Raw genomic sequence first — 1,110,694 nt, 5'->3', positions numbered from 1 at the left:
GCTTTATTGGGAGCAAAGTGAACGCCGTAGACAGTCCACCTACGGCGTACAATGGAGTGAAACGCTCGATCACCAGTTTGTATGGATTCGTTTTTACAAAGTCTGTTCCCAAACACATTTATGAGAAAATGCTATTAAAGGAACAACACCAGGTCTATTGCTCACGACACCAGTCTGAGTTTTAAGATAGGCATGTGTAATAAATGACTATGAAATCCGTAAGAAAAATCCGGCGATGTATGCACTCGAGTGAACTCCACACAGTTTGGACTCATTGTAAAGTAACTTAGAGGATTAACGCACCTGCTGCAGAGCAGTGGCAATCAATCACCATGTATTCACAGGTTGTGGTCTGTATAAAATAGCTGAGCTCGCTGATTTAATGCATTTATCACACGGTCCAGCCCTGGTAAAATAGCTTAGAGAATTTTACAGTAACTGAAAATCGCATCTCTCAATTTACAAAGCATACATTTGAAACCCTGCAGATTTAACTTGCTTCTTTTGCATTGTGCATATTCACCCGTGACTTCTGTGAGGCCAGAAAAGCGCTTCAACATTCATCAGGGGTAACAAGCGCTATATAAATACAAACCTTTTTTCCTCCTCTATCCTTCTGCTATCATTCCAAATCCAAATAATTGACTAATCTATCCACCACTAAAAATGTACTTCCATGTTTCACTATACTAATTCAACACTAATCCTCTATGGGTCCCGGAGTAGCGTGCTACCCGCCGAAAAAGCGCTTAGACGCCTCGTCAGGGGTAGTAAGCGCTATATAAATGCAATTACAATACAATACAATATAACCAGAAGGGTACACAAATGATTGGAAATGTTCCCGGAAGTAGATGGCCACCCGTGTTTAATGGCATGGACTGAATAAGGAACGAATGATGATAGCACACAACAGCATACAGCTGTCCAGTATTAACAAATGATGGATGGTACAGAAAGTGACGGCGGCCCAGGAATACCGAATGTGTAGGAGTTTACTTGAAATGAATGGCAGTTTAGAAGGGGGAGTTTTAGAGGAAGCCGAAAGTGAATTATTGCTCTGTAAGGTGATTAGTAGTTGCCACCTTGAAAGCAAGCCACAAAATGTATGTAATCAATTTTCTCTTATCAGAGACATTGTTCGATAAATCTGCCGTCTGTATTCGCCCAAAGCAGATACGTGGAACTCTATTATTGGAATTCATTGGAGTGACCAGCAAGATACATACACTACAGCTCGCTAAGCTGCCAATTCTATGTCAGGACCGGAGGCTCCGATTATGCTTTCTCATGTCTTTATTAGAAATGCTCAGCAGCCAATTACAAAACAGTAGGAAAAAATATTACTACAATACCCATGAACACCCAGGGTATCACATGATAAACTATAGAGTCACCAGAATAAAACGCCCCATAGAGAATACCATATCCTCTTTCTTTGCTGCTCCGCAGCCAGTTAAGTGCCTTACGCTGTCTCTTGTACTTACTGTTTTATTCTTGCTATATTTATGGTGGTTTGCTTGCCTCTTGCTTCCGCTTGTATGCTGCTTCTATCGGCGCTCTATACGTGCTGTTTTTCGGCGTCTTTTGATACCGCCCGGGCTGGTGCTGCACGCGTGGGTGTCCGGCAGTGTTTGCACAACACTCTTTGTTCTATTTCTAGCGGGAAGCTTGCGTTCGCCTCCCCGGGTCGGGCGCTTTGCGCCCGCACATGTCTATCTGTGGAGAGGGAGTTTGGGGGACTGTAAGGACTACGCAATTGCATCGCGTAGTCCTTTCTTTGTTTTACGTTCGGAAGGCGGCCGTTCCGCGCATGCGCGGCGGCCATTTTCTGTGGTTTTTTTCCATTCCCACACGGATTTCACTGACGAGTGACCGCTTTTAACTGCTATTGGCCACCAGCCTGCTTATACTGTCCCCACTTATGCCCAAATTTATAAAACTCCACTTTTGGGCTGTATAATTCTCATAGGCATTGCCTAGAGTGGCTGTTTATAGCAAGCCCCCCCTCCACTTTCTACTCAACTTTGCTTCGGTCAGGTTCATTCCTGTGCCATTTGGCTTGCTTTTGGGGCCTTGAGCCACTCCCCCTGATTTTTTGCCATCGGCAATACACAATTCCTTCCTCTGGAGGGCATTGCTTTGTACACTTTGTGAAACCATGGAAGAGTACTATGAGGAAGATGAATATTATGACGAGGATGCTTCTGGTTCCATGGATCAGGATTTAGTGGAAGCTCTGGACCAGGGCGTACAGCACTCTGAATAAAGCGCTAGTTCGCACAATTGCGCCATTGATGCGCCACCTCTCAAAATACGCCATGCAACAGGGCTGGTTGCCTTCAACATCAGGGCGTCCTTCTTCTTCGAAATCCCCCCACAATCCTCTTAAATCCGACTTTCAAAAATTGGCAAAGGCTTTGTCGGGTGAACACTCTGGTAGTAAATCCTCCAAGGAGATTTTGACCTTGCAGGTCCCATTGACGGATACTGATGACTCAACATCACCTTCTTCGTCGGATCAGGATGGTCCTCCTCCTTCTTAGAAAGCTCGTAAGGAGCATTTTGTTGATGCGCCAACGCATCCTCAACTTCTTACTTTCGAGCCATCTGATATTATACACCCTAATTCCTCCTCTTGGCTTCCGTCCCCAGACGTGGCTGAATATGTTCAAGCACATATTCGTCAGCCATTTGAGAAGGATGTTAAGGCTCGCCTTCGGTCAGAGTGTCCTCGTCCTTACTTGGCGGACAATTTGGCTGACACTCCGGAGGTAGACCCTACTATGGTCACATATCTTAAAAAATATGCAAAGGACCCAAAAAAGGGTATTGACAGGGCGTGGCGTTCCTGCCAAGATAAATTGTTGGATTTGCTGGGTCCTCTTACAAAAATCTTGGACCTAGGGTTTCAGGCCAAGGAATCTTCAGCTCTTGCGGACCCGGATGAGTTGATTGAATGGTCCCAGAGGGCTATTTGTCAACTAGGGAATGCCAATTGCGCAATGTCTTGCAAGCGTCGCCTCTCCATTCTTCTTAAATTGGATCCCAAACTGGCGGAACTGTCCTCGTCCGAATCCCGCCCGTTAGCTCAGGGTTTGTTGTTTGGCCAACCATTCCTAAAAGAGTTAACGAAATTTGTTGCGACTTTCAGTGGGCTGGATAAGGCTCAAGCGTCCCTTAGGAGAGCCTTTCGTCCGGTTTTTGCTAGGGCCGGACGATACAGGGGACGAATGTTCGGCCGTGGCTCTAACCAGAATACCCAGCGGAGATTCCAGTCCCAAAGGGGTGGAGGACAAGACTCTGGCTACAATAACAGAGCCTCCTTCTATCCCTCATGTAAAGGGAGAGGTCAATACCAAAAAGGACGCTACGGTGGTACCCAGGGAGGACATCATGACTCCAACGCTTCAGGTGAGATTGATCCCAGCTTCAGAGGTTGTCTTAGGGGGCAGGATTCAATGTTTTCTACCAAATTGGCGTCTGATCTCCAAGGATGCATGGGTGTTGGAGACTGTTCAGGGTTACAGGATAGAGTTCTACAATTCCCTGCATCAGTCCCATCCACCTATTCCCCTCGTTTTTTCCCTTCAAGAACAAGAGTTAATTTCGGCAGAAATCGATTTCCTTCTGCAAAAAGGGGCCATTCTTCTAACTTCTCGCCATCCTCAGGGTTTCGCAAACACCGTTTTCCTGGTCCAGAAGAAAGTGGGCAGGTCCCGGTTAGTACTCAATCTCAAAGAATTCAACTGAGGAGTGGTTTATCGCCATTTCAAGATGGAAGGCATCTATCTTCTGAGGGATCTTCTTCGGGAAGGGGACTGGATGCACCGTCTCGATCTGAAGGATGCGTATTTATCGATTCCCATTTACAGTCCTCATCGTTCGTTCCTGCAATTCCAATAGCAGGGGAGTTGGTTCGAGTTCAAGGTTCTTCCATTCGGCCTCTCGTCGGCACCTTGGTGCTTCACGAAGCTTCTGAGGCCCGTCGTAGAATCTCTGCGAGCCCGAGGTGTTCGTCTAATTATCTACCTGGACGACATTCTGATCATGGCAGATTGTCCTCGAACGTTGATGACACATTTGGAATGGTCCATCAGTCTTTTGCAATCTCTGGGTTTTCTGGTAAACCCTCAGAAATCTGTATTTCTTCCCTCTCAGTCGATAGAATTTCTGGGTTTCCAGGTCAATTCCCTCTCTTGCCAACTCCTCTTGCCCAATCAGAAGATCAGTTCCATCAAGAGGGAGTTGAATTTAGTTTTGTCCAAACAGAGTGTGTCGTTGAGGTCTATAGCTCGGATTGTCGTTCTGTTTGCCTCCTCGATTCAAGCAATTTTCCCGGGCCCTCTACATTACCGTGTGCTTCAACGTCTAAAGATCCGTCATCTCCAGAAAGGCCTTCGCTATTCAGATCTAGTCCCTCTTTCAGAGGAAGCAAGGTGGGAGATGCTATGGTGGTTGGAGCACATGGAATCTTGGAATGGGCGAGCCCTGTTCGGAGCATCCCCGGAAGTGGTAATAGAATCCAACGCCAGTCTGTGGGGATGGGGAGCCCGTTGCGGTCAATTGTCGACGGGAGGTCGGTGGTCTCAGGAGGAGATGTCTCTCCACATAAATTGCCTGGAACTACTTGCAGGGTCTTTTGCAATCCGGTGTCTATCCCCGCGCCAGACCAACTGTTGCATACTCCTCCGCATGGACAATGTTTCGGCGGTCCGGTATGTCAACAATTTGGGGGGACGAAGTCCAGGATTTGGGCGGAAATCGCCAAGGATTTTTGGCACTTTTGTCTTCAGAGGAAGATCACAGTTATTGCAGAATATCTTCCCGGCCGCAACAATCTGATTGCGGACTGTAATTTGCAACATCTTCGGGAGTTCAGCGATTGGAGGCTTCATCCTCGAGTGTTCCGCTCTCTCTCCCGTGTTTGGGGTCAGTGCCAGATCGACCTGTTTGCATCACGCCTCAACACTCAGCTTCCCCTGTTCTTCAGTTGGCGTCCGGATCCGGAAGCCCTGGCCACGGATGCATTTCTGCAAACCTGGCCGTCGACCGTGTGTTACGCCTTTCCCCCGTTCATGATGATTCCCAGGGTCCTGGCTCGCACAAAGCATTATCAGTCAGAGCTGATTCTGATCACTCCTCTGTGGAGGGCTCAAGCTTGGTTCCCAGTTATCCTGGAAATGAGTTGTGCAGTGTCGATCCTTCTTCCCTAGCGGTGGAACCTCTTGCTGGATCCTCTCGGCAATCGCATCCCCTGATCGGGTCGGGCTCTCTTCTCCTAGGTGCATGGCGAGTTTCAGGGATCACTGGCAAGTCCCAGGTCTTTCGCGAGACGCTGCCAGATTTATCAGTGAGACTTGGTCCCCCAACACACATAAACGTTATGCAGGGGCTTGTAAGCGATGGTGTAGTTGGTGTGTTCAACGGGAGGTGGATCCCGCTTCAGCGGATGTCTCTCTGATCTTTAATTTTCTGGCTTCTATCGCCTCGTCCGGTCTTGCTTATCGAACTATTAATAATTTCCGTTCTGCCATTTCAGATGGTCATATCACTATTGATGGCAAGCCTGCTGGAGAACATCCTTTGATTTCCAAATTGCTTAAGGGGATTCGGCTGGTGAAGCCACCTTGTTTAAAATATGTTGACTTATAGGATGTTTCCATTGTTTTGCAATTCTTGGAGGCCTGGCCGTCCAATTCTGCTTTATCCCGCAAACAACTTTCAGCGAAATTGACTTTGCTATTGTGTCTTGTTTCATGCAAACGCGTCTCTGATGTTTGTGCATTTGACCTAACAGGTCGTAGTTTCTCACCTGAGGGTGTTACTTTTGCTATTTCCAGATGCACTAAATGTAATGCGTCTTCAATTACCTATCCATCCTTTCCTAATAATCCGAAACTTTTCGTAGTTCAATGTTTTAAGGATTATGAGGTGAGTACTGCTCCTTTTCGTCAAGATATGCAAGGTCAATTGTTGATTGCTCTACAGAAACCTTTTCGTCCTGTGACCCCAGCTACGTTGGGCCGTTGGGTCAGATGGCTCATGAATGAGGCTGGTATTGATGTTTCCAAATTTGGTGCACATTCCGCAGGTGGGGCTATGGCTTCTAAAGCTTTTTCGATGGGAGTGACTTTAATTGACATCATGAAGGCCGCTGATTGGTCGTCTGATTCTATGTTTAAAACTTTTTATTATAAACCAATTGCTAATATTGCTTCGGTTGTGGTGGATCAGCTTTAAACAAGCATAATCGGAGCCTCCGGTCCTGACATAGAATTCAAAATTTGCGAACATACATGACAAGAATTTTCAATTCAATTAAGGACACGGAGGCGAAGATTATCCCACCCGTATTTCTGCAAATCGCAAGTATTGATATTGTGATTGATTGCTGCACATTGCATGTTATACTTTGTTTACTTATTATTCCTTGTTTTTTCCCTCCCTGTTTATTGATGCTTTTCCTACACAGAAAGAATGTGTATTACGATTCTATGTTTCTTTTCAGGTTCTGATCCTAAATAGAGGCTTCTGCCCAGCGCGGCTTGGCCTACATGTAGTTATCTGCGGTTTCCGATTTGTCCACGGCTGCAAGCATCCGGCCTTTCCTCTCAGTTGATTTCTGTTTGCTGTTGGTTTAATCCTTCTACGACCCTTATATTGGACTGACCATTTTCATTTTGAACTGTTTTAAGCACCAAAGAAAGAGGATATGGTATTCTCTATGGGGCTTTTTATACTGGTGACTCTACGGTTTATCATGTGATACCCTGGGTGTTCATGGGTATTGTAGTAATATTTTTTCCTACTGTTTTCTAATTGGCTGCTGAGCATTTCTAATAAAGAAATGAGAAAGCATAATCCTCGCCTCTGTGTCCTTAATAGAATTGAAAATGCTTGTCACGTATGTTCGCAAATTTTGAATTCACCTTCCCCATTGAATACGAGGTTCCAGTTAGAGCAGTTAGAGAAAGGGATGGCACACCACGAGTTGCCAGCTGGTGTATATATTTTTTGGGCAGATATTGTTCACCTGACTAAGCACAATGCTTTCAACGCAATTGGCCTTCCAACTAGAAGCCACATTTAGCAGTGTTTTAAAACACATATAGCACAGCAGCAACAAACAAACAAAAAAAATATGAAAAGCAGTGTGAAGCAACCAGCACTGTCCCCGTCATAGTGCTTTTACATTTTTTTTTACTTTAAACCATTTTGCACAGCAGCCTGCTGCTGCACTGTAACATGTAAAAAAGTTAAAACAGCATGGGGGGTTGGGACACGAGGGAGGAGGGTGGGAAACCCAATAGAGAGCGGGAGAAGGGTTAGGTTAGAAACAACAGGAAAACGGGGGGATTAGAAACAAAGGGAAGCAGTAGGTTGGGTTAGGGAAAGCGAGGGAGGGCGGTTAGTGAATTTGAAAAGAACAATGGCAAGAGGGTGGGCTTTAAAAATAATGGAGATCCAGTAGGGAGTAGGACTGCAGTGCTTTGATCGGACAGTATCGGCACTTGTTGCCAGGGCTGCATTGCTTTGAGTGTGCAGTATTGGCTCTTGTTGCCACTGCTGCATTGCTTTGATCGGTCAGTACTGGCACTTGTTGCCAGAGCTGCGATGCTTTGATGGGTCAGTACTGGGACTTGTTGCCCTGGCTGCATTGCTTTGAGGGTGCAGTACTGGCACTTGTTGCCACGGCTGCAATGCTTTTGATGGGCCAGTACCAGCACTTGTTGCCAGGGTTGCATTCCTTTGATCCGTCAGTACTGGCACTTGTTGCCAAGGTTGCAATGCTTTGATCGGTCAGTACTGGCACTTGTTGCCACAGCTGCAATGCTTTTGATGGGACAGTACCGGCACTTGTTTGCCAGGGCTGCATTGCTTTGATCGGTCACTGCTGGCACTTGTTGCCAGGGCTGCGTTGCTTTGATCGGTCAGTACTGGCAATTGTTTTAGAGTTAAAATTTGCGTTATATGCTGATGACTTGCTTATGTTTACTCCAAACCCGAGCGATGCCCTGCCCAGACTAATAGATCTAGCAGAGGAGTTCGGAGAGGTCTCTGGCTACTCTATTAATAAGGACAAAATTATAGAGTGGAACCAAGATCCTGGGACAATGGGAGCCAAGTCCAAGATGAGGTACTTGGGGGTCCTTCTAGCTCACAAAATTGAAGACACAACAAAAATTAACTTAGACAGGTTTTCAAGGGATGTTTGTGCCTTACTGCAAAGATGGTCATCTCTCCCTCTACACATCTATGGGAGAGTAAATTTGATTAAGATGATCATCCTCCCCAAACTCACTTTTTTATTTAACTCTATCCCTTTATCATTTCACGCACCATCTATTAAAAAGCTACAAGGAAAACTCGGCTCTTTTATATGGAACTCAAAATCACCAAGAATATCCTAAAAAAGCTCAGGAGGACCCTCAAAACAGGAGGATAGGCCCTCCCAGACCTACTGGTCTACTGCCACGCTTTCCATTTTAAAAACTTTAGATTACTGGCTAATAAATCTGATACATCTTCCTTAGGCTTATTATTTCAAGCATTATTGCAGGACGTTCCACAGGGTCAAGTACACTTTCTTTTTAAGTACGGAGACCCGAAGTTTAAAAAAAAAATAAGACTTAAGACCTTGGGGACTGCCCTAAGAAATTGGGTTTTTGTTAGGCAGAGGTTTGATATCCCCTACTACGCAGCTCAGGCCCCGATCTGGGAATCCCCTAGTACGCCAGCTTGCCTTGAAGATCAACTATCCCGGCCTCTTAAGGCAGCTGGGATTGAATACTGGGGAGACCTCCAGGAAGATTCACAGCTTTTAAACTGGGAGGTCCTCTCTAGGACGACTGGGGGAACCCTCACCAGATTTAAATATCACCAACTTACCAGATGGTGGCTATCCAGACCCTGGAATCTCAATAAACCTAATCCCAAATTTGATCTTATATTCAGGACTGGCAGGTGGTAGAACCAAATCTCATACTGGTACGTAGCCATGTTAGAAGCCGAGAGTATCACAGAACTTGAACTACAAAAAATTTGGGAGAACCTACTTAATCTTGATAGCGAGATTTCTGTTGGCCTGTGGACTTACTCTTTTACCATCTTGCAGTCTGTGGTAAAGCCTGCCATGCTGAAGCGGAACCATCTCTACACTATGTATAGGGCATACATAACCCCCAAAAAATTAATGAAATTTTCTAATCTAGAGTATCACTGCCCAAGGTGTAGACATCTGGCAGCTGATGGTGTACATATGTTCGCTGCCTGTCCAGAGATAAGAAACTATTGGGATAAGGTTATTTGGGAAGTGAGGGACCCCTATATTAGAATGAACTAGCTATACATAGGGAAAAACTTACTAGTTTGGAAAGGTCTATAGCTAGTAAATACTTAGATAAACATAACTCGGGACATACATGTATATTTTATAACCCACTACATACAAATTTTTCACCAACTCCATAAATCAGTTTTGTAATTTTATTATTTAAATTCATATTGATTTTTTTATACAATATCTATATTTTTATGAAGTATAAATATATTTTTATGGATGCAAAAGTGTTTTTGATACTTTTTGTGATAATATATACAGTTTAGTTCATAAAAAACATATAACACTATTGTAACTCTTGGTTATGGCTCCGCTATACATTTCTACGGCCTTTTCTGGGCAAGCCTTTAACTCTATAGTAAGGTGTCTCTACCAGATATTCTATTTTATTTTCAAATACTTAGGTTATGTTCTATTTCTTATTTTTTATTAACATACAGGGTTATGAAGCTCTGACGAAATATATGTTTTTAAGCCAATTACCTACATCTTGAGCTATCTATGTAAGTACCTCATAACTCTATTATGCATACTCCATCAACACAAGGTCAACGATTGGTACAGATGGAGCAACGTTGATATGTTTCCATTCAAATAGAAAACATTCTAGGTGTATAATTTCCACTAAATGCATTACCTTGTTTATGAATGTAACTAAATGAGTGGTATTAGCTACCAATCTTAGGAAACATGTAAACGGTATAGATCAAAATGAACAGTGCATCTAACATAATAGGTAAAATGTATGTTCAGTTTAGACATAGTAAATATACGTCTCTATTTATTTATTTTATTTATTTACTGGCATTTTTAGAGCGCAACCAAATACCCGTGGGCGTCTCGGCGCTAGACTGCAGTAATGTCTATCCTAAGAAGTCGGTACGGAGGGCTGAGGATGTGAATTACTGGTCAAACAACCAAGTTTTTAGTTGTTTCCTGAACTGTAGGAGTGATGAGCTGGCTTTAACATAGTAAGGTAGGGAATTCCAGATCTTGGAAGCTGCAGCAGGGAAGCGACGGTCGCCCCAAGTAGCTGTTCTGCTGCGTGGAGTGATTAGTTGATTGAGTGTGGAGGAGCGGAGTGTTCTAGCTGGAATGTAGGGTTTTAATTGATCTTTGAGGAAGCGAGGCCCCTGGTCCTGCATTACCTTATACACTATACACATAGCTTTAAATTTTATCCTGTTTTGGATAGACAGCCAGTGATAGGTTCTCAGAGTATCTGAGATGGGAGTAAATTTGGGTTTTTTGGATAGCAGGCGTGCAGCCGCGTTTTGTACAATCTGTAATTTTTTGGTGACTCTTTTTTGTGCATTTAAAAGGAGGCCATTACAGTAATCAAGGGAGGTAAGTACCAGTGATGTGACCAGGGTCTTAGCGGCCGTGTCAGGTAAAAAAGGCAGGATTTTTCTTATCATCCTGAGTTTATAATGTGCCGTAGAGGCTACCTTGTTGGCATGTGCCATAAAGTTGAGTTGGTCGTCAAACAAGACTCCCAGATTTCTGATCTTGGAGGCGGGACAAGGTGGAGTGCCAAAAGTTGATGGCCACCAAGCTGTGGGCCAAGATGGTAAAAGCTTGCCAAAGATGACCACCTCCGTTTTGTCGGAGTTTAACTTTAGGCAGTTACCTGCCATCCATTCACCTATCGCCGTCATACCAGCTTGGAACCGTTCGGCCACCTCCAGACCATCACCCTTGATGGCCAGAACCAGCTGCGTGTCGTCGGCGTATGAGGTTAGGCTCATCCCATGTGCTTTGATGACACTAGCAAGGTCCGACACATAGATATTAAAAAGTGTCGGACTTAGGGATGAGCCTTGAGGAACCCCACACGGCAACGACTGACTGGCAGATTGGAATGGGCCGAGAGTGACCGCCTGGGTTCTATTAGCCAGGAAGGAAGTCAGTAGATCTTTCGCGGTGGACTGGATGCCCATCCTTTCGACACGGTTGACCAAGATCTTGTGGTCAACCGTGTCGAATGCTGCAGAAAGATCCAGAAGCACCAGCAAGGCTGTCCCTCCCTGGTCCCGGATGGTTCTAATATCATCTGCTGCCTTAATGAGAGCGGTTTCCGTCCCATGGTATTTGCGGAACCCAAACTGGGTGTCATCAAGCAGGTTATTTCTCTCTATGTGGTCCGATAGCTGTTGGTTCATAGCTTTCTCCGTGATTTTGGCTAGAAAAGGGAGACTGGCTATAGGCCGATAATTTTTCAGCTCTTGTTTGTCCAGATTAACCTTTTTTAGTAGAGGCTTGATTAAAGTGTTTTTCAGGGCAACCGGGTAGAGCCCGGAGCTCAGTATTGAGTTGCAGACATGGGTGATGACAGGAATAATGGTGTCTGCAACCGAGGTTAACACCGAGGTGGGGCAAGGGTCTAAGGCTGAACCTGATTTAACTGAGTTCAGTATGATCCTAGTTTGGTCAGTGGTTAAGGGAGTAAAGCTCGTTAGAGGATTGCTCAGAGTGATCGAAGGAGGGGGGGTACTAGTGGTGCTTGATTCTGAAGTGAAAGTTTGGTAGATGTTATTTACCTTCTCAAAGAAAAACTCAGATAGAGCATCGCATAAGAATTGCGAGGGTGGTGGAGTTAGGTCTGGTGTGTTACCGGATAATGTTTTAGCTATATTGTATAGCTGTTTGCTGGAATTTTTGGCTAGTTCTATATGTTTAGAGAAAAAGAGCTTTTTTGCTGCTGTTATCATGGATTTATAGGTGGCTAGAGCCTGTTTGTATACATCCTTACTTTCGCTATCATAATCTCGTCGCCAGTGTCTTTCCTTGTTCCTTGTTAATTGTTTTTGTGTTTTTAAATCTTTGGTGTACCATTGGGCTGTTGGAGTATTCCTATTCTTAGAGTGGGATTTAGTTGGTACTAGTTCTGAGGTGGCAACCCTCAGCCATTCATGGAATTGATGTGTGGCAACACTGGGATCGTTGGACAGATCTGGTTTAAGTTTAGTTAGTAGTGTGTTTAAGTTATCGTAATTTAAGTCCTTCCAGGCTTTGAAAGGACCAGGCTTGAGGTGAGGGGTCTTTTTGCTCTACGAGTCTTTGATGGTCATGCTAAAGAATATGGCCGCGTGGTCTGTCCATGCCATTGGGAGAATATCGGTCACATGTAGCTTTTCGATATTAGTAAAGATACCATCTAGCGTGTGTCCTGCTTGATGGGTCGGGGCGTTGACCAATTGCCTGAGACCTATTAATTCTAGGTCTGACGTGAGAGAGATAGTATCATTGTCACAGTGTTTCTCGAGATAGAAATTAAAATCGCCCATGACCGTGGTGGACTCATCTGTGGCTATAGATTCAGTTATCGTCCCCAGGTTGGTCAGGAACGCAGCTCTGGACCCCGGGGGACGGTATAAGAGTATTCCCTTGAAACTGAAGGACGGAGTGAATTTTATTATAAAATGTAGGGCTTCACATGACAAGGCCAGAATGGGGGAGGTACGAATTTCAAAATGATCTTTGATTATGATGGCCAGACCTCCACCTCTGTTTTTCACCCTGTCCTGCCTATGGACAGTGTAACCAGGTGGAACTGCCGTAGCCAGGTCTGGGGCCGATGCTTCGTCAGTCCATGTTTCGGTTACGTACAATGCATCGAGATTGTTATCGATGATAAGGTCGGCGATCTCTTGGCAATGTTTAGGCAAGGATCGCGCATTGATAAGGGCCATAGTAATATGGTTTTCCTTAATGCTCTTAGTGGCAGGAGTAGTGATGGTACTATTAATAAAGTGAATAAGGGTATTGCAGTGAGGACAAATAAGGTTAATACCTGTGGACGTGAGTGCCGGGTCAATGATGGTGCAGCAGGAGGCGGGCGAGGGGCGAAGTTGCAGCAAGGTGCTCCGCTGATAAGGTAGGGGACGAGCAGGGGTTATGGCCCTGGGCCCGGTCCCGGCGCGGACGGGCGCAGACGGGCTTGCCTCTGGCGCGCCTCCGGCGCGCCATCGGCGCGCCCGCTGCGCTCGTCCGCTGCGCGGACGGGAGGCCTTCATTTTATATCTGACATGAGGAGGGTGGGAAGCGTCCTGCATCTCGAGCGCCACCCCTCCCTCACCCAAGATGGCCGAACCCTTCTCTCCAGGCGCCCCGGATACCAATGCGCTCTGGGAGTCGGTTCGAGTGGCCAGGGATCCAAGAAGTTTTAAAATCAAGTAACAATATAAATCCCTATATTACTGGAGGTATTTAGAGCATGTGCAACAAGTTTTTAAAATCAACTTTTTAACACAGTAAAATACAATCGTGAAAAGTGCAAAGTGCAGAGAGTTAAAAGATTAGCACAGCGCCCCCGGCTTCAGCCTCAGGGGAAAGACATCGGTAGAGTCAGCGAGGCAGCGCTGCTCACCAGTTTAAGTAGTAGGGAGGGCGGGAAGCGTCCTGCATCTCGAGCGCCACCCCTCCCTCACCCAAGATGGCCGAACCCTTCTCTCCAGGCGCCCCGGATACCAATGCGCTCTGGGAGTCGGTTCGAGTGGCCAGGGATCCAAGAAGTTTTAAAATCAAGTAACAATATAAATCCCTATATTACTGGAGGTATTTAGAGCATGTGCAACAAGTTTTTAAAATCAACTTTTTAACACAGTAAAATACAATCGTGAAAAGTGCAAAGTGCAGAGAGTTAAAAGATTAGCACAGCGCCCCCGGCTTCAGCCTCAGGGGAAAGACATCGGTAGAGTCAGCGAGGCAGCGCTGCTCACCAGTTTAAGTAGTAGGGAGGGCGGGAAGCGTCCTGCATCTCGAGCGCCACCCCTCCCTCACCCAAGATGGCCGAACCCTTCTCTCCAGGCGCCCCGGATACCAATGCGCTCTGGGAGTCGGTTCGAGTGGCCAGGGATCCAAGAAGTTTTAAAATCAAGTAACAATATAAATCCCTATATTACTGGAGGTATTTAGAGCATGTGCAACAAGTTTTTAAAATCAACTTTTTAACACAGTAAAATACAATCGTGAAAAGTGCAAAGTGCAGAGAGTTAAAAGATTAGCACAGCGCCCCCGGCTTCAGCCTCAGGGGAAAGACATCGGTAGAGTCAGCGAGGCAGCGCTGCTCACCAGTTTAAGTAGTAGGGAGGGCGGGAAGCGTCCTGCATCTCGAGCGCCACCCCTCCCTCACCCAAGATGGCCGAACCCTTCTCTCCAGGCGCCCCGGATACCAATGCGCTCTGGGAGTCGGTTCGAGTGGCCAGGGATCCAAGAAGTTTTAAAATCAAGTAACAATATAAATCCCTATATTACTGGAGGTATTTAGAGCATGTGCAACAAGTTTTTAAAATCAACTTTTTAACACAGTAAAATACAATCGTGAAAAGTGCAAAGTGCAGAGAGTTAAAAGATTAGCACAGCGCCCCCGGCTTCAGCCTCAGGGGAAAGACATCGGTAGATTAGAGATGACTATTAGAGAGACTTATATGAAAAACACTCTTACACAAGAGCTGAGCAAAAATGTTAGGCAGAGGTTTGATATCCCCTACTACGCAGCTCAGGCCCCGATCTGGGAATCCCCTGGTACGCCAGCTTGCCTTGAAGATCAACTATCCCGGCCTCTTAAGGCAGCTGGGATTGAATACTGGGGAGACCTCCAGGAAGATTCACAGCTTTTAAACTGGGAGGTCCTCTCTAGGACGACTGGGGGAACCCTCACCAGATTTAAATATCACCAACTTACCAGATGGTGGCTATCCAGACCCTGGAATCTCAATAAACCTAATCCCAAATTTGATCTTATATTCAGGACTGGCAGGTGGTAGAACCAAATCTCATACTGGTACGTAGCCATGTTAGAAGCCGAGAGTATCACAGAACTTGAACTACAAAAAATTTGGGAGAACCTACCTAATCTTGATAGCGAGATTTCTGTGGGCCTGTGGACTTACTCTTTTACCATCTTGCAGTCTGTGGTAAAGCCTGCCATGCTGAAGCGGAACCATCTCTACACTATGTATAGGGCATACATAACCCCCCAAAAATTTATGAAATTTTCTAATCTAGAGTATCACTGCCCAAGGTGTAGACATCTGGCAGCTGATGGTGCACATATGTTCGCTGCCTGTCCAGAGATAAGAAACTATTGGGATAAGGTTATTTGGGAAGTGAGGGACCCCTATATTAGAATGAACTAGCTATACATAGGGAAAAACTTACTAGTTTGGAAAGGTCTATAGCTAGTAAATACTTAGATAAACATAACTCGGGACATACAAGTATATTTTATACTCCCACTACATACAAATTTTTCACCAAATCCATAAATCAGTTTTGTATTTTTATTATTTAAATTCATATTGATTTTTTTTATACAATATCTATATTTTTATGAAGTATAAATATATTTTTATGGATGCAAAAGTGTTTTTGATACTTTTTGTGATAATATATACAGTTTAGTTCATAAAAAACATATAACACTATTGTAACTCTTGGTTATGGCTCCGCTATACATTTCTACGGCCTTTTCTGGGCAAGCCTTTAACTCTATAGTAAGGTGTCTCTACCAGATATTCTATTTTATTTTCAAATACTTAGGTTATGTTCTATTTCTTATTTTTTATTAACATACAGGGTTATGAAGCTCTGACGAAATATATGTTTTTAAGCCAATTACCCACATCTTGAGCTATCTATGTAAGTACCTCATAACTCTATTATGCATACTCCATCAACACAAGGTCAACGATTGGTACAGATGGAGCAACGTTGATATGTTTCCATTCAAATAGAAAACATTCTAGGTGTATAATTTCCACTAAATGCATTACCTTGTTTATGAATGTAACTAAATGAGTGGTATTAGCTACCAATCTTAGGAAACATGTAAACGGTATAGATTAAAATGAACAGTGCATCTAACATAATAGGTAAAATGTATGTTCAGTTTAGACATAGTAAATATACGTCTCTATTAGAGAGACTTATATGAAAAACACTCTTACACAAGAGCTGAGCAAAAATGATGTCGAATGTACGAATGTTTGTAAATAAATTTCTTCTCTGCTTCACTTTTAAAGTAATGAATTTGTGATTTTAGATAACTAAATGTTTGTGGCTAAGTCATTAGTATACTAAGAGACATGGACAGAAAATATGATATTTTTACAACTGCTAATAAATTTATTAACATATATAAAACTAGGATGAATCTGAATATAGATGCCCACTACAAGATTTCTATTCAATTGTGTATTTGACGTTCATCTATGTTTTTAATTTTAGTGCAAAAAGACGGGTCACCTGATGAAGGCTGCCAGGCCGAAACGCGCGTAGTGTGTCATCTACCGCTTTGCCTCCATCACTTTTCTTGTCTTATGCTCATTTATTTGTGTGTTATATGTTTTTTATGAACTAAACTGTATATATTATTACAAAAAGTATCAAAAACACTTTTGCATCCATAAAAATATATTTATACTTCATAAAAATATAGATAATGTATAAAAAAAAATCAATATGAATTTAAATAATAAAATTACAAAACTGATTTATGGAGTTGGTGAAAAATTTGTATCTAGTGGGTTATAAAATATACATGTATGTCCCGAGTTATGTTTATCTAAGTATTTACTAGCTATAGACCTTTCCAAACTACTGTTGGGATAAGGTTCAAGATTTCCTGGTAGACGTTCTCCAACTACCGTTTGAAATTACCATTAGTACCATTCTCTCCGGGTCGGGCTCCGCCTACAATACAAATGATCCCCACTCAAGGTTTATTTTTTATGTCATGCTTCTTGCAAGGCGCAAAATCTGTAGAGCATGGAAAGACCCAATATCCCCCACCTTTTCGAACTGCCTCAAACATGTTATTCTTACCAGTAAATCCGACATGGCATGTGATCCTTCCAGCCTTGACAAAATCTGGGCGCCCTTAGTGGCCTGGCGGGAAAGGTGAAAGGTGAAAGGTGAGAGGTAATTTGGTCTTCCTATGATTTAGCCTGGGCCCTGTGGGTTCCCTTATCTGCCTAGTAATGCAGGGAGCCAGCTACGGCGTGAACAGTAGTGGATTGGGAAAGCAGTGGCAGCTTGAGGGATCAGGCATGGTTCCCTCTGAGTTTGGTCTTGAAACACCGGGGCCGAACAAGGTTGACCAATCCTCTTTTTGAGCTGCCTAGTTTCCCTTCAAGAATTCCAACGGTATATGAGGAAAACCAAAAAAAAAAAAAAAAAAAAAAGTACTGGCATTTGTTGCCACGGCTGCAATGCCTTTGATGGGTTAGTACCGGCTCTTGTTGCCAGGGCTGCATTGCTTTGATCGGTCAGTACTGGCACTTGTTGCTTTGATCGGTCAGTACTGGCACTTGTTGCCAGGGCTGCAATGCTTTTGATGGGACAGTACTGGCACTTGTTGCGAGCGCTGCATTGCTTTGATCCATCAGTACTGGCACTTGTTGACAGGGCTTCATTGCTTTGATCGGTCAGTAGTGGCACCTGTTGCTACGGCTGCAATGCTTTTGATGGGACAGTACCGGCACTTGTTGCCAGGGCTGCATTGTTTTGATTGGTCAGTACTGGCACTTGTTGCCACGGCTGCAATGCTTTTGATGGGACAGTACCGGCACTTGTTGCCAGGGCTACATTGCTTTGATCGATCAGTACTTGCACTTGTTGCCACGGCTGCAATGCTTTAGATGGGACTGTACTGGCACTTGTTGCCAGGGCTGCATTTCTTTGATCGTACAGTACTGGCACTTTTTACCACGGCTGCGATGCTTTTGATGGGACAGTACTGGCACTTGTTACCAGAGCTACATTGCTTTGATCTAAAAGTACTGGCATATATTGCCAGGTCTGCATTGGTTTGATTGGGCAGTACTGGCATTTGTTGCCACGGCTGCATTGCTTTGTTGCCAGGGCTGCATTGCTTTGATCGGACAGTACTGACACTTGTTGCTAGGGCTGCATTGCTTTGATCGGTCAGTACAGGCACTTTGTTGCCAGGGCTGCATTGCTTTGATTGGGCAGTACTGGCACATGTTGCCAGGTCTGCATTGCTTTGATTGGGCAGTACTGGCACATGTTGCCAGGGCTGCATTGCTTTGATCGGTCAGTACTGGCACTTGTTGCCAGGGCTGCATTGCTTTGATTGGGCAGTACTGGCACATGTTGCCAGGTCTGCATTGCTTTGATTGGGCAGTCCCAGCACATATTGCCAGGGCTGCATTTCTTTGATCGGACAGTACTGGCACTTGTTACCATGGCTGCAATGCTTTTGATGGAACAGTACTGGCACTTGTTGCCAGGGCTGCATTTCTTTGATCGGACAGTACTGGCACTTGTTACCAGAGCTATATTGCTTTGATCTGAAAGTACTGGCTCATGTTGCCAGGTGTGCATTGCTTTGATTGGGCAGTACTGGCACTTGTTGCCACGGCTGCATTGCTTTGTTGCCAGGGCTGCATTGCTTTGATCGGACAGTACTGACACTTGTTGCCACGGCTGCATTGCTTTGTTACTACGGCTGCAATGCTTTTGATGGGACAGTACTGGCACTTTTTACCAGAGCTATATTGCTTTGATCTGAAAGTACTGGCACATGTTGCCAGGTGTGCATTGCTTTGATTGGGCAGTACTGGCACTTGTTGCCACGGCTGCATTGCTTTGTTGCCAGGGCTGCATTGCTTTGATCGGACAGTACTGACACTTGTTGCCAGAGCTGCATTGCTTTGATCGGTCAGTACTGGCACTTGTTGCCAGGGCTGCATTGCTTTGATTGGGCAGTACTGGCACATATTGCCAGGTCTGCATTGCTTTGATTGGGCAGTACTGGCACATGTTGCCAGAGCTGCATTTCTTTGATCGGACAGTACTGGCAGTTGTTACCAAAGCTACAAGGCTTTTGATGGGACTGTACTGGCACTTGTTGCCAGGGCTGTGATGCTTTTTATGTAACAGTACTGGCACTTGTTGCCAGGGCTGCATTGCTTTGATCGGACAGTACTGGCACATGTTGCGAGGGCTGCATTTCTTTGATCGGACAGTACTGGCACTTGTAACCGTGGCTGCGATGCTTTTGATGGGACAGTACTGGCAGTTGTTACCAGAGCTACAAGGCTTTTGATGGGACAGTACTGGCACTTGTTGCCAGGGCTGCATTTCTTTGATCGGACAGTACTAGCGCTTGTTACCACGGCTGCGATGCTTTTAATGGGACAGTACTGGCACTTGTTACCAGAGCTACATTGCTTTGTTGCCAGGTCTGCATTGCTTTGATTGGGCAGTACTGGCACTTGTTGCCACGGCTGCATTGCTTGGTTGCCAGGGCTGCACTGCTTTGATCGGACAGTACTGTCACTTGTTGCCAGGGCTGCATTGCTTTGATTGGGCAGTACTGGCACATGTTGCCAGGTCTGCATTGCTTTGATTTGGCAGTACTGGCACATGTTGCCAGGGCTGCATTTCTTTGATCGGACAGTACTGGCACTTGTTACCGTGGCTGCGATGCTATTGATGGGACAGTACTGGCACTTGTTACCATGGCTGTGATGCTTTTGATGGGACAGTACTGGCACTTGTTGCCACGGCTGCATTGCTTTGATCGGACAGTACTGTCACTTGTTGCCACGGCTGTATTGCTTTGATCGGTCAGTACTGGCACTTGTTGCCACGGCTGCATTGCTTTGATCTGTCAGTACTGACACTTTTTGCCAGAGCTTCATTGCTTTGATCTGTCAGTACTGTCACTTGTTGCCAGAGCTGCATTGCTTTGATCGGTCAGTACTGGCAGGTGTTGCCACGGCTGCATTGCTTTGATCTGTCAGTACTGACACTTGTTGCCACGGCTGCATTGCTTTGATCGGGCAGTACTGGTACTTGTTGCCACGGCTGCATTGCTTTGATCGGGCAGTACTGGCACTTGTTACCGTGGCTGCGATGCTTTTGATGGGACAGTACTGGCACTTGTTACCATGGCTGTGATGCTTTTGATGGGACAGTACTGGCACTTGTTGCCACGGCTGCATTGCTTTGTTGCCAGGGCTGCATTGCTTTGATCGGTCAGTACTGGCACTTGTTGCCACGGCTGCATTGCTTTGATCTGTCAGTACTGACACTTTTTGCCAGAGCTTCATTGCTTTGATCTGTCAGTACTGTCACTTGTTGCCAGAGCTGCATTGCTTTGATCTGTCAGTACTGGCACTTGTTACCATGGCTGTGATGCTTTTGATGGGACAGTACTGGCACTTGTTGCCACGGCTGCATTGCTTTGTTGCCAGGGCTGCATTGCTTTGATCGGACAGTACTGGCACTTGTTGCCACGGCTGCATTGCTTTGTTGCCACGGCTGTATTGCTTTGATCGGTCAGTACTGGCACTTGTTGCCACGGCTGCATTGCTTTGATCTGTCAGTACTGACACTTTTTGCCAGAGCTTCATTGCTTTGATCTGTCAGTACTGTCACTTGTTGCCAGAGCTGCATTGCTTTGATCTGTCAGTACTGACACTTGTTGCCACGGCTGAATTGCTTTGATCGGGCAGTACTGGTACTTGTTGCCACGGCTGCATTGCTTTGATCGGGCAGTACTGGTACTTGTTGCCATGGCTGCATTGCTTTAATCGCTCAGTACTGGCACTTGTTGCCAGGGCTGCATTGCTTTTATCGGGCAGTACTGGCACTTGTTGCCACGGCTGTATTGCTTTGTTGCCAGGGCTGCATTGCTTTGATCGGACAGTACTGTCACTTGTTGCCAGGGCTGCATTGCTTTGATTGGGCAGTACTGGCACATGTTGCCAGGTCTGCATTGTTTTGATTGGGCAGTACTGGCACATGTTGCCAGGGCTGCATTTCTTTGATCGGACAGTACTGGCACTTGTTACCGTGGCTGCGATGCTTTTGATGGGACAGTACTGGCACTTGTTACCGTGGCTGCGATGCTTTTGATGGGACAGTACTGGCACTTGTTGCCAGAGCTACATTGCTTTGATCTGAAAGTACTGGCACATGTTGCCACGGCTGCATTGCTTTGTTGCCAGGGCTGCATTGCTTTGATCGGACATTACTGTCACTTATTGCCAGGGCTGCATTTCTTCGATCGGACAGTACTGGCACTTGTTACCACGGCTGCGATGCTTTTAATGGGACAGTACTGGCACTTGTTACCGTGGCTGCGATGCTTTTAATGGGACAGTACTGGCACTTGTTACCACGGCTGCGATGCTTTTAATGGGACAGTACTGGCACTTGTTACCACGGCTGCGATGCTTTTAATGGGACAGTACTGGCACTTGTTACCACGGCTGCGATGCTTTTAATGGGACAGTACTGGCACTTGTTACCACGGCTGCGATGCTTTTAATGGGACAGTACTGGCACTTGTTACCGTGGCTGCGATGCTTTTGATGGGACAGTACTAGCAGTTGTTACCAGAGCTACAATGCTTTTGATGGAACAGTACTGGCACTTGTTGCCAGGGCTGCATTTCTTTGATCGGACAGTACTGGCACTTGATACCAGAGCTACAATGCTTTGATCTGAAAGTACTGGCTCATGTTGCCAGGTCTGCATTGCTTTGATTGGGCAGTACTGGAACTTGTTGCTACGGCTGCATTGCTTTGTTGCCACGGCTGCATTGCTTTGATCGGACAGTATTGGTACTTGTTGCCAGAGCTGCATTGCTTTGATCGGTCAGTAATGGCACTTGTTGCCACGGCTGCATTGATTTGATCGGGCAGTACTGGTACTTGTTGCCACGGCTGCATTGCTTTGAGTGGGCAGTACTGGTACTTGTTGCCATGGCTGCATTGATTTGTTGCCAGGGCTGCATTGCTTTGATGGGTCAGTACTGGCACTTGTTGCCAGGGCTGCAATGCTTTTGATGGGACAGTACTGGCACTTGTTGCGAGGGCTGCATTTCTTTGACCGTCAGTACTGGCACTTGTTGCCATGGCTGCGATGCTTTTGATGGGTCAGTACCGGCACTTGTTGCCAGGGCTGCATTGCTTTGATCAGTCAGTACTGGCACTTTGTTGCCATGGCTGCAATGCTTTAGATGGGACTGTACCGGCACTTGTTGCCAGGGCTGCATTGCTTTGATCGGTCAGTACTGGCACTTGTTGCCAGGGCTGCATTGCTTTGATCGGTCAGTACTGGCACTTGTTGCCAGGGCTGCAATGCTTTTGATGGGACAGTACTGGCACTTGTTGCGAGCGCTGCATTGCTTTGATCCATCAATACTGGCACTTGTTGACAGGGCTTCATTGCTTTGATCGGTCAGTACTGGCACCTGTTGCTACGGCTGCAATGCTTTGATCTGTCAGTACTGGCACTTGTTGCCAGGGCTGCATTTCTTTGATCGTACAGTACTGGCACTTGTTGCCAGGGCTTCATTGCTTTGATCGGTCAGTACTGGCACCTGTTGCTACGGCTGCAATGCTTTGATCTGTCAGTACTGGCAATTGTTGCCAGGGCTGCATTTCTTTGATCGTACAGTACTGGCACTTGTTGCCAGGGCTGCATTGCTTTGATCGGTCAGTACTGGCACTTGTTGCCACGGCTGCAAAGCTTTTAATGGGACAGTACCGGCACTTGTTGGCAGGGCTGCATTGCTTTGATCGGTCAGTACTGGCACTTGTTGCCATGGCTGCAATGCTTTAGATGGGACTGTACCGGCACTTGTTGCCAGGGCTGCATTGCTTTGATCGGTCAGTACTGGCACTTGTTGCCAGGGCTGCATTGCTTTGATCGGTCAGTACTGGCACTTGTTGCCAGGGCTGCAATGCTTTTGATGGGACAGTACTGGCACTTGTTGCGAGGGCTGCATTTCTTTGACCGTCAGTACTGGCACTTGTTGCCACGGCTGCGATGCTTTTGATGGGTCAGTACCGGCACTTGTTGCCAGGGCTGCATTGCTTTGATCAGTCAGTACTGGCACTTGTTGCCACGGCTGCAAAGCTTTTAATGGGACAGTACCAGCACTTGTTGCCAGGGCTGCATTGCTTTGATCGGTCAGTACTGGCACTTGTTGCCATGGCTGCAATGCTTTAGATGGGACTGTACCGGCACTTGTTGCCAGGGCTGCATTGCTTTGATCGGTCAGTACTGGCACTTGTTGGCAGGGCTGCATTGCTTTGATCAGTCAGTACTGGCACTTGTTGCCACGGCTGCAAAGCTTTTAATGGGACAGTACCAGCACTTGTTGGCAGGGCTGCATTGCTTTGATCGGTCAGTACTGGCACTTATCGCCAGGGTTGCGATGCTTTGATGGGTCAGTACTGGCACTTGATGCCAGGGCTGCATTGCTTTGATCGGTCAGTACTGGCACTTGTTGCCAGGGCTGCAATGCTTTTGATGGGACAGTACTGGCACTTGTTGCCAGGGCTGCATTGCTTTGATCGGTCAGTACTGGCACTTGTTGCCAGGGCTGCATTTCTTTGATCGTATAGTACTGGCACTTGTTGCCAGGGCTGCATTGCTTTGATCGTAAAGTACTGGCACTTGTTTCCAGAGCAGCAATGCTTTAATCGGACAGTGCAGGCATGTATAAACAGGGCTGCTCAGCTTTTGATGGACAGTACTGGCTGGTGTTGCCAGGACCGGAAAGCTTTAATTGGACAGTACGGATAATATTTGTTGTCAGGGATTCCATGCTTTCGATGGGTCAGTACCGGCACTTGTTACCTGAGGCGCATTGCTTTGATCGGACAGTACTGGCACTTGTTGCCAAAAGCTTTTGATGAAATATTACACACTTGTGTTGCCCGGGCTGCAATGCCTGTGATGGGACAGTACTGGCACGTGTTGCCTTGCCCAGGCTGCACTGCCAGTGATGGCACAGTACTGCATCTTCTGTGCAGCAAACATGTACTGGGAAAGGTCACATACCTGCATGTGTGTTTGTGTTTTCCCAGTGCAGGGCCCGAGCTGTAACTGTATCGGTGCCGGCCTGGCCGTGAGTGCACCTTCCCCCAGGTGACTTCTCGGGTTTCAGACCTCGCTATAGAAACACCGCGGGGCTGCAGGTAACCGATCCCCGGCGGCCGGGCTCCATGCTTGGCCAGGCGGCCTTCAGCCTGGTCCGGAGGCGGTGTGGGGCTGCCCGCCGCGCCGACAGGTAAGGCCCGCTCTCTGCTGCCCCGGGCTCGGCCTCTCTGTGGGCCATGTGGATGCTCGGTCTGTGCTAACCCGGGCTGGGGGAGGAGAGTAGGCAGTCTGGGGTGGGATGGGGATGCTTGGATGCTGATGTAACGTAAGTCTGTCCAGTCTAGCTACCCCGCCAACCCCCTAAATGGTATCACCCACGGAGTCCCCTCCTAGCTCTTAATTCAAGGCTCGAGTAAGTTCCTCGGCCTTTGGGGGAGTTTGGGTGGGAGGAGGGAGGGGAACATGCCTGTCAAGTGCCCCCAAGTCCAGCACGCCCCCCGCCCTCAGAATGACATGCGGGCCCCCACCCTCCATGCCTCACCGGCATTTAATTGGCCTTGGGCTGGATGTGGTCCCCTGAAGGGTGGGGATGCTGGGGGCCCACCTTACGCCCCTACCCATGTCACGCGTGCCACCACTTGCCACCTTCAGCTCTGTCACTCTGGAACGTGCAACCGGCCCGTGCGGCCCACTGGGGGATTGCCCGGTTCCCGCTATGGCCAGTCCGGCCCTGGCTGATGTATTGGGGCTGCTTTAAGTATGAATGAGTTTAAATGCCCCACCACCATACAAAAGGTTTGAACCATATTGCGCGGCTGAAGGTTTGGCATGTCAATATAAATGCATCTTTTATGATATGTGCCCCATGATCTCTTTTATCCATCATATGTGTTATCCATTGTACCGGGTGTGTACATTGCAAGTTTGCATTAAAAAACGTGCTGGTCTTAGTGTGTGCCTCCTGTGCTTTTCGTTACATCCTGTGTTGTTCTGAGTATTTGGTGTGTTGTTGTCAGTGGTTTTGGTGCATTAAAAGAAATATGGGAACTGTGATGCATGTAATATGGGCGGGGTCAAAGATGTGTCTAAAAACAAAATATTCGGTACTTTTTTAGGTCTTTCGCTGTCCGGGAGCTACAAATAAAGTAACGTTCAGCTTAAATGAAGAACAAATAAAAATAAATGATTTTACTCAGTGGGAAAGTCACAATAGTTCATTATGACGCCACTATTAGTTAAGGTACTACAGAGGTCTGTGTGTAACCAGAGAGCCACAGAATTAAATCTTGGTTAGTGCAGTGGAGAATAGTGGCTTGTGTATTTTTAGTGCTACGAAGTCACAGCATGTGACAGAAAGCACTGTGAATATGTAAGTCATTATCTTAACCTTGTATTACACAAAGTATAAGATAGACTGCTACAAAATGCGCAAAAATGTTTAAGATAAAAGGGTGCTTCTAAAATATAGATTTTAGGCCCAGACTGTACGGAATGCAATATTTTTACATAACTGTCCCTTCAGCACCTCTTTAGGGGCAGTAAGCACTATATAAATACAATTAAAAGCATGCACTTCACAGTTCAGTTGTTAACTCTTTGAATTACCACTCAAAAAAGAAGAAATATTTGTCATAGCAATACGTCGAGAGATTTTATCAATTAAAGCCCATGTGTGCGTCTACTCACTTGACAGAACCTTTTAGTACTGATGGCAATTTTGTTTGACATGGTAACACACTAAGGCACATCGATGTGTACCATGGCAATACCGTACAGCGTCAGTGGTGCTACTTGGTGATACCAAGTGGCACTGATGGCCATAGTGTTTGGCATGAGAAAACAAGATGGCATGCATGGCAATACAGTGTGAAGTGAGAATGCAATATGGCACCGATAGCTTTATGTGCCCCATCCATGTTCCACTTCAAGAATACGCGCTCCTTAAAGAACACTACACCACGACACAGTAACAGCCCAGATTTGCCTTAGACAATGTTGGACTGGCCTCAGGCACTCTGGGATTGCCATATGGCCGGCTTGAAAGGGCCAGTGTGTGGGCTTGTCTCTTTAGTAGGGTCACACTCCAAGGGACCAAAAACAGCCCTTTCAAGTAGGCCCATCTGGCAATGCCAGAGTGCCCTACAGACCAATCCAACCCTGCTCTTACAAAGCAGCTGTCTGGCCAATCACACGTTGACTCTCTACTTTCCTTTTACCCTGTTCATCACCCGCTGCCTTTTAGCTTTGTGCAACATAGTTACCGCTAGCAGTCACACGAGTTCCTTTAACGACTAGCACTGATGGCAATGCTGTGTAGGTTGGAAATGACATATCTCACTGATGGCAATACTGTGTGGGGCGGTAATGAGATATCTCACTGATGGCAATACGGTCTGTGTTAATCATTCAACAAAGGCCACTGATGGCAATACTGTGTGGGTTGGTAATGACATATCTCACTGATGGCAATACTGCCTGTGTTAGTAATACAACATAGGCCACCGATGGCAGTGCTGGGCAGGTTGGTAATAACATGTGACAGTAATGGTAATACTTTGTGGGTTGTTAATAACATATTACACTGATGGCAATACTGTGTGGGTTGGTAATACCATGTGGCACTGATGGCCATACTGTGTGGGTTGGTAATACCATGTGGCACTGATGGCAATACTGTGTGGGTTGGTAATACAGTATGACAGGATTATTGTGGGGGCTACTGGGTGGGTTGGTAATACAGTATGACAGTGGTGGGTATACTGGGTGGGTTGCTTGTACCACATGGCACAGATGTCAAAAATGTGTGGCACAGGAATCCAATATGGAATGGAGGTCAGCAGGTTGTGGCATGGCTAAACCTTATTGCGCAAATTGCAATAATGCTGGGACTGGAATAGCATATGATACGGATGGCAATGACATGTATGATGGGAATAACGTATATACTGATTGCAGTACTGTGTAATTTGTAATATTATACGGCATGATGACAGTGTTGTGCGGCTTGCTATATGCTGCAACTCTGACAGCAAAGGTGTGGCACTCACTAATCCACATGGCCTTACCTCTTAGCATTTCTGAGAATAATGAGGGGCAGTGATGTCAGTGAAGTGAACTCTATAAGGTTCCTGTCGACTCTATAGAACCTTTTTTTCAGAGCTTTTCAATGAGTTATAAAGAACATATAATTTCTAGCATTTGTATATTGCTTGCTAGGCATATACATTGATTAGTAATTTATCTCCTCCCATAAAGAATAGCTACATCAGCAGAGCTGATGTGTGCAAGGTAATCAGTAAGTGTTCAGTTCTGAAGCAATGTCTGAGAAAGTGAGAACTTTATTAGGCACACATAGAAATGGGTCATAACTTGCAAGCGCTTCGATAGTGTAACACTAATTGTATACTCGTGTATGTTTATGATCTGTAATAAGGTCAGACTCACAGATCAGAACTAACAAACAAGCATGGTTTCACCTCCACAGAACATTTCAAGCAAAGTAAAAGCAACTGAGAAATAAAGTGATGCTGCGCCTTGCCATAAAGAGCATTTAGTGCAAAAAGGCGCTAGACCTGTTCACAACCCTTGGTGAGACAGGAAGATAAGGGGTAGCTGAAGTTGGTTCTTTAGTGGATATTGGGTCGCGTGGGGAAGAGGAGATGGATAGGAGGGAACTCTATCAAGAGGCGGTAAGCTGTCTCGGTTGTGGTGTGTGCAGCCTTCATACAGGGCTGCATTGATGTCCTGGGTGGATATTGGTTCATCGTTTGCGATCTTGGGGGAGATTCAGTGGACTGGAAGGCCTGAAAAAAATGTTGCAATATGTGGGGATGTGCCCCCTATAGACTCAGCTTAAAGGCTGGCATAGAAGTTTTGGAAGCCCTGGAAGTTTTCCAGCTGGGAGTACATGAGAGCTCCTGTGGGAACCCTGAGTTCAGTAACAGGCGTCTGAGAGAAGTCATGGGTGGCAAGCTAGGCGAGTAGCCTCCCCACTCTGGCCCCCTCTGCATAACCACAAGCAATGTATTGCGTATAATTGAAGCGCTGCAGCCTCTCCCACTCTGTCTCCGTGTGGACTCCGACAGGGAGGAGGGCATCCCTACAGGTTGGGTCGACAACTTGCTGTTGCTCCAAAGTTCTAGTGGCGCCTTCTGCCTGGTGGAGTTCTTTGTCTGCTATGGGCATATGTTGCTTCGTACAGGCAGACACCCCACAGAACCACTTTGAGGGCATTCCATTCCATGGAACAAGAGGTGGTAGAAGTGGCATTTGCCTCAAAGTAGACGCCTATGCAAGAAACTAGTGATTCCCTAAAAGTGTAATCTTCCTGGGTAATACCCTGAAGACGCCAAGTAGGAATGGGATAGAGCAATTGCCCCTACTGCAGCAAGGACACTAATGGACTATGATCCTATATGTGTCTACCTAGATAATCAGAGTGGAAAATGACAAGAGGAGTTGCGACAAGCAAATTATGCAGTCTAGACACATATGGAGCTTGTGTGGAGGGACTAGGAATACAAGCGGAGATTGGGATTATGTTGTCTCCAACCATCAGATTATAAGATTCTGCCCTCTAGGTGCGGAATGTTCTAATAACCTTAGAGCCCACCATAGCAGGCTATACCAGCCATTAAAGGCTTGCTCCCTTGTTAAAGGACCTCACCTTCGGATCGGGCCTTTAACACTGGAGCAGCTATATTAGAACCTTTATACAGGAGCATTCCTTTGATCCTATGCATCTCTCTCCCTCTCTTGGCTCGCCTCTTTTCTTAAAGAACGGACTCAGGCGGTCCATCTCTCTGGTTATACCGCCCCCACCCGCTTGGTCCCTTGCGGGGTCCCCCAAGGCTCCTCCCTGTCCCCTCTTCTCTTCAATCTTTACATTCGCCCCCTTATTCTTTCTCTCCTTGACATGGGGGTCTCCGTGTATAACTATGCGGATGACCTCCAGCTAGTTTTCGATCTTTCCTCTCCTCTGCACTCCCTACCTAAATTCCACTCCACCCTAGTTTTCATCTCGGAAGCTTAATCTGGACAAGACGGAGTTGGTCCTGACTGGCCCCACCACCTCCCCTTGGTCGGCCGCCTTCTGGCCTTCCATCTTCGGCCCCCCGCCTGTACCGGCGGCCTCCGCAAAGACCTTGGGTATTAAAGTCAGTCAGGACCTCCCCATGCATGCCCAGATTAGCTCAGTTGTTTCTTCCTGTTTCCTTTCCCTCCGGATTATCCGGAAAGTGTCCCGTTTCTTTTCCTCCGATGCCCTTAAACTTATTATTTTGGCAATGATTCTTTCCCGTCTTGATTACGGGAACAGCCTGTACGTGGGCATTCCGGCCTACGAACTTCGCCGTCTACAGGCTATTCAGAATCAGGCCGCGCGTCTTATCCATCACCTTCCCAAGTCCTTCCACATCACTCCTGTTTTGAAATCCCTTCACTGGCTTCCCATCTGTCAGAGATCCCTCTTTAAGATGGGCTGCCTGGCCTTTATGGCTCGCGCTCGCACTGCCCCGGCTTTCATCAATTCTCTCATTATCCCCTATACTCCCAACCGTGCCCTTCGTTCCTCTAATCAGTCCCTCCTCAATGTTCCGCGGTTCCGTTGATCTAAAACTGGAGGCACTAGATTCTCTGTATTAGCTTCTCGCTTTTGGAACAGCCTCCCTCTGTCGATCAGATCTATCCCAGTCTACTCACAATTCCGCAAGGCCCTTAAGACCCATTTGTTCCCCATAGCGTACTCTTGCTGATCTCCCTCGGCATATTCCATTCTCCTCAGCCCTCTACATTCAGCGCCAGGAAGCCGCTTGGTCGCAGTGCGCTTTATCAAGAACTTTCTTCATTTCATTTAATTTCATTTCATGCATCGTGTGGAGATTCTACTTTCGTCCATTGAGCTGTGGCTGGCGAGAGGAGGATCATATGTATTCAGGCTCCAACTAATAAAGTGTTAAAGACTTCAAGAGAGTCCTGGCTTCCTGCACCACATTTCCCCTGTTCAAAATGTCGAGGACCACCGCTGGATTGGACTAATATTTTCTAGCCCTGCCAAGTTTCCCAGGTGCATGCGTGACTAGCTGCTCCAGTCCATGTTTTCTTTGCATCTTGGGACTTGTAGTCTTGATTATTCCATTATAAAACTGGGACAACAAGACCCAGAATGCAAATAAAAAAAACCTGGACTGGAGCAACTCTGCACTCCTGAACCTCGGAAACTTGGCAGCTGTAGCACATCCACACCACCTGAAAGTAACTGAAGTGTGCTGCCAAGTTTGACGAAAAAAACGTTACGTGATTAAATGTGTGTTTATTCCTTTATCTGTCAAAATGATCTATAACGATATTGTTCTAGGCCTGTGTTGTTATGTTGACTTCGTTTATGGAGTAGCTGCAGTTCCCACAAGCAACCACCGGAGGGCAGAGCAGGACACATTTTGTTTACTGCACCGGCTCGCCTCTGTGTTCGCGCGTGGTCACACAGGAAAGACGGGTCGAAATTTTAGTCTGCATTTTACGACTGGGCCATTATTAGAAATAAAGATACCACTCCTGCTAAGCATAAATGTATTCTTGTAAAACTCACAAGGTAGCAAAGGTAGCAGGAGAGAGAATGCCCCTCACAAGACGGGGGTTGGGGGCCCGTTCCTCTTTTCCAAAATACTATTGTGTTTTAAAAAAAAATCTTTTGAGACTTTTTAAAACCTTCAAAACAGACGCGAGAGAGAGTGTGTGTTTGTCAGTGTGGACAGAACTTTAAGTGGGATGACACAACTGGGGGGCTCTCAAAAGGGGCGTTCGATGTAATTAGGATCGTGGCTTAAAAGCACCTCAATTGAAAATCTATGCTTAGCTTAGTGTGCTGCCCGACTGGTATTTTGCTGCTTCTGTCATTGCATCCAAATTGATAATACAGCAAGTACCATTACACTTACCACATGTAACACCCCAAATACCCCCCTAGAGCTACGCCCCTGCCAAGACCATTTGTGATGTGCTGCTCCAGTCCACGTTTCTTTCTTTGACTTCTGGGACTCATAGGCCTGCTTCATAATGAAATAAACAAGACTACAAGTCTCCGAATTTAAAGAAAAAACCTGGCCTGGACCAGCACATCACACGCATGGACCTGGGAAACTTGGCAGGGCTGAAGAAGTGTGACAGACAGGGACATCATTTATAGTGTAAGCTGGCAGCTTTGAACAGCTCTGTAGGTCCTTGTATGGTTTTTCTTATAGTCACAGTCCATTAAGCTGCTTACCGCAAAGGGTTGTCCATTCTGAGATTTGTGTTTACTTTTACAGAGCAGGCTTAGGCTGGAGGGATAGCTGGTCTGGAGATCTTCTGGGATGAACTTTATTCAATCCTCCCTTATATGAATGTCCTTGTGAGATGAGAAAGCAGTGTTAATTGTATGAAGTTAGTCTGGACATGCAGTGGGGAGTAAATTAGAGTCCTCCGGAGGCCATTAGTATGTGGCAGATATCTTCAATTTTTCCATGCCTGTTTAACCCCTTCACTGCGGGGGTTAATCCCCCGCTGTGCTGGGGGGGAGGGTGGCGCGCACAGCGCCCGCATGCTCATATGAGGCATGGCGCTCCTGTGCTCATGACGAGCTCAGCTCGTCACAGGTGCATTACCTGCCGTAGAACGTTCAGCACAGCAGGGGAATTATCCCCGCATGCGAGCGTTCCACGGCTCATGACGAGCTGAGCTCGTCATGAGCACCGGAGCGCCGTGGCTCATGACGAGCTCAGCTCGTCATGAGCCTCGAAGAGGTTAAAAGAGGATGTGTGGTTTGTTGCTGTGGATTGGACAGTGCCTCGTGATAGACATGACCTGCAGGGGTTCTGTCTTATGTGAAAGTACGAGGGCAATGAGGTTTAAGGGCAATATTATGCTGACCGTTTCCACTACAAATGGCTGCATGACAGGTTAGTCTTTTATTATTAGTGAGGGCCAGGAGCAGGGCGGACTGGCTCTAGCAGGCACCAGGTGTTTCCCCGGTGGGCCATCAGGGTGGGGGCCGGTTTTTGGCCCCTGGGGAGCCGTTTTTGTTACAGGGTTTGCAATATTGGCCCCCTGTAACAAAATCGTCCGAAACCGTCCGTAACAAACAGCATAGCTGCACCCCTACTCCCCTCCCAGGGTGGCTGACCGAGCAGTTTGCCAGGGCCGGTTTCTGTTCTCAGTCCGGCCCTGTCCAGGAGGGTTTGTACAAATTTACATTACTACCCATATTAGACACAGGTCAGCCCTGCTTAACTTACCAGATCATCAGCAGTTCCCAGGGTGTTTGCTAACATCAGGAAAGTGTACTTTGAATCTTGGGTGTTAGTGAGTTCCAGAGCTTGGTGGCTTGCACTGAGTATATGGTGCCTACCATGGATTTCTTATATTAACCCGTTGGACGCTCATGACGAGCTCAGCTCGTCATGAGGCACAGTGGCGCTGTGCTCATGACGAGCTGAGCTCGTCATAATGGCCGCGGAACGCTCACGCGGGGATAATTCCCCTCCTGTGCGGTGCGTTCCATTGAGTGGGAGTCGTGACGAGCTCAGCTCGTCATGAGCACAGCTCCACTGTGCTGCATGACGAGCTGAGCTCGTCACGAGTACCATGCGTGGCCCCCCTCCCCCTGCACCACGGGGGAATTAGCCCCACGTTTAAAGGGTTAAGGTGGTGTGATGATTCATGGTGTAATCCTGGAGGGCAGTGTCATATGTTGTTTATGTTGCTTGAATTTAACATAAACGTATATGGATCATGTGGCTTCAGAGGCTTTGTGGATGATGCAAGGTATCTTAAACCTTGTTTGTCTAGCTATAGGTAGCCAGTGGAGTGCTTGATCAATTGATGTCATGTGTTCTCTGAAGTGGAGGTAGAGAAGGAATCTTGCAGTAGCATTTGCGTTCGTTGTATTTTGCTATGATGACGCTGAGGGTGCCGCGATATAGGCTGTTGGCATGGCCGAGCTTGCAGATTACAAGTGTGAGGATAGCTTATCATTTTTGGTTGGTATCCAAGGTATGGAAAGATGCAAACTGTTCTCCGTATCAAATATACTCTTTGTGAACATATGGGATCAATGAAAGGTTTGGATCCATGGTTACCCCTACGTTTCTGACTTCTCTTGATATGGTTGAGGGGCCTCAAGTTCCTTGGGTTATATGGCTGTAGGCTGGTATTTTTACAGCCCATGATCTCTCTTTGCAGTGCTGAGTTTTAGGTTTTCACTCTTCATCCATGTGGTTTAGAGACAGAAGTAGTTTGAAGTCTTGTGTTAAATAGCTCCAGAGTTGTGTACTCCGTGCTGCAACACTTAGCCAGTTATTGAACAGCCACAAGCATTAATTGTTCCTGTGAGTGGTCTTTCGTCTTTAGCTTTCTACGGCATAGTATGGTTGGGTGCTCTTTGGAATGGGGGCGGGGTCACTGATAGCGGTCTCTTGATTTGCCTGCTACAGTAAGGCAAGCAATATTTGAGCTTTAATATCGCCCTGCACTTATGTGTACAAAGAGACAGATAGGAAATAGCAGTTCAGAAATTGCACACTGACTGTCACCTCTCTGATTTTGCGAAGTGACTTATGCACCAACAGGTCACAGCAAAGATCCAGTCATCGGGGTCACGGAACAACCTGCGTATTGAATATTAATTAGGCAGCTCGCAATTTGTGACCATCTGTGATTGGCTATAAACACAGTGGTTGTGGCCTGTAAGGAACTGCATCCCTGTGCTTTCATTCCCAAATGATTAACTGTTTTTTAAAGCAGCCTGTGTCAATTAAAGGAACTTGTGTTCCTTTAAAAAACACAAGTTCCCCATGAGGCAAATCATCTAGGAGCAGACAATGGTCTCCTTGGAGACACCCCAACACACTTCCTGAAGGCAAAGGTATATAATGGGGACAGCTTCCCCTTTGTGAATAGGTTACCACCTCCTTTGAAATGTTGGTAACTTATCACTGGTTTGTGACTGCAGTTTAGGCACAACACATTAATTAGTTCATCTCATTGCAACTCACAATTAGGAAATATCACCCCTTTTACAGCCATTCCTAATTGCAGTTCAGAATGAATCTGTAAGAGAATCTGGAAAATTGGAAAGGTCTTCCGATTTGCAAAAAGGGGCCAGTAAATAACAAAATATCATTTTGCAGGCTCAAACTTTTTTGCATCGCAGGGTTTTCAGCTGCAAAATGGCTTAGTACATCTGATCCAAAACCCTCAACTGGGAGAGGAGAGGTCATGCTGGTCCACTGGTGGGACTCCTCTGACCCTGGTGACCTTACAGGCGAGGTTCCCTGTCAAGGTTCGTCTGCCCTATTACAACTGATCCCTGCAATCCCATAATACCTTTAAATCCTTTCTGAGCATGTGTGTCTGTGTCCACATCAAGTGTCTATGAGCATCTCTGTTCTACACCACACACCTGTGGAGGACGTTTTGTACGGAGAGTGCACTATAATATTGTGCAAGAATGTGCCAGCAGCTTGGCGTGGAGTTTGGCTAACCACGCCATGTATGGACAGTGATCCGCTGCCTTCGTACTATTTATCTCATCTTCTCACCCGGGTCCTGGCTTCGCTTATACACATTGAAAACATGAAGTGAAATCCCGCGTGGGATCGTGATCCGAAGGATGCTCTCGAGAGATTTCGAGGGCACTTGGCGGCTGTCGGTTGCAAGATGGCGAGCAGAAAAGAGGCTACAAGGCGAATGTTCACGAAGGTCCGAAGAGAAGGGCCATGTAAGCACCAGAACCAATCTCCTCATTTGGCCCTGGCCCGTGATTTCTGTAAGTTCACCCGTGTCTGTGGCTGCCAGTAGACCTGCATTACCTAGGTGGATTGTTGTATTATTGATTTGTATTGGTATAGCGCACAATCTGCCATTGGTTTAATAGCATCTTCGATAGTCTGGAGGTAACTTTACAAATGGTTTTGTGGTTTTCCTCTCTGACCAGAGCCTGTCTGGGGTAGTGAAGAGATGCTGTCAGTGAATGGGGCTGTTGCTAATAGTGCTTCTAAAAGAATAAGTGCCGGGCCCAATGTTTTGCTCAGCAGCCAGTGGCCGGCACCATCGAATGCTGGTGTGCCAAACACCAAGGATGTGTAGTATTGATCCCACCTCATGCTTCTTTTATCCACCCCCAGATGCTCCCTGCTTCTTTATCTCATTCTTGCAGGTTCTTCATCCTTGTTTCTCCCTTTACCACAGTGTTTCCATATTTCTCTTACTCTTTCTCGCTTTCTTTGATGTTTTTCTCTCTCTTGCTGTGGATCAAAGTCAGTTGAGGAAACATTTATGCTGGTGTGCCCCACCTGCAACCACAGGATCCAAGTAAGCATTGAGTGCTAAGTTAGATGAGCTTGTTTGCTTCATTGAGTTTTGGAAGACTGTTTTTGGTTTTTGATGGATGAGACGGGATGGCTAAGCCGAAGGGTCGTGGCATCTTCTCGAACCTTAGACAGGCCCGTTGCCCATGATAATGCGTGATGCTGGTTGCCATAGTACCCAGTGAATACATATTTGGACTGGTGGATGTATGCTTGGAGTTATAGAGAGGTGTGCTGGCTGTGATGACGGCATTCTTAAAAGATGGACCACATTCTTTGGGCTAGCTGAGCACTCAGCCTTGAGGGTAAGGCCTGCTTGGCAGATTTGGAGTCCCATAGGAGACGTTGAGGGGGTGGTCGCATTATTGCGGAAGTTGACGTCTTTCTCAGGCTGGAGTTGTCTCTGCTTGTATGTCTTCCAGGCCTGCAGAGATGGGAAAGAGTTAGTAGAATCAAGACGTTTTTCGAGAATTTATGCCCATAAAAGGTCATTAGAGGTGGACAAATGCAGATTTTTTTAATGAGATGTTAATGAGTGGTGAGAGACAGCCGACCCGGTCAGAGGCCTACTGAACTGTCAGACTTGTCAGGGTAATGTCCTAGTTTCCCCTTAAACCGGTTTGATACTGACTACCCTTTTGTTTAAAGGGTTCAACCAATGAAATGATCGCAACCCTCTTCTTTTTACTCAATATTGCACCACCACCAATTCCTATTAGCGTGTAAATTATTTCTATAGGAAGCGCTGTATAAAGTAACAAAGTGGTAGAACCCTCACCTCTCGCGCTTCCAGGATGTCCCTTTGTTTGATTACGTCTTGTTGAGGGTCGAGACCCATTCTGACACCATTCACTGGAAAACCCCGTTAAAGTGGTAGTCATCCCAGAGAGAGAAAAAAAACTGTTTTTATTTACCAAGTCATGCTTCTGTAACAAACACCAACAACAGGCGCTCTAGGATGTTGCTTTGTTTGATGATGTGTGCTGAGGTTTTGACATATGTGTGACATCATTCACTGGACAGCCCCATGACCATCCTGAATCCCATAACAATCCTCAGCAATAAACGTTCTAGAATGTCCCTTTAGTTTGATGATGTCTAGATGGTGTCTGAGACTCACTGTGACGTCATTCACTGGATTGGCCTTTAAACCAATCCACCTTCCCCAGCAATCCCTTATGCTAATGATTCCAGAATGCCTCGTTGGGAGTGCCTGGCGTGTGTTGTGGAGCCAGTGTGGCATCTTTCACCTCCCGGCACCAGAAACGATTCTGTTTGGGGTTTGAGACCCGTTTCATCACTGTTTCCCAGAGGCCTCTTTAAACAAGCATTTGCAGTGCAATAGGTCTCGCATTTTCAAGAGTTTAAGCTATTGGTATTGTAAATGACAATGCCTTTTTATGTATCTGTTTTGCCAATTAACACATAAATGAAAGGCATTGCCATTTACAATGCCAATAGCTCAAACTCTTGTATATTCAAGACCAATTCAAAAAAGCGGCCGCCGTTGTCTCAGCTGCTCGTAAAGTGAAAGCACGCATGGCGCGCTGAATGTTGCAGGAAAGCATGTTCTGCCTACAGTAGGAAAAACTCATTAAAGAAAATAGCGGTTACAGACATACCGTTTAACTACCGTGCAACTACAGCGCCGAGACACCCTAGGGTATTTGCGCGCTCTAAAAATCGCCAAAAATAAAAAAATAAACAACCGAAGTAAAAGGGCCTGTCGAAGGACAATGACACAAGCCAACGAAAATATGGGGGCAGAGTGGGCGGGGCTTCTATTCCATACTCCAATACAGCATGGCTCGCAGAGCAGCGCATGCGCTGCCCAGGCTCGACCTCAAAAACGTCATCTTATGTTGTAGCACCTCAGGTATTCATGCAAGGTAATAAGTAGGCAATGTCTCCAGTGTGATAAATGGATATCGGGGTCTAAAGATAAGGGTGGTTTGGAAACGTAACTAGGGCGGGCCACAGTCTGCAAGTGATAAATTCCTAAACTGAGCATTGCAAATATAGAGTACGTGAAATCAGCTGGTGACAGGATGTTTATTAACCCCTTCGCTGCGGGGGTTATTCCCCCACGGCGTGGGGGAGGGGGGGCCGCGGCACGGCTGTGCTCGTGACGAGCCTAGCTCGTCATGACTCGCAGTGGAGCTGTGCTTATGACGAGCTGGGCTCGTTACAGCCCCGCCCACTGATTAATTCTCCCGCACAGGCGGGGAATTAACCACGCGTCGGCTGACCGCGGCCATTATGACGAGCACAGCACAGCTCCACTGTGACTCATGACGAGCTGAGCTCGTCATGAGCACCGAAGAAGTTAAAGGGTTTGTACGCCCTGTCTGCCTCTACAGCTGTACCTCGACAGTGCACAGTCTCACAACTGTCTTACAACTCCGAGAATTCAGTTTGAACAACAGGTACAGTCTGGATTGTTCGGCCTACTGTTGCAGTGCTGCAAGTAGATTTATTTGGAGAGGTTGGAAGGTGTTTGCTTTTGAAAATAGGAAAAAGGGACAGTTTGCTAATACAGTGGAACACTGAAGTGTTCGTCCAAAAGAGGTGTTGTTTGGCGAAATTACATCTTCTCTGCATATCTGGGTCCTTCTTACAACCCTTCCTTTTGTGGCTTCAGGGCTTTAAATGGGATGAAAAAAGGGGGGGTCTTTCATAGGGGTGTGGCCAATGTAATTAAGGGAGTGGCTTAAAGCATGTAAACTAAAAATCTGTGCTCAGCATACTGTGCCGGCCGCTGGTATTTTGCTGCTTCTGTCCATTCATCCAGATATATAACACAAGTAACATTACACATACAGCAAGCCAGGACTATTGGCTTTGTCAATGGTTGTAAAGGGCATAAGATAAATAAGCAACAACTATGACTTTGTTGTGTATAATATTGAAAATTCTTCCCTTCTTGTGGGCGGAATTGTGGCTAAGGCTAGAGCAGCCGACCTTCAAGCTATGAAAGCAGGTTCGAGCCTTATTTTGACTCAAGATCCTGTGATTCAAAACATGAATATGTCCCTGTGTAATGTAACTGGTGCTCATGTTTGCACTATATAAAACTGAAAAAATGAGTCCCTTTGAAGTTACATCAAAAGCAGTGACAGGTGGTACTATTGCAGAGTTAAGCTTTTTTCCCCCCACCCTGATAGTAAAAAATGGAGAGCTTGATAGAGACCCGTCTCTGCACCTGCATTTAAAAACTGCGAGCACTGGCAGGACCCGGCCCACTTAAAGCCCTATGTGGCTCCATACATGACAGTTCACAAGCTGAAGATCTTTTTATATCAGTAATATAGAAGGTCACGACTGACAACTGCACACAAACTGCAATGGGTCTATCTGTGCGGTTTCCCACTTCCATGTTGATAAATGCATTCAAATGAACCGCGCCAAGGAACATGTACCGAGGCTGCAAACATGGGAACAAAGTGAAATACAGCCCGCACCCCTGCTGTGGACTGAAGCCATTTCTGGTTTCGTAACATCTCCGCTTCACGTGTCACTCACTCTTTATCCCAGTTTTCAGTGCACTTGCTGTCACTCTTATTAAGAGTAACAGCAAGTGCTATAATGCAGAAGACATTTTGCCAGGCAAGGGAAATTATTCTTAATGAAACAGAGAATAAAAGGCAGCAACTTTATTGAATCAGTCAAAGACTTTTTTTTTCTGGTCACTTATTTTATATGCTGTGCTTTATACCGCAAGTCTGCCATCTCTAAGCGCAGTATATAAAAGTTAACATAATTATTGATGATCAATTTTCCAAGCCGGGAAGGCCGAGTTCCCTTACTACACTCACACGTGTGACCCTCACAGAGATGATAGTAGCTGCATTCCTCAAAGGGGAGTGTTTAGCTCACTGAGCTGGGCAGTGGTGCACGAGCCACCACCTAACACTCGGCTCTTCTCAGCTCGCCCAGCTTTGATGCTCCCCTTGCTGTGTGAACCAGCCCAGTGCTACTGACAGTCTGCAGTGACTGGTCACAGAGAGCTCAGGTCACGACCCCGCTCTGAGCAGGGGCGGCTCTAGGCTCATGGCGGCCCTGGGCAGGGAGCGTAGCTAGGGGGCCCGGAAGAGGGGGTCCGGGCGGGGCGGAGCGCGGGGGCCCGAGAAGAGGGGGTGGTCAGGGTGTTTGGAAATGGAACAGAGCCGGAGGCCGCCAAATCCCTGCCAGGGGCCGCCACGCAAATATGTATCCATCCTCAGAGGATTATTATATTAAGGATATATATGGCGTGGTGGCCCCTGGGGTTTGGTGGCCCTGTGTAGGCGCACAGCTTGCACATGCCTAAGGCCACCCCTGCTCTGAGGCACGAGGCCCCAGCTTTCCTCTCACTCCAGGGTTTATTTATCACCTCTGTACTTGTCCACATGTACAGGTAGGGTTGCCACACGGCTGGGTTTTTATACAGCCGTGGTCTGTATTCTTAAATCCAGACAGGAGAAAATATTGGGAAAAGTAGTGGAATCCGCCATTTTTCCCATCAGAGACATTAGCTAAAAACAGCAAACACGTTAAGAAAACAGTTATACGTATTTGAGAGCTGTTTCAGAACGGTTATCTGAGAAAACAGAGGGATAACTGCCATGTGGCCAACGAATCCTGATAATTTGACACAAATTATATATCTATAACAAATAGGTGCCCTTGGCTGTTCTAGAATTGCAAAAAGTAAACAAGTGGACTGTATTTTTTCTAAGAAAGGTGGGAACTATATATACTGGCCCCATAGGGACCTGATTCGAGAACTACATTTTGAGCTGGGTGGGTGTCAGCCCTCTTAAGGTCAGGCTGCTATAGCTAAAGCTGCAGCTCGTGCAGAGGCTGCAAGGCGGCAGATGTCCAGAGATGAGCCGGAGCTAATCTGGGGGTCTGGCTTGGCTCTCAAAGCCTGAGGGAGTCGAGCCACAAGAAAATTCGACATGTAAAGGATAGTGATACAGCAAACACATACCTGCCAGTGCACCTGATTCAGTTCTCCAATATGTTAAGCCAAAAGCAGCTTTATTTTAGCTGTGGTCCCCCCTTAAATATGTCAGTGGAGAAAATACATTCCGCTGAATTGTTTCCGATACCTTTTGCTTTCCTGTTTCCAAAAGTTGCTGTGTATTTAAGGGTGATGTAGGCATATTATTAACACTGTTTCAGATGAAAAATAGGTTATTAGTTGCAGATTTAGGGGCAGATTTACAAGCCCTGTGCGCCTCTGTTACGCCGCCGTTTCGTCACTTTTGTGACGCAGCGGCAGCGCAAAGCCAGCGCCATGCGGCGCGGTATTTACAACGTGAAGCATCTGGGAGATGCTTCGCTTCACGTTGTAAAGCCCAGCGCCACAGGTAGGCGTTTCGGCGCAGGGGGCGGCGTTCCGGCGCAGGAACGCCTCCTAAAAGTGACTGAGTCACTTTTAAGGCCATGCTGCGTCAAAACCCTGCGCCTGCTTGAAGCAGGCATACGGATTGACGTAGCGTTTTAAGGATAGGGCACCCAAGCCTTGCTGGAGCTGCATCGCGCTTGTGACGCAACTCCAGCAATGCGCCGCCTTTACGGCAGCAGATGCATCACGCATCTGTCCATTTTTGCCCCATGGTACGCCGCATTGTAAATGCAGAACATTTAACAACAAGGGGTGGTGATGGACAGAGTTTCTGAATTAAGCAGAATACTCTCACCCAGTCAAGAGATCAGGGCTAGATCCAACACCGTTTTTTAGCTCACTGCACCATCCCAGTTCAGAACCTGGCTATATGCAAATTAGTCTGTTCCTGTCCCAGTGCATGATGGGAACAGGGTGAGCTAAATAACGGTGATGGATCAAGCCCTGATCTTTGGACTGGGTAAGAGTGGTCTGCTTAATTCAGACACTCTGTTCATCACCACCCCCTTTTCTGAATCGTTTTTGGCCACTATAGGTGTGGCAGGGTATACTCAGACATGAGTCCCTTGCTCACTGCTCCATCAGGATACAAGCAAGCCGGGCCGACGACGGCTGAAATGCCAGAAACCGGTCCCCGGAAGCTTGTCTCCTTTCTGGTGAAGAATTGGCTTGGTAGTTTGGTCTGCCCTGTTCCCATGATGCACTGGGCCAGGGACAGACTAATTTGCATATAGCCAGGTTCTGAGCTGGGATGGGGCAGTGAGCTAAATAACGGTGATGGATCAAGCCCTGATCTTTGGACTGGGTAAGAGTGGTCTGCTTAATTCAGACACTCTGTTCATCACCACCCCCTTTTCTGAATCGTTTTTGGCCACTATAGGTGTGGCAGGGTATACTCAGACATGAGTCCCTTGCTCACTGCTCCATCAGGATTCAAGCAAGCCGGGCCCGGAAGCTTGTCTCCTTTCTGGTGAAGAATTGGCTTGGTAGTTTGGTCTGCCCTGTTCCCATGGTGCACTGGGCCAGGGACAGACTAATTTGCATATAGCCAGGTTCTGAGCTGGGATGGGGCAGTGAGCTAAATAACGGTGATGGATCAAGCCCTGATCTTCGGACTGGGTAAGAGTGGTCTGCTTAATTCAGACACTCTGTTCATCACCACCCCCTTTTCTGAATCGTTTTTGGCCACTATAGGTGTGGCAGGGTATACTCAGACATGAGTCCCTTGCTCACTGCTCCATCAGGATTCAAGCAAGCCGGGCCGACGACGGCTGAAATGCCAGAAACCGGTCCCCGGAAGCTTGTCTCCTTTCTGGTGAAGAATTGGCTTGGTAGTTTGGTCTGCCCTGTTCCCATGATGCACTGGGCCAGGGACAGACTAATTTGCATATAGCCAGGTTCTGAGCTGGGATGGGGCAGTGAGCTAAATAACGGTGATGGATCAAGCCCTGATCTTTGGACTGGGTAAGAGTGGTCTGCTTAATTCAGACACTCTGTTCATCACCACCCCCTTTTCTGAATCGTTTTTGGCCACTATAGGTGTGGCAGGGTATACTCAGACATGAGTCCCTTGCTCACTGCTCCATCAGGATTCAAGCAAGCCGGGCCCGGAAGCTTGTCTCCTTTCTGGTGAAGAATTGGCTTGGTAGTTTGGTCTGCCCTGTTCCCATGATGCACTGGGCCAGGGACAGACTAATTTGCATATAGCCAGGTTCTGAGCTGGGATGGGGCAGTGAGCTAAATAACGGTGATGGATCAAGCCCTGATCTTTGGACTGGGTAAGAGTGGTCTGCTTAATTCAGACACTCTGTTCATCACCACCCCCTTTTCTGAATCGTTTTTGGCCACTATAGGTGTGGCAGGGTATACTCAGACATGAGTCCCTTGCTCACTGCTCCATCAGGATTCAAGCAAGCCGGGCCGACGACGGCTGAAATGCCAGAAACCGGTCCCCGGAAGCTTGTCTCCTTTCTGGTGAAGAATTGGCTTGGTAGTTTGGTCTGCCCTGTTCCCATGATGCACTGGGCCAGGGACAGACTAATTGGCATATAGCCAGGTTCTGAGCTGGGATGGGACAGTGAGCTAAATAACGGTGATGGATCAAGCCCTGATCTTTGGACTGGGTAAGAGTGGTCTGCTTAATTCAGACACTCTGTTCATCACCACCCCCTTTTCTGAATCGTTTTTGGCCACTATAGGTGTGGCAGGGTATACTCAGACATGAGTCCCTTGCTCACTGCTCCATCAGGATTCAAGCAAGCCGGGCCGACGACGGCTGAAATGCCAGAAACCGGTCCCCGGAAGCTTGTCTCCTTTCTGGTGAAGAATTGGCTTGGTAGTTTGGTCTGCCCTGTTCCCATGATGCACTGGGCCAGGGACAGACTAATTGGCATATAGCCAGGTTCTGAGCTGGGATGGGACAGTGAGCTAAATAACGGTGATGGATCAAGCCCTGATCTTTGGACTGGGTAAGAGTGGTCTGCTTAATTCAGACACTCTGTTCATCACCACCCCCTTTTCTGAATCGTTTTTGGCCACTATAGGTGTGGCAGGGTATACTCAGACATGAGTCCCTTGCTCACTGCTCCATCAGGATTCAAGCAAGCCGGGCCGACGACGGCTGAAATGCCAGAAACCGGTCCCCGGAAGCTTGTCTCCTTTCTGGTGAAGAATTGGCTTGGTAGTTTGGTCTGCCCTGTTCCCATGATGCACTGGGCCAGGGACAGACTAATTGGCATATAGCCAGGTTCTGAGCTGGGATGGGACAGTGAGCTAAATAACGGTGATGGATCAAGCCCTGATCTTTGGACTGGGTAAGAGTGGTCTGCTTAATTCAGACACTCTGTTCATCACCACCCCCTTTTCTGAATCGTTTTTGGCCACTATAGGTGTGGCAGGGTATACTCAGACATGAGTCCCTTGCTCACTGCTCCATCAGGATTCAAGCAAGCCGGGCCGACGACGGCTGAAATGCCAGAAACCGGTCCCCGGAAGCTTGTCTCCTTTCTGGTGAAGAATTGGCTTGGTAGTTTGGTCTGCCCTGTTCCCATGATGCACTGGGCCAGGGACAGACTAATTTGCATATAGCCAGGTTCTGAGCTGGGATGGGGCAGTGAGCTAAATAACGGTGATGGATCAAGCCCTGATCTTTGGACTGGGTAAGAGTGGTCTGCTTAATTCAGACACTCTGTTCATCACCACCCCCTTTTCTGAAGCATTGTAAATGCAGGGCATCCATGGTGGCACAGCCGTGACGCACAATAACTGGCGCATCCCTGCTGATATGCAGGGATGCGCCAGTTATTGTAAATCTGCCCCTTAGTTTTTAAACATGACATTTTACCATGCACACGGCCATGGCAACCCACCACAAGTGACCCAAGTTATATCAGTCAGTCATGTGCATTGTATAAATAGCCCAGGCTGTTGCATGTGGAGCAACGTTATTGTCTGTTAAAAATACAAGAGTCTGTTTTTTATTTAGTGCATATCCTGAAGCAGATTCCTTCAAGGTGGTGTCAGATTTCACATTCAATAACAATGAGGTTCAGTGGAAGTGCAGTGATTTATGCGATATTAGAACATTGGAATGTTGGGAGCTCCATTGAAAACAATGGAGTGCTCTGGGCTTATAATGGCTGGTATAAGCCTGGAGCACCAACATTCCAATGCTTCTTTGTTCACAGCTCTGGCTGTGAACATAGGCTTCAGGGAACCTGAGGGGATTCCAATCCCCTCACGCTCCCAAAAGGCTTTGTTTTTTTTGTTAGAACATTCTGTCCTCTAGTGACAGAATGTTCTAATAGCCTTATAGCCCTTCGTAGATGGGCTATACCGCTATTAAAGTCCCTCTCCCTTGTTAAAGGCCCTCGCCTTCGGCTCGGGGCCTTTAACGCTGGAGAGGGCCTTTAATAGCCGGTATAGCCCTCTACGGCGGGCTATAAGGCTATAATAGATCATTGGAATGTTGGGAGCTCCATTGCAGACAATGGAGTGCTCCCTGCTTCTACGGGCCGGTAAAGGCCCGCAGAGCAACATTCCAATGTTCTACAAAGGCTTCTCGAAGCTTGAGGGGATTTATATCCCCTCGAGCTTCGAGAACCCTTTGTTTAATTTGTTAGAACATTCTGCCCTCTAGTGGCAGAATGTTCTCATAGCCTTATAGCCCTTCGTAGCAGGGCTATACCGGCTATTAAAGTCCCGCTGTCTCGTTAAAGTCCCTCGCCTTCGGCTCGGGCCTTTAACGATTCAGCGGGCCTTTAATAGCCGGTATAGCCCGCTACGGCGGGCTATAAGGCTATATTACACAATTTGCGACTCAAACCCCCCAGAAGAAGTCATCAAACAAAGGAACATTCTAGAATGTTTATGGTTGGTGATTGTTAGTGATGCAGGACTGGGTAAAGAGAACTGTTCTTTTCGCTTCACAGGACGGCCTCTTTAATCTGCGTGTTCAAACCAGCCACCCAGCTGTTCGTAAATATCCACAGACCTGGCTGTTTTCTGCTGTACAGCCGGGTAACCCTCATGGAAATGTAAGATTTAATAGTATAAATAAATAAATAAGGTATTATCAGGCTCTGGCTCACATACTTTAATGATGTCTTTTAAATATCACCCTAGCCAAAATCTGAGGTCTCCTGAGCCAATGAAGCTAATTTTAATGAGGCTCCACAAAGCAAGGCCTTGTAGTGCGACTTTCACAGACGAGTGCAAACTTTTTCTATCACAAGAGCAAACAGCGTCGCAGTTGTTATTACCAATGACAGCAAGGTTTATATACTCCTATATTATATAGCGCAATGCAGAATATGGACTGGAACAGCATTTGTTGTGCACGAGCTGCCAGGGTTTTGAAAAAGTAAATGTATTTCTGTAAAGGCTGGATGTTCAGTGAGATGTAGGGTCTGGGTTTCAAATGGTAATGGCTGCCTCAAGTCCACCCTCTCCCTACTTGTGTATCTTAGGCTTTCCTCTACTTTGACAACATACCCTGTACAGTCAAGCCACGGGAGATCACTAGGACGTTGATACATCAGTGTCAGGAGTAATGGAAGAGACATCCTGCACCTTTTAATCTCCAATGACATCACTTGATTGACCACTTGTTTCACCTTTTGCCCCTCAACAACCTCCTATCTGTTGGTGATTGGGTAGTAAACTGGTAAGGCGTAGAAAAACAGGAACATGGCTGGTAGAATCCTGTTTAGTTTCTGTTCTTGGCGCTCCCTTCTTAGTCCCTGAGACCAGGGCTTTAAGTGGGATGAAAAAACTGGGGGGCTGGGGGGAATCTCTCAAAGGGGTGTGGCCACTGTAATTAAGGGCGTGGTTTAAAAACATGTAAGCTACAAATCTGTGCTTAGCATAGTGTGCCGCCCAACTTGTAATTTGTTTGCTGTTTCTGTCATTGCATCTAGATATATGATACAACAAGTAACATCATACCTACACAAGTCAGGACTATTGGCTTTGCCAATGGTTGTTAGTTGCATAAGACAAATAAGCAGCAACTATGGCTTGTTGTTTATAATATTGAAAAAGCTTCCACTTAAGCCCTGGTGACACCACGACAATGTTGCTGCTCCTGAGTTTCAAAAAGAGAAGGGAAATCCAGAGAGAAAATGACTCTCTTTAAAGGATTTCCCTTCTCCTACAACGCACACCTGGCATGACGTCATGCTGTAACTTCTCCACTAGTGAGAAGTGAGCAGTGTGAGCACACGCACATCATGTGCCGCTGTCGCTGCAGTCCGGAAAAAATGGACCACCTATGCCAGGGCACAAAACAGAGCCCGATAGGGACCCGTTTCGAGGCCCCCTTTAAAAAACTGATGATGCTCAGCACCAGTGAGACCCGGCCCACTTAAAGCCCTGCCTGAGACCCAGAGTAGTAAAACGGGTTTCAGGAGTAAAATACCAAAGGGCAAGCTAGGGGTAGCAGCTGTGAGCACCTGAAGGTGGGGGAGCCATCCTCTGCCTAAGTGAACACAGAGGAGCATTGGTGCTTTTGAGGGGCAGAGAAGGTGTATAGGACCTGGAACAGGGCTGTCGGAGGCCCCAAATGTTACTGCAATTCCTCCAGACACGGTTTCCCAATCAACCACTGACCACGCACCAGCCTTTGGCTTCTACAACACCGGGCGCTGCCAGGTACCATCCCTGCACAGTTGCCATCGAAGGTGAACATTTACAACAGGAGCAAGTTCTTCGTCACCTCCAACACAACAGTGGAGCAGCAGCCGTCATCAGAGAAGAAAGCTACCGTGCACACCACCAGAACACACACACCAGCCCACAGTAACAAAGCACAGCGTGAAGGACTCCCCTACACCATGAAGAAACAAAGGCCTTCTACACAGAGGGCTATCTCATCGCTTGGAAGAGTAGTATTACGCTGTTTAACACAGCAACACCTGCAACTAATCTTGACATTGGGCACCAGTTCTTCAAAAAAGGCCAGTGGGCGCCATTTTGCCCACCATTGAAGAGCAGCATTTGTGTGTTGGGCCCGCCATCTTGCCACTTCCTGGCCACACCAGGTAGAACCGTTGCTTGTACAGAGACAACTGGCTCCTGAGGGGAGACCCCTCCGGGAGGCAGCAGGCGTGTGCCTGACAATTGCTACAGTAGCCCTGTAAATGCTGTTGGGTCCTGGCGAGTTCTGTAAAATAGGATGTAATTTGCAAAGCATGGGAGGATGGAGGCGCACAGGGGGCAACCTCTTCTAGGGGGGCAGTGAGTGTGGGGGCGTGGTCTTCCAACATCAGAGCAGCGTGCTCTCCCGCTCCCGGGCCCAGGCCGTGTGTGCCCGCCCAGGGACGGTCTCTACCTCCTCTTTGAAGACACCGGTGTGCTTCCTAATTAGCGGCGCCGCTGCTCAGCGCGGGCCCCGGGGGCGCTTCGGGGAAGAGGGAGACGGAACTAGAGCAGGAAGCAGCGCGTGGCCCCGCGCTGACCTTCTGACGGTGTGAGAGACACAGAGACGTGTGGCTGCAAGCAGGGACGGCGAGGCTTGGAATGTGCATTGACTCGGGGAGAAAGAGATGAAGGAATGGAAACACTGAATGGGTGCAGGGGGTTGGAGGAGACCAGGTGGAGAAAAAGAGAAGGAAAAGGAAGAAAGTGGGAAGGAGAGAGGAGGGAAGCAGGAAAAAAAGGTCGGGGGAAGGGAAGGAAATAATCCAAAGAGGTGCAAGAGAGATGAAGGAATGGAAAGAGTGAATGAGCGCAAGGCGGGATGGAGGAGAGCAGGTGGAGGAAAAGAGAAGGAAAAGGAAGAACGTGGGAGGGAACAGGTAGGAGGGACGGAGGGAAAGGAAAGTATCCAAAGAGGTGCAAGAGAGATGAAGGAATGGAAAGACTGAATGGGCGCAAGGCGGGATGGAGGAGAGCAGGTGGAGGAAAAGGAAGAAAGTGGGGGAGAACAGAGAGGAGGGAAGGAGGGAAAGAAGGTCGAGGGAAGGAAAGAATCCAAAGAGGTGAAGGAATAGAAAGACTGAATGGGCGCAAGGCGAGATGGAGGAGAGCAGGTGGAGGAAAGGAGAGACAAGTATCATGAAGGAGAAGAAAGGAAGTGGGAGGGACCAGAGAGGAGGGACGGAGGGAGAGAAGGAATGGGAGAAGGAAGGAAAGAATCCAAAGAGGCACAAGAGAGAGGGAGGGATAGAAGAGGAGAAAGAAGAAAGGGAGGGAACAGACAGGAGGGATAGTGTGAAAGGAGGGGAAGTGGAGCTGGGTGCAGGGGAAAGATAGAGATCGAAAGAGAGGAAAAAGGAAAGACGGTAGGAAGGAATGGGAAGACTATGTTGGCAAGGAGTTAAGGGAGATGGGAAGGAACAAGAAGGACGGGAGAGAGTGAACGGGGGCGACTGCGATAGAGAAGGACAGGGGTGGGGGAGGAGCAGTGGAAAGAATGAAAGGTGGTAAGAGAATGGAGGGAAGAAAGTAAGGGAAAGGAATGAGGGATGCATAGAGAGAAAGGCAAGGGAAGATGGAAGGAAGGAGGCAAGAAAAAAGGGCACAGGAAGGGACAGTGGGAAGGGGAAACTGTGAAAAAGGAGGAAAGGGTGAAGTAAAAACATATTAGGGAGGGAAAAACAGAGGGAGTGGAAGAAGGAAGGAAATGTCAGACAAAGGGAAGAGGAAGTAGGAAAAAAGGGAAAGGAGAAAACCAAGAAAAGAACATTGTATGCAGCACAAAATAAACAGAAAGGGCTGGAAGAAAAAGAAAGACTTTGGTTTATATTGAAACATAATAAAATAGAAAAACAGCCATAACAAAACAGACTGGAAAACACATACGGCAAAAACACAGATTGGCCATGAAATACGTCATGACGTAGTTCATGAGATAAAAAAGACTTCTTTTTATGCAGGAACGTGCACCTTCCTGTACAAAAACAATCCTCTGAGGCATTTCCTCTTTCTGCAGAATGCAGCACACATAGAGGAAGTAACAAGGAGAAACAAAGCTGTTTCTCCTCGTTACGCCTCACCTTGGAAGGCGTAGTATTTTGGCACATGCCCCTCGCTACCACTTTTGGTAAACCTGAGAATGCTTCAAAATACATGGATGTTGCATGGGACCACCTGGACGGATGCTGTGTCACGAGCCCTGGTGATAAGACACAACTAGATGGAAAAGAAGTATTACTGAGCAGTTTGGGAAAACCTTGAACCCATAACTAAAAAAGGAACAGATACAAGGGAGAACAATGGAAGGAAAATACCAGAAGAGAGGGTGATCACCAGAGCTACGGTAGTAACACTAATAAAAGAGTGTATGTTAGACCTGACACCTTTTGGCGTGGTTCTTCCCCCATCTTTTTGCCTCTGACTCATGTGTTTTGATGCTGTGCTGGATTTCGTTTTTGCTGATTTAGATGTTTTGGACTCTGCCACTGCTGATCAGTGTCAGAGTGTAAGTGCTCCTTCTGTAAATTGTGATATTGATTGAGTATACCGAATTGGCATATTTGTATCACCACGAAGTCCCTAGTAGAGGGCACTGTGTGTGCCAGGGCTGGTGATGACAAATGCTGCTAGTGGGCCTGCAGCGCAGATTGCGCCACCCACATGAGTAGCTTTAAAATGGTGACTCAGGCCTGCCAGCGCAGGGCCTGTGTGCAGTCAGTGACTGCCATGTCAGCCTGGCCAGTGTCCCCACTGGCTAGGCCCAATCCTTCCCTGTCTGTGCACATCAGTCACCCCTATGGAAGGCTCAAGGTACCCCCCTGGGCAGGGTGCAGTGTAGGGATAAGGTAGAGCATGTGCTAGTGCAGGTACTATGCTCTGGTAGTGGGCTACAGCCATTTTGTGTGCTCACTGCTGTAAGGCTATCTTGCTCCATAGAGTAACATGGAGGGGGGCTGGGCCCATGTGATACCAGCCTATCTCCCCATAGGAACAAGATGGGACATAAGTGAAAGATATCCCTGGACTCAGAATTTAATGACACATCTTTTAGTGAAGGGTGTTTTTAAATCCTGTGTTGGAGAATAGCACTTTTAGAAAGTGGCTGTTCTCTTGTCTAAACCTTTTTCTGTGTGCCTGGGTTTGTGGAATGTCTGCCTGGTCTGGATGTGACAGGAAGGGGCTGCAGAGCCCCAGAGGAGAGGGTCGGAGCCATCCCGGGGATGAAAGGGCACATCTGCCTGCTTGGGAGGAGGGAGGAAGGAATGCCAGATAAGTGCTGGGCTGTGCCTGCCTACCTCCCCCACATTCGCTCTCTCCTGGTGGTCAACTGACCCCCCTGGCCCTGAAGCTGACAGGAAGAAGAAAGCCAGAGACACCTCCGTGCTCCGCAACCCCCAGAACTGGTTTAGACTGGACCCAGGGCCTCCATGCACCAAGAACTTCAAAGACATTGGGGGTATAAGGAAAGGACCCCTGTCTGCAGAAAGTTAGATTCTGAAATTCTACAACCAAGACGGACCCTCTGCTGGAAGGAGGACGGCGAGAGAACTAAAGGAAGATTGCCTTGCTGTGTGCTCTAAGGGCTGACCTGTTCTGCTGTGGCCACTGAAAGCTGAAGAGGGGAAAGGGACTTTGCTGCGTGCTGTGACCCTGCCTGCTTGAACCTACCAAGACTTTGCTGTGTGCTGTGTCTTTACTGAATCTCCAAGGGCCTGAGAAGAGCTGGCCTCCTGCTGGGAACCCAGGGCTAAAGGTTCCTAAAGCTTTGCCAGAAAACAGCTGCAAGATCGTGCTGTTGTGGACCGGGGGCGTGGTGTAATCGACTGCGGAGCGTGAGGAAGGGATCGGTGTGCTCATCGGCACATTTCCTATGAGGGTTGGAGGCTTGTGGCGCCTCCCCTCGTGAAATCCGCTCCGACGTGGTGGAGAGGTCGAGAGGGGGGTCTCATCGGGACCAGCGCCCTTGAAAACCCTTTGCCGCCAAATCACCACCGCGGCCCGGAGCCAGGAACCCCCCCCGTAACTTGCCTAGAGGTCCAGGCGCTGCCGCGGCGAAGAACGAAGCCGCCGCGCTCCCATTGGTGGAGGGAGCCGAGCCCCCTCACTAACGCCGCGACGGGATTGGCCCGTGCGGCGCAGCGTCATCAGCAGTAGTGGGCCGTGATTGGCCGGAGTCGCGGAGCGTCATTGTTTACTGTCCCGGGAGCCGCACTGCCATTGGCTGACTCCCGGGTGCTGTGGAGGCTCGCCTGAGGAGCCGCGAGGGGATTGGCTGCCTTCGCGGAGGCAGCTGACGAAGCCGAGGACTCAGCGCGATCACCGCCGGGCCCGGGAAGAAGTGACCTGACCCCGCCGAGGGATCTCCGTAAGTGCTCCAGCCCCTGGCCTGCCGTCTCTGCTCCCCGCTGCTCTGTGAAGGATCCAGAGCGGGCGGAGAGCGTCCTGAGACCGGCCGGGCGGGAGCACCACTGAGCCGGCACCCGCGAGGTGCCCCTGGGGGACCCGCGTCACTACAAGCACAAGGAAAGAAGTCCCCCCTCGCCCAGGATACCGGGTGAGCCGCGCAAGAAGCGCTTGTGGTCCCTGAAGCCAGGGGACCCTTGGGGGATAGTTGTTTTACGCTGGCATTGTTTGCTTGCTCATTTTGAGAGCGTTTTTGATCACGAAATCGTTGGCATACCTTTGTGCTGACTTGAAGAGACTAGAGACATTGGTTTTGAGAACTTCCTGAAATTAAGAAAGACCAATTAAGAATTAAGTGCAACCTTGTTCTAAGTGAAGGGTTTAACGTGCAACCTTGAAGTTAGAAATGCTATGCGTTCTAAAGAAGTGATTATCATGCAACTGCTTCATTTACATGCTGAAACTAGATAAAGTTATATTTTATATATACTTACCTGTGTGGTCTCAGTTTGTGGTGGATTGGGAATTATTGTTGTGTTAAGTGCAAATGTTATCCACATTGTCTCCGAGTTTAGCCTAGACTGCTCGCGCCATGCTACCTAGAGGGTGAGCAGGGGTTATCTCAGAGGGTTATTCCGTTGCCCTGACCGGAGCTAGGGGTCCCTACTTGGGCCAAGGTACTTACCTTTGCCAACCAGAGACTCCCGGTGGCGCACAGGAGATTGGGTTTTGGCCCAGTGAATTGCCAGTGGCGAAGCCAGCGTCTAGGGCCGGCAGCACCCACTCCAGTAGGAATATTTCTCCAGAGGAAGTGGAGGAGAATCAGAGAACTAGGGCCCATGAGATTGAGCTTTTGAAACTCAGAGCGGACGCCGATGAGAAGAGACTGCGCCTGGAAATTGAGAGAGAGGCGCAGGAGAGAGCGGCGCAGGAGAGAAGGGATGCTCTCGCTTTGGAGGAGAAGAAGCTCGACTTGGCTCATGAGAGGGGCATGAAGGAATTGGCCATCAAATATAAAGAGAGGGTGCCCAGTTCTAATGGTGGCAGCGCACAACCAGTACAGGCGGGTAAGGTATACATACCAAAGGATCTGGTACAGAATTATCAGGGGGGTGATGATATTTATGCGTGGTTTAGAGCGTATGAACTAGCCCTAAGGATGAATGAAGTGCCTGAGAAGAATTGGGGAGCAGGATTGTGGAAGCATTTTGAGGCCTCTGGGAGGGATGTTTTGGCACCCTTAGAAGCAGAGGATGCTTTGTCCTACTCCGCCATGAAGGAGGCTTTGTGCCTCAGGTATGGGCTCACTGCTGAACAGTACCGCCAGAAGTTTAGGAACTTCAAGAAGCTTGATTCAAGTACTTGGGTGGAGTGTGTGAGTATGTACACGCGTGCACTGGAAGGTTGGATGAAGGGCAGCAAAGTTACTGATTATGTGGGGTTGTGTCACTTGATTAGTAGGGAGCACTTAAGTAGTTTGTGTGTCCCAGAGCTGCGCCAGCATCTTTTGGATAGTAAGTTAACTGATCCCAGTGAGCTTGCTAAAGAGGCGGACCGGTGGACTAGCACCAGGGTCCACAAGGGGGTGGTAAGTACCCCCGCCAAAGGTGGACAGGGTCCCCAACAGAAGAGTGGGGGGGACACGGGTAATCAAAAGGAGTCTTCTAAAGGGCCCCAAACTGGTTCCCAGGAGAAGGTGTCTCAACCCCCCAAGTCTAAGAAGTCCTGGCCCCGTAAGGGCAAGCAGGACAACAGGCCCCCGCCTACCTGCTTTACATGTGGGGCGGTGGGGCACATTGCCCCCAAATGTCCAAAGAAACCTCCAGCACCCTCTGGTGCTCCAGCACCGGCATTGGCCAGTGTAGCTTTGGGAGGGGATTTGATCTCTAGTGGGGAGGAAGGGTTAGCAGTGATGACCCTTGTCTCTTTAGGAGACCGAGAGATGGCCCAGGAAACCTTGCTGCCCCAAAACACTAAGAAATACGGGCAGAAGGTGACCATCAATGGACAGGTGGTGGAGGCTCTGAGAGACACAGGGGCCAGCGTGACATCTGTTAGGTGTCAGTGGGTGTCTGAAGAGCAAATTGTTCCCCAGGTACTCCGGCCTGTGGTGGCAGCTGACAGTTCAGTGCGCTACTGCAGGCTGGCGAAAGTTCCATTTGAATGGGGAGGAGTCTCCGGTATTTTGGAGATTGTAGTAAGTGATGCCTTGCCTGTAGATTGTCTATTAGGTAATGACCTGGAGAGCTCCCCATGGAAAGAGGTGGAGCACCGGACTCACTTGGAGATGTTGGGTTTGCCTGCGTGGATCTGTGTGTCCACCCGTGCAATGACAGTAAGAGAGGGCGGTCTAACAGAGCTGGAGCCTGGAACAATGGCCCAGGGACCTGCCAAGAGAGGAAGGGGTAGAGGGCGCGGGAAACCGGCCCCCACTGTTCCCACGGTCCAGGAGGAGGCAGACCCGGAAGGGGATGCCCTGGAACCTACAGGGGAGCAAGTGGCCGAACTAGGGGAATTGCCTGAGCTGTCCCAGTGGCAGCAAGAGGGTGGTCCCTCCAGGGAGGAATTCTGCCAGGCTCAGAAGGAGTGCCCTTCTCTCATTGGTGTGCGGCAGCAGGCTGCTGACCAGGCCGCAGGCCTGGGGTCCAAGGAGCATTTGATCTATTGGGAGGATGACTTACTTTATAGTGAGCCTAAGTTCGCTGAGCCCGGCGCAGCCCGTGTGCTGGTGGTACCGGAGCGCTTCAGGAGCTTCCTACTGGGTCTGGCTCATGACGTGCCTCTCGCAGGACATCTGGGGCAAGACAAGACCTATCACAGGCTTGTCACCCATTTCTACTGGCCCCAGATGAAGACGCACGTCTCTGCCTTTTGTAAGTCTTGTCAGACTTGTCAGGCCAGTGGCAAGAGTGGAGGGAAGCGCGTGGCACCCCTCCAACCCTTTCCCGTGGTGAGCACCCCTTTTGAGCGGGTGGGCATTGACATCGTGGGGCCCCTGGATCCCAAGACAGCCCTAGGCAACAGGTTTATCCTGGTCTTGGTGGACCATGCCACTCGGTACCCGGAAGCCCTTCCGCTCAGGACAGTCACCGCCCCAGTGGTGGGCCGTGCCCTGATGGGGATCTTTTCCCGGGTGGGATTTCCGAAGGAGGTCGTTTCGGACCGCGGGACAAACTTCATTTCTAAATATATGAAGTCCCTGTGGAGTGAGTGTGGGGTGACATACAAATTCACCACTCCTTACCACCCTCAAGGAAATGGTTTGGTTGAGAGATTCAACCGCACATTGAAGGGCATGATTATGGGCCTGGAAGAGCCCATGAGGCGGAAATGGGATGTCTTGTTGCCATGCCTGTTGTTTGCCTACAGGGAGGTGCCTCAGAAATCATTAGGGTTCAGTCCCTTTGAGTTGCTGTATGGCCACCCTGTCAGAGGGCCTCTGGCTCTGGTGAAGGAGGGGTGGGAGAAATCCCGTGGGAAAACCCCTCAGGATGTGTTCAGCTATGTGCTGGCCATTCGCAACCAGACTAAGCGCTTCAGGAAGCTCGCTCAAGAGAACCTGGAGGCTAGCCAGGAGGAAATGAAGAGGTGGTATGACCAGAATACTTCTCTGGTTGAGTTCCAACCTGGACAGAAGGTGTGGGTGATGGCGCCAGTGGAGCCTTGTGCGCTCCGTGACAAGTGGTCTGGCCCATATGAGGTGGTAGAGCGCAAGAGCGAGGTTACCTATTTGGTTAACCTGAAGACTCCCAGGCAGCCCCTGAGAGTGCTACATGTGAACCGCCTCAAACCCCACTTTGAGAGGACTGAAGTGACTATGCTCATGGCTACAGATGTTGGAGGGGAGGAGGATAGTGATCCTCTCCCTGACCTCCTGGCAGTCAAGGAGCAAGATGGGTCGGTGGATGGTGTGGTCCTCTCCCCCACCCTGACCCCAGAACAGCAGGAGGACTGTCGCCGAGTCTTGGGTCAGTTCGCCCCACTGTTCTCCCTGACCCCAGGTGTCACCAAGTGGTGCGTCCACGACGTGGACACTGGAGACAGCATGCCTGTGAAACAGAAGTTTTACAGGGTAGCTGACAAGGTCAGAGCTAGCATCAAGGAAGAAGTTTCCCAGATGTTGGCGCTTGGGGTTATTGAGCCCTCCAGCAGCCCCTGGGCTAGCCCAGTGGTCTTAGTGCCTAAGAAAGCTGCTACCCCCGGTGGCCCCCCAGAACTTCGGTTCTGCGTGGACTACCGTGGGCTCAATGCGGTCACGAAGACTGACGCGCACCCCATCCCCAGAGCTGATGAGCTGGTGGATCGGTTGGGAGCTGCCCAGTACCTGAGTACTTTTGATTTGACTTCAGGGTACTGGCAGATTGCCTTAACTGACGGGGCAAAGGAGAGGTCAGCATTTTCAACGCCAGAAGGACACTTCCAGTTTCGTGTCATGCCCTTTGGGTTGAAAAATGCCCCCGCCACATTTCAGAGATTGGTCAACCAGGTACTGGCAGGGCTGGAACAATTCAGCGCAGCCTACCTGGATGACATTGCAGTGTTCAGCTCCACTTGGGAGGAACACCTGCAACACCTCACTGAAGTGTTGAAGGCTCTGCAGAAGGCAGGCCTCACTATCAAGGCCAGTAAATGCCAGATAGGGCAGGGATCTGTGGTGTACTTGGGACACCAGGTGGGGGGCGGCAAGGTGGCGCCCCTACAGGCGAAGATTGATACCATTCTGGCTTGGGAACCCCCCAAGACCCAGACTGAGGTGAGAGCCTTTCTAGGTCTCACCGGGTATTACAGACGGTTTGTCAAAGGCTATGGCACCATTGTGGCCCCTTTGACAGAGCTGACATCTAGGAATCAGCCCAGGAAAGTGAATTGGACTGAGGCCTGTCAAACTGCTTTTGACACCCTCAAAACTGCCATGTGCACAGCACCGGTGCTTAAGGCACCTGACTTTTCAAGTGAGTTCATTGTGCAAACTGACGCTTCAGAGCAAGGTGTGGGAGCAGTGCTCTCACAGATCAATGATGAGGGAGGAGACCAACCTGTGGCTTTCATTAGCCGGAGGCTAATCCCCAGGGAACAAAAATGGAGTGCCATTGAAAGAGAAGCTTTCGCTGTGGTCTGGGCTCTGAAGAAGCTGAGGCCCTACCTGTTTGGGACTCACTTCCGCGTTCAGACCGACCACAGGCCCCTCAGATGGTTAATGCAGATGAGGGGTGAGAATCCAAAATTGTTGAGGTGGTCCATTTCCCTACAGGGGATGGACTTTACGGTGGAGCACCGCCCTGGTACAGAACACGCCAACGCTGACGGTCTGTCCAGATTCTTCCGCCTTAGTGATGAGGACTCCCAAGAGGTTGGGTAGTTCTCCCCACTTTCAGCTGGAGGGGACACGTGTTAGACCTGACACCTTTTGGCGTGGTTCTTCCCCCATCTTTTTGCCTCTGACTCATGTGTTTTGATGCTGTGCTGGATTTCGTTTTTGCTGATTTAGATGTTTTGGACTCTGCCACTGCTGATCAGTGTCAGAGTGTAAGTGCTCCTTCTGTAAATTGTGATATTGATTGAGTATACCGAATTGGCATATTTGTATCACCACGAAGTCCCTAGTAGAGGGCACTGTGTGTGCCAGGGCTGGTGATGACAAATGCTGCTAGTGGGCCTGCAGCGCAGATTGCGCCACCCACATGAGTAGCTTTAAAATGGTGACTCAGGCCTGCCAGCGCAGGGCCTGTGTGCAGTCAGTGACTGCCATGTCAGCCTGGCCAGTGTCCCCACTGGCTAGGCCCAATCCTTCCCTGTCTGTGCACATCAGTCACCCCTATGGAAGGCTCAAGGTACCCCCCTGGGCAGGGTGCAGTGTAGGGATAAGGTAGAGCATGTGCTAGTGCAGGTACTATGCTCTGGTAGTGGGCTACAGCCATTTTGTGTGCTCACTGCTGTAAGGCTATCTTGCTCCATAGAGTAACATGGAGGGGGGCTGGGCCCATGTGATACCAGCCTATCTCCCCATAGGAACAAGATGGGACATAAGTGAAAGATATCCCTGGACTCAGAATTTAATGACACATCTTTTAGTGAAGGGTGTTTTTAAATCCTGTGTTGGAGAATAGCACTTTTAGAAAGTGGCTGTTCTCTTGTCTAAACCTTTTTCTGTGTGCCTGGGTTTGTGGAATGTCTGCCTGGTCTGGATGTGACAGGAAGGGGCTGCAGAGCCCCAGAGGAGAGGGTCGGAGCCATCCCGGGGATGAAAGGGCACATCTGCCTGCTTGGGAGGAGGGAGGAAGGAATGCCAGATAAGTGCTGGGCTGTGCCTGCCTACCTCCCCCACATTCGCTCTCTCCTGGTGGTCAACTGACCCCCCTGGCCCTGAAGCTGACAGGAAGAAGAAAGCCAGAGACACCTCCGTGCTCCGCAACCCCCAGAACTGGTTTAGACTGGACCCAGGGCCTCCATGCACCAAGAACTTCAAAGACATTGGGGGTATAAGGAAAGGACCCCTGTCTGCAGAAAGTTAGATTCTGAAATTCTACAACCAAGACGGACCCTCTGCTGGAAGGAGGACGGCGAGAGAACTAAAGGAAGATTGCCTTGCTGTGTGCTCTAAGGGCTGACCTGTTCTGCTGTGGCCACTGAAAGCTGAAGAGGGGAAAGGGACTTTGCTGCGTGCTGTGACCCTGCCTGCTTGAACCTACCAAGACTTTGCTGTGTGCTGTGTCTTTACTGAATCTCCAAGGGCCTGAGAAGAGCTGGCCTCCTGCTGGGAACCCAGGGCTAAAGGTTCCTAAAGCTTTGCCAGAAAACAGCTGCAAGATCGTGCTGTTGTGGACCGGGGGCGTGGTGTAATCGACTGCGGAGCGTGAGGAAGGGATCGGTGTGCTCATCGGCACATTTCCTATGAGGGTTGGAGGCTTGTGGCGCCTCCCCTCGTGAAATCCGCTCCGACGTGGTGGAGAGGTCGAGAGGGGGGTCTCATCGGGACCAGCGCCCTTGAAAACCCTTTGCCGCCAAATCACCACCGCGGCCCGGAGCCAGGAACCCCCCCCGTAACTTGCCTAGAGGTCCAGGCGCTGCCGCGGCGAAGAACGAAGCCGCCGCGCTCCCATTGGTGGAGGGAGCCGAGCTCCCTCACTAACGCCGCGACGGGATTGGCCCGTGCGGCGCAGCGTCATTAGCAGTAGTGGGCCGTGATTGGCCGGAGTCGCGGAGCGTCATTGTTTACTGTCCCGGGAGCCGCACTGCCATTGGCTGACTCCCGGGTGCTGTGGAGGCTCGCCTGAGGAGCCGCGAGGGGATTGGCTGCCTTCGCGGAGGCAGCTGACGAAGCCGAGGACTCAGCGCGATCACCGCCGGGCCCGGGAAGAAGTGACCTGACCCCGCCGAGGGATCTCCGTAAGTGCTCCAGCCCCTGGCCTGCCGTCTCTGCTCCCCGCTGCTCTGTGAAGGATCCAGAGCGGGCGGAGAGCGTCCTGAGACCGGCCGGGCGGGAGCACCACTGAGCCGGCACCCGCGAGGTGCCCCTGGGGGACCCGCGTCACTACAAGCACAAGGAAAGAAGTCCCCCCTCGCCCAGGATACCGGGTGAGCCGCGCAAGAAGCGCTTGTGGTCCCTGAAGCCAGGGGACCCTTGGGGGATAGTTGTTTTACGCTGGCATTGTTTGCTTGCTCATTTTGAGAGCGTTTTTGATCACGAAATCGTTGGCATACCTTTGTGCTGACTTGAAGAGACTAGAGACATTGGTTTTGAGAACTTCCTGAAATTAAGAAAGACCAATTAAGAATTAAGTGCAACCTTGTTCTAAGTGAAGGGTTTAACGTGCAACCTTGAAGTTAGAAATGCTATGCGTTCTAAAGAAGTGATTATCATGCAACTGCTTCATTTACATGCTGAAACTAGATAAAGTTATATTTTATATATACTTACCTGTGTGGTCTCAGTTTGTGGTGGATTGGGAATTATTGTTGTGTTAAGTGCAAATGTTATCCACATTGTCTCCGAGTTTAGCCTAGACTGCTCGCGCCATGCTACCTAGAGGGTGAGCAGGGGTTATCTCAGAGGGTTATTCCGTTGCCCTGACCGGAGCTAGGGGTCCCTACTTGGGCCAAGGTACTTACCTTTGCCAACCAGAGACTCCCGGTTCTAACAGTGTACAACTAAAGAAATAAAAAAGTGAGAACAATTGAAGATAAATACCAGAAGAGGAAGTGATTACCAGAGTAACAGTACACAACTAAAGAAATAAAAATCGTGTCGAACCCATACCTACTTCACGCTGTCAAAAGCCATTAGAATAACCGGTTGAAAAGGAACAACTACAAACAGAATTCCTAATTTTGAATAGAAACAAAGGCGTTACACACAGAAAAGAATACTCCTGGGTTAGAGATCTCTATGCAATACTTTGACGGGTCCTGAAGAAGGTGGTGTCCAATATCGCTTAATCCACCGAAACACGTTGACCAAATCTATTACTGAATCCTACGGAATGTAGTGAATCCATTGTGAACATTAGATAAACAACTGTAACGTGTCAACTCGGACAGATGGAGTGTATTGTGTGAATAGTGTGTATGTAGTATGTATGTATGATGTTGATTGCATGTTTTCTCTACCTAGGTGTGTATGTTAATCATTAGAGGTTTTATGTGTAAATAATTTTGTAATATTGAAATTTTGTAAAAGAACTGTGTCTGACTTGCAAAATAATTGTTTCATAAAAAGTAAATAGTGTTTACAAAAAGAAAAAAAGAGAATAAGATGGTATAAGAACTATAAAGGATTATATAAAGATGAATAAATACAATGAAAAAAGAAAGTGAAAAGAAATAATTGGTTTGTTGGTATTCATTAGTGCCTAATGTGGAATCTTTGACATGGATCCTCAAAATTAATGGGTCGCGAGGGAGAGTCTTCATAGTACCACCCACGTAACATCCATGGAATGTCTCTACCCTGAATTTATGAAACAACTCAGGCTCACGCAAAGTGACTTTGCGTGACTTCATAAATCGCATTTTGAGCTTGCGTGGAGCATGCACCAAGTTGCGTGGTGCAAGTGCGACGCAACCCCACTCACAAGTAAGCCCCTAACAATATAGTAATTACCATGCATTAATATCTTCCTGCAAAAAATATTAACCTGTTTAAAATTCCCAAAAGCTGCCAAAGTCATTTTCCATTTGGTGTAGGGCTGGGATAATATATTAATCCATCAGTCCTTTCATTATTCAGGGTCAGTCTGGACGTGGGTTGAGGTGCAGGCCGAAAATGTATTAGGGAGATGTTTGTGCATGGTATGCGATTTGGCAGATAATGTTTTTCTAAGATTGTGCAGTCAGCATTACTTCAGTGAAGATTTTCAGATGCAAACAGTGCGAGGAATCTATGACCCCTCTCTCACTTTCCAGCTCCAGGAGAAAAATGAAAAGGCAGTGTTTGCCAGATTTGTCTGTAGGACTTGCCAGAATATATATTACAAATTAGTGGTGGGCATGTTTTTTTCAGCAAAAAATATTCCAGTGGTGCTTTTTCTCAGCCGTTGGGATTTGCGAATGAATCTATCTGAAAGTTTGAAAGAAGTGAGAAACGTTTAACTGAGAAAGTCAAAGTGACAAACTTGCAGTGAGAAAAATATATACCTGAAATGGAAAGTGGAAAACGTTTGAAAGCATATATCCTTAATGTTTTTTTCCATTAAAAAGTAACACCACAGTAATTCTAATTACTTTGGTTTTCTCCAAATTTTAAATGTAACCCTTAAGGGAGACCCCATACACCTGAACATCATCCCTAAGTTAATAACTTTCCCTTACCTCCCCTGGCATTTGATGCAACTTTGACTGTAGAGTACTAGGGCCCTGCTGTCCAGGTTCCCAGTACCAGTGTTCTTTTCCTAAAAACATATCCACAGTTGGTATGTCTGCCCCCTGTAAGTCCCTAGGAAGTCGTACCCTGGGTATCTAGGGCCTGGAAGCTGAAGAGGGTCCCCTGAGACCCCCTCACTAGGACCATGCCACTGCCCTTGCAGCTTGCATGCCTCAGTGAAGTAAAAAAAAAAGTCAACATGGCGCCCTACCTATGTGCCATGCCAGCGAGCAATGCCTGAAGGTATAGGTAAGTCACCCCTCTGGCAGGCCTTACAGCCCTAAGGCAGGGTGCACTATACCACAGGTGAGTGCATATCTGCATGAGTAGATAAGCCGGTTTTGCACAGATGCTGCAATATTGGCCCCAAATCACAAAAGCAGCAGTGCTGGGTGCACGTTTTGTTAAATAGCAGTTTCATGCTTTACCCCAGGGCTGCTTTGGGTTCCCCGTCCAGCCCGATAAGAAGTACTTGGGCTGGACACTTGACAACACGATTTCCCCAGCACCATGATGGATTCACTGAAACCAGGAGTGTTTGGTACCAAACAACTCTTCATAATAAATCCACACTCATGCCAATGTGAGATTTATTAAACCATGTACTCATGTACTCAGAGGGCACCTCGTATGTGCCCCCTGAAAACCTACCAACCCTGATGTCGTCACTGACTGGCTTTAGGCAGCCTGCCACAGACAGGCATGTTTCTGGACCACTGGGTGGACACCCTCTGCTCTCTGGGATGAGAAACATTTCACATCCTGGGCGGAGGTGTCACACCTCCTCCCCTAGGATGGGCACAGTGCAAGAAGGGAAGGCTTCAAAGGCCTGCCATCTTTGTAATACTGATAGAGATCGCAGGTCACCCGACCAATACATTTCGCCACTCTGGCTTCGGGCCCATATACTCCAATTCACCATATATACATTGATCAGATGACCTTACAATCAACTACCAATAATCATTGAGTCCCTTTCGATTATTTCCAGTGTACCCGACTTACCATCCACCGTTACGGGTACCTATGACCACGATGGGTCAGGGAGCTAGCTGTAAAAGGAAAGGCAGCAAAATACAAAACCCAACTTATTGTACTTTATTTTCATGAAATGACCACGGACAACTGGAAGTTTTAAAAGATTTATCTAAAGTTCATTCTCAGAAATCAGTAGATTTACAAGAAGAAGACAATCAATAATCAATATAACGAAAAGTACATAGCTATAGAGAAATAATGTCAGGATAACCATTGAAATTCTGATATGAGATGCAACGGGGATATGCTATGCAGATTTCAGAAGAAAGTTTAAGAATGGACATTCATTAAGGAACAGTCTTATGCACGTACTAGAGATTCCCTATTGGAAAAGTTTTATACTATGGTAAATTCAGAGATCCTATATATCTATAGGAGAGTCAAAACACGCTATGCATTAAGGGAATTACTTTAGTCAGTTTTATACGAGAAAATTATAGACCACATAAGCCAATTGCAAACTGCAATGGAGAAAATGATTTCTAAAAAGGTAGGGTAACATAAGAACATGCTATGAAATGCAAATGTAAATGACTTTAGGATATGCAATGGTTGCGGAAAACATGGAAAATTATCATGTGCAAAGGTATGTCTTTATTGAAGCAAAGACAGAAAATAGAAAGGTGCAGTTTCAAAGATTTCAGCAAGATATTTACCTAGACTGGTGTGAAAACCAACCCTGGCCACGGGTCAGTTAAGGGCAGGAAATACCCCCAGGAAGGATAGACATCAACGGGACAGCAGGTGCAGAATGGACACCCCAGGACAGGACAGGAAACCCAGATTAGGAACAGGACAGGACCACCAGGATACGACCAGCACCCGCAGTTCGGAAGCAACACCTGCGCTCCACCCTCTCTGCAGCTATCAGTCAGAACCCCGATTGGGTTAGCGAACTCCCCAGCAAAGTGCTCCGCCAGCACTTAAGGTTTATGGTCAATTTCGGACAGAGTGCTCCGCAGCGCTCTGTATCTTTAGTCACCTATTGAGTGCGTTGGGTCAGTGACAGGTCAGCTATTCGGACAAGTCGGACAAATTCCCTAGGTGAACCTAGGGTAGATATACTGTTTTGGGACAGTGTACCACCCCCCAAATGTTGCAAAGTGTCAGAATCCCCATTTTCGATTGGTCCTAAGGTAGGAGTTGGTTAACACACCAATCAGAACAGACTATTCTAAGGCCTATTTTGCATTCTAAGGTGCCGCCTAGCAAGATTGGGGTTCTCACGGGAAAGTGTCACAGAAAACAATGAATATATACATTTGTTTCAACAAGGGAACACATTTTCCCATTCTCCTGGGTCAGAGGTGGCTTTCTCATGAGCATCTTGACTGTGGCTGTGGTTGTTTCTTGCCTCGCATCATGAGCATGCGCGGAAGGGACCTTCAAGATGGCTCACGACCCATTCGGACCCCCATTTCCCGCGATACATGAAAAGTAAGCGAAAACAAATTAAAACATAGAAAATGAACGAATGTATTACATGTCATGATTTCGTACTTCAGTTTTATCATTAAAAAAAATATACTATGCAATTAGATATTAGTGCAATACTTAACGACACGAGAGCAAAGGCGCGAGCTTCACCACATGGTTATGTTTGAGCAGCCTTTCTAGGCTATTACGCATGCGCACCCTTTCCCTCTCAAACTGTGACTGCGTCATGTCACGTGACTATGCCCCACGCATGCGCAGAAACAGAAATACAAGCAGCGGCCATTTTTAGGTACAACGGTTATTTATATTAGTAAAACACATAGGCAAGCTTCGCTACCACATACGCATTTTCAAAAATAAAGATATTAGTAAAACGTACATCTTTGTTATGAGGTTACAACCGATTCGAGGTTCATGAATCGAGCAAGTCGCTATGCGAAATCTTGCTCTATCAATCCCCTCTTTGATGATATTTACTATCATCACAAAATAATGGAACCAGATGCCAACTTTTCCTTTCACACTTTGTACATCTCTATTTCTTCCAACAGCCTATTCAGTTTCTCTTTTTCGTTTTTGGTAGGGTGAGAATTTTTCACCTTTTTGTAAATCTGATTATTCATTTCTTCTAATTCAAGTTCATCCGCACTCCGTTTCACTCCTCTTGCATTCACTTGATACCCTTTGGTGTGTTTGCGACATTTGCAACAGACGAATATGAGAAATAGGATAAAACCTATCACTCCAATTGGCATCAGTACCTTAAACAGTAAGCTTTTACCTAAGCTAGCAAACCAATTACCTACATTGGAGAGACCATCAACTAGTCTCTCCCAGGCACTGTCAACCTCGAGTGGTTTAAGTTCCTTTTCCAAATTAGTAATATTTTTCACATATCTTTTTAGCTGTACACTTTTGTCCGGAATGTAAGTGCAACAATGTTGCGCATTCAACATCCGGCAGACTCCGCCCTCTTTTGCTAATAAGGTGTCAAGAGCAAGTCTGTTCTGCAAAACCATTGATCTGATCGCAACCATTTCGGTATTGACCAGCAGAAATCCATGAGCCGTGTCAGTAGACAACACATCCACTATTGTGGACAATTTGCAAATTCTGTGAGTGTTCAGAACCACTCCCACTCCAGGTATCAGTGCACTAAAAATACTACCCAATATTTCGCCTACGCTTTCTCTTTTGCTACGCACTAAGCCATTAGTGTTTTCCCTGCTTCCAGCAATTTCATTCACATGGTATATTTTCGGGAAAACAATGCCAAAGTAGCAGCTTCCATACCAGTGATCCGGCAATTTGAAATAAGCCTTGTTTCCACATATATAATAAATTCCTGGAAACACAGGTTCTGACCCATTTTTGAAACCCCAACCTCCAATTACCTTGTAATTGTGCTCACATTGACTGGAACCAATGAAAATGTTATTATAATAACTAGTCTTCTCGCGGTGAAGACAGAGTTTCCCTTTCTTCTCGAAATCCAGCAACAAAGCAGGCCCTGCTTCGTCATTTGAGGTGCTTTCCATGTTTTCAGCCCATTTAGGAGTTTTCTGTCTTTTGTCATTTGCCTTTCTTTGGAAACTCTCCCTTCTTTTCTCTGCCATGTTTAAAAATATTTTCTCCTGTTCATGTAATGAACAGGTCAAGTTGTCCCTGTGTGCGTCATTTAGGTCTATGGTACCTATAGTCAGAAAGTATTCTCCCATATAACGTGTAACGTCACTTTTAGTATGTACAGGGTTCAGGTTTCCACGTATAGGAAGTTCAGAAAAGATCACGTCAGTGTTAGAGTAATAGTACTGTAACGGTCCTCTTTTGTAAAACAAGCTTGCTGAAATACTACAGGAAATTCCATATGTCAGGGGCAAGTGATGGTAAGTCATGCCTTCAGCTACAGAAGTAGGTAGCTTCATGCAGACATAGCAATCCTCTATCTCCATAGTCTCTACATAGTGTACTAACAGGTTTGCGAAAACATTTAAATGTGTCTGATTTTTAACCCAATGGTAATGTAGTCCTTCCTCATCTGATGCTTCTAAGTCTCGTTTTGTTTGTCTGAGTGCCTTCTCACGTCTTTCTACACTTCGTGTTGTCAGTTCGTCAGTGTCAGTAGTCTGTGTAGGGTCGATATTAGTATTTTTGCTTACCATAAAGGGAATGAAAACTGTTAGTCCTATCCAAACTAATATAACTATAACTATACTACATATACATACTTTGCAGCATGTTTTGCAACAACTACGACTAGGCCTTCCATTCATTCTTGAATCAGACATTTTGGCTCAGAAGAAGTTTTTCAACCCCTCTTTGTAACTTTACACAGGTAGCTTACTCTGTGCAATTTCAGGTGAGCTCTTCTTCTTCGGTAGACAAATCAGCAACCTGATCTTCGTTGCTCTCGTCAGTTATATCAAGTTCCTCAAAATTTTCCAAAATCAGGTATGTCCATTCAGGATCCTGATATTTTTCATTCAGTCTTTTTATTCGATCACTTCTTCTTTTGGAGATATCCCCAGGTTGTTCTGCAATCCGTGGACTTCTCCTTTTGTCTGCAAGTTTCTCTTGTACTGTTTTTATTCTTAGTCTCAGTCTCTTAATATATCGTGGCTCAATGTGTTTCTTTTTCTTTAGTCTTTTAGCTGGCACTGTGATCGGGCTTTCTTTTAATGCTCTTTTGTTTTCACTTGTCTGTGGCACTTCGGTTTTTGTTTCTTCCCTTCCTGTCTGACTAGTCCCAGGTCTTGTATCTATTTCTTCTGCCTGGTTACTAAGCTGGCCTGGTTCAGGTGAAATTTTGTTTCTCTTTTTGAATGTCTCTGTTTCTGCGTCCTGAACACGTTCTTCTAATTCTAACTGATCCTGTTCAAGCACTTCAATCCCTTGATTTTCTTCTGCTCGAACTTTTACACTATTTCTAGTCTCTCCCTTTTCGATTTCAGAAGTTAGTGGAGGTGTGTCAATCACCTGATCTGTCCCTGTCTGACCTTCTTGTTCTTCGTCCTCAGACTTGATGTGAATCTCAATGATCTGAGGGTCTTCGCCTGTGCCTGACTCAACCTCTCTATTCCACTCTCTATCTTCGTAGATTCGTTCTCTTGCTCTGATTGGGTCTGCAATGAGGTCAATTAGGGGTATCCAATCATCTTGGCTGGTGCTCGGCTGCTCGTCATCAGCTGCTTCCGGACCAACGTCTACAGGACCCTCAACTGGACTGGTGCTCGGCTGTTCGTCATCAGCTACTTCAGGACCAACGTCTGCAGACCCCTCAGCTGGACAACCTTCAGCTCCAGGCTCCTCGTCTGGTATCACCTTCTGAGTATGGCTGGCATGGATCCACTTGGGAACGCCTGCACACTTCACCGCTGTCGTGGTTACCAGGATTACTTGGCGCTTTTTCCCCCACCTTGGTTCAAGGCAACTCGAACGAGTGTGTTTCTTTATTTTAACCCAGTCACCCGGAACCAATTTGTGAACTGGGGTTGTCGGGTTGGCGACGGCGTCTGCCCCAATCTGGCGAGAGATAGAACGCACTTGACACCCAGTTGCTTGCAGTATTCAAGTACCAAATCATCAGAAATGCTTAACAGTTTGTATCCTGGTACCCATGCTTGTCTCATCACTCTTCCCATCAATATCTCATGGGGGCTCAGGCCTGTTTTTCGATCTGGAATGCTCCTGAGTCCCATCAGAACAAGAGGTAAGGCATTTACCCAGTTTATGCCAGTAGAGTCACACATCTTTGCCAATCTATTTTTTATGGTGCCATTGATTTGCTCTACCACTCCAGAAGCCTCTGGACGATGTGCACAGTGCAGTTTTTGTGTGATCCCAAATGCTTTGCAGAGTTGAGCCAATATTTCATTCTGAAAATGTCCGCCTCTATCTGATTCAATAAAGACTGGAACCCCGAACCTAGGTATCAACTCTTTTAGTAACAGTTTGGCTACTGTTATGGCATCATTCTGTGTGGCCGGGTAAGCTTCCACCCATTTTGAAAATAGGCAGACAACTACAAGGACATATCTTTTCCCCTCACAGCGAGGCATGGTGATGAAGTCAATCTGTATTCTCACAAAGGGACCCCCTGACTTCCCAATTTTCCCTAGTTCGACTACTGTCTTCTTGCCAGCGTTGAACTGCTGACATGTCAAGCACCTCTGACAAAGGGACTCTGCCACCTTCCTGAATTTCTTGTTGTACCAAGTCTGTTGAAACACCAGAACCATGGCATCCCTACCAATGTGTGACCCTTCATGTATCAATCGGGCCATAGGGGCAAGCAGGTGTCTGGGTAACACAGGCATACCATTTGGGCCCACAATGACACCATCCTCACGTCTCGGTCGACAACCTTGCTCCTTCTATTTCTCCTTCTCCTCCCATGGCGCAGCATGCTGCCACTCTCTCACTTCATCCCATGTAGGCACTTCTTCAAACATCATAAGTTGGCAGCTGTTTCCAGTCCCACCCAGTCTGATATTCATGGACATGCGATCCTTAGCACATTGTTTTGCTACCCGATCAGCAAAATCATTTCCCAATGACACAGGGTCAAGGCCCTTTTTATGAGCAACACATTTGACCACTGCCAATTCCTTTGGTAATTGAATTGCCTCTAGAAGGTCTTGGATAATTTTCCCATTTCGAATGGGAGTACCCGATGAAGTCAGGAATTCCCTTTGTAGCCATAATTGGCCAAAGTCATGCACAACCCCATAACAGTACTGGCTGTCAGTATACACTGTTATTATTTTGTCCTTTCCCAATTTACAAGCTCTTATCAGGGCAATCAATTCGGCTACTTGTGCAGACCTTACTCCGAATAAACAGGATGCTTCTGTAATTCTGTCTAAAGCAACCACAGCGTAGGCAGCACTTAGACCCACCTGTTCGTGTCTCATGCATGAACCATCCACAAACCATTCCTCATCATGTACAGGCAAGGGTGTTTCTTTAATGTCTGGACGGGGTTTGGTACTGAACTCTGTCAAGTCAATGCAGTCATGCTCGTGGTCTCCCCCATCTTCCAAAATCATTGAATCAGGGAGTAGAGTGGCTGGGTTCAAGATATTACACCGAGTAATGGCTATATTTGCAGCACCCACGAGAATCCTCTCGTATTTAGTCAGCCGACTAGGGGTGAGGTACTGAGTCTTGGTTCGGGTCAACAGGATCCCAACTGCATGTGGAACATACACAGTTACAGGATGTCCCATGACAATGGATTCACTCTGCTCTAAGCTTGTGCAAGTTGCAGCTACTGCTTTCAAACACCCAGGTAATCCAGCAGCCACTGGATCCAAAGTGGCAGAGAAATATGCCACAGGCCTTCTGGTCGTGCCATGTTCCTGAGTTAGGACTGACAATGCACAATTGTCACGAGTGTCACAGAACAGGGCAAACTCTTTGGAATAGTCTGGCATCCCTAGAGCAGGGGCTGTACACAGACAGTCTCGCAATTGAGTGAAGGCTGTTAAGCTCTCATCATCCCATTCCACTGTGTCCTGTGCTCCTTTCTTTGTCATTTTTATCAATGGCTTTACAAGGACTGCGAATCCCACAATCCATTGCCTGCAGTATCCTACAACTCCAAGGAACATTCTGATTTCTTTCTAAGTACGGGGTAACTGCATATTTTGTATTATTCTGACTCTCTCAGAGGTGACTTTTCTGACGCCTTTTTCTATCTGGTGCCCCAGATATTTCACTGATTTTGAACAGAACTGCAATTTTTCAGGGGCCACTTTATGTCCCTTTTCACTCAGGTGATTCAGTAGGGCAATGGTGTCAGTCACGCAGTCCTTATGACTTTTGGACGCCACCAATAGGTCGTCAATGTACTGCACCAATACAGATTTTCCAGGTAAGACTAAAGATTCAAGGCATTTTTTCAAGATCTGATTAAAGATAGAGGGGCTTTCTGTGTACCCCTGGGGGACCCTATTCCAGACATACACGTGACTGTTGAAAGCAAACGAGAAAAGAAATTTGCTGTCTGGATGCAATGGAATTGAAAAGAATGCGTGACATAGGTCTATCACTGTGAACCACTCAGCATCCCAGGGAATCTGATACAGAATCACTGCTGGGTTCGGAACAATAGGGCAACAAGGAACCACTATCTTGTTCACTTTTCTTAGGTCCTGCACTACCCTGTACTTGCCATTAGGCTTTTTGATGCCCATAATGGGTGAGTTACAGGGGCTGCTCATTACTTCCTGTATGATGTTTGCTTCTAGTAATTTCTGTATTTCGACAGGAACTCCTGCTCTTACTTCGGCACTCATTCTGTAGGGCTTGGTATTGGGGTACACTGCGTTTTCTTTCATTGCTATTTGTATGGGGTCTACGTTTTTCATTAGTCCTACATCCTTTCCTGTAAAGTCCCATACTTCTGGTTTCACTGTCTTTTGGAGTTCTTCAGGTAAGTCCTGTATAGTCATTCGTTTGATTTCTGAGTCAGGTCTGATTAACATTAACTTGTAAATACCATCCTCGTCTGGGGTTTGAATTTCGACGCCTTTCGGTGTGCAAAAGATGGTACAGTTCATTTTGCACAAAAAATCACGTCCCAGTAAGTTCACTGGACTAGTATCACAGACGACAAATCTGTGCATTTCTTTAAAGTTCCCTATTGAAATCTCCATGGGTTCTGTAACGGGGGTACTAATCAATTGATTAGATACCCCTACTACCTGGATTGCTTCTCCCGAGAGGGGTAGGTTTGGAACGTCCACTGTTCTCACAGTAGAACGGGTAGCACCAGTGTCCAATAGAAAGGTGACATCATTTCCGTCGACCTTTCCTTCAATGTATGGCCCTGACTGGTCTACCGGCAAGGAGGCGCCAAGTACACACTCCTCGTCCTCCCCTCTCAGGCCCCGTCAGTACTGGTTGTCACAGAAGAAAGTGTCATTCAGTAGATACTGCGAAGTTGCTGTATTTCTATTCTCATTGCCTCCCCAGATCTCTATATCGTCACCCTGCGGTGATTTACCCTTAAAAGTTGGCTTTGGCGCTCGGGGTACTTGAATTGTTTTTACCTGCTGCTGGGTCTTTCTTGGCTTTTCATTCTGCGTCTGTGGATTTAAATCAGGGGTTTGGGCATTATCAGACTGTAAATATGGACACTCGTCTCTCCAATGTCCAATTTGTCCCCACTGGTGGCAGGGAAATTTCTTTTTCGCTTCCTCTCTGCTCATTTTAGGACGAGGTTTTCCTCCACTTCCACCCCCTGTTCCTTGATTTTGGGTATTTTTATTTATTTTATTCAATTGTTTTTCTTGTTGTTCTGCGAGCTTTACTTGTGTCCACATCACCTTTTCCTTGAGGGCCTTTTTCTTCTCGGCCATCTCGTCCTCACAGTATTTTGCATATCGTAGGACCTCATCCATCTTTTTTGATTGCCAACAGATTTTATTATCTTTTATCCACTGACAAATTTCGGGTCTTAAACCGTTTACAAACCTGTAAATGAAGTGGGTCATGTCCTTCATCTCGATGTTACCTATACCACTGTATGTCTTAAATACCTGCAACAGCCTTTCATAAAAGGAGTGCACAGTCTCGTCCCTTTCCTGCGTTGTTCTATCTATCTTGGTCCAATCAGTTTCCTTTGCGGGCACCTTTAGCTTCAGATGCTGAATTACCTGTTCATATTTTCTCATCACTTCTTTAGAGGGTTCTCCTCTTTTAGAATCTCTCGGGTATTCCTCACTGGGCCAAGCTATGGCAATTTTACACTCGGTCCACAGATCTACAGGGACCACTATGTCGAAGAACCCATCCAGGTCCTTCCACAGGCATTTATGTACTTTTACAAACCTTTCTACCTGTCGGTACCAATCCACGGGCTTCTCGCGTAATTTTGGGAAGTCATTAGTAAAGGACACAATATCCTGTCTGGACCATGGAACGTGCACATATTTTCCACCTGGCACTTCGCGCATAGGGCATAACTGTTCTGGTTTGTCAGCTTCCTTTAGAACACATTCGGGAGTTGCCTGCTTAGTCCTGGCCTCATCTTTTTTCCTAGCCCATCTGGCTTTCCATCTTTCTACATCTCCCCATTTCTGCAATACTGCCAATAGTTCTTTGACCTGTACTTTCTTTCCGGACACATTCAGGTTTTCTAAATCTTTGTCTGAAAAGTATGCTCTGTAGGGTTTCTGCAAAGGTTTCGATTTTGAAATATCTATTCCCTTGCTAGCAGCCGTGTCTGTCAATTTTTCATGGAGTACTCGGGCATTTCGGGTAAGACTTTTGCAAATAAACAGCAGCTCTTCTTCAGAGTAGGTATTTAATCTGTCTAATCCTACATTTCCTGCCATTAGTTCTTCTATTTCTACTCTCAATTTGTAGAGATCTAAAGGTTTCGTCTGTGGAGTTTGTTTCTCTAATTCTTGACTCCATCTTTCGATTTCCTCAGGAGTCACCAACGTGACACTTTTAGTACCCGAAGTTGATTCCATTTGAATCTCCCTCGTGTTAAAAGGATTATATCTTTTCGGCATCCTTCTCCCTGTATTTCTAATGGGCAGATCCAATAGTGAGACTTCAGATTCGCCCTCACTTGTCTGTTCATCTACAATTAGGGGTTCTGGTCTGGGCTGTGCTATGACGGGAGTAATGACTGGAGTTTTCGGACTCCCTTGACGGTCCCCATACAACGGAACCACCGGTCCGATAGTTACTGGGATTGTCAAGGCTTCAGGACTGGTATTTAACTGAGAGATTTTCTGAATGATCTCAGCTCTCTGTTTTGCTAGAACCTCCCGCTCCTTTTCTTCCAATATTCTCTCTAAGGTTTTGTCATGTAACACCTGCGGGGTCAGAGTGGGAGCATAACTCGGGGCAGTGGGATGTGTTTCACTTGGTCCTTCGCCATAATTAGGTCTTGGGAACAAACTTCCTGTGCCTAGGGATCTTGGTTCCTCCTCATAATGAGGGTGTAGGAACGGCATCCCTGAACCTGAGGGTCTTGTTTCACCTCCGTAGGGAGGTCGAGAGCAAAAATCTTTTTCACGGGAGTATCTTGCCTCCCCACTAACGGGTATCTTTGGATAAATATCCCTCTTCTCTACAGGACCTAGACTTTCGGGGTAGGGAGGTATGAAGCATCCTCCTCCTGCACTGGCAGATCTGGCCTCCTCCGGTGGAGGAGGTCTTCGGAAAATTTCCCCTTCACTAGAAGGTCTACGTTCTTCATTATAAGGAGGTGGGCTTCTTGTAAATATGTCATCTAACAATTCATCATCTGACTCTCCAATGGGCACCCAATGTTTACATTTTTCTGTTTTCTTCTCCCCTGTAGGAGGGCCACATGCTGGCATCATTGGAAACAGCCCTTCTACAATCATATTCTGTCTCCACTGTTTCATCTTTTTGGCTCGGGCTTCCTGCTTCAACTTTGGATAAAATTTTGTTAACCCTTTATCCATCCGTGGCTTATCCCTTTCAAAAGCCTCGATTTCCCATTCCTCTAGTGCTTCGTACTGCGTTAATCTAGGTCTGGGATGTAAATCATTCATTCGGGTTCTCAGATTAAATAGAATCCTGCTGTTAAATGTTCCATCTAACGGAAAAGCCAATACTCCGTCATCTTTTGTGTATTCCGCCCAATTTTCCAACCATACACATGTGTTGTACCCTTTATCGAACATCATGAAAGATGCGGGAGTATTTGGTGGTGGAATTACAACACCTTCTCTAGTTTTAATCGGTTTGTCCTTTTTGAAAAAATTCTTTACTTTATTTACAAGGGACAATTTTCTCTTATTTCCGTACATAATGTCGTATCTATTAGTCTTCCACTGATCTTTTCCAAACCCTAGGTATCTTGGATCGGGTCTAGTCTCCGGAGTATACGTGTGCCACATACGATTTCTGCAAGCGGCTTTGTTTACAAGTCACTCCCAATCCAAATGCGTCTTTTATTTTCGTGCGGCCAATAAAATGCACGAGTTCAAATATTTTCGACCAATGGGTGCGCGGCCCTTTCGCAAGACAGTTCTCACGCTTCGGCGCTCACCCCTCCTTTACAATTCCAGTCCCGCTACCCGCCCGCTGCGTCTACCAATCCCAGCGGGGCACAGAGTGACGTCAGAGAAGCTTCGCGACTGACTCCCTCCTTTACAAGGTAACGGAAACTTTCTTACTTTCTAAAGTGCTTAGTGCTTGGTTATTTCACAACGAATACACATTCGCCACTGTGCTCAAGTGTCTAGACAGGAAAGACATTTTCACTGCAAGTAAACTACTTCCATTTACTTTTCATACACTACGGGTAGATCTCTTCTGCCTACCCTTCACACAAGCATTGGAGAACCTGTTACTTCCCTAGACTCATCCACCTTTCCGGGATATATCCAAGTCTAAAGTTTCACCAGCGAGCCCCTTTGCTTTCACCCAAGCTCCGATGAACCTGCTACTCTTCCGGTGTGACCCTCACTAGGTTATGCCACAATAGGATTTTCACCAATGAACCTCGTTGCTAACATTTATTCAAACATACATTCAGAAAAAACCCTAGTTAGTGCTTCCAGTTCTGCCTAACCTGCACCAACTTTCCTAAGAGCCAGTGACCTCAAACGAATGGATTCTATTCACCACTCGCTATTCAATTCCCCGGGGATTCCTAAGAACATAAAAAACGTTTTACGTACAAATGGATTAATACATATAACAGTATAATAACAAGAATAACCATTTTAAAACATTTCATACTTTTTTTCCCATAGTAAACAATTTTCAAGTGAGTGATCAATTCCCTTGAAGCGCCTACTCTTATAGCAGCATCCGACTTAGCTTAGACTAACTAGATCTACCTAACCTTTAACTATTCCCTAACCATCCTCGATGCTACCAGAAAATTACTGATAGAGATCGCAGGTCACCCGACCAATAAATTTCGCCACTCTGGCTTCGGGCCCATATACTCCAATTCACCATATATACATTGATCAGATGACCTTACAATCTACTACCAATAATCATTGAGTCCCTTTCGATTATTTCCAGTGTACCCGACTTACCATCCACCGTTACGGGTACCTATGACCACGATGGGTCAGGGAGCTAGCTGTAAAAGGAAAGGCAGCAAAATACAAACCCAACTTATTGTACTTTATTTTCATGAAATGACCACGGACAACTGGAAGTTTTAAAAGATTTATCTAAAGTTCATTCTCAGAAATCAGTAGATTTACAAGAAGAAGACAATCAATAATCAAGATAACGAAAAGTACATAGCTATAGAGAAATAGAGAGGGGTTGGCCTAACGGCTAAGGCGCTCGACCTCGGACCTGGGGATCTGGGTTCGAGTCTCGGTAACGACGCAAAAAAAACCCTGTGATTCTGGGCAAATCACTTAATCTCCCCGTGCCTAAAATGAAAGTGTGTCCTCATGTAACGTAACTGGTGCTATGTAAAGCGCTCTGATAACTGATTCGGTTCGGTTCTAGTTCGCGCTATATAAAACTCTGCAAAAAAAAAAATAATGTCAGGATAACCATTGAAATTCTGATATGAGATGCAACGGGGATATGCTATGCAGATTTCAGAAAAAAGTTTAAGAATGGACATTCATTAAGGAACAGTCTTATGCACGTACTAGAGATTCCCTATTGGAAAAGTTTTATACTATGGTAAATTCAGAGATCCTATATATCTATAGGAGAGTCAAAACACGCTATGCATTAAGGGAATTACTTTAGTCAGTTTTATACGAGAAAATTATAGACCACATAAGCCAATTGCAAACTGGAATGGAGAAAAGGATTTCTAAAAAGGTAGGGTAACATAGGAACATGCTATGAAATGCAAATGTAAATGACTTTAGGATATGCAATGGTTGCGGAAAACATGGAAAATTATCATGTGCAAAGGTATGTCTTTATTGAAGCAAAGACAGAAAATAGAAAGGTGCAGTTTCAAAGATTTCAGCAAGATATTTACCTAGACTGGTGTGAAAACCAACCCTGGCCACGGGTCAGTTAAGGGCAGGAAATACCCCCAGGAAGGATAGACATCAACGGGACAGCAGGTGCAGAATGGACACCCCAGGACAGGACAGGAAACCCAGATTAGGAACAGGACAGGACCACCAGGATACGACCAGCACCCGCAGTTCGGAAGCAACGCCTGCGCTCCACCCTCTCTGCAGCTATCAGTCAGAACCCAGATTGGGTTAGCGAACTCCCCAGCAAAGTGCTCCGCCAGCACTTAAGGTTTATGGTCAATTTCGGACAGAGTGCTCCGCAGCGCTCTGTATCTTTAGTCACCTATTGAGTGCGTTGGGTCAGTGACGGATGTATGACGTTACAACGCATACTTTTACTCCGCATACCATTACAACGCGGTATTTACAACGAATACCGTTACAACGCATAGCGCTTAGAGGTGCTGGATAGTGGTATGTATAATTTTCTATTCCAACTCCAGTCCCCGTGGACACTAGGGAAGGTGTTGGATAGAAAATTAAACTTATTCCCTATCCTAGAGCGCCCCCCAGCGCAATGCGTTGTAATAGTATGCGGAGTAATGGTCGCGTTGTAGTGGTAGTGCGGAGTAAAAAATGCGTTGTAACAGGTGTATACCGTCAGTGACAGGTCAGCTATTCGGACAAGTCGGACAAATTCCCTAGGTGAACCTAGGGTAGATATACTGTTTTGGGACAGTGTACCACCCCCCAAATGTTGCAAAGTGTCAGAATCCCCATTTTCGATTGGTCCTAAGGTAGGAGTTGGTTAACACACCAATCAGAACAGACTATTCTAAGGCCTATTTTGCATTCTAAGGTGCCGCCTAGCAAGATTGGGGTTCTCACGGAAAAGTGTCACAGAAAACAATGAATATATACATTTGTTTCAACAAGGGAACACATTTTCCCATTCTCCTGGGTCAGAGGTGGCTTTCTCATGAGCATCTTGACTGTGGCTGCCAGCTGGCTGAGTTCCACTGTCCAAGGTTGTTTCTTGCCTCGCATCATGAGCATGCGCGGAAGGGACCTTCAAGATGGCTCACGACCCATTCGGACCCCCATTTCCCGCGATACATGAAAAGTAAGCGAAAACAAATTAAAACATAGAAAATGAACGAATGTATTACATGTCATGATTTCGTACTTCAGTTTTATCATTAAAAAATATATACTATGCAATTAGATATTAGTGCAATACTTAACGACACGAGAGCAAAGGCGCGAGCTTCACCACATGGTTATGTTTGAGCAGCCTTTCTAGGCTATTACGCATGCGCACCCTTTCACTCTCAAACTGTGACTGCGTCATGTCACGTGACTATGCCCCACGCATGCGCAGAAACAGAAATACAAGCAGCGGCCATTTTTAGGTACAACGGTTATTTATATTAGTAAAACACATAGGCAAGCTTTGCTACCACATACGCATTTTCAAAAATAAAGATATTAGTAAAACGTACATCTTTGTTATGAGGTTACAACCGATTCGAGGTTCATGAATCGAGCAAGTCGCGATGCGAAATCTTGCTCTATCTATACGACCCCCAACCTCTGCTGCTAGCAGAAGCTGGCAGCCCAAGGTTTCCACTCCCACTTTTGGCAGGAAAACTTGGAAAGACTAGGAGGTGTGCCCACCTTTGCCAACTCCACCCCTCAGGTGGAGGAGGCGAAGTTAAGCACACTTTTCAGTTCCCTCCATTTTGAAGATGATGGGACTCTTCCAATCAAGGCTAGGACTATGCCCCCTCCCACAAGAGGGTGGTATAAAGAGGGTGTAGTCACCCCAGGTGAGGTGCCCATTGGCCCTACCTGTTACTCCCTTAAATCCCCCTAAATCTAGTATTCAGACGGCTCCCTCCTACCTTGAAACTAGTTACCTGTGACCTAAGAAGAAGGCCGAAGAAGACGCCGTTTAGCGAAGCCTGAGGATGACTACTGATTTGGCCCCAGCCCTACTGCGTGTCTCCAGCTTCTAAGACCCTGCGACAAGACAGTGCCTGACATGCATCCAGCGACTTCCAGAAACCCAAGGAAGACTGCCTGAACATTGACAAAGACCAGAATTCCAGAGGACAGCGGTTCTGTCCCCAAGAAACCAACACTAAGAACTCCGGTGCCCTCAGAGTCTAGCCCACTCTGCACCTGACGTCTCTGGGCCGTGTCCAGGTGTACCACTGACCCAGAGAAGTTTACCCAGAAATCCGGACCTCAAGTCCAGTGTTGGCTGTCTTCTCCTAGGCTCTATGACGACGCCTGCATCCTGAATCCAGAGGCTCCCCCTGACCATGACCAATTCCGGTAAGAAGACTATGACATCTAAAGGCACCCGAAGCCCCATGGCCTAGTAGAGCTGAACCGATGGCGCCCCTATGATCCCCTCCATCTCTACTTACTTCTGCTGTCATTGGTCTCCCCCGTGCAACCTTCGGGGCAACACCTGCAGCCTGTTTGTTTGAAGCAAGTTCTCCATTGAAAAGCATTGGGTGCCTGACACTGATCTTGCACCCTGCACCCGAAGCCCCATGGCCAAGTAGAGCTGAACCTATGGCGCCCCTACGATCCCCTCCATCTCTACTTACCTCGGCTGTCATTGGTCTCCCTTCTTCAACCTCAGGTGCAACACCTGCAGCCTGTTTATTTGAAGCAAGTTCGCCATTGAAAAGCATTGGGTGCCCAACAATGATCTTGCACCCCGTACCCGGCTGCCCCGTGCCCCTGGTGGTGTATGTTTGGTACTGCTTTGTGCCCCCCTGTGCTTGCTCTAACCTACAAAGTTTGACCCCTGCAACTGACTTACTTACCTGCAAGCAGTGTGGCTTTGCGCGCCCCCAGTCTCAATTTAAGTGCATTGGGCCGATCTCCAATTTTGACCTCTGCATCCAGCCGCCCCTGTGCTGCTGCTGGTGCAGTATTGGGACTCACTTGACCCTTGCCCCTTTCTGACCTTTGGTCCCGAAGATTGAAACAGTAAGTTGCGTACTTACTTGTATAACCGCATTATTGTTTTCCTCCATAGGATAACATTGAACTGTTCAGAAATTGCACTGTCAACTTTTGAAAGCGAAAAGTATTTTTATTTTAAAACATACTTATCTCATTGCGAAGATCTTGGTCATAAAATAAAACTTGAACTAACCTTATTTTCCTAAAATTGGTGTGGATCTACTTTTTGAGTCGTGTGTCAGTTATTGGTCAATGTTGTGCAATAAATGTCTTACAATCCTCTGTGTTGGGCCTAAGGCTGCTTGCCCACAATACCACAAATAGAGCTCTTGAGTTTTACATTAAGCCCTGTACACTTCTGGGGAGTCTCTGAACTCTGTGCACGGTCTAATCACCTTGTGGTATACCATATACAGAACCAGCTTCCTACACTTACCCTAAACCTAACATAAGGCATTTCTCTTATCCAGTCCCATACACACAACCCTTTTCTTATTCCCAACCCTAAACCACTCCAATACCCTTACTTTCACATTGCCTCTATGCTTAACATTTACCCAAAGTATAGTCCGAAACGTAATCCTAACCCTACAACTATTCTATTTCCCCATACAGTTCTGTGCCCTATGCCTAACCCCAGTGCTTTCTGTTACATTAACTCCTGCATTTGAATTTTTTATCAAACTTTTTATTGTTCTTAAGTTAAAGTTTTCAGTCTTTACTGTTTGCTCAGTTTTTCTTTGTCACTTTTTTGTCACGTGTGTCTGACTATAGTTCTAGAAATTTTTTACATGCATTATCAAGAACCTGCTTCTCTTTCTTGTGCAATGCAAAGTCCTTTCTGAAGCTGAAGTGCTTGGGGGTTTTCCATTAAGAAATGAGTGCCAAAGTTTGAATATGCCTGATTAGCAATGCAGAGTAAATCTTTTGTGTGAGCTGTCACTCCACAGGTAACCTATGAAAGTTACATATCACAGAGGTAGATATTGTGTCTTGGAGGATTTGTTATTACACACTGTTGTGCTTTGAAGTGTTTTTGTCCTTTTTATTTAGTTGTGTGTAATGCCCAGGGAACATCTATTTTCTAAGAAGATTCGGGACTCAAGACTTTTACATACATGCCAACATTTTAGAAGAGGAAAGTGGAAGACTTTAGAAAAATAACTGGGAGATTGTTTTTCTCCCATTGACTTATCTCGAGGCCTGAATCGGGTCCACTGTCATGTATGGAACTTAGTGTACTGCTCCCAGGTTGGATATCAGAACTCGAAAGCATGTTTTTTTCCCCTTACCTGTGAGGAGCACGGAGAAAGTGCAGGCAGAGAGTCTGTGACAAAAATGTTGTGCACTGGCCTGGAGGAGCAGGTTACTGTCAGTGAATACTATGAGTCTCAATAGACCAGTCCCAGCTGCAGCGCGCAGATAAATCAGGTTTTTGAATGCAGGAATCGGGAGGCGAGAGACTAGCCTTGGCATCGGTAATCACCCGCCTGAATCGGGAGGGTTGACATGTATGCTATTACCACTCACAGTCTATAGAGATTGGTCGGTAATATTCAAACCTACACCCCACCTTTGTCCACCTAAGGTCAGGCAGAGTAGCCTCCAATGCTGGGACCGAACTGAACTGGCAGGGATCTAGGATTTCTTTCCTTAGGGATCTTTTTCAGTTGCTATGTGTGGTAAATCCGACTGTGAGAATACGAGGGAAGAGCTTATTGGGCCTTATTTACTCTTTAGTATATTAATAAATTGTTCTTTTGGATAACTCAACAATTACTCGTATAGAGAGTTACCATAGAAGAAAAACATGGAGTGATATCTTCCAACTCATACGTCTTTCCATATACAGTCCTGATGAAGACCTGCTATGATGTAGAGAAAGCCGGTGCTTCCTAAGATCAATCAATTCCCGGATTCTGGACAGTGGACTGATGTACTTGGCCCATCAATGAGGGACGTCTGCACAGTTGATGTCTCGTTCCTAACACAGCGCCAAGACGCCTCGGCAATAGCGCGCTTTACAAGTAAAATCAGTCAGTCAGTCAGTCAGTCAGACTAGTTTTGAATAACATGGACTTGTGGATTGAAAATCATCAACCGTTTTTTGCACGATTGTTTGAGCACTATTTTTTTTTTATGCACTGCACAAGCACTTTCCTTTACCCATCACATATGGAGCAACTTTAATGCTTAATTCTTGGAAATAGATGTTGGTGTATTAAACAAATATATATATATAATTTTTAGGAATTTTGTTGTCTGGACCTCCATGTTTCTCTTCTATGTTAACTCTCAAAACGAGTAATTATAAAGGTATCTGACAGGACTAACTTTTTGTTTGTATAATATATGAAACCCAGGTTCTGAGGAACACAGGGTCACCCCATTGATTTTTAACCGTGATTTAAACTTTGGCGGATGAGATGCTCCGCAATAAACTTGATATCCCGTCTGCCGTATTACAAATGTTATCGATTATAATTAGGGCTCCCAGTTTTCCGTTTTTACTGATTTTTACAGATAAATACAGACCGAAAACTCTTTTTTTTACTGTCTGTATTTATTTTTCAATACAGAAAAATATGGAAAATCTGTCTTCTTTGGATGTTTTTTTCTATTGTCAATCATGAGTGTCAGGTCAGTAGGTGTACAGATTGAGTGGTAGGGGAGATGAAAAAAGACAATACATTTCCTAATTAGGCTTAATTAAGTGCAGATCTACAGTTATTTATGCTATTCTGCAATGCAAGTGTTTTCAGATAACGCTATTGCACTATATACTGCTGAAACCTTTTGGACATTCAAATGCGAATGTACATTTATCAGTCAAATAAATGTGGAAAAATACCCATGGCAGCTTCATTTATACAGAAAATACAAAATAGAAATGGATAAATACAGACAAAATTAGCAAAAAAGAAATATGGATAAATACAGACGGAAATGTAGAAAAAATAAATACCATAAAAACGGTAGCCCTAATTATCATTTAATTGTAATAAGGTGGGCTGCATATCCACCACGTTTATGATAGAGCATGCCATCCACAAAAGTATAAATGAGGTCCGTAGTCTTGATCTGAGCTGTGAGTCAACTCCCAAACAGATGGACCCACTACGGTAACATCTGTTCCCCATAGAGTATCCTCGGCTCACATTGGGTAGTCAGACCTGAGCAATAACACAGACATCCAGATAAGTTTGTGTGATAAAACCAACCAAAGAAAAACACAGTTAAAGAAATAAGGAACATAAATTCCCAAAGACATTAGCATATATATTTCCAACACATTTTGACAATTAGAAAAGGAGAACATTTAACAAAATTGCCATTGCAGTGATTGATACTTACTTAACTTAAAAGATAAAATAGTCAAAAATCACAATACATAACATCTTTTTTAGGTTTATAACTATCAAGTACGTAGCAGGTGATTGACAGATCACATCTTTTGAGCTTCAAAAATTGTTCTGTATTGAAAATGTCAGTTCAAATGCATCAAGGCACCAAGAATATTAAGGAATAGGCAGCATCCTCACATAGGCGGCTGTGGCTGAGGTGAAGTCAGTGTCTTTGGTTGTTATTGTCTGTCAAAGCACTTCAGACTTCAAAAGGCAAGTTCCTTTGCATGTTGCAGGCTGTCAAGAGCGCACTAGGATATCTTTTATCTTTGAGGAGACTTTATGCTACTTCTCTGGTGGAGGGCCTTGGATGCCGGGATAGAGGCTGAAAGGTCAGGACAGCGCTCTTTGTTTTCCTTCCTTTTTTCAGGTTACGCCGACAAGAGAGCGCATGCACTCTCTATTGTCAGACCTATTGTTAGTTACGTTGAGCTTAGAGTTCGGCCATTGGTTTCCTTTGGTTGGCTTCACTGTCACTCCTATTTGATTGCATCTTATTCGTTTTTTTTGTGTTTTTTTTTTAATTAATTTTTATTGCAAGCAAGACAGATCATAAAGTAACATTTTTACAAGCAACCCAAAAAATTATATAACACATTTCAATATAAGCTTGAAATCAATCAAATTCATACATAGGTGATAAAGATCCGATTGTGTACTACACCGTTTCCCCCTGGATCCACTGTTGGACCGGTGCCCATATTTTCTGACCTTCATGTCTTTTTTTCCGCCCTTTTGTTGCGTATATAGCATGTTCCAAATTGTACATAGCTAGGAAACGAGCCCTCCAAGTAGAAAAGGCTTCTTATTCGTTAGCATGTGTAGGTTTTGCTTCCTGTTCTTGTGTTTGTCTCTGCCCTGGAGCATGGACTCATTATCGTGCCCTTAAACTGCTCTCTTTTTCAGGTGCTACTTTTTTATTTTTATTTATGTACTCTACAAGACTGCATGTGTTTTCCAGCTATCTCCTTAGTTGGCTTCTCTTCCCCTCTCAGTGCTGCTCTCTCGCTCTCCCCAAAGTGTTTTGCCCCAGCCTGCCACCATGAGGCGTTTTCCCTTGTAAGCTCCCTGCTCATATTGCTTTGTCACCCACGTGCTTCGCCCACTTCCATGTTGTCTCTCTCGCCCGTTTGCATAGTCAACTCTTGACTGTCCCCAATGTGTCCCACTCCTATTTGCCTAACGGTGCGACATATATCTGCTTCTGTAAGATATGTTTATGGCAGGGGTGGTCTCAGATTCCTTTCTACAAAATTCAAACTACAGAACATCATTTGATCAGGATTGAGCTCTGCTGACACAAACATTGGGGCATATTTACTTACATTTCACACAATGCATGGCAGCAAGCAAAGCTGCTGCGTTAGGTGAATGTGAGTCAGCAGGACATTTAACTAAGATATGGCACATTTTTGCTGTCTCCTAACCCTGGTGCACTGTGTGAAGCCTAGTACCCATGCAACACCCTTGCACCATGGTGCAAAAGTACCTGTGTTACAAACAAGATTGTTTTTGTGCAGGAAGAATTACCATCCTACACAAAAAACAATTCTTAAAGGCATTTTTTTCTTTCTATGCATTCTGCATGGAGTTTCTTGCTTTCTTACTGTTCGCTCCAGTACTCTTGAAGAGAATGCAGGGCTTATATTAAAAAGTCAGTTGTTTCGATTTTGTTTATTTTCAAGAATTGTAGGGTGGAAACTTTTTACAGGCTATTTGGGTGTTTCCTGAGGACAGATTGATAAACTGCAACATGAACAGTGCAGTATTTTTGGGGGTTAATGCTTGTAAATGGTTTGGGAACCAACTTGTAGTATTTTATTTTTTGTGTCTAGAAATGTGAAAAGGGTCTCTGAATTTGTTTTTAAATAAAATTGAAAGTGTTTATGTATTGAAATAATGTTCTTTGTGAACTCACTTCAATTTCTGTCCCTTTTCTTCACAGTTTTGACCATGCCGGCTACCAATGAGGGCTGGCCTGATGCCTTTGGATTCCGGATCAGTGGTTATGGACCTTGCTACATCCTGGCAGTCGAGGAGGGCAGCAGTGCCCATGCAGCTGGGTTGCAGCCTGGCGATCAGATCCTGGAGATTGAGGGTCACAACGTCTCGTCGCTGCCCAGCGAAGCCCTGGTGAACCTGGCTCGGGAGTGTGCGGACGTGCCACCCAGCATCGGCGTGGTGTCCCGGATCCGGCAGCTTGAGATCCTGCCGGATGCATCTGGTCACTTTGGATTTAGCCTAAGTGGAGATAGCCCCCTCCAGGTCGAGACGGTCACCCCGGAGTCTCCCGCTTCGGACAGTGGGATCAGACCAGGAGACTACGTGCTGGAGGTTAACGGGGTCCCGGTTAAGCACCTGGAGGCAGCGGTGTCCATGATCAAGGCTTCCCAGATTGGTACCCTGAGGTTGGGTCTGTTGAACCGGAAGCAGAAAAGGAGCAACAGTAGCGTCCGGGAGTATGTACAGAGCACTGAGGCGGTGCACCAGGAACGGAGGAGCAAGGCCCAGGAATTCAACAAGAAGGTAAGTGCCAACACCCTCTACCTACGTGTAACCACTGAGAAGAAGAATGATCAGTCAACCATCAAAACCCGTGAAGGTCTCAGTCTCAGCAGAGGGCAACCTGAGCCAGGACTGAGATGCATCTGCAGAGCTCAGTGTGGAATGCCAGGGGTGGGAAGGTCAGGCTCTGCAAGTGAAGAGATAGTTAGAGTGACAGACCTGAGGGTTTCCCTTTAGAACACCTACACACACACTGCTGCGGGGTAGGGATGAGGACAGGGGATGGAGCATGGATATATGTTTATAGATATAGATAGATAGATAGATAGATAGATAGATAGATAGATAGATAGATAGATAGATAGATAGATAGATAGATAGATAGATAGATAGATAGATAGATAGATAGATAGATAGATAGATAGATAGATAGAAAGATAGATATCCTCAAGAGAGTTTGCGCAGAGACTCCACCCGGGTGTTAGATGTGTGAGGCGTTTATGTCTCTGCTTGAGGCTCAGAACCTCTGTGTGCAGGAAAGGTAAGGCAGAGTCCTCAGAAGGCGCTGCCATAGGGCAATGGCTAAATCTTGGCACTACATACTACACCGTAACTAAACCTCTGTGTCATAAAAACATGATTCGGTATATAAAAGCGAGCACCTTGTTATTTACCAATCTCGAAAGCAAACAAATAAGCAACAACTGTGCCCAACAACCACAGTTCTACAAAACCAGTGCACTCCAGCCCAATGTGCATGACTAACGGAGGGCAAGTCGAGGCCCCTCAAAATGGAGATGTCTTCCGGAGAAGGTGAGGTGGTACAAACATAACATAATCCATGTATGAGTATATGCAAAACAATTTTCATTTCTGTAGCCCATAGAGGGAAAGGGCGAGCACAAAGTCACAAAATTATATTTTGTTTTGTAAAGTTTGGTTATTTTGCTCATAAAATTAAATCAATCAACAATAATGCTTTAAAATAAAAAATAACCTGGACCTTTTCTCCAAGTGCTCTCGTTCTGTGCTCCCAAGTCTCCCAAATCTATGCATGAGTCGTTCATCCACACCAGGTTTCTTCCTGTGTATTCTGGGACTTGTAGTCCTCACTTTATATTCGAGTAAACATGACTAAAAGAAGTGGTGTAGCAAGGGAACTATGGATCCCACTGTAAGCAAGGAAAATGGGCCCGTGTTGTCAGCATAAAATTGAACATCGTATTGTATTGTATTGTATTGTAATTGCATTTATATAGCGCTTACTACCCCTGACGAGGCGTTGAAGCGCTTTTTCGGCGGGTAGCACGCTACTCCAGGACCCACAGAGGATTAGTGTTGAATTAGTATAGTGAAACATGCAAGAACATTTTAAGTGGTGGATAGGTTAGTCAGTTATTTGGATTTGGAATTATAGCAGAAGGATAGAGTAGGACAAAGGTTTGTATTTATTTATCGCTCGCTTGTTGACGCATGCTATTCAGGGAGCCTACAGAGGATTAGTGGTGAATTAATATGGTGAAATATGAGGTAATTTCAGTGGTGGATATTAGTCTGTTACTTGGAGTGAGAAGGATAGCGGAGGGATAAAAGAGGAAGAAAGATTTGCATTCATATAGCACTTGTTACCCCTGATGGGCGTTGAAGCGCTTTTCTGGCGAGTAGCACGCCACTCCGGAACCCATAAAGGATTAGTGTTGAAAATTAGTATTGTATAAATATGAACTAATTTGAGTAGTAGATATGTTATTCAGTTATTTGGGCAGTATATTAGTATAGTTGAATATGGAATATGGATTTTGAGAAGTGAAACATGTTAGTCTGTTAATTTTGATTGAAAAAGGATAGTGAAGGGATTACAGAGTGAAGGATTTTTTTTAGTCTTAGCAGTAGGAAGAGGCTTTTGGATGAGTAAAAAGGAGTTTTGGAGGATAGGAGTCAGAGGGGAGAGTTTAGAAATGTTTGCTTTAGGGGATCGGTGTAGTAAAAAGAGGTGTCAGATGATGCAAGGAGGGGTAGAGCAGGAGAGAGTCTAGAAAAGGTTATTTTGGCGATCATAGTAGTGGTATGGGGTTTGGGTTAAATGAGAGAGTGGATGTAGAGGATATATTGATAGATCTATAGGATGAGAGATAGGGTAGTGCATTAGAAGGAGTAGTAGAAAGAAGTTTGAGAGGAGTCAGAAGGTTGGACTAGAAGATATATTGAGCGAAGTATAGGCTGAGAAATAGGCTAGTGCATTGGAAATGCTAAATTAGAAGAAAGTGATAAATATATAGATCCATAAGTACATTAAAAGTATATAGATACATAAAAGAAGTAAGTATATTTAGATTAAATATATTGATAGAGGCACAGGATGAGAAATAGGGTAGTGCATTGGATATGCTTTTTCAGGAGAAAAGTAACAGACACACAGATCCAAGTACATGGAAGGTACATAGATGTACAATGGAAGTATGTACATGTAGACCAAAAATGATTTTTATTTATTGATGATTATTATTATTAATATTTTTTTTTCTTCTCTTAACAACATAATTGTTTTACATGTTTTATAAAGTAATACACAAAGATAGGTACATATCTATAGTGAAAACAAATGCTTATATACAGAGGGATATGCTGTAAATTTCTATTTCCGTATGGTGCTTATGTGGGGAAGAGCCAGATCTTGAGTAGTTTTCTGAAGATAAGGTGGTTGTCGGTGGATCTTATGTTGGGGGGTAAAGAGTTCCATAGTTTGGCTGCTTGAACAGAGAAGGATGTGCCACCCATTGTTTTTTTCTTGTATGGTGGGATTTTGAGGCGAGATGCTCCTTTAGAGCGTAGGTTCCTTTGTTGAATGTATTTGGTGATTTTATTCCTGATGAAGAGTGGTCCTATTCCATGTATTGCTTTGTGGGTAATACAAAGCAGCTTGAACGTGGATCTTCTGGCAACCGGTAACCAATGCAGGGCTTTAAACGCAGGGGAGATGTGGTCTTGTGGTTTGATATGCATGAGTAGTCTGGCAGCCGAGTTCTGAATCCGTTGTAGTCTTTTCATGGTCGTTAAAGGTGATCCGTGGTAGAGGCTATTGGCGTAATCGAGTTTTGGATAGAACAAGGGAGATGGTAGCTTGGACCTTGTGTGGAAATCCCAAATGAGGGAAAATTCGTTGCAGCGTTTTTATAGTAGCAAAGCTTGATCTTGCTAGTTTATTTACTTGGACATTCATCGACAGCTTGGAGTCCATGGTCATTCCGAGGTTCCTTACTTCCTTCGATACTTTAGGCAGTGATCCCAGTTCATCAGGCCATGCGGCAAGCGGGTTGTAATTTTTCCAATCGCCACACGTGAGTATTTCAGTTTTTGAAGCATTCAATTTGAGATGGCTCCAAGTCATCTACTGATCCACGGCTCTGAGACAGCTGAAAATTGGTGATTTTCCAATGTCTTTGGGGCATTCCCGTTGAAGGAGTATTTGCGTGTCATCTGCATAGTTGTAGCACGTGAGGTGAAATGTATTGATCAGTACTGGTAAAGACTTCATGTAGATGTTGAAAAGCATGGGCGAGATGATAGAACCTTGAGGGACCCCTGCTTTTGTGGAGTACGGTTTGGACGAGAAAGGTGGGGTGTGGATGACATCAGTTTTTTTTCGAAGGTAGGACGCGATCCAGTCTAGAGCAGTTCCCTCTATGCCGGCTTCATAAAGTCTTTGTTTCAGAGTGTCATGGTCAACCGTGTCAAAGGCAGCTGCGAGGTCCAAGAGGAGTAGCGCAGCAACCCCGTTGCGGTCAACTGCATTCCTTAGGTCATCCCAGATGGCAAGGAGGGAAGATTCAGTGCCTCTTCCCGGACGGAATCCTGTTTGGAAATCTGAAAGTATGTCATTCTCTTCAATGAATTGTGACATCTGGGCGAACGCTGCTCTTTCTATCAGTTTGCCCAGGAAAGGTCCATTTGTAATGGGGCTGTAGTTGTCGGGGTTCAGCAGGTCCAAGTTTGATTTCTTCAGTAAAGGGCGTCTGTATGACTTTTTGAGTTCTTCTGGAAATATTCCAGTAGTTAAGGAATCGTTGATGATTCTTCTTACTGGAATGGCAGCAGAGGTTGTTAAAAAATTGTCTCGAAAGTTTGTGGCGGACAGGGGTCAGAAGGGCTGCCAGCAGGCCTGCTTGCTTTGACCAGGTCCATAAATTTATCGTGTGAGATGTGTTGGAAGGAACGGAGAGGCTTGATTAGAGCATTCTTGGATAGTTGTTTTGTTAGTGCTGGTGCTTTGTTTCTGTTGTAAGTACGAGTCCAACATGTCTGCTTTGTCCTTGTAATGATTTGCCAGTTTGTCTGTGAAATCTTGAGTAACAGGATGAGTTCCTTCTAGGCAATTTGGTTTTCGAAATTCATTGAGTATTTTATAGAATTCTTTATTTGCATATTTAGCGTTTTGAATTCTGTCTGAATAGTACCTTTTCTTAGCTTTTTTGATAGCCGACTTATATAATCTGTTAATTTTTTGTAGGTGAAGTTTGTCTTGTTTGGCGTTTGTTTTGAGCCAGGTACGTTGCAGCTTTCTAATTTGTTGTTTTATGTTTTTTCTTTCTAAGTTTCTCCACGGCGCTTTTTTCCTTTTATTCTGTTGTGTGGTTTTGAGTGGTATCAGGATGTCAAAAGCTTCCTGTAGCCACTCATATAGATTCTGAACAGAATTTATGGTTTCCAGATTTATACTGGCTGTTAGTTGTGTTTCCAAGTGTTCCAAATTGAGTTTGTTCTACGGCCGATAGGTGGATGGATGTAAGGTAGTTTTAGGTGAGTCGCTTAGTGTTGTTTTATGTTGGAAAGCAAGCAAGTGGTGGTCTGACCATGTGACTGGAGTTATAGTTTGAAAGGTAACTAGTTCAGTATTAGCAAAAATGACATCTAGGATATGTCCAGCGATGTGTGTCGGATTGGGGACAATCTGATGCCGGTTCAATGCGTCTAGGCCAGTGATTATTGTTTTTGGATGGGTCATATTGGTTTTATCAAACCAAATGTTAAGGTCACCCAGAATGCACAGGTTGGAGACCCCTTTTCATGCGGAAACTGACCTGGGCGCTGTAAGCAAACGCTGTCTTCTCTTGCCTCTAGCCTCCCCTTATCCCTGGAGGGATCCGCCACTGCCGCTTCTTCAACTACTTGCAGCACCCGCTTCGCGGGTGCCGCTGCGCGGCGTGTGGCGAGGGGTAGAGGCTGCCAGGACGCCTGCTGTCTGCAAGTGTGAGGAGGGAGCATCGAGAGCCGACGAGGGAACGCGCCAGCAGGGACTCCCAAGACCAGGAGTCCCTGCGCTGCACAGGTGTACACGGCCGCGCCCCCAGCGAGACACGCCCCCCCTGCCTGCAACGCCTCCTTTATAAATCCCGGTGTGTCGCTCAGCGGGACGTGAGCGGGACGCCGAGCGAAGCCCGAGCAAAGGGCGGACAGTCTGTGGCAGTCAGGGGCTGCCAGAGGCTGGGCTGGGCCATCCCTCTGTGATCTGCTTCCCGGAGCACACTGGTGATAACATTCTCCCTAGCGTGAGTATATGTCCTTCCCCTGTTTTCTGGACTAATGACAACTCGCTCAGGGAAGAACTTAAGGGGAGGAAGTGGAGGGTGCTCTATCGGTGCAACAGGCACTATGGACAAATTCATAACCCGGGTTGCTGCCGTCATTGAGAAGGAGATAGTCATGACGGAGCGGCGGCTTTCGATGGACCTAAACCCATCGAAGAGATCATCCCTGGGCTCCATAGCACGAGCTGAATCCCCCATGAGCTCCTCGGCCCAATTGCTAACTACTCCTCACATATATGAGGAACCCCGACTTGTTTCACTAAGGGCTAGCATAGATAGATTAGAAAATATGGCTGCATTGTCTAATCCCTACCCCGAGGTTGCCGGCTCTGAGGGACTGCTCCCAACAACAACAAATGCTGTTGCCCCTTCAGTTTCAGCAAGAGACCCTGGGTCCCCAGATAAACCAATGCCGGACCCTAAGATTCTGATCATAGGGAAAACAAAAAGGAAAAGGATGGTCAGCCCGTTTAAAAAGAACTCCATGAAATGGTACAGGACTCTGCGGAAAAGGGGGTTGAAAGGGTCATTTTCCAAGCACCAAACCAATGCCCCTTTTGTATTTAAGGGGGCAGGCTGCATTGCTGATAACACCGGTGCCTTTCCCTCCACAACCCCCCAGTCTTTGTCTCTTGGTGCCCCAGTCACTTTTGTCCAGATGGAGGGGCTGCTGAAAACTCTTTTGGGCCCGATTATTGATAAAGTGGCAGGGATGGGAGAAAGGCTAGACAGGCTCGAGCAATCGACCCTGGACAGCTTTTTCTCGCTGAAAGCACTGATTAAACTACACTTCAAATCAGGGGATGAGGTGCGGGGAGGGAGCTCCCTTATTAGTTCCACCCAGGTGTCCCAGCTCGCCCCTCTTGATACAACATCCACGACTAATGTAACAAAATCACAGCCAGCCAATATTGTACCTGTAGAGTCACGGAGGGCTTCTTCCCCTGTGGGTAGCACTGGCCAAGCAGCGCAAGCTGCTCCAAGTACCCGGAAGCACTTAAAAGTATCGGGCGGGGTAGAGCTACCGGAGAGGAATAATAAAGTATCATCTAAGGGAATAAGCAAAAACATCCAGAATGCCCACACTGCTATCACCCCACATACTAGCAATGTTCCAATACGACCACTTATCCCAACTTCCAAGGCTCCTCATAAAGCCAATTGGTCCAAAACCGCCCGAAATCTCCTCCAGTAAATTTGCCCCCAGATTGCCACCCATATGTCGCTGTCCTGATTAATGTACCCCCACTAAAGGCGGGCACCAACGAAACCCCACAGGCACTAACAAACAAAACTATGCACTGGCTCGAATCCAACAAACCCTTAGCTAGGGGCCTTGATGGCCACATTATAGGAGCTAGAAGGGTGAATTGGGTAGGCTATGGGCATAAGAAAGTGGGAGGCGAATGTGTGGTGATTAACTTTAGAGATAGCAGAGTAGCACAATCCATCTGTGATTCCAATCCCAATCCTGATGGGCAGGGAATTAGCATAGTGGACCTAACATTCTTCTACCCAAGAACAACCCCACCCACGAATAGTCGAGATTTTGGTTCGGGGCAGAACAATAACACTAACTATTTCGACTTCCCTACCAAATCTCTGTTCTATCTTCAGGCAGCCTGGCAAAGGCAAACAACTGGGCGGAGCCCTGTGGGATATTGAACCGAGCAACATCCTGTGAAGTTCGTGGTAGGTGACATTGCTGCGGGAGATCTTGATTTGAGCTGTTCGCTTGCTGCCCCTGTCACTTCCCTTATGTGCAGCAAAATTCCAATACCCACGCATGAGAGAAGCCAGGCTCAAGCCGAGCTAGAAGGGGTTAGTACCCTAGCGACTCAGGTACCTGTGGCGGGTGCGAACGAACAGATTCCTGGCGCTGCTCCAGCTGTGACGGATCCAGTTCTTAGGATTTTCAGCTGGAACATCGCGGGCATTGACAGGAAGATGGAGTTGCCTGAATGGAGTGCCCTCGTAGAGGGCTACTCCATCTGCATATTCCAAGAGACATGGGCCTGGGAGCCCCGTCACAAGGTGGGCTATTCATCACATTTTATCCCTGCGGTTAGGCCCCTGGCAGGTAGGGGGCGCCCTTCAGGGGGTCTCCTCATCTGGGTTGCAGTCTCTTTGGACTGCAGGGTGGTGGAGCACTTTTCAAACTCCCCTGACATACTCAACATCATGCTGAAGGATTCCCGGGGTCGTAACCAGTTAGACATTTACAACGTCTATGCCAGAGGCACAAGGGGGGGAGTACAATCAGCCACCATAGCACTCCTGGAAGACCTGTTAAGAAAACGGCCAAGGAACTCGTGCACCATGGTGACGGGTGAATTTAATTGCACGTTCGAGCCCCTTGGTCTTGATGATGTGCTGGGTGTGGAGGAGGAGGACGCGAAAAGGGGGATCCCGGCCCTGGCCCTGCCCCCCATTAAGAAATGGACCCAAGTGGCTCTACAGATCAACGCACTAAATCTGGAATTTGCCCTAAGGGCGGTAAATGGGAGGTCCAAATCGGATGTGCAGGGCGCACACACCTACAATAGGCCCAATCACACATCGAGAATAGACTATATCCTTCTCGATGTGAGTCTATGGAGTTCCCTGCGTGACATGAGGATCATTGAAAGTATTGATAGTGATCATAATCTTCTGTCACTTGATCTGATTGCAGGATGGCTTAGGGATATGGATAGGCCCAAACGTTCACTGCCGGCACCTAATACCCAGAGATTTACGGTATCTAACTGTGAGAGACGGTTAAAATGGCCCAAAATTGCCCTGTCCAACGAGAAACTCTCTACTATAGGGGTCCTGCTGGTCGAGGCTCAGAGTAAACTGAGTCTTCTGCCTAGTGCACCAATGGAGGCCACGCAGGTCTTTTGCGCCCTAATTGGTGCACTGGGCAAACTCTTTGTTTTGCCCAGTGGTGCCCGGAGCACGTCCAATAAGAAAGATCCCGGGGTAAAACAGGGCTGGTACACAGCGAAATGCAGGCACAAGAAAAAGGTCCTGATAGAAGCAGTCAAATCCAAGTCCCCAACTGCTGTTAGATCAGCCAGGAAAGAATATTCCCTGACCATAAAGGCGGCTAAAAACGAATGGGAGGTAAACTTTTGGGATGATCTTTTGACCGCTAGTAAGGGAAAGGATGCAAGGAGCTTCTGGAGTATGATTAAGAATAAGAACAGGCCAGATGGGTTGCTTGTAACTTGTAACATCCCTGCCCAGCTCTGGTATACTCATTTTGAGGCTCTTTACTCCCACCCTGTAGGGGCCCTTAGCGATTCCTTTTCCCAGGTGAACGATCCAACGGTTAGTAATGCGGACGACTTCACCGAGGGCGAGGTAGAAGCAGTAATCAAGTCCGTAGTCCCATTAAAAGCTGCGGGCCCCGACGGGATACCCGGTGATTTGCTCCGTGCCAATCCCAAGGTATGGGGCAAATTGGTTGCCACTTTACTAAACGCAATCATGAGGGGTGCATCAGTACCTGATTCCTGGAAGGGGGCGGAGGTTGTCCCGATTTATAAGAAGGGTTGTCGGGACAGCCCCGCCAACTACAGGCCAATCAGCCTGATTGACTCCTCTCAAAAGGTGGCAGGGAAGGCTATCCTGGGGAGGATCCACCAATGGGTTGAGGAACACAAGGTATTGTCAGACTTCCAGGCGGGCTTTCGTACAGGTACGGGTACGATAGAACAAGCTTTTAGGCTGACCCTCCTGTACTGGAAGGTGGTGGTGCTGGGCAAGGGCAGTCTTTACTTGGCCTTTATTTACCTGAAGACTGCCTTTGACCTAGTACCAAGGGAGGAGCTTTGGAGGGTCCTGCAAGGGCTGGGATTACCCGCCTATATCCTGTCGCTTCTTGTCAAACTCCATTCAGGCAACTATGCGCAGGTGCGGTGGGGCAAGGACGGGGAGAAAACCAACAGAATCCCAGTCCAAAGGGGTGTCCGCCAGGGCTGCGTGCTGGCTCCCACACTATTCTCATTATATGTGAATGGTGTGGTTGAATATCTGCTTAAAGACCCTGCAGACGCCCCGTCCCTGGCGGGCACCCGGATACCAACCTTGCTCTTTGCCGATGACACCTTGCTCATCGCCAAAACACCGCAGGGTCTCCAAAAGCTCCTCACTCGTTTCCAGGAGTTCTGCTCCCTCAGGGGCCTCATAATCAATGTGGATAAGACTAAATTTCTATCCATGAACCCCCCAAAAAACCCTGGTCCACCCCCGGTCCTAAACTCTGTTGCACTGGAAAGGGTCCTAGAGTTTGATTACTTGGGGATTCGCCTTAGTAATACTATGAGCTGGACCCCACATGTTAATAAGATGTTGCTTAACCAAAAAAGGGTGGCCATACTTAGGGAACACCGTTCTTCCTCTAAACATTGCATCTCCCCAGCAATAGACATCTATAAAGCCAGAGGGGTTCCAGCGGCTTTGTATGGGGCGGAGTTATGGGGCTTCACAAATCTAGACGCACTGGGGAAAGCAGAAAACAAATTTTTGAAAGACCTTTTGCTACTCCCAACAAGCACACCTACTGTCCCAGTGCTTCTCGACACGGGCTGCAAATCGATCATCGACCAGGCACGTCTGCGACCTTTGCTCCTCTGGGGCCGATTATGGAGGGTACCGGAGCTAGCCTCCTATGCAGCTGGTTTGTCCTAAGTAATCGCAACGGAAGGATGGCATCGTATAAAATGGTTAAGAGACATCAAGAGCCTCCTGGTGGAGTTGGGTTTGGAAAACTGCTGGGCTACCCGTTCTGCCCCCCCAAAAGCCACCCTGAAAAAGATATATTGGGACTGGGTAACCAACAAACTTATTTGCTATCCCCACCACTGCAACTCAACCGCTGCATTTTTACAAATCAAAGACGTTGTAGCATTTGAGCCCTACCTGGATTTAGTCTCCATCGCCCTGGACAGGGCCCTCTATTTTAAATTCAGAGTGGGCACTTTACCCCTGGCTGACTTGGTGTCTAGGTGGAGATCTACAATGGCTCAGCCCTCAGCTTTCTGTGCGGTGTGTCCCACAAGGGCTGAGACAGTGGCACATTTCCTTTTCGAATGTCCCGACTATCGTGCCCCAAGGAAGCGATGGCTGGCACCTCTATGCAGGCTCCTTGGCACCAGATAACATTTGGTGGCCCTCCGCATTTTACTAACTGATACTTCCCCTTTTATAGTTTGTGCTGTCTCCAAATTCCTAAAATGGGCTTGGATGATTCGAGCAAAAAGGCTTTCTATTTCAATTTAATACCATTTTAATTATTTATTGTACTTTTTATCTGACTGTTTTATGAAATTACAACTGTAAGTCTTTTAATTCTTGAAACTGTATGTTTGTAATGTATTGCTTTTAAGATATTCACGTATCGAAATAAAGCCTTTTTCACTGCTAAAAAGTATTGTTATCAAATTTGAAACTGTGTCTAGAAGTGCGTCTGGGAATGTTGCCTTGCTTGGTAGAGGTCTGTAAAGGAGCAGGAAGTTACAGGTTGAAGACGGTGTAGGATTGCATCTTGTTAGAAGAGCCTCCCAATTCTTTATGGAGATGTTGTCAACTTGAGTGATATGTATTGTTTGCCTGAATATAACAGCTAGACCACCTCCTTTTTTGGCTATACGATTTTGGGTGATTATTTGATAGCCTAGAGGAATGGCTTCATGCAGGACTGGAGCCATATCCTCTCCCAACCATGATTCGGTTAAGAATAGTATGTCTGGTTTTGCATCGGTGAGAAGGTCGTAGATGTGATGCTTGTTTTTAGAGAGGGATCGAGCATTTATTAATAGACAATGTAGATAGTAGCCTTTGGTGATAGTAGGACTTTGTTTTGTAGAAGAGTGATCAGTATTGTGTGGGTGTGTAGCAGGTGTTTATGTAGTGCTGGTATTAGCTGTATTAGGATAGCAATCGTGTAGCTGTTCTGTATCGTGTTCCTCATCCAGCATGCTAAGAAGACATTTTGATGGGTCTGCATGTGTATGTGTTGGAGATGGTGTTTGAGAGTGAGTTGGAGTGCTCTGTTGCTTTTGTGGTGTAACATTGTTGTGCGGTAGACTTAAGGAAGCAAAGTTTAGAGGTGTGGCATGTTGCTTATATTTTTTGCGTGTGTTAAAGGCGGAAGGTGTATGAGTCAGGGGAGGTGGTGCAGCATGTGGGTCATGTCGTAATGTTTTAAATTATCCAATGGATGAGAGGCGGTTAGAAGAGAGGCGCTGTATTGCTGTATCTGTGTTAGGTGTGGTGGAAGGGTGAAAGCTTGGCATTGGAGTTTGTTCCTTTGTGTGCTTTGAAAGGTGGGTATATGTATGTATTTTGTGATGGTAAGTATTATGAGGTGTTGCGCTCTGAAGATCTTGTTGTGCTGGTGTGTGTGATATGTTTTGATTTTGAGGTGTGGTGAAAAGGGATGCTGATGTATATGTTTCATGCACCTGATTTGGTTGAGTAGTATTGTTTGTGAGAGGAGGGTGTGACGTAGAGGGGGTGGTGATGTGTTTATGTGTAAAGTGTATGTTGTGTGTAGGAGGGAATGAAGTAGAGGTGAGAGTGTTTATCTTAGACTGGTTTGTTTCAAGAGTTACAAAGTGTGGTGGTGTGCAGTGTGTGTGTTGTGTGTTAGTGTTATTATGGTAGAAGGGAGGGGAGGGTGTTTGTTGGACAACTAATGGAAGGATCATTATATATTTGTTAGTGATAAAAGATGGACTGTTAGGTGTAATTACAGCAGGGAGAGTGTGTCTGTGTGGGATGTAGTTATTTATGGTGTTGATTGACGTTGTGTTAGTAATGAGTGTATTGGTTAGTGGTATAGGATAGAGTTGTGTACTGTTTGTGGGTGATGGTGGATATGTGTGGTAGTTGGGATAGTAGGGAGTGTAGATGTGGTTTGGTTGGGTTTGTAGTGCAGGCTGGTACATCAATCTGTGCATAGTGTTGTGCGTGGTGTATATTTGGTGTGAGTGTGTTGCTCTGTTTGTGGTTGTGGATGGTGTGGGCTGGGTATTGTTAAATGAGAAAAAGGGCAGCATTTCTGGCCCTAGTCCAGACCAGCCTCGAACAGGCCCAAACAGGCAACTACCCTTGTCCTCTACACCCTTAACAGGCCCAAACAGGCAACTACCCTTGTCCTCTACACCCTTAACAGGCCCAAACAGGCAACTTCCCTTGTCCTCTACACCCTTAGCCTCGACGCCCGGGCTGAGACGCCCTAAGCCTGGCCTTTTATAGCCCTAGTAATCAGGTGACCCCTTCGGCCAATGGGAATCCTAGCCCTAACACTATCCAATCACAACACTATCCCTAACATCTAGAACCAATAGGAGACCAGGACCTTGCAGCCAATCTTAATCCTAGTCCAAGCACCCAATCAGTTCAAAAACCCTGATCTCTATGTCCAATAAAGGCCTTAGCCCTACCACTAGTCCCAACCCAAGTCCAAGCAGCCAATGGTACAGGTAGCCCTAGTCCCTACTTCCAATAGAAAGCCTAACCCTACTCTTAGTCCCACAACTGGTCCAACAACCAATCACACCAGAAGCCCTAATCACTACTTCCAATTAAAGGTCTAACCCTAGCCCTAGTCCCACTCTACTCCCAACAACCAATAACATAGGAAGCCCTAGTCCCTACTTCCAATAGAAATCCTAACCCTAGCCCTGGTCCCAACCCTGCAATGATTGATTCACAGACCGAGAAACCAATCAGAACCCTCAAATACCCAACCAATGAGGACATTAACCCTAACCCAATAGAAACACCAGATACAATCACCAATCAGTGTACACATGTGCCAACCACTAACAAACCTTTATGAGCTCCTCATCCATGGAGCTAGAAAACTTGAGAGCTCTGTTCATTTAAATAAGGGAAACCTTTAGCGTCACTTATCTGTTAGATTCCAAATAATTAACTGGGCGCATATTAAAACCAGCCCAAGCCTTCTAAGAGCATACGGATGTCATGTCTTTCATATGAAAAATGAAGTTTGGCTTAAGTACGGTATGCTCTGGGGACGGATCTCGTGTCCTCTTTGGGGTCAGGTGGAAGCATGCCCACCCTGGGTCACAGGATCACCCAGTCCCATCACTAGAGCGGCCCCGTCCCTCCGAGGGAGCTGGTGACGTGTCTGAGAGTGTTCTGAGGCTGTGAGCCAGTCGCCCAGACTTGATGACTATGTAATTAGTAGGAGAGAGTGGGCTATGCTGCAGAAGGAACAAGGAAGCAGCGAGGAGGTAATTATGGGATGTCAGACGTTCGCAGAGGACTCCCTCCACGCTGTGCGTTCCCTGACAGCACGCAGCGGGAGAGATTAGTCAGGGGCTGGTAGTCTTCCAGGGTAAAGAAAGCTCTATACATCCAGGCTGTTGTATTATGGGCCCAGCCTGCGCTGCCGGACTCGGCCAAAACTATGTCTGAGTCGGTGTTCCGTCGTTTTAATCTCCCCATCGGGATGATCTCCCCCCTTCGCCTCTGCGCATGCGTATTCAGAAGCCATAGCTGTATTGGCGGCCCATGTCATATGTCACATCGTTTGCTTGTCCTGGATTTTTTCCCTCAACCACATTGCAATCTGGGACTTCTAGTTTTGTAAGCTTGGCTGCGTGTATGGGGGCTAGCAGTCAAAATCAGCAGCTTTCCCTTTCATACCACTACACCGTCCTTCGGGTGGGCAACTAGAGCCAAATTTGGGGGGGGGGAGGCTGAAAATATTTCGGGGGGGGGGGGTAATTCTTCCAACCATAGACAGAGTGGCTGTAAGAAGGGGTGAACACACAACAAAAGCCTCATTTTCAAGTAAATGTATTTTAAAGACCTGTTAAGTACTCGGGTGCGGCTGCAATTAGATGCTCGCCAGCCCGCGAAGCTGTCTCTGCCCGGGCTGACACTCAGGACGGGGAGGGGGGGGGCTTTCTGTAGTTTTCACTCCTTGTCTTTATTTTAGACACTCTGGAGCAAACATGAGGCTGTTGGGACATGGGGTTAACCTTGTGATGTCATCAGGGGTGAAGGGTCACTGGTGTGACTTCTGCGGTCCTGGCATTCCGATGACTGTATGTGTGGACTTCAAAACTCCCACATACAACACACTGTTGCTAAAAAGCCAAGACTTGCTGGAGGTGTTGCATGTCACGTGGGACCCTCAGTAGTTCTATTAAGCAGACTGGCTGATGGCGGAAATGTAGAAAATGTTTCTAGCAGGGCTGCTACAAGGTGGAAAGCAGTGACTCCTGTTTGACTAAAGCCCCATTCTGCAGAGCCCTGCACCACCACTGAATGTATTTATATATTACAGAAGTACGTCCTAGCTGTTTAGGTATGGCGTTACATTTTTATTGAAATTGTATATATACCATACTTAAATTTAGGGACTTTCAGTCAGCCCTCTTCATCCATTTTTTACAGAGTTTTTTTATATAGCGCAAACTTGACCCAAATCGGGTATCAGACCGGCTTACATAGCACCAGGTGCATAACATGAGGACACATTCATTTTTGGTAGGCACGGGGAGATGACGTGATTTGCCCAGAATCACAGGATGTTCAGCGTCATTGCCGAGACTCGAACCCTCAAACCCAGTTTCCCAGATTCGAGGTCGACCACTCTAACCGTTAGGCCCACTCCTCTGCCCTTCCATTGGTCTGTTGTTGCGTCATTCACATTTTCTTTCTGCCCAATACAGCATGGGACAGTGGGTCAGTCACCTTCAACCACTGCAAACTTCACTGTGAGTGACAGCATTCTGCCCATTCACAAGGAGTACACCCATGCATAAAGTAATTCCATACTGTGCCATGGACTACTATGGCATTGCATTGTTACCCATAGCCTTTGGAGGAAGTGAAGAAAATTGAGAATTCATAATAGTACCATGCATGCGGCATAATAAAACGGCACTCGCAACTAATTTGTGGCTAAAATATGTTGCAAGTTTATTCCACAAGTTGGGCTAGCTTATGGGTGATACAGGTGTTAGTAGTGAGTTCATCGAGCAGTTGACACATCCTGAAAAAGATTGAGCCGCCCCGTTGGTAGTATGAACACCAGTGACCTTAGATCAGGGGTTCTCAATCTTTTGACTTCTATGGACCCCCACTTAATCATTACTAAAAACCGGGGACCCCAACTGAATCATTATGGGAATCCAGGGCCCCCACTGAGACATTACTGGAAGCCGGGAATCTCAGATTAAAAAGTTTCAGTGATTTGAACCGCAAAACAATACACAAAAAATACAGAAACAAGCATTCAAACAAAAACACAAATGATGAGACATTGTATTTAATTCATAAATAAATATATAAAAAATAATTTTAATGGGAAGGTGGGAGCCTTTCTAAATTCAATGGAGGCCACTCATCGTCCATTCTATATTCTGTTCTGCTCTGCTCTCACAAATCAATCTGAGGATATTAACTAAATTTCCAGCCTCCAATTTCAAACTCCTTCACGTTTACAAAACTTTGACATTTTCAATGTTGCTTCTTTATTTATATACACTTTATAAATCTGTTAATATTATTTCATTTTCTAAGCAGTTGTGGACCCCCAAGTGTCCCTGGTCCACAGGTTAAGACCCGCTACCTTAGATTCTTTACAGCTCATCTACCTACACTTTCCTTTTCGAATCAGGCTCCTGATGAGTTACAGCGAGACCCAGGACAGTCTCCGCAGTTGCTCAGGATTTCGAGAGGGATTAAGGAGTGCAGTCACGTCATCTCAAGCCCTGCATTAGGAACTACCAGTGACTTGAGTAGGTCCCTTTTGGCTCCAAGATCCACCATCTGGAGATCTTAGTAGTTTTTTGAAGCTATAAGACCGCTCCGTAACTCTACCTTGCCTTGCCAAAGGAAACAATCACATGAATTCTTGTTCTCTTTTTACCTTGTATGTAGCAAGGGAGCAACACTAGGAAGCTGTCCCCTCTATGTTGTCCCATGGGTGGTGTGGCCAGCTGCAACTGTGCTTTTTTTTTAACTAAATGAATAGTTTTTCTTTGAGCCAATGTTTATTTTTAGATAGATGGGCCCCCGCATCTTCTCAAACAATAAAGTTTTCGAAAACCATGATAAAACAAAACTAATTTGGCAAAGCTAAAAGGCTAACGGCCAACTTCTTACTAATTGGATTTGATAATGCTTGTTTTGTGATGAATCTCTGATGAGACAGGACATGACTTGGTGGTGACATGGGTAGAAGCTAACGCCAAATGTTATCTTTTGTTTTTAATCAGGTGCTTATGCTACTAAAAAACTGGAGAGGGTCACTGCATTTAAATATAACAAAAGGGGGGAGAGAGAGAAAAGTGGATTCGGTCTCCCTAGGCATTATGAGTAAACAAAGTAGAATCCACTCGGGGGGGTTGCAGTGATCCCTAAAGTGATGGGGAACACACAGTGTCCAGCCAGTCCATCGCACGGCGGAAGTTGGCCCTCCAAAGTTCATCCCTGCTCAGCCAAATGCAGAGATACCTGGTGGGGCCAGTTGCCCAGACAAAGGGATAGTCTGGGATGAAAGGTGTAGAGGCATCTGTAAGGGGGAAAAGGATGAACTTACTCCTGTTTATTTGGACTCCGAACAGACATCCGAATCGCACCACCTCCCTGGTCATGGAGCAAGGTTGTACTGTGGATTGCAGATGTAAAGTGTGACGGCATCCGCATAAATGGAGACGACAAGAGCACGGGCTGCAAAGCCAATACCCCTTTGGGTGTGGTGTTGTCATGGCCTGGCAGCGAGGGGTTCCATGGCGACACCGAACAGCATAGGGTAGAGGGGACACCCGTGCCTAGTGCCTCTCGAACCACAATAACAATACTTCATGTTAGCTAAAACACTATTCTTTTTACTAGCTGAGAGATATTGTGCAAGTTCAGGGTGTCTGATTGAAAGATAATGACAGTGAGTTCTGAATTTATTATTAATAAACATAGAAACTTGGCTGAGGGGGCGCTACCCCTCCCCAGTCCTGGCCTTTTATTTACCAAAATAATGCCTTCTGGGAGTCGTAGTCTTGATTTGCTTATGATGGACACACTGAACTAAGACACCATTTTGAACAACATGCCCATTGACTGGAAACATGGTGTACTGATGTCTCAACCATACTGCTCCGAGGCTCCCTCATTCGCAAGACATCCTTCACAAAACATACAGCGGACTCGTTCCAAGCCCTGGACCTGCCTATCTGGCCAGCCACACTTACCTTTGAGGTAACATAGCACAAAACTAGGCCTGTCAGGAGGTTTCGTGTGGTCCAGGCTACTAATGTCATGCAGTGACCCTCTCGGGGGGGTTGCAGTGGTCCCTAAAGTGATGGGGAACACACAGTGTTGTTTAAATACCCCTCACACACCAACAGGCCCCTTGGTGTCATGCTTCATCATCGGGGCCTTCGCATCCCTCTACGAGATGCGGCGTGCTACGACTAACGGCTACGTAGGAGCACTAAGTAGTGAACTATGTGAGGGTGTGTGTATAAAGGGAAGAGTGTGAGTGAGGTGAGGTGAAAAAACAGTGAGTAAAAAATACCTGGCACGTAGGAACAAAAATAAATTTATTAAGACCTCGGCTGGTATTAATAAAAGGTGCAGAGTCTGGTTGAAAAAATACGTACTATGGTATATCAATCATCAAAGTGTCAACATGTTTCGGAGCGCAAGGCTCCTTCTTCAGGACGAGGATATGCACTTTATCCTCACCTTACTCACATGAAATGTGAAAGTGTTTGAAAATTAAAAAAAATATATGTGTAATGTACCTATCAATGTTTATAAATAGGTATGTTCGTTGCGCCCAATTGGCGTTTGAAAAAACCTGTGGAAAAAAGACATAGTAAATATACTGATCAGATTGTCCAGGAACATAATAAACATGATAGTCGGATGTCCAGGAACTAAGGACGGAAATTCTTTCCTAATCAAATGAGGGTAAGTAACATAACGAAAAATGGGGTTCTGGAACCCTGTGAAAAAAAGACACTTAAACGGACATACAGAGCAAAAAACACACACACAGACATACATCTTGATTGTAGCATCCCTATTGTGGAAGGGAGATTGTGGTAAAATAGAAGGCTTACTTATTTCAAATACTTAGATTGCCTCATGAGCCTATGCGTAGTATTGGGGGTATCCTCCCTCGTTGCCCGGTAAACAACCTAAAAAGATAGTAATAGGTACATTATAGGTGGTGGATAGAGGAGGTTATCAACTGACATAAGGCTACAGATGCATGAGGCGCATCCTCGTTTTTGTGACCCCACTCACGGTTACTGCATGGTTCAGTCGCCTGCCTTCCCCTCAACGCGGCTCCGGTGAAGTGAGCAGTTTGGTGAAGCGACCTACTATTTATACTCTTCGTTTCAGTAATTAGTGTGGGCAAATTGGATAATGAGTCTCTGATATAAGCCCAAATACGGCAATAAAAACCCTGCCGTTTCCGGTATTAACACGATCCTTAATGGTTAGTGCTATACGCTGCTGCGCATGCGTGGAGGGATAGCATAACCGCGCATGCGTCAATTTAAAACATCCTGCGCATGCGCGAGTGTATAGTGCTACCATTTCGCACACGGGCATTGCTGACACTCATTTTTTAACCGACTAGGGCTACAAAGGGTTGCCGAAAGGTGCGAAAATAAAAAAGATAGCGTTGCCACTATATGGGAGTATAGGATGGCCCAATACACAATATTATAACGATGATGGGAAGTTTAATAATGGCTGTGTGTAGTATCGAAGTCCGAAATGGTGAAACTATCATCGGACATAATCAGATATACATCATCTTCGGTACTAAGACTATATGGGTATTATGATTAAAAAAGAGGTTTTGCAGATTTTCTTAAAGAGGGGAGGTCACACCATGTTGTGTTTTAATGTCCCATGGTCACTATTAATTGCTTGATTGATAGCTTTATTCGATATGCATATATCATAAAAGCATTTCACAGAAATATATAAAACAACTCATCAGAATATCGTAGACTGTACATGATAACATCAAAATGGTAAAAACAGAATAAATAAGTTATTTATAAAAAGAGCATTAAATCGATAAAGGCAGTCTTTTAAGACGTATCAACCAGGCCCATTAAAAAAATTTAGACACAGCACAAACAATAGGGGGGGCAGTATTAGTCAGTAAAATGCGTAGAGCCACAGAATGCTGGCGGATACCCATCTCGTTACAAAGCGGTTTAAGCCAAAAAGATCTTGGGCGCGCATAGTCTGGACAGTCAAGGAGAAAATGCGCCACTGTTTCGCAACAGTCAGAACAAAGGGCACAGAAGCGTGATACCTGCTTATTCGAATTCCATCTGGAAAGGAGGTCGGCTAGGGGTAAGGTTCCTAATCTGAACTTGATGTACAGGGCCCGGTCCATTGGAATGGTGATAATATCCAAAAAGGGTTCAAGGGCAGTAACATCTTTAATCCTCAAATATGCTGCGGTGGAATTGCAGTGGTGTTGATTGCTCATAAGTTTTGAGGACACCCAACCCCAGTATATTTTTTTCAGGGCCTCCTTTGGGGGAGCTGAATGAGTAAGCCAGCAGGAACCCAGACCTAGTTCCCCGAGCAGGTGTTTGATGTCCCTGAGCCACTTAATCTTTTGCCAGCCGACCGAATGCATTACCTCTGCCAGCCCGTCTGCATAGGATTTTAGTTCCGGGACCCTCCACAGTCGGGCCCACAATAGGAGAGGCCGGAGGCGGGCCAGGTCTTTAATTGGTTTACAGCCCGCATCCATAAGCATCGGGACAGTCGGGGTGCTCATCGCGACTGCCATTAGATCTTTGATGAATTTGTTCTCCGCTTTAGACAGAGACTCCATGCTGCCCAGACCCCATAACTCTGCTCCGTAGAGCGATGCCGGTACCGCTCTAGCCTTGTATATATCAATGATTGGTGATACACAATGTTTCGATGATGTGTTGTACTCCTTTAGCAAGGCTCCCCCCACCCTTTTGTGAACCCATGTCATTTTAGTAGTATGGGGTACCCAACTCATACTGTCGCTCAACCGAATTCCCAAGTAGTCGAATTCTGCAACTTTTTCAAGGGGGATAGAATTCAGAATGGGGGGGCAACCCAGTTTTCTAGGGGGATGCATGACTAAATATTTAGTTTTTTGTACATTTATGACGAGACCTCTCATTACACAAAAATCCTGAAACCGGTTCAGGAGTTTTTGAAGGCCCTGGGGAGTTTTCGAGATGAGAAGGGTGTCGTCAGCAAACAACAAAGTTGGGATCTTAACATTACAGAGTGTAGGGGCGTCAGCTGGTTCTTCGAGCAAATAGTCTACCACCCCATTCACGTAAAGCGAGAAGAGGGTGGGTGCTAGGACGCAGCCCTGCCGTACACCCCTCTCTACCTGGATCTTGTCAGTCTTCTCCCCATTCAAGCCCCATCTGACCTGGGCATAATTAGCTTTATGCAATTTCATTAGGAGGTCCACGATGTATGGGGGCATCCCAAGGCCGTACAGCACCCTCCAAAGTTCCTCCCTGGGAACAAGGTCAAAGGCAGTCTTCAGGTCTATAAAGGCCAAATAAAGACTGCCCTTGCCCAGCACCACCACCTTCCAATACAGTAACAGGAGTCTAAAGACTTGTTCGATTGTTCCTGTGCCTGTGCGGAACCCGGCCTGCATCTCGGATAATATATTGTTTTCATCTACCCAAGAGAGGATCCTACCCAAAATTGCTTTACCCGCCACCTTCTGGGTCGAGTCAATCAGGCTTATAGGCCTAAAATTTCCCGGTAGATCGTGATTTCCCTTTTTGAATATTGGGACTACCTCAGCCCCTTTCCAGGACTCTGGGACAGACCCTCCCTCCATGATAGCATTTAGGAGAGCAGAGATCAACACCCCCCAGTCACCAGGATATGCACGGAGGAGATCCCCTGGTAACCCATCCGGACCTGCTGCTTTTAGTGGAGTAAGGGTTTTATTAAGTTCGTAACTTCTTGAACGAAAAAAAATAACATATCTCTGTCCAATGAATATGAAGGAAGAGTAAATTGGTCGTTGAGTGGGCCTTCAATAGCACAGTAGAGACCCAGAAAGTGATCAAACCATGCCTTGGCTGTGATAGTACACGTCCTCAGGGTGTCATCAGGACGGTTCCTACTGCCCACCAAGTCCCAAAACCTTCTGGCATCTCTCCCTCGACTGGCCGTCAGGAGTTCCTGCCAGAAGTTGTCTTCCCACTCCTCCTTAGCGACTCTTTGGCAGAATGAATATGACCTTCTGGCCTCCCTAATCCTTATTTGGGATTTAGATTTAACTGCGTCCACTAGCAGAGTCTTCGCCTCTCTGCACGTACGGTTAAACCAGCCTTGTCTAGCCCGAGAACCTGGTCTCTTCCCGTTAGTACTACCTGGGACAATAAAAAGATCACTAAGAGCCAGGGTTGATTTACAAAATCTTGCAGATACATCCCCCACCCCACTCCCCAAAGGGGCAAGGTTACCTACAGCTGCCGCTAGGATCTGCGATATGGAAAGTAGTTTCTCTGTTGAGAGTGACAGCTTGGCCCATTTTAGCCGTCGACCGCAATTCGAGACTACTGACATATCCGGGACTGAGGAGCACAGATTTTTGCTGCCTGAATCATCTAAACACCTATTGGACATGGTGAGTGAAAGAAGATTGTGGTCACTTTCTACGGTGGGTATAATGACCATATCCTTAACCATACTCCATAAATGGATATCAAGAAGAAGATAATCTATTCTGGAGGAATGCGCGGGCCTGTTGTAGGTATGGGCTCCCTTTTTATCAGAATTAGTCCTACCATTGAGTGCCCTCAGGTCAAACTCAGATGTTATAGAGTTGACCTGGAGCACCACTTCCGACCATTTCTTGATTGGACTAAGCTCTAGAGCCGGTATACCCCACCTGTTGTCAACAAACTCTTGGTCCTCTAAGACTTCTAGTCCAAGGGGCTCAAAAGTGCAATTAAGGTCACCTCCCACCAGGGTGCAATGCTTGTGTGGCGAGGATCGAAGCAAAGCTTCCAAACGTGCTATAATGGGGGATTCTCTGCCTCCCTTTACACCTCGGGCATAGATGTTAAAAATATTTAGGATAACCTGGCCCTTAGGGTTTTTCAGTGTGATGTTAAGAAGGTCAGGACATTGGGTATCATGCTCGTCCACCCTGCAATTGAGTGCGGTAGCTACCCATACAAGGAGGCCTCCCGAAGGACGGCCTCGGCCACACTCAGTTTGTACTGCTGGTATATGGTGAGACGAATATCCCGCCTTATGAGAAGGCTCCCTGCACCAGGTTTCCTGGAACAGACATATGGAGTGTTCCTCCACCAGGGTGTTCCAATCAGGCAGAGACAATTTCCTATCCAGACCGGCCACGTTCCAACTGAGAACCCTGATAAGTGGGTCCGTCACAGTCGGGATGCTACCGGCCTCGATGGTATTCACCAGGTCTATAACTCCCACCAAAGGACAGGCGTTCGTAGGCTCAGTTGGAATCGGCACTACCCCTGGTTCCCTTGTGCCACCTGAAACCATATGCTCCCTTGAGGCGAGCAGTGGGTTGAGTTCTACAGAAAAATTTAAATTTCCGCAGTTAGGGATACCAGCCACTCTATTGGCTATTGAGCTCCTGTTATTTTCCTGGCAATCAAGGGATTGTCACCGTCCCCTCCCTAAATCATTCCACCCGCCCAAAACAGAAGTGAACGGGGTGGTAGTATGAATAAGGATCTGTGAGGATGGAGCTACTATCCCTGGCCACGGGGAATTTCCGGGGCCAATGACCTCATTGATCAAGGAGGTTAAAACACTAGAGGGGCGTGGGTAGAAAAATGTAAGGTCAACAATGCCAATACCTCCCTTGCCCGTGCACCAACCCTGTCTCGTTAGCCATCCCACCACCCTTGGATCTTGAAAATTAACCACAATACAGTCCCCCCCAGGTTTTTAGTGGTGGAACCTATCCAGTCTATTCACCTCACTCCCAGTATGAGTCCATCAACTTCGCCAGGTAGAGGCCGATTCACCCTTAACCAGTGCATAGCTTTGTTTTTAAGCATCTGGAAAGTTTCTCTTTGTCCCGGTGGAAGTGGTGGAACATTTATCAGGACTGCTACATAGGGGAAGGAATCAGGAGTTAGGTTCATGGGGGGTTTCTTGAAGGGTGGCTTTTTCAAGGGTGGTAAGGACGGTCTGGGAACAGAAGGGGCAGGGCGGGGTAACGATTTGTTCGTTGATGGCTGGTTTCCGATGAGAGGGGCAGGTGATGTGGCAGTACCCTTTTTGGTGCCCTCCACTCCTCCTCCCACTGCAATAACCATAGGATTTGTGATAGGCATCGGCTGTTGCACGACAGACTGGCCAGGTACTGCAGTAATGGGGGCATTTGCAACAATCCCTGATGGTGCCGAGTTGAGCGACTTCGGGGGTCTCTTTACCACTCCACTGTTGGTTTTTACAGACAGAGGAGAGTTGGGATGTTCCCTTTGTCCCTTAGCATGTAATGGAACTTGGGCAGTAATCTGGCAATTGCTATTGCCATCCTGCCTTGACTGAGTTTTTATTAGTGCCTTGGTCGAAAAGAAATTGTCTAGTGTAGCCTGCTCGAAGTGGTCTAGGCGGTCGGTGAGCTTGGTAATGCGTTCCTCTAATGGAAGCAATAAAGACCGTAACATCCGTTCCACTTCAGGGAGCAAGCTAGTCAGCCATGGCTGTGTATCAACCGTTACCGTTCCTGTATCAATAGAAGTGGAAGGACTGGGATCTGTATTACCAGAAGGTGTAGTTGCCCCCTCTTGCATAGATTCACCCCCTCGGCTCACTACAGTGGCTGCCTTGCTAGGATACATACTTTTATTAACTTTCCTGAGTTTATGAGGTGGTTTAGGTGGAAGGCTTTTCCTAGATATACTGTTGCTTTTCCTTTTAAGACCCGGTTTGGAATTGGTCAATGGAGCACACACCACAGTTAAGGAGGTTGAGGTTTCAATGGGGCTTGCACGGGGGGGGATCAATTCACCCACAGTACCCTGATTAGCCCCATTCTTACTTGCATCATGACCCAGATTACAAAAGTCAGGTAAATCAAGTGAGGACAATGGTGTTACTAAAGCAGGGTAAATTTGGCCAGAGCGCTTATCCCCAGAGTTTTTTAAGAGTTCAATTGATAGTCTGCGCTCAGCGCGCCTCTCAGCAAGCGATAATTCTTTGTCGATTGACTGGACGGGGCGATTGAAAAACTTATCCAAAGGACCTACAACAGATTGGCCGGCATCGGCCGTTGGCGACCTCTGGACAGAATTAGTGGGGTGGTCCGGCATTCTTAGGGGTTGGGAACCCACTTAACTACTAACTGGTAGATTTATACAAGCGTCAGCGGAATGGCCCAGCCCGGCCTCCTTTGGCCCCTGACGGCCACAGACGGTCCCGCCCTTGTCCCGGGCTTCTCCCAGCGCGCTCCCGCACGCTCCCGCGTAGCGGAGGCTCCGGGGACCTAAGTACACTGGTGCCGTTTGATCGTTGGCTGATAGGCAGGGGGGCGTGGCCAGCGGGGAGAGCAGCCCAGGTGTTGCAGGTTGGGCGCGCAGGGGCTCCTGGACGCTGGAGTCCCTGCCTAACAGCCCGCAGCCCCACTGGTCCCAACACCACTCCCGCGCTCCTCCCAACAGTCACTAGCAGCCAACAGCCTCCTCGGACACAGACGCGCTGCGGGACCCGCGAAGCGGGTCCAGCGAGTCGTTAGGGAAGCCGCTTCAGCCCAGCAGAGGCACACCAGGTCACAGTGTGCAGCGTGGAATCCGGTAAGAGCAGCCAATAAACCAACAAGGATCCCAGCTAGTTGAGAGTGAATGCCGCTTATCACTCCGGCGGCAGGGGGGCGTGACCAGCGGGGAGAGCAGCCCAGGTGTTGCAGGTTGGGCGCGCAGGGGCTCCTGGACGCTGGAGTCCCTGCCTAACAGCTCGCAGCCCCGCTGGTCCCAACACCACTCCCGCGCTCCTCCCAACAGTCACTAGCAGCCAGCAGCCTCCTCGGACACAGACGCGCTGCGGGACCCGCAAAGCGGGTCCGGCGAGTCGTTAGGGAAGCCGCTTCAGCCCAGCAGAGGCACACCAGGTCACAGTGTGCAGCGTGGAATCCGGTAAGAGCAGCCAATAAACCAACAAGGGTCACTATTAATATCCTGTGTACAGACTGCTGGGTTAGCGCAGTTGGCTCCAAGGGATTGAGTCATTCAGCCCTGAGGTGTCGGTCCCAAGGCGAAACACCCAACGCTGTTCCTTTTCCAATAGCCCTGTCTCTGAGGGAAGCTGTTCGATCACTGTCCATTGCAACTCATTGACACAGTGTTGAAGTTCAAGAAAGTGGGCTGACATTTTTATGGTTGACTTCTTACATCTAATGCTGCTCTTGTGCTCGTTAATCCTAACTTTCACTTGTCTCGTAGTCATTCCCACAAACTCCTTTTTGCAAGGACATGTGATTAGGTAAACCACATTTTTACTATTGCAGTTTGTAAAAGTACGTTGTTCCCAACTTGCACCATTGGTAAAGGTAAGATTGTAGCTCTTCTTGGTAGGGTGACAGCTGCTACAGTTGCCACACGGGTGGTGACCCTTTATCCCCTGTAGTCTTGTTTGCTCTACTCTGTGGAGGAGGTCTTGTATGAACAAGCATGTCTTTCAGATTCCTACCACGTCTATGAGCGAACAGTGGTTTTTCAAGGGATAATGTGCCACTTGTGAGTATACGCCAATGTCTATTTACCAGTTTTGCCACTTGGTTGGTTACTGGGCTGTATGTGGTGACACAGACTGTTCTACTCATTTGGTCATCTTTTGTGGGTTTGTCTTCAAGGAGAGCGTCATGGTTGTTATTCCTAGCTCTTTTCATAGCTTTCTGGATCACAGGGTTGGGGTATTTCCTTTGTATAAGTTTGGTGCAGAGATCCTTGGCTTGATTTTTATACTTTGCCAGGTCACTGCAGTTCCGGCGTAGGCGAAGGAAATGCCCATACGGAAGGTTCTCCCTCAGGTGACGTGGATGGAAGCTGTCAAATCTGAGGAGGCAGTTCCTGGCCGTTGGTTTGAAGTGGGTTTCTGTTTTGAGGAAACCTGCTTCATGGTAGATGTTGAGGTCTAGAAAAACCATCGTGCTATTTGACACTTGGTGGGTGAATTTCAGGAAAGTATTCTGATTGTTCAGCCATTGCATAAACTCGGAGACAGAACTTTCATCACCCTCCCAGATTACCAGGATATCGTCAATGTAACGTCGCCATGTGTTAATCCTCCCCCTGTAGGGGTTGCTGGGGTGGAGGATCCTGGAGGACTCCAAGTGATGAACATAGAGTCCCGCCAGGCTAGGGGCAAAGGTGCTCCCCATGCTGGTCCCATGGCACTGCCAGAACAGGGTACCTTCATATTCAAAAAAGTTTTTTGTGAGAGCTAAAGAGATACACTCCATAACCACGCTGCGAGGGGTTTGATATTTCCAGTGTGTTGAATGGAGTACCTCCTCAATAATCAGAAGTGTCTCATCGTGTGGGAGGCTTGTATAGAGACTCTCCACATCCAGACTCAGAAGCATTTGTGAGTCGGGGTCAAAAGGGTGGTTCTTAAGTAGTTGGAGCACCGCCTTTGTGTCTCTTAGATATGTATCGGTTGCCTGCACCAATGGCCTCAAAAAGGCATCGGCAAATTTTGATAGTGGTTCCAGGATGGATGAGATGCCAGATACAATCGGGCGTCCCGGTGGGTTCTCAAGGTTTTTATGCACTTTAGGAATAGTGTAGAAATAAGGCGTACAAGGGTTTTTCTGGACCAAAAACTCCGATTCTTTTCTTTTTTTTTGACCCCGACTCACTTGGAGTCCTCCAGGATCCTCCACCCCAGCAACCCCTACAGGGGGAGGATTAACACATGGCGACGTTACATTGACGATATCCTGGTAATCTGGGAGGGTGATGAAAGTTCTGTCTCCGAGTTTATGCAATGGCTGAACAATCAGAATACTTTCCTGAAATTCACCCACCAAGTGTCAAATAGCACGATGGTTTTTCTAGACCTCAACATCTACCATGAAGCAGTTTTCCTCAAAACAGAAACCCACTTCAAACCAACGGCCAGGAACTGGCTCCTCAGATTTGACAGCTTCCATCCACGTCACCTGAGGGAGAACCTTCCGTATGGGCAGTTCCTTCGCCTACGCCGGAACTGCAGTGACCTGGCAAAGTATAAAAATCTAGCCAAGGATCTCTGCACCAAACTTATACAAAGGAAATACCCCAACCCTGTGATCCAGAAAGCTATGAAAAGAGCTAGGAATAACAACCGTGACGCTCTCCTTGAAGACAAACCCACAAAAGATGACCAAATGAGTAGAACAGTCTGTGTCACCACATACAGCCCAGTAACCAACCAAGTGGCAAAACTGGTAAGTAGACATTGGCGTATACTCACAAGTGGCACATTATCCCTTGAAAAACCACTGTTCGCTCATAGACGTGGTAGGAATCTGAAAGACATGCTTGTTCATACAAGACCTCCTCCACACAGAGTAGAGCAAACAAGACTACAGGGGATAAAGGGTCACCACCCGTGTGGCAACTGTAGCAGCTGTCACCTTACCAAGAAGAGCTACAATCTTACCTTTACCAATGGTGCAAGTTGGGAACAACGTACTTTTACAAACTGCAATAGTAAAAATGTGGTTTACCTAATCACATGTCCTTGCAAAAAGGAGTATGTGGGAATGACAACGAGACAAGTGAAAGTTAGGATTAACGAGCACAAGAGCAACATTAGATGTAAGAAGTCAACCACAAAAATGTCAGCCCACTTTCTTGAACTTCAACACTGTGTCAATGAGTTGCAATGGACAGTGATCGAACAGCTTCCCTCAGAGACAGGGCTATTGGAGAAGGAGCAGCGTTGGGTGTTTCGCCTTGGGACCGACACCTCAGGGCTGAATGACTCAATCCCTTGGAGCCAACTGCGCTAACCCAGCAGTCTGTACACAGGATATTAATAGTGACCATGGTACATTAAAACACAACATGGTGTGACCTCCCCTCTTTAAGAAAATCTGCAAAACCTCTTTTTTAATCATAATACCCATATAGTCTTAGTACCGAAGATGATGTATATCTGATTATGTCCGATGATAGTTTCACCATTTCGGACTTCGGTACTACACACAGCCATTATTAAACTTCCCATCATCGTTATAATATTGTGTATTGGGCCATCCTATACTCCCATATAGTGGCAACGCTATCTTTTTTATTTTCGCACCTTTCGGCAACCCTTTGTAGCCCTAGTCAGTTAAAAAATGAGTGTCAGCAATGCCCGTGTGCGAAATGGTAGCACTATACACTCGCGCATGCGCAGGATGTTTTAAATTGACGCATGCGCGGTTATGCTATCCCTCCACGCATGCGCAGCAGCATCTAGCACTAACCATTAAGGATCGTGTTAATACCGGAAACGGCAGGGTTTTTATTGCCGTATTTGGGCTTATATCCGAGACTCATTATCCAATTTGCCCACACTAATTACTGAAACGAAGAGTATAAATAGTAGGTCGCTTCACCAAACTGCTCACTTCACCGGAGCCGCGTTGAGGGGAAGGCAGGCGACTGAACCATGCAGTAACCGTGAGTGGGGTCACAAAAACGAGGATGCGCCTCATGCATCTGTAGCCTTATGTCAGTTGATAACCTCCTCTATCCACCACCTATAATGTACCTATTACTATCTTTTTAGGTTGTTTACCGGGCAACGAGGGAGGATACCCCCAATACTACGCATAGGCTCATGAGGCAATCTAATTATTTGAAATAAGTAAGCCTTCTATTTTACCACAATCTCCCTTCCACAATAGGGATGCTACAATCAAGATGTGTGTCTCTGTGTGTGTTTTTTGCTCTGTATGTCCGTTTAAGTGTCTTTTTTCTCACAGGGTTCCAGAACCCAATTTTTCGTTCTGTTACTTACCCTCATTTGATTAGGAAAGAATTTCCGTCCTTAGTTCCTGGACATCCGACTATCATGTTTATTATGTTCCTGGACAATCTGATCAGTATATTTACTATGTCTTTTTTCCACAGTTTTTTTTAAACGCCAATTGGGCGCAACGAACATACCTATTTATAAACATTGATAGGTATATTACACATAATTTTTTTTTAATTTTCTAACACTTTCACATTTCATGTGAGTAAGGTGAGGATAAAGTGCATATCCTCGTCCTGAAGAAGGAGCCTTGCGCTCCGAAACATGTTGACACTTTGATGGTTGATATACCATAGTACGTATTTTTTCAACCAGACTCTGCACCTTTTATTAATACCAGCCGAGGACTTAATAAATGTATTTTTGTTCCTACGTGCCAGGTATTTTTTACTCACTGTTTTTTCACCTCACCTCACTCACACTCTTCCCTTTATACACACACCCTCACATAGTTCACTACTTAGTGCTCCTACGTAGCCGTTAGTCGTAGCACGCCGCATCTCGTAGAGGGATGCGAAGGCCCCGATGATGAAGCATGACACCAAGGGGCCTGTTGGTGTGTGAGGGGTATTTAAACAACACTGTGTGTTCCCCATCACTTTAGGGACCACTGCAACCCCCCCGAGAGGGTCACTGCATGACATTAGTAGCCTGGACCACACGAAACCTCCTGACAGGCCTAGTTTTGTGCTATGTTACCTCAAAGGTAAGTGTGGCTGGCCAGATAGGCAGGTCCAGGGCTTGGAACGAGTCCGCTGTATGTTTTGTGAAGGATGTCTTGCGAATGAGGGAGCCTCGGAGCAGTATGGTTGAGACATCAGTACACCATGTTTCCAGTCAATGGGCATGTTGTTCAAAATGGTGTCTTAGTTCAGTGTGTCCATCATAAGCAAATCAAGACTACGACTCCCAGAAGGCATTATTTTGGTAAATAAAAGGCCAGGACTGGGGAGGGGTAGCGCCCCCTCAGCCAAGTTTCTATGTTTATTAATAATAAATTCAGAACTCACTGTCATTATCTTTCAATCAGACACCCTGAACTTGCACAATATCTCTCAGCTAGTAAAAAGAATAGTGTTTTAGCTAACATGAAGTATTGTTATTGTGGTTCGAGAGGCACTAGGCACGGGTGTCCCCTCTACCCTATGCTGTTCGGTGTCGCCATGGAACCCCTCGCTGCCAGGCCATGACAACACCACACCCAAAGGGGTATTGGCTTTGCAGCCCGTGCTCTTGTCGTCTCCATTTATGCGGATGCCGTCACACTTTACATCTGCAATCCACAGTACAACCTTGCTCCATGACCAGGGAGGTGGTGCGATTCGGATGTCTGTTCGGAGTCCAAATAAACAGGAGTAAGTTCATCCTTTTCCCCCTTACAGATGCCTCTACACCTTTCATCCCAGACTATCCCTTTGTCTGGGCAACTGGCCCCACCAGGTATCTCTGCATTTGGCTGAGCAGGGATGAACTTTGGAGGGCCAACTTCCGCCGTGCGATGGACTGGCTGGAAACCAGAATCCAGGTGTGGCAAAAACTCCCTCTGTCGCTGGCAGGGCGCATCGCCATTGCCAAAATGGTGGTGCTCCCAAAATTCCTATATCTCTTCTTGAACGTCCCTGTCCCACTTACGTCTTCACTTTTTCCGTAAACTACGCTCTCTTGTCATTACTCTGGTTTGGGCAGGGCGACAACCTAGAATAGCATACAACACTCTCACACTCCCCCTGGCCCGCGGTGGCATGGGCGCCCCAGACTTCAAGCTATACGCGCTTTGCGCCCAAGCCAGCTTCCTCCACTTTTGGTTGCACCCCACGCCCTTCCAACCTCACGTCGCGGTTGAGGCCGACCTTGCTGCACCATGGCCACTTCAGACCGTACTCTTCATTCCACCTAAACCCTCGCACGGCGAGATAGACACAGTAGAGTGCCTTCACCGGGCCTGGGATGGGCTCCAGAAATATACCAGTGCCAGCACACTCTCTGCTCCCTCCATGCCCCTTGCCAGCAACCCAGCATTCCCTCCATTACAGACCGCAGGCATGGCCCATCGCGCTGCACTTCTAGGTCTCGTCACTATTGCAGACATCCACTCCAATAATACCCTTTTCGCCTATTCTGGAGATGCCGGCCCATTGGATAAGCTGCTAAATTACCAAAACCTGTTGAGAGGCCAATCCTACGTTCCCTCAGGCTCCTCCGGCGCTTGCTGCCCTTGAGCTTGTCCATGCCTCTAGTTTCCCGCACAAACTGGTCACTAGGATTTATGCTCTAACGCTTGCTTCATCCTCTGTTAACACTGATCACGCCCGCACTGCGTTGGGTGAAGATATGGGTAGAGAACTCCCGCCAGGATATCTGGCTCCATTGCTGCAACCAGCTCAAACGCTTATCTCCTAACTATCGCTCGCCACTCATAGATTCAAAATATTTGCATAGACTATACTGCTCGCCTGCGACTCTACACAAAATGGGGTTAATCGCAAGTAATAGATGCATGCAGTGCTCTGCGCCTTCAGCTGACTTATCCCACCTTGCCTGGCTGTGTCCGAGGGTCTCTACCTTCTGGGAGGGCATGTGCGCAGCCATCAGTGACATCACATCCAAACGTGTTGCTCCCGATCCCCTGGTGTGCCTCTTGGGTTATGTGAAACATATATCTGATGCGAGCCGCAAACTAACCGCCATGCTTCTGGTTCTTGCTAAGCGCAGGGTGTCAATCCACTGGAGGTGAAAACCGGCTCCCAAGGTCAAGAACTGGTTGGATGACTCTGCCCACTGCCAGAGAGTGCTGGGTGAATTTTGGGACTTGATGCCGGCTGCCAGCAGAACCCCCTGACATCTGGGCCCCTCTCATCTGCTACCTACAACGCCAAGCTACCCCAAACAGTCCATCATCAGACTCCCCCACTAGGGCCGCTCTGGTCACCACAGGCGGTGCTGCCGACACCCAACTTTACATTCCCCTAACAGCTTACACTAAAATTCTGCATGGGTATCTTGGTCTAGCAATGTGCCTTTCAGGACTAGGGGCCAGATGTAGGTGGCCGTTTCAGGCCATTTACCGACCGGTAACGGCCGATTTTGGCCGTTACCGATCTTTAAATGGGTGACAGGTATGTAGGGGGCATTTTTTTACCGAATCGGTAAAATTACCGATTCGGTAATTTACCGATTTGGTAAAATAAAAATTCGGTAAATTTACCGAATCTGAGGCACCCAGATGTAGGTGGGACTCTTCTGAGTCCCAGAGGCCTTACCGAATCGGTATTTTACCATCAAATCCAATTTGATGGTAAAATACCGATTCCGGTGTGCATGCACATGTGTGCATGCACACCTATGCCATGTGACAGGCAGACCTGCCCTTAGGGCATGTATGCCTGACTCATGGCACCAGAGCCTGTTTTGGGGGTGCCAGAGGGTGTCAAAGTGACACCCCCTGCACCCTTGTGAAAATCGGTATTTACCGATTCGGTAAATACCGAATCAGTAATGCCCATTCATTCCTATGGGATTCAAAGCCCATAGGAATGAATGGGCATTACCGATTCGGTATTTACCGAATCGGTAAATACCGAATATTTCCGATTCGTTATTCCAGCACATCTGGAATACCTACATATCCACCCCTCAGATTTACCGATTCTTAATTACCGAATCGGTAAAATTCGGTAATTTTCGGTAATTAAGAATCGGTAAATCTATTCTACCTACATCTGGCCCTAACATCCTTCTTATTTCTGTTATATAATGTAAAGGGCTGTGTAATTGTGACTGCATATGTGCTGCAATGACAGATTGTAATGTGACATGTTGTTTCTCCTTCAAAAAAGGTTTTTTGAAGAAAAAAAAAAGTATTGTTATTGTGGTTTAACCAGGGCTTTAAGTGGGCCGGGTCCTGACAATGCTCAGCACCGACAGTTCTAAAAAGCAGGTGCTGAGACGGATCCCTATCGGGGTCTCCATTTTTGCCCTCAGGGTGAAAAAAAAAATCTCTGCAGCAGTACCACTGCTCAAAGCCTTTGAGGTAACTTCAAAGAGACTCATTATAGTTCTTTCACAGTCTCATCATTTCAGAACTGAAGCATTTTCAATATGCTTTACTATGAAGCCATGGTTGTTGCTCATTTATGTTCTGCAACTAACAACCATTGACAAAGCCAATAGTCCTGGCTTGTTGTAGGTGTAATGTTCCTTGTATTCTATATCTCTGGATGCAATGACAGAAGCAGCAAAATACCTCTCCAGCGGCACCCTATGCTAAGCACAGATTTTGAGCTTACTTTTTAAGCCACGCCCTAATTACATCGACCACGCCCCTTTGGGAGACCCCCCCCCCCCCAGTGTTTTTCATCCCACTTAAAGCCCTGGGTTTAACTCATCCATGGTCCATAATACTGCCCGTTTTCCTCTAGTGATAGCCTCGAAAGGCCAGATGGGTGTTACAGCGACATTGTGGTGGTCTTCATAGAACATTATTTTCCCGTGACATTGTGACACTCACTGACGCAGAACCCTTTGTTCTCCCTTTAGCTCAGTGAACAGCTTTCTGTGCGAAAATGATCTTTTTTCAGTGGTTGCACGCGTCAAGTCACACATTGGGTGTGAATCTTGCATCTGAGCTGTGAATCCTCACATTCTGCTGTAACAATGGCTCTCAGTGCGACGCCTCCTTCGCAGTTCAGGCCACTGGCCAGGGCCAGACTGGCCAAAGCGGGCACCGGGCAATCCCCTGGTGCGCCGCACAGGTGGGTGCCGGTTTTGGGCCCCTGGGGGCCGTTTTTGTTACAGGGCCGTTTTTGCTGGATAGCTGCAAAATCTGCCCTCTACCAAAATCGGCCGAAAACCGGCCTCGGCAAAGAGCTCGGCGGCATCTCCAGCACTTTGCCAGGGCCGGTTGTGGTTCCCAGTCCGACCCTGCCCCTGGCATCCCAGGGTTGTTACCTCGGATGCAATTGCGGCCGCTGCGCACGCCCCTTCCGTGCATTGAGCCTGGGCTGCGCGCGATGTATACAATATTACAGGTTCTGCAGCAGTGGTCGCTTCTGGCATAGGGTGACCAGGCGTCCCGGATTTGCAAGGACGGTCCCTGTTTTTCACCAGCTGTCCGGGCAGATTTCGAGAAATTTAGCTCATGTCCCGGTTTTTGGAGAGGGTCGACTAAAAACGGGGGAGGTGTTTTTTATGTTATACAAAGCGGGGATAGTTAGCAGTTCCAAGAAAGCAATTTAATTCATAGGCAAGCTACTGGGTTTAAAAATAGCATCTTATGTATGTTCTTACTGCCTGTTTTGTAATTCTCTGTTGAGGAGCGCTGTCATTCTGTGCGCTCGCTTGACGTAAAATTATAGTCCTTCTATTTTTGGGAAATGTCCCGTTTTTTTTTGCTTTAAAATTCTTGTCACCCTATTCAGGCAGCCTCCGCTGTGTCCCGGCGAAGGGCCTTGTTTCATGCTCCGAGGTTCTTTGGAGACGTCACAAACATTTTTCACAGAAACGCTGCAAAAAACTAGGGGTCACTTTCCCACTCAAAAGAGGTACACTAAGAATCAGATAGTCTCATCCTTACGGCAGTGACGCACACAAAGCTCATTCTAATTCAATGTTTAAGCCCCACTGCTCAGTGCAATAACGGCTGGTTAAGGCCCTGAGGGATAGAATGTTGTAAAAGAAACAGTGAGACACAGAAAGGCAAGCATTGGGCTAATGGAACAGAAATCTGTACCAGCCATTATTGGACCTCTGCAGCTACATTATCTTCAGTGGAACTCTCAACTTTCGAGTGCTCTGATCTGGTATTATAGCCAGTCGCGGCTGGCAGCACTAGAGAGTGGTGGTTCAGAAAAGGGGGTGGTGATGAACAGAGTGTCTGAATTAAGCAGACCACTCTTACCCAGTCCAAAGATCAGGGCTTGATCCATCACCGTTTTTTAGCTCACTGCACCATCCCAGCTCAGAACCTGGCTACATGCAAATTAGTCTGTTCCTGTCCCAGTGCATGATGGGAACAGGGCAAACCAAACTACCAAGCCAATTCTTATACTGGGAAGGAAACAAGCTTCCGGGGACCGGTTTCTGGCATTTCAGCCGTCGTCGGCCCGGCTTGCTTGAATCCTGATGGTGCAATGAGCAAGGGGCTCACATCTGAGGGATAGAATGTTGTAAAAGAAACAGTGAGACACAGAAAGGCAAGCATTGGGCTAATGGAGCAGAAATCTGTACCAGCCATTATTGGACCTCTGCAGCTACATTATCTTCAGTGGAACTCTCAACTTTCGAGTGCTCTGATCTGGTATTATAGCCAGTCGCGGGTGGCAGCACTAGAGAGTGGTGGGGCAGGCAAATGGGTGGTGGGTTGGGGACGCATTAAATAAAAAAAGTAATGAAAACTCTCTTACCTGCACGAACGTCCTCCGCTCTCCGGCCCGGTTTTCATCTTCTCGTCTCTGCCTCCAGCGCGGGACCCTCAACAATACCCTTAATCAATCCTGGCGCTGCTCTCATGTTGTTAATCAGCATGAGAGCAGTGCGTGGATTGGAGGGAGCGGCCACTCTAGGTGCTACCAAGGGCACAGGAGGCCTGGGCTTGGATTAGAGGTTTAAAAGTGCGCATGTCTGGCTGGCCTTCGTAAGACAGCCGGCAAAGGGACATGCGCACTTTAAACTGCCCTGGCATCCCACCATCCTCCCTTCTGCTGTCACTCAGAAGGCCCTGCCCCATCCTGATGCTCGGTTCGGGACAGGTGGATGAAGAATGGTAATAAATAAACGTTATTACCATTTTATTTTTCATCTCTGGGGCTTATTTTGGTTGGGGGGTGATGCTCCTCCGCTCAAATGGAGGAGTCACCCCTGATTATATATAGCCCGAGGGCTGTACTGCTTTTTAAAGGCCTGGAACCTATTATAATAAGGATGAGGGTGTTTATCAGCAGGCATGGCCCAGGGCAGGTCTAAAGGTACGACAGAATGTCAACCAGTGAGTGCTGATTGTTTTAAATTATAAAGAGGGAAACAGAAAGACAAGCACTGGAATGTTGGAGCAGAAGGCCTATACCAGCCATTATTGGCCCACACCCACTTAATTATCTTCAGTGGAGCTCCAAACAATGTTTTAAAATTAAATTTAGTGGTAAAACATTCTAGTAAGTGGAAGGACAGCTTGAAGTTGGTGCCATATAAACCGGTGATAACCCACTGCGATTAACATCTCTTTGTTCGCTCCTGCTCTTTTACTCTATCGAGCTATCGAACTATTAATCGACTAAACCCAGATCTGTGACTGGGGGTGAATGTTTTGCCATTGTGCAACATTCCGTCCATCATCTTGTGTGTTTTGCTGTTCACCCTATGTGGGAAGGGTATGCCCAGACGTGGGTCCCATGCTCACTAGGAGTCAAGCTATCCTGGCTGAAGACGGCTGATAGCCAGAAACCGGTCCTAGGATGCTTGATTCCGGTCCAGGAAAGACATGGCTTGGCAGTTCGGGCTGGACTGTTCCCATGAAGCACAGGGTCAAGGCTGATTTGCATATGGCCATGACTGAAATGGGGTGGCTTGGTGACCAAAATAACGATGGATTAAACCCAGATCTGTGACTGGAGGTGAATGTTTTGCCATTGTGCAACATTCCGTCCATCATCTTGTGTGTTTTGCTGTTCACCCTAGGTGGGAAGGGTATGCCCAGACGTGGGTCCCGTGCTCACTAGGCCACTGGAGTCAAGCTATCCTGGCTGAAGATGGCTGATAGCCAGAAACCGGTCCTAGGATGCTTGATTCCGGTCCAGGGAAGACATGGCTTGGCAGTTCGGGCTGGACTGTTCCCATGAGGCACAGGGTCAAGGCTGATTTGCATATGGACATGACTGAAATGGGGTGGCTTGGTGAGCAAAATAACGATGGATTAAACCCAGATCTGTGACTGGGGGTGAATGTTGCCATTGTGCAACATTCCGTCCATCATCTTGTGTGTTTTGCTGTTCACCCTATGTGGGAAGGGTATGCCCAGACGTCAAGCTATCCTGGCTGAAGACGGCTGATAGCCAGAAACCGGTCCTAGAATGCTTTATTCCGGTCCAGTAAAGACATGGCTTGGCAGTACGGGCTGGACTGTTCCCATGAGGCACAGGGTCAAGGCTGATTTGGATATGGCCATGACTGAAATGGGGTGGCTTGGTGAGCAAAATAACGATGGATTAAACCCAGATCTGTGACTGGGGGTGAATGTTTTGCCATTGTGCAACATTCCGTCCATCATCTTGTGTGTTTTGCTGTTCACCCTATGTGGGAAGGGTATGCCCAGACGTGGGTCCCGTGCTCACTAGGCCACTGGAATCAAGCTATCCTGGCTGAAGACGGCTTATAGCCAGAAACCGGTCCTAGGATGCTTGATTGCGGTCCAGGAAAGACATGGCTTGGCAGTTCGGGCTGGACTGTTCCCATGACGCACAGGGTCAAGGCTGATTTGCATATGGCCATGACTGAAATGGGGTGGCTTGGTGAGCAAAATAACGATGGATTAAACAAAGATGTGTGACTGGGGGTGAATGTTTTGCCATTGTGCAACATTCCGTCCATCATCTTGTGTGTTTAACTATGAGGGCAGCCAGAAAAGGCTGCCTGCAAACAGACGTCTGGATCACCTATAACAAAATAGTTCACAAATGGGGGTGATGATTGATGGATATCGGCCTTGGGCGCTTCTAGGCCAATTGGACTTTAACTTCCCATTCTTCAAAACATCCGGGACCTCATTTATGAGAAATGACGCATCTCTGCGTGAAAGCAACGATGCGTCACTTCTCAGTGCGCACTCCTTGCGACATATCTGATGCGTCATACTTAATGTATGACGCATCATGTCGCAAGGAGTTACAGATACGTCAGTATTTCAGACGTATCTGTAAGCGCAAAAGTGACGCATTTCTGGAGTGTGTCACAAAAGTGACGCAACTCCAGCAATGCGGCCATTCACAGAAAGGGCCTGCGTCAGTCTTACGCCTGTGGTGAGGCAGACGCAAGAATTTGATGCAACGGCGTCCTAGAAGTGATGCAGTGAAATCTCATAGATTTCACTGCGTCCCTTGTACGGGGCTTTTTTGCAGGGAGTCGCCCCCACCCCTGCATACATTATACCTGACGCAGGTATAATGTAGAGCTGGGGTTTACACTTTGTAAATAGTGCGCAACAGGAGGCATGTTTAACGCCGCTGATGCGTCACAAAAAGGGACGCATCGGAAGGGCAAAACTGACGCAAGGCCTCATAAATGAGGCCCCCAGAATTTTACTTACGTGAAGCGCTCCAAAGTATATGAAGGGCAACATGCAGTGCTGTATACAATTCTTAAATAAATAAATCTCTCTCCTCTAGTCTGTCATTCTCCCGAGAGTAAGGTCTGAATTAGACCCCCCTGTTCATCCTAGTGCCGCGGGAACCTTCCAGGTGCAGGTGCTGAGACTAAATGAATCACCAATCCGCTTCCATGCAGTGTGGGCTGCTACACTTCAGCAGCTACCTGCAGCTCAAGAAGTAGGTTAGGATCCCTCTTGACAGCTCATTTAAAAATAAACTCAATCTGGGGCAGGTATCAGGAGGGAAATGTGTCTCTGTGTCTGCACTCAAACTCCCCCTCTCCCTGTGTTCCAGATTTCAAAACTGGCTCCTGGGGCCTGCCTCACTGAGGAAGTGTAAGTTTCCTTTGGGAACCGGGCACACGTGTATTCAGGCAAATGGTTCGAAATGCACAAGGTGCCTTCGTAGGCGAGCATCAGGGGATGCAAATACAAACAGCACCTTTGTTGCCACATCCTGAAGTTGTAGGGACCACCTACAAGTTTCAAGGATGAGACTCCACGTGTTACCTTCAGATGATGAGTACTTGGTCTGCGGCAAAAACGTTATTTGATTTTTTTATTCAACCCCATGGTATTAGTACGCTTTTCACAGACCTATGTTAACATACACTAGAACATGTTTTAAGAACTACTTCAAAAAACATTTAAATTTGCAGGGGGTCAGAAAAATTTGATTAGGGATAAGGGGTGATTAGCAAGATTTTGGAGCATGAAATAAGATCTGAGTGTAGTTTATGTCCAATCGCATCAGCTGCATTTTTATTTTAGATGCTTTTTTAAAAGACAGTAGATTTGGCTGGGTTCTTGTGTCCATCGAGAGAGCGTTCCAGATGCATAATTCTGCTCCAGAGAAGGCCTGGATTTGTGCAAGGGGGTCTTAAACTTTGGGATGCACACCAGAACTCACATCACCCACCACCATGCTGAATACATTCATCCGCCATTGACACAGGTAAATAGGCTAACTAGAACAAAATGTGGCAGGAAACATGAGTTATGAACTCAAGGGCAGGTTTACGTTTCCTGGCGCATCCCTGCAAATTAGCAGGGATGTGCCAGGAAAGATGCATGACGCAAGTTTACCCTTGCACCACCACAGATGGCGCATGGATCAACAGATGCGTGTCGCATCTGCCGGCGTAAGGTTGGCGGAGTGCTGTAGTTGTGTCGCGGGCGCATTGCAACTCCAGCACTGTTCCAACCGGGCCTATCCACAACATGGTGCGTTACTCCTTACGCCTGCTTCAAGTAGGCGCAGGGTTTTTTTTTTTGTAACTTTTTTATTATAATAAAACATCAACAAACAAACAAGGCAATATAACAATAGTGCAACCATTAGGCATGTGCTCAAGAAGGACGGGAGATACACGATAACAGAAGACCAAAGTCATCGATTACAGGTAAGGGGGCAGGAGGCGAGAAGTGCATATCAACAATAAGATACATTACATCATAGCAGGAATGCCGGGTCAGTGCGATTGGGGAGGACTAGAGATCTCTGTGAGTGGGGGCGTACATATTTCTCCCCGGTACAAGTTCCACTGGTTCCAAATTTTCCCCCATTTCCTGGGCCTACCTCTCGCCACGTACACCGTTTTCTCTCTGAACATGCACCAGTCCATACTCTCTTTCCAGGCAGTCACTGTAGGGGGCCTCTGGGTCCCCCATAATTGTGCAATATCTCGTTTGGCTATCATATTGGCAAGAGTCGCCCATCGAAGCTGTGATACATCATAATCATTCGGTCCCCATACATTTAATAGACATTGCCGGGCTTCTGGCATCATCACAACACCCGTTACCTCACTCATCACATCATGTATACGGTTCCAAAAACGCACCACCTCAGGGCATTCCCAAATTATATGAAGAAAGGTGCAGAGGAGACCACAACCACGCCTACATAAGCCATCTGCGGAATAACCCATATGGATCAGGCGGGGGCCGGTGACATAGATTCGATGGAGGATCTTGAGCTGGACCAGGCGGAGGCGGGCCGGAATCGCAACCTCCCTGGGAGAGGAGATCGCGGATTGCCAGTCCTCATCGTATAATTCAATACCATCAGCAATCCAGGTGTCCCTAAGGCGGTCAAGCAAACTCGACCGGTCATTAATCATCTTTTTATAAAACAATGAAATGGTGCTATCCTGCACATGACCATCCAATATACGATCCTCGAGGGGGGAGGAGTCCGGAACGTCACTACCCACAGGAAAAACAGAATTCAAGACATGACGTACTTGAACATAACGAAAGAATTCCCTATCACTCAGCTGATATTCCACTTGCAAGTCCGAAAAGGTCTTTACCCCGCCCTTGACCCAGAGATCACGTACTTTACTAATACCGATCGTATCCCATTTGTCAAACCCCTTCGTCTTCCACAGACAACCCAATTTTGCGAAGGCATAAAGCGGAGTTGCACGGGTTAATCTATCTCTCCAGCCCATAGCCGCATTCGCGCTATGCCACAGTCGCACGGCTATAGCGGTAGGTCCTGAAAGTTGTAAACGGGAGGATCCAGAATAAAGCGCCCTGTTATAGTCACCACCTGGTAGCAGCAACCTATCCATTTCAAATGCTGGATTCAGCGCCGGACCATACATCCCATGGTCGATGGCAGCAAGTTGGGAAGCCTAATAATACCTTCTAATATCCGGAAGTGCTATGCCGCCATCATACCAGGGAAGCGTTAACTTTGGAAGAGCAATGTGTGAACGTCCGTCCCATATCAATTGCCTCTGCAAGGATTCTACCTCTCGGAAGTACTTCGACGGAATCACATCAAAACTGTTCTGGAGTGCATATAGAAATAGCGGTAAGGACATCATTTTAAAAAGGGCCGCACGCCCCAGCGGAGACAACGGTAATTTACGCCAGCTCACTACATCCGAACGCAAACGTTGGAGTGGGGGGAGTAGATTACCTTCATAGCGAACCGCAGGGTCTAGCGAGATAAACACACCCAAGTATTTAAAACCAGACTGCGAGACCTGGATGGGGCATCCCCGCGGCAGAAGGGGGACACCACCCGCGAGCACATAAATATAGGATTTCGACCAGTTGATAACAAGACCCGAGTTCTTCCGGAAGGAGTTAAGCACGTCGAACAACACATTAAGCGATTTTTGGGGAGACGTGAGGTACAATAAAATATCATCCACGTACAATGAAATACGATCTTCAAATTCCGGAGTCCAATATATACCCCTCATAGAGGGTTCCCATCGTAGCCAAGCAGCGAGTGGCTCCAACGCAAGAGCGAAGAGAAGCGGGGATAACGGACAACCCTGCCGCGTGCCCCTCCCAAGAGCAAAGGGCATGGAGACCCGACCATTAACCACTACCTGCGCCAGTGGTGTCTCGTACAGGAGTTTAACCCAACTAATAAAGCCAGCGCCAAAACCGAACTTAGCGAGTGTGGCCCAAAGATACGGCCATTCAATTGTGTCAAAGGCCATCGTGGCATCCAAGAACGCCAAGATGGCCGGTTCGCTCAATGTCGCTGCCCTCGCGAGAACACCATGCAAACGCCGCAGATTCAGTGCTGTGTTACGATGTGGGATAAAGCCCGACTGGTCCGGATGAATCAGATCACTGATCACCGTAATCAGGCGGTTAGCGAGTAGCTTGGCAAGAATCTTAGGCTCAGCATTCAAGAGCGAAATAGGTCTGTAAGATGCGCAACGATCCCGTGGCTTGCCTTCCTTGTGAATCACCACAATGGTCGCAAGACGCTGATCCCGAGGGAGGGAGCCAGTTTCTCGCGCAGCCAAAAACATATCTCGGAGATATGGCGCTAGTGTATCAGGGCGCAGTTTATACAGTACGATGGGAAGACCATTGGGACCCAAAGCCTTTCCGGAGCGAATAGAGCGTATCGCAAGAGCTACCTCATCCACCGAGGGTGCGGCATCCAAACAGTCCAGATCAGATTCTGACAAACAAGGCAATGCGATATCCCTAAGTAACAACTGAGAATCCTCCTCAGGCCTGTCGGGCACTGAAGTATAAACCTCTCGGAAATAATCAGCAAAGCATTCAACAATGTCAACAGAGTCTGTCACACGCACACCATCCGATTTCTCAATCACAGGAATCACACGACTCGCTCTCTCCTTTCTGTCCAGCCAGGCAATCAATTTTCCTGCCTTGTCGCCCACATCATACAGTCGTCCCTGCCGTTCCCTACTCATAATCTTGGCCGCATCAGTAACTAAGTTTTTGTATTCTAATTGCTTAAGATTGAGGATATGCAATGCGTCTCGAGTAACGTTTTGCTCCAATGCACTCTCTAACTCAGTCATTTCTGTCTCGAGACGAACAACTGCCTCATTTTTACATTTTTACATTTCTTGGCACACCCAATCAAAGACAATGCCTGTCCCCTGATAACCGTCTTGAAAGCTTCCCACAATGAAACAGGCGAGGACACGGATCCCACGTTTTCAACAAAATACAAATCTAATGATTTAATCAATTCAGTTTGGGTTTTGGGGTTAAGAAGATACCAGGGGTTAGTCGGGGCCACCCTCCCCTCCGCGCTTGTGTTCAGATTAAAATGAGACCAGAGAGGGGAGTGGTCCGATATACCCCGAGCTAGGTGTCTAACCTCTCTAATCGAAGAGGACTGGGCCGCCGGCACCAGGATATAATCTAATCTAGAAAGACTACCATGTGCTCCTGAGTGAAAAGTGTATCAGAACACCCTCCGGGAGACCCAAAACCATCCGCCCCAAGTCTGCAAATGTTGTGGATTGTAAGCCAGGAGGAACGTACACCGATACCAATGAAACTGTTCTCCCCTCCCACCTACCTACACGTGCAACATATTGACCCCTAGTGTCAAGAACTACCTCATCAACCTCGAGGGGGAGTGAGGTCTTAAGCAAAATACCCACCCCTCTGGAACTAGAAGTAAATGCAGAATGAGCAACAAGACGATAACCCCGCCTGTTAAGAGCGTAGCAAGTGTTTCCAATCAAATGTGTCTCTTGTAGCAGCAGAACATCGGGCGAGTGGCGCCGCAAAAGCTGCATAACCACCCTCTCTTTATCCGATCTCCCAACCCATTCACATTCCAGCACAGTAGCTTCAACCCCCTACCCCCATCCAAACCCACGATGAACTCCCATCTCAGAACGAGCACCACACCAATGTCCGAAGTCGTAACAGTTAGTTGCCTTGAAGAAAAATAAAAAGAAAAACAACCCCCACACATTTCCCCCCCCATTATACCCAAAACAACTCCCCCCCACCCTGCACCCCTGCACAGACTCAGAAGCCACCCCAATTTGCAGTGTGCCTGTCGCCCTAGCAAAAAATAACAACTAATCTACACAAAGAAACCCCAGAGGAGGAAAGGGTCCCTCCGTCCCCGCCACCCCCCAGGATACACATAGAACGATCAAAGAAGTCAGTGAGCCGCAGCTGTCTACGGTGGATAGTGTTCAGGACTCAGACACCATTGTCATTCTTGGTTCATAAGGCCCCCCTCAGTGCCACCTGTGTGGTCTCGGTCAGCACGACGAGCAGGCAAAGTGTCCAACCAATCACTCGCTTCCTCAGGCCGGACAAAAAAGAAAGTCCGATCGTCGTATTCCACACGCAGCCGGGCCGGGAACAACATCGCATATTTCAACTCCATGTCTCTAAGCCGCCGTTTCACCGCTAGAAATCCCATTCGCTGCTTCTGAACCGACTGGGAAAAATCCGGATAAAAGTCCACCGCGGCGTTCTCGAACTGCGTAGGACCACTTGTCCGTGCAGCCTGCAAGATGGCGTCGCGGTCCCTGAAGTTAAAGATTCTTGCGATGATTGGACGGGGGGAAAACCGGGCTTTGCCTGTCCCCCCGGCACCCTGTGTGCACGTTCAACTGCGAAGAATTTGCTGAAGCCCTTGGGTGCGAGATGATTGAGGATAAGGTCCTCTACTCGAAGATCAGTAGAGAGTGAACTAGAGTTCTCCGGGACCCCAATAATACGCATGTTGTTGCGTCGTGCACGGCCCTCAAAATCCTCCAAGCGACGAGCAAAGAAGTCATTAGCAGTTTTCAGGTTGCGTACTTCTGTTTGCAAGTCGGACATATCCGTCGTGAGGCTGGATGTCTTTAGATCAAGAGACTTCACCTTCTCGTTCGTCTTAGCCAGATCTGTTCTGATTAGATTGACATCAATGGCCACCGTATCCAGTTTCAGGGCCAGGGCTTCATATTGTTGGCCGATAGAAGTCTTGATGCCAGCAATGGCGCCCATTACGTCCTGTAGCGTTAAATCCGCCGACATAGCAGGATCGTCGATAGCCTCCTCCCGGATCTTAGGTGTGCCACCGGGGGATCCTTTAGGAAGTGTGTAGCGGTCCATGACATTCGTCTGGGCTGAGCCGCCCCGGAAGGTGGTCTTTACTTTCCGTTTGTCACCCTCGGGCTTGCCCGTCATGGCGAGCCGGGTGCCCCGAAGGGAAGCTTGAGACCTGGTCCAAATGGCTCCTTAGAATTCACCCACAAGAACACCAGAGGCAGAGACGAGTCAATATGAGTGCACAGCCACACTTTCGCTAGCCCCAAGTCCAATGAACTGGCATGAGAGCCAGCCGCGTTCAGCATTCACCCCGAGAAGGGGATACGATATGCAGGAGAAACGAAACCGAAAGTGGAGTGGGGCTGCAGACTGATCTCCGCTAGCCGTTGTTGTTGAATTACTGTCCGGGTGAAGTTACAACTCAAGGCCCAGGCGGTCCCATGGAGAAGGCCACAAAATAAAGGATGGCGTAACTCGGGAACCCGAAGTCCGATTCCGTCTCTGAAAGAGGCTAACACATCAGCCGGGCTGTGTCCTCAATGATCTTCCGTCAAATCAGGATATTATACAGGATAGATGCGGGAGGTGGGGAAGGGTCTCGGGAGCCCTGTGCTCACGCGGCCATCTCGGATGCGCGCGAAGCTCCTCCTAGGCGAAGGGTTTTGATACAACACGGCCTTAAAAGTGACTCAGTGAAATCTTGTAGATTTGACTGCGTCACTTTTACGTGGCGTTCCGGCGACAGAACGCCCACCCTACACGGGAACGCCCACATGAAACATGACGCAGGTTTCATGTGGCGCAGGGCTTTACAGCGGATGTATGACGGTACCACGCGTTCTATTACAACGCGTACCGTTACCACGCTACTTTTACCACGCAAGTCGTTACAACGACTTGCGTGGAGGGGCGCTGGATAGTAAATTATTTAATTTACTATTCCAACTCCAGTCCCCGTGGACTCTAGGGAAAGGAGTTGGATAGTAAATTAAAGTATTTACTATCCTGGAGCGCCCCCCAGCGCATTTCGTTGTAGTGACCTGCGTGGTAAAAGTAGCGTGCTAACGGTACCGCGTTGTAAAAAATGCGTGGTAACCGTTGCATACCCTTTACAGCGTGACGCATCTCCCTTGATGCATCACATTGTAAATAAGGCGCAACGTGGCGCATGGTTTATGCCGCCGCTGCGTCACAAAAGTGACTCAACTGTGGCGTAAAAGAGTTGCAAGGGGCTTGTAAATCTGCCCCTGAGTCTTTTTTCTATCAGCATCTGGGTCTGGTGCAGAACAACCTGACCTGCCACTGACTCTACTCTGGTCTGGTCCTACGGGTGTTGGTTTTAGAATATCCTGATTTCTCCATGGGCCAGTCATTCTTTGTAAAAGCAGCTGGTCGAAGGCCAGTGCACCTCTCATTACAAAACTATGCGCCTCCATTGGGTACCCTTCAGACAACATTGCTTTGTACCACATGGGAGTCACTGTAGCTGGTTAATGTATCTCATATATTGGCCCTGCTACTCCTTTGTTATGTATGTCATGTAATAACACAAACAAGCTAATTATGGGCCCCTGGGCAGCCACCCCTTCAACCACTGTTACTCTGCTCATGTGGAATGGGTACTCAGTTTCTGGAAGCACTGAGAGACCATATAAATGGTACAAAGACTTATAAAGGAACACATTCTCTCTCCTTCTTCAGGTGGATGAAGTCCTCGGGGACCAGCCGGAAGTCAAAGAGAAGGTCTTCACTGTCCTGAAACAGTACGCGGCGGAGAGACGGGTGGAATACCTTGCCTACGCGCTGCCCATGATCCTCTGCCAGGAATCACAGCAGTCGCTGATCGATGACATCAGGTAGGCGGAGCCCAGCAGATAGAGCGTACACTGGCTCAAATACGGTCAAGGTTTTTTTGTTCGAACAATACTTCCCAAAACTAGAGATTATGATATGCCGATGAAGTATGAAAAAATATCATGGTCAAAGAAAGGGTGTTGTATGTATTTAATGAAATTCTGACCATCAAAAGGAGAACATGTGCATGGAGATTCCCCTGGCAGATGGAGTCTATCAGATTTAGTGAAATAGATTATTTTTTTAGGGCCGGAGAAAGTATAAGGATGGCAAAACTTGCATTAATCTTTCTTAAAGAAACTGTGCTGCTTAAAAAAAAATCCCTGTTGGGAGTATATGCGGGGGAGAAGACGGTGGTCCCCCAGACAACCACTTGCGCTCCCAAGGGTCACCTGACATGATTTCCAAAGGGTCCAACGAGGACAGCTTTCCATTTGCATATCTGTTACCAAGCTCTTTGAAGAGTGGGTAACTTTACAATGGTTGCAAACCATTGATAAATAGCATTTTGCATTGTAATTTGGATTGGATGCCCTTTAACGCCCCTTTATTACGAGTTAGAATGGGACGATAAATCCCTGTGCAAGTGGCAAATGGCTTTTTACATGCAAAGTGGGATTAGAACATAGCAAGAAAACCTTTTTTGGTCGCAAACCCTGTGATTTAAAGTGTTAGTCAAATTGTTTTTAAGTATTTTGGTGAGTTCGAGAAAGCTTCACTCGGTTTTCAGGCCAGATCATTGTATTGTATTGTTCTGTATTATTTTGCAGCATGTGTGTAGTGCACATTCCCCTGAAAAGGCCCTGAAGCTCTTCATGGTTAAGAGGCCACTCCATTCATTGTGCATGCTTGGGAGAGTGTGGGTTTATGCAGTGGTCTATATGTCGGAAGCACTTACCTGTGCATGGGCTTTGAAGGGATTCTGCGAACGTATTGTGGTGCACATATTGCAACACTCAAGCATGGAGTGGAGGGGAGCGGTGTAAGAGAGATAGCAGTACATTTGTGTAGAGTCGCCATCTTTGAGTCGGAGCATGCCCTGTTAGTGGTGCATGGCCGGGAGATTGTAGGTTTGTACTGGATCCTGTGTGACAATTGTAGGTTTGGTGCATGAGGTGGATCACTGACATTATATCGACCACAAAAATATCGAGATACAATAATATCGAGGATAAAATATCGAGGGACAAAATATCGACTGCCTATCTTCAAACAGGTAAGTACTAAAATATCGACTCAAAAATATCGAGTTACAAAAATATAGACTGTCAAAATATCGTTTTTTTTAAATGTCTTTAAATTATGTTAAAACTAATATAATAATAAATATATTTAATATAAACTTAGTTAAAATTATTAAATAAATGTAATATTAATAAATAATTGATGTAAATAAAAAAAAATATTTAGCAAAAATAATACATATATATATATATATATAGAAACATATTATTACATAAACATATATAATATTTTTACCGTAGCATAGCAAAATGGTTAAAATGTATTGTAACAACTCTAGTGAGTTCAACAGTAGCAAAAGCGTTGGATAGTGTAGGGGTAAAATGTACTATTCCCACTCCAGTGGGTGCAACAGTAGGGAAAGCGTTGAATAGCGTAGGGGTAAAAATTACTATTCCCACTCCAAAGAGTGCAACAGTAGGGAAAGCGCTGGATAGCGTAGGGGTAAAAATTACTATTCCCACTCCAGTGGGTGCAACAGTAGGGAAAGCGCTGGATAGCGTAAGGGTTAAAATTACTATTCCCACTCCAGTGGGTGCAACAGTAGGGAAAGCGTTGGCTAGCGTAAGGGTTAAAATTACTATTCCCACTCCAGTGGGTGCAACCGTAGGGAAAGCGCTGGATAGCGTAGGGGTAAAAATTACTATTCCCACTCCAGTGGCTGCAACAGTAGGGAAAGCGTTGGATAGCGTAAGGGTTAAAATTACTATTCCCACTCCAGTGGGTGCAACAGTAGGGAAAGCGCTGGATAGCGTTGGGGTAAAAATTACTATTCCCACTCCAGTGGGTTCAACAGTAGGGAAAGCGCTGGATAGCGTAGGGGTTAAAATTCCCACTCCAGTGGGTGCAACAGTAGGGAAAACGATGGATAGCATAGGGGTAAAAATTACTATTCCCACTCCAGTGAGTGCAACAGTATAAAAATTAAAAACTTCATAAATAAATATAATCAATAGAAATATTATTACCAATTACATTTAATTTCCAATACCAATTACTTTTATTTACCAATTAAATTTTATTTAATGGACAATTATTAATTAATTAACAATTATTATTAATTTACATAATTAATTAATTATAATTAAATTACTTCCCACCCTATTCCCCTATAAACTCACAACACGCTACAGAAAATAATTTACTAGAAAATAATGATTTATCAATTATTCAATTATAATTATTTACCAATTACATTTTAATTATTTACAAATTAATAATTAATTAACAATTATAATTATTTTACATAATTAATTAATTATATTTAAATTACTTCCCACCCTATTCCCCTATAAACCCACAACCCGCTACAGAAAATAATTTACAAAAAATTAATTATTGATCAATTAATCAATTATTATTAATTACCAATTATATTTTAATTAATTAACAATTATTAATTAATTAACAATTACAAATATATTACAGATTTAATTAATTATAATTAAATTACTTCCCACCCTATCTATACTACTATTATAAAGGAAGAACTTTGCACCTTTGAGGCGGGTAAACTCGGGAACCACAGCGCCAATCCACACACCCGATACATCATTGTAATCGTCAGGGTGTGCAGATGGACATAGGCTATATAAAGTATAAAAATATGCGTTATTTAAAAAATTAACATTAAAAAAAAGTAGTCCCTTCGAAGTAGCGCCGGCCGCGACCTGCGTGCTGAGGTCAGGAGCGCGGGGAGGAGCGGCGTCCAGGAACGCGAGGAGGAGCGGCGGACATGGCGCGGGGGAGGAGCGGTGACGAACGGCGGAATGGCGGTGAGGACCGGCGCACAGGTGGGAGGAGCGGTAAGCGGCGAGGAGCGGCGGAGCGTTGAAATGAGGAGCGCGGGGGAGGAGCGGCGGCTGAGGTAAGGCTCCGGGCAGGCGGGGGACGGGGCAGGCAGGGGTCGGGGCAGACGGGGGACGGGGCGGGCGGGGGCACGGGCTGCTTGACAATGTCGGGCGGGCGGGGGGCCGGGCTGCTGCACAATGTGCGGTGAAATGAGGAGCACGGGGGAGGAGCGGCGGCTGAGGTAAGGCTTCGGGCAGGCGGGGGTCGGGGTAGGCGTGGGACGGGGCGGGCGGGGGCCCGGGCTGCTTGACAATGTCGGGGCGGGCGGGGGGCCGGGCTGCTGCACAATGTCGGGGCGGGCGGGGGTCGGGGAAGCCTGATTGCTCCCGGACAAGGTCGGGATAGGCTGCTAGTTCCCCTATAAACCCACAACACGCTACAGATTTATATTACACAATTATTACAAATTATTAAAAATGTACCTTATTTTCGATTTTTTTTGTTGTCTATATTCTATCTAGTCGATATTATGTCTAGTCTATATTTTTGATTCGATATTTTGGCTATTAATATCGATATTACTCGATATTTTTGTAGTCTATATTATGTCTGGTCGATATTTTGTCTAGTCTATATTTTTACCTCGATATTATGTCCAGTCGATATTTTGGACTCGATATTATGTCTGTTTACCGCATGAGGTTTGTAGGTATGGGTGATCCAACCAAGATGCTACAAACTTGTGGCTGCGTCCCCTCATGCATCGACACAGGGAGATATGAGCGTGTTAGAATCCGGTTTAAATGTACAAACCAGGCCTAGATCACTGTCAGGAAACAATGTCAGTGTTGAGAACTTCAACGAAACAGATTGCAGAGGCTCAAATGGGGCTTCCTTAAGCATGAGAGGCCCATAGCAGCAATGGGCAGGAATGTCCACAAGAGGTCTTCTTAAATAAAAACTCCTAAGCAGACCAGCTGCAAAAGTATCACAATTCGAAATGGGGGATCCTCTGCTGGCTGCCCATTGACTATGTAAAGTAGATACTTTAAGCCCCAAAACAAAACCATCCTTCAGAAATTCCAGGATCTTACCTCCTTCACAGGAAGAGCGATACAAAATGTTTCCAATCCGCTTGAGCTGTCCTACATATCATTCGTCCTACCTCGTCATGTCCGGTGCTGGATCTATGCTGTTTGTGACATTGCATGGTTCCCCTCTGTCCCCTATTCTTCTGTGATGTTCCTTATTTCGTTACTCCCTCTTGGACTGTAGGGGCTGACGCCTTAACTCCTTGGAGACGGATAATGTTCTTTTCCACTCAGGCCATCATTTCTTCCTTTGCTTTTTCATACCTTCTGGTGGCCCTCTTAGGTGCCTCCTCTGCCAGGGTCCACTTCTGAGTATTTGTTTTTTGAGCTCATGCCACTGTGCTTTCTAGTACATATAGTCCTGCATTTATAATGTAAACAAGTTAAAGCACTTAAACACAGAAGTGGCTGACCAACTTGCACCTGAAATTGGCCAACACATCTCCATGGTTGGTTATCTGGTATGACATTGCTTATAATAATATATAATGTGTATGATATAATAATTTCATCATTCCCCATATGAGACCTCTGATTTCATGCAGTAGCTATTCTGGAATCGATTCACCAAAATGTTTGTGGTAGCAGAAGTGAAATAATGCCTTCTTTATCCCTATGATGACATCACAGGGAGTAGCATCATGAGAAATGTCAGCCTAATATCATCACCGGATGTGATGCCAAAGAAAATGTCATCCTGATGCCAAACACATAAAGTGATATAATGGACTCGCTTATGTTTGTGGTATCTTTGTAGCACACACCTAGCAAAAGGGCAACAAAGATAGAAGAATTTGGAGGGGTAAATGGGTTCTTCGAGTAGAAGTGGACTGTTACTGCATGCTGATGTAACATTCTACCCCATGATCTTTGAAACAGCATCCGGTATGTTGAGGGGTGCTTCAATGTACATGCATATACCATAGAAGGGGGTTCCCCACGGGATACACAATAAAGGGCAGGGAAGGGGGATTTAAGCAATATCAAAAAAAAGAAAGGACCCCTGCCATTAATTATAATGTCCTAGATCAGGATCTTGGATAATTATACACCTCAGGGACCCAAGTGCGGTACCCATTCAAAGCACAGTGAACAAGAAAATCGTTTTTAATTTATTTTATTTATACATTTCATAAATGTTTTTCTGTTTTGTTATTTTCTCTAATTTTAGTGCATATACTTAGTTTCTCATCAGTAAATATAAACATTTAATCATACAAAAATACAATCAATAAAATGTCATAATAAGCAGTGTGGTCCCACAACACCGGGTATTATAGGTCAGGCTAACAATCACTAACACTCATACAACCACATTCATTCTTCAAACAATTTTAAAAAACTCTATTCGGAAAGCTTAAGAGCCTGAGTGGAGGAAAAGATGGACTTATTCTTTCACAATAAGGGTAGAGGGTTGATCAGATGGACAGAGGCTGATCCCGATGGATGGAGGTGGATCAATATCTTCAAAGTAATCAAAACGCCTACGCGCGTTTCGGTGAAGAGGCCTGGTCAAGCCTCACCTTCATCAGGGCAAAGAGATAACACGGGGTAAGGGACAACACTGTTAAATTCGCGGCAGTACGGAGGTTAGTGGGAGTAAACGGCTTGTTCAGAATCTCCCGTAGGGCATACAGGGCAGGTGTCCTGGGCGAAATCAGGTCCAGTTGGGATCTAGATTAGTCCTTCTCATGAATAGCGAGTTAGAAGCTGGTTTCTTGTTTGGGCGGTAACAATTTAGCTTAGGTGCTTACGAGGGTAGTCATCTTGTCAGATAGTGGGATAGACATATCTGTAAGGTTCAGCTGAGGACGGCTACACGGCAAGGCGACCGGATCACATTGGAATCTACATACTAGCAGATCGAGTCCCTGAGATTCTAACCCAGCACACCTCTGGGCTCTACGATTATATACACCAACGGACGACCAATATTATTGGAATGACATCATAAATAACAGGATACCTTACTCCCTCCCTCTTGACGAAAGTTGTGAAGCAAGTCAACTGCACCTCAAAGACTGCCGCATTGCCGCGAACCTTACAGATATGTCTATCCCACTATCTGACAAGATGACTACCCTCGTAAACGCCTAAGCTAAATTGTTACCGCCCGAAAAAGAAACCAGCTTCTAACTCGCTATTCATGAGAAGGACTAATCTAGATCCCAACTGGACCTGATTTCGCCCAGGACACCTGCCCTGTATGGCCTACGGGAGATTCTGAACAAGCCGTTTACTCCCACTAACCTCCATACTGCCGCGAATTTAACAGTGTTGTCCCTTACCCCGTGTTATCTCTTTGCCCTGATGAAGGTGAGGCTTGACCAGGCCTCTTCACCGAAACGCGCGTAGGCGTTTTGATTACTTTGAAGATATTGATCCACCTCCATCCATTGGGATCAGCCTCTGTCCATCTGATCAACCCTCTACCCTTATTGTGAAAGAATAAGTCCATCTTTTGCTCCACTCAGGCTCTTAAGCTTTCGGAATAGAATTTTTTTTAATAGTTTGAAGAATGAATGTGGTTGTATGAGTGTTAGTGATTGTTAGCCTGACCTATAATACCTGGTGTTGTGGGACCACACTGCTTATTATGAAATTTTATTGATTGTATTTTTGTATGATTAAATGTTTATATTTACTGATGAGAAACTAAGTATATGCACTAAAATTAGAGAAAATAACAAAACAGAAAAAAATTAATGAAATGTATAAATAAAAGAAATTAAAAACGATTTTCTTGTTCACTGTGCTTTGAATGGGTACCGCACTTGGGTCCCTGAGGTGTATAATTATCCAAGATCCTGATCTAGGACATTATAATTAATGGCAGGGGTCCTTTCTTTCTTTTGATATTGATCAATGTACATGCATGTCTGTTGGCAAGTACTAGGGAAACACATTGAGCGAGTTGTAGGGATTTTGGATGTGATTTTGTATGTGATTCTGCTCAATATATAATTGTAATTCCATTTATAGGTTAGGTTAGGTTAGGTTAAAGTTTTATAAAGCGCAACAGCTGCCCCAGCAAAGGGGCGTCCCGGCGCTGAAAGGAAAAGACTGACAAACAGCAAAATTGACAGCAGCTAAATTAAGGGGAATAGGAAAGTTTTGATGGCCTTCCTAAATACTAAATAATTATTAAGACCATGAATCTGCACAGGGAGTGTATTCCATAAGATGGCAGCTTTATAACGAAAAGAGCCGCCACTGGCCCATACTCTTCGTATCCGTGGAACCACTGCCAAATGCTGGCCCTGTGACCGGAGGGTCCGTGATGGAACATATGGTGAAAGAAGGTTGGCCAGAATAAGGGGGGTAGCAGATTTCAGAACTTTAAAAGTTGTACATAGGGCCTTAAATTTAATACACCTGGCCACGGATAACCAATGGAGATGACTGATAGCGCCGGACACAGAGCAGAACGTGCGCATGCCTAGAAGTGTTCTGGCTGCTGCATTTTGTGTCCTTTGCAGTCTCTGAACCTCTGCTTTATTGGATCCTAAATAAAGGGAACAGGCATAATCAAGTCTGGACAAGTCCATCGTTTGAATAATGACCTGACGTGAGAAGACATCAACAAAGCCCAGCAGTGGTCTGAGACCCCGTAAGAGTCCAAAGCAGATCCCTGCTGTTTTTTTTATTTGGACTCGATAGTTTAGGGAAGAGTCCGACCATACCCCTAAATTCTTTACCGCTTATTTCGGGGAAGGAAGCATGCCCAAGCTAGCTGGCCACCAGAGATCCCTCCACAGACCACGGTCCCTACCCCAGGCTTAGCATTGACGTACTTTACACCGAGCAGCACGCTGCTCCAGAACCCAAGGTTAGTGGTTCGTCCAGTATTATTGCTATTGTCGGCTACTGGGATTAGTCCTGGGCACTCCAGTAAACAATTCCATGCATTCACTTCAGTTTCTTTACGGTGGATTAAATGAATCGGAGTTAGTTGTGATTATCAGTGTAGGAGGAGGGTATGTGAGCCCAGGCACATGGTTGGCGCGATAGACCTAGAGGAGATTAGGCATTGCTAGGTTGCAGGGGTGTGATTTTCAGAGGAGGGAGGAGAGCTTGTGATCTTGTACATAGGATGTGAGCAATTTGCAGAAATACAATAATAGAGATTAAGGCAATCATGCGTGTGACAGAGTAGGTTGTGTTTACGGAGAGCAGGCATGTGATATTGTGCTGCAATATTGCTTACATAGTAGAAACAACTGCGGTAGGAGGGTTCTTTGTTTTGAAACCTGTCCCTGCATTGCTAATCAGTGAACTCAAAGTCACATATATTGATGTTAAAATGAGGATTTTTAAAATCATGAACAAATGTCCAACTTCTGGTCAGACATTCGTCAATATATTACACATCTATTAGGGCTAATGTCTCAGGGTTTTGGATGCACCAAACTGGAAAGCAAAGCGCAACTGCAGTATCATCAAACCAAAACTGCCAGTTGATAAATCCCCAAGATGTGCAAGAATCCCCACGTTTAAACAAAAACAGAAAAGATAGATTCCAGCTCTGTACCGCGTGTTAAACAACTTTTGTCGGTCTGTTTCAAAATGAGAAAGACTAATTATCCCCTTTTCAATGGGATGTTTATCTAAACGTTTTATTTTGTATCTGTGAATACCTTGCTTGAAAAACACCAAGGGAATGCATGAAGAAAGCTCTCCTGGAGTGACAGCTGCAGTGCCAGTGATACCACAGGGCAAGCAGGCCGCGCTGATAGTCGGGATCTTCGTCAGGACCTAAGGTGACCCAACTTCTATACTCTATAAGAGGACAGGCCTTCAGTCTTAGGGATGGATGACAGCGTCTGGGGCTTCAAGGAGCTTAATGGTCAACAAACCTTAGTGCCTCCATCAGCATTTGTATAGTACATGAATTGTGTTTTTGAGCAAAGCGTTGGGCCTTGGCACTTATTCTTTGACAAGTTAAGCAGTGGGTAGGAGCCAACCCAAGTTCCGTACCCCACCCCCAGGATTGGTGGCCCCACATAGTGATCCATAAATATTGCCCGATTACTGTTCCTAATGTTCCCATCCGGCATTGGTTGCACTGTGGTGGAAACCAGATCTATACCACCAGAATGGTCTGTGGTCCCCAGTACCAGTTGAAGACACCAACCTCCAGCAGCTCAGGATAGGTCAAGTGCTCAGTATGACTGCCCCAAATTCTTTCCATGACCCTGTCCATCCTTCACATACAAGGATCCTCTGTGCCTAATACATCTGGGGACGCTGGAAAGAAATAATATCATATCAGCTACTGACCAATTATTCTCAGAAAACTCTAACTCATTTAAAGTTGAACAGTTCCTCCCCACTCCAAACAATGAGAAACATTCTGTTGAAATGATCCTCATATACCAATGGGATCCCTTCTCTATGAATGAACAAACCACACCCATGTATAGCTTTACACCCTGATATCAAGTCTACAAAATAATCAATACAAAACTCAATAAAATAGTATTTTAAATGTGGCATATAGCTTTACCGTTCACTGCTTAGTTGACATCAAGCCTGTGGAATGCATAATGTACTAATGTGTGTTTTGTGCAATGTTTGTTATTCATTGTTAAAAAAATTAGGAATAAATGTACAAAAAAACTCAATAGAATCCCCTTCAGCTGTATAACCATCACAACTCAGAGATGCCTCTTAGCTTTCAAATTCCTTGCTCACATCAGCATTTAACACTAGAGGAATACTCATTACATGCACAAAACATGACACATGACAAAAAAACTCTAGTAGCCACACAACGCAATAACACAAAATTTCCATCAAAATCATGTAGCAAATTTAAAAGAAGACACCAGGCAAAACATACCGCCAGCCCGCCACACACACACATATCTAAGAGAGCACAGATATGCCAGGCAGCCTGCAATCAAGGTGCTTGCTTTAGCACTAATCACCAAGGCAATATCAACCAGGACCAATACAATAGAAGACATTGAATACAACATCACTCACATGTGCGACATACCACACAGTCAGTAAAACACACACACACACACACAGATTAACTCTAAGAGCAGTTTAATGGTCACCCACCCTAAGAGATCCATAAGATAAAGCTCTATGACCACTTCCCTTCCGCTACAAAATCATTCATACCGAGCTAAATGAACAAGACACTGACACCCAATCACCCTACGTGACACCTCAGGATCCTCCTGTAATTAAACATGATACTCAAGCTTCACATTGCACAATGGACTCCCACGGCCTTAGAGATGTTTAATACCTATACTGACAGCACACAGTGCTTTAAGGGTGCACTAGAGGCAGATGTGTGTTATACAAATGCTGATAAACATAATATACTGACAACCTTGCCTGGCCCTTTCCAACTCTGCTGTTGCTAGGGCAAACTGGCAGTTATTGCACCACTCTAGACTTTGTGTGACAGTGTCACCAAATGTACCCAAAAAGAGCCAACAGAAGCAAGTCTGAAGGCCACTCTTACGTATTTTATTTATTTAAAGATTTGTATAGCGTGAACATGACCCAGGTGGGTATCGGAGCACTTTACATACGGTTGAGGAAGACATATGAAAATAGCTAGTGGGGAAAAATCAAGGTAACAGTTAGACAATATACAACAGGAGAAGGATAAAATTAAGGTGGACATAGGAAGCAGGTTGGGTAAGAACGAAAAGTAGGGCAATATACATCTAGAATAAACAAGACAATATGGCAGGCGACAATGGGTTGTAACAAATGACGTACACAGTAAGCTATAGGTAGGAGGAGCAAAGCATCTAGTTCAAGGCATTGTACATTAGTAGAGCATTAACGTCCCCTTTGAAGGCAAGTGTAGAGTGAATAAGTCTTGTTTCCACTGGAAGCGAGTTCCAGATTCTCGGGGCGATGCTGGAGAATGAGCGATGGTATGTTGTAGGCTTATTAAATTTCTTTGGCTTGAGCAGCAGTGTGCCGGTGCTCTTTGCGGACCTGGAGCCACCGGATAGTTCCAGCTTGTTTGTCAGGTAGAGTGGGGTGTTAAAGTGTAGGGCTCTATCGGTCATAAAAGCGATCTTTAGTTGGATCCTTGCCTCAAAGGAAAACCAATTGAGCGATTTCAGGTCCGGCGAAATGTGTTTTTAGAACCCGTGATTAGTCTAGTAGCTCCTGAATATCACATATACCCATTAGACCTGTCAAAACATGCTGTCTACAACTGACTCTGTAAAGAAGGACAAGTGCAACATTGCACTTGACCACAAAAAAAGGCTTTAAAAGTACTCTGTACTTATTTGTTGCTTTCTTGACCTCGTCTCTGTTCCCATTTCAAAGCTCAATGGCCAGCTTACATATGACCCTGTGTTGTGGTCATTAAAGGGTAAACCGTTGTACATGTCGGAGAAAACCAATTCCCTATTGGGGCCACCATTTGTTTGGGTCTGGCATATACAAAGGTCTGCATTGATTCTACGGGCATGGGTACCTGCTCTGCCATCGATGACCTATTTTTCCAGCCAGTGCTTGCAATGGAAGAATAGAAGTGGCAGTGCTCACTACCCCGGAGTAACTCTTTGCTAGTGAGACGCAGTTCAGTGATACCGTATGTGTGTCTTGGCTCTGGCCATGAAGCGACACTGATTCTCTTAGATCTCTCTGCTACTTTTGACATGCTCTCCCAGGGGGCCTGTCCCCGACTGGTTTCTTCCTTCCTTTCTGTCCAGACGCAGGCTGCCATCCTTCCTCCTTTCGATCAGATTATAAACTCATTACTCGTTGGAATCCTCACTGTTCTTCTCTTAGCCCGGCGCTATTTAAAGGGACCATCCAGAGGAGAGAAAAAAACGCAGCTCTTTTTACCACGTCCTCCATCGCCAACAATCAACAAAAGGCATTCTAGAATGTTGCTTTGTTTGATGACGTGTGCTGAGGGGCTTACAGATGTTGCATACGTGCCAACATTTTACAAGTCAAAAGTGGGAGATTTTGAAAAACAAATCTGGAGAATGGATTTCTCCATTGAAATAAATTGGATCAGAAGCAATTTCAGGCAAAGACGGGTAAAATAAAGTCATTTTTGGCTTCAAAAATCGTGAGGATCCCGCCTAAATTAGGTCTGTTGACATGTATGTATGTTGTGACTTCATTCGTTAGTCATTTTGTGGCTCCTTTCGGTTGTCTAATTCACTCCTTTAAATTCACTTTTTTTTGTCTTACACTGACAAAACTCACCTCATCTTGGCGCCCAATAGGGAATTTGTGTTCCTTTTATCTCACTTCAAAACCAGTAGGTTAACCATTGCTTGTTGGATGAATGCTGACGTTCTGCCCCTCAATTCCACCAAGACAGAGGTTTTCAAGTTTGCCCATCTATCCACCAAGAACATAACTGGTGGCTTAATAAGATTCGATTTTCTCCCTCTCCGGTTACTGCTGCGCATATTGTAAAATTCTATCGTTTCTTCCTGTTCCTTTTTGCAGAACAGTACACATTTCAGTTTGTTGTTGGAGTGTAGTTCGATTTGGAAATTGTTTTCTGGATCCTATATGCATATGTTGTGGTCATTCTATTTTCTTAGGGTGTTGGAAGGGATGAATCCTGTAGGTAGAGTCGACCATCAGATTGTTTCCTCTCTGGGGAAAGTGGTGCGGTGGTTCTGGCCATGGCCACCGCCTTTCTGGCCCCAATGGCCCAAAGAGTACCCAAAGGGTCAAAGATAATTTACCACAGAGAGTCACTCTTTGCTTTGGCGTCCTGTGCTCTGGACGCCCTGAATCTTCCAGCCAAGAGGGATGGAATTCATAAGACCAGATCCCAGCCAATCACAACATAGCACTCGACTGGAAAGAGTCCTCCTGGAAAAGAGTTTAAAAGCCTCTTCTGTGCAGTCCTTCATATGGAGTCAGGAGACAGTGTGAATATGTTCCTGGTACTCTGTCTGAGGGCACCAGCACACGACCGGATATGACACCGGCTATGCTCAGCAGACTCGTGTCACATGGGGACTAACAGCAGCCAAAGATTCCATCAAAACAGAACCGTTTGCCCATCTCCTTTAACCCGTTGCGTGCTCGCGACGGCCGTTAGCCAACGTGAGCACTACCTTCCGGGTGCTACGCACGTCCAACTGCCACCGCAGCTCTGAACACTGCGTCGAATGCCTGCACCGCAGCGGAATGTCCGCCGCGGTAAACGGGTTAAGGATCACATGTTGTGCTGCCTCTTCTTCAGTGTGTAGGTAAAACGTTGTTGTTACTACACACCCTTGTAAAAACACTGGCTTTGGACCAAATCATCCTCCTTTCATGTAGACACAAAACTTACGTCATCGGTTTGGCTAAATCTCTAGCCCTGCTCCTGCCCGGTGCCCCCTTCAAATAGCGTAAGGGGTGCCATTAGTCGTTCCACGGGCAGGAGCCAGACTGATGAGTCCGTCGTCGATGTTGGAGGAAGGACGTGACGTCATCAGGAGGGGCCTGTTGCACGGTAGCATTTAAGGCCTCGGAGGGCAGTATTGGCCTCTTTTTCTCCCCATCCTGCACCACCAGCACACCGGAGAACGAAACAACACACACCCATCCCCTGCAGAAAGGTGGAATTTTGTGCAGCAGGAAAAGGGGGCTCCCCCAAATATTGGGATTAAGTTACTGGACTGACCCCTTGGAGTGGTGTTGATTGGTGTTGGCACTGGACTGGCAGGAGGGGGGGGGGCTGACCTGCTGGTGGTCCTGGACCTTTCTGCCTTAATACCTGTTGCCTGGAATTGAACATTGTGGGGACTTCACCTGGTGACAGATTATTATGCGGTGCCCTGGTGTAAAAGTAAAATTCCAGCATTTGTAAAGCGCACAGCTACCTTAGACAGAGGTGACCCGTCGCTGGGGTCCGTCGGGAAGATTAAGCAAGCTATTGCCCAGAGTCACATGGTCCTGGGCTAACCTGCCACCGGAGCTGGGGATCGAACCGTGAACCCTGTGGTCCGGAGTCAGGCACCCTGGCCGCTGCGCCACACTTTGCGTATGTGTGGGTATGGAACCGAGGATATTGCCCAAAACCCTCTGTGAGTTGCAGGGGAAGTTGTCACTATGCATGCTTGTCAATGGTCTCTCTGATGCTCTTGCTGGAGGGCATAGGTGATGTTGGAAAGGGGCCTTCAGGCACAATCGATACAGGAAATTGATTGCTGCATTGAAAAGTGGAGAGAGTGGTTGCTTTGCTTGAGCAATCTGTGAGCTGTTTGCTGATATGGTGCCCTGTAGTATCATGAGCAATGCCTAATTTCTTATGATTCTATTTCTCACTGATACTGTGTGAATACAAGCCTACACCTTGGTTGAACCTCTAGAATTGAAGTTGTCTGTCTCATTGGGAAGTTCTCAGTAGGGAGGGCAGCGACTTCCGCGTTGTGAGCGCACTATTCTTTCAGGCTTATTCAGACACTTCTTTGAGCAGTCAGGTGAATGGGTTCCATTTTCCTATTGGGCGTTCACACGCCACTTAGTAAAACCGTACCTCTCAAACATTAACAAAGACCTTACATTAATCAGCGGCTGCCCTTGCTCTACACTCACAACCGGAGTTAATAACCTATTTCAAAATAAAAAGGGATTACATTTTTATTTGATGCCAAATCTGCTCATCAAAAGCTTACCATTTTTGGTGAACTTTTTGCTTACTTATGCTGTTCCCCAATCTAACAGACTTCTTATTCACTTAAACAGGAAATGATGTAAGTGGAGAAAGGTAAGCGTAAGACGTTTCAGTGCCCCAAGCAAAAATAAGCAGATTGTTTAGCCCTACACTGTTTCCTGTAGCAAAAGTTTGCACGTTTCTTTTCTAGCCTATTAGCATGTCCTCTCTCAAGCGAAAATGTTGGGAAGCCCAGTCCCGGCGCATAGACCCGGTAACCACGAGTGGTAAGAGGTTGGGTATCAACCCATGAGCCCTTTTACCCTCTACACCAAGATGTTAGTAGGTTACCCGCCAGGGCTCGAGTCTGGGTACCACGCGGGTGGATGGCGTCCCCTCACATATTTTACCGGGAGCTCGATAACTATAAACTGCAACTGAGTGCAAGCCACCTTTCGTGATGGCACTTCCTGTTGTGACGTCAGCATCCCCCCCCACTTCTTTTTTTAGGACTTGTGCCCTGGTTACCCCTAAATGCCTTGGGTAGCATAAGTAACATCATACGCCCTTTGCCCCCCGTGACATCACTGAGTTGTCTTCTCAATGCACCTTTAGTACCTCGAAGCCTTCTATTTGCTGCTTAGAGGTTAATGGAAAGGTAAGGAGTGAACACTAAAGAAAGTAAACAGGGAGATGTCTTGAAAGGTCCTGAGAACGGGAAACATCCTTTACGACGCAACTTTTACCACGCAGTGCCTTTACAACGCAGGTTTTTCAACGCAAGTCATTACAACGAATTGCGCTGGGAGGCGCTCAAGGATAGGTAATAGTTTAATTTACTATCCAACACCTTCCCTACTATCCATGGGGACTGGAGTTGGAATAGTAAATTAAACTATTCACTATCCAGCACCCCCCAACGCAAGTCGTTGTAACGACTTGCGTTGAAAAACCTGCGTTGTAAAAGCATGCGTGGTAAAAGCATGCGTTGCAACAACGTACATCCCCTGAGAACAGGGACGCAATGACAGTGCCAGGGACAGCAAAAGACAAGCCACAGGAATGGCAAGTGCTTCCCACTGGACACCTAATCAGCATCCTTGTTGGTGTCCAGCCCCTGCAGCTGACCCCCCCTCCCCCCAACTCCCTGTACAGCACACCGCGCCTGTCGCCGAGGTGTCCTGGCCCGCTAACTGGAGCATCTCAGCGAGGCTCTGTGCCCTGTTTCATCAGAATCCCTCATCCCTGGACCAGTTTCCTGAATTCGGAAGTGTGCGTGGGGGCTGGAAGACCTGTCTCCCGGCTCCTGTGCCAACACTCATTTCTCAGGGGGCGATTCGACAGGCTTTTCTTCCTGGAAATCTGAAAGTTTTCGAGACTGAAGTCACAATAATTCACAGAAAAATGTCAGTGAATCGGAACGCTCCCTTTGACAATCCCAGTCGCATATTTCATTTTCCCAGGGATTTGTAATTGCTTGTTGAGAATGAAGACATGCTCTGCTTCGGTTTGGGGATAATCCGGCCCGCGTGCTGCCCGCTGTTGCGGGATTAGGGCCCGGGCGGGGTCGCTGATGGGAATGGGAGAACCCATCTGGCTCCTGGGCTGAGCCGCTTTGCTGCTCTCTGCAGTTACAGGCAGTGGGGGATGGGCAGTAGGGTCACTATGACAACAGGTCTTGATTCTGAGGCTCACCCCCACCCGCAGCCCCACGAGGCAGGGGTGTTTCTTAAAACGGCGGCTCGTTCTTGTCCACAGCATCGGTCCCACTGTCCCAAAGTGGCCATGGTTGTCTGTCAGTCTGCTCAGCTCTGACAGTGAACTCAGCCCCCCTCCCAAAAGGATGCAAGGAACCAATACTTCAGCCAAATTGATATAAATCGCTCCTAATCTTGAAAAGGAAGCAATGTTTTCCAACTTTTAAAGGCAAATACAGTCCACCATTTTCCCAAGTGGGAGTTGTTGAAAGAGTTATACTGTACATGTGGAAGAACTGGTGCAAACCTCTGCATAGTTAGGGTGACACAGGGACATTTTGGCTGCATTTGCCTAGAAGTGACCTTTTCAAATAGAACATCATGTAATTGGTTTCTTGCTGGCATTATTTGTTGTATTATTTTTTTTCTGGAATTGAAAGGGATTCCATCTCCTGCTTATTTTCCTTCCCTTCATATCCTTCTCTACCTTTGTGACAATGCGCCGCACTTAGCGCAGGACTGTGTAGGGTCAGAGATAAGCTATGCATCCTTCACCCGTCTCTCTCCAAAGGGGTTTTGATCAAGGACAGGCCCATTAACGTACAGATGGTCCAACAGTCGGCCTATGAATACCCAAGGCTTTTCAGCAAAACACACAAGATGATGGACGGAATGTTGCACAATGACAAAACATTCACCCCCAGTCACAGATCTGGGTTTAATCCATCCTCATTTTGCTCACCACGCCACCCCAGTTTAGACATGGCCATATGCAAATCAGTCTTGAACCCTGTGCCTCATGGGAACAGTCCAGCCCGAACCCAAGGCTTTTATCATGCACTGGTCTTGCGTCTCCGTTAATCTAATTCAGGTCATGTCCTACCTCATCCAATGGAGCTGGTAACCCACACTGTGGTCCAGATCCTTAGGCTTCTCTCCGTTTCCTTTGCCCCAATTATTGTAAAGATGGGTTTGGAAGAAGATGGCCCCAGGGAATCTGCCTGCAGGCATTGCGCCAGATCATTTGGCACTTGGATCCCATAGGATCTGTACCACTCTTCCAAGATCTGGGCCCTCGTGAGGGCAAACCTTTTGCTCCTTACCTCTTATCCCAAGTTGGCAGCATGGTGAAGGAAAATTCCAGCTCACCTGTAAGTTCTTCGCCATGGGTGGCTGCTTTAGGGCGGTATGACCGGTGCCACTGCACCAGTCGCCAAGTTTGCGTGGGTGCCATTTGCACTGTTTTTGAATGAGTGCCGTTGTCTGTCTTTCGTTTCCATGACGTTGGCAGTTCTGGTAATCGAATACAGACAACGCCGCTCATGTGGTCACAGATGGCACGCAGTAGGATACAAATTGTTTTAAGTTAGCATCTGTCCGGCCATCAAGCTACATCTTATGTGACTTATGCACTGCAATGAGTGTCTGGGTGATATTTGTATCTTCCTCGCTCACCTCCTTCCTGCACATACATCCTCCAAGCCGAAGGGGCCAGCTACATGCTACATACAGTTTCCATCCCCTGGCCATTCGGCTTCGGACCACAGATGAGTGCGGCGTCCAGAACCCACACTAGCAGAGCAGAGAGCACAGCACTGGCACTAGATCAGGGGAGGTAGAAATAAAGTTCCCTTGGTGGAAAGTTAAGTTTAAGAACTGGATCTTTATTTTCCAAGCACAAACTAAAGCCCATGTGTTAGAACATGTACATTGAATAGAACCATACCAGCTGTAAAGTTAGTATTAAAAAGTTATATTTTTATTAAAAAACACAAAACACAATTAAAAATAGACATAAAACTGTCTATAATCCTAACAAAAATTCATATACCATATACATATATGTGTCACATACACTTAATGAAGACCTGTTTCATTTGAGGACTAGATCAGGGTGTGGAAAATTAGTACGGTTTGGTAAACATTATCTGCGCCATCTTGCCTCTTCCCCTGATGCCACACTTTCTGTCGTGCGCACCCGCCATTTTAGGTGCCTCGATCAGAACCACCCTCTGCACGCCACTGGCCCCCAGCACAGCCCTTCGCCCTCACAAAGCCCGCACGCTGACAACCCCCCCACTCTCACATGCCCTGGGTCATAAACCCCTCTTCAGCGCAGCTCTACCTCAGAACCCCATCCTGTTCCCAGCGCGACACCTCCCTTCATTCCTTTCATGGTCCCAGGCCCTTTGATACAAACCCCTTTTCCTGTGTGCCCGATTGTCTTCCTCGTTCCCAGGCCGCCACCTAGCTCTGCGGATACTGTTTATTGCCCCCCCGTACAGTAGGAAGCTTCCCCCGATTAAAGGACCCTCGAGTTGATCAAGGCCCCCACCCTATGAGATCCGATCAACCCCCCCACATTCCGTGAATCGGCGGAATGTCCATCTGTGCGATAATCATCACCTGTTGTGACCGGGGTGGGGACTTCAACTGTAAATGTGTGTGGGAACGGGCCTGAAGGGGAGATTCAGAGGATGTCCTTTCATACTTCAAAGCATTACAAGAATGTGTTACCTGCAATAAAATTCATAAACTGTGTATAAGAGGCCAGGCCTCAGAGATGCGGTTAGAGCACCTCGTGACGATACTGGCTGTCCGAACTGATGTGTTCTCCTCCGGAGAGAATAAACCTTGTTTCCTGCCTTCCAGTCTCCAGCGCCTGCCTCTTCATTGATTAATATTTTGTGGGTTAAAGAGGCGATACCGCCGGGCAAATATTGATTGTCCCTGACCTAGTTTTTACAATTGGCGTCCCAAGCGTGGGGCCCATCAGTGACTCGTGGATCCAGTGGGAGAGGTCCTGACGACAGAGTGAACGACTGCAACGATCGGGCGAGCTCTTGCCCAATAGACCCTCGTCTGGCAGCCGATCATCCGAACTTCACTGGTTCCGAACAGACCTCTCTCGAGTGATCTACGGTCCTGACTGGGAACCATCAGGAGTGCCGCGAGGAATACGAGGAAAAGAGGACGATCGGGCGCTGGATTCGGAAGATAAGAAACTGTCCATACGGTCCGGGTAAGGTCGTGTAGACACGACGAATTGCGAAATGATTGTTTAATTGTTCAGAAAATACTAGTATTACTCTTTGTTGACTTATTTGGAGATTCACTGTCTGCAAATGGAGAAACAGTAGGCTCTTTCTCTTTGCAAACAGTGAAGGATAGGTAACGCAGCCAGCGTGCCTATCTTTCTCCCCCACTGATTGTTTATTTGTTCACGGATTGTTTTCGGGAGATTTCCCTCTCCCACACTGATTAATTGTTTTTGGCCCCGAACTACTGTTCGCGGATTGTTTTCTGGAGATTCTCTGTCTGCAAACAGGAAAGAACAGGTTCCCCTTTGCAGATAGTGAAAGGGTAGAGGACGCAGACCTTTGCGGGCCTACTTATTCTCCCCACTGGTTGTTTATTAACTGTTTTGATATTGGTTCATGAGGTATTCACTGCCTGCAAACAACGTAGAATAGAAATATTCTGTCTAGTCTTTGCACGCAGTGATAAGATAGGCAGTGCTGACTTTTTGTCCTCGTTGCGAGCCGTCATGTCTGTCTTCTCCCCACTGGTTGGTAGTTGGTTCAGCCCGGACCGTTTATTAGAGGTGGACCATCTAGCTCCGCTGGAAGGCACCCCTAATAAAGACATGTTCACAAACTATGGATTAGTTACCATAGCCTATAGTAAGCTGTGGCACAGGTATACCAAAGAAAATCAAGAGAAACAGTGGCCACTGATAGGATCCTTCGATCTTGATAAAATAGAAACGTTAGAAATAGCCCTTTGTAGTAATAAGACAACGCCTATTATGCTTGACAGTCTCGGTATGTGGCGCAAAGAAGCAATGCAACGAAAGAAAAGAGACGAGGTCAGAGTAGGCAAAGGAATATATCGACAGGACAACCCCAGGACACAACGACCCGAAAGTAATCCCCCGACACTACGCACAGGACGACCAGACTTAGGGCAAAACCAATGTGCTTTTTGTAAATGTTCCGGGCACTGGAAAGTCCAATGCCCGACTCTACTGAACGAGGGTAAGAGCAGAGGGCCGACAGGAATAACAGGCCGGCAGAAAGGGAAAAGGCGCGAGACAAAGATGAATCAGACGGACATGGACAGGCCAGATAGAACCACCACGTTTGATTATGCCCGATGGCACAGATTTCGCCAGACCGATTTCAGCGACATGTTCGAGTCCTCATAGATCGAACAACGCTAAGACGAGAAAACCAGTCTAGCTCTAAATTACCCGGTGACGAACCCCGTACTACCGCTACTGTTCCCTAAACACAAAAAAGGCCACCCTTTTCGGATAACTTACAGAAACAATACACAGAGTAGTCTCGGACAGGTTAGTATACATTCCATTAATGAACTCAAACTTCGAGTGCAATGGGACTGATTACTCTCTGTTGCCCCCCCACTCTGTGAAAGAAAGCAATTACAGGCCTGCATAGACAACCCCCCATTACCCAGACATGCCTGTCCAAACAAAATACCTACCCCCACTCCGGCAGTTCCCGAAATGCAGCAGGTCACCGGTCACGCCCATCCGGAAGGTGAAACACACGGCACGTGTGGGGCGGGGCCTGCTGACAGCCATCGATCGAATCGCCAGCGGGATGTCCAGGAGGCACCACGGGCCCGGCATGAAATGGCTGTCCCATCCTCTTCTTCGTGGGGTGGGCTGGGAGGGAGAGGCGACGCGGACGGGCCTCTCCCACCTCCTCGGATAGGAGGTTTCCCAGCCCCAGTCCGGCCATCACAAATACCTCCGCTGAAATTGGTCCAGGTTGGGCTGGGAGGGAGAGGCGACGCGGACCGGCCTCTCCCACCTCCCTGGATAGGAGGTTTCCCAGCCCCCGGCCCGGTGCCGAAATCCTCCAGCCAGGCGGCGCCCATACTTGCGCAGCACGGAACGTGCACTGTGGCGCCCATATTTGCGCAGCACGGAACATGCACTGTGGCGCCCATATTTGCGCAGCACCGAACATGCAACGGCTGCGCCCATACTTGCGCAGCACCAAACATGCAACGGCTGCACCCATACTTGCGCAGCACAGGACATGCGCCGCAGGTGGCCATACTTCCGCAGCACTGGACATGGGACTTGTGGAGCACGGGATGTGGAGAGGCCATCTGCATGCCTATGAAAGAGAGCAGCATGGAGTGCACCGGGAGAGGGAGACGGCGTGAACGAGTCTCCCTCGCCCCCCCAGGTGGGGGCGCCACAGCTGCACCCTAGCCGAATGTCCTGCTCCTACGGCACGGTGTTCCATCTTTTCACCCCAAAAGGTCTCTTCCACTCTTGCAGGCTCGACGAAGGGCGGCTGCTGCAGGGCCTCAAAATGGCGTCTGGGCCCCCTGGAAGGCGGGTCTAGGCCGCTAAAGTAACTCTGACCAGCAGTGTAACTCGGACTCTTGCCCACCGGGGCACGAGCCCCCACCTCCGACAGCATCTCCACAGCCTTGAAGATTCTACAAAAGTCCCAGGAGCCCTCGGCCCCTACAGGCTTCCGGTGAGGAACAACTGTCTTGATCGCTAACGAAATAAGCATGACATAGCCACCCCTTCTGTTAGCACAAGTCTTTTTGAACTGCCGAAAGGGACTCTGGTCCAACCGCCGGTTGTGGAAAACATTTTTCCTGATGCTACTTCCGGACTAACCCGGCCTCGCCCAAAATGGCGCCGGTATCAATAGGAACTTACGAACACCTCGTGGTGTTTTTAGCTAATACAACTTGATGTTCTGAGATATGTATATGCTCTTTTTGTATACTTCACTTGGCGAACATGTAAAAGGATCCCGTTAAAATGATGATTTCAATGTACGATCTATTATGATATTACCGTAACTGATACGTAACCTCGCTTATGACACACGCCCATGGTATACCTATAGGAAATTTGATTGCAACTAGTCCGACTGTGCTTCCAATTATGAAATGAATGCCCCTTGACCCCTCAACTATTGATAGACGTTTTTAGTTCCCTGCAAATGAATGAATAAACCTTTTTACATGTTTTTAATGCTACAAAATAGCCCCCCCTACTGTACGCACTTTAGCCATTGCCGTGTCCGGCCAAATACGATTGCACTGTCATATCAACATGCTGAACGATTGTGCAAATAAAGGTTTTCCAAACTATGAAATGGGTGTTGCATGCTTTTTGTAAAATATGGGATCAGCGGGAGAGTTTTTCTGTGCACCCTGCTTTGTTCTCTTTTTAAGGTTATTAGAAGATGGTTGCTCAGCCCCGGATGGAGGATCGAATCTAAGACACGATACTCTGCCTCCAAGTATGCGACTGGCTCAGGAACTGACGCATGAAAAGGACCTCGACTTCTGAGGACGGGTAAAGTGAAGCGGTGTAAATGATAGAATGTTATAAAGGTACGACACTCAAAGGTACTAGGGAACGGAGTTGGCTGAAGAGCCGATATGCCTTAGAACATCACAGCGTTGGAAAAGATTTAAGGATCCCGATAGCTAGATACATCTACAAACTAGATACCTCGCACTAAGCGCTTTTTGATTTTCTTTAACGTTTCCCTATACACGGCCTATGATGTCACACTCGGACCGTCTCCCTCACGAACTACCTATCGCTCGCCATTCTTGCCACACTACCCGCCCCTCCCCCGGCTTCGGGAACCAAGACCCCAGGGATTATATCTCGAGGAGATAAGACGAGTATGTGGTAAGTAAAGGATTTTCGTGCCCGTACATTTGATATGCTCGAATGCTGTCCCCCTCCCTTCCCCTCTTTTCCTCTCTCTACAGATTACATTGGAATCACGACTGAGGTATGGTGAAGATCTGAAGCCTCGCCATGTCTGATACATGAAGCGGACCAACGCTGCAAGGTGGCACCTAAGCACACCCACAAACTGCTCTTGTAACGAAAGAGCCAATAAGTTGTATGATATGATGAAACACGATCACCCCTAATCCGTGTTGCGTGAATGGGCACATGTCACGTATGTCTGAACCTATGAGAGAATGTTTTTGTGTGACTGAAGCGTTGACTAAACTGGTCAAAGGACCGAGAATGCAAGAAGTGCGACACAAGGGTGCCTTTTACTCAATGCATGTCCCCTGTACCCAACCTAATACTCGTCCGTCCCGAACTGCATGCTTTCGAAATTCTAACACAGACCCGTAATGTCTCATGTCGTGTAATGCGCTGAATAGCCTATCTTGATACACGGCCACTCTCCATGTCGCACGTGTGCTATTTAGCCTATTGTCGCACGTCTCTCTCTCTCTCTCTCTCTCTCTCTCTCTCTCCCCCTCTCTCTCTCTCTCTCTCTCTCTCTCTCTCTCTCCTCCACACTCTCGCTCTTCCGAACGACTAGCACCTAATTGGCAAACCGCCACCCCTGGTGCATCCCCCAATTGGCTCCAAATACCGCAAGTATTTGCACAAAATCTGTCTTAAATAAAATCACTCTAATGCCGCGTCACTACCTCTCCTTTCTGCTAAAAATTGATGAAACCTAGAATTGGCCAAAAGGGAAAGGACAGGTAAGACGACTGAGGTTCCCTAATCTGACCCGTAATAAGGGAACTACATGTCAGTGGCTTCTATGATAAAAAAGAAAATGCCTCAGATAACGCGACCTTCCCCGTCCCGAATTGTCTCAATACCCAAACAGTAAAAGTGATCGAAACGTCCCCATCTTCCCAGAACGCCCTCAGTTTTGTATCAGCTGCCCCGGACGAGAGTTTTAAGAATGTCCCTCACCCCCGGTTGTAAGAGATGGGTCGACTTACGACTAACACAGGCCAGCCGTTGTTCCTAGAAATGATTTGTTGATAAGCACGCTACAGAGTTTAGAATTCCAGAAATGTCACTGAACGCTTACCAACTGAACTGTGGCCTTCTGCTAAATAAACGCCCTCATGACACCAAGCAAGACGATAGCCCCTCACCACAGTTTGCTATGTTCCTAGTTGTTTTTCCATAAGACCCCAGTTTTTAATGAAGTAGTCAGGTTGTAAGAGACTATGTAGGAATTAGAATGATGTTTGCAAAGTTAAGATTAGACCGAAATGAAGAAATTGTTGCAATGAACCCTGGTGAAAGAAAATGTTTAGCTGGGAGGTAGGATGCATTGATAGAATGGAAAAATGTTTAGCCTATGCTCGTTCCTCAGAAAGATACCTATCAGACCATGGTGATAGCACGTTGCACTTTTTCGTAAAATATAAAGCCCTGGAGAACGGTATAGCCTCGTATGGCTCGTACTAGGAAAGTGGGTCTCTGCCAGAAGAACTGACGTAACTGTAATAAGCAAAATGCAATGAATATGTACCAGATCTCGTACCACAACAATGAATGTAACACCAACAAACACCAAAGAAATAGTTGCGAAGGAAAGTTATAGTAAATCCAGCAAGCCCATCATCAATTATTTATATGTTGGTTGTGAACCCCAATATAACGGATGTTTCTCATTTGCTTGGAGCTGGGAGAGAAATAGACTTATGTGATTACCTTCCTCTGCCAATTCTCTAAAGACTGTCTTTTCAAACTCATTTAAGGGTACCACTGTCGGAGGAGAGAAAGACCGGATGTGGGAGCACGCGGCCTGACTACAGATTGTGGAATATCTGCGACATTGGCCAAGGCGAGACCGCGACAGTAAGGAGCTGCAGGACGAGGCACTGTTTTCGACAAAATGAGAGGAAAGGGCTGACCTGATGCCCCTGCTCGACGATCAACGTGTGCCGAAAAGTCCCCGCTCTCTGAACCCGGTCATGGGCCCGCCTACCTGAAATTTTCCGTCCCCCTGGTCTGTTCCCGATCTGGCCCTGCTCCATCCCTCTTTCCTCCGACCTACCCTAAGGACTATTCACACGCTCTCTTCTTCCACCTGAACTCTTTGACAATCGACTCGAAAGGACACAGGGCGAAAAGGACCTTTTTGACCAGGAAAGCGAGGAAAAGGTCGTGCCCTGCAACGCGGGACCTAGAATAGAGCTGGACTCATAGCTCCACCGCCGGTGCTCCACCGTGCCAACAGAAGACGACAAAGAATACTGAGAACTCACTAATAATGGTCCATGACAATGGGACCTCCCCTTCGAACAATGACACCCCTGATTATTGTTTTTACTACGTCTCATTTCTCTCCCAGCCACCATTGTATTGATTATGCTCCAACCAAATATGAACAGAACTTACATATGTAATAACCTATCAGTTCACATTCCGAATGACTATAAGCATCTATGAAATGTACTCAATGCTCTTACTACAGAATCGTTTTTGTCCGATATTGCATTACTATGACTTACCTGCAAACGAGTTTATCGATAGACCCGCCTCCTAAGACGAAAGATTTTAAATGTAATGTTTATAGCTCCTTCACCTGGGTTCCTACTTCTTTACTTATGACCGCCACAGCAGACATAGATAGGAAATAGGCCAGCAAGATGTCTTGGATATGTTAAAGGGAGGACTGTGGAAAATTAGTACGGTTTGGTAAACATTATCTGCGCCATCTTGCCTCTTCCCCTGATGCCACACTTTCTGTCGTGCGCACCCGCCATTTTAGGTGCCTCGATCAGAACCACCCTGTGCACGCCACTGGCCCCCAGCACAGCCCTTCGCCCTCACAAAGCCCGCACGCTGACAACCCCCCCACTCCCACATGCCCTGGGTCATAAACCCCTCTTCAGCGCAGCTCTACCTCAGAACCCCATCCTGTTCCCAGCGCGACACCTCCCTTCATTCCTTTCATGGTCCCAGGCCCTTTGATACAAACCCCTTTTCCTGTGTGCCCGATTGTCTTCCTCGTTCCCAGGCCGCCACCTAGCTCTGCGGATACTGTTTATTGCCCCCCCGTACAGTAGGAAGCTTCCCCCGATTAAAGGACCCTCGAGTTGATCAAGGCCCCCACCCTATGAGATCCGATCAACCCCCCCACATTCCGTGAATCGGCGGAATGTCCAGCTGTGCGATAATCATCACCTGTTGTGACCGGGGTGGGGACTTCAACTGTAAATGTGTGTGTGAACGGGCCTGAAGGGGAGATTCAGAGGATGTCCTTTCATACTTCAAAGCATTACAAGAATGTGTTACCTGCAATAAAATTCATAAACTGTGTATAAGAGGCCAGGCCTCAGAGATGCGGTTAGAGCACCTCGTGACGATACTGGCTGTCCGAACTTATGTGTTCTCCTCCGGAGAGAATAAACCTTGTTTCCTGCCTTCCAGTCTCCAGCGCCTGCCTCTTCATTGATTAATATTTTGTGGGTTAAAGAGGCGATACCGCCGGGCAAATATTGATTGTCCCTGACCTCGTTTTTACAAGGGGAGGCAACAGTGACTGAGGTGCAGCACTTACGGTTATATCATGACTAGTGCTGAGTACACCGCTGCTCTGACAAGTCGTCTGCAGGGCCGGACTGGCTACCGGGCAGTTTGGAATGCTGCTGACCTGGGGGCTGATTTCGTTGATGGGGACCTGCGTGTACTAAACGAAATTCGTTTTGCTTTCATTATTTCGAAGCACACGCAGGTCTCAATGAACGAAATCAGCCCCCACTGCAATAAAATCAGCACCCAGCTCGGCAGCATTCCAAACTGCCCGGTAGTCAGTCCGGCCCTGGTCGTCTGTCCTTTGATAGTCCCCTGGTAGCATTGATGGCACCAGTGAAACGCACGATAGTGTTTGTAGTGTCCCTTACTGACCACGGCACTGGCAGAGCCAATTGGCCTAAGGACCATCAAGCACAGATCCAAATGCACTACTCATTCACACAGAGGAGCCTTGCACGCATAGTGGTACTTCTTGGGAGGCGCAATTTACAGCGTATAAAACAGATCACAGTGGCAACTGACAACACAGGTGTCCCGACATGCATTTTGGTCTTTTGGAATGTACAAGTTGTGCAATGATGAACATTAAAGGAATACTGTGTTGATTGCCATTGGCAACTTTGTGTGTTTCTGACTCTTCCCCAGCCCACCTGCAAACCGCCCCGTTTCCCTGCAGGGCAGCAATCTGTGCACTCTCAGCCAGTATGGGGTTGCAGTGCGGCCTACTTCCTGAGTAATACGTGCTGAGAATTATGGTTTATTGAGTGAAAGCAAGTGACGTTAAAAATAAGTCCCTACCGAGGCCCAATGCATCTGAGTAAATCATTGTAAGGCCTAGCTGTAGCTCTTGGAACATCTGTGTATTTGTGATGTGTAATTAGACAAAGGGAAATCTTTTTGAAGTTGTGTGGTTGAGTGTGCTACGATGTGCCCTCATGTACATGTATTCCAGCTTTCTTTGTGTGTGTGACTCCATGATTATGCAAATCAGTGTTTATGTATGTTTGTGAGGCACGTGTCTATATGTAGAAGCGATATCTGAGTGCACGCTATGCCTTCACATCGGTGTGCACTGCCAGTTCGTGTGTTCAGAGGCTTACAAAACTCATCCTGAGCAGGGCCGGACTGGCTACCGGGCAGTTTGGAATGCTGCTGAGCTGGGGGCTGATTTCGTTGATGGGGACCTGCGTGTACTAAACAAAATTCGTTTTTCTTTCATTATTTCGAAGCACATGCAGGTCTCAATGAACAAAATCAGCCCCCACTGCAATAAAATGAGCCCCCAGCTCGGCAGCATTCCAAACTGCCCGGTAGTCAGTCCGGCCCTGATCCTGAGTTGATGAAGTTTATGAAAACGTTGAAAACGTCACTCTCCATACTGGACTAGACAGAACACTTTAATCTGTAGTGCTTGAATGCTCGTTTGGAGGCTTCCGTGCTATACATGCTTATGATTATGGCTGATGGTGAAGTATATACTAAATGCCTGGCTGTGCTGAATACTGTACCAGTACATCAGAATAGTCCTCTGTGTATGACTGTTTGCTTGTCTGCAAGTGCATGCCTCTGGGTTAGACTGCTGGTGTGAGTGCTTGTGTGGGCCATTGATTTTCAGTGCAGTTTAATGTGTGTACACACTTAATTATCCTGTTCAGTGCATAGCACTATGAGTAGAGAACTTTCCCAGATGACCTTCTTTACATTTCTTAATGCAAAGATAATGAGGTTGGGGAAGTGATGTGCCACAGTGTGCCATTCATTGTCTCTTTATATTATGTGTGTGTGATGTAATGCTTTGACACCCTACATTGCGGTGAGTAGTGCTAAGTGTGTGAGAGGGTCTAAGAAGTGATAAGGGGCACCGTTGGAGAATGGCAGCGAGGGGAACCTTGGAGAAGCTGGTCATGGGGGTGCCAACAAAGACTGTCGCACAGGGCTTCATCAATGCCAAAGTGTGTGCCAGGAGGGTTTCTAGAGCAAGAAGTGTTTAACTGAAAGCAGAGGGGAGAAGAGAATCGCGATGAGCAGATACAGGTCGCGTATTCATGGGATGCCCCACAGTGTAGGTAAAGGTAAACAACATTTACCCCAAAACTTTTACAACGCAGGGAATCACAACGCAGTCGTTACAACGACCGCGTTGTGATTCCGCAAACCATTACTCCGCAAGTCGGAACAACGACTTGCGGATGAGGGGGGGGGGTGTTGGATTTATTATCCAACACCTTCCCTAGTGTCCGCACAGACTGGAGTTGGGATAGAAAATTATACTATTCCAACATCCAGCGCCCCGCCTCTGCAAGTCGTTGTTCCGACTTGTGGAGTAATGGTATGCGAAATCACAAAGCGGTCGGTGTAACGACCGCGTTGTGATTCCCTGTGTTGTAAAAGCCAGTGGAATAACGACAAAGATTCGTAGGTAAAGCACAAAGGGCTTCAGTTCTGGGAGGAGATGGAACATCTTCTGCGAACTGGCTGATGCTCAGTTCTTCCAGCCTCCCAGTTACTCTGCTGTATTCAAAAGCTCAGTCTCCCCAGGCGGGGGGCTCAGTCAGCACCACCATTGGAAAACCTTCACTGTGGCTCTTCGCCACAAGCCACCAGCTCCAAAGCACAGGAAGGCCTGATCTTTAGGATGGGCCTTCTGGTTGTTTTTCTTATGTGTGACTGCCACGACATAGATCGCATTCAGAAAAGGGAAAAATGCAGAAATATCTCCCACACAGGGGTAAGAAATTTATTTTTTGTTGTCAGAAACTGAACTCCGAGTTAGAGGTTTGTCCCTCTGTCATTTCATTTTTGATGGGTGTTTCCCCACCGTACTGGCAGTAGGGGTGTTGGTATTCCCCATCATAAGGTTGAGGGGTTTGAAATCTAGTGTGCTGAATAGCAGAGGCACGGCCTTCATTGGGATAGGCAGCTTGTCCACAGGAGTCTAAATGACCACCAAACTCTTTAGAGAGAGCTAGAGACAAAAAGAGAGAGCTAGAGAGAGACAAAGAGAGAGAGAGGGCGAGAGAGACAAAAAGAAAGAGGGAGAGAGAGAGAGATTGAGAGAGAGGAGAGAGAGACCGAGAGATTGGTATGCTGAACTAAGTGATATTACTGGCCCTGAAATAGTGTTGGTAATTACTGTCCTAATATAGACATCCATGACATGATGGAGGCCACCCCTGATTTAATACTGCCACTAGCCCACTGGTGGGGACTATTGGCATGTAATAGGCATTCATGGCATGATGATGCCCACTCCAGGTATATGCTGAGCCTGGTATAATGGTGGAAATTCTTAGTATGTTGTGGACATCCATGGCATGATGATGTTCACCTCTGGTGTAATGGTGGCACTGGCCTGTTGGTCGCATTTCTTGTCATATTGTGGGCGTTGACAGAATGAGAGGGCCAGTGTCTAGTATGAGGTTGGTCCTTGCATAATGGTGGTAATTCTTGGTATATTGCAGGCTACAATTGCCTGATGGTGCCCAAATCTTGCATAATACTGACCCTGGCACAGTAGTCGTAATTCTTGCATACAATGGCCATCCCTGGCATGATTGGAGATACGGGGGCATCAAAAAAGAATGTATCCATGTATGACAACAAGAAATGCGACTACTTGTACAGAAAGAAAAAATGTTCTTTGTTAATGTTAAAAAGGTTTATACAGTGTGCTTTTACCCAAAAGTGGCTGTCTTGGCGCTAGTGGCAAGAACTCTCAAAATTGTTAATGATCAGAATACAAAAGCTAACCCATCTTTTAAGGGACTGCAACCCACTGGTCCCAGGAGAAAAAACTGTTTTTTACATCCTTTCTAAGATTTCGATACCAAAAACATTTTTACTAAAATTAAAATGCTGGAATTTACAGGCAAAAATAATATTTCTTTATGCAAATGATAGACTTTGTTTTGGGAAATTGAGTTCATTTTTCCACAGTGAAAATTTGATATTTGATTACAAAACCTGTGTATTTGTAAAAGGCAGTGGTGTAACTAAACTTGAGCCCCCCCCTTCAAAGTACATGGGGGGCCTACTTCTGAACTTACTCAAGAGCTCTCAGGCCAGGGTACTATGCTGAGGGGACATCCTGGACCTCGAGGGCTCCCCTGCACTGCCGGGGCCTTTGTTAAGCAAATGGTAAAAGGTAACATTCTGTTTGGGTACACTGATTAAAATGTCCAAATATATATTTAAAGCTCCTGTTGGAGTGATAATCATTACTGCTGGCTGAGACACAAGCTACCAGATGGGGTGCCCATCCTAGGCAGAGATCCATGACAGATTTTCAGGAAAACCACTATGTTGATTCTTTGCATTTAGATTCTTTGTATGTAGAAGGCTGCCACCTTTGGATGCTTTTGCATACGTTTTATAGAGACTCAGTTATATGTGATTTCAGTGTTGCCAAGGGCCACACGTCTCATGCTAGAGGTAAGAAAACGCTGTGCTCTCAGGGCCCAGCTGAGTGACGGAGTGACCCGCATGATGATAGTGGTGGTGGGGGGGGGACAAAGGTTGGGGGGGGGGGCGGTTTGACGAGACAGCACGGTCATCCTTGTATGGTTGATGGATGTCTTGAATCCCTCACTCAGGATTAGGCTTGTGATATCACTGTTTATGGTGCATCATCTTTCTGGGCTATTGATGTTTGTGCTTTCAAGGGGAAATGATGTTCCCTAATGGCTGGTGGCCACAGATGCTTTTTTCAGCCTCTGCCAGTAAGTCTCATTACTGTCAGACTGGTAATGGTACCGATGATCATCACAGCCTGGGCCATGTCCTAAGCAACTAAGAAGAATAAAAGGATGTGGCCCTTACACTGTGGGCTGAATCATATCAAGCATCAGGCGGGAAACTCCCCATTTTTTAAACCCCAAATGGCTTTATTGTAGGTGTCTCCAGCCTAAAATCTCCTCTACTTCAATATAAGTCAACTGGAAAAATAATTTCCCTCAATCTTGTTTTTAGAATCTCCCAATCACCACGTTCAAAATGTTGGCCTCTATATGTGACCTGACATGGAACATGGAATGACCTCAGTGTATCTTGTTTATGGTAATTTCAGTTTTTAGTATTCACAGTATAAGTACAAAGCTTCACGTACACAAGTTCAAACACTAAAACAAGTCTAGTTATACTGTTTAGCAAAGAGCAGGGGTAAAGCTTAAGGGGTCACGTGACCCGGACAGAACCCTTTATTCAGTGTTCCTGAGGAGGACTGTCTATAAGGTGGCAACACCCCTAATGCCACCAGATAATTGTAGGAGTAGTACAGTGCCTGGGTTTTTTGTGTGTTTTGGGGGGGTAATAAATGCCCAAAGAGTTCTCTGTATCCTTGATTGGTTTTTATATTGAGAGCATCAGGATTTAGAGCCTGATGTGAAAGGAAATACAGCCGACACGTGTTTCGCCACTTCGGGGCGAAACACATGTCGGCTGTATTTCCTTCACAGAAAAAAACCCCAGGCACTGTCTGTCTCGTACTGAAACAAGTCTAGAGATTGCTTCACACCAGCTGTTTTCTTTAGTTGCTGGTGAAAAACTGTCACAAACAAGGTATGTTCATTTCACATGCAGGCAGGCTGAAGACAGAAATATTATGTGAAAAACAAACAAGGACCCCCTGATTTGGATCAATTTCCTGGGTCAGGGTAAAACAATTTATGTGAATAAAGTACCCAGGCAAAATCTTATTAGAACACTAGCACATGGACAATAACATTACCCAAACATTGTTTGGAAGTATTAATTTAGAAAAAACTGAAAAAACGTTTTGCACATTTAGTGTATTTTAATTTCTGTTGTAAAACAAGATTTAAATGATAAAAAGGATTTAAGTACATTTATATCGATACATGATAAAATATTCCAGCATTATAGCATATGCATGAAACTAGACATACATCAGGTACATATATAATACACATAAAAAGTGCACTGTAGATATAAACTTGTAAAATATCTCTTATATATATTTTTTTACAGAAATATGATGGTACAGTCCTGAGGAAGACACAGTTGTGTCGAAACGCGTAGACAGGAAACCATCTTTTTATGTGTATTATATATGTACCTGATGTATGTCTAGTTTCATGCATATGCTATAATGCTGGAATATTTTATCATGTATCGATATAAATGTACTTAAATCCTTTTTATCATTTAAATCTTGTTTTACAACAGAAATTAAAATACACTAAATGTGCAAAACGTTTTTTCAGTTTTTTCTAAATTAATACTTCCAAACTATGTTTGGGTAATGTTATTGTCCATGTGCTAGTGTTCTATTAAGATTTTGCCTGGGTACTTTATTCACATAAATTGAAGACAGAAATATTACACATATTCATAAAGAAAACTTGGCAGCTATGTGATTTTGGCAGTACGTTTGCATCACTTTTAGGCATAATTGTAGAGTTCACACATTTAATGGAAATATGGAATAAATATCAAAATCAGAGGTGCAGTTGGATATCAGTGGATACACCCTGAGGTTGGGGTCAGGCTTCATTTCTGCTTTACTCGATCGTAACACATACTCGATTCAGACAGGAACTCCCATTTCTGAAGCCACTAATCGCGTTATGTTTTTTCTATCTCCCGCCTAAAAGTGCCTCTGCTTCAATATACCTCAAGGGGAAAAATGCATTCGCCTTTTCACTTCTAAAATGTTGGCATGTATAATGCTTGCCCTCCACACGGAAAATAATCTTTTCACTCTGGCGCCACATATACTGGCAGCCTTGACCTTCCAGGTGGAGGACGCAGAGACCTCCAAACCGCACAGCAGCACGCGGCGCGTCTCCGCTTCCTGCTTCCGGTCCTCTTCCTGCTGCCGCCGGTCTGGTCTCGAGGCAGAGAGATGAGAGCAGCCGTGATGTACTGTTGTGCACAGAGCTTCGCCTTTCTCTCAATGGTGCCGCCAGGGGCGGCCTTGGGCATGTGCAAGCTGTGCACCTGCACAGGGCCGCCAAACCCCAGGGGCCGCCACGTCAATATATATCCTTAATATAATAATCCTCTGAGGATGGATAAATATTTGAGTGGCGGCCCCTGGCAGGGATTTGGCGGCCTCTGGCTCTGTTCCACTTCCAAACACCCTGACCCCCCCCTCTTCACTGGCCTCAACGCCTGCGTTCCTCTGGGGGCCCCTACCTACGCTCCCTGCCCCAGTGCCGCCATGAGCCTAGAGCCGCCCCTGATGCCGCTTCCTGTCACCTGTTATTTTATAATTTTTTGGGCAGTGCAGTTGCCAGGTCATACAGTACTGCACAGCAATGGATGTGGCGTAAAGGCCAGAGCGGCCGACTTTGGAGCTGGGAAACCAGCTTCAAGCCTCGGCGTCGGCTCCACATCCTGTGATTCTGGGCAAATCACTCTATCTTCCGGTGCCTACAAAAAATGAATGCCTCCTTGTGTAAGGTAACTTGTGCTCATGTGAAGCGCTCCAATACCTTCGGGTCGAGTTTACAAAAAAAAAGGGTAACCAGAGTATCATGTTCATTCAGCACTCACTGTGGGCTGAATCATATGAAGCATCTCCTCCTAACAACACTTCCTCCTCTCCCCCTACTCGCCTTAACACACATCTCCCCCCACATTGGACTTCTACCCCCTCTTGCAATACCACCAATCGCCCCAGACGCACCTCCATCCCGATCTCTGACCACGACGTACACACCCTTCTCCACTCTTACGACCCGGCTCCCCAAAAGCCACTAGCTACCAACAACATGTCCATCCCAACGATTATATCCAACCCCCTTAGGCAACAAAAGGATAACAACAGAGGCGCTGTCCCCAACAACCTCACTAATGTACCCCTCATTACGGAATCGTCCTCCACCCTATGCACCCCTAGCCTTAAATGCGTACTTCTCAACTGCAGATCGGCCCAAAGACATTCCACGGAGGTCGCCGACCTCATCACGTCCCGGGAACTGGACCTAGCCATTCTGACTGAAACGTGGCTGTCTGATTCCTCCACACCTATACTGGATATCCTAGTCCCGCCCAACTACTGTATCATTAGACTTGACAGGGCCATAAAGACAGGCGGTGGAATTGCCTGCATCTACAGAAGCAACCTCTCAGTCTCCAAAGTGGCCGTCCCCTCTCTTACTTCCTGTGAATACCTTTGCCTCGATATCATCAGCGAAAGCAAACCGGTATGTTCACTCCACATTATATACCACCCACCTGGGGACAATCTCTCCTTCGTCCAACAACTCATGGATACAATATCAGCCAACTCAGGACGGCAGCACACCCAAATTTTCCTTGGCGACTACAATCTCCACTGGAATAACAGCAATGACGCAGTGGTAAACAGCCTCAAAAGCTTTCTCAGCGCATTTGATCTCAACCAAATATGCAACAACCCGACCCATAAGAGAGGTTCAACCCTTGACCTTATCATCTCCAAAGAGGGCGCTATTCAACTGGAATCAATCCAACCTTGTGACTGGTCAGATCACTACATTGTCTCCTTCCTCATCAAGGAAAAAATCAGACTTAACTCAGTTCAACCCCCTAAGCATAAAGTGTGGAAAAGAGACTTGAAGAAACTCAATCCAAACTCCCTACCGCCTAACAGCTGCAATCGCCTACTTCCCCCTCCCGGCGTATCAGACGTTCAACTTCTGACTGACTACTATCTCAATACTATGTCCACAATAATCAATGAGGCGGCGCCCATGCAACTGAAAAGAGTCTCGTCCAAGAAGACTTCCAACCCATGGTATGACGGTAGCCTCAATGAGGATAGACGAGCCATGCGAATGGCAGAGCGCACCTGGAGATCAGCCCCTTCTGCAGTGCACCTAAAAAGTCTAAAGATACAGAGAAACGCCTACTTCAGGAAAATAAAGCGCTCAAAAAGAAACGTCTTCAGCCTCCAACTCGCCCAAGCTAAAAACCGTCCAAAAAAACTGTTTGAGTTAGTCAGAGCACAATGCAAAGAGCAACCCCAGACACCCAGCCCTATGGGCGATACTCCTTCCTGCGAAGACTTCTCTGCCTTCTTTATCCAAAAAACTGAGAGAATAAGAAGCGATCTCCTCAATGACGCTATCCTGTACTCCAACCCCCGACACACAGCAGTGCCTCAACCAAAGAACAATGCTACTTGGTCAGCCTTTGACACCTACTCCGAAGAGGAAATTGGCAGACTGCTCAACACCTTGAAACCTTCCAATCACCTCTCCGACCCCCTTCCTGCTAACGCTGTAAAGGACTTTTCTCCTTGGCTTCTCCCACTCTGGTCAAAGATTATCAATAGCTCTCTTCAACAAGGATCCATCCCCAACACCCTCAAAGTAGGGCAAGTCACTCCGCTACTGAAAAAACCAACAGCAGACCCCACTGATCTAAACAATTACCGCCCTATTACAAACATTCCCACTCTCGCTAAACTGCTGGAAAAATGTGTACAGCAACAACTGACTAAACACATAGATAAGTTTGATCTCCTAAACGCTCATCAGTCAGGCTTCCGAGCAGGGCACAGCACCGAAACTGCCATGACTCACATAGTGGACGATGCCCTCCAAATCCTAGACCAAAACGACACCTGCCTCCTCATCCTTCTGGATCTCTCCGCAGCATTCGATACAGTTAAACATGAGAACTTACTCGAACTGTTAAACACAAGAATGGGCATATCTGGTACTGTTCTAAAGTGGTTCACCTCATTCCTACACAACCGGACACAAAGATTCAAAAGCAACAACCTGCTGTCCTCTTCGGTACCTGTATCGCTAGGCGTCCCTCAAGGATCCTCCCTCTCCCCAACACTGTTCAACCTAGTTATGGAACCTCTCACTACGTTGCTACAGGCACCTAATGTGCACTTTCACATGTATGCCGACGACACCCAACTTTATCTCAAAATACAATCTCCCAAGGACATCATGCTTCTGAACACCACAATCAGAAACACCCAATCCTGGCTTTCTGAGAACCACCTCAAACTCAATGCTCTGAAGACCGAGTTCCTCCTGATCTCACCTCCCGCTAAAATATCCACGGCTCAAACATGGCTTAAGCATTTAACGGCTCTAAATGTACAGCCCATCGTAGTTGACTCCGCAAAATCTTTAGGCATAACACTGGACACCAATCTCAACATGCAGCAGCACATCAGCAAGGCAACCAAAGGAGCGAACTTTCAAATCAATACCCTGAGGAAACTCAAACCCTTCCTTCCTGCCAAAGACTTCCAAACTGCAGTACAATCTATAGTCATCCCGCACATAGATTACGGTAGCACCGCCCTCTGCGGGCTCCCCCTAACTACAACGGCACCCCTAAGAGCATCCCTTAACGCCGCAGCGAGACTCGTCACTGGCTCCAAAAAACACTCTCACATCTCCCCGGACTTTAAATCACTGAAATGGCTACCTTTTGAAGCCAGAATACAACTGAAAATCGCTTGCATGACACACAAGGCTGTGCACCGGAATTCACCCGCCTATCTCACTCAAAAGCTGACAATTTCGGGTGGCTCCCGAACTACTAGAGGCACAAACAATCTTTTGCTGAAACCTCGAAGATTTCGGAAGGAAAAAACTTATAAACGCTCCTTTTCAGGAATGGCACCCAGGATCTGGAACTCACTCCCTCCGGAAACAAGGCTCATCTCCTCCGAAACAATCTTTAAGAGGGAAGTTAAAGCGATCCTCATGGCAAAATACACATGATCTATTGCTCCGTATCACTCATGAATCTGCCTTGCAAGTCCTTCCCGACCCTGGTCTACTGTGCCACCCGTGTTTTCGAATTACTTAACTGTATATGCTCATTCTTTGTATTTTGTTATAATGTTTGATGCACCTGGTTGATTATGTATATTGTTATATTGTTGACGCACCTGGTTGACTTGGCACACTTTACCCTCTCCATCTCAACGTTCCTTACTACTCTCGCACCTGTGGGTCTATACACCCTGCTCACACCTACCTCAACCTAATTGTATACGCTCACTCTTTGTATTTTGTTATAATGTTTGATGCACCTGGTTGATTATGTATACTGTTATATTGTTATATTATTGACGCACCTGGTTGACTTTGCACACTTTACCCTCTCCATCTCAACGTTCCTTACTACTCTCGCACCTGTGGGACTATACACCCTGCTCACACCTACCTCAACTGTACCCTCCTTTAAACTCTAAATATTCTAAACACGTTTAAGCAGGTATATGCTCCTTATTATTGCACTTTATACTATTGACGCAATTGTCTGTCTATACACTGTGTACCGACACTACCTCACCTGTTATCTACCTCATGTCCTTTATCCCACCTATGTAACTATCACCTTGTACCTAACTACCTCATATAATACTCTGTATATTCGCTTTATTACTTTGTATTTTTTACCCCCATGCCCTTGTAAAGCGCTCTGATATCTGCAAAGATCTTGTTCGCGCTATATAAAACTTTCAAAATAAATAAATAAATAAATAAATCTCGTAGGGGGACCAACTGTCCGTAATTTTCACAGACAGTCCGTAAATTAGCCCTTAAGTCTGTTGTCCGTGAAGAATGTCGTCACTGACAGCATTTGTTGGTAATTTCAGCCTCTCAGCTAAAGTACAAAAGTTTATTTACACAATTTAGATTCCTCAGCTTCCTGGCAAGGGAGTCCCCTGTGCTGCATTCTGGAGGGAGGGGCAGGCGGCTGAAAGAAATAAGCCATGTGTGAAAGGCTGCTTGGTAGGGGTTAATTGCTGCAGGCCTTGGACCTTCCTGATGACATCATATTGAGAGGCACAGTTAGTAGACAGAGTTCATAAACTCGAAAATCTATAAAAGACCAATAGACTAGGACAGAGCAAGCTGTGAAAGCAGAGTTCAAGCGACAGAGAGAAACATACAGCAAACTTGAAAAATAAAAATGTACAGAGATCGAACTGCTAAATACCAGATGATGTGTGATTTATTTTCCAGACGTGGGATAGCATCTAGGAGTTTGGCAAAGAGAATATGGTCCTCTAAGTATACATTATCTACTTTATGAAATAGTATGCAGAAGTGTGCAATAACACCATAAACCGTGAGATGGCTCAGTGAGTCAAATTGCCATTGCTGACCTCCGTATATCCTACAGCACACAGGTCTGAATCCTGTCAGGGCTCGCTTAGCTATTTATCCTTCCAAGTCTGATAAACTGTTTACAACTCAGTTCGGCAAAAAAGAAACCTTGTAAATTGGTAGTTATTCTTGTTCTCTCTTCCTCTGTCTTTATCCAAACCCCTTTGTGAGAGAAACACATGGTTTGATTCTAATGCCTCTTTCAGCCTATGAAAAGACCGGTACAACTTCATGGCATTTGCATATATGGGACATAAGGTGCTTGGTTTAAAAAAGAGTATTGTATCAGCAACTTGCCTGGCCTCCGCTGATGTGTGTGTAAAAATTACCTTTTGCCCTGAATTTTTGTCCTGAATTTTGACCCTTTGTCCTGAATTTTTACACTAACCGTCCTGAATTTGCACCCATGCCAGTTGGTCACCCTCGACTCTGGGCAGGTAGAAGGCGTCACGTGGCATACCTCAACCTGTTGGCTGCTGAATGAGGGTAAAGTAAGGTGTTGGAGAGTTTGATCTCAATGTGAACGAAGGGGAAAGAGTTTAGGAGGGTGATGCAGGTTTGCAAAGAGAGCAGCTATAGTGACGTCTACAACAGCATGTTGCTTCTAGATGACGAAAGACGGTCACACCCTCCAAATGAAGGTGGGTATGCATTTGGGAACAGCAAAGTGCGAGATTTGGGAAAACATCAAGTGAATATTATTTCCCTAATAACTTGCACTTCAATGGAGGACGTTTTAAGCGAGAGAACACAGCAATATCATTATTTTTTTCTTTTAGAATAAGTCTCCTTCTCCTGTCTGAATCATAAGTGTTGGCGGTGGCTTGTGTGCCTGAGTGACTTGCATGTGGAAGAGAACTTGAAAGAGGGTTGGGAGTGAGGACTTAGCCAAGCAGTGTGCCTCAAGCGGCCTCGCACTGTGCACCCCAAACTGCCTGACACCGTGTGCCACAAACTTCTCCACACCGTCACCCGGTGCCCTGAGCTACCTCACAAAGAATGTTGATATTGCATTTATGTCCTTTCTTCCATCCTTTTGTAAAGCACTCTGATATCCTTCAGGATCTTGTTCGCACTATATAAAACTTTATAAATAAATAAATAAATAAAATAAACAGGCTATTTTTTTCCACAGCATACTAAAATAACGCAAAGAACCAGGCTAAGGATGCAAAGGGATTTGTTTCTATCTTCTTGATAGAATTCTGTCCAGCACCCTTTACCCTAACGGACAGCAAAAATTCCTTTGGGATTTTGATTTCATGTTGCAAAGTTTGGATTCCCTATGCACCCTCTTAAAAAAAATGTTGATGAAAATTTCAAGGAGGAATTTAAGGCCCATGTATGCGTACACTGGAACGGTTTGCGTAGATCTGTCAAATGGAGATAAAGTCATTGGTAATCATATACTTTTCCTGTCGACTGACCTTCATAGCCATGACCATAGAGTGTCTATATAGTCAACTCTATAATAATTCTTCAGTCACTAGTGGCCATATTATGAGTCAGGCGGAGCGGTATCACCGGGTTGGCTAACCACTCCACCTGACAACAAATGGACAGGTGTTCCAACGCCCAGTTGTTCTGGGTGAGTGTACACTGGTGATTCTGTCCAACAAATCACAGCCAAACCTTCGCTCCAGACCATTTCTGTGCATATTTTTCAGCAAGGGGGGAGCATGGAAAACCAGGACAACATTTTACCCTTCCCTCTAACTTCCCAATGCCCCTCCCTCCTCCCCCAGGCAGCACTGGCCCCTTGACTCACATTAACCACTTGCCCAGAACAGGTGGTAAATGTGAGTGCAAATCTCAATGAAAAGGGAAAACTTTCTAGAATTCCAATGGATCAGCGTGATTATTTCCCATTCCTCGGGGGTTAACGCCAAATTAATGGAACCTTGCCTCACCTACCTCTTCTCTGACTATGCCTTAGCAACATACCCCTCCCCCCAAGCAAGTCCTCTTCTCTTTTTTTTGCAGATTTTATATAGCGCGAACTCGACCTGAAGGTATTGGAGCGCTTTACATGAGCACCGGTTACGTTACACATTCAGGCACGGGGAGATTAAGTGATTTGCCCAGAATCACAGGATGTGGACGCGACCCTGAGGCTGGAATCCTGGTTTCCAGCACCAAAGTCGGCAATCTAGCCGATGGACCACATCCTCTCCCGAACTCTTCCCCTGTATCCACCTCTGATTTTGTGATCCAGCCCTACAGCCCTTATGCACCCTGACATTCTCATCTTCATATCTCCAGCAGTGCCCTGCTCTCCGACCCTATCCCTGATTCCTACTTACCTTATTTTTTCTTTCATTTTGAAACACGATTAGAAATGTCCATTTCTTTGCTGCTCTGATGATCGTTTTCTCTGGTCAACATATTTTGTTTCTATTTGTTATATAAGTCAATAAAAATACTTGATTAAAAAAACCTCCTAATTGCTGGAATCCACGAGAAAATTCTGACGGTATTGATAATTATGGACATAGGTTCTGAAAGTATAGGAGCAGGGGATGATGCAGCATCCCATAAAATCCACGCTGGAGTTCAGAGGGTGAATGAGTAAATAAAGAGGCATATACATTTTGGGCCTAGTTGGAATGCCGGTTGGACTGCCACCGACAGGCGGTCCGTGGCTGTCCAACCGACATCCAGCAGAGCGGTCGGACCGCCGCACTACAATGTGGTTGGTCGGACCGCATTGGTCGGAAGGATCGACCGACCCTTTCGACGGGCTCAAGCAGTCTGTCGGCCCTTTGGTCGGATCGTAGTTCCTACAATAGGGGCGGTGCCTGCTCAGGCACTGCCGTAGGGATTACGATGTCCCTCTCTGACAGCCTTTCCATGGCGGACCGAGATCCATGAAAAGGCTGTCAGAAAGGCACTTTAGGGGCCCCTAGCAGGGCCCTCGTCCGTGTGGGCCTCCGCTATGAGGTCTGGGGGGCTGCCCCCCCCAAACATCCATGCACTGTGTGTTAGGCACCACATGGTGCCTGGCACACGGATGTTTACAAATATGCCCTTTTCTATTGTGGATTTTGCTGCTGCCCTTTTTCATGCCGCGGTACAAAAGGGGGTGGTAATGGACGGAGCATCGTAACCAATCAAACACTCACACCCAGTCAAAAGATCTGGGTTTAATCCATCACCTTTCTTTAGCTCACTCTGCCACCCCAGTTCAGACATGGCTATATGCAAATCAGTCTGACCCTGTGCCTCATGGGTACAGTCCAGCCCGAACTGCCAAGTCATGCCTTCCCTGGACCGGAAGCAAGCTTCCGGGGACCGGTTTCTGGCATTCCAGCCATCTTCAGCCCGGCTTGCTTGAATCCAGTGGCAAAGTGAGCAAGGGACTCACGTCTGAGCATACCCTGCCACACTTATGGCGGCCAAAAGCGGTATAAAGGGGGGGTAATGGACGGAGCATCTGAACCAATCAAACACTCACACCCAGTCAAAAGATCTGGGTTTAATCCATCACCTTTTTTTTTCATGCCGCAGCACAAGCCATAATAGAACAAGCATTGCGAAAGCCAATAGGTCTCGCCTTTGTTAGCCGGTCCTTTGGGTTTGCCATTTCCTGTTGCCAATTCTGAACAGCAACGTGAACAAAAAAAGTAATTGGCAAGCCAATAGGTCTGGATTTAATGTGATCATGTAAAGAAAACAGAATTGTTCATGTTTGTGACTGCATGCATTGCAAAATTAAAGCTAATCGTATTAGCATGTACACACACAGAAACAAGCAGCGCATAGCAAGACCGATAACTTAGGACCTACAGATATACATGCACACAAAGACAACACAAAAATGGACCAGCCCAACAGAGGCACATTCGTGCACTATAAACATTGTGCAACTGCAGTTGGGGGCAAAATAATAATTAAGACGGAGGAGGAAAGGAAGTAGAGAGAGAAAGGGTGGAGAAGGGTGTCTATTAGAGCTATAGACGAAGAAAGCCCATGAAATATGGGAAAGAAACAAAAAGAAGAAAGACTAAAGGGTGGAAACATAATAGGGGAAGAAGAGAAAAAGGAAAGAGTGGAAAAAAGACAGCATAATTTAGATATAGGAAAGAGTGAAAAAAATATATGCACTTGCCTCCAGATGATGAAGACCGCCTTAGCTGAATAAGCATTGATAAAGCCAAGATGGAACGCAAAGGTCGAGGGGAACTCCATCTCACCTACCCAACTTGAAATAACAGGAATTAAGAAACGAGTTGAAGGGCCCGTCTCTACAGCGTTAATCTGCCTAAAATTTGGTTGCAAAAAAAAAAAAGACAGAGGAGGAGCTTGGAGGAAAAAGGTAGAGACCCAAAGTTAATATACCTTAACCAGTTTGTCCTCTTTCTCTTTGTAATTAGTGGCTCAGCAGATTACCCATTAACATGGGTGGGCAGAGGTTGGACGGGAAAGTAATTTTTTTGGTGCTCTGTCAATCTGTTCCACGACGATTGGTAATTGGCAAGCATAGTACATTGGGTTAATAAATTGCTTCACGCCACTGGCGAGGTGCTGAAGCAGATCGAAAGTTAGACTCGATTTGGACTGGGCAAAGTGCTCGGCAAAGACGGGAAGTTCCTAAAAAGAAGCCAAAGACCGCGAACGACGTTGTGAGAACAGTTTAGAAAACAGTGGGTTGTTAAACTTTCCTTGACACTCAAAATATCCGTACAAGCAAAAGCGTAAAGTGCCCGATATTAAATAGGAAGTGGTGTTTAATTAGGTGTTGTTATGTTTCAGAATTCACTAACGGGGGTGCAAAACGGCCCTGTACCAAAAACGTCCCCCAGGGGCTCGAAACCGGCCCCCACCCGTGCGGCGCACCGGGGGATTGCCCGGTGCCCGCTATGGCCAGTCCGGGCCTGGCACTATGCATTCCTCTTTGAGAGCTTAATAAAAGTCCGCGTGGATTTATGCAGGCACGTGGACACCTTTGAAGCAGGGGTATGTCTATGTGCAAGCCAATGGTCTAGGAGAAGACAAGGCTCTGGCTGCTGTCTCCAGATGTTGCAACCAGGGCTGTAGATGGGCAGTAATATCCGGTACGGGGTACCTGCACTTTTTCAATTTGAGAACCTGCACTTCTCAGCAGAGGTGCAATACTTGTAATTGGAGGGTACTCTGGTATAGGGTACCTGCACTTTTATATTTGCATTTCAAGCACTGGTTGCCGCATCTTAGAATAAACACAAGGTCTTTGGACTTCGTTCCAGTTCCCATGAATGTGAAAAAGGGGAGAGTAGAATGTAACTACTGGGACTGGAAGGAGCATTGGAAATAAATCTGCAGGTCTTAAAAGCACATACATATGTACAAGAATGCCTCCACTGTGCGGGCACCCTGAAAAATACTGCACTTTGCTAATAGTACATAGACCGGCCGGGTGGGAACTAAGGTCCAACCAGCCAGTAGGCTGAAGAGGGTTGAACAATGCCTGGGAGGAAAGCTGGCTTTACTGCGACATTCTGCCTGCAACTTAAATAATTCTGTTGCATCAGTGGATGTGTAAGTGGGTGTATGTGTGAGCCAGTGGGTGGTTGAGTGGTTGCATGGATAAGTGAGCAGAGAGAGTTTGTATGGGAAAGTATGTGCTTGTCTCAGTCACTGTATAGATAAGTGAGTATATGTATAAGTAAGTGAGTAGCTGTGTGAGTAATTGAATGGGTGAGTTAGTGGCTGTGTGACTGACTGTATGGGCGCGTGAGTAGGTATATGATTAACTCATTTACGCCCCTACCCTGTCTTTGTGAAGCGCTCTGATATCCGTAAGGATCTTGTTCGCGCTATATAAAACTTTGAATAAATAAATAAATAGGAACAGCGTTTCATATTGCACACGCACATTGCAACAACAGTAGGTATTACCCAGTCCAGTGGCATTCACTGGATTTACACTGGAAAGTAGAACGGCTGAGATGGCCCCTCGCTGCCGCAAAGCGACCTCTCTAACAGCAACTTATATATTCATATTAAATGCCCAACTGCAAAGAGAACTGTTTAAATCCTGTGACAAATCACAACAGTTCTCAAACCAAGACTTTATTTAATCTTCATCTGTCCGCAAAGCCCCTTCAGACATAAAGACCCCCTCATTCAGATAAAGGGGGCCCCTGATATTCACGCAAAGGCCTCGTGGGCCCCATAATCCACAGTCCTATCCAGGGAAAGCAATTTCGCGCTACTCTGGAAACAAGCAACAATTTTGCGTGTCACTCTGTCTGTTTCATCCAAATAATTCTGTTGTGCCCGCCTGTGATTGTAAATAATCCACTCATCCGGAATAGTCTTCTCCTGGTGCTACAGCTACACCAGAAGCTATGGCCCAGTCACTCACTGACTTATGCTTCAGAGGTTTCATGCAAACATTTGGTCAAACAAATCATTAAATTAGAACTGGTTGCACTGATGTTCGGTGCAAAAGATCTTTACAGCAGCCAAAGGGGTCTTAAAATGAAATAAAATGACATGGTGCAGAAGTAATTAATCTCATTGTAGCTGCTTTTCGAGCATTTCCTAAAAATAATTTATGGAGAATTTCTGTGCTGTAACCACACTGTCGATAAATACGGGGTTTATGGCACCACTTATTCTACCTTTGCAGAACGAGACCCCATTCCTAAGTCTTTATTTTGGAAACGTTTACTCTATAGAATGATTGCAAATGCTTTTCTGCACATTTGCTCATAGTTAGACTGCGATCTTTCTCATAAAAACTGATAAACAACGATGAAGAAGGTACAGGTAAGGAAGTGTTAATGGAAAGGAACTTTTCGCAACTGGGGTAGTTAGCGCTATAGAAATCGCATTTACTTCCTACCCAGAGCTATGAAAAAGGTTTTACCGTTGAAATTGGTAATTTATTAAACGTGACAACTGACACCACTCTCCACGGGAAATTTTGTGTTACTGCTGCCACAGTAGTCTGTGAAGCTTTCATATTCACAGTTGGTAAATGTTAATCCCCCTTAAACTAATACATTGACTTTGATTACTGAACTACCTTCATTTAACCATTCGCACTCTGCTGTTCTACAATGTGGCATCAGGGCAAACAAGCAAAAGCGAAAGCACGGCGCGTTGTCTGTAACCTGACCCACAAGGAATGCAGCTCCAACCTGTGCACCGCTGCTCGCTCCCGAGAGCAAAACACTGTGGGAGTGAACATTAAAAAAGAGGTGCAACATGTGCCCGCCTTTAGCCATTTGCATGCTTTCATTATTGAAAGACACACGCAAAAGCCAATCCTTTGTGTGGGAGGAGTCAGACCCACACAGAGTAAACACAAGAAGCTTCGCAGAGCAGCGCATGCACGCTGGCTCAGGCTCGACCTAAAAAGGCATGCTTATGGACGCCTAGAGGGCGGTCGCATCGTAATATAGCGGATGGAACCGCCAACTACTAGTCGGGTGGTTACTATCCCGCATGGACAGCCATCGTAATCAGGCTTTTTGTTATTAACTTGTCACATTTGCTGTGTGTTCAAAGACAGAGGTCAAATAGCCGGCTATTTCTTTTGACAAATGGCTGCCTATTCTTTTAACATGAAAACTGGTGTTTACTTTTCTTTCTCCAACTGCAAGGTAAGAGGAGTTTGTAAAGCGAGCTATCTATGTGACAATCTTGCATGGAGTTTGAAAGGAAAGGATGTAGGATGTCATTTTTATTCTAACACATAACATCATTTAAATACTTGTAAATGCACTATACAAATATTTCCGCTTTTCAGAAAGTACACGAGGCACATTCTTTTTTCCTAACTCTGGAGTGTGATGGAAACAAAGATGTTAACAGAATCAAAACAGATCTAGACACTTTTCTTGGTGATGCACAAATGATAAATGCTCACTCAAACCTGATGATTTTCACACGTTGTTTGTCCACTATATAGTGTTATCAGTACACCAGCACATGAATGCAAATTTAGTGGCATATTCAATGGAAAATGTGCCATCTGTAAATGATAGTGGCTCCCACACCATGCTTTAGTAATATATTTGCAGTTGTGTGCTCCAAAGTCCACCACATCTACATACCGCACCCTCTTGCTGATTGCTTGTGGCTACACTTGTTCTTAGTGTAATGACTGGATTTCTCTTCCTATGATTTCAGTGATGTAACATTGATGGCAGCACCTCCACTCTGAAAATTGTCCAGCACCACTGATTCTGCCTGCCCAGAATTTCCCCATGAAATTCAGTATTACTCGTCATTGAGCCCTAAGTATCTCTGTGTCCATTTAAATAACTTGTACCTGCCGGGTGCTGCACTTACTATCATAGGGCAAACAGAGCAGTTCTGTTATGTGAAATCTACACTGGCCTTATCCTTACCAGCCTACATTTTCTACTTTAGCCGCGTGTCATTTCCTTAAAAATAGCTTCCTCTAATGTGCTACTTCAAATCTATATGTGCATCGTAAGTGGAGAACCCTGGATATGCCCTCTCAGCAAGTCTCAAAACAATTAAATGGACAAGGTCCAAGCACCTATTTCCTGTTCATGTAACAAAATGTCTTAGCTAAAAGCATTATGAATTTAAAGTAATATCAGTCCCTAATGGCTGCTTTATAGTTTAAACCCCAGACTAAAACAAAGATATTGGTAGTTCTCCTAAGAAGAAGCCATTCTCGAATTCAGAATAAATCATGGTAGATTTTTGGGTTGAGACAGTTAGAAAATATCTAGCTACCAAAGATGCAGGCGACCCACTGCAATTTCCCACTAGGGTCACTGTAGGAAAAAACCTGCAGAACCACTGCTAATTAGAAAAAGCTTGTGATTAATCAGTCAGTGGCGTAGCAGGGATGCGAGGAGTCCTAATTCAACCAAGGAATATGTCCCATATCCCTGGTTAGTGTTAATAGCGCTTAGAGACTTGTTTCATTGTATTCTGCCATGTGATGTGCTTCGTTTATAAGAGACGGTGCGAAATTATAATGATACCAGTGATGTTTAACTGTCTTTTTTGCTTTTGGCAATGGTTTATGGGGTCCAGAGGCAGGTTTGGATTGAGATTAGAAATCGTCCCGGGCACGCTAAAAAAAAGTGGTCCACATTTGCATATTGCCTTTCCGCAAAACACTGCTTCGGCGAAGTTTTATAAAAAGAAGGGGGGGTCTCTGACAGAGGCATGTTTTCTTTGCTTGACTTAGATTTCTTTAAATGCACGGATTAGTTCAAATTTGTGAAACACACCTGAAAACAAGTGAAGCTACTTCTGCTCAGGTCCCCAGCCCCTGCTCAATATGCATAAATGAATGGGCCGGCCCAGCGAGAGAAAGGGAGTGACACCTCTGGCCATTGATAAAAGGGAGGTAATGGACGCCCAGCTACCTCCAGAAAGGCCACTCAGGCACCCACTGGGCCACTGGCGGCATCTGAACTACACAGACACCGTCCAAATCGGCCCTCCAGGCTGCCCAAAAAAGCAGCCCACAGATGGAACTGGGATGCCAGCCCCTCGGCCATTGCCCGAGTGCCTGCCTTACCAATCCGACCCTGTCCAGAGGGAATCTCACACTGCAAATTGAGTCTTCTGAAGGGAACCCATTGCTATACCCTAATAGAGTGTATGGGGGGTCTCACCAACCTTTAGTCTTGAGGGGGGGTAGCACCCTTGCCCAGTCCATGGAGAGAGCTAGCATTTTTTAGTTTTTGTCACTCAAGGGGGCTGCGGGAGCTAACTTCCCATGGCAGACGAATACCTATAATCCTGGTTACTTGCAAACACTAGCACCCTAGCTTTTGATAGTGCTTCATTGTCCCCCTCGACTGCATGGACCAGGGAAAATGCCTAACGAGCTGCACACTTGGCAACTTTACAAGGGTGTGAAGTGTTTCATTGTTAAAAACTGTCTGCCGCCAACATTTATGTGGTTTATTTTTCATTCAAAAACATTTTTGTGAGACAATTCTCCTGCACAAAACGTAGGTTTTACAGTTCTGTTTCTCCCTCAAATTTTATTTCTTTGGGGATTTTTTCGCATGCTATATTTTGTTGCATAAATTAAAAAAACTTAGCCACATTGGTGATGATGTTTTATTTTGCACACCGCAAGTTATACAGAAAAATGCAGAACTGTGAGTACAAAAATACAAAGAAAATCACAGGACTGAGTGAAGCGTCCACGGCGAAACGAAACAACTTAATATGTGTTGAATTAAACGCAGTGTCTCTGAAGCCCAGGAATATCTGACACATGTTTCAATCTGTTCGATGTGGATCCAGCCTTTAAGAATGTAAACTATGTTGTAAATGTTTTAGGGTGACAGATTTGGAGAAGGTGTCCAGGATACGTCTTCGGCCCAGATGCATCAAGCTTAAATCCGCTAGCACAAGGGCAGATTCTCAGAATCTGCCCCTTTGTGACCGGTATTTTTGCATTTGGGATGCATCATCCCAAATGCAAAAATCGCAATTTAAGAAATCGCAAGATTGCGATTTCTTAAATGCAATGCATCAAAGTAAAAAAATTAGCGATTTCGCTAATAGGGGGCCCAAATTACCATGAAGTTGAACTTCATGGTAACTTGCAAAAACTTTGAAAAATGCACTAAAGTGCATTTTTCAAAGTTTCATGTTGCGCACACATATGCCCTAAGGGCATGTGTGTGCGCAACATATGTGCACTGAACAATTTCAGGGGTGCAACAGGGTGTCCTTTGTCCCCCCTGCACCCTAGAAATCGCAATCTCAATTTGCGATTCGCTAATTGCGATTCGTAAATTGTGATTGTCTTCCTATTCATTCCTATGGGCCTCTAGGCCCGTAGGAATGAATGGGGAGGTATTCCTTAATTGCGACTCGCAATTTGCGAGTCGCAATTAAGGAATTCTAAGAAATCGCTATTTTTTTAGTGATTTCTTGATGCATTCCATTTTGCGATTCCTTAATAGCGAATCGGTATTTTTCGCTATTAAGGAATCGCAAAATGGGTTGATGATGCATCTGGGGGTTAAAGTGGTAAACCTATTGGCCAGGTTTTACAGTTGTAGTTGCTGAGTTTGCTGACGTTTCTGTGAGCAGATTACAGGGAAATTACATTTGTGTGGACTGTGTCAGTGACACACCCGTCAAGAGCTCCACGAGCTGTCAATCTATGACACAATGTGGGTTGTAGACTGCGATGTGTTCTCCTGTGCACTTTTGTACTAAATATTTTATTATTTTCATAAAGATAGAGTGGCACAGCAGGTGTGAAATACAGATATACATGGAGCCTATCAAAAGTGCTTACTCGTCAAAATAAACAATGCATCCGTCTCCCTGTGCAGAAGGGTTATGGGTGAACAGAGTCTGTCTCCAAAAATTTCAGTAAGCAGGAGGTGAGGAGGAAAAACAGAAAGGGCAACGATGAACCTATGTAAATATATGTCTCAAGCCAATGGTCTAGTTCCCTAGCAATTTCAGATGTTGGAGGGGTTATTGTAGGCATCTACAATACAGAGAAGGAAGGTAAAGAATAGAAGAGAGGAGAACTAGGGAGAAGGAACCACCATGTGGTTATCAAACAAAGCGAAAAGAGTGAATGTGACAGCGTATGTCTGTGGAGGCTACTGAGTGGGCTGGGGGGGCATCAGCTGATGATCAGAAAATGATCATGCGTTTAGCATATTACTTGAGCAGCTTTAGGCTTCCCCGTAGAGTTTGATAAACTTGTATGCATACTTCTAAGATAAGTAACCCATGTCCACCATGTGTGGGTCTAGTGGCTTAATGGACTAATGCATCCATTGCAGAGGCCTGTGTTCGACCTCATGGTCACAGGTTCAAGTCCCGGCGGGACCACTCAGCCTCTCATCCTTTCTGAGGTCGATAAAATGAGTACCATTGAGTTGGATAACAATAAACATTTGTTATTCAGCGCCAAGATACCCTGTTGGGGGTGATTGTGCGCTTTACAAATACACGTTCTGTTATGTGTGGTGTGTAATGTTATTTAGCATCTACCATTCCAATTAAATGACCGTAATTGCCACTGTGAGTAAAAGATCCAGAAGAGCTAAGGGCCAGATGTATCAAAGGGTTTTGCTCATTCTGTGTCTATGGGGAAATGTGTTGCTACATATGGCCCTTATACATATGGCCCTAAGGGCCATATGTATCATTGAAATTCGCATTCGCAAAGGCCGAAATTCGCCTTTACGAATGCGAATTCGCAAAATGATATGTATGAAGGAAATCCCGATGCAAAATAAGGAATCACAAATTTTGCGATTCCTTAAATGCAATGTAAGAAGGCAAAAACAATTGCTAAATGGCCTTAAGGAATCGCAAATTACCACCAACTTCTAGTTGGTGGTAAGTTGCGAATTGCTTGAAAAATGAAAATGTTTGCATTTTTTAAAGTGCCATGGTTGCACATACATGTATGTGCACCACATGTGCACCTATGCTTATTTCAGGGGTGCAACAGGGTGTCCTTTGGACACCCCTGCACCCTTGAAATTATTCTCAATTTGCAATTAGCAAATTGCAAATCGCAAATTGAGAGAACAGTCCCATTCCTTCCTATGGGCCTCCTGGCCCATAGAAATGAATGGGAAAGTATTCCTTAATTGCGAATTTGCAATTTGCAAATTCGCAATTAAGGAATATCAAGAAATCGCAAAAAAATTTGCATTTTTCTTGATACATACCATTTTGCGATTCTGAAATAGCGATTTCTTAAAAATCGCTATTACAGAATCGCAAAATGGTTCCTTGATACATATGGCCCTAAGTCTTTGTCAGGCAGGTCCAGTGGAGAGTTGGCACCGCGTGGCCCTAATAATATGAATGGTAAAGTTAGCAAGACATTCGCATTAAAAATAGCTTTGAGTTGTTTATTTATATCGTCCCAATATGAGTAAAACTATTTACATGAAAGAAACCTGTTCTGAGTCGACTTGGGCTGCTCCAGAAGAGCAAGAGTGGGCGTCGGTCAGTTTCACTTTGAATAGTCTGGACGAGGTCCAATACAGGAAATGTGTCACAAAAAATCCAATCTGGGATAGGGATAGGATCAGTTAATTCTGAAGGAGGCTAGCGGAGATTTTGGGCCAGGCGTTATCCGGTACGGGGGGGGGGGTGCATTTGTAAGTTGAAAGGGTTTGGACCACCGCTTCTGAATGGGCGAGACAAAGTTGGATTGTGAGCTGCATAACACTTTGTATATTTTAGATGCCAGGAGGCCACCCTTTCTGGCTTGTTGAATAAAATAGATCAATGATGGAGGTTGGAGAGGTCCAAGTTTGGAGAGTCAAGAGCTGATTTTTTAAAAATCATGAAAATCCATGAGGGAGTGTTTCTCCTGCCAAGAAGCGATGGTAAGGGGCTCACGGTTAACAAAGAGATCAGATACCAGACTGATGCCTTTGGCTACCTATTTGGGGCTTATAGTGGCCAAGTTCACCGTTTCTGTTTTTTATCATTGCACAGTGATAGGGCCAGAGATTAGTCAATATTAGAGGATAGATTTTTTTCTATCAATCATAGAGCTTGGATCGTGTCCAGAATAATACTTCAAGAATGGGGCAGAATGTGGTTAGACATTGTAGCGTTACAATTAGTGAATACGATGACAGGCAATAGAGTTTGACTGTTTGCCATGGGGCTAACACAGAGGGGTCAGTATCAAACCAACGGGCGCCATGTGCAGCAAGAAATGCCATCGGATAGTTATACCAATTAGGAAGGCCACACCCCCGCCCCATTACATATGGCAATCTAAGCTTTTTGAGGCCTAATCTGGGCTTCTTTTTAGAAACTCCTGAGCACTTCTGCTTCACAAAGCTCTAGAACAGAGGACTTCAAACTGGGAGGTGGGCACACGGAGTGGGGGTGGGTGCTGGATTGATCTCAGGGGGGAGTGAGGCACTGGCCACGAGGAGCATCATGCTGAAAACAGTGCTTTGTTTTTAGTGGAAAAGCAGACAGGCAGTGAGCCACTTTCCAATGGGTCATCAGAAACATCTTTTGTTACTCATGTTGTGGCTTGGGGTGGGTGTCAAGTGGAAGAAACTAAGTAATCCTCAAAGTGACCCCCCCCCCCTCCCCCCATTTCCAATGAAGAATCATGCTGTGGATACTTTTACACTTTAGCAAGACCAGACAGTCCATACCATGTTGACAATCATGTATTTACTTTAATTTCAAGGTTCAACTCTTTTTGTATTGAATTTCCAAGAAGCTTTACACATACACCGCCCTACAACCAGTGGCCAGTGCGAATACTTGTCATCAAGCGTTAGTTTACATAACAGAGAACGTGTACATACTTCCCCGCTACTCCCCCCACCCAAGGGAAGCTAGTTAGGAATGAGCTGAGATGAATGTTAAAAACCTGAGAGCTTAGATAACAGCGCTCATTCATTTTATTCTACTAGGTCCCAGTTCTCGTCCAGGTGCCTTTTACTTATTTTGTTTTAGTGTGATGCACAGCACTTTTGAGTACTTAGGACATGTCAGTTCTCTAAATTCTTCTGATAGGAACTTAGGACTTGATTTTTGGTTTGTCGGGCGGAGTAGTGTCTGTCAGAGTGGTGGCGGACATTACCTTTCCCATCCTGACTGACTACCGTCTGTCAAATCTAGATATGACCGCTGTCACAGCGGTTCCATTCACTGCACAGGACGTTTGGTGGACAACTGTCATCAGTTTTGACAGCTGTCAATTAAACGTTTTACATTTTCTTTGTTTTTCAGAAACAAACTTCCAAAGCAGGAATTTGTTTCTAAAAAAAAAAAAAAAATACGAAAGACCCCCAGACACTGCGAATTTTCTCCCATGGTGTAAGGGGTCATTCTTTTTTCCTGTACTTCATTGCCCGATTTTTCCTGGCGGCGATGGTGAGGAAAAAATTACATTGCAGCATCCGGCCTAAATATGGTGGTTGGTATAATGACCTTCCTCTGATGGTCCAACTCTGCTGTGCCAATGGACCTTAAGTATTCTGTCGGCGGAGCCAACATGGGCTCCATCGACTAAATACGTACGGTCCGTCTGTCTCTAAATGAGGAGGGTTTGGTTGGCAGGGTACTCTGTCGTGTTTGCGACGGTCTATCCTGCACACCAAACTCTAAATCAGGTCCTTAGTAAGTTGAGCTCATATATTAACAAACACCTTTACCCTATAATCTATGGTAGCCGCAATCTTTTCCATCCCAAGAATTTCCCAGAGTCGGTGTATGGAGGTTCTGTACTCAGGAGTTGCATCCATTCCTTAATGGGTGATAATGAGTTGCTCTGCGGACAGATTGGTAAAGCTATTTGTTTCCCCATCAATGAGCGCAATGGATATGTTGGTTGTTTGGACGCGCCCCGTATTATATAGGTGGGGATCTGTGTGTTGAAAATTGTATCAATGTCATCTAACACCTTGTCCCTGTACTCAGTTAACTTCGGAAAGTGGTACAGCAGATGTAGTAGCAAGCCTGGGTTGTTCCAGCCTCACTAACACCTATCTGTCTGGATTCTAGGCTTTTAATCTAACAGGGGTAGGTACCCAAACAAGATGATTTCTACATTGTTTCTTTACTGTGCATGCTTCGAGAAGTAGTCCGTGCTCTTTAATGTAACTCATCCCCTTCGTGAAAGGTGAGTAGACTACCAATGTTTTATTCTGATGTTTTCTGGCTTGGCATTTTATTATAGTGAGTATCATACCCTAGAAACTTGTAAATCTCTGGTGGTGCCTTTTATTGTCCTGTTGTGAGATGAACCATTTTTCAGATTCTTTAAGTGGTCTACTGCCATGTGGCTTCTTTGACTTATTGGTGACCCAATGTCAAATTTGGAAATATCTCAGACTTTCGGTTTCCACTAGGCTGTAATATTTCTTAAGTTCCACCAAATAGCCACCCTCCAGTGTGGTGTTGAGTAGAGGCTGCCACACCAGAAGAGGCCTTCAGGGCTGGTAGAGGGTCACGGAAGAAGGTAACTCCAAGAGAGCCCACATTCATCCAACATTGATAACAATGTTTTGAAAATTGGCTTATTTCTCAAAAGTAACCAAGAAACTCTTAAAATACAGCCCACGATGGGCCATCAGACCAGAGTACCCTGTGAGTCTGCACTGCCATACCCCCGGGGCACCTGCATAGGCCCATATTAAACATGCTGCTCCGGGAGCTATCCGTGGTGCTGAACTGTCATAGGCCAACACTGTCTTACTACATAGCGTATCCAATGCAATGAGGTCCACCGAAACATAAACCCGTCTGCAAATCTACTAGTCTTAATCTTTATTTCCGAATATCTCTTGATCGGTTAGGGCAAGATAATTTAATTCTTGGCCTTCATTTCTATTTTTACTGTGCTGTAATTCCATTTATATAGCTCTTCATATTTTTGACGAGGCGCTAAATTTCTCCAGCCGGATGCGAGCGCACGTCACGTCATCCTATCTCGCCTCCACGTGTTTCCCACTAGCATTCCATGTGCAGCTCCGGCATTCTACCGCCGAGGAAATAACATTCAGTTTAAAAAAACGTTAAGACCCCCAGACTTGTCAACTCGCTCCGTTCTATCAGGAGCCATTGATTCGAATCTAGGCTGTTTTAGACAAAGTGCTCACCTGGCATGCTGGGACCTGTAAGCTCCTTTTGTCCATTATAAGTAGGGGCCTACAAGTCCCAGCATGCAGTTCCACCTGGTCAATTTTAAGATGGGGACTACAAGTCCCAGCATGCAAAGTCCTCTACACACCAAGGAGCAATCCTATTTGCAATTACGGCTCGAGGAAACTGTAATTGAGATTTGAAAGTGCAAGACTCCTCGGTGACTAAGAAATGTGCTCCTGTTCGCCTGGCGCAGATACAGTACCCCATGGATACATAAGTATTTTGTCTTTGCTTTTATCTTTATGCATCCTCATGTCCTGCGGTGTTATGCAATTTTTCATTTCCTTTGTGTATGCAAAGCGCTCTGATACCCACGGGTCTAGCTAGCGCTATATAAAACTTTATAAATAAAAAAAATAATAATAATAAATGATTGACATCTAACCGGCTGATCTGCATTCACACAAGCGGTTCAAAGTAGGCCAGACAAGCCTGCTCAGTAATGCTGGCTGGTGAAACAGCTGAGCGGGATTATGTGTATGTTACAGGCATCGGTGTGCGCCTGCAGGTCACTAATCTAAAACCTGATGAGGTAACACCTAGACTTTCATTGTGCTGATGTCGAAAAAACATGAACATCACTGAATTGGGAGAAAGTTACACGATTTAGGATGCCAGTACTAGGCAAACATGTGCCTTTGTTAATCCATCCCTAAATTGGCAGGGTATGCTCAGACGTGAGTCCCTTGCTCACTTTGCCACTGGAGTCAAGCAAGCCCGGCTGAAGACGGCTGTAATGCCAGAAACCGGTCCTGGGAAGCTTGATTCCAGTCCAGGGAAGACATGGCTTGGCAGTTCGGGCTGGACTGTTTCCATGAGGCGCAGGATCAGACTGATTTGCATATGGCCATGTCTGAACTGGGGTGGCGGAGTGAGCTAAAGAACGGTGATGGATTAAACCCAGATCAGTTGACTGGGGGTGAGTGTTTGTATTGTCAACGCTCCGTCCATCATCACCTTTGGTTTTTCTTTGTTCGCCTAAGTTGGCAGGGTATGCTCAGACGTGAGTCCCTTGCTCACTTTGCCACTGGAGTCAAGCAAGCCCGGCTGAAGACGGCTATAATGCCAGAAACCGGTCCTGGAAAGCTTGATTCCGGTTCAGGGAAGACATGGCTTGGCAGTTCGGGCTGAACTGTTCCCATGAGGCGCAGGATCAGACTGATTTGCATATGGCCTTGTCTGAACTGGGGTGGCGGAGTGAGCTAAAGAACGGTGATGGATTAAACCCAGATCAGTTGACTGGGGGTGAGTGTTTGTATTGTCAACGCTCCGTCCATCATCACCTTTGGTTTTTCTTTGTTCGCCCTAAATTGGCAGGGTATGCTCAGACGTGAGTCCCTTGCTCACTTTGCCACTGGAGTCAAGCAAGCCCGGCTGAAGACGGCTGTAATGCCAGAAACCGGTCCTGGGAAGCTTGATTCCGGTCCAGGGAAGACATGGCTTGGCAGTTCGGGCTGGACTGTTCCCATGAGGCGCAGGATCAGACTGATTTGCATATGGCCATGTCTGAACTGGGGTGGCGGAGTGAGGTGAAGAACGGTGATGGATAAACCCTGATCAGTTGACTGGGGGTGAGTGTTTGTATTGTCAACGCTCCGTCCATCATCACCTTTGGTTTTTCTTTGTTCGCCCTAAATTGGCAGGGTATGCTCAGACGTGAGTCCCTTGCTCACTTTGCCACTGGAGTCAAGCAAGCCCGGCTGAAGACGGCTGTAATGCCAGAAACCGGTCCTGGGAAGCTTGATTCCGGTCCAGGGAAGACATGGCTTGGCAGTTCGGGCTGGACTGTTCCCATGAGGCGCATGATCAGACTGATTTGCATATGGCCATGTCTGAACTGGGATGGTGGAGTGAGCTAAAGAACGGTAATGGATTAAACCCAGATCAGTTGACTGGGGGTGAGTGTTTGTATTGTCAACGCTCCGTCCATCATCACCTTTGGTTTTTCTTTGTTCGCCCTAAATTGGCAGGGTATGCTCAGACGTGAGTCCCTTGCTCACTTTGCCACTGGAGTCAAGCAAGCCCGGCTGAAGACGGCTATAATGCCAGAAACCGGTCCTGGAAAGCTTGATTCCGGTTCAGGGAAGACATGGCTTGGCAGTTCGGGCTGAACTGTTCCCATGAGGCGCAGGATCAGACTGATTTGCATATGGCCATGTCTGAACTGGGGTGGCGGAGTGAGCTAAAGAACGGTGATGGATTAAACCCAGATCAGTTGACTGGGGGTGAGTGTTTGTATTGTCAACGCTCCGTCCATCATCACCTTTGGTTTTTCTTTGTTCGCCCTAAATTGGCAGGGTATGCTCAGACGTGAGTCCCTTGCTCACTTTGCCACTGGAGTCAAGCAAGCCCGGCTGAAGACGGCTGTAATCCCAGAAACCGGTCCTGGGAAGCTTGATTCCGGTCCAGGGAAGACATGGCTTGGCAGTTCGGGCTGGACTGTTCCCATGAGGCGCAGGATCAGACTGATTTGCATATGGCCATGTCTGAACTGGGGTGGCGGAGTGAGGTGAAGAACGGTGATGGATAAACCCTGATCAGTTGACTGGGGGTGAGTGTTTGTATTGTCAACGCTCCGTCCATCATCACCTTTGGTTTTTCTTTGTTCGCCCTAAATTGGCAGGGTATGCTCAGACGTGAGTCCCTTGCTCACTTTGCCACTGGAGTCAAGCAAGCCCGGCTGAAGACGGCTGTAATGCCAGAAACCGGTCCTGGGAAGCTTGATTCCGGTCCAGGGAAGACATGGCTTGGCAGTTCGGGCTGGACTGTTCCCATGAGGCGCATGATCAGACTGATTTGCATATGGCCATGTCTGAACTGGGATGGTGGAGTGAGCTAAAGAACGGTAATGGATTAAACCCAGATCAGTTGACTGGGGGTGAGTGTTTGTATTGTCAACGCTCCGTCCATCATCACCTTTGGTTTTTCTTTGTTCGCCCTAAGTTTGCAGGGTATGCTCAGACGTGAGTCCCTTGCTCACTTTGCCACTGGAGTCAAGCAAGCCCGGCTGAAGACGGCTGTAATGCCAGAAACCGGTCCTGGGAAGCTTGATTCCGGTCCAGGGAAGACATGGCTTGGCAGTTCGGGCTGGACTGTTCCCATGAGGCGCAGGATCAGACTGATTTGCATAAGGCCATGTCTGAACTGGGGTGGCGGAGTGAGCTAAAGAACGGTGATGGATTAAACCCAGATCAGTTGACTGGGGGTGAGTGTTTGTATTGTCAACGCTCCGTCCATCATCACCTTTGGTTTTTCTTTGTTCACACATTGTAACGTGCCTGTGAAAGGTCACGGGGCCGTCACAAACTTGCATCGGTTACAAGGCACGCAAAACCGGCAGCTGTGTGTGGAATACAAGGAAAGGTAGGTGGCTGAGTATAGTTTACGGTAAGTCGTGAAAAGAGTTACACAGCAAGCATTATATATCTTCAGGGAAATTGCTCAAAGGTAAAGAGTAATGGCCACCTGACGTTATTGCATTTGTAGACATCAGTCTACAAATATACAACGCAATATAAAGTCAATATCCTGAGCGAATTGTCCAAAATGAAAAATATGAGTCCACACAATATTTCCGTAGAAATCTTCTCCAATCTTGTTTAATCCAAGTTCAGCAAGGTTACAGCCACTTCAGCCATCAGAAAACAACTTTAGCCAACACGTGTTTCGTCTGGTAGAATTATCCACCTTCCTCCTCAGGGCTATAAATAAACAGGTAGGCTCACATTACGACAGGTACGACAACAAGCTATTGTTAAATAGTGTCCATTAAATAGTACCACAAAGAAGGCAGAACCCGATGAATGACCTGAAAGTGAAAGTCATTGAATAGAAAAGGGAATAAGAACGAATCGGGGAGGGGAAAAACTAACATGTATACACCAAGTGTAATGCCCAAAAAGAGAAATACGTGATAAAAAAAAAACGGGAACAAGTGTTACCAAGTCTGGAAAGAAAAAAACATCCTCACTAGAACATCTAACCTACAGGGGTATCACGCCCACCAGAGCATCCTCACAGGAACCACCTGTGGGTTAGATGTTCTCATGAGGATGGTCTGGTGGGTGTGATGCCCCTGTGGGTTAGATGTTCTCGAGAGGATGCTCTGGTGGGTGTGAAGCCCCTGTGGGTAACATGTCCTCGAGAGGATGCTCTGGTGGGTGTGGCGCCCCTGTAGCTTCGATGTTCTCGTGAGGATGCTCTGGTTGGTGTGATGCCCCTGTGGGTTACATGTTCTTGTGAGGATGTTCTGGTGGGTGTGATGCCCCTGAGGGATAGATGTCCTTATGAGGATGCTTTGGTCGGAGTGGTGCCCCTGTGGGTTAGATGTTCCGGTGAGTATGCTCTGGTGTGTGTGACGCCCCTGTGGGTTAGATGTATTGGTGTGTGTGGCGCCCCTGTGGGTTAGATGTTCTGGTGGGTGTGATGCCCCTGTGGGTTACATGTTCTCGTGAGGATGCTCTGGTGGGTGTGATGCCCCTGTGGGGTAGATGTTCTGTTGTGTGTGGCGCCCCTGAGGGATAGATGTTCCTATGAGGATGCTTTGGTCGGAGTGGTGCCCCTGTGGGTTAGATGTTCCGGTGAGTATGCTCTGGTGAGTGTGACGCCCCTGTGGGTTAGATGTTCTGGTGTGTGTGGCGCCCCTGTGGGTTAGATGTATTGGTGTGTGTGGCGCCCCTGTGGGTTAGATGTTCTGGTGGGTGTGATGCCCCTGTGGGTTACATGTTCTCGTGAGGATGCTCTGGTGGGTGTGATGCCCCTGTGGGGTAGATGTTCTGTTGTGTGTGGCGCCCCTGAGGGATAGATGTTCCTATGAGGATGCTTTGGTCGGAGTGGTGCCCCTGTGGGTTAGATGTTCCGGTGAGTATGCTCTGGTGTGTGTGGCGCCCCTGTGGGTTAGATGTATTGGTGTGTGTGGCGCCCCTGTGGGTTAGATGCTCTGGTGGGTGTGATGCCCCTGTGGGTTAGATGTTCTCATGAGGATGCTTTGGTGGGTGTGATGCCCCTGTGGGTTAGATGTTCTCATGAGGATGCTTTGGTGGGTGTGATGCCCCTGTGGGTTAGATGTTCTCATGAGGATGCTTTGGTGGGTGTGATGCCCCTGTGGGTTAGATGCTCTGGTGGGTGTGATGCCCCTGTGGGTTAGATGTTCTCATGAGGATGCTCTGGTGGGTGTGATGCCCCTGTGGGTTAGATGTTCTCATGAGGATGCTCTGGTGGGTGTGATGCCCCTGTGGGTTACATGTTCTCGTGAGGATGCTTTGGTGGGTGTGATGCCCCTGTGGGTTAGATGTTCTGTTGTGTGTGGCGCCCCTGTGGGTTAGATGTTCTCATGAGGATGCTTTGGTGGGTGTGATGCCCCTGTGGGTTAGATGTTCTCATGAGGATGCTTTGGTGGGTGTGATGCCCCTGTGGGTTAGATGTTCTCATGAGGATGCTCTGGTGGGAGTGATGCCCCTGTGGGTTAGATGTTCTCATGAGGATGCTCTGGTGGGAGTGATGCCCCTGTGGGTTAGATGTTCCAGTGAGGATGCTCTGGTGGGTGTGATGCCCCTGTGGGTTAGATGTTCTCGAGAGGATGCTCTGGTGGGTGTGATTCCCCTGTGGGTTAGATGTTCCAGTGAGGATGCTCTGGTGGGTGTGATGCCCCTGTGGGTTAGATGTTCCAGAGAGGATGCTTTGGTGGGTGTGATGCCCCTGTGGGTGAGATGTTCTCATGAGGATGCTCTGGTGTGTGTGATGCCCCTGTGGGTTAGATGTTCCAGTGAGGATGCTCTGGTGGGTGTGATGCCCCTGTGGGTTAGATGTTCCAGAGAGGATGCTTTGGTGGGTGTGATGCCCCTGTGGGTTAGATGTTCTCATGAGGATGCTCTGGTGTGTGTGATGCCCCTGTGGGTTAGATGTTCCAGTGAGGATGCTCTGGTGGGTGTGATGCCCCTGTGGGTTAGATGTTCCAGAGAGGATGCTTTGGTGGGTGTGATGCCCCTGTGGGTTAGATGTTCCAGTGAGAATGCTCTGGTGGGTGTGATGCCCCTGTGGGTTAGATGTTCCAGTGTGGATGCTCTGGTGGGTGTGATTCCCCTGTGGGTTAGATGTTCCAGAGAGGATGCTTTGGTGGGTGTGATGCCTCTGTGGGTTAGATGTTCTCATGAGGATGCTCTGGTGGGTGTGATGCCCCTGTGGGTTAGATGTTCCAGTGAGGATGCTCTGGTGGGTGTGATGCCCCTGTGGGTTAGATGTTCTCATGAGGATGCTCTGGTGGGTGTGATTCCCCTGTGGGTTAGATGTTCTTGAGAGAATGCTCTGGTGGGTGTGATGCCCCTGTGGGTTAGATGTTCTTGAGAGAATGCTCTGGTGGGTGTGATGCCCCTGTGGGTTAGATGTTCTCACGAGGATGCTCTGGTGGGTGTGATGCCCCTGTGGGTTAGATGTTCTCATGAGGATGCTCTGGTGGGTGTGATGCCCCTGTGGGTTAGATGTTCTCATGAGGATGCTCTGGTGGGTGTGATTCCCCTGTGGGTTAGATGTTCCAGTGTGGATGCTCTGGTGGGTGTGATGCCCCTGTGGGTTAGATGTTCCAGTGAGGATGCTCTGGTGGGTGTGATGCCCCTGTGGGTTAGATGTTCTCATGAGGATGCTCTGGTGGGTGTGATTCCCCTGTGGGTTAGATGTTCCAGTGTGGATGCTCTGGTGGGAGTGATGCCCCTGTGGGTTAGATGTTCTTGAGAGGATGCTCTGGTGGGTGTGATGCCCCTGTGGGTTAGATGTTCTCATGAGGATGCTCTGGTGGGTGTGATTCCCCTGTGGGTTAGATGTTCCAGTGTGGATGCTCTGGTGGGAGTGATGCCCCTGTGGGTTAGATGCTCCAGTGAGGATGCTCTGGTGGGTGTGAAGCCCCTGTGGGTTAGATGTTCCAGTGTGGATGCTCTGGTGGGAGTGATGCCCCTGTGGGTTAGATGTTCCAGTGAGGATGCTTTGGTGTGTGTGATGCCCCTGTGGGTTAGATGTTCCTGTGAGGATGCTCTGGTGGGTGTGATGCCCCTGTGGGTTAGATGTTCTCATGAGGATGCTCTGGTGGGTGTGATGCCCCTGTGGGTTAGCTGTTCCAGTGAGGATGCTTTGGTGTGTGTGATGCCCCTGTGGGTTAGATGTTCCAGTGAGGATGCTCTGGTGGGTGTGATGCCCCTGTGGGTTAGATGTTCTTGAGAGGATGCTCAGGTGGGTGTGATCCCCTGTGGGTTAGATGTTCTCATGAGGATGCTCTGGTGGGAGTGATGCCCCTGTGGGTTAGATGTTCTTGAGAGGATGCTCTGGTGGGTGTGATTCCCCTGTGGGTTAGATGTTCTCATGAGGATGCTCTGGTGGGTGTGATGCCCCTGTGTGTTAGATGTTCTCATGAGGATGCTCTGGTGGGTGTGATGCCCCTGTGGGTTAGATGTTCTCATGAGGATGCTCTGGTGGGTGTGATGCCCCTGTGGGTTAGATGTTCTCGAGAGGATGCTCTGGTGGGTGTGATGCCCATGTGGGTTAGATGTTCTCGAGAGGATGCTCTGGTGGGTGTGATGCCCCTGTGGGTTAGATGTTCTCATGAGGATGCTCTGGTGGGAGTGATGCCCCTGTGGGTTAGATGTTCTTGAGAGGATGCTCTGGTGGGTGTGATGCCCATGTGGGTTAGATGTTCTCATGAGGATGCTCTGGTGGGTGTGATGCCCCTGTGGGTTAGATGTTCTCATGAGGATGCTCTGGTGGGTGTGATGCCCCTGTGGGTTAGATGTTCTCATGAGGATGCTCTGGTGGGTGTGATGCCCCTGTGGGTTAGATGTTCTCGAGAGTATGCTCTGGTGGGTGTGATTCCCCTGTGGGTTAGATGTTCTCATGAGGATGCTCTGGTGGGTGTGATACCCCTGTGGGTTAGATGTTCTCATGAGGATGCTCTGGTGGGTGTGACGCCCCTGTGATTAGATGTTCTCGAGAGGATGCTCTGGTGGGTGTGATGCCCCTGTGGGTTAGATGTTCCCGTGAGGATGCTCTGGTGGGTGTGATGCCCCTGTGGGTTAGATGTTCTCATGAGTATGCTCTGGTGGGTGTGATGCCCCTGTGGGTTAGATGTTCTCATGAGGATGCTCTGGTGGGTGTGATGCCCCTGTGGGTTAGATGTTCTCGAGAGGATGCTCTGGTGGGTGTGATTCCCCTGTGGGTTAGATGTTCTCATGAGGATGCTCTGGTGGGTGTGATGCCCCTGTGGGTTAGATGTTCTCATGAGGATGCTTTGGTGGGTGTGATGCCCCTGTGGGTTAGATGTTCTCATGAGGATGCTTTGGTGGGTGTGATGCCCCTGTGGGTTAGATGCTCTGGTGGGTGTGATGCCCCTGTGGGTTAGATGTTCTCATGAGGATGCTCTGGTGGGTGTGATGCCCCTGTGGGTTAGATGTTCTCACGAGGATGCTCTGGTGGGTGTGATGCCCCTGTGGGTTACATGTTCTCGTGAGGATGCTTTGGTGGGTGTGATGCCTCTGTGGGTTAGATGTTCTGTTGTGTGTGGCGCCCCTGTGGGTTAGATGTTCTCATGAGGATGCTTTGGTGGGTGTGATGCCCCTGTGGGTTAGATGTTCTCATGAGGATGCTTTGATGGGTGTGATGCCCCTGTGGGTTAGATGTTCTCATGAGGATGCTTTGGTGGGTGTGATGCCCCTGTGGGTTAGATGTTCTCATGAGGATGCTCTGGTGGGTGTGATGCCCTTGTGGGTTAGATGTTCTCATGAGGATGCTCTGGTGGGTGTGATTCCCCTGTGGGTTAGATGTTCCAGTGTGGATGCTCTGGTGTGTGTGATGCCCCTGTGGGTTAGATGTTCCAGTGAGGATGCTCTGGTGGGTGTGATGCCCCTGTGGGTTAGATGTTCTGGAAAGGATGCTCTGGTGGGTGTGATGCCCCTGTGGGTTAGATGTTCTCATGAGGATGCTCTGGTGGGTGTGATGCCCCTGTGGGTTAGATGTTCTCATGAGGATGCTCTGGTGGGTGTGATGCCCCTGTGGGTTAGATGTTCTCATGAGGATGCTCTGATGGGTGTGATGCCCCTGTGGGTTAGATGTTCCAGTGTGGATGCTCTGGTGTGTGTGATGCCCCTGTGGGTTAGATGTTCCAATGAGGATGCTCTGGTGGGTGTGATGCCCCTGTGGGTTAGATGTTCTGGAAAGGATGCTCTGGTGGGTGTGATGCCCCTGTGGGTTAAATGTTCTCGAGAGGATGCTCTGGTGGGTGTGATGCCCTTGTGGGTTAGATGTTCTGGAAAGGATGCTCTGGTGGGTGTGATGCCCCTGTGGGTTAGATGTTCTCGAGAGGATGCTCTGGTGGGTGTGATGCCCCTGTGGGTTAGATGTTCTCATGAGGATGCTTTGGTGGGTGTGATGCCCCTGTGGGTTAGATGTTCCTGTGAGGATCCTCTGGTGGGTGTGATGCCCCTGTGGGTTAGATGTTCTCGAGAGGATGCTCTGGTGGGTGTGATGCCCCTGTAGGTTAGATGTTCTCATGAGGATGCTTTGGTGGGTGTGATGCCCCTATGGGTTAGATGTTCTCGAGAGGATGCTCTGGTGGGTGTGATGCCCCTGTGGGTTAGATGTTCTCGTGAGGATGCTCTGGTGGGTGTGATGCCCCTGTGGGTTAGATGTTCTAATAAGGATGTTCTGGTGGGTGTGATGCCCCTGTGGGTTAGATGTTCCAATGAGTATGCTCTGGTGGGTGTGATGCCCATGTGGGTTAGATGTTCTCGAGAGGATGCTCTGGTGGGTGTGATGCCCCTGTGGGTTAGATGTTCTCATGAGGATGCTTTGGTGGGTGTGATGCCCCTGTGGGTTAGATGTTCCAATGAGTATGCTCTGGTGGGTGTGATGCCCATGTGGGTTAGATGTTCTCGAGAGGATGCTCTGGTGGGTGTGATGCCCCTGTGGGTTAGATGTTCTCATGAGGATGCTCTGGTGGGAGTGATTCCCCTGTGGGTTAGATGTTCTCGAGAGGATGCTCTGGTGGGTGTGATGCCCCTGTGGGTTAGATGTTCTCGTGAGGATGCTCTGGTGGGTGTGATGCCCCTGTGGGTTAGATGTTCTAATAAGGATGTTCTGGTGGGTGTGATGCCCCTGTGGGTTAGATGTTCCAATGAGTATGCTCTGGTGGGTGTGATGCCCATGTGGGTTAGATGTTCTCGAGAGGATGCTCTGGTGGGTGTGATGCCCCTGTGGGTTAGATGTTCTCATGAGGATGCTTTGGTGGGTGTGATGCCCCTGTGGGTTAGATGTTCCAATGAGTATGCTCTGGTGGGTGTGATGCCCATGTGGGTTAGATGTTCTCATGAGGATGCTCTGGTGGGTGTGATGCCCCTGTGGGTTAGATGTTCTCATGAGGATGCTCTGGTGGGTGTGATGCCCCTGTGGGTTAGATGTTCTCATGAGGATGCTCTGGTGGGTGTGATGCCCCTGTGGGTTAGATGTTCTCGAGAGTATGCTCTGGTGGGTGTGATTCCCCTGTGGGTTAGATGTTCTCATGAGGATGCTCTGGTGGGTGTGATACCCCTGTGGGTTAGATGTTCTCATGAGGATGCTCTGGTGGGTGTGACGCCCCTGTGATTAGATGTTCTCGAGAGGATGCTCTGGTGGGTGTGATGCCCCTGTGGGTTAGATGTTCCCGTGAGGATGCTCTGGTGGGTGTGATGCCCCTGTGGGTTAGATGTTCTCATGAGTATGCTCTGGTGGGTGTGATGCCCCTGTGGGTTAGATGTTCTCATGAGGATGCTCTGGTGGGTGTGATGCCCCTGTGGGTTAGATGTTCTCGAGAGGATGCTCTGGTGGGTGTGATTCCCCTGTGGGTTAGATGTTCTCATGAGGATGCTCTGGTGGGTGTGATGCCCCTGTGGGTTAGATGTTCTCATGAGGATGCTTTGGTGGGTGTGATGCCCCTGTGGGTTAGATGTTCTCATGAGGATGCTTTGGTGGGTGTGATGCCCCTGTGGGTTAGATGCTCTGGTGGGTGTGATGCCCCTGTGGGTTAGATGTTCTCATGAGGATGCTCTGGTGGGTGTGATGCCCCTGTGGGTTAGATGTTCTCACGAGGATGCTCTGGTGGGTGTGATGCCCCTGTGGGTTACATGTTCTCGTGAGGATGCTTTGGTGGGTGTGATGCCTCTGTGGGTTAGATGTTCTGTTGTGTGTGGCGCCCCTGTGGGTTAGATGTTCTCATGAGGATGCTTTGGTGGGTGTGATGCCCCTGTGGGTTAGATGTTCTCATGAGGATGCTTTGATGGGTGTGATGCCCCTGTGGGTTAGATGTTCTCATGAGGATGCTTTGGTGGGTGTGATGCCCCTGTGGGTTAGATGTTCTCATGAGGATGCTCTGGTGGGTGTGATGCCCTTGTGGGTTAGATGTTCTCATGAGGATGCTCTGGTGGGTGTGATTCCCCTGTGGGTTAGATGTTCCAGTGTGGATGCTCTGGTGTGTGTGATGCCCCTGTGGGTTAGATGTTCCAGTGAGGATGCTCTGGTGGGTGTGATGCCCCTGTGGGTTAGATGTTCTGGAAAGGATGCTCTGGTGGGTGTGATGCCCCTGTGGGTTAGATGTTCTCATGAGGATGCTCTGGTGGGTGTGATGCCCCTGTGGGTTAGATGTTCTCATGAGGATGCTCTGGTGGGTGTGATGCCCCTGTGGGTTAGATGTTCTCATGAGGATGCTCTGATGGGTGTGATGCCCCTGTGGGTTAGATGTTCCAGTGTGGATGCTCTGGTGTGTGTGATGCCCCTGTGGGTTAGATGTTCCAATGAGGATGCTCTGGTGGGTGTGATGCCCCTGTGGGTTAGATGTTCTGGAAAGGATGCTCTGGTGGGTGTGATGCCCCTGTGGGTTAAATGTTCTCGAGAGGATGCTCTGGTGGGTGTGATGCCCTTGTGGGTTAGATGTTCTGGAAAGGATGCTCTGGTGGGTGTGATGCCCCTGTGGGTTAGATGTTCTCGAGAGGATGCTCTGGTGGGTGTGATGCCCCTGTGGGTTAGATGTTCTCATGAGGATGCTTTGGTGGGTGTGATGCCCCTGTGGGTTAGATGTTCCTGTGAGGATCCTCTGGTGGGTGTGATGCCCCTGTGGGTTAGATGTTCTCGAGAGGATGCTCTGGTGGGTGTGATGCCCCTGTAGGTTAGATGTTCTCATGAGGATGCTTTGGTGGGTGTGATGCCCCTATGGGTTAGATGTTCTCGAGAGGATGCTCTGGTGGGTGTGATGCCCCTGTGGGTTAGATGTTCTCGTGAGGATGCTCTGGTGGGTGTGATGCCCCTGTGGGTTAGATGTTCTAATAAGGATGTTCTGGTGGGTGTGATGCCCCTGTGGGTTAGATGTTCCAATGAGTATGCTCTGGTGGGTGTGATGCCCATGTGGGTTAGATGTTCTCGAGAGGATGCTCTGGTGGGTGTGATGCCCCTGTGGGTTAGATGTTCTCATGAGGATGCTTTGGTGGGTGTGATGCCCCTGTGGGTTAGATGTTCCAATGAGTATGCTCTGGTGGGTGTGATGCCCATGTGGGTTAGATGTTCTCGAGAGGATGCTCTGGTGGGTGTGATGCCCCTGTGGGTTAGATGTTCTCATGAGGATGCTCTGGTGGGAGTGATTCCCCTGTGGGTTAGATGTTCCAGAGAGGATGCTTTGGTGGGTGTGATGCCCCTGTGGGTTAGATGTTCTCATGAGGATGCTCTGGTGTGTGTGTGATGCCCCTGTGGGTTAGATGTTCCAGTGAGGATGCTCTGGTGGGTGTGATGCCCCTGTGGGTTAGATGTTCCAGAGAGGATGCTTTGGTGGGTGTGATGCCCCTGTGGGTTAGAAGTTCTCATGAGGATGCTCTGGTGGGAGTGATGCCCCTGTGGGTTAGATGTTCCAGTGAGGATGCTCTGGTGGGTGTGAAGCCCCTGTGGGTTAGATGTTCCAGTGTGGATGCTCTGGTGGGAGTGATGCCCCTGTGGGTTAGATGTTCCAGTGAGAATGCTTTGGTGGGTGTGATGCCCCTGTGGGTTAGATGTTCCTGTGAGGATGCTCTGGTGGGTGTGATTCCCCTGTGGGTTAGATGTTCCAGTGAGGATGCTCTGCTGGGTGTGATGCCCCTGTGGGTTAGATGTTCTCATGAGGATGCTCTGGTGTGTGTGATGCCCCTGTGGGTTAGATGTTCCAGTGAGGATGCTCTGGTGGGTGTGATGCCCCTGTGGGTTAGATGTTCCAGTGAGGATGCTTTGGTGTGTGTGATGCCCCTGTGGATTAGATGTTCCTGTGAGGATGCTCTGGTGGGTGTGATGCCCCTGTGGGTTAGACGTTCCAGTGAGGATGCTCTGGTGGGAGTGATGCCCCTGTGGGTTAGATGTTCCAGTGAGGATGCTTTGGTGTGTGTGATGCCCCTGTGGGTTAGATGTTCCTGTGAGGATGCTCTGGTGGGTGTGATGCCCCTGTGGGTTAGATGTTCCAGTGAGGATGCTCTGGTGTGTGTGATGCCCCTGTGGGTTAGATGTTCCAGTGAGGATGCTTTGGTGGGTGTGATGCCCCTGTGGGTTAGATGTTCCTGTTAGGATGCTCTGGTGGGTGTGATTCCCCTGTGGGTTAGATGTTCTCATGAGGATGCTCTGGTGGGTGTGATTCCCCTGTGGGTTAGATGTTCTCATGAGGATGCTCTGGTGGGTGTGATGCCCCTGTGGGTTAGATGTTCTCATGAGGATGCTCTGGTGGGAGTGATGCCCCTGTGGGTTAGATGTTCTCATGAGGATGCTCTGGTGGGAGTGATGCCCCTGTGGGTTAGATGTTCCAGTGAGGATGCTCTGGTGGGTGTGATGCCCCTGTGGGTTAGATGTTCTCGAGAGGATGCTCTGGTGGGTGTGAAGCCCCTGTGGGTAACATGTCCTCGAGAGGATGCTCTGGTGGGTGTGGCGCCCCTGTAGCTTCGATGTTCTCGTGAGGATGCTCTGGTTGGTGTGATGCCCCTGTGGGTTACATGTTCTTGTGAGGATGTTCTGGTGGGTGTGATGCCCCTGAGGGATAGATGTCCTTATGAGGATGCTTTGGTCGGAGTGGTGCCCCTGTGGGTTAGATGTTCCGGTGAGTATGCTCTGGTGTGTGTGACGCCCCTGTGGGTTAGATGTATTGGTGTGTGTGGCGCCCCTGTGGGTTAGATGTTCTGGTGGGTGTGATGCCCCTGTGGGTTACATGTTCTCGTGAGGATGCTCTGGTGGGTGTGATGCCCCTGTGGGGTAGATGTTCTGTTGTGTGTGGCGCCCCTGAGGGATAGATGTTCCTATGAGGATGCTTTGGTCGGAGTGGTGCCCCTGTGGGTTAGATGTTCCGGTGAGTATGCTCTGGTGAGTGTGACGCCCCTGTGGGTTAGATGTTCTGGTGTGTGTGGCGCCCCTGTGGGTTAGATGTATTGGTGTGTGTGGCGCCCCTGTGGGTTAGATGTTCTGGTGGGTGTGATGCCCCTGTGGGTTACATGTTCTCGTGAGGATGCTCTGGTGGGTGTGATGCCCCTGTGGGGTAGATGTTCTGTTGTGTGTGGCGCCCCTGAGGGATAGATGTTCCTATGAGGATGCTTTGGTCGGAGTGGTGCCCCTGTGGGTTAGATGTTCCGGTGAGTATGCTCTGGTGTGTGTGGCGCCCCTGTGGGTTAGATGTATTGGTGTGTGTGGCGCCCCTGTGGGTTAGATGCTCTGGTGGGTGTGATGCCCCTGTGGGTTAGATGTTCTCATGAGGATGCTTTGGTGGGTGTGATGCCCCTGTGGGTTAGATGTTCTCATGAGGATGCTTTGGTGGGTGTGATGCCCCTGTGGGTTAGATGTTCTCATGAGGATGCTTTGGTGGGTGTGATGCCCCTGTGGGTTAGATGCTCTGGTGGGTGTGATGCCCCTGTGGGTTAGATGTTCTCATGAGGATGCTCTGGTGGGTGTGATGCCCCTGTGGGTTAGATGTTCTCATGAGGATGCTCTGGTGGGTGTGATGCCCCTGTGGGTTACATGTTCTCGTGAGGATGCTTTGGTGGGTGTGATGCCCCTGTGGGTTAGATGTTCTGTTGTGTGTGGCGCCCCTGTGGGTTAGATGTTCTCATGAGGATGCTTTGGTGGGTGTGATGCCCCTGTGGGTTAGATGTTCTCATGAGGATGCTTTGGTGGGTGTGATGCCCCTGTGGGTTAGATGTTCTCATGAGGATGCTCTGGTGGGAGTGATGCCCCTGTGGGTTAGATGTTCTCATGAGGATGCTCTGGTGGGAGTGATGCCCCTGTGGGTTAGATGTTCCAGTGAGGATGCTCTGGTGGGTGTGATGCCCCTGTGGGTTAGATGTTCTCGAGAGGATGCTCTGGTGGGTGTGATTCCCCTGTGGGTTAGATGTTCCAGTGAGGATGCTCTGGTGGGTGTGATGCCCCTGTGGGTTAGATGTTCCAGAGAGGATGCTTTGGTGGGTGTGATGCCCCTGTGGGTGAGATGTTCTCATGAGGATGCTCTGGTGTGTGTGATGCCCCTGTGGGTTAGATGTTCCAGTGAGGATGCTCTGGTGGGTGTGATGCCCCTGTGGGTTAGATGTTCCAGAGAGGATGCTTTGGTGGGTGTGATGCCCCTGTGGGTTAGATGTTCTCATGAGGATGCTCTGGTGTGTGTGATGCCCCTGTGGGTTAGATGTTCCAGTGAGGATGCTCTGGTGGGTGTGATGCCCCTGTGGGTTAGATGTTCCAGAGAGGATGCTTTGGTGGGTGTGATGCCCCTGTGGGTTAGATGTTCCAGTGAGAATGCTCTGGTGGGTGTGATGCCCCTGTGGGTTAGATGTTCCAGTGTGGATGCTCTGGTGGGTGTGATTCCCCTGTGGGTTAGATGTTCCAGAGAGGATGCTTTGGTGGGTGTGATGCCTCTGTGGGTTAGATGTTCTCATGAGGATGCTCTGGTGGGTGTGATGCCCCTGTGGGTTAGATGTTCCAGTGAGGATGCTCTGGTGGGTGTGATGCCCCTGTGGGTTAGATGTTCTCATGAGGATGCTCTGGTGGGTGTGATTCCCCTGTGGGTTAGATGTTCTTGAGAGAATGCTCTGGTGGGTGTGATGCCCCTGTGGGTTAGATGTTCTTGAGAGAATGCTCTGGTGGGTGTGATGCCCCTGTGGGTTAGATGTTCTCACGAGGATGCTCTGGTGGGTGTGATGCCCCTGTGGGTTAGATGTTCTCATGAGGATGCTCTGGTGGGTGTGATGCCCCTGTGGGTTAGATGTTCTCATGAGGATGCTCTGGTGGGTGTGATTCCCCTGTGGGTTAGATGTTCCAGTGTGGATGCTCTGGTGGGTGTGATGCCCCTGTGGGTTAGATGTTCCAGTGAGGATGCTCTGGTGGGTGTGATGCCCCTGTGGGTTAGATGTTCTCATGAGGATGCTCTGGTGGGTGTGATTCCCCTGTGGGTTAGATGTTCCAGTGTGGATGCTCTGGTGGGAGTGATGCCCCTGTGGGTTAGATGTTCTTGAGAGGATGCTCTGGTGGGTGTGATGCCCCTGTGGGTTAGATGTTCTCATGAGGATGCTCTGGTGGGTGTGATTCCCCTGTGGGTTAGATGTTCCAGTGTGGATGCTCTGGTGGGAGTGATGCCCCTGTGGGTTAGATGCTCCAGTGAGGATGCTCTGGTGGGTGTGAAGCCCCTGTGGGTTAGATGTTCCAGTGTGGATGCTCTGGTGGGAGTGATGCCCCTGTGGGTTAGATGTTCCAGTGAGGATGCTTTGGTGTGTGTGATGCCCCTGTGGGTTAGATGTTCCTGTGAGGATGCTCTGGTGGGTGTGATGCCCCTGTGGGTTAGATGTTCTCATGAGGATGCTCTGGTGGGTGTGATGCCCCTGTGGGTTAGCTGTTCCAGTGAGGATGCTTTGGTGTGTGTGATGCCCCTGTGGGTTAGATGTTCCAGTGAGGATGCTCTGGTGGGTGTGATGCCCCTGTGGGTTAGATGTTCTTGAGAGGATGCTCAGGTGGGTGTGATCCCCTGTGGGTTAGATGTTCTCATGAGGATGCTCTGGTGGGAGTGATGCCCCTGTGGGTTAGATGTTCTTGAGAGGATGCTCTGGTGGGTGTGATTCCCCTGTGGGTTAGATGTTCTCATGAGGATGCTCTGGTGGGTGTGATGCCCCTGTGTGTTAGATGTTCTCATGAGGATGCTCTGGTGGGTGTGATGCCCCTGTGGGTTAGATGTTCTCATGAGGATGCTCTGGTGGGTGTGATGCCCCTGTGGGTTAGATGTTCTCGAGAGGATGCTCTGGTGGGTGTGATGCCCATGTGGGTTAGATGTTCTCGAGAGGATGCTCTGGTGGGTGTGATGCCCCTGTGGGTTAGATGTTCTCATGAGGATGCTCTGGTGGGAGTGATGCCCCTGTGGGTTAGATGTTCTTGAGAGGATGCTCTGGTGGGTGTGATGCCCATGTGGGTTAGATGTTCTCATGAGGATGCTCTGGTGGGTGTGATGCCCCTGTGGGTTAGATGTTCTCATGAGGATGCTCTGGTGGGTGTGATGCCCCTGTGGGTTAGATGTTCTCATGAGGATGCTCTGGTGGGTGTGATGCCCCTGTGGGTTAGATGTTCTCGAGAGGATGCTCTGGTGGGTGTGATTCCCCTGTGGGTTAGATGTTCTCATGAGGATGCTCTGGTGGGTGTGATACCCCTGTGGGTTAGATGTTCTCATGAGGATGCTCTGGTGGGTGTGACGCCCCTGTGATTAGATGTTCTCGAGAGGATGCTCTGGTGGGTGTGATGCCCCTGTGGGTTAGATGTTCCCGTGAGGATGCTCTGGTGGGTGTGATGCCCCTGTGGGTTAGATGTTCTCATGAGTATGCTCTGGTGGGTGTGATGCCCCTGTGGGTTAGATGTTCTCATGAGGATGCTCTGGTGGGTGTGATGCCCCTGTGGGTTAGATGTTCTCGAGAGGATGCTCTGGTGGGTGTGATTCCCCTGTGGGTTAGATGTTCTCATGAGGATGCTCTGGTGGGTGTGATGCCCCTGTGGGTTAGATGTTCTCATGAGGATGCTTTGGTGGGTGTGATGCCCCTGTGGGTTAGATGTTCTCATGAGGATGCTTTGGTGGGTGTGATGCCCCTGTGGGTTAGATGCTCTGGTGGGTGTGATGCCCCTGTGGGTTAGATGTTCTCATGAGGATGCTCTGGTGGGTGTGATGCCCCTGTGGGTTAGATGTTCTCACGAGGATGCTCTGGTGGGTGTGATGCCCCTGTGGGTTACATGTTCTCGTGAGGATGCTTTGGTGGGTGTGATGCCTCTGTGGGTTAGATGTTCTGTTGTGTGTGGCGCCCCTGTGGGTTAGATGTTCTCATGAGGATGCTTTGGTGGGTGTGATGCCCCTGTGGGTTAGATGTTCTCATGAGGATGCTTTGATGGGTGTGATGCCCCTGTGGGTTAGATGTTCTCATGAGGATGCTTTGGTGGGTGTGATGCCCCTGTGGGTTAGATGTTCTCATGAGGATGCTCTGGTGGGTGTGATGCCCTTGTGGGTTAGATGTTCTCATGAGGATGCTCTGGTGGGTGTGATTCCCCTGTGGGTTAGATGTTCCAGTGTGGATGCTCTGGTGTGTGTGATGCCCCTGTGGGTTAGATGTTCCAGTGAGGATGCTCTGGTGGGTGTGATGCCCCTGTGGGTTAGATGTTCTGGAAAGGATGCTCTGGTGGGTGTGATGCCCCTGTGGGTTAGATGTTCTCATGAGGATGCTCTGGTGGGTGTGATGCCCCTGTGGGTTAGATGTTCTCATGAGGATGCTCTGGTGGGTGTGATGCCCCTGTGGGTTAGATGTTCTCATGAGGATGCTCTGATGGGTGTGATGCCCCTGTGGGTTAGATGTTCCAGTGTGGATGCTCTGGTGTGTGTGATGCCCCTGTGGGTTAGATGTTCCAATGAGGATGCTCTGGTGGGTGTGATGCCCCTGTGGGTTAGATGTTCTGGAAAGGATGCTCTGGTGGGTGTGATGCCCCTGTGGGTTAAATGTTCTCGAGAGGATGCTCTGGTGGGTGTGATGCCCTTGTGGGTTAGATGTTCTGGAAAGGATGCTCTGGTGGGTGTGATGCCCCTGTGGGTTAGATGTTCTCGAGAGGATGCTCTGGTGGGTGTGATGCCCCTGTGGGTTAGATGTTCTCATGAGGATGCTTTGGTGGGTGTGATGCCCCTGTGGGTTAGATGTTCCTGTGAGGATCCTCTGGTGGGTGTGATGCCCCTGTGGGTTAGATGTTCTCGAGAGGATGCTCTGGTGGGTGTGATGCCCCTGTAGGTTAGATGTTCTCATGAGGATGCTTTGGTGGGTGTGATGCCCCTATGGGTTAGATGTTCTCGAGAGGATGCTCTGGTGGGTGTGATGCCCCTGTGGGTTAGATGTTCTCGTGAGGATGCTCTGGTGGGTGTGATGCCCCTGTGGGTTAGATGTTCTAATAAGGATGTTCTGGTGGGTGTGATGCCCCTGTGGGTTAGATGTTCCAATGAGTATGCTCTGGTGGGTGTGATGCCCATGTGGGTTAGATGTTCTCGAGAGGATGCTCTGGTGGGTGTGATGCCCCTGTGGGTTAGATGTTCTCATGAGGATGCTTTGGTGGGTGTGATGCCCCTGTGGGTTAGATGTTCCAATGAGTATGCTCTGGTGGGTGTGATGCCCATGTGGGTTAGATGTTCTCGAGAGGATGCTCTGGTGGGTGTGATGCCCCTGTGGGTTAGATGTTCTCATGAGGATGCTCTGGTGGGAGTGATTCCCCTGTGGGTTAGATGTTCCAGAGAGGATGCTTTGGTGGGTGTGATGCCCCTGTGGGTTAGATGTTCTCATGAGGATGCTCTGGTGTGTGTGTGATGCCCCTGTGGGTTAGATGTTCCAGTGAGGATGCTCTGGTGGGTGTGATGCCCCTGTGGGTTAGATGTTCCAGAGAGGATGCTTTGGTGGGTGTGATGCCCCTGTGGGTTAGAAGTTCTCATGAGGATGCTCTGGTGGGAGTGATGCCCCTGTGGGTTAGATGTTCCAGTGAGGATGCTCTGGTGGGTGTGAAGCCCCTGTGGGTTAGATGTTCCAGTGTGGATGCTCTGGTGGGAGTGATGCCCCTGTGGGTTAGATGTTCCAGTGAGAATGCTTTGGTGGGTGTGATGCCCCTGTGGGTTAGATGTTCCTGTGAGGATGCTCTGGTGGGTGTGATTCCCCTGTGGGTTAGATGTTCCAGTGAGGATGCTCTGCTGGGTGTGATGCCCCTGTGGGTTAGATGTTCTCATGAGGATGCTCTGGTGTGTGTGATGCCCCTGTGGGTTAGATGTTCCAGTGAGGATGCTCTGGTGGGTGTGATGCCCCTGTGGGTTAGATGTTCCAGTGAGGATGCTTTGGTGTGTGTGATGCCCCTGTGGATTAGATGTTCCTGTGAGGATGCTCTGGTGGGTGTGATGCCCCTGTGGGTTAGACGTTCCAGTGAGGATGCTCTGGTGGGAGTGATGCCCCTGTGGGTTAGATGTTCCAGTGAGGATGCTTTGGTGTGTGTGATGCCCCTGTGGGTTAGATGTTCCTGTGAGGATGCTCTGGTGGGTGTGATGCCCCTGTGGGTTAGATGTTCCAGTGAGGATGCTCTGGTGTGTGTGATGCCCCTGTGGGTTAGATGTTCCAGTGAGGATGCTTTGGTGGGTGTGATGCCCCTGTGGGTTAGATGTTCCTGTTAGGATGCTCTGGTGGGTGTGATTCCCCTGTGGGTTAGATGTTCTCATGAGGATGCTCTGGTGGGTGTGATTCCCCTGTGGGTTAGATGTTCTCATGAGGATGCTCTGGTGGGTGTGATGCCCCTGTGGGTTAGATGTTCTCATGAGGATGCTCTGGTGGGAGTGATGCCCCTGTGGGTTAGATGTTCTCATGAGGATGCTCTGGTGGGAGTGATGCCCCTGTGGGTTAGATGTTCCAGTGAGGATGCTCTGGTGGGTGTGATGCCCCTGTGGGTTAGATGTTCTCGAGAGGATGCTCTGGTGGGTGTGGTTCCCCTGTGGGTTAGATGTTCCAGTGAGGATGCTCTGGTGGGTGTGATGCCCCTGTGGGTTAGATGTTCCAGAGAGGATGCTTTGGTGGGTGTGATGCCCCTGTGGGTGAGATGTTCTCATGAGGATGCTCTGGTGTGTGTGATGCCCCTGTGGGTTAGATGTTCCAGTGAGGATGCTCTGGTGGGTGTGATGCCCCTGTGGGTTAGATGTTCGGGAGAGGATGCTTTGGTGGGTGTGATGCCCCTGTGGGTTAGATGTTCTCATGAGGATGCTCTGGTGTGTGTGATGCCCCTGTGGGTTAGATGTTCCAGTGAGGATGCTCTGGTGGGTGTGATGCCCCTGTGGGTTAGATGTTCCAGAGAGGATGCTTTGGTGGGTGTGATGCCCCTGTGGGTTAGATGTTCCAGTGAGGATGCTCTGGTGGGTGTGATGCCCCTGTGGGTTAGATGTTCCAGTGTGGATGCTCTGGTGGGTGTGATTCCCCTGTGGGTTAGATGTTCCAGAGAGGATGCTTTGGTGGGTGTGATGCCTCTGTGGGTTAGATGTTCTCATGAGGATGCTCTGGTGGGTGTGATGCCCCTGTGGGTTAGATGTTCCAGTGAGGATGCTCTGGTGGGTGTGATGCCCCTGTGGGTTAGATGTTCTCATGAGGATGCTCTGGTGGGTGTGATGCCCCTGTGGGTTAGATGTTCCAGTGAGGATGCTCTGGTGTGTGTGATGCCCCTGTGGGTTAGATGTTCCAGTGAGGATGCTTTGGTGGGTGTGATGCCCCTGTGGGTTAGATGTTCCTGTTAGGATGCTCTGGTGGGTGTGATTCCCCTGTGGGTTAGATGTTCTCATGAGGATGCTCTGGTGGGTGTGATTCCCCTGTGGGTTAGATGTTCTCATGAGGATGCTCTGGTGGGTGTGATGCCCCTGTGGGTTAGATGTTCTCATGAGGATGCTCTGGTGGGAGTGATGCCCCTGTGGGTTAGATGTTCTCATGAGGATGCTCTGGTGGGAGTGATGCCCCTGTGGGTTAGATGTTCCAGTGAGGATGCTCTGGTGGGTGTGATGCCCCTGTGGGTTAGATGTTCTCGAGAGGATGCTCTGGTGGGTGTGGTTCCCCTGTGGGTTAGATGTTCCAGTGAGGATGCTCTGGTGGGTGTGATGCCCCTGTGGGTTAGATGTTCCAGAGAGGATGCTTTGGTGGGTGTGATGCCCCTGTGGGTGAGATGTTCTCATGAGGATGCTCTGGTGTGTGTGATGCCCCTGTGGGTTAGATGTTCCAGTGAGGATGCTCTGGTGGGTGTGATGCCCCTGTGGGTTAGATGTTCCAGAGAGGATGCTTTGGTGGGTGTGATGCCCCTGTGGGTTAGATGTTCTCATGAGGATGCTCTGGTGTGTGTGATGCCCCTGTGGGTTAGATGTTCCAGTGAGGATGCTCTGGTGGGTGTGATGCCCCTGTGGGTTAGATGTTCCAGAGAGGATGCTTTGGTGGGTGTGATGCCCCTGTGGGTTAGATGTTCCAGTGAGGATGCTCTGGTGGGTGTGATGCCCCTGTGGGTTAGATGTTCCAGTGTGGATGCTCTGGTGGGTGTGATTCCCCTGTGGGTTAGATGTTCCAGAGAGGATGCTTTGGTGGGTGTGATGCCTCTGTGGGTTAGATGTTCTCATGAGGATGCTCTGGTGGGTGTGATGCCCCTGTGGGTTAGATGTTCCAGTGAGGATGCTCTGGTGGGTGTGATGCCCCTGTGGGTTAGATGTTCTCATGAGGATGCTCTGGTGGGTGTGATTCCCCTGTGGGTTAGATGTTCTTGAGAGAATGCTCTGGTGGGTGTGATGCCCCTGTGGGTTAGATGTTCTTGAGAGAATGCTCTGGTGGGTGTGATGCCCCTGTGGGTTAGATGTTCTCATGAGGATGCTCTGGTGGGTGTGATGCCCCTGTGGGTTAGATGTTCTCATGAGGATGCTCTGGTGGGTGTGATTCCCCTGTGGGTTAGATGTTCCAGTGTGGATGCTCTGGTGGGTGTGATGCCCCTGTGGGTTAGATGTTCCAGTGAGGATGCTCTGGTGGGTGTGATGCCCCCGTGGGTTAGATGTTCTCATGAGGATGCTCTGGTGGGTGTGATTCCCCTGTGGGTTAGATGTTCCAGTGTGGATGCTCTGGTGGGAGTGATGCCCCTGTGGGTTAGATGTTCTTGAGAGGATGCTCTGGTGGGTGTGATGCCCCTGTGGGTTAGATGTTCTCATGAGGATGCTCTGGTGGGTGTGATTCCCCTGTGGGTTAGATGTTCCAGTGTGGATGCTCTGGTGGGAGTGATGCCCCTGTGGGTTAGATGCTCCAGTGAGGATGCTCTGGTGGGTGTGAAGCCCCTGTGGGTTAGATGTTCCAGTGTGGATGCTCTGGTGGGAGGGATGCCCCTGTGGGTTAGATGTTCCAGTGAGGATGCTTTGGTGTGTGTGATGCCCCTGTGGGTTAGATGTTCCTGTGAGGATGCTCTGGTGGGTGTGATGCCCCTGTGGGTTAGATGTTCTCATGAGGATGCTCTGGTGGGTGTGATGCCCCTGTGGGTTAGCTGTTCCAGTGAGGATGCTTTGGTGTGTGTGATGCCCCTGTGGGTTAGATGTTCCAGTGTGGATGCTCTGGTGGGAGTGATGCCCCTGTGGGTTAGATGTTCTTGAGAGGATGCTCTGGTGGGTGTGATCCCCTGTGGGTTAGATGTTCTCATGAGGATGCTCTGGTGGGAGTGATGCCCCTGTGGGTTAGATGTTCTTGAGAGGATGCTCTGGTGGGTGTGATTCCCCTGTGGGTTAGATGTTCTCATGAGGATGCTCTGGTGGGTGTGATGCCCCTGTGTGTTAGATGTTCTCATGAGGATGCTCTGGTGGATGTGATGCCCCTGTGGGTTAGATGTTCTCATGAGGATGCTCTGGTGGGTGTGATGCCCCTGTGGGTTAGATGTTCTCGAGAGGATGCTCTGGTGGGTGTGATGCCCATGTGGGTTAGATGTTCTCGAGAGGATGCTCTGGTGGGTGTGATGCCCCTGTGGGTTAGATGTTCTCATGAGGATGCTCTGGTGGGAGTGATGCCCCTGTGGGTTAGATGTTCTTGAGAGGATGCTCTGGTGGGTGTGATGCCCATGTGGGTTAGATGTTCTCATGAGGATGCTCTGGTGGGTGTGATGCCCCTGTGGGTTAGATGTTCTCATGAGGATGCTCTGGTGGGTGTGATGCCCCTGTGGGTTAGATGTTCTCATGAGGATGCTCTGGTGGGTGTGATGCCCCTGTGGGTTAGATGTTCTCGAGAGGATGCTCTGGTGGGTGTGATTCCCCTGTGGGTTAGATGTTCTCATGAGGATGCTCTGGTGGGTGTGATACCCCTGTGGGTTAGATGTTCTCATGAGGATGCTCTGGTGGGTGTGACGCCCCTGTGATTAGATGTTCTCGAGAGTATGCTCTGGTGGGTGTGATGCCCCTGTGGGTTAGATGTTCCCGTGAGGATGCTCTGGTGGGTGTGATGCCCCTGTGGGTTAGATGTTCTCATGAGTATGCTCTGGTGGGTGTGATGCCCCTGTGGGTTAGATGTTCTCATGAGGATGCTCTGGTGGGTGTGATGCCCCTGTGGGTTAGATGTTCTCGAGAGGATGCTCTGGTGGGTGTGATTCCCCTGTGGGTTAGATGTTCTCATGAGGATGCTCTGGTGGGTGTGATGCCCCTGTGGGTTAGATGTTCTCATGAGGATGCTCTGGTGGGTGTGACGCCCCTGTGATTAGATGTTCTCGAGAGGATGCTCTGGTGGGTGTGATGCCCCTGTGGGTTAGATGTTCCCGTGAGGATGCTCTGGTGGGTGTGATGCCCCTGTGGGTTAGATGTTCTCATGAGTATGCTCTGGTGGGTGTGATGCCCCTGTGGGTTAGATGTTCCAATGAGTATGCTCTGGTGGGTGTGATGCCCCTGTGGGGTAGATTTTCTTGAGAGGATGCTCTGGTGGGTGTGATTCCCCTGTGGGTTAGATGTTCTCGAGAGGATGCTCTGGTGGGTGTAATAACCCTGTGGGGTAGATTTTCTTGAGAGGATGCTCTGGTGGGTGTGAATCCCCTGTGGGTTAGATGTTCTCGAGAGGATGCTCTGGTGGGTGTGATGCCCCTGTGGGTTAGATGTTCTCATGAGGATGCTATGGTGGGAGTGATGCCCCTGTGGGTCAGATGTTCTCATGAGGATGCTCTGGTGGGTGTGATGCCCATGTGGGTTAGATGTTCTCGAGAGGATGCTCTGGTGGGTGTGATTCCCCTGTGGGTTAGATGTTCTCATGAGGATGCTCTGGTGGGTGTGATGCCCCTGTGGGTTAGATGTTCTCATGAGGATGCTTTGGTGGGTGTGATGCCCCTGTGGGTTAGATGTTCTCATGAGGATGCTCTGGTGGGAGTGATGCCCCTGTGGGTTAGATGTTCTCATGAGGATGCTCTGGTGGGAGTGATGCCCCTGTGGGTTAGATGTTCCAGTGAGGATGCTCTGGTGGGTGTGATGCCCCTGTGGGTTAGATGTTCTCGAGAGGATGCTCTGGTGGGTGTGATTCCCCTGTGGGTTAGATGTTCCAGTGAGGATGCTCTGGTGGGTGTGATGCCCCTGTGGGTTAGATGTTCCAGAGAGGATGCTTTGGTGGGTGTGATGCCCCTGTGGGTGAGATGTTCTCATGAGGATGCTCTGGTGTGTGTGATGCCCCTGTGGGTTAGATGTTCCAGTGAGGATGCTCTGGTGGGTGTGATGCCCCTGTGGGTTAGATGTTCCAGAGAGGATGCTTTGGTGGGTGTGATGCCCCTGTGGGTTAGATGTTCTCATGAGGATGCTCTGGTGTGTGTGATGCCCCTGTGGGTTAGATGTTCCAGTGAGGATGCTCTGGTGGGTGTGATGCCCCTGTGGGTTAGATGTTCCAGAGAGGATGCTTTGGTGGGTGTGATGCCCCTGTGGGTTAGATGTTCCAGTGAGGATGCTCTGGTGGGTGTGATGCCCCTGTGGGTTAGATGTTCCAGTGTGGATGCTCTGGTGGGTGTGATTCCCCTGTGGGTTAGATGTTCCAGAGAGGATGCTTTGGTGGGTGTGATGCCTCTGTGGGTTAGATGTTCTCATGAGGATCCTCTGGTGGGTGTGATGCCCCTGTGGGTTAGATGTTCCAGTGAGGATGCTCTGGTGGGTGTGATGCCCCTGTGGGTTAGATGTTCTCATGAGGATGCTCTGGTGGGTGTGATTCCCCTGTGGGTTAGATGTTCTTGAGAGAATGCTCTGGTGGGTGTGATGCCCCTGTGGGTTAGATGTTCTTGAGAGAATGCTCTGGTGGGTGTGATGCCCCTGTGGGTTAGATGTTCTCACGAGGATGCTCTGGTGGGTGTGATGCCCCTGTGGGTTAGATGTTCTCATGAGGATGCTCTGGTGGGTGTGATGCCCCTGTGGGTTAGATGTTCTCATGAGGATGCTCTGGTGGGTGTGATTCCCCTGTGGGTTAGATGTTCCAGTGTGGATGCTCTGATGGGTGTGATGCCCCTGTGGGTTAGATGTTCCAGTGAGGATGCTCTGGTGGGTGTGATGCCCCTGTGGGTTAGATGTTCTCATGAGGATGCTCTGGTGGGTGTGATTCCCCTGTGGGTTAGATGTTCCAGTGTGGATGCTCTGGTGGGAGTGATGCCCCTGTGGGTTAGATGTTCTTGAGAGGATGCTCTGGTGGGTGTGATGCCCCTGTGGGTTAGATGTTCTCATGAGGATGCTCTGGTGGGTGTGATTCCCCTGTGGGTTAGATGTTCCAGTGTGGATGCTCTGGTGGGAGTGATGCCCCTGTGGGTTAGATGCTCCAGTGAGGATGCTCTGGTGGGTGTGAAGCCCCTGTGGGTTAGATGTTCCAGTGTGGATGCTCTGGTGGGAGTGATGCCCCTGTGGGTTAGATGTTCCAGTGAGGATGCTTTGGTGTGTGTGATGCCCCTGTGGGTTAGATGTTCCTGTGAGGATGCTCTGGTGGGTGTGATGCCCCTGTGGGTTAGATGTTCTCATGAGGATGCTCTGGTGGGTGTGATGCCCCTGTGGGTTAGCTGTTCCAGTGAGGATGCTTTGGTGTGTGTGATGCCCCTGTGGGTTAGATGTTCCAGTGAGGATGCTCTGGTGGGTGTGATGCCCCTGTGGGTTAGATGTTCTTGAGAGGATGCTCTGGTGGGTGTGATCCCCTGTGGGTTAGATGTTCTCATGAGGATGCTCTGGTGGGAGTGATGCCCCTGTGGGTTAGATGTTCTTGAGAGGATGCTCTGGTGGGTGTGATTCCCCTGTGGGTTAGATGTTCTCATGAGGATGCTCTGGTGGGTGTGATGCCCCTGTGTGTTAGATGTTCTCATGAGGATGCTCTGGTGGGTGTGATGCCCCTGTGGGTTAGATGTTCTCATGAGGATGCTCTGGTGGGTGTGATGCCCCTGTGGGTTAGATGTTCTCGAGAGGATGCTCTGGTGGGTGTGATGCCCATGTGGGTTAGATGTTCTCGAGAGGATGCTCTGGTGGGTGTGATGCCCCTGTGGGTTAGATGTTCTCATGAGGATGCTCTGGTGGGAGTGATGCCCCTGTGGGTTAGATGTTCTTGAGAGGATGCTCTGGTGGGTGTGATGCCCATGTGGGTTAGATGTTCTCATGAGGATGCTCTGGTGGGTGTGATGCCCCTGTGGGTTAGATGTTCTCATGAGGATGCTCTGGTGGGTGTGATGCCCCTGTGGGTTAGATGTTCTCATGAGGATGCTCTGGTGGGTGTGATGCCCCTGTGGGTTAGATGTTCTCGAGAGGATGCTCTGGTGGGTGTGATTCCCCTGTGGGTTAGATGTTCTCATGAGGATGCTCTGGTGGGTGTGATACCCCTGTGGGTTAGATGTTCTCATGAGGATGCTCTGGTGGGTGTGACGCCCCTGTGATTAGATGTTCTCGAGAGGATGCTCTGGTGGGTGTGATGCCCCTGTGGGTTAGATGTTCCCGTGAGGATGCTCTGGTGGGTGTGATGCCCCTGTGGGTTAGATGTTCTCATGAGTATGCTCTGGTGGGTGTGATGCCCCTGTGGGTTAGATGTTCTCATGAGGATGCTCTGGTGGGTGTGATGCCCCTGTGGGTTAGATGTTCTCGAGAGGATGCTCTGGTGGGTGTGATTCCCCTGTGGGTTAGATGTTCTCATGAGGATGCTCTGGTGGGTGTGATGCCCCTGTGGGTTAGATGTTCTCATGAGGATGCTTTGGTGGGTGTGATGCCCCTGTGGGTTAGATGTTCTCATGAGGATGCTTTGGTGGGTGTGATGCCCCTGTGGGTTAGATGCTCTGGTGGGTGTGATGCCCCTGTGGGTTAGATGTTCTCATGAGGATGCTCTGGTGGGTGTGATGCCCCTGTGGGTTAGATGTTCTCACGAGGATGCTCTGGTGGGTGTGATGCCCCTGTGGGTTACATGTTCTCGTGAGGATGCTTTGGTGGGTGTGATGCCTCTGTGGGTTAGATGTTCTGTTGTGTGTGGCGCCCCTGTGGGTTAGATGTTCTCATGAGGATGCTTTGGTGGGTGTGATGCCCCTGTGGGTTAGATGTTCTCATGAGGATGCTTTGGTGGGTGTGATGCCCCTGTGGGTTAGATGTTCTCATGAGGATGCTTTGGTGGGTGTGATGCCCCTGTGGGTTAGATGTTCTCATGAGGATGCTCTGGTGGGTGTGATGCCCTTGTGGGTTAGATGTTCTCATGAGGATGCTCTGGTGGGTGTGATTCCCCTGTGGGTTAGATGTTCCAGTGTGGATGCTCTGGTGTGTGTGATGCCCCTGTGGGTTAGATGTTCCAGTGAGGATGCTCTGGTGGGTGTGATGCCCCTGTGGGTTAGATGTTCTGGAAAGGATGCTCTGGTGGGTGTGATGCCCCTGTGGGTTAGATGTTCTCATGAGGATGCTCTGGTGGGTGTGATGCCCCTGTGGGTTAGATGTTCTCATGAGGATGCTCTGGTGGGTGTGATGCCCCTGTGGGTTAGATGTTCTCATGAGGATGCTCTGATGGGTGTGATGCCCCTGTGGGTTAGATGTTCCAGTGTGGATGCTCTGGTGTGTGTGATGCCCCTGTGGGTTAGATGTTCCAATGAGGATGCTCTGGTGGGTGTGATGCCCCTGTGGGTTAGATGTTCTGGAAAGGATGCTCTGGTGGGTGTGATGCCCCTGTGGGTTAAATGTTCTCGAGAGGATGCTCTGGTGGGTGTGATGCCCTTGTGGGTTAGATGTTCTGGAAAGGATGCTCTGGTGGGTGTGATGCCCCTGTGGGTTAGATGTTCTCGAGAGGATGCTCTGGTGGGTGTGATGCCCCTGTGGGTTAGATGTTCTTGAAAGGATGCTCTGGTGGGTGTGATACCCCTGTGGGTTAGATGTTCTCATGAGGATGCTCTGGTGGGTGTGATGCCCCTGTGGGTTAGATGTTCTCATGAGGATGCTTTGGTGGGTGTGATGCCCCTGTGGGTTAGATGTTCCTGTGAGGATCCTCTGGTGGGTGTGATGCCCCTGTGGGTTAGATGTTCTCGAGAGGATGCTCTGGTGGGTGTGATGCCCCTGTAGGTTAGATGTTCTCATGAGGATGCTTTGGTGGGTGTGATGCCCCTATGGGTTAGATGTTCTCGAGAGGATGCTCTGGTGGGTGTGATTCCCCTGTGGGTTAGATGTTCTCGTGAGGATGCTCTGGTGGGTGTGATGCCCCTGTGGGTTAGATGTTCTAATAAGGATGTTCTGGTGGGTGTGATGCCCCTGTGGGTTAGATGTTCCAATGAGTATGCTCTGGTGGGTGTGATGCCCATGTGGGTTAGATGTTCTCGAGAGGATGCTCTGGTGGGTGTGATGCCCCTGTGGGTTAGATGTTCTCATGAGGATGCTTTGGTGGGTGTGATGCCCCTGTGGGTTAGATGTTCCAATGAGTATGCTCTGGTGGGTGTGATGCCCATGTGGGTTAGATGTTCTCGAGAGGATGCTCTGGTGTGTGTGATGCCCCTGTGGGTTAGATGTTCTCATGAGGATGCTCTGGTGGGAGTGATTCCCCTGTGGGTTAGATGTTCCAGAGAGGATGCTTTGGTGGGTGTGATGCCCCTGTGGGTTAGATGTTCTCATGAGGATGCTCTGGTGTGTGTGATGCCCCTGTGGGTTAGATGTTCCAGTGAGGATGCTCTGGTGGGTGTGATGCCCCTGTGGGTTAGATGTTCCAGAGAGGATGCTTTGGTGGGTGTGATGCCCCTGTGGGTTAGAAGTTCTCATGAGGATGCTCTGGTGGGAGTGATGCCCCTGTGGGTTAGATGTTCCAGTGAGGATGCTCTGGTGGGTGTGAAGCCCCTGTGGGTTAGATGTTCCAGTGTGGATGATCTGGTGGGAGTGATGCCCCTGTGGGTTAGATGTTCCAGTGAGGATGCTTTGGTGGGTGTGATGCCCCTGTGGGTTAGATGTTCCTGTGAGGATGCTCTGGTGGGTGTGAATCCCCTGTGGGTTAGATGTTCCAGTGAGGATGCTCTGCTGGGTGTGATGCCCCTGTGGGTTAGATGTTCCCATGAGGATGCTCTGGTGTGTGTGATGCCCCTGTGGGTTAGATGTTCCAGTGAGGATGCTCTGGTGGGTGTGATGCCCCTGTGGGTTAGATGTTCCAGTGAGGATGCTTTGGTGTGTGTGATGCCCCTGTGGATTAGATGTTCCTGTGAGGATGCTCTGGTGGGTGTGATGCCCCTGTGGGTTAGACGTTCCAGTGAGGATGCTCTGGTGGGAGTGATGCCCCTGTGGGTTAGATGTTCCAGTGAGGATGCTTTGGTGTGTGTGATGCCCCTGTGGGTTAGATGTTCCTGTGAGGATGCTCTGGTGGGTGTGATTCCCCTGTGGGTTAGATGTTCTCATGAGGATGCTCTGGTGGGTGTGATGCCCCTGTGGGTTAGATGTTCCAGTGAGGATGCTCTGGTGTGTGTGATGCCCCTGTGGGTTAGATGTTCCAGTGAGGATGCTTTGGTGGGTGTGATGCCCCGGTGGGTTAGATGTTTCTGTTAGGATGCTCTGGTGGGTGTGATTCCCCTGTGGGTTAGATGTTCTCATGAGGATGCTCTGGTGGGTGTGATTCCCCTGTGGGTTAGATGTTCTCATGAGGATGCTCTGGTGGGTGTGATGCCCCTGTGGGTTAGATGTTCTCATGAGGATGCTCCGGTGGGAGTGATGCCCCTGTGGGTTAGATGTTCTCATGAGGATGCTCTGGTGGGAGTGATGCCCCTGTGGGTTAGATGTTCCAGTGAGGATGCTCTGGTGGGTGTGATGCCCCTGTGGGTTAGATGTTCTCGAGAGGATGCTCTGGTGGGTGTGGTTCCCCTGTGGGTTAGATGTTCCAGTGAGGATGCTCTGGTGGGTGTGATGCCCCTGTGGGTTAGATGTTCCAGAGAGGATGCTTTGGTGGGTGTGATGCCCCTGTGGGTGAGATGTTCTCATGAGGATGCTCTGGTGTGTGTGATGCCCCTGTGGGTTAGATGTTCCAGTGAGGATGCTCTGGTGGGTGTGATGCCCCTGTGGGTTAGATGTTCCAGAGAGGATGCTTTGGTGGGTGTGATGCCCCTGTGGGTTAGATGTTCTCATGAGGATGCTCTGGTGTGTGTGATGCCCCTGTGGGTTAGATGTTCCAGTGAGGATGCTCTGGTGGGTGTGATGCCCCTGTGGGTTAGATGTTCCAGAGAGGATGCTTTGGTGGGTGTGATGCCCCTGTGGGTTAGATGTTCCAGTGAGGATGCTCTGGTGGGTGTGATGCCCCTGTGGGTTAGATGTTCCAGTGTGGATGCTCTGGTGGGTGTGATTCCCCTGTGGGTTAGATGTTCCAGAGAGGATGCTTTGGTGGGTGTGATGCCTCTGTGGGTTAGATGTTCTCATGAGGATGCTCTGGTGGGTGTGATGCCCCTGTGGGTTAGATGTTCCAGTGAGGATGCTCTGGTGGGTGTGATGCCCCTGTGGGTTAGATGTTCTCATGAGGATGCTCTGGTGGGTGTGATTCCCCTGTGGGTTAGATGTTCTTGAGAGAATGCTCTGGTGGGTGTGATGCCCCTGTGGGTTAGATGTTCTTGAGAGAATGCTCTGGTGGGTGTGATGCCCCTGTGGGTTAGATGTTCTCATGAGGATGCTCTGGTGGGTGTGATGCCCCTGTGGGTTAGATGTTCTCATGAGGATGCTCTGGTGGGTGTGATTCCCCTGTGGGTTAGATGTTCCAGTGTGGATGCTCTGGTGGGTGTGATGCCCCTGTGGGTTAGATGCTCCAGTGAGGATGCTCTGGTGGGTGTGATGCCCCCGTGGGTTAGATGTTCTCATGAGGATGCTCTGGTGGGTGTGATTCCCCTGTGGGTTAGATGTTCCAGTGTGGATGCTCTGGTGGGAGTGATGCCCCTGTGGGTTAGATGTTCTTGAGAGGATGCTCTGGTGGGTGTGATGCCCCTGTGGGTTAGATGTTCTCATGAGGATGTTCTGGTGGGTGTGATTCCCCTGTGGGTTAGATGTTCCAGTGTGGATGCTCTGGTGGGAGTGATGCCCCTGTGGGTTAGATGCTCCAGTGAGGATGCTCTGGTGGGTGTGAAGCCCCTGTGGGTTAGATGTTCCAGTGTGGATGCTCTGGTGGGAGTGATGCCCCTGTGGGTTAGATGTTCCAGTGAGGATGCTTTGGTGTGTGTGATGCCCCTGTGGGTTAGATGTTCCTGTGAGGATGCTCTGGTGGGTGTGATGCCCCTGTGGGTTAGATGTTCTCATGAGGATGCTCTGGTGGGTGTGATGCCCCTGTGGGTTAGCTGTTCCAGTGAGGATGCTTTGGTGTGTGTGATGCCCCTGTGGGTTAGATGTTCCAGTGTGGATGCTCTGGTGGGAGTGATGCCCCTGTGGGTTAGATGTTCTTGAGAGGATGCTCTGGTGGGTGTGATCCCCTGTGGGTTAGATGTTCTCATGAGGATGCTCTGGTGGGAGTGATGCCCCTGTGGGTTAGATGTTCTTGAGAGGATGCTCTGGTGGGTGTGATTCCCCTGTGGGTTAGATGTTCTCATGAGGATGCTCTGGTGGGTGTGATGCCCCTGTGTGTTAGATGTTCTCATGAGGATGCTCTGGTGGATGTGATGCCCCTGTGGGTTAGATGTTCTCATGAGGATGCTCTGGTGGGTGTGATGCCCCTGTGGGTTAGATGTTCTCGAGAGGATGCTCTGGTGGGTGTGATGCCCATGTGGGTTAGATGTTCTCGAGAGGATGCTCTGGTGGGTGTGATGCCCCTGTGGGTTAGATGTTCTCATGAGGATGCTCTGGTGGGAGTGATGCCCCTGTGGGTTAGATGTTCTTGAGAGGATGCTCTGGTGGGTGTGATGCCCATGTGGGTTAGATGTTCTCATGAGGATGCTCTGGTGGGTGTGATGCCCCTGTGGGTTAGATGTTCTCATGAGGATGCTCTGGTGGGTGTGATGCCCCTGTGGGTTAGATGTTCTCATGAGGATGCTCTGGTGGGTGTGATGCCCCTGTGGGTTAGATGTTCTCGAGAGGATGCTCTGGTGGGTGTGATTCCCCTGTGGGTTAGATGTTCTCATGAGGATGCTCTGGTGGGTGTGATACCCCTGTGGGTTAGATGTTCTCATGAGGATGCTCTGGTGGGTGTGACGCCCCTGTGATTAGATGTTCTCGAGAGTATGCTCTGGTGGGTGTGATGCCCCTGTGGGTTAGATGTTCCCGTGAGGATGCTCTGGTGGGTGTGATGCCCCTGTGGGTTAGATGTTCTCATGAGTATGCTCTGGTGGGTGTGATGCCCCTGTGGGTTAGATGTTCTCATGAGGATGCTCTGGTGGGTGTGATGCCCCTGTGGGTTAGATGTTCTCGAGAGGATGCTCTGGTGGGTGTGATTCCCCTGTGGGTTAGATGTTCTCATGAGGATGCTCTGGTGGGTGTGATGCCCCTGTGGGTTAGATGTTCTCATGAGGATGCTCTGGTGGGTGTGACGCCCCTGTGATTAGATGTTCTCGAGAGGATGCTCTGGTGGGTGTGATGCCCCTGTGGGTTAGATGTTCCCGTGAGGATGCTCTGGTGGGTGTGATGCCCCTGTGGGTTAGATGTTCTCATGAGTATGCTCTGGTGGGTGTGATGCCCCTGTGGGTTAGATGTTCCAATGAGTATGCTCTGGTGGGTGTGATGCCCCTGTGGGGTAGATTTTCTTGAGAGGATGCTCTGGTGGGTGTGATTCCCCTGTGGGTTAGATGTTCTCGAGAGGATGCTCTGGTGGGTGTAATAACCCTGTGGGGTAGATTTTCTTGAGAGGATGCTCTGGTGGGTGTGAATCCCCTGTGGGTTAGATGTTCTCGAGAGGATGCTCTGGTGGGTGTGATGCCCCTGTGGGTTAGATGTTCTCATGAGGATGCTATGGTGGGAGTGATGCCCCTGTGGGTCAGATGTTCTCATGAGGATGCTCTGGTGGGTGTGATGCCCATGTGGGTTAGATGTTCTCGAGAGGATGCTCTGGTGGGTGTGATTCCCCTGTGGGTTAGATGTTCTCATGAGGATGCTCTGGTGGGTGTGATGCCCCTGTGGGTTAGATGTTCTCATGAGGATGCTATGGTGGGAGTGATGCCCCTGTGGGTTAGATGTTCTCATGAGGATGCTATGGTGGGAGTGATGCCCCTGTGGGTTAGATGTTCTCATGAGGATGCTCTGGTGGGAGTGATGCCCCTGTGGGTTAGATGTTCTTGAGAGGATGCTCTGGTGGGAGTGATGCCCCTGTGGGTTAGATGTTCTTGAGAGGATGCTCTGGTGGGTGTGATGCCCCTGTGGGTTAGATGTTCTCATGAGGATGCTTTGGTGGGTGTGATGCCCCTGTGGGTTAGATGTTCTCATGAGGATGCTTTGGTGGGTGTGATGCCCCTGTGGGTTAGATGTTCTCATGAGGATTCTTTGGTGGGTGTGATGCCCCTGTGGGTTAGATGCTCTGGTGGGTGTGATGCCCCTGTGGGTTAGATGTTCTCATGAGGATGCTCTGGTGGGTGTGATGCCCCTGTGGGTTAGATGTTCTCATGAGGATGCTCTGGTGGGTGTGATGCCCCTGTGGGTTACATGTTCTCGTGAGGATGCTTTAGTGGGTGTGATGCCCCTGTGGGTTAGATGTTCTGTTGTGTGTGGCGCCCCTGTGGGTTAGATGTTCTCATGAGGATGCTTTGGTGGGTGTGATGCCCCTGTGGGTTAGATGTTCTCATGAGGATGCTTTGGTGGGTGTGATGCCCCTGTGGGTTAGATGTTCTCATGAGGATGCTTTGGTGGGTGTGATGCCCCTGTGGGTTAGATGTTCTCATGAGGATGTTCTGGTGGGTGTGATGCCCTTGTGGGTTAGATGTTCTCATGAGGATGCTCTGGTGGGTGTGATTCCCCTGTGGGTTAGATGTTCCAGTGTGGATGCTCTGGTGTGTGTGATGCCCCTTGGGGTTAGATGTTCCAGTGAGGATGCTCTGGTGGGTGTGATGCCCCTGTGGGTTAGATGTTCTCATGAGGATGCTCTGGTGGGTGTGATGCCCCTGTGGGTTAGATGTTCTCATGAGGATGCTCTGGTGGGTGTGATGCCCCTGTGGGTTAGATGTTCTCATGAGGATGCTCTGATGGGTGTGATGCCCCTGTGGGTTAGATGTTCCAGTGTGGATGCTCTGGTGTGTGTGATGCCCCTGTGGGTTAGATGTTCCAGTGAGGATGCTCTGGTGGGTGTGATGCCCCTGTGGGTTAGATGTTCTGGAAAGGATGCTCTGGTGGGTGTGATGCCCCTGTGGGTTAAATGTTCTCGAGAGGATGCTCTGGTGGGTGTGATGCCCTTGTGGGTTAGATGTTCTGGAAAGGATGCTCTGGTGGGTGTGATGCCCCTGTGGGTTAGATGTTCTCGAGAGGATGCTCTGGTGGGTGTGATGCCCCTGTGGGTTAGATGTTCTTGAAAGGATGCTCTGGTGGGTGTGATGCCCCTGTGGGTTAGATGTTCTCATGAGGATGCTCTGGTGGGTGTGATGCCCCTGTGGGTTAGATGTTCTCATGAGGATGCTTTGGTGGGTGTGATGCCCCTGTGGGTTAGATGTTCCTGTGAGGATCCTCTGGTGGGTGTGATGCCCCTGTGGGTTAGATGTTCTCGAGAGGATACTCTGGTGGGTGTGATGCCCCTGTGGGTTAGATGTTCTCATGAGGATGCTTTGGTGGGTGTGATGCCCCTATGGGTTAGATGTTCTCGAGAGGATGCTCTGGTGGGTGTGATGCCCCTGTGGGTTAGATGTTCTCGTGAGGATGCTCTGGTGGGTGTGATGCCCCTGTGGGTTAGATGTTCTAATAAGGATGTTCTGGTGGGTGTGATGCCCCTGTGGGTTAGATGTTCCAATGAGTATGCTCTGGTGGGTGTGATGCCCATGTGGGTTAGATGTTCTCGAGAGGATGCTCTGGTGGGTGTGATGCCCCTGTGGGTTAGATGTTCTCATGAGGATGCTTTGGTGGGTGTGATGCCCCTGTGGGTTAGATGTTCCAATGAGTATGCTCTGGTGGGTGTGATGCCCATGTGGCTTAGATGTTCTCGAGAGGATGCTCTGGTGGGTGTGATGCCCCTGTGGGTTAGATGTTCTCATGAGGATGCTCTGGTGGGAGTGATTCCCCTGTGGGTTAGATGTTCCAGAGAGGATGCTTTGGTGGGTGTGATGCCCCTGTGGGTTAGATGTTCTCATGAGGATGCTCTGGTGTGTGTGATGCCCCTGTGGGTTAGATGTTCCAGTGAGGATGCTCTGGTGGGTGTGATGCCCCTGTGGGTTAGATGTTCCAGAGAGGATGCTTTGGTGGGTGTGATGCCCCTGTGGGTTAGAAGTTCTCATGAGGATGCTCTGGTGGGAGTGATGCCCCTGTGGGTTAGATGTTCCAGTGAGGATGCTTTGGTGGGTGTGATGCCCCTGTGGGTTAGATGTTCCTGTGAGGATGCTCTGGTGGGTGTGATTCCCCTGTGGGTTAGTTGTTCCAGTGAGGATGCTCTGCTGGGTGTGATGCCCCTGTGGGTTAGATGTTCTCATGAGGATGCTCTGGTGGGTGTGATGCCCCTGTGGGTTAGATGTTCCAGTGAGGATGCTTTGGTGTGTGTGATGCCCCTGTGGGTTAGATGTTCCTGTGAGGATGCTCTGGTGGGTGTGATGCCCCTGTGGGTTAGACGTTCCAGTGAGGATGCTCTGGTGGGAGTGATGCCCCTGTGGGTTAGATGTTCCAGTGAGGATGCTTTGGTGTGTGTGATGCCCCTGTGGGTTAGATGTTCCTGTGAGGATGCTCTGGTGGGTGTGATTCCCCTGTGGGTTAGATGTTCTCATGAGGATGCTCTGGTGGGTGTGATGCCCCTGTGGGTTAGATGTTCCAGTGAGGATGCTCTGGTGTGTGTGATGCCCCTGTGGGTTAGATGTTCCAGTGAGGATGCTTTGGTGGGTGTGATGCCCCTGTGGGTTAGATGTTCCTGTTAGGATGCTCTGGTGGGTGTGATTCCCCTGTGGGTTAGATGTTCTCATGAGGATGCTCTGGTGGGTGTGATTCCCCTGTGCGTTAGATGTTCTCATGAGGATGCTCTGGTGGGTGTGATGCCCCTGTGGGTTAGATGTTCTCATGAGGATGCTCTGGTGGGAGTGATGCCCCTGTGGGTTAGATGTTCTCATGAGGATGCTCTGGTGGGAGTGATGCCCCTGTGGGTTAGATGTTCCAGTGAGGATGCTCTGGTGGGTGTGATGCCCCTGTGGGTTAGATGTTCCAGTGAGGATGCTCCGGTGGGTGTGATGCCCCTGTGGGTTAGATGTTCCAGAGAGGATGCTTTGGTGGGTGTGATGCCCCTGTGGGTGAGATGTTCTCATGAGGATGCTCTGGTGTGTGTAATGCCCCTGTGGGTTAGATGTTCCAGTGAGGATGCTCTGGTGGGTGTGATGCCCCTGTGGGTTAGATGTTCCAGAGAGGATGCTTTGGTGGGTGTGATGCCCCTGTGGGTTAGATGTTCTCATGAGGATGCTCTGGTGGGTGTGATGCCCCTGTGGGTTAGATGTTCTCATGAGGATGCTCTGGTGGGTGTGATGCCCCTGTGGGTTACATGTTCTCGTGAGGATGCTTTGGTGGGTGTGATGCCCCTGTGGGTTAGATGTTCTGTTGTGTGTGGCGCCCCTGTGGGTTAGATGTTCTCATGAGGATGCTTTGGTGGGTGTGATGCCCCTGTGGGTTAGATGTTCTCATGAGGATGCTTTGGTGGGTGTGATGCCCCTGTGGGTTAGATGTTCTCATGAGGATGCTTTGGTGGGTGTGATGCCCCTGTGGGTTAGATGTTCTCATGAGGATGCTCTGGTGGGTGTGATGCCCTTGTGGGTTAGATGTTCTCATGAGGATGCTCTGGTGGGTGTGATTCCCCTGTGGGTTAGATGTTCCAGTGTGGATGCTCTGGTGTGTGTGATGCCCCTTGGGGTTAGATGTTCCAGTGAGGATGCTCTGGTGGGTGTGATGCCCCTGTGGGTTAGATGTTCTCATGAGGATGCTCTGGTGGGTGTGATGCCCCTGTGGGTTAGATGTTCTCATGAGGATGCTCTGGTGGGTGTGATGCCCCTGTGGGTTAGATGTTCTCATGAGGATGCTCTGATGGGTGTGATGCCCCTGTGGGTTAGATGTTCCAGTGTGGATGCTCTGGTGTGTGTGATGCCCCTGTGGGTTAGATGTTCCAGTGAGGATGCTCTGGTGGGTGTGATGCCCCTGTGGGTTAGATGTTCTGGAAAGGATGCTCTGGTGGGTGTGATGCCCCTGTGGGTTAAATGTTCTCGAGAGGATGCTCTGGTGGGTGTGATGCCCTTGTGGGTTAGATGTTCTGGAAAGGATGCTCTGGTGGGTGTGATGCCCCTGTGGGTTAGATGTTCTCGAGAGGATGCTCTGGTGGGTGTGATGCCCCTGTGGGTTAGATGTTCTTGAAAGGATGCTCTGGTGGGTGTGATGCCCCTGTGGGTTAGATGTTCTCATGAGGATGCTCTGGTGGGTGTGATGCCCCTGTGGGTTAGATGTTCTCATGAGGATGCTTTGGTGGGTGTGATGCCCCTGTGGGTTAGATGTTCCTGTGAGGATCCTCTGGTGGGTGTGATGCCCCTGTGGGTTAGATGTTCTCATGAGGATGCTCTGGTGGGTGTGATGCCCCTGTGGGTTAGATGTTCTCATGAGGATGCTCTGGTGGGTGTGATGCCCCTGTGGGTTACATGTTCTCGTGAGGATGCTTTGGTGGGTGTGATGCCCCTGTGGGTTAGATGTTCTGTTGTGTGTGGCGCCCCTGTGGGTTAGATGTTCTCATGAGGATGCTTTGGTGGGTGTGATGCCCCTGTGGGTTAGATGTTCTCATGAGGATGCTTTGGTGGGTGTGATGCCCCTGTGGGTTAGATGTTCTCATGAGGATGCTTTGGTGGGTGTGATGCCCCTGTGGGTTAGATGTTCTCATGAGGATGCTCTGGTGGGTGTGATGCCCTTGTGGGTTAGATGTTCTCATGAGGATGCTCTGGTGGGTGTGATTCCCCTGTGGGTTAGATGTTCCAGTGTGGATGCTCTGGTGTGTGTGATGCCCCTTGGGGTTAGTTGTTCCAGTGAGGATGCTCTGGTGGGTGTGATGCCCCTGTGGGTTAGATGTTCTCATGAGGATGCTCTGGTGGGTGTGATGCCCCTGTGGGTTAGATGTTCTCATGAGGATGCTCTGGTGGGTGTGATGCCCCTGTGGGTTAGATGTTCTCATGAGGATGCTCTGATGGGTGTGATGCCCCTGTGGGTTAGATGTTCCAGTGTGGATGCTCTGGTGTGTGTGATGCCCCTGTGGGTTAGATGTTCCAGTGAGGATGCTCTGGTGGGTGTGATGCCCCTGTGGGTTAGATGTTCTGGAAAGGATGCTCTGGTGGGTGTGATGCCCCTGTGGGTTAAATGTTCTCGAGAGGATGCTCTGGTGGGTGTGATGCCCTTGTGGGTTAGATGTTCTGGAAAGGATGCTCTGGTGGGTGTGATGCCCCTGTGGGTTAGATGTTCTCGAGAGGATGCTCTGGTGGGTGTGATGCCCCTGTGGGTTAGATGTTCTTGAAAGGATGCTCTGGTGGGTGTGATGCCCCTGTGGGTTAGATGTTCTCATGAGGATGCTCTGGTGGGTGTGATGCCCCTGTGGGTTAGATGTTCTCATGAGGATGCTTTGGTGGGTGTGATGCCCCTGTGGGTTAGATGTTCCTGTGAGGATCCTCTGGTGGGTGTGATGCCCCTGTGGGTTAGATGTTCTCGAGAGGATGCTCTGGTGGGTGTGATGCCCCTGTGGGTTAGATGTTCTCATGAGGATGCTTTGGTGGGTGTGATGCCCCTATGGGTTAGATGTTCTCGAGAGGATGCTCTGGTGGGTGTGATGCCCCTGTGGGTTAGATGTTCTCGTGAGGATGCTCTGGTGGGTGTGATGCCCCTGTGGGTTAGATGTTCTAATAAGGATGTTCTGGTGGGTGTGATGCCCCTGTGGGTTAGATGTTCCAATGAGTATGCTCTGGTGGGTGTGATGCCCATGTGGGTTAGATGTTCTCGAGAGGATGCTCTGGTGGGTGTGATGCCCCTGTGGGTTAGATGTTCTCATGAGGATGCTTTGGTGGGTGTGATGCCCCTGTGGGTTAGATGTTCCAATGAGTATGCTCTGGTGGGTGTGATGCCCATGTGGGTTAGATGTTCTCGAGAGGATGCTCTGGGCGGTGTGATGCCCCTGTGGGTTAGATGTTCTCATGAGGATGCTCTGGTGGGAGTGATTCCCCTGTGGGTTAGATGTTCCAGAGAGGATGCTTTGGTGGGTGTGATGCCCCTGTGGGTTAGATGTTCTCATGAGGATGCTCTGGTGTGTGTGATGCCCCTGTGGGTTAGATGTTCCAGTGAGGATGCTCTGGTGGGTGTGATGCCCCTGTGGGTTAGATGTTCCAGAGAGGATGCTTTGGTGGGTGTGATGCCCCTGTGGGTTAGAAGTTCTCATGAGGATGCTCTGGTGGGAGTGATGCCCCTGTGGGTTAGATGTTCCAGTGAGGATGCTCTGGTGGGTGTGAAGCCCCTGTGGGTTAGATGTTCCAGTGTGAATGCTCTGGTGGGAGTGAAGCCCCTGTGGGTTAGATGTTCTCATGAGGATGCTCTGGTGGGTGTGATTCCCCTGTGGGTTAGATGTTCCAGTGTGGATGCTCTGGTGGGAGTGATGCCCCTGTGGGTTAGATGTTCCAGTGAGGATGCTTTGGTGGGTGTGATGCCCCTGTGGGTTAGATGTTCCTGTGAGGATGCTCTGGTGGGTGTGATTCCCCTGTGGGTTAGTTGTTCCAGTGAGGATGCTCTGCTGGGTGTGATGCCCCTGTGGGTTAGATGTTCTCATGAGGATGCTCTGGTGGGTGTGATGCCCCTGTGGGTTAGATGTTCCAGTGAGGATGCTTTGGTGTGTGTGATGCCCCTGTGGGTTAGATGTTCCTGTGAGGATATTCTGGTGGGTGTGATGCCCCCGTGGGGTAGACGTTCCGGTGAGGATGCTCTGGTGGGAGTGATGCCCCTGTGGGTTAGATGTTCCAGTGAGGATGCTTTGGTGTGTGTGATGCCCCTGTGGGTTAGATGTTACTGTGAGGATGCTCTGGTGGGTGTGATTCCCCTGTGGGTTAGATGTTCTCATGAGGATGCTCTGGTGGGTGTGATGCCCCTGTGGGTTAGATGTTCCAGTGAGGATGCTCTGGTGTGTGTGATGCCCCTGTGGGTTAGATGTTCCAGTGAGGATGCTTTGGTGGGTGTGATGCCCCTGTGGGTTAGATGTTCCTGTTAGGATGCTCTGGTGGGTGTGATTCCCCTGTGCGTTAGATGTTCTCATGAGGATGCTCTGGTGGGTGTGATTCCCCTGTGGGTTAGATGTTCCTAAGAGGATGCTCTGGTGGGTGTGATGCCCCTGTGGGTTAGATGTTCTCATGAGGATGCTCTGGTGGGAGTGATGCCCCTGTGGGTTAGATGTTCTCATGAGGATGCTCCGGTGGGAGTGATGCCCCTGTGGGTTAGATGTTCCAGTGAGGATGCTCTGGTGGGTGTGATGCCCCTGTGGGTTAGATGTTCTCGAGAGGATGCTCTGGTGGGTGTGATTCCCCTGTGGGTTAGATGTTCCAGTGAGGATGCTCTGGTGGGTGTGATGCCCCTGTGGGTTAGATGTTCCAGAGAGGATGCTTTGGTGGGTGTGATGCCCCTGTGGGTGAGATGTTCTCATGAGGATGCTCTGGTGTGTGTAATGCCCCTGTGGGTTAGATGTTCCAGTGAGGATGCTCTGCTGGGTGTGATGCCCCTGTGGGTTAGATGTTCCAGAGAGGATGCTTTGGTGGGTGTGATGCCCCTGTGAGTTAGATGTTCTCATGAGGATGCTCTGGTGGGTGTGATGCCCCTGTGGGTTAGATGTTCTCATGAGGATGCTCTGGTGGATGTGATGCCCCTGTGGGTTACATGTTCTCGTGAGGATGCTTTGGTGGGTGTGATGCCCCTGTGGGTTAGATGTTCTCATGAGGATGCTCTGGTGGGTGTGATGCCCTTGTGGGTTAGATGTTCTCATGAGGATGCTCTGGTGGGTGTGATTCCCCTGTGGGTTAGATGTTCCAGTGTGGATGCTCTGGTGTGTGTGATGCCCCTTGGGGTTAGATGTTCCAGTGAGGATGCTCTGGTGGGTGTGATGCCCCTGTGGGTTAGATGTTCTCATGAGGATGCTCTGGTGGGTGTGATGCCCCTGTGGGTTACATGTTCTCGTGAGGATGCTTTGGTGGGTGTGATGCCCCTGTGGGTTAGATGTTCTGTTGTGTGTGGCGCCCCTGTGGGTTAGATGTTCTCATGAGGATGCTTTGGTGGGTGTGATGCCCCTGTGGGTTAGATGTTCTCATGAGGATGCTTTGGTGGGTGTGATGCCCCTGTGGGTTAGATGTTCTCATGAGGATGCTTTGGTGGGTGTGATGCCCCTGTGGGTTAGATGTTCTCATGAGGATGCTCTGGTGGGTGTGATGCCCTTGTGGGTTAGATGTTCTCATGAGGATGCCCTGGTGGGTGTGATTCCCCTGTGGGTTAGATGTTCCAGTGTGGATGCTCTGGTGTGTGTGATGCCCCTTGGGGTTAGATGTTCCAGTGAGGATGCTCTGGTGGGTGTGATGCCCCTGTGGGTTAGATGTTCTCATGAGGATGCTCTGGTGGGTGTGATGCCCCTGTGGGTTAGATGTTCTCATGAGGATGCTCTGGTGGGTGTGATGCCCCTGTGGGTTAGATGTTCTCATGAGGATGCTCTGGTGGGTGTGATGCCCCTGTGGGTTACATGTTCTCGTGAGGATGCTTTGGTGGGTGTGATGCCCCTGTGGGTTAGATGTTCTGTTGTGTGTGGCGCCCCTGTGGGTTAGATGTTCTCATGAGGATGCTTTGGTGGGTGTGATGCCCCTGTGGGTTAGATGTTCTCATGAGGATGCTTTGGTGGGTGTGATGCCCCTGTGGGTTAGATGTTCTCATGAGGATGCTTTGGTGGGTGTGATGCCCCTGTGGGTTAGATGTTCTCATGAGGATGCTCTGGTGGGTGTGATGCCCTTGTGGGTTAGATGTTCTCATGAGGATGCTCTGGTGGGTGTGATTCCCCTGTGGGTTAGATGTTCCAGTGTGGATGCTCTGGTGTGTGTGATGCCCCTTGGGGTTAGATGTTCCAGTGAGGATGCTCTGGTGGGTGTGATGCCCCTGTGGGTTAGATGTTCTCATGAGGATGCTATGGTGGGTGTGATGCCCCTGTGGGTTAGATGTTCTCATGAGGATGCTCTGGTGGGTGTGATGCCCCTGTGGGTTAGATGTTCTCATGAGGATGCTCTGATGGGTGTGATGCCCCTGTGGGTTAGATGTTCCAGTGTGGATGCTCTGGTGTGTGTGATGCCCCTGTGGGTTAGATGTTCCAGTGAGGATGCTCTGGTGGGTGTGATGCCCCTGTGGGTTAGATGTTCTGGAAAGGATGCTCTGGTGGGTGTGATGCCCTGTGGGTTAAATGTTCTCAAGAGGATGCTCTGGTGGGTGTGATGCCCTTGTGGGTTAGATGTTCTGGAAAGGATGCTCTGGTGGGTGTGATGCCCCTGTGGGTTAGATGTTCTCGAGAGGATGCTCTGGTGGGTGTGATGCCCCTGTGGGTTAGATGTTCTTGAAAGGATGCTCTGGTGGGTGTGATGCCCCTGTGGGTTAGATGTTCTCATGAGGATGCTCTGGTGGGTGTGATGCCCCTGTGGGTTAGATGTTCTCATGAGGATGCTTTGGTGGGTGTGATGCCCCTGTGGGTTAGATGTTCCTGTGAGGATCCTCTGGTGGGTGTGATGCCCCTGTGGGTTAGATGTTCTCATGAGGATGCTCTGGTGGGTGTGATGCCCCTGTGGGTTAGATGTTCTCATGAGGATGCTCTGGTGGATGTGATGCCTCTGTGGGTTACATGTTCTCGTGAGGATGCTTTGGTGGGTGTGATGCCCCTGTGGGTTAGATGTTCTGTTGTGTGTGGCGCCCCTGTGGGTTAGATGTTCTCATGAGGATGCTTTGGTGGGTGTGATGCCCCTGTGGGTTAGATGTTCTCATGAGGATGCTTTGGTGGGTGTGATGCCCCTGTGGGTTAGATGTTCTCATGAGGATGCTTTGGTGGGTGTGATGCCCCTGTGGGTTAGATGTTCTCATGAGGATGCTCTGGTGGGTGTGATGCCCTTGTGGGTTAGATGTTCTCATGAGGATGCTCTGGTGGGTGTGATTCCCCTGTGGGTTAGATGTTCCAGTGTGGATGCTCTGGTGTGTGTGATGCCCCTTGGGGTTAGATGTTCCAGTGAGGATGCTCTGGTGGGTGTGATGCCCCTGTGGGTTAGATGTTCTCATGAGGATGCTCTGGTGGGTGTGATGCCCCTGTGGGTTAGATGTTCTCATGAGGATGCTCTGGTGGGTGTGATGCCCCTGTGGGTTAGATGTTCTCATGAGGATGCTCTGATGGGTGTGATGCCCCTGTGGGTTAGATGTTCCAGTGTGGATGCTCTGGTGTGTGTGATGCCCCTGTGGGTTAGATGTTCCAGTGAGGATGCTCTGGTGGGTGTGATGCCCCTGTGGGTTAGATGTTCTGGAAAGGATGCTCTGGTGGGTGTGATGCCCCTGTGGGTTAAATGTTCTCGAGAGGATGCTCTGGTGGGTGTGATGCCCTTGTGGGTTAGATGTTCTGGAAAGGATGCTCTGGTGGGTGTGATGCCCCTGTGGGTTAGATGTTCTTGAGAGGATGCTCTGGTGGGTGTGATGCCCCTGTGGGTTAGATGTTCTTGAAAGGATGCTCTGGTGGGTGTGATGCCCCTGTGGGTTAGATGTTCTCATGAGGATGCTCTGGTGGGTGTGATGCCCCTGTGGGTTAGATGTTCTCATGAGGATGCTTTGGTGGGTGTGATGCCCCTGTGGGTTAGATGTTCATGTGAGGATCCTCTGGTGGGTGTGATGCCCCTGTGGGTTAGATGTTCTCGAGAGGATGCTCTGGTGGGTGTGATGCCCCTGTGGGTTAGATGTTCTCATGAGGATGCTTTGGTGGGTGTGATGCCCCTATGGGTTAGATGTTCTCGAGAGGATGCTCTGGTGGGTGTGATGCCCCTGTGGGTTAGATGTTCTCGTGAGGATGCTCTGGTGGGTGTGATGCCCCTGTGGGTTAGATGTTCTAATAAGGATGTTCTGGTGGGTGTGATGCCCCTGTGGGTTAGATGTTCCAATGAGTATGCTCTGGTGGGTGTGATGCCCATGTGGGTTAGATGTTCTCGAGAGGATGCTCTGGTGGGTGTGATGCCCCTGTGGGTTAGATGTTCTCATGAGGATGCTTTGGTGGGTGTGATGCCCCTGTGGGTTAGATGTTCCAATGAGTATGCTCTGGTGGGTGTGATGCCCATGTGGGTTAGATGTTCTCGAGAGGATGCTCTGGTGGGTGTGATGCCCCTGTGGGTTAGATGTTCTCATGAGGATGCTCTGGTGGGAGTGATTCCCCTGTGGGTTAGATGTTCCAGAGAGGATGCTTTGGTGGGTGTGATGCCCCTGTGGGTTATATGTTCTCATGAGGATGCTCTGGTGTGTGAGATGCCCCTGTGGGTTAGATGTTCCAGTGAGGATGCTCTGGTGGGTGTGATGCCCCTGTGGGTTAGATGTTCCAGAGAGGATGCTTTGGTGGGTGTGATGCCCCTGTGGGTTAGAAGTTCTCATGAGGATGCTCTGGTGGGAGTGATGCCCCTGTGGGTTAGATGTTTCAGTGAGGATGCTCTGGTGGGTGTGAAGCCCCTGTGGGTTAGATGTTCCAGTGTGGATGCTCTGGTGGGAGTGATGCCCCTGTGGGTTAGATGTTCTCATGAGGATGCTCTGGTGGGTGTGATTCCCCTGTGGGTTAGATGTTCCAGTGTGGATGCTCTGGTGGGAGTGATGCCCTTGTGGGTTAGATGTTCCAGTGAGGATGCTTTGGTGGGTGTGATGCCCCTGTGGGTTAGAAGTTCCTGTGAGGATGCTCTGGTGGGTGTGATTCCCCTGTGGGTTAGATGTTCCAGTGAGGATGCTCTGGTGGGTGTGATGCCCCTGTGGGTTAGACGTTCCAGTGAGGATGCTCTGGTGGGAGTGATGCCCCTGTGGGTTAGATGTTCCAGTGAGGATGCTTTGGTGTGTGTGATGCCCCTGTGGGTTAGATGTTCCAGTGAGGATGCTTTGGTGTGTGTGATGCCCCTGTGGGTTAGATGTTCCTGTGAGGATACTCTGGTGGGTGTGATGCCCCTGTGGGTTAGACGTTCCAGTGAGGATGCTCTGGTGGGAGTGATGCCCCTGTGGGTTAGATGTTCCAGTGAGGATGCTTTGGTGTGTGTGATGCCCCTGTGGGTTAGGTGTTCCTGTGAGGATACTCTGGTGGGTGTGATTCCCCTGTGGGTTAGATGTTCTCATGAGGATGCTCTGGTGGGTGTGATGCCCCTGTGGGTTAGATGTTCCAGTGAGGATGCTCTGGTGTGTGTGATGCCCCTGTGGGTTAGATGTTCCAGTGAGGATGCTTTGGTGGGTGTGATGCCCCTGGGGGTTAGATGTTCCTGTTAGGATGCTCTGGTGGGTGTGATTCCCCTGTGGGTTAGATGTTCTCATGAGGATGCTCTGGTGGGTGTGATTCCCCTGTGGGTTAGATGTTCTCATGAGGATGCTCTGGTGGGTGTTATGCCCCTGTGGGTTAGATGTTCTCATGAGGATGCTCTGGTGGGAGTGATGCCCCTGTGGGTTAGATGTTCTCACGAGGATGCTCTGGTGGGAGTGATGCCCCTGTGGGTTAGATGTTCCAGTGAGGATGCTCTGGTGGGTGTGATGCCCCTGTGGGTTAGATGTTCTCGAGAGGATGCTCTGGTGGGTGTGATTCCCCTGTGGGTTAGATGTTCCAGTGAGGATGCTCTGGTGGGTGTGATGCCCCTGTGGGTTAGATGTTCCAGAGAGGATGCTTTGGTGGGTGTGATGCCCCTGTGGGTGAGATGTTCTCATGAGGATGCTCTGGTGTGTGTGATGCCCCTGTGGGTTAGATGTTCCAGTGAGGATGCTCTGGTGGGTGTGATGCCCCTGTGGGTTAGATGTTCCAGAGAGGATGCTTTGGTGGGTGTGATGCCCCTGTGGGTTAGATGTTCTCATGAGGATGCTCTGGTGTGTGTGATGCCCCTGTGGATTAGATGTTCCAGTGAGGATGCTCTGGTGGGTGTGATGCCCCTGTGGGTTAGATGTTCCAGAGAGGATGCTTTGGTGGGTGTGATGCCCCTGTGGGTTAGATGTTCCAGTGAGGATGCTCTGGTGGGTGTGATGCCCCTGTGGGTTAGATGTTCCAGTGTGGATGCTCTGGTGGGTGTGATTCCCCTGTGGGTTAGATGTTCCAGAGAGGATGCTTTGGTGGGTGTGATGCCTCTGTGGGTTAGATGTTCTCATGAGGATGCTCTGGTGTGTGTGATGCCCCTGTGGGTTAGATGTTCCAGTGAGGATGCTCTGGTGGGTGTGATGCCCCTGTGGGTTAGATGTCCTCATGAGGATGCTCTGGTGGGTGTGATTCCCGTGTGGGTTAGATGTTCTTGAGAGAATGCTCTGGTGGGTGTGATGCCCCTGTGGGTTAGATGTTCTTGAGAGAATGCTCTGGTGGGTGTGATGCCCCTGTGGGTTAGATGTTCTCACGAGGATGCTCTGGTGGGTGTGATGCCCCTGTGGGTTAGATGTTCTCATGAGGATGCTCTGGTGGGTGTGATGCCCCTGTGGGTTAGATGTTCTCATGAGGATGCTCTGGCGGGTGTGATTCCCCTGTGGGTTAGATGTTCCAGTGTGGATGCTCTGGTGGGTGTGATGCCCCTGTGGGTTAGATGTTCCAGTGAGGATGCTCTGGTGGGTGTGATGCCCCTGTGGGTTAGATGTTCTCATGAGGATGCTCTGGTGGGTGTGATTCCCCTGTGGGTTAGATGTTCCAGTGTGGATGCTCTGGTGGGAGTGATGCCCCTGTGGGTTAGATGTTCTTGAGAGGATGCTCTGGTGGGTGTGATGCCCCTGTGGGTTCGATGTTCTCATGAGGATGCTCTGGTGGGTGTGATTCCCCTGTGGGTTAGATGTTCCAGTGTGGATGCTCTGGTGGGAGTGATGCCCCTGTGGGTTATATGCTCCAGTGAGGATGCTCTGGTGGGTGTGAAGCCCCTGTGGGTTAGATGTTCCAGTGTGGATGCTCTGGTGGGAGTGATGCCCCTGTGGGTTAGATGTTCCAGTGAGGATGCTTTGGTGTGTGTGATGCCCCTGTGGGTTAGATGTTCCTGTGAGGATGCTCTGGTGGGTGTGATTCCCCTGTGGGTTAGATGTTCTCATGAGGATGCTCTGGTGGGTGTGATGCCCCTGTGGGTTAGATGTTCCAGTGAGGATGCTTTGGTGTGTGTGATGCCCCTGTGGGTTAGATGTTCCAGTGAGGATGCTCTGGTGGGTGTGATGCCCCTGTGGGTTAGATGTTCTTGAGAGGATGCTCTGGTGGGTGTGATCCCCTGTGGGTTAGATGTTCTCATGAGGATGCTCTGGTGGGAGTGATGCCCCTGTGGGTTAGATGTTCTTGAGAGGATGCTCAGGTGGGTGTGATTCCCCTGTGGGTTAGATGTTCTCATGAGGATGCTCTGGTGGGTGTGATGCCCCTGTGTGTTAGATGTTCTCATGACGATGCTCTGGTGGGTGTGATGCCCCTGTGGGTTAGATGTTCTCATGAGGATGCTCTGGTGGGTGTGATGCCCCTGTGGGTTAGATGTTCTCGAGAGGATGCTCTGGTGGGTGTGATGCCCATGTGGGTTAGATGTTCTCGAGAGGATGCTCTGGTGGATGTGATGCCCCTGTGGGTTAGATGTTCTCATGAGGATGCTCTGGTGGGAGTGATGCCCCTGTGGGTTAGATGTTCTTGAGAGGATGCTCTGGTGGGTGTGATGCCCATGTGGGTTAGATGTTCTCATGAGGATGCTCTGGTGGGTGTGATGCCCCTGTGGGTTAGATGTTCTCATGAGGATGCTCTGGTGGGTGTAATGCCCCTGTGGGTTAGATGTTCTCATGAGGATGCTCTGGTGGGTGTGATGCCCCTGTGGGTTAGATGTTCTCGAGAGGATGCTCTGGTGGGTGTGATTCCCCTGTGGGTTAGATGTTCTCATGAGGATGCTCTGGTGGGTGTGATACCCCTGTGGGTTAGATGTTCTCATGAGGATGCTCTGGTGGGTGTGACGCCCCTGTGATTAGATGTTCTCGAGAGGATGCTCTGGTGGGTGTGATGCCCCTGTGGGTTAGATGTTCCCGTGAGGATGCTCTGGTGGGTGTGATGCCCCTGTGGGTTAGATGTTCTCATGAGTATGCTCTGGTGGGTGTGATGCCCCTGTGGGTTAGATGTTCTCATGAGGATGCTCTGGTGGGTGTGATGCCCCTGTGGGTTAGATGTTCTCGAGAGGATGCTCTGGTGGGTGTGATTCCCCTGTGGGTTAGATGTTCTCATGAGGATGCTCTGGTGGGTGTGATGCCCCTGTGGGTTAGATGTTCTCATGAGGATGCTCTGGTGGGTGTGACGCCCCTGTGATTAGATGTTCTCGAGAGGATGCTCTGGTGGGTGTGATGCCCCTGTGGGTTAGATGTTCCCGTGAGGATGCTCTGGTGGGTGTGATGCCCCTGTGGGTTAGATGTTCTCATGAGTATGCTCTGGTGGGTGTGATGCCCCTGTGGGTTAGATGTTCCAATGAGTATGCTCTGGTGGGAGTGATGCCCCTGTGGGGTAGATTTTCTTGAGAGGATGCTCTGGTGGGTGTGATTCCCCTGTGGGTTAGATGTTCTCGAGAGGATGCTCTGGTGGGTGTGATAACCCTGTGGGGTAGATTTTCTTGAGAGGATGCTCTGGTGGGTGTGAATCCCCTGTGGGTTAGATGTTCTCGAGAGGATGCTCTGGTGGGTGTGATGCCCCTGTGGGTTAGATGTTCCAGTGAGGATGCTCTGGTGGGTGTGATGCCCCTGTGGGTTAAATGTTCCAGTGTGGATGCTCTGGTGGGTGTGATGCCCCTGTGGGTTAGATGTTCCAGTGAGGATGCTTTGGTGTGTGTGATGCCCCTGTGGGTTAGATGTTCCAGTGAGGATGCTCTGGTGGGTGTGATGCCCCTGTGGGTTAGATGTTCTTGAGAGGATGCTCTGGTGGGTGTGATCCCCTGTGGGTTAGATGTTCTCATGAGGATGCTCTGGTGGGAGTGATGCCCCTGTGGGTTAGATGTTCTTGAGAGGATGCTCAGGTGGGTGTGATTCCCCTGTGGGTTAGATGTTCTCATGAGGATGCTCTGGTGGGTGTGATGCCCCTGTGTGTTAGATGTTCTCATGACGATGCTCTGGTGGGTGTGATGCCCCTGTGGGTTAGATGTTCTCATGAGGATGCTCTGGTGGGTGTGATGCCCCTGTGGGTTAGATGTTCTCGAGAGGATGCTCTGGTGGGTGTGATGCCCATGTGGGTTAGATGTTCTCGAGAGGATGCTCTGGTGGATGTGATGCCCCTGTGGGTTAGATGTTCTCATGAGGATGCTCTGGTGGGAGTGATGCCCCTGTGGGTTAGATGTTCTTGAGAGGATGCTCTGGTGGGTGTGATGCCCATGTGGGTTAGATGTTCTCATGAGGATGCTCTGGTGGGTGTGATGCCCCTGTGGGTTAGATGTTCTCATGAGGATGCTCTGGTGGGTGTAATGCCCCTGTGGGTTAGATGTTCTCATGAGGATGCTCTGGTGGGTGTGATGCCCCTGTGGGTTAGATGTTCTCGAGAGGATGCTCTGGTGGGTGTGATTCCCCTGTGGGTTAGATGTTCTCATGAGGATGCTCTGGTGGGTGTGATACCCCTGTGGGTTAGATGTTCTCATGAGGATGCTCTGGTGGGTGTGACGCCCCTGTGATTAGATGTTCTCGAGAGGATGCTCTGGTGGGTGTGATGCCCCTGTGGGTTAGATGTTCCCGTGAGGATGCTCTGGTGGGTGTGATGCCCCTGTGGGTTAGATGTTCTCATGAGTATGCTCTGGTGGGTGTGATGCCCCTGTGGGTTAGATGTTCTCATGAGGATGCTCTGGTGGGTGTGATGCCCCTGTGGGTTAGATGTTCTCGAGAGGATGCTCTGGTGGGTGTGATTCCCCTGTGGGTTAGATGTTCTCATGAGGATGCTCTGGTGGGTGTGATGCCCCTGTGGGTTAGATGTTCTCATGAGGATGCTCTGGTGGGTGTGACGCCCCTGTGATTAGATGTTCTCGAGAGGATGCTCTGGTGGGTGTGATGCCCCTGTGGGTTAGATGTTCCCGTGAGGATGCTCTGGTGGGTGTGATGCCCCTGTGGGTTAGATGTTCTCATGAGTATGCTCTGGTGGGTGTGATGCCCCTGTGGGTTAGATGTTCCAATGAGTATGCTCTGGTGGGAGTGATGCCCCTGTGGGGTAGATTTTCTTGAGAGGATGCTCTGGTGGGTGTGATTCCCCTGTGGGTTAGATGTTCTCGAGAGGATGCTCTGGTGGGTGTGATAACCCTGTGGGGTAGATTTTCTTGAGAGGATGCTCTGGTGGGTGTGAATCCCCTGTGGGTTAGATGTTCTCGAGAGGATGCTCTGGTGGGTGTGATGCCCCTGTGGGTTAGATGTTCTCATGAGGATGCTATGGTGGGAGTGATGCCCCTGTGGGTTAGATGTTCTTCTCATGAGGATGCTCTGGTGGGTGTGATGCCCATGTGGGTTAGATGTTCTCGAGAGGATGCTCTGGTGGGTGTGATTCCCCTGTGGGTTAGATGTTCTCATGAGGATGCTCTGGTGGGTGTGATGCCCCTGTGGGTTAGATGTTCTCATGAGGATGCTATGGTGGGAGTGATGCCCCTGTGGGTTAGATGTTCTCATGAGTATGCTATGGTGGGAGTGATGCCCCTGTGGGTTAGATGTTCTCATGAGGATGCTCTGGTGGGAGTGATGCCCCTGTGGGTTAGATGTTCTTGAGAGGATGCTCTGGTGGGAGTGATGCCCCTGTGGGTTAGATGTTCTTGAGAGGATGCTCTGGTGGGTGTGATGCCCATGTGGGTTAGATGTTCTCGAGAGGATGCTCTGGTGGGTGTGATTCCCCTGTGGGTTAGATGTTCTCATGAGTATGCTCTGGTGGGTGTGATGCCCCTGTGGGTTAGATGTTCCAGAGAGGATGCTTTGGTGGGTGTGATGCCCCTGTGGGTTAGATGTTCTCATGAGGATGCTCTGGTGTGTGTGATGCCCCTGTGGGTTAGATGTTCCAGTGTGGATGCTCTGGTGTGTGTGATGCCCCTGTGGGTTAGATGTTCTCATGAGGATGCTCTGGTGGGTGTGATGCCCATGTGGGTTAGATGTTCTCGAGAGGATGCTCTGGTGGGTTTGATTCCCCTGTGGTTTAGATGTTCTCATGAGGATGCTATGGTGGGAGTGATGCCCCTGTGGGTTAGATGTTCTCATGAGGATGCTTTGGTGGGAGTGATGCCCCTGTGGGTTAGATGTTCTTGAGAGGATGCTCTGGTGGGTGTGATGCCCCTGTGGGTTAGATGTTCCAGTGTGGATGCTCTGGTGGGTGTGATGCCCCTGTGGGTTAGATGTTCCAGTGTGGATGCTCTGGTGGGTGTGATGCCCCTGTGGGTTAGATGTTCCAGTGAGGATGCTCTGCTGGGTGTGATGCCCCTGTGGGTTAGATGTTCTCATGAGGATGCTTTGGTGTGTGTGATGCCCCTGTGGGTTAGATGTTCTCATGAGGATGCTCTGGTGGGTGTGATTCCCCTGTGGGTTAGATGTTCTCATGAGGATGCTCTGGTGGGAGTGATGCCCCTGCGGGTTAGATGTTCTTGAGAGGATGCTCTGGTGGGTGTGATGACCCTGTGGGTTAGATGTTCTCATGAGGATGCTCTGGTGGGAGTGATGCCCCTGTGGGTTAGATGTTCCAGTGAGGATGCTCTGGTGGGAGTGATGCCCCTGTGGGTTAGATGTTCCAGTGAGGATGCTGTGGTGGGTGTGATGCCCCTGTGGGTAGAATGTCTGCGAGGGATGCCCCATGATTGGAGTGCGCTTGTGGGGTGCTTCTCTGGTGGGTGAGAGGTTACTGTGGGTGTGTTGCCCAGATTGCTGTGAGATCAATGTGGGTAAGATGTCCATATGAGTTGGGTGTCCCTGGTGGATGTCAAGGTGGTTGTGATGCCCATGTAGGTACGGTGTCGGAGTGAGTGGGATGTCTCTGTGGGATACAAGGATGTTGTAATACCCATGAGCGGGGTGGGATACTTTTAAGGCGTTCTCTTGTAGGCGAGAGGTCTCTGTGTTTGGAACACTCCTGTGGCAGTTACCACTGTGTGAAGTGCCCTTGAGTGAAATGTCTCTGTTGTGGGGTACCTTGAGGGGTGCATGGTGGATGGGATGCGCGGTGTGTGGGATTCGCTTGTGAGGAGCTCCTCTGGTGGTCGAGAGCTGCTGCCTTAGGATCCCCTATTATGGCGGGCGCCTCTGTGGGAAGTTTCTGGTGGTGGGTGTGGTGCAGTGCTCCCGTGGGGTGAGGAGTGTCTGTGAGTGGGATGCCCCTAGCGCGGGCACCTCTGTGGGTTGTCCTCATTGGTGGGTGTTCTTGTGTGGGGCTCCCATGGGGGTGAGAGGTGTATGTGAGCGGGACGCCCCTAGCGAGGGCACCTCTGTGGGTTGTCCCCATAGGTGGGTGTTCTTGTGTGGGGCTCCCGTGGGGGTGAGAGGTGTATGTGAGCGGGACGCCCCTAGCGCGGGCACCTCTGTGGGTTGTCCCCATTGGTGGGTGTTCTTGTGCGGGGCTCTCGTGGGGGTGAGCGGTGTGTGTGAGTGGGACGCCCCTAGCGCGGGCACCTCTGTGGGTTGTCCCTATTGGTGGATGTTCTTCTGTGGGGCTCCCATGGGGGTGAGAGGTGTATGTTAGCGGGACTCCCCTAGCACGGGCACCTCTGTGGGTTGGCCCCATTGGTGGGTGTTCTTGTGTGGGGCTTCCATGGGGGTGAGAGGTGTCTGTGAGCGGGACGCCCCTAGCCCAGGCACCTCTGTGGGTTGTCCCCATTGGTGGGTGTTCTTGAGTGGGGATCCCATGGGGATGAGAGGTGTATGTGAGCCGGACGCCCCTAGCGCGGGCACCTCTGTGGGTTGTCCCCATTGGTGGATGTTCTTCTGTGGGGCTCCCATGGGGGTGAGAGGTGTATGTTAGCGGGACTCCCCTAGCGCGGGCACCTCTGTGGGTTGTCCCCATTGGTGGGTGTTCTTGTGTGGGGCTCCCGTGGGGGTGAGAGGTGTATGTGAGCGGGACGCCCCTAGCGCGGGCACCTCTGTGGGTTGTCCCCATTGGTGGGTGTTCTTGTGTGGGCCTCCCGTGGGGGTGAGAGGTGTATGTGAGCGGGACGCCCCTAGCGCGGGCACCTCTGTGGGTTGTCCCCATTGGTGGATGTTCTTCTGTGGGGCTCCCATGGGGGTGAGAGGTGTATGTTAGCGGGACTCCCCTAGTGCGGGCACCTCTGTGGGTTGGCCCCATTGGTGGGTGTTCTTGTGTGGGGCTCCCATGGGGGTGAGAGGTGTATGTGAGCGGGACGCCCCTAGCCCAGGCACCTCTGTGGGTTGTCCCCATTGGTGGGTGTTCTTGTGTGGGGCTCCCATGGGGATGAGAGGTGTATGTGAGCGGGACGCCCCTAGCGCGGGCACCTCTGTGGGTTGTCCCCATTGGTGGATGTTCTTGTGTGGGGCTCCCATGGGGGTGAGAGGTGTATGTGAGCGGGACGCCCCTAGTGCGGGCACCTCGGTGGGTTGTCCCCATTGGTGGGTGTTCTTGTGTGGGGCTCCCATGGGGGTGAGAGGTGTATGTGAGCGGGACGCCCCTAGCGCGGGCACCTCTGTGGGTTGTCCCCATTGGTGGGTGTTCTTGTGTGGGGCTCCCGCGGGGTGAGGAGTGTCTGTGAGTGGGACGCCCTTAGCGCGGGCACCTCTGTGAGTTGTCCCCATTGGTGGGTGTTCTTGTGTGGGGCTCCCATGGGGATGAGAGGTGTATGTGAGCGGGACTCCCCTAACGTGAGCACCTCTGTGGGTTGTCCCCATTGGTGGGTGTTCTTGTGTGGGGCTCCCATGGGGGTGAGAGGTGTATGTGAGCGGGACGCCCCTAGTGCGGGCACCTCTGTGGGTTGTCCCCATTGGTGGGTGTTCTTGTGTGGGACTCCCATGGGGGTGAGAGGTGTATGTTAGCGGGACTCCCCTAACGTGGGCACCTCTGTGGGTTGTCCCCATTGGTGGGTGTTCTTGTGTGGGGCTCCCATGGGGGTGAGAGGTGTATGTGAGCGGGACGCCCCTAGCGCGGGCACCTCTGTGGGTTGTCCCCATTGGTGGGTGTTCTTGTGTGGGTCTCCCAAGGGGGTGAGAGGTGTATGTGAGCGGGGTGCCCCTAGCGCGGGCACCTCTGTGGGTTGTCCCCATTGGTGGGTGTTCTTGTGTGGGGCTCCCATGGGGGTGAGAGGTGTATGTGAGTGGGACGCCCCTAGCGCGGGCACCTCTGTGGGTTGTCCCCATTGGTGGGTGTTCTTGTGTGGGGCTCCAGTGGGGTGAGGAGTGTCTGTGAGTGGGATGCCCCTAGGGCGGGCACCTCTGTGGGTTGTCCCCATTGGTGGGTGTTCTTGTGTGGGGCTCCCATGGGGGGGAGAGGTGTATGTGAGTGGGACGCCCGTAGCACGGGCTCCTCTGTGGGTTGTCCCCATTGGTGGGTGTTCTTGTGTGGGGCTCCCGCGGGGTGAGGAGTGTCTGTGAGTGGGACGCCCTTAGCGCGGGCACCTCTGTGGGTTTTCCCCATTGGTGGGTGTTCTTGTGTGGGGCTCCCATGGGGGTGAGAGGTGTATGTGAGCGGGACGCCCCTAGCGCGGGCACCTCTGTGGGTTGTCCCCACTGGTGGATGTTCTTGTGTGGGGCTCCCGTGGGGTGAGGAGTGTCTGTGAGTGGGATGCTCCTAGCGCGGGCACCTCTGTGGGTTGTCCCCATTGGTGGGTGTTCTTGTGTGGGGCTCCCATGGGGATGAGAGGTGTATGTGAGCGGGACGCCCCTAGCGCGGGCACCTCTGTGGGTTGTCCCCATTGGTGGGTGTTCTTGTGTGGGGCTCCCGTAGGGGTGAGCGGTGTCTGTGAGTGGGACGCCCCTAGCCCAGGCACCTCTGTGGGTTGTCCCCATTGGTGGGTGTTCTTGTGTGGGGCTCCCGTGGGGGTGAGAGGTGTATGTGAGCGGGACTCCCCTAGCGCGGGCACCTCTGTGGGTTGTCCCCATAGGTGGGTGTTCTTGTGTGGGGCTCCCATGGGGGTGAGAGGTGTATGTGAGCGGGACGCCCCTAGTGCGGGCACCTCTGTGGGTTGTCCCCATTGGTGGGTGTTCTTGTGTGGGACTCCCGTGGGGGTGAGAGGTGTATGTGAGCGGGACTCCCCTAGCGCGGGCACCTCTGTGGGTTGTCCCCATTGGTGGGTGTTCTTGTGTGGGGCTCCCGTGGGGGTGAGAGGTGTATGTGAGCGGGACGCCCCTAGCGCGGGCACCTCTGTGGGTTGTCCCCATAGGTGGGTGTTCTTGCTTGGGGCTCCCGTGGGGTGAGGAGTGTCTGTGAGTGGGACGCCCCTAGCGCGGGCACCTCTGTGGGTTGCCCCCATTGGTGGGTGTTCTTGTGTGGGGCTCCCGTGGGGTGAGGAGTGTCTGTGAGTGGGACGCCCCTAGAGCGGGCACCTCTGTGGGTTGTCCCCATTGGTGGGTGTTCATGTGTGGGTCTCCCATGGGGGTGAGAGGTGTATGTGAGTGGGACGCCCCTAGCACGGGCACCTCTGTGGGTTGTCCCCATTGGTGGGTGTTCATGTGTGGGTCTCCCATGGGGGTGAGAGGTGTATGTGAGTGGTACGCCCCTAGCACGGGCACCTCTGTGGGTTGTCCCCATTGGTGGGTGTTCTTGTATGGGACTCCCATGGGGGTGAGAGGTGTATGTGAGCCGGACGCCCCTAGCGCGGGCACCTCTGTGGGTTGTCCCCATAGGTGGGTGTTCTTGCTTGGGGCTCCCGTGGGGTGAGGAGTGTCTGTGAGTGGGACGCCCCTAGAGCGGGCACCTCTGTGGGTTGTCCCCATTGGTGGGTGTTCATGTGTGGGTCTCCCATGGGGGTGAGAGGTGTATGTGAGTGGGACGCCCCTAGCACGGGCACCTCTGTGGGTTGTCCCCATTGGTGGGTGTTCTTGTATGGGACTCCCATGGGGGTGAGAGGTGTATGTGAGCCGGACGCCCCTAGCGCGGGCACCTCTGTGGGTTGTCCCCATAGGTGGGTGTTCTTGCTTGGGGCTCCCGTGGGGTGAGGAGTGTCTGTGAGTGGGACGCCCCTAGAGCGGGCACCTCTGTGGGTTGTCCCCATTGGTGGGTGTTCATGTGTGGGTCTCCCATGGGGGTGAGAGGTGTATGTGAGTGGGACGCCCCTAGCACGGGCACCTCTGTGGGTTGTCCCCATTGGTGGGTGTTCATGTGTGGGTCTCCCATGGGGGTGAGAGGTGTATGTGAGTGGGACGCCCCTAGCACGGGCACCTCTGTGGGTTGTCCCCATTGGTGGGTGTTCTTGTATGGGACTCCCATGGGGGTGAGAGGTGTATGTGAGCCGGACGCCCCTAGCGCGGGCACCTCTGTGGGTTGTCCCCATAGGTGGGTGTTCTTGCTTGGGGCTCCCGTGGGGTGAGGAGTGTCTGTGAGTGGGACGCCCCTAGAGCGGGCACCTCTGTGGGTTGTCCCCATTGGTGGGTGTTCATGTGTGGGTCTCCCATGGGGGTGAGAGGTGTATGTGAGTGGGACGCCCCTAGCACGGGCACCTCTGTGGGTTGTCCCCATTGGTGGGTGTTCTTGTATGGGACTCCCATGGGGGTGAGAGGTGTATGTGAGCCGGACGCCCCTAGCGCGGGCACCTCTGTGGGTTGTCCCCATAGGTGGGTGTTCTTGCTTGGGGCTCCCGTGGGGTGAGGAGTGTCTGTGAGTGGGACGCCCCTAGAGCGGGCACCTCTGTGGGTTGTCCCCATTGGTGGGTGTTCATATGTGGGGCTCCCATGGGGATGAGAGGTGTATGTGAGCGGGACTCCCCTAACGTGGGCACCTCTGTGGGTTGTCCCCATTGGTGGGTGTTCTTGTGTGGGGCTCCCATGGGGGTGAGAGGTGTATGTGAGCGGGACGCCCCTAGTGCGGGCACCTCTGTGGGTTGTCCCCATTGGTGGGTGTTCTTGTGTGGGACTCCCATGGGGGTGAGAGGTGTATGTTAGCGGGACTCCCCTAACGTGGGCACCTCTGTGGGTTGTCCCCATTGGTGGGTGTTCTTGTGTGGGGCTCCCATGGGGGTGAGAGGTGTATGTGAGCGGGACGCCCCTAGCGCGGGCACCTCTGTGGGTTGTCCCCATTGGTGGGTGTTCTTGTGTGGGTCTCCCAAGGGGGTGAGAGGTGTATGTGAGCGGGGTGCCCCTAGCGCGGGCACCTCTGTGGGTTGTCCCCATTGGTGGGTGTTCTTGTGTGGGGCTCCCATGGGGGTGAGAGGTGTATGTGAGTGGGACGCCCCTAGCGCGGGCACCTCTGTGGGTTGTCCCCATTGGTGGGTGTTCTTGTGTGGGGCTCCAGTGGGGTGAGGAGTGTCTGTGAGTGGGATGCCCCTAGGGCGGGCACCTCTGTGGGTTGTCCCCATTGGTGGGTGTTCTTGTGTGGGGCTCCCATGGGGGGGAGAGGTGTATGTGAGTGGGACTCCCGTAGCGCGGGCTCCTCTGTGGGTTGTCCCCATTGGTGGGTGTTCTTGTGTGGGGCTCCCATGGGGGTGAGAGGTGTATGTGAGCGGGACGCCCCTAGCGCGGGCACCTCTGTGGGTTGTCCCCACTGGTGGATGTTCTTGTGTGGGGCTCCCGTGGGGTGAGGAGTGTCTGTGAGTGGGATGCCCCTAGCGCGGGCACCTCTGTGGGTTGTCCCCATTGGTGGGTGTTCTTGTGTGGGGCTCCCATGGGGATGAGAGGTGTATGTGAGTGGGACGCCCCTAGCGCGGGCACCTCTGTGGGTTGTCCCCATTGGTGGGTGTTCTTGTGTGGGGCTCCCGTAGGGGTGAGCGGTGTGTGTGAGTGGGACGCCCCTAGCGCGGGCACCTCTGTGGGTTGTCCCCACTGGTGGATGTTCTTGTGTGGGGCTCCCGTGGGGTGAGGAGTGTCTGTGAGTGGGATGCCCCTAGCGCGGGCACCTCTGTGGGTTGTCCCCATTGGTGGGTGTTCTTGTGTGGGGCTCCCATGGGGATGAGAGGTGTATGTGAGCGGGACGCCCCTAGCGCGGGCACCTCTGTGGGTTGTCCCCATTGGTGGGTGTTCTTGTGTGGGGCTCCCGTAGGGGTGAGCGGTGTCTGTGAGTGGGACGCCCCTAGCCCAGGCACCTCTGTGGGTTGTCCCCATTGGTGGGTGTTCTTGTGTGGGGCTCCCGTGGGGGTGAGAGGTGTATGTGAGCGGGACTCCCCTAGCGCGGGCACCTCTGTGGGTTGTCCCCATAGGTGGGTGTTCTTGTGTGGGGCTCCCATGGGGGTGAGAGGTGTATGTGAGCGGGACTCCCCTAGCGCGGGCACCTCTGTGGGTTGTCCCCATTGGTGGGTGTTCTTGTGTGGGGCTCCCGTGGGGGTGAGAGGTGTATGTGAGCGGGACTCCCCTAGCGCGGGCACCTCTGTGGGTTGTCCCCATTGGTGGGTGTTCTTGTGTGGGGCTCCCGTGGGGGTGAGAGGTGTATGTGAGCGGGACGCCCCTAGCGCGGGCACCTCTGTGGGTTGTCCCCATAGGTGGGTGTTCTTGCTTGGGGCTCCCGTGGGGTGAGGAGTGTCTGTGAGTGGGACGCCCCTAGCGCGGGCACCTCTGTGGGTTGCCCCCATTGGTGGGTGTTCTTGTGTGGGGCTCCCGTGGGGTGAGGAGTGTCTGTGAGTGGGACGCCCCTAGTGCGGGCACCTCTGTGGGTTGTCCCCATTGGTGGGTGTTCATGTGTGGGTCTCCCATGGGGGTGAGAGGTGTATGTGAGTGGGACGCCCCTAGCACGGGCACCTCTGTGGGTTGTCCCCATTGGTGGGTGTTCTTGTGTGGGGCTCCCGTGGGGGTGAGAGGTGTATGTGAGTGGGATGCCCCTAGGGCGGGCACCTCTGTGGGTTGTCCCCATTGGTGGGTGTTCTTGTGTGGGTCTCCCATGGGGGTGAGAGGTGTATGTGAGCGGGACTCCCCTAGCCCGGGCACCTCTGTGGGTTGTCCTCATTGGTGGGTGTTCTTGTGTGGGGCTCCCGTGGGGGTGAGAGGTGTATGTGAGCGGGACGCCCCTAGCGCGGGCACCTCTGTGGGTTGTCCCCATAGGTGGGTGTTCTTGCTTGGGGCTCCCGTGGGGTGAGGAGTGTCTGTGAGTGGGACGCCCCTAGCACCGGCACCTCTGTGGGTTGTCCCCATTGGTGGGTGTTCTTGTGTGGGGCTCCCGTGGGGGTGAGCAGTGTCTGTGAGTGGGACGCCCCTAGGGCGGGTACCCCTGTGGGTTGTCCCCATTGGTGGGTGTTCTTGTGTGGGGCTCCCGTGGGGGTGAGCTGTGTCTGTGAGTGGGACGCCCCTAGGGCGGGTACCTCTGTGGGTGTTCCCCATTGGTGGGTGTTCGTGTGTGGGTCTCCCATGGGGGTGAGGAGTGTCTGTGAGTGGGACGACCCAGGGTGGGCACTTCTGTGGGTTGTGCCCATTGGTGGGTGTTCTTGTGTGGGGCTCCCGTGGGGTGAGGAGTGTCTGTGAGTGGGACGACCCAGGGCGGGCACTTCTGTGGGTTGTGCCCATTGGTGGGTGTTCTTGTGTGGGGCTCCCGTGGGGGTGAGGAGTGTCTGTGAGTGGGATGCCCCTAGGGCGGTCACTTCTGTGGGAACTTCCTGGTGGTGGGTGTTCTTGTGCGGGGCTCCCGAGGGGGGTGAGGAGTGTCTGTGAGTGGGACGCCCCTAGGGCGGGCACCTCTGTGGGTTGTGCCCGTTAGTAGGGGTTCTTGTGCGATGCTCCTGTGGGGGTGGTGAGCAGTATCTGTGAGTGGGACGCCCCTAGAGCGGGCGCCTTCGTGGGAAGTTCCCGGCTGTGGGTGTTCTTGTGCGGGGCTCCCGTGGGGGTGAGCGGTGTCTGTGAGCGGGACGCCCTTAGGGCGGGCGCCGCTCCAGGATGTGCCCGTTGGTACGGGTTCTCGTGCGGTGCTGCCGTGTGGGTGTGCAGTGTCTGTGAGTGGGTTGCCGCAGGCCGCCTCTGGATGTTGCGGAGGTGGGAATGCGGCCGTGGGTGTGATGCGGGTGGGATGTGGCCGTGGGTGGGATGCTCCTGGCGCCCGCGCTGTCCCTTCAGGATGATGGTTCTCAGCTGGCAGAGCTCGCGCTCTTCTCGCATCAGGACCAGATGCGCCTGCTGTCTAAGCTGCATCATTCTCTCTCCCAGCCCTGCTCTCTGATTGGACGCCGCCCTTGTTCTGAATGTATCGTTCCCTGGATAGCCCCCTCTTGCGCCCCCGCCTGCTTCCGACAACAGACAGTTGAACAGTTTTCAGAAGGAGTGCGTTGCTGCTGGTGTGGACACTGCACCCCGAATGCCACCAAAGTCCGGGCCACTGGCCGTATGTGCTGCTTTGCCAACCCGTCCTCCCCCCCGAGACTTCTGCTGCCATATCCCCCGTGCTCTTGACCCGGTCACTGGCATCTCCGTAGATGCACTAAAAGTTTGACCCTATCTTGTGCCCGCTGCCCCTTCTCCGGCTCCGGGTGAGACTGGCAGGATGGACCCGCGTCGCCCCCTTGTCTCCGTGGCCTGCCCGTCTGCCCCCCGCTTCCAAGGGGCCCCGGGACTGTGAGCTCCGAGCGATGGTGTGGAAGAAAGACACCCACCGAGCCTGAAGGATGAGCTGCCTCGGGTAAGTCAGTCTCGATCACTCGCAATCAAAGGGACAAGGCAGGGGGAGAGCGCCTAAGATAGACCCGTGGGTGCAGCGCATGCTGCAGAGAGCCAGGTGAGACCCGCGGGGCACATGTTTAAAAGCGAAACTATATACTCCGCATTTTATCATATGGATGAGATTAGTACTATCTGAGATGGGTTATATTGGCATGCTGTGCGCCCAAGGACATCTAGGTGCGTGTGATGTATTGTGTAAATGAAGGATAGACAGCCCTTGCGGTGTCATGCGTTTGTGTTTTACTTCGAATGTATGTGCACGCTGCACCTAATCTATACATATAAACATGCAACTTTTTATAAGGGACCCCATGAAGCCAGAAGCCAATATTAACCACTCCTCTTGCGGGCACATGGACACGAAGTGATTTGATCAGAATCGCGCAGTGTGGTTAAGTGGTGGGGGGAGCCAGGTTAAAAAACAACAGATTTTCTGTTTACACAGCTGATGCTTTACCCACAAGATCACATCAACTCCTCCGATACATATGCAAGGGGCCATACATTCTTCTTCCTAGGACATCTCCTGCACTAGAACAAGTCCTCTCCAATATAATGCACCATCCCCACCACTAGCCCTCATCTTTCCAAAGAGACCACACCTGTACAAGACCACATCTCCCCACTAGACCACATCTCTTTCAATAGATCACATCTCTACCAGACCACGTCTTCACTTTTCCGCATCTCGTCCACCAGACCTCACCTCATCCACCAGACCGCATTTTCTCCACCAGACCACACCTCCCCACTAGACTACATCTCTTTTAATAGATCACATCTCTAACAGACCACATCTCCTCCAGTCTGCAACTCTTCCAAGACACCACATCTTCACAACTCCACATCCCCTCCACCAGACCACATGTCCTCCACCAGACCACATGTCCTCCACCAGGCCACATGTCCTCCACCAGACCACATCTCCTCCACCAGACCACGCCTCCTCCACCAGGCCACATGTCCTCCACCAGGCCACATGTCCTCCACCAGACCACGTCTCCTCCACCAGACCACACCTCCTCCACCAGGCCACATCTCCTCCACCAGGCCACACCTCCTCCACGAGACCACACCTCCTCCACCAGACCACACCTCCTCCACCAGACCACACCTCCTCCACCAGGCCACATGTCCTCCACCAGACCACATCTCCTCCACCAGACCACGCCTCCTCCACCAGGCCACATCTCCTCCACCAGGCCACACCTCCTCCACGAGACCACACCTCCTCCACCAGGCCACATCTCCTCCACCAGGCCACACCTCCTCCACGAGACCACACCTCCTCCACCAGACCACACCTCCTCCACCAGACCACACCTCCTCCACCAGGCCACATGTCCTCCACCAGACCACATCTCCTCCACCAGACCACGCCTCCTCCACCAGGCCACATGTCCTCCACCAGGCCACATGTCCTCCACCAGACCACACCTCCTCCACCAGACCACACCTCCTCCACCAGGCCACATCTCCTCCACCAGGCCACACCTCCTCCACGAGACCACACCTCCTCCACCAGACCACATCTCCTCCACCAGACCACACCTCCTCCACCAGGCCACATGTCCTCCACCAGACCACATCTCCTCCACCAGACCACGCCTCCTCCACCAGGCCACATGTCCTCCACCAGGCCACATGTCCTCCACCAGACCACATCTCCTCCACCAGACCACACCTCCTCCACCAGGCCACATCTCCTCCACCAGACCACATCTCCTCCACCAGACCACATCTTCTCCACCAGACCACACCTCCTCCACCAGACCACACCTCCTCCACCAGACCACACCTCCACCCCCAGGGCACATGTCCTCCACCAGACCACACCTCGTCCACATACCACACCTCGTCCACCAGACCACATTTCCCCAGTAGACGACATCTCTTTCAATACATCACATCTCTACCAGACCACATCTCCTCCTGCAGACCACATCTCCTCACCTAGACAAAATCCCTATACTAGCATGCATCTAAAGTAAACTGTGCCTCCATTTGTAGGCCCCATCTCCACGAGAGCATCTCTCCTTTTTCTAGCACATGACCTCCCTTAGACCACAGCAACAACCTTTACCACCGCTCCCCTCACTCTCACAGCACCTTTACTTTCTATACCTTCACTTCTCTGGGCTCTACCACCATATTGGCTGATAATGGACTTTGAACCGTGTAACAGCCCTATGGAGAGAAAGGTGAGTAAAGATCAGGCTAAAGTAAGTGTCGAACTTTTGGGTACATCAACAAAGCAACTACATCCTCTCAACCACATCTCCTGTGTTTCTGTGCTTGTTTTGGGCTGTATAGTGTGCTGTTGCTGCCTTTGCCAATGGTGTACACCTTAAACGCATTTAAAATGAAGCAGACTGCTTTTCTACCATCATGTATGTATGTATATGGTATTTCTCTAGCGTGAATCTAAGCAAACGGCAGCGTAGTGCTGTGCATGGTCAAAGACAAGCAGAAGGTCAACAAATAATAAGAGAGGAGGCTGTGATGTGGATAATTAATGCATTGTGACGGAGTGTTTTTTAGAGGCGAGTCTTTAACTATCCCCTAAATTAGAGCAGTGTTGAGGCTGTCCAGGTGAACATGGGGATGTTGCTCCTTACCCTTGGAGCATAGATGGAAAAGACCTGCTGTCTTGTTTTTTCTTTCTGACATGTTTTGACTTTCTTAAGAAGAAAGAGTTTGTGGCAGACTGTCTTTGTTTTTTATTGGCATTGTGTTCTTTAAGAGTGAGGTTAGTGTCAACCGTTCATCCAAGTGACTTGGTGTTCGATCAAATTTAGAGTTCGAAGCTGTCATGGTTCATGGAATTTAGCCAGTTTGTACTATATCTTGTTTATTGGTCTTGGCAAATACCATGAATTCTGTCTTGGTTGGGTAGAGCTTCAAGTAGGCGCTGGACATCCATGTCTGGATGATGTGGACGCAGTGTTTGAGGCAGTGGAAGTCTGAAGTAGAAGAGATATTAAAGCAGAGTTGGGTATCATCATCGTATTAAGGAATCTTAATGCTGTTGTCTGTGAGTAGAGCACCAAGTGTCTCCATGTAAAGACCAAAAATGACAGAAGACAGTACGGAACCCTGGGGGACTCCACAGGAAATAGGGACTTTTGTGACCTGGAGGTTCCCAATGAACAAACTGGTGTTGGTTGGAAAGGTAGGAGCAGAACCAGTGAAGGACATTTCCAGTGAATCTCATGTGAGACTCCATGGTACGTATGAGAGTGAGATGGTCAGCTGTGTTGAAGGCAGCTGTGAGGTCCAGCAATATCAGGAGCCTGGGGTCATGTTTATCTGTGGTCAAGACAGCATTGCCTACGGTGTAAGGTGGCGTCGCCGTGCTGCAGCGTGGTCTGAAGGCAGACTGATAGCAAGGCCAGAGATGGTTAGCCTTAGAGTTCAACATAGACTTATTTTTCAATTATTTTGAGAATGAATGGTGGGTGAGTGATGGGACAGTAATAGGCAAGATCATCTTGGTCTAGTGTAGGCTTCTTTAGGAGTGGGAAGATCTGGCCTGTCTTGAGAGCTTCTGGGAAGATGCCTTGAGTGAGGGAAGCATTGGCAGTGGTGAATATGTGTAACAAGAGAGTCCCCAGAGAGAGCGTTGATGAAGGACGATGGTAAGACATCAAATTAATTAGAAGTAACTTTGAAGAAGTTGAGTATGTCAGTGAGATCTGGGAGAGATAGGGCTTTGAAGACTGACCATTGCAGGACTCCATCGGAAAGAGTGGGTGTAAGAGGTGAAGCAGGCATGTTGTCATCAATGTGCTGTTGATTCTTCTGTATGCCACTAAACCACACCTCCACCCTCCGGTGCCTTCTGCACAGTACCCTGTGGTTCTTGGGGCTACAGATTCAAATACAGAAAGGGAAGACTCAGATCTCCATCTTTCGACGGTTGCTACAGTGGCAGTCATCAAATTGGGCACTAGTAACATATCACCAATAAGTTAGCAAGGGAGCTGTTATTGCTTAGATTAATTTCCAACATACTATATAAAACATACATAAATACATTCTGTAGACACTCTGCCCCCCCCTCATTTCAGAAAATGTGGATATGCCTGTTGATCCTTTAGCATACCTTTTGTTCTTCTGTTTGCTACTTATATTCTAGAATTGACTTCACATTGTTGGATTAAACAAAGCTTGAGCATTTCCTCTCATCAAAAACAGATAACAACTCAATGTCTGACCAAACGCCTATTGAGATGTAGGGGGGCCCGACGCAGAAAGCAAAAGAGATTACACTTCGAAAACAAGTTCTGTGTTATTGGACGGCTCTGCATTTAGAAGCAAAGTCAGAACTGAGAGATTACTTAAATGCAAGCTTTGGAGCATTGCAGAAATCTCCATATTGTGGAACAGTCTGTGGAATTGCAGATTGAATTAGACCGAACACAAATAAAACATTCATGATCTATCCATTAGAAAAAAACTTGAGCTAAACCGATTTTTAATCGATCATTGCTTAAGCCAATAGGTGAGATGTTTGTACTGCATGTTATTGGCCTTGCCAGTGCTTCTCTTTGTGCTAAAGATCAAACACAAACACAAGCATCTAAAAAATTGATGCTACTGAAAAGAGTGTTAACTTATTTTATGTGCTATCAATTTTTCAGATGCTTTATAAGCACTGCTCCCCAGTACTGATTCACTGCTCACTGACTAATTAGAACCATGGTGGCCATCTTGGAATGGTAAAACAATAATACAGGTTACTTTTTTGTAGTTTCCCTCTGTTTATTTTTGAGGGGTGAACTGAAAAGAATAGACCACAGCATATGGTGAGAAAGACCAGTGGCCTTATGTTGGGTTTTTTGCAAAATTAGGCAGATGCTATAATGCAACATGTATATGAGTAGATATATGTTAAAAGATTTTTACATTTCAGTATGCGCCCATTCATTAGGATATAAGAGGACAGCTGTGATTCACATAACTTTTTTAAAAAAGTGAAGAACAACACTGGCATTTTGTTCCTATTAAGCAAAAATAAAATCTTCTAGAAGATTGATTTTCAACTTTCTGTTGGTTTCCCCAGGTGATATAGATTTAGTGTCCTGTTGTAAGCTTTTTGGTGGGAGGGGAGTTGTTTTTGGTGTCCTTATACATCAAATGAAGGATAGAGGAAAACATCATTTTTTTGTTGGGTTGTTGTTGCCTGAAGTTCATTTTAGGGTGCTGAACTTAGAAGGATAGATCTCAGCCTACGGTAATAATATTTACCCTTATTATGAGCATACATGTGTGAGGTTGTTTACGCCAGGCTTTATCCAGTGTTAACCTGCGTGGTATTTCCAAGTCCAATATGATATTCAGTAAGGCTGGAATAATATGTTTCTTTAAATAAGTGGAATGTTTTCAATCTATGGCAAATCAGCTAACACTCTGTTACCACTTATGGAGGCATTCTAAAGGAAACCAATCGCAAATAATGTCTGCCAAGCAGGATTAATAAAAATGGCTCACTCAGAGACTCTGAGTGAGCCATTTTTATTAATTATGCTTGGCAGACATTATTTGTGATTGGTTTGCTTTTCTTCCCCTGCCTGTCTGCCATATATCAGTATTGGGGGGCCCCTTCTTGTATTGGAGGCATTCTAAAGGAAGCCACAAGTTGAGTAGTTTTGAGGTTAACCCAGTTCTCCCTGCTGACATGCTGTGAAATAGTGTGCAAGACACACTTCAATAGCATCTGCCTCGCACTTATTCATTTTTATTTCAAAAGGAATAGTTTTCTACTTGTGCCATTATGTGAATATTCATATTAACAAGGGTTATTATTGAAGCCAAGAGAAACAGCTCAATCTGTGTGGTGTGTGCAAAAAGAATGCTTAATGTTATTATATTACATATGCCACTGTAATATCCCTATTAAAAGCAGGCTTAGAAAAAACGATATACTATTAGAAAGGACCACAGACATTACAATAAGGACTGGGTGTTTTTCCCCCCGCGAGCGAATCCACATTTTACAGCATCTGCATCCATATATCGCACAATGATGAACAATGGCGCAAAATACAAGTAATATTCTGCAGTCATCCAAGGACTGATGCAAAACTGCAGACTCCAACTCTCCACGTTGGCAATATCTGTCAAATCCATGCTGATTGGCTGTTGGACTGTCTAAACCCCGAACCGCATTCTCATTGGTTGAAAGGTTGGCATATAAGATTTGAGAAAGAGCATTTCTTTGTCAGCAATTCTGATTGGTCATTCTTTTCACCAATACTTCCATTTCTATATCAATTTCTTTATAAAAACGCACAGTGGCCAGTAGGCATCCTCCATAATTGGACCCAACGCTGCTCTTAACATAACCATGCTTTAAGCTGCTTCCGAAATCTAAGACCTTTAGTTTAAGAACACAGGTCAGATAAGCAAAGGAGCAACTTCCTTGACAGACCTGGTTAAATGTAGACACCTGAAGAAAAAAGACCCCAGGAGAACGAAGAGCACTAGATGGATAGTACCAATGAAAAAGATGACAAATGAAAACAAGCAATGGGCAAGCCAATAGCTCTCAGCTTTGAGTCATACTGGGACCTATTACTTTTGCCAATACCTTTTAGCGATGCTGTACACTATTGGCAAGAGATGGCTAAATAAATATGTTTTAAAAGTTGCAAAGCTGCGGCTAGCAATGTGATATAGTAGGCACATGCACGTGTCACCTCACATGCATGCCTATGAAATGACGTGGATACTATGTTTTTTTATTTACAGATCCAAGAAAAAAATATATGAAATTGAAGTAGTGCAAAAAAACTTTTTAAGGTGGATATGCCACAATCAATGGTAAGCCCACAATAGGTCTTTTGTAGCTTCGACCTAAAAAGGACCTGAGATTTTGGGAGCTTTAAAACAAGATCCGTTTATTAACTGGCAGCCAATGCAACATCCACAAATGATGAAAGATTGAAGCTGAGGCACCTTCAGTAGCAGACAGGTTGCACAGTTTTAAAATAAGGCCAGGCCATGCTGATAGGACTATTCTGATTGGCTGAACCGCTGTGCAATACCCCAGCCTTTTAAAAATGTATTTTGCAATTAAGGGATTCAGTTAGTGATGTCTTTCCTTTTCTTCCATTCCCACACTGAACATATTTTGGTTGGTCTCCAAAACGAATTCTTCTCCAGAGTTGTACTATAAAATGAGTGGGTTTTGCCCTGTTTGCATTTTGGCAAACTATTTGGCTAACTCCTTGTCACAACTGGTCCCAGCTTACATGAGCATACATCTATGTGCTAGTTTATTGTATTGTATTGTAATTACATTTATATAGCGCTTGCTCCCCCTGACGAGACGTCAAATCGCTTTTTTCGGCGAGTAGCACGCTACTCCAGAACCCAAGAAGGATTAGTGTTGAATTAGTATAGTGAAATATGAAAGTAATTTGAGGGGTGGATAGGTTAGTCTGTCATTTGGATTCAGAAGGATAGCGGAGGGATAGAAGAGGGAAAAAGGTTTGCATTTATATAGCGCTTGTTACCCCTGATGGGGTGTATCTTTTAGTAACTGAAAGTGAGATGCTTGGGTGGCAGTGGCTCGGTTTACTTTTGTTGACCTTGTGGCTGAAAACTAGTGGTCAATCAAAGAAAAAAGGCTCCTGGTCTCATGGAGACACTGCTATGAATTGACGCAGCCTTGGGGGAGGAGGGTTCCTCTGCAAGCCATAGGCAATTTGCACTTATTTGTGTTCAAGAATCAAGGTTCGCTTTTGACGCCTCTGAATCTCCAGTCTCAGTTCCACAACAGATGAGAGGCGAGTGGTGCTGGTGGGTTCAAAAGGTGCTAGAGGCGAGAGAGCCCACAGCTGCAGACTGTCACCTCCTACCGGTGTGTAAATGCAGAAAGGAACAGCCACACTCTAGCAGCCGGAGCAATATAATAATGGGCAACCCTATATCCTGGGCACCTGGGCAGCTTATATGAAATGACAATGGTTCCCTGTGAGGAAGTATTGAGTCTAAACTCTTTTGGCTTGACAATTTAGCGATTTTCAGAATCGTAGAGATACAGTTAAATGTATTTACTATATAATCCTTAGGAATATACAAACATAAGAACATAAGTCCTCCAACAAAAGGCACTGTGAATGCGGGTTCTGCCACAAATGAAAAAATGGTGCACCAGTGTTGTACACAAAGCAGTAATAAACAACACTGTGGACTAATTACTGCTGCAATCTTTTCACCATGACTCAAATTTGGAGTATGAGCATAAAAATACAAAGGGGCAGATTTACAAGAACTGACGCATCTCTGCATTTTAGCAAAGATGTGTCAGTTCAATTGCGTCAAACAAAAAAACCTTGGTGCCACCATGGATGCGTCGCATTTACAATGCGGCGCACCGTGGTGCAAGGATTGACAGATGAATCACGCATCTGTTGGCGTAAAGGCAACGCATTGCTGGAGACATGTCGCAAGCGCAACGCAACTCCAGCATTACTCATGAATGCCTATTCCTATAATACTAAAACACTCCTTACGCCTGCTTTAAGCAGGCGTAAGGTATTGACACAGTGCAATCTTATAGATTTCACTGTGTCACTTTTATGAGACTTTCTTTCCTCGGAACGCCCACCCTGCATACATTATAACACAGGTATAATGTGACGCAGGGCGTTACAACGTGACACTGCTCCATAGATGCGTCATGTTGTAAATGTGTCGCAAAGTGGCACATTGTTTACGACGACGCTGTGTCACAAAAGTGTTGCAACAGCGGCATAAAAGTGTCGCAAGGGGCTTGTAAATCTGCCCCAAAGAATGACAATCCAGTAGTGAAAATGTCAACGTTTTGACTCCTAAAGTTTTATCCTGGGGTCTTCATCAGGATAAAAGGGTGGTAGCACTGATTGATTATATTTGATAGCCCAAATCAAACCTTCTCAAAACATGGTTCCACAATATCAGGACTCAAAATCAAATCCTCTACTGCGATTTCATAATATTGCTAGGGTTACGTTAATCCTCTCAAAACACCATCAATAGATTAGTGTTTCTGCAGCCTGTATTACATTGAACCTGAAAGCAGACACCTTTTTGAATGGAGCGGATTTGATTCTGATTCCTTACATTGAGAGATCTACGTTTTGAGAAGGTTTGATTTGGGCTATCAAATATTGTCGGTGCTATCACCCTCTGTCTTGATAAAGCCACCAAGTTAAAACTTTAGGGGTCAAAATATTGACATTTTCAAAAGTAGAAACCAGGGGTGAGACAAACCCAACAAAAGAAAGTCATGCCATTCAATAAGAATCCAGAAAACGAGAGTGGCAATAGAGTCAATGAATACTAAGCAAATGGTGGGCTCTAAGCCCTCTTTATGTTTTTATTATGATCCACAAGCGGCTGTGACTTACCAGACAACGCTATCTAACAGGTGAGACCTGAAAATGGCCCCTAGTAAAACTAAGGGGCATATTAGCAAGAACCTCGTTAAAATTATCACCGTTTTAGCGACAGGAAACTGCCGCTAAAACAGCAAAAATGGGCTTGCTAATATGCGTTATAGAATTCCAATAGAAGCCCAGGTTAGATGTCCTGCACATCTAACCTGGGCTTCTATTGGAATTCTATAACGCATATTAGCAAGCCCATTATCGCCATTTTAGCGGCAGTTTCCTGCCGCTAAAACGGCGATAATTTTAACTGCATTCTCAACAAAATAAAACCCTAACTGAGGGAGATGGTGCAGGGTGGATATGGTGTTGAATGCAGGCTGTTTTGGCCTGAGGCTGTATCTGGAAGGGATAGAGTTAGTTGGAGATGGTTTTCGGATTGAGAGGTTATTGTATTGAACGAATAGTGGGTTGAGATTGAGTAAGGTAGGGACAGTGTTGGATTCAGATGGTGTTGGGCATAGAGGTCTTAAAAAGAGATGGCATTGGATTGTGAAAGGTGATGATGTGGATGGGGTTGGGTGGAGATTAAATGCTTTATTTATAAAGCACATTACCACCTATGGGCTTCCTTGCAGTATTGAAGACATAAACAGGGAACAGTTGATAGGTGACCATGGAAGTAGCTCGTTTTTAGAGCTTTACTGAAAATAAGATAATTAGACATATTTTGGAGACAGTGAGTAGAGATTTTGTAGATTGAGAGAGTGTTAGGTGGAAATGGTGCTGGATTGAGATGGTGGTAGGAAGGCATGCTGTTGAGTGAAGATGGTGTTGGACTGGGATGCTGTTAGATTAAGACGGTGGGGAGTGGGGATGGTGTTGAATGAAGATGTTATTTGGTAGGGGTGGAGGTGGTGGTGTTAGTGGTGGACTGAGATGCTGTTATATTAAGACAGTGTTGAGTGGAGATGGTGTTGGGTGGGGTGGTGTTGGTGTTGCATTTAGATGGTGTTAGATTAAGATGGAGTTGAGTGGAGATGGTGTTAGGTGGGAATGGTGTTGGACTGGGATGCTGTTATATTAAGACAGTGTTGAGTGGAGATGGTGTTGTGTGGGGTGGTGGTGTTGCATTTAGATGGTGTTAGATTAAGATGGAGTTGAGTGGAGATGGTGTTAGGTGGGAATGGTGTTGGACTGGTATGCTGTTAGATTAAGATGGAGTTGAGTGGAGATGGTGTTAGGTGGGAATGGTGTTGGACTGGGATGCTGTTAGATTAAGATGGAGTTGAGTGGAGATGGGGTTAGGTGGGAATGGTGTTGGACTGGGATGCTGTTAGATTAAGATGTAAATGTAAATGTATAGGCATTTATATAGCGCACTACTTACCCGTAGGGTCCCAAGGCGCTTCGACCGCTGCGAAACCCTTCCTGGCTTCCCTGAGAGATGGTCCCTTAATGGGTATCTCCAGGGTGAGACCAGGCATCCCCGGCGGTCTGGTGGGGCCGTTAGTGAAGATGAGGCAAGCTAATGCCCAGAGTTGCCGAGTGTGATCGCTGATCAGAGTGGGCACCGAGGCGAGAGAATTATCGAGTCCGCTGACCCTGGTCCAGAAACCTGCCGCGCCGGGAATCGAACCCTGGTCCCGGGCCGTTCTTTGCTCTCGGGTCTGCCGCCTCTAACCAGTGAGCCACACTACTTCACAAGATGGAGTTGAGTGGAGATGGTGTTAGGTGGGAATGGTGTTGGACTGGGATGCTGTTAGATTAAGATGGAGTTGAGTGGAGATGGGGTTAGGTGGGAATGGTGTTGGACTGGGATGCTGTTAGATTAAGATGGAGTTGAGTGGAGATGGGGTTAGGTGGGAATGGTGTTGGACTGGGATGCTGTTAGATTAAGATGGAGTTGAGTGGAATGGGGTTAGGTGGGAATGGTGTTGGACTGGGATGCTGTTAGATTAAGATGGAGTTGAGTGGAGATGGGGTTAGGTGGGAATGGTGTTGGACTGGGATGCTGTTAGATTAAGATGGAGTTGAGTGGAGATGGTGTTAGGTGGGAATGGTGTTGGACTGGGATGCTGTTAGATTAAGATGGAGTTGAGTGGAGATGGTGTTAGGTGGGAATGGTGTTGGACTGGGATGCTGTTAGATTAAAATGGAGTTGAGTGGAGATGGTGTTAGTTGTAGATGGAGTTGGGTTGTGATAACTTAGCAGGTGTATGTGCTTTTGCCGATATTGACTCTGGTGCGGGGTCACACTGCAGTAACATGGGGGCACTGAAGGGGGCGTATCTCCTATAATGCCTGGCTAGCACTAGCCAGTGGTTACCCCACCCAAGCACCGGATTCTGCCGTGTTTTAATGCGTTTCATGATTATGCCGCGAGCCTTCGGGGTGCATCTGTGCTGCTGATAGATGCTGCGCCCAGTCACGTGCAGCCTCCGTCAGAGCGCAGAGATCTTACACCTCGAAGTGAAGCAGCACGAGGGCCGAGCGCGAGCTAAATGCGGAAGCAGAGGCGGGGGGAGGGGCTGTGGGGGGCTCTGGAGGAGCTCCGGTTAATCCCGACGGGATCCTCGGATTACCTCTTTAATCGATTCTAGTGCAGACAGGCGGCCGGACGCGTTCCCAATGTGGGGGGAGGGGCGTCTCCTGCTGTAGAGGTGCAGATCTATCCAGGGCAGGGACAGACTTCCCAAGGTCAGAACTCGTCCTCCTTCGACCCGGACAACACCCCCCCACCGTCCACTGTTTGCATGGCAGGGTGGGCTGGAGGCCCATCCTCACCCCTCCACCCGCTGTTCGCCTGCCAGTGCCCGGGACGGAGGCCCTTGAGAATGCTCACCCAGGGGGTCTGGACAGGGAGCAAGTCACACCCAGGGAGGTCTGGACAGGGAGCAAGGCGCACCCAGGGAGGTCTGGACAGGGAGCAAGGTGCACCCAGGGAGGTCTTCGACAGGGAGCAAGGTGCACCCAGGGAGGTCTGGACAGAGAGCAAGGTGCACCCAGGGAGGTCTTTGACAGGGAGCAAGGTGCACCCAGGGAGGTCTGGACAGGGAGCAAGGTGCACCCAGGGAGGTCTTCGACAGGGAGCAAGGTGCACCCAGGGAGGTCTTCGACAGGGAGCAAGGTGCACCCAGGGAGGTCTGGACAGGGAGCAAGGCGCACCCATGGGGTCTGGACAGAGAGCAAGGCGCACCCAGGGAGGTCTGGACAGGGAGCAAGGTGCACCCAGGGAGGTCTGGACAGGGAGCAAGGCGCACCCAGGGAGGTCTGGACAGGGAGCAAGGCGCACCCATGGGGTCTGGACAGGGAGCATGTCCCACCCAGGGAGGTCTTCGACAGGGAGCAAGGTGCACCCAGGGAGGTCTGGACAGGGAGCAAGGCGCACCCATGGGGTCTGGACAGAGAGCAAGGCGCACCCAGGGAGGTCTGGACAGGGAGCAAGGTGCACCCAGGGAGGTCTGGACAGGGAGCAAGGCGCACCCAGGGAGGTCTGGACAGGGAGCAAGGCGCACCCATGGGGTCTGGACAGAGAGCAAGGTGCACCCAGGGAGGTCTGGACAGGGAGCAAGGCGCACCCATGGGGTCTGGACAGAGAGCAAGGCGCACCCAGGGAGGTCTGGAAAGGGAGCATGTCCCACCCAGGAAGGTCTGGACAGAGAGCAAGGCGCACCCAGGGAGGCCTGGACAGGGAGCAAGGCGCACCCAGGGGTCTGGACAGGGAGCATTTCCCACCCAGGGAGGTCTGGACAGGGAGCAAGGCGCACCCAGGGAGGCCTGGACAGGGAGCAAGGTGCACCCAGGGAGGTCTGGACAGGGAGCAAGGCGCACCCAGGGGGTCTGGACAGAGAGCAAGGCGCACCCAGGAAGGTCTGGAAAGGGAGCATGTCCCACCCAGGAAGGTCTGGACAGAGAGCAAGGCGCACCCAGGGAGGTCTGGACAGAGAGCAAGGCGCACCCAGGGAGGCCTGGACAGGGAACAAGGCGCACCCAGGGGGTCTGGACAGGGAGCATTTCCCACCCAGGGAGGTCTGGACAGGGAACAAGGCGCACCCAGGGTGGTCTGGACAGAGAGCAAGGCGCACCCAGGGAGGCCTGGACAGGGAGCAAGGCGCACCCAGGGGGTCTGGACAGGGAGCATGTCCCACCCAGGGAGGTCTGGACAGGGAGCAAGGCACACCCAGAGTGGTCTGGACAGAGAGCAAGGCGCACCCAGGGAGGTCTGGACAGGGAGCAAGTCACTCCCAGGGAGGTCTGGACAGGGAGCATTTCCCACCCAGGGAGGTCTGGACAGAGAGCAAGGCGCACCCAGGGGGTCTGGACAGGGAGCAAGGCGCACCCAGGGAGGCCTGGACAGGGAGCAAGGCGCACCCAGGGGGTCTGGACAGGGAGCAAGGTGCACCCAGGGTGGTCTGGACAGAGAGCAAGGCGCACCCAGGGAGGCCCGGACAGGGAGCAAGTTGCACCCAGGGAGTTCTGGACAGGGAGCATGTCGCGCCCAGGGAGATTTGGACAGAGAGCAAGGCGCACCCAGGGAGGCATGGACAGGGAGCAAGGCGCACCCAGGGGGTCTGGACAGGGAGCAAGGCACACCCAGGGAGGCCTGGACAGGGAGCAAGGCGCACCCAGGGTGGTCTGGACAAAGAGCAAGGCGCACCCAGGGAGGTCTGGACAGGGAGCATGGCGCACCCAGGGAGTTCTGGACAGGGAGCATGTTGAGCCCAGGGAGGTTTGGACAGAGAGCAAGGCGCACCCAGGGAGGTCTGGACAGGGAGCATGTCCCACCCAGGGAGGTCTGGACAGAGAGCAAGGCGCACCCAGGGGCGCCTGGACAGGGAGCAAGGCGCACCCAGGGGGTCTGGACAGGGAGCATTTCCCACCCAGGGGGTCTGGACAGGGAGCATTTCCCACCCAGGGAGGTCTGGACAGAGAGCAAGGCGCACCCAGGGGGTCTGGACAGAGAGCAAGGTGCACCTAGGGGGTCTGGACAGGGAGCAAGGCGCACCCAGGGAGGCCTGGACAGGGAGCAAGGTGCACCCAGGGTGGTCTGGACAGAGAGTAAGGCGCACCCAGGGAGGCCTGGACAGGGAGCAAGTCGCACCCAGGAAGTTCTAGACAGGGAGCATGTCGCGCCCAGGGAGGTTTGGACAGAGAGCAAGGCGCACCCAGGGAGGTCTGGACAGGGAGCATGTCCCACCCAGGGAGGTCTGGACAGAGAGCAAGGCGCACCCAGGGAGGCCTGGACAGGGAGCAAAACGCACCCAGGGGGTCTGGACAGGGAGCATTTCCCACCCAGGTAGGTCTGGACAGAGAGCAAGGCGCACCCAGGGGGTCTGGACAGGGAGCAAGGCGCACCCAGGGGGTCTGGACAGGGAGCAAGGCGCACCCAGGGAGGCCTGGACAGGGAGCAAGGTGCACCCAGGGTGGTCTGGACAGAGAGCAAGGCGCACCCAGGGAGGCCCGGACAGGGAGCAAGTTGCACCCAGGGAGTTCTGGACAGGGAGCATGTCGCGCCCAGGGAGATTTGGACAGAGAGCAAGGCGCACCCAGGGAGGCATGGACAGGGAGCAAGGCGCACCCAGGGGGTCTGGACAGGGAGCAAGGCGCACCCAGGGTGGTCTGGACAGAGAGCAAGGCGCACCTAGGGAGGCCTGGACAGGGAGCAAGTCGCACCCAGGGAGTTCTGGACAGGGAGCATGTCGCACCCAGGGAGGTTTGGACAGAGAGCAAGGCGCACCCAGGGAGGCCTGGACAGGGAGAAGTCACACCCAGGGAGTTCTGGACAGGGAGCATGTTGCGCCCAGGGAGGTTTGGACAGAGAGCAAGGCGCACCCTGGGAGGTCTGGACAGGGAGCATGTCCCACCCAGGGAGGTCTGGACAGAGAGCAAGGCGCACCCAGGGGCGCCTGGACAGGGAGCAAGGCGCACCCAGGGGGTCTGGACAGGGAGCATTTCCCACCCAGGGAGGTCTGGACAGAGAGCAAGGCGCACCCAGGGGGTCTGGACAGGGAGCAAGGTGCACCTAGGGGGTCTGGACAGGGAGCAAGGCGCACCCAGGGAGGCCTGGACAGGGAGCAAGGTGCACCCAGGGTGGTCTGGACAGAGAGTAAGGCGCACCCAGGGAGGCCTGGACAGGGAGCAAGTCGCACCCAGGAAGTTCTGGACAGGGAGCATGTCGCGCCCGGGGAGGTTTGGACAGAGAGCAAGGCGCACCCAGGGAGGTCTGGACAGGGAGCATGTCCCACCCAGGGAGGTCTGGACAGAGAGCAAGGCGCACCCAGGGAGGCCTGGACAGGGAGCAAGACGCACCCAGGGGGTCTGGACAGGGAGCATTTCCCACCCAGGTAGGTCTGGACAGAGAGCAAGGCGCACCCAGGGGGTCTGGACAGGGAGCAAGGTGCACCCAGGGGGTCTGGACAGGGAGCAAGGCGCACCCAGGGAGGCCTGGACAGGGAGCAAGGTGCACCCAGGGTGGTCTGGACAGAGAGCAAGGCGCACCCAGGGAGGCCTGGACAGGGAGCAAGTCGCACCCAGGGAGTTCTGGACAGGGAGCATGTCGCGCCCAGGGAGGTTTGTACAGAGAGCAAGGCGCACCCAGGGAGGCCTGGACAGGGAGCAAGTCGCACCCAGGGGGTCTGGACAGGGAGCAAGGCGCACCCAGGGAGGCCTGGACAGGGAGCAAGGCGCACCCAGGGTGGTCTGGACAGAGAGCAAGGTGCACCCAGGGAGGCCTGGACAGGGAGCAAGTGGCACCCAGGGATTTCTGGACAGGGAGCATGTCGCGCCCAGGGAGGTTTGGACAGAGAGCAAGGCGCACCAAGGGAGGGCTGGACAGGGAGCAAGTCGCACCCAGGGAGTTCTGGACAGGGAGCATGTCCCACCCAGGAAGGTCTGGACAGAGAGCAAGGCGCACCCAGGGGGTCTGGACAGGGAGCATTTCCCACCCAGGGAGGTCTGGACAGAGAGCAAGGCGCACCCAGGGGGTCTGGACAGAGAGCAAGGTGCACCTAGGGGGTCTGGACAGGGAGCAAGGCGCACCCAGGGAGGCCTGGACAGGGAGCAAGGTGCACCCAGGGTGGTCTGGACAGAGAGTAAGGCGCACCCAGGGAGGCCTGGACAGGGAGCAAGTCGCACCCAGGAAGTTCTGGACAGGGAGCATGTCGCGCCCAGGGAGGTTTGGACAGAGAGCAAGGCGCACCCAGGGAGGTCTGGACAGGGAGCATGTCCCACCCAGGGAGGTCTGGACAGAGAGCAAGGCGCACCCAGGGAGGCCTGGACAGGGAGCAAAACGCACCCAGGGGGTCTGGACAGAGAGCAAGGCGCACCCAGGGGGTCTGGACAGGGAGCAAAGCGCACCCAGGGGGTCTGGACAGGGAGCAAGGCGCACCCAGGGAGGCCTGGACAGGGAGCAAGGTGCACCCAGGGTGGTCTGGACAGAGAGCAAGGCGCACCCAGGGAGGCCCGGACAGGGAGCAAGTTGCACCCAGTGAGTTCTGGACAGGGAGCATGTCGCGCCCAGGGAGATTTGGACAGAGAGCAAGGCGCACCCAGGGAGGCATGGACAGGGAGCAAGGCGCACCCAGGGGGTCTGGACAGGGAGCAAGGCGCACCCAGGGTGGTCTGGACAGAGAGCAAGGCGCACCCAGGGAGGCCTGGACAGGGAGCAAGTCGCACCCAGGGAGTTCTGGACAGGGAGCATGTCGCACCCAGGGAGGTTTGGACAGAGAGCAAGGCGCACCCAGGGAGGCCTGGACAGGGAGAAGTCACACCCAGGGAGTTCTGGACAGGGAGCATGTTGCGCCCAGGGAGGTTTGGACAGAGAGCAAGGCGCACCCTGGGAGGTCTGGACAGGGAGCATGTCCCACCCAGGGAGGTCTGGACAGAGAGCAAGGCGCACCCAGGGGCGCCTGGACAGGGAGCAAGGCGCACCCAGGGGGTCTGGACAGGGAGCATTTCCCACCCAGGGAGGTCTGGACAGAGAGCAAGGCGCACCCAGGGGGTCTGGACAGGGAGCAAGGTGCACCTAGGGGGTCTGGACAGGGAGCAAGGCGCACCCAGGGAGGCCTGGACAGGGAGCAAGGTGCACCCAGGGTGGTCTGGACAGAGAGTAAGGCGCACCCAGGGAGGCCTGGACAGGGAGCAAGTCGCACCCAGGAAGTTCTGGACAGGGAGCATGTCGCGCCCGGGGAGGTTTGGACAGAGAGCAAGGCGCACCCAGGGAGGTCTGGACAGGGAGCATGTCCCACCCAGGGAGGTCTGGACAGAGAGCAAGGCGCACCCAGGGAGGCCTGGACAGGGAGCAAGACGCACCCAGGGGGTCTGGACAGGGAGCATTTCCCACCCAGGTAGGTCTGGACAGAGAGCAAGGCGCACCCAGGGGGTCTGGACAGGGAGCAAGGTGCACCCAGGGGGTCTGGACAGGGAGCAAGGCGCACCCAGGGAGGCCTGGACAGGGAGCAAGGTGCACCCAGGGTGGTCTGGACAGAGAGCAAGGCGCACCCAGGGAGGCCTGGACAGGGAGCAAGTCGCACCCAGGGAGTTCTGGACAGGGAGCATGTCGCGCCCAGGGAGGTTTGGACAGAGAGCAAGGCGCACCCAGGGAGGCCTGGACAGGGAGCAAGGCGCACCCAGGGGGTCTGGACAGGGAGCAAGGCGCACCCAGGGAGGCCTGGACAGGGAGCAAGGCGCACCCAGGTGGTCTGGACAGAGAGCAAGGTGCACCCAGGGAGGCCTGGACAGGGAGCAAGTGGCACCCAGGGATTTCTGGACAGGGAGCATGTCGCGCCCAGGGAGGTTTCGACAGAGAGCAAGGCGCACCAATGGAGGGCTGGACAGGGAGCAAGTCGCACCCAGGGAGTTCTGGACAGGGAGCATGTCCCACCCAGGAAGGTCTGGACAGAGAGCAAGGCGCACCCAGGGAGCCCTGTACAGGGAGCATGTCGCGCCCAGGGAGGTTTGGACAGAGAGCAAGGCGCACCCAGGGAGGCCTGGACAGGGAGCAAGGCGCACCCAGGGGGTCTGGACAGGGAGCAAGGCGCACCCAGGGAGGCGTGAACAGGGAGCAAGGCGCACCCAGGGTGGTCTGGACAGAGAGCAAGGCGCACCCAGGGAGGCCTGGACAGGGAGCAAGTCGCACCCAGGGAGTTCTGGACAGGGAGCATGTCGCACGCAGGGAGGTTTGGACAGAGAGCAAGGCACACCCAGGGAGGCCTGGACAGGGAGCAAGGCGCACCCAGGGGGTCTGGACAGGGAGTAAGACACACAAAGGGAGGCCTGGACAGGGAGCAAGGCGCACCCAGGGTGGTCTGGACAGAGAGCAAGGCGCACCCAGGGAGGCCTGGACAGGGAGAAAGTCGCACCCAGGGAGTTCTGGACAGGGAGCATGTCGCGCCCAGGGAGGTTTGGACAGAGAGCAAGGCGCACCCAGGGAGGTCTGGACAGGGAGCATGTCCCACCCAGGGAGGTCTGGACAGAGAGCAAGGCGCACCCAGGGAGGCCTGGACAGGGAGCAAGGCGCACCCAGGGGGTCTGGACAGGGAGCATTTCCCACCCAGGGAGGTCTGGACAGAGAGCAAGGCGCACCCAGGGGGTCTGGACAGGGAGCAAGGTGAACCCAGGGGGTCTGGCCAGGGAGCAAGGCGCACCCAGGGAGGCCTGTACAGGGAGCAAGGTGCACCCAGGGTGGTCTGGACAGAGAGCAAGGCGCACCCAGGGAGGCCTGGACAGGGAGCAAGTCGCACCCAGGGAGTTCTGGACAGGGAGCATGTCGCGCCCAGGGGGTCTGGACAGGGAGCAAGGCGCACCCAGGGAGGCCTGGACAGGGAGCAAGGCGCACCCAGGGTGGTCTGGACAGAGAGCAAGGCGCACCCAGGGAGGCCTGGACAGGGAGAAAGGCGCACCCAGGGGGTCTGGACAGGGAGCAAGGCGCACCCAGGGAGGCCTGGACAGGGAGCAAGGCGCACCCAGGGAGGCCTGGACAGGGAGCAAGGCGCACCCAGGGTGGTCTGGACAGAGAGCAAGGCGCACCCAGGGAGGGCTGGACAGGGAGCAAGTCGCACCCAGGGAGTTCTGGACAGGGAGCATGTCCCACCCAGGAAGGTCTGGACAGAGAGCAAGGCGCACCCAGGGAGCCCTGGACAGGGAGCATGTCGCGCCCAGGGAGGTTTAGACAGGGAGCATGCCCCACCCAGGAAGGTCTGGACAGAGAGCAAGGCGCACCCAAGGTGGTCTGGACAGGGAGCCTGCCACACCCAGGGAGCAAGTTGCACCCAGGGAGGTCTGGACAGGGAGCATGTCACACCCAGGGAGGTCTAGACAGCGAGCAAGGCGTACCCAGGGAGGTCCGGACAGGGAGCCTGCCGCACCGAGGGTGGTCTGGACAGTGAGCAAGTCGCACCCAGGGTGGTCTGGACAGGGAGCAAGTCGCACCCACGGAGGTCTGGACAGGGGGCATGTCACACCCAGGGAGGTCTGGACAGGGAGCCTGCCGCACCGAGGGTGGTCTGGACAGTGAGCAAGTCGCACCCAGGAAGGTCTGGAAAGGGAGCAAGTGCCCCCGGGAAATCTGGACTGGGAGCATGTCGCACCCTGGGAGGTCTGGACAGTTGGCAAGTCGCACCCAGGAAGGTCTGGAAAGTGAGCAACGCATACAAGGTGATCTGGACAAGGAGCATGTCGCACCCAGGGAGGTCTGGACAGGGAGCAAGTCGCACCCAGGGAGGTCTGGACAGGGAGCAAGTCGCACCCAGGGAGGCCTGGACAGGGAGCAAGTCGCACCCAGGGAGGTCTGGACAGGGAGCAAGGCGCATCCAAGGTGATCTAGACAGAGAGCAAGACGCACCCAGGGAGGCCTGGACAGGGAGCAAGGTGCACCCAGGGTGGTCTGGACAGAGAGCAAGGCGCACCCAGGGAGGCCTGGACAGGGAGTAAGTCGCACCCAGGGAGGTCTGGACAGGGAGCATGTCGCGCCCAGGGAGGTTTGGACAGAGAGCAAGGCGCACCCAGGGAGGCCTGGACAGGGAGAAAGGCGCACCCAGGGGGTCTGGACAGGGAGCAAGGCGCAACCAGGGAGGCCTGGACAGGGAGCAAGGCGCACCCAGGGTGGTCTGGACAGAGAGCAAGGCGCACCCAGGGAGGCCTGGACAGGGAGCAAGTCGCACCCAGGGAGTTCTGGACAGGGAGCATGTCGCACCCAGGGAGGTTTGGACAGAGAGCAAGGCGCACCCAGGGAGGGCTGGACAGGGAGCAAGTCGCACCCAGGGAGTTCTGGACAGGGAGCATGTCCCACCCAGGAAGGTCTGGACAGAGAGCAAGGCGCACCCAGGGAGCCCTGGACAGGGAGCATGTCGCGCCCAGGGAGGTTTAGACAGGGAGCATGCCCCACCCAGGAAGGTCTGGACAGAGAGCAAGGCGCACCCAGGGTGGTCTGGACAGGGAGCCTGCCACACCCAGGGAGCAAGTTGCACCCAGGGAGGTCTGGACAGGGAGCATGTCACACCCAGGGAGGTCTGGACAGTGAGCAAGGCGTACCCAGGGAGGTCCGGACAGGGAGCCTGCCGCACCGAGGGTGGTCTGGACAGTGAGCAAGTCGCACCCAGGGTGGTCTGGACAGGGAGCAAGTCGCACCCACGGAGGTCTGGACAGGGGGCATGTCACACCCAGGGAGGTCTGGACAGGGAGCCTGCCGCACCGAGGGTGGTCTGGACAGTGAGCAAGTCGCACCCAGGAAGGTCTGGAAAGGGAGCAAGTGCCCCCGGGAAATCCGGACTGGGAGCATGTCACACCCTGGGAGGTCTGGACAGTTGGCAAGTCGCACCCAGGAAGGTCTGGAAAGTGAGCAACGCATACAAGGTGATCTGGACAAGGAGCATGTCGCACCCAGGGAGGTCTGGACAGGGAGCAAGTCGCACCCAGGGAGGTCTGGACAGGGAGCAAGTCGCACCCAGGGAGGCCTGGACAGGGAGCAAGTCGCACCCAGGGAGGTCTGGACAGGGAGCAAGGCGCATCCAAGGTGATCTAGACAGAGAGCAAGACGCACCCAGGGAGGCCTGGACAGGGAGCAAGGTGCACCCAGGGTGGTCTGGACAGAGAGCAAGGCGCACCCAGGGAGGCCTGGACAGGGAGCAAGTCGCACCCAGGGAGTTCTGGACAGGGAGCATGTCGCGCCCAGGGAGGTTTGGACAGAGAGCAAGGCGCACCCAGGGAGGCCTGGACAGGGAGAAAGGCGCACCCAGGGGGTCTGGACAGGGAGCAAGGCGCACCCAGGGAGGCCTGGACAGGGAGCAAGGCGCACCCAGGGTGGTCTGGACAGAGAGCAAGGCGCACCCAGGGAGGCCTGGACAGGGAGCAAGTCGCACCCAGGGAGTTCTGGACAGGGAGCATGTCGCACCCAGGGAGGTTTGGACAGAGAGCAAGGCGCACCCAGGGAGGGCTGGACAGGGAGCAAGTCGCACCCAGGGAGTTCTGGACAGGGAGCATGTCCCACCCAGGAAGGTCTGGACAGAGAGCAAGGCGCACCCAGGGAGCCCTGGACAGGGAGCATGTCGCGCCCAGGGAGGTTTAGACAGGGAGCATGCCCCACCCAGGAAGGTCTGGACAGAGAGCAAGGCGCACCCAGGGTGGTCTGGACAGGGAGCCTGCCACACCCAGGGAGCAAGTTGCACCCAGGGAGGTCTGGACAGGGAGCAAGGCGTACCCAGGGAGGTCCGGACAGGGAGCCTGCCGCACCGAGGGTGGTCTGGACAGTGAGCAAGTCGCACCCAGGGTGGTCTGGACAGGGAGCAAGTCGCACCCACGGAGGTCTGGACAGGGGGCATGTCACACCCAGGGAGGTCTGGACAGGGAGCCTGCCGCACCGAGGGTGGTCTGGACAGTGAGCAAGTCGCACCCAGGAAGGTCTGGAAAGGGAGCAAGTGCCCCTGGGAAATCTGGACTGGGAGCATGTCGCACCCTGGGAGGTCTGGACAGTTGGCAAGTCGCACCCAGGAAGGTCTGGAAAGTGAGCAACGCATACAAGGTGATCTGGACAAGGAGCATGTCGCACCCAGGGAGGTCTGGACAGGGAGCAAGTCGCACCCAGGGAGGTCTGGGCAGGGAGCAAGTCGCACCCAGGGAGGCCTGGACAGGGAGCAAGTCGCACCCAGGGAGGTCTGGACAGGGAGCATGTCGCACCCAGGGAGGTCTGGACAGGGAGCATGTCGCGCCCTGGGAGGTTTGGACAGGGAGCATTTCGCACCTAGGGAGGTCTCGACTGGGAGCATGTCGCACCCAGGGAGGTCTCGACAGTGAGCAAGTTGCACCCAGGGAGGTCTGGTTACGGCGCATGTCGCACCCAGGGTGGCCTGGGCAGGGAGTATGTTGCAAGCAGGGGTGGCCTGGACACGGGGTATTTTGTGAGCTCTCACAGGAGGTATTTGGGCTGGCCTTTACTCAGATAGCGCCCTGGGCGAAACCAAACTTGGCTTCCGTCGTGATCTTCCTTCCCTCTGCTGTCTGCTCCCATCCGCCCTTTTGTAAACACTGTGTAAAACATGAGCTACTTCTTAACCCCTTCGCCGCGCGGCAAATTCCGCCGCTGTGCGAGGTGGGGTGGGGAGAGGCGTGGCGCTCAGGTACCCAGGACAGCTCCCAGCCGTCATAAATCATGGTGGGCGTGTGCTCATGACGACCGGGAGCCGTCCAAACTCCGCCCACCAATTAATTCACCCGCACAGGTGGGGAATTAACCGCGCGCGGGCAGAGCGGCAACGGTCCGACGGCTCCCGGCCGTCATGAGCACACCTCTACTGTGACTCATGACTGCCGGGAGCGGTCATGAGCATCGATGAGGTTAAAAGAAAATAGCGCAGCTGCTGCACTATTTTCTTTCTGCCTGACACTATTGTACCCGCTGGGTAAGTGTGACAAAAATAACGGTTGCCATCTTTGTTGATCGTTTTTTTTGGTTGCAGTTTTATATAGCACCAACAAGACTTGAAGGTATGAGAGCGCTTTACATGAGCACCAGTTGTACTACGAACGGGAAAACTCATTTGTAGGCAGGGGGATTAAGTGATTTGCCCAGAATCACAGGACGCTGAGCATATGCGGAGACTCGAACCCGGTCCCCAGCTTCAAAGTCGGCCACTCTAGCCGTTAAGAAACATTATGTTTATTACTCATTTAAGACCACACATCCCTTCCCTTGCTGTCATGCAAAACTTAAAGCAGTCCGGGAATGGAATGTGTTCCCAGTATAGAAACAGTTCTGTGCCGTTAGTATAAGGGATTTCCCCCGGACCAGCCGCCTACCATTCAAGTAGAAATATCTGCACCTACTTTTATTGCTCGATGAATGACCTACTGCTTAGTATTGGCTACATGAAACAATTTGTGTCTGCTTTAATCATCAAAAGCCTTGAGAAACCCCTAGTCCTATTGACCACTTAGGGCGAAACACGTACCGGCTGCAGCATTACCAACAATGTAATTCTACAACGCTCTGTAAAAATGAGAATGAAACCAAAAAGATTGTTCTAAAAAATAATAAACATTTCAAAATTAACACAAACTAACGGGACTCTTTCTTGACCATAGTAAATCTAATATTATTTAAGGAGGAGTACATGCTCATATCTTTCTGCACGGGAATGGAAAGTGCCTGGGGGTGTAAAGGGGGGGTGCCTCTTTCTTCAGTTTTCACTGTCAGTTAAACCATATCTCTTTCCTCCTCTCTCACCCTGCTGTAATCTCGGTGGGGGCCCTTTGGACTACACAGGCCAGGTTATGCTGACACCCTCAGAGCAGTGACTGGCCTATGATCATATTTCCCCATCTCCCCTCCCCTGATTCTCTTATGACACACTAAGGCCCGTTTGTTTATTTATTTTTTTACTTTAAAACTGAGCGCAGCGCCACTTCAAGGACACTGCGCTTGGTATCTTTATTTATTTTTTAACTTTAACACTCAGCGCGGTGCCCAATTCAAGGACACCGTAGTCAGTGCTGCTGAAAGCAGTGGCTTGGAATAGCCGCATAGGCTTCTAGGAGGCCCTCACCCAGGGTGCTGAAGGCAGTGGCCTGAGATAAGTGCATGGGCTTTTGGGAGGCCCTCTCCAGGGCGCTGAAGGTGATGGCAGGAGAAGGGTGCACGTGGTTCTGGGAGGGCCACTGTATGGGCTTCTGAGAGGCGCCCTCTCCGGGGCATCCAAGGCAGTGGTTTGAGGTAGGTGCGAGGGCTGCTGAGAGGTCCTCTTCAGAGCGCTGAGGGCAGTAGCACTAAATAACTGCATGGGCTTCTAAGAGATGTTCTCCAGGGAGCTGAAGGCAGTGCCTCAAAAAAAGGTGCATGCGGTTGAAGGCAGTGCCTCAAAAAAAGGTGCATGCGGTTCTGGGAGGCTCTCTCCAGGGTGCTGAAGACAGTGGCCCGAGACATGTGCATGGACTTCCGGGAGGCCCGCTGCAGGGACATGACGGTAGGAACCCGAGATCAGTAGCGGAGAAACACGATCGAATTCCTACCCCCCTCTCCCCTCCCCCTTCGATAACTCAGGCTGGGGGAGAAAGCAATGGTTTTCATGGCTAGTGGGCTATATTGGTATTCTGCAAAAACAACGTTGCTTCCATCCACCGGGCATAATTGTTGTCCATACAAAACTGTGAGTTGATACCCGACAGCGGTAAAAAGACAACCCTGTATAGCATCTAGATTTCACGTGCAAATATGAACAAGCATTTGCAATGCAATAGGTCTCGCATTAGGAAAGTTTGAGCTATTGGTATTGTAAATGGCAAAGTTTTTATTTATGTTTTTTTTTTAAATAGCTAAATTAATAGCTTTGTCATTTACAATGCCAATAGTTATAACTTTCGCAAAGTCAGCCGCGTCAGCAGCATAACACTAGATGATTCAAGTTAAGTCCTGAGTCCAGGCTCACTCAACAAAAGCAAAGACTGCCCTGTCCTGTTGAAAATTCCAGCCTGCAAGTACCACCACTGCGGCAGCATTTCACTCGCTGCGACTCTACAGGTCATTACAAAAACGTGCCATATATTTTACCACTGTTATAGAATGTTATGCGAAGGTCAGCCATACCCCGGCATTGAAATGAGCAGTATGCGCCCTGCGGCGCTCATAAATAATTCCACTGTGAAGATGCCTTTGTAAAGCGCCATCCCTTCCTACCCGTGTGTAATTAAAAGTTAATTAGAAAGATAAGGTGTTTACCAGCAGACTGGTCCTGCTAATAGGGACACTCCCTCTGGGTAGCCGCAGTTATGAAGTACAGCTGTAGCCTCGATCAATCGTTTCCAGACACCTCGAAAATAAGAGGGAACAAAGCCACAAGAGATTTGGTAGGCTGAGGTTGTGAAAAAACACTTGGGAGGGTTTTAAAATCCACGAATGAGCAAATATGGACCACTTCAATGGTGGCGAAAATATATTATTACAGCCTCTTATACAAAAGAACCTGCAATCCTGGCAATATGATTATTTTTGCACTCTATCAGCCATAATAGAAATGAGAGCACCTCGTTGGATGTTTCTACACATTCACAGTCCAGAGCTCGCGCCGCCGGCCTGCGACCAGGAAGTCAGGCAGGCCGGGCGGGACAACAGGAAACAGGAAGTAGGAGGGCGGGAGCCTACCCTGCCTCCCACAGAAGAGCCGCTATTGTTTGGAGCACCGGAGCAGGCAGGAGCCTACCCTGTGCTCCGGTGCCGAAGAAGGGAGGAAGAGTCCTGCTGCCGGGGAGAGCCGCTGCACCAAGGAAGCCGGTGAGTGGGGCTTCGCCTTCTTGCTGGGCTGCGAGGGCGGGGGCGTGTGTGTGCGGCGGCGGGCTGTGTATGTGTTTGAGCGTGCGTGCGTGTGTGTGTGTGTATGTGTCTTGGAGTGTGTGTGTGTGTGACTGTTGGGGGGGGGAGGGGGTTGCCTGTCTGGGTGCCTGCGTGTCTGTGTAAGTGCGTGTGCGCGCGTGTGTGTGTCTGTGTGCATGCATGCGCGTTAGGCTGACTTGCTGGGAGTATGGGAGGGAAGTGCGCGGCGCAGGACGGAACGTGCGCGTTCGCGCACACAAATCCAGGAAAAAAGCGCGTACCACTTTCTTGTCCGTCCTTCCCCCCAGACTGATAACTATACGTCTCCAGCTGGACACATGCATCCTTCGGATGCATTACCAGCGAGACCCAAAGAGCATTACCGTGCATTTTTCATCTTTTAATGCTTTTGGTTTCTACCAGTCTGTTGCTAGAGGAACCTTTTGCAGTGATTCGGTGATCTGGATTTGCAGTAGTGGTAGAAATGTGTGGTACCCGTGCCAGCACGCATTCCTAGCGTCCCCCGCATAGCTGTGTGTGCACAGACGTGGGATAAACACGAACATTTGAAGCGCTTTTTGAAACTAATACGCCTGTGTTTCTAAGAAGCGTACATTTACGTACCGTGGTATAGAGCCCGTTGTGTAAATGTATATATTAAAAAAAAATTCTCTGCAGGGAAACCATTTTCCCCATGGAGAAAGTCCTTTCCCACCGCCACCCGCCACATCTGGGGGTGATCCACTCTCCTTACCGTCCTAGAAGGGGAGTTATTTGATCCATCCCTGGCTGGAGTAAATGTCAGACTGTTCCAAAATGGAAAGAGGCTGGGTCGGAATGTGTGAATACCCGCAGACATACGTTTGTGAACATTCATAAATGTCCAAGAAAAAGCATGCATTGCAATGCCTACTCTCAAGCCCTTGTGTGCTGCTACATGTAGTACTGTGGGTTTACTGTGGACTTCTATGCACTCGTGGGGTATTTTTGAACTAATCCTGCGTTTTCGGCTTAAACTACGTTTGTAAATCAGGCCTATTGTTTTTACATATAGGGTTATGCTGCAGAGGCGTCTATGCACGGGAGGCGTGTGCCCTACCCTTCCCATCTCTCTGTCTGTGCTTACCCTTGTGACATCACAAGCCCCCCCCGCATCCTTGCCATCTCTCGATCTGTGCTTACCCTTGTGACATCACAAGCCCCCCCCGCTCATCCTTGCCATCTCTCGATCTGTGCTTACCCTTGTGACATCACAAGTCCCGCCCCGCTCATCCTTGCCATCTCTCGATCTGTGCTTACCCTTGTGACATCACAAGCCCCCCCCCGCTCATCCTTGCCATCTCTCGATCTGTGCTTACCCTTGTGATATCACAAGCCCCCCCCGCTCATCCTTGCCATCTCTCGATCTGTACTTACCCTTGTGACATCACAAGCCCCCCCCGCTCATCCTTGCCATCTCTCGATCTGTGCTTACCCTTGTGACATCACAAGCCCCCCCACTCATCCTTGCCATCTCTCGATCTGTACTTACCCTTGTGACATCACAAGCCCCCCCCGCTCATCCTTGCCATCTCTCGATCTGTGCTTACCCTTGTGACATCACAAGCCCCGCCCCGGCTCATCCTTGCCATCTCTCGATCTGTGCTTACCCTTGTGACATCACACGCCCCCCCCGTTCATCCTTGCCATCTCTCGATCTGTGCTTACGCTTGTGACATCACAAGCCCCCCCGCTCATCCTTGCCATCTCTCGATCTGTACTTACCCTTGTGACATCACAAGCCCCCCCACTCATCATTGCCATCTCTCGATCTGTGCTTACCCATGTGACATCACAACCCCCCCCGCTCATCCTTGCCATCTCTCGATCTGTGCTTACCCTTATGATATCACAAGCCCCCCCCGCTCATCCTTGCCATCTCTCGATCTGTGCTTACCCTTGTGACATCACAAGCCCCCCCCGCTCATCCTTGTCATTTCTCTGTCTGTGCTTACCCTTGTGACACACAAGCCCCTCCTGCTCATCCTTGCCATCTCTCGATCTGTGCTTACCCTTGTGACATCACAACCCCCCCGCTCATCCTTGCCATCTCTCGATCTTTGCTTACCCTTGTGACATCACAAGCCACCACCCCCGCTCATCCTTGCCATCTCTCTATCTGTGCTTACCCATGTGACATCACAACCCCCCCCGCTCATCCTTGCCATCTCTCGATCTGTGCTTACCCTTATGATATCACAAGCCCCCCCCCCGCTCATCCTTGCCATCTCTCGATCTGTGCTTACCCTTGTGACATCACAACCCCCCGCTCATCCTTGCCATCTCTCGATCTGTGCTTACCCTTATGATATCACAAGCCCCCCCCGCTCATCCTTGCCATCTCTCGATCTGTGCTTACCCTTGTGACATCACAAGCCCCCCCCCGCTCATCCTTGTCATTTCTCTGTCTGTGCTTACCCTTGTGACACACAAGCCCCTCCTGCTCATCCTTGCTATCTCTCTATCTGTGCTTACCCCCCCTTGTGACATCACAATCCTTGCTGTGCCATGGAGTGTCCACGCGCTTGCGCTGGAGGCCTCGGGTCAGTCGCTGCCGTCCGCTGCCCGAGGAGGACCTCCGAGGCGCACCTTTGATGTGGGAACAATGAAACCTTCACACATCTACCTCCCTGACATCATTCTTCTACCTCCCTGACATCATTCGTCTGGTATAACAATGGCGCTGAGTGCCTGACCCTTCCAGCTGTAGAAGGAAGCCATCTTCCCCAAATTAGAGGCCAGCTGTGGACGAGAGTGGGGATCCTGGGTCACACTTATGAATCTGGACTGAGGACCAAATGTAGTGAGTACATTGAGGGGCGGACGCGCAGGCCTGTGTCACGAACCTTATTCCCATTGCCAAGGCGGCCGGATGGTTGTACCAGGCGTGCACAGGCCCTGGACGAACAACTGTGCACTGTTCCTGAGCTCTGCACAAAAGTCACGTAACTTGGGTTCAACCTACTGTATTAAGAAGCACAGCGAGAGCTGTCTCTCATTTCTACCTCTGGGGATCAAAGTTAGAGTACCTAGGCCAGTTGAGTACCCTACTCTGTTTGCCTGTTGCTATGCAACGCCATTGCTCTTGTAGAGGCAGGTGCTGCAGTCCCGGCCTTGTTTATCGGTTGCTTAGCAACGCCTCAAGGGCCTGACCAGAAGATTCTACCAAGTGCTGTAACAGGTAACAAGCAATCCTCCTTTGTAGTGGGTGATGGGAGAAAGGGATGAGGCCATCTTGGGTAAGGGGCCCGTAGGGGCTTGGGTGCTACCTATATCTACTTTAGGGGGTGTTTCGCATCCTACAATGTGCTGACAAAGAGTTGTTTAAGGCAGAGCAGAGGGGCTTTGTGATGGACTCTACACTCTAGGCCTAGAGATGGGAACCTAGGGTTATGCCTTGAATTTCTGGTTATACTAGTTTATTGGTACATTAATACCTTTGGGCCAGTTATTAAGACTAGGAGAGAGCAGGACAGTGCTGTTACCTACAAGGATATGACACGTGTAGTCTTTCTCCTAACAACGACAAACATTAGGCTGCATTGCACCATGCACACACCCTGGCACCACAGTTTAAGGGCATCTATGTGATTGCTACCGTAGGCTTTGTATTGAAGGATACCCTTCCAGTGCAAAATACCATGCCCAGACACTTTACAACTTTTCCCACTTCGTATGTGTGCTGTCCAATGCATCGCCCATACAAAGTTAGTAATGTTTGGAGACATTTGACCAATGCTCCAACTTTACACCCGCCTTGAGGTGACAATTTTTTTTGGACTCAAATCTACCTGTTTTTAGTAGAAATGGATTAGCTTCAAAACCCATGGGTGGGTGTTTGGGAATGCTTATGTAATGCTTATGTACCAACAATGGGATGCCCCTGGAACAAAGTAATACAAAGTGCTACTTGGCATTACTTTGGGCCTACTTTCCAGCGCTACACAAGTTTTGTGCTAGAAAGTAAATCCCAAAACAGCACTTTGCACCAATTTGCATAATTTGGGTGATTTTGTACTGGCACAAATGATAAGTAAACCTGGGCTTTTGTTTCCAATCTGTGAAAGTACACTGTTGGCATGCTAGCGCCAGTCCTCCCAATGCATTGTGGTATATGCTGTGAGTATTTATACTCACAGTGCTTTAGTTTTCCCCCATCAAATGTAAGTGCAACTAGAGTTTGTCACCCTACGATGTGTTGACAACGTTAGAGACAGAGCAACGAGGCTCTGTGGTGGACTCCATGGTCTAGATCTGGAAGTGGGCACCTAGGGTCACCCAGTGATTCTCAGGTTGTTCTATTTCATTGGTACATTAATACCTTGGGCAGTTACTAGGACGATTGTATGACGGTATTCCGCATGTGTGTAGCACTCGTACCTTCTCAACTGCATCATTAGTATGAACGCGTCTTTAGCATGCATTCGTTCAGCACACAAGTCATTATAACAATTTGCCTTAGGGGGCATAGTTTTATTTGCCATTCCAACTCCAGTCTGCGCAACAGTAGGGAGGGTGTTGGTTTTTAAATTCAACACCATTCCACCAATGCCCCCCCCCCAAAGCAAGTCATTGTAACGACTTGCGTGCTAGAATAAATGCGTGCTAAAGGCACGTTCGTTTTATTGCCGGCGCTGTGAAGGCACAGCATGATTCAGGCTTCATCCTAAAGGAGGTTTCCCTACTAAGACATGACCACGTTGCTGCATTGCACGACGAAGAGAGCAAGATTGCACCTTATCTACAAGAATATAGCGCTGTTACTTGTATACTTCAGGCAGCCTTGCGCCACACACGCAGGGTGTCTATCTGATTGCTAACATATACTCTGGTTGCCGGATCTATATTGTGTTCCTTCCTGATGAAGTTATTCTTGAAGTCCTGAGAACCATTCCCTGGAAGTAAATGAGCCGTTAACTCAGTTAGCAATGAGGGGGGCTAAAGCATGCAATGCCATTCTAATGATATTAATATTTCAGATGTGGTTAAGAGAGGCTGACAGATTCATTGATTTGACAGTGTGGACAGTTGAGTTTCCTGAGACTTCCCGAGTGAGGGGAAGACAAGAGGCTTGTCACTATTCAAGGTCAAGCAAATCCGCTGAGGAGATGCATGCATGGAGCATGGCGATTTTACCTGGGAAATGTGGCAACACATCATCAGAGAACTGTTGAGGAGGAGAGGCTGAGGAGTTGTTTAGATGAGTTTCCATAGACCTTGATGTGAGCTTGAGAGTGGGGTTTCCTTGCTAGCTGAAGACTCGCTTACAGTCACGGCTGAGGATGTGGCATGGACCTAGTCTTTGTAGCCGCGTGACGCGGTCTGCCTTTGCGTATCTACGGAGCCATATCCTTGATTCTGTAGTGACAGATGTAACTTTACTTATAGCAGACGGTACAACATGCTGCAGCACGCCTGGTGCTAAAGCTACCTCGTCGATCTTCTGCGTCAGCAGCTCTCAAGGTACTACATTGGCTGCCAATTCATAGAAGAGCACTATTTAAGATCTTGCTTAGCACCTTCACATCAACCATAGCACCAGGTCCTAAATACTAAGCAGCCAGGTTCACTTCATACGTCACTTCGCGTCTGCTCAGATCTTCATCAGCAAACCTCCCCACTCTGCCCTTGTAGATTTAAAACTAAAGGTGAACAATCTGTAGCTGTCCTCGCAGCAAAGGCCTGGAACTTGCTTCTGATCCAATTTAGACTTTCTTATTCAGAACACGCCTTTAGGAAATTGTTGAAAACTTGGATCATTGCAGCCTGGGACTCCCTGTGCCTCTCACTTATTTGATCTCTGCATCTGTCTGCAGCAGCTTGGAGCCTCTTTTCCTCCCTTTCGCATAGCGGCAAGATGCTCCTTTGGGGCGATAGTGCGCTTTATACATTTTCTATACATTCATACATACGTAGGCACTGTTCTGATTGGTTGAAAGCTTGTCATCGGAATTGCAGTGGCCAGTTAGTATAGGGAGCCTCAGGCAGCTCAAATACAGCAATTTGTTCCGTCTTTCTCTAGTTAGCCTGCGGAACAGATCTGGGTGGTTTTTAAAAACAAATTCTGCTCTACAGGCACAGTAAAAACTGTCGTTTATCACCAATTCAGCAATTTCGTTGAACATCTTTTGCTTACCCATACCTGTGGTGATGGCAAGAGCCCTAGAGATTGGGTGACCAGATTGTCAGAGTGAAAAACCGGGACACAGCCATAGAAATAGGACTATATTTTGTCCAGGGCTGGATTCAGTCACAAAAGGAATACGATAGATGGATAGATGGATGGATAGATAGATAGATAGATAGATAGATAGATAGATATTATGCACACTCACCTATATACCTTCTCTCTTAGATTCTTGGATGAGACCCAGGAGCAAGCTGCTAATGGTCCTGGTTTGGGGTGAGTGGACACATATTCACACCTCATTAAATCCTGCTGTGCTGCCTGAGAGGCGAGGCGGCAGAGCAGGCATCTTTTTACGCAACTGAACTTCTGTTAGTAGTGTGAAGAGAGAGCTTTTTAACAACTCAACTTCTGTTCCCGATGTGAAGAGAGGGTCGAAGGGAATGTGCGCTTGCACCACACAGTGATTCATGTGTGCGCTCACCTGACCCTCTCTCAAAACCGGGACATATCTTCGTTTCAGCAAAAAGATTTGGAACACTGGGACAGTCCTTGAAAAACTGGGACGTCTGGTCACTCTACATAGAAAATCTGCAGGTGACTTCCGTATCAAGGATGACGTAATAGTATAGTGATATATGTGCAACCGGCACTTATCGCATGCTCGCGCATTGTTATGGTAAGTGGAAGGGCTCTTTCAGGAGGGGTGTTCGACGCTCAATCATTTGGGATTGGTAAAGCGCAACCACTCACCCTCGAGGGTCTCAAGGCGCTGGGTGGAAGGGGGTGGTTTAGTTGAATGCTTTGGTCATCCGAAGAGCCAGGTCTTGAGGTCCTTCCTAAACTGGTGCAGAGTGGGAGCTTGCCGGAGGTGGAGGGGGAGGTCATTGCAGGCCTTGGATGCAAGGTAGGAGAAGGACTTTCCTCCCGTTCTGGTCATGTAGATGCATGGAACGGTGGCCAGAGAGAGGTCAGATGATTCGAGGTTTCTTTTGGGTGCGTGGAAGGATAGGCAGTTGTCCAGGTATGCTGGCCCGGTGTTGTGGAGGGCCTTGTATTCATGAGTGAGGAGTTTGAAGGTTCTTCTTCTTTCGATAGGGAGTCAGCGGAGATCGTGGAGGTGTTGGATGATGTGGCGGCGACGGGGGATGTCTAGGATCAGTCTGGTTGTGCCGTTCTGGATGGTTTGGAATTTGCGAAGTAGTTTCTTGTTAATTCTGGCATAGAGAGCGTTGCCGTAATCCAGTATGCTACTGATGAGAGCGTGTGTGACAGTTTTTTAATGAATTTTTATGGAATCCATCTGAACTTTTTTCAGATTATGCGCTGGGTGTTGAAGCAGGCTGAGTATACGGCGTTGATATAGCAGTTCATTGTGAGCGATAAGTCTAGTATGATGCCGAGGTTTCGTGCTTGGTTCTTTGAGGTGGGGAGGTCTCTGAGGGCAGGGCGGCACCAGAAGTTGTCCCAGGCGGAGGGGGTGGAGCCAAGGAGGAGGACTTCTGTTTCCTCGGAGTTGAGTTTCAGGCAGCTCTTCTTCATCCATGTTGCAACGGCTTTCATCCCTTATGGGAATTTGTGTCTGGTGATGTTGGGTTCGTTGGGTTCGTTGGTGAGGGAGAGGATATGCTGGTTGTTGTTGGTGTAGGAGACAATGTTGAGCCCGTGGTTTCTAACAATAGTTGCGTGGGGGGCCATTTAGATGTTAAAGAGGGTGGGCCTGAGGGAGGATCCCTGGGGCACTCCACAGTTGGTCTCTGTTGGTTCCGAGAGGTAGGACATGAGTCTGACTCACTGAGTTCTGCCGGTGAGAAATGAGCATATCCAGTCGAGGGCCTTTTTGCGGATGCCGGCATCGTGGAGTCTGGTGGCTAATGTGCAGTGGGAGACAGTGTCAAAGGCAGCCAAGAGTTCCAGGAGGATGAGGGCTGCTGTTTGACCCTGCTCGAGGAGGGAGCGGAAGTCATACGTGGCAGCGAGTTGGGCGGTCTCTGTGCTTGGATTGCTGCGGAATCCAGATTGGGAGAAGTCCAGGACATTGTTAGCTTTGATGAAGTTTGCTAGCTGGGTGTTGATGGCCTTTGCGATGACCTTGGCTGCAAATGGAAGCAGGGAGATGGGCCGGAAGTTTTTGAGATCCGTCAGGTCTTCGGAGGGTTTCTTCGGGAGGCGGTTGACTTCAGCATGTTTCCAGTCATCGGGAAATGTGGCGGTTTTGAGGGAGCAGTTGATCGTCCGGTGTAGTTTGGGTGCGATGGCCGTGGCTGCTCTGTGAAAGATGTGGGGTGGGCAGGGGTCTGAGGGTGTACCGGTGTGGAGACTCTTCATGGTATTTAAGGTGTCTTCTGTCATGAGCGGGGTCCAAGTGAGCAGGGTCTGTTGGGTGGTGTCACTAGAGGGGGGGAGCTGGAGCGGTGTAGAGGTCTTGGTTATCAAAGTTGTCTTAGATCATCTTAATCTTGAGGTGAAAAGTCTGTTGCAGAGGTCTTGGGAAGGTGGGATGCCTGTTGTTTCACTGCAGGGTTTCGCATAATTCTTGATAATGGAGAAGAGTTCTTTGGTGTTATGAACGCTGGTGAGGATTCTGTCTTGAAAGGATTACTTCTTTGTGGATTTGGTGAGTTGGTGGTGTGCTGTGGTGGCTGCTCTGTAGGCAGTGCGTGTTTCTGAGGTTTTGTTGTTACTCTATGTCTTTTCAAGTCATCTGCAGGAGCGTTTGGATTCTGGGAGTGCAGGGGTGTACCAGTTTGCTTTCTTGATGTGTCGTCCTGTGGCTTTCTTGAGGGGGCGAATGTGTCGGTGCAGTTCGTGATCCAGCGGAGGAGTTTGCGTGCTGCGGTGTCCGCATCTGGCGTAGTCGGTGGTGGGGTGCTGATGAGGACAGAAATGAGCAGGTCTTCAGTGACTTTGTTCCAGCTTCCATGGAGGAGGCAGTGGTCGTGCTTGTGTATGGTGGGTTTTTTGAAGTAGAAGTGGATGCAGTGGTTGTTTGTCCAGAGGGGTTCCGTGGTGTGGCTGCTGGAGACTCTGTTTCCTTCTGCGAAGATGGGGTAGAGTGTGTGTCCCGCTGTGTTTGGGGGGGGGGGCAGTGACTAGTTGCTTCAGTCCTATGTTGGCTAAGTTCTCTAGGAGTAAGGTGGCGTTGGGGTCATCATGGTTGTCCAGGTGGAAGTTTAGGTCTCCAAGTGGGATGTAGTTTGTGGAAGAGAGGGAGCGAGGTGGGATGAGGTTGGTCATATGAGCGCGGGGGCCGGGTGGCCTTAAGAGGAGGGTCCCGCGGAGAGTCGTTTAAGGGTTGGTCTGGATCTGGGAGTGGAGGTGCTCATAGTCTTGTCCGGGCCGGTGGTCGTCAGGCGGAGGGTGGTTTTGTGGACAATGGTGATGCCTCCTCCTGGGTGGATGGAGCTGTCTTTCCGCAGCATCTTGTATCAGCCAGGAATGGTGGTGGCGATGTTGGGTGCAAAGTTGGCACTGGTACAGGTTTCTGTGAGGAAGGCGACGTCGGGCGTGTAGGTGTTGATGGAGGCCCCAGATTTCTATTGCGTGCTTGTGTAGGGAGCACATGTTGAGGAGGATGCAGTTGAGTAGTTTGTGAAAGGTGAGGTCCAGAAGGCTGGGGGCTGGTGCTGGGGTCCGGAGTTGGGTGAAGCTTTAGCGGCAGTGTAGAAAGGAGATCGTGCCTTGGGTGTTGCTCGGCGTTGAAATCTGGCAGTTGTTGCTGCGTCCGTGTTTGAGAGCTTGGAAGTTGCTGAAGTTGTAGCGGAGGCAGGCCGGAGGACAAGAGTCCCTGGTGCTGGTCAGGTCACGGACATGCGCAGAAAGGCTTGCCTTTGGCTCCCCTTTGGGACGCTAGAATGCGGCTGCCATTAAGTAGGAATCAGGGGGAGGGTGGGTTTGCTGGGAGATGGGAAGGACACACTAGAGGGGGGAGGGGCAGTGGAGGTAGCAGCGGTGGGGAAAAAGCAAGGGGAAAAAAGCGGCACAGGAAAAGAGGAAAAGGAGGAAACAGAGTGAAACACAAAGGAAACAGAGAGAGAAGGAAGAGAAAAATAGAAAGATGGAAGAGAGAAAAAGAGAAAAAGAGGCAAGAGGGGCAGAACAGCAGAAGAGAAGAGTGCTCTCCCACTGGACCACCAGGGATGAGGTGCAGGCAGGAGCCTGCGGGTGGAGAAGGGCCTCGAACACCCTGCAACAGGGCTCAGGGGGCTCAGGGGTCCGCACTTAGTGGTGGGGCAGCGTAGGGGGAGAGCGGTCACACTGACCAGGTCAGTGGTCTTGCTCCTCTTGCCGCGCAGTGGGCGCCATTAAGTAGGGATCGGGGGAGGGTAGGGCAGCCGGGAGGTGTGAGGGACACACTAGAGGGGGGAGAGGCTGCCGGGGCAGGAGAAGCGGGGGGGAAAGCGCAGGGAAAAAAGCGGCACAGGAAAAGAGGAATAGGAGGAAACAGAAAGGTAAGGAAACAGAAAGAGAAAGAGAGGGAAGATAAAAAATAAAAAAAATGGAAAGGAGAAAAAGAGAGGCAGAGCAGCAGAAGAGCAAAGCGCTCTCTGTACTGATGCAATTTATGAGATAATGTTCCAGTAATACTTGAAAATGAACCCAGGCTTTTACAATTAACCTGTGACATGCAAATGGGCCAGCAAATGAAGCCTCTTGTTCAGGAATCAGGGACTATTGTTTGGAAATGTCAACGCTATAGAAGTCTAAATGAGTGTTTATGGCGTGGGGAGTGATAGTGGGTGGAGGGTGACAGTCTCGGGAAATTCACGAACTTTCTGAATACATTTTGAAGTATTTTTATCTGTAAACTCCTGAAATGGATATTCACCATAGCTGGGGTGGCCTAATAATGGTAATTCCTGTTTGCTACCCACCTAACAGGCCACACATACTTCTGCTAATAGTAGCTGCATTTATGGGGACTGTAGGAAAGAAACATGGTTGCATACATTGAACAAGAAAAGGGGTAAGACTGTAAGTGGGCGCGCCACTCAAAATCAACAAAAAGGAGGCAAACAATGGAAAACACACATAAAAAAACAAGTGTCAGAAAAGCAAAAGTTGTGAGGTATACTCCCTTAAAAATGTTTTAAAATGTGAAGCGTATTACACCCTCCATCAAAAGCCCAAAGAACAAGCCAGTGGTTGATGGTGGCTGACCTAATGTCCACTCTATGTATATTGTTAACAACATGTCACACAGGTGGCTGCTTTACCAACCAAGCCAGACTCATTGTTTGCTAATGTGCTGGCAGCAAAGCCACTTAAACTTAACCCCTTCCACACGGGGCTAATTCCCCCACAGTGCGGGGGGTGGGGGCGCACGGCGCCGCGGTGCTCATGACGATCCCAGCTTGTCAAGCTGCACAGTGGAGCTGTGGTCACGAGCTGGACTCATCAGACTCCGCCAACTTTAATAGAACTCCCGCACAGGGGGGGAATTAGCCGCGAGTGGGCGGGCCGCGGCAGTTATGACGAGCTCACCTCGTCATGAGCACAGCTCCACTGTGCCTCATGACGAGCTCAGCTCGTCCTAAGCATGGAAGGGGTTAAACGTTTGGAGACAGGTCTTTCTGTGTACAGAGTATCCTCCTTTGGAATGTCCTTCTTCAGGCCCTGAGAGTGGAAAAAAACTTCTGGGAGTTCATGCGAATCCCTGGATGCGCTTCATCTGGTTGACTTTCACCATGTATTTTCTCCCGTCACTTGCCAAACACCTTAGGCTAGTTTCGGTGTGTAGTAGTCCAATAGTAAGACCATCCGCCATTCGGAGATGACATAATTGCATTACTGATATCATTTTTGCATCATCTTCATCAGATTCTCCTTCTTTGTGCTGTTGTAAGGATGTGTCCCCTTTCCCACCAGTGCACTGAGACAGCAACTAGTAGTTTGAGTGCTCTACTAAAACTCAAATAAGTAACTACATAAGTATGGATCACTACTGATGCATGTATTTCCACCACTTTAAAACTCTTGCGGTCAATCTAAAATAGGAAATAATTTTTAAAAAGATGAGGGGGCAGAGGCACTAAACACTGAATTGGAGTTTGTGACCACAAAAATGTTTTTCCAAATATCCGAAACATATTTTAGGTGGCGAATAAGTGTTACCGACTCCTAAAGCTGGATAACAAATCACTATTTGGAAAGGACTTTTTTAGGCATCCCTTCTAAATAGTGATTCCTAGTCATATTTTTAAATGGTTTAGGGTGGAAAAAGCGGTCGTACGCCACCGAAAAGTAACCAACCCCTCTAAGTGGGGGTGGTAACTCATCCATAGAAGGAAGTGGGTCCCCTTTGGACCCACTACCCTTTGTATGTTGAAAAACGTTTCAGGGGGAATAGGCTCTGGTCCAGGGAAGAACTGCCAACTCTCAAAAAAGCTATGCATTAGAGTTAGCCTGCTGAGCTGCACACATCCCAAGACGTACCAGATATAACTGACTGTTTTGGTTCTATGCCCTTTATTGTGACAATTCCATTGGCATGTATCCAGATGTAATTATTTCCCTTTTTTGGTATTTATCCACATTTAATTTTTTGGGTGAACCCATTTAATTTTGTTCGTGAACCCATAATATTGGGATTGTTTTTTTCCACATTTCTTGAACCGTTTCTTTGTGGCGTACATTTCCCCGCTGTGCGGGCGAATTCTACGCGTGTGCAAATCCGACGGCCCCCAGCCGTCCGACGCACATGTCCACCGTGACGTCAGACGGTATCCGATGCACGGAAGAGGTTATATGAAAAATTGAGACGTTTGCTTGGATGTCTGGGGTGTTTTTGTGCTATAGTCCAGCCTTTAACCCGTTGGCTGCTTCCGCTTTTTTGCGACAGTGCGGCCGTTTTAAAAAACGAGCACGGTCGCGTCGGCCATTGGCCGATGGCAGCACCAGCGAGGTAGTGCTGCCGTCGGTCAGTGGGCGACGGCAGCAGCCAACGGGTTAATATTAGTCGCTTATAAACAGCCACCACCCGTACAGGTAAGAGCAGTGGGGCGAGAGGAGCCAGGTTGGGGCGGGGGTGTTTTGACAGATGACACAGAAGGAAAATTCATTATTTATTTTATTTTCCCTCATGGTCGTCTGTCGAGCCCTCCCCCAACTCGGCCCCACCACTCTTATTTGCACGGCCCGCGGCTGCTCATAAAACATTGAATCCTACGCAGGTTTGTGGACAGGGTGCAATTATATGCGGTACAGTCTATCACAGCGGGGGGCCAAGAAGTCCGAATCCTCTGTTACAATTTGGAGGTCAAACCTAAAGCAATTTAACAGAAAAATTGCGGTAAATACCAATGCTTGTGAATTTCGATGCTGAAACACCAACATCTGCATACTGTGCCACATTCGTCATGGGCAGACCTCGAAATGGACAATAATTATCACACCTATCAATTCCAAAAGCCAATGTATCAGAATTTATCGGATACGATTATTATCACTCTGTACACAGGGGCGCCCGGTTTAGGTATTACATAAAATACGTTATATTTTTTATGTTTAGGCTTGTTCAGGATACATCAGGACATTTACTAAAAATGAAATGCTCCACAGCTGTGCATGCTACCTCGCACAGTCCTCAGCATGCAGGCGGACTGCTCGTGGTGGTCAGAAAGGGCAGGGGCGTAGCTTGGTCATTATGATTGGGGGAGGGGGCGAGACCTTCAGATTTCCCAACAATCAGGCTGGGGCGTCTTGTTAAAAAACACATTATATGATAAGCAGGACTGTGGGGGGCTTAGGGGAGAAGTGTGGCTCAATGGCTCAATGGTTAGAGCAGCAGACCCTGATGCAGAGGTCTAGCCCGGGACCAGGGTTCAATTCCCCGCCTCGGTGGGTCTTGGGCTCAAAATTCCACGGACCTGATAATTCTCGCCTCGGTGCCTATTCCAATCATGGAATCTGACTCTGCAACTCTGGGCAATAGCTTGCTTAATCTCCACAACGGCCCCCACAACGCTAAGGATGCCTGGCCTCCACCTTGGGGGTGCCCAGGAGTCGACACCTCACAGGGAAAGCCAGGATGGGTTCCACAGTGGTATTCGTACAAGCGCCTTGAGACCCTTGCGGGTGAGTAGTGCGCTATACAAGTATCAATTTACAATGGAAAGAGATATAATTGTGGATTGTTAGAGGTACCTAAAACAGTATTTTTCAAGCTAATCAACATTTTGTAAGGCCTCCAAAACATAGATGAGTGTGTGTGTGTGTGTGTGCCTCTGTGTCTGTATGTGTGCCTGTATGTGTGTAAGTGTATGTGTGTGTGAGTGTGTGTGTAAGTAGAAGCCCGGAAAGCAAATTTTAAGAGCTCCTGAAAAGTTAAATGAATCCAATGCAAAACCCCTTACCTATCCATTCCCTGATAGAAACGCAGGTAGCCACGGCGGAAGTCTATTATTTTTGTTTTAATAAATAGTTCTCAACTCACATTTCCATACAAACTGATCATTTCTCCTGCCCAGGAGGATAAAGGGAAGTGTGGCTAGGAATGACTGCAGAATATATATCTTGGCTTTATCTGTCCACTTCATGCTGTCAGTATAGCCATCCCCGGACTTTGGAAGGCTTGGTGACGTCATGGACAGATAACCAAAATTAATGTTTTTTTTTATTTTGTTAAAGAGATGGATTTTGTCTACATTTAAGTGTCAAAATTAGTGAAAACAGAAAACTGGGAGCCTTTGTCATAATGCATAACTTAAATAACTTAGCTTGTCAGCCTTTTATGGTATACACACTGGAGACCATGTATATGGCCCAGTGTTATGAATCACTGGGACTCTGGTACGCACTACGCGAAATATTATTCCTTTAAACCATTTTATGCATTTTGTCTAATACAATTTATTATATTTCCCAGCAATCTTCATCAACGTCATCAATTATATGATACAAAGTTTTTTTCACAATGTCATAAAATTATACATAACGTAATCCAAACACAGGTTTACAAACGAAAATTAAAGGGACAACCCAATGCATTTCGGGGCGACAATGCCCCTTCGTCAGGGGTCTGAAAAAAAGAGGGGATACAAACAAGGAGAATATTAATCATACAAGCTAAACACTGTTTGATCTTTTGTGTCAACAAAATTGCACTTTGTCAAAGTTTACCTAAATCCTAAGAGGTAACATGTATCCTGTGCCTACTTAATGTGAATATTTCGAAGCAGATATCTGTGAAAAAACCAAAAACTAGGGTACATAAACATGTCTAGCTCTATTAACAGTGCTAACCTATTGCACGTTAGTTTATTTAGACAACCTCACGACAATTAATTCTTTACCTGCGAGGGCGTTTCTGGCAACAATTCTATGATGTGGAGGAAATAAAAAAAGTGATAAAGAAACCCGAATGACCATACGTTATCGAAATGAAGTGCATATGCGTTTTTAAATGAAAATGAAATGTTGAAGCTCACCTGCGTATAAAGCGAGACTTGCTATCACGTAGAAAAAACCTGTATTAAACAAGCGGCTAGCGTCAGTACACGTATGCCTTTATGTGCTTACGTTTGTAAAATAATGCGCAACAGAGATGTGTTTACGTGCGAGTCTAAACGTGCAGGCTTCGATCTCGCTGCCTTTTTCTCGTGAGTACTGTGAAAAAATAATGAAAATTCTATCATATTTCCGCAAACTAAGTAGGGATCCAAAAGGATGAAGCTATGCCATATTTCAAGTCAAAGCTTACCGTCCGCTAGATGTGAAGTTGCTTTTAAAGACCGTTCCTCCGCCGTCTTGTTTGTTAAATGAAACCTCTGGCGGGCGCGATAGTCCTATCTTACTTTTTAACCTTCATACTGGTTGAAAAGTAAAAATAGCTAACAGACTACTGAAATCACATCGATTGTTTTTATGAAACGCGCGTCTACAAAAACTCGCACTCTTGCAACGAGTGAGATCAAAAGATCCCGAAATATAAAAAATCGTGCAATATAAACAAACGTGAAGAAAACGAATTCTGATGTGTTCAAAAAATATCCATGGTGTTCATTTCTAAAATGCAGCGTCAAATGTTATCTGTGCTCTCGCTTAATAAAGCATTTACAAAGAAAAAAATGGGAGGCTTGGAGTGATGTTTCAAACTACAGTGCATATACGTGTTGTCAGTCCTTGCAGTTAATAAAACTAGTTACTGTGCTGACAGTGCATGTAAATATTACACCCAGACCTTGAATTTTATCACTATCGGTGCATCAATTTAAACACATGTTATAGTCCATACGACAATATAAATAAAGCATATACATACTGCTACTGCATAATCTTGCGTTGCAAGTATTTTACTGCCACATTTTTCTTGCCTATTTACAATCTATATATACATGAAACCTCATTAACATTGATGTTAATCTATTTGAAACTCAATGCCTATCTGGACAATCCCATGATCATTTTTATGTGGCCACTACTGTGTGACTTTGTCTATTGTAGTGAAAGGATTTCTGTGCATGACTCTACATATGCAAATGTTTACTGGGTCAAAGTTACAGAAAGCACGACATCTCCATTTTATCATTCAATCCTGACGGAACCATCGTTTGTAATTTCCGAATCCAGAAAGCTTCTCGTTGCAAAAGTATCTTTACATTGTCCATGCCCAGTCTCTGTGGAACTATCTCAATGATCTGAAAACGCAGCTGAGCAATATTGTGATTTTTTTCAATCCAATGCTGTGTGAGGGGCGACGTTAAACTTTTATTGCGTATTCGGCTTTTGTGTTCACTGAGTCTCAATTTCATTTTTCTATCAGTTTTACCGATGTAAAGTAGCCCACATGGGCATTTGATCGAGTAAACAACATGTTCTGAATCACAATTTGTGGAGTGCCTAAGCAAGATCTTCTCTCCTGTTCGTGGATGCTTTTTTTCAGACCCCTGACGAAGGGGCATTGTCGCCCCGAAATGCATTGGGTTGTCCCTTTAATTTTCGTTTGTAAACCTGTGTTTGGATTACGTTATGTATAATTTTATGACATTGTGAAAAAAACTTTGTATCATATAATTGATGACGTTGATGAAGATTGCTGGGAAATATAATAAATTGTATTAGACAAAATGCATAAAATGGTTTAAAGGAATAATATTTCGCGTAGTGCGTACCAGAGTCCCAGTGATTCATAACACTGGGCCATATACATGGTTTGGGTACCAGTGGGCAGGCACTAATCTGGTACAGCACACTTATCGTTCAAACGTTCTAAATTGAATATAAACACGAGTGCAGAACCCCTTTTCTCATTCATATACACACTGGAGAGACAATCTTTTAGACTGCATACATTAGTATGCCAGTCTTTTAAAATATATTCACCAGAGGACCATGATGGCATTAGGCACGCATTATAGTGACAGCCTCTCAAAATGTATACATTATGATGTTGATCGTTTAAAATGAACACATTGGTGACAGTATATCATAAAGAGCACATTAAGCTGTCTGTTGGCTTTCAGATACATATTAGCATATAAGTATCATGACATGTATAAGTGAGATCAAACAAGTTTGGGCCATGTCAAAGTTCAATGTTGTATAGAAGATCTACTTTTTTCTTCTAAATTTAAACAGTTAGGCCGTCATTACAAGGTCCACAACTACCCCTTTATGCGTCAGTTTAGTTATGAGAGCTGAAATGGGGAATGCACATAGGAAAATAAGTTACTTACCTGTAAATATGGTTCTCCAGTATTGGTATCTTTCATAGATTCACATGCTTGAATTATTCCCCGTCATCGAGATGAGAGTACCACTGTCAATCAATCAATCAATCATTCAGGTATTTGTGAAGTGCAGTATTTTCCTGTGTGGGTCTTAAGGCGCTGCGGGGGGGGGGGAGGGGTGAGGAGTGGGCATGCATCTCTGGATCAGCCAAATAGCCACGTCTTGAGGCTCTTCCTGAAGGTGTGCAGAATGGGGGAACATGTGATGTTGAGCAGGAGCTCGTTTCAGGTCTTTGCCACGATGTAGGAGTAGGCTCTTCCACCCGCTCTGGCTCTGCGGATGCACAGGGTTTCGACAAGGGCAAGGTTGGCGGATCGGAGGTTCCTGTTGGGTACCTAGTAGGAGACTCTTTTGTTGAAGTATTGGGGGCCGATGTTGTGGAGGGATTTGTAGGCGTGAGTGAGTAGCTTGAAGGCTACTCTCTTCTCGACAGGGAACCAGTGGAGGTCTCATAGGTGCTGGGTGATGTGTTCCTGTCGTGGAATGTCAAGGACGAGTCTGGCGGCAGTGTTCTGGATGGTCTGGAGTTTTTCGAGAAGGGATTTGTTGATTCCAGCATTCCTATAGTCCGGTCTGCTAGTTATGAGTGCGTGGGTGACGGTCTTTTTTGATTCGGGACGGATCCAATTGAAGGTTTTGCGAAGGATGCGGAGGGTGTTGAAGCATATGGAGGAGATGGCGTTGATCTGTCGGGTCATGGTGAGGGAGGATTCGAGTATGATGCCGAGGTTCCGGGTGTGGTCAGTGGGAGTGGGGGGTTGCCGAGGGTGGTGGGCCACCAGGTGTTGTCCCATGTCGAGGGTGTGTGTACGAGGACTTCTGTCATCTCCGAGTTGAGCTACAGAAAGTTGCTGCTCATCCAGGATGCAACGTTCTTCATTGCTTCATGGAAGCGGAGTCTGGTGGTGCTGGGTTTCTTCATGAGGGAGAGGATGAGCTGGGTGTCATCGGCGTGGGATACTATGCTGAGCCCATGCTGTCTGATGATGGTGGTGAGGGGGGCCATGTAGATGTTGAAGAGCATGGGGCTAAGCGATAATCCTTGGGGTACTCTGCAGTTGATCTCTGTGGGTTCGGAGAGGAAAGGTGGGAGTCTGATTCTTTGGGTTCGGCTGGTGAGGAAAGAGCGGATCCTGTCGAGGGCAGTTCCCTGTATGCCGGCGTCGTGGAGTCTTGCGGTGAGAGTGTGGTGGAGGCGGTGTCGAAGGCTGCAGAGAAATCAAGAAGGATGAGGGTCGCAGTGTGGCCCTGGTTGAGGAGGATGTGGTTGTCATCTGTGGCAGAGAAGAGGATGGTCTTGGTGCTGTGGTTGCTGCGGAATCCGGATTGGGAAGAGTCGAGGATGGAGTTGGTTCATGAGCTGGATGTTGATGATCTTCTCGGTGAATTTATCTGCAAAGGGGAGGAGAGAGATAGGTCTGTAGTTTTTGAAGTACGTAGGATCTGCGGAGGGATTCTTGAGGAGGGGCTTGACTTCTGCGTGTTTCCAGTCATCAAGGAAAGTGCTGGATTTGAAGGTGGTGTTGATGGTGCGTTGTAGCTTGGGTGCTATGGTGGCGGCGGCTCTGTGGAAGATGTGTGGCGGCAGGTGTCCGTGGGGGCTCCTGAGTGAATGCTCTTCATGGTCGTGGCGGTGTCTTCGGTGGTGACCGGAATCCAGGTGGAGATGGTAGGCTAGCTGGCGTTCCTGGAGGTAGGTGTAGTTTCGCCATCTGGTGTCTGATTGTTGAAGCTGTCGTAGAGGGTCTTGTTCTTGAGGTGGAAGTAGGAGCCAAGTTTGTTGCAGAGGTCCTGGGAGGGTGTGATGTCTGAGGCTTTGCTGGGAGTTTGGTGAATTCCTGGATAATTCTGAAGAGTTCCTTCGAGTTGCTGGGGTTGGCCAGGTTCTTGCCCTGGATGAAGGTCCTCTTGGTAGATCTTATGCATTGGTGGTGTTCTGTCATGGCGTTCTTGTAGGTGGTCCAAGCTTCTGGGGTTTTGGTGATTCTCCATGCTTTAACATAATCAAGCAGTATTTAAATAATGCCTTAGGCTATAATGGCACTGAGCCTTAATTAAAAAAAGAACCAAATGTTGAATGCAGCCAATCAGCTGCTAGCACCCTCTAGAACTCTCCTAGCAGAGGCAGTCTCCCTCAGATTTTCCAAGCACAAGTGAGAAAGGAGTATCTCATTAAACAATATAGAAAAAAGCCTCTACGGGAGGAGGGGGGGTGCATGTGAATCTATGAACGATTCCAATACTGGATAACCGTAGTTACAGGTAGGTAACTTATTTTCATATCCAGTGTTGGGGTATCTTTCATAGATTCACATGCTTGAAGCAGAATAGCATGCCGTAACATCAAATATTATCTTTTCTGTTGTGGATGGTGGGAGACCTCTAAAGTATACCGACCCCCAAAAACTTGAAGTAATACAATAGATACATTTAAAGATGTCTATGTGTATTCTTTTTCTTTTTTTTCCTAAAAAGATGGAAGAGAACAAATGTACAGAACATAATTGTAAGAATACGTTAACTTATCTCTCATATACTTGAATTTTCCTGTACAAAGTTGCAACGAGAGGCAAGAAAAAACAGCGTAACACATAATACACATTATTCAGTAATATTTTACATGAACATGTAAGCATATGAATTCACCATGAGAACAAAAGACCCTTTCCAAGAACTAGAAAGAGGCTCACCTTAATGAAAGAGGTAACAAAGCACCGCCTGGCCCACAGCTGCCAAATCTTTTCCACAGTCACTCCTGCAAAAAGGGCCGCTGATGTGGCCACTGCCCTGGTGGAGTGAGCGTTTGTTCTTCTTTCCAAAGGTTTGTTAGCTTTGATGTGACAGAACTGTATCGCTGCTGATCTCAATCTTGCGATAGTGGCCTTCGTTATTGCAGTCCCTTATCTGCCTTGGCCGTAGGCCACTAATAATTGATCAGTTGTCCGAATGTCCTTCGTTCTCTGAAGGTAGAACTTAAGGCAACGCTTAACATCAAGCGTATGTAGTGCTTGCTCTGCAGGCATTGATGGTTGCGTGAAGAAGGAACTGAATATGACCAGCTCATTAGGTAGATTTGAGACGGTTCTTTAGGAATAAATATAGGATTAGTCCTTAAAATCACAGCATCTTCCTTGAACAGTAGAAAGGGCTTTTGGAAGGTGAACGCTTGAATTTCACTCACCCTTCTGGCTGAGGTGAGGGCCAGCAGAAAAGTGACTTTCCATGTCAAGAACTTAAACTGAGTTTTATGGATTGGTTCGAATGGTTGTTTCATGAGTTGTGCAAGGATTACGTTACTATTCCATTCTGGGGGAGGTGCTCGCACCGGAGGAAAAGTGCGAAAAAGACCCTTCATAAATTGCTTGACCAAGCTTGAGGCACAAAGAGAGGGGGCGCTGGAAGCTCTTCTATAACGAGAGCTGGAGGCTTGATGCACTTTGACTGAGGCGAAAGCTAAACCAGATTTCGCCAAGGAAAGGAGATATGGCAAAATCTGTTGCATAGAGGCTTGAAATGGATGCAGGCCATTTCGTTGGAACCAAACACAGAACCTTTTCCATTTCAGCTTTTACGTGTTGTGGGTTTGAGAGGATGTCTCTACATTCCTGCAAAATGTTTATGTGCCAAAATTCCAGAAACTCAGGAGACAGGCATGCAAGTGCAGAGACTCCGGGTTCGGATGGCACACCTGTCCGTTTTCTCTGGTCAGAAGAGATGGGATGGCTGCAGACATATGGATCTGGCTTCTGAAAGATGAAGGAGTTTCGGGAACCAGTGTCACCTGGGCGCAATGAGTATTAGGCGGCAACCCTCCTGCTTCATTTTGGTCAACACGCTGGGGATCAGTGGGATGGGGGGAAAGGCATAGGCATATATATATCCCTGACTATCACATTGAAAGGCATTGCCCTGAGTCCCCGGGATGGGGAACCTGTTGTCACAAGACTGGCATTTGGCGTTGATGTCTGTAGCAAACCGTTTCAGTGCTGGTTTCCCCCATAGTGAAAATACTCCGTCCAGTTGGGATTGGCTGAGTTCCCATTTGTGACAATTGTCTGTAGCTCTGCTGAGAGCATCCACTAGCGTGTTGTGCAAGCCTGGAATGGGCTTAGCCGTGAGAGAGATTCCATGCTCTGTTGTCCAGTTCCATAGTTCTTGTGCTTCCTGCGAAAGCACAAGAGATTTGTTTTCCCCTTGTTTGTTTATGTAGAACATACTGGTCGTATTTTCCACACGGACCAGTCCGGAGGCTCCTGTTATCCTTGGTAGAAAGGCTTGTAAAGAGAGGAATATAGCCTTCAACTCCAGGCTGTTGATATGCCTTTGCTTTTGAGAATTGGACCATTTGCCTTGGATTTGGAAGTCCTGCAAGTGACCTCCTCAGCTTTCCAACGAGGCGTCCGTTGTCAGGATGTAGTCTAGAATCTCTTGCAAGAAAGTCATTCCTTTCAAAAGGTTTGGTCTGTGACACCACCATTGCAATGCTGTTTTCATGGCCAGGGTGATTTGAATGATATCTTAGAAGAATCCCAACGTTTGCAGCAATTGTCTCTGAAGCTCTTCCTGAAGGTCTCATCTTGAGCCTGGCTTAGGGGACTAGGTCTATTGCTGAAGAGCACATTCCTAGGAGTGACTTGTACCTTCTCACTGAAACAGACTTTCCTCTTGAGATAGCCATAGCCAACTGCTGTAGACATGTCTTTTGTTCGTTCATTAGCAAGGCTTTGCATTGGAATGTATCCAACCTGGCTGAAATGGTGTTATTTGAATGGGAAGAAGTGAAGACTTCTTGATGTTCACTGTCAGCTCTAGCTTGCTGAATAGCTGGAGCCAAGCATTCATGGTTCTGGCCGCTTGGCTTGCTGTTGGTGTCTTCAACAGGCAGTCGTCAAAGAAGGGAAATACTTGGTGACCTTGAGAGTATAAGGCCGCTGCAACTGGCGTGAGGTATTTTGTAAATATTCTGGGTGGCGACTTGAGGCCAAAAGGGGGAACCTTGAATTGGTAGTGGGTATTTGCTACTGTAAACCTGAGGAATTTGCAATGTGTCCGATGGATGGGGATGTGGAGATATGTGTCTTATAGATCGAGTGAGATCATAAGGTCCCCTTTGTTGAGGCGACGCAGGATCGCGACTAAAGTTACCATCCTGAAAGTTTGCTTTCTTAGGTACTTGTTGAGCTTTCTGAGATCCAGTATTGGTCTCCACTCCCCGGACTTCTTCATTATTAAGAAAAAATGGGTGTAGAAACCCAGACCCCTTCGTTAAGTTGGAACTTCTTTGATCACACCTTTTGAGAGCATGATCTTTAATTCCTTGTGCAATAAGTGAAGACGAGGGGGGGGGGCTCCCTTGGGTGGAGTAGTTGGAGGTTTGTCCATGAACTCCAGAGTATGACCAGAGGCAATTAGATCCAATACCCATTGGTCTGTTATTATGCTCTCCCATTGTGGTAGAAATAGAAAATCTTGGCACTCTCGGGCGGGGTAAGGGGGGGACAAGCTGGTACCCGGTGTTGCTCATTGTTTCTTTCCATTGTCTCGCCCTTGGAACAGTGTTCTCTTGCGGCCCCCTTGATGAGAGAAACCAGTTGTAGAAGACTGATGGTAGGTGGGAGGCTGACAGGACTGCTAGTATTGCACATGATAGGGCTGGTATTGCTGTGCCCTCTGAAAACCGCCTCTGTATGCAGGAAACCTGCATCCTTTTGCTCCTTTGAAAGAGATCTTTCTATACTGGAGGATGCCTAATGACTTTGCTGTGTCAGTCTCAGTTTTTATGGAGAGCAGCACCTCATCGATGTGTTTGCCAAATAAGGAATGTCCATCAAACGTCATATCCAGGACCTTTGTTTGGACTTCAGGTCTGAAGGTGGATGCCTTCAACCATCCCTTGCGCCTCAACACTGCTGCACTTACCAGTTGTCGTAAACCTGTATTAGCTATATCCATAGCACAGTCAATGGTTTCAGAGGCTGCTCGTTCACCCTCTGGAACAGAGTTCTTCAAACTGTGGGGCGCGACCCCCAGGAGGGTCATGAAGTCCTAGGAAGGGGGTCGCAGATTCCCCAACTTCACTTGTCCCTGCAAAAAGCCAGCCCTCCTGGGACAGCTAATTGAGATCTTTATCAGCTGCTTGCCTGAATGAAAGGCAAGTGAGCCTTATCTGTTAATCTGCAAGTGTAAAGATGCTTAGAAGCAGTCCTGGCTCATTGCGAAGACAAAGATTGGTTTTGTAAAGAGTTAACAACTGGGCTGTGTAGTTCTTGCTTTTAATTTTAACTGCATTTAAATAGCCCTTAGTGCCCCTAAAGAGGTGTTGATGGGACAGTTATGTAAAACTACACTCTGGTATTACTAAAACCTACATTTTGAAAGCACCATTTTATTGTAAAACTATTCGCATGTTTTGCAGCAATCTATCTTACCCTGTGTGTAATGCAAATATATAAAATTTACTTACAAATTCACAGTGCTTTCAGTCACAGGCTGTGACTTCATAGCACTAAAAATACACATTACTATTCTCCACTGCACCAATCAAGATTTAATTATGTGGTTCTCTGGTTACACACTGACCTCTGCAGCGCATTAACTAATATAGGTTTCATAATGTACTACAGTGCATTTCCCACTGAGAAATAACTTTTTAAAATGTATTTTCCATTTACGCTGCCCAATATTTTATATGTAGATACCTGAAGGTGAAAGACCTAAAAAACGTATAGAATATTTTGGGCTTATTTATGCGAGGCTTGCATTGCGAGAGCATCACTTTTTTTGATGCTCCGATCGCGCAAGCATCTCAACCATACCTATGAGGCAGAGCAGTCACCCTGCATGACTTTGCATTGCCTGATAGATATGGAGTAAGACATAGCAGCGCAAGTCACTGCGTTGCCCTACTCTGCGTCAAGGAGGTGTTCCATGGGCGTTGCGTGGTGTACCCACTCAAAGCCCTTGGATTTTAATGCTGACCCATGTTTACAAAATCACGTTCACCTGGGTCAGCTCCATAAACTGACGCCTCTCCAGTGGAGGCAAAACGAGGATAAATGTTTTCATTTCTTCTCTTTTTTTCCTCTTTCCATGTGTGCTGCATTATGCAGCTCACATAGAAATATGAAAACGCCCCTCAGGATTGTTTTGGTGAAGGAAGGTGCCTCTTCCCGTACAGAAACAATCCTGCCATCGTGTGTGCTAGGCAGCAATTTGTGAAGGGAAAAGGATTGGAATGCACCGTATTTCATAGATATGGTGCGTTCCTGCCCTTTAACTTTGGCATAGGGCAGCGCCGCAAGAAGACTTGCAGCGCTGCCCTATGCCAATTCCTCATAAATGAGGCCCTTTGTTTTTAGCTAAACCTTTCGCTACACCCCTACACTCAATGACCATCGGTTTGCTAAACGCTGTTTAATATCACTTCCCCAGCGTAAAAATTATTTGCTGTGGTAATTGGGGGCTGTTAGAAATGGGGTTCTCTAGTTGGCAATGGTTTGCACCTTTGTCCAAGTAGGGACCCTTCTTTCTAGTCAGGGTAAGAGGGATACACTACTGAAATAACCCCTGCTCCCCCCTCGGTAGCTTGGCATGAGAAGTCAGGTTTATTTCAGAGGCTTTGTGTAAAGGATGTGCACATAACCAACAGCAAAACAGTGAAAACACTACAAAAGGACACCACACCAGTTTAGAAAAATATCCAATACTTTATATATTCAAAACAAGACCAAAACGATAAAAATCCAACATACGGTACTTAAAAATATGCACTTTGCAGGAAGTTGGCAACGGTCAGTCTGGACTGTGGTGTGGGATGTGTTGCAAGACTTATGAGCAGTGCCCCCAAGCCATGGTGCGGTAACAGTTGTCAAAGTCAGCAACGGCGTCGGTGAGACCAGGGTGGCAAAGTGAAGCGAGACGGTGCGGAGTGCGGTGCCCACAGTTCACGTTGCAAGCAGCAGCTCGAGGGCTGTGTCAGTGAGACCAGGCTTGCGGTGCGAGAAGCAGCCGTGCCCTCTGCAATGCCTTCAGGACACAGAGCCAACGGGGGAGTCAGTGACAGAGTTGGTTGCTTTCCCCCCTCTGTGGCAACTGAAATCACCGTTCCAGAGGCGGTACCCGGATGTCAGTGAGGGTCGAGGCAAGGAAGAAGCAGAAACTGCAGGCCAAACCAACAAAGCAACAACACAGCAAAGTTGCCATGCTCCTCTTGGCAGTTTTCCAGCTCTTCTTATTGGCAGGTTCCTTGATTCCAGCGAGTTCTAACGTTCTGGGGTCTGGACCCCAATATTTATACTCAGTTTCTCTTTGTGCTTTTGGACAGAGAGTGCCTGTGCAGAGCCCAAACCAGTTCTATTCTCTCTGGCCCAGCTTCCTGGCAGGAGGTGGAAACAGCATTGTCCAAGGCAGACCAGGTGCATTCAGGTGCAAGTAAATCTCCTCCCACTACTATAAATACAGCCCAGGTCTATTCAGTCTAGTCCTGACTCATCCAGGAAAGGCAGGATACATCTTGAGCTCCCAGTGGCTGTCTGATGAGAATGCACATCCCCAGTCCCTGTCACTCCAAAGCAAGACAGTCACTCCACAAACCCAGCAGAGGCACACAGGATGGCTAAGCAAGAAAATACCTACTTTCTAAAAGTGGTATTTTCAAACACAGAACATATAAATCATCTTTACTAAAAGATGCATTTTTATATTCTGAGTTCAGGCATACTAAGCCTCATTTCTATATCTTGTCCCATTGGGAAGATATGCTTCTAAGATGTTAGAAGTAAACTCCCATTCTATCCTATGGGACAGATAGCCTTTCCATAGTAAAAAATGAAACACACTGTAATTAACTACCAGGACGTGTCAAACACATCAGTACATGTCCTACTTTTAATATACATGGCACCCTGCCCACAGGGGTACCTTGGGCTTACCTTAGGGGTGACTTACATGTAATAAAAGTGAAGATTAGGGCCTGGCAAATGGGTGCACTTGCTAGGTCGACATGGCAGTTACAAACCGAACAGACACTGCAGTGGCAAGTCTGATGACCCTTTTCAGGGCTGCTTGGGTGAGTGGCACAATCAGTACTCCAGGCCTATCAGCAGCATTTGATTTACGGGCCCTGGCACCCTCAGTGCACTTTACTAGGGACTTACTAGTAAGTCAAACATGTCAATGATGGAAACACCAATCCATATTACAATTTACAATAGGAGCACTTCACTTTAACACTGAACAGCAGTGAGACAGAGACAGTGAACCAGCAAAAACAGAGTCAAAACTAGGTCAGAAAGGAAAAAAAACAGGGGAAAAATGCCAAAAGATGCCAGATCTAACAGGGAGAATTTATGGTTGTTGCTAGAGGTTGATGATGAGGAGAACCAGTTTCTAGAAAATTTTGTCAGAAGGGGTCCTTACGCCTAAAAAGGTTGACAAGGGGGTCTCAACATCAAAACGTTTGAAGACCACTGCTCTAAAAGGATCTTCCTCGCCTCCTGTTTCCTATCTTCAGGGATCAGGTCTAATAAAGTTTACATATCTGACCACATCTGTCGATCATAATGGCCAACAGCTGAAAGCCCAAAACCGATCCTAGGATGCTTGTTTACAGTCCAGGGAGGACCTAGCCTGGCAGTTCGGGCTGGACTGTTATCATTGGGCGCAGGGTCAAGATTGACTTGCATATGGCTGGGTCCAAACTGGAATGGCATGGTGAGCAAAAAAACAATGGATTTAGACCCAGATCTCTGTACTGGGGTGAATGTATGACATTGTTCTGCATTCTGTCCATCAATTGTTCTTTTTTCACTTTTAGAAAGCTGCCATTTTCATGCCTAAGTCAAATGGCTTGCTTCCAGGGTCACCTGACTGTTAATGTCTCTCCTGTGGTGTGATGTGTTTTGCCCCCAGAAAATGGACAAAGTACCTGGGTGTGGGGAGGTGTGGGTCTTCCTGACAGCATGGCTGGGGAGGGGCGTTGTTCCTGCCCTGAGTGCACTTCAGAGAGTAGCCTGACCTGATATTGGTAGATCCGGCTCACACCTCTGCTTGCCTGACCTTGGTTTCACTCGACAGCTGGGAACCAACACCAGGGAAAGAGGAAAAAACAGACCAGAACCAGTTTTAGAGTTAGACATGGGAATGTCCACTATCCACAGACTGACACAGAGCGTTCTCAGAACCTGAACCCTGACTCCTGGACCTGCGAAGATTCAGAAGAAGGATTGCCCTGCTGTCAGGAAAGAAAACTATACCTTCTTGCCTTGAACCCAGGACTCCAGAAGTGGCTTGACGGGTCACTCAGCTGACCTCCTGTTACAGCTACAGAGACACAATAAGCTTCCTGGCGCCCTTTCAGCATTCCTGCTGAGCAGAACCAACTGGACATTACCTGGTCCCCTCTGCAGGCCTCTGTGGGAGTGAGTCTTGTGCCCAAGTCCTCAGGGTCCCGGACCCTTGGTTGGAGTCAGAGTGCACTTCTCCCTTCCTAACGGAAGGTTTCACATGATCTGATGGAGAACCTCGCAGAGCTGTGCAGCTTTTAATCAAATGCTTCTCTGGATCTGATGCTGAGCAAATCAGAACTTCGCAGAGCCACGTCACGCCAATCTCGCCCCATAGAGCCATGCAGCTCCTATTGTAAGGCTCCATTGGATCCAACACCGACACAGAGCGCCGCAGAGCCACGCTGTGCAGCTTCCAACTGAAAGTTTCACCAACACAGAGCGATGCAAAGTAAGGACTAGCAGACCCGCACCAAAGTCAGAAGGTAAAATCCCCAGCGGGATTAACTTGGTCATCTATTCGGCCAGTGTTCCAGTGCAACCGGCCTGAACTTGTGACTTTGCTGCGGTCCAGAAAGGCCAGATACCCACTGTTGGCACTTTGGTCCGCTTGGTCCTATTTTTACTTTTAAAAACTCATAACTCCGGTTCTACTGAACTTATTTTTGTAGTTTTGGTGTCATTTTATACAATAAAAATCCTCTATTTTGCTCCAATGGTTTGCTTTTCTTCTTGTGTTTTGTTGTCATTTTATTACTGTTTGACTGCTACATAAATACTTTACACTTTAACTCTAAGTTATGTCTAACTGCTTTTGTGCCAAGCTACCAGAGCGTTAAGCACAGGTTTATTAAGTTACTTTTGTGGTTCACCCTGACAAGGTTTGTGATCAGTCTTGGAAGGGGGTTCTCACCTCCTTCAACAAATAATCCAATTTCTTACATTTCATTTTATATTCAATTAAATAATGATGAAGAAAACAGCTGGGGCATACCCTCACAATAGCAAGGAATGGAACAAGGAAGGATATGAGGACGTAATGTTTTTGTAACTAACTGGTAATTTTCTTTACTCCGATTAATCCTTCCATTACTCATTACGTATGTCGTCCTCTCCCTTTTAGCCTTCATCATTGTTTTTTGGGCTCAAAAGAAAGCAAGGAGTGGGTACGGTTGGTATTGTTATTATTATTTTTTTTACAGAGTTTTAGATAGCGCGAACTTGACCTGAAGGTGTCTGGTATCAGAGGCTTTACACAAACACCAGTTGCATTACATGAGGACACATTCATTTTTGTTAGGCACAGGGAGATATAGGGCCAGATGTAGGTGGCCATTTACCGACCGGTAACGGCCGATTTCGGCCGTTACCGACCGGTAAATGGGTTTTTGGTATGTAGGGGGCCAATTTTTCCGATTCGATAAATTTACCGAATCGGTAAAATACCGAATCGGTATTTTTACCGATTCGGTAACTTCCAGATGTAGGTGGGACTCTTCTGAGTCGCAAAGGCCTTTCAGATTCGGTATTTTACCACCCAATCCAATTGGGTGGTAAAATACCGAATCCAGGTGTGCATGCACATGTGTGCATGCACACCTATGCCATGTGACAGACAGACATGCCCTTAGGGCATGTCTGTGTGCCACATGGCACACATGCCTGTATTTGGGGTGCTAGAGGGTGTCAAAGTGACACCCCCTGCACCCTTGCTGGAATCGGTATTTACCGAATCGGTAAATACCGATTCGGTAATACCCATTGATTCCTATGGGCTTCAATGCCCATAGGAATCAATGGGCATTACCGATTCGGTATTTACCGATTCGGTAAATACCGATTTTTACAGATTCGGTAATTCAATTACCGAATTTACCTACATCTCCCTCCTTCTATTTTACCGATTCATAAATACCGAATCGGTAAAATTCAGTATTTATAAGTCGGTAAAATAGAATTACCTACATCTGGCCCTAAGTGATTTGCCCAGAATCACAGGATGTTGCGCGTCCTTGCCGAGACTCGAACCCAGTTCCCGAGATATGAGGTTGACTGCCCTAGCCGTTAGGCCAGCTCCTCTGTTCAAAGAAAAATGCTTTGGTAGTGGAAATAGGGAGCTAAGGACACACCTTAAGCTCACAATAATAAGTAATTGGATGAGAAAGGATTAATGGGAATATTGAGAATTACCAGTAAGTAGTATAAACATTATCTCACATCTCCCCGGGGACTCAAAATCTCTGCGCGCAGAATGCTGCAATCTGGGTCAGCCTCATTTATTGGAATATGTTATATTTTCCTCTGCTGGCTGTACACAGAGCCTCTCTGATCTGTCCATCACTCCTGCTTCAGAAAACAAGCCGAGCGCAAATACCAGGATGGCGCGGAATGATGCGACTGCTTGGAGGCTGGCAGGCACCCATCGAACTACAGACCTTATCGGCTTTATCTGCTCCATTGAAGGGATTTCATCTGCTCATCTGCAGTTAGGTCCTATCTTACTCAATGGGGTTAAGGGAGGAAGGACAGTCTATGCTCCCTGAAAATCACTGTGGTGTATCCATTTAAAAATAGGTGATGCATTGAGCCGGGAATTGAAAGTATTGGGGATGAGGGGTGATAGGGGCGCCGGTGAGAAAGGACAATTCTGGAAAGTAAATAACGTTCTGCGTATCATTAATGCTCAGGACAACATAATTAGATACTCAATTCAGTTATGTTGGTAGATTACTGAAAGCAGATAAAGTCAATATCATTAGTTAATTACATTCACGCAGGGCCACTGAAATTATGCAATTCTGTGGCCATAGATTCATGAGTGTACCACAGTTGCATCAAAATCTGACCGTTTCAGCCTAATTTGCAGATTTCAATATAAAATTGTTAATAGGTCAAATGGATCAAAGTCCTGAAAAACATTGTGGCAGATCATTTGTAAAGGATAATTGTCCACCTTTCTGGTGATGATTCATGTGTTCAGTTCTTAAACTGGCGCTAATAAGGTAAATTGTTTGCTCAGACAGTACTAATGGAGAAGCTCTCGCCTCTACTCACCATCTACAACACCTCCCTCACTCAAGCATTTTCCTTCAAACTCTCATTACAGGCCAGATCCTCCCACTTCAGAAAAAAACACACTAGACCCTGATGACCTCTCCAACTACTGGCCCATCACTCACCTCGCTTTCCTCTTCAAGATCATTGAGAAATCAATGAATGCATAATTCCAAGATCAAATCAGCACCAACCATCTCCTGCGTGACTATCAATGCAGATACGGTTCACGCCGCAGGCTAGAGACAACTCCATCAAAGATCATAGACAACACTCACACGGCTGCATATTAAAAATGGCCTCAGCCGCCCGATATTACTGCACCTCTCAGCAGTCTTCAACATTGTTGACCACCACACCCTGAAGTCTTAAATCGGATTGAGTGAAAGCGTCCTTCACTGGTTCTTCTCCCCGCTATCCAAATGACACTAGTTCATTCACATGAGGGCCTCCAGGTGTCAGATGATCCTGATCACCTGCGGAGTTCCCAAGGATTTCATCTTGTTCGCTGTCATCTTCAACCTCTACTGGGGGCTCCTGGGATCCTACTGACAAGATTACAACATAGAACTTCTCCAGTACACCAAAAACACACATTTTTAATTGAAAGTCTCTTCTGCACTAGATATCTAATGCCTCAAACACTGCCTGACCTTCATGCACAACTGGATGTCCAGTGTCTACCTGGAGCTGAACCCAAGCAAGACAGAATTTCTGCTATTTGCCAAGTACATCAAATTACAACCAGTCAAATCTTGTACAAAGACATGAACCTGAGTGGGTTTGAACCCCAGCTTTCATCCAGCACCACGTCACTCGGATCCACCCTAGACACCCATCTCACCCTCAAGGCACACATGCCGGCAAGACCATGACGGCCTGGTGCCAGGTCTCGCTGCTTTGGAAAGTGAAGTCATTCCACCCATAAAGCAACTTTTCTAACATCTGCATCTCGATGATTGTAATTCCCCACGCCATGAACTTCCAAACTCCACACTCGACCGCACAGGCATCATACAAGCCGCAGGATGTCCTATCATGATGGTACTCCATTGCCTTCAATAGCTGTCCCTCACTATCTTTAAAACCAAGGCATACTTTTCACAGCCATCACGACAAGTAGCATCTGAGATAAAGCTGACAAGCTCACCTTCTCTGATGGCTGTAGACACATAAGCAGCCAGGACACCATCAGGCTGGAGGTGAAAAAATGCAAAAAAACAAGGCAATAGGTCTTCTCCTTGGGTTAGGAATGACATCCCTGTACCCATCAGGACTGCCCAGACCATGCTCAAATTTAGGAAAGAGCCGAAGATGCATTAACAGTCTACAAACTTGCTACCACTCCTGTCACGCATTAACTGTCTTTGTTTTTGACCCAGTACAGTGCGCTGCTGTCTTTTGGCTAGGTGCATGCTATTTAAAGACTACAAAAATACATACAAAAATGTGTATGAAAATGATAGCATAGCCAAATATTACTTCCACAAAATATTCTGCTTTACGCCGTATTATTTTCCCTTTCTTGACACATAATTTAGTCAACCCTTCAGCATAATTTGGTCCTCATTGCTTTAGAATTCCAGTGGCGCTGCCCTCAACCACTGCATGTCCCCCACTCACTGTATGAGAAGTGAATTAGAGGATGTGTTACTAGGTCAGGTACCCATATCTGGCCAAATGCAGAACTTTTTAGATTTCATATCATTACAACATACCTTTAGGTTTAATTTCAAAATCTGTATTTCACGAGAATAATGTCATACCCACAATTTATTTTCCATAATTCACAGCAATAACATTATGGGCCGGATTACGAAGTCGGGCGGCCCGCCACCGGGCCGTCGGTGGCGGTCCACCTGACAGACAGGCCATCGGTCTTACCACCGCATAACGGATGTACGTCGTTACAACGCATGCTTTTACCACGCATGCCTTTACGATGCCACTTTTACAACGCAAACCATTACAACGCATAGTGCTTAAGGGTGCTGGATAGTGAATAGTTTAATTTACTATTCCAACTCCAGTCCCCGTGGACACTAGAGAAGGTGTTGGATAGTAAATTAAATCTATTCCCTATCCTAGAGCGCCCCCCACTGCAATGCGGTGTAATGGTTTTCGTTGTAAAGGCTCTGCGTTGTAAAAGTTGCGTTGTAAAGGATGTTTCCCCCGCATAACAATACAGGTGGTCGGACTGCAGAGGTCGGGGGGAAAAGACCGCCGCCTCCAACAGGATCTAAGGCACAAGTAGTGCCCCCACGCATATCCATGCACCGTGTACCAGGCACCACATGGTGCATGGATGTGCACAAAGTGCTCTTTTACACTGCAGCATCTGTGTGGTCCTTTTCCTGGGCATGCAGCACAAGCCGCTATGTTAAAGAGCGTTTTTCCGACCATCAGCACGGCAGGCTCATCCTAAATCGTTGGTTCGACCGCCGACTTCTTGTCAGGTGGTCTCCAGACCACCGCGATAATGGTCAGCTGTCCGACCGCCCGACATTATAATGATGCCCTATGTGTATGAGTTACATAATCAAATAATAAGAAGCCCAGAAACAAGTATTGTATAATACAATATGCAACAATATTGTGATCTTTTTGATAGGCAGATATATAATTATGTTTGCCTTCTGTTGCTCTTACTACAGCAGTGGTTGCCGTTTTTAGGTGGAGCCTACCAGACAGCCCAAGGTGTCTGGTTGCAAAATAACTATTGTGGATTTTCCCCAAACTTGCAGGCGCTTACAGACTGTACATTTCTAATTTTTGATTGGCTGGCTTCTATCCTTCCACTGCTCACTTTAACTGAGCTACTTTTATTTTTGTTTTCTTAAACACCCCATGAGAGGGCATGTGTTTTCCAGCTTTCTCCTTCTCTCAATTGTGTGCTACCTCAAGTGCCCGCCCCATACTCCGTTTTTCTCTCTCGTGCACTTATCTCTGCCCACCACTCGCTCTGTGTTGTTCTTGCATTCATGTGCTTCTCTCCCACTCCATGCTTTGCTGTCACTTTTTTATGCTTCTTTCTCTCTCTTGTGCGTCTTAGACTGGTAAACAATACACATTTGAGCGAATGGCACCCACGTCATCCCGTCTACGCGCAAATGCTCTCTAATGCATGCATGCACGTACGTCATCATGTATGTGCACCGGTATAATAATGTGACCTGCGGTTGTAACATTGTGTCTTTTTTATTTATTTTCTTGTGTTGCTCTACAGGTGTTAGGGGGAAAAACAGCCACTGTGAAGCTTCACTAAAAAGCATTGGCAAAGTCAATGGGTCTCTAAGGCTCTCTTTGCCATAAGCAGTAATTGGTAAACAGCCACAGCAGACTTGCACTAGGTCTTCCCTTCTGCCTAAACCTCCAGATGTTGGTGACCGAGAATTGCAGTGTGCAGCTGCTGGCTTGTGGCAGTCTACCAAGTGCACTTGCACTCCTGAGTGGCAGCTGGAAAGTTACCCCACTCCCGCCCACAGTTGCTAAAGCTGGCCTATTTTCTTTCCTTTTTATGGTCTGGCTTGACAGCGCAGCTGCCGGTAGACAACTATGCGAGAACCATTAGGAGAGAACCTTTGGCTCCACCCACATGTCGGGAATCAGGAGTACCATTTTTGATTCGGCAGATATCGTGTATTTCCATAAAAAAATGCTTGCCCGCCACACAGCTGTGATCATTCTAGTTATTTATACAGATGCCTGACCTTGAACTTTAACCCCTTAGCTGCAGCGGCTATTCCACCGCAGCGCTAAATGGGAGGCGGGGCCACGCGGTGCTCCCGTACTAATGACGGAACCGCTCCGTCACCGCCCCTGGGTGGGCTGTGCTTGTGACGGAACGGTTCCGTCACGGCCCCGCCCGCTCTTTAGAACGTCAGCGAGGCGCGGAATTCGCGCCGCGCAGGCGCGGTGAGCGGGCCGTGACGGAACAGTTCCGTCACCAGCACAGCCCACCCGAGGCTCGTGACGGAACGGTTCCGTCACGAGCACACAAAGGGTTAAGAGGCACACATTACATTTCAATTCTGTTGATGTGTCTTAGATAACTAGATCATTTCTGTTGTCTTTCTCTGGCAGTAGCACAGATGGAAGGAGGGCAGTCATTAACCAAGATGTTTTTTTTTAGGTCTGGCTTGAGAATGCAACTGTCACCTGACCATTTACCCTACACCAATATTACTCTACAGTGTTTTGCTTCCACACAAACACATATCCATTCTCATGCTATTTACTTGTAATGTTTTACATTACCATACAACAGTCTTTGAAATCCTGGCCTATTGGCATTGCCAGGTGTTGTTTAAAACTATTTAAAGCTAAATTAAAGTTATGCACAGTTGCAAGATAACAAGCTTCAGAACCTGACACAACCCTAGCTGAGATGTCACTGCAGGGATTAACCAATGTCCTGCATGTTATATGCTTCTCCCTGCAGGAGGTTATATCCTGCATGTTACACGCTGTTCCCTGCAGATTTATTTATTTTATTTATTTAATATGGCAGAGCATATAAACCCTTTTACATATATGTGAATATCATGCAGGTGGAGTAAGATGGTAGGTGAAATATTCTCTATTTAAGGAAATTCCCTGGTGCAACATTTATTTTATCAGTTTTAATTCTGCTTAGTTTTCGTGAGTAGGAGGAATCCTTCACAGGTGTCACGGCCATATGAAAAGTTGCTGAATCTTAATTGCCCTGTGATGGGCGCGTGCATTCTGCATTTTGTTCTAGTTCTGAGCCTCGCAGGACTGTCCTTCTGTTTCGGTGTGGATGGAGAGAGAGGCGTTGCAGATTCATCTCTGTACCTTCACACCTAGAAGTGTGACGAAGAAAAAGGATTGGTGCAAGAGCAGGGTGGGATATCCTGTGTCACGGGTGTCAATTAATGCACCGGGAAAGCAGCTGCTGTCCCTGGCTTGTCCTTGCCAGTCCCTGTTTTCAAGGGTCACAGAGGCACTGGCAGGAACATGAAGTAAATAGGACTGCAAAAGCCATATTTATTTTATTATGTTTCCACTCCCCGTCTCTCCACTACCCTCTCAAAGGCAAACTGTGGATATTTCATGAACAGGGCATTGTTAAGCCCTGAAGAAGGCACTTCAGTGAAACCAGGAAGCAGACAGGTAGAGGAGGGTACCTTCTTTATTGACAATTTAAGGGCCACATGCATCAAAATTAGGAATTGCTATTCCTAAATTGCGATTTTTTTAGAAATCGCAATTTAGGAATCGTAATTCCTTATGCATGTAGGAATCGCAAAAAAATGTGCGATTGCTACACATTCCTCATTTGCGACCCGCCAATTGTGAAGCTCAAATAAGGAATTGCTTCCCTTTCATTCCTATGGGCCTAGAGGCCTATAGGAATCAATGGGAATTGCATGCACAATTTGCGAGTACCAAATAGGTACTTGCAAATTGCGCATGCAATTTCAAGGGTGCCAAAAGGACACCCCGATGCATCCATGAAATTACGATTTAAAAACATGTTGCACACACATGCCCCAAGGGCAAGTATGTGTGCAACATAGAACTTTGAAAAATGCACTTTTGTGCATTTTTCAAAGTCCTCGCAAATTACCATCAATTTTGAGTTGATGGTAATTTGCTTTTCTTAAATGAGAAATCAAATTTTTTTTGGTGCATTGCATTTAGGGAATCGCAATTTGCGATTCCCTAAATGCAATCACAATTCAAGTAATCGTAAATTTAGCGATTACTTAAATAGCGATTTTTGCATTTGGGATGATGCTTCCCAAATGCAAAACTTGCAGTCGCAAAGGAGCATATTCGAGGAGCAGATTCTGCGAATCTGCCCCTTTGCGACCTCAATTTCCAATGATGCATGTGCTCCATAGACTCTTAGGTACAAAACTCTAATCGGGGCTTCATCCTCCTATTAACTGTAACTATCTCCAGGCTTCCACTCCACACACATCAACACTCCATCACATCATCATTCACTCCTGGCATTCCAGACCCCGGCTCAGACATCCAGGAACCGAGGGCACACAGAATACTACGCACCTCTCTTTCTTACAAACTACAAAACAAACTAAACAGTCATTCATTTGCAGATACAGTACTGGGGCAAACATTCCATATCAACAAACCTCGAACTCGTGAAAGTCACACATTCACCCAACCTTGGCACACTCTCCAACACTCATCAAAAGCAGAACGGGTACCTGCCCTATGGATTTGGACAGAAAGGCCTAGGAAAGGTCCAAGTGTATTAATACAGAGACACCTAAGCCCAGGCAAATTACACCAAACAGACAGATTTATTCATTTTGTATCAAAATTTATTTTTCAGGAATGAATTTATTTTAGAGGCTTTTTTTGCTGATACATAAATATGTTTCGTGGGTTCACCTACACCGTAATAAATAAACACAATAATAAAAATACGAATAAATAGTGGTTCAGATTCCGCTCTAGCGTATCATCAACATTCATACAGCATTCATTCACAAGTCAAACAGCACCAAGCGATGATGGTTGTGGATAACATGGGGACCGATGGTTCGAGGTCCAGGTAGGTTCTGAGGGTTCCTAGATAGGAAAGAGCGCCTACGCGCGTTTCGGTGTATGGTCCCGTCCGGGACTACACCTTCATCAGGGCACAGTGGAAGGGCGGAAGGGGAACCACAAACAGGTAAGGTTTCTGGCTCAGGTAAGATGAGGCTGATGGCGTTCTAGTGCAGGTGGAAGGCGCGGAGACCCAGCGATGGCAGGGAATGCTCTCCTCGGTGGATTCTCAAAAGGTCTACCCCCGGGATTGTGCTCAAGCGGGGCGAGGCTGATGGGGTCCTGGGGCGAGTAGGATGCGCGGAGACCCTGTAGTGGCAGGGGATGCTCTCCTCGGTGGGTTCTCAGAAAGGGGGAAGCGCGCCGCCGACCGGTACAGGGATAGATAGAAACCCAAAGGAAGTCAACGATGGGGATGAAGTCCCTCTGCTATTTAGACAGATAAGGTCCGTCCTGGCATTCTCTTGGCTGCGGGGATCAGCGGAGACATTAAAGTCGCATCAAGTCGGGTGTCCCGGTCGGCGGACTCCACAGAAGTTGGAACGGCTGGTCTCGGAGCAGTCTCCAACACTCTCATAGTCTCACAGATTCCAAATAACAGCCAGAGAAAATGTAGATTTTCCACAGCCTTGGTGGGCTGAAAATCTGGATTTTATTAAGGATATGGAGGCAAATATTATGCAATAATTCCTTTATTGCTACCACTCAGCAGCAAGGGAAACACAACATTCTTAGAATAAAGAATATAGAACCCCTAAGAACATTCCAAAACCAACAAAACTCCTTTACTTCATACACTCTTCCTTCTTTTATTGCTGCTGCTCAAGAGATAAGTAAAATGTGTCAGTAATGCTGAATTAATTTATATATTTAAAGGAAATGGCTTGGTAAAGTTTAGATAATATTTTAACAAGTATAAGGGTTAAAACGTTTGAGGAGAATGTATGTTGTTATAATCCACGACAGGTCAAGGAAACTACTGCCAGCACACAAGGCAGGAAGCTCCCCACACCTGACTCGAAACAGGAATAAAAGCTGAAGAACAGCCCAGTGCCTGCAAGTGTTGAGACTTCCTCGGACAGGAGACCCAACAACCGCGTTGGCACACACAGTATCCACAATACAACATTATGATAGGAGGACATGGAATTGCAGGATGCCAGTCATGCACAAAGCCCTTACACTCCTGCAAGTGTTTTCCATCATCTCCAAGTCTGCACAGTCAAAGCACAAAATAACAAGAATAGGAATTGTAATCAAACTTTATCTCAAATTCAACAGCTCCCATGACCAGACTGAAGCACATCATATTTCACCATCGCAATCACATGCACACACTAGCACCATCTGACATACACATCATATTCACACATCAATCACCAAATTGTACAGGTAACACTAATATGTTAACCATATGCAACTGCCATACGTACACAAACCAAATCCAGACCCATAAACTAGCTTCATGCTTATACAACAATCGAAACCGACTCCTGTATGCTATCTCCTTGTGCACAACACGCAAATGTGAACCAGCACTCAATCTCCATATGTACAAATGAGAAATCTGACCCTGTAAGCAATCTCGAAATGCACATCCCATCTAAAACCACATAAATTAACTCCTGGAAATCCAGACAGACCAGCCTATAAGTAGGCTTTCCTGTTTTCAGTTTCTATTTTTGGTAAATTCTGGTGGTGTTTTTTCAGTGTTTTCCAGTGATTTCCAAACCTAAAAAAAACAGTGCTTTTCAGTGTTTACTCATTTTCGCGCCATAAAAAACAACTGAAACGGTGTTTTACCTGGGTTTATGGAACACTTTGCTTTTATGATTGCTTTTTCAATTTTTATTCAGAAATTGTATACTGCTCTACAGTTCAGTTTTACTTTTTTAAACATGAAATATTCAAGAACACAATGTATATTTATCAAGGACCCCCTGAGTACAGTGAATAAAAAATTCCTAGGTCAGGGACAAGCAATTAATCGTAAAACAACAACCTAGGCAATCATGATTGGAATTCAACAATGGACAAGAGAATTTCAAAGGAAAGAGAGCTACCAATGACTTCAAATTATGATATTTATTAACAAATATTTATTTTTTATAAAAAGGGAAAATGCAAACAGAAAAACATAATTCCCATATATACAAATGTAATAACAAATCAGTTATACATTAACCATCAAGACGTTACAAATTAATACAATGTATATTTATAAATTCATTAAAACACAAAAAATGGCTTAATAATTCTCGACGCGCGTTTCGGCGACCAGCGCCTTTGTTAATAAATATCATAATTTGAAGTCATTGGTAGCTCTCTTTCCTTTGAAATTCTCTTGTCCATTGTTGAATTCCAATCATGATTGCCTATATTCAAGAACACATACATACTCCCATGCACTGACTACCTTCCCACGAGTTACCCAAAATGCCGGTTTACTTTCTCTAATTGTTTATACAGCCTATATTACTATTAAATGTAAAGCAAGATTGTTTTATGTTACACACAGAGAAGTTCGGTTTTTAGAACAAAGATCCTTTACTAAATTATTTCAATGTGCTCGCAAAGTGAATAGCTAAGGAAAATGATACGTAGTTGTGGGGCACTGGAATTATGCGGCAGCAGAGGAACAATTATGCGGCAGAAGAGGGCCAATTATGCTGCAGAAGAGTGCCAAATTATGTGGCAGGGTTGACTGAATTATGCAGCAAGAAAATGTAAACTATGCTGCATAATGCGGCACATTTGCTGATAGTATTGCTTCACTATTTCAACACTTGTTAACACTGTCTGGGAATAGGTTGTACCTCATTAGTACCAAGTTTAACAGTCAAACATAGCCATAAGCAACAGAAAGTTGACCATTCAACCTTTACAATGGGCCTTCCGTTACACTGCAACACATGGCACGAGGCTTTGCTACCTGCAACCTGCACACCTATCACTTTTTCCTCCTGTAATGTACCGATTGCTACCTCATGTATTTTGGTTGCGCACTATTATCACTTGTGATTCATGTAACTTAATGTTTGCTTTTCTAATTTGTTCACTTGTAATTTTCTCCTCATGTATCATTACTGTTCCTATTGTGAAGCGCTCTGACACCTTCGGGTAAAGTCCGCGCTATATAAAATCGCATAAATAAATCGCTGGGTCCCTTGGCTTACATAACTGAACGATATTGGTAGAAGTTTAATACCTTAAGTACCACAATTAAAAGAAGAAAAAAAATTAAACCAAGATGTTGTGCAGTCTCCAAAGATCTGAAAAAGATTTGTTTATTCTTTATTTTCCACTTAAAAAATCTGGTGGTGGGAATTGCCCCTAACTCCCCACTCTAAAATCTGGTTGAAGGGTGATACATCCCTCGTAGTTTGTGCCCCCACCACGAGCAGTGGGTGTTTACATGTGCACTCTTCGCAGAAGCACGACGGAGAGCCTAGGTCACGAGCAAGATTTATTTATATTTATTTATTAGAGCTTGGTTCTTGGCTCCCGGCCATGGCGTAGCACTCGGAACTGCAGGCAGTGGCAAGAGAGCTTAGGAAGGGGAGGAGGGGGGCTTCACTGCTGGAATTGCAAGGGGCGCTGTACATCCAGTCTGACAGTGGCTGTAACAAGGGGTGAAAACAAAAGCCTAAATTACAAGTAAATGGTATTTTAATGACCTGTTAACTACTCGGGTGCGGCTGCAATGAGACAGACGCCAGGCATCAAAGCTGTGCCAGCCCGAGGTGACACACACGACGGGGGGGGGGGGGGGGGGGGGGGAGGGTGCTGATACAGACACTCTCTTAAGAAAGTCTCTTGTGCCGGGATACCGGAAGATCAGATGCTCGTAATTAAAATGGACTTGAGGAGCTGTTTATGGGGTCACAATCCTGGGATAGCAGAGGCTGCGGCTAGTCAGGCCTGAGGTGAACTGGCAAAAAGACGTGTATACAAGTGGTGCAGTAGTTTAAATGTAAATATATTTGGTAGAGCTGTTCTTGGCCAAAGTACAAGTTCATACTTCCTGCAGAGCGGATTGGAAGCGCTCTGTTGGTCGGGCATGCTGCACGTCACCATGGAGGTGCACTCGCTGAGGGGGGTGGTGGTGTCCTAATGCACCAATGAGTGCCACAAGCCGATTCTGACCTGCCCTCACGGGTATTACTGGGCGGTCCCGGGGACTCCGAAGTGCTGCTGGCCTGGGCTGGCAGAATTTCAGGCCATACTAGACTGCTTAAGTTAAATTCATTTTCAGCCAAAAACATGACGTAACTGGCGCATGTGCCCCTATGAAATCTGCCCGGGTGCCTGATGTCTGTTTTTTGACGAGGTGATCTGCACAGTATGGTTTGTTTTTAAAGCAAAATGGATGGTAATTGCTTTTTGCAATTACCATTCATAAAGCTGTGAAATTACTAAGGGCGCCCAACTATAGAAACCGCCACTACACAGAACCATCGCCGAATGCAAAGCGCAGTGCCCGTTTCAAGAGCAAGGCGCCGAAAGTAAGTGTGTTTCAAGGCCATGAAACGGCAGGAGGAGGGTGAAATGATTCATGGAATTACCAATGCCGTGGCGATGAGGAGCCTCAGTCAGAACAGCACAGAGTCAGCGGCAAAGTACCTGCATGTGCAGAGGCAGTTAAAATGACGCAGTTAAAATGACGCAGCTAATGGGTGAAAGTCTAAATGTAGTGACCCCAACGTGAAGGAGCTTCAAGAGAGTTGAAACGCTTTTGGGGTAAGGGAGTTTGTGTATTCACCCCAAAGCGCTGTACTTGCTCCCATAAATAATCAGAGAGAGATAGTGTCGCTGGTTGAGGGGCGAGAGGAATGATATCTAGAACCCCTGCGCGACGTATTCGTGAGTGTATGAAGACTGCGGCGTACTTCTGGAACAGCGTTGTGTGATGTAGAAGTATTGCGTAGCAAGCGCTTTCGCACGGGAACAAAAGCCCTGGGAATAAATAGACCGGCAGAGTAGAATGCATGAGACATGCTGAAAGGAAAACAGACACGCTGAGAAGAATTCATGAGACGCGCTTTGGCTCCCTCAAGTGGCCAAAAGGTGCAAATGGCCAAGTAGTGATTCTAATGTGAAAAATTCAGCGATACTCGGTTTAAACCGGGTCAGCTAATTTGCAGTCGGTAGTGTAAATTCGAGCAGAGTCGGTTTAAACCGAAATCCGGACAGCCTACCTATAAGCCTCAACCATACTAGTCAGGAATTGTAAGCAGTCTCCATATATGTACCTACACAGCGTCCACGACTCCACGTACACACACAAAAAAAGACAAAAACAATCAAGACATCACCTCAACATGCAGGCACTTACTATCCACCCACACAGCCTGCCTCACGACCTGAAACACGCAACCACAATAGCCTTCATACAACTCAGAAAGAACACAACAAACACCAAATACATGAATTCTAAAAATCTACAATACCTGTGGAACGCTTCAGATAAGCAAACATCAGATGCATTAATTATTACATTCCTAACTCCTATGACTTCCAGCAAGATATACGTTTAACTATGGATCACTATATACTAAGGATATGAAGGCGGAACACATCTAAAGCATTTTTCTTACTGTATGTCAAATATAACCTAGAAACAGTAACATTAAGCAATCCCCATTTTTATGCACAAGTGTGTCTCTTTCCACATATTTCTCCACTCTGATATATATGCTATGCACAACATTTCACAGAACAACAATTTAATATGCAAGCATTTTTCACCACTGTAATTTTAAGTTGAACGTCTAAACAATCCTAATAACGAAGTCTGACTCAACTACTTCATCCTTGAGTTTAGTGCATAGTGCCAGTTACAGCACAAACAAAATTTGGACATGTTCTCACTTTTCCATTTTTCTCAGGGGAAACCCAGATGTCTTCTCCAAACTGTGCTCTTCAGAAGATCAGAAAAGAACCATTCCCAGTCCTTCCTCTTCAGTAACTAGTAGGCACAAGGACACACTCACTGCTCAATCAATCAATCAATCATTTGTAAAGCGCACTACATACCCACGAGGGTCTCAAGGCGCTGGGGGGGGTGCTACTGATCGAACAGCCAGGCCTTGAGTATACTCCTGAAGGCCAGCAGGTCTTGGGTCTGTCGTAGGCTCAGTGGGAGGGTGTTCCATGTCTTGGTGGCGAGGTGGGAGAAGGATCTCCTGCCGGTGGTTGTTCTTCGGATGCGCGGGACAGTGGCGAGTGAGAGGTTGGCGGAGCGTAGATGGCGGTTGGGGATGTAGAAGGAGAGCCGTCTTCTGAGGTAGGCTGGGCCGGTCTTGTGGAGTGCCTTGTGTGCGTGGGTGAGGAGCTGTTTCTTTTCACTCACAATTACCAGCACATTTCAGGTCTATCTGACAGGTGGCAGCCTCTCCCTCTTTCATGCATTGTAGAAATCTGAAATATGGCGTTCCTCTGGTGCTGCAAATGAGGCAGGAGTCTGACATGCTTCACGGTCAGTGCAGCCAGGTGCCAGTACATTAATGCGAGATCACAGGCATTCTGGTGATGACAAACACCGCGGATCCTGACCACGACTCCCAGTTCACCTGGACCTGGCCACGTGCACTGCCTCGTGCTCCAAGCATCTGGCTCTCATCACAGCGCTTATCCGGCCATTTGAAAACTAGACAAAGACAAATGGCTGTTCCCACTTCGGATCAAATGCAAAAAATGTGCCCCAAATTGGAAGATATTGGGAAAAAAACACATTTTCCATTGCTGAGTGCTGTAGACGGCCATGAACCTCACAAAATCTTGAATTTTGACAGTACCATTAACTCCTTATCGGCCTGGACCCTGAAATGTATCAAAATAACATCTCCTACCACTTCCACCACCTACCTACAATTGATCATTCATCTCAGAGCTAGGCACGTGGTATCACCCCTTTAATACAGAGCTATGCACGCTGTATCGTCCTCTTAATACAGATCTATGCACGCGGTATCACCCCTTTAAAACAGAGCTATGCACGCAGAATCTCACCTTTAACACAGAACTATGCATGCAATATCACACCTTTAATACAGAGTTTTGCATGCAATATCACCCCTTTTACAAAGAGCTATGCACGCTGTATCACCCCTTTAATACAGAGCTATGCATACAGTATTGCCCCTTTAATACAGAGCAATCACCCCTTTTACACAGAGCTATGCACCCGGTATCACCCCTTTAATAGAGAGTTATGCATGCAGTATGGCCCCTTTAATACAGTGCTATGCACGCAGTATAGCCCCTTTACTACAGAGCTGTGCACGCGGTATCGCCCCTTTAATACATAGCTATGCATGCAGGATCACCCCTTTAATACAGGGCTATGCATGTGGTATCGCCCCTTTAATACAGAGCTATGCCTGCGGTATTGCCACTTTAGAACAGAGCTATGCATGCGGTATCGCCCCTATAAAACAGAGCTTTGCACGCGGTATCGCCCTTTTAATACAGAGCTGTGCACTCGGTATCGCCTCTTCAAAACAGAGCTATCCACGCGGTATCACCCCTTTAATACAGAGCTGTGCGCGCAGTTTCACCCCTTTAATACAGAGCTATGCATGCAGTATCTCCCCTTTAATACAGAGCTATGCACGCAATATCACCCCTTTAATACAGAGCTATGCATGCAGTATCACCCCTTTAATACAGAGCTATGAAAGCAGTAACACCCCTTTAATACAGAGCTATGCATGCAGTATCACCCCTTTAATACAGAGCTATGCATGCAGTATCTCCCCTTTAACACAGAACTATACATTCAATATCACACAGTATCGCCCCTTTAATACAGAGCTATGCATGCGGTATCGCCCCTTTAAAACAGAGCTATGCACGCAGTATCATCGCCCCAAAACAGAGCTTTGCACCCTGTATCGCCCCTTTAAAACAGAGCTTTGCACGCGGTATCGGTGGACGAGCGCAGGCTTTAAACGCGCCAGCAGCCCAGGTCACGCTATGTTTTTAATATTGTATCTGTCTTTCATTATGCTGTGAATTTTAATTGCACAAGCCTCCCTTTGGCCCTGCTGATGCGCGCTAGTTGGTAAACGCGCTAGCAACCCCAGGTGCCAGAATTTTTTTAACTTTCACCGGGACTATTGTTTATTGCTTAAAAAATACCTCGTGAGTGTGGCTTTCAATCCCCTGCTCCTGCTCTATAATTCCAGCCTCTTTCCAGTTACTTCCGCCCCCTACCCCGGTCCACCACGGGCTTGCCCGATTGCTGTGGAGGGTAGGCGGGGCGGCCAATCACGATCTCTGGACGCTGGGAGGGCGGAGTTTGAGGTCAGCACACCAGGCATTAAAGCATCGCTCCGTACCTGTTCGCTGTGGACGAGCGCAGTCTTTAAACGCGCCAGCAGCCCAGGTCACGCTATGTTTTTAATATTGTATCTGTCTTCCATTATGCTGTGAATTTTAATTGCACAAGCCTCCCTTTGGCCCTGCTGACGCGCGCTAGTTGGTTAACGCGCTAGCAGCTCCAGGTGCCAGAATTTTTTTAACTTTCACCGGGACTATTGTTTATTGCTTAAAAAATACCTCGTGAGTGTGGCTTTCAATCCCCTGATCCTGCTCGATAATTCCAGCCTCTTTCCAGTTACTTCCGCCCCCTACCCCGGTCCACCACGGGCTTGCCCGATTGCTGTGGAGGGTAGACGGGGCGGCCAATCACGATCTCTGGACGCTGGGAGGGCGGAGTTTGGGGTCAGCACACCAGGCATTTAAAGCGATGCACTACAGGACGCGCAGGGGACGAGCGCAGCGGGCGCGCCTAAGGCAAGCCCGTCTGCGCCCGTCCGCGCCTGGATCGCGCCCAGCGCCAGGCAGGCTGCTGGAGGATTTACAATGGGGCGTACTCGCTGGTCCAGGGCACAACTACTGGCCATGAGGCCTCAGACCGGTAGCTGCGGCGCCAAGTGCAATCCATCTCAGTTATGCGCCGACCCCTTTGTTTGTAATGATTGTGGCTTCCCTCTGGAAGCTACTACTAGCACTATTATATACGGACACAAGCCTCTAACTTATGAGCCGCCCAGGGAGGTCAAGGCGTGTTTAGTCAACTGCCGCTCTCTACCATGCCACGCAGGTGATATTTGGCTTTCTATCAACTCCCATGCATGGGACCTAATGTTTCTTACCGAAACCTGGGTCAAAAACGCCTCTAATCCGGATATAGCATTAGCAATCCCCCGATTACCGCTTCTCCGGAATTAACCGCTCAGGGACGAAAGTAGGAGGAGGGGTTGCTACTATTTTTCGGTCCCAATGGGAAATAACATCCAGGAAACTACCCAACTCTGGTCCTATAGAGGTAATGTACTTCAGCATCACGGACTCGGCCCAGCCGGTCTTGGCGGGCGCTCTTATCTACAACCCACCTGGCACTCAGCCTTCTCACCTCACTGAGTTATTGGACACTCTAGCGGACCTTTCCCTCAAACACCCACACTTCACCCTCCTAGGTGATCTCAATTTGCATGTGGATGACCCTACCTGTTCAAAAGCGAGGTCCCTTGTAGAAACCCTAGCGGGCATAAACTTAGACCTGAGAGTGCATGGTCCCACTCACTCTGCTGGCCACACCTTAGACCTGATTTTCTCAAACCTTCCTACACTCTGTACTTCTACCCCCAGTCCGCTGACCTGGTCTGACCATCTTCTCATCCCATTTACTCTCTCAATTCCTTCACCAGTAACTAAGCACAATGTTAAACCTGATTTAGGTAGAAAATGGCACAAAGTTACACTTGAGGCCCTTGAACCAGCATTATCTAATGTGGAGTGGCTCTCAACTAATAATATAGATGCAGATGTGGATACACTTAATTTCACTCTGGACACAATGATTAATCGGATCGCTCCTCTTCTCCCCCTTAAATCGGCCAGATTGAAACCCTCCGCCCCCTGGTTCTCACCGGAACTCCGAGTGGAGAAAAGTAAATGTAAAAGACTTGAACGACAATGGCGACGGACATATGATCCGAGTGAAAAACATCTATATAAAACAGCGCTGAAGAGATTTCATAAGTTAAAACAAACCACCATGAAAGAGTATTTTGCCAATAAAATCAACTCGGCGGACAATTCGGGCAAAACCCTCTTTCAAATTGTGAAAGACTTCACCAAGCCTACGGCACTCTCCCGCTCCTCCTTATTTAGCCAAGAACTGTGTGATGATTGATCCCACTTTTTTCACCATAAAATTGTGGATATTTTCACTTCATTTTTACCTCCCAAAAGGCATAATGAGGCCGTGCCTACTCTTTCCCCTTCTGTGGCCAGTACCACCTCATTTGTTGCATTTGACCCTATTGCCAAAGATACAGTCCTACACAGAATTAAAAAATGCAAATCTGGCTCCCCTCTTGATCCTGTCCCAGCTCTTATATTCACGCAGCTATGTCCACTCATCATCTCTCCCCTAGTCTCCATCTGGAATCCTTCTCTTTCCTCTGGTATATTCCCTTCCGTTTGGAAACAGGCAATGCTTGTCCCCATACTGAAGAAAGTGGATGCTGACCCATCCGTACTCAGCAATTACCGCCCCATCTCCCTCCTACCCAAACCTGCCAAGATTTTGGAAAAGGTGGTACAGGAGCAGTTGGCCGTCTACCTGGAATCTAACTCCCTTTTGCATGACTCTCAATCTGTATTTAGATCCGGGTATAGTACCGAGACGGCCCTTCTGGAAGTATCAGAGACCATAAGAGAGAGCGTGGACAGAGACGAGGTGGCCATGTTGGTCCTCCTCGATCTGTCCTCGGCTTTTGACACCGTGACCCACTCTATTTTACTGAATAGACTATATGATCTAGGTATTCAGGGCATTCCACTGGCGTGGATAAAATCCTTTCTAACAGGCAGAACGCAACAGGTATGGTGCCGTCCCTTCCTGTCAAAGAACAAGATGCCCCTCGAGTGTGGTGTCCCACAGGGTTCGGCACTCAGCCCTCTGTTTTTTAATGTCTACATGTCACCATTGGCAAAGGTTGTTGAGAGCTGTGGTGTCAGAGTGGTCTCTTACGCTGATGATACTCAGCGTATTCTTTCCTTTAGAGACCACTCGGACACAGGGCTCGACAATTTTAAATCTTGTCTCACCAAAATAGTGGATTGGATGACATCGAACACATTAAAACTGAATACAGATAAGACTGAGGTGCTGTTTTTTAATTCAAAAACACCCCTGCTGACGTCTGTATGGTGGCCGACTGAGCTTAATCCACAACCTATCCCCGCCCACTCTGCCCGGAACCTTGGGTTCCACTTTGATAATGAACTGTCATGCAAAACGCAAATCCAAAAGGTCACATCTGCTTGTTTTGGTAAACTAAAAATGATTTAAAAAGTCTCCCCCTATCTTTCTAAGGATTCCATGAGGACGGTTGTGCACGCCCTCATCACCTCACATTTGGATCATGCCAATAGTTTGTATATAGGGGCACCTGCATACCTATGCCATCGACTGCAAGTCGTCCAAAATGCGGCAGCAAGACTGATTTGTCATGTCCCCTACCGGCATTCCATTTCCCCCTACCTGAAGAATTTACACTGGCTCCAAATCACCTATTGCATACAGTTTAAAACCCTGGTCCTGGCCTTCAGAGCGCTCAATGGTCTTGGGCCACGCTATCTCAGAGATAGACTGAAGCAGGTCCATTCTGTCCGCTCTCTAAGATCCAACCACCTCCGTCTCATACTTCCTCCCCGTTTTCATCGCTCGAGAAGAGGTGGTAGAGCTTTTGCGGTAGTCCCCGCCAAGCTGTGGAACTCTCTGCCGCTTGACCTTAGACTTACCGAATCAGAATGTCTGTTTAGATCCAAGCTAAAAACATACCTGTTCTCACGTTGCTAGTTGTCTAATCTCTGAGGTCTCTGTCCTCAGCGCCGGGACACCCCCGGTGGGGGTAGCCGTGCACTCTATTAAATTCCATAAATAAATAATAAATAAATAAAATAAATCGCCCCTTTAATACAGAGCTATGCACGCGTTATCGCCCCTTTAATACAGAGCTATGCACGCTTTATCGCCCTCTTAATACAGATCTATGCACGTGGTATCACCCCTTTAAAACAGAGCTTTGCACGCGGAATCGCCCCTTTAATACAGAGCTATGCACGCGGTATCGCCCCTTTAATACAGATCTATGCACGTGGTATCACCCCTTTAAAACAGAGCTTTGCACGCGGTATCACCCCTTTAATACAGAGCTTTGCACGCGGAATCGCCTCTTTAATACAGATCTATGCACGCGGTATCACCCCTTTAAAACAGAGCTTTGCACGCGGAATCGCCCCTTTAATACAGAGCTTTGCACGCGGAATCGCCCCTTTAATACAGAGCTATGCATTCAGTCTATGGTAATTTTGAAGCAATCATGCTTTATGAGTAACTGAAAATACTGGCACTTCTTGTTCTTATAACATCTAACCCATTACGTTTAGAGGTGTGGGGAGTTCGCATGATTTACACAAAAATTCAGAAAACTCATACAAAATGCAAATCCTAATTAAGTCATAAAAATAGAGCGAAAAACATATGTGCCATGAATGACAAAACTCCGGCGTTCTGGTTCTTTGCATTGATCCTGTGCTATAATTATGCAGTGAACGGCAGCGTAATTATGCAATGTGGCATGATTTCGGGAATCTTTCGCAATAAGTGCAACTCAGAATTTCTGAAATTATACAAGTTATGCAAGCGTAGTTTACTTTTTGCCCGGGCCTAATTACTATGGAAGCTTAAAACCTCTCACTTGCTCTTCCCAGAATGTTCCACCTCTTCCGAACTTTCTAAAATTGTAATGTTAGAAGATATTGATTCACCAGCCCAGATGGCTCATGAAATGCCAACTTCTTCAACAGATTGTGCCCGCTCCCCTGCTTCAAGAGCAGCTGGTGGCAGCAGGGGGCGCTGCTTCATCATGGCAGGTGGTATAGCGGCTCAGTGGGTGGACCCCTGTATCTTAGAGAATTTCTCCTTGATTCAGCTTGGAGAGAATTTCCCCTTAGAACTTGTGCAATTAGTGTGCAGGGTATGTTGGCAGCAAGGGTGGCAGCATGAGGGGTGACCTGCTGTGCTCCACTGTGCTGTACTGCCAGGCGGCCTAGGAACAAATCGACTTGCACAGCACTCCTGCAAGAACTGCTAATGTCCATTTTTATTTTTGTGCATTTAAATTTTTTTTTTTTTAATGGAAAACTTTAACATCTTTTTGCAGCTTCGGAACACTTTCCATTAACAGAGATGAGATGGAAAATAGACAGAGGAGCAGTGGTCGAAGTGGGTGGGATCGGCAGGGCAAGGCGTGCCCCTACTTCTTTAATTCTATAGATTCCGTTCCCCTACTTTTTTTATTTTAAACATGCGTCCCAGGACGGCAGAAATAGCCACGGCCTACAGATAAGGGTGGGCATTCGGGTCCGTCTGGGAAAGGGCGGGTGGGCAGAGAAGGAAAAGGACTCTGCGCCTCATTTATGCCACCGTTGCGTCACTTTTGTAACGCAGCGGCTGCGCAAATCCTGCACCATGATGCGGGATACTTACAACGTGACGCATCTGGGAGATGCGTAACGTTGTAAAGCCCTGCGCCACATGTAGGAGTTCTTGCGCAGGGGGGGGGGTCCGGCACAGGAACGCCTCCTAAAAGTGGCTGAGTGAAGGACTTTTAAGCCCATGCTGCTTCAAAACCCTGCGCCTACCTGAAGCAGGCGTAAGGATTGACGCAGCATTAACAAGATAGGGCACCCCCAAGCCTTGCTGGAACTGCGTTGCACTTGCGACGCAACTCCAGCAATGCGCTGCCTTTACGGCACAGATGCGTCATGCATCTGTGCCGTTTTTGCCCCATGGTGCGCCGCATTGTAAATGCGGCGCATCCATGCTGGCGGAGCCGTGGCGCACAATAACTGGCACATCCCTGCTGATATGCAGGGATGCACCAGTTATTGAAAATCTGCCCCTCTGTCTTTTCCTTCTTCCCAGGGAAGACAAGGACAGTGTCCACTCCTGCTCTGCCACCGGCAGTCCCCCCCTCCTCGCTTTCATCTACTTATTCCTTCTCTTTCTTTCTAGCTCCTCCTCACTTTCTGAAAACTGTGACTTCAAGAACATTTTCACCCTCTCTTTCTTCCTTTCGTTTATTTGTCCCCCTGTGAAATGGATCCAAAAATGAAGAAAATCTTTTGCTGTAAATGTCGTCTTTTCTGACATTTTTCTATTCCAAAGTGCAGCCTCGGAAATAAAGGTTCAAAATATGAAAAATAAATAAATAACTAAATAAAACAAGACATAGTGGTTGTAAATTGGCCAGATTGATTTTATTCACACCCAAACACATTAGCGTCACTTTTACAGAGTTTGCCAATGAAGCGCTACTTTTGTTTCTTGTTTTCCCTGGATGGGGAAGTGCACCAATCCTGGAGGTACTGCAATGCCTGATTGATGGGTGGATTGGAAAACAAAATGTGTACCGCGGCCCTGTGTTCACAGATGTGGTCTTTTTAAACCATACTGCTTACGTTTTCTAAGGATATAAGCAATGGACATTGAAATGGGTCCCTTTCGGGCCCTGTAGTCATGTCCCTAACTTTTCAAGCAAAAGCACTCACTGATTTCTGAATAGTGAGTGTAAAAGCATTAAGGGAACAGTGTTGTTCCTGCTGACATTTCACATGTTTTACTTAATCTTGCATTCCTTGAGTGTTTGCTTTTTCCAGGATGTTGTTACTTTGTTTTTATTTAACAACAAGGGGTGGTGATGGACAGAGTTTCTGAATTAAGCAGAATACTCTCACCCAGTCAAGAGATCAGGGCTAGATCCAACACCGTTTTTTAGCTCACTGCACCATCCCAGTTCAGAACCTGGCTATATGCAAATTAGTCTGTTCCTGGCCCAGTGCATGATGGGAACAGGGCAAACCAAACTACCAAGCCAATTCTTACACTGGGAAGGAAACAAGCTTCCGGGGACCGGTTTCTGGCATTTCAGCCGTCGTCGGCCCAGCTTGCTTGAGTCCTGATGGTGCAATGAGCAAGGGACTCACATCTGAGTATACCCTTCCACGCTTAGGGTGGACAAAATATTTAACAACAAGGGGTGGTGATGGACAGAGTTTCTGAATTAAGCAGAATACTCTCACCCAGTCAAGAGATCAGGGCTAGATCCAACACTGTTTTTTAGCTCACTGCACCATCCCAGTTCAGAACCTGGCTATATGCAAATTAGTCTGTTCCTGTCCCAGTGCATGATGGGAACAGGGCAAACCAAACTACCAAGCCAATTCTTACACTGGGAAGGAAACAAGCTTCCGGGGACCGGTGTCTGGCATTTCAGCCGTCGTCGGCCCGGCTTGCTTGAATCCTGATGGTGCAATGAGCAAGGGACTCACATCTGAGTATACCCTTCCACGCTTAGGGTGGACAAAATATTTAACAACAAGGGGTGGTGATGGACAGAGTTTCTGAATTAAGCAGAATACTCTCACCCAGTCAAGAGATCAGGGCTAGATCCAACACCGTTTTTTAGCTCACTGCACCATCCCAGTTCAGAACCTGGCTATATGCAAATTAGTCTGTTCCTGTCCCAGTGCATGATGGGAACAGGGCAAACCAAACTACCAAGCCAATTCTTACACTGGGAAGGAAACAAGCTTCCGGGCACCGGTTTCTGGCATTTCAGCCGTCGTCGGCCCGGCTTGCTTGAATCCTGATGGTGCAATGAGCAAGGGACTCACATCTGAGTATACCCTTCCACGCTTAGGGTGGACAAAATATTTAACAACAAGGGGTGGTGATGGACAGAGTTTCTGAATTAAGCAGAATACTCTCACCCAGTCAAGAGATCAGGGCTAGATCCAACACCGTTTTTTAGCTCACTGCACCATCCCAGTTCAGAACCTGGCTATATGCAAATTAGTCTGTTCCTGTCCCAGTGCATGATGGGAACAGGGCAAACCAAACTACCAAGCCAATTCTTACACTGGGAAGGAAACAAGCTTCCGGGGACCGGTTTCTGGCATTTCAGCCGTCGTCGGCCCGGCTTGCTTGAATCCTGATGGTGCAATGAGCAAGGGACTCACATCTGAGTATACCCTTCCACGCTTAGGGTGGACAAAATATTTAACAACAAGGGGTGGTGATGGACAGAGTTTCTGAATTAAGCAGAATACTCTCACCCAGTCAAGAGATCAGGGCTAGATCCAACACCGTTTTTTAGCTCACTGCACCATCCCAGTTCAGAACCTGGCTATATGCAAATTAGTCTGTTCCTGTCCCAGTGCATGATGGGAACAGGGCAAACCAAACTACCAAGCCAATTCTTACACTGGGAAGGAAACAAGCTTCCGGGGACCGGTTTCTGGCATTTCAGCCGTCGTCGGCCCGGCTTGCTTGAATCCTGATGGTGCAATGAGCAAGGGACTCACATCTGAGTATACCCTTCCACGCTTAGGGTGGACAAAATATTTAACAACAAGGGGTGGTGATGGACAGAGTTTCTGAATTAAGCAGAATACTCTCACCCAGTCAAGAGATCAGGGCTAGATCCAACACCGTTTTTTAGCTCACTGCACCATCCCAGTTCAGAACCTGGCTATATGCAAATTAGTCTGTTCCTGTCCCAGTGCATGATGGGAACAGGGCAAACCAAACTACCAAGCCAATTCTTACACTGGGAAGGAAACAAGCTTCCGGGGACCGGTTTCTGGCATTTCAGCCGTCGTCGGCCCGGCTTGCTTGAATCCTGATGGTGCAATGAGCAAGGGACTCACATCTGAGTATACCCTTCCACGCTTAGGGTGGACAAAATATTTAACAACAAGGGGTGGTGATGGACAGAGTTTCTGAATTAAGCAGAATACTCTCACCCAGTCAAGAGATCAGGGCTAGATCCATCACCGTTTTTTAGCTCACTGCACCATCCCAGTTCAGAACCTGGCTATATGCAAATTAGTCTGTTCCTGTCCCAGTGCATGATGGGAACAGGGCAAACCAAACTACCAAGCCAATTCTTACACTGGGAAGGAAACAAGCTTCCGGGGATCGGTTTCTGGCATTTCAGCCGTCGTCGGCCCGGCTTGCTTGAATCCTGATGGTGCAATGAGCAAGGGACTCACATCTGAGTATACCCTTCCACGCTTAGGGTGGACAAAATATTTAACAACAAGGGGTGGTGATGGACAGAGTTTCTGAATTAAGCAGAATACTCTCACCCAGTCAAGAGATCAGGGCTAGATCCAACACCGTTTTTTAGCTCACTGCACCATCCCAGTTCAGAACCTGGCTATATGCAAATTAGTCTGTTCCTGTCCCAGTGCATGATGGGAACAGGGCAAACCAAACTACAAGCCAATTTTTACACTGGGAAGGAAACAAGCTTCCGGGGACCGGTTTCTGGCATTTCAGCCGTCGTCGGCCCGGCTTGCTTGAATCCTGATGGTGCAATGAGCAAGGGACTCACATCTGAGTATACCCTTCCACGCTTAGGGTGGACAAAATATTTAACAACAAGGGGTGGTGATGGACAGAGTTTCTGAATTAAGCAGAATACTCTCACCCAGTCAAGAGATCAGAGCTAGATCCAACACCGTTTTTTAGCTCACTGCACCATCCCAGTTCAGAACCTGGCTATATGCAAATTAGTCTGTTCCTGTCCCAGTGCATGATGGGAACAGGGCAAACCAAACTACCAAGCCAATTCTTACACTGGGAAGGAAACAAGCTTCCGGGGACCGGTTTCTGGCATTTCAGCCGTCGTCGGCCCGGCTTGCTTGAATCCTGATGGTGCAATGAGCAAGGGACTCACATCTGAGTATACCCTTCCACGCTTAGGGTGGACAAAATATTTAACAACAAGGGGTGGTGATGGACAGAGTTTCTGAATTAAGCAGAATACTCTCACCCAGTCAAGAGATCAGGGCTAGATCCAACACCGTTTTTTAGCTCACTGCACCATCCCAGTTCAGAACCTGGCTATATGCAAATTAGTCTGTTCCTGTCCCAGTGCATGATGGGAACAGGGCAAACCAAACTACCAAGCCAATTCTTACACTGGGAAGGAAACAAGCTTCCGGGGACCAGTTTCTGGCATTTCAGCCGTCGTCGGCCCGGCTTGCTTGAATCCTGATGGTGCAATGAGCAAGGGACTCACATCTGAGTATACCCTTCCCTGCTTAGGGTGGACAAAATATTTAACAACAAGGGGTGGTGATGGACAGAGTTTCTGAATTAAGCAGAATACTCTCACCCAGTCAAGAGATCAGGGCTAGATCCAACACTGTTTTTTAGCTCACTGCACCATCCCAGTTCAGAACCTGGCTATATGCAAATTAGTCTGTTCCTGTCCCAGTGCATGATGGGAACAGGGCAAACCAAACTACCAAGCCAATTCTTACACTGGGAAGGAAACAAGCTTCCGGGGACCAGTTTCTGGCATTTCAGCCGTCGTCGGCCCGGCTTGCTTGAATCCTGATGGTGCAATGAGCAAGGGACTCACATCTGAGTATACCCTTCCCTGCTTAGGGTGGACAAAATATTTAACAACAAGGGGTGGTGATGGACAGAGTTTCTGAATTAAGCAGAATACTCTCACCCAGTCAAGAGATCAGGGCTAGATCCAACACCGTTTTTTAGCTCACTGCACCATCCCAGTTCAGAACCTGGCTATATGCAAATTAGTCTGTTCCTGTCCCAGTGCATGATGGGAACAGGGCAAACCAAACTACCAAGCCAATTCTTACACTGGGAAGGAAACAAGCTTCCGGGGACCGGTTTCTGGCATTTCAGCCGTCGTCGGCCCGGCTTGCTTGAATCCTGATGGTGCAATGAGCAAGGGACTCACATCTGAGTATACCCTTCCACGCTTAGGGTGGACAAAATATTTAACAACAAGGGGTGGTGATGGACAGAGTTTCTGAATTAAGCAGAATACTCTCACCCAGTCAAGAGATCAGGGCTAGATCCAACACCGTTTTTTAGCTCACTGCACCATCCCAGTTCAGAACCTGGCTATATGCAAATTAGTCTGTTCCTGTCCCAGTGCATGATGGGAACAGGGCAAACCAAACTACCAAGCCAATTCTTACACTGGGAAGGAAACAAGCTTCCGGGGACCGGTTTCTGGCATTTCAGCCGTCGTCGGCCCGGCTTGCTTGAATCCTGATGGTGCAATGAGCAAGGGACTCACATCTGAGTATACCCTTCCACGCTTAGGGTGGACAAAATATTTAACAACAAGGGGTGGTGATGGACAGAGCTTCTGAATTAAGCAGAATACTCTCACCCAGTCAAGAGATCAGGGCTAGATCCAACACCGTTTTTTAGCTCACTGCACCATCCCAGTTCAGAACCTGGCTATATGCAAATTAGTCTGTTCCTGTCCCAGTGCATGATGGGAACAGGGCAAACCAAACTACCAAGCCAATTCTTACACTGGGAAGGAAACAAGCTTCCGGGGACCAGTTTCTGGCATTTCAGCCGTCGTCGGCCCGGCTTGCTTGAATCCTGATGGTGCAATGAGCAAGGGACTCACATCTGAGTATACCCTTCCCTGCTTAGGGTGGACACAATATTTAACAACAAGGGGTGGTGATGGACAGAGTTTCTGAATTAAGCAGAATACTCTCACCCAGTCAAGAGATCAGGGCTAGATCCAACACCGTTTTTTAGCTCACTGCACCATCCCAGTTCAGAACCTGGCTATATGCAAATTAGTCTGTTCCTGTCCCAGTGCATGATGGGAACAGGGCAAACCAAACTACCAAGCCAATTCTTACACTGGGAAGGAAACAAGCTTCCGGGGACCGGTTTCTGGCATTTCAGCCGTCGTCGGCCCGGCTTGCTTGAATCCTGATGGTGCAATGAGCAAGGGACTCACATCTGAGTATACCCTTCCACGCTTAGGGTGGACAAAATATTTAACAACAAGGGGTGGTGATGGACAGAGTTTCTGAATTAAGCAGAATACTCTCACCCAGTCAAGAGATCAGGGCTAGATCCAACACCGTTTTTTAGCTCACTGCACCATCCCAGTTCAGAACCTGGCTATATGCAAATTAGTCTGTTCCTGTCCCAGTGCATGATGGGAACAGGGCAAACCAAACTACCAAGCCAATTCTTACACTGGGAAGGAAACAAGCTTCGGGGACCGGTTTCTGGCATTTCAGCCGTCGTCGGCCCGGCTTGCTTGAATCCTGATGGTGCAATGAGCAAGGGACTCACATCTGAGTATACCCTTCCACGCTTAGGGTGGACAAAATATTTAACAACAAGGGGTGGTGATGGACAGAGTTTCTGAATTAAGCAGAATACTCTCACCCAGTCAAGAGATCAGGGCTAGATCCAACACCGTTTTTTAGCTCACTGCACCATCCCAGTTCAGAACCTGGCTATATGCAAATTAGTCTGTTCCTGTCCCAGTGCATGATGGGAACAGGGCAAACCAAACTACCAAGCCAATTCTTACACTGGGAAGGAAACAAGCTTCCGGGGACCGGTTTCTGGCATTTCAGCCGTCGTCGGCCCGGCTTGCTTGAATCCTGATGGTACACCATCAGGATTCAAGCAAGCCGGGCCGACGAGGCTGAAATGCCAGAAACCGGTCCCCGGTAGCTTGTCTCCTTTCTGGTGAAGAATTGTCTCCATCAGGATTCAAGCAAGCCGGGCCGACGAGGCTGAAATGCCAGAAACCGGTCTCCGGTAGCTTGTCTCCTTTCTGGTGAAGAATTGGCTTGGTAGTTTGGTCTGCCCTGTTCCCATGATGCACTGGGCCAGGGACAGACTAATTTGCATATAGCCAGGTTCTGAGCTGGGATGGGGCAGTGAGCTAAATAACGGTGATGAATCAAGCCCTGATCTTTGGACTGGGTAAGAGTGGTCTGCTTAATTCAGACACTCTGTTCATCACCACCCCCTTTTCTGAATCGTTACTTTGTTTTTAGGCAGCATATTTCTCTTGCCTAGTGTGTAATTTGAATTGAGTCACGTCCAGGGGTTTACAGCCGAGCACAATTGGGTTGTAGCTGAAGGTAGTGGTAGTTTCTCTCAGTTGGGCAGGATGGTGTTCAATGGGGGAGAGGATGTAGCACTATGTTCAGAGCTGCCGAATTTGAAACTGGAGAACCAGGTTCAGCCTACATGACCAGTCCCCCAGACCTCTCTCCTGAGGGATTAATTCCCATGCTAGACCTTAGAAGGCCCTGCAAGACCGTAGAAGCCCTGGTAGTGTAGCTCAAGCAGCTAGACCCTAGCGGTGGCAAGTGTGGGTTCACCTTGAAGGCCTGTCCACCACAATCCATACTGAAGGTCACCACCGGTCTTGCCGGCAGACCTATAGCACACCTTAGAGCAATAGGGACTCTGTCACTGAGGACACAGAACCCTTCAGAAGGGCTGGCTCGAGGGTGGTGCGACCGTTGTGACTGTGCCGGGCGCTGACTTTGGGTGGGGGCTTCGTGTTTGCAAGTATATTATGGTTTTAAAAGCACTTGCTGCCTCCTTCTTGGCCCCGAGCAATTTTCAGCAACAATACAAATGTCATGATAACTCTGATGATTAATGTTCTTCCTAGACAGAGATCGGAGTTTTGTCTAGTGGACGTTTTGACTCATAAAAAGGTGGTGCAGAGGGTTAATGTGCCTGCTGCAAAGAACATGTACCATGCAGATCACAAAGTACACACAATGTAAATAGGTCAGTGGGTTGCTGCTTTTGTCAGAGAGATCCTTTTGTTACTTGCAGTTTATAAGTTAAAATCCTAACATAGAACAGTGAGCTATTAACTGTCATCTAAGAGCTGCATGCAAACTGCAAGGTATAAACTAGAGCGTTATGTTTTTCCCCCCCCAAGTCTTTGATTAACCTAATGTTGCAAAAAGTGTTAATTTGCATAGAAATCAATTCTGATTATTAAAGAGAACCTCCAACCATGGTATTACATTTTAAATTCTGACTTTGTATTTCTCCAGACCAATCACTGTTAAACAATATTGCCTACTAGTATGGATGTCATGTGACTCCTACACCTTGTAGTCTTTTGTCTTATGTAACAATTCCTATATAGTGATTTACACACGTATAATTGATTGTCTCTGTGTAATGTGTGTGATGTAAAGTGCTCTGACACACCACACTGGTATGAGTGGTGCTGTAAATGAATTAAATGCATCTGAGAGAGAGAGTGTGGTTATGGAGACTTGAGGGTCAATGTTAATTCATTCACAAGCACTTTTAACATGTGCTGCCTGCTTTGGGGCCACTGCAACAAAGGAAGACAAATTAATGCCTAAGTGTTGACAAAATAATGCAGCAAAAAAAAAAGGCTGCAGTGTAATGCAGTATATTTTTGATAATGTATTATTTTAACATTTTTACACATGCTAACAGTCTCTGGAAAGATTTTGCCTTATTAGTACCAGTGTAACATACAAATGTAGCAGTGAGCCACGGGGTGGGGGGAGGCAGTATCAGAGTGTGGGGTGGGTTAAGGGAAGTAATGGTTTGGGGTAAAAATTGCATCAAAGGACACAAAAATGACAAAGAAAAAATTAAGACATTTTACAAGGCACTGATTGTGATTATTTTTGGTTACATAGGTAAGGAAATATATAATTTAGAATGCATTTAATAAAGTGCTTAACCTGGAATGTTTCAGGATTAAACAACAAAATTAAGCGCCGCCTTGTCTATGAGGAACTTAGGATGTATAGTCCGCAAATAGCAGTTCTAACTGAAACACATATTGCCTATAAAGACAAACAACTGATCAAACAATTAGGATTTGATCCAATAGTTTGCACGGAATTTCATGCTTCAATTAGGGGAGTAGCGATCTTAAAACATAAAGGACTGAAATGTGAAATAATTAAGACTCTAACCGATAAAGCTGGCAGATGGGCGATAGCGCAGATAAAGTTAGGAAACTTCAAACTTACAATATGTGGAGTTTACGCTTCTAATCAAGATGAGCCTATAATCTTTGACCAAATTAATATGGAACTACTGGGATGGGGGGGAGAGATTATTGTGTTAGGAGATTTTAATTGCATAATGAACTATAAATTGGATATCACAAGAAAAAATGCTTTTCAAAGGATGAGGAAAACTAGAGCTGCAATTGTGGATTTGGCAGCAATTCATCTTTTAAAAGATGTATGGAGATCTTTAAATCCCGATATAGCTGGATACACTTTTTATTCTGCTGCACATAAGGTATGCTCACGCATTGATATGATATGGGCCTCCGGCTTGATTCTTGATAAATGCAAATGTTCAATGGATATATATCCAAGGGTGACGTCGGATCATAACCCGATCTCTATAACATTTACACTTACAACTCAGGAAAAAACTACTCGCTCCTTCTCTTTTCCTCGTTACTTATTTTCTGACGCCATGTTTATAAATCAGCTCAAAGAGCATATAAAAGAATTCATTGATATTAACAGACAATCGAGCTTACCATGGATAGTCTGGGATTCATGTAAAGCTAGCGTACGGGGATTTACCCAACAATACATTTGGCGACAAAACAAAGAACTTCGAACTATAAATCAACAAAGGTTAAACGAAATCAGGGATATTGAACTCCAGATATCTGATGCTATCTGTAACAATGTTTTAAACTTAGAAGATTTAAACTTCAAACTAATTGAGCTTAAAGCAGCAATTAAAAACCTTTTGAGGGACAAAAGCATTAATAAACTTAAAAAATATCATTTAGAACAGTATGAAAATGGAGATAAAAGTGGGAAATTACTGGCTTACAAAGTTGCGGAAGATCGCTCCATTAATATGGTTAAAGAAATTAAAGGGGACAATAATCAATTATTCTGTGATCCAAAATCGATTCTACAACAGTTTGCTTCCTTCTATCAAACTCTTTATACACCGGAAGATGCTATCTTAGATGACTGTATTAATAATTATATTGATGTTAATAAAGTCAATAACTTAGATCCAGATCAATCGGCTCAATTAGAGGCCGAGATCACCCCTTTAGAAATTAGGGGCGCAATTAAATCTCTTGCAATGGGTAAAGTTGTTGGGGAAGATCTTATTCCTTTGGAATTGTATAAATATTGCACTGAAGAAGTATTACCACTATTTGTTGATGTGATTAGTGCTATTGGTAAAGGGCAACAAGCACCCAGATCATGGAATCTAACTCAAATTATTTTCTTTTTGAAAAAAGGTAAAGCACCACAAGAGAGGGGATCTTACAGGCCTATCTCTCTTATTAACAGCGATGCAAAAATCTTTGCCAAAATACTGGCTACTAGATTAGCTCCATATATGTCCCAACTTGTCTCTCCCCAACAACATGGTTTCATCCCAAAGCGTGACACCACAGCACATATTAACATGGCTATATCAGCTTTCGATGCAGCACGGATTAAACACACCCCACTCGGTATGATTTTATTAGACGCTGAAAAAGCATTTGACCGGGTGGGGTGGGGTTTTCTGTGGGCCGCACTACAGGCATTTGGTATTAAAGGAAAACATCTACGATGGATTCAATCTTTATATGATAATCCTATGGGCAAGATCTCATATATGGGAAAATGCTCTTCTTTGTTTTCCATTAAAAGAGGGACAAGGCAAGGGTGCCCTTTATCACCATTACTTTTTGCTCTTGCAATAGAGCCTTTTTTAATTGCTTTACAACGTCAAACACTAATCTGCCCTTTTTTTAATGGATTAGACAAATTAGATATAACTGTATATGCTGACGATATCGCAGTTTTTTCCCCAGATGTCGCTAAAACTATGAAAGGTATTTTAATAGAAGCTGGCATCTATGGCTCAGTTTCTGGTTACAAACTTAATACCACCAAAACTCAAATCGTCATGAATTACCAATCTACCACCCCTGTCCCTGGAATTAGCAATGTAGCCACCTACTTAGGTGTTAAAATATGCTCAGATATTGATTCCATCATAGGACTAAATTACGAACCTTTATTAAAAGAAACTGCCATGCAACTTAAGAAATGGCATAAACTTCCTATCAATATGATTGGTCGAATAAATTTAATAAAAATGAAAATTCTGCCTAAATTCTTGTATTTGTTTCGAACAATCCCTTTGCGGGTCAATAATTCCTTCTTCACCAGACTAGAAGGTATCATTGGCGGTTTTGTATGGGGATATAAAAAAGCCCGGCGTGCTGTATCACTGCTTAAACTTCCCTTTAGTCAAGGAGGACTGCTTTTTCTGGACTTTAAATTTTACTACTGGTCAGCATTTATGACTCGGATTTGCAGTTTGGCAGTTCTGGATAAATGCTTATATTTTCACAAGTTTCTACTAGGATTAGATGTCAATATGTTTTTGTATAGGATGAATGACCCCAACTATTTTAAAAGGGTTACATTTAAGACCATAAGTGACACTGTGAGTATCTGGCGATCTATTATGGCTAAGTGCAATACATCTCTTTTTCACAGTCAAACACCTTTATGGGGCAATCCCGGCTTTCCTACTATTTTTCATGACACAGCCTGTCAAATGTTTTTAAACTCTGGTATTAGACTTCTGGGGGATTTATATGATCATCTTGGCTTTATGGCATTTGATAAAATGAAACTTTGCTACAACCTACCAGAAATAGCTAGGTTTAAATACTATCAGATTAGAGATTACTTAGTGAAAAAAATAGAACTCACTACAGTCTCAGAATCTGAGATATGGGACTGTATCTATAGGGATGCTGATAAATCTATTATAAGTCTGGGTTATAAGCTCTTTTCTGATCTTAAGACCGGTGATGCTACTATTTTAACAGAGAAATGGAATAGGAAACTGGCAATGAGTATTCCTACAGATTTAATTGTCACATCATTTAAAAGCCTAAATACATCAGTTCAATCTTCCAGCTTAAAATTGCAGATGTTTAAAACAATCTGTCAATTATATTATACGCCTGAAAGGATACTTAAATGGGCAACGAACAACACTCATTCAGATAAAACGAAATGCCCTAAATGTGATTTGAGTGGTGCGGACATTGTCCACATGTTTTTTACTTGCCCTCACCTCAAGGAATACTGGGAAGGAATAACTAAGGCTATCACTGAGAGGTTGGAGCAATCTTTCTTATTCTCAAATATTGATGTTTGCGTAGGCGTCAATGGGGGTGAAAGGTTTAAAGATCTGTTGAATATCCTAATCACTTGTGGAAGGTTAATTGTTGCCAGAGCATGGATTCAAAAGAACCCACCAATAGTTTTAGAATGGTGGAGTTTAGTAAAGGAGATCCATAGTATGGAAGCCGCTATTGCAGATTCTAGGGGAGTGCAGGCCAGACGAAAAATCGACAGAATATGGGGGTTATTCATGTCTTAGCAAATATTTTTCAAAATACATGTTTACTCTTAATTTTATGTTTCGCACTGTTTACATTATGATATATATTTATCTAAATGCAATTATGGAATTCTGTCATATTTCTGTTTCTTTTTTCTTTCGTGAAAAAATGAATTGTTTATTGCCTATGTGATCCTTTGATGCAAATAAAAATATTTAAAAAAACAAAAACAAATGTAGCAGTGAGAAAGGTGATCAGTCAACCTTTGCAAAGGGCCCTCCACTTCGCAGCATCACATCACATTACTTAGTAACTTTTGATTTGTTTGAGCTACAAGCAATTTATTAGTTAAAATTGTCACATTATGCAGCAGATGTTGTATTATGTGGCAAATATAATATAGAAAACATTTGCAAACTAGGCTATTTTGCCGTTCATGCTTGAACTGCTCTTGTGGAAAAAGGTAGAAGTGCTGATGACTGCCTGGCTCGGAGACAAATGGCTTGTGCTTCCACTCTTAAGGGTATTCTGGACATTTTGTGATTGCAAACATATCTCACTTTGTGAATTTATTTTAATGTCAGTAACTCATATTAAACCTTAAATAACTATGCGTATCCAGTCGTTGAATTAAAATACATAATAAGCTGTAACTGGTCAGTGAAATTCCAAATAAATACTAAAAATTGCAATGTTTTGCTCATTCTGGCCACACCTCGAACTCCGCCCACTGATCCAAATTCTTGGGTTATTCCCGCCCTCTGATTCTCCTCCCACAGTTCCCCTACTTCCCCCCCCCCCCCACTTCGACCATTGAAGAGGCGAAGTGTAGTGCAACCTCTACTGCAAATCCTGTCTAGGGCCCTGGTGAAGTCAGTTGGGCCGGCTCACAAAAGCATTTATGAATATGGGAAGTAGTACAACACGAGTACTACTTTACATACTCTTACATATAACTGTGAACTGGCCTAAAACCTCCAACTTTCTATTAGGAAGCATGCAAAGAGGACACAGTCCTTTCTATTTCTAAATGACAATGCCATCAATATTCCCATTTTAGATGTTTTGTGGCCAACTCTGAAAGGCACGTAAGAGTGTGTAGAGCTACTTCCCATACTCATGGATGTTTTTGTGAATCCGCCACCATCTGTTTTTTTTTATTCCTTCCATTGTAGAAGGTCCTCCTCGCATAATGTTCTTGCTTAGTGAGGTGGCGGGTGGGTGTGCAGTGGGGCTCTCACCTGAGGCATCTGGCAAGCTGTTTCAGTTTTGAGGATAACTTGTAAGATGTAGTGTGCACCCTTTACTTAAAAAAATCAAGATTGTAATGATCATTACTTGGGTGGGTGCAGTCCTACTACCGACTAAGACACACCGGTTCTTATTTAGATTTTGGAGAAAAGCATAACAATTCAGTGAATGTGACTACCACAGCTGAATCAGGCTTATTCCTACATACACATCCCCCAGAAAGTTTGTGGGTTTTCCCATCTCTTGACCAGCTTGGAAAGGGGCTCACCCGGGTCCTTGCCAGGAGCGCATGACCATGTATGTCGAGGGTGGGAAACCAGTCGAGGGAGGTTTATGAATGGCCACAAACTTAATGTGTTTGTGTGTGTTCACCAAGTGTCATGGCTTACCACACCTTAAAATGGCAGCTCTCCCCCTTTGCGTGGGATTTACTCATGGAGAGTATCACAGGAGCGTGAGGTAATCCACAGTGTGATTTAAATAATTTTCAAATGCAGGTCATTCCTTTGTAAATACCTTGAACCCATAAATCTAGCCAATTGTATTTGTGACATAGGTTTGCAGGGAAAATGGATTTGTGAACTGTGTCTAATTGCTTTAGCTTTAGTCGACCTCTTTTCCCCAACATCGTGAGAAAGTTGCGTGCTGATGAACAGTAGTCTTTTATGCTAATTCTGTTTTTAATCTTAGATAGGTGATGTATTTTATTATTTGTATAGCCACACTCTTCTTTTGGTTGGGCACTGCAGTTCTTTCATTGGTCCAGGGGTGACTTTGCAAATGATTCTAATGTTTCCAACGCAGACCGGAGTTGCGTCTGGCTTGTGAAGCTGAGCTATCAGAGATGTGGATGGGCGGGCTCTGATGTTGGGTGAATATGTCAACTTCAGTAGGCCAATGGTTGCTTGGCCCTCGAATGACCTATATGACTGTCTACTGAAATGAGCCGATGCATTACAATGCTTGACTGTGCAGCTAAGGTTTTAGATCCTATCTAAAAATGCATAGACAGCCATTTGTTGTCAAGTAATCTGGCATAGAGTTCCAGAGTCTGGCAAAACAGACAGAGAAGTTCAAACCACCAATTCTGTCTTTGGTGAATTTGGGGATTATCAGGAGGTTCCCCTTTGTGGATCACAGAACTTTAGGTGGGCTGACAAACCTTAATCTGATTCTGTATGAAACCAAGGATATTATCAATACATTGCTCTATAAACCTTGCGTTCTGAAAAGGATACTGTCGCTGATAGGAAGCCAATGTAGTGACCGGGGAAGGAGACGCACAAGGCTGAATTGGGGAGATTCCAGTACAACATGTGCAGCGTGGACGGTCCACACCAGGGATTTCTCTACCAATTGAAGGCTCCCAGACCAGGAGAGACAATTTATAAGAGGGAGAGTGATTAAATACCTTGGCCATCTTTTAAAGAAGAATTTGAGGTCAAAAAGACCAGAAGGAAAAGATTGTTTACAGACCCGTCCTGCGCCCAAGTCTTATATTAAGTGGAAAGGTATTGACTCAATAAGATTGAAACTGACACATTGGATTATATGAGACTCTGAAGCCCATTGATAAAGGCAGGAGAATTTAATTATCCAGTTTTTCTTCTAATTTATATGAACGAAGAACCCAAGTGAATATTCAAGAACCCAATTGAAGCAGTTTCTACACCCAGTCTAATAAGATGTTTTAATTTGAAAGTATAGTCCTGAAGAAGGTGAGGATCTTCATCTGAACACCGAAACACTGTGTCGACAGAACTTTTTTAACAATTTTGTATTTTATTGTAATTGATTTATTTTTATTATATGAACATTGATGTGTTTGTAATGATGTGTTGTGTGCAATTAATTCATGCTTTTTAGCAAATAAAATAGATAACAAATAGACTCTAAATGTCCGGGTTTTTCCTGTTTTAATTGTTATTAATGTTGCTTTGAAATACAGAATACATTCCTTTTTGGTAACCTACTTTAGACCGACTAAATAAAAAATAGAATGGTAAATATCTCACATTAAGAACTGTAAGAGGCACTTAGCCTCATTTTGTACAAAAGCAGGGAAAGGGAGCTCTTTAATTTTTGCAGCCTGGTACTGGGCCACCTGTATCCTTTGGAGTAAGTACTCAAATAGGCTCAAATAAATGGGAATGGTATAAACTAATGTATCTGAAATATGCCAAATCTTTTCCCATCCTCTTTGAGGGAAAGCATGACTTTATGCATCCTCTCTTTGGCATTCCCATTGCCCTACAGAGGTGTATGTGTATGAGGCAGTATGCGAGAGTGAGTGCCTTTGGGGCTGTTAGAGACCATTAATAGAGATATGTGCTTATGTGTGTGTGTGTTTCGGGCTCCTGCAATGCGCATGTTACTCAGCGCTCCCGGCTCGCGTGCCAACAGAGGAGGTTGGGAAACTGGTAGATAACACAAGCTTTTGGATGTGTGCCCTGTTATGCAAATGTGTTATGTAAATGCTAGTTATTAATACTGTAATTAATAATTTTGTAAAAATAGCTGTTGTGTTGAATTGGCAAGAACAAGCAGCAGACAGCTGAGCTGGCAGATGGCAGGGGGAGACTTTCAGGGACTGACATGAATGTGTGAAGGTGACGTGGCGGCTTGCGCATGAGCGCGAGGCCGTCAGTCCCACCAGTGTGTCCTAGTCACCGTCACACCCCTGCTCTGAGTGTGAATCCGCGGCAGGGACGGGCTGAGATGCTGGAGCTGGCTGCCCATGGAATACCCCTCGCACAGACCTGCCCCCGCTGAACATGAGCTGGGAGAAGGGTCTGTGAGAGGTCAGTACCTGTTCACAGGTGACGGGATGGAGGGATGCAACACAGCAGGTATCCTGCACAAGACAGCTTTACAAACATGTTTTACCTGTACGTGCTAGCTAGGATGTGGGCACTTTTGGGAAAGTGGCCCTAAACTAGTAGCAGCAAGGCAGGATGAACCTTGGGATAGCTGTGCAAGTTGTCCTTTGTCATCTTATCCTTTTCTACCCCATGCCATCCTGTCCTATCATGTCACATCCTGTCCTGTTGTGTCCTGTCCAGTCCTTTTCTGTGCCATTGCATGCTATCCTAAAGCCTGCAATCCAAGTAGCCAACCCAGACATTACCTCTGCCATCCTGACGGACTATCGCCCATCAAATTTAGAGATTACCTCCAGCCCAGCGGTCATCTCTGCACATTCAAAGGAACCACCTTGATGGTGGTTCCTTCAATGAACACAAAGTTTGGTGGATGGCCACCAAACGTTTGCTTCATTTTTTTGTTTTTAGAAACAAGAAATGAATCACCCCCCCACACTGTGGAAGTTCTCGGGGGTCATTATTATTTTTTTCTGTCCCTCGTGGTGGCAGACATTAAAAAAGGAATTGCACTGTCAACCCTCAATACGGCAGGTGGTGTAACATCCTTCTTCTGATGACCTCTACTCCATCCGGCTCTTGGAGGAAGTTTTCCTTCTACGGATCCAATGGGGTCTACTCCAATGGAAAAGTTAAGGTAAGCCCTTCGAAAAATGAGGCCGTAGGACAGTGGGTACGGCACGAGGGTACTGGATCATGTTTGCGACAGAGTACCCTCTCCGCCAAATTTTGAATTGGACCTTAAGTCTATTGTAGACATAGCCCCAAACATTTTGCACATTCCACTTTTTTCTAGTTCTGATGTTTCTGTGATGGCCGGTCTTCCCTGGGTAAACAGGTGTCTCTCATTTGAGGTGGCCAGCTTAGTGATGGAGTAGCTGTAGGATGCAAATCTCCCACTAGTGAACATAAGAGTGGGCGAAGTGAATTCTTACACCTACAAAACTGGGTTAAGTTGGGGAACTTTACACTTTGTGGACTGCTGAAGCAAGTTTCACCTTTCCGAGCCCATTCCCCCAGAGAAGGATGTCTTGTCGAACATTGATGGGACATCTTGCTGCAGGGAACTGTGAAGCCCAGCTTTAACTCGGGACTGCCTGGCCCTGAGTGGATCCAGGAAAACTCAATAGCTGTCCCTTGGCAACCTCATGCTTTCATTCGCTGCTGCTGGAATCCCATCCTGGGACAGCTGCTACTGGGGTGTGTGTGGTACTGCCAAAAACAAAGGTGAGCAGCTACTGTGTACAATGCTTGCCACCTGCTCCAGTCGCAAGAAGGTTCCTTATTTAGCACCAGGCTCCTTTTTTACTCTCTGTTTTTTTATAAACTCTGCCAGCTTTGAGATTTGCTAAGCTCGCCAAAGTTTTGAAAAATACTGCAAGCTACCCGTTCTAGCATATCACAATTTCGGCCTGTTCTAATATTGGGGTTTCCCATATATTTGCGTCCAATGAATTAATCTAAAGCTTTCTGTTTGTGTCATATAGCTTTTTCAGTCAGTGTACAGAGGTGGGAGGTGGCCAGACAGAACATATCATCCGATAATTCCTGTCATTCTCCCTTCTTCTCAATAGTCACCGGCATTCACTGACTGATTGTAGGAGTCACATTCTTCCCATCGCTTATTGATTAAATTCTTCTGTGCATTGGATCGTATTGCAGCCTATATCACATTTCTGCCTACGGTGCATCAAGCGGTGCCGGGAAATAACCACACCCGGCTTCCAATATAGAACATTGACTCGCCAATTCAATTTAAGAGTCCGCGGGCACTCTAAAGGCGGACCATCTGCCCACCGTACTGATCTCCACCTGTCTGTCAGGGATCTCTGTGCAGTGAAGGGATCCACTGCGGCTCCCTCCGCAGGGCTGAAGGTTTGCAGAGAGGGCAGACATTTTGTATTGCAAAAGTAAACGCCAAGAGCAGGAAGTTTGTTCTCAGTAATAAAAACAAATGGCCCCGATGAGCAGTGAGGTTTCTCGATGCACGTGTGAGCCATTCGACATTTTCTGCATCCACCATGCATTGTTTGCGCCTACATGCTGGGAAAATTAGCGATGGCTGCCCTTCCCTCAATATGGCCGCATGACCATCGGTGGGATCTGGGAGCGACTTGCAGATGGGCTGCCGGGTCAGAGGTTTTTATCAGTTGAGCCAGCAGATGATATTCCAGTGGTGCTCCTAGTGCTAACACCACTCTGAATGCAGGAGGAGAACCATGAGTTTGAAAAAGCACTGGTGATTTACGGCAGTGGTTTTGCTTTGCCCAACACTAAATAAGGCTTTCAGATGATCCAGCTCTCTGTTCTTTTGAGGTAGTGTCCTGCCCTCTCTGGGGATTTCTACAAAGAAAGAGCAAAATCCCATACTGTAGGATTCTATTTGATACAACACTACTCCTCCTGCAAGGAACCCAAGTGTAGGAGACTACACTAACAAACCTTGCCACAGCCCATAGGTCTGGGTTTAAAGCACTAGCGCATGAACGTTAGCAAATTAGAGTGAGGCACATGGGAGAGAACCAGCAGGAGTGGGCAGAGAGGGAGGGCTAGAGTTGTAAAGTAGTCCGCCAAGTGGTTTAAGGTAAACGCTCAAGTGTAGATGGTAGGATACACCAAAAGAGCCAATAGCCTTAGTTGAGAGACGAGTACTCTGAGTCGAGACATGGCTGACAAAGTTTCAAGCAAATGGCGGAAAGAGGCTGGTTAAAGAAAGTCAATAGCAGCAAGTGGTGGACCCAATCCCACTTTTGTATATTTATGCAAAAGATCTGTTTGATACCCAGACCGAAAAATGGACTGGTAAGAACAGAGGTGAGGCGCTCACACCAACTGTTTCTCAGGAGAGGCCCTCACAGGTTCCAAAGGCAAGGTACCCCCATACCTATAATTCTAACCTCTCAGCTGTTGTTTTTTCACTGTTGTGATGTCACTAGGAAAATACTACCTACTTCCCCAGTCTTGCTTATTGGACTATCAGGAGACATCTTCCTGACTTTTTATAAGTCCACGCAGCGAGGTCTAATTCAATGTAATTACAATTTAAAGACATGCAAAAAGGAGTACATTGATAAAGTTGTGCAAAATCTAATTATTTATTGTATCATAGTGAGTGATAGATAATACTATTGTATAGTGAATTCATAGTGTTAAGCATTTTATTACTGTGTTAGAAGAAATAAATACATGTTTATAAACATGTGCTTTTGCAAACAGTGTTTATACATTATGTATGTTGGGATACATTTTATGCCTTGCCAGTAGAGTATAACTCCAAAGGGTGGGCGAATGGGGCTCTTACTTAACCTAAGATAATATGTCCCCTGACTTCCCTGTTGATTAGTGGTGCCCTGTTATTGTTATTTTAAAGAGTATTGCTTGAAGTTGGCTCTTCACTTTCACACTGGGAGCAGAGATCACAGCTTTTGTTTGGTATGGGAAGGAAAGGCCCAGTGTTTTGCAGGACAAGAGGGGGGCACAGATTTCCAGGTATTTAAAACAAAATATTTGTATTATGGAGGAAAGGTTTAAACTGAGAGTACTAGAGGCGGGTGTCAGGATGTGATGTATTTCAGATGTAATATTTGGGCAGAGGTGGGGAGGACATTGCCAAGGGAAAGGGCAAAGGTGGCAGAGTTCCATGTGTTTTGAAAAAATATTCAGGAAATAGAGTTGTAGGTTCTACCAACTTTCTCTTCGACCACATGCTTCAAGAGTACCTCCCACTTTTGGCGGGACAATGAGAGGCAGTGCAAGTCTGGGTTGGGAAATGCATTCCTACATTCAATATCACAGTGCTGAAAATCAAACTAGATTTTTGCACATAATCACACAACACGACCGAACAAATGTTTATTTTACAGAACCTATCTTAAATATTGCTAGTAAAAACAACACTAGCTAGATCTAATAAAATGCAATATGTCATGTGTTTTTTTTATATAGGGCATACACATTGGCCACAGCTTAAGCCAACATTGACCAATCAAATAGCTGTACAGTGAAAGGTTTTTTTTGACGTCTGTGGGGGAGACATTAGTTCCTAATTTGGTGATTTGTTAATCTTGTTTGGGTTGCTACTCACTGAAAAGCTCTTCGACACCTCATCAGGGGTAGCAAGTTTTATATAAATGCAAACCTTTTTCCCTCTTCTATCCCTCCACTATCCTTCTCAATCCAAATAACAGACTGCCATATCCACCACTCAAAATACTTGCATATTTCACCACACTAATTCACCACTAATCCTTATGGCTTCCATAGTAGCGTGCTACTTGCCGAAAAAGCGTTTTGACGCCTCGTCAGGGGTAGTAAGTGCTATATAAATGCAATTACAATACAATACAATCTGCACTCTTTAAGAACAGTGGTTTGGAACAGCTTCCCTTCTGGGGGTGGTTGATACTGGAGTGCAAACAAAAAAGGATTGAGGTGGGGTGGGAGAACAGCTCATGATAACTCCAAGTCTGCCCAACGAAGAACAACCCTCGAACCAGGACCAAAAGGGTACAGTGACCCAGCCCCCTCCCCTGCTCTTTTTTTTAGACACAGAATGTGGAACCTTGGCCTCAGATAAACCCTTTGTATTTCCAGACTCATTCAACATCGATCAGCACAGTCTGACCCTGATGTATGGAGCAACTTGGTAGGTGGGGACACCAGATTCTGCTCATCCAACAGACACCTATGGAGCAAAAAAATTATAACCCGGTCTTTGCTACGTGGAGCACAGCCAGGCGTCTCTACTACAGCAACGTCTACACCGCTGCCCTTGAGTTCACAAGGATCCCGGCTCTACGTACATAGATGGTGTGCAGCTCATGGGCGTGACCTCATACAGTCCACCATTGGCTGAGAAGGCCTGCATAACGGTAGTGACCGCCAATTCAAAAACAGCTTAGAGCCAGGATTCCAACCTTGATTGCTTGGTAATTAAGAAGTAACAAACACTATCTGTTCCACTATGGAATGATTCCCAGAGATCTTATTTCGCCTCAAACCTGTCTAAACAGACTGAATGAAAGCAATGGCTGTATAGCAGACCTGTGTGGAGTTTTCATTATGCCTACATAACCCTGCCTTTCACATTACTTGAAATGTGCAAAATATTCACCATTTTGTATAACTCAATATTTTGCGTGATTTTTGCCCGCAAGAGACTGTTTTGAGCAGAACATGTCTTGCTGAAAGACATTCCTGCTCCAACCTGTCTCCTTCCATGTCTTGAATATCTTTTCTTAATGAGACATATGCCCTTTGCTAGAATAATACAAAAACAACAGTTGATAGCCAGAAACCGGTCCTAGGATGCTTGATTCCGGTCCAGGGAAGACATGGCTTGGCAGAGCGGGCTGGACTGTTCCCTTGAGGCACAGGGTCAAGACTGATTTGCATATGTCTGAACTGGGGTGGCATGGTGAGCAAAATATCGATGGAATAAACCCAGATCTGTGACTGGGGTGAATGTTTTGCCAATGTGCAACATTCCGTCCATCATCTTGTGTGTTTTGCTGTTCGCCCTATGCGGGAAGGGTATGCCCAGACGTGGGTCCCGTGCTCACTACGCCACTGGAGTCAAGCTATCCTGGCTGATGACAGCTGATAGCCAGAAACCGGTCCTAGGATGCTTGATTCCTGTCCAGGGAAGACATGGCTTGGCAGTTTGGGCTGGACTGTTCCCATGAGGCACAGGGCCAAAACTGATTTGCATATGGCCATGTCTGAACTGGGGTGGCATGGTGAGCAAAATAACGATGGATTAAACCCAGATCTGTGACTGGTGGTGAATGTTTTGCCAATGTGCAACATTCCGTCCATCATCTTGTGTGTTTTGCTTTCCTAGAAGAGGCATAAGATACTGGCCAAAATGTGTATACGTACCTCGTGTAATTAGTTTCAGTTTTCACAGAATCTTGTGACATTTCTGGAAAAACATCACAGAGATTTAGCACAGCCTTATAATATATAATACTATGCTTGTACTAAAATAAAAATTGGCATAACTGCTCTACAGAGCGGCGGCACTCGTTAAAACTTCTAGTACATCCAATTTTTTCTGGACTGTGAAGAATGAATATTCCACAACTCACACCAGTATATTTCTTTATTTTTACTATTTATCGTGCACTGTCTTTACCCTCTGTTGAGGTGACAGGGTACAGAAACACCGAGTACCAGCAGCTCGGGCCTATAACTCGGGTTCAGGGCCCTTAACAAATGGCATAGAACTCAGTAGCAGGCTATAAGGCTACATTAGAACATTGAACGTTGGGAATTCCATTGAAGACAACAGAATAACCCAGGGCATAGGGCTTCAGCTCAACTATGCAAATGTTTATTTTTTCTGCTTCTCCCTGTTTAATTTAGAACATTAAACTCTGTATGTGGACTATTCCAATAGCCTTGTAGTCCTTATGCCTTGGGCTGCACTGGTCATTAAAGCCCTCTCCCTTTTTGTTGACCTTTATCTTCAGACTTGGGTCTGTAACCTATGTTCATGGCCTTTAACATCCAACCTAGTGCTTGGCAGCGGGCAGTAAGCCGATAGTAAATGTCAGTAATAATTTGAGGTCAGATATGTCACTATGGAGCTCCTTATAGCCAGTCATGTTTACTTGGTCTCACAGTAGCAGGAGGCAAGGAAATGGCTGGTTAGCTGGTTTGAATTTTGTAGTCTTACATTAGTTGGTTGGAGAGTTACAAATTTCTGTGGCATTGCAGAAGAATGGTCATTTTATAGTTGATCTTTTATTGTACTTGGGAATTCCAAGCATGATATTCCTCTCAGCTCTGTTTCCTCCATCGAAGACAAGTTTGTGTACCAGGTAATAGGAGATGCTTGTAGTTAGTGGCTTGTAGATGATGCAGGCATATTTTGTGTGTGGTTCGTACCTCTAGGTTTATTTTGCCAGTTAAATTAGGCCAGGACCGGCTTGATGTGATTAAATTCCTTTGTTCTTGATATGAGTTGAAGATCAGAGATCAGGACTGCTTTAAGGGGAGAAGGTCGGTCTCTAGGGACACCATTAAGTAGGGGATAGCCATTTTTGCTTCTTGAGATGCCCATAGCTTGAAATAAGCCCTTTAGCTCAGGTCTCTGGAGATAGTGTCTGACCTGCCATATGTCTCTCAATGAAACCCAGGTATTTGGTGAAGGTTGAGAGCTTAGGTGTGATAATTTTTTTGTTCGGATGTTTTCCCTCAGTAAGTTAGAAATTGACAGCTTTGTTAGTAGGCAGAATAAGCCGATGCTAAAAATAACGCATGAAGTACACAGGCAATAAAGTCGATGGTAGTAGAAATACACCAGCGGGTCTACAATTGTTTTACTTTTCCCATATTGTGGATAAGCATGTGGTCAGGTGGGGTGGGTGGCCTGAGGCAAAACATCAAAGCCACGTTGTTGATGGGCTCCCACTGGAAGTATGACAATCTGATGGCTAAATCCTTGGAGAGTGGTAAACTACATTGATGCCTAGCCTGAAAAGAAACAGTGGTCGATAGCAAACTAAACGCTGATACGTGTCGTTCCTGTAGATCATTTGGTGTAACGGGCAGCAAGAAGGTGGCACTGCCTCTCACCTGAGAGAGGGCACCTCCCTCTGTATTAAAATGGATCCAAGACGGATGTACATGGAGATGAAATTTTGGAACCACAGTGATCGACTGAGGTCCTGCCCCTGTAGTTAACAAGGTACCTGCAGGGCTATATCTCCTGTGTGGGTGCTTTCAGAACTGTGCTTCAGACTCCATTTTATAAGTGTTGAGGCGTGAAGAGACACAGAGACCATTTATACTGCCCTAGTCGAAAGTGGGGTGCAGTGAGCCCCGGCTGCTGAGATGAGCTGCATCAGGTTTTGGGGCACCCAAGACTCGAGTTGGCCTTTTTGTCCTACTAAGAAACATAAGTGGACAAAGTATTGAGAAGATGTGAAGATAGAGCGACTTACAATGTCGAAGAGGTACCAGAACCCTTACTAGTGTGCCCAGGGTTCTTCCGCTTCACAGTAACAACAACATGTCCTGAGTCTCAAGAATATCAATTTGTGCACATCTTGCGTAAAAGTGTAGAACCTAGTGTTAATAATACTGAGCCAGTCACAGAGACGGTAGGTGTTTCTAGGGAAGGCATAAGTAAATATTTAACATCATCTCATGAAAAGGGTTGTATAATAACATATGATCCTGTGCTAGAAAGTCAAGGGATCCGGCAAGAACCATCCCGGGCGGAGGTGTGCATGGAAAAGGAAGCATGGGTAGGGTACAGTCTAAACCAAGTAGGCAGGGGTTGAGGAAAGTCATCAGAGCAGATTTATCAGGGAGTAAAAACTGGATAGGGCAAAGAGATGTAGCTGGCTACGATCATATGTCTCAATGTACTACCAATGGCTGCGTTAGCATTGCGTCAGTCAGTATGAAAAGAGACCGGATGAAGAACGGCATGCTTCATGGAGTTTTCAAGAAATATGGTTCCAGTAAAGCTTTAGGCTCAACGGACCATGTCCAGTAGTAACAAGGAGTGCGCTGTATTAGACAGATGATGGTGCAGTCCTGAAGTGAAGGGGTTCCACCCGTGATCGAAGATGACCAGCAGATTGTTGATCTTATCATCACATGTTCAAAGGACACAAATTGCTATATGTGGGACAACCATTTGTCCACTGAGAGTGGACTGGTGCTGCCAGTGATGGACTATGCGGAGTGTAGGCACTGCACGGGATATCGTTAACCATCTGTGTTCATGGTGGACCCATTCAGACAGGTTAGACATGGCAAGCCAGAGGCCCAGGAAAAAAGTTCGGGGTATCGGAGCAGCATGTGCTGATGAGATCGACGAGCATATATCCGACTAGTATCCAACCATTTTAGGGAAGTGCCACAAAATGTGTACTAGGACTAAGTGCAGTGGCCATAGCATCAACAGTTTGAATGAGGAAGCAAACCCACCCTTTGGAGAAGCGTGGCTCAATGGTTAGAGCAGCAGACCCTGATGCAGACGTCTGGCCCGGGACCAGGGTTCAATTCCTGCCTCGGCGGCTCTTGGACTCAATTTCCCCCGGAACTGATAATTCTCGCCTCGGTGCCTAGTCTAATCATGGGTCCCACTCTGTGATTCTGGGCAATAGCTTGCTTAATCTCCACAACGGCCCCAGCAGCGCTTGGATGCCTGGCTTCACCTTGGGGGTGCCCAGGAGTGGACATTTCACAGGAAAGCCAGGATGGGTTCCACAGCGGTATGAATACAGCGCTACGAGACCTCTGGGTAGAAGTGCGCTATATAAATTGAAACACATTTACATTTACATTTACCCTGTGCAGGCATAAGGATTTCTAAACTATAGGCAAATACCTGATGTGAAAGAGATGGAATATGCAATAGGGCACAGAAATAGGAGGTCAAACCGAGATTTCTATTAGAAGACATCTACACCTACAAGGGCTACCACAAGCAACAACAAGTGATAGTGAGAAGAGCAGTTGATGCATTACTGTGGCTGAATCCCTGGAGGCAATAGAATGTGACTGGTGAAGCCTAGGAGGCTACACAAAAAAGAGGGTGATGTATATGATTAATCTGAAAAAGAGCCCCTGAGCATTCCCAAACAACTGCATATCTGCACTTACGGAAGGCCACAAAAGCCACCAACGCTAGCCACGCCCCTCATCTCACCCTTCCCTCCTCTGCACCTGTTCATTCTGCTGCACTTTCCTATTTTTCTACCCTGCGTGCTCAGTTGTCACTCACTATCCTCCCGTTCTTAGTTGTCACTGTTTGACTCTTCATCCTCGTGCCCCACTTATTCTTCCTTACTCCATGTGAGCTTCCACCTCGTGTATGGCAAACTTACCCCCACGCGTCATCATGATCTACCTGCTCATGGGCTCCCTCCAGCTCTCTTAATCTTACCTTCTTTCCCCTCGTTTGGCACTCGCTATCCACCCTTACAACTCCTTGCCCACAATCATCGACCTGGCCTCTCTTTGCATGTGCCCACACAAAACGCTGGCATGGGTGCCCAACACCCTCACTAATCTGAGTCGTGAAGCTACCAACTTGGGTGGCTGGGTGTGGGTGCCCTCGAATCCAGCACCCGCGGGTGGGCTCTGCTGCTATTTTTTGTTTCGAATGATGTTTCTCTCATATATCAGTGTATTGCATCTTGACTATTTTCATCACAGCTTCTCAATTGTGGGGTTTTTGTGCAGGTCACCAGACGTCCACTTTATGACTTGATGATAATACGGCCTGCATTTGATTAAAAATAAAGCCGCAGAAATCCAGCCTGAGGAGCTTGTGTCACAGTGAAGTCGGACTAAGTGGCATTAAACAGATTTTGAAGAAAGACCTTATGCCAGCTGCAGACATGACCTTTAAAGCCACTCACTAAAGCATTTCATAAAAAACACAATAGGTTGGTAAACTTCTAAATAAAAATGACCTTTAAAAGCTAGAATAAAATGAAGGGCATGGGCAAGAGCAAAAACAAAGAGTTGATTGCTGCATGTCAACCATACTTGAACTGGGTGATCATTATCCGCCCCCGTTTGACATATGGCCTGCATCCCCTGGGGGTTGATGAGCAGAGACGCTTCATCAACTCCAAGCGTCATGGGTTGTAAGCGATAAGTAAAGTTCTGCGTGGTGCAGATGCCCTTCCAATCTGTGGGCACAACTGGTCTGGCACTCTGGGATCACACTGAGGGACAGCAAGACCACTCGATAGAACTTCTGCCAGTCCAGTCTGTTGGCACAACTGGTCTTCACTCTGGGATCACACTGACAGACAGCAAGACCACTCGATAGAACTTCTGCCAGTCCAGTCTGTTGGCACAACTGGTCTTCATTCTGGGATCACACCGAGGGACAGCAAGACCACTCGGTAGAACTTCTGCCAGTCCAGTCTGTTGACACAACTGGTCTTCACTCTGGGATCACACTGAGAGACAGCAAGACCACTCGATAGAACTTCTGCCAGTCCAGTCTGTTGGCACAACTGGTCTTGCACTCTGTGATCACACTGAGGGACAGCAAGACCACTCGATAAAACTTCTGCCAGTCCAGTCTGTTGGCACAACTGGTCTTCACTCTGGGATCTCACTGAGAGACAGCAAGACCACTCGATAGAACTTTAGAACTTCTGCCAGTCCAGTCTGTTGACACAACTGGTCTTGCACTCTGGGATCGCACTGAGGTACAGCAAGACCACTCAGTAGAACTTCTGCCAGTCCAGTCTGTTGACTCAACTGGTCTTACTCTCCGTGATCACACCGAGGGAAAGCAAGACCACTTGATAGAACTTCTGCCAGTCCAGTCTGTTGGCACAACTGGTCTTGCACTCTGTGATCACACTGAGGGACAGCAAGACCACTCGATAGAACTTCTGCCAGTCCAGTCTGTTGGCACAACTGGTCTTCACTCTGGGATCTCACTGAGAGAAAGCAAGACCACTCGATAGAACTTTAGAACTTCTGCCAGTCCAGTCTGTTGGCACAACTGGTCTTGCACTCTGGGATCGCACTGAGGTACAGTAAGACCACTCAGTAGAACTTCTGCCAGTCCAGTCTGTTGGCACAACTGGTCTTCACTCTGGGATCTCACTGAGAGACAGCAAGACCACTCGATAGAACTTTAGAACTTCTGCCAGTCCAGTCTGTTGGCACAACTGGTCTTGCACTCTGTGATCACACTGAGGGACAGCAAGACCACTCAATAGGACTTCTGCCAGGGCAGTAAATTGTTTGAGCTGGAGATTTATTTAAAGAAGTTGGGGTAACTTTTTATAAATAGAGATGGAGTTTCCGAAGAAGATGTTGATGATAAGAAATGGAGGTACATTTTTGGAATGTCTGTTATGAGAAGCGAAGGATGCCTTTCAAAAATGCAAGTTCCTTTTACAATTGACATTGGTTTTTAGAAGCGGAGGATAAGTATTGAAGTTTGGTTTTCATAAATGGAAGGTGATTTTCAGAAGCTTGATTTTCAGAAGTAGATGTCACTTTTCAGAAGTGAAGGTTGAGTTTCAGAAATAGAGCTACATTTTCCAATGTACAGGTGGTTTGAATATGAAGACCTAGATCTTGTAGTGGATATTTTATTTTGAATAGAGATTATATTTCAGACATTTTGATTCATGTTTGTGTGTGAAGGCTCATTTTAAGAGTAGAGGTTGAAGTTCAAGTGCATTCTACAAATTTGGGGTGCATTTAGAGAAATGGAGCTTGATTTTCCAAAGTGGTTTTTAAATTTTGGAAAACAAGGCAGGTTTTCACAAAGGTTTGGATTTTGCTTTATTGCACAGGAAGCAGCTCTTGTGAAACTACAGTGGCAATATATTCTGGGGTCATTAAATTGCTTTAACTCCTTCCAGATACCCGGGGCAGCTGAGAGGACTATCTGGACAGCTAGGGCGCCACAGCATTGGTTATGGAACCATATTACTACTGTTTGTCCCTTTACTGACTATACATGGATTTGCAAGAATCAATTATTTTTGAGAGGAATAGTGTTGGCCCTGTTACATGATTAGAGTAGCCAAGAATGGAGAGAGTCGTCATCTTCTCGTAGATTGTAACAGATGCTCTTGAGGAACACGACGCAATCCGTCCAATGACAGCCCTCGCTTTGGCATATAGTACTACTGCCGCAACAATGTCGTTTTCATATTTCTCATAACAGCTTCGTTGTAGGGTGGCTACTGGCAGGTTCATTGAACAATCATCTCACCGTATTCCATCCCTATGTTTCTCAGGATTTTCATTCCCAGAAAGCACCGGCAGCGCTTCGATGATGTGGTGTCACAGGGTCTCATCAGCAAGATGTGCCGTACCAGGAGCGAGAGCAGCGCTCGACTGCGCAGGAGCCGCAGTGAGGACCATCATGAGCGGCTACTGGTGTCCACGCGGGCCAGCTCGGTACCAGGGTGCCAGGACGAGGCGGGGGTGGGGAAAGGACTACGGAAGACAACCTCCCTAATAGCAAGCAACGTGGGATCAGGAAAGGCGCGAAGGTATGTCAGTTCTATGTGTGTGTATATGTATGTTATACAGCTATAACTGTGAAAGACACCGCCTCCTGAAGACGGCTCAAAGCCGGGGGTTCACTGCAAAACATGAGGCCACTTCACTGTGGCCAAATATGTATTGCTTACCAATCAACTGGTAGGAAGGCCCTACCTATTCCTGTGGAGCTAGAATTGTTTCCTTATCCCTGTGCTAACAGGAAGCCCTTAGTTTTATTTTTTTGTTTATTCAGAGTATTGTTATAGGGCGGACCCAGGACCAAGGGACAAGATTGGGCTTTGCAGAGCTGAAGGAGTTTATCTTTGATTGAAGAACACGATGCAATTATGCAAAACAAAAATGGTAGGTGGAGTTCCCAAAAGGAAGCAGGTGGGGCAAACAGGAAAGAGTGCTTCTGACGTATGCAGAGGAGGGGTATGGGAGTAGTAGCACACAGTGATCAGTTAGAGGGTTCGGTGAGTTGAACATTCATCGCTAACCTCTGCTGTAATGTGTCGGTGAAGAGTTGGAATCCTGACAAGGCTAACGTGGCCTTTCATCCTTAAGAGGCCAGTAAATTGAGTGCCAGTGGATGTAGTAATAGTAGCACCTGTTATTGACCTTGTTTAGACATGTGAAGGAGGCTCACTGTTCTGGTTATGTCATTGTGGCTTTTTGCTGATATGTGCTCCATTGTTCAAAGGTATGTGACGTGCCAAGTTTCCTGTAAAAGTAGTATTACCTAACAGAAACCCAGTCCCTTGCGTTATCAACCTCATAGGAATAAACAGCCGGCTCAGACATTCTGAGATTCAAACCGCTGACTCACTTCTGCTTTAGGTTAAATTGTTTTTCAAATCATGAAGACCTAAGCCTAGGCCAGCATGTGTCATTTATAAGGACACCAAGCTATGAAACCAATGAGAATCCTCTGTGACCCTTTAACCCGGAAGGAGATTGAACTGACAGGAAGAGGAATCCACAGGAAGCAGGGGTGAGAGAGAGAGTAGAGAGAGAGAGCGAGAGAGAAAAGAGAGAGAGGGAAGTGAGAAGGAGAGAGGAGAGAGAGAGAGGGTAGTGAGAAAGAGAGAGGAGAGAGGAGAGAGAGAGAGGGAAGTGAGAAAGAGAGAGGAGAGAGAGAGAAGAGAGAGGGAGAGAGAGAAGAGAGGTGGAGAGAGAGAGAGAGAGAGAGAGAGAGAAAGAGAAGAGAGGAGAGAGAAGAGAGGAAAGAAGAGAGGAGAGAGAGAGGAGAGGGAGAGAGAGAGAGAGAGAAGAGAGAGAGAGAGAGAGAGAGAGAGAGAGAGAGAGAGAGAGAGAAAGAAACAGTGTTCTCAGGTGCTGAGTCATGGACACACACATAAATACACACAGGCATACATACATAAACACACATTAGGTCCTAAACTGACAATGGAGGGTGTTTGGGCCACAGACGAGACTGGTATGTCGAGAATGCTGCTTGATTGTGGTCGGATTGCAGTTTGTCTCTTTTCATATCTGTCAATCTGGTGTTACTAGTGTTACAGCAGTTGTCATGGCAGCCGATGAGGTCCTTTCTGTGTTGGAATAGAAGGTGAGCATCTTCTTTAGCTCATCCAAGCTGATGACGTGTCACTAGTGGAGTAAAATACAGATTGCAATTAAAAATAATGCCAAGGTTCTCGATAGTATTCCAATACAGCTGATAGCCAGCCAGGAACAGGTTAAAGAGAAGCGGATACATATATAAATCTATATCTAAATATATGTATATATGACATCGAAAAAGGCTGTGTGCCGAAACGCGAGGGCGTCTGTCTTGTCTGTGAAATAAAGCAATCTTGGGAAAATCAATCCCGTGAGTGTGGATAATTCTTTGGTAACGGAAGAATTGGAGCATAATATATATATGAAAAAATACATGGAGGAAGCGTGGCGGCATCTGAATGACAAGGACTGCTACAAAAGGGTAGACATAACCACTATCAAGCTATTCTGGAACAATTTCTATATGAAATTAGTGGCTTGGAAAGGCTTGGGTTTGTTAAGCTCTGATGAACTCAAATTTCTGAAGAACGAACACCCAGTTGTACCCAGTATTTACTTCATACCCAAGCTACACAAAGACCCTTTAAATCCTCCAGGTAGACCTATAATCTCTGCCTGTGGCAGTTTATTAGAGAATACCTCTAAATACATTGACTTTTTCCTGCAGGAACACGTGATGGGCTTGCCCACTTATATCCAGGATACTGGAGATTTCCTTCGGAAATTAAAAGAAATCTCATGGCAGGAGGACTTTCTACTTATAACCCTAGACGTAACATCGTTGTACACGAGTATTAATCATGTGGACGGCATCAAAGCTGTAAAACATTTCTTGGACAGACGGCCATTACACTGCCATGCCCATAATACCATGATCATCAATATGATTGAAATGTGTCTGTACAATAATTTTTTCATGTTTCAGCAGTTATGCTTTCAGCAGACAAGAGGTGTGGCGATGGGTTCCTGCTTCTCCCCCAGTTATGCTTGCTTGCATATGGGACTGTGGGAGAAGCAGGTCCTCGGAGTCCAGTTTGCTGAAATTGTACGTAGTAATGTTGTATGTATATACAGATACATTGATGACTTGTTTTTGATTTGGAGAGGGGAGGAAAGTTTGGCGTTAGAGTTCATTGAGAATCTCAACATTAACTCCTTAAATCTTAAGTTTACCTCCAATGTTAGCAGATCTGCAGTGAACTTTTTAGATGTTGAGGTGTTTATTGACCGACAGACAATGCATACCAGATTGCATCGAAAGGCCACTGCAGGGAATACGGTATTACATGCCACCAGCCATCACCCCCGTCACCTGATTCATAGCATCCCTTATGGAGAGATGCTGCGTATCAAGCGCATCTGTAGTAGAGAAGGCGATTTGAAGGAAGCACAATCTGCCTCTCGCTTACGCTTTTTGGCAAGGGGATATAGTGAGAAAACCATCAAATCAGCTATTGTACGTACTCAGACTGTATCTAGGGATGAAGCCCTCATTACTAGAGCCATGAGGCATGATAACAAACCTGTGAAAGAAGATAATACCATACGTTTTATTACTGCTTATAGTCAACAACATCAGTCTATAAGAAAAATTATGAGCAAGCATTGGTCATTAATTCAAAATGACCCAGTACTTAACATGGGATCCAGTAGGTACCCTACCATTACCTACAGGAAGTCAGGGTCAATGCAGAATAGCCTTGTCAGCAGCTGTCCGGAGGTCTTGGCCAAGACCGACTGGCTCAGTAGCCGCAAAGGTTTCTATAAATGCACCACTTGTAAAGCCTGTCAGCATGGGGTTAACAAAAAGAGCTATACCTCCCCCTTCTCAGATAAACAGATCATTATTTCAAAATACCTGACTTGCAAAACTGAATTTGCGATCTATGTGTTGGAGTGCCCCTGTGGACTAAAGTACATAGGGAGTACAAAGCTCCCAGTCCACAGAAGGATACTTCAACACATGAGAGCAATTACTCACTGTGATGAGGCTTACCCTGTCGCAAGACATTTTAATGCCTGTCACAATAGAGATCTCCAGTCACTCCAATATTATGTGATAGATGCGATATTGCCACTCAGAAGAGGTGGCAATAGAGAAGGAATTCTCCGCAGACTGGAAACCCACTACATTCTCAACTTGGACAGTAAACAACCCAACGGTTTGAATTCGTGGGAGGATTTGCACACATGTTTATAAAACAGGGTTGTATCACTGTAGTAAACATTAATAATTTTTTCAGGTATTACTGGTATATTATTGGATTTTATCTGTTATATCAAATATTGACTATGTGTTTTCTAGTTTGTTTTAGGATACTTTTTTTTTAAACTAATTGATCATGTTAATATTTATCATAGAACAATGAACAAAAAAACGTTCCTGTATTTTAATATTATATATAAGTAATTTTCTATTTATTAATTTTTAAGTGGTTACTTATATATTTTATTAGCACATTTTTTGCACATTTTTGCGGTTTGCACAGGTTTCTTCATTCTATTCATCAATTGTATATATTTGTTTGCTAGTTACTAGTTGCTTTCGATATTTAATTAGTCAGCAATGTCATTGATGGCTTATTTTTCATCTATATACCCAATAAGTCTTTATTTAGGCTTACTGTATTTTACAATAATCGTCCATACGTAATGACAAATAGGTATACTATATATTTTTAGTTTGTCAGTGATGTATTGATTCATATTGCTATTTTAGCTATAATTTTACTGACTTTTACCCTTTTTATAATATGCACTATTTTAGTGTTGTTATATGTTATATGTCATTTTATACTAACAGGTTATTTTATATTAATACTGTTTTTGCCTTAAATTGTTGGCATGCTGCTAGATATCGAAGCACTTTTCCATTTCCATGATGACATAATCAAAACGTAACTGCACTGTCACTTTAAATGTTTGATTTGCACTCCAAAACGCGTCATGTGATCAAGGGCCAAGGTAGGCCCGAAACGCGTCATGGCTGAGGTGTGGGGTACCATGCACGAATAAAATCAGCACCTTCGAAAATTCTGGGTCTGCTGTCATACTTTTGGATTGCATTTCCGAATTGACGCTTCAAACTTATATATATATATATATATATATATATATATATATATATGAACACCACGCTCACCCTCAAAAGAAAGAATGAGCCTGACATAAGCTGGCTCCCACCTGGATTTATTACGCGCAAAATCACAGCAAAGTCCAGGAAACGTCAGGCAGGCGCGTTTCTAGCGAGTGTCTTAGCTTTAATCAGTATATATATATATATATATATATATATATGTGTGTGTGTGTGTATATATGTATATATATTCCATATGAAACTGCCCAAAGATTGAGGCACCCACAGACAGCGTTATTCGATCTTTATTCTCCAAGGTAGCAAGGAAAACTGCATCTTTCCACAGCAATATTTCAGTCCCAAACATGTTTCAGGCTTATTCAGCCCTTGTTCACTGGAGTCCCATGGAGGAAAAGCTGCGTGATTTCGCGCCGTGTTTGCAGTGCTTAATATTCAAATCACCGTAGTGGGTGTGGCTATGTTGCACTCTGGTCTCTGTAGTTTTCAGTCTCTAGTAGTTTGCCACTATGCCTCTGTTTGATTTTTAAATCCTTCAGTAGGTTTGCTGATTAAAAAACACTGCCTTCTAGCCTGTATTTCCTAAGGAGTACGATCAACACTGTTTCCTCATGACGCCGCTTAACAGTTCACATGGCGTCCAGGAACCGCTATTCAGCGGCGGAGTGTCTCGCGACCCGAGCCGGCCGCTACATACTCCATGTGAATCTGCCCAAAGATATGTATATATATGTGTGTGTGCGTGTATATATATGTATATATATATATATCACAAGGTTAGCTTTTCTTTTTCAGCCAACGCAGCGCTCCTGTGTAGTGCGTATCTCCTGCGGTTAAAAGCCAAAACCACTATACATTTGGCAAAACTCCCCGGTCTCCCGGGAAAAACGGGCCGCACTCGTCTTGAAGTAAAGATTCAATTCTTTATTCCATTCCTTTGATCGGCATCATTTTACTGTGTGCTGAACAGATACTGGATACCTCCTACGCATTTCGGAATTACAAATGCCTTGGCCAAGCGTAGGGTAGCCCTATGCTGGATGAGCGCTCCAGCCCCAACAACAGAGAGCTGGACTAGGGATGTGGGAGAGTGGTCTCTTGCAGAGGAAGTGCACATGAAAGCCTGTAGAAAGGATGATAAATTTGAGGAGGACATCACGACCTGCAGAGAATTACTCAGGGAGCACTGGGGTGATCAGGCTGAGGTCTCTGCCAGTAATAGTGAACTGTGAAGACAAGAAATGTGTTGCGCTGTAGCGCTGTGTGTAGTTATAATGCATGTGCCCAACGTAAAGCATGCACTCAAGATCCTATATTCCCATAGATATTTATGTACGATTGACTTGTTGATGGAATCTGTCACCATATGGAAAGTGTTGGAGTGCTGTATGGAAATGTCATGCGCAATTGCTCAGTTAATGTTGGTTGAACACCCGAATAGATAAATTAGTTAAATTAATTATTATAATAATCCTCCCTAAAAAAGTGATTACAACTAAGGGCAATAAACAGTAGAGTTTTAACCGCAATCCTGTATCATGGCTATCCTTGTGCTAAAGAGTATTGTACATCAGAGAGCCAGAATATTGTCCGCCATTAGTACAGAACACTTGGACATTTATTCTGTATATTAGCAATGAGTTTTAGAGAACGATTCACATGAGTGCTACAAAATAAAGCCCAGAATTGTCAAATAGTACTGCCCGCCAACTCAACTTAAGATTGTCCGTCACTGGGACAGTAAATTAGATACTGGATACTACTGAAACTCTCCTGAAAGGTGTATAATATGCCTCCTCAGTGCCTCATACATTGTTTTCATTAGTATCACCAAATATTGAATATATACTCTTGAAGTACCGAAGCTGCCTCTTGGCTCCAGCCCTCAAATACAACTCTAGTATTATAGTCTGTGTGCATACTTCTGAGCAGAGTCTGTTGGTTGGCATATGTGTTATTGTGCACTGTTTGTTGTGTGTTTCCACACTACTTTGTCCTGGCCCATGGTATGCAGGGTTGAAGTTGTACATTATCTTTGCTTTGCTAAATGTCCCTTTCCTTCCTTCTGTTCTTTCTAATTAGGACTGTCCGGATTTATAAAGGAAGCAAGAGCTTTGGCTTCACGCTGCGAGGTCACGCACCGGTGTGGATTGAGGCAGTCCTTCCTGGTAAGATGCTCAACTACCCTCACCTCCCACAGTGAGGGTGTATGGAGCTACAGGCACTTTGCTTGAGGTGGTTGGGTTTCTTTACTGTACCTCTCTGGCAGTAGACCCATCAGATTGGCCATGCTGCCCAACTCATGATACTTTTTGGGAATGGCTCTATGACTATCTGTCAGTTTGTTTCAAAGGGTTATGTGTTTCAATGTCTTTTTACTTTTACCTTGAATAAATAGATTTCTCCCACCTCTGCTAATGAGTAATTCATAAAAACAAATCCTGATGTTTTATCCAAACACGGCCAATGGTTTTCCTAAACTTTGGCATCACAGTGTAGAGATTCCAATATGCTCCTTTTCATATATCTGTACAGTCCTCTGTTATTCTAACCCACACAAGTGTTTACATCTAGTCAGTTTCTATTGGCCATGTTATCTAGACCTCTAACTTTTCCTCTCTTCATGTCAAACTTGTGGGCAATACTACTTGCACTGGTTATGAGTCTCCAGATGGTTGTCAGAAGGTTCCTTCTCGCTACCATATTGTGGATATGTTCACGAGGACCACACTCAGATTCTCTGGTAGAGGGGGCAAGATTCATGATCACATCCTGCTCAATTCTGCTTCTCTCACAATGATGTCGACAGAGTACAATGCAGAGGTAGAATTTTGCTCTTTTTTTGTAGAGGAATACTTGAGGCAGTACACGGCTTCCGCTTGAGATTACAAAAGCATCTGAAAACTGTATCCTTTAAGATTTGAATATACAGAAAATTAAAAAGATCGAAATATATAAAAGAAAGAGAAATGTGGGAAAATCCGAAATCACATCTTTATCAGTTCACAGGTAGATACATTGTTTAAAATATTTTATTAACAATATCTGGCTGATGATGAACCGAATGGCACACTATGTTGCTTTTTTTGGTTATGGCACTGGCAACATGTTTTTAAGGAAGACTCCAGTTACCCATCAAGACTGATACAAATGGATGGTGAAGAGAGGCTGGCTTTGGATTTCAGCTTTTAGATTTCACCGTCTGCACCATCAAGGGCCACAGACAAATCGTGCAGGTTTTTAAGATTCAGTAAATAAATCCAAGTGACTAGACATGTCTGCGTCCAACCATTTCAAGACGTTGTGCAAGATCACTATTAGCAGAAAGCATAGAGGCCAAGATGTATTGGAAAATCAGGTGTTTCACCCTTTTAGGAACTTCTGTAGAATTATCCTGAAGGCTAAAGGACATTGAAACATTGGCAGATTATTCCAAATGAGGGCTTATCTGGACTCAAATTTCTCTTAACCATAAAGTTTATCAGAAGACGTTGATAGGCAAACTTCATCACTATACAAGGCACTCGCATGTATACTGTATGACGGATATTGATTGTCTTGTGTTTTTCCATACAAGATTCTCTGCACAAGAAAAGCTTCTTTAAACCCTATGCATGCCTCCATAGAGGATGTCTTTTAACCACAGTGTGAACTACTCAGTTTCTTTTTGGCAGAATAATAAACATATAAATGCAGCCACCCTTTGACAGAGGTGTTCCTACTATTGTTTGACCATCTTCTTTGGAGATCAAGACCCACATTTTTTCCAAGACGAGCGAGCTGGAAGTTGTAGCATTTCACAATGACAATAATGGGGTGACATAAGTGTTCTACAATTGGTTTTCTAACCTAATTATGGGGCGGCCTTAGGCATGTGCAAGCTGTGCACCTGCACAGGGCCGCCAAACCCCAGGGGCCACCACGCCAATATATATCCTTAATATAATAATCCTCTGAGGATGGATACATATTTGCGTGGTGGCCCCTGGCAGGGATTTGGCGGCCTCCGGCTCTGTTCCACTTCCAAACACCCTGACCCCCCCTTCACTGGCCTCTGCGCTCCGCCCCGCCCGGACCCCCTCTTCCAGGGCCCCCTACCTACGCTTCCTGCCCAGGGCCACCATGAGCCTAGAGCAGCCCCTGACCAAATTGACTTGACTTGAACCAAGTTTATTGATTTTTTACTTTCTTTTAATCAGAATATACTTTCCTTAGGAGAGGGAGGTTTGTAGCAAGAATGAATGTTGTAGAGCGTTTTGTTCAAACATAAAATAATACTAAGTATATTTTGTGCCTGGTCCTAGTCATCTTGCTCTCCTCTGCAGACAGATTTTAGTGAGTGAAGGCACATCGGGTACACACTGGGGGGCAGATTTACTACTTGTGGCGCATCTCTGCTAATCAGCAAGGATGCGCCAGAAGAGTTGCGATGCATCTGCCCACCCGTGCGCCACCACTGATGCACCGCATTTACAATGCGGCGCACCATGGCGCACAGATGGGCAGATGTGTGTCGCATCCCCCATCGGAAAGGCGGCACATTTCTGGAGTTGCTTAGCAAGCGCGACGCAGTTCCAGCAAGGCTCGGGTTGCCCTATCCCTAACATGCTGCATCAAACCTTACTCCTGCTTCAAGCAGGCGCAGGGTTTTGACGCAGCATGGCCTTAAAAGTGACTGAGTGAAATCGTGTAGATTTCACTCAGCCACGTTTAGGAGGTGTTCCTGCACCGGAACCCCCCCCCCCTCGCCGGAACGCCTACATGTGGCACAGGGGTTTGCAACGTGACGCATCTCCCAGATGCGCCACGTTGTAAGTACCCCGCAGCATGACGCTGGCTCTGCGCCACCGCTGGGTCACAAAAGTGATGCAACGGCGGCGTAAAACTGGTGCAAGGGGTTTGTATATCTGCCCCTGGGAACCTGCCCTAGCGTTAGATGAAGATTTGAACATTGTACATATAGAAGATTGGGTTTAGAAGAGAGACAAGGAACATACTAACTGAATGAAACTGGTACCATACATGGAATACAGGTCAAAGTCTGCCGCACGTGACAGAGAGGAGAAAGGAGTTGTGGTAACTAATTCTGTTCAGCTATCCAGAAAGGACTGTAGTCATTGTTGGACACCTAATGTCCCCTACTGACTACTCCTACAGTTGTAAGAGTCATAAACAATCCCTGGAGAGGCCTCGAAAAGGACCACAAGGAATAGCACATGGTGGATCCTGGCTCACTGGGGTAGAAATATTAATCCTAAATCCCAGCAAGACAGTCGCTGGATGTTCTTAATGCAGAACACCACATTTCTTTAGGGGTTCTAGAAATAATCTAACAACTGTGGTCCCTAAGACTGCATAGGAGAGCAGAAGCGTAAGTGGATATTACCCAGCTGTAATGTAGAGATTCAATGAGGTTTCTTAAAAAGGCGTGTACACCTCCCAAATTTCCAAGGTTGTGGAAATGTTCCTTCTTGGGGAGACTGAAGGTCATTAGTGTTGTCATCTGTGAACTGGGGGGGTTCAGTTTGTATTGGTGATCTCAATTTGTGTATTATGTGACTCTTAAATGTACACATGGAAGTCCTACGTATCCTGAGAACTACTGTAATCCGACTGCTTGGTTAAGTTTACGGGGATGAGGATGAGCTACTCAGATATCCCCTGTGATAGAGAATCCTCTGTAGACCTTATTTTCAGTTTGGTTTATAAAGATTTCCGGCCCTCCCCTTTGAGAAAACGTAAATCAGTCTCCCCAAGAAGGAACATTTCCACGTACCTGATTCACGCTGAGCTGTTGGAATCAAAAGCCACGAGCTAATAGCACCCGGGGTCTAAAATAGGAGCACTGCATTCCGGATGCCTATGAATCAGGTACGGTGTTAAAACACTAGAAATCAAATAACCGGCCGACCTGCAAAAATATAGGGTGAAGTAAAAAGGCACTAATTCACAAGGAACCTACTGGATGGCTATTGATTAAATTGGGATAGGGAATTACACCAACTTAAGCAACATTTTCCCAAGCCACCAACAATCCAACTTTGATCTTCATCACGTAAAGATAACTCCATTGATGAGTGGGACCTTTACAGGTGATACGAGTGATATGGGGAAATAATTACCTATTGTCCTGAAGAAGGTGGCTATAACCAGGGAAAGCCTCCGAAACTCGTTGACGCACTATTTAATTGTTACATTTGGAGTGGTCAACTAGTAGAGGGGCATAGGGAAGGGACTCCCAACCCTGTGTTGTCCAAATTAATGTCTAAATTAACAGTGAGAAGACACAGTTGATTGTCTTTTCTTTTCTCCTGTGTAGCTTTATGAAAATATTTTTTATGATTGTATTTTGTCTTTTTAAACCTTGAGTCTTATAAATTTATTGCACATTCAATCGAATGTTTCTTAATATGAAAATAAACAGTCTGTTTTTGATATAAATGATGTATTAGATTTTTCTTTGTAAGTGTTTCACATGATGTATAACGTGCACTCAACTTTTTGAGGGGAGTGATTCTGGTGAAGTGGTTGGATTGTATGTGTCTAAAGTTGATGATATATGGTTTACCCAAAGGGAAAATCGTTTTTTACTTGACAGTTATTTGGTGCTCTATTCCCTTTTGGTAGTAACAGAGCCCCTCTCATTTGTTTAAAGCTGTAGTTGAAATTACACTGTATCTGGGAACAAACCTTGAGTAATGCCTAGGTTTGATGACTAAGTCACAGAAGTGCTCAAGAATCTTAAAGGGAGCCCACATACAAGAATCTACCTTCGCCAGCATATATCCATCCTGCGCTCTTCATCCTTCCAGATAGAGTACTTCCTCCAAAGCCATAAACTGTCTCAATGTCTTATGAACCAATCTGCTTCATAGAGGCGCTCCAGACTGTGCATGACCTGATCCTGATTGGCCTCCGAAGTGCAACCAAATACAGCAGTGAAATCTATCTACGACATGGGATTCGCTACATCTCCTTAGATGATTTGTTTTGAATATTCTGGGATGATCATTCTCTGTCAAGTGTGTGCTTAAACGAGGATCATCCATTGCTGACCACGTAAAAAACACTCATAACAGTAGTTTGGCCATGAAAATAAAATCCTCTGCAGTTGGTCTAATATGCCTGGCCACCTTTAGAAGCCGTGTACTCATGATCTATATATCACTGGGTTAATTCCACAACATCAATGCAATACTTTTTGTCTGTTTCTTGTAACCAGGTAGCCCAGCAGAAATGTCTGGCCTGAAAGCCGGGGATCGGATCCTATTCCTCAATGGTCTTGATATGAGGTGGGTATCGGCTACTTATAACTGACTCTTGCTGCCTTGCTTTCTTTCTGTTTTATACCAGCCATCTTACACTTCCTGTCTTCTCTCACTTCTATTACCTTTATTGGTACTTTCCTTTATGTTCTCATCTCTCGCTTCCTCTGTACATTTTTCTCTAATGGATTTTTGATTTTCCTGTAGGAACTGCTCTCATGAGAAGGTGGTGTCCATGCTTCAAGGGAGCGGTGCAATGCCCACCCTGGTAGTAGAAGAAGGGTTCATCAGCTTCTCTGAAGGTGAGCCTCTATTGTGCATCCAAGCCTCCCTCACACATCCTCTGATGTACCTCATATCTAGCTCACAAGCACCTTAGTATTCAAGAACTCAGCAGATTAATCTTGGTCCTGCCCTGCAGCACCACTGCTTATCCAGTGCATGGAGACACAATCAGCTCTGCCCTCTCCCTTCCAATCATTCAGGTTCTTAGGAGAGAGGAGGAGGATCACTGTCAGAAGTGGTAAATAAAGGCATGGACAAGCCCACTTTTCAATCAATCAATCAATCAATCAATCAATCAATCAGGAGTTTATAAAGTGCACTACTCACCCGTGAGGGTCTCAAGGCGCTGTGGGGGGGGGGGGGGCTCCGGATTAGTCGAAGAGCCAGGTCTTGAGGTCCTTCCTGAAAGTGTGTAGTGTTGGGGAGCATCTGATGTTTTCGGGGAGCAGTTTCCAGATATTGACTGTGATGTGGGAAAACGCTCTCCCGCCTGTTCTGTTCTTGCGGATCCGGGGGGGTCTGACAGGGGGAGGTAGGCGGAGGGGAGGTTCCTCTTGGGTACGCGGAAGGATAGTCTCTCGTTGAGGTATTTGGGTCCGATGTTGAGGGATTTGTAGGCGTGGGTTAGGAGTTTGAAGGTGACCCTCTTCTAGACCAGGAGCAAGTGACGATCTCATGTTCGTGGCATGGAGTCCCGAGGACGAGTCTGGCGGCGGCATTTTGGATGGTCTGGAGTCGCGAGACCACAGCCTGACACCAGATTCAACCTTGTAGGGGGACACCAGGGAAATACAGACACTTGTCCTGTGCTAACTGTGACAATGGACTCATTGACGAGGCCTAACAAGGTTGAATTCGCCCTGGATTTGCTTTTTGTTCCTGCCCAGGTGGGACTTGGCATTACTATTCATGCTGGACCAAGACTGGTTTGTTTGTGTGGCACAATAAGAAAAAACAATGGAATGGAATGTGGCCTCGATTATGTACGAATGATTAGATGGATTCTATCTATCATTTGTTTTCCTTATTAAGAAGTAGTGAAAGTCAAGCTTCCACATCGGGGTGCATTTTTCCAGTCCAGGGAGGACCAGGGTTAGTAGTTCGCGCTGGACTGGTCCCATGAGGAGCAGGGGCAAGCCTGATTTGCATATGGCTGGGCCCAAACTGGGGTGGCATAGTGACCAAAAGAACAATGGATTCAAGTCAAAATTCTTGACTGCGGGTAAGTGGTTGAAAAGCTTCAGCATTCTGTGAATCATCTTGTTGTATTTGCTATTTTAGACCTAAGTGGCCAAGAGTTTGCAGGGACATGGGTCGCTTGCTCGCTGTGCCACTGTATTCAAGCTAGTCTGGCTGATGAGGGGTGATATTCCTAGGATGCTTGTTTCTGGTCCAGGGAGGATCTGGCCTGGCATTTTGGGCTGGACTGTTCCCATGGGGAGCAGGATCAAGACAGATGTGCATATTTCTGAGTCCAAACTGGGGTGGCATAGAAAGCAAAAGAACAAAGGATTCAACCCAGATTTCTTGACTGGGGCGGGATTTGGTTGAAAAGTTTCAGCACTCCTTCCATTATCTTGTTGTGTTTGCACTAAGTAGCCACGGGTATTTCCAGACATGGGTCCTCACTCGCTGTGCCGCTTGATTCAATCTAGCCTGGCTGATGAGGAGTGATACCCCGAAACTACTCCCGGGGTGCTTGTTTCCGGTCCAGGAGGTACCTGGTCTGGCAGTTCTGGCAGAACTGTTCCCATGAAGAGCTGTGTCAAGGCTGATTTGCTTATGGCTGGGTCTGAACTGGATCGGCATAGTGAGTAAAAGAACGATGGATTCAACCCAGATCTCTTGACTTGGGGTGAGTCGTTGAAATGTTTCAGCACTCCGTCCATCATCTTGTTGTGTTTTGCAAAGTTATGCTACTGGTCTCACATAGACTCTTTATTCACATGCTTGCAAAAGTAGGGGCTGGAACAGGATACTTTTTGATATCCTTATAAATGAAAGGTACTTTACTTATATTGCAATGCATAAAACCAATCCAGCTTTCTTTTCTGCAGTAGAGTAAGTTCACAAAATGTAAACGTGCATGGACGTGGGGCTGGCATAGCGTGTGCAGTTTAGTAAGATTTTAGCTCACAACCAACTCCCCATCCCCCAAGTTCATTGGCAGCCCACAATTTGTTTGTCGCCTATGTGACATGGATAGGCGGCCTCGGCTCAGCTCACAATGGCCAGGTATCACTCCACTAAAAAGCACCCTCAAAATGGCACAGATTGGCATCCTTCATGGCACCTCTCAGGTGCACAGAAAACATGGTCTACCAACAGATCTGAACAGGGCATAAATATTGCCTTAGGGTGCCCGCTCTCCAGTGCAATTTTCATGAGCATCCATTGACTGTGGGCAGTTCGAAGAGGTTTGCTGAATGACTGCAGTCTTTAGTGTTCTTGATGCAAGGGCTGTTACTTGAGGTAAAATTCACTGGAGTACCCAGGTACCATTCAATTGATTGTATACAATTTGAACCCTGATAAAGTATAAGGAATGTTATACTTTCTTTGAATCAGTTCTCCAACTCAGATGGACAAGCCCCTTGGGAATCATATGTTCCAAAACAATTGCAACTCTATTCATCTGGCAGACTCCGTGTATTACAGTCTGAGAGGTTTATACTTGGCCCTCGCTTCACGCTTTCACCAACAATGATGGTGCGGATTCTGCTCACACACTTCTCACACACTTGGGGTCTGCATTCTCCATCTTGTTTGGTGGCAATGCTTCTTTTCATCTTAGGTCACCGGCGACCACTTGTATCTTGTAGAAATGTGGATCTAGTCAAGCAGAGATGGGTGGAATGGTCAGGACACCCACCAATGTCCATTTCTGATCTCACTGATGTCCCTTTATCCCTGGAATTAATTATTGTACATGGTGGTGATACGATGAATGCAACATTTTGGATAAACAGTTTCTTTGCCTCGTGAATCGTGATGACATTCAGCCCTGCTGAATGGTATTGTAGGTGTACTTATTAGGACATACTTACTCTTTGGGATATGGATAGAGGGCCCTTTAAGATATCCTATGCATGATATTTTTACATTCTTAAAAACACTGTGATATCCAAGAGCAGTGCTCTGTTCTTGCATAGTAATTTCAGGGTCTGAGAACCAGTAACAAGAGCATGCACCATCTAGAACTCAGTTTGGACAATCAAGGTTAGAGGATGCTTCCATTGATCACAAGTGATTGGAGTCACTTGTTGTTTGCAGATAACTAGAAAGGCCTACCACCCCTTGTCAGTTGAAAATATTTGTTGATGACACTTTAAAACCCAATACGGTCATGTCAAGTGGATTCCCTCAACAAAAGATTTGGTTGTGGATTCATAAATATATCCCTCCAAAATGCACCTTTTGGTTTTCTTCGGCACAGAAGAGCCCTAGGCTGTGATGCATCAGCTTGTGCACAAAGGAATGTTTTATTCGGAAGAGGAATAGAGTGTTGGCAGAAGATCATAGAGAGGATCAATATGTAATGAACAATGAGCTCAGATTTGTATCTATGTTGGTCAATGCATTTCCTACAGTGCTTGATTTGTGCTGGTGGTTGCAGGTGGGTTGTGCCAACACTTTGGTCTTGGGACTAGAACCTATTTTTTCTCATCAGACTTTAATTCAGAGGGAGAGACAGAAAGGCAGAAAAGGGAGTAGGAAGAGACACAGGGAGAAAGCAAGGATGAAAAAGAACCCACTTTTACACCATGGAAATGAACTTCTTGAGCTACAGGGATTGGCGTTAATATACAACATGGGTGAAAGGTAGTCGGATCCAAACAAGAGCCCACTGCTGGTGCTGGTGAATGCCGCACTTCTGGAAGACCAATGCTTCATGATTTTGATTTCACTGTAGGCCTTTTTCTTCCATGGCCACACTGGGCCATAGCTTCTTTGTTTATGCTCCTTTTTGATTGGCTGAGTGGTTTCTGTCTACAGCTCACATTTTGGGAACTACATTTTTCTTTTACATTAAGCACTCAATGAGACTGCATGTGTTTTGTTTCTCTCTAACTCACATGGTGCTTCCCCTCTCCCAAATCCTACCCCTCCCCCCTTGCTGTGTTGCTCCTCCTCCAACTTGCCTGTAAAAGCACAGCAACAGGGATCTTTTCGCAGTGGTATGGCTAAAAAGCAGAATGTAAGGGTTGTTTTTATTTTATCTACTGCATTCCACAATTTGCATGAAAACACACACTTTGCCACACAAAGACGTTTATGGTGCTAGGGGAAGACCAATCTGCAGCACTCTTTCAACAGGTGTCTGAGGCAGAATGTGTACTTGGCATGACATGTCTCCATGAAGCTCAAAAGTATGCTCCCTCGGCTACTAGAAGGACAAATGCCAGAATGGTATGGAAACTAAATTAGGACTTGGCAGGAGTTTCATTTTGCATTGTGACACTTCCTTATTCTTTTTAAATGTTTAGTTTCCTGAGTGAAAAGTATTTGAAAAATAAACCATGCTATTTGTAAAGATTGAAAAAATTAAATTCAATGTACAGTTTTGAGATACCATAAGATATGTGTTTGCTTATCCTCCATTATTTTGAACTTTGTTTTCTTTTACTTTTTTAAAAATAGTTTACAGACAAAGACAGGCACAGCCAGGAGGTCACCGCTCATATTATAAAGGCAACACCTATTGGCTTTGCCAATGGTTGTTGTTTGTCATTCTACATTTCTCGTTTTACTTGTGTATGAAATATGTGTTGTTTTAGGGTCCTTCTTTAGTTTTTGTATTTTCAATATCGACTCAGTCCCTCAGTGTTGTTTCATCAATTCTTGAAGATTTTCTTCTGATACAGTTTTTATCATCAAAGAGACTTTCCTGCCTAGTTATTTCGTCCACTTCTTGCCTCCAAGTTAGTATTTGAGGAACCAGGCGTTCTCTAAGATGTCAAAGTCACGTGAGAGTGGGGTGTCTGCATCGATTGTTATTTGTTGATTATTGATTTTTCAATTTCAAATCTTTTTTATTTGAGAATACAAATAATACAAATAATACAAAAAATACGAAAATTCTGAAGATACAAAGCTCGCAGTCTTCTCCTGTTCATATTGTTTCATACCATGTTGCTGCTGCCTACCCACCCCCCCTCACCTCTCCCCCTATCTCTGCTCTACGGCTCCAATTTATTATGTACGGATGGTAAGAACATTGTTCTCAAATGACAAGTGTCCACTAAGGATCCATTATATGTACCTTTTAAGTGCTATTGTATTTTCAACACTTTATCACCCCACTGAAAGTGTCGTGTGTAGTCGCCCATGCATTGTTTTCTGTCTCCCATTGTTTAATGAGCCATTCTTACACTTTATATTTGCTTAAGTGTATGTCTGTAATGTTGTTGATTATTGATCTTTATATTCAATGCAGATCTCGATGGGAAAGATCCGCTGAACCCCTCGTCCGCTCTGACGTCTGTACAGTGGGTGGCAGAGATCCTGCCTTCAAGCATCAAGCTGCAAGGAAGAACATTTAACCAGCAGCTGGACCATCTACTGACCCCGCCCGAGCGCTACACCATCTGCAAAGCCCTGGAGGCATTCTTCCAGCATAGGTAAGACAGCACAAACTCCTCTTAGTGTGTTGTTCAATGTATCCGAACGACCAACTGGTGATTGTCAAAGCACCTACAGCATCTATTGTCTGCTAGAAACTGTTTACCCTATGGGCATGCCATATGTCATTTATTTATTTTATTTATAGTGGAGAAGTGTGTCATTTATTTATTTTATTTATAGTGGAGAAGTGTGGCTCAATGGTTAGAGCAGGCAGACCTCGATGCAGAGCTCTGGCCAGGGACCAGGGTTCGATTCCTGCCTCGGTGGGTCTCGGGCTCATTAATTCCCCTGACCGGATATTCTCGCCTCAGTGCCTATTCTGATCATGGGTCCCACGCTGCAACTCTGGGCAATAGCTTGCTTAGTCTCCACAACGGCCCCCACAACGCGAGGGATGCCTGGTCTGCACCATGGGGGTGCCCAGGAGTGGACACTTCACAGGGAAAGCCAGGAAGGGTTCCCTTGCGGTATTCGTACAAGCGCCGGGAAACCCACTGCGGGTAGCTGTGCGCTATACAAAAAAACAAAAAAAAAATGTATAAAGTTTTATATAGCGCGAACAAGATCCCAAGGGATATCCGAGGGCTTTACAATGGGATGGGAGGAAGGACATAAATGCAAAATCGACAACAAGTAGGAAGTAATAAAACAGGAATGATCGTATATTCAGGGACAGTTGCACAAAAAAGAACCATAACAAATGATTGTCCAATGGAAGTAAGATTTATAGCATTCATGCGCCTCCCCCTCACCCATGCATTTATAGCATTCTATGGTCTCATGGAACAACAAAACTCGTAATCTGCCTCAGCCATATTAATGAATCTTCTTCTGATCTCATTAGTAATTTAAATTCAAAACTGGTGTTCTACAATATTGTCTAAGCTATTCAAAGTCCATGAACGACTCACGTCAGTCTATGAAGTACTTTGTTGGTGATTCATCAGTAAATCTATTTAATCTGTTGTTCACAGCATGTACTTAATTAGTCATCTATTGTCTTTCAGACATCACAGATCCATGACTTATGCAATTTTGCATGCCTTCCACGGTCACGTTAATCCACCTTGCCTCATGCCCGATCCACAGAATTAGGCCAGCTCACATTCCCACAGATCCGCCCCAGTCTGGTAGTCCACCGTTACTGTATAAAAACCAGGATACAATAACATAACATGCGTATTTGTAAAGCGCACGTTCACCCATAGGTCTCTTGGTGCTGAATAACATGTTTTTTGTTACCCAACTCAATGGTATTCGTTTTATCGACCTCGGATGGATTAAAGGCTGAGTGGACCCGCCGGGATTTGAACCTGTGACCATGAGGTCGAACACAGGCCCCTGCAGTGGATGCATTAGTCCACTGAGGGGCATATGTATCAAATACTCTATTTGCGAGTCTCAAATAGCGATTTTTTGAGAATCGCTATTTGAGAATCGCAAACGAGATGTATTTAAAAATTCGCAAATAGTTAACTATTTCTTGGCAATCCTTAATTGTGATTAGCAAATTGCGAATTGCAATTAAGGAATACCTTCCCAATTCATTCCTATGGGCCAGGAGGCCCATAGGAATGAATGGGAAGACATTCTCAATTTGCTATTCGCAATTTGAGAATCGCAAATTGAGAATGCAATTTCAAAGGTGCCAGGGTGTCCAAAGGATACCTTGATGCACCCCTGTAATTAGCATTTGTGTGCATGTGGTGCACATACATGCCCTAAGGGCATGTATGTGCACCACATGACACTTTGAAAAATGCCAAAATGTGCATTTTTCAAAGAAATCGCAAATTACCACCAACTTGAAGTTGGTGGTAATTTTCAATTTCTTAAGGAGAAATCACACAACTTAGGTGCTTCATACATTTCATTTAAGGAATCGCAATTTGCGATTCCTTAAATGTAATCGCAAAATAGAGAATAGCAGATTTTGCGATTCTCTAATTTGTAATACTCTTTTGGGATGATACATCCCAAAAGGCCTTTTCCGGGTCGCAAACGGGACAATTCTGAGAATCGGCCCGTTTGCGAACGGGAAAAGGGCTTCATACATATACCCCTGAGTCACCAAACCCCCATTCATTGTAATTACTGTGATCTATAATCACAAAGTCTTGCCCCTCTTTGGACTAGACGTCACACTCTGTATTGGATTGTATAGCCCTTAGTACCCTTACATGGGGCACTGAAGCACTTATTCACACAGTGAGCACACCACACCATATGTGTGTGAGTGAAGGTGTCTTCTTTGTTTTGAGCCTGTATGGGAAGTGTTTCCATGTCATGCGTGTTGCCCACTGAGGCGCTCTTATCATGCTACTCGAGCTTGAGCTTGGAGGCAAAGGAGTGTGAGAAACAGACTTGCATTTCTATAGCTTTATAGTTTGTGATACATTGCCAGCACCTATTAGCCATGCAGGTCCCTCTATCATGTTGCCATTTTTTTGTTCTTAATCCAATTCCCAATCTGGTTATAGAAAGCTGCATTGCCTAGCTGGTCAAATTCTCACATCACCGTCCAAAACTAGCAAATTGTCAGGCAAACATTGTTTCTCTAAGACCCCTAAGTAGCGAAGGATGGGGATGGAAGGTGCTTCAGACAATGGGTTAATAGTTAACAGAACGAGCACAACACCTGGATCATGAAATCACTTTGTAAAGCTCCCAGGCCAAAAATATTTATGATTAAAATAAGGCCCAAACTAACAAAGTGGATAATTCACTGCAAAGTTATAGTTTGCCAAAATGAGCGTTGCATTCCACATTGCTTCGTCATTATGCATGGACAGTCAATGAAAGTTCCTGCATAGTACTCATAAATGGCCACTGGAGGCTTCTTCCCTTCCAGTCACAGGTAAGAATGACTCCCAGATTTTGTTACCTTAGGCAGGCATGCATAGTTCATAGATTCCAAACTTCATATTGTTCACGTGAGAGTGCCTCTGGCTTGCATCCCCATGGCAGACAGAGTCTGTCTGGTCTTCCTGAGTCTGCCTAAACCAAAAGACAGTGCTCCCCCTTCTCAGCTCCCAGTTCAGTCCTTGGCCCAGTCCTTGGTTTATTCTCTCCCTTACGAAGGACCCCAAAACCAGCAGACTCAGCTTCCAAGAAGAAATGAAGGACGTCACAGCTTGAATGAACAGCACATGTCCGAATCTCAACTTGGAGAAGACAGAAGTCCTCGTCCTTGGACCCATCCCCTCAGCTTGGGACAATTCCTGGTGCCCCCCTCGCCGGACCATGCCCGGAACCTCGGCATCATACTCAACTCCTCCATCACCATGATCCCACAGATCAACGCCGTGGCCTCCACCTGCTTCAACACCCTCTGCAAGACCTTCAAGTGGACCCCCCCCGAAGTCAGAAAAACCATCACCCACGCACTAAGAACAAGCAGATTGGACTACATAAACACCCTCTATGCTGGAATCAACATATCCCTACTACGCAGACTCCAGACCATCCAGAAAACCGTGGCCAAACTCGTCCTCGGCATCCCTCGACATGAGCACGTCACCCAGTACCTACGAGACCTCCACTGGCTCCCTGTCGAGAATAGGGTAACCTTCAAGCTACTCACCCACGCCTACAAATCCCTCAACAACATCTGGCCCAAATACCTCAACGATAGAGTCTCCTTCCATGTACCCAAACAAGACCTCTGCTCCGCTGACCTCGCCCTAGCAGAAACCCCACGCATCCGCAGAACCAGAGCGGGAGACAGAGCCTTCTTCTACATCGTGGCCAAAACCTGGAACGAACTCCCAGTCAACATCAGACGCTCCGCTACTGTGCACACCTTAAGGCTTTTCCTGAAGACCTGGATCTTCGGCTGAACCGGAGCTGCAACCAGCACCTTGCCCCCACCAGCCCCCCTGGGACCCTCACGGGTGAGTAGCGCACTTTAAACCCCCTGATTGATTGATTGGTGTTGATACCAATCTCCTTGCACTCTGGAAAGTCCTGTCTCAAGATACCAATTTACAGTGAGTGTAAGTTAGCTTTGTCAGGCACTTTCCAGTTTCAATGAAGAATCTTTACCAAGTCCAAGGCCAGACTAGTTACAACTGGTCAACTGGTATGTTTCTCAAAAAGCCTATTGGGTCTTGTTGTTTTTCCTCTATGGTCAGACATCCAGATGTGCTCTGTCTCTTGAGAGCCTCACAAGTCTAAGCTTTGAGGCAACAGGCCACACACAACCTCCTACTGCTTGCCTCAGGGTAGATGGCCTGTGTTCTAGTCTTGCAAGTGACTGGTAGCAGAAGTATGCTTGTGTCAAATACAGCACTTCTCTCAGAAACACCATCAGCTATACTACCTATCAGCTGTAGTTGAGGGGGGAGGTGCACGCTCTTATTATTACTCCACTATGCACTGTTGTACAAAGCCTCCAGCTACTCAAAGTCAAGTCACCACCCGGAATCACTGGTTTTGTACAAGAGATCGAAGGGGCATCTTTCTTCTTCTTTTTTTTTTTAAAGAATGTTATATTGCGTAAAGCAATATATCACTAATGCAGTGGGTCAGTCACATTGCTTCGCTCCCTATCACATAAATCCAATGTTCTAAAACTTCAGGTCGTCACTGTTACTCTACTTGTTGGTCAGGAAATTCAATATTTTTTCTTTTGAAAAGTAATTATTTGTTTGCAATACTAGTTGCGGTGTATGTTGTGCTTCCATAGATGTAGATATTTGTTGCTACTTTCAGTAATATTTTCTTAATGTTTTTTAATTAATTTGTATATATTAGAAAAAATTTCTACCCAACCTGGAACCTTATCAACGTTAGTTTCCATGACCAGTGTACCTTATCCTTGCCCCAAAAATAATTATTTCAAGGCCTTAACTGTGGCAGGCAAGAATGTGTTCCTTTCTGTGGTCTTAGGCTGATGAGAATCTAATGACTTAGAGCCTCATTCATAGCTGAATGGTAATGAAATAGCCGGTGTTTTCTCTGAGACTGCTAAACCCAGAGAAAACAACTGGCAGAATCTAGCGTTATAAGTACAAAAGCATTTTGGAGGTTGGAAACAGCCCGATTTACAGAACAGGGCTGTTACCGACTGCAAAAAGTATTTTCTATATGTACAGGGCGTAAACTGTGATGGGTAACATGTTACTTAATAGCGATTTGTGTTTAGCAATTTGGTATTTGGAAGGGGCGTGTTTAGGGCGTCCCTTCCAAATACTGAATTTCAGTTCTATGTATGAATATTTTGCGACTGAATTATGGTAGCAAAACATTCATTTATTACCATTACCTTAAGGTTGATGGTAACCATACGCAGTTGGGAAGGGGACCCCACAAAACCCCTTCCCCTTTGTGAATGTTGAAACTGTTTTTTTTAAGAGCAACAAATCATTTTGTTTTTTAAAATGTAACCCATTTTTCTTTAAGGAAAACAGGTGTATTTTTTTTTTTTTAAGTTTGCTCTAATGAAAAGCAATCACAGACCTAGTGGTCTGCTGACCCCAGCTGGCCACCATCCCTGTAATGGGTGCCATTCCTAATGGTTCACAAAGAGCGACATACCTCACTAATATTCATGAGGTAGGTCTATTTGTGACCCCTTTCGGATTCGCTAAATGAAACTCAGTGGATTTCATACATTAGGAATAGCAATTTCCTAATTGCGATTTGAAGAAAATAATAATTAGGTAATAGCTAGCCCTAAAATGTGTATTTATGGCCCTTTATGCACTATATAATTAGTATTGTGGAGGAAATTCCACCAATAGAATGTCCTCCAGAATAGCCCTTCTTATAGTTCCAGGGATTTTAACCCTCAAGGTTAGTGTCAGGATATTTCCCTGATTCTTGCACTCACAGGGACAATCCAGCAGTATAAAAGGTGTAGTTGTAAATGGTTAACAGCAACCGGTGGTACTGGGTACTCGGTCAGTGATGGAAGGTTGGCCTCAAAACCCTCCCTGCACGAGAACCTTAATAACAGCTTAGATACTAAGGGGCACATTTACAAGCTCCTTGCGGCTCTTTTACGCTGTTGTTGCGTCACTTTTGGGACGCAGCGGTGGCGCAAAGCCAGCGTTATGCTGCGGGGTATTTACAATGTGACGCATCTGGGAGATGCGTCACGTTGTAAAGCCCTGTGCCACATGTAGGCGTTACGGCGCAGGGGGGGGCGTTCCGGGGCAGAAACGCCTCCTAAAAGTGGCTGAGTGAAATCTACAAGATTTCTCAAGAAATTTGGGGACAGGTACTTTTTTTAAGTTTTATTAATCACTGGGGTAGAGAAGACTTCTTGATGATCTATGTCCACATCTCTGGACACTTAAGCTTTCTGACGGCTTCCAAGCAGCCATGGTACCCGGCAGGGCAGGCTGCGATCTTTTGCAGGGCACCGTGCTTGCTCCAAACCCTTATAGCCCACTCTTTAGCATAGTGAAAAAGGGTGAGGAAGTCAGTCATTTGATTGAGTGCTGAAAGTGGTGCAGGATTGCTATGTGTGGTTTGGATATATACCTCATGCCACAGATGACATGTTTTTGATTCCCATTAACCTCCTAGGAACATTGACACTCTAATAGTGGATGTGTACCCAGTACTGGACACCCCCTCCAAGCAGATCATCTGGCAATTCATCTACCAGCTCTTGACTTATGAAGAACAAGAGCACTGCCAACAGAAGATTGCACGGTTTCTCGGCTACAAGGCTGCTGCAGGTGAGAAACTTCACAGGCCACCTACTTATATTCTTTATTTTGTATAACTTCTATATAAGATCACACCTATATTCTGCATCGCCAACAGCACTAGCGACCTGCACCATGAACTCCTCAGTATAACCAACAGAAATGTAAATCGCTCATAGTTTAGATTTAGAGAGCCGCATGCCCAACTGGATTCGGCTCTCAAAAAACGTCGACGAATACCCAAGCACTGGAAGATCCTAAATGCACAACTCACTCAACCAGCCACACATTTAACCATCCCACCCACTGCCCTCTCATCCACTGGCCGTCCAACCTACCTTTCACATTAACTTCTGTGGACGTACAGTAACTACTAGGGGTGGGCGGAATTTGCGTAGTCGCATTACGCAAAGTTCAGCGAAATGGTCAAAATCTCGCGAACACGCAGAAATTCCGTGAACACGCAGAGTTGCTTGTTCGCGATGCTTTTTTCCTGCTCGCGATCGCTGTTTGCGTGCTCGGGGAGAAATACTTCGCAAACACGCATTTTGAGAACGCGAACAAGCAAAGAAATTCTGCGAAGCCGCGGAACGTAGAATTTTGGGCAATTTTGAGTTCTCCGCGGTACGCGAAATTACCCAAATTCCGCGAGTGGAACGGAATTTACCGCCCAGGCCTAAAAATGACCACTCTCATGGTTACTCAGCCTGAGGTATGAGTGGATACTGCCTTGCAGCATCAGAAGGCCCAGGGTTCGATCAGTCAACAAATGGGCTGGATGGCTTCTTGTTCTGCTTGCTAGGACGAATCCCAGTGTTTATAGGAAGCCAAACAATATGTCTTCTCAACAGGGCCTGTGAGATGCTCCTGACAGATTAACTTGGAGTTTGCACTGATTTCCATGTTTCTTTCAGATGCAGCAGAACCAGAACCAGAGGTGCCACCACGGAACTCTGTGAGAGTACCCTCGATGTACCAGGGGAATGTTCGGGCAAGAGGCACTGAAGATGAGGAACCGGGTACCCGTCTACTTTATTGTTCCACCCCAATTGCTCTCAAAGTTGTACATCGTAAAATTGCTTCAAAATTCCACTAGGAGTGCTTCAAGCTAATGGCAGATGTGTTGACTGCCCCATTCCATCTTGAACAGCCCAATGTAAATACATGGGAAAGGAAATGCACTGCTGAAACTTCCTTAAAGTGAATGGAGAGACAAAGGTCTGATGTACTTTGCAGGCCACCAAACCTCACTTGCAGCCCTTCGCATGTATGCTCACCTCCAAATCCATGGCCATAAATAGTGTGAATTGTCTCTTAGCGCCATTATGGATTGGTGCGGTAAAGACCTGGCCAGGTTGCAGCTCATTTGTTGTGTAGGATAGTGCTACCACGACCCGGTCAGATGACACATCTGTCCCAAGGATCCTTAGTAATCCCTATTGGAAGTTTGCCCAAACGCACAGAAGTGTACGACTTAGCTACTCTTATTTCTGCAAGAGCCCTGTACTCACAACCGCAGCTCTAACTGAATCTTGCCAATTAAATGTGCTTCATGGTGTGTCCAGAACTGTGAACTATAAGTTGCAAAGACCTATCGAGCACCCCATCCCTCACATATCTTCTTATAAGGTTGCCCCTTGCTTTGGCAACTGGGCTTTTTTGTTATGTTCTTGGCCTGCTATAGTTTTGCAACTAATTCCACCTCCATCAAAAGACCCCTGGATATATCAATATTTTGTGGTATCCTATTCTATTTTTGTATTTTTAAGCATACGCTCTTATGATAAGAGTGTGTCTCAATCAAACATCCTTTCTTGACTCCAGATGTATCTCCATGGCTGCTTTATGTTTCCCCATTCATAAAATACCTACAAATTAGCACAGCTCCGGGCCTAGAGCATGATATATGAAGTTACAAAAATAATAACAATTAAGATAATCCTTTTTTCTCTTTCCTCGACAGGTAACAGGGACTACGGGGACGCTCCTTCTCGGCTCAGCTCAGGAGAGAGGCAGGCCGGCGATGGCACATCCCTTCCAGAGACACCAAACCCCAAAATGGTTCGAGACTTTAGCATTACACTCTGGGGAAGAGGGCCTGGTATGCCAGGGAGAAGCATAGAAAACACAACAGTAGAATAGTGGCAGTGTTCCGGGTACAACCAAATACACCACTGTACTTTGCAATGCACATACTACCTTCATTTGGAATGTTCCTAATTGTTTGTAATTTTAGCAGAAAAGGTAACCGTGGTGCAGCGCAAAGAAGCAGTTTGCAAAGCATCACACAAAGTAGGGGAAGCGGAGATTGAACCTGAGAGTGCTTGAGTAGGCTTAATTAATGTATTGAATATATCTTACCTCAAAGGCATTACAAAAATTAATATAGCATTAGGACCCACACAGAGGGCCATACCGGTTGTTAAAATCTCTAAACCTGAGCTATACACACAAGCTGCAGATGAACGCCTATTAAAAGGGCTTTTAGAAACCTGGTTAGCCAAGGCAGAAGGGCTATAATGCTACTGGAATATTCCACTCAACAAGGGAAGAATGTTCTATGTTAAAAATCAGAAACAGGAACACAAACATTGGAATTTTGGAGCAGAAGGTATTAATAGCCTTTATCCACTATAGGGTCTTCAAAGGAGGTCTCAGAATTCCAATTTTATAATTAAGAGTCATTTCATGCTTCTGTTCATTAACCTCCTTGTAGTTATGAGCCCAGGAGCCCAAGTCACAGGTGAGGGTGCTTGAAGAAGGTAGTAATTAACAGTAGTTATTACCCTGCAGGTGAACGCAATAAGGTAATTAGCTCCACACACACACAAAATATGGATCAGTGCAGGAGCGGCCTCTCCCCAGGATGGGCGCATCCTCTCTCAGCTCCACCTCTGCCTCTTTACAATGAGCTGTAGTTCACAAACCTCTCTCTGGATTCCTCCCCTTGCTTCTAGTGACGGGAACCCCAATAAGCCAATAGAAATGTTAAAAAAATGGAAAGAAAAGTTTGTTAAGCAAGGCAGATAAGCAATGTAAGAGCATGGAGCCGTCTTTAGCATTCAAACTATCAGGCAAGAGGTTGCTCATATTCTCATAACGCTTCCATTGTGCGCCCACATTACAGAGGCCTGCAGCTGTCAGTCACAAAATGCTACCGTAATGGTCTTGTAATGTTAAACATAGCCAGAAAAGTGGGGGCACTTATTGGCTGACCAGCTCCCAACATTCTAGTCAAAGCGCTGATTGCTGGAATAGATCAACAACATGTGACACCATTAGTTATTATATCATTCTGGAAGCTGGGAGCCTTACATTCACAAACAATATTACATTAAAAAAATTATAGAAATAGAATATAGAAACTATATTAATACATTTATAAATCTAAAAACTAAAATAAAAAGCTATCCTTTAAGAAAAATGTAAAAACAGTAAGCTTAACATGAACATAATTAAAATACAAAATAATTAAGAATTAAAAACTACACTTTGAAAGTTATAATGCAATAAATAAAAATGTAATGAAACAATGACTCCAAAAACCAAAAGAAACAATAACAAGTAACAAAAATTCAAATAAGAAAAAATAGAGTTTGGAAGGCTCAGTCACTATTCCCACTCCAGCCTCAGCAACAGTAGACACAACTAGCACCTGACATGCAAGGTAGTAGCCGGGTAATAGAAGTTTGGGTTAAATATTTTCTTTTCTCTTCGCAGATGTCCGCTGTGTACGCAGAACTTGAAAACCGCTTCACCAACAGTTCATTCAGAAAAAAAGAGTACGGATCGCAGCTGGGCAGTGCACCTGTGTCACCGGCGGACTTGGCCAATGCAGCAGGTAGAGGTTTGTAATAAGGTTTGGTGTCTGGTAAAGGAGTAAGCAGCTATTTTCTGAGGATTTGCAGAGCCCTAGGCAGAATAATATATTGTGGTAATTCCCTATGCCAAGTTCCATCCATAAATGATGAACAAATTGCAGATATCGTAAATACCATACTCTGTGGCATTGGATATTATTTGTTGTGTAATTTACCCAGAAAATTATTGGAAACTTGTAATAAGGCCCTAAGTAGTTGAACACTGACAGGCAGGCTGGAAGTGAGATTTGTAGAGAGGGATTACAGATTACAATTTGGCAGTCTCTCAGCCCAACAGGAGCAGAGGTGAATCAATCAGCTTCACAAAAAGCATTGGTTACACTTGTAAAATAAAAAGAAGATTCCTTTTACTGCAAAAAAGAAAATTATTGTAACTGTGAAACAGTTGTAAAAAGTAGCGGATTAAATAGCAGTAAAAATAAAAGTAGTGAAACTCCGTTCCCGTTAGTTCCTGCTCTCTTCGTCGCCCGCTGTTTAGAGTTCAATTTCCATTACGATCCCACTTGCCAAGCGCCTTGCGGAATTTTCTGAAAAGGCAGCCTGTGGTGTACCTAGAAACCCATGCTAGCACACTTCTATACTCAGCCTAGTCTACTTGTGATTCTGAATGGAGAAATGTTTAGATTTAAGTTCTGGATTTTTAAACAATGTTACCAAGGATGATCTATGAAGTGCTGTACTTGAACTTAATAGTAGTTTGATTGTCAATCCACCACATAGTAAAATCCTGTTAGGTTTTCAGATTGACCAACATAAATGTAAACAATCTCCACTGAAATTCGTTGCAAGCAGTCTAACAGATATATCACCTGGGTGAAGGGCTACACAGAGGCAGAAGACTTTAAATCACATATAGCACAGGAACATGGACCCGTTCTGATAGCTGTTTAAACATTTCTGATACATTTCTGTGCCCTGATCCTTTTGAATTAGAAAATAATGTGAAAGTGAGGGTGGGGTATTTTGTTCTGTACTACTCCATGAGGGTTAGCCTGGAGTATAAATATTCTAAGTGTAATTGAAGGTTCTGTACTCCTTCTATATCTGGGCCTTTTTGTTTAATGAAGAGGCAATCTTCTTTCAGACATATGGGCACATTAAAGTGTTTTGCAGCTTGTTTTAGGAAATGATACTATTTTAATGGATTGAAGAAGAACATCCAACAATTAATTTATCACCCATTATTATTTTTGGTTGAGCACTGGAATTGCCAAAGTCCTTTAGGCAGTGACTTTCAAAACAACTCATTTGCTTTAGTTTGATAGCTCCTAATCAGAATTGTTTTAAAAATAGAGGCAGTAAAAGCTACTCATTCCTCCTGCCCCATAAACTTGGAATAGCTGGTGTTGTTTAAAATGTCTACATATTGGCCCTGGCCACATGTAAGACATGGGTATGCTAAATGTGAAAGGAAATAAATTTTTATGGTACAAATCTAGTGCCCAAAGTTTGGGGGCAGGGCATGTTGTTGAGTGGAGGATGTTATCAGTAGGGAAAGACCAGAAAAGATGTAGAATGTGAGAGATGTGTCCTGTATGGGAAGATGTAATCTATGCAAAGAGGCATTGTCGATGGTAGGAGGCGTGTCTTGCATAAGAAAGTATAATACATGCGAGGAGGTATTATCTATGGTAGGTGGTGTGTCCTGGATGAGAAGACGCAATCTATGCAAAGTGGTACTATCAAGGGTAAGTGGCATGGCCTGTATGAGAAGTGATCTATGTGAGGAAGCACTATCTATGGATGGTGGGGCCTATGTGAGAAAAAGCTGAATCTGTGTGGAAGCCTATCAATAACATGAAATACAGTTAATCAGAAGAACTGTGGCTAGAGCAGCTAGGGGAGGAGAGGCAATCTGCGTGAGACGTGGGCTCTAGGGCAGAGGGTATAGACTATAAAAGATGAGTAACGTAGAAGAACGCATGGCTTGTATGAGAATCAGTCCATGGTATAGGAGGAGGGCAGGGCATGTTGTCAAGTGGATGATGTTCCTAGTACGGGAAGACCAGAGCAGATGTAGAATGCGAGAGAGGGTATGTTCTGTATGGGAAGATGTAAACAATGCAAGCTGGCACTGTTGATGGTGGGAGGTGTGTCCTGTATGAGAAGATAAAATCTAAGAGAGGAAGCATTCTCTATGTTAGCAGGTGTGTCCTCTATGAGAAGATGTAATCCATGTTAAGCTGCACTATCTATGGTTGGTGTGGCCTATATGAGAAAAAGAGGCATCTGTGGAACTTATCAATAACATGTCTGTTGGAAGTGCTGTGGTCTGTATTAGAAGGTGGCTAGGGTAGGAGATGCAGTTTGCATGAAGCTGTGGGGTATAGGAGAGAAAGTATGGTCTATAGAAGATGGGGTACATAGAAGAAGGTATGACTTGTATGAGAAGCAGTCTATGAATGGGCAGATATCTCTATGTGAGAAAGTTGTCTACTGGAAGTGTGAATGTAGGGAGAAGATACAGTCTATGAGAAGAAGTAGTGGTCTATGGGAGGAGAGGTAGTCTGTGGGAGGAGGTGGGGCTTGTTTGAGAAGAAGCAATCTGTGGAAGGGCATGGTTCTAGGGTGAAAAGTTGACTATTGTAGCTGTGATCTTTGGGAGGGAGTGCAGTCTAAGGGTAGTGGGGTAGCTTGTATGAGGAGAAGTCTTCTGAGGAGGAGGTGTTGTCTATAGGGGGATGTGTGATCTTTGGAGAAAGTTGACCTATACGATAGAAAGTGTCTTAGAGAGAACGGTTGATGACTATGAGAAAAGGTGTGCTCTAAAGAGAAAAGAGATGTCCTCTGAATGGTCTGTGTGGTTTAAAATGAGGACTATTTAGAGGTTGAATGTGTAGTCTAGCTGGCAGTGTAATCAAGGCAAACATTCCATATAGTAAAGATTTTGTCTTTATAACAGTCAATGCAAGATGCTGCATATTATGATTCAAATTCCCTGGAATTCTGTTAAAAGGCTCTATATTTTGTATTTTACTCTCTGATACCCATAGCATGAACAATAAATGAATGATGTCAGGAAAGTACCTTAGTGAAAATTCAACTGTTTAAATGTAAGATTACCTCATTGAAAATTGGTTAGTATTTTACTGTTAAATCAAAATTGAAAATGAAAGAAAGATGCAAGGACTGCATTTTCCCTAATGCTAAGGGTCCATAGTGAAGACAGGCACCTGTGAAAAGTTATTTACTGCTTTGTTTGAGCATTACCACAGTATCCGTGTGAGTCATTTATTTATATATTCTTCATATAGCTTATCAAGACCCAGGGCAACCGATGGCAGAGCAATTTACAGAAGGCCATATACGTTTCTGACATAAGAGCATGAGTTTAAGTCTTTAAAAAGATGCTGGTATCTTTGTAGTGCAGGTTTGGGAAGTCCTGATACAATAGATGAGTCCAGGTAACAAAAGAAAGTGTAGTTTCAATTCTCTCAGAACCATTTTCTTCTTTTCTGTGAATTTATTGAGAAGCTGGGCCAGGGTCATATTTCAGTGGACGTCCTACACTACAGGTTTAGTCATTTTGTAATACAAACTGCATAACCTCTACAATATTGTCCTCTTCCTTTCCCACAGGATGGAGGAAGTCTGGGATGACCATCTCATGGCAGAAGGACCCACCTCCAGTGCCCCCGTGTCCTTATCACTTACGGAATAGTCCCTCTCCTGGAAGCACGGATTCAAATCCTTATGTCAGCCTGGACAACAGTCGGGCGCCATCCCCCACGCACACCGACTATGCCAGCAGCCCCCTCTCTCAACGCAAGAAGCTGTTCACCTTCTCCAGACCGCCACGGAGTCGCGATACCGACCGGTTTCTGGATGCCTTGAGTGAGCAACTGGGCCACAGAGTGACCATAGTGGACGAGTTCATGACCCCTGAAAACGACTACGAGGAAGTAAGAACGTGTTTAATGTTGAGCTTAGGGTAGGGAGTTTGAAGGAACTTCCCCGGTGATAAGCTAAGGGTAAATTGTAAACACTCTGCAGAAATCAGAATTACGAGTTGTGTAATAATTACACCCCACAGTTTTTCACTGGAAGGGTCTGATTACAAGTAAACATCTGTGTGCATGGTAATCACAGTCATACATGGTAAGATATTTTCTGCACTTGGTAATTACCGGGTTCCATAAATGTTGCACCCTACATTAAAGTACAGCACATTTAGGCATATAACAGGGGAAAAACTCAAAACCTGTTGGAATTTAACAGGGGAAAAAGGCCCAGAATGTATTGGGACATGCAGATTTTGGTGCGCGTAGCATCAAATCTGCATGTTATTCCCCCAAAATTAGAATAGGTTCAGTCCATCGTACCCTATATATTTTAAACCCTGGGGTATCGGATTTTATCAGGTGTGATACATGACCCCTTTGGGGCCCTTGTAATGGTATTTATTGGCTTTGTGAATGCCCCACACTATGCCACACAACTTGTTACCAGGACCCTATGAGTTGTAGGGATGCCAGAGATTCCTTATTGCAGCTTCCTGTGGTAAGTGTATTGGCCCCATCTTCTCAGAAACACAAGCACTTCCTTCTAGAATATTTCCCGATGAACAATGATATACAAAGGAAAACGTTCGCCAAGACTTTGTTGATAATGGTGGTAACACTGGGAAATAGTTCCCTTTTTGATGATAAAGAGTTATGGTTTGGGCTGGCCGCCTCTTCAACAAACACCAGACTCAGGAAGTATTTTGGGGCATATTATCAAGGACAGGCGATACATTATCACCGCTTTTATCGGCAGGAAACTGCCGATAAAGCGGCGATAATGGCCTTGATAATATGCTCTATGAATTCCAATTGAAGCCCATGTTAGATGGGAACACATCTAACATGGGCTTCGATTGGAATTCATAGAGCATATTATCAAGGCCTTATCGCCGCTTTATCGGCAGTTTCCTGCTGATAAAAGCGGCGATAATGTATCGCCTGTCCTTGATAATATGCCCCTTTATTCCTATCTACGGTCAGACGTGTTCTTTATTTAACCAAGATGCGTGCCTAGAGCTAGGCAATACAAATTGCTTACAAGAGGGAAGGATCAGAACATAAAGTTAACACAAATTAAACACATTTTATAATAAAAGATAAACATTCGAAACAAATAATTCTAGCTGAAAATATACTAAGGGCGAGAGGTTTGTTGAGTGCAATACACTCTTCTAACTTTCATCATGCCCAAGTCATTAGGGACACCATTTACTCATTTTTCATATAACAATCCAGTGCATTCTGTGATATGTAGTACAGATTCACCTTATTTGAAACACCTGTACACCTGTACTTGTGGCATGGAGCAATCTGGTAGCCATGCAAACTGTTGAAGACAGTCCTTTAATGTTCTCTACAGGACTGGAGCCTTTCCATTGGGTGACATCTAAACTGTGTTGTGGGTTTGCTCCATTACCTTTCTGTGGTGGTGCCTTATGATTAGGGCTACTGGTTTTATGGTATTTATTTTTTGGCCTTTTCTGTCTGTATTTATTCATATTTATTTTTGGGCCATTTTATCTGTATTTATCCTTATTTATTTTGTGTTTGTGTATAAATACAGTTGTAAAACTGTAATTTCCATATATATTTGACAAACGCGCACTCATACTTTTGATGTCTGTCGGGTTTTAGCTATTTAAGCTGCCAAATATTACACAATACATACACTGGTAGCTATTAGCACTATACTATAAATATATGTTAACATATTCCGTTATTTAAAGACATTTCATCCTGTTATTTGATTACCCATGCTGTCCATCTGCTCAGCTGCTGGCTTATAATTCCATGAAAGAAAGCACAGAGAGTCACTTAAAAGAAGCACAATTTTCTGTATTTATCCACATTTACAGATAAATGCAGACAGAAAACACATTGTTTTCTGTCTGTATTTATCTGTAAAAATCCGTAAAAACGGAAAACCGGGAGCCTTACTTATGATCACAGCATTTGGGGCATGCTCCTTTTTTGGCTGATTTTTGCCTCTGATTTCCTGATTTAACTTTCTAATGGATACTTTCCTCTATTCTCTTGTGTTCCCTTCTCTTGCACCAGATGAGCTTCCTAGATGACCAGGGTAGTGTTCATACCAACGAGATGAGTAGTGCTAGCGAGTACGTCAGCAGCAGCGACGACGGAAGCTCCCTTACGTACTCCTCGATGTCCGACAACATCCCGCCCCCACCTATGAGTCCACCTCCCCCACCACCTTTACAGTTCCATGCACACAAGCCGGTGACGTTGACTCTCGATGCCAGTGGAAATCCCCACCTCCGGCATGTAGGGCCCGCAGAAGGCCACTCTCAGACTGCGTTGTCGCTAACTCCACCTCCTCCGCCTCCACCGTTGCCTCCAGTGCCCTGCGCACCACCTCTTCTGCACCGTGGACCGCATCGCAGGAGTGAGTCCAGCCACATGAGTGTGAAACGACTGAGATGGGAACAAGTGGAGAACTCGGAAGGGACCATCTGGGGTCAGGTGAGATGAGGCAGAAATACCACTTTGGTGCAACCACAAGCCAACAACTAAGCAGTGGTAGCAGCTCTTAGGCTTTGCTACAGAAAATGTGGGTGAATGATCAGCACATTAAACCTGTTATCATTAGTTCTAAAGTTGTGCATTGCATGATATCAGGAAGCACTTAAACAATCTAGGGCAGATTTACAAGAAAGTGACTTAGTGCAGCGCCACCAAATGGCTTTGAGTCACTTTCAAAGCACAAGGATGAGACATATTTACAACAATATGTTGCATCTCTGTGCTTAACCCTGCACTGGCGCAGCAACTGCTGCCATGTGCCGGCACTTTTGCACCATGGTGCAAGGATGCCTGCGTCGTGGGGAGATTGTTTTTGTGCAGAAATGGAACCCTTCCTGAACAAAAACAATCTGAAATGCCGTTTTCAACTTCTATGTGTGCTGCATTAGCACACAAAGAAGTTGAAAAATTGCATTGTTTCAATGATTGTTTATGTGCAGGAAGGGAACCCTTCCTGACCAAAAACAATCATTAGAGGTGATTTTCTATGCATGCTGCAAAATGCAGCATGCATAGAAATAGGAAAAGAAAACGAGGAGGAATGAAAACCTTTCTCCTCGTTGCGCCCCCCACGCCTCCCCTGGGGAGCCGCAGCATTCACATGCATTTCCAGATTTACGATTCCTCGTAAATCTGGAAATGTGTCTAGTTCCATGGATGTTGCGTGGGAACACCCACAGCAACACTGATGGAATGCCCCGTTCACGCACAGTGCTGCGTGTATATGGGCCGTATTTACAAGGACAGGAAAAGCCACGCAGAGTGGCTTTTCCTGTCCTTGTAAATATGGAGCAGGAAAATACGCCACCAGTACGTCCCAAAAGAGACGTCCTGGTGACGCAAGGGGCTTGTAAATCTGCCCCTCAGTGTCCCCGAAGGCTGCAGCCATACCAGGTTTTCAGGATCACACTGACCAGGTCAATAATTCTCATGTAGCTTTGGATGTAAATGCAACTTATCTCATGCAGATATTCTGAAGGTGGGATTGTAGTGATTACAGCCCTGGAAGACCTGGGTTGATGTAAAGGATCACATGGGCAAAGTTATGGTTGATCCTGCGATGCTGAGTCAATCCAACAATATCTCAGATTCACTAACAGGAGCTGCACGTATGACACAGTCAACTGTACAGCAGCATGTGACGTGCTGCTGGACCGCTCATGCTGCGTAGCATCATTTGAAGGGCAGGTACAAAGGTGTCCCCAGACCCTGCCAATGTACTACAGCTACAGACGTTTTTTAAATGTACTCGTAGTAGGAACACTTCTAAACTGTCCTAGAGCAGACAAATATGCCCTAGATGATGTCGCCTACAGAGAGAGGGCACGATTCACAGAACTTACTTAAGACAAAATCCTAAACTTACTAGTATTTTCTCATTTTGGTATTCACAGATGACACTTATTCATGTTGGTATTCACAGAAGGCACTTACTCATTTGGTATTCACAGAAGGCACTTACTCATTGATGAGTAAGGGCCTTCTGTGAATACCAAAATGAGTAAGTGCACTTTCTCATTTGGTATTCACAGAAGGCACTTACTCATTGAAGAGTAAGTGAGTAAGTGTCTTCTGTGAATACCAATATGAGTAAGTGCCTTCTGTGAATACCAAAATGGTAGTAAGTTTAGGATTTTGTCTTAAGTTAGTTCTGTGAATCGGGCCCAGAATTAGGTCAGATCGATGTTGGCTCGGTTAAGCTTGACTCCGCTCCTGCCCGCTCACTTTTCGGGGATGTCTAAGTCCTGATGGTGCTTTTGGTGAATGTCTCTTAGGGGCTACTGCCTGTTTTGGGGATCTTTAAATCCTTACCTAGGACTGGAGGTGAGACTGAACCGCTGAGGCTCGGCATGAAAGTTCCCATCTGTATAGCTGCGGTGCCGTGAGCCTTGGGATGTAAGGGTGATTATTAATAGAGACAGTAATCTTTGATTAGCATCTGCCAGGAAGGAACTGAACCACTCAGGAGTGGACCCTGTGAGTCTACTGACAAATAGATCACCTTTAAGATGGATGACAGGTCTGGGAGGTCAAGCAGAGCCAGTAGCATGAAAGACACTTCTAAAGAATCAGTGAAGTTGTTATTCCCACAAGGAGAAACTAAAGAATGGAGATAGATCACATCATAGGCACCATGCCATGTTTGTCTCTCAACCACGAGATGGCATGTCTCAAACAGGCACTTTGAATGAAGGGGAAATAAACTACAGTACTCCTGCCCCTTGCAGATGTACTTTAAGTCTAGCTTCGGGGGGGTTAATTCACACCTATTTTCCTTTGTCATTTTTAGACTTTTTCCTTTATTATAACGAATTTGTTTGAGGAGTTTCAGGAGCTCCGCTGAAGGTTTGTGTTAGACCAAACTAATCCGCCTTCCTTCCTCTGTCCTGGCTAAGATTTACACGAGAGCTTGTGAAATCTGCGCTTGCTGTATTGCCACTTGGGGCGAACAGAAAGTGAAACTAATAAACAAAGGGAAATCAAGGTGAGGTAACATGTTCTCCTTTACATCGTCCTTTACCCAGAATGACAAGAGCTTCTCAGTCACACAAAAAGGGAAGAGGCTGAGGCTGCCACAGCTGTACTATCAGAGCATCATGACACTTCACTGGGAACAGGAACCCCACGTGACCACTTACATTAGCCTGGTATGGAGTTAGTCAGAGGTGCAATGCCAGCGGAGGTTAAATGGAACAGTGTACCCTAATTTGGCAGGTATGCCCAGACATGGGTCCCTTGCTCGCTTTGCCACTGGATTCAAGCTAGCCTGGATGATGAAGGGTGTTACCCAAAAAGCGGTCCCAGGATGCTTGTTTCCGGTTCAGGGAAGACCGGGCTGGACTGTTCCCATGAGGCACAGGGTCAAGACTGATTTGCATAAAGCTGGGTCTGAACTGAGGTGGCGAAGTGAGCTAAAGAATGATGATGGATTTAACCCAGATCTGTTACTGGGGGTGAGTGTCTGAAAAGTTTCAGTGCTCCGTCCATCATCTCCTTGTGTTACAGTGTACCGCTTGTCCATGCCTTTATATCCATAGCTTTATGCACCTACTCATCCGAGACCAGCATCTTGTTTTACATTCCCAGCCTGTGGCGTAGGTGAATGTTATCATAATGATCCATGTAGGACTACACGGATGGCCAGAAAAAGAGAGTTTCCCAGGTTAAACCAAAAGGGACCCGGTGATATAGCACAGTAAAAAATACAAAGTTTCTCTTTTGTGTTATTCACTATTGCCAAAATTGAGACTATCCTAAGTCTACAGTGAACCAAATGAAAAATATTACATTGAACAACATAGCAACACGTAAATAGACCTTATATTCTTATTATTTTATTGTTTTGCATCCATATAAAAATTTCAGACAATAATGTACCTATTAAAACACATTTGGCTACATATCCTTGTACATATTCGTTTTTAAAACAATCACAAGTATTTAGACAATGATGATTCTTTTCAACAATTATTGTCCTTGTCCAAGTGAATCTTATATTTATCTCAATACATTTCACAATATTAAAAACATTTTATTCTTTATTAAAACCAGATTACTATGTCTTTGTGTTGACGCGTTTCGGTGTATCTTGTGGTTTGTAAACACCTTCTTCAGGACTCACAACATGAAATAATTTTCTTTATACCAGACCAATTAATCCTTATCAGAGAATCACTGTGAAGTAACGGTGAGGCAGAGGATCTATTTTGTATATACTGATCCCTCTGTGTTCCTCCGTCAGGGCAGAGAATCTTGTGGAATTTTCATATAGACTGTAAGTCTCTGTTTCCTTATGCTTTTAATGAGGTAATGGTGAGTATCTCCTCCCTTCACCCCTTTGTTAAGGTTAAATCCTTATATTTGGATCAACCTGTGTATATTCACTGCCTTTTTAATAATTGGGAGCCTCTTCGGTATCAGGACTCGGAAGTACAGTCGGCTTTTTGAGGTCAAAGCAGAACCCCCATAGCAGAGACGCTGTGCGTCACATAAGGAATGTACATTTGACCCAATTGAAAACAAGCTCTGGCGTTGCCAATAGGTCTCGCAGTAGGAAAGTTGGAGCTATTACAATTGCAAATAACAATGCCTTTTATTTTTGTTTTCATTTTAAAAACATAAAGGGCTTTGTCATTTACAAAACCAATAGCTCCAACTTTCCTACTGCGAGACCTATTGTGCACTGCACAGTGTGGGTGAAAGTGGCACTGCGTGTGTGTGAGTGGCTTTGAGTGAGTTGCGTTGCGTGGGTGAGTGGCGTTGCATGTGTGAGTGGCGTTGCGTGTGTGTGAGTGGCGTTGCGTGTGTGAGTGGCGTTGCGTGTGTGAGTGGCGTTGCGTGTGTGAGTGGCGTTGCGTGTGTGAGTGGCGTTGCATGTGTGAGTGGCGTTGCGTGTGTGAGTGGCGTTGCGTGTGTGAGTGGCGTTGCGTGTGTGAGTGGCGTTGCGTGTGTGAGTGGCGTTGCGTGTGTGAGTGGCGTTGCGTGTGTGAGTGGCGTTGCGTGTGTGAGTGGCGTTGCGTGGGTGAGTTGTGTTGCGTGTGTGAGTGGTGTTGCTTGGGTGAGTGGCATTGCTTGGGTGAGTGTGGCATTGCGTGGGTGATAGTGGGCTTGCGTGGGTGTGAGTGGCGTTGCGTGTCTGAAAGTGGTGCTGTGTGGGTGAAAGTGGCACTGCGTGGGTGTGAGTGGCTTTGAGTGAGTGAGTGAGTGAGTGGCGTTGCGTGGGTGAGTGGCGTTGCATGTGTGAGTGGCGTTGCGTGGGTGAGTGGTGTTGCGTGGGTGAGTGGTGTTGCGTGGGTGAGTGGCGTTGCATGTGTGAGTGGCGTTGCATGTGTGAGTGGCGTTGCGTCGATGAGTGGGGTTGCGTCGATGAGTGGGGTTGCGTGGATGAGTTGCGTTGCGTGGATGAGTTGCGTTGCGTGTGTGAGTGGTGTTGCTTGGGTGAGTGGCGTTGCGTGGGTGAGTGTGGTGTTGCGTGGATGATAGTGGGCTTGCGTGGGTGTGAGTGGCGTTGCATGTCTGTAAGTGTTGCTGTGTGGGTGAAAGTGGCACAGAGCCTTTGATGTGGCCTGGCGCAGGAGAAATGCTGCTGCTGCTAATTAAATATAAAAAGTGTTTAGGGACTCACGGCTGCCGAGAGTAACAAGGCAGTGCTGGGAGGCGGGCTGCGCACCAACTGAAGTGCTCTGGTTGCACAGCCTGCGGCCGGCCGTGTGAAGTGATAAGCCTTTGAAGTACACAGGCATGCTGTGACGGAGGTGTGAGAGGTCTGGCAGGGAACAGATGGCCTGGCTGTGAAGCAGGGGGCGGGGCAGCGCTGGGGAAGCCTGTGGGAGGGTGATTGATGAGACCTATTGGCAACGCCAGTGCTTGTTAACCAGAGCCTCTTTGCCGCACTGCGGCTGCCTCCATTTTCAAAGTCACCGGGCGCTTTCTGAACAAGCAGGCCGGCTCCATTGCAAAGTATCAGGGCTGCTTTTGTAACGAAAGCAGTTAGCAGCGTAAATCAGCGCCAAGCACTGGGCATGACCTTTTCTAGGCGCAGATACTGCCTCGATTCCACCCAGACGCCGCTGCTGCAGTGTAATATTCCAAAAACACTTGAACCAAAATGCCACTTCAAAGTTTATATTGTTTATTCTTGGAGGCAAAGAAAATACGAGTTTGCCAGTTCAAAATAAAAAAAAGCACGGGGGCCAGAATCTTTAAGTGACCTAACCTGGAAATAGTTTTAGTACAATAACTGTGGTAGTAGAAATCGTTTCAGCCAAAAGGCCTGGTTGCAGCTTTGTTTTGTTAAACGGGGTGTGTTTTAAAGTGAGGCGTTGGGGCTGGAAAGTTTTACGATCGGCCTGAGAAGAGAAATGTCGAACAAAGACAGTATTTCACTGCAGGCTGGCAGACAGCTGCGGAAGGTATTTACAACTTTACTGCAGTGCGGCACTGCGCGCTGCTGCGGCCAGGAAGTGAGGGGGCAGGGGGGTTGGAGCAATCCGCATACACATGTAAATTGGAAATGTGGTGCAATTTGTAAAAATTACCATGATCCTCTTTATTCTATAGAAAATAAAATGGCGTATTGCAAGCAATCACTGGAAATACAATGCCTTGATGTTTCTGTTTCCAATGTCTTGCTCATCTCGCACATATTGCAAACGCGCACAATCGGGAATATTTATGCAAATGCATCTGCATACTTTTATATACTAAATGCGTACGTCTTGTAGGGAGTGGGGTGTAGGAGGGAGTGGGGTGTAGGAGAGAGTGGACGACATATATACATTGATGGATGACATACATACATTGAGGATATGCAGGGTGAGAGAAGGGAGCAGGAGAAAAAGAAAATATAGAGAAAGAGAATGCGAGGCAAGAAAGGAGACAGCTAGAGAAGGGTAGAAGGGAAAAGTAACAAGAGTAGGGTTGCGAAGGAAAGAGCATGGAGAAGGAAAGTCAGGAGGCAAGAGAGGGAGGGAAATGAAGAAAGAGTGGGAAAAGAAAGAGATGAGGCGCGAGAAAGAGAGGGATAAACTCAAGAAAAAACGTCGGAGTGCGAGAGATAGCGAGGACAACCAGAGAGAGGTCGTGGGAGGCGATGGAGAAACAGAAAGTGAATGAGCGAGAGAAGCGCAGAATCACCGAGAAAATAGAAAGTGGTAGAGGGCAGACCCAGCTGGACTGGATGAGAAGGGACAGAAAAGAAATCGGCTTTAGATGTAGGAAGAAAAGAAGGGAGAGTTAGAAATACTCTGACAGGCGAGTACATGAGAACAGTACCAGAATGAACAAATGAAGGGAAAGAACAGTGACTGCAGCAGGCAGGATGGAAGGTCACGAATGCTGCTAAGGAAACGGATGCAGTTAATAGCTGTACGTGGGGAAGCACGGGAGGGAATATTGTTGATAGAAGAGAGAATGCAGAGCGCACGCTGGGCGAAGCCCTTTGATGTGCTGTGAGCGGCCGGGAATGAATGTTTAGGGGAGGAGAAGCGGGAAACTGAAAGTACGGCCGGCCTGCGGCCGGCCATGAATAATTAGGGGAGGAGAAGCCCTGGACGTGAATGCGCGTGCATGTTTGCTCACGTGATTCACGTGAACTGCAAGAAAACCGCGGGGCTGAAAGCCCTTGGTTTGAAGAGGATTTTGCCGACATGAATCCTCGCTCCGCTCGATGCGCATGCGCGCATCGATAGGTCGCGAGACCTAAAAAGGCGGTACAAACTACAAGATACAGTGAAACGCATCGACACAAGTACACAGTAATCTGGTTTTAATAAGGAATAAAATGTTTTTAATATTGTGAAATGTATTGAGATATATATATATATATAAGACTAGCAGCCCGTCCCGACGTTGTCCGGGTATGAATTGCTGCCGGCCAGTAGTATATTGTTTTGTAGGATTTCATTTTGATAGCATTTCTTATCTGTGACAGGCCTGTGAAACGCTCCGATTCACAGTGCACTGCTGATGCACTTAAGAGTGCGCGTTCAGTAGTATTTGAACTCGAGTTTCCCTACTTTATTTTTCCTTGCAATATTATATAGTGCGAACTCGACAACATAGCATGAGCACAATTTACATTACAGAAGAACACATTCATTTGTAGTAGGCACGGGGAGACAAAGCGATTTGCCTGGAATCACAGGATGTTGAGCTGATGCCGAGATTCGAGCGTGGCTCCCCAGCTCTAAAGTTCGCAATTCTAGAACTTGTGGCGGGAGGTGTGTCTAAAAGTGTATGTCGGTGCTGGCCATCAATGAGAGAGACCTGTGCATTTTTCAAATGGGTGATGAAAAAATATGAGTATGTTGCTGGAGATGTTGGCCGCCGTGCCACCAATGTACTTACCGGGGGAGGGTACACATCCATTATTCCGCAACTTTTTTCCCGCATACCATCACTCCGCATACTTTCATTACGAAAGTACCATGACTCCGCAATGCCATTATAACGCATGGCATTACATTTTATATGCTTTTACCACGCATACATTTACAACGAAATTCGTTGTAAATGCATGAATGGTAAGAGCAAGGTTTTTTTTAATGGTTGGATAAGGTAAGTATGGGTATAGGGGTATATGTTTTGGGGTACTGAGGTATATGTTTTGGGGTGTTTGGGTATTTTTAAGGGTTCAAATATAGTTTTGGGTTATGGGTACAGGGGTAGTTTTAGGGTTTAGGGATAGGTATGGGTTTTGGGGTACAGGGGTATTTTTAGGGTTCAGGGCTAGGTTTGGGTTTTGGGGTATAGGAGTATTTTTAGGGTTCAGGGGTAGGTTTGGGTTTTGGGGTACAGGGGTATTTTAAGGGTTCAGGGCTAGGTTTGGGTTTTGGGGTACAGGGGTATTTTTAGGGTTCAGGGCTAGGTTTGGGTTTTGGGGTACGGGGTATTTTAGGGTTCAGGGGTAGGTTTGGGTTTTGGGGTACAGGGTTATTTTTAGGGTTCAGGGCTAGTTTTGGGGTACAGGGGTATTTTTAGGGTTCAGGGGTAGGTTTGGGTTTTGGGGTACAGGGGTATTTTAAGGGTTCAGTGCTAGGTTTGGGTTTTGGGACATAGGGGTATTTTTAGGGTTCAGGGCTAGGTTTGGGTTTTGGGGTATTTTAGGGTTCAGGGGTAGGTTTGGGTTTTGGGGTACAGGGTTATTTTTAGGGTTCAGGGCTAGGTTTGGGTTTTGGGGTACAGGGGTATTTTTAGGGTTCGGGGGTAGGTTTGGGTTTTGAGGTACAGGGGTATTTATAGGGTTCAGGGCTAGGTTTGGGTTTTGGGGTACATGGGTATTTTTAGGGTTTAGGGATAGGTTTGGGTTTTGGGGTACAGGGTATATTTATAGGGTTAAGATGGGTTAGTGTTTAAGGGTGTTGGGGTATTTTAAGGAGTAAGGGTGGGTTATGATTATGGGGTGCAGGGCTATTTAAAGGGAGCAGGGTGGGATTAGCACACAATATGAGACATGGCATGAAGGGCGGAACGTACCACACGCCCCCAGCGTTTGTCACGCCCTCAGCACACCCCCACAGCACAACGCAGACACGCCCACAAGGGACTACTTTGCTGGCACGGTTCTTTTACCTTTTAAATGTATAATGTGGGCGTCTGCATAGCCTATGTCCTTCTGCTGAAACTGCCCTTTCCAACGCTGTATTGGGTGTTGTGATTGGTGCTGTGGTTCCTGAGATTACCCGCCTCAAAGGTTTGGGCTCTCTCTTTATTATATTAGTATAGATTTACTTGGACAAGGACAATAATTGTCGACAAGAACCATCAGAATATAAACATCATTGTCTATATACTTGTGATTGTTTTAAAAACGAATATGTACAAGGATATGTAACTAAATGTGTTTTTAATAGGTACATTATTGTCTAAAAATGTTATATGGATGCAAAACAATAAAATAATATGTGTTGTTATATTGTTAAATGTAATATTGTTCCTTTGGTTCACTGTAGACTTAGGATAGTCTCAATTTTGGTAATAGTGAATAACACAAAAGGGAAAATTTTATATTTTTTACTGGACGACACGGATGGTACAGTAGAAATAGAAATCCTAGCCGCCAGTCCTACCCCTGGCCTAGGAATATTTCGCAGTGCAGAATTTGAGGCGTCAAGAAACAAATATAGAAAATATTATAACCTCTCTAATAAACTGTTGGGAAACATTATTTACATAAATGTATACTGGACTACAAATGGGGGTGGGGTCGCACACTACTCGCACACCGGCGGTGTCGCCCCTAAGGACTCTGGTCAATGTATTAAAGTGTTCGCGATGCATCATCTTTCGATCTTCTGCTATCTTCGCTGTCTTCGCCATCCCTGGACACGTGTTTCGGGGTATTACCCCTCATCAGCAGGGATAGGCCGTGTACTGGGGTTGCCGATGGCTGCCAATATCTGCCAGGTATAGTACCACTCAGGCGCGTAGGTGCGGGATCCCAGGCTCGTCAGCCCGCTGCACAAGGGAGCTTTAAAGTTACAAATGGGGGTGGGGTCGCACACTACTCACACACCGGCGGTGTCGCCCCTAAGGACTCTGGTCAATGTAGTAAAGTGTTCGCGATGCATCATCTTTCGATCTTCTGCTATCTTCGCCATCCCTGGACACGTGTTTCGGGGTATTACCCCTCATCAGCAGGGATAGGCCGTGTACTGGGGTTGCCGATGGCTGCCAATATCTGCCAGGAATAGTACCACTCAGGCGCGTAGGTGCGGGATCCCAGGCTCGTCAGCCAGCTGCTCAAGGGAGCTTTAAAGTTACAAATGGGGGTGGGGTCGCACACTACTCACACACCGGCGGTGTCGCCCCTAAGGACTCTGGTCAATGTAGTAAAGTGTTCGCGATGCATCATCTTTCGATCTTCTGCTATCTTCGCTGTCTTCGCCATCCCTGGACACGTGTTTCGGGGTATCACCCATCATCAGCAGGGATAGGCCGTGTACTGGGGTTGCCGATGGCTGCCAATATCTGCCAGGTATAGTACCACTCAGGCGCGTAGGTGCGGGATCCCAGGCTCGTCAGCCCGCTGCTCAAGGGAGCTTTAAAGTTACAAATGGGGGTGGGGTCGCACACTACTCACACACCGGCGGTGTCGCCCCTAAGGACTCTGGTCAATGTAGTAAAGTGTTCGCGATGCATCATCTTTCGATCTTCTGCTATCTTCGCTGTCTTCGCCATCCCTGGACACGTGTTTCGGGGTATTACCCCTCATCAGCAGGGATAGTATACTGGACTACTTGTAATATTTTCCAAAATGCAATAAAGCCTTAGAGCCCGCCGTAGCTGGCTCTATTGGCCATTAAAGGTCCGCTCCAGCATTTCGGCAAGGGCCTTTATCAGGGGGCGGGCCTTAATTGGCCGTTAGAGCCTGCTACGGAGAGCTCTAAGGCAGAAAGTTCTCATTTGTAAAATAAAGGCCTCATGGAGCTCGTGATGGTTGAAATTCCCTCTGGCTCCGTGACGCCTTCCCTCAGGCTCCATGAGGCCTTTGTTCACAGCAACGGCTGTGAACACACATTGGAATGTCGATGCTCCGGCTTTTACCAGCCATTAGAAGCCCGGTGCACTCCATTGTCTTCAATTGAGCTCACAACATTTCAATGTTCTAATGGTTATTATAAACTGCTGAAGATAAACTTTCAGAGGTTGGAATGGGATCTTGGAGGTTCAGTTGTAATGAACATAGGTTCCCATATCCCCTCCTCACTAGCCTTTGTTATTGAAAGTTCATGTGCACGGCGAGAGTACTCAAATAACTTCTCTCTTTCGCCTTCTTCTGCAGCTTGGAGAAGACTCGGAATACGACAAGCTGAGTGACATGGTCAAGTACCTTGACCTGGAACTTCACTTTGGAACACAGAAACCTGCAAGTAAGTGAGCATGGTACAGATAGACACCTAGACATTTGTGAAACATTCCCAGTGCAAGTTGAGGTACCTGCACATGGGTTTTTATTGGTTATGATGAGTGCTAGTAACTTAATGTGTGAGTGTGTGTCTATATTAGTGCAAAGCTTTGTATTTTGCCTATTTATATATACAAACACATGCATTCACATTTACAAGCAGATATATATCCACACAAATAGTTGGGTGGGTGGGTGTGTGTGTGTGTGTGTGTGGTTGTGGTTGTGTGGTTCTGTGTGTGGTTGTGTGTGGTTGTGTGTGTGTGTGTGTGGTTTTTTTTTCTCCTTGGTATGATACTGAAAACGGAAACTAGCACTTTTTACACCTGATTTTTTTCTACCGATCGCCAAAATATCTACTCTCCAGGTCTCTCCTACAATAAGCCTATAATCACAATTTTAAACGCCCCTACATCCACTCCCACTTACCCAATACACTATCTCTCCAATCTCATGAATATTAGAAATATGATTCATGGGATAAATGTATACTAGGGTTTTTGATGAAGGAGGGATTCCAGATTAATTCTACCCTTGTTTAGTAACTTTCTCTGAAGTCTCATGCCGGACTCTTAAGGCCTTTTAAGTGAACATGCCCTTAAATTATGGTCCCAGAGATCTGGGTTTTTAAATTTAAAAAAACATAAAAGAAATTCATAATTGGTATAAAACTTCAAATTTCTAAACTCATACATTACACAAATTATGCAAATCAATTCAAATGAATGCACCATTTAAGACACTAATACCTGGTATTTTCCTTGTACTGTACATTCCACATTTTAATTGTAATTAGAAGTCTGAATGGAGGACACTAAGCCATTATAAATCTTAACCACTGCCAGCTGTTCGATTTGCAAAAGTTTCAAACATCTCATTGCCAATATTGCCACTTCGAACTAATGTAACATTAGCCCAAATAGAATACAATTCTAATTGCCTGAGTTGCCAGTACCTGGTGCATGCTCCTAATGTGTGACAGTATGAAATCAGTTTTTAATAAAAGTGTAATTAAGTGCTGTTTATCTGTGGTTGTTTTCAAAATGAAATCTTCCTGGATAGCTAAAATCCAGTTCCTTGATGGCTCTATCTGCCCCATGACTCATTTTTGAATGGCACAATAGTCTGTAATATAATGTATGTATGTGTCTTGTAAAGCGCACTGCTGCCCTGAGGCGTCGTGGCGCTGTAGACCGCAGGGGAACCCGTCCTGGCTATCCCTGTGAGATGGTCCCTACTGGGTATCTCCAAGGTGAAACCAGGCATCCCCGGCGAATGTGGGGGGCCGTTGTAGAGATGAGGCAAGCTAATGCCCAGAGTTGCCGAGTGTGATCCCTGGTTAGAGTAGGCACCGAGGTGAGAATTATCGAGTCCGCTGACCCTGGTCCACGACCCTGCCGCGTCGGGAATTGAACCCTGGTCCCGGGCCGTTCTCTGCTTCCGGGTCTGCTGCCTCTAACCAGTGAGCCACACCACTCCATATATATATATATACACACACACAGAAAAGCATATTTATTTATCCTCCAATCTTGTTTTAATTCAGAATCTATTTGGTAAATTGTGTTAATCGCTAGACTATATACTAGGAAGTTAACGTCATGTTGGGGATTCCCACATTATACAGGATACACAAATAACACTTTCCAGTGTATCAGCAAAATTTGTGTGATTCTGTGACTGTCCAATTGTATTTTGCCTGGCATTTAATAGACCCCTTGAAGGATCTCGGTTACTTCATTCTCTCTTTTCATCTTGGTTTTTTTTATAAGAGGAGACTAGAACATGTGCAAATAATCTTCTTTCTTTACATCTACTGGACATATCATTCAAACTCTCACTGTGAGGTACATGTTCTCTTAATTCTAATAAATTCACCCTAAAAAAGGCTGTTATGTAGGCACCATGAATGTGCGCATTTGACGTAGCACAGAATTAACGACAGCATCCTTAGAAAGAAACCATCACACATAAAATTACATATTATCTCTAAATCTGATCGATAATATCATATTATCAAAATTACCCTAGAATGCATAGGGGTATGCATGCACCATCTCTTACCAACCCACATAGATTGACAAAAGAGGGAACAAATGTGACCTCATTGTCATGCCCCTGATCTTTGATAAACTCTGTTATTGAGAACAAATGTATTCTACTCCAGGCACATCTAGATCATCGTGACCCACATATCCATGTGATCCATAAACGGGAAGCCCTTTGTACAGAAACAGTACTGATCTCTTAATTCTTGCATCCTATTCCATAGAATTGTAGAGTTACAACATATTGAGTAACATGTCTAGGATAGCTTTTAGATGTGCTGTCCCATTCCCAGGTTTTACAGTCTATCTTGTTGATTGCATCTCTGGCATCTTTTTTGCCTGAGTGTGAGATTTTAATGTGAGTGTAACGGGAAACAAAAAATGATCCATATAATTAGATACACGCTCTAAGAAAGCCCCTTTGTGCTTATTATTGGTGTTGAAGCTGGACTGTTTATTAATCTGGGTATTATAGGGAGGAAGTAGATGCTGGTTACTGGCACATGGTCTTTAAATTATTAAATACCTCACCATCGAGGGGCGTGGCTAGCTGCCTAGAATGGCGGCCGCCTAACGGGGAAGCTCCAGGAGTGAAGCGGCATCCCACGTCTATCCGGCACATTTATCCGCACAAAATACATCTCTGAAAGTGCGTGACGGGTCGAGGACCGAGTGGAGCCCAGCGGGGAATGTCAGAGAGCCGTAGGACGCCGGCGCGGTGAAAGTCGCGACACCGAGCGGTGAGGCCCTGAAGCGGCCACGGACGACGGACTATCCTGTTAGGGCCGGCCGGGCGGAAGTGCGGGTGAAGCAGGACGGAGACACCGGAAATCAGCGCGGAAAGTGCAACTGGGCGGTGATCGAGGTCGGAGGGGAGCGGAGGCACACCTTGCACCCAGGCGGGAGATCGGGGGAGGAGGCGGACTGGAACCGAGACCCTACAGGCAGCAAAGAAGGAAAGCGGAGGCAGAGCGGTGCAGGAACAGAAGAAGGAGCGCTGCGCCGTATCTGCCGATAGCGAAGGAGGACCCAGCGGGCAGCCAGTAAGCGGCGGGGGGGGGGGGGGTTGTGCTGCTGCTCCTCCCGTAACGTCCCTCTGATAGGCAGCGGCGAGAAACAACGTTGGGAGGCCGACGGGAGCGGGAAGGTGCTGCATCAAGGCCACATCGCTGGCACAGGGAGCGAGTTACAAATCTGACCCCAGCTGCACCAAATATAATTAAATTCGAGATCGGAATAGCGGCGAACCGCACCGCACCGCACCTCCCTAACACTGTGCACAGTGGGGGCAGTGGTGGAGGAAGCCAGCAGGGTGCCCCTGGTCCTACGGGGAGACTAACGTACGTTCAGAGACACGCAGAGAGGTGACAGGGAAGGCGCAGACAACAGAGGACATTGTGTAGAAATTACCATAAACAGGATCACATCCCTGATCACCCTGCCTGACACCAACTGGACTATTGTAGTGGCGCTCCCCCCCCCCCGCACCTGGTTCTCCCCTTCCCACGACTCTGTGGGGGAAGCATTAGATGGCAAGGCATCATGGCGTGAACTCAACAAGTTGAAAGGCACGCTCCAAACAGGCCTTACCCGAGTTCATTAGAAGCAGATCACCCCACATCCAGCGCTGGCAGCTGAGGATCAACAGACGACCAGGAGATTACGGTCAGTGTGGAGGAGGGGTGGAATACAGGAGAACCCTCAAGACACAGTGAGAGTGCAACACAGAAGAGGGGAAGGCTCCGATACAAGCATGGCAGGCAGAGGCCCTAAACATAACTCGACGCAGGCCAAACTCGATAAGTTCGCCTATGACAGGAACAATACTCCTCAAGCGGAACCCCGGAATTCAAGGGGAAACCGCCGGAAGGTGAAGGTGTGAAGAAGGCGACGTTGGAAGACGTGATGCGAGCCCTGGCTCAGGTACAAGTTTCAGTGGGATCTACAGCCACGGAGGTCACATTGATTAGAGCGGACCTCCAAAAAATGAATGAGAGAGTGAAACAGGTGGAAGTGGTAACGAAATCCCTGGTAGAGGACGTTTCTGACCTGCAAGTGGCGATGGAGAAGATGGCGGCGGAAAACAAATCCTTGAGAGACAAAATGGACGATCAGGAAGGACGCTCGAGGAGGAACAACGTTCGAATACTGGGAGTTCCGGAATCAGAAGGCAAGGGCGCCATGGACCTCTACGTGGAGGAGCTGATCAAGACACACCTGAACCCCAAGGGACTCTCACACTTTTTCTCGGTGGAGCGGGCCCACAGAGTGCCCGGTGGAAAACTGAAACCGGGAGCCCTGCCGAGACCGATCCTTGCGAGACTCTTTAATTTTCGCGACCGCGACACAATATTACAGGCGGCGAGGGTGTCTCCAGCCGTCAAAATCCAAAACTCAACGATTGCCTTCTTCCCGGACTACACGGCAGAGGTGGCACGCAGAAGGAGAACATTCCTGGAGGTAAAGAGGGCACTGCGGGCAAAAGAATTATCCTATTCCATGTTATTCCCAGCCCGACTTCGGGTAGTGGTGGAGGACAAAGTCTGGTTTTTCGATACGCCGGAGGCGGCGCAGGACTGGCTAGAGGGCTGGAGGACCGCAGGACGCCCCCGCCGCCAGCAAAATGGCTCCCAGAATCACCAAGAAGACATCCGGACGGGATCCCAGAGGTCAGGGAGAGGCGGGCAACATCAGTCGCCAACACATGGCTCCCTGGGAGCAGAAGGGGGTGTAGAATCATGAAATTTCGGTGAAACATGACATTGAGACGAGTGATATATTACTACCTGTTGGGCGCTCTTGGACACTGACCTGGGGAGCACGAAAGAGAGCAGGGATGCCGCCTGCTCAGGAGGACACCCCACCCCAGCGCGCAAGTAAACTGTTAAAGGGAGGGGTTAAGCACTCTGCTAAGTTGGGGAGGCGGGCGGTTAAAAGCCCGGTAAGCAGGGAGGCAGGGAGGGGGGTTGTACGGGAGTTCTGTTTGTTAGTTCTTGAAGTTCCACAAGTACGGCTGAAAACCACAATACTAATACTGCACTATAAGGGGCAAGCTAGTAGCGGGCGCGCCCGGGGAGTAGGACCTAACGCTCACTACTTTAGGAGTAGGATTGATGACACACGACCACAGCATACCTTCACCTGAAGGGGGAGCAATGGGATCGCGGGTGGAGCCTCTCCGACTCATGACCTGGAATGTGAGAGGGCTGGGAGATAAAATAAAGAGAGGGTTGGTGATAAATGAGGTAAGGAGGCGGGGCCCGGCTGTAGTCCTTCTCCAGGAAACGCATCTCACTGGTAGTGCTGTCAAGGCCCTAGATAGGAAAGGATATAGAATGGCGATACACTCTGAATTCACCACGAACTCAAGGGGCACAGGTATTTTAGTGAAGAAATCGGCACCATTCATTGTATTAAGCACCAAGATGGACACACTGGGTTGCTTTGCAGCGCTCCAGGGGCAGTGGGAGGGGAGGCTCCTACAGGTGGTTTCAGTATACATCCCCCCGGCACTACACTCAGTGATGCTACCAGTGTTGGGAGACTTTCTATTAAGCCTACCTGAAGGAGACATAATATTGGGAGGGGACTTTAACGCCACGATAGATACCCAGATAGATAGATTCCCGGAGTTACCATGGACAGAGGGGCCTTCCCGATTCCATGGCTTCCTGACAGCGATGGGTTTGGTTGATCTGTGGCGACATACACATCCATCTGCGAGGCAGTACACATACCATTCAGCGGTCCATAATAGTTTGACGCGTATTGATTATTTCCTTGCGCTGGGGGGCGGAATGCGACATGTAGATAATGTTGAGATACACCCCAGGGGGATTTCGGATCACTTCCCAGTCACACTCACATTGTCCACACAGGAGAAAACACGTAAGCTACATGCTACATGCTACATACCTTAAGACCCCCAAGGTGAAAAAGGCTCTCAAAATGGCGACTTCCCATTACTTTGCTGAGAACTTTGAGTCTGTAAAATCTCCTACTATCCTGTGGGAGGCATACAAGACTGTGTTAAGGGGACAAGCGATAACGTCCATTATTGGGCATAAACGAGAGCGGCAGAGTGAGCTGGCGAGGCTAGAACTAGCCCTACAAGACGCAACGGTGGCATACGAGACGGCTCCGACACCTGACACGTCACATGACTTGATTCTGAGGCAGCAACAATATAGGGATCACCTGAAGCAGCAGTCAGTCGCTCAAATAACTGAGACCACACATAGAATCTACAACATAGGGGACAAGGCGGGGAAAATGTTAGCTTGGCTAGATAAAAAGGGAGGGACTGCCAGGGGCATACTACGGATTAGAGATAGACAAGGGGTGGAACACACAGGCCCGAGGAGATAGTCGAGACCTTAGCGGACTACTTCCAGGAAGTATACACTCCTGATACTGTAGTTACGGTAGAGATGGCTCGGGAAGCGGTGAGTCACATACCCATCCAGTCCCTGACGCCGGAGGCGGCCGCAGAGCTAGAAGAAGACATCGTGGAGGAGGAAATACAAAGGGCAATCCATGCGGTGAAGACGGGTAAGGCCTCTGGACCGAATGGTATTCCGATAGAATGGTATCAAGCCGCGTCGGAGGGTCTGGCGGGGCCCTTGTTGGCAATGTATACGGATAGTCTGGAGAGGGCCGAACTTCCGTTAGACCAGCGAACGGCCTCCATTGTCGCAATCCCCAAACCCGGAAAACCGCCCGGGGAATGCACATCGTACCGCCCAATCTCCCTCCTCAATGCTGAGGTTAAAATACTGGCTAAGCTCCTTGCCACGCGGTTGATGTCACACCTCCCGCAACTCATACACCCCGACCAATCCGGTTTCATGCCGCACCGTAACACCGCTCTCAACCTGCGAAGGGCACACGGAGTGTTGGCCAGGGCAACCTCACTATCAGAACCGGCGGTTATAATGGCCCTTGACGCAAAGATGGCATTCGATATGGTTGAGTGGCAATACTTATTCAAGGTAATGACGCATATGGGTTTTGGCCCCAAATTCGTTGCCTGGCTCCGGTTGCTCTATAACAAGCCTGTTGCACAGGTGGTGGCGAATGGGCATATCTCCCGAACATTTCTCCTGGGGCGAGGAACCCGTCAGGGATGTCCGCTGTCGCCGCTGCTCTTTGCGATTGCGCTGGAACCATTGGCGACTATGATACGCTCTACCCCATTGCTGAAGGGGATCTCCTGGGCGGAGGGGTGGGAGGACCGCATATCACTATATGCTGACGACATGCTGGCATACCTGACGGATCCGGAGAACAGTATACCGGTGCTATTGGCGCTATGCGATGAACAAGGTAGGGTGTCAGGCTACACTCTCAACTGGGCGAAATCGGAGATATATATCTTGCGGGGCCCGCCCCCCACACTACATGAAGACTGCCCCCTGAAGATGGCAGGGACCTCCTTCCGCTATCTGGGTGTGCACGTCACTAGAGACCCAGATGAATTCTTTCAGAAGAACTTAGAGCCGCCGTTGGGACGTTTGAAGCAAGATGTTAAATCCTGGGCAGCGCTGTCACTGACGTTAGGCAGAGCCGCTCTGTATAAGATGATGTCTCTGCCCCGATTTTTATATATCCTGGAAAACACACCATATCCAGTACCACCGAGATACTTCAGGCGGGTGTCTGGGTTGGTGGCCGGTCTAATGTGGAACAATCGCCCGACACGCATTGCGCAAACAAAATTGCACAGGGGATGGTATGATGGAGGAATCGCGTTGCCAAACCTGCAACTGTACTATTGGGCCGCCCAGCTGAAACCTGTTAATCAATGGATACATACGCCACATGAGGACCCAGCTTAAAGGGCAGACAGGGCGCAACTGGGCACACACAGTCTACTGGCACCTCTTTATGATCGGCGTAAGGTGCACACACTCAAGGGTCCCACAAAACTTACAGTATCAATATGGCACACGGCACAGACAAAACTGGGTTGGAATGGGAGACTCACTAAGCTCACCCCGCTGTGGGATGCACGGGCACTGGGCAACCTGAGACGCAGTAAGGGGTTCACGCTCTGGGACAATATAGGGTTATCCACAATAGGGGATTTATGGGACAAGGATACAGTGATCCCCTTCGAACAACTAAGACAAAGATACCGGCTGGGGCAGACAGAACTGTACAGATATATACAGGTGAGACACGCGTTACTATCAGCAATCCCGCGAGACACGACGATCCCGGAGGCATCTCCCCTGGAGGATCGCCTTCTCACAGACTACATGCAGGAAAGGGCAGCATCGCTCACATATCGTAAATTACTGAATAATCTGCCTGACCCGACAGCAAAACTAAGAGATAAGTGGGTAGATGACGTAGGAGAGATGGATGAATATGAATGGAATGAAGCGCTGGGTTCACCTAAGGAGGTAGGAATATCATCTAAATTTAGGTTAGTGCAGCTCAAGATTCTACACCGGGTGTACTATACTAGGAAGATGCTACACACGATACAGAGAGCACAGCATCCCTATTGTCTTCGTGGATGCGGAGAGGAGGGAACACTAATACACACAATCTGAGAGTGTCCCCGCATCCAGGAATTTTGGAGACAAATAATGCATACTATGTCACAAGCGCTGGAGGTGTCACTAGTCCCCGATCCAAGGAAATGCCTGCTAAATGTATGGGGACCCAACGACCTTACCAGGCATGGGCGGCAATGGTCCACGATAGGCATGATAGTAGCAAAGCGCGACATAGCACAAAAATGGGGAGCGGTAGACACCCCCACACTGACACAATGGAGCATGAACATGGACAAGGTCATGATCATAGAGAGGGCAGTATACACTACCAGAGCGTGCCCGCGCAAGTGGAACAAGATATGGACCCCGTGGAATGTGTACAGGGGGGAAATATGTGAACCTCTGGAGGAAGATGAAGGTTTGTCGTCGGACGAAGAGAGGGAGGAGGACTAAGATCTAGGGGGTGAAGGGATGTGAATTCTAGGGAGTGCTTGCGGACAAGATTGGGAAGGGGAGGGGTAGGAGGGCGGAGTAATGCGCAACTTCCGAGTAATGAACTACTCTGCATAGTAGGGAAAGACTAGGGTACCGGCAAAATGGGGGCCTAGGGACTTCTCTCCTTCATCAGAAGCTTGAATAATGTGACATTGTACCGAGGGTATCGCGCCTGTCACATGTATGCCGTATAACAGATTGTGGTAACTTCTTGTTCGAATTGTTTTAGTTAAAAATATAAAACCAGACCTATCTGAATCCGACTGTGTAAGGTGACCTATATGCACACCTTGATGTACAACGCCGCCGTACCCCAGGGTTGTCGGCACTTGGGCTGTGTAACCCGGAAAGTAATGCAAGTATGGGAATAGTAGCGGCCGGCCCCAGGGGTTGTAGGCCAGTAGCTGTGTATTGGTTTTATGGTAAAATAAAGGTCTTTCAAAAAAAAAAAATACCTCATTATCAATTACCAAGACTTTATACAATAGTTCTAATTTCTTATGTACTATTGATTTTAAGCTTGAGAGAGTTGTTCTATCAAAAACAATATAATTATTTCTGTTTTCCAATTGGGAAAGTGCTTTTTTCGCAATGCCAGAGCGCAATGTTTCACCCATTTTCTGGTGATCTTATAACCACAAAAACGTCTTTACTCAAATCCCAAAGTACTTATTTCTGCTTTTCAGAGATATTATGAATAATTGTACTTTTTTCTCATCTCAGCTTTGGTAAATCTTTAGCTAGAAACAGTTCAAGACAGTCAAAAGCATTATCAGATGGTAATTGTGAAAAATGGTTTGATGTGTGGTGTAACCCTGCACTAACACGAATTCCAATAGGAAGAGTTGCAATTTCTAGGGTCATTCATGTCACTCACCATTTCCCTCAATTTAGATGCTAGCACTGGTAAATCACTCTCTGAGGAACTGCCTTGTGGGATATTACAAAAATATGTAGATGGTCCTTTGTGCCAAATTTGCATAAACCGTTTGTAATTGCTCATATAGAGGGCAAACAGAATACATTTCCTAACACTTTAATCTCAGGTTGATTCAGCTGCACAGTTTTTATAAATTGACAGTCATTTTGTCACTGTTGCATTTCCCATTTCCTCTGGAGCGTGTCTGCCCCCCAAAAGAGGCCTCGCTCTGTTTGTGTAGGTGGGCAAGTACATCGAGGCGCATCAGAGGTCCTTGAGGCAGTACAGGGCAAGGAACGTGCAGAGGGCGCCCCCTGGTGGAGACGGATAGAAGTGGTGCTTTTCAGACACAATCGGTGGCTCTTGTCTGAAATCTTGTCCCTCCCAACTCTTCAAAGCGGACCTCAAATCTCTTCTATTCCAAAGACACTTTCAGAACTAATTCCCTCCTTCTCAGACCCCGCCAGGAAGTTCTTTAGTCATTGTACATTTGTCCTATATTTTTGTTTGTACATTCTGTGCTTGTTGTGTTTGATATTGTGTTCCTTTTGCCTGCGTTGTTTTGATTCTACGACCTGCTACTTTTTGCCAGGAAGTTTTTTAGTCATTGTACATTTGTCTTATATATTTATATTTTTGTTTGTACATTTTATGCTTGCTGTGTTTGACATTGTGTTCCTTTGCCTGCGTTGTTTTGATTCTATGGCCTGCTATTTTTGTTTGTTCCATTTTTGTAACAGTTCTCTCATGTAACGTAACTGGTTATATTGTACAGTGCTCTGACACCTTCGGGTAAAGTCTGCGCTTTCTAAAAATGCATTAAATAAATAAAAAAATAAAAAAACAACCATACCACATCCCAGCAAGGTTCTTGTGCTACCAGTATAGCTCTTTCCTGGTGGGTCGTACCTTCAACGGTGTTCCACATTTTATACTCCGAGGATCTGAGGAGCCCTCCTCGCCCCTGGATAATTCTTTTCGTTTCTCTTCCAGAGCCGTCGTCGCGCCCGGAGTCTTTGAAGAAGAAAGACGTGGTGGAAATACTGTCTCACAAGAAAGCTTACAACACGTGTAAGTAACTACTCTGTGAAGTGAAAGATGACTATATACACCCAGCTCTGATATCACCGGGCTCCAACACCCCCAGCCACCCCTCTCACTTCCAGTTGCATTTTATGTATGTTCTCACTGCCTGTGCTGTAATTCTCTGCTGAGGAGCGCTGTCATTCTGTGCGCTGGCTTGAAGTAAAATGGTAGTCATTCTTCTATTTTTGTGAAATGTCCCGGTTTTTGGCTTTAAAATTCTGGCCACCCTACCTTTACGTGAATACACGAATTAGCTCAATTGTTTCCCATGGGGGACGGGATGTGACAACATTGTTGGGAATCTTTAGATACATGTGGCTCAGGTCCCATCGCATAACCAGGAGATGTGTGAAGAATCTGGAGCGACATCTCCCTTACATAAGAACTTCTCCTACCCTCCTGAAAGCACCCCTCGTCCCAGAGCGTCATATGTAAATCCTATACTTGTATAGCGCACGTATCACCCTGAAGGGGTATCTCGGCACTGGAGGCCGTTGGGAAGATTAAGCGAGCTATTGCCCAGAGTCGCATGGTGCTGGGCAGACCCCTGCCGCCGGAGCCGAGATCAAACCGTGATCTCCACTGTCCAGCGTCAGTCGCCCTGGCCGCAGCGCCATCAGCTGACCCTCTCCGCCCTCAGGTGAACGTTCATATACCCCGGGCCCTCAGCCTTCTGTTCAGGTCTCCGCTGCTCCCAGTTATATTCACAAATGTGAATACACCAAAGTAGGCACTGTTTACCCTACACTGCTCAGCCACTCACACGCTATGCGGACCTGGTTTGTACTTTGACCTACTACCAGAGTTCCAAGCAATCACTGCACAAGTCAACCATTCATGTCAAGTTCATTTATGTACACACATTCCATCCCAGCCATGCAATCGGCCCAAGAAGCATTCCTGTCGAGAAGTCTCAGTAGACTCAAGCAATGGATAACCATGCACCCCCAGGCGAAAGAAACACACTCTAAAGTCCTTAAATACACACATCCATACATACAGTGCACTGCAGACACACACAACAGCATCTACCCGTCCGCTGCCCAAGGTGAACTATAATTAAATCATCTTACTGAACAATATAACAGCTCCAAACCACCTGGAACTGGTCAAAGAATGCCAGAACCACAATAGGTGCCCAGACAGGGAAAGTGCTGGGGGGAGGGGGCATAGAAGTGGTCAGAATGTGCTATGCAAATGCATGAAAAACATATCATGAAAAACATGAAGGAAGCATTAAGCCACAGAAGGACAAAGTCCACCACCGAAGTCATCGTCTCGTGAACTCCTGAGCTATCATCATTTGAAGGTTGCCTTGTTATCATCATTCAATGTCTCTTCTGAGTCCACGTCTCAAAAACTTATCATGAAACACTGCTAACGCGGGATTACTGGTTACTAATTATCTTACCAAATCCCAAACTATGTCGACTGAATCGTTGGTACCTGTCTTTGAGTAAAAGGTAATCTCGCAATAAGTCAATCAATTTAAGAACTTACACCACTCTAAATGACCACTGACCAAATTTAAGTTTTAAAGTTTTAATATAAAGTCAAAGATAACTGAAGATACAAACTTCTCAAAATGAGATTCAGAAGATAAATCGGTATCACTATGAACATGAACTTCTTGAATAATCTAAGTCTGAAGAACAAAATAATAAGTACAAGCTCAAAGACCATAAGGGTTGTCAAAATAGATATAAGTTGCAATCTCAAAGTCATTACAGAAAAGAAAATTAAGGTTAGTCTGTCCCTACACTATTTTAAATGACATCCCTACTTAGCAAGATCTTAACCCTCTAGGTGTCAGCCGTGGTGACTTCCTAAGAAGATCACGCACTTCTCTTTGTCTCTTCTCTGATGATGGGTCTCTCCTGATCAGCCTATCTGCCTACCCATCCGCTTCCTTAGGCTCCCAAAATCATCTGCTCTGCTCTCCTCCCGGGTCTCTTTCCCTAATACCAAATCACATTTCTGATAGGAACGCCCCTTGGGACGCCCCTCACGTGGTACATCTTTGCGCGGTAAACTCCATGATGGTACTCTTGAAGACCCTCGTTATAGTTGACCTTGGTTCCCAGGCTTCTTCTTCAGTGCGCTGATACCCCCTGAAATTCCTGGAAACTCCTACAGGCCTGCGCAAGGCGCCACTGAACAAAGTCCCTTTCATTCGAGCTGATTAGGACCCTCGCACCTGCATACAGCTCATCCTGCAGTGGGCCTCAAATTCCAGACTCCACCATATCTTTAGTCATAAAACACTCTCAAAGCTCGGTGCTGGACACCTCGCGACCTCTTCTCTAACGAGCACATGACGATTTACACGACATGACATTATCTCCTCTGGCCTACTTGATTTACATGCAGCAGGTCCCTGCACTCTTAAAACGTTAACTTGATTTAAACAGCAAACATTCTTAACTAGCATACGTTTCTAAAATAACACATCTATAAAGCATATACTTTTAACCCTAAGTTCAATAGTACATTTGGAAGAACCATGTCAACCTTATCTCACATTAATTTAGCAGCACGTTCAGGTTTGCTGTGAATTGCCCTAAGGCCTACACATAATACTGGATTTTCAAAGTTACATTTAATTCGGACATGATTCTTTTAACATGAGAACATGAGGTTTTCACATATATTCCAACATTTCTACATTAATCTCACACCGTTATAATTATAGTTACTCTACTTAACATCCTATACATTTCACTACTGAATGTAAACCACTCTGTATATTTCACTCCTGGATATAAAACACTCGTGTGCAAAACATGTTTAAACTAACTACGTGCTTGTAAATATGGCGTACTTATACATTTTTTTCAAACTTGTGCTCTCTCAGTCCCCCCTTTGATGACCTTCAGGGGTCATCATCACCAAGACACTAAAAATGTAGAACCTTTTAAAGTGAAGACAGGGCAGTTCCACCTCTTTTCATACTCTCCAATGCTTTCAGACTCTTGTATTGAGAATCCTGCATTGCTGTCAACTCTTCCTCCTGTTTCCTCATAGTTCTCTGCAACCTATTTGCTTTATAACATTGATACAAACGCACCAATCCCCACAAAGTGATTACACAAATCACTATTATGATGATGGGTTTCAGTATGTACCAAACGATACCCTTTCCTAAGTTGGCAAACCAACTTCCAACTTTACCCATTCCATGGCCTACTTTTTCCCACACATTTACCTTTGCCAGGTCCTCAATTTCGTAGTGTATGGCAGTGATGTTTTGTATATATTTCTCTAGAGGCTTTGAATTGTCTGGAATGTAAGTACAGCATTCCTGGACCTTCAAGGCCTTACAGACTCCTCCCTCTTTTGCTAACAGAACATCTAGAGCAAGTCGGTTCTGAAGAACCATTGCCCTAATCGATTGCATCTCACCTTCTATCAGCATCAATGATCTTGCAGTACTAGCAGATAGCCTATCTACGACTGTAGCTAACCTCCTGATCTTAATGTCATTCATTATCAATCCTAAGAAAGGGAATGCAGCACCGAGTACATCTCCAACTACTTCTGCTGCACCCAGCCCTCGTTTCCATCTAGTTGATATTTCCTTTTTAGGCGTGTCTAAATTCTCAACATGATATATTTTAGGAAAGACAACAGCCAGATAGCATGATCCGTACCAATTATCTGGTAACTTCACATAGGCATATCTTCCACATACAAAATATACATTTGGTATTGCTTGCATCCCTTTCATAAAGTTCTTAGAGTAATACTCCAATTGAAAGGCATGTTCACAATGGACTTGACCTACATAAAAGTTTTCATAATATGAGTAACTCCTGTGAATGCACAGTTTTCCCCGTTTATCCTTATCCAAAGCAATTGGACCAATACTACCCTTTCTTTGATGTGCCCTCTCCTCCATGGTCCAATCTGTTTCCCATTGTCCTGATGCTTTCAAAATCTTCTGCCTCCTGTATCTAGTATCTACCTGTGCTATAAACTTTTTCTCAACTTCTGATATTTGACAAGTCAGATTGTTTCTTCGAGCATGTGAAGTATCTAACGTTTTCCATGGAATAAACCATTTGTGTAATCTGTCTTCGCTTTTGTAGTAGTCCCATTTGTTCAAATGCTTGAAATTCGGAACCTCTGGCAATGTCGAGTCGAAATTCGAGAAATAATACTCGAATCCTTCTCGTCCATAAAACATGCTCAACAATAAACTGCACGTTATTCCATATGTCAACGGAAGATGATGGTATCTGATACCCTCCTCCACTGAAGCTGGTAATTGCATACAAACGTAACAATCCTTTACTTCCATGGCATCAACATATTCATAAAGCAATTTAGCATAAGCATTTGACTTGTAATTTCCCTGTGACTCGTCGGTGTGAAGCCTTTTTATTTCTGCATCTAACAATGCTTTGTCTTTCTCATTGATGTTTCCCTTCTCTTTAATAATGGTAGTTTTCGGTGTTGATACTCCCTTATCCTCCTTAACTGCGGTTTCATCCCCTTCGTGTCCCGCTAGGAATGAAACAGTTACCACTAAAATTATAAGAGAAACCACTACTCCTAAAAGTGTAACAGCTATACATTTTGCCCTGCGGTTCGGGTTGCCAGCCTCCATGTTCTCAAACAGTGTAGTTTTTGACTTTCTTCCAGCATTCACTTCCTCTTCTTTTCAAACAAAGTCTTTCTCTCTTGCAATGTCTTTCTTTGAACACTTGGAAGTTTGACAATTTGTTTCCGCAAAACAGTTCAAAATCCAGTAGAAAATAGACAACCCTAGCCCTTCTCCATCCACTAAAATGAAACCCCTATCACTTTTCTTCTTCCTCTCGGCGCTAGGTTATCTTGCAACAAGTTTACAATTTCTTTTCAAAAGTCTTGTTTTCATCTAAAGTTATGTATGGCTCAAGGAGTGACACTACGTCTTCATAAATGTCCATCCGAAGTATCATTCCCTCAGGTTCTGGACAGTTCGTACCACAACATGGAAAGTCAACTTTTTCTAGGATTATTCTCCTTATTTCGCTCAAGACAAGTGGACGGACAAAATTGAGAGTTAGTGTTTTTTCGATTTCCACTCCTGGTACTATCAGTTCTACATCCACAATTACAAAGGGGTCCGTTCTAATCAAGATCACTTTCTTCACCTTTCCAGTTCTGCGCCCCTTTGAAGACATTCACAATATGGTATTAATCCACAACAATAAGCGCTCCTAGCATTTCTACTACTCGCTCAAGCATTTCCAAACGAAGAAGAGTTCCCTCCAATATTGGATATCGTGAACAGCAAACTGGAAACTCAACTGTCTCTAAAATCAATTTTCTTATTCCACTCAGGAGAGCAGGATGAACGATGTTGAGTGTCAGCAACCTTTCGGTCTCCGCTCCTGGTAGTAGAAACCTTATTTGCACTGTGATGATCGGGTCAGTTCTGATCAGTTCCACTTCCCTGATCCTCCCTGTTCTGTGTCTCCCAGACATCTGCAACGAGGTAGGTCCAGTCGGGAGTAGAGTATCTTCTACTAGGCACTCGCACCCTCCTTGATCTTCTAAGACCCTCCTCGGCTTGATCCTGGATATCTTCTTCTGGATCTGAGTCTTCGGATATAGGAGTAAGCGTTTCTTCCTGGGCCGACCTCAAACTTAGCCTTCTTCTCCTTGTTGGCCAAGTGGCAGCTCCAAGCCTTATTCTCCTATTCCTTGTCCTCCCACTTGGTTCTTGGTCGCTCCGATACGGATCTGAGTCTGAGTCGTATTCACTTCTGCTCTCTCCTTCAGTTGCGTCTTCCGTCTCACTGCCGTCCTGCCTTCGCTCTTCTTCTGAATCCGTTGCGTTCCCAACTTCTTCCGACACCCCCTCAGCTGCCTCAATCCCTTCTTGCGACTCTTCTTCCACTTCCGGGCTTTCGTCTGGGATGGGAGCTGTTCCTTCTAGAGGTGCTGGAACTCTTCTAGTATGGGATGCATGGATCCAATTTGGCAGCCCCCCGCACTTCACCGCGGTGTTCGTTATCAGGATTACCTGAAAGGGCCCACGCCAGCGAACATCTAGGCAGTTCTTCCGGACGTGTTTTTTAACTAAGACCCAGTCCCCTGGGTTCAGGTCATGACACAGGTTCCTCGCTGCTGGAACTTCAGCCGCATGCACCTGAAGGGACACAGAATGGATGGCGTCAGACAGTCCTTTACAATAATCCAAGATCAGATCATCTGTAATATTCAATAGAGCAGTAGTTGGAACTGTAGGAAGTCTCATGGCCCTCCCCATCAGGATCTCGTGGGGAGAGAGACCTGTCCTCCTATCAGGTGTGCTGCGCATGCTCATGAGCACTAAAGGAAGAGCATCTGGCCAACTCAAGGATGTGGATGCCACTACTTTAGCCAATCTATTCTTCAACGTGCCATTCACTTGTTCCACAATTCCTGAAGCTTCTGGTCGATAACTACAATGCAGCTTTTGATCGATATTCAGTGTGGAGCACAACATCTTCACTATTTCGCTGTTAAAATGTTTTCCTCTGTCAGATTCCAAAGAGGCAGGCACCCCGAAGCGCGGTATCAACTCCCTGAGCAACAATTTAGCCACTGTGAGTGTATCGCACCTACGTGTAGGGTACGCTTCAACCCATCTGGAAAATACGCATACAATCACCAACACATACCGAAGGCGATTGACTCTTGGCATCTCGATGAAATCTAGTTGCATTCTATTGAAAGGCCCCCCCGACCTCCCAATGTGACTCAGTGTGACTGGTGTTCGTTTGCCTACGTTCAGCTGTTGGCAAGTAACACATCGCTTACATACTGATTCTGCTGCTATTCTGAATTTCGGGCAATACCAAGTCTGCCTAAAAACTCTCATCATAGCATCCCTTCCTAGATGTACTGGACCATGTATTTCTCTCGCCATGGGATTAGCTAATTCTTCAGGTAACACAGCTCTCCCATCTGCTGAAACCCAAAAATCCATTTCACTTCGCACACAACCTGCTATTTCCCATGCCTTTTTCTCTGTTTCAGGTGCGTTCTCCTGCATTATTCTTAAATCCTCCCAAGTGTCTACAGTTTCTAACATCATACTTAATTCAGTCTTTTCTTCTGCACCTTCTATTTCCACCTTTGAGAAAGAATAACTTTGTTCCGCACAATAGCGTGCGACTTCATCAGCATATCTATTACCTTGTGACACAAAATCTGTATTCTTAGTATGAGCTACACACTTCACTACTGCGATGTCAACAGGACCTTGTAATGCTTCTATCAGCAATCGCACAAATTCTCCATTTCGAATGGGCGAACCAGAGGAGGTCATGTAACCCCTCTGAGACCACAACTGCCCGAAATCATGAACCACACCGAAACCATATTGGCTGTCCGTGTAGATGGTGACTCTCTTTCCATTTCCTGCTATGCAGGCACGAGTTAGGGCAATAATCTCTGCTACCTGTGCGGAATGTACTCCTTCCAGGCAAGCGGCTTCCACAACTCCAGTAATGGTACAAACAGCATAAGCTGCTCTCAACCGACCAGTATCGTCTCTTAAACATGAGCCATCAACAAAATAAATTTCATCGGGGTCAGACAATGGCTCATCCACAATATCTGGTCGGGGTTTCGTGCATAGTTCAGTCACATCAAGGCAATCGTGGTCTTCACATCCTTCGCCTTCTATTACAGTAGGTAATGGCATCAAAGTAGCAGGATTCAAGACAGAGCATCTCCTGAGAGTCACGTTTTCTGCGGCAAGTATAACTTGCTCGTAACGCGTGAGCCTGCTATTGGTCAGATGCTGCGTCTTCGTCCTGGTCATTAACAATTCAACTGAATGTGGTACATACACCACTACTGGATGTCCCATCACAATACTCTCGCTCCTTTCAATGCTGACACCCGTTGCAGCAACGGATTTGAGACATCCGGGCAACGCTGCGGCTACTGGATCTAATGTAGCCGAAAAGTATGCAACTGGTCTACGGGCATTACCGTGGGTCTGTGCCAAGACTGACAAAGCACATCCCTCTCTCTCACAGCAATAGAGTGAAAATGACTTTTCGTAATCTGGCATTCCCAGAGCCGGAGCACGACATAAATCGTCTCTCAGCAGTAAAAACGCCACCAGACATTCTTCATCCCATGGTACCGGATCACTCACCTCCTTGTGCGTCAGTTTCTGTAAGGGCTTTGCTTTCAGTGAGAAGTTAACTATCCACTGTCGGCAGTAACCCACCATTCCTAGGAACATTCTAACTTCTCTCTGTGTTGTAGGCGCATTCATTTTCATTATCGCCTCAATCCTCTCCGGGGACACCTTACGTTTCCCTTTCTCTAACCTGTGCCCTAGATACTGTACTTCTGTCAAACAATACTGCAACTTGCTCGGAGATACCTTATGTCCATTTTCAGCTAAATGATTCAGTAAGGCAATTGAATCTGCTTTACAAGCTTCCTCTGTTTCTGACGCAACAAGTAGGTCATCTATGTACTGTACCAGAGCCGAGTTCTGTGGCAGTACTAGATTCTCAAGATTCTTTTTCAGCAACTGATTAAAGATGGATGGGCTATCTGTGAATCCTTGTGGGATTCGACACCATGTTAAAACGCGATCTTCCATTTTAAAAGCAAAAAGATACCTGCTCTCTTCATCCAATGGGATTGAAAAGAAAGCCTGACAAAGATCTATCACTGTGAACCATTCTGCTTGACATGGTATTTGAAACAATATCACTGATGGATTCGGTACCACGGGACAACATGAAACGACTATGTTGTTAATCTTTCGTAAATCCTGTACTATCCTGAATTTCCCACTAGGTTTCTGCAAACCCATAATCGGGGAGTTACAAGGACTACCCACGATTTCTTTCAGTATTCCCTGCTGTATCATTGACTCGATCACAGGTTTTATTCCCGCAATCGTTTCCTGGGACAATTTGTATTGAGGCGTTCTTGGAAACTCAACATTTGGTTTTACCAATATTTTTACCGGTTCTACCCCCTTAATCAATCCTATTTCTTCTCCTGTGAAATCCCATACCTCTGACGCCACTGCATCTCGTAGGTCTTGGGGAAGATCTTCTATTGTCAGAGTAGGATATAGTTCTACACAAGATTTGGAATTGGCCACCTTAAAAGTAGCATCTTCGTCGGTAGTCTGTACCTCCACTCCTTGCGGGGTGCAGTATATGGTGCAGTTCAATTTGCACAACAAATCCCTTCCTAACAGACATACCGGACTTGAGTCACAAACCACAAACTGATGTTCGTTCATATGATTTCCTATTTTCACAGATACTGGTTCTGTCAAAGGACTGGTCATTCTTTTATTTGCGACTCCTACCACCTGAATTGTTTCCCCTGACATTGGCAAGTCTGGAACCACCGCTGATCTCAGAGTCGAACGAGTAGCCCCAGTGTCCACTAAGAACGTAGTGGGACACCCTGCCACTTCTGCCTCAACAAATGGCCCTCTTTGATCCACTTCTAGAACTGCCCCGAGGGTACAGTCCTCTTCACTGCTCACCCGTTGTCCTGTCAATGGATCAATGTAATAACATTTTTCTTCCTCGATAAACAGAGGCATTTGTTTAAAGACCTTTCCTCCAGCTGCTATCTTCGGTGGCTGTGGGAATTGGGCCCGTGGAGCCGAAGTCCCCCCTTTGGCCACATTACTGCTCGGAACTGTCACCTTTTGCACTGGGTCTTCTTGGACCTGCTCTTCTACTTCTAGCTCTCCATTTTCAGGGTTAAAGGGACACTCGCGTCGCCAATGCCCCACCTGGTGACACTGATGACACTTTGTCGTTTTCTTTAAAGTGGCAAAGTCTACCCTAGGTCTCTGCCCTTCCTCATTGTCCTTATTCTGACCGTTTGGTTTTCGTCCCATCCCCTGCTTCTGCTGGCCACCCTTCCCAGCGGCCTGCATTTGCACCACCATCAATTTCTCCTTTAGATTCTTGGCTTTAGAATCTATCTCGTCACTGCAGTACCTCGCATATCGTAAAATCTCATCTAGTGGTTTGTTCTGCCAACAGATTAAATGTTGCTGTATCATCAAACAAATATCAGGTCTCAACCCCAAGACAAACTTTGACACAAACTGCCCTATATCTTTGGGATCCATTACATCTAGTCCACTGTATTGCTTGAATGTTTTCAATAATCTTTCATAAAACTCGTGAACTGTCTCCTTGGGTTCCTGCCTTGTTCGGTCTATTTTTACCCAATCTATGTCCTGTGGTGGTACCTTATCTTTCAGCCATGCTATTACCCTTTCATACTTTTGCATGACAATCTCGGACGGTCCATTAGTCCGAGCATCCCTCACTGGTTCAGTATTTGGCCATTCAACACTAGTCTTGCACGGGGTCCACAAATCAGATGGGACCACGATGTCAAACAACGTGTTCAAATCTATCCACAGTACTTTCGAGATTTTGACAAACCTCTCTACCTGTTTATACCATTCGACTGGATTGTCCCGCAACTTCGGAAATGAGTTGGTAAATGCAGCTAAATCTCCTCTACTCCAGGGCACATGTACATAATTTCCGTTTGATATTTCTCGCAAAGGGAATGCCTCCATCTGCATTACCCTTCCCTCAGGGGTCATCACATTTGTACTTCGCCTAACTGTGCCCTTTTTCGACCACCTTTCTTCCCATTTATCCAGTTCCCTCCACACTCTTATCCCTGTTACCAGCTCTCTTATGTGTGTTTTTAATCCAGTAGTTCTCTTCTCATCTAGATCTTGGTCTGCGTACTGTAATCTGTGGTTACTCTGTAATGCCCTTGTCCTAGACAAATCCACGGCATACCTGTCTGCCAAATCAGTCAATTTCTCATGAAACGCTCTAGCTTTCCTAGTAATATCCTTTGCCATGAACAATAACTCATCCTGTTCATACAATTCTATCCTTTCCAAAGGCAATGTTCCATCTATTATCTCATCAACATCTGATTTTAAACTAGTAACATCAAGCCTTTTTGCCTTAATTTCAGCTTTTAAGACACTCAATTTAGCTCCTCCATCCGCATCTCTCCCATCCCAGCTCCGAGATCTACGTTTAGGTATTGGTGAATTATAGGGAGTCCTCCCCTGTTCCCATCTCTCTAGATCCCATGCCTTTCCATCTTCTCGGGGTGGGTGGTGAAACACTCCTTCATGCCTCCTAGCCTCTCTCTCCCCATCCTGGCTAGTTTCACGGGATGCAGGGTAAGATGTTCCATTACTCCCTCTTTCTTCCCTACTTCCCTGTGATTCCTGATTATTCGAGACGTGGCGGGACCTATCGCTGTTCTCCTTTCTCCAATGTTGAACGTCTTCCCCAAGTGTATGATGAAGGCACCTAAACCTATTCTGAAAAGCCCGTACCGCCTCATCTCCTCCTTTCCCCCAGAGACGGGACATTTCCTCACATTCTACAATCCTAGTATTTTGTTCCGGTTGTTCTCTCTGATTTGTAGGACATGCATCCCCTCTATTCTCTTGACTTTGGCCTTCCCGGCCCTGACTGCTTTCGCTGGCCCCACAATGAGATACAGTCCCGTTACCTCTGCTTTCCCACTCTGGTTCTGTTCTTGTCCTGTTACTTGGAGATACTACGGACCCGTCCCATTCCCTCAAATCAGCTCTTAACTCTGAAAAAGATCTTGGCCGTGGTCCCCTTAGATCCATTGGTCCTCTCGGACCTCCCTGTTCTGTATTGGGACCGACAGTTGTGTCTAATGGGGTGTTCCATGTTACCGAACCTGGCAATTGTTTCCATGCATTTGTCACATTATTCCTCCTTTCCATCTCAATCCTTTCCCTATCCAATTGCCTTTGTTGTTCCCCTCTATCTCTCTCAGAATTATAGATCGAAACTATGGGTCCTATGGTAACAGGCACTTGAAGAGCGTCTGGCAATCCCACAGACTCGACCCTTTCTGTGGTTGGCGTTTTCTGCACCACAAACCTTCCCACTACACTCTGTACAGTGTTGTTTGGAGGTGTTTCTCCACTTTTGATAGGTGTCCATTCTGATATAGGGAGTGGTGTATATCCCTCTATGTCATTTCCATCTTCCCTTGCGAGCCCTCTATCTTCTATTAACCCCACTCTCGGAGGTGGTCTATCCATTAACAATCTGTTTATCAGATTGTCCTCCGACTCGCTTTCCTCGTCCTCTTCCATGAGATTTCCTCCTCCTGACACCTCCCTCATTGGATACATTTTCTCCACCTCAATAGTCTGTACCCTCCAACGCTTTTCCTCCTCATCCCATTTGGAATCTCGCACTGCCCTTACCGATCGCATCAGTCTTTGTTGACGCCTGTTCAAATTTCGGTCGTGTGCAGCCTTAATCCATGCATTAAGAGCCTCAAACTGTGTTGGTCTGGGCGAGGGTTTCAATGAGGACATGGTTGCTTTTAGCCGATGTAACACCTCTAATTTAAACGTCCCGTACCTCGGGAACTGCATTTCCTCATTCCCTTCCGTAAGCTTATTCCAAGCCCCAATCCACAATATGGTATGCAGCCCCACATTCGTTGCCATATAATGAGCTGGCGTACCCTCCGGCGGAGCCTCTTCCCCGTAATAATGTTCACTTCGTTTACGTTTAAAAATCCCTTTCAAACACTTAAAACACTTCATGATTTCTCTTTTCTCCGCGTTTGTTTACTTCCTGATGACACTCCACCAATCTCAGCCCCGTTCTCACTAACTGGCCTATCCGTACGCGACTTTCCTCCGACGTCACTCTAGCCGCCCAACCAGAGCGCGGCTCTAGCTAACGTCACACCAACCGCTCAATCAGAGCGCGGCTCTAGCCGACGTCACCCGTCCCCCTTCGCAGCAGTTCCCCTCCTTACTCAGCTCGTCTCCTCGGTCATGCACGCATCCCATTCATACTCTGAAAAATGATTACTTCCGTCCAAGCGATCACCTTTCTTGACTGTACGCCCACAGTCTTTCTGTAGTTGTCACCTTAACTTGGCAAGATGTCTTTCCGTTTACTTCCAGACAATCGCCTTCTCCGATAGGTTACTCACACGCAGTAACTTTCGACCAGCGTCCGTTACTCATACATTCACTCTTACACTCCCCCTATCTTGGATCCACGGCGGTCAATGGTACCTCGTGACCTCCGTACTATGGTCGACAATTACCCTGGATGTTCGATACACCCAAAACCACTTAAGCTCTGGCCTGAACTTAAGATTTCACCAGTTCACCCGTTTACCAGGTTACCAGCTTACCAGGTTGCGCGCGCTCACAACCTTCTCTCATTCACACTACAGGCATTCAACTCCGCAAGACATTACAATACAAATACAACACAAAACACCGCAATCTGTTCACGCATGACCCTTTTTATACTCACTCTCCGATACTGCTGCTTTTCTCGCACCGTCTGCACCTTTCGGCACACGATTCTTCCGCTGCTCGTCTCTCGGCGTCTCGGGCCTTGGGGTAAACTAACCTCTCTAGATTACCTTCCTCAAGAAGATAACCATCCTCACTCTGCTACCAACTGCTAACGCGGGATTACTGGTTACTAATTATCTTACCAAATCCCAAACTATGTCGACTGAATCGTTGGTACCTGTCTTTGAGTAAAAGGTAATCTCGCAATAAGTCAATCAATTTAAGAACTTACACCACTCTAAATGACCACTGACCAAATTTAAGTTTTAAAGTTTTAATATAAAGTCAAAGATAACTGAAGATACAAACTTCTCAAAATGAGATTCAGAAGATAAATCGGTATCACTATGAACATGAACTTCTTGAATAATCTAAGTCTGAAGAACAAAATAATAAGTACAAGCTCAAAGACCATAAGGGTTGTCAAAATAGATATAAGTTGCAATCTCAAAGTCATTACAGAAAAGAAAATTAAGGTTAGTCTGTCCCTACACTATTTTAAATGACATCCCTACTTAGCAAGATCTTAACCCTCTAGGTGTCAGCCGTGGTGACTTCCTAAGAAGATCACGCACTTCTCTTTGTCTCTTCTCTGATGATGGGTCTCTCCTGATCAGCCTATCTGCCTACGCATCCGCTTCCTTAGGCTCCCAAAATCATCTGCTCTGCTCTCCTCCCGGGTCTCTTTCCCTAATACCAAATCACATTTCTGATAGGAACGCCCCTTGGGACGCCCCTCACGTGGTACATCTTTGCGCGGTAAACTCCATGATGGTACTCTTGAAGACCCTCGTTATAGTTGACCTTGGTTCCCAGGCTTCTTCTTCAGTGCGCTGATACCCCCTGAAATTCCTGGAAACTCCTACAGGCCTGCGCAAGGCGCCACTGAACAAAGTCCCTTTCATTCGAGCTGATTAGGACCCTCGCACCTGCATACAGCTCATCCTGCAGTGGGCCTCAAATTCCAGACTCCACCATATCTTTAGTCATAAAACACTCTCAAAGCTCGGTGCTGGACACCTCGCGACCTCTTCTCTAACGAGCACATGACGATTTACACGACATGACATTATCTCCTCTGGCCTACTTGATTTACATGCAGCAGGTCCCTGCACTCTTAAAACGTTAACTTGATTTAAACAGCAAACATTCTTAACTAGCATACGTTTCTAAAATAACACATCTATAAAGCATATACTTTTAACCCTAAGTTCAATAGTACATTTGGAAGAACCATGTCAACCTTATCTCACATTAATTTAGCAGCACGTTCAGGTTTGCTGTGAATTGCCCTAAGGCCTACACATAATACTGGATTTTCAAAGTTACATTTAATTCGGACATGATTCTTTTAACATGAGAACATGAGGTTTTCACATATATTCCAACATTTCTACATTAATCTCACACCGTTATAATTATAGTTACTCTACTTAACATCCTATACATTTCACTACTGAATGTAAACCACTCTGTATATTTCACTCCTGGATATAAAACACTCGTGTGCAAAACATGTTTAAACTAACTACGTGCTTGTAAATATGGCGTACTTATACATTTTTTTCAAACTTGTGCTCTCTCAACATAATTCACTAGAAACAGTCATGTAACTAGAACACACACAATTCAACAATGAATGGATTGTAATTAATGAAATGCAGGTGTTTAAAAATATTACTATAAATTGACCCTCAAGAGATTAACCTCTCCCATGCTGATGACGAGCTCCGTTTGTCATCAGCCACGGTGCTTGTGTGCTGATGACGAGCTGAGCTCGTCATGGCCCCTAGAACGCTCACACGCGGGCATAATTCCCCTGCTGTGCTGAGCGTTCTAAGGAACGGGCGTGGCCGTGACGAGCTCAGCTCGTCATCAGCACACGAGCACCGTGGCTGATGACGAGCTGAGCTCGTCATCAGCACCGCGGCGCTGAGCGCGCCCCCCGCCCCCCAGCACACAGCGGAGGGGTTAATTGACAACATGTTAGGAAATCACACCCATTTGTCGTCCAATTTCTGACATTGAATTAATACCCGTACAAGCAGATTACAACTAACGGGTACTATTCCATTAGTATCCCACAATCTCAGACCACCATATAACTAGGAACACAGAGTCCCAGGCCTAGATATCCATTTAAGATCCCAGTTCATCTTGGGAAGCTTAGTTCTCGTTCACCACACTTGAATGAATTTGCCTAATGAAAAATTAACCAATGAACTGTATTATGGAGTCCTACATGATACGGAGTCATCTGCTAATGTTATGTTTATGCCCTGGAATAAAAACGTAGTTAAATATCTACATGCCTCTCACTTGTTGACTGAAGCAGCACACCAGAGTTGCAAGGGAACTGCTTTGCAGCCCTTACAGAGCATTCCTATTCCCAGACATATGCAGGAGTGCACACCTTTTACACATAGATAAAAAGGAAGAACACACCTCTGAAACAATCCTTGGAGCCAGGCAACACAACAGATTTTGGGAACGTAAACAAACTCTGTTGGGTGTTTGGAAGAAATCCAACTTTTTTAGGGTAAATGTTGTCCTTAGAGGAAAATGTGACAAGTTTTGCGATATCCCCTGCGTTTCAGACAAAGGACATTGGGGAGGGGGTGATTGCCTGTTCAAGAGAGGGAGGGGATAATAAGACGAGGGTAATTTATTTGGTCTTGTGCTGAGCTGTGACAAATGTAGGAAAGGCCCACTATTTCTCTGATATGCAGACAAACATGGAGATGGGCACAGACTCGGAAATGGCAGTCTAGGAGCTATCCACCGTTTCTGCAGGAAGTTTCACTGCATTCATAGAAGACCGCAGGTGCCCATAAGCCGTCCTGCCCTGCAACTCACCAGGATTCATTTCACTGAGTGGGTTCCTGAAACAAATTCACCTGTTTCACTCATTCTGCACCCCTCTGTTTTCCCCACTGAATCCCCAGACATCACATTACCCACAGCACCCCACGTTGTCTGCTCTGCTGTACCCTTTCAATGGCCCTGTCTACAGACATTTGCAGACCAAGGCACTGCTGTGTTTTACAGAGGGAACGCTAATATTGTGCGGTAAGAGAAGATTTTCAGTCCAAGTGACCAGCCTGCTGTCTAAGTGTTCAGTTGTGATATGTTAAAAAATGTGCTTGTTGATTCATTTTGTTTTCATCCACCTCAAAATCCTTAAAATAGCTCAACTCCCCCTCCACTGTCTGTAACCATCGCCTGAGATGTCTAGACATGAACGTCTTGATTCTGTGAGGCTATCTCTCCAAAGCACTGTTCCGCAGAGCGCCAAACCAGAAACGGGATCTAGGCTAAACACGCGAATGGAAAAGTAAGACAAGCATTAAGGTGAAAGAATAAATTCAAATCAATTCACTTGAAGATGCACACGTACTATTTGGGGGTGAATATGTTTAAAATAATGTATCCGAATGATCATAAATGTAAAAAAAAATGGTATAAATTTTGTAATGTTAAGCATGTTCGCTAACCTTGCGTTGGGGACGCGTTACATGAGCTGGGTATAGCCATTCACTTGGATCCACCCATGTAATCTGACGCAAGTCCTGATGTAAACCCATATTAACCAAAGTCAGTAAACATGGGTTTGGGCCAAAATGGTGCGCCTAACCGGGGCTGGCATAACGAGTCTAAATTCTGCAGCACACCTACAAAGAGGAAAAAGCCTCTAAGGATATTTTTTGTATGAAGGTTTTCCTACACTAAAACTATTCTGACAATGACAGAGGCACCCTTGCGTTTTAGTGCAAGGCTGACTGCATTGGCCAGGAGAGCGGAACTGCGACATATCTTTGTAAATATGGCACATTCCTGCTCTCTCCCTTACACGCAACGCAGCACAGCAACTTCCCTTGATGTACAGCGTTGTGTGAAACATTCATAAATATGCCCCTCTGTATAATACAAGGCTTTCCTCGGTCTCGTGGCCGTCATTAAAAAGAGTAATGCAAGGTTAGCATGGCAGCGGTGTTGACTTGCCTTACATGTGAGTACTGTCTGGTCTCAGAGATCTGTATTACCGAAGACCAATTCCTCAAAGGTTGCAGACATCTTATATATCATCGGGTAATGCTTGATTGCTCATCAACAACTGCAACCAATACCAAATGTGGCATGTAACTTTTGTACTTACTACTAAAACTAGACTGTGAACAGTGCACTATCACCATTCTCTGGATCCCCTACCTTCCTTGCAGTGGGTCCCAGTACTTGGAATGCTGTGACACTCACTTTTGCAGTAACCGCAGTAAATAGTGACCCCAACCATGTTTCTGGTTGGCATTAGGGACAACCACAGATAGATGTCTAATGGAAAGGATGAAAATGTAAGTAAATTGGATAAAGGTTCTCAAAATTGTAAATTTAGAATTAGAAGACTAAGAATAAAACAATCACGAATGCCTATTGATTGTTGGGATTACTAAAAATGATCACAATTGCAAGTGCTGTGTCGGAATTCCCAATATCTGGAGACTTGCCGTGAAATTAGCCCTGCACAAGAATTTAACTTGAAAACAAATGACCCATGAATAGAAATTCACAGCTGACCTCCTTTCCAATTTCCTGAACCCTCTTTCCCATGAGCTTTTTTATCCAAACCCTCCTTCTTTCCTTTCATGATTCACCATCCTCTCATCCCAGAATCCCACTCTATTTTTGCTTTTCAAATGATTGGTGGGTACCACAGGTCCCTCTACCATCTCCCTCCCACTTTTGTTTAATATTTATATTTTATACTTGTTATTTTGTCACCTTTTGACTTAACCGTCCTTTGTTCTTCTTTATCAGCATTCTCATACTCAACCACATTCGCCCCAGTCAATCAATCAATCAGGGATTCATGAAGTGCGCTGCTCACACACGAGGGTATGAAGGTGCCGGAGGGGGGAGGGTGTGCAGCTGCGATTCAGGCGAAGAGCCAGGTCTAGGCTCTTCCTGTAGGTGTGCAAAGTGGGGGAACGTCTGATGTTGCGTAGGAGTTCATTCCAGGTCTTTGCAGCGATGTAGGAGTAGGCTCTTCCACCCGCTCTGGCTCTACGAATGCCAGGGATTTCGGTGAGGTCGGCGGGGTGGAGGTTTCTCTTGGGTATGTGGAATGAGACTGTTTCGTTGAGGTATTGGGGCCCGGTGTTGTGGAGGGAATAGTAGGCATGAGTGAGTAGCTTGAAGGTTACTCTTTTCTCGATGGGGAGCCAGTGGAGGTTTTATAGGTTCTGGGTGATGTTTTCATGCCTTGGGATGCCAAGGACGAGTCTGGTCGCGGTGTTCTGGATGATCTGGAGTTACAGAACAGGGAATTGTTGATTTCGACATAGAGGGTGTTACCGTAGTCCAGTCTGCTTGTTATGAGTTGTGGGTGATGGTCTTTCTGGAGTCGGGGGGGGGGGGAGATCCACGCGAAGGTCTTGCAAAGAAAGACTTTTGGAAGCCATGAGCATGGTTTTGGTATTCTATTTAGTTTACATTTATTTAGATTGCTTAAAGTTTTACTGTCATTAAGGGCTATTCATGGATGTTAATTTTAGGAATTCCAGGGAGGTGCTGGCTCTGGGTTGTAGGCATTGACAGCTAAACCAAAAATCTAAATAAAATGATTTAAACCATAACAGCTAGAGGTACCTGAAATCTTTGTGGACTGCCCACATTAAAGAAACTGCCACTTGCTGTCAAATCACTCTTGCTTGCGTTCAGATTTGTAGCTTTGCACTCGGTAAAAAAAAATCTACCTGAAATGCCACTTGTGTTCCAAAATTACCTAACAGGAACATCTTGCATTAAACTTTCTCCGCGAAATCATGCGATGTGTAGTAATGACGTAATCTCGATAATTTTGCGTCCATTTTGTAATGAGAAATTGCTAAAATTATGCCAATTACGCCGTCATAAATAAATATTTTGCCCAGGCCTAGAAATAATGCCCGCAGCCCAGTGCAAACTTTATTTACACAAAACTTTCATGTCTGGTATTTGCACCAGGGACCCCGCACAGTTTCACAGGATTCGATATTGCGTCCGTGATTCTTTTTTTTAATCGTTTTTTTTTCTTCATATTGATTATATACCAAAATGACTGGATGAAAAAAACAACCCTATTATTGCTAGGTACAGTGCTACAATTCTAAATATTTCTAATGTATACCACTAAGTGTCACGTTTACAATTGGAAGGTCCTTCTGTGCTGTCTAAATAGCTAAGAAAACAGCTGCTTACTAGCACAGCTGTACATTGCGAAACCATAATTAAGAGGACGATACCAATCGTGATGAATATGTCACTATCAGCAACGGATTAATGTAAAGCCCCCACACTTATGCCACTTTTAATGAAGAGCCAGCTGGTGAAGTGAGAGAATCATAGCAAAGTGAACGTCATCGGCTCACATGCCAGGCATATCCGTTATTTATTCTCTGTGCCTCCCCCACTGCATACTCTTTGGAACAGAACGTAAAACCTAGGCTGCTTGGCACAGTATGCTGAGAACACAGGCTTTATTGATTCACAGTGGAGCGACCCAATCAAAAGAAAGGATGCAAACTTGTGCAATTTAGGAACAAAAGGCCACATGTACGTTGTCGCAAACAACCCGAATCGCAGAAGTTTGCGACCGTAAAAAAGTCTTTTTGTATGTACAGAACCCTATTTTGCGAATCAGTAACCTATTACCAAAGCGCAAAATGGGTTCGCGATTCGGTATTAGAAAGGGGCATGTTAAGGGCGTCCCTTCCTAATTGCGACTCGCAGTGGTATGTAAGAATGTTTTGCGACCAAAACAGGGCCGGACTGGGAACCAAAACCGGCCCTGGCAAAGTGAAGGTGTTTGGAGTGTTGGTGGAAGTGTATACGGCTGCCAAGGTATGCAGGACCCATGTTGTGTAATGCTATGTATGTGTGCATGCAGTGTTTGAATTCAGTGCCTTTGTGTATGGGGAACCAGTGGAGTTCTCCGAGGTGAGTGATGTGGGTGCAGTGTGGTAGTTTGAGGATGAGTCTTGCTGCTGCATTCTGGATGATTTGGAGTCTGTTCAGGAACTGTTTAGTGGTTGCAACGTTAAGTGTGTTTCCGTAGTCGAGCCTGCTGGTGATGAGTGCCCGTGTGACTGTTTTTCTAATGTTCTCTGATAGCCACATGAAGATTTTTGGCAGCGCCCTCAGGATGTGGAAGGAGGCGACTTAGTTAACCTGGGCAGTCATGTCAAGTTCGTCGTCTAAAATTATCCCTAGATTTCTGGCCTGGCCAGCGGTGTGGGTCCTATGTCTGCTGGATTCCAGGTGGAGTCCAACAAAGAGGTCTTCTTTACGAAAATCACAGCTTCTGTGTTGTCCGATTCACCATTTCCTTTAACAACCATTGGATTTTCCATTACCATCCAACTCTAAATATGTCCCTTGAAAATTATTTCGGATTTAGTCAAGGAATTCGATTCACAGCTTTATTGAGTCTGTACGTAACAAGACTCTGAAGGTATCCATACACAGTTCACTCAAAGTGGTGCCATACCCCACCCACCACCCCCACCCTTGACCACTAATCCTAAACACACCTCCTTCAGCCCTTGTTGTTTACATCTTCTCCATATGGAGGTCCATCTTCCTGCTAGCCAAGTATTGACCAAAACGTCATGCCTCATATGCTCGGATCCACATTGATATTAATATCTTTTCTACGTCATAATATGGGATGCTGATGTTTTCTCGTCACTTCCATCCCCATCTCACCCACAGCCATTCTCATCGCACACCTGAAGCTCTCCCACCTGGAGCTGCGCCGCCTGCTGATGACTATGGAAAGCGAGCGCCTCGAACCATCTCATCTCAAGCAGCTTCTACTCTACGCGCCAGACGAGGACGAGACCCAGCGGTACCAGCAGTACCAGGACAGCCCCAGCAAGCTGAGCGAGCCAGACCAGTTTGTGTTGCAAGTATGTATGCCTCCAGTTGGTTTGGTGGACAGGATGCCGAGAGTCGTACGACTAGATTACGTACCACTAATCTTCACTTTGATTCCACATCTCACAGCCCAGTACTTACAAAAAGCAGCACCTCACCACTGCATTTAGTAAGAGATGAGATCAGGAATGTGGTTGAGCAGATAATGTGTATTAATTGCACTGAACCAGCTGGTGGCTAGTTAATTCTCAAGTGTATTTTGGTCACTTTTGCCAGATACATGATTCTGTGGTTATCAAATGATGTCCTGATTCTACGAGTGCTGACTATCTTAGTCCCAGAATATTTGCGGAAGGTACAGCATTTTATACAATAGTGCATGGAGATGAGATACTATTTTAATTCCCTTCCTGGAATACTTTGGGGTAGGTTAAACATTCCAGAAAGGGTCTACTTTAATGCTGGCCCATTCAACATATTCTAAATGGTCCGCGGGACATATCCCTACCTGATTTTCAGTTAACCACTGTCTATGTAAATGAGTTCCATTTAGTGTTAATGTTTGCAAATATTTTGTTTGTAATGGGTTTGTAAATATGGTTGTTATATTTTTGTTAAAGATCCTGACAATCTGGCATGAATGTGACCTCCAGGATCCATGTTGTACACCTGTGAAATAGCATTAGAGGGTTTTAAGTTAGCCTCTTCCTCAAGGTCGCTGCTGGCCTGAGGCAAAAAAACTAGGTATACCCATGAACAAGTTTTTTCCCCTACAATAAGTACCTCTTGAGTTTAGCTGGAATCTGGAGTTTGGACACTGCTGCGATTTATATTGCAAGGTCCACTGGTTCAACTGGCTTGCATTTGGGCGCTGTGTGGCTGGTGGTTTGAGTGGCTATGAGAGATGCAAGGATTATGAGCTACTGTTTCACTGTTCAGTGGAATCCAACCTCGATCAAGGAATGCCGGATCCATGTTTAATTTTTGGGGCAGCCACTGTCTTTTTAATTGAGTTCCATTTTTAATTAATCACATGTGAAGTTATTTTATTTAGAAATCCTAACAAAGTGACATCAATCCAGGCTTTCTGGACCTAAGTTGGTCAACCCTGTAACAGCTTATGTCCTTTCTCCTACTTTTCAGATGCTTTCGGTCCCAGAGTATAAAATGAGGTTACGCAGCCTCTACTTCAAGACCACCTTACAGGAGAAGATGGAGGAGATCAAGACTAGTTATGAGTGCATCCACCAGGCCTCCACAGAGCTAAAGAATAGCAACAAGATTGCAAAAATTCTAGAGGTGAGAAAAGCTGACCGTAAACACACACACACACACACACACACACACACACACACACTCTCCCCTCACCTCTCTAAATACCCTTTATTCTTCATTTAGGAGGAGCAAGTACGAATGATGCATAGTCCATTTGGAAGGGCACTAATTTAGAAAGAGGTGTTTTCTGTGCAAGGGAAGAAGGCTAATATTAGGAGGTGTGACCTATGACAGGAGGTATAATTTAGTAATCTTGAGCATGGAATATTGAAAGAAGAGTGGTCTAGGGTTAGGTTCTGTGGTGCAGTGCAAAGAAGTTTGATGTGCTGGGTGATGTTTTATCTACGGGACTCATGGTTTGGAGTATTCTTCTGATATTTAGTATGTTTGAGAGAGATGTGGTCAGCTCTTCTTTTTGAGAATGTTGTGGCGTTGTGACAGGAATTGTGATCTACTTACATACATATGTTCAGACATTAACCACCTGGAAGCATTTAGTGCTAAAGATAGACAGTGGCTGATCCCAACACACACAAGATGGCTGCTACAGACTTCTTTAACTTCATTTGCCACTGTCAGTATCTGCTGCACCAGGTGTCCTGCATTGCAGTGTTCTCTTATTGAGTTCTTGTTAAGCATGGGTTGGATTTAAATATGTTTATCCCTGATGTGTTTCTATATTACTCACCATACTGGCATCTTCTTAGGTAAAAGTTGTACTTGAGCAAACTGCACAAATACATTTAATAAATAAAAAAATACTAAATTAGCAAAAGTTAATCAGTCAGCAAGGTGGTTAATTTCATAACTATCTTGCTGCACATCAGGTCCCTAGTACTTGTCCACCCTTGCTCCAGGTCAGAGATTCTCACAGCACAAAGTCAGTATCTCCCTGATGCACCCTTTACTAGAGGACCTATTTTGGCCAGGGCAGAGCCAGGAACACACACTTAACAGTGGCATAATACAACATGATAGGCCACCCCTGCAGAATGTGATGAGGGTTCCCTGGGTCTCCCATATCTGATAGATACTCATTTGTCTTGGGCTGAATGAGGGTCCTGTGTAGATTCAGGGGCCTGCGTTAAAAGGCAAAGTTAGAGATCACCAACCTACCAACATTTTGCCAATAGGCCCCTATGGGCTTTCAGCTCCTTCTTGGACATGCTGGAGGGCTTCAGGGATAAACAAAAACATGAAAGAACTAAAAGGGGGTTAAGTGGTCTCACTGCAGATATCCAGGAAGCATTTAGGAAACCACAAATAACATCAGAGCTCATTAAAAGGCCGGGGATCGGCTCAAGGCCCATGCCCAGCTGGACCAGCATTAGGAGGGAGTTTGGAAGAAAATGGGTAAAGGAGAAAGGGCTTCCGGGGCATAGAACAACAGGCTGTTTGTTTTTTGTGTAGGGACTGAGCAATCCATCCAGGAAGGAACAGTGTTCAGGGAATTCTCTTCTGCATGTATATAATAACAACAATTTTTAAGACCGCTAAATTCCTTCACCACCACTTGTGCCACTCTCAAGTAGCATCCACGGTCACTGGTAAAAACAGGAAGATAGTACTTGTCACCTGATTGACTACTAGCACTTGTATACTGCTGCCTCTTCATGCAGTTTCAGCCGCAGGCAATCAGTTCGTGGGCAGAACTTCCACAACCTGAGTAGCACCAGCACACAAGTTTTCAGGGCAAAATGTGAACAGTAGCTTCAGAAAGTACTGTCCAAAGGGGCCAGAATATATCCAGGTTTTCAGGAATTGGGCACAAGCTCAACTTTGAAGGATATTCTAGGTATGAAAATGTGTCAGTGGCCTAATGGACGGAAAAAGTAGATATGCTTAACTTTTCACAGAGTGGCACACCAGACTAATTTTAGCCAGAGCTGGATTTGGATTTCAACCCTGAGATGGCAAGAAGGAATGCTGAACAATAGCCTCTACCCAGGGCAATATATTGAGTCAGTGCTCAAGAAACACAAATGACCTTCCTGAGCCCTAGAGGGACCATGGTAACCTAATCCAAAATATAAGGAGACCGAAGGAAGCGGCAACTCCATTTGGTCCTCATACATACAGTGTCTGGTAAAAGCTTAAGTTTAGAGGTGACCACAGTGGATTCACACAAGGACAGGCTTCACTAACCGAGCTTGTTGATACCCGCTGCTTAAGTTAAGATGAGATGCTCTTGTTGTAATGTAATGCTACTAATTGACAAGATGAAAATGAATAAAATCTGTTTACAAAAAAAAATGACAGGCTTCACTCTTGCTATATCCGGTCAATACTGCCATGAACCAGGTGGTCACACATTTGTAAGGGTGGGCTACTACCTAAGAAGATCATATGAGGGTGGCTGTGAGTGCTCTTCAATCAGGCAGACTTAATGCCTGCCTGGTGGCACCTTGGAACAGTTGCATGGTTTATCTCTTTTCAGAGGCCACAAGGCAAAAAGTTACCACTATAAAAACTTTAAGGGGGAAAAGAAAAAATGTAGCAGAACGGAGCATCTGGAACATGGATCACTAAACCTTTGTCCTCATGGGCAAATTTTGACACACTGGATGAAATCAGTAGCTTTTCTACCGAACAGTTGCTAAAATCTGTAACCTTTCAGCCAATGTATTTCAAGGAATGTGTTTTTTGTTTTGTTTTACTAAATATTTTCTTTCTTTTTTTTATCGTGAAACGTTAGGGTTGTAAGAACCCCTTTCAGAGGGCCACTGGGCATGCAGAGGATACTGGGCCCAGCCATTGGTGGTTGCGGCCTTTTACTCCTGATGTCCCTTGGCCTGACCTACTAGGCCAAGTAAATCTTCTGCAGCTAACTCTCAGTGGTAGTTGTGGTTGAGCAGGCAAGGTTCCCTCAAATGGGGGGGGGAATATGGAGATACAGATCAGTGAACACAAATCATAATTCAAAGTGCAGACTGCACGAACAATATTCCAATGTCCAGCCAAATAATTTTATAAGGAAAGGTAGTATTTAATTTCGAACTCCACACATGCAAAGGAATACAACACAATCACCCTTGAGGTCGTGATCTAGTTGTTGTCAAGCAAATTCCTGTCCCATCCTCCTTAGTGTAATAAGTTCAGGGTTACTCCCCGTTCACTGGTGGCTGCATCAGGGAATGCAAACAATTGAACCACACTCAAGAGATCATGTTTGATCGTTGGAGTTTCAGTCAAAAGTGTATATGGTGCCATACCCCTCTGTACCTCACTCCTAAGCTCTCCTCTTCCTCGGAGGGCACACTGGTCTTGGTAAGCAGGCCGGCGATGGTGCTCCATAGCAGGTGGTGTTGGTGCCTTTGGGCGATGTCCCCTCAGCCAGCAGGAAAACTAGCAGGCCTTGGCCCCCAGTCCTTGTCAGACAGGAGTCTTGCAGAGCTTCCCCTCCTCACACAGCGCATCTGGATGCTTGGCAGATGACAAGTTTTTGGGGACACTACTTATAGGCATTTTCCAGACACCAACAGTAATTTAGGGCCTGGATCTTTGAAGTTTTATGTTGGGGTTCTGCTTCTTTTGAAGTGGGCACTTTTCCTTTTCATCTTCCTTCATGATGGAGGTCTGTTACAGCATGCACAACTCCAAAGCTGATTGTCCACAACACAATTCATGGGAGTGACCAGGGTTTACACCTGGATGGCACAGTGACATGCGCATCAAAGGGTTAATCTCACATTCCAAGTCCTACTCTTTATAATTGTTTTATCAGCCCCAAGTCCCTTTCGGGGATGTGTCCAGGCCCTCTCCTGGTGATCTATCACTGACTCAAAGAGCAGTCTTTTGAGATGTAAAGGAAGTCTGATCCATTTCTTCAGTGTGTCCTCACCCAGCTCACATGAATGCAGCAAAACACTAATCTGTCTGGGAGGATTCTTCTTCTCCTCATATCTTATGTCTTATCCAGCCAGGCCTGGGTTCCCTAAAATGGAAACCAAGGTCCTCCATACACAGTACCATTGCAGGCACACACACTCAGTGTACATTCATAACACATTTTCTGTTCAGCACTAATACATCAATGCATTTGACCCTGTTGTACACTTGTATTCAGTACATAAACACTCAGTCTGCATGCATGGTTTAGCACTGAAGCTTTTCTATTTTTAACCAGGCTGATATTTCAAAACTCATCTACTGCCAGAACACACACACACACACACGCAAACACACACACACACACTATGTGAGCACTGCACAACTCTTCACCTTTCATTTATTGTACTCCACACAAGCACACATACACTCAGCACATGCGGTCCCTGCACACACTGAACAGCTCTACATTTCTCATGTAATGTATTCCTCTCAGGCATACATACACTTGGTACATATATTATCCACACTTGAATCCCACTGTACGTCTCTATCCCTGTACTGTATCTTTCCCAGGCACACATACATCCAGCTAAGAGTCACTACCGCTGCGCTTTGCATTAGCACACATTTACCTGATGTAGGCCAAGGGTGAGTTAAGCACACAGCAGATGGACTTTTAAAAATGGGAATGAGCATGTAAGCCTAACCCAGTGACACAGGCTAAAAAGTACCTGATCACTACATGGTACGCTGCCACCACGGCTCTTGTACTGCTTAACTCCTGGCGGAGGCGTTAGTCTTTCACCACTATGAGGCTAGCTCTTTGGGTGCCCTTCTCAGTCCAACTAGACAGCAATCCGTTAGACAGGTCTTTGTCATGGTGCATGCATCATCTGTGTTAGCCTATGACAAAAAAATCAGCATTATGGATCCAGTCAAATGTACAGTAGGGCACTCAGGGCAAGGGTACACGCCAATGCACCTTGGAAAGGCTGTATAATTCCCACCCATAACCATGTTGAGAAATAATCTCAATGCATGCACCATGCTCCTGACCTGCACCTTTGTATTGTCCCATCACTGAAAGCCGCTCATTGCTTTCCCAGTGAAGGGCAATGAACTTAGACCCCCCAAACACCATATTTGTTGTTGTGGGATATGAATAAGGTTGAACAGTGTCCTCCCGCTCCCACCCCCACTCTTCCCTCCAACCTTTAGTGCTGCACGTGGCAGATCGGTTTTCCGACAGCTAATGTGTGAACAAGGAAATTTACACATTAACTCCATGTAGTAGTTAAAACATAGTGCTAACTTACAAAAATGTGACACCTAGTTAGCCAAATTACAGCTGGCAGGTGAATATTAACCAACTGTTGATTGAAAGAGCCATGGCTGGGAAAAAACGTCAAAGAACGATATAGATGTAAAAGTACTACACCATGACACACGAGCAACGTCCAGGTGTTAAGGAGGCAGGTAAACAATTTTATTTCATGTTACAAGGGAAGTTTGACAGCTTAGTGTAATTTTGAAAGCGAAATTTCCAATCTTTCCTCCGAAACATATTGGGAGACTCCCATCCACACAACAGTTGTTTATTGTATTCATAGATTTCCAGTGGAGCAAACTGGAAGTGTCTGAAAGGTGCATTTCAGCACATCTTAGTGGAATAGTTCAAAGATGATCTAGTCTTCTACAAATGTGTTCCTTTACAAGACTTAGTGCATAGGGTGTAAATTGGCAGGTGTATGACCGAGATGCTCACAGGCATCTCCATATCTGCTCAGTGACACTATGTGCAGTCAGTCGCATGAGAGATGACAAAGTTCCTAAATGCATCAACAGTAACTTCAGCGTTGGAACCAATGGATTTGCTGTCCAAAAGAAGCTCAAAACTTAGACTGAAAGAGGCAACTGGTCTACAAGGCCTTCAGCCTTCTCTTAATAACCATCACTCTGCAACCTGCCAGTATGCGGTGCACATGTGTGACAAATGGGAAAACAAGCAGAGTCACATGCAGAATGGGCATAATGTCTGGAGCTAGGCTGGTTCACGTCAAACTACTCCCCTCTTAACTTCTGCCTAAAGATGATGTGTCAGCCTGCTGTGTTGCAGAACCAGGTCTGTTGCTGGGTAGCCCACTGTCACAGGCTACTGCATCTCAATTCCCAACAGTACAACTTACACACAGGCACGCAAGTTGATGTTAGAAGCACCTTACCAGTCCCTGATATTCTAGTACTGAGACAAGGACACAATGTCATATTCGCCTACACATGACTTGCAGCAACTGTCCAGTATTGGGACCCCACTTGCACATACCTCTTTCAATGCACCTCAGGTGCTGCCTTCCATAGCGCTTCATTTTCATATTCTGCACCCCCCCACACATCTGCTCTTCCAGACACTTCCGTGTTTACATGTTGCACCTCCTCTGTACTACTACTGAAAATACTCCACTAACCTTCAAGAGCCTGAGCTATTCCATAAATATTGAATGGCAAATGTGATTTGTGGCACTGAACGACAACTCTGTCTTTCTCCTCAGTTTGTTCTGGCCATGGGGAACTACTTGAATAATGGGCAACCAAAGACCAACAAGACGACAGGGTTCAAGATCAATTTCCTGACGGAGGTAAGATCACCCCAGGTGGCCAGTTTCTATCACTGTTGCTTCGAAGAACATCAATGTGACCTGTAATCATCACAGATTCCGGTTCACCTGTGTTTTTTGTCTCATTATTGATTCCCATATAAAGCAGACAATGCCCCATAGGGATTCCTGTTTCTAGAAATGCATGTCTCAGGTGGTTGATGCAGATATGTGGAACCTTCACTTCTAGGAATGCATGACTCAGCGGTGGACCTCTTCTCGAGAAATGCATAGCTCAGTGACTTGATGCCAAGCAAGAGGAACATTCATCTCTATAACTGGATAATTAAGGCATTGTTATAGTTATACAGAATTCTCAACATTACGACAGCAAGCTTGATGGCATTGATACAAGGATATGAAAACCATCACATTGGACTGCATGGCTTAGGAGTTGGGACAGATATAACACCTTCTACCTTTAGGACTTCGTGGTACAGGAAGTTTGTACAAGAACACAGATATCTTTAGCACTTGATGTTTCAGAGGGTTGTTCCAGGAATATAGATTCATTTTATTTAATTTATTTATTTATACCATTTGTAAAGCGCGCTGTTACCGAGCGGTGTCCTGGCACTGAAATGATATCTCCCCAAGGTGACAGTCCGGTTCTAAAGGCCAAAAAGCCAGGTTTTGATATTTTTCCTGAAGGCCATCAGGTTCATACTTTGCTTCAAGGCCAAAGGCAAGGCATTCCAGGCAGTGGAAGCTCCAGAGATGAAGCTTCTGCCTCCCCATCGTGCTTTCCTAATCCGAGTTGTCTTCACTAGCCCTTTGTTGGCCGACCTCAGCTGTCTGCCTGGCGTGTACAGTTGGAAGTGCACCTTTAGGATTATCTGGCTTGGGGGTGAGCAGGAATATAAATATAAATCCTTCCTCTGTAGGACCAGTGGTACAGAAAGTTTGTAGAACACAGACACCTTTACCACTGGATATTTCAGGGGACTGGTAAAGGGATATAGAACCATCACATCTAGGACTGCACGGCTTATCTGTGGGTACAGGAATATAAAGTCTTCACTGCTAAAATGTTATGCTTTAATAGTTAGTACAGTTATGCAGAAACTCTACTACTACAACTGTGTATAGGAAAATAGAAACCATCACCTCTAGGACTGCATGTCTCTGGGGCTGGTAAAGGTATATAGAAACCATTACCTCCCGGACTGAATAACTTGAGAGTTATTGCATGGATATAAAGCATTTACCTATATAACTGTTCGGCTTAGGTGCCAGAAGAGAGATATGTAAGAATTCACTGCTAAGAAAAAACTAGTATGTGATTATCAAAACCTTCCCCTCTAGAACTGAATATTTCAGGGGCTGTTACAGGGACATAAAAATATGCACCTGTAGGATTGTATATACAGGAATGGAAAACATTCACCTCTAAGAGTGCATTGCTTAGGGACTGTTTCAGGAATATAAAACCTTCACCTGTAGGGGTCTGTGGTTTGGGAAGTTAGTACAGGGGTATGGAAACCAATCCCTAAAAGCTACTTGGTTTGGGGGCCATCAGGACTGCTATAGGGCTATAGAACCGTCACCGACTCACCACTAGTTTTGGACACCTCCATTGGTTGGTCTAACACTTGGTGGCAAAGGGGGCTGATGGTGGGAGAAAATATCTTTTACCTGTTGGGATAAGATTCCATGGGGTTGGTTCAGCAATACGGAACATTGTGGCTAGGACTGAAACACTCAAGAGGTTACGGAATTTCAAACTTTGACTTGTCAGGTTTCGTACTGGGATTTAGATCTCTCCACTTCTATAGTTGGCTGGCATGAGGGTGTCATCTTAGATAAACTTTCACCTTTTACACTGGATAGTTCAGGGGTTTAGGTTTTTCATGGAATCATATGTAGGGTTTTCACTGCAAAGACGTGACCTTTGGGAGGGTCTGTAAAGGAACACAGAGCGATTCACCTGTAGGAATAAATGGCTCTGGGTAATGGGGCTTCACCACAGAGCTCTAAAATTCTACGCCTGTTTAGTCCGCAGTAGAAATGCATAAAAACCCTTTGGCGCAAGTAATTATAGCACATTTGTATTATTAATTTATTCATAAATACATTTATAGAGTGTCCAAACATTGGTGTGTTAAGCGCTAAGCAAGGAACAATGAGGTCAGTGGAAAAGAGACTGGGGGAGGTGGGTTTTTACTAATTTATTGAACACTGTAAAGTTTCTTTGTTCTTACTGGGAGCGAGCTCCATCTCATGTGGCTCAGGGAAGGGTTTCTTTTTTCTCCCACAATCCTTCTGTTAACATTAGGTACTGAAAGGGAGTGTTGGCTGAAACAAGGGCTGACCCTAGTTCTAACAGAGGTTGGATAGGGCTTTACTGTGAATCCGCGTGCTAATCCAGTCAGAAGTTTAAAGTTGATACTGGCTGCGGTTGGAAGCAAGTGCAGTTTTCTTAGTACAAGAGTTATGTGGACCTATTTGTGTGTTTAAGCCACAGTAGTTCAAGCAGCTACATTTTCTGCTTTTTAGATTTGGATTAGGAATTTTTAGCAAGGCTCCCACTTGAAGGGAGAAGCAGTAGTTGATTTGGTCTCCACCATGACGTGGGCCTTGGTTGCCTGATGATCTTCATAAAGAAAAGGAAGATCTTTCTCAATACCCTGAGCAGATTCCTTGACCAGGGATCTCCTGGACCAGATGATTCTAGGACTAAGTAGTTACTGGACCAGATGGTGCCTTTGGTCTTCTCTTCCATGGTGACTATGTTGTTAAAATAGCATGTTACGAACTGATGTATACTAACCTTATGTGATGTCAATAAAAACTTTAAATAAAATAAAATAAAATAGCATGAAGAGGTTTGACCTTTTGCTATGTGATAATTAAGAGTTGACAGAATTGCGTAGGCTTTTTTACTCACGTAGCACATAGAATTTCCACAAGAATGTCAGGGTTTTACACGTTACACGAGTGGGCAATTTCAAAAGTCTCTGTGAAAATCATGACTCTTGCAATATTGCATGAGATGGCCAATTTGCCATCTTTTCATTAGAATACCTTTCCATCGCAACTGTCCATCTTCGCAAGATATTTTTGCTTGAACCAACTCAGTGTAAATGTAAGAAAGAGACACAATTATGCCAGGCTACAGGTTGCCCAATATTGCGCTTTACACTTACAAAGTATGAATGTTCTGGTGGAAGAGTGCAATGTCTGACGTTTACTTCACCCTATTTGTTTCATCTGACATTTATGTTCCTGCCACTATTTCAATTGCTCATTTGCTTCATCTCCTTTTACTGAGTTACACCATCACTTTAGGCAAAGAATTAGGCAAATAACAATTGAAGAGATTTTATGAAAATCTAACAATCGAATAGATAATTTAAATAATTTATATCAATGTAGTATTGTTTAATTTAGCTTTACAGTTACCAATAATGTAACCAATTGAAAAAATAGTTTAGTAACATTATGTAAGGGTGAGGATACGTTAACTATTAATTGAATAATATATAATTAGGGTTCTCGGTTTGATGGTATTTTTTTTAACATTTTCGTTGGTATTTATCCTTATTTACCTTTTGCCCATCTTACTGGCATTTATCCATATTTATTTAGTGTTTTGATAATAAATGGAGCTTTAAAATGGTATATTTTCATGGTTTTCTAACTCTTGTATGTGCACTCATACATGGATGCCTATCAGGTTTTAGCAAATTACGCAGCTAAGTATAACAAAACACTACACTCACAGGTACATATTAGCGTTATACTACAAATATATGTTAACATATGCCTGAATTAAAGGAAATCTCATCCTGTTTTTTAACTCCTCACGCTGTCTATCTGCTCAGCTGTTGCCTGGAAATCATTAAAGACTGCATGGGGAGTCTCTCACATGAAGCACCATTTTCAGTATGTTTCCGCTTTTAAAAATAAATACAGACAGGAACACAATACAGAGAGGAAACACATTGTTTTCTGTCTGAGTTTACATGTAAAATATCTGTAAAAACGAAAATCTGGAAGCCTTATATATAATTTAAATTAATTACTTAGCAATACAGAGTTAGCGATAGGGTTAACATACTAAAATAATTGAAGACAAGAACATGATAAATAAATTCAGTGAAAAATAAGCATTATCATGTGGGCTAAAATAAAGCCCGTAAGTATTTTAATTTAATTTGGGATTATTGTAATTGTTTAGTTTCAATGTACACTATTTTCAAATTACTGGAATTTAGGTAAGTGTAAGGTGACGGTTATCATTAGGATTATAAGACCGTTGGTAGTTTATTAATTGAATTAAACAGATACAAAAATTACTATTATTAGTATTTATTTATTATAAAAACCTTAAATTTGAAAAATGTAATTTAGTGTAAAGCTGGGAAAAGGTTTAGAGTTAGACTAAGGCAATTTAGTATTTTAGTTAATAAATACATGTAACTTAATTCAGTAAAGTAGTATTAAGGAAATCTAATATAATTAAAATTATATTAAGGAAACTATTACCATTATGGTAAAGCATAGGCTCATGGAGATGAGCTAAAAGGAAGGCAGCCATAACAAAAGGGAAGGACACAAGATTAAGTAAAGGTAATTTCATTGTTATGGATCGGCAGGACAAAGTACTAATGGGGATGTGAAGATATTTACTTGATTTTAATTTGAAAATCATGAGCTTGGATTACATCTGTGTTTAGGCTGAGCCAATTTTCTCACATCCAACGTTTCATTTAATTGAAGATTTGGGTATATCTGGCTGAGTATAATATTTACTGACAACTAAAAGAGAAGCTCCATATTGTAGGTGTAAGATTGAAAAATCATGGCCTGCTTGTGTCCGACATCATGGAGGGGTTTTACATGGATGTTAGATAGATGCAGGAAAAAGCAATGTACCATATGAGACACTCCACCATGCATGAGTGAAAATATATTTTGTTTCATCACGCAGAAAGTTCCCCTTGAAATAATTTGAACCAGTGCTTGGCTTGCTTGGACTCGCCTACTACTTCAGGGGCTCTTCTTTGAAAATAAATGAATGGTCAACAGTGACTATATATATTATGTCTGGTAGTATAAGTAAAACTATCTTGTTTTTCACCACGTAAGAAAGTTAATTTTTTCTTTTAATCAATGAAGCTGTTTTGGTTCCCAGATTATATCTTGAACATCCGTCCAATCGGAGATTACCTCTCAATGTTATCTAGCAGCTGTGAAATTGCAGATGTTTAGTTCACTCCTACCAGACATGGCAAACTGTCTGCTTGTGAAAGATCTATTGTAAGCTTACAGTGGGCTAAGAGCCTTCCCATTGCTTACCTTTGGTTAGCTTTATTGTCACTCTCATTTGTTTGCTTCTTGTTTGATAACCTGCCTTCCTATTCTTGTGTTTTTCTCACCCCTCGGAGCATAGACTCTTTATATTCCTTTTTAATTGGCAAATTTGTATCCTAACACTGCTCACATTTAAGGAACTGCTTTTTTCTTTATCATTATCACTCCATTATCAAACCTGCTGTTAAATCATCTGACTTCCCAATTACCATTTTACAGTTGAACACCACGAAAACAGCAGATGGGAAATCCACCTTTCTTCACATCCTTGCCATGTCCCTGAGCCAACACTTTCCAGAACTGCTGAGCTTTGCCAAGGATCTTCCGACTGTGCCCCTCGCTGCCAAAGGTAAATAACCGTCTACTAGTGATCCTGACAATGTCCGCATCACCTGTTGTAAGGTGTTGAGGTTGAAATGCGTGCAACAACAGGAATGTTTTGAAGTATTCTCTAAGTGCAGGTTGGCTTTCAACAGAGGAGTCAATGGTTTCTAAGAAAAAATGCCAAAGCATTTATTTTCACACCTTCACAACTGCCTAAGTAGCCATCACCACCCTAGGACTAAAGTGTAGGCTTAACTGATACAGTAGAGTGTCCTTTTGCTCAAGAAGGCTTGTGTCGTCGTCTTCTAACATTACAATGTCCCTGTACAAAGAGCAGCAGGGGCTGTCTTGGAGCAATCACAGTGATCGGGACTGCATGCTGATGTCGTTTCTTAGTAACGTCATTTTCTTGCAGCAGAGCTAAGGGTAGTCATGATTATAGTACCATACAAATCTAATGAACACTTCTTCCCAGAGATTCCTCATCTTTGAAGTTTTTCTACACTTCAGAATGGATCTGGAAAATGTTTGCAGCAATATCACTCATTTCTGAATGCGCCTGGAAGTGGCATTGAGGAACAGAAAGAGGTCCATTCGATTCATTACTTCTGTTTCTATTTTCAGCTTACCACAGATGCAAGTTCCCAGTGAAGTTTTTTTTAAAAATCACCAATTTTGTGAGGATTTTCCTCAGTAATAGTTTTTTAGTCAGTGTCATATCTCTCAAGAAAAAGTAGTCCTAGACAGGGCCGGACTGGAAACCAAAACCGGCCCTGGCAAAGTGCTCGGCTGGCCCCCGGGGGAGGTTGGGGGTGCGACCGAGCTCTTTGCCGGGGCCGGTTTTCGGCCGATTTTGTTGCAGGGCCGATTTTGCAGCTATGCTGCTAAAACGGCCCTGTAACAAAAACGGCCCCTAGGGGCCCAAAACTGGCCTCCACCCTTGCAGCGCACCGGGGGATTGCCCGGTGCCCGCAACGGCCAGTCTGGCCCTGGTCCTAGAACCTACAAGGTTATCATCACATGATCAATCCTCTTTCATTGGTCACAAAGGCTACCATAGCCTTAGAATTCCCTATAGCAATCAAAAAGGATAAATAGATATTTTTTTTACAGAGATTACAACCTGTGGAAATGTGGACATAGCTGCTTTCACCATTCAATGTAGCTTTACTGGATTAATTATGGAGGCCTCGGAGGAACCACAATCTGCATAAAGTGTGACACGATTTCTGAAGAAGTAAGAGGGATTACTTTGGAACGGTGAGTCCTGCAAATAATTCAAAGTGGGAACTCCCTTCCATTCTCCAGAAAGCTGCCACCTGTCCAATTATCTCCCCACTATGAACAAACATCTTGAGGAATATATTGAAAAGTTCTTCTAAAAGAAAGACTACCACTATAAGAGAGTACGAAAATGTTATTTGAGATACTTCTTAATTTTTGAGAAAGGGAAACACTTCAACCATTACTATAACTTAATTTCCTCAACACACTCTTCCACAGACCATTCAAACCCTCGAATTCCAGGATAGCCTATTGCTTCTAAGCCCACAAGATAAATATTTTCTATTTCCAGTCAGAAGATTTCACAATAAATTCGAATGGAGGCAAAAGGTTTATGTATTCCTTACATTAGTGACTGATTCCTATAGCTATTTTCTCCAGAACTGGCAAAGAAACAGCAAAAAACTTGTGATTAACACTATGGTTGGCACTAAATGTGGCCACCACTACTACCACCCTCAAGAAGAGTAACAATGATTTTAGTTGAGAAATACGAGACAATGCATAAAGCTGTCCTGGCTATGGACAATATGGGGTGCTCTATCCACTTTCTTTCCACCTCCACATTCCAGAAAGGATGAAAAAGGGCTACATAGGCTTGGCTGCAAGAGAACTCCGACTTTTTGCACATAATGTATGTTTACATGTGATGGTCAACTCTGTCCGATTCGTATGAGCAACAAATGTGAAATCAGTAACAAAACACAATATCTTAATGTGGTCCAGGCTCTTTATTAAACTCTGTTCCACTTTCTGTCACAAATAACCCCATACATGCCTCAGATCAACTCCACAAGCAGAAAAGCAACTATGTTGACTTTATCCTTAGCAACATCAATTGAAGGCAGGTTGAAAAGCAACCAGATCTTCACTGCACACATTTGCTAGACATTCCTGATTGAATTCAGGTGTCATACGAAAACCCATTTACATGGGTATTACAACAGAGTGCCAGATGTAGGTGGCTAAATACCGGTCGGTAACGCCGAAATTCAGTAAATTTCAGCATTACCGACCGGTATTTAGCCATTCCTAATGTAGATAAGGAATAGGTAAATAAGGAATCGGTAAATACCGATTCCTATTGCTCTTGCATTTAAGGAATTGGTAATACCGATTCCTTAAATGCAATGTAGGAAGCACATTAAAGAGTGCTTTTGAGCCTTAAGAAATCGGTAATTACCATCAACTTGAAGTTGGTGGTAATTACCGATTTCCTTTAAAAAATCACTGTTTTGTTTTTTGTTAAGTGCCATGTGGCACACATTCATGCCCTTAGGGCATATATGTGCGCCACATGTGCACACATGCACATTTCAGGGGTGCAACAGGGTGTCCATTTGACACCCTTGAAAGTGCTCCCACTATTAGCGATTCGGTAATACCGAATCACTAATAGTGAATGTCTTCACATTCATTCCTATGGGCCTCCAAGCCCACAGAAATGAATGGGTAGGTATTCCTTATTACCGAATCTCAATTACCGATTCGGTAATAAGGAATATTAAGGATTCAGTATTTTTTACCAAATCTTTACCTACATAGGAAATACTGATTTCTTAATAGCGAATCGGTAAAAAACGCTATTAAGAAATTGGTTTCAGATTTACCTACATCTGGTCCAGAATGTTTAGTAGCCATTAGAAGTGCAAGGTATTTACCATTCATTGTGCTTATACTACTGGGTAAAATTATCGTCCCACAGGTGCCTCATCATCCCCCCTTTTACATAAAGTGATTGTTCACTTGATAATACTTTTTCTACTTATTAAATTGCAAGTCAGATCTGTCTTTTTATCCTTTTCTCTCCGTGGTGCATAAATTAGGAGCAGTACAAAAACAAAATCATGGGTGGTGCCTTTATAGACCTCAAACATCACTTCTAGGTTTGGCGCTACCCAGCACCCCATTGTAGAGACTGCTGTAGAAATGTTCTAACTTCTGTCTGTAACCTGGTAAGACTTCAAAGATGAGGAACCTATGGGAAGGTAGAGTTTACAAACACCTTCCGGAAACAAAGGCTGGAGGAGAAGGGCTCCGACGTAGAAGATAGTACATTGTGCCTTAATCGGCACGTGATAGCGACATGGCTATGACACAAGCTTTCCCTTCACCCTAAGAAGCAAGGACTCCAATAACATAGGAGGGATTACGAGATAATACCCAACTACTTAACGAATGAGTGACTTTATGAATTGGGATATACTTGCTCATGTTGGATAAAATCAACGAAGACACCCCAATTTGTAGACGTTTCAGTATCAGGATACAAAGATAAGCCCTGAAGAAGCCCGTGTTGGGCGAAACGCGTAGGCTGTGGATTTTATGAAATACAATAAAAGCATTTTGAAAATTACGTCATCGTTTGGAAGATTCATCACTCCTGTCATCTATTTATGTTTAAATGTATGGCATCTGAAGCCGTGAATATTTATTGATACACTTTGCCTCTCCACATCTGTGTAAAAAAGGTAGAGGAAGTATCAAAATGGCTGAAACCTTGCCAAAGGTAAGTAGCTTGTTAGTAGGTTGATGTTTGCTTCATGTAAGAGGTGACGCATAGCTCTACAAGTGATTCTGCCTCCTGCTCCAAAGAGGTGGTGACATTTCACCGATGTAGACTCCGCTAGATAAGAGCCAGAGTGATTGTATTTTCAAAATAAACCTGTGCAAAATCATTTGTTGTGTTGTGTAACAGAAAGTAAGATAGCACGGAGAACCCATAGAATCGTTTTATATTCATTTCCTATTGGGCAATAGTGATAGTTTGGCAAGGAATTCCATGTTGGCTGCTGTAATATCCTACTACTGTAGTAGGTCACACTGAATTCTTATAGGAACTCATCAAAGAAAGCCATAAAACTGTCCTTGGGAGACTTTTCCTGTGGATTGCTTGCTCTTTCATTCAAGAACCCCATCAGAATCCTCTAGGAATCACACAATAACCACTAGGAGTAAAGCATACAGAAAGGTAGTGGTCTGAGATTATGTGAACCTGTGCAGAGCGATCATCCTACATTGTTTTATATTTCCACTTGACCTGGGTTATCTCTACTCATACTTTAAGTTGAGCAAAATTGGAATGTGTCCAATCTCTTGTTATGTTGCAAGATCTCGCTCTGATACTAGGTTACTTAGGCTAGGTTTAAGGGGCTAGGTGGTGTTACATACTCAAGGAGGAAATGGATGAGATCAAGTCAGAAGCCAAGGTACCCTTGAGTTGACATTCCTTTTTGGTTTTATCTTCCTTCAGTTAATCAAAGGATGCTCACAACAGACCTTATTGAGCTGCACAGCACGATGCAGGACATCCGGAACTGCTGCCAGGGCACGCCTGCCACCCCGAAGGACAGGTTTGCCATCGTTATGAGTGTATCCTTCCCAGAAATTTGCTTACATGTGACAAAGACAATGAGCTGAGCAGGGAAAGAGGTCACAAAAGTACCCCTTGTAAAAACATACCTAACCATTTGGCACCAGAGACTGCCACCTGTGCCGGGACAATTTAGTCTCTGCCCAAAATCTGTCTTTCCTGATATGTCAGTACGCACATTTTTTCCAAATAAGAATCTTTGCAACAACATCAATCTGAAATTATGCTTCAACAATGTTGTGTCCCTCTTGGTCAGAATCTCCGTCACCCTCTCCTGCTGTACGATCCAGCATGCCTGCTTTGTAGTGCCAACACAACTGTGTGCTTCTGTGCCAACACACATTTGCAATTTTATGCAAACAATAAATACACAGAATCACCTGCGAACCTCAAATTTAGCTGAATTAAAAAAAAAATTCTCACATTTGAGGTCAATTTGAGGTTTGCAGGGGATTTGAGGTAGGAAAACATTAGGGCATCCACGCAAGTCACACCTCCCTGGACTACCCCAGGAGTCTAGTTTTCAGTAATGTCTGGGTTTTGTCGGTTTCCCTAGATAGTCGCCTAGTCCGAGACCAAAAACAAAGGTGCTCCCTTGCAAAGCCAAGTTGTTCAATGATAGATGACTTTGATGTCATCACAATACGTTTGGGGCCCTTTCCTGCCATGGGTACTTGGCCCACCCACACAAGTGAGGTATCATCTTTATCCGGAGACCCGGGGGGAACACTGGGTGGTAAAAAATTTGTATCAGCCTACTGATCCCACAACTTTCCCACACAGAAATGTGATGAAAATGTGATTTTTTGCAGCTAAATGTGAGGTTTGCAGGGGATTTAAGGTAGGAAAATGTTGGGCATCCATGCAAGTCACACCTCCCTGGACTCCCCCAGGTGTCTACATTTCAGAAATGTGTGAGTTTGGTTAAAAAAAAGGAAATCCCTCTGCTGTAAACAGCAAAGGGATTTAGTGCATGTGTGCTCGTGACGGGATGGTATATATATATATATATATATATATATATATATATATATATATATATATATATATATATATATATATATATATATATATATATATATATATATATATATATATAAATTCCCCCCAGGCCTCTCTCTAACACCATCCTAAATTTCCTGTTTCTTTTCTAATTTTTCTTCTTCCTCCTTCTTGCTCCCTTTTGTGTGTTTTGCTTACCATCTGGGTAAAAATCTGATGAAGAAAAATGAGTTTTATTCTCCATTACTGATAGATGGTGCCCATCACCTGCAACCATGGCCATGGCCACAAATTGAGCACTCCTTTCACTCTCTTCTTGAATGTGTGCATCTCTTAACCTCAACCCACTTCCGCCCTTGGTTTCTTCAGAATCGTCCCCCAGCCATGCTGTGTATCCTCTTTCCACCCTTATGTTTACCAAACTCAACACAAGGCTTTGTGAGTTTATGTGTGAACATTTACATCTTACTCTCTGTTACTGTGCAGAGAAGACATAGTCATTGAACTGCTGGAAGTATGGCCTTTGTGATTTATCAATAATTTGGCTTAATTTTAAGAGCTTATGCTCAGCAGACCAATAGCAGATGTCTTCCTATGCCTAACACAACAATATCCCAGCAGGTGAAAATTTCGCCATGTATTTTATTACCCCCCTCATGCATGTAAAAATTCACAAGTCTCTTCTTTATATGGCTCCACTAGTCTCTTCTATATATGGCTTCAAGGAGGACCCGTGGAGGTCCTGTACCTTTACCCCGGTTGTAATGCTACTTGGCACGCAATGACATTGCAAAAAGTAGAAAATAGTTGCTGCCACAGTTCCTCGCATGACTTTTATGTCCCATGAAGATACAGGTGGAAATTTAAAAGATTAGTGATGAAAAGATTGGTTACAACTGATATCTAGCACGCTCATTGCATCTACTAGCATAGTTCTCCACAGAAGTCACACCAAACCAGCTTACATAGTGTAACATACTGTATGCAAATGTACACACCCAACATGATGAAACATCTTCATTAGTGGAGTGAACAGAGGCGGATCCACTCACCTCCACTCTTTCATTATCCTTGAAGCTGTACATACTGATTATACGATTCACGGTTTTCCAAACTTTCCTTAACTTTTGGTACTCAGTCGTTCCTGGAGAACGCTTATCCAAGCATCCAGGCACTGGACACACTTCAACAGAAATCCATGGAGGAGTTCAGTAAAGTCTCATCATTCTTTGGTGAAGACCCAAAAGTCACCACAACTGAAACCTTTTTTGGTATTTTTGCTGAGTTCAAGAATAAGTTTGAGGTAAGTTGGGAGAGCACAGAGGGTGGTATTTTTCTATGTTCCAAAATAATGTTGTCAGTGGATGGGCAACTCTAGGAGTTAGAGGATAACTGAGACTGTTAACCAAGCCATGGCAATAAGCTGAGAACCTAAATTCCCAAAGAAAGATACTAAGCTCTTGCCTAGTGTATTGAGAAGGATGATTGCCCCAGCGCTGTGGTCAGGGCTCTGACAGGACCCTAAGGCAGGGAGATCATTGCAGGGCCGAAGATTGTACACTAGCTTTAGTAGGTAGAACACAGTCTCATGAAGGGGTAGTGTGTAAAGGACAACTGGCTAAAAGGCTGGGAAGAGACAACGTAGAAGGGAGAGTTGTTTGTGTGGCCAGAGAGTAAGGCTGGTGCCAAGGATAGTGAGGTGAAGTGGTAATGAAAGAAAAATGTATACAGTAGAGCTTAGAGCTGGAGTTAATAGCAAGAGGCATTGTGGGATGGGGAAGTGTCAGGGTGTGCATGTGGAGTAGCAAGGTAGGGCTTTGAACTTTTGAAGAACTATGGAGGGAAGAGTCTGGGTGTGTGGTGGGTACTGTCAGGTGGTTTTGCGCACTGGAGAAGTAAATAATTTAGTTGTGCATAGAGAGTAGCACTGTGCTGAAGTTATGGCCACCAGCAAAACTGTCTGCAAGAAACTGGACATCGGCTTGAATTGAGATGCTATCGAGTAAGTCAATATAAGAATCAAATCCCACTGAGGATTATTGGTATGAGGTACACTCTATGCTTCAGCTTATCATTGGCCACCAGATCTCATATACCCCACTGGTTAGTCTCCTTGACTAAGTTAAAGACATGCCATCAACCTCACTTCGTCTTACTGCTATGCTCTTGCTACTGGCCAAACGCCAACTTGCTAAACATTGGGGGAGGAGAGCTGTCTCTCAGGTTATAATATGCCTACAAGATGCCTCGTATTGCCAAGAACAGTGTGCCAATTACTGGGGTTGATGCCCTTACAACCCCGTCCGATTGATATTTGGGAACTGTTTTTATCATACTTGCAATCACGAGCCATAACCCCACCCTAGATATAGGTTGCACTGTACAGAGTACCCCAGATTAGAACTGGAGAAGATATTAGATAACGGAAGAAGGACAATGTATAATGTATCTCTAACCTACTACACCTCTGTAAGACTACCCGAGACGCTCAGGGTACATGTATCCCTCTGCCTTGAATGTCACAGTTAAGTGCTGTAATGGTCAATCATGACTGTGATGCTAACATTCATTATTCTGTATTCAGCTCATGGTAACCCTCTTCATCATGTCACCTGTGTATGCTGTATATGCTCCCCCCATTCCCTTCTCCTTTGCCTACTATCATTTTCAAGCTGTCATTGTAGTGTATGACGTTTAAAATGCCAATAAAGAAAAAAAATCAAATCCCAGTAAGAAACCATAAACGCAGTTGCAGAAACCAATAACACAATCACAACAGAGATGGGTGTTCAGGAAGACGCATTAAGGCATAGGAGGACAGAAAGAACAGAAAGATAGCTTTTTAATTGTTGCCACTTCCAAGCCCTATTGTGCAGGGGATTGTGCAAACCGAAAGACATTGGAAAAGTGATATTTAAATAGAGATTGAGGCTTTCCGACTTGCCCCATTCAATGAACATGTTCCACTAACCTGCATAGAAAAGTTTAGCGGTAGGTTCCTGGCCGCAAAGATGATATCTGAGACTTTATCAGGAGTGGGAAGGGTCTCTAGCTGGCACTGCTTAATCAGTGGATGCAGTCACAGCATTTGGAGATTGGGGTGGAGAACCAGAGCATTCTGCTTCGATAGCAGGTCTGCTTTGTACAGGAGAGGAGACAGATTGGCAGCCAGTGCAGTTCTCTCAAAGCACTCAATGCGAAGATCTACGTGGTCTATTTAGAGCAAGTTTAGCAGACGCCACTTGAACTCTGTGTAGTCTGTTAATCAAATACTCCGAAGCTCCCAGTAACAAAGCATTACAGTAGTCCAATCTACTGAGTATAAGACTACGTATAGTAAGCGATTTGGCTTGGACAGGTAGTAAAGGGAGCACTTTCCTAAGGCCCGGTAGCAATGCAAAGCCGTGCCAGTCACTTTTATAACATGATTTTCTAGAGATAACTTATCAAAAGACCCAAGATTGCGGATGGCATAGGCTGGACTAATCACCTCTTCTGTGGGGAGAGACCATTGATTTGGGGGGAGTTCCATAGGAATTTTTGTGGCTGAACAGCATAAAAATTCTGTGATGTCCCTATTTAACTTAAGGGAGTTCAAGTTCATCCAATTGACAATATTTACCATACACCTCTGAAAGGCCTCTACTACATCATGTTGCCACCCTTGATGGACAGGATCAACTGGGTGTCAGCTACATAGTTGACCAGATTGACCCCATACTTCTTTATCAGAGAGATTAGTGTACTTATGTAGACATTAAATAAGACAGGACTGAGCGCAGAGCCCTGAGGGACTCTCTGACCCGGGCTTTTAAAATCTGAGCAGTAAGGGGGGAGTACTACTGCCAGACACCTGTCAGTCAGATATGATTCCAACCACTTCAGCACCATACCCTTTACTCGAATTGTGACTAGTCTGGTTAGTGTGTTCCTTTGATTGACAGTATCAAAGGCTGCCAATAAGTCAAGCATGACTATGACTGTCGGCTGACCATTGTCAACCCTCATCCTTAGCTTGTCCATGGCTACGAGGAAAGCATGACCTGGCCTGAACTCAAATTTTTCGTCTTCAAGGAGACAGTGATTCTCCAAGGCTGGGACAACTTCCCACTCACGTATCCCTCTAGTCCCTTCACTTGAAAGGGAAGGAGAGATATCGGCCAATAATTACTCAGTATCATAGCGTCAACTGCAGGCTTTTTTGATATAAGGGTAACTATTGCCTTTTTCTATGAGCATGGTACAACACCACTTTCCAGTGCACTATGCAGCGGATCACTGCCAACCACTGTATAAATAAACCACAACTTAATGTTTCCATCCACAACTGAAAAGACCAGGAATCAATATCCCAGTCAACCTAGAGCAAGCTACCACTTTCTACTGTCAGACCAGGCAGAGATTCAGTGTGACTTCCACTATGAAAACAGATTACAGCTTACCTGTGTTATCCACATTGGTCAAATGATTAGCTAACTATGAACACAGAGGATAACACTGTTATCTACTGTGACAGTGAATACATTTAGGCTTTAGGTTTCATCAGTTCTATCTGCTTTCTTTGTTGTGATTTGCATGCTAAAATCTGGCCTCTCATCTACTTCAGCTCAAATGTGCAGAGGCACTGGGGTCTATAAAATACATCCTCTCTACCCAGGCTGTTGAAGGCGGCCTTCACGTATGTGATCCAAGTGACCTTGTCCACGGGGTCAAGAGCCAGACAATCAGTGAGGATCAGCCTGTTCAGATGAGATTTCTCTCCTGGTCCATACCTTGATCCAACATAACAATGGTCTGAGAGCAGTTACGTCCCCTTTATATTTTACTCAGCTCCTCGTGGACACAGAAAGGCTGAGTACTTTTGGGAACCTGCAACAATACGCCTTAAAAACATTTCTTCTTCAGTCTGGATATTATCAGCTTTTGTGAATCTTCGTATAAAATCTTAGAGAATCATTTAGCCTGGTAAACCTTGGTTAAAATACTGAGGAGCCTGGAGCCCAGCTTCTAGGCAAAACTAGCCACCGCACCCGTAGCATTAATAAGTTCCCCTTTCTAGGGGCTTACAGTTTTTATTCGAATCAAGCAGGACCCCGAGATAAAATTTTAAAAAAGGAACTTTAGCCAAGGGGTGTTTCCCACCTCAAATTTTTTTTTTATCTGGTGGACTGTGGGCCAACCACCATCACATATAACTTTGTAAAGTTTACTGCATGTTCCAGGCTAGCCATAAAGGCAACAAACTTGTCCAGTAATACACAGCAGTAAGTGCCATGAGGACCACGTTGTAGGCATACATGGTATAAAAACACCAATCATAAAATACCAAATCTATACCATCTGATTCCACCACTTTTAAGGTTTTTTTTAGGTCGAAGTCCTCCAGACAGCGCAGCTGTCTCTTATACTCACGACCTCTTGGGTGCATTCTGAAAGCTTCCCTGGGAATGCACTCCACCTGTTTACCACTGGCTTAGGGGTTTGTAACTTAAAATGTGCTTGCTTTCAATTTGCTAGCTCAATTTGTTTTAGGCTGTTCAGCTCAAGTTTGTCTCTTCTCTTCACAAAAGCCTATTTACCGTATTCCTCCATCAGTGCTCGATTTCTGTAAACAGGCCTTTAAATCTTGTACTTATCTTGACACATTTGCTGTGCATTCACAGACAGAGGTCAAACATGGGGATCTCTCTTTGAGGGAGCTTGGTGTTTACTTTCCTTTGTCTTGACTTCAAATTGAAAGGATTTATGTGAAAATCATGCTGGCTCTGGGCTAGTGCTTGAGGAAGGCTATGCAGTGGTATTTTTTTTATGGTACTCAACAAAATTTAAATGTCTGTAAATGAACTGTGCAGACATTTCATAATCGGAAAAGTCCAAACGAAGCACATTTTTGGTAATTCTGAGGTGTGGTGGAAACAAATATTTAAAAACTATCAAAATAAACCTGTACACCAGGTGATATTTCCACACATTATCGTTTGAGAGCTCTATACTTTTATCAGTGAAACTGTGTCTGCAAATGTAATGGTGATTTCAATTAAAGATGTGTTGTCTATAATGAAAGTGTGCTACCACACCATGCATATTCCACTCTACGCCACTGCACTCTACTTTGCACCACTCCACTTTACACTACTGCATTCTGCTCCACTCTACACTACTCCACTCCTCTCTACTCAACTCTGCACTTCTGTACGCCAATACACTCTGTCACTCTACAACACATCACCCTAGGCCATTTCACTCCAATATGCACAATTCCACTCTACACCACTGCGCTGTGTGCCACTGCATTCTACGCAACTGCACTCAACATCTCTGAGCTCTACTCTGCACCACTGTAGTCTACCCCACTGCTCTCTGTGCCAGTCTACTCTAAGCTCTACTCTACTCCAATCTACAACACTCTACTCTGCAACACTGCATTCTCCGATACTGAACTTTCCTCCACTCTACTATACTGCACTCTATGCCACTGTACACTGCAACATTCCACTCTGCTCTGCACCACTGTACACACTGCACTCTATCACTGTACTCTGCACCACTGCACTCTAAGCCATTGTATTCTACGCCACTTCACTCTAATATGTACCACCTTGATCTATGCCACTGCATTCTATGACTCTGCATATACGCCGCTGAATTCTATGCAGCTGCACTCTACACCAGTCCACTCTACTCTGCGCCACTCCACTGCTACCCCCGTTGCCATTGCACTCTTTTCTGCACCAATGAATTCTACTCCACTCTATGACAATCTACTCTACACCACTGCTTCCTTTGCCACTGTACTCTACGCCACTTCATTCTACGCCGCTGCACTGTATGCCACTGCACGCTATGGCACTATACACTACTCTGCAACACTCTACTCGGCACCACTACACTCTATGCCACTGCACTCTACTATGTAACGCTCTGCCACTGCATTATTCGTTGCAGCATTGCACACCAGTGAATTCTATGCCACTGCACTCTGCACCACTTTACTATACAACACTCTACACCAATGTATTCTACACCAGTCCACTCTACTCTGCTCCACTGTACACATCTCCACTCTATGCCACTCCAATACTTGACACTCTATGCCACTTCATGACACTCTGCTTTTCACCATTCCACTTTACAACACTCTATGCCACTCTCCTCTACGTCAAAAACGTTTGGCCGTGATGAACAGCATCCATGCTGGTGTACAACATGGCTAACCCAAATTGGCCAAACCAGTGGCTCTTGCACAGGTGAGACCTACTGGCTTTGCCAATGCTTGCCTTTGCTGGTCAGCAGTCTAGGATGAGTGCTATTTTTCCCTCTAACTTGGAATGATTTTTTTAATTTCAGGTTTAGGATTCAAAGCTGCTGTTTCTGTTTAATCCGTGCATGGTATATATTTGCTATAGAGTACTATTTATGACTTTATTTACCTTAATTAATGCAGTGGTATATCTTAATTCCAAACATTTTCGTGTCTGCAGACAGTGCAGCCTGGCTTGCCATTCAGGCTGTGTAGACCTCCATATCTGTGGACCATCATAGCTCAATTGTCTCCCATACATTATATTCCTTTTGCTCTGGGATCTGTTGAAGGCTGCTAGTAGGCAACAGCAGGATCATTCTTTCACGCTGCAGTGGCATGTATCTTTATATTTATTACTTTAATTCTAATTCAACATCTCCAATGCACTACCCTAAATCTCACACTATACCTCTTGCAATATATCCTCTACCTCCATTCTCTGACTCATCTCAAAGCTCATTCTACTACACTCTCCAATGCACTACCATATTTCTCACCCTATACCTCTCTCAATATATCCTCTACCTCCACTCTATACTCATCCTAAACCCCATTCTAGTACTGCTGTGAGCTCCCAAAAACCTTTCTAGACACTTCCCTCTTCTATCCCTCCACTATACTTTTTCAATCCAAATAACAAACTCACATGTCCACCGCTCAATTTAATTTCATATCTCCCTATACTAATTCTCCACCAATCCTTTTTGAGTTCCAGAGTAGCATGCTACTCACCGAAAAAGCGTGTTGACGCCTCATATGGGGTAGTAAGCGCTATATAGATGCAGTTACAATTACAATTAGTTAGGCGTATCTGATCCTCTGCCCTATTTTAGGCGAGCAGGATCAGCTTGTGCTTTTGTTTCCTGCACCTTCCAGAGTGCACTTGACAGAAGTGGAATCAGCAGAAACTGAGGGTGCTTCCTGTCACTGCACCTGCTGCCACAAAATAGTCAGCTCCTAACTTAGGGTCCATACTCCAACCTGGTCTGAAAATGATATAATGGACGGTAGTAGTGTTTTCTGCCAGAAGCTGAACGCTGGTCCCTTAGATGAAAGGGAGAAGTGCCTTCATTACAAGGTTGGCCACACGTAGCTCAAGCACATTTATGTGCAGGCACTCCTCTAGTGTGGACCCAAGGCCCTGTGCAGTCGTGTCACTCAAGTGGACTTCACAGCTCAGCAAAGGGCATTCATGACCACAGATGTCTAAGTTTGTGGCGGGCTGATTGATGACCCATTAAATTGTTGGAGGGATCCGTCGTCCATCTGGGCAGGTCTGAATGAACAGAATAGAAGATCTGCTCCTGAGCTGAAACCGGTGTGACCACTAGAACCACTGATGGGCCCTCATCCACCATTTGGTGTGTGGCATCAACAGGACACACAAGGCCATGAGCCCAAGCCGCACCACAATCTGAGTCTGAGACAGGAACTTTTGAATCATCTCCCAAATATATGCGACCCTCTGAGGGGAAGGAAAGACCTTCGGGCAGGTTGTGTCCAGTGCTGCCCATTTGAAGATGAGCATAGGAGTGGGGTGACACCATTCATGGCAAATTTCAAATTGTGCAGGAGAGTCATGGTCTGCTAGCATGACCAGCACCCGGGACTCCACTTTCACAAGCTCATCATCTAAGCAAAGAAATACATGGGCTTGTGACTGTCACAGTGAAGGCCCCGCAACAACCAACAATTTCATAAAACGCACTGACCGGGTATCAGTCTAAATGGTATAGCCTTGAATTGATTTTGCTTGCATCCCATCTTGAGCTTTAAGTAAGGCCTGTGGGCAGGTAGGATGAGAAGATCTCAGTGCTCCAAAGACACCAACTAGTACTCCACGACTAGGTCCAGTACGATTTGGCACAGGGACAGTCTCTTAAACTGTTCCTAGACCTACTAAATTAATAAGTTCAGAGGGCGGAGAACCCAAATGCGTCTCTGACCTCCGTCTTTCTTTGAGACCAACAAGTAGAGGGAGGAGAATCTGGTGCCCATATTTTTCTTGAAGCACCACCTCTATGATCCCTTAGCTTAACAGGGCAAGAACTTCCATCTCCAAAATTAATACCATTAAGCATGTCGCCATGGAAGGAGGTCTGTCTGGAGGAAAGGGCAAGATGAGAAGGGCACAGCCCTTGCACATTACGTGGATGACCCAACGATCTGTCATTATACTCTCCAAATTAATACAAAATGGGAAATCCTATACTTCACACTGAAAGATAATATTTTAAGGGGTGATTTGGAAATATTTTGAGGCAGACGGATCGACAGAGGATGGCAGAAACTGGATATGCTGCTGTTTGTCGTCTTTAAGTCGTACCCTTCCCCAGATGGAGCGGTATAACTCAGGTGGAGTCTAGAAAGGCTGAGAAGTCTGTCTCTGCCAGGAGTAACCATGAAACTTTTTTATATAGTTGGTGGAATAGTCAATCCATGGAGAGAAGATGCAGCATGGAAGTTGCATCTCCTCTATTTTTTAAGCTCTTCATGGATGAGTCGGCTTTCTCTCTAACAGCCTGTCATCATTGCAGTGCATGTCCATGAGTGCAGCTTGGACATCTCTGGAGAAGCCAGTGGAACACAAACAAAGGCTCTGGTGCAGAGTGACAGCCATACCCATGGATCAAGCAAAGGAGTCCTTAGAGACCAGGCTGCAATTCAAGATGTATTTGGGTGCATTTTGTCTGTCTTTTCCCATCTCTGTAAACATCTTTTCACGTGGTTTAGTAAGCTGATTGCTGAAAACTTTGCCAATTCCAACAAAGCATAAACAAATAATCCTAGGAGGCAGGTGGAATTAAAACTGCAGAGGGCTAGGCTGCCAGAAAAAAACCATTTTTGTCACATAGACTCAAATGTCTTTAATTCTCTATCAGGAGGCGTAATGTCATTGGAGTTTATTTTTAAAAAGAACATTTGGAAAACCATATGTTCCAGTGATGGGCAAGAGGATAAATAGTGTGGGTCACCTGAAGCAGACTGGCTATCTGTCTGTGGACTGTTGGGCTTCAAAAGGGACCACTGGGCTCAAACAAGGTTTTCGCTATGCGGCCATGTCCGAATCTAAAATGGCCTCATTGAATGGAAGCAAAGGCTCCGCCACTGAGGAGGGTTGCAACATGTTTACAATTTGTTTTTACTTTTCCTCCATAGAGAGTAAAGACAATACCACAGCTTCAGCTGTTTTCTCTACTACAGGGGAGATAACAGCTGAATGGAGGAACGTTGCCTTTACAGGCTTTGACTTCTTCTTAGTCCCCAAGGTTGGAGCCTTTGTAGGCATTAAGGGTGGGGTCTTAGCCGCTAGAGTCATCAAGCCCACAAGAACATTGTACCCGTGGGGTACGGCCCAACCTATGCAGGGGCCATCTTGAAAAGATCCGACATAGCATGCTGGAAAGCCTCAACCCGCGTGGGTCAGCCAATGGATCCAGGAACTCTGGTCTCATCTTTTTCAACATTGGGATGTTGTCCAACACTGAGGAAGAGTTCGGCATCGTGGGAAGAATAAGAATTTTCCTTCATATACAGCTTTTTTGGGGGGAAACATTTTTTGGAAGATTGTTCCGTTACAGGTGGTTTACCTGCAGGTGAAGTAGATCAATTAGAACTGTGGACCCATGTCATTGTGGCATGGAAACACAGGAACTGATTCCACCATGCCTGTTGGAGTCTAATATAGTCTTCTACTATCATATCCAAAGGCGGAGTCACAGTTGATGCCACATGGGGCCACCTTCTGCCTCTGTGGAGATGTTGTTGGGGAAAAGCTTTACTGGGGGAAGTCTGAAGCATGGACGGATAATTTGTAAGATTAGGAATCTACGGGAAAATGTAGCCTCAAAGTAACAGTTCACTTTTTGACCTTTCTGTGAAGCTCCTACATATCTCTCCAGTTTTTAATTGTTTAACTTTATCGGAAACATAATTTAAAAGATTACAGAGGTTTTAACCTTTAAAAATTATTTCAATGTCTTGAAAGAAATTTGCATTTAGATATACTTTTCCAACAAATTAATATTTTCTCTTCGTAAATTGATTTAGGACGCTATACATGTGGGAGCAGTCATTGTTTGTGAATTCCATTAATCTAGTAGAGCGGTTTGATAAAAGGTTCAAAAGTTCAAAATGTATTACCATTGTAGTGGCATTCCCACTAACATGTGCATGAAACGTATAATCACAATAAATGACAAAAGGGAACACTTTAAAAAGTTATTGACTTTACTGTTACTATAAAATTGAACATATAAAATATCCTAGAGCTAAATACTGATTTTAAAAAATCATTTAAGACTGTGTAGCAGGCTGATAATTATTCAAATTGTGCAGAGTTCGCAACTGTGCACATTGTTTAGGGAGTACTTACAGAGTCAATGGGTATATCTAATGAAAAAGATTTGTTAACTATTACCAGGTGGGCCCTTAAAAGTGAAAATAAAATCAACATGAATCTCCACCTAAGCAAATCAAAGACCAACAAAACAAGTGATTTTTAGCACTATTTTTATAGTGTCTCTAATATTTTTATGGTTTTCTCCCAAAAACTTAGTGAGTCTAATGGATGGCCTCCTTAATCATATACATAGAATTCTGTGAAAAGATGGCCTCCAAGAAGCTTCCTCAGCTTCATAAGGAGGGGTACCCTACCTCTGGAAGGTGGGAGAAGCTTCTAGAAATTTCCTTTGAAGTCCCCAGGCATCCTGCTTGCCCTGACTCCAGATTAACTACAGGTGGTATGCAGTCCTTTTTGTGGAGGAAGGATACAGCCTATTCAAGTGTAAGTAGGGCTGAGCCAAGCTTCACTCTCCCATCCTGCCAGTGATGGCTCATCCACGCACACCTAAGCTCTCTATTGTGTGTGGCTGTCTAGGAGGAATCACAAAGCTCAACAGTTAACTACACCCAGTCATGTGATCCAGAGACAGGCTACAGGCACTAAATGGCTAAGGCAGGAAAGTGCTAACATTCTAAAAGTGGCATTTTCAAACTGTAATTTAAAACCTGCCTTAGCCATATGTTAGGATTTTTCATTATAATTCCAAAGACACCAAACATGAACTGCTTATCTGCTCCCATTTGGAAATTACAGCTTAATAAATGTAATAAGGTAACTCCAGTGGTATCCTATGGGAGAAGAAGGCCTTGCAGTAGTGAAAAATTACTGTAAGAGTTTTTCACTACCAGGACATATAAAACAGAAAAGCATATGCTACACCTTTTAAATACACGGCATCCTGCCCTCTGGGCTTTCCAGGGCCTAACCTAGGTTTAACTTAAATGTATTAAAAAGGAAGGTTTGGGCCTGGCAAAGGGTTTATTTTGCATAGTTGAAATGGCAGTTTAAAACCCGCACACACAGTCTGCATTGGCAAGTATCAGACATATTTAAATGGCTAGTTAAGTAGATGGCGCATTAAGTGCTGCAGGCCCACTTGTAGCATTTAATTTACAGGCCCTGTGCACATGTAGTACCGCTTTACTAGGGACTTATAAGTAAATTAAATATGCAGATTGGTGGTAAGCCAATGTTACCATGTTTTAAAGAATGTGAACTTTAGCACTTGTTAGCAGTGGTAATGTGTACAGGTGTGCAGAGTCCCAAGGCCATAAAAAAATGAGATCAGCAAAAATAGGGGGAAGGCAAAAAGTTTGGGGATGACCACCCTAAAGCTGACAGGTCTAACAGAGTCTCTTTCCATTGGCTGAAGATTAGACTGTAGTCTACAAAACAAGTGTACTGCTTTGACTCATTTTTAGTGAGAGTTGACTTAGCTAGGAATTGTTGGAAGGTTTATGTTTACATTGATTTACAATCTAATATTTTCTTCTTTGAGCACAACAGATAGTGTAAGATTCATGTGCTTTTAAATACATGTGTTACTATGAACCCATTTAGGACTTTATGACAGCATTCTACGTGTCTTCATTTAATAACTGGTTGCTTTATCTCTTGTGGTAATTTCTATTATTGAAAAGCACTTGATTGTTGTTTTACTGCATTTATCTCTGTGTCAATCAAAAACCTAATGAAGTTGATAAAAAAGGCAACAGGTGAGTAACTTTCCCACTGTTTTGGGCTACTTTAGTGTAGCTGTATGGAAGAGTTATTGTGGTTTCTTTCTAGTGACTACCGGTGAGGTTTCTGATCTCTACACTGTCCACTAATGTTTTCTGGGAATCTTCTTTTTCAGAGGGCGATAAGTGACATCCAATCTAGTGAAAGCCTGCGGATTCCCCACGTGACATCTCCACTCGCCTGGTGATACCCTTGGTTCAACATAAATGCCAGGCCTTTCCTGCCAACTAAGTGCAATTGGTTTTTCTCCTTGAAATCATTTCCAAGGAGAGACATTGACTCCACAGAGTACGGAGGCTGGAGTATGTGCAGACCATGGTATGCATCGGAGATTTTGGCGATTTAAGACTCCATACTGTACTAGATCAATTTCTCTTGTAGAAATATGTACTGGCATCAATCTGCCAGGTGGATGTCTGGAATCTCAGAAGGTACGATAACTCATTATCTCCAAAACCACAACATCTGTCCGTGGACCTAAGCAGGTGAACAATACAAATAAATAATTTGGACTGTGACCTCTTGACCCACCTCAGATTCACTATGATTTGTCTTTCGGTGGTGCTCTGGCTCTTTGTCATTTCCTACCTGCCTTTGTTGGAATGAGGACCTTTTGGCTGTCCCTTTAAGGACTTTGACTAGGGCAGGTGAACAACTCAGTGGAGGATAACCACGCTTCACATATCCAGCCATCTGGCACCACCAGTACCTGTATGATCACACCTTGCTGGAACCTTACTTCCTGCATCAGGCAGTCAGCAAGGCCTTAGATGTATTTATGGGAAATTGTACAAAATCTATGAACTAACCTACACTATAGATATACTCTAGCCGAGTGAAGGGAGGCTCCACATCCCACAAAACAATAGTAGACCGATTCCTTCCCAGCATCAATGATGTGGCATATTTCACCACGTGCTGTATGAGAGTAGGAAGTTAACTGTCTTTGGCCCTGTGAGGAAAGAAGACTGCTAGGTCATCCTCTCAACACTTATTATGTGACGAGTGATACTATAAGTGGTACCTACCTGAGGGGATGTGAAATACCTTATGTTATTCCAACTGCTCCTACTTTCTTCTTGCATAAGGTGGAAGAGGGTGCTTGTGATAATGCAAGCCTATCGATGGTATCATTGTCAAGAGACTGGTGGCGGCTTATCACTGCTGCCAGTGTAGGAATTGGAGGGCCAGTCCTAGTCCCACTGCTCATGGGAGAGAGATGCCAAGATAGCCCATATATAGTACAAGAAGATAGACATGCAAGCCAGCCTGTGCTAATGTGAGGTAAGAGGCAACATCATCTTCATGTGCAATGTAAGGTCATCCTGTGAAATGAAGAGACAAAGTAATGTCATCATATAAATTGTGTGGTGTGGGAAACCATTCTATGCCTGCTGATAGTGTTAAGGGGCAGAGAGGTTCCCATAATGATAGTGTGAAAGGAGAGAGTGGTTCCTATCATGAGATTGTGAAGGGAGAGTGATGTTCCCTTCAAGCTAGTGTGAAAGGAGAAAAGTTATATTATGATGTGGGGGGGCAAGGGTTCCTTTCATCACTGATGGCTTGTGGAGATTCAAGACCTAATTACATGAGTGTTAGGATAAAAGAAAGCTTCCTATCACTATTAATTGTATGATGAGGCAGCAGCCTTCGCATCTCGTTTAACAGGAGTAAAAGAGCAGTTACCGTCAAAACCTCCTTATCGTCCGCAATAGAAGGATGTTGCAATACCTTTTCATCATCACCAGTAGGAGAGCATTATATTACAGCTGATGAATTGAATAGTAGGAGGCCTGCAAGCTGCTGCTAACAGTGAGAGGAGAAAGTGACTACTTTAATGGCACAGGTAATCTATCAAAAGAGACAATTTTTCCAACACTGGTACATGTCTGATGTGGTCTATGACTTTCCCATCAACACTAGTATCATCCATCCTAATCCCAGACATTGCCAGAAAATTACAGGAACATAATCCATTCACCTATAATAAGAGGAAATCCTTTTCCCAAAGAACGGAGCCTATGAAGTACTTGAACATATAACCTTCAGACATTCGATTGAGAGTGAGGGGTCTCTGCTACGGTGCCTCAGTTTATTTATGAGAGACCACTCATCGAAGGAAGAAATGCTCTCACATCTCATGTATTTATTAGAGGTTTGAACCAAATTATCATATCCAACTTTCTTCAGTTGTCAAACAACGTGTAAGTGCCAGTTGTACACAGTGAACTACTACAGTCCCCCATGTGTATGTCTGGAAAACAATACAAATCAGTTTCCTTTTTAAGCTTCGAACAAGCTCTGTATTTGCTGTAGAACCTATTGGATTTCTGATAAAAGATAAAACAGTGTATACTCTGGTTTCTGAAATTATGATTGCAATGTGGCTGTGAGAATGGATGTGTTATTTTAAGGTATACTCCTACATTAATCTGTAGACTGCTGATTTACTAAGAGGTACGGACCACTGGCCTGGCTGCTATAGGCTAGACCAATAATCATGGGCACATTTTTTGTTTGGAGAAGCAAATCACTCAAAGAATCTACAATTTTCAGGATACCTTCACTGGTCCACAGAGAGGAAACAGTGGGGAGGTGAGTGATCTGTATTCTAGTTTTTTGTTTTGAGAGGCACCCTTAATGTGCAGCACATCAGTCAATGCAAAATTAAAATATTTTTAACCCTTTCCACAGTCGGGATGTAGTTCTCCTTATGGTACATTACAGGGAACATTTTAAATGTTTATTAAACTTTATAATAAATTAGTAAAAAGTATGTTCATGCTAAATAATGTAAATTAATTGTATGTATTTATTTGAATGTAGAACAAAATAAAAAAGAATGCCACAGCATTTTGAATTAAATCTTTCCGTAATGTAAGTATTACATCTTTAATTATTTAGATAAATTAAATGAAAATTAGTTTTAAAAGTTTAAATTAAAAAATAAATTTTTAGTGAAAATAAAACATTTTTTTATTATGCATTCAGAATTATTAGAAGTAATGTGTAAAATTAATTAAAAGTAATTTACTGATATTTTAATAAAAAATTAAAGCTACACGAATTCAAGCCAGGTTGTTAAAATATTTTATGGGTAAATAATAAAAAAATTCTATTTTCAGAATTTTTAAACCTATATTTATGTGTATGTTAACTATTTTAAATAATGTCATTTACATTTATTTCCTATGGGGTATCATTTTAAGTCCCTGCTTCTATTATTTTCTATTGGAGTGTCCTGCGGTATCAGTTGTTGGCCACGTGTGGTGCTTGACTTACTACTGTTTCTATTTTCACTGTAGTAACTTACACTCGTCACCGCCCCCTTTTTCAGGGGCCGAAGACATGTAAGTCAACACCTTTGACTAACTTTATTCTCAAATTTTGTGAACAACCAAAAGTAGTAAAGTTACTCAAAAGTGTAAGATTAAACTACTTACAAGTGTAAGGTACTTTACTGATGAGCTCCAGTTGTGTTTAATGGTCATCTAGAAGTATTTCTCAACATCAGTAAAGCAGAAGATAAACCGTTGTGATACAAAATATCCTTTTACATACTGTGCAGTTCTTCAACTATAGTATCCTAGTGTTACAATAAAAGATTGAAATGTAAAGAAATGTTATGTGGTCCAACAAAACATTTCAGTTTTTACCTTTATAGTGGACATGCATTGTGGGAGTGTGCACATTACTGGTGCCTGCGTTGCTCCTTTGGGAGCATTCCAGAGGAAATGAATTATATGCTTTAGCGTGTCTATCCTTATTTTAAGTACTACAATATTTGTACAGCCTATGGTACATGTGAAAATGAAAATGCCTTTTACACAGCATCAATCTGTTTCTTAGCATGTTGTATCTCTAACTGACATAGTCGTGGAAACTCATGTTCTGCAAGGATAAGGCTTCAGTATCCTGTCGACTTTCTGATCCACCTGCTACAAGACAAGCCCTGTACTTTTTCAATTAACCCCACTGCCGTATTTTCAATTGCTATCAATTCCACCATCTCTCCCTTTTGGCCATTGCTTAAGTCGCTTAATAGTACAATTTCCACATCACCGTCATTTTTTTTCCATCACTTACTTGCCAATTTCACCCTTTCACCAAAATCACACACATGTCTACATTTACATCACTCCTTTCTTCCTTAATCCTTGCCTCCTCTATTCTTTCATCTGCATTCGATTGTCCCTATCCCTTCACCTCTCAACTGTATAATGCTCTAGCAGCCTATTCTGATTTTCTTAAAGACGCCCAACTATTGTTTTTTTTAATTTTTACTAAATGTATAAGTATATCATCAGCAAAATATATTACCTCACTAACCAGTGGATTGTGGCATATGCCATCTTGTAAATGGTGAATGGATTTATCCTTATAAACTCCAAGCAGATCATGAAGCACAGAGAGAATGTGGCTAAGGTTGGACTACCTTGTATTCACACTGCTAGCATGAGTCCAAAGTTAAGTAGTTGTGCGAGACGAGAGCTCCAAGACAATTGTAAATAATTGAACAATAGTGCATATGTAAATTGTAAGGTGTAGAACTGATTGTAGAAGGGGTATTTACTTTGAAGGACTCACCTACAGACAGCTGTAGTTGTCTGTCAGATACCTCTGATTACCACATAAATACACTACAGTGCGATAGAGTGTGCCTTTAGCCATCCCCCTTCAGTCAATGACTTCCAGCCGCAGTATTTTACTTTAGAATTACCCCCAGGCATCAGACTGAATCCAGAATTTTTTTCATGAGCAGTAACCCTGCGTGCCGGTAGGTGGCTTCTTTTAGCTCTGTGTGGTGTCGCTGGCATTGTCGAGGCGGAAGTGACGTGTGTGGTGCCCTTGTAGGCGCCACCCCAGCGTGATGACATCAGTTCTTTTCTTTCTGCGCCAATCAGCACAGATCCGGAGAAGAGCTACCCCTCAGACATTTTTTTACTACACTTTTTTCGACTTTTGTCAAAGTTTTTTGAGGTTTTTGCTCCTGGTGTGGCATGGGTATTATCAAGGAAGGCTGGATTCAAGCCCTGCAGGCAGTGCCTGCCACTGATCAATGTCAGTTACGGACACTCACCTTGTATGCTTCTGCACCATTTGCTGTGCCATGAACCCGAAAGCAGGGAGTGATCCCTCAAGCGCCTGGTGGCTTGACGTGTAACAATGAGACGATCAAGGTCCCTCCTGAGAGGAAGGTCCCGAGAACGGTTTGTGAATCAGAGATCCTAGTCTCACTCTAATTTGTCACTCGGGTAAGTCACACCACCGAAAGAAGAAGAATTTGAAGAGATCTTCTGTTCCGTTACCACGCTGCCAATTGCCCAGCACTGCTGGAGTGAATAATATCCCAATCCTCTACCCACACCGCAGTCACCCTTCACCCAATATATATATAAGGGTAATAGGTAACCCCGGTGCTGGGAGAAGGTGGGGGAAATATAGGGAATAACAAACAAACTTCAGTCAGGCAGGACCTCCTTCTTTTCTTCTCTACCACCCAAGGAACGTCAGGAAGGCACAGCTGGCCCTTAGAACGAAGTAAGAGAGAAAGGAGAATTAACAAGCAGCAGGAGCGAGGAATCAATCTTTAACAAACACACATAATTAGGTGCACACAGTAACAGATATAACTGATCTTACCCCTTTAGGCTGGTTGAGTTGTCTTCAAGAAGGAGGAACACGATATAGCCTGACTCCACACAAGAGGTGGTAATAGTATCCCACAAAAAATAGTGCTGTAAATCCAATAATTCAGATCCCCGAAAATGACACCTTCTTAAGAAAACAAACGTGAGGGGGGGGAAGAAACACACAGTGAGCCAAAAAAACAAACAAACACGAATGCGAGGGAGCGGAGAGCACAACAAACCACTGACTTTGCGCCTGCCCGAGGCCACGCAGTGGCCATAGAGAGGGCGGGCCACTAGTCTCGGAGGGCTGTCCCGCCCCCAACAGGATGTTCAGCTTCTCCTCCTCACTGGTTGGAGGAGGCGGCTGGCCGTGATTCTCGTCCAGGGTGGCGGGGAGGGGCCTCCGTGGGTTCTTATGCTTCTGCACCACGTTGGAGGGCCTCTTTGCCGCCCCGGACGCCGTCGGTGCTCTTCGGGACACTCTTTTGGGTCCCCTCCCCCTGTAGTCATTCGGTCTGAGCGTGTTTGTCCCATGACGCCGGGGGTCGTTGTGCCATTTTCCGTCGGGTCCTTAGGTGAGTCTGGGATGCGTGAGCTTTGCTCTTTGTACCTTCGGGGTTTGTGGCTCTTTATGCGTGTGTGTGTATGTATGGGCACGGCATCCCGGCGGTGTCTCGGTTTGGGCGCTAAGAACTGTGCACAACTTTGGGCCAGGACCTACTGCTGCCAGTGCCGGGGGTCAGTTCTGGCGTGTTTGTGGCGACGGTTGTGGACATTTTAAGAGCACTAGTGGATAGTGACCGGTGCTTCTGAGTAGGGGCCCGATGCGGTCAATTTTGCTCATTTTCTCCGGAATATCCGGTGTGTGGAGAATGCGGTGCTCGATTTATATTTGATTTGTGCTTTCCTTTGTGGGTGTCGGGGGCAAGCGGGGCATGGGGGCAGCTCCCTCCTGTACTATTCGTGTGGCTCCGACCACTGTGTAGCTCGGCATGGGCATCGTTTTCCTTGTCACCAGCGTTGCGCACTTACAATGTTTTGTCGGGTGGTGGGCCAAGTCCTAATTTCCCTCCCCACGTCCCGTGTCTGCGGCCGGGGTGGGGGAGATCGGCCCGGAGTCAGGCCTCGCAACTGGCGGGACACGTGGTGGTGCAGAAACAGTATGCCCGCATATATGTCATAGCAATCTCTGGCAAACAAGGTTTTAGGTGGTGACTTCGCACCAGGTACTAGTAACGGTCCCCTGGCATGGTACCAGACGTGCAAGGGAGGGTCCTAGTAGATCCTTATGGGACCCGAGGTGCCCGACGGGGGAAAGTCCAGGCACGTTGGTTGTAGCGGAGGCCCTTCCTTCTCTTTCGTGGGGTTTGAGGGTTGTATCGTTTGGCCCTATTGTATCGTTTGGCCCGTTTGTATCGGTTGTATCGTTGGCCCTATTGCGATGGGTATTTCAAGCGTTCGATACGGACCTTCTTTTCAGTTTCACGCAGTCATCGGGGCCATGAGGAGGCCATTTTGGCAACCAGGGCAGCGGTAGGTCACTGCCTTTGCAGGCATGTCACGGCCATTTTAGCCCAGGGCATCTGTTTATTACCCCTCTGGTGGGCAAGGGCGGCAGGTAGCGGCCATTTGGAGACACGTAAGCCCCCCCACGCCACTAGGACTTGGTCGCATTGGCCCGGCCAGCTTGCCTCATCAGTTACCGAGTCATGCCTAGTTTTCGGGTGTTCGCTATATTCAGGCAGTTTGTCCTTATAGCTCGCGTTCACGTTCCGCGGTTTTGGACTATCCCGTGTGTTTCCTTAGTGTTACGGGTGTTTCATTTTATATCTGCAGTCCACTGGTTGCGTTTCTTGGTTACACGAATGTCTGCACTGCTACGGTCCTTTTACCGGGAGCGGAGGCGGACGGTGTTGCCCCCTTGGTTCGGTGCCGGCCATGCTTGTAAATTGCCATTTTGTGTCGCCTTACGCTCTGGTGTCTCGGGATGTCTGTGATTTTCCCTTTGCCACCCACCCTGCGGTCCTTCCAGCGTAGTCTCCCCTCGCACGCCCTAGTCCGCCCTATGCCTTCTTCCTGTTGCGGGGCCCTGGGTTTGCCTAGCTTGTCGTGGACATAAGGTAGGACGTTTTCAAACAGGTATTGTTTGGGCGACGTGCAAAGAGCGAAATGTATACTGCCAACATCTAATTTTATTAAGCGTTGGACGAAGTTACCGTGTACTCCATCGGGTAAAAGCAGTGTCTTTCCAGGCGTATTATAGTCTCCGGTAGCCTGCTCGGTGTCTGCACTAGATTTGCACATGCTATCAGTGTAGTGTCCGTGCGGATGAGGGTATGCAACCTGCTGGGGTCAGTCATGCTTGAAGGTATTAGTGCAGGCACTTAAAGCACTTCGTTTGCAGGCGTGCACCGGGAACTAGCCACGGACTATAAGGTTCCGGCGCCTCAAAGATGGACACTTTTGCAGATGGTATTATGTTTCAATGTTTTTATCGATCATTTACCAGCATTGGTACAGCATCAGCAGTGCTCGGCATTGTGCCTTCTGCTCCGGGCGGATGTATGTTGTCGTTATGTTTATGTTTATGATTTATGTTTATGCTTGGGTCCGGTTTGGTGTGCACACCAGGTGCACCGGTTTCGCAGGTGTGGCGTGCGGGGGCCCGGAATGGCTACGGGTCACTGCATTCAGGTGTATTTGTTTGCATAGGTTTTCAGGTCGGTGTTGTGATTTGGCTCAGATTCATGCAGCGCACTGCTTTTGTTCTCACTGATGGAAAACGAATTACACACAGATGGCAGGGCAGACATTTTAGTGTAGATCACTGGAGACATGCAGACGGGAGCGTTTCCTATGGGCAGTGCAGTCACTCATCCTCTGCTGGATGGGCTGGTTGTGCCGCCCTTCTGTCATACAAAGGGAAGATGATGGGACGACATTACGACTTATTTCACTCCTCCGGTAACTGCGGATGCCGTCCAGGCTGCGTCCGGGTAGCTCCTTGGTTTATGCCTCGGCTATTTTCGTGGGAATTGGGTTACAATTGACTTCCCCAATCATGCTGACTTGTTTTCAGCCACAGATCTTGTGGGCAGAGGAGTCGAGTAAAAGGCACGTTATCCATTTCAGCTACACGCGCGTGTTCATTATGGCGGGTTCGCCTTTAAGTGGAAAGGCTCTTTCGGCTTCGTCGAGCAGGATCAGGTTAGGCATGTTTGTGCTTGGACTGAGGGTGGTCGACTTGCAGGGGTGCGCGCATTGTATCTGTATGGCGCATCGACATCCCATGCCCCACGTCAGGTCGTGACTAACAAGTGCGACGACCATTGCATCTTCTGATGCTATGTGTTTATGTGCAATTTATGCTGTTTGGAATTTTCTCACTTGGGTTTTCTGTCATTAAGTGTGACTAGCTTTCCGTGCACATGTAGTTCTAGTCGGTTGTGGTGTATGCGAAGCTGTTATGCGGCTGGATTGTTCTTATCCGCTTGGGCCGGGTCAAGATAGCTGTGTTTTGGCAGTCTCCCAGGTCAGCCCTGGGCTCTGTTAATAGCTGTTTTTAAATAAAGTGAGGGAGTTCTGATCCATGCATCCTACAGGCCTGTTGGCCCTCCCGTGATGGTGCTTTTAGCGGTGGTCGTTGCCTGTGGGGTTTTGTTCCCAATCGGGGCATCGCCTGATGGCTGCATGAGTTCTTCCCGCATTCTTCTGGGCTGGCTATCGCGGGAGTGTATATAGAGCCGAAATCACTGTCACACCTAAATCATAGAAAGGTCACTTCTGGCAACATGCCTCATTGGCAGCTAGCAGCTCGACGGCAATCTGGCGGATCTGGCGTCGAGATTCGAGTATAGGAATGCGCTGCATTAATTAGACTGTGTTACCTGATACCGGAGGGAAAAGTTTTCAGCGTGCCTATGCGAGGCGTCACCTTCACTAAGAAGGCTTTGTGGCCACCCTCCCTTCCATTATCGCTACAATATGCAAGGTAGTGTGCCCCCCCCCCGATATCACTGTCATCAAAGATTACGTCTGCTCCATAGGTCGGGCTTGAAAGCTCAGCAGGCTGAGTACTGCTGGCAGGCGGCCTAAGTATTGGTAGTGCCTACATATGATATACTTATCTCTATAGGGCCTTTACAGTTCTACTTTCTGCCTCCGGCGCAACGAGCATCTAAGTGGGGCCTTAGTAGAACTGCAACACTGACGTAAAGTTTTTTCATTATATTCTGTGTAGACCTATAGTCCCTTTCTGGTATGTTTCACGAGGTGGTGATTAGTAGAAGTAGTCACAACGGTGGAGCCTACTTTTGCTTTTGCTCTAATTTTCATAACAGATCCAAATCGCGCGATTGGGACCTTGACAGGGCCCAGGTAATTGCAGGCAAAGTCTTGTGGTTAGGTCCCCCCCCCCCCCAGAAGCTAGTTGTTCGGTCCAGCTGAGATTAAGCCAATTTCTGTATGGCATGTTTTACCAGGTTTTATTCGGTGCCATTCCGGTGGATCGCTTGTATAGGGTTCTAAGAGCCAATATTGGGTATGAAGGAGTAGTCAAATGACAAATCATAGAAATATGCAGAAGCAAAGTTGAGTGAATGTCATCTAAATCACCAAGGGGCAAATATACCTTCCATTTGTGCCATGCGTGTTAGCTACTATCATACCTGACACCACTATTTATAGTAAGTGAGTAGTAATGCAGCAATGTGATATTGGTATCATTGCCAAAAACAGGTTAAGTTCTACGGTTTGAACAGATGTAAATAGAACACAACAGTGCAATCAGTGTGCCAAAGGTGGCAATATTCAGTCACGCTTTACGCATTTGGCGTCTTTGAGGTCGGTCCTAATACGTTAGAGCAGGCACCCCACGGAAGGTCTCGGTCTTGTGTGCCAGGGGGGCCCAGAGCCGCGCGTTGACTCGATATGGCTGTGTGGAACTTTTCTTGGCCCCCGCAGTATTAGTAGTACGTCCGGTATGCAGCCGGCAGCGTTTCTCTTTCCACATTTAGTGGAGTATAGTTTTCACCCAATGCTTGAGCCTGAACTGCCATTAATACCTATAGACGTGGGCCCCTAGTAGACTTTCAATAAAGAGTGCTCCAGAAGTAAAGTTGCAGCCGCTGCGATACCCGGAATGTCTCCGGTAAGCGATACTATTTAAACATTGCGCACTGAATTACCCGTCTGTACTGGCCAAAGTCTAGTTGCACAAGCGTACATATAGCGCAATTTCACAGTTTAAGTCGTCATCTGCGCCTCAGCAGAAGTTTGACGAGACTGGGTGTAGTCTGCTGAGGCTTTGTGTGTAGGTGTTTGGCTGATTTCTGTGGCTGCGCCGGTTCTCCCATCCCATAGTTAGGAGCGCTAGCAGCAGGGGAGGTCGCTGTATCCTACGGTCTCTTCTCTGGGTATGATCCGCGTACCAGGTAGAGCCCGCACTATTGCCGTAGGGGGATTTGTCCCGGGGGTATATGCTGATTAGTGGCTAAGGGGCTTTGTTTAGGCAGCCGTGCCTGCCTATAGATAAAGTACCTTAGAGGTAGCATGGCCAAGCGTCATGATGCAGGGCGGGATTCCTAAAGGGTGCACTTAGTCTTAGGCCCAGCGTTCGCTTGTTGGTGGTCCTAAGTTCTCCTCTGACCAAGCTGTCTTGGAGGTAGCATGTCCAAGCTGCCTCCAGTCCTCATCTCAAGAGGGCAGGTGTGGCCCGCCTTTAAGTCCTGTCAATCCTGTACTGACTTATGTAGGTATTACCCAAGTTAATATGAGGTGTATTGTCCCCCTTGTCCCTGCGCTTTCTCGAAGTTTAGCAGCTTTAGCGTTCTTCGCGAGCGCACTTTCGCCATGTTTTGCGATGAGCGGCGTTTCACCAGTAGTTGCAACTTAGCTGGGTATACTGGAGGGGGCCTGTGGTGAAGGGTGGTGGTTGAGTTTCAGGGCATGTGCTGTAATGCATTATGTTCTTTAGCCTAAGTTGCCTTCAGTCTACAACCCACAGTTGGGGTTGAGTTTCGGGGCATGGGCGGCTAGGCCTATTGTTCTTTAGCCTAAGTGGCCTTCTGTCAACAACCCGTGTGGGCATGTGTGCCAGCTGTTACGCCAATCCTGTATTGGCATATGTATGACATCACCCGAGTTGTATAGGATAAGTGGTACTGACCCCTTCTTCGTCCCGGTGCTCTTGAGCATTACTGCACATGCGTTCATAGTAAGCACACTTTCTCCATGTTTGGAGGAGGATGGCATTTCACCAGTAGGGGTAACCTCGCGGGGTTTGCCTGCTGCGCTTGTTGTGACGGGTTGGTTGAGTTTCAGGGCATGTGCTGTTACGTCTAGGGTGCGATTCGAAGCGCCTTCAGCGGTCAGGGGCCCCCGCTCTTCTCGTCATTTCCGGTTGGTATGTCTTCCCGTTCTGGGGATGGCTACTCCATGGTTGTAAGGACTAAAAGACCTAGGGGTACCCGCAGATAGTGGCGGGAGGCCTGGGTGTCTCAGTAGGCATGTAAGGTTCATGCCAGCATCAGGTATCTGCGAGGTGGTATGGGTCCACCGCGCTACCGTCGCCCTGGTCTTGTTCAGTTTGACAGACTAACTGCTCTGCAGAGCAAAAGATTGCGGGTTCTTTTCCGTAAGCATGGTGGTGGTGCCATGAAAAGGTTCACCCAGCGTAGGGGTCTAGGCGTGTCCAAACAATGACAGGTGTCAGGACGAAGTCAGGGTTGTTGGGAGGAGGATGGTGTTCACCTCACGCCTGTAGGCTTAGACCTCCTCCTGCGGGACAATAGTGGCAGAAGGCCTGGGTGTTTTATTTGGCATGTTAAGCTCATGCCAGCACCAGGTATCTGCGAGGTGGTAAGGGTCCACCTCTCTACCGTCGTCCTGGTCTTGCTTAGTTTGACGGACTAGATGCTCTGCAGAGCAAAAGATTTCAGAGACCTCCTCCTGCTGGACAATAGTGGCAGGAGGCCTGGGTGTCTCATTAGGCATGTAAGGTTCGTGCCAGCATCAGGTATCTGCGAGATGGTAAGGGTCCACCGCTCTACCGTCGTCCTGGTCTTGTTCAGAGACTGACTAGATGCTCTGCGAGCAAAGATTGCAGGTTTTTTCCCCGGAAGCATGGTGGTGGTGCCTTGAAAAGGGTCACCCAGCGTAGGGGTCAAGGCATGTTCAAACAATGACATGTGTCAGGACAAAGTGAAGGGTTATTTGGAGGAGGATGGTGTTCACCTCACGCCTGCAGGCTTAGACCTCCTCCTGCTCGACTTGAAAGAAGCACTCACGAGCAAAGGTCAATGTCAGTTACGGACACTCACCTTGTATGCTTCTGCACCATTTGCTGTGCCATGAACCCGAAAGCAGGGAGTGATCCCTCAAGCGCCTGGTGGCTTGACGTGTAACAATGAGACGATCAAGGTCCCTCCTGAGAGGAAGGTCCCGAGAACGGTTTGTGAATCAGAGATCCTAGTCTCACTCTAATTTGTCACTCGGGTAAGTCACACCACTGAAAGAAGAAGAATTTGAAGAGATCTTCTGTTCCGTTACCACGCTGCCAATTGCCCAGCACTGCTGAAGTGAATAATATCCCAATCCTCTACCCACACCGCAGTCACCCTTCACCCAATATATATATAAGGGTAATAGGTAACCCCGGTGCTGGGAGAAGGTGGGGGAAATATAGGGAATAACAAACAAACTTCAGTCAGGCAGGACCTCCTTCTTTTCTTCTCTACCACCCAAGGAACGTCAGGAAGGCACAGCTGGCCCTTAGAACGAAGTAAGAGAGAAAGGAGAATTAACAAGCAGCAGGAGCGAGGAATCAATCTTTAACAAACACACATAATTAGGTGCACACAGTAACAGATATAACTGATCTTACCCCTTTAGGCTGGTTGAGTTGTCTTCAAGAAGGAGGAACACGATATAGCCTGACTCCACACAAGAGGTGGTAATAGTATCCCACAAAAAATAGTGCTGTAAATCCAATAATTCAGATCCCCGAAAATGACACCTTCTTAAGAAAACAAACGTGAGGGGGGGGAAGAAACACACAGTGAGCCAAAAAAACAAACAAACACGAATGCGAGGGAGCGGAGAGCACAACAAACCACTGACTTGAAGCTACTCCGCGATTCCACCCGAATTCCTCATAACGAGGTGGATAGGGTACTAAACAACAGGAAGTCCTGGAAAGGAACTCGGGAACGCAGCCGCGTTACTCCCCTCGTCCCCTTTGCATTCAAGGTCCAAAACAACCCACCGAACTCCAAGGACATGAAAAGGGTACAATTAAAGTTAGCCCAGCGGGGGACAACCGCGCACACCCCCAATCCTGAGGCCACGAATTGTCCATAAAACAAAGGTCCAGCAAATAGGCACAGGCGAAGCAGGAGCTGTTGATCGCAGGAATCCCAGAGGCAAGGAACCGGAAATGAAACTAAGCGCCGGTGTCCTGTAGGCAGGAACTTAAAAACCGGCTGCCGGTAAGAGAACCCGATCCCGCATGTGCACCCAATTGCGCATGCAGCCAAGACAAAGGAAAGATTTAAAGGGAAACGTCACAAAGGAGGAAAAGGCGGGGGGACCCCAAATCTGATAACGTCCTAAATCCCAACACCGTCGAGTTCTCCACATCCGTTGACTGACAAGATGAGGGAGCGTCCACGTTAGAGAACTGAATCTGCAGTTGAGCCAGTGCCTGGGCCGTATCCGAGCCTCCCAGAGTTCTGGGCGCCTGAGCGACCCCTTCCCACCTAAAAAATAAATTAAATCATGCTATATGCCTCATATTTGGGCAGCCAATACCCTCTGGCGTGCCTTCAGGTCCCAAGGATTCAGCAGAGGCCCCTTCTGGTTCCACGATGGCGGCTTCAGCCCCGGCATCAGTTGGGACCCTACAATCCATTCCTGGATACGGACCAATGCCGGTCTTGCCGCTTCGACCTCCCCCGGAGCTGGTTCTGATGTTGATGCTCCCGGTGCCACCGGCGTCCATCGGCGCCATCCCCATTCTCATCCCCAAATATGACATGGAGCCAGAGGGGCATCGTCACCGACTGGAGCCATGCCTTCCAGGCCAGAGCTCGAGTCTTATTCTTATGGGCTAAGACTCAGGAGGAATGGAAGGGAGGAATACCAGCATTATGACATCTTGGACGGGTGTGAGGATCTGGGTGAACCTATTTCACAAAAAAGGACACAAGCATGATTAGGTTTCACAATTTTTTGTTTTCTCTTTGTCCGTCTAGTCACTCTTTGACACACAAATAAAGTTTGACAAGATGTTCTCACACAACTGCCAGGTGTCACGCTTCATAATTGGACAGCCCCATTCGCTCCAAAACCATGGTTTGATGGAGAGCGGGCCTACATCCTGGAGTTAGGGAGGCACTTTTCTAACAGAGAATCCATCAAACAAATTAAAAACCTATGTGGTAAGCCAGTATGGCTTTACCACTTGATATTAAAAACTGGGAACGGAGTATAGGGAAATAAGTACTCCAAACCCACTAAAATGTCGACATGTTTATGCCAAGGCGACTCCTAAGAGTCTACGGCATTCATCAGGGCATTTGTGGGATCCTATAGAAGTATACACCATTTGCATACATTAATCAAAATGAATGAATACTTGCTACTAGCGTTTCTCACAGGTTCTCTGGTCACCTATAAAAAATAGAATAACGTGTGACAATATATATAGACAGACAAACTGAGACTTGACGTCCACCATACCCAATTAATAAAGTACAGTACATACAGTAATTGTGTACTATCACTCAGTGAGAGCTTCTCACACAACTCTTACTCGTACTAAAGGTCATGGAAGAAGGAGCCCAGGGAACCCTGAGGTCACACATCAGGTAGGGAAAAGAGATGGGGTACAAAGTTCTGCAGTAAAGTTTCCAGAGAAAAGTTATTAAACCCTTCTACGTCCCCACTTACTACACCAAAGTGCGTTCCTCTTAGTCCACCTACTGCTCTCAGCTCTTCCTTCCGGCAATAGAAGATGGCATTACACATTTCCGTTTTATATCACGTGTTATCCACACATGTTTGTAATCACTTTTAATTAAAGGCGGCCTGTCTTGGCCTCGTGTTAATGCTGATCAGCGCCAGCTGCTATCCCCGTGCGGTGCTTCTAGGAGACTATGATTCATATGCCTGGGAAATGTAGTTTTTTCCATGTAGGCGTGGTGAAAATACTCACTCGCGAATGCTCCGAATGTTGTTTGCGAAGAGACATGCCCGAGTGTTCCATGTGAACGGGCATGCCCCAAATGTTCCTTGGGCTAAAACCAGTGTCCTTGAGGGATGTAGTTCACTAAATGTGACCCCGGGGTGATTTCCCTAGTGTATGTGTGTATAGCTTTGCCCTCCCAAATAATAGAAAATCCTGCACCCCCACACGGAGGCATGCACACAGCAACGCAATAAACACCTGGAAAGGGATTTCACTCTCATAAAATGAGGCACATCAAAAGACAGTTTTCAGGGGTTTTATTTGTGCAACACTCTCTAACAAAAAGGCTTTCCAAGATGTCAAATGAACAACATTCACACACACATATATATATATATATATATATATATATATATATATATATATATATATATATATATCCTTCCAATGTGACCCTCAGACCTCAGATGCGCGCTGCTACTGGTGCTCAGCGTAGGGGCCGGATCAGGGCCCAAAAGACAATTTTGCAACCAAGGACGCGGCACTCTGGGTTGGGGGTTTAACTAGGATTTATTAATCTCTTCTGCTCGACCAACGCGTTTCAGCCTGCAACGGCTTTGCTCACGGTATATATATATATATATATATATATATATATATACATATATATATACACACACACACACAAATAAGTCACATTCAACTCCACCATTACATGGAAAGAGGGTATGGACTGCAGTTGTCCTGCAAATCCAGTTTATTGTTAATCTCCGCTCCAGCTCGCCATGACGCGTTTCGGTCATCAACGTGACCTTGATCACCTGAGGAAGCATTAGCCACTCAGGGCTTAAATCCATCATGACCTCCGATCACATGTTATGAGTAAATTCATAAACATGAATAACAGACTTTGCAGCATTTTATAATTCTAGTAGTGCATTTTATACAGTGACAATCAATACCACCACTTTAAGTTCAGTTAGATAAACATTAGCATATTGCCACATTATTTACATTTTTATCCCGATGTTCAAATACATGTTCAAATACATCAATTGTACCAATTTTATAATTCACATGCTGAGGGATTCCTACATGCCTGGGTTTTGAATACTAGCCATCAAATGTAATGTGTTATATATAGTACAAATACAAATATTTACACATGCATGATTCGGATGTGTTTGACAATACATTCTACAACCAGTAACAAACAAATGACTGAATCCCAGATGAAAAATAGAAAGGTGGACGCATATATTATCAATGACTAATGCTTTATATTAGTGTCTCCCATGTGGTACAAAAAATCCAGAGGGGAACGGATCACTTGTCATGCGTAACCAGGGTTTTCAATTTCTCGTTCAGTGTACCAATAAAAAACCCTAACAGGGTTTTTTATTGGTACACTGAACGAGAAATAGAAAATCCTGGTTATGCAGGACAAGTGATCCGTTCCCCTATTGATTTTTTGTAAAACGATAAGGAAGCTGAATGGATCACAGCTTCTTCTTTCTCCCTCCTTCTTGATTATATATCCCATGTAGTACAGTCAAATAATCTATGAATCTGGTTTGATTGGCACTCCCCAACTCATTTCATGATGGCTATATGATGGCATAAATGTTGCATTAAATTCTGACATCTAATTGCTTAAATTGGTTTAAAAATCATAACCATAACTTAATTAAACTAGATCTAAAGTGCTCTTGTGCTCAGTCCGTCTAAAGTGCATAAATGCTATATAATGTAAAATATTGATATAATTATATACACCCATGTTATTGACTCATGTGTCCTTGTGATGGACACGAAATCTAAAATCCAAAATAATTTTGTGAATAATTAAGTAAATAAATAAATTGCAGCTCTAGAAGTCTATGCAGAGATACTCATATGATACATTTAAATCTATATTCATCTTGGTTGATACGCATTGAGGGTCTTGGTAAATATTCAAAAAGAATGTCGAGTAACAAATATCCATCATTTAAAGGAGATAATGACATAAGCCTATGTCCGCTTATCTATGTACAAAGATGCAAATAAATACCAGAATGTAAATATTCAATATCAACGATTCAGGGAATCAGGGAAGACTGTAACCACAGTCTTATCTAAGTGCAGAGATGCAAATAAATACACAAAAATATTTAAATATTCAATATCAACAATTCTGAGATTCAGGGAATCAGAGAAGACCGTAACCACAGCTTATATCTACTCGAATATATATAATAGAATCATGTCAATGAATGCATAAATACACAAAAATATATCCATACTACTATTATAAAGAGAGAGCTGAAACCTTTGAGGCAGGTAAGCTCAAGAAGTACAGCACCAATCACAACACCCAATACAGCATTGTAAAGGGGAGTTGCAGCAGATGGACATAGGCTATACAGCAGCCCAACATATACTTTGTAAGGGGGAAAAAACATTGTGGGGCAAAGTAGTCCACAGGAGTGGCACCAGCTCAGAGGTGGGCGTGTGAAAAGCCATTATACAGCGTGCGAATAGCGTTTTGGGCGTGTCATTTAGCGTTGTGGGCGTATGCAGTCTGATACTCACGCCTGCAGCATCGGCGTCAGGATAGCGTTCTATCACGTCGCGAATAGCGTTTTGGGCGTGTCGTTTAGCGTTGTGGGCGTGTGCGGTCTGATACGCCTGCAGCATCGGCGTCAGGATAGCGTTCTATCACGTCGGGGCGTCGGTGGGAGCGGACACTGACATGGTGTGTGGAGTGTGAGTGCCCCGCGTGTTTATGTGCGTCTAGCGTCGGCGGGAGCGGACACTGACGCAGTGTGTGGCGTGTAAGTGCCCGGACAACGTCGGTACAGGCGGGAGCGGAGACTGACGCGGTGTGTGGCGTGTAAGTGCCCGGACAACGTCGGGACAGGTGGGAGCGGACACTGACGCGGTGTGTGGCATGTAAGTGCCCGGACAACGTCGGGACGGGCTGCTAGTATATATATAATTCCACAACGACTCCCACCTATTCCAGGTCAGTCCAGCCGCACTTCTCCTCATATGTCCGAAAAACGACACAGTAGCCACCAGTCCAGTTCTCAATAACTTCATTGTTTTTCTTTCATCGTAGCAACGCCTTCCAAAGAAAAGCCTACACATTTTGGCTTGCGCCTTCAACTGGGCTATCCCATACAACCCACAACCAGTGTTTAAAAAAGCAACAAAGGACTCTTGCGCCCACACTCACTACTTCCTGTTGGCAACATCTAAAATGCTAAGAGAGAGATCTTTGTCAATGGGTGTCAGTTGTAGGAGAGTAGGATCTGCTTCTTACAGTTACCCCCTCTTTTTGCTGATGTTTCACTGTTTTCGACTTAGGCTGACTTGGATCCTGCTATCCAGGACCCCAGTCAAGCTGCTTTCTCCTCTAAATTGATTGCATGTACTTTTGGTACACTCCAGATTGGATTCTGGGGTACCCTTATAAGTCTCTAGTATATGGTATACTGTGTACCCAGGGCATAGGTACCCCAGAGGCCTCTCAGGGGCTGCAAAATGTATTATGCCACCCCTTGAAGACCATTCGAACTGACAACACAGGTCTGCTACTTCAGCCTGTTTAAGGTGGTGCATGCACCCCTTACTTAGATATAGGTTCACTATATCTATCCTGAATCACTGCACATAAACCAATCAGTCACCCCTATGGCAGGCCTTATTAATCCTGAAAGCAGGGTGCTGAGTTTTATGTGAGAAGGTGACCATGCATGAGCAGAGCCCCTCTGCAGCCTTCGGAACCTATTTCCCGGGGTTGTTTGTGATGCAGCCAACCATATAAATTTAAGTGCATCATAACCTCGTGGTAAATGCTAACTTTAAAACGGCTGCTTGGAAATATGTTGTGTTTGGTGTCAAACACCTTGGAATCATACCTCCCCGCCAGTAACTGGCAGGGGAGGTATAATTCCACACTCCTAAAGGGACACATGTGACACACTGGTACACCCGGTACCAGCTTTCTCGACCTGGGCATCACAAAGTGGATGCTGCCAGCCACAGACACGAGTCTGCCCTCCTGCTGCTGAGCCAAGCTTGAGCAGGGGAAGGCTTGACAATAGGTTTCCTGTCACAGGGAGGTGTGACCACCTCCCAGACAGGATTTGGTGTATTGGGGCTGGGTGGGTGCACTCTGAGAGTGCCTGACAGTCTACACTGGGGGCACATTTGGTGTCCCTGTGCATAGTGCAGTTCAAACTGGTTGCAGGAGCCATTTAGCCCTGCTCTGGCGCGAAGCTGGACAAAGGATATGGGTGTAACCACCCCTCTGTCCTGACCCTCCCATAGGTGGGTCCCCAGAGTTGTCCCACCCCTTCCTTGGGTATAAAGTAGGAACCCTGACTACAGGACTTTAGATTTTTATCTGGACTAAACTCTGCAAGCAGAAACCAAATACTTTGACGATCTACACTACGCTGGATGACTGAAGACTCTCCCTTGGAGTAAAGGAGTTACTCCCCTTCGAAGCAGGCACCTTTAACGCATCTGACCGGTTTGCATCTCCCGAGCTCCTTAGGACTCCGAAGATTTCTGCAACACAGGAGGTGGGTTCCTGAGCGTCCCTGAGGTCGATCTGCCCTCTCAGCAATTCTGAGACCAGTATCCCTCGTGGGGACCGTGCAAGCCAGCCCCCTGTGCACCGTGTACTTTTGCAGCCGCATATGCTTTTTGGCGATCCCTGAGGCTGTGCTTTGGGCTACATGTAGTCCTGACCCTGAGCAGTAATTGCACTGAAGATTTCCGGCCTACACTCCACAAGTGTTCCGTGCTCTGGTATTTGGTAATTCAGCTCGAGGTCCCATTGCGATCCCTGGTCCGTTGGCCTGTGGGTCCCTGAGAATGTAACTTTGATTTCTCTTGGGCTTTACGGTTGCTCCAGACGTGCCCTGACTCCCCTTAGCTTGGAGAGTCTTCTGAACCTTGCTGGTCCACACCGGGCCTGCTTTCCTCTGCCCGCATGGGCTGCATTTGCCAAGGCTTATTGATGTTCAATCAGGACACTGACACCTCAGCACTCGACATCCTTCGTGGGACAGCTCACCTCTGGACTTTGGTCATCGTCGACGTCTCCTGGTCCGCGTGGCTCCAGAGTCAAGCTCCCCGTCAGCTCACCTGAAGCACCAGACATCGGTGGGCATTTGTCTACCGAGCCCCTGGTCACTTTGAAGTGACCCAGACTCTGTCCCCTTTACTTTCAGGTTCTTCTCACCTCGGATCCAGGCTTGGATTCCACCTGACACTTTTCTCCTTCCCGGCAGCAGCACTTCTTTGAGTCACACCACTGAAAACAAAGAAGGTTTCCGATATCACTTGAGACCTATGCACCCGGCTCCCCTGGAATAGGTAACACAGGTACTCCGGTACTCACAAGGGTGCTGGCCTTAGAAGCTTCTATGTTCCAAAGGGTTTGCTTGAAGTCCTCTCCGAAGTGTACTTAATCTTTAATTTTCCAACTGCGACTTTCCCATCGAGTTGTACGTAGCTCACGTCTGTGTTCTCAAACTGCACCCGTCCTCCCTGGGTCCCCTTTGTCACTACTTTGGGTGGTTCCTTGGGGTCCCAGCGATTATACGTGCTGTCGGCACTGTTTCTAGTTAAGTCGTGATAGTTATACCACTTTCTTAGTATATGGTTTGTTCTCCCACTGGAGCCCACTGGGTATTGTGCTAATTACTGTTGTTCTAGTGATTTAATATTGTGTGCTTTGTGCTCTAATCTCATAAAGAGGTTAGTAGAGCGTGTTTAGTAACAAATACATATATGTTATATTTCTCTTGTGTAGTTCTCCTTTCATTTGGTTATTCAGGAGGTTACAATCTGGTAAAACAAGCTGCTTTACATTCCTTCGAGACTTAGCCTGAAGGCTTCTCTCTACAGCTAACACTAGGATAGCTTTCTTTAAAGGTTGTCTTTGACCTAATCATCAATAAGGGTCGTTTGGACTGGTGCAAGGTGCCCACTTTAATTAGTGGACAGCATATACCAGGCCAACTTCTCACATCAGCCATAATGGAATTATTGTTACAAAGGGCAGTTTACAGCGGTCTCATGGGTTCACTCCACAGAATGAATTAGGATACACAACATATACCAAAAATAGGAAAATAAGTGTGTGGAGGGGCGGGACAAAAGAAAAATTTAAGAAATCTACACTAATACATAAATTCCCGAGACTGGGAACATGAATGTTCCTACATACAACTCAGCTGATTGGCATTGTGATTTCAGAATAATAAGATTGTAATTACAAATGATGCAATGGGTCCTATATGAACATATCAATCTGCATGACATAAATATATCAATATAATTGCTGTATAAATATCCTCATAAACAATGAATTGTAATCATGCAGAAATCCAAGTCCAAACTATAAAGTGCTAATGCTTCTATCATATTGCACAAAACCCATCAAGTGCACTGAGATGGCGAACCTCTATATAAAGTGCTCATGCTGCATATTGCACAAATCTCTAAAGTGCATCGACATACATCAAATGTCTCCGTAGGACAAAATAGCCCACACCGTACATACTACTCCTCTTCCTACTGGAAGGGACGTAAAGTGCAATTGCATCTGTAAACAACCAATTGTTCATAATTCGCCACTCTAAGAAATATCCAAATAAATAATCTGTAAAGATTAAATATGTTCACTAATCCAGTCACGAGTTTGTACAATGAATAAATTAATGCACTGTGCCCATACAAATAAGTATGAATAAATCCACCCCTAATCCTCTAAATCATAGAATTCTAAAGACTGCTCTAGATGACCCCGATAGCGCATGGCTGCACCCCTGAATATAATACGATCTCATTACATGTGCCTCAGAAGTGTAAAGATCCCATTATATTATATTGTAATGTACTGCTGTAGAAAGTGCAAGTGTGTATTAAATAGACAACTAACAATGGTACACATAGGTCATATTGGAAAACAATGTACATATATATATATATCAGAAAGACTATCGGTGGGAAACGCTTTGTAGACTGCAGGCACTGAAGAAAGCCATTTGCTGAAACCGGTCTGCCTGAAAACATCTAATAAAAGCAGCCTATGAACTCCAGCTGTACTCCTGCTGTGTCCTTTGTCTTCTACCGGTGGGTGAGAAGTGTCTGAGTTAATATATATGTATATTTATATATATATATATATATATATATATATATACACATCTCACCGCTTCTATATGCGAGATCAAAGGGAAAAGCCAAGCAAGCTATTAAAAACATCCCAGGAAAAACAAATTATTGTAGAGGGGTTATCACTACTAGTGTATTTAACACACCCCTAACCAGAATTATTAATTGGTCAAGGAACAGGATACAAATCAAGGCAGACTCATAAATGGACAGGGAGTTCGGCATTGATGTTGTGACCCCATGGTTTTTCTGTACCAAGAAGGATGATGATATATAATTCACATTTGCACAATTCTAACTCCCTGTTACCTCTAAGTGGATGCTCTTTAATGTGTTTCAAACCATAATATTGAAAAGAGGTCATGACACCTTGATGCTGGTCCCACAAATGCTTAGCCACGATGTAGGTGCGATTCTGATGTTTAATTGCCCTGATGTGCTGCAAAAGCCTGAGTTTTCACCAATTAATTGTGCTACCCACGTAGCGCAACCCACATCCACATTGCAATACATGTACAACGTATTCAGTGTCACAAGTAATCAATTCTTTGATTTTGATCGTTCTATCCTCAAGTGTCTGATATTCCGTGCAAATCAGTCCAAATTTGCAAGCCTTGCAAGTGGCACATTTTCTAAATCCTATATTCTGTCGGTCAGCCAATTAGATTCTGAAAGATACATGGATCCAGTTAACAAATCTCCCAAGGAAGGGGCCTTCCAATATGTAATCTTGTGGTACTGACCAATTACATCTTTCAGATGCTCATCATGTTTCAAAATGTGCCAGTTTCTATTAATCACGAAACTAATCAAACTATGTTCCATATTGTAGCCCATAAAAAAGGTGTAGTTTGATCCTTGTTTACATTTGCCTCTTTTGTTAGAGCAGATGAGGCTTCTGTACTCAACAACTGTCCCTTGTTCTTTGTTAAAACCCTTTGTTTGGCTTCCATCGGGACCCTCATTGGATACCCTCTTTCTGCAAATATCATGATCATCAACTTGGCTTCATTCTCAAATAGTTCATCAGTCGAACAGATTCTGCGGGCCCTCAACTGTCGACTGTACGGGATTCTCCACTTTAGAGAGCACGAGTGTCCACTGTTGCCATGTAAAATAGAATTACAGACAGTATTTTTACGGAAAACTTTGGTTTCTAATGAGTCACCAGCCACTTGTAATTTTACATCCAGGAAATCAATCTATTGCGTGCTCCAATTCGCAGTCAATTGTATATTATAGGGGTTCGCATTAAGAATTTCAGTGTATTCACAGAGATGCATCATCTACCTCCCATATGATAAACAAATAGTCAATAAAACATACCCACATGGCAATCCTGTCAGTTTACTTCAAGTTGTTTTCTGCCCAATCAACTTCTTTCTCCCACCATCCCATGTAGATGTTAGCATACGTGGGTGTGAAGGCTGCCCTCATCACAGTCCCATGCCTTTGGAGATACATTTTCTTGTAAAAAGAAAGATGTTGTGGGTTATACAGAGCGAGAGCATGGTGAGAAGCATCATAGTGTGTTGAGTGAGTGCCAGAGCCCTGGATCTCAAGAAATACAGACAAGCTTCTATTGTAATTTGATGAGAGATGGATGTATAAAGGCCACAAACATCCAATGGTACCATGATGTACCAACTACACCACGGTATGTTGTTCAAATTCCCTAAAAAATCATTGGTGTCCTGGATGTATGAGGCAAGGCCGGTGACATAATGGCAAAGAAATAAATCTAGAAATCTGGAGGTATTTTCTAACAAGGAGCAGTTCATGCTAACTATCGGTCTCCCTGGACGTTCCAGAAGATGTTTATCTATCTTCGGCAAACAATATATGACAGGCATCCTAGGATGGTACGTTTTTAAAAATTTTAATTCCTCCTGTGATAGCAGCCCTTGTTGAACCCAACCCTCTAGCAAAATGTTGTACTCTTTTTGATAATCCTTGAAAGGATTAGTTCTTAATTCTTGATAGTGATCCTTGACCTTAAGTTGCTTTGTCATTTCTTTTGTGTATTGATTGGTTCTTAAAACAACAACATTTCCACTCTTGTCCGAGGGGTTGACCATAATATTCTTGTTGTTCTGAAATACCTTTAATTCAAGCCAATCTTGTGCAGAAAAGTAACTCCATTTGTTTTGTCGTGCTGGTGTTCTCACTTTGTTGATATCATCAATTAAAAATTCATGGTAGACATCAAAAAAATTGCCCACAGACAATTGAAGAGTAAATCTGCTCTTGGGCCTCAAGCCACAATCAACAGTTTGGTCCATAGAAAATCCTATTTGGTTAAGCAAAGAGACCTCCGTGGTTTCAGACAAAGTGCCAGAGTTATGAACTTCCTTGCCTGAATCCAAGGCATTTATTTCCAGAATACTTGAGATGTCCCCACCAGTAAAATCAGTGTATCCATCTGTCACTGATTGGATGTTACTGGAGGGCCGGGAGTTCTTCATTGCAAAATATGTATGCAATTTCAATTTCCTCACTAATTTATATGCTTCACTCCGTAGATTGATAAAGTCTGGTCCTACTGAGGGGCAAAAGCTTAAACTATAATTCAGCAACTGCATCTGGCCAGATGTTATGCCAGAGATGTTGACAACTGTGTTGTTCTTGTTGTCTTCCATATCAATTGGAGAGCTCGTACTTATGCTTCCGTCACCTCTTTCACTTTGCCTATATATATATATATATATATATATATATATATATATATATATATATATATCTATATTCTGTCCAAAAGTTATCAACCTGGTGAGTAGCACTCGATCAGCAGCTTTTTTTATGATAGGCAGGGACGAGAATCCGCTTGTAGGAGCCGCTCCGTAATGGAATTGCCTTACGCGTTTCGAATCTCCATATGCTTCTCTTCAGAGGCTTGAACGGAGACAGTGTGTGCAAACGCTGAACACAATTCGCCATTTTCATATTGCACACCCACCAATGGGAAGCTCGAATGAGACTGTGCATTGTGGGGAATGTGGTCCGGATAGCACACAAATCTTTCCTGTATGGACCCTGCAAGTGGGCTCGTCCTCAATCCTGTTTGCGGCTGCTGACCCACGTTGCCGACATGATGGTTACCATGAATGGGATTGGCTTATGCACACATCCGTTCCGTTAAAGCCTCTGAGGAGAAGTTGAGGAACTTCGAAATGTGTCAGGCAGTCCTATACCGAACGGCTGTTTCAAGTACTGCAGGAGGAATCTGTCCGTACCAATTAAAGGCTGCTGTCTTGCTGCTGTTGCCCGAGTGTGCTGCTCGACTGGTGGACAACCTTGGAGCTGAATATGAATATATATATATATATATATGTGTGTGTGTGTGTGTGTGTGTTTGTGTGTGTGTGTGTGTGTCTGTCCATCAATGTTTCCCCACTTCAAAGACGCACTCCACAGCAGATCTAGTAAAAGCAAAAGGCATTTCAATTCAGTTCTTTGTTAGCCTTATGCATTTCGGAGCACAGCTACTTGATCACAGGCTGCCAGGGTGCACGCAGACATATTCAAAGGCAAAACTTCTCAGCACATTTCAATTGACCTTTAGTAGGTTTCACAGGTGGGTTAACTTGTGTTCCTGGTGGGATATGTAGTCCCTTTCAGACAGTGTTCTATCACTTGTAGACTCTACGCTGCAACACTGAATATGCATTTTAAAATTACCCTCCAGTGGGCCTCCAAATTATAAATGCTCCATAATTTGTGGTGATCTACTGTCTCAATCAGCTCCGGGTTTCAAGGCTTTCATGGTCCCAACTTGGGGAGGTGCAGTCTTCGCGGCCGGACTGCCGTTCTTTAACATGTCCATCAATGTGTCCCCTCTTCAAAGACGCACTCTACAGCAGATCTAGATGAGAGTGCTTCAGCTAAACATTCTCAGCAAACTCAGCAATTGCGGCAATCTCAGCAATTACCTGAAATGGTGCCTTAATAGTGCTCACCTTATTCTCCACTGCAAGGTTTTATCAACATTTTGGGACAGCATATTTCGAATTTCTATCAAAACTATTCAATTGCCAACTAATAAGAGAATTCTCCATTCTAATTGCTGGTTTTCTTAGTGCTGATACAATAAACCGTATGGACAAAGCTCTCTTGGACCTCCTGCTCACATCCGCAATAAACATTGTCTTCAGTAAATGGAAGGACATACATAAGGCTTCATTCAAATGTTGGATGAATTTGATTACACACATCAGGGGGGCAGATAACATTGCTCTCCAAAACTCACCTTGGAAACCATCAACCAGACACATGTAGGACAAGCTAGATGTGTATTTCGCCACCTACAAACCACCATGATTTCCCTACAGATACTGTTCAAATTGTACTTCATAACTCCCCAGCCATAAAATGTGTTTCAGGCGGTTTATAACGCACTCAGGAATATTGATCTGATACCCAACATAAGCTTGTGTAGGCCAATCTTTCAACTCTTTTAAGCTCTTTATAACTATATTAGTATTCTTTTCGTTCTTCTTCTTACCTCTTATTTGCTTTTTAATTTTAATTTTCTTTCACCTCAATTCGAGAACTATTCGTTGATTATTCATTAGTGTACAGTGCTTTGTATCACCTCGTACTCCACACTTTTTGTATACTGTTTGTGACAATACCACCTACTTATCATATTGCTGAAGTTGCTACATCTATCCAGCTGCTGTATCCCATCATTTTTCTTCTCTGTACACAGTTTCCATTTGGAAATTCCTAATAAAATCCTTTGAAATAGGGGGAAAAAAAGAAAAGATAAAAAACCACTTACCTTTTAAACGGCCACCGTCTTACTGTCGCATTGCCGCTCTTTTTAGTGAGGTCCGAACCAGAAAGCACCCCAGCTCCCCATAGCCAATCACAACGCTGCAATGCAGCATTGTGATTGGTCTGGGACAAGGAACCTGTGCATGTTCCTCACCAGGCTGTGCATTACAGCCTGGTGGGGAAGATGTAAAGTGCGCATAACTCTTTGGCCGGCCCATCACTGCCAGCCAAACAGTCATGCCCACTCGGATGTGAAAACTACTGCTCTCCCTGTGACCCCAGCCTCGCTGCGCCCTAACCCAGCCCTGTAGCAAAGAAAAATTAAATGATAATAACAAGATTATTATTAAAAAAAAAATCTGCTCTGCGAGCAGTTGGGTGATGCTCCGCCACCTTAGTGGAAGAGCCACCCCTGTTCGGCACTTGCTTTATAAAGCTGAGGCCTACTGTCTTTGCTAATGCTTATTTTAATTTAATTCTGCATGCAGCAGATTTTTTCAGTTGTACAAAATAGAATGTGCTTTACAGGCAAACTAAAAGATTTCACTAATTCTGAAATCTAGTGGAAGTTTTTTCTTAACCACACAGTGTTCCAAATCCATGTGACACTGAATTACTGGAATAAGGAATACAAAAGCAAAAAAGCCCCGCAATCTGATAATGCCAGCACAAAACGAGGCTGTGTAAATGGGAAACAATGCTTTTAAGTGTAAAAACACACAGAAGTGGGGATTAAGGACTGGGTATTTCCAGGGTGTTGCGCAATGCAAACAATGCAGCAGTTTTGAAATAGAAAGCATTATAGTGAAACATAATAGGCCTATAACATAGCAAAGCGGTGACTGAAAGTTCCGATTTTATTCAAGACACAAAGGTGAGTTGTATACTACTTAATCTTGTATGTGCTAATTACTTGTTTTTTACATTGGACTACACACCACACCTGTACCGTTTCTAAGCTGCAGCTGACAGATGTTAGTATTACCCAATTTATGGCACTCAATTTACGAACCTAACCTGAATGCCGAGTCTGCATAGCTGGAATTGGAACTTATAAATAGATGTCTGCAGATTGCAATGGCATATACATCTTGCTCAGCCATACTGGTAGATAATAAAATAGCAGCCAACTTAACTACAAAAGGACAATAGTCCCAGAATCCTTGTGAAGGGAATAAACTTTAGGCAGTCAGAAGAAGAATCACACAGTGATGTCGCATTGCTCGGTCTGCAAGTCCTCTTTTCTTAGCCGATTTGTTGATGTGTCTCTGTGTTGAAGAAGTTGCATTAGTAACATACCCAAAAGTAACAGAAAAAAACACTTCCACGGTCAGTGCCCATTCGGGGAGCCACAGGGCAGACAGAATCTACTGGCCAACAAACCGTCACTGCTGGTTAATCCTACCGTACCGTACCATAAGTTTCTTTATTCAGCACAAAGCCATGAAAGTACATAAAAACATGATTTAATAAAATCAATTGTTACAATACATAAATAAATAAACGAATACAATCATCCCAGCAATACAATTCTGATGATACATCTGCCAGTGGATTCCTCACCTTGTGACTATCCCCCTGCGCAGCAGCCATTCGGAATATTTTTGTAGCTCTCGACGCCGGCGAGGTCATGGACGACATCACAGAGGGTACGACTCAGCTGGCGACCCCGCTGACTCACTGGATCCATAATAGGGCCTCATCGGCGTGATGACATCAGTTCCCTTTTTTCCGCGCCGTCGACGCCAACGGTTTTTTGGGACTCTCCGTAGTTACTTTGTATATCTAGCTGTTTTGCTTTGTTTCTCTTGTTTCCTTCGAAGATGTCTGCGAGGAAATCAGGTTTTAAGCCCTGCAGGGAGTGCGGTAAGCAGATGTCCATCACTGACCCGCACGAAGATTGTGTTTGGTGCTTGTCTTCTGACCATGACGTCGATGGATGCCCATGCTGTAGGAAGATGAATCCAAAGGCGTTGAAAGAGAGAGAGGCGAAGCTCTTTATGGCCAAGATGAGAAAGGATAAGAAAAGAGGTAGGAGAAGGTCGAGGTCGAGGTCTCGTTCCGAGTCGAGGTCGGGCTCGAAGTGGACGTCGGGGCACTCGAAGCCGAAGAAACATAAGAAAAAGAAGCACTCTTCCCGGCATCGATCTGATAAAGAAGCGGCGCCGAGATCGACCTCGACTTCACAGGAAGGATCATGTCTCTCCTTCGTTATCGAATCCGGTTTCACCAGAGAAGTCGGCTTCACCTGAAGTCTCTCCGCGTCAATCACCGACACCGGCTCCATCATCGGATTCAGTCCATTCTCCGGCTCCAGATCAGGAACATCCTGTGCCAGGAGAGCAGGTAAATTCAGAAGAAGTTCCGACATCGGCGCTGGCTGGCCCGAATACAGGAACACCTGCTTCGGAGTCAGTACCAGGAGCTTACCCTCCATTCCCAGCTCCAGGACAAGACCCATCGCATTACCTTAATGCCATGTATGGAGTCTTTTATACGGCTTTGTACCCCTCTGGTACACCTGCGAGTCCCATGGGTCCACTAGCTTTCAATTTGGGGGTTCCTCAGGCCTATGCCCAGACCCCCTTTATGCCGTTCCTTCCGACGGCGCCGTCATGGAGTTTCCCGGGGCCGAGGGCTCCAACGCCATTTTCATCTTCACCGGCGTCTTCTGTTCGGCCTCGTTCGGCACAAGCGGCGCCATCGGATCCGTGCACAACGCTGGCTCCGAATCCGACGGAGTCGGTTATGGATCCGTCGACGTCTGTGCCAAGGATACGATCCAGGAAAGAGGCCCAGAGGGTTTTAGAAGAGGATAGGTATCGTGAGGAAATGGAAGAAGGTGAACTGCATGATTCAGATGAGTATTTTGCTGAATTGAGAGAGGCCAGTGGCCTGGACATTTCTCCTGAATGGGAGTTTTCTCCTGATTCTGATGCTCCTTCAAAAGATGTAGCACCTTATCATGTGGTTATTAGAAAGGCGGCTGAATTATTGGACATTCAACTCCCTACTACTGAGTTCAAGTCAAATTTATTAACAGAGGTTCTCCATTCGCCTTCTTTGGTTGTTGAGCCTCTCTTGCCTTTCAATGAGGCTATTCTTGAACCTGTGCTAGAGGTTTGGCGAAAACCTCATTCTGCGCCTGCAGTTTCCAGGTCTATAGCAAGAAGATATAGGGTGGCTTCTGCCGATTCCGGAGTTTTTATCTGCTCATCCTTCTCCAGAGAGCTTAGTGGTTCAAGCTGCATGCTCAAAGAGATCTTTGGGAGCTTTCCCTCAAGTTCCAGCTGACAGGGAATCAAAAAGGATTGATCAGTCTGCCAAGAAGGTACTATCCTCTGCGAGCATGGCGTTGAAATCTACGAATGCTACCTGTTTGATGGGTAGGTACATCCATGCTTTGATGGACTCATCTAAACAGTTGCTGCCTAAGCTGTCTGGGAAAGACAGGAAGAATTTTCAAGATGTTTTAAACGATACCCAGGCTTCTGTACGTCAGGTCGTTTAGAGTGGGCTAGACACAGCTACTTGGTGGCAAGGATTATGGGTTTTGCAGTGGCTACTAGAAGAGGTGCTTGGTTGAAGTCTACAGATTTTTCAACAGATGTTCAAGCTACTCTGTTGGACTTACCATTTGATGGTTCAGGACTCTTTGGTAAGAAAGCGGACGCTGCCTTAGAGAGGTTTAAAGATAGCAACGCTACAGCAAAATCACTTGGCTTGCAAGCTCAACCTAGAGGCTCTTTTCGAAAACACAGAGGTTATGGGAAGTCAGCCTTTCGTTCATATGGCCAGCCTCGTCAGCAGCAGCAACAACAACAACAGAATGCTCTATACAAGTCGTATAGAGGAAAAATTAGAGGTCGTCCACAAGGTCACCAACCCTCCTCCTCCTCTTCCTCTACCTGACCCTCCTATCACCGCAACAAAGCAGCCCTAGATTGTCCCATTCCGGATCATGTTGGTCCTGTAGGGGGTCAGCTTACTCATTTTCTGCAGGATTGGGAATCGTTCACTACAGACCTATGGGTTCTCAATCTTGTAGAAAATGGGTATGCTCTTCCCTTTCGGGAATTCCCTCCATATTACCCTCCTTGCCAAGGTGCTTGCTCAGAAGAACATCCCCTTCTCCTACAGGAGGAAGTTCTGACCTTGCTGAAAAAAAGGTGCGATAGAGGTGGTTCCAGAGCAGGAAAGGGGTCAGGGACGCTACTCCCGTTACTTCCTGATTCCCAAGAAGAATGGCAGGTTACGTCCAATTCTGGATCTCAGGGTCTTGAATCTTTATCTGAAGCAAGAGAAGTTCAAGATGCTTACCCTTGCGCAGGTTCTTCAGGCGCTGTTGGAAGAAGACTGGATGGTGTCGATCGACTTGCAGGATGCGTATTTTCATATTCAAGTTGCACAGGAAGTATCTCCGTTTCACGGTGGGATCGCAACATTATCAGTTTGCGGTCCTTCCGTTTGGTCTTAATACTGCACCTCGAGTCTTCACCAAGGTGATGGCGGTGGTGGCAGCCAATCTCAGAAGATCGGGGTTTCCTGTTTTTTCCTATCTGGACGATTGGCTGATCAAAGCGGAGTCGCCAGAGAAGGTTTGTCATCATCTGCAAGTGACAACCCAGTTGTTGTACAAGTTGGGGTTTTCGATAAATGTACCCAAATCTCGCCTGGTGCCCTCACAGCGCAACCTGTTTATAGGGGCAGTACTGGACACTACTGTCTGTGGAGCATTCCCTCCTCCTCTAAGGATTCTCGACATTCAGGAGGTCGTTCCAGTCCTGAAGGTCCTCCGCCTGCTCAGTCTGATGGCTTCCTGCATTCTGTTAGTCAACCATGCACGCTGGCACATGAGGGCGCTCCAGTGGTACCTCCGCAGGCAGTGGTATCAGCACAACGGAGATCTCAGGGAGTCAGTAAGGATCTCCAGAGAAGCTGCAGCGGATCTGTCTTGGTGGAGCGTGGAGGGCAATCTGTCTCAAGGAAAGCCCTTCCATCTACCTCCATCGGTGGCCACAGTGATTACGGATGCATCCACTCTAGGGTGGGGTGCTCATCTGGGGGACCTGGAGATGAAGGGTCTTTGGTCTCCAGGGGAAAGGTTGCTTCACATCAACCTTCTAGAGTTGCGGGCCTTCCTCCCCTCCCTTCATGGTCAGTCGGTTCAAGTCCTGACGGACAACACTACCGCGATGTGGTATGTCAACAAGCAGGGAGGAGTGGGGTCGCAGTGTCTCTGCAGAGAGGCTCTGCGTCTCTGGTCCTGGGTTCAGGACCATCAGATTTGTCTGATGGCAAATCATCTGGCCGGGGTTTGAACGTGCATGCAGACAGTCTCAGTTGGCAGTTTTCTTCCGACCACGAGTGGAGACTTCATTCAGAGGTAGTTCGTCACGTCTTTCGGATGTGGGGAACCCCTCAGGTGGACCTGTTCGCCACTCACGAGAACGCTCACTGCACGTCATTCTGCAGTCTCCAGTATCCGATGCAGGAAGCGTTAGGGGACGCGTTTCAGTTGAGTTGGGGCTCTCAACTCCTTTACGCGTTTCCTCCCATTCCCTTGATTCCTCGGGTTCTGAGGTAGATTCGCCAAGACCGGGCCCAAGTCAGATTGATCTCCCCGGATTGGCCAAGAAGGGTGTGGTACACAGATCTTTTCCACCTCTCCTCGTGCCCGCCGCTCCATCTCCCTCTCAGGGCAGACCTCCTCTCTCAGATGGAGGGGTAGGTTCTACACCCTCACCTCCAGAGCTTACACCTTCATGCCTGGAGATTGAACGGGGCAACCTGAATTATTTTTCTCTCCCGCCGGACGTGGTGGATGTTATTCTTTCAGCCAGGCGGCTTTCCACCAAGTCAATTTATTCTTATAGGTGGTCCAAATTTGTTTCGTGGTGTGGAGAGAAATCTATTGACCCCTTAAGGGCCCGTTTGTCCAATATACTTCAGTTTGCTGTTTCTTTGGCCCAGCAGGGTTTTGCTGTGTCAACTGTAAAAGGTTATTTGTCGGCCTTGTCGGCATTCCTTTGTTTGCCGGACCAGCCGTCTTTGTTTTAGTCACATATTGTGTTACGTTTCATTAAGGGTCTTACCAACAAATTCCCTCCTACTCCTTTTATTGTGCCTCAATGGGACTTAAATCTTGTGTTAACCTACCTAATGGGTTCGCCCTTTGAACCTTTGCACAAGTGTCCCATGAGACTTCTGTCTTTTAAGACTGTTTTTCTTGTGGCAATTACCTTGGCAAGGAGGGTAAGTGAGCTTCAAGGTCTGAGTTCCAAACCCCCATTCTTGACCATTCATGCTGAAAGAATGGTACTGGGACCAGGGCTGCTTTTCTGCCTAAGGTGGTAACTCCCTTCCATCTGGGGCAGTCCATTACCCTCCCTACCTTCTATCCTCCCCCTCCCCCTTCCAAGGAGGAGGAGCGGCTTCACCGCCTGGACCCTAAGAGGGCGGTGAGCTTTTATCTCGATAGGACTAAAGACTATCATGTGGACGACCAGCTCTTTGTTGGATTTGCTGGTTGCAAGAAAGGGAGAGCAGTGCACAAGCGCACACTTTCAAGATGGATTATCTTGTGCATTAAGATCTGCTACGCCCTGGCTGGTAAGGAACCTCCAGAGGGTATAACAGCTCACTCTACTAGAGCAAAGTCTTCTACATCTGCTTTGTCTAGGGGTGTTCCTGTTGAGGACATTTGTAGAGCGGCAACTTGGGCCTCCCTCCACACTTTCGCGAAGCATTACTGCTTAGATTCTGAGGTGAGGCGGGACGGCCACTTTGCGCGTTCTGTCCTCCAAGATTTTCTGATATAAAAGAGTGGACATCCTCCTCCGGGAGTGGGGACTGCTGTGGGATTCTATTCACAAGGTGAGGAATCCACTGGCAGATGTATCCATCAGAAGAACAAGTTACTTACCGTCGGTAACGCTATTTCTGGTGGAAACAGTATCTGCCTGTGGATTCCTCACATACCCACCCGCCTCCCCGTTGTCCACTCTTCTATACCTTCAAGTATTTATGTTGTATGTTACAATGGAATGTTTAATTGTTTTTACCTTTTGAATTGTTTTCACACTATGTGTTTTGGTTCAAATACTGTGTATTGTGTATACTATACTTGTTTATGCCGGTCCGTCCGTGTGCCTCGGGGGCACGGAAAAAAGGGGCGGAACTGACGTCATCACGCCGACGAGGCCCTATTATGGATCCAGTGATGTCAGCGGGGTCGCGAGCGGAGTCGTACCCTCTATGACATCGTCCATGACCTCGCCGGCGTGGAGAGCTACAAAACATTTCCGAATGGCTGCTGCGCAGGGGGATATTCACAAGGTGAGGAATACACTGGCAGATACTGTATACACCAGAAAAAGCGTTACCGAAGGTAAGTAACTTGTTCTTTAGCAACTAATTTACATACAAAATATGTGCAAACCAAGTGATAAAAGCAGGTTCACTGGACTGCAAACATTTGGACCTTAGTCTCCACATATGGAGCAAACAACGTGAGGCCGCAAACACTATGGATTGCCTTGCATCGCTTCCAAATATCTTTATTGCTATTATGTAGTCTCGTATTTCCAAAAGCTGACATTTATTCCGATATTCTGGGCAAAAGGGCAAGACATGCGCGATAGTCTCAACGAGTCCAGCACAAAGAGGGCAGGTTCCTTCCATATCCCTATTTGGTTGCTGCCATTTGGAAGTAAAGGAGCATACAGGAAGAGTCACATAATGGAATTTCAAATATAATGACTTCGCTAAAAGGGGCTCGACCTTATCAAGAAAGGTTTCCAATTTAAAATCTACTTTAAAATCAAGGAATGCAGCAGCTAGAGAACCTGATCCCACTAGCCCAATGTATGTGGATGTCTTATACTGTCAGTACAAGCACTTCAAGGCAACCTTGGATGCCCTGCTAAGGTCTGCTGGAGTGGGCCAAAGATTCGCACAGCCTAATTGGCTAAACGTTTGCTTGATATACCTGACCCGTGGTATTTTTGAGGCACCAGGTGACCTAAGAACATCCTCTAAACCCTGCCGATAGACTAATAACTCTGGTGTCACCCAAATTATGCGCAAATACAGTAGTGGTCTAAGACCTATTTTGGCACTGAGTGCTCGGAGTCCGAAGTTTAAACGCAAGGGAATGAGCGTGGAGCTGACAGGGAGGTTGGTCAGCGAGCGCATAAAACAGTTTTCAACTTTGTCCAACAAGGTGCAATCCGTGTGGCCCCAAAGTTCCGCACAATATGAAGCAGCCCCCACAGATGCATGTTATACATTTGTAGGTTTGGAGAAATAGGGAGACCTTTGTTTTGCAGACACAAGCCTTGGTTTCACAGCAGCTCTTTGAGTACTCTTTGGAGCACTGCCTTCCTTGGGCAAGAGAAACTTGGAACTGGAAAAAAGGGGTAATTTGGTTTCCACTTTTATACTTGTTTGCAAACAAGGGGTGTGTATTCACTGTCTATGGTCATGAAACTGGTTTAGGGTGGTTCCTTTTTAAATGTAAGGTTTTGTGGTAGTATAGACAGAGCCTTTGAGTAAGGTGATAGCTTTCACAGCAGTTAGTAAGGATGCTGGCTCCAAGAAGAAGTATCCCAAACACACACAACCAAGTTTAAAGTTTCTGAACCTCACTGTCATCATCTTTCCTGAAGTAGCAATCAAGGACAGACAACAGGACAGGCCCTGCCTAGAAACGTCCTCACCCTGAATCTGCTGACTCACTCCCTCTTCCCTACGATCCTACAAATAACAGTGCCTGGGGAAAATCTAATCATCAATGCTCTGCTAAAATGTCCTCATTGAATTTCTGTGGGTCACCCATTCTCCATCCTCCTTCACTTCAGTGTCTGATTTTTAAACCTTGAGCCACAGGAACGTAGGCAATACATTTCCCCTGTTTGAGGAAGTTGTCCTCATCCTCTCTATTGTGCCATGTGAACCCACACACACCCAGATAGGATCCCACATGTCCCAGCAATCCTACTCCCATCTCATAGCTACCATATGTGTGCCACATATCTACCTGCATACACTTGTCTGACTGTATCAGCGAAAGAGTTTGGATGTTACACAGAAGCGTAACTTTGCACAAGAGGAAGTGGTAGACCCCAATCCTCTCTGACACAGAACAGAAAAATTAACAAAAATCAGTATGGGTCCACCAGCGCTTCATGTGAATAACAGGACATGGACAGAAGCCCTATGTTGACAAAAGAGGGAGTTCTTTGTCCTGTCCTCAAGATCACAGAACAAGTTCTGGAGCTTGGCTCTATCACAGACAGGCCTAAGCATCGTCGCACAAGCTAAGCTACCATGTAAGCTGGACCAGAAAATAGTTGGATTCCAGTGCATAATGGAGTTGGGTCCCTCAGAGCATAGATACATACTTCTGTTCCACACAAAGGACATTCCTGTCCCAAAACCATGGTTCCTTTTACTTATTTTCCTCAATTTGTGGAAGGCACCAATATGACTGGGGCTAAAAATAATGTAAAGAATAGTATTGGATTCTCACTTGGATAGGTTCGCTTTTGTGTCTTTAATAAAATGTGAACTCTGTCATTTCTTAAGTAAACTCTGCAGAACAAGCAGAGGCTCCTTTTATGCTTTTATATCATACTCACTACTGCCAATAAAGGATAGATGGTTCAAATTCATGGTCTCCTTCATTGATCAGGAAAAATTGAAGAAGACATTAAAAGGTGTGGTTTTCTTATTGAAATAATAAGAAAAGAATGCTCACATATCAAATGTTCAAGCTACATATTCAATTAAAGTTCTAACCACGCCCATTCTGGACTAATTAGCGCAATAATGGCACTTAATGCTTACGAAATTAGTCTTAGGGTCCTCTCGTCCAATTTTGAGTTAGGCAGACCACTAGGTTTACACCGACGGGGTCAAATTTACTCTGTCAGCATAAACCTTCCTCTGGTAGCCCGACAGAGTGGGGGTTGTCAGGGAAGAATATAATACAATGCGTCCTATTTAGGGTGGGTGGCATTTTTGTGTGTTTTTTCTTGTCTGTCACCACCAGATAAAACTTGACGATGAGGGACAGGATAAAAAATAATAATCCTTACACCATGGGAAATATCTCCCATGGTGTGGGGGCGATTGATTCTTTTTTTATTTAAAAAAAAACTGCTTTGGGAGTTTTTTTAAAAATTAATAAAAGTTAGAAAACATTTGAGGGCCTAACGTCATGTTTGACGGTGCCATACATCAAACTTTTGCAACATTGACAGGAAATGCTGTGAAGATGGTTCCAGCCAATGCAAGTAGATGACCGACAGGCCAGCGGACATCTTTCAATTTGGCAGATGGCCTGACAAGAGGCCGCGTCCGAGTATGGTTGGCATGCGGCAAGATGGCGATGGCTGCCTCGTATTAACTGCGGAGTGCCCAACCTTGACAGCAGGATAGAGGCCTCACGAATTCGAGCCCCCTGCTGGCCATTCCCCAGCTTTACTGTGGGGTGGCGGGGCCACAAGCACTACAGCTGCAACTGAGATGAGCGAGGCTGTAGATAACAAGATGGCACCTGGCCAGCTCTGAGAGACTGTGACTTGCGTCTTCACAGGGCTTTTCACCACCCACGACACTGAACCCCCTAGCCATCCTGCTCTGCTGCTGCAGACTGTGGGAAGCCACACCTGGGAGGAACAGCGCGGATAGAGAGGTGAGGACTGTGAGGCCCTATCGGGACCGACTAGTTGGCCGCATCCTGTGCAGGGCCCGGGGGATGCTGCTACCCGCTTCCTCTCCAGCCCCTGGGCTTCAGTGGCAGTGGAGCAGGGACACTGCGCAATCACCTGAGGGGTACCATGTGGAGACAAGCCCCTACACATAATCTCCCACACAAAATGTACTTTTTCCGGACGGGAGTTGCTTCACTCATAGAGCCCCAACGCTTAGAGCCCCGCCCTCGTGAGACTCCAGCGGTCAGATGGCAGTGCTTGGCTGACCCCCCGGGGGGGGGGGACCGCTAGCAATACCCAACACTGCCAACTGGTGGCGCTTCACGCGAACATAGTAGGAGGAGCTGGTGGAAGAGCGCGGACCCACCCATCACTGTGGACGTTTCTTTGGGACCCCCGATGAGCTGAAGTTACCCCTCCGCAGCAATACAACTATGCCATTACTGATGACTGTGTTTTGGGCAAGCTAGCCCAGAGACTCACGCCAATAAGACTGATCTATTCACTGTGTGCCAGATGCACACCATTGCGCTCCCTCAGCATCAACCACCATGACATACTCAACCTTTTTTTCTGAACGCACCCTGGTCCGAGGGGTGGTAATGATGGCATTAGCCCTTGGCTAGTAAATCCATGCAAGTAGACCAGGGAACATACGGCAGCTCACACGCAGACCTCACCTGTCTCACTCCAGGCTCCTTGTACTGCATGGATAGCTAGCTAAATCCCCTTACATGACTCATATATTTCCACACCTCAGTAGCATATGGAGTCTACGGTTGGGGCAGAGGAGGGGCTTGGAAGTACTCCCTTGTACCCAGGGGCTATGGCAATGGCCCAGGCGAAAAAAGATCGTACATTAAAAGACATGATAACCAAGCCTTCGGGCAACATGGCAGGAGACCGCCTCTAAACGTCTGTCTCGGGCCACCTTCAAGATGGTGACGGCACAATGGAACCAGTGACACGCTCCTTCCTCAAGGCCCTGTTCGCATCTTAGCAAGATGATCTGCAACCCGTCAAACACGACCTCTCAAATGACATTAAAGAGGTCCGACTGGATCTTGACACAGTAGGGGAAACGTGTCTCAGCTATCGAGGACAATGAGCACAGCCGCAAGGAGGAAGTGGAACATCTACAAGAAATCATTCGCCTTTCAGAACAGCAAATTGATCTGCAAGCACACGCTGAGGATTTGGAAAAAACATGCAGCGGAACAATATTTGCATTAAAGGAGTACTGTTGAAGGCGGAAGGTTCAGACATCACCCTTTATAGTAGGGATCTTTTTCTTCACATACTAGAGGCATGGTCAGACTTCAAGGTTAAAATCGACCAAGTGCACAGAGTTGACCTACCAAGAACGGACTCGGCCCCCCTGGCCGACATCTTAGCTTGTATCCATAACTATCACTTAAAATAAAACATCCTGAGAAAGGCCCGCCAGCAACATCCAGTGCACTTTAGGGGAAGCACACTGATGCTTCATCAGGATCTGGCGGTGATTACTCTACAGAAACAACATACCTTTCGGCCAGTCACTTCCCACCTGCAGAACACTGGAGTGACCTATTCTTGGGGACATCCATTCTGGCTTATCTTTCGCCTAGATGGCAAGCTACACCAAAAGAGACCATTGGAGGAAATCTGCTGGATTCTTGGTGTCAACGAATCCACTGCCGGAAAACAACAGATGAACTCCGTTGACCGTCAGGTGTGCTGATGCTCTTGTTGGCAACGGCGTAAAACAAGGGGGGACATGCGTCCTTATCCAGAGACAATTTCAATGGAACAAAAAGGAATACTGGAATGGCTGACGGGCTGGATGGCCAAGGCAGAAGACCCATGATGTTGCTGGGCACATTGCATCAAAACCTATTTTTGAGTTGGCGGGGCGTGGAGATGGGGTCTGGTGGCCACAATATGGGCGAGGCGTGGAGATGAGGACTTGTGGCCACAATACCGACCAGCTGTCACTGTTTCCCGAAGGACCTGTAAGTTTGATCTGACAGTTACGGACGTGATAAACCTAGCTTTTATGTCACTATTTGTTGTTAGGTCTGTTATTTGGGGAATGTGCTCGCTTTCGATGCTAGCTCACTAAAGACCAGATATACCTTCACTAGGGCCAGGTGGAAACGGAGAAGAACACATTACTATTACGGTTGGGATGCTGAGCATCAGCACACTCCTGGCGCACCTCTGGCCCATATGACCTATACTTCAGTGCGGGTCCTCACATTAAATGTGAAGGGCCTTAATACCTCAGTCAAATGTCATGCGGTCCTAATTTTGTACCCTCAGTTACGCTCTTCTTATACATTACCAGAATCAGAGAGAATGCACTAAATGCAAATACAGAAACATGTGGGTGGTGGAGAGATGCACACCTTTTCTTCTTTATAGTATTCAACGATAATTATAAATTCCACTTTTAAACCTTGTCGGCGTGCTCGCTCTCCGCGCTCCGCCCATTTGCGCTGCAAACAAGTCAAAACACAAGGGAAACACGTTTATGTCTCCACTAGCTGCACAGCCTATTCAAATGAATTTAATGAATTAAATTCTTGATCAGTCATTTAATTATTTCAAATTTTAGCCAGTAATTTTCATCCTACTCTTTTTGTCTTCAATCCATTATACCCATTGCCATGGTTGCTTTGCTTTTCAAAAAACACAGAAGAGAACGCTGCTTCCTCATGCCACAAATTTATTGTAAGTCACCCAATGCATTTCGGGAATAATCCCTTCTTCGGGGGTTTCTAAAGTACAAACAAAAGTGATCTTGATCAGTTCAATGATAAACATTCTCATTAATATTATTAAATAGAACAAACTGACATCTAACATATTTCTTGATTATTCGACCTTTGCACAAACAATGGCTTTCATTTTTATGTGTCTTTATAAACAGTTCCAAGTGCTCCCCATATTTCATATTTAAGCTTTGAACTTTCAGTAACCTCTCTTATCAGCTTTGCTACTAACTACTCATTAGTATCCCACACCGGTGCCTTTACATAAAGGCATCCCAGAACGGAGTTCAGACTGCTGGTGGGGTTGTGGCTCACAGGGCACACTACTGCACCTGCTTTGGGATTGCCTTAAAATAATGGAATATTGGACCAACATTCTAAATGATAGACACACACTGCGACAAGCAACTCTCCAGATTTTCCGCTTGCACAATTCTATGGCAAACTATTCCACTTACCTTGCCATTAAAATCTCAACAGAAGAAGCAGATAGGACTAGCTGTAGGGGCGTCACATCAGAATTTTCTTGCGCACTGGGGAACAAGCCGCACACCCACACACCAAGGTTGGCTTCCCCACTTATGGCACATACTAGGAATGAAAAAAAACATTTTATCCCTTACAGCTCAGAAAGTCTCATTTGGGGAGCTCTGGTGACCAGTCATTGCCCTCCTCTCAAAGGAATTCCGGGAACTCACTTGTCCCATGTATTTACGCACACTCCGTTTGACTGAAGTTACTCCCTCTGTTCCTTCTGAGGATACTAATTTGGCAAACTTTCCATTGTCAACTTTGCTGCACTCGTAATCTTTTCTTTCACAGAGTACTGAGGGGGTGGGTGAGGGGGGTCTTTAGTTCAGGGGGATTGTTTTGTTAATTATTATTATGGACACAACTATATACGTCTAATGTTGAGCCCTGCAACGCTCTTGTTGTTGCTACATTTGATACAATATGAACCATAGAGATTTGAACCATAAAAGATGTTAAGTGTAGAAGCACTGTAGGCTGAGAAAACATGCATTAAGGGAAAGAAAATTGTTTATTTATTTATTGATTTTTATAATTGGATCATTTAGACAACTGCAAAAAAAATAGGACTAGGATAAATTCCTAGTCCTACCTGTTGATTGCACTCTTGAGGCCCTTTAGTATTAATGAAAGGGCTGCAAACACCTGCATGGTCCTTTATGCAATGTGGGCTGCTCTGGTGCAAATACGCACCGGCATAATCAGGCATTGGTGATCACCCATGTGTAAGGGTTGGTGGGCCCAGGCAAATGAGAGAAAACTTTACTATTGTGCCCATGTCAAATTACTAATGGACGCATAATGAAACACACTGTCAGTAGGCACACTAATTGTGCGTCTCATAGGCTGAAGAACATAGCAAGTGTGCACACCAAGGATGACCCTTGGGAGGGTGAGAAGAGAGTTACCAAGGACTCTCTCAACACCCTACAGTGGTTCACTGGACCCCTTTACAGGGGATACCCTGCCACCCATTGCAAGTGAGGCTGGGTCAAGGCAGACCCTACAGTCTGCCTTTCACAAATGTGCTGTTCACAGTGTAGGCATGGGTTTGAGTGTGCACTGCAAACAGAGCATTGACTATAATAGGGCACATTGTTACAGTCTGCACCCAGCGCACTGTGTGCCACAGAGCAGAGCGTGGCGAGTGTGCGTTTTTTGAAATATGGCCCCACGTTGTCTTTCCGTCTACTCAACATATGCTACAAAGGTAGAAGAATTACAGTTGTTGGCATGAAGATATAATTTACATGGTCATTGAGGAAACATATAAAATCTAGAATAAATGTGGCATATGCAAAAACCAACGTCTTGTAGGATTTACTAATACATGAAGACCTGGAAGTTTAAAGCAACACAGCAACTATCTCAGAATGTACAGGGTCTTTCCAGGCAGGACTTCATGCAGTAAGATCTAGATTCTCAAAAAGAAATGAAGCTGTGACTTTACCCAGGACATTTAGTAAAGACTGAGTGAATAGAGGAAAGAGGAATGCCAAGTTTATAAGTGCTTCTAGAACAACTGGAAATCATGCCTTAGATCTTCAGAGAAGATAATTTACAAGCCCCTTGCGCCTCATTTACGCTGCCGTTGCGTCACTTTTGTGATGCAGCAGCGGCGCAAATCCTGCGCCATGGTGTGGGGTACTTACAACGTGACGCATCTGGGAGATGCGTCATGTTGTAAAGCCTTGCGCCACATATAGGCGTTCCGGCGCAGGGGGGTGTGGTTGTTACGGCGTAGGAACGCCTCCTAAAAGTGGCTGAGTGAAATCTACAAGATTTCACTCGGTCACTTTTAAGCCAATGCTGCATCAAAACCCTGCGCCTGCTTGAAGCAGGCGTAAGGCTTGACGCAGCATTGGAAGAATAGGGGCCCGAGAGCATTGCTGGAGCTGCGGCGCATCATGGGTGGCGGAGCTGCGGCGCACAATTACGGGCGCATCCCTGCTAATTTGCAGGGATGCGCCAGTAATTGTAAATCTGCCCCCTAAGGTTTACCACAAAAGGTGGAAAAGCATCAATTATCCCATCAGACCAGTTGTGTGGGAACCCATCCATGGAAAAGTCTCAGGAGTTGCCTCTAGTTGGGAAGAAAAGTATGCACTGTGAATTACAATGAGACTAAACACAGTCTATAAAGACTTGATCCTCGTAATTGTTACATTTTCGGAAGAGTTATTACTGATGGTGACAAAAGTTGAATTGTATGTTAGATCTGGTTTGCCAATATGCCTGCACATTTTCCCCAGATCCGTCCATGCATCAAAATCCGGTGTCAACGGTGGAATTACCAAAAACCTTTGTTCAGTTACGCTAGTAATCTACTTCGAGTTAGCACTTGATGACTGATGTAAGACATTGCAAGGGAACCATTTATCTATAGAAGAAACAAATATTGCAACATTTGATTTGTAGAACAGTGGAGCATTAAGGTGCCTGCAAGCAACTCTAGACAGTTCAGGTGCAATGTGACCATCTGCTAACACCTTGTTCCATCAGCCAGGAACTGGCCTTGGAGTGCCCCATCCTGATATAACTTCATTTGGGTGAGTACCAAAATAACTTTAGCATTCTATGTGTCTAGGTGGTCCTACCACCGGATTAACTCTAAGCAGGCTTCTACAGATAAAGGACCTATTTATAGGTTCACTTTTATTTTATCTATTTAGGGGGAAGGTGTTATATAGCACTCTATTACTCTGGAGTCTGTTGACGCAGATAGCAGGATAGGAGAATCTCCAAACGTCTGAATGACACTAGATGTTATTAATAAAAACCCAGGTTTTCAACGCTTCCATACATTTTAGTAAGGTGGTCTGGGAATGTATTTCTAGAAGATTGGAATTCTAGGCTGGTGGCCCAACTGTCCAATTTCTAGTATTTAAAGAAGTTGCAATAAACGTGGCTTTAATGGTGGACCTCAAGTTAGGGCAGGGAACTTATTTTTTTAATTTGCTAATACAAAGTGGGACTAACCTATTGTAGATGTTATACATCATGATGCTATACACCATGCAGGTGTTTTATTTATTAGTAACCATGCAGTTTTTGATACGATTGGAGACTGATTCCATACTTTTAGCACAAGATGGTTCTCACTGGAGTATTGTTTTGTAGGTGGTTGATTTATTTAGCAGGCAGCCCTTGATTTACAGAAGTGTATTAATCCTGTTGTGACTGGAGAAAAGCATTCACAGACATGATCATATGTGCGAAGCACAAAAATGGAAAAATATTTCTCAGGATGCAGATGTTGAAAAAGCAGGATTGTGTGTCTTTAGAGATTTGCAGATCTAAATTTTGGGCAGCGTCAAGATGTTTGCCAAAATTACAAACTGACTTGACTGGCTGATGACAGTCTACCAGCTGGGATGGCCTAAGAGCCTTATCTGAAAGAGAAACGTTAGTGATAGATTCCTTCCCTTAGACTATCCCCAGGCATCACACTGGATCCGGAAAGTTTTCGTCAGCAGTACCCCTGCGCGTCGGAGGGTGGCGTTGTGCAGCTCCGCATCCGTAGCTGGCGTTGTAGGTGCCGAGATGACGTCACGGAGACTACTTAGGCGCCACCCTTGCGCACTGACGTCAGTTCTTTCTTTTTCCGCGCCAGCAAGAGCAGATCCGGTTAGAGCACGTACCCTAGTAATTTTTTGACTAACTTTTGAGACTTTTTGTATTTCATTTTTGAGTCTTTGACTCCTGGTGCCACGTAGGGATGCCTGGGTTTAAATCCTGTGGGGCCTGTCGCCGTATGATGTCAGTGGCTGACCACCATGGCGCTGTCAGGAGCGATACCATGACTCCCGGTCATGTTCCGTCCGACTGTCTGGCCATCGCTCCGAATGCCTTACAGGAGCGGTCCTGTAAGCTGTCGTTTCCGCGCCGTTCGAGGTCCGGGGGTCGATCGAGGGACCGACTGCGGCACCATCACCATCGCTCCTCGGGGTTGAAGTCTTCACACTCGGAATCGGGTAAGAGACGTCATAAGAAGAATTCGAAGAAGCTTTTTCTCCAACGTTCCCCCGTCAGTCTCCGGACGTGAACGAGGGGGCCGGGGGTACCACCCTGCGGCTCCTTTGGAGCCTGTGAGTCCCACGGCCTACCCACCTTATCCGGATACGTCGGAGACTCCTGCCCAGATGCAAGATTTTCTTGCTGCCATGGACCATGTTTTCAGGCCTCGGGCTCCGGCTGGTGCTCCTTCGGGCCCCGCGATCCCAGCTGAGGGCCATCTCTTGCCGCTGGCTCTGCTGCCGGCACCGCAAGGTCTTTCGCCGGCGGCTCCGGTCCCGGCGCCGCGAGGTCCTACGGCGCCGCCCGTGGCTCTGTTCCCGGCGCCGCAGTGGATTCCGTTCGTTCCATCACCGCCCTTGCCCGGGTTCCCGGACAATTTTGCTCCAGGTTGTGACCCTAATTGGTACACAGAGCCGGACCGGGGTCGACCGGTGCCGTTCACGGTGCCGTTCGACCATTTACCTTCCCCTGTCCCTCCCCCACCACCGTAGCCTGCCTGAGGACCCTCTCTCACGGCAGTGCGGGTCGGAACAGGAATGGACAGAAGAGTTGGAGGATGCAGGTAGCCTTGACCTCTCCTCTGACCCTGGTTTTCTTTCTCCTCCTGCTGTGGCTATGGAGGGGGGCACCACATACACTGTGGTGCTCCGTAGAGCAGCTGAGGCCCTTGACCTAGACCAGCCAATGGTGACCCTCAAAACTAATCTCCTCACTGAAGTACTTCAGCCGGCAGCAAGCTCTATGGAGCCCCTGCTACCGTTCAATGAGGTGTTAACTGACGTATTGATGGGCACCTGGTCTAGACCAGCCACAGGGGTTCCCGTGGATAAAAATGTAGCCAAGCTTCTTCGCCCGGCCCCAGGTGACCCTGCTTTTTTGACAACCCACCCAACCCCGGAGAGTCTGGTCATCCAAGTCTCCACTTCCCAAAGCGCATTCCCTACCACTCCGCCAGATAAGGTAGCCAAGAAGCTGTAACAGTTTGGCAAGAAATAGTTTTCATCCGCCAGCTTAGGGCTGCGGTCGGTGAACACCGCATGCCTCTTGGGCCGCTACTCCCACGCTGTGTGGGACACGGTTGCGCAGGTGCTGCCTCAGTGTCCGGAGGAGGTTCGGACAGTGCTTTCCCAGGCTGTTGCTGAGGGAAAAGATGCAGCAAAGTTCACCATCCGGTGTAGACTGGACACCGCAGTTTCACTGGGTAGGGCGATTTCCATGACAGTGGCCCTCCATCGCCACGCCTGGTTGCGGTCCACTGGGTTTTCAGGGGATGTTCAAAGTTCTCTTATGGACATGCCCTTTGAAGGTACGCGCCTGTTTGGCGATTAGGCAGATAGTGCGCTGGAGCATTTTAAGGATTCCCGGGCTACGGCCAAGTCCTTGGGTCTCTCCACCACGCGCCCGGCCACGTCTGCTTTTCGTTCCTTTCGTTGCCACGGAAGGGTCGCCCAACACGTTCGTTCAGCCAGAGCCTGCACAGAACCAACCTCAGTGCAGCTGCGGACGTGGTTCCCGCCGCGGCGGGACAGGGGGCCAGAGTGCTGGTCTGTCCACCTCCACTCCCGCAGCATCCGCCTCAAAGCCTTCCTTGTCCGAGCTTTGGGGTACACCCCACGCCGGTGAGCGGCAGGATTTGCCATCACCTCCCCCACTGGCGTTCCGTTACCTCGGACAGGTGGGTTCTGCAGATCGTCCGAAGGGACGACTCCCCTTCAAGACTGTCCCTCCAGCCCTGCCACCTCAGTGCCACCGCATGTCAGGGGACCATTTTCGCTTCTCTAGCAGGAAGTCACGGCCCTCTTGGCCAAGGGGGCCATTAAGCGCGTTCCTGGGCCAGAAGTAGGACGTGGTTGTTATTCCCACTACTTTCTGGTCCCCAAGAAGGAGAAAGGGGGCCTGCACCCCATCTTGGACCTCAGGAACATCAACCGCTTCCTCCGGAAGGAGAAGTTCAAGATGTTGACTCTGGCTCAGGTCTTGGCTGCCCTCGACCCTGGAGACTGGATAGTAGCGTTGGACTTGCAGGACGCATATTTTCATATCCCCGTCCTGCAGATCCACCGGCGTTACCTGCAGTTCACGGTAGGCCAAGAGCATTTTCAGTTTGGCTTGCTTCCCTTCGGCCTTACCATATTCCCTCAGATGTTCACGAAAGTGATGGCGGTGGTCGCAGCTCATCTGCGTAGATCAGGGGTTCCAGTCTTCCCCTATCTTGACGACTACCGTATTTTCTGGCGTATAAGACTAATTTTTAACCCTTGAAAATCTTCTTGAAAGTTGGGGTTCGTCTTATACACCGGGTGTCGTAATTGCCAGTGTCCCAGTGCCAAGTGAAATGAGCGTGTGTTGATCTGTAAATTGTGTCCTTCGAGTAATGTGCAACGTTACAGTGCACAGCATTAGTACAGTGTACAATTGAATTCTGTTTTCCTTACAGATTGGATAAATTCACTCCCTGAATAGAGCAGCTGGGATTATTAATTGATTTTTAAAGAACCAAGGGACCTACGCGGCCTTTTGTTCGCATATTGGGTGAGTGAATCACAACACAATAGAGGTTGGATAGGCCTTTTGAACATATTTGAGGTTGGATGGGTCATTAATTCCAATACCCATTGACCCATTGAAGAAGGGTAGTCTTATACGGCGAGTATAGCCCAAACCCTATCTTTTTTTTTTTCACAACAAAATTTTTATTTTATTGATCAGGTAAGGCACATATGCAGTTCTCCACAGTCAGGAGATCCCTGCCAGATACCAAAACATGTACGAGCATCTCACAGACCCAATCAAAAACAACCCCACCGCCCCCCCCCCACCACCCACGTCCACCCAGTAACCCACCTACCCACCCCTTATCCCTCCCTAACCCAGTGCACGTAATCCAAACCCTATATTTTAACAAGAAAAGTAGGGGGGTCGTCTTATACGCCCAGTCGTCTTAAACGCCAGAAAATAGTTGTTGAAGGCAGGCTCGCCCCAGGCAGTTGTCTCTCACCTCCAGACTACGGCCGACCTCCTGCATTTGCTGGGGTTCTCCATCAACGTGCCGAAGTCGCACCTGAGTCCCTCTCAAAAGCTCCCCTTCATCGGAGCGGTTCTGGATTCAACGCAGTTTCGTGTTTATCCTCCCAAGCAGGGAGTCTGGGATATTCAGGCTATGATTCCGATCTTTCAGCCTCTATATCGGGTTTCAGTCAGGATGACCCTCCGGCACTTGGGCCTAATGGCCTCCTGCATCTTGCTAGTGCAACATGCCAGATGGCATATGCGGACTCTGCAGTGGGACCTGAAGTTCTAGTGGGCACAGCACAGGGCAACCTGTCCGATCACATCCAGATCTCAGAGGGCACTGCACGACAATTGCAGTGGGGGCTCACGAATCGCGATTGGGTCAATGGCAGATTCCTCTCCCTTCCCCAACTGGAGCACATAGTGGTGACGGATGCGTCCTTCCTGGGATAGGGCGGCCAATTGGGAGAGGCGGAGATCAGAGGCCTCTGGTCTCTGGCGGAGTCCCGGCTCCATATCAACCTTTTGGAGCTTCGGGCCATCCGACTTGCACTGAAAGCATTCCTTCTCTCTGTCCAGTGAAGTGTAGTGCTGGTGTTTACAGACAACACCACCGCCATGTGGTACTGCAACAAACAGGTCGTGGTGGGATTGTGGACCCTATGTCAGGAGGCTCTGCGCCTCTGGACATAGCTGGAACATCAAGGCATTACCTTCTCTAAACGCCAGGGCGAATTAACTCAGCCACCGGTGCATGATGGATCATGAATGGGGTCTGAACTCGGACGTGGCGCAAGGTCTATTTCTGCAGTGGGGAGAGCCATGGTTAGATCTATTCGCCACCAAAGAGAACGCGCAATGTCATCAGTTCTGCTCGTTGGAATTTACAAGGCGACACTCGCTCTGCAACGCTTTTCATCGTGAGTGGAGCTGCGGTCTGTTGTACGCCTTTCCACCTATACCACTTATGCCCAGAGCGCTGAAGAAGATTCGGCACAACCAGGCCCAAGTCATCCTTGTGGCTCCAGATTGGGCACGAAGATACTGGTATCCCGAGCTACTCAGCATGGTGATCGATCCCCCGATCCGACTGCCTCTTCAGGAGGATCTTCTGTCGCAGCAGCAGGAGACAGTCCTCCACCCAAACCTGTCCAGCCTCCACCTCCATGCATGGAGATTGAGCGGCGACAGCTGACAGCTTTCGACCTTCTACCCGAAGTCTGTGATGTCATTCTGGCAGGCAGGCGTCCCTCCACTAAAACGGTATACGTCTGCAGGTGGAACAAATGTGTGGCATGGTGCACAGCAAAGGCTGTGGATCCCCTTTCTGCCCCTCTTCCAGAGGTTCTTCTGTTCCTTCTCTCTTAGTAGTAACTTGTGCATCACATATATTGGGATTGTTGGTAATTAGCAAAATCTCTGCTTTGGTAGGACTGAGTTTTCAATAATTTATTTTCATTCACTCAGAGATTGCTTTCAAGAAAGTGGGTTGATCTGAGAGGGAGATTCAACTTTTATTTTTCATGCTGACGATTATTTATGTAATATGAGCCTATAGGTATGTAGTCATATTATGGTGATTGCAGAGTTTTGCTATAGGTTGGATATATTTGTTGGCAACAGGGAAGAGCCCTAAAGGACTCCACGATTTCAAGGGGAGGTCCAGCAAGGGAAATGGGGCAACTGTATTATTTGGGTTCTGCCACACAAAAAATGCCAGGATAGAAATTATGTTTTTTAACCTGGACGTGTGTGACACGACAGAGCAACATCTGATGGTCTTTGGTATCAAAGGCAGTGGAGAGATCTAGGAGGATGGCAACTCCAGATCCTACGATGTCCATGATCATCCTGAGGATGTCAATTGCTGAGGACATGACTGGTTTCGTTCCGCAGCCTGGATGAAACCCTGCTTGGCTGAACTCCATGTACTTTGTAAACTTAGAGTACTTTAGCATTGAATCTTTTTCACAGATTCACATGTTTGAATATTCCCCGGCTTCCTCCTGGGAATCCTTGTTAGCCAATTTAAAAGCAGTGCATGCAGACATATGCACAATCTATATCACTGAGAACAGCCAGGGACAGGTTGTTAGTTTGTCTGACTCTTTTTGTAATCTAAACTCCAGCCAATGAGGTGGAAGAACAATCTGCTCCACTTCACTTGCCCAAGAGGCTCCAAATGGCAGATTTGATGCTACTCGTCTAGTGAGGAATCCTTAAGAGCTCTTCTCAATTTTTCAAACAAGTCTCCAAATTTCTACACACTTAAATAATTTTCCTTCACCAGCTGCAGCAATTATACTGTAACCTGTAGTTGTTCCTCCACCATGCTAATTAGTCCAACAACATCAGCAGCCACCACTAGATTGCAAGGTGGTTTACGGACGATCCGCTATTCTAGCTAGGTTAGGTGTCCCACTGATATGTGCTATAGTTGGTAAAAATCTATGAATTCTTTTACAACACTGAAAATCTTGGGCTCTGGAGATTGAAGAATTAACCTTCTCAGAATATACTCTGGACAGACCCTGCCATTTGATAACAGAATCCGGGAATCTCAGGAATTATATTGCTAATTACAATTATTTTCTCAAGGCGGTACATTCTTGAGAGATCATGTGCGTGTGTGTGTGTGTGTATATATATATATGTATATGTATATATATATATATATCCACAGAATCCGATCCATTCCGCATGAGAGCGCTCGCCAGCGTGTGCTCAACCCGAAGGCAGGATCAAGGCCCCAATTCAATTATATACAGAAAGGGCAGCACAACTGGATACTTTTTCAAAGTTGCTTTATTTCACAACACTCCACCAACGCGTTTCAGCCTCACGGCCTTTCTCACGGTTAGTGAGTCCTTTTTTGCTTTCACATTATATACTGTCCCATATTAGCCGTTAAGTGGCATTATGGGATATGTAGTTTTTAGCAAAAAAATTTTTTGTAACATATAAGACAAACAAAAGGACTGGTGTGTTAACATCACTAGTATAGTACTCAGCGCCACAAGTAGTGTTTGCTCAGGAATTACTCTGTTTCATGGCTTTCAAATTATAATGAAATTGGGTTGTAATGGGTATAGTACCCTGGTCTTAAAGTCAAATTCAGCTGAGTTCACTTTCACTCAAGATGTATGTGGAGATCTTCTCCGAAGTTCATGCCTTTGGGCTGTTTCGTTCGGAAACGGACAATGAAGCGGGATTCCATTTGTCGCAAAAGACGGACAGTGTCTCCTCCTCTCTCTGTTTTAGACAGCATTTTCAGTCCGAAAAAGGTCATGGCTCTCCAGTCCCCATTTTGACAGGCAGTCAAGTGCTTGGCGGTGGCATACAACATATTCTGGTTTTTCACAGCACGTATGTGCTCCAATATTCTTTTTTTCAGCATGCATGTTGTCGACCCAATGTACTTCATACCGCATTTACACTCTATCACATACACCACATTTTTTGATGTGCATGTGCATGTTATGTATTGCTTAATGGCCATTTCTTTTCCATCTGGTTCTCGTACTGTCTTTGTTTTTCTGCCTATTTTACACGCTTTACATGACGTGCATGGCTTGAAGCCCACATTCTGTTCCATCCACCATTTGGGTTGTTCTTTTACTTGGAAGAAGCTTTTTACTAGCAGATTTTGCAAAGACGTAAGATATATATATATAGTTTAAATCCTCACTTCTAAGTATTGTAAATAACAGGTGTTACTATTATCCAGTGTAATGGTACCCATCTCATCGTCCTTGGAAAGATGGGTGGCCAAGCCTGGCTTGGTGTGATTGAAGCTCAAGAGCCTGAGATTACTTCTGAATTTGTTAAGCAGCAGGATGTCACCAAAAGTGACATGATTGAGCAGACCTTCAGATTGGAAGTGAGGGAATATTCTAAGTTTCATGCATATCAAAACTGATAGATTAAGCGTCCTCCAAGTTCAATCATGCCATTCAGTGTCCTGCTAATATCTTGCCTTGAGGCTGAATGACTGGTTGTGTTATGAAATGACGATTGAGGAAATTACCATTAGAACTACAGACTTATTAATGGGCTCAGTTTGTTGCTTTACTTTTTGCTAAAGATAGAGACATATGAAAGGTTATTTAGAGTTTATTCGATTGAACCAAAATTTTACCCAAACATGCTACAAAGTCTTACACACAATATGTCTGTGCCCTAAAGAATTGTCAATTAAAATACATACAATACAAATATTAATATTAACGGGTTATAATCTGAATGCCTTCACACTTAAAAATTATTTGCAAAATACACTTCAAATACCACCCCAATAAACAAGAGAAAAACCAACATTATATTTCCCATTCTTGGAGAGAATCATTCCTTCCCCCTACTCTTTCCACTTGCTTACAGCTGCTAAAAATCTACTATGGAACACGCAACATCTATTACTCTCATATCGTATAAGAATGTTATAGCTTCTGACCTCTTTCTTATATCATATTCATTTACAATAGGCATTATCAGTTGCCGCCTGAAGTTAACAAAATCTAGGCAATCTATTGAAATATGCCTATTGAAGGTTTTTATTTGTAACCCACACTCACAGAAGCGTTCCACATCCATCATTTTCCCACTAGCAAAAGAATAGGAAAACTACAGATTTAGCCCCACCTGATATTTCGTAATCTCTGTTCACCAAACTGGATTTGGGAGTTTCGCGAGATACAGGAAGTATGTAGCTCCCTGCCAAGAATTTCTTTAATACTGTGTCAAACTGCTTGTGTTAAGCTAGCTCAGATCCTTATTTCTAGACTCTATGGCAGCTTTTCCCTTTAGGTCCTTTTCACTGTAGTTTATTAAAAACTCAATGCTAATTTCTTTTAACATTGAACAAACAAGCTAATTCATGTAACTGGCACCTAGTATCTCTTGCCTCGTGCAATTCACTGTGACAAATGCATTTCATACAAAGCAAGGATACTTTATCTATTGAGTTTACTTGCAATCTTTCCACAACTGTATAGTTATATTGGCTGAGATGTTATACCAGGAGGTTAAACCAAGTTCTTTATGAATAGCTTGTATTATCGAGGATGAAGAAAGATTTAAGAGATTTTTTAAGCAACTTCCCTCTGTTTTATTCAAGTCACGTCATAAGCTTAGGCATATGATTCCTGTGCCATACAGCATTCAAGGCTTTACTGTAGATACATGAACCACAATCAACGCGATCAACCGAAGTACCACAAAATTCTCTCTCAAATTTCTTTACCCCCTCCCCTCCCCACAGATGTACAGGATATACCTTTTAGGGAGTGTATGTGAGATTCCCAATGCCAAGTATACGAAAACATCATGCCCAAGAACTTGTATGCAGAGGCCTCTTCCACCGACAGAACCCCGCTGAGCCACATATGTTTTTGTTTTTTCCCCATTACAAAAATATTTGTTTTGTCACTATTATTATGTTATTTGCCTTACAATAAATATTAGAATCTTGCAGTTTTCTTTGCAGACCCACCAAGGTCACATCCAGAATAACAAGAACGTTAGCATATAGTAAACAGGGTATGTGATGACCCCCCTCCTCCATCCTGCCAGAAAAGGAGACGTATTTGAACAAGCAGATTGATTGGCCCAAAATAGGGCAAACAACATTGTGGCCAAAACACAACCCTGTCAAAGGCTGCTATATATTGGGATTTTCCATTAAAGGGTCCCATTAGTATCCAACTCCACTGTTGCCCAAATATTATGCTGTAGTTCTTTCAACACTGCCAGGAGAGCCTTGGGAATGCCTATCCCTGCCAATTTCTGCCAGAGCAAATTCCTATTAACTAAATCGAAAGCGGAATGAAAATCAACAAAACAGCAAAATAGATTTCCTCTTGTTTGTATTGCTTTCTGTCCCGTAGCCAAAAGACTAAAACAATGGTCTAAGGTGGAATGTTCACCCTTAAATCCACTCTGCTCTATTGGTATTAGGCTGTTATCCTCAATCCAATCCTTCAAATACAGGAGGATTTGCTTGGCAAATATTTTAGCTCCTTAATCAATTAAACTAAATTTGTATTTATTTTGGGGGTTCAAGGGGTAATTTTTTTGTTTTTTAAATTGGTTTACTTATAACAACCTTCCAACACTCTGAAAATGTCCACTTATTCAAAATCCATCAAAAGTAACAGGAAAAAAACTGGTCCACCAGTCCGGGGTAGATTTGACTATAATAGCCGTAACATGATCAAGGCCAACAGCTCTTGTTAGATTTATACCAACTATTACCCTTTTAGTGCTGACAGGGAAGTATAATATAAAAGATGATCTGGATCAACTCAATCTCCAATAATTGCCAAATCTTTGGCTGAATACAACTTCAGTAAGAAACCACTTCAGGCTTCTTCCGTTTTTTGGGGGGGTTAAAACATCCTTACTTTTGTTTACTCGTTCCTTTACAAGCTCCCAATTTTTGTCATATACTTTGGCGCTATTACAGTCAACATCCTATCCCAATTTGTTCTACATTACTCCATCTTCTTTTTTGTTTAGTTAATTTTGTATACTCCATTTTTCTTTTCTGAATAATCACTTCTCTTGCCGGATTTGTTTCTGCCCCCTTATATTTCTTTAGTTTTCTAAGCTGTTTTTTCAGATCTTGGCCCTGAGAATTAAACCTGCCAATATGTCGTGTCTTAATATCAATTATACAAGCTGGTTGTAATTTCCTCTTTAGTGAAAGGTGGCATTCAGCCTCCTTACTTACTACCCTATTATACCAACCCAGTATACCTTCAATATTAGTACTTCTCAGGTCTACAGTCAGTTGCAAATTAGTAAGGCAAGGTGCGACTTACTTATACAGGTAATCAACCGTCTTGGAAACTCACTTCCAAGAGAATTACTTGATTGTTGCAAAGATCATTTAACCACAACTGAATGAAAACGTTATCAATGTGACCTTGTAAATTTCCTGTGGGAAATGTTTTACTAGCCGATATATCGGCTGGAGATGTGCAATTTAAACAATAAATCATAATTATGCTATAACTTGTTGCATCTTTTTGGCCTCTTTTCGCAAAGGACAATTTGAAAACTTGGCCATTGGTATATTGTAAAACTCTAGCATATCTACCAGGACTATATCTGTTCGAGCTCGATTTAGGCGCATATTATAGACCTCCATAATAATAACCAGGGCTTGTTCACTAATCACACACAAATTGCAGATATCTTCTCAGACCCAATTTAACTGATCGCTACTTGATTGCTTATCAACCCAGTCTATATATACATTTCCCTCAAAAAATAGTTCATAATTAAGAATTTTGGCATAATGATGTGTCATCGTAAATTGCAACCACTCATATTTTGTTTTTACTCTTGTCATTTGTTTGGCAATCTTTTGTGGAAACAAGCGATATTAAACTCCTAGTCAGACACCCTGGACCTTTAAACTGAGCAAACTGCCAGGTCTCCTATAAGTAAACTTTAGAATTTTCGTGAAACATTTTGTTCCAGCAGTCCTTATCCATCAGTCTCCATGGTCCATGTATACCCCATGAAATTATCCCAAGGCTATGTGGCATACCCCTTGTCTATTCATTGATACGGAGATAAGAACCATCCTCTCACATGGTCACTCTCAAATCAGGAAAATCTATTACTCAGCCTAAGATCCGGGATGCTACCTTGGTAAAAACCTTACACCCTTTGTTGGGCTGCTCTGCAGCTCACAGGTGATCTATGAAAATGAACACTACCTGGCCATGTATGATGGTTAGGAAAGCATTCCACTTATCAAAGCTTATATCCTCTCTATGCACTATCCTAATCCCCTGTGAATTTTATTCTATCTCAGAATTCATTGTAAGGCTTTGAATTCGATTTGAATACAATACTATTTTAGATATCTCTTTCCCTTCCTTAGTATTTACAAATGCAACTGGCTGCATGTCATTAGAGGCAATCAACTTTAAAGATGCACAATTTTTAAACATCTGCGGGAGGTTAGATCTATTAAGTGGTTTCCATTTTTTATTTCTGTTACGTAGTATAGTAAAGTGTAGGACTAGATCTCGTCTACCTACATCCCTTTCCTGTAGATTTTCAACTTTCAATCTGGGAGTATCTACCAGAGTTGCTGCCTTGACTACAACCTTTGTTTCCTAGTTGGGGGTATAGCAGACCTCAAATGTATTTTCGATATGGATTGCTAAATCTCTGGGGCTTTACTCTTACACATATTTGATCCTCTATTCAATTGGTGAGACACTGAACTTCTATCTATCTGTATTTATTTTTTGTGCTCTACCCTCTTTTCCTCTCTCCCTTCTTTTTCACTTTCTTGTTTATAACTTTCCACATTTCCCAATAACGCACTTATCTCTTAATTGCCCTAACTTTCTCCTCTTTTTATGGCTCCTAAAAGCTCTTCTTCTGCATATTTTACATCTTTGGTAAAAATATTGGGCCCCCTCTTATCTTCACAAGCTTTGGTCTCCTAGAAATGAACACCAAGGTTTCACTCTGTTTAATGTTTACACCAGTACCCCAGCCGAGGCCGTTCTACCTTTTGGAGTCCACTTAGTTACCTATGCAGATGATTCACAATTGGTGATCGGGCTTAACAAAGCTGAAAGCTCTCCATCCTGTCTTCCTCTCTGTTTGGAGGAAATTTCAAAATGGATGAGGCACTCTTTTTTAAAACTCAATGGAGAGAAGACAGAAATTATGATCCTGGGCAATCAGTCTCCCCACGACCTCGCGGAAAGATGGCCCGCCTCCATGGGTCCCCTACCCTCACCCACAACCCAACTAAAGAGTCTGGGGTTCCGGCTGGATTGGGAATTAACATTTAGAACCCAGGCCCAAAAGACAGCATCCGTGTGCTATGGGATCTTAAAAATGATTCGGAAGGTTCTTCCCCTTCTCCCTTTCCAGGCCAGAAAATTAACAGTTCAGGACCTTGTGCTCTCCAGGCTGGATTATGCCAATGCCCTTTATCTGGGTGCCCCGGCTACCACCTTATCCAAACTTCAAGTCACCCAAAACCGGGCGGCAAGACTTCTACTGGATATTCCGAACCATCACTCTGCCAGACCAGCCCTAAAAACTCTTCACTGGTTACCTGTCCAAGAGAGAGTGAAGTTCAAAAGCTTATGCACTGTGCATAAGCTGCTGTTCAAGGCCGGCCCTCCGATCTTACAAGACATCATTCAGCCCTATGAACCTTTAAGATCCCTTTGTTCTGAAAATCAGAACCTGGCCATTATTTCCAGGTTCCGTAAAGCCAGAAGCGGAGGTCGATCTTTTTCGGCCAATGCCTCTAGACTCTGGAATGCTCTTCCTCCATACCTAAGATCTGAACCCAACCACCTTCGATTTCGGAAAGCTCTGAAAACACTACTTTTTCCCAATTAGGAGAACCCATTCCGCTACCACTGTAAGCGCTGGGATGCCTCCGGGTAGCCATGCGCTATACAAGTGTATCTACAATACAATACAATACAATTGAGGCTAGCACCTTCATATCTTCTCTAATATTCTGTGGGGAAGCTACTGGCCTTACTATGGCCGACATACTCTCGTTTATTGACCACATATCTTTTGCTATAAAACTTAGAAGCGAGGTTTGTGATTTAATTACCTCATTGATCATTGCTTCCAGTATAACATGCAGAGTCTTTTCCATAAGCAATATTACTTCAAGTAGCATTGAAGAAGATACACCAGGAGGATCAGTCATTGTAAAACGATGTTGGCTTCCATTGTTCAATTTCATTGCGCCTTTCATCACTCCCACAACATTAAAGGAAGAGGAAAGGGCCAGAACTGTCAGGGGTAGTGTATTGTATGGTGTAGAGGCTCCACTTGCACTACGATTACCAGTATTCCCATCTGCATAAGGCACACTCTGGTTGATTGTCAAGGGATGATCAGGATACTGAGAACTAAATAAAAATAAGGAAGAAGACAAAAGTTGTTTTGGGAAGGGAATGCTACATGAGGGCAGGAAGAGGAATCCAATATACTGCATGATTAATTTGTAAAAGAGCACACATTACGGTAGCTCGATGTATCTACTTGTATAGATAAACTTCCAGAGTCAGGGCACTTTTTTTGCTTGAAATGTTTTCCTACAAACTCCTTTATTGAAGTAGCTAGCTTTACACTTGGTGATGGTCCATGAGTTGTAATACGACTACCAACAAAGTCATTCATTGGGCCTTCTCCTGTGTTGTCCCCCAACTTCTCCTTTCGTATTATCTTTCCTTTCTTGACTTGATTTTTCATCCTCCTCATATTATCATTCAATGTTGTACTTGTTATTCCCCTCAACCACTTCCTTAAGCTGCCTCCACCCTCAATACCTTTGGAAGGCCGTACAGTTTTCCCCCATGCAGGGTCCACAGGTACTCAAACCCGAAAATGTGTTATGTCTTTTTGTATTTCCAGATAATTGTCCTTGTGCTAAAGCTCAACCTCTCTGCCGCAAATCCACCCTCCTAGCTCCCCAGGAGGGCATACACAGTTGAGGTAGGCTTAGCTCTTTGGGGGGTGGGTGCTGCCGGGGTTCACGCACAATGGGACAGGACCTAATACTTGAAGTAGCACATACCTATCAGGTGTTTTCACCCATGGACCACCAATTGTGAAGCAACTACTTTGGAACTGTGATAGGTTTGTGCCAAAAGTATATATGTAGAATCCTAGGGCAAGGAAATCCCAGAATCCGATATGGCGTTTTAGATATAGTAAATCCGATATTGAGTTTTAGATATAGTATTCAGTATTTATTCGTTATCATAAATACAAGTGAACACAAGAACAGCCACACGTGCTTTGCCCAAATGGCCAGCAGGCCAAGAGCTTTTTCAAGGCTGATTGGAAAAATGTGTGAACATAAACAAACATAACAATACAAACCGGTACATAAGTGACAAACATATAGTCCAAGATCAGCTGGAGGCCCAAAGCAAATAGAATAACGTGCAGGTATGGCGAAGAAAAGGTAGGGTAAGATGAGGGTAAAATGACATAAGGAGGGCAGAAAAGCAGTCATATCCCGTTGTGACGAAAGTGAGGCAAAAAGGGTGGTCCAGGTAGGGAGGCGGGAAGTCAGGTGCGATTGAGGTATGGGTTGAGAACACAAAGTCAAAGGCTGGGTTTTATACACCGCAGTAGGGGGAAGGGGGTCAGAGTTGACAGATTTAATAGACTGGAAAAAGGGAGGAAAGTAATAGGGGAGGAAAGAAACAGGTTACTGAGTTACTACACGTATAATTAGAGGCAAACTGGCAATATTCAGCACTGGTATCGGAAACTAGTACACATAAAATTGAGATACATAATTGAAAAGTAATAGACTGATATCATCAGCAAGGATAACCAGTGTGTAGTCAAGAGTATAACAGACCGGAATAGAAATCTGGTAAAGGAAGTAATTCATTCCGTAAAAGGCTTATGTCCTTCGGCTGCCCGTAATACACCATCATATCAGGAAACCCGACTCCTGTGCCAATCGTCCTCTAACATGTTCTTTAACCCTTGAGTGCTGCCGTCAGCCGTTGGACGTCGCGAGCACTACCTCGCTGGTGCTGCGAACGTACAACGGCCGATGTGGCCCCGCCCGTTTTTCGGAAGTGCCGCACTGCTGCGAAATCGCGCCCGCGGCAAACGGGTTAATCTCATTCTTTGCTTATCATTCTTGTTATTTTGATAAACTGTCCTTTTAGTCATGGGTGCAATCTCATTTGAGACAAAAATACAAATCAGATTGCACCCATGACTAAAAGGACAGTTTAACAAAATAACGAGAATGACACAGGAGTCGGGTTTCCTGGCATGATGGAGTATTACGGACAGGCGAAGTACATAAGCCTTTTGCAAAATGAATTATTACGAAGTTTTAAAAAAAAGATGAATTGTTTGAAAAACGAGGCTATCACAAAGGAGGAGATGTTCTATTATTAGAGGCACTAACTTGATGAGAACGTTGGCGAGAGTATGGGGGTTTGTGAGAAATACCATGGGAAGAGGGATGGGGTAGATTGCATTCTGGGATATGCAGTAATATTGTTTAATACAATGGAGAACGAGAAAGAAAGTGTATCACATAGAGAATGTTGTCAAGCTCAGTGCAGAGTCTTGGCGTAAATATATGCAATTAACCACCTGGGGGCAGTCAACGAGGGCGGAAACACATAAAAGAGGTTTGTCCACCGACAGTTTATATTTAAACGGGACAAGCGTGCCTTGGCACACCAGAAAATAGGAATATTAAGTGACAGAACTCAGCATGTCATTTTAGATGGATAATCAGTGTTTTAAGATAGAGGATTGATCAGCATGTCACGGTAAGCATGCACAAGTCGATACGTTCTGTGCTTTTGAATAAGTGGTATTAGTTGTACCTGGGAAAGGGGGTGGATTTACTTAGCATGAACGTGCTATGCTAGATATGTGAGAATAATACGGGAATTGAATGTAGTAGGCCGGTGGCAACATTCTGGGCACAGGTCAGTTTAACTCGCAGCGTTTGTCTTATCGTTAACATTTTTTATGGCTAATGTTACCTTTGTGTACAATGGATGGATTTTGTTTTTAAATTTAAGTGAAATGTCTTATTTGGAGAGAGACGTTTAAAACATATATATGCTTGTATTTGTAGATGCCCCCTGACAAACGGAATCTTTTCCCCGAAATGCATTGGGTTGTTATAATAAAATCATGGCATGTGGAATCCATTTTGTGCTCCTGAGCTTTTGTGAATCGATGCGGAGTACTGATTGGATAACATGAATTGAAAGAAAAATTGAAGAAAGAAGGTTAAAAAAATTGTGAAAATGGAGAAAATGGAATATTAAATAAAAGGAATTTGATTAATTGGATTCAGACAGTACTGGGCTGTGCAGCTTGGTGGAGCCAGTGATGGTTCCCTCGTGGTTTAGTAATGTTGCAGCGTGTTGGACCCGGCCTCGTGGCGCGGTCCGCTGCTGTCTCTCCACACCCTGCGAGCGCAGGCCTGCACCCTGAGTCCCCTGCGCAGCCTCCCCGTTAGCGTAACCTGCACCCCGAGCCTGGTCGTCCTACTCCCGATAAGTCCGACCCTCGTAACCAACGACCAGGCCCGACTATCCCGTCCCACACCCGGCTCCGAGCGCCTAACCATTGCGTGCCCCACAAAGGCCCGGCAGCCATTTTCCCTTCCCGAGATCCCTGTGTTCCTGGGCCTAGCGTGATCCCGGCCCCAGCGAAACCCAGACTCCCAAGGCGCGCCAGTTCCAGCTGGGGGGGTAAAGGGCTCCCCGAGTGAGATAAGCCAGGGAGTTTCGATGGCACCTCCGGCCTCCCCTGAGAGACCGGTATCTGTCACACCTCTGGCCTTCCCTTGTGGGCCAGTTTCGTTCACACCTCTGGCCTCCCCCCAGTGCTGGCTCCAGACCCGCTGGCGTCTGGGACCCATCGTCAAAGGATCAAAGAGCCAACCGCCGGACCTCGCCAACGACCAGCCCCCCAGGGCATGAGACCTCTGCCTGCGAAGGTCCGGACATCAAAGGGCCAATGGACTATATCTGGGCCCGCTCGACAACTAGCGGGCAGTTGTATCTTGGACCTGAAGCCCTGCTGATCGGATCGCGGCTGACCCTGAGACGAACTCAACCTCGCATCCTTGATCCCTGCTGACGCTGTCGCGGCTCCCTCTTCGCAACAAGGAACTGAACCACCTGAGCCCTGCTGATGCTGTCGCGGCTCGAGCTGAACTTGCAACCATCGGAGCCCTGCTGACGCTGTCGCGGCTCGACCTCTCTAAGACCTCGGAGCCCTGCTGACGCTGTCGCGGCTCGAGCCTGAACTCACAACCATTGGAGCCCTGCTGACGCTGTCGCGGCTCGACCTCTCTAAGACCTCGGAGCCCTGCCGACGCTGTCGCGGCTCGAGCCTGAACTCGCAACCATCGGAGCCCTGCTGACGCTGTCGCGGCTCGACTTGCAAAGACCTCGGAGCCCTGCTGACGCTGACGCGGCTCCTCAAGACTTTCTCCGGACCGAGCCCTGCTGACCTCGTCGCGGCTCGAGGAGTACTCTGGTCTGGCTGGACCATTGAGACCACCATCACGACCCGAACAGACTCGACGTGAGGGAAGCAGCCAGTACAACCATCCTCCCGTATCCCCCGGCTCGAGGATTGAGAGCTGTGCGTAGGGTACGCATCGTACTGGCCCAAAGGCTAAAGACTGTCCCGCTTCCCTCTTCCCGAATCCTCAAGAGATTCTGTGATCCCTCGATCATTCTGTATATAAGAGTGCTTCTTTCTTTTTACTGCATATAAAGAACTTGTCATTGAAATCCAACGTTGTGGTGTCTGTTCGTAAGTGTGGTGGGAGCTCAGTGTGTACGATCCTAGACTCGAAGTCCTCCCCGGTGAGGACCTCACAATAAGACTCGGCAAGAACTGTGGGAGAGGTGGGTCCTGGGGTGGTTGGGTGAGTACAACCTGGCCCTCTGAGATCGCCCCTTCTAACATTGGTGGCAGCGTCGCGATAAGAACCTACGTCTAGGGATCGTACAGTACTGACACACTACCTTAACGAAGAACAACCATGAGCCTCACGAATGACAAAACCACCTTCCAGATGGAGCTTCTGGGAGACTATTCGCACCGAGAGCTCAAACAATTCTGCAAGGATCTCCATATACCGACAACGGGATTAAACACTAAAGAAGACCTTCAACAAGCCCTAACAGCCTGGGTGGAGAGCGGAGCAACACCTCCAGCACCGACGGAAGTCGATGGAGAGGGAGCACCCCTGACCGAAACCCACGCCCAAGAGCTTGAGAGAGCGGAATCCCCGACGCGGAATTCCAGCACGGAGAGAGGTCTGTCACGAGAAGAGATGACCGACCGAGAACGCAGCCGAAACCACGAGCTCGAACTAGCCCGTCTGAAAATAGAAGGAGAGCTCAAGCTGGCAGAGAAGAAGCTAGCCATCGAGCAGCTGCGGCTGCAAGGAGAACTAGAGGAGGAGAAGAAAATCCAGAGAGAACACGAAGGCAAAAGACTCCAGCTGGAGCACGAGCGTGGCCTGAAGGAGATCGAACTAAAGGCCCGAAACGAAGACAATAGAACATCGGGGACCCGAGAGGCCGTCCCCCCGGTGGAACCCAAAGTCCACATCCCCAAGGATGTGGTCAAGGAGTATTACAAGAATGATGACATCCAGCAATGGTTCAAGGCCTACGAGGTCGCCATGCCCTCCCACCGAGTTCCGCAGAAGGATTGGGGGGCCGGGCTGTGGGGGCGATTCCTGAGCGAGGGGAGGGACACCCTGCTCGATCTACCCTCCGCCGAACAGGCCTCTTACAGCCACATGAAGGAGGCCCTTCTCACAAGGTACGGACTCACCCCTGAAATGTACCGCCAACGCTTTAGAGAATGCAAGAAAATCCCCGGCACCACCTGGGTGGAATATGTAAACTTCTACAGCAGGGCCCTGGAAGGGTGGATCAAGGGCAGCAAAGTATCCACCTTCGAGGGGCTCATCGACCTCATTGCCTATGAACATTTGTCCCTGAACTGCTTTGTGGAACTCAGACAGCACCTTCTGGACAGCAAGTTGGCTGACCCCCGGAAGCTGGCCGTCGAGGCCGATCGATGGGTGAGCACCAGAGTCCCCCGGGGGCCCGGAGGAGACTCTGGCCGAAATGAACAAGGATCCTCCCGCCAGAGGGGAGGGGGGAATCAGAATAGACAGAGGGGATCCCAGGTAGGGTCCCCGCGCAGTCCCCCCAGAAACCAGCCCGGCACCTCGCCTCCCACAGCGTGCGCAGGGTTTCCCCCAGCCAAACCAGGGCTCTGAGTCAGCCAAGCCTGCTACCATTGCCAGCAACCAGGGCACTATGCCAACGACCCCGATGCCCGTTGTTCAAGAAGCCCACCGCTGCGGGGCCCCCAGCGCGCCACATCACCTCAGTAGCCCTAGAAGAGGAGGGGGAAGAGGAGTTCGAGGGGGCTGACACAGCCGCCATGATGTTAGTCTCCCTGGGAGATAGGGAGATGGTCCCAGGAGCCCCCCTGCCCGACAACACGGAAAAGTACCGACAGCAGGTGACTGTCAATGGCCACCACATAGGGGCGCTCCGAGACACCGGGGCCAGTATCACCGCAGTCAAACGTCACCTAGTCACCGAAGCCCAAATTGTTCCCCACATCTCCTGCAGGGTGATCGCAGCTGACAACTCCGTCCGCACCTGCCGAATTGCTCAAGTCCCTTTCGAATGGGGGGGCGTCTCCGGAGAGTTATGAGTGGCGGTCCGTTCAGACATGCCCGTGGACTGCCTGCTCGGCAACGATCTAGAGAGCTCCCCATGGAAGCCGGTTGAGAAACGGACCCACCTGGAGATGGTGGGCCTGCCCGAATGGGCCTGTGTGAGCACCCGGTCGATGACCGCCCGGGCGGCTCACCCCGAGGGGGTGAACCTTGAGACCACACCGCCAACCCCTGAGGACCCCGAGGTCCCCGAGTCCTTTGGAACCACCGAGCTGTCCCCCGGAGAGAGCTCCCCCCCTGACGCAGGCCCCCTCGGCCCTGACGTCGAACAGACCACGAGCCTGGACGACCTTCCTGAGCTGGCCCAGTGGCGCCAGGAAGGAGGACCGTCCCGAGAAGAATTCTGCCTAGAACAGACCTCCTGTCCGTCCTTGGTTGGGCCGCAGCAGCAGGCCGCCGCCCAGGCCGCCGGTGACCAGTCCGGCTCCCACTTTATCTATTGGGAAAACGGCCTCTTATATAGCGAACAAAAAACTGCCGAGCTAGGGTCAGCCCGAGTGCTGGTGGTACCCCTACGCTTCCGCGGCTTCCTCCTCAACCTGGCCCATGATGTGCCCCTGGCGGGACACCTGGGACAAGACAAGACGTATCATCGCCTGGTCACCCACTTCTACTGGCCAGGCATGCGCTCCGATGTAGAGGCCCACTGTAAGTCCTGCCCCACGTGTCAGTCCAGCGGGAAGAGCGGAGGGAAGCGCAAAGCCCCCCTCCAACCCTTCCCCGTGGTCAGTACCCCCTTTGAAAGGGTGGGAATCGACATCGTGGGCCCTCTCGACCCCAGGACCTCCTTAGGTCACCGCTTTATCCTTGTCTTGGTGGACCATGCCACCCGCTACCCCGAAGCCATTCCCCTCCGAACGGTGACGGCCCTCGTAGTGGGGCGGGCCCTCATGGGAATCTTCTCTCGGGTGGGATTCCCCCGAGAAGTCGTAAGCGACCGAGGGACCAACTTCATCTCGAAATACATGAAGTCCCTCTGGCAACAATGTGGAGTGACCTACAAGTTCACCACCCCTTATCACCCCCAGGGTAACGGTCTGGTGGAGCGATTCAACCGGACCCTCAAGGGAATGATCATGGGTCTCGAAGAGCCCCTGAGGCGTAAGTGGGATGTCCTCCTCCCCTGTCTCCTCTTCGCGTACCGCGAAGTCCCCCAGAAGTCCCTGGGGTTCAGCCCCTTCGAGCTCCTCTACGGACACCCCGTTCGAGGACCCCTCAGCCTGGTCAAGGAAGGTTGGGAGACGGCGGCCCCAGAGCCCCCTCCGGATGTGTTTCGCTACATCCTGGCTCTCCGTAACCAGACCAGAAAGTTCCGAGAACTGGCCGTGGCCAACCTCGAGGCCAGTCAAGAAGAAATGAAACTGTGGTATGACCAGAATGCCACTCTGGTCGAGTTTCAACCCGGACAGCAGGTCTGGGTGATGGCCCCCGTAGAGCCCTGTGCCCTGCAAGACAAGTGGACAGGGCCCTTCAAGGTGGTGGAGCGCAACAGTCAGGTGACTTATCTCATCGATGTGCAGTCCCCCAGGAACCCCTTGAGGGTCCTCCACGTGAACCGCCTCAAGCCCCACTTCGCCCGGTTCGAGTTGAGTTTGCTCCTCGCCACGGATGACGGAGAAGAAGAGGAAACGGAGCCTCTCCCCGATCTCCTGTGTGCGAAGGAAAACGATGGCTCTGTAGAGGGAGTGAGTCTCTCCTCCTCCCTCACCCCTGAGCAGCGTGAGGACTGTCGCCAGTTACTGGGACAGTTCTCGGACCTCTTCTCCCTAACCCCCGGCGTCACAAGCTGGTGCGTCCACGACGTGGACACCGGAGATAGCCCACCGGTACGGCACAGAGCCTACCGCGTCCCTGACAGAGTCCGGGCCTGCATCAAGGCCGAAGTCTCGAAGATGCTAGCCCTAGGGGTGGTCGAAGCCTCCGACAGCCCATGGGCTAGTCCTGTGGTTCTGGTTCCGAAGGCAGCCAGTCCCGGCGCTATTCCCGAGCTGAGGTTCTGCGTTGACTACCGCGGGCTCAACGCAGTCACCAGGACCGATGCTCATCCCATCCCCCGAGCAGACGAGCTTATTGATCGCCTAGGGGCTGCTCGCTTCCTTAGCACGTTCGACCTGACCAGCGGATACTGGCAAATCGCCCTCACAGAGGGGGCCAGAGAGCGATCCGCTTTTTCCACCCCGGATGGTCACTACCATTTCCGGGTGATGCCCTTGGGATGAAAAACGCCCCCGCCACCTTCCAGAGGCTGGTGAACCAGGTACTGGCGGGGTTGGAAGAGTTCAGCGCTGCGTATCTGGACGATATCGCAGTCTACAGTTCTCACTGGTCCGAGCACATCCAGCACCTCTGGGCGGTGCTGACAAGGGTCTGTGGTCTACCTCGGGCACCAGGTCGGAAGCGACCTCGTAGCTCCCCTCCAGCCCAAGATCGATGCAATCGTAGCCTGGGAAGCCACCACGACCCAGACGGAAGTGCGGGCGTTCCTAGGGCTCACGGGGTACTATCGAAGATTTATCAAAGGGTACGGCAGCATCGTAGCCCCTCTCACTGAGTTAACCTCCAAAAACCAGCCAAAGAAAGTCAGCTGGACCCCACCTGCCAGGAGGCGTTCGAAACCCTGAAAAACGCCATGTGTACTGCTCCAGTCCTACAGGCCCCCGACTACTCCCGAGAGTTTGTAGTCCAGACAGACGCGTCCGAGCATGGCATCGGAGCAGTCCTGTCCCAGATAAACGAGGACGGCCTGGACCAGCCAGTGGCATTCATTAGCCGGAGGCTACTCCCTCGAGAACAAAGGTGGAGCACCATCGAGCGGGAGGCCTTCGCGGTGGTTTGGGCCCTGAAGAAGCCGACGCCCTACCTGTTCGGTACTCACTTCCGGGTCCAGACCGACCACCGACCCCTCCGGTGGCTAATGCAGATGAGAGGGGAGAATCCCAAATTGCTGCGCTGGTCCATCTCCCTCCAGGGGATGGACTTCACTGTTGAGCACCGGCCTGGTGCTGACCACGCCAACGCAGACGGCCTGTCCCGATTCTTCCGCCTCAGCGAAGAGAACCCCCAAGAGGATGGGTAGTTCTCCCCGCCTTCAGCTGGGGGGGACGCGTCTTGGACCCGGCCTCGTGGCGCGGTCCGCTGCTGTCTCTCCACACCCTGCGAGCGCAGGCCTGCACCCAGAGTCCCCTGCGCAGCCTCCCCGTTAACGCAACCTGCACCCCGAGCCTGGTCGTCCTACTCCCGATAAGTCCGACCCTCGTAACCAACGACCAGGCCCGACTATCCCGTCCCACTCCCGGCTCCGAGCGCCTAACCATTGCGTGCCCCACAAAGGCCCGGCAGCCATTTTCCCTTCCCGAGATCCCTGTCTCCCTGGGCCTAGCGTGACCCCGGCCCCAGCGAAACCCAGACTCCCAAGGCGCGCCAGTCCCAGCTGGGGGGGTAAAGGGCTTCCCGAGTGAGATAAGCCAGGGAGTTTCGATGGCACCTCCGGCCTCCCCTGAGAGACCGGTATCTGTCACACCTCTGGCCTTCCCTTGTGGGCCAGTTTCGTTCACACCTCTGGCCTCCCCCCAGTGCTGGCTCCAGACCCGCTGGCGTCTGGGACCCATCGTCAAAGGATCAAAGAGCCAACCGCCGGACCTCGCCAACGACCAGCCCCCCAGGGCATGAGACCTCCGCCTGCGAAGGTCCGGACATCAAAGGGCCAACGGACTATATCTGGGCCCGCTCGACAACTAGCGGGCAGTTGTATCTTGGACCTGAAGCCCTGCTGATCGGATCGCGGCTAACCCTGAGACGAACTCAACCTCGCATCCTTGAGCCCTGCTGACACTGTCGCGGCTCCCTCTTCGCAACAAGGGACTGAACCACCTGAGCCCTGCTGACGCTGTCGCGGCTCGAGCTGAACTTGCAACCATCGGAGCCCTGCTGACGCTGTCGCGGCTTGACCTCTCTAAGACCTCGGAGCCCTGCTGACGCTGACGCGGCTCGAGCCTGAACTTGCAACCATCGGAGCCCTGCTGACGCTGTCGCGGCTCGACCTCTCTAAGACCTCGGAGCCCTGCCGACGCTGTCGCAGCTCGAGCCTGAACTCGCAACCATCGGAGCCCTGCTGACGCTGACGCGGCTCGACTTGCAAAGACCTCGGAGCCCTGCTGACGCTGTCGCGGCTCCTCAAGACTTTCTCCGGACCGAGCCCTGCTGACCTCGTCGCGGCTCGAGGAGTACTCTGGTCCCGAACCGACTCGACGTGAGGGAAGCAGCCAGTACAACCATCCTCCCGTATCCCCCGGCTCGAGGATTGAGAGCTGTGCGTAGGGTACGCATCGTACTGGCCCAAAGGCTAAAGACTGTCCCGCTTCCCTCTTCCCGAATCCTCAAGAGATTCTGTGATCCCTCGATCATTCTGTATATAAGAGTGCTTCTTTCTTTTTACTGCATATAAAGAACTTGTCATTGAAATCCAACGTTGTGGTGTCTGTTCGTAAGTGTGGTGGGAGCTCAGTGTGTACGATCCTAGAGTCGAAGTCCTCCCCGGTGAGGACCTCACGATAAGACTCGGCAAGAACTGTGGGAGAGGTGGGTCCTGGGGTGGTTGGGTGAGTACAACCTGGCCCTCTGAGATCGCCCCTTCTAACACAGCGCAACGAGACGAAGCGCGGAGCAAGTTTTGCACGCCTTCAAAGTTTGAAAGGAGTAAGTTGGTGTAAAATGGGTTATCAAAAGGTGTGCATCTCATCCCTATTCTGTTCAAGTGGGTGTAATTGCCAGGTCGACATGGCAGCTACAAACTGCGCGCAGACCCTGCAGAGGCAGGACTGAGATACCTTTTCATGGCTACTTGTGTGGTTGGCACAATCAGTGCTGCCGGCCCAATAGTAGAATTTGATTTACAGGCCCTGGCACACTCTGCACTTTACTAGGGGCTTACCAGTAAATCAAATATGCCAATCATTGAAACGCCAATCCATAACAATTTACAACAGGAGCACTTGCACTTTAACACTGAACAGCCGTGAGAAAGTGTGCAGACACATCCATCAACAAGCATTTACAATGCAATAGGTCTCCCAGTATTAAAGTTTGAGCTATTGGCATTGTATATTACAATGTGTTACATTAATTTGTTATCAAAATCTGAATTGTTGTATAAAGATGATTTGTGTCACGTGACTTCCCTACCATCTCCTGCATGGCCTGCTGCCTGCAATGTCGTAATGCAAGAGGATGTTCCTGAAAGAACTTTACAATCTACTTCAGCAAATGTGACTTTGCCTATTCACTGGATCAACAGGTGTGAATGAAAAACTCCGACTCATAGCTTCACAATAAAGTTAACAGTAACGCCAGGGCTGTAGCAAGCACCCCCACCTGCAGAGACACGCTTTGAAGTGGTGGGCGGCGGGCAGCTGGCTCTCAGTCACTCACGCCTTCTCTATGAAACTGGCTGACAAGTGACCCAGACTTTGTTATTTCTCACGAGACGTCTTATTTCCTTTTTGCACAAATTACACAGAGTGCCGAGGAGTAATGGTATTAAAGAAAACAGGAAGCGGAACATCTGAGCAGCTGCTTACACCAAGAGAGTTCCTCTACAGATGTTCCAAATGTTTTCAACGTAATCCCTTCTAAACAGTTCCCTTGGGAATTGTTTTATGCAGCTCATGCAAAATGTGTACTCTGCCAGCGGCAGAAAAAGTGAAAAATACATGCATGGGCGCTGTTAAATGTCATCTCATCTGGGGCCGAGTCTTGAAGGTGTGCGCTAGGGACGGACGCAGCTGGGCGCCTCATTTAAGCCCTTTCACTGTCATGTGTACCTTTAACTCGGAATTTCTCAAAGATTGTGGATAAGCTGCATTGCCCACAGTTCGGAAACAGTGAGCATTATTGCTTCTCTGTTTCCCAGCGTTGCTGCCTGCAGCTTGTGTACTGTGAGAAACTCATAGTTAAATGCATGTACCTTGGAGAACGGAACAGCAGCCCTCGCCGTGCTCTGCTCCATCGCTGCTGTTCATGCTACCTGCCTATCTTGAATACCACTTTTCTTTCAATTGTGTTCACCCCTTGCGTCTCTCTCTGCACCAGTCACACATACAGTAGTGTCGGTGTCACACATACAGTAGTGTCGGCCCCGTCTCTCAGTATACTGTCATAAATTTTTTCAGGCTGTCTCCATAAGCATTGCCTCGCTTACTGTCTCTGTCTATTTTAGCCTCGCTCAGCATTCTCCCTTCTCTGTCCATCCCCCCCGTTGTCTAGCTGCCTCTCTTCTCTCTTTGTGTCTCTTTGTATGTCTGCCCATCTTCCTCTAGCCTTTCCTGCCTCCCGTTCTCTCCACTACACCCTTGTTGTCTCTATGGTCACAGCTGTATGACGTTATGTTTTATATGTCCCTGTCAGCTTGCGTGCCTCACCCTGTCCTTGCCACTGCCCAGGTAAATCAAACCTTCCAAAATAAACGAAACCGTGTGTTTCCTGTCCCCCCTGCAATGGGACATATTCTATGTGTCTCCGTCCGAGCCCTAAGTCCTCCCCCGTTTTTGGGCGCTGCCTCTCCTGTGTGGTAGATTTTCCTGGGTAATTTGTGCTGGCATGGTTTGAATGAGTCTGGGTGAGCGGAAACACAAGCTGCGTTTTCTTTGCAGTGCATAAAATTATGAAACGTACCACATTTATTAACAACAGAGCGGTGTCATGCAGTGCAGCCCTGGTGAAAAGCAAAACATGCTAGAGGGTACTTTAAATCAATCATAGCCCTTTCATTCCTAGTCGGCACAAGTGTGCACATTTGCAATACGCTGGAGAGCAGACCGTTCCAACTTTTGAATGTAAGAATTGGGGCATAGCACATTAGTTGCACTTGTTTTCCCCACATTCCAACTCGAGCAAACTCGGTTTTTACACCGTCTGCCCACGTAATTTGCGCCAGGTTTACCAGTGAGAATCATGGCGGCAAAGCCTGCAGGCACGCAGAGTTGGTTTCTTGATCTGGGTACACATGACTTGTTGCACTGAATCAGCAATTGTGCCGGACTAGGAATGACGGCCTCTTCACGGAGTAAAACGATGATAATACGGAAAATGGATGGGCACATTATCTGACTTCTGTTTTAGCGCAGTTCGAGAAAGGCTGCATGGATTACATTACCTAACGTGGAGGTGAAGAACACTGGTTCTGATCCATTCCCAACATATGACCTACCACCAGCAGATATTGGCAGTGGCGTAACGAAACCTGAGGGGGCCCCCCTGCAAAGCACATGGAGGGGGCCCCCCCATGGCATGGCCCACCATTGCCCCCCCCCCCCCCCCCCGGCGTGGCCCACCATGTACCACTTTGCCCTACCACCCAGAAATCTAGCATATTTTGCTTTGAAACCTCCAACATTTAAATGCTAAGTCACGCATAAGAGGCACAGCGCCTGCCTTGCTGTCAAGCTTCAGTAGTGCTGGTAATGCTCACTAGAATATAAGGATGGCAGCGCGCTGCTCCAGACAGCCTTGGAGGCTGGGTAGTTGCTGCTAATTCACTGGTTGCCACATTGAAGAAGATATCCGGAGCGGTGGCACAGCATTCTTTCTGAAGTCAGGAGGCAGTGTCCAATCGGCACATGCTGCAGGACGTCACTTTTGTGGGAAGCCTGCTTGGCTAAGAATGCTGCAAATCATAATAATGAGCCCTTGACCGCCGCGCTCAACCCAACGAGCCCCAGCGGCCACTGGAGCAAACACAGTGCAGCTTAGCTGTTCCTGCTGCTGAGGCGCTTAAGTGAGGGAGTCTAATCTCGGGCTGGGGTGTCCGACGCACTTTTGCAGAGGGAGTGAATGGTCAGGACCTTAAGGATGTAGGTGGCTGGCCTGTAAAACCAAATTGCCAAGGCTCACATGCAAGTGTCATTTAGACAGTGTGTGCCAGAGTTTTTAAATGATAATCTGCAAAAAAATCTATTTTTTTAAGTGCGTAGGCTAACACGAGATAATCAGTGCCTGGCAGTCGGTGTAATTCTGCGCCGGCCACTGAGGCTTTTGTCAGGGGGTCAGGCTGGGACTTTTAAGTGTGTGCTTCAGCTGTCTGTCAGGTTGTCTTGGCCAAATTCAGTGCTGGGTACGTGCCGTCTGCAGCCTTTAAGTTGCATCATGGACGATCGGGAGCTCACACTGAGCGCATTGCTGCCCTTTCACTTCAAGGTAAACTCATGTCCACCTATTTATTTTGCATTGTAGTTCTACTAGTGGGAGACACCATTTAAAAATGGAAATATCAGTAGTTTACGAATTGCAACCTAACATTACCTTTTAACAAAAAAAGTGCAAAATATCGAATTGTGAAAGATCTAACACAGATCGATCTTGTCACTGGAAATGGCCACAAAACCTCCGTAGTTTGCCAGCCAGCCCTCTTTTTCTCATTCCCTACACCCAATGCTATCGGGGGTTACAACTTGTGATTTACAAGGATCCAAGCTTTCCCACCACACCCACAGTCTTTACTTCCCACTCCACGAAATGGATGTTCTGCAGTGATCTCGAGTCGGGGTTCTGGTAAATCAGAAGGATGACAGCACTCTCATTATTCCTATAACTCTGCTCTCCCCTTCTTAGACTACGATCTTTCTTTTATGTCTGGTGCTTAGTTTCTCGTTGGGTGTAATTTCTTATTAATTGCATGATTTCGCTCACAAGAAAATGTCACTCATAGTCATTCAAATGTCACTCGTAATTATACTGAAAATATGAAAATGTCACACATCGCAATTTCAAACCTTGGCAGCTAGGTTATCTATTTACTGATCCAAGATGTGGCGTGCTGTAAATTAAAAGGAACCAAAATCAACTGCGCAGGGCTTTTCTGCAAGCGGAGACTAGTGACCCCTTGCCCTCTTACCTTAACAGTCCGACGACGGTCACGGTCCTCCTCGCCTCCTCCCCACCCCGGCCCGAACCGAACCACCCCCTGGCTGCTGCAGTGCTGCGTATTCGGAGTCAACTTTACTCAGACCGTGTGTGAACTGAAGCAGAGGAGACTCACTCACCTGAGGGCCTGGGCTGGGGGCCTGCTGCTGGACTTGGCCTGAGGAGGCTGCAGCTCAGACTCTAGGGCGGGGCGAGGCGAGCGCTGGTGATGGGCAGAAGGCGGGCACCGCCACCGGGCAGAACTTGAAGGCAGGCAGGGGCTGGGGGGGGGGGGGGCAGTGCAAGGCTAGCCAGGAAGGGGCCGGGCAATTTAAATTATGGAAAAAGTCCCCGCCGGGCGGTGACGGACTTTGGACGGACAGTCCTAAGTGTGGGTGGGCCTGGCTCTGTCTTCTCTTGACTATGGCTATGCGCGCCCCTGATACCACACATTTGCGTGTGAGCTCATTGCGCCGCCAGCGATTGCGCATGTGTTGTACCCCTGTGCAGACAAATGTAATGAGGGCACGCGCATACGCGGCGGAAAGTGAAAGTCCGGACACAGGACTCTTGGGGAGTAAACAAGTGTGTGCGCGCCCGCGCGCATCCACCCTGTCTGCCGCCATTTTCATCGACGGACAATAATAACTGCTCAGGCCAGGGCGGCCCCGGCACAATTTATAATTGCATCAGAGCGCCGGCTGGGGCACGCTGCAGAGCACAGTTCTCCAGAGAATCGCGACGACGAGAGACAGTTGTCACCAGTCGGGTGCCCCGCAGTCAGTGTCAGTCAGTCACAGTGTGCACTATTAAGAAAGCCACTAGGCTCAGTAGTCTATACTTAATATATGATCTCCATGCATGAATTTAACCCTTTGTATCCATGCCTTTGTATGTAAAAATTGTACACGTCAGGAAGAACCAGCATGGTATAAGCACTGTAGGCAGATAGATACACCAAATAAAACGCTATTTTTCCCTACTCTTGTCTTTTGGAGGGGCAGGGAATTGTATGAGGAAAAGTTTAGCGGGTGGGGGAGTTATCGGCTGCTCCTTTAACAGTGTGCAGGTGTTGATATGTTATGTTTATATAACTTTTTTATAACGCATAACTAAACATCCACGGGGCTACCTAATACTCATATGGGATTGGGATAATGCACGTCACACCCGGGCCCCTGCCCCATCCATGACGAGGCCCGCCTACTATTTTGTATAATTTCAGGGGCCCGGCCGGGCCGTACCTGTCCTGACCCATTCCTGCCTGCATGCATGATGCATCAAGAGGCCAGCCGCCAGAGTGAGACTGGCGTCAGTTTAAATTACTGTCACCATCACAGGCCCGGCCGGGGCCCGCCCCGCAATTTGACCGCACCAACACAGTCCTCGAGCCGCAGGGCCCCGTCGTCCGGGGCCCAGAGTCTGACTCTGACAACAACATAGGTGCCTCAGGCTCACGGCTGACGGGCCCCGGCCGGGGCCTCCCACCACCACCATTTCGAATTTCACAATTCAACTGACTTGACTCTCGGGGCCCCGGCCGGGGGCCCCCGCACCATTTCGAAGACTTGCAGGGGCCCCAGCCGGGGGCCCCCTGCCCGCACCATTACGAAGACTCACGCAGGGGCCCCAGCCGGGGCCCCGCACTATTTCGAAGACTCCCAGGGGCCCCGGCTGGCCACTTCAAAGACTCACAGGGGCCCCGACCGGCCACTTCAAAGACTCACAGGGGCCCCGACCGGCCACTTCAAAGACTCACAGGGGCCCCGGGCGGGACCCCCGTGCCGCACCATTTCAAATGCTCGCTGGGGCCCCGGCCGGGGCCCGCGCTGCGCACCATTTGTCAGAGCCTACTAGTCTGTGAGGCAGTGCGGCACATGTGTTAAGTCAGGGGGCCGGCGGGGCCCCCTGGAGTGCGGGGCCCAGCGTGGCCCCCCCGCAACGCGGGGGCTGCGGGGGCGTTTGTTACGCCCCTGGATATTGGCCGCCCAGCCAGCACTTCATCTCAGCGAACCTGCTCCTGTACTCCCCAGCTGGTCGTGTGCGCGTGAGGAAAACTACCGTGGGGCGGGACTTCCGTTTCCTGCTGGAAGCCGCGCCCACGGAGTGCCTGCCCAGGAGAGGAGCGGTGGCGGCTGAAGTCCGGAGTGGCGGTAAGTGGGGGCGGGGGGGCGCTCGGTGCACTTGTGGGTGTGTGTGTGCACGCGTGTGTGTATGCGACAGCGGGGGTAGGTTCTCTGTATGTGTGGGTGCGTGCGTGCATGGGCGCTTGTGTGTGTGTGTGTGTGTCTGTGTATGCGCATGCGTGTTTGGTGAAAGAGCTTCCCGGGAGACAGCAGCTGAGCGCGTTCGCGAGCGCGTGCCCCGCTCAAATAGCCTCCTTGAAGAGGCAATGCGCGCGGCCAGCCCTGTCTCCTGGGAAGCATAGTCACTGACAAAAGATCTCCTGGCGGACACAGCGCTGACGCGCTGTTAAACGCCAGGAGACCTAAAAACCGAGTCAAAACCGGGAGGAAGAAAGCAACAAGACAGGGGAAACACGCCAAAAGATGCCAGGTCTAACAATCATCAATACAGCAACTCTGTAGAGAAGTGCTGTAGCTATCCATTATTGGAGCACAAGCCCTAGTGAAAAGAGCCTGTACAGTATATACATACAGCAGCCCTGCCAAAATGTGCTAGTGCTGAATATCATTTGTATAATTACCCTGCTTACAAGTTCTGGTGCCGCTGATCACTAGTATGCCTGTCCTGCTGAGGCGTGCTGGTTCTGCCCATTAATGGTACAGCACCATTGCCGAGTAGTGCTGGTGCCATCTATCATCAGTCCAGCAGCCCTGCTAAAAAGTGAGGGTACTGTCCATTACTGTTGCACCAGCCCTGGTGAGTAGTGCTGGTACAGTGCATTATATATACCGCAGCCCTGCTGAGAAGTGCTGGTACAGTGTGTTATATATACAGCAGCCCTACTGAGAAGTGCTGGTCCTGCCCATTCGCGGTGTAGCCATCCTGTGTGTGGAGGACTGCTAGTGCTGCACTAGAGTTGCTGCTGCAGAAAAGGGCTGGTACTGCCCATTAATGATAAAGCACCCATGTTGAGTAGTGCTGGTGCTATCATCAGTACAGCAGCCCTGCTATGAAGTTTTAGTACTGTCCATTACTGGAGAACCAGCCCTGCTGAGAAGTGCTGGTACAGTGCATTATATATACAGCAGCCCTGCTGAGAAGTGCTGGTACAGTGCATTATATATACAGCAGCCCTGCTGAGAAGTGCTGGTACAGTGCATTATATATACAGCAGCCCTGCTGAGAAGTGCTGGTACTGTCCATTACTGGAGCACCAGCCCTGCTGAGAAGTGCCTGTACAGTGCATTATTTATACAGCAGCCCTGCTGAGGAGTGCTGGTCCTGCCCATTCGTGGTGTAGCCGTCCAGTGTGTTGAAGACTGTTGTGCAGTCCAGTACTTGAGTTGCTGCTGCAGAGAAGTGCTGGTCCTGCCCATTAATGGAACAGCACTACTTCTGAGAAGTGCTGGTGCTGTGTATCATCAGTGCAGGTGCTGTCTATTACTGGAGCACCAGCCCTGGTGAGAAGTGCTGGTAGAATGTGTTATAGATATAGCAGCCCTGCTATGAAGTGCTGGAACAGTCTTTAACTGGAGCACTAGCCCCGCTGAGAAGTGCTGGTACAGTGTGTTAAATATACATCAGCACTGATGAGAAGTGCTAGTCCTGCCCATTAGCGGTGTAGCCGTCCTGTGTGTGGAGGACTGCTAGAGCAGTCCAGTACTAGAGTTTCTGCTGCTGAAAAGTGCTGGTACTACCCATTAATGGTACAGCACTCCTGCTGAGTAGTGATCGTGCTGTCTATCATCAGTACAGCAGCCCCGCTAAGAAGGACTGGTACTGTCTATTGCTGAAGCATCAGCCCAGGTGAGAAGTGCTGGTACAGTGTGTTAAATATACAGCAGCCCTGCTGAGAAGTGCTGGTCCTGCCCATTCGTGGTGTAGCCGCCCTGTGTGGAGGACTGCTAGAGCTGTACTAGAGTTGCCACTGCTGAGAAGTGCTGGTGCTGCCCATTAATGGCACGGCACTCCTGAGTAGTGCCGGTGCTGACTATCATCAGTGCAGGAGCCCTGCTAAGAAGTGCTGGTACTGTCTATTACTGGAGCATCAGCCCTGGTGAGAAGTGCTGGTAGAATGCGAGCTATATACAGCAACCCTGCTGAGAAGTGCTGGCCCTGCCCATTCATGGTGTAACCGTCCTATGTGTGGAGGAATGGTAGAGCAGAGCAGTACTAGAGCTGCTGCTGAGAAGTGCTGGTCCTGCCCATTAAAGGCACAGCACCACTCCTGAGTAGTACTGGGGCTGTCTATCATCAGTACAGCAGCCCCGCTAAGAAGCACTGGTGCAATCCTGCACATATCTACAGCAGCCCTGTTTACAAGGACTCGCTCGTTCTGTCTGCTACAAGTGACCTCACTTGTTTTCACTCCTCAGAAGTCTTCAGTAATTATAGTTTTCATATGGCTTGCTGGGTGACGAGTGGGCGACCACACCCCGGGTCCATGTCATCCGGCAAATAATCGGAACACCAAATTGGAAAATACTTGTAGAATTGTGTGCTTAGTTTAAAGACTCGCAGCGCCCCCTTTAACTGGGTTATGTAACTGATCAGGACCTGATGCCCTTGTTAACAAACCCCGGAATTCTGCACGAGTCTGCCGGATACCCTGCAGCAGGTTTCTGCGTTGCCCAATGGCACCGGGCTTTCCCAGTGTTCTGCGGTGGAAAGGGCGCACTTCCGAGCACAGTGCTGAGCGCACCCCGCCCGGCCCGACCTCCGTCCGCCCACTGTGAACCCCTGGACTCCCGGAACAGAAGACACGTCGTCTCCCTTCCACTGAGGGGGCCGCCGACGCCCTGCATGAGGGCTTTACTCCCAGAGGAATCGCTGATTCATCTCCGAAGAGATCACAGCGGATGTGGATCTGACAAATCAGTCGTGGTTAATTTGCCGAGTTTACCTTGTTTTCCTTCTTTGGCCCACCCACATAAACAGTTTCTGCACAACAGGTCTCCGTCGGGCCACATCGAGCGCTTTATTACCTCATCTGCTTATTTATTAAAGGCCTTGTTAAGAGGGAAGAAACATGTTCGCACATGGATACATTTCAGAAGGCACAATCAAATTCAGTGGCGGCTCCTCCACTGCCAGGAGCAGCAAAGAAAGGAAACAAGCATTTGCAATGCAATAGGTCTCGCATTAGGAAAGTTTGAGTTATTGGTATTGTAAATGGCAAAGTTTTTATTTATGTTTCTTTTTTTTTAAATAGCTAAATTAATAGCTTCGTCATTTACAATGCCAATAGTTATAACTTTCGCAAATGTGATACCTATAGCATTTGTAATGCAATATGTTTTGTATTTACAAACCGCGAGAGGACAAAAAAAAGCTCCGGAAAACCGCCTCCTCCCAGGCCTTCAAAAGGGACCTCAAAGTTCTCCTCCTCCAGAGACACCTCCAAAAGTAATTCACGTCCTCTTGCTATTGTGAGGAAGACTTCCCACTACTGATAATTTCTACTTTCCATGACCATGGAAGTGCCTTCCCAGTGTATGCCTGTGATTGGAGGGTCTGCCTTTTTGCAGTATTTTCTATGTACTTGTGTTCGGTGCCCTTTTGTAACATGCACACACCACTCTGCCTTTGTAACATACGGTTGCTACCTCTCACATGTCTTTACCTTCGATACGTGCACAAGTGCCACCTTGCCCATGTAACGCTTGTTCCTGAGCCTGAGTGTCTAGCACTTATTGCAGGACTATACCTCTAATCATACTCTGTTTTCTCTTATAACTGCATACTTGTCACTTTCATTTCCTCTTGTGCACTTTTGACTACCTCATGTATTTTGGTTGCTCACAATTTTTACTCAAGTATTTTGTTTGCTCACGATTGTCACTATTACCTTTACTACCTCATGTATTTTTGGTTGCTCATAGTTTTTACTACCTCATGTATTTTTTTTGCTCACAATTGTCACTATTACCTTATGTAAGTAACGTATGTTTTTGCAACCTGTTCTTTTGTAATGTTTCTCATTATGTTTCATTTCTGTTCCTGTTGTGAAGCCTCCGACGCCTTCGGGTAAAGTCCGCGCTATTTAAAAATGCATAAATACATGAATAAATAAATACCGCCTTCGGGTAAAGTCCGCGCTATATAAAAATGCATAAATACATGAATAAATGAATACCGCCTTCGGGTAAAGTCCGCGCTATATAAAAATGCATAAATAACTAAATAAATAAATACCGCAAATCAAACATCCTCGTCACTCTGCCGGCATGCGACCAGGAAGTCAGGCAGGCCGGCGCGACAACCGGAAACAGGAAGTAGGAGGGCGGGAGCCTACCCCGCCTCCCACGGAAGAGCCGCGATTGGAGCTGTGTTTGGAGCACCGGAGCAGGCAGGAGCCTACCCTGCGCCCCGGTGCCGAAGGAGGGAAGAAGAGTCCTGCTGCCGGGCCCTGCAGCTGAGGAGAGCCGCCGCACGAAGGAAGCCGGTGAGTGGGTTGCTGAGCGGGGGGGGGGGGGGAGCATGTGTGTGCGCGCGCGCGTGCGGGGGGGGGGGCGGGCTGTGTATGTGTGTGTGCGTGCGTGTGTATGTGTCTTGGAGTGCGTGTGTGTGACTGTGGGGGGGGGGGGGGTGTGTGAGCGAGTGTCTGTCTGCGCGCGCATGTGTACGGCGCGGGACGCGACGTGCGCGTTCGCGCACACGAATCCAGCAAGAAAAGCTCGTGCACCCTCTGGTCCGTCCTTCCCCCCAGACTGATCGCTATTGGTCTCCAGCTGGACAAATGCATCCTTGCGGATGCATTGCCAGCGAGACCCAAAAAGTATTGCTTTATGATCAAGAATATGCATTTTATTAATCATCTGGCAGCCGAGTTTTCCATATTTCCGAAACTACCCTTAACTGCACTATTTTATCCAAATCACACATTTCTTCTGTGGAAATAGTTTGGATGGTTCTGTTTTTGTGCACCAGTTGCATTTCACCAAATACCTGCATGTTATGAGCCCTTCATGCACTTACATATAATGCACTGGGGTGTCTTGGTGGGGTGGCTTCCCTCGATTCTGCATCCCCATAACTGAGTTTGTACAACAGAGTCCCACAAAAAAGAGTCCCACAAAAAACATAAAAATGTGACAAATGCCAGCAGGAAAACTGCACACACTTTACAATAAAAGGGTTGTGAACGTGCATATAAAAATACAATTGCAATTTTAAATGTATTTTCTCATTTTCGGATAAAAATGGGCTAAACTTAATTCACAGGGGAATTGACAAAACCCAAGATTGATGCCCAAAATTCAGGCCATACATTATAAATGTCTGTTTACATAAACATTCTTAAAATATTGAGCTTCGAGTGTGCCTTCGCCCCATTTCTAAGCGCTCCCAGGTTCATTAGATATGGAAACTGAAGTACGCAAAGTTGAAATAACTTGCCCAGTGTCACACTGTGCCAACTGGGAAAGTAGGGATTAGAATACAGATACCCTAGTGCCTTAATCAGCAATGTACCACTGTGCTTTGTACATTCAGGGCAGTGGCTCGCACTGCACCAAGCCCTTCTCGCTACTTGGCATGTCCTGCCCCCTCTCTTCAAGATCTGCCTGGACTCGTTCCCCTGCTCTACCTCCTTCCCCTTGACACAGCTGCTCTCCTCGGATCTGAGCTCTGAACCTAGGCACTTGCACTCGTTTCTGAGGCCCACCTGGCACAGCTCCTGCTGAGCCACTTCTAGCAGCACTAATCCAGTCTGTCAGATTCTGCTTCATTAACATTAAATCTCCCCCGGGCCTCTTTCCTTGAGTGGCTGTTCCTGGTTCTTCTTGCCAACTCTAATCTGTCCTACTACTCCTACAGCAGTCCTGCTTGCACCAGGTCTGAAGACTTTCTTGCTGTGCTACTGCTTGTAATGTTTACTTGGTGTATGTGATAATTGCCAGCTTTGAAATGAACCTGTTAGTGGAACACAAAGGGCCTGGCATTTCATTATGGTAAACAATTGACTAGCATTAGTTGTAAGTGATTCTGTGACGCACTCGCATATGAAGAGTTTTGGCTTCATGTTTACATCGGGCATAGCCACATGTACTCTGTATGTTGCTGTTCCTCAGTGCGAATGTTCCTGGTGTTTCTGGGGCACGGCATTGCTTTCAGACGAGCTCATGTTTAGGCGACGGATGTAAACATTATGTCAAAGCTGAGCGTTTGTGACTGTGCCCAGAAAGCTTTTTCCGATGTACCTCTAATGATTCTGTGCTCCTAATTAAACGTGAGCAGAGCTTCATAGCAGACTCTACTGTCTACTATGAGGTTCATTTCAAAGCGGACAGTGATCACGCGGACAAAGTAAACATTACTGTAAACCTAAAAAAATATTGATGAACCCTGTGCAGATTTAATTTCATTTTAGTGTTGGCCGAGATCACCCGAATGGAGTAAAATTGCCTACATAGTAACATCATTACTTAAAAGTCGGCCGCTTTACATAGCCAGACAAACATGTTCAAAACGTCTGGATATATTTAGGGGCGCGATGTAAGCACTACTTATGCACTCTGCTAAAAAGAGAGGGATCCATTCCCAAAAGACGAAAATATTACAGCACATAAGAAAACATTACACTAACAGATCGGAAACTATTTATGCTTCGTGTAAAAGTTCTCCACGTTACACGTTGTGGAAACAAAAAACGTACTTAGGAGCAGAATAAACATTACTTATGAAAAGCAAGGATAAAGGCAAGGTAGATGGTCGCGTGCGGGGGTTGGGGGGGACAGACAATAGCGCGACAGAGCTGGATTAAGCAGCAATGGGTTGGGTGATTGAATAATGCTGGCCGCCCGTGTTCTTGTTATAACTGTCCTTTAACCAGTCAAAACGAAACCTAAGAGCCGCGCGCGTGAGCTTCTTCCGTAGACAGCTCACGGCTCTTAGGTTTCGTTTTCCTAAGCCCATGGCAGAGTCGCGCTCGCACACATGCGCGCTCACGAGGTCAAATCCGAGATCCGAGACGGAAAGCGCGTGCACCTCCCTGTCCCAGCGCGTGCACCCCCCCATTTACAAATACTATAAATGTATACTAAAGTATACACGAGGTCCGTTCGCTACGCTCCACCTAAAAATAAAATATTTTTTTACTATTACAAGATACCCGCAGACAATTTTGTCTGTCAGGCCTTCCAAAGAACTACCAGCAAGACCTATTACACAGGGGCGGTGGGTGACATTTGAAAGTGGTGGGGCGCAAAGTGATTTGCATACAGCACCGCTCGGGTAACCATCACCAAAATCCCTCCATACAAAGGTTACATGCTAGATTTCATGTAACAAAACACATGACTGCAGACTAACAAGCTTCACAAACAATTCACCCTAAAAGGCACCCTTATAGTGACTTGTCACTGTAACCAACTCAGGCCTATGTATTCTGCTTAAGCTTTCCCACAAGGCAACATTCCAGCATATAGTCATAAAATTACAAACGTGCACACAATTACAGCAAAAATACTATCTCTCAAAAATGGATCTAAAAAGGATTCTCAAAGGGCAAATCTTCTATGCCCATGATTTGTCAGAGGGGTAACCAACACCAAAATGTTTGCCTACTATGGTAATGTGCGAGATTCCCTTTAGCAAATGCTCATCCGGACGCTTTAATACAGAGTAATAACAATCCACCCTTAAATGTTAAAATATTATTATAAAATAAGCTTTTCACTATCAATATATCAGGCCTACTACCTTTATCATAACTTTTCTTGATACTCATTCATGCTTAAAAACTACATAATTGGCTTGTTACCATAACCAACTGACACCTAATGTATTTGGGCATAAGCTTTCCTGCTTAGGACAAGCATCAGGTACATAGTAATAATATGAAAAATAGGTAAAAAATTACAGTTGTCAAAACAATATAAAATATCTTCTAATATAGCCTAATAAGTATTATAAAACTGCAAATCTTCTGTCTCCATGCTTTGTTCAGGTGAGCAAGCAACATCAAACCCCTTGCCTATTACAGTAATCTGCAAGATTCTGTCCAATAAAGTACCTGCCTACAGGCTTTAGCACAGTATAACAATCCACCCTTAAAAGCCAATTATCTTGAATTATTTCAGGCCTACTTGCTTTGTCAGACCTTTTCATTCTAAACAGATCACAGTTAAGGAATCTGATAACTTTTCCTAGTATACCGATAAGGCTATAGCCTTTACCACAGGAATTACACTAAAACAAACACAAGCCTAATGAAGTGCAAATAAGCTGACAACCATCATGCATACAGTAATAAATCTACACATATGTCCAAAATTACAGTTGGCAAAACAATATACATCTCTCAATAGGGCCTAGCAAGAATCATCACAATGAAAATGTTCTACCCTCAGGGCTTGTCGGAGTGGATTTGGTATCCTATATTACTATTATTTTATGAGATTACATGTAACAAATAGCAGTCTACAGCCTGAAACAGCAGGATAACAATGCACTGTTAGAGGCCAAATGGCTGTTACAAATGATTTTGACAATAAATAAGCTCGGTGCCCTACCTGTAACGGTTTCCAGGAAGGTTCTGCAGGAGCGCCAAGAATCCGAAGATAATTCCACAGTCCTCCCCTGCGGCCTTCCGACTCTATCAAACACTAGAGTATCGAAAGGCTCGCCAGGGGAAAACAGGGAGACAAAACAAGGAAAGGTTGGGAAGGAAAAAAACGAAATCTTGACTTGTAATCTTCCACTTGGTAGTTGTACACGCTGTATGGGTTTATTTTGGTGGATGTAGAGCTGAAATAAAGATGCACGTTATGAAACAACAGTGTCTTGTAATCATGTGTCTCTATGCTTCCTGTCTTACTGTTACATACCATCAATGTTTTGTCTAAGCTTCTGAACGGATGTATAAGAGGTAGGGAATTCTTCTTGAACTATAAATGGATGGATAGAACAAGATTAATGACAGCTCGCCCTCACCTATACACCTGTGATGAAAACACCTAAACACAATGTTCTTACTTGGAAAGCTATACAAGATGTTCCATAGACTGTAGAAATCAAAACACACTTGATTGTATTTCAATTGCCAACTCCAATGCTGTGTATTAACATCTATAATACGAAAACACATGAATTAGAAATCTATGCTTTTTACACTTCAAGAGATAAACAAATAGACAGCGCACAGCGCTGTTACCGTATTTCTTCAAGTGGTGGAACTGGAATCCTGTACCCTGGATGGCGTCCACGCAAGTATCCCCAAACACGTGTGGATACTGGCCCCAACAAAGGATGGTGAAAGGGCCAGCCGATATACAGCCAAGTCAAATGAGGGAAAAACAATGGCGGCAATGGGCTTAATGTTAAAGGAGGAGAACAAGATCAGCCCAATGATATGTGTCACACCATGAAGAAATAAAAAACCTAAATACCTAAAAAAAAGGAAGGGAGCCCCACACTGCCCGGCTGGACGGCGGAGAACCAATCCCGGGCGTCTAGCGGAGCAAAGGACAGAACGGGGTACAAAGAAGGTAGCGCCCGGCTGGACGGCGGAGAACCAATCCCGGCCGTCTAGCGGAGCAAAAGGACAGAACGGGGTACAAAGAAGGTAGCGCCCGGCTGGACGGCGGAGAACCAATCCCGGCCGTCTAGCGGAGCAAAGGACAGGACGGGAGTCAGAAGCACAATGCCCGGCCGGCCGGCAGAGAAAACAATCTCGGCCAGCGGGCGGAGCCGAAGGAGAAGGCGCCTGCAAAGTAACAGAGCGGAAGATTTGCTCAATGGCGGGATCCTCAAAGATCAGGGGACTCCGCTCTCGATATAACAGGCGGGTGAAGAACAACAGGAAACCTGGAACTCGAAAACAAGGCGGAACTGAGAACACGGAGCTTGACGCAAGAACGTAAAGCGTCGCTCCAAGGGTTCAGGAAGCTTATGTAGGGAATTCACTTAAAGGGACAGCACCTCGGGGATCTCGGGGCATGACACTACCTTTGTTATAACTTTTATATATATATATATAGGCCAGACCTATGGCATCTGGCATAACTTTTCCCAGCGTACCAATCAGGTTTATAGCAGTGATTGTTGGCTTGTCACCAAACAAACTCAGCCTTTTTGTTTTGTTATACTGAACGTAAGCTTTCACACAGGGCAGCCATTAATCATACAATCATAACATTGCAAATGTAGACAAAGTTACAGTTGGCAAAGCGAAATATTAGCTCTCCTATAATGGTCTAAAATGGATTCTCACAGTGCAATTTTCCTACACCCATAGTTTGTCAGAGGAGCTAATCAACACTAAACCCTTGCCTACTACAGTAATCTGTGATAACCTATGTAACAAAATACCTATATGTTGGGTTTAATGTAGAGTAATAAATTAATCCACTCTTAGATGTCTACTGAGTTTAACATATGTTTTTCACAATAAATATGTCAGGCCTACTGCATTTATTGTAACTGTTCCGATCAAATGAACCTTTATCAATGGTTTGTTACCATAACCAACTCTGACCTATTATCAATTAAAAAATCAATACATAACTTTATTTAAACATAAAAATAAAATCATAAAAGTAGAATACCACATAGTTTAGTAATCAACAGTTAAAAAAACATAGAGTTCCTAGTATGTAATGCACATTTTAGATGGCTCCCAACAGCAAAACAGACATCCTGCTCCAATAACATCTGTAAAAGACACAATGCTAGTCTATATTTTCTAAACTTGTAATGCTTTACAAGAGGTAACAAAAACCCTTTAGCATAAATGCAATAAAATGTGCATCAGAAAACAAAATACAATAGAGATCGATCAGAAAATCCTCACTGAGGCATTCACAAACATTTGCACTATTGTATGGACACAGGGTAAACAACATTAGATTGCGTGTCGACCCAACTCAGAATCTAAAAAACACAAGTTCTTTCTCAGTTACCTTATAGATACATGGATAACTGTTTGGGTGGAGGTTTCTGGGCTTAGGTGCTACAAGTGTCAGGGCCCAATTGTGCTGTGGCACATTCCTCGTTAAAGGCTTCACCCAAGAGCCATTGTAAGTGTTATCTGAGAGGAAAATTGAAGAATAGTGCCCTCACGATTTGTCAACAAAAGTTCAAAAAGAAAATTCAAGCGTTCTTTTAAAGTTTCACGTGCGTGTTTTTTTTTGTCACATCTGCGGAAAAGGCTGCACCCTTTTCCGCAGATGTGACAAAACATTTTTTTTAAAATAAAAACCACGTACCTGATACTTTAAAAGAACGCTTGAATTTTCTGTTTAAACTTTTGTTGACAAATCGTGAGGGCACTATTCTTCAATTTTCCTCTATACTTACCTTATAGATACATGTAGGGTATCATTACGATGTCGGTCAGAAATCCTCCGACTGACTGTCGGATTCCCCTAGATTATGTCGGAACCCATCGTAATCGGTCGGTCGGAATTGTTTCCGACTGACCAATTACGATGTTCACGGTGGGAAGGGGAACCTTTCGGTCATTCCGAATCAGTTCCGACCAGCTGATTCATACAGCTCTACGCACTGCGTATTTGAACGATCGAATACAATGTCAGATTCTGACAGCCTTTCCGACTCGGTCTGTCTTACACAAAAAGGCTGTCGGAAACTGACTTTGGGGGCCCTAGCTGTCCCCCTCCATCCTGAGTCCTCTGGTTTGGGGTCGAGGGGGTACCCAAGGGACCCCCCGGTAAAACCATCTACAGTGTGGCCGGCACCATGGGGGCCCCATGACAGGGCACAAGGTTTTCCGCAGAAACCTATTTTCCACATAGGAGCCCGTGTTGTCGGGCGGAACACAGGCTCCCATAGGAGTCAATGGGAGTCCTTCCGAACGGTGTTCGGAAGCATCATAATCGGTCGGGCGGAACCGCTGAACGCGTGTCAGTCGGAATCGGATCCGACAAGGAGTCAGGCGGTTTAGTTTCCGACCAACATCGTAATGAGGCCCTTAGTATAGTTCCACATCAGGGGTAATCTGTAAGATATCATTGAAAAAGTTCAGAAATCTAGCAAACCCTCAATTATTAACTGCCTGCTCTCTCCTCTACAGATAAATCACAACAAACTTGCGACCATGGATCACATATATGGAATCAAAATTCTTTGTATATGAAAAAACATTTTTTATTATTTTTTGATACTGATATCTATCATAAACATTTTATCACTTTTCTTTTTTTGTTTTTGACTCATCATTTTAGTTCAAAATCATGCATAAAACAACACATATATATACAACATAAAAAAACATAAACACATCACACTAAATCGGTCAATTTTCTTTTGAGGTAGGCAAAGCGGTGATTTTGACTACGCGCGTTTCGGCATTCAGCCTTCATCAGGTGACCGTCATTCGCACATACAAAAATATACACTAAAGAAAAAATACAAAAGAATATATATAAATATATATATATTATATACATTGGTCGCATAATGTTAAGGTACAAAATATATTTACAAATATCAATAGAAGAGACTAGGTCAGTATTTATATAAAATTACATCGTATATACAATTATTTCCATACGCAGCTCATGTATTTTATTAAATCTAACTACTTGTTTCATATTGAATGCTTACATTATTTGTCAACAAATGGTGTTCATACGGTACACACTCTAATCTTGTTATATATCGATCAACTTATCTTCGACACATGTCTTTTTCCTATGCGTTGAGATCAGATAGTGTGGACAGGAAAAACCTGTCCCACTAATAATTTCACTATATCTTGTGTATGGGTTCACTTTTTATTCCTCGCGATGTCCGTATATATACAGGACAATTACTATAAGCTGACCAAAGCAGTAGAGCTAGCAAAGAGATTAGTTAGAAAGAAGTGAGAAGATACATACTTTAGAGAAAATCCATTATTCAGGGAGTATAGGTACACAGGTTATCAACAGGTGACATAGCTATACCTATAGCTGATAAAACTAATCTGATTAGCAATGGTTCGCCAAGGAATCTTCTCCATTACAGCCACTCTGTTTCTGAGCTCTCCAGCACGGTACCCCTCCCAATTGGTCATGCTTGGTGCCGCCCAAACTAACTGTTGCTGTCTGGGCCACTATCAACACAGAGTACCTTCCTGCCCAACAGCGCCCCAACATAGTCACCCAACTCCTGTACAAAATAATTAACTTTTGGAATACTTAACAGTTATACTCTGAAACAACTGAGCAACTACAGCATGATCACTCAGACGTATTGGGTTTTCCTCAAGCAAACCATCAGGTACATCATAGTAAAATTACAAATTGGTACAAAATTACACTTGTGAAAACAATATAAAATCCCTCCTAAACAGCTACTAAGGTTTATTTCAGTGCACATCTTCTATCCCCATGGTTTGTTTGGCTGGGTCAACCAACAATGTTCCCTCTCATTTTTCTTTTTCACGTGCGGCAACAGAATATTTGTGTGCACACCTTTCTAGGTTGTCTGCACAGCCGAGTGATCAGATGTCTAACAAGGAAAATTGACTAGCCACCACTTGAAGGTTGATAAGGTCTGGTTAATAAATCAATCTTAGTCATTGATGGGTTTAGGCACAGAATAAATCATACGTGCATTCTGTTACACATCCTTGCACTCATGCATCCATTCCTCACTGACTTACTCTTGCTTTCACCCATTTACACAAGTACAATAAAATGCACGCATAAACTCAGCAACGTATGCAAGATAAATAAAAAAGAAAAGCACAAAAAAGACAACATTCTATCGCCTAAAAATGTCAGATTTTTAAAAGACTTCTCATTTTTCCTCACTTCACCACTTCCCCTACAGCCGACTAGGCGCTGTTACGGGGAGAAAGCCGCCTCCATATTGGGGGTAAGACCGGGTTGCCGGCATAGTTGTTGGGACCTCCCGCCCCGCCACACCTGTATTTAAGTCGCGCTTACAACCACGCGCGCTACTAGAATTGGGTGCTACATGAGCCCCCTCGCAGCCATCGCACGCCAACACAACCTCAACATCATCTCCTACGCCAACGACACCCAGCTAATCCTCTCCCTCACCAACAACCCCGCCACCGCCAGAACCAGCCTTCACAAAGGGATGAAAGACGTCGCCCAGTGGATGAAGAACAGCCGCCTGAAATTGAACTCAGACAAGACGGAAGTCCTCATCCTGGGATCATCGCCCTCCGCCTGGGACGACTCCTGGTGGCCCCCTGCCCTGGGCACCACTCCCAAGCCAACGGACCACGCACGCAACCTGGGCTTCATCCTGGACTCCTCCCTCTCGATGACCAGACAAGTCAACGCCGTCTCCTCATCGTGCTTCAACACACTGCGCATGCTCCGTAAGATCTTCCGATGGATCCCCACCGAAACCAGGAAGACGGTCACCCAGGCACTCGTCACCAGCCGACTGGACTACGGGAACACCCTCTAAGCAGGAACCACAGCCAAACTTCAGAAAAGACTCCAACGCATCCAGAACGCCTCCGCACGACTCGTCCTGGACATCCCCCGACACAGCCACATCTCCGGCCACCTGAGAGACCTACACTGGCTCCCCGTCAGCAAGAGGATCACGTTCAGGCTTCTCACCCATGCACACAAGGCTCTCCACGACCTGGGCCCCAAGTACCTCAACAACCACCAGACCTTCTACACGCCCACCCGCCAGCTACGAGCGACCAGCCTCGCCCTCGCCGCCGTACCACGCTTCTGCAGAGCCACCGCCTGAGGAAGATCCTTCTCCTACCTGGCAGCCAAGACATGGAACTCCCTCACCATCCACCTTTGGCTGACCAGGACCATCTCTCCTTCAGGAAGCAACTCAAGACCTGGCTGTTCGAGCAGTAACGGACCCTTCTCCCCCAGCGCCTTGAGACCCTTCCGGGTGAGTAGCGCGCTATACAAATGACATGATTGATTGATTGATTGGTGCTATCTCCTGAGGCGGAAAGCCGGGAGAATTAGTTGTTGCTGAAATTTTTTAAAAGACTGTTCTCATTTTTTAAATTGCACAAACCTACCTCTCCTCACTTCACCCCTTCCCCTACAGCCGACTAGGCGCTGTTACGGGGAGAAAGTCACCGCCATATTGGGGGTAAGACCGGGTTGCCGGCATAGTTGTTGGGACCTCCCGCCCGCCGCATTGCGAGAAAGCAGGGGGGCGGCGCCCAAACGCTTCTATACAGGAGCCGCCACTGGGCTGTGAGGAGACGCTCCTCCACCATTATGGAGGAGTCGCCCCTGAGCAGCACTACAAAGACTCCAATTAAGTACTTTCCAAATGCAAGGAATTGTTTGTGGTGTGCAGTGTTTGTAGGTCTCTCGGAGAGAAATCTAAGTGTGCGCACCTGTTAGACCTGGCACCTTGGCGTGAGTCTCCCTCCCACTTTTTGTTGATGTGCCTCAGATGTTTTGCTGGTGTTCGCTGCTCAGGGCACTGCGCCATGGCCAATCCGTGCCGCAGTGCAGGTGCTCCCGATGTAAAGTGTACCTGTAATTGATTTCCATGATTGGCTCATTGGATTTACTGTCAGTCCCCAGTAAAGTGCACCAGGAGTGCCAGGGCTTGTACATACCAATACTGCTAGTGGGCCTGCAGCGCTGGTTGCGCCACCCACAGAAGCAGCCTTTTAAAATGTGTCTAGGGTCTGCCATTGCAGAACCTGTCTGCAGTCTGGTACTGTATTGCTGGCTGGGCAAGTGCACACACTTGCCAGCCTCTAAACCTTCCCTTTGCTTCAAATTAGTCACCCCTATGGTAGGCCCAAGGACAGGGTGCATTGTAAGTGTAAGGTAGGACAAGCCCTGGTGTGTGTGGCATGTCCTAATAGTGAATTACAGCCAATTTCGTGTTTCACTATTGTAAGGCTACCTGTTCTCTTAGGCCAAGATGGGCTGCTGGAATTATTACACCCTATAAATCCCAGCAGGCTCAGGGAACATAGTAGAAGGTCAAGTTTAGTATGCCTGAACTCAGAATATTAAAATACTTCTTTTAGTAAAGTTTATTTTAATATCCTGTGTTTGCAAATGCTACTTTCAGAAAGTTAGCATTTGCTTGCCTAACCATTTCAGCCCGCCTCTGCTAGGATGTGTATCTGCTGTCTGGGTTGTGTGAGTGACAGGGCTGGGGGATGACAGGTGGTGAATGCAAGGATTACACCTAGGTGGGTGGTGGGAGTGCCCATGGACTCTGAATAGGGCTGTGCTCTGCCACCACAATGCTGGCTCCACCTCCTGGGGAGCGAGTGATGACTCAGCCCGACACCTGGCCCAGGAAGGGGGAAGCCTGTCAACAAAGTACTCCTGGCTGCCCCTGTCCACACAATTCTGGCTCCACCTCCTGTGGAGCGTCTGATGTGCCATCCCTGCTCCCTGAAAGGAGAGACCCGAGTTTACCCAACACAGTGCTCAGAGACTGAAAGAAGTTATGCAGAGGCCCCCCCTGGCCTGCCAGAACAAAAGAAAAGCTGTATAAAAGTAGGAGCCCTGCTCCTAACAAACTAGATCCTGTTTCCCACAACGAACCTCTGCCCAACTAGAAGGACTAAGAAGAAGCTGGAAGGACTGGTCTGCTGTCTGCCTTGCTGAAGAAGGAGAGGAAAAGACCTCAAAAGGACTTTGCTGAATTGTGCTTGAAACTTTCTCCAAGGGCTTGTCTGAGCTTGCCCCCTGAACCGAACCCCAGGACCAGTGGGTTCCTTGTGTCTTCGCTCGTCTTGAAAACTCGAGCCGTGTGTGCCTCCCGCCGGAGCTGAGACTGCGCCCCCCTCGCCCCCTCCTAGGGCTGTGGCACTCGGGAGCTTGCCTGCCCTTTTACCCGTGAGAGCCCCGCTCGTGTAGAGCCGCTCTCTGTCCCGGGTCAGGCCGCCTGCTCCTCTGCCCCGCCTGCCAATTGGAGTGTGCCGAGGTGCTGTCTCGCCCCCTCCCGCTGGAATTCTTCTTCGGACGGTGATCGACGCCGAGACAGCCGCCCGTACGTCGGAACGTACCCTGCTGTCCTGCTTCACCCCCCTAGAGACTTTACAGGCCGTGCCGCCCCCTCTACAGGAGACCCCAGTACAGTCTGTACTGACGGTCGTGGGCCACGCCTGCCTGTGTGCACACACCCGCTACCAAGTAAAAACTCGGAGTCACAGCCAAGAAACGAGTCGCCCTTCCCGTGTACGACTCGTCCTCTGAAAGAGAAGAGAACGTCTCAAGGTATTTTGCTGGCTGCAACAGGCTCGGGGCCTGCAACGTTTTCTTTCCCCGTGGTAACTGTGCCTCTTAATCTGCCTGGTACGCTCCTTACTGTCCGCCTGAAGCCGCTGACAGTGTGCGGCGCGTACCCACCCTTCGCTTCCTCATGTGCGCCTCCTTGAACGAGTCGCACCCGAGCCGTACGACTCGTACTCTGCTGGAGACCCCGCCGCACCATACCCGGCGAACCACCAGAAGCGTGAGAGACGGCAAGGCCGGTTCTCTCCGCCCTATGACGCGCACAGAGGTGTCCCGAAGCGCACAGCCACAACAAGAGTTGCCCCAGCCTCTGGAAAGCAGGCCCGAAGTGTGGGGACATTGTTTCTGGAACCCCAAGAACCCAGAGAAGCACCCTGAGGTGGTGTAGAAGCTAAGAACAATACTTGCCATTATCTTATATCTGTGGCCCCCAAAGCTAAAGAAACTTTATAAAAGGTCTTGTGATAATTTACACTGCATAGCTATATATTTTTACATAAAGGAACCGTATTTTTACAGAACCTAAGCCTGGTGTTCATTTGTGGGGGGAATCAGTGTGTTTTACTGTGAAAGGTCATAAATGCTTAACTGTAGCGCCCCGAAGTTTAGCCTTGTCTGCTCGCGCCACACTACCTAATAGGGTGAGCAGGGGTCATTCTGAGGAGTAGTTCCCTTGCCCTGACTAGAGTGTTGGTTTCTGCCTGGCTTTGGTGCCAACCTCAGCCAGCCAGGAATCCCATTTCTAACACTGGACGCAGCGGTTGGGATTTCGAATTTGCATTTGTGATTTATTTACAGTAAAATTGCTGATCACCACATAGTGAGAGCAGACCTATAATGCAGCCACAGATTTCTGTTCTTTTAATTTTGTTGAGAGATCTCCCACTTTTGAAGTCATGCCTGGTTCACTCCCCGCTGGGAGGGCACCCTCCATAATCTCTGCAATTGATGAAGTAGACTGGGAAGACCAGGGACTGGAGAGTTGCACAGTGTCTCAACTGAGAAGTTTTTGCGTGAAGTTTAGAGTTGCCCAAACAGGATGCAAAAACAAAACCCAGATCATCAAGGCGTTGAGAGCCTGGAAGGAGTCAAGAGATCCCTGGAATACGGTGGTAGTGGAACCACCAGAAAGCATTGTTGATGTTAGCAGAATCCTGTCGTCAGAGGAGCTGGCAGACAGGGCAGCAACCAGGGCACACGAGATAGAGATGGCAACATTAAGTGGACAAAAGGAAATGGAGAAGCAAAGATTGGCAATGGAGGACAAAAAGCTCCAGATGGAGCATGACATGAGATTGAAGGAGTTGGAGCTGAAAGCAAAAAGTTTGGAAACAACTCCCTCTGGTGGCAGCACGACGCCGGTGCAGGTAGAGTCCAGGGTGTACATGCCAAAAGATGTGGTAAAGGAATACTTTAAGGGGGATGACATAGGGCAGTGGTTTAGGGCCTATGAAGTGCCCATGTCCTCCCACCGGTTCCCTGACAAGGATCGGGGAGCGGGGTTGTGGGGGAAGTTCCTTAGCGAAGGGCGAGACACACTGCTAGATTTACCCTCTGGAGAACACAATTCCTATTCCCACATGAAGGATGCCTTTATGACCAGGTTTGGGTTAGCTCCTGAAATGTATAGACAGAGGTTCAGGGGTTGTACTAAGATTCCTGGGGGTACGTATGTGGAGTATGTAACCTTTTTTTGCAGAGCACTGGATGGTTTGGTAAAGGGTAGTAAGGTGAATGATTTTCAAGGGCTTCTTGATTTAATGGCATGGGAGCACTTGTCGCTTAATTGTTTTCCTGAGCTACGCCAGCACCTGATTGACAGCAAGCTGTCCAACCCGAGGAAGCTTGCTGAGGAGGCGGACCGCTGTCTCAGCACCAGGGTCCACATGGGTCCAGTGGGAGACTCAGCCAAAGGTGGGCAGGGTCCCCAGCAGAAGAGTGGGGGGGACAGGGGTAAACAGAAAGGGTTCCCTAAAGGCCCCCAAAGTAATCCCCAAGGGAACCAAGGGAAAGGTTCTCAACCTCCCCCACCCCCGAAGCAGACCGGGGCCCCGACAGGTAAACCTGTTCCAAGAGGGCCCTTCAATTGTTACAGGTGTGGTGACCCGGGTCACATTGCCACTGACCCTAAGTGTCGCCTGTTTGGTAAACCAGCACCCACTGGTGCTCCGCCCCGGCAAATGACTAGTGTTAATTTTGGGGAGGAAGTAGCAGTCCCAGGGGGTGGAGATCCTGTTCAGATGACCCAAGTCTCTTTAGGAGACAGTGAAATGGTCCCTGAGAACTACCTGCCCACTAACACTAGGAAATATGGGCAGGTGGTGACCATCAATGGTAAGAAAGCGGAGGCTCTTAGAGACACAGGAGCCAGTGTGACTGCCGTGCGGCAGCACCTGGTGTCTCAAGAGCAGGTTGTACCCCATGCCTACTGTAGGGTTGTCAATGCTGACAACTTAGAGAGTCAATGTCCAATGGCTCAAGTTCCCTTTGAGTGGGGGGGTCTCTGGTACTCTGCAGGTTGTTGTGAGAACGTCCATGCCTGTAGACTGTTTGCTAGGGAATGATCTGGAGAACTCCCCTTGGGAAAAGGTGGAGAAAACAGCTCACCTAATCAATGGCAGCCAGTAGGGGTGCTCAAGAGATCCTGGAGCCTGGAGGAGAGGCCCAGGAACCGGCCTTAGAGAGAAGGCGCAGGGGGCGTGGGAAACCGGCCCCTGAAGTTCCCACGGCCCAGGAGGAAGCAAACCTTGAGGGGGATGCCCTGGAGCCTACGGGGGAACAGATTGCTGAACTTGGGGACCTGCCTGAGCTGACCCATTGGCAGCAAGGAGGCCCCTCCAGGGAAGAATTCTGCAGGGAGCAGAAAGAATGCCCTTCTCTCAGGGGTATGCGGCAACAGGCTGCAGACCAGGCCAATGGTGTTCAGTCTGGAACACATTATGTGTACTGGGAGAATTAACTCCTCTATTCTGAGCCTAACGTTGCTGAACCTGGGTCAGCCCGTGCGCTGGTGGTACCCCAGAAGTTCAGAGTCTTCCTACTGGGGCTGGCTCATGATGTGCCTTCAGCAGGACATTTGGGGATGGACAAGACCTATGACAGGCTTGTCACCCTCTTTTATTGGCCCCAAATGCACAGAAGCTCAGATGCTCACTATAGGGCCTGTCAGACTTGCCAGGCAAGTGGTAAGAGCGGAGGGAAGCACAAGGCTCCTCTGCAGCCCTTTCCCGTGGTCAGTACTCCATTCCAGCGAGTGGGTATTGACATTGTTGGGCCTCTGGACCCCAAGACATGAGCAACAGGTTCATCCTGGTCTTGGTGGACCATGCCACCCGGTACCCTAAAGCCATCCCTCTGAGGACAGTGACGGCCCCCGTGGTGGGACGGGCACTGATGGGAATTTTCTCACAAGTGGGATTCCCTCTAGAGGTGGTGAGTGACAGGGGCACCAATTTCATATCCAAGTATATGAAATCCCTTTGGCAAGAGTGTGGTGTAACCTACAAGTTCACCACCCCTTACCATCCCCAAGGAAATGGGTTGGTTGAGAGGTTCAACCGAACCCTAAAAGGCATGATCATGGGCCTAGAAGGTCCAATGAGGCGTAAGTGGGACGTCCTCTTGCCATGCCTGCTCTTTGCTTACAGTGAGGTGCCACAGAAGTCTCTAGGGTTCAGCCCCTTTGAGCTTCTGTATGGTCACCCAGTGAGAGGACCTCTGAGTTTTGTAAAGGAAGGCAGGGAGCAATCTCCCAGGAAACCTCCCCAGAATGTATACAGTTACATGCTGGCCTTCAGGAACCAGACCAGGCGATTTAGGCAACTTGCTGAGGCAAATCTGGAAGCCAGCTAGGAAGAGATGAAGTGGTGGTACGACCAGAATGCCCCTCTGGTGGAGCTTAAACCTGGACAAAAGGTGTGGGTCTTGGCCCAGTGGAGCCTTGTGCACTTCAGGATAAGTGGACAGGTCCATTTGAGGTTGTGGAGCGCAAGAGTCCTATCACCTACTTGGTGGACTTGCAATCTCCCAGGACCCCTTTGAGGGTCCTACATGTTAACCGCCTTAAGCCCCACTTGGAGAGGTCCGAAGTGGGCATGCTGTTGGCAACTGATGATGGAATGGAGGAGGAGACTGAGCCTCTTCCTGACCTCTTGGTAGCCTCTGAGAAAGATGGGTCAGTGGATGGAGTTAACCTCTCACCCACCCTGACGCCTGAACAACAGGATGACTGCCGCCAATTGCTGGGGCAGTTTCCAGATCTGTTCTCTCAGGTTCCTGGTGTCACAGATTGGTGCGTCCATGTTGTGGACACAGGAGACAGCTTACCTGTGAGGCACAAGGCCTACAGGGTAACTGGAGGAGGTCTCCAAAATGCTTGCTCTTGGGGTGGTTGAGTCATCCAGCAGTCCTTGGGCCAGCCCAGTGGTCTTGGTCCCAAAGGCTGCCGCGCCGGGAGCCACACCTGAACTCCGGTTCTGTGTGGACTACAGAGGACTCAATTCAGTCACCAAGACTGACGCGCACCCCATCCCCAGAGCTGATGAGCTCATTGATCGGATAGGGGCTGCCCGGTTCCTCAGCACATTTGATTTAACGTCTGGGTACTGGCAGATCGCCTTGACTGATGGGGCAAAAGAGAGGTCAGTATTCTCCACACCTGATGGGCATTTCCAGTTCCGGGTTATGCCATTTGGGATGAAGAATGCCCCGGCCACCTTCCAGAGATTGGTCAACCAGGTGTTGGCGGGACTGGCTGAGTTCAGCGCCGCCTACCTGGATGACATTGCAGTGTTCAGCAGCACATGGGAAGAACACCTGTGACACCTCTGGGAAGTGTTGATGGCACTGCGCAAGGCAGGCCTCACGATCAAGGCAAGCAAGTGCCAGATCGGGCAGGGCTCAGTGGTGTACTTGGGGCACCAAGTGGGGAGTGGCAAGGTGGCACCCCTGCAGCCCAAAATTGAAACCATCCTGGCTTGGGAACCCCCCAAGACCCAGACTGCGGTGAGAGCCTTCCTGGGGATCACTGGGTACTACAGGAGGTTTGTCAAGGGGTATGGCAGCATTGTTGAACCCTTGACAGAGCTGAATTCTAAGAAGCAGCCCAGGAATGTGATCTGGACTGACACCTGTCAGGAGGATTTTGACACCCTGAAAACTGCCATGTGCACGGCGCCCGTGCTCCTGGCTCCTGATTTCTCCAAGGAATTTCTAGTGCAAACAGACACTTCAGAGCATGGTGTAGGGGCTATTCTCTCACAAATGACTGAGGAGGGCTGGGACCAACCTGTAGCCTTCATCAGTAGGAGGTTACTTCCACAGGAACAGAGGTGGAGTACAATAGAGCGAGAAGCTTTTGCTGTGGTCTGGGCATTGAAGAAGCTAAGACCCTACTTGTTTGGGTCTCACTTCCGGGCTCAGACAGACCACAGGCCCCTCAGATGGTTGATGCAAATGAGGGGTGAGAACCCAAAACTGTTGAGGTGGTCCATCTCCCTACAGGGTATGGACTTCACGGTGGAACATCGCCCTGGTACAGATCACGCCAATGCTGACGGTCTGTCCAGGTTTTTCCGCCTTAGTGATGAGGAACTCCCTGGGGTAGGGTAGTTCTCCCCACATTTCAGCTGGAGGGGACACGTGTTAGACCTGGCACCTTGGCGTGAGTCTCCCTTCCACTTTTTGCTGATGCGCCTCAGATGTTTTGCTGGTGTTAAGAGTACTCAAGCTATACCTCACTGATGAGAACTAGGCAGGTCAAAACTGGTCTGGTGTGGCTTGTTTTTTCATATTAAGACAACCTGGTCTGGAAGTTGCGGCTGGACTGTTCCTATTGGAGTATGATCATGGCTGATTTGCATACGGCAGGTCTCTGTCTAGGGTGAGATAGTGAGTCAATAACAATGTAGTAGAATGCAGTCAAGCAATTGCCATTGCTAAGATTAATTCTTTCTCCCTAGGCGTATCAGCACATCTAAAAAAATCTACTCGCCCACTGGCTATGGCAAGTCAGATTTTATCAGGCCAAGATATTTTTAGCACCTACTCGTAGGTTCTGCAAGTGAACTTAAGCTGGAAGGAAAAGGTGTTCTGTTCATTCATAAAGTTAATGAGTAAGCCTTTAAACTTGTTTTTATATCCACACATTTGCTGTCTGTTCAAGACAGAGGTCAAATGTCAAATTATCTTTTTACTAATTGTTTCTTATCTTATCCTAGAAAATTGTGTTTACTTTTCATTCTCTTAAACAACTTTTTTTTTTTAATATATGTCAGGAATTACGGGAAAAAAATTGTTTTGCAATTCAGAACAGTGATGCAAACAAAGAGTTAAATAGTAACAAAACAAATCAGAACACTTTACTTGGTGATGTGCAAATGACAAATATTTTCGGAAACTCCATTTCCAAACATTATACACTTTTATCATTAGAACCACATCAGTGGGAAATGGGGCCATTTCCATGGAAAATCTGCTGATTGCAAATAAGTGTGCTACAACTTCATGCTTCAGGTATGTATTTATTAAAAGGGATAATTTTTAAACATGATTTCACCAACATTCCTGCCCCTTTCCTGATAACAATGCAGTTGATGAACTAAGAGGCAAGTCAGCGGTCATGTGTATCCTATATGTGGCATTGATTTGTATTATAATTATGGAGCAAAATTTTAGTCGATTAAATCAAACAAAAGTGTTAGTCGATTAAATCAAACAAAGGTGTTTTTTGTACAGCAAAACATGCTGAACTTGCTATTTGAAGGTGCTCTCATATGTGATAAAGAAAAATTGTCCTTCTGTGAATTAAAATATTTGCCCAGCAGAGCCTAATTTGAAACCAGTTGAGGGGTCAAGAGCATTATAATTAGGTTGAGTAGATTATTCAAGTTAATAGACCTGCAGGTTTAGTAAAATTTTTAGGATTTTCTGAGGCCTGATCAGGTATTTGCCAAGAGGCGGTTAAGTCCTTTGTGTGCACAAACAAGAGCACAAGGTCATACTCACCTAATCGTGTTCTTCTACAGCTGGCGTCAATTAAAAATGAAGCCCTTTTTTCCAACTCTGGTGTGGACATTCTCCCTTCCCAGACCATCTCATTTTGCTGCTAGGCTCCTGAAACTCAAGCACTATCAGTCTGTCTCTCCAGCCCTCTGGCTAGACTTCTTACATTCCAGCCTAGCCCTGTCTATGTCCCCAGCTATAGCTTCCACACTAGTCTTCCTTTATCCTATGCAATGAGCATTCAAGGCCCTAGCACCCATGTTAATCTTCTGTCGCTCTGGCCGTGGCCTACGCATTCTGTATCCGTTGCCCTAGCCCATAGTTACTGCAGGCCTGTTCTATGTACTTTGTGTCTTTGGCAAACCCCAATGTCAACTTTCTTCACTCCAAACGTGTCCTAGGCAGTCTAGGTCCCCCGTAGCAGTCGTTAAATTTCTATCACTACGGCCCTGTCCTAGGCGGTCTCTATCTCCTGTCCACCCACTATGCCTCACTCCTATCACTACAGCCCTGTCCTAGGTGCTCCTATGCTAGTCTTCAATCACTCCAGCCTTATCCTAGACAGTCTGTGTCCACAGCCCTATCATCTATGGTTATCTACTGTCACTCCTGCCTTGCCCTAGACAGTCTGTACCCCCAGCCATCCCCTATGCTTAGCTTCTGTCACTTCAGCCCAGTGGCATAACAAAACTTGAGGGGCCCCACTGCAAAGTGTGTGGAGAGGGGCCCCATGCTCCAGATGGGAACTCTCAGGCCAGGTGCCCGCTGACCATGCACAGTGCTGGATGGGGCCCCTGGAGCTCAGGGTCCCCCCCCAACCATGACAGTCAATGTTGCGCCACTGCTCCAGCCATGCCCTAAGCAATTTTATCTTAGGCTCTAGCGCCCTATGTTAGACTTCCACCGGTCCTAGGCGGTCTGTGTCTCTGCCCCTAGCCCCTATGCTCGTCTTCAATCACTCCAGCCGTGCCCCAGATGGTCTGTGTCCCTGGCACTAGCCACCTATGCTAGTCTTTCATCACTCCAGCACTGTCCTAGGCAGTCTGTGTCCCTGGCCTAAGCCCCCATGCTAGTCTTCCATCACTCCAGCCCTGTACTAGGGGGTCTGTGTCTCTGGTCCTACCATCTATGCTAGTCTTCAATCACTACAGCCCTGTCCTAGGCGGTCTGTGTCTCCTGCCATAAAACCTATGCTGGTTTTCCATCACTCCAGCCCTGTCCTAGGCGGTCTGAGTCTCTGGCCCTATCATCTATGCTGGTCTCCCATCACTCCAACCCTGTCCTAGGCGTTCCGTGCCCCCAGCCCTAACATCTATGCTAGTCTTCCATCACTCCAGCCCTGTCATAGGCGGTCTGTATCCCCGGCCCTATCATTTATGCTAGTCTTCCATCACTTCAGCCCTGTCCTAGGCGGTCTGTGTCCCCAGCCCTATCCTCGATGGCAGTCTTCCATCACTCCAGCCCTGTCTCCTAGGCGGTCTGTGTCCCCTGCCCTACCCTCTATGCTTAAACTTTCTTGACTATGGGGAGATACCTGGTGGCCTCCTGAGTTGGGTCCCACCCCCACTCCGGTTGCGGAGATCAAAAATCTTGGTGTCTGGCTGGACCCTTCCCTCAACTTTGTTGGTCACACCAAAAGGACGGCGGCGTGCTGCTTTGGCATCTTGCGCAATCTGCGACCTGCCCTTAAATATTTTGATGCCGCAACCCGTCAACTTGTGGTACAAGCAACGGTTTTGGCTCGGCTGGACTATGCCAGCTCCCTTTTTATAGGGTTAAACCAGGCCGAGCTAACCCGACTTCAAAGAGTGCAGAACGCAGCGGCCAGAGCAATCGTAGGTCTTCCTAGGTTTTGCTCGGCCGGTCCCACCTTGCGAGCCTTGCATTGGTTACCCGTTAGGCAGCGGATCCACTTTAAAGTACTGTGCATATCTTTCAAGATTCTGAAGGGCCTACCGCCTCCCTTACTGTGCCAACTTTTGTGTCCTTACATCCCGGGCCGCACTCTGCGTTCGTTGGACCAAGAACTAGCGGCAGCCCCTCGGTTCAAACTCAGTCGGGCGGGGGGTCGCTCTTTTAGGGTGCGGGCAGCCGCGCTTTGGAACGCTCTCCCCTTGAAACTCCGGACCCTTGGCGACTTGCTTTCCTTCCGCAAGGCCGCTAAAACCCTTCTGTTTTCTGAGTTATGTTAAAATCCATACCCCCATTTTTAAATAATATTTTCTGTTTTCTGTTGTGTTGTGTTCGCCACCTTGTCGGTGCGCCGGGACGCTCCTTCGCTGGAGCAGCCGTGCGCAATACAAATAGCCCTAACATAACATAACATAACATAACCAGTCATGTCTTGAGCATTCTGTGCCAGGGCTTAGCCCCCATGATAGCGACCTTTCATGTCAACTGTACCCTAGGAAAGTTGGCTCCCCACTTGATAGAAATAAGTGCTTTTCTTCACCTGCCACAAGTGTATTCCAAAGAAGTGTCAAATAGAAACACACTGTGCACTGAAAATGCTACACACAAACTAAAAAACTTTCCCTCGGAGATGGTGGGGGAAAGGAACGTTGTTATAAATAGCCAATCAATGGCAATAACCCACGGCCAGACTGCACTTCCGTGTTGGGCGGAAAACTTAGAACTTAATTATCGTTTCCTTGGCAAGACAGCAATGTAAACAAAAAAGAGGTGGTGTGGTGTTTGCCAATGTTATGTTTTGACAAAAAGGCGGACCTGCCCCTATAATACAATCCGAGGCGGCCTTCCACCTCCCTTTCACCACCTCATGTCAACACTGAAGTACACGCTCCTTTGTTTGGCCTGCTGGGACATTACATTGTCAATGTTACCCAATCAGGGTGGGCGAGTCCAACAGCGGGAGGGGAGGGGGGTGGGATTAAAAGAGCTCATGTCGGGAAGATGGAGGCACAGCATGAAACTCGCCTATGCACCAGACAATTTATGCAATTTTTCAGCGTGGCTGCGTGAATCATGTGTTAAAAAGCCCTGGGAAGAAAGCACAGTAAGAAATAAAAAGTGGACTTGAGCAAGATAGTAGACAACATGTACTCTCTACCAAAACTAAGATGTATATAAAATGTAAATTGATACTTGTATAGCGCACTACTCACACGCAAGGGTCTCAAGGCGCTTGTACTAATACCGCTGTGGAACCCATCCTGGCTTTTCCTGTGAGGAGTCCACTCCTGGGCACCCCCAAGTTGGAGGCCAGGCATCCTTAGCGTTGTGGGGGCCGTTGTGGAGATTAAGCAAGCTATTGCCCAGAGTTGCAGAGTGGGACTCCATGATTGGAATAGGCACCGAGGCGAGAATTATCAGGTCCGTGGAATTTTGAGCCCAAGACCCGCCAAGACAGGGAATTGAACCCTGGTCCCGGGCTAGTTCTATGCATCAGGGTCTGCCGCTCTAACCATTGAGCCACACTTCTCCACTAATGTATACAACAAAGGTATTGAAATGAAAAATGTTGTAGCTACCAAGTACGTTCCTGTCATGTGTGACGCCTTCAGCCTGTCCTGTCTGTTTTAGCTATTCGCAAGTTACATTCTGGGCCTTCTAGCAGTGCACGTACATAGACTCAAAAGTCCTAAAATGCTACACGTGATGACTAAAAACAAGGGACTTTGTTGAAGGTGTCACGCGCGATGCGGGATCACCTGGTAGCTTTTATTAATATCCGTTCTGAAAAGTTACATGGTAAGTGCCACTGCTAAAGCAGTGGGAAGGTTTTGTTTTGAACACAAACAATATCCTGCATGAAAATAATCACAACGGCACTACCCAAAAGAAAATGCCGCCTGGGACTTCAAGTCCCTCCAGAATGTATTTTTATAATAACATGTTGAAGGTTTGATACAACCCAGAATGTTCTCTTGGACTAAAGGTTAAACCCCCGCTTCCTGGCCCACCTGCCAAGCGTCTACCGTAAGCGCCTCTTAAATGAGGTCACGGATTTCACACTTCATGGGAACAAACAGTGGCTCAGTAGCTCCTCTGGGCAAACTGATGAGGCAAGACGAAGCAGCTTGGTGTGGTGGCTTTCGAAAGAAAGTTGTTATGAAAGTGATGAAGCAAAGCTTCGCATATTTTGCGATCTTGCCGAAGTCATGAACCTCGTTTATGTGTAACAAAGTAATAAGTGTAAGTCTTACTAACGTTTATATTTAGTTTAAATAAGGATTAAGACGCTTGCCTATATGTTTTACTAAAATAAGTTACTCGAGTCACTTAAAATGGCTGCCGCTTGTATTTAGTTACTGCGCATGCGTCAGCCACACTCACGTGTCCTGACGCGTCTGCAGAAGTGGAGGGAAATTTATGCGCATGCGTAATACATAGCTGTGCCCATCATGTGGTACTGCTCGTGCCACTGCTCTTGTGATTGTATCCATGTAGCTAACATATAGACTGCATAAGTATATTTTATGATGATAAGTTGAAAGTACAACCCTGTGATGTGATTTCATAACGTTATGTTTGTGTATTAATTTGTTCTCGCTTGCTTTTCATGTACCGCGGGGAATGGGGGTCCGAACTGATTGGGAGCCATATTGACGGTCTCTTCTGCGCATGACCAGAGAATACTGAAAGGTGGCAACTTTGGACAGTGGAACTCAGCCAGCTGGCAGCCACAGTCAAGATGTGCCTGGGAAAGCCACCTCTGCGTTACGAGAACGGAGAATGTTGCTCCTCATGTGTTACAATGTTAATTGTCACTCGTATTCTGCACAGTTTCTCATGAGAACCCCAATCTCTCTAGGCGGTACCCAAGTATGCTAATATAGGCTCAAATTAGCGTGTTCTGATTGGTGTGTTACCCAAATCCTACCTTAGGACCAATCCAAATTGAGGGATTCTGACACTTTGCAACATTGGGGGGTGGTACACCGTCCCAAAAGAGTATATCTACCCTGGGTTTACCTAGGGAATTGTCCGACTTGTCTGGTTTAGCTGACCTGTCACTGACCCATCGTACTCAATAGGTGACTGAAGATACAGAGAGCTGCGGAGCACTCTGTCCGAAATTGACCATAGACTAAGGTTTTACTGAACCTTAAAGTGCTGGCGAAGCACTTTGCTGGGAGTTCGCTGACCCAATCGGGGTCTTGATCGATAGCTGCAGAGAGGGTGGAACGCAGGCGTTGCTTCCAAACTGCGGGTGCGGTCCTGTCCTGAGCGGTCCAGTCCTGAGGGTTTGCTGTCCTGTCCTGAGGTCCTGTCCTGATTCCTAATCTGAGGGTATCCTGTCCTGTCCGGGGTGTCCGTTCTGCACCTGCTGTCCTTTGAGGGGTATCCTTCCTTGAGGGTTTCCTGTCCTTAACTGACCCGTGGCCAGGGTTTGGTTTCCACACCAGTCTAGGTAAATACTGCTCTAAGTTCTTTAAACTTGCACGTTTCTATATTTCTACCTCACGCTACAATAAAGTGACACCTTTGCATATGTTGATTTTTCCATGCTTTACCGCAAACTATTGAAACATAAAGTCATTTGCATAATTTTCTTGATATGTTCTCATGTCATCCTACCTTGTAGAAATTATATTTTGCATTGCAGTTTGTCATTTTCTGATATGGTCTAGAACCTCCTTACCTAGACTGTTTAAAGGTCCCTTTACTTTAAGTTTAGCGTGTTACTCTTTATAGGCCCTCCTATAGTAACCCATGCATAGTCTGTCCATGCTAAAACATTTCTGAGATTATATAGTATTTTTCCCCACTTGCATTCCATATTACATTTGAATGGTTACCCTGTCGTTATTTCTCTATAGTTATATCATTTACATTATCTTGGTTATTGAATGCCTTATTCTTGTATATCTCATAAATGATAATAACGAACTTTAGATAAACATTTTAAAACTTCCAGTTGTCCGTGGTCATTTTAAACAGTATTGAATGTCATTTGAAATTGCATTTGCTGCCTTTCCTTTTACAGCTAGGCCCCTGATCCATTGAAGTCATAGGTACCCGTGTCGGTGGATGGTAAGACGGGTACACTGAGTCATAACAGTAGGGAACACACACACAATTGGTAGCAGCCCGTGAAGTCGCCTGGTCAATGAATAGTGTGAATTGAAAGTATATGGGCCCTGAAGCCGGAAACGGCGTAATCATTGGCTGGGTGACCTCGCGCGCTCTATCAGTTTTCTGGTAAGCAGAGGTATGGTTAGGGACTAGCTAAAGGTTAGGCAGGATTAGTTAGACTAGTTGAGTCGGAAGCTGCTAGTACATTAATGCTGCTAAAAGAGCGGCTGTTCTGAGAGAGCTGATCATTCTCTTGTGAATACGCTGCTGAAATTCATGAATTGCTGTATTGTTATTATTCTTGTTCTTATATTGTTATATGTATTAATCCATGCATTTGTAAACCGTCTCGTATTGTGTTGTCCGAACTCCCCGGGGAATTGAAAGGGCAAGTGGTGAATAGAATCCATTGTCCTGAGGTCACAGGCTTAAAGGAAAGTTAGGTGCAGGTTAGGATAACCGGGAAGCACTAACTAGGGTTTTTCTGAATACATGAGTGAATAAATGGCAGTAACGAGGTTCATTGGCAAAATTCCCATAGTGGCGTAACCTAGTAAGGGTCACATCGGAAAAGTAGCAGGTTCCTCGGAGCTAGGGTGAAAGCAGAGGGGTCCGCTGGGAAACCTTAAACTCGGAATATATCCCGGAAAGAAGTGGATGAGTTTAGGGGAATAACAGATTCACCGATGCTAGAGTGAAAGGTAGGCGGAAGAGATCTGCCCGCAGCGCGTGAAAAGTAAATGGAAGTAGTTTACTTGCAGTAAAACAAAGCTATCCTGTCTAGACACTTGAGCACTGTGGCAAATGTGTATTTGTTGTAAAATAACCAAGCACTGAGCACTTTAAAAGGAAAGAAAGTTTCCGTTACCTTGTGAAGGGAGGGAGTCAGTCGCGAAGCGTCTCTGACGTCACTCCGTGCCGCGCTGGGATTGGTAGAAGCAGCGGGCGGGTAGCGGGGCTGGAATTGTAAAGGAGGGGTGAAGCGCCGAGGAGTGGGAACTGTCTCACGAAGGGGCCGCGCACCCATTGGCCGAAATTATTTGAACGCGCGCACCTCATTGGTTGCACGCAATTGCAAGGCGCGTTCTGATTGGAAGTAGCTTTGTAAACAAAGTTAAGCGTAGAAATCGTATGTGGCACTCGTATTGTCCAGAGACTAGACCCGATCCGAGAAACCAAGGGTTTGAAAGGGATCAGTGGAAAGCCAATAGATACGATATTATGTACGGAGGAAAGAGGAAGATGTCCCTTGTAAGTAGGGTAAAGAATTATTTCAAAACGGACAAACCGATTAAATCTAGGGAAGGCGTTGTTGTCCCGCCACCAAATACTCCTGCCTCATTCATGATGTTTGACCGAGGGTACAACACCTGTGTGTGGTTGGAGAATTGGGTGAAGTACACAAAAGATGACGGAGTATTGGCTTTTCCGTTAGACGGTACTTTTAATGGTAGAATTTTATTCAATTTGAGAACCCGCATGAATGAATTACATCCCAGACCGAGACTAACGCAGTATGAGGCATTAGAGGAATGGGAGATTGAGGCTTTTGAAAGAGAGAAACCCCGAATGGACAAAGGTCTGACTAAATGGTACCCCAGGCTGAAACAGGAGACCAGGGATAAGAGGATGAAACAGTGGAGGCAGAGCATGATTGTTGAAGGTCTGTTTCCCATGATGCCAGCAGGTAACCCTTCTGGGGGAGAGAAAAGGACAGAAAAGAGTAAGCATTGGGGAGCTCCTGGGGAGTCAGACGATGAATTTTTAGATGACATTTTTACGAGAAGTCCGCCCCCTTATAATGAGGGAGCCCGAACTTCCAGTGCAGGAGAGAACCACCAGCGTCCATCTATTAAGGAGGAGGACAGATCCCTATGTGGGGGGGGAGGGGGCCAGGTATTGCCCTATTTTGAGAAGCCCGAGCCCCCAGAGGTACGAAATATATATCCCAGTATGCCCGTGAACCAGGAGGAAAAATATTCCCGTGAAAAGCTCTTTTACCCCAGACCTCTTTATGAAAACGAAGAAAAACCAGTAGGTTCAGGAGTACCCTTTTTGCAGCCTCCATATGGGGAAGAGCGTAGGTCATTTGGCACAGGAACTTTGTTCCCGAAACCAAATTATGGTGGGGGTCCAAGTGAGACGCATCCTACTGCCCCGAGTTTTACGCCTCAACTGACCCCACAGATGATACCTGACCGAACCTTAGGAAAAGTATTAGATGAAAGGGAGCAAGAGGCCATAGCTAGACAGAGGTCAGAAATAATTCAGAAAATTTCCCAGTTAAATACCAGTCCTGAAGCTTTGACTATTCCGGTAACAATCGGACCAGTGGTTCCATTGTACGGGAATAATCAAGGAGGTCTGAATCCTCCAGTTATGAACCCGATAATGGCCCCGCCGAGGCAAGAGCCCCTATGGATAGACGATCAGTCCAGTGAGTGCGAGTCTGATGTTGTGTTCTTGGACCTGCCAAACAAACAAACCGGGAAGGGAGTGCAGAAGAGGCATAATCCTTTTGATACGAAAGAAATTAAATTAGAGTCAGCAACAGGTACCAGGAGTGTCTCTTTGGTAACGCCAGAAGAAATTGAAAATTGGAGTCGTGAATTAGAAAAACAGGCTCCGCAAACGAAACCTTTAGACCTCTACAAACTGAGAGTAGAAATAGAGGAATTAATGGCAGGAAATGTGGGGTTAGACAGATTGAATACCTATTCTGAAGAAGAGTTGCTGTTTATGTGTAAAAGTCTTACCCGGAGTACTAGGGTGCTCCATGAAAAACTGACCGACACTGCAGCTAGTATGGGGATAGATATATCAAGATCAAAGCCCTTGCAGAAACCATACCGAGCTGAGTTTTCCGACAAAGATTTAGAAAGTCTGAATGTGTCAGGAAGAAAATTGCAGATTAAAGAGTTGCTTGCAGTTTTGCAAAAATGGGGAGACGTGGAAAGGTGGAAAACGAGGTGGGCACATAAGAAAGAGGAGGCCCGATCCAGACAAGCAACCCCTGAGTTTCCTTTGAGAGAGGTAGATAAGCCCGAAACTTTATGCCCCATGCGCGAAGTACCCGGTGGGAGGTATGTGCACGTTCCATGGTCCAGACAGGATATTGTGTCCTTTACTAACGATTTCCCGAAATTGCGGGAGAAGCCAGTTGAATGGTACCGGCAAGTGGAAAGGTTTGTAAAGGTACAGAAATGCCTGTGGAAAGACCTGGATGGGTTTTTCGACATTGTGGTCCCAGTCGATCTATGGACCGAGTGTAAAATAGCCATAGCCTGGCCTAGTGAGGAATACCCGAGAGATGAAAAAACTGGGGAACCATCGAAAGAAGTGATGAGAAAATATGAGCAAGTAATTCAGCATCTGAAACTAAAGGTCCCAGCAAAGGAAACTGATTGGACCAGGATAGATAGAACAACGCAGGAAAGAGAAGAGACAGTGCACTCCTATTATGAAAGGCTGTTACAGGTGTTTAAAACATACAGTGGTATAGATAACATAGAGATGAAGGACATGACGCACTTCATTTACAGGTTTGTAAACGGTTTAAGACCTGAAATTTGTCAGTGGATAAAAGATAACAAAATCTGTTGGCACTCCAAAAAGGTAGATGAGGTCCTGCGGTACGCAAAGTACTGCGAGGACGAGATGGCAGAAAAGAAAAAGGCTCTCAAGGAAAAGGTGATGTGGGCTCAGGTGAAGCTCGCAGAGCAGCAGGAAAAGCAGTTGAGTAACATGGTCAAAAATGCTAAGAATGAAGGCCCTGGGGAAGGGGGAGGAGGCAAGCCCCGGCCCAAAATGAGCAGGGAAGAGGCTATGAAAAATTTCCCTGCCATCAGTGCGGCGAAATTGGGCACTGGCGTAACGAGTGTCCTTACTTGCCCGAAGATAACCCTAAAACTCCTGATTTAACTCCACAGACGCAGAAAGAGAGACCGAGAAAGACTCAACCCCAGGTAAAAACAGTTCAGCTGCCCCGAGCACCAAAGCAAGTATACAGGGGAAAACAGGCAGAGGGAGATGAGATAGAAGTCTGGGAAAGCAATGAGAACAGAAATGCAGCAACTTCGCAGTATCTTCTAAATGATACCTTCCTTTGTGATGACCAGTACTGACGGGGCCTGAGAGGGGAGGACGAGGAGTGCGTACTTGGTGCCTCCTTGTCGGTAGACCAGTCCGGACCATACATTGAAGGAAAGGTTGACGGAAACGATGTCACCTTTCTGTTGGACACTGGCGCTACCCGTTCTACTGTGAGAACAGTGGACGTTCCAAACCTACCCCTCTCGGGAGAAGCCATCCAAGTAGTGGGTGTATCTAATCAATTGATTAGTACTCCTGTTACCAAGCCCATGGAGATATCAATTGGAAACTTTAAGGAAATGCATAGATTTGTCGTTTGCGACACCAGTCCAGTAAACTTACTGGGACGTGATTTGCTGTGCAAAATGAACTGTACCATCTTTTGCACACCAAAGGGTGTTGAAATTCAGACCCCAGATGAAGACGGCATTTATAAATTAATGTTAGTCCGCCCTGACTCGGAAATTAAACGAATGACCATGCAGGATTTACCCAAAGAACTCCAGGAAGCAGTGAAGCCGGAGGTGTGGGACTTTACTGGGAAAGATGTAGGGTTGATGAAAAATGTGGACCCCATACAGATAGCAATAAAGGACAATGCGGTATACCCCAATACTAAACCCTACAGGATGAATGCAGAAGTGAAAGCTGGTGTTGCTGTGGAAATCAAGAAATTGTTAGAAGGAAACATCATACAGGAGGTGATGAGTAGCCCATGTAACTCTCCGATTATGGGCATTAAGAAACCTAGTGGCAAGTACAGAGTAGTGCAGGATTTGCGAAAAGTTAACAAAATAGTAGTTCCCTGTTGCCCTATTGTCCCGAACCCAGCAGTGATTCTGTATCAGATTCCCTGGGATGCTGAGTGGTTCACAGTGATAGACTTGTGTCATGCATTCTTTTCCATTCCTTTGCATCCAGATAGCAAATTTCTTTTCTCATTTGCCTTCGAAGGTCACGTGTATTGCTGGAACCGGGTCCCTCAAGGGTATACAGAGAGCCCCTCTATCTTTAATCAGATCTTGAAAAAATGTTTGGAAACTTTGGTCTTACCTGGGAACTCTGTCTTAGTGCAATACATAGACGACCTCTTGGTGGCGTCTAAAAGTCATAAGGATTGTGTGATTGACACCATTGCCCTACTGAATCATCTGTGTGAAAAGGGACATAAAGTGTCCCCTGACAAATTACAGTTTTGTGCAAAATCGGTGAAATATCTGGGGCACCAGATAGAAAAAGGTGTCAGAAAAGTGACATCGGAGAGAGTGAGGATAATTCAAAAGATGCAGTTACCCCGTACTCAGAAAGAGATCAGAATGTTCCTGGGCGTGATAGGATACTGCAGGCAGTGGATTCTGGGATTTGCAGTCCTAGCCAGGCCCTTGATAAAAATGACTAAGAGAGGAACACCCGAGATTGTAGAATGGGATGATGAAAGCTTAACAGCCTTCACCAAACTACGAGATTGTCTGTGTACTGCTCCTGCATTGGGGATGCCAGACTATTCCAAAGAGTTTGCCCTATTCTGTGACACTCGCGATAATTGCGCATTGTCAGTCCTAACTCAAGACCATGGCACGACGAGAAGGCCTGTGGCATATTTCTCTGCCACCTTAGATCCAGTGGCTGCTGGATTACCAGGTTGTCTGAAAGCAGTAGCTGCTACCTGTGCCAGTTTAGAACAGAGTGAGTCAATTGTCATGGGACATCCGGTAACTGTGTATGTTCCGCATGGAGTGGTAATTTTGTTGACCAGAACAAAAACACAGTATCTCACCCCTAGTCGGCTGACTAAATATGAGAGGATTCTTGTGGGTGCTGCAAATGTAAACATTGTTAGGTGCAGTATTCTGAACCCAGCCACCTTACTCCCTGACCCAAAGGATATGGAAGGGGGGGTGGATGATGAACACGATTGTATTGACCTAACAGAATTCAATACCAAGCCACGCCCAGACATAAAAGAAACGCCCTTGCCTGAGCATGACAAAGAATTATTTGTAGATGGTTCATGTCTAAGGCATGAACAAGGAGGCCTGAGTGCTGCCTATGCAGTAGTATCCTTAGAGAAAATTGAGGAAGCAGGTTATCTATATCACATCAAGTCTGCACAAGTAGCCGAATTGATTGCTATGATAAAAGCTTGCCAAATTGGGAAGAACATACGCATAACAGTGTATACTGACAGTCAGTACTGTTATGGGGTTGTGCATGACTTTGGCCAGTTGTGGCTGCAGAGGGAGTTCCTGACTTCATCGGGTACCCCTATTCGAAATGGAAAAGTTATTCAAGACCTTTTAGAGGCAATCCAGTTACCAAAGGAACTGGCAGTGGTAAAATGTGCTGCTCATAAGAAGAGCATGGACAAGGTATCACTGGGAAACGATTATGCTGATCGAGTGGCCCAATGGTGCGCAAGAGATCGGTATATCATGAATCCAAAACGAGGGGGGCCAGGAACCAGCTGCCAACTTCAGGTGTTTGAGGAAGTGCCTACATGGGATGAGGTGAAAGAGTGGCAGCAGGCGGCACCTTGGCAAGAAAGAGAGAAGTGGAAGGAAGATGGATGTAGACCAAGACGTGTGGATGGTGTCATTATAGGTCCAACTGGTATGCCTGTGTTACCTAGACACCTACTTAGCGCAATGGCGAGGTTGATACATGAAGGATCACACATTGGTAGGGACGCCATGATTCTAGTGTTCCAACAGACTTGGTACAGTAAGAAGTTCAGGAAAGTAGCAGAGTCCCTCTGCCAGAGGTGCCTGTCATGTCAGAAGATGAACCCAGGGAAGAAGACTGTAGTGGAACTGGGGAAAATTGGGAGGTCCGGGGGTCCCTTTGTAAGGATACAGGTTGATTTCATCACCATGCCCCATTGTGAAGGGAAACGATATGTCCTTGTCATGGTCTGTTTATTTTCAAAATGGGTGGAAGCTTTCCCCACTCCCAAAAATGACGCAAAAACGGTAGCTAAATGTTTATTAAAAGAACTGATACCTAGATTCGGGGTGCCAGTCACTATTGAATCAGATCAAGGCTCACATTTTCATAATGACGTCATCGATGAACTCTGTAAGGCCTTTGGAATTGCACAAAAGCTACACTGTGCCTACCGTCCAGAGGCTTCTGGAGTGGTGGAACAAATAAATGGAACTATCAAAAACAGACTAGCAAAACTGTGTGATGCAACTAAATTGAACTGGGTGAAGGCCCTGCCCTTGGTCCTAATGGGACTCAGAAGTATTCCTGATCGCAAAACAGGCCTAAGTCCCCATGAAATAATTATGGGAAGAATAATGAGACAAGCATGGGTACCAGGAAGCAAACTGTTGAGTATTACTGATGATTTGGTACTTGAATACTGCAAGAGATTGGGTGACCAAGTGCGTTCTATCTCTCGCCAGATCGGAGAAGACGCCATCCTCAATCCAACGACTCCTCTCCACAAACTGGTCCCGGGGGACTGGGTGAAGATAAAGAAGCACACTCGGAAGACCTGCCTGGAGCCAAGGTGGGGAGAAAAACGTCAGGTGATTCTGGTTACTACCACAGCAGTCAAGTGTGCTGGGGTTCCGCGTTGGATACACGCCAGCCACACCCAGAAGGTACCACCAGACGAAGTGCCTGAAGCTGAAGGACGTCCAGCAGAGGACTCTGCAGGAGCCAGACCAGAAGTAGCTGACAGCGTACAGCCCAGTACCAGTCAAGCTGCAGAATCAGCAGACGTTGGCCCAAGAATAGTTGACAACGAACTACCAGGAGCCCAGCCTGCTGAAGGGGTCCAAGGAGCTGAGCCAGAAGTAGCTGAAGACGAGCTGCCAAGCATATGGCCAGAAGAGTGGATTCCATTGATTGACCTCACTGAAGACCCTATTCGAACAAATGAAAGACTTTGGGAAGGTAGAGAGTGGACTAGTCAGGAAAAGCAAGGCATAGGCGAAGAGCCTCAGAATCTTGAGATTCACATCAAAACTGAGGAAGGAGAAGGTCAGACAGGGACAGAGCACGTACAGAACCAGTGAATAAGACGGAACAAGTGACCGATACTGAACAAGTGAAGGATCTTGAACAAGAGAGGAATACAGAACAAGTGATCGATACTCCTCCACTGACACCTGATATCGGGAAGGGACAGACTAGACATAGTGTAATAGTTCAAGCAGAAGAAAGTCCAGAGATCGAAGTGCTTGAACAGGATCAGATAGAATTAGAAGAACGTGTTCAGGAAACAGAATCAGAGACACTTGAAGAGCAAACACACAGTATACCTGAACAAGGCCAGATTAGTACCCAGGCAGAAGAAACAGATACTAGCCCTGGAATTAGTCAGATAGAAGAAGAAGAAACTGAAGCAGAATTGCCACAAGCTAATGAGAATAAGAGGGCAAGAGAAGGAAACGAAGTCCAAGTACCAACCAAGAGACTTAAGAAAAGAAAGCATCTTGAGCCTAAATACATAAAGAAATTGAGATTGAGAATAAAAACAGTAGAAGAAAAACGTGCAGAAGAAAGGAGAAGTGCTCGTATAGCAGAACAACCAGAAGATTCTTCCAAAAGAAGGAGTGATCGAATAAACAGACAAAACAAAAAGTACAAGTCACCTGAATGGACACTTGTGTTAGAAGAGCTTGAAGATCTCGACATCACTGACGTAAGCGACGGAGAGCCCGTCCCTGAGTACTCTGACGAAGAGGAAGAAGAGCCACCGTGAATTTACACAAAGTAAGATACTCGTGTAAAGTCACAAAGAGGGGTCGAGAAACTTCTTCTGAGCAAAAATGTCTGATTCAAACGTGAGTGGTAGACCTAGTCGCAGCTGTTGTAAAACTTGCTGCAAGGTATGTGTCTGTAGTGTAGTTGTCCTGATATTACTCTGGGTAGGACTAACAATCTTTATACCCTTTGCTGTGAGTAAAGATACTAACATTGTCCCTACTGAAATTGTAAATACTGACAGTGAAGAGCTGACAACACAGAGTGTAGCTAGACATGAAAGAGCACTGAGACAAACAAAACAAGACTTAGAAGCATCAGATGAGGAACTACATTATCATAGAATCAAAAACAGGACACGCTTAAATGTTTTCGCAAACTTGTTAATACACTATGTAGAGACTATGGAAATTGAAGATTGCTATGTCTGCATGAAGCTACCTACTTCTGTGGCTGAAGGCGTGACATACCATCACTTGCCACTGACATACGGAATTTCCTGTAGCATTTTAGCTAGCTTATTTTACAAAAGAGGACCGTTACAGTACTATTACTCTAACAATGACGTGGTCTTTTCTGAACTTCCTATACGTGGGAACTTGAATCCTGTACATACCAAAAGTGACGCAATACGATACATGGGAGATTATTTCCTGACTATAGGTAACATTGACATAGCGGACGCACACAGAGATAACTTGACTTGTTCTTTGCATGAGCAGGAAAAGATGTTCCTAAACATGGCAGAGAAAAGGAGAATTAAAATACAAAAGAAGGCTAATGACGAAAGTCAGAAAAAGCCAAAGTGGGCAGAGAACATGGAAGGCACCTCAACTGGTGGGGCGGGTCCTGCTCTGTTGCTGGATTTTGAAAAGAAAGGCAAGCTATGTCTTCACCGCGAGAAGACTAGCTATTATAATAACATTTTCATTGGTTCCAGTGAATGCGAACATAATTACAAGGTAATTGGAGGTTGGGGTTTCAAAAATGGGTCAGAGCCTGTGTTTCCTGGGATTTATTATATTTGTGGGGACAAGGCTTATTTCAAATTGCCGGATCACTGGTATGGAAGCTGCTATTTTGGCATTGTCTTCCCGAAAATATACCATGTGAATGGGAAAGCTGGAAGCAATGAAAATACTAATGGCTTAGTGCGTAGTAAAAGAGAAAGTATAGGTGAAATTATGGGTAGTATTTTCAGTGCACTGATACCTGGAGTGGGAGTGGTTCTGAACACTCACAGAATTTGTAAATTGTCTACTATAGTGGATGTATTGTCTACTGAGACAGCTCATGGATTTCTGCTGGTCAACACCGAAATGGTTGCGATCAGATCAATGGTTTTGCAGAATCGACTTGCTCTTGACACCTTATTAGCGAAAGAGGGCGGAGTCTGCCGGATGTTGAAGGCGCAACATTGTTGCACTTATATTCCGGATAAAAGTGTACAGATCAAAAGATATGTGAAAAATATTACTAATTTGGCAAAAGAACTCAGACCACTCGAGGTTGATAGTGCCTGGAAGAGACTGGTAGATGGTCTCTCAAATGTAGGTCATTGGTTCGCTAGTATAGGTAAAGGCTTATTGCTCAAAGTACTGATGCCAATTGGAATTATAGGTCTCATCCTATTTTTCATATTTGTCTGCTGCAAATGCCGCAAGCGCACCGGAAAGCATGAAGTGAATGCCAGAGGGGTGAAACGAAGTGTGGATGAGATTGAATTGGAGGAAGTGAATGATCAGATATACAAAAAGGTGAAGACTTCTCACCCTACCAAAACTGAAAGAGAAAAGTTGGAACGCTTGCTGGAAGAGATAGAATTGTATAAAGTGTGAAAGAAAGTTGGCATCTGGTTCCATTTATTTTGTGATGATAGTAAATATCATCAAAGAGGGGATTGATGAAGCAAAGCTTCGCATATTTTGCGATCTTGCCGAAGTCATGAACCTCGTTTATGTGTAACAAAGTAATAAGTGTAAGTCTTACTAACGTTTATATTTAGTTTAAATAAGGATTAAGACGCTTGCCTATATGTTTTACTAAAATAAGTTACTCGAGTCACTTAAAATGGCTGCCGCTTGTATTTAGTTACTGCGCATGCGTCAGCCACACTCACGTGTCCTGACGCGTCTGCAGAAGTGGAGGGAAATTTATGCGCATGCGTAATACATAGCTGTGCCCATCATGTGGTACTGCTCGTGCCACTGCTCTTGTGATTGTATCCATGTAGCTAACATATAGACTGCATAAGTATATTTTATGATGATAAGTTGAAAGTACAACCCTGTGATGTGATTTCATAACGTTATGTTTGTGTATTAATTTGTTCTCGCTTGCTTTTCATGTACCGCGGGGAATGGGGGTCCGAACTGATTGGGAGCCATATTGACGGTCTCTTCTGCGCATGACCAGAGAATACTGAAAGGTGGCAACTTTGGACAGTGGAACTCAGCCAGCTGGCAGCCACAGTCAAGATGTGCCTGGGAAAGCCACCTCTGCGTTACGAGAACGGAGAATGTTGCTCCTCATGTGTTACAATGTTAATTGTCACTCGTATTCTGCACAGTTTCTCATGAGAACCCCAATCTCTCTAGGCGGTACCCAAGTATGCTAATATAGGCTCAAATTAGCGTGTTCTGATTGGTGTGTTACCCAAATCCTACCTTAGGACCAATCCAAATTGAGGGATTCTGACACTTTGCAACATTGCGGGGTGGTACACCGTCCCAAAAGAGTATATCTACCCTGGGTTTACCTAGGGAATTGTCCGACTTGTCTGGTTTAGCTGACCTGTCACTGACCCATCGTACTCAATAGGTGACTGAAGATACAGAGAGCTGCGGAGCACTCTGTCCGAAATTGACCATAGACTAAGGTTTTACTGAACCTTAAAGTGCTGGCGAAGCACTTTGCTGGGAGTTTGCTGACCCAATCGGGGTCTTGATCGATAGCTGCAGAGAGGGTGGAACGCAGGCGTTGCTTCCAAACTGCGGGTGCGATCCTGTCCTGAGCAGTCCTGTCCTGAGGGTTTGCTGTCCTGTCCTGAGGTCCTGTCCTGATTCCTAATCTGAGGGTATCCTGTCCTGTCCGGGGTGTCCGTTCTGCACCTGCTGTCCTTTGAGGGGTATCCTTCCTTGAGGGTTTCCTGTCCTTAACTGACCCGTGGCCAGGGTTTGGTTTCCACACCAGTCTAGGTAAATACTGCTCTAAGTTCTTTAAACTTGCACCTTTCCATATTTCTACCTCACGCTACAATAAAGTGACACCTTTGCATATGTTGATTTTTCCATGCTTTACCGCAAACTATTGAAACATAAAGTCATTTGCATAATTTTCTTGATATGTTCTCATGTCATCCTACCTTGTAGAAATTATATTTTGCATTGCAGTTTGTCATTTTCTGATATGGTCTAGAACCTCCTTACCTAGACTGTTTAAAGGTCCCTTTACTTTAAGTTTAGCGTGTTACTCTTTATAGGCCCTCCTATAGTAACCCATGCATAGTCTGTCCATGCTAAAACATTTCTGAGATTATATAGTATTTTTCCCCACTTGCATTCCATATTACATTTGAATGGTTACCCTGTCGTTATTTCTCTATAGTTATATCATTTACATTATCTTGGTTATTGAATGCCTTATTCTTGTATATCTCATGAATGATAATAACGAACTTTAGATAAACATTTTAAAACTTCCAGTTGTCCGTGGTCATTTTAAACAGTATTGAATGTCATTTGAAATTGCATTTGCTGCCTTTCCTTTTACAGCTAGGCCCCTGATCCATTGAAGTCATAGGTACCCGTGTCGGTAGATGGTAAGACGGGTACACTGAGTCATAACAGTAGGGAACACACACACAATTGGTAGCAGCCCGTGAAGTCGCCTGGTCAATGAATAGTGTGAATTGAAAGTATATGGGCCCTGAAGCCGGAAACGGCGTAATCATTGGCTGGGTGACCTCGCGCGCTCTATCAAAAGGACAGAGGAAAAAAACAAGATTCGGTTCAACAGGTGCGAACAAGAGGCTGTCACAAAATTAATTGTGCGTGTAAGTTCCACTTATACGTGAAAATTAGCATTTTTACAAGCATAACGCCACTTTTGCTCTTCATAATACGACAAACAGAATCGTGAAAAGATTTACTCAGACTTTGTTTTTGTGTGAGTTATTTTAACCGGGCGGAGAAAAGGTGTTCCATTATGGGATGAAAAACTGGCACTTCTTTTTGTAGACATTAGGTTACTGTATTTCTGCTAACTACCACCCTGAAAACGGTAGGGGATTTACTCCTTTTGAAGGGCGAGGTTATTCAATTTCCCGACTGGGAGTGGGAAAGAAACCCCCCCAAAATAGGGTTTGATTTTTTTAATTTAGTGTTTTCAATTTTGTGTTTGAATGTTCCTAATGTAGCATACATTTATTAAGTTGTATCTTTATTTTTACTCTGAGTGGGATACATATTTTAACATATATGTAAATGATTTTGTAGCGTTATGCATTGTGTAATCATTTTTTGGAGTGGGAATAGTAAAACTGACCCTTTACAACCCTGCGCCTTCCTCAAGATGGTTTAGTTTGGAGTGGGAATAGTACATTTTCCTATTTACTGTCCAGTACCTTCCCCAAGAAAGTTTAGGTTGGAGTGGGAATTGTAAACCTGACCCATTTAGTGTCCAGAACCTTCCTCAAGATGGTTTAAGTTGGAGTGGGAATAGTAAATCTGACCAATTTAATGTTCAAGACCTGTGTGTGGAGTCTCAATAATAAATGTGACCCCTTTACTGTCCAACACATTCTCTAAAATGGTTTAGTTTGGAATGGGACTAGTGACTTGGCCTCGTTTAGTGTCTAAGACCTTCCCTAAGATGCTTCAGTTTGGAGGAGAAATTGTAAATCTGACCCTTTTATTGTTGAACACCTTCTCCTAAATGGTCTAGATTGGAGTGGGAATAGTACATGCTATCCCTTTAGTGTCAATTACCTTCTCCAAAATGGTTTAGATTGGAGTGGGAATAGTACATGCTATCCCTTTAGTGTCAACTACCTTCTCCAAGATGGTTTAGATTGAAGAGGGAATCTAAACTTGACCCCTTTAGCATCTAACACCTTTTCTAAGATGGTTTAGTATGGAGTTGGAGCAGGATATATTTTTTTAGAATGCAAGTGTTTTCAGTAAGTATTCTAGGGTTTTAAGAGTATTACAGTTAGTTTGTGTTTTTGTTGCAGGGATATTTGAGTTAAATATATATTTGTATTAGAGAAGTGAAGTGTTTTAGTACTGTACTTGTTAGAGTTGATTTTGGTTTTTGTTTTGCAGGTAAATAAAACTATTTAAGTATTACAAATTATGTTTTATTATATATTTTATTCAAATGTTTAAAATATTTTTGTATACACCTTTGGATAGCTTATATTATAAATGTCAATTTATTATGGCAGAAAAAATACCAGTGATATATTTTTTCCTTTGCATACACAAAGTTTTTGTAGTTTAATTTTTATGTATACATTTTTATGTCATGCACATTTTCCTTTTTTACCACATGGTACATATTTGTTTCTTGAGTGCATTTCTTCAAAAGTACATTAAATGTAAATATTTTTATAACAGTATTTGCAAAGTACTTTTTAAAATATTTGTTACATAAACATCAGTATTAGTTTGTTACTTTTTTATATTGTATATAATTAAGTGTTTATATGTATATTTTCTTTCCCTCTCTCTCTCAAGATTATCCTACCGAATCGGCAATCCCTCCCAGCAGGCAGGAGAAAGAGGGAAGGCGGCACAGCAGTGTGCTTCTCACAAAACAGTGTTATATTTCCCATTTCCTTTAGTGCAGAACATGGCCATATATATTTGTACATTTATGGTAACATTTGCTTTTATTTTATTAGGAAAAACGGGTTCTTTTCAAATATTTCTTAGGCGGGAATTCTTTTCATCGCTACCTATAGTTTGTAATCAATTAACAGCATTGTTCGGCAGTTTTGGTTCCATTCTGTTCTGGTTCCCTGCTGCTCTTCAACTATTAAGGTAAGACTTTTTTGTCTTATTTTGTTTATGGTTTATTTGGGTAGGAGTGATGTGGGTAGTTTTTTTTTACTGTAGGGGAGTGTGTTAGATTGTAGTGTTTGTTTTGAGTAGGTGATTTTACTGAAGAGGAGTGTTTTAGATTGTAGTGTAGATTGGCACTTACCCCCTGTTTTTAGCAGCCTGGCCTCGATCACTCCCACTACTGTCATCATACTCGCACCATAATTGTGGTAATCCACCGCTCTTTGCGGGTCCTCTGCCCCTGACTCGTGGCGGCCATATTGGGTGAGTGGGTCTCATCGCGCGCTCAAGTCCTCTGTCTACTCGCTAGGCGTGCATATAGGCAGCCATGCTGACGCGCAGCGGCCACGCGCAGCGGGCACGCCGGACTGACGCCGGAGTTACGCCAGAGTTCAGCCCGTCTGTGCCCGTCCGGGCCCAGACGGGCTCAGGGCTGGTCTCCCTGTTCGACTCACGGGAGTTATACCCAGCCCGCATCAGGTACACGAGGGAGGAACTCATGTTCTGGCGGTCTTCGAAACTCGCCTCATGTAGATTCGTTCACGAGAGAGGACAGCCGTTTCTGCCTTGCGGGGTTTGTAATCTGGGTCAGGAAACGGCCACAGACAACTGTGTGTTGTCATTGGCCCTGTTGAATTGCCGGTCCCTCCCTAGTCATGCGACAGAAATCAATTCCCTTATTCTTGACCATAATCTGGACGTGTTGTTCCTTACAGAGACTTGGATCTCTTCCTGCTCTGGCCCGGATATGGTCAGAGCACTCCCACCTGGCTTTCTTATATCTCATCTAGACAGACCAGTGGGGCGGGGAGGTGGAATTGCTATCCTCTACAGGGATACGTTAACCTGTAAGGTTCAGGATGGAGGGATGAGCGATTGCGAGATGTTGTCAGTTCTCTCTACGCTTGTCGCCCACCGCGTCCTTGGCAGGCCTTCTTGTTTACCGTCCACCTGGGATCATGGGCAATTTTCTCAATTCCTTTCTTGAAACGGTCGCGCTCCTTGCCTCTTCCACTGCCAACTTTGCGGCATTGGGTGATTTTAACATCCATTTTGATGACCCCCATAACTCTCTGGGAGTAGATCTGCAGTGTGATCTTAAAGCATTTGAGATTAACTTGGTCAATTCAGGTGCAACGCACGGAAAGGGACACTTGCCCGATCCTATTTTTTCAAATTCGGACCGCCTCAAAGCTCTGCCCGCGCTGGCTCTGCCCTGGGCAGACCATTTTATGATTCCGGCTCGGTGGCAGTTTGACGTCCCAGTGGCATCTACACCTAGGGTACACACGGTGGAAAGAGCCTGGTCTAGGCTCCCAGTGGATATGTGGGCGATACATTTGGAGGCGTCCCGTCCCATTCCCGGGCCTGACCCGTTAGTAGCTGATGAGAACGTAAACACCTGGCTGACTAACTCGCTCGATGTCATCCTCCCTAAGAAAAGACTACTTACTAGGGGTAGGAGAGTGGGATCAGCTCCCTGGTACACGCCAGAGCTCAGAACATTGAGGAAGGGCTGCAAGAGGCGGGAGCGGATCTGGAGGAAGGACTGGGGCGAAGTGAGCCGGAGAGAATATCGGGCGGCTCTTAATACTTATAAATCCGCTATCCGGGTAGCGAAATCTGAGTTCTTCGAGGAGAGAATAGGTCTCTCTTCCAACTCCTCGAAAGAGTCGTTTAAGGTCATCAGAGAACTTTTGAAAACTCCTGAACCTCTGGTTATTCACGATAACCCGCGTGAGAAATGCTCAGAACTAGCCTCTTTTTTCAAATCCAAGATAGAAAACATCTTGGCATCCCTCCCTCGGTTAGTCCAGGAGACATCCTCTGTTGGTAACCTAGGGTCTTGGCCCGGGGTGAGGACAGCAGAGCTGGTCTCCTTTGGACCAGTCACTGTGGACGAAGTTCTCGGGGTCCTGGCTACCGTGAAGAGTGGGTCTCCGAGAGACCCGGTTCCGATGAAATATCTGAAGCAGGTAGCCTCTACCATCGGCGGCCCAGTGACGGACCTTATAAATCTATCCTTCACTCAAGGAGTGGTGCCCCCCAGTTGGAAGGGAGCGGTAGTTAAGGCCCTCCTGAAGAAGCCCAGCCTGGATCCCGCCGACCTTGCCAACTTTAGGCCTATTTCCCTACTCCCCGGCCTCAGCAAGGTGGCGGAGAAACTTGTGAATAGGCGTCTATCGGGTTTTCTGGAATCCAACTCCCTTCTGGGTGACTCTCAAACGGGCTTTCGCCCTGGCCAGGGGACGGACACTGCCCTGCTGGCAGTCGTGGAGAATGCCAGGAGCATTTTGGATTCAGGGGGATCGGTGGCAGTGATCCTCCTGGACCTCAGTGCGGCATTTGACACCGTAAACCATCAGGTGTTACTCCAGCGGCTGTCGGGGTCTCCGGGATGGCCCTGAAATGGCTCGCGTCCTTTTTAGAAGACCGGACGTTTGAGGTTTGGGAAGGCCATGAGAAGTCAACATCGGTCCCTCTCCAGTGTGGTGTGCCACAGGGCTCATCGTTGAGCCCCACATTGTTCAACATTTATATGGCCCCACTGGAGAGTGTGGTACTTCCACTGGGTATCAAGATCATCAGCTATGCTGATGATACCCAGTTGGTGGTAGGGCTCCCCCAGTCGGCGAATCAACCCGACCGGCTGCACACATGCTTGTCCAAGATCTTCACCTGGATGTGCAACTCAGCACTTAAACTCAACGGTTCAAAAACCGAACTGATGATGTTGGGGAACTCCCCTCCCTCCTTGTCCCCAAGTAGATGGCCTAGCTGTCTGGGAGCGCCACCCACCCCTAAACAGGAGATTAAGAGCTTGGGGGTGTGGCTGGAGCAGGACCTCTCTTTTAAGTCACACGCTAAAAAGACGGCAGGCGTGTGCTTCGGCCTGCTCCGGTCAGCCCGGAAGATCCTACCCCTCCTCCCGATGGCCACCAGGAGGTTATTAATTCAGGGGCTCATCATTTCACGGCTGGATTACAGCAATGCGCTGTTTCTGGGGGTGCCAGAATCAACCTTAAACAAATTGCAACAAGTACAAAATGCTGCTGCCAGGCTTCTGACGGACCTTCCCAGGCGGCAATCAGCCCGTCCCGCGCTGAAGGCGCTTCACTGGCTTCCTGTCAGAGAGAGGGTGAAGTTTAAGGCACTCTGTATGGCCCACAAAATCTTGCAGGGGAAAGGGCCACCCATCCTACGGGGTATGGTTCAATCTTATAAGGCCCCCCGCGCCCTTCGCTCAGATCACCAACATCTCTTGCAAGTCGCGAGAGTAAGAAAGGCCAGGACTGGCGGTAGAAGATTTTCCGTTAATGTGGCTGCATTGTGGAATTCCCTTCCGCTTGACCTACGCTCCGAAACTGGCACTTTACGATTTCGCAAACTCTTAAAGACCTATCTGTTCCCTGCCTAACGCTCTGTCTCTGGTATGGTGTGCTCTCTGGATGAGCGCTGGGATGCCCAAGGGTAACCACGCGCGATATAAAACTCAATAATAATAATAATAATAGTGTTTGTTTTATTTAGTCTTAATTAGTATTTTGGTGTAGTGTTGTGTAATACTGTTAGCCTTACTATAGTTTGCGTAGTGTAGGTAGTTATAATAGTTATTGTAATTATGTTGTTAATATTTGCTCTGTAATAATGATGTAGTGTTTGGAATGTGTTTGTGGTTTATGTCTTGTGATGGTGAGTATGTTCTTTTTTTTTCTTACAGGTTGTTGAGTCACAGTACAGGATTTTTTCTATTTTTGGCTGAGTTTGTTTATAAACAGAATTATTATTCTTTTTATTTAAATTGTTTTTATTTATTATTTGAAAGAACAACAGAATAATCAGCAGGTATATCTCACATAGCATCCATGTAGTACAATAGGTAACAATCATAATTGGTAAGGATAAAGAGTTTGTGTAGGAGAGTAGGGTCTGCTATCCTATGGTCACCCCAAATTTTTGCTTTTTGCTTCACTGGTTTTCGACTACTGAGGCTGTGGGCCTGCTGATCAGACCCCCAGCCTGCTGTTCTCTCACTAAATTAATGATACATGTGCTATAGGCACATACCACAATTGGAAATGGACTCCTTGTCAGCCCCTGTATAATGCACTATAGGTGCCCAGGGCATAGGGGCCACCAAGGCCTACCAGGGGCTGCAGCATATCTTTTGCCACCCCTGGCTGGTTCTTAAATTGACACAACTGGCTGATCACTCAGCTGGGGTAAGGTGGTGTAATCACCCCTTACTTAGATATAGTATACCTATATCTAAACCTATATCTGGACACATATTAACCTGTGAGCCACTCCTATGGAAGGCCTCATCAATCCTGGAGGCAGAGTGCGTGGTTTAATGTGAGATGGAGCTCTAGCATGAGCTGAGCCTGTCTGCAGCTGTCGGGAACAACTCCCTAAGCTGTTTCAGGATAATGCCATACCATATACTCTTAAGCGCCTTATAATCCTCGCGGTTATATAGCAACTTTGGTTTGGCTTTATCAAAACATGTCGTGTAAGGTGTCATACGATTTGGAATACTATCCCCTCGCCAGTTCTGGCGACGGGGATAGCATTCCACCCCTCTAGAGGGGTAAGACATGTTACTTTACTTAAATGCGGTTAATTTCTAAAAGGACCTTGGATCCACAAAATGGATGCCTCTGCCACAGACACGAGTCTGACCCCCTGAAGCTGACCGAAACTCAGCCAAATGGGGCCTGGACAAAGGGTTTCCTGTCGCAGGGAGGTGTTACACCCCCCCAGACAGGAGATAGTGGATTGTAGCAGGGAGGTTTGAAAGAAACCAGACACTGCATGGGGAGCACCAGGCTGCCCCTTGCATAATCCGGCCAAACCGGTTCTGGGGCACTCCAGCCCTCGTGCCAGGGCGGCCTGGATCAAAGGAAAGGGGTGTATCCACCCCCTTCCTGGGTCCCACCCATAGGAGGGGACCTAGCAGGTAATCCAGCCCCCCAGATTCGAATAAGAGTGGGAGCAGTGCCAATGCACTTCAGATTATCCTGATGAAACATAAGAAACGAAACTCTGGACCCTTCGACATCCTACTCAACGTAGAAGCCCGAAGAATCTCCCTTGTGGTCAAGGAGTGACCACCCTGTGCAAACAGGCACCATCCAGCCATCGACGTCTGCTTTGTCGCAGTTCCCGCCGGAACTCGAGCGACAGAGATCGACGAGATCAAGCTTGCCTGCCTTCTAACAGCCCGATCCACAGTCCCTGCAGAGCTGAGACCCGTGGAGGCGACCGGAAGCGTGGGGCACGCCATCTTGGAAAGACCACGAGACGCTGACCGTGCAGCACACGAGTGACCCTCGAAGCTGTACACCGGGGTTTGAGAAGCCCCAACCCTGAGCCACACTTGCACCGAAGTTCAGCCCTCCACACTCGACGAGTGCTGCGTGGGGCCCTTCTGCTTCTTTTGGCTCAACGTGTTGGCCCGGTCACTTGCCAGCCGGCTTGTGGCCCCTGTGCCGACGAAACTTGAAATTCGACCTGCGATTCTGGTTGCTCCGGATTTGCACCCACTCCCCTGAAAAGGAGCCCCCACTCTGACCCTCCTGGTTCGAGTGAGAAGCAATCTCCCGGTTCCGCGTGGATTGCTTTTGCCAAGTGTTGTTTGCTCCAATCTTGAAGCCGACAGCGCCGACGGCGAGAGCCTGCGTGGGACAGAATGTGACCTGCTCCTGGACGTCGTAGATGCCCCAGAGCCCACGTGACAGCGGAGAGAAGCTCCTCGACGACCACCTGATTGCGCCCGACATTGCCTGGTTCCTTCCTGGTTCCACCCTGGTCACTGCTGAGTGACCCAGACTCTGTCCCCTCTGCTTTCAAGTACTTTTCGACTTGAGTCCACCCTTGGACTCCACCGGACACTTCTCTTTCACCCCGCTTGCAGCCCTTTCAGCTTCAAGCCCCAAGAGCCTGCGTGACGAAACCCGACTCAACTTCGACCCTGTGCACCCGCTTCCTGTGGGTGAGGTAACTTTGCTCCGCCGGTGTTCCCACACTGGTACACATCTCTAGGGTCTGTGTCTTAAGTTTTGTTCCTCTAGGTTCAGCGGAAGTGTCCTTAAACTTTAACTTTACAACTTTTACGCACCATTGGTTAACATTGGTGCATGCGTGCGCTTTCTGCACTGCACCCGAATCCCGCGGGCTTTTCCCGACTTCAGCATTGCTTGTCCCGACTGCTCCCAGCGATTCCCTAGGCCCTAGGCCTAACCACTGTTCGATTGGTATCTCTTATACCACTTGTTTAGTATATGGTCTGAGTGGCCCCTCGCCCTCATCCATATTTGTGCAACTTTGTATGTTATACTGTGCTTTTGATTTAATGCTTGTGCTCCTTTATTCATAAAGAATACTGGGGATTGTTTTTAGTAATAAACACATATATTTTTATAATATATACTTGTGTGGTGTCCTTTCATTTGATATTACAGGATTGTATGTGGTAAAACAGCTCGCTTAACACGACCTCTTAAGTTAAGCCTTTAGGCTGCTTAGTCCATGCTACCCCTAGGATAGCTTGTCTAATAAGGTTGACTTACAACCAGACACCATAAGGGATTGTTTGGTCTGATAACAGGTGGTTCCAGAATTGGAAACATCACCTATCAGGCCAACTTCTCACATTGGTGAGCAGCGGTGCGGATTTGAGCTTGCTGTTGTTTTACCATTGCAATCTTTTATCAAATTGAAAGATCACATCAAGTACCTCTAGGTACATATAAATCAAAAGCTTAGCATATTTAAGTTCTACTGAACTTAGTAGTTGTAGATTAAAGGGATTAGCACACCCTGACTGCAACTCACTAGCAAGGTACAGTAGGGAAACACTTAGTGTAGGTAGGTGCATCACTTACACCACACTAGAGTCATGTCTGACACAGGAAAAGCCTCAGGGTCTGCTCCTGTGACAGTTGACCTTACCCACGCAACTTCCAGCTATGACAAACTAACCCACAAAGACTTGGTTGCCTTGTGCATCTCAAGAGGGTTAAAAAGGGGCAGAAGTCCCACCAGTCCTTCCCTGATAGCCATTCTAGAACAGGATGACTTAGAAACGGCGAATGCAGTTCTCTTAGAGTCAGGAGATGGAGTGAACCCCCCTGTAACTGATACCCCTCCAGAGGAAGAAGAAGAGGAGGAAGAGGAGGAGGAGGAGGACTCAGATGTAGAGGACCCAGAAAAACAGGATCAGAGGGGTAGCCAGGTCCTAGTTGCCAGGCTTAACCAGGCCAACTTAGACCTACTGGGAAATGGAGAGGGCCAGCACCTCCCCAGATCCCACCATGTCATTCTCCCAGGCAACAGAAGAGTGAGATCTCCCTCAGGGGACTCTCATATTTCTAGTGCCTCAAGAGAATCTCAGAGAGGTATGACTGCTTCTCAGAAGATAGAGCATAGGGCCAGAATGAGGGCTGTCAAACTCCAGATAGAGAGGGAGGAGGTAGCCTTGGCTCAAGCTAGACTTGCCTTGGCAAGAGAGCAGAAATTGTGTGGCTTAGATGCCACTGGTGGCAGCAATATTCCTAGAGAAAAAGACAGGAGCTATGATAATAGAAATCTGACAAAAATTGTGGCCCCCTACAAGGAAGGGGATGACATCCACAAATGGATGACTGCTCTTGAGAGAGCCTGCATGGTACAGCAGGTTCCTCAGGACCAGTGGGCTGCAATTTTATGGTACTCCTTTTCAGAGAAAGGGAGGGACAGGCTCCTCACAGTTAGACCTGAGGATGCCAAAAACTACTCTGTCTTGAAGAGTGCTCTCATTGAAGGGTTTGGCCTAACCACTGAGCAATACAGGTTGTTGTTCAGAGACACCCAAAAAGCACAGACTCAAGACTGGACTGATTTCGTAGATTGTGCCACTAAGGCTCTGGAGGGTTGGTTGCAGGGAAGTAAAGTTTTAGACTATACAGGATTGTACAATCTTATCATGAGAGAACAGATCCTTAATAACTGTACAAACCAGCTGTTGCATCAATACCTTATTGACTCTGATCTGACCTCTCCCCAAGAATTGGGAAAGAAGGCGGACAAATGGGTCAGAACAAGGATTAAGCAGAAACCCCAGAACCAAGGTGGTGACCAGAAGAAAACAGACCAGAAGGGTGGGAATCAGAAAGATAAAGAAAAGGACCAGAAGTCTTCAGGCCCCCAAACTAATAATAAGGAGGGTGGTTCCCAAAATGGAAACAAGAAAAAGAAGAATAATGGCCCAAAGAAGCCTTGGTGTAATACCTGCAAATCAGTTTCACACTGGGGAAGTGAATGCACCAAGACAAATCCAGTCCCCACCACTGCAGCTCCTAAAGCACCTGCACCCCCTAGTACAGTTAACAGTGGTGGAACACAGCCAAAGGGTGTAGTAGGGTTAACCCTGGGTACTGAAGTAGGATCTGGCCTAGTCAGAATCCCTACTCAGGCAGTTCTCCTATATGATGTGGACCTAGCTTTGTCCACTACAGTGAGTCCCAGTAACCTGGGCAAATATAGGCAGACGCCTTTAATCAATGAGAAACTGGCTCAGGCCTACAGGGACACATGTGCCAGTGTCACAATGGTGACACCTGACTTTTTGGACCCTGGACAGATTGTACTAGGTGAAAGTTACCTAGTGACCAATGCAAGCAACTCCACTACTTCCCATAGTGTGGCAGTTGTGAACTTCTCCTGGGGAGGGGTAGATGGCCTAAAGAAAGTTGTTGTGAGTGCAGACCTCCCAGTAGACTGTCTGTTAGGCAATGATCTTGAAAGCTCAGTTTGGTCAGAAGTGGAGTACAGGACTCATGCAGAAATGCTAGGGATTTCAGCACATGTCCTTGCAGTGACAAGGACTCAGGCTAAGAAGTGCCTTCCTGAACCAGTGGTGGATCTTGGAACAATAGACCAACCACAACCCAAGAGAAGGAGCAAGAGAAGAAAGGCTGAGCCTTCCACCTTGCCCCAGGTTGAGGATCAGGTTTCACAGGAAACTGATTCTACAGTCCAAGAGGAGACTGTCTCTGAGGAGCTTGAACCTGACCAGGTTGAGTTTCTGGGGACAGGGGGACCCTCAAGGGCAGACCTGAGGCAGGCTCAATTAGATTGCCCTTCCCTTGAACCCCTCAGACAGCAGGCTGCTGCTGAGGCTGCTGGGGATGCCCAAGGTACCCATACTGTGTATTGGGATGATGGACTCCTTTATTCAGAGGCTAGAGACCCCAAGCCTGGTACAACCAGGAGGTTGGTCATACCTTTGAAGTTTAGGGGTTTCCTTCTTACCTTGGCCCATGATATTCCCATTGCAGGACACTTAGGCCAGAACAAGACGTGGGACAGGCTTGTTTCACACTTTCACTGGCCTCATATGTCAGAAAATGTCAAGGAGTTTTGTCGCTCCTGTGTCACTTGCCAAGCCAGTGGTAAGTCAGGTGGCACAACAAAGGCCCCCCTCATACCACTACCTGTGGTGGGGGTACCCTTTGAAAGAGTTGGAATAGATATTGTGGGTCCCATGGATCCTCAAACAGCATCTGGGAACAGATTTATACTGGTGGTAGTGGATCATGCCACCAGGTATCCAGAAGCTATTCCCCTGAGGACCACCACAGCACCTGTGGTGGCAAAAGCCCTCATTGCAGTTTTCTCAAGAGTGGGCTTTCCAAAGGAGGTTTTGTCAGACAGAGGTACTAACTTCATGTCTAGCTATTTAAAAGCAATGTGGAAGGAGTGTGGAGTAAACTACAAGTTTACCACACCCTATCACCCACAGTGCAATGGGCTTGTGGAGAGATTCAACAAGGCCCTCAAGGGAATGATAAAAGGATTACCAGAGAAGCTTAGGCGGAAATGGGACATTCTTTTACCCTGCTTGCTCTTTGCTTACAGAGAGGTCCCACAGAAGGGTGTTGGCTACAGCCCTTTTGAACTTTTGTTTGGCCACCCTGTGAGGAGTCCACTGTGTTTGGTGAAGGAAGGATGGGAGTTACCTCTCCAAAAGCCCAAACTAGACATTGTGGACTATGTACTTGGTCTCCGCTCCAGGATGGCTGAATACATGGAGAGAGCATCCAAAAACCTGGAGGCCAGCCAAGAATTACAAAAAGCTTGGCATGACCAAAAGGCTGTTCTGGTAGAGTTCCAGCCAGGACAGAAGGTGCGGGTGTTGGAGCCAGTGGCCCCGGCAGCACTCCAGGACAAGTGGAGTGGACCCTATCCTATCATTGAGAAAAAGGGAGAAGTCACCTATCTGGTTGACTTGGGAACCCCTAGGAGCCCTCACAGGGTGATCCATGTGAATCGTTTGAAAGCATTTGTGGACAGGGAGGACATGATCTTGCTCATGGCCACAGATGGGGAACAGGAGGAAGAGAGTGACCCTCTCCCAGACCTGCTTTCTCAGAACCCTGATGATGGTTCAGTTGATGGAGTAGCCTTGGCAGGCAGCCTCACTGACCAGCAACAGATGGACTGCAGACAGGTTTTGCAGGCCCACAGGCATTTGTTTTCACTCACACCCAGTCAGACTAACTGGTGCACCCATGAGGTGGACACTGGTGACAGTCTGCCTGTCAAGAATAAGATCTACAGGCAACCTGATCATGTCAGGGATTGCATCAAGGCTGAGGTGCAAAAGATGTTGGAGCTTGGAGTGATTGAGCCATCAGAGAGCCCATGGGCCAGCCCAGTAGTCCTTGTGCCAAAACCTCATACCCAAGATGGAAAGAGAGAAATGAGGTTTTGTGTGGACTACAGAGGTCTCAATGCTGTCACTAGGACAGATGCACATCCCATTCCAAGAGCAGATGAGCTCATTGACAGATTGGCTTCTGCCAAGTTTCTGAGCACATTTGATTTGACAGCTGGCTACTGGCAAATCAGACTAGCTGAGGAGTCAAAAGCCAAGACAGCATTCTCTACCCCCAGTGGGCATTATCAGTTTGTGGTGATGCCCTTTGGTTTGAAGAATGCCCCTGCCACCTTCCAAAGGTTGGTGAATCAAGTCCTTGCTGGGTTGGATGACTTTTGTGCAGCATACCTAGACGATATTGCTGTCTTTAGCTCCACCTGGGAGGATCACCTGATCCACCTGAAGAAGGTTTTGGAGGCTCTGCAAAAGGCAGGCCTAACTATCAAGGCTACTAAGTGCCAGATAGGGCAGAGTAAGGTTGTGTACCTGGGCCACCTAGTAGGTGGGGGTCAGGTTCAACCACTGGAGAGCAAAATCCAGACCATACAGGACTGGGCTCCTCCAGTTACCCAGACACAAGTCAGAGCCTTCTTGGGCCTGACTGGGTATTACAGAAAGTTTGTGAAAAACTATGGGTCCATTGTGACACCATTAAATGACTTGACATCCAAGAAGATGCCAAAAAAGGTTCAGTGGACAGTTAGCTGTCAAAAGGCATTTGATGACCTGAAGAAGGCCATGTGCTCTGCACCTATCCTGAAGAGTCCTGACTACTCCAAACAGTTCATTGTACAGACAGATGCTTCTGAGTTGGGGGTGGGAGCTGTGCTTTCACAACTTAATCAAGATGGTCAAGACCAGCTCATTGCTTTTATTAGCAGAAGGCTGACCCCCAGAGAGAAACGTTGGTCAGCCATTGAGAGGGAGGCCTTTGCTGTGGTTTGGGCCCTGAAGAAGTTGAGGTCCTACTTGTTTGGAACTCACTTCCTAGTTCAGACAGACCATAAGCCCCTCTTGTGGCTCAATCAGATGAAGGGTGAAAATCCCAAACTGCTCAGGTGGTCCATTTCCCTACAGGGGATGGACTTTACAGTGGAGCACCGCCCAGGGACTGACCATGGTAATGCAGATGGTCTCTCCAGATACGTCCACTTAGAACATGAAGACTTATCTGGTCAAGGTTAGTTTAATGTCCCTGCGTTTGGGGGGGGGGGTTGTGTAGGAGAGTAGGGTCTGCTATCCTATGGTCACCCCAAATTTTTGCTTTTTGCTTCACTGGTTTTCGACTACTGAGGCTGTAGGCCTGCTGATCAGACCCCCAGCCTGCTGTTTTCTCACTAAATTAATGATACATGTGCTATAGGCACATACCACAATTGGAAATGGACTCCTTGTCAGCCCCTGTATAATGCACTATAGGTGCCCAGGGCATAGGGGCCACCAAGGCCTACCAGGGGCTGCAGCATATCTTTTGCCACCCCTGGCTGGTTCTTAAATTGACACAACTGGCTGATCACTCAGCTGGGGTAAGGTGGTGTAATCACCCCTTACTTAAATATAGTATACCTATATCTAAACCTATATCTGGACACATATTAACCTGTGAGCCACTCCTATGGAAGGCCTCATCAATCCTGGAGGCAGAGTGCGTGGTTTAATGTGAGATGGAGCTCTAGCATGAGCTGAGCCTGTCTGCAGCTGTCGGGAACAACTCCCTAAGCTGTTTCAGGATAATGCCATACCATATACTCTTAAGCGCCTTATAATCCTCGCGGTTATATAGCAACTTTGGTTTGGCTTTATCAAAACATGTCGTGTAAGGTGTCATACGATTTGGAATACTATCCCCTCGCCAGTTCTGGCGACGGGGATAGCATTCCACCCCTCTAGAGGGGTAAGACATGTTACTTTACTTAAATGCGGTTAATTTCTAAAAGGACCTTGGATCCACAAAATGGATGCCTCTGCCACAGACACGAGTCTGACCCCCTGAAGCTGACCGAAACTCAGCCAAATGGGGCCTGGACAAAGGGTTTCCTGTCGCAGGGAGGTGTTACACCCCCCCAGACAGGAGATAGTGGATTGTAGCAGGGAGGTTTGAAAGAAACCAGACACTGCATGGGGAGCACCAGGCTGCCCCTTGCATAATCCGGCCAAACCGGTTCTGGGGCACTCCAGCCCTCGTGCCAGGGCGGCCTGGATCAAAGGAAAGGGGTGTATCCACCCCCTTCCTGGGTCCCACCCATAGGAGGGGACCTAGCAGGTAATCCAGCCCCCCAGATTCGAATAAGAGTGGGAGCAGTGCCAATGCACTTCAGATTATCCTGATGAAACATAAGAAACGAAACTCTGGACCCTTCGACATCCTACTCAACGTAGAAGCCCGAAGAATCTCCCTTGTGGTCAAGGAGTGACCACCCTGTGCAAACAGGCACCATCCAGCCATCGACGTCTGCTTTGTCGCAGTTCCCGCCGGAACTCGAGCGACAGAGATCGACGAGATCAAGCTTGCCTGCCTTCTAACAGCCCGATCCACAGTCCCTGCAGAGCTGAGACCCGTGGAGGCGACCGGAAGCGTGGGGCACGCCATCTTGGAAAGACCACGAGACGCTGACCGTGCAGCACACGAGTGACCCTCGAAGCTGTACACCGGGGTTTGAGAAGCCCCAACCCTGAGCCACACTTGCACCGAAGTTCAGCCCTCCACACTCGACGAGTGCTGCGTGGGGCCCTTCTGCTTCTTTTGGCTCAACGCGTTGGCCCGGTCACTTGCCAGCCGGCTTGTGGCCCCTGTGCCGACGAAACTTGAAATTCGACCTGCGATTCTGGTTGCTCCGGATTTGCACCCACTCCCCTGAAAAGGAGCCCCCACTCTGACCCTCCTGGTTCGAGTGAGAAGCAATCTCCCGGTTCCGCGTGGATTGCTTTTGCCAAGTGTTGTTTGCTCCAATCTTGAAGCCGACAGCGCCGACGGCGAGAGCCTGCGTGGGACAGATCGTGACCTGCTCCTGGACGTCGTAGATGCCCCAGAGCCCACGTGACAGCGGAGAGAAGCTCCTCGACGACCACCTGATTGCGCCCGACATTGCCTGGTTCCTTCCTGGTTCCACCCTGGTCACTGCTGAGTGACCCAGACTCTGTCCCCTCTGCTTTCAGGTACTTTTCGACTTGAGTCCACCCTTGGACTCCACCGGACACTTCTCTTTCACCCCGCCTGCAGCCCTTTCAGCTTCAAGCCCCAAGAGCCTGCGTGACGAAACCCGACTCAACTTCGACCCTGTGCACCCGCTTCCTGTGGGTGAGGTAACTTTGCTCCGCCGGTGTTCCCACACTGGTACACATCTCTAGGGTCTGTGTCTTAAGTTTTGTTCCTCTAGGTTCAGCGGAAGTGTCCTTAAACTTTAACTTTACAACTTTTACGCACCATTGGTTAACATTGGTGCATGCGTGCGCTTTCTGCACTGCACCCGAATCCCGCGGGCTTTTCCCGACTTCAGCATTGCTTGTCCCGACTGCTCCCAGCGATTCCCTAGGCCCTAGGCCTAACCACTGTTCGATTGGTATCTCTTATACCACTTGTTTAGTATATGGTCTGAGTGGCCCCTCGCCCTCATCCATATTTGTGCAACTTTGTATGTTATACTGTGCTTTTGATTTAACGCTTGTGCTCCTTTATTCATAAAGAATACTGGGGATTGTTTTTAGTAATAAACACATATATTTTTATAATATATACTTGTGTGGTGTCCTTTCATTTGATATTACAGGATTGTATGTGGTAAAACAGCTCGCTTAACACGACCTCTTAAGTTAAGCCTTTAGGCTGCTTAGTCCATGCTACCCCTAGGATAGCTTGTCTAATAAGGTTGACTTACAACCAGACACCATAAGGGATTGTTTGGTCTGATAACAGGTGGTTCCAGAATTGGAAACATCACCTATCAGGCCAACTTCTCACAGTTTGCACCATTGCAATTCTTCTTCATGACCCCCTTCTCCCATTCCCCCCGCGTTAAGTATGTCTCAAGTCCCTCAAGTGTTCGTGGGTTCTGGAATATTAAACCCAACGCCTTCATGCCACCGTGTAATAGATTGTATAGTGTCTGTTTACTCTTCCTCCATCTCTAAATTATAATAGCTCAGCAATGGCTGCCAAACTTTCCAGAACTTTCTAGGGCATCCCCTTGCTTTATATACAGTTTTTTCTGTCCATATCGGCCTGCCATTCTTACATAGTGGGTATTTCTGCTCTACCCCAATATTTGGCTATGTCTCGCTTTGCCACGAGTCCTAAATTACTTAGCAAGAGTTTATATCTAGGGATGTCAACGTCTGTGTAGTTGCCTAGGAGAACATACTTAGGGTCTACTGGAAATTCTGTTTCTAGTCTATTGCTCTGTTCTTGTATTATCTGTATCCAGTGGCGGCTGGTGACATTTGAAAGTGGTGAGGCGCAAATGTTTGGGACCTGTTGGCGAGCAAGCCTGATTGTCTCTCCCACACACACACACACAATTTGCAAGTTAATGCAGGGAGAGGGTACAGAGGGGAGGGCACTGCTAACACACACCACATCAGTCACCCGCACAGGACGGCCAACTTTCTTATCTGCCCAGCATATAGAAGCAATTACCTTCACCACTGCCACTCAGAAGCCCGCTTTAGTGTAGACACCTGTTCATGTCGCAATATGTAATGTGCCGTACAATAAACATCAAACAAGTGGATCACAAGTTGGTGGTAAATGCTGCAAAGACGAAGGTGAATGTTTTCGGGAAATACAAGAACAACACACACACACAGCTGGAGCCTTGGCAATCTTAAAATCGCTTCAACTTCAAATTACAATTACTTAGGCATCTGGTTCTCGGAGAATGGCAAACTAAAAGGTCCGTTACTGTTCATGTCGCAATATGTAATGTGCCGTACAATAAACATCCAACAAGTGGATCACAAGTTGGTGGTAAATGCTGCAAAGACGAAGGTGAATGTTTTCGGGAAATACAAGAACAACACACACACAGCTGGAGCCTTGGCAATCTTAAAATCGCTTCAACTTCAAATTGCAATTACTTAGGCATCTGGTTCTCGGAGAATGGCAAACTAAATCTACATCAAGCCGCTCCCCTCTACCCTCGAGTAACACCGCCCACACAGGAACTATTGCTTTCTCGCCGTGCGAGAAGGCAAGGCAAAAACAAATGGTAGTTATTATCATTGGTAATAATAACTACCTTTGTTTGCCTTCTCGCACGGCGAGAAAACAGGGGGGCAGCGCCCAAACGCCCGCATGAACCAGCCGCCACTGTCTGTATCCAGTATCTACTTTTAGTTGGCAATCCCATAGAGTATGTATTTAGGGGGCACACTCCGTTTTACAATGCAGGTAGTCTGGCGTCTCTGCTCTGCCCATCGTGTGGAGTGTCATTCTATCGTAGTACACCCTATGCAATATTTTAAACTGAACCAATCGCAACCTAAGTTTAATTGCCACTTCTCTGGTGTATATTAGGGCCGTCTCCCAGTCCATGTCTTCCAGTGTATCTGTAGTTTCCTCCTATTTGCTTCTAAGTGTTAGTAAGTTGTCGGGCATTTTATTTATCAGTGTCTTATAGGTCGAGGAGACTGGTTTTCCTGATATCTCCTCCTGCAACAGCTGGCCTTCCAAGGGAGCATACTCGGAAATGTCTATGATGTCGGGGTTTTGCGGTCTCCATGCATATCGGAGCTGGATGTATTTATAATGCTGTTTATCTGATAGATTATATTCTGTTTGGAGTTCTGCAAAGGTTATCAGGTTGCCTTGCCTTTATATCTCCCAAGGTGGTGATCCCGATAATGTTCCATCCTTTGAACCCCCGTAATTTTGCTAGTTCCGGCAGTTGCTTGCCCTCCCAAAGAGGTGTAGACCTAGTATGGGCGGGATACCCGTCACCCCCTCCCAACACAATCCCCAAGAATGGGAAGACGGAAACGGTTCTTGAGCTTTTGGAAGGCGGTGAGGGAGTTACCCTCACCGGCCGTATTTATTAAAATATGAAACAAAAATCAAAACATTAAATTAAGAGTTTCATATCATGTACAATTTCATTTACACATTACGATGCATTTTTCTCGAAATCAAATTGTACATCCTAGCATTACGGGCCAACGGCAAGGTCGTAACCGGTGTCAGATCCCTAATACCATAACTCCGGGACGGGTGCACAGAGGACTGTACCTCTGTGCCAACTTCCAATTTCCCTTGTCTTAACGGGGGCCCCATATTTACTCGGCGCCATCTTGGTGGTCGTCCGAGGACTCGTGTGAGGTGTCTAGAAGGTAGCGTAGACCCCCCTCCCACCCCACACTGCTTACCACATCCGCCGTCGCGGATGTCCTGGCCCCGGGAAATTCCCAGGAGGGGCCCGTAGCCCCTCCTCCCCAGGGAGGGGCCGATGACCGCCTTCCCTTTCGGCGTCCCCATCCTTAGAGGGTACCGCCTCCCCGTGTGAGGGGCCAATGGCCGCCTCACCCCGGGCGCTCCCATCCATAATGGGTGGCGCCCCACCTCTAGGGATCTTCCAATTACTGCTCACCGATCATGACCTTACCGCCCGACCAGAAAATAAATACGACAGTTTTTAAACTAAAGAGAATAACAGTTATACCGGGCCTTTTAACACATAAACCTCCAACTATGCCATAACAGTTTTTACACTTATCTGTGATACCTCGCCAGAAAAGAACAACCATTTTATTGTCATATCACGACCATCCCAACTTTTTCGAAACAACCTGAGAAGCGATAATATCCATGTCAATTGACTTTATTGCAATACAAATCGCTGTCATCAGGGGCTGGTGGGTGGGTCAAAATTGGCTCCTTGTTCCGTCTCGGGCTCACGAGCAACGAGGAGGTGCAGCTTCCAAGCACAGGAACAAGAGGATGCTTCCTTGGCAAGATGCTCCTTTTATCCTTCTTCGGGAGGGCGTGGGCCTTCCCCAACACGCCTACGGGGCGGTTCGAACGGTGTAGGTGTCTAGGACAACCCCTCTTGGGCGGGAAAAGGCGCGCCCCGGCTACGCCACTACGGGCATACCAGCCAAGCCACGCCTCCCGCCCAAAACGGTTTCCCGGGGGGATCGGGGTACTCCACCATACGTTCGGGGGGACCGAGTGGTCGCCCCTTTCCATATGGGCGGGATACCCGTCACCCCCTCCCAACACAATCCCCAAGAATGGGAAGACGGAAACGGTTCTTGAGCTTTTGGAAGGCGGTGAGGGAGTTACCCTCACCGGCCGTATTTATTAAAATATGAAACAAAAATCAAAACATTAAATTAAGAGTTTCATATCATGTACAATTTCATTTACACATTACGATGCATTTTTCTCGAAATCAAATTGTACATCCTAGCATTACGGGCCAACAGCAAGGTCGTAACCGGTGTCAGATCCCTAATACCATAACTCCCCCCTCACTTGTGAGGGGCGGGTGCACAGAGGACTGTACCTATGTGCCAACTTCCAATTTCCCTTGTCTTAACGGGGGCCCCATATTTACTCGGCGCCATCTTGGTGGTCGTCCGAGGACTCGTGTGAGGTGTCTAGAAGGTAGCGTAGACCCCCCTCCCACCCCACACTGCTTACCACATCCACCGTCGCGGATGTCCTGGCCCCGGGAAATTCCCAGGAGGGGCCCGTAGCCCCTCCTCCCCAGGGAGGGGCCGATGACCGCCTTCCCTTTCGGCGTCCCCATCCTTAGAGGGTACCGCCTCCCCGTGTGAGGGGCCAATGGCCGCCTCACCCCGGGCGCTCCCATCCATAATGGGTGGCGCCCCACCTCTAGGGATCTTCCAATTACTGCTCACCGATCATGACCTTACCGCCACAGGCCAGATAGTTGACCGGCTATCCGGACCCCCCAAAAACTCCTACTATAGGTCATGGCTACTCAAACTTTTTAACCAAGCTAGGAAGTCCCCTATGAGTAAGACATTTCCTTCCCGAGACAAATGGACCCCATCCTCCAGATACATATGGTCCCCCCGAATACCTCCATGTGGTACACAATGCAATTTTCCTGTGCGAAACAATCTACCTAATTTGCTATTAACTTTCCTTACCGAGTGATTCAAAGCTGACACAGAGAGGGCCCCCCGCCACACCTTCCGAGGAATCATGTGTGACCATGCGATCGTGCACCCCGGAACCCTCCTTGCCAACCAGCTTACCGAGGCCAAGATTAACTCAAGAAGTACTCGTCGACCGATGGTCACCAAATCATTGCCCCCAAGATGTACTATGATTACAGACGGCGGTGACCTTGTCCGCCCTAACAAACCCTCCATAAAACCTTGAAACTGGTCAATACAGAGCCCGCCCCTTCCGTGGAAGGTCACCCTGTAACCGTATTCCCCCGCAACGTGAATCATGTCACCTGATTTGAATACATCCGCGGCGCGCCTCACGTATGAGTGGCCAACGACCCACACCACTCTTTCTTCAGCCGGTGAACTTTGACCGCTGGTCCCCAGGTGTCGGGTCAACAGCACTGACCGCCCCGCAAGGCCTGCTCGTGTAACTGAAAATCAAACAGAAAACAAGAAGCGTGAGTGCATGACATAGGCTTCACAACATGTGTACCCGCACATACCTCTTATAGCAATTCGAGGACCCACGCCCCAATTGTTTCACTTTTTCAACACTCAGACCCCTGGCTGTAGCCTCCGTAGCAGCCCCTATCCGGAAGGAATGGGTCCCAAAATCGCTCGGGTCCAAGCCCGCTGACGCAATTGCCATTGTTAACGCCCGCTGAAACTGAAACCTCGTCAGTGGGGTGGCATCGGTGTGTCTCAACAAACTCCCCCCCCCATGATGCCGCCCTCTGCGCTAAATACTCCTCCACGCATTTTACCGGGCACATGGGAGACTCCGGGATCCGCTGGACTACCACACTGTCCCCGATGGCTTCCTGATCGGTCTTGGAACTGGCTATTGTGACCACCATTGTGTCACCCTTAATCTGAATGTGGTCTCGACACAGACCTCCCCCCGTATCCCCCTTATTCCTTGCTACCAGCTCGCTCACCCGCATAGCCCCATGGAATGCTAATGCAAAAGCGGCCCGGAACAGCACTGTCTCTGATTGAGATGAACAAGTCGCAGGGAGTACGGACATTAACAGGGACAACCTAGCCAGATCTATCGGGTGCCTTCCATCCACTCTCCGACCCTCCAGGCGTTGCCACCCACGCAACGCTCTTTTCACGAGAAAGGACGATGTGGGGTCCTGGATGCCATGCGCCTGTGCCATGAAGGCAATGGCGGCCCTGTGCCTGTTGGCTGTTGCCAGTGATCGGCCTGCCTGATGTAGTGCTACCAAAAATTGCAGAACAGACTCCTCCTGTCCCCAATGCTCCCCCCCGTTGAACCCAGAAATGACCAATATGAACGGAACGCTCCTTCATATGCCTTCCTTGTCCTGGGTGCTAAACTCTCTCCCACGAGGTTTTGTAATCCGGGGCACCGAGAGACCAGAGAGCTTCGGGAAATGGTGCCGCCACCAAGTCCGCTGAGGGCAGAAAACCCCTGAAGGCCTGCATATGGGAACGAGAGAGTGCATCAGCTGCCTGGTTCAGTACCCACGGCACGTGTCTTGCCCTAAAGTGGACATTTAATCTCATACATAGCAGGACAATTTCTTTCAGCAATCTCAAAATCCATTTGCAGCGTGCTGCCTGATTATTGATACATTCAACAACAGTCATATTATCAGACCAGAACACCACAGCACGATCATGCAACCCCTCTGGCCTTGTTTTCAAGGCCACCAGAATGGGGAACAGCTCGAGGAACCCGATGTTACCTGTGAGCCCACTATCGTGCCACCACGCCGGCCATGTTTGTGCCGACCATTTCTCACCAAATATGGCGCCAAAACCCACACTCCCTGCCGAGTCAGTCCACAACCCCAGCTCCTCGGAGGAAACTGCTGGCTTGTTCCACACGACACGACCGTTGAAATCCACCAGAAATGCCAACCATATGCGCATGTCCTGGCGAACCTCGGCTGACAGTCTTGTGCGGTGGTGTCCTTCCTTGAGACCCACCATGGCTTGTGCGATAGAGCGGGAAAAGGGGCGGGCCATCGGTATTACTCTGAGGACAAAGTTAAGCTGACCCACAACCTGTTGCAGCTGATGGAGAGTTACTTTTCTCTCGCCAATGCATACTTCCAGTGCGGCCTTAAACTTCATTACCTTCTCCCTGGGCAGACGGAAGCACCCCTCTACTGAATCAAGCTCAATTCCAAGAAACTCGAGAGACGTAGATGGCCCCACTGTCTTGCCCGGTGCCAATGGCACACCAAAACTTTTCATGAGATTACAGAATTCCATCAAAGCCTGTTCACATTCCGTGCCCCCGGCTGCCCCCAGAAACAGAAAATCATCAAGATAGTGCATTACCTGTGTGAGGCCCGTGGCTCTAGTGAACGCCCATTGCAAAAAGGTACTGAACTGCTCAAAATATGCACAAGAAATGGAGCAACCCATCGGCATACATTTATCCATGTAATAACGTCCTTGGAACACAAAACCTAAGAGGCGCTGATCCTGTGGGTGTACCGGGAGCAACCGGAACGCTGACTCAATATCTGATTTCGCCATCAGCGCTCCGGGCCCTAGGCGATTCAACATGGCGACGGCCTCATCAAAGGATGCGTACCGCACCGAACACAGTCCCGGGTCAATCGCATCGTTCACCGAAAGACCCCTAGGAGCAGACAAATTATGGATCAACCGAAACTCACCTGGGTCCTTCTTGGGGACTACTCCCAACGGTGAACATACAAAATTAACAACAGGCGGGTGCACATACGGCCCCGCAACCCGACCTCGGGTCACCTCTTTTGCAATTTTTGCCTGTACCACCGTCGTGTTACGTTGCACAGATAATTGATTCTTACACTGTGCTTCCCCCCGTAAACCCCCCGCCGGGATGCGGAAACCATATGAGAAACCGTCTCGCAAAACCCCAGCGGAGACATGGTCTGGGTATCGGTTCAGCCAAGGGATCAATGCCATGATGTCAACAGGAGTAGGTAACTGTGCCCCTCGGGCGATGTTAGACCTGTTTGGCCCCCCCTCTACCTCCCGTCTCACCATTCTTTGCTCTGCACGAACTCTCGGGGTGAGAGGACTGTCCACACCCTGCACACTCATGCCTGAACTTGCATGTTCCTTGTGGCCTAGTGCACTTGCCTCTGTTAAAGCTCCAACACACCCCTTTTTTACCTGAGTTCCCATTATTCTTGTTGTGCTGATCCCCATTGGCGCCTGCCCGAAAGGGCGCCGCCAAGTAATGGCGGGGAGGCTCTGCGCCATTCCCGCCAAAGGAAGACGACCTCGCCGTGTTCGGCATAACTTGCTTCTGTCAGGAAATGGAGTCGAAACAATCCCACGTCAGGGATGAGTCGTGCTCCTTGGCCTTACGAAATTTGTTATCATAACCCATCCATTGATTACCTTCATATGCTTCAAAAAAATCCATAATACGTGTCTGATAACAGGCCAATTCTGATAATACTTCAGGCCTACGTTCCCCCATGATTGAAGTAAACATACCGAACGCCCTGGCCCAATTAGCGATTGTTTCCTCCACCCTGAAACCCGCCATTTTTGCACGCCATACACTCGGATGCAACAACTCCTTCTGATTCTTAACGTGTTCTATCTCATAGTGATCGGTCAACAACGAAAACATGTTCACATATTTATCGGCCCAAATCCTCTCTTTCACATCCATCGGGATATGCTGAACAATTTTTTCCCTCCTAGAGGGTAACGATCCCTCCCCTGCTATCGGCAACGGCTGCTTACCAGAACCATGAGCCGTATCTGTTGCAGCTGTTGTTCCAGCGACCGGTGCCGGTTTATCCGAGGGAACCTGCGGGGAAACAAGAGGACAAGGTGCCTTCGCAGCATCTCTCGATTGCCGCAACTGCTTCATTATCAACCTGGCCTCTGCCGCCGTGTCTCTTGGTGCCAGAACACTCTCGTTGTTTTTGCCCAACCATGCCGCCAACTGAGCGGCCAGTTCGGGAGGCATATCCCCCTCACTCACGGGCGTAACTACCACAGGGATCGGCTGTCCCGCGTTTGGGATCGGAACTGGGGCCCCCACTGGACCGACCGGGCTCGCCGGTGGTGACTCAAGAACCGGGGCCTCCCCACCTGCCGCCCTACTCCTGACCCTTTTACCTCTCCCGGCAGGGACTATTCCCGGCAATGCTGGCCCGATGGTCTTCTTCGGTCTACCATTCATTGCCGCCATCTGCTTCTTCATGTCCGCCATATCTTTCACCAGCGTGCGAAGCAGTTGTTCAGTCCCAACTTTCTTTCCGACCCTCTTGCCAGGCATCGTATCGCGGGTATTCCAACGAGGTCCTGGATCCAAAGCTTCGGACTCACTGAAAGAGAAACACAAAATTACAAGTTCTCAAAATTGGCTCCTTGTTCCGTCTCGGGCTCACGAGCAACGAGGAGGTGCAGCTTCCAAGCACAGGAACAAGAGGATGCTTCCTTGGCAAGATGCTCCTTTTATCCTTCTTCGGGAGGGTGTGGGCCTTCCCCAACACGCCTACGGGGCGGTTCGAACGATGTAGGTGTCTAGGACAACCCCTCTTGGGCGGGAAAAGGCGCGCCCCGGCTACGCCACTACGGGCATACCAGCCAAGCCACGCCTCCCGCCCAAAACGGTTTCCCGGGGGGATCGGGGTACTCCACCATACGTTCGGGGGGACCGAGTGGTCGCCCCTTTCCATTAATCTTTTTTCCCATTTCATCTGACACTCCGCTTCCCTCCATGCATCAATCACCATCTGTGTTGCTGGCAGCAGGCTCTGCACTCCAGGGCCCCCATATATGTAGTGTAGATGGGAGTGTTTTCAGAATTGGTGTCTCTCTAGGGCGTATGCAGGATGGTCCCTGGGTGCATGTCCCCATTCATTAATTACTGTGAGGTGTGTCGCTCTATAGTATGCCCGGATATCCAGCAGCGCAATCCCCCTATTGTATTGGCTGCGTTGCAGCGCTTATAGCGCTACTCGGTGGTGACCTCCATCCCATAGTAATGTGTGCACTTCGTCGTTTATCGCCTGAATAATTACCTCGAGTATTTTGCAATATGTATACCGGAGGACATACGATAACTTAGGTAACGTAATCATTTTATACATGGCTGCTCTTCCGAGTATTGTCAATGGAAGGCGTTGCCACCTGTCTACATCTTCCCTGAATTCTGCTAGGACTCGCTGGATGCTGTGGGTGAGGCAGTCTGTCACATTGGTGGAGATATATAGTCCTAAATATTTAAAGCCATCTTCTGCAACGGGAAGATGCTCCGGCACAGAGTGTATGTCAATGGGGCCGCCAATGAGGTATATATTTGACTTCCTCCAATTAATATTGTATCCTGCCTGCCTACTATATTCTTTAACTAGGTTGAATATAATGGGGAGTGATGTGTCAGGGCTGGTTATATAAAGTAAGATAGCATCTGCACAGAGAGAGATTCGTTTATCTATCAACTGTAGAGAAGCGTGGCTCAGTGGTTAGAGGCGGCAGACCCGGAAGCTGAGATCGACCGTGGACCAGGGTTCGATTCCCCGCCTCGGCGGGTCTCGGGCTCAAAATTCCACGGACTCGACAATTCTCGCTCCGGTGCCTACTTGAATCACGGGGTACACTCTGCAACTCTGGGCAATAGCTTGCTTAATCTCCACTACGGCCCCTCGTGGCGGGATGCCTGGCTTTCACCTTGTGGACACCCTGCCGGGGTTTCTCACAGGGGAATACCAGGACGGGTTCCCTAAGCAAGCGCCAGGATGCCCTTTGGGTGACAGGTTTGCGCTATATAAGTACACCTACATTTACATTTACATTTACAACTGTCCTTCGGCATCCTGGAATCCCTTTATATCTGGATGCGTTCTAATTAAACATGCTAATTGTTCCAGCACGAGTGCAAAGGGCAGGGGGAACAGCGGACAGCCCTATCTGGTCCCTTGCTGGATGGGGAAATCAGCTAATTTGACTCCATTAACCCGGACTCTAGCTCTGGGGTTGGTATACAGTATGTCAACCCATGCCCGGAAGTTGCCCGTGAAGCCTAATTTTGCAAACACTTGTCTCATAAAGGGCCAGTGGACAGCATTGAAAGCCATTTCGGCATCAAGTGACAGAAGTATCTGGGAGGTATCTCTCTCCTTCGTTGTTCCCAGTGATCTCACAAACTCCGCAAGTGGGGTGGGAACACGGGAGCCAATCGGTGTATGGGACCTGTTTAAGCTTGGGTTCACAACGTCATTGAAGCCTCCACCTAGAATATGATTTGAGGAGTCTGACTCAAATAGTATCTTGGCGACTGCGCTCAAGGTCTGGGGCTGCAGTCGTGGCGGGGCATAGGCACTAACAAAGGTAGTCTCTCACGTCCCCATGTACCTTGGACCGTGGCATAGGTTCCCTTGGGGTCCACCCAGGTCTTAGTTATATGGAACGGCTGGGTTTTCCGAATGGGGATGGGCCCCTCCACGTGCCCCAGGAGAGAATCCAGAGTGCGCCAGCGTGATGTACGCCCCCTTCCTATAAATGTACATTGGGTGCTTTGGAGATGGGTTTCCTGTAGAAGGACCACATGTGTCTAAGTTCTCTTAATGTACCTGTTAACTAGTCCCCTCTTAATCTTACTGCCTAATCGATTGAGATTCCATGTCAATATGGTATATGGTGTGTCATGCATTACGTATGTAGATTATGTGAACCATGTGGGGAACAGTATCCATCCTGCCAGCCCAACTCCCCCTCTTCCTGGCGCTGTATGGATTAAACCCAGATCTGTGACTGGGGGAGAATGTTTTGCCATTGTGCAAAATTCCGTCCATCATCTTGTGTGTTTTGCTGTTCACCCTATGTGGGAAGGGTATGCACAGACGTGGGTCCCGTGCTCACTACGCCACTGGAGTCAAGCTATCCTGGCTGAAGACGGCTGATAGCCAGAAACCGGTCCTAGGAGGCTTGGTTCCGGTCCAGGGAAGACATTGTTTGGCAGTTCGGGCTGGACTGTTCCCATGAGGCACAGGGTTAGACTAATTTGCATATGGCCATGTCTAATCTGGGGTGGCTTGGTGAGCAGAATAACGATGGATTAAACCCATATCTGTGACTGGGGGTGAATGTTTTGCCATTGTGCAACATTCCGTCCGTCATCTTGTGTGTTTTGCTGTAGCCTGAGACCCCCTGCTGCTACTTGAATTGTAAACCTATTGAATCTAGAAACTCTGAATTTCCATTCCCTCCCATCCCTGATCTCCCCCCACTTTCTCCTGCATCCTACGCATATCCCTTCAACTTTCAAAATGACAACTAAGCGTATGTGTCGTCTGAGAAGTCTGTCAGTCCCACCCTTCACCTCCCCCCTACCCCCAAGTGGTATACAAAACAGTAAAGGATATAGTCTTTGCCAGAGAAAAGTGGTTCACACAGTCTCCCTTAAGCCCAAGCAAATCTAGGAGGGGGACCTCCTTGCAGGCGCCCTGTTGCAGATCTGCTCTTTTCTCACACCCATATTTCAGTTCTCTTCACCGCCTTTATCTTGCTGCAGTTGGTGTTCATTATCAATTGCCAGCACCACTGCTCCCGGCTTCTCTGTATTGTTAATAATTTTAAGGAGCGGGTGATCACTGTCTGTATCTGCCAGAGATTCTTTATCAGAGTGGTCCGTGTGAGTACTAGCCCCTTGGTACGAGTATCTGCTGGTGGCCTGAGCCTGTCCGGCCTCCTCTTCAGAAGCCACCCTCCTCCTTTGGTATGGGGTCCCCGACTGTGCGGTCCCCGTTGGCTTCTTATGTCTCCCAGTGAGTTGCCTCTTCACTCTTCTTCTATGCGGTATAGGCTCCCATCATGATAGCGATTCTCCAGACCGTGCAGCGCTGCTATTTATCTCAGGTCTTGGCCTAGGACGTTCTTCTATCCATGCCCAGGCATCTTACAGCATTTGGAAACATTGGGTTGAGCCTTGAAAGATAACCTTGAGCTTGGCCAGGAAGAGAAGTATGTATTGATTTTGCATGGCTCTAAGTTTAACTTTTACTGAATCAAAGGTTCTCCGAATCTTCTGCAACTCCTTAGAATAGGCAGGAAAGATAATGATTTTATTGTTGGCTAGTTTGAGTTCTCCCATTCTCCGCGATTCTCTTAGTATTGTATCTCGATCCTGGTAATTCAAGAATTTTGCAATTACGGGGCATTGAGCACAGATGGGGTAGTGTAAACATACTCCAATGCCATGAAGGCTGGAGGGAGATTGGAATGTATCAAATGTTGCATGGCAGGTTGCTCTAATTTGATAGTACAATAGGGTATCTATAAGCGTAAGCGCGCGTATAGTGGAGTTAGCAAATAGGGGGGGGGAGAGAAACTGGCCCTCTGGGAATAAGGCTGCACCTGTTTTTATGCCGAGCGTGGCAACTAGGCCTACCGTGCCTTTATCCTGTAGTGGGGGGAACATGGGGTGGTCTGCCAGCTCAGCAGACGGTGCATATAGCATTGTGAGCCCAGAACATCAGCTGATACCATCCCATGCCCATCGCATGCACTCCACGGTATTGATTTCAGCCTTGTATGCCTTGTACGGTTGGAACAATGCTGTTGCTAATGGCCATGGGGACTTCAGGTCATGTTCTACTGCCACATGTGGTTGGAACTGGGTAGAATGAATCCTGAAATGCAGGAAACTCGCCTGGGCGCTGAGGGCGTATCATTGCAAGTCCGGCGCACAAAGTTCGCCTCGTACGAGTGACAATGTTAGGAGCTCAAATGCCACTCTAGGCTGATGACCCGCCCATACAAGTGTGATTAAGTTGGATTTCAGCTGTCTACAAAACTGAGTTGTGAGCAGCATTGGGATGTTGACGAAAAGGTATAAGAATTTCTGGAGCATGATCATTTTTGCGATTGCTATGCACCTGGTAAGGGATAATGGTAATTTATTCCATATCTTGATGTGCGATTCCAACCAATCTATTGAACGCCTGTAATTCACCTTCCAGAGTTCCTCCAAGTCTCTGCTGAGCCATATACCCAGTCATGGGCTCAAGGTTTTTACGCGGCTCGCGGATATAGAGGCTAATATCGTGAGCGTACTTTGACACAAGTCCCCTAGTGGTAAAGCCGATGTTGCGCTCAGCATGATGTTGACGTAATCTAGCAGCGAACAGGCTCCATGGCCACTGCAAACAGGAGGGGGGATAAGGGGCAGCCCAGTCTGGTTCCTCAAGCAATCCTAATTGGCTAAAATACATGCCCGTTCAGTCTAATACGCGGCGTAGGAAGAGTGTACAGGATTTGGATCTTTTCTTATGAAATTAAGGCTGAACCCCAGTTGTTTAAGTAACGGGAAAAGAAACAATCACTCCAGGAAGTTGAATAACTTGCTGGCATAAAGGATAGCAGCCGCAGCCACAGCCACAGTTGAACATGGTGCACAACAGAAAAAATTGTATGGAGATTGTGCAATGTGGCTCGCCCAGGCACAAATACTGACTGGTCAGGCCAAACAATTAGGGGCATGAGTGGCAGCAGGTGGTTCGCCTCGCCAAGACTTTTGCTTTTTTTGGTTTGAGTATAGTTACAATAATAGCCTCTCTGAGGGATGGAGGAAGTTGCCCAGAGGTCAGTGAGTCTTAATACCTCTCTATTAAGTGTGGAATAAGTATGTCAACATACTCTTTATAGAAAGCACTTGTTAGCCCATCTGAACCTGGGGCTTTGCCAGCCAGCCGATTCGCTATAACCTGGGCAATCTCTTCCGGCGTTATTGGGGCATTGAGGTATTCCCTATGTCTTGAGCCTAGCCAGAGCAGCTGGATAGAATCAAAAAGTCATGTAGGGACTTCGGGTTGCATGTTGGACCATCAGAATAAAGTTGAGCATAGAAGGAAGACATGACCACAGGCAGCTTCGTTGGAGAGGTGACCAGCTGTGAACTACTGCCCATCAGTTCAGTCACATAAGTAGAGGCATGGGGTCTGCACAATAGTCCTGCCAGCGTTCTACCAGGTTGATCCTCTTCACCGTAACACCTTCCCTGTGCCTCCCTTCCCAAGTATTTCACCTCCCTGTCTGCTTCCATGCATTATTGCGATAGCTTGTCTCTGATGTCAGCCAGTGTGTCCGGGTTAGGGTCAGCACTGTATGTCTGCTCTAGGCTACAGATTTCCAACTCCAATGTGCTCAAGGATCCCCTAATCGCCCTTAGCACTCTGGATTGGTTAGCAATACATGTCCCTCGGATCACCAGGGTGAACGCCTCCCAAACGTTTGATGGCAATTGAACTGATCCGACGTTGTGGTCGAAGTAGTCTGTAATGGCAGAGCGGATTCTTGTAATGCATGTGATGGCAGTCTCCACGGGAATGCCCGTGGGAGGGTCTGCGAGATCTGCATGATCACTCGCATCGGCGCATGGCCGGAAAGTGTGCGTGGCAAGTGCTCCACTACTGTGGTCCAGGTAAGTATATCTTTGGTCACGAGCCAGAAATCAATGCGGGACCAAGAGCAGTGATAAGAGGAGTAACAGGTGCCTTCACTCATATGTTGATGACCTGACCTTCTTCAAAAGTGTGCATGTGCAGGTTAGCTAAACTCAGAGCGAATGTGCTGCCCATCACCCCGGTCAAATTCATTATGGACTCTGTACGGATAGCAATGAAAGAGAACTTCTTCAACTTTAAAGATACTCTATATTCAGGTATCAGGGACATCGATGGGTAGCACATTCGCGCCGAGTTTGGCTAACCTGTACATGCACACTTTTGAAGAAGGTCGGGTACTGTCTCAAAACAACCCTTTCAGAGCCTACATTCTCATGTGGAAACGATATATTGATGACATTTTGGTCATCTGGTAAGGAGAGCTAGACACCATCATCAATTTCCATCATTGGTTGAACAACCAAAACGGGTTCCTGAAGTTCACCTTGGAATACACCAAAACTAGCCTACCTTTTTTGGACATTTTGATTTATCCATCAGGAGAAGGCCTCGCCACAGAGCTATACAAGAAACCAATGGCTCGGAATGCATTGTTATCGCATGTACGTTTACCACCCGAAGGCTTTACAAGACAATCTCCCTTTTGGACAGTTCCTACGCATTAGGAGGAACTGCTCAGCCACAGGAACATTTGTGGAACATGCAGATACTCTGACCTCTCAACTAAAGGAAAAAGATTATCCATCTCGCCAATCAGCAAAGAGGGCACAAAACAACAACAGAGGTGCATTCATAGAGACTCCACCGCCGAAGGAACCGATGTCTAGAGTAACATCTGTTAACACATTCTGCGCTTTCACCAATCAGATCAAGAAATAGACCTGCACACATTGGAAAATTCTGAACACAGGTGATACTTCCATCGAAATACCTCTATTTGAATTTAAAAAGACCACCTACTTAAGGGATCGATCGGTGCACAGAAACCACCAGCTGAAATTAAGCACTGGCCTCCAAGTGTATATTTTTGAATACTGTATATTTTGGTACACTGTACATGACTGAAGAGAACACTAGGGGGCTTATTACATGGAGGTTGTAAAGCCGCTGACCTTCGGCCGGAGGCTTTCCGATCGCCATCGTCGGTTTCAATTCCAACCGGCTGAATTGAAACCAGACGGTCTTCCAGCTGGGAGTTGGAGGCCGGCCCGTAATCCCAAAGAGCGTCCTTTCCACCCTTGGGATTACGATGCCTGGATTTCGGCGGGGTTTTCATGCCGACCTGTCCCCCATGGAAACCATGTCGGGAAGCGTTTTTGGGGGCCCTCAGCAGGGGCCCCCTTGTGTGCACGGTCTCCAGTTGGGGGCCAAGGGGGCACTGACGGTGCCTCCAAGTTAATCCCTGCATCCAGTGGCAGGCACCTTAAGGTGCCTGCCACTGGGTGCAAGGATTAACAACAACTCTCATTTCCCTTTAGGGAAATGTCGGAATGTGACCGAAAAGTGTTCTGTCGCATCCTTACCAGGATGTTCTATCGCATCCTTACCGACCAGAGGTCGGTTGGTCCCGTTTATGAGACTGTGTCGAGCGGAATATGGGAGCACCTCGTCGTAAACCTGGCACGAGGACTACAGCACAGTAGATAGTATGGAAGTGCTTTGTCTCAAACCTGGCACGAGGAGTATAGCACAGCAGATAGTATGGACGTGCCTTGTCTCAAACCTATTCATAAAAGGGGGTGGTGATGGACAAAGTATCTGAATTAAGCAGAACACTCCTACCCAGTCAAAAGATCAGGGCTTGATCCATCACCGTTTTTTATCTCACTGCACCATCCCAGTTCAGAACCTGGCTATATGCAAATTAGTCTGGCCCTGGCCCAGTGCATCATGGGAACAGGGCAGACCAAACTACCAAGCCAATTCTTTACTGGAAAGGAAACAAGCTTCCGGGGACCGGTTTCTGGCATTGCAGCCGTCTTCGGCCCGGCTTGCTTGAATCCTGATGGTGCAGTGAGCAAGGGACTCACATCTGAGTATACCCTTCCACACTTGTGGTGGCCAAAACGTCTCAAACCTGGCACGAGGAGTACAGCACAGGATATAGTATGGGAGTGCCTTGCCTCAAACCTGGCTTGAGGAGTACAGTATGATGAATGGTAAGAGAGCACCTTGCCTCCCTGCCAGAAAAGTGTATGGGAGCACCTTGTCTGAAACCTTGCACAAGGAATATAGCACAGTAGATAGTATGGGAGCGCTTTGCCTCCAACCTGGCACGAGGAGTATAGCACAAAAAAGTATATGGGAGCCAGCAACCTGGCACAAGGAGTATGGCACAGTAGAGTATGGGAGTGCCTTGCCTCAAAGCTGGCATGAGGAGTATAGCACAGTAGAGTATAGGAGAGCTTTGCCTAAAACCTGGCACAAGGAGTACAGTAAATTACAGAGTAAAGGGGGGTCTTGCCTCAAACCTGGCATGAGGAGTACAAAGTAATAAACGATAAAAGGGTGCCTTGCCTCAAACCTGGCAAAAGACTACAGCACAGTAGAGAGTATGGGAGCGCCTTGCCTCAAACCTAGCATGAGGAGTATTGCACGGTAGCGTATTGGGAGAGCCATGCCTCAAACCTGGCACTAGTACAGCACAGTAGATAGTATGTGAGCAGCACCCTGCCTCAAACCTGGCACGAGGAGTATAGCGCAGTCGATAGTATGGGAGCGCCTTCCTTCCAACCTGCCATGAAAAGTATAGCACAGTAGCATTATGGAGGTGCCTTTTTATCAAACGTGGCATGAGGAGTATAGCACAGTAGAGAGTAAGATAGCGCCTTGCCTCAAACCTAGCATGAGGTGTATAGCACAGTATGCATTAAGGAGGCACCTAGCCTCAAACCTGGCACGAGGAGTACAGCATATTACAGAGTAAGTGAGTGCCTTGCCTCAAACCTAGCATGAGGAGTATAGCACAGTATGCATTAAGGAGGCACCTACCCTCAAACCTGACACGAGGAGTACAGCACATTACAGAGTAAGGACGCGCCTTGCCTCCAACCTATCACAAGGAGTAGAGCACAGTAGATAGTATACGAGCGTCTTATCTCCAATGGGGCACGAGGAGTACAGCACAGTAGATAGTATGGGAGTACCTTGTCTCAAACCTGGCATGAGGAGTATAGCACAATAGATCGTATGGTAGGACCTTGCCTCAAACCTGGTACGAGGAGTACAGTGCAGTACATAGTAAGGGAGAACCTTGCCGCCAACCTGACATGAGGACTATAGCACAGTATAGAGTAGGCGGGTGCCTTGTTTCAAACCTGGCAATAAGAGTATAGCACACTACGCCTTAAGGGAGTGACTTGTCTCAAACCTGGTACGGGAGTATAGCATAGTAGAGAGTATGGGAGCACCTTGTCTCAAACCTGGCACAAGGAGTATAGCACAGTAGAGAGTATGTAAGCGCCTTGCCTCCAACCTGGCACGAGGAGTATAGCACCTAGATAGTATGGAAGCGCCTTGTCTCAAGCCTGGCAATAGGAGTTTAGCACAGTAGATAGTATGGGAGCTCCTTGCCCCAAACCTGGCACAAGGTATATAGCACAGTAGATAATTTGTAATCGCCTTTCCGCAAACCTAGTACAAAGAGTACAGCACAGTACAGAATAAGGTAGTGCCTTGCCTCAAACATAGCATGAGGAGTATAGCACAGTATGCATTAAGGAGGCACCTAGTCTCAAACCTGGCACGAGGAGTACAGCACATTACAGAGTAAGGCAGTGCCTTACCTTAAACCTTGTAGAAATTCGAGTGTTATGTCGTTTGCGGAAAGTAATGTAAGTCTCTAGGCGTCTTTATGAAGCTTTACACCGCTTCCATATTGAATCCCTGAGTTGTGGCCGTGGGTTTCGAGACTGAGCATCACCGGTTTTCTTGCCGCTGAAGTAAGTTGAGCCACGTTTTATTGAGTCAGTTTGTTTGGTGTCTTCGATGTTGTACACGATTGAGACTAATGGTGATATGTAACACCTTACTTTTAGGGTACATGGTGGCTTTTCATGACGTAAGTGACTGTTTTCTTCACTTATGGGTGTTATATCTTATATTTATTATGGTGATGATTGTGTTTGCTGCAAGAGCTGGTGCTTAAGGCTCATTTGTGTTATTTTGTAGATGACCAGTCTGGCTTGTCTTATTGTGAGTATTAATCATTAGTGACTTATGCGCTAGTGTCTACTTGTTTATTGGTTCACGTTTAGTACATTGTTTGGTTGTCTCATTTTTCAAATAGATTGTAACTTAGTCTGAATTTTGAGACATGTGAGTAATATATTCATTTGTTTTGTGAATCTCTCTTATATTCCCACTGGATAATTATGGAGTCTTTTCCATAAATCTTAATCATTCACTTCAGTGGTGGTGTGGTGGTTTGCTGTTTAATTCTTATTTGTTCGTATTCTGAGATGTCCCTACACTGACTGTAGCATGTGGTGGCATGACACAGGTTTGTTTGTTTGCCTTGTGGTGTGAGCTGTCTACATTATTCTCTTTGTATCATAGGGTATGATTTATTTTATTTTGTTGTAATTGTGTTTGTATTAGATATTTTTGTGCAACCGTTTTGTCCTGAAGATGGCCCCATGGATCGGCTAGACCAACGGGGGACCGAAACGTCAACGCACTACACCGTTTTTGCATAAATACCAAATTAATTGGAGTTCAATTCACCAAATGTATTGTGTTAATTCACGTAAATGTGGTTGAATCAAATGTCCATATTTTATGCGAAAGGTGTTTTTCTATACTACCATTGTATTTGTATTTATTATAACTGACCGGTAGTATTTTGTTGCCAGACTTTTACTTTAGAGAAAAGCTACATGTATATTGAAAATTAAAATCTATTTTTGATACAGTAACATTGTCTTGCATGCAATCCCTATGATTACAATTAATTAAGTGTTCATATTTATGACACCATTAGAATAAGTGAATTAATATTTGAATGTTTCCTTTCTGGACATTTTCTTTTGTTATTACCTCAAACCTAGCATGAGGAGTATAGCACAGTACGCATTAAGGGTGCACCTAGCCTCAAAGCTGACACAAGGAGAATAGCACAGTTGATAGTATGGGAGTGCCTTGTCTTCAACCTGGCACAGGAGCACCAACAAGCCTTGGCAAATGCAGCCCACTCAGGAAGTCAAGAAGGTGCCCGGTTGGGACCAGAAAGGTACAGGAGACTCACCACAAGCAGGGGTGTGAGGGCAGGTCCGAGCAATTGGGGGAGCCCTAGGAAAACAGATGTGACCCTCAAGTGGACCCTCAGGCCGGAGGTACTGGAGTCGCAAGAGGATCTCAAGCAGCTCACCAAAAGATGCAGGCCATGATGCACACAATGCGGTGTGGCCAAAGATTCTGGTCACTGGAGGTGCTCGTGGTTGGGGCTACTTGGAGCTCTAAGATCTTCTTGCAAAGACGACGACAAGCCTTTGCAACTACAAAGTAGATTCGGTATTCAGGGGTTCGGTTACTGCAACCTCCACAAGGACTACTGGCCTCAAACTTGGTGAGAGGGTAGAGAAGGCCTCGGGAGCTGATGAAAACCACCACCTTTGATGCAGAGCCCACGGAGTCCGTAGGAGCTCAGGATTTGTAGACTGGTCAACTTAGTTGCGGTGCCTGTGAATGCAGGGGAGTGACTCCTTTACTCCAAGGGAGATTACTTTGGTTGTCCTTGATGCTTCGCAGGCCTTGGAAGGTTCCTGTATGATGCACAGGCAGAGACGATGCAGCAGACTGGAAGGGAGATAAAGCCAGGTCCAAACGAAGTCCAGAGTGCCCAGACGGTAGAAGTGCAATGGTGTCTAATCTGAATCTTATCCCATGGCAAATCTAAAGACCTACACCCAGGTAAGCCCTTAAGTACCCTAGGGAAAGGGTTTGGAAGATTCAGAGGACCCTCCCAGGGGAGGGTCTGGACGGGTGGAGTTTACTCCAATGTCCTTTGTCCAGTGTTGGCACCAAAGCAGGAGCCAATGGCTCCCAGGACTGGTTTGAACTGAACTATGCACAGGGACACCAAATGTGCCCCTCATGACAGACTTTCGAGCGCACCCACCCAGCCCTAATACAATAAATCCCGTCTGAGAGGTGGTCACACTTCCCTGTGACAGGATGCCTATTGTTCCACCTTCCTCTACTCGAGCTTGGCTCAGCAGCAGGAGGGCACAAATATGTCTCTGGTCGGCAGCAACCATTTTGTGCTGTCCGGGACTAGAAGGCTGGTAGCCGGAACACTGAGAGCCTCCTTCAACCAGGCACGAGGAGTATAGCACAGTAGATAGTAAGGTAGCACCTTGCCTCAAACCTACCATGAGAAGTATAGCACAATTCACATTAAGGAGGCACCTAGCCCCAAACCTGGCATGTGGAGTACAGCATATTACACAGAGAGCACAGTAGCATTATGGAGGTGCCTTTTTATCAAACCTGGCACAAGGAGTATAATAGCACAGTAGAGAGTATGACAGTGCCTTGCCTCCAACCTGGCACGAGGAGTATAACACAGTAGATAGTATGTAAGTGCCTCATCTCAAACCTGGCACAAGAAGTATAGCACAGTAGATAGTATGCAAGTGCCTCGTCTCAAACCTGGTACAAGGATAATAGCACAGTAGAGTATGAGAGGGCCTTGTCTCCAACCTACCACTAGGAGTCTAGCACAGTATGCATTAATGAGGCACCTAGCCTCAAACCTGGCACAAGGAGTACATCACATTTTAGAGTAAAGGAGTGTCTTGCCTCAAAACTGGCATGAGGAGTACAGCATAATAAACGGTAAGAGAGGAGTTTAGCACAGTAGACAGTATGGGAGCGTCTCGTCTCAAACATGGCACGAGGAGTATAGCACAGTAGATAATATGGGAGAGCCTTGTCTCAGACCTGGTACAAGAAGTATAGCACAGTAGAGAGTATGCAAGTGTTTTGCCTCCAACCTGGCACGAAGAATATAGCACAGTAGATAGTATGGGAGCACCTTCTCTCCAACCTGACACGAGGACTGTAGCACAGTACAGAGTAGGGGAGCGCCTTGTCTCAAGGCAATACGAGTATAGCACACTACGCTGTAAGGGAGTCTCGGATGTATGACATTACAACGCATGCTTTTACCACGCATGCCTTTACAACGCGTTTTTTACAACGCATGCCTTTACAACGCATAGTGCTTTGGGGCGCTGGATAGTGAATAGTTTAATTTACTATTCCAACTCCAGTCCCCGTGGATAGTAGGGAAGGTGTTGGATAGTAAACTAAACCTATTCCCTATCCTAGAGCGCCCCCCAGCGCAATGCGTTGTAATGGTTTGCGTTGTAAAAGTTGCGTCGTAAAGCCACTGCGTGGTAAAAGTTGCGTTGTAAAGGATGTTTCCCGGGAGTCTCTGGTCTCAAACCTGGCATGGGGAGTATAGCACAGTAGATAGTATGGGAGCACCTTGTTTGAAACATGGCAAGAGGAGTACAGCACAGTTTGCAGTAAGGGAGAACCTAGCCTCAAACCTGGCACGGGGAGTACAGGACAGTACAGAGTAAGGAAAGAACGTGTTTCGAACCTGATACGAGGAGTATCATCTCTGTACAGGGGGCCATGTCTGTTAATATTGCTGGAGGTGACATGGAGAGGGGAGATAACTGTTTAAAGTGGCAATAGTGTCCCATTAGCCTCCCCATATGCATATACCAATGAGGCAATTGGACTTAGTAGTGCTATCAGGTAGAGTTGTGGTGTCTAGGCACTGCTAAAGGTGTTCTCCTTATCTTTTCACACGCTGTTCTCACAGAGAGGCCCAGTCAGTCTGTCTACAGTACTGAGGGTCTGTGAGCTTTTAAGGATGTCCTCCATTGATCACACAAAAGTGTCAGGGGAAGCCCGACACAAGTGTATGTACAGAGCTTAACTGGTTGGGGGAGGAATGGCAGCTCTCAGGTGCTCTCAGGGGTTTCTTCACCAGAGGTGGGGCAGTGCATGAGACCCAGCAGTTCCTTGGGCAAGGGGAGTTCTGGAAAGAATGTGGAATCTTACATACAATCAAGGGAACAAATTGTTTTTCAGTAAATTAAGAGCTTTCTGAGAACTAAATGCAGGCTGTGTGTAAATGCGGAGTTTGGGCAGAAATGGGATCTCCCTTTTCTGCCCCTTGTTTTGGGGCACTGTGCTGTCATCCAATATTGAGAAGTGGTTGCTGGTAAACTTTAGAAAGGCAGAATTTAGAACGAGTGAGCCTACCAAAATATGTGAGCAGAGTTAACTTTGGTTTTATGTTTTTTAATACATTAGATGGCTCTGTAAAACATAGCTTGAAAGTGGCTAAATGTCATGCACCAAGTATGGAGGGAGGTACCCTTTTACTGGAAAAAGAATGGGTCACAATATTAAAACAACAAATTTCCTTTTCAAAAGTTTTTTTCGAGGATCGAAAAATCCTGGCAAGTCGCTAAACTGTATAGCGACCTACCCTTCAGTGTGAAGAAAGTCTTTGCGCAGGTTACCAAATTTACAAAACTCTTTGTAACAAATATTCAACAGGGGCACATTATCACACATGAGCTTAAAATTTCAATTATTTATTAAAGGTCTTGTTAAAATATCAGTGCAGTAATGGAATCATGTTATGCATAATTTAAAAACAATTAGTCACAATTATAAAAACATCTTTAGTGAAAAACATTCCAATTCACAATTTATTGCTAAAAAAAACCAATTATTTTTTCCTTGGTCACACTACAGTTAATAGTAAACAAACAAATTGTCGACGCGGCGTTTCGGTGATCTACACAACCTGCTGTGTTTTGAACCTATTATGGCAGCACCGAAAGCATAACTAAAAGCCCCACAATGCAATATGTTGTTGACTGATAATACAAGAATGTTGGATGGTATTATAAGCTGGGCCACTGGAATTATACGGCAGTGATGGACAAAATTATCCAACAGGAGACAAAATTATTACGCAAGAATAGGACAATTATGGAGCGTAACGCGGCACAATCTGTAGGAGTATCATTTCTTTATTTTGACATTTTAGCAACTATTAGAAATGTCTAAGCAAACTCTACCACACTAGTACCAGTTTAACACCTGAATACACTACATGAAATCTTCAAATTATGCAACAGATGGTGCATTATCTGGCAAATGAGGAAACTCCATGACTATGCGCAAAGTGCTGCTGCCGCAGAAACACATTACTCCAGTATCCTTGATTTTATGTGTTAGTGCTGACTGTTACCTAATTACCTCCATCAGTGGGTTCTGAAGTGGCATGTATATACAATTACAGTTATAACTGTCAGACTTCTGAAATGCAAAATAAAATGTAGTTCCTGACTTTATGCCTGTTTTTCTTGTACGGAATCAAGCGTTAACCTGCCCAGTGGGAGAGAGGGACGAAACAGTCTTTCAAATGCAGATGCCAATATATCACTGCTAATGGACCAACATTAACAGCCGTCGGATAAACAAATGGGCATGTTAAAACAAGCATTGGCACAGATGTAATGTCCCTCCTTACAATCGCTACCCTGTGCCACATGCAATGCTCCTAACACTAACTTTGTTGAACAATGCAGATGACAATAATTGGTACTGTGTAATAGTCACTGATTACTGGCTGGACTGATGTGGTGCAACACTGTGGAAAAATACTCAATAATAAGATTGAGAACTGCATTGTGAGATTATATTAAATGCTAATAAAAACAAGTTAAAAAGAAAACAAGCATTGGCAAGGTCAATAGGTCTCGGCAATGGCAGTTATTGGTGTTGTCAATGTCTTTTAACCATGTTGTATAGCAGCAAAGCTGCTGTTCACATGGCTGAAAGTCCTTGAAAAAAATGCTCTGACATGGCCAGCGTGGGGCGGGTTATGCAACACAGCTCGAGCCGATATCAGTCAGATTGTGAGCATATTTAAAAAATAGAGAGAACTTTAGCGGCATGTGAAGCAACAGCACAGCTAACTGTAGCTGCCCACATTTTGTTACTGGAAATTGAAAGGTAAGGATTCTCTAATAAGTATATACCATGTCCATATGTCAAAGGACTCAGGTTTCATTTTAGGCATATATAAACTCTTGGAAACAAGACCGGTGAGTCCGCCTTCAAAACGTTTGTATGCAACTGTTTCTGTAATCCATCAAATCATGTGCGAAAATCAAATCTCAAATGAGTGTCTAACACGTTCATCTACAGGACCAGTGTTTCATTTTGAAGCGTATGTAAATGCATGAAAATAAGGCCGTTGAGCCCGCTTTCTAAGTCTCGTTATACGGCAGTACCCGTCATCCACAAGAGCGTTTAAGCGTATGCAACTGCATCAGTAAAAATGTGGAAAGACTACGGGTCTGCCATACAAAGCCAGAATAAGCAGGACAAATAACACGAAATAATGTCTGTGGGCCGCAAACCCTCTCACTTTGAAGTCAGAGAAAGAAAAGTCAACAGGTGCCTTTGAAAAACAGCGCCTGACATTTGACCTTGGCATCTAAATGTGACGAGATAAGAACAAGATTTACAGGCCTGTTTACAGAAATGGAGCTCAGAGTGAGTGAAAACATGAGCACTGCACATTGATATAAGAAAGAAAATGGAAGGCCCTTAAATGTATCATGTCAAACGTAAAAATGCATGTGGGGTGTGTGCCAACCTGTGTCTGATGTCAAACACTGACTAAGTATGAATTATCCAGCCGATGTTGGTCAGCCTGTGGTTTCATTTCCAATACTGGAGGACTTAAGAGGCATGTGTAACTAAAAACAAAACATTTGAGGGAAATAATCAGCTGTATCTAGCCGATATCAGTCAGTTTGTGAACATATTTCCAAAATATAGAGAACTTGGTGCCCTGCTAACCTGGGGGAACCACCAGTCCCTAAACAAAAGGTCAAGAATCTGGGAGTGGTATTTTACTCAAAACATTCTTTCGAAGATCAAATCAGGAAAACAGCGGGAAGTGTTTTGGCACCCTCAAGACGCTGAAGACAATTCTTGAACTAATTCCCACTAAGTCGCGGAAAACCTTAGTTCATGCGCTCATTACTTCCCAACTGGACTATGGAAATGTACTCTATCAAGGTGCTTCTAAAGGTAGTCTTAACATGCTGCACCGGCTTCAAAACGTGGCAGTTAGAATGATACTGAATCTCTACAAAAGATCAACTGCGTCAGGCGCTCTTGACCAGCTACATCGGCTTCCGGTGTCCAAGAGAATCGGTTTCAAAGCCTTGTGCTTATGTCGTCGTATACTTAATAAACAAGGCCCCAGCTATCTCCACTCTCTGATTCAAGCCTACATACCAGGTCGGAACCTCAGATGCGAAACTGGCTAAAATCACCAAGATCAGCAAAGCGAGATTGGCAGCAGGATCTTTTGCCTATGAAGCGGCTAAATTGTGGAACTCTCTTCCACTTGTCCTTCGAGCTTCCCCCTCTGAAACTGACTTTAGGAAGAAATTGAAAACCTGGCTGTTCAATAACCCAATTCAACTCTAATGCAGTTCCCCTGATCTCACTGCCCCATGGCTCCCCCTCTAGGAGATCTCTGGTCCAGCGCGGGGACCCACTAACTAGATGTAACCATGCTCTTTACAAATGATTTTATTATTATCATTATTTAAGCCAGATTCTGTCATCAATAACTGGCAATGGGAGCTGGAAATCGATGACGTTGTTTTACTCTCAAGACCCCGACAGGATGTGGCTTCTGTGTAATTTTGATTACTCATGCATATCTTGTGTAGACCTTGGTATTGGGCTCCATGTTGTGCACCTAATTTCCTGTTTGCCTTAATCTGACACAATCGTGTAACTATGGTTTAAGCAGTAAAGTCTTTTGGGAACTGTGAAACTCTATGTGGAACCTGCGGAGCAACAGCAACGTTTACTGCCCGACTTACAGATATTGAATGGACGTATCTTGGGGTAAGTACCTTGCGAGCCTTTTGTACGTGAGTCACTATGTCGTATACATCTGCCTCGTGACTGGCGAGATGGTGAACAATCACAAGAGACAGCTGTATGAATTAATTTACACTCAGGGACAGATGGTGAAAATTGGGGTCTAATGATAAAAGGCACTGCAAAATTCCCAAACTGTTTTTGTGAGAATCACTCAAACTAAATGAAGAAAGCATTGCCCAACCTGGTCCAACCCTAGTAATGGTACACTGATAACATCTCCTCTTGACTTCTCACATTCTGCCAGCAAGGAAACTTTAACTCCCCCAATAAAACTCGAACAAAGGTATTACTAACTGTCATGAAGGAGCACAGTGAGGGGTTGTAAAGATCACTTAGTCAGCTTAGCCTCCCTGACTCCCTCTATAGCCCTCTCTTCTCTGAGGAGACTAAGCCTTGAGGGATTTGGAAAACAGAGTGACCATATGGACATCCTGGTAGTGTCAACCCTTCTTCTTTCTTGAAGCTAAACCTTTGAACAATCAGCATTCAACAAAAATATAAAGTTCTCTGGATTATGAGCAGACGTCTCGTATGAGGCCATGCGCTGTGTTTAGGATAACATAAAACGTAATGAGTTAACTATAACTGGCAACCTTCAGTGTTTTTTAGGATTGTACCCAAAACGTTCAGTTGGCTGAGGAGTTTATGGGGTATTTTATGTTTTTTTAATCATGATATACTTAAATCTGTACCCCTGCTCTCACCACCCAAGGAATCTGTAGCTGCAGCCAGCAGAAAATTGGCAAAGGGCCTTTGTGCCCATTTGACCTGCTCCCATTACACGTTGGGCGCTGTATGGGCTGTACTTACACTAGATACAGAGAGTGGTCATTATCCACACTCTGTGCGCATTAACTCTACCACAAGTACCTGCTGAGCAGAGTCTGATCCAGAATGCGCTAAATTTCCTGGCTCAAGGTGTGAATTTGACCATGTCCTGCGCCCTGTTCCCCACCAACAAACCCTGTAGTTCCCAGCCATCAGGCAGGCTCTGAATGCAGATCATGGCCTATGGTCTGCACCCAGAGCCCATAGGGGACCGATTTCGGTAAAATCAGAAGCCATGTCCCCTGGCAAGGCTTGCTGGGCTTGTTTCCTGCCATGCCTTGTGGCCACTCAGAGTCGGGGCATTGGTTGTGCCCACAGGGCTACGGATGAAGGCATGGCCATTGACCATACCTTGCACGCAGTTGTTTCCAAGCACACAGACCTAAAAACGATTAAATGTACTGATTTCTGTCTCTGTACTTACACCACTTGGGGTGAAGATAGTGTCACGAAAACTATGACTAGTCATTAGGGTGGGACCAATCACATACTGGTAGAAATCAAGTGCTTCAACGGTCTGAGTATGCATAGGTTAGGTCCAGTGCTGGCTTGTCAAACCAGGTGGTGAAATCTCCTTAGAGACAGAGGTTCAGAAAATCCATGACACTTACTGCATCCAGGAGATCTTTGTCAAAAGCTGTGTTGTGTATAGTAGGCCTACAGGCAAAAAGAAAGGAGGCAGAGAAGGTCAAGAACGGAGATCAGCATACACGTAATGAATCCCTATCCCAATCCCTATCAGATAACAATTGGGATATTCTCTTTCTAACAGAGACATGGTTAGGGGACGAAACAAACCCCGCCTTGTCCCTTGCCATTCCCCCCGATTATCACATTCTTTGTGCTAACAGACAAAGCCCTAACCATGGCGGAGGTATCGCCATTGTTTATAGATCTTTATGGACCATTTCCTCCTTTCCCTACATTCAAATAGAATCCATTGAAGCTCTCCCTTTTTGCATTCACCTCGCAGCAAACTCCACTCTCTCAGGTTTATTAGTATACCGCCCCCCCTAAATCCAAGGCTTCTTTCCTTCCAGACTTCCTGGATTACGTCCTCCAGGCTAGCTCTCGCTATGCTAATTTCACTCTACTCGGAGATTTTAATCTCCATGTGGAGGACGCATCCGAATCCACAAGTACCAATTTTCTCAATACACTTTTAGATGGCGGACTAAAACTTCTGATCTCTCGCCCTACCCATAAAGCGGGTCATACTCTTGACCTCATATGCTCCAACCTTGCCGGTCTAACTACCGATGATCCTTACCCTGTGATTTGGTCCGACCACTTTTTTATCCCTTTCTCTATTTTGTTATCCCAGCAAGTAAGACCTCGAGTTTTAGCAAAAACTCTCAGTCGTAATTGGAGCAAGATCTCCTCAGAAAGCCTAGGAGTACAACTGGCCTCAACTTCCCCTAGGGAGGCCACCGATCTAGACTCCAGGCTGAATAACTTCAACAGCTGGATTACTTCTGCTATAGATTTAATTGCTCCTATTAGGCCTATCAAAACATTTCATTCTGCTCCCTCCTCACCTTGGTATTCAGATGAACTCTGAAAGTGCAAGTCTGTCTGTAAACTTCTGGAGAGACGTTGGAGACTATCATATTCCCCAGATAGCAAATTGAAATATAAATCAGCTCTTAAAAATTATAGGAAAACGATTATAGATCATAAAAGATTCTACCTAGAAGAAAAAATTTACAGTGCCCAAGGTTCCGCGAGAGAAATTTTCAATACTGTGAGATCTTTCACTAACCCCTCGGCCCTCAAACGACAATCCCCAGTATCACAATCCCTCTGTAACCGCCTTTCAGACTTCTTCGAGGAAAAAATTGCCACTATTTACGATTCCTTTCCCTGCAAAAATAACACTTGACATTATTGATAACCCTATAGTTCACTCACAATCCTGCCCTGTCCCTCCCCAGATCCTCTCGGATTTTGATGAGATCTCCCTTGATCATTCGCTGGCAGAACTATCTAAATGCAGATCTGGTTCGCCAACTGACCCTTGGCCGGACAAACAATATAAAGCCCTGGCCCTTATACTTAATCCAGTTCTGAATAGTATCTGGAACGACTCATTAAGTACTGGCATTTTCCGGGACTTGTGGAAACATGCACGTATTGTCCCTATCCTGAAAAAGGCAAACGCTGACCCTAACGAGCCAGCCACCTAAAGGCCCATTTCCCTGTTGCCAGCTCCAGCCAAGGTACTTGAAAAACTGGTACAACAGCAGTTGGCAAACTTCTTGGAAGTTCAAGGGTCATTTCATAACTCACAACACGGTTTTAGACAAGGCCACAGCACGGAATCGGCACTGATTGAGATGGCCGACGCTGTTCGATGGAAACTAGACGCAGGATCGAAGGTGGTGTTGGTGCTGCTGGATTTATCTGCAGCATTCGACACCGTCTCTCATCCTGTTCTCCTCGACCGTCTCCACTCTAAAGGTATCCAAGGCCAGGCCCTGAAATGGGTGTCCTCTTTTTTGTCCAATCGTACTCGGGCGGTGTTCACTCCTCCTTTCATCTCAGAAAGCCAACCACTCAAGTGGGGAGTCCCTCAGGGCTCCTCCTTGAGCCCCCTTCTCTTTAATGTTTATTTCCCCCCCCTGGCCGAGCTGATTGCCCAATCTGGAATTAAGGCCACCTCATACGTGGATGACATCCAACTGCTATTTTCTTATGATGACATCTCTGATTCTACATTTGCCCCATTAAAAGATTGTTTACGTAAAGTCGCAAGTTGAATGGATAACAACTGCCTCCGACTTAATGCTGGAAAAACAGAGGTCCTTTTCTTCCATCAATCATCTCCCCTGGACTCTAATCTGTGGTGGCCACATGACTTAAGCACAACCCCCACCCCTAAAGAATCCGTAAAAAATCTTGGAGTCAGGTGGGACTCTACCCTTTCCTTTCACACCCAAGTTCAAATGGTCTCTGCCGCCTGTTTCTCAAAAATAAGGATGGTCAAAAAACGTATTAATTTCCTACCCAGTTATACAAGGAAAACTATTGTCCAAGCACTGATTACATCTCACTTAGACTATGTTAATGGTCTGTATATTGGACTTGCCTCAGGCCTCTGCCATCGGCTTCAAACAGTACAGAATGCGGCAGTCCGACTAGTGTGTGGGATTTCCCTTAGAGAACATATCTCCCCACATCGCCGCTCTCTTCACTGGTTACCGATACAGAAAAGGGTTGAATTCAAAGCCCTTACATTGGCTCATAGAGCAATCAAGGGGAAGGGCTCTGCCTATCTTTCTACCTGCCTATGCCCCTACAAAAACATCAGATCCCAGCGATCCAGCTCAAAAAACCTCCTCATTACACCGAGATTGAAAAAGTCCAGCAGTCCATTCGCTTAATCCAGGAAGAACTCCCTTTTTGTAAGGCTTTGAAAACATACCTGTTTTGCTAAACTCTCGTGGAGAAAGAATCATCCCACCCTCTGGAGTGCCGGGACACCCCGTTGGGGTAGCTGCGCGCTATATAAGAGACACCAAATAAATAAATAAAAATAAATCCCATTACTGTACTGAGTAGTCTTTAATACTGGAGTACAGCAAGGTATTCTTCTGTGCCACTGCTAAGCCTCCACACTTCTCTCATGCAGGCGGTATTTGAATAGGGTGAGTAATCAATCAGGGATTGTATGGTGTATTACTGGGACAACATTCTCATCCAGCCAGATTATTGCAGTGACGAGTGTCGTCCATAAAGTCTGCTAGCAGGTCATAAATATTTATTCTGTTTTTGCTTAGTGATCTAGCATTGACTGTCATGTAAGATAAGGGGGTTGTCCTATTGCATATTAAGAGTTGTGACATCTGGTTTGTTATGTAGCAGAGATGATTGTAATTGCAGCAGGGGCAGTGGCATCCACTCAATGGTGTCAGGGGTTGGCTTCAATCAATCTGTGAACTCGGATTATCTATTTGTTGCTTCCTGGCTGTCCTATCGTCTCAGGAATTGGCTCCATCCTTGAGCCACTTTCCATTTTCTGCAACCACTTCCTGCAACCAATAGTAAAAGAGACTCTGTCGTTTGTGAGAGACACCACCGACATTTTGAAAATCATTGATGAAACACCCAACGCAGGAGAGATTGACCTCCTCGTCACCCTTGACGTAGAGGCTCTCTACACGAATATTCCCCAGAGAGACACCTCAGCGGTCGTAGGAACCGCTCTGAACACCCGGGAATGGTCATCATCCACACCCATTCCCTTCATAATGGAAAGCGCGACCCTGGCTCTGACAGAAAACTTCTTTGAGTTCAAACAACAGCTATTTCATCAGAGCCAGGGTACATCTATGGGGAGCACTTTTGCTCCGAGCTTAGCGTGTATCTACATGGCAGCTTTTGAAAAAGATACTATCCAGAGTACCACCAAACAATACCATAATAACTTGGAATTATGGAAACGCTTTATTGATGACATCCTGATTTTCTGGCATGGGACACAGTCCGCCTGCGACGAATTCGTTAGGTGGATCATTGATCAGAATGACTGCCTCAAATTCTCCCACACCATTTCTAATACCTGTATACCATTCCTCGACGTCAATATCACACTCACCTCAGGTAATCTTAACACCACGCTGTACAAAAATCCCACTGATCGCAACAGTTTACTTTTGTACACCAGTCACCACCCTAAAGCACTGAGAGATAACCTGCCTGTTGGCCAATTTTTGCGAATCAGACGTAATTGCACATTGATCTCTGACTACAGAACAGATGCCAACACTCTGGCAACTGGCCTCAAGGCTAGAGGCTATCCTGAGAAACAAGTAAGGGACTCCTTGAAAAGAGCTAGGAATAACCCTAGGGAGACATTACTTGAGGTCCACCAAAAACCGATCACTGACAATCTCACCTGTGTTACTTCATTTATATCCGATTCCGCCAGGATTAAGAAGATCATCTTAAAACACTGGCACTTCTTGAACACAGGTGATCTACATCTTCCTAAACCTAGTTTGCATACAAAAGAACTCGCACCTTAAAAGACACTTTGGTACACACCAGACCTAAGAAACACAACACCTACACACAGAGGACTCTGTGGGATCTCCCCGGCAGTGACTGGACACTACCCTTGTGGTTCCTGCACAGTGTATCCACTAACCACTATATCTAAGGAGTTATCTTTACTACCAAACTTTAAATGTACTTTGAAGAGGCACACTAATTGCAACATCAAGCAGTGCATTTATATGATCATGTGCCCTTGTGGCCTGAAGTATATAGGGATGACCATGCGACCCATTATGACCAGAATAACGGAACATAAGAGTAATATTTGGTGCCAAAGAGTCACAACAAAACTCTACACACACTACAAGGAAGCATCACACTCTCCCGATAATCTACGCTGGACAGTGTTAGAAGCCTACCCAGACATCACCAAGACTGCGTTGTTCAGAGCTGAACAAAGATGGTTTCACAGACTTTCTACACATACTACTAGCCTGAATGATGACATACCCTGGGGCTCACTGACTTGAAACAACACATATTCAATCCATGAGTGTACAGTCACAATGAGTATCCCTTGACTGACACAGTGGGCCATCACTACGGTTCTCTTAAGTGATGGGGTGTTGTTTGGGCACCACAACCGAATTTCCCCACTTGAAAAGAATACATCATCCTTATACATTCTCCCTCTGTCGAACAACCACCTGCTGTCACTAGGGCCGACTACAGGGTAAGATGTCCGCTGAGCTGATCTCCTGATTGCCTATGCGGGACCACATTCCCAGTGATACGAATGATGGACCACCCAACACCATTCTTTTACCCGCTCTCCATACACTCTTAGTGTGAAGAATAAGCTCCTGATACTGATCACTTTTGGCTGCACGCCATGATGTCCACAGCGGTGCGGTTGGATTTATGGACGCGCTACATACATAACTCGCGCACCATAACCCATACATCTTAATGGAGAACCAGCAGTGACTTTGACCAGCACTTCGAGGCCCCCAGAACCCCACCTTTAGCAACCCATGACACCATGTTCACGTTGTTCAATCAACGACTAACTTGCACTTTGCAGTACATTAACGACACTCCAAGATGGCCGCCAGTCCCGCTATCCAACTGCTAGCGTTTCTATCACAGCACCTACGTGCCACTTACTACTCATGTGACCCCCCCCTGCGTCGCGGTCTCACTGACTATATCAAGACCTGCCGTGGACAACCTTTCACCATCCCGGTGTCGGCGGCAGGGTAGGTCAAATGCCAGCAGCGTATACACGCCGGTGAGTGACTTTGCGCTCCATAATCGTAGGTGCCTGACCACTTTGGGAGGTGAGTGTGCTTTGTATCGGGTTGGATCCACGTCGGGATTTGCCCGCAGGTGCGCCACACATTTGTGCGCTGCTTGGGGCGCGAGGTTTGCTCACCCAAGTCCCATGTTGCTTGCATGGCGCTCTGGTTGCTTCAGAGGCACAATTGTAGCTCACGCGGCTCTGGTGGGGTTGGATCGAGCCTCACGTTGCTCACAAGGTGGGAGCTCCTCTTGGGTAGGGTCGCTGGTGGTCGTCCTTTACTCCTGTCCGCCCATCCCTTCAGTGTTTTGAGTTACCGGTTAGAACCCTGACTGTGACCTTCCCAATTATATGTCTAATATAACAGATTGCCTACTACTTCCATCTCTTCCTGTTAGGACCCCATCGGTGTCCCTTATTACCGCCGGCTACTGTTGCAAGCAATGACTTGCTGACAGTATAGGTGAGTCCTACTTTGTCCTGACTACCACTGTTTTTACCAACCTTCACACTGGCAATTTTACATCACTGTTACGAGTTTTTAGGATCTCGAGCACAGAATATATTGAGTACACTATACTGGTACCATGGCTTAGTTTCTTGTGATTATTTTTGTGACACAGTGTCCTTGTTAGGGTTTTTTAAACAAGCACATTCGCCCTGCAGGACATTAAGGGTTGGATTGCAGAGACACTGTATGTTTGTATAAAGATGTGATTTAAACATGTTATGAACGCACACTAGCCCCAGGTTCTACTGGGGAAGGGAACTAGAAGCACATCAGGGCGATAGGAACCGGCCAGCCTCCAACACAAAATGTTATACACAAATGGGGCAGCTCATATGAGAATGACCTAAAAAGTGCTCAGAAGTTATGTGTATGTGAGTGTGGACATCTCACAAAAAGTTTAGGACTGGCCTCACACACCACCTGGTGTCATGCTTCATCATTGGCCAGTCCTCCCCCTCTAAAAACTTGGTTTGATAGAGGGCGGGCATACACCTGACGACAGGGATGCACTTCTAACTAAGTGTGGGCCCAGAGTGAGTGATGAGATTAAAAGCCATTACAGTTACCTCATTTAATTTTTTACGAAATATGTGGCTGTATGGTGTATAAAAACAAGTAAACTGCAAAATGGGGAAAGCTATTAACCCCTCGCCGTGTAGAGGGTGTATGCCCGCCCTCTATCGAACCAAGTTTTTAGAGGGCGGGGACTGGCCAATGGTGAAGCATGACACCAGGTGGTGTGTGAGGCCAGTCCTAAATTTTTTGTGAGATGTCCACACTCACATACACATAATACTTCTGAGCAATTTATAGGTCATTCTCATAGGAGCGGCCCCATTTGTGTATAACATTTAAACATGTTATCCCCACCTATTTTTGTCCTACTTACAGGTCAACAACCAGAGAACTGGATATGTAGAATCCACTTACCTTTTTAGTGTAGATAGTGTTCCTTTGATCCTGAGGAAGTGTCCTGATCGTAATGCCATTAGAGACACGAAACATATCGATCACCTGAGAGTAGGGTATACACCACTAGACACATCGCGACTAGTTCTTTGCCCCTCTCCATTTTTTACATTAGGCAGTTTACCTTCGGAATAAAATGTTGGTTAGGGCTAACTGCCCTATTTTAATTCACACATTTCCATACATCTACACACACTACGGCCCCTCGCCGCCACTGCGCCCACCGGCAGGAACAAAAGATCCCCGATAAAGAGCCCCGGTTCAGGGTGCCCGAGGTGTTGCAGTGCCGACGAGGGGCAGGCTCAAATGATGAAGCATGACACCTAGCTTGCTGGGTGTATGAGAGCCCTAGTTCCTACAAGGAGAATTCCCTCTCCTGCACATACACAACAGTGGTCCCCAGGGACCCACTTGTCTCTACCAGCTCTATCCCTCCTTACCGACCAACAGAGGAACTAGGTGCTCTCTTTGTACACATCCACTTGAAGCTGTCAGGGGTTGGCTTCAATCAATCTGTGAACTCGGATTATCTGTTTGTTGCTTCCTTCTGCTCACATTAGCCTGTTAGATCATTGAGTCTGCTATTTCATGGCATTTTTGTATGACAAATATCTGTATAGAGATATTTTGTTTATTTGCGTTCAACATGCATGCAAGGATAGGGTTGGTATTCCTTGCCTGATTAGCAAAGTGTGGTTAGCATATATTTTAGCTGCTGTCTCGAGGTCTGTTGTTTCAGTTGGTGACTTACTTGGCCAGAGGTCACATGCCTGTTCTGTCGATCGCTCTCATGATTGTTCTGGGTAGTGTGATAGCCTGGGTGATGCAGTGACTGGTGTGGCATTATAGAGGGTAGATGAAAACATGGTAGTGGAGAAACGGTTGAAGATTCCTTAACGTAATTGCCATGGTTATATTGACTGTTTCAGTTAATGATCTGATAGCTCTAGTTGTTGTTCTGGCTGGAGAGGGTGTGAACAAACTATATTGATAGGTTTGTCCAGTTGCTCTATAAATCTAAGAAGGGGTCTGACAGAGTTTGGTTGCATCAGAGAGGCAAGGCCAGCTCGGGTTCTTAAACAGACAGACAGACAGACGATTGATGAAGAGGGTTGAGGGCTTTTTAGGATAGTAAGCTCCCAGAGTATTTTTTTTTAATGTACAGCACTGCATCTGACACTTTATACTCATACCCCTAGATTCATCAATGTCCCGTTTTGCGAGTCCTTAATAGCGATTATTAAGGAATCGCTATTAAAGACTCGCAAAACGGGATTCATGTAGAAATCGCAAATAAAATTGCGATTTCTACATGTTCCTTATTTGCCTAAAGGCCCATAGGAATGAATGGGGAGTTATTCCTTATTTGTGATTAGCAATTTGCTAATCGCAAATAAGGATGCGATTTCAAGGGTGCCAGGGGTAGCACCCCTGAAATGAAAATTTAGACTGATGTTGCGCACACACATGTCCAAAGGACATGTGTGTGTGTAACATACAACTTAGAAAAATGCACTAAAGTGCATTTTTCTAAGTTTTCGCTATTTAGCGGTCAAAAATAGCGAATTCGCAATTCAGAAATGGATCATGAATAGCATTTAAGGAATCTCTAATTGAGATTCCTTAAATGCGATCGCAATTTGAAAAATCGCAATTATTTGCGATTTTTCAATTTGCGAGTACATGAACTTTTGATGAATCTCAAATGCCATTTTTGCGGGCGCAAACGGCCGAATTTTGCAATTCGCACCGTTTGCGCTTGCAAAAATGCTTGATCTACCTGATAATGCCTTATGACGGCATCTGTTTGCGTCCATCATCTGCTGCCTACAACTACATTTGTCCATTTCAGAAGGTTAGCAAAGGTTGGTATCATGCGACTTCCTAGGTTACCTTATGTGCTTAAAGGCACTGTCAGTTCTAATAATTTTATTCAATACTTTCTTTTGCTTCGGCTACTATGAAACACCCAATCTCATTCTTGAGCGTAGGATTCATGGGTTTTTATTGATTGAAGTTTGAACCCTTGTTTATTATTATTATTATTTATCCAATTTATTAAGCGCACTACCACCTAACAGGCATCTTGGCGCTAGTAATTCTGAAACCATGTCAGCACAGGAGGGGGTGAAGCGCAGGCTAGCTCATAGGGAACAGCCAGGTTTTAAGGTTCTTTCTGAACGCAAGCAACTCCCCATGTTGCCGCAGTGCAAGAGGTAGAGTGTTCCACAGCCTAGCTGCCGCCACCCCAAATCTTCTACCCCCTGCCCTGACTTTGTTGAAGCGTGGTACTTTTACTAACATTCCTGTCGAAGAGCGAAGCTCTCTGCCCGGAACGTACCACTCAAACATTTGCTGAAGAGGAATTGGACCTTTTCCGTGAAGGGCAATAAAGACTGGTAGCGCACTGGAAAGAAAAAGGCCACAATGAAAAAGATCTCAGGTGGATCATTATAGAACGGATAAAGGAGCTAACCAGGCTAGGTGATAGTACCACTAGACGTAAACAGCAAGAACAGTGGTACATGGTTAAGTTCAATACCATTAAAAAAGGCCTCAATTCGAGGGAAGAATGGGAAGCCCTCATCTGATGTGAAAAAACAGATCTCCTTTGCAAATGACCAATATGAAATAGGATCAACATAATAGGAAAGACAGGGCATAGATAAAGATAAATTTCATGCATATAGCGTGGTCAGTTACCACTATATACCAGGCAACTTCAGTAATCACGGTTGAGATCAGAACAACCAAGTAGGTAAAGTACCACAATAATTAAAATTTACATAAAAATAAAACATCTTGGACCAGCTTAGGTAATTACCATTATACATCGGGTAACTGTAGCAACCGGATTGAGATCAGAAGAAACTACAATGCGGTTCGTTTTAATAATAATGAATATGGAGGGTATACAGTCACATGCACTAAACCTTGTTTACGCTTGTCAACGAAATTATGGAACAACGGTTACTTTCTCACCGCAAAAAAACTTAGCCAATTCTAAATCACAGCGCAAATGTCACTACTACAACATTAGACCAGTGGTAATTACCATTGCCAAACGCGGGAAGAGAACATCTTTCGCAAGTAAATAGTCAAAATATTTAAGAACCGTATGATTTATAACATCTAACGCGGCAGTATTATACTAGGATAGCGCAACCCAAACTCGATAAAAACAGGGGTCGGATAAAAGAAAATATATTTCGTTAAAATAAAGAGGGTCCTTAATTGGATATATCGAAATAAGATGTAGACCTAAATGTGGGTATCTAACCCATCGATCAAAAGAATGCGGGGACACCATATACTTAACATAACGGGCATATAGCAAAAACGGGCACCACTCCAAGATGGCGACACCGCACACATAGACCACGCCTCCCTCGCGAGTAAAACTACCAGCTGTTAGTCATTTTCTGAGATTAACTAAACATAAATAGCCGCGCTCGTGGTACACACGCCAGAGTGCAGATCGAACGAGGCAGAAACACGGCGCCACAAGCGTAAAGGTAAGAACTAGAGACCCAGAGGGAATGTGAAGATTAAGGAGGGAGAAGGGTTTCTTGCAGCGCGTGTAACGGGCGCCTGCTAATCACGGTACCGGGAAGCATAGCAGTCTTCCAGTTTTAACAAGCAAAAACAGTACTCTTATATGCAGCATATTATGGGGGAAAACAAAACTGTGGTAAAATACAAGCGGGCGCTCTTTGTTTCCTTTTTAGTCTTAAAAGAGAGGGCGCACTGTGGCTAGGTTAAGAAGCCTATGGCCAAGACGCGCCTTAAGATAATCTTTGAGCCCTATTCTAAATAAGCAACAGGTGGGACTGGATTAATAGACATATGCATTAAATCTCGCAAATAAATAATACTACCGCCTAAAACCGTGAACGGTTTAAATAAATAAATAACGAATCTAATGATAGAGATTTTTTATTCCACCAACTATATGCTCTTTTAACCCCACCAGAACATATCCAGTTCCGGCGAGGCCCCTAATATATGCCCGTTCGAAGCGAGTTTTAAAACCAGTGAAGGTAAGAACAAAGGCTAACCAATCATACAAAATTGTCAAATACGTGTACCATAGAGGAATAGAAACATATTACCTCTTTCCAATTAGATACCGGGTTTTAAAATAAAAAGAAAAAAGAAAAAAGACCAGACGAATTCTGAAGATAAAGGAACACCACCTATAGAAGCTCTAAAGAATACATAGAGGTAACGAGTGATTATTAGCTATTACCCTATAGTGTAGAACAACCTTTGAGCCCTTCTTTAAGTACCTGTCATATCTACCTTCAGGCCAAATACAGCCAGTGATCCCATAGTGATTTTCCTGGAACGACGCAATTGGCGCCCAGTATCCACCGATAAAGGAATGGAGTGATATCCTTTTGCCTATATTTAGGTGAGGTTGTCGATATTGTCCAGTATATATACATATATCTTTCATTCCCCACTACTTATGTTGGAGTCCTTTCTCAATAATGATTTCCACATATGGTCAATATTTGAAGAGCAATTGCAGATGGTACCCACATCAAGGGAAAATTGGAGATGCTCATATAATTGGCTATTGTTGAGTGGTAACAAGGACACGAAACGTTGCATATAATTTCCAACAAGATTAACGGAAACATTAACTGTATATTGCTGTTATATTAATTAACTGTAAAGTTTCCCAATCTCAAGAGCAATTGCAGATGGTACCCACATCAAGGGAAAATTGGAAATGCTCATATAACTGGCTATTGTTGAGTGTTAACATAAATACATCTGGAGTCTATAGAGAACATGAATATGAATCCAGGGAAAATAGATTCTGATATGATATTATTTTGCCCCTTATACAGGGAAAGTGAAGTCTTTCTTGTACGGAAAACCCCTACTAAGAAGTCCTGAGGAAGGTGCCACAGTATCAAGTGCAAAGCACCGAAACGCGTCGACGCATTCCCATATGAGAGAATCCACTTTTAGCTCAAAACACACTGGATGTACATGTATTATTGTCGCATGTGTGTTATAGTATTCATGCCATTTTTTGCTAGTGGATCTAGGAATCAATAGTGGTAGAAACATCAAAGTGCCACCGTTTTAAAGGGGTCTCTTCTCTTTTCTTTATTACATGTGTTGTCTATAGTAACAAAATCTTTGTGTTTATGATATACAATGTAATGTGAATGTACTCATATGCTTTACAGTTTTATATTGTTCATTGATATTTTGCTGATTAACTTTTATTTTTCAGGGAAAGTTCCTTTGAAATTTTAAATGTATGCATTTTTTATTGTAAACTATTGCTTTATTTTAATAAAAAAAATCTAGATTGTTAACAAATATTTTTCTTTGTGGAAATCATTATACAAATCTCTTCTCTTCTGACGGTGATCTATAGCAACCTGTAATCCAGGGGCTATGGTGTAACCGTGTGGGTATTGATACCAGTGGCTAACTGTTACACTCCAGGGATTTCCCTTTGACTTTTTGTTCAATAAAGACTAGGCACAGAGACTTAAATTTAATTCTCTGTGCCACTGGCAACCAATGCAGCTCCGACAGTGCTCCAGAGGAAGAGGTCCGCCTTGACCAGCCCAGTATCAACTTAGCCGCAGCCGATTGAACCCTCTGGAGCCTGTCCAGCAGGAATTTGGGGGATCCCAGGAGTAGAGCATTACAATAGTCTACTCGACTGAGTATGGTACTGCGTGCAATTAGGGCACGGGCTTGATGCGGTAGGAGGGGAAAGATCTTCCTCAAAGAGCGCAGAATCCCCAGACAGCAGCTCACCACTTTCCCCACATGCACCTCCAGAGAGAGGTCACAATCAAATGTGACCCCTAGGTTGCGGACTGTTTTTACCGGCAAGCCGGGATTGGGGAACTCTGGTGGCCACAGATTCATGGGCGGCCCTTCCCTGTTCTTATGCGTTGTAACGCGCAGCAGTTCAGTCTTAGCAATATTAAATTGAAGGGATGAACAGTTTAATGGATGAACAGCCTTTAAGGGTATAAAGCAACCTAAGAACTCAAGTCCTAACCAGTCGAATAGATGAGGATAGCATTAATGTAATGTATTACTTAAGGTGGAAGCACTCTCTCTTCCCGTACATGATTCACAGAGGAGTAGTCTGCCCCACCCTCTTCATGGGAATGCACCGTTTCACCACTGCCACATTTCACCATAACCTAAAGGCATTTCCAGGTGGCACCAAGTTTGTCGGGCGGATTCTATGGCATTTGAGTAGGTTTGTGGAGATGAGGTGTCCTTTGTTAAGAAAATGTATCACACGTAGGTCCCGATTACGGGTGCACTGGGTTTGGGTGTAGTGATAATGTGTAGCCAGAAATCATTTTTTTGACCAGTATCCCTGCCCCTAAATAGGTGCTATTCTGAGTTTTTTCCACTAGAAAAGGGAATAACATGTGGACCAAGAATTAGTGGGTCCAGATCTGCATGTGGAGTCCAAGTTCCTAGGACAGATCCTCACCCATTTTCCACAAGCTTAAGAAGGTGGCAAATTGGAGAGAAGCAGATGCAGGAGCAGGGTTGGGGAAGGTATAAGGAGGCAGGGGAGACTAGTGCCAGCGTTCTGTGCTGCCTGAGTCGCAGGGTGGGTCGGGTGGGAGCTGAGGCTAGGGTACACTTATAAAGTGAAACTCATGTGATTATAATGGCCAACCTACCCCACTATATGACAGACCTCATCCCTATGCTATTGGATTGGGTGGTTGACTTGTAAAGGGCACTACTGGGCATTAGTATGGAATCACAGCGTATTCAGGGTGCGAACACACCAGGCCATGTATGATCAGATAAAGTGGTAGCTTAATCCTGAGACACAGTTCGAGGAAGCTGTGATTGAGAAAGAGGTCCTGAACCCAGGGACACTCTCTTAGGTCAGTATTCTAGATGTGACTCAGGGAGGGGATCGCACTCCTGAGACAGGCTGTGGGGCAGGTATTCTAGTTGAGTCAATAGACTCAGGCAGGGGATCGCACTGATGAGGAAGGCTCTGGGGCAGCTATTCTAGATGTGTCAATAGACTCAGGCAGGGGATCGCACTGATGAGAAAGGTAGGCGGTAGGGAGGACGGTGGCAGAGTCACCCCGACCCGCTTGACGCCAGCATAGCTGTCATGTGAGCGTCAGACACGCTTGTATTATCGCGTTTGTCTACCTGACGCCAGGAAATTCGTTTTTTAAAAATACGTTTTAATCTGTGAATTTTACATTTGTTGTCACTTACTGCTTCAGTCCCCTTCACGCTCCTAACGCCGCACTCCTAGTACCATAAGGGGTAATAGGGGCTCATTCCAACACAGGGAAGTCTGGGCTCGATACTCCAGCCTGCCCGCCCCGTTCCGACTCGGCAATTAGTGTCGTTGAGCGGAGGGCGGACAGGTAAGAGCCAGACACACTTCCATTTGGAGCAGCGGTTAGCGTTCTAGGCTTTTCTTAGGAAGGGCTATTTAGACAGCAGATAATCGCCGGCTGACTGCGGTAGGGAGGACGGTGGCAGAGTCTCCCCGACCTGCTTGACGCCAGAATAGCTGTCATGTGAGTGTTAGACACGCTTGTATTATCACGTTTGTCTACCTGACGCCAGGAAATTAGTTTTTTTAAAATACGTTTTAATCTGTGAATTTTACATTTGTTGTCACTTACTGCTTCAGTCCCCTTCACGCTCCTAACGCCGCACTCCTACTACCATATGGGGTAATAGGGGCTCATTCCAACACAGGAAAGTCTGGGCTCGATACTCCAGCCTGCCCGCCCCGTTCCGACTCGGCAATTAGTGTCGTTGAGCGGAGGGCGGACAGGCAAGAGCCAGACACACTTCCGTTTGGAGCAGCGGTTAGCGTTCTAGGCTTTTCTTAGGAAGGGCTATTTAGCCCCCCCTCTGCTTTGATCGCGCAGCGGTCGCGCGCAGGGGTGCGCCTAAGGACGCGCCTAAGACAAACCGAAGAGAAGCCCTTCTGCGCCTGTCCGAGACCGGCCGGGGCCAGGGGCCATGGGCTCTGTCTCAAAGGACTTAGATGTAATTATGAGACATAGTATCCGGTACTCATCCCAGGCGCTTAAAGATCTGCAGCCAGAACCTCTGGTAGGTTGTGCTGTGCGCTCACTGTCATGCCTCCAAGGCCCGTTTTCATGCCTACACATCTGTTTTCAGGCATCCTTTACTAATCCGGTTATTGGTAGTAATGGCGAGAAAATTAAGGTACCTATTAGGCCTTGCTTCCAAACATCCTCTACCAACTCTTCCACCGGCTTGAACACTGAGGAAACTCTGCCAGTGAATAGTTTAAAAAGTTTTCTTTTAAACATTCTTTCCCTACCAAAGCACCATCTTGAATTCTGGGATCTGGTTAATACTGTAAATCCAGATATTTGCTTCCTCACAGAAACTTGGTTAAAACCCCACACAGTTCCCGTCATTACGTTAGGGGTTCCGATGGGATATAAGGTCCTGAAACTAGATCGCTCTGTCAAAACCGGGGGAGGCATTGCTATAGTATATAGAGAAGAAGGTTTGAAGATTTCTTTACTAGAACAAAGAAGTTGTCCCATGATGGAAATCATGGTCTTTAAGATCAATTCCACCTCAAGAACTCGCTGGAAAGGGGTGTTAGTATACCGTCCCCCGGGGCCAAGTGCGGGCTTCTCACTCTCTGTAGAGGAATTTCTGGCTCCATATTTAACCCCTTGCATGCTCATGACGGAACGGTTCCGTCATCAGCGTCGGTGCTCCGGTGCTGATGACGGAACATTTCCGTCATGAGCCAATACGGTTTTAAACCCTTCAGCACTGCAGCGAAATTCGCGCAGCACTGAAGGGGTTAAAAGCCAAAGAAGATTTTATTCTCCTCGGAGATTTTAATGTTCATGCAGACCTCCCTAGCCACCCCGATACTGCATCATTACTCTCAGATCTCACAATATTAGGGTTAGAGATTCAAAATAAGGGTCCCTCACATATCGGTGGACATACTTTGGACCTAATTTTCACCAACTGTCCTCAAATTAAATATTGGTCAACGTCTCAAGTGTGTTGGACTGACCATCACATGGTCGAATTCTTTTTCTGTGGTCTTGCCATACCATATCAAAAATCCCTTCCCGCTATTTTGCGGAGACCGTGGCATAAAGTAACACTAGACGAATTACAGAGGGTATGGAAGGAAACCATCATTACAGAGATAGACAATGTTGAGTCCGGCTTAACCAAGTATAATAAAGCTCTTTTAGAAGCAGTGGATCTACTGGCCCCTCTGAAGCTACACAAACAGTATCCAGCATCTAAACAAGAGATATGGTATACTGAAGAGCTTAGAGGGGAGAAACAGAAGTGTAGAAAGCTCGAAAAAGCTTGGAGGAAATCACACACGGAAGCTAGTAAGAAAATGTATATTGATGCCCTGGCCTCCTATCATAAAAACATAAAGATGGCCAGGAGGAGTTGTCTTGCTTCACAATTGGCTGAAGCAGGCAACTCTTCCAGAGAACTCTATAAGATCCTACAGTCCTTCGTAAAACCAGTGGCCTGTGAGAGTCCTGATGACTTTTCTCAAGCCCTGTGTGATGACATATAGTTGTTCTTCGAGAATAAAATAGAGCTTATCTACGAGAAAATTAAACAGGCAGTAATTGTTGTGAGCAATACCGTTAGTTCCTCCCCGATATCACCTATTTCACCTCTGCCACCCGCGCGTGGTAATATTCTATTTACCATGTTTCCGGAGGTTAATCTTCCTGATGTCACCTCCCTGGCCAGCCAAATTAAAACAGGATCCCCTCTAGATCTTCTGCCAGCGAAGATGGTGGGCTCTCTAGGGAATCTGCTCCTACCTGGAATTCAAACTGTGATCAATCTCTCCCTTAGAGAAGGACATGTGCCAGGTGAATGGAAGAGAGCGGTAGTGAACCCTATTCGAAAGAACGCAGCCCTGCCATGGTCAGACCTTTCTAACCTCCGTCCTATCTCCCTCCTTCCTCATATCAGCAAGATGACCGAGAAACATGTGAATACCCACGTGTCTAAGTTCATCGAGGCAGCGGGTGGTCTGGACCATTCCCAATCTGGGTTCAGACCTAACCACAGCACCGAGTCAGCCCTCCTCTCTGTGACAAATAACATCAGGATGGCACAGGATAGAGGGGGTTCTATGATCTTGGTGCTGTTGGATTTGTCCGCTGCCTTTGACACGGTCTCACATGACATTCTTCTCGGTCGTCTGCGGAAGGTGGGGATAGGCGGCTCGGCGCTGGCCTGGCTTAAGAGCTTTCTTTCGGGCCGATCACAAACTGTCAGGTTGGGCTCCCATCAGTCGATCTCTAGGGAGCTCACTAAGGGGGTTCCACAGGGCTCATGCCTAAGCCCCACACTCTTTAATGTGTATGTGGCCCCCCTGGCGGACATTGTGAGAGAATATGGGTTCACTCCAGTATCGTATGCTGACGATACTCAGCTTTTGTTTCCCTTCCATACCCTGACACCGGCAATTAAACAAGCATTTGCCACCGGTATGAGAGCAGTATCTGACTGGATGGCCTCCAATTGCCTACAATGCAATGTGGGCAAGACGGAGGTCATGCTTTTTGGAGAAGCCCCCCTCTTATGGTCACCTGAATGGTGGCCCCTGGATCTAGGATCTGCTCCCTGTCCTAAGCAGACAGTAAATAACTTAGGGGTACGGCTTGACCAGGCGCTACTATTAAAGGAACATGTGAATCTGGTAGCAGGAATCTGTTTCAGGACCATTGGACTCCTGAGGCGTGTGTTCCCGCTCCTGGATCATTGTTACCGGAAAACGCTGGTTCAGACACTGGTCGTCAGTAGGTTGGATTACTGCAATGGACTGCTCTTATCTGCCAATGAGGAACAATTGAGCCGTCTGCAGGTGGTCCAGAATACTGCGGCCAGACTAGTTCTTGACGCTCCTCCTAGGTCCTCTTCACGCCCCCTTCTGCATAAACTCCATTGGCTGCCCATTCGTCAGCGGATCGAGTTTAAAGTGTGTTGTGTAATCCACAGATGTCTCCATGGATCTGGCCCTAAATATCTGGCAGAACTATTTCAGCTGTATATTCCGACCCGCTCGTTGCGCTCTAGCTACCAATCATTGCTCCAGGTTCCTCGTATTAAGAAGGCAAGACAAGGGGGTCGTGCCCTGTCTTACAAGGGCCCTACTCTGTGGAATACTTTGCCCCTCATCCTGAGACAAATCACTAACTTTTATGCCTTCAAGAAATCCCTGAAGACACACCTGTTCCCGGCTGCGTAAGATCTAGGGCACTTTATGATTATGATTTCGATCTGGCATCTTGGAAGATCATAAGCGCGGAGATACCCCTCTGGGGTCGATTCCTGCGCTATAGAAGCATATAAATAAAAATAAATAAAGGCTCTGGGGCAGGTATTCTAGATGTGTCAATAGACTCAGGCAGGGGATTGCACTGATGAGACAGGCTGTGGGGAAGGTATTCTAGATGAGAGTCAATAGACTCAGGCAAGGGATCGCACTCATGAGGAAGGCTCTTGGGCAGGTATTCTAGATGTGAGTCAATCAGGGCTCTCGCTTCTAAGACATCCTCTTGACAAACATTTCACTTCAGAGATTTTCACTCGGGCAGATATCCCAGGGGAGACTCAAAGAGGAGACCTCACGTCTGAGGCAGGCTCTCAGACAAGGGCCTCAGGTGTGACTCAGATAGAGGAACTCGCTCCTGAGATACACTATGAGGCAATTATCTAAAAAAGAACTCAGACAGGAGACCTCCCTTCTAAGACATCTTCTAGTCAGGTCTGATCCATGTAGGCGGGTCTCACTTCTGGGACACTCTCTCAAGCAGTTATCTCAGGTGAGACTCAATGAATACCTCTCTTCAGACACATTTTCAGGCAGATGTCCGAGGTGTGACAAAGACAGGGCTAGCAGTCCTGAGACACCATATTGCAAGAGGTATCCCATTTGTGACTCTGACAGGAGATCTCACTCCTAAAGCACCTTCTCAGGCAGGTATCCCACGTGTGATACAGACCCAGCATCTCTGATATTCCAGGTGTGCACCAAGACAGGACTCACTCTTCTGAGAAACCCTCTCATGCTGGTATCCCAAGTGTGATTCGGAATGGGAACTCCATCCCGAAACACCCTCTCAGGAAGGTATGGCAGCTGTAAATCAGCCACAGGATCTCACTCCTGACACTGCATCCCAGACTGACATTCCAAGTCATGTGAGCCAGTCAAGACATACACTTTTGAGACTCACTCTGAGCCTGTTTTTTCAGGTGTGTCTCAGACAGAAGATCTTGTTATTAAATTGCATATTCAGGCAGGTATCCCATAAGTGACCCTACAGAGGATCTCACTCCTGGCACAGCATCCCAAACTGATATTCCAGGTGTGATCCAGACAGGGATCTCCATCCTGAAACACTCTCACAGGAAGGTATTGCAGCTGTAAGTGAGGATCTCACTCTCAGACTGATATTTCAGATGTGAACCAGTCGAGGCATGCACTTCTGTGACACCCTCCGAGCAGGGCTTTAAGTGGGCCGGGTCCCACCAGGTCTGAGCACTGGCAGTTTTTTAAAGGAGGCCTCGAAACGGGTCTCTATCGGGCTCTGTTTTGAGCCTTGGCACAGGCGGTCCGTTTTTTCCTGGACTGCAGTGACAGCAGGCACATCGATGTGCGCTGCTCACACTGCTCACTTCTCTTTAGTGGAGAAGTTACTACATGACGTCATGCCAGGTGAGCATTGTAGGGGAAGGGAAATCCTCTAAAGAGAGACATTTTCTTTCTGGATTTCCCTTCTCTTTTTGAAATTCAGGTGTAGCAACATTGTTGTGGTGTCACCAGGGCTTTAAGTGGTAGCTTTTTCAATATTCTATACAAGCCATACTTGCTGCTTATTTATCTTAAGCAACTAACAGACATTGACAAAGCCAATAGTCCTAACTTGTTCTAGGTATGATGTTACTTGTATCATATATCTGGATGCAATGACATAAATAGCAAAATACAAGTCGGCGGCACACTATGCTAAGCACAGATTTTTAGCTGGTGTTTTAAGCCACGCCCACAATTACTTTGGCCAAGCCCCTTTGAGAGCCCACCCTAGTTTTTTCATCCCACTTAAAGCTTTGCCTCCGAGCCTGTTATCTTAGGTGTGACCCAGACAGGCGATCTCCTTCCTAAAGTGCATATTCCAACAGTTGGACCTGCACTTCTGGAAACTCTCTCCAGATGGTATCCCAAATGTAATTCAGACAGGGATCTCCAAGAGAGCAGGGGAGTAGCTTCGGGAGGAGTTTGGGGTGGGGGGTAAACCCCCTAAAAATGTATTCTATAGTAAATAGTTGGGTACATGTGCTTTCAGTCGTGCAAGGTGGTGTTTTTGTCGGATTTCACTATGGATTTTTTGATCCACTCATAGGCAAAAATACACACACACACTCTCGTCTCTTCCTTTAAACTCGGTTAGTTTGAAAAATAAATGTGTTTTAAGTCCCCTTAACAATCCGCACTCCTCTGTCTTTCCACTGCCTCTTAAGCCACCCTGCTGTCCTGCTTCTCATAATGTATTTTAACTAGACTAGCGTGATTGTTTGGAAACGTGAAGACCCCCATCCCGCCCTCCCCCAACCTTATCATACTGCATACTGACCAAGCTACGCCCCTGATCCTGAGAGACCCTCTCGGCAGGTAAGGAATGTGTAAATGAGATAAGAGGATTTCACTCCTGAGACAGCATCCCAAAATAAAATTCCAGGTGTGCACCAGACAGGGGTGACACTTCTGAGACACCCTCTTAAGCAGGCGCCCCACGTGTGACTCAAGCAGGTGATTGCACTCTTGAGCCACACTGAATATATAACCCCACAGCTGGCCGTCACTGATCACGATTCGCACTTCGCCACCCTGCGAGGCTCCGAGTGCTCTGGAGTTTGACCCGCTGCCACCCTCCGGTGTCAGATAAACCACAGGTTTCATGCTCTTAGTTAGTCATTGTGTGGGTTGGGCTGGGAAGACACCTCTGTGCGCCGCATTGTTTTTTCTCTCCTCATACCTGTCCAGCTAGCAGAGAGGCGGACGAGCAGCTGCGCCACGTGGAGTGCCAAGGAAGAGACGCGCCCGACAGGAGGAGGTCAATTATCGTCACACCCTCCAAGTAAGTTTTGTTATCTGACACATGTATAGAGCACAACTGCCGTTAATGTGGCATCGTGGCACTTTCACAGTCTGCAATCATTGAAGGGCGGCTAGTTTAGAGAGGCGCGCGCCGAGCACCCAGCCAGGCCGACGCCGGAAGACGTGTGATGTGCGTGAGGTCATGACGTGACCCCGTGGCGTTGCAGCAACTCGATGCTGCTGGTATGCGGCAGAGTGCATTTAAATTTCCGACATGGTTAGAGCGCTCTTCTTGCAACATGAATGCCACTCACTTGACTTTAAAGAAGATGCACCGTTTGTGGGGGTTACTGGTTTCTCCTTAAAGTGGTCGTGCGACCCGAGTGAGTAAATACAGAATAATGGGTATTGGGCGGATAAACACCCAAGGCAATGTGTGAGGGCATAACTTAAGGATTCATCGAACACTACCAGTGAAGGTATCAAAGGCTCGGTCCATCACGGGTCCAAATTTAAGTTAAAAGCTATCTCTACTTAGCAAGGCCACATGATGTGCTGAGTAAATTATTAAATGGTAAAACCCGAGCAGAAGGGTAAATCTGAGTCCTCCTTTGAATCATCGTTGCAGAAAACTGGAGGCTCGTTTAAATAAACCTTGGTACAGAGACAAGTAGGGAAATATGCAAACGATTGTGAGCTTGAAAGGGACAGATTGGGGTGGTGGCATCCAAACAGTACAGAAAGCGCTACATAGCTAACATTAAAACACAGAGGACACTTGCTTTGTATGTGTCGTGTCAGCATTTGTAAAGTGCCTTATAACATTGGTATGGCACCAAAGCACTTCCTGAATCTGGGTGCACTTTTTGTATGGTCCTGGCGATGACATCCATTGGCTGTGTATGATTGGCTGTGGATGGTTAGCAGAGATGTATTAAATGACTAGTTTAGTAATAGTTCCTGTTAGTTAACGTGAACGTAAAATTAACTTGGTCCTGCTAAAAATCTTTGTAGCGTTTTATGGGTGTGTAGAAGCACATTTCTGGTTGAGCTGGCATGTCGGTTCTCCATAGCCCGGCATATCCAGATTGTCTTCTAGAGAGCACTGCTATCCAAAAAAATAACTGTGCTGTAATGTTGTTTGAATGACCGCGTGGCACCGTTAAGATCATCTTATCTGAATGGCTCTAAGATGTATACTGGTGTGGTGCAAGGGAGAGTTGTTGAGCTGGCAGGACTTCACCAGCTGTGCAGCTTTGGTGCCCTGTTGTGCACATGAGGTTGCCAAGGGGTCTGATCCTTATATCTAAGTGTGATTTATAAAGTGCTGTGGGGTGAATATTGTTAGGTAGAGGTGGCCAAAGGTTGTTGGGTATTGTGATAGCTAACTAAATGCAAGGTGGATATTTGCCAAGTTTGATGTGTTAGGAGTGCTGTCCAAAGTGCTCACTGGGAGTTATTGTGTGGTATCTCTCAGTGGTAAGTGCTGCTGAATGCAGGGCGATCATCAACAATATGGCATATGTGTGCCTTATTTGCTGCATTAAAGTTGGTCTGTAGTACGTCTTTTGAGACCTGTAGGTCTGTATGGCATATCAAGCACGGCACAGTTGCTTCTGGCAGTACATCCCACAAGGTACCAGCCAGAGTAGAAAAAGCAGTTCCACCTGCTCCATATAGCCAGCAATAGCTTATTCCATGACTAACAGTGTCTATCTACCTTGATTGTAGAGTGAGCAACAGTTTTTTCAGGTAGGAGGGAGCAGAGCCAAATACTGTTACTAATGGTACAGTTGTATGACGTATCTGTAACACAACAGGCACTATGACAATGCATGACACTGTAAGTTCTTTTAACAGGCTCTGCCAGCAGCTACATACATTCTTCAAACAAACTAAAGTGGAAAGGGAGAAACTGAAATGCTACTGCACCAATACTTCACCGCGGGCCAACAGGAACTGTGAAACAGTAGACATGGTAGTAGGTGAAACTAATGCTACTGCACCAGTACTTCACCACGATTCTGCAGGAACTGTGAAACAGTAGACAGGGTAGTAGGTGAAGAAAACAAGTTACTTACCTGTAACTACAGTTATCCCGTATTGGTATCTTTCATAGATTCACATGCCTGAATCATTCCCCGTCGTCGAGGCGGGAGTCCCACGGTAAAAAATATATACAATAGCAGTGCCTAAAAACCATTAGTAGTAGGCTGGAAAGGGATATAGGCCCAACTAGGCCCAAAACTTAGCAGCCTATCTACCTCATTATGTGAAAAGAACTGAAACTGTAGCCTCAGCCAATCAGCTGACCTCGCCCTCTAGAACCTTCCTAGCTCAGGCAGTTCTCCTCAGATTTTCCCAGCACAAGTGAGAAGTAGTATCCATAATAAAGAACTGCCCTGCCGGGGAGGAGGGTGGGTGCATGTGAATCTATGAAAGATACCAATACTGGATAACTGTAGTTACAGGTAAGTAACTTGTTTTCTTATCCAGTATTGGGGTATCTTTCATAGATTCACATGCCTGAATCAGAATAGCAAGCAGTAATAAACATGTCTGTCGGTAGAGGAAGGTGGGAGACAATCCAAAACCATATATCCCCACACAACCTGGAAGGTACTAGAGCAAGAACATGTTTCAGAACATATGCATAATCATGACAATACCTTCATATAATATACAGTGTATTAAAAACAGTATGCAAAACCAGTTTAACCCTATAGAAAAATAAGAATCTTTAAAATTGTAATAAACAGTGAAAAAACACCATTAAACTCTAACCTCAGTGAAGAAGATGCTGCAACACTGCTTCTCCAACTGATGTATCTTCATTTACAACCGACTGCAGGCAGTAGTGATTGGTAAAAGTGTGTACACTTTTCCATGTAGCAGCACGGCAAATGTTCTCCAGGGTCACTCCTGCAAAGAGGGCTGTTGACGCTGACATCATCCTGGTGGAATGCGCCTTAACCTTTCTCGTCAGAGGTTTGTTCGCCTTCTCATGACAGAAGATAATGACAGAGGAAAGCCATCTGGCTATAGTTGCCTTCGTCACGGCCTGACCACGGGTAGCTTGGCCATAAGCCACAAACAGTTGGTTAGATTTGCGCAAATCTTTTGTCTTTTGCAAATAAAACTTGAGGCATCTTTGGACATCCAAGGAATGTAGCACCCTTTCAGCTGGAGTTTTGGGGTCCGGAAAGAAAGTTCTGAGTTTTACCGGTTGATTGATGTGAAACTGAGTCGGAACTTTGGGAATGAACTTAGGATGAGTTCTAAGTGTCACACAATCCTTGGAAAAATGTAGGAAAGGTTCCGAGATTGTGAAAGCCTGTTTCTCGCTTACCCTACGGGCTGAAGTGAGAGCCAATAAAATAGCCACCTTCCAAGTCAAGAACTTCAGTTCTGCTTTATGAATGGGTTCAAAGGGTCTTTTTAGTAATTGAGATAACACAATATTGAGATCCCACTCTGGAGGAGGTGGTCGTACTGGAGGGAAAACTCGAAATAACCCTTTAAGGAACTGTTTTATTAAAGAGGAAGAGCACAACGATGGTTTGCTATAACCCTTTCTGAATCTTGATATAGCCGCTAGGTGAACCTTAATAGAAGAGAAAACGAGACCTGATCTAGCAAGAGACAGCAGATAAGGTAGAATCTGCTCCGGTGGAGCCTGTAGTGGATGGACATCATGTTCTCCGCACCACGAACAGAATCTCTTCCATTTAAAGCGATAAGTTCTGATGGTACTCTGGGCACGAGCCTGAGAAAGAACAGCTCTACAATCTGGAGAGATCTCAAGGTCCTTAAACTCTAGGAAATCAGGAGCCAGGCGTGCAAGTGCAGCGATTGAGGGTCCGGATGTAGTATTTGACCCTCCTCCCGTGTTAGCATTGAAAGTGTTGGCTTGAGGCGCAGTGGAGGCTGATGAGAGAGCAGGAGAAGCTCTTGGATCAATACTGTCTCGGCCAGCAAGGAGCAATTAGGATTAGAGAGCAACGTTCTCTCTTCATTTTCTGTAGAACCCTCGGGATGAGAGGGATCGGTGGGAAGGCATACGCAAAGATTCCGGACCACCTCATCAACAGGACATTTCCTCTTGACCCTTGTTGGTGGAACCTGCTGGCAAAATATAGGCATTTGCTGTTCTGTTGTGTGGCGAACAGATCCAGCGTTGGTGTGCCCCAGATCCGAAAAATTCTGTCTACTTGGTGTTGTTCGAGTTCCCACTCGTGACATCCTGTGAAAGTCCTGCTGAGATCGTCGGCCAGAGAGTTCTGAATTCCCTGTACATGCTCCGCTCTGAGGGAAATTCTGTGATGGATCAGCCATTCCCACATTTCCTGTGCTTGCAGTGACAGGGCCAGAGATCTTGTGCCCCCTTGCTTGTTTACGTAGAACCTGCTGGTGGTGTTGTCCGTGCGCACCAGCACTGCAGAGCCTGCAATTCTTGGCAGGAAGGCTTGCAAGGACAGACAAATGGCCCTCAACTCGAGGCTGTTGATGTGTTTTTGTTTGTACTGATGAGACCATCGTCCCTGTACTTGAAGGTCTTGTAGATGGCCTCCCCAACCCTCCATGGAGGCATCTGTTGTCAGAGTAAACTCCGGTATGGTCTGAAGAAATGTGAGTCCTGGAGACAAATTGTTCTTTGACGCCCACCAGAGAAGAGCCTGTTTCATTTTGGGTGTGACCTTGATGCGGTCTTCGAATGAGCCCTCTATCTGCCGCCACTGCCGATGCAACTCCTCCTGGAGAGGCCTCATTCTGAGCCGAGCCAGTGGGACTAGATTGAGTGCAGAGGAACACATCCCTAGCAGGGAAACAAATTGTCGGACCGAAAGAGACTTTCTTGTCCTTATTTGACTTGCCAGCTTTGTGATCCTGTCCTGACGAATTTGGGTCAAAAAAGCTTTGCACTGAGAAGTGTCCAATACTGCTCCCAAAAATGTTAGAATTTGTTTGGGTTGCAGTTGAGATTTGGTCACGTTGAGGGTCAGGCCCAGATTTGAGAACATTGATAGAGCACTCTTGACCGATTGCCTCGTTGGATTTCTTGTTGGACTTTTTATTAACCAATCGTCGAGGTACGGGAACACTTGTATTCCCTGTGACCTCAACGCAGCTGCCACCGGAGCTAGAGTCTTGGTAAAGATCCTCGGTGCAGATTTCAGGCCGAAAGGGAGCACTTTGAATTGAAAATGGACACCAGCCACTGTGAATCTCAGATATTTGCGGTGGTTTGGGTGTATGGGAATGTGGAAGTAAGCGTCTTCCATATCCAGGGAAGCTATGAAGTCCCCTTCGATGAGGCAATTGAAAACATCCGTGAGCGTCACCATGCGAAAACTCTGTTTTTTCAGATATTTGTTTAGTTTTCGCAGATCCAAAATTGGACGCCACTCTCCTGAAGTCTTTTCCACAAGGAAGAAGCGAGAATAAAATCCCTGATTTTTCTGGGATGTTGGAACTCTTTCTATTGCATTCTTGTGCAGCATCTTCATGGCTTCCATGAATAACAAATGAAGACGAGGGGGAGGTGGACCCCTGGGCGGTGATGTTGGGGGTTTCTGTAAGAACTCCAGAGTGTGTCCGTTCTTGACAAGGTCCAGAACCCACTGATCTGAAGTTATCTTCCGCCACTGTTGATAAAAGACGGAGATCTTGGCGCCCACAGGGAGGGAAGGGAGGATGGATGGTGTCCGGCAAAGCTCACTGGCGCTTATTTGAATCGCGCCCCTGGTTGTTAGAACGTCGTTTTCCTCCTTGACGAGAGAAACCCGCGGACGATGATTGCCTATAGGACTGTTGGTAGTACGGCTTATTCTGAGTTTGATACTGGCGGTTTTGCTGGTTTTGGTAATTTCCTCTGGAAGAAAAACCACGGCCCCTTGCTCCTCTGAAAAATCCTCGCTTATACTGTAGGGTACCAAGCGATTTGGCCGTATCAGTGTCCGTCTTGATCGCAAGCAAAGCTTCATCTATGTGCTTGCCAAACAACAACTCTCCATCATAGGCCATGTCAAGAATTTTGGTCTGGACTTCAGGTCTGAAAGAAGTTGCCCTGAGCCACCCTTGTCGTCTGAGAACTGCCGACCCAGCCAATTGCCTGAAGGCAGTATTAGAAATATCTAGGGCGCAATCAATAATCTCTGAAGCCGCCCGCTCCCCTTCCATGACAACCTTCCGGACTTCTTGAATACGGTCCTCAGGAATAAGGTTGATGAATTCTGACAGATCTGACCACATTTGTCTGTCATAACGTGCTAAAATTGCTAAAGAGTTAGCAGCTTTAACAGTAGCAGCGGCATTAGCTGAGAATTTCTTCCCAATCGCATCCAATCTTCTGCCCTCCTTGTCAGGAGGCGTTGATATTGGAGTTGCTGGATTCTTGGATTTCTGTTGAGCCGCCTGTAAAATTACTGAATCAGGGCGTGGGTGACCAATCAAACACAATGGAGTATCCGGTGGTGCTCGATACTTCTTTTCCACTCTTGGAAGAACCGCCGGGATGGAAGCTGGCGTCTTCATTATGTTAACCCCTTCCTTCCAAATGTAGTCAATGATAGGTATAGATCTGGACACCCTTCTATACCCCTCTTTAAAATCATGAAGAAAACAGTCAGTCTGCTCAACCGAAACTGTAATCTGGAATCTAGGGGCTGCCCGTTGCATGATGTTATGGAAACCGCCGATGTCTTCTGGCGGAGAATCCGAAGGACGTGGTAAATTCGGAGAGGGCATCGGAATGACGTAATCATTCCATGGTTCCGTAGGCGTGGAATCCGGGATTTCACCATCCTCTCTTTCATCCTCATCTGGAGAGGAGACGCCAACATCATCACCCCCAGTCTCAGGGTTAACCTCCTGCCTTGGAGACTGTGAAGGTTGTGGCGGAGGATGCCTCGGCATCTCCACTGGCACAGGCTGCTCATTAGTATTAGGCAGAGTTGGTGGGAACCTCTGGCGATAGTCAGCCAGCATGGCTTGTAAATCGTGAATCAAAGAAGACGGAAGATGGGCTGTGTCCTCTGTGCGTTGCGGCTCAGGGTGATAAGGGGTTGCTAAATCCTCCTGATAATAATGATCATCCTCATCATCATCCTCTTGATATTTTATATGCAACTGGGAAGGGTGATGGGCCACTCCAAAGGGCTCTTCATCATCCCCTTCATCGTCAGAGTCTTCCTCCACGTAAGTTTCCAGAATATGTGAAGGCAAAAGAGGAGATATATGAGAATAACCTTGCCTCTGAAATGACTTCATCTGGAAATGGGTATATTGCACTCTTGCCGGAGATGTGGGCAATAGATGCGTAGATGGCACATTCAAAGGGACCAGTGCTCCTGTCGACGGTGGAATAGAAACAGATGCGGTCGTCGACGGAACTGTCGTCGACGGGACCGTCATCGCTGTTGTTGCCGTCGACGAGGCCTTCTTCGACGACATCCTCGTAGACGAATCCGTCGACGGACTCTTCGTCGACGAGCCTGCCGTCAATGGAGCTGAAGTCTTCGTCGACGGGGCCGTCGACGGGCTCGTCGTCGACGGAGTGGTAATCTTCGTCAACGGAGTGGCACTCTTCGTCGGCGGGGTCTTCGTCGACGGAGCTGATGAAATCTTCGTCGGCTGGGGAGCCGTCGACGAGGTCGTCGACGGAACTGATGACGAATGCTTCGTAGACGGTGATTTGATCGTCGACGGAACACCCGTCGACGATGGGCTTTTCATAGACGATGCCTTTTTATCAGACGAAGAAGGTGAAGTGACAGGTACTGAAGAAATCCTGACAGACATCACAGGTGAAGTAATTGCTGAGGTGGAAACTGTGCTTGAAGATGTAGAGGATGTAGAAGAGGTGGTGACAGTATGAGAGGACACCAAAGAGACAGTTTTAGTTCGGGCTGTACTCACAGTTGGTGAACCTGTTGACGCAGCACTCTTTGTGGAGTCAGAGGTTATGTGAGAGAGTTTAAGTTTCTTCTTTCTCTCAGGAGAACACCTCTCTTTGGAACTGGCTCTCTTACTTGAGGTAGAGGCTCTGTCCTCGTCATCTGTGGAAGACGACTTCAACCACAAAAGAACTCTTGCCTCTCTATCCCTGATGGTCTTAGGAGGAAAGGTTCGACAAATCCTGCAGTCCTTCACAACATGTGAAGGATGCAAACAATAAATGCAATCAGAGTGCTGGTCGTCCACATGTACCCTCTTCTTGAAGCAGGATCCACAAGCCTTGAAAAGAGCCTTCTTTTCAGACATCTTGAAGAAATTTGAAGAAAAACTGAGTAGGCACTCAGGGAGACTCCCTTACACTCGAAGTGCGGTGAAAATCTGAGGAGAACTGCCTGAGCTAGGAAGGTTCTAGAGGGTGAGGTCAGCTGATTGGCTGAGGCTACAGTTTCAGTTCTTTTCACATAATGAGGTAGATAGGCTGCTAAGTTTTGGGCCTAGTTGGGCCTATATCCCTTTCCAGCCTACTACTAATGGTTTTTAGGCACTGCTATTGTATATATTTTTTACCGTGGGACTCCCGCCTCGACGACGGGTAATGTGAATCTATGAAAGATACCCCAATACTGGATAAACTGTGATGCTACTGTACCAATACTTCACCTTGGGTCTGCTGGAACAGTGAAACAGTAGACATGGTAGTAGGTGAAACTGTAATGCTACTGCACCAGTACTTCACTGCGGTCCTGCAGGAACAGCGAAACTAGACATGGTAGTAGGTGAAACTGTAATGCTACTGCACCAATACTTCACTGCAGGTCTGCAGGAACTGTAAAATAATACACCTGGTACAAGGTGGAACTGCAATGGTAATTGTAATGTTACAGTACCAGTACTTCACTGCAGGTCGCAAAAACTTTGAAACATAGGCCTGGTACCGGGCAAGTTATAATGGTACAGTACCAATATTTTACCACAGGTCTGCAGGAACACAGAAACAGTAGACATGGTAGTAGGTGAAACTGTAATGGTACACTACCAGTACTTACCTGCATGGAACTTTGAATAATAGGCCTGTTGGAATTGAAATGGTACAGCCCCACACGTCTGAAGGAACTGTGAAACAGTAGGCCTATTACAAGATGGAATTGTTAAGGTGTAATACTAATACTTCACTGCAGGGACTGAAACAGTAGGCCTGGTACTAGGTGGAACTGTAATGGTACTGTAGCAGTACTTCCCTGCAGGAACTTTAAAACAGTAGGCTGGGTACTAGGAGAACTGTAATGGTAGGGTAGCAGTACTTCCCTGCAGGAACACTGAAACAGTAGGCCTGGTACTAGGAGGAACTGTAGTGGTAGGGTAGCAGTACTTCCCTGCAGGAACTTTGAAAAATAATACTGGTGGAATTGTAACGGTACAGTACCAGTACTTCATTGAGGTCTGCAGGAACTCTGAAACAGTAGGCCAGATACCAGGTGACAGTGTAAAGCTACTGTACTTATGATTTCTCACTGGTCTGCAGGTAGTTTGAAACAGTAAGCCTGGTATTGGGTGTAATTTTAATGGTACAGTACCGGTACAGTTTCACTCGACTGCAGAGGCCATGAACCAGTAAGCCTGACGCTGTACCTAAAGGGACTTTTTAAGGAGATTTTACTGGTGAGACTTTCAAGTAAGCGTGCTGTTGCGTCTGTAAATAGTCAATAACTAATTTCTCTGAGCCATCTCAAAAAGACTGTCTCAGATTCTTTTTCAGACGTTTAAGATTTTCGATTTTTTTTTCTACCCTGTGCCCTCCTATTACCATATTTATAGATCCACCAAGGTGCTACTGTGCTCTTTACCATCCGAAACCCGTCCTTTCACAGCCCGACACGTTTCACTCTGAGCTTAAGAGACGATTGCCTTTGGAGCAGCACGCGCTGTCAGTATAAAAAGGTGCACACCTCAGGCAGTCTGTCACGCACGTGCTAGGTATATTGGAATTTGAAAGCAGCGAAGTGAGGGTTATGAGGAGTACCGTTCAAATGTGATGACTGGGTACAGGTGTGCGCCGCCACTGTTACTTTAAGAGGCAGGTAGCTTTCTGTGGGAAAGGTGAGGCAGAGCAGAAAGGGCTGCTTGCCAGGCCTGGCACACGGCAGTTTTATGTGCATGTCGACACACATTAAACAATAGAGTGAAAAAGAGAGGTCTCTATGGCACCTCCAGACAAAACTATCACCTCGACACGCCACAGGCAGAGCCAGAGAGAGGAGGGGAGTGTCCTTCGTGCCATCCCGCTCTCTGTGGTTGAGGAGAGGCTGCCTGGCAGTGCCCTGTACACGACTCGCTCTTGCTGACAACCTCCCACTCTTAATCCCTTTCATTGCCTCTTGCTGCACTCCCTCCTCCCCCGTAAGACGGCTACTTCGGACCCAGCCCATGCGATCAATGGCCTCTCTGGGCAGGGGTGAGGATCGCCCCTGAGATGCAGGTCGTCAATGGCAGCGCCCCTTCATAGAGAGCCCATTTGCGCTGCCAGTCAGCCAGTGAAGGCTCGTCGTGACAGCGCGAGCTGAAAGGAATGCTGGGAGACTGATGACAAGCTGTGAACAGAGGGTGGCAACTGCGACCCATGTGGTAAGGAGGGGTGGTGCAGTGGAAACAGGAACCAGTGGGCTAGTTTGAAAAGATGACGCCTTGTGAGAGCTGTGGACTTTAGCAAAGAGATGTATTCTTGTAAAAGGTGTGGTTTATGGAAGAAGATATGTTCTTGTGAGAGCCGTTGACTTACTTATTTTGGGCTTTTGCTAAGTGCTACTAACCACTCATTTAGCGGCATAGAATGCTCGAAGAGTGGGAGCAAATGGGTCCCATATGAAAACAAGTAATCTTCCCATTTAACACATGCTGTCAAAGTCTTGGGTGTAGAGGAGTCCAGAACATAGGCACAAAGCAGCAGTCCAGTCATAGACATCTGCAAGGGAATAGCCAGAACATGAAAATATCCCCAACTTGGAACCAAAGCACGGATGGCACCAAACAAGCTAAGCAAGTGAGCCTCAACCTCTCTAGAAGAGCTACCCTTTCTCTTCCATCCAAGCATCTATCCATTTATCCTTTCACCCTTCCATCTACCCATTGATATCCACCATTTCACCTTTACATTCTGTCATCCGTTCAGTCTTTCATCCATCATTCAATCTTTCACCATTCCCCCATCCATTCGTTCACACATCCATCATTTATGTATGCATCCATCATTTGACTTATCCATCCATCAATAAAGCTTTTCATCCTTCAATTGATCCTTCTGTCCATCCATCCTCTCAAATTTCCACTTACTATGTCATCCATCGATACTCTCAGATTTCCATTTCCTATGCCAGTCAACCAATCCTCCATCCATTCTCTTAGATTTACATCTACTGTGCCTTCCTTTCACCCAACTATCCAGCCATCCTCTCAGATTTCCATTTACTCGGCCACCCTTTCAAATCCATTCATCCTCTCATATTTATATTTACTCTGCTATCCTTTCACCCTTCGATCCATCCATCCTCCTCGATTTCTAATTACTCTGCCATCCTCTAATCAACCCATTTATCCAGTCATCATCTCATATTTCTACTTACTCTGTCATACTTTCACCCATCCATCATCTCAGATTTCCATTTACTATGCCATCTATCCATCCTCTTAGGTTTCTATTTATTCACCCACCCATCCTCTGATTTTTTCATACACTCTACAATTATTTCATCCAGCCACCCATCCTTCCATCCTCTTAGATTTCCATTTACTCTGCCATCTTTTCAGCCAACCACCCATCAATTCACCCTCTTCAATTTCCATTTACTCTGCCATCCTTTTACCTATATCATCAATCCATCCATCTTCTCAATTTCAATTTACTTTGCCATCCTTTCACCCATCCATCCATTCATCAATCCAGTCTCTCAGATTCCCATTTACTCTGCTATCCTTTCACCCTCTGATCCACCCCTCCACTCCGATTTATATTTTTATTGTAATCCATCCATCCATTTATCTACCCATCCATTTGTACGTCCATCCTATGTGTTTTCTATTCACTCTACCAACCTTTCACTCACCTTTCCATTCATCTGCTTAGATTTCAATTTACTCCCCAGCCACCCATCCATCCTCTCAAATTTCCATGTACTCTGCCATCATTTCACTCATCCATCCATTCTTCTATCCATCCTCTCAGATTTCCAATTGCTTTGCCATCCATCTATCCAACCATCCTCTCATCGTGGTTTAAAGCCCACAGCAGTAGTAGGCCAGCCTAGGAACTGTTTGTCTAGTTTTACAGCTTTAAGAAATGTAGAGCTCCACTGTGCCAGTTCACTTCTTCCCATGGCCACTCCCTTCTCCTTCGCCTCCTTAGGCCACAAGCGTCCAACATACAGCAGTTGGGCTAGTTTTTGTGCCAAGTCACAAGCGTTGTGACCTAGTATATAGTACTGGAATTGTTACTTGTATGTTGTGAAAGCAGGAGAGGAAAGACACACCAATTACAAATCATAATGACAGCGGTGTGGCATTATTTTGCCGTCTGGGCTCTTTCTCCTTCTGAAGTGGATGAGACATATTCACAAGTACAAAAGATACCAGGAGGAGATTAAATGTACATCACCAGGGTTGTAGGATATGAATTTTACAGACGGACAGGACATTTCCTAGAAAAGGTATCCAGGAGGGAAAAGCTACTTGGCTGCAATCCTAGTTCTCCTCCAGGGGAATCCTCATCAAAGTCATGACGACTGATGTTGTCCCTCCCGTGTCCGAGTTCCTGGAACACTTAGAAAAATTGTGTGTGCACGTGTGTATCTTAATAAAAGGCTAAAATGTGGCCACATTACATTTATTTTCTTTAATTTTTAAAAGGAAGCCAATTCTATTCAAATAGCAATTTAATAAAAAGAAATGATTAGCAACCTATTTCACAAACCTTTTTCAAACTCAAAAGAAAGAAAAAGCTGGACAATGTCAGCAGATAGGCTGCCATAGACACGGACTGAAAAACTGGTACTGTGCTTTTAAGGAATCTCTCTCTACCAGTGTTTCATCATGCCCCACAGGTGACAGATCCCTTCATTTTTATGGAAACGAGAAGACCCTGGGCATAAGACATAAACACTTTAAGTTCATCCATCTTGGGAGTTTGGGAGGGTTGCTTTTGGCTCTGATGAATACTTCTGTGGAAGGCGAACTAAGATTGCAGATAAATGATTTTTTCTTGTCCTACAGGAGAGCCTTATCAAAAGTCTTAGGCAGTGAATTGAGTAGCAAGACCATCCCATATAAAACTGATGGAGGAATGAATGTAAAAAGGTCATTTCATGAGCCAAAACGATTACTCATTGAGTTTTGCCCTACATGAGCAACCATCCTAAAGCCAGAATCAAGACGATAGTGTCTTGTACATGTGGCGACAGACCTTCAAGTGACAGCTTTCCATATCTGGGAGATAAGAACATTTCTCAAAATAGCGTCAGTAGCAGATTTACCCCTAGTAGAGTGGGCTTTACAGCTTAATCTGCCAACTGCTAGCACAATAAGATACAATAAAGTAGCCACCTGCTGATGGATTGCTTACGAGTGGCTAGAACCATTCTAACAAGACCATAATTGATAAACAACTGTTCAGATTGTAAACTAGTTTCATTTTGACACTGGGTTGGGTAGGTTTGGAAAGAAAGTTTGCAAAGAAATGGTCTAACCAACATGAAAATGTAAAACCATAATGGGCAGAATACTCGGAGGAGTTTTCATTACCACTCTGTTCCTATGGAACACGGTATTATGGTTTCTAACTGAATTAGGTATGAATCTCACTGACTGTGCGAGATGAAGTTATACCTACCAAAACGCAGGCTTCTTCTAAGTATGATGTGGTAGAAATGGCTGAAATGGAGGACCCGTGAGTTTAGAAAGAGTGATGTTAAGCTCATCAGGTGAAGACCGAGACCATCCTTATATCCTCTAAGTAATCTTTCACTACTGGTGTCCTGAAAGAAAGGTTTGGGAAGCAGATTTCCTACAGGCACTAACTGTCCCAAGGTATACTGTAATTGATGAAAAGTGTAACCCAGATCTTCCTAGATGTAGATGATACATGAGTACCACTTTTCCTGACATTTGGGAGGATCATAGATGTGGATGGACAAGATGCAGAACGTCTTCCATTTGAAAGCACAGAGTGTGGTGGAAGGAACATTGGCTCTTTCAGAATGTCTATGCAGTCCTGAGGCAAGTTCAAGTACCCGTATTGTATGAGGTCAGGAGCGTAACTACTAAGTTGAATAATGGAAGGTTTGTTAGTAGGACCACATCCTGAACTTGTAAAGGTGATTCGATCTGCATGGCAACCTCCTGTATTTTTGCGCCGACTGGTGTAGGACAGCTGTAAACCACTATTGACATGACCACTCAGGATCTACAAGAATAATTCTGGTTTGCAATAACACCATTTGATTAGAATTGATGGAATCAACTGAATTGTAGGAAATGCATGAAGAAACATCCTTGAAAGTCAATCACAAGGGCATTCCTCCTTGACCCTAGTTAGTAGTACATGAGGGGAGGAAGTCTGGGCTTTTCTTGTCTCCTGCTTCTGTGAAGCGGTTTAGCTGTCGAAAACCACAATTGCCAAAGACACTTTGCAGAGCTTCATTGCTGAACACTCACTCGTGGCTTTCAAGAAATGATGTATTCTGCAAATTGTCTCTGCTTTCTGAAAACCTGGGAGGCCAACAGCTATGATCTGTAAGTCCATTGCTATTAGCCATTTTCAGATTGATCATGCTTCCAAGGAGGGCAGTATGGAATGTGTCCCTCCTTTCTTTTTCCGATACTACTTACATTTTGTGTATCTATCTGTACAAGGATGGGCCTCTTCCTGAAGGATGGAAAAACACGTTTAGAGCTAGGTGGACAGCTCCTAATTCCAGTAGGTTGACCTGAAAATATTTAACCTTTTCTGACCAAGTTCACTGAACCTCAAGATGGTCCCAGCGAGCATGCCATCCAAGAAGAAAAGCCATATGACGATTGTACTTGTTGAAATTTCCTGAGGTGAAGGATTGCTTTCAAAAGATTTTGAGACTGGTACCACCATGGGTATGATTGAATCGCAGCCTGGCACAGACTGAGGGGCCCATTAGGATAGCGGGCGGATCGCCCCCGCCGGGCCGGAGGTAGCCACCCCTGGCACGGTGGGGGCGATCCGCCCACCATCCATGACTGATTGACCCCCGCCATATTAGTATGGCTGGGGGGTCCGCGGCAGACGGAAAGACCGTCCGCCGCTATACTCGTCGACTGGGCGGAAAAGGGCCATAATATGGTGGCAGTGTCTGCAAGACACCGCCATTCATATTATGATGCAGGCGCAGAATAGCCTTTCCATGGCGGCGAAAGGCAGGTGGTTCTTGCTTTTGGGGGCCCGTTGCGGGGGTGGGGAGTGCACATGGGGGGTAACTATGGTACCCCCCTACATTTGCATGCACAAGGTGGCAAGCACCGCACGGTGCCTGTCACGTTGTGCATGCAAATGCACAACATACTTTTTGCTTTTTTTAACTTTAACTTTTTACTTTTTTTTGCTTTTTTACATTGCGGTGGGTGCTGCTTACAGCACCGCCCTTAGCAATGTAAAAAGGTGGCACATCCTAATTTGAATGGCGGGACTGCCGCAACATCGGTGGTCGGTCCCGTGCTCCGATGCGGTGGTGGGTGGACATAGTCCGCCCGCCATCGTAATAGGCCCCTGAATTTGTCTACTAAACTGCCTGTAAGCTGGCCATACTGGTCCTCCAAGCACTGTTGAAGAGGCCTCATATGGAGTCTGGCATGGAGAATGAGAAAGATTTAAGATGCAATCGACCCTAGAAGAGAGGATATCTGGCATGCCAGTGGAATAGGAATTCATACCTGATTACAGCATTTCAGACCCATAGATGAGTCTTATACAAAGGATATACTCTTGCAGCCTTAATATCTGAAATGGTGCCCAAGTAATGTACTGAGTGAAATGGAATGGCGGTGAACTTCTTAAGGTTGATATAAAGGCTTAGTCAGTAAAGAATCTCTGAAAATATTTTTAAATGATTTAAAATGTTGTTGTGGCCTTGATTAACCAATCATCTAGAGAGAGCCAGATGAAGACCTTCTGTTTGAGAAAACAAGTTACTTACCTGTAACTACAGTTATCCAGTATTGGTATCTTTCATAGATTCACATGCCTGAATCATTCCCTGTCGCCGAGGCGGGAGTCCCATGGTAAAAATACAAAAGTAGTGCCTTGGTAGAACAGTAGTAGGCTAAAAGAAAAAGCCATATGCATAAAACTTAGTAGCCTGTCTACCTCATTATATGAAAAAGACCTACAAAATAGTTCCAACCATTCAGCAATCAGCACCCTCTAGAACCGTCCCAGCAGAGGCAGTTCTCTCAGATTTTCTTAGCACAAGTGGGAAGTAAGGATCCCAAGTAAAGAACTGTCTCACCGGGGAAGAGGGTGGGTGCATGTGAATCTATGAAAGATAACAATACTAGATAACTGTAGTTACAGGTAAGTAACTTTTTTCTTATCCAGTATTGGAGTATCTTTCATAGATTCACATGCCTGAATCAGAATAGCAAGCAGTAAGCCAAATAGTGTTGTTTGCGGACGGTGGGAGACAGGGTGTACATACTCCCAAACACATCCGGGAAGGTTAGAATATTAATAAGGTATATACAGCTTCAGAGTAAATAATGTATGCAAACAGTACCTTGATGAGAAGCAATATGAATATGCAATTATAGGTATAAATTAAAATCTGGAAACATTATATACATACATATAAAATGCAGCATAAATGAATACATAATTCTGATGTTGAGGAACGGCTTGTCACACAGCTGCATCGTCCTGCGACGCAGATTGCAGGCAGTAGTGCTTCGTGAACGTGTGGACATTCTTCCATGTCGCAGCACGACAGATATTTTCCAATGTAACACCAGCAAATAGCGCAGTAGAAGCTGCCATAGTTCTGGTGGAATGCGCCTTTACCTTTCTCTGTAAAGGTTTGTTGGCTTTGTCATGGCAGAAATGAATAACAGAAGCAATCCATCTGGCTATGGTTGCCTTCGTTACAGCATTCCCAAGTGTGGTTTGACCTTAGGCGACGAATAATTGATTGGATTGCCTGATTTCATTAGTCTTTTGTAAATAAAATTGAAGACAACGCTTAACGTCGAGAGAGTGTAAGGCTCTTTCCGCTGGCGTGGCTGGGTCCGGGAAGAAAGTTTTAAGCTTTACTGGCTGATTTAAATGAAATTGAGACAGTACTTTAGGGATGAATTTGGGATTTGTCCCTAGAGTCACGTAATCTCTAGAGAAATGCAACAAGCATTTACAATGCAATGGTTTTGCCTTTGTTAAAGTTAGAGCTATTGGCATTGCTCTTGACACTCTGAAGCTCCACTCTGAAGCTCCACTCTGCACTCTGAAGCTCCACTCTGCACTCTGAAGCTCCACTCTGCACTCTGAAGCTCCACTCTGCACTCTGAAGCTCCACTCTGCACTCTGAAGCTGCACTCTGAAGCTCCACTCTGCACTCTGAAGCTGCACTCTGAAGCTCCACTCTGCACTCTGAAGCTGCACTCTGAAGCTCCACTCTGAAGCTCCACTCTGAAGCTCCACTCTGAAGCTCCACTCTGAAGCTCCACTCTGAAGCTCCACTCTGCACTCTGAAGCTCCACTCTGAAGCTCCACTCTGCACTCTGAAGCTCCACTCTGAAGCTCCACTCTGCACTCTGAAGCTCCACTCTGCACTCTGAAGCTCCACTCTGCACTCTGAAGCTCCACTCTGAATCTGCACTCTGAAGCTCCACTCTGCACTCTGAAGCTCCACTCTGAATCTGCACTCTGAAGCTCCACTCTGCACTCTGAAGCTCCACTCTGCACTCTGAAGCTCCACTCTGAAGCTCCACTCTGAAGCTCCACTCTGAAGCTCCACTCTGAAGCTCCACTCTGATGCTCCACTCTGATGCTCCACTCTGATGCTCCACTCTGAAGCTCCACTCTGAAGCTCCACTCTGAAGCTCCACTCTGAAGCTCCACTCTGAAGCTCCACTCTGAAGCTCCACTCTGAAGCTCCACTCTGCACTCTGAATCTGCACTCTGAAGCTCCACTCTGCACTCTGAAGCTCCACTCTGCACTCTGAAGCTCCACTCTGAATCTGCACTCTGAAGCTCCACTCTGAATCTGCACTCTGAAGCTCCACTCTGCACTCTGAAGCTCCACTCTGCACTCTGAAGCTCCACTCTGAATCTGCACTCTGAAGCTCCACTCTGCACTCTGAAGCTCCACTCTGCACTCTGAAGCTCCACTCTGAATCTGCACTCTGAAGCTCCACTCTGCACTCTGAAGCTCCACTCTGCACTCTGAAGCTCCACTCTGATGCTCCACTCTGATGCTCCACTCTGAAGCTCCACTCTGAAGCTCCACTCTGAAGCTCCACTCTGAAGCTCCACTCTGAAGCTCCACTCTGAAGCTCCACTCTGAAGCTCCACTCTGAAGCTCCACTCTGATGCTCCACTCTGATGCTCCACTCTGATGCTCCACTCTGATGCTCCACTCTGAAGCTCCACTCTGAAGCTCCACTCTGAAGCTCCACTCTGCACTCTGAAGCTCCACTCTGAAGCTCCACTCTGCACTCTGAAGCTCCACTCTGCACTCTGAATCTCCACTCTGAAGCTCCACTCTGCACTCTGAAGCTCCACTCTGAATCTGCACTCTGAAGCTCCACTCTGCACTCTGAAGCTCCACTCTGAATCTGCACTCTGAAGCTCCACTCTGCACTCTGAAGCTCCACTCTGAATCTGCACTCTGAAGCTCCACTCTGCACTCTGAAGCTCCACTCTGAATCTGCACTCTGATGCTCCACTCTGAATCTGCACTCTGAAGCTCCACTCTGCACTCTGAATCTGCACTCTGCAGCTCCACTCTGAATCTGCAGCTCCACTCTGAATCTGCAGCTCCACTCTGCACTCTGAAGCTCCACTCTGAATCTGCACTCTGAAGCTCCACTCTGAATCTGCACTCTGAAGCTCCACTCTGAAGCTCCACTCTGAAGCTCCACTCTGAAGCTCCACTCTGAAGCTCCACTCTGAAGCTCCACTCTGAAGCTCCACTCTGAAGCTCCACTCTGAAGCTCCACTCTGAAGCTCCACTCTGAAGCTCCACTCTGAATCTGCACTCTGAAGCTCCACTCTGAATCTGCACTCTGAAGCTCCACTCTGCACTCTGAAGCTCCACTCTGCACTCTGAAGCTCCACTCTGCATCTGCACTCTGAAGCTCCACTCTGAAGCTCCACTCTGAATCTGCACTCTGAATCTGCACTCTGAAGCTCCACTCTGAAGCTCCACTCTGAAGCTCCACTCTGAAGCTCCACTCTGAAGCTCCACTCTGAAGCTCCACTCTGAAGCTCCACTCTGCACTCTGAAGCTCCACTCTGAAGCTCCACTCTGCACTCTGAAGCTCCACTCTGCACTCTGAAGCTCCACTCTGAAGCTCCACTCTGCACTCTGAAGCTCCACTCTGAATCTGCACTCTGAAGCTCCCCTCTGCACTCTGAAGCTCCACTCTGAATCTGCACTCTGAAGCTCCACTCTGAAGCTCCACTCTGAAGCTCCACTCTGAAGCTCCACTCTGAAGCTCCACTCTGAAGCTCCACTCTGAAGCTCCACTCTGAAGCTCCACTCTGAAGCTCCACTCTGCACTCTGAATCTGCACTCTGAAGCTCCACTCTGCACTCTGAAGCTCCACTCTGAATCTGCACTCTGAAGCTCCACTCTGCACTCTGAAGCTCCACTCTGCACTCTGAAGCTCCACTCTGAATCTGCACTCTGAAGCTCCACTCTGCACTCTGAAGCTCCACTCTGCACTCTGAAGCTCCACTCTGATGCTCCACTCTGATGCTCCACTCTGAATCTGCACTCTGAAGCTCCACTCTGAAGCTCCACTCTGAAGCTCCACTCTGAAGCTCCACTCTGAAGCTCCACTCTGATGCTCCACTCTGATGCTCCACTCTGATGCTCCACTCTGATGCTCCACTCTGAAGCTCCTCTCTGAAGCTCCACTCTGAAGCTCCACTCTGCACTCTGAAGCTCCACTCTGAAGCTCCACTCTGCACTCTGAAGCTCCACTCTGCACTCTGAAGCTCCACTCTGAAGCTCCACTCTGCACTCTGAAGCTCCACTCTGAATCTGCACTCTGAAGCTCCACTCTGCACTCTGAAGCTCCACTCTGAATCTGCACTCTGAAGCTCCACTCTGCACTCTGAAGCTCCACTCTGAATCTGCACTCTGAAGCTCCACTCTGCACTCTGAAGCTCCACTCTGAATCTGCACTCTGATGCTCCACTCTGAATCTGCACTCTGAAGCTCCACTCTGCACTCTGAATCTGCACTCTGCAGCTCCACTCTGAATCTGCAGCTCCACTCTGAATCTGCAGCTCCACTCTGCACTCTGAAGCTCCACTCTGAATCTCCACTCTGAATCTGCACTCTGAAGCTCCACTCTGAATCTGCACTCTGAAGCTCCACTCTGAAGCTCCACTCTGAAGCTCCACTCTGAAGCTCCACTCTGAAGCTCCACTCTGAAGCTCCACTCTGAAGCTGCACTCTGAAGCTGCACTCTGAAGCTGCACTCTGAAGCTCCACTCTGAATCTGCACTCTGAAGCTCCACTCTGAATCTGCACTCTGAAGCTCCACTCTGAATCTGCACTCTGAAGCTCCACTCTGCACTCTGAAGCTCCACTCTGCACTCTGAAGCTCCACTCTGAATCTGCACTCTGAAGCTCCACTCTGCACTCTGAAGCTCCACTCTGCACTCTGAATCTGCACTCTGAAGCTCCACTCTGAAGCTCCACTCTGAAGCTCCACTCTGAAGCTCCACTCTGAAGCTCCACTCTGAAGCTCCACTCTGCACTCTGAAGCTCCACTCTGAAGCTCCACTCTGCACTCTGAAGCTCCACTCTGCACTCTGAAGCTCCACTCTGAAGCTCCACTCTGCACTCTGAAGCTCCACTCTGAATCTGCACTCTGAAGCTCCACTCTGCACTCTGAAGCTCCACTCTGAATCTGCACTCTGAAGCTCCACTCTGCACTCTGAAGCTCCACTCTGCACTCTGAAGCTCCACTCTGAATCTGCACTCTGAAGCTCCACTCTGCACTCTGAAGCTCCACTCTGCACTCTGAAGCTCCACTCTGAATCTGCACTCTGAAGCTCCACTCTGAAGCTCCACTCTGAAGCTCCACTCTGAAGCTCCACTCTGAAGCTCCACTCTGAAGCTCCACTCTGAAGCTCCACTCTGCACTCTGAAGCTCCACTCTGAAGCTCCACTCTGCACTCTGAAGCTCCACTCTGCACTCTGAAGCTCCACTCTGAAGCTCCACTCTGCACTCTGAAGCTCCACTCTGAATCTGCACTCTGAAGCTCCACTCTGCACTCTGAAGCTCCACTCTGAATCTGCACTCTGAAGCTCCACTCTGAAGCTCCACTCTGAAGCTCCACTCTGAAGCTCCACTCTGAAGCTCCACTCTGAAGCTCCACTCTGAAGCTCCACTCTGCACTCTGAATCTGCACTCTGAAGCTCCACTCTGCACTCTGAAGCTCCACTCTGTACTCTGAAGCTCCACTCTGAATCTGCACTCTGAAGCTCCACTCTGCACTCTGAAGCTCCACTCTGAATCTGCACTCTGAAGCTCCACTCTGCACTCTGAAGCTCCACTCTGCACTCTGAAGCTCCACTCTGATGCTCCACTCTGATGCTCCACTCTGATGCTCCACTCTGAATCTGCACTCTGAAGCTCCACTCTGAAGCTCCACTCTGAAGCTCCACTCTGAAGCTCCACTCTGAAGCTCCACTCTGATGCTCCACTCTGATGCTCCACTCTGATGCTCCACTCTGATGCTCCACTCTGATGCTCCACTCTGAAGCTCCACTCTGCACTCTGAAGCTCCACTCTGAAGCTCCACTCTGCACTCTGAAGCTCCACTCTGCACTCTGAATCTCCACTCTGAAGCTCCACTCTGCACTCTGAAGCTCCACTCTGAATCTGCACTCTGAAGCTCCACTCTGCACTCTGAAGCTCCACTCTGAATCTGCACTCTGAAGCTCCACTCTGCACTCTGAAGCTCCACTCTGAATCTGCACTCTGATGCTCCACTCTGAATCTGCACTCTGAAGCTCCACTCTGCACTCTGAATCTGCACTCTGCAGCTCCACTCTGAATCTGCAGCTCCACTCTGAATCTGCAGCTCCACTCTGCACTCTGAAGCTCCACTCTGAATCTCCACTCTGAATCTGCACTCTGAAGCTCCACTCTGAATCTGCACTCTGAAGCTCCACTCTGAATCTGCACTCTGAAGCTCCACTCTGAAGCTCCACTCTGAAGCTCCACTCTGAAGCTCCACTCTGAAGCTCCACTCTGAAGCTCCACTCTCCACTCTGAAGCTCCACTCTGAAGCTCCACTCTGAAGCTCCACTCTGAAGCTCCACTCTGAAGCTCCACTCTGAAGCTCCACTCTGCACTCTGAAGCTCCACTGAAGCTACACACCGCGCAGGGCAGCTCTGGATGCTGATGCGAGAGGCCAGCTGGGAGGCGCGCTGCTCGTCTTCCTGCTCGTGCTGACTCGGAGAGAAAACTTGTTTTCATTGGGAGAGCGGCCTTCAAAGACCCGGTCACTGCGCCTCTCCGAGTGTTTAGCTTGGGATAAAATGGGCGCAGTGTTGTGGTGATGACAGTAGAGCAAGGGAGGTGCCGGCAATGCCGGAACAGACTCGGGGGCGTTCCCGGCGTCCCGTGACGTCGGCAAAAGGCAAAGAATGTCGGGAACGCCCCCGTGTCTGGTCCGGCATTGACGGACAGGCCCCTCGTCCAATGGCAAGGCTCCGTTTACGGAGCCAGCCAATCAATGACGAGGGCCGACCCAAAGCACCCTACAGTTCTCAACAGGATTTCGCCTGCGCGAAAAGCTGCGCAGAGCGCAGCTTTCGCTAGGCAAAACCTAAAAAGGGTTCTGAGATGGTGAAGGCTTGAATTTCACTAACCCTTCGAGCTGAGGTAAGAGCTAATAAAATTGCTACTTTCCATGTTAGAAATTTGAGTTCAACCTTGTGTATGGGTTCAAATGGTCTTCTCATTAATTGAGCCAACACTGTGTTCAACTCCCACTCAGGAGGAGGTGGACGTATTGGGGGAAAAGCTAGAAAAGGTCCTTTTAAAAATTGTTTGATAAGCGAAGAAGAGCACAGTGAAGGTTTGTAAGAGCTCTTCAGGAATCTGGAAATTGCAGCGAGATGAACCTTGATAGAGGAGAACACCAGCCCCGCTTTGGCCAGAGATAATAAATAGGGAAGAATATCCTCCACTGGAACTTGGATAGGATGGACATCATTTTTGCTTCAAACCAATCAATCAATCAGACAAATTTGTATAGCGCGCTACTCACCCGTTAGGGTCTCAAGGCGCTGGGAGGGGGGAGAGTCGCTACTGCTCGAACAGCCAGGTCTTGAGTTGTTTCCTGAAGGAGAGATGGTCCTGGGTCAGCCGTAGGTGGGTGGGGAGGGAGTTCCATGTCTTGGCCGCCAGGTAGGAGAAGGATCTTCCTCCGGCGGTGGCTTTGTGGATTCGTGGGACGGTGGCGAGGGTGAGGCTGGCGGATCGGAGCTGGCGGGTGGGTGTGTAGAAAGTGAGGCGGCTGTTGAGGTATTTGGGGCCCATGTGGTGGAGAGCCTTGTGTGCGTGGGTGAGGAGTCTGAACGTGATCCTCTTGCTGACGGGGAGCCAGTGCAGGTCTTTCAGATGGGCAGAAATGTGGTTGTGACGGGGGATGTCCAGGATGAGTCGTGCTGAAGCGTTCTGTATGCGCTGGAGTCTTTTCTGGAGTTTGGCTGTGGTTCCAACGTAGAGGGTGTTCCCGTAGTCCAGTCGGCTGGTGACGAGGGCCTGGGTGACCGTCTTCCTGGTTTCGGTGGGGATCCACCAGAAGATCTTTCGGAGCATGCGTACGGTGTTGAAACAGGTTGACGAGACGGCGTTGACATGCTTGGTCATCGTGAGGGAGGAGTCCAGGATGAAGCCCAGGTTGCGTGCATGGTCCGTTGGCTTGGGGGCGGTGCCCAGGGCAGGGGGTCACCAGGAGTTGGCCCAGGCAGAGGGGGATGGTCCCAGGATGAGGACTTCTGTCTTGTCTGAATTCAGTTTCAGACGGCTGAGCTTCATCCATTCCGCGACGTCTTTCATTCCTTCCTGGAGGCTGGCTCTGGCGGGGTCGTTGGTGAGGGAGAGGATCCGCTGGGTGTCGTCAGCGTAGGAGATGATGTTTAGGTTGTGTTGGCGTGCGATGGCTGCGAGGGGGCTCATGTAGACGTTGAAGAGGGTGGGGCTGAGCGAGGATCCTTGCGGAACGCCTCAGATGACTTCGGTGGCCACGGATCGGAACAGGGGGAGGCGGACTCTCTGGGTTCTTCCGGCGAGGAACGAGATGATCCACTCCAAGGCCGTTTCTTGGATTCCAGTGTTGCTGAGGCGCTGTATCAGGGTGCGGTGGCATACGGTGTCGAAGGCTGCTGAGAGGTCCAGGAGGATGAGGGCAGCTGTTTCCCCATTGTCGAGCAGGGACCTGATGTCGTCAGTAGCTGCGATGAGGGCGGTCTCTGTGCTGTGGTTTGCTCGGAAGCCGGACTGCGAGGGGTCGAGGGATCCGTTTGTCTCGAGGAAGGCGGAAAGTTGTTGTTGACGGTCTTCTCGATGACTTTGGCAGGAAAAGGGAGGAGTGAGATGGGGCGGAAGTTATTGAGATCCGTGGGGTCCGCGGTGGGTTTCTTCAGGAGGGCGCTGAGCTCGGCATGTTTCCAGCTCTCCGAGAAGGTGGCGGATGCGAAGGAGCTGTTAATGATGTCTCGGAGTTGGGGTGCGATGATGGAGTCGGCTTTGTTAAAGATGTGGTGTGGACAGGGGTCAGTTGGGGAGCCGGAGTGGATGGTGTTTATCATGCGGGTGGTGTCTTCAGTGCTGACCGAGGTCCAGGTGCAGAGGGTGGTGGTAGGGGGCGCTGGTTCGGTGGTTGGGTGAGTGGTCTGTGCGCTGAAGCTGTTGTGTATGTCGGCGATCTTGCGGTGAAAGAACGAGGCGAGTGAGTCGCAGAGATCTTGCGAGGGTGTGATGTCGTTGTTGCAGGTGCTGGAGTTGGAGAGCTCTTTAATGATGCTGAAGAGTTCCTTGCTGTTGTGGGTGTTGTTGTCCAGTCGTTCTTTGAATGTTGTCCTTTTGGTGGTGCGGATCAGCTGGTGGTGTTTGCGGGTAGCGTTCTTGAGGGCTGTCGTGTTTTCTGTTGTCTGGTCGTGGGGCCAGGCTTTCTCGAGGGTGCGGCAGGTTTTCTTGGAGTTTTTGAGGTTGTTGGTGAACCACGAGGCTTTCTTGCTGCTGGGTCTGCTGAGAGGGTTCTTCAGTGGTGTGAGGTCATCGGCGCAGTGGTGAGCCACTGTGTGAGGTTGCGGGCTGCATCGTTGGGGTCCGTCGTGTTGGTGGGAGGGTTCTGGCTGAGGGAGGTGGTGAGCTGGTCGGCGGCGATCTTGCTCCAACTTCTGCGGGAAACCTGTTGCGGGTGGTGGTGGGTCGTGGTTCTCCTGAAGTTGAAGTGGACGCAGCTGTGATCTGTCCAGTGTAGTCCGTGGAGTGGCTGAAGGAGATGTGCTTGCTGGAGGAGAAGATGGGGTCAAGCATGTGGCCGGCGTAGTGGGTGGGGGTGTTCACCAGTTGCAAAACCAATGGCAAAAACGCTTCCACTTTAAGCGATACGTTTTAACTGTACTCTGGGCACGAGATTTGGCTAGAATCTCACGACAGTCCTGAGATATTTTCAGATCTTTGAATTCTAAGAAATCAGGAGCCATGCATGCAAGCGCAGCGACTGTGGATCTGGATGCAGTATTTGACCCTTCTTCCTTGTCAACATTGTGAGTGTTGGAACTAGACGGATAGGATCCTCCTGTGATAACAGAAGCAGTTCCTGAAACCAATATTGCCTTGGCCTGCAGGGTGCAATTAGGATGAGACAGCAGCCCTTCTCTTCATCTTTTGAAGCACTTTCGGTATCAACGGTATTGGGGGAAAGCGTACGGACAAATCCCTGACCATCACATGGACAGGGCATTCCCTCTTGATCCCCGTTGAGGGAATATGCTGGCGTAGTATTGGCATTTTCTGTTCTCTCTTGTCGCAAACAGATCTAATGTAGGCTTGCCCAAAAAGTGAAAGATCTTCTCCAGCTGCTTCTGTTCCAGCTCCCACTCGTGACATCCCGAGAGAGATCTGCTGAGGGTGTCGGCCAAAGTGTTCTGAAGCCCCTTGACATGCTCTGCTCTTAGGGTTATACCGTGTGATGTAACCCACTCCCACAGTTCCTGAGTCTCCTGCGATAGAGACAGTGACCTCGTTCCCTCTTGTTTGTTGATGTAATACATGCTGGTTGTATCGTCGGTAAAGACCAGCACGGAGGAGCCCGCAATCCTCGGAAGGAATGCTTGCAGAGAGAGAAAGATTGCACGCAGCTCCAATCTGTTGATGTGTAGTTGTCGGTTTTCTTGGGACCATCTTCCCTGAATCTGTAAATCTTGGAGATGGCCTCCCCAGCCCTCCATGGAGGCGTCGTTGTTAGAACGAATTTTGGGGGAGTTGGCAAGAAAGTGAGGCCCGGAGTCAAGTTTGCTTTCTGAGACCACCAATATCATGCACGATGTCACTTTGATGGAGTCGTCGAATGACCCTACGTCTTGCTGCCATTGTAGGTGCAATTCCTCTTGTAGTGGTCTCATTCTGAGTCGTGCCAACGGAACACGGTTTATTGCAGATGAGCACATCCCCAGAAGAGAAGCGAATGTCCGGACAGAAATTGACTTTCTTTTTGAGATTGACTTTGCCAGTTTTTGAGTCGTAGTTGGCGATCTTCTGATAAGAATGCTTTGCACTGTATGGTGTCTAGCGTTGCTCCCAGAAAAGGATTCACTTGGAGAGGACGTAACTGTGACTTGCTTTCGTTGAGAGTGAGTCCTAATCTTGAAAAGAGATGCAGGCATGTTGAAATAGCCTCTTCCATTATCCGTTCCAAAGGACCTTTGAGCAACCAGTCGTCGAAGTAAGGAAACACTTGTATTCCCTGAGATCTCAGAGCTGCAGAGACTGGTGCTAGGAATTTTGTAAAGATCCTTGGTGCTGATTTCAGTCTGAACGGAAGCACCTGGAACTGATAGTGGACGCCAGCCACTGTGAATCGCAGGTATTTCTGATGTGTGGGATGTATAGGGATATTGAAATATGCGTCATCCAACTCCAGAGAAGCCATAAAATCCCCTTCGTTCAGACAGTTTAAAACTTCGGCAAGCGTCACCATTCGAAAACTCTGTTTTTCCAGAAACTTGTTGAGCTTGCGAAGATCGAGAATCGGGCGCCACTCTCATGATTTTTTCTTTATGAGGAAGAAGTGAGAGTAGAACCCTCTTCCCTTCTGCGACAAAGGAACTTTTTCTATTGCATTCTTGTGGAGCATGTTTAAGGCTTCTTTGAAAAGTAAGTGAAGAAGAGGGGGAGGGGGACCCTTGGGCGGGGTCGTAGGTGGTTGCTTGGTGAATTCCAGTGTGGGACCATTGTTTACTAGGTTGAGAACCCACCGATCTGACGTGATCTGTTGCCACTGGTGAAAAAAGGCAGAGATCTTTGCACCCACTGGGAGGGAGGGAGGAATGACTGGCGTCCTGCTGAGCTCATTGTTTCCTGTTGGAATGGTGATCCTGATTGTTTGATCGCCTTCGTCCGCCCTGGCGAGAGAAACTACGGAGGAAGATTGTCTGTAAGACGTTTGACTGTAAGGTTGTCTGTATTGTGACTGATACTGTCTGTTTTTTAAATTGTGATAGCCTCCCCTGGATGTAAAGGCACGACTTCTGGCTCCTCGGAAAGATCCACGCTTGTACTGGAGAGCAGCCAACGATTTTGCGGTATCCGTATCAGTCTTGATGGCTAAAAGGGCTTCATCTATGTGCTTCCCGAATAATGAATCACCTTCATAGGCCATGTCCAGGATTTTGGTTTGTACCTCTGGCCTAAAAGATGTTGCTTTAAGCCATCCTTGGCATCTCAGTACTGCAGCACCTGCGAGTTGTCTGAAGTTGGTGTTAGCAATATCTAGAGCGCAGCCAATAATTTCAGATGTGGCTCATTCTCCTTCAAACACAATTTTCCTTGCCTCTTGTCTATGGTCTTCCGGGATAAGGTCTATAAATTCTGCCAAATCCGACCACATCTGGCAGTCGTAACAACCGAGAATGGCCTGCGAATTTGTTGCCTTAATGGAGGCTGCCGCATTGGTGGAAAACTTTTTCCCTATCAAATCCAACCTCCTTCCATCTTTATCAGGTGGAGTTGAAATTGGCGTAGCTGGATTCTTTGATCTCTGCTGAGCAGCTTGTGATATAGCTGAATCCGGACGTGGATGACCTATAAGACAAGATGGAGTATCCGCGAGTGCTCGGTATTTTTTCTCAATGCGCGGATGAACCGCGGGTATGGAGGCAGGTGTTTTCATGATTTTTATCCCTTCATTCCAAATGTAATCAATGATTGGAATCACTCTTGTAACCTTCCTGTATTCCTCCTTAAAATCATGCAAGAAGCAATCAGTCTGCTCAATAGTGACTGGTAACTGGAATCTAGTTGCAGCCCGTTGCATGAGGTTGTGAAACCCGCCGATGTCCTCAGGAGGAGAATCTGATGCCTGAGGAATAGGCGGAGAGGGCATGGGAATGATATATTCATCCCAAGGATCCCCATCACCAGTATTGTCGGGTAATTCACCCACGTCGACACCTTCCTCGTCCAAGGATGAAGTATCATGGTGCCCTTGCGGTGTTGACCCAGGGGGTTGCCTTGGAGAAATAGGAATTTCCACCTGAGGTGGCGGTACTGGTATTTCAGTAGGTAAGGGTGGCAAAACAGGAACAGCCGGTTCTGAAGGAAACCTTTGGCGGTAATCTGCCAACATTGCTTGTAGATCTTGTATTAATGAAGGAGGAAGATGACTTGTCTCTCCTTGATTTGAAACCCTTCTGGGATGTTTTTGGTAAGGGGTAGAGAGGTGTTCCTGGTAAAAATGTTCTTGGTAATCCTCTTCTTCTTCATCATCTTGGCATTTTATTTGAAGTTCAGAGGGGTGGCGAGCTACGCCGAACGGTCCCTCATCATCCTCCTCATCAAAGTCATCATCCTCAACATAAGTCTCCAGAATATGCGATGGAAGTAGAGGAGAAATGTTGCTGTAATCTTGCCTGTGGTAAGTTTTTAACTGGAAATGAGTGTAGGAGATAGGCGTAGACTGTGACACTGGTGGACTCGCTGTTGACAAACTCCTCGTCGACGGGCTCTTCGTCGTCGACGGGGTGATCTTCGTCATCGGTATCATCGTCAACGGGCTCTTTGTCGATGGTGTCGTCGACGGGCTCTTCTTCGACGACAGTGTCGTCGTCGACGGGCTCTTCGTTGACGATGTCGTCGTCGATGGCCTCTTCGTCGACGGTGTCGTCGCCGACGGGCTCTTCGTCAACGCTGTTGTCATCGACGCCTTCCTCGACGGTGTCATCATCGACAGGCTCAAAGTCGAAGATGTAGACTTTGCCTTCGTCGAGGGGACTGCCGTCGACAAGCTCGACGTCGATGCTGTCGTCAATGGAGGCTTAGAAGAGAAACTCTTCGTCGACGAGTCCTTCGCCACACTAGATTTCTTTGAAGTGGAGATTTTAGAAGACACAATAGGCGAAGAAATAGCCATGGTGGAGATTGTAATTGTAGAAAGAGGAGCAGCAGAAGTCACAGAGACCGTATGAGAAGACACTAGAGTAAGAGTTTTTATCTGGGTTTTACTCACGGTTCTGGAGGTTGAAGGCCTTTTAGAAACCTCGGGAGACGGAGACAGCGTTAACCCAGAGGGTAGTATGGGAGACCTCTGTGATTGGTCAGAAACTTCTTGAGAAGCCTTGTGGTGCTTTCTTCCCTCAGAAGAGGAGTTGTCATGGGATCTAGCCCTCTTGCTAGATGTTGAGGCCTTGTCATCCTCCTTAGCCGAGGAGGATTTCAAACATAAAAGCAGCTTTGCTTCCCTATCTCTAATGGTTTTAGCAGGGAAGGTTTGGCATATTCTACAATCCTTAACTACATGGTTATGATGTAGGTAGTAGATGCAGTCCTTGTGCTGATCATCCACATGGACCCTCTTCTTCTCACAGGTCCTGCAGGCTCTAAAAAGAGCTTTCTTGTCAGACATCTTGAAGAACAAAGGTGAAGAAAACTGAGTAGGCACTCAGGGAGACTCCCTCCACACGACATGCAGTGAAAATCTGAGGAGAACTGCCTCTGCTGGGAAGGTTCTAGAGGGTGCTGATTTCTGATTGGTTGGAACTATTTTTTAGTTCTTTTCATATAATGAGGTGGATAGGCTACTAAGTTTTAGGCCTATGGCTTTATCTTTTAGCCTACTACTGTTTTACTAAGGCACTGCTTTTGTATTTTTACCGTGGGACTCCCGCCTCTGCGACGGGGAATGATTCAGGCATGTGAATCTATGAAAGATACCCCAACCCTGGATAATGAGGTATACTGTGACCGCTGCCATATATTTGTGGAATGGTCTTGGGGCTGGTTTCTGCCCCTATGAAAATACTTTGAACTGGCAATGAGCGGAGCCCACTGGAAACCTAAAAAATAGGGCACAATCCAGTCCCTTTACGGTAATTGTGGATAAATCTGGTGTAAGGTTAGATTAGCTTTTTCTTTCCATATCTATTTGCTGGTTGTTCCGAGATCCAGATGGGTTCAAATTCTTGTTTTTTTAAATCCCCATTTCTTTTTGGTGGTGAGGTACTTCCTCCATTGCTTCTTTTTCTACGCTTCTCTTTCTTGTAAGATTTTACTTTCTTTTAAGATTCTCTCTTCTGAGAGAAATTGGTTTGTGGAATACATGGGGGGGGTTTGAATCTCAGGGAATATTCACTTTGAATGATGTTTAACAACCATCTGTCTCCTTCTGGTATTCTTTTCAAGACTTCCAGGTGCTTCATGATGCTTCATGAAGAAGAGAGTCACTGGTTTGGTGGTGGCTGTGCATGTGGTCAGATGGCTGCTGACCACCTCTTACCATTGAAGCTTTGCATACATGATAAGATCTTCTTTGACAGACAACACTATTCACAGAGGGCTCAAAGCTCTCAGTGGACTCAACAGCAGCAACAACACCAGAAAAGGGGCAATAGCCCCTTTAATGTTTATTTTTTTCTCCAACCTAACAGCTCTTAATCTGAAGTTTATGATAAGGGAAGATTCAAGAATTCAGTTTTAGTCCAGTAAGGGAAAGTTAGGATCCAAATATCATTCCCTATCATGGCAATATTACTGAGCTGCAAAAATTAAAACATCTGCTGTAACACACATCACCTGTTGAAGACAAGCATGTCTTCTAGAAGCATCTCATGGAAGTTGTCTATCCTCCCTTGACAATTTCTCTGTGAAGTGCTGGAGGGAATGCCACAAAGGTCTGTCTCAGCGCCCTAAAAATGCAGTCACACTAGTCTGCTTTATCGCTGAAGCTAATTTTTGACACATATTCATTCCCCCAGAGTCAATTTGCCTACTCTTTTTATCTGGGAAAGCAGTGGAGGTCGGAGCTATCGCATGTGATATCCTGGTCATTTAGATAATTGAATCTAGCGGAGGTTAATTTCTAAGGAACAAAGGGTCCTCATTGGGTGACTTGTATTTTTTCAAAATTCTTGCTGGGAAAAGCTTGGCTGATGCATGGATGGGAAAAAAAAGTTGCATAGTCTGTTCCACTGGGTCAGGGACCAAAGGTAGAAGTGGTCTGGAGCCAATCTATTGATGAAGGATCTCAAATATAACAGATGTGTTTGCAGGAAGGACAGGCATCCATATTTTGAGCTTAGCTGTTCTGTTGATCGGAATCTCATTAAAGGTTGATATGTCATCTGGTGAGAAATATGGCGAAGGAGGATCCAAAAGGGTAAAACCATCACCAGCAATATGAAAAAGAAACAGTAGATGTTCTAGAAGAGTGAGACTCCAGAGGAGATCGCAGTCGTCTCCTACAGTGCCTCAAGCATCTAGAGCACGGGTCTTGAACTTGGGGGAACTCCCCACTGGGGGGGGGGCTCTAGTGTTCCCAGTGGGGATCGCCAGGCTCTAGCCAAAAGAAGTATTATGCTGATAACAGTGCTTTGTTTTCAGTGGATAGTTGTACACGTTAGTAAGCCCTGTCTGACCAGAATAGTCTGTTTGGCAATCATTTATTTGATTGCATTTTTAAAACATTAACAGAACTTCACTGCAACATTTGACATATTTAAACATTGCCAGTTTAATAGAATATTTGTGAAAAATTGCAAGGGGGAGGCGCAGCATTTAAAAGTTTGAAAACCACTGATCTAGAGTGATATTCTCAAAGGGTAATTCTATATTGTGAATTCTTCAGTGGAGTAGTCTTAGGTAAAGAAGCAACTGGTAACGTAGGCAATAATTATGGAGACAAAGGTGTAACTGAAGAAAATACAGGAGAAACACATCTTCTCAGTCAGTTACACCAAAGCAATTGCTTTGTGTGTCAGAGAGAACTGAAGTGCTCCAAATCAGAGGTGTGTGATATCTTCTTCTTTTTCTCAGTCATTGTATTTACTCAGCAGAAAGCTGCACTTTGGCATGAATAACTTTTCATGATGCTGCAACATTGAAGGTGGCAAAAAGCCAGTAGGTTTCAAAGTCAACGGTGGTCTCAACGGTGAATAGCTGATGGATGTCCAGAAGTCAAAGTCAGTCTCAGATTCGAACGTCCAGTGGCCCTACGACATAGTCATAATCGTAGGTTCAGAATGACTTAGTTCAGAGTAGAATTTTAGACCCAAGCCGTGGCCATACTATGTACAATCCCCAAATTAGGAGATGCATGAAGGCTTGGGTGGAAATAATAATTGAAAAAAATCTTTCACAAAAACGTTGGCAGAATGGCTTCACCCCTCGTAGAAGAGGAAGGATTTCTTATCAGCAATGAGTTCTCCATGTGCGCCAAATACATGAGAAGAGATTCTGAATGGTGTAGGGAAAGATTGAAAGTTTAGTGGACTGGGTACTCCGTTGCAAATACAGCAGGGTTAATGTCCACTAAACTCTTGGTCCGCCCACCTCATTTAGAGTTGGGTGGACTTGTGCCATTTTATTCGAAAGAGCCCCTGTCGAAGATAGCTTTCTCCACTGGCCTGATGGAGTAGGGACCATTATAGAATCGTCATTAGACTGTCCGCCATATATGGAGAGTAATGTGAATTTTCAGCCTGGCAGCGAAGGAAAGAAAAAAAGCAAATAATGAACCTCACATCCTGGGGGAAAGCTCCTAGTATTTGGGGGTCATTACCCTTTTGCTTTTTTAGAAACAAACTTCGGCTTTGGTGGTTGGTGGACAGAGTACCGCCTGCCAAACCCTAAATCAAACCTTCAGTTCTAAGAAGAATATTCAGCCATTGCCACATTCACACTATTTCAAGCCAACAAATCAGGAGAAATATGAGGCCTAGGTTGAAAGGCTGGAGTAAAATTATTACTTTACCTAAAACTTAGATAAACTTTCTATAATGAAATAAGGTACAGGTCAAAGTACCACTTTATCTGTGTAAAAAATTGATTCTTTGCATACAGCACCTGAAGTTGACTGACCCATTTGGATGATATTCTGGCAGCACGGAAGACCATCTTGCAAGTCAGAAGGTGTAAGACATGGCCTCAAATGGCCTATGCATACTAGAAGGTAGAACAACAGTGAGTTCCCAGAAACTGTGGCTCCCAAGCTTTTCTGCAGCACACATGATTTCCAGGCAAGAGCCAGGCCGATTTAGAGTTTGACGGACAAAGTTCTAGGTCACAACGGGCAGGGTACCCTGCTACCAAACTCTCAGTCTGCCCGCCCAATTTAGAGGTAGGTAAACTTCAATGTTTAAGCTGATGGAGTAAAATTGACTTGGTTGGTGTTAACCTTCTCCCAACAGCCAGACGGAGTGAGAGACTTCAGACCCGATTTAGTGTGGGCAGCCAACTGGAATATGCTGGCAGTGAGAAAGGGTAAAAAGAAAAGAATGACACCCCCCCCCCCACCCCACAAAACTCTCATGGAGTGGACACTATAAAAAAAATCTTAGTTTTTGAACAATAAAAAGCATAGGAAAAGTTTGACGGCCTACCGTCATGTTTGCCAGTGCTGTGCATTAATCTTTTGTTACATTGACAGGAATAGCCATGATAGAGTTGCTGTCAATGGATAGAGTTGTCAGCAAGCCTGGCGGACAACTCAAAATCTAGCGGGCGGAGGCCATCCCGATGGACTAGCCTTCATACACCAAACTCAAAATCTGTCCCTCCGAGTCTCTGATGTCAGAGGAAAGTATCTAAGAGGGAACAAGATCCTCAAGTTCATTAACAGGAGTAAAAGGGTAGATAATCAACCATTTTTTCCCCCAGGATATGAGATTGAGCTCTTGTGGTAGTTTAGTACTACCTAAAAGGTCTGAGAACTAGAACTGATGAAACCAAGACATAATTTTAAGAATCAAAGGCACCTTGTTTCAGGTACTAAACCTCTTCAGGATCTTTTGTAACACTGGTAATAGAGGGAATGAATACGGATTATGCCTGTCCAAAGTATTTTTTACATATGCCTTGAATGCAAAGAGCTTGATCTGAGGAATCTACCAAATTCGGAATATTTAATGTAAGATCTGCAGATTCAGCATCACCTTCTGTTAGAAATGGATCAGTCTACACCACAGTTTCTTTATTTGAATACTAAATATCCATTCCAAAGGAACTACAGCCACACACATTTTTCAGAGAATTCCCTAGTCCCATATCTGTACGGTATCTGCAAACAAGCTGAGATTGAGTACCACAAGTGTTAGAAGAGATGGCAAAGCTAAGAAAAAAGATTTCATTTCTATAAAACTAATGGGCAGTTTCTTGCCTGCCAGTGACAATAGCCAGTGAGTGTGAAGATGGTTGAATAGGTATCCTAATCTGCAGTCTATAGACCATGTTGAAATAGAAAGGTAACTGCCTGGTTGTTTTTAAAAGGGAAATATATAAGAGGTTAAGTGTTAGTCTCGGCCATTCAAGTCGAAAGGGATGTGCCGGTTACTGCAGATAAGGTCCTTGGCCACTTGCTCACTCTAATGGCACTTTCGGCAATAGATGGACAGCTATTACGAAATCTTTTGGGGTCTCCCTTTTCCGGGGTCCATAGAACAGGATTGCCAACAGTGTTTTGGCTGAAAGTAAATTATTTCATTATTCTTCAGGGCAATTCGAGTTCAACCTCATACAGTAGTCTCCCGAATGTGAAACTGCTTTCCATTGTTCATTTTAGGGACGTGCATGTCCTACATTGGTGTCTCAAAATAGGCCAAAAGTGACATGTCCGAATGGTTTCAACGGGTACAACTACATGTAATCCAGAGGGTTTCTGCAGAGAGCATAGTTGGGGCACACAGGAGGGAAGGTCTAGTGCCAGGGTATTTATCTATAGCTATCAGTTTTTGTATAGCTTGGACCCATTATAACCTGAACTTAGAGCAATTTGCAGTCAATTTCAATTCAATTTTCAAGCTTTATTCGACTATTAAAAACAATCACAAAAGCGTACAATAAAACACAATACAAACATTATGATAAAACAATAGCTCAGAAATGAAGAATTTAGGAAGATTTAAAACACCAAACTTTTCCTATGAGAAATGGCTTTAAGTAAAAAAGTAGCAATAAAAAAACAGGTGTCTGCAGAGTCAAGTGCAAATAGCAATTCCATGGCTTGGGTAATAGTATACACAGATAATCTTAAAAACATAGGTCTGAGATAGAGACGGCGAAGATGCATATAGAGTGGACAAATAAGCATAAAGTGCCGAGTACTTTGCCTAGTCTGACCATCGCAAGGACAGGGGGAATGGCTAGGAACTTTCATCTCAGGGAAGGCAACTAAGTTATGTACTATACCAAGTCTGAGACGTGTCAGAACAAACTGATGAGACTGCTTGGTTATGAATTTTAAGTACATAGGCATGCCCTTTCCTTCAAATTTAGTGGTGTGATAAAATACATAGGTAGACATGGTAGAACACTTTACACTACGCATATCAGACATAGTTTGGATGAAAACATCTTTAAGTTCCTTTTTTGATACAGTAACGGCACAATAGGGGTCCTTAATGATGTCAAAATTAAATACCTTGTCATAAGTATAAGAAACATAACTTAGCCAGGGAATCTTAAGGACTTTGTCCAACTTCAAACAATCAGTAATAATCTTCCTAGAAAAAGTAGTCTCTTCTTTAGCCCATATTGACCTCCATACCATGAGGGGTCTTAAACCCGTAAGATCAGTCAGATAGTTTAAACAGACTTCGCTATGGCACAGTACAGTAGGAGCCGAGGGAGGTAGACAAAGCAATCTTCTAAGGAACCCATTCTCGGTATTTTGCAGTGTCCTATGCTGACTGTAGCCCCATATACCGGAACCGTACAGAGCAATAGACGCACATCTATGCCTGTAAATGTCTACCATATCAGGTATACGGCGGCTTCCTAGCTTTGCAGCGAATCGAAAAATACCAGATGAGCTTTTGGCCATTCTACCATTAACATTTAAGATCTCCTGGGACCATGTCCCCTTGTTGTTAAAGGTAACACCGAGGTAGCAGAACCTATCCACTACCTCAATAGTATGATTGTTAAAATGGAACGGCATAACAGATTTCATCCGTTTACCACAGGCCATAATAAAAGTCTTGGTGTTATTTATTTTCAATTTCCTCGCATTAATAAAATCAAAGAAAGTGTTCATAAGTTTCTGTAGCCCATTTGGAGTACGCGAAAGGAGCACCGTATCGTCGGCATAAAGCAGAACTGGTACGGGGAGTCCACCAACTTGAGGGGAATCCGCCTGGACCTTTTTGAGTTCAGATTCGATGGAATTGATAAAGAGGGAAAATAACAGGGGGGCCAGTACACAGCCCTGCCTTATGCCTGACTTAACCCTGATTTTCTCGGTACATTCACCCGACGGACCAAAACGTATCTGGGCCGACAGCTTATTATAGAGACGGGCCAAAAAGTGAATGATTGCCTGGGGGGCGCCCATGGCCAATAAAGTGCACCACAAGAGTTCATGGTCCACAAGGTCGAAAGCGCTCGAAAGATCGGCAAAACAGAGAAATAGGGACCCTTCTTTCGCTCTCGTATATTTCCCTATAAGGAGATCAAGGTTGAGGCACTGCTCCGTAGTCCCCAAGCCTTTGCGAAAACCAAATTGGGATTCAGCCATGATATTATTTTCTTCAACCCACTCCTCGAGCCTTATAAGGAGAACCCTACTCATAATCTTCAGGGAGGAATCAAGAAGGGAGATAGGGCGATAGTTCTTAGCCTCACCTCTATCTCCCTTCTTGTAAATAGGTAGAATCAAGGATTCACTCCAAGTAGGAGGGGTGTTCTCCAGGACTGATGCATTAAACACCTGGGTCAGGAGTGGGCACCAGAGACTGGGGTTAGATTTGTACAGATCTACCGGTACCCCATCGGGTCCCGGTGCCTTTCCACCTTTACTCTGGCTTAGGGAGATAACCACCTCTGGTAGGGTAATATCCAAGGGTATCCTAATCTCAGACATCGGGATAGTAGGACCGTTAAGGTCTCCCCCGAGTGGATTAAAAATACCAGAAAAATGGGAGACCCAATTGGCTTCGCTAACCTGCGCTGATAGTTTGGGGAACTCTTCAATGGCAAGGAGAGGGCTATTAACCGTAGACCAGAACAGCCTACTGTCCCGTAGTACCGAAGCTTGGTTCAGGGCATCCCAGGCCAGTTCCCTTAGTTCCTGCTTCCTACGTACAAGATTGCTTTTATAGGTAAGCCTAAGTAATTTGACGGCCTCCCTATCTCTCGGGTGTTTTGTTAAGGCCAGCTTGAGTTCCCGTAGGGATTGAGTACATAGGCTATCAAACCAGCCCACATTTTGGTTCCTAATTCGGGCTTTAGTAGTGGTAAGGCACCTTTTTACAGCATCACCGAGTGCCACAAAATTAGTTATAATACACCCGTTAGGGGCCTCAGGATTAAGGCAACTATAAATTTCAGCAAACCCCTCTTTAATAATTCTAGCTTGCAGTTTGTCGGAGTTGTCCAATTTCCACTTTATACGGAAACCATTCTGTCTGCATGGGGTAGCATCTTCTAATACCAAATAATCACTCCTAGCACTAGGCCCCCATGCAGAAATAAGCATGGTGATTGCTTGGTGATCACTACCTCCCAAATCGGTAACGACGGGGACTGTACAGTGAGGGGTGAAATGCGTAGAAACCAGTATGTGATCAATGGCAGAGGACGAATTGGGTCCTACAAAAGTTGGAACAGGCATACCATCTACATCTAGGGCCGGGGAGTGGATCATAAGATCCAGGTTCAGCACAAGGGAATTAAAGGAGTCACCATGGGGGGAGTGTACAAAATGTGCTCTGTTTTCCCCGTTGTCTCCATCAAAACCACAGGTTCTAGAAAAGGAATGTGGGCAAGTACGAAGATTAAAATCCCCACCCCAGATGATCTCAATTGGCTTACTAACATCGTTTCGTAGGTTCTTCAAAAAAGGACACAGCTCCTCTGCCACCGATGTATCTGAAGCATTAAACAAATTGTTATAGTGGTTAACCACCACTAGGACATGGCCCTTAGGATGTTCTAGTATTAAAATTTGGGAGTGGTGTCCCACAGGGAGGTAGGAAATCACACATAGTGGAAGTTTGACTGAAGTAAAAATCACTAATCCCCCTTTAGCCCTACCCATACCTGTCCTTATAGCCTGGTTGTTATAAGACACAAACCCATTGAGTTCAATATCAGCGGTTGCCCAAGTCTCTTGAAAGCATAAAATATCAAAATCCGAGAGGATCTCTTTCCACCCCAATGAGGCTGATTGCCTGCTCCACCCTGCAACATTCCAAGTAACAAACTTCAGCCCTGGGGAGCAAATGGGGGGTTGAATGGACACTGGTACCGTGGTGATTAAAGCATTAATGACAGGTAGAGGGTCCAGCAATATTGGATAAGTCACGGGGATTATCGGGGCAATTTGGGACATTGTAAGGTCTTGGATGGGAATAGGGCTAACGTCGGGCAATACCGTAGGCACTTTATCAGAGGAAATAGTGGGGTCTACAACAGTGGGCAGTCAATCAACACCATTAAGGCCACTCAGACAATTAAAACGATTGTAATTATGGAAGGGTGTCATAGGTGGTTGAGGAACAGGTTGTGCTGGATACCCACAGAGTCTACCCCTCCGAGCAACCCTTGTCCATTTGTCCTGAACTTGATCACGATGCATTTGTACCGGAGGGAAGAAAAAAGATACGGGCAGGGTCCGGATGGTGGATTCAAATGATCTATTCGACCCCGAACAGATGTGATGAACAGTCCTTGGGTCTCTAAAACTCACCAAAATACAATCCCCAACTAATGACTTCCTGGTCTTGCCCAGCCAGGGTACCCTCCTTACCATCACAATTTCATTATTAAAATATACAGGAAGAGGTCTATTCCAGTTCAACCATTTAATTACTTGATTTTTTTGTGAGAAAAAATTCTCACCTTCCCCCATCTCCAGGGGAGGAACCCCGGCCATAACTACCATAAGATCGTTTGCTTCGGGGGGAAGGTCGGGTCTCCGAACTCTAGGGGCAGGTTTCTCCGGTAAAGGGGGTGGAATACCGTCACCATTTACAAGCCCATTGGGATTTATAACAGGGAGAGTAATACCTGCTGGTAGTAGTGGGGGAATAATAGTTTCCCTATGGCGTGGAGGAACTGGTATGGCCATGAGGGGTTGCAAAATAGGGGTGGCAGAAGTCACCACAGTTGATTCTGGAATAGCTGGGGGGGGTTGTGAGGTGGGGGGTAAGGTGGGGAGGGACATAGTCTCTGGGAGTCTTCCAAGGGTATTAACCTGCGAATTCAAACTACTTAAGGTAGCCTCAAGAATGGTTAGACGGATCTCTACTCTCTTAATACTCTCGGTGATAGGCTGCAGCAGAGATCTGAGTAAGAATTCTAGGTTCCCCTGGGGGGCAACTGGGGGCGGTAAAATAGGCAAGCTATTCATAGGGGGGGGAACAGTACCCGTATCTTCATTAGACTTACCGGGAACAGGAACAGACTTAGTAGGTTTTCCAAAATCGGTATAGGAAAGTTTGGAATTACCCTTACTTGCCCTCGACTTCCTTCTACGCTTATTAGGAGGAGGGCCGTGTAGCTCGGCCACAGTAACTAATTTGGGCTTAGCTTTCCTTAATTTAGAGGTCAGGGTAGGTTGGGATATAAGATCAATAGCCGTACAGCAGAGGCTAGGGGAGGAGCTGGGCACCGGAACCTGACTGGGACTAACAGTACATTCCCTCAGCAAAAGAGGGACTCCTTCCTGTGAAAGAGATTCCTCACTAGCAATCATCGAAGTGCCACCATCTACAATATCTACCAGGGGTCCACGTTTCAGATTCTCAATAGAGCGTCGGCGCTCAGCCCTGCGTTCGGCAAGGGTAGTATCCAAATGTCCCTCGTCCTCCGCCATGGAGCGTGGAAAATATGCATCCAGAGTTCTAATCTTAGACCCCCCCAGTTTCACTATGGATTTGTCCAGAACTGGTGAAGGCATGATAGGTGAATGGTATATGTTGGACAACAGGGCTATGTAGAAACCGGTACCAAAGAACAAAGGGACAGGAAAGTAGGCCCGGTCCGGCCTACGAGGGACTAAGAGGGTCCGCCCTTAGTCCGGGCTTTGTCCCGGGTGATGTCCCGCACACGCGTCCCGCTGACGCGTAAAGACTTCAGGAATTAAGCCAAATGAGGATAGAGGGGGCGGAGCCACGGGAAGAGGCGGCAGGTGTGCTGGCTGGTACACGCACAGCCTGCTGGCCCTCGCAGTCCCGTTCTCTTCGTGAGCAGCTCCCCTCGTGATGACAATGCCCAGCGGCGCTCCTGGCACAATGAAGAAATGCCCTACGGGGCTCCTGGCAACAGCAGCAAGCAGGGATCAAGGACTCCTCCACGAGCGGCACCCGCGGTGCGGGGGCCGTGAGGAGTTTTCAAGCAGGCAGGCAGGCAGGGGGCGGAGCCACGGGAAGAGGCGGCAGGTGTGCTGGCTGGTACACGCACAGCCTGCTGGCCCTCGCAGTCCCGTTCTCTTCGTGAGCAGCTCCCCTCGTGATGACAATGCCCAGCGGCGCTCCTGGCACAATGAAGAAATGCCCTACGGGGCTCCTGGCAACAGCAGCAAGCAGGGATCAAGGACTCCTCCACGAGCGGCACTTAGTAATGTGCTTACTTCTGGACTTCACTCCATCTGCAGCAATAACGCTCTCTCCTTGTGCACCGCTCAGTGATTTGCAGTCACATTGAGATATGTAGCTACATAATTAAGAAACATGGTATAAAGCACTGAATAATATAAAGCCTGCATAGAGGCATATATGCATACAGTATCATATGCAGGATCGCTGGTTCTACAAGTATCATATGCATGGTTGCTGTTTCAATAAATACCATATGAAATAAGCAGTTACATGGGTTGACTAAGGACATAATCCACTTATATATGTGTTGGATTTCAGTCTAAAGTCCTTCATGAATAAGAGCGATCTGTGAGGGATAGTGGTGTGTTAAGTAGAGGACTGGCAAAGAGGATAAGCTGTGCCTTAGATAAAAGATGGGAAAAGAGAGATTTGAATGAAGTGACAAAAAGGTTTCAGAAATTTGTAGCTTTGAGGCACTTTACAAGAAGGTGTTTTAATCTGGTTTGGAATTCAGGTAAGAAAAAAATAGTCTGATCTCTTTGGGTATATCATTCTCTATTCTGGGAACAAAGCCAGAGAAAGTGTGTGTTTGGATACAACATTTAGTACAACAGGGAGTTTCCGGATAAGTAGTGTTTTGACAACTGAGCACCATGGATCCACCCAAACAGTTGCATTTTATTTTAGGTAGTTTGGTATGTTGAGCTTTATGGTTTTAAAATGACATCAGATTATCTAAGGAAGCAATGGGTTTAAACAGGTAATAATGTTAGTGTTTTAGGTACCTGGGTTATATGATCAGTGTTCCTGGAGCTGGAGATGTGTTTGGCTGCCTCAAGTAGCACAGCTAGGGAGGGATAGTCTTATTGCAGGAAGACTGTTGAGAAAGGAGTGCATAAAGCAGACTAAATGTGACCAGCACATGCCTTTAGGTAATGGATAAGAGAGGCTTAGTAGCATTAATCAGTTTGAGATGGAAGTGATCATTCTTAGCGATTACTTTCATATGTACAAGCTTATTCAGAGTGTCATACAGAGGGAAGCTTAGTAAATGATCTCAGGGCACAGACCAGCATTTAGGAGATTGTCACACCAGTCACGAGGGCTTTGTTAAATGGCACTAGAGATTTTGTACGTGCTTGACCAGAATGGAGCACCTTTGCCATCCTCCGCATAACTACAGCGAAGGCGGTGCTTTCTTCTATGGCAGAACTGGGAGGAGAAACAAGATCTGTGTCTGGAGAAATTTCCAGACCTCATCCTATTCGGGAACAAAATCATCTCCCTCATCAAAACTGCCATTATCTGAGTCAGTGCCAAAAATGTGCAAAGTCTGACCCTTCCCAAGTTGTAAGGGCAAAGTATCATAATCAGAAGTGTTGCCGACTGGCGGCCTCAGTCAAGGTCAAGGTGGAATCTGGACGGAGTAGGAGAGCACAATAGGTTGCAAATCCCCATCTGGTTTCAGTGGTGTTGGCACCAATTGATGTGAATGAAACTTGTGCAGTGCTTGGTGCCAGAACCAAAGTCAGCACCAAAGTAGTGAGGGTTTGAGGGATCCAGACTCTGTAGATAGTGGACTCACTTGCAAAAGTCAGAACTGCAGGCCCTTGGATCTTTGGAGTGCGAAGGTGCATGAGATGGGACTGGTAAAGTTCCAAAATGTGCAGAAGGGTCTTCCTAAAGGCCTCCACTTGCTCCAACATCAGAACCCACAGAGCTCCATGAAGCTGCCTGCCTGTGGGCAGGCGTACTGCTTTCAACTTTCTGGACCCAGTCTGATGACTGGGGAATATTCACAAGGAGAGGCATCTGCTGTGAGAAATATCCATCAGAATCCTTGTTCTACAAGTATATGTCCCACTGGCTAACAACCATTGAACTGCACCACCTTCTTCTCCTTGTTTATCCAAGCCAGTGTTACATCTGGCTGGAGAGTGGATATGAATATTCCCACTCTCTTAAAAACCAGGACAATTTCCTTTGCTTTCCTAAGCAACTAAAAATCTGGCTGCTTTCAGCACCCTTATAGTTATTACTATTCCTGTAGAACAAATAGTGCGGTTCTAAGGTCGAAGGTTGTAGAATTCAGGCAGCACCAAGACACATGTGGGTAATCACACACTTTAGAACATTTTAAACCAAATCAAATCATGCTGATCCCTCACAATGCCTTGGGCAAATAATTTCATGCATGGTGGAAAATGTCTTTACATCAAATGAAAACAGTTGTACAACTGAATAAGACTCTACATGGCCTGAGCTTATGGTTGATCCTCCCAAATCTGCAAGTATAAGTGAAAAATTAAATTTGTGTTCCAAACAGAGTTTTTCTTAATCTCTCACTTTAGCACTCCCCAAGCAAGTGCAGCGGTACACATTACGAATTTAATAATCTGAAGGAGAACCACCTCCAATACAAGTATCACTGATCCCTTGAACACTACCCATCTGTATCATCCTGCACATTAATCGAGCCAGAGAGCAGGTGTATTTTGTGAGAGTTGTAGCCTTGTGCGGGTGGATGTGTGCTTGTGAGAGGTATGTCCTAACAAAAGGAAATGTATTCTTATGAAAGGGATCACTGACTAAATATCGAGGGACAAAATATAGACTACCCAAAATATAGATTCCAAAATATCGACAGACAAAATATCGAATTCCTATCTACAAACAGGTAAGTACCAAAATATCGACCCCAAAATATCGTTTATATATATATATATACAGTATAAAAATATAGAATTTCTTAAAATTCATGTAAAATTAAAAAAATATTAAAAATAAATAGCTAAAATATACTTAAAAATACTTAAATTACCTTAAAATTATTAAATAACTAATTTAACTTTAAAAAAAATAAAAATACAATCATATCTGTTAAAACATATATATATATTAACATGATAGTAATAAAAAATACACAATATTATTACCGTAGGATAGCGGAGGTGTAAAAAATACTATTCCTACTCCTGGAAGTGCAACAGTAGGGAAAGCGTTGGATAGCGTAGGGGTAAAAATGACTATTCCCACTCCAACAAGTGCAACAGTAGGGAAAGCGTTGGATAGCGTGGGGTAAAAATTACTATTCCCACTCCAAAGAGTGCAACAGTAGGGAAAGCGTTGGATAGCGTAGGGGTAATAATTACTATTCCCACTCCAGAGAGTGCAACAGTAGGGAAAGCGTTGTATAGTGTAGGGGTAGGGAAAGCGTTGGATAGCGTAGGGGTAAACATTACTATTCCCACTCCAGAGAGTGCAACAGTAGGGAAAGCGTTGGATAGCGCAGGGGTAAAAATTACTATTCCCACTCCAGAGAGTGCAACAGTAGGGAAAACGTTGGATAGCGTAGGGGTAAAAATTACTATTCCCACTCCAGAGAGTGCAACAGTAGAGAAAGCGTTGGATAGCGCAGGGGTAAATATTACTATTCCCACTCCAGAGAGTGCAACAGTAGGGAAAAATATTGTACATTTTTTATTAATAACTTAAATTAATTATATCTTAATTTTAAGGTTATTTGAGTATTTTTAAGTATGTTTTAGTTAATTATATTTATTATTTCATTAATTTTAAATTACTTTTAAGACATTTAAAAAAATTCGATATTTTGACTGACTATATTTTTTACAGACTATATTTTGGATTCAATATTTTTGTACTTACCTGTTTGTAGATAGGAATTCGATATTTTGGCATTCTATATTTTGGTGACTATATTTTGTTAAGTCTATATTTTGTCATTCTATATTATGTCAGTGATCCGGCAGTAATACTGCAAAATGTTGCACTACCCGGCTCCACCTCTGTAGTGTATCTAGTACAATATTAAGGAAAGAAAAATATCCTTTCTGGTTATTCAAGAACTGTTAGCCCTTACACATGCTCTTTCAAATTGGCAATTTCCTATCTCACAAGCAGGCCATGATGTGTACTGTTCTTTTGTAATGTACTATAGCTTCAAGAATTTTAAAGGGCCACTGTGCTTGTGCATCACTCTACACGCCTGCTTCCTACTGTCCAGACTCCTAAGGTCATAACGTCCAACATATAGCAGTTGAACTAGTTTTGTGCCAAGTCACAAGCGATGTGCCCTGGTACGCACTATTGGAGTGGTTACTTGTATGTTGTGAAAGCAGGAGATCAAGGACACACCATACACAAATCTCAATGAGGGTGATGTGTCATTACTCTGCCATCTAGGCTCTTCCTTCTTCAGAAGTGAAGGGAACACATTTACCAGAACGGAGGTGCCAGTAGGAGACTGAATGTGCATGGCCAGGGTTCAAGGATGTGGAGTTGACAGATGACCTAATGTCTACTAGAAGTGCTGTGCAGGGTTTCTTGTCAGGACTGAGTTCCTCATACATGATCACAGGTTATGCCACATCCACACTATTTGCAGCCAACAAATTAGGAGAAATATGAGACCCTGGTTAAAATCCTGGAAATAAAGCTTTTAACGTAGATAAACCTTTCCGAATGAAGTAAGGTACAGCTCAAACAGCCATCTGTGTAGAAAACTGATTCTTTGCAAACAACATCTGAACCTGACTAACCCTCCTGGCTGATATTGTAAAAAAGATGGTGCAAATTAAATGAAGACATAGCCTCTAATGGTCAATGCAAACTACAGGGCAGAACAACAGCGCATTTTCAAAAACAGCTAGATGCCTCATTACCAAGGCAATGATTGCCCTGAAGACTTAAGAAAAACAGCTATGGCCAAAAGGTAATGTTTACAGGAATTCACTTTTATTCCTAAAGTTTACACAAAGTGAGACAATACACATCTAACTGAAGAAGCCAAGTACATGGAGATCCTACTCTAAGCTCAGTAACAAAACAGAAACCACTTGGCCCAATATATTTAATAGATCTTTCCAGCAGCGCCAATGCTTTCCAGACAGGACTGACAGGCTTTGATGTGAGAGTAAAGTATTTTTGTGGGAACAAGATCTTTAACTTCATTAATGAAAGGCAAGGATACATGACCAACCCTTTCTTTTAGCATAGGAGATCAAGCTCTTGTGGGAGTCTAGCACTACTAAAAAGTTAGTGGACTAAAAAGTATGAAGACAAGACAAAGGTTGAAAAATCAAAGTCTACGGTATTAAACCTCTTCAGGGTCCTTTGTAACACTGGAAAAGGACAACATGCATAAAAGGATGTTACTGTCAAAATCCATGAAAACAAAGCGCCTCATCTGAAAAAAACTACAAAATCCTCAATATCTAATCAGAAATCTACAGATTTAATGCCTACTCCAGTAAGAAATACAGAAGGCTTCGGAATTTGTTTGAACACATAATATCCACCACAGATTAACTACCACCACACACATATTATTAAGAATGTCCCAATCCCATATCTGTATGGCTACTCTGCATGCAAAGGGGCAGGGACTGAGCGCATTATATTTTTTTGTGATATATTTGGTTGTGCAATTGTCCTGAAATCTGAGTTATACAATGTCTTGCTTTCCAGTGATGAACGCCACTGAGTCTGAAGATGACTGGCTCTTCAACTGCAGCCGGTAGACCGTAGAAATTTGGGGCCCGATGTAGGTAATTGTGAATTACTGAATTTTACCGATTCGGTATTAAGAAATCGGTATTTCACATGTAGGTAAATATTCGGTAAAAAATACTGAATTGGTAATATAACTTATTACCGAATCGGTAATTCAGATTCAGTAATAAGGAATACCTACCTATTCATTCCTATGGGCTTGGAGGCCCATAGGAATGAAGGTGAAGTCATTCAGTATTACCGATTCGGTATCACCGAATTGGTAATACCGGGAGGTATTTCAAGGGTGCCAGGGTGTCCAAAGGACACCCTGTGCACCCCTGAAATGTGCATGTGTGCACATGTGACGCACATCCATGCCCTAAGGGCATGGATGTGTGCCACATGGCACTTTAAAAAAAGGAAAAATTTGCTTTTTTAAAGGAAATCCGTAATTACCACCAACTTGTAGTTGGTGGTAATTACCAAACTATTCAGGCCAAAAGCACTCTTTAAAGTGCTTCCTATATTGCATTTGAGGAATTGGTAGTACCGATTACTTAAATGCAAGAGCAATAAGGAATCGGTATTAAGGAATCAGTATTTACCGATTCCTTATTTACCGATTCCTTACCTACATCACACATGGCTAAATACCGGTCGGTAACAGTGAAATTTACCGAATTCCACCGTTACCAACCGGTATTTAGCCACCTACATCTGGCCCCTATTTGTCTGTTTTTTAAAAGTGATTATGTGTTAGGGCCGACCAATTAAAACCTATTAAATATTCAGGATGAAAGTATAGAAAAGGGTGCTTGCTATATTAAGTGCGGTCTTGGTCAGCTAATACAAAAAGATCTATAAAGAGACAAATTGTTAAAACAACGTGCAAGAGATTATTCAGAAAAAAACATTAACGAGACATTAGTGTGCAAGATTTTTCAATGAGTGATGTAGAAGACTAACCACTCACTGTCTCCATTGTGATAAAGATAAAACATAATTCTTAAAATGGTATGAAACACAGCATTACATTAACAAGGAAAACAACATGTAATGACTGTAAATTAATTGTATGTATTTATTCAAAATATATATAAAAAAAATAAAGAGGCTACAGCACTATTAAATTAAAACTGTAATTAGTTTAAATATATCACATTAAAAATATATTTTTCTGAAGTTTAAAATAAATGTCCACTTAAAGTAACAAATAGATGTTTTATGCATTAATAATTTTTAAAAGTGAATTTAATTATATTTTGACAAAAACTAATGTTACATTATTTATGCATTCGAAAAAGGTTGTTAAAATATTTTAAAATAAAATTAAGTGATAAATATGTTTTAGACTAACAATTGTAACCCTAAATTAGATGTATTTATATTTTTACCTATTTAAAATAATAATTAAATTTAACATAACATTATTTTCTATGGGGTTTTATTTTAAGTTCCTACTTCCACCATTTTCTAAGGAGGGGTGTTAAAGTACCAGTGGTTGGCCATGTGTTGTACTGGACTTACTGCTGTTTTATTTTGGCAGGGGTTGGGGGATAGGCCCAAAAGACCGGAACCAAGTAGGGCCCTTATATATATAGTTTAAACAATGAAGTACTTGGTATCCTTGTCACTCCTGATTATTACTCTTAAACAGACCACACTATATTCCTTTAGTGATAGGGTTATTTTTAACCTGTTTATTTTCAAATCTTATCTTTTTTCGAATGTAAAGGACTTTAACCTTCACAAAGGAACACAAAAGGTTTTCAACACATATATCACAATTATCACATATCAATACAAACAAACAATAAATAATGAATTTTCATCAATCAATGAGGCTGTTATGATACTTCATTATATCAACATATAAACAAACCAATGTAGAACAATTATTCAAATCTTTTTGTTCAAATATAGAAAAGAAACGATTTTTCTTGGATTTCTACTCTTATAGAGCATAGATTCTATTTCTAGAACTTGATGCTTTATTTCGTCCAGCTAGATCAATAGCTGCTAGCCGACGCGTTTCGAGCCTCTCTGATGTATCTGTGGGCTCTCATCAGGGCATCTCAATCTCCCACATTGGCTTTTGTCTATGAACAAAAAATTAAAACACCTGTCACTCATAAGTGCTATCGCCTTAAGCTCAATCAGCTTTTACCTTTGGCATTTCTTCATACATACCTGCCAATATGGCGAGAAACTTTTGAATCCTCCTTTCTTTCTAATTATAAATGATGGGCGTACACACTCTATTCGATTTTCACATCTGTAATCCTCCTAAAAATCTTCTATGCAAAATGCCATAGCGTGGCCACTTATGGCGCAGGAGTCTGGGGCCACGGTCCAATTGATCCCATCCAAGTAGTGGAGAACGGGTTCGCTAAATACCTGTTGGCCCTTCCACAAAGCGCTCCGAACTTTGCTGCCCACAACGAGCTTGGAATGGAATATATTACAGACTATATACGTGTCCAACCACTTCTTTTATGGCAACGTATATGGTCAAAACCAGAATGTCACCTGACACGCTCGCTGATTGAGGACTGTATGGCCCTAACAAACTGGCGTAGGATTTCCTGGCTAGCATATGTGGAGAACTTTTTCAAAGATTTAGGTCGTAGCTCATATTTTGACGACCCACCCAGTGTGGAGGATATGTCTAGAAAAGATCTAAAGAAAATAAGCATGGACCACTTGAGAGAACTTCGTAGCTCAACTGAGATTCAAAAGCCTTCTAATCTCCAAATTCAAGCAATTCAACCCGTCAAGCTCATACAACCCTACCTGTCATATTATTTGTCTAATTATGAAAAATATCTTTTGACAAGATTCCGTTTTAATACCTTTTTTCGACTGGTTTCCTTTCCTCGAACACAGCATTGGTCGAAAGACATTACGAACTGCCCATGTGACGGAGTATCGACCCAATCAACCCTACACATTATCTTTTTCTGTTTATATTACAAGGCACCACGAAAAACTTGGATTCTTCCACTGCTCCAATCATCTGGCAACAGGTCCTGTCATGTAGCCTATCTTTCTTTACAACTTTTGAACTCAACTCATTCTGCAAAATGCATAGCCACATTCCTAAAAACTACTATCAAAATACGAGAAGCGCTTGTTTGATATTATGTCCTTTTGTGTAATTACACCTATTTTATTTTTTCCTGTTATGTAAATTAATTTTATTTCTACTGTTTTTATCTGTACTTTTTATGGTTGCAATCAAGTGGTAACCGAATAAAAGAAATAAAACGAAACATCTGTAATCAGTAAAATTCGTACTTAGAAAAGGGGATAATATTACAACTTCAGTTATCCCTTCTTATCATGGTTGGTGAACATACCTGAATTCTTTTTAGAGAGTCGAAATTTTCGGTGTCCAGTTCTGTTTAAAAAAAACAAAAAAGGACCGACCCTGATAAGTGTCAACTTTTACCTGACTGCAAGTTAAGTGATTCGAAAGGGGGGGGAATTCGTCCTACCTGTAGGCGTTCGTATTTATGTTTACGCCTGTTTCATTTTCAAACTGCCACAACCTTCGTATCGGTCCCGTTTCCTGAAACGGCAAAAATACCGTTCAGTCTTGCCTGATTAGCACACAGTTAACTCGTACTTGTGATTATGTTACCGCAGGCTTCGCTTACCTTTGCCGGTTAGATAATTCGATCTCTGCTCTTTTCTCATTCAACCTGGTGCGCGCTTTGGAAACAAGCGTCGCACGCGTGTATGCGCCAAACATATAATCGAGCGTTGCTGGGACTTGTAGTTAATTGTCCCACCACGTGACAGCACCTTCTTTTTCAAGAAATTCGCGGTGGCTGCTGGTAGTTATGCTTTACCACTACGAGGGGGAAAAATCTTTTTATACCTCAAAGAACTGGCGTTGTTAAGGATTACGGTAGAGCAATCAATTATATTGACATATTCGAAAGACCGAACACGAAGTGGTGTATGTGACAATACTTTGAAATTATTTCAGTGAGTAGCCCAACATTATAGAGGACAGTCAAACTGCATGGATACTCAAACGAATTTTTAAATTCTTGAAATTTCTGTCATCTCGTTGAACCCTGTTTGCGCACTGTTGAACCTCATGATTAAATAGGCTTCTTTTTTCAACAACAGCGATTCCACATCAGCCACTCTTTTGGATGCATTTAAGACCATTAACACGGTCCATTTAAGGTCCTTTTCAGAGTGTCCCACACTCACAAAATGCTCGACTTATTTTGGCAGCCATAACTTACACTTGTGAAATTGGCTACACACCATTTTTCATGGGATACGATGATGGCAGTCTATACTTTTGAGTAATTTTCCCTCGAAATTTGTGAATAGCCAAAAGTAGTAAAGTTACTTATATGTGTAAATTACTTGTGTAAATGACTCACAGGTGTAAGTTACTATTGCCCCATAGTGGTTTAAATTTAGATTACTGAGGCAAACTGTGTCTGACCACTTCCCCAGCCGAGCATCAAGCATAATGTTTTGATTAAAAGGATATGTATTTGTCAAAAGATTTTGAGGAGTTGAGATTACCCAAAAAAACAGGGTTCAACAAAAACTAGAAAACGGGTCTCGAAGGAAGATCTTTAGTGGATTGGCTCAGAAGTCTTTCAGTGGAACTTAAAGCAACCTTGGAGTTACTGGTCGCGTGTCTTCCTGTTCCAATTTTGTAGGTTAATCAGGAGAATAAGAGATTGTCTATGTTGGTAAAGATTTTGTGCATGTTTAACTTCTCCCTTTTGGTCTTATTTCAGCTGTGAGGACTCCTAACAAGGTTTTACATTGAGAAAGTGTATAGCACTAATGAAAGATACCTTAAGTTAAGAGGCACGTTTGTTTGTTTCATCCTGTAGTTAGCAGTCAAGGGGTGGGACCATATGTGTTATAATAGATGAGCAGTAAACTGGGTGTCTGTGATGCATTATTGTGATGTTTTGATTACTGCTTCCAATAAAATGTGGTCTTTATCTACATAACCATTTAAGAAATCTTTAAACGAAGCGGAGTGCTTTCACAAGCTTTACACAGTCATGGTCTTTTCATTGCAAGTGATGCCTCGGACAACACTCAGTGAAGGATGGTTCAGGTGCACTTACTGTACTTTTACTGTGTCTTTCATAGGACATCATTACTCTGCACACCGCTTCCAAGTCACTCAACAAGTCACTCAACATATGCAATATGTGCCACACACTGTGGCAGTAAAAAGGACCTCAGTCATAGGGGACTTCACAGATTTTACACTGAGACGTATGCCTTGTCTTCTCCCGGGCCCAGGTAAGTAAGGAGTAGTTTCTGTCCTGTAACTCCAGTTCTGTAGTAGGGGTATCTCTGTTATAGTCATAATCTAGTGAATAGTCCCGCCCATGTGCGTGGACCCCGGAGCAATCAAAAATAATCTCTTACAGTGTCAAAAAATGCAGAAATGCATAGGCACTTAAGAGAGAATTTAAAGACAGATAATGCAGCCTAAAAAGGCTACACTGTCCAGTACTTCAACTAGACATTCCACCATAAAATCCACAAAACAGCAAAAGCCTGTACAGATTTTCCTTGCTTCACCAGCAAAATCCCTCAGGAATGATAGAGAGAAGAACCTGGACAGACAAGCCCCATAGGCTGCCATTATGTGGCTCAGAACAGGATACTGTGCCTTTAAGAGAACTTTCCAGAACATCACAGTATCCCAGAATGCCCTGCAGGTCCCAGTTACTTTCAGTTCTTTTTGAAGGCGTAACACGCCAGACCTGTAGCATTCCGTACATAAACATCTCTCTCCACCGGGGAGGAAGGAGGGCGCTTATGACTATAACAGAGATACCCCTACTACAGAACTGGAGTTACAGGACAGAAACTACTCCTTCTGTAGAAGGGGATCTCTGTGTATAGTCATAATCTAGTGAATAGAATGGCAAGCCCATCCCCACACCAAGCGGCGGTGGAGAATAAAAATTACGCCACTATTGTGCGAACAGATTCCGCAGCGAAGCCTGCCCAACCTGAGCGTCTGCCCTGGCATCAGTGTCCAGGCAGTAATGCTTAGCAAAGGTATGGACCGACTTCCAAGTGGCCGCCTTGCAGATTTCTGCAATGGGAACATTACGGAGCAATGCTGTCGTGGCAGCTTTGCCCCTGGTGGAATGAGCCTTAGGTTTGCCCCCTAAGGTCTTATTAGCTTTGTAGTAACACAATTGTATGCAGGACACAATCCACCTAGAGATGGACTGTTTAGAGGTAGCAAGACCTGTCCTGACCGATCCATAGTTGATGAACAATTGGTCTGACCTACGAGTATCTTTGGTTTTATCCAGATAAAATTTCAGCACCCTCCTAACATCCAGGGAATGCAAAGACTTTTCCGCTGGAGAGGAAGGGTTCTGAAAGAACGTAGGCAAAGTTATAGTCTGGTTGATATGAAAATCAGAAACAACCTTGGGAAGAAACTTAGGGTGAGTACGCATAACAACCTTAGCAGCATGAAATACAGTATAAGGTTCTTGGCAACACAATGCCTGAATTTCACTCACCCTGCGGGCCGATGTAATGGCCACGAGGAACGCCGCCTTCCAGGACAGGTGCTGCAACGAAGCCTTATGAATAGGCTCAAAAGGCTCCTTCATCAATCTGGACAGCACCACATTCAAGTCCCACGAAGGCGAAGGAAGCCTGACAGGAGGGAACACTTTCTTCAAGCCTTCCAAAAAATCTTTGATCACAGGGATCTGGAAGAAGGAAGTCTGTGAAGGGCATTTCCTGTAGGCAGTCAAAGCAGCCAGATGAACCTTAATGGAATGAACATTAAGGCCAGACTGCGCCAGATGCAGCAGGTATGGAAGGATGACATCCTCCTTGCATGTAGTCGGGTCATAGTTCTTAGACTTGCACCAGATGCAAAACCTCTTCCACTTGTAAGCATACGAAGTCCTAGTGGAAGGTCGCTTAGCCTCCTTCAGTATGTCCATACAATCCTCAGGGAGATTCAGATGGCCATATTGCACTATTTCAGGAGCCATGCCGCCAAACTCAAAGACGAGAGGTTGGGGTGCACCATCCGCCCCCGAACTTCGTGGAAGGTCCGGCCTGCACGGCAGCTTCATGTGAGGAAGGAGAGACCGGTGAAGCAGGTCCGTGAACCACCACTGTCTGGGCCATTCCGGGGCAATCAGTATCATCCGCGCCCTGGACTGGGACAGCTTGATGAGAACCGTCGGAATCAGTGGGATGGGTGGAAAAGCGTACAGAAAGCTGTTCGACCAGTTGATCCATAACGCATTCCCCAGCGTCCCCGGCTGGTAGTACCTGGAGGCGAAGTCTCGGCATTTGCTGTTTTCGGCGGTGGCGAACAGATCTATGTCTGGAGTCCCCCACCTTGCGAAGACTTCTCCTAGTACTTCGTCGTTTATGACCCATTCGTGGTTTTCCTGAATCAGTCTGCTCAGTTCGTCTGCCTGAACATTCTGCACACCTGGCAGATGGGTGGCCGTTATCGACAGTCCTCGGGCCAGAAGCCAGTGCCAGATCGCCTGCGCCTCCTGCGACAGAGTGCGTGATCTCGAGCCCCCCTGCTTGTTGAGGTAATACATCGTTGTCGTGTTGTCCGTCTGAACAAGCAGAGAGTTGGTCTGAAAGGACGGATGAAAGGCCTTCAGCGCCAAGTGAACAGCTCTGAGTTCCAGGAAATTGATGTGGTACGTGGACTCCGTCGGGGACCACGTCCCTTGAATCTGTAGGTCTTCGGAGTGCGCTCCCCAGCCCTGGAGAGAAGCATCCGTCACGATAGTCCGAGTGGGAATGTCCTTGTGGAAGGGAACCCCTTTGAGGAGATTCTCCGCTGAACACCACCACTTCAGAGACTGAAGAGCATGTAGAGACAGCCGTATCTTGTCGTCCCAAGATCCTCTCCTCTGGTCCCACTGATCCTCCAAGCACTCCTGCAGCGGTCTCATGTGCAGCCGCGCATGAGGCGTCAGGAAGATACAAGAGGCCATCGAGCCCAGTAGAGAAGACACCGTCCTCACAGTAGTCGATGGAGTCGTCATAAGAGCCTGAGCCTTTCGAAGGAGTGATAACCGTCGCTCCTCCGAAGGAGACACGCTTGCTGACAGCGTATTGATGGAGGCTCCCAAGTACTGAATGCACTGGACCGGAGTCGTGACCGACTTGGACATGTTGATGGGCAACCCCAGCTTGTTCAGCAGAACGCACGTCTTCTGGAAGTGTGCTTGAGCTTCCGAGAAGGAGGAGGCCTTGATCAACCAATCGTCCAGGTACGGGTAGACAAACACCTTGTTCTTCCTCAGGTGTGCCGCTACCACTGCCATGCACTTCGAGAATGTTCTCGGCGCAGACTTCAGCCCGAATGGAAGCACCGTGTACTGATAGTGATTGGCGCCGACTTGAAACCGCAGAAACTTCCTGTGTTTGCATGCAATGGGCACATGGAAGTATGCACCCTGTAGGTCTATGGCACACATCCAATCTCCTCGTTGCAGCTGAGGGTAGATCTGATGCAACGACAGCATGCGAAACTTTTCTCTGCGAATCCACTTGTTTGCCCGTCGCAAATCCAGAATGGGCCTGAACTCGTTCTTGTCCTTCTTGCGGACCAGAAAGAACAGGGAGTACAGACCTCTTCCTCTTTGAGACAGAGGTACGTCTTCTATCGCCCTTTTCCTGAACAGGATATCGGCCTCCGCCTGCAGCTCTCACAGCTGGTACTGCGAGCTGACCGGGGGAATCGATGGAGGAGGGCTGATGAACCGAAGACTGTATCCATTGCAAACAATATTCAGCACCCACTTGTCCTGAGTAATTTTTCTCCACTCTGCCAGAAAAAATTGAACGCTTCCCCCCACCGGAGCGGGTAACGGATGAAGGGGAAGTAACCGCTCAGGGTCGAGACCCGGCCGGGCCCTTGTTCGCGGTAGAGGACTGCTGTCCACCTCTACCCCTCTGACGTTTTTGGAAGGGTCTTCTGTATTGCTGCTGTTGTTGCTGCTGCTGCTGTTGCCCAGAAGACAGCCCTCTTCCTCTACCCTGCGACCCAAACCGTCGTTGGAACTGGCGGTAGGGTTTCTTGTCCTTGGGCTTCTCCAAGCCCACAGCCGTCAGGGTTTCAGCTTTGGCCTTCATCCGGACCATTTCGTCATCTGCATGTTTCCCGAATAAAGTCTTGCCAGAAAACGGCAGATTAGCCACTCGCTGCTGCGCCTCAGGCTTGAGCGACGTGAGCCGGAGCCAAGCATGGCGTCGCTGATTGATACCGTGGCAGTATCCATGCGCAGCCAACAGGGAAATGTCCGCCGCAGCGCTGATGGCCTGGTTCGAGACCAGCATCCCTTCCTGGACGATCTCCATGAAGTCCTCTTTCCTGTCACGCGGGACAAGGTCCGCAAACTGTTCCATGGAATCCCACAGCGCACGGTCGTACCGCCCCAGCAACGCCGAGTCGCTGGAGGCCTTCATCGTCGTGGAAGACGTCCCACACGCCTTCCTTCCAGCCGAATCAATCCAGCCGCTCTCCTTATCCGGAGGCACAGTGGAGGACGGGGAGGTAGCGTGTAGTTTCCTAGCCGCCGTCACAATCACCGAATCGGGCACTGGATCCATCCGTAGGAAGGCCGGATCCGAGTCGGGAGCCCTGTACTTCTTGAGAAGCCTGGAGGGAGCGGCTTTCACCACCGCTGGTGTAAGGAAGAGCTGTTCCGCAGGCTCAACCAGTCCTGGCACCAAAGGCAGTAGAGGGCGAGACAGATGCTTCTTGTGCAAAGTCTCGAAGATCACTGACGTCGTAGGTGTGGGAGCCGTCACCGTGATCCCCAGCTTCGCAGCCCCCCTCAGGAGAACCTCCTGGAACGTGCCAATGTCATCGATCGGAGACACCCGCGTCTCCGGTGAGTCCGACAATGTAGGTGAATATGAACGGGTCCTAGAGGTGGAACGGGACCTGGACCTATGCCTCCTATGGCGATGCCTGGATCTAGTGGAGGACCTGTGTCTGCTCCTAGATTTGTCTCTCTTCTTTGAACGAGACCTCGACCTCCTGGGTCTGGGACGTTCAGCCGGCTTCCCCGGGACTGACGTCTTGGGCTTAGGAGGGTCCTTTGACTTAGGAGTCTTCTTTGGAGGCGTCGGAAACTTGGGCAATGACACCGATCTCGGTGGAACCGGAGGAGGAGGAGTGACAGGCACAGGGGCCCATGGTCCCGATGGAAGGGGAGGTAGAGGAGGCAACGGCGGAGGAGTCGGAGCCCTCGGAGGAGGACCTCTGGGCAAAGGAGGAGGAGGTGTAATAGACTTCTTCGGGGTATACACCTCCGAGTACACCGATCCCGGTGACCCACCATCCTTTCCAGACTGAGGGGAGCCCCCCACAGTCTTCGGTCTGCCCTCACGCCCCCTTGACTTCGAAGAACGGTGTCCAGACGTCGAGCGTAGCTCCCTCGACGTCGAGCGTCCCTTCGGCGTCGACCGCTTCACATGTCTCGGCGTCGACCGGCTTCTATGCCTCGACGTCGATCCTGACCAGATAGACGATCCTCTATGCCTCGACGGCGATCGCTTGCGCCTCGGGGCCGACCGCCTCGACGGCGACCTCTTCGACCGCCTCGACGGCGACCTCTTCGACTGTCTCGACGGCGACCTCGATCGCCTCGACGTCGACTTCTTCTTCGCCGGAGACCCCTTCTGCCTCGACGGCTGTAGGAGAGTAGGGTCTGCAATCCTATGATCACCCAGATTTTTGCTTTTTGCTTCACTGGTTTACGACTTTCCCTGGCTGTGGGCCTGCTAATCAGACCCACAGCCTAGCTGTTCTCTCTATTCCAAATTGCACCCAGGTACTGAATTGGCACTGGGCCCTCTCCAAGTCCCTGTACCCAGGGCTGAGGTGCACCCAGAAGTCTCCCAGGGGCTGCAGCATGTATTATGCCACCCCTGGGCTGACTAACTAAATCTGACACAACTGGCTGCATGACAGCTGGGGCAAGGTGGTGTAATCACCCTTTGCTTTAGATATAGTATACCTATATCTAAACCTAAATGGGCACACAGATCTCCTATCAGTCACTCCTATGGCAGGCCTTGACAATCCTGAAGGCAGAGTGCTTGGGATCGTGTGAGATGGTGCTCTGGCATGAGCTGAGCCTGTCTGCGGCTTTCGGGATCTATCCCATAGCCGTTTCCATGATATCGCATACCATATACTCTTAAGTGCATTATAATCCTCGCGGTTATATGCCAACTCTGGTATCGCTTTATCAAAACATGTCGAGTAAGGTGTCATACGAATTGGAATACTAACCCCTCGCCAATTCTGGCGACGGGGTTAGCATTCCACCCTTCTAGAGGGACACGACATGGATGTAACCTGTAACCCCGGTTAAAGTCAAACAGAGCCTTAGCTCCACAAAATGGATGCTGCCACCGAGACACAAGTCTGCCCTCCTGCTGCTGGGAGTCCTCCCAGAGCAGGAGGCAAGGACAAAGGGTTTCCTGCCAGGGGCGGTGCTAGCACCGTCCCAGACAGGATTTTGTGTATCCTAGGTAGGCAGGGCTTCAGAGGAAGGTGACTGCAAGTGGCACCCCGGTGCTCACTGTGCATAGGCCGGCTGAGACCAGTTCCAGGGGCACTCCAGCCCCTGGCCTGGGGAAAGCCCGCCAAAGGAGAGGGGTGTAACCACCCCCCTCTTAGTCCCACCCATAGGGCAGGACTTAGTCGCGTGCCAGCCCCTTTTTGCAGGATAAAGGTAGGACCTGGCCCCCTTCCAAATCAGATCATCTTTGGAATCAAGACACGACTTTCTACGAAAGGACATCAAGATTTCTTCTTCAAGATTCTCCCTTGTGACTAAGGAGTAGTCACCCTGCATCCGCAGGCACCATCTTAAGAACACTGCGGTCTGCTGCAAGTCCTTCCTCCGGAATCTGACTGCCCAGCTCGACGAGAACCGGCTTCCCTGGCACCTCTGACCTCTACCCACCTCTACAGCTAAGCTGAGAACCGTGGGTGCGACGAGACCTCGAGGGACCGGCCATCTTCAAGACTGCACGACTTCTTTCCAGCACGACCGCCGAGGGATCCTCTGGTGAGTGCTTAGGGGTCCGAGAAGCCCCGACCCTGAGCAGCCCCAGCACCGAAGTTCAGCCTCCCAGCATCTCCACGATCTGCGTGGGGCCCTTCTGCTTTTTGCTGCTCACTGCGTTGTTTGGCTACTAGCCCGCTGGCTTGTGGCCTTCTTAACGACGCCCGACGACATCACTGTTGCTGGTCTGGTTGCTCCAGACTGGCCCTTGCTCCCTTCCAAGAGAGGAGCACCCCGGACCCTCCTGGTCCACTCCAGACGCCATTTTAGGTCCACCGCGTGGGCTTGAATTTGCCAAGACTTGTTGCCCCAATCCTGGGTCCAGCGACGTCGAGAGCATCATCCATCGTGGGACAGCTCGTACCTCCATCCTGGTCGCCGACAACGCCTCCTGGTCCGTGAGACTACAGAGCCCAGCGTCGCCCACTCACCTAGTCGAGGTGACTACCATCCGGTGCCCTCCTGGTGCCACCTGACTACTGGCTAGTAGTCACAAACTTGGTCCCCTCTGCTTTCAGGTGTCATCTATCTTCGATCCAGGCTTGGATCACCTGAACAATCTTCACTGGTCGCCTGCCAGCAACTCCTTTCCTTCAGGCTCCTGGTTCGTCAACGGAGAATCCCGACGTCTTTTCAGACCTATGCAGCTGCAGCCCCTGGGCTAGGTAACTTCGGCATTTCGGTGCCTCAGCATAGCCTCACTATCCAAGGGTCCAGATCCACTTTCGTTTTTGACCTACCTAGTCGGGTTCGCCCGAGAACACTAACTTTGTGAATACTAGCTTCCATAGGCTTTTTCCCGCCTTGCGCGTGAGAGTTCCCACTCTGCACGTGGCGCCCCTAGGCCTCCTGCTCCTAACCTGAGTGTTCAGTATTGTAGGCCTAGCATTTCTAAAGCCTCTGAGAATTGTTACTTACCTGCTAGTGATTCGCATTCCACTTTTAGAGTATATGGTTTTTCGTGCCCCTCGGGCATTTGTGTAAATTGTGCGACTTAAAGTATTTTCGTAAGAGTTTTGTTGTGTGCTTAGCTCCCTGTCTCATAAAGAGCCAGGGTAGTCTTGTTATAAATAAATACACTGTTTATTTTCATAACAACTTGTGTGGTGTCCTTTCACTGGGTGTTCAAGGGGTAATGTGATAGTAAAACAGCTGGCTTAACACGCCCTCTAGAGTCTTAGCCTTAGACTGCTCGTATCCATGCTACTAGGATAGCTGGTCTATAAGGTTGACTTACAACCAATCATCAATAAGGGTTGTTTGGACTGATATATAGTGATCACTAGAATAGTGAACACTGCACATCAGGCCAACTTCTCACATTGGTGAGCAGCGGTTGGGATTTGAGCTTGCTGTTGTTTTACCACACATATCCTAAGAATATCTTGTGAAAGATCACATAAGTACTAAAGGTACATATAACTTAGCTTAGAATACTCTGAGTTCTACTGAACCAGCTGTTGTAGCTCCTAGGGCCTAGCACACCCTAAACTACAACTCTAGCAAGGGATCAGTAGGCAAACATATAGTGTAGGTAAGTGCACCACTTACACCTCACTAGAAAAGCATGTCTACCCAAGGAGAATCTACTGAGACTCCCCTTGTGGATATTGACCCTCCACAGGTCAAATCAAGATATGCAGCTCTCAGTTTCCAGGAGATGAGACAAGTGTGTACCTCCAGGAAACTGAAACAGGGGTCTAACCCCACCATTCCCTTTTTAATAGGTCTCTTAGAGACTTATGATGCGAGAAAGATTTCTCAGCTAGATGGGAATATGCCAGCCTTAGAGGGTACCTCTGGGGATCCAGACCTCCCCAACACTGCCAATGCAGTTGAGGAGGAGGATCAAGAGGAACTCTCTGGGGACGAGGTAGACAAAGGTCTTGAGGTAGTCAGAAGGCTAACTAGGGCCAACTTAGACTTGCTTGGGCTAGGATCTGGGGGACCCCCAGTACTGACCCTAAGTAGGCCTAACCTTGGAGTTAGGAGAGATAGATCTCTTTCTAGGGACTCCAATAGATCTCTGCACTCTAATGCCTCTTCTCAGAGGAGAAGGAACTCTCCCCAGAGGAGATTGACTTCCCCTCAGAGAATGGAGCATGAAGCTAGGATGAGACAGGCTACTCTGAGGATTGAAAGGGAAGAACTTGCCCTGGCCAAAGAGAAGCTTGCCTTTGCTAGAGAGCAGCAGATGAGTGGGTTAGCTTCCACTGGTGGCAGCAATCTCCCAAGAGATAGAGAGAAGGGTTTAGATACTAAACACCTGACTAAGATAGTGCCCCCCTTTAAGCAAGGGGATGACATCCAGAAATGGATGGCTGCTTTGGAGAGGGCCTGCACTGTGCAGTGCATTCCCCAGAGTCAGTGGGCAGCTATACTGTGGCTCTCCTTTGATGGTAAAGGTAGAGATAAGCTCCTCACTACAAGAGTAGAGGATGCTAACAATTACCAGGTCCTGAAAAATACACTGGTTGATGGGTTTGGTTTAACCACTGAGCAGTACAGGTTGCTGTTCAGAGACACCCAGAAAACTCAGTCTCAGGACTGGTCTGACTTTGTGGATTGTGCCACTAAGGCTTTGGAGGGCTGGTTGCTGGGTAGCAAGGTTACTGATTACACAGGGTTGTACAATCTCATGATGAGAAAACACATTTTAAATAATTGTCAGAACCAGGTGTTGCACCAGCACCTTGTTGATTCAGATCTGACCTCTCCCCAAGAATTGGGAAAGAAGGCAGACAAATGGGTCAGAACAAGGATCAAGCAGAACCAGAACCAGAACCAGGGTGGTCAGAAGAAAGCAGACCAGAAGGGTAATGCTAAGAGTGAACAAAATGACCAGAAGTCTTCACCAGGTCCCCAACAAACCAAAGAGGGTGGGGGTCAGGCTTCCCAGAAGAAGGAGACTCAAGAAGGCCAGTCAAAAAGGTGGTGCCAGTACTGTAAAAGTAAGTCTCACTGGTTTAGTGAGTGCACCAAAAGAGGAGGACAAACTCCTACCACTACAGCCCCTAAGGCAACTGCACCCCCTAGTACAGTCAGTAGTGGTAGTGTACCTCCCAAGGCAATAGTTGGGTTAACCTTGGGAACTGAGGGGTCTGACAACTTAGTTGGCACACTCACTCAGGCTGTCCTTGTCTGTACAGGGGATATGGATATATCCCCTGATATAAGTCCCAATACTTTGGGCAAATACAGGCAGACACCTTTGATTAATGGCAAGATGGCTCAGGCCTACAGGGACACTTGTGCCAGTGTCACCATGGTGACACCTAACTTTGTGGACCCTGGACAGATCATGCCAGGTACAGATTTCCTGGTGACCAATGCCAGCAACGTCACTACCAGTCATAGTATGGCGATTGTGGCTTTCTCCTGGGGTGGAGTGAAGGGTCAAAAGAAAGTTGTAGTCAGTTCAGACCTCCCAGTTGATTGTTTGTTGGGCAATGATTTGGAGTCATCACTATGGTCAGAAGTGGAGCAGAGGACTCACATGGAAATGTTAGGCTTGCCAGCACATGTGCTTGCTGTGACTAGGTCACAGGCCAGAAGATGCCCCACTGAACAGGTGCTGGATCCTGAAAGAATGGACCAGACACCTTCCAAGAAGAAGAGCAGTAGGGTTAAGGCTTTGCCTTCCCCCTTGCCCCAGGTTGAGGATCAAGTCTCTGAGGAGGCTGATCTGAGAGAGCTGAGGGAAACTGAGCCTAAAGAGCTTGAACTTGATCAAGTTGAGTTTCTGGGCTCAGGGGGACCCTCCAGATAAGACCTGGGGAAGGCACAGTTAGACTGCCCTTCCCTTGAACCCCTCAGACAGCAGGCTGCTGCTGAGGCTGCAGGGAATGCCACAGGTGCCCACAGGGTATACTGGGAAGATGGACTCCTGTACTTACTCTGAGTCAAGAGACCCCAAGCCTGGTGCAACCAGGAGGCTGGTCATCCCCTTGTCTCTGAGAGGTTTCCTTCTCACCTTGGCCCATGAGATTCCCCTTGCAGGTCACTTAGGTCAGACAAAGACTTGGGACAGGCTTGTCTCACACTTTCACTGGCCCCACATGAATGAGAATACCAAGGAGTTTTGTCGCTCCTGTGTCACTTGCCAAGCCAGTGGTAAGTCAGGTGGCACAACAAAGGCCCCCCTCATACCACTACCTGTGGTGGGGGTTCCCTTTGAAAGAGTGGGGATTGACATTGTTGGTCCAATGGAACCCCAGACAGCATCAGGGCACAAGTTTATACTGGTGGTGGTGGACCATGCCACCAGGTATCCTGAAGCTATTCCACTTAGGACCACTACAGCACCTGTAGTGGCAAGGGCCCTAGTTGGAGTGTTCTCCAGAGTGGGCTTCCCTAAGGAGGTCGTTTCTGACAGAGGTACAAACTTCATGTCAGGATATCTGACTGCAATGTGGAAGGAGTGTGGTGTGAACTACAAGTTCACCACACCCTACCACCCACAGTGCAATGGGATTGTTGAGAGATTCAACAGGACCCTCAAAGGGATGATTCATGGACTACCTGAAACTCTTAGGAGAAAATGGGATGTCCTGATCCCCTGCCTCTTGTTTGCTTACAGAGAGGTCCCACAGAAGGGGGTTGGCTACAGCCCCTTTGAGCTTCTGTATGGGCATCCTGTAAGAGGACCCCTGTGTTTGGTGAAGGAAGGATGGGAGAGACCTCTCAAAAAGCCTGCAACCAACATAGTGGACTATGTACTTGGTCTCCGCTCCAGGATGGCTGAGTATATGGAAAAGGCATCTAAAAACCTGGAGGCCAGCAAAGAACTCCAAAAAGCTTGGCATGACCAAAAGGCTGTCCTGACTGTGTACAAGCCTGGACAGAAGGTGTGGGTGCTGGAGCCAGTGGCCCCAGCAGCTCTCAAAGACAAATGGTCTGGGCCCCACACCATCATTGAGCAAAAGGGAGAGGTTACCTACTTGGTGGACCTTGGAACTCCCAGGAGCCCTCTCAGAGTGCTCCATGTAAACAGGCTCAAGGCATATGTTGACAGGAAGGACATGAGCTTGCTCATGGCCACAGATGAGGGACAGGAGGAAGAGAGTGACCCTCTCCCAGACCTGCTCACTCAGAATCCTGATGATGGATCAGTACATGGTGTTGTCTTTTGTGGCAGCCTCACTGAGCATCAGCAACAGGATTGCAGGCAAGTTCTGCAATCCTTCAGACATATGTTCTCTCTGACACCCAGCCAAACTGATTGGTGTACCCATGATGTTGACACTGGAGACAGTCTGCCTGTCAAGAGTAAAATCTACAGACAGCCTGATCATGTTAGAGACTGCATCAAAACAGAAGTGCAGAAAATGTTGGAGCTGGGAGTCATTGAGCCCTCAGATAGCCCTTGGGCTAGCCCAGTAGTTCTAGTGCCAAAGCCTCACACCCAGGGTGGTAAGAAAGAGATGAGGTTTTGCGTAGACTACAGAGGCCTCAATGCAGTCACTAAGACTGATGCCCACCCAATACCAAGAGCAGATGAACTTATAGATAGATTGGCTTCTGCCAAATACTTAAGTACATTTGATTTGACAGCTGGGTATTGGGAAATCAGGTTAGCCGAGGAGGCCAAACCCAAGACAGCATTTTCTACCCCTGGTGGACATTATCAATTTGTGGTAATGCCCTTTGGTTTGAAAAATGCACCTGCCACCTTCCAAAGGTTGGTGAATCAAGTCCTCACTGGGCTGGATGACTTCTGTGCAGCATATCTTGATGATATTGCTGTCTTTAGCTCCACCTGGGAGGATCACCTGGTCCACCTGAGGAAAGTATTAGAGGCCCTGCAAAAGGCAGGCCTCACTATCAAGGCCACTAAGTGCCAGATAGGGCAGACACAGGTTGTATACCTGGGCCACCTTGTAGGTGGAGGCCAGGTTCAGCCATTGGAGAGTAAAATACAGGCCATCCAGGACTGGGCTCCTCCAATCACCCAGACTCAGGTTCGAGCTTTCTTGGGCCTGACTGGTTATTACAGAAAGTTTGTCAGAAATTATGGGTCCATAGTGACCCCTCTTAATGACCTGACAAGCAAGAAGATGCCAAAGAAAGTTCAGTGGACAGCAAGCTGTCAGAAAGCATTCAATGACCTAAAACAGGCCATGTGCACAGCACCTATCCTTAAGAGTCCAGATTACTCCAAGCCATTCATTGTCCAAACAGATGCTTCTGAGTTGGGTGTGGGAGCTGTTCTGTCTCAGCTGAATTTTGATGGTAATGACCAGCCTATTGCTTTCATTAGCAGGAGGCTGACCCCCAGAGAGAAAAATTGGTCAGCTATTGAGAGGGAGACCTTTGCTGTGGTTTGGGCCCTGAAGAAGCTGAGGGCCTACTTGTTTGGTACTCACTTCACCATTCTGACCGACCATAAGCCCCTCTTGTGGCTAAATCAGATGAAGGGTGAAAACCCCAAACTGCTTAGGTGGTCCATTTCCCTACAGGGGATGGATTTTACAGTGGAGCATAGACCTGGTACTGATCACAGCAATGCTGATGGGCTCTCCAGGTATTTCCACTTAGAGCAAGAAGACTCACCTGGTCAAGGTTAGTTTATTGTCCCAAAGTTTGGGGGGGGGGGGTCATGTAGGAGAGTAGGGTCTGCAATCCTATGATCACCCAGATTTTTGCTTTTTGCTTCACTGGTTTACGACTTTCCCTGGCTGTGGGCCTGCTAATCAGACCCACAGCCTAGCTGTTCTCTCTATTCCAAATTGTACCCAGGTACTGAATTGGCACTGGGCCCTCTCCAAGTCCCTGTACCCAGGGCTGAGGTGCACCCAGAAGTCTCCCAGGGGCTGCAGCATGTATTATGCCACCCCTGGGCTGACTAACTAAATCTGACACAACTGGCTGCACGACAGCTGGGGCAAGGTGGTGTAATCACCCTTTGCTTTAGATATAGTATACCTATATCTAAACCTAAATGGGCACACAGATCTCCTATCAGTCACTCCTATGGCAGGCCTTGACAATCCTGAAGGCAGAGTGCTTGGGATCGTGTGAGATGGTGCTCTGGCATGAGCTGAGCCTGTCTGCGGCTTTCGGGATCTATCCCTTAGCCGTTTCCATGATATTGCATACCATATACTCTTAAGTGCATTATAATCCTCGCGGTTATATGCCAATTCTGGTATCGCTTTATCAAAACATGTCGAGTAAGGTGTCATACGAATTGGAATACTAACCCCTCGCCAATTCTGGCGACGGGGTTAGCATTCCACCCTTCTAGAGGGACACGACATGGATGTAACCTGTAACCCCGGTTAAAGTCAAACAGAGCCTTAGCTCCACAAAATGGATGCTGCCACCGAGACACAAGTCTGCCCTCCTGCTGCTGGGAGTCCTCCCAGAGCAGGAGGCAAGGACAAAGGGTTTCCTGCCAGGGGCGGTGCTAGCACCGTCCCAGACAGGATTTTGTGTATCCTAGGTAGGCAGGGCTTCAGAGGAAGGTGACTGCAAGTGGCACCCCGGTGCTCACTGTGCATAGGCCGGCTGAGACCAGTTCCAGGGGCACTCCAGCCCCTGGCCTGGGGAAAGCCCGCCAAAGGAGAGGGGTGTAACCACCCCCCTCCTAGTCCCACCCATAGGGCAGGACTTAGTCGCGTGCCAGCCCCTTTTTGCAGGATAAAGGTAGGACCTGGCCCCCTTCCAAATCAGATCATCTTTGGAATCAAGACACGACTTTCTACGAAAGGACATCAAGATTTCTTCTTCAAGATTCTCCCTTGTGACTAAGGAGTAGTCACCCTGCATCCGCAGGCACCATCTTAAGAACACTGCGGTCTGCTGCAAGTCCTTCCTCCGGAATCTGACTGCCCAGCTCAACGAGAACCGGCTTCCCTGGCACCTCTGACCTCTACCCACCTCTACAGCTAAGCTGAGAACCGTGGGTGCGACGAGACCTCGAGGGACCGGCCATCTTCAAGACTGCACGACTTCTTTCCAGTACGACCGCCGAGGGATCCTCTGGTGAGTGCTTTGGGGTCCGAGAAGCCCCGACCCTGAGCAGCCCCAGCACCGAAGTTCAGCCTCCCAGCATCTCCACGATCTGCGTGGGGCCCTTCTGCTTTTTGCTGCTCACTGCGTTGTTTGGCTACTAGCCCGCTGGCTTGTGGCCTTCTTAACGACGCCCGACGACATCACTGTTGCTGGTCTGGTTGCTCCAGACTGGCCCTTGCTCCCTTCCAAGAGAGGAGCACCCCGGACCCTCCTGGTCCACTCCAGACGCCATTTTAGGTCCACCGCGTGGGCTTGAATTTGCCAAGACTTGTTGCCCCAATCCTGGGTCCAGCGACGTCGAGAGCATCATCCATCGTGGGACAGCTCGTACCTCCATCCTGGTCGCCGACAACGCCTCCTGGTCCGTGAGACTACAGAGCCCAGCGTCGCCCACTCACCTAGTCGAGGTGACTACCATCCGGTGCCCTCCTGGTGCCACCTGACTACTGGCTAGTAGTCACGAACTTGGTCCCCTCTGCTTTCAGGTGTCATCTATCTTCGATCCAGGCTTGGATCACCCGAACAATCTTCACTGGTCGCCTGCCAGCAACTCCTTTCCTTCAGGCTCCTGGTTCGTCAACGGAGAATCCCGACGTCTTTTCAGACCTATGCAGCTGCAGCCCCTGGGCTAGGTAACTTCGGCATTTCGGTGCCTCAGCATAGCCTCACTATCCAAGGGTCCAGATCCACTTTCGTTTTTGACCTACCTAGTCGGGTTCGCCCGAGAACACTAACTTTGTGAATACTAGCTTCCATAGGCTTTTTCCCGCCTTGCGCGTGAGAGTTCCCACTCTGCACGTGGCGCCCCTAGGCCTCCTGCTCCTAACCTGAGTGTTCAGTATTGTAGGCCTAGCGTTTCTAAAGCCTCTGAGAATCGTTACTTACCTGCTAGTAATTCGCATTCCACTTTTAGAGTATATGGTTTTTCGTGCCCCTCGGGCATTTGTGTAAATTGTGTGACTTAAAGTATTTTCGTAAGAGTTTTGTTGTGTGCTTAGCTCCCTGTCTCATAAAGAGCCAGGGTAGTCTTGTTATAAATAAATACACTGTTTATTTTCATAACAACTTGTGTGGTGTCCTTTCACTGGGTGTTCAAGGGGTAATGTGATAGTAAAACAGCTGGCTTAACACGCCCTCTAGAGTCTTAGCCTTAGACTGCTCGTATCCATGCTACTAGGATAGCTGGTCTATAAGGTTGACTTACAACCAATCATCAATAAGGGTTGTTTGGACTGATATATAGTGATCACTAGAATAGTGAACACTGCACATCAGACCAACTTCTCACAACGGCGATCTCTTCCGCTTCGACGGCGGCCTCGACGACGAGGATCCCCTCGACGACGATGATATCCTCGTCCTTGAGGGCGAACGGCGGTGTCGCCTCGACGGCGAGCGCCGACGCCTGGCCCGCCGACGCCGTTCACTCGACGTCGACGCCGATGCCGACGGCGACGACGAAGAAACCGTCACCGGGTTCGACGGCGGCCGGTGTACGCTCCTCGACGTCGACGGGCGACGTTTTCTCGACCCAGAGCCCTGGGGAGACCGGGAACTGGCCGTGGACCTTCCTCTCGACGTCGTGGTCGGAGCCACCGACCCAGACGGAGAGATTGGACGTTTGCTGGACTCCCTGCCCCTGGGGAGCCCCCCAGAGGCCACAGCATGGGCAGATGAAGCCCCAGCAGACCCACCTTGAGCCTTCAGCCTCCTTTCCTCGAGGCCCTGAAGTCTGATCTTCATCCTGTCCTTCAGGGTCCTGCCAGAGAAGCCTTTACAGATGTCACACTTCTCTGGAACATGGGAAGAGGGCAGGCAGAGGATACACACCTCATGAGGGTCTGACTTGGCCATCTTCCTGGAGCACTCAGGGCATTTGTCGAATAAAGAAGGCATATTCGACAGAAAAAGAGTGCAAACACCAAGAAGAAAAGTCACAAAGTACTTTAAAAGTACTCAAAACGAAATTGCAGTGAAAAAACACTAATCAACCCTAAAAAGTGAGAGCTCAATGCTCCAGGGTCCTGCTTGCAGGAGCCGGAAAAAAGAACTGAAAGTAACTGGGACCTGCAGGGCATTCTGGGATGCTGTGATGTTCTGGAAAGTTCTCTTAAAGGCACAGTATCCTGTTCTGAGCCACATAATGGCAGCCTATGGGGCTTGTCTGTCCAGGTTCTTCTCTCTATCATTCCTGAGGGATTTTGCTGGTGAAGCAAGGAAAATCTGTACAGGCTTTTGCTGTTTTGTGGATTTTATGGTGGAATTTCTAGTTGAAGTACTGGACAGTGTAGCCTTTTTAGGCTGCATTATCTGTCTTTAAATTCTCTCTTAAGTGCCTATGCATTTCTGCATTTTTTGACACTGTAAGAGATTATTTTTGATTGCTCTGGGGTCCACGCACATGGGCGGGACTATTCACTAGATTATGACTATACACAGAGATCCCCTACTACAGAAGCCTTTGTATCTGCATTTCAGTCAGCCTTCCCATGGCCTGGTGTGAGGAAGCATCCTCCCTCAATCAGGGCTGGGCTTGCAATTTGGGTGCACTCTCTGGCCAGCTGAGCCTTATTCTGCCCTGGTGAACATCACCTAGAATCACACAGTACCTTCTATGGACGTGCAGATGGTTAGGCTCACAGATGGAAAACCAGAAGGCATGCAAGAAAAGTAAACAGCGGTAGGGTGGCATGCTTGCCCAGCAGAGCAGAGACTTTCATTCACAGACTGTGATGGTAAGGAAAGGAACCATTTGTGAGGAAGATTTAAAGTGAGTAATTGGGGCAATTTTCAGAGAATGGAAACATGGGGGCAAGAGACCTCACAGAAAATCCAGGACATGACTCTGCTAATATAAACATGGATGTAGGAGAGTAGGGTCTGCAATCCTATGATCACCCAGATTTTTGCTTTTTGCTGCACTGGTTTACGACTTTCCCTGGCTGTGGGCCTGCTAATCAGACCCACAGCCTAGCTGTTCTCTCTATCCAAATTGTACTCAGGTACTGAATTGGCACTGGGCCCTCTCCAAGTCCCTGTACCCAGGGCTGAGGTGTACCCAGAAGTCTCCCAGGGGCTGAAGCATGTATTATGCCACCCCTGGGCTGACTAACTAAACTGACACAACTGGCTGCACGACAGCTGGGGCAAGGTGGTGTACTCACCCTTTGCTTTAGATATAGTATACCTATATCTAACCCTAAAATGGACACACAGATCTCCTATCAGTCACTCCTATGGCAGGCCTTAACAATCCTGAAGGCAGAGTGCTTGGAATCGTGTGAGATGGTGCTCTGGCATGAGCTGAGCCTGTCTGCGGCTTTCGGGATCCATCCCTTAGCCGTTTCCATGATATCGCATACCATATACTCTTAAGTGCATTATAATCCTCGCGGTTATATGCCAACTCTGGTATCGCTTTATCAAAACATGTCGAGTAAGGTGTCATACGAATTGGAATACTAACCCCTCGCCAATTCTGGCAACGGGGTTAGCATTCCACCCTTCTAGAGGGACACGACATGTATGTAACCCCTAACCCCGGTTAAAGTCAAACAGAGCCTCAGCTCCACAAAATGGATGCTGCCACCGAGACACAAGTCTGCCCTCCTGCTGCTGGGAGTCCTCCCAGAGCAGGAGATAAGGACAAAGGGTTTCCTGCCAGGGGCGGTGCCAGCACCGTCCCAGACAGGGTTTTGTGTATTGTAGGTAGGCAGGGCTTTAGAGGAAGGTGACTGCACGTGGCACCCCGGTGCTCACTGTGCATAGGCTGGCTGGAACCAGTTCCAGGGTCACTCCAGACCCTGTGCTGGGGAAAAGCCCGCCAAGGAAGTGGGTGTAACCACCCCCCTCCTAGTCCCACCCCTAGGGCAGGACTTAGTCGCGTGCCAGCCCCTTTTTACAGGATAAAGGTAGGAACTGGCCCCCTTCCAAATCAGATCATCTTTGAATCCTGAAACTACTTTCCACGAAAGGAACTCAAGACTTCTTCCTAAGATTTCTCCCTTGTGACTAAGGAGTAGTCACCCTGCATCCGCAGGCACCATCTTAAGAACACTGCGATCTGCTGCAAGTCTCTCCTCCGGATCAAGACTGCCCAGCTCGACGAGAACCGGCTTCCCTGGCACCTCTGACCTCTACCTACATCATCAGTCAAGCTGAGATTCGTGGGTGTGACGAGACCTCGAGGGACCGGCCATCTTCAAGACTGCACGACTTCTTTCCAGCAAGCCCGCCGAGTAATTTCCTGGTGAGTGCTTTGGGGTCCGAGAAGCCCCGACCCTGAGCAGCTCCAGCACCGAAGTGCAGCCTCCCAGCATCTCCACGATCTGCGTGGGGCCCTTCTGCTTTTTGCTGCTCACCGCGTTGTTTGGCTACTAGCCCGCTGGCTTGTGGCCTTCTGAACGACGCCCGACGACATTTCTGCTGCTGGTCTGGTTGCTCCAGGCTGGCCCTTGCTCCCTTCCAAAAGAGGAGCACCCCGGATCCTCCTGGTCCACTCAAGACGCCATTTTGAGTCCACCGCGTGGGCTTGAATTAGCCAAGGCTTGTTGCCCAATCCTGGGTAACTTCGACGCCGACAGCTTCATCCATCGTGGGACAGCTCGCCTCTCCATCCTGGTCGCCGACAACGCCTCCTGGTCCGTGAGATCTGCAGAGCCAGCATCGCCCACTCACCTAGTCGAGGTGACTCCGCCCGGTGCCATCCTGGTGCCCACTTAATCACTGGCTAGTGATTCAAGAACTTGGTCCCCTCTGCTTTCAGGTTTTCTTCTCCCTTGATCCAGGCTTGGATCCATCGAACTTTTCTTCACTGGTCGCCTGCCAGCAACTTCCTTCTTCCAGGCTCCTGGTCCGGCAACGAGATCCCCGACGTCTTTTCAGACCTATGCAGCTGCAGCCCCTGGGCTAGGTAACTTCGGCACTTCGGTGTCCCAGCATAGCCTCACTATCCTAGGGTCAGGATCCACTGTCGTTTTCTTCCTACCAGGTCGGGTTCGCCCGTGAACACTAACTTTGCCTTTACTAGCTTCCATAGACTTTGTCCCGCATCCCGCGTGAGAGTGCACACTCGGCACCCGAGTCCCCTAGGCCTCCTAGAAGTAATCTAACGATTCCCTAGTCAAGTCCTAGCGATTCCAAAGCCTATTAGTACTGTACTTACCTGCTAGTAATTTCGCATTCCACTTTTAGAGTATATGGTTTTTCGTGCCCCTCGGGCATTTGTATATAACGTGCTAACTTAAGTATTTTCGTAAGAGTTTTGTTGTGTGCCTAGCACCCTGTCCTCATAAAGAGTACAGGGTTGTTGTGATTCTAATAAATACACTGTTTATTTTCATAACACTTGTGTGGTGTCCTTTCACTGGGTGTTCAAGGGGTAATGTGATGGTAAAACAGCTGGCTTAACACGCCCTCTAGAGTCTTAGCCTTAGACTGCTCGTATCCATGCTACTAGGATAGCTGGTCTATAAGGTTGACTTACAACCAATCATCAATAAGGGTTGTTTGGACTGATATATAGTGATCACTAGAATAGTGAACACTGCACATCAGGCCAACTTCTCACATTGGTGAGCAGCGGTTGGGATTTGAGCTTGCTGTTGTTTTACCACACATGCCCTAAGAATATCTTGTGAAAGATCACATAAGTACTAAAGGTACATATAACTTAGCTTAGAATACTCTGAGTTCTACTGAACCAGCTGTTGTAGCTCCTAGGGCCTAGCACACCCTAAACTACAACTCTAGCAAGGGATCAGTAGGCAAACATATAGTGTAGGTAAGTGCACCACTTACACCTCACTAGAAAAGCATGTCTACCCAGGGAGATTCTACTGAGACTCCCCTGGTCAGTGTTGACCCTCCACAGGTCACTTCAAGATATGCAGCTCTCAGTTTCCAGGAGATGAGACAAATCTGTGTCTCCAGAAAACTGAAGCAGGGGTCTAACCCCACCATTCCCTTTTTAATAGGTCTCTTAGAGACTTATGATGCGAGAAAGCTTTCTCAGCTAGATGGGAATATGCCAGCCTTAGAGGGTACCTCTGGGGATCCAGACCTCCCCAACATTGCCAATGCAGTTGAGGAGGAGGAGGATCAGGAGGAACTCTCTGGGGATGAGGTAGACAAAGGTCTTGAGGTAGTCAGAAGGCTAACCAGGACCAACTTAGACTTACTTGGGCTAGGATCTGGGGGACCCCCAGTACTAACCCGAAGTGGGCCTAACCTTGGAGTTAGGAGAGATAGATCTCTTTCTAGGGATTCCAATAGATCTCTGCACTCTAATGCCTCTTCTCAGGGGAGAAGGAATCCTCCACAGAGGAGATTTACTTCCCCTCAGAGAAAGGAGCATGAAGCTAGGATGAGACAAGCTGAACTGAGGATTGAAAGGGAAGAAATTGCCCTGGCCAAAGAGAAGCTTGCCCTGGCAAGAGAGCAGCAGATGAGTGGGTTAGCTCCCACTGGTGGCAGCAATCTCCCAAGAGATAGAGAGAAGGGTTTAGATACTAAACACCTGACTAAAATAGTGCCCCCCTTTAAGCAAGGGGATGATATCCAGAAATGGATGGCTGCTCTGGAGAGGGCCTGCACTGTGCAGTGCATTCCCCAGAGTCAGTGGGCAGCTATACTGTGGCTCTCCTTTGATGGTAAAGGTAGAGATAAGCTCCTCACTACAAGAGTAGAGGATGCTAACAATTACCAGGTCCTGAAGAATACACTGGTTGATGGGTTTGGTTTAACCACTGAGCAGTACAGGTTGCTGTTCAGAGACACCCAGAAAACTCAGTCTCAGGACTGGTCTGACTTTGTGGATTGTGCCACTAAGGCTTTGGAGGGCTGGTTGCTGGGTAGCAAGGTTACAGATTACACAGGATTGTATAATCTAATGATGAGAGAACACATTTTAAACAATTGTCAGAACCAGTTGTTGCACCAGCACCTTGTTGATTCAGATCTGACCTCTCCCCAAGAATTGGGAAAGAAGGCAGACAAATGGGTCAGGACAAGGATCAAGCAGAACCAGAACCAGAACCAGGGTGGTCAGAAGAAAGCAGACCAGAAGGGTAATGTTAAGAATGAGCAAAATGACCAGAAGTCTTCACCAGGTCCCCAACAAACCAAAGAGGGTGGGGGTCAGGCTTCCCAGAAGAAGAAGACTCAAGAAGGCCAGTCAAAAAGGTTGTGCCAGTACTGTAAAAGTAAATCTCACTGGTTTAGTGAGTGCACCAAAAGAGGAGGACAAACTCCTGCCACTACAGCCCCTAAGGCAACTGCACCCCCTAGTACAGTCAGTAGTGGTAGTGTACCTCCCAAGGCATTAGTTGGGTTAACCTTGGGAACTGAGGGGTCTGACAACTTAGTTGGCACACTCACTCAGGCTGTCCTTGTCTGTACAGGGGATATGGATATAACCCCTGAAATAAGTCCCAATACTTTGGGCAAATACAGGCAGACACCTTTGATAAATGGCAAAATGGCTCAGGCCTATAGGGACACTTGTGCCAGTGTCACCATGGTGACACCTAACTTTGTGGACCCTGGACAGATCATGCCAGGTACTGATTTCCTGGTGACCAATGCCAGCAATGTCACTACTAGTCATAGTGTGGCAATTGTGGCTTTCTCCTGGGGTGGAGTGAAGGGACAAAAGAAAGTTGTAGTCAGTTCAGACCTCCCAGTTGATTGTTTGTTGGGCAATGATTTGGAGTCATCACAATGGTCAGAAGTGGAGCAGAGGACTCACATGGAAATGTTAGGCTTGCCAGCACATGTGCTTGCTGTGACTAGGTCACAGGCCAGAAAATGCCCCACTGAACAGGTGCTGGATCCTGAAATTATGGACCAGACACCTTCCAAGAAGAAGAGCAGTAAGGGTAAGGCTTTGCCTTCCCCCTTGCCCCAGGTTGAGGATCAAGTCTCTGAGGAGGCTGATCTGGAAGAGCTGAGGGAAACTGAGCCTAAAGAGCTTGAACTTGATCAAGTTGAGTTTCTGGGCTCAGGGGGACCCTCCAGAGCAGACCTGGGGAAGGAACAGTTGAGCTGCCCTTCCCTTGAACCCCTCAGACAGCAGGCTGCTGCTGAGGCTGCAGGGAATGCCACAGGTGCCCACAGGGTATACTGGGAAGATGGACTCCTGTACTCTGAGTCAAGAGACCCCAAGCCTGGTGCAACCAGGAGGCTGGTCATCCCCTTGTCTCTGAGAGGTTTCCTTCTCACCTTGGCCCATGAGATTCCCCTTGCAGGTCACTTAGGTCAGACAAAGACTTGGGACAGGCTTGTCTCACACTTTCACTGGCCCCATATGAATGAGAATACCAAGGAGTTTTGTCGCTCCTGTGTCACTTGCCAAGCCAGTGGTAAGTCAGGTGGCACAACAAAGGCCCCCCTCATACCACTACCTGTGGTGGGGGTTCCCTTTGAAAGAGTGGGGATTGATATTGTTGGTCCAATGGAACCCCAGACAGCATCAGGGCACAAGTTTATACTGGTGGTAGTGGATCATGCCACCAGGTATCCTGAAGCTATTCCCCTTAGGACCACTACAGCACCTGTAGTGGCAAGAGCCCTAGTTGGAGTGTTCTCCAGAGTGGGTTTCCCTAAGGAGGTTGTTTCTGACAGAGGTACAAACTTCATGTCAGGATATCTGACTGCAATGTGGAAGGAGTGTGGTGTGAACTACAAGTTCACCACACCCTACCACCCACAATGCAATGGGCTTGTTGAAAGATTCAACAGGACCCTCAAAGGGATGATTCATGGGCTACCTGAAACTCTTAGGAGAAGATGGGATGTCCTGATCCCCTGCCTCTTGTTTGCTTACAGAGAGGTCCCACAGAAAGGGGTTGGCTACAGCCCTTTTGAGCTTCTGTATGGACATCCTGTAAGAGGACCCCTGTGTTTGGTGAAGGAAGGATGGGAGAGACCTCTCAAAAAGCCTGCAACCAACATAGTGGACTATGTACTTGGTCTCCGCTCCAGGATGGCTGAGTATATGGAAAAGGCATCTAAAAACCTTGAGGCCAGCCAAGAACTTCAAAAAGCTTGGCATGACCAAAAGGCTGTTCTGACTGTGTACCAGCCAGGGCAGAAGGTGTGGGTGCTGGAGCCAGTGGCCCCAGCAGCTCTGAAAGACAAATGGTCTGGGCCCCACACCATCATTGAGCAAAAGGGAGAGGTTACCTACTTGGTGGACCTTGGAACTCCCAGGAGCCCTCTCAGAGTGCTCCATGTTAACAGGCTCAAGGCATATGTTGACAGGAAGGACATGAGCTTGCTCATGGCCACAGATGAGGGACAGGAGGAAGAGAGTGACCCTCTCCCAGACCTGCTCACTCAGAATCCTGATGATGGATCAGTTGATGGTGTTGTCTTTTGTGGCAGCCTCACTGAACATCAGCAACAGGATTGCAGGCAAGTTCTGCAATCCTACAGACATATGTTCTCTCTGACACCCAGCCAAACTGATTGGTGTACCCATGATGTTGACACTGGAGACAGTCTGCCTGTCAAGAGTAAAATCTACAGACAGCCTGATCATGTTAGAGACTGCATCAAAACTGAAGTGCAGAAAATGTTGGAGCTGGGAGTCATTGAGCCCTCAGATAGCCCTTGGGCTAGCCCAGTAGTTCTAGTGCCAAGACCTCACACCCAGGGTGGTAAGAAAGAGATGAGGTTTTGCGTAGACTACAGAGGCCTCAATGCAGTCACTAAGACTGATGCCCATCCAATACCAAGAGCAGATGAACTTATAGATAAATTGGCTTCTGCCAACTTCTTAAGTACATTTGATTTGACAGCTGGGTATTGGCAAATCAGGTTAGCTGAGGAGGCCAAACCCAAAACAGCATTTTCTACCCCTGGAGGGCATTATCAATTTGTGGTAATGCCCTTTGGACTGAAAAAATGCACCTGCCACCTTCCAAAGGTTGGTGAATCAAGTCCTCACTGGGCTGGATGACTTCTGTGCAGCTTATCTTGACGATATTGCTGTCTTTAGCTCCACCTGGGAGGATCACCTGGTCCACCTGAGGAAAGTGTTAGAGGCCCTGCAAAAGGCAGGCCTCACTATCAAGGCCACAAAGTGCCAGATAGGGCAGACACAGGTTGTATACCTGGGCCACCTTGTGGGTGGAGGCCAGGTTCAGCCCCTGGAGAGTAAGATACAGGCCATCAAGGACTGGACTCCTCCAATCACCCAGACTCAGGTTCGAGCTTTCTTGGGCCTGACTGGGTACTATAGGAAGTTTGTCAGAAATTATGGGTCCATAGTGACCCCTCTTAATGACCTGACAAGCAAAAAGATGCCAAAGAAAGTTCAGTGGACAGCAAGCTGTCAGAAAGCATTCAATGACCTAAAGCAGGCCATGTGCACAGCACCTATCCTAAAGAGTCCAGATTACTCCAAGCCATTCATTGTCCAAACAGATGCTTCTGAGTTGGGTGTGGGGGCTGTTCTGTCTCAACTGAATTTTGATGGTAATGATCAGCCTATTGCTTTCATTAGTAGGAGGTTGACACCCAGAGAGAAAAATTGGTCAGCTATTGAGAGGGAGGCCTTTGCTGTGGTCTGGGCCCTGAAGAAGCTGAGGGCCTACTTGTTTGGCACTCACTTCACCATTCAGACAGATCATAAGCCCCTCTTGTGGCTAAATCAGATGAAGGGTGAAAACCCCAAACTGCTTAGGTGGTCCATTTCCCTACAGGGGATGGATTTTACAGTGGAGCATAGACCTGGTACTGATCACAGCAATGCTGATGGGCTCTCCAGGTATTTCCACTTAGAGCAAGAAGACTCACCTGGTCAAGGTTAGTTTATTGTCCCAAAGTTTGGGGGGGGGGTCATGTAGGAGAGTAGGGTCTGCAATCCTGAAGCCCCAGCAGACCCACCTTGAGCCTTCAGCCTCCTTTCCTCGAGGCCCTGAAGTCTGATCTTCATCCTGTCCTTCAGGGTCCTGCCAGAGAAGCCTTTACAGATGTCACACTTCTCTGGAACATGGGAAGAGGGCAGGCAGAGGATACACACCTCATGAGGGTCTGACTTGGCCATCTTCCTGGAGCACTCAGGGCATTTGTCGAATAAAGAAGGCATATTCGACAGAAAAAGAGTGCAAACACCAAGAAGAAAAGTCACAAAGTACTTTAAAAGTACTCAAAACGAAATTGCAGTGAAAAAACACTAATCAACCCTAAAAAGTGAGAGCTCAATGCTCCAGGGTCCTGCTTGCAGGAGCCGGAAAAAAGAACTGAAAGTAACTGGGACCTGCAGGGCATTCTGGGATGCTGTGATGTTCTGGAAAGTTCTCTTAAAGGCACAGTATCCTGTTCTGAGCCACATAATGGCAGCCTATGGGGCTTGTCTGTCCAGGTTCTTCTCTCTATCATTCCTGAGGGATTTTGCTGGTGAAGCAAGGAAAATCTGTACAGGCTTTTGCTGTTTTGTGCATTTTATGGTGGAATTTCTAGTTGAAGTACTGGACAGTGTAGCCTTTTTAGGCTGCATTATCTGTCTTTAAATTCTCTCTTAAGTGCCTATGCATTTCTGCATTTTTTGACACTGTAAGAGATTATTTTTGATTGCTCTGGGGTCCACGCACATGGGCGGGACTATTCACTAGATTATGACTATACACAGAGATCCCCTACTACAGAAGCCTTTGTATCTGCATTTCAGTCAGCCTTCCCATGGCCTGGTGTGAGGAAGCATCCTCCCTCAATCAGGGCTGGGCTTGCAATTTGGGTGCACTCTCTGGCCAGCTGAGCCTTATTCTGCCCTGGTGAACATCACCTAGAATCACACAGTACCTTCTATGGACGTGCAGATGGTTAGGCTCACAGATGGAAAACCAGAAGGCATGCAAGAAAAGTAAACAGCGGTAGGGTGGCATGCTTGCCCAGCAGAGCAGAGACTTTCATTCACAGACTGTGATGGTAAGGAAAGGAACCATTTGTGAGGAAGATTTAAAGTGAGTAATTGGGGCAATTTTCAGAGAATGGAAACATGGGGGCAAGAGACCTCACAGAAAATCCAGGACATGACTCTGCTAATATAAACATGGACTATGGTTGTTTGATGCAGGCTTTCCTAGAAGAAGTGATATTGTCCTGTCTTACATTCAAGCTAACTTCTCCACCTCTTTGTTTGTGTTCCACCTTTCCATAGGTAACGTCAGCAGCGAGGTAACTGGGCCGTGCCGAGATGGACATTACCAGCAGTACTGTGGAGCCTAACACAACCGCACATCCGCACGCCTTCCCGCATCAGACCCTGGAGGGCGGTGATATTGCGGTTCTGGTCTTGTACTTTGTGTTTGTCATGGCAGTTGGACTCTGGGTAAGGCTTAAGACCCTCAAGCCCATTGGTCACTTATATACAGACGTTTCCTCATTTGTGAATGACTATGAAAAGTTGATACTGTTAGCGGAGTCAGAAACAGGCAGGTCAGGCTTAGCGGGTTCAACTGACCTTTTTTTACACTTCTTTTTTATTATTTCCATGCAGTCACACCAACACAACCCTTGTTCTTACAATGATATACATTTTCCTTGAATTCATAATCTCCATATTTCAGTTACATAATAGATTGACATTGTGCAGTAAGTGATATGTTTTGTAATACTATGTAATGAAAGTGTAGCCACCAAGAACCCCACATTTTTTTGCGGCACCCTCGCGTCTTATATGTGGTTTGTTCAGCTTTGGCCCATTTCTTTAAGTCACTTTTGAAAGGGGGGAGCTTCATCTTATCCCCAGTAGCCTGCGTGCAATATCTGTTGGTTGTTAACGTACCTATTGTAATCCATATACAAGAATATCTAGGTCCCCAAGTCCCTTTATGCTCCCCAAAATTGCCAGTTTAGGATCCAAAGCGATGGGTCTCCCTTTCAGTTCCCATAGCCTAGGGTGTACTTGAATCCGGTACCCATTTATGGCGGGTTCATATTGTGTGTTATAAAAGTCTGTCACTGTGATGCTTCGTAAACGAGGTGGTGGCTGTAGCTCTTAATCATTTTCCAGAATCTCTCTCGGTTGTAATAGACCATGTGGAAGTATTTAAACTGACTCAGCCGGAAGTGGGATGATATTGCAAAGGAGAGTGAGGTCATTTTGGCACCTGTACAGTCCTCATTTTCCAGGGTGCCCAGATCCACTTCCCATTAAGCACCCAAGTCTTTTATAAGGTCAGAGATATTTTGTGCTCTAACGGGTTGAATTCTGGGATTGCTTGTGGTGCTTTCACATTTATTTCCAGTGCATGACTCAGCTGTAAGTAACTGTGTGTCAAAATGCTTACAAAAAGTGCAGGATTAAAGTCGGCTGAGGATGACTGGCAGGAGCTATCAGCGAAGTCCCACACGGAGCTAAGTAGTAGGCCATTGGGAGGGTTCCATATCTATCTAGTCAAACGATACAGACTAATACCTCTAAAGGCATACAAATATGGACGCTTGAAAGGGACAGGGTCCTTAAATTGCAGACTATGTCATTATAAACTCGAATCACTACTGCATGTAGTAGGACCGATATATAGTTAACATCTAGATTTTTGAAATTCCTGAAGGGCGCTTACAAAGTCATCAGTAGGAACACTTTGCCTGTATAGAATCTCAAATCCCGCCCTTATTATGTTTAAATATAGAATCATAACCCCATTCTGGTTTTATTATCGCTATAATAACAGATGTATGCTTAGGGGGGTATTTTTCAAGCAATCTGGAACCTTAATCTATGTAAACACAGCACTATATCCCCATTCTGTGTTTTTTCCCCAACAATAAGAGATGTATCTTCTAGAGGGGATTATGCACTGTCACTACATAGGATAAGAGTACACCTGTAGAACAAAGCCATTGCCTCTTTGTTTCAACACTTTACATATCTGTCTCCAATTGACCCTGGTAGTCGATCAGGGCTACAGTATTGGATATATTTTGGCGAAAGTAGGATGAGACAGTCCAGGGCTTTATATATTCATCATAAATGAGCAGCTATGGGATAATTTTGCACATTGATTTTTGACTATAATGTTGGAATGAATTGGTTTTAAAAGGCAATGTTTTAATTATGTTTTTTCTCTGAATGATGTATATGCCATGTTGAATATTTTATGCTGTTTTAATATTCTAAATTGTTATGGTTTTAAAGAACTAAAAACAATAACATTTATTACTTACTTACTGTAAGTAAGGAAAAAACCTGGATTTGTGGAAAGTAAATTCCAGCGCTAACAGCGCCAATAATTTCATATGGGTTCACTCCTAAATATCCCCCTGAGTTGATGTACCAATCAAATCCAAGGGTCTGAAACAATCCAGCGGGGGGACACATGCTAGCCACATTCCATGCCATTCAGGGTCTTGTTTGTGGGCTTTCCTTTCCATCCATCCAACCTGTCAAATGAATGGTGCTAGCAGAGTAATGGGATTCTAGTGACAATGGGTAGCATGTTCAGGATGATGTTTTCATATATTATGTCAGGTAGTCCTATTTTTTTCAAATCAAGCAGTTTTCTATCTAATAGTTGGATTGTCTTTATCGCTACACATCTAATAACTAGTGCGGATCAGGTGAGTTACCCAATATTTGGACAGGGTGTCAGCTAACCCAAAGCCTCTGTCATACGGTGGTTGTGCGAACTCTTGAAATGAGACTCTTGGAGTACTGCCAGCAGATATCTGGTTGGTCAACAGAGATTGTAACCAGGTAAAGAAAGTGGGTGTGGGTGGCGTTGGTTCTTAAGTGGGTAATTTTGCAATTTGTATAGGATGTAGGGAGAGCAATCATTTTTAAAAATGCACCATTGCCAATAAAGGATAATGGTAGGGCACTCCATAGTTCTATGCCACGTTTTACTCGGTGCATTAAGGGGGTGATGTTTAGATTCCAGAAGACCTATGGATCTCTATGAATGGTCTGGCCTAGGTACTTTAAATGGTCCCTAACCTGGCGCAATCTCTTTATGCGTGCAGTCTCTGGTTGTGTACCTTGAATTGGGACTTACGTAGACTTTTTCCAAGTTTACCCTGAGCCCAGAGGTGTCTCCCCATGCTTGCAGCATTGTATTACTCTTGGTATCATGCTGTCTGGTTTGTGGACATAGAGAAGCATGTCATCAGCATAAAGGGATACTCTATGCTTGTATTCAATCTCCCAGCAGAATCCCTATACCTGTACATCTTACCTTAGTTCTGACTTTTTTAATGTAATGTTTGGTGTGCTTGAGTACTAATATATGATGTTTTACTACAGCAAAACTGTTCATTGCGTCGCTTTTTAATATGATGATGCATTGATTGAACAGTATTAAAAAGAAATCATGCATGAATTGATACTTGTACAAACTAGTGATCTATTTATAGTTTTGGTGAGGGATTTTTCATCTTCCCCAGGCAAACAGGAGTTAACTGATTAAAAAACAGGGCAAATGCAACTTAATGAAATAACATTTTTTTAAAAGATGGCGGTCAGGATGGTCATATCCCCACCCAAAACAATGTAATTCTATTATGTTGTGGTATATAGCCCGCTGAAACAGTAGCACTTGATACACACAGATCTTTGCGAGGGACCTTTTGGTAGACAGTCTGCCAAAGTTCACATCAGATCATCGAATTTAGACCAACAAACAAATAGCTGGGTGCCCTAGCATGTTGCGGACAGTTCACTAGTCTTTTTCGGCCACTCTATCCATGGCGGTCTTTCACATCGCTGACACTGCCGGACATCTTAGCATATCAGCCACACAAGGTCGGGTGCATGAATGACCGCCATTTGAAACACGTGGAAAAGATTGCCGAGCCAGTGAATTTTAAAACAGTGGCAGAGCACCCAATTGGTTTATTTTTGTTAGAGCAGATAACTGCCAAAAGCACAGGTTGTGAAGCCACCAGTGTAATGGCTGAGTCTCTGTTACCACCCTCCCATACCTCAACCCAGTTGCAATCTTTTTTGTGGCTACCGCCCTGTCCTTCCCTGCTGGGGCTATGAGGGTTGCTTACACCAACAGTGATCCATAAATATCAAAACATTCATCTGGTCTATGGACACCACACCCATTTACGAGATGGAGGGTGTTACTCATACTGTTCCTTACGCAATCATGACACGTCAATGAAAACTGACCACAACTGCCGTTAGCTGCTATTATCTACAAAACACTCAAAACTTTCAACACACGTGTATCTATTCAGAACAACATAATCCTTGTAAACGTTATCCAAACTGGACAGATGACATAAGTTTGGTACCAAACTCCAACCCCCTTGAGTCCCAATATGAAGTCTGCATTGAGCAATGAAGGTGGAGGAAAGCCTTGATGGCTGCTTGGCAGATGTCAGAAATGTAAACTTTTTATACATCTGCAAAGAGAATGACTTTTCTCTGGTTGATATACACTGCACACGAGTTTCTTATTAGAGTTTGCATTCATATTAAAAATCACCATTCACTCCCATCTTCTGAGAGAGGGACTGTGGGAATGATGCCAGCCTTAGGTTTGTCAAAGTTCAGAAAATTCAGAGCACCAAAATTCACCAGGTGGGCCAAAATAAATACTATCGCATGTCAGATATCTATTACATTGAAAACCACTTCTTAGGGGAAATAAATGCCATCGACTGTCAGATATCTAATGCACTGAAAACCACTTCTCATGAGAAGATGGATCCAGAAACATAGAAGAAAGGTCAATCTGCTTTTTCTTATCAACAGCAGGGCACATCACATACAAAAAGTAAGGACCAACAGGATGACTAACCCGTCCAGAAAGAATCTCAGATATGGAAGAGCACTATGTAGCGAGCCCAGTTTGCCCAACAAGTTTGCTGATGTCACTCCCACCAGAAATAGGACCATTAACAAAACTAACCCTAGTCAAACACTCTACAGGGGCTCAAAAGGCATTAAGAACTCTGCATGATCTTGAAATGGTACCAGGGCCATTGATACTGGCCTGACTAATAAACAAGGCATATGGAGGAAAACATAAGGTTCAACTGAAGACAGACTAATCCAAATTTTCCAAAAAAACCTTTATGGTGCAGCACTGAAACTTCTGTTGAGCTGAAGATAGACCCCCCAAATAAAACTTGCTGGAGTAAGAAACAAGTTACTTACCTGTAACTCCAGTATTGGTAACTTTCATAGATTCCCATTGCTTGTATCATTCCCTGTCGTCGGAATGGGAGCCTCGGTAATTATATATATATATATATATACCTAGGTAAATACACCCTAATAGGTGCAAAAAAGTAAAAAATTAGGCCTAGGCCTTCATTACATTTTGTAACCTATAGGTGTCCTTATGTAAAAAGACCCAAACTTACACTAGCAACCAATCAGATTAGCCTCACCCTGTGGAACCTTCCTGAGAAAGCTCAGAGCCTCAGATTTTCGTAGCCGTTGCCTTGCCACCGAATCACCTAGACCAAGAGTGAGCTTTCCCAGGGGAGGAGGGTGGGCGCATGGGAATCTATGAAAGTTACCAATACTGGAGAACTAAAGTTACAGGTAAGTAACTTGTTTCTTACTCCAGTATTGGAACTTTCATAGATTCCCATTGCTTGTATCAGAGTAGATAGCAGTTAGCCTGCCTCAAACATTTCGTTCCTAGTTACTCATTATCATCAACAAATGATACCACATATCATCATAAATATAAATTAGTAACCATAGCATAATAAACGAAATGTGAGAAAAAACACAGGAAGGAGGGAAGAGAGGAAAGCTCACCTCTTACTGGAAGAGATTTTTAAGGACAGCTTGACCAACAGCCGAATCCCCCTTTGCAGCCGCGTCCAGGCAGTAGTGTCTCGTGAATGAGTGAGTACTGCTCCATGTGGCCGCTCTGCAAATACCCTTTATCGATACTCCTGCAAACAGTGCTGTAGACGAAGAGATCGATCTTGTGGAGTGTGCCTTCACCTGTCCTTCCAACGGTTTGCCTGCCGCTTGGTGGCAGAAACGGATTGCACTCGATATCCATCTAGAAATCCCTTGTTTTGACAACGGAAATCCTTTCCTTGGGGCTCCAAAGGCAACAAACAGCTGGGGCGTCTTCCGAAATCCAGCTGTGCGTTGAAGATAGAACTTTAAACATCTCTGAACGTCCAGAGAATGAAGTGTCCTCTCAGCCTGGGTTGAGGGCCGAGGAAAAAAAGAATGCAGTACCACCGGTTCATTAAGATGAAATTCTGTCGGTACCTTCGGAATGAATTTGGGGTTCATCCGGAGGATCAATGTATCGTTCTTGAACTGTAAGTAAGGTTCTTTGATCGTCAAAGCCTGAAGTTCTCCCACTCTCCTTGCCGAGGTGAGTGCCAGCAGAAGCGCCACCTTCCATGATAGGAACTTTAATTCTGCCTTATGTATTGGCTCAAATGGCGACCTCATCAGCTGAGCCAGGACTACATTCAGATGCCAAACCGGGGGTGGAGGCCGAACTGGCGGAAACACTCTAAACAGTCCTTTAAGAAATTGCTTTATCACTCTTGCTGATAACAGAGAAGGACCAGATCTTGTTCGCCTATATCTGGAAATAGCTGCCAAGTGGACCTTGATGGAAGCATGAGCCAGACCTGCCTGAGCCAAAGAAAGAATGTATGGTAAGAGTTGATGTGGAGCTGATGAGAATGGCTGTACTCCTTCTCTCTGGCACCATACACAAAACCTTTTCCACTTAGATCTATATGTTTTATTAGTGCTAGGAGCTCTTGCTTGTGCTAATATGTTCCTGTATTCCTCCGGAATGTCTAGATCCTTAAACTCTCTGTGTTCAGGAGCCATGCTGTTAACTGAAGCGAGCTCGGGTTCGGGTGAAGGACCTGGCCGTTGGACATAGATAGAAGAGTCTGGTTGGAGTGAAGCTGAATGGGCTGTTCCTCCGACAGAAGAAGCAACTCCGTGAACCAGAACTGGCGAGCCCAGGCGGGCGCAATCAGTATCATCCTGCACCTGTCCATCTTGAGTTTCTTGAGGAACCGAGGAATGAGGGGAAATGGTGGAAAGGCGTAAACAAATGCGCCGGACCAAGACATCAAAAGGGCATTCCCCAGCGATCCTCGATGGTGTTCCCTGCTTGCGTAACACCGGCATTTCTTGTTGACCGGAGTGGCAAACAGGTCGATCGCTGGGGTCCCCCAGCGGGAGAAGATGTCCTTGACCACTGCGTCGTCCAATTCCCACTCGTGTGAGACTGCCTTCAGGCGACTTAGCGTATCCGCCTTCGTGTTGCATACTCCTGGAAGGTGTTCCACCATGAGCCTGATGTTCTGCGAGATTGCCCATTCCCATAGCAGCTGGGCCTCCTGAGAAAGCAGTGGCGATTTTGTGCCTCCCTGCTTGTTGATGTAATGCATTGCGGTGGTGTTGTCCGTACGCACTAGAATGGCCCAATTTGAAATCCTTGGAAGGAAAGCCAACATTGCCCATCGAATAGCTCTCAGCTCCAGAACATTGATATGTAAGCGACGTTCTCCTGGCGTCCAGTGTCCACTTACTTGAAGATCCTGCATGACCGCTCCCCAACCCTGAAGGGAGGCGTCTGTTGTAATGACGCGAGGAGCTGGCGCCACTCTGAAACTGAGACCCACCGAGAGGTGAGATCCTCTCATCCACCATGAAACTGACTGTTTCATCCGCTGGGTGACAGTTACCCTGTCGTTGAAGGACCCTTCCACCTGCCTCCACTGAAGGTCCAGTTCCTCTTGCAAGGGGCGCATTCGCAGCCTGCAGTGCGGAATCAATTGAATACAGGAGGAAATCGACCCTAGAAGAGATATGTACCTCCTGACTGTCATCCAACTTCTCTTTTGTAATCGAGCGGCTGAAGACATGAGTTTCATTTGTCTCTCTTCCGATGGGAAGGCTTTGCACACCTGAGTATCGAGTATTGCTCCCAGGAACTTTACTGAACATGCTGGTTGAAGAACCGATTTTTCTCTGTTGAGTTGTAAACCCAGGTGAGTGAAGAGATTCAAACATGTCTCCACCGCCTCTGAGGCTGCTTGTAAACTTGGTGCCTTCAGCAGCCAGTCGTCTAAGTACGGGAATACTTCCAGCGACTGTCTTCTCAGAAAAGCCGCTACAGGGGCCAGCACCTTCGTGAATATCCGGGGTGCGGATCTTAATCCGAATGGGAGCACCATGAACTGGAAGTGACTCTTGCCTACTGTGAAGCGAAGGAAACGTCTGTGAGCTGGGTGGATCGGGACATGAAAATAGGCATCTTCCTGATCTAACGTAGCCATGAAGTCGCCTGGATTCAAGAGGCGCAATATGTCCTGGAGTGAAATCATCCGAAACGACAGTTTCACGAGATAGGTATTGAGCTCTCTTAAATCCAGGATTGGACGCCACTTGTCCTTTGCTTTGCGGATCAGAAAAAATCGTGAATAGAAACCTTCTCCTCTTTGTGATAGGGGAACACGTTGGATCGCCCCTTTCCGAAGCATTTGTTGAGCTTCCAACTGCAGAAGGTTTAGATGTTTGTTTCGAAGTAGTGGCGTGGGGAGCTCTTGTAGGTGGAAATTCCTGGAATTCTAGCGTATGCCCATGTTGGATGATATTCAATACCCACTGATCCGATGTTATTTCTTCCCAGCTGCTCAGATGTTGAGTTATCTCTTTTGTAATCGAGCGGCTGAAGACATGAGTTTCATTTGTCTCTCTTCCGATGGGAAGGCTTTGCACACCTGAGTATCGAGTATTGCTCCCAGGAACTTTACTGAACATGCTGGTTGAAGAACCGATTTTTCTCTGTTGAGTTGTAAACCCAGGTGAGTGAAGAGATTCAAACATGTCTCCACCGCCTCTGACGCTGCTTGTAAACTTGGTGCCTTCAGCAGCCAGTCGTCTAAGTACGGGAATACTTCCAGCGACTGTCTTCTCAGAAAAGCCGCTACAGGGGCCAGCACCTTCGTGAATATCCGGGGTGCGGATCTTAATCCGAATGGGAGCACCATGAACTGGAAGTGACTCTTGCCTACTGTGAAGCGAAGGAAACGTCTGTGAGCTGGGTGGATCGGGACATGAAAATAGGCATCTTCCTGGTCTAACGTAGCCATGAAGTCGACTGGATTCAAGAGGCGCAATATGTCCTGGAGTGAAATCATCCGAAACAACAGTTTCACGAGATAGATATTGAGCTCCCTTAAATCCAGGATTGGACGCCACTTGTCCTTTGCTTTGCGGATCAGAAAAAATCGTGAATAGAAACCTTCTCCTCTTTGTGATAGGGGAACACGTTGGATCGCCCCTTTCCGAAGCATTTGTTGAGCTTCCAACTGCAGAAGGTTTAGATGTTTCAAAGTAGTGGCGTGGGGAGCTCTTGTAGGTGGAAATTCCTGGAATTCTAGCGTATGCCCATGTTGGATGATATTCAATACCCACTGATCCGATGTTATTTCTTCCCAGCTGCTCAGATGTTGAGTTATCCTGCCGCCCACTGGAGAACCATGGAGCGGAGGAACAGTTGGCAGAGTCAGGAGGCCGCTATTGACGCTTGCTAGCGTCCTTGCCCTGACGCCCTTGACGTCCACGAGAACTCTGACGAGAGAAAGACTGAGATTGTGACTGCCTCTGATAATACTGATTGCCATACTGAGGTCTGTACGACTGTGACTGCTGAGAGTACCGTTGTTGCTGATAGCCACCTCTTGGCGAAGTGAAGCCTCTTCCTCGTGCTCCACGGAACGGTGTCTTCCTATATTGTAGGGTACCAAGAGCCCTAGCAGTCTCTGTATCCTTCTTTATCCCCTGCAGGGTGTCATCGACATGTTTTCCAAATAACATGTCCCCATCAAAGGGTAAGTCAAGAATCTTATTTTGAACTTCCGGCCGGAAGTAAGTTGCTCGCAGCCAACCCTGCCGTCTAAGAACTGCTGCGCTACCCAGAGCACGGAACGAAGTGGTTGCGATGTCCATCGCGCAGTCAATCATTTCTGAAGAAGAACGTTGGCCTTCTTCAAGAAGTTTCAGTGCTTCGGCCTTAGGGTCATCTTCCAGTAGGTCGATATATGCCGCGACATCACTCCACATCTGGCGGTCGTACCTCGCCAGAATAGCTAATGCATTGGCCGCCCGGACCAGCAAGCTCGCCATTGATGAAAAAACGCTTCCCAGCGTTGTCCAACCTTCTACCCTTCTTGTCTGGTGGAGTTGTGAGGGTGGCTGAAGGATTCCGCGATCTTTTCTGCGCTGCTTGCGATATGACTGAGTCCGGTCTTGGTTGTCCAATCAAGCAGGCAGGACTGTCATCAGGAGCTTTGTACTTCTTTTCTAGGCGCGGTAGAGTTGGAATAACCGTCGCTGGGGCTTGCATTACTTTCTTTCCTTCTTCCCATATGTGCTCTACAATGGGAATCGAACGCACTGCCTTACGGTAAGCCTCTTTAAAATCATATAAAAAACAATCCGTAGATGTTGTAGGCATTGCCAGCTTGAAGCGTGCCGTGGCTCTCTCCATTAAGTTGAAGAAACCTCCTACATCCGCAGGAGGTGAATCTATCGGGTCCGGCACCGGAGCAGCCGAATCCGGAACAATATACTGATTCCATTCACTATCCGGGTTTTGATCACGATTGTCACCTGCTCCATCCTCATCTGAAGTGTCATCCTGGTCCGGTGTTTGCCGATGACATTCCCCCTCTTCTTCCACATGTGCCGGGGGCACCGACTGAGTCGACACCACCTCTGGCTGAACATGCGCCTGACCTTCCACTGGTCGCGACACCTTTCTGCCCCTATATTCCTCCAGCATAGCCCGTAAGTCCGTCAAAAGGCTCATGGGCATAGAAACCATGCCCGGCTGTACTTGGGCTTCCTGATATGCGACTTGAGTTTGCTGTCGCTGCTCTTGCTGGCCATAATACCCATCTTCGTCATCAGACTCATGGTACTTAAGATGCAACTGCGATGGACTATAAGCATCCCCATACATCTCATTCTCCTCTTCAGAATAGTCCTGTTATTCCAATACCAGGGCTGGGGGGAATGGGGTCACCTTTCTAGGTGATGTCATGTCAGGTGTTATCCTCCTTTTCCTTGGGACTGCCGTCGACGGCGTTATAAACGAGTCCACATTATCCGGTGCCATCGTCGACGGGGCCGTCGACGGGACCGTCGACGAGATCATCTTTGTCGTCGACTGATTCGCCATCGTCGACGGGATCGTTGACGGCATCGTCATCGTCGACGAGATTGCCATCGTCGACGTGATTGCCACCGACGAGGTGGTTACCGTCGACGTAGTGATCGTCGTCGCCGCCGTCGTCGACATATTCTTCGTCGATGGCATCGTCGTCGAAGTTGTCGTCGTCGTCGTCTTCGTGGGATGGCTCGTCGACGGTTGAGGAGACAAAGTCACTGAAGAGGCCTTAGAGCTTTTCTTAACCACTGTTGAAGCCTCTACAGATGGTCTCTTGAAGGACTTAGAAAGTTTATCTTGATGTGAAGGCCCAGCCGAGCCCTCATCAAGTTTTGCCTTCTGCACCTGAGGTGCTTGCCTTTCCCTCTCCTTTACACTTCCGTGAGGAGATTCGCCAGGCTCGGGCTTGCCAGACCTATCAGAGGTCCCACGCACAGCCTTAGAGGGGGGTTCAGATGATACCTCCACAGATGATCTACCCCTCTTCAGAGATGTCTTGGAAGACGTCGACCTGGCATCCTCCTGATCACTGGAAACCACAACTTCTTTCTTTTCCAACTTCCTGAGCCAAATTAGTAATCTTCCCTCACGGTCCCGGAGGGTCTTAACAGACATCATCCTGCATAGTTTACATTCCTCTGCCTTATGGTCAGGATATAAACAATATATACAGTCTTTGTGCTTGTCTTCTGCATAAAGCCGTTTTTTACCACAACTGGCACAAGACCTGAACAGGCTCTTCTTTTCCTTATCAGCCATAGTTGAAACTTAAACAAATCCTCACAGAAAAACTGTGTAAATAATACCTCAAAGTAGAAGTTAGAGCAGAGCTCTAAGGAGACTCCCTGTCACCAACGAAGCGGTAGAAAATCTGAGGCTCTGAGCTTTCCCAGGAAGGTTCCACAGGGTGAGGCTAATCTGATTGGTTGCTAGTGTAAGTTTGGGTCTTTTTACATAAGGACACCTATAGGTTACAAAATGTAATGAGGCCTAGGCCTAATTTTTTACTTTTTTGCACCTATTAGGGTGTATTTACCTAGGTATATATATAGATATATAATTACCGAGGCTCCCATTCCGACGACGGGGAATGATACAAGCAATGGGAATCTATGAAAGTTCCAATACTGGAGTAACAGACATGTTGGTGCGCCATCACACGACGAGGAGCGCAGGTCAGTAAGCAAATACCTGTCACAGCAAAAGGGAAGCCCCGTGTGGGAAATTCACAACAGAGCTCCACCTGGACGTTTGGAAGCCTGAGTCACCTTGGATAGAACTAAGCTTTGAAGCCACAGCTGCTCAAGAGCCACACTATCAATTGCCACCAGACCATAGCCGGACCCCTGAGGATGGGATGAGGTATTCTGAGATATCAAAAGGACCCACAATGAAACATACCACATGAATGAGGATATTCTCGTATAGAGGGCGGTATCACTTTGACCCTCAATCTCATGATCTTCTGCTGAAGCCTTGCCAACAATGGAAACTAGGGAAAGGGAACAGATCACCTGGAGTCAGAGACACAACACCATATCTGTTATTGATGACCTGGCGCAAGGAACAGATAACTTTGCTGAAAGGAAATGAGAGCTAGCATTGTCTTCCAAATACCTGCCAAAATTCTGATTAGTTCTGGTGAGATAAACAGTAGTCTTGCAAGGAAGACAAGGTTCAGTTAAGAGAGTCAGCATGAAAGGTATCATGCCATCATAAATTAATAGCTGAATATCATGTCACATGTGCGTATGTCCATGAACTGATGCTGTGTGTTGGTACAATAAGACTCCTGAGTGTTATACTGCTAAGGTGGTCGATATAAGCCTTTGCAGTGATCTTGTTCATACAAGTTAAAATCGGAGATCCCTAAAGTTGGCACAGGCAATCTCAGAAAGTCTGAAGGACAACTGCCAATTCATTCCATTTGACTAGAGTACAATTAACTTGAGGCCTCCAAGTCTGTGGCTAGTAAGAATTTTGCAGGTTACACCCAACAGCCTGCCACTCACATCCAATGTAATCACTAGACGGGTAAGAAAAGAAGGCTGCCCCTCCTGTTGTCAGGTTGCCTCCGGTGACTCACCCTCAAAGTCTCTTCTACTTGGAGTGCATAAGCATCCAGAAATACGATACGTTTGATGTAAAATTCCAAATTTAGGTGGGGCTATCAAACCAGATTTAAGTTTGGTGATATGTCCTTTTGAGGTATGCTAAACATTAACAGGAGCTTAACTTTTCTATATGAAACTTGATAGATGAGCCCTCAGTTTCAATAACCTACCAGTTGATAGTAGAGAATTTTGTGAGGCATCCCCACCAGAAGATTCGGTACCTCTCTTCTTCTAACACAGCAATGTGATGTCTTGGGTGGAGAAAGAGCAAAGGAACCCTTGATGGATCTCGTTTCTCAGATGAAACTAGTCTTGAAAGTGGACTTTGTAGCAGGGTTTTGAAGATCTTGATACGCAGGAAGGTCTAAACTTTCGGTAGTCTGCTTTAGTGCGCCACTGGACTACAAATAAAGCTTCTTGTCCTTGAATGCCTTTGAAATTATCTCTTCTTATTGGGCCCTAACAAAACGATGACCCATAAAGGGTGTGGTAAATAGCAAAATCTTATAAACGTCTTTCATGATTTCTTCCTGAACTATTGTTGCCCTGTGACTGCAACTCTTGATGCCAAGGCTGACATTTTCCAATGATTACCGGAAACAATTGCTGAGAACTTTTTTTTCCTGACTATACTGGAAAGCAGACCAGCAATGCCCTCCCTGTGTAGATGTGATAGTAACAACTGAGGAAACCTTGTACTTTCTGGTCTAACTGTTGCCACACAGCTGTCATCTTTATTCTAGCCAAGTTCCTCCCTGACAAATTAGTGATCATCCAATCCACTTAGATATCCTGGCATATTTTAGATAAGTCTGTATTCTTCAGGTCATAGAAGCACATCAACCTAGAAACTCCTCTCTGGAGTCTTCCACTGACTCTGGATAAAATCCCTAATTTTCTTGAACCATAGCCTTCACTGCAACCAGGATTTCATCCTTCTTTAGCGAGCCAAAATTCATTCCAGGGTAGACTAGGTCTTTCCAAAGCAGAGCTCCTAATGAAAGAGTGTCCCATCTTGGAAGTTGGCTTCAAGAGATATTTAAGAAAAAGCAGTGTTTCATAACTCTTCTTCTTGAAGATTCAGCCAGTATTTTTTTTAGATACTTTCGGGATCTAGTACACACGCAGAGATATTCTTCCTTTCAGATTACCCAAGAGAATCTCAAGGTGAAGTACAAAACGATTCTGGTAATTCCCTTATTCTCTGCTTTGCAGATGTGTTCCCCATACTTACTCACCCTGGAGCAGCTTTAGGCAGACAGACACTGTTGACAACTTGACTCAATACACCCACCATTGAAGCATAGGTGTTTCATTGTTATGTTCTTAACAGCTAGTCATAAGTACTCCAGATGCATGCATCTGTATTTCATAATAAGCTGAGATGCAGAGGCAGAGTGGATATCTGTAATGGCATGTGAATAGGATGTAGCATTGCACACTTAGGAGTGAAGAGACTGTCTACTTAGGGGGTTGGGGTGACACTGTACAATATTGCACACTTCATGGAGTGATAGAGTCACATCCTACAGATATGAATGAGCCAATTATCTCCAGTATGAAATGGTGTGACATTATATGTTAGGGATGTAGTGTGCTATGGTGACGGTGAACAGGTCATGATTGCAGTAGAGATGATGTACAAGTGGGGGAGGGGTATATTTCCAGATGGAATGCTGTAGTGGCCCCCTACGTGGAAGGACTGGAGAGGGTATTTCCTTCTGTTCAATGTAATACTCTCCAAAAGAATGCTTGCTTTGCTCTCTACTTTGAATAATGAATATTATGCAGCCTTCACTAGCAGTCTCAATGAGCAACGTTATGACCTACACCTGCTAGGGCATCCTTTTGCTTTCTGAGCAAATTCTTGTTCTCCTGAAAGCCAGGGCTCAAGCAATTCTCTTGGTTAATCAGTGTGGCAACCTTCTCAGAGCCAGGATTGGATTAGTGGTGTCAGCCACCTCCCTACTGTGGGTGTCTACTTCAGCAACACTCCAACCTCCTACAGCTAGAGTGCCAGTGCTTATCTATTCATATCCCCTATGTGCCCTCCTACATACCGTCATGACTGAAGTTGCTGGTGTCCATGTTTGAGGGAAGATAGTGCTCTCTCTCTGAACCAATTTCTGTTTTTAAAACTCACACATAATGGATACTGGGAACAGCTCTAATATTCTTACCCATAAAAAGACAGCAAATACAGAGTGATGGAGGACGGGGCTCTGGTTTACACTCAGAAATGTGTCCCATGAGCACAGTGTTCCCACAGAGACCTGTGACTGGCAGCTATAAATAGCACACTGCAGTCCATGTGTGTGTCTCTGTGACTCTTTGGAACGAGGACCATGGCACAACAGGTCTCACTCGGTAGTAAAGAGAGGGTCAGAGTCTGATGTTCGAAGTCTTAACCAGAGTGGGAGCAATAAGGAAGCACCTGGGCCATGTGCAGGTGTTTCTTTGATACAAATATTTGCTTACGAATGTATGCGAGCATCCAGGCAGAGTTAAGAATCCTTAAATACAAGTCTGTGATAATAGGAAATAAAAGGGACAAGTTGACAAGAAAAGAAAGATAACAGGAGAGATGGAAATAGTATGTAAATATAGAGGCGAGAATGTGTGTGTGTGAGAGAGAGAGAGAGAGAGAGAGAGAGAGAGAAAGAGAGAGAGAGTGTGTGGGAAAAAGAGAGAGACTCGTATGGGCGACTGAGTGTGACAGTGATTGTGGGACTTTGACTACGAGTGATTGATTGTATCTGTGTGTGTGCATAAGCGTAAGTGACAGGAAGATACTAATGGGCCAAAAACTGAACACTTTTTTTTAAAGCAGCTCCTTTTCTATTAAGAAACTTGGACTAATGAATAAAAAAGTTTTGGGTTTCTGAAAGTAATCAGGAATGTTGTTCCTTGCAGCCCATCATCTCTATAATTGTAGTCAATGAATATTAAATAGGCAGGTCATTCAGCAACCCGCATTGGCAACAGACCCATTAGTACATACGTAGATTTGCAAAATCAGATTGCAATCTCAAAAAGTTGGTGCGCAATTTGCAACCACTTTTTGCAAATGTAATCCTTATACATGAGGGTATAAATCCTTTATAGATAGCGCCCCCCCCCCTTCCCTGCCTAATAAAGATGTAAGCCTTCCTCTTGGCTGCTTGCAGGAGTGCCTTTCTTTCCTTCCATAAACCAAATTGAAAGGAGCAAATGTCTGGATCTGATATTAGTCATCTCTGGACCCTCAACGTTGTGCTGATAGAAGCATCTGAAGGCCCTTGTGGGTGAATGGCCCTGTAACATAATACAGCATCTAGCAGTCCCAATCTCCCTACAAATGGGCCATTTAACAACACGATTCTCGAACTGTAAGTGTAGCATTTGGCCATTCATTAAAACTCCGTAAAGATGTTATACCTGTTCCTTCCTTAGATATTTTACACAAACCTGCATCCTTTACACCTACTTCTTCCAATCCACAATGTGAATAAAAGCCAAAGCACTGCTTGCCTCCGTCTTTACACGTTCAATTTCTTACTGAGTTTTATTTCCAGTATGTACTGGTGAGTCTTCTTGACCTTGGCAAGCTCGTTGTTTCTTTCTGCCTTCAGCCACCCTGTTCCACTGTTTTCTCCATTATGCACCTGATAAGAGGGCTTACACCTAGATGAGAGAAGTTTGAGTGCTCAATTTAGACAATCAAATACCTCTGGGTTTATAAATTCAATACATGAAGTCAGAATATGTCAGTGACGTGCACGACTGGACCTAGGAGCCCTAGATTAAAGAACTGGAAGACTAGAAGGCAGACTAAGCAGTAAGATGGATGTTGTTCTTCGACCAATGGCGCTGAATCCTTAGAGCGACAAACAATAATAAGAGCCATGGAAAGGTAATGATGCAAAGGCATGGCTGAGAAACGAGTATTTAAAGTGTTGTTGCTGGCAAGAACATGAGCAGACTAGATGGACAGGGTGGCCCTGATCCTTCATCCCTTCTATGTATCTAGATCGTGTAACAGTAATGCTTCTCAAGTTGGTAGCCCAAAATCCTCCTTCCTTCGGAGTATTGAGATGAGTGGGCAGTAGGCCAGGTAGAAAAGCATCTGATGCAAAGTGAAGAGTTAATAATTGAATGGGAGCTGAGGTGCAGCATACATCTAACTGCCCACTTCTACACTTCAACCCTTTTTTTGCAAGCTACACTTACAGGTTACACAGGGTAACAGCTCACTTCTACATTCCAGCCTTTTCTTGCCAGATACATTTACAGGGTACACAGGGTAACTGCTCACTTCTACACTTCAGACTTTTTCTTGCCATCTGCACTTACAGTGTACAGAGGAGTGAGGGTAGCTTCATGTGTAAAAATGGTTACCAAAGGCTTTCAGTGCATGAACTTACAGGTACTTCAAGTCCCTTCTCCAGACATCTGGCTGAACTGAAGGGAAGAAAGATTATAACAAATGGGTGCAAACGTTTTAGCAGTGGGTGGGTCGTGGAGATAGTGACTGCATGGCTTGACCCTGTTGTAGCCACGCCTTGCCTAGCCTAGCCTTGCCGAGCCGAGCAGGATCATCGGATCACCGCTGGAGGCGTGAGGAGTGACGTACGGAGCCATACGCAGCCTAAACAATCGAACGCCGTACACGGAGGACCGGAGGACCTAATAGAGCCAAACAACGCGTACCAAACCGACCCGGGAAGGGGCTGTTGAAAGACAAACGCTGCGAACTGTGCGTCCTGTGAAGGCGCACAGAGAGCTAATTTTACCGTGGACTGTCGAGCCGCGAAGTAGGAGCGGCCCGGAGAAGCGGTGGGTGAGTGGATTCAAATCTCACCCTCACCCTCACCCCCCCCGTCTCCCATCGGAACAAAGACCGCATTGCCTGCAAAAGCCCCTCAAGCGTCTCAGGTCGTAGCTGGGGAGACCTAGGGACTTAGGGACCGAGCGCAACGGCCAAACGTGACCCTAGGGGGACGACGTGGAGTTGGAGCCCGAGTGCCCCGGTAGCTGGGGCAGGGGCTGATGTAATAAGCCTGAAGGCAGCAGCCAAATTTGGGAGAGACAGAAACGGCATCAATGATTAAATAGAATGGCTAATATCTAGCCCAGCCCACTCGAAGAACATTAGGACACCCCTGATTAGGGGTAGAAGTCGGAAAAAGATTGCCAGAGGAGGAAGGAGAATACCATTTAATCCTCGGTAAGACAGGATGGCGGATAGTGCACAACAGAGGTAAGTGAGTGGAGTGTGCAGGAGTGTATGTTTAAATTCGGAGATATTAGTACTAGCTGTTTACTACTTGCTCTCATTGGAAAGTAAGAAGAAACCAGGGAGCCCAGTAGGGATAAAGTTAACAACCCCCCAGTATAATTCCCAAAAAGATATGGGCCCTAAACTTAGGAAATGTAAAAAAGGATCTAAAAAGGCCCTGCAAGCGAAAAAGGGGTGCATATCAACATCTACTAAAAAAAGATCACTGCGCCCTCTAATCCCGTAAAAGACTTTGTAGGTAAACATTACAAAGTCCAAAATCCAACAGCAATTAACGTGGACTCTGAAGAGGAGTCTCGCCCCGAGAGAACAACAAACACAGAAACAGAAGACGTGCTCCAAGTGGACCAAAGTAAGAGGGGAGCGCTAGAAAAAGAACTGGAGGATGAGATAGAGGACCCTCTGTTAATAAATTTATCACTTCACAATCATAGCTCAAAATTGATGGCACCACGGCTCTCTTCATCCCCAAAACTGTTTTCCCTCCAATCACCAGGGAATGAAGAGCGAGTGAGAAGAGAAAGCCTTGAGACTAGCTTCATTTGGGGGGCATCCTCCAACCAAGAGCTACAGAGCCATGAAAGGAGAAACAACTCAAATCGGCAGGACCCTGGAAGAACTGGAAGTCAAGTAAATCCAGAGAGAAACAGCCCACAAGACCCTAATCTCTCAGTAGCACCTACTTCTTCAATGATGGACTTATTACTAATGTTACAGAAAACTCTGCAGGGAATTCTCAAAGTATCGTTGATGAACAATGGGGTTTTGAATGCTCAAAAGCAATTCCTAAAGAAGATAGAAGACGAGCTGACTGGAATCAAAGGACAAATGACTACCTTGCTAAGACCAGCAGGAGCTTCCCAAATTATTGATCAAAGTACAGGAAGTGAATTGGTAGATGATGTATATATATCTAGGCGCCCAATGCTGGTAAGAAGGAGGTGTGAACATGTAAGAGCTCGCACCAAAGGCAGGGCAGGCAAAAAGTATGTCCCACAGGTAGCGACAAAGGAAAAGAAGAAGAAAAAGGAAACTGGAGGTACACTAAATGTCACGGCCCGGACCTTTGTACCTACCAGATCCTCGGCAATAGAAGTCATAAGAAAGGCACAAAACACACAAAAGAAGATTTGAATGGAAGTGGGGTAGCAGGAGGTCTAAGCGAGATAGAATAGGAGAGAGGGGTGCCACATACCTTAAGTCTCTTAACGTGGAATGTAAATGGGTTAGGCAATGATTTAAAAAAAGAACATATAAAGAACCAAGTTAATGAAGTAGCAATTGCCTGCCTACAAGAGACATGGGCATGCGGCGAAACCCCTATCTTCGAGGGCTATTACCAGTTAAATCGACTGGCCACGAGGCAAAGATTTGGCCGCCCCTCGGGGGGAATTATGACACAGATTTATCTCGACGTGAATATTAAGTAACGTAACATTGTTAAAAGTAAAGTGTAAATGATTACTGGCCTGCAGGATAAATCATCTGACCCTGGATAAGACATGCAAAAAAATAATCGTCATAATTGTATATATGCAGTGGGACAATGTGGGTGACTATGTAATTGAGATGGGGAATTTCAAACAGAATATAGATGATATCTTTGAAATGTGTACCTCCGATATATTGTTAATTTTAGGGGATTTTAACCATAAGTTACATCCAATGAAGGCCGACCGCTGGTATACAGAATTATTGGACACCTATGGAATAAGCAATGCCAGTTTTCCAACATGTGTTCCCTCGAAACTGGATTGGGATTTTAGTCAATTACCTAGGGGAAAAGGGCCTTTTCTGCTTAAACTATTTACAACAAGGGGTGGTGAGGGACAGAGTCTCTGAATTAAGCAGAATACTCTCACCCAGTCAAGAGATCAGGGCTAGATCCAACACCGTTTTTTAGCTCATTGCACCATCCCAGTTTCAGAACCTGGCTGTATGCAAATTAGTCTGTTCCTGTCCCAGTGCATGATGGGAACAGGGCAAACCAAACTACAAAAGCCAATTCTTACACTGGGAAGGAAACAAGCTTCCGGGGACCGGTTTCTGGCATTACAGCCGTCTTCGGCCCGGCTTGCTTGAATCCTGATGGTGCAATGAGCAAGGGACTCATGTCTGAGTATACCCTTCCACGCTTAGGGTGGACAAAATTATTTACAACAAGGGGTGGTGAGGGACAGAGTCTCTGAATTAAGCAGAATACTCTCACCCAGTCAAGAGATCAGGGCTAGATCCAACACCGTTTTTTAGCTCATTGCACCATCCCAGTTTCAGAACCTGGCTGTATGCAAATTAGTCTGTTCCTGTCCCAGTGCATGATGGGAACAGGGCAAACCAAACTACAAAAGCCAATTCTTACACTGGGAAGGAAACAAGCTTCCGGGGACCGGTTTCTGGCATTACAGCCGTCTTCGGCCCGGCTTGCTTGAATCCTGATGGTGCAATGAGCAAGGGACTCATGTCTGAGTATACCCTTCCACGCTTAGGGTGGACAAAATTATTTACAACAAGGGGTGGTGAGGGACAGAGTCTCTGAATTAAGCAGAATACTCTCACCCAGTCAAGAGATCAGGGCTAGATCCAACACCGTTTTTTAGCTCATTGCACCATCCCAGTTTCAGAACCTGGCTGTATGCAAATTAGTCTGTTCCTGTCCCAGTGCATGATGGGAACAGGGCAAACCAAACTACAAAAGCCAATTCTTACACTGGGAAGGAAACAAGCTTCCGGGGACCGGTTTCTGGCATTACAGCCGTCTTCGGCCCGGCTTGCTTGAATCCTGATGGTGCAATGAGCAAGGGACTCATGTCTGAGTATACCCTTCCACGCTTAGGGTGGACAAAATTATTTACAACAAGGGGTGGTGAGGGACAGAGTCTCTGAATTAAGCAGAATACTCTCACCCAGTCAAGAGATCAGGGCTAGATCCAACACCGTTTTTTAGCTCATTGCACCATCCCAGTTTCAGAACCTGGCTGTATGCAAATTAGTCTGTTCCTGTCCCAGTGCATGATGGGAACAGGGCAAACCAAACTACAAAAGCCAATTCTTACACTGGGAAGGAAACAAGCTTCCGGGGACCGGTTTCTGGCATTACAGCCGTCTTCGGCCCGGCTTGCTTGAATCCTGATGGTGCAATGAGCAAGGGACTCATGTCTGAGTATACCCTTCCACGCTTAGGGTGGACAAAATTATTTACAACAAGGGGTGGTGAGGGACAGAGTCTCTGAATTAAGCAGAATACTCTCACCCAGTCAAGAGATCAGGGCTAGATCCAACACCGTTTTTTAGCTCATTGCACCATCCCAGTTTCAGAACCTGGCTGTATGCAAATTAGTCTGTTCCTGTCCCAGTGCATGATGGGAACAGGGCAAACCAAACTACAAAAGCCAATTCTTACACTGGGAAGGAAACAAGGTTCCGGGGACCGGTTTCTGGCATTACAGCCGTCTTCGGCCCGGCTTGCTTGAATCCTGATGGTGCAATGAGCAAGGGACTCATGTCTGAGTATACCCTTCCACGCTTAGGGTGGACAAAATTATTTACAACAAGGGGTGGTGAGGGACAGAGTCTCTGAATTAAGCATAATACTCTCACCCAGTCAAGAGATCAGGGCTAGATCCTACACCGTTTTTTAGCTCATTGCACCATCCCAGTTTCAGAACCTGGCTGTATGCAAATTAGTCTGTTCCTGTCCCAGTGCATGATGGGAACAGGGCAAACCAAACTACAAAAGCCAATTCTTACACTGGGAAGGAAACAAGCTTCCGGGGACCGGTTTCTGGCATTACAGCCGTCTTCGGCCCGGCTTGCTTGAATCCTGATGGTGCAATGAGCAAGGGACTCATGTCTGAGTATACCCTTCCACGCTTAGGGTGGACAAAATTATTTACAACAAGGGGTGGTGAGGGACAGAGTCTCTGAATTAAGCAGAATACTCTCACCCAGTCAAGAGATCAGGGCTAGATCCAACACCGTTTTTTAGCTCATTGCACCATCCCAGTTTCAGAACCTGGCTGTATGCAAATTAGTCTGTTCCTGTCCCAGTGCATGATGGGAACAGGGCAAACCAAACTACAAAAGCCAATTCTTACACTGGGAAGGAAACAAGCTTCCGGGGACCGGTTTCTGGCATTACAGCTGTCTTCGGCCCGGCTTGCTTGAATCCTGATGGTGCAATGAGCAAGGGACTCATGTCTGAGTATACCCTTCCACGCTTAGGGTGGACAAAATTATTTACAACAAGGGGTGGTGAGGGACAGAGGGCCACCATAAGTGTGGAAGGGTATGCTCAGATGTGAGTCCCTTGCTCACTGCACCATCAGGATTCAAGCAAGCCGGGCCGAAGACGGCTGTAATGCTAGAAACCGGTCCCCGGAAGCTTGTTTCCTTTCCAGTGAAGAATTGGCTTGGTAGTTTGGTCTGCCCTGTTCCCATGATGCACTGGGCCAGGGACAGACAAATTTGCATATAGCCAGGTTCTGAACTGGGATGGTGCAGTGAGCTAAAAAACGGTGATGGATCAAGCCCTGATCTGTTGACTGGGTAGGAGTGTTCTGATTAACTCAGATACTCTGTCCATCACCACCCCCTTTTTGAAATTATTTTGGCCACCATAAGTGTGGAAGGGTATGCTCAGATGTGAGTCCCTTGCTCACTGCACCATCAGGATTCAAGCAAGCCGGGCCGAAGACGGCTGTAATGCTAGAAACCGGTCCCCGGAAGCTTGTTTCCTTTCCAGTGAAGAATTGGCTTGGTAGTTTGGTCTGCCCTGTTCCCATGATGCACTGGGCCAGGGACAGACTAATTTGCATATAGCCAGGTTCTGAACTGGGATGGTGCAGTGAGCTAAAAAACGGTGATGGATCAAGCCCTGATCTGTTGACTGGGTAGGAGTGTTCTGATTAACTCAGATACTCTGTCCATCACCACCCCCTTTTTGAAATTATTTTGGCCACCATAAGTGTGGAAGGGTATGCTCAGATGTGAGTCCCTTGCTCACTGCACCATCAGGATTCAAGCAAGCCGGGCCGAAGACGGCTGTAATGCTAGAAACCGGTCCCCGGAAGCTTGTTTCCTTTCCAGTGAAGAATTGGCTTGGTAGTTTGGTCTGCCCTGTTCCCATGATGCACTGGGCCAGGGACAGACTAATTTGCATATAGCCAGGTTCTGAACTGGGATGGTGCAGTGAGCTAAAAAACGGTGATGGATCAAGCCCTGATCTGTTGACTGGGTAGGAGTGTTCTGATTAACTCAGATACTCTGTCCATCACCACCCCCTTTTTGAAATTTTTTTTTTCTGCTTAAACAGCAGGTTTAAAACAGACTGCCCAGCAAAAAAGACTTTTAAAAAAGGATTACAAAACTCCCCAATTGACTACGTCTTTATGCCAGCTTGGAACTTCCCCTTAGTGCAGAATTTTAAGGTACTTCACAGCGAGGGTAGTGACCATAACCAGCTCTCTGTGAGGTTAAAAGGGGGAAGGATGGAACCAAGAGAAAAGGTGATCCCACAAGAAATGGAATACCCAAAACGGGCAACAACAAGATTAACTGATGAGTACTTGGAAAAGCTAAAATCGTTCCAACAAAAGATAGAATTAGTAAATCATGAGAGGGAAAACTTGGAATGGTATGAGGAGAAAATAGCCCAATTAGTCCAATGCCTTAGGATAGAATTAAAAAAGGATAAAAGAAAAGGTACAATAAATCGTGTCAACCGCTTGAAATGGTTTTCAATGGACTGCCAAAGTAAAAAAAGGGAGATAAGGGCAGAAGCTAGAAAGCAAAGGAAAGATTTCAACCAAGAGAGAAAAAAACACATCATTATTCTGAAAGCAGAGTTTAAAAAGATGGTTCTCGACGCAAAAAGGGATTATAAAGAGAAATGCTGAGGTAAGCTGATAGAATCAATTGAAGATAAGAACTTGAGACAATTTTGGAAATTGATAAAATCAGCATCGTCTCCCCCAGCCGGAGACATGATTTGCGTCGTAAGTGAGGCAGCCTGGGATAAATACATAAGGGAACTGTATGAAGCTAGATTAGTCTTAGGAGCTAGAGTACCCCCAGGTTGGCAGAAAATCTCAGAAGAATTCAAATTAGACTTTACAGAAGACCAGGTAGAAGAAACAATCAAGAAGTTGAATCTAACCAGGGCTGCAGGGCCGGATAATCTCCCAGCGATAAGAACAATTGTTACTTACCTGTAAACAGGTGGTTCTCCAGTATTGGTGTCTTTCATAGATTCACATGCTTGAATATTCCCCGTCGTCGAAGGGGGAGTCCCACGGTAAATAAAATAGCAATAATGCTAAATATATATAAATATATATAAACATAATACAAGAAAAAGAAAGGAAATACAACTGAAATCCTGTAAAAACGATTCCTACATAGGAATGCAAGGTAAAGAGAAAAAACTATTAGTAACACATTAGTGTCATTATGTTAGTCCAAACTGCAGCCAATCAGGCGCCAGCACCCTCTAGAACCTTCTCCTCAGAAGCTCAAGCCCTCAGATTTTCGTAGCACAAAGTAACCAAGAGTGTATGAGGAGAAGAGAGCCTCTGAGGGGAGGAGGGTGGGTCGCATGTGAATCTATGAAAGACACCAATACTGGAGAACCACCTGTTTACAGGTAAGTAACAATTGTTCTTCTCAAGTATTAGGGGAGTCTTTCATAGATTCACATGCTTGAATAGAATAGAAAGCAGTAACCTCCTAGAACTGAGATTGCTAGGCATATGAAGGAGAAATCAAGACAGTACTAAAATAATAATACAGTCATATAACACATCATAGCAATCACAGGAAACACTAAGGAGGAGGGAACAGAGGCTCACCTTACTGAAAAAGATGGCGTAGCACTGCCTGTCCCACTGCGGTATCGGCTTCATTGATGGCATCCAAACAGTAATGTTTGGTGAAGGTGTGCCTCCTGGACCATGTCGCTGCACGGCAGTTCTGATGAAGTGGCACCCCAGCAAACAAGGCGGTGGATGAAGACATCGCCCTCGTAGAATGAGCCCTCACTGCAGACTGCAATGGTTTGCCCGCTTGTTGGTGGCAGAAGGCAATGGCTGAGGAAAGCCACTGGGCAATAGTCGGCTTTGAAACTGGATGTCCCCTGCGCAGTCGTCCGTAGGCAACGAACAGTTGGTCGGACTTGCGGAAGGGGGCAGTCCTGGCAATGTAAAATTTAAGACATCGTTTGATGTCCAGAGAATGTAAGCGCTGCTCCGCCGGAGTTTTTTGGTCCGGAAAGAAAGTCTTGAGGAACACAGGCTCATTCAAATGAAAATCTGTAGGTACTTTAGGTAGGAAAGAGGGGTTGGTATGAAGTGCCACTCCGTTAGGTTTGAACTGTAGATAAGGCGGTTTGACAGTAAAAGCGTGAAGGTCGCTCACGCGACGAGATGAGGTCAAAGCCAGAAGAAGTGCAACCTTCCAGGTGATGAATTTAATATCCGCTCTATGGATGGGCTCAAATGGCGACTTCATAAGTTGAGATAGTACCACATTGAGGTGCCAAGCTGGAGGAGGGCGACGCACAGGTGGGAACTTGCGGAAGAGCCCTTTGAAGAATTGGCGTATGATTCGTGATGAACAGAGGGATGAAGAGCCATTATGTCGGAAACGAGATATTGCAGCTAAGAAAACTCTCAGTGTAGCATGAGAGAGTCCTGACTGAGCGAGGCTCAAAAAGAATGGAAGGAGCTGCTCAGGAGTGGAATGGATGGGATGGATATTGGCTGTAGCGCACCAATGACAGAACCGCATCCATTTAAGTTTGTAAGTCTTGATGGTAGACGGAGCTCTGGCATGAGCTAGGATGTCTCTGCACTCCTGGGATATGTTCAAGCCAGCGAACTCAAGGTGCTCAGGTTCCATGCCCCCAATTGTAGCGTTGAGGGATTCGGATGACACACTAAGCAACTGTCCATAGTTAGAAGGTCTGGACGAGGACGTAGAGGAATGGGCTCGCACTGGGACATTAGCAGCAGTTTCGAAAACCATGCCTGTCTGGGCCAACGAGGTGCGATCAACAGGATGTGGCAGGGCTGCCTCCGCATCTTCCACAGTACCCGCGGTATTAATGGGAGCGGCGGAAAATCGTAAGCGAATAGATCGCACCAGTTGATCAAAAGGGCATTCCATCAGGACCCTGGGTGGGGATGCCAACTTGCATAAGACGGGCATTTCCGATTCTCCGGTGTTGCAAAGAGATCCAGATCTGGGTGACCCCATTGGCGGAACACAAGATCCAGAGTCGGTTGGTGCAGTTCCCACTCGTGTGTTGAGGAAGTGGACCTGCTCAAAGAGTCCGCCAGAAGGTTGGACACGCCCGGAAGGTGGACAGCTGTCAAGGTGATGTGATGGCGAAGAGCCCAATCCCAGATCGACTGGACCAAGCGGGACAGAGGTGGAGACCTGGTCCCTCCCTGCTTGTTCACGTAGTGCATACTGGTGGTGTTGTCTGTTTGGATTAGCACTGACTCCCCGTGAACAACTGGGAGGAAGGACTTGAGCGCTAGAAAGATCGCCATCAATTCTAGCCTGCTGATATGCCACGTGCGCTGCGTCGGCGATCACTTGCCCTTGATGGAGGGACCCTGGAGATGAGCGCCCCACCCCTCTAAGGAGGCGTCCGTCGTCAGCGTAAGGTCTGGAGCATGAGCGAGGAAGGACACACCCATTGCCAGATTTGCGGGCTGCGCCCACCAAAGCAGGCTCATTTTCATGCGGGCCGTGACGGCAACTAGGTCGTTGAAGGATCCAGAGACCTGACGCCACTGTAAGTCCAGTTCTTCCTGAATAGGACGGGTGCGCAGCCTGCAATTTGGGATCGTGCGATACAAGATGAAGTCATTCCCAAGAATGATTTTAACGTCCGAACAGAAACGGACTGTTTTCGTCGAATGAGTGAGACCAGACGAAGGATCTTCAGACGCCGCTCTTCCGAGACAAACGCTTTTGAGAGCTGCGTGTCTAGGATCGCTCCCAGGAAAGATCTGGTCTGCAGAGGTGCAAACTGTGACTTCTCGATGTTGATGGTCAACCCCAAAGAGCGAAACACTTGCTGGCAAAGGTGCGTGTCCCGACCAAGCTGAAGGTGGCATTGAGACTTGAGAAGGCAATCGTCTAAATAGGGAAAGATCTGAACTCCTTGCAGACGCAGGTGAGCCACCACCGGGGCCAGTACCTTCGTGAACACACGAGGAGCTGAACGCAGTCCGAAGGGTAGAACTTTGAACTGAAAATGCATTGGTCCCACTTTGAAACGCAGGTACTGGCGATGTTGTTCGATTATCGGAACATGAAAGTATGCGTCTTGAAGATCTATGGTGGTCATAAAATCCTCGCTGGATAGAAGACGCAGGACTTCCAGTAACGTCAGCATACGGAATGTTTGAGACTTCAGGAACTGGTTGAGAGCCCTCAAATCCAGAATGGGTCGCCAATCTCCGTTCTTCTTGAGTATGAGGAAGAATCGAGAGTAAAAACCCTTCCCTCTTTGATGTTTCGGGACCACTTCGACTACACCTTTTAAAACAAGAAGACGGACCTGATGGTAAAGCTCCTCGAGATGTGGAAGAGGTGGGCCACGAGGTGGAGTGCAAGGAGGAATCTCTGTAAACTCCAGGGTATGACCCCGTTTGACAATGTCCAAAACCCAGCGGTCCGAGGTGATCGAGAACCACTGGGAATAAAACAGAGAGATTCGTCCTCCAACACTTTGAGAGTGGCAAAAGTCATTGGCGTTTCGGATTGGCCCCACGATAGGATGACTTTCCTCTATATGATTTGGAGGGTTGTTGACGAGACTGCTGATTGGGCGTGTAACGTTGGCCGCTCTGATTGTAGGAGCGGTATTGTTGCCCACCTCGAAAGTTGGAAGAAGTGCCGCGTCCGCGCGCACCTCGAAAGGACTGCTTCCGAAATTGCAGCGTGCCCAAGGACTTCGCCGTATCGGTGTCCTTCTTGATGGACTCAAGGGCATCATCGATATGGGATCCGAATAACGATTCCCCATCATATGACATATCCAGTATTCTGGCTTGGACTTCCTGCCGGAAGGAGGTGGACTTCAGCCAGCCTTGTCGTCGGAGTGCAGCCGCACTTGCCAGGAGGCGGAAACCTGTGTTAGCAATATCGACCGCACAGTCGATTATTTCTTCCGATGCCCTTTGACCATCGCGGAGAATCTGTTGTGCCTCAGCCTTGGAAGCATCAGGGATGAGTGCCATGTAATCTGCAATGTCTGACCACATCTGCCGGTCATAACGTCCCAAGATGGCTAAGGCATTGGCGGCCCGGACAGATGTTGAAGCCATCGTTGAGAACTTGCGGCCAATAGCATCTAAGCGTCGACCCTCTCTATCCGGAGGGGCTGCGATTTGGGACGCCAGATTCCGTGCTCTACGCTGTGCGGCCTGAGTCACAACAGAGTCCGGCTTGGGATGTGAAATCAGGCAAGCTGGAGAACCAGTTGGGGCCTTGTACTTCTTTTCAAGGCGCGGAATTTGAGCAGGTAATGAGTTTGGAGCATTCATTAGTTTAATGCCCTCTTTCCAAACGAAATCAATAATAGGGATTGTGTGTACCTGCTTATACGGTTTATCTTTAAAGTCATAAAGAAAACAATCCTCCTCGCGTTGTGATCGTGGAAGTTTGAAACGCTGAGCCGCTTTATCCATTAAAAGATGGAAACTGACGATGTCTACTGGTGGCGACTCACTCGAAGTACCAGGTTGAGGAGAGGGCGTTTGCGCCCGATAATCATCCCATTCGGCCATATCCTGGTCGCCTGCCTCATCATCCGTGTTGTCTGGGACTTCACCGTCCTCCCGTTCTGCGTTCGCCTCCTCATCATCCGCATCCCACGGGTATACAGTGGTATGGATGCTAATTGATCTATGAACCTGAGACGAAGGCGCAGGTGGTACGATAGACGGCAATGAAGGAGGAGGTAGTACCACAGGAGCGGGAGATTGCACAGGTGTAGTCTGCGGAGTTGCAGGAAAACGGCGGTTGTAATCGTCCAGCATATGTTGGAGATTAGAAATTAAGGTCAAGGGAATGGTGGCGACAGGAGCTTGAGTAAAATGCTCTTCTTGTTGAAATTCGGGGTCACCGCCATCGTCAGAATCTGTGTCCTGACATTTAATTATTAAATCAGAGGGACTATGTGCTGCCCCAAACGTGTCCTCTTCATGCTCCGAGTCTGTATCATGCTCAGATGTAGTTGCGAACATCGGCGAAGGTGGTTGAGGCTCTGGATCAGAGATTTGTTGGCAGGGTACTGTAGTGCGAGGATGTGAAGATTTAGAGGTCTTCAATGGCAGTAACGGCATAGATGTGAACGAAATCGGTGCGGTCGTCGACAGAGCCGTCGCCGCTAACGTCGACGAGGCTGATTTAGCTGTTGCCACCGGTAATTTGGAAGAAACCTTTGTCGACGGAGTGGTCGTCAACGGTGTCACTGTCGATCCACTGTAGATGTAGCCGTCGACGGGGTCGTCGTCGACGGGGTCGTCGTCGATGCTGGTACGGACTTCGTCGACGGGCCTGTCTTCGTCGACTGGCCTGTCTTCGTCGACGAGATCTTCTTCGTCGACGAGATCTTGGTCGACGGTGTCTTCGCCGACGAGGCTTTAGACGACGGCGTCGTCGACGACGACGATGTCTTCGGGTCTTTCGTCGACGAGGATTCTCTCTTCTTCATCGACGAGATAGGAATCGTCGACGGGACAGGTTTAGACGGCAACGAAACCCTCGTCGAGGCTGACGACGAAACCGTCGTCGACGATGAGAATGCTGAAGTAGTAGTCAGCGTCGTCGTCGAAAATGCAGGCAATGCTGTTCTCGTCGTCGGAGTGCTCGTCGACGCTCCCGTCGACGCGCGGTAGAAAATCTGAGGGCTTGAGCTTCTGAGGAGAAGGTTCTAGAGGGTGCTGGCGCCTGATTGGCTGCAGTTTGGACTAACATAATGACACTAATGTGTTACTAATAGTTTTTTCTCTTTACCTTGCATTCCTATGTAGGAATCGTTTTTACAGGATTTCAGTTATATTTCCTTTCTTTTTCTTGTATTGTTTATATATATTTATATATATTTAGCATTATTGCTATTTTATTTACCGATGGACTCCCACTTCGACGACGGGGAATATTCAAGCATGTGAATCTATGAAAGACACCCCTAATACTGGAGAATTCTCAAGTCCCAAACAAAATGGTCCGCAAGATTCCTTTCCCACCTTTTCCAACTAATTTTAACAGAGGGAAAAATGCCATTAAACTGGAAGGGTGCAATAATTAGACCTATCCACAAAAAGGGTGGTACTGGGGAACCGCAAAATTATAGATTGATAAACCTCCTGGACATAGGGGAAAAGGTTTTCTCAAAACTAGTCTTAAATAGACTTAATAACTGGGTTGAGGAGAACTCAATAATACCTATTGAACAGGGAGGGTTCAGAGAGGGACACTCAACAATAGACCACTGTTTTTCTCTATGGGCATTGGCAAGGAAGTCGACGGAGCAGAATGGAAAACTCTGTTGCTGCTTTGTGGACTTCCGAGCCGCATTTGACTCAGTGGATAGGGACTGCCTCTGGGAAATATTAATTAAGAAAAATATCCCAAGAGACTTGCTGACGGTATTAAAAGAATTCCACCGGGATAACTGGGCTCAAGTGATTAGGGACACTGAGGGGTCACTGACGCCAAAAATACCTATCGAAAACGGTTTGAGACAAGGCTGCGTACAATGCCCCCCAGTTATTCTCAATATTTCTATCAGAGTTACCGGAATGTCTTGAAGTGAAGGGTAGTGCCAGCCCAAGAATGAATGGCAAAAAGGTGCCGTGTCTGTTATATGTGGATGATCTTGTAATAGTGGATCAAACAGAAATTGGCCTTCAAAGGAAGTTGAACTCTTTTAACGAATATTGTATGAAGAAATTTTTAACGGTAAATTTAGACAAGACGAAAATCCTGTGTTTTGGGAAAAAAGTAATTAAGTTTAATAGATTTTTAGGGGATCTTAAATTAGAATCTGTAAATGAATACCGATACCTAGGTGTGTGGTTTGACAAAAGATTAAATTGGCAAACACACCTAGAAGCCCAAAAAGCGAAGGCACAAACTTCAATTGCTGGTCTAAAAATGTTCAACCGTGACTATAGGGATAAGTCTCATTGACCACTGTTAAAAGCTTTCAATGCAATGATCCCACTACAAGTACTCTATGGAGCAGAAATCCTTTATTTGAGCGGTAAGGGAGTCTGGGACCTAGAGGAAGGAAAATGCTTGAAAAACCTCTTATCCCTGCCCCAATCAGCAATGGTGCAAGCCATAAGAACAGAACTAGGGACAACAGCTTGGGGGGTACAGGCACAAAGTGCAGTAATCAGATTTTGGAAACGCCTTGAAAATGAACAAAAAGTTGCACAATGGTGTCGGAAAGAAATACAACAAAGTAACTTAAAATGGGCAAAAATGTGTAGGAAGAGAATGATACAGGCCTGCGAAAATATGAAAGTGGATATATGCCGTAATTCCCTAATAATAGAGTGTTCAAAATATGAGCTAAAATTTTATGGACAAGCTGCTACTAGAAGTATGGATAGGGAATATCTTGATAAGAAAATATCGGTGGAATTTATGATGAATGCATGGGCAAAGGAAAACTGGTTCCCCTACTTGGATTTCTTGCCAAACCCGTGGTTTAGACAAGAGATCCTAAGGTTACGTATTGGGATTAACCCATGGTTATCAAATAAAGAATTTAAAACCAAAATGTTGGACCCTAACGGGCATTGCAAATGCAGGCTGGGTACAAAAGGGGATACCGTGCACTTTATGTTGGATTGTATAAATATCTTAGATCAGCGTAAACTTTGGCTGCGCCCAATATTTATAAAATATGATATAAGAACTAGGGGACAAGCAATTGAGCTAATCACAGAACTACCAAGTATTGATATTGCAATTGCCCTTGGGAAATTTATAAAGGTAGTACAGAGTTTTATAATAAGTCAGAAATAGGTTTTAGCGTTTTAAACTGAATCTTGTCTAGAGATAGCCGGTCTTATCAATTTTATTAGGATAAAAATTAAATGGAGGAATCAATTGTATGTGCACCCAGTCTTAATTGTCATATGTCTTGGGGAAGATCATTTTCATTTTCTCTTCTTAACCAAAGGAATAAGATTTTAACTACAAATTTGCATGAGTGGTTGTTGATGGGAAATATTTTAACTCAATCAAGTGCTATGTATTTGTTTAAAGATTACGATCTAAATAAACTTACCCTTTGACTTGACTTGACAGTGGGCGGGCCAAACAAGATCTTAAGAAAAGCCACTCCAAACGTAGCAGTGGTTTGAGAGCTCACATAATAGAAAGGTTTTACAGAGCACTAGTTTGTGCAGCTGTCTAGGAGTTTCCAAGATATATCGCCGTGGCTCACACTGCATAACCTTGAATGCTGCCTGGAGAATAGAGACCAGCTTTTGTAGCATTAAAGAATACAAGGGACCACTGAAATGGCAAATCGTACCAGCAATCACAAAGAAGAGTCAAGCAGGCAAGGAAAGATGGTAATTTGGCCTATCTATATAAAACTGAAGGAGGGAGAAGAGGACAGACAAGGGATAAGCTCAAAGTACTCCGTACTGAAACAAGCAACTGGCATAGAGATCGGTCCATGCGTTGCTGGGGTCTTGCACTAATCAAAATGCTTTTCTCTGGAATTATACAAAATACAGAATTGTAATTTGGCTTCACATCTATACAGAACTAGACAGCACAATATGTAATGGAATGAATGCTTGATTTAATCTCAGAAACCGATAATTGCTCTGAATCGCATTCCATTCCAATGTTTTTAGCTCATCTGGGCAATTACAGATTGGATGGGATCCACTCTTTGCATGCCTTACTCTTTCTAGTTGTTTGCACTCTCTTGCTTCTCTCCCTGACTCTCTGTGAAATTGTACTATTCCTGTTTTTGCTCATAATCCTCAGTCATAGACTGATAAATGATCTCTACTGAAACCAATCCAATTTCCAAAGTTCGTTTTTCTTAGTTTCCATTTCCCTGCGTGCTTGTTATTCTCCTAAAATGTCCATCTTTTTTCCTCCTTCATTTGGGTATTAATCATTCAAATCAATTGAGGGCCCTATTTAAAGTTTTGCAGATGAGTACTCTTTCACAAAGGGACGGAAATCCTGTTCACTTTATTACAAGTGCCTTAGGATATATGGTCTTCAAATAAAGCAGGTGCGTTATCTGTCACGTTTGTGACCGAGCTACCCATTTGCCAATCTCTACATCTGTAATGGCATTATTTCTAAGAATGGGTGGGACTGTGTAATCTCGTCCTGAAAATTATTGTGAACCCCTATAAAAAGTTGGTGATGTTACTCTTTTAGCATGAAACGTGGTTGGTCCGTATCTTTTTTAACTTTCTTCACACGAACTCGGATTTGGAGTAAAAATCTTTAAGTGGTACTGGCAGGACACTAGCTCTGGTAAAGAAAGTCTCAGAGAGATTTTCGGCGGGTCTCTTGTCTGCAAATCTCTCACAAAATTGCGAAATTTCAAATAAGTTTTTTAATTTAGAAGGCAATTTATGCTAGCTTAATTACAATTTCCCCCAGGCCTGTTAATGTCTGGAATTTGTTGAAATGACTATCGCTTTCAGGTACGGCTGGTTGAATATTAAGTTACCAAACGATGTGTTTCAGTTTACAGTCGAAATCTGTAGGGATCGACTGGGAAACCGTAGTCGGTTGAAATCTTCAAAATGGCCGCAAGATGGCAGTGATACCCCACTGACCATAACATGGTCTCTAATTACTGAAATAACGTTACTATCTGTAATCAAGCAATTTTAGGTAACAATGGTAATCCGTCAGGCATACTTAGGTATGCGTTTTATGAAGAATTAGAAAAAGCCTGTCTATGTATATGTGCATGTGATAGTGCCCCATTTTAATGAACAGAATGCTCCCGTCCTAGCTGTATTTTAATACATAGTTTTCTCTCTTTAAATGTACAATCGTTCACCAGATGTGTCATAGACTGGTATGTGCTAGTATATATATATATTCCAATTAACCTCACTGCCATGGATGGAGACTCTGCAATGCACCAATATGTTTTCAGCAAATGCATTTACTACCGGATCGAGCAAAAAACTATATTATTTTGGGTAATTAACCAGTTTCCATTATATATGCATATTTGATCACATTAATCTATATGGTATTTCTGTGATGGCAGTGCGTGAAAGTAAAAACGGTCCCTTTGTCTGCCCAACTAAATAGGGCTGGTAGACAAATGGGCAAATCTTTGGCAACCCTTACTCTGTTGAGCCGTCGGACGAGTATGTCAGAGGCGGAGACTGTGTAGTCTCTGTCGTTGACATGTAAGTTTGGCCAGACTCCAGATGAGACAGGCAGAGCTGCAGTTTGGCGGAGAGAGTACTCCGTTGCCATTGCAATGGAGTACCCTCTGTGCCGAGCCCTGAGTGACTGAGCAATGAATGAATGAATGAATGAATGAATGCCAGCATTTGTAAAGTGCACAGCTACCTACGACGGAGGTGTCCCGGCGCTGGGGGCCATCGGGAAGATTAAGCGAGATATTGCCCAGAGTCACATGGTGCTGGGCTAACCTGCCACCAGCACCGGGGATCAAACCGTGAACCCAGTAGTCCAGAGTCAGGCACCCTGGCCGCTGCGCCACACCTCTTTCACTCCTGTTCTTGTGGCCATGCAAATGCTCCAGTGGGATTGTGAAGTAGGCACTGTGTTTCTGTTTTGCCCATGAGCAGCATTCAATACAGCTATAGTCAGGTCTCTGCTCGGACCTGGATCACCTCCTTCCTGTGAAATCCATCTCAACTCTGCCCTCTTCCAGTCCAAATCCAAAGATCTGGAAGGTTGCATTCTGCATGGCTAGTCAATGCCCCTTGCCTCCAAAATGCTCTTATTCCCCATAACCTCAATAGCATGCCTGTTCAGCCTAATGCTATATTAGTTTTCTGACAACATCCAGGCCCAAGTAAGGATGGCCATAAGCCCTACCTTCATGTCTGATCATTTCATTACAATAGAGGTCCCTCAATGGATATATAATATCAAGTTGGAGCTAAACTGTTTTTTAATTCGTACCTCTAGCCCTCAGTTCTGCTCCTCCATCTGGCCAGCAATTTCCGGACCATGGCCCAAAGTATCTCCACAATAAAGTATCTGCTTGCTCTGCAAACTCTTTTTGTCCTCATACTTATTCAGTGACCAAGGTGTGCTTCTTCTCCTGTGCACCCTGAAAATGATTCTCCCTTACCTGATGTTGTGTCTCAAAGTGAGCACTTGTCAACTCTCCAAGACATCTACTATGACAACAGCAATTGCCAAGTTTTGTTTCTTATCCAGAGACTTCATGGAAGTCAAGCTACATAGCAATATTCCGGTCACTCTCAAGAGAAGTAACAACATCACACCAGCCTTATCTATTCTCCACTCCCTGCCAATAGCCACATGTATGGAATTCAAGACAGGTACTGCGCTCACTTCTTAAACAAACAAGGCTCCCCTTTCATTTCAACAAAATTACAATCCCACCAATATCCTACTCTGCTAATAATCTCCCCGCTGTTTCTTGTTTGTACAAGGGACGTTTTTACTCACGAGCTTTTGATTTTTTTTTACTTCCAAATTTTGAATTCTTTTCCCGCCGTTCCTCAGAACACTGCTAACATCTTAGAATCTGGATGTGCTTATAAGCTTGTCTTTTCCATCTGTAAGACGAATATGTTAGCCTGAATATCATCAGACTTAAGTATCTACTCCAAATTAGCAAGTAAAAATAGCACCATATTAGAGTTAATAATTGAACATCACCACCAATGGGACAATATTTTTATAAAAGATATTAAGGGCACAATATGTTTGTTAGATCTCATTTTTAGATTATATTTTGACATAGTACCATCTGTAGCAAACTGAAAAAACAGCCCCTCCCTCTTTCTCCTTTATTGGGCTCTATGCCTAGAGATCACCACAGTAGAAAACATCACACGCTACAAGTGCCTTGTTGGAGATGATGGTGGCATAATGATAATAGCAACGAACAATTGCCACTGAACCCATCATGGAGAATTTCTCAGACTGATGGACAGGCTAATTCATTAGGACTGCACTCTCATGTGTCATACCTGGGGCCCTTGCAATGTTGGAGGTACACTATCAATTGGTATTGTAGCATTATTAGTTCAATGCATTTGCAAAGGAACAATGGGTTGGCGTACTACCCAAGCTATTGCCATTGGTAAGAATTATTGCAAGAAGCCTTCCATCACTTTTTGTGTGTTTCATGGATTAATGGCAGGAATTCTGTGGGCACCATTGCCATTATGGCTGCCATCTCTGGCATCCAGTAGTAATACTTGGAAATGAGTAGCAGAATATGTCCATGTAAGACATGTCACAGTCTAAATGACAAGCTGTAGTTTGGGGACCACAGAGGGATTTACTAAAATGAAACTGATATTTTGTGGCAAACACTGTGCATTTTATATAAAGACAAGACGTTGTTAAGTTGGTTTAGGGAAATTAGGTATAATGACCAAAAGTGAAAAGTATGAATTTGATTGAAAGATGTGTATATTTCCAGACAATTATTCACTTTCCAAGCTATATCTAAAGCTGCGAGTTGGTGGAATGTATTGCTGATTTTATTTCCTAAATGCCAAAGGCACTTGCTGCTAAGTCTGATGTTTCATTACTCATGCAGAGGAATTTACATTATTATAACTTTTTATGACATTACTCCTAGTAACCCTGCCTAATCCAGTCACTACTAGTAATCCTGCACAAAGGGGTGACCAAAGTTATCTTGTTTGATGTGGTCAGTATGGTGACACAATAATATTTTTTATCAGTTTTAGTAAATGAAATGAATTTGTGCATAGGCAAATACCATCTAATCTGGATTCCCCTTCTGGGCACAAACTGGAGATTGCAACCAAAATGCTGTTAACACCGTGACTGTAAGCAGTGCCTTAGTCTTAGTTGCACGTCACAATATTGTGCAAAAAAATACTCTCCTACATAAATATGGTAGCCCGAATATCGACTATCATTATATTGTGAAGGTATAAATAGGGATGTATAGAATTACAATTCCTAACTCCTCGCAGGTGAATCTTGACGCTGTATGTGGTCAAAGGTACATGTGTTTGGAGTAGAGAATAGTACATTTGTAGTTACCTATGCATACTTACTATCAGGAATATTTTCCTGCCCTAAAGTTGCTTTGAGTTCTGTCTCAGGTTGTGTCCCTACCATTGTTACTGGAGAGCAGCTCTGAACACATGCCTCCTTTTTCAACTTCATATTACTAAATGGCTCCCTATACAAACAATTCCTAAAGCAACAACTTAGATACCCTTTGTGGACATCTAAATTCAGGTTTCAATTAATTTCCAGCTGCTCTTAAGAACCAAGAAGATATGATGGATTACAGTGAATACAATTAATTGAATTTATTATTGGGGGCTGGCTATGTCACGGCTGCTGCCTCACCCTAACTCCACTCTAATATCACAGTTGGAACCAATCTGCTTGCTGTCACATTTCAGTAACACATTCATCCAATGAATTCGGGAGACCGTCAATTGTAGATTATATATGCCTTGGAAGATTTAAAAAAATTCTGTATAATGTTTGGAACTGTAGCTTGCAAAGTTGTATTTGTTTCCTCACATGCTTTCTGATATATAACATAAAATCTGTAAAATTATAACCAAACGAGATCATATCCCGTCTCTCTATCTCTTTTCCTTTCTTACAGTCCATGTGGCGAACGAAAAGAAACACAGTGACCGGATACTTCTTGGCAGGGAGAAGCATGGTTTGGTGGCCTGTAAGTGTCTCAACTTTCTATTTCGATAGATTGAACTAACAAATTGTAGGCCTACGCTTGCATGACCGTTTGCATGCTTGCTTGCATGACTGCACCTGTTACATTAAAGTGTCTCTAACTCCTGTTTGCTTCAAGATGATGCACAAGAGCTGCTAAAGAAACAAGATAACAGAACAACACTGGTCCTCACACACCATATAGGTCACACTGACACCTTCTTTCAATAGCATTCCAACCGAAACGCGTGAAACTTGCCTGTGACATGCTTCAGACCCACATCACAGATAGGAAGCACTACTTAAATGCAATTTTAAAACAATACAATAACATGATGTGGTGTGCTGTAAAGCACTATAGGATCACATCACATTGCACAGGTGCCAAAGCTATTTGGTGCGCCTTTGCACAGCCGTTACACACATACATGCCCATTGCTTACACAGTGCATGTTTGGAGTATTTGACTTCATAGTTATGTGACATGGCTCTTACCGCCCCCAGGGTTTGTTTTCCCTGTACTTGGTTAGGTTATCAGTTTTTAGGTCGAGCCTAGAGGCAGCACGCATGCGCTGCTCTGCGAGGCATGCTGTATAGAGTTAGGGAAAGTTAAACACTTGAAGCTCCGTCCACTCTCCGCCCATATTTTTCATTGGATTGTGTCATTGTCACTGTAAACTGTGGCTGTTCATTGGTTAAAAGATTTTTTTTGATTTGGGACGCCGGCATTCACCACGGCTGCATCCAACAACCTGCGGATCATTCACGGCAGTGACCGCACCGCGGCGACGGCCATCAAGCCCTTTCCGCCCATTCTCACATTAATCCCTATTCGGAGTAATAATTCTCCCAAGTATCGCATTTACACCGCCCACGGGTCCTGCACACGGCAACAAGCAGAGCCGTGAGAAAATCTTTACTGGAAGCACTCAACGGGCCCTCAATTACTACGCCAGAAGAATTCAAACTCATCATTTTGCATTACTCTAAAGCCCCTGCGACGCTGGCAGCTTCGCAACTCGACACCTCCATCCAAGAGGCGACCGTAACCCAGGCAAAACTATTATTTAAGTCCTGAAGATGATCCCCTTTATTAATTGAGCGAGGGATCGAAACGTCCGTCGACACCTATGAGTGGCCATACATGAAAACAATTTGTATTTTAAGCTGTATGTACTACTCCAGGCGATACTGTCAAACTCTCGATTCACACCAGTACCCTGCCTGCTCTTTTCCTTTGCCTGAGACACCCCTTTCACTCTTTTCTATCCTTCTTTGTTCCCCCTTGGTATGGCACAGGATTGTGTCTTACTGCAATGCTGTAGAAATGTATTGTAACCGATTATCTTTTATCTTTTGTTAAATAAATTCCCTGTCCGGCTGGACAAGGAAGTTAAATATATAGCAGCCTATTGTGTTCTATATAATATTTGCTCTTTATTGTCACAAATGCTAAGGACCTTTGTCTCCTAAAACGTTCATTGGTTAAAAGGCGTAGTAGTCCCTCCTTAGGACCGCCTTGTCTCATTTTGTAACCTCTTATGGCGACACCCCCTGTTACGTGTATTGTTGCTCGGTAAGCTTTAATTACAGCCTCCGAGCACTATTTTCTCACATAGCTTTGTGGGTATGCTCTCTCCTAAAGCTTTTTTTTTTAATTTGAATGGTTACTAATTCCTGATTGTTTGGGGATGTGTTAACTTTTTCAAACTGTGGCATGTGCGAGAATAGGGATAGTTCACTTCCGCTGTTTTGACCCCTGGTGTTTTTAAATGAAATGGTGTTTAATTTCACGTACGAGCACTTGGGTTCACACGCTCGCTAACAGAGCAGCGCTATTCCACTTCCCGGACCGGAATGGATTTTCTTTTTTAGAAGTACTTTTTAAGAGATCTCAGAACATAGTGCTAGGCATTTATTGGTAATCGTAACCCAAATGATGCTCTTTCTGTGTTCAGATTAATGCTGTACTACAGAAGAACAAAACTGACTCCTCCCAGAGAAGCCTCGGAGTCCGAAATGCACCCAGAGTCTGCTTCTCACTGATGCGCGGGACTGCGGCATAACGAAAGTTGAGGGCCACTCCCACCCCTGCCAAGTACATGCATAGTGCCCCCCCCAATCTTTTCCGGACCTTGTCCTCCACCCGGCGGGGGCTTGTGTTACACCACTGGCACGTGAGAACAGCACCCTCTCTTACATTGCACAGTACCTAGAGAAAGAGGATGTAGCCTTACGGCTAGAGCAGTCGATGTCGAAGCTGGGGAACCGGGTTTGAATCTCAGCAACGACGCTCAACATCCTGTGATTCTGGGCAAATCACTTAATGTCCCTGTGCCTGCAAAAAAGAATGTGTTCTTGTGTAACGAAACTGGTTCTATGTAAAGCGCTCTGATACCCGATATCTTCGGGTCTAGTACGCGCTATATAAACCTCTTAATAATAAAAAGAAAGAGAACCAGTGCCAAATCACGAATGCTACAAATTTCTTCCCACACAGGCACTATGTAAAGATGGACTACACTCTAGTAGCAGTTACAACAACCAGCCATAAAACGTGTTTCATCCATAGTTAGTAATAGATCTTAACGGAGTAGGAAATAGGTAGGGGTGGAAGTGGGTTGAAACCGTACTTTTCACTTTTCAATAATACCTTGCTCTGGTTGCTGGCCTTGTCAGTGATTTCTACGTAGTAATTACCTTTGACGGTCAAATTTTTTTCCTTTATGTTGCTTTCTTAGTGGAGGGTGTGGGTGCTGGTACTGTCGATTTGCGCCAAGCCTTTTCATGTTTGGGGATGTTTCTTCTGCCAGAGCTCAGTCCTTCAGTGTACCAGGTTGCAGAGGGATTTGATCTGACCTTTCTCAAACGAAAAGGAAATATATATGTCTACTCAAGCCTGAAGTGCATTGATCATTGCAGGGAATGTCGTACCAGGGCTAGCCGGGGAGTAGATGGGTGTGAAATCATTGTGCGATAATGTTCAATGGGGATTTTTAAAAATGATCATGGAGGTATTCCAGAGGGTTTTGTTTGTCTGTTGGTTAGGGGGCTGGGGTAGCTCTATGAATGGAAACTACAAGATGGCCAGCCAAATCTGGTGGAAGTTTGTCTTGGCATGATGGGTAAGACAAAGCAAATATAAACAGGTCGAGGTTGTTGCCTTTGGAATGTGTTTCAACACTGGCAAGACATGCGTTTACATATCGCTGTTACTAATGCATCATGCATGGCCGGTGGGATCATTCAGATACGTAAAAACCTTGTAAATAAAGCTCTTGCTAAGCGCAGGATGGCAAGAGAACTCATCTGGCCACAAAAGGGCTTACCCGATGTAAGGCCACTGTGCCCTTCACGCAAATAAACTACATATATGAATGTATGCACCGATGTGCTTCATGACCACTGAATGCTTTCCTGCGATTTTTAAACACTTCCCTTTACAAATATATCCAGTGTGCCTCCCCTTCTGAACTTCAAGTTGACTTTTTCTCTCTCGGGTGCTTGTTTGCACCCACGTCTGTTCGTCGCCGCTACTTCACTAACACCCTCCACTAATCCCTCAACCTGCATCCCCGTCCGGTGGCATTTTTTTCTCATAATTTACAGTCTGCTTTTTTACATTTCTCTCGGTGCCATTTCCATTTTTTTATACTAAAACATTTGTCCCAAACGTTAACCACTTCCTCTCCCTCCTGGTTTGAACGATCATAATAACTTTTTTACGTTGTTATTCCTTTCACGTGCAGGCTTCACGAAGGTCTGGGGTACTACTGACGTTCACCATTATTTTCTGTCATTCTGGTCGACATTCACCCTTCATCGAAACGCTTTGCTGATTTACCATTGACATTTTCACTTCTTACTATCAAGCATTCTGTTTTCTCCACCCATGTTATATAACCATCCTTTGATGTGCAGACTTCACCTTCCTGGCGCTACAAAGATGTGAAGTTGTACTTGTGAGTGCCAACTGTGTTTCCGATGAGTCACTGCGCCACTGTGTCTCCACATTTACAGCTCTGTTGCCTTCTACACTTCACATTGCATCATAATTGAGTTAAATTAGAAATACACTTCAGTACACACAAGCACCAACATTTAATGTTTTCACAACATAGACTCACTATCTACATGCAGGTATACTAAAACATTAATTACTGGGTACATACAATTACTTACTCACTCATTTAGTCATACATTGTTTCCATACATATTAAAACAACAACTCCAATTCACATTTGCAGCCTCTAACATTTATATAAAAACAATAACTTATGCAAACAAAATAATCAACAGGCATATTTGAGGTGAGACCTATTGGATTTGCCAATGCTTGTTTAACATGTGACTTTATCAACCTCTTGCTACAGGTCGGGGCGTCCCTGTTTTCCAGTAATGTGGGAAGCGGTCACTTCATCGGCCTAGCCGGCTCTGGCGCAGCGTCCGGCATTGCTGTCACTGCCTACGAGTGGAATGTAAGTAAGATGTGCTTGTGGGCATAGAAGCTGTCGTTCAGTTAGGCTGAGAGATCCTGAGGGTTCAGTTGAACAAGGCAAAGCTCTGTTAGGCGTTTGCTCTATTCCCAACCCTTACAACCAAGTCACAGTTTTTAAGTCACCTTAGGCATATCAGTTCTTCGCTGAATCAGAATTAAGGTGGATTATTATCAGCACCCAAAAATACCATATAATGGCATAAGGCAAGTCTAACACATTGCATTAGATAGTCTACAACACAAGAAGACAACTGTGCATAGGTGGATTAGCCTGGGCAGCTCATGGAGGACATGGCTGGAGGGATGTGGCAGAAACAATTAAACAGCGCAGGGAGGTAGACACTTTGTAAGAGGCAACTATCTCCCAAGGTGAAGGGATGCTGTGGAAAGAAGTCTAACCTGGAAGACTAGACACACAAGAATATATTCCTTTTTTTTTTTATTATATATTTTTTTTTTCCATGAATACACACATTGTAAATTTTTCCAAAACAAATCATATCAATGTCCATTTATAAGTACATAAACCATTAGTTCTTGTATATAAACAATCCTACTGGAGTGCTAAAAGTAAACATTCAGATAGACCTTTCTATATACATATTTTAAATTACATTACGACCTAACAGGTTCCATTAGATATAGGAGAAGACTGATAATAGAGAAAAGAATATTTAAACACAGAGAAAAGAAAAAAAGGAAAAAAAAGAGGTGAACTTAATCTCTGTGTATTGCCTTTAGATTTAGAACAATCTCCATACTACCTCAGAGCTTCTTTCCAATTATCTATAGGTTCCCAGATTTTTAACCCTAGAAGCCTACCCCTCCTACCTTTCAGGTGCGTAAATAGATTTCTCCAGATTGTACGTAGCCAATAAATTCACGAGCCAAACTCGCATATGCGGGGGATTTTTATCTAGCCATGCCCTAGCTATAGTCAGCCTATATACTGCCATAGCCATAAACATAAATTCTTTCTGTGGGCTATTCCCCACTGGATCAATCCCTAACAAAATCCAGGCTGGAGTTAAGATTACTTGTATAGCTAGTGACCTATGCAAGAAAAGCTCAATGTCTTTAATTAGAGTATGTAGTTGGGGACAGGTAGCGAATATATGAACAATATCCGCCGCTAGTGAATTGCACCTAGGGCAGGAAACACCCGTCGTACCTCCCCATTTTACAATCCTTGCTGGAGTAAAATATAGTGAAAAGAGGGTTTTATAATGCTGAGATTGAAGAGGAGCTGAGCACAAAATTGTGCGACCCAGATCTAATGATTCCACAAACCTTACAGTGTCTTCACCCAATTTCTCCGCCCATTTATTGCTATGTTTAACCATATCGTCAGCTTTCCCCTTTAGCATAAATGCATAAAATGATGTAATCGTGCAGTCCCCGCCTGCCTTTATCTTCTCTAAAATGTAATTGCATTCATATCCTACTGGACCACCCTGCTTATTACTAAGGAAACTCCTAACTTGCAAGTACTTGAAAAAGTCCCTTCTATCGATACCATAGTTAGATATCAGATCCGTAAATTGTACTATCCCTTCTGCGTCTCTCAGGTCCCCAATCTGTGTAATTCCCTTACCTACCCACCCGGCCATTGTTGAATCCGCAAAAACTGCAGTTGGAAAGGATCTGTTCTTATATAACCTAGTATACCTATTGTACCTCCCTAATCCTGATTTTTTCAAAAAGGCGTTCCAGATTTTAATTGCTGCATTGACCGTCTTAAATCTAGTCCTTTTGTAGTACCCGAATTCAATTCTGTTTAAAAACAATTTTCTGCCTCTTCCGCCAAAACTGGTATATAGACTTCGGTAGAAATATCTCCTTTCTCGGTGCCACCCCCACCCATTAATCCCTGCATATATTGTATAGCAGCTGCCAGATAATAGAGTCTAAAGTCAGGGGCCCACCAACCACCTTTCTCCCTTGGAAGGGAGATAAATCTATAAGCCCTTCGAGTCTTACCCTGTGCCCATACAAATCTGTTCAGAGTCCTCTCTAAAGCATTAAACCATTTAGTTTCAAAGAACAAAGGAAAGACCTAAAAAAGTAAAGAAACTTAGGCAAAATCAACATTTTTATAACATTTGTACAACCTAATAGGGACAGATGTAAGTTATTCATTTTTTCCAAATCTGACTTAACCCTGGACAATAATGGGCTAATATTATTTCAACCACTGAGTCTAAGTTTGCTGATATTGCTACCCCAAGATATACAGCTGAGTTGACAAGAATATATTCCTTAACAAAAGTTCAGGGAGCAGCCTCATCACTGGGGAGAAGGGCTTTCTTTATTTAAGGATCATAAGAATCACTGCATACCACATAAATGGTCTCACAGAGTGCACAGGAGGAAACAGAAAGCAAGACACGTGACATATGGGAAGGTTGACGAGTTCTGCGAACCTGCGAGTGGATCCAGGTTAAGCATTAACATCTTAGCTCCCGAAGATTGGATGGCCCGTGAGAGATAGCCATTTGAGCTAGGTACTGCCTTGGTCAACTTCGAATCCTACACAGCTCTTATTACTTGCGGACCTGGCTGGCTAAAATTGGGAGGGCGACTACTTCTATCTGCCTGAAGGATTGTGGACAGGAGGAAACGTACCTCCAGTCCACTGGGAATGCCCCAAAATACAGGAATATTGGAGGGCTGTCACTGAGGCCATGTTTCGAGTACTGTCAATCACCATCCCACTAAGTGCCAAGTGGTTATTGCTGGCAGTGTCAGGGTAGGGATCCTAGCCAAAATATCAGAGACTTTGGTTGATGCTAAAAATAAAAATATGGGGGAGTGCTGAACTTCCCAGATTGAGGGGCTGGAAGTCTGATTTAGATTGGTGCCAAAGGGCAGAAAAAGTGGTTTACCAGAGTTTGGCTGACTGGAAAAATGGGAGAAGGTGAGGGATGCCTGACAGAAATACAGGGGATTTTGAGAAGTATTATGCATTTATTGACGGAATAGCCACTGGATCACCTGTGAGATAATTGTTGAATGACAGACATGCTGAAGAGGGCCCGCAAAAGCACCCCAGTTAATTGTTTAACAATACAGCAACCTGTGATGGGCGCTTTGTACCTGCCATGTATGTATCATGAGAACAGAGATGTTTCGATTGTATCACTTGATGAGCATAGTTTCAATAAAAAGAGTTAAAAAAAAAATATCGTAGTTCCCGCAAGGTCAATAGCATGGAAAGTCATCTTGTGGTTGTATGCTGGGTGGAAAATCCTTGAATTTGGATTCCATTTGTCAATAAATGATCTAAGTCTTTGTCCAGTTAAGACAGTTCTGATGGTGACCAGGAGGCAGTTTAGAAGTCTCAAATGTCTAGTTAGGTGTCATCAGTCCACAGACTTGGTGGGACAGGTGCAATGGAGTTCTAACCAGAACATTTGAAAGGCTCTGGGCCAGTCACCATGGGATACCTTGTTTGTCGTTGGGGAGAAGAGCAGATATGGTTCAGCCTGGGGTTCCTCTTTAAGACCCTCGTTCCTCAGAGTTAGAGGTGGTGTGGAATAAGATGGATACTCACGCTGGTATTGACACTTCTTTCCTCTTCACAGGGCATATTCTGCGTCCTGCTGCTGGCCTGGTTATTTCTTCCAATCTACCTTGTATCTGGGGTAAGTAGAGAGAAAAAAGAGTCACTTGCCACAATTTTAAGTTTTGTCATTTGGCTGCATGCCCTCTCAGGGGAAAACACTTCTGCGCACAAGTCTTAAAAACACAACTATATATGGGATTGTCTAGGCCTGAATGAAGACACATATCTTAATAGATCGATGAAGGTGATAGGGCCTAGCTTTTGACATATGTTACCAGATGGTACCATGTCACCAGGTCCTGGAGGTATGAAGTCCTGGCTTTTAATTTAACAACCTAATGCATTCTGAGAGTTACAGTCCAGTTGATCCAACTGAACCAACACTGTGGAAACTAATGATTTGAAAACAAAAAAAGCGCAGGACTTGAGCATTGTGTCCCTGTTAACTTGGAGCCATCTGGTACCTTTAGAAATACAGAGTGTATACACAAGAAAACATTACCTGCTTACAGAGTCAACACGTCATTTTACAAATGATGAATCTACAATCAATAGTAAGATACACATGGGCTAGTCTATTACAGCAAGATCAACTATTCATTGGATGGGCGGATTTTGCGAATTGGCAATCCGCGAAATTGTGTATTTACGGATTCGCAATCCGCAAAATCCGCGAACTCTCGCGAATTTTGCGGATTCCTTTTTTTTGTGTGTTTGCAAGTGTTTTTGCCATTTCGCAAGGGTTTTTTACCAGTTCGCAAACGCGAACTTACTTGTCGGCTAGCAACGGTCGCGACCATGTTGTTTCTACGTCTGGTTGATCACAGCACCCTCTGTTTCACCACTGCCACCCTCTGTTTCACCACTGCCACCCTCTGGCTCACCCATGCCACCATCTAGTTCATCACTGTAGATTATGGGGGGAAAAGCACACCTGCCCTGCCTCAACTGACATGAATGAATTAGGGGCTGATTAATGTGTCACTGAATTTGAACTTCCAGGCTGGCACCTGCTTCCTTACCTGTAATTGCTTTCTGTTGCAGTGTAATTTTTTAGGTCGAGCTGGCGTTGGAGCGCAAAGCGCTCCCGCCAGCTCGACTATAGTCACCTTCCTCCCTGCCAAGGGAGTGAGAGCTGTGAACGAGCAGCTCCAGACCTGTGGACGAGCCGACTCAGGTCCGTGAACGCGCGGGAACGTCAACGTGCACGTTCACGCGCGTCACGCTCCTGTCCTCCCGCGTCTCTTCTCAGGCGCGCTCCATGCCGACTTTTCGGCTACCTCGAGCTCCTGCTGTTCAAGAACTTCTACGGCCAGTATGAGCGCCTGGCTGCTGAGGTCTACAGAGGGACGTGAGCGTCGCGGAGCTCCATGGCCGAGCCGCAGTCTGGCTGCTGAGGTACGACTTTGTGTTCGAGTACCCGCGGCCCGTCATGCCCAACATGGCCTTCTTCGGAGGTCTCAACTGCAAGAAGGGGGCGGAGCTGACAGAGGTACATAATACTAACACGCAGTGGCTAAAGGTGTGAGGCCCTTGTCGGCCTTCCGGTGTTCCCTTGTATAACTGTGTCAGCCTAGGTCAGAGGTCAATGGTCGACATGACGTGAGGGGGGAAAAGCTTGGAGAGCGGGCCATGCAGATGCCTGCCTTTCTTGTCTCCCTGATCTCTTTGTAATTTTAGGCATTACTGAACTGCCTCCTTTCTTGCAAAAAAAATATTTACAATAGCGAATTCAGCCTGCCTCTGTGCAGCATTATTGCCTTTGAGTATTTGCGTTTCTAAGGTACAGAATGCTGATGTACTCACCTAGGAGACCCGAGCTCCTCACAAGTCCTCTTTTAAGTTCACTAAGGTCCACCACCGGCTCCTAAAGCTGTGTGATCAGTGAACTGACTGTTAATGTGCTGCAGCTCCTGGGATTTTCTGTTCATTTGGCCCCATGATCCTCATGCTCAGCCCATGCTCCACAAGCTGAAGCTCCTCACGCCATTGCTTCTCAGGCTCTTTCGATGTGCTCAAGGAGCCTCAAACTCTTTTTTGTATCCCAAGTACCTCAGACTGCCAATGTGTATCACACGCTGCAGACTGTCCTTTCCGTAGCCTCAAGCCACTCTCAATGCCTGTTTACGAGCATCAAGCCCCCACAGTGTCTTCCAAGATGGTGAAAACTCCATACAGTGTCTCTGTACCCTGAGCTGCCATGCTTTCTTTCCATGTACTCATCTTACCTCATTCTGAATATGTACACTAGGCTCCCCACTCTATTTGTTGGTGATCCATAAGGCACTTTACATATATGGATAGTTATTGAACATGTAAGTAAAGCACAACTGACAGTGAATTTGCAAACTCAAGCCCAGTGTCTCAGGTCAGCAGTCGGTGCACATTACCAGCAGTCAATTACATCTCATTATTGACGGCACATAGATGTTTCATGGACACAGCTTTACCACCTTTTGAAGACCTTTAATTTTCGCTCCCTAAAAATGTTAAGATCAGTTTTGGCAGATTTGGCATTTGGTATCTATCCAATGCTACTCCGGTATGACATGTAAGTGCTGCTGTTACTCTCTCAGACATGGCATGCTTGACATATATAAGGATTCATGGAGGTTCATGAATTAGAAAGTGAGACCAAGACTCCAGCAGAGCAGACCAGGTCAAAATGGGCCTTTCTCTGTTATCCGCAGACCCAGTGCACGTTTCAGCAGTTCTGTGTGTGCTCATTTGTTCAGGTCACATATCTAACATCTAAGTAAGGATAGCAGAATATCCCTGTCATTGTTATGGTTTAATCAGGTAAAACCAGTGCTAGGCCTATCGATTTATGTAGCTGTTTCTCTCTCTCTTTCCTGGATAGCACACCCAATACCACCGTTTATATATCCACAATACAGTTCTAGTGAATACACTGTAACATAAAGCAACCTCTCAGGATACAAAAAGGGCAGAGTTTACATACCAATAGTAACAAGCATTTGCAATGCAATAGGTCTCACATTAGGAAAGTTTGAGATATTGGTCTTGTAAATGATCATTTTTTAGGTCGAGCTGGCGTTGGAGCGCGAAGCGCTCCCGCCAGCGAGTTCTATAGTCACCGTGTTAACTGGCAAGGGAGATAGAGCTGTGCACGAGCCGCCACTGGCCTGTGCACGAGCCGACTCAGGTCCGTGAACGCGCGGGAACGTCAACGTTCGCACGCGTCACGCTCCTGTCCTCCCACGTCTCTTCTCAGGCGCGCTCCAGGCCGACTTGCGGTGTGCGTCACAGCGTGTTCCAGCGTTTCTGTGGCCGTAGGTAAGTGAGGGCCGGGGGGGGGGGGGATTTGTTTTTTGCTTATTTGTTTGCTTGTTTTTATCAGAGGTCTCTTTTGAGTGGAAAGCTCCGAAACAGCGCTTTATTCCCACCAATATCGCTTCAGCGTGTACACTGGGCATAGCTTGTTTTATTTGAAGGAACGTGCCTTTCACCAGTCCGTTGCATGCCATTGTTTATTGTAATACGCCCAGCTTCAAGTGCGTTAAGGTAACCATGTTGTTCCTGTTTACATGTCAAGAGCTTTACTTAATCTTGTTTTTAACAGCAGTCTGCACGGCCCCTGAGGGCTCCGTACATGCTGCAATGCTGAGCTCATTATCGCCCCACCCCTACCTTGTCCTTGCATACCAGTGCGGATGCTGCCTCCTCCTCCCCTACTGCTTGTTTAATTTGATTTAAATCTAGAATGTGGACGTGAAGCTTGATTTGAATGTTAATTTGAAAGGAATGCTGTGCTTTCGTCTTTCCAGTGAGTATTCTCGTTTAAAAAAAAAAAAGGGGGCAATTCTTCAGTGTCCCCTCCCCTGCGCCACCCCTCTAATGATGTTTAAAGAAACATCTGCTTACAGTTTATGGGGGAACACTTTTACCCCATGAAGGTAACCTTAATCAAAGAGGATAAGGAAAGACACCTCATAGCTTATGCTCACTTTGGATTTTTCCATCTATATTAAACCGGTAGACCATTCCCATTCGACATCCGGTAACATTTAGAGATATTCGGCTTTCCCTCCTTTTCCTTCGTGGTCAGTAAGCATCCCTCGACTCACTCTCTAGATTCTCTGTAACTCTTCTGGAACTCAGGGCCCCTACGCGGACGTCGGAGAACTCGGACAGCATCACTGACAAAGCCAACAGGTAGAGCGTCATCGCTGCATATTGTTTTTATCAGCACAACTGCTAGCATGTGATTAGAGCAGTCAGACACAAAGGTAAGCATTGTGCTTTGGGTATAATGTGCAGTGTGCTTGCTACATGTGCATCGTCATTGTGCTCTGTGTATAATGTGCACTGTTATGTGAAGAACGTGCATCGTCACTGTGCTGTGTGCATAGTGTCCATTGAGATATGTGATGAACGTGCATTGAGCATCACGTGTAACGTCACTGTGCTGGGTGTACAGTGTGAACCGTGTTATGTGAAGAATGTGCAGTGTCATGTGTATAACCTGCTTCATTGTTTATGTATATTGTGCATTGTGCCACATGTGTACCATGAATAGTCATTGTGCTCTGTGTATAATGTGCATTGAGCTATGTATGTAACGTGCATCGCCACTGTGCTAAATGTATGTGCTATATGTATAACATGGATTGTACTATGTGTATAACTGGCATGTACTATGCATAACGTGTGTTTTGTGCTAACACACAAAGAGACTGTAAACACCGCATTGCTTACATCACTTCCTGGGTGAAGGCAGCTGAATACACAGACAGTGAGCATGCTTGCAGTGTGACCTGGGCCCTACATGTGAGTTCCCTTCATATGATCAAACTCTTAAGCAAGGCACCTACTGGCCAGACTCAATCCTTTCACACATAGGACTTCCAGGTTTCCAAAGTGCGAGTCCATTTAAGAGCAAGCTCAGGAACAACAAAGCATTGGCAAAGCCAAAAAGTCTCACCTTTAAAAGACCTGGTCGTCGACTTTGCCAATGATTGTTTCCCTTGACATTATGAAAAAGAATAATTACAAAATGGCTGTCCGTGCATCACAAAGCTGCGTGTGCGCCATTTTGGCCGTTCTAAAAAAATAAGTCATCTACCATCCAAGATGGCAGGCAGCCATTTTAGAATAGTAAATTTAAAAACAAGTATCCATGATGTTATGCAAAGCAACAGAAGCAAGCACTCTGGTAGCAGTGTGCTATCTCTGGGCCTTTGCAGCAATAATAATAAAAAAAAGAATAAAAGTAAAGCAACAGTGGGAAGCGGACAGGCGGGGATCATGACGAGTGACGAAACAAGTGACCCAGTAATAGTCTGAAGATCCTGAGCTCTTCATCTAGGAATTACGAAAACATTTTCTAAGAGTAAAAAAAAAAACATTGAAGCGGAGGTGTAAGGAGGTATAAAGGAACAATGAGAAAGCAGGGAGAGTGGTAAGCATAAGGAGAGAGGCACATAGAGACAAGCTGTGTGCTCCCGTGGAGCACTAACAACCAAATTAAACAAGCATTTGCAATGCAACAGGTCTCGCATTTACACAAGCTATCGGCATTGTAAATAACAATGCCTTTTATTTATGTTTTGGTTTTTGAAGCATAAATAAAACGCATTGTAATTTACAATGCCAATAGCTCAAACTCGCGTAAATGCGAGACCTATTGCATTGCAAATGCTTGTTTAACAGGACCTTTGTTGTATACTTGTAGCTATTCTCTGAGCCTTCTGTGAGGGTCAGAGCAGGGTCATAGAATAGTTGCAAGTAGGCAACTGAACTCTGAAAGGGCCCCTCAGGAAGCACTACAGGGAATGGTTACTAATGATAAGATTGAACTTTTGCACCTGCTGAGTGCTTTCAGTTTTGCAAAAATCCAAATATCCAGCAGCATCCACAGAAAGTAATCCTTCCAGGTCAAGATCCAAATCAAAGTGACCAGCACATGAAGAAAGCACTGGGAGGAGCCTGCTGGACAGGAACAGGAAGTTGGAGACTGTGGGGCACTTCCTTCCTCCCACCCCCCCCCCCCAAATGGACTCCTTGCAAAAAAAAAGTGCAGGCAAATGTTATTCTGATAAAAATCATAATTTTCAAGGTTTATGCTGCCTGCTGGTGGATTTCTTGTGCGAAATTGCAAATTTTGCAATCTCGCAATTGCGAGATTGTCGCTGCCCGCCGCATCTACGTGTTCGCAAGTGTTTACTCCCGCGATGCATGATCACGGGCCTTTATGACGTACGGTGGCAAGCCGCGATGACGTCGACAAACTCCAGCGGGATCCCGCAGCAAGATCCAAAATGGCGCAGCACACGCAAACATGGAGAAAAACAACTCTGCAAACGCTGAATGACGGTAAGTGAACGCTGCGCGCCGCAAAATTGTATAGTATTCTAGTTGGCAAGTGCGACCAAGCAAAAAATCCGCTTCACGCGGATTTGCGAATTTTCGGCAAATTCGCGAGAGTTCGCGGATTGCGAATTTGCCGAAAATCCGCAAAATCCAATCCTACAGATATCGTGGGGTGGTGAATAGGTACATGGGCATTTGGACGGTTAACGCTAAAGTACATTTTGAAGGATATCACAGTTACCAACAAAAACAATCTCTTCTTCTGCAAACTGTATATCTTCCGGGAAATTATGTGCCACGAGGCGGAAGTTTTAGTGACACATTATTTCCGCTTCATTGCATTTTTATAGCACATTGGGACAGCTAATGAGGGCTTGTTGCACTATTTCTGTGTCTTGCCATGGAGTGACAGCCGCATATGGAATGATAAAGTGTTTACTGAGATGGGTGATGTGTGTTCAATAGTTTTTTTTCAATGAGAAGCCCAGGACCGACATATTGTGTCCTACATTTCTAGCAGGCTGAGTGGACAACAAAGAGCTCTTCAACACATTAGAAAGAATGACTGCCACACCTGCCAAGCCTGAACTTGTGTGTGCGGCCTTATATTCCTGAATGCGGAAGGGTAGCTGACACTGGTCCAATTGGGGTCTTTTGAAACTTGTGAGTTCTTAGTGCCATTGTGTGCCCTGTTAGAGGATGGGTTTTTCACCACAAAAAACCATCACTGAAATATGTTATCTGAAATAACAAGACACCCTTCTGAGAAGCAGGAATCGAGTCTGAAGTGACACTATTTATAAAACAAGCAGGTAACAGGTGTCAAAAGACACATTGTTAATCGAAAATAACACCATACAATCTACCAAGTAACAATTGCCAAAAGACACATTACTGAGCAAGAGCAAAAACATGCAGTCTTGGCAAGTTTAAAAATCACAGCAATTCAAAGAGAGAGTGAGAGAGAGAAAAATTGAATATCAAAGTACGATGAAGAAATATAACTTTATCAAATACTAAATAAATCAGCTAGCTGGGAACACCTCACGTAAAATACACTGTGAGAGGTGGTCAACGAGTCGGTCAGTGAGCAGTCCTTTTCTACATTTTTAATGAGGAAACGTCTAACTTTTAGCAGGTGTCTGACCGCAGAACATAAACATTGAACATTTTATTAAAAACAAATTGCGTCACTTTTCAGAAGCTTTGAAGCGGAAGCTCCTTATAAGGTACATAATGCATTGAAAGGTTTTTGTTCTATTTTAAGCCATGTCCCTGTCTTAGTTCCCAAATCTAGCAAAACATCAGGTGAGAAGCTGTGGAAAGTTACAGTTAGCTCCCACCCCTACTCTTAGCCCATCTTGTTCTTCTAGATGACAGATGCATCATGCTATTGCTACATCTTCTTGATGTTCAGAAAGATGTACATTCAGTAGGCAGGGGCGGACAGCGGGGCTTGGGACTTGTTTATCAGAAAAGCAGTGAACTGAGATTTGTAGCCTTCACAGGACATATAACTAATTTTTCCAGATGGGCATGAGGCCTGCTGTTTCAGTGAATGTTCAAGGCAGTATGGACAATTTAGTGCACTCTTGCCTACTGGCTGGCATGGACATTCAGGACTTTCATGCTTCAACCGCAGGGTTGTGGTAGGGAAAGGGAAACCAAGGATGCCTGGATTGCACCTGTGGCATACACAGGAATTGACGTGAACTTCCAAGTCACAAGTTGTTTATGTTTTTGTAGCCCAAATACGTCTCCGTAACTAGTGCACAACTTTGTATGCACATTTCCCTTTTTACGATTTTATCAATATTTTTTTCAGCAAGGTTACATAGTGCCTGCCCATCTTAGGGTGGATTCTTGCTGTTGATGTGGCTTACCAGATTGTGATAGAGTCCATATTTTATGGGAGTGTGACCGGCTGAGGGCCTTATGGTCGCTGGTTCGGATCCACATGATAAAGGACCTCGGGTAGACAGGCCTTTGACAGACTGACTAGTGCTATTGCACAACACTTCTGACCTCTGCTCAGTGACCCAACATGTTAATAGATCGATCTCCACTGCTCTCGCGGTGGCCAAATTGGTGACTCTGCAACACTGGAAATCGAGTCTGACTCCCAACTTGCAGTCCTGGTTGGACAACATGTACCACATGCCATGCTTTGAATGCCTTATTTATAAGCTAACTGATCAATTGCAGATATTTAAGGAGGTCTGGGGCTCTGTTCTCAAAGACTGAAGAGACATATAGACCCATCACACCAAGTATCTCTCCTTTCTCCATGTTCTATGTAAGCCACTATGTTTTATTCTCGGCCTTTCCTTCAGAGGTTCCCCAGACTTAGGTCCCTATTATTATTAGCCTTTCTTAATGGGGGTTCCTCTGCTTTCACCTGGCGGGGATGGGTCACAGTGACTTAATCTTGATGACACTGTGGACAGCCGGACATTTTATGTTAATTTTTCCCGTTGGGGCGCTACTCATGGACGGGTTCGGAAGTGGGGGTTTCCCTCCTTCTCCCACCATGGGGGATTGTTGCCCCTTCTCTCCCTTGGCGATTGCATTTTCCCTTTTTTCCCATTGAAGTTACTTAACTAGTAGTTGCCAACTATTTGCCCTTATCCTGTACCTGTTCTCGGAGATCTGTACTCTGCTGTTCCTGATTTTTCTGCATTTTACTTTGGTGGGTTCTTTGCCCTGTGCAACAACTTGAGACTGTATTTTTTTTCAATATTCCACTCGTTATAGCCATGGAAAAACTACATAAAGGATTGAAACACCCCAAAATTCTTTTTAATTACAGCGTCTTCAGAAAATATTCTTTGAATGTGAATACATGCAAAATAGCAAAAGCAATAAGCATAGTGGTACAACCGATACTGGGCGTGTAACAAGGTCAGAACACTGCACAAGAAATATATTGATGGGAACACACTGAGTTAAGTATCGGGCCACTGGTTTAACCAAACACGCAACCAGTGTTTCAGCTCCCACCTAGGCTGTAACTCGAAATAGTTTAGCTCAGTCAAGCACAAAGTTGTAGGCCCAGCATCACGGTCCATTGAGGTCCAAGAAAAATAGAGTAACGGTGGACAGCTATTTGCAGTGATCAAACACAACTATATGATGTCACTTCTGCGTAGTAAATAGCCATGGACGGAACTCCAAATATCATGGGGAGAAGAAGCAACAGAGAAAAGGGCAGAAAAGTACAAGCCATAACATTGAAATATACTAAATCCTTTATCCAAGTAGGAACTGCAGATAGCCAGTCTCCTCTTATCCAATTACAATGCTAATGCTACAAACAGCTGTGTTGGACAGTGAATGTCACGCCCATAACGTGACAGATCCACCAGAGGTTGCACTTCACAGGTGTAATCTACGGATGTATGACGTTACAACGCATGCTTTTACCACACATGCTGTTACAACGCAAGTATTACAACGCAAACCTTTACAACGCATTACACTTGGGGGTGCTGGATAGTGAATAGTTTAATTTACTATTCCAACTCCAGTCCCCGTGGACACTAGGGAAGGTGTTGGATAGTAAATTAAAACTATTCCCTATCCTAGAGCGCCCCCCAGTGTAATGCGTTGTAAAGGTTTTCGTTGTAATACTTGCGTTGTAACAGCACTGCGTGGTAAAAGTTTCGTTGTAAAGGATGTTTCCCGTAATCTACCATCCCTGAGATTAGTCATAAAAGCCCACACCAGTAAGTTTCTGAGGCAGGACATAACCAAGACAAGTGTATAAAGTCCGCCTCAGGGTGATGGCAACGCCTGCATGCTGTATCAACATCTAATCCACAGGGGTGGCTCCTCCGCTAAGGTGAAGGAGAATCGCCCCACTGAGCAGGTCAAAAAGGAAAAAATAAAATGATAATAACTCATTGTTATTTTATTTTTCTGTTGTTGCTCAGCTGTGTAGGAGCGGGGCTCTCACAGAGGAGCTGGAGGAGGAGTGGTTTGCACTCTTTTAACCCCTCCCCTGCGGGCCTAATTCCGCTGCTGTGCTGGGGGAGGGTGCGCGGTGCTCATGACGAGCTCGGCTCGTCATGCAGCACGGTGGCGCTGTGCTCATGACGAGCTGAGCTCGTCATGACCACACCCATTCCAATGGAATGCCCAGCACAGCAGGGGAATTATCCCTGCGTGGGCGCGGCGCAACGGACATGACGAGCTCAGCTCGTCATGAGCACAGCGCGACAGTGCCTCATGACGAGCTGAGCTCGTCATGAGCATGAAACGGGTTAAGTACACATGACAGTTTGGCTGGCCGTTGTGGGCAAGTCTATCTAGACTGCAGGTCTACTCTTAACCCCTCTGTACGTCATATTGAGACGGCATATTACGCAATTCTCATACTTTTTGACGATCATAATGGAAAACTGTCAACAGATTTGCTGGGTAAGGGATTAGTGACTTCTTACTTTAATCAACAGTCAAAAAACCGACAACTCCATTATAGTTAAGAATTTCAGCTTCTGATGACATGTTTCTCATTTTTTTGCAAATATCCAGTACCTGTCACAGCTGCTGGTCTTTTAAACATGCAGATACTTGTAGTGCTGAATATTCTCAGTCTGATACTGCCACAAGGCTGCTGGGCCGCTCATGCTACGAGTGATCTATCCCAACGGCAGATTGCCTTATATTTCGGTCTAGGCTGCTGCTATCCTCACGGAGACCGGGCGGACCTGACAGTGACGGTCAGTCATGGCGCTTTCCGTACCCGTCACTGCACAATTCTCTCTTCGGCCGGCTCGGATATTTTAAGTGAAGAATGCTGCGGCCTTGATTATAATGGCCTACACAGCAGTCTGGCCGGGCCATCGAGCAACAGCGCTGGCTGCCCCATAATCATTTACGGCCGGCCGCCTTGGCGCCTATGTTCCTGAACAATAAACTCCCCGCTGAGCACCAGCAGGATGTCAGATGATCAAGGTGCGAGCTGCAGTGTAAGCGGGGCGCAGGGCCATCATGGCGCTCAGAGAGACAGCGTCTCGTGCCGCCCAGCCTGCACTCGTAATGCCCGCCACTTCTGCAGCACTTAACCCCCTACTTCCTCCGGACTTGAGGGCACATCCGGATTAATCCCGGCCCCCTGGTGCCCACGCGGTGATTGACAGCTGAGTATCCGACTCAGAGCAGCCCGGCCTGCCTGCAGACTGACTGTGAGGACAGAGTCTGAGTAGCCACGCTGGCGCCGCCCGCACCATGAATTGCGCAAATGTTTCCAGGGCAAAAGGAGCCTCAATCGGACAGCAGGCAGAGACTCAGATACATTGTAACGTGCCGCGCTCAGAGCTGAGAACTGCAGCAGAGTCAGTTAACTGTTTAGGCACTCGGGCGGCTGGCAGCACCTCTCTCAGGACACAGAGAGAGCCTGGGCACAGGAGCGCCGCTGGCGCGCCTGGCACAGGTCGAAAATGCGTGACAATGCATTTCAGTGCGGTGATGCGGATCACCGCACTGAAATGCGTGAGCGTCACACCTGTTGCGTGACGCTTGGCAGGACTGCCACTGGTTTCTGCCTACACCTCAGGTCACCGGCATATCTAGAGGGGTGCGGGGGGCGGTCCGCCCCAGGCGGCACAATTTTGCAGGAGGCGCGAGGCACTGGTGGCCCGTTGCGGCGGCCTTTGTAATTTATTTGAGGACACTCATTGACACTAATGTCTGTCACAGTAGTGTCAGTGTCCCCAAATAAATTATAAAGGCCGCCGCAAGGGGCCACCAGTACCGCACGTTTGAAGACGTGCAATCGCACGGTCGCACATGACCCGCTTCTTGTAACTGCTGCAGCAGTGCTACCAAATGCGCTCGCGACGGACTTACCGCGTTTGCTCATTGTGCGCATTTTTTTGAGCTGGGGCGGCGCCTCAGCAGTGCAGGACATTTCATCATCATTGGCTGCCATCCCTTAGCGAATAGGGACAGGAGGCGCACTTGCGCAGCATGACTGGGGCTTGATTGGCCAGTGTGCCGCACTGCATGCACCACCTTAGAATGTACCTTCATGTTTGGGTTTCAGGGCCGTCAATCAGGTTGTGCGCGAAAGCGCTACCAATGACGGCCCTGCAAACTTTATTGTCCAGAGCGCGCCCGCAGCAGTTAGCAGCAGCACGTGTAAGTGTGTGTCTGCAAGCACACCTGCTGCATCGTGTTACCAACCACCAAAGTGAATAGTACCGTGGATGTTCAGTATGTGGGTCTCTCGGCGCAGGTGAAGTGTGTAGGGATTTGCTTTTTCACACTGTCACTGTCTCGTCACTGTACTAGAGGTACAGTGAGTTACTGATTGAAACCAATGCGGCAATGGACTTCAAGAGTCGCACTTCGGAAAACAGATGGAAATTCCGGTAAGCAGACAGACAGAAAGGTAGAGGATGTTGAGGGTGGAAGATGGCTGTGAATGAAAAGGGAGGAGCAGTAATTGAGGAATGCTATAGTTATATGTGTAGAGGGAATATTGTTCCCTCTACACATATAACTATAGCATAGGATGCACTCCCTGGTGTAATTACCTGCTAACATCTCTTCTAATGAGTTGCATCTCATTAGCAGAGATGTTAGCAGGTAATTACACCAGGGAGTGCATCCTATGCTATAGTTATATGTGTAGAGGGAACAATATGGTGGTAATGCAGAGGTCTGTGTGGGAGGTTCAGAAGAAGCCCAAGGGAAGCAGAGGGAAAGAAAGTAATCCCAAGAGAGGGAGCAAATGGATCAATGACAAAGTCATCATTAACAAAACCATCCAGATCCATTCTGGGTAAGAGAAAAGAATATCATGATTCACTATACAGCGCATCAGATTAAACTGTCTATCCTTCAAACATACACCTGACAAACCCTGCCTGTTTCCTTGGGAACTCGACAGTCGTGGTGTGCTGACTCATCCTGCAGTTGTGAGGCCTCCAAGAACCCCAGAGTTCCTCCAGCCTTCTACAAATCGCCAAGGAACTCCCTTAGAGTAGAGGTACAACTGCCCTACAGTCTGCAGGCACCGAACCAGCACAATCCAGTTTCTTGACTTGCTGCTCCCCAGAGTCTCTGATGCAGCACCCATATGAAAAGAGGTACATCAGCCTCAGAGAACCAAATCTGACCCCCTACCAAGTTTGGTGACATCAGGATTTACCATAGCCGTGCCCCCACCAATACCCAGGGCACTGTACCCTCTGCAGCATTCACCGAGATGAAGAATCCAATCCGCACTCCAACTGCCCATGAAGCAAGCACCCATTGAGGAACGTTCAGACGTCTAAGACCCATTTTGTGAGTGGCCCAGCTGTCCTGAAATCACCTCTCCAAGCTGTCTGCTACGACCTCTTTGATGTACACCACTTGGCTGACCTATGTGTTCTGCACCCAGCCTGCCCTGCCTGGGTACCGACGAACCAACAGTGCTTCTGAGGCCCTTGCGATCTGCTTCCTTAAATGTGACCCCTCCGATTTACCTTTACGTCCTCTTATGCAGTGTGTTTTCAGGTGACCCCATTCTTTTTAGCGCCCCAGCTACCAACTTTTGATTTGATTTACTTTTTATAAAGCGCAAACCATTACCCGAAGGCATCAAGGCTCTGCAGCCAAACATCCAGAACTGAGCTGTGTCCATAGACCCACCATATTAAGTAGTAGGGTGATAGCACTGTTTATATAGTGTAGAGCCAGGCTTTAAGTGTCTTTCTAAAAGACACAAGCCCTGTGATCGCCGTAAGGCACTGCAGTAGAGGATTCCAGAGTTTGCATGCGGCGACCAAGTAGGCTCTGCCGCCCCATTTCATCTTTCGGATCTGAGGTACTGACACCAAATTACGATGTGCCAAGTGAAGGTTTCTTACTGGAATGTACCAATGAAACATCTCTTTCAACCCAGCAGGGCTAGGAAGATACAGGGCCTTGTGTAAAATACAGATGGCTTTAAACATAATGCATTTTCTGATGGAGAGGCAATGCAGATCACACAACGCAGCAGCAGCTGATTGGCGCCTCGGAATATCAAGGATAATTCTGGCAAGCGCATTCTGTGCCACCTACAATTTATGTTGAGTACTGATATTGGAGTCAAGATAGAGGGAATTGCAATGGTGGAGAGGTGTGGTGCAGTGGCCAGGGCAGCTGACTTCGGAGCACAGGGTTCACGGTTTGATCCCCGGCTCTGGCGGCAGCTCAGCTCAGCACCATGTGACTCTGGGCAATAGCTCACTTAATTTCCACAATGGCCCCCAGCGCCTTGAGACCCGTAAGGGTGAGTAGTTCGCGCTTTACAAATACAGATTTACATAGTCCAATTTGTACATGACAAGGGCTAATATCGCCCGCTTTGCAACCCTAAGAGTAGTATTTCAATGTTATCACTGTTTAACTTGGGAAAATTCCTTCACATTCAGTCAGCAACTACCGCCAGAGGTGACCGCAGAGTTCGTAGCAATTGACACAATAATCTGTGTGACGTTAGCATTGGAAATTCCATGCATCCCATAGACCCTGATGATATAAAGACGTGGAAAGGCGTACAGTTTGAAAAGCTGAGGGCTCAATGATGAGCCCTGGGGCACTCCACATGGCAGAGAGAAAACATCTGAGTAGAACTGCTGTAGCAGCATCCTCTGTGAACAGTCCATGAAGATAGAGGACAGAAGAGCCAGGGCCTGTTGTGTGAGACCTATATCTTGAAGGTATTCAATCAGTGGCGAAGGGGAGATGGTATCAAAGGCAGCAGATCAGTCTAAAAGTACTAGCACTGCGCCTTGCCCCTCATCCACTACCGTCCTCATGTAGTCCATGGCTGAGATTAATGCCTCTTCGGTTCCATGATGTTTTCGGAATCCGAACTGGGAATTGTCCAGCCATCCACACTCTTCCATCAAATGGCCGTTCAGATGTTTCTCAAGGATCTTAGCTGGAAGAGGGAGCAGTGAAATCGGACAGTAATTTTTCGGAACTTTGCTATCTAGATTGGTTTTTTTTATAGGGGCCTGATCACTGCCTTTTTCAATCGGCAGGGATAGCAGCCAGTGAGAATAGCTTTATTCATCAGATCCGTGAGAAGCTGAGCCAACGTGCCTGCTATCATATGCAGAATTGCTGGTGAACAGGATCCCAGGGGGGAGTCGGATCGCGTGTTGAGGAGATGTTGCTCCAGAATCTCCGGGGTAAGAGGTGGAAATACCGAGAGCAAGTTAGATTCTTGGTCCTTATGCCTCGAAGACTCACTAGGGTCGAGCTGCAGCTTTCCACCCAGGGTTTGCAATAGGTGAGGTTATTTGGAAATGTATTAAAATCTATCATATATGTCCACAATTTTGCGTAGAAAACAAGTGGCTAGCTGATCACAAATGTTTTGTGAACCTTCGAGTTCCCCAACTATTGGAGGTGTGGAGATCTGTTGTACCACCCTGAAAAGTTCTTTAGAAGAAGTAGCAGTTTTAATCTTATGGGTACAATATGCAAACTTCTCTTCAGGAAGGGCTAATTTGAATTACCTAATTCTGTACCTATAAATGATTTTTTTCTTGCTCCTCTAACTCTCTTCTCCAAATTTGCTCTTGTTGGTGACAGGCCTGCATAGGAGTTCCAAGCCTGTCATTAAACCAAGGGGCGAGACTAGTTTGGTTAACTTCCCTGATGGAAACTAACTTATAGGTAGCCATCTCCAGCCACACTGTGAGGGCGTCCGTGACCTCGTCTACATCATCCTGAATCTCAATAGGTATACTATCCAGGGTTAGGGACACGGCTTCAGCCGAAACTCCTTTCCAATTTCTCCTTAGAATCTTACTCTTCAGACTTTGGCCACATTTTGACTGTTGAGTCGGACGTAAAAGAAAATGCAACTGCACCATGATCTGACTATCTGAGGGGAGGAACTGACTGATATGACACCCTTGGTTCATTCGAGAATATGCCAACTAAGGTGTTGCCTGTATCATGTGTAGGGGCAGAAACCAATTTGGGCAGTCCCATATTAGAAAGAGTTTTGATAAGTGCTCTAGACTCTTTATGAATATTGTCTTCAAGATAAAAATTGAAGTCACCCAAAACAATTAGATCTCAGCACCGTGCTCCTGGCCAAATCCGGGATGCTTCCAACAATCCGCTGGTGGAACATTGGGCCTGGCCTTGCTTCTTACCTAAATCCTGAAGGTGAAACCTAAAATCGGACTGTGTGATTTTATATGCATTTTTATATTTTCTCCCATTGACTTCAATAGTGCACAAAAGTGAATTATTTTGCCAACTTGAAAAATTCATATCTGGAAAAGGTCGTAGTGTAGAATAAAGTTCTTGGTCTGAAAAATTACATGCAAAATCAGTGTTATTTTTATAAATTGGTCCCGGATTTATTCTTGAGTGTGTGCATCATGTATTGCCTCTTTGAGTACAACAAATGCTCAGCACTACCCTCTGATAAACCTGACTGCTCACCCACACTACCACAAACAGAGCATTAGTACTATCTGTTTTTGCCTCAGTACCAATCCAGGTCTCACTGGACTCTCTGCACAGTGTACTTCATTTTAGTGCACATAACAGAGAGGCAGTGTCATACATATTCCTGTGTTCCCGCAGCAGAGAAAACACCCAGAGTTATGACTCGAAGATGGTAAAGGCACAACTGTGCTCGAATGCCATGTGGTTCTTTCACAGTTTACAGATTTTTAAATGAAAGCAATGTGAAAGACTGGAATCACTATGTTTTGGATTATAGGAAGTGTGAGTGGTCATAGTACAAGGTGAATCCCAAACTATCTCTAGGTGTGTAATGAATACACTGAAATACACAGTCAGGATGAATCGCTTAAGTATACGATTACAGCAGGAACCTGGACCAAAAAGTAATTCAAAATTATGAGGCATAAACGGGGATAATGATGATCTTATCCTGGTAAAAAACAGGATCGTGGGAGGAAGCTATCAAGGAAGCACCGGGATCTCAAAGATGTTTACTACTGAAACGATGTTCTTTCTTCAGGCTGCATGTTCTTCAGACTCTTGTGTCTCTCTCTCTCTCTCTGCAGGTCACTACCATGCCGGAATACCTTAAAATGAGATTTGGAGGCAAGAGAATCCCTATCTTCCTTGCAGTGCTGTATCTGTTTATCTACATCTTCACCAAAATATCTGTAGGTGAACTTCTGCTACTTCTGTTGTTGTATAACTTCATGTCTGGCCCTACCTCTCATTCATCAAAACACTAGACCAGGCATGTAAATTCGGGTGGCTCTTGGCAGCAGCCTTATTAGTTGTGGGCAAACATCTCGTTGTTTTATGGGAGATGCTGGGCTGTCAATGCTAACTCCTCCCAAGGGACACCAGTGGTTTTTCCGACACCACCAGCAAGGGTGTTGACTGACAGCAAGCCTAAAATGCTTTGTATATTGCTTCAAAAATTCAAGCATTATTATAATTTGGAAGCTGGGGAATGGTTCTCTTTCTATTGAAAATAAAAGTGCGCAGAGAACAATGTGCTTTTCAAGTAGTTTCTAAGTTTTCCTCTTTGTCTATTGTGCATGTTGGACGCAGTGAAAAGAATTTCTGCAGGATATCTGGTACGCATGGGGGGAGGGGGGAGATAAGTTATCACTGAACTGTCCCGCTAACTTCCACAAATCAGACTGGATTTCCAAAGCCAGCACTAGCAGGGTTGAATCTAATGCAAGTCCACTCAGACACGTGTGATCTTAATCCAAATAGCAAAATCAACAGGGTGGCATGCAAAATACCAAAACATAGTATTATCCACGATTAACACTTGTGTAATGATCAGGACAACTGTTGATCACCGACCACTACAGACAAATACAGACTGACTATTATACTTCCTACTGACATCATGACACTACACACTTCATCAGACTTACAATCTCGACAAATATAACTACTGTAAACAGTCTGATCAACTTGCCTGCTGTTAACTTAATGAGCATACCCACTGCAAACAATCTGAGAAATACAACCACTACCTATAGCATCACAACTGCACGCTCATTTTAAAAGCGTTGGTAGTTCACTCCGTGGTAATAGATTCACGATGTCCTGGGTTTTGACAGCTTAATCAATATTCTCACTTTTAAAGGTCTAACAAGGATACTCACTGTTTACAAATAAATAAATAAATAAATAACTGCCTCACATGTACACTAACTGTTAACAGCCTGGCCGGTGATTTCATTAAATGTAGCATGCCCAGTGCACAGGTTGAGTAGCAGAGTTACTAATAATAGCTTGACCAAAATTCCACCTTTGATTACAGGCATGTGTACTGTTAAAAGTGTGATTAGCATTCTTGCCTGGCAAGGCCACCTTTAACAGCTGATCCTGTTAACAACTAGACAGTATTGGTAGTTTGATAATGTTTCTGTTTACCAATATCATACAGTATTATTCATTTAATCTTTGATAAACAATCCTAATAACAACGTATATGGGTAATGTGTTGAACCAGAAATTCCAAGTATCCTTGGCTGTTACCCCATTACTTTATTTATATGTCACTCTCCAAAAGACACAGAGCACTGAAAAGCTTTTGTTCCTACGGCGGCACTCCAAAGGTCCCTAACACCTGGTCTCTACGCCTACTGGTGGTTGTTACTCTCTCTACTGGTGGCTTCTTCCTCAAAGTGAACAGTATAAAGAGGGTAGCAGATGTTAACAGCTTGATGACTTTACCAAGGTTAGAGATTGGCGACTACAGTAAAATGACTGCTATTACCACTCTAGCACAACATAGGAGAATACAGCACCAACCTTGAAGGCTGACCAGTGTACAACACAGCCACGGTGAACAATCTGCCCACTCTGATATTAACAGTGTTACCATTATACCATCTGTTAACAGACCTAGAACACAGACCACACTAATCACTGACCAGTACACTATTGTGCTAATTACTAATGCCCTGATATTATGAGAGTTGATACTCTACCCACTCAATTCTGATACCTCCAGGTACTATTTTACCTCCCCATTCAGAGTTCTACACCTCGGAATAGAAGATAATGTGGTAACACCACATGTTTCACTCGTTCCAAGCGGAAAACTCCCAATGCTGCTGTTTCCTCACTCGGCTTTACCTGCTGGGGGTCTGTGCAGCCAAAAAGAGTAGCAGTTTTGCACCAGGTTTAATCCGAATCAGGCACAAACACCCATGTGGGTCTGAATCGAGATTACCACAGCAAGTGGAGTAAATGTTATTTTCTTTATCAGTATTCCAACAACTAAAGCATGTTTCATGCACAGTGGTCGATAGTTTCTTATCTAGGCGTGAACTTTAAGTCCCACAACATACAGACATACACCACAAATGGCTGAATGAGTATATCAGTTATCAACAACCTAACCAAACCAACAAGAGGAGTGTACTAATAATATCTTGAGCTGCATGGCTCCTATTGCATATTCACAGTTTCCCCCACACCACCATGTCTGTAGATGACACAGACCTCGTCCTGGGACCTGTGTTTGCTCTGTATCAATGCATGATATTGAACATCTGGCTATTTATAGGGTGGTACTCTACGAAGTAAAACATCTCCTCTCATCTGTTCATTTAATCTTCTCTCCGTAGGTGGACATTTACGCAGGGGCACTTTTCATACAGCAGGCGCTGCGCTGGGACCTCTACATAGCTGTAATTGGGCTGCTTGCCATCACAGCCATATACACGATTGCAGGTATGGCAACCAACTACTGCACCAGCAGCAAACAGTTCCAGCCGAAAAACATCACTGATGTGACAGACGTGCTTTTTTATAAAATAGGGGCTCAGCTGAGACTTTTATCTAACTATAAAGGGACATTTCGTTGTCATTTGCATGGTTGACTGTCATCTGCATAGTTACAGGTAGACCACTCAGCCTACCGAATATTGCCTTCGCGCCAACCAGTCACCCAGACAATCTCTCTCTTTCTCGTTCCCTTATAAACCCGATCATCCTTCCACAGAATAATCATTTAGACTCATTCATTCCACATTAAAAGCTCTCTTATCCTACATTATTTTTCTGAAATCCGCTAACCCCCTTCACATCCCAATCACTTTTGTCTGACTGGAGAAACCCGGAAAAGGTTCACCATTCGGTATGGAGAACGCCGCACTAGCATGGATAGTCACATGATGGTTGCAACGATCAACTTAAACTATTTACATAGATCAGTAATCGACTGGTCATATGGTGATTGTTCGGTCCCATGGCAGTAGTCTGTGGGGCTAGTGGCCTGGCATGTTGTACCAAGGAAAGGCAGGCAGCTCCACTGTCACATCTCTGCTTCTGCTCCTCTCTGGACAGGTAGCAAAACTGTTCTCACCACTGATCCACATCCTTACTACAGCAAGCTGCAAGGTGCATTTTATCTGTACACAGATCAAATGACATTATTGTGACCACACCAGCCATCTACTTACCCATACCTCAGGCAGTTGCAAGTTTGGAAGAAGAGTGAGCGGTTTCCCCCCTGCATGCCTACAGTTGAGGTTCTACACACTACGCTCACCCACTCCACAGCAGTCTCTCGCATTCCTACATTACATGTTTCCTAGACGCACACTCATTAGCAAGCATAAACTCACTGTCTGGGATGTTTCATCTACCCAATTGTCCTGGGAGCTCTGTAAAGCAGTTCTGCAGCTTCTGGCACCATCCAAGCAACCATACTCTAATGTTCGAAACCTCGATTGGGAGATACAGATTTCCATAAAGGATGTATAAGATGCTCCATGGATAGGATGAGTGTTGGGTTGCAAAGTACTATTTCCTTATTTACTGATGGATTGACTGACGCTTTACCAAATACATGTATTTATTAATTAGACACCCACTTTATTGGTTGAGTGAGGGTTGAGTTATCCAGTATTTCTATGTTTCAATAGATCTTGCCACTGTTGGAGCTGTTATGTTGCAAGATACCTGCACCTCTTCGCTCAAGCGCCTATAAGGGGAGTTCCGTATAGCGGTTGAACGGTGAAATCTTTGCTCCCAGTGGTAATACACCTTATAGCTTTAATACCCTCATCTCAACTTGCTTTGTTGTGCTATCTAGACTGGAATATATGCCATGAACTACATGAGTTTCTTAATATGACCCCAGAATGCCTCTATCGACTAGCTGGACACTCCTCTAGAAACATTGAATTCACTTCCTAGCCTCAAGACCCAACAGTTCAAACCACGCACAACTTCACACTTACACCATCTATACACATTCCACAAGCACAAAATCCCTGAGGCTGAAGAAGATAGAAGGAGGTATGATTCTACAAATATACAGCATAGCTGGTCCCAAGAAAGCCTAGGCACAGACCATTGGACAACTGAACAGTGCATCCCAGAAGTTGTCATCATTTAGGGTTTGGCTGAAGCGGGACATCTGCCATAAACTGGTGGATGTCTTGCTGTGCTTAACATTGCTTGAGTTAGAGGTGGGGGAACCACCAAGTGTCTGACAGTGAAGACTGAACTGACTCCACTGACGGAATCCCTTTAACAGCTGCCAGTCTACCTGAGGGCCATCAGCATGTGAACACTGGTAGGCCCCTCGTATTCAGAGCAGGCCATCAGCCGATTATTTTGACTGCCCTGGTGTGCCACAACAACTGAACTGCTGCACAAACATCCATCTGGCCGCTCCATGAGCTCAGCCAGTACCACATACTGACTTTCAACTATGTCACTGTTTCCTTATTGTCTTCCGCTCAGACCTCACACATGGTGTCATCCTTGGAGAAATCTCAGTATCTTCCAACAATGACCCCAGCAAGAGCCATCCTCTCCTTCATCACTAGATATCACTGATGATTCGAGTCTAAACTCTCTTTAGACATTCAGCCAGTGACCCACTCTTATTTGCTATTCTTTGCCCTTGAAATACCTACATCTATATTTACATATTCCTTCAAAGACCACAGGCAATACGCTACACTGACTTCTCACTTAGCATACAGCCTAATCAACTTCTGTGACCTCAGAAAATGCCTTGCACACCCAGATCAGTAGGTCGCTGCAGTACTTGAGTCTGCCTGCTCCCACTTGCATCTCAGCCAGTGCCACAATCCCCCAGTACATTTGTCTGTTCCGTCTAGGACAGGAACAAGTGGCTTCCTCACACTGCTTCCTGGATGTCAAAGCTGCACCTGTGATCTTTTCCAACCAGGTATCTTTTCCAGCATCTGTCAGATACAAGCAAAATCCAATATTTGTTTTGATAGTGCGGAGCATGTGTCACCATGAAATGGCAACATATGCATGTTTTGGGGGGAAATAGTATCACTGATACCATTTAGATCACATTCTAAATCATTTGTGACAATCCTCCAAGATCTGAGATTTAGGACCTAAACACCTTAACAAACATACTCATCCTCCTTGCTAGGACATATGATGCACCCAAGTCTATGTGCACACACAGGTGTGGTTTCAGAAGTACCACTGAAGTTAGTGTATGTAATGAGGAAATTGGTGACAGGAGGGCTGTGGTAAATAAGTTCATCATTTCTGTGTAACACCTATTTGTGTTTGCCGGCTGTAGGTGGGTTGGCAGCAGTAATCTACACGGACACACTGCAGACAGTCATCATGCTGATCGGGGCTCTTATCCTCATGGCCTTCAGTGAGTATGTACACACATTCCTCCAAACTGTCAAAAAAGGACATTACTGCAAGAAGTACACAGTTGCCTAACTGTGCATATTTTGCAGCTGTTTGGTTGAGGGGCGGGGGGTTGGTATGGTGGGCACTGTCTGTAGGCATTAGCTATGGATCATGAAAGAGGTTGCCAAATTATCTGTGCTCTGATTATATTTGCATTTATCATAGAATCCTATGTTGAAGACATCAAAGTTTTGTGACAGAGAGAGACCTTGAGGAACGAAACACACAGCATGTGTTTTGCTTAAAAACTCTTTTGGCCCACTTCAGAAACTGCATTTTGTAGTAGGTAAAGTAGTACTTTTACAAAATGCAATTCACTAACCTACAAGTGGCAACATCTACCTCCACTTTCTTTTCTATGGGGAGATCTCCACATATGTACGTTTATTGTTTAGAAGTAAATGTGGAAGAGACCAGAGAGAGTTGTCAGAAAATGAAGCCTATCTCCATCCAAAGGGACCGGTTTAAGGAACTGTAAAGAGAGGTTTCGGAAGGGACAAACTACTACAAATGCACACACACTAAAGAGGAAGCACATTGCTATTCACAAACTCTAAAGGTAACAACACAGGAATAAATGTACTCTAATCCAGCCTAGGAGTAAATCAAGCACCACATACTCAAACAGAAAATACTGAATGTAAGGGCTTAAAATACCAAATAATGTCAAATAAGCAAACCTGATTCAACGTTTTAAAATACATATATATTTGTTAAATGCTAAAAAGAATATATAATTACTAAACAACTATCTAATTATTATAAAATGCAATAATAAATTTAATAAAAAAATAAACTAAACTTTTCAACTTTAAAATAAACAGATTACTTATATTAATTCAACATGTAACATTTAACAACATTTAATACATATTCAATATCAAATATTACTGTATGTGGGATTTTTTTGAAATTATTCTTTAAGAAATATTACTTATCAATTAAATAAATATAGGTATATAAATTAAATATTTAAAACACATTGAGTAAGGTAATACGCTGTAACATTTTATTGTACTAGTGCCATTTCAATAACAAGTATTTGTAATTAATTTATATTTATATTAAAATATTTTTTAGAATTTTTATTAAAGAATAATACATTTTGATACGTTTTCCTACACTTTCCCACAGGAAGATCTCAACCATGGTGGTGGTGATCTCCACATGTGAAAAGTTACTAGGGGTAACTTTACACTTGTAAATTCAGTCTTTGTATCTTGTTCATGTCTGTGAACATAACACAGGATGGTTTCGCGTCTATCACACTGGGCTGAACAATGCAGCAAATTAGCAACTTTGAGGCACTGGTGTAATGCAAAATGATCGGGCGCCTTGAAGTCTGTTATGAGTGGCCTTAGAATCCCCCATATCTCACAGATATTTATTTCCTTTTTGCAAAATGGGGGCTGCTTAAAGGACTGGAGGGGGCCACTGTACCACAAGGTCTGCAGGGGTGTGTGTTAAGCCCTTGATTTTAGTGGGGAACCCGGCTTGGGGCGGGGGGGTGGGTGTTGGTTGGTCATTTGGCCCCGAATGTGCCACTGCAGGACAATCCACTGGCAAGCTATGAATTCTGACAAGCCAAGTATAGTGAAGTAATTATCTCAGATGCGTTGGCTGTTTGGACTTTACAGTCTCTTCAGGAGACATGCGAAATTTGCAGAGCTGAACTAAAATTCCTTAAGTATCTGTTGTGAATTAATTATTTTCAGAAAAAATCATTTAAAACTCATGTTTAATATGAATTTTATTTGAAAAATACAGTCGGCATGGGATTTAACCATGTAAGATAATATAAACATTTAATGTTGTTACATTAATGGAATTATTAACTGGAATTATTTAACACAAAAAATGGGTTGTGACTTACAGTGAATTTTAGTTTTTGTTTGTTAAGATCCACTGTTTTTATTTCTGCCTGAATCACAAGACACAACACACCAGCAACCAAGAAGTGATCAAAGCAAAGAGACTTCGCTGTATCTGTTCTTGTCACAAACGTTAGGCCCAACTAGACAAATGGATTTGCATTTTTACTGGGACAAGTGTGGGAACAGTGGGTGGTAGGAACAGTGGGTGGTAGGAATTCTGTGGATCTTTGAAGATTCTGGAAGTTTCCATCATAGAAATGGGAGAAAATAAAATCATGATTTTAGGCAACGTTTGAGGTTTGCAGGGCATTGTGGATAAGAAAACATTGGGGGATCCACGCAAGGCGCCCCACCCTGGAATCCCCTGGATGTCTATCTTTCAACAATTTCTGGGTTTGGTAGGTTTCCTTGGGAAGAGGCCGTGCTTGTGGTTTCCTTGGGAAGAGGCCGTGCTTGGACCCAAATACCTCAGCTACATTACGTCTGATGTCTCCACATTGCGTCTTGGGGCCCTTTGTGTCGCTGGCAATAAGCTGAGCCACACAAGTGGGGTAGTGTTTTTTATAGGAAGAAGTGTGTAAATGCTGGGTGGTAAGAAATATGTGGGTCCCAGTAGATTCTTCACTTTTTCTCACAGAAATGTCAGGAACATTTGAATTATCCCTGCTGTCTAGTTGGCTTTCTACTCACCCTCCAGGGCATAACTGTGGGAAACTTTAATCAACCCCATGGGGTCAGAAGGACAAAGTAGGCTCGATCTGGGGCTGGAGGGACAGCCAGATGCCTGAGAGACCACACCAACCCTTCTTTTTCTGGACCATTTTTTACAAGGTGTCTAGTGGGCTTTCTACCCATGAGGAGCAGATTAGGGGCAAACCCTCAATCGGGGAACACCACCTATTTGCCCCCGGGGACAGAAAAAAGACTCAAATCCCCCTTCAGGGGTGGAGGCATGGGTTAATGCTAGGGTGGGCCACCCTTCACCCCAACCAAAAAATGTTGGCCTAAAATCCCTTCTGTCTAGTGGGATTTGTACCCCCAGGTTATGGGAGCAGATTTGGGGCAAACCTTCCAATCTGTCTCCAGGAGGGGCAGAAAGACTTTATTGTCCATTTTGGGTTGGGTGCATGGCCCTATGCCAAGGGGGCCGCCCCCTACCCCTTTCTTTTTCGTTTTTACAGGAACAATTTCCCTGATGCTTATTGAGGTCGTCTACAACCCACCTATGGAGAGGCAGAACTTGGGCAAGTTCTGAAATCTGCCTCCCAAAGAAGGGGGAAGAAACACTGTAGGCCCCTTTTGGGGTAGAGCACAGCTCTATGTCAGGGTGGGCCGCCCCCACCAATTTTATTTCCAATTCCTGGTGCATAGTGGGATTTCCACTCCCCTGAGGGCGTACTCTGGGGCAAACCCCACAATATGCCTGCCAGGAAAGGCATAAAGACTGTCTTGCCCTTGGTAGCGTCGGGTGGGCACTGACCCTTGCACAAATGGCCTCTTCCACCTTGCAACAGAAAAAAAGAAATCCCTGGTATCTAGTAGGCTTTCTATCTCATTTCGGGGGGCGGGGTAGATTATGCGTCAACCCCATTCTGTCCCCCAGGGGGCAGAAAGACTATGCTTCTTCTGGGAAGGCCACCTGACCCTTTTGTTAATGGATAACTGTTGGGACAGATTGGGAGCAAGCCACCAATCTACCACGTTAGAGGTGCCCCCTCCCCCCGCTCTCCCTTCCCCCCAAAAAAATCCTGTTATCCAGTGGGCTTCCTGCATCCCTAGAGGGGGTAGTAAGTCTTTATAATTTTTCTGGGGTGGGGGCATAACCCTATCCCTTTTGTTTAGAAACAGTGGTGTGAACCCCACTCTTCTCCTGTCCCAGGGAGGCTGATCCCCCAATCTGCCCCCCAAGGAGAGCAGAAAGACTGTTTTGCCCTTGGGTGTGGGGGATATTGGAACACAAAAGTCTTCTGCATGGTAAATGATGTGCACCCCTGCCCCGAGTGCCCACCTGTACTGGTGTCTGGATCCTTAATGCGGATTTGCTGTTCTAAGCTAATACGGATCATACGTACGCACCATGATATAGGACTGTCTCACAGACTGTAGCCTTGTTAGACCTGGAGGGGTTCCCAAAGCACTACCCTCATAGTGATGGAAGGCTACTGCGTTCACCAGGAGCAGTGGTGGCGGCATAGGATGTAGTGATCAGTAGTAGTGAACAGATCCTTTTTCACCTGTGCCACTGGAAAGAGGCCTACATGCTCATTCACCTTTTTAAATGTTCCACGGCTGTTTGCGTAACTCACCCGTGGGTAACAATTGGTAGATGTGGATGTGCTGCACAGCGCAGGAGTAGTGACTGCACTGTATGTATGCGTGTCTGGGAAAGTTACTGTACAGGGTTAGAGCAGTACTGTGCGATATATGTGTGGTTAGTGCATATACTGAATGTACGTATGCCTGTTGGAGATGCAGTACATGAGAGATGTAGTGCTGTGCGTGTGCAGGGAAAAGCATGTGCTGGGTGTATGTCTGCTTGCGTAAAGCACAATACATAAAGAGTGAAATGGTGGGCAGCGTGCCCAATGTGAGTGTGTCTGTGCTGGCAGTGTGCTTGCAGAAAGCACATACTGGTATAAAACAGAAAACAGCACTACAGTGCTAAACAGTGCGCACAAACTGAATATGTGCCTGTAGTGGCACAATGCATGGAGCTAACAGTGCTGAAGTGGAAGTGTGCTGTGACAGTGTAGTGGGTGCAGTGTGCTTGCAATGGTACATTACATGGAGGCCCCGTGGTTTCCATTTTGGAAAGCCCAGGCCTGGCAGGTGAAGACATGAGGAGGGGAGGAATCACCCCGGACAGATTTGGGTATTGCTGTATTCCTATGAGCTGGGTAGGGGACACACTGGAGGTGAAAGGAAGAGACTCCCTTTAGACGTCAAAAGACTTCTCTGTGATTCAGTGATAAATCACAAGAAAGGGGCCTGGACATATCTCAGGAAGAGAGATGGGGCTGATAAGGGAATCATAAAGAGTAGGGCTGGGGGGCTGGGATTAACCTTTTGAGCATGTCACTGTGGATGACATCCGGGTGTGAACTCTGGTGACTCCCATGAATTGTGTGGTGGGTCAGTCTGTGTCAGATTCATGCCTGTGCTGAGAGATATCCTTTTAGTGGAAAGAAGAAAAAGAGAAATGTCCACTTCAAAAGAAGCAGAAATCAAATTTTTGTGTCTGGAAATGGACTAGAAGATTGGGAGGTTGAGACCCAAAACGTTGTCATCTGCCAAGCATTCAGACTGGATGTGCGAGGAGAGGAAGCCCTGCAAGACTTCTGCCTGTGCCCAGGACTGTGGGCAAAGGCCTGCTAGTCTCCCCGCTGGTTGTGGGAACATAACATAGGACAAACCAAGATCATCTGTGCAGTGGAGCCTGGAGCAACAGCGCCATATACCCTTGCAAAAGTAGAGTTAAAAATAAAATACTCATTTTTATATAAAAGCAAGTATTTGACTGAACATTCATTTATTGTTCATACTGTTTGCACTTTGAGTCGTGTTCACTGACCTGTATCTATAATATCCCCCTCCAGGGAGCCATGACTGCTTGACCACAGCTACCACTTGAGTCAAGTGCAGAATGGGTACTTGGCCCAGTTGATCGGGATTCATAGGAGATCCAGCCCTGGGACATCAGGAGTAAAAGGCCTCAACCCCCACGGTTGGGGCTAGTAACCCCTGCGTGCCCCTTGGCCCTCTGAAAGAGTTTCTGACAGGGGAGCACAGGCCATGGCCTGAGGAGCTGCTCTCCCCTCATGAAAATAAATCCCTGGCTCTAGTATAGTGTATTCCTGCCTTGGGAGCGATTACAAGTTTGCTAGGTATAAGCTAACCCAGTTCATCCATAGTCTCCGTCATAGCTTTTTATGCCAATGCATAAGTGCTGGATTTGACTATCACTTGTCATGAGATGAAAACCTTTTTTTTTACCGTATGCAGGCTTTGTGAAAGTTGGAGGCTTTGACGAGTTACAGACCTTATACTTTAAGGCCATCCCCAAAAATCGTTTTGAGAACAGCAGCTGTGGTTTGCCAAGGGAGGATGCCTTCCATCTCTTCCGTGATCCAGTCACTTCCGATCTTCCCTGGCCCGGTGTGCTGGTGGGAATGACCATTCCTTCACTTTGGTACTGGTGTACCGATCAGGTATTTACAAAAAGACTACAACTGCTATAGTGCATATCCCTGCACTTTCTTAGTAAGAGGTATAGATAATGTGTGTACACACAGCTTTTTCTATAAAGTCACAAGCTGTTTTCATTTGTAACAGCATAAAAGGTGATGAATGGAATGCTTGATTCAGACGCTGGTATTTACTCTCAGCCGCATTCCATTTCATCATGTTCTAGCTGTAACATTATAAACAGGGACCAACCATTTTTAAATCAATTTTGGTCCTACCCCACAAGGGATATTCCAGGCCCAACTGCCAGGCTAGTGCCTCTCTGAATGGGAACAAAAGTAATCCCAGTCTCATCTGTAACATCTGAGTGCTACATATTCTCTTGCAATTTCCTATAACTTGCCCCAATCTTTTTATAAGCAAACATCACAATTCACATACTTTGTAGCAACCAATGCAACCCATGTTCTTCGGGCAGTTTAAAACTGTGCTAGTTTATCACCAAAAGGTGAATAAACAGAGTACTTCAATGTCTGGTCAGGGGTTGCAAGCACTATATAAATGCAATTACAAAATAATAAAAAACAATTGAGCTTTGGGTCAACATCACCAGACACAAGTGGAATTACCATTTGTGTCTATTCACCTGCAGGGAGGACTATTCAAGAGACAGGACCCTCATCTCCTATTGTACTTCATAACCTGGTTGGTGACTTTTACTTGAGAACGGTCTCCAGAAGACTACAGTTAAAAGTTGGCTGGGATAAAAGTGTAGCTAATTGTTCAAATTGAAAAGGAGATTCTTAAAAGACTTGTTCTTCTAATATGCAAACATCTAAAATATCAATGTCTCCATGCAAAACAATGCTTGATCCTTGTCCCAGGTAATTCTTTTATCTCCTCAACCCATGCCCTTCACTGTTACTGCCATCAGACGTTTGCTGCTCTCTGTGGCCCAAGAAAGCGCCTACATACATGAGTCCACCTCTTCTTCTTAACGCTTCCAACATGCCTTTTCGTAGGTCAATCATTTTATTCCTGTGTTCCTCCAGACTATGGGGCACATTAGGATGGCGGACGGACTTGCCTCCGTCCGCCACCCTAGAGGAAGAGGGACCGTCCGCAGGGGCAGCGGCGGTCCCTCCGTGCTAATTAGGATGTGACCGCCACCCTGGCGGTCACATCCTGTATTTTTATCATTGCGACGGGTGCTGCTTGAAGCAGCACCCGCCGCAATGTTAAAAAAGTAAGTTGTGCATTTGCATGCACAAAGCGGCAGGCACCTCGCGGTGCCTGCCGCTTTGTGCAGGCAAATGCAGGGGGGGTACCGTAGGTACCCCCCCATGTGCACCCCCCACCCCCCTTCACCCCTGGGGGCCCGCAACGGGCCCCCAAACACAAATCCGTATGCCTTTACACGGCGGAAATGCCGCCGTGTAAAGGCATCTTTCCGCTGTCATCCTAATATGGCTGGCGGTGTCTGATAGACACCGCCAGCCATGTTAATGCTTTTCCGCCGCGGGCGCAATCCGCGAGCGGCGGAAAGGTGGCGGACAGATAGGAAGACCCACCAGCCATCCTGATATGGCGGTGGGTCTTGCAGGGCTCCCCGGCGGATTTCCCGCATCCTCCGGGCCGGCGGTGGCTTCCGCCGGCCCGGTGGATGCAGGAAATCCGCCATCATAATCGGCCCTTAAGTGTGTTTCCTACAATGGTGGAAAGTACACAGCTTTGTTTAAATACCCCTCACCTACCAAAAGGACCCTTGGTGGCATGCTTCATCATCGGGGTCTTCCCCCCCTGCTGCGGGACGAGGCATGCTATAACCTACGACTACGTGGGAGCACTGGTCATGAAAAACAATACTATGTGGAATGGAATGTGGATTTATAAAGCGCGATGGCTACCCAGGGGCGTCCCAGCGCTATAGAAAAAGAATGAGTTGAGCCGGAGAGGCTTGAGTGGGAGAGGCTGAGTGAAGAATTAAATTGAAATTTTGCTGAAAAGCCAGGTCTTTAACAGTTTACGGAAAGTGAGAAGGTTAGGTTAGGTGTGTGGTGTAGGAGTGTGAGTGGAAGGGTCAGAAGTGAGTAATTGGTGAATGGTGAAAAATTTAAAAATACCTGGCTCAATGGAAAAAATAAATGTTAATGTTCCTTTGAGCTGGTATTGTTAAAAGTGGGGAATGAGATGGAGATACTATGCTTTAATGAGCAGTGTTTCCTGTGTCGACATGTTTCGAAGCCCTCCCCTGGTGTCTCATCAGGACCTAGAAGATGTCCCTTCTACACTCAGATCAAAACAACTGTGTATTTACATATAATCCTTACTAAGTGGTGCACATAAATATAACCTGCACAGTATACTTTACCCCAGTAGGTATATTGCTGAATGGGTTTCTTATTATATCGCCCAGATATTGCCCCATGAGCCTTCAAAACAGGAGGGAAGCGGCTCCGGCGAGGCAGTGTCTTGGTGAGGAGGTAACCTTGATATTTGTGTGACTATAGGTACCCCTTCCCTCCTGTTTTGAAGGCTCATGGGGCATTATCTGGGCGATATAAGAAACCCATTCAGCAATATACCTACTGGGGTATAGTATACTGTGCATGTTAAATTTATGTGCACCGCTTAGTAAGGATTATATGTAAATACACGGTTGTTTTGATTTGAGTGTAGAAGGAATCTCTTCTAGGTCCTGATGAGAAGCCGGGGAGGGCTTCGAAACATGTCGACACAGGAGACACTGCTCATTAAAGCATTGTATCTCCATCTCATTCCCCACTTTTAACAATACCAGCTCAAAGGAACATTAAAATGTATTTTTTCCACTGAAATAGGTATTTTTTAATTTTTCACCATTCACTCACTTCTGACCCTTCCACTCACACTCCTACACCACACATAGTAATGTTTTTCTTAACCAGTGCTCTCACCTAGTCGTAGGTCGTAGCACGCCCCGTCCGGCAGCGATGCGACAAGACCCGGATGATGAAGCATGCCACCAAGGGTCCTTTTGGTGGGTGAGGGGTCTTTAAACATAGCTGTGTGCTTTCCTCCATTGTAGGAGACACACGTAGTCTGGAGGAACACTTCTATACTTTCCCATAAGGGAGGATCCCTTTGTTTTTTGATAATATAACTTGAGGGGGACGTATCCATCCCTTCTGCTCTTTTGAGCATTACCTCTTCACTCCCTTCTTGTGTTTCTTTGTAATCATTTTACTCAACTGCATAAACCCACTAGCATTATAAGGCTCTCTTTAGACCCATCAACCCTAGTACTTCTGATGTTAATACCTTCTACCTTCTTTCTACATAACCCTTCTATCAAGAATGACTCACACTTCACTCGGCATACTGTAAAGTACACATCCTCCAGTCCACATAACATGATTGTATCTGTTGATCCACCATTTGATGGCCCTGCTCTTGTATTATATTTTTTATGTCTCTGTAAATGTCCTTACCTTATTTCTTCATTGTTTCATCTCATCTACTGACACATCTTCCCATCTGCCTGTTGCATGTGCCCCTCCTTTTGCCTTTTCTCTGTTTATTTTAAGTGTACCCAACCTCCATGTTGTTTGCTAATTTCTGACCTAAGTGATGGCTTAATGAATTTCACTGCTTGTAGGTGATTGTCCAGAGGTCTCTTTCTGCAAAAAATCTCTCTCATGCCAAAGGAGGGTCACTGCTGGCGGCTTACCTGAAGGTACTACCCCTCTTCATCATGGTGTTTCCAGGAATGATCAGCCGAATCCTCTTTCCAGGTCAGAACCGTTTCTTCACAGTCTTGTCTGTCACCTTTGAGTAGCAACATTTTATCTGTGGCCTCAGGAATCTGGCTGTCATTGGTTAGTATACATTCTCCTTCTCAATGGATATTTACCAGTTTTCCTCACTGGTCCTTAGATGAATCAGGACTCCCATTTTTATTGTTGCCATTCTCAATGCCTCTTCAACTCTAATAGCCATAGTGCCATTTGGTTTTTTAGGTCTCCATTATTTCTTCAGAGTGCCATTCTCAGTTGTCCCTTTATGAATTATTTTTATTTCAAATCTTTTGTTAGACATTTTATCTGGACCTTTGCTTGTCCCTGCTTTCATGACACTTATGAACTGACAGTCTTAATTGATTCTTGGAAGTTTTCTTTCTGAATTGCCTTTAGAGGACCTCTCCTATCTACCGGATTGTAATACCTTGCCTTACTGTAGCCAGCTTTCCTCTATGAACAGCGATAGCGCAGTACAGCACACTGGAGTAAAAAAACTGTGTCTATGATAATGTTGTGTTCTGATTGTTGGGGTTGTGAGCTCACGACAAGGTCTATGTTATCTTTGCATTACATAAGTAGGCTTTTGCCCATACATAGTCAAAATGTGGAAATGTAACACATGGCACGAGAAGTGAGTGTTCATTCTTTTATAGTATTATGTACTCTGTTCTACAGATCAAGTGGCTTGTGCTGAGCCAGAAGCCTGTAAGAAGATATGTGGCAACCCCTCTGGCTGCTCGGATATTGCCTATCCTAAACTGGTGATTGAGCTTCTGCCTACAGGTAAGACCTAACCTGCAGGGCTGATTGGAGAATTCTCATCCTCATAGCCAGGGGGAAGCACACACATATAGCCAGCTGTGTCATTTCTGCATTGGGAGCCTGTATAGGGCAGTAAGCATACACAGCCTTCCACGGTTTGATCCATAAGGTGTACTACGTACTTGTTGGTCAGAGGGATCACTTGGAGCAGTAGGAATGCCCACTCTGTGGTAATCATGCTTGAAGCTGCACTTGCTTGCCAGCTCTGATGCCATTTAAAGTGCCCACTAGTTATGGCTGCAAGATAAAAAACAATACTCTTGTGGTTGAATGCAGGGCAATTAATGGTTGCAAACAAAGACAGCAATCTACTGCTCTGATATCTCCTCCTTCATAAAAGAACTCTTCCGATCGATACTGGAGGCCCCCAGACCTAGACATCAAACTAGATCGCACGCACAGAGTTTGTCCCAGGCGATCATCTACCGCCCCTCCACCCGACATATTGATGTGCGTCCATGATTTCCAGCTGAAGGGGTGCATCCTCCATCAGGCGAGTGATAAACACCCATTTCAATTTCAAGGACATAGCCCAGTCCTCTAACAAGATCTTGCTGCCATAACCCTTTAGAAGAGCAAAGCCTTCCGCCCAATCACCACCCACCTTCAAGCAGCAGGGGTACAGTGTTCATGGGGGCACCCCTTCTGTCTGGTCTTCTGCCATGAGAGGAAATTACACCAGCTTCGCTCATTGGAGGAGGCGCGCCGAATACTAGATCTCAAGGATAGCTCACCGGAGCCCACGGAGGGCGGGAACCATGATTGAGACAGACGGAGAGCCCGCGGCCAGAGGGGCGCCCTACTGAACTTCGCCCAGACTCAGAAACCATGGCCAAGAAACTGCAGGCCATCCTAGAATCGCTGGTTGGAGCAGCATCATGAAACTTTATGATCTGGCCCCTTTCACACCTGCTCCCCTTTTTCTCTTCACCCCTCTCTTCTCATGCTGGTCTATCTGCTCTGGGACGGAGGGGCTTGGGCCGGGAGGGAGGAGGGGCCGCAGCCACTGACATCCCAACTTTGTGAACATACCATGAGACTGCGCGACATGGACCCTGACGAACATTATGTTGTTTCTCTTTTATTGTTTATGCCAATTGGTTGGTCGGCTTATTGTTTTTTTTTGTTGGACCCGGTGACTGTTTTTAAGAGCCTTTGTCACTGTCGCCTTCACCTAAGACTTTCTTACTCTCCCCCGCCCACTGACCATTTACGGGGAAAGGGGGGGAAGCTTCATTAACTACATACCTTGCGCTGCCCTATGTCTGACCAGCTAGTGGTTCTCACCCTCAATGTGAAAGGCCTCAACCACTCTCTGAAGAGCAGCACTATTCTTTCCTATTTGGAGCAGTCTGGGGCACACATTTGCTTATTACAGGAGATGCATCTTCTCCCCAAAGACAAACACAGCCTCCTCTCTAAGGCCTTCCCTCACCAGTACTTTTCATCCCTCCCTAATAAATCAGCTGGGGTCGCCATCCTGGTCTCTCGCCAATTCCGGGGAAATGTAGGTCCCAAACAGGCCAAAATAAAAGGTGGGATGTTAGCATATTCACTGGTGGGGGGTTCTAGATCCACTACTGTAGCCACTCTCTACTCTCCCAATGAGAGGAGGGAGACCTTTCTCTGAAGGGCGGTGACAGAGGTTTTGGGGTCCCAAGACTGACTGGTCTTAGTAGGAGGGGACCTCAACCTAGTATTCAATAACAAGTTAGACAGAGATCAGCGCTGCCCCATTGCCAAGCAGGAGCCCTTGCCACTGAGGGTGCGTGGTGGTCGAAAGATGTGTGCCTAGCTGACATCTGGAGAACTTTCCATCACCAGTCCCGAGACTACACGTATTATTCCTTAGCAGACAAAACCTATGCCAGGCTGAACTACTTTCTAGGCTCACCCGAAATCACCTCCTTAGGTCAAAGAGTCAGTATTGAACCCCGATCCCTGTCGGACCACTCGGCTGTGGTTACTACCCTCGCAGCCTCACGAGGTGGCCCATTCTCTAGGACTTGGCACCTGCGGGAGGGTCTGCTGCAACGCCCTTATAACACTGACCAAATCTCTAAGGTGATTACCGACTATCTGGCCATCAAAGACACCACAATATTGCAGTCACAAACCTGTGGGATGCCCTTTAGGCAGTGGTCAGTGGGGAGTTCATTGGTCAGGAATGAAGGGACGACCCACACATAGTGGAGATGTTCAGCGAATTCTATCAAGATCCCTACACAGCACAGGATCTCCCAGCTGATGCCGCAACAACATACCTACAGGAGGCACACCCCTCTACTCTGATGCCAGAACAAGCGCCTGAATTAGATCGCCCCATCCGTTAAGAGGAGGTTGCCTCCTGCATAGCTTGCCAGAAATCATCCAAATCTCCAGGCCCTCATGGCTTTCCTGCCATTTTCTACAAGACTTTCTGCCACATCCTGGCACCTCTTCTCACCAGACTGTTCAATGCTATAGGAAACTCGTCATCCCTCCCCTCATCTATGTCTATGGCATGCATTGTGTGATTCCCAAGCCAGGGAAGGATAAAACACAATGTTCCTCTTATAGGCCGAGTCCCTCCTGAATGTCAATCTAAAACTCTTTACAGGCATCCTAGCTGCTCGTCTTAATCCCCTTCTACTGGGGCTTATAGACACGAACCAAGCGGAATTCGTCCCACAACAACAATGCAGTGATAATACGAGACGGATTCTTCACCTTATCGACAAGGCCCAACGATACGACCAAGAGCAGATTCTACTGGCTGTAGACGCCAAGAAGGCGTTTGATAGGGTCCACTGGCCCTATCTTGCGGCCACTCTAAAACACTTTGGTCTCGGGTATCGTTTTACGGGGTGGATTCTCAGCAGTTACGATCGACCCACTGCAGTAGTCTGGGTCAATGGCCACTCCTCTGTCCCATTTCCCATTGGCAGGGGTACTCTGCACGGGTGCCCTTTGTTGCCCCTGCTCTTTGCCCTTTACATGGAACCTATGGGTTATAGAGTGCGAGCCAACCCCTATACGCACATGATGTCCTAGCAACTCTAGAGGCACCATCTACCTCTGAACCTACTTTCCTTGATGAACTAACGGCATTCGGCCTTTCAGCCGGATTTAAAATGAACATTCATAAATTGCAGGCTCTCAACCTGACCCTACAGCCCTCCAACAGGCCTTTCCTCTTCAATGGGCCCGACATCTATTCCCTACTTGGGGCTTCAAATCACACTCACGATTACGGCAACAGTAGCCCTCAATTATCACATTCTGACCCATCAGGTTAGGTCTGACCTCTGTCACTGGCAGCCGTATTCAATCTGCTGGCTTGGAAGGATTGCAGCAGTGAAAATGGAGATTTAACCTCCGGTTTTATTCCTTTTCCAGGTCCTCCTATTTGAGCCTCCCCCTGACACGCTACTTTCCCTCCAGGAGGAACTTACCTGCTTTGTTTGGGCTGACAAACATCCTCGCTTGCTTAGAGATCTTAGCTACAGACCTCTCCTTGAGGGCGGCCTGGGCTTCCAGACCTTTCCTGGTATTACCAGGCTACCCAACTCAGGGTCTTCGCAGAATGGTCCCGTGCTGAGTCTTTAAAGCACTGGATTTTCATGGATAGGGCTTTGGCGGGACAGCCTCTGTAGAGAATCCCATTCCTTCCTAAGCACGCCCTACCCAAAAACGTATATCTCTCCTCGATCACCAATTCCTCATTGGCAGTCTGGGACAGACTGGTGACATGGGTGGGCCTTACATCCTTTCCCGCCCCACTGACGCCTATAGTGGGGAACCATGACTTCACACCAGCTTTGACTGACCTAGCGTTTCACTTATGGAATTGAGCAGATTGCAGATCCATGGGCCACTTATTTGCTACAGAGGGGCCAATTGCCTTTGAGACTCTCCGCACTGACCACGCGCTGCCTGAAAGCGAGTGCTGGCACTATATTCCAAATTTGTCACTAGGTGACACACACCTCAGTTCGCCTAGGAGCACAATGTCACCTCACCCCGTATTAAGCGATGGCTGCTTTCCAGCTCGTCTAACACATGCCGCAATTGTACCGCCTCTTAAGTCCTACGGATTTGCCACTTAAGCCCTACGGATTTGCTACTTAAATTCACTGGCCAGAAACGCTGGGAGTCAAGAGCTAGGACAGGAGCTGACATCAAGAGAGTGGGAAGACATTTATTACCGCACACGTCATACCGCCCACAACGTACCCGGAATTGAAACCGCGACAAAGATCGTAACATACTGGTATCTCACACCCACCTGACTGCATGAATATAAACCAGATCACCGGTGTGCTGGCGCCAGTACGGGTCCCCAGGCAGGCTCCTACAAATTCAATGGGAATGCCCAAAGTTGACATCCTATTGTGCACAGGTTCTTAGCGATATTGATCCCCACCTTGACACACAACTACCCAGATTCCCTGCCTACATCATCTTAGGCCTCCCAAATGTACTCACCTTACCACTTAAATCTCTCCGACGCAGACAGATTGGGCTGGCACTAGGTGCAGCCTTGCAAAACATCATGTCGCATTGGGGCACAGGGCATATTCTAACATACGAGGGATGGTTACACAGACTGAGGTACACAATGGGGATCGAGCAAATAACCCTTATAATAGCAAACCAAGGCAAAAAATTCTCTAAGCTGTGGAGTCTATTTTTGAAACTACTAACGTCAAAGTTCTGTGAACTTACCTGCCACAAGTATCTGCAACTCCTCCCCTTGTCTAAGGCCCTTACAGACCTCACTTAGGAGGTCCTCATTCTGGGCCAAACTAGGTGGATGACAGTGTTATCTCTTAATTTTTGTTTTTGTCCCATAGGGTCCAGAGTTGGGGAGGGAGGGAGATGGGGGTAACTGCACATTCATATGCACTGTTGCCTGTTGATTACAGGCCCTGCTAGGCTACTGTTTTCTGTTGTGAATTAATAATAAAGAAATCTAAACCATAAAGTGGTCACCGGAGCAGGTGCTCAATCTGTATAGGTCAATTTGCTGCGCTAAAGCAGCCTATGGATCAGAAGTGTGGGCTTTTACAAATAAACATTTGCACCAGATTCAGGTGGAGGAAAACAAGTTTTTCAAAAGAATCTTGAAAGTGCCTCAGAGTACTCCATCTTATATTATAAATGAGGAACTGGGAGAGCCCTACATTGAAGACCGAATCAAGATCAGGCCACTTCTAACCTGGATTAAAATCTGGACTAACCCAGAGGTGGGCCTCACCAGGCAAATTCTTAAAGATTGCCTGAACCTCGACAGAGGGGGTCATATCCCCTGGATGAACTACGTAAAAGATTCCTTGGAGGCAATTGGCTGCAAAAACTTTTTCACTGCACCGGAAACTTTAAATACCCAGAACAAGTCAATGGTCAAAAAACTTTTCACTGATTGGACACTTGCTAACAGGGCTGTTGTCGAAAAGCGTAAATCTACAGTTTTGACCTATTGCTCACTGAAAAAGACATATGGAATGGAACCATACCTCGCCGTGCTGTATAACGCACAGGATAGATTTTACATGACTCGTTTCAGACTCAATATGTTACACCATCTACTCTCTGTCCCCTCTGCTTTTACCTTATCATTGGAGTTGAAGGGTCCCTGCGGCTGCGACGGTAGGTCTCCGCAGGATACCCTTCACTTCGTACTGCTATGCCGTTTTTATTCTGTCCCCAGACGTTAGTTTTTAGTGGGGATTCTGAAAGAAGCTAAATTTAGACAGGCGAAAGCAGCCCTAATGTTTCTGCAGGAAGCTTCTGATGCTCACAAATTGTTTTGTATAGTAAGCTTTATCAAGGTGGCAATGAGCCTAAGGAACACAAGAGAAGCAAACGATTGTAATGCCCCATAATCAGAGACTCATCTTCGGAAACCCTTTTAAATGAATGCAATGCTTTTTTAAATCATTTTTAACGTGCTTTTTTTAATATATTTTTAAAATGTAATTGCTTATGTACTTTTATGGTGTCTTTTTAAGTGCCGAATAAAGAATTTAAATTGATTGATTGAAACCATAAAGTGATACCTCTTTGCCATGGTCAGGAGTTTAGTTACAGCATTAACATGCATATTTGGAAGAGCCTACAGAATGGAACTGCAAGTAGCACATCAACAGTGACACTTGTTAGCCAAGGTTATCACACACATATCCTGTGGGAGAGGAAACGCCATGTGTTGCTGTTAAAATGTCACCAAATGAGGCCACAAGTGCTGCTGAAGTACTGCTCCAGCCTTTGGCACAGGGAGATCCAATTACTGGTCTTACAGGTCTTACATTGACTCTGATGGCCTGACCAAACTCCTTGCAAGTTTTGAACCAAGTACTGATTTTGCAATAACATTTGTGACAGTGTTGCTAAAGTCACTGGTGAATAGGTGCTTCTAGCCAAGATAGGACAGGAAGATAACCAAGCCGTTAGACCCTGTTCAGAGCGGCCACCGAGCAGACAGGGGTTATGCCTGGACCCTGGTAGTTGAGGTTCTTTGCCAGGAATTTCCTGAGCATGTCCTACTAAGGCTCTGCAAACTATGCCAAGCACAACCCCTTCTGCACTTGATTCTCAGGGATGTGATGGCGAGTAGTCACAGGCTTCTCAGGGAGGCACAAGGTCAGAAGTCAACAATACACCATACGTTCACTTTCCAACCCACTGCTTGATTTTGAGTAAAATGAAGTTGTTTTTAATTACACAGTAATATTAAATACTGCACAATTCAACATAGGACATAAGCCTCGGACACTGATGCCACTTCTCTCTTGTGGCACTGCACCCGATGAGCCCTCTCATGATATACCATTGCCATGTGACTTCAAAAGGACACCTCGACCCGTGATTAGAGCAAAAGCATGAACCAGACATAGGTGCATTCTCAAATGCCCCCTTAACTCAAATATGCAATCAGTTCAATTTGTTTCAAGTCTCTTCTACTTGATAGTGTAGTGAGTAAAGTGGAAGTTTGTGGTGCTCCACTTGGAGAATGCCCAACAGCCTTCCTGCAGGCATTGCTACAGTTAGCTGACCTCAGGGACCACCAAGTAGGCCAGGCACAGCCGCGTCCCTGTGCACGCAGCTTCTTCGCTCGAACTCCAAGGTGCAGTAGCTGTAGCGTTTGGAGCGTAGATGCAGCCCAGGCTGCTGCGGCTCCGTTCAACTGCAAAGCAAGTTTGGACACTTGACCGGGCCAGTACAGGTAGTTGCAGCCGTGACAAGGTTAATATTGTCAACATGTCACATGTGATCCCAAGTGGGCTGATTCAGGCAGTTGTAAATCTGAACAGGCCGTTGTCAGCTGTTTTATCGCACTGATGTCAACCAGCAGCTGCAGCCCAACTGAGCCAGATCAGGCAGTTTTAGCCTCAATGGGGCAGATGTCGTTGCACAGCAGACATTGTGACCCCCTGATAGTAAGGTGGTTTTGACAGGGTCTCCATCAGGACTAAGGTATAGATGCACATCCATCATAGGTGATAGCTGATATATACATAGTGTCTGCCCAGTAGATCCGAGATGCGAGTTACAGTGTCTCTAACATTTGTCTAAAAAAAGAAAGGGTTGAAGACTACCCTTGGTGCTCAGAAAACAGCCAGAAAGTAACCAGGTTTGAAATCCCTCTAGCGCTTGTTGCTTTAAGCTGAACAAATCAGGTGAACCCCTCGAAAGGTACGCCGTTTCTCATTCAGGCAGAGAAGACAAGTGATGCGCTCACTTGTCTTTGCATATCTGGACCCACAGGACAGATGATTGATATATATATATACACACAGCTTTCTCCTATTTGAGATGCATCTATACCTTTGTCCTAATGAATACCCCGTCAAAGTCACCTTACAAATAGGGGTCGAATCGTTGAGGATTATAAACAATTAGGTGGAATTTTGCATTATCAATCCATCTATACAGAGTATACATTTTATAGGCCGCCATTGTATATCTCAAGTGTACCGAAGCTATTTTTAGTTGCTGTATCGCATTTTTGCTATCCTCACTAGCCTGTATACTATGCAGTAGGTACTCCCATCAGTGGTGCAAGGTGATCTAGTTTAGGAGTGGGGCTTAAAAAAGAATGCCTGGGTGATGTAGATGGAAGTACTGCTTTTACTGTGGTTATCACAGGTTAGGGTGAGAATACTGCTGACAATGGCCCAAGGAAATGTTATTACAGAGACGCTTGCTGGCTCAGGCTAGACATACTCTTAAGAAAGTGGGGTATGTAAACTGAGTACCTCTATTCCAGTGACATGGGGGACACACTTACCTTTGCCGCCACCGCCGAGAGTCAGTCGGAAACAGCTGCAGAGAGCACCAGGAAGCTCCATTAGTCATCGCCGCCACCGCCAAGAGTCCCAAGGCTCCGGACTCCGCGCCGCCGCTCCGGGAGACCACAAATCCCGGCAGGCAACGCGGCGGCGCGTGCAGAGTGACGCGCCTCGCGCTCAGAGAGCGCCAACGGGGGCTTAAAAGACCGGCAAACCCGGCGGAGCGGGGGGACACACTTACCTTTGCCGCCACCGCCGAGAGTCAGTCGGAAACAGCTGCAGAGAGCACCAGGAAGCTCCATTAGTCATCGCCGCCACCGCCAAGAGTCCCAAGGCTCCGGACTCCGCGCCGCCGCTCCGGGAGACCACAAATCCCGGCAGGCAACGCGGCGGCGCGTGCAGAGTGACGCGCCTCGCGCTCAGAGAGCGCCAATGGGGGCTTAAAAGACCGGCAAACCCCGCGTCGCGGGACGCGAGCGGGACGCCCGGGGCTAAGCCCGGGCAAAGGGCGGGCCCTCTACGGCAGGAGGAGGCAGGGGCAGGGCCAGAATCCCTGTCAGAGGTACAAGAGGCAATCAACGGACCAAGTAAGACTGTATTGTTTTTAATAGCCCCACGTATTTTTTTATTTTTCTTTTTTCTTTTTTTTTTTTTATTTTAGTTGCCTAGGCTCTGCACTACATTAACCACAATGTCGAAAAAGAACCAAGGTCCACAAGCTAATAATATGAAGAACTATTTGGTTCAGACTGTGGAAAAAATCAACTCCCAAAGGAGAGACTCATTGGGTCTTAGTCAGTCACCTGACTTACGTTGTTTATCCCCCTCCCTAATCTCAGTACCGGATGATATAGTCTCATTACAGACCCTCTCTGATGCCAGTTATATGTGTCCGAAACCATTGGAATCTGGTCCTATGACCAGTAACGTATTATCTGGATCTGGCTCTGAGGTTCTCTTAGTGGACCTTGGGAATCAAGTGGTCAGCGATGAGGACCAAGAAATTCCTGCATCCCCCACCGATGATGACACCTCTATTACTGAACTTCCCTCCTGTTCGGATTCCGGAAAAAATAAAAATCCACCTAGGCGAGGTGGTCTGAGATCTGGGACTAGGAGGAAGAGGGTCAATACCCCTAAAGTTCCCCCTAAGGAGACTCGAGGGGGGCGTGCAAAGTCTACCAATATCATTGATGAGGACTTATTCGATAGACTCATTGAGTTAATTGATGTGAAAATCAAAACCATCGTCAAGCCTTTGCTTTCTAAAATCGATAAACTTCAATCCGAGATTAAAAAATTGGGAGGGCAGATGAACAAATTAACTGAGGGGGTTGACTGTGTTAAGACAGCTGTGGTAAATATGGGCAAGAGTAGAAGTCAGGATGATGATCAAGAGAGGGTGATTCCTGTTGTGGCCCTTAGTAATTCACCATCCCAGCTTCCTGACCAACCTTTTGGTAGTTTAGGTACTAGTAGAGGAGAGGGCTCCTTAACGGTTGAGATACCCCCTGCTCAAGACCAGCCAACTGATCCACTTCAATTTATAGTTGAAGCCTCCCCGGTCGTCCTAGTTCTGGCGAATGTTCCACCACTAGAAGCTGGTACTGAGGAACTTCCATCGTCCCTGTCTAATAAAGCCCTACAGTGGCTAACAACAAATATGAGATTAGCTCCAGGGGGAGGGCGGCAGCTGGCCCAGGAAATTAAAACAGCCAAAAGGGTCTCATGGCTGGGCAATCGCCCCAAAAAATTTAAGGGGGATTGCGTAGCAGTAAGTTTTACTCACACAGGGGTGTTACCCAACATCCTAATTAACTTACTCCCACCACAACGCAGGCAGGGTTCTGTTGTACCATTGACACTTAAATTTTTTTATGGTGAACAACAGAATGTCACATACCCTAAAACACCAGCTTTTGCCTGGGATTCCAACCTCGACACACATCAGAGATGGGGTTTTGAACAAACTCGTAATACAGTGAATCATCCTGTACCCCAAGGGTTTCAGAATCCTTTTGCTCAACCCCTCTCACTGTCCAATCGCTTTGCACCCCTTTCATTTTTAGACCATAATGATTGACTTCAGCCAGAACAACTCGTAAAGCCTAGGATTAATGTGCCTGTTTTTAGTATCCTTACCTGGAATATTGCTGGCATTAAGACAAAGGCAGATAATGCAACCTGGTTAGATTTTATATCCACGTATGACGTTATCGCCTTTCAGGAAACCTGGGACACTAGCAACACCTTTTCTCTTGATGGCTTCAGCTACTTTAGTATCCCTGCCGTGGCTAGTTCAGCGGGAAGGGCTAAGGGGGGCTTGATTAGCCTGTTTAAACTTGATATTAAGGGATGTCTTAAGGTATTAGCCTCAGGTTCAGAACATTGCCTTATCGTTGAATTGTCTCATACTGAGTCTCCTAACATTCTGTTTATTAATTTTTATAACCCCAATGCTGCCGATTGTACGTCATATAGTCTCGGTAGATTGGATGATTTCCTGTCAGTCTATAGTGTGGATGTTAATGTATTTGAAATTATTTTTTTAGGGGATTTTAATATTCATCCGTGCTTATTATCATGTGTTTGTGATGACGTTGAATCCCCCCCGAACAGCGCAATGGTTCATCTGGCGCATAACAAGCAGGGGGAATGTCTAGAAAACTTTCTTGCTAGATGGAACCTCTATGAATCTAGTTGTGGGGAGGAGGATAGGGCCCCTACTTTTAAGGGCTCAGACAATGGCTCTATCATTGATTATATTTTTATCTCTGCATGTTTTTTATCTAAAGTTTTTATGTATAGAACTGTGATATCTGTTTTTAGTGACCACAACCCAGTTTCTCTGGATATAGGAGAGGGTGGATTATTAGGACGCATCCATGGTTCAACCTTTATGGATGGACCAATTAAAGTTAAGGACCAAAGACGCAGACTCAAATGGGACAGTATTACCCCAGAACCATTCATTCAGGAACTTTTGTTAGACTCTGAGGAAGAGGTTGGGGTCTGCTTATCGAATGATGCTAATGATGGGGATGTCATTCTAGCATTTACCAGTATATGTTGTAAGATAAGTGGTAGGCTCTCTGTGATCAGCAAGATCAAGACAAAACCTCCTAAAAGATGGTTTGATCACAGTTGTTCCCTAGCACACTCTGTGCTGCTTAACGCCCTCAAATCCGATCCAAAGGATCGTGACCTTATTAGGACTAGTAGGGCCTTATATAAAAAAGCTATTGCAGCCAGAAAGAAAGAGCTTAAAGATGAAGCTTGGGCGCAACTTACAGATTCAGCCATATTAAAAAATAGTGGGGAGTTCTGGAGAATTGTTAATCAACCCCTTCTCACAGGCGAGGATAACTCCCCTCTGGAAGCAAATATTCCAGATCAGGACTGGATTCAACACTTCAGAGAGATATACTCAGGCAAGTCTTTAGCTAAGAATAGTGCTTATGAAGAGTTTACTATCACACTGGGTAACCACTTGCACTTTGAAGTCGAGGAGATTTTAGACGCCATTAGTCGAACTTTGACAAAAAAGGCACCGGGACCGGATGGTGTTCCGGCCGATGCTTTTAAATGTTTTCCCAACTTCTGGTCAAGATTGCTTTGCAGGGTTTTTAACGCCTTAAACCGTGACAACATCCCGAAGTCCTGGAAAACTTCAACTATTATTCCGGTTTTTAAAAAAGGCAATAGGCAGGACCCTGTATGCTATAGGCCCATTTCACTGATAGACTCCTCAGTTAAAATCTTGGGGAGAGTTCTATTAGCAAAACTGAATACATGGGCCACCGAGAATAACATCTTGAGCAATGTGCAATACGGGTTTAGACCCAAGAGAAGCACCCTGGACCAGTGCCTCAATCTCCACCTACTGATTGAGAAATACACCAGAGCTAAGGATGGGTCCATGTACCTAGGGTTCATGGACCTTTCCTCTGCATTCGATATGGTCAATAGATCTAAGCTTTGGGGTAAACTGGTCGAGATGGGTCTGGACAGATCTATAGTTAGCTTACTGTCCGACCTGCATTCTGGCCTGTCTGCTAAAGTTAGAGTCTCTACTGATGGAAGATGTACTGAAGTGTTTGCTTCGGAAAGAGGTGTCCGTCAGGGATGCATCTTGGCACCTCTACTGTTCACGCTGTATGTGAATGCTTTAGAGCCCGCCCTAAGAGGGGTCACCTGCGATATTCCACGTGCGGGGGGACAGGGTATCCCAGTTCTCCTGTACGCGGATGACGCGGTGCTTCTGGCACGAACAGGAGTGGGGCTACAACGGCTGCTGGATGCTTTTGAATCCTTTATGGGTTCCTTAGACCTGAAAATCAACGCAAAAAAATCCCAGATTATGCTTATGGGTTTGGCCTCAAGGAAATCCGCCCATAAAACCTTTCTCTGCGGAAGGGAAAAACTTGTTCGGGTTACTACTTTCCCCTATCTAGGGATCACTTTTGACGACAAAGGTAGTTGGGGCCCTCATGTAAAAAGTAGAGTAGCTATACTGGCTAGAACTTCCGCGGCCCTTCATGGTTTTTCAAAAAGACTAGGGGGAAGGCCTTTTGAAGCTATTAGTAAAATATACAAAGCCAAATGTATCTCTGTAGCTTCATATGGGAGCTCCCTTTGGGGGCATAAAAGAGTTGACCCCATACAGACCGCGGAAAACAGATTTTTCAGATTAGTTTTGGGCGTCCCGCAGTCAACCCCATCCTATACTGTCCACCAGGAAATAGGAGAAGGCTTCATTAGCGATATGGTTAGAACAGCCCCATTAATCGCATGGCTCAAGTTGTGGCTTAATCCTGAAATTTCCCTAAACCATTCCATAATAAGGGACTGTTTGACCCTGGATAAGGTACATAAGATTGGATGGTTAAAGTACATTAAGGACAGTTTTTGTAGGTTGGGGAGGCCTGAACTATATACAGCCATTGAATCTATAACATCCAATGATGTTGTATTCATCAAGGCCGCCATGAAAGATCTTCTTTCCTTGGAGAGGGAGGAAATCGAGCTACGGAAACCCTGTGTTAGGGCCAGCCTTCTGCAGGCTATACCTAGTGGTCCTGACAACTACCTTAATGTGGTGACTAACTCTTATCACAGGTTCATTTTAACCCGTTTTAGACTTAACCTAATTCATTTTAACTTGGGTTTTTACTCTGAGTGGAGTACCCCGGAAAAGGCCCCGCCATGTTCATGTGATCTTTTTTCAGATCAGAGCACAATGCACTTTATAATGTTTTGTAGCCATTATAACGATGTCCGGAGGCAGTTTCTCGTTCCTATACTTAAGGAAGCGGGATTCATTCTGGTCCGACCTGCTCTTATTTACCTACAAATGTTGCAAACTCCCAGGATCATGTTTTTTGTGGCAAATTTCCTGGTAAGAGCAATAAGAAGCAGGAATACCAGACTCAAGAGTGCAGACTTGCTTATCAACTAGTCGGGCTGATGGCAACTTCAGGTTAATGAATTTTAGATCAAATTGTGTATCTTAGTAGATCAATTATTCGGGGATTATTCCTTGGGATACTGCACTTTATCATGTACTTTACTATTAATGTACTTTAACACTACGCAATTACAAAGTCTTAATGAATTGTACATGGTACACTGCTTTTTATCTGAAATGCTCTTTTTTAATGTTTTAATAGTTTTTTAATTGTTTTTAATCTGCTTCTTTTCATTTATGTTATTTGTTGTTTTTTGTGCCATTGTCTTTGTATGATATTAAGTTATCGCAATAAAGAACTTTGACTGACAGTGACATGTGTTTGCCACATTAGGAAGTGCTGCCAGAATGGGCCATTAAAAGATTTGTAGCAGCCTACCATCCAGCCAGCTTATGGAGAACCTGGCCTCCAACCCCCTAGCAGGGGAAAGCTTGGTGTGTTGAGAGACCGGGCCCATCTAGTGGGGTTCTGTACCTTCAGTGTCATTGTAGCATATACAATGAAGGCAGAGCAGAATACTGACTGTAGCCGTGTTTTTTGGCCATGCTCAACAAAGCAGGAGTTGATTTAAAAAATACCAAAACCATTAGCCCACCGTGCACTGAGTGTTTTCTCCTTATGTGTCCTGGCCATTGATTGCTCTCAGAGCCTGATCTGCCATGCGTCAGAATGTGGTCCTCGGCAGAGTATTTCTGTGGTGGATGCCCTGCCATCATTGACCAGGGTAACCTCCACTATGGCTCGGCAGTGCTGTGGAGAATAGGAGCCCAGGTCAAGGGTTTCAACTAGCGGAAACCACTTAGTTCGTCCACTTCTAAATCAGTTATTTGCAGTTTTTTTGAAGATATTCTGCTAACCTTTAAATAACCCTCAAACTCTAGTAGTTCCTGTTGGAGGCAAGACTGAGCACCACTTTAACAACTGCAAAGATTGGTAGTTGCTGTTCACTATAGCAGGAGAGCCAAATGAACAAGTTACTAACTTTCAGTAACATACTATCTGGTAGATACTCCGTCTAACCGCAAATTCTTCATCTTGCTGTAGAAAATTCAAAGCAGTGCTTCTGCACACCAGTAGGTGGTGCCACATTGACGTCATTCAGCTTTAGAAGTGATAAGCGGAGCTGCAAATAAGCGCTATCCATGCCTGTTGGACTTCATATTCTTTCAATAATCCGTCCGCATCCTCAGGAACAGACTATACCGAACTAATGAAAAATCAGTGTGCAAATTCCTAAATTGGGATATTTCTAGATGGAAGTAACAATATGACAGAACGGGGAGTTAGAAAGGGGGGAGCAGGAATTTGCAGTTAGATAAAGTATCTACCAGAAAAATTACTGTGAAAGGTAAGTAACTTGTTCTTCTGATGGATACTTCTAACCACAGATGCCTCACCTTGTGAATAGATACCAAAGTAGCACCTTCCAAAGTGGTGATCTGTTTAATGGCTTAGACTAAGAAATCCTGCAGGAACGAGCATTCAAAGTCCCCATGTTGACAGACCTGAATATTGAGGCAGAAGATCTTCGGGAACATTTGTAGCAGTACCCACACCGCTGCCGAACAAATATCCAGGGCTGGCACTCCCCATGGCAATGCTAGTATAGCAGACTTGGCTCCAGTGGAAATTGTCCATTGGGCTTCTGAAGGCTGCTTCTTAGCCAATTCATACCAGATCTTAATGCAGAGGGCCGTCAATTGAACGATAGTCCGTTTCTGCACTGCCTTGCCCTTCTTTGCCCAAGAGAATCCCACAAGGAACTGATCATTCACCATGATACTATAAGTGTAAAAGGTGAACGCTCTCTTGGACCCAGTCGATGAAAGGGTGAGGCGGAGCAAAGAAGGTCGGCAGAGTAATGGCTAGTCTAAGGTGAAAAGGCATCACCGATTTTTGTAGGACCGCAGCTTGCATCCTTATCACCAGTTTGCCTGACAAAAAGGTGATATAAGTAGGCTGGAGAGAAAGTTCACTCACCTGGCATGCAGATGATCACCACAAGGAATGCCGTTTTTAAGGTGAGTAAGCGCAATGAACAGCTGTGCATTGGTTCAAAAGGTGTATGCGTCAGAAAAATGAGGAATAAAATGTAACTCCTACTGCAGCATTACAAAGGATGATGGTGGAAACATATACTTCAAACCTTTCAGAAATCACATCTCATCTGATGATTTGAACAATGATAATCGGTGCAACAAACATAAAGAGGCTGAAAGAGTTGTCAGGTAACCTTTAACTGCGCCCAAAGCAAGGGCTTGCTAGGCCTACAACAAAGCAAACAAGACGCCCAACAGTTTTGTCTGAAACAGGTCTAACAGTCAGTACAGATTTAGTCAAAGAACACTTGGACGCCAGGATGACATCAGCAGTCAACAAACTTGGGAAGAAGATCAAACTAATTCAACTGCCGCCACTATATTCTCCACACATGGAGGTGCAGAGTGCAAGACCATGCCCTGCTGCTGTGAAAGGAGATCCTCCCACCGTGGAAGTTAATCGCACGGTATTAGAAATTGGGTCTCTAGCTGGCAGAGGAATGCACCCTGTCCAAGTAAGGACCACAATCCCCTGTCAGGGTAAGTCAGATACACACCCTAAATTAAGCTGTGCTTACCCTCTGGTAGCTCGGCTCAGAGCAGTCAGGCTTAACTTAAGAGGCAATGAATAAACTATTTGTGCAACACTTAAAACAGTAAAACAGTGAAAATACCCCACAAAAATAATCCACACCTAATTACAAAAATATAGCTTGTAATAATGAACAAAACGACCTAAATGACAAAACTCCAATAAGTAGAACCTGAGTTATGAATTTTTAAAGATTAAACTCAAATATAGTGATTAATAGCATAAAGTGCCAACCGGGGGCGTCTGGCCACGCCTGACTTGGGTAAATCCAAACGTTCAAGCCAACCACGATGGTGCATAGGTCGGAAACAGGAACCAACCCTTCCCCGCTGAAAAAGGCGATGTTTCGTCATTGATGCAACTGGATATAGGCGATACATCGGTCCTGAGCTACGCAAACAGAGTTGCGGCGGCTTCCTGCGAGATGGACAATGCATTGTCATCAAGCCGCGGAGCCGGCCATGCGATGTCCTTGATAGGCGATGAGTCAGGCGCTGAAGAGTTATCGGTTACGACCAGCGCAATAACAGAAATACATGAATTTTGCTCCCAAAAGTCAGAAAACTCACTTCTAACGGGACAGGAAAGTATTGGCACCACTTGCCAGGAAAAAACTCACAGTTGGAAGAGTCCAAAACTTGCATGAGAGTTGATGGAAGTCTTCGATATCCCGAGACTTCAAAACAGGAGGCAATCCAGCGAGGCCTAAGAGTCACTTAGGTTCAGAAGATGTAGAGATGCAGGTCCAGTCCATCTCACTCCCAGGCATGAAGGGCAGCAGGTAGCAGGCAGGTACAGCAGGGCAAGAGTCCCAAAAAGTCCAGCAGGGTCCAGCAGAGTGACAGTCTCTTGAGCAGCACTGAAATCCTTCTTCAAGGTAGAAGGTCTTCAGCTACAGAAGTGTATTGAAGAAGTGAGGTCTGAGGTCATTCTTACATACACAGTTGTGCCTTTGCAGTGGGAGAAGCTTCTAGAGGCATGCCTTTGAAGTGCACAGATGCCCTGATTCCCCTGTCCTGGCTACAAGCTGGGTGGAGTGACAATGCAGGGTCGTTAAGGCCTATTGCGTGTGGACAGGACACAGCCTATTCAGGTGTGAGGCAGTGCTTAGCTCCATCCCGATCAAGCCAGTTAATGGCCCATTAGGGCCCATCAAGTCAGACCTAAGCTGCCATTATGTGTGGCTGTCTAGAGAATGCACAAAGCCCAGCTGTCACCCCAGACGTGGATTTAGACATAGGCTGAAGTAAGAAAATGCAAACTTTCTAAAAGTGAGGCACTAAATGGCTAATGTAAGACAATGCCAACTTTCTAAAAGTGGTATTTACAAAATGACAATTTAAAATCCGACTTACCATAAGTTGAGATTTTACAATGCGAGTCCAGAGAACTCAAACTTGAAAAGTCTATATTTTCCCAATTGGGAATTACACTTAAAAGATGTATTAAGGTAATCCCAATGTTAACCTATCAGAGAGACAGACCTTGCAGTAGTGAAAGATGAATGTAAGAGTTTTTCACTACCTGGACATGTAAAACTTAAAAGTACAGGTCCAATTTTTAAATACACTGCTCCCTGACCATGGGGCTGTACAGGGCCTACCTTAGGGGTGACATATGTATTAAAAAGGAAGGATTGTGCCTGGCAATAGGGTTAACTTGGCAGGTCAACATGGCAGTTTAAAACTGCACACAGTTGACAGGCAATGGCAGGCCTGGGACAAGTTTAAAGGGCTTCTTAAGTGTGTGGCACAATCGGTGCTGCAGGCCCACTAGTAGCATTTGATTTACCGGTCCTGTGCACATATAGTGCACTTTAGTAGGACTTATAGGTAAATTAAATATACCAATTGTGGATAAGCCAAATTTACCATGTTTTAAGTACAAAGAACCGAGCACATGCACTTTAGCACTGGTAAGCAGTGTTAAAGTGCCTAGAGTCCTAAACCCAACAATAACAAATTCAGCAAAAAGGGGAGGAGGGAGGCAAAAGGTTTGGGGATGACCCTGTAGAAAGGGCCATCCCAACAGAGGGCAGATAGTCAGACCCAAGAACTTCAGGTACCACGACCCCTGGCACAATCTGGTACCATTAGGATAACTCTGGCCCAGTCACTCCTGATTTTCTTCAGATATCGGGCAGGAGGGGTAGCAGTGGGAAGGAATACAGAAGTCATGTGCGCCACTCAATGACGAATGGGTCTCCAAGCTTTCCGGCAAACGCCAGCACACAAAAGTGTTGACATTGCACATTCTCGGCGTTGCAAACAGATTTAGCCACGGATCTCCCCACCTTCAGATGCGATTACCATTCACGATTCTCTATGCGTGGTTGACTGAGTTTGGCAGCCCTGGCGTTTAAAGATCTTATCAGGTGGTTCACCACAAGGGAAATCTCCTGATGATTTGTCGCTCTAGATAGAGCATCCTGGTACAGAACAATGGAACCCATTCCGCTCTGCCTGTTGCAGCACCACATGGCGGCAGTGTTGTCTGTGAAAACCTGCATCAGCCTGCCTTTGATGTTCACCTGTGCAGTCGTCACAGGCCTTAGAGTAGTGCCACAAACCCAAGTACAAAAGGTACGCACTGTGAGGATCTCTCACATGTTTGCAACAGTCCCTACAAGGCTAAAATCCTGTAGTCTTAGGGGATGATATCCCTTGCACACTGGAAGATTTGAAGGAAATAATTCTCTTCACAAATGAAGAAAAAAGAAAGAGTGGTGCTCCGGATCCACATCTGAAGGCACAGAAAGAAAGGAACTGATGCAGCGTGAATGGGTCGCGTTACTATGCGGTTCCTGTCAGAATGGCATTGAAAATGAGTTACACAGTGCCACCTGCCAGCAGGCAGGAGCACTGCTTAAAATTTCCAGATCTGGTCTGGCCCTGGGGATGTTAACAAGGTGAAGAATCTGAGTGTTGATCGGAAATTGCATTTCCAGTGACATCGGTTGATTAGGAGGGCTTCTATATGAAAAGGTAATGTCTCAGGGGGGATAAGAGTTGTGTATATCACCCAAAATAGAACATAAGTGGGACTCATTTTGTTGCAAACCTACTTCCAAGGGGATGAAGTTGCATCCCTTTACCTGTCACAGAACTAGAGTGAACGTATGTGTTGATAGACTGTTGGCGAGATGACGAATGAGGACCTTCATGTTGGGTATTAAATGTGTTGTTTTGATTGCTAACCACCCATCCTCATTTGCTTTTAGGATTGCGAGGCCTTATGATGTCAGTAATGATTGCTGCTCTCATGTCCTCTCTGACTTCCATCTTCAATAGTGCAAGCACCATCTTCACCATGGACTTGTGGCGGGTCTTCCGAACTCGTGCTACCGAATGGGAGCTCATGATTGTCGGCAGGTGAAGGACATTCCACTTTTGATTTCATCTTCTGCTCACTTTTCGGCTTTAGTCTGGTTCATCACTTCTTTGCATATTTAAAAACTTTTCTTACTTCCCTTGCTCTAAAGTTGAATGTCTGCCCAGATTTCACCGCACTTCTCTCTTAAAGACCCCCAATACTTGCTGCTATTAACAAAAGGGGAACTGGGGAAAGTGACACGTGCAGCAGCAGTGGCCTTAAGCTTCCAAAACCAACCTCCAATTGCTACAATCCACTGGGAAGTGCCCAATTGAACAAAAAGGCAGTTCGGCCCTGCTGCCATGGAAAACACATTGCCATGGACTCACCTGCCCCAAGCTGCCACCATTGAATCGTTAGAAGGTCTTCTGAAGCTGATTTTTTGTGTGCATTCCATGGCGTTTCTGATCAGCAAAAATGTAAAGTGACACTGAAGCTCAGAGAAACGTGTCATGGAGGTCCTTATGAAGTGCTTTTAACAGTACCATTTGCAGTCCTATATTTATATTAACAGCCAAAGATAATGTAATTTTCCTTCTCAGCAGCTATTCTCTAGAGCAAACACCCTGATGCTAACTAAGACTGTTGGGACCCTGTAAAATGGTATTTACCTTAAAAAAAGCTCCTCGAGGCAATTCTGTTCCGAAGTGGCATGAGTCAGCAGGGCCTAGAGACCCTGTTTCTGATATTAGTAAACCATAGAAACACCCATATTAGTAGTATTCAGTAGTAGAATGTTAATAAACTATTTTGTTCTTATTCACAAAATTCAAAGAAAGCACTCTGGGAAACGTTTTTGTTGTAACACATTCCAGGTTTTTATTAGGGGCCTACTCTTTTAAATTCATTTGATGGCTTCCAGCTCACTATGACTATTGTTCACAGTTACTGTACTCACCAGGACTGTAACTCATCTACTTCACCTTAATATCAGACACCCTTTCTCACGAATTCCACCAGTAACTGATTACAATATCCAATACTTCTCAAAACAAAATTAACACAAAGGGCCTGATTTGGAGTTTGGAGGGTAGGACACTCTGTCCCAAACGCTTAGTCTGTCCCCCTCATTTAGAGACAGATGGCCTGTAAGCTTTCTATTGATGCAGCCACGTTGATGGAAAGATTCCTCCGACGGCCTGATGGAGAAGGGGAAGGGCATTACCCAACCTGCTCTATTTAGGGTGGATGGTGTAATGTTCTCTTTTTTCTGTCCCTCCATACTGGACAAAAAAAAAGAATGACCGATTAGCTGTTATTTCACGAGGTCATTAGTTTTTTGTTTTCCAGAAACTAACTCCCGCTTGGGGAGTTTGTTTCTGAAGAACGAAAAAAGTTTAAAAGTTTAGTGAAAGGTCGTCAAAACTTTGTCATCGATCCACCAAACGTTTTGAACCTAGATGGAAGTCCATCATGGTGGTAGAGTTAATACCCTCCGTGACCCTGAAGGACTGACTACTATTGCCAAAGAATAGATCAGGCCCATAATGAATTAAACTGTTCGATCCTATCGGAGATCCTTTGTACCTCTGTGTCCTCTTCTTGTTGACAGACTTGTCTTTGTCTGATTCTGACTTCTATCCTTTGCACCGCCGCATCCTCTTCCTGTTGATTGACTTGGGACCTTGTGATACTGGCTCATACAATTGCCCTTAGGTATTCTCTTCGTGGTGAATGATGTGGCACTTGATCCTGACTCAGATTATTTGTACCTCTGTGTCCTCTCTTTATGAACTACTTCTCTCCCTCAGGTCCAGTCTAAAGTCTGTAGAAATCAAAAATCCACTTCTCAGGGGTTCCACTGATACTTAGTCCTTTTAAACTCACAAAGAAGAACTTGACACAGAAGCTGGAATATAAAAGTAAATTTTTATTAACCTCAAATGAGTTAGACTACGTCACACAGAAGCCTTAGCAACTGAATGAGGCAGTCTGCTAGAATGGTCTCACTTCACGTCTTATATACTCTTTATCCTGCCCCAGGCATGTAAGGGAGTTGTACCAATTACATTCCTAAACAAATGGAAAATCTGGAGGGTCAGCAGGTGAGTAGTCTTTGGAGTTTTAGCAGGATATGGGCAAAACATTATAATTACATAGTTCACAAAGGTTAATCTGATTTAGATGGCACTGCAGGGCATGGCATGATTACATGTACAGTATCCCAACCCAAAAGTTAATCATTAAGAATGTCCCAAATTCAACCTCCAAAAGCCGGACAAACCTATAATTGAAAGCATAACCCATGTAATGAAGAAACATAAAAAGAAACAGTAACAGATGATGAACAAGATAAGGCATGTGCAAGGAAACTAAAAGTTAACGATGTCCTGAACATTGATTGGCAATCTCAGACAAAGATCGATCAGGGAAATTGGCTTTGCGAGGTCAGTTTCAGGTGAAGAGGTCAGTTTCTTACAGTTTATTTCAGAGTCAAAAAGAAACCTTAGTTAATGTATACATGAACTAAGAAGGCCAGGTCACTTTATTCGCCAGGCTACCTTCACAGGCCTACGTGAGGGCAACACAAAATGGTGGCACAGAACAAAATGGAGTCAGACTCGAGAATTACAGAACCTCAGACCCTCCTTTTGCCATTACGTAGGCAATAACCTAAGACTCATGTTAATCTGAATCTAGGTCTATATTGATATTCATTAGGTCGTCAAGGTGTTGCTGTAACATCATCTTATTATTCTCTACTTCTCTCGGGACAGGTCTCCGAACACACATAGTAGCACAAAGACTCACTTCTGGTGGACCATTTTTGGATGCTAGAGGCGGAGCCACTTCCTCTTTCATGGCAATTCAGTCAAATGAGAACTTAATTAACATTTACTTTATACAATTGCACTGGAATCGCTTGTGCAACTGTGCCCAAAGTCCGTTCAAAGCCTCTCTGGCAGGCTTCTATCGTCCATCAAATCTGCTTCCATTGTCTTCTTCCGCATTGGGCCTCTCGATTCAGGCCTCCTCATGAAAATAGTACTGCTTAGTTGGAGTGCCCTCCTGGCAAACACTCACAGCTCACTCGAAAGTCTCAATGTCTCAAGGCAGCTCACCAGTGTCTCTCCTCTGCAGCAGACACTACAAATAATGTGCTCTTCATTGGTCATGGGCACAGATCATCTCATGCAGACCCGGGTCTACATTCTCAGGCTCCAACACTCATTATTCAGTGTCAGAGGACGCTCAGGCTGCTCTTTCATGGGCACCATTATGTAGTGCCTTTTGTCAATCTTGGATCCTCCGGTCGACTTCCCTTCCATTGGAGCAAAGGAAAAGGGGGGGGGGGGTGGCCAAAACTCAGGCCAAGGGGCTCAAGGGACTGCACACTGTCAGAGGTTACCAGCATATGACAGGTAGAAAACTGAACCAACCCTGCCATCAACAACAGGGATCCTTCTCTTTCGCTCTTTTGCACTGAAACTCTGGTTCTGTGGCAAAACCAGCTCCTCCTTCTTCTCTGATGTTCAATGCCTTCGGATGAAGCAAGCACAATACTTTGGAGATACCATTGATGGCACGCTGGCGATCGCTGTCCAGCCTTGCTACTTTCTGGGTGCTGGGACTGTAGGGTCAAGACGTCCGACCCTCATCTGTAGCTGTCACTGATAGGAAATCAGCGTTCTGCAGGTCATGACTCGATCCCGCAGAACCTAGTGACGTAGGAAATGTGACACAGTTGTTAGTTTCCTTCAATTCAGTACAAAAACAGTTCATTGTTTTAACAAGGGGACTGCAAGCAAGTGGCCTGCAATCTTCAAAGGAGGGGCCATACGCCATGGAACTATTGTGATCTAAAATACACTGTCATTCTCATAGAATACAAAGACAAAGGGAGTAGGCAAAACAGTGCCTCTCGTCTCTTCAATTGGGTTTCCATGTGTGAGCATAGCCTCTACCATCTAAGGGTAGATAGCTACATGGGAAATCTATCTGAATGGATGTCCTCACACATAGTGGCATCGTCTAATGGGGTAAACACATTTTTTCTCTCAATGATTACATATAGGTGTTCCTAAATTCCTTATCTCGAACACCTCAAAAAAGAAATCACATAATACAGATTATCAGAGATATGTAGATACCTCCCTTTAATAATTGTGCACCAGGTGGACTTTGCAATACAAAAGCTAATGTTCAAAATGTGGAAACAAAAGACAAGAACTAGAGAGTCCTGGTATTTCCATGATTGGAACACATCTGATCCACCAAAAATTAAAGCAGCAGAAAAAAGGAACTAAAAACCAAATTAGAATAGGCATTGAATCTGTCATATTAAAAAGAAAAACGTAAGGTGTCTCCTATTGAGGTGGAAAACTTGTCTTACTATAGTATTGAGTCAGTTAACTAGTCTATCACTACCCTGACAGTCAGACTGGAAAACATCGAAGTAGGCCGAAAATTCTTGAAAACCAGTCTGGTCATACAAAAGGAAATTATACATATTATGGGGGTCCCTGGTACATTACTGCAGTCTGGAAGTGTGAACCTGAACAATACACCAATAATAATAAATGGGCTGACTAGTGAAAGGAATATGGAAAAGGGAAATGGGACTAGGACACAGCTAAAATCCCCAATAACTAGGCATGATGCGACATCAATCAGGGGAGAAGCGACAAAAGAAAAATCTATAGGAAGAACAAGAAATTACTTGGGTGATAGTCAGGCAGGTGATACAACACCAAGAGTATGGGTGATACACAAAAATCAAAATAGTTCACAAATGTTAGCTCTACCGCTGGCCGCTACACCATATACGGTAATCTCAGCTAATGTTCCAGTTCCTTTTTCAGGGAAAAAATGAAACCTTGTTTCCTTTATGGTACAAAGCCATACACTATTTTAGGAAGCAGAACAAAACTGACTAATGTAATATAGAAATTAGGTCACCATGTACAAGAGTCACAGATCTATAATTTATCCTTACGTCCAATCAGGACACATAAATCTAGGGCTGCCTGTTCCTTAAGGGAAGGGGGCAGTAACGTGACTAACTGCAGGTGACACACGTTGATCCTGTATATCTCTTTTATTTTTCTTCAATACCATTATAGCCAAAATAGACATGCACTGGTGAAGTGTTGTCTGTCTTGCTCACAGCATGAAAATATCATATCTGTGAAATTTAGTATCAGAGCAAATCCACCCAACTGTTGTGCAGTGATATGCATCGTCATGAAAAATCCCTTCACAACACAGGGGAACTTGTAATAGTATCAGAAGCAACAACATAAAACAAAAACATGCATAAAAAAAAACCCGCACAAAACGCACATGTCAAGCCATCAGATATACTTGCTGTATATCAAGCACAAAAAGCATAGACAAAACAATAGCATATGTGAATGAGCGGTGACGCACACACTTCATGTACTGTGAACCTGCAGCCCAAAACCCAATATTCGGGCCTGCTTAATTTGTCAGGCTTAAAATCAAAATTACACCAAAATTACACTTTCTTTTACTTTCCCTCCTTTTGACAGCAGATCACCAGTTAGTGGAGATCGGCTGTCAATATACAACTTACTGTGTCGCTTCTGACACACAGGACCAGCAGGAACGATTCATAAAGGATAAAATGCAAAAAACATGAAAAAACGCACAAACATTTCTTTTCAAAGAAGTCATCTGTTTTCAACATACTGCTGACACTGCACATAATACACAAAATATCAACTGTAATCAAGCATCTTTTGTAAACATGCTAAACCACCTTAATTTTAACTTTCCAAAAGTAAAACTCATTCACAGACACTCCTCGTTTCCCGTGCGCCAACCACCCCCTTTGAGGTCCTGCTTTTTTTTTTTTTTTTTGTAACTTGCAAGGCCGGTCAGGAATGCACTTCTCGGAGACAAAGCCCTAATGTAATAGGTTGCAGATGTCGACTTGAAAGCCTCGCAAAGTCCTCCAAGAGCTAAGAAAAACACCTCAGCAGCCTCTGCCAGCATCCCTGGTCCTCACCACTTTTCAATATTCCTACAATGTGCAAGCATCAATTTCTTCTTGTCAGAGAAGCTTTCCCAAGCAGTGATTTCTCCATCTGTTTTCACTTACTCCTAATCCCCACCTCACTAACCTTAAAGTCAAAATCTACCTCGCGCGCTCCGCGCTCCTCAGCCCCCCTCTCTCTTCCTCACTGTGAAGCTGACAAAGACAAAAAGCCTTCATAACTCTCTCTAACCTGCAATAATTAACCCAATTTAAAAAGACATGTTATATATATTACTCCTTTTAGAAGCTACAATTTATTCATTCTTATATTATGAAAACATTTACTGTGAATAATTCACAGAACATAATAACATAACATACCAGGTTTAGAACAAATGTTTGCTACTACCCTAAGCAATGGTACACATTTCATCAACCTCAAATGGATGAACGTCTCAGTAGGTCCAGCTAGAGTTAGAACCTTCAACCTTGATATTAAACACAAACCTCTGCACCAGGCACATTGGCTCACTGAGTCATTAAAAGCAACCCCAAAGAAGAACAACCTGCAAATTTATATTATACCTAAATGTATGCATTTACTGAAGCCTAAGGTACTTTAAAAGCTACTCTAAATGGCAAAAATGCTGCTTAAATAGTCTATTTTACCCATTTTCTACTTTGGTATTTGGGACACTTAAAAATGAATATCCTATAATTGTGTTACATATTAATCATCCTCAGAATGTACTTTACAAATTGCAGAGATTGGACATTAGACATATCTCATGTAAATCCTTAGAAAAATTAGGTTTTTACACCTGTGCCAAGTGAAATTCCATATGCAGATGTCCTCATTATGCAGTACAACACAACTTAAATTAAATTATAATGCTAGGAGGTCACAGTATGAGTATTAAGCTTTATAAATAGTAAAAAACGAATTTAGAAGCACTTATTTTTAATAATTATTTTTCATAATTAATAATTATTTTTAATAAACCCAATCATTTTTGATAATTCCACATATAAAAGCAAGCTGCATCCCTTGCCTATCATTTTAGACGCATTCATTCACAAGCCTAAGCACATAAGCCTAACTTGAAACATGACACATTTTTTGCGCCACTTTTTTTTTTTTTAAAAAGGACAATTATTTTAACATTAGAACCAAGAATATGCTTATAAAAATGCTTAAAGAGAGGAAACCCTTAATTGAAATGTCTTCCTGCAATACAAAATAATGAACCTTAGTTTTGGAACCTTTTTAAAACAACATTCTGAAATGCTAAGATTCACCCGTGGTTAACTGAGGGCGAAGTCCTGCCTGAGTAAACATTCCTGTCTATTCATGATTGCTTCGTGTTGCTTGCTTAGCGGCAGCAACAGCTGTTTCTTAGTGTTGAAAACGTGGGCACGGTGGCTGTCTATTTAAAACTAAAACTAAGACATTTCAAGTTTCAAAATGCGTGTGCAAAACAGCAAAATCCAATGTATTCAGATGATGTGTTTGCCTGTTAATATCTAATACAATGTATCTAAGGAAAATGCTGTAAGTTTATTTTTTGCAAAACACACAATTTCGTTTTTGAGCGCTTTTTTATTTCTAGTGAATGTGAATTTTAATTTTATTTTTTAAGCATTTAACAGTTTGTACATGTGTGTAATTGCTTACTCTATAAATTATATAGCAATATATAGCTATTTTAGCATATCACATGGTTCATTTCAGGATTTTTATTTAATTTCTAATTAATATTAATTAACTAACATTTTGCATAACAGACTGAAGACAACAAGAAAGACCACAAACACATATTGAGCTCATTTCAGATATAAACAGAAAGGGGTCAAACACTCAGGACACACAATACAGCGCGCTTTAGCCATTCATTTCATAAATAGCGCCATCGCTATTTACTTACAGAAGTTGCACTAATGGGAAAACCACATAAACATTTAAACACACATTTAAACCACAGATCAACACTTAGGACTGAAACAAAGGACAGCCCACAGACTGTACTGAAACCAAACCATTTGTAAATACTAGTTGTAAGTCATATTTACAAGAAACGCTTCTCAATAGTGTTCCAAAAGACTGCAAAAACAGCCCAACAGACTGCTATATGTCCAAGTAGCCAAAATACACTCAATTCACTAGCTTTGGCTGGCAGAACACCCAAAAAAAAAAATCGCTCTGCATATCTCCATTCATAAAATTGCACAGAACAAAGGATACTTGTATGTATTATGTCCATATTTTAATTCCCTGGGGATACAGAATCACCATGGAAGAAATATGTTTGTATACTTAAACCTATTTAGGCATTTCCTCTAGGGGAGCCGGCTAATTTACTTCACATCACACTATGGTACCTTCCAAAAAAGCAACACATTCTCCGATGTGAGCTTGAAAACAGGCATGCCAAAAATACTGCAGAATATGCAAGTATTATAATCAAAGTAGTGCTTAAGGTACTCTCCGTACGTTGCACCGTTCAAATCTTATACAAAGTAGAGAAAAGTCTCCTCATTACCTGCCTACACAAATTGCAATGTGCATATCAAATCCATACATATACAAAGTTGGCCAACACAAATTCCAAAATTCCAAAGCTACAGTAAGCGTTACTAAACTACCTTACTCTTACCAATCAAAAGGTTGTCCAATTTCTAACTGCCAAGTTCTGAATGACCTAACGGTCTTTTTTAGAATACTCACGCCAAAAAGGTTCTCAGTCAGGAGTGACATCATGTGGAGGATCAAAATCAGGAAGATCAGAAATATACTGGGCTGCAGAGACAGAGAATCCCCAGAATCCCTGTGCAAAGAGTACTTTCCTTAGAAGAGTCCTGTCCTGTCCTCCTCAGTAGATTTCAGTCTCCTGACAAGATCACTCCTTCAGAAAGTCACTTCTCTGATGAGACCCGCGTTGGCCGCGTCATTTGTAGAAATCGAAAATCCACTTCTCAGGGGTTCCACTGATACTTAGTCCTTTTAAACTCACAAAGAAGAACTTGACACAGAAGCTGGAATATAAAAGTACATTTTTATTAACCTCAAATGAGTGAGACTACGTCACACAGAAGCCTTAGCAACTGAATGAGGCAGTCTGCTAGAATGGTCTTACTTCACATCTTATATACTCTTTATCCTGCCACAGGCATGTAAGGGAGTTGTACCAATTACATTCCTAAACAAATGGAAAATCTGGAGGGTCAGCAGGTGGGTAGCCTTTGGAGTTTTAGCAGGATATGGGCAAAATATTATAATTACATAGTTCACAAAGATTAATCTGATTTAGATGGCACTGCAGGGCATGGCATGATTACATGTACAGTATCCCAACCCAAAAGTTAATCATTAAGAATGTCCCAAATTCAATCTCCAAAAGCCGGACAAACCTATAATTGAAAGCATAACCCATGTAATGAAGAAACATAAAAAGAAACAGTAACAGATGATGAACAAGATAAGGCATGTGCAAGGAAACTAAAGGTTAACGATGTCCTGAACAATGATTGGCAATCTCAGACAAAGATCGATCAGGGAAATTGGCTTTGCAAGGTCAGTTTCAGGTGAAGAGGTCAGTTTCTTACAGTTCATTTCAGAGTCAAAAAGAAACCTTAGTTAATGTATACATGAACTAAGAAGGCCAGGCCACTTTATTCGCCAGGCTACCTTCACAGGCCTACGTGAGGGCAACACAAAATGGTGGCACAGAACAAAATGGAGTCAGACTCAAGAATTACAGAACCTCAAGTCCTTTCTTTCTCTGTGCGCACTCCATGTTGAATGATTGGGCTTCAGCCATCTCTTTACTGGTTTTCGCTAGCCTCCTTATTTAAAACTGTAGCATATACTTCTTGCAATGATCTTTCTGTCTCAGATACCTGCCTAGGTGTCAGCCTCTTTTGGCACTAATCCATCTCCACCTTTCCCTATGTGATGGCTTTGTGACAATATAAACTCAGACTAACTCAGTCCTGGATACTTCAGGCTTTAAATGTCAGTTCATTGCCTCTGTTGTCCCTGGCAGGGTTTTTGTGTTGGTGTTGGTTGTCATATCCATTCTTTGGATTCCCCTGGTGCAGGCCAGCCAGGGTGGGCAGCTGTTTATTTACATCCAGTCTATAAGTTCCTACTTGCAACCTCCAGTGGCCATAGTCTTCATTGCCGGCTGTTTTTGGAAGCGCACAAATGAAAAGGTGAGTCACTCACTCCAAATGTTGATAATACAAATTACATTTATTTGTCATGTATTGGGTTATGTGTAATGTTATCATAATTGGAAACATTTAAAGAAGAGGAATAATAACCAAAACCATCAGGTATACATTTTACAGCACTCGCTTTCAATTAAACACAGCCTGACCATTAATTCATCAAGTCCTTTACATCATGCCCTCATTGGACCTGGTCATGCGTAATCATAAATAACTTATAAAAAAAAGGAAACATGAAGCTTCCAACTCTGACAAAATACACTCACTAAATTGCTCAGAGAAGATGCATTTTTAATACACAACTAAAAATATTTATGTAAGTTTTAACTGCTTGCACATCTTAATAAATACTTAATTATTGGATCAAAACTTGAGCGAACCTCTCACAAAAAAAAATATTTTTTAATCACTGACAAAGTGGATATTATATGAAAGCGATATTGTGGTGAGCATGGCCAGATGGAGCAGTAGATAGCTGGGATCTGTTTGGTTTTCAGCTGAGGCCCTGCTTCCACCACCACCTGCCAGGGTATACTGTACCAACCCATTGGTTGTGGAATTGTCTGTCTGATTTAGGATAACGTGGCTCCTAGGAGAAACAAAGATAAGATTTTCCCAACAACCCCTAGCCGGTAGGATATTTAATGTACAGAGGCATGAGTAGGAGTGTAGTTAGTTGGTGACAAGCCTTGTGAGCCCACGGATATCACTAATCTGCGGGGAACGTGTAGCAATGGTAAAGACTCTGCTGTGGCTGGAGTTTTCTGGTGGACGCACAAAGAATGGTGAGTCTCCCACAACAGTGCTGGAGCCATTAGGAAGATGGTAAAGAGTAGTCCAACTTTTGGGACAAGTGCTTCTTGGGCCTGATCAAGACTACTCCTTGTGGTCCACGAATTTTGTCTTTTATATGGTGGTGACATTGGTAGGTAGATGGGTTTTTTCTTCACCCTCACCTACCCCCATTTGCCCTGGCATGTTACATCTGGTCTATGTACATCTACTGTGCCCCACAGGACTGTTTGTATAAGAGGAGATATGGCAGACAGACGGACATAAGTAGTTCATTAAGCTGTCCGTTACAGTTAACAAAATCAGGAAGAAAAAAATGGTTCAGGGCCAACCTAATGAATCTGAAATAAGCACAAGGGAAAAGATGCATTTGCCCCATTTAAAGTAATGTATGTGATCCCTAGTATAAAGATGACCAACGTTTTTAGACACTAGTAAAACAGTGAAAGATAAGGTAGAGAGCCTATCTAATTGAGAGGTAAAGAATGGAAAAAGGACTTGTAAGCATGCCTCCAGGAGACATGTTTTAGAGTGCCAATGAAGTGACGATCCAGATGAGATGGAGCAAATGCAGCCTTTAAAACTGTGTGATTGAGAGTATAGTCCAGTTGGAGAAGTAGTCGTAATGTACTCCAAGGATCATTGAAAAGAGGTGCTTCAAGCAGTGATCCAGAAAAAAAGAGATATTGTTGAAAGCCAATAGTCTTATCTTGTTTCCGGACTTACGTCCACACATCCTGGCGGGGAAGAAGACTCTACACACCTGGGTCTGTGGGTTTGGGTTAGGTCTTCTCTAGGGGTTGGGACGTAGATGTAGTGGGGGTCTAACTCTATTGTTTTGATGTTTTAATTTGAAGTCTAGCTATAGAAAGTTTTAGCTGTCAGGCAGACCTCATGTCAGCACAAGATACAACACACAATATATATATATATCATATCAAAGGCCGAAACTGAGTTGAGGTCAGTCACTTTAGATATTAGATGATTTTGGAAAGTCCCTTTCAAGTTTTGGCTTGCTAAATGGTTCATCACATTTTAGGACCAGCCACAACATTTCCTGAAAGTGTACATTTACAGTTACAGTTTTGTTGGTAAGTTCAAAAGTAGCTTGGACGACTTTGTGCGTGTACACACACACACACACACACACCTGAAACATTCACGCACTCATGAAATGCTGATGAGTTAGCAGTGCACAAGCAGCAGAGCACTCAACCCCTCCTACAAATCTGTGCATCAAATAGAGCGGGGAAGAAGGGTAGGCAGAACGACAATCAGTGGCTGGCGAGAAACAATAGTGTGGGTCATATCTGGCCAACTGCAGTATGGTGTCTACCAGCTGCACCAGACATGATACCAAATGAAGGTGAAGCCAGCAACGTGAGGGTGAATCGAGACTAATGTATGGACTACGGAGGATGTGCAGGAGGGGCAGGGGGCAATCACACAGAGAACTAAGGTTGAACAGGAGAGGCTGGAGGCAAGCACAGAGACAGTGGAGGGTGGGTGGGAGGGGATGTGGCAATCACACAAACAAAAAAGAGTGGGTGGGCTGGAGGCAAGTAGACTGACCATGAAGGGCAGGCAAAAGGGTATGGGGCAAGCACATGCACAACGGAGAAGGTGGAAGGGACTGGGTAAGTATACAGACAACAGAGGGTGGGCATGAAGGGCTGGTGTAAGCACACAGACTATGCTGGGTGTGTGGTAGTTGCTGTGGAAAGTAAACTGACAAGCACAGAGTCAACAAAAGGTGGAGCTGGAGTAAGTACTCTAACAAATGAGGTTTTAGTGTGGGGTCTGGGGCAAGCATACGAACCACAATGGATGGGCAAAATAGATCTCGGGGAGAAACACGAGGGAGAAGTACACAAGGGAGACAGGTAGAAAAGACACACACTCTTATAATGCTTACCCATAAAGAAAAAAGTAGATCCTGAAAAAGTGAGTGGTGGAAGGAGACAGTATTGCATCTGTGCTTCAAGAAAGGAACAAACACATTTATTTATTTTATTTGTTATGAAGAGGAAGGAAGTCCATGGAAGCTGATGAATAAGAAGAAGCTATTTGGGGTTCCTAAAAGAGGCCAACAATGAGGAGGAGCTACGCTACGAATCAAGATGGCCGCATAAGCTCCCGGCTCCGTCGCCCTCCGCCAACAGCTCGATTATCCTGTCTTTCATCCTGTCTGCACACCTGATTTTCTTATCTATGAAGGTCTACTGCTCCCAGAGGTGCAATCCCGAGATTTCTACCTTATCGGCTGACGAAGATACGCCGTGTTTCTATTCTCGGCCTAACATCGTGTTGAAGCCGGGGCCTCGATTTCTAGACTACCCGAGTCGGAGTTGAACAACATCGGCCGTGAGACCTGGACTGACCCCGGTCTCCCGAAGAGTGCCTGAATTGTTGATTTTTCTGACGATCCTTTGAACGATCCACACCCGGGACACGCCAGCGTGCCACGCCGGCTGCTGTGGTGGAGGCCCGGCGCCCGGAGCCCTTTCTGCCCCGTGGGGGTCGACGGGCTGGGTCCTCCCTGACGGCGAAGGTGTGTTCTATAAGACGAGGAGCGCCCATTATTTGTGATCAGATTTACGTGGCCTGTGACTCCGGAGCAGCCGGCCTCCGGGGTCCGAACCCGGCTCTGTCACCTACCGAGAGGAGATGGAGCGGACGGAGGGCACGCCATCACTACAGGCCGTTGTGGCCGCCATTGGGGCGCTCCATTCGCACACAGTCGCTGTGTTCCGGACACTGATGGTGACAGTGGACGGTATCCTGGCACCTGAGGACGACACCTCGTTTGGTCTCCAGCTAGAGATGGTACCAGCGATGCATGGCATCTCAGAGGTCGGGGTCCCTGTGCATCGCCCGGACTTTATGATTCTCGACGGTCCCCTATTGCCGGCTAGCCAGCCCGTGCTTCTCACTAGTGTCTTTTGCCTGACCCTGCTGCCACCCATCACTTCTATGGACAAACTTCCATGTGGCCACGAGTTACTTGCTGATGGTTTCGGATGCTCGCTGTTCTTGGACATCTTTCCTAGTTCGAGCCATGTACTTTTATCCTGTTTTCGATCCTCTTATGCTGCAAAGAACTTTTATGGACGCTCTGCCTTTTCCATCAAAATGGCGGCTCGAGTGGCAAGGACTCTTAGGACGGACCGTACTGGCCAGGGCTGAACTTTATCGCTGGGTTCCGATATAATAGCTTTTCTTAATGCCGGGGTTGTGCCTATATTGTGATGGGAATTGGGTGGCTGTTATTTATCCTACCGTGACTGGTTTGTATATTTGCTGAATATTGGTTTTATTGTGTCTCCGGGTGGTTGCTGTTGGCGGTGGGCATGGGAGTCCGGGAGTGTGTCTGCTTTCTCCTCCTCCTCTTTCTCTTTTCTTTCCCTCTCCTTTGGGGCAGTTCCTGGGCGACAGGCACGCTGTTAGTGGGGTAGGCCGTAGCCATTACAGTGGTGTAGGGTGGCGGGTGGGGGGGGTTTGTTATTTTAGTTTGTTTTGTTCTATGGTCCCTTTCTTCTTTTTCCGTCTGTCTCTGGGAGGGTTCTTTACCTCTTTAGTAGGGTTGGCTGTCTTTCTTTCCCTTTTTCCTTTCTTATAAGGCTTCTACACTCAACTATGCCTTTAGGTTACTGGGGGGCGAGTTTTCAGAATGGTGCTCTGCTTTATTGTTTGCTGTCGTATTGTTTTTGCTCTAGGTCCGCCTCGGCGACTGTATTGTTTTGACAACTGTGTGGTTTATCAACTGATTCTGTTTGCTCTGCGGGGTACGTCCCCCCCTTACCTCTTCTTATTTTATTATGTGGTGTGACGCCATTGCTCCTGCAGCCGTTCCTACTCTACATAACTTTAAAAAAACGAAAACCTCATATATCCTTATGCTTTGCAGTGCGCACTCACACATGACGTATCTATGATATTGCTTTTTTCGGTCGTGTTCTTGTTTCTACATCCTGATTTATTTGATACGCTTGCGGCCGGCCCCTGTGGTTGTGGGCCTGCGCATGTAATACTTTGCAAGTTTCAATAAAGGTTTAAAAAAAAAAAAAAAAAAGAGGCCAACAATCATAAAAGGTTAGACAATATGTTACATCCATAGCTTTGATGATAGCACGCTCCTTTATCCTCCAGAATTGGACAACTCATAAGATCCCAACAGTCCAGGGCTGGAAGAGCAAAATGCTTGGCACTATGAATTTTGAAAAGGCATTTTTTAAAGCGTGGGGGGCTTAAAAGGTTTAATGACACATGGCAATACATGGAACAAAGTTAAAGTGTACTCAAAGCTCTACACTGTATTACAAAGGGATGGCCTCTCACTTTATATCATGAATGCACTAGAATTTGGCCTTTCAGTTTATATTATTAATATACTTACATTTGGGAATAGATTAGTGGAGGTAGAGTTGAGCTATCGAAAAGTTGTTCTGAATCTGCATCTACATTATGTATTGCACTTTAGACGTATGAATGTACTTTTTCTTCAAGGCACTGTAATGTATTAGGAATGTGACTGGACATTTATAATACGGCTGGAGAATCAAGTACAACTGTTGCACTTTAAATCGCCTATTTGCACAGGTAATGATCTACGGCTCGGAAAAACACTGGAGGTAGTTTGATAAGTCTTTTACCTGTATAAGGAAATTTGTAGAGGTCATTTTCTGTTCTATTTTAAGAAGCTTACAGTATTTATTTATTTACTTCTACTCAATAAAAATAAAAAATTGGAAAAAAAAGAAGCAAATAAGAGTGATAATCAAGCCAACCAATGGTAAGCAGTGGGTAATACCCCTGTAAAGTAATAAAAGGTCTAGCTTGAGACAGAGCAAGCCGTGTCTTAGGTGAGGCCTTAAAAAGTGTGAAGATTTGTTAAATATATTTTTTGGGGATCATTTTTAAAGCTGAGCTACAAAAAAAACTTTCATTTCGCTCAAAAAAAGTGATTAAAACAATTGTCAAAAACTTTCAGCATTGTTTAAAAACGTATATATTTCATTTTTTAAAAGTGAAAAATTATTTTAAGTTACACAGTAACAATTTAAAAATATGTGCAGAGCTTCTGAAAAATGCACATAATTTACTTAAAACCTTCCAGTATACTATGAAAAACAAGCAATTACTCCTCAAAGTGTGCATTATGCCATGATGTATGTATATGGAGGGAAGATCTGTCTACGTAAAGTGCTGTATAGGTACAGAATGTTGGTAAGGAGGAGGATGCAAACAAGGGGACACACTTGCACCATGCATACTTGTATGTCATTAGCTACTCCTCAGGACTCTCGCAGGAGGGGAGGCTGGCACTTCCAACTGGGAGGCTGAGAAAGATTTCTGGTGGAGGGCATCTTGTGGATGTATTCTAAACTCTTTTTTTTTTTAAACAAAATGTTACAACAATGTACAATTAATGTATAATAGTCAATTTAGTTGGGAAGTTTAAAAAGTCTGTTTAATTGGGAAGTTCAAAAGGACCCACATCTTCGAAGTTTGATGAATTCTTGGAAAAGATGTTCATAATTCTTTGAAAATGTCTGCTTCATTGTTTGGAGAAAAACAGATTAGGCATTTGTGTAAAAGTGTTTAGACATTTGAATGAATAAGTGATGCCTACGATAGACCAATGCAAACGGATATCTTTGCCCAGAATGGGAAGGATACCTATTGACCTAAGAAGAAGGGATTCTCGAAGTCAGCATATTCACACTCAAGGGACCATAGCTATGATAGCAAGTAAGGTTGGAGGTTTAAGATCAGGGATGTACAGAGCTGAAATCCTGATTACTCTTTTGCCTTTGCAGGGTGCATTCTGGGGCCTTGTAATTGGATTGGCAGTAGGTGTCATCCGGATGGTTTTGGACTTTGTCTACACTCCCCCGCTCTGCCACGAGCCTGACAACCGGCCAGCCGTTGTAAAATATGTTCACTACCTTTATTTCTCCATGCTGCTTGCCCTGCTGACCTTTATAATTGTGGTGGTGGTCAGCCTCTTCACAGAAGCACCATCTAGAGAAATGGTAAAACACATTGTTGTGGAATTGTTTTGTAAAATGTGGGACATGATTGGGTGAGTGTCTGTTTGCCATTGTTTTAAAAAGTAAGAGCCCCGCTTTAAACATTGCTTAGATGACCAGTGACAAGGTGGATCCTATTCTACTAGATGATGATTCGATGATGGCCTCTTACATTTGTTACAGTCAACATAGCCATGACACAGTCTGCAGCCTGGTATTGTACAAGTGTCGAAAAAAATCAGCAACAAAAAACCCTGTTATTGAGCTATGCATCCAACTTGATACACCACTTCCACCTAGCCATATTGCACAGCACCACCAAGTAATGGCGTCTCGCAACATTATCATCAACTAATATCCGTAACAGTAAATAATCCTACTATTATGCCATGGTCCTTGTGTAACAAAGGCACTACCATTCAGCCAGAGGACAGTATTTTATTGCACACTCATTTTGGGTATTGGTGAGTAACAGACATCACAACTATTGCGCGAAAGGGCAGATTCACACAACTGTGCCACAGAGTCATGCATTGCAGAGCACAACAAATGCATCACTGGGTTGTCATGTCACAGCACAACCATTGAATCATGCCTCTGATAACAAAGAGTAGCATCATCAATCCTTGGTCTAATATCCTGGCACGGACTAAAGTAGGAAAAAGAGGAGGGGAACTAGATCTGTAATGCATGTTTAAAGAGCTAGGTTTTCAAAGTTCTTCTGAATCCCAAATAACTGGAATTTGCCCTTTGCACATCAGGCAGTAAGTTTCAAAGTTGGGGGGCACAGAAGGAATAAACCCTTTCCTCGCTCTGGCTTTCCATACCTTAGACACCTTGAGCAAGTTTATTGCAGATGATCAAAGGCTTCGACTAGGACAGTGTCTCTACATCCTATTCACAACAAATTTTGGGATGCAATTATCTAAGGCTTTGAAAATAGGATAAAGAGCCTTAAATTTGATTTGTTCGGCGATTTGGAATCAATTCAACTTGGTCAGTAAGGGGCGTGCTGATGAAAACACAGTGCATTTTAAAATCAGTGGAGTAGCGATGTTTTGTACCACTTGCTCCTACTGACCAGGTATTGAGGTAGGTTAAGGGAAAGCCCACTGGAATAGTCTAATCTGGACATAATGGATGCTACCACTGACTTTTTCTCTTCATCCACAAAGAAGGGGAAATGCAGGATAACATAACCACGGATATCTGATTAGCTAGCATGAGATCGCCTACTATTTTAATGCCCAGACTCTTTACAACAGTGAAAGGAGCTGGACAATTTCCCAATTGACTTGGACAATATGTTGCTTGGCATAGACTTGGACAATCAATATGCTGCTTGCCATAAATTGGAATTTCCATTGACCATTAGTGCCTCTGTTTTTTCCACATTTAGTATGAGGTCTTTTGTATCCATCCATTCTCAAATTAAAATCATGACTTGTTGAAAGGGCTCAAGAGTTGCAGAGCTATTATTTAGCTTCAGTAGTATCTGGGAGCCAATGGTTTTGCATGAAAACTAGGTTTGCCCCAGTATTGGAACTTTCATAGATTCCCATGCTTTGTATCATTCCCCGTCGTCGGAATGGGAGCCTCGGTAGTATAAAAAACCATAGAAACAAAAGAGAAACCTAGGCCTAGGCCTCATCTCATTTTGTATTCTATCCACCTCTTTTTGTGAAAAAGAGACCAAACTTTTGCCAGGACCAATCAGAGCAGCCTCACCCTCTAGAACCTTCCTGAGAGAGCTCAGAGCCTCAGATTTTTCTACCGCACGTTGTGCTAGGGAGTCTCCACTGAGCTCTGCTCAGTTTTCACTGTTTTTCTACTTATTTCTTCAAGTTTCTGCTTCAAATCGTCATGTCTGACAAGGAGAAGAAGGCCTTATTCAGGTCCTGTGCCTCTTGTGGCAAAAAACGTCTTTTTGTGGAGGATAAGCACGATAATTGCATCTATTGCTTATATCCTGACCACAAGGCCACAGACTGCAAGATCTGCAGGACTTTCTCGAACAAGACTCTTCGGGACAGAGAAGGCCGGCTACTTACCTGGCTTCAGAAGATGAAGACACGCAAGGAGGTGCTCTCTTCGGATGAGGAGGATTCCGTGTCTGCTGCTTCCTCGCAAAGATCAAAGAAGAGGGGTAGGTCTCCCCCTGGTTCTTCGACATCTGAGCCCCCTCTTAAAGCCCCTCACAAGATCTCTGACAGGTCTGAGAGGGCTGGTCCCCTTCAATCTCCTCACGAAAGTGTAAAGGAGAGGCAGGGACAGGCTACAGCAGTGGTGCCAGCCTTAAAGGACAAAAAGGAGGTGGTGATCCTTTCTCCTCCGTCCAAAAAGATCAAGCCCAGTGATAAACACTCTACTGGCACGTCAGGATCTGGGCCGGAGAAAAAACAGCGTCCGTCGACGACGAGAACACCAGGTACGTCGACGACTGTGACTTTGGCTAAAGTTCCCGCTGTTTCTGTGGCTCCGTCGACGGGCTCGTCGACGGTAGCGGTGTCCACGACGACGACTTCGTCGACGTTCAAGGTTCCGAGCTCGTCGACGATGATGGCTTCCACGTCGACGACGACTAGCAGGCCGCTGTCGACGGCCGCAACGACGACGAAGACTACGTCGACGACGTCGACGACGACGGCTTCCACGTCGACGACGATGATAATGACGACGAGTTCGTCGACGAGACCGTCGACGGTGGTCCCATCGACGACGAGGATTGTGTCGACGAAGGCTGTGGTGCAGTCGACGGTTACAGTAACTGATGCTCCGACGACGACGGCGTCGTCGACGAGACCGTCGACGGTCCAAAAATTGCATTTTCCAGTTCAGAGAATGAAAATCACGCCGGAGATGACGTCTCCGCGACGAGTCTCTTCCCATCTACCGACAATGCTGTTAGATGATGAGTCTGACGAGGATGAGTTTCAGGACAATTATGGACCTGCCTATAGTCCCTCGGACTTGAACGTAAAGTTGCAGGAGACGGACACGGAGGAGTATTTCGACCAGGCAGGTGGCCAACAACTACATCCTTATGTTGTGGAAGAGCGACATCCGCCGAGTTTGGGACAAGGCATGGTAGCCATGCCCTCCTCTCTCATTTCGGATCTTCAGGACATGCTTCAGGATTATCGTAAAAGGTTTCCGTCAGACCCTTCCGGACAGACTACGTTTTTTCCACTTCCACCACAGCCGCAAGTGCAGCCGGCTACTAGTGTTCCGGTGGTACCCTCCACACCACCGCCAGTGACACCTTTGGCCCGGGTTCCCACACCAGATCCCGTACCACTGCCCGATGCCCATCAGGATACCTCTTCAGATGAGGAGGTTGTTCCAGTGGATCCCTTGATGGATCCTTTACAGGACCCTGACCCGGATCAGGGGGACAATGACCCGCAAGACCCAAATGCTGCTGGTCGTGACACTTCCATCTCCCCTCCGGTGGATATAGGGGGTTTTCATCATCTGATGGAACGGGCTGCTAAGAGGTTTGGACTACCTATTTCAAGAGAGGAATCGGAATGTTTCCTTTATGACTTTAAGGAACAACACCAACGCTCTGTCAAATCTATTCCCATTATAGAGCATGTATGGGAGGAGGGCATGAAGATCATGCAGAGTCCTGCCACGGTGATTCCAGTCCTCCCCAGGCTGGAGAAGAAATATAAAGCTCCTGAAGGCAGTCCAGCTTGCCTTATTGGTCAGCCAAAGCCTGACTCGGTGATTTCTCAGGCGGCACAAAGCAAGTCAAAGAATCCGTCCACACCGTTGACCACTCCTCCGGACAAAGACGGCAGACGTCTGGATAATGTTGGAAAACGATTTTCCTCTATGGCCAGCTTACTGGTTAGAGCGGCGAATGCCCTTGCCATCTTAGGCCGTTACGACCGCCAGATGTGGTGCGACATGGAACCCTTCGTGGACCTATTACCTGAGCCCACTAAGGAGGACGCCAAGAAGGTGCTGGCGGAAGGAGAGAAATCGTCTGCAGAAGTGATTGACTGCGCAATGGACATTGCTTCCATGGCCTTCCGGGCCTTGGCCGGCTCCGCCGTCTTACGGCGTCAGGGTTGGCTGAAGGCCACCTGGTTTCGTCAGGAGGTCCAGAACAGAGTCCTAGACCTCCCTTTTGATGGGGAGATGCTGTTCGGGAAGCATGTGGATGATACCCTACAGAATATCAAGAAGGACACAGACACAGCAAAGTCCTTGGGCTCTCTCACCTATCGCAAGGTCCCCTTTAGGGGCGCACGAGGGAGAGGATTTACATCTTACAGAGGAAACCAACAACGTTTTTCCTCGCAGTCTTCCCAGTCATATAAACCCAATTACTCTAATCAGCGACAAGGGCAATCAGCATCTTTCTCTCGCAACCCTCCGCGAGGCCGTCAACAGCGACAAGGCCGTGACAACACCAAACGACAATAGCGGCCTCCCGGCTCTACCTGCTGTTCCTCCCCTCCCGATCACATCAGTGGGGGGCAGGATATCCCTTTGTCTGGACAGTTGGATGACAATAACATCGGACCAATCGGTCCTCAACATCGTGAAGAGTGGCCATACGTTGGAGTTTCACGACTTTCCTCCAACACGAGCTCCGGGCGCCATCCGCTCAGGACATCTAGGATTACTACATCTAGAAGCCCACCAGTTGTTCCTCAAAGGAGCAATAGAACCGGTCCCGCTCTCTCAGAGGGGCCGGGGGTTCTATTCAAGATTCTTCCTAGTGCGGAAGACGAAAGACACTTGGCGTCCCATCCTCGATCTTCGGGAGCTCAACACCTATCTCGTAAAGCTCTCCTTCAGGATGGTCACTCTCCAGGAAATTCTTCCTCTCTTAAATCCAGGCGACTACTTGGCGTCGCTGGATTTAGAAGACGCATATTTCCATATTCCAATACACCCAGCTCACAGACAATACCTTCGCTTTACAGTGGGAAAGAGCCATTTCCAGTTCAAAGTGCTTCCATTCGGCCTTCGATCGGCACCGAGAGTGTTCACCAAAGTATTGGCACCGGTGGCAGCTTTCCTTCGACGACAATCTCTCGAAGTTTTCCCTTACTTGGACGACTGGCTCGTCAAGGCACCATCTTTCCAGGACGCTTCGCAAGCCGTGTCTACTTGCCTCCATTTGTTCCGCTGCCTGGGCCTTCAGTTGAACGAACACAAGTCAGTCCTCCTGCCTTCCAAATCTGCAAGATTCCTGGGGTCCGTGCTGGACACCACGCATTGTACGGCTCGTCCCTCAGAAGAGCGACAACAAAAATTGATGGTTTCGGCTCAACTACTCTGCCGCAGCAAGGTCCTATCGGTCCGCCAATACAAATCCCTTCTCGGATCGATGTCCTCCTGCATACCATTAGTACCGCATTGCAGGCTAAGGATGCGTCCTCTACAGGAGGAGCTGGACAAGCAATGGCGCCAAGCAGAGGGGTCGTTCGACGACAGGGTTGTCGTAACATCAGCAATGAGAACAGCGAGCGAATGGTGGCTTCAGAAAAGCAATCTCGCCCAAGGCCTAACATTCAGGATTTCTCCTTCACCCATGGTGATGACCACGGACGCCTCGTTGGAAGGCTGGGGTGCAGTGCTCCGAGAGCTTCAAGTCAGTGGCCATTGGAGTCCAGGACAGCGGCAGTGCCATATCAATTTCCTGGAGCTGACAGCCATTCGGTTGGCCTTGCAAGCTTTTCTACCCAGAGTGGGCAATCGCTCAGTGCTGGTCCGGACGGACAATACGACGGCCATGCACTATGTAAACAAACAAGGAGGCACCAAATCGCAGACTCTGTCCGCAGAAGCTCAACGGATTTGGGATTTCGCAATTCACAACAACATCACTCTGAGAGCCGAGCACTTGGCGGGAACTCTCAATGTCAAGGCGGACGCCTTGAGTCGCCAGACGGAAGTGACTCACGAGTGGGAGTTGAATCAATCCATTCTCGACGGAGTGTTCTCAGTTTGGGGGATGCCGACCATCGACCTCTTTGCTTCGCCGGAGAACGCCAAATGCCGGTTCTACGCAAGCAAGGTTCACCATCGGGGGTCCCTAGGGAACGCTCTTTCGATGGCCTGGTACAGCGCGTTCTTTTACGCTTTTCCTCCCATTCCCCTCATTCCTCGAGTTCTCAAGAAAATGAAGGCGGAACCCTGCAGGATGATTCTAATTGCTCCAGCGTGGCCCAGACAATTCTGGTACACAGAACTGCTGCGACTCTCCCAAGCTCCTCCAATTCACTTGAGGCCCATTCCGTCCCTCTTGTCCAGGAGTCAGGGACAGGTTTTCCACCCGGATCCGAGATCCCTCCACTTGACGGCGTGGCTCCTGAACACAGAGAATTCAGTCATCTAGCTTTGTCTCAAGAATGCAGAGAGGTCTTGGCTCATGCCAGAGCACCAAGTACCAACAAGACGTACACGGCAAAATGGAAGAGATTCTGCTTGTGGTGTCAACGGGAAGGTCTCCATCCTTACACTTCCCAACCTCATCAGTTGCTGCCGTATTTGCTATCTCTGGCTAAGTCTGGTTTGGCACATTCATCAGTAAAGGTGCATCTAGCGGCCATATCAAGGTTTCGACGCAGTTCGGCAGGTCCTTCCTTATGGTCCTCTAGGGTGGTTAAACAATTCTTGAAGGGCCTATTCCGGATGTATCCGCCAGTTCGTCCTCCTCCACCAGTGTGGCAGCTCAACCTTGTCTTGGCTCAACTCATGAAAGCTCCGTTCGAGCCGGTTCACAAGGCAGACTTAAAGTTCCTCTCCTGGAAACTAGCACTCCTCTTAGCTCTAACATCGGCTAGACGAGTGAGTGAGCTTCAGGCACTCTCCATAGTGCATCCATTCCTGCAATTTACTAAACAAGGTCTGGTTCTTCGGACTAATCCCAAATTCATCCCGAAAGTGCCATCTGAGTTCCACTTGAATGAACCGGTGATTCTGAAAACCTTCTTTCCACATCCTTCTACACCTGCGGAGCGTACGCTCCATTCTTTGGACATTCAACGGTGCTTAAAGTTTTACTTGGAGCGCACACGTCCCTTTCGGAAGTCTACTCAGTTGTTTGTGTCCTACAGTGCACCTCGTAAGGGGTTGCCTTTGGCAAAGACTGGCATTTCCCGCTGGATCTCCAGTGCGATTCAATTCTGTCATCAGGAAGCGGGCAAGCCGCTGGACGGCAGAGTCCGTGCACATTCCACGAGGTCGGTGGCTTCATCTGTGGCTCTCTTTTCGGGAGTTGCCATTAAAGACATCTGCAGGGCAGCAACGTGGAGCAGTACTCATACCTTCACGAAACACTACTGCCTGGATTCTGCAGGACGAGATGATGCGGCTGTTGGCCAGGCAGTCCTGCGTAATCTGTTTCATTGAGAGGTGAGCTTTCCCTACGATCCCTCCATCCTGGTGAGCACATTTTGTTTGTTTTTACTGTACTTTATGTATTTTTCTATGGTTATGTGATGCCATGTATTTACAAAATGTGTTCATGGTGCTGTACTGCTAGCTATTCTGATACAAAGCATGGGAATCTATGAAAGTTCCAATACTGGGGCAAGAAAACAAGTTACTTACCTGTAACTTTGGTTCCCCAGTATTGGTAACTTTCATAGATTCCCATGCGCCCGCCCACCTCCCCTGGGAAAGCTCATCCTTTTACAGAGTTAGTGGCTGTTTGCACAACGGCTACGAAAATCTGAGGCTCTGAGCTCTCTCAGGAAGGTTCTAGAGGGTGAGGCTGCTCTGATTGGTCCTGGCAAAAGTTTGGTCTCTTTTTCACAAAAAGAGGTGGATAGAATACAAAATGAGATGAGGCCTAGGCCTAGGTTTCTCTTTTGTTTCTATGGTTTTTTATACTACCGAGGCTCCCATTCCGACGACGGGGAATGATACAAAGCATGGGAATCTATGAAAGTTACCAATACTGGGGAACCAAAGTTACAGGTAAGTAACTTGTTTTCTTACAGTCTGTTTGCTGTTGGACAGAACCAGGTCAGGGCAGTGCCATCCACACCTGCCATAGGCTACATGACACAGCACTAACAATAATTCCAGTTCTGATATCATACCTTAGACCTATCTCCCTGCTCCCTTTCTTGGGTAAATCGAAAAGCACGCCAGTAAACATCTGTCTAACTTCCTGGAACAATCAGGAAGCCTGGATCCCTCTCAGTCCGGTTTCAGGCCGAAATATAGCACTGAAACGGCCCTGCTGTTGGTAACTGATGATCTCCGTATGTACCAGGACAAGGGTATCTCAGCCGTCCTGGTACTGCTGGACTTATCGGCAGCGTTCGATACTATTTCACATAAGATCTTGATTGAACGACTGGCTGAGAGTGGACTGGAGGGCATGGCACTGGGTTGGCTAAAGAGCTTCCTCTCCGACCGCACTCAATGTGTCACCATGGGTGAGTTACGGTTGGATGAGGTTAAGATCACCAAGGGGGTGCCACAGGGCTCCTGTTTGAGCCCAGCCCTTTTTAACATCTATGTGGCCCCCCTGGCCAATATTATGAGAGCCTTTGGTTTCTGTCCAGTGTCTTATGCTGATGACACCCAGCTGCTTTTTCCATTTAAATCTCTGACCTCGGAGGTTAAGCTATCTTTCTCCGAAGGGATGAAAGCAGTATCCCAGTGGATGTCTTCCAACTTTCTTCAGTGTAACGTTGGTAAAACTGAGGTTATGCTTTTCGGTGAGGCCAAGATACTATGGTCCCCTGATTGGTGGCCATTAGATCTGGCGCCAGTTCCCGAACCAAAGCAAGTAATCAAGAACCTTGGGGTTCGCCTCGAACAGGAGTTGACCTTGAAACAACATGGAAATAACACAGTGGGGTCCTGTTTCCATATGATAGGACTCCTCCGTAAGGTATTTCCACTCCTACCGGACTCCACTAGAAAGACTCTGGTCCAGGCCTTAGTGCTCAGTCGGCTCGATTACTCTAATAGCCTCCTGGCATCTGCTAATGAAGAGGTACTGGACCGACTTCAAGTGATACAGAATACTGCGGCCAGGTTGGTCCTCAATGCTCCCCCCAGATCCCCGTCTAAACCTTTGCTAGAAAAACTTCACTGGCTATCTGTCCGCCAAAGAGTGAAATTTAAGATATGTTGCATAGTACATAAAGGACTACATGACCTAGGACCCTCTTATTTGGCAAAAACATGTGTTCCCTATGTTCCCATACGCGCTCTTAGGTCAAGTAATCAGATGCTTCTGAGGGTGCCCATGACTAGAAGGGCCAGACAGGGTGGTAAAGCACTGTCAGTGGTAGGCCCAACATTATGGAATAAACTTCCTCTCCTGCTAAGGCAGTGCTCGGACCACTTTGCCTTTAGGAAAAAAATGAAAACCTTCCTGTTTCAGGCCTAAACTAGCTAGGCCAAGATACAATCATATAACATTCTTTGTTCAGGATTACTGCCCCTTTGGTTTTGCCACTGTTGTCTCTGGAGCGCGGAGATACTCCTTCAGGAGTTTATTCTAGTGCGTTACAAACTCACATATAAATAAAGAAATAAATACTGTGCTAGTGTTAGGCTGAATACAATGACATTAAGTAACACTATCCAATCATGGGAGGAGAAACACGCAGCAAGAACTTTAAGCCATTGCCCGGGTATTCTGCAGCACTAATATCGAACTATTTTTAGCACAAATTGCTACTATGAAGCCAGGATTCTGACAGCAAGCAGTACTAACATCCAGTTATGCCTACGTTAGCACACAATGCAGTTACAAAGTCATGGATCAGTGGCTTCACATCGCTTAGCGCTACAATACTGCCATAGGTCTAGCCACTCGCAGCTGTATAATCAAGCAATGAGTTCAACACTAATGAACACTATGACTGAGAGATAGGCCCAGTAGCACCCAGTGCTACCAGGGAGCCATAAGTGTGAGAGTGAAATGCAACATTAGTCTGAATCGGGTAGCACCACTATTCTGGTCAATCACTCCATTACTGTACATCATTAGCATCGAGTAAAAGATCCTACACCGCATACAGTGCTGTCACTGAGCAATGATTGAGATAGAGCAAACCACTACGAATCGAGCCCTTGATCTTGCAGCTTACCAAATACCATAAAAGTGAGTGCAGTACCACACTGCACTCACAGACGGATAATGGATTTAACTGTACATTGCACTCTAGTTAAGACATAGATTTGGTAGCTCATAGCTACCAAATGATCAGGCCAATGGCAAATAGTAGGCCTAGCTGCCGAGTCCCTCCTAGTGCCTGTAGGAACTGTGATAGGCTAGCTGAGAACGCAGCCATCAACAAGCAAGAAACAGGAAACGCTCTATAAAGCGCTGATCGTACACCAGCACAGGGTACAAGACAATTCTCAGAACTGTGACCACTCCAACATCTCATAGGTCTTGTATCCACAAACGAGACCTGCATATCTACTGACGAAGAGTAAGCAGCACAGATGAGGCACAGCCCAGTTCTTCCTTGCATATATCCAAAGGTTTATAAAAGCAGTTTCAGCCTGCACCCATGTAGCCTGGAGGATGATGTAAAGGTCTGCCAAAAAGAAAAAGGTAAGACATGATCTCTGTCTCCCTTATACCTTTCCTTGCACAAAGGATACAGATATAGGAACCTTCTGTAAATGAAGGATGCACTCCCAGTAGGGATATCCACCCCCCCCAGTGTTCAGCTTTTTGCACAGAACTGAAACCTATATATGCAGAGGGAAGCTAAACAAGGCAAGTGCACTCGGATATAGGGCTTGCACATCTTGTATTTTTTCACTGGTGCCATACAAAGAGTTTGCGCAAATTAAAAATACTTTTCTGAACCTCTCCTAAAATGCATACTTCCATGTGGTATTGTGAAAAGTACACCTTAGTATGAAAGGAAGCTCCTGAAGAGGAAGCCAGACTATAAAAGAGGACACACCGCTGGCCTACTGTATGGTTTAAATCGATGGCTGGTGCAGCATCCAGCTTATGGTTGGTGCAAGTCGTTTGAGGCACGTGAACAGATATCTATTAAGATATGTCTTTCAGGTAAGGCTTCCTGACACCTCCTGCCCTCAGCTGCAACTCCTTTTCAGCCTTTGACAATTATGCCACACTTAGCTATAAACATAAATCCTCCTCGTCCAGTGCCCCAAAACAGACATTCAAAAAGGTGTACCCAACCTTGTTTCTATGTTGATTCACTTTTTATTTCAACTGCAGCTCTCCCAGTGTTTTTAACAATACTATCGTAAGGTTCCTCCTGTAACACAACAGGTTCGATGCTGTCTCCCTGTTAACCATATCTTTACTACCAAACTTTACTTTTTGGAGAAGATCTCAGAGACTCTTACTGACACTACCCAGCCTGCATTTGGGACTGATCATGCTACACGAAGTGCACTGATGTGATCTGTGTTTAAGTCTTCATGGTCCACAAACAGCCTGGTTTCCTCTCCTCACTGTGGAGGACATCTTCATAGACTTTGCCGAAACTGAGGGCTTCATTATTCCTCTGGAACAGGATGATGAATGTCACTATGGGTTTCCAGGACTACCTGGAAGACCCAACACATTGGTGCCTCAGTGGCCTGGTTCAGATGCCTGTGTTGCTCAATGTGTATTTATGATGGAGAAGGAAGGACATAATGTGCAAATATAAATAATGTTCCAGCAGTCTGCTTAAAATGCACAGATTTATACTGCCTCTTCCTGCATTGAATCACAGAAGATGAGCTATCCACCCATAGCCATGCATGGAACAGCTTCAGATAAATACTGGCAACATTAAGCTAATGTTACTGGATCCTAAGAGCTGCCAGTAGCTGCACCAGAAAGCTCAGGATTCCAATGATCATCATGGTCAATGTTCTTCCAGAGGGTAAGGTTGGTGAACCCCAAGGGCGGCAACAGGTAAGTTTGGGGTTCCATAGATATTCATTGTCAATGTCCTTCCTCAATGAATGATTAGTGGATCTCAAAAGCTGCCAGTGGCTGTGCAGGTTGAATTCAAGATGCAACTGATCATCATGGTCAATTTTCTTCCAAAGTCAGAGGTAACCATCCTCTGTGTACCATTTGAACATGAGGTCCAAGATTGCAACTATGGTCAAAATGGGCACTACTAACTCTGGTTAGTCCAGGGGTACACTTGCCTGGATCTGTTTACTAATTTAAAATCATTAGCCAATATTTGTGCCTCCAATCACTGTGGGATTGTGCACACAAAATGGCTAACACCTGGACAAATATGAACACTCCAGCTAGTCTACAATGTGACTGCTCAAATGTAAAGACATGTTTCTTCCCCTTACATAAATCACTAACAAACAAATCTGCATTGGCTTCTAATAAGGTACAGAATTCAGTTTAGATTACTCGTTATATTCGATCACGTTTTGCAATGAGTTGGGCATCCGTAGTTCGTGAATTTTGATGTTTTGTGGTGCAAGTGATCATTATGCCTTTCAATCTGAGGCCCCTGCCTGCTCGCCACACATAGATCACAAATGCAGTGCTCAGGGGCCTTGCACTTGCAGTGCACGACCCAAGGTATGAAACACTTTCCCAAGAGACAAGGTGAGACTGAGCTATCGCTCTATTAAGGATAACATGCAAGTCCCATCATCACTGTTAAGGGGTTTAGCACCAACATAAATGTGAAAGTTGTATCCTTCATTTATTTCTACAGCATTACGATGCACAGTATGAACAGTTTAAAGTCTAGAATAGTTTGCAGGTAACCAACAGGATTAAAGATACAGTATGAACATTTCCATGGCTTACTGTGCATCTTTGGTACACTCATGATCTGTGAACAAAAGCCTAAAAAGCACTTGCACATGTGTAAACACACACAGCCAACTGAAAAGCGAAGGTTACAGTGCTATCCACAGTCCGGTAAAGATCAACACATCCACTGGACAGGGAAACATACAATAAAGACCCGGAGAAATCTGATGTTTAGGAAGAAAATAAGGTGGTCTCCGAGATCTTAGGTTAAACACAATGCTCTCACAGTTAAAAGACACCTTCCCACTTTTTATTGGCAGTACCATATGTACTTGGGAGGCAGGACTAAACGTTTTACAAGAGGAGGCTGTAAATGTTGGCCCACACATGCTGTATGAACGAGTCGCATACCTTTATTTGTAAGGAAGTAACATAGACATCTTTCCTGAAGTCTTTTCTTGCTTTGCCCTTAAGGTCAGCCGCCTAACATGGTTCACCCGGTACGATGAACTTCCCAAAAAAACAGAAGAGCCAACTGGAGAAGGATCACCCACAGACAAAAGCAATGGACTCGCAGTTTCCAAGAATTTGCCAAGCACAACTGAAGTGAATGCTGAATATGGCAGTACTACTGATTCTACTAACGCGATTAGCCCCCAAGGTAGTTCAAGCAATAGCGGTAAGTTACTGAAGCACGCTCTAGAAAGTCTCAATAAGATAATTCCCTTGTTTAATAATTAATGGTTCTGCCATTATCAGGTAGAATTTGCTTTCAATTTCTCGTACTGATTGATTAAACCAAATTTCCTGAACAACTCTATTAAGGTTGCACCTAACAATAAGTAATACAATAAAAAAGAAACAAAGAATCATCTTTAAAAAGACTATTGTTCCTGCATTCTAGACACTTATTCTAGTCAAGGTCCTACCTAAATAAGATGTTCCTGCAGTCTGTTGCTTACCCAAACAATAAAAATGTCCATCTTCTTTCCTGTCTGTGCCAGCACTGCAGAGGTTTGTTCGGATGGGGTCAGAAGGGACCCCAAGCACTTTGGAGGTAGGCAGGGTAAAAAACGGTGCTCCTCTCTTTATTACTGAAATACTAATTTGGTTGTCAGAATGCTTTAGTACTGCCGATGCAGAATGCATGGACAGTCTGTGTGTTGGAGTTACACGTCAATTGCACAAGAAGCATGGGATGGGTTTGCGCCTCACTGTTTCCAGTGGGATTTATTTTAGCTTCTGTGAAAATGTGGTGAGACTGGTAGCAGAAGTGTGAATATTAGCACAGCATATAGCCTGTTGAAAGCATAAACCCAACAGTCCCAGCGCTTCCCCTCAATTGGATCCTGAAAAGCAAAGAATTCCTACCCACCTTTTTGAAGAGGGAACTAGATTGATTATCTCAAGCATGGTTTGCCTCACCACACAGCTATGTCAGAGGACCAACATAAAAGGACTGAGGAAGGTCATTAGAGCCGAGATGCACATGGGATAACTACTGCTCAGGAAAGCGGCAAATACTCAGCAGGTTGATTCTCAATCAGACATTCCTAAAGCTGTACCCGCCCTACCCCTTTCTTAATAGTCACTCCTATATTATGACCAAATTGATGTTCTCCCTCAACCTCAATCACACTCCAAGTAGAAGTTTGTTTCCGGAGATAGAATTTAGCATAGTAAGGACTACCTCATGTCCTGACTGAATCTGGGACTAAATAGCCCGTGCCCAGAATTATTTTTGGTTAGTTTTGGAGGTCCTCCATGTGTAACCTATTGATGCTCCAGTTATTGAAGGACAACGTCCCTCTGATCAACATGAGGGTTTGAGAGAAGTTGGGCTGCTCTTCTCATAGCCTATGATACTATTTTAACTTAAGTAGAATTTCAGGCGAGTTTCATGCCTTTCTGTTCAGTTTGAAATCTGGTCCTGTCATTTGAGGGACGGGGGAGTCCTCCAAAATGTAGCCCTTTTACTTTCAGGATAATTATACCGCTCTGTGCTGGAGCGGTTTTAAAAAATTGTCAGTATGTTGCTCTTGCACATGAACATTGTGTTTTTTTTGTGCAACCGTACAAACCAAGGGCCAGATGTACAAATAACTGGTTGCAAAACCCTGGTTGCAAATTGGGACCAGTATTTTGCACCGACCAGAAAATAACTTTACGAACCGGCCTATATACTAAAATTACGAATCGTAGTGGATAGCAATCCAACCTATCTCATGTTTATTATTGTGGTAGGTTGCAAATTGCGACTGAGTGAATGCCATCACAGGAATTGGAGGCCACTCGGACCAGCAGACCATTGTGGCTGCTTTAAATGAAGCAGGTGCTTTTTTTATGCACCCTATTTTCCTAGCGGGAAATGGGGCTGTGTGTAAAGTGGTCTTGTGGACCATGGACTACATCCCACAAACTTTTTTTTAATTCACAAAGGGGAAGATGTCCAAAGAAGACCTTTCCTGTTGCAAAATAGGTTCCTGGCTCCATTAAGGTTTTTGTAACTTTTTAATGTTTTGAGACCAGATTTTGGTCGCAAAACATTGATGCACAACATATCAATTTAGTATTTGGAAGGGGCCCATACAACACCCCTCTTTAAGATACTAGATCAGTAACAATACTATATTACAATTGGAAAAAAACTTTTTGACTCTTAAAATGGAATTAGTACATCTTAAAAGCATTTTGATAGGCAATCATGCCAAATTAGAGCGCTTGCAACCGTAAAAGGGCTTAGTACATCAGACTGTATGGGCCTTATTCACAAAGGTAAGTTACAATTTTGAGTAAGATTACACTTTCAGTATTCGAAAACACTGACCTCCCTACAAAAGTGTAAGTTACATGTCTTCACCCCCAGAGTAATGTGACTGGCTTACTATTGTGTGGGTAGGTGAAGTCCCTCCCTAACCGCCTACCTTACCCTCTCTAAACTAGGTCCTGAAGAAAGCCAGACCCTGATCCTATTGCCTTGAGATAGTTATTATTTCAAACTATCTGGTTTTTTCACTTCTTTTTAATCTTGGCACTCGGCAAACACTAAATAAAAGATGGTGTTGTTTTCCGGTAGCTATTTTTAACCCGCACTTTTTCATGCACTGCACTTTTCAACATTTTTCAGCACCACTCTACTGAGAACTTGGACAGTTTAGTGTCCTCTAGATGCAGTGTGAGCAAAGTCCTCCTCATTGAGGGGTGCACTTCCCTGTATCTATATATCTCAGTCCCAAATGACAATGCTCCGCCAGTGAGGTGGGCTGATGGGACGTGTCTCAGTATAGTGGAACTGAGTCCATTGGGGTTTTTCTAGCTTAACAGTCTCACCATTTTGTTGACCAGTGTTCTCCTAGTTTTGTTATTTGTTCATTTTATGGGGGTTTGGAGTTCATTTGGTCATTAAAAATAATTCCCTCGGGCCCTCTTTTCATATCGTGGTTTTCGGAATATATGCCTGCCAAAGCTTGATCCCCAACTTTGTTCCTCTGTGTATCCTTAGCATAGGGTGACATGCACGTTTTCTATGAGTTCAGGTTGCCGACAGTCAATAAACTGGGTTTGGCACAGTTAGAAATGTGGACAGCAGCTTAAAGTGAAATCCCAGTTTTAGGGTACCTTTCTTTTGGTCCCAAATATCACCGTAAACATTATGGAAAGAAACCGCAGTCATATACTTTTATTATCTACATATCATAAGGTTTCTATCTCTAGTTGCTAGACCTTTTCTCGAGCTGAGTGGCTGGCCACACGATCTTACTATACATGATGTTTTGCAGATTTTTAACACAATACATAATAATTTCCTTCAGTATCTCTTGCGCAGGGAATGCAATTCGGAGCAGGGTTGACCAGCACCCAGAGACACCTACCAATCTCAGACAATACTGAAAACTGTAGAAACATGATCATTCACAGTGATGTGGCTTGTATGAATCCAAGCACATTTAATCACCCAGAATCTCCGGCACATGTCAAAGTATGGATACAAAAATCTAATTTCTTCATTTTCTGTGACAGAAAACTCCAGAACGTTAGGCAAATAGCAATTCAATGTTCCCACACTTCTCCAGATAAAAAAGGTGGGCCTACTGCAGAGAACAGGAATAGGCAATACTTGAGACCATGTTAAAACTACATTGACAATACATTTACTTCACATGGTCACATTTGGCCTATTCCTGTCAGTTGCAAAAGCCCACTCGCAAGTGCGAAGTATTGTTTTCACTGGGAGAAGTGTGGCAACACTGGGTAGTGGGAGTTTTGCTGCTCCTCACAAATTTAGGAACTTTCCATTACAGAAATGTGAGGACATGGTGCTTTTTAACCAATATTTGATCTGTGCTTGACATACTGGGCATGAATAAGTGGGGGTATCCATTCATGTTGCACCAACCAGGATGTGTGTGTGTGTGTGTCTGCACCTCAGCAATGAGATGGGTGCTGACTGGATTTTTCTGAGGCTAAGGAAAAATTCAAACAGCATCCGACTCCCCTCTGGAGTGCAGTGATGTGTGTATGTGTCTATCTGAACTGTGAAGAGAGAGGCACGGTATGGACGTTTTTCAGAGATTAAGAAAAATCCAAACAACATTCAGCGTCCCCTCTAGCTCAGAAGTGTGTGTGTGTGTGTTTGTACCCCAATGAGTAGAAGAATGCTGTTTTGGATCTTTTTTTATGCTAAGAAAAAATGTAAACCGCGTACAGCCTCACAATGGGGTGGAGTGATGTATGTATGTGTGTGTATCTGAAACCCAGCAAAGAGAAGGGTGCGGTTTGGATTTGTTTCTGCAATTAAGAGAAATGCAAACAGCTGAGGCTAAGAAAAAAATCCAAAAAACCACCACTGGGTCTGGGCTCCCAACGGCACAGCTTGCCACAAGCTTGTAAAAAACAGAAAAAGTGCACGTGCCGCTACCAAATTATCTTGACATTTTTTAGTCAAAACATACGAAAGAAACGCTATGTTTTACTGGATTGAATTCCAATTTTTTATTATCTTCTTATTAATTTAAAGCTCTTATATTTGATTTTTTATTTTATCAAATTTTGCATTTGTTTTTTAAAAAAACAAATGCAAAATTTGATAAAATAAAAAATCAAATATAAGAGCTTTAAATGAATAAGAAGATAATAAAAAAATTGTAATTCAATCCAGTAAAACATAGCGTTTCTTTCGTATGTTTTGACTAAAAAATGTCAAGATAATTCGGTAGCGGCACGTGCACTTTTTCTGTTTTTTACAAGAAAAAAATCCAAGCATTTTTCGGGCTACTCACTGGGGCGTAGGTGTGTATGTGGGTGTTCATGTTCACCCCATGGGGAGGAACGAGGCCCTCTTTGGATTGTTTCCGAGATTAACAGCCAGGTTTAGACCTCAGAGGACAGGGTACTCCATCACAAATGTGACAGAGTACACTGTGTGCCAAACGGCCGTTCCATCCACCCTACTAAGGGTCAAAAGAACTACCATATTTCCATAGAATGAGCCGTGTTGGTTTAGTCAATAAAAAGCTACAACTGAAGCCCCAATAGAGTAAGGGTTGTCAGGTACTGCCCACCCTATTTAGGATGGATGGACAAAAATAAATGATGACATACACACACACATACACACACACACAACCTGGGAAAAACTTCCTGGGCGATGGAGATATTAGGGCTCTGTTACTTAATAACAAATTCCCACTTTGGAATCTTGTTTTTGAAAAACAAAATGTTTCTAATAGTTTGGTGGACCGCAGTTAAAGTCAATTGCAGCTGTCCACCAAACCTTTTGTACCTTGACAGAAACCACCATGAAAGTGCTTACTATAAAGGTACGGACATCTCATCTGGCCAGTGGTGATCACTAAATTTGGCTTATGGTAGATCATTAGGCTGGTGGAAGAAATATCTGGTGCCACCCGACAGACGGAGTACTGTCTGCCAAACTTTAGATTTGGCCCTAAGAAAAAAAATCAAAAACGTGTGTGGGTGTAGATGTGTATATCTGTAGTTCAGTGAGGAGACAGCTTTTTCAGAGCTTAATAAAAATACAAACAAACCTCCAGTCTCCTTGCAGGTGCACAGGTGTGGTATGTGAGGCTAAGAGATAGCGGTTGGTCTCTCCTAACTGGGGTGCACACAGGTCTGTGGGCCTGTATGCACCTCAGAGAGGATATAGGCACCTTTGGATATATTCCAAGACTAAAAGAAAATCCAAACAACGTTTGGGCTCCTCAATGTAGAGCAGATGTCTGTGTTTGCACCTCCAGTGAGGGTAGAGAAGCTGTTTGGATTTTCTTGAGCAAAAGAACTAGTCCAAACAGCGTCCAATCTCCTTGCTGGGACCCAGACATGTATGTGTGTTCGCACCCCAGAAAGAAGACGGACCAGGTTTGGAATACTTTCGGGAGCTAGCAAACAAATAAAATAGTGTCTGGGCTTCTCACTGGGGAGAGACCTGTGTGTCTGTACCCCAGTGGGGAGACGGGTATTGTGCGGATTTTTTGCTGAGTTTAAGAAAATTCCAAACACTGTCCAGGCTCATAGCTGTTGCTCAGACGAGTGTACATGTTCTCCAGTGAAGGGGCAGGCGCTGTTTGAATTTTTTGGAAGCTAACTAAAATCCCTACAATGTCCAGGCTCCTCACTGGGGCGCAGATATGTGTGTGTGCCTGTCCACCAGGAGACAAGCGCTGTTTGGATTTTTTCGGAGGCTCCTTGGAGAGCAGATGTGTAGGTGTGTCTGCACTCCCGTGAGGAGCCAGGAAGTCTTTGAATGTTTTTTGAGTATAAGGAAAAACACAAACAGCATCTGGGCCCCAAAGAAGAGCCATCTGCTCTTTCAATTTTTACTGAGGTTAAGAAGAGAATCCTAACAGCTTCCATGCTGGGAAGGAGTTACAGGTCTAGGTATGTAAATGTGTGTGTGTTTGTGTGAGAGAGAAAGAGAGCGAGAGAGAGAGAGAGAGAGAGAGAAAGAGAGAGAGAGAGAGAATGAGAATCTGAGCACCTCACTGGGGCACCGACATGTGTGTGTGTTTGCGCCCTTGTGAAAAGTCAGACGCTGTCTGGATTTTTTCTGAGTATCAGATAAATCCAAATAACACCTAAGTCCTTTCTAGGGACCAAAACAATGTGTATTTGCCCCAGAAAGTAGTCCAAGACTATTTGAGGAGAATCCAAATAGCGACCGGCTCCTTGGGTACAGACACACTGCTCCTTCACTGCAAATGCTCCTTTTGGATAGAGAAGCACTGGTAGACAAAGGAGGTGTCTGAAAGTGAACTAGCAAGTGCAATTGGAAGGGGAGGAATTAGTAACGACCGTAGTCTAACCCATTACAATGCCCAACCTGTTTTCTGTCTGGAGGTAGATGTAAAGGAGAGTGGGAGGGAGGATGGAAGGAGTTGAGCACCTTCCCCCCACTGTCATTCCCACCTCTTTCCTTTTCCAACATGAAAAAAGCTGTTTGAGCAGATGGACACGGTTAGGTTGGAGTCGAGGGCAGTAATAACTTCCCGCAGCTCCTCCTTTGGCCTCACCCACTAGCTCGATCCTTGGGTGGATTTATGAGGTGCTAGTGAATCTCTTGGCCTTCCAATGTGTGAGGCACATAACTAGTGACATTATTTACATATTTACATATTAATGAGGCAGGCCAGAAGTGAACACTAGCTTGCCTTCTTAAAGAGTTTGACAAACTCCAGAAAGATCTGGAACAAGCAAACCTCTCCCCTCCCCCTATCGCAGGCAGTTTAGGGTGGTGTCTTCCATCGGCAGGGGTGAAAAAATGGGCACTTGGGCCATTTCTCCTATTGACGTATATGTACTTCAATAGGCCAGTGAAAGGATTAAGAATATCTTCTTACCCATATATAGATAATGGGATAATGTATGAACGTAAGTGCCATCAAAGGAGGAGGCAAAGGGGAATATACATCAGGTGGTGGGCATCAGCTTGAATTAAACTCCTTCCCTTCCTAGACTTATAATTTATAGGAACAAAATGTAAGACAGTAAGTTAGGGCAGAGCTATGATGAGCATATCATTGTTGTCATCTTAGAACTGTTGGAAAGAAAGGCCTGTTTGATCACAGTATTTATTTGCTGTTCCACCTCTATCGTCCCTGCTCTTTGAAGTCAGACTCTAGAGCGGTCACTTCCTTTGCTGGTGCAGTTCCATTACCCCACTCACCTATCTCTTTTCAGGTGGACACACAATTTACCCTCTCACTGTGCCCCCCACCTTTGTTGCAGCCTTGCTTTTTAATCTTAACCATTTCAGCAAAAAGTAATTTTGGGCCACATGTACGACCGTCAGGTTTTGTAACTCACATATTGCGATTTTTAGTGACTCGTAACCTGTGGTATAACAGTATCTCAGATATTGTTTGCGATTTCCAAATGCGTCGCAAGGGATCTACCACTTTAATATTCATGAAGCAGGTCGCAATTTGCGACCTATTTGGAATTACCGGCACTCACAGGTATGGTGGCCTGCTGGGGTCAGCAGAACACATTGTCTGTAACTGCTTTTTAAATAAAACAGTTTTTTTAATGCATCCTGTTTCCTTAAAGGAAAACGGAATGCATTTCAAAAAAATAATATGTTTTCTTTAAAAAAAAGATTTTTTTGAGTGGGCAGTGGACCGTGAGACCACTGCCTGCTCTGAAAAAACATTGGCGCCCACGTTCACAAAGGGGAAGGGGCCCCTAGGGTCCCCTTCCCATTTGCGAATGGCCTACTCTGAAAATGTTTTGCAACCACATTCCCAGTTGCAAAGCATTCACACATACCAGTGAGTCTCGCTATTAGGAAGGGATGCAATTTACCTGACTTCCTAATAGCGACTAGCAAACCCTCTTTTGTAGGTCGCACATAGGTTACCGACTCGCAAAATTGGGTTGGTACATAGAAAAATGCATTTTACTGGTCGCAAACGGCAGTAAAATGTGTCATACATCTGACCCATCGTTCTATATTCTGTCAAATTTGTTTTAATATGCTAAGTTAGTAAGTATCAAGAAACACAGCTGCTAAATGATCAAAAGCGTATCTCCCTTCCTGGACATAACTCCATCATACATAAACAACTTCAATGACCAGTAAACTTCAATACCGAATCACGCAGGCTACTGTGACTTTTAAAGATTTGTACAGTGTGAGGCCTCTGTATTGGCAGCCTTGAATGGTGGGCAGTGGTATTTGTATTTCAAGTCCATCTGTAACACTACATTTTTTGGTCTTTGACTAAACTGTCTCTCCTTGCCCATAACCCCTTTGACTTAATAAGCAGATTTTATTATTATTATTATATAATAATTCGTAAATGTATTAGGCACACATTGACTGCAGTCTCTTGGCATTGGAGCAGAAAAATATAAGGATATAAGCAAGGAGAAAGGAAGAAGGGAAAATGGAATAGATAGCTTTACTCAAAGACAGCAAATAAAATGACCACATTTTTTAGTCTAGTCACGAGTCTGGCTGTCATGTTTTGTAGGCGCTGCAACCTTGATGAGGCGCAAATAGGCATCCCCATGTAGATGACATTACAGTAATCAGTATGGGAAAGGATGCCTGCTGCAACAACCTTGCCCAATATCTCTTGAGGATGAAAAGTATGAGCTGTTTTAAAAGATTTAAGAATATCAGAATCCGTCCTCCATGCTTTTTGTATTTATGAGAGAAAAAGTCCGAATTTTTTGAAGATCACTACCAAGTTCTTTACCTTAATGATCCAATATTGTTTAATCTACAATTAAGTGATAAGAGTATATTGATATGGTCCGGGAAATATGATCAAATAAGTGATTAAACAAGGTGTTGGGTAAACAGCTGCACCCAAATCCAGAAGACAGAGCACTGCAAAACCATCTGCATTCTGCTTCTTTGGGAAACATCAACCTATGATCTGAATAATACAGTGGTTACACATTCAGTCAAATGTTTCCACTGAAAATACATGAGTAAAATAATGAAAACAATTGGTTCTCCTCATTCCTTATTAATGCAAAGAAGATTTATGATTTGGGCAATCAATCAAAGTATACAGTTCTTTGTAGAAGTTAATTTAACTGCAAGAAAAAACCTTGCAGTTCGGGCAAGTCAGAGAGCTTCAATCTCATGGAATAGGATGAGTTAATTCAAACAGGTCTTTATTCCCTTCTTTTTCTTTCAGTCCTTTTTCCCTTCCACTCTTTACGTTCTTCCTTCTATCGCTTATTCTCTCACGCCTCTCTTCCCTTTTCCATCCCGCTTAAATATATATAAGTATTGTTTGCTATTGGTGCATGTATCATAATCAACGTGTATCTCTCTCTATGGGTATAAGCTGGACTTGCTATGTCACTGTATTTGTTGTTATTTCTCAATTCTTAATTTTACCTATAAAATAACTGATACAAACAGGCCTTGTAGAGAAGACCACTAAAATTAGAGACGGTATTTGGGAAGTCTTCCATCATTTAAATCCACCATCACAGAAGTCATTTGAAACCCGAAGAACTCAAGCAAAACAATTACCAGAAAAGTATCAAATTGCTAAAGACCAATATCTGTGTAAAATGCAATTCTTAAAACTCTGTTCCATTTTTGCAAACACTTATGAACAATGTTTTTCAGTAGTTGTCCTTAAGATCTTGGAGGAAGGACCGACTACTCCACTCTTGACAAAGCTTGCCCTGGATCCCACAAGTCCAACTAATTTTAGATCAGTGTCCAACCTATGTTTTATATTAGAATATAGGAAATATCATTTGAGGACCAGCCACCAAAATATTTCAAAAAGATCAATAAGTGAAGGCTTAAGGTAGATGTCTTACTGGAACACTAAAATATGTGATTAAAATCCCAGTATCTGTGAAATCCATCATCTGGTATGCAAGCTGTATTTAGGGATTGAGGTTACTGTTCAAATTTCTGATCCTAGAAAATAAATCGGCTCACAATATTACCATTCTCCATTTATAATCATAACGAAAGGGTGTCAGGTGGTTTCACTTCAATCTTTTTCCTAAAACTAAAATCAACAGCTGGGACTTTGTGAGATATTTTCAACATGGGTGAAAACAACATCTAATGCAGCCCGGCAAACTGTGCCTAATCAGTGGCCCAATGACAGGTGGAGAGGATGCTACTCCCTAGTTCCTGCCACAAAATGAATGGGAGATAAATGGAATTATTAATGATTGCCAAAGAGGTCTCAACAATGCCATGTCTAAAGATAAAAGGTGGAACAAGGCTGCGTCTACAGATCTGTTTCACCTTACTCTCCCTGCCACATTCTAAAAGCACTTTTAACATACGGTATGCAAATCACCTTGAACCACTCTTGGAGCCACATTTATGAGGCTTCTGTGCCACCGAACGTCAAGTTTAGTGAAGGTTTGGCGGCGCACACTGCAGGCCCATATCTACAAGGCCACATAAAGCCACTCTGCATGGCTTTTCATGACCCTGTAGATATGGACTGAGGCAAAGCAGTACACGTTGCTACGTTGCCTCAACCTGCGTTAGGGAGGCATGCCATGAGTGTTATGGTGGGTGTTCCTAGGAAACACCCATGGCATTTGACACATTCCCAGATCTAAGAGATTTTGTTAACCTGGGAATGGGTCAAAAGCCTACACCTCCCCAGGGGTGGTGTAGGGTAGGCACAAGAAGAAGAAATAACTATTTCTCCTCGTTTTTTTCCTCTTTCTATGTGTGCTGCATGCAGCAGAACATATGCAAAGAGGAAAGTTCCTCCCTTCCTGCACAAACACAATCAGCCCTAAAATGCAGACACACTTGCAGCATGGTGAAGGGTGCCTATATTTGTGCATGGCAGCCATTTGTATGCCAGCGCAGGGAGAAAGGACTGGAATGCACTGTATCTGATGGATATGCTGTATGCCTACTCTTTTTTTCCCCTTAGGGCGGTGCAGCAGGAATGCTTGTGGCGCTGCCCTATGGTAAAACTTTGTAAATGAGCCCCTCAGTATTTACGTTTTGTAGGATGACTGGTGAGGAAGATTGTTTAAATGGACTACACTCTCAGTTAAATAAGCTAAGCCCGTTTACCATTGAGGAAACAAAAGTGCTACACAAAATTACTAAATAAAATAAGGTGTAAACAGTCGATACATACAAATAAAAGTTTTAAAAATGTATGTCTCAATATCTTTGTTATGCCTTGACAAATAACACTTTTTTAATGTAACCTTAAGTATTTCCCATTTAAGGGATGTTAGTGTTGAGTCTTTTTAAGAGGGCCAGGATGATGAGTCAGCTGCAAAGTAATACCAAATAGAGTGATTTATTAGGGAGGGATTACAGACTGCATTTGCAACCCTGTACGTAGTAAGTTAGAGCTGTGAGCAGTCAGATTTTCAGTTTGATCACGAACTATGTAAAAGAGTTTTATTTGCAGTTAAAATACATAACTTTGATAAAAGGGACTCGTGTCAGATGCCATGCACCAGCGGCTTCCTTCCTCCACATAGCTTGGTCCTGCCCCAAGGTCTATGATTATTGGGAGACTGTGGTGACTAGTGTGCAGACAGCAGTGCAGATTCCTGTGGATGTGGTTCCATTGGCATGTTTGTTGGGGGACGTCAGGCACCTTAAGAGATGAAAGATGGCCTATAAATTCCTGCACTTGTTGCTATTATTGGCCAAGAGGCAGGTTACAATTGCTTCAAAGGCCCAAGCTGGACCGAGTGTGGACCGCTGGGAGGCGGATGTAGTTGAATGGGCGTGGCAAACGAGATTTGCTTGAGGAGGTGTCCACATGATGAGAGGGTACAAGAGGCCATTGAGGTTTAAGTGGGCAGTCAGTTTACGAATCCTGTGAGGGAACGATCTGCCTCCACTTCGGAGAATGAAGGGTCTGAGGGATGCTACTGGTACTATTGATATTTGTGTTATGGCTTGAGAGGCTGTGGGCGGGATGATACTATCATGGGCTTGCACTGATGTGGGCTTAACTTCTTTTCTTTGAACTATTTAATTGATACTACTGTGAAAAGTTACCCTTTACTGTGACTTTCTGGATTGTGGTGAGTAGTTTGGCACTTGGTGTCGTTTCGTGGATATAAAGATGCCAATAAAAAATGTCTATAAAAAAATATACATAAATGTATCTTATATTGATTACTCAAAAATCCAGCAGGGATCCGGCTCTACTGGTGCCGAGTTGAACATTACTAAATTAACTAGAAATCAGCCTTGTTCCCAGTCTTCTGGAAACTAGAGTTGGGCGGGGGCACAATCTACCCCTCAGTCTACCAGCTGAGATGCCCTTTTGTGCTGCCCATTAGAACCACAGCCAAGAAGCTCAGAGGTCAAGTATTCCTAATACTCAATATTACTTGCAATTGCTCATGCCTGAAAAGCTGAAGTGATTTTATAAAAAACAACGACCGTCAATTCGAATAGTGGTCCTGTATCCCCAAAACACCTTTGCTTCAGATCCATAAAGTGACTGCAATATCTGCAGTGGAGGAATCTAGATGTTGAAGATAGAGAAGTCAGGCATTAGCTTTCCCTGGTATTGGGAAATGCCATCAATGTCTCCAACTTGTCCATTGTTAGAATTTTCTATTATTAATGAAAAGAGATGTATCAAGCGCAAGGATTGTCCAACTGTTTTCTGGACACATATTGACATGTTTGGCTCTTTATTTTAGGTGGAACTGCACGATGTCCACCAATGTTGAAAAACGCCTTATTTTGGATCTGTGGCATGGATGCCAAGGATAATGCAGAGGAGAAAGCTGCTGAAGTCCCACCACCCTCTCCGGAAGAAGTACTCTATGAGACACCCTGTGCAAGACACACTTTGAATGTCAACTTAATTGTGTGTCTTTGTGCTGCAATCTTCCTGTGGGCATATTTTGCGTAGAAACTACACTCTTTACTATGTAACTAACCAGGAGAAGGGAATATCATCCAACTGTCTTATGTCTTGGAAAATATAACTCCAGCTTTTATACGTATATCTTTTACAAGACCGTCTATAGATCCCATCTTCGTCTACAAATATCAAATGTGCAGAAACTGAAAATTAGGATTCCTTGACTTCGATGCCGCAAAAGATACTTTGAAGACAATATTATTTTCTGAGTAATTCAATTATAGTCTACAGAGTGTTGGCAGTGGAAGCAAGTCTTCTCTAGAATATGCAAACGTGATGTACATTAATGGTTGTTCTTAATGTGAGTATAAGAGGAGTCTGCTAGAGGAAGGGCACCAAAATACCTTACACTAATCAATCAGATCACGTCTTCTAGTGTTTATTACATATGACACGTTCACTGTGCTACTCTGACAATGTCCTCTAAATGGATTTTTTTTTTAATTCTAAGAAAAATTATTGCAACTCTGTTTACATTGTGACATCTTTACATAAACCACAAAAAATTCCACTGGCGCATGGTGAAATTCAGGAGGATTTTCAAGGTGCTACAATAGATTTTTTTGAGACGCCCCAAGCCTATTTCAAGAAAGAATCTGTTTCCTCTCAAGAGAGAATACATTCATGCAATTGATGCTCTACAGACCTAGAAATAAATACAGCTCCTTTAGTGGTAAAACTGTACGTTCTCAGGGATATCTACTTTGGAAAGCTGTCACGTAAGCCTTTTAACAATATTTGAAAATCCTAATTTTTCAAGGCGAGTTACAAGTTTTCCATTTGTGTACATTTTTCATTAGGTTTTTCTTGCAGTTGTCTGTAATTGAGTCACACTTGGATACTCATGAGCAAATAAACTTTACAAGCAGGTTATTTATAGACATAAACAGGTAATAAAAAGTGCAAAAAGGAAGAATGTTGATCTGTAGTACCTACAAAAGGGCAGTGATTAGGCACACGAGTAAGCCAGCAGCTTTAGAGGACAAATGTTTGTCTGCTGAGGAGAACGTTTGTGTCAGGAATTTGACTCCCTGCCCACCACAACTTAAGCCAGCCCTAGAAAATACTTGTAATAAAGCCCGTTCTTTATTTTTTGAAGGACACTTCCACCCACAGATTACTCACCTTTTGAATCCTCCAGTCTGGACTTTTTTCATCCAACAGCACCCACATGACGGCAGGTGGTACCACTGGGCTCTGCTGCAATTCCATCCTACCTCCGAAATGTCATTGTAAAGTAGCATATAGGCACTACCCTAGCACTTTAGGCACAGTTTCTTCTTTTTCCGCACCATTCTATGCTATCCGGTGCTCCACTCCCACAGTTTTGTTGGAGTTTATTGACTTTTAAAATGGAATTATGAAATGTGGATGAAATATGTCCCCTTGAAGATGCAGGTTTTATCTCGTACTTTGCAGTCAGCATTCCAAAGACCTGTCTCCACCAGCATAGGCCAACTCTGAACCTATTCCGAAGTAAGTCGATGCGCCCTGTGAATCCATCAGGGCCTTCAACAGGACTTACGCCTGCAGTTGCCCCTGCCATGGACTGCTTCAGCTCAACGTCTCTATGCTTGGACCCTGCCACGCCTCCACATGTTTGTCGCAGGCCACGCTAGATCTGACGAGTTCCACACCAGTTTCAGACTCCACCCTATTCCAATGTCAGATCCGCAGCCGTGTTCAGCTAGATATCGGTCTATGGTGCACTATGAGACAACTCAAGCATAATTGGTGCGCTGGAAAGATTCCCTAACCGCGCCTTTGTGCTAATGCTAGTGTTATTGAAGGCTAGCAGCTGTTTTCCTATCTGATTCTAAAACAGTTCAAAGACTTGACCAGGTGCCCCATAATGATGATGAGGATGGGGAGGCAGTCCATTTGCTCCCTCCTCACAATACTGATGCTGGATTTTATTGTGACTTCCAATATGCTAGCATTCTGCATATTTCACCTGAAACAGAGTTGGACTTGCCCTTGGGCTATTCTACTGAACAGAGCGACTCTTGCAGTAGTTGTCCAAAGGGCTGCTGAAATCTGGGAGTTACATGTGACTTCCATCTAGACTTAAAGCAAATTTGCTTACTGAAATAGCCCCTTCACCTTCAAACCTTTGCTGCCTTTAATGAGGCTCTGACAGAGGCACTTGTGGTGGCCTAGGCCAAACCTTACTCTGTGCTGCTGATGAGTTGTCTAATTGCTTTACGCCACAGACCAGCCACGGGAGACTTGGCCTTCTTGACACAACATCCGACACCAAGTCTGGTGGTCCAGAATTCCAAAATAAGATGAATCATAATGCTTTCTCTACAGCTTATGCTATCAGAAATCTGAACGGAGTGATGTTGTTTGCAAGAGGGTTTTTTCATACATCAGTTTGGCCTTCGGTTCTTTGATGAAGCCTGTCATTTGGGCCTTACACACATGCACATTTGGACATGGCAAGTAAGATCTTGCACGTCCTTCCGGAAAGTTTCGGAACCCTTTTGCACAGATAGTGCATGGTGATCAAGACACAACCAAGTATATCCTGTGAGTTGGTCTGGACAACACCGATTTTGTCAGCCAGGCCAGGGGCACCAGTGTCATCATCTTGCATCAAGCATGAATGAATACCTTTGGATTTTCCGAGAACATGCAAACCTCCTCAATGGATATGCCATTGACGATTTTGGGCTCTTTGGAGCGAAAGAAGGCTAGTCCCTGTATCACTTTAACAATAGCTGGGGTATGGCTGCTGGGTGTCACTCTCCTGCCTGACAATTATACAAACAATACCATGCCTGGGGCACCAGTGTCATCATCTCGCACCAAGCATGTTTGCATGCCTTTCGATTTTCCGAGGACATGCAAGCCTCCTCAATGGATATGCCCTTTGACGACTTTGGGCTCTTTGGAGAGAAGGCAGACTTGTCCCTGTAAGAATAGATGGGTATGGGCTGCTGGGTGGCTCTCTCCTGCCTGACAATTCCACCAACAATACTTGCAATTCCAGGGCTATTGTCGGTGCTTGGCCTCCAGACAAACTACCAACAGATGCAGTCCTACCAGCCTCTCCAGCCACCCGCACAACTCTTTCACAGCTCCAAAGGGGAAGTTAGTGATAGAGGTCATGGCCACCAGCAGATGCAGCAGTCCTCATTCTTTTTTTGGCTGCTACTCACACGAATAATCCTCTGGGGCCTGCGGGAGCAGAATTAGATTTTGTCTATCCATCTGGCATTTGATTACCTCAAACCAAGGAGTACTGCACGTAGTTCAGTTTGGCAATGCCCTTCCCCTTATGTCCATACCTCCCAATGTTCCTCTAGTTTGTACTCATGGGCCAGTGAAATCTACTGTAATACTGACCAAAAAATTCAGACACCACTCGCCAAACAGGTGTTAGAAAGCGTTCCAGAGGAGGGAAAGGCACTACACCTATTACTCTCTGGTGCCAAAGAAGGACTGGATGTGTGGCCAATGTTAGACCTCAAGTTTCCGAACACCTTTCTCAGGAAGGACAAGTTGAAGATTTTTACTTTGGCCCACGTATTGTCTTCACTGGACCCAGCAGATTGGATGATGTCCTTGTATTTGCAGGACATGTAGTTTAATTTGCTTGTCCTGCCGTTGAACATGTATTTCCTCCAAACTGGGAGGAACAATACCAATTCACTGCCATGCCCTTTGGTCTCACCTTGTTCTGCAGGATCTTCATAAACATCAGTGGTTGCTGTTTGCCTTCAACTTGGTTAAACACTGCAGTGCCTCTCGCACAACACCCATCTCTCGGACGAGGCAGCCTGGGAACTTTGAAGAGAAATGTTAACCCGATTTATGAAAGATTATTCTCCTTGTCCCATCTGCAGCACAAGTTGGTAGAGGACCCATCACCTTGGGCTGGGACCCATCTGGGCGAGGTGGAGATTCGAGGGTTCTGGCCTGTTGTGGAATAGAAAAGCCATGTCATCCTCCTGGAGCTATGTGTCACCCAGCTGGCCTGATACTAACATAACATAACATGGACCACACAACTGCCATGTGGAACAGCAACGAGCAAGATGACATGGGGTCTTGTGCCCTGTGCTTGGAGGTGCTGTGGCTCTGGCAATGTCAAAGCATTCATGGGATATTCTTGAATCTTGTCAACCATAAGTGACATCTGCACCCGCAGGTGGTTTGAGATATCTTTACCCAGTGGGGAGTGTCTTGGTTGGATCTGCCCACTACCATCGAAAACTTTCAATGTCACACCTTATATGCTCTAGAGGACACATTCTGTGAGGGACACATTCCACCTTCAGTGGGACTCTGGCCTCTGCTGATAATTTCTTGAATCCTGAAGAAGGTCAAGAGGGACCCCGCTCAGCTCATCCTGGTGATCCGGATTGGACTCAAAGAGTATGTTACTCTGAATTATTGAATCTGAGCATCCATCCTCCACTCTGCTATATTTTTGGGAAAACATCCTGTCCCAGCAACAGGGAAGTGTACTACATCTAAAACTCCACAATCTATACATCCATGTGTGGCAACTGAGCTGAACCAGCAGAATGTACATGATGTGGCAGTGAAGGTATTAAATGTGACTCAAGAGGCTCATAGCCCTTCCACTAATGATTGTCAGGCTACCTTTGTGGTCTAGTGTGAGAACTGACACATTGACCTTCTTCAGGCCAAGAATTTGTTTTGTCCCTGGCCCATTAAGTTTTTGCTATGGGCACTGTCAAGGATTACTTGTGACACCTTTTAGCATTTCTAGGTGTGTCTGATCAGCCCAAGTCACCTGCTGTAATGCACTTCGTCAAAAACTCATTAATACTGCACCTTTCACTACATTGCAGTGAGATCTTCGTTGTGTTCTGAACATTTGATGTTCACATCTCTTGAGCCCATGCACAGTTGTACCCTGAAATTGCTGACTCCTAAAACTGACTTCCTTGTGCTTGCTTTGGCACATTATGTCAGTGAGCTACTACTTTTCTATGAACACCCCGTATAATTGCTTTCCAGACAAACTGGTGCTTAGAACTTCGGCATCCTTTCTCCCAAAGGTGGAGTCACGCTTTCATGTGGGACAGACCATAAAAGGCTCTGTGTTCCTCTCTTGGTTATATCCTTGTAAAAAGGAAGACAGGCTTCACTTCACCTGCTGGATCCTAAGCAGGCCCTTAGTTTCTATACTGCTAGTACTAGAACATTTCACCAGAGACTAGAAAGAAAAAGTAGTCCAAAAATGGACCTTATCTAAACGAATCATCCTGTGTATCAAACTGTGCTATGCTGCGGCCGATAAGGAGCACCTGAGGGCCTTAAGGCTCACTCTATCAAGGTGAACAGTCACTGCAGTCTTTGCTAGGGGCATTACTGTGTTGGACATCTGTCAGGCCACCACATGGGCGCCAGTCCATACTTTCAGCAGGTACTATGGTCTCAATTCTCAGGTCAGCAGGGAGGGGCATTTTGGTGGTGGTTTTTGCCTCAGGACTTCATGGTATGACATCCACTCTCCCGACTCACCACCTTCACTTGGGTATTTCTATGTTATCAATTCATAAAGTGAGGAATCTATGGTTAGAAATGTCCATCACAAGAATAAGTAATTTACCTTTGGGCGCCCGGTTTCTGGTGGATACATAATCTAACCACAGATTCCTCACTGCATGCACTTCTACCTGTTCTGTGGGAGTGGGCATCTAGTAGGTCATAAGACCCCAAATTAGGACAAGCACACGGTTTCGTAATTTGTCAGTGGCTCCGCCTCTGAAGGCATGGTAGATGCTTAAGAAATGGTTGTCAATTTGCAAAGATCATGCTCCGTAGCTCCACAGTGTCACTTCCAGAGTTGAGCCCAAACCACAGCAGAGCCCGATGACGCCACCTGCTGGCACTTGGAAGTTAATGCATGAAAACATACTAGATCCAGTATAGCTTATGGGGGATTCAATTAGTGAAGAAACTGCAATTAGATAGAGTGTCCACCAGAAAGTGTGTTACTGTAGATGAGTAACTTTTTCTTTAATTACAAACACAGAGTCAGGGATACAAAGGGGTCGCACGGGCACACAGCAGATGCAGCATTAAATCTGCAGGCTTCACCTTACTACAGGCCGAATTACCTGCACGTTAATTTGTATTTGCACAAACTAAGGGGTCCAAGCAAGACTGTTGCTATTTTGTTAGTGAAAGTTTCATAGTTTAGGGGAATATTCTGAAACGCCCAAAGCTTCTCTTTCGATTAATGCAGTGCAATGTTCTTATATGACCATTGTGGTTTTTAGGGATGCAATGCCAACCCTATTTGCACTTCAATTCAAATAAAAAAGCGGAGGGCTGCTGTCCCAAGCAGGCTTCTGACTCTAAATTTACAAATCCGTCCATCTGAAATGAATCTCCCAAACTGTGGCTGCGCAGACCATAGACATCGTTTCTTGGAGGCATCATGTGTGCTAATAATGTATTCATTGATCATTAATCTGTTAACTGAAGTCTTTTTCACGAAAGATAGTTTTTTGGGGAACAAAAAAGGATTCCGCAGGTATTTGTGTTTAACGGAAACAATTATGAGGCAGGAATGGGTCTCTGGGGGTTACATTTTAATTACTGTTGTAAATGGCAGCAATCCACACAAAAACTTTCAAAAAGTCAAGATCAGTGCTGGATGTGAAATTAATGTTTCTTTCAAGAATGAAACTGCCTTTTCAGCCTCCAACCCCAAAGATTTGGTGCTGGGAAGTAGGAGAAGGTAGCCTAAGTGCTTACCGGGGAAGAAGAATTGCCTTTCGGTCGTAAGCTGGCATGTTGCTGCCTCCTCAGCACCAGGAACACCAGCCTATGATAATGGGGTCTCTGGCAGTTAGCAAGCAAAATCCGGAGTGAGACATTCTCTCTGGGCTGTCGTGCAAAATGGGTTAAGGTTTCAGACCACTGGAGACTTCTTTTGTGTTGATGATAAATAATCTTGCCTTAGTGCAAGTGGAGCTGGATAAACTAAGAATACAGGTTTTCTATTGTTAAAGTCTGGGGAATTTTTTTTACGCTTCATCTAATGTATTTGTCAGATTGACAATCTATCATGTCTTCCCTAAGTAAATGCTACTTTCCACTGTACACTAATGTATATCTTGCTTTAACTTATTTTATAAAAACTTTAGAAGTATGTCATATTGTTGCTAAATCAATCAACATCTGCCTATCTCTTGCTACATGTATAACACTGTAACATCAGGAAAGGTAAGGTTATAAAGTTAACAAAGAAGCATGCTAAGACACACAACAAGTCAACACATTAATAATTCAATCCTAACTCTGAACATGAGCAAAGTTCTGTACTGTTGTTGTTGGTGTTAACTTTGACAGAAAATAAAGTAGAGTTAAAAAGAGTTGCTTAAAAGAATAAGTGGCTCTATACGTCTGGTGACTTCATTTGGTTTTGTATCAGACAGCTCATAAAAATATTTTTAGGTCGAGCGTAGCGAACGGACCTCGTGTATACTTTAGTATACTTATGTAAATGGGGGAGGTGCACGCGCTGGGACAGGGGAGGTGCACGCGCTTTCCGTCTTGGATCTCGGATTTGACCTCGTGAGCGCGCATGTGTGCGAGCGCGACTCTGCCATGCGCTTTGGAAAACGAAACCTAAGAGCCGCGCGACGTGAGCTGTCTACGGTAGAAGCTCACGCGCGCGGCTCTTAGGTTTCGTTTTGACTTGTTTAATCATGCTGTGAACAAGCAGTAACTTTGGTTTATTCTGGCACACTGGGCCCTGCAGGAGTTTAAGGGACAGATCTGAAGAACAGATGAGAACTGGGAGTAATTCTCAGTTTGCGAGTTTGTGAGTCAGACTTCCGAAGTCCCTGACATTGCATCGAGGCCGCTTCTCAGAGGCAGCCTTCCCGCGCCAAGTCCTCTGTGATATGGACAGCAGGCTCGTGCGGAGCCGGGGCTGGGTGTGGGAAGTCGGAAGAAACCAAAATATCTCTTCGCTTCTGCGAGTGCCCCTGGCTCGTCGGCTGTGGTGGCGCCTCTAAACTGGTCTGCAGCGGGTATGGCCAGCTGAGGCCAGTATGCGTGGAGGATTTTTGGTTGATCCCGGTGAGAACGATGCTAAATCGACCCAGAAACGGAAAGCACAGGATTATTTGTCTCTGAGATGTCACCGCAAGTTCCAAGTATGTTGCTGGGCTTTACATTCTGCTTTTTAAGAAGTCTTGTCTGCGTGTTTATTGGGGGAGAGTCGTTCTGCACAGCACTGCCCTCAAATTTGTGATTTGTGATTTGTGACTGAGTTTTGTATCGCGCCAGCTCACCAACAGGTCTCAAAGCGCTTCTGACAAATACAGCAACAAGAAACAAAATGAAAGTATACAAGTGTCTGAAACAAGTGTCTGAAACAAGTGGCCGACTACTGAGATGTAAATGCGTCTTTGAAGAGTAAAGTCTTCAGGGACTTCCTAAAGTGGAGAAGGTTGGGTTCCCTACGAAGCGCCTCCGGTAGCTTGTTCCAGCCGGTCGGAGCCTGAACTGAAAAGGATCTGCCTCCTTTTGTTGCCAGCTTAAAGCGTGGGCAGGATAGCAAAAAAGAACCGGATGATCGCAAGGCGCGCTTAGGTTCGTATATTTCTAGCCTGTCTTTTATATAGGCTGGCGCCTGTCCGTGGATTGCTTTGTGGCAGATACACATACTCTTAAATGCGACTCTTTGTACTATAGGCAGCCAGTGTAGCCTATAAAGCAGAGGGGAGGCATGAGTCCGCCTCGGCACTCCGAATATCAAACGCGCCGCGTCATTCAGAGTAACCTGAAGGCGGTCGATGGAGTTTTTTGGGAGGCCAAGGTATAACACATTGCCGTAGTCAATTCTAGACACTATTGTGGCTGAGACAATGGTTCTAAGCATGTTCCTTGAAAGTAGAGGGACGAGCTTACGCAATTGTCTGATCAGATTGGTACAAGAACCAACTACAGCGGACACTTGGTTTGTCATCGAGAGTTCCTGATCGATTTTCATACCAAGGCTCTTGACACTAGGGCACGGTTTTGGAGAAGGTCCAAGTTCATGTGGCCAAAACAAATCACTCCATGGGGAGGCGGAGGTTGAAACTACTAGAACCTCCGTTTTGTCAGGGTTGATTTTCAATAGGTTGGACGACATCCAATTTACTGTAAAACGTAAAATGTCTTGGGCCTTAGACTGAGCCGAAAGTGTGTTGTCGATACTCAGCAGCAGCTGAGTATCATCGGCATAATTAAAAACTTTACAGTTCATGTTAGCCAGGGACTCTATCAATGGCTGTAGATAGAGATTAAATAAGATTGGAGAAAGCGCAGAGCCCTGTGGGACTCCACAGGCTAAGGTACCCATATCAGAAACCTGATCTGCCAGCTGGATCCTCTGCGTCCTCCCCGACAGGAAGGCTGTTAACCATTTGAGGGCTTGCTCTCCTATTCCAAACCTGGCCAATCTACCCAGAAGCAGTGCATGGCTGACAGTATCAAACGCCGCTGAAAGATCTAGTAATATCAGGGCGCTTGGCTTTTTGCTGTCAGCCATGCATCTGAGCTCATCTAGTACAGACAGCATTACTAGGTCCGTGCTATGGTGAGCACGGAATCCGGCTTGCCGCTCCTGGAGAAGATGGTGAGATTCCAGGAGGGATGACAAAGATTTTAGCACGTGCTGTTCTAGAACTTTTGCCAAAAATGGCAGCTGGGAGATTGGCCTATAGTTCTTCAGACTGGTTGGATCTGCCCCAGGCTTTTTTATCAGGGGTCTGACACGTGCCTCTTTAAAGGAGGTAGGTAATGATCCCATCGCTAGTGAAGTGTTTAAGAGGTCTAAGATCTGATCCTCTAAAATCGGAATTGCTAGTCGAAAGATGTCGGGTGGGCAGGGATCAGCTGGCAAACCTGACTTAGTGGATGCTATAAGTTGTCTTAAGATGGTAGAGTCGATTTCGGGGAATCTGGTAAGGATAGGGATTGAGGGGTTTAAAGGAGGTAGTTGTTCGGCGTGTGAGACTGGATTGTTCTCCTTGATATCAGACAAGATGGTCAATACTTTTTCAAGGAAATATCCTTGAAAGGTATCACAGTCGATCAATATGTCTGCCTTTTCCTCCTTCTTGCTTCCCCACCCTTCTCCCACTAGGGAACATGCCATGAACCGTGTCATGTATAATAATGAGGTGTGTAATACTATAGTGCGCTTATGCTTGTGTGTTAGGTCTTGTGCTGTTCAACACTATGCCTTTACATTTTTATGGTGCTTTACACTTTAGGTTATGTAAAACTGGCACGTGACTTGAACTACGTGGTCACTTAGCACTTAAGTGGAGTGTCATATTGAGGATAAAAATAGAATTTCAAAAAATAAAAAGGAAAAAATGGTAGGGGGCGCTTGTATAGTTTGCCTAGAGTGTCATTGGTTGGAACTACTAAACACCCTCCTGTCATGTTATCTCGTGTTATGTTATGTTCCGCGTTATGCAATATTATGATGTGCCTCTTACGGTAAGGTTAGCTCACAAATAAATGCCACTAGGGCAAATATACTTGCATGGTTCGCACTAAGGAGCTAGTTGTTGGAAGCTAGTCTAGGGCCATCCCTGTTGTGATGTTATGTTACGTAACGTTATGCTCTGTTATGCATGCCACGGTGAAGATAATTCATACAAATGGCACTAGACTAAAGTAAACATAGCGTCCATGGTTTGCCTAGAGTGCCATTTGATATGAGCTAATCAGGGGCCATCTCTGATGTGCTGTTGTGTTATGCTACGTTTCACTATGTTGTGATATGCATGCTACGGCAAGAGTAATGCATAAAAAAGTAAACATGGTTTGCATTATTCGTCTAGGGTGTAAGTTGCTGGGAGTGAGTGTGTCCACTTCTGAGGTAATGACTGCCGGTGCACAAAGCTCTGCTCTGAAATCCAAAGCTCTGCTCTGAAACCCGCTGGCAGTCAATTAAACGTCGGTGCATGGGACACCAACGCTGCATAGGCTTGAATCCACCTCATGCATCTTTAATCCACAACAGACACTCCCTGGCCCTCCCTCTCACTCTTTGAATCCACCTCATGCATCTTTAACCCACACAGACACTCCCTGCCCCTCCCTCTCACTCTTTGAATCCACCTCATGCATCTTTCATCCACAACAGACACTCCCTGCCCCTCCCTCTCACTCTTTGAATCCACCTCATGCATCTTTAATCCACAACAGACACTCCCTGTCCCTCCCTCTCACTCTTTGAATCCACCTCATGCATCTTTAACCCACAACAAACACTCCCTGTCCCTCCCTCTCACTCGAACAGTTGCTGTTTTTTCCTTTCAGGACGGTTTTGCCGTCTTTCTCTTCTTCTGTCTTTCTTCTTTGTTTGTATTTCCATCTCTTGCAGAAAAATAAGTGCCTGTCACCAAAAATAAGTGCAGATGGCCCCACCAGCAACCACCGGCTCAAATTAAGGACTGGCTCACCTCTGATGTAATGTTGTGTGGTGTATTATGTTACATTATGCTATGCTGGGATATACCTGCTACAGTGAAGTTAATTCATAAAATGGCCCTAGGATAAACCTGCCTTGCGTGGTTCGCCTAGGCTGCAAGTTGTTGGGCCTTGTCAAGGTCCACCCCTGATGTTATGGTGTGTTATGCTATGTTATGTTATGGTATGTTATGATATGTTATGCTGCATTATGATATGCATGCTAGGATAAGGTTAACACATGAAACGGCACATGGTTACACACGGTTTGTATTTTTTAAAGCTTCTTCTCTCTTCTTCTCAGCTACTGTGGATAAGGTCTCAAGATATCCCAAGGAAATAAAATTGTGACTAAGAATTCAACAAGAGATTGTGGCATAATGAGGTTTAATCCTTGGTATCTATGTGGCCCCCCGTCTGATTTGATCACACACAGTTCTTTATTTGTAAATTAAAAATAAATAAAGTGTAGGGACTCGCATTTTTTCTTGGAACACCCCCCCCCCCCCCCCATCCCCCACGCAGGTGAAAGGCTGTGTTGTCGAATAGCAAAGCTGCCTTTTCTTGATTGCAGCTCTTACCTCTTCCACCATGCACATCTCTCCTCCATACCGTGCTGCTGCAGATTCTTTTTCATCCCTGCTTTCTACCTTTGTCAATGTTTTTCTTTTTTTCCCTCCCTCCTTTTTCCCTTTTCTGCTTTTCTCTCTCTTACTTGTCAATCCTGTTCCACACAATCACACAATTGAGGGCTGAGGTAAATGTAAATGTAGTGTACTTGTAAAGCGCACGAATCGACCCCAGCTGTCCCAGCGCGTGCACCTCCCCCATTTACATAAGTATACTAAAGTATACACGAGGTCCGTTCGCTACGCTCGACCTAAAAATATTTTTATGAGCTGTCTGATACAAAACCAAATGAAGTCACCAGACGTATAGATCCGGTGATTTGCTTTCCGTCACGAGGCTGTCACTTCGTACTGTGAACAGTAGAAGTGGACGTGTCCTGCATGGTGCTTACTGTCTCCTCTTTGAGTCACAGTTTCAGCACTGCCCTCATCTTGCAGAAAAAGCTTTATAAAGCACTCCAGTTGAATGGCCACTGTTGGAAGTGGACACTGTCCTTTCAAAAACCAGTAGTCCTGCACTTTTATATTAGCCAAATGACGGCTCAGTGAACTGTACTCTCATTAAGCCTCATACTAGGATCTGCATATGACTAGTCTGCATCTAGAAGAATGTGGTAATAGTAACACTAGTTATTTACAACTCTTATAAATGGCAGAAGTACCCTGTGAAAAGCAAATTAAATGCAAGTTATGATTTTATTAATAAAAGCAATACCTGCAAAGACCACAATGTGAGAGATAAAACCAGGACTGTCCCACCATGTTGTACCCAATATGTAAAACAAGCATTTACAATGCAATAGGTCTCGCATTATTAAAGTTTGAGCTATTGGCATTGTAAATGACAATGCCTTTTCTTCATTTGCATCGTTGCGTAAACAAGCACTTTGCACTTATAGTCCATGCTTATGAGAAGCAAGGCTGTAAGTCTCTTTTACTGCCAGCTTTGCTCATTGTAAGCAAGGAATATAAGTTCGAAGTGCGTGTTTATGCACCAATTGCAGGTTTTAAAAACAATAAATAAAAGACATTGTCATTTACAATGCCAATTGCTCCAACTTTAATAATGCGAGACCTATTGCATTGTAAATGCTTGTTTTAAATAGGGACATATATTTTCCTCTAAGTATAGCCACTTCATATCTCAGCATATCGCCGTATATGGTCTGGAGATAAAATATCTTTAGTCACTCCCAGTGTATCTCACAAATTTTTTTAACCTACCTGCTTCTGAGTCCAACCGACCTCGGCATATTCCTAGCCCAAATCTTGGTCTGCATTTTCTGCCTCCTACCAGACCTGCCTCTAAGGTAAAATAGCCCAGGGAACAGTAACGGAAGGTAAGGGGACACATTGGGCAACTTCTGTGGTACCATGAACAGACACACAGAGATGAATACAATGTGGAAGAAATTAAACTGGGTTATGGCTGAAACCGAATGAAGGGAGTGATTGCCAATGTTGGAGGCTAATAGGGACACCTAAGAATCATTAAGGAAAAGGCAAATGTGACTGACATTTTTTATGAAGACATGAACAGTTCAAACATTTACCATGGAAAAAAGAGATAGGATTGAAAATCTGAAAGAAACAGGTTAGTGTTAGATTCTTTACCTTAGAATATCCCCAGGCGTCAGACTGGATCCGGAAAGTTTTGCGCAGCTGTACCCCTGCGCGTCGGTAGGCGTCGTCTGCGGCTCCGCATCCGTCGTCGGCGTCGTTGGCGCCGGGATGACGTTGTCGGAGTACTTAAGACGCCGCCCTTGTGCGCTGAAGTCAGTTCTTTTTTTTTCCGCGCCAGTTAGCGCAGATCCGGGAAGAGCAGTACTCCTAGTCAATTTTTGACTAACTTTTTCGATCTCTTTTGGATCTTCTTGAGTCGATTATCGACTCCGGTGCCGATAGGGATGCCCGGGTTCAAACCCTGCGACGATTGTAACCGCTTGATGTCGGTTACCAACCCCCACCGTTGGTGCCTTTACTGCCTCGGGGCCGACCACGATGACAAGTCGTGCCCGACTGCCGGGCCTTGACGTCGAAGGCTAGGCGGGAGCGGTCCCGTAAGCGCCTCGAGATCCGGCAGTCGGCCCCGTGCCGCTAGAGGTCCCGGAGGAGGTCGAGGGACCAGTCGCGGGGCCGCAGTCATCACAGCTCGGCGAGTCGACACCACTTGTCGGGCTCCGAGTCCTCAGGTAAGTCGAGGCACAAGAAGTCGAAGAAGCGACATTGCTCTTCTGACTCCCCCCGACGTTCGCGCGATGCGGCCGGGGTTCGGGTGACACCGCCCATGTGGCTCCGCCGGAGCCACAAGTGCCGCATCCAGCTCCATACCCGCCGGTCCCTGGGCTGCATGCGACACCGGAGGAGATTAGCGCTTTCCTCACGGACATGAGGTCGCGCTTCCTTCCGTCGGGTCCCGCCGAGGTGCCTTCGGGCCCCGCGGACCCGTCTGGGAGCCCAAGCGAGCCGGCGGATCCAGGCCTGGATAGGTGCCATCGCGGGTCGATCTTACGACCCCTCCGCCGGCGCCGTCACCAAGGGTGTCGCCCCCGGACGGTGCCGTCCCTGGTCCCAGCCTCGGTCCATCTTCGACGCCGATTGGCGAGCCCTTCGCCGACGACCCGGCTCCATAATTTATTCCTGTCTTTCAGGAGATGGATGATAAGGAGGACTGGGAGGGGTCTGAGGATCCTCTGGCACTACAGTGCCAGTTGAGCCAGGACTGGGCAGACGAGCTGGGGGAGGCCAGTGGTGTGGACACTTTGCCCGACACTGGCTTTGTCTCCCCTCCTACCGTGGCTACGGAGGAAGGGGCTGCGTACAGCGTGGTATTGACTAGGGCAGCCAACGCCTTGGCTCTTGAGCTCCCTGTCGCGGCCGTGAGGACTAACCTCCTCACTGAGGTGCTCAAACCGCAGGTAAGCTCCTCGGAGCCTGTACTGCCGTTTAATGAAGCCCTCATGGACGTTCTACTGGGCACCTGGTCCAAAACCTCCACAGGCCTCCCTCTGGATCAGAACGTGGCCCGACGCCACCGCCTGGCTCCGGGCGACCCCAGCTTTCCGTCTGTTCACTCCACCCCCGAGAGCCTGGTGATCCAGGCCTCTACCTCCCAGACCGCATCGGGAATCCAAAAGGTACGAGCAGTTTGGGAAAAAGCTGCACTCCTCACTAAGTTTGGGATTGCGGTCCGTCAACACCGCCGGCCCTTTGGGACATTATTCCCTCTCTCTGTGGGATACGTTTGCGGAAGTGCTGCCGCAGTGCCCGGGGGAGGTCCAGGCAAAGCTTACCCAAGCCCTAGCAGAGGGAAGGAATGCAGCACGCTACTTCATCCGGTGTGGACTTGATACCATGGACTCGCTGGGCAGGGCGATGGCAATGACAGTGGCGGTTCGCCGCCACGCCTGGCTGAGGTCCGCCAACTTTTCGGGCGATGTCCAAGCTACCCTTATAGATATGCCCTTTGATGGCCATCGCCTCTTTGGCGACAAGGCGGACAGTGCGCTGGAGCGTTTCAAGGACTCCAGGGCTACGGCAAAGTCCTTTGGCCTCGGCCAATGCCAGCAAACTTCTGCCTTTCGCCCCTTTGGTGGCTAAGGAAGGGGCGCCCCCACACGTCCAGCTAGCCACAGGCCGCAGAACCAACCTCAGCGCGATCGCGGACATGGTAACCGCCGTGGCGGTGCCGGGGGTCACCGGCAAGTTCAGTCCACACCCACGCCCGCAGCATCTGCCTCTAAATCCTCCTAGTCCGAGCTTTCAGGCCCATTCAACGCCAGCGGGGGCAGAGTTCGCCATCATCTCCTCCACTGGCGCTCCATCACATCGGACAGGTGGGTGCTGCAAATCGTCCGAAGGGGCTACTCCCTCCCCTTCGAGGTGACCCCTCCAGCCATGCCACCGCGATACCACCACATGTCGGGGGATCACTTGTAAATCAACTTCTGCAGGAGGAAGTTTCGGCCCTCTTGGCCAAGGGGGCGGTCGAGCGCGTTCCTGGGCCAGAAGTAGGACGTGGTTGCTACTCCCACTACTTTCTGGTACCCAAGAAGGGCAAAGGGGGCCTACGCCCTGTCTTGGACCTAAGGAGCGTCAACGGCTTCCTCCGGAAGGAGAAGTTCAAGATGCTGACTTTGGCTCAGGTCCTAGCTGCCCTGGACCCAGAAGACTGGATGGTAGCATTGGACTTGCAGGATGCGTATTTCCACATCCCCGTCCTGCCGGCCCACCGGCGTTACCTGCGGTTCACTGTAGGGCACGAGCACTTTCAGTTTACTGTGCTCCCCTTCGGCCTTACCAGCGCCCCACGGGTGTTCACGAAAGTGATGGCGGTGGTCGCAGCTCATCTGCGCAGATTAGGGGTCTCAGTCTTCCCCTATCTCGACGTCTGGCTGTTGAAGGCGGGCCCGCCCCAGACACTCATCAGCCACTTCCAGACTACGGCAGACCTCCTGCACCAGATAGGGTTCTCCATCAACGTGCTGAAGTCGCACCTGTGCCCCGCTCAGAAGCTCCCCTTCATCGGAGCGGGTTTATCCTCCCGAACAGCGGGTTCGGGATATTCAGGCTCTGATTTCGATCTTTCAGCCTTTATCCCGGGTTTCAGTCAGGTTGACGCTGCGGCTTCTGGGGCTGATGGCCTCCTGTATCCTTCTGGTGCATCACGCCAGGTGGCAGATACGGGCTCTACAGTGGGACCTGAAGTTTCAGTGGGCCCAGCATCAGGGCAACTTGTCTGACCATGTCTTGATCTCGGAGGGCACTGCAAGAAAGTTGCAGTGGTGGCTCACGAACCGCGATTGGGTCAGCGGCAGATCCCTCTCCCTACCCCAACTGGAGCACGTAGTTGTGACGGATGCGTCCCTCCTGGGCTGGGGGGGGCACATGGGAGAGGCAGAGATCAGAGGCCTCTGGTCTCCGGCAGAGTCCCGGCTCCATAGCAACCTTCTGGAGCTGCGGGCGATCCGACTTGCACTGAAGGCATTCCTCCCCTCTTTCAGGGGGAGTGTAGTGCAGGTGTTCATGGACAACACCACTGCCATGTGGTACTCAAACAAACAGGGCGGGTGGGGTCGTGGACCCTTTGCCAGGACGCTCTGTGCCTCTGGAAATGGCTGGAACGCCAGGGCGGACAAACTCAGCTGCAGGTGCATGATGGATCACGAATGGCGTCTGAACTTGGACGTGGCGCAAGGCCTCTTTCAGGAGTGGGGAGAGCTTTGGTTAGATCTATTCGCCACCAAAGAGAACGCGCAATGTCATCAGTTCTGCGCGTTGGAATTTCCAAGACGCGCTCGCTCTGAGACGCTTTTCGTTGCGAGTGGAGCTGCAGTCTGTTGTACGCCTTTTCGCCTATACCACATCTGCCCAGAGTGCTGAAGAAGATCAAGAGCGACCGGGCCCAAGTCATCCTTGTGGCTCCGGACTGGGCATGAAGATATTGGCATCCCGAGCTACTCAGCATGTCAGTCGATCCCCCGATTCGTCTGCCTCTTCAGGAGGACCTTCTGTCGCAGCAGCAGGGGACGGTCCTCCACCGAACCTGTCCAGTCTCCACCTCCATGCGTGGAGATTGAGCGGCGACAGTTAAGGCCATTTGACTTGCCTCCTGAAGTCTGTGATGTAATTTTGGCAGCCAGGCTTCCCTCCACAAAATCGGAAAAAATTTGTGGCATGGTGCACAGCAAAAGCTGTGGATCCACTTACCGCCCCCCTTTCAGAGGGTCTCCTCTTTCTTCTTTCTATCGCCCAGCAGGGCTCTGCTCTGGGCACTATCAAGGGCTACCTCTCTGCCATTTCAGCCTTCTTGAGGCTTCCTGATCAGCCTTCTCTTTTCAAGTCCCTGTTGTAAATAGATTCTTGAAAGGCATCACACACGTTTCCTACTGTTCCTTTTGTGATGCCTCAGTGGGACTTGAACCTTGTTCTAACCTTTCTGATGTGTGCTCCTTTCGAGCCACTTCACAATTGTCCTCTTCGTGTTCTAACTCTTAAGACTGCATTCCTGGTTGCCATCACCTCTGCCAGGAGAGTGAGTGAGCTCCAGGCTCTGTCTTCTAAACCTCCTTTCCTCTCTGTCCATCCGGACAAGGTTGTTTTGAGGACTCGCCCTTCTTTCCTGCCCAAGGTGGTCACAGCCTTTCACATCGGGCAGTCCATCACCTTGCCCACCTTCTTTCCGCCTCCGCATCCCTCGAAGGAGGAAGAGAGGCTCCACCGTCTGGAACCAAAACGTGCGCTCTCCTTCTACCTAGATCGCAAACGCCAGTTCCAGGTGAACGACCAGCTCTTTGTTGGTTACGTGGGCGCTAAGAAGGGACGGGCGGTGCACAAATGGACCATCTCTCGATGGGTCGTTTTGTGCATAAAGGCTTGTTATTCACTGGCTAAAAAGGAGCCTCCTGTGGGGCTGCGTGCCCATTCCACTCAGGCCACAGCGGCTACTACTGTCCTAGGTCGGGGAGTCCCCTTGTAGGACATCTGTCAGGCAGCTACGTTGGCCTCGCTGCACACGTTTGCTAGACACTACTGCCTGGACAGCCAAATCCGGAGAGATTGTTTTTTCGGCCGTTCTGTTCTCCAGGACTTTCTGGTGTGATCTTGGTTTGCAGACCCACCCCCGGGGTTGGTATTGCTGGGGTATCTATTCTAAGGTAAGGAATCTAACACTAACCTGTTTCTTTCAGATGTACAAGTTACTTACCTTCGGTAACGATATATCTGTAAGAAACAATAGTTAGTGTTAGATTCCTTACCGCCCCAGCCATCCTCCCCGTTCTGCGAACCGATATCTAGGGTTAAGGTTCATCCCTTTGAGGGCCCTAGTTTCATGGCACCAGTGTCGGTTTTTATCATGGCTCTGCGTTCCTGGCGCGGAAAAGCTATGTATAAGAACTGACATCAGCACGCGAGGGCGGCGTCTAAGTACTCCGACGACGTCATCCCGGCGCCAACGACGCCGACGGACGCGGAGCTGCAGACGACACCTACCGACGCGCAGGGGTACTGCTACGCAAAACTTTCTGGATCCAGTCTGGCGCCTGGGGATATTCTAAGGTAAGGAATCTAACACTAACTACTGTTTCTTACAGATATATCGTTACCGAAGGTAAGTAACTTGTGCGTTATGTCCAAGAACATGATCTAGATGAATATATGAACTGGAGAAGGATATGGATTTGCCAAATGCTATATATAATTAAATGAAGAACACTCTAGAGTGTTCCAGAAAGAATCACATTGGATTGGGAAGGTTAGATGACAACAGACATTCAGGAGCCATTGTGCAGTGGAAAAGTGGTGGGAGTAGTATTTGTGAGTGTGAAGAAACCATATAATATGGACTTGAGAAACACACTAATGGTCAATTTATGCATGAAATAAGTTAAAAGATACATGTGTGAGTAAATTAAGGTATTGCCAGGTCTTTCCAGATGAAAATAAACCATACCAAATCTAAAGAACATGTGAGAAATTAGGTTACTGGTTGAGGGGGTGAAAGCCTACTAAAGGAGCAACCACAATTCTTCTCAGGGTGAAATGCAAACAAGCCACAAATTAACCTGTGCTCAACCCTCTGGTAGCTTGGCAGAAAAACAATCAGGAGGCTTAACTTAGAGGCAATGTGTAAAGTATTTATGCAGCACACAAACAGTAATAGAGTGAAAACACCACTCAAGAAAAATTTGCCTCTAATTTAGAAAAAGAGTTAAATTGTATAAATTATTTGACATCAAAACGACAAAAATAACAACATAAAAAGGTATCGATGTACATGAAATTAATAAACAGATATAAAGTTGTGTTATATAAAGTCCCATATGTACAGGTATGGATAAATATTTAGGAACTCAGACTTTCAAGTGTTACTGAACATAAAGCATTTTTATTTATTATTTTTTGTAATGTTTTTATTTAATTTATATAATTTTTCTTTTAAATGTATATATCCTCCAATATTTCTATATTTCTATAGTTACAGACTTATACTTTGGACAGTGGACCTGTAAAGAAACAAGAAAAGGGGCACCAACCCTACGTTTTCAGAAACCAAAGTATTTTTGACGCTTTGCGTGCTAATGCCAAAATGCCCTCTGTCCTAAGAGCACCACCCCGAACATAGGGTAAATGTCAATTTTGCTTTTGATTTGGGATAGCACCGCTTGGTGAATAAATCCAATCAAATGAGAGGGATAAGTAACTCGCTTAATGTCCTTATAGATACGCTGAGTCTTGGTGTATATTTCAATGCTTATTTAATGTTCCTTTTAGAAAAATTCAATGATAGCCAGCTAACGCGTTTCGTTCTGAAACAGAACTTCTTCAGGGCAAAAGTTGTGTCAAGCGCGGTCTAATCCAAAAAGATCCTTTATATCAAACAATCTGAGGCACACTCCATGTTAAGAGTGGTATACACAGTCCATGGAATTATCCATCATGTGATGATTGTATACGCAAACAGAAGTTTTCTCAATATTATGTCCTTATATTATGGCATGAATCTGGCGGGCTTTCGAATTTGTGGAACGTCGCGGTGCCGGCTTACTCGGCCAACAGACCTGGTTACTACCTTGGAAATAATCTTCGTCTTAGATTTTGAACATTTATCCATATCTTGAAATATACAGACCTGAGATATAAGTCAGATTCATGCCATAATATAAGGACATAATATTGAGAAAACTCTTAACATGGAGTGTGCCTCAGATTGTTTGATATAAAGGACCTTTTTGGATTAGACCGCGCTTGACACAACTTTTGCCCTGAAGAAGTTCTGTTTCAGAACGAAACGTGTTGGCTGGCTATCATTGAATTTTTCTAAAAGGAACATTAAATAAGTATTGAAATATACACCAAGACTCAGCGTATCTATAAGGACATTAAGCGAGTTACTTATCCCTCTCATTTGATTGGATTTATTCACCAAGCGGTGCTATCCCAAATCAAAAGCAAAATCAATATTTCTATAGTGAAGCATTTATAGATGCAATTTACACAATGTGATATATAAAATAAAATAGAGACCCATAAGCATTTAATAAAATAACTTACAAAACGTATCACACTTTGTGATAAATAAATAAATGAAATAATAACAGAGACCCATAAGCATATAATCAAATAACATATGTAAACTATGAAGTGACCATATACATGTTAAGCATAAAAGAATATATATATATATATTTTAACCATAAGTAATATATACATTTATTAAAAAGACCTATAAGAATATATCTATATATTTTTTATCATAAATAATATATATTTGTACACGAAATGTATATAACTAAATACATACATATAATCATATTATATGTTTACAAATACAAGCATATGCTGTACATTTGTGTTCTGAGTATGGTTTTCATGTAGGAAACAGCCAACTCTTGAGTACTCTTCTGAAGATAAGATAGTTATCCATGGATCTCATGTTTGGGGGTAATGAATTCTATGGTTTGGCTGCTTGAACAGAGTAAAAGGTACCACCAATGTTTTTTTCCTGTATGCTGGGATTTTGAGGCAGGTAACAATCCGGAGCAGATGTTCCTTTGCTTTTGTAATTGGTTATTTTATTCCTGACAAAAAATTGTCTTATTCTATGTACTGCTTTGTGAGCGATACAAAGCAGCTTGAAGGTGGATCTTCTGGCAACTGGTAACCAATGTAAGGCCCTCAAGGCAGGGGAGATGTGGGCCTTGTGGCTTTACATGTTGGAGTAGTCTGGCAACAGAGTTCTGAATTTGTGGTAGTCTTTTCATAGTTGATAAAGATGATCTATGGTAGGGTTGATTTGCGTAATAAAGTTAAGACAGTACAGCAGAGATATAATAGCTTGGACCTTGTGTGGAAATCCTAGGTAGGGGATGATGCGTTACAAAGTTGTTATAGTAATGAAGCAAAGCGTGTCATACTTTTTCCAGTTGTAACATGCGAGTATTTCAGTTTTGGATACATTCAATTTGAGATAGCTCCATGTCCTCCACTGTACAACGGCTTGTGTCAAATTAAGATTTTTGAGTTTCTAATGTCTTTGGGGCTTGCCAATTTACGAAGCATTTATGTGTCATCTAGGAAGTTATAGCATGTGAGCACAAATGCACTGACTATTGCAGGTAATGACTATGTATGTATGTATGTATGTAGGCATACTTTTATAGCGCAACTGTCACCCAGAGGGCATCCTGGCGCTTTGACCACAGACATTCTTACAGGTGACAATTACACTGCCTTAGGAAAAAGGTAGGTTTTAAGATCCTTTCTAAAAGATGAGAGGTCCTCCTTGCACCTTAGGGACAGGGGTAGGGAGTTCCAGAGCTTGGCGGCCGCGAAGCTGAATGAACGGCCGCCAATCCTCACCCTTTTTATCTTAGGAATAATCACCAAGAAGGCCGAGGAGGATCTCAAGAGTCTGGCAGCAGAGTACCAGGAAAAAAGACCTCGCAACACCACTGGACCCAACCCGTGCAGGGCTCTAAAGACCAAGCAAGCTGATTTAAAACAGATCCGTTTTTGCACCGGAAGCCAGTGTAGGTCCGAAAGGGCAAGAGAGGACGAAGCATGCCATGACCGCGAGAGCGCCAGTTTAGCTGCCATATTCTGTACCCGCTGTAGCTTCATAATTAGGGTACTGGGAGCTCCCAGAAGCAGTGCGTTACAGTAGTCTAACCTACTGAGAATGATACTACGCACTGCTTCTGTCCTCGCTGATTGAGGGAGAAGCGGAAGAATCTTCCGCAGCATGCGTAACAGCAGCATGCAGGTCGCCGTGGTTTTATTAACGAAGGCGTCCAGCTGGAGACCAGGCCCGAGCAGGACACCTAGGTTACGGACTGAGTCCGCCGCTGCGACAGTGCCTAAGGTAGAAGAAGGCCAGAGTCCCTCTGGCAGAGGGCGAGGTATACGATCTGCCGAACAGCAGAGAACTTCAGTTTTTGCCCCGTTAAACTGTAACGAGTTCTGACGCAGCCAACCCGCAGCTGCCGACATGCATTGGTGAAAGGATTCCAAGGGGACCGCATCCCTGCCCTCGATGGAAAAAATAAGCTGAGTGTCATCGGCATAATTGATGACAGACATGCCGAATGACTTAATCAGACTTATTAGAGGGCGAAGGTATAAATTGAAAAGGATCGGACTGATTGCCGAACCCTGCGGCACTCCCTGTTTTACCTCTCTTACCAACGAACGAAACGGCGGCATAGCCACAGATTGCCGCCTGTTACAGAGGTATGATGCCAGCCAGTCCAAGGCTAAGCCCGTTACCCCGGACTCCTGGAGCCTACCCAATAGGACCGCGTGGTCAACCGTGTCGAACGCGGCCGACATGTCAAGCAACACCAGAAACGCTGCTCCTCCCATGTCGACACGCGAACGCAGGTCATCCAGAACGGCCACCAAGGCAGACTCCGTACCGTGGGCCGGCCTGAAGCCAAATTGGGCCACGTCCAATAGATCGTTGGATTCCAGGAAGCTGGATAGGGCCCTAGTGACCAATTTCTCTAGGATTTTTATTGAGAAAGGCAAGAGTGAAATAGGCCTATAATTGGTCGGACATAAAGGGTCCAAGGTGACTTTTTTTAACAGTGGCATAATCACTGCCAGTTTCCAGCTATCCGGGACTCTGGCCATAGTCAAAGACTGGCAGCAGATGGAATGGAGCGGGGGGAAGAGTTCTGCCTGGAACACCTTCCAGAATTTGTGCGGCAGGGGGTCTAACGGGGAACCGGATGACACACCATTCGCCAACAGACAGAAATCCTCCAGGGAAGGAATGGGAAAACAGGCCAGCCGAGGTTGCACTGCTTCCTCCATAATCACCTCCCGAGCTACTCCGCTGACTAGTCCCAAGGGGCAGAGATCAGGGTGGCTAGACACACTGGGGGCAGAGAGGCCCGCCAGGATGGTATTCATTTTTTCCTCAAAAGCCAAGGCTAATGAGTCGCAAAGCTCCTGCGAGGCCGGAATGGTAGATGTGGCACAGGCTGGGTTGGAAAGACTTTTAACCAACTTAAACAAAGTTTGTGAGTTGTTGCCAGCCTTGGCCAATGTGGCCTCGAGATGCTTAGCTTTGGCCAACCTAATCTGAGTTTTATACTCCTGGAGTGTTTTTTTATAGACCACTCTATCTGTTTCTGAATAGTGTCTTCTCCAGGCCCGTTCCGCCGGTTTACAGTGAAGTCTCTGCTGAAGAAGGTCACTGGAAAACCAGGGAGTGACTCTCTGTGGCTTATCTTTCACCTTACGCATTGGAATCAACCTGTCAAGTGACTCAACGAGCTGATGACAGAGAGTAGAATAGCTCTCCTCCACATTCTGACCTAATGAAAAAGCCCTGGGCAGTAATATGGGTATACTGGAGCCCGTAAATAACCGCGCCCACTGTCTCCTGAGTTTAGGCTTGACCGGAGCGCTCTTACTCAGCGATCCAGCTGGTTACAGGATAGAAAAGTGGATCAAGGCATGATCTGTCCAGCATTGACCCGCAACCTCCTTGATTGAGACCAAAGGCTCCGCTGCGAAGATCATATCCAGAACATGACCCTTCACATGAGTCGGGGTAGACACAAGCTGCGTAAGATGCAGATTATTGCAAGCTTGGTACAGATCACGGTATGCAAGGTCATGAGGACCACTGGGCCAAAGATTAAAATCACCCAGGATTAAGAGTCTAGCATGGGTATTAGATAGATCATAAATTCGATCTATCAGATCTTGTACAGATGATGTCGCGCTAGTAGGAGGGCGATAGCATAGTAGCCCCGAGACCAGTGTTCCACTCTGATCTTTTAGAGAGAAACCCATAAGCTCAAAGCCCTTAACCGGTTTGACTTCGAGATGAGAGAGCGAGAGTGAGTCTCTAAAAATAAAGCCCACTCCACCGCCTCTCCCATTGGGTCATGGAATATGCCTGAGAGAATACCCTGGCGGGCACGCCCATCCCAACTCTACGTTACTCTCCGCCCTGGTCCAGGTTTCAGTGAGAAACATGATATCAAGCTGCAGTGAATCAATGAGAAGAGCCGTCTCTGCATGATGTTTGCAGAGAGAGCGAACATTCAATAGACCGCAGTTAACACTCACCAGGGGGGCCGATAGAGGGGCCGCACATACACCCGCGCTAGGGAGATGGTTCATTCGGCAAAGATCTTCCTTAGAGTATGTCAGACGCGCTGAAGCAGCGTCTCTAGCGCTAAGCACGTCCGGGGCGCGAACGGCTTACCTCTGGCGCACCTCCGGCGCCCCGCCGGCGCGCCCGCTGCGCGCTCGCCTAGACATCTCTACTTATGGTGTCCCGCGCGGAAGTCCTGGGAGTAAAACCACTGGACCCACTACAAGATGGCGCCCAAAGTCGGCCCAAACGAAAACACCCCACCTAAGATGGCGGCCAAAGTCACACACAGCGCCCGGATGAAGCCCTGACCCTAACTAAGCCCCGCAAATGCAGGTGAAGGTCACGATTATGGTGCAAGTGAGTCCCTGCTCAAAGCCCCCTGGATACCCCTCCAATACAGCCACACACGCCCAGAAATAAAAGCGCAAAGCGCAGTAGCGAAGCAATAAATTAAAAAGGCAGTTACAGCGCAGAATGCGCGTGATAAATGCAAGTGGTCTGGCAAAGACAGGTGAGGGAGTGGTTTAAATACCCTTCCTGTGTGCGGGAGTCCTGAGAGTAAAACCACTGGACCCACTACAAGATGGCGCCCAAAGTCGGCCCAAACGAAAACACCCCCTCCTAAGATGGCGGCCAAAGTCACACACAGCGCCCGGATGAAGCCCTGACCCTAACTAAGCCCCGCAAATGCGGGTGAAGGTCACGATTATGGTGCAAGTGAGTCCCTGCTCAAAGCCCCCTGGATACCCCTCCAATACAGCCACACACGCCCAGAAATAAAAGCGCAAAGCGCAGTAGCGAAGCAATAAATTAAAAAGGCAGTTACAGCGCAGAATGCGCGTGATAAATGCAAGTGGTATGACAAAGACAGGTAAGGGAGTGGTTTAAATACCCTTCCTGTGCGCGTGAGTCCTGGGAGTAAAACCACTGGACCCACTACAAGATGGCGCCCAAGGTCGGCCCAAACGAAAACACCCCCACCTAAGATGGCAGCCAAAGTCACACACAGCTCCCGGATGAAGCCCTGACCCTAACTAAGCCCCGCAAATGCGGGTGAAGGTCACGATTATGGTGCAAGTGAGTCCCTGCTCAAAGCCCCCTGGATACCCCTCCAATACAGCCACACACGCCCAGAAATAAAAGCGCAAAGCGCAGTAGCGAAGCAATAAATTAAAAAGGCAGTTACAGCGCAGAATGCGCGTGATAAATGCAAGTGGTCTGTGGACTATGTGGATGATGAAAAGAGTGGTTATACTGTGCAGACAATGGAGCATGTTGGATTAGACACAAAGATGGATAAAATACTAGAGGGTTCCAGGAAAAAAAATCAAAGATGAATCTGTGTGCAGCAGCGGTGCGTCCATTGGGGCGTAGGGGCGTAGCCCCACAAGCCCCATGGACGCGCTGATGCAATAATAAACACACACACTGACTGTTGTTGAAAGTTAGTAATCGCCGAGCGAGCGCCGCCGGGAATCTGGGAAGCACCCGAGTTATCCGGGAGTGCAGGGGGAGGCTGGTCAGGACTGCTGCGCAGCTTGAGTGACAGTCCACGTGACGCACTCACTCAGCTGCAGCAGCAGACAGCCAGCCAGCCAAGGTATCTTCTAGCGCGCAAGTGACAGGGGGGCAGAAACTACCTCGAGCATGCGCATTAGTGTTCCCCCATAGAGAGTGACCAGGGGGGTGTTTGTTTAAGCTGGCCGGCTTTTCAAAGGCGACACAGGGCGAGCAGTCAGTGGGCCCCCCTAGCCAATCCTGGCGCTGCTTGCAGCGCCAGGATTGGCTGGTCACTGTGCAGCAGGGCAGGGCAATCCATTATTGGATGCCGCGCGTGAGTGGTGCACACACACTGCATAATGGCCAATGACTGTGTGTGACTTCATGTAGTCATGCAGTGATTGGCCATTTTGCGGCGCTGCTGACTGGTCAGATCCTCCAGTCGCCTCGTGTGGACCAACCGTGTGCGGGAGCCAGCCTGTGTGTGCCCTTTCTCTCGACTCGAGAGTGAGTACTAAATTGACCGTTATTTATTTCAAATGTGTCCCTGTGGAAACCTCTCATTTATGTTGTGGTACAAATTTCTGCAGTGAGATGGTAAACAGGGCACTCATAACTTCCCCTCTTTCTATTATGAAGCGCGACGGATTCCTTGCCTTTTCCGCGGTACTCTTTTATTTTCTCCCACAGAGCCGGCAGTCGCGAAATGTCACGGCCCTCGGGAGCGCCTGCGAAGGCACAGAACATCACATCTGCTTTTCAGCGGCTCCCGCGGGGTCTGATATTTCCAGAATCCGGAGTGACCGCGAGGCCATCTAATTTGATTTAGATATGGATTTGAACTTTTACACTCAGAAGATGAGAGAAGGGCGGCCGCTTGGTTGTGAAGTGACATGCCTATGTTGTTATCTCATAACAAACGCTAGGACACCACTAAAAGGAACGCTAATTTGCATAACACTGTCCTCACTAACAAGAGATGCAATTAGCAGTGTTCTGCCCTCACAAAGAGGTATTATAATTAGCGGAGCGATGAAGATGAACAAAGCGCTATATTCAGCACATGGTATGTTGATGAGTTTCTTTTCTCAGGCCAAGCCGGATTCTTGCAGAGATCCTGCCGAGGAAAAGAGATTTACGTTTCAAAGTGTTAGCATGTTTTATCTTGCTAAGTGTCAGCACGTTTTATCTAGGTAGATGGTTCTGTACTACAAAATACACCGTCAGGCGCTCGCATCAATGCACTGTAAACTGCGCACGGTGCTGCGGCCTGACTGTTTCGTGTCAGAAAGTTGCAGAGACGCCGATTTAAGGGGTTCACCGCGTGCACTAATCCGCAGAGCAGAAGACTCGACATGGCTGTGCTGCTCAAACTGATAAACAAGAGTTGTCTTACTCGGTGCAATACAATATCTTTGCAGACAATAGGAACAGACTAACGAATTAGTGAAGTACTACCATATGAGGAAGAAGGAAAGGGGAATAGGCTTTAATTATTTTACAATTAATAAAATCAGAGAAAAAAAGTGGCTTACTGCTTCTGCAATGAATGCAATCAATCAAGTCAAAGGAAATAACATGCCTGTTACCCGCAGGTGGGCCTTATATTGCATTAATGAGGCTAAGAAAGTTGTGTTTGCAATGCCAGACAGGGCATGGAACTTTAGGGCTATCACAGAATGTTTTCTGGATGGTATGCATGGAGCTCTTCGGTGTGACTGTCCTCAGAAATGGTAAAATTACAGTATGGGGCATCTGTTGCCTTTTCAATTTTGTCACAAAACGAGGCTTTCGGGGTTGGCTCTGGAAGGCTAAAGTAGTCTTCTCAGAAAACTGTTGGAGGGGGTATGATGGAAACTGTCCGGGAGGAGGGTTGAATGGGGGTGGTCGTTTGGGGGCTGGGACGAACCGAGTTTCAAACTTGCCCTGGGTAAAACAGGAACATTTGAGTAGGTGGTTAATGTGATCGTTTTGAAACAGCAGGAGGGGGTAAAGTGTATTTCTTCGCTTAAGTAGTAGAAGTTTTTTTACTAAGTGAGCCATCCTAATGCCTAACATCGGCATGTTTTTCAAGAGAGGAACATCATTTACAGCTGCAGGGCATCTACGGAAACCCTCTGAGGCCATAATTCCTTGTTTGTAGCTCTTGCAGTGACATTGATGGCAAGCATGCTTGGGGCCCCCATGCAAAACGAGGAAAACATAATGTCGGAATCTATTACAAAACAAGCAATGAACACATTAGCCATGCCACATGAAAACACACATTACGGCACTGAATGGCGCCCGTGCGAACAAGGGATAATCATTAGAGCAGCATTTCAGTCGATTTTCTGTGGATTCATCACATTAGCAATGTAAAGACTCAGCTTTGGAGAGCAAGGCTGGGCCACCTGCTTCTTTAGATTGCGGCTCGCACTACAATCATCTGAACAATGCAAGTGCTGAAGATTCTGATTCCCACTTCAAGATTTTCATATAATTATTATACAAAATGTGCTCTTAAATATACACTTTAAATAAGGACGGGGGTTTCTTGTGATTACGTTGCAAAATCTACACATCAAGCTGTTGCACAGACGCGTGGGCCCCGGGGCTGGGGACGCCTGTTCATTTTATTTTCTAAACATGCCAGTGTTCTGCTAATGTTTGGTGCATTAACAGGTTTCAGTTCCAACAGATTTTCCCCGTCTTTTTGCCATTGACTTTTCACTTTTATTTACCGACTGCATCAGTGTAAGCAAAGGCCATCTGCTTCCCTGCTGCTATCCGGCACACTTTTAATTACCCGCCCCGCAGCCTAATAGAGATGATGTATTATTAAACTAAATCTTTCTGACATTAAAAGTAATTATCTCCGAACCAATATTGCAAGAAATGAAATGAAAATTAGCTGCCAGTTGGAGAGGGAAAGGAGTCTCGGGTTGAGAAATGATTGTTCACAATTGGTGTTTTAAGCAATATGAGTAGCAGTGGATTAACTCGCCAGAGATTCGTGACATGTTTGCCAAGAACTGCGTCACAAATGTATTTCTTAAGAAATGTAAGGTGGTATGTCTTGGTTTGCGAGGAAATGGCTGATGTTGAGGGAAAGGTTTAAATGTTAATAGTTTCTCATTATTTCTAATAATGAGTCTCTGTTGAATTAAACATGTCCAATGCAGGCGTGGCCATTGTCCTACCATAATGTGCCTGGTAACAGAAAGAGAGGCATTTCGATAGCAAATTAATTCACATTACTAATAATACCTTGGTTTTGTTTGTTATTGTTTAGTGGCTTTCGTACATTTGTACACACCTGGAAGTGCAGAGTGTACTTTGTGCAGTTCACAGCATATGAAATCTCAAGCCTCCACACTCAACAAAACCTTAGTCAATCAAGTGTATGCAGCGTGCTATAATCTATAATTGGGAAGGTGGTGGGAGGTAATCACACTTTATTGAGCATCAGCCAAACAGCGGAATTAGCGATGTGCGTCAGAGTCTGAGCTTCACCCAAACAGCAGAATTAGCAGTGTGCTTCTGAGTTAGGGGCAACTTTGCATGTTATTATAAATTTTTAGCTAATTCAAGCCCAATGTTGCCTAAAAATCTTGAATTATAAGTTAAGGTGTATAAATACACAGACAGAGCTGGACTGGCCGCAGTTGGCACCGTGCGTTTCCCCATGGGCTGCCAGGGGGAACGTGCCCATAACAATAGCACAAGGCACATTTTGTATTTTGTTCACTACCTGTGGACCATTGCCACGTAAGAAAACTTAGTGACACTTAACCTGTCATGCCAGAAACGTTGGCGAGGCTTGAATGAAATAAAACTTTTTGGGACCATTAAAGAGTGTCCTTTCACACACGTTGTCACATCAAGCATCATCCATCCATCCACCACCCACTCATCCATCCACCCATCCATCATTCATGCATCCATCCACCCATCCATCCATCCATCCATCATGCATCCACTCATCATGCATGCATCCATCCACCCACCCATCACGCATCCATCCATGAACCACCCAGCCAGCCACCAGGGTTGGATTAAGAAATATCGAGGGTTGAATTAAGAAATATAGCCACTCGTGAGTGTCATAAAAAAGCTTTAGCTAGATACGAGGCTCGAACCTTGTTTTCCAGCACCAAAGTCGGCCACGCTAGCCGTCAGACCACACCCTCTCCCCTTTTGTGTGGCCCTGCCGTTTTCACATCTTATGATTTCTGCGAGGCTGCAGACTTATTACAGACGGTATTCTTTAGAATAACTTGTTATTGCGAGGCTGGAATGAAAAAAACTTTTCCGGGCCATTAAACAGTGTCCTGTCAGTGTCATACACGTTGCCATCGCTATAGCCGCAGTTTCTGCGGGGCTACAATGAAAATACTACTTGTTATTGCGAGAGACATCTGAACCATCGAAAGCAGGGGAGTTGAGTTTTTCTGCATAAAGCGGAGTGGCATCAAATTTGTTTTCACGAAGGATGCTAACTGGCCAAAGGTGAGCGCTGAATGGGTGAATCATTACCACCAAGCATGACAGAGGTTGTAGAACACTTCGACATCCTGCCACAAATATAAAGGGACACGTTACGAAGTATAGGATGTGTGTTCTCTCCCAGCTCATGTAAAGCGCTCTGATACCTTTAGGTCGAGTTCGCACTATATAAAACTGCAATTTGGAGAAAGAGGGAGAGGGTGAGGGAGAGGGTGAGGGTGAGGTAGAGGGTGAGGGAGAGGGTGAGGGAGAGGGTGAGGGAGAGGGTGAGGGAGAGGGCGAGGGAGAGGGCGAGAGAGAGGGAGAGAGACAGAGAGAGACAGAGAGAGACAGAGAGAGACAGAGACAGAGAGAGACAGAGAGAGAGAGACAGAGAGAGAGACAGAGAGAGAGACACATCTGGTGGCCAAATCTCAAAACATAAAATCAGATAACGTGCAATACCGGCTTCCCTGCTTATCCAAACTGTGTGATCCTAGGCAAACATTTTATTCCACAGAGCCTCATTTTTAGGTTGAAGCCTACCAGACGGTGCAGCTATTTGGTTTGCTCATGACATCGTGGGGAAATTCTGAAAGCTTCTCTGGGAATACATTTCACCTATTGCTTACCATTGTCTTTGTAGTTTGTAACTCGCAGTTGCCTGCTTTTTATTTTCTGGTTTTAGTTGCTTTGGGCTGTCCAGCTTGAGTACAAGCGTGGTTCCCAATGCTTTGTGAAGGCTGTTTCCCAACTGCTGTGCAACTTCTTCTACTCTTAGAGCTGAGATTTCCATGAAAGTCTTATAGTCTGAATTCAGCACCTGAGCATAATAGGATGGAATGTATGAAGCTCTGTGGTTATACTGAATAAGCAGCTACCTATGTTATGCCATCTATTAATGTAATAACTGCACTTTCACAATTGCTTTATTAACCTTCCTGCTTTCTCAAATTTGCTTGAAAATGCACGATTTTTCTTCTTTTTTTTCAAAATTTTCTTGGGGGGGTTATCACCCCAAACCCCCTTTTGGGATTCGGGCTCGCTCGCTGCGCTCGCTCGCTACGGTGCAGCATGCTAATCACTTTGCGCCCCACCACTTTCAAATGTCACCCACCGCCCCTGTCTGTGTGTACCAAATTGGGGTTTGCAGTTACAAGGAGCAGGTCTTCTTGACATTCCAAGAAAAATAAAAAAATGCAGATATTTAGGGACCCTGGAGGGTAAAAAAAAAGTTGTGTATCTATCATACAGAAGATGGTGAAAACATAGTGTCATGTTTGCTTGTGAAATAAGTGTAGAGATTTCAAAAACCGAAAGAAAATAGGTTGCGGATGACAAACAAGAGCGCTGAAAGTGGCTGTTAGAAACTGTTAGAAACAAGGCAGGTGAAGTCCCTGCGATGGGTGTTCTATCTTTTAGATTTCAGTATACAGCTCGTCATATTTTATATATTGGCTGAAATATAAATCACTGTCTAAATATGCTAGGAGACAGTGAGGAAGAAAACTGTTCAGGTTTTCCGTGAAGTGACAATGTGCATATTTAAATGTATTTATTTAATGCAGGTTTATATAGCGCAAACTTTACCCAAAGGTGTCAGAGCGCTTTACAAAAGAAGCGGGTAAGTTACAAAAGGTACACAAGATAGGCTAAACTCACAAACAAGTTACATATATACAGTTATCAAGGTACACACGATAGGCTGAGCACGCTAAATTACATATATGCAGTTACAAAGCTAACAAATTGCATATTTATATTGTAAAAATAAAAGGTGTCGGAGTTAGGTAAAAGAAAAATACATATTTACAAAGTTGACCTCAAGGAGGGCTAGAGGGCTGTAAGGGTCAAGGAATGGGTTGAATTATTCCATAAGCAGAAAACGGCAAAAAAAAACGTCATACTTCCACCTACCGCTAATGAATTATTGTTTGGAATTTGTAAGGTACTTTTTATGTGGTAATATGAAAAAGGTGTTCATTTAACCAAAAAGTTTAACATACCTGTTTAAAATTAGGCTGCGGACGACACATCAGCCTAAATTGCGCCTGAGACCAGAACGACCTGGGCAAATTTGAACCCCCGTAGGTCCATGACGTCTTCCGTTCGAAGACGGCCGTTGACGTGAACACGGCGGCTGCCATCTTGTTTATAATATATGACGTCAGTGGTAACGTATAACAACAGTACGGCCTAGTACTGGTTAGTAACCATGTCGGGCAAACGCCAGATGTCCACAGAAAACCGCGGTACCGTTACACCCAGCTTTAAGAGATTTAACCTCCTCAGCGCGCTGGAAGAGAGGAGGAGAGGACAGCAGCACAGGGTAGGGAGAGCCTAGGCGAGGGTGATCGGGAGGACAGTTATGCGGGGGTGGGCAGGCTCTGATTAAGCTTGAGGAGTACCGTTACTTTTTATTATAGCATGGTGCGGTTGTAATATTGGACAAACACGAGGGTCTACCACGGAGGACAGCAAGACTGCGAACATTTTAGCAGCAAACACGTCGACATTCGAATTGGGTGGGACACCAGATTTTTAAGCTAAAAAATTGTTTTTTTCCCTCCACACCCCTTCCCACTTAAACCCCGTGCAACGAAATTTGCAAATCAAATCCACTGGCAGCTTTTTCGTCAAATCACCCTTCTGGGTGATCAGCAATATTTATGTGTATGATTGTCTATTCTGTGGATGAACTGGGCAACAAAGAAAAGTGGGCGAGAAACAAGGTTTCCACTAGGCCACTATTTTTACCAGCATGTTTAGGTCAAAACTTATTAAAACTTGGCAAAGTAAGTTACATTTGTATCCATTCTTTAAAGTGCAAACTTAAAAGAGCAGCAAGTACGCGAATTAAACACAGCAAGTACACAAAGAAAACACTTCAGATGTGTTTAATATCTCTAAACCATTTCTAATTGCTTATTGAAAGCAGACAGAGACATACTTGCAAGACCGAAAAATAGGATACAGAGAAGTCTATGCTAAATCTTATTTAAGGGCCAGATTTTGGCATTCATCAAATCAAAATAACTGAAAAAATAGGCAATATTTTTCACTGCAGTGAGAGTCGTGGTGCAAATGCATAGCATACAAAGTGGCTCTGCAGTGGACTGTATCAGACAGGAGTCCACAGAGTATTGTGTCTTGCAGCCATTATTTTTGTATGGTCGAGTGTTACATTGTAACCATTCTTTATTAACCCAAACACCAACACTGGAGCCTAAAAATGACAGACCTAAAATCCCCTGGAAATCAAGGCACGGTAAAACCCAGATTGTTCCAATCATTCTCGTCACCTTTCTTGACACATACATTCACGAAATCTATAAAAACACCTAACAATCACTGAACAGTCGTTGTACAAGTGTACACTACAGAAAATGAAATAAGAAGTCGGGAATGACCTAATAGCTCAACTTCAGACTTCACTGCGGTAAACACCATACCAAACCATCCCTGCCCCTTCCCCAAAGTTTTGAAATTCCCACACAAGGACCACAACATCACATTGTTAGATGGGCCACTAGAGACATCATTAGAGTGGCAGGAATTGTTACTCAGTCCATTCGAGGAAAAACAGGTAGAAGATGTGTACCAGCGAAATATAATCACAAATTCCAGACCAAAGCATGACTATACGGCCTTGCTTACTTTAATTAAGCTTCGGTATGAAAATGGTGGATATATGATGTTACAACGCGATCAAAATGATCGCGGTACATCACAACGCATCTTTTACAACGCAAGTCGTTACCACGACTTGCGCTGTAGGGTGCTGGACTTAGGAATAGTAAGATTTACTATTCCAACTCCAGCCTACGTACAGTAGGGAAGGTGTTGGAATAGTAAATCTACTATTCCTTAGTATAGAGCGCATTCCAGCGCAAGTTGTGGTAACGACTTGCGTTGTAAAAGATGCGTTGTAATGGCACCGCTGTGTTTTGACCGCGTTGTGAAGGATGTTTACCAAAATGGTTCTAATATCACTTACAATCAACTAAGCAAGGATCTTTCGCCCACAAAAGAAAACAGGCCATCCCCACACTCACCATCGTTTTCAGTACCCCTGTGAGCCCCATTTATAAATACAATGGAGGTGATTTCGTCAGCACTAACATTCCACTCAGAAAAACTTGAGATCCAAGTTGACTTATTGAACATCCTGGCCACCCAGGTCTCTGGCATTGAACCCAACTTGCAGCAATTTCACAGTTCAATCAAGCAAGTGCAAAAATAACCCACCACAGCATATCACTCCTGTCAGTGCTCCTCCACCCTAGACCACCTAACATCAATTTCACACATTGTGTCGGAAATTCTAACAGAAGTCAAATCTTCGAAGCAGCCGGACTTAATAGAAACATCCTCCACCGCAAGCCAGGATATCCCAGTTTCTCCCTATGTAACAAAGACACTAGCCTCTAAGAACAGCCTCACGAATACACAGAGAAAAGAAGCAAATCCAAAAGAAAATGAACACCTGGCATCTGCAATAAACAAACTGGCAAGAGGAGGACTCTTTCTCCTTCCCGACGACTCTGAATCTTTGGCCCAACAGCAACGACCCTCCCTAACTAAAAGGAGCGAAAAAGCCTTAGGAAAGCATGGAACAACGAACCAAAACATCAGACATCTAAATCGCAATCCCAAATGGCCCTAGACACTACTGATGACATAACGCATTATGTAGTATCCTGTATAAGTATTAATCTTGTTGTTTGTTCCCCAGCTGCCTCAGCCAGTGTGACTGTGCTGCATGGAATGTTGGTGTGGTAATGCATTTTATCTTGTATATTTATCTATTGCATCTACTTCATTTTCTCTTGTATATTTTCCTTGGCATCTTCTTTATAGTTTTCTTCAATGCTATATAATGGTTTTCATTGTATATGTATTAGGTTTTTTTCAGGTTAATCTTTTATTCCTTCTTGCATTTTGTGTACTTAATCTTTATTTCTTTTTATGGTTCTCCTTGTCATTTCCTTATTCCGTTTTGCAGTTTCATTTTTTTGTGATATACAAAGGGGGAGGATATGTAGTAGCCTGTATATGTCCTAATCCTGTTGCTTTCTCCCTAGCTGCTCAGCCAGTGTGAATGTGCTGCATGGAATGTTGGTGTGGTGATGCTGAATGTAATGTTTGGGGCCCTGTGAGGTGCAGTGTGACAGTTGGAGTATGGGCTGAGCAGCAGGCAGAGTGCTCCTGGGGGGGCTGCTCTACATTAACTTAACAACTTGTAGCTAAGATTGAATAAACCTTAATGAAATAAATCTCGGCTACTGGACGTCCTTACTACACATTTTTGGTGACGATTTAAGGGAAAGTAACTGCGTTCTACAAATGAAGTTACAGAAAGAAGAATTTATCAAGAAAATTAAGGTAACTAAAAATAAGGAGAGACACAATGCTCTATAGCTTTCCAGCCTCACCAGTAACCTCTACATCGGTCAGCCACAGGCAGAGCATGCCTCTGCTTACATCATTTTATACTCTTGTGTCCAGTAACAACCTTTAAAGTATTGGTATTGGAGATCAACCACATCGTGTGTTATGTTTGGAGCCTGCCTATGCTGTCAAGAATCACTCCCTGCCACATTGTAAGGCTCTGCCTGCAAGTTGGAAAATTCTTAGTATGGATTTGGACCTAAATCATCATGCTGATGAACAGGTAGCCCAGTGGAGTATAGAGAAGATATGAACTCAGTATGGGGGCTTACAGCGTTGTGAAACTATCTATGTGGAAGCCATTGTCAGTATATGATTCCCAGGGTTTGTGTTTGCTGTGGCATTTAGAAGCTTAATTGACAGTGTGTTCAACTTTTATGACACTGCAGAAACCCAGTAGCGGTATGTACTGTTGGATGAATCCTTATGAGACGGTTGCGGATCAGCAACGTGCAGGGATTGTGCATGTTTTGTTAATTGCACACTGCTGTTTTGAAGCCAAATGCGTTGTCAGGTAGCATGTTTTGTTTTTTAAATGTGGCACGCGCACCTGTCGTAGTAGTGTTTGCTGTTACGGAAGTGCTGCACGCGCACCCCTTACCATTGCCTTGGTGTCACTTGATGGTGCTGCAAGAAGATCTTCAGCGTGCCTCTTCTCATCTAGGGGCAGTGTGTCAATGATATTTTTGGTGCTCGCACACGCCTGGAGCCAACTAGCGCTACGTCATGTGCGTGCCGCCATCACGGAAGAGTATGACAGTGTGGCGATCCATAGCGCATATCTGTCTCAGTCATTACTCCCAGTTTTTGGGTATTATGTAGCGTTTTCACCACAGAGGATTCTAGGTTTAAAAGTTTAAAGTTAAAAAGATGGTCTCCTTCAATCGGATTGGTTTGCGATCTGGCAAGTTACTGTAACACTAAGCAATCAGCAGGTCAAACCGGTGTCATGTTCAAGAACACATTTCCTGCAGCTTTGGATAGTTTGGCAATGTTGAATCTTACAGTAATTTGAAGGTGTTAAGGATGGAGAAATATCTTTCTATATTACTTTGGGGTTCCACCAAACATTTTGGATCGGAGAGGTGATGTCTTTCCCTGGACTCTTTTTTCAGGTCAGAGGTGCACACAAGACATTGTTTTAGGCAGTGTGCAGTACACGGGTGAGAGGTCACTCACCGGCATAGTGTTCTGCTGTTGTACAATCATAGTTTTTGTGTGCCTGGTTTTGTCACTGTTTTAAATGCCTTCCAATGTCATACATGGATGTATGACGTTATAACGCATACTATTACTCCGCATACCATTACAACGCGACTTTTACTCCGCATACCGTTACAACGCATAGCGCCTTGGGGCGCTGGATAGTGGTAAGTATAATTTTCTATTCCAACACCAGTCCCCGTGGACACTAGGGAAGGTGTTGGATAGAAAATTAAACTTATTCCCTATCCTACAGCGCCCCCCAGCGCAATGCGTTGTAATGGTATGCGGAGTAAAAGTCGCGTTGTAATGGTAGTGCGGAGTAAAAAATGCGTTGTAACAGGTGTATACCGTCATACATTACTCCTTTCCATGGCATACACAACTGCTCTTGCTGTATTGCTCACATTGTAACAGGCTTTTTTCCCACCGTGTTTTGTTCTGAATCTGTGCACAAGTTTGCATTAGTGCCGTTACTAAAGTTATGTGGTGATTTCTTTTGGGTATACAGAAAGCTTGCATGGTGTTGGGCTTTAATTCTATCGCTTGGAGTGTGAGCTGTTCACAGTTTACGCTGTTGAGTTATGCTGACATTTTACGATACATCTGGTCTACATTGTTAAATTGAAGTTCGCTTATCCCTGACAAATGGGATTGCGTTATGGGTGGGATTTGCTCCTTTTCAAAGTCTGTGTGTTTACCCTCACACAAGTGATCACTAGGTGGATGGATTCTACCTGTTTCTATGTTTGTTATTACACGCCTTTACATGAGGGACGGGTAGAAGGAGGGTAGCCCTAACCAAACTGAAAAGGACACAGCCAGAAGGGGGCCTCGCCGTGCCTTACATGGAGGCATATTACTTGGCAGGGCAATAGTAGAGATGCACGCAGTGGATGGCAGGTAGCCTGACACCGGACAGGGGAACGCCTCCCTTCACCCCGGATAGGCTCAGTGTGTTCTGCACCCTGTTGGGGACTACAAAGCCACAGCATGTCCAAAGCAATGAACACAAAGTGCTATGCCAATGCTGGGACAGATGTCTACAGAATACTAGGATATGACGCACATACTCGCCGGAATTACCACTGGCACTTCTGGGGGCACTCCCACATGAGGGACAATGGAGAGGTATAGACGATTGGTAACAGGCTGGAGCCACAAAAGTGGGAGACCTATACCGGGATGGGGAGTTACTCTCCTTTGAAGAGTTCAATACAGACTGGGGCATCCCGCAGGGACACTTTTTGCTCTATGGGGCAGTCACAGGGGCAGTATGGCGACAATGGGGCACGTGCACGACTGAGCCACCACGACATGCCACCTGCGAATACATAGGCCTGGCAGGGGGGACCGTAAATGCCGTCACATGCCTGTACAGGGCCATTGGGTGGCACTCTGTTCAGCCATTAGACCGGTTGAGACAGCGGTGGGTGGAAGACATATGCAGATCACTGGAAGACAAGGACTGGTAGAACATTCTATTATGAACAAATAAAGTGTCTAGAAACACACATTTTATTCTAATTAGCTTTTAGATGCTGCACCGAGAGTACATAACACTGGAACGTATTAACCTGTTCTTTCACAGAGAAGATACCGAATGCCCGAGGTGTAAAGAATGAGGGGCGAATTTCATCCATATGATATGGAGCTGTCAGTCCCTGACGAACTATTGGCAGGAGGTGACAATGGAGACGGCTAGCATAACAGAACTGGTAGTCCCATGTAAACCAGCACATGTCCTGGTCAACCTGTTCCCACACACAGCGAAGACTAAGGTCACTAATAATTTTCAGGACCTCGCCTTCATACTGGTGAAGCAGGAAATTACTAGTAGATGGAAGGCACAGAATGGCCCCAGCATACATCGGTGGAAGCGAGAGTTGGTGAAATGGGCGACATCCAAGGGAAGAATCTTGCTCAGAAACGCGAGACGGGGTCTGGGCAGGTTGGAGAGGGTGCAGGCATGGGAGGTGCTGATGGAAGAAATGAGGAGCGATGACCCTGGGTCTGAAGCCACCATCCCTGAAGGACCATTGCGACAGGGGAGTCCCCTGAGGCAGAATCAGAAGGAGGAAAAGAGCAGGTACCAGGTGATGAGGACCCTTAGAAGCCTAAGAATTCAGGGGGATAGAACTGGAAGGGGGCAACAGAGCGACACACAAACACACAACAAGGGACAACGGAAGTGATCAAAAGGTCTCATTGATCATAGGAGACATCAAGGGGAGGGTGGGGGGTAGTTGGGTTTAAGTTTTGTTGGTTAGGGGGCGGGATTGAATATGTATATTTAGATGAGTGAACATGGCAGTGTTAGAAACAATAATAACACTAAGGCAACAGTAATTGATACGGGTAAGGGAGATAAATTGAGATTGCAAAGTGCCAACCTGTAACAAGAGAGATATATGTAAAAGGCAATCCTTTAAAAAAAAAAAGTAAATAATAAGCAGTACATGGCTGGGTGCAAGTTATAGCCCGCTCTGTAAGCTATAACTGGTTAATTCTAGTATTGTTTTGATTTTAAAATGTTAGTCTTTGCATTTCAACACCTAACGGTTTCCTGTGAATTTCTAGGGTGTTTTAAACGAAAGCTAAGATCTTGTTACCACACCTAAATATAAGTCACTCTAAGCTTTATTTTTTAAGTGAATATATATGTGTGTGTGTGTGTGTGTGTGTATATATAAAAGCGCGCTGCCCGTGGTGCGCAACAGAGGACCCTTCCGTTTTGGGTCGTGACTGCATGGGCAATTGACTTTGTTTATACGCCGAGGGATCGGATGTCCGCGACCCGCTGCTGTCACAAGGCGGTCCAAGACTTCTTGGAGAGACACAGACACTGTTCTTATGTCTCCTGCGTTTATTTCATCTGGATGGGTAGGCTGGAAGTAGGGGACCGAAGGTCGTTTTTACACGAGTTTACCAAGCCGATCCCCCTGCATCGTAACACCTACCAGTATGCTGCACTCTGGGACTTGCAGTTTTTGACATTGGACTGCAACAACGCCCTGCAGGCAAACGAGATGCAGGTGTGTCCTTCACCACTATGGCTGGGAGGAGCCTATTTGAACACATCTTTTAGGAGTTTGAGAGTTGAACTGTGGCATTTGAAAAAGGCACACAGCCGAAACCGGTCATGCCTTTCACGCTTCAATAAAACAACCAAAGGAAACCCCGCTGTGTCCTCTGCTCTTTTCCCTAATGGAGGAGGTTTGGTGTCATGTAAAGCGCGCTGCCCGTGGTGCGCAACAGAGGACCCTTCCATTTTGGGTCATGACTGCATGGGCAATTGACTTTGTTTATACGCCGAGGGATCGTATGTCCGCGACCCGCCACCCGGAGGCTGAATCAAGATGCTGCTGTCACGAGGCGGTCTACGACTTCTTGGATAGACACAGACACTGTTCTTATGTCTCCAGCATTTATTTCATCTGGATGGGTAGGCTGGAAGTAGGGGACCGAAGGGTGTTTTTCCACGAGTTTACCAAGCCGGTCCCCCTGCATCGTAACACCTACCAGTATGCTGCACTCTGGGACTTGCAGTTTTTGACATTGGACTGCAACAACGCCCTGCAGGCAAACGAGATGCAGGTGTGTCCTTCACCACTATGGCTAGGAGGAGCCTATTTGAACACATCTTTTAGGAGTTTGGGTGTTGAACTGTGGCATTTGAAAAAGGCACACAGCCGAAACCGGTCATGCCGCTCACACCAAAGGAAACCCAGCTGTGTCCTCTGCTCTTTTCCCTAATGGAGGAGGTTTTGTGTCATGTAAAGCGCGCTGCCCGTAGTGCGCAACAGAGGACCCTTCCGTTTTGGGTCGTGACTGCATGGGCAATTGACTTTGTTTATACGCCGAGGGATCGGATGTCTGCGACCCGCCACCCGGAGGCTGAATCAAGATGCTGCTGTCACGAGGCGGTCCAAGACTTCTTGGAGAGACACAGACACTGTTGGTATGTCTCCAGCGTTTATTTCATCTGGATGGGTAGGCTGGAAGTAGGGGACCGAAGGTTGTTTTTCCACGAGTTTACCAAGCCGATCCCCCTGCATCGTAACACCTACCAGTATGCTGCACTCTGGGACTTGCAGTTTTTGACATTGGACTGCAACACCGCCCTGCAGGCAAACGAGATGCAGGTGTGTCCTTCACCACTATGGCTAGGAGGAGCCTATTTGAACACATCTTTTAGGAGTTTGGGTGTTGAACTGTGGCATTTGAAAAAGGCACACAGCCGAAACCGGTCATGCCGTTCACGCTTCAATAAAAGAACCAAAGGAAACCCAGCTGTGTCCTCTGCTCTTTTCCCTAATGGAGGAGGTTTGGTGTCATGTAAAGCGCGCTGCCCGTGGTGCGCAACAGAGGACCCTTCCGTTTTGGGTCATGACGGCATGGGCAATTGACTTTGTTTATACGCCGAGGGATCGTATGTCCGCGACCCGCCACCCGGAGGCTGAATCAAGATGCTGCTGTCACAAGGCGGTCCAAGACTTCTTGGAGAGACACAGACACTGTTCTTATGTCTCCAGCGTGTATTTCATCTGGATGGGTAGGCTGGAAGTAGGGGACCGAAGGTCGTTTTTCCACGAGTTTACCAAGCCGATCCCCCTGCATCGTAACACCTACCAGTATGCTGCACTCTGGGACTTGCAGTTTTTGACATTGGACTGCAACAACGCCCTGCAGGCAAACGAGATGCAGGTGTGTCCTTCACCACTATGGCTAGGAGGAGCCTATTTGAACACATCTTTTAGGAGTTTGGGAGTTGAACTGTGGCATTTGAAAAAGGCACACAGCCGAAACCGGTCATGCCGTTCACGCTTCAATAAAACAACCAAAGGAAACCCCGCTGTGTCCTCTGCTCTTTTCCCTAATGGAGGAGGTTTGGTGTCATATATATATATATATATATATATATATATATATATATATATATATATATATATATATATATATATATATATATATATTACCTACTGGCGGTCGCCAGTAGGTATATATAGTTAGGATTTTTTCTCTATGGGATTTTTGAAAATTCTATGTCTAATAACTTTGGCGTTTGTGGACGGAATTGGCTGAAAGTTTCAGGAAAATGGAACATTTTGTTTCTGAGCAGTCCCTGAAAGTTGGGGGGGTTTCGTCAAGGGGGGGCCGAGAAAAAAAGGGGGTCCCAAAACGCGTTTTTCCCATGTTAATTTCCATAGGGCGGTTGGCCTCACTTTTAGCCCGAACGGCTGAATGGATTTGCATGAAACTTGGCAAAATTGTAGGGACTGTTAGCCCGATGTGCCTTTGCTAGGTCTCAATATATGTGCTCCAGTGGATTTTGATAAATTAACGTTCAAAAAAATATATATATCTGTGACAGCGCTCCGGGTAGCGCCCCGGTTCGCGTACCTGACGCGTAACGGAACTTCGCGAAGCTGATTGGGTCTCCGGTGTCTGTCAACATTCTAAACAGTCCGGAGCGGCCGCCATCTTGTCTCTCGGTAGGATCGAGAGACAAGAGGAGGCCAAAACAAAGGGGGAAATGACCATAAGGGGGCATAGTAGATCCTCCCTGACCCCCTAGGTTTGATGTGGAAGCTTTAAAAGGGCCCCGCGGGGCAAAAACATTTTTTTTTTTAATTCTTTTTTTTTGCGTGGGGAGCGCCCGGTACGCGCACCGGGAAGCGGTCCGAGGAGCGTACTATGAGGAAAAAAGAAAGACGGGGTATAAAAATTTTAGCAATTTTGTTATAAATGGAAGGTAGTTCTGAAAAGAACTGTTTTTTTATTCTTTTTATTTTTTTTTATTTTTTTATTAATTTTCTGAACAATTTTTTGATTTTTTTTGATTTTTGAAAACTATTTTGTGTTTTTTTAGTGTTTTTTTAGGGGAAATAAAAAAGCAGGGTTTGAACATGTCTCAACAGGAGCAAAAAAAAATAAAAAGGATTAATTGTTTTTTCATCTTGTTGCATTTATGATTTTCTCCAGCTCGGTTAATCAAAGTAATACTCTTCTCTCCATAACAAATAGTTCCTCCACAATATATACAAACTATTTTGTAGTGTTCAAAAGGAGCTTGAATATTGTGGATTATTTCTCGGCCTTCTGGTCCGGCGAATGAGCTTTGTCCACTGGAGGTGCTGGGGATGACATTTGGGGGGTTGGCAGCAAGATCCCTTACTTGTGCTTGGGAAAGATTATTAGGATGCCATCGCTCCATGTGGCGAATCATTGTATGATTCCCAAAGCTGTATTTCTTGTTGGGGTTGCCACGAGAAAGTATATTTTTACATATCAAACAAGACACCTGGGGTGCATTGACCTTCTTTTGTCCAGGTGGAATTAAAAAAAATTGCCATATGGCTCTGCCTTGGTGTTTCTGGCAGGAACTGCCTTACTTGCTCTTCCTCCTCCTCCTCCTCTTCGTCCTCATTATATTCCTCTCTACCAAAGTCCAGTGTTGGAGGTGGTCCTTTTGGTGGTGGTGGTTGCTGAGAAGTACCAGCTGCAGCTATTACAGAAGCCATTGTCAAAAATAGGTCTTGCTCTCTGGAAGTAGAAAGTAAAAATGAGGTAAAAACAAGGAGGGGTTTTCATCATTTGGGGAAAAAAAATAGTTCTAAACCAATGAAAAGTGTTATTTTTAGGTCACATGACCTAGCCTAACAACATTAGAAACCAAAAGTGAAATGAACCAATGAAAAGTGTTATTAACAAGTCACATGACCTGTTATGCTTACGTTACGCGCTCCGCGCCGCGCTCCGGATCGCTTCCGGGAAGCTGCGCTTCGCGCCTCGCTTCGCGGACCGGAGCGCTTCCGGGTGCGCTAACGCGGCGCGTCATATGACGCATTACGCGACAACGCGATACGTCGCGTTTACGCGACGCGTCACGATGTTGTTTTCTAACGCGGTAGTTACGCAAACGGAACGTTTACCGGTTCGCGGACCGAGTCGCAGCACCAAATTGAGCTAACGGGAAGCTCACCGGTTCGCGTACCGGGAGCGAAACAAAAAAAATTATTAAAAAAAAAATACATTAAAAAATGTATTAAAAACATATAAAATATATTTTTCGATTTAAAGAATACATTTTAAAGGTTTTGATATTTGCTATTAAAAAACCATTGAAATTCACTGAAAAAACCATAGGTTAGAGACCATATATAGTTAGGAATTAGCATTTACAAAACCTTGAAAATTCACTGAAAAAACCATAGGTTAGAGACCATATATAGTACGCACCTACTGAATCTTTCATCCAGACACTTCATTCTTCAATATGTAAAACATATTTAAACTTTACAGAAACACACAGTCACTGGATGATGTCATCAGTGATGTCATCAGTGATGTTATTTGAGATGTCATCAGTGATGTCATCAGTGATGTCACTGACCATGTCATGAATGATGTAATATGTGACATCATCAGCAGTGGATTGCGGGTGCGCGATATATAGTTAGTGCAACTAACTATATATGGAATTTCATTGGTTTTATGTCAATAAAATGTCCAGCTAACTATATATGGTCTCTAACCTATGGTTTGTTCAGTGAATATATATATATATATATATATATATATATATATATATATATATATATATATATATATATATATATATGCCACACAGTGTCCGTAACTACAAGATTAGCAGGGAAGGGAATAAAGCCACGCCGACATAGACCATAAATTTGCGTTTTTCTTTATTTCTTTATAAGGCAGACAAACAGATGTTTCGACTTCTGACAGTCTTGATCTTATGACCATATCAGCGTACTTCGGGCACATAAATTCCACGTCATGTTGAGCGCTCCAACTCCATCAACATAAAAGAAAGACTCTACGACATTTACAAGCATGATTTGTGGAGGCAGACAATCTATATTCTGTACATAACTTATACCTTTTGTTTTACAGCAATTGGGAGAAAAAGAAATTGCCATCACATTTTTCTTGGTGCATTGTGTATATGTATATTACATGTATTTTAATAGATCAGAACAAAAAGGGATGTGAACTGTTATATAACCAGTCTCAGTGATAAGCGTTAACTGGGACTACAATTCCCACAAAGCCTTAAATTCCTCTCTTTGTTGGGTAGGGGTAGCTACTTATCTCTCTGCATTTATCTGGCATATCCATATGTATCCAATGGGACTCATGGTATCATGAAACTACAAATGAAAAACAAGCTATGTTGGAGTCTGGAGAATTTGGTTGTAAGATTTAATTTAGGTTAATGGCTCATCAGAGGCACATAGATAGGGAACCATCCTGGTGTAGTACCTTATGGAACATCTAGTTCTTCCGTGAATTGTCTAGGATCAATCAGGGCCTACTAATATTGGGGGGGGGGGCTTAATGAATTATACTTAGTTCATATGTATTTGAAAATAAGTTGAAAAATTAACAACAGAAAATCATAAGGTAATGTCTCAGGTGGCCTTTGTATAATTTTAATCCAACTGAAAATGAAGAGATTCCACATACCATTATATAAGTCACTTTAACCCTTAGTTTGTAAGTGAATATATGTATATAGAGATATAGATATAGATAGAAAGATATATTCAGTGGAAAAAAGAAGGTTACAGGGGCGTTATAGTTAGGCTCAGATTTCACACATACAAAACCAGTGAAATTCAGCAGTTCTAGTTACCGAGCTAACTATAATTCATGCCCCCATAATGCACTGCTTATGACCCCACATGTTACATCACTCATGACATGGTCAATGACATCACTCGGTTTTTTTTAAAACGTATTTTATTGGCTTTTAGACATACAGCAATCATATAGCATCAGCTCACATCTGTAATACCAACCAACCCATTATTATCCCTACTCCCGGGTTCATCCTACCATCTGTCAACATTAATGCTGTTCCACATGGAGACTAAAGGTTGCGCCCAGCCCTGCTGGAGCTCACAAAATACTAAGTCCAGCCCCTAATTCGAACAACCCCCCCTACCCACTCCTCCTTCCCTCCTCCCTCTGCACCGGTGTGAGTAATTGCTCCTATCGTCACCTATCTTACATTGCTTTATAACCATATGCGATGTCATTCCTCTGCGTACCTGTTGTACCTAGGGGACCCCATCCACCTCTGCTCCCTGATGTTCAGTACCCTCTCGCTGGATCTCGGTCAGTGACTGTACCAATGCCTCCCATGCTTTAGCAGACTCCAGCGCCTTTTCATTCTTCAACAGTCTCGTCTGCCGATACCTAATCTCACTCTGACTACTTGCCCATTTTAAAAACTCAGTTCTCCATTTCCCCCCCTTGGGACCCTCTCTCGCCTCCCACCATCTCGTTATTTCCCTTTTTGCTAGGATTAGCCCCATGTCCACAAATTTGCTCGTTATTTTTGTTTTAGAAGTGTGCAGAAACCAGTGCAATATGCAAGTTGCAATATCAAAGGTCAGCTGTCGCTCTGGAATTTCGTTCAAGGTGCCGTCGACTTCTTCCCAATATTCCCTTAATTTAGTGCATGACCACAACATGTGCTCCAGTTCCGCTCCTTCATGTGCACATCGGGGGCACACCACTCCTTCTACCCTAAAATAATCTTCCCAGGGATCAGATACGCTCTGTGAAGTATATAAAAGTGCACCAACTGAAATCTTGCATTTCTCGTGCTCTTCCAAGCCCTCCGCAGTATTTGTGCCCAGGCTGTTTCCGGTATGGGTTTTTCTATGCCCGCTTCCCACTTTGCTTTTAGGTTGTCCAATGGCGCCAGGCCTTCGTTCAACATCCTAGCGTACAAACAAGTGACCGCCATAAAAGTCCCAGCTGCCATCATTGTATACTGACACGCCATTGTCGTTTTAGGTTCAGTAAGCCCTTCTCTCCAGTGCGCTTGCTGCGCACACGCCAGCGACGCTTGCAATAAGAAACCCCCTCTAGGCAGGTCATATCTCTCCTGTAGCGCCTGGTAGGGGTGCACAGTCAAAATATCGACTACAAATATCGACTGGACACAATATCGAGTTTTAAATATCAAATGGACAAAATATCGACTGGACAGAATATAGACATCAAAAATATTGTTATTAAGGTAAGTAATGTAATATCGATTGTTAAAAATATAGACATTTAAAATATCGAAGTATATAATATAGTTTAATAAAATTATCGAATTTTTTATAATATAGAATTTTTTATAGTGATATTTATGTTATTATGTGTGTTAAAAGTGTGTATTTATGTTATAAATAATTTTTGTTAATGACATTTTTATTTGTTAATTTTTGCGTCATTTAATTCAGTAGCGGGTTGTGGGTTTATAGGGGAATAGGGTGGGAAGTAATTTATTTATAATTAATAAAATATGCTAACATATTTATTGGTATTGTTTTAGAATTAATTGTTAATTAATTTTTATGGCTAAATAATTAAATTAGAATTGCTAATTAATTTTATTTAATTGAATATTTGTTAATTATGTTAATTTAATAACATTTATTAATTGTATTTAATTAGAATTTATTGTAAATTAATTTTTAAATGTGAAATTATTAAGTGTTAATTAGTAATTAATTTGTATTAATAGTTAATTTTAATAGTTAATTATAATTTGTAATTTTAATTGATTAATTATTATATTATATTAAATTCGTAATTACTTTTAAATAATTTTTGATAGATATTAATTTATATTTATTGAAATAATATATGAAGTATTTAATTTCCCTACTGTTGCACCTACTGGAGTGGGAATAGTAATTTTTACCCCTATGCTATCCAACGCTTTCCCTCCTGTTGCACCCACTGGAGTAGGAATAGTAATTTTTACCTCTACGCTATCCAACGCTTTCCCTACTGTTGCACTCTTTGGAGTGGGAATAGTAATTTTAACCCCTACGCTATCTAACGCTTTCCCTACTGTTGCACCCACTGGAGTGGGAATAGTAATTTTTATCTCTACGCTATCCAACGCTTTCCCTTCTGTTGCACTCTTTGGAGTGGGAATAGTAATTTAAACCACTACGCTATCCAATGCTTTCCCTACTGTTGCACTCTTTGGAGTGGGAATAGTAATTTTTACCCCTACGCTATCCAACGCTTTCCCTACTGTTGCACCCACTGGAGTGGGAATAGTAGTTTTTTACCCCTACGTTATCCAACACTTTCCTTACTGTTGCACCCACTGGAGTGGGAATAGTAATTTTAACCCCTACGCTATCCAACACTTTCCTTACTGTTGCACCCACTGGAGTGGGAATAGTAATTTTTACCCCTACGCTATTCAACACTTTCCCTACTGTTGCACTCACTGGAGTGGGAATAGTAATTTTAACCCCTACGCTATCCAACGCTTTCCCTCCTGTTGCACCCACTGGAGTGGGAATAGTAATTTTTACCTCTACGCTATCCAACGCTTTCCCTACTGTTGCACTCTTTGGAGTGGGAATAGTAATTTTAACCCTACGTTACCCAACACTTTCCTTACTGTTGCACCCACTGGAGTGGGAATAGTAATTTTAACCCCTACGCTATCCAACGCTTTCCCTACTGTTGCACCCACTGGAGTGGGAATAGTAATTTTTACCTCTACGCTATCCAACGTTTTCTCTACTGTTGCACTCTTTGGAGTGGGAATAGTAATTTAAACCCCTACGCTATCCAACGCTTTCCCTACTGTTGCACCCACTGGAGTGGGAATAGTATTTTTTACCCCTACGCTATCCAACACTTTCCTTACTGTTGCACCCACTGGAGTGGGAATAGTAATTTTTACCTCTACGCTATCCAACACTTTCCCTACAGTTGCACTCACTGGAGTGGGAATAGTAATTTAAACCCCTACGCTATCCAACGCTTTCCCTACTGTTGCACTCTTTGGAGTGGGAATAGTAATTTTTACCCCTACGCTATCCAACGCTTTCCCTACTGTTGCACTCTTTGGAGTGGGAATAGTAATTTTTACCTCTAGGCTATCCAACGCTTTCCCTACTGTTGCACCCACTGGAGTGGGAATAGTATTTTTTACCCCTACGCTATCCAACACTTTCCTTACTGTTGCACCCACTGGAGTGGGAATAGTAATTTTTACCCCTACGCTATTCAACACTTTCCCTACTGTTGCACTCACTGGAGTGGGAATAGTAATTTTAACCCCTACGCTATCCAACGCTTTCCCTACTGTTGCACCCACTGGAGTGGGAATAGTAATTTTTACCTCTACGCTATCCAACGCTTTCTCTACTGTTGCACTCTTTGGAGTGGGAATAGTAATTTAAACCCCTACGCTATCCAACGCTTTCCCTACTGTTGCACTCTTTGGAGTGGGAATAGTAAGTTTTTACTCCTACTCTATCCAACGCTTTCCCTACTGTTGCACCCACTGGAGTGGGAATAGTAATTTTTACCCCTACGCTATCCAACACTTTCCCTACTGTTGCACTCACTGGAGTGGGAATAGTAATTTTAACCCCTACGCTATCCAACGCTTTCCCTACTGTTGCAACCACTGGAGTGGGAATAGTAATTTTTTACCCCTACGCTATCCAACGCTTTCCTCACTTGTGCACCCACTGGAGTGGGAATAGTAATTTTTACCCCTACGCTATCCAACGCTTTCCCTACAGTTGCACTCTGTGGATTGGGAATAGTATTTCTTAGACTTATGCTATCGTACGGTAATAATATTGGATATTATTTAATTATATTATGTTAATATATATATATGTTTTAACAAATATGATTGTACATTTTTTTATAACTTTGATTAATTATTTAATTATTATAAGTTAATTTAAGTATATTTTAGTAATTAATTTTTAATTTTAATTTAATTTAACACTGTTTTTAATAAAGTCGATATTTTTTAAAACTATATTTTTGTAAACAATATTTTGTACTCGATAATTTTGTACTTACCTGTTTGCAGATACAAACTCGATATTTTGTCTGTAGATATTTTTTCCTCGATATTTTTGCAAGTCGATATTCTGGCAGTCGATATTATTTCAGTGATCCCCTGGTAGGACAGCATTTCCCCATTCTCATAGAGGTCCCCTATTACGTGGATCCCTTCCTGCTCTTAGCCCTGCAATGGTGTCCAATCACCTCCATGTGGTAGCGCTGTGGCCATCCCCAGCGGGATTTCAGGTGCATAGGGATGCAATACTCCTGCTCTACACTGAGAGCGGTTCCAGCATAGCCTCAGTGTCTTCTCCTCCAGGGATAGATCTCTAACAACCAACTTTTGTTGCAGTACTATAAAGGAGAGGACATGGCGAACGATCCCCCTCCCTCTTAAGTGCTCCGGACCCCTGAATTCCTTGGCCACTGCTTGTGTTAACACTTGTAGCTGTGCCGCCAGATAATACAATTCAAAATCCGGTACCGCTAATCCGCCCTCAGCCTTAGACCTAATCAGCGTTGCCTGTGCCACTCTTCTTCGACCCGACCCCCACAGGAATCCCACTATCAGCGATTTCAACAGCTTAAAAATCGAAGTCGGGATCCATATCGGCAGTGTTCTAAAAAAATATAGGAGCCTAGGTAGCGCTACCATCTTTAATAATGCCATGCGGCGCATGTTTTCGACCAGTTCACCCACAGCCCCGATATATCTCCAAATCCCGATAGCAATCTCGCCGCTCCCTCCAGCGCTCCCTCCGTATCTTCCAGAAACATCAACAGGTCGTCGGCATATAGCGAGATAAACTGACTGTCCCCCCTGTAACACAGGCCCCGGTAATCCTCACCTCAGCCTTCGCCGCCAGTGTTTCTATTGCTAAAGCAAACAACAGGGAGGAGATCGAACATCCCTGCCTGGTCCCCCGTGCTACCAGGTACTGGGAGGATATCAGTGACCCAACCCGTACTCTCGCTACTGCTGATGTGTACAGCACTCTAGTCCAAGCCACGAAATCAGATCCCGTCCCAAACCTTTCTAGCATTTTATACAAGTATAGCCACTCTAGGCTATCAAATGCTTTCTCGATATCCACCGACAGCACCACCAGCTGCTGCGCCCCCGGCTGTTCCTCTTCTAACATCCTTATGAATCTCCGAACGCTAAGGGAGGTATTCCTGGTTGGTATGAAACCAGCTTGATCCTCATGGATCAATGTGGTCATATGCTGCAGCAGGCGGGTTGCCAGTATCTTACTCAAGATCTTATAATCCGTTGTCAGCTTCGACAATGGGCGATAGGAGGCCGAATTCGTCCCCGCTCATCCAGTCTTCAATAGTGGGATTACAAGCGCTTCTCTCATGGAGCCAGGGAGACGCCCCAGTTTCTTCGCCTCTTTGTAGACCTCCAATAACCACGGGGCTAGCAAGTCCACATATGTCGCATAAAATTCGACCGGTAGACCATCAGTTCCCGGCGTTTTATTTCGAGACATTTGTTTGATAGCAATCCTAACCTCCTCCAACTGTATGTCCTGGCCTAGACATTTCGCCTGCTCCTCCTCAAGTGCTAGAAGTGTCACCTCATCCAGAAAGGAGTCAATCTCGGGATCCCCCGCCCTCAGTGAACTACCATACAGTGTCTCATGGTACTGCCTGAATCGGTGTAATATCTCATTCTGTGTGAAGACTACCTCCCCTTCATCACCCTCCAATGCCAATATAGGCGATCCCCTTTTCAGCGGGTTGGCCAGCCAGGCCAGCAACGTACCTGCCTTATCACCCTCCACATGTGTTTTCGAAAGATAAGCCTTATAGTCGAAGCAACGTAATCTCTCCACCTCCGCTGCCAACTCCTCCTTCGCTGCTACCACTTCCTCTTGAGCCCCAGGGTGTCCTAGCCGTGCCAACTCTGCCCTCCGCAGCCTACCCTCAGCCCGGTCCACTTCTTGGAGCAGTACCTTCCGTACCCCTACATATTTACCTATACAGAGCCCTCGTATCACTGTATTAAAGGCATCCCATTCCAGCGCTCTGGTGGAGGCCGTGCCCGCGTTCTCAGTGAAGTAGTGCAATATCCCATCTCTCACCTCTTTCTGGAAAACCGGGTCTTCCAGTGTCTCAGGCCGTAAACGCCAGGTGGGAACAGCCGACACCGCCGGCATCCAGTGCATGGCAAGGAGCTATGGGTTATGATCTGACAGTGTCCTGGTACGGTACTCTGCACGCACCACCGAAGGCACTACCGAGGGTGAGCATAGTATCGTGTCCAGGCGAACATGTAAATCATGTACCGCCGAGAAATACGAATAGTCTCGGTCAGAAGGGTGGTGCGTACGCCACACATCTAATAATGCCCATCTGTCCTGCCAATCCCGCCTACTTTTAGCTAACCTATGTACCGGGGAGTCCCGCAGAGGAGGGTGCGATCTATCCAGTTCTACATCCGCTATAGTATTAAAATCTCCCCCCAGCATCAACGAGCCCGTGAAATAATGTGCTAACGTGTTGGACAAGTGCTCCAAAAAGCTTGGCTGGTCAATGTTTGGTGCATAAATGCTACACAGAGCTATATCCCTGCCCCAGAGTCTCCCTTCTACCGCTACAAATCTACCTTTCGGTCTATCGTCTGCCTTGTCACCTGGAAAGGCATATCAATGCCCCCCTTGCAAACGCTGAGTATGTAGTGTTAAATACCTGGCCTCTCCACCTCCTCTGCAATGCTACCCCTTCCGCCTTGGTGAGATGAGTCTCCTGCAGCAGCGCTATGTGGACCCCTCTTCTAACTAGGTATGCATGGACCTTATGGCGACGTGTCATGGTATGGAGCCCCGAACATTCCAGGTTATACAGCGCAGGTCAGCTACAGCCCCCATTGCTAGTGCGTACTGTCATTCTCTCCGCATCTGACTGAGACACCACACCGGTGCACCCCTGAACCCAACTCCCTTCCCAACGTCGTCCCCCCCCCCCAAGAACAGGACCTAGAACCGAACAGCTAGTCCCCGTCCAAACCATTGCAACAAATACCACACAACTAAGCCCACCAGCGATCTTTGAGGGCATGCCTTATGGGCAATGAGGGGAGCTCAGTGCCGACGGCCTGCTGCTTGTCCGCTGCTCACCTCTCGCCCTGAAAACCCTACTCAGTTGGACGCTTCATGCCCCCCCCCCCCCTCCAACCATCACCTGAAGACTCAATGAGCATTAGCGGATGCTGCCCCCGCTCTCCTCCTTCAATATGTCCAAAGCCTCTCAACGGCCCCCGCAACTGTCCATGCTCCATCCCCATTGCTTCTATTCACTCATCAAACATCCCATCTGCCGTCGCTGGGGTAATCTTCAGCACCCGTACACCGTCCACCTCCGAGACCTCCGTATCCGAGCGGTCCTTGTCTTTGTCCGAATCTTTGCCCATCACAGACTGCATCCTCCGCCCCCTGATAATGCGGTCACCGCCTCCAGCGCTCCTTGTCGCTCCACCTCAGTCTGCGACACTGAGGGCCGCCGCAAGCCCCGCCCCCTGCGCCGAGGTCGTGTTGATTTGCGCTGTCGCAACCCCTCGGAGGTGCTTCGAGTTCCTGAGTTTTGTCCATCTTTCCCAGCTCTGTAGGATTCCAACCACACGCAAGCTTCATCTGGGGTTTCATGGAAATACGTCCTGCCATCAACAATTATTCTTAGCTTGGTCGGGAACAACAAGGAATACTGAAGCCCTTCTTCTCTCAGTTCTCTTTTAATGGCAAGGAATGTTGCTCGACGCCGCTGAATTTCGAAAGTATAGTCCGGGAACAGGTTGACCCTGCTGTTCCCAACATGATAGGGGCCATCCGCACGCGCTCTCTGAAGTAGCAAATCTCTATCTCGGAAGTGCAGCAGGCGGGCTACCACCGTTCTTGGGGGTCTTCCGGCTGTGGAGGTCTAGCAGGCACTCGGTGGGCTCGTTCACAAGTATAGAGGTAGACAGTCCCTCCGGGGCATCTTCAGCTCTCAACCAGTTCTCAAGGTACTGCACCATGTCTGCTCCCTCCGCTTTTTCCGGCAAACCGACTATGCATATGTTATTCCGCCTATTTCTGCTTTCAGCATCCTCTGCTCGCTTTTCCAATACCGTAATGCGATCCAAGGCGTCCGCCATCGTGGCCTTTAGTGCTATTTGTGCCGGTTCTACTACTTGAAGCGCTCCCTCTACAGTCTTTACCCTGTCCACTAATTTAGAGTGGTCTGCCCGCAGACTATGTCTTGCTGGAGAGCCGTACGAGTGTCCGCAAACGCTGTTAAAATTTTGTCAAACTGCTGCTGCAAGTTAAGGTCCTGAGTCATTTCAGGCACAGTCTGCTCCACCTGACCTGTGGTTTCACTGTCCAATGGCTGCTGAGCTCCCTCCATCTTCCCCTTCAGTTTCCCCATGGGAGCGGTCGTTGGCGGCAGCCTGCCCAGTTCTTCACAGTCCAGTAATAGTCCCCCAAGCAGATCGAGAACAGCGCATCGCTGCCACCCAGTATCGGGGAGAAGTAATCGTGGGATTGTCTCGTCTTGAGCGACCTAGGCGTATTGCCACTCCCCTAAGATCCGTTATGGCCATCAGTTCTCATCCACCTTCGGGGGCATTAGTGGCATCTTCCCTTTCCACCGTCTGCTGCAGTCGTCGCAGCTTGTCTCAGAACCCCCAACTTCACTGTTCACCTTGATAGATTCGAGACCCAGGCCCCCTGATGGTTTCCACACTCCGCCCTGGCCCCATCTACTCAGCACTGCACCTCCTCCCGTCAACGTGAAGGCGCCAACTAAAATGATGTTAATCATAGTCGGGCGCTGCCAAATGGTCAAACCCACAGCGCCAAGCAACTCTCCTTCACCCGGGCACCGTCGCAGATAGTTGCGGCCCAACCCAGGTTCCGCCCGTGGTCTCCTCGCTCCCGAGTGCCAGTCGTAATGTGCTGCGGTCTACGGCCCTGTAGGTGCCAGCTTCTTGGTCCTCACCTCGGCCACGTTTTCTACCAATTGTTCCTCCTGACCCCCGCAGACTTCTCCACGCTTCCGTGCCCCAGCTCGCAGAGCACAGCAGCCCCAGGACCCAGTGCCCACCTACGCAGTTCGCGGGCCCAGGGCCCCCGCACCCCACTCACCAGTGCGATACCAGGCGCCTGCCGTTCGGGCTTTGTAAAAGTCTCAGCCTCCACAACGCGGTCTGCCTCTTGATTCCTCCATCCGGCGAGGGTCCAATCAGCACTGGTCAAGGGCAATCCACACCCTGCGCTCCTCTCTCTGCTCAAGTCAAGCGCTCCCAACCGCCGTCAGTCTCTATCACGCCCCTCTGGCAGCTCCGCTCTATGAGACCGCTATCGCCACCTCTCCAGTCCTCCGCTCCATCGTCATCTACCAGCCGCCATCTTACAATTTGCTTCCCATCACCATTAGTTGCCAGGGAAGCAATGGGGAGTCTCTACAGTTTCTGCTATTCCGCTCCCCACATAGCTCTAGGCGGGCTCTCCCTGCTCCACAGTGCCTGTATTTCCGGCGCCTGGATCTCGCAGCGGCTCCGTCTCACCGTCCGCCTCCCGATGGCCCCGTTAGCAAAGGGCCGCCGCAGCGCCAGCCAGGATCCCCTCCCTGCTGCGCAGCTCGTCTCCTCGGCGGCGTGCAAGGCTCCTAGCCGTCCCCCGTTGTGCAGCAATCGTCGGAGGGTTTGTTCCTCTGAGCTATTATCGGGGCCCAGCCGTCATCTTGCCCCTGTCGTTCCATCCGTGGCGCCAGCCGCAAAACCACGGCTGAGCTCCCGGCTTCCGCGCCGCTCCGTTCCGCTGATAGTGCCCAGATGAGCATGCTTCGTCCCCCTCTCGATTGGTGGGGTCAGGGGGTGCGAAGCCTCAGTAGGTCAGGATAAATCCGGGTTTCGATGGCGGAACTCGACTCCTATGCAGCCACCGCCATCAGCTGCGAAGCCACGCCCTGTCAATGACATCACTCTTGACATTGTTTTAAAGATGTCCTTTAATTTTTTTAATATTCATAGAAATCGCCATGAATAAAAAAATGATTTTTTACCCTGCTGGGATCCCTATGGGCCTCCAGGACTAAGGTTAGGGTTTTTGGTATTCGTACCCGGCCCCCTTTTATTTATTTTTTTGCATTTTTATTTTTGGGTCTCGAGTCCCAAGATGGCTGCTAAGACTTGGTTGAAGTGTTGGCAGCCAATTAGAGCTCTGCAGATCTCTGCATGAGCTCGTCATTATTCAAATAAGGCTTCACAACCCCAGATATCCAAATTTGGATTTCCTTTAATTTTTCATAAACTACTGAGCGGATTTACAAATAACAAAAAGCGTAATCTGCTAACCAAAAGCAATCTTTCTGGCAAATTTGGTATAATTCAGTTTAGCGGTTCAGTGTGCAAGCGTATCTAAAGACTATATGGGAATTAATATGGTAAACTCATTCCCCCGCCCCCCATCCCTCCATGCACAACTAGAATCACTGCTGCATTTTTGGGGGAACATTTTGTGAAGATTTGTCAAATGGAACCAAACATATAGGCAAGTCAAAAATAACTTTTCCTATGGAAACCTGGTCCAAACTATACTGGCGACTGCCAGCAGGTAATATGCCTACATAAATATCGTAGCCTTTCTGCAAAGTAACTTTTCTTCCCCTTAATTTCAGGCAGATTTGATGTTTATGTGTAACAATGCCTAGTGTTTCCACTTTATGTTTTTACAATATAGATTTATTTTTCTTTTCTTTTGGTATGAAGTTCATCCTTCACCGACTGTTTTATGTTGCTGACAAAAGCGAGGCACGAATCGACTATAGGGATTTATCAGGTAATTTTTTTTTCATTTTCAAAATCACGGCTGCCTTTGTGTGATTTACGCTGTCTTGCTTGTATATCTGGCATATCATCCATTTTAGATCAGTTTTATGTCCTGATTGGGCCAGCTACAACTGACCTGATTTATCCATTTCCTGTGCAATCCTGTATCCCTCTTTTTTCTCTCTCATCAGTACCAACTATTTATTTATATTCTATCATTAACTGAAGCTTTAAAAAGCAGAAACTAAACCCCTAAAACGGTGATTGAGCGCAGTGCAAAATATTGAGTACATATAACAATAATATCAGCAAGATGTCATTTTACTCACTTCGAGTCCTTGTGCTTGAAAAAATAAACAACATACATTTCTTGGGATTTCGCTCAGAGACTAACATTTTGCACAAAGGTACCACAATCATCGCAAAATGTTAATTTGGGATTACTTTCCATTGTAAAGCCTTACTTGCGATGGAAAGTAGTTAAGCAGACAAGCAAAGAGGGCGGACCCTGGGTGTTACAAAAGGGTTCCAATGCAACCACAAATTATTTTTTATGCAAACCCCTATCTACTAACATTTGTAGACATGGCTTTTTTGAGCCAAAAAATAATGCCTCTTTGAAGCTGAGGTTTAAAAGGCAAAATCTTTTCATATCTTCACTCTTTTCTGACTTTAAATGTGTGCTGTCAATGTACCAAAAATAATGCCTCTTTGAAGCTGAGGTTTAAAAGGCAAAATCTTTTCATATCTTCTCTCGTTTCTGACTTTAAATGTGTGCTGTCAATGTACCAATCACCTCCAGAGTTGGAAAAGTTTTAAAGTTTGTCCAAACATAGGGGCATATTTGCAAGCTCCTATCGCCACAGGAACCTCACTTGTAGTGAGGGTCCTGTGGCGATATGAGCTTTGCCTTATTTACTTAATGTGGCTTAACGCTGCATTGTAAATCAGGCACTCTTTCACACTATACTTAGCATGAAAGGGTCGGGCAGTGGGTGTTGTGGTGGGTGTTCCTCTGCAGCACCCATTGATTTTGATGCTGCTCCATATTGACAAGGGGGGCATGAATATGAGGCAGCACCAAAATTAAGACCAGGGAAAACGTGGTCTTACCCTGGCAAAATGAGGAGAAATGTGTTATTTCTCCTATTTTTTGCTGTTTCTATGTGTGCTGCGTTGTGCAGCACACATAGAAACAGCAAAACGCCATTATTTGTTTATGTACAGGAAGTTGTCCCTTCCTGCAGATAAACAATCATTAAAACTAAATGACGATTTTCAACTTCTATGTGTGCTGCACAAAGAAGCACACATAAAAGTTACAAAACCTCCATTTCAGATTGTCTATGGGTAGGAAGGAACACCTTCCTGCATTTCAACAATCCATCTCCTCAACGGAGGCACCCTTGCACTCTGGTGCAAGGGTGCCTGCATTGGCGCGAGGCTGCTAAATTTAGTGCCAGCGCAGGGAGAAACGCAGGACTGCACAGTATTCTTATAAATACCGTGTACCCTGTGTTTCAGAAGTGGTGGAGAGCAGCGTTAAGCCAACAAGAATTTACGCCGCTCTCCTTCTCTTCTTTTGTAAATATGCCCCATAGTATTTTGAACTATAAGGGTACCCTTTCTGTACAAAACCTATGCTGAACATCAACCAGACATCTTTTCACTATGGTGTAAGGGTGTGTGCATGGCGCAAGGCAGCTTATTTGTGTACCAGTGCTAGGGAAGAGAGCAGGAGTGCCATATCGTAGTAGCAATGGTGCTTTCTGGCTCTCCTTTTTAAAACAAAGCCCAGCAACTTTGCTTGCTGTGCTATTTTGTCTGAGAACTTTGTAAATCTATACCTACTCAGAATGGCGTTAGGGAGAGATTACGGCCCACACACATCCTCCCTATTATTAATAATATATATTCATAAGTGTAAAGTTCCATTCAAGAAAGGTTCCAGAGCCCACTGTAGAGGTCTGGGCCCTGCAGACCACCAAAAAGCTGCTCCTCACTCACAAATGGTAGCATGCTTCATCATTCGGCTTTGCTCCTTGTTAGGCTGGCGCTGGAGAGCCTTTGCCGGAGATCTTGTTGCCTGCTTGGACAATTATTAGCCAAGTAATTCTTCTAGATAGTCCTCCCAAAGGATTTTAAGAAGTGCGTAAATTGGTCTAAAAAGATAAAACTGAAATTAACTAGGGGTTCCTCACTCCGCCTATTTTATTTGTGGAGCCTTTGCCAATGGGATAAAATGAAAGAATGGATCTCTTTGTTAGGTTGAAATGATTTGTGCCTCAATTGTTCTTACACTGATCAATGGCACTTCCTCTGGACCTATCAGTTACCTAATCTACTGTGGAAGAAACGTTCTCTCAATGTAAAAAATGATCTACCATTATCATAGCAATGTGTGCAATAATATATGTGAACAACCACCCAAGTTCTGGATGTGCTCCGTATTCCTGCTCTGATGACCTGTATAAAAGAAGGAAATATACTTGCATGCATGTGCTCTGGTTATAAACATGTCCCAACTACTATTTTGTGGAAATGATAAAATAACACTTCATAGGTACAACCATAGCTTCAGTGTGGGCATCGGACAGAATTCGTAGTTGAATCATATAAACAATTTTCAGTAATTCAATATAGAAATATTACATATTTTGGTAAAAAATGTTTTTAATTATATACGAAGGGTATGAGTTTACATTTTCATCAGCATGTGTGTGTCACTCACGCTTCAAGGTTCCTTGCTAATGATTTGCAAATCTCTTGATAAATATAAGGGATTGCCAGCACTTTTCTCACCGTATTTGCTGCACTACTTCCTTTCTGGGGGGGGGGGGGGTCGATATTTATAAATGCTGTTTGGATCTATTCAAAGTAGTCCTTTTAATTCATGTGTCTACCTTTCATTGTGTTATTCTTAGGTTAGACTTAATGTTTGTGCTATATTTGAATGTGTAGGGAGTATAGTATCCTTATGGCGCAGTAGTGTAGGTGTGGGGCATTTATTACCAGTGAAAATTTCACTACAAATAGAGAACAATGGGGCATATTTACAAGCTTCTATCGCCACTGTAACGTCACTTTTTAGGTCTCGCTCTCGAGACCTATTGTTGTCGAAATGCCTCTCAAGGGAGACAGACCGGGGCACGCGAGGCGATTTGGGACCGTGGACGCGCATGTACAGGCACGCGCGCGCGCACATCTCATGTCCCGCAGGCAAACCAGCATTCAGTGTTCACACACACATATAGACGTGCGCGCCCTCTCTGCCTCTCCCCCCCCACCCCACTTTCCCCCTCCCCCCTCCTCCTCACCGGGCTCTTTCCAAGTGTCCCTCTTCCTCCACAGCGGGTCAGTCTCGGCAGCAGGCAGACTCGGAGGTCGACGTGTCTTCTCCCGCGATCTTCAGCTTGCGCCGGGACAGCCGATGTGCACGCTCACGGCACTGCGTCTCGTGCGCGCCCACCGCGCTGTTTGGCACCTGGCGATCCTCAGCTGGTCCTCTCCTTCTTTCTGACTCAGTTGAGTTTGCCGGCTACGTTTTGCATATAATCTTTCCTTGCATTGACATACTCCTTCTATTTTGGCAGTTGTCTTTATATCACTCTCGTCTTTTTGCTTTTCTTTTTTAGCAGTTTCGTTTTAGCTCACCCTTCACCTTTTGCACCGTGTCTTTCCCTTCATCTCGTTTCTCCTACGTTGATCTTTCCGGCGTTCTTGCTTTATACTAACCCCCTCGCCCCGCCCGCGTCCAGACAACAGAACCCCCTCCTGTGTGCCGTCGCACGGTCACGCGCATTCCATGTCCTGCACCCGCTGCACAGGGATCTTTGGCACCCAGTAGCCTGCGCGCTCCTGTGGGGCGGGCGCATGCGTTGCACTGTGGTCTTTGAAGGGAGCTCAAGCAGTCGCTCCCGTGAAGCTCACTGTGCTGCAACATGCGCAGTGTGTGCACGGGGAAGCCGATCCTGATGGGGAGCCGAAATTTTGCATAAGACCGGTTCTGCTCTGCCCCTGTGTCATGCAGCGCCGCAGGGGTGCACCTGGGCCGCCCTGTTCTCACCGAAGCTGCCTGTTGTCCCTTTGTCTGGCTTATCTTAACGTCACTGAGATGTGGAGCCGGGAGTCCTGAGGGCTGCATTGAATGCTGCAGGTTGAGTTCCCTGCACCGAAGCTACACGTTGCTCTCTGTAATCACTGACGGGCGAAGAGGTTGGTTTAGGTTTATTGTTTGTTTGCTTTATTTTTAAGTTTTAATCATGCACAATATATCATTTCTCCTTGGCAGGGCAGTGACTCATGTAATGTTTTCCAGGGCAGTGGTTTGTGTGACTAGGATGTGGAGTGTTATCGTCATCCGGGTTTACCTGTTCCTTGAATGGGCAGGCTGTATAGTAAGTTGTGTGCAGTGTGTAAAGCTGCTGCATTGTATGTTGTGCTGATGCTGCCCGCCACTTGTATACGCATGGGTGTACAGAATATGCACACCAGCAAACAGCTAGCAATAAGGTGGGCATGTAGAAGACCCCTTATTTTGCAATTGATGTTGTGTCTTCTAGAAAACTGACCGCAGCCGTGCAAAATATGCTAATGCGTAAAGTATTCACAGATACGGACAGGGAAGTGCACATGTGTGCGCATGCCGCGGTATAAATTGATAATTTGGTGGGACATGATATTTGGGATAGGTGGATAAGCAAGTTGGCTAGGTCGATGTGCGTGGGCGGATGGGCGATGGTTGGTGGGGTGGCGGGACGGATGGATGAATGGGTGGCTTAGTAGCTACACATGCAGACAGCACATAAACTAGTTGCATGGGTGGATGAATGGATGGGTAGATGGATGGGTGGGTGCTCAGTAGTTAGACAACACCTAGCATGGATGGATGGACGAAGAGGCAGATAACTGGGATGTTGGATGGATGAATGGGTGGGATATTTGAGAAGATACAAAGGTGCTTCATGTATTCATGTTTAGAAATATGCATTGAGTGGTATATTCTTTGGGGGGGGTTATCAAGCATTTAATGGTCAGATGAGAGTCTTTGGTTGGTGTTTCTGGATGCATGTGTGCGTTATTTAGGAGACTTTCTCGCCTGTTTTCTGTGGCTGCATGACATCCGAGGATGCAGTGATGGACATGCACACACTAATGTATGTGTTGTCTGAGACAACACAAAACACAGCAACTTTGAATTGTTCGTTTTCTTGTAAGCGACAAAGAAAGTGTACAGCACCTTGCTACACACACACACACAACGCCTTCTAGTCGCCTTTACGAGAAACGGAATAGTATGATCGATTTATTTCTCATAAAGCGCATAAAGTCCTTAAGCCTCTTCTAGGCGCTCCTAATTTTCCGAGAAAGAGGAAAGATGGTACAAAGGGAGTTAAAGTGAGGTTCACAGCGGCACTCAAATTGCACAGAAGGGGACACCAGCACCTTCAGCAGCACCCCCCCTCCCCAGCCCCGGTTCTATATGGGGCAATTTAGACACTAGTATATTTTTTCCTTCCAGAGGTTTTGTTTTGTGTATTTTTAGTTACCAGGTGAAAGTCTCAGGAAAAAGCTTCCCTTGCCAAGCAGGTGATGTTGATTTAGTTGAGAAAAGGAGCACTAATGCTTGTGGGGTGGATTGGTGTCCCTCGAGTACGAGGTGAAGGTCACCCTTGCTCAGGGGAATTCCCTGTGTGAAGTGCTGGTCCAAGCTGCTGCAGGTGTTTGTCGAAGCATGTTAAAAGCGATGCTGGTGATACATTTTAGACTGTAAGATGATCCTACCATAGTACATAACTACTGTAAAGACAGTGGTTCTTAACCTTTTATTCCTGCGGACGCCCAATTAATTAATCCCACCTCCCTGTATCATTATTGGAATCTGGGAACTCCCCCTCCACTACCCTCCACTGAGTCATGACTGCTAGCCGATTGCTCCAGTCTGAGCATTGTCGACGATTTGAACCGCAAAACAATAAAAAAAATACAGCAAAAAACATTCACCCAAATTATGACACATTTTATTTAATTCGCTAGCACATATAAATGAAAGAAAATCAAAATTTTAATGTGAAGGTTGGAGCTTTTCTAAATTGAATTGAGGTCACTCATCATCTCTATTCTGTTTGATACCTTCACGAATCAATCTGAGGATACTCATTTAATTATTAGTCTCCAATATCAAATTCCTTCTCATTTACAGTACATTAAAAAAAATTCAGTTGTACATGTAGCTTATTTATTTATATACACTTTTATAATCTGTTAATGTTATATACTTTTCTAAGTAGTCGCGGACCGCCTGAGAAGGATTTGAAGATCCCCAGGGGTCCCCAGACCACAGGTTGGGAGCCACTGTTGTAAGATATATTTGCACAAGTAATACATTTTAGAGTGGGCGAAAAGACCCAGCTTTTCAGAAGGCAGGTATTTGGGAAAGCACTGGCCCTCAAAGGTGGTTTCTCTCAACTTATCAGTAGAGGCTGTTGTAGCCTCCTTTATTGAGTTATACTGTGTGTTGTATCTTGCATTGTATTGTATTATTTTAATATAGTGCTTAGTACTTCTTTGTGGAACACTTAAGCACTTACGACACGTGTAGCACGGTACACAGCGTGGGTGGATGGTTGGTTCAAAGTGTGTTATCATTGCTTGGAGCCTCTGTGGGAAATGCTTCCATGCCACGTGTGATAACCACAAAGTCATCATGTTATGTGGCGCAGTGGTTGGCAGCAAGAGGACAGGTGCATTCATATTGATGGCAGACGGGCAGCACCAGTCCCATTAGTCTGGTCGCTGCCCTACATGTTGCACCCTGTGCACCCTGCTTAGCTGGATTTTGGTGTAGGCGCTACAGTTTGAGCAGTCTTGGCCATACACGTTTTACACATGCTTTTACCATTCATGCATTTACAACGAATTTCGGCGTAAATGTATGCATGGTAAAAGCATATAAAATGTAATGCCATGCGTTATAATGGCATTGCAGAGTCATGGTACTTTCGTAATGAAAGTATGCGGAGTGATGGTATGCGGTAAGAAAGTTGCGGAATAATGGGTGTTTACCCTCCCCCGGTAAGTACATTGGTGGCACGGCGGCCCACTTCTCCAGCAACATACTCATATTTTTTCACCACCGATTTGAAAAATGCACAGGTCTCTCTCTTGATAGCCAGCACCGACATACACTTTTAGACACACCTCCCACCACAAGTTCTAGAATTGCGAACTTTAAAGCTGGGGAGCTACGTTCGAATCTCGGCATCAGCTCAACATCCTGTGATTCCAGGCAAATCGCTTTGCCTCCCCTAGCCTATCACAAATGAATGTGTTCTTCTGTAATGTAAATTGTGCTCATGCCATGTTGTCGAGTTCGCGCTATATAATATTGCAAGGAAAAATAAAGTAGGGAAACTCGAGTTCACACACTACTGAACGTGCACTCTTAAGTGCATCAGCAGTGCACTGAGAATCGGAGCATTTCACAGGCCTGTCACAGATAAGAAATGCTATCAAAACGAAATCCTACAAAACAATATACTACTGGCCGGCAGCAATGCATACCCGGACAATGTCGGGACGGGCTGCTAGCACTTTATATTTGTATGAGTACAGTACTCATGCCATGTCACTTGTGATATTTGGGGTAGATCAGTACAGTGTCTGTCTGCCTTAATTTGTTCATTACGCCACAACACAGACCACAAGTTGATTGGCCAGTGTTGAACTCTTTCCTTTACGGTGCTTCAGTTGCTTCACCAACCACCGCCAGGACCACTGCCAAACAGCCATCAGGATCGTGGTTGTCACACCACCTTTGCAGTGATTTTTTTGTTACACTATACACCCATACCATTTAATTTCTCCATGAGCAGAACAAGGAAACAAACTGTTCAGCATCAGATTTCCTGTACCGCATGCACGTTGTTTAAGGCAAGGGGAGAGTTGGCAATTGTCCAGGTCCCCACCCCCCAAGGGGCCCATGTGAAAGTGAAATCTTTCTCTAGCTTAGTTCTGTCTGCTTCTTTATCTCAACCTTTGGCATATGATTCAATATTGTTTGGCACAATAGGGCTCGAAATAAAAGAAAACAAGTAATCACATTCAGAGTTGTTTTGAAAAGCGGCCCCAAAAAACTTTCTCACCCAGGGCCCCGAAAATCTCAAATCTAACACTGCTGAACTGTGCTTTCTGTAGTAACCCGGACTCCTGAGTATCATTTGAATGCGAAAAGTAATATTTATGAAGCCACTGTGCAGTTGTAGATCGAATGTAGACTAGGACTCAATCCACAAATGTAAACGTTGACCTAAATTCTAAGGTTACCATTGTAAATTAGGTCCAAAGTAGTTATTACATTTTTGGTATCAACAACATTGCCACGTTTCTTATCGAACACAAGTAAGACAATGTTCAATAAAAGTGTAGCATGCACAACTATTACCTAGTGATCACTGAAAACTCCCATCTCCAGCTCTGCCTTTGCTCTCACACTATTCATATATGTACCACAAATGTCCTTAGAACTTAGTGCTTTTCGTGGTGTGAAAGGAATAGTAAGGCATTTGTGTGAACAGTTATTTTTATCGAGTGGCCAAATATTCCTTTATTAACTTTATGGCATGGATACCAGTATTTCCCTGTTGGGTTAATCGATGTTAGGTTAGAATAGGCCTAAAATAAAATTTCTGCCAAGAGCAGAGCGTGGGGGGCACAGTAACCACCTGTCCCTTCACCCAGAAAAATTCTAAGCTCAGACACTCCATGCAACAAAAAACGCAAGGTATTTGCGATGAATTACAGCAATGAAAATAGATGTGCCTCATTGTTTTTTTTTTTTTAAAGAAAATGCCTGGGGAGCTGGAGAATGGTGTATGCATTCTTCTTGAGCGTGTTTTGCATGTTTGTTAATGAACGGGTATGTGCACTGTGCAGTTATACTAAAATATTCACAGTTGTCTATGAGGTGTCGCTTATTAGTGCACGGGCAACACTCTTTTAACCATAATTAACCTCATCACGCATTTTACACTTGCACAAAATCTGTAGGTTGGTTACAGTCAACTATTAGTTACACTGATTAGAAGAATGCTTAGCTGCTGTAGTGGTTTTATGGAGTCACGGAGGTGTGTTTATAAGTGTTTCTTCATGTACTCCTGATTTGGAATCCACCTCAGTTGGTTGACCCGTAATAGTGTCCCTCACCTTGGTTTGGAGAAGTTCAAGATTTCTCAAAGTTTTGTCATTTTCCATTTTGTCCATGTGTTTACAGCAGGCGTCTCTCAATTTAGTGGATAAATATCAAGAGCCACATAAGATATGCAAGAAAACTGTGTTATAGTTCTTATTATTGGAGATTCGGTCGATCATGTCAATGGTCAGTAGCCTACAACAGGGGTGTGGAATTTAATAAAATATCTACTCGTCCATGGGGCAGGTTGCTTCATAAATCTACTTGCCCTGTAACAGAATCCACTTGTCCCTTTTGTGCCATGTATTGCGGCGACAAATTACGGCAGCAATCTCATTATATAAGAGTTCTGATATTACCTCTCTAATTATGCCAGGGCTCGTACCATAGTAGGGTTGCATACTAGCAATTCCCTTATGCTGCCATGTTTCTGCAGGTCTACATACTGGGCTGAAGGTATTGGTAAGAAATAGTTCAAGGGTTGGAATGCCCTTTTGAGTCTGTGCAAACCTACTAACGTGCGTGTTGGGTTTGCACCAACTCTTTTCTAATCTTTTCCGGTACTGAAAAAGGTTGGAAATTTACTCCTGACAGTTGCAGACATAAAACTTCTTCCAGGGTTGGGAAAAAAGTGGTTAGAGGAAAAGTGAACATGAAACATTAAGATTTTCACATGAGCCAATCTACACATGCACGTGCTCATGCTAAAATACAGTTCACAAATAATTTCACTTCTGTAAATTCTTGTGAATTCGTGGAAACTGTATATATGCACTTAATACAAGGATATATACCATGGATGCACTTTTGAGACTTTTGTTCATAATTGGGCTTCTAATTAGGCCTGGCGTTAACCATGACCAATTGTGTTTAATAAAATTCTGTCTCTCTCTCTCGCTCTCTTTTTCTCTCCGTCTATCAGATGGCTTCACTGTCAGTGACAGTATTCTGCTCTTTCACAAGGAGCATATTGGCACACAAAGTAGTCTTGTTCAGTACCCGGAATTGCTGTGGCAATGTGCGCTTTTTTGAGACCAAAAACAATTTTTGCTTTTGCCAATGCTTGTTAGAATGGTGAGGGCCCAGCAGCTCCCACACGGATACGGTTTTACAAAAACCATGCCTGAACAAGTCACGTATTGACAAAACCAAAAGGCCGACCACCAATATCAGACCTACTGGCTTTGCCAATGATTGTTTATTTTTGTTTCCGGTAATCGTATTTAAACTGGTTACACTGATTTTCCATTATGAATATTTTTTGGGAAATACAAGCATACATCAACATGTTGCTACATGATGCTGCAAAAATATGGTACTTAAAATCTTACAGTAGCAAAATATTTTTTTTCCTACTTGCATTTTTTTTAAAAACATTTTATTTTGAAAGCAAAGATTCATCACTCTTGCTTGGAAGCTTCGGCAAATATTTGCATATAATCAGAGAGCATTCTGGGAGCATTATACATAGCCTCATATTACTAAACTTTGAAAACGTGTATACACATTTATACTGAAACCACTGTCAGTAGTGCAGGCCGAGCTTACAGCGTTTACTTTTAGTGCTCACCTTAATAATAAAGGCTTTGCATTAATGAACCATAAATACAAGCTTGAACAGCATTTAACACATGGACACAAATATTACCTTAACTGCAGACTTTGCCCTTTCCTGATCCATAAAGTGATACTGCAAACTGGCAGCCAAAGGGTTTGTGCTGTAGGGTGTTGGGCCTACTTGTCCCAAGGACAAAATACACTTGAAAACCTGTTGCCCTTGACCCCAAACAATATGCCCCGGGAGTCGGGCTATAGGAATTACACATCCCTGCTACAACATGACAGAGCAGTATGGCAGTTCATGGTGAATGGAGAGTAAATGGGAAATTAAGTGCGTTTTCTAATGTCACGCTATCGTTTTAATTTGCACCCACATATGCATACATATCGTACAATTGTTTGTTTTTTCAGATCTCTTCTGTGGAAGATGTGAATTTGTCTGTTGTCCTTTTTGAAAAAAGAAACTTATTTGACACCCCTCCCATTAGGAGTATTAAATGAGAGTTCGCTGGGTGTTACTTTGAGGGAATTATCTCCTTGGGGCTTAATTGCAATCTGTGTGGGTTGATCCCACATATTTTTGCATATCAAACACAAATCATATGTGTGGATCACTACATTTGGGAAGGAGATGTTGGGGCAGTCACTTGTTTAAGTTTAGCTGCTTATTAGCCAGATCCAGGGAATGTAATGTGTTGTTAACAGGAGTGCAACGGCCATAGGGCTCAAATGGCTTCAGCCCCTGCACCCCCGCCCCGCCTCCCCCCCTCCAGTCGTGTGTGTCAGCCCGGGCTGAGACAGCTTCCTGGGCTTACACAGACCGTTTTTGAGCTGTTGTTGGCTGGCTGGGATGGCGTCCGTCTTATTACAGCCTTACTCGAGTACTTCACAGGTCTTTAAAAGAACATTTACTTGTTAACAAGGCATTGATGTTTTTTCATCCCTTCTTAGAGCCCCTGCATCTCCACTCTGCCTATTGTTGGAAGAATTAGCCTCTCCCCCCGAAATATGGATTACTGACTTTTTGCAGATTAATTAATACTGAACAACTGAACAGGCCTTTTCCTGTTGTGAGAAGATAAAAATAGGGCTATCCGTAGACACTTTATGAGCCCCTTTTAACAAGGGATTGTTGATAAGTTCTTCTTAAGCACTGGTATTTAGTTGGTGGTAGGGGAGAGGCGGTGAGCCCGGGAATTCCAAATGTAAGAGTGAGGAGGTTTGTGGCAGTTTGTGTTTCCCTGATTGCCATTTAGAAAGGCCAATGACAGCCAGGTTCAAAGTCTTAACACTTCATTGGGCTCATTGTTGGGTGTTAAATGTACCCTGCATGAATGAATGAATGAAATGAAAGTGGATTTGTAAAGCGCATGGCTGCCCAAGAGCGTCCCAGCGCTGTAGAACCAGGGATACTAAGGGGGTGCTAGGATTTAGGGATACTGAGGAAACAGAAAGGTTTTAAGGAGTTTACGGAACCTCGTGTAACTCGGTTCAGTGCGAATCCCAGCAGGAAGGGTATTACAGAGGGACGCCGCATTCACTGAGAATCAGCGTCCCCCGCACGGGCCCTCTTGACTCTCTGGACGATAGCCAGGTTGCCATGATCAGAGCGCAGAGATCTGGGGGCTTTATAAGGGCGGACAAGATTCCCTAAAATGGGGGGTCCCTTCCCCTGTAGGGATTTGTGGGCAATACATAGGGATTTAAATTTAATTCGTTTGCGAATTGGTAGCCAGTAGAGGGCTTTAAGTGCCGGTCTGGCTGAAGCTCTGCATGAGGTGCCAGTAAGCAGCCTTGCGGCCGCATTTTGGACTCGTTGAAGAGTGTTGATAGTATTTTCAGGTGCGGCCAGATATAAGGCATTACTATAGTCTAGCCTTGATAGAATTAAGCCCTGAATAAGCAGTTTTCTCGATTGCTCTGGTAGCAAGGGTAGAATTTTCCGGGCAGAGCGTAGTAGCCCTATGCATATGCCCGCTGTCTTTTTTGCCTGGGTCTTAAAGGACAGATCTTGCTCAAACCACACCCCCAAGCTTTTTAATTCCTTTTTAGGAGTGAGGGAGGTCCCTAAGTATGCAGGCCAGATGGAATAAGGTAGCGACGTTATGTGGTGGCCTAGCAGCATGAGCTCTGTTTTAGCTCCGTTCAATTTGAGTCGAGACCTATTCATCCATGCGCGGATTTCCGTGAGGCATGAGTGAAAGTTTTCCACACAGTGATTCTCTTGGGAGATCGAGACGACTAATTGGGTGTCGTCAGCGTAGGTGACTACTTTAATCCCAAAGGGATTAACCACCTCCTCCAAGGGGGCCGTATAGACATTAAATAAGGTAGGGCTCAACGAAGAGCCCTGTGGGACCCCACATTGCAGGCGGGTCAGTTTGGAGCAAGCCTCACCTTCCCGAACCTGAAAGGATCGGTTCTCCAAAAAAGAAGTCAGCCATCACAACGCTACGCCTGTTATTCCCAAAGTACTGAGACGGTGGATTAGGATTTTATGGTCCACCGTGTCAAAAGCTGCACTTAGATCCAGGAGGATCACAGCCGCTGATCCTCCCGAATCCAAGATGCACCTTGCCTCTTCTGCTACTGCTAACAGAGCCGACTCTGTACCCTGACCGGGTCGAAAGCCTGTTTGGGAGTTACAGAGCAGATTATTATTCTCCAGAAAAGCAGAAAGCTGCTGATTGGCTATTTTTTCAGCTATCTTGCTGATACCAGGTAGCAGGGAAATTAGCCGGTAATTTGCCAGCTCAGAGGGATCAAGCTCAGGTTTTTTCAGCAGTGCTTTGACCAATGTTGATGTTGTACAATTGTGTCTTCTGTCTGCATGCCCAAACTGTTAGTATCTGTATCTGGTTTTAAAATTGTGGTCCCCATCCTCACACTAATTCAGTGTGTATGAGAGCCTAGGCCAGCCCTGGACTTAGGATGGGTTCTAGACTTGTTCTGAAGCTGGAGGGGCATGCTAAGAGACCCCTCATAGTGCAGCAGTACTACTGTCCCTGAATTTCAAATGTCTAGCGTGGTTGTGCAACATACCATTTTTCTATTGATTATTGTCTGTCTAGGCCTTTTTATCTGTATCCTGTAAACGAGAGCCTACTGGCCAATTTACCCAAAGTACTGCTGTTCACAGTGAATCTTGAACCCTAGTGCTGAGATCCTGTGCGTTTGACATGTGCTTGTATGCTAGAGTTGGTACATGACTGCCTGACTGAACGAGAGTGACACAGGCCTGTGGGTTCCGTTTTGGAAGCCACTGGCCTGTCCCTGTGCACAAGATGGTGATGAGGTCACTTTCCCAGATAGTGGAAGTGTATTGCTGACATTCCAGAGATTGAGAGAGACTCAAACCAGTCCTGAAAAGGCAAGTCAAGATTTTTTTGAACTGATGAAGGTGTACACTGCAGAGTAATCAGAGGACTCCTGTGTAACCCAGTACTGGTGCTTGCCTGACATTCAGCTCTCCAGAAACAAGGGACCATCACCTGGAGTCCAATCAGAAGGAAGCTTTGCTGAGTTGTCCTTAGAACCAGCAGTCCTTATTAAGCGAGAGGGAAGGAGAGCAGCAACCCTGCACGATATTCTAACCTTTGGAAGGAGCTGTTGCAATTGACCCTGGTGGAGGGGTCAGTCCAACATAGACTCACAACCTAAAAGATCAATGCAATCACAAGCGCCATTGAACTGTGCAGCTTCATTTAAGGAGCTGCAGCAATGTTGAAGGGTGCCATGCCGTCTCCCTGTGTCATGCCCATAATCACGGCCAAGGCACTGTAGATGAGTTTGGCCAATTGGCCAGGCAGGCTGAAGTCAGGGCTTAACACCTGAATTTGATATGTGATGTGTGCCTATGAGCTCTGGATAGCTTGACCGCAGGACTATCAACCCCTTGCTGTGTGGCCCCGACTGCCCTGAAGATTTAAAAAGGTGTCTGCCTAGGGTGTCCCCATGGAATAGAGAACTCTGGACTGCGCCAGAAGATGCATAGAGGAAGCCCTACTTAAGCAGATTGTCTGTCTCCCCTGGCACTTTGTGCTGAAGATAGCACCTGGCAGTCAAAGCTCTGACGATATCTGCACCCAATCGGGCTACTGCTGTCAGCATGTCACAGGATCAAGTGTACAGAAAGGATACCCCCTACACCATAGATGGGTATTTTACTTCAGTAAATACGTAGGCTTTACACAAACTGTCAGGCAATTAAGGCCTCTAGTTTCTTTCTTAGTGTATTCCCTTCCACTCCACACTCTACCGTAATATTTTAGTTCCATATATATGTGTACCCCTTATTGCAAGCTGGCATTTGTATAGTCACTAGCAATATACGTACTATGACATAAAACAGGTACACATTTAGCCATTAAGTTATTTTACTGGGTTATTCCTCATGTACATTCATTCATAGTACAATGTGAAAATACATTTATACAATACAGACAATATACAGTTTAGACATACAACTAGTTTGACATGACGATTCCATATACAACGCCTGTACAGACATAACATTTAAACATGCATGTCCAAATCGAAATTCTCAAAACATAGATTTGGGGATATATAATGCTCCCTCATACAATTGATCCTATAGGTATCATATTTCCCTATGAAGTCGGAGTTAAGATAAATGATATTATATTGCAGTTATCTTGATGAATATAAGTATTTTCCTTAGATCTCCCATGTCTGACTTATTCTTTTCCTAGGGATGTGCGCCCCTTTGCCACTTTTGTAGTACACCGCGGGCCTTCAAGTTGGGCCTGCTTTTTAGGTTGAGCATTCGAGACCTCTTGTATATACTTTAGTATATACTTATATGTGTATGTACTTTGTGGGCTCTGGAGATCAGCCCTAGGACTTGTCTGCTTACACTTAGGGACTTTTTTTCTGTCCAACTCCCTCTATTTAACTGTCTTGATGGAAAACGACCAGTAGAGGTCAGTAAAATACCAGAATTGCTTTCTGCTTGTTAAAACTGCCTCTATTTAACCGTCTTTAATAGAAAATGACCAGTAGACGTCAGAACAATACCAGAATTGCTTTCTGCTGAGGGACTTTCTTTTTTAAATTTTTCTGGCAACTGCCTCTATTTAGCTTTCTTGATCGAAAACAACAGCAGAGGTCAGTAAAATACCAAAATCACTTCAGCATTTTCTAGATTCCAGTCCATGGAAATTGTCTTCCATGAGCAATAATATTGTTTTCAAATCTTGTATCTTCAGTAATATGACCACCAAAGGCCCTGATTTTATATTAAAAACAGAGCTTTGGACTATAGCAGTTCCCGCTGAAAGGCAATATTTCTCTCCATGTGTTCCCATACCTGGCATGTCATGCAGTTTGGTGCTTACTTTCCCTCCATGTTAAAGAACAATAGATGTTTCAGCACCCAGCCTAAACGGAGGCCAGCCATTGGAGGAGAGGGGCATCACTCCGTTCAAGCCCCGTCTTTTTTGGATTCGGGGGCGTGTTTTTTTAAGTTTTTAGCTCCGTGACGTCATCTGTCACTCAACAGCAAAAACCATGCCCCCGAATGCGAAAATGGCGGCGCTTTTCTGGCGCCATTTCTGCCCGACCGCCGCCGGAAGAAGTCGAGAAGCTGCCGAGTCCTCCGGTGAGTGCTCGCTTTTCTTGCCTATCTTCCCTGATTGTGCCGGTGTTCTTGCCTCTGTCTCCTCATTGTGCGTCTGTCCCCTCTGCTCCCCTGCCCCCTCGCTGAGCTTGCTCCCCTGCCCCCTCGTTGTGCTCGCTTTTCTGCCCCCCACCCCCCTGTTCCTCGTTGTGCCCGCTTTTCTGCCCCCCACCCCCCTGTTCCTCATTGTGCTCGCTTTTCTGCCCCCCACCCCTCTGTTCCTCGTTGTGCTCGCTTTTCTGCCCCCACTCCCCTGTTCCTCGTTGTGCTCGCTTTTCTGCCCCCACTACCCTGTTGCCTCGTTGTGCTCGCTTTTCTGTCCCCCCACCCACCTGTTCCTCGTTGTGCTTGCTTTTCTGCCCCCCACCCCCCTGTTGCCTCGTGCTCACTTTTCTGCCCCTCTCCCCACTTGGTTCTCGTTTTGCTGGCTTTTCTGCCCCCCCTCCCCCCTGATCCTTGTTGTGCTCGCTTTGTTGCCCCCCACCCCCTGATCCTCGTTGTGCTCGCTTTTCTGCCCCCCACCCCCTGTTGCCTCATTGTGCTTGCTTTTTTGCCCCCACCCCCTGTTCCTCGTTGTGCTTGCTTTTCTGCCCCCCCACCCCCCTGTTGCCTCGTGCTCGCTTTTCTGACCCCCTCCCCCTTGATCCTCGTTGTGCTCGCTTTTCTGCCCCCCACCCCCCTGTTCCTCGTTGTGCTCGCTTTTCTGCCCCCCACCCTTCTGTTCCTCGTTGTGCTCGCTTTTCTGCCCCCCCACCCCCCTGTTGCCTTGTTGTGCTAGCTTTTCTGCCCCCACACTCCTGTTCCTCCTTGTGCTCGCTTTTCTGCCCCCCCACCCCCTGTTCCTCGTTGTGATCGCTTTTCTGCCCCCCACCCCCCTGTTCCTCGTTGTGCTCGCTTTTCTACCCCCATTCCCCTGTTGCCTCGTTGTGCTCGCTTTTCTGCCCCAACCCTGCTTTTCTGCCCCCCACCCCCCTGTTGCCTCGTTGTGCTCGCTTTTCTGCCCCCCTGTTCCTCGTTGTGCTCGCTTTTCTGCCCCCACCCCCCCTGTTGCCTCGTTGTGCTCGCTTTTCTGCCCCCCCCCCCCCCCACCCATGGACACACTTATGGACGCAGCACTCAGAGTGAAAAAACTAGAGTGTGGGAGCCATGAAGGAAGATCAAGCATGGTAAATGAAGCAGCCGCAAACCTTTCATCAAACTGGCACACAAAGTAAACAAAACACAAACATTTATCCTGACAATCCAAAAACACAAGCAGAGACAGGCGAACAAAAAAAAGTGCTCACAATGGGCCTGATTACAATGAGAGTGGGGGAGACACCGATGTGTCGTTTGTGTTGGTCTCACCGACATCTGAAGTTGCGGTCAGACTGCTGCAATACGCTGTGGTCGGTCCGACTACATGTGTGGCTCTGTGTGTGTGTGTGTGTGTGTGTATGTGGCTGTGTGTGTGTGTGTGGAGCTGTGTGTGTGTGGCTGTGTGTGTGTGTGGCTGTGTGTGTGTGTGGCTGTGTGTGTGTGTGGCTGTGTGTGTGTATGGCTCTGTGTGTGTGGCTCTGTAGCTCTGTCTGTGTTATTGTGTGTGGGTGGCTCTGTGTGTGTGGCTTTGTGTGTGTGGCTCTGTGTGTGGGTGCAAATGCAATAGGTCTCGCATTTGCGAGAGATTAAGCTATTGGCAGTGTAAATGACAATGCCATTTATTTATATGTTTTAACCCCTTGCATGCTGATGACGGCCACCAGCCGTCATGCACTACAGTGCTCGTGTGCTGATGACGGCTGGGGGTCGTCATGACCGCACCCGCGATCGGAATGTGCCGCACAGGCGCAGAATCGCGGCAGCATGCAAGGGGTTAAAAACATAAATAAAAATAATGTCATGAGCAATGCCAATAGCTCTAACTTTAACAATGCCGAGACCATTGCATGTAAATGCTTGTTTACAAGGGTGGCGTAAATATGGGGGAGCACCAAAATTAAGACAAAAAAAAGCTGGTATTAACATGGCGAAACAAGGAGAAATACTTAATTTCTACTCGTTTTTGCTGTTTCTATGTGTACTGCATTGTGCGTCATGCATGATTGTTTATATGCAGGGAGGTGTCCTTTCATGCACATAAATGTTTTTGAAAAATGACAAGTTGCATGTGTACAAAGCAGCACACAGCTGTTACAATCACCATTTAAGATTGTTTATGTGCAGGAAGGGACACCTAAACAATCACTCCCACAACGCAGGCAAGGGTGCTTGCGTTGGCGCTAGGCAGCTGTAATTAGCGCCAGCACAGGGGAAACACACGGCAGCACCGTATTGTTGTAAATACGGTTCAGCCCTGCGTTTCCAAAGTGGTGGAGCGCGGTGTTAAGCCAAGAAGGCTAACTCTGCGCTGCATCACTTTCTTTGTAAATATATCCCAATATTTCTTTAGAAATTACCTTCATCTTTACTTGAGCACTTAAAGTATAGATTAGAAGCTAGGATATAACCATGACTGATGTTTAGGGTTTAAGTTTCGATGAGGATGTGGTAGCAGCTATCCTCTTGATCCTTCTCTTCTTGGGAATGTACAGTTTGAGAGAGGATTTGGAATCTTTATCTAATATAAATAAAAGGCAATTAAAAATAGCCCTTCATGGGGCAATCATAACAGAATATTTGCATGCAAACATTCTGCCAAACGGTCTGCGGCCACAAATGCACCATATATTTTCCTAAAAAATATGATATTTCGGTTTAAATTGTCCCAAATAGCATTGCAATGTAACCCGGACTAGCTTATGCTAATCATAAATAAAGCTAAAAGACTACAAAATTGATTAATCAATCAAGAATTTGTATAGTGCTGCAAATAACCAGTGATGGTTTCAAGGTGCAGGAGTTGCTTACTGCTTTGTGGTGATCTGTTCATTTGAACAGCCAGGTCTTGAGTCCTTCCTTTAATTGCTGGAGTAATAAGGCAAGCCTGAGGTGAAGGGTAAGGTCGTTCCAAGCTTTGGCTACCAAGTGTGAGAAGGATTGTCCTCCACTGTTGCTTCGGATCCTGGGTGTGACTGCGAGGAAGAGAGAGCAAAAGACACACAATTGATGGACGGAATGCAGAACAAATCAAATCATTCACCCCCAGTCAAGAGATCTGGGTTAAATCCATCATTATTTTGCTCCTCATGCCACCCCAGTTTAGACTTGGCTATTTGCAAATCAGTCTTGACCCTGTGGCTCATGGGAACAGTCCATCCCGAACTGCCAAGCCAGGTCCTCCCTGGACCGGAAACAAGCATCTTAGGACCGGTTTCGAGTTTCACGCCTCATCAGCCAGGACAGCTTGAATCCAGTGGCACAGTGAGCCTGGGATCCACGTCGGGGCATACCCGGCGTACTTAGGGCGAGAAAGCAAAAGATATACAATTGTTGGACAGAATGCAGAACAAATCAAAACATCCACCCCCAGTCAAGAGATCTGGAATAAATCCAGCATTCTTTTGCTCGCCATGCCACCCCAGTTTAGACCTGGCCATATGCAAATCAGTCTTCACCCTGTGCCTCATGGGAACAGTCCAGCCTGAACTGCCAAGCCAGGTCCTCCCTGGACCGGAAACGAGCATCCTAGGACCGGTGTCGGGGTTTCACCCCTCATCAGCCTGGATGCGAGGAAGAGAGAGGCGGATCGTAGATGTCTGGTTGGTTGGTGGAATTTATTGTGTTCGTTGATGTAAGCTGGTCCCTCGTTGTGTAGGGCTTTGTAAGCGTGGGTCAGCATCTTGAACTGGCATCTCTTCTTGATAGAGAGCCTGTGTAGCTTCTTGATGTGGGGTGTGATGTGAGTTCGTCTGGGGAGGTCGAGGATGAGTGTTGCTGCTGAGTTTTGTATTGTCTGGAGTCTCATCAGGATGCGTGCAGTGATTCCTACGTTGTGTGTTCCCGTAGTCCAGCCTGCTGATGAAAGGGCCTGCATGATGGACGTTCTGGTGTTGACTGGCAGCCACCTGAAGAACTTGCTGAGCATGCGGAGGGTGAAAAAGTAGGCAAATGAGACTGCATTTATCTGGTTTCTTCATAGATAGCTTGCTGTCCAAGATGATGCAGATGCCCCAACAGATGTGTGGTCTGTTGGGGCGTGGGATGGACCGAGTCCAGCAAGCCACCTTGTGTTGTTCCATGGACAGGTGTTGTCCCCAAAGATGAGGACTTTCGTCTTGTCCGTGTTGGAGCTTGAGACAGTTGTCTTTATACCGTCATTGACGTTAATTCTGCATCCGTGGAAGTTGGTTCTGGTGGTGGAGGGGTTTTCTGACGGTGAGAGGATGAGTTGGGTGTCTTCGGCGTAGGAGAGGATGTTAAGTCCATGTGTTCTGACTGTGGCAGGGGAGTCATGTATACATTGAAGAAGGTGGGGCTAAGAGATGATCCTTGGGGATGCCACAGGTGATCTTCTTGGGTTCCGAGGTGAACGGTGGGAGACTGATTCTCTGGGTTCTTAGGGTGAGGTATGAAGCGATACATATGAGGACGTCTCCCTGAATTCAATAGTGGTGGAGTCTGTTGATCAAGATGTGATGAGAGACTGTGTCAAAGACGGCTGGCAGATCCAGAAGAATGAGGGCTGCCATTTTGCAACTGTCCTGGAGGTTCCTGATGTCATTGGTGGCTCGATCAAGTCAAGTCAAGTCAAAAAACTTTATTCGGTTGTGCGAATTGACAACCATAAAAGCATATGCACTACAATTAAAAAGAACACATTTATACAATAGAAATAAAATACAGTTGTAATGTCAGCAAGGAGAAGACAAATATGCAACAAACGTTCAAAGTATTTTGCGAAGTCATTTATAAACAAGCATTTGCAATGCAATAGGTCTCGCAGCATTAAAGTTTGAGTTATTGGCATTGTATATGACAATGTGTTGCATTACATTTTTAACAAAGTCTGTATTGGTGTATAAAGATGATTTGCAAGATGATAGCGATGGAGTGGGGATGGATGGATGGATTGATGGATGGATGGAGTGGAGGGGATGGATGGATGGATGGAGTGGGGGATGGATGGATGGAGTGAGGGATGGATGGATGGATGGAGTGGAGGGGATGGATGGATGGATGGAGTGGGGGGATGGATGGATGGATGGATGGATGGAGTGGAGTGGAGGGGATGGATGGATGGAGAGGATAGGTCTCATATTTACACTAGTTTATGCTATTGGCATTATAAATGACAATGCTTTTTATTTATGTTTTGGTTTTAAAACATAAAAGGCATTGTCATTTACAATGCCAATGGCTTAAACTTGCGTAAACGCGAGATCTATTGCATTGCAAATGCTTCTTTAATATGAGTGATTTAAAAGTCTGTGGAGGGCGTTGCCTCAGTTTAATGCATGACTCACTTAAACTTCTGTGGAAGGGATGCCTGTCAAGAGTCTGGGGAGGAGCTAGAGCTGAAATTATTGTTAAATGGAAAGAATGCTGTAAAAGGACGGAAATCCTGATATTGATAATTTCAAGAAAAAGAATGAAGTGAAAATGGCATGAATAAAGATTTTTAACGTTAACTTTTGGAGCCCTAATAAGAGATGCTTCTTTCTGGTTGTGCATGGGACTTTTCATCCAACAGTTGCTCGACAGAGTGGACTTTATACTTTGAGAGGCCCCAGCCGCCCTGCACGCACCCCAGCACCAATTGATTTTCGGTGTAGGCTGTTGGGAGGCACATACTACAGGATAGAGAGGTCTGTTTACAAAGGCATTTATGAGGCCAGGAAGTAGTAATGCACGAATGCTCTTTCACATGCTATTGCACTTTTGTGAAACGGCCCCAAACGTCCAATTCCATATTAGTGAAAGTGCACACACAGAGTGCAGAGCTTTTTATGTGCACCAAGTGTGTATCATTATTATTTTTTTTAATCTTTTGGAGACAGTTCACAATGGCATGTAAAAGTAATTACCTGCTTCATATATTCCAATATGCCTTTCTGAATATGTCCCTCTGTGTTCTGCCATCGGACAGTGGCTGACTTTGCCCCTTCTCCACAGGGGCGTAACACAGGCCCCCGCAGTGTGGGGGGGCCCCGCGGGCCTCGCGCTTCAGGGGGCCCCTCACTCAGCAAAGGTAGCAACCAAGCCTCTTCAGTGCGCGCATGCCATGGCCTCTTCATTAATGAAATGGTTGGTGCGCATGCGCACGCCCGGGCCCTGGCGTAACAGATGCCATTTCTAACTCAGGACTGGGCCCCTCTTCGCGCCGCCCAGATCAGACCGGGAATGAATCTCTTGAGGGGCCCCACGCCCCCACATGCAGTGAGTGTGGCTTAGGGGAGCGGGAGGGAGGCTGCCTAGGAGCAGCAGGAGCGGTGGCACGTGATCCGAAGGACGCAGTTGGAGGAAGGTGTTAAGGTAAGTTTAGTTGAAATTGTATTTACATTACTCTGTCGCTCCCCCCACACTCGCGCCGAGCTCCCTCCCCCCCCCTTTACCCCCTCTTGCCGGCCGCGACGGGACTCCTGGAACGGAAGAACTCCGAGGCCCAGAGAACCGAAGGATGTAAGGAGAGAAAAAGAGAGACCCCATTTATTTCTTATTATTATAGACCCAAACGGACGTGAGAACCGAAATATGTAGCAAGATAAACGAAAGATGCAGGGGGGAGAACCAAAGGTTGCAAGGAGAGCAAGAGAACGGAAGAGTGGATGCGCTGAGAGAGGCGAAGAGAGAGTGAACCGTAGGGTACAGGAGGGCCATAGAACCATAGGGTGCAAGAAGGGACCCAGGGCCGGCGGGAGCAGAGATAGACAGACAGCCATAACAGGTCCCAGGACCGATGGGTGCAGGAGAAGAGAGCTGAAAGGTTCAGAGGCCCAAAGAAGCGCATGGCGCTGGGAGAGAGAGAACCGAAAGCCGCAAGGGCCCCGAGATCCAAAGAGTGCAGGGGCCAAGAGAACTGAAGGGCCCAGTGGTGAGGAAAACCGAAGGGTGGAGGGGCCAGAGAACCGAAGGGTGCAAGGAGCAGAGAACCGAAGGGTGGAGGGGCCAGAGAACCGAAGGGTGCAAGGAGCAGAGAACCGAAGGGTGCAAGGAGCAGAGAACCGAAGGGTGGAGGGGCCAGAGAACCGAAGGGTGCAAGGAGCAGAGAACCGAAGGGTGGAGGGGCCAGAGAACCGAAGGGTGGAGGGGCCAGAGAACCGAAGGGTGGAGGGGCCAGAGAACCGAAGGGTGCAAGGAGCAGAGAACCGAAGGGTGGAGGGGCCAGAGAACCGAAGGGTGCAAGGAGCAGAGAACCGAAGGGTGCAAGGAGCAGAGAACCGAAGGGTGGAGGGGCCAGAGAACCGAAGGGTGCAAGGAGCAGAGAACCGAAGGGTGGAGGGGCCAGAGAACCGAAGGGTGCAAGGAGCAGAGAACCGAAGGGTGCAAGGAGCAGAGAACCGAAGGGTGGAGGGGCCAGAGAACCGAAGGGTGCAAGGAGCAGAGAACCGAAGGGTGGAGGGGCCAGAGAACCGAAGGGTGCAAGGAGCAGAGAACCGAAGGGTGGAGGGGCCAGAGAACCGAAGGGTGCAAGGAGCAGAGAACCGAAGGGTGCAAGGAGCAGAGAACCGAAGGGTGCAAGGAGCAGAGAACCGAAGGGTGCAAGGAGCAGAGAACCGAAGGGTGGAGGGGCCAGAGAACCGAAGGGTGCAAGGAGCAGAGAACCGAAGGGTGCAAGGAGCAGAGAACCGAAGGGTGGAGGGGCCAGAGAACCGAAGGGTGCAAGGAGCAGAGAACCGAAGGGTGCAAGGAGCAGAGAACCGAAGGGTGGAGGGGCCAGAGAACCGAAGGGTGCAAGGAGCAGAGAACCGAAGGGTGGAGGGGCCAGAGAACCGAAGGGTGCAAGGAGCAGAGAACCGAAGGGTGGAGGGGCCAGAGAACCGAAGGGTGCAAGGAGCAGAGAACCGAAGGGTGCAAGGAGCAGAGAACCGAAGGGTGGAGGGGCCAGAGAACCGAAGGGTGCAAGGAGCAGAGAACCGAAGGGTGGAGGGGCCAGAGAACCGAAGGGTGCAAGGAGCAGAGAACCGAAGGGTGCAAGGAGCAGAGAACCGAAGGGTGGAGGGGCCAGAGAACCGAAGGGTGCAAGGAGCAGAGAACCGAAGGGTGGAGGGGCCAGAGAACCGAAGGGTGCAAGGAGCAGAGAACCGAAGGGTGCAAGGAGCAGAGAACCGAAGGGTGCAAGGAGCAGAGAACCGAAGGGTGCAAGGAGCAGAGAACCGAAGGGTGGAGGGGCCAGAGAACCGAAGGGTGCAAGGAGCAGAGAACCGAAGGGTGGAGGGGCCAGAGAACCGAAGGGTGGAGGGGCCAGAGAACCGAAGGGTGCAAGGAGCAGAGAACCGAAGGGTGGAGGGGCCAGAGAACCGAAGGGTGCAAGGAGCAGAGAACCGAAGGGTGCAAGGAGCAGAGAACCGAAGGGTGCAAGGAGCAGAGAACCGAAGGGTGGAGGGGCCAGAGAACCGAAGGGTGCAAGGAGCAGAGAACCGAAGGGTGGAGGGGCCAGAGAACCGAAGGGTGCAAGGAGCAGAGAACCGAAGGGTGGAGGGGCCAGAGAACCGAAGGGTGCAAGGAGCAGAGAACCGAAGGGTGCAAGGAGCAGAGAACCGAAGGGTGGAGGGGCCAGAGAACCGAAGGGTGCAAGGAGCAGAGAACCGAAGGGTGGAGGGGCCAGAGAACCGAAGGGTGCAAGGAGCAGAGAACCGAAGGGTGCAAGGAGCAGAGAACCGAAGGGTGGAGGGGCCAGAGAACCGAAGGGTGCAAGGAGCAGAGAACCGAAGGGTGGAGGGGCCAGAGAACCGAAGGGTGCAAGGAGCAGAGAACCGAAGGGTGCAAGGAGCAGAGAACCGAAGGGTGCAAGGAGCAGAGAACCGAAGGGTGGAGGGGCCAGAGAACCGAAGGGTGCAAGGAGCAGAGAACCGAAGGGTGGAGGGGCCAGAGAACCGAAGGGTGGAGGGGCCAGAGAACCGAAGGGTGGAGGGGCCAGAGAACCGAAGGGTGCAAGGAGCAGAGAACCGAAGGGTGGAGGGGCCAGAGAACCGAAGGGTGCAAGGAGCAGAGAACCGAAGGGTGCAAGGAGCAGAGAACCGAAGGGTGCAAGGAGCAGAGAACCGAAGGGTGGAGGGGCCAGAGAACCGAAGGGTGGAGGGGCCAGAGAACCGAAGGGTGGAGGGGCCAGAGAACCGAAGAGTGCAAGGAGCAGAGAACCGAAGGGTGGAGGGGCCAGAGAACCGAAGGGTGCAAGGAGCAGAGAACCGAAGGGTGGAGGGGCCAGAGAACCGAAGGGTGCAAGGAGCAGAGAACCGAAGGGAGGAGGGGCCAGAGAACCGAAGGGTGGAGGGGCCAGAGAACCGAAGGGTGCAAGGAGCAGAGAACCGAAGGGTGGAGGGGCCCAGAGAACCGAAGGGTGGAGGGGCCAGAGAACCGAAGGGTGGAGGGGCCAGAGAACCGAAGGGTGCAAGGAGCAGAGAACCGAAGGGTGGAGGGGCCAGAGAACCGAAGGGTGCAAGGAGCAGAGAACCGAAGGGTGGAGGGGCCAGAGAACCGAAGGGTGCAAGGAGCAGAGAACCGAAGGGTGGAGGGGCCCAGAGAACCGAAGGGTGGAGGGGCCAGAGAACCGAAGGGTGCAAGGAGCAGAGAACCGAAGGGAGGAGGGGCCAGAGAACCGAAGGGTGGAGGGGCCAGAGAACCGAAGGGTGGAGGGGCCAGAGAACCGAAGGGTGCAAGGAGCAGAGAACCGAAGGGTGGAGGGGCCCAGAGAACCGAAGGGTGGAGGGGCCAGAGAACCGAAGGGTGGAGGGGCCAGAGAACCGAAGGGTGCAAGGAGCAGAGAACCGAAGGGTGGAGGGGCCAGAGAACCGAAGGGTGCAAGGAGCAGAGAACCGAAGGGTGGAGGGGCCAGAGAACCGAAGGGTGCAAGGAGCAGAGAACCGAAGGGTGGAGGGGCCCAGAGAACCGAAGGGTGGAGGGGCCAGAGAACCGAAGGGTGCAAGGAGCAGAGAACCGAAGGGAGGAGGGGCCAGAGAATCGAAGGGTGGAGGGGCCAGAGAACCGAAGGGTGCAAGGAGCAGAGAACCGAAGGGTGGAGGTGTTTAGAAAACTTCAAAGAGAGCAAATGGAACCAAAAGTTGTAGGGGTGGGGGGGGCGAAAGCTGCATAGGCCCACTGTACTGAAGGGAGTGGGGCCACAGAGAAAGAAAGGGACTGAAGATCCGAAGGCTCAAGTAAGAGAACTGCAAGATGCAGAGGAACCAGAGGGAGGGGGTGAGAGAACCCAAGGCCAAGGGTGGAGGAGGGGCCTAGCGTACCAGAGGATGCAAGGAAAGAGAGAGAGTGAGACGAATGGGTCGTGGGCACAGAGAAATAGAGAGTACAGGAGGGAGACCGAACTGGAGGCCCCAGGGAGAGAGGCCCAAAGGGTCCCAAGAAGGAAGGCGCAGGGGCTAGGAGAACTGAAGGGCCCAGAGACCCAGAGCATCGCATGGTGCAGGAAGAGGTACAAGGACGCTGAGAATAGAAGGTTACAGAGGTCAGGAGAATCCGAGGGTGTAGAGGGGCACAGAGAACTGAAGCATAAAGGGCGAAGAGAAGCGAATAGCGCAGAGAAAAGCACAGGGAGGAAACAGTACGAAAGAGGGCAGAAGGGTAAGGACAATGGAACAAAGGGTGTGCGGAACAAGAGTTCTGAATGATGAAAGGGCACAGAGACTGGTGGTTTGTTTCCAGTTCAAACATGTCTGACTGCCGTCCACTTTTCCTAGTCATGACAGACTCACATGGATTCAGTTATCAGCCAGGGGGTAATACCGAAAACACGCACGCACTTCTGGCGTGAACAGATGCAGATTGTTCAGCATAGACTAGTGAACTCCGAGCACGCACAAGTGCGCTCCTAACAGCTGCTTGCACACAGGGATCTGAAATGAACCCCTTTTTCTGACACTATACTGAGCGGAATGTATGGAACACAAAATGATGAAAGGCTGAGATAAATCACCTCCATGATATCTTCAGACCCTGAGAATAATTCCAGATTCGAGCTCAGCTAACCGGTTTTATTGCAGAACGGAGGCGAACTGCAACTCCTAACACTTATACACTTTTGCAACTTAAGTAATGTTCTCGCTGCCGTGCTTTGAATGTGCTGTGTAGAGGTTGAGTGCTGTTGTATGGGAACACTGAAAGAAATTCAAATGTACTACAACAAGTTAATCTGCAATTGTTAAGGCTAATCTGCAAGTGTAAAGGGTGGTTGGGAGCTGGGTATTGGGAAATTGGCATTTATTGATCAAATCACTCCAAGGTTTGTGGCAAATATTTATTGTTTTTGAGCATCAGTGCAAAGAGTTGACAACTGAGCTGTAAAGTAAGTGTGTGCTTTTAATTGTAAGTGTATATATATATATATATATATATATATATATATATATATATATATATATATATATATATATATATATATATATATATATATATATATATATATATATATATATATAGCCGTTACTACCCCATACCAGGTATGGAAGGGACAGTTATGTTAAAAAAAATGCATTAATAGTGCACTGTTAGCTCTGAATCTTGCGTACCCCAAACACATGATACATATAACTAATAAGGGAACGATTTTCAGTCTGTGTGGCTGACTTCCTTATTTATTTCTATATTGCTGCACTAAGCACATTACATAGATAGTACAGTGTGCAACTGTCTGTATGTGAGGCTGCACGTCACACACATATTTTACAGCATTTTAGTTTTAGAAACACGGGCACGTATGCTTGGAGCAGTGCGCGGCATGTCTTTGGGTATACTGAATAAGCAGCTACCTATGTTGTTGAGGGATATCTCTTTAATAATTTATTCAACAAAAGGAGGGACTGGGGGGGCGTGTTTAACGACGTCCATGTACAAGCCCCAAAATGACTAGTAAGCAAAGAGAGTAAGAAGTTCCTCTGTGTGTGGTTGGTAGAGGACCAAGAGGGGCCAAAGCATAGTGAGTCCAACTGGACCACTTCGTGTTTGCAGGGACAAGGGAGGGGGGATTCCCTTATCGTAACTAGGGCTCTTACACACCCAAAGCTAGGTGTCATGCTTCATCATATGAGCCTTCCCCTTGTCAGGTCGGCGCTGCAATACCTGATGGGCACCCAAACCTTTGGCTCTTTGTACCATGAGCTGTGGTGCATTGTACAGTAATATGTACTGTAAAGTACTGTATGTTATAGAGTGATGTGTATTATAGAGTGATGTATGCTGTACAGTAGAATGTGCTGTAGAGCGGTGTACGTTGTAGAGTAGTGCTTTGTAGATTGATATGTGCGTAAAATGTTGCACACTGTAGAATGTTTTGCACTGTAGTGTTGCATACTGTAGAGCAGTATGTGCTATTGAATTGTATGTACTGTATAGTAGTATGCACTGCAAAACAATGTGTGCTGTAGAAGGGCATGTTTTGTAAACGGGCATATGCTGTAATTAGGCATGCGCTGTCAAGGGGCATGCGCTGTAAAGGAGCATGCATTGTAGAGGAGCGTGCGCTGTAAAATGACGTGTACTGTAGTACAACATGCATTGTACAATGGTATGCGCTGTAAAAGGCTATATGCTGTAGAAGTTTATGCACTATACAGGGATGTGCACTGTACAGCATTGTGCGCTGTAAAGGGCTATGTGTTGTAGAGGACTGCATGTTGCAGAGCGATATGCGCTGTAAATTAATATGTGCTTTAGATTGGTATGCATTGTAAAGTGATATGTGCTGTAGATTAGTGTGCGTGCTAGAGTGGTGTGCGCTGTAAATAGGTGTGTGTTGTAGAGTAGTGTATGTTGTAGAGTAGTGCTCATTGTACAATTAGGTGCGTCGTAGAACAATGTGCGCTTTAAAGTGTGCATTGTAGAGTGCTGTGCGTTGTCGAGTGCTATGCATTCTACAGGTGCGCATTTTGTAGAGTGGTGTCCATTGTAGAATGCTGTGCATTGTAGAAAATGTGCGATGTACAATACTATGCGTTGTAGAGTGGTGTGCACTGTACAATGGCGTGTGCTTTAGAGCAATGTACACTGTAAAGGGGCGCACGCAGTATAGAGGCGCATGCAGTATAAAGATGCATGCAGTACCCAAGTGCACCCTGTAGAAGGGTGCATGCTGTAAAGAAATGCGCCCTGTAGAGACGTCTGTGCTATAGAGGGGTGCGCGCTGAAGTGTGTCATGCTGTACAGGAGTGTGCATTTTACAGTGGTGGTAGAGGCGTCTGTGCTGTAAAGGGCTGCGCGCTGTACAGTGATGCACGCTATAGTGTTACACGCTGTACAGGAATGTGCATTGTACCGGGATGTGCGCTGTAATGGGATGTATGGTGTAGAGAGATGCGCAATGTAGTAAGGTGCCTGCTGTAGAGGAGTAGGTGTTGCAGGCGTTGTGCACTGTACAGTAGTACACGCTGTAAAACACCATACGCTTCAAAAGGCATGCAGTGTAGAAGGGCATGCGCTGTAGAGAGGTGCACACTGCAAAGGGGTACGTGCTATAATGTTGCGCACTGTAACAGGATGTACGCTGTAGAGGAATAAGTATTGTAGTAAGGTGCGCATTGTAGAGGGGTGGGCATTGTAGGAAATTTCCACTATAAAGTGGTGCACACTGTCTAGAGGTGCACGCTGTGAGGGCGCATGCTGTAGTAAGATGCGCGCACACTGTAAAGGAATGTGCAATGTAGATTAGTTATAGAACAGTGTATACGTAATAAGTATTAATAACGTGTAAATGAATTGTACTTTTCTAACAATATGGCATATTAATTTGAGCATTAGTTGGTTTGTAAGACTGTTTGTGATTTAAAAACTGCGTGGTCATAGACTGCAATACAGAATAATAATGAGAATGTGAAGTTATTTTGTTTAAGTGAGATTGCAAAAGCACTTAATGAATAGGATGGAATTGCTAATATACCTTTCAGTTGTTTGAGCTTTTATTTTGTGTTTCTTTATGTATTTTGCAGCCGTGAAAGCGTAAACTGCAACACATAAAGAGAATGATATCTTAACATTTTTTGTTCAGAAGAATTGTAGTTATTTTTAAAGGCTATTTAAAACACACCTAATGTTCTAAGTCCTTTTAAAGAAAAATTAATGTCTGAGTTACATGTACGCAGTTTAAAAACGCTTTGTTTGTGCTAAAATGGCTTTTATGTTATAAGAAAGTTTCTACGAATATATAGCATCTAAATGGGCAAATGTTGTCGTTTGAAACAGTTTCGTGTGTCCAAATTGAAGCCAGCTGTCCATGCATGACTGAAAATGAAACTAAATGTGTAAGCACGGCTAAGAACGAAACTAAATGTCTAAGCAAAAACATATTTTGCAACAACAGGGAAGTGCCATCTCGATGTAAATAGCTGTATGCCTTACAATTGTTTAAGCATTTGCCCTTCATTGAAGCTATATGTGCCTTACTTAACAAACGTATTGTTGTTTTAGAAAGCTTTTTTATTGTCTCAAGAATTAGCTTGTAGTGTGGTGTATGCTGTAATAGATGGTATGTGTTGTAGTGGATGTCTGCTGTTGAGTTGTATGTAATAGAGCGATATGTATTGTTAAGGGCAAAGTACATAGTAGTGTAAACTGCAGACTGGTATTGAATGCAAAATGCACATTGTTGTTAAGTGCAGAGTGCCTATTGTTAAGTGCAGAGAGCAGTTTGCTGCTAAGTGCAGGGCACAGATTGTTTCTGAGTGCAAAGTGCAAATTGTTAATGAGTGCAGGGTGCAGATCGCTATTAAGTGTACAATGTTAAATGCACAGTGCATATTGTTGTTAAGCGCAGACAGCAGATTGTTACTGAATGCAAGGTGCAAATTGCCACTGAACACAAAGTGCAGATTGTTGCTGAGTGCAGAGTGCTACAGCGCAACGCTCCACTCTACAGCGCAGTGCTCCACTCTACAGCGCAGCGCTCCACTCTACAGCGCAACACTACACAACGCAGCATTCTGCTCTACAGCGCAGCGCTCCACTCTACAGAGCTGCATTCACTCTACAGTGCAGCATTCACTCTACAGTGCAGCGCTCCACTCTACAGCGCAGCACTCCACTTTACAGCGCAGCGCTCCACTTTACAGCGCAGCGCTCCACTCTACAGTACAGTGCTCCACTCTACAGCACTCCACTTCACAGCGCAGAGCTCCATTCTACAACGCAGCAGTCAACTCTACAGCGCAGAATTTCCCAGTATAGCACTCCACTCTACAGCGCAACGCTCCACTCTACAGAGCAGCGCACCACTCTACAGCGCAGCGCTCCACTCTACAACGCAACACTACACAACGCAGCATTCTGCTGTACAGCGCAGCACTCCACTCTACAGCGCAGCATTCACTCTACAGTGCAGCATTCACTCTACAGCGCAGCGCTCCACTCTACAGCGCAGCATTCACTCTACAGTGCAGCATTCACTCTACAGCGCAACGCTCCACTCTACAGCGCAGCATTACAAAACGCAGAACCCAGTCTACAGTGTAGCACTTCATAGCCCAGCACTCCACTCTACAGCGCAGCACTATACAATGCAGCACTCCACTCTACAGCGCAGAGCTCCACTCTACAGCGCAGCGCACCACTCTATAGCGCAGCGCTCCACTCTACAGCGCAGCGCTCCACTCTACAGCGCAGCGCTCCACTCTACAGTGCAGCGCTCCACTCTACAGCGCAGCGCTCCACGCTACAACGCAGCACTACACAACGCAGCACTCCACTTTACAGCACAGAACTCCCCAGTATAGCACTCCACTCTACAGCGCAGCACTCCACTCTACAGCGCAGCGCTCCACTCTACAGCGCAGCGCTCCACTCTACAGCGCAGCGCTCCACTCTACAGCGCAGCGCTCCACTCTACAGCGCAGCGCTCCACTCTACAGCGCAGCGCTCCACTCTACAGCGCAGCGCTCCACTCTACAGCGCAGCGCTCCACTCTACAGCGCAACACTAGACAACGCAGCATTCTGCTGTACAGCGCAGCGCTCCACTCTACAGTGCAGCATTCACTCTACAGTGCAGCATTCACTCTACAGCGCAGCGCTCCACTCTACAGCACTCCACTCTACAGCGCAGCACTCCACTCTACAGCGCAGCGCTCCACTCTACAGCGCAGCGCTCCACTCTACAGCGCAGCGCTCCACTCTACAGCGCAGCGCTCCGCTCTACAGCGCAGCACGCCGCTCTACAGCGCAACACTCCACTTTACAGCGCAACACTCCACTCTACAGCGCAACACTCCACTCTACAGCGCAACACTCCACTCTACAGCGCAACGTTCCAGTCTGCAGCACAGCGCGCCACTCTACAGCGCAGTGCGCCACAGCGCCATGCTCCACTCTACAGCGCAGCACTACACAACACTCCACTTTACAGCGCAGACCTTCCCAATTTAGCCCACCACTGTACAGCGCAGCATTCCACTCTACAGAGCAGCACTCCACTCTACAGCGCAACGCTCCACTCTACAGCGCAGCGCTCCACTCTACAGCGCAGCGCTCCACTCTACAGCGCAGCGCTCCACTCTACAGCGCAGCGCTCCACTCTACAGCGCAGCGCTCCACTCTACAGCGCAGCGCTCCACTCTACAGCGCAGCGCTCCATTCTACAGCGCAACACTACACAACGCAGCATTCTGCTTTACAGCGCAGCGCTCCACTCTACAGCGCAGCATTCACTCTACAGTGCAGCATTCACTCTACAGCGCAGCGCTCCACTCTACAGCGCAGCGCTCCACAACGCAGCACTCCACTCTACAGCACAGAACTCCCCAGTATAGCATTCCACTCTACAGCGCAGCACTCCACTCTACAAAGCAGCGCTCCACTCTACAGCGCAACGCTCCACTCTACAGCGCAGCGCTCCACTCTACAGCGCAGCGCTCCACTCTACAGCGCAGCGCTCCACTCTACAGTGCAGCACTACACAACGCAGCACTCCACTCTACAGCACAGAACTCCCCAGTATAGCATTCCACTCTACAGCGCAGCACTCCACTCTACAAAGCAGCGCTCCACTCTACAGCGCAACGCTCCACTCTACAGCGCAGCGCTCCACTCTACAGCGCAGCGCTCCACTCTACAGCGCAACACTAGACAACGCAGCATTCTGCTTTACAGCGCAGCGCTCCACTCTACAGCGCAGCATTCACTCTACAGTGCAGCATTCACTCTACAGCGCAGCGCTCCACTCTACAGCGCAGCGCTCCACTCTACAGCGCAGCGCTCCACTCTACAGCGCAGCGCTCCACTCTACAGCGCAGTGCTCCACTCTATAGCGCTCCACTCCACAGCGCAGCGCTCCTCTACAGCGCAGCACGCCGCTCTACAGCGCAACACTCCACTCTACAGCGTAGCACAACACTCCACTCTACAGCGCAACACTCCACTCTACAGCGCAGCGTTCCAGTCTGCAGCACAGCGCGCCACTCTACAGCGCAGCGCGCCACAGCGCAGTGCTCCACTCTACAGCGCAGCACTACACAACACAACACTCCACTTTACAGCGCAGACCTTCCCAATTTAGCACACCACTGTACAGCGCAGCATTCCACTCTACAGAGCAGCACTCACTCTACAGCGCAATGCTCCACTCTACAGCGCAATGCTCCACTCTACAGCGCAACGCTCCACTCTACAGCGCAACGCTCCACTCTACAGCGCAACGCTCCACTCTACAGCGCAGCGCTTCACTCTACAGCGCAGCGCTCCACTCTACAGCGCAGCGCTTCACTCTACAGCGCAGCGCTCCACTCTACAGCGCAGCGCTCCACTCTACAGCACAACACTACACAAAGCAGCATTCTGCTCTACAGCGCAGCGCTCCACTCTACAGCGCAGCATTCACTCTACAGCGCAGCGCTCCACTCTACAGCGCAGCGCTCCACTCTACAGCGCTGCGCTCCACTCTACAGCGCTCTACTCTACAGCACAGCGCTCCACTCTACAGCGCAACACTCCACTCTACAGCGCAACACTCCACTCTACAACGCAGCAGTCCACTCTACAGCACAGAACTTCCCAGTATAACACTCCACTCTACAGCGCAGCGCTCCACTCTACAGCGCAGCGCTCCACTCTACAGCGCAGCGCTCCACTCTACAGCGCAGCGCTCCACTCTACAGCGCAGCGCTCCACTCTACAGCGCAGCGCTCCACTCTACAGCGCAGCGCTCCACTCTACAGCGCAGCACTCTATAGCGCAGCGCTCCACTCTACAGTGCAGCACTACACAATGCAGCACTCCACTCTACAGCACAGAACTCCCCAGTATAGCATTCCACTCTACAGCGCAGCACTCCACTCTACAAAGCAGCGCTCCACTCTACAGCGCAACACTCCACTCTACAGCGCAGCGCTCCACTCTACAGCGTAGCGCTCCACTCTACAGCGCAACACTAGACAACGCAGCATTCTGCTGTACAGCGCAGCGCTCCACTCTACAGTGCAGCATTCACTCTACAGTGCAGCATTCACTCTACAGCGCAGCGCTCCACTCTACAGTGCAGGGCTCCACTGTACAGCGCTCCACTCTACAGCACAGCGCTCCACTCTACAGCGCAGCGCTCCACTCTACAGCGCAGCGCTCCACTCTACAGCGCAGCGCTCCACTCTACAGCGCAGCGCTCCACTCTACAGCGCAGCGCTCCACTCTACAGCGCAGCACTCTACAGCGCAGCGCTCCACTCTACATCGCAGCGCTCCACTCTACAGCGCAGCGCTCCACTCTACAGCGCAGCGCTCCACTCTACAGCGCAGCGCTCCACTCTACAGCGCAGCGCTCCACTCTACAGCGCAGCGCTCCACTCTACAGCGCAGCGCTCCACTTCACAGCGCAGCGCTCCATTCTACAGTGCAGTGCTCCACTCTACAGCGCTCCACTCCACAGCGCAGTGCTCCACTCTACAGCGCAGCACGCCACTCTACAGCGCAGCACGCCACTCTACAGCGCAGCACGCCACTCTACAGCGCAACACGCCACTCTACAGCGCAACACTCCACTCTACAGCGCAACACTCCACTCTACAGCGCAACACTCCACTCTACAGCGCAACACTCCACTCTACAGCGCAACACTCCACTCTACAGCGCAGCACAACACAACACTCCACTTTACAGCGCAGACCTTCCCAATTTAGCACACCACTGTACAGCGCAGCATTCCACTCTACAAAGCAGCACTCACTCTACAGCGCAGCGGTCCAGTCTGCAGTGCAGCGCGCCACTCTACAGCGCAGCGCGCCACTCTCCAGCGCAACACTCCCCTCTACAGCGCAACACTCCCCTCTACAGCGCAGCACTCCACTCTACAGCGCAACACTACACAACGCAGCATTCTGCTCTACAGCGCAGCGCTCCACTCTACAGCGCGGCATTCACTCTACAGCGCAGCATCCACTCTACAGTGCCGGATTCACTCTACAGCGCAGCGCTCCACTCTACAGCGCTCCACTCTACAGCGCAGCGCTCCACTCTACAGCGCAGCGCTCTACTCTACAGCGCAGTGCTCCACTCTACAACACACCACCCCACTATACAGCGCTGCACTCTACAACGCAGCACTCCACTGTACAGCACAAACAGTTCCTAACATGCTCATTGTATTGAAAACACACACATTATTATTGTAGTTAAACACAAACACTTTTTTACGGACTAATTATCGAAAACACCCACTTTTCAACACACTTGTATTAAAACACGCACATTATATTAAAAAAAACATTAAAAAAAATTGTATGCAGAAGCTGTTTGCACACAGTCGGCAAGGGGAAACTGAAACTGACATGTTCTTCACAAACCAGCCTGCAACAAAGTAACAAAATGTAGAACTGCTCGTGTAAAACTGAAACTGACATGCTCTTCACAGTTGACGCGCGCGCGACCTAATCCAAGTCGAAGATCTGCGCGTTCACATCTCTTGTCTCTTGTCTGTTCCCCTTGAGCCCTTGAAAACTGAAATGATCACAATAAGTCTCGCAGCGACGGATCGCTTTCGCGATCCGGTTCGCAGGTGCGAGACCTAAAAAGAGGTAATAGCAATTCATATCTTATTTTTATCCTTCCATACTATTTCTAAATTTTACTGCCAATTTTAAAAAACTACATATATACAAGGTGTAATCACAACTTAGTAGCTGTAAAAAGTGCAGTGCAGGACGATATTGTTTAAAATTTAGTTTTTTCAAACAGGGTTTTAAATATAGATTCCTCGGTACAGCATAAAAGGGACAAAAAAAAAGAAAGTGTGCCAGGTCTTGCGGAGACATATCGTCGCAGCCGCAAGCCGGCAACACTTGTCCACGATGAGATCCCCTTGGAACAGCCAGCAAAAAATGAAACAGGTTAAACCTGAACCTGATCAGTAAAAAACGGTCATAACTGGGCAATTGCCAGGATAAATAGGGTTCCATGAGCAAGGTGCTTTTTACTAGTACATGATTACGAACACTTTCTTTTTTTAGCTCACGTGATTCCCTATCTTGGATTCTGAAATCGATAAAAGCTTTCTTGACCGTTATAACATCCTGTTTAGTGATCGATTCAGGGAATAAAAATAGTTCAGGGCGACCTAAATCATCAAAGCACTTATAAAGATACTTTAACCAGGGAACCTTCATCCTGTTGTCCCATGTGAGTGATTCTCTTAAAATAAGCTGGGTGAGTGGAATGTTATCATTTAACCAACAGTTCATCCAGCATAACATGGGATTAACAGCAATCTTGTCACTTACGAAGGAAACCCCCAGTTCCTCGTGCACAGAGAAGTTGGCCGTACCCCTGGGAACCCTTAATACTAATTTCAAAAAATTATTTTCAACAGTCTGTAGGGGATCCGGAGGAACATAACCCCAAATTTCACTGCCGTAGCACGCTGTGGAAACACTTTTTGCTTGGTAGAGCTGGAGTAAGGCGGCAACTGGACTATTACCCACTTTCCTAGAAAAGTCCATTATTGCCGCGTTTACCCTAGTGACCTCTCCCTTCTTTTTTTCAATCACGGGTCCCCAATTTAGTTGACTGTCAAAGAGGACCCCGAGATAGGAAAATGTATGTGTGGTAGGAATACGTACTCCATTTACATTTAGGCAGTTTACTTTTTTATTTCCCTGTCCGACCTTCATTAAGTAAGATTTGGAGTTATTAATACTTAACTCTCTTGAGGTCATAAAAGAATGGAAGGAGTCTAGTAAGATTTGAAGTCCATTTGCTGTTCTTGATAGGAGAACTGCGTCGTCCGCATATAAAAGGACTGGCAGCCCCCTACGACCAATATACGGATAATCCGTATTGGTGCTTAAAAGATGCTCTTCCAGATCATTTATATATAAATTAAAAAGGAATGGGGCCAGGATGCAGCCTTGTCGGACACCACGATGCACCCCAAAGTCTTTGGTCACATTTAGGTCTTGGGTGAATCTGACATTTGCATTGGTGTCCGAATGCATATCAACTAGCAAGTCGACTAGGTTTGGATCCACGCCCTTTTTTAACATAGCGTCCCAGAGCTTCCCCCGACTCACACAATCGAAAGCCGAGGAAAGATCCATGAACGCCATATGGATCGTTCCTCTTCGAGCCTTAGTATACTTCGCAATAATGAGGTATAAGTTTAAACATTGTGAAATCGTAGAATGTCCAGGCCTGAATCCATACTGGATTGAAGATATTATATTATTTTCTTCTGACCATCTGACCAATCTATTCAATATTACTCCTCCCACAACTTTAGCCACGGAGTTTATTAAAGATATTGGTCGATAGCAGGCAGGGCTACTACGATCTCCTTTCTTAAAAATAGGCACGATAGTGGATACCCCTCATGATTTTGGGCATCCACATAGCACAGCAGCATTAAGTACAGCTGTAAGGACCGGTGCCCAGAGTGTTATACAAGATTTAAAAAGATCAGGGGGGAGACCGTCAGGTCCTGGGGCCTTGTTGTTTGATAGGCCTTCTATGCCCTTTATTACCTCATTAATTGTGAAGAACAAGGATTTTTCTCTGATTTCTTTTGGACTACATTGTACCTGGGAACCGTTACCTTTAAAAATGGAACTGAAGTGGTTAATCCAAACTTCTTCTGGGATATTGGTGCCCGTACCTGAAATACTGGGGTGATCAAATAAGGGCTTATTAATGATCTCCCAGAACTTTGAGCTATTTTTTAAAATCTCTGGATCTAGCAAGGACTCCCAAAAGCTTTTCTTGACAGCACGTTTGCGAGTGGCAAGAGACTTCTTGTACTCAGCCCGCAACACCCTAATGGTTGATGGATCTCTTGGTTTTGTTTTTAATGCTTTCTTAAGCTCGCGACTGGCCTTCGAACAGTTGCTGTCAAACCATTTCGGGTTATTGGATGGGTTAGCTATCCTCTTAACAGGTAACGTTAAAAATGACTCCACCTTTTTAGCAATCTCATTAAAAGCCGTCAAAATTTGTAATGGTGCTGAAGCAGTAGATGTGCATATTATCAGATCATGATGGCATACATTGTTAATAGAGGAATAAAATTGTTTACAGTCCACCATTGACCACTTTAAGCGTCGCTTACCATTAATACATATAGTAGTACCGCAATCCTCTCGAGGGTTATGTTTTTCGAGTAAATTCACACCCATAGTAATACATATAGGATTATGATCGCTGTAAATGCTTAAAATAATCGAAAAATCCTCAACAATATTAACAAATTCTGCCGATAATAGAATAGCTCGATCAGAGCTGCCTCGGTGCTGTGGTAGGCTCGGAATACAGATTGAGAGGGTTCCAGGAGTTTGATGTGTTCCAGGTGTTCGGTGAGTTGCTGATTAATTGCCTTCTCGAGAACCTTTGCTGGAAAGGGGAGTAGGGAAATCAGCCTATAGTTCTTTAGTTCTGCTGAGTTGCTGGATCTTTTCTTCAGGAGGGTTCTCACTTCAGCATGTTTCCAGTTCTTAGGGAAGGAGTCTGAGGTGATGGAGGTGTTCAGGACTTTCTTGAGCTTGTCGCCAATCATCCTGCTCTTGAGGTTGAAGGTGTGGTCGGGAGTGGTCTTTGTGGGAGCTCCCGAGTACACCGAGTTCACGATGGAGATTGGATGCTCTTTTCACAAAGATACCAGTGGCAGAGAATGCCCTTAAGAGTAGCATTCAAATAAGTCTATTCAAGTACAAATTGGCAAAGAATGCCCTTAAGAGTAGCATTCAAATAAGTCTATTCAAGTACAAATTGGCAAAGATCAAGGCTGAAATCAATGAGAGTAAATCATTTTTAATGCAACAAAAAATCACATAAATGACCGACTGATATGAAAAAATGTAGTAGAGAAAAGGTATAGCCTTACATTAAGGAGAATTATGACTAGGTCTCCCGGTTTTATTGTATTTATTTTTTTGACATTTCCGTCTGTATTCATCCATATTTATTTTTGCAAATTTTATCTGTATTTATCCATATTTATTTTGGTCTTTGTAAAAAAATAAAGTGGAATGAGTATATTTCCACATTTATTTAACCGATAAATATGCACTCATGCTTGAATGCCTGCCAGGTTTTAGTGCTGTGAACACCCGCTGGAGTTAAATCATTGCACTTATATGAAAACATGCACATTTCAGTATCAGCCTTATGTATATCTACTGCTGTTAAAGCCTCTCTACTAAAATCCCTTTCTTTTTTACCCCCCTTTCCTATCAACCCACACAGCTACTGGCATGGCAGTCATGGGAGACAGAATTTAGAAATACTAAAAAATAAAAACGAATTTCCTTCTGTATCCACATTTAAAAATAAATACAGACACGAAAATAAATGTTTTCTGTCTATATTTCGCTGTAAAAATCTGTAAAAACGGAAAACAGAGAGCCCTAATTATGACACCAATACATCCTATCAGTTCCGGTAGGAGACCACATACCAGAAAAAGAAAAGGATAATATACGGAGGTATGTTAAGCTTAGAAGAATGGAGCAGTGAAGATGAAATTAGAGTACTTCCAAGATTTTATGGATATAATATGGGCCCCTACTCTTCAACAGCATCCACAAGTGCCCTTTTTCAAACCTCGAGCCATAGGACCTTTTGCACCACATTTTCTAGACGGGGGGGGGAGGGGGGGCAAAGGAAGAGGAAAGCAAAGAGAAAAGGGACTACATGTCCAGTGAGAGTGAGGGTACCAAATGGTGACCTGTAACAAGGGTAAAAACTCGAAAAAGACTAATTAATTGTTAACCTCTCTGACAGAGAATTGAGGACTGAAAAAATACAAATCATTAATAAAGGACATGGCTTCGTCCCTACACTAAATGAAGACTTCTTTAGACTGAATGGTGAACTGTCTAATTTTTTCAGGAAGATAAGATTGCAAGCTTTCTTTAAAAATAAACCAATGGAAATGGAGAACATGAACACAGGTTTGAAGAACCCTTCAACCTTTCTCCCTCCGGCTGCAGCTATCTTTGAAGCTGCTTTACTTAATGATATTAATATGCAGATGATCAGACCATCAGTTTTGTAGATAAGGGCGGTGCCATTATTATTTAATCAACATCAGCATACAGACAAGAATGTTTGACAGCACAGTGATACAAGACATTACTATATCATTAAGGACGATCCTACTGGGTGCTTGTGCCAACGTATTTGTGTTATGGTCAGTGAAGCAGAAATACTCGGATGGATGGGTAACTCGAAATGAGGCAGACTTCCTGAGATCCCTTATTTCTGCACCCTTCCTAAGATACACAAAGGAATGAAAACTCCACCTGGTAGACTGATTGCTGAGTGCTACATCTACTGTCAACATATTGCAATCATGTGTTGAGATCCATTGTGGAAAATACCCCCCACATTCTTGAAAAATGCAAAACGTATTAAAACTATTGAGGAAATCAATTCGGAGAGTCGGATTGACCTCTTGATGACAATAGATGTGGAGGTATTATATACAAATATCCCACTATAGCAACCCGGGCGTTGTAAAGTCCCTTATTCATTCAATGGATTGGAATTACCCGACACCAGTCACTTTCATTCTGGAGTGTGCAACCATGACCCTTAAAGAAAACTTTTTTTCAATTTGAGGACACCTTGTATTTACAGGTCTATTGTACTTTGATGGGGAGCACTTTTGCTCCTAGCCTGGCCTGTTTAAATATGTACCACTTTGAGAAAACTAAGATCCTCGTTGAATAGAACCCTTTCAAAGAAAATATCCGCCTGTGTCACCATTCCATAGACAACATTTTGATTTTATGGAAGGGGGATAGGGCACATTCAGAAGCATTTTTCTATTGAACTAATAATATTAATCCCTATTTGAGATTAACTCAAATAATCTCAGATTTAAAAAAAACGTTTCTAAATTTAGCCATCAAACTAAGGAATCTGTTCCTGGAAGCACAAACATATAGCAAGGAAACTAAGAAGGACACCCTGCTCCTATTCGGTAGTCATCATCCACGAGCACTGAGGTCAGATTTCTGTTTGGCCAGTTTTTAAGGATTTGCAGGAATTACAGCTAGTAATAGGAATTATGATAGACAAGCAAAAAAACTATCAGCCTAACTATGGAGATTACCCCAATAAGATCATCCAAAAAGCATACAAACGAAACAGGAATAACAACAGGGAGGCACTGCTAGACATCAAACCAAAGAAGGACCAACCAGCATTAACATGTGACTACCTTTACGCCATTATCAATTGAAATTAGGAAAATCATAAATAAAGATGAAATATCTTCTTTATTGTGGAGTTACGACAGGGGAACCATTGTAATATGTAGGCATGACCACAAAAACAGTCTGTACTTGTATAAATGAACACAGAAGGACTATCCCTTGTTGGAGGGAGACAACTAAAATGACTAGCCACTTTATAAACACACACATAGCCCTGATGAACTGAAATGAAATGGGTCGTACTAGAAGTTGTAGAAGACCGGGCAGACTTACAAAAAATATTATTTGATGGATATTTAAATTCGAGACACATGTATCAGGATTAAATGATGGCATCCCATGGCCCATGCATATAAGACACTCATTTCATGACTAGCCAGACTGAGAGTCTATGATATCAGGATGGTGGTTGGTGAAGTAGAATAGAAGATGAAGTATAGAAATTCTACTCATGAACCTTTCGTAGGAATAACGTCCAAACTTCATCCATAAATTGACTTTTCTACCACATCTACTATTACGGTTGAATGACCACACCAAAGATAGCTCTGTACATATGGCATACTCCCTACACATAAAAAGATCGCACAAACATTAAGTCTAACTTAAGAACAACACAATGAGAGGTAGATACATGAATTAAAAGCACTACCTTGAATAGATCCAAACTGCATTTATTAACATTGATCCACCTGGAAAGGAAGCAATGCAAAAAATATGGTGGCCATAGTGCTGCTAATCCATTATATTGATTGAGAGAGTTGCAAATCATAAACAAGAAACCTTGAGGAGTGGGTGACACACATTCTGAGGAAAATATAAACTTAAGCTATCCTTATAAACATAAATAGAAATATATATTTTTTAAATAAGTTATATTTCTAAACTGAATGATTGAAAGTTGTTTATATGATGCATCTATGAACTCTGTCCAACACCTACACCCAAGATGGTGCCATACATATGATGCTGTATGTGCTCCCATCACACTGATTACAAAAAGGGGGTGGTGATGGACAGAGTATCTGAGTTAATCAGAACACTCCTACCCAGTCAACAGATCAGGGCTTGATCCATCACCGTTTTTTAGCTCACTGCACCATCCCAGTTCAGAACCTGGCTATATGCAAATTAGTCTGTCCCTGGCCCAGTGCATCATGGGAACAGGGCAGACCAAACTACCAAGCCAATTCTTCACTGGAAAGGAAACAAGCTTCCGGGGACACTGAAGCACACACAATCAGGAAGTCTGACCGAAGGTATATTTCCCGATGTCTCAACCAAGCAACATATGTTCGGGTTGGTGAAGCATGAGTAGGCATGCCGCAAAGACGATTGGAAGGAGAAGTTAGTGCCATGATTATGCTATGCTAACGGGGCGTGCATTGCTATGCCTTAGCCTGGTATTATATTCTCTCCATGGGCTACGTTTTCCAGGTTTAAGCCCAGTTAGTCTAAAGTCCCTCTGGTCCCAAGGGGTTCTTCTTCCATAGGATTAGGGTATGCCTACACATGGAAAACACACTTTGCATGATAATTGAGCAACTTACCTTTATCACATTTTTGACAAATTGAAATGATTGTAGCTGCATGTCAATAAATTGCATTATAATGTTTGCAAGACTTAAACATAAGTTATGATTTTAAATGCTAATGAGATATTTGTCAGAGGTTGACTCAGCACATTCCTCACTATGCATGTGAGACCTATGCATGAAATACAAATGTGATGCACTAGGTACACTTTGACAATTAGTAAATCTATGAAAATTATGAAAAAACGCTAGGAGAAATAAATGAAACTTGAATCATTGAATAAAGGTTAACTACTTTTAGAGGAGGTGGACATTTTTATTTCATCATTACCACAGAATATAACCAGATGGTTTCACAAACATTTGGGACATCTACAGGGTGCACACCCCTACAGTGGTTTCTGGAACCTTTCTTGAACAGAACTTCTCACTTTTTGAATAGATATAACTTTTTAAATCTGCCTCTGCATGTCATGTGACGGTCATAGAAATCTTCAGAAGGATATCGCTTACTCTAAGCTTCTTCAGTGGGCGCTTGTGAGCTGCTGGGGTCACCAGCTGCCAATAAGTCGCTCACAGATATGAAACCCAGCCAAAAACCATATTTCAAAGGTTTTGGAGCAGAGCAGTGCTACATCCTGACACTGCGAGGTAGCCAGGCAGATTAATGTTAGGGAGTGCATACACACTCAAACACACACCCCGCCCTCCCCCTTACACCCCAATCTACTCTGAAAATTCATACATTTTCTGTGCTAGCACTGTGCCAGAATATGATCAATATAGCGAAAGTGAAACATCGCAAGGATGCCCCTGTGGGAGTGTCATTGGATATGTGTGGGAGCAATCCAAGAGAGCAGAAGCTGGAGTGGCAGAGCAAATGGGCAAGTACTTCACTTATCCTAGGATATTTTTGGCTTTGTGGATCTGGAATTTGATGAATCAACTTTGTTCACCGAGTCAGCGATGCGGCGAGCGTAAGGTAAGTGGTTTTAGTTTTGTTTTTTTATTTTATTTTCCCTATTCTGTCGACTCCCTCCTCTCCCCCACCCGATGCTCTTACCTGTACCGGCTGTGCCTGCCTTGGACCCCCAAAGTCTTCAAGAATACCATGCAGAACAATTCTTGGGGAGAGTTCCACTGTGTCCCCAATCACCTGTGAAAGTGAAGCAAACACCTCCTATCAGTGCTTCAGAATGATGGGACATTCCCGCACCGCGTGACAAAAGTGAGCCTCCTCATCCTAACTGATTACAAGTCTAAGTGGTCAGTATGTTGACTCCCCAGAGGTGTAAGATAGGCCATGTGGAGATACTTGAGCAGGATGAGTCAGAATTTTGACAGGTTCACTGTAACTCCAGGGACATGCAGGCATCTCTACAGTCAGAGTCATCAAGGGAGTCCCAGCCACTCCTTCCATTATATTTTAATATTCAGAAGGGGGTCTCTGGAGTTGAGAACCACACATTTGTAGTTCTGCAACATACTTCCCTACCCATTGGACCCATAAGAAGTTTTGCTTTGAGTGGACTAAATTCGGGTATGCTGTCGAGGTGCATCCTATGGGAGTGTAGAGTATGTTGTAATTGTAAGTAGTAAAAGAATTAGGATTTGTGTAGCGAGTATTTTGCTTGAAGGTCTTCCATGGATTATAAGTGGGAGCCCTGCCAAACATTCCCCATCTTTAAGATCCCAATATGTTGCCATATATAAAAGCCCTTAAGCGTTGCCGTATGGTTCAAACAGTTACCTTTCAACAGGTGGGTTTCAAGGGTAATCTTTTAATTCCAATCAGTTCATTTTAGTTCAGATCGTCAGGACCAGAAAGCCACTTTAATGAGATCTGGAAGGGATTGAGGGGTAGCGTCGCCATACACTATGCCATATATGTTGTTCCGACCAATCGGTGCCACTTCTAGGTGGAACGCAGGTCATGCCATCCCCCACTTAACCAGTTATTTATTGCCAAAAGTTGCAAGGTGGACGCCCACCATACCGATCCCAACATTTGTTGGGGAAAGACCACATTTGCCAAAGGCCACTAATTTGGTCTGCCTTAAAAAAGAGCGTATTTGGGTGACTCTTTGGGACCAGTCGTGGGGTGTTATTACGGGAAAGTTTTGGGTGGTCTTGAGAATTTGGGGAGGCATAATTCTTTTGAAAAGTGCTACTCTGCCAAGCACACTCAGATTCAATGTTGCACATTTGCCAAGAGGTGTGGTCCGTTTATTTATTATGGGGCTCAATTTAAGTTTCAGGTCAGGGTGGGTTCTAAAGCTGTGTGCACCCCCAACAAATGAAAACTTAGTCTGCAAGTCAGCAACCTCGTTTGCCAGTTCAGTGTGCTTCTGTCATCCTTTGTGGGACCAAAAGGGATTTAAGCCTTTTGACCCATAAGTCGGAATCCTCCCATAGAACGTCCGTATCCAAAACAGGCAGGGACCTATGAAGGAAGGCCGCAAGAGGGATAGTAGGATTTTGTACGCGTAGATTGCTATGCGGTCTTCAACTGCCAGTCTTCAGTCGAAACCCCAGACCTAAGCATCACATCTCATTGAAGTACCTAGGGTTCTATGGCCACGGCGAATAAAACAGAGTTTAGCTGGCAGCCTTGGCAGGTGCCACAGCTTATTGAGAAAGGTTCTGTCAGGGTACCATTGATCTGGACCTGTGCCTGTGGCTGTGAGGATAGAACCTGAACATGTGATTGGAATTTCGGCCAAAAGCCCATTTTTGTAGGCACCTGCTCCGTGAAAGACTAGTCAACTGAGTCGAAGGCTTTTTCGAAGTCAATTAGCTTGAGCGATGTGGGATTGCGTAGATCTGAGAGGTGCACCAGGGCCATCTGTACCCTGCGAATGCTATGTCTAGTTCTGTGGTGCAGCATGAACCTGCATTGGTCTGTGTGAGCTAGGTGCTTCAGCAGAGGGAGGAGTCTGTTAGCCAGGCCTTTGGCGTAGATTTTGAGCTTTGTGTTGAGGATGTATATTGGATGGCAGGACTCACACCATTCTGAGGGATGACCAGATTTGTGTAACACTACCATAGTTGCCAGGTCCAGTTCCGAGAATAAAGCGCCTTGTGGAAATAGTGCCCTAGTACATGGCCAGGAGTGGAGGTGTCAAGAGCAATGAGAACCGACAGTGGTTTTCAACCAGGTAACTGTCCTGGCAAGGGGTTTTTGCCAGCAATCAGGCCCTGAATGGAAAGTCTGATTCTGTTGCATTGTAAAGGTTGCTCAGGCTCGCGGTGGTCCTTTGAGTGGAGGTGTAGTAGGGGGAGGTCCTTGATAAGAGGCGTAGATGGGTCTTGGAAGGGGGGGATCGGGGCCTCAGTATAGTGAGCAATAGTATGTAGCAAAAGCAGCCATTCTAGCAGCAGCATGAACCAATTTCTCCAACTGGTCATTCATTAGGAATGGGACTGTTCGCAAGGCTGTCTAATGTCGACAGCCTCTAAAATATTTTACTTGATTTGCCACCCCATTCATAGATTGTCCTCGATGAGGCTGTCCAACACTGACAGGCCTCATCGAATGCCGTTTGTCCGAGGGATGCCCTGGTGATGTCGAGGCACTAAGACTGTGTAGGCTTTCCTGTTTTCAGTTTCTATTTTTGGTAAATTCTGGTGGTTTTTTTCAGTGTTTTCAAGTGAATTCAATATCTTAAAAAAACAGTGGTTACACATTTTTGCACCATTAAAAACAACAGAAACAGTGTTTTTCCGGTGTTTATTGAACGTTTGCTTTTAATATTGATTTCTGCACTGATAGTGCATGGTATGTAGTGTATGGTACGCACAGTGAATATGAGGTACAAATACATTTTTACAAATCAAACTTATTGTACACAATAAAATACTTCTTCAGTGAGTCTTTGGTCTTGCGCGCTCGCACTTTCCTTCCCATGTAAACTTCTATCTGTGAAAATGCCCTCAGCATTGGCACTTGAGACTGGCAATGCCAAAACAGCCAGTACACATTTTTCTAACTCAGGCCCCAAGCCAATACTGGTGCACTTGAAGATTGTGTTTCTCTGGGACAGGTTCTGCAACAAATGCATTGAAGCATTTATAAATGAAGCAGCACTTTTGAAAGTCTGGATAAAATTCCCCTTTACAGAAGGGAACTAGAATGTGTGCAGAGTACCACAGTGAAGCTTAATTTACTTCAGATGCCATGGTTGTGAAGGGACATGTCTATGGATCATTGCAACCATTTCTCATACATTGTAAAATAAAATGTCCTGAATTTCTCGTCAACATTTCTTTGCTTACCAAGTGGCAAGAACCCTAACATGGAACTTTTTGCAGTGCCAAAGTTCCTAAAAGTGTTGCCCAGCCTACTCTCAAGGAGATGTTTCACATCTACACAAATTATGCCGCACACTTGGTAGACAAGGGTGTTTTCAAACAATAGTTTTTTTATTATGGCCACTACAGAAGTCATGTTTTCCTGTAAAAATCTAAGAATGCAGTAGAGTGTACTTTTTTTCACATCACTAGCAATATGCGACTGAAGATCCTCACATTTCTTGCCTTTGGCATCATCACTCAACAAAATTCTGTTAACGGTTGCCACATGGATAATATAGAATTCACGGCCTCTAGGACCGAGAGCCACCAGGTAAATGACACAGTTGTGATGACTCTTTCTTTGATGCCACACAAAGCACAAAATGAGAAATATTTGATTTTAGTTCCCACGCATAACAAAATAGTGCACCAGAATGGACTCAAAAGTCAATAGTTTTCTTCATTAACTATGAAGATTGTAAAGATGCGTTCAGCATACCATTTAGGAAATGGCAAGGATCTCATACAAGGAAGCACTTCAGCTCAGGTGTCGATTTTGACAAGTAATCACACACACAACTTTTTCATATATGTAGCTGAATAAATGCAAACAATATCACTCCAATCTTTGTTGAACTTGGTAAGTACTTTTGCAGCAGCATTCCAGTGACACTGCGATCCATGTTTTCCAAAGGTCTGGTGTCATGTTTTCACCACTATCCCAGATGCTTTACGACAGCACTCTATTCACATATACCTGTCACTACACTTTGCCATGAATGTTTGATGCCTGGGGTATTTGGCAATTCACCTACTATCAATACTGACTCGCTAGAAGAGGGGGGTGATGTTTCAAGGGGTTTTACCCATTTTCTGTGGGTAAGTGTGATGGAAAGATTTCTTATGAAACCAGCCATTTTACCTATCAGTGAAAGAATCAAATGTCGCGAAAATATCAAATATGATTTTGATATTTCCTGATTCTTCACAGTTTATAAAATAATTAAACAAGACCTACAACATGCTTCTAAACCCTGCATATTTAGACCAAAGACCACAAAACTGAAAAAAAGCAAAAGGAAGAAGAAACAATATTTTAGTGACATCCCTAACCAACAAATCTCAAGCACAATAATGTTAGCCCAGTTGTTCTTGTTGCTACCTTAGATAACAAAGTTACAATATATTAGCCCCCTCAGGAAGAAATAAAAATGACTCTTTCTTTCTCCTTTTCCTTTCTTTGAATGGCATTTAGTTTGTGGTTGTGCAGGTGTTTTATCAATGTTTATATGTTTACACTGGTGATGGCTATTTCTCTTTCGGTGCGGTTTTATCAGTTATTATATGTTTAAACCTAAAACAGGACAACCCTATTATATGTTTGGATGGAGAGACTTGGCAGGTTAAGTCTAAGGATATCACTTTAGTCTCTATATCTGTTGTGTGTTCATACTTTTTCTTACTTTACCCCGTAGGTAGTACCTGGCTATACCCTGCAGCGTGGCTTTCCTGGCAGCCCATATCGTACTGTGCAACATAACCGTGTCTGTGTTAGTGTCCAAGTGTGTTTGTTTTCTTGAGCGGGAAACTTTGCGAATTACGCGTTTGTAAGATGCCAAGCATTTAAGCACCGCATAGCAATTGGTTGATGTGGGACATCGTTTGTGTGCTGCTGATGGGTGGGTGTATGATCGCTTTTTGGAGGGGATTCTTTATACTCCAGACATCGCATAGCCCCCTCACTCCCGGTCCAACTTTTTATTTCCCACCTATGGCTCTTTGTGGGGCCCTGAGATCCTTTAGAGTTCTCCCCAGGGTTCATAACATTGTTGAAGTCTCCCCCTATAATAGTATTACCCTAGGGTAACCCCAGCAGCACATCCCGGGCCGCACCCAGAAGGGGAGGGACTTACATATTAAGGAGATGGATAGGGAGGCCTTCAAGAGTACCTCCCTCTGTGACATATCTGCCTAGGGAGTCATGCGTCACCACAGACACAACCAGAGGAACGGATTCCTGTAGGAGGATACCTACTCCCCTGAAGCCCCTCATGCGCCTGGAGTGGGTCACCCTCTCATATCCATAGTGAGCTAGGAGAGGGCAGTTATTTCACAGTAGGTGGGTTTCTTAGAGTAGTTGAGCTGTTGGGGCATGGTGCTTCGCAAAGCGCAGGACAGTGGTATATTTAATCCAGTTGTTTATGCCACTAACATTCCAAGTCATAGTAGTGAACTCATGCATGAATTCAGAGGGTGTCATTAAGTGATGAGTAAGAGCCACTGGGGCTACCGTTGGTGAAATGTATAGAGTGACTGAGGTCCAACAATAAAGCACTACTCAGTGGCGACTGTCATGGGTAGAACTATGAAATAAAAAAGGAGGAAAGATTATGTTTTTGATTTTGGGACCACAATACAACTAGAGTAGGGCATTACATACTGAGATTTAATTATTCAGAGAGGTAATTTTGTGCTCTCATGCATACCAGCTGATTAGCTTAGTAGTGCTTAGTTTTGGTACGAAAATGCTAAATTATGTTGGGTAATGGTTTAATGAGTATGCTATTGATCATTACATCACATCAGATATCGGAAATTAAGTAAATTATAATTTTATGCTCAGTTACAAATATTTTTTTACTGTTATTTCAGGCTAGTGATAAAAGTATACATGCAATAGCCTTCTTAAGAAGGGCTTCTTTAAACCTGAAATCTTAGAGCTTGATTAGGATGTAATGATCAGGTTGAAGAATTTTAATTGAAGGAAAAGTTCATGCTTTAAAAATCAAGAACCGACAGACCAACCCAAAGTAATAACGCACCTAACAAATGAAGTTGTTCTTATATCACTGTATTGAAAAACAGTAAATTATAGTAAAAACTCACTTATACCCTGCTTATTTCTACAAACGCTGTGTATAAGTGGAGACACAAATCTGTGGGGTGAGTGCATTGGTTTCAGTATTTTTATTTATTTTTGTCCTCATTTAGCAATATTTTGGAGTTGGAGGTGCTGAGGCCCCATTTCCCTTTCTATTCCGCCTTTCTGGGGTTTCTCCTGGGTAAACGCAACATATGCGTGGAGAGTTTCTTCTTCCCCTTTGTACTTTGACCCCTTTTTGTCCACTTCCAGTGCAAATCAGTTCTGGGTTGAGCTAGTCACTCTGACTACTCCTTCAAGTTCCCACTTGAAAGCTTTTATTGCATTGCTTAATCATTGGACCATATAATGCTTTTCACCTTCTTTAATTTGTAAGATTGTGAGTTTCCCAGATGCTCCAAAATATATTTCTCTTTCCCGTGTACCCACTCCTGTTTAGTTTATTTATTCTTTGTATGGAAGCTAGTGACTCTATGTGTTGGAGGTATACTTTTCACCCACTTAATACATATTTCTCTTCTTGCTAAAAGTATCAGTATAAAGAGAATTTTCTCCTGATCTTTACTCAACTTAGGTGTTGCTAACTCGTGCTGGTTTATCCCAAAAATAACCAAATCTATACTCACCTCCACCTGTCGTCCCAGCAATTTAGATAAGGTCTTACCCGTCTTCTTCGAAAATTCCTCGAGTTGGGGACACTGCCGAAACATATGTATGTCATCTGCACACACTTCTCCGACCTTGGGGCATCTTCTCCTTCTTTGGCCGCTGATCTTTGATTACCTCTTTGGCGTCCAGTACGCTCTGTGGATGGTGAATAAATGGTTCTCTTCCAGGGGATCCACATCAATATTCATAAGCACTAGAATATTCCCGCCCATGCGCGGGACCCCGGAAACACAATCATATATATGAAAAAATATATGTATCTCCATATATATGTATAATAAAACGTAAATGCAGCCTTCCATACACTAAAGCTGAATAATGCTGTAAGGACTCCCCTATATATTATAAACAATACATTAAAAAACAGGGAACAACTACAGCAAAGCATGTTTGAAAACTGTTTTAATGCTTAGCAATTAGCACAATCCCTCAGATAGGGCTGAAAGCATTGACAGCACACATGCTGCATTGTAGAAAAATAGCATAGAAAAGCTGAAAAGCTAACCATTAGCAACATAGAAATAAACTAGCACCGTGCCTTTAAGGCAGCCATGACCCCTAGCTTCCCATCATGCCTCAGGGGTGACAGTTAGGTCAGTTGTTCTTTCCAGCTCCTTCAGTCAGGACCCTGGTTACACAGCTCTATCTTTTTCTGATTTTTTGTCAGAAATAATCTCAATTTTTTGGGAAAATCTCTTCTTACTTCGACGTCTAACAACTTGAGAAGTAAGGTACTGGCTTTTTTTGGCATTTTTTCCACTCCAAAATGCCATCTCTTTTTGACCCCTGCCCTTCTTGTGGAAAAAAGAAGGCCAAGTCAGACTCTTATGCAGTCTGTATACTCTGTCTCCCTAAGGACCATGTCCCCAAGACTTGCCCTCATTGCCAGTCTTTATCAAAAAGAACTTTGAAAGACAGAGAAAGAATCCGTCTTTATGGATTGGCTGAAAAGGATAGAACATCTTCCAGAGGCATGTCACCAGTGAGAAAGGGCTCCAAGAGGGCCAGATCCTCTTCAAGAAGCAAGATTCCACACTCTTCTTCTTCAGCATCGCGCTCGGCGCTGAAAAAACTTCCACCGGTAGGACATACGTCCAAGAGAAGACCATCTACGGCGGGCTCGCCGTTGAAAGAACACAGACTTTCAGGTGCGTCACTTCATTCGCTGTCAGCGTCGAAGAATCGTGATCCCCCGCCGTCGTCAACCCGGCGACGATCGGCGTCAAGAGTTACAAGTCCTCCGCCATCGTCGGCCCGGCGACGATCGGCGTCGAGGAACAGAAGCCCTCCGCCTTCGTCATCACGGCGACGATCGGTGTTGAAGGCCAGAAGCCCTCCACCGTCGTCAACCCGGCAACGATTGACGTCGAGGGGCAGGAGTCCTCCGCCATCGTCAACCCAGCGACAATCGGCGTCGAGGAGCAGAAGCCCTCCGCTGTTGTCAACCTGGCGACGTTCAGCGTCGAGGAACAAGAGCGCTCCGCCGTCATCATCTCGACGACGATCGGCATCGAGGAGTGGAAGCCCTTCGCCGTCGTCTACTCGACGACTAACAACGTTGAGGCACAGAGGTACTTCGACATCGTCAGCAAGACAATCGACGTCGAGGAATAGAGAACCGACGTCAAGACCAGATCTAACAACTGGCCGAAAATCGACGTCGAGAAGGAGATCACATTTGGCGTCGAGGGAGGCTACGTCGGAGCAGGTCATACGCTCGACATCGAGACCTGCATCAGTGAGGTCTGGTGAAGGCTCTGTAGTTTTGATGACGGAGTCAGCGTCACGGCACTTGTCCAATCACTCCTCGAGGCGTCATTCACCAGAGCATTCAGCATCTACATCTCGAGAGCAACATTCGGATAAGTCGCGACGAAGGTCTACTTCACAACACAGGGGTGCTTCCCCTTCAGTTAATTTGTCTCCGCGATGGCTGCTTCCAGTCCATCACTAGAGTAAAAACCCAACAAGAGCAGAAAGACGAGAGGAAGAGTACACCAGTCCGCTCCACAGGTCGCCTCTGCAAAGATTGGTGCAAGAGGTGGTTAGGTCTCCATCAGCCAGACATAGGGACCGCGCAGGCAGGTCGCGGGAGCGCAGACCTTCTGGTTCTCGTCACAAGAGGAGAAGATCCCCTACATGGTCTTCCTCATCCACTCGTTCTTCTAAGAGGGACTACTCAACCACTCTGTCGGATTTCCCTCAGTCAAGGGTATCTCCGATCGACAACATAAATACATACTATGATGTGCTTCAGAGGGGAGCACAGAAGCTGTACATCGAGATGTCGACTCCTCAGGTCGGTACAACAGTTATTTTTGAGACACTCTATCAGAGATCAGCGTCTCGACCGTTGCTCCCTCTGGTTCCTGGTCTTCTGGAACCTGTGATGGACATTTTTCTAACTCCATCTTCAATTCAAGCTGCACCGGCTAGAATCCAGAAGAAATATAAGCCGGCAGAGAAATACCCTTTTTTCTTGGAATCAGATGCGCCTGCGGACTCTGTGATCATTGCGGCGGCAAGGAAAACGCATGCAGTAACTGCATCTTCGTCTTCCCAATGGACAGAGAAAGTTGGTCCCAAGATTCCTGGGGACGGAAGGTTTGCGGGTCTGCAGCATCTTCTCTGAAAGTGTCTAGCGCAGCAGCCTTATTAGGCTGCTATGACAGGGCCTTATGGGACTCCTTGGACCTTTTCATTGAAAAGCTTCCAAAAGAAGAAGAGACTTTGAGGAGGTTATCAAAGAGGGATCCCTCGTAGCTAACCAAGTGATTAGCACGGCAGCGGATGGTGCTACACTGTCGGCACATTCTTATGCACATGGGATTTGTGCTAGGAGGTCTGCTTGGCTATGGCTCTTAAACCAGATGCGCAACAGAGGATCCTTAATCTACCCTTTTCTAGCTCTTCCCTGTTTGGCTCCCACACTGATGAGGAGATGGCGAGGATGAAAGTCGAGTTAGACACTCTCAAAGCTGTGGGATTGGAAAAGAAAAACGAGTTCAAGGGAAGATACAGGACCAACCAGCGCAAGGGCTACCAACAGAGGGTTCAAACCCCTCAGTGGTCTCAAAGCAAGAACCAAGGCAAGTCACAGTTCCAAGGCTGAAAGTCAAACAGAGGTAGAGGAGGTCATCAGCAACAATCCTCTAACACTGCCAGATCAGCAGGGAAGCAATGAACATGAGCTTCCTCTGGCACCATTGCCAGGAAGTGTCTCACATCATCTGAGAGAGTGGTGCAACATAACAAAAGACCTGTGGGTGGGAGACACGTTAAGCAAACTGGCATAAGATTCGTTGGGAGAGCTGTCTCCAGTTAGCTGCTGCCTGCCGGAATAAAAGGGTAAACAAAACGTTGAGTGGGTGTCTTCGCTTGCGAGGGCAACTTCATTTGGAATATATGTGGCCTGCTCTGGGCCACGAAGACAACCCCACCACTGGCAAGGCGGGTCCGTGTGTCTCTGTGCGATGAGACACACACAGAGGAACAACGTACCTGTTCTGGTGTGGCGCAAGTGAAGCAGCAGCCGGCTCAGCTTGTACCAGCGACCGAACTGGAACATTTACCTACGGGAGAAAATGATCAGCTACATCGTTTATGGAAATACGATAAACTACAGGTACCATAATGCCTGAATGCAGACACGCCAAGGGGGGCGGGATTGAGAACTATCGTCACCTGCATATAAACTGTTTAGCTGCTACTTCCCCAGAAGCCAAGCCTGTGACCAAGAGGAACCTTACCCTGAAACGCGTTAGGCAAACTGGCATAAGATTCGTTGGGAGAGCTGTCTCCAGTTAGCTGCTGCCTGCCGGAATAAAAGGGTAAACAAAACATTGAATGGGTGTCTTGACTTGCGAGGGCAACTTCATTTGGAATATATGTGGCCTGCTCTGGGCCACGAAGACAACCCCGCCGCTGGCGAGGCGGGTCCGTGTGTCTCTGTGCGATGAGACACACACAGAGGAACAACGTACCTGTTCTGGTGAGGCGCAAGTGAAGCAGCGGCCGGCTCAGCTTGTACCAGCGACCGAACTGGAACATTTACCTACGGGAGAAAATGATCAGCTACATCCACTATGGAAATACGATAAACTACAGGTACCATAATGCCTGAATGCAGGAACGTCCAGGGGGGCGGGATTGAGGACTTTCGTCACCTGCATATAAACTGTTTAGCTGTTACTTCCCCAGAAGCCAAGCCTGTGACCAAGAGGAGCTTTTCCCTGAAACGCATTAGGCAAACTGGCATAAGATTCGTTGGGAGAGCTGTCTCCAGTTAGCTGCTGCGTGCCGGAATAAAAGGGTAAACAAAACGTTGAGTGGGTGTCTTCACTTGCGAGGGCAACTTCATTTGGAATATATATATATATATATATATATATATATATATATAAATATATATGGAGATACATATATGTTTTCACATATTTGATTGTGTTTCTGGGGTCCTGCGCATGGGCGGGAATATTCTGGTGCTTATGACTTTGATGAGGAAACCCCTGGAAAGAACTAGGATTACAGGTACGTAACTAATCCTTCCTTCTCAGTATTAAGATTCTCTGCTCCATGACCCTCTCCCAAGATGCATGCAATGTGTTGTGACTACAGAGAATAAAAACAGCCGCGGTCCGTGAAGGTTAGAGCGGTGGGGCCCGGTGAGGGTGATTTCGACATATGACCACGAGGGAAAATTAATTATTTATTTCATTTTCCCTCGCAGTCGTATGTAGAAATACTACCCCCCAAACCCGGCCTCACCGACCCACCGCTCTTACCTGCAGGGGCCATGGCTGGATAAAACAAAGGAAGTTATAGGTGAATAATAAGTTGTGCTGCATTAGTGGTCTCATCAGAAGCATCCTATAGCTAATTTCACAATCTCTTCAAAAAGGCGTCTACGTCTGAAGCAGGAGAACCTGTTGTTGGTCCTCAAAGATTACAGACATGCAGATTTTCAGGATCGCAGGAAGTTAATGTACAAACAATGAATCTACATTTGATTCATTTACTATTCAGAGTTTATGCTGAATGTCTGGCATGACTCTGCCCTGCATTGACTGACTTTGGGCAACCCCGAGGTGAAGTTTTCAGACTATACCCTCCCACTTCGACAAGTCCACAAATGCCTAAATGACTCAGTAGTGCCACCTCACATCTTCTTGGTACTTCAAAGTCATTTAAGGCGACAGAAACATGGCTTCAACCGATCTACAAATCCTATTAGTGACTTCCTCCCACATCCACGGCCTCTACGTAGGTCATTGAAAGAGGATAAGCTCTGCAGTGGCTCAGATAGAAAGAAAGGGTAGGCTCAGCCTTTTATTTTGGAGAATTTAGGAACATAGGCTGGTGGGACCAAGTCAAACTGGTGAGAGTAAAACTACTGTAATAGATCAGTTGATTTACAGGTTATTACAGTAAATCGGACTGCTGAATGTTACATTACATGGGACATTCTGACATGAACCAGTGAAAGCTTTCTTTTATGCAATGTTAATGCCTGTATATAGCCTCGAAATATTTTCTAATAATCAGAGAATGTCTTCCCTGTTATGCCCTCCCTATTTTTTGCAGAGATCATGTAGGTGATATTACATTGGCTACCTATCCGTGTATAGTCTGCGAGGGCCTGAATGAAAACTAAAAGCAGTTCTGGGAATGTTAATCCTTTCAGCTCCATCCTGCTGTAAACAACTGTAGAAGCATGTATGGCCCGCTTCATGTTTTCGGAATAGGCAGAGTCCTACCACAAACACATTTTGAAAAGAATGAGGATAAAAGCTGCATTTTTACTTCAGGGTCTGTCTGAATATTTTTGGGGAGCACGAATTCTTTGCAGCCCAAATGAAAATATGCTATTTCTATGCCTCTGTTCATTCCCTGTGGGCTATATATGGAGATGATGGTGTGAGCTTTCTCAGCCTGCTGGTGCAGATACTTTATCAAATTGTTTTGCTGTTATGCAAATGATGCAGGCTTTTATCAAGAGATAACACATCTTCTTTCCTCTTCTGCACAAGGGTACCATGACCGGTTGTTCCACAACATCGTAAAAACCCACTTAGGGGAAGCAATTTCAGGACTGCTCCTCATCTATCCCATGACCATTGTCCACATTCTAGAGGTAGGTCAATTAATACCATTACAAATTACTTTATTTCCGACCGCAGAAGCATTTCAGTTTTGCTTGAGAAAACGCGTCATTCAAACTATAGATTTTCCTATTTATTGTGAAGGAAAACCAGAAGCTTTCTAATGATTTGTGGGTGCAGATTATGCGTTCTCTTTCTGTACTGCTTGAATATTAGCATTAACAACATAATAAACAATCTTTCCAAGAACCCTGGAAGAATCACCCATTAAGGCACACCACTGTTTGGCAGCCAATCCTTCTTGTCGCCTACAGCCTGTCTTTGTCTACTTACTTACAACCGAAGAACCCTGTCACAAAAATGTAAATGAACACCAAGGAGACATCTCATTGACGGCGGGTTTGAGACAAAATCTGTTGATAAAAGACCACCATTGACTCACCTGTAGACAACCATGTAAAATACAGTACAGAGTGGCACAATCAATTCCATATCAACTCTTTTAGATGAGAAAAGTGAACATTATGGCTGTCTTTCTGATTGGCCTGTAATTTCAGATTCATCCGTTAGGTGGAGGTATTGTCTGAAATGGGAATTGCACGTTTTGCTTAGATTTGTTCCCCCCAGTCTTGTCACATGCTAAAAGCATCAATGTGGGCAGTGACAGAAAGCAGGTAATGTAATAAGGAAAAGCCAAAGTGAATTGTTGTGTAAGCAATGATCCCTGAAGATATTCCCCATTTATGACTGCAAACTCGAATTAACTTGGCATTCCATTATCCTGGAAGTCCCTTCAGCTGTGGGTGCAGCAGTGGTGACACAGGAGTTCCCACGATCTCATCATCGGCACAAGACGTCTGCCAGTCAACATTACATATTGTAGTTTATCTGCTATGAGAATCATGACCATTCCTTGGTGGGATAATTATCACCTCCTTGTTTTCAATTGTAACATGTTTCTTATTTTTATGAAAATGTGCATTCTATGTTGGCGCTGAGGTGAGCATTATGCACATCGAAATCTTAAGTTCCGGCTATGAATCTATATATTAAAGTGGTTTAAAATCAAATTTGTTAGCCTTAAGCGGTTTAATACAGAATGTTATTATGTAAAGTAGCTTCCAGTTGGGCACACCCATTTTGTACTCTTGTATATTTCAATACATATAACCAAATAAACATCTGTGACACAACAGGTTTTTTATATGCGTTCTCCAAAAACCTACCAAATCACTACTTTGTTTTATTCTTTACTACTCCTTCGTGAGCGTCCTACCGTTGCTGGATTCCTAATTCCCTTCCTGGCTCAAGTCTGTGGTTTTTCATCTCAGTGTCCACCTCTCTCCCCCCTCCGCCCATGTATACAATCTCCTATGGTTTCCTTCTTTTAAATTCAGCTCTGATTAGGTAGCTTAGAATAAAGGTTTGCTCCATCCACCTTGTACATGCAGGAAAATCTCCTTTAAGAAAGCTGTGAACTCCATTTGTGCAACTCACTTAGATGTGAAACTAGGCAAAGTGGGTGCTACCTGAGGCTCTTCTATAGAAATATTCTCCACTGTCACATGTAGGACTCATTGCTTATCCCATTATCCTTCACATCTGGTTGTAGGACCTAAATCTGGACAGGTGAACAACAGCATATCTGTTACAGAGGAATACATCATGCTTTCCCGTACCAATAAAGATCTTTTTACCCACACTTGTCAGCCTCGCAGCCTAACCTCACTGTTGGGAAAGATCGAGGGCCACGTGTACAAATCTTTAGAATTGCGATTAACTAATAGCGGTTCTTAGCGAATCGTAATTTGGATATTGCAATTTATAATGGAAGAAAACGTTCAAGTTTTCAATAGCGATTCCTCATGGGTCGCAAAAAAAACCTACCTCATGAATATTTTAGGACATAGGTTGCAATTTGCGACCCATTAGGAATCGCAGCCATCACAGGATGGTGGCCTGTTAGGGTCAGCAGACCACCATGTCTGTGATTGCTTTTAAATAAAGTAAGCTTATTTTTAATTGCAGCCCCTTTTTAGGTCTCGCTGCGATTGCAGGGGCGAAGCCCCTGGCCGCAAAGCGAGCCTATTGCGATTGTGTCAGCTTTCAAGGAGTAAAAGGACTTGGACAAGAGACTGGCACGCGCACGCAGCCTGCCGGAATCGGATCAGGTCGCGCGCGTGAACACGCGCTCCGATTCCGGCAGGCTGTTCAAACAGACAGGTAGACACACATACAGAGCCCCCCCACCGCACACACACACACTAGCGCACCTACACACACGCACGCACACACACACTCACACACAGAGACCCCCCTGCCGCACACCACACACACGCACCCACACACACATACAGAGACCCCCGCCCCCCCCGCCGCCGCCGCACACATACACACCACACAAGCGCACCCCCTCCCCCCTACAACTAAGCCCCACTTACCGCCATTCTGGACTTCTGCAGCCTCCGCGGGGCTCTCCCTCGGGCATGGGAGCCCTGCTCTCAGGCACTACGTGGGCGCGTGCGTGGGCTTACGAAGACAGAAGTCCCGCCCCACGGAAGGTTTCGGTTTCCTGACTACACTTGTTTGCTCTAAGGCCCTGTGCACTGCCTACGCTACTGTGGTCTCTTAATGGAAGAAATTCATGGTGCCCGTGAAGGTGCTGCACATTCTAATTTTTGTGGTTTTCCAAATGTCTTCAATGTCTGCCAGACTAACGTAAGCGAAGGACTTGCCATTACTTCATTTCTTAGGAGCGCAGACACTGGGAGCTGTTTTCGATTATTTTCCGTTGCTGTTTGCTTCCCTGGAGAAGAGAAACCGTGGACGGGTACGTGCTTTTTTTTTCAACTCGCCCAGTCGCTTTTTTTTAATGCCAGCTTTTATAATTGGCAAATATTAGAATAAGAACTAGGCAGAAACATTTACATTCACAGCCTCTGCCGTGTTAGGGTTTGCACAAGACACAACACACACACAACCAAAGTCCTCCGGCAATATTTTTTTGCGTGCAACTGGCATAGCGCTCAATTGGCCATAAGACCGGCATCTCCGCGCTTTTGTTTGTCCGAGAATAACATCTGTGCTGTATTTGCGGTAGGAAACCTTTCTCGTGCTCGCTTCGCCTGTCCTCTGTGTTTGGGCTGACATTTGACTCAGTGGTGCCTCTAAGATGCCTGCAGGGTGTGTCTCCATGCATTGTCCCGCTATTTCCTTCGTCCATCTTTGTTTCATGGGTGTTGCACATCTACACAGCAATTGCAGCAGAATATCACGCTATCGCCACCGTGATCAATATCTGTGGTATTTCACGCCCAAGCTTACAGTAGTGACACGAGTACAGGGAAATACGTATTTTTTTTGCTTGCTTGTGTTTTTTTTGTTTTTTAAGTGACTAGGAAACGGTAGGAACTGCAACCTGACAGCCTGCGCAAACAGAGGAAACTCTCTGTCACACACGCATAACTCATGTGCACTAAAATAGTTTATAGCGCTGCCTCCTGAAAAAGGCAAATCGTTAATTCAGAACAGCAAAGTGGCACGGAAAGCTACGTGCACTATTGAGTTTTTTTGTTGTTTTTTTTAAACGCTCATGGAGTTAAAACTAACCACTTGAAATAAATATCACATACATTCAGCAATTAGTCTCTTTGTGCATAAGCATCGAGTAAGCCGTTGGTACTCGTTTCTTGACCTGGGGAGGGTGAAGATGTAGGTCGGTTTTGTTCAAGGCTAATTCGACCTCTGGCATGTGATGTCAGCCCTCTCCATCGGACAATGGTGCACCCTTTCTCCTCCAGCAACTCGTTATTGCTTTTTACATTCTCATGAGCCCCTTTTCCGTTGTGTTCCCTTCTCTCTTCTACTATTCCTGTGCCCTCTCACACATGCAGGTTATGTGTCCCCGTCCTGTCACTGTCTCTTCCCTTTCTCTCTGCTTGTGACCCTCTCTTCAGTCGCTCCCCATGTCAGACTGCTCTCATTATCCCATTATAACTGGTTCCTCCATATTCTTCATCTTCCACTCCCTTCCCCACTGTCTTCCCCTTCCTTCATTGCTGTCATCCCCTCTCCTTGTCTCTCTTTCCATATTACCTTCCCACTTGTCATTTCTCTATCTGCCTGCCATCTCCCCGCCCCGACTTTCCAGTTCTCTCATTTCACTCTCTTTCTCTCTCTATCCTATTCTCCACACCATGTCGTCTATGTGTCTCTTACCGCCTCTTCTCGTTTCTTTTCCATCCTCTGGTTTCACTTCTCTCTCTTGCTCCGTTTACTTTTTTCTCACTATCTCTTCTCTCCTTTCTGCTCTCACTATTTCTTCTCTCCTTTCTACTCTCTCTCCTCTTCCACCTCTCTTTCGTACTTGTTGTTTGCCTCACATTCTCCTCTTCCCCCTCCCACGGCTCGCTCTTAGTTCCACTTCTCTTTCCTTCCTTGCATTTCTCGTTCTCTCACTTTTTTATCAGTAGTTAACATTCTTTTGCGCCTTCTCTCACAGTCGTCTCTCTAGTCTGTTAATCCCTCACCCTCAATCCCCCCACCCCCTCACTCACCCCCTCACCCACCCCCACACACCCCCTCACCCACCCCCACACCCCGCCTCATCCACACCCTCACACACCCCCTCACTCACCCTCACACACCCCCTCACTCACCCACCCTCACACAACACAGCACAATAAAACACAGCACAACAAAACAAAGCATAGCATAATAAAACAGAACAAAACATAGCATAGCATAACAAAACATAGCATAGCAAAACACAACAAAACATACCATAACAAAACACAGCATAGCATAAAAAACAAAGCATAGGATAGCAAAACTAAACATAGCATAGCATAACAAAACAGCATAGGATAGCAAAACAAAACATAGCATAGCAAAACATAGCATAACATAACAAAACATAGCATAACAAAACACAACACATAGCATAACAAAACATCATAGCTTAACAAAACATAGCATAGCAAAACAAAACATATAATAGCATACCAAACACAACAAAACATAGCATAACATAACAAAACATAGCATAGCAAAACAAAGCATAGCATAATAAAACACAACAAAACATAGCATAACATAACAAAACCATTATAGCATAACAAAACATAGCATAGCAAAACATAGCATAATAAAACACAACAAAGCATAACATAGCATAGCATAACATAGCATAGCAAAACAGCATAACAACACATAGCATAACAAAACAGCATACCAAAGCACAGCATAACAAAACACAGCATAGCATAACATAACACATCAAAGCATAGGATAGCAAAACATAGCATAGCATAACAAAACATAGGATAGCCAAACACAACATAGCATAGCATACAGCATCACTCCGCACCACCACAGCATCACTCAGGGGCACCACAACATCACTATGTGCTTCCACAGCATCACTGAACGCCACAGCATCACTGAACGCCACAGCATCACTCGTTCGCCATCACAACATCACTCAGCGGCACCACAGCATCAATCTGTGCAACCATTCAACAACACCTGGTTCAAATATGTTCTCTCAATGTTTCAAGCTTTATTACAAATGTAACAAAAAGATGTTAATAATTCACTTCTGTTCTTGGATTTTCGTCACAATAAAATACACTGAACATAATCTTCACAAATGTAATTCACAAAAGTTTAAAGTATTGACATTATAAATTACAATAGCTTTTATTTAAGTATTAATTCTTTAAAAAAATGTAAAGCCATTGTTATTTGTAATATCAATACATCTAAGTCACGTAAATACAACAGATATTGCATTACAAATGCTATAGGTGTCACATTTGCGAAAGTTAAAACTATTGGCATTGTAAATGACAAAGCTATTACTTTCGCTATTTTCAAAACCAACGCAAATACAAAATTTGTCTTTTACAGTACCAAAAGCTCAAACTTTACCCAATGCGAGGCCTATTGCATTGCAAATGCTTGTTCTTAAAATAAAATGGCCTGTCTTTCAAAAAAATGTATGAAAAGTGTCCTTTTCATTTTTTAAGAGTAGGCAGTTGTCCGTGGGACCCCTGGCTGCTCTTAAATATGTTTTACCAACCATTCTCAAAGAGGAAGGGGCCCGCAAAGGACGCATTCCCATTTGCGAGTGAGTTACCACCATTTTCCTAATGGCGAAAATTTGTGAATGTTTTGCAACCGCAATTTCCGTCACAAAACATTCATACATTCCACTGCGATTCCATATTAGGAAGGGACACCCTAAACACACCCCTTCCTAATACTGAATTGCAAAACCCACATTGTGATTCAGTAACAAGTTCACCAAATCGTGATTCTGTGAATCAGCCATTTGCGACAACAAAAATGGAATGTACATGTGGCCCCTAGAATCCTGTCTGATAATTTCGCTAGGGGATGAACAATGCTATTTTTTTGTGAAATGCACATTGGCTGGAGAGTAGCATTGCATTTGAGAAGCCCCCTGAGCACTGCTCATGCTTCTCTTGAGAAACTCTATAAAAAGGGTGACCTGTCAAAGGAAAGGCACTTTCCAACTGTGCTCAAGTGTTGCTACGAATCTCCGTTCAGCCCTTTGGCTCAGCGCTTGATTTTTTTTGCAGTTCCAGTTTCAGTCTTTATCTCATTCAGTTTCTGGTTGCTACTTTACCCCAACTTATTCTTCCTGTTGTGTATTCAGTGCCATCTTCTTTCAGAAATATTGTCAGTGCTAGAGTATCAAGTCCTCTTCCACCTTACCTGATTTCATCACTTATCTCCTTGTAGCTGGTACCAGCGTGCGTACATTCCATTTATTATTGGCTCAATCGTTGTATCGTCCATCCACTAAAATATTACTTCTGACTTCATTGTTTGCCGTGCTACCTCTTATCAACAGATATTCTTCTTTAGCGTTCCTACTCCAGTTGATCCTGCGTTTGTCAAATGAGCCTAATTCTCAAGCACAAAAGGCCTATAGGGTCAAGGTCTGCCGCCTGCATCTTTAGATGGGACCAGGTGTTTGCTTGGCATTGGACTGAAGGGAATTATTTTTGGACACTTTAAATGTAATCCCTCAGATTTCTAAAAAACATCAGAGGAAGCCAGTGGCATTCATCGATAATGATGGCTAAGGCTTGGCTGTGCCAGATTTGAAATTCTTGTCTACTTTACTTTTTACAAAAGGACCACCTTTGACTCCCCAAACAATTAAACTGTCTACCCATGAAAAGACGGAGAGAGCTTAATGCCTTCCTTCCATCACTCCACTTGATCGTGTGGTTCCTAAAGAAGTGATCTTTCAACTCCCAGGCGCTACGTGAATTTCACCATTATATTCCTCATTTCCGGTAACATGAGGTCCCATCAGCTGTCAGGACCTCCTCAACAGAACTTAGTGCAAGTGCAAGTGGCTGTGGTTCTGACTGGGGCCATTAGCGAGCAGCATCAGTCCTCTAACATGCTCGGTTGATGATGTGAGAACTTGACAACTTTTTCGTGTAATCAGGATGAAGCGGGTGCATTTACTAATCAGTAGGACCTACCCCACAGCCGTTCTGGTATTCTGGAACAACCTTGGAGAATCCTTCTCCTCAGTTTATGAGACTGTCATAAGTCTGTCTGACAGGACCGGAGCACTTTTTTCTTCTGGAATGTCAATCACGCTCTTGAGGCTTTCTCGCAGAGCGATGCAAAATTTGGCAAAAACTGTTTTCCTGGGACTCCTCATAATTACCTCCTGTCATCTGGGTGCCCTCAGATTTGGTGACCGAGTATAGCCTCTGTGCTGTCAAACTCAGAGACATCCCAGACACTAGAAGCACCTAGAGGCTAAGAAGTAGGTTTGCTTTGTGGAGAGAAACCTTTATGACCTAGTACTCACTATGCCAAAGTAGTGGCACAGTTGCGTAGCTGTGCCTGGAGAGGAGACGTACCTCATGATCACCAGTCACAGAGATGGGTGACGTGGGACACCACTCATTCAGAATGGTGGTCTTGCGATACGCCACCAGAGATGGTAGTAAAGCGGAAATCAATTGATGCTGACTGCAGTAGAGAGGGGAGAGTGAGGAGCCTGAACACCTTAGTAAGTGAGGAGCAGCACACCATTAAGTGCACCATTGTAATAACAGTCCTCACGTGAAGGGACATTACGGAGATCTTATACAATCCCTCAAAAGTGGAGATGGGAAACTCTGAAAAACAGGGCAGTGGAGACTAAGTATCCAGAAAAGAATAACAAGCATAATAGACTAGCCATGGACGTTCACTTCTAGTTTACGAAGACCACTACAGGGATAACTTAAACTGATAAGTATTTCAGAGGCCACTGTACCTGTAGCAGATGCCTTGCAACCTGTTGTGAGTTCCGCTGCACCGTAGTTATTAGTTAATACCCAGCTTTTCAGGTCTCGTGACCTATCAATGCGCATGCGCATTGAGAGAAGCGAGACTATAGGGCTTTAAACAAAGTTTACCTAACTGTGGCGATTTGGTGCTGTGCCCGTGGCTTTTAGGTCAATGCGCAAGCGCATTGACCTAAAATGCGCGTGCACATCACCAAATCGCCGTCTGTTCCCTCAGCCGCACTCCTCCCACACCTTTGAAGTGAAGCTTAGCTTCACTTCAAAGGCCCCGGCTGCTTCACACCCTCATGCCGCTCTCCCCGCTCCGCGCCCTCCCCTGCCCGCCGTGTGCATTTCTCCTCCCCCCCCCCCCCCTCCCCACAGCAATGCCCCCGTCTTGTTTCCTTTCTTGTTTTTCTTTCAGGTGAGATATCTTTTCCATCATTTGCGATAATACAGTTCTGATATGCATTTTTTAATTATTAGCAGCATATACACAGGCGCCCCTTCGGCGCTTTTGCTCTTAACCCTACTATCCTGTCAGCCGCATCTCTATAAGTTACTCGAAGCATGGCCTGACATGTGCACAGCTTATTCCGGCACCACCATCCTGCCAGACGCTTCTGCTTTGTTCGCCCACCGCATGGCCCTATTTGTGCACATTTTACTTTCGTGCATACCCTTACCCGCAGCCTCTCCTTCCCCAATTCTGCCTTTTCGGGTCTCGCGCTCACCGCAGACCCCTTCACATGGCTCACACCCACCTTTTTTTCAGGTTACCATGCCATTCCCCACCTATCCCCCAGTCATTTCCGGGTAGGACGCGTGCACCCAGTGGACTCTCGGCCTTGGCCCGCTTATTCTGCCAGCCGCTTCTGGTTTGGTCGCCCACCGCATGGCCCCATTTGTGCACATTCACTTTCGTGCACACCCTTACCCGCAGCCTCTCCTTCCCGACTTCTGCCTTTTCGGGTCTCACACTCACCGCAGACCCCTTCACATGGCTCACACCCACATTTTTTTCAGGTTACCATGCCAGGTTACCTCACTCACCCTCAACCCCTCACCCTCACTCACCCTCAACCCCTCACCCTCTCCCTCACTCACCCTCACTCACCCTCAACCCCTCACCCTCAACCACTCACCCTCACTCACCCTCACCCTCACTCACCCTCAACCCCTCACCCTCACTCACCCTCAACCCCTCACCCTCACTCACCCTCACTCACCCTCACCCTCACTCACCCTCAACCCCTCACCCTCACTCACCCTCACCCTCACTCACCCTCACTCACCCTCACTCACCCTCACCCTCACTCACCCTCACCCTCACTCACCCTCACTCACCCTCACCCTCATTCACCCTCAACCCCTCACCCTCACTCACCCTCACCCTCACTCACCCTCAACCCCTCACCCTCACTCACCCTCAACCCCTCACCCTCAACCCCTCACTCACCCTCACTCTCACTCACTCTCACTCACCCTCACTCACCCTCAACCCCTCACTCACCCTCACTCACCCTCACTCACCCTCACTCACCCTCAACCCCTCACCCTCACTCACCCTCACCCTCACTCAGCCTCAACCCCTCACCCTCAACCCCTCACCCTCACTCACCCTCACTCACCCTCACCCTCACTCACCCTCACTCACCCTCACCCTCACTCACCCTCACCCACCCTCACTCACCCTCACCCCCTCACCCTCACTCACCCTCACTCACCCTCAACCCCTCACCCTCACTCACCCTCACCCTCACTCACACTCACCCTCACCCTCACTCACCCTCACTCACCCTCACTCACCCTCACCCTCACTCACCCTCAACCCCTCACCCTCACTCACCCTCACCCTCACTCACCCTCACCCACCCTCACCCTCACCCACCCTCACCCTCACTCACCCTCAACCCCTCACCCTCACTCACCCTCAACCCCTCACCCTCACTCACCCTCAACCCCTCACCCTCACTCACCCTCACTCACCCTCACCCTCACTCACCCTCACTCACCCTCACCCTCACTCACCCTCACTCACTCACCCTCACTCACCCTCACCCACCCTCACCCTCACCCACCCTCACCCTCACTCACCCTCAACCCCTCACCCTCACTCACCCTCACTCACCCTCAACCCCTCACCCTCACTCACCCTCACCCACCCTCACCCTCACTCACCCTCAACCCCTCACCCACCCTCAACCCCTCACCCTCACCCACCCTCAACCCCTCACCCTCAACCCCTCACTCACCCTCACTCTCACTCACCCTCACTCACCCTCAACCCCTCACCCTCACTCACCCTCACCCTCACTCACCCTCAGCCCCTCACCCTCACCCTCACTCACCCTCAACCCCTCACCCTCACTCACCCTCAACCCCTCACCCTCACTCACCCTCACCCTCACTCACCCTCAACCCCTCACCCTCAACCCCTCACCCTCAACCCCTCACCCTCAACCCCTCACCCTCAACCCCTCACCCTCACTCACCCTCAACCCCTCACCCTCACTCACCCTCAACCCCTCACCCTCACTCACCCTCAACCCCTCACCCTCACTCACCCTCACTCACCCTCACCCTCACTCACCCTCACCCTCACTCACCCTCACCCTCACTCACCCTCACTCACACTCACCCTCACCCTCACTCACCCTCACTCACCCTCACCCTCACTCACCCTCACTCACCCTCACCCTCACTCACCCTCAACCCCTCACCCTCACTCACCCTCACCCTCACTCACCCTCAACCCCTCACCCTCACTCACCCTCAACCCCTCACCCTCACTCACCCTCAACCCCTCACCCTCACTCACCCTCAACCCCTCACTCACCCTCACTCACCCTCAACCCCTCACCCTCACCCTCACTCACCCTCACCCTCACTCACCCTCAACCCCTCACCCTCACTCACCCTCACCCTCACTCACCCTCAACCCCTCACCCTCACTCACCCTCAACCCCTCACCCTCCCTCACCCTCCCTCACCCTCCCTCACCCTCCCTCACCCTCCCTCACCCTCACTCACCCTCACTCACCCTCACTCACCCTCATTCACCCTCACTCACCCTCAACCCCTCACCCTCACTCACCCTCACCCACCCTCACCCTCACTCGCCCTCAACCCCTCACCCTCACTCACCCTCAACCCCTCACCCTCACTCACCCTCAACCCCTCACCCTCAACCCCTCACTCACCCTCACTCTCACTCACCCTCACTCACCCTCAACCCCTCACCCTCACTCACCCTCACCCTCACTCACCCTCACCCTCACTCACCCTCAACCCCTCACCCTCACTCACCCTCACTCACCCTCAACCCCTCACCCTCAACCCCTCACCCTCACTCACCCTCACCCACCCTCAACCCCTCACCCTCACTCACCCTCAACCCCTCACCCTCACCCTCACTCACCCTCACAACACATATTGTGTTACAATAGGTGTCACATTTGCGAAAGATAAAACTATTGGCATTGTAAATAACAAAGCTATTAATTTCGCTATTTTCAAAACAAGCACATAAATAAAAAATGTGTCCTTTACAATACCAATAGCTCAAACTTTCCTAATGCGAGACCTATTGCATTGCTGTGCTTCTCTCCCCTGCTGCACTCTCCTGCTCTCTAGAGATGTGGCCTAACGACCAGAGCTGCCATCTAAGTGACGTAAATACAAAACATGTTGCATTCCAAATGCTATAGGTGTCACATTCGCGAAAGTTATAACTATTGGCATTGTAAATGACAAAGCCATCAATTTAGCAATTTTAAAAACCAACAAATAAATAAAATATGTCATTTACAAGACCAATAACTCCAACTTTTCTAATGCGAGACCTATTGCATTTCCAATGCTTGTTTTTCCCTGCCGCCATCGCCGAGGACACAGGCCACGCCCACCTGGCCAGGCCACGCCCACTCTCCCTCCCTCGCTATATAGAGCGCGCTGACTGCAAGCGCTGTCTCTATGTAAAATCGGAACCTCCTGAGGCTTGAGCCGGGAGTAGAGGGAAATTGTTTTTTTAAAACTTAAAGTGATAGAATTGTGTCTGTCTTTTAAAACTTGCACTCACCTGCACTGAGCACCTCGCGCTTTCACGAGGCCTCTGACAGCTGAGCTGAAAGCTGCCTCTGGCGAGGGTTTGTTTGGTTTCCCTGCCGCCATCGCCGAGGACACAGGCCACGCCCACCTGGCCAGGCCACGCCCATATTTCATCTCCCCTGCCATCCATAAATCATGTGTCTAGACAGGAAGCGCAGCGGACGAGCGCAGTGGGCGCGACGATTGCGCGCCGAAGGCGCGCATAAGGCAAGCTCGTCTGCGCTCGTCCGCGCCGAGTCCGGGCCAGGGGCCACCTCTCCTACATCTTATGCCAAACATCCCATAGCCTACAGTGCGGACGTACTCCATGGCATGAGGTCCTCGGATCCGGTCTGTGAGCTGCATCGCTATGAGGTAACGTCCCTTCCAGCCATTTGTCCACATTGTAACGTCCTTCTTAACCGGTGGCAGACCAAAACACCAAAGCAGGAATACCGTATGTTTTCACTAAACTGCAGATCTCTGCCAAAACATAAGGTGGAAATTTTGTTTCTACTAGAAGAGCGTTCGCCGGACGCAGTATTCCTATCTGAAACATGGCTGACACCCGATTCTGACCCGGCTGTTGTAACCTCCCTCTCTCAGGCTATCAAATCATCCGACAAGATCGTTCGGAGGGTAGAGGTGGAGGGCTAGCAATCATATTCAAAGAACAATACCACTGCAGACTCATCCCTGAAACCATTCCAGACTGTGAGAGCCTTGCTTTCTCGCTGGAGTTTTCCCCTAACCATTGCTTCTCGGGCACATTGATATACCGCCCACCCGGCCCCCCTAAACAATTTCACAATCTCTTACCAGCAATTATGGCGCCACACGTTAGCGCCTCCGCCAACTATACCGTGCTAGGCGACCTCAATTTTCATTTTGATTCACCGCTGGATTCTACGGCTATCACGTTAGCCGAGGACCTGGCTGCGTTGCAACTAGGCCAACGAGTAAAAGCATCGACCCATGTGAAGGGTCACCTGTTAGATCCAGTGTTCAGTAACTGCGAGGACCTTGTGGTTGGGTTTCCGCTCCCCCTCCCATGGACTGACCACTCTCTGGTGCCCTTTACTTGGTCTACTCAGAAATCCGGTCCGGTAAAACCATCGATAAGACTTGCCAGATCTTGGGCACGGTTACCTACAGAGGATTGGAAAAACTTACTTACGAAAGAACTTCCCCCTAACAACGAGGATCCATGTCTGGCTAACCAGGCCTATGAAAACTGGATCCTGCACTCTCCTGAATCCATCCTCCCCCTCAAGAAATCAACGGTAAAACGCCTCCATAAAACAGCACCGTGGTTTTCAGAGGCACTTAGGAACAAAAAGCGCCAATGCCGGAAAATGGAAAGAAAATGGCGCATAGACTACTCCATGGAGGAAAAGATTCGATATCGAGAGGAGATAAAATCCTATAAAAAGGAACTAAAAGCCGCCCAAGCAGGGTACTTCTCTGACAAGATTTTAGCTGCAAAATCCAAACCCAGAGAAATTTTTCAAACCTTGCAAAAACTCACAAAACTCCCGTCTCCAATTGTTTTGAGGGAAAAGTCTGTTTCCCAGTGCAATGACTTGGCTGAATTTTTTTCAGCGAAAGTAAATAAAATATATGCCTCCTTCCCCTGCACTCTCACTCCCACCCCTCCGTTAATTCAGGATAAAACTAAGACCTTAGACTCCGCTCCAGCCCCTCCACCTCTGCTCAGTCACTTTCCTTGCATGGATCTCGAAGTATTGGAGTCCATGGCTCGGAAAGTAAAATCTGGATCTCCATCTGATCCGGCACCCCCTGAAGCTATGATGCTGGTCTCTCAGACTGTCCTACCAATCATTAGGAACCTGCTAAATGCCTCCATCGCCTCGGGCATTGTCCCTTCTGCTTGGAAACGGGCGATGGTCCGAGCGCTGATAAAGAAGCCCAATCTGGAACCATCGGACTTTGGAAACTATCGTCCGATTTCCCTGCTTCCCTGGGTGAGTAAGATCGTGGAGAGGTATGTCAATCTCCAGCTGGTCAGCTTCCTTGAAGATAACCAGCTGCTAGACACCACCCAGACAGGGTTCAGGCCTAAGCATGGAACGGAATCCGCCCTCCTAATGGTCATCGAGGAGTCCAGGAAAATCCTTGATCAGGGAGGATCAGTGGCAGTGATCCTCCTTGATCTCAGTGCGGCGTTCGACACGGTCAGTCGTGCCACCCTACTGAACCGTCTTGCGAATGTCGGCATTGTGGACAAGGCTTGGCTCTGGTTAAAATCTTTTCTGAGCAACAGGTCATTCCAAGTGTTTGATGGACAGACAGTGTCTTCTAGCATTCCCCTGAAGTGCGGAGTCCCGCAGGGCTCCTCTTTAAGCCCCGCGCTGTTCAACGTCTATATGAGGCCACTGGCTGAGGTAGTTCGTCCGTATGGAGTCAAGATCATATCCTATGCGGACGATACCCAGCTGGTGGTCTCATTAGCGCAGGAGGCTCTCCAACCACGTTCAGGGGGACTAACCGAATGTCTGGAGGAGGTGAAGTCCTGGATGACTCGGTCATCATTAAAACTTAATGGTGACGAAACGGAGCTCATGCTCCTGGGCCCTGCCGACCCCACATTCTTCAACTTACTGTGGCCCCCCTGTCTAGGTCCCCCTCCGGCCCCGAAGGATAACATCAAAAGCCTAGGGGTATGGCTGGACAGGAGTCTCTCACTCAACACTCAGGTCACAAAGCTCTCAGCCACCTGCTTTGGAATACTCAGGACACTGAAGAAGGTTCTTCCTTTGCTCCCAATGGAGGCAAAGCAGATAGCCATACAGGGCCTGATACAATCACGGCTGGACTCCAACAACGTCCTATATCTGGGTGCACCAGAGTACACCTTAAAGAGATTACAGCTGGTACAAAACTGTGCCGCGCGTACTCTGCTGCAGATTCCTCGTAGATTGTCAGTAAAGGCGGCTCTGACTAATCTTCACTGGCTCCCAGTGCGTAAGAGAGTCATTTTTAAAGCAATGTGTATTGCTCACCAGGCTTTCTGGGATTCGGGTCCCCTAATCACCCGTAATCTAGTAAACCAGTATCACCCAGGTAGAAATCTGCGCTCTAGTCAGGCCTTCTTGGCAGCAGTCCCCAGAGTTAAAAGGACTAGATCTGGCGGAAGGACGTTTGCCTTCAATGCCGCCAAGATCTGGAACTCCCTCCCGTCTCACTTGAGATCCAATCCTGATCTCGTTTCCTTCCGTAAACAGTTAAAAACACACCTATTCAATTCCGTTTAATTTAACTCAGTTTTTCCCTCCTTTTTCTGGTTCTTAACCTTTTCTGGTTCTTAACCTCTTTTACCCCTCACCTGGTTCCTTTTTTAGCGCTTGGACGCCTCAGGGCAGCAATCGCGCTGTTATAAATCCATTTTCATTCATTCATTCATTGAAGTCCCCACCTTTCTTTGGTTTTCCATTTCTGTTTCCCCCTTCATTTGGTCTTTGCTCATGTTTTACCTTGTAGATTTATTTTCTCTCTTAAGAGAGAGATGCTCTGGTTCTTAGCCATTCTGGAATTAACTGCTTGTCGTGGCATCCTGGATTCCGGGTCAGACAGCTTCTGTCTACCACGAGACCCATAAGCTAATGTCTGAATACACATATGTATACTTTGATGTAAAAAACACTGGTAATAATGTTATCTTCTAACCCTATAGTCAGTTGACGTATGGCCATTGAGAACTTTCCCATGGTTGGCTGTATCCAAGCAGAGAAAGGCTCCATTCCAGTACACAGCAGACACCAGTCCTCATAATCTTTTCCTGCTTACCTATTATCCCATTTCCTATTATGGGTATACGATGTACTGCCAACATAGGTATTTAGAGACAAAAGTCCACAAAAGACTAAACTGCATAACAGACTTGCCATAGACCTTCACTTCCGTGTTAGCTGGGTCACTTCTGGGCTAACTTAGGGAGATCAGTATTACAGGCACTTGGCAATATCGTAAGTTCTTTCGGTTTTCTGCTACTCTATAGTTTGCACCAATCTTTGCAGGCTTTGTTCCTTATAGTCAGCTGATATGTGTGGCCAGTGAGAACATATCCTGGGTGGTAGCTGTGTCCAAGCAGAAAAAGACTCCATTCCAGTGCACAACAGACTAGAGTCCAGTGTATCCTCCTACCATTTTCAAAACCTAGCTTTTCCCTGTTGTCCTCAGGCTCCTATTGTGGGTGTACAGTGTACCCCTTCCGTACACACAGGGATTTTGGTACGAATTGTATTTCTTTATCGGGTTGAACAGCCAAATCTGACACACCTAGACAGGGTTAGATGCTGGGAGCAGGGTCCCAGGTAACATCCTTCAATTATGCTGAGATGGCAGTTCCCTGCAAAACACAGATAGTCACTATTAAATACATTAACATTGATCAGAACAGTAAAGATCATTTCTGCAGAACACAAGCGATTTGCACAAGATGTTAAAGTGTCAGTGACAGCAAGAAGGGCTAAAACCGAATAGAAGAATCCATTGATATATTGTGGTCGATCGGAATTGATCTAGTTGGGTCAGGTGTCGTTTTAAGGATTCCTGGAAAATGTAGTTTGTTATGATATTATCTTGTTCGGCTGCTATTCCAGTTCAAAGCATAATCCTCATCTCCGAACCTGACATAGAACAGATGCATCATTGCAGCTGTACAAATAGATCATGGAGCAGAGTTGCCATTCTATTTTTATTTTAACAAATACAATTGATTTCATAATGGCAATCGGAAATCTACATAAATGCACAAGGACACTTAGGCCCTTTAAAGGAAATATATAACACCTAAGTCAAGAAATGTACTCAAAATAGTAAGTCTGAAGAGGGCATGCCAGATCATCTTTCCCTCTCTCCATCCATGTAACCTCACCACTAGGCATGCTAAGGAGGTAGTTGGAAGGGTGATGGTTAGCTACAGGCATGACTGAGCAGGATGACATGTTTGTGATGGATATGGGCAATGGTCAGTAGAATGGCAGGCGTTGCTAGGACATGGAGCCTTACGCAGGAAGTGGGGATGGCCAGGATCTGGACACCTGTTACTCATGTCTTGGGGAGAAAGGGTGCAGACAACAGGAGGATTGATGAAGCCTCAAATGCCCTCCCTTGGAGTATTGGGTGCAGAGATAGAACGTGGTGCGTATAGCTCCCAATCTTTCCTGACACAGCAGGTTTTTGGGAGAGTGAGGTGAAGTGGGATGTCACGTTACATAGCAGGTGTTTGTCAATGCCTTTGGGCAGTCTAAATCTCTGCATGTTTCCACTTTGTGTGGATACAGATTGATGTCCCTTTCATGGACCTCTTCTGGTATGCTCTCCTCCTTCTGATGTCTCATGGGTGTGTCTAGGTAGCAGTTGCATAACAAGGAGGTAAAACTCTTCTCTTCCAGGGGATCCTCATCAATAGTCATAAGCACTGAATATTCCCGCCCAAATGTGCGGGACCCCGGAAACAATATAAAAAAATATATATGTAAAAAACACAAATATCTAACTCCACATATATGTATGACCATATATTATTTTTGTCATACCAATGCAGCCCCAAAAAGAGGCTAACACAATGTAAAACCTTGTACATGTACTGCAATTATAAAGGAAACAAAGAACACATTAAATCAAATTTTGTGTTTTAATGAGTAAAACCACTCATAACTCCTGAAAATTGCTCATAAAAAGACATTGTTAGCCTCGGGCTGCATTGAAAAGCAATAACATAGAAAATGAAAGCATTTTCAACCAAAAAACTGGCACTGTGCCTTTAAGGCAGCCATGAACCCAGGCTTCCCATCATGCCTCAGGGGTGACAGTTAGGTCAGTTGTTCTTTCCGGCTCCTTCTGTCAGGACCGTGGTTAACAGCTCCCACCTTTTTTGACTTTCTGTCAGAATTACTTGGTGTTTTCTTCAAATTGTTGATCTCACTCGACGGTTTTTACCTTAGAGAGATAGTTATACCTTTTTTGGGCTCAAAAAAGGTTAATTTTTTGTCAGAAATGCCTAAGGCTCTTTTTGACACCTGCCCTGCCTGTGGGCATAGGAAGGCTTGGTCTGATACACATCCTGTGTGTATTCGCTGTCTACCTGACTCTCATGAGGTAGCATCTTGTGTCCACTGCCAGTCCTTGTCATCCAGAACTATCAAGGACAGAGAACGAAGCAGGATTTATGGACTTTCTGAGAGAGGTAGGTCTCCAAAGCGACTTATGACGCGGTCGACGTCGCAGAAAGTTCCGACCTGCTCTCCTTCGTCGTCGGGATCGGGGTCGAGGTCTCCAACGACGAAGAAGGTGAAGTCTTCAGCGTCGAAAGTCAAGACTCCGCGCCGTCATCCGGGCGATGTGCAGCGTCGAGTGCAACGTCTAGGTCTCAATTGAAGCAGGGCGGCTCAACGTCGAGACTTCCGTCGTCGAAGGCTCAGGTAGAGTTTTCGACGTCGAAGCCTCCGCCTAGTCATGGGCGTTCGGTGTCGAGGCAGCCTCCGTCGTCGTCTGGCTATAGACGCTCGACGTCGAGGCATTCTCCGTCGTCGCCAGGTCATCGACGTCGAGTCATCCCCCGTCGTCAGGTCATCGGCCATCGATGTCGAGGAAGAGATCGACCTCGAAGCATCCTTCGTCGTCGCCAGGTCATCGGCGTTCGATGTTGAGAGATTCTCCGTCGACGACCCATCGACATTCGACGTCGAGGCATTCATCGTAGTCGAAGGACCATGGTAGTTCGATGTCGAAGCTTCCTCCGTCGGCGTCCCACCATCGACGCTCGACTTCGAGGCATTCACAAACGTCGGCAGGGCACTCGCCGTCGAAAGTTGAGCAAAGTTCGACGTTGGACAAGCCTGTATGGTCTTCACCTCCTCGGAGATGGACGTCGAGACATGGAACTCCAGTGGTCCAACCTCAGACAGTGGCACAGCAGTCTATAAGGTCGTCTGGGTCTGCCTCAGCTGCGGAGGATGACCAGGGCTCGCAAGTGAGTGACAGTCACGCTGCCAAGCGGAAGAAGTCTCCGGAACAGAGGGACTCTCGTGGTCGCTCCAGGTCTGCGGCTGGCTCAGGTTCGGACTCTGGCCCAGATGTGATTATTTATCAGTCGGGCAGCGAGGAATCCAGGCATTCGCAAAGGATGCAACGCCTCCATCACACTCTCCAGTGAAGGATTTAACACATAAATCGCCTACTGTCAGACTTTCACCGAGATGGTGCAAGCCACTGCATCACTGGACTCCGGACAAGGAGACAGCGTATCGATTGCAGCAACCGCTCTCTAGGCCTAGAGAACGGTCACGCTCTCCGGTGAGGCAAAGAGAAAGATCACGCTCTCCAGTTCGCCGGAAGGAAAGATCACGTTCCCCAGTTCGCCAGAGAGAAAGATCACGCTCTCCAGTTCGCCAGAGGGAAAGATCACGTTCCCCAGTTCGCCAGAGAGAAAGATCACATCAGAAGGAAAGATCACGCTCTCCAGTTCGCCAGAGGGAAAGATCGCGCTCCCCAGTTCGTCAAAGGGAACGATCGCGCTCCAGGGTGCGAACCGGCAGGCGTAGATCACGCTCAAGAAGCACAAGGAGAGATCGAAGAACTCCTACTTCTTCCTCAACCCGCTCTCACAGAGACTACTCTCCTACCCTGACAGATTCTCCTTCAACGAGGGTATCTCCAATAGATGATATCTTCACTTTTCAGGACGTTCTGGGTAGGGGAGCTATTAAGCTGGGAATTGCCTTAAAAGCTCTGCAGGTCAAGACCTCGATAATATTTGAAACATTACAATATAGGTCTGCACCCAAACCTCTTCTGCCTTTGGTGCCGGGGATTATAGAGCCAGTCATGGATGTCTTTTTAACCCCAGCGACGGTCAAAGCGGCTCCGGCAAGGATTCTTAAAAAGTACAAATCTCCAGAGGACGATCCACTATTCCTCAGAGCTGATCCTCCCCCGGACTCAGTGATTATTGCGGCGGCGAGGAAGTCCAATGCAGTTGCCTCATCCTCCACTGTTCCTCCGGATAAGGACAGTAAGATGCAAGACTCGTGGGGAAGGCGGGTCTGCAATACATCAGCGTCTTTCCTCAAGGTTGCCAATGCGGAAGCCCTCTTGGGGCGTTATGACAGCTCCCTGTGGGATTCTCAGCAACGTTTTGTGGAGAAACTTCCAGTAGAGGATCGTAAGGACTTTGAGGAAATCCTCCTGGAAGGCAGTCAAGTCTCCAACTAGGTGATAAGCGCCGCAGCGGATGGAGCTACCCTAGCAGCTCATGGGTATGCTCATGGGGTAACAGCTCAAAGGTCATCATGGTTGCGACTAACGGCTTTAAAACCAGAAGCCCAAGCACGTATATTAAACTTACCTTTTTCAGGTGCTTCATTGTTTGGCACAAGCGCAGACGAGGAAATGCAGCGCATGAAGGCAGAGCTGGAAACTCTCAAGGCAGTGGGTCTTGAGAAGAAGAAGGAGTTCAAGAAGAAATTTCGCTCCTTCAACAAGGGCTCTACAAAGCAGCGGGTTCAAACCCCGAACTGGCAGAAGAGCCAAGATCAGCAGGGCAGCAAAAGTCCCAGTATAAAGGCAAGCGTAATTACAAGGGAAATAATCAGCGCCAAGGCAACAACACCGGCAAGGCTCAAGCCAAGCAATGAGTCGTCTCTTCCCCCAGCGCCGTGGACCACTCCAGTGGGGGGAAGCCTGTCAAAGCATTTGAAAGAGTGGCAAAGCATCACAAAAGACAGATGGGTGTTGTCTACGCTTCAGAATGGGTACTGTCTTCGTTTCAGTCGTCTGCCTTCACCAATTCCCCCAATGTCTACATCAAATCATCAGCTTCACCTGCTGCAAAAAGAAGTCACCACTCTGCTTGAAAAGTCAGCTTTCGAGAGAGTTCCGGTCTCTCAGAGGGGAAAAGGAATGTACTCCCGTTATTTTCTGGTCAAGAAAAAAGGACAGAAGGCAGAATACAGACCAATCCTGGACTTGCGAACGCTAAATCTGCATGTCCAAAAGGAAAGATTTCGCATGTTGGCGCTTCACCAAATATATCCACATCTCAGGAAGGGAGATTGGATGTGTTCGCTGGACCTTCAAGATGCTTATTTCCATGTCCCAATACATCCCAGTCACAGAAGATTTCTTCGGTTCAGGGTGGGGACCTCTCACTATCAGTTCAAAGTCCTGCTGTTTGGGTTGAAGTCGGCCCCTCGGGTGTTCACGAAGTGTGTTGCGGTGGTAGCAGCTGCACTACGTCGCAGAGGGGTCTTCGTGTATCCATACTTGGACGATTGGCTGGTGAAAGGTCCGTCCCCAGTCAGCGTAGGAAATCAGTTCCAAGCTTGTATACAGCTCTGCCGGAGACTAGGGCTACATGTCAACTTCGGAAAATCAGTCATTCAGCCCACCCAGAGGATTCACTTCCTTGGAGCTCTGCTAGACTCCGAAGCAGGAAAAGTGTTTCCTTCGGAGGAGAGACAATCATCAATCGCCCAGAAATGTCAGCTGATTCTTCGCGGCATTACTCAGAAAGTGTGCAGGATTGCCTCCCTGCTAGGGTCGATGGCGTCTTGCATCTTCCTGGTTCGGAATGCCAGACTCCGCATGCGTCCTCTTCAGCAGGATCTAGAGGACAAGTGGGATCAGCAATCGGATCGCTGGGGACGATCACATCACTATCTCAGACGCAGCTCGAGCGTCTATTTCGTGGTGGACAAAAGCTCAGAATATGCATGTGGGAGTCCTGTTCCATCAACCTCCTCCTGCACAAACGCTGATCACGGACGCCTCCCTTCTGGGCTGGGGGGCGCACATGGGTCCCCTGCAGGTTCAAGGTCAGTGGTCACACAAGGAAAGCACTTACCATATCAACATGCTGAAGCTGAGAGCAGTACACCTAGCTCTCAAAGCATTCCTCCCTTCAATCCAAGAGTCATCGGTGCTAGTACAGACGGACAACACCACCACGATGTACTACTTGAACAAGCAGGGGGGACGCGCTCTCGGACGTTGTCATTGGAAGCGCAGAGGATCTGGCATTGGCTTCTGGCTCGAGGGCTATCTGTCACGGCGGTTCACCTTCCAGGAGAACAAAACGTGAGGGCAGACGCTCTAAGCCGTCATTTCGACGACAAAGAAGACTGGGTTCTTCACGACGAAGTGGTGGAGGAACTTTTTCAATCCTGGGGTCGTCCCTCCATAGACTTGTTCGCGGACGACAAAAACGCCAAATGCCGAAGCTTCGCCTCCAGGTTCCACCGGCCAGGCTCGAGAGGGAATGATCTTTTGATCGACTGGTCAAACGAATTTGTGTATGCCTTTCCACCTCTCCCGTTGATTCCGAAGGTGGTGAGCAAGCGAACACACTCGTGCACAACAATGATTCTGATTGCTCCCGATTGGCCGAGGCAATGGTGGTACACAGACCTGCTTCATCTGTCAGTGACACCTCACAAGAGGCTGCCATGCAGGCCGGACCTGTTGTCCAAGATGGACGGGAGGATCTTCCATCCCAACCTTCCGTCATTGAGCTTGGCAGCATGGCTCCTGAGGTCATCCAATACGGCCATCTAGGATTGCCAGAGGACTGCATGTTCATTCTGAAAGAGGCAAGACGTCCTTCCACCAGACATTCGTATGCATGCAAATGGAAGAGATTTTATATGTGGTGTATACAGAATAGTCATGATCCGATCAAATGTCAAGAAGAAGCAGTTCTTCCTTATTTGTTGTATTTGGCCAAAGCAGGTTTGAAGTTTAATTCCATCAAGGTGCACCTAGCGGCCATAACGGCTTATAGGCGGTCACCTTCTCAAACCTCTTTTTTTCAGCTAGCATCTGTCAAGGACTTCCTGCAAGGGTTAAAAAAAAGTATACCCTCCAGTGCGTCCTCCTTCTCCACCCTGGGAGTTGAACTTGGTGCTATCAAAGTTAATGGGTCCTCCCTTTGAACCCATTCACAAAGCTACTTTACAACATCTTTCATGGAAAGCGGCTTTTTTGGTGGCTATCACGTCAGCTCGCAGAGTGAGCGAGATCCAAGCCCTCTGTGCATCAGAACCTTATACGGTGTTCCATTTGAATAGGGTGGTGCTATGGACGCATCCATCTTTTCTGCCTAAAGTGGTGTCAGATTTTCATGTAAATCAGATAATTTCTCTGCCCACTTTTTTTCCCAACCCCTCTACTCCAGCTGAATGGACTCTGCATTCTTTAGACCTGAAAAGGGTTTTAAAATTCTATCTTGACAGGTCTAAAGTGATTCGTCATTCTGATCATCTTTTCGTTAACTATGGATCGATCAGGACAGGCCATGCTGCCTCGAAGCATTCCATTTCCAGATGGATCGTTTCATGTATTAAACTTGCTTACCAGCTAGCGCAAAAACCCCTGGGGTTTTCTCCCAAGGTGCATTCCACCAGGGGAAGAGCTGCGACTGCGGCTTTTCTCAATAATGTGCCCATGTCTGAGATCTGTAAGGCGGCGACCTGGCGGTCCGTCCATACATTTACCAGACATTATTGTCTTGATTCTGACACGAGAGCAGATACCCAAGTAGGCCAAGCCTCCTTGCGGAATCTGTTTAGCAGCCAGTCTGGGCTGTGATGTTGGGTTTTTTAAGGTAGAAGATGTACTTCTCATTTACCTGCAGGTGGTTGTTGGGCTTGCTATTCTATTCAGTGCTTATGACTATTGATGAGGATCCCCTTGAAGAGAAGGATAAGTTACTTACCTGTAATCCTAGTTCTCTTCCAGGGGTATCCTCATCAAAGTCATAAGCAACCCACCCGCCTCCCCAGGTAAATGAGAGCTGTACGTTTTCATATGTGTATTTAGCCCTGACATCAGGGTTATGCAAAGAACAACTGACCTAACTGTCACCCCTGAGGCATGATGGGAAGCCTGGGTTCATGGCTGCCTTAAAGGCACAGTGCCAGTTTTTTGGTTGAAAATGCTTTCATTTTCTATGTTATTGCTTTTCAATGTAGCCTGAGGCTAACAATGTCTTTTTATGAGCAATTTTCAGGAGTTATGAGTGGTTTTACTCATTAAAACACAAAATTCAAAGGATATTTGATTTAATGTGTTCTTTGTTTCCTTTATAATTGCAGTACATGTACAAGGTTTTACATTGTGTTAGCCTCTTTTTGGGGCTGCATTGGTATGACAAAAATAATATATGTACATACATATATGTGGAGTTAGATATATGTGTTTTTTACATATATATTTTTTTATATTGTTTCCGGGGTCCCGCACATGGGCGGGAATATTCAGTGCTTATGACTTTGATGAGGATACCCCTGGAAGAGAACTAGGATTACAGGTAAGTAACTTATCCTTCTTGCAGATGCTCATCGTGAGCATGGTCCATGGGGTACCATACTTACGAACTTTGGGTCAGGGTTGATGATGGAGGCATATGGTTCTGCAAAGTTGCATGTGAACCTATGGCTTATTTAGGGTCATTCTGCTCTCTTATTCTGTGTGCTCCCTTGTGTGCAGTTTTTATTCACGTTTCACTATGCATTTTTGTGGACATTGCTCACAGTAACGGTGCAAAGGAACACCTGCCCTCCAGGCGAAATAGTATTGTGCCTCCCAGCACGCCCCTCATACACAGACAAAAAGATGGTTTTGGCCTCTTTAGTAATATGGCACCACTGCATAGTTGCCTTCTAAGGTGGCCTTCTGAGAGCATCAGCCATATAAGGTTATTTTAGATCACTTTGGGGCTGTTCTGTTAATTGGGGTGGGTTTTTAAAATTTGCTCTTCATGCTATTGGGATTTTTCAGTTATGAAGATAAAGGTGGGGTTAAGTGAAGTAGCTCTGTTGGACCCGGCCTCGTGGTCCCACTCCTCCCGCATGGCGGGCCCTGGACAGCATCGACCCCTGTCCCCCGGCCTAAAGCTATCCCCTCCAACCTTCACGAGAGCCGCCACCCCTGGCGACCCCCGGCTCTCCCCCTTAGGAGCCCGGCGACCCCTACTCGCCCCACTCTGCGGATCCGACCCCAATCCCGTGCCACCATTTCAGGCCCCGACTCCATCTTGGACCCTCCACGTCCGGACCACGTGACCGCGGCCCGACCTCGGCCACAGCCCCTGCGAAGCCCCGACATCGAGGCACCAAGATCCAACCAGGTGGTAAAGTGGCGACTTGACGGATCAAGGAGGAGGGGGGTTTCGCTGGGCCCCCAGCCATCCCCTGACGCCTGGTTTCGATCGCCCTCCGGCCTCCCTGGGCGCTGGCTCCACCCCCCTGCTGGGTGTCTGGGCGCTCTCATCCCGGCCCCTCTGCCCCCCAGGCGCGAGGGTCCGGACATCAAAGGACTCCAGACCTATATTTGGGGCAGCTCTGGAATGGGTCGGCAGTTGTATCCTGGAGTCGAGAGCCCTGCTGACGCTGACGCGGCTGACCCCGAGAAGAACTCGCTACTTTGAACCCTGAACCTCTGGAGCCTGCTGGCGCTGCCGCGGCCCAACCTCGCTGAAACCACCCTTGGAGTCCTGCTGGCGCTGCCGCGGCCCAACCTCGCTGAAACCACCCTTGGAGTCCTGCTGGCGCTGCCGCAGCCCAACCTCGCTGAAACCACCCTTGGAGTCCTGCTGGCGCTGCCGCGGCCCAACCTCGCTGAAACCATCTTCGGGTCCTGCTGGCGCTGCCGCGGCCCAACCTCGCTGAAACCATCTTCGGAGCCTGCTGACGCTGCGGCGGCCCGACCCCGCGGAACCCCCCAGCTCGAGGATTGAGAGCTGAGCGTAGGGTACCCTGTGCCAGACTGGTACCAAGACTGTCCCGCTACCCCTTTCCCCCAGTTACCGAGACTCTAAGGATCCCTCGATCCGTTTGTACATATTGCCGAAAGAACCAATCGTTATTGCTGATAAAGATTCTAAGAAGTTACCCTCTTGTGTGGTGTCCCTTTGTAGTGGTGTGATTGCTCGGCTGTGACGATTCTAGGAGAGGACCCCCATCCAGGAGGCCTCTCGACGGTGCTTGGCCAATTCCATAAGGAGAGGTGGGTCTCGGGGTGGTCAGTCAGACATCTTCTGCCTCCCCAGGGACCGCCTTTCTAACATTGGTGGTAGGCGGTGGGATCCGAGCCGACGCACATCGTACAGAGAGTGACTCACCCACTACTGACAGAAACACACCGCAACCATGACGACCAAAGAAACCAGACCGACCGCAGAGTTCCAAAAGGAACGGTTGGAAGAATATAACCACAAAGAATTGAAACAATTCTGCAAGGACCTGGGCATCGCTACCACTGGACTGAGCACCAAGGAGGATTTCAAGCAGGCCCTACAAACGTGGGTGGAGGCAAGAGCAACGCCACCCCAGAGCGAAGACAACACAGTTCCGAACATGCACCCGGAGACCGGCGCAACCCCAGCGGGGGAAAGACCTACAAACATAGACACGGGCCTCTCCCACGAAGACGCCCGAGAGCGAGAAAGGAGCCGGCTCCACGAATTGGAGCTCGTCCGACTCCGTCTGGATGGAGAACTACAGCTGGCCGAGAAAAAGATAGCCCTTGAGCAACTACAGCTGCAAGGAGACCTAGAGGAGAAACGAAGGCAGAGAGACTTGGAGGAGAAGAAGCTCACGTTCGAGCACGAGCGTGGCTTAAAAGAACTTGAGATCAAGGCCAAAACTGGGGAGGCCAGCGCCTCCGGGAACCGGAGCCCACCTCCTCCTGCAGACACGAAGGTCCACATCCCCAAAGATGTCGTCAAGGAATATTATAAAAACGACGACATCCAACAATGGTTTAAGGCCTACGAGGTAGCCATGGCCTCTCATCGAGTACCCCAGAAAGACTGGGATGCCGGCTTGTGGGGGAAGTATGTCAACGAAGGGAGAGACGCCCTGCTAGAGCTCCCCGACGCAGAGATGACCTCTTATGAACACATGAAAGCCGCCCTCCTTACTCGCTATGGACTCACCCCCGAGATGTACCGGCAGCGATTCCGAGACTGTAAAAAACTCCCCGGTACTACATGGGTGGAGTACGTGAACTTCTATAGTAGAGCCCTAGAGGGGTGGATCAAAGGCAGCCAGGTCACCACCTACGAGCAACTGTTCAACCTCATTGTATGGGAGCACCTCTCCAACAACTGTTTTATCGAACTCCGGCAGCATCTCCTCGACAGCAAACTGACCGAGCCACGTAAACTCGCAGTCGAGGCCGATCGATGGGTGAGCACCCGGGTCCCCCGGAGCCCGATGGGAGACTACGGCCGAGGTTCCCCGGGGAACCACCGCCCGCGAGGCGGCACGTGGGGCCCGAACAGGAACCGCGACTCCCCCGCGGGTCCGCCCCCGACCTCCCCTTCACCATCTCTGACCAGAAGAGGGGCCCCCCCCCAGCACGGCCGGGGCCCCGCCCGAACGTTACCTGCCACAGATGCCAGCGGCCCAGTCATTATGCCAATGACCCCCTCTGCCAGATGAACCAACGACCCGGCACCACCGGTCCTCCAAGCCGCCAGATCGCCGCCGCCGCCCTGGGGGAAGAAAGGAGCGAAGAAGAGGACTATGACCCCGACCAGGCCGAGTGGGAGCCCGCCGCTATGTCCCTGGTATGTCTAGGCGAAAGAGACATGATCCCCCGGGCCCCGATCCCGGGCAACACTCAGAAGTACCGCCAGTGGGTCACCATTAATGGGCACCGGGCCGAAGCCCTCCGCGACACCGGAGCCAGCGTGACGGCCGTCCGTTGCCACTTGGTGACCCCTGACCAGATCCTGCCCAATGTGCTGTGCCCCGTACAGTCGGCGGACAATTCAGAGAGCCTGTGCCAGATGGCCCGTATCCTCTTCGAGTGGGGAGGGGTGTCGGGCATGCTGAAAGTGACCGTCCGGGACGATGCCCCCGTGGACTGCCTCCTCGGGAACGACCTAGAAAGTTCCCCCTGGGCCGGCGTCGAACGGAGAGAGCATCTGGGGATGCTAGGCCTTCCCGAGTGGGCCTGCGCGACCACCCGATCCATGGCCGCCCGGGCCACCACCCCGACGGAAGCCGCCCCGACTGAAGACCCAGAGTGGCCCGCACCTCCGCCGCCCGCCGTATCCGAAGACAACGACCCAGAGCCCGACCCACTGGGGCCCAACAGTGAAGAAATTGCTGAGCTTGGCAACCTCCCAGAACTAGCCCAATGGCGCCAAGAAGGTGGCCCCACACGAGAACAGTTCCGGCAAGAACAGAAAACCTGTCCCTCCCTCGAGGGAATCCGACAGCAAGCCGCCACTCAAGCCGCCGGAGACCCCTCGGGGTCCCACTGGGTCTATTGGGACCACGATCTCCTCTACAGTGAGCAAAAGATTGCCGAACTAGGGGCCAGCCGGGTGCTGGTGGTCCCCCTCCGATTCCGAGACTTCCTCCTGAACCTGGCACACGACGTGCCCCTCGCCGGGCACCTGGGGCAGGACAAAACATACAGCCGCCTGGTGACCCATTTCTACTGGCCAAAAATGAAAAATGATGTGAACAATCACTGCCGGACTTGCCCCACCTGCCAAGCCAGCGGGAAGAGTGGAGGGAAGCACAAGGCCCCCCTCCAACCCTTTCCAGTCGTCAGCACCCCCTTCGAGCGGGTGGGAATAGACATTGTGGGGCCTCTGGAGCCCCGCACCTCCCAAGGACACCGGTTTATTCTCGTCCTGGTGGACCATGCCACCCGCTATCCCGAAGCCATCCCTCTCCGAACTGTGACGGCCCCCGTGGTGGGCCGGGCGCTGATGGGGATCTTCTCCCGAGTGGGCTTCCCCCGAGAAGTCGTCAGTGACCGGGGTACGAACTTCATCTCCCGATACATGAAATCCCTGTGGCACCAGTGCGGGGTTACGTATAAGTTTACGACCCCCTACCACCCCAAAGGGAATGGGTTGGTGGAACGTTTCAATAGAACTCTCAAAGGGATGATCATGGGCCTGGAAGAGCCCTTGCGTCGCCAATGGGACGTGCTGCTGCCCTGCCTCCTCTTCGCCTATCGAGAGGTCCCTCAGAAGTCCCTGGGATTCAGCCCCTTCGAACTATTGTACGGACACCCCGTCCGGGGTCCCCTCAGCCTAGTCAAAGAAGGCTGGGAGGTCGCAGTCCAAGATGCTCCCCCCCCCGACGTCTACCGGTACCTCCTGACCCTCCGAAATCAGACTCGGAAGTTCCGGGAACTTGCAGAAGCCAACCTCGAGGCCAGCCAAGAGGAGATGAAACGCTGGTATGACCAAAATGCCTCTTCCATTGAGTTCGAGCCGGGCCAACAGGTCTGGGTCATGTCCCTGGTCGAACCCTGTGCCCTCCAGGACAAATGGACGGGGCCCTTCAAGGTGGTGGAGCGCAAGAGCCCTGTCACTTACCTGGTGGACATGGAGTCCCCCAGGAACCCCCTCTGGGTCCTCCACTCCAACCGGCTCAAACCGCACTTTGTCCGAACGGAGCTTAGCCTGCTGATGGCTACCGATGGTGGGGTCGAAGACGACTCCGAGCCCCTACCGGACCTCCTGAGCACCTCCGAAAAAGACGGCTCCGTCGAGGGGGTCACTCTCTCCTCCGCCCTGACCCCAGAACAGCGCCAGGATTGCCGGAAATTGTTGGGTCAATTCGCAGACTTGTTTTCCCTGACCCCAGAGTCACCCCGTGGTGCGTCCACGATGTCGACACCGGGGACAGCCCGCCTGTGCGACACGGGCCTACAGAGTTCCCGACCGAGTTCGGACCTGCATCCAATCGGAGGTCTCCAAGATGCTGGCCCTGGGGGTAGTCGAACCCTCCGACAGTCCGTGGGCCAGTCCAGTCGTCCTGGTCCCAAAAGCCGCCGCCCCGGGCGCCACTCCCGAACTGCGATTTTGTGTCGACTACCGGGGATTGAACGCCGTCACCCGGACCGATGCACACCCCATTCCCCGGGCCGATGAACTGATCGACCGCCTGGGGGCGGCCCGCTACCTGAGCACCTTCGACCTAACCTCCGGCTACTGGCAGATCGGACTCTCTCCGGGCGCCCAAGAGCGCTCCGCTTTCTCGACCCCAGATGGCCACTACCACTTCAGGGTGATGCCCTTCGGGATGAAGAACGCCCCCGCAACCTTCCAGAGGCTGGTGAATAAGGTATTGGCAGGGCTAGAAGGGTTCAGCGCCGCATACCGGGACGATATTGCGGTATACAGCCTCCACTGGGCCGAGCACCTCAAGCACCTCTGGGAGGTCCTGACGGCCCTCCGACGGGCCGGACTGACAATCAAAGCAAGCAAATGCCAGATAGGCCAAGGTTCCGTGACCCATCTGGGACACCAAGTGGGGAGCGGCCATGTGGCTCCCCTTCAATCCAAGATCGACGCCATCATGGCCTGGGAGCCCCCGGTCACCCAGACAGCAGTCAGAGCCTTCCTGGGGCTCACTGTGTATTACCGGCGCTTCGTGAAGGACTATGGGAGCATTGTTGGCCCCCTCACCGAACTCACTTCCAAGAGGCAACCCCAGAAGGTGCACTGGACCCCCGAGTGTCAGGCCGCCTTTGAGACTCTGAAAACGGCGATGTGTACCACCCCCGTGCTCCAAGCCCCCGACTACAGCCGGGAATTCGTGGTCCAAACAGATGCCTCGGAGCACGGTGTCGGGCGGTCCTTTCCCAACTCAACGCCGAAGGAGTTGATCAACCTGTGGCCTTCATCAGCCGACGTCTGCTGGCCCGAGAGCAACGCTGGAGCACCATTGAACGAGAGGCCTTTGCCGTGGTGTGGGCCCTCAAGAAACTCCGACCCTATCTCTTCGGCACCCACTTCCGGGTGCAAACTGACCACCGACCATTGCGGTGGTTGATGCAAATGCGAGGGGAGAACCCAAAGTTGCTGCGATGGTCCATCTCCCTCCAAGGGATGGACTTCACTGTGGAACATCGCCCCGGCAATGACCACGCCAACGCCGACGGCCTGTCCCGCTTCTTCCGCCTCGACGAGGAGAACCCCCAAGAAGATGGGTGACTCTCCCCGCCTTCAGCTGGGGGGACGTGTGTTGGACCCGGCCTCGTGGCGTGGTCCCACTCCTCCCGCATGGCGGGCCCTGGACAGCATCGACCCCTGTCCCCCGGCCTAAAGCTATCCCCTCCAACCTTCACGAGAGCCACCACCCCTGGCGACCCCCGGCTCTCCCCCTTAGGAGCCCGGCGACCCCTACTCGCCCCACTCTGCGGATCCGTCCCCAATCCCGGGCCACCATTTCAGGCCCCGACTCCATCTTGGACCCTCCACGTCCGGACCACGTGACCGCGGCCCGACCTCAGCCACAGCCCCCGCGAAGCCCCGACATCGAGGCACCAAGATCCAACCAGGTGGTAAAGTGGCCACTTGACGGATCAAGGAGGAGGGGGGTTTTGCTGGGTCCCCAGCCATCCCCGGACGCCTGGTTTCGATCGCCCTCCGGCCTCCCTGGGCGCTGGCTCCACCCCCCTGCTGGGTGTCTGGGCGCTCTCATCCCGGCCCCTCTGCCCGCCAGGCGCGAGGGTCCGGACATCAAAGGACTCCAGACCTATATCTGGGGCAGCTCTGGAATGGGTCGGCAGTTGTATCCTGGAGTCGAGAGCCCTGCTGACACTGTCGCGGCTGACCCCGAGAAGAACTCGCTACTTTGAACCCTGAACCAACCTCGCTGAAACCACCCTTGGAGTCCTGCTGGCGCTGCCGCGGCCCAACCTCGCTGAAACCACCCTTGGAGTCCTGCTGGCGCTGCCGCGGCCTAACCTCGCTGAAACCACCCTTGGAGTCCTGCTGGCGCTGCCGCGGCCCAACCTCGCTGAAACCATCTTCGGGTCCTGCTGGCGCTGCTGCGGCCCAACCTCGCTGAAACCATCTTCGGAGCCTGCTGGCTCTGCCGCGGCCCGATCCCGCGGAACCCCCCAGCTCGAGGATTGAGAGCTGAGCGTAGAGTACCCCTGTGCCAGACTGGTACCAAGACTGTCCCGCTACTCCTTTCCCCCAGTTACCGAGACTCTAAGGATCCCTCGATCCGTTTGTACATATTGCCGAAAGAACCAATCGTTATTGCTGATAAAGATTCTAAGAAGTTACCCTCTTGTGTGGTGTCCCTTTGTAGTGGTGTGATTGCTCGGCTGTGACGATTCTAGGAGAGGACCCCCATCCAGGAGGCCTCTCGACGGCGCTCGGCCAATTCCATAAGGAGCGGTGGGTCTCGGGGTGGTCAGTCAGACATCTTCTGCCTCCCCAGGGACCGCCTTTCTAACAAGCTCTTTGTTGGTTTAATGGATTCTTTGACTGTTTTAGCACCTACCTTGCTTTCATTGCTGGTGTTTCCATGCTATAGTATGGATCAGCACAGGCCTTAAGCTTCTGTTCGTGTTGGTGAACATTATAATCAGCTGTATCCTCCTTGTTTGTCTGAAGTAGTGTTCAGTAGTGGTATGCAATTACTGTGGATTATGAGGCTGTGTCTAACCTGGCAAATCTATAGTCACAATTTTCATTGACTACAAGTTTGCTCAATAGAACCTCAGAAACGACTTCAGCGTGCTGTTGAACGACTTTGGACTGAAGGAATGAGATGGAGGCTCCCACCAGGTAAATTTGCCAAACTGATCAAACCCTCCACACGAGGGTCGCCTGTGAGTGAAGCGTTACCCAAATTACAGGCATCCATCCGATCATCGTTTACCACCGAACTGTTGACTGAAATAATATTGATGAATATATGATTCTGCCATTGCACCTGATAACCTACTTCCTACTTCTAACTGGACTTGTCTTGCAGTCTTCCATTGATGTCCTTTACTGTGTCCTTCAAGATTTGGTTGAAATGCAGAAACGGAACTCAATGTAAGTATTGGGCTGATATGTAGACATCACAGTAACGCCACCAGTGTCTATAAGTGCAAAGTGCTGGTTATCTTAGGGTATTCTTTCTTGCATACTATACAAACCTGCTGAAATTCAGGAACTTAGTATTGAGTTGTTTAACGTTTGAACCTAAGACACACGTGCCAAGGTTACCTGTTGACATTCGAACAACCATTTTTTAATTAAGTTTAAGTTTGGTTTTCAGTCTTAATTTCAGCTCCTTCAATCCATTGAAGCAAAAAAGCATGTGGCATTTTCAGTACAAAAGTCTGTAGGGTAAACATTTGGGCTGTTCTGTTATATACCGATGCTGGTTGCAGCTCTTTGCTGTTGGTGTGTTTCTGGAGTCCTCTGGACAGATATCGTGGGGTCTTACCATAAAGGTTTTCATAGACTCCCCAGTGACATTTGTTGCGCTCCAAGCTCCCAGTTTGTCCAACTTATAATGTATTAACCCCTTTTGTCTCATTCATGCCAATTTGATGCCAACCAATACTGCATTAAATGTACACCTTCTGAAGGGGGTACATGCAAAAACAGCTGAAAGCTCAGGCGTACATGTGCCCGCCCGACAAATAGTACCAAATGAAAGCTTTACCAAGCCTTGATAAAGCAATTTCTTTTTGAGTTTGAATCTAGATTTTTCTTCAGTTTGCATAAACAACATCTCATGTTGACTTCATAGTCTAACCACCTTGCTGCTCCCATTGTAGGAACAACATGTTAAGGGTGAACTGTTAGATGTTTAGTGTGCTAACGCATAAGACACGTGCACATTGCACTTGAAATTGTAGCTTTAGTTGCTAAGTATTTTCAGTCACAAATATAAGCTCAATCACAGCTGGTGTGCTTGAAAGTGAAAGTTATAGCGCTGTTCTGAGGAGTTTCACTGTTCCATTGGTTAAATTCCAATCATTTTCTCCTAATTTCTCTTCCTCTGCCTTGTCACTACTGTCCTCCTTATATGTGTGCACTTCTCTGGCTAGACAGTTAACTGTGATCCTGTTGAGGAAGAGAAATTGGGCAGGATGCAAGCATTGACAGGCATAAAAAGAACAGTATTGTGAGAGATGTGAAGCAGAGGGAGAAAGTGGTAGAAGCAGAGATGATGTAGAAAGATATGTGAGCTATGGTGAAAAGTAATTAGAGAAAGGGAAGGTAGCCATGATGAAAGATCAATAGAGGAAGAAAGGGGAAGATGTATGTATACAAAGAGAGCATGCATGTGGATCTAACAAAAGCAAAACATATTTGTTTTCTGTATCAGCTGGGTGTCTTTTGAGAGGCAAGCCTTGGCAAGTAATAAAGACCAAGCATGGGATACTCATTTGTGTTTCATTGGCTTGACTAGGGAGGGCATACCCCCGTCCTATATATTGAAAGTCTCTCTTCCCTCTCTGAGAGCAGTGTTCTCTTTGGGCCCCCACCTCATATTTTTGGTATAAGGCATTTGCACACTTTGCCCATGCCTTAAAACATCCCTGTTTGAATTGTATTTTGGACTTGACCACAGGGAGCGCAAGGTCATCCAAACTGGGATGGTGTGAGCCCTTTTCTCGATGCCTACAACAACTTTAGCAACAACATTCTGGTTGTTTGGAGCTTCAGTAGATAAGCAGTTTCAGAGGTCATCACTGAGCCCATCCGTTTCGTCTCCCTAAAAAGACAAATGTGTTTGAAGAATTGTGCCTAATATTGGCTAAAAATGATCACAGCAAGTAAAACAAATGCACTGCATGTTTTCCACCCCTGAGTTATAAAACATGGATAGTGCCAGAATTGAATGTGAAGGGAGATGGTTATAGAAGTTTGTTAGACGGATGATCTTCTATTCATAAGCTCGGTCGCAGAACTATAATGGTTGAGCCATTTAGCCAATTCCTCATTGTAGCTATAAAAGTCTTTAATATGGGAAGGTGCCTGATTCACCCAGTTTTTTATTCCTGTCATCCATCAGGAGCCTCTGCTACTTCTCATTAGGTGTATGTTTTATTACATGGTCCCTGATTTGCTATTCCCGACTCTCCATTCCTGCTTCCAGGCGCCTGGTTTACCCAGTGGTGTGATTACTGTTATCCATCAGGAGCCTCTGTTACTTCTCATTAGGTGTATGTGTTATTACATGGTCCCTGATTTGCTATTCCCGACTCTCCATTCCTGCTTCCAGGCGCCTGGTTTACCCAGTGGTGTGATTACTGTTATCCATCAGGAGCCTCTGTTACTTCTCATTAGGTGTATGTGTTATTACATGGTCCCTGATTTGCTATTCCCGACTCTCCTTTCCTGCTTCCAGGCGCCTGGTTTACCCAGTGGTGTGATTACTGTTATCCATCAGGAGCCTCTGTTACTTCTCATTAGGTTTATGTGTTATTACATGGTTCCTGATCTGCCATTCCAAACTTTCCATTGCTGCTTCCAGGCCTCTACTCAAGAATGCAAAGATCTTGATTATGTCGCACAACATTCCTGTCAGATTATTCCCACAGTGGTACTTCAGGATCATCAGTCTACCCGTGAGGTATATGGAGGAATCCTTGGAGGGGCAATCGATGGAATCCGTAGTGATGGACTCCCTCACACAGCTGTTGAAACTTTCGGTCTTCTTTTCCAAGACAGCCAGGGTGAGAAGTTTACGAGTACTGATAGAATACAGGGTACATTGAAAGTTGTCTCTTAAACAGAAATTGTGTTTGCACACAGTGGTTGTCTTATTTTGAGATGCCATTTATATTTACCTTCTTATTTGCTTTGGTATTTACATGGATTTATTGCTTTTTGTTTGTTTTATAACACAGAAAAGGTGTGGGGGTGTTTGAGCTCTGTACATAGCAACAGGAAATTAAAGAGCCTGAGAACTCGGGCCCCCATTTTTTTGTTACTAAGCATGGGCCCGCTTGGGACGCTATGAGACACTTTACGGCCCAACATGGCACAAATTAAAGCACTGATCAACTTTTGCACTCCAAAAATGTTTTGCACCAAAAATTTAGACAAGAGATGCATCCAATTCCTTGCATCACCTAGCGCCAACGTCCTGCTAATCCATGGAAAGAGGATGGCGCAGAACAGGATTCCAAGCAAAGCCAGATCAATTTAAGTAGTGGGACCTGGTTTCCACTGGAATCATAGAGGCATATTTACAAGGGAATGGCGAAGCGGGGCGTTAAGCACAAAATGTTAACGCCTGCTCCGGCATTCTGAAAACTTAGGAAAGCGCCAGATTTACACAGATATGGCACACCCCTACGTTGCGGGCCTTCCTGCACATAAACAATCACAATTGGCGATTTGAAACTTCTATGCGTGTTACATTGTGTATCACAGCTAGAAGTGGCAAAGCGCAATTTTTTAAATAATTGTTTATGTGCAGGAAGGGACACCTTCCTGCAAATGAACAATCATTCATCGCATTTTGCTGTTCCTATATGTGCTTTGCAACACAGCACACAATGAAATAGCAAAAACGAGGAGAAATAAAGCATTTCTTTTTGTTTGCCATGTTAAGACCAGGTTTTCCCTGGTCTTAATTTTGGTGCTGCCTCCTATTTACGCCACCCTTGTAAATAGGGGGGAAGTGTCAAAATCAATAGGTGTTGCGGCGTAACGCCCACCGCAACACCCATTGCCGGCCTCTTTCACGCTAAGTATAGCATGAAAGGGTGCCTTGTTTACAAGGCAGCGTCAAGCCACATTAATGGCTTATCACTGTCTTGTAAATAAAGCGAGGGCCGTATCGCCACAGGAACCTCGTTAAAAGTGACATTCCTGTGGCGACAGGGGCTCGTAAATATGCCCTACAGTGCCACATGAAAACAGACAGAAACGGGTGGTATTTGGTACAGAATATGTGTAATTAAAGTGAAGTTAGCTTTTTACGTAGTTACTCTCAGGCAGTTTCAGATTTATATAGTCTGAACTCAACCCGAAGGTATCGGAGCACTTTACATGAGCACCAGTAGTATTACAGACGGACACGTTCATTTTTTTTAGTCACAGGGACGTTAAGTGATTTGTTCAGAATCACAGTATGCTTGAGCCTCCCACCAGACTCGAACCTGGTTCCCCAGCTTCCAATTCGGCCACCTGTACTTGTGGGAGTGCCCCAAGTACAAATCTCATGCAAAATAATGGCCACTGCCCTCGGTGCCATGCAAAAACAGCTTTTTTAAAGTGGGTTTGACCGATGACATAATCAGTGCGCCCCTGTTTATAAATAGGAAGCGGAGCCCTTTTTTCCTGTTCGCTCAGCCTAGCGGTTCAGTATTTCACTGAATTATTATGATCATAAAACTGGCCCACAAACATCCTAAAAACTGGCTCACACACTGATTTGTAAGACCAGCCCATCAAACACTGCCTGACTACCCTATAAGCCAGTCCGACCCTGCGAAGCAGTAACAGTCCACTTCCGCTAAGAGAATCATGCAAACCCCCCAGTGGCTCGTTGACTGTATCTTTACTTTTCACCCAGTCCAGAGCTCTGCTGTACAAATTCTACATACATGCATATTGAGATTTGACATCCTTCTATAAACAAAGTTATATCTCAAAGTTTAACGTGGCTCCTTTCCTTAGGAAGAGGAGGTATGATACCTCTTAGAGTTAGGACTGGCAGAAATCTCATTACAAAATCTGGAACATTTTGGACGCTCCAGTATTTCAGAAGAAAATTAAGACTGCCATGAAGAGTGTGCTGGCTTAGAAAGGTGTGAGGGATGAGTAAAGGAGGTGGCAATGGCTTAACCGTGCACTTTTAAAAATGACATCAAAATATTCTGCCACCATGGGTAAATGAGCTTTAATATTATGATCACAATTATGATCCATATGAAACAGCATATGAGAACTGTAGAGAATGCCCAACGATGATGGTGCCTGTGGACCTCAGAAAACATGTATGCCTCAGGATATCTGACTATTATAGAAAGTACTGTGCAGAATCAGTCCAACAACCTGCACTGCAGCAAACTACGTCAACATCACCGCAGCCATCAGAACACAGGGCTGATGCTTCAAAGCCACTGGTCAAATACAACTCCACGTCAGCAGGTATGACTTTCTTTGACCTTTGTGAAAAATCCATTCAAATTAACAAGTCTGATGATCAGAACCTCATCGACCTAGTGGTGATGAGTGGGATGAATACATCCTCACAACTGCAGTTAAACCTCTGATCCCGCCCCCAGTGGTCTCTCTTTCATGTGACATTGCCAGATTTCAAATCCTTATAGAGAAGACATCCAAAAGATTTGATCTTCTTGTAACCGTCAGGAAGACTGACTGCTTCCTTTACGATTTCCAGGAGCCTACCAGGAGATCCGTTAAGACGATTCCAGTAATAGAGCACCTCTGGCAAGTAGGTATTTAGCTAATACAGACCCTGGCAACAGTTGCAGTGGTGATACTCAGGCTGGTTAAACAGTATAAGGACCAGAGAGCTCAACAGCATGCCTGCTTGCCACCCCAAAGCGTACTCTGCACGCAACGAGGAGGTCTAGAAATCTGGAAATTCCATGCAGTGCTCCAGCCGACAGGGTCATAGAATGGATGCATTTAGCACAAGAGTCGCATCTATAGCAGCAGTGTAAATCAGAGCAGCCAATCCTCTCGTAGGAATGATCAACAGATCAGATATTGACCTATACCTAGATGATAAAAAGTAGACAGTGAAAATAATTCTTCAGGGTGGAGTACAGGCAACTGTAATGCTGATAGAGTCAGGAGTGGATTTTGCAAATCCAGGCTTTCAGTAGCTGGCTAAGGCAGCTGTCTTACGAAGACAAAGGTAGCAAAGGGTTAGCTCTTTTCAGACAGAAGTCCAAATCAGAATCAAAGGCATGATGTTTGAGGTGAGAGATGCTCTTTGAAAAAAAACATTGATGAAGCTTGTCAAAGCCTCAAAACAGACACTGATACAACCAGGTCACTTGTGCCTTTACAGCACAGGCAAACCAGCCCTTATTAGAAATTAGAGGAAGGATGCAGTCTTACAGTGGATCATATCAGTCATACACATATCCGTTATACAACCCCCAGCAAACAGACATTATTATGGACCCCCAACAGGAGAAGCCATCACACACATCTCAGCAGTTCTAGACGTACAACAAACCACGGCCAAAATACGGAGGAGGAGGCCAATCTAAAAGTCAAGACTTTCAACAACAATCCCCAACCAATCCAATCGAAATCATTGACAATTTCCAACCCAACCAATCCAATCCAACCCAACCCATCTAATCCAAACAATCCAATCCAACCCATTGAAAACCTTCAACCCAGTCTTCAGGCAGCAATTACCATCTCATTTACAAGATCCTTGGCCACATAGCAGACAGGACCTCTGTTTTGTACATTAAATGTACAAAATCCTCACGGACAGATGGGTGCTGGATGTAATCTATGTTGGATACACTTTGGAATTTCTTCAGCACTTCCTCACCAAACATCAGGTACAGAATCTATGCCTTTTGAAAGCGGACATTATCCAGTATTAGGGTATCTTTCATAGATTCACATGCCTGAATCATTCCCTGTCGTAGGGATGGGAGTCCCCAGTACATAAATAAAGTATTGTCTCATTAGGCATATAGAGTAATAGGCCAAGGGCCTCACATTAGTAACATATCCATGTCCTTTTGTAAAAAGGACCAAACTTCGGAGAAGAGCCAATCAGCTATCACCATCCTCTGGAACCTTCCTGGAAGCAGCTCTAGTCCCTCAGATTTTCTACTGCACGCTGTGCTAAGGGAGTCTACACTGAGCTCTGCTCAGCTTTCCTTGTTTTCTGGATTTCCAGTGTTCTTTCTTCAAAATCCCTTCTTTTGTGTGAAGTTCTGAAGTTCTTCATGGCAGATACTCCTCAACAAGGCCCTTTTAGGCCCTGTGCTTCCTGTGGTAAAAAAGACTTGATGTTGATGACCAACACAAGGACTGTCTCTACTGCCTTTACCCGGATCACTCTTCAAAGGACTGTAAGGTATGTCGTACCTTTTCTTCAAAGACAGGGAGGGACGCCTCTTAATTTGTCTGCAGAGGCTTAAAGATAAAGACCAAGCGGTGTCTTCTGAGGAGAGTGAGAGCTCCTCCAAGTCTTCACATTCCTCTCAGAAAAGACCCAGCGTGGTCTCTTCAGGACCTTCATCGCAGCCACCTCAGAAAGAAGCCGCACAAAAAGTCTTCAGAGGCACATCCTAAGGCTCTACCAGCAAAGATTTCTCCCCAGGAGGTTCTTCATACCTTTAAGAAGCCTGTTTCCACCTCGTCGACGACTGCCTCATCGACGGTGGCTTCAACGACGAAAAAATCTCCGTCTACATCTTTGACTGTAACCTTGTCGACGACGACAGTCTCAACTTCTGTTGCGTCTCAACTTCTGTCGTGTCTTCAACTTTGTCCACGTCGACAACTTCATAGTCGACAGCTGGTAAGACGCTACGATAGCCGACGAGTGTGTCTACGCCTACGTCGACGAAGACTGTTCGGTCGACGTCTACCCCATCATCAACGAGGGCTCCGTCGATGATGACGGCACCGTCGACGAAGACACCGTCGACGAGGACCCCATCAATGTCGATGACGGCTCCGTCGACGGGAGCTCCGTCGATGTTACCAACCATGGTGCCCGTTGACGCTTCACCGTCGACGACTACTCCGTTGACGGGCTCATCAACGACAACAGAACCCAAACTACACAGTGCGTATGTCCACCTCAAGATTAAAAAACGAACGCTGACACCGGCCCTGACTTCTCCTAGTAGGGTCCAACCATTGCCTCCAACTCACCTCTTGGAGGAGGAAGATTCTGACGATGGCAGTATGTTCAGAACTGCGACAAGCCCATCTGAACTGCATTTCTGAAAGAGACACGTTAGTGATAGATTCCTTACCTTAGAATATCCCCAGGCATCAGACTGGATGCGGAAATTTTTGCATAGCAGTACCGTTGCGCGTCGGTAGGCGTCGTCTGCGGCTCCGCGTCCGTCGGCGTCGTGGGCGCCGTGATGACGTCGTCGGAGTACTTAGACGCCGCCTCCGCGTGCTGACGTCAGTTCTTCTTTTTTTCCGCGCCAGCAGCGCAGATCCGGAAAAAGTGGTACCTTAGTCTTTTTTGACTAAACTTTTTGATCTCTCTTTGATCGTTCTTTTTCGAGTCTTCGACTCCGAAACGGTGCCAGTAGGGGTGCCCGGTTTTAAGCCTTGTGAGGATTGCGACCGGCTGATGTCGGTCACCGATCCTCACCGTCGGTGTCTCCACTGTCTTGGCGTCGACCACGACGACAAGACCTGTTCCGACTGCCGGGCCCTGACTTCGAAAGCTAGGCGGGACCGGTCCCGCAAGCGACTCGAACTCCGGCAGTCGGCCCCGCGCCGAGAGAGGTCCCGGTCCGGACGGAGGTCGAGGGACCGGTCGCGGGACCGGAGCCATCATAGCTCCGGGAGTCGACATCACTCCTCTGGGTCGAAGTTGTCAGGTAAGCATAAGAAGTCGAAGAGACGTCATCGCTCTTCTGACGCCCCCAAACGCTCACTCGACGCGGCCGGGGGTTCAGGTGACACGCCCACGCGGCTCCGTCAGAGTCGCAGGCGCCGCGCCCGGCCCCATACCCTCCGGTCCCTGGGCCGCGCGTGACGCCGGAGGAGATCGAGCGGTTCCTCATGAACATGAGGTCCCTCACTCCCCCGGCGGGCTCCGCGACACCTTTGGGCCCAGCGGACCCGCCTGGGAGCCCTAGCGGTTCGGGGGCTCCGACCCCGACGAGTGCTTCGGCCTTGGCTCCGCCGGCGCCTTCGGGCCCGGCGCCGCAGGGCCCCACTGGATCTGGTTCCAGATCCGGGTCGCCGCCGGTGGAACTGACAACCTCCCAGGCGCCGACCCCTCAGGTGTCGCCGCTGGGCGCCGCTTCAGACGCCGTTCGGAGAGTTTATCTTTCATGAGCCGGCCCCATCATTTGACACCCCTGAATACCAGGAGATGGGTGATGAGGGGGATTGGGAGGGGTCTGAGGACCCTCTGACACGGAAGTGTCAGTCTCAAGAGGATTGGACAGGTGAACTTGGGGATGCCAGTGGTCTGGACTCATCTCCCGACACTGGCTTTGTCTCCCCCCCACCATGGCTACGGCGGAGGGGGCAACCTATAGTGTGGTGCTGACGCGGTCGGCCAAAGCCTTGGGCCTTGAGCTCCCCGTCGCGGCCGTGAGGACTAACCTCTTCACTGAGGTCCTTAAACCGCAGTCAAGCTCGGCCGAGCCTCTGCTGCCGTTTAATGAGGCCTTGACCGATGTTCTTTTGGGCACTTGGTCCAGGCCCGCTACAGGTTCACCTGTAGATAGGAACGTGGCCAGACGCCACCGCCCGGCCCCTTGTTTCCTGTCCACCCACCCCACCCCTGAGAGCCTGGTGATCCAGGCCTCCAATTCCCAGACCGCATTCCCGTCGGCTCCGCCTGACAGGGAATCCAAGAGGTATGAGCAATACGGCAAGAAGGTATTCTCTTCCCTCAGTTGGAGACTGCGGTCTTCCAACACCGCATGCCTCTTGGGCCGCTACACCCACTCCCTGTGGGATAAGGTTGCGTACGTGCTGCCAGAATGCCCGTTGGAGGTACGGGCTAAACTCGGCCAAGCCCTTGTGGAAGGCCGAGATGTGGCACGTTATTCTATTCGGTGTGGACTGGATACCACCGACTCACTGGGTAGAGCGATGGCAACGACGGTGGCGATTCGTCGCCACGCCTGGTTGAGATCCGCCAACTTCTCGGCTGATGTCCAGAATACACTCATGGACATGCCGTTTGATGGCCGTCGCCTGTTTGGCGACAAGGCAGACCATGCGCTTGAGCGCTTTAAGGACTCCAGGGCTACGGCCTAGTCCTCGGGCCTCTCGGCCCGCGCCAGCGATCGGCTGCCTTTCACTCCTTTCGTGGCCACGGAAGGGTGTACCCACACGTGCTGCCAGCCACGCGCCGCAAGGTAATACCCAACACGGTGGCGGCCATGGAAACCGCTGTGGCGGCGGTCGGGGACAACGGCGAGGTCAGTCCACACCTTCACCCGCGGCATCCTCCTCAAAGCCCTCCTAGTCCGTGCTTTCAGGCCCATGTGCCGCCAGTGGGGGGCAGGGTTCGCCATCACCTCCTCCACTGGCGCACTGTCACTTCGGACAGGTGGGTGCTGCAATTCGTCCGAAGGGGCTACTCCCTCCCCTTCGAGACGACCCCTCCAGCCATGCCACCGCAATACCACCGAGTATCGGGGGATCATTTGCGACTTCTGCAGGAGGAAGTTAGGGCCCTCTTGGCCAAGGGGGGCCATCAAGCGCGTTCCTGGGCCAGAAGTAGGGTGTGGTTGTTACTCCCACTACTTTCTGGTACCCAAGAAGGGCAAAGGGGGCCACGCCCTATCTTGGACCTCCAGAACGTCAACGGCTTCCTCCGGAAGGAGAAGTTCAAAATGCTGACACTGGCTCAGGTCTTTGCTGCCCTGGACCCAGAAGACTGGATGGTAGCGTTGGACTTGCAGGACGCTTATTTCCACATCCCCGTCCTGCCGGCCCACTGGCGCTACCTGCGGTTCACGGTTGGCCACGAACACTTTCAGTTTACCGTGCTCCCCTTCGGCCTTACCAGCGCCCCCACGGGTGTTCACAAAGGTGATGGCGGTGGTCGCAGCTCATCTGCGCAGGTTAGGGGTTTCAGTCTTCCCCTACCTCGACGACTGGCTGTTGAAGGCGGGCTCGCCCCAGACAGTCGTCAGCCACCTCCAGACGACGGCAGACCTCCTGCATCAGCTGGGGTTCTCCATCAATGTGCCGAAGTCACACCTATGCCCCTCTCAGAACCTCCTCTTCATCGACTCGGCGCAGTTTCGGGTTTATCCTCCCGAACAGCAGATCCGGGATATTCAGGCTCTGATTCCACTCTTTCGGCCTTTATCCCGGGCCTCGTCAGGTTGACGCTGCGGCTTCTGGGGCTGATGGCCTCCTGCATCCTTCTGATGCATCACGCTCGGTGGCGGATGCGGGTTCTGCAGTGGGACCTGAAGTTTCAGTGGGCCCAGCATCAGGGCAACCTTTCCGACCATGTCCTGATCTCGGAGGGCACTGCGAGACAACTGCAGTGGTGGCTCAGGGACCGCAATTGGGTCAGCGGCAGATCCCTCTCCATTCCCCAACTGGAGCACGTAGTTGTGACGGACACGTCCCTCCAGGGCTGGGGAGGCCACATGGGTGAGGCGGGGATCAGAGGCCTCTGGTCTCCGGCGGAGTCCCAGCTCCATATCAACCTTTTGGAGCTGCGGGCGATTCGTCTAGCACTGAAGGCATTCCTCCCCTCTGTCCAGGGGAGTGTAGTGCAGGTGTTCACGGACAACACCACCGCCATGTGGTACTGCAACAAACAGGGCGGGGTGGGGTCGTGGACCCTTTGCCAGGAGGCTCTGCGCCTCTGGCAGTGGCTGGAACATCAGGGCGTGACCCTGGTGGTTCAACACCTGGCAGGTTCTCTGAACGCCAGGTCGGATGAACTCAGCCGTCGGTGCATGATGGATCACGAATGGCGTCTGAACTCTGATGTGGCGCAAGGCCTCTTTCAGCGATGGGAAGAGCCTTGGTTAGATCTATTTGCCACCGAAGAGAACGCGCAATGTCATCAGTTCTGCGCGTTGGAATTTCCAAGGCGGCACTCGCTCGGCGACGCTTTTCGTCGCGTGTGGAGTTGCGGTCTGTTGTACGCCTTTCCGCCTATACCACTTCTGCCCAGAGTGCTGAAGAAGATCAAGCGCGACCGGGCACAAGTCATCCTTGTGGATCCGGACAGGGCACGAAGGTACTGGTATCCAGAGCTACTCAGTATGTCAGTCGATCCCCCGGTTCGTCTGCCTCTTCAGGAGGACCTTCTGTTGCAGCAGCAGGGGACGGTCCTCCACCCGAACCTGTCCAGTCTCCACCTCCATGCTTGGAGATTGAGCGGCGACAATTGAGGCCATTTGACTTGCCTCCTGAAGTCTGTAATGTCATTCTGGCAGCCAGGCGTCCCTCCACAAAGTCGGTATACGCCTGCAGGTGGAACAGATTTGTGGCATGGTGCACAGCAAAGGCTGTGGATCCTCTTGCTGCCCCTCTTTCTGAGGTTCTTCTCTTCCTTCTTTCTCTTGCCCAGCAGGGCTCTGCTCTGGACACTATCAAGGGCTACCTTTCTGCCCTTTCGGCCTTTCTACGGCTGCCTGATCAACCTTTTTGTTCAAGTCCCCTATTGTTAATCGTTTTCTGAAGGGCATCACACACACGTTCCCTCCTGTTCCGTTTGTGATGCCTCAGTGGGACTTGAACCTTGTTCTTACGTTTCTGATGTGCGCTCCCTTTGAGCCACTTCACAACTGTCCTCTCCGTCTTCTTACTTTGAAGACTGCTTTCCTGGTTGCCATCACCTCTGCCAGGAGAGTGAGTGAGCTCCAGGCTCTTTCCTGTACACCCCCTTTCCTTTCTGTCCATCCGGACAAGGTTGTGTTGCGTACTAAGCCATCTTTCCTGCCCAAGGTTGTCACGGCCTTCCACATCGGGCAGTCTATCACCTTGCCCACCTTCTTTCCGCCACCGCATCCCGCTAAAGAGGAAGAGCGGCTCCACCGTCTGGACCCAAAACGTGCGCTTTCATTCTATTTGGATCGCACATGCCAGTTCCGGGTGAATGACCAACTCTTTGTTGGTTACGTGGGCGCTAAGAAGGGAAAAGCGGTGTACAAGCGGACTATCTCGCGGTGGATCATCTTGTGAATCCAGGCATGTTACTCCTTGGCTAAAAAGGAGCCCCCAGTTGGATTGCGGGCTCATTCCACCCGGGCCACGGAGACTACAACTGCCCTGGGCCGGGGAGTGCCCTTGCAGGACATTTGCCAGGCAGATGTCTCTTACAGATATATCGTTACACAAGTAGTAACTTGTGCGTCAAGTACCACAACAGCTCAGACTATGGTGACCAAGAACCGGAGGACCAGGTGGATTACCCTGAAGAGTGCCATCCACCTCCATCTCCCATGGTTTGTCTACCTGCGTCCCTGGTTTCCGATCTCCAATTTCTAATTACTGACTATATGCAGAGATTTCCAACTTCGGCTATGTCTCCTCCTCCTCCAGTAGTCTCTCCACCACCAAGGCCACAGCCTTCACCCCTGAATTTACAGCCTGGGCCTACCACATCACTGCCTCTGCCTTCCACGAATGATGAGGATCCACATGAGGAAGGGGAACTCCACGATTCCCAATCGACACATGATAAGTGGGATGATTATCTAATCCCCTGTCCAGCATCCCCGGTGCCTACTCAAGCTGAGGATATCGGGGTTTCCATAACATCCTGGAAAGAGCAGCACAGCGTTTCCAGATCCCTATGCCTTCACAACAACAGGATTGCTTCCTTTATGACTTTAAGGAACCTTTCAAAAAATCTGTCAGATCTATACTAAGGGTGGGCGTAGTTCGCGAAGTAGCGCTACGCGAAGCTACGCGAAGTGCACTTCGCACTACGCGAACTTCACGTAGCACTACGCGAGCTGCGTAGTAACATGTTCGCACTGTGCAAGATGCGTTTTCAATGATTGCACAGTGCGGACAAGCATCCGGCACTGTGCAAGCATTGAAAACGGCATCTTGCACAGTGCGAGCTGTAGTTTTCTGCTGCTCGAGTAGATTATTACTCGAGCGGCAGCTTTCTCAACGCGAACAGGTAGTTTCTCATTGAGAGCGGTCGCGAGCATGCGCAACCACTCAAAAATGAGAAACCTGACCTCCTCGCGTTGAGAATCTCGCCGGGATGTCATTTTGCTTGCTCGCGGTCGCGAACATGACGTTCAGGACCGCGAACAAGCAAAAAATGACCGCTGCACTACGCTATGCTGCACTACGCATGTTCGCACTGTGCTACGTGCAGCTCGCGTAGTGCGAAGTTGCGAAAACTTCGCAAACTCCGCGAGCGTAGCGTAGTGCTTCGCCCAGGGTTAATCTATACCTATTATTCACTATATATGGGATCAGGGTGTAAAGATTATGCACAACCGTTCTTCCATACCCCCAGTGCTACCTCGGCGGGACAAAAAATACAGGGCTCCGGACACGGCTCCAGCCTTCCTGACCGGACATCCCAAACCCGACTCAGTCATCACGCAAGCCTCTCAGCGGAAATCTAAAAACCCTTCCGCTCCGCTGGCCGCTCCTCCAGACAAGGAAGGTAGACGGCTTGATAATATTGGAAAACGTTTCTCGTCCATGTCAGCATTAACAGTGCGTGCATCCAACTCCTTGGCACTGTTAGGACGCTATAACAGACAGATGTGGGCGGACATTGCTCCATATCTTGGGGCCTTGCCAAACAATTAGAAGGAAGAAGCAAAGAAGATCTTGCTAGAGGGCGAATTTTCAGCGTCCGAAATCATCGATTGTGCGATGGATATCGCCTCTACTGGATTTTGCCTACTGGCAGGCACTGCGGTACTACGACACCAAGGTTGGCTAAAGGGGACGTCATTCCGACCGGAAGTACAAACAAAAGTTCTGGACATTCCCTATGACGGTCAGCTTCTTTTCGGCACACATGTCGATGAAGCTCTTCGGGTCATACAAAAGGATACTGAAATGGCTATGGCTTTGGATACCCTTCAATTAAAAAACCCTTCCTTTCGTGGCTCAAGAGGAAGGGGACAGTCTTCTCCTAGAGGCGACTACCAGCACTACCGATCTTCCTACTCTTCCAATAAGCAATATCGGCCACAGTACCAGCAGCTTTAACAACAACAATCATCTTACACAAAGTCCTCCTTTCAAGGGAAAGGAGGTCGACAGAAAGACGCTGCTCGGCGACAATGACTCTTCACTACCACCGGTCTCCACTTCCTTTCCACCCTCCAGAGTTAGAGGAAGAATTTCCCATTTCCTACACAATTGGAAACAGATAACAACACACCGTTGGGTTCTTCAACTGATTCAATTTGGACACTCGCTAGAGTTCATTCAAATTCCGCCTCAAACCCCTCCCTGACCTATGCTTCACAAAAACCTACATCTTCTACTCCTGGAGCTTTCACTTATGCTCCAGAAGGGAGCTATAGAAAGGGTTCCACTTGGTCAATGGGGGAAGGGGCTTTACTCCTGTTTTTTCCTGGTCTGCAATAAGGAGAAGAAATGAAGGCCAATCCTAGACTTGAGAAGTGTCAACAAATTCTTAAAGAAGCAGTTGTTTTGCATGGTTACCATCCAAGAAGTGCTGCAACTTCTCAACGCAAACGACTACATGGTGTCTTTAGATCTTCAATATGCCTATTTTCACATCCCTATCCACCGGAATCACAAAAAGTTTCTGAGGTTCGCGGTGGCGGGCAGGCATTACCAGTTTCGTGTCCTGCCTTTCGGACTCAAATCGGCGCCACGCATTATTACGAAGTGCCTTTCTCCGGTGGCCGCATATCTCAGACAACAACACCATCAGGTCTTTCCATACCTGGACGACTGGCTCTTCAAGGCACCCTCTCTAGAAGGCGCATCCAGGAATGATTACCTCCTCTTGATGAGCTAACTCATTAGTTTCTTCCTCAGTCTGCTGGTTTCCCTCATGGAGCTGTCCTAATTCTACATTCCGACCAATGTCTGGGTTTTCTAAGCATGGTTGATTTAAGGCTGGGACTGACTTGTTGGGGGAATAGGCCAATGTTTTCGCTGGAGAATTAGTGGTTGCTTCCTTATGCTTGCTAGGTCATCTATTGCTGATGGCAGAGTTGATAGTTTGTCTATCATTGTCACACAGGTTCCGCTAGTCTGGAGAAGCTGTTCCTCTGATTGGGACCTCCTGATCAGATTGTTAAGGTCTGCCAGTTTGGTGTCAATATTTGAGACGAAGATAGACAGCGGCTTTAGGACTGATACTTGTATGTTCATTTTTTCGATCTGATATTGTATTGCCTTTACAGACATTTGCATGGTGTTCAGTAGTGAGGTCCAGATGTTACCCTTGTCATTTATTTGGTCTTGTTTGGTGTTGGATTCAGTGTCTTTCTGGCTTTTCCTTGCAATGCATCAGAAGATTGCGGCCTGTACGAGGCTACCAGCTCCTCCTTTTCCTGTGGTGTGAGGTACGATATATCCAAATTGTATTCATGCATTTTTTATATATTTGGACTTGATTTTTATTGGTGACTTGGCTTTATGTGTCTCTCAGAATACTCTGGGGCTGCGTCTGTGCTCAGGGCGATAAACCAGCTGACTCTGCTTATACATTTTGCAAGACCTTAATTGACAGCTTTCCCTTTGTGCATGAGTCTGAGTAGATGAGGGCGTTAATTCCCACTATCCCCTCAGGCAGTGCTTCAGGCAGTGGTGGATAAACAAATGATGACTCAAGCGTGAGTGAACCCTTCTCCCTTGTGATCATTGTTTCTAAAGTCGATTGAGTATGTTGGGTGACCACGGGAGCACCAACCTCTTTCTGTGTGCATGAGGTATTGTTAAGTTGTTCTCTCTCTAGAGCTTCTTGAGCACTGCTCTTTCCTTTGCTCTTGCACCTTGAGATCCACTTTCCAGACCTTTCTCAGAGGTGTCTTCTTTGAGGTTATTACCCTACTGTTCTTCGATGGCTCTCATTGCTGTGATGAAGTTGTTGGTCTGCCCTGACTCCTCTAGGATCATAGGTGTGTTGCATGTTTGCCTTGAGGGTCTTGCTGGACCTTGCTGAGTTTGGGGTCCCCGTCCATCTGTTCTTTCGCTTCCTCGGTCCTCACTTTCCTCCTCCTTCTTGCTTATTCTCTCGCTAGTAATCAAGTGCTTCTCACAACCTGTGTTCTGTTGTTGCAGAACCTCAGGCTGCAGAGAGATGGGAGACCATTTGTCCCATCATTGCTCGAGCAGAATGTGGTGTAAATTTTGGGTTGGCGGCTCAGCGCCATCTTGGTCGGAATGGTGTGGCAGCCAGAGGGCCGTAATGAAGCACAAAGCCAAGGAACAATCACCTTCCATTCTCTTGCTTTTTGCGTTACTTGCTGTGAGAAGTTGGCCTGATGTGCAGTGTTCACTATTCTAGTGATCACTATATATCAGTCCAAACAACCCTTATTGATGATTGGTTGTAAGTCAACCTTATAGACCAGCTATCCTAGTAGCATGGATACGAGCAGTCTAAGGCTAAGACTCTAGAGGGCGTGTTAAGCCAGCTGTTTTACCATCACATTACCCCTTGAACACCCAGTGAAAGGACACCACACAAGTTGTTATGAAAATAAACAGTGTATTTATTTATAACAAGACTACCCTGGCTCTTTATGAGACAGGGAGCTAAGCACACAACAAAACTCTTACGAAAATACTTAAGTTAGCACGTTACACAAATGCCCGAGGGGCACGAAAAACCATATACTCTAAAAGTGGAATGCGAATTACTAGCAGGTAAGTAACGGTTCTAATAGGCTTTGGAATCGCTAGGACTGGACTAGGGAATCGTTAGATTACTACTAGGAGGCCCAGGGGACTCGGGTGCAGAGTGTGCACTCTCACGCGGGATGCGGGACAAAGTCTATGGAAGCTAGAATTCACAAAGTTAGTGTTCACGGGCGAACCCGACCTGGTAGGGAGAAAACGACAGTGGATCCTGACCCTTGGATAGTGAGGCTATGCTGGGACACCGGAGTGCCGAAGTTACCTAGCCCAGGGGCTGCAGCTGCATAGGTCTGAAAAGACGTCGGGGATCTCGTTGCCGGACCAGGAGCCTGGAAGGAAGAAGTTGCTGGCAGGCGACCAGTGAAGAAAAGTTCGATGGATCCAAGCCTGGATCAAGGAAGAAGAAAACCTGAAAGCAGAGGGGACCAAGTTCTTGAATCACTAGCCAGTGATTAAGTGGGCACCAGGATGGCACCGGGCGAAGTCACCGCAGTCAGGTGAGTGGGCGCTGCTGGGCTCTGCAGTCTCTCGGACCAGAAGGCGTTGTCGGCGACCAGGATGGAGGTGCGAGCTGTCCCACGAAGGTTCTTGCTGTCGACGTCGCTGGACCCAGGATTGGGCAACAAGTCTTGGCAAATGCAAGGCCCACGCGGTGGACCTAAAATGGCGTCTTGGGCGGACCAGGAGGGTCCAGGGTACTTCTCCGATGGAGGGAAGCAAGGGCCAGTCTGGAGCAACCAGACCAGCAGCAGAAATGTCGTCGGGCGTCGTCAGGAAGGCCACAAGCCAGCGGGCTAGTAGCCAAACAACGCGGTGAGCAGCAAAAAGCAGAAGGGCCCCACGCAGATCGTGGAGATGCTGGGGGGCTGCTCTTCGGTGCTGGAGCTGCTCAGGGTGGGGGCTTCTCGGACCCCAAAGCACTCACCAGGAATTCACTCGGCGGGCTTGCTGGAAAGAAGTTGTGCAGTCTTGAAGATGGCCGGTCCCTCGAGGTCTCGTCACACCCACGAATCTCAGCGTGACTGATGATGCAGGTAGAGGTCAGAGGTGCCAGGGAAGCCGGTTCTCGTCGAGCTGGGCAGTCTTGATCCGGAGGAGAGACTTGCAGCAGACCGCAGTGTTCTTCAGATGGTGCCTGCGGATGCAGGGTGACTACTCCTTAGTCACAAGGGAGAAATCTTAGGAAGAAGTCTTGAGTTCCTTTCGTGGAAAGTAGTTTCAGGATTCAAAGATGATCTGATTTGGAAGGGGGCCAGTTCCTACCTTTATCCTGTAAAAAGGGGCTGGCACGCGACTAAGTCCTGCCCTATGGGTGGGACTGGGAGGGGGGTGGTTACACCCACTTCCTTGGCGGGCTTTTCCCCAGCACAGGGTCTGGAGTGACCCTGGAACTGGTTCCAGCCAGCCTATGCACAGTGAGCACCGGGGTGCCACGTGCAGTCACCTTCCTCTAAAGCCCTGCCTACCTACAATACACAAAACCCTGTCTGGGACGGTGCTGGCACCGCCCCTGGCAGGAAACCCTTTGTCCTTATCTCCTGCTCTGGGAGGACTCCCAGCAGCAGGAGGGCAGACTTGTGTCTCGGTGGCAGCATCCATTTTGTGGATGCTAAGGCTCTGTCTGACTTTAACCGGGGTTAGGGGTTACATACATGTCGTGTCCCTCTAGAAGGGTGGAATGCTAACCCCGTCGCCAGAATTGGCGAGGGGTTAGTATTCCAATTCGTATGACACCTTACTCGACATGTTTTGATAAAGCGATACCAGAGTTGGCACATAACCGCGAGGATTATAATGCACTTAAGAGTATATGGTATGCGATATCAGGGAAACGGCTAAGGGATGGATCCCGAAAGCCGCAGACAGGCTCAGCTCATGCCAGAGCACCATCTCACACGATTCCAAGCACTCTGCCTTCAGGATTGTTAAGGCCTGCCATAGGAGTGACTGATAGGAGATCTGTGTGTCCATTTTAGGGTTAGATATAGGTATACTATATCTAAAGCAAAGGGTGAGTACACCACCTTGCCCCAGCTGTCGTGCAGCCAGTTGTGTCAGTTTTAGTTAGTCAATCCAGGGGTGGCACAATACATGCTTCAGCCCCTGGGAGACTTCTGGGTGCACCTCAGCCCTGGGTACAGGGACTTGGAGAGGGCCCAGTGCCAATTCAGTACCTGAGTACAATTTGGATAGAGAGAACAGCTAGGCTGTGGGTCTGATTAGCAGGCCCACAGCCAGGGGAAGTCGTAAACCAGTGCAGCAAAAAGCAAAAAATCTGGGTGATCATAGGATTGCAGACCCTACTCTCCTACATGACCCCCCCCCAAACTTTGGGACAATAAACTAACCTTGACCAGGTGAGTCTTCTTGCTCTAAGTGGAAATACCTGGAGAGCCCATCAGCATTGCTGTGATCAGTCCCAGGTCTATGCTCCACTGTAAAATCCATCCCCTGTAGGGAAATGGACCACCTAAGCAGTTTGGGGTTTTCACCCTTCATCTGATTTAGCCACAAGAGGGGCTTATGGTCTGTCTGAATGGTGAAGTGAGTGCCAAACAAGTAGGCCCTCAGCTTCTTCAGGGCCCAGACCACAGCAAAGGCCTCCCTCTCAATAGCTGACCAATTTTTCTCTCTGGGTGTCAACCTTCTACTAATGAAAGCAATAGGCTGATCATTACCATCAAAATTCAGTTGAGACAGAACAGCTCCCACACCCAACTCAGAAGCATCTGTTTGGACAATGAATGGCTTGGAGTAATCTGGACTCTTGAGGATAGGTGCTGTGCACATGGCCTGCTTTAGGTCATTGAATGCTTTCTGACAGCTTGCTGTCCACTGAACTTTCTTTGGCATCTTCTTGCTTGTCAGGTCATTAAGGGGGGTCACTATGGACCCATAATTTCTGACAAACTTCCTATAGTACCCAGTCAGGCCCAAGAAAGCTCGAACCTGAGTCTGGGTGATTGGAGGAGTCCAGTCCTTGATGGCCTGTATCTTACTCTCCAGTGGCTGAACCTGGCCCCCACCTACAAGGTGGCCCAGGTATACAACCTGTGTCTGCCCTATCTGGCACTTTGTGGCCTTGATAGTGAGGCCTGCCTTTTGCAGGGCCTCTAACACTTTCCTCAGGTGGACCAGGTGATCCTCCCAGGTGGAGCTAAAGACAGCAATATCGTCCAGATATGCTGCACAGAAGTCATCCAGCCCAGTGAGGACTTGATTCACCAACCTTTGGAAGGTGGCAGGTGCATTTTTCAGTCCAAAGGGCATTACCACAAATTGATAATGTCCTCCAGGGGTAGAAAATGCTGTCTTGGGTTTGGCTTCCTCAGCTAACCTGATTTGCCAATACCCAGCTGTCAAATCAAATGTGCTTAAGAAGTTGGCAGAAGCCAATCTATCTATAAGCTCATCTGCTCTTGGTATTGGGTGGGCATCAGTCTTAGTGACTGCATTGAGGCCTCTGTAGTCTACGCAAAACCTCATCTCTCTCTTACCACCCTGGGTGTGAGGCTTTGGCACTAGAACTACTGGGCTAGCCCAAGGGCTATCTGAGGGCTCAATGACTCCCAGTTCCAACATTTTCGGCACTTCAGTTTTGATGCAGTCTCTAACATGATCAGGCTGTCTGTAGATTTTACTCTTGACAGGCAGACTGTCTCCAGTGTCAACATCATGGGTACACCAATCAGTTTGGCTGGGTGTCAGAGAGAACATATGTCGGAAGGATTGCAGAACTTGCCTGCAATCCTGTTGCTGATGTTCAGTGAGGCTGCCACAAAAGACAACACCATCAACTGACCCATCATCAGGATTCTGAGTGAGCAGGTCTGGGAGAGGGTCACTCTCTTCCTCCTGTCCCTCATCTGTGGCCATGAGCAAGCTCATGTCCTTCCTGTCAACATATGCCTTGAGCCTGTTAACATGGAGCACTCTGAGAGGGCTCCTGGGAGTTCCAAGGTCCACCAAGTAGGTAACCTCTCCCTTTTGCTCAATGATGGTGTGGGGCCCAGACCATTTGTCTTTCAGAGCTGCTGGGGCCACTGGCTCCAGCACCCACACCTTCTGTCCTGGCTGGTACACAGTCAGTACAGCCTTTTGGTCATGCCAAGCTTTTTGAAGTTCCTGGCTGGCCTCAAGGTTTTTAGATGCCTTTTCCATATACTCAGCCATCCTGGAGCGGAGACCAAGTACATAGTCCACTATGTTGGTTGCAGGCTTTTTGAGAGGTCTCTCCCATCCTTCCTTCACCAAACACAGGGGTCCTCTTACAGGATGCCCATACAGAAGCTCAAAAGGGCTGTAGCCAACCCCCTTCTGTGGGACCTCTCTGTAAGCAAACAAGAGGCAGGGGATCAGGACATCCCATCTTCTCCTAAGAGGTTCAGGTAGTCCATGAATCATCCCTTTCAGGGTCCTGTTGAATCTCTCAACAAGCCCATTGCATTGTGGATGATAGGGTGTGGTGAACTTGTAGTTCACACCACACTCTTTCCACATGGCAGTCAGATATCCTGACATGAAGTTTGTACCTCTGTCAGAAACGACCTCCTTAGGGAAACCCACTCTGGAGAACACTCCAACTAGGGCTCTTGCCACTACAGGGGCTGTAGTGGTCCTAAGGGGAATAGCCTCAGGATACCTGGTGGCATGGTCCACCACCACCAGTATAAACTTGTGTCCTGATGCTGTCTGGGGTTCCATTGGACCAACAATGTCAATCCCCACCCTTTCAAAGGGAACCCCCACCACAGGTAGTGGTATGAGGGGGGCCTTTGTTGTGCCACCTGACTTACCACTGGCTTGGCAAGTGACACATGAGCGACAAAACTCCTTGGTATTCTCATTCATATGGGGCCAGTGAAAGTGTGAGACAAGCCTGTCCCAAGTCTTTGTCTGACCTAAATGACCTGCAAGGGGAATCTCATGGGCCAAGGTGAGAAGGAAACCTCTCAGAGACAAGGGGATGACCAGCCTCCTGGTTGCACCAGGCTTGGGGTCTCTTGATACAGAGTACAGGAGTCCATCTTCCCAGTATACCCTGTGGGCACCTGTGGCATTCCCTGCAGCCTCAGCAGCAGCCTGCTGTCTGAGGGGTTCAAGGGAAGGGCAGCTCAACTGTTCCTTCCCCAGGTCTGCTCTGGAGGGTCCCCCTGAGCCCAGAAACTCAACTTGATCAAGTTCAAGCTCTTTAGGCTCAGTTTCCCTCAGCTCTTCTAGATCAGCCTCCTCAGAGACTTGATCCTCAACCTGGGGCAAGGGGGAAGGCAAAGCCTTACCCTTACTGCTCTTCTTCTTGGAAGGTGTCTGGTCCATAATTTCAGGATCCAGCACCTGTTCAGTGGGGCATCTTCTGGCCTGTGACCTAGTCACAGCAAGCACATGTGCTGGCAAGCCTAACATCTCCATGTGAGTCCTCTGCTCCACTTCTGACCATTGTGATGACTCCAAATCATTGCCCAACAAACAATCAACTGGGAGGTCTGAACTGACTACAACTTTCTTTTGTCCCTTCACTCCACCCCAGGAGAAAGCCACAATTGCCACACTATGACTAGTAGTGACATTGCTGGCATTGGTCACCAGGAAATCAGTACCTGGCATGATCTGTCCAGGGTCCACAAAGTTAGGTGTCACCATGGTGACACTGGCACAAGTGTCCCTATAGGCCTGAGCCATTTTGCCATTTATCAAAGGTGTCTGCCTGTATTTGCCCAAAGTATTGGGACTTATTTCAGGGGACATATCCATATCCCCTGTACAGACAAGGACAGCCTGAGTGAGTGTGCCAACTAAGTTGTCAGACCCCTCAGTACCCAAGGTTAACCCAACTAATGCCTTGGGAGTGACACTACCACTACTGACTGTACTAGGGGGTGCAGTTGCTTTAGGAGCTGTAGTGGCAGGAGTTTGTCCTCCTCTTTTGGTGCACTCACTAAACCAGTGAGATTTACTTTTGCAGTACTGGCACCACCTTTTTGACTGGCCTTCTTGAGTCTTCTTCTTCTGGGAAGCCTGACCCCCACCCTCTTTGGTTTGTTGGGGACCTGGTGAAGACTTCTGGTCATTTTGCTCATTCTTAACATTACCCTTCTGGTCTGCTTTCTTCTGACCACCCTGGTTCTGGTTCTGGTTCTGCTTGATCCTTGTCCTGACCCATTTGTCTGCCTTCTTTCCCAATTCTTGGGGAGAGGTCAGATCTGAATCAACAAGGTGCTGGTGCAGCAACTGGTTCTGACAATTGTTTAAAATTTGTTCTCTCATCATTAGATTATACAATCCTGTGTAATCTGTAACCTTGCTACCCAGCAACCAGCCCTCCAAAGCCTTAGTGGCACAATCCACAAAATCAGACCAGTCCTGAGACTGAGTTTTCTGGGTGTCTCTGAACAGCAACCTGTACTGCTCAGTGGTTAAACCAAACCCATCAACCAGTGTATTCTTCAGGACCTGGTAATTGTTAGCATCCTCCACTCTTGTAGTGAGGAGCTTATCTCTACCTTTACCATCAAAGGAGAGCCACAGTATAGCTGCCCACTGACTCTGGGGAATGCCCTGCACAGTGCAGGCCCTCTCCAGAGCAGCCATCCATTTCTGGATATCATCCCCTTGCTTAAAGGGGGGCACTATTTTAGTCAGGTGTTTAGTATCTAAACCCTTCTCTCTATCTCTTGGGAGATTGCTGCCACCAGTGGGAGCTAGCCCACTCATCTGCTGCTCTCTAGCAAAGGCAAGCTTTTCTTTGGCCAGGGCAAGTTCTTCCCTTTCAATCCTCAGTTCAGCTTGTCTCATTCTAGCTTCATGCTCTTTTCTCTGAGGGGAAGTAAATCTCCTCTGTGGAGGATTCCTTCTCCCCTGAGAAGAGGCATTAGAGTGCAGAGATCTATTGGAGTCCCTAGAAAGAGATCTATCTCTCCTAACTCCAAGGTTAGGCCCACTTCGGGTTAGTACTGGGGGTCCCCCAGATCCTAGCCCAAGTAAGTCTAAGTTGGTCCTAGTTAGCCTTCTGACTACCTCAAGACCTTTGTCTACCTCATCCCCAGAGAGTTCCTCTTGATCCTCCTCCTCAACTGCTGAATCAGTGTTGGGGAGGTCTGGATCCCCAGAGGTTCCCTCTAAGGCTGGCATGTTCTCATGTAATTGAGAAAGCTTTCTGGCATCATATGTCTCTAAGAGACCTATCAGAAAGGGAATGGTGGGGTTAGACCCCTGCTTCAGTTTCCTGGAGACACAGATTTGTCTCATCTCCTGAAAACTGAGAGCTGCATATCTTGAAGTGACCTGTGGAGGGTCAACACTGACCAGGGGAGTCTCAGTAGAATCTCCCTGGGTAGACATGCTTTTCTAGTGAGGTGTAAGTGGTGCACTTACCTACACTATATGTTTGCCTACTGATCCCTTGCTAGAGTTGTAGTTTAGGGTGTGCTAGGCCCTAGGAGCTACAACAGCTGGTTCAGTAGAACTCAGAGTATTCTAAGCTAAGTTATATGTACCTTTAGTACTCATGTGATCTTTCACAAGATATTCTTAGGATATGTGTGGTAAAACAACAGCAAGCTCAAATCCCAACCGCTGCTCACCAATGTGAGAAGTTGGCCTGATGTGCAGTGTTCACTATTCTAGTGATCACTATATATCAGTCCAAACAACCCTTATTGATGATTGGTTGTAAGTCAACCTTATAGACCAGCTATCCTAGTAGCATGGATACGAGCAGTCTAAGGCTAAGACTCTAGAGGGCGTGTTAAGCCAGCTGTTTTACCATCACATTACCCCTTGAACACCCAGTGAAAGGACACCACACAAGTTGTTATGAAAATAAACAGTGTATTTATTTATAACAAGACTACCCTGGCTCTTTATGAGACAGGGAGCTAAGCACACAACAAAACTCTTACGAAAATACTTAAGTTAGCACGTTACACAAATGCCCGAGGGGCACGAAAAACCATATACTCTAAAAGTGGAATGCGAATTACTAGCAGGTAAGTAACGGTTCTAATAGGCTTTGGAATCGCTAGGACTGGACTAGGGAATCGTTAGATTACTACTAGGAGGCCCAGGGGACTCGGGTGCAGAGTGTGCACTCTCACGCGGGATGCGGGACAAAGTCTATGGAAGCTAGAATTCACAAAGTTAGTGTTCACGGGCGAACCCGACCTGGTAGGGAGAAAACGACAGTGGATCCTGACCCTTGGATAGTGAGGCTATGCTGGGACACCGGAGTGCCGAAGTTACCTAGCCCAGGGGCTGCAGCTGCATAGGTCTGAAAAGACGTCGGGGATCTCGTTGCCGGACCAGGAGCCTGGAAGGAAGAAGTTGCTGGCAGGCGACCAGTGAAGAAAAGTTCGATGGATCCAAGCCTGGATCAAGGAAGAAGAAAACCTGAAAGCAGAGGGGACCAAGTTCTTGAATCACTAGCCAGTGATTAAGTGGGCACCAGGATGGCACCGGGCGAAGTCACCGCAGTCAGGTGAGTGGGCGCTGCTGGGCTCTGCAGTCTCTCGGACCAGGAGGCGTTGTCGGCGACCAGGATGGAGGTGCGAGCTGTCCCACGAAGGTTCTTGCTGTCGACGTCGCTGGACCCAGGATTGGGCAACAAGTCTTGGCAAATGCAAGGCCCACGCGGTGGACCTAAAATGGCGTCTTGGGCGGACCAGGAGGGTCCAGGGTACTTCTCCGATGGAGGGAAGCAAGGGCCAGTCTGGAGCAACCAGACCAGCAGCAGAAATGTCGTCGGGCGTCGTCAGGAAGGCCACAAGCCAGCGGGCTAGTAGCCAAACAACGCGGTGAGCAGCAAAAAGCAGAAGGGCCCCACGCAGATCGTGGAGATGCTGGGGGGCTGCTCTTCGGTGCTGGAGCTGCTCAGGGTGGGGGCTTCTCGGACCCCAAAGCACTCACCAGGAATTCACTCGGCAGGCTTGCTGGAAAGAAGTCGTGCAGTCTTGAAGATGGCCGGTCCCTCGAGGTCTCGTCACACCCACGAATCTCAGCGTGACTGATGATGCAGGTAGAGGTCAGAGGTGCCAGGGAAGCCGGTTCTCGTCGAGCTGGGCAGTCTTGATCCGGAGGAGAGACTTGCAGCAGACCGCAGTGTTCTTCAGATGGTGCCTGCGGATGCAGGGTGACTACTCCTTAGTCACAAGGGAGAAATCTTAGGAAGAAGTCTTGAGTTCCTTTCGTGGAAAGTAGTTTCAGGATTCAAAGATGATCTGATTTGGAAGGGGGCCAGTTCCTACCTTTATCCTGTAAAAAGGGGCTGGCACGCGACTAAGTCCTGCCCTATGGGTGGGACTGGGAGGGGGGTGGTTACACCCACTTCCTTGGCGGGCTTTTCCCCAGCACAGGGTCTGGAGTGACCCTGGAACTGGTTCCAGCCAGCCTATGCACAGTGAGCACCGGGGTGCCACGTGCAGTCACCTTCCTCTAAAGCCCTGCCTACCTACAATACACAAAACCCTGTCTGGGACGGTGCTGGCACCGCCCCTGGCAGGAAACCCTTTGTCCTTATCTCCTGCTCTGGGAGGACTCCCAGCAGCAGGAGGGCAGACTTGTGTCTCGGTGGCAGCATCCATTTTGTGGATGCTAAGGCTCTGTCTGACTTTAACCGGGGTTAGGGGTTACATACATGTCGTGTCCCTCTAGAAGGGTGGAATGCTAACCCTGTCGCCAGAATTGGCGAGGGGTTAGTATTCCAATTCGTATGACACCTTACTCGACATGTTTTGATAAAGCGATACCAGAGTTGGCACATAACCGCGAGGATTATAATGCACTTAAGAGTATATGGTATGCGATATCAGGGAAACGGCTAAGGGATGGATCCCGAAAGCCGCAGACAGGCTCAGCTCATGCCAGAGCACCATCTCACACGATTCCAAGCACTCTGCCTTCAGGATTGTTAAGGCCTGCCATAGGAGTGACTGATAGGAGATCTGTGTGTCCATTTTAGGGTTAGATATAGGTATACTATATCTAAAGCAAAGGGTGAGTACACCACCTTGCCCCAGCTGTCGTGCAGCCAGTTGTGTCAGTTTTAGTTAGTCAATCCAGGGGTGGCACAATACATGCTTCAGCCCCTGGGAGACTTCTGGGTGCACCTCAGCCCTGGGTACAGGGACTTGGAGAGGGCCCAGTGCCAATTCAGTACCTGAGTACAATTTGGATAGAGAGAACAGCTAGGCTGTGGGTCTGATTAGCAGGCCCACAGCCAGGGGAAGTCGTAAACCAGTGCAGCAAAAAGCAAAAAATCTGGGTGATCATAGGATTGCAGACCCTACTCTCCTACACTTGCTTTGATTGCCCCTTTGCTCTTTTTTCTGTACAGCTTTGTCATTGCCTGCTGTATCACTCTCTCAGATCTCATAGTGATCAGAAGCCTGCGGTCTATCTAATCCTTTTGACTTTTTCAGCTTCTGCCTCTGTCGTCCGTCTCTCTTCCCCATGATGAAAGTGCGGGTGCAGTTGTAGATTCAATGAGTGCTGCTGTGGTTTCTGCTGATGGGGAGGCCAAAGGGAGGAGAGGAGGTAAGGTGGCGAGAAAGGGCAGGAGTGAAGTAGCAGGCGGCCGAGTAGGCGCAAGACGCACCCAATGCAAGGATGAGTGGATATAGTGAAGCTAAATGGTTATAGGGAAACTGAGCCAAGACTACCTTCCCTGAAAATTGGCATGGCCTTGAAGGATTATTTCTGACACCAGGGGACTTTAGCCAGAGGAGGTTATATTTATAAATACCCTGGTCCTCACCAGGTCAGAAAGGGGTGGTGAATGTCGGAGATGGTTCATGCTTAAGTGGGCTGGCCCACGGACTGACCCTCCTTCAAATTATGTAATATTAAGTCTTCTGCTTTTCTTTAGACCGTTTTTGTGAACTTTGTGAAATTGTATTAAATAGTTTGTTTTTCCTTCTGAAAACAAGCCATGCTACAACTTGTGCACTGGGCCGTTTTGATTTTCTCTCGTAGGGGATTTCCATGTATCCATGATTTCCAAGTGTTGAATAGTCACGCCCATCTGCGGGGACCCTGGAACACTTTATCCAATATAAAATCTTAAGTGCTGGAGTTCGCCTTTCTTCGGGAAGGCCTTGAGAAGTCACCTAAAGTCATAATTCAGTCTTAGGGACTGTAAAGAAATATGCACCTAATACATGAAATAATTCTTTGTAAGGACACAGAAAAAGTACCTTCACAAAACCTTTTCATATGAGAGAAAACATAGATGGCAGTAGTGTCTAGTGAATGTGTGGCCTGAATGTGTGGCCTGATCTCCAAGTAGCCGCCTTGCAAATATCCGTCAGGGATGCAGCCTTGATGTAGAGAGCTGTTGATGATCTTGGTCCAGAGCGGTAGGATCAGAGGGGTTAGATCTTTAACTGCGTTGGCAGGGAGAGGACCGGTGGAATTATTGGCCGGCTTGAGGGTGTTAAGAATCTTGCCTACAGCTTCTTCGGAGTAAGAGTCGAAGGAGGACCAGGTTGCCTCATTTTTAGTTGAAATTTTGAGGATGCTTGTTGTGGCGGAGTTGGAGGAGAGGGAGGGATTGTAATAGGGGGGCGGGACTGTAGGACTGTGAGGTCATTAAGAAGATCCCTCTTGATGTTTTCTGTTTTTAGGTTGAAGAAAGCAGAGAATTCGTGGCAAGAGGGTAGGGTGCCTGAGGTATCTTGTAGTTGTTTTGGTTCCTCTCTAGATTGTGATTTGATTAGATCAAACAGTTTTTGTGGTCGATTTCTTGCTTGATCTAGTTGGTGAGAGAAAAATTCGGGTTTAGTGCGTTTGATCTTTCGGTAATAGTCTTTTCTCTTGCTCCTTAGAATTCTCAGGTGCTTAGCAGATGGGACTGATCTCCAGATCCGTTCTGAATTTCTAAGAGAGTGTCTGTCCTCGTTCAGCAGATCATTGAACCAGGGTTTGGAGATTTTAGAAGGAACTCTCTTTAGTCAGTCATGACCTGCTCCTGGGAAGGCTGGAGGCCTTTGGGATCAAAGGCTTGGCCCTCAAGTGGCTGAGATCCTTCCTTCTGGGAAGGACTCAGAGGATACAACTTGGGGAGTCAATATCTGAAGTGGGCCACTTAGAGTGCGGAGTCCCACAGGGCTCCGCACTGTCCCCACTTCTGTTCAATCTTTACCTGCAGCCTTTGATTGCATCCCTGGCTGAGTTGGGCTGCAGAGTCTACAACTATGCTGACGATACTCAGCTAGTGCTGAGTATCGATAATACAGGGACAGCACAAATCCAAGCCCAAAACATCCTGAGGTACATTGTAGGCTGGATGACGAAAAACCTACTAAAGATCAACCCGGATAAGACCGAGGTATTGGTAATTCCATCTACCACCTCACCGTGGAGTGATCTGTACTGGCCTGCTGAGCTTGGATCAGCCCCAAAGCCCAGTGCCAACGTAAAGAGTCTGGGGATTAAATTAGACTGCGACCTGTCAATGTGCAGTCAAGTTTCCGCTGTTGTTGGAACGTGTACGAATATCATCAGACAACTAAGAAAGATAGCCCCCTTCCTCTCTCATTCGATGATGCGCTCAATTGTAGCAGCAACTGTCATCTCCCGGATCGACTATGGGAATGCCCTGTACCTCGGCCTCCCAAAAATGTCGATAAACAGACTCCAGGTCGTAATGAACGACGCCGCACGGCTAATTTTCAGAGTGCCCAGACGAACAAAGGCTTCCCCTCTTCTTCAAAACCTTCACTGGCTCCCTGTTAAGGAGAGGGTTGAATTCAAGAGCCTCTGTATAGCGCATAAGGCGATTTACGGCCATGCGCCGGCTTATATTAAAGCCCGCCTGGAAGTGTACAACCCGACTAGAGCACTCAGATCATCAGACGCTCAGTTACTGGTCTGCCCCCGCTACAAATTAGTGACTAAGGGAGGGAGAGCCTTCTCTGTCCTGGCCCCCCAATTATGGAACAAGCTGCCCGAGGGGATACGCAGGGAGATGAATCTCCTACGGTTCAGGAAGTCTCTGAAAACCTTGCTGTTTAGAAGAGCCTTGACCACAGTGTAGTTCTGTAGCTGCATCTCTCTCAGGAGTGAACCAAGTTATTGTATGACATCGAGTTCCAAGCGCCTAGAGGCCTGCAGGTGATTGGGCGCGCTATAAATCGAAATTAACAATAACAATAACAATAACAGTTGCAGAGGAGCGACTTCATTGATAACCCTAGCCATTGCATTAGGTAATGTTCGGTGAGGTCATTTACGGAGGCGAGGTCATCCGGAGGCTGGAGTAGTTTGTGGGAGTGAATGGGCAAAGTGTTGGGCTTGAGTTTTTTCAAGTCTCTTTTCCAAATCTTTGGTTTAGTGGATTGGGCTGGGTTAAGTTTCACTGTTTCCCTGATGAAGAAAGTAATGATGTGGTGGTCAGACCAATCACAGGGAAGGATTGAGTCAAGTTGAATGGAGTTGTTTTTGGAAATTATTAACCAGGATTGCACCTTTTTTGTGAGTGGGGCTGTTGCAAATTTGGGCGAGGTCAAGCGCGCCGATGAAGTTTTTGAGACTGTTGATCATTGAGTCATCGTTGTCATTCCAATGGAGATTGAAGTCGCCTAGGAATATTTGGGTGTTTTGACAACCGATGGTTGTTGTGACAATGTCCATGAAGTGTTCAGTGAAAGTAAGGTTATCACGAGGAGGGTGATATATGATGTGCAGGGAGCACACTGGCGTACCAGAACTGATGATGTCTATGCACATGTATTCACAAGAGGAGAATGTGGGGGATATGGCTCTACTTACTGATATGGTTCTCCTGTGTATGCATGCTATTCCTCCCCCAATTTTTTCACTTCTATCAAGTCTGATGATGTCATAGTTAGGTGGTACCAAAATGTCCAGTAGGGGTGAGGAGGCTTCAGTTAGCCAAGTCTCTGTTAGCACAATCAGGTCCAGCTCGTGAGAGATGATGAGGTCGGCGACATCTACTGCGTGTCTGGCGGACGATCGACAGTTCAGGAGGGTGCATTTGAGAAGGGGTGTCGTGAGAGAGGGGGTGGGGTCAAGTTTGAGTGAGATTCTTCTAAGGTTATTATCTTTAATTCCTCTGTTGTTGTGAGTGGCGAGTCTGTGTGGATTAGAGGTGATAGCCCTAATCGTGTGTGTCGCGGCGCTAGGGGAGGTGAGAAGGGGGTTGTATGAGAGTAGGAGGGAGCAGATATCATTCTCCGAGAATGGATTAGTGCATCGGATAGGGCGGGAGGGGAGATTGGGTGATGGGATGGACTTCCATGAGAGGCGATTGTGCTTGGGGGTGTGTGAGAGGTTAATAGGGGGGTAGCTTGATCTAGCCATGCTGCCAAACTCAAGGAGGAGAGGTTGGGGTGTAATAGCTGACCTCTCAACTTTGTAAGAAGGTCAGGCCTGCATGGCAGCCTGAGATGTGGAAGGATAGAAATTCCCATCGGGAGATTTTTCGGGTAACACCACCATTGGAGTGAGCTGACAGCATGAGTGGATAGGATGAACTTGTCTTCCCAGTTCCCTGAGAACTGGTTCCACTGGTCCTCCCACCACTCCTGGAGGGGGCGCATGTGGAGGTGAGCATTGGGAGTCAGAAATATGCACAAGGCCATTGAGCCTAGTAGCGAGGAGACTATGTGGACTGATCGACGGGCCACTCACGGGAGATTGAGGCATTTCTGGAGAATGGATAACCATTGTTCCTCCGAAGGAAACACTTTTTCTAGTAAAGTGTCGATGGTAGCTTCTACGTAATGCAATATCTGGACTGGTGTTGACGTGGACTTTTGAACATTGATGTGAAGACCCAGTCAATGAAGCAGATCGCAAGTCCATTGGAAATGTTCTTGGGCTTCTGCGACGGTGGAGGTCTTGATCAGCCAGTCGTCTAGATAAGGATAGACAAAGATTCTGTGTTTCCGTAGGTGTGCTGCTACCACCACCATGCATTTGGAAGAGCTGACTTGAGGCCGAATGGTAGAACCACGTATTAGTAGTCGTTCTGCCCCATAACGAATCTGAGTAATTTTCGATGACACTTTGCGATGGGTATATGAAAATAAGCGTTGTGTGGATCTATGGAACAGAGACAGTCTCCCTGTTGAAGTTAAGGGTATATTTGATGTAAAGCTAACATCCGGAATTTTTCCTTTCAGATCCACTTCAGAGGTCTTCTCTGCCCTTTTTTGCCACAAAGAAGTATCTGGAGTAAATATCATGACCTTGTTGGTTTCGAGGGACTGATTCCACAGCTTTCTTGTGGCATAGCATGTTGACTTCCTCCTGTAAAAGCTCGAGACAAGACGTGGACGACCTCGGTGGAACGGATGGTGGTGGGGCAGTGAACCTGAGGCAATAGCCATGTTTGACAATATTCAGGACCCAGGCATCTGTTGTTATGTGTTGCCACTCTGCTAGGTATTTTACAATACTTCCCCCTACCGGAGTGGGTAATGGAAGAGGGGGGAGAAGTAATTCAGGGTTTAGGTGCTGCAGGTGTCGGCCTCCCATGTTAACTTGTTGAAAGGTCCGCCCCCTGTGGTGCTTGCCTTTGGACTGGAAGGGCCATTAAATAATGTTGTGACTTGTCGGACTGCCATTGAGGGATTTGAACCCTTGGGAAAGGGAAACAACAGTGGTAGGAGTGGAATGAACATAGCTGTTTTTTAGATTTCTCTAATTCCACCGCTTTTAAAGTATACATTTCCGTCTTCATTCTCGCTATTTTGTCATCGGTGTGCGAGCCGAAGAAAGTGGAGCCCGAAAAAGGCCAATTCTGGAGACGTGGCTGGGAGACCGGATTCAGACATATCAGTCAAAGCCATGCATGTCTACGTAAGGAGACCCAGTGACAGTACCTGTGGGCAGCTAAAATCAATGAATCCGCTGCCGCTCTGGTGACCTGGTTGGAGATCATTGCTCCCTCCTGGGCGATTTCCAGGGAATCCTCCCAGTGTTCTTTTGGAAGGTATTCCGTGAAGTGGTGAATAGAATCCCACAAGGCAAGGTCGTACATTCCTAAGGGGGCTGTAGCGCTGGCTTCTTTCATTGACGTAGCCACCGTGTTGCAAATTTTGCGTTGCGACGAGTCCAACCTTTTGCTCTCCTTATCAGGAGAAGTAGCAGACGGTGATGTAGAGTGGGATTTTGTGCAGCTAATATCACCACTGAGTCAGATGGAGGGTCGGCATGTAAGAACAGCGGATCTTGTTCCGGCGGTCGATATTTCTTCTGGAGCGTAGATAGTGCTGATTTTACCGCAGATGAGGTGAGGACCAGTTCCATGGCTTGCTCAAGAAGACCTGGCACTAGTGGGAGCAAAGTTCTTGAGGCCCTGCGTTGGTGAAGAGTTTCAAAGATCACTGATTTCGATGGAGTGGGGACCGCCATAGGTATATTCAGTTTAGCTGTGTCTCAAACCAGGACCTCTTGAAAGGTGTTGATATCCTAAATTGGTGAGGACCGAGGTTGAGGTGAGTCTGACAAGGTAGGAGAGTATCCCCTGGTAGAGGAGGACGTATCCCCATGGTGATGGCAGTGAGAAAGTGATCTTGATCTTCGATGAGATTGGCGATGAGATTGTGAGTGGCGTGATGTAGTAGAGGAACGGGAGTGTCCATGGTGAGAGCGATGGCGTGTCTTTGCACGTGATCTTCTAGGTGCCGGTGTGATAGTAACCTGAGGGACCACAGGAGGTGGAAGGACAGGTGCCGTTAGAGCTGAGGATGTTAGTATTGGAAGTTGAGGTGCCTGTAGTGGAGGCAGAGCTGGTAGTGCCGGAGGTGGGGGTACTGTTTGAGCCGATGAGTCCAGTGGAGGAGATACTGGAATGGGAGAAGAAGGTACCTCTACCAGAGATGGAGATCCGGAATGAAAATCAGAAGAGGAGTAGATTCTCCTTCTTCTGGAGGGTTTTCGATGTCTCCTCAACATCGTATTCTCAACGTCGACCTCCGTCGTCATTGGCTGGTTTTCAATGACGATCTGCTTCTTGACGTCGACCCCTGTCAACGTAGGTTACTCGATGTCGACCGGCTTCTCAAGGCCGACCACTCTCGTCTTCATTTGACTCACGATGTCGACCATCTACCTCTCGGTGATGGTGAGCCGCAATCCCGCGACATCGACGCAAGTCCTGACGTCAGCTATCGGTGCAAAGTAGTTCTCAGCGTCGCTCGAGTAGTTTGTGACGTCGAACGTCAACGTTTGTTCGGCGTTCAGCCAGTCCATGACTACGAGCATGTCGGCGCCGTACCTCCTCTCAACATTGACTGTCTCGACGTCGACCAGGATCGATAGTGTCACAATTTGGGCAAAACGCGTTGGCTGTGCAGAAATGTTTATGTTTCTATAGAAGAAAGTGAATAAAAAAGTTACAAGATATAAAAGAACGAAGACCTCTCGAATCGTCTCTATGTTGCTAAATACAGTATTGACTGTTATTTGTTTAAATTCTTTTGAAAGTTGCCTCTCTTAATGTGTATATATATTGAATTATGAAAGGATAATGGTGGAGGCTAGCTTTTAGAGATGGGCAATTCTCGAAGAATAAGTGTTTAAACTAGTGGTCTAAATTAGGAAACGCACATAGTGGTGCGGCAAAAGGTGTTCATTGCTGCCATTGCCTGTTCAGTCTTGAACTTTGAAGTTCTATATTGAAGAAAAAACATAAAAAGGATGAGTTCAATGCTCCAAGGTGCCTGTTAACAGGAGCCGGGAAAAAAGAACTGAGGTGACTGCCTCTGGCTGAGCATGATGGGATATTGGAGGTGTCTCTGCTCTTGAAGGCATAGTCTATTATAGCCTTATAGCCCGCCGTAGCGGGCTATACCGGCTATTAAAGGCCCGCTGAATCGTTAAAGGCCCGAGCCGAAGGCACTAGAGGGCAGAATGTTCTTACAAATTAAACAAAGGGTTCTCGAAGCTTGAGGGGATATAAATCCCCTCGAACTTCGAGAAGCCTTTGTAGAACATTGGAATGTTGCTCTGCGGGCCTGTACCGGCCCGTAAAAGCAGGGAGCACTCCATTGTCTGCAATGGAGTTCCCAACATTCCAATGTTCAAATTTTTCTTCACTTATAATGGCAACATATGGGCTACATTGTCCTGCACTCCTTCATCTCTGTTTTCTCTCATAGGAAAAGGGTTTGTTAAGGTACTTTTCCGTGCCCTTACAAAGATTTTTTTCATATACTAGGCGCATATTTCATCAGTCTCCAAGATGAAGAATTCTGGCTACTGTAGCCTGGTCCTTAGACGGCATTATGACTTTCTTAAGTGACTTTTTTAAGGCCTTGTTGAAGAAAGGCGAACTCCAGCACTTAAGAAGTTATAATGGATAAAGTGCTCCGTGCCCATGTTGAATCCAAGTGACTTGGCATTGGGTGCACATTGGAATTCAAATATGTTAAATTAAAGTGAAATTACGCATTTTACGTGGGTACTCTCAGGCAGTTGGTTACCTGTAGAAATCTGTACTTGAGCTAGTGTATCAAGTACAAATCTCATTCAGTATACTGGCCACTGCCCTTAGGGTCATGTAAAACCAGCTTTTTTAGAATGGATGTGGCTGGCACTGCCTGCCCTTGCCCATTTGATCCAAACCGGATCGGTTGAAATTTTACAAATTCGCAAAAAAGACAAACCTATTCAGTCTGAATCACTATACGTGTCCTCTCTAAGAGTGCCAGGAAAACCCAGACAGGGTAAACACACGCAACTTAATATTCAGTTAACTCATTCATTCATTCATTCATCCTTCACAGACAAGCAAGATCCGTTCCCATATCGGTGTGGAGTCTTGCTACACTGTCCAAAACAAATGTCTGTGCTTCACATAGAGTAAAGTAAAAAAAGCATAAAATCCTAGTTAAAATCCGCAGAAAACTAGGTAATATTTAACAAGAGGCACATTGTAAAACTTGGTAAGCCTATATTGATTCACAGTTGACATGCTAGGTTTCTTTGCTGCTTCTCTCGCTAGTACTTGCTTGGCCAGTGCTTTTCTATATCTCATGATGTACTATAACCAGTTTTATAGCCGCCTATGCTTATTTTTTACAGATTGGCAGTAAGGGGCCAGGCGAAAACCTCCATGATGTAGCACCTCAGCTGTTACTGAGAGAGGCCACCGTTAGCTACCTGTGTGCGTCCAAAGAATGGCTCACTCCGGATCAGTTCCTAGCACAGTACAACAAGCCAGTACAGATCTCTGCAGCATCAGGTACATTAAGGATCATTTCTGACCATTTGAAGTTGAACACTGCTGTATATTGCTTTATGAAGTTACCACATTGGCATCTGGATCTAACTATGCAAAATATTTTTATCTTGATGAATAGAGACTATATGGTATATGGAAAACTATTGATTCTTGGATATCAAAATTAAAGGTATATTCAAGAACCTAAAGAAAACAGATATAACAGTCTCCCTGAAAGATACTCTTTATGCAAAGCAGATCTTAGATATTTCTATATTTCTCAAGACGTCAGGTTGGTATCCTGAAATGCCACTGGCCCTGATTACAATTAAATGCAGCACCACACCACACATACCCCAAAGTGAACATATATATATATATATATATATATGCTATATATATCTATATATATATATATATGCTATATATGTCACCGCCCACACGTGCATCTTCCACTCAAACAAACCCCACTCAACAGAATGTGGGATGGCCCTAAAAGGGCATGGAATTGTTGAAAAGAAGAATCTCTAAGAGAAACAGATAATCCACCAGAAATTATATTATTTTCAAAGGAGTATTGTCAGACCCGTTCTGTTGGGGCACATGGGAAGCAGAGGCTGTTGTGCGTCAACTGTGTGGGTTAGGATGGTTTGCTTCTGATGTCCCAGGGCCCATCCTACTGCGACTTCCCAAACTGGGCCAAGTACAACCCCTTCAGCATTTGATTCACTGGCAGTGGTGGCGAGGGGGTCACAGATGTCTCAAGGAGGTAGTGTAGAGGTGCTTAAGCTCAGAGCTCAGCGATCACCCAGCAGTGCAGTAACTGATTGTCCAACCCACTTCTTTATTTTATAATGGAAAATTACTTTATTTCATACAAAAAGTAGCTACCACACAAGTAATAGTAAACAGACACATTTTAGTGAAGAGGGCACAGGGCTTCTCCTCCTCTAGCTGGTATCCATTCGTCCCCCCCCCCTGGGTTCCCCTCCTCCTCTAAACTGGGCTGCTCTTCCACGTGGGTTAGAATATAGTATCTTCCTCTTATCCCTCCTGGAACCCTTGAAGGACTTCATACCATCTAGGACATGTCACAAAACTACCCAGTTTTATCCTCTATTGTGCTGATCACCTCCATATAGGTCACAGCACTCAGATCATCCCTGGTAACCTCTTAAACATCCCTAGCTAGGGATCCTCTACAGATTCATGAACTCTTTGATAAGTCCCAGTCATCATGCAGTATTTCAGAAACACTTAAAATGTGTCTTCTTTTAATTGTCAACACACTTTTAATATGAAATAACAAAACTACAAACTATTTCAACAAAACAGGCTCCGGCAGACACTGAAACAACTGCATGATTCCTTTAATGCCGTTCATTGTCTGTGACTCTTAGGGGCTTCATTGATATTCTAGTTTTTTGAGTCATCAGAAAAGAATCTTATAACTCTTCTTGTTAAAAAATGTATTAACATTTAGAAAAATAGTTAAAATAAATTTATTATTACTACAATTGTAAGTAATTTTATATATTTATTTTAAAAGTCGAACAAAATAAAAACATGCTACAGCACTATTACTTTTGAAAAAAATAATTAGTTTAAATATATTAAAAAAACTTTTTTTTAAATGTATGTAAAAAATCCTACTTATATTAAATGTTTATATTTACTCTAGTATTGGAACTTTCATAGATTTCCATGCTTGAATTATTCTCCGCCGTTGTCGACATGGGAGTCCCCAGAATACATAAAATAGCAATAAAAACCATTACAACAACAGAAACTAGGCCAAGGCACATTCTAGTTTTGTAACATATTAACCTCTTTTTGTAAAAGAGACCAAATAAAATGAACAACCAATCAGATTAGCCTCACCCTCTAGTACCTTCTTGAGAACCTCGAACCCTCAGATTTTCTACCGCACATAGTGCAAGGGAGTCTCCACTGAGCTCTGCTCAGTTTTTTTCTTACAACCTAATTTCTACAGTATTTTCACAGTTTTTTCCACAAGACCTGCTTGGACTTCGTGTCAACACGTCTGACAAGGAGAAGAAGACCCTCTTTAAACCCTGTGCAACCTGTTCTAAGAAGAGGCTTTATGTGGAGGACAAGCACAACAATTACATTTACTGTCTGTACCCAGACCATAAAGCAGCAGACTGTACATTTGCCGGACCTTTGTGACAAATACTTTGCATGACCGTGAGGGACGTCTCTTGACCTGGCTCCAGAAACTTAAGTCAAGGAAAGAGCCAGTCTCCAGTGACAGTGATGAGGCCTCCTCTGCTTCATCTTCTAGGAGGTCTCAGAAGAGGGATAGGTCCTCTCCTTCACCTTCTAAAGACAGTCCCAGTAAAGCCTTGAAATAGACCTCCCATAGGTCTGAAGGACGCAGTCCTAGCAAATCTCTTCACCGAGGTGTAAAGGAGAGGGAAGGACTCTCAACAAGAGTGGCATCGGAGAGGAAATTCAGCTCTGTTCCTCCGTCATCTCCTCCGGCACCAAAGGCCTTCAAAAAGCCCTCATCAGTCTCTTCTGGGGGCAAGCCGATAAAGAAAATTCACTCGTCGACGACGCTGTCCACGACTCCGTCGACGAAGGCTTCAAAGGTACAGTCTAAGTCCTCGTCGCCTTCAATTCTGACTCCGCCGACGGGCTCGTCGACTAATAATAATAATAATAATAATAATAATAATAAACACCTTTTTTATAGCTCCTGGTTACACTAGGCAACAGTGTGTCCCCGCGCTTTCAGACTAATTAACTTGTTCAGAACCCCAAAGAAGCACAGGCCGCTGGAGAAGAGGGTGCGAGGATCTCAAGGTTTAGGAAAAAGGTAGGTTTTCAGTTTGCGTCTAAAGTTTCCTTCAGATGGCTCCATCCGGAGCTCAATGGGGAGGTCATTCCACTGTTTACTGGCCAAGTATTTGAATGACCGACCACCCATCCATGCCCGTTGGATTCTGGGCACCTGGAAGAGCATACGGCCCTGGGATCGTAAATAACGATTAGGATAGTACTTGGTAAGAAGCCTTTGAAGATAGACGGGACCTCTCTCATAAGCAATGCGGTGGGTCATGCACATACTTTTAAATATAATACGCTCCCGTATGGGGAGCCAGTGTAGACGCATTAAGGCTTGTTTCCCTGACGATCTTCTAGAGAGGTTAAGCGCCAATCTAGCTGCGGCGTTTTGAACGCATTGAAGCCTGTGAAGGCCTTTCCTACTCAGGCCAACGTACAAGGCATTACTGTAATCGAGGTGGGGCGTATGGATTAATGTTTTCCTGCTATCAGCAGGAAGCGAGTCTAAGGTCTTACGTAAGGTCTTAAGGATCCCATAGCATTTACCTGCTATCTCTCTGGTGTGATGTTCAAAGGACAGGGTCACATCCAGTTTTACCCCTAAATTCTTAGCCTGTTCCAATGGTTCAGGGACCGTACCAAGTTCTTATGGCCACCATGCCGTCGACCAGATGGATGGGGATTTCCCCAACACCAGAAGTTCAGTTTTATTGGCGTTGAGGCGTAGACAGTTTCCCTTCATCCAACCTGCTAGACCGCTCAGACAGGCAGTAAAGTTGGCTGAGGCTTCATCCGGAGGCTGAGACAGTGTCACTACCAACTGAGTATCATCAGCATATGACACTATCTCAACCCCGTACGTCGCAACCAGTTTAGCCAGGGGTGCCATATAAAGATTAAACAATGTCGGGCTCAAAATAGAGCCCTGTGGCACCCCATGTTTGAGCGAACGTATCTCAGATTTAAAAGGTGGACAAAAAACTTGGAACTGCCTATTAGCCAGGAAGGTGCGCATCCACTCGAGAGCCATATCCTCAATACCCTGTGATTTCCTCGTTTCCTTCGCCTGTGCTGCATGGTTCAGCATTGATGGCATCGACGCCGGTGGTGGCAACTGTCGTCGACAACTGCGACGTCAACACAATGACGATGGCTGTGGTGACGACGGCGACCACGTCCATGACTACTACGACTACGGCAGTATCGGCTGCAGTGGTGAAGACGATCTCGACGATGGTACCATCGATGGCTTTAATGTCTTCGTCAACGACCCTTACATCGTCGTCGACAAGAGAAAAAATTTCTATAACCATCAGGAAGCACCAAATTACACCTGAGATGACTTCTCCCAGAAGGGTACACCTTTACCACCTGCACTTCTCCTTGAAGAGGAGGGTTCTGATGATGATGACGGGCCATATGGGTATGCGCATAGCCCCTCCCAGTTGCACGTTAAGTGCCAGGACACAGACTCTGAGGAAGAATATGTTGAGGAGCAACAATATGATCCTCCCTTGGATTATCCAGAGGTCTACCAGCCACAGATGGTTTCTATGCCTTCCTCCCTACTAACAGACTTGCAATTTATGCTTTCGGACTATAGAAGGAGATTCCCAACACAATCTCCGGTTGGGGTACCAGTTACAACTGTTCCACCCATGCTACCTTCCACTCCACGGAGTGGAATGACTATATTATTCCTGATCCAGCTTCGCCTTCGCCAGCGCCAGTGCATTCTACCCCTGGAGACATAGGGGGTTTCCATAATTTGATGGTAAGGGCTGCTAAGTGGTTCGAGCTGCCCATGCCCACGGTGCAGTCTGAATGTTTCCTTTACGACTTCAAAGAGCCTTACAGAAAATCTGTTCGGACTATTCCTATTGTTGGTCATGTCTGGGACGAGGGCTTAAAGGTTATTAAAAATCCAGCCACGGTGCTCCCAGTGCTGTCTCGCCTTGAAAAGAAATATAAAGCCCCCGAGGATCGTCCGATCTGCCTGGTCAGTCAGCCTAAACCGGACTCTGTCATCTCCCAGGCGGCTTTAAGAAAGTCCAAAAATCCTATAGCTCCCCTCACAACACCTCCAGACAAAGAGGGCAGACGCCTGGATAACGCTGGCAAGAGGTTTTCCTCCATGTCCAGCCTGATGGTCAGGGTGGCGAATAGCTTAGCAATACTTGGTTTCTACGATCGCCAGATATGGTGTGCCCTTTCCCCCTATCTGGATCAATTACCGGAAGAGGCTAAAGTGGAGGTGAAAAAGATTCTTCAGGAGGGTGAGAGAATCTCTTCAGAAGTAATTGACTGTGCAATGGACATAGCAGCGACTGTGTTCCGCTCCCTAGCGGGAGCTGCTGTCCTTTGTTGCCAAGGCTGGCTTCGAGCTACATGGTTTCGTCCGGAGATCCAAAACAAAATCTTGGATCTTCCCTCCGATGGAGAGGCGCTCTTTGGGAATCACATTGATGATGCGCTTGAAGACATTAAAAAAGAAACGGAAACTGCAAAATCCTTAGGGACTCTGCAATACCGCAAGGTTCCCTTTCACAGGGCAAGAGGCAGAGGCCTTCCTACCTATAGAGGAGGATACCAGCAACAACGGTATTCTACATATACTTCAGCCTCTCAATCTTATCGCCCGCAATATAACCAGGGGCATGGCCAATCATCCTCTTTCTCTAGATCCAACAACAGAGGACTTTTGCTGATACGCAAGAAATCAGGGGAGTGGAGACCCATTTTAGATCTCATACACCTATATCCTTCAGTGCCTGAACAATGGATACTACATGACATCCCTGGATCTGGAAGATGCCTATTTCCATGTCCCTATCCACCCCAAGAAATGGAACTACCTCGGATTCACAGTAGCTGGTACCCATTATCAGTTCAGGATCCTTCCCTTTGGCCTGAAATCCACTCCAGGAGTCTTCACCAAGTGTCTGGTCCCAGTTGCAGCCACTTTATGGAACCAAGGTCTATAGCACCAAGGTCCAAAGACGGCTCATCCCCGTGTGGAATAGGGGGCACTGTACGCCGTCTTGAAAGACCAAAAGCGCAATAAGGGGCCATTTAAATTTAAGGACTGACAGAGACCAACACGTGTAATATAAGGACTGACTGTTTATGGATATATAATGAAAGCAGTGCGCGAGGGAAATTTAAAAAGAAAATGCAAAGAAAATAGATGGCTATACCAGTTTTTAACATGTGAGGAAATCATAGTGAAAATACATGAGTATCTGACATAGGCCTTGTGGGAAGGAATCAAAGTCTATTGTGTCTTTGAAGTTTAGATCATCTCAGTTTGGAATTTTGCCATGAAGAAATCCCGTGTGAATAGAGACGAAACGCGTAAGCTGTTTTGTTTTCTTTGGGGATGTCGTTGTCCTGTCTTGTCTAGCTACTTGAAGAAGTTTGAATAAAGACAAAAAAAGAAATAACAAGGATGTGAAAGTTTTCATTATAAACAAAAAGTATTGGTTTGGCTAATGTATAAGATAAGTGTCTATAAAAGATGTATGAAACATGCTTGAATATTGTATAACTATGAGGTTGGATTTTTATATTTCAAGGTATTGTGCTCCTCAACTTGTGTACTTGCATATATTGTTAAAATCAGGTTTTTAAAGGTTGACCTGAAGAGCGAGCACATGCTTAGGCGCTTAGGACTAACAGTGTACAGGCGAATCTTAAGCCATAACCGTTTTGCTGTATCTGTGTAGTTTCTCTAGCTCATCTTCACATGAGGAGCTTCAACTGCAATGAATTCAAGCAGGGGGATCCTTTGCAGATGTGATCTATATTACTCTACACATGAGAGAGGCATTCAAATTGTGAAGCCTAAGGTCTCATCTTTCACAAGGCCTCTCTTTTCGACCTTTGGTTCCAGACTTTATCATCACCACAGATGCCTCCATGGAGAGTTGGGGAGGCCATTTGCAAGACCTCGAGATTCAAGGGAGATTGTCCTCATCCCAATGACTAACTCACATCAACAGGTTAGAACTCCAGTCCATATTCCTCTCCCTTCAGGCTTTTCTCCCTCGGATAGCTGGATCAACACCACAGGCATGTTCTACATCAACAAGCAGGAACTCTTATCTCAGGATGCACTAGAGCTTTGGAATTGGTTAACACAGCATGGAATATCCTTGATAGCAGAGTTTGTCCCGGTTTCAAAACACACTAGCAGATGCCCTCAGCAGGACAAAGGACAGTTGCCACGAGTGGGAGCTAAACCTGGTTCAACTGGACAAGGTATTCTCACGATGGGGGAAACCGGCGTTGGACCGGTTTGCAATGAACAACAATACCAAATGCTTGTTCTATGCCAGCAGATTCCCTCTCCCAGGATCATGGGGGAATGCCCTTTCAATGCAGTGATCTGGGATATATGCCAACGCCTTTCCCCCCATCCCATTGATTCCCGAAGTACCCACCAAAATGAAAGCAGAATGCTGTCGTCTACTTCTGATAGCCCCAGATGGACCAGGGAGCAAGGTTTACGGAGCTTCTCCTCCTCTAAGAAGCCAAGTCCATCAGCCTTCTAAGTTGCCAACTCTACTAACAATGAACTGGGGCCAGATATGTCACCCGGAGCTAGCATCTCCTCAATTGCATGCGTGGCTCCTGAATTCAATGCGTTTCGGGATCTGAACTTTACGCAGTAATGTACAGATATTTTCGCCAGGTTTCCAGCGAAAAGCACCAAAAACACATACAGATTAAAATGGAGGCTATTCTGTCATTGATGCCATCAAAACAACTTGCATGCATACCTCTCTACTCCAGAGCAAATCGTACCATACCTACTCTCCCTGGCAAAATAAGGCCTGGATTATTCATCAGTGAAGATTCATCTCTCCACCATATCTCGATACAGATGCTCACCTATTCCACAAAAATCGTAAGCAATTCATGAAAGGCCTCTTCCGAACCTTTCCTCTGGTGAGAGCTCCTCTTCCGGAGTGCCATTTCAATGTAGTTCTTTCACAGCCAATGTAGCACCCCATCTATAGGGCAGACATCAAATTTCTAACGTGTAAGGTTGCTCCTCTTCTCGCTCGAACATCCACCAGGAGAGCAAGTGAATTACAGTCATTTAGTCTCAAGCAACCATTTCTACATTTCCCTAATGACTTTCTGGTCCTCAGAGCGAGTCCTAAATTCATCCCTAAGGTTCCGTCACAATTCCACCTAAACAAACCTGTTATTCTCAGAACTTTCTTTCCCAATCCGGCCACTCCAGCAGAACAAACTCTGCATACTCTAGAAATTAAGGAAAGTTAGAGCGCATTCCACAAGAGCAGTCTCCATCTCGGCTGCCATGTTCGCAGGCATTCCACTGGAACAAATCTGCAGAGCTGCAACGTTGAAAAGCACCCACACATTCATGCAGCATTACTGCCTGGAATCAGCATAGTGTGGTGATGCAGCTGTAGGACAGGCGGTGTTACGCCATTCATTCCAATCAGGTGAGCCTCTTTCAATAGAGGAGTTTATCTATATATATAAAAACAAATGTATGTCTGTCTGTCTGTTTGTCCTTTATGAATTACTACACCATTCATCAGATCGCCATGAAACTTTGGGAAGTTGTTGAGTACACTCCCGCAAAGGTTTCTGGCATATTTTTTTTTTAAATATCGGCCCCCAGGGCCCTCATAATCTTTCGAATACTGATGTACGCACCAGACGGAAAAACAACAAATCGTGTATCCACAAGCACTCGAATAAATAAATAGAATTAAAACAGCATTCATCCGATCGCCAGGAAACTTTGGGAAGTTGTTAAGTACACTCCCGCGAAGGTTTCTGGCATAATGTTTTTTAAATATCGCCCCCCAGGGCCCTCATAATCTTTCGAATACTGACGTACGCACAAGACGGAAAAACAAAGAAATGTATATCCACAAGCACTCGAATAAAAAAATAGAATTACAACAGCATTCATCCGATCGCCAGGAAACTTTGGGAAGTTGTAGAGTACACTCCCGCGAAGGTTTCTGGCATAAATTGTTTTTAAATAATGGCCCCCCCAGGGCCCTCATAATCTTTCGAATACTGATGTACGCACTAGATGGAAAAACAAAAAATCGTGTATCCACAAGCACTCGAATAAATAAATAGAATTAAAACACTCAACAATGTGGCAGTTTTGACATTGAGATATTTGAGAATGTGGAAGAATCGACTAATGATGCTGAGCACCCTCAAGAACAGGATATTCTCTTGCACTGATACCAGCAGACCTTAAGTAGTTGCTTGCTGATGCTCCATGTGATCCAGGTTGTCATCCCAGACCTTGTTTACCAGATATGCGATGAACTCAGGAAAAGAGAAGGTAAAGCTCAGAAAGACTTTGGTCTCCGCCATTTCCAAGACACACTTCTCCAATACCTTGTACACATTTGTCAACAGTTAAAAGATGCACAGCGGACATGGAAATGCAAGACAATATTTATTTTCCATGTTCTCTTCATTCAAAGACTCTTCACTTTGGCGCCCTGATTACCTTCAGAGTTATTGATGCAGTTGGGTGCCTGAGTAAATGTTCCTATTGCGTCTCCATTCCATTAGGAACTGGTAATGGTTAAAAGCCTGCATTCTCAAAATTCACCTTGATCTTTAGTTCTATTGGTGTTCTAGAGCCTACCATAGACTTCCTGGCTCTTGCCTCCAGAAAGCATAGCAGACGAAAGCAGGAAAGGAAATACAGAGCTCTTGAATCTGATGCATTTTTTTCTGTCTCAGGATCTTTCTCCTGATTGTACAGTAAATGGAACCCTTCTTGACATTCATCCTCAAGTTTTTCAGATATGCAAAGCCATCAACTGGTTAACATGGGAAGGAAGATTTGTGCGGTACTTTAACCTCCATCCTTCATGGGGAAATAAGTCGGCTCACTCTGCGAATCCATGGAGTATATAGCAGATTCTGCATTGTAGGATCTTGATTGACAGTATTAAATGTTAGAATAATTCCCTGCTGCCTTTAGGGTCCCTGGAACACTTTATATATCTATATCTACCTATATCCCTATATTTTGTAACTATTACAAAGTGGCAGATAGCACTCTGTAGTTATAGTTAGGTCGGTGTTTCCATCGGAAGATGTTTTCTTGCGTTCCTAATAACGTTTAGTCGTTTGTCAAATCGGCATGATACTTTCCAAAAAGAAGTTCATCCACCTCAGCTCCGCCAAGGAAAGTTTTGTGCCGGTCAGTCAAGTGGGCAGAGCCCCCAAAACACTGATTTCCCCATGTTCATTTTCATAGGAAAATTTCCAATACAGAAAAAATGGTTGCATGGAAGTACACCAAATTAGGCAAAATGTTAGTACTTCGCTCAGAAAGCGTGTTTTTTGTGATTTGGTGTAAATCCATTCAGCTGTTTTCAAGTAATGTGCTTTTAAACAGGTGCTCGGGTTGGGCTTGAAGGAGTTAAAAATGTAGGTACATTAAGACTGTTCATCCGGTGAAAGTCTGGCTGTACCGAAAACTTAAAAAATAGGACCCTCTCATTCTTCGATGGAGCTTTTACTGCCATCAGTCTTTTCCTGTTCTTGAGGTAGCGAGCCATCTGATAGGCTAGACCCAATAAAAAATAAAATGTTCTGTCCCGCATTACCAGACCGTATCTCCATCTCCTAGGAATATTAAGCAAAACATTTTATTAAAGGGCAGATTATGCACACCCAGACCCCTTATCACCTGTGTGAGGGATCGTATGGACCCCCTAAGACCCAAAATTAAAATAAGTCATGTTGCGGTATCTGGTATTCCCATAGGACCCAGCGCGGCCTTCCTGTGTGGTAGTGCGGTACTTCTGTGGGTGCCACTGCTCAACCTCCGCCCCCCATGGAAAAGCCTGCAAGGTGCTGCAGTACCATGGGTGTGAAACTTGACTGGCAGACCTTGTGCAGCAGGTAGTTGGCTGTCCACAGAGGGGGCTGTGTGTACGCCCTGTTGCTACCCCCTGCTGCACATGTCCAAAGTCTGTACATAGCCGTTTGTAGGGGTGGTTGGACACAGGGACCAGCCAGAGGCCAAGGCCAAGGCCCTGCAGCCGGCCTCCTCCTGCACACTGGCAAAGATCATGTACAGTATGTGTTTGGCCACCCATGGGGTGGGGTTATAGCTAAGGGCCTGGCCGGGTGCTGGGCCCTGCAGCCAACGTCCAGCTGCGCTTGCCAGAATCCAAGCCCTCAGTCAACAACACACAGCGGAAAGCCAAAGACTTGGGGCAAAAGGGGGTTTCTCACCTGCAGGGGTGTTGCACACTGGAGGATTGGCTGGCTTTGGGAGGGTTGGGCGTAGGGTTGTAGGGTACAGGGCCAGCTGGTAGGTTAGGCCCCACCCCCAAACTGTGAACAGTAATTCCCGCGCTACCTGGAAAGGAGCTTCAGGTAGAACTGCATACATTCCTTTATGTTGCTTAGGAAGATGCGGTTCCCTTCTGCTGTGAAATGCACTCTATCGCTTCTGAAGATAACAGGCATATCAAAGTGGATGGTATTATGGTATATGGAGCCCATGACATAGTATTGGAAAAACGCAAAAATTACTTTTTTTACATGCTTCAGACATTTCTAAGTCTTTGGACAGAATTGATTGAGCCACTGCCACTTTTGCCTTTCCCAAGGAGGAAGAGATTCATCAACTCTCCCAAGGTTTCCTTAAGTTAAATCGATAGGGGTACCCTTGTAATTGTGCCAAATCAGTGCACAGACATGACATCAACGTGTTGACAATTTGAAATGATTTCTACCATAGTTGGTAGTTTATGCCATGTTATCACTTTGTGGCCAATCTAAGTAATTTCCACTTTGGGAAACACTAGATCTTTGTCAATGACGCAAGTTTTGGCATACTCACAAGCCCAAAAGACAAATCAGGGGCCCACAATCCATATGTGAACCATGATGCTGATATCCTAGTACAACACCGAGACGTCTTCAGCAGAATAAAAAGTGTTATGGAAGAGTATGTAGTGTGACGAGGGAAAGAAAAGGCTTTTGTAGTCCTAGCTTCGAGATTGGTTGCTGCTAGTTAGGTAGAAAAGTAATTTAGGTAGCAAGTAACTGCCATTCTTTTGTGAATTGTGATTGGTGGGAGTGCTAAGTTGGAGTTTGCTGCTATTGGTTTAAATTTATAAGCAGAATAAGAGGACTGCTAATTTTAATATTTGGCGCACTCTGTGGAGCACACTATGCTCGATGAACCTTTGAATCGGAGACAAGCTTCTAACATGGTCTTATTTGATTGCTTATGAAACTGATGTACGGTAGTGGGGCTGGGGAGGGTTCAGTGTTGGCTGGATGACAACAATTCACTGCAGTTTAATAAGTTACTTTCTATTCAAATAGAATTACAGTAGAAGTGTAAAGATTTCTATAACTGGTGAATTTCAGTGTTTTGGGACATTTAAAACGGTATGTTTTAACTGAGATTTTGACATAACTATAATGTCCATTTAAACTTTGTTTTTTATTGAATACATACACACACACATATATATATATATATATATATATATATATATATATATATATATATATATATAAATATATATGTGTGTGTGTGTGTGTGTACACATACACACATACACAAGACAATCAACAAAGAAACCGAAACATTGTTTGGGGCGCCTCTTTATCTTATGATAGTCCCCCCCCTCCGTCGACTACCTCTACAGACCCAAGATAGATTATATTATATATAAAAGGGGCGTGTTGCTCTTGTTTTGCTGATACACAACTTTGATCAAAAAATGTATTCACGTTTGTATCACTTTGATGGAAGCACCAAGCACCTTTCTCACTACACACCCACTGCGGCGTCACAAACAAAAAGTTTTTTTTTTATAAACGTTCTATATATATGATTATACCTAATATTTTTTTTTTTAAACTTGGTTCATTTGTATTGATTGTATTATTTTCAACTGTAGAACTAGTGTTTCTTTTACTTGTACTTACCCAAGGTCCCCGGTGATATTCGGGATCCCTTGTTAACTGCAATGCAGGCCCACTAGTAGCATTTACTTTGCAGGCCCTGGGTACATGTGGTACCGCTCTACTAGGGACTTAAAAGTAAATTAAATGAGCCAGTTGGGTATAAGTCAATTACCCCATGTATAGTCGAGAGAGCACAAGTATTTTAATACTGGCTTGCAGTGGGAAAGTGTGCAGAGTCCTAAGGCCAGCAAAATAGGAAGGATGAAGGCAAAATGTTTGTGGGGGAACCATCCTGAGGCAGACAGGTCTAACAATGGAGAACTGGATTTTCAAGAAACCTTGTCTTCTTAGTTTATACAAACTATTCCGGTGGTTAGGGCAGCTGTTGATCTGAAATCCTAACTGCCATCATAACTCTCTGATCTAACACTTAGGTCAAGCCAGCAGTACCAGACTAATGTCAGACTAAGCCGTAGATTTCCAAACGTCAGGTATCAATGCCTCTGGCACTACACTTTTTATCGGCCACTGTTTCATCCTACTTATATTCCCTGCATGTGATCTGATGATACCCACTGCTGAATTTTTTAGGATGTAGGGGCTGTAGAAAGTAGCAATTGGAGTTACCCAAGACTGATGGACCAGGAAATGCCATCTCACATTTGGTTACTTCTGACTCCTCAGATTCTTTTCAGTACTTTATAATGTATGTATTCCTCAGCTCTATTAATGTCACCTTTACATTTTTGTTTCTTGCAGATGATGTTTGGCCTATTCCTGGTCACGTTTACCTGTAAGTCCGTTCAGATTTGTTCCTCTTCTGGCAAATCCGATGTTTCAGTTAAAAAAAATGCATTGGAAACACCCTCCTGTCTGGATTAGACTTCAAGTAGATACTGATATGAACTGCCCAAGTACAACAAAATCTTTGTTAATACATGCACTAAATACTTGCTCTTGTTGTGGCCATCTACCTTGTAGATTGGGTGCCTCATCACTGATGGTCAAATCTGCAGTGTTCATAATGATGTGCTCCATTGTTGCCAAATTATCAAATTAAAAGTTATTTTGTCACTGTCCCTCTATGTTGTATTCTGGGTTAATTAGATAGTTGATATGGTTACATAAGTAATATCAATACATTTGTGCTTGTGTATTGTTATCTTTTAACAACGGATCCTTGTCTTCTGGCAATTTCACATATATGCTGTGCAAAACACACTGTGTTCTACCACAAACAGATCTTTGAAGTGAGATTCTAGGCAAAAGCTATTGTTGTTACGCGTAAAGCAATGGTTGGCCTAGGTCGAAATGCTTATCAGAAGGCCTTCTGTAATGTTAAAAAGCCACAGCTGTGCTAAGATGTAGTGTTCATGACAGTATTTGAGTGTTGTTATATAGCAGTGCAGGTAGCGTAATAATTAAAACCAACAACAATCAGACAAGATGTGAGTTATCTGGCACACGGGGAACCTGGATGAGAAACTCCCTGTGAAAACACCCTGGGGGGGGGAGTGACTCACACATGGAACAGGAAGAGTAATGGAGTAGGGCTTTGGCACTGATATGACAGGCAGAGGGTGGGTGTTAGCCATGAATGTAGTTCCATAATGCAACTCAGAGAGCTTAATGAACCAACCTCTCACTTTACAGAACATACAAGCACTTTCGCAAAATGTCTAGGGTAGTAGAAATTACATCATGCACCATTTGACTCACCACCACCCCACCTCCAGTTACTCCACAGGTGTCACTCCTTGTACCAGCCTTAGAAACTCAATGTCTTCCTATTTGCTGATGTGAGAACACAGCAAGGAGTGTACATTTTAGAATGCAGACAGCACTGTTTATTTTCAGTTGCTGCTGTTACCTTCATGGTTCCTGAGACCACTGGTAGAGCTGGTGTACCAAAAGACATGCTAAGAGTAGCAGCTCCTACCATGGCCTTCCCTAATTAACGTCCATGTCATGGAGCACCCACACTGGAATGGTGAGGTTTGCAAAAGTGGAATAACGTCCCTTTTGATAATAGAATGCTGTTAAAGTAATGTTAATTCCATTGATATAAAGGACTACAGTAAAACTGATAAAAAGCAGAATTGCATACTATTGCCGCTGACATGTATTTTCTGACTGTTTTTTAATTGCTCGACAGAGGAAGAGCTTGTTTACTGGTCACAATTGTTGTTACCTCCCTTCTTCCCCAGATTGTGTGCTTGGAGATCAATGGAGGTGGCTTTACAAAACCTTTTACTATGGGGACAGCCATTCATTTTATGTCCCCATGCTTCCGTCCCACCAGCGTTCACAAACTTCTGCTAACCTGTGCCAGGACTGGACTGTCTTTAAGGGGTGGACTTATCCCTTCTAGTCCGCATTCTCAGTTATATATTTTCTCCTCACTAGTGAGTCGTGAACTTAGGAGACTGTTTTTTGGGATTGAAACAGAAGGGACCTTGCCACTCAGAGCTTTTACTCTAAAAGGGTTTTGATTTTGTCAGTTGGAGTTTTGTGTTTTTGCTGTCGGGTCTGTGTGTTTTCAGATGCTCCTTCACAATCCCAAAGCACTGGTCAAAGCCAATTACATTACCTTGGTATGTTCCAGATACATAGGTATGTAGGGGCAGGGCAGGGCTGCCTACTCTCATCTGTGATGTTTGCTGTAGCAATTGAGCCTTTGGGTTATTTGATGAGTGCTGCATTTGGTGACTGAATGATTCAAATAGTGGGATGTACTGCATGTAATATCCTCGACAAACAGTGTGCCAACATTACTGCATGGAAAAAGTCACAGGGAATTCGGAAGTCATAGGCGTGCCTATGGGCTGGGCCTTGGTCCTGCATGGCCATATATGTGTTCAGGGTTCTTTTTCTTAACCTTTTCTTGAGCTGAGAAATAATGATATTCATATCATGGCCTATCATCTTTGAAATCCGTTGAAACTGGAGAGAGCGCCATCTTTTGAGTGACTATGGTGGCAAACTTGTACTTTGTTTTGTCCCTGGATGTACAGCGAAACTCTTTCTACTTCAGTCCTAATGATTCCATTGAACGTTTCTGATTATTTTGGAGCACAGATTAGTGCTGTTGTGCAAAACTGAAGATCACTGAAGGAGGAAGGTAATGTTGCCAGAATGGATACCTTTTGGAGTGCCAGTCAAAGATTGGTTGGCAATGGCTAATCAAGTCAATTTGTAATAAGGTACCTAACCCTGGAAATTTCCAGGACCAGTTAAGATCCTGGCTTTGCTGAGGCAAAATTAGAACATAAAAGTTTTTTAACGTTTCCTAAACTTCTCTGTGCATATGCCTGTCCTTCTCCCTAGAGGAAGATAATCCTGCCAAGAGCATGGAACAATTTACTACCCAGCAATGACTTCCAAACGTTGCATGGGACTTGATCATGTGATTTGATGCTCCTTTCTGGAACATACGGTGTTAGCCCTAGAGCTGAAGTGTTAGTGCATTTGTGATGGATATCTTTATACAGCGCTACCAAAACTGCCAATGTCATCCAATCAGCAGTCAGGAGCCAGTGCACTTTATGGAAAATAAGGCTGATATGCTCTAGTGATTCCTAGTACTCAGTTGATGGCATTTTGAATTTTTGGAGTCTTCTCAAGAACTGAGATACACCAATGCATAAGGAGCAACATAAATCTAATCTTCCTCCATTAATAGCTCGCGCCATCAACACTCGATATCACTGCAAATTAACATCAAGGCTGCTTCACCTGTTACACCTAATCCAACCCTTTCTGTAGCATTCCGCAGTTGTTATCTTGCAAAGCCCTATCCCTTGCAGATGTTGCCAAAATACTACGCACCTTCAGTGCTACTTCTAACGGTTAAGATGCCTTACCCCTGCCTTTCACAAAAGCTCTTTTACCGCTGAAGCTGTTTTACCGCTGAACATCATAGTTACTGTTCAAGGCATATTCCCAGAAAATTTCAAAGTAGGCAAGTCCCTCCCACTCCTAAAGAATCCTACACTAGACTCAGATCATCTCACTAACCACCTTCCCATCAATTACCTACCATTCATTGGAAGAACCATTGAAAAAGCAGTATCTGCTCAATTCCAAGACCATGTTAATGCTAACAATCTTTTGTACGACTACCAACCTGGCTTCAGTTCATATTACAGCAGGGAAACTGCTACCTTACTTATAGTAGACCAGAGGTGGCTCCTCCGTAATGGTGGAGGAGCGTCGCCCCACTGCCCAGAGCCAGCAGATGATAAATAAAATGATTATAACACAATGTTATTATTTTATTTATCGCTGTCTGAGCAGGGCAATGAATATAGGGTAGGGCGGGGCGGGCCGGCATGGCAGGGAGGAGGAGTAGTGAGCACTTATAAATGCGCATCAGTTTGGCCGGCTGTCGTAGGCTGGCCAAACAGACATGCAGACTTATGTTTCTCCAACCAAGTGCGTTGCAAAGCCAGGCTGGAGAAAAGCCATAGGTTCCCAGGCACTGTCTTAGCAGCAAACGAGACTGCTCAGATCAATCCTGGTGCTGCTCCCATGCTAGAGAGCAGCGTCTGGATTGGGTGGGAAGTCTGTGCTTTGAGGCCCCTCCACTTCCTGGCTCGAAGAGATGAGCAACAAGGTGTCTCGCAGTGTCAGCGGAAGCGGAGATGCAGGTAATTTCTATTTTTTAATTTTATTCCCCAACTTTTACTAACGTCAAATCACTTGAATTCACTTTGGACATCACCCTCAGAGAACACACTTCCGAAAAACACTAAGCCATCCTAGTATCAGCCCTCCAGCTTAGAGAGTGAAACAATTTCTTCCAGAAAGTGACTTCAGAACTGCTGTTCATGCCTTCAAACTCTTGCAACTGGATGGTGGTAAAAGCCCTGGTCCATGGCCTCCATGCCCCACACTGGCACACCGTAAGAGCATCCTACTCACGGCAGCTCGTCTCATCCAGGGCTTGACAAAATATGATCATATCACCCGCATCCTGATGCAACTCCTTTGGCTACCCATGCCACCAGCACCATCTTTAAAACCAGCTGCATCATTTACCGTTCTATCATGACCTGTGCCCCCACGTATCAATCAGACAAGCTCACCCTTTTTGGCGGTTGTGGACACACCCGGGGCCAGAACACCATTAGACTGGATACTAAGAAGTGCAAAAAAAAAAAGAAAAAAACAAAGCAGCAGGATTTTCATCTCTGCACCCAGGGTCTGGAACAGCTTCTTCGTATCCATTAGGACTGCCCTGATGCCGCTTCAATTTAGGAAAGGCTCAAATATGCACCTCCTTAAATAACACTACATCACAATGCATTAACAGTTCATAAAACAGCTACCTCTCCTAACATTTGTTGACTGTATCATTACTTTTGACCCTGTACAGCGCCCTGTTACCTATAGGCTTTGTGCACCGTATACGAATATCATATACCTACAACCATTCACTGTCAATAATCATGGTCTCAATTTCAGTGAAGTCCTCTCAGTTGAACCCACTCCCCCTTTTTGATTAGATTAGAAAAAGGGGATGCCTTCAGAAGGAAAGGCGAGGAAATGGTGCAGTCAAAGCCTCCTCAAAGGAACGAATAACCTTTCAAATTGGCCTAATTTTCTCTACAAATTGAAAATACTGAATGCCTTTCTTTTTCTGTTACAACCAATTCAGGTGGAGCTCGACCATAGAAACTTCCCCGAGTGTGTCAAAAAGCTCTCTAGTGAAATTCACTGCAGTTTCTACTTGAGTGTTGAGTTAGGTGCAATCACCAGCACCTATATAATTCCTTTTCTACCTCATATTTCGATTTCTGACATTTTGTATTAGTAGAGGGTAGCTGCACCGTAATTAAGTGTAAATCCTCAATGTACCAGCAGTGTGATGGGTCAAACCCTCCCCAGGACTAGGACCTCCTGGGCAGGGGCCAAAATGTCACTTGAATCCATCAAAGAGGTGATGTACATTTCTGACCTCTTTCCCATTAATAATGGAGCCCGCTCAACGACTAGGACCTCCCAGGCAGGGTCCAAAATGTCACCTAAATCCATCAAAGAGGTGATGTAGATTTCTGACCTCTTTTCCACTAATACTGAAGCCCTCTCCAGGACTAGGACCTCCCAGGCAGGGTCCAAAATGTCACCAAAATCCATCAAAGAGGTGATGTACATTTCTGACCTCTTTTCCACTGATAATGGAGAGAGTTGGTTAAGTCGATCTAGAAACATTGGCACCATGAACAAAGAAGTGAGGGTATCCTTTTGCCACCTCCGGACCTTTTTGAAACTTCTTAATTGACCAAGACTAGCTCTTTTGGTGATTTCAAGCGAGAGATCAGTACATGGTTTAATCACAACTTTGTGACTCCAGTTAGCCCTATTATGGGTAAAGCACACCCCGGCCAAGTTTCTTAGTCTGGGAGAATATTAAGTGATTATTGTTTATTCTAGCCACGAGGAAAGCAAACCAAACAGGTACATCGTGAAATACATATTTATACATATTGTATAATATTTCACCAAGACGTTAAACCTGCCAAAGACTCACAAGTTTACAAGCAAGAAAGCTTGGACTTTGGACACAACATTATAGATTTGAATACAGTTTTATTCACTACCCAATGTCTCAAATGAGATCTAGATATCCTTTGTAAGACCAGCTGGTGGATCGTTATTACAAAAAATGATATAAATTAGGCCTAAGAGAACAAGATGAAATATAGAAATTACAATTATATAGATTCTAACGTTTTTTATTTATTGGTTTTATATCTCGAAATAGTAAAGAATAACATTCCAAGACAGGCCAGCACTAAAGCAACTAACACACTCATATCATAGAAATGATTCCTGCCTCCTAATCCTCCTTGACCTTTCCTCCGCATTCGACACGGTTAATCATGACAACCTCTTATCCATTCTGAAGAACAGGGTGGGTTTCTCAGGTCGGGTGCTACAATGGTTCTCGTCCTCCCTCCACTACAGATCACAAAGAGTTGAGGCAAACCACTCCCTCTCCCAGCCCTCTCCAGTACTCATGGGTGTCCCCCAAGGATCAGCCCTATCTCCTATCCTCTTCAACCTTTTCCTGGAACCATTAGCTAATTCACTAAGTTCCACGACCATTCTCTTCCATATGTATGCGGACGAAACGCAACTTTATTTGAAAATCTCATCTCCGGATAACATCATCTCACTCAACACTACCCTAACGTTCACTCAAAATTGGTTAACTGAGAACCATCTCCTGCTCAATACCTCCAAAACTGAATTCCTTCTCATCTCGCCTCCGAACCACATCCCCAAGCCAGACCTTTGGCTGAATCACCTCACTGCTTTCAACTGCACCCCTCTCATCATAGACTCAGCCAAATCTCTTGGAATCACCCTGGACAAGCACCTGAATATGAAAAATCACATCAGCAATGTGTGTAAGGGAGCAAATCACTTGATGAGGACACTTAGAAATATCAAACCATTCCTTTCACAATCTGACTTCAAGCAGGTGGTCCAAGCGCTTGTCTTGCTGAGGCTACACTACGGCAGCGCTACGCTCTGTGGCCTTCCCAAATATACCCTGGCTCCACTAAGGGCATCACTGAATGCGGGAGCTAGACTGGTTACAGGTACCAAACGAAATGAGGCCATGGTTCCTGTGAGCGGCAGAAGTTGTTCTACTCTGGCTAAACGATTTCATCATATACTCTGCCACCTCACCTTCTGTAAAAACTGTCCACACAGTCGTAATTCCATCTTGACTGTGGGCCCTGTTGTAATAGTATGGAAATGAAAATGTTGTTTGATTGAGTATGATTGGTCTTTATTTATGGTATGCTACTGAGTATGTTTGTTGTTGTGATAAATGGGTTATTGTGGGACACCTATGTTTTTTAGACAGTGTCTAAATATGATTTAAAACTCTTTATGTACAAATTGATTTACCTATCATCTTAATATTAATTATGTTTATAATGAATGACTATGTCCTTGATAAAATAATAAATGCTTTATATTAAAAAAAAGGAAAATTAAAATGGTGCTATGTAGTACTTGGCTCTGATGTTCAGTGGTTGATCACCCTGTGTTCTGATTGAAGGACCCTCTTGTAGGACCTATACATATGCTCTGGCAGGGTATATACTTTTCTTTCTCGTTTGACCAAACGAAATAAGCACATTTCCCCAGTACTAAAATCTCTTAAATGTTTGCCCTACGAAGCTCGAATTCAGTTAAAGATTGCCGTTCTGACGCACAAAGTGTAGTGTAGTTCCTATCTTCCCAATAGGCTCTGCGCATTGGAATAATACCTACAGCAGTAAAGGCCTAGGCCAGACGTTAACTAGGTCTACTACTGTCGATACTAGACTTAAAGTTTTGGGTTTGCCAGCGTAGCTCAGAGTTCACTAGAAACTTTCTCGAATGTTCAAGGAGGAATTAACTTCCCTGATTAGACAAGAAGGGATTTAGTTTCTGACAAGCATAGAACATGACAACTTTGCTCTCCCCTAATCAAGAGTCAATCTCGAGAGTCGTGTGAACAAAAGGCAAATTATTTTACTCAGTCAGTACGTGCATTCTTAGTCTCATCAGAATGTAGAGAAAAGGAAGAGACGGGCGTGTTCAATAAAAAGGTGTTATTTATTGATCAGTCTCTTTTCTCATACAAGAGAAATGGATCGATATTATTGCAATACTTATAGTTAAGTAAAGTGCATACATTAAAAGCAATAGTATAAAATAATACTGTAAAAACATTGATATGGTTTCTAAGCCATAAGATGTTTTAAAATGAATAAAATATATTATATACACATATACATTTGACTAAACGTACTCAACTGGTGTTTCTAGATACGCCTACCCCGTGTACCTGACCTAAGCCTAATACGTGGGCGGGAATAGAAAGTTACAGTTTAAGTTAAGTTTGTTTTTGCCAAGTGAATAACTAAAGAATTCTCTGTGAGGGGTTATTCAGTTCTGTACCTGGAATTTAGGATGAATGAGGAATGGTATCTCTCTCTCTGGTCTCGATATTCCAGGCTGCCTGCGAGGGCTACCCGGAAACGCCGGTGCTGGATTCTCGGCAGGAGAAAGCAGCGCGTCTCTCAGCGCTTCAGGAAGGCGGGGCTGCGCCAGCGGGGTCTGCTCTGCTCTTCGCTTCGGCAAGTATGGCTGCTCCGTCTCGTCACCACGCGTGTGTTTGCATATGGCAAGATCGGTAATATTTATACCTTTAAGGTGCCGAGATTGACGTAAGGATGGACATAGATACGTCAATAAAGATGTCATACGACTTGCTCGTTAGCACATTCTTTTACTAAAGTTCTCGGTGAAATCAAAACAATGGCCGCAGGGTTTTGCCCAGGTTGTCATAGGTTTGATTTGTTATGAGAACTCTGTATGCCTTATCAGGGGCTGGAGGAATATCGCTTGTCTAATTAGATCGCAAGTGTTATGACCTAATCAGATAACACGTTCCTGTGCCGTAGTGTGACTGCGTCAGATAACGGTATCTGCATCATGGGGGTTTTCTGCCTCATGGGCTGACTGCTAGTTAACTTGTTGGTTTGTTTAACTAGAATAGGGTCAGGAATAGGGGGATCGATTCAGGACCTATAGGAATACATGACACCCACTCCACGCTAACTATGGACATATTTACTAATCTAGGCATAGTATAACATAGTACAACATACTATAGAGTAGTGTGTATACCTTACCACCCCAAAATACATAAATGCATTTTGAAATTTTCAAATATACTGAAAAAAATTGCAGACATATATATATGGTATGCACTCAAGCTGTAGAAAAATGCCAAAGTAATCGCATTTGTATACATTATTGCTTATTTGGTATATGAGAATTACACATGAAATGGTTTCTTACAGAAAAAAGTTTCGAGACCATTCCATCACAGAATAAAATATCTTTATGAACATGCCAGCAGGCAGCTAATGTCTATAAGCTATCTAAAATTTAGAAACCTTAGTTCTCTAAGAATAGTTCTTACTTTAAGCAGAAGATAGTGTCCCGAAAAATATGCAAAAATATTTGGGGCTGCTGGAAAAACTGCTGTCCGTGAACTGGAGCGAAAATGTTCATGTGACTTTATTTTTAAAGTTGAAGGCCGAATTCAGGGAACGCCGTGTGCGAGCTTGCTCAAAAGTCTCTATTTCTGTTCGGGTGAGAACATCATATCATTTAGGCTTTCGAAAAAACTGTCAACAGCTTCCTGGGAAAGTTCCACTAACTCGGAAATAGGTGTAATCATGCATTCTTGCGCATGATTGTCTTCATTGACATTCTGATTTGCATTACTGACAGAAGGTCGTACCTGTTCGATGCTGCTTTCATCTTGAACTTCACTACCCATCAATCGTAGTGGTGAAGCTTCCACGAATGCCGTCATCAGGATTGGTAGCCTTTGAGGGCAGCACAAAGCATGAACCTTGATCGGGCTCAACAATGTTTCTGCATCCATCGGCGCATCCGATTGTAGCGTCAGACAGGTGTCTAACACGCATTCTTCTCCGCATAGCAGACACCTCAATACAGGTAAAACACATCTTTGCCACATTGGCCGAAATGATAGAAACCAAGTCATGTTCAGGTCTCTAAGCCGGGAGAGTCCCAGGATTTTTGATATCCGGTCCCGGTATCCAATGGCTAGGATTGTTTCTTCCCTTGTCGCAAGAGTTTTGTCTGTGACATGGGTTGCCATAACGAAAAATAAGGACTAAGAATAGGATTCCTGCAATTAGTCCCAGGATCAGGGGAAGTCCGCCAAAAATCGAATGGACGAAATCTGGAAAAATACCCAGTATGGCTTTGAATGGTGTTAATGCCATCGAAAATACTGTCTTAAATACCTTTGAGACCCCATTGGTATCAGAAATATTTAAGATTTCATTCAGGATTTCCGCGAAATGTACGGGGGAATTAGTTGATAATAATGTATGTATCTCTGCAGTCGTCCTTGCGACTTGTAGATCATACGTTTCTTTTGATGACGAGAGCCTGGTAGGCGTCTGAAGAAGGACTGTTTTCATTCTGCTTAAAGTATCTATTCGAATAGAAGTAATTTTCAAATCGGGCCATGCCCTTGCCTCCCTGTCTGGGAAGAAGCTGGGGAACAATGTGCGTCCACAGCACTTGACCTTTCGCAGTAGTAGTTACTAGATAAGGAGTCCCGGGCATAAGACTACAACATCTGCGGTCTACAATAAGAATGTAACTCCCATTATAGAGTCTTTGAAAGAATGGTTCTATTTCTGTTGCAGGTGCGCCTTGCTGGTGACATGAAAGGTTGTATGAATTCCCTTCACAGGCTCCATGCAAACTAATTCCGTTACACAGAAGTGTGCCACTCAGTGACATCGCACAATTGTTGCCACTAAGAAACACTTTCTGTCCTTTATTACTGACACATGCATGTGAATAGGGCAGGTTCCAAGTTGTTTTAAGGTACCCCTTTCCCAATTTCTCGTACATGCCAGCCTGTATATATTTTTGGCAGTATTGAAACCTGAAGGTTGAGATTGGAATATTTATTATCCCATGTATTATCCATTCATTGACAGGTCGTTCTGACATTGTCATTGGTAATCTTTCTAGTTTTTCAATGCTCAAGATTGTATAATCAGCACCCTTTTGCGCCATACTGATTTGTCTATCAGTAAGGTTAAAGATTTGGAATAGTGACGTTGTGTTGATTAAACGCCAAGGCACATAGCCTGAACGCAGATTTTGTAACGTCCAGCCAAGCTGTACAATAGAACGCAATTGTGACTGACCGTGTTGTAATAGCAGTAAGTCTTGCGATAATATATCGATTGCTGACGACACAATGCTGTCCAAAGAAAAAATTCTGGAGGACAGAGTCATTAACCCATTGTCCACTACAGAAAGTGATTTTTCCAAATTAATACGGTCAATTTCCCGTATTCTTTCTGCTGTTTCAATTTGAGTAACCTTCCAGGCCTCATTGTATGCTGCATATACAGAGGCTGCTATGAAACGCTTTTGACGCTATTTGCGTGGTCCCAAAGTGAAATCACGCAAGTCAGCACCATCAGTAAGTAAAGTTAGGTGTTGCTTAATTTCTGCCAGTGTGGAAGTTTGTAGCCATTGAAGGCATAATTTGCCCACACTGTAGGTGGTTATTATCCCTGGGTGATGTCTTTGAGGATATATAGGGTCTGGCCTGGTCATTTTGAACCCCTGTGTTTTGTTCAGGAATCTGTCTTGACAGTTATTAGTATCTGTGGGCCAGATCAACCACTGTTTCCAATCAGGATGTGTTCTGTTTTGGTTTAATATATGGTTTACGTCTATCTCTTCATCTGTATCAGAGTTATTGCTAAACATTATTGGCTTTGGAATAGACGGTTTATTTAAATCTTTGATTTTGGCTAAGCCAAGACAGGTGGTCTGTTGAACAGTGTCATTTAAAAATATCATTTGTTCTGGGATCATGCAGGCTCTAAACAAAGCTTCTATACCCTGTACTTGCCATTCTTTTGTACCCCAAACACTTTTCAATTCAACATTTTTGTCCCAATAATCAAATCCAAAAGTATTCATTTGTTCAAAAAATGAGTCTGAATATAACAATTGTGTGTTGGTTATCATGGTTTTGGTTCCTGTCTTGTTCGACAATTTAAAATAAAATGTTTCAGCATTACTTGTGTTAAAACCTGAAAAATATGAATATTTGTCGTAAACGGTTCTTGAGCTCCCTTTTGGAGGTGTTGCACAATGTTCCCATTGATTATAATTTAAAACGTTTCTAGGTTGTGCAGATCTATGTAAAAAGTGGTTACCATAGTGGTTATAGCAATACATACCGTCATAATTTGTAGAACCCTGCAAATAATCATGTTTGGTAAATTTAGCAGACATTACTAAGTCAGACATCATATTATTAATGCTTTCGAAGTCCCAATCATCAGCAAATGAGTTTGGTTTTGCAAAGTCACTCAATGAGATCTTAATTTGGTGTGGATATTTCAGGATCTCGACCGGACCATAAATTTCATAGTCAGTGTTGTCCCAGGCTACCCCACCAGGTATCGGATTGGCTGTGAAGTTGGCTGAAGAAAGTTCTCTTTTCTCGACGTGTGAAGATGTGTGTGGTTTGAGGATCAAGTTGATTTTCTGACTTGCTGTGTCCATTTTAGCATATTTTCCCTCAATGAAGCGTCCCAAAGTAAGTACCATGATGAGCCAAAGTATGAGGATAAATGCACCAAAACCCACCCAAAATTCAATCCATGGAGAAATCAGATATGTTTCTTTCAGTTGTCTCAAAAGTTCCTTAGCTTTGTCTTTAAAGGTTTTTGATGATGGCTGTGTCTTTGATTCGCTGAAGCCCTCAGAGGAATCATCGAAGTTAATGAAGTAGCCGGATGCAGTTCTGTCAATTGTTCCAATTGGTTCAAGATTTCTGTTTCTTGCATTTTCACTTGGTACTTCATTATAGATTGGTGTGTCTCTGCTAAATGTTTTTATTTGGGTATTCAGAGGTCTTAGTTCTATTGCATTGTTGCATAGTCCTTGTTGTTCTTCTGTAGGCGTTTCGAATGTGATGAGCCTCTTCGTTAGGACCTCTGTACTGGTAGCAAACCTTGGTGTTCTGCTACTTATTGGGAGTCCACTTGGCCTACTGTTTGTTATCGGCCACATGTTGTGGTTTTACCAGGTCGATGGATACAACTCGGTTCTCCTTTTTACCAGCAAGTGGCGGTAGTACAACTGATCTTGTCCCGTTGACAGACAAGACAGGAACTGCTTTTCTGTAAGAAGGCCCAAATTCCTTCTTTACCGCGATCTTTTCCCTGACTAGATCCCCGACTTTTGGAATCCAGACAGGTCTTGCTGGGACAGGTGGTGGTTCTTCAGTGGTTGTTGGCTGTTGTTTCAACTTTATGTTGCTCAGGTCTTTTCTTGTTTTGTTTAAGTCCTGCAAAATAGCCAAACGGTCTTTGATATCAAAGGTTTTTTCTTTCACCACTGAAGTCTGACTATCAATGTCAGAGATCATCATCCTAGTTCCAAATAATAATTCGTACGCACTGAATCCCTTCAGAGAATTTCTTGGCAAGTTATTGAGACTACGTTGGACACTTATTAGATGTTTGACCCACCCAGCTCCCGAACCTAATACCTTTGCCGTTATAGATTGCTTTATGTCACGGTTTTTTCTTTCAACAATTCCGTTCCCCTCAGGGTGAAATGGACAAGAGTACCGCAATTGCACGCCCATGCTGACCATGGCCTCCTTATAAGCCCGAGAGCTAAAAGCAGGACCATTGTCCGAATGCAGCATGCCAATTGCGTATGTGCCGATAAAGACTCGCAAATCTTTTATAACAGTTCTGGCGTCAGCCGTTCGCTGGGGCCACATCCATATGAATCTCGTGCATGAATCCACTGCGACCAAGATATATTTATAGTTACCATCCCTTTGTAAGGGACCGCAGTGGTCTAGATAAACACAGGCTAATGGTTTATCCGAGATTAGAAGGGGCGTCTGCGCTGGACGTCTCACCATTGATACTTTCATTTTTTGACATATTTCACATTCTAGAACATAGTTCCTTGTTTGTCTTCTCATTTGTGGCCACCAGTATCTCTGTTTTAATAATGATACTGTGGCTGAGACGCCAGCATGAATAGAAGCAAGCCCTTCATGTGCCGCTATTATTAGTCCTAACCTATGTTCCATGTTTGGAATTGCCCTATCCCCCACTCCAGGGATTCGGGCAAAAGGAACATTGTTTGCATCAGTTATGTATGAGTATTTTACTGGAAAGCCTTTAGGGAGTGGTTCTATCGAATCCTTTTCTGAAGCGCTGACAGCTTGTAATATTTCGCTGTCTATTTTTGTTTTTGACCGGGTGACGGCAGCTACGGAAGCCGTTTGCACAGCTGCCTTCGCGGCCTCATCAGCCAATGAATTCCCTGCAACGTGAACGCCATCACGTTGATGACTCAGTGTATGTATCACGTGAGTCTTTGGTAGTTCTTTTTGTAAAAGAACTACTTGTTCCCAGAGCATTTTATGCTTGATTGTGCCACCTTTCGCATCCTTGAAACCATTCTGAAGCCAGATCTGCAAGTATTCATTGTAAGACTGAACGCAATAATACGAATCGCACACTATGAGTGTGGGGAATTCTCGATCGGTATTTTCAAGCGCCATCTTGAACGCCAGTAGTTCAGCTCGCTGAGCTGTACAATCTCCTAAAGATTGTGTTTTAGTGATTGTTGGTTTAAATTTTCCTTCGTGCCAGCGACCTTTAACGATCGCACACGCAGCACTGTAAGCTTGCTTACCCCCCACTGCGGGTTGTGCTGATCCGTCTGTATATATTATACAGCCGTAGTGGTCTAGAGGCAGAATTTCGGTTGGCGGAGGACATTCAAATTCATATTGGAGAAATTCTTGTGTTTTTAAGTAAGGATCAAATTCGTACACCACGTCTGTTGCAGCAAGAGAATTAGCCCATTGTATCCATCTCGGATGGAGTGCTTTAGCATTTGGAATGCTTGCCTTTGTTACCGCCTCTAGGGCTGGTATTGGTGTCACGATTATTATTCGTTTACCTTGTGCCAGGGCTCGTTCTTTTGCTATAGCTGTCTGTGTTGCTGTAAGAATTTTTTCCGTTGGGCTAAATTTCATTTCAGCCTTAGTGTACAAGTGTGATTTGAATGCAATTGGTACCTTTTCCCCCTCATTAGAGGTCAGGTATGTGAATCCGCATCTCCCTGGGATGACTCGAATCACAAGATTGCGTGTGTTATCACGTGTTTCTAATTTTGTTTTAATTAGCATGTCTGTTTGTAAGGATCTCAGAATTTCTGTGTGTATTTGAGTCCAATTGGATTTTTTAAAATCTGGTTTAATTAGATCATAAAGGGGTTTGACCCTTTCTGCGTAATTTGCAATGTATGTTCTTCCGAAATTTAGGAAGCCTAGAATCGACTGTAGGTTTTTTAGTGTTCTAGGTGCTTGGAGTACGGCACATTTCTCTAGGAAATTGTCAGCCAGGCTTTTGCCTTCGCTTGATAATTCATATCCTAAGAACAGGACTGTCAGATGGGCAATTCTGGATTTTTTAAAGTTGAATTTGTAACCCTCTGCAGCGAACCCAAGTATTATGGTGTTCACTCTTTTCAAGTGAGTCTCCAAGTCATCATCTGTTAAGTAAATGTCATCGACATAAGATAATGCTTCATCATCATATAGTTGTAGTAATTCTGTTACTCTCGCTGAGAATACCCCCGGACTGTTCTTGTACCCCTGGGCTAACCGACAGAATTGTTTTTGAGTGCCATTTACTGAGAATGCAGTTAAATATCTGCTCTCTGGTGCTATGTTTTGACAAAAGAATCCATTAGAGATGTCTAAGGTTGTTTTGTATTTGTTGCGCACTATGTTATTCATTAGTGCAGCACTGTGTGAGTTTTGCACTGCAAAAGTTTTGCAACATGTGTTAAGGTGTCGGTAATCCAAAACTAGACGATATGAATTGTCTGGTTTGGAGACCGGAAACAAAGGATTGTTCATTTGTGAGGTGCAAGTTTCAATCACCCCCTGGTATTCTAGCTGATCTAGTATTTCATTTACCTGTTTTTTAGCTTCTTGCTTAATTGGATACTGCCTTTGTGCAGTAGGTTGTGATTTTAACTGGATTTTGTGAGGAGGGGAGTCCTCATCCCATCCTACATGATTTTTATATAAAGCAGGTGCTAGAGCCACTGCCCACTTTCTAGCAAGTGTTTATTTTTTATGAATTGGAATTTGATTTGAGAAGGCAGGCATAATTACTTCTTCGCCATGAGGGCACTCCCTGACAAACTCTGGTGGCCAGTCTTTTTCAGCTAGAAGGATGTCATAACCCTTGGAGAGGTTATCCCAAAATAGTCCCCTTATTTTCCTAGTCTTATCTCCCTCTATACGTAATGTTATCTCGTATATCTTGTGAGGTTTGCTAACCCTGGTGTCTGCAGTTTCCACTTGAAGATATTCATTCGTGTCCACTGTCTCCAGATGATTCATAAGGACTTTGCGAGCTATGCTCACTTCTGCTGCGCTGTCTAGCATTGTCTGAGCCCACTCTCCGTTTTTCAGTTGTGTCCTCAGTATTCTCGGCATTGTTAACTACCTTGATACTGGCTACCTTCTTTTTTGGAAATTGTAATTTCTTTTTTAGTTGAGCAGGTTCCTTGTCTTTGGACTTGGCGTGCTCTTCTCTTTGTTCTGATCGTCCTCTTCTTTCCGATTTCTGCGAGGAAGTCTGAAAAGATTGAGAGGGACGCGTATCAATGTCTTGATATCTATCAGGTTTTTTTATATTATCCCTATTTCTAAGGTTATATCTTTTCCCAGAGGGGTCACTCTAGGGTGACCTGTGTCTTTGGTTCGGAGATTTCTCTCTTCGCCTAGGAGACCTTCCTCTGGACTGGAATTTCTTTTCTTTAGGATTGGATTGTTTGTTTCCATCCCAGTTCTTTTTTGGTGAATTATTATTAAAAAATATTTTTTCTGGACTTTCAGTCAGTTGCGGTTTTACTGGTATTCCACCTAAACTATCTCTACCTAGTTCCTCATAGGATTTTTCTATGATTCTGGCAATTTCAGCTGGTTGGTCTGCTATATCTGTCTCTTTTAACCTCTGGCGGATCGCCACGTTGGCTGCTTCACCTTTTATGTTGGCTAATAATATAGCCGAGACCTGCTTGAAGTCTTTCAGTAATTTCATACCAAGAGTTAAAGCGGGTTCTGGACCGTATTCGTCTTGAATTTGTTTTAGCACATCTGGTATCACCGAAATGGATGGAACACCGTGCGTTTTTGTGTAGATGGAAGCAAAGACTGTACCCCAAGTGTCACAGTCCTCTATGTGTGGTGCGATTCCCATTGGGAGACAGATAGTCAGAATCCTGTGTTTTTCTAGCGGGGTGGTGTCAGGAAACACCGCCTCTATTTGGGTAATTTTCTGTGCCAACCAGAATGGTATTTGTTCCCGTTTAGCCGGTACTTTACCTAGGCAGGATTGGATGTTCTGTGGTGTAATTTTATTTGTGTTCCCCTGGTGAGGGGTCAGCTGTGGAAGTTTAATCGCTGGCTGAATTGTTAAAGTCCGCATCACATACTGAACTAATTGTCTATGAATTTTTATTAATTGTTTTAGCTGTGTTAACAGCTCTGCTGCAGACATCCCATTGATGTCTGGATGTGGTGTGTATCCGGCTAGGACCGGCCACGTTGCTCCTGGTCTACCTAAAGGACCGAGCCTGGTGATGTGATTATTATGTTTTAGGGCGCCATCAAATAAGAGCAAATGCTCTTGGAATTTGAGTGGTACTTCCACCTCCTCGAAAGGAGTGTACTCATTAGGAGGTTCCTCTATTTTGTAATAGTGGAAGTACTTTGTTACAGCATTTGCTGCGGGAAAATGTATCCATGAATAATATACCTCTGTCTGCCGATATTCGTGTGCCTCAATTACGAATATGACTGTGCCACCTCTAGGTGTCAGTCCATTTTCTATAAGTTTCAAGGTTATAGATTTTCTTTTAATGACCGGGATGAGTATTATATCCGGGTCTGCATTTTGTAGTGCAGTATCAGCTTCTGCTATGTCAGCTGCTAATCTAACTGCCTCTCTTTCTTCATCACTGTCTGTCATTTTACTGACAGGATGGTTATTTTGTTTGTTTGCAGATCAGGTTTCTTATGGAAACAAAGATTAGATGCACAATATTTTGGAACTGTTTATCCTTCAACGTTAACTTTACCAAGAACCATACATAGGAGTTCCCTCCTGCGAGGTCTGGCGGATATAACCTTTCACCCACTCCAGACGTCTTTGGAGTATTTGGGAAAAGGGGTCTGAGTGAGAAAGCACGACTGAGTTACTCTAAATGTCTTACGTTAGTTTTATCGCCCTTTCCAAACGCGTTGGGCGCCATGTAGTGTAGTTCCTATCTTCCCAATAGGCTCTGCGCATTGGAATAATACCTACAGCAGTAAAGGCCTAGGCCAGACGTTAACTAGGTCTACTACTGTCGATACTAGACTTAAAGTTTTGGGTTTGCCAGCGTAGCTCAGAGTTCACTAGAAACTTTCTCGAATGTTCAAGGAGGAATTAACTTCCCTGATTAGACAAGAAGGGATTTAGTTTCTGACAACCATAGAACATGACAACTTTGCTCTCCCCTAATCAAGAGTCAATCTCGAGAGTCGTGTGAACAAAAGGCAAATTATTTTACTCAGTCAGTACGTGCATTCTTAGTCTCATCAGAATGTAGAGAAAAGGAAGAGACGGGCGTGTTCAATAAAAAGGTGTTATTTATTGATCAGTCTCTTTTCTCATACAAGAGAAATGGATCGATATTATTGCAATACTTATAGTTAAGTAAAGTGCATACATTAAAAGCAATAGTATAAAATAATACTGTAAAAACATTGATATGGTTTCTAAGCCATAAGATGTTTTAAAATGAATAAAATATATTATATACACATATACATTTGACTAAACGTACTCAACTGGTGTTTCTAGATACGCCTACCCCGTGTACCTGACCTAAGCCTAATACGTGGGCGGGAATAGAAAGTTACAGTTTAAGTTAAGTTTGTTTTTGCCAAGTGAATAACTAAAGAATTCTCTGTGAGGGGTTATTCAGTTCTGTACCTGGAATTTAGGATGAATGAGGAATGGTATCTCTCTCTCTGGTCTCGATATTCCAGGCTGCCTGCGAGGGCTACCCGGAAACGCCGGTGCTGGATTCTCGGCAGGAGAAAGCAGCGCGTCTCTCAGCGCGTCAGGAAGGCGGGGCTGCGCCAGCGGGGTCTGCTCTGCTCTTCGCTTCGGCAAGTATGGCTGCTCCATCTCGTCACCACGCGTGTGTTTGCATATGGCAAGATCGGTAATATTTATACCTTTAAGGTGCCGAGATTGACGTAAGGATGGACATAGATACGTCAATAAAGATGTCATACGACTTGCTCGTTAGCACATTCTTTTACTAAAGTTCTCGGTGAAATCAAAACAATGGCCGCAGGGTTTTGCCCAGGTTGTCATAGGTTTGATTTGTTATGAGAACTCCGTATGCCTTATCAGGGGCTGGAGGAATATCGCTTGTCTAATTAGATCGCAAGTGTTATGACCTAATCAGATAACACGTTCCTGTGCCGTAGTGTGACTGCGTCAGATAACGGTATCTGCATCATGGGGGTTTTCTGCCTCATGGGCTGACTGCTAGTTAACTTGTTGGTTTGTTTAACTAGAATAGGGTCAGGAATAGGGGGATCGATTCAGGACCTATAGGAATACATGACAAAAGCCCTGCATTTCAAAACTCCCAGGTACCTAGCGCAAAAGCTTGAATTATCCTGTGGTGGTAGAGCCTTAAGAAGCGCAAACACTTTTTTATTTTATTTTAATTTTATTTATAAAGTTTTATATAGCGCAAACTTGATCCTGAAGGATATCAGAGCGCTTTACAATTAGAGGGAAAGGTAACAAATCAAAACATGAGTCTAACATGGGGAATATAATAGGCATTTGATCAAATAGTGCACGCATAACAGCTCAATTATAAAACCTGAGTGATTAAACATACACACATAAAACAAAGAGGTAAACATCCATAAAGGACAACCACCGCACCAATTCCACTCCTCCTTAGCAAAAGGAGAACATGTCACTGAGCCTTCTATGGCGCTGCCCCAAAAATATGGAACTCTCTTCCACCGGAAATACGCAGAATCTCTTCAACGTGAGGTTACGTAGTTTTCGGCCCGCTTCGCTACAGCCGCCATTTTGCGCTTAGTCGCCATTTTATGTTGCCTCACTCAGGCAGCACGGCTAACGCGGAAAAATGGTCTTTCTGCCACTTTCAGCTGCTCGATGTTTTCCTCGTTGAAGAACAACCTTTGTCCTTGTGTGCGATACTGATGTCAGGGTCTAGCCGAGTTCGCAAAGCCATGTCTAGACTGATTAATCCATGACTTACTCCACTGTTTGGGTCCCACCATTCTTCTCTACCTTATCTTATTTAACTGGCCTTCACTATTCTCTTTGTGTGTTCTCTTGTTACATAGCTCTTCTTTTGAAGCATTCTACACATGTTTTGCCACCTGCAAATTGAATTACGGGCACTAGTGTTGATTAACCTGATGGGAGGAGAGCACACGGGGTCTGAAAGGAGGGTGTGTTTTAGACATCTGATAGCTTGTTTTCTAATTATTCCTATTTGTCAGTTTTGTGTATATTGGGAGTTGTCATTGTAAACTTGTGTTGTATAATAGACTGTGCGCCACAGATTGAAGTGGCAGTCTCTTGAGAACCTACCTGTGTGGTACTTCTTAGATAACTGTGCTTAGCTGCAGCTAATAAAACTACTTTTCTACGCCAAACAGAGTGTCCCGTGTCTCTGTCGGTCGAGGCAGGTGAACTCGGAGATCTTAGGCGTGCCCTGCGCCCCCTGGCCCATAAGGCCGGGTTCTCCAATTGGCGGCCCAACCTGTGGGCGACTTCAGCGGTAGTAGTTTTGCCCGAGAGTCGTGAGGAGCTTTGCAAGAAAATTCCAGAGGATTTCGCAAACCACGTGAGCAACCCCTGCATGTCGAAGTGGACCAAAGGTCTTTTGAAGCGTGGCTACTCATTCCCGATGGCTGCTGACGACTGCTGCCCTGACTGTCGCCCTGCCTTGGCCCTTTGGTGATGATTGGTATCGCGAGACGATAGACGGACATCTGTTGGCGTGAGAAAAGCATTTAGTTAAGTATTTGTGGGTAGCGCCCACTTTCTTTGTTGTTTGTGTTTGTTATTCGATTAGCGCGCTAACCGAAGCCAAGGGGTAAGTACGTTTGTGCTGTGACTCTATTGTCTGAAAATCCCTTGACGTTTGTAAGGAAGTCCAGTTCGTTACAAAATGCCTGGATTTAGTAAGTTTAAGAAATTTTGTTGTTTTAGTTGTTCTACGGATTCCCGACTGGAGGATTCTTGTCCGATTCCTCCAGTTGGAACTCCTACTTACGAACTTTACTCAAAGCACGGTCTGGGTCCTATTGTTTTTAACGAAACATGGATCCGGTACACTAAAAAAGACGGTGTTTTGCAGTGGCCACAAAACGGGTCCTTTGAGCCAGATATATTAGATAATTTGGAAACAATTTTATTCAAGAGAAAAGCCCGGCCGGCAATGTTTGACTCCTTTCGCCTATGGCGCAAGGAAGCCAAACAGAAAGAAATTAAGCAAATGAAGAAAGATAAGAAAGAGCAGAGTATGTCGATTCTACAGGCTGCACAACAATTTAAAAATGACGAAGCTTATCAGGTGATTGAGGTGTCAGAAAGACAACATCGTATGGCAATAGATTGATGCTATCCTGTATTACCTACCGTATCAAAGAGTAAAAGTCCTGATGATGATTCTTTTATGTCCCATTTGTTGACATTACCTCCGCCTTATGTGTTAGGTGCCAACGCACCACCATTACAGCCTGTTGTTAATCCAGTTGCTGTAATTCCTGCACAGTTGCCTGTCCCTGTGATTCCGCCTCCACCCCCTTTGCCAGCGACATCGGTACCCCAATCTCCTGTGCCTCAGCCTTCTCCATCTGTCGTTTCCTTTGCTACCGATGCTTCGCCTATTTTACAGAATACATTGTCCCCCGTTTTAGTGTCAGATTCCCCTGCAGCTCAACGGCGTTTAGTCGACACTGTTTCAGGTCTTTTGTCGCCTTTTCTTGGACCTCTTTTCTTCTCTCCTGCCTCGTCTAGAAGGCAATCGCGTAGTCAGTTTCCAGATTTGGAAGAACGAACTAAATTAGATTCCCTTGCTTATAATTGGATCACGAGTCGCGTACAGTATAGTACACGTGATATTTTAGATACTTTCCTTCAATGGAACGCGCCCACACAGAGATACGTATTTGACGTTATGTGCAATACTCTGATTAAGGAATGGGGAGACGTAGATCTAGACTCACCTCCTCAGGATTTATTCGAAATACAGGATCAATTTGATAAGGGAGTTATTGTGGGTCCTGCTGTAGAGCATGCTGTTCAGAATCTTGTTGCTTTTCGATCTACCCTTTTCTCTCAAAATTCTCTTGAACCTGATCCCGCGGTTCGCCGTAAGACGGCACAATATCCTATGCGGGAAGTTCCTCCAATATGGAGAGATGCGGTCCCACAAGCAGGTAATGTTCCTGGTGTTCCTGCTCATTTTCAGCGTATATGGGTACATGACCCTTGGAAAAGATCAGAAGTATTGGCACTTAAACAGTCTTTACCGGACCCTCGTAAGAATCCTGCTGGGTATTATAAAGAGCTGTCTCAGACTGTTGACGCTTGTATTATGAATTTGGCAGATATTGACTTACTTATGGGGAATATAGTCCCACAAGCAATATGGACCAAGATTCGTAGGCAGGATCATGCGGCAGCTTTAGGTGGTGATTGGGCTGCCATTACAGCTGCGGATGCAGGACAAGTAGGTGGTGCCAAACCGGATGTCTTGATTACGGAATTACCTGGTAAAATAATAGATTTGATGAAAACTTTGATGCCTGCGGTGAGCGTTAACTGGGATAAGTTAACGGCGTGTAAACAAAAGACGGATGAAAGCGTCTCCGACTTCTTTACTCGGTTCGAGGAGACTTTCATCGACCATAGTGGGCAAGATATGAGTACTGAAGGTGGCCAACGTTTGTTCGTGGACAAATTTGTTTTTAATTTACTTCCAGAATTATCACATAAATTAAAGCAATCGGAGAGTTCGTGGGCTGTCTCTTCCACTGCCCAGATATTGGCTACTGCTCAATATTATGAGAATAGGGATAAGGAAGATAAGGAGAAAGCGGAGAAAATGACTAAAGACTTAAAAACGAAAGTCCTTCTGCAACAAGCTTATCCTCCTCGTTCTGCTCAGCCCCCATTCCCACAGCCCCCACAGTTTCAGAGGTTGTTGCAGAAGCCAATACCCTCAGTTCCACGAGCTCCATTGGGCCCTAACCAGTGTGCTTATTGTAAGGAAGATGGTCATTTTAAGAATACTTGTCCAATTTTATCACAGCGGTATGGTGGATCATTAGGGTCACGGGGTCGTAGTGATTCTCGATCAATATCCAGAGGTAGGAGTCGTGGTGCGTCGACTCAGGAACGACGTCCCTCTCCCCCTCAAGATTCTACAAATTATTTTGATCAGCAGAATTCTCAATCTGCACAATACTACAATGATGACTATTGTTTCAATAACGAGGATGTTGCTTTTCATACTAGCTAGGACAGCCATAGGCAAAGTAAGGGAGTCGTATCAGTTCCAGTAGATCAGGAAGGTCCTTATGTTAATGTTATGGCATTAGGTGTTACAGAACCATTTCTCTTGGATACTGGTGCTATGAGAAGTTCCATAATGCATTCTAAACTCCCGGGGGCACCTTTGTCTGGCTTAACAAATGTTTCTGTGGGATTCTCTGGCGCCCCAGTTTCAAATCCTATCTCTTGCCCTTTGCCCATTTCTGTTGGTCCATACGATCTGGAAGCTCCACTCCTTTTAACGACAGGATGCGGAGAAAATTTATTGGGTTTGGACCTACTGAAACGTTTACATGCTACCCTGTACTGTTCACCCTCTGGTGTGCACCTCACTTTAGGTGATAAGTTGACTTCTCCGGTGTACGTATCTAAAGAACAGCTTCCACCCGAGTTACGTTCACTTCCTGTTACACTTTGGGCTGTGGGTCCAAATGATGTTGGCTTATTGCAAATTTCACCATATGTGATTACTGTTAAAGACAATGTTAAAATGCCACGTGTTCCCCAATATAAAATATCCAGTGATGGTGAGAGAGCCTTGTTGGCCATTGTTCATGATTTGGTTCAGAAGGGTGTGGTTGAAGAGACTAGAGGGAATGTTTGCAATAGTCCTGTTTTGCCTATTCTTAAACATACTGATCCCTCTCAGCCACCTGTGTACCGTTTTGTAATTGATCTTCGAGAGGTCAACAAAATTGTTGTCCCTCAATTCCCTGTTGTGCCAGATATAACAGCTTTGCTTACTATGATTCCTGCTTCGGCAGTTTGGTTCTCGGTGATCGATCTTAAGAATGCTTTCTTTAGCATTCCTATTGCTGAAGAAAGTAGGGATCTCTTTGGCTTCTCTCTCGGAGGCCGAAGCTTCCGGTTTAAGCGTGCACCCCAGGGCTATTGTGAAAGTCCTTCAATATACAGTCAAGCTTTGAAATATCATCTTGACACCTTTTCTTTGCCCTCAGGTGCCAGTCTTATCCAATATGTACACAAAATAAAGCAACAGATGGTAAGGTTTTGACAGCGCATAGTCCAAGTGGCAAATAGTAGGAAAGCGAAATATTATAATCAAGGTGGCATCAAAGGAATCAAAGACAGCTACCACCTAACGCTGTCAAAAACAGCAATTACCACGTAATGCCGTCACAATAAGGAGATTAAGGAAGATTCCCTGAGCACAAAGTACACGTAGCTGCGTAGATGATGTAAATCAGACAAATGTCGTAAGAGTGATACAGTTGCTGCTTTACAAACATTTTCTGAGTCAGCAGCGATCAATAAATCATCCACATATTGGATAAGGAGATTAAGGAAGATTCACTGAGCACAAAGTACACGTAGCTGTGAGTACTACAGATAATATTGATTTCACAAATAATTGTCCAAATCAGCACATCCAAGTTGTGAGAAAATCCTTATTTTTATTCCCAATCCATAGGTGTTCGTGAAGACTTGTGGATACAGCAATACAATCTTGATACAATTTGAAACAGCAAAACGCCAACACGTGTTTCGTCAGGGGAAGTTATACCCAATGACTTCTTCAGGGCCTTGGTAGTTCTCACTTCCAGCTTTGTAAAGTTCTGATCGTATCAGACCACTATGTTTGGAATTCCTTAAAAAGCTTTCAAAACCGTTCCAGAAACAGTGTCATTCAATAGTAATTCGGTAATAAACACCAGGCAAAGTCCGCCTTCACACTAAGGAACCATCATAAATATCTCGGGTATTCCCAGCGACCTCAAGTCAACAATTCTGTATCCAAAGTGAGAACTACCAAGGCCCTGAAGAAGTCATTGGGTATAACTTCCCCTGACGAAACACGTGTTGGCGTTTGGCTGTTTCAAATTGTATCAAGATTGTATTGCTGTATCCACAAGTCTTCACGAACACCTATGGATTGGGAATAAAAATAAGGATTTTCTCACAACTTGGATGTGCTGATTTGGACAATTATTTGTGAAATCAATATTATCTGTAGTACTCACAGATATGTGTACTTTGTGCTCAGTGAATCTTCCTTAATCTCCTTATCCAATATGTTGATGATTTATTGATCGCTGCTGACTCAGAAAATGTTTGTAAAGCAGCAACTGTATCACTCTTACGACATTTGTCTGATTTACATCATAAAGTATCGTCTTCCAAGTTACAATAGTGCCGACAAGAAGTTACCTATTTAGGTCATCTCTTGTCGAAGGAGGGAAGGCGATTGACTCCAGAACGTATTCATGCAATTGCACGAATGCCTGTACCGTCCACACAAAGAGAAGTGCGTGCTTTCTTAGGCATTACCTCTTATTGTAGACAGTGGATTCCAAATTGTTCCCTTCTTGCTAAACCTTTGTTGGCACTTACACTTAAAGATACGCCCCAGCCTCTGCCTTGGACTGATGAATGTTAAAAGAGTTTTTCGGATTTACGTACTGCCTTGTGTTCTGCTCCTGTGTTGGGTACTCCAGATTACAGTAAACCTTTCACACTCTATGTCCATGAAAGGGAAGGTTGCGCATTATCAGTATTGACGCAACAATTCGGCGACAAACAAAGGCTGTGTGCCTATTTTTCTGCAACATTAGATCCAGTAGCTAAGGCATTACCTAGTTGCCTTAGAGCAACAGCAGCAGCGGCAATTTCTATTCGTCAATCTGCTGGATTAGTGCTAGATCATACTCTTAATGTTATGGTGCCACATGCAGTAGATACTCTTCTTAACAGGACGAAAACTCAGCATTTAACAAGTGCTCGCTTGTCTGGATATGAGTTGACACTTTTAGCTAGTCACATACACATAAAAAGATGTAATGTTCTGAACCCAACAACATTGTTGCCTGCTTTGGATGTTAACCATGTACAAGATCAGCATGATTGTTTTCTTCGCACTGAAGAAGAAACGAAGGGTCGAATAGACCTCAAGGATACACCTCTTGTGGATCCGGATGGGATCCTATGGGTAGATGGGTCTTGTTTCAAGCCTCCTAATGGCGAAACCACAGCTGCTTATGCAGTAACGACTTTGTACACAGTGGTAGAAACTGCACGCATTCCGCACAACTCAGCGCAAGCTGCAGAATTGATTGCGTTGACAAGAGCATGTGTGTTGGCGAAAGGGAAAAGAGTGACTGTCTATACTGACAGCCAGTATGCATTTGGCGTCGCCCATAGTTTTGGTCGTTTGTGGAGGAAAAGAGGATTCTTTACCTCCCACGGCACCAAGATACAGCATGGTCAGTTGGTAACTGACCTTCTTGAATCACTTGCCCTTCCTACTCAAATAGCGATTGTGAAGTGCAGCGCACATAAAAAGATTACTGATGACGTGGATCGAGGAAATGCATTTGCAGATGAGATAGCGAAGGAGACAGCGAGGAATGTTGAAAGTCGCATGTATGTTGCGGGCCCTGCTAGATGGGTTGCAGAAGCTGGTATGTGTGAAGACACAGTGGAAAGTGTGAAAGCGATCCAGAAGGAGGCCACTGAGAATGAATTAAGTACGTGGAGAGAAAGTACGGGAATGTTGTATAGTACGGGATGTAGGACGGAATTGTCAGAGCATCAACGATGGCTGTTACCAGATGCGTATGTACTGCCTTTAGTTACTATGGCCCATGGACCAGCCCATATTAATGCACGGGGTATATGTAAGCTTTTAGCTCCAGTATGGCAGAATGATGGTATTCCTAAATGTGCAGAAAATGTGGCGAAACATTGTATTGTTTGTTTGATGCACAATCCAGGAAAGGGAACTCCAACTCCAGCAGGTCATTTTGCACCCCCTACGTACCCATTCGAGGTACTGCAAATAGACTACATCCATATGGAACGCTTTAATAATCTCAAGAACGTCCTGGTGGTGGTTTGTGCCTTTTCCAGATGGATAGAGGCCTACCCCCTAAAGGACAACACTGCCCTGTCCAATGCAAAAATACTTTTGAAAGAATTCTTCCCGAGGTTTGGTTTGCCGCGCATTGTCTGGAGTGACAATGGAAGTGAATTTGTAGGTCAAATTATGCAAAAGGTGTGTGTGGGTCTAGGCATTAGACAGAAATTCCATGCGGCAAACCATCCTCAGTCAGCAGGTCTGGTAGAGTGCTATAATGGCACTCTCAAACTCAAGTTAGCAAACATTCATGCCAGCACGGGCCTTTCTTGGCCTGATGCTTTGCCTTTAGCACTCCTTTCTACTAGAACTACTGTTCATTCTCGTTTGGGGCTTAGCCCATACGAGATTGTGTTTGGACGCCCAGCTAATGTCTGGGGAGTCCCCAGACCCAAAAAGTACTCAGATATTCCATACCCACTGTTGGTTGATTATTTGCATGATCTCACCACTAAATTGCATGTTATTCATCAACAAGTCCAACATGCTTTACCAGAGGCCTCTTCAGATCCCGGACACACCATCCAGCCTGGGGACTGGGTGTGCCTGAAAAACTTCCAGAGGAAAAAAAACTTGGAACCTCGCTGGGGGCCTCCGATACAAGTCCTGCTTACGACTCGTACAGCTGTCAAAGTCCTGGGAAAGAAACACTGGATCCACGGTGTGCACTGCAAAAGGGTACCATTGCCTTTACCTTATGACCAGTGGGTCCGAGAAGGTATCGGTGATAGTGAGTCTGAGAAGGTACCCCGCTTTGTACCGTTCAGCAGTGCACACCTGGATTGGACTAGCTCAGAGAAAGAGGACGATGATATCTTACAGGAAGCTGTACCCGTTCATTTGAGACTCAACACCACAGATCCCAAACATTTATTCCAGTACCAGGCAACGCCTGGAAAGAGACAATATAATTTGAGGAAAAGATCCCCTAAAGTCAATTAATTTTGACGTTCTATTAATTCTGTTAATAAAGAAAAGTTTTTCCTTCCCTTATCCATCAAGTTACAGGGTCACGGTAGGAGTCTTGAGCTGTGACCTGAATAGTGACTAGGTCAACAGGACTTGCAGTGTCATAGGACGGCTAACAATCACAGCCAAGTGATTAAGGAAGATTATCGTGAGCAAGGCCTTTAGAGTAATGGATAGTACAGGGAAAGGAAGTGATATTAAAATAATGAAGAGAGCTCATTATAAAAAATTATTATTTGGTCGTTGTGGCGTAGCATTATGTGTTTTAGTATGTTTAAGTAGTTTTTTAGCATGCATAGGATGGCTTATTCACGTCCTGCAGTTAGTACCTGTTCCCGCTTCTGTCCCTCTAACTCCCTCTACTATTGTTTCACCACATAAATTTTACTCACTCCCAGATCACGAGCAAATGAGAAGAATGGAATATCTTAACAATTCGTTCATTCAACTGTTACACCAGCATCAATTGATAGTAAATGTTACTGATTGTTGGGTATGTGGTCTCATACCACATAATACACAAATAGGAATGCCGTATCTAGTCCTCCCCTTTTCATATGAAGGTTCTGCTTGGGCCTATCTGGCTATGTTTTCCAATGCATACCAGAACTTACTTCGATACCCTTCTGGTGGATCCTATAATGGTGGAGTGGATTTCAGTCACAGTTCCTTGATAAAGGGCATTGTGATGTCATATAGCTACTATATATCTTTATAATGCGTTAAGTTAGCATAGGCACATTACATGTTTAAACGCCATTTTTCCTTTTGCTACTTCTGCACACGACACTTAATTGTTGATTTAGCTTTCAACCTAGTAGTTCGTTGTGATTTACTTGAGAATAATATGTTATTACTATGATATCAGCTTTGCTCAATAAACTATGTCTGTACAGAGAGTGCTGAAGCTTCAGGAACAACAAGATACTGAATTGTTATGAGGTCTGATCTTCGCGCCTTCATAGACATAACATAAGTGCAGCTTCTGCCAACTTTGGCTTTGAGGCGGGTTTTATATTGCTTTGCTTGAGGCACACATAACACACTTGATGCTGTTCGCATGCAGAGAGAGCTGTTGTATGCTGATGTGATCTCTTCATTCTAGGATCCTGAGGTATGGGCCCGCCCTAATTCCACCCAAAGAGAGCTTCTTAGCTATTAATATAATATGTGAGTTAGGGAGGGTGAGAAATAAGTGTTGTTAACCCTTATTCATTTACAGCATGTTAACATGCTGTCACCATTTGCCTTTTATGGACTAGGAACTATGCTGATAACTTTGCTTTTGATAATATGTTTCCTTGTATTATCTAAGATACTGCGCCTGAGAAGACGACATTAGTAAATAAATATTTCAAATGTTCACGTGTTCTTCTTGACTCCACGTTCTGGTTTGAAATGATTGTATAACGAAAGAGTGCTCATGTGTTCCACGTAACCTGAGGTATTGTAAGCTCATGTTCTGGTTTGTCTAAACATTGGGAGTTTGTTATGACCAATGAGACACTGTAGCTAGCTCGGTAAGGGGTTTGTTGGGTACTAAGGTGAGTTTTGGGTCACCCTAATTCGCTGAGGTTCCAATCCTCTGTGCACAGTTCTGTGGGAGAACAGAAACCCTGCTACATGGCGCCCGTACGTTGGTGGTCTTATATCATGACACTCAAGTAGTATATCGTTCAAACCTTAACCCCTTCACTATCGTGTCCGGAAAACGGTGGTGTCGGTGAAACCTACCTATTTTTTGAAATAGGTCTTTTCAAGCTTGATTCTCTCTAAAACGGTTTCTTTGACTTACTATACCAGCTGTGCTACAAAGATTTCTTTGTTATTCAGTAGTTCCGGTGATATCATGGCTGTGGCCATTGCGCAGCATAGTCGCATTGCGGTGCGCAACCATTTACAAACTTACCAAGTCCCTTTGGAAGGCATGGCTGTGATTTTGGTGGTGTGTGCAGATCCGGCGTACCCTTTCGAGCTGTTTTACTCGTGGGTCACATTTCCGGAAGTGGACGCGAATTCTCAAGTGTTCCTCCACTACACACCCTCCCCTGTACCGGCTGAATATACATCGTACAGGGCACTGGAAATACCTATTGATCATTGGCAGCATCGCGTTTGGTTTGATGGCGCCCTCCCCCACTCTTTGTCAGCTGCGAGGTTAGGTCGACTTTCCATTCCAGGTACAAATTGGCCTGCTTTGGGTGGATTCACCCCGCACCCGAATCACGGCGCTTGTCCACTTGCTGATATTCGCAGACTACACGTTGTCTCGATTGCTGTGATTCGTGCATTAGTGCAATACATAGGTCGTCATCTCCCGGGTGGTCCCCCCGGGGGTGCGGCCGTTCAAACGGAACGTGGCGGATAACGCCTCAATCCGGTTATGGTAAATTCGGTTTTTGGTCAGCGTCCCGTTGATAACGATGACTTCCCTTTCTGGCTTGCCGAGAAGTTTGACCAACTGGAGGCTGTGTTTCCGAATTCTACTCCTGCTGATAAACATAGAATGTTGACGATCACTTTACCTATGGATTTAACTCCTGAGCTCGTTGACTGTGAAAGCTGGGGAAAAACTTTTGCGGCCGTTTATACGAGGTGTTTCGGCACCCCGTCTATGACCGCACTGCCTGAGATCGTTAAACGTGTTCAGGATGATCACGGACCGGAGGCAGCGGTTGAATTAGGTATGCGCCTGTGTGGTTCGTTTGAGATAGTAAGTGATCTCATACTCTCCAATATTAAAGGAGATGCGGTGAACTTTCAGGTGTCGAATGCTTTGGCTGTTCTGCCCGATGCCGATAAACCCCGACAGTTAGCGAAGATAGTTGTGGCCGCCTATAAGACGATTGGCCGCACAAGTAGAGGTCTGAAATATTTTCCTGTCAAGGAGAAAAAACAACCACAGGGACAGTCTGCTGCGGCAGATGTCCAGCCCAAGTCCAAAAAACAAAATTGGCCTAAAAAAGCAGACTCAGGATTCTTATCCTGCAACACATGTTCCTGCGCCGACTGAAATAGTTTATGATTTGCGCGATCGCGCGATGATTAAATCGCCTGATCGATTTCAGGTTTCTGATCAACGCTCTCCTCGTTCCTTTCAGGACTCATCGGCCCCGAAAACCGGTGGAGGAGGAGGCGGTAGGGGACGTGGTGGCCAACAGGGACATGGCCAGTCCCGCCAGACAGACGGCGAGGCGAAGCAGGAGGATTCTACGCCTAAAAGACCACAGTTTGCAAAAAAGAAAGTTGCGGCCTTAACAGCGCATCGATATGCCACAGATAGTTAGAACGCGGCTTCGGAATCTGACGTGGGCTCTGACCTTGCTGGACAGCGCGGCGGAGGTTACCATAGTGAGAGAGGCGCTGCATCCACTACTGAGGGTGACAGCGACTGATGTCTACGTTGTAATAGAAACAGCAGATACGAGACTGGCTCCCCCTGAACGACTTTATGAAATTGTCCTGTTAATTGAAGGTGACATACAGCGTACCGTAAAAGGGGTGTTTTGGGAAAATCTGTCTTCTACGTATGATATTTTGCTTTCGGAGGCTGACTGGCCCCCACCTTTTGTGCTCGCGGCGCCGCGGGGGGAGGAGGTAATCCTCCCCAGTTTCGCGAACACTGTCTCGAAAGAGCATGCGCAGCATTTTGCAGAAGAGTGGGCTCGGGCTCTCGCACCGGCTCTGTACCGTAACCAATGTGGTTGGGACAGATTGTCCCCTTGCCACGAAATTCCGTTGCGGTCTCAGCCGCAGCCTCAACCTCAATATCCCATTCGGCGTGAAGCGAAAGCTTCCGTCGCGAAAATCGTTGAACAATTAGAATATCAGGGAGTTATTGAAACGTGTGTGTCACCGATGAATAATCCTCTTTTTGCTGTGACCAAGCCTGACGGATCATATCGTTTGGTATTGGATTACCGGCATTTGAACTCGCATTGACGTAACTGTGCAGTACAGAATACTCACGGCTCTGCCCTAGTGGATAGTCTCGTGCGTAAGCGTTTTAAGACAACGCTTGACATATCCAATGGTTTCTATGCCCACAGATTGGACAGCGTTAGCTCCCAATGGACCAGTTTTACATGCGCTGGGGTCCAAAAACAATTCCGGCGTCTCCCAATGGGCTATAAGAATAGTCCTGGTATATTTACCGCTCGCATTGTCTCTATTCTGGAGGCACTCGACCCAGATGCTTGTTCGTATGTGGATGACATATATCTCACAGACGACGATATTTGGGAGCATCTGTGTCGTGTAAATTCTGTTATTTGTAACTTTGCAGACATGGGTTACAAATTTAACTTTGCAAAATCGCACATTGCTGAGCACACAGTGTTGTTTTTGGGCTATGAGCTCAACAATGAAGGTAGAGGTTTGGCTCCTCACTTCTTGGAGAAATGCGCACAGTTGCGCGCTCCAACTACACTGAAAAAATTACAGTCTTTGCTGGGTTTTTTAAATTTTGGGAGGACATACATTCCGGAATATGCCCAGCGTATCAAGCCTTTGTATGCTTTGATACAACCACTTTTTTCAAAATCATGCTGGCTGCCTGAGCATTCAGCCATTTTGCAATCCTTGCAGGCTGATCTGCTCGCTTCTAAGTTCTTACTGACTCGTGACAACCATACCAACCTGGTGATAAGAATAATACCAGGGACGGTGGGTTTCACGTACCTCACTTTTAATGAAGGTGACACAGTTCCTATTGCTTACAAGTCACACTTGTACACTTCGGCTGAGATGCGGTTTCCCACTGTGGAAAAGGTTTTAACAGCTGTGCAGATGGCTATTCTTAAGGAACGAGCTCTGTCACAGGGGAAACGCATGTTGGTTGTAACACCCTGTCCTCATTTGGAGGCAGTCACGAAAGCCAGTGTACCAAATTCAAAAGCTTTGCACCCTCGGTGGATTCAGTGGGCTGCATCCTTGACGTCCTCGGATGTCACGTTCATTTTTGATGCCTCGTTGCGGTCGCAGGAGTACTTGCAGTAGGAGTTTGTTCACCCTGCTCCTCTAGCTATGCGACCTTTGGAGGACTTCCATTGCATCATTTACACTGATGGTTCGGCGCAGGTTGCGCATGGCTCTAAACATGCCTACGTTTCCGCATGCGCCATTGTGGTAGGTGCTATGTTGAACGATGAGTTCATATCCAGGGAAGTGCACACGTTGCCACTTGGAGATTGCACCGCACAATTGGCAGAGCTTCGTGCTCTCTTACTAGCGTTGGAGTACGCAGATCCTAGTGTTACTACTCTTATTGTAAGTGATTCTTTCTACTGTGTCCAGTCTTACAATGAAAACTTGTTCTTTTGGATTCAGAATGACTTTCGTGATTCCAAGGGTAGCACAATAAAACATAAAATGATCTGGGTTCGAGTGGCAGAGCTTAAGGCTTCGTTGCCGCTCGTTTTTGTAATTCATACACTTGGCCACCAGCGTGTGGGAGTCCACGCTGTCGGTAACTCGCTAGCTGATGAAGCAGCGAAATCAGCAGTGTCTACATACTTAGTTGCAGCAGTTACACGGTCCAAAAGTAAGATTGATAGTGACATCTTGGCAGCTGTTGCTGCCACTGAGAAGGGAGGTAAACATCCTTCGGGGTTCCCTTCGAAGTACACATACCACTTAAGTCCCAAAAAGGTTCCTTTTGTGAAAATTCCTGATGTTGGTGAACGTTTGATTCCCAACTCGGATCGCAGGGCAGACTTGATTACAGCCGCTCATGAAGGTGTGGCGTCTGCGCATGCAGGCGTCTCAGCCACTGTAACTCAATTACAACAACGTTTCTGGTGGCGGGGACTGTACAAACAGACGCGTGATTATGTCCTTCTTTGTGACATATGTCAGCAGATTAAACCTTCGACTGCTGCGCGTCCGCCACAGACTCAGTTGTACATTTCTAATAAACCCCTGGGTTGTGTTTATTTAGATCACTGCGGTCCTTTTTCATCTGATACTGCGTATAAGTACATCTTAGTTGCAGTTGATTCATGCACACGCTTTGTGTGGGTCTGGCCCCATCGCAGCGCTGATTCACGGACTGTCATTAGAGATTTGCGCATCTTTGTAGGGATTTTTGCCTGTGGTACCTTCCATTCGGATCAGGGTCCGGCTTTCGCCTCTAATGCGTATAAGGATGCCATGAATTCAATGGGGGTCCAAGTCAAGTTTTCGTCTCCCAGCAGACCTGAGGGTAACAGTGTAGTGGAGCGAATGAACCGTGATTTAAAGCAATCTTTGACAGCTCGAGTTATAGGCACTGGCAGAAACTGGCTAGCCCACCTCTATGGCGTGCAGCGTGCTCTTAATAATCTCCCTAGAAGGTCTCTGGGTGGGCGGACCCCATACGAAATGCTCATTGGCATCAAGATGTTCGTCCCTGACCTTGACGGTCTAGACTGCGTGGCTCGCGCCACGACCTTTGACGTAGATGAACATTGTACTGTTTTACAGAATCTACAAAAGACCAGAGACAGTCTTGCAAATGAACATTTGCCCTCCACGTCGGATGTTGCGTTGCAGATCCCGGTAGTCGGCTGGCTACCCCAAGTTGGAGAACTGGTTCGAGAGAAGATCGACAACAAGAAAGAATTTGGTCCTTCCTATCGAGCTCCGGTTCCAGTTCTTGGAGTGAAGGGCACAAGAACAGTCACTTTACCACCACTCCCTGGTCGTAAGGAAAACAGGTTTATCTCAATTGACAATGTCAAGATACACAGAGTGGCCGATTCTTCTTAGCATGACTCCGGCTGTTTCCTGTCCTTCCATTGTGAGAAATTCAGTTTTGCCCACTGCTTCTAATCATGACACTGAAGTGGCAATCGAGTTGCCTGCTATTTCCAGTCCTTTATTAAGTACTTTGCCCGGTACAGACCTTGTTGAATTAGACTATACTTATCCCACTGACTTGTCCATGCCTGACCTGCAAGCCCGTTTGGCCACAGAATCCAGATTTTCATTTGACTCTGTTTCCAATGCCTCGAGGAAACCTTCACGTTTTGCAGTTTATGCAAGCTTGTTTAAAAAACATTTTTTAATTCCGCCTTGGACATATATTTGGCTGGTGCTTGTTTCGATTTACCTTTTTATGTCAGTTGGGTTTATTTTTTATTTTTTTCGACTGATGAATGGACACTATGTCGAAGAAAGAACATGCATTCGACATCTAAATGGAACTTTGGCCCCCCTTTCTTCATCGCATTCTGCACACAGATTGAAAAGAGACTTGACATTTGTTAACATCACTGCTTGGCCTGTCCTTGAGGGGATAGTGTGGGATGCCGTTAGGTTTCAAATTCATGGCCCTACCGAGGTTGTTAATGTCCCCAATGTGCTTAGAGTTAAC

At 46.7% G+C, this 1,110,694-nt stretch overlaps 3 protein-coding genes and 1 long non-coding RNA gene across 6 annotated transcripts; 3 read left to right on the top strand and 1 right to left on the bottom strand.

Annotated features, from left to right (window-relative positions):
* The first annotated feature begins 84,390 nt into the window (after window positions 1-84,390).
* On the top strand, window positions 84,391-470,936 carry GRID2IP (Grid2 interacting protein). The gene is made up of 24 exons (XM_078664172.1): window positions 84,391-84,963; window positions 131,926-132,080; window positions 357,235-357,492; window positions 364,188-364,273; window positions 369,328-369,397; window positions 369,578-369,672; window positions 375,093-375,276; window positions 381,815-381,985; window positions 382,119-382,132; window positions 382,860-382,946; window positions 383,181-383,202; window positions 383,910-384,000; window positions 385,660-385,780; window positions 389,400-389,722; window positions 391,883-392,305; window positions 403,650-403,737; window positions 414,734-414,811; window positions 435,972-436,168; window positions 437,280-437,435; window positions 443,792-443,878; window positions 449,432-449,561; window positions 454,074-454,192; window positions 456,334-456,498; window positions 468,699-470,936. The coding sequence occupies exons 1-24, from the start codon at window positions 84,391-84,393 to the stop codon at window positions 468,768-468,770; spliced, it is 3,765 nt and encodes a 1,254-aa protein (XP_078520298.1). The 3' UTR covers window positions 468,771-470,936.
* An 85,870-nt stretch (window positions 470,937-556,806) lies between these two features.
* Window positions 556,807-909,769, bottom strand: LOC144785945 (uncharacterized). Of its 2 annotated transcripts, XR_013602061.1 has the most exons (5): window positions 909,630-909,769; window positions 779,429-779,514; window positions 704,281-704,354; window positions 704,143-704,183; window positions 556,807-557,065 (listed from the first exon to the last, which is right to left on the bottom strand). It is a non-coding gene; the product is annotated as an uncharacterized LOC144785945 (long non-coding RNA). The 2 variants fall into 2 exon arrangements; XR_013602062.1 differs by lacking the exons at window positions 704,143-704,183; window positions 704,281-704,354.
* On the top strand, window positions 653,663-883,834 carry SLC5A11 (solute carrier family 5 member 11). The gene is made up of 16 exons (XM_078664831.1): window positions 653,663-653,840; window positions 733,067-733,237; window positions 771,310-771,381; window positions 775,751-775,855; window positions 779,460-779,519; window positions 796,813-796,917; window positions 799,363-799,468; window positions 802,320-802,400; window positions 808,318-808,523; window positions 812,138-812,273; window positions 812,955-813,062; window positions 832,694-832,844; window positions 842,830-842,998; window positions 849,628-849,843; window positions 863,027-863,231; window positions 876,212-883,834. Exons 2-16 carry the CDS (start codon window positions 733,103-733,105, stop codon window positions 876,424-876,426), a joined length of 2,070 nt encoding a protein of 689 aa, XP_078520957.1. The 5' UTR covers window positions 653,663-653,840; window positions 733,067-733,102; the 3' UTR covers window positions 876,427-883,834.
* An 18-nt stretch (window positions 909,770-909,787) lies between the features above and the next one.
* LOC144785942 (testis-expressed protein 47-like) lies at window positions 909,788-1,075,250 on the top strand. 2 transcript variants are annotated; one of them, XM_078664830.1, is made up of 7 exons: window positions 909,788-909,952; window positions 933,899-933,968; window positions 991,455-991,558; window positions 1,024,717-1,024,781; window positions 1,027,276-1,027,423; window positions 1,061,262-1,061,421; window positions 1,074,931-1,075,250. In XM_078664830.1, exons 1-7 carry the CDS (start codon window positions 909,839-909,841, stop codon window positions 1,074,966-1,074,968), a joined length of 699 nt encoding a protein of 232 aa, XP_078520956.1. In that variant the 5' UTR covers window positions 909,788-909,838; the 3' UTR covers window positions 1,074,969-1,075,250. The 2 variants fall into 2 exon arrangements, with proteins under 2 accessions (XP_078520956.1, XP_078520955.1); XM_078664829.1 differs by having other exon boundaries at window positions 1,027,222-1,027,423.
* The last annotated feature ends 35,444 nt before the right edge of the window (window positions 1,075,251-1,110,694 follow it).

This window comes from Lissotriton helveticus, chromosome 10 (genome assembly GCF_964261635.1).
Source record: "Lissotriton helveticus chromosome 10, aLisHel1.1, whole genome shotgun sequence".
Classification (NCBI taxonomy): Eukaryota; Metazoa; Chordata; class Amphibia; order Caudata; family Salamandridae; genus Lissotriton; species Lissotriton helveticus.
This window is presented reverse-complemented; position numbering and strand designations above follow the sequence as displayed.

Bases quoted from the DNA above. Each gene is read 5' to 3' on its own strand.
- GRID2IP (XM_078664172.1), top strand. From the start codon at position 84,391: ATGCCGGCTACCAATGAGGGCTGGCCTGATGCCTTTGGATTCCGGATC. The intron at 384,001-385,659 runs GTTCGAGACTTT...TTCTCTTCGCAG, and splicing joins AGACACCAAACCCCAAAATG to ATGTCCGCTGTGTACGCAGA. The intron at 456,499-468,698 runs GTAAGTTGGGAG...CTTCTTTTTCAG, and splicing joins AGTTCAAGAATAAGTTTGAG to AGGGCGATAAGTGACATCCA.
- SLC5A11 (XM_078664831.1), top strand. From the start codon at position 733,103: ATGGACATTACCAGCAGTACTGTGGAGCCTAACACAACCGCACATCCG. The intron at 812,274-812,954 runs GTCAGAACCGTT...TCTGTTCTACAG, and splicing joins CAGCCGAATCCTCTTTCCAG to ATCAAGTGGCTTGTGCTGAG. The intron at 832,845-842,829 runs GTGAAGGACATT...TGTCCCTGGCAG, and splicing joins GAGCTCATGATTGTCGGCAG to GGTTTTTGTGTTGGTGTTGG.
- LOC144785942 (XM_078664829.1), top strand. From the start codon at position 909,839: ATGTCGGGCAAACGCCAGATGTCCACAGAAAACCGCGGTACCGTTACA. The intron at 933,969-991,454 runs GTAATTTTTTTT...CTTCTGCACAAG, and splicing joins CGACTATAGGGATTTATCAG to GGTACCATGACCGGTTGTTC. The intron at 991,559-1,024,716 runs GTAGGTCAATTA...CTTGTCTTGCAG, and splicing joins CCATTGTCCACATTCTAGAG to TCTTCCATTGATGTCCTTTA.